General features: G+C 45.4%; 3 protein-coding genes and 1 pseudogene across 7 annotated transcripts in view; 1 reads left to right on the plus strand and 3 right to left on the minus strand.

The window, feature by feature from the left end:
• The window catches only part of SPATA4 (spermatogenesis associated 4), a 201,577-nt gene extending 196,961 nt beyond the window's left edge, over window positions 1-4,616 (minus strand). The window contains exon 1 of the mRNA XM_078677083.1: window positions 4,248-4,616. Coding sequence (XP_078533209.1) covers window positions 4,248-4,360 — 113 coding nt within the window. The 5' untranslated portion in view covers window positions 4,361-4,616. The remainder of the gene's footprint in view (window positions 1-4,247) is intronic.
• Window positions 4,617-87,244: 82,628 nt separating this feature from the next.
• ASB5 (ankyrin repeat and SOCS box containing 5) lies at window positions 87,245-676,525 on the minus strand. Of its 5 annotated transcripts, none has more exons than XM_078677084.1 (7): window positions 676,330-676,525; window positions 323,676-323,755; window positions 283,698-283,805; window positions 194,872-195,022; window positions 194,617-194,751; window positions 133,546-133,737; window positions 87,245-92,317 (listed from the first exon to the last, which is right to left on the minus strand). In XM_078677084.1, the coding sequence occupies exons 1-7, from the start codon at window positions 676,523-676,525 to the stop codon at window positions 92,172-92,174; spliced, it is 1,008 nt and encodes a 335-aa protein (XP_078533210.1). In that variant the 3' UTR covers window positions 87,245-92,171. The 5 variants fall into 5 exon arrangements, 4 of the variants coding, with proteins under 4 accessions (XP_078533210.1, XP_078533211.1, XP_078533212.1 ...); XM_078677085.1 differs by lacking the exon at window positions 676,330-676,525 and adding an exon at window positions 388,286-388,804; XM_078677086.1 differs by lacking the exon at window positions 676,330-676,525 and adding an exon at window positions 338,349-338,464.
• Window positions 676,526-714,540: 38,015 nt separating this feature from the next.
• SPCS3 (signal peptidase complex subunit 3) lies at window positions 714,541-803,269 on the plus strand. Its single transcript, XM_078677088.1, has 5 exons — window positions 714,541-714,790; window positions 720,325-720,398; window positions 745,485-745,561; window positions 786,590-786,705; window positions 802,905-803,269. Exons 1-5 carry the CDS (start codon window positions 714,648-714,650, stop codon window positions 803,035-803,037), a joined length of 543 nt encoding a protein of 180 aa, XP_078533214.1. The 5' UTR covers window positions 714,541-714,647; the 3' UTR covers window positions 803,038-803,269.
• Window positions 803,270-872,624: 69,355 nt separating this feature from the next.
• LOC144820028 (uncharacterized) lies at window positions 872,625-875,812 on the minus strand (annotated as a pseudogene).
• Between the last annotated feature and the right edge of the window lie 277,621 nt (window positions 875,813-1,153,433).

Genomic DNA, 1,153,433 nt, shown 5'->3' on the forward strand with positions numbered 1-1,153,433 from the left:
TTACTATTTCTTCATTCTTGTAGTGCTGCTAATCATATATCTCTGTTACTGTTTAATGGTTGTTAAAGCGCATATCATTTACACTAGAAGAACACCTATGCAATAAAAAGTTTTTGTAACATGCTCAACTGTTTCTTCTGTGTAACTCTCATAGAACCAAATAAGTGAGCACGAGTGACTGAGCGAAAAGTAGTACATTGTTTCATGATTCTGAGGGATCAGGGTTGTTCATGTTCGATAGTTGCCAGAAACTATTCCCTCTTTGTTCGAAGAAGTTTCTAGTGGCACTGTGAGCTAGCTGGTAAAAGGTAAATCGTTTAGCATACCCGATAGGGGTGTACAGAATCAGTCTGACACCAAAGCTATAGTGTAGGTTATCCAAATATGCAGAACCTATATAGGGATATAGAACTACATGACGGAGCTTGTTGAGAAGCTCATAGTTTATAAACACCCCATCTCAGACAAGCAGGGTGTAAAAACAAGAGGATGCTGGTAATGCCTGTAAATGTATGTCTGTTGGATGGGTGCACCTTGCTTTTTTACCATGCTTCTAGATTTTCCAGCCTCAAGGTGGGATTCACCTCAATAGTAATGAATGAAATGAGGGCTAGGGACATAAAGATAACACGTTAGTTTAGTTCCATTACCCCACCATACAGATAAATTCACCTTTGTGTTATTGAGGATAGAAGAAGTACAAGATACAGATTTTAGGGAACACATACCAAACACAGATGTCAAGTGGCCTGAGGGGAAAGAGAAGAGTTGTTGAAAGCATATCATATGACAGAAAGAATGAAGCTAGTAAAAACGCTCTCTCCAAACTTTTAACAAAGTTCCCTTTCTGCGTCACTCTAAAGGCACCATTTGGAACATACCCTGCCTCCATTAGATTGTGACTAGGAAGGGGGTTTAATTCAACAGGGCACTTTGGAAGCATGGTGGGGCAAGGTGAGCAGGAGACTGAGACCTTAAAGCAACTGTGAGAAGAGCACGTTTTCATCAAAACATATAATCACAAACAGTAATACATGTTGACACAAGGGTAATTGATGTAATTAGGTGTGAGCCTCCCGCATGCACTTATATATACATTAAGTGCCATGAGGTAGGATCCAATTTAAAGCACCGTTAACGCTGATAACCACTACTATAAGGAAATTATAGCATACTTGAAAGGAAAACGCTGTTTTATAAAGGCACCAAGCCGCCCATTTTGCTGGACCATACTGCGATTTCATTGTTTCTAATACAGCAATTTGTTGAGCAGAGGCCTGTCAGGAAGACAGAGTGCACTTGATGGTGCACCATACTTTCCTATTGACCGATGTTCCAGCTGCCTGTGTTTTATTGCTCCGAGGGTCGGGATTAGCCTAAACTATGCTGCATAGTAATTGGTTATTTCAATCTACTTTCCTTGTGTAGTTCGGCTGTATTTCCCGAAACTGAAAAGCAAAAGAAATATTTTAAGCCTTCAATTCAACGCATTCAAGATTAACCTTATGCTCACCATTTACAGTTTTCTGACTCATGTTTTTGCCGCCCTCCCCCTTTTGCGGCCCTAGGCAGCTACCTAGTCTTACCTAATGGTAGAAACGGCCCTGCCCACCATTCCCAATACACTAAACCCTGTCTAGGAGGAAGTCACACCTCCCTGTGACAGGATACCTATTGTTCTGCCTTCCCCTGCTTGAGCTTGGCTCAGCAGCAGGAGGGCAGAATCGTGCCTCTGGTCGGCGGCAGCACTAGCTTGCTGTCTGGTTCTAGAAGACTGGTACAGGGAGCACTGACGGGCCTCCGGGAGGAGCTTTACAGTGCATGGAATCATACCTCCCACACCATACCAAACATGACAGGGTATGTTACAGCCAGTTTAGATATGGTCGTTGCGTAATGACGCATGGCCACTCTATAAGTCGTAATGGCTCATACACTTACAACCCAGGAGAATGGACTCTGAAGGTTGTAGGGGTGCCCTGCACATGCAGGGGCACCCTCACGCTTAGAACCAAGCACCCTGCCTTCAGGACTGAAAGGCCTGCCTTAGGGGTGACACAGGTTTTAAGAGTGGTGACCTCAGATATAAGAAAACTTAAATCTGTCGTAAGCAGTGGTAGCACCAGCTTACACAGGCTGCAATGGCAGGCCTGTAGTCACAATTTGAGTGGTCTCTCATGGGTGGCATAATACATGCTTCAGCCCATGGGAGACCTCTGGTGTACCTATTCCCTGGGTACCTAGTACCATGTAGTAGGGACTTATCAGGGTACACCAGTAGCCAATCTGGAGTGTACTTAAGTACTCACCATGTGGAGAGGTGTGGTGCAGTGGCCAGGGCAGCTGACTTCGGAGCACAGGGCTTACAGTTCGATCCTCGGCTCTGGCGGCAGCTCAGCTCAGCACTGTGTGACTCTGGGCAATAGCTCACTTAATTTCCACAACAGCCTCCAGCGCCTTGGGACACTTAAGGGTGAGTAGTTTGTGCTTTACAAATACAGATTTATTCATTTATTTGTGTCCAATTTAGGGAAGAAGCCCATAGACTGGAGTCCAAATTAGCAGGGTCCCACTCAGACTAGTCAGAAAAACATAATGACACAAGCAAACAGTAGGGTGGCATGAAAGCAGATCCTACTTTCCTACACACATGTACCCAAGACTAAGAGTGGACTCCATGGTCAGATGGCAAAACTCCTGTATGGCTAGGGGGCAACAAATTGAAAGGGGGCTTTTCCTGAAGGGACCCAGCCAACCAGTGGCAAATGGATCTGTATTGGACAGTGATGTTGGCCTCTGTCTAACATCCTGCAAGTCTAAAATTCGCTCCCTTGAGGTTGTGAGGTGTTTAAATGGTTGCACCTGCGGTTGTTTGGGGCGAGAAGAAAGTTTGGGAAACTTTTTAAAATTATTACTCCAGACTTGTGTGACTTAGAAACTCATTTGAACTTTCTGACTTCCAGACTTTCACCGGGACCAATCCACCTTGTGTATCTGTCCCGGGCTCCATTGCGGTCGCCTTGAAATAGCAACTTGGTCTCTGTCTACCACGACCATTAACTATCAGTGGAGCTTAACTTTTTCTTGCTGCTATTTCTAGTTAAAACTTTAAAAATTCCTATTTACGGTTCCCCTTATTATATTTTTATCAGTTTGCATATTATCTTTTAATCTATTTTTCTACTTGAGTTTGGAACTTTTATTGTTTTGCATTTTGACTTTATTATTGTTTAGGTAATGCATAAATACTTCACTCACTGTTTTAAGTTAAGGTTGTCTGCTCTGTGCCATGGATACCAGGGGCTTGAGTTTGGGTTAATTTTGTGACACGAGGGTTCACCCACTCTAAATAATCAAATTCCTCACAACCTGTATGAACACAAAGTAAACCCAAAACTGAAGGCAAGCATCACTGGATGGGTAAAATAAAACTGGTGCACCGTTTATTATAAATAATATTTATTTTTAAGGTTGTTTTCTGTTTAGAGGGCCATTGTATATATTTTACACAAGCTATTTTACTCTTGATGGTAGAAAGGGCAGTAATAGAGGAATGGAGTTCTGAAGCCTCCACGCACGACAGAACTTATGCAGTATTTTACAATGTTTACAATTAGCATTCCTAACACATACAAGCTCACCTGCGCACAGCTTTGAACTGAACTTGCAGAACGTATATTGTGTTCTTTCCGAGGCAATCTTTGTATTGCATATAGCAGTAGCATCCATACTTAATAGTTTGAATTAAAATGTCAAAATTATTAGTTGCCCTATAATGCCAACACATTCTCGTTAATGGAAAAGTATGCTGCACAGTTTGCACCTTTTATAGCTGCGTAATTCAAACAACTGGACAGTATAAAGTGGACCTACCGTGCCTCGGGAATACAGAGCCCGTTCTCTTATCAAACATAAAATAAAAGTGAAGTTGGTCAAAGCAAAACTTAAGCGACTGACTGAATGACCGCTTCATCTGAATTCGTGGCAATAGTAGTAGAACAAGGTTTCACTTTAGGATGCCAGGGAGCATACAAAATAATCCAGAGTTCTTCTGACTGCATTTTGACAAAGTGATACATAACTAAAACAATAAAAGTACAATGTAAATGCATTCCTTTTACTATGCAAATAGTTCATCTAAAAAGGTGTTGCCTTGCCTGAAGCCTACTTCGGCGCTGTGTGAATACTACTGAATTTATTCTGGTGGTCTAGGGAGCACTTGGTGTTACTTGCACCGGTTAATTTACCTGCGAACGTTCTTGACTGGGAAGGTCAGGTCCAGGCTCTGCAGCCAGCGCAGCACTTCACGGGGCAGACCTGTCCTGCGCGGTGGTTGAGGGTAGCTGGAAGAGCAAGACATGGCCGGATCCAGGTGCAGTACTTCTTGCCCCGGCAAGGGATCCTTGTTCAGCCGTCTCTGACACAGACATACCCGCCTCGGCTTCCAACATCTCCTGGGAGACCGTTGCCACGGCAACACTGAGCACGCAACGTGAGCATTTGCATGGTGGCCTAGAGAGGCCAAAATAAGTGCATACAAATATGGTTTCCAGTATGTGCTATTTTACTGAGTATTTTGTATCTTCAAATAGGATAGGAAGGTCAGAGCCCCTTTTCGAGACACCACGCCTTCTGAGCAACGCATTTTCGGGTTGGTAGTCCGAGTTGAGGACTTTAAAACGGCTATCGTCCTCGTTCGGTTTCTCGATGAATAAGCATTGACTGAAAGGCTACATATGATGTTTAGTAGCTGAGACTCCTCCTCTCTCTGACACTGTGATTGGTTCCGCTTCGAATCTGACCAGCCTTTCACTATATGCGCCCAGTTTACAGCTCTGTGAGATGTACTGTGAGGACCAGCACGACACAAGCCTAACAAGTAAAACTACCATTTGCAATGCAATACGTCTAGCGTGTGTGCGAGTTAGAGCTATTGGAAGGGGCGGGGCCTCTGGCCAGAAGTATATAAGAGGCATTTTTGCCCCAAGCGGTCCATGGCTGCCAAGGTTTTAGATTGCTTATGTGTGAGATTTTCATAATTTCAGTGTAACTATGAGTGACATTGATTGACTATGAGTGACACTTTCTCTAGAGCAAAAATCAAGCAATGAAGACGAGGGAAACATAAATATCAGAAATTACACCCATGTTGTGGTGTTGGGCCTTAGGCCCACATGGTAGAGTAAAGCATGACACGGGACACCAGTTAGGGATAGCAGATCTGGCCACGAGCACGTGCGCTCTGGCTCTTTTATTGACAGCGTCACCTGACCCAGTGACGTCTGTGGTGGGTGGGTGTTTAGTGTAGGATTACATAGGAAACAACTAGACCGTGTCGTAGCAGGACACTACATTCCTCCCCAACTTTAATGAAAGGAAAAGCGAATGTCCAACCTGTAAGAAAACAGAACAATAACAGTTGATAGCCTCAACAGATCTTCTTCAGGCGATCAGCTGGGAGAATGTTGAAAGTTCCAGGACTACAAAGTCAGTCAGATGAGCTTCACCTCGGCGGTGTACTTCAGATCATCCTTGTCTTGCTGTGTTGACGCTTATGTACAGTGTTCTCACTTTGGGAGCAGAAAGGGTGTGACCCTTGAGGGGTCTCGCCGGTGTTCCTAGTCCAGTGGATGACCACGCTTGTTGGTTGTAGGAGACGATTATGGCACGAGAGGTCTTTCTTTGGATTTGCTGATCTTGATGCCTTCACATCTCCGTCCGGCCAGGTAACTTCCGACTTGCCTTTCTTGCTGGACTCCTCTCTCACGGGAGCCTTGAAGACTGGCCTCTCCTGCTTGGACTCTTCTCTCACTAGAGACGCTGGGAGGACCCTCTTGCCGGACACGACGGGACCGGGTGGGCCGTGCGGGCTTCGCATGAGCCGCGCAAAGGCGTCGCTGCCGAACTGCCAACGGACTCACCGCCAAGTCTCTCATGATGTCCTCGGGGGTGTTGATGTCATCCGCCAGGATGGTCTTGCCGTTAGGACATGGGTTCAGTGTCTTCAACAGACCGTTTCTCGGTGCCAGGTGATTACCTGGGGCCTCCATGCTTCCTGTTGCCTGTCGTGGAGCTGCCGCTGCTGCACCTCTCCCATCCGGATTCCTCTCTCACAGGATATGCGGCCGAGGCCCTTGTCCCCTGGACCGCCACTTGATCGCGTGGGCTGTACGGGTCGCTGCCGAACTTCGGACATGGCCACAGTCGAGTCTTGTGTAGTCCACAAGGGTGGATTGTCTAGTGCTCGGGTATGCTCTGCTTCGGTAAGCTTCAGGTTCACGGGGCACCCATGCAGTTCATCAATGGTTGGTCTCTTCGAATGCAGGTTGTAGGGATTACTGGGATCCACACGGATGTTGCGACGTTCCTTGGACAGCACCGATGTTCCTGTGTGCTGATTGTTACGATGCTCCTTGGACAGCACCGATGTACCTGTGTACTGTAGTTCTCTCTCCTCCTCTGTGGAGTGATGTTGTGTTACTCCGTTCTTCCTCTTCGTTCTCTTCCTCGACGCGGTCCGGTCTTCTTTCTTGCTTTCTCATGCTAACCAGGGTTCTCCATGTAGCGGGCCCTCTACATGTCGTCTCCGTGGTCTTGTCCATGTGGTAGGACACTGTCTTCACTTGGCTTGGTGACTAGACCTGTCGTCGTATCTTCTCTGTTGTTGCTTTTCTTTCCTTGGTGACCAGACTGGGTGGTCGGTTTTCATCTTGGGCATGAGTTGCCATGCTGTGCTATTTTCTTTGTGGTCGCTATTCACCGTCACGGTGTTTTGGCGTTGGCGCGCTTTGTCTGCGCGGAGGAGGGTTGCGTCCCCGCTCCTGGTGCAACTCTGGTGCATGCTGCCATGCGTGCTGACGATGGCGCTCCGGTTGCTGCGAGACGTTGCTGTCTCTGTTGGGGACCTTTGTGTGCGGTCCTGTGGCGTTGGTGTGTCGCTGTGCAGCGTCACTTTGGCGCTCATGATTCCTGGCACGTTCCGGCGCAGTGCTGCGCAGTCCTGTCGTGCGGGTGTAGAATTCTTGGACGCTTGTTGCGAGTCGTTGGGTACTTGCTGCTTTGGCTGGTGTCAGGGACTTGCTGTTTTGGACCGTTGGCGGGAGTGGTTGATGCTGCGGTGAACACCTGTGGCCACAAGGCGTCGCTGCTCTCTCCGTCGTTTGATCTCGGCACTCGTTTTCCCTGGACGTTCTTCCAGTGCTTGGCAGTCGTTTCCTCCAGACGTTCTGTCAGTGCTTGGAGGCTTAGTGAGGCGTTCGTGGCTCTTTTCCACGTCGCGCTGGAAGTGGCATCTGCAGACCCTTTGCTGGTGTGTGTGGGTGTCTTCTGCGTGGTTGCGCACTCACTTGCTGCGTGGTAGTAGATTCTAGTTGTGGTTGCGTTGCGCATTTACTTGCTGCTTGGTTCCTTGGGGCGTTACTCAGTCCGTTGCCCCTTGTTGCTACTGACCCATCGTGGGTTTGTGCAATGCTTGTTTCTTTGGTGTGTGTAGGTGTGATGGTGCTGGATGGCCACCAGATAGCAGGGGGGGGCTCCTCGGCAGTCTTCCAGGATCTGCAGGGCTCCGCTGATTGGAAATGCCGGCACTGGGACGTGTGACTCTGTAGTGTGGGGGTCCGACCCAGTAAGTAGGTGGCTTGCAGATTCACTGATTGCACTGGGCCCCCAGGAGTCCTTTGGTCTGCACCAGTTTTGTGTTTCTGGCGCGTTCCTGCGCCTCGTGGCGTGATGCTGCGTTGCTGGCTTGTTTCTGCGCGGTCTCCCTTTTGTCTTCAGGAGGTTGCGTATTGACGTGGCGTCCTTTGGGCATGGCAGTGTTCCTGCACACGGTTAGTTCAGTCTCACATTGTGTAGTTGCAGGCTTGCGCCGGTGCTATCGGGTGCGTGGAGTTCCTCCACTCCTTGCGTGTTGCTGCGCAGTGCTGTGGTGTTGTGTGGAGTTCCTTCCGATTTCGGGGGTGGCGGCAGCACCACTGACAGACGTGGATGTGGTTTTGCGCCACTTGTTGACATGGCACTTGCTTTGACCAATGCTTGTTTCTGTCTCGCCGGGGGTCCTTCGGCTTATGGAGCTGCACTCTGCGGGCACTGTGTTGCTGCGGGCCTGTTCTAGGTTGCAGTCTGTAGGTGGTCGGCTCAAGGCTTGTTTTATTTCTCCTGACGCAGGTGCACTTTCGCTTTTGGCCACTGGGTGGCAGTGATCTATGCTTTCCTCGGTGTCTCGCAGCTTGCTGGGACCCGTGGAGAACGGCTTCTGCCCTGCCTCATGCTGCAATCGCCGTGCTGGGGTGTTGAGAGACCAGACTGGCACCAGAGGGCTGCTTCCTTACTCATGGTGAGTGTCCCGGTTACTTTCTCCGGCCCCTCGCAGCAGTCAAAGTGTTCACCGGCTTTGGGCGAGGGGGGTGACTCTGATCGCTGCGGGCAGTCTCTTCCCATTTCCCTCGGGGTCATGCAGTCTGCCATTTGGCTGGGGGGTTTCACCTGCAGCGGGCATTGAACCGACAGCCTCCCTGCCCTGCAGTAATCCCGCAGTAAAGTTCGGCAGCTCTCTGGCTGGGGGCTATGTCTGAACGGATGGGGCAGCTTGTACCGCGGGTGAGCTCCGCTTGATCCGGCGGCACTGAGTCTTTGGCTTTTCTCTCCTCGCCCGCGGCAGCTCCTTTTCAAACGCTGCGCGGGGCGAGGGGTGATCCAGGCAGGCCGCGGGTGGGCTCCGCCGGCGCTGCTTTGTTGAACGTTTATTTGCGGCAAAGCGCCATGTCCCGCGGGTGGGCTCCGCTTCGTGGTAGTACGCTGTGGGCGTTTACCCTTTGCACACCACGGGCACAGTCTGGGATCGCAACGGGTAGGCTCCGCTTCAGTGCTTTCACTTTCCCCGCCTGCCGCGCTTCACACACCGCGCGGCGGGGAGTGCTGCAGGCAGGCCGCGGGTGGGCTCCGCGAGTCTTGCATTGATGCAGGGACAATGGCGGGCACCCCTCGCACAGTTTGGGGCACAGTTTATGTTTATAGCGGGTGGGCTCCGCTTTATATGTGGTGCTGGCGGCGCTAGCTGGCAGCCGCCATTGGTACCGCTGTGTGCGTTGCGGGTGGGCTCCGCTTACGATTACAGTCACGGGGGTCGCTTCAGGCTTGCGCGGCCCCCTCCGCTCACCTTCGGCTGGCTGGCGTCCGTCCTTCACGCGGGTGGGCTCCGCGGAGGTCGTAGTGCTTGGCTACCAGTCCTGGCTCGGTGGCGGTCGATGCAGGTGGGCTCTGCACGGCTCGCTTCTCCAGCGCTGGGGGTCACTTTCGGCCGGCGGGCCTGATGCTCTGTCGCGGTCGTGGTGGGTGGGCTCCGCCCGGCCGGTGCACCTCTCCGGCGGGGGTCTCTGCTTCGCTGCCGTCTCAGGTGGGCACTGGGCGGTCCGCTCCTCCTGGTGGCGCTGGATGGTGGCGGCCGACGCGGGTAGGCTCCGGTCGGCTCGGCTTTGAAGGCTGGTGCGGTGGGCCTCACGGTCGCTGCGGGGCTCCGACGTGCCCACCGGCTTCTCGGCGCTGCTGCGCCCTGCTACAGGGGGTGCCCTGCAGGCGGGCAGCTCTCTCCCCCTTTATCCAGGATGTGAGGCAGTGGCACGCGTGGCTTCACTACCGGCCTCGTCGCCAATGTGGTGTTGGGCCTTAGGCCCACATGGTAGAGTAAAGCATGACACGGGACACCAGTTAGGGATAGCAGATCTGGCCACGAGCACGTGCGCTCTGGCTCTTTTATTGACAGCGTCACCTGACCCAGTGACGTCTGTGGTGGGTGGGTGTTTAGTGTAGGATTACATAGGAAACAACTAGACCGTGTCCTAGCAGGACACTACACATGTGAGCAACAAAAAACGAAGTGTCGCACCATTCTATTAAAAGCCTCAGAAGATGATGATCACCCCTATGCTAAACTACTTGCTGTCCATGCTGCCACTTACTCTAACCACAGACTTCCATAAGCACATGGACAAAGCCATTAACACGTTCCTGTGGGGAGGGAAAAAGCCAAGAATAAGCCTAGCGAAACTCAGGCTTAAAAGAGAGCAGGGCGGACTGAACCTCACAAACTACAAGGCCTTCCAAACGGCATGCCTTGCCAAGCAGGGACTACACTGGATAGCCCCCATACCAGACTACATGCCAGTATGGCTGGACCTGGAAAGGAGCATTCTAGGAGGTGCAGACCCGATCATGGCGCTCATGGCAAACAGACACCCAGAACCCAAAAACGCAATACTACGCAACACAAAAACAGCGCTACTAAGAGTAGACAGGGAACTAGAAGTAAGCATCAGAGGCACCAAATGGGAGTCAATATGGTACAACACCAAAATCACATACAAAGGCAAGGCGCTAGACAGCAGGGAATGGCTCAGCAGGGGAATCACAACGCCGGCACAACTAGAAGCAGGAAACAACCCACTCACCTACAAGGCACTGCAACAGATAACCAGTCTACCAGACAAGGAATTCTACGAATTCCTGAGAATCAAAGCAGCCATCACCAAGGCAAACCTCTCCAAACTCAAACCCACCATCATACAGCATGCACAGAATCTAAACAAGATAGGCCACCAAACAGCGCAGATCTACAAATTAATCACGCCACGCACCACAACTCTTAATCACAAAACAATAGCCTTCTGGGAAGAGACCGCTGAATGAAGAGGAGAGGCCAGATTATGGACATCGGCGTCCAAAAACAAGATCACACCACAGTTGGCACAAACAAAATACTGGATACTACACAGACTACACTGGACACCTGCGAAACTAGAAACAGTGGGGGCAAGCGGTAGTAGCACCTGCTGGAACTGCCACAAAGCAAGGGGGGATCTAGCCCACATGATATACGAATGTCCCAAAGTTAAAGTATTCTGGAACAAAGTATACAACCTCATAGACACAATCACGGGATGCCAGATACAACGAGGTCTAGCAGGGATTGCCACCAGCTTCCTTGAGACACAGCTTCAATCCAAAGAAGTACGCGATCTAGTCGACGTGCTGTTGACGGCTGCAGTGAAAACCATCCTGGGAAACTGGAAGAACACCATCAAAGCCACCTTCAAACGCTGGTTCAACTGGGTAACATTCCTTCCAGGGGCAGACAATATTACAGCCAAACACAAGGCGGCAAACCACACAGCCAAAGAGGACATGTGGGAAGCCCTCGATGCCTATCTGAAGCAGTGACCCGGGAAATACCACCCCCCACCTCACCCTTCTCTCTTCTCTCTCTTTTCTCTCTCTCTGGCACCACTAGGCCAAAAAGTACACGTTGTAAGAGCAGCCCAAGCAAGACAACTGTATGCTTTTGTATATGTAAAATTTATTTTCAATAAAAATATTTGAAATAAAAAAAAGCCTCAAAAACAATACATTTATTGCTATCTTTAGTAGCACAACAAAATCAAGCCACAGCCAATATCCTTACCCCTCTGCCTCACGTTAAAAGCACATATTAATGTTGTGCCAGTCCAATAAACAAATTAGCATGTAACATGTCCTGCCCTGAATTTAACCCATTGGGTGCGTTGGACGGCCCCCGGCTGTCCGACGTCACAGTGGGCGTGTGTGGAGGAAGGCCGGGGCTGTCTGAAACACGCCCACTCCATAAATAACCCGCACCGTGGCGGAATTCGCGCCACGGTCAACAGGTTAAGCTAATCAACTTTTGTTGGCCTTTTTGCCCTGCATTGAATCAAGCGTGGTTGTGAAATGCGAGCGATACACCTTTTGGTCAAGGCATAAATAAAAATGTGTTTCTTCCATAGATCATCCTGCAGTGCCTCGCTCTAGCACAGCCCGCCTATAGGTGAGGTTCTGATTGACACAAGTCTGTTCTTGCTCTCTTATTGGGCAAAATCAAAACGGACTCTCCTGATGATAGTGCTGATGCCGCGCTAATGGGGTGAGTAGGTTACATTGTAGCCTACGCCAGAACGTGCTCAGCTAAGCCAGCCCCAAGCCTGTCCCAAGAAGCACAGACCGTGTGCTGCCAGTACCTTCCTCGCTCTACGAGCACAGTGGACAGTAAAGAGCACTCCAGAAAGCTGAGGAGGCGCTGTAAATGTGTGACTTTGCATTTCAGTGCGGTAATGTGGATCACCACACTAAAATGCGTTAGTCTCACGCTTGATGTGTGATACTTGGCAGGGCTTCTGTACCCAAGCCTCGCCATAAAAAAAAAGCACGCTGAGGCTGGTGCACATGTCTTGGGGTAGACGTAGCCAGTTCAAAGCCTTGGAAAAAGAGCTGGATGGAAATCCACTATTTACAGTTATTTTCAGCCTGTTTTCCCTGCCACCATGCAGTATCGCCTCCTCACCAGGTGACAGTGTGATGAGAGCCAATATTGTGTGTCACACGCTGGAACTGTGTGAGTTGGCAAGTCTGCAATGTCTTTTACCCATGTGTTTTAAAGTGTAGTGGAGAGGATATGTGTGGAATGTGTGTTGGATTAGTGTCGTCAGTTGTGGAATTGTACTGTGAGATCAAGGACAATTCATATGATACTTTCTCAAGGTCAGGCTCAGAATTGTAACATTCATGTTATTTGCCCAATACTGTTCCTGATTTATTTGCGGAGCAAATAATGTTCTCTGCATATTTAAGCCTTCCACATTTGAAAGCACACTTAAAGCTACCCAACAACAAACAACCGTGGTCACCAAACTCCTTCACACACTAAATATTCACTTAATGTACTGCTCCTCTTTCCCTTTGCTGTTCCCCAGAACTGCACAAGAACAAACTGTCACCAAATAAAACATTAAAAACTAGGATTCTTTGAGGGAAACAGAGAAGCAACGTTACTTGAAAAAAATAATAGTTCATGTGATTGGCGATGCTGTGGTGAGAAGTTGTTCATGCATTTTGCTTTCCCAGTATACTCAAAAGCTGCTTTGGTTCGCTTTCTATTCGTGTTTCCATCTTGTTTTCCAGCTCGATGGGGAGCATAAATTCAGCAGTGCAGGGTTCCTCGCTCCGGTGCATTGCTTCAGAGTATCAAAAGAAAGCCCCCAAGTAGCAAGCAAAGTTTGGAGACTAAATGAATGTTATCTCCAAATGCCTTGCCTGGAGCAAAAAAATACTCCAAATTCAGTGTTACAATTATGTGCAAATGAACTAGCACCCAGACCCCTGCAGTGGTTTTGAGGGTTTGGGTAATTATACACCACACTTCGATTTGTGTTCCTCCCTACTGATTCCTTACATGCCTTCTCTCCATTGCACCTGTGACACCTCTGACTGCAGTGCACTGGCGGTACATGTGAAATCTGAGTGCATTGCATTAGTGGTGAGTATGTCATTGGTTAAAAATCCTTGGAAGATGTTATTAAATGTTTCCTGAGGCAAGCATGTATTCATGAATCAGGCTGCATGACCCAGTGTATAGTAATTGTATAACTCTTCAGACCCTGATGGCAAAGCACCCAGGGTAATATGCTCAGGGCCGGCTTTAGGGCAGTGCGACTGGTGCGCACTGGCCGCTGACCTGGGAAGGGGACGCTGACCTCAGGGGAGGGTTTCTGTGTTTAGCAATAACTTATGATTTAAAAACACCTGCTGCAGAGTTCCTTGTGTGCCAGCAATAAAAATGGCAAGGTAACTCTTGTGAATAATTTTCTTGCTAGAGGGAGATCAGAGCTTTGTCTAGTGGCAGTTTTCAATTGCCATAAACTAGCATGGAGAGTTAATATGCCTGCTGCAAAGAACTCGTCCTGTGCAGATTACAGATATGTATATTATGTGGATAGCTGTGTGGATTTCTGCTTTTGTTACAGACGTCCTTTTGTTACCGCAGTTCATAAGATACAACCCTAATATAAAACAGCGACTGCTACAAACTGTCATCAAAAAGCTGCATGTAAACTACATAAAAGAGTTAGGACGTTATGTTTTTCCCCCGTCTTTCATAAACTATTCCTAATGTTGCTGAAAAGTGTTTGTTTGAGTAGATATACGTTCTTATTAGCAAAGTCAGCATTTACCAGCGCTTTAAAAAAAATTAAATGTATGTGAGAGAGGGGCTGTGGAGATAAAAGGGGCCCTTTTGCTGGGTGGTCATGAGGGAAGCCGAAGAAGAGGTCTTGGGGTGCCCAAAAAGATTGTCGCACCTGGTGCCACCAGTGGTAAAGCCGGCCCTGAATGTGCTGCATGGCTAAACACTTATAAGGTCCAAAAGGCGAGACCTATTGGCTGAGCCAAAGCTTGTTTCTCAATGCAACAAAATGGAAACGAGAGTATGTGATGGATACTGTTACTAAATGTAATTTGATCATAGGCAGGATCTTCTCACACTAAAGAATGTTATAAGTCCATGAAGAGTAGATACAGAAGACACAAACGAGCGCTCGCTTTGCAACTTTTGAAAAAAATCACGCTTCATGATGTCAATTATCTAAATGATGCTAGGCTTACAATATGAAGTACAAAATGTGCAATTGTACAGCACTAAATAAAATGGCTTCACTGAATTTGAAATAACTGAAACTTGGCAGATATACTAGAATTAATGGGCTCTTTAAGTTCATATAAAAACGGCATTGCAATTCAGTAATACAATGTATCAGCATTAGCATTTTCACAGTACAAGTCACAGGAGCAAGTAATTCTACTTTCTCAGTGGGTACACTGGGCGTTGCCGAAGTTTAGTAATCCTGCGCCTAAATGTTTTGATGGCTGAGTATTTTGGTCCTGAAAGAGCTAGGAAAGCTAAGTAAAGGTAAATTAGAGTGTTGCTTTTAGGGAGAAGTTATTAAAGTAAGGGAGAGAGAAGAAGGCAAGAGAGGCAGAGAAGAGGAGGGCAAGATGGGGTAATATTATGGTTCAGGAGTGGCAAGGAGAGTGAGAGTCTGCTGGTGAATTGGAGGAGTGTCGCTGATGCTGTATCGAGGGAGGAGTTAAAACGCTAACAAAAATATCAAGATTTGGGAGGGAAGATAAGTGTTTAAAAGTATATGCTCCAGACTTCCTTCTGGTCCACCCACCCTGCAGCCAGATACCTGAGCTCTAGAGTCATATTCTTCTAGTAACCCTTTCTGTAGTATTCTATGTTCCCTCTGTTCCACTCACCTTGCAATAAGCCCCTGGTACTAATTATTCCTGAGCACCTATTGGCCCTTTATTCAAGCCATCCCATTTGCCCTCTGGGATGTTTGATCCTGTCCTTTTTGTTGCTTCTTACCTTTATGCCTACCCACTATGAAGTGGTGCATTGGGTGCTACAAAAATATTCCCTCCTTTTGGCCCGTCCATCAATCCATCTATCCATCCTCCCTTCCCTTCCCTTCCCTTCCCTTCCCTTCCCTTCCCTTCCCTTCCCTTCCCATCCTTCCCCTCATCCCCTTCCCTCCCCTCCTCCCCGACCCTCCCCTCTCCTACCCTACCCTACCCTACCCTCTCCTCGCCTCCCCTCCCATCGCCTCGCCTCCTCTCCCCTCCCTTTTGGTAGCCTCTTTCTCTGATGCTATCACCACCCAGTCAACCCTGCAGTGACCCCCTGGTACTGTAGCATCTTGTATTGTAGTGTAGTCCCTATATTCCCAATAGGCTCTGCGCATTGGAATAATATATCCTGTAGTTTAGACGTAGGACTGAGGTCAACTAGGTCTCTACCGAGTATATTTGACTTAATTGGGAGTGCCAGCTAGCTCAGAGGTCACTAAAAACGTTCTCAAATTCACAAGAAGGGATTAGTTTCTGACAACCGCATAAACATGACAACTTTGTTTCCCAAGAATAAGAAATGTATCTCTAGAGTCGCGGAAACAATAGATAGCTATTTCACTCAGTCAATCGTGCATGCTTCGTTTCACCAGAAGTGCAGAGAAATAGAGAGACGGGCGTTTTCAATAAAAAGTATTTATTGAACAGTCTTCTTTCTCATGCATAAGAAATGAACTGCTACAATAGTAATACTGGTTGCAAAGTATAATGCGTACAGTATGAAGAGTATTATAAAATAATACTGTAAAAGCATGGTATGGTTTCCAAGTCAAATAAAATAACATAAGACACATACATTAATAAATAATGACTAAAAGTACTCAACTGGTGCTTCTAAAATACTCCTACCCCGGTGTACCTAACCTAGGTCTAGTACAAGGGAAGAAGTAAGTGAGGTGTAGCTTAGTTTTAGTATTCTTTGCCAAGAATCTATTCCAAGAATTCTTTAAGGGTCTAATCAGCTCCGTACCTTGGTTTAGAATGAAGGAGGTCTTGTATCTCTCTCAGGACTCGATTTCCCAGCAACCCGCAAGGGTAACCTGGAAACACTGGAGATGGATTTCTCGGCAGGAGAAAAGACAGCGTCTCTCTCAGTGCGTCTGCTGATGGGTCGGCTTCCTTCGGCACTTGCTGTAGCAGGGTGCGTCGGGCAAGTAGATAGTCGAACTGCTCCAAACCACCGTTTCTTTGCCTGGGCAAGTGTGGGCGTATATCTATACCTCAAAAGGTGCAGAGATTGACGTAAGGTTGGACATAATAACGTCATCAAAGACTCAGTTCTGTGAAAACTCCTTGAGTTCTTGGATAAATCAATGTTCAAGCAAGGGGAAGTCTCTGACTGCTGAAGGCGGGTTTTCCAAGAAATAGTTGTGGATTCTCGGAACTAGTGGAAGTAGCCATGCCATATTTGGACTGCATAGGCTAAGTCTAAATATGGTTATGATTTCTATGCCTAAATAAGGATCGGGTGATTTAAACCTATATATTGGCATGAATCAGGAAAATGACACTAGGGTCCTAGATTCACATACAACACCCACTCCACTTTAATATGTTCAACATTACTAAATTTATAAGCATCTAAACATATCTAAAGCATGTGTTTATAATCCCAACCAAAATACATAAAAAATGCATTTGAAATGGCTGTAAACGAAAAATGAGTATGTCTATAGTGGAGTAGAGAGGTGTGGCTCACTGGTTAGAGGCGGCAGACCTGTAAGCAGAGAACGGCCCGGGACCAGGGTTCAATTCCCGACGTAGCAGGGTCTTGGACCAGGGTCAACAGACTCGATAATTCTCGCCTCAGTGCCTACTCTAACCAGGGAACACACTCGGCAACTCTGGGCATTAAGCTTGCCTCATCTCTACAACGGCCCCCCACAGACGCCGGGGATGCCTGGTTTCACCCTGGAGATACCCAGAAAGGGACCATCTCACAGGGAAAACCAGGACGGGTTCCCCAGCGGTCTACAGCACCAGGACACTCGGGTAGAGTAACAGTGCGCTTTACAACTATCACACATTTACATATATAGTACGCATTTAAGGAAATTATGTCATTCTAAGTATAAAGTATTATATCGGTAATGCAAACTGAATGAATCATGAAATTGCATTTATGAAAATGGCTCTTAAATACAGAAGAAAAGGTCGAGACCACTTCATAGCAGAATATATAAAACTGTTTTGGTTTCAATGATAAGGTCAAATATTGTCTCTAGGAAGTGTTCAAAAATAATTTCTTGTTCTCTAAGAATAGTTCTACTTTAAGCAGATTACTCTTTGCCAAAAGGAAAAAAGTTCAATTTCAAAAAAAGTTCAAATCAAATCGTAGAAAAATAGAGTTCCCAAATTAGAAGTTTTGTTTTGAAAAGCGAAGGTCGAATTTCAGAGTTCATGGAACGCTGTGTGCTAAGTTCAAAAGTTATTCTCGGTTTCAGGAGAAAACATCAAATTGTCTAAGCTGGCAAATAAATCGTCTACCACAGTAGGTGAAAGTGGAACTACTTCATCAAGTAGATCAAATGTGCACAGATGAGAAACATTGCCGTCAGCGTCAGTTGCCGCGTTAGCCATGTTCATATCTGATTGTACCTGTGTGCCAGTTGTTCCTCATATCTCACCATCAGTTAGACTTGCCGAAGAGACCTCAATGAATGCCGTCATCAGGATGGGCAGCCGTTGGGGGCAACACAATATGTGAGCCGTTACCGGACCCAGTAATGCGTCAACATCCGATGGCAGTACTGATGGAAGTGTAAGACAAATGTCCAACACGCATTCTCCGCAAAGCAGGCATCGTAGAACAGGTAAAATTCAATCTAGCCAGATTGATCTGAACGAAAGGAACCAAGTGGTATTCAGATCTCTTAAACGAGCCAAGCCAAGAATCTGTGTAATCCTGTCACGATACCGCATGGCTAGCAGGGCTTGTTCCATGGTAGTCTGGGTATCGTTGGTGACCGGACTTGCCATATCGGAGCAGAAGAAACACAAATAGAATTCCTGCTACGAAATGAGAGGCAGGCCCCGAACACAGAGTGCACGAAATTTGGAAAAATGCAGAGGACTGCTTCAAAGGGGGCTAACAGTCCAATAAAAATTGTCCTAAATACATCTGCGATGCCGCTGGTATCAGACATGTTTAAGATTTGACCTAACATTTCTGAGAAATGTACTGGGCAGTTAGTTGATAATAATGCAGGTATCTCTGCAGAAGTCCTTGCAACTTGCAGATCATACGTTTCTCTAGATGAGGTCAGTGGTACAGTTTTTTCAAAAGAATGGCTTTCATTCTGCTTCAAGTATCAATTCGTATAGAAGAGATATTCAGTGAAGGCCATAATGCCGACTCCCTGTCTGTCTTGCTTTTTGGAAACAATACTTGCATACAACAGGTGACCCTGGCTGACACACTAACTAGATACGCTTTTCCTGGCAACATGCCACAACAGCTGTGATCATTGAGCATAACGTAGATGCCATTGGAAAGCTGCCTGAAAATTGGCTCAATCACTGCTGCTGTTGAACCATGCAGGTGGCAAGAGAGGTTATTTGAAGAACCTCCGCAGGCTCCGTGTGAATTAATACATTCACATAAAAGTGTACCGCTTAATGAGTTCTTACAATTTTTACCACTAAGAAATACTTCCTTTCCCCCTCTCCAACATTTGTGTGTGTATGGTAAATTCCAGGTCGGCTTAATGTATTCTTTACCCAACCTTTCATACATGCCTGCTGGTATGTGTCTCAAGCAATATTGAAACTGGAAAATCGTCACTGGTATCGTGATGGTGCCATGTATTATCCATTCCACAACAGGCTTCTCAGAAACAGTTAATGGTAATCTTTCCAGTTTTTCTATGCTCAGCACAGTATTATAGTCTGCTCCTCTTTGTGCCAACGAGATTTTTTTTATCTGTAAGGTTGAATACAGAAAACAATGAAGTGGTGTTGATTAGACGCCATGGCACGTAGCCTGAAGGCAGATTTTGCAATGTCCAGCCTAACAACATTATAGAACGTATTTGAGACTGGCCGTGACATTAGCAAGTCTTGCTCTATTATGTCAATGGCAGATGATACTATGCTGTCCAAAGAATAAATTCTGGAGGACAGAGTTGTTAACCCATTGTCCACTAGAGAGAGCTTTCTCTAAATTAATACGATCAATTTCTCGTATTCTTTCTGCAGTTTCCATTTGCGTGATTTTCCATGCTTCATTGTAAACAGAATATATACCGGTGTATATGAAACATTTTTGACGTGGCTTACGAGGTCCAAGTAAGAAGTCTCGTAAATCAACACCTTCTTTAAGTAAAGATAAGTGTTGTTTAATTTCTGGAAGTGTGGATTTCTGCAGCCACTCAAGGCACAGGTTTCCTACACTGTATGTTGTAACTATCCCTGGATGTTGTCTCTGGGAGTATCTTGGATCTGGCCTAGTTACTGTGAACAATTGTGTTTTGTTCAGGAATCTATCTTGACAGTTATTCGTGTCTGTGGGCCAGATTAACCATTTTTTCCAATCAGGATTAGTTCTGTTGTGTGTTAAAATCTGTTTCACGTCTACCTCCTCATCTGCAGTGCTATTACTATCAGTTGTGGGCTTAGGTATGGACGGTTTGTTTAAATCTTTTATCTTAGCCAAGCCAAGACAAGACGTTTTTTGAATTGTATCATTTAAAAACATTATTTGCTCTGGGATAATGCAGGCTCTGAATAAGGCTTCTAAACCTTGTACCTGCCAATCTTTTGTGCCCCAAACAGTTTTTGTCTCAATGTTGTCTTTCCAAAAGTAAAAACCTAATGTAGACAGCTGAGCACAAAAGTTCGCAGAATACATTTGTTTAGTATTGGTCAACATGTTTTTCATTCCTGTCTTATTCATATTTTTGAAATAAAAAGTTTCTGGATTTGTGACATTAAACCCTGAGAAGTATGGAAACTTTTCATAAAATGTTTTCGAGCTGCCTTTTGGCGGTGTTGGACAATGTTCCCATTGATTATAAGTAAAAACATTTCTAGGGTTTGCAGATTTGTGCAAATAATGGTGACCATAATGATTAAAACAATACATTTGTTCATAATCTGATGAACCTTCTAGGTATTCATATTTCGTGAATTTAGCTGGCATTTCTAAATCTGTCATCATATTATTAACAGTTTCAAAGTCCCAATCATCAGAAAATGTGCTGGGTGGGACAAATTCACTCAAAGAAGCCTTAAACTGGTGTAGAATCTTCAACAGTTCCACCGGGCCATAAATGTCATAATCAGTTGTGTCCCATGCTATACCACCAGGTATAGGAACGGCTGTGATGTTCACTGATGGCAGGTCTCTTCGTTCACGATGAGATGATTTGTGAGGTTTCAGGAGCAAGTTGATGTTCTTACTTGCTGTGTCCATTGTACTGTATTTTCCATCTATCATCTTTCCCAAACTTAAAACAAGAATGAGCCAGAGCAGGAGAAAAAGTACACCTAACACAATCCAAAATTCAACCCATGGTGAAACCAAATATGTTTTTTCAAGTTGATGAAAGAGTTCTGTTATTTTTTCTTTGAAAGTTTTATTTGTTGGGGTGCTTTCAGGTTCACTGGGATCCTCAGAAAATGTATCAAAGGTGATAAAATAGCCAGAGGCAGTTCTGTCAATTGTTGGGATTGCATCCGGATTTTTCGGAATCTCTAGAGATGTTTCTTCCTTTGTCATATTAGTATAGTCAGAGGTTATATCATTGTAGACAGGTGTTTCTTGACTGTTAGACCTGACATTATTGGTGTGAGTCTCCCTTCCATTTTTGACGGATTGCCTTCTCTGTTTTGATATGTTTTTGCTGGATTTATGCTTTAGGCACTGTGCCACTGCTAATCAGTGCCACAGTGCAAGTGCTCCCTATGTTAAATTGATACTGATTGGATTCCATGATTGGGTATTTTGATGTATCTGTTAGCCCCTAGTACAGTGCACCATGTGTGCCCAAGGCTTGTAAATGAAATGCTGCTGGTGGGCTTGCAGCACTGGTTGTGCCACCCACAGAAGCAGCCTGTAAAGTGTGTTTCAGGACTGCCATTGCAAGGCCTGTGTGCAGTCTAGCACTGCCATGTCGACTTGGCCAAGTGCACCCACTTGCCAGTCCCTAAACCTTCCCTTTGCTTCATATTAGACACCCCTATGGTAGGCCCAAGGGTAGGGTGCATTGTAAGTATAAGGTAGCACATGCTCTGATGTGTGTAGCATGTTCTAATAGTGAATTACAACCATTTTCGCGTTTCACTATTGAAGGCTACCTGTTCTCATAGGCCAGAATGGGCAGTGAAGATTCTTACATTCTTATAAACCTAACTGACTCAGGGAACATGGTAGAAATTCAAATTTAGTATGCCTGAACTCAGAATAATAAAATACATCTTTTAGTAAAGTTTATTTTAATATTCTGTGTTTGCAAATACCACTTTTAGAAAGTAGATATTTGCTTGCCTAACCATTTGAGCCTGCCTCTGCTGGTTTGTGTATTCCTTATCTGAGTTTGTGTGTGACAGGGCTGGGGAAATTCCAGGAGACAGTCTGGGACAGCCCAGTGGTGAATAGAGAGATTTACATCCAAATGGGAGGGAGGAGTGCACCTGGGACCTGAATAGGGATGGGCCTTCCCTCTACAATTCTGGCTCCACCCCCTGTGGCTTGTCTGATGTCTCTGCCCTGCACAGTGAAAGGAGAAGAGGAATCTTGTCAACAGAGTGCTCCAGAGCTGTATCTTCCCTCCCCTGTGCTGGCTCCACCTCCCGTGGGGCGGCTCATGTCTCTGGCCTGCACAGTGAAAGGAAGAGAAGAGTCATGTCAACAAAGTGCTCAGGAACTGGTTTGAGCTAGGCAGAGGCCTCTCTGCCTTCAGAGAACAAAGGATTTTGGGGTGTAAATATTGGGACCCTGATCCCAAGATATTAGATCACTTCTGGAACAAGAAACCTTTCTGCCAAGGAGAAGAACCAAGGAAGCTGCAGGAGTTTGGACTGCCCCTGCCTGTCTGCTCGTGCCAAGCAACCAAGGGGGTGAGCAGGGGTTATTAAGGAGTGTAATCCCCTTTTCCTGACTTAGAAGTAAGGGTCCCTATTTGGACAAAGGTGAATTCTATTGCTAACTAGAGACCCCCAGATCTAACATTAACAAACTGTTATTTGGGTTTCAAGAGATACAAGTTCGATGGCTTTGTTGCATAGTCCTTCTTTTCTTACTGCAGGTTGATCAAAGGTGATAAGTCTTCCAGTTTGAACCTCTTGGATTGTAGCAAGATTAGGTCGTCTGCTACATCTTGGGCCTACTACTTATTAATGGCTACATGATGTGGTTTGACCAGGTCGATCGATACAACTCTGTTCTCCCTTTTACCAGCAAGGGGCGGTAGTAACACTGATCTTGTTCCGTGGATTGCTAAGACAGGTACTGCTTTTCTGTAAGAAGGCCCAAATTCCATCTTTACTGCTATCTTTTCCCTGACTAGATCCCCAATCTTTGGAATCCAGACAGGTCTTGCTGGGACAGGTGGTTTATCTTCAGTGGATGTTGGCTTTTGCGTTGTGTTTCTCAGACTTCTTCTTGTTTCATTTAAGTCCTGTAAAACAGCCAAACGATCTTTGATATAAAAGGGTTTTTGTTCCTCCACTGAATTTTGACGATCGAGGTCTTGGATTATCATTCTAGTACCAAACAGTAATTCATATGGAGTGATTCCACCCAGAGAATTTCTTAGCAGATTGTGAAGACTACGTTGGACACTTATTATATGTTTGACCCACCCATCACCCGAGCCTAATACCCAAGCTGTTATAGATTGCTTTATATCACGGTTTTTCTTTCCACTACCGCATTTCCCTCAGGTTGGAATGGACTTGAGTACCGCAATGCAACGCCCAAGCTGGTCATGGCCTCCTTGTAAGCTCGAGAGCTAAACGCAGGACCCTGGTCAGAATGTAGCGTGCCAATTGGGTATGTGCTGATAAAAACTCGCAAATCTTTTATAACAGTTCGGGAGTCAGCCGAGCGCTGGGGCCACATCCAATATTAATCTTATGCAGGAATCCACTGCGACCATGATATATTTATAGTTTCCATCCCTTTGTAAGGGACCACAGTGGTCCAGGTAAACACACGCTAATGGTTTATCTGAAATCAGAAGGGGCGTCTGTGCAGGTCGTTTCACTGTTGAAACTTTTTTTTTGGGCAGATTGCACATTCTAGAACATAGTTTCTAGTTTGTTTCCTCATGCGGGGCCACCAATATCTCTGTTTTAATAATGATACTGTGGCGGAAACTCCTGCATGTGCAGAGGCTAGCCCTTCATGTGCTGCTAAGATTAGTCCTAATAGTTGTGGGACCGCATTCGTCCATTGTGACGTCCGCGTGTAGAAAGTCTAATGCTGTCTAATAGTGGTGTCTGAACTGGGCTGGCTACACTGTAGTCAGGTATCTGGTGGTTTTCAAAGCTATGATCTCTGTAACAGACATCACAATTAATTCCGAATTCCTAAACTTGGACACTCATTCCCTGCCACCAGTACACCAGTACATCTCTTCTAATTCTATTAGAGATTTTAAGATCCCTTGATGTGTAAGACCCTCTTCTATATGTGCTTCGTGAACCAAAGCACCTCTCAGGGATCCTGTTTGGAAGTACTCTGTCCCCCACTCCAGGGATTCGAGCAAAAGGAACGGAGTTTGCATCAATTATGTATGTATTCGTGAGTGGATAGTTTAAAGGTAATGCTGCATAGCTACCTTTCATTGAGGCTTTTACTGCTAGAAATGTTTCACTGTCTATTTCTCTTTTAGGATGATTGATTGTAGCTACGGAAGCCATTTGCACAGCTGCTTTTGCGGCTTCTTCAGCCAATGAATAACCTGCAACGTGAACGCCATCACGCTGATGACTCCGTGTATGAATCACGTGAGTCTTTTGTAGTTCTTTTTGTAATAGAACTACTTGTTCCCAAAGCATTTTATGCTTAATTGTGCCACCTTTTGCATTTTTGAAACCGTTTCGAACCCAGTTCTGCAAGTGTTCGTTGTAAGATTCAACGCAGAAATATGAATCGCACACTATGAGTGTGGGGAATTCGCGATCGGTATCTTGAAAGCCTGTAGTTCAGCTCGCTGAGCTATACAGTCTCTGAGTGATTGAGTTTTAGTGACTATAGGTCTGAATTTACCTTCGTGCCAGCGACTTCTAACAATCGTGCACGCAGCACTATAAGCTTGTTTACCCCCAATTGCGGGCTGTGCTGATCCGTCCGTATAGATTATACAGCCGTAATGTTCTAGAGGTAGAATCTCGATTGGCAGAGGACATTCGTGTTCGTATTGTAGAAATTCTTTTGTTTTCAAGTAGGGGTCAAAAACGTATTCAAAGTCTGTTGCAGCAAGAGAGTTAACCCATTGTATCCATCTTGGATGTAAACCTTTTGCATTTGGAATGCTCGTTTTTGTCACTGCCTCTAAGGCAGGTACAGGTGTAATGATCATTATGTGTTTACCCTGCGCGAGAGCTCTCTCTTTTGCTACTACAGTTTGAACCGCTGTCAGAATCTTTTCTGTAGAAATAAATTTCACTTCTGGTTGTGTGTACAAGTGTGCTTTGTATGCTATTGGTACCTTTTCACCTTCATTAAAGGTCAGGTATGTGAATCCGCATCTCCCTGGGATTATTCGATCACAAGGTTGCGCACGTTGTCGCGTGTTTGTAACTGTGTTTTTTCTAACATGTCTGTTTGCACTGAACGTAAAATTTCTGTGTGTTTTTGAGTCCAATTGGTTTGTTTGAAATCAGGTTTGATTAGTTCGTACAGAGGTTTAACCCTTTCTGCGTAATTTAGAACATAAGTTCTTCCAAAATTCAGGAAACCTAGAATTGACTGTAAGCTTTTCAGCATCTTTGGAGGCTGGAGCAGTGCACATTTCTCTAGAAAGTTTGCTGCCATGCTTTTGCCTTCACTTGATAATTCGTATCCTAAGAATAGGACGTTGAGGTGGGCAATTCGTGATTTCTTAAAATTGAATTTGTACCCTTCAGAAGCGAACCCAAGTATTATGGTGTTCACTCTTTTCAAGTGCACGTCCAAATCATCGTCTGTAAGACAGATGTCATCGACATATAATAATGCCTCATCATCATACGTTAGTAGTAACTCTCTTACTCTTGCTGAAAATAACCCTGGACTATTCTTGAATCCCTGGGGGAGACGGCAAAATTGTTGCTGTGTCCCCATAATTGAGAAAGCGGTCAAGTACCTACTTTCTGGTGCAATGTTTTGACAGAAGAAACCATTTGAAATCTCTAATGTTGTTTTATATTTTTTACGCACAATGTTATTCATCAGTGCTGCACTGTGTGTATTTTCTACTGCAAAAGTTTTCCAACAAGAGTTTACGTGTCTGTAGTCCAAAACTAGATGATATGTATTGTCTGGTTTGGAGACAGGAAACAAAGGATTGTTCATAGATGAGGTGCATGTTTCAATCACCCCTTGGTATTCAAGTTAATCTAAGATCTCCCTGACTTGTTTTTTAGCTTCTTGCTTAACTGGGTACTGCCTTTGTGCAGTAGGTTGATTTTTTAACTGAATTTTATGATGAGGAGAGTCCTCATCCCATCCTACGTGATTTTCGTATAATGCTGGTGCCTGAGCTACTGCCCATTTTCTGGCATATGTGTATTTTTTATTAATTGGAATGTGATTTGAGAAGGCTGGCATAATTATCTCTTCGCCATATGGGCACTCCCTGACAATTTCAGATGGCCAGTCTAGTTCAGCTAGAAGAATGTCATAACCCTTCGATAGCTTCTCCCAAAAGAGTACTTTTATTTTTCTAGGTATGTCCCCCTCCATCCGGAGCATTACTTCATATAACTTATGGGGTACACTAACCCTGGTGTCTGCAGTTTTAACTTGAATGCATTCATTCAGGTCCACTGTCTCTAGATGATCCTTCAAGATCTTGCTAGCTATGGTGACTTCTGCTGCGCTGTCTAGCATTGTCTGGGCCCACTCCCCGTTCTTGAGTTGTGTCCTCAAGATCCTCGGCATTTCTGATTTTTACACTTGCTACCTTCTTCTTCGTGAATTGAGTTTTCTTATTTTTTGGAACGTGCTGTTCGTCTTTGGACTTCGTGCGTTCTTCTTTCTGTTCTGATCGTCCTCTTCTTTCGGATTTCTGCGAGGAAGTCTGAAAGGTACGAGAGGAACGTGTATCAGTATCTTGATATCTATCAGGTTTTCTCAAATTATCCCTATTTCTGAGGTTATACCTCTTTTCAGAGGGCTCCTGTTGAGGAGACCTACCTCTGGATTGAGAACGCTTCTCCTTAGGAAAGGTCTGTGTTCTCCCACTTCTTTTTAGGAGTAGTGAGATTATTTTTAATAAAAACTTTTTCAGGATTTTCTGTTAGTTGGGGTTTAATGGTTTCCCACCGAAACTATCTCTACCTAGATCTTCATATGATTTATCAATAATTCTTGCAAGTTCATATGGTTGCTCTGTTATATCTGTTTCTTTTAGTTTTTGGCAGATTGCCACGGATGCTGCTTCACCTTTGATGTTGGCTAATAGTATAGCCGAGACCTGTTTGAAATCTTTCAGTAATCTCATACCAAGACTCAAGGCCGGTTCTGGACCGTATTCATTTTGTATCTGTCTTAGAACGTCTGGTATTACCGCCATGGACGGAGCACCATGTGTTTTTGTGTAGATTGAAGCAAAGACTGTACCCCAAGTGTCACAGTCTTCTACGTGTGGTGCAATCCCCATTGGTAGACAGATTGTCAGAATCCATGAGGTGTACTATCAGGGAATACTGCCTCTATTTGAATAATTTTTTGAGCTAACCAAAACGGAATTTGTTCCCGTTTTGCGGGTAATTTACCAATGGCTGATTGTGTAGTCTGTGGTGTGATTTTGTTTGTGTTCCCCTGGTGAGGGGTGTGTTGTGGAATCCTTACAGTAGGCTGGACTGTTAAGGTCCCCATGACATATTGAACTAATTGTCTATGTATTTTAATTAACTGTTTTAGCTGAGCTAACAGTTCTTGACCTGTCATTTTTTCAATGTCAGGATGTGTTGTATAGCTGGCTAGTACCGGCCATGTTGCTCCTGGTCTACCTAGTGGACTGAGCCTGGTAATGTGATTTTGATGTTGTAGGGCGCCTTTAAACCAGATCTGATGCTCTTGGTGAGTTAGTGGAATTTCAACGTCCTCAAATGGAACGTATTCCGATGGAGGTTCCTCTACTTTGTAGTAGTGGAACTCATGTGTTCCCACATTTGCTACAGGAAACTGAACCCATGATAAGAATACCTCTGTCTGCCGATATTCATGTGCCTCTATAACAAATATTACTTTACCACTTCTCGATGATACTCCATTATTTATAAGTTTGTAAGTTATACTTTTCCTTACATTTACCGGGGTCAATATAGCACCGGGTCATTTTGTTGGACAGTTCTGGCATCTAAAACTGCTTGAGCAGCTGCTGAAACTCTTTCTAATTCTTCGTCACTATCCTGCATTTTGTTGACTGGAAGTGTTGCAGAACAAGTTTCAAGGAAACAAAGATTAGGTGCACAATATTTTGGAACACTGTATCCTTCAACGTTGAACAAACCAAAAACTAATACATAGGATTTTCATCGGACTCAGTTTTGGTGGAAAATATATCCTTCTTACCCACTCCAGACATCTTTTGGAGTATTTTATGGGAAAAAAAGGTCTGTGTGAAAAGCACGACTGAGTTACTCTAGTATCTAGCGTTAAATTATCGCCTTACCAAACATTGGGCGCCATGTAGTGTAGTTCCTATATTTCCAATAGGCTCTGCGCATTGGAATATTATATCCTGTAGTTTAGACGTAGGACTGAGGTCGACTAGGTCTCTACCGAGTATATTAGACTTAATTGTGAGTGCCAGCTAGCTCAGAGGTCACTAGAAACTTTCTCGAATACACAAGAAGGGATTAGTTTCTGACAACCGCATAAACATGACAACTTTGCTTCCCAAGAATAAGAAATGTATCTCTAGAGTCGCTGAAACAATAGATAGCTATTTCACTCAGTCAATCGTGCATGCTTCATTTCACCAGAGGTGCAGAGAAATAGAGAGACGGGCGTATTCAATAAAAAGTATTTATTTAACAGTCTTCTTTCTCATGCATAAGAAATGAACTGCTACAATCGTAATACTGGTTGCAAAGTATAATGCGTACAGTACGAAGAGTATTATAAAATAATACTGTAAAAGCATGGTATGGTTTATAAGCCATATAAAATAACATAAGATACATACATTAATAAATAATTACTAAAAGTACTCAACTGGTGCTTCTAAAATACGCCTACCCCGGTGTACCTAACCTAGGTCTAGTACAAGGGAAGAAGTAAGTGAGGTGTAGCTTAGTTTTAGTATTCTTTGCCAAGAATCTATTCCAAGAATTCTCTAAGGGTCTAATCAGCTCCGTACCTTGGTTTAGAATGAAGGAGGTCTTGTATCTCTCTCTCAGGATTCGATTTCCCAACAACCCGCAAAACCGCAGTAACCTGGAAACACCTGAGCTGGATTTCTCGGCAGGAGAAAAGACAGCGTCTCTCGCAGTGCATCTGCTGGAGGGTCGGTTTCCTTCGGCACTTGCTGTAGCAGGGCGCGTCGGGCAAGTAGATAGTCGAACTGCTCCAAACCACCGTGTCTTTGCCTGGGCAAGTGTGGGCATTTATACCTTAAAGGTACCAATATTGACATAAGGTTGGACATAATAACGTCATCAAAGACTCAGTTCTGTGAAAACTCCTTGAGTTCTTGAATAAATCAATGTTCAAGCAAGGGGAAGTCCCTGACTGCTGAAGGCGGGTTTTTCCAAGAAATCGTTGTGGATTCTCGGAACTAGTGGAAGTAGCCATGCCGTATTTGGACTGCATAGGCTAAGTCTAAATATGGTTATGATTTCTATGCCTATATAAGGATAGGGTGATGTATACCTATATATGGGCATGAATCGGGAAAATTACACTAGGGTTCTAGATTCATATACAACAGTATAGTGTAGTGTATCATAGTAGTTTGTTGTTCTCAACGAAACTTGGGTTTCAGCAGTTGCAACTGTTCTACGGGAGAGAAAGCATCTTTGGTGACCCAAAAAAACATAGCAAATTAAATCAATGCAATGAATAACATTAAATTGTAACACATAAATACATACATATACAACATAATCACCCCCTTATACAAAAAACAACACAGACACATGAGAATGTCAAAGTTATGGAAACATAAAAATATTTGCATTTTGCAGTAATTCTAGGAGAACACAACGCCTGCCTTGGAGCAACATCAAACCCAGCTTTAGACAGATTCACACTCAAAACAAGCAGAGAAAAAAGTTTAATGAGTATAAATGAGTTCACAACAGGGAGCAGGTCTACCACCACAAAGGACTGGTGCTAACTTCAATAGGTCAGTATGTCACAAAGCAGTCAGTAAGAATTCTACCACAGAATGTAGCGGACTGAAGAATTACAATTAACAACATTACACTGTAATACATATGTAATGTAATGTAAATTGAACTTGTCATACTGTCACCCCACGGGTATCCTGGTGCTGAGACTTACCCTGTTGTCAGTGTACATATAGATGACCTGCCCACAAGTATTGATTAACTCGTATTACTCCTCCCTCAGGAAAAGCCATGTCTTGGGACTCTTCCTAAATGGGAGCAAAGTTTGGATTTGTCTGATATTTAAGGGGAGATCATTCCAGAGTCGTGAGGCTGCTACACCAAATGCTTTGCCACCCGTCCTAGTCTTCTTAAATCTCGTGGTGGTCACCAGATTTGTCCTTGGTGAGCGGAGGTTTCTCCTGGGAGTATACCAAGTAAATTTGTCCTGCAAGGATGTCGGACCCAGTCCATGTACTGCTCTAAACACAATATAGAGGGATTTGAATTGTATTCTCTGACAGATTGGTAGGCAGGTAAGGTCCTTCAGAGCCAGAGTTGTTGAGGATATACGCTGCCTATTTAAAGCCACTTTGGCTGCTATAAACTGAATCCTTTGCAACTTCAGTAACACTGAGTTAGGTGCTCCCAGATACAATGAGTTGCAGTAGTCCAGCCTGCTCAATATTACGCTCCTCACTACTTGTGGGCTGGTAGTAGCAGGCAGAATTGGAAGGATCTGTGGTAATCCTCTTATCAGGGAGAAACAGATGCCAACTGTTTTATTAACTTGTGACTCCAATTGGAGGTTATCAACCACCAAACCCCCCAAATTGTGAACTGTTCTAGCTGGAGTTAGCGGTTTATCTGTAGGGATGAGTCTGATTTTGGAAGGGAAGAGAAGAGCAATTTTAGTCGTTGAACAATATACTATCTCCTTTTTATCTCCGTTGAATTGTAGGGAGTTATTTCTGAGCCATTTTGGGGTGTTTTGCATGCACTCCTGGAACTTATCCAGAGAAACAGCCTGGCTTCCTTCTAGAGAGAACACCAGTTGCGTGTCATCCGCATAGTTGACTATATCAATGTCAAAGGACTTAATAATAGGGATAAGAGGACGCAGATAGATATTGAATACAATTGGCTTATTGCTGATCCCTGTGGTACCACGTGGCGCATAGGGGTCTTTGGGAATGTAAAAGGTGGAATTGTCACCGCCTGTTGCCTGTCCGTCAAATATGACTGCAGCCATTTCAGTGCCAGTCCTTTCACTCCGATGTTCTCGAGTCTTTTCAACACAATACTATGATTCACTGAATCAAATGCGGCCGACATATCCAACAATACTAATACAGTCGGATTGCCATTGTCGGCCCGCATTCTTAGGTTATCAAGTACTGTCACTAGGGCCGTTTCCGTTCGGTGCCCTGGTCGAAAGGCACATTGAGCCTCATCTAACAAATGATTTTCTTCTAAATAAAGGGACAGGGATTTACTAACTGCCCGCTCCAAATTTTTTACTGGGTAAGGCCGCAGAGAGATCAGCCTGAAGCTTGATGTACACTGAGGGTCGAGTGTGGGTTTCTTGAGCAGCGGAGTCACCATTGTCTGCTTCCAACCTTCCGGAACAGTTCCTTTTTCCAGCGATTGGCAGCAGATCTGCCACAACCGAGGGAATATTTCTGAATGATATTCTTTCTATATCCTCTACTGAAGAGGATCCAACGGCGAACTAGAGGACACACTCAGGGCTAGTTTATTAAATATTTCCTCAGTGGGAATTTGAAAGCACTCTAACGCTGCTGGTTGATTGCTGTCAGTTGCCTCTTCCTGTTGCTTTATCACTACTATTGGAGATAAATCCTTTTCTGCATCCAAGCTGCTTTTATTATTTGATTTGAGACCATCAACAATATTATTGATCTTTTCATCAAAGTAGATAGCAATATCATCACAAAGCTTTTGTGTCACTCTAACCTTATTGCTCACACATGCTGGATTAGATAGGTCCTTTATTAAAGTAAAGAGAGTTCTCGTACTGTTAGGTGCCTGGAGGATGGTTTTGGCATAATATTCGGCTTTTGACCTAGCAATTGCTTCCTTGTATTGGGCCTGTAGTAATTTCAGCGCTTTTTTGTCTGATTCATCGTAGGACCATCTCCATTTTCTTGCAGCCTGTTTGTATTTTTTTCGCATCAGTTTCAGTTCTTCACTATACCAGGGGGCTGACGGTTTCTTTCTGTTTGTTAGCCTTTTTATTGGAATAATCTGATCTAAAGTATAGTTTATTTGATCACAGAAGATCTGGTAGTTTTGTTCCACCGACTTACTAGGTACAGATATATTCTGTCCTGAAATAAGCTGCGACCGTCTATTTTTTAGTAGCTTAGCCCATTCTCCTCCTTGACGGAAGTTTGCTGACTGATTCGTATTGTTATTTCAACTGGGCAAGGTTATCGCTAAGTGAATTAAAAAATGGTCCGTCCAGCATTGAGGTAATACTTCGACTACCTTTGCCTTCGTAGGGTTGGCAAATATTAAGTCTAGGATGTGGCCCCCTTGATGAGTCGGCTGGAGTACCGATTGGTGCAGATTGAGGCTCTCACATGCTTGCACTAAATCTCTGAGTGGTGGGCCAAGATTCCCATTATCCCAGAGATTGAATTTGCCTACTATAATTATCCTTGAGTGTAATAAAGTCATGTTGACAAAGGTATCAATTAAAGCTTGATACTGGGGAGTTTGTCCTCCAGGAGGCCTAAAACACACTATTCCTGACAACATTTGTCCTCTCACCTCATTCAATGTGAAACCTAATAATTCTGTACCCTCTACATCGCCAATGTGCAAGGGAGTAAAATCCCACTTTTCTTTAAATATCACTCCACCCCCGCCTCTCCCTAGCGGCCTAGTTTTGTGAAAAATGTTATACCCTACCTGGGATATAGGCACATACAGCATATCACATGATCACCATTGATCCGGCTGCAAAAAAAGTTGAAAAGAAAATAACATTTGTAAAGCGTGACAATCACCCGGGGATGTCTAGGCGCTATGCAGAATCTGACAGGCTGAGAAGATCCAGAAGATGACAGAATTATTTGGAAAAAAGACACGTTTGTAAGATCTTTCCTAAACTCTCAAAAGTTTGTTTTGAATTTTAGTTATGCAGGAAGAGAATTCCATAATCTTGATGTGCTTAAAATGAAACCTCTCCCACCCAGTTGGCTTTCTTAAATCTGGGCATTACTAGATTTCCACTTGTGGATGATCACAGTGAGCGTGTTGGAACATATAGATGAAAATGCTGTATAATATAGTCTGGGCCAACAGCATGTTGTGCCCGGAAGGCAACGCAGAGTGCATGCAGAGTGCTTTAAACTGTATATGTTTGTCAATGGGGAACCAGTGTAGTTGAATGAGTGCATGAGAAACAGAAGTATGTTTTGGAATGCCTAGCAGTAGCCTAGCTGTGGCGTTCTGTAGTGTTTGTAACTTATGTAGAAAACGTTTTTGGTGGTTAATAAAAAGTGTATTGCCATACTCTACTTTGGATGAGATTAGAGTCGTGACTACCCTCTTTTCCAGGCTAGGTGGAATAAAAGGTAAAACTTTCCTTAAGAGTTTCAAAATGAGGAAATACAAGGAAGTGATATGATTAATTAGTCCTTATCAATAATTACCCCCAGGTTGTTTTTTATTTCCCAGGGGGTAGGCAGATTCCCTAGTTCCTGGGACCACCACTTGTTTGACCAAAAGGAAGGGTTGTTGCCAAACAGTAGAACCTCTGTTTTTGAGGAGTTCAATTTCAGACAATTGCTGCTCATGAAGTTACCAACATGGAGCATGAAGTTGTGAAACTGGGTACAGCCCATATTGTTGGTGACAGAGACAATGATCTGTGTGTCATCTGCATATGAAACCAGGGAAAAGCCAAATGATTTAATTAGGGCTGCAAGTGAGGTAACATAAAGATTGAACAAGGTAGGACTCAAGGATGAGCCCTGAGGAACTCCACAAGGGAATGAGAAAGCTGGTGAGGTGAAATCACCTATTGAGACTGTTTGAATGTGATTGGTCAGAAAAGAAGTCAGGAACTTGAGTGCGTTACCTTTGATCCCAATTGACTCAAGGCGATCAATGGGAAGAGCATGGTTGACAGTATCGAATGCGGTAGATAGATCCAGAAGGAGCAGAGCCGCATTTCCTGCGCTGTCTATCGTTTGCTAATTTCTTCCTTGGCTGTATTCAGCGCCAGTTCAGTGCTGTGATGACTACGAAAACCGAACTGTATAGAATCCAAACTCTTGTTTTTTCTAAGAAGATGGTCAATTCATTCTTGATGATTTTTTTCAACCAGTTTGGCGGGGAATAGTAATTGAGTTATTTGCCTATCGTTGTTGGGGTCACCAGTGTCTAAGTTAGCCTTTTTTTAATAATAATGGCAGAATAGACCCCACCTTCCAATCTTTTGGAAACAAACCTACTTCAAGGAGATTATTAAAAATGGCCTTGAGGTGTGAGGCTATCACCTTTGGGGCTAAGTGAATTGTTCTGGCCAGACAAGGATCCTGTGGAGAGCCTGATTTGATCCCTATCAGTATTCTTTGCGTTTGATCGACTGTCAGAGGTCCAAAGTGGGACAGAACACTGATATTGTGTGTTCCTTTTGGAGATTTAGAATCTAAGTCAGCCATTTGGCTCAAGTTTTGGAAGAAATTATAGACAGACTTAACTTTATCCTGAAAGTGAAGTGCTAGTTTACTGCAGAATTGTTGATTAATATTTGGGCTTTTAGGGTCAGGAAGTTTTTTTAACTGTTGTGAAAAGTTCTTTGGAGGAGTTCATTGCTCCTTCTATTTTTGTTGCAAAATAGTTCTTTTTCGTAATTAAAATCCTTTTTTTGTAAGTCTGCAGATTAGTTAAATATATTTCTTTGTATACTGGTTTAAGCTGAGATCTCCATTTACATTCTGAACTCCTACATTCCTTCTTTTTTTCCGAGATCATTGTTGAACCAGGGTTTGAAAGGATTGGTCTTATGCCTAATACATTGTTTTGCTGGAGTTAACTGAGTTAGCGACAGGTCCAGCCACTGATGGTAGTTTCGAACGGCTGTGTCCAAATTAGAAGAGACCATAGAAGTTGATTGGACAAGGGAGGCATTCAGCTGATCAGCATCAATATCGCTCCGTGGGCGCCGAGCAGTACTCCCTATTTGTGGGTTCATTTTTTCTAAGTCAGGCAGTCCATTTATCTTGGAACAGAATAGATTTGTGGTCCGACCAGGTTAGAGGGAGTGAGGATACCCAGTGGAACTGTTGATTATCCGTGAAAATGCCATCCAAAAGATGACCAGCTTTTTGTGAGGACACGTCAGTGATTTGCGGCAGACCTGCGCCTGCCATATGATCCAGTAGATTTATTGAGTCTGGATTGAGCGAATTCTCCATATGGAAATTAAAGTCGCCTAAGATACTGAAATCTGCAGCATCTACTTAGTGGATTGAGTGAAATCTGATCTAGACCTCTGTGGTCTATAAACAAGAAGTCCACTAAAGGAATAGTGACTGTTGATTTCAATTTTAAAATGTATGGATTCACAAAGTGGTATATTAGGAAGAACTTCAAAAATAGTTTTAAAATGATCTTTAATTATAACTACAAGGCCACCACCCTTTTTGTGTGGGCGATCATATCTGAATATCCTGAAACCTACTGGTAGCGCTGTCTGCCCAAGTTTCAGTGATAAAGGCTAGGTCAATATTCGGGTTTTACATACAGACTAGAACATCTGGTGCATGCTTAACAAGCGATCTGGTGTTGATAAGTGTGCAGTTGTATCTAGCTATGGTTTGTTTTGGTGATGTCTCTATTGATTTAGTGGCAGCGCAGGATGTACAATGAAGATTATTAAGGGAGAAGTCGCAAACCAGACATTCCATATTGTCCTCCCAGCTATAAAGGGCTAGCTGTGGACCGGTACAGGGCTTCCGTGAAGAATTCAAGTATAATAAGGTATACCTAGAGTAGGTGATAGGAGCCCTAGATTCTGAGCCCAAACTGGCAGGGGGGCTGTCGCTGAACGCAGGCCAAGCACAGACAGGCGCAGATGGGCATGTCTTTAAAGCGGCACGCCCACTGCGTGCTTTCTGCTGCATGCTTGGACCGGCATCTGATTATGAAGCCCCCAGGACAGGAAGTGTAAAAAAGCTGGACCGTCGCCTGCCCAAAATGGAAGCCAGCAAGAACCGGAAATGAAGAAGGGACTCTTTCGCTCAATCGGGACAGCCGCGGTGGTCAAAAGACCCCAACAGAATGCAGGGAATCAGAGTGAGTTACAGAAGTGGGTAAGTAATAGTCAGCCTCTTCAATGTTTTATAAAAAGAATAAAAGCATTGGCGGCAATTAGTAACAAGCCTGTCTTACTGATGTCAGCGTCCCTTAACTTTCTTGCTATTTGTCCTCTGCTCTGATCCTATTTCCATCCTGGTGCTGTAGTGTGTTGTAATCAAAGGCGCATGGGTTTGTATCCCATCCTTCATGCCATTGTTGCAATCAGCAATGCGCGAGGAAGCACCCGTTACACTCAAGTTTCAAGTTAATTCATAAACTCCCCAGATTAGTCAACAGCTCCTTGGATTCCACACTCTGTTGATCCAGTCCAGTAATGCAACAGGGCAGTTGAACTTGCCCTCTTTGTCCTACTCACTTGGAGCAGGTGGCGATGTGGTTCATTCCTGTCCTCTCCTTATCAATGGTATCTAACACAGCACTCATGGTATTGTTTCTGAAGAGAGTCCTCTTAAGCTTCTGTTTTTTTAATAACCAATTTTACCGCGGTTTTATTTGGCAGTACATCAAGGCCCGAAAGGCCTGCACATATAAATGTATTCAGCATTACATCTGTTCTGGATGTGATACCAATGTTACATAACTTCAAAAACCAGGCACAGACTAAATACTACTCCCTGAACCTCCTACAATGCAAATGTCCATAGCACTTGTGTGATTAGAAATAAGGGCTACTGCTGTGTCTAAGACCCATTAGACCACACCTCCATCTCTATAAGGGTTTCGGTATGCTGTACAGGAGGGAATTCTATACCCCAATAATCTGCGGGATTTTATTATTCTTCTTGGTACACCCCCTTGCCTGGAAGACTGCTATTTCCATCTCCATTCCCCTGCCCATGGCCCCCTTCCAGCCACCCATCGAGGGCGGAGAGTCCGCTTTCCAATGTTGGGCAATGTCCCGCTTAGCCTGTGCCGACCCCAAAAACAGAAGGTGTTGTTTGCATCGATTCCCACCTGTCTCCTCTATACTATGCAGGAGGGCACACTAAGGATCAAAGGGGACCTGCCAGGACAACACCTGGTCCAGACAAGAAGTCACCCCACGCCAAAAAGCCTGCAGCGTGGTACAACTCAACACAGTGTGGAGGAAAGTCGCCTCCTCCACACCACAGCGGAGCCACGTGGAGGGTATTTCACCGCCATCCACCAAAGGCAGTTCCCAGTGTGGTAGGCTTGATGTAGGTATTTAAATTGAGTCAGGCGGTGGCGCGACGAGATAGTTGCATTTCGGGGCTCTGCTAGGGACTTAGTCCAATCATTGTCATTTAAGTCTTCAATATCTCCCTCCCAGGCAGTTCGTAGTGCCCCCAGGGTGGTGGGGCTGTGTGTAATCAAGGTTTGATATATTTGTTGGATTTTATGAGTGTCCAGATCCCCCATAAACAGCCAACCTTCTAAAGGGTTGAACTCCGGCAAGTCTGCCATTCCTCTTATAGAAGGGGTTAGAGCATGTTGGAATTGTAGATACTTTTAGAATTGGCTATGGTGGAGCTGATACTCCTCCTGCAAATATTGGAAGGATTTAACCCCTTCGCTGCTAGGCCTTTTCCCCTCCTGTGCTAAGGCTTTTTTTGGCGTTTTGGAGTAGTGCATGCTTAGGCCCTTGTAACTTTTTGACCACATAAGGTATCCATGCCAAATTTGCGTCCTTTTCTTCCAACATCATGTGGATTCTAAAGGCACCCAGGGTTTGTGGATTCCCTTGGAGGGGTCCCAGAAATTAACCAAAATATAGTGATTTTTTTGTTTTTTTCAGAAAAATGGGAAAAACGGGCTGCAAATGAAAGCCTCTGGGTTTTTCCCTGAAAATGTTATCAAAAAAAGGTTTGTGGGGCTGAAATCTCCATTTTCTCAGCTTTTAGGGAATGACAGTCTTTTGTCAGAGAACCGAAATTTTTCACTCAGTTTTGGCATTTTTCTGGGACATAGCCTATTTTTGCTATTGTTAGAGCTTTCCACCTCCTTCCAGTTAATGGTAGAAATGAGTTTGAAAGCAATAATGGATCCTGGAAAGCTTTACATTTCCGAAAAGTAGACAAAATTCTGAATTCAGAAAGGGGTCATTTGTCTAAATCCATGAAGGTTTCTTTATAGAAACTAACAGTTAGATATTGGAATAATTGAACATTTGTTGAAAAAAACAGCCTTTTGTCTCAACGTTTTCACCTATAACTTTTTCTAATTTTGACAGCACTTGGAAAGTAATATACCGTTACATCCGTTAGACCTTCCTGGTTGTGGGGATATATAGGACTTGTAGTTTCACCAGGAACCCGACGAACCCAGATCCAAAAACTGAGCAGCAACTGGCAATGGTATTTTTTCATTTACTGGGTATAGAGCACTTTGTCTTGGAAATTGTATACATGGAATAATCTGTATGAAAGACACCTATGTATTTCTGAATTGGGTACAAATTATATAGTTCAGAAACAGTATATAATTGCACATTTTCAAAATTGGGAATACTCATACTAGCATGAGAATTATTGATCATTTTTCAAAAAGAATTTTTTTTTTACACAATGTCTTTCATTGAATGGGAGAAATGCATGAAAGCTCAATTGGTAATAACAGTTGATTTACAAATCTGAATTACCCCAAGTGTCCCGATAAAAACGGCACCTCACTTGTGTGGGTCGGCCTTGTGCCTGCGACAGGAAACGGCGCAAAATGCAACGTGGTCACACCTAAATTTTGCAGTTACAAATTGACCCTTTTTTGGCAAAGTGCCTACCTGTAGTTTTTGCACCCTAGCTCTGCCGGCACCTAGTGAAACCTAGCAAACCTATACATTTTTGAAAAGTAGACACCCAGGGGAATTCAGGATGGGGTGACTCGACTGCCTACCACCAGGTTTTGTTACCCAGAATCCCTTGCAAAGCTAAGATTTTGACGAAAAAAACACATTTTCCTCACATTTCTGTGGTGGAAAGTTCTGGAATCTGCGTGGATCAACAAATTTCCACCCACCCAGCGTTCCTCCAGGTCTCCCGATAAAAACGGTACCTCACTTGTGTGGGTCGGCCTTGTGCCTATGACAGGAAACGGCGCAAAATGCAACGTGGTCGCACCTCAATTTCCCAGTGAAATCTTGCGCTCTTTGGACAAAGAGACTACCTTTTGTTTTTGAGCCCTAGCTCTGCCGGCACCTAGGGAAACCTAGCAAACCTATATATTTTTGAAAAGTAGACACCCAGGGGAATTCAGGATGGGGTGACTCGACTGCCTATCACCAGGTTTTGTTACCCAGAATCCCTTGCAAAGCTAAGAATTTGACAAAAAACCCACATTTTCCTTACATTTCTGTGGTGGAAAGTTCTGGAATCTGCGTGGATCAACATATTTCCACCCACCCATCGTTCCCCCAGGTCTCCCGATAAAAACTGTACCTCACTTGCGTGGGTAGGCATAGTGGCTGCGACACGAAACAGCGCAAAACACAACATGGTTGCACCTCAATTTCCCAGTGAAATCTAGCACGTTTTGGACAAAAAGACTACCTTTTGTTTTTGCGCCGTAGATCTGCCAGCACCTAGGGAAACCTAGCACACCTATACATTTTTGAAAACTAGACACCCAGGGGACTTCTGGATGGGGTGACTCGTCTGCCTACCCGCCAGGTTTTGTTACCCAGAATCCCTTGCAAACTTAAAAATTTGACCAAAAAAACACATTTTCCTCACATTTCTGTGGTGGAAAGTTCTGGAATCTGCGTGGATCAACAAATTTCCACCCACCCATCGTTCCCCCAGGTCTCCCGATAAAAACGGTACCTCACTTGCGTGGGTAGGCATAGTGGCTGCGACATGAAACAGCGCAAAACGCAGCATGGTCGCACCTCAATTTCCCAGTGAAATCTAGCACATTTTGGACAAAAAGACTACCTTTTGTTTTTGCGCCGTAGCTCTGCCAGCACCTAGGGAAACCTAGCAAATATATACATTTTTGAAAACTAGACACCCAGGGGAATTCAGGATGGGGTGACTCGTCTGCCTACCCCCAGGTTTTGTTACCCAGAATCCCTTGCAAACTAAAAAATTTGACCAAAAAAACCACATTTTCCTCACATTTCTGTGGTGGAAAGTTCTGGAATCTGTGTGGATCAATAAATATCCACCCACCCAGCATGCCCCCAGGTCTCCCAAAAAGAATGGTACCTCACTTGCGTGGGTAGGCATAGTGGCTGCGACATCAAACAGTGCAAAACGCAGCATGGTCGCACCTCAATTTCCCAGTGAAATCTACACGTTTTGGACAAAAAGACTACCTTTTGTTTTTGCGCCGTAGCTCTGCCAGCACCTAGGGAAACCTAGCAAACCTATACATTTCTGAAAACTAGACACCCAGGGGAATTCAGGATGGGGTGACTCGCCTGCCTACCACCAGGTTTTGTTACCCAGAATCCCTTGCAAACCTAAAAATTTGACAAAAAAAACACATTTTCCTCACATTTCTGTGGTGGAAAGTTCTGGAATCTGTGTGGATCAACAAATTTCCACCCACCCAGCGTGCCCCCAGGTCTCCCGAAAAAAATGGTACCTCACTTGCATGGGTAGGCATAGTGGCTGCGACATGAAACAGCGCAAAACGCAGCATGGTCGCACCTCAGTTTCCCAGTGAAATCCAGCACGTTTTGGGCAAAAAGACTACCTTTTGTTTTTGCGCCGTAGCTCTGCCAGCACCTAGGGAAACCCAGCAAACCTATACATTTTTGAAAACTAAACACCCAGGGGAATTCAGGATGGGGTGACTTGTCTGCCTACCCCCAGGTTTTTTTACCCAGAATCCCTTGCAAACCTAAAAATTTGACCAAAAAAACACATTTTCCTCACATTTCTGTGGTGGTAGTTCTGGAATCTGTGTGGATCAACAAATTTCCACCCACCCAGCGTGCCCCCAGGTCTCCCAAAAAAAATGGTACCTCACTTGCGTGGAGAGGCATATGGCTGCGACATGAAACAGTGCAAAACGCAGCATGGTCGCACCTCAATTTCCCAGTAAAATCTAGCACGTTTTGGACAAAAAGACTACCTTTTGTTTTTGCGCCGTAGCTCTGCCAGCACCTAGGGAAACCTAGCAAACCTATACATTTTTGAAAACTAGACACCCAGGGGAATTCAGGATGCCGTGACTCGTCTGCCTACCCCCAGGTTTTGTTACCCAGAATCCCTTGCAAACCTAAAAATTTGACCAAAAAAACACATTTTCCTCACATTTCTGTGGTGGTAAGTTCTGGAATCTGTGTGGATCAACAAATTTCCACCCACCCAGCGTGCCCCCAGGTCTCCCGAAAAAAATGGTACCTCACTTGCGTGGGTAGGCATAGTGGCTGGGACATGAAACAGCGCAATACGCAACATGGCTGCACCTCAATTTCCCAGTGAAATCTAGCACGTTTTGGACAAAAAGACTACCTTTTGTTTTTGCACCGTAGCTCTGCCAGCACCTAGGGAAACCTAGCAAACCTATACATTTTTTTAAACTAGACACCCAGGGGAATTCAGGATGGTGTGACTCGTCTGCTTACCCCCAGGTTTTGTTACCCAGAATCCCTTGCAAACCTAAAGATTTGACAAAAAAAAACACATTTTCCTCACATTTCTGTGGTGGAAAGTTCTGGAATCTGCGTGGATCAACAAATTTTCACCCACCCAGTGTTCCCCCAGGTCTCCCGAAAAAAATGGTACCTCACTTGCGTGGGTAGGCATAGTGGCTGCGACATGAAACAGCGCAATACGCAACATGGCTGCACCTCAATTTCCCAGTGAAATCTAGCACGTTTTGGCCAAAAAGACTACCTTTTGTTTTTGCGCCGTAGCTCTGCCAACACCTAGGGAAACCTTGCAAACCTATTTATTTTTGAAAACTAGACACCCAGGGGAATTCAGGATGGGGTGACTCGTCTGCCTACCCCCAGGTTTTGTTTCCCAGAATCCCTTGCAAACCTAAAAATATGACAAAAAAACACGTTTTCCTCACATTTCTGTGGTGGAAAGTTCTGGAATCTGCGTGGAACAACAAATTTCTACCCACCCAGCGTTCCGTTCCCCCAGGTCTCCCAAAAAAAATGGTACCTCACTTGCGTGGGTATGCATAGTGGCTGCGACATGAAACAGCGCAAAACGCAACATGGTCGCACCTCAATTTCCCAGTAAAATCTAGCACGTTTTGGACAAAAAGACTACCTTTTGTTTTTGCACCGTAGCTCTGCCAACACCTAGGGAAACCTAGCACACCTATACATTTTTGAAAAACTAGACACCCAGGGGAATTCAGGATGGGGTGACTCGTCTGCCTACCCCCAGGTTTTGTTACCCAGAGTCCCTTGCAAACCTAAAAATTTGACAAACACAAACACATTTTCCTCACATTTCTGTGGTGGAAAGTTCTGGAATCTGCGTGGATCAACAAATTTCCACCCACCCAGCGTTCCCCCAGGTCTCCTGAAAAAAATGGTACCTCACTTGCGTGGGTAGGCATAGTGGCTGCGACATGAAACAGCGCAAAACGCAACATGGTCGCACCTCAATTTCCCAGTGAAATCTACACGTTTTGGACAAAAAGACTACCTTTTGTTTTTGCGCCGTAGCTCTGCCAGCACCTAGGGAAACCTAGCAAACCTATACATTTTTGAAAACTAGACAGCCAGGGGAATTCAGGATGGGGTGAATCGACTGCCTCCCACCAGGTTCTGTTACCCAGAATCCCTTGCAAACCAAACAATTTGACCAAAAAAACACATTTTCGTCACATTTCTGTGGTGGAAAGTTCTGGAATCTGCGTGGATCCACAAAATTCCACCCACCCAGCGTTCCCCTAGGTCTCCTGAAAAAAATGGTACCTCACTTGAGTGGATAGACATAGTGGCTGCAACAGGAAACGGTTCAAATCGTATGGTGGTGAATTTACATTACCCTATTGCAAAACTACCTTGATTTTGGGGGGGGCATCTGAGTTTGTGGCCCGGGGCTCGGTGGTATTCTTTGCAAAGTAGCAAACCCAAACAGTTCTGAAAACTAGACACCCGGGGGAGTCCAGGGAGGTATGGCATGCGTGGGTACCCCAATGTTTTCCTACCCAGAACTCCTTGCAAACCTTAAAATTAGGTAAAAATAGCACTTTTCCAAACTTTTTGGCGTGGGATCGCCGTGCCGGCAAAAATGTCCTACCACCCAGCGTTCCCCTTCTTCTCCCGAGTAAAAGGATACCTCACTTGTGTGGGTGCCCCAAAGCAGAACACGCCAAAAATGAATTTTGAAAAAGTAGTATTTAAGTTTTACAAATTAAGCCCCCCAGCCTGAGTCACATGCCTTGGGCCCACCCACACAAGTGAGGTATCATTTTACTCGGGAGAACAAGGGAAACGCTGGGTGGTAAGATATTTGTGCCGGCAGCGAGATCCCACCCAAAAAAGTACGGAAAAGTGGGTTTTTTGACCAAAATGTAAGGTTTGCAGGGGTTTCTGGGTAGGAAAACATTGGGGGACCCACGCATGCCATACCTCTCTGGACTCCCCCGGGTGTCTAGTTCTCAGAACTGTTTGGGTTTGGTAGTTTGCAAAGATGCCCGCCAAGCCCCGGCCCAAAAGCTCAGGTGACCCCCTCAAAAAATAAGATTGTTTGGCTAAAGGAAATTTTTTGGTCTCCACAGTAAGAATTGGGCCTTTTCCTAAAGCAGCCACTATGCCTACCCACGCAAGTGAGGTACCATTTTTATCGGGAGACCTTGGGGAACGCTGGGTGGGAGGTAATTTGTGTGAGCCCAGTGATGCCACGCTTTCCCACACTAAAACCTGTGAAAAAACTGATTTTTTCCAGCTAAAAATGAGGTTTGCAAGGGATTCTGGGTAAAGGAACGTTGGAGGATCCACGCAAGCCATACCTCTTTGGAAGCCCCCTGGTGTCTACTTTTCAGAAATGTGTGGGTTTGGTAGGTTTCCCTAGATGGCTGTCTCGAACGGGGCCAAAAACCCAGGTAACCCCTCTTGCAAAAGCTAGTGGACTTGACATTGTCACCATTGTCAAATTCACCAGCTTTTGCAAGAGGGGTTACCTGGGTTTCTGGCCCCGTGCGAGACAGCCATCTATGGAAACCTACCAAACCCACACATTTCTGAAAAGTAGACACCCGGGGGCTTCCAAGGAGGTATGGCTTGCGTGGATCCTCCAACGTTCCTTTACCCAGAATCCCTTGCAAACCTCATTATTAGCTGGTAAAAAAACATTTTTTTCACACGTTTTAGTGTGGGAAAGCGTGGCATCACTGGGCTCACACAAATTACCTCCCACCCAGTGTGCCCCCAGGTCTCCCGATAAAAATGGTACCACACTTGCGTGGGTAGCCATAGTGGCTGCAACAGGAAAAGGTCCAAATCGTACGGTGGTGAATTCAAAATACCCTGAGGCAATATAACTTTGATTTTGGGGCCGGGGCACCTGAGTTTTTGGCCCGGGGCTGGGTGGTATTCTTTGGAAAGTAGCAAACCCAAACAGTTCTGAAAACTAGACACCCGGGAGAGTCCATGGAGGTATGGCATGCGTGGGTCCCCCAATGTTTTCCTACCCAGAACTCCTTGCAAACCTTAAAATTTGGTAAAAATAGCACTTTTCCAAACTTTTTGGCGTGGGATCGCCCTGCCGGCAAAAATGTCCTACCACCCAGCGTTCCCCTTGTTCTCCCGAGTAAAAGGATACCTCACTTGTGTGGGTGCCTCAAAGCAGAACACGCCAAAAATGAATTTTGAAAAAAGTAGTATTTAGTAGTATTTAAGTTTTACAAATCAAGCCCCCCAGCCTGAGTCACATGCCTTGGGCCCACCCACACAAGTGAGGTATCATTTTACTCGGGAGAATAAGGGAAACGCTGGGTGGTAGGACATTTGTGCCGGCAGCGAGATCCCACCCAAAAAAGTACGGAAAAGTGGGTTTTTTGACCAAAATGTAAGGTTTGCAGGGGTTTCTGGGTAGGAAAACATTGGGGGACCCACGCATGCCATACCTCTCTGGACTCCCCCGGGTGTCTAGTTCTCAGAACTGTTTGGGTTTGGTAGTTTGCAAAGATGCCCGCCAAGCCCCGGGCCAAAAGCTCAGGTGATCCCCTCAAAAAATAAGATTGTTTGGCTAAAGGAAATTTTTTGGTCTCCACAGTAATAATTGGGCCTTTTCCTAAAGCAGCCACTATGCCTACCCACGCAAGTGAGGTACCATTTTTATCGGGAGACCTTGGGGAACGCTGGGTGGTAGGTAATTTGTGTGAGCCCAGTGATGCCACGCTTTCCACACTAAAACGTGTGAAAAAACTGATTTTTTCCAGCTAAAAATGAGGTTTGCAAGGGATTCTGGGTAAAGGAACGTTGGAGGATCCACGCAAGCCATACCTCCTTGGAAGCCCCCGGGTGTCTACTTTTCAGAAATGTGTGGGTTTGGTAGGTTTCCCTAGATGGCTGTCTCGCACGGGGCCAAAAACCCAGGTAACCCCTCTTGCAAAAGCTAGTGGACTTGACATTGTCACCATTGTCAAATTCACCAGCTTTTGCAAGAGGGGTTACCTGGGTTTCTGGCCCCGTGCGAGACAGCCATCTATGGAAACCTACCAAACCCACACATTTCTGAAAAGTAGACACCCGGGGGCTTCCAAGGAGGTATGGCTTGCGTGGATCCTCCAACGTTCCTTTACCCAGAATCCCTTGCAAACCTCATTTTTAGCTGGAAAAAATCAATTTTTTCACACGTTTTAGTGTGGGAAAGCATGGCATCACTGGGCTCACACAAAATACCTCCCACCCAGCGTGCCCCCAGGTCTCCCGATAAAAACGGTACCTCACTTGCGTGGGTAGCCATAGTGGCTGCAACAGGAAAAGGTCGAAATCGTACGGTGGTGAATTCAAAATACCCTGAAGCAATATAACTTTGATTTTGGGGGGGGGGGCACCTAAGTTTTTGGCCCGGGGCTGGGTGGTATTCTTTGGAAAGTAGCAAACCCAAACAGTTCTGAAAACTAGACACCCGGGAGAGTCCAGGGAGGTATGGCATGCGTGGGTCCCCCAATGTTTTCCTACCCAGAACTCCTTGCAAACCTTAAAATTAGGTAAAAATAGCACTTTTCCAAACTTTTTGGCGTGGGATCGCCGTGCCGGCAAAAATGTCCTACCACCCAGCGTTCCCCTTGTTCTCCCGAGTAAAAGGATACCACACCTTAACAGAGTTACTCATAAGTAAAACATTCAAGCACGGCTATCTATTCCTCAAAGACACACACATACAGGTTGGATTTGGCACGAGGGCGAGTGATGGTTCAGTACATAACATTTTATTAACAAGATATTTCAAAAAAATAAAATGCTCTGTCAATAAATAAATGCATAAAAACCAAACCAGTGACTCGCAACTCGTAAGCTGTAAAGCCAGGACAAGGCACCAACCGTTTTACAGGCCATTCACGCACCTTTCATACCTGATACAAACCAGACCATTGACACCATCCGAATGGAAAAGCAACACATAACAACAATCACAAAGAGGGACAAGGTACACCCTACTGCAGAAAGAGAAAAAAAACAATTATTACTGCACACCCATCTAATCCGCAAGCACACACACATACTGGTTGGATTTGGCACAAGGGTGAGTGATGATTCAGTACATACAATTGTATACGCAAGTAATTTCACAAAAATGAAATACACTGCGTATAATTGAAAGTATGATAAACTGAACCACTGACTCACAGCTCGTGAGCTGTAAAGCCACGTCAAGGCACCAACCTCTTTACAGGCCATTCATACACCTTTCGTACGCGTGACACATACAAAACATTCACACCGCCAGCTGCGGACCCATCACATTTCAACACTCACACCAGCAAACAGCGCCATTCAAGGGCCCATCACTTTCACACGCCCACATTTCTGACACTGCAACTACACAAAATGATGGACTGTGTGGAGTGTCACTCAACCAGCAGTGTGTGTAGTGACCAACAGAAAGTAACTACTCACACACCGCCTGCCGAGCGCCAGTCCACCCACACCACCAGCCAAGCACCAGACCATGCACACCGCCAGCCAAACACCACTCAGCGCACACCGACAGCCAAGTACCACTCCACACACACCACCAGCCAAGCATCACTCCACGCACACCACCAGCCAAGCGCCACTCCACAAACACAACACCAGCCAAGCACCACTCCGTGCACATACAGCCAAGTACCACTCCACGCACACCATCCAGCCAAGCGCCACTCCACACACACCGCCAGCCAAGCACCACTCCGTGCACAGACAGCCAAGTACCACTCCATGCACACCACAAGCCAAGCGCCCCTCCACACACACCACCAGCCAAGCGCCACTCCACAAACACAACACCAGCCAAGCACCACTCCACAAACACAACACCAGCCAAGCACCACTCCGTGCACAGACAGCCAAGTACCACTCCATGCACACCACCAGCCAAGCGCCACTCCACACACACGACCAGCCAAGCGCCACTCAACACACACCACCAGCCAAGCGCAACTCCACACACACCGCCAGCCAAGCACCCCTCCACGAACACCACCAGCCAAAGACAAATCCAAACACAACACCAGGCAAGCGCAAGAACACGCACACGGCCAACCAAACACCAGACCACGCACACCGCCAGTCAAGCACCAGTCCGCAGACACAGCCAGACAAGCACCAGTCCGCAGACACCGCCAGACAAGCACCAGTCCACAGACACCGGCAGCCAAGCGCCAAACCATGCACACAGTCAGACAATGGACACTACACGCAAACCAACATCATACTTTAGGTTTTTTTTTAAATAAAAGAGAAACAAAAACAAATTGCAAATTGATACAAATCTACTAACTCGACAACTAAATCTAAAAAGACTACACAAATACAAACTTTGAAACTGAACAATACGTTTTACAGAATAAAGACCAACCAGTTCACTTTACCACTCATTGATACTCCCAAAAATTATTTTGCGTGTGGTACAATCTAAAACAAGCAGGTACACACAGCCCGGGGTTTGAAGGGCAGTCGGGGCAGTACATGCGAACCTCCTTGCGCAAACCTCTTCGCCAACAGACTCTACATCTCCGACTGGGAAAGTCTTTTGAGGTTGTAGGAGGAATTGTATCAGGAAAGTGGCGATCTTTCAATCTGGCAACATCCTCCACCACTCCAACTCTAGGAACACTTGCCTGTTCCACTAAAACAAGGCTGCCTATTACAGACTCCTGAAACTTTACAAAAGTCATCTTTGACTGGGGACAAGATTTCTGGAACACAACAAAAGCATTAAAGGTTGCCAAGTTGAAAAGATGGATAGCCAACTTCTTGTACCAAATGTAAGCCTTACGAAGAGCAGCATACGATTCCAACCTCTGATCTACTCTGTCAACACCACCCATGTACTTCTTGTAGTGCAGTATGCACACAGGTTTGCGCACTTCTGCAACCTGACCCCAAACAGTCACCGGTTCAGTGCTTTCATCATGTATTGTAGTCAACATGTAGACATCTCTCCTGTCTGAAAACTTCACAGCTAGAAGCTCCTCACAACGCAATGCACTGCACTGTCCCCGAGCAAGCTTTCGACAAACAAGTTCTTTTGGGAAACCTTTACGGTTTGAGCGGATTGTGCCACAAGCAACAGTGTCCACTTTGGCCAATTCCCTGAACAACCGCACACCAGTGTAGAAGTTATCGACATACAAATGATGGCCTTTGTTAAACAATCCACGACCAAGTTCCCACACAATTTTCTCAGTCACTCCAAAAGTCGACGGACAACCAGGGGGGTTAATCCTGGATTCCTTACCAGTGTACACCCTGAAATTAGAGACATATCCAGTCTCACTGTCACACAGCATATACAGTTTGATTCCATAGCGTGCCCTCTTACTAGGAATGTATTGCCGAAATACCAAGCGGCCCTTGAACAACAGCAAAGACTCATCCACTGCAATTTCTTTCCGAGGATAAAAGATCTCAGAAAATCGATCAACCAAATGATCAATGACAGGCCGAATCTTGAAAAGACGGTCACAATCAGGGTGATCTCGTGGCAAAGCAAGACTATTGTCAACAAAATGCATCATCCGCAGCAGAAGCAAATACCTATCACGACTCATGACTGCCGGAAATATAGCTGTTGCCATCAAGGGACTAGTGGACCAATATGAAGCCATTGATGGTTTCCTAAGCAAGCCCATCAAAAAAGTTAAACCCAAAAACTTTTTCATCTCCTCCAAATTTGTGGGAGTCCACCGGGTAGCTCTAGCGTGGGGCTTAAGGCTGGCACTGTTCACCCTCAAACAATTTTCAGCATACAAATTAGTCTGCTCTACAATCTCTGCCAAAAACACATCATCCATAAACAACTTGAAAAAATCAATAGGCAGAAAGTTTTCAGTGTTCACCCTACACCCTGGAACACCAGTAAATTCAGGCAATGCCAGCTGCACCATGCCTGGTGCAACCCAGAGGTCAGAACTTTCATCGTCAAGTCTTGCAGTCGCAGGCTGCCGCCCAGCTGCCTCTTGTCTCACTACACCAACTGGAAGTCTAGCAGGCCCAGGCAGCAGCCCAGATGTCTCTTGCCGCACTATTGGCACAGCAATGTCCTCCGCAACCACAGGCACAGCAATGTCCTCCCCAACCACAAGCACAGCAATGTCCTCCCCAACCACAGGCACATCATCCACACCAAAAGTAGCTTCATCAGCACTCAAAGTGTCTTCATCATCAGATGAAGCCATGTGTAGAGAAAACTCACTACCTGAATCTTCACCTCCCACCTCTGGCTCAGAATCAGAGTCAGACTCTGGACCATGGTCAGAGGAAGAATCAAAAAGCATTCCAACAACTTGCTGAGCAGTAATCCGGCGGCTAGCCATTATCCTTACAAATAAAGGAGTCTGCACAAACAACTCAACAACCCCAACACTGCGCAAAGTAAGATAAAAAATGTAAGACTTTTTCACAAAAAACTATATTTAGAAAAAATATACAATTCACTTACAAGACACAACTACACTCACCAGCACCTACTCTGCAAAGACACAGCAAATAGGCAACGATATCCCACTAGAAAGAAGAAAAAAAAACTTACATCTACAGAAGGACACATCAAAAACAAATGCAAAACATGTTTTCCAATCACAACAAACAGAAACCAAACATACTCGTATTACTACACACTTTGCAAAATAAACAATTACATTACAATTGAACAAAAAAAAGGTCTCTTACCAAACACATGCAACTACAGAAACAGCAGAACAACAGAACCACCAGTAACAGAACCGCACACTGCAACAATCTAAAGAGATAAAAAACAATACACATTAGAAGAAACAAAAACAACACACATTACAACAGGCTATGTCACAAATGGGGTGTCTGTCCCCAAGGGGGGGAAGATTATGAATCATTATAAACGTGGGCCCCCTGGAAGCAACCCTACGGAGGGCAGAGAGGCCAAATAAAGACACGGCAGAACATACTGAAAACAAATGGGCCCAAGGAAGCAACCCTTGGCCAAGGGGTCGCTCCCTATAAAAAACAAAAACCTGGAGTATAGTGGGCTTTTCTATCCCCCCCCCCCCCCCCCGGGACCAGAAACTGTAAAAAAAAAAAAACAGCCACTCCGCCCCCAGGGGGGGGGGGGGGGCAGAATAGTCTACAATATTTATAATGCCCCCTGGAAGCGACCCTTGCCCAAGGGGTCGCTTTCTTTATAAATATACTAAACTCCCTGGTGTCTAGTGGGCTTTTCTACCCCCCCCCCCCTGGGTCCAGATGTGGCCCAAAAAACGGCTGATCTGCCCCCAGGGGGGGCAGACAAGTCTAAAAAAAATTATGGGCCACTAGGAAGCGACCCTTCCCCAAGGGGTCGCTTCCTTTACAATTATAAATAAATCCCTGGTGTCTAGTGGGCTTTTCTGCCCCCCCGGGTCCAGATCACGCGCTAACATGGGCGATCTGCCCCCAGGGGGGGCAGAAAAGTCTACACTACATTTTGATGGCCCTGAAAGCGACCCTTGCCCAAGGGGTCGCTTCCTTTACGAATAAAAACACAATCCCTGGTGTCTAGTGGGCTTTCCTGCCCCCCCCTGGGTCCAGATTCCCGAATAAAACGGTTGATCTGCCCCCAGGGGGGGCAGAAAAGTCTAAACAAATAAAAAATGCCCCAGGAAGCGACCCTTTCCCAAGGGGTCACTTCCTTTTATCAAAAAAAATAATCCCTGGTGTCTAGTGGGCTTTTCTGCCCCCCCCCCCGGGTCGAGATCGCTCACTAAAACGAGCGATCTCAACCCAGGGGGGGCAGAAAAGTCTGAACAACAAAATTATGGCCCTAGGAAGCGACCCTTGCCCAAGGGGTCGCTTCCTTTTCTGAAAAAAAACATCCCTGGTGTCTAGTGGGGCATTACTGGTGCAGGATCGCAACGCTGTGCGCGATCCTGAACCAGGAATGCCCTGCATTGGGACATCAGGGGAGAGGAAACAGTGTTTCCTCCCCCCTGATGCCTCAAGGCACCAAGTAATGGCCCCCCCACCCCACCGGAGAGCAGGAAACAGACCTACCTGCTCGACGCGCTGGAAGCAAATGGCTTCCAGCGCGTCTGGCACTTCCTGATGACGTCGGCGTGCGCGACAGCGCGCTGACGTCACCAGGAAGTGCGGGGGGGGGCGGGGGGAGCAGTGCGAAGTCTTCCGCTGCCAACCCCCCAAAAACAAACACGATCGGAGCCCCAGGGGGGGGGCGACAGCGCTCCCCCGAGGGCTGTACTGATGACGGAGCGGTTCCGTCATCAGCACAGCCCCACCGATGCTGATGACGGAACCGCTCCATCATCAGCATCGAAGGGGTTAAGCACTTTCCCCTTCATAACGTCACGCAGCATGGACAAGCCAATAAGGTCCCCTGCTCGAAACCCAGTCTGCCGCCCCCACTTGGTGTATGAAGATTCCGCGCCATAGCGGGGTCTCCCGGGTCAGCCTCTCCCACCAGCCAAACCGTTGGACAATCTGTTGCCATAATTGAATGACCACCCTGACCACTGAGGATAAGTGTTCTATGCCCGCATGACTGTAAAGGAATTCCAGTACCGATGACTGTCCATAGCCCATCTCTCCACAGTGTATGCGAGGTCGACCTGCTCACTGTGTCACCATTCATTAATATTAAGTAGCGGAGAGGCGGCATAGTAGGAATACACATCCGCTGAGGATATCCTCCACAGAAAGTAGACTGAACACAAGTGCGGAGAGCTACTCGAACCAAACCTCCCCCCACTCCCCCAGGAAGTGGTTAAGTACTCCATTTATTTGCCCTCACCTCTTCCTGGACTCGCAGCAAGAGAGGATTAATATTGGCCCAAGCGCCCTGCCCAGGGGTTGGCTGCTGGGCCAACCCCTGGGCAGGCGCATTGGGCACCAACCTGGCACAACATCAACCCCTGGGAGGTAGGATGGAAGGGCATGGGTGCCACCCGGGGAATCTGGTGGGCACAAAGGCCTCCTGCACAAGGTCACTCCGGTAAAGGAAGACCTGGCAACTAGTTGGGAACAGTCATGACCTTGCACGTAGGCTCATCCAGGATAGGCAGAAAATAAGTTGTACATATTCCAGTTTTAGGTTAGGTATGGCTTTGTATTAGACTCATGTTAAGGTTAGCCATAAAATGTATCAATCTCTGTATTGTTAAATGTAATTGGATGTGTTTGGGTTTTCTGCTTACATGTTCAAAAATGTGTTTAATTATGAATTGTTAATAATGTTTTATTAATTTGTAATAAATACAGCCGGGGATATACGACCCCTAATCCAAAGAACTGGTGTTTGATATTATTACTGATGCTTCGTCGGGGGAGAGGTTTGGGGACAGTGTTTAACTGATCATGTCAAGAGAGGGGACTCGGCAATACCAGGCCATATCACATTCAGAACTTGCGGAGGGTGTTGCTCAACCTGCTTTCTTTTATAGTTTATCTGCATTAGATTTTCCTGTATGAGTACACACTGCCTCTTTAACAGAATTAAAGGGATTTCTTCTAAATGTTCTAACTTACCTTTGCTCTGCCTCTTTTATATTTTGGTCCAATCTCTTATTATTATCTTAAAAATCCTTTACAAATTATGTACTGTTTTTTGCAAGGAAAAGCTGACATCACAAAAGATAAACAAGCATTTGTAAATGCATTCGGTTTTACCTATGTGATTAATAATATTTTCTTTTGCTGTAAGTTGTGTTTGGTTAATAGTTGTGCAATATAAGATTTTGAAAGTTTGTTAAAGTTTAAGGAGTTGTTTTTACCTAAAAACAGTTAGGAGTAATCCCAGGCTCAGTGCTGCACCACTACAAAATGCTGAGAGCCACCAGCGGCCATGCAAGAGTCCGGAGTCCAGACACCGGAGGGTGCAGAATCTGAGGAGTGAGGACCTCATGATGTGAGGAAGAAGGGGAGCCAGTGTTAATATGTGTTTGTGTCTTTTTTAGCACTGTCGACTGTTCAGTATGTTTTGTAAAAGAGGAAAAGAACAAAAGGGTCAATTCACAACAACATATATTGTTTTTAACTTCACTTTGTGCTTGTTTCCTATTACATTAGTTGGTGTGCAAGGGGTAAAGGAGTTAAGCATTGACCAAAATCGGTGTGCATGCTGGAAGTTGTAGGACTGAGCTTCCCCCAATTGATTCCTACAACGGTAGTCACTGCTGGTGGAATAAGTAATCATGTGCTATTTGTAGGATTTCACAGGAGAGCTTTGATGCTGAACTTGGAAAGCATTTTATGCATACATACAACGTGCAGCAACAGAGTTAAGATAGTGTTTAGAGTGTCTGTTGATTATATTAGAGAATCTGCAAGAAATAAATGGTGTACGTTTACTGAGGTTTTTCCCCTCGCTGGCCTTTTTGTTTGGGCAAACGGGCAACAGAAACGAGAGGAAAACAAAACCTGGTTAGGAGGCAGAAGGGGCAGGAGGCAGGGCACAAGTTGGGGGTACACCCACTATTTTCACACCAGGTAGGACACCGTCCACCCTGCCAAGAAGTTGGGACCACTGAAAACGTATGCTGAATTCGTCCCAGTGAAATTTCCAAACACCGGGACACATTCAGCAGTGCAACAACATGTAGGCGTGGAGGGAGTTTTCTTAGTTAAGACTCCTGCTGGGACCATAACAAAGACCTAATCTGAGGGGTCATCAGGCCTCCTTTTATTCGAGTCTCCTGGCTGGCAGCAGTCAAGAGCCTCACACCTAGAAGCAAATGCAGCAGAGGGCAAACAAAGGCTCACACCTTGTTGGCACTTCACACTTACTTAGGAAAGTCAGCTTTTCACTTTGTTCAGACTCTATTGTACAAGTTACTTACCTTCGGTAACGTTGTATCTGGTAGAGACGATTCTAGGCGCAGATTCCTTAACTTAGAATTATCCATGTTTGTACAGGTCAATTGTTTCTGGTATAGCGGGCCCAATGGAAAGGGTTGCAGAGTTTGTAGATATTTACCTGCAGCCCTTAGTGGTAAATTTCGCCTCCTGTATCAGAGACACCAAACACATCCTAAATATACTTGCAGATGTGAATTGGGATCATACAATGACAATGGTGACGTTTGATGTAATATCACTATATACGAATATTCAACATGAACAAGGTCTGGATATGCTTGAATGATTCTTTCATAAAAGACCAGCAGAATTGCTAGATCACTCAGATATGTTATTGTCAATGTCAATATTAATTTTAGAAACAAAATGTCTTTCTATTTGGTAAAGATTGGTATAAACAACAATGTGGAGTGGCGATGGGATCCAAGTTTGCTCTGTCTCTGGCCTGCCTATTTATGGGTGGATTTGAGGCGGAGCACATTTGGGGACCTTCGGGGGCAAAATGGCATGAATTTATTGTGTATTATGGCAGATACATAGAGGATTGCTTTATAATTTGGACAGGTTCTGATGAGGAATTGGTTGAATGTTTTGATTATATGAATAACAACATTTATAACATGTCATTTACTATGTGTTCAAACAAAGATAGAATTGTCTTTCTCGACGTTGAACTATTTGTAGCAGAGGGTAAAATTAACAGAGTATTGCATAGGAAAAGTACCTCGTGCAATTCAACACTTTATGCTACAAGCGCCCACCCAAAAGCCCATTTACATGCTATACCTTATGTGGAATTATACAGAGCGCGGAGAAACTGTAGTAAAGACAATGACTTTTTTTTACTGTGCTCGTGAAATGGAATCTAGATTCTTGGCTAGGGGATATGATAGTGATACCATCAGAAAAGCCAGGGATAGATCATTAAAACTAAAAAGGCAGGACACTCTAAAATCCAAAGCAAGAATTGTAGATAAGGTACAACAATTACGACCATCCATGGTCCTACAAGATATACAACATACTAAAAAAGCATTGGCATTTATTAACATCGGACCAGACAATTAGCCAATATATTCCTAAGTATCCAAGTGTCACATACCGTAAGGGTACCACTCTAAGGGGGCTAATTAGTCCAAGTTACCCGAAGATGAAAAGTAGGGATCGAAATTGGTTAAGCAAATTGAACTGTGGTTTATTTAAGTGTGGGAGATGCAATATGTGTAGACTAGCAGAACATGGTAGAGTGGAATTTCAATACAACAACTCCCCCAGCTATAGAATCTATCAACATATTGATTGTGGGACTAAGTATGTTGTATATGTCATTAAATGCAAATGCTCGAAAATATATATATAAACAACAAGGAGAATACCTAACTGATGCACTTAATTAAATGTAAATTAAACTAGAGAAAGAAATGATATTTCCAACCTAGATTTTGCTAGTTAATAGCTTTTTATTTATTCATTTTTTAAGGACAAAAACTTTTTGAAAAAGTTAATACATATTATATACACAATTGGACACTACACCGTTACACTAAACAAAAATTAAGGATATTCATTCATACTGTCAACCATGTCACAATCATTCAAAAATTATAACCAACCATTCTTACACACTCTGAAAAAGGGTGGGGAAAAGAAAGACTGAAGTTGCTCAATAAATCAAAACATCAGATATGATACATTAATACATATCAACCTGGAGAACAAAACGTACACTTGAGATTCAAATGTATTGAATTATATAATAAAACACTTTTTTAGTCAATGTGTACACAGCTAAAGTGCAGCAGTTGTCAACACTTAAGTGATACGAGAAAAGAGCAACGTGGGGTACAAGGGCCTACGCGTTTCGAATCCCACAAGCACTCAACGGGGGATTCTCCTCAGGGCCAATGGAAATATCTAAAAGAAAATAAATATAACGTAAGGAATTGAATGCTAGATGAAAGATTACAAAAGTGACCCAGCGTCCACTCAAAACAGCTTACCCTACTGGTCTGCGAGGCAACTTGGGAAGGTGGAGTGGTGCATATGTTTCTGCAAGGGAAAGGAAGTACATATCAGGCGGTGGACCTACCGGGGATACACTGTGAGTGTGTGCAAAAGGTAGGAAAAACCGCTGTACCTGTCTGAAAGCTGCAGCAGGGCAGTCAGATTAAACGAGTTGGATGGTGGCAGGCGCAGGTGGACGGTCTCACTAGGTTAAAAAATGATATTCAAGTGAGAAGTTGAACTACCAGCCTGAGTAGGTCAGTGGTCATGGCAGTTCTGTAAAAACTGGCTTACCGGACTGGGCAAACAAATGGTCCGAGGTAAATATACAAATTCAGGTGGAGTCGGCAGCACACAGTGTCTCATCTGTAATAATCCTACGGAAGACACACAAGCAAGGCATTACTTATCTACCCCATCGGTGGTCGGACGGAGCGCTGTGAGATTCTGATAAACAAGTTACCTCTGTGTGGAAGAACGCTCGGTTCAGTGTATTCAATTAGGCAGGTAATCGTCACCAGAGGGGGTTTGGACATCTGTATGGAAGAACGCTCCGTTCACAGTATTCAATTAGGCAAGTAATCGTCACCAGGGGGGGTTTTTTGGACCTAAAAATGAGAGTATGTTTTAGTCATGGGAAGGCTTAAAAAACAGGACGAGTAAGCCTGGGTGCCTGCCGCATATAGGCAGTACGATCAGATGCCTAAAGGAGCGTATATCTGAGCACTTTAAAGCAATAAAAAACTTGGATCCGCATTATCCACTAGCAAATCATGCAAGGGAATGCCCAAGCCAGGGGGACAGTATATCCTTTTCTTTCCAGGGTATATAAAGTATACCTAGTGATGTTCATGGGGGGAATAGAGAATTGCGCCTACGTCAGTGTGAGGCGCGATGGATACTTAAGCTGCGAGCTGGTGAACAAGGGATTAATATTGACTCTGAATTACAGTACTTTCTAGGTTGTTGAACGGAATTCTTGATATTAAAGTATGTCTCTTCAGTTCGAACTGTCTATACAAGCTTATATGAAGAGTTAGTACATATTAAGGATGCCTGTTACTGTAGAAAATCTGTATATTTGCCTGAATTTAGCAATATGATTTTATGTATCTGATGTATGTTAATTTGTTTGACACAAACAATTGTTTAGTTATTATAATCCTATATATATAAACATTATAGATGGAAATTGGATATAAGATACTAATATATGATGTGTATACAAGTAATATTGGGCAACAAAAATGCTTCTTTCTATTTGAGGTTCTCGCTCTCACGTTTGGTAAAACTTTTTCCTTTAACTATCCTCCACTCTCCTTGACTACTCTCTTTTTTTTATTAAAATATCTCATTAATATTGAGAGCACTGAAATAGTGCAGTAGTATCAATGTAAATACACTGTGGTGATTAGTTTAGTACTACATATTTTATTGGATGAATATAAATACTAGCCCTTCGGTAGTAATAGGTTTTCATTTTAGATAATTTATAGGTATTAAGTGTAGTAATAGTGGATTTATAACTTTTTTTTACCAAGATAAGCATTTTGAAACCGGTATTGGTCGTATAATTGTTGGTCATTAATATCGCGGTAAACAATGCAAATTTGACTGATGTAAACTGGCGCCCATAGATGTTGACTGTTTTGATCTGTAGCCCGTCCTTAATGTTAATGTCATTCTGAATAAAAACACTTCTCCAATATGGCGCTAGTGCAACACGCCGTATTGGAAAGGTTCGGATACACGAGGACTCGTACTTGATTGAAGGTGGGTGTTACACTATAGCCAAGTGTGTCGCGCAAATAAGGACTCTCACACAACTCTGAATATAGTATAAAAGGTCACCTTTATTACCAGGACAGCCAGAGACAGACCCGCAACATAACTTTTCAACAAAACTTTATCTTTATTTTTTCTCCAAACCTTTTTCATATAAACCATTACCTTTTCCAATTCTTTCTTTCCCAATAACCATAACTTGTTTTGATACCATCCTTGTGTTTTCCTTCTTCTTTCCATCTCTTCCCCACCTACCCTCCCAAGCCCTCCCCGTTAGAGAAAGGATGAATCCGCTCTAGATTATCCAATCCCCATCACACACGCCGACAAAGACAACAACAGAATCTGCCTGAGTAGTCCTGAGGTGACATCCTGACATTTTGACATGTATCAAGAGGTATACATGCCTGCATATATATATATATATATATTTTTTTTTGAACAACATAAAGACGCGACAGTTGACAAAAACACCTAACCCTTGATTTTGCAACCAGGGTGGGTGGGTGGGTCAAAAGCGACACCACCGTTCCTCTCACTCGCTCAGAGTGACGTCAGCCCTCCCTCCCCTCCCTTCCCTTGAACCTAAGCCCTCCCACCACCCAATCAGGTCGCGTGAGGTCGTCCCTCGCGCGAAATACCCCAGGGGGACATTGGCTTTGCCAAGTGCCCCTGGGGGCCCATCGCGCAAATAAGGACTCTCACACAACTCTGAATATAGTATAAAAGGTCACCTTTATTACCAGGACAGCCAGAGACAGACCCGCAACATAACTTTTCAACAAAACTTTATCTTTATTTTTTCTCCAAACCTTTTTCATATAAACCATTACCTTTTCCAATTCTTTCTTTCCCAATAACCATAACTTGTTTTGATACCATCCTTGTGTTTTCCTTCTTCTTTCCATCTCTTCCCCACCTACCCTCCCAAGCCCTCCCCGTTAGAGAAAGGATGAATCCGCTCTAGATTATCCAATCCCCATCACACACGCCACCCAGGAAAACCCTTGAGTTTTCCTGCCCCACCCAAAAACCCTCCCCTAATGTATAAATGGACCGCTCAAGTCAATGCATAATGACTGTGAAGGAAAACTTGCCATTTTCTTACTCTTCCCCTCAATTCTTTGGTTTGGAGCACCACAAGTCGACACACCAAAGATTGGCCAAAGTATCTCTGAGTTCCATTAAGTAGTAGGACTGACCCATCTGTGAGAGATGAACCCCATCGTTCCTTAACAAATGCAGCATCTCACCGTTAAAATGCTCGTGGGCAATGACCGTAATGCCCATTGCCACGCAGTATGTCTTCAATGCTTTATTAACTTTTTTGCGGGCCCTCTCAACTGCTGCATGAACCCTGGCTCCCTTCCACTGGCTCCTGTACATAAATTCCGTCCACACTACCCTGGCCCCTTCCCATCTGTCCTTGATCACAGCCAAATCAAGTTTCATCTGCTTGATTAAAGCAAGCCCCGAACACTCCACCAAGTCATTTTCCCCTAAGTGCAGGATCAACAAGTCTGGAATGCCCCACACCTCCGCCATTTTGTTCAATACCGAAAACAACTCCCCCCCATTTCATCCCCCCTAAACCCTTCCAAATCACCTCATGGTCATTGCCATACAATCCCAAACCTCTCCCACATAGCTGTTGCTCGGCAAAGTTCGCCGCCCACTTCACTATGGAATGGCCGACAATCCAGGTCCTCTTTTTTCGATGAAAATCCGCCACTCGACCTGTGATGGAAAAAGCAACATTAACTAACTGGCCTATGTAAGGAGTATAACATTGTTTTTTTATTTTTTTTAAAACCTAACATAATTAAAACAACAATTGGATTTCCATCGACCAATTCGCTGCAACTCCTCTACCCCCCAACCCAACCTCGCAGCTTCAGTAGCCGCACCTATTCTGAATGAATGTGTCCCAAAACAATGCGGATTTTCCCCCACCAATGCTAATGCCTTCCGCAATACCGCTAAGAATTGGAAACAAGTTAATTGTGTTTTGTTTTTATGGCAGAATATCTCACCCTCTCGAAATACCCTTGAAACCACAAATTCCCCCACTGGGCAGCAACCCTTCACCCCGCTCCTGCCAAGTCGCACCAACATCCCTTTCCCTGCCTGGTCTGTCTTTGACCTTCTCAAAGTGATCTGCAATACATCATTACCCAGCAGAACAATATTAGATGAACGTATTCCATCCTGATTTTGTAACCCCAATAATTCTGATATCCTAAATGCACCGAAAAACAACCATATCATACTTAACTTGAAACGAAACCATTCCCACTCATCATAACAGCAGGAGGGCAACACACCCAACAATTTTCGTAACAATTCAAAAGTAATAGGGTCCCTCAACCGTTTCGCCTGACCAAAGGACCTCCCAAAACCCTTTAGCATTTTCTGCAAACGAAAACCCTTTTGAACCTCACACCCCAATTCCAGCTGGCTATAAAATGAAATGCCTGCTAACTTGCCCATAATGGTGGATGGCGACAAACCTTTGCTATTAAACTCAGCACAAAGCCCAACATAAACTTTTCATCCCGCACCGCTGTACCCTCCATGCCGTGTTGTGCTGTATAACCCAAAAAACCAGACCATGCCAGCTGATAGCTGCGTCGCGTGGATTCCGATAAGGACTGCTCGACAAACTCGGCCATTCTCAGTTCCCCAGGTCCCATATGTTCGGCGGAATCGGTGTCCTGCAATGGTCCGCTCCAGGTGCCAAATCCCGAAACCTCTGCCACTGACAACGAGACAAAGCGTCGGCAATTGAATTGTTGACACCAGGGATGTGTTGCGCTTTAAACACAATATTCAGCTGCAGAACACGTAACATGAAAGCCCGTAGCAATTGCAACACCTTTACGTCCTTTGCCCGCTGCCCGTTCACCAGATAAACCACCGCCATGTTGTCAATATGAAACAACACACAGCGGTCTCTGAACTCTTCACCCCAAATCTGCAGCGCCACCAACAAGGGAAAGAATTCTAAAAAAGCAATGCTGCGACCCTGATGTAACCACTGTGCCGGCCACTGCTCCGCGCACCACCTGCCATCCCAGAACAAGCCGAAACCTAAAGCCCCGGCCGCGTCTGAGAATATCTGCACTGGCCAGACCGTGTCTTCTGACACAAAATTGATGGACACACCATTGAAATCGTCCAAAAATCGCAGCCAAATGCTCAAATCCTCCTTAATTTTTGCTGTCAGACGTACGTGATGGTGCGGCAAGCACGCCCCAGCCATAGCAAATCCCAGCCGCCTGCAAAACGTCCTGCCTGCCCTGACAACTCGACAAGCAAAATTCAAATAGCCCAGAAGCCTCTGGACTTGCCTCAGCTGCACTCTTTTAGCACCCAAAATTTCTTGCAGAAAAGACCTGATCTCCTGCACTTTCGGCCTGGGCAAACGGGCCACCATCTCTTTTGTGTCTATTTCTATGCCCAGGAATGTCAACCTGATCGTTGGACCTTCCGTTTTGTCCTCCGCCAAGGGCACACCAAACTCCTTGGCCATGTCCTGAAAGCAGGCCAAGACTTTAGCACATTGCTCTGTCCCTGCTTTGCCCACAAACAAAAAATCATCCAGGTAATGGCATACAGCCACATGATCTGAGCGCTGGACTACACACCACTCCATAAACGTACTAAAAGTTGCGAAAAGTGAGCAAGAGATAGCACAGCCCATAGGTAACACCCGATCCACATAATATTCTCCTTCAAAATACATGCCCAGCAACCCAAAATCCGCCGGGTGAATAGGCAAAAGGCGAAAAGCGGCCTGTATGTCACATTTAGCAAGGTCAGCTCCCACCCCCACCTTGCGCACCAATTCCAAAGCATCGTCCACTGACGCATAAGTCACTGCTGAATCAGAAGTAGAAATGAAGTCGTTGACTGAATGCCCTTCCGGCCAAGACAGGTGATGTATCAGTCGAAACTCCCCCTTTGCCTTCTTTGGGATAACACCAAGGGGCGATACAATTAGGTTTGGCAAGGGGCAACACTCGAAAGGGCCAACTACCCTGCCCAAATCCACTTCCTTCTGCAACTTCACCCTTACCACCGACGCCATCTCCTTTGCTGACTTTAGGTTATCAGCCCAGCGTGAAACTCTGGGGCCTTGGTATCCAATCCGAAAGCCTAGTCGAAACCCCCAAAACAACTTGGCCGCTCCTTCCACATCAGGATACTCTTCCAATGCACTCAACATGGCCTGTAACTTAATTGGAGTAGGCGCCTTTCGGCATAAGAGGTGGCACAGATCCTCTCCCCCCCCTCTGACCTCTACCATGATCTCCCGGGTGTTGGTTGGGGAAGCACTGAAAGACAGCGTGTCTGCCCCCGCATTGGGAGCATTCATGTTTAAATTTACAATACTGGCGAACACAGGAACCTCTGTTAAAGCTCCAACATGCTCCAGTAGTGGGCAACTGTCCCCGTCCGACGCCACCCGCCCCCTGTGTGGCGGGACGCTGAGAAAAGGGCCGGTAAGGAATCGGCAACCCACTTGCTGTATGGATCGTGTTGGCAGAAGAATGACCCGACATCCCTTGGCTGAGCATTAATTGAGATGCCTAAGTAAACTACTGAGTCCATATATCTATTATCCATTTTAGTTATATTGCTGGTACATAATACCTGCGTCTTGGCTACATTCAGGCGATATCCGGATAATCTGCCAAATTCAGAAGTAATTTTAACTATTTCCGTCAATGCACTATCGGGATCCGTGGTTATTATGGCGACATCGTCCGCATAGGCGAGAACCTTTGTTTGAAATCCATTAGTGACAACTGGCTTGATTTTACTATTCATTAAAAGAGTTATTAAAGGATCGATATACAGTGCAAAGAGAATGGGCGAGCACGGGCACCCCTGTCGCGTGCCTCTTGATATGTGGATCTTCCCCGAGTGCTCGCCCATAAGATGAATGCTAGCCGTTGGATTATGGTACATAGCCCGAATTGCCTGCAAGAATCTAGGACCAAAACCTCTATCTCCCATCACTTTCCACAGAAAGCTCCACCTGACGCGATCGAATGCTTTTTCTGCGTCGAGGAGGGTCATCGCGACCCTCCCCCCCTCGGCAGCGTGTATGTCAAATAATGTAATGGCTCTCCTTATATGGTCGGTCGTGCCTCTGCCTGGGACGAAACCATGCTGCCAGGGGGAGACCAGGGTCCCGATGATCCTACCCAGCCTCGTCGCCATGATTTTCGCATACAATTTATTGTCGCTGTTGATTAGCGATATTGGCCTGTACGAACCGGGGCTATCTTTAGGTTTCCCCTTCTTGTGGAAGACCACAATATTAGTTTCGGTCCAAGATTCCGGGATAACCCCGGTGTTCATGACCCCGTTAAATAGGTCCAGAAGCAGAGGTGTTGTTTCTTCACTCAAACATCTATAAACCTCCAGGGGTATAGCATCAGGGCCTGCTGCCTTGCCAGTTGCTAAATCCTGTAATGCCTTGGATAGTTCTTCTATAGTTATGCTTCGTTCCAGTGTCTCTCTCTCACTGGGAGTAAGTTTAGTGCCCATTTCAGGCCAGCATATACCCGACTCATCCATTTCTGAATCTTCTTTATATAATTCTTGATAGAATCTACCAAAGACATCAAGGATCTCCTCTGGCTTCTTATAAGTTTGGTCCCCTTCCTTTATTTCAGTTATAATATTCCTTGATACAGCCTGCCTTATCCTCAGGGCTAGGACCCTACCTGCACTTTCTCCTGTTTCATACATTCCAGCCCTATGGGTTTGATATACTGCAGCAGCTTTTTTTGCCAACTGTCTCTGAATTTCGGCCTTAATGCTATTCAGCCGTTCTAAGCTTGTATTACTCTGAGTCCCCTGACATACATCTTTCCTATGTTGTTCCTCTGCGTCGGCCAGCCTGCTCAGCAGACGTTCCCTCTCTATCTTGGTGCTATTCCACATTCGGCCGGTGTAGCTAATTGTCTCCCCTCTCAAACCTGCTTTGAAACTGTCCCAAACAGAAATGCGGGAAGCACTGTATCTGTTTGCATCAAAGAATGATTGAGACCAAGCTTTTAAGTGCGATATATAATTATTGTCCGCTAAAAGCTTCCTGTCAAAAGTCCAAGGTCTGACTTCTTTCCCTTGCTTATTAATGGCAATTGTTAGGACAAGGGGATTATGGTCCGATATCAACTTAGGTAACCTTGCTATTTCCACATTAGAAAGATAGTTAGCTGTTATCATAAAATAGTCCAATTTAGTATATTTATTGAAAGGATGTGAAAAATAAGTGAACCCCGGGTTGTCCTTCTTTAAACTTCCCCAGACATCTATCAACCCGTGAGATTGTATTACAGAAGATACTGCTTTGAATACCCGTGGCTTACGACCTGTATATACATTACCATTTATAAAATCTGCTGAGATATTTAGATCCCCGCAGATCACTATTGGTGCTGGCCAATTAGTTAGCTCCAGCTCTAAATAATCCATCACTGCTGGGTCGTCAAGGTTGGAACCATATATTGAACATATAGTGATGCCTATGTTCATCTCGCATATTGCCCATCTTCCAGATATATCGGCCTTACATCTTTTAGCCCCCCCCAACCCTGCCCTGCCAATGATTGCTACCCCTTTTATCGTTGATGTTTGTGAGGAGCAAGATAGAATTTCATACCCCCTTACATTTAACCAGTGTCTTTTTTTCCAAGGTAGGTGGGTTTCTTGTAGGCATAAAATATCGGCCCTAATTATTTTAATATATTCCTCCAGCCTGCACCTTTTTTTCCAATTATTCAAACCACCTATGTTAAGACTTACAACATTTAACTTAGACATACCCCTGCAAGAGACGTAGCCATTGGTCTATCCGATCAACTATTCTTCTGAACAAATCATGCGAATAAGGCACCTTTATCATTGTCATTGTCATTGTTTCATTCGTACCACTATACACTTTAGCTGCATGACTTCACTCACTTTAGGCATCTCACTCTGTTCTGAACTAGTAACCGATGAACCTGGGCTGTCATTCCCCGGCCTCCCCCCATGCCCCGCCTTTACGCTTTCACCTTGTTTTGACCCCAAGCCGTCCCCCACCTCCCCCCTCCCTTGATCACCCTCTGCAGGCGCCCCACCTGAACCACCAGCCAACGGCCGTGTCCAAGCAGCCCACCAGTCTGTCTTACCTGCTGGTAACTGCGCAGCCCGTTGCCGAAAATCTTCCAGACCATCACGCCGATGATGTCCGCTCTGATTCCCGTGTGCAGGTGAGAGAACCGCTCCAGAACTCTGTAACACACTGGCAGAAGTTAAATTCCTCCCACACCTCCCCCCCCAACTCTACCACCATGAGACAGACCACCTCTTGTCTCATACTCATTCTCTTTATCATATTCACCATAATCACCTTCAAAGTGCATTTCATTTTCCAACATTGCAAAACTCATACCTGGCCTATTGCCAGACGCCAAGTTGTTAAAACCACTTTGAAAAGCTGACTCAGGCCTCCGTGCAAAGCGCCCAGTCGCTGGTAGTAAATCCGCACCAGATCCGCATCTCAAAATAGCCCCCCCCCTAAGCACCGCGCTCTGCGGCGCCGCCTGAGAATAGCAGAACTGCTCATCTGGTACCAGACCAACAGCCCCAGAGAGGTACTCGCCGCTCGAGCGAGGACCCGCACCATACTTACCTACCACCTGAGAAGATGAAGTACCCGCCCTCTCTGGCAAAGGCAACTCTGTGTGTTCCACCCACACCCATTGGCCTTGCGGAACCGCAGACCCCGTGCTATGAATTACCTCAGGACACCCAGTCGGGTGCCTGGCATTTGGGAACACTGCAGTGGCTTCCTGCACCTGCCTGCCCTCACCCCTGCCTCCCATGTCACCCCACCTCCCACCCCTGAACTGCCTGGCTCGAGGCTTCCACCTCAAACCTCCCAACCGCTGCTCATCCTGTGAAAGAAAATCACATGTTAAATCCACATTAAAATCCTCCTCAACCAATTGTCTCGGGGGGCCTCTAGGCCGGGGAACAAGAATGTTCTGGCAGTCCATGAAAGCCACCTGCTGGGGTTGCTCATCGACATCTGGCACTCCTCCCTCGGCATCTTCGCCTTCCTCAACACCTGATACGTCATATTCCTCAGACTGACTATCGCTGGAGTAGTCCACTAACATCGGACTCCGCCTGTCCGCCTCTACCTCAGGTGCTATGTCAAGTCTCCTGCCGATCGCCTGCTGCCCTGCTGCCCTGCTGCCCTCCTAATTAAACTCAAAGCAGCCTTCATGCTGGGTCGTGACACAGCCTCTCCAAGCTCTTGTGCCGTAGTAGCGCGCAGCACCTCAGACTCACTGACAGCCTCGCCTTCCCTCAGCTGGACCTGAGACACGCGCGTGTCGAAACCTCCACCAGCGCTGCCTCCGCGCCTGCCAGCCCTACGTCTGGGCGGTGCCACACTTAGATTACGAACCCCCCGAAACTCACTAGGGGCCGATGACGAGCGCGGGGGAGGCAGCTTCTTACCCCGGCTTCCTCTGCTCGTCGAGCGCGCTCTCCTGGCTCTTGCCGCCGGCATCCTCCTGCCTCCGTCCTCTTCCTGGGGATTACGATGTACCTGCTGACAGGCGGCCACCGCTCTTGACACACCCTCAGCTGCCAAGCGACGTGGCCGTTTTACAGACACTGAGGTATCCACCACAGCGCCCGGCCTCAGCAAGTCGCTCCTCCCCACAGCCACTAAAGCGCGAACTGCCTCCAAGGCAATATCTTCAGCCGACATTCTTCGCTTGCTGACAGAAAGTCACGTCAAAATACACTCACAAAAGCGTAAATGACAGCTCTGACAGGATAGAAACAGCGACGCCTCAAAAGCGACACCACCGTTCGTCTCACTCGCTCAGAGTGACGTCAGCCCTCCCTCCCCTCCCTTCCCTTGAACCTAAGCCCTCCCACCACCCAATCAGGTCGCGTGAGGTCGTCCCTCGCGCGAAATACCCCAGGGGGACATTGGCTTTGCCAAGTGCCCCTGGGGGCCCATTAGGCGAATGTGGTTTGTTTTAAATGGGATAATGATACAATTCGAGGAGCGTATGTATGTTCTGATATTGTAGGAACAAGACTTTGTGTAAATGGAATTGATGTGTATGCGATATCGGGTTGATATTACCGTGGAAACTGAATATCAGTTTTAATCATAAAATTAGATGGGGCTCACAGCTTAGGTTTTTTGTGTACGTTTTATATGAAACAAGGTAGAAATTGATTACATTTTCGTACTTTTTTGGTTTCAGATAATTGGTATAAGTAAACTATGAAATTTGACTAAGCCATTTGGATATATGATGGAATAAATTTCGAGTGTAAGTGAAATACTGATGGCATGGATATGAATTTTTATGGTAAGAGACAGCTATATATATTTTTTATACTGTGCAAAATGGTTTTAAAAATAAGACAAATGAGTAAATAGTTTTTTGTGTTGTTTTCAATTTGGAATACAGTATGCAGGAATTATGGATTTGAATACGGCTTTATTTGATTGATATTGATGGAAAGGACAGCTTAGGGTGAGTCCCCCTTTCAGATATTAGGTGACAGTATTTTTTTCACTTTATAAATTGTTACACAGGGGTATAAGAAGGCCTTTTCTTTGGTGTTGTGCACAATATGGAGGTTAATTAAAAAATAATAAATTGTTTTATGTAGGATTCGATAAATTCAGGTGCATGGCCTTTAGGTTGCACATATGGGTGGTTTTTACTGCTTTTGTCTTCTTGTTCTCTTTCTGCTAATTTTCCATTTCCCTATTATATATGATCATTCTTACTTATTATTCTTTGGTGATGGTGTTTTTATTCTAGACTTGGTTGCCCCACAATAGGGAGTATAATAATTGGGTATCTATCTGTTGTTACAGCCCTGAGGAAGTCATCGGGCTACATCCCTTGACGAAACACGTGTTGGCGATTGGCTATTTTTCGTGCATTGTCAAGATTGCACTTATGTATCTACAAGTCTTCATGAACACCTATGGAATAAGAAAATAAAAGATCAAGGATTGATCATTACAGATGTGTGCATATGGACAATTGATTTTGAACAGAAATTCTATTTGATATTTGTGATTAATTTTCAAAGTGCTCGGGGTTCCTTTTCCTTTTTCATTGATTATAATAATAATTATTGTGTAATTGTTATTGTTTGACAGCGTTAGGTGGTAGCTGTCTATGGTTCCCCTGGATGCAATTCAGAAATAGTTCATTACAAATACTTGCTGCATGGGCCATGCGCTGAGTATACTTCACTACCTGTTCTTATAAAGTGTTACTTACCTTCGGTATTGATGTATCTGGTAGAGACGATTCTAGGCGCAGATTCCTTAACTTAGAATTATCCCAAGGCGTGAGACTGGACCCGGAAAAGTTTCTTGCCCAGCATCTCCACGCGCCCTAACTGCGCGACTCCGCCCGACGTCCTCCGCGGGTGTGACGTCAGCCCGACATAAGCCCCATCCCAGCGCGCTGAGGTTAGTTTGCTTTGGAGAACTTTTCCGCGCCACAACGCAGAGCCATCACAACAAAACTGAGGGGAGCATGGGAACAGTGTGCGAAAAGACCAGAGAGACAAAATAGAGAGAAACAAAAGGTGAGAAACACCACCAGGTGCCACCAAGACACCAGAAGGCGATAACAGCAGGCCAGAGCAGGAAAGGAGCAGAGCACCACTCTGAGGCATAACTCGTGCAAGCCAAGGTGAAATCACCAGGTAGCAGTAAAGCACCAGAAGGCCAGGGCAGCAAAGCCATAGCAAGAAAAGCGCAAAGCACCACTCTGTGGAACCACCTCGCAAGCCAGGGCAAAGGCCATCCTGGAGGCACAAGCATTTGAAAGCGCAGTGGCAGAAAGAGAGAGAGAGAAGGAGAGAGAGGAAGAGAGTCTGCAACTACAACCACAAGGGGTAGGGCTACAAGCCCAGAACAGAGGAGCAACAGTAATCCATCCCCAGACTACACTGCCATGGATGGCCATACATCCTGAAAGGAGAAGGAGGTCAAGGGCAGGTAATCTATTCGCAGACTACAGTGCCATCTGAAAAGAACAGGAGGCCAAGGACAGGTAAAAGAACCCGCAACGAAGACCAGGTGGGGATCAGAAACTCTAACATCAGAGGGAAGAGCAAAAGTAGGCCCCCACGCTGGAGAGAAGCCAGCTGGAGGGATGTCTGACCGGAACAAAACGGAAGTGGACACCCACAGAAGACAAGGCAACCAGAGGGAGGTGACTGCTGAACCCCAAGCAGAGGGTCCTCCCAGAACAGTGAGGAAGGGTGAGTCGTGAAGGAATCTGCGGCTAGAATCGTCTCTACCAGATACATCATTACCGAAGGTAAGTAACTTGTACATCTGATAGAGACTACTAGCCACAGATTCCTTAACGTAGAAAAGAGGAACAGAAGAACCACCTCAACCCTTAGGCAGGAGAGGTAGAACCAGAGGCAGGGCCCGCTTGAAGAAAAGCCAAACACACTCCAGCCTCATGGGCAAGCGCAACCCCTGGATCTGCCCTTAAACACTTCATTCCACTCTGTCAAGCATGTTCAAACACAACTCTGAAAAGCGAATATGTAAGAAATAAATAAATACTAGATGTACTTAATGAAACTTTTGATCACCAGCCAAAATACAAAGAAGCATCTATAGTTTTTTATTTGAAACAACCATAACACATTGATGTCCTAAATCACTGTCTTCCAATCCAAACCATGCCATCGCTCGTGTACTATCTCATGTACTATCTCATGTACTATCTCATGACAATGTGCAGTGCATCAGCCTATCTGCGCGACAAGCTGCCCCAGTTGAGGTGATTTGTGCGCGTTATTAAATCAATTAATAATAATAATTACTGCATCGCAACACTCTACCATCTGAGCTAGCCCTGCTTAAATACACACCCTTAATCTGGAAGTAGAAGGTAACCCCAGGAACCATTTACCCCCATCTCTAGCTGGGATAAGACTATGGTTGGAAGACAGGGATGACTGCACCGCTAAAAGTGCAGACGGAAGAGAAAGGCACAATGGTGTAGAAGAAAAACAGGCCTGCATCGGCATGCACAGCCAGCAACAGACAACACAACGGAACAGTGCACCCAGGACAAGCCAGATGCCAGCTGATGGCAGAGGCCAGGAAAGGCCAAGAAGGGCCAGGACACACCCCAAGGGGAGGGGCAAGCGCACAAGGACCCACAGTTGTTGGGGCACCAGGTCCCCCGTGACGGACCATCCCCAAGCCCCCAACAGAGAAGTGTCAAGCGAAGCCTCGAAGGTAAGAAGCAGCTCCCGTCCACCAGAACCCTGATGGAGGACCTCCAGAAGATGATCCGTGGGGAAACGGGCAGCTGGATTGCCCATGCGTGAGAATCCCGCTGCTGTGGAAACAGCCCAAGCGAAGGCAGCACCCGTCTCCTTAGAGCTCCGCAGTGGGGAAAGCAGTTCCTCTGTGGGCGACGGCTGCAAGGTAAGGCGGCCATCCCCCAGACCACCCGGAGGAAGGAAGGGCCAAGTCCAGAAAGGGGGAAGGGGGACCAAGGAATAGGGAATCTGAGGTGCCTCCGGCGAAGACAGCGGCCGCGGCGAAGAGCCTTCCGTAGATGATGCCGGGGAAAAAGCCACGACGCGGCGACCCGTCTCCGAAGAAGATGTAACCAACAACCGCCAAACCTCCGAAGACGAATCAACGACCCGACACCAGCCCAGCGCCATATAGTCTGCGACCGGTGGCAGGTCAACGTCGACCCGCCCCAAAGGAGATGCCGGAACGACCTCCGCCACAACGCGGGGCGCAGACGACTGAGGCTGGGTCAGAGTTGACTCGACCTCCGAGGCAGCCGCCTGTGTGGAGGGACGAGGGGGGCCCGGGGACACGCCCCGACCCCTTGCCAGCCCCTGAGCGGCATTGCCTCGGCCTCGGACAAGGCCGCCACCTGCCAGATGACCGAGGAGGACTCGGGGACATGCCCGAGCCCTAGCAACCTCCCGTGACACCACAGGGACCCCCGTGGAGGTTTGCGGCAAGGCAGAGGAGCCGTGGTCTGAAGGAGGGAACCCCGAAGGGTTGCACCCCAACGGCACCACATCCTCCGAACCTGGAGCCAAACCTGTCAGAGCCGGAGCCACCGGCAATGCTGCAGAAGTCCCTGTACGCGGCAAGGGGTCAGCAGACATCCCGGGAGGAGAAGGAGAAGAAGGAGAAGCCAAAGAGGCCTGCAAGGCCACCGCATAGGCCTCCATCTGAGCTCTAATGTTAATGTTAATGTTAAAATCGGATTTATATAGCGCTCAGCTACTCCGAGGAGTGTCCCGGCGCTTTAACATACCCGATGAAGAGATCAGGGGCAGATGAACAGACAAGAGAGTTATTGAGCAAACAGCCAAGACTTCAGCTCCTTCCTGAAGGCTAGTAAATTGCCATTTTACCTCAAAGAGACGGGCAAGGAATTCCGGAGTTGAGGTGCCAGGTGACGAAAAGAGCGACCTCCAATTCTCGCCCGTCTGACAGATGGAACAGATGCCACGGCCAGATAGGCTGATCTCAGTGTCCTAGTAGGCAAATAGAAAGCCAGACGTTTCCTAATATATTTCGCACCTGAGAGATGGAGCGCTTTGAAAGCGAGCATGAGCGCCTTAAAAGCAATCCGTTTTCTAATAGGTAGCCAGTGCAGTCTTTTAAGAAGCTCCGACGCACTTGTTCTCCGATGGAGACCGTAGATAGCTCTCGCAGCAGAGTTCTGCACTATCTGAAGGCGCGAAAGAAGATACTCTGGCAGGCCCAGGTAGAGTACGTTTGCGTAATCCAGACGGGAGCCTATCAGGGCCTGCACAGTAGTTTTCCTATGCTCAATGGAGGGGATCGGAAGGAATTTTCTCAGCATTTTCAAGATGCCGAAACACTTCCCTGTGAGTCCATGAATCTGGGGCTTCAGAGTAAGGCCATCGTCGATCTGTACTCCAAGATTCTTGGCCTTGGAGGACGCAGCCGCCGAGGGATACATATCTGGGGGCCACCAAGACTGCCATCTGGGATCGGGTGGGCATCCGAAAAAAAGGAACTCCGATTTATCGGAGTTACATTTAAGGCTTTGATGTTTAAACCATTCGAAGACCGCACCCAGACAGCCTCTGATCCGCAGGCCATCAAAATCGGAGCCCTTCTTGCAAGTAAAGAGGAGCTGGGTGTCATCAGCATAGGACACGATCTGGGCACCAAACGACTCCGCCAGTGCCGCCAAAGGGGCCATATAGATGTTAAAGAGGGTGGGGCTTAAGATGGAGCCCTGAGGTACCCCCACCTCCAGTGGCGGTATATCGGCGGAGAACGGTGGGGCCCAGACCGTTTGACGGCGGTCTGCCAGAAATGACTCAAACCAGCTGAACACCGCTCCCCGTAACCCGATCTCCCTGAGTCTTAAAAGGAGACCGCCGTGGGGAACGGTGTCGAAGGCCGCCGACAAGTCCAACATTACAAGCATGGCCTTACCTCCTGCGTCTAATACCTCTCTTATGGCATTGGTGACTTCTTACAGCGCGGCCTCCGTGCTGATGTTGGCACGGAAGCCCGACTGGGTGTCATGTAAGATGTTATTATGTTCTAGGTAGTTGGAGAGAGAGACGTGGACGTGCTTCTCCACCACCTTAGCCAGTGCCGGAGGGAGGGAGATGGGCCTGTAGTTGGCATGAACCAGCGGGTCCAGATTAGGCTTCTTCACAAGCGGCAGGATCAGGGCATGCTTCCAGGCCCGGGGAACCACTCCCGTGCTTAACGAGAGATTAAGCACTGAGTTTACCAGGGAGTTGATTGCAGGAGCTATTTTTCTGAGACATTTTACGGGACAGGGATCATGAGGGGAACCAGATTTTAATTGAGTGAGAAGGTCCAGTGAGGAAGAGAGAGACAGGGGAGGAAAATCAGAAAGAGTGGGACCGTCAAGAACCGAAGATGTAAGCAAAGAGACACTGGTCTCCGGTGAAATCACCATGCTAGTGAGGGGGAAAGCGTCTTGAATAGACTTCATTTTAGTAGCAAAATAGTTTGCAAGTTGACATTCCCACGGTTCAGTATGAGAATGCGTGGGCAGGACAGGGGTGGGTAAGATGAATTCTTTTACTATGCGGAAAATTTCTTTGCTAGTATTTACCGCATCCTCAATTCTCCTGGCAAAATAGGCCTTTTTCTCTGATATGATGTTACTGTGATAAAATCTAATGGATTCTCTATATTCAATTTTTTCAGTAAGATCGTAATGGCGATGCCAGGTCCTTTCAGCTTTCTTGCATCTTCGCCGCATCTCAGCTAGGGAAGCAGTAAACCACGGGGCGGAAGCCCGCTTGCATGCTTTACGGGAGACCGTCTCTGGAGCTAACTCTTCAAATCTATCGACCAGCCAAAGATGCAGGAGGTCCAGATCCACCTCTAAGCTCCCTGACAGCTGGCAAGGATGGGATGAGAGTGCATGCGCCAACATGTCTGGAGACACTCGATGAAAGGCTCGCGCAGTCTGCCGGGAGTGTTCAGAAGGTCTAGAAAAGGTTTTATACATCGAGTGGATCTGAAAATTGATCAAATGATGGTCAGACCATAGTACCGGTACCGGCGGGGACATACCGACCGATATGGTCGAGAACACTTGGTCCAGGATATTGCCCTTATTATGCGTGGGGGCAGTGATATAAGGTAACAGCCCTAAAGGAGCTGTAATATCAAGAATCTTAATGGCATTGACGTCACTGCATGAATCCATGTGAATATTGAAATCGCTCAGCAGCAGACAATGATCCGATTTTAAACAAAGTGCTGAGACCGCGGCCTGAAGCTCCTCAAAGAAAGTGCCTACGGGTCCCGGTGGTCTGTAAATTAGTAACCCGACACATGCTTGGTGAGGGGACAGGGACAGGGTAAACCCCAAGGACTCACACCCCAGAATGTTATCTGTGGGAATGATGGCACAGGAAAAGCGCTTGTCCACCACCAAGGCTACACCTCCACCCCTTCCCACAAGCCTATGTTTCCTAAAGATGACGTAGTTAGAAGGAATGACTGTCACTATGTCTGGGCCAGAGCTTTCTCCCAGCCAGGTCTCCGTAAGAAAGAGACACAGAGGATTGACCACTGTCAGGAGGTTATAGATGTCCAGTGAGTGCCTGCTTAGGGATCTGGTGTTAAGAAGTAAGCAAGGATTATAGGTGGGCAGATTACAAGAAGGTGCTGTATCGGAACTATCGAGGTGGCCCCGATGATGAAGCATGTCACCGACCAGGTCGGTGAGTGAGGGGTTACTAAAAAACAAAGAAGGACTCTCTTCTTTTTGAAACCGAATCATCCCACCGAAATCGCTCTGCTGAGCATTATTTCTGGTGGTACTCCTTTTTGTTAATTTAGATACCTAACCCAGGGGACCAGGAGTATTCTTCCGTCCACTAAGGTGGATTAAATCCCTACACTCTCTCCTTTGTTCATATTATATCTTGGCAGCGCACAGCTGCGAGAGTACCAGTGTCCTTCTTTGTACCTGTGACTTTCTAACATCTACACTCAACATACAGTAGACACTATGGGAGAAAATCAAGGCCTTTCTTACTCCACTGAAGAGATTGACGCCATTATGGGCGAAATCTCTGGCTTCTCAGATGCCAATATCTCACAAACAATATCACAGACAGGTGATTGGGAAAAGCTGTCAGAGATGAAGAAAGATCGCATAAGAACAATTCTACACGGCACCATTCTTAAGGAATATTTAACTAATGATATGGCCCCTAAAGGCTTACTGGTAACGAATGCCCCACGAATTTTCCTGAATGATCCCATCTTCAGAAAAGACTGGGCTCTAATAGCGTGGCACTGCACGCATGATTGGATTGTAATCATCCTGAAAACAGCCTTGAGATTATCGGAGGCTATCCAGATTGAAATTCAAAAGACTGAATCACACATCAAGACAAGTATTACTGGGTATAAAAAGAAGCTTGATGAAATAAATAAAGAAATCAATGAATACAGAGAGAATCTGACCCAACAAAAAGTGACTAAATTTCAAAAAGATTTGAAAAGATTTACCTTTAAGAACACCTATCCTTATTCAGACCCAGACTTTAAACCACCTGATCGTACTGCATCTGATCCAGATGTTTCTAGCAACTCATCTAATAGCAGCAATGGTTCAAATACGAGTGGCAACAAACAACGAGGCAGAGGGGGGAGAAGAGGACAAAATCTTTGGCCTAAATTCAACCCACCAATGTTTCAAGACCCCTACAACCAACCGCCACATTTTCCAATGTATGGATGGCAACCGCCATTTCAACCACATTTCCAACCTCCCCCGTTTCACCAGAACCAATTTCGACCGCCTTTTTTTCACAGGGGCCGACGAGGAAGGGGAAAAAACAGACAACCCAACCAGCCCAACCAGGTACACTGGGAAGAGGACGATCCAGTGAGCAACCGAACGAAGAGCAAAGCAGGGCCCAGCAACATGAGACCCTAGTTACAAACCTTTCCTCCAGACCATTATCAACTACAGAGGAGATTGTCCTGAATAAAGGTCTAGGCTTTGTCCCCACTGCTCGAGTGGACAAATTCCAACTACACTGCGAGTTAGCAGGTTTCTTCAGGAAGCTAAGACTAAAATCCTTTTTCGAGAAACAAGGCCCTCCCAGTGGGAATGAGTCCGAAAACGAAACCGGATTAAGAGTAAAATCTACCTTCACGCCACCACCACATACAACCCCCGTGGAACTAATTGCCTTTGAACAGGCTGTATACAATGATGTAGAAAGAATGCAGACCTCATCCCAATTTCATAACATGAGCAGTGCTGAAAATACAGCATTAAAGGACCTGCATACCTGTGAGACCATCATAATAAAACCTGCGGATAAAGGTGGAGGGTTGGTAGTTATGGATGTAACGACATATCGCGAGGAATGCCTCAGACTTCTCAGTGATGACAGGAACTACCAGATCCTGGAGGCAGACCCAACGAATGCATTGAGAACTGAAATTGTACAACTAGTGGAGACTGCAGAAGTGACGGGCAAGATATCCAAACAGGAGGCTGACTACCTATGCACCACAGAAGGAAAAATCCCTTATTTTTACATACTTCCTAAAATGCACAAGGGCAGAATACCACCGCCAGGACGCCCAATCGTATCAGGGATTGGATCCTTACTAGAACCCTTATCTAGGTTTTGCGATTTCTTCCTAAAGACCATTGTCCAAAACACTGTCACTTACTTACAAGACACTAGGAGTCTACTAAATCTGTTACAGAACCTGATTGTAGACGAGGATACTGTGCTACTGTGTTTCGACATTAAAAGCCTTTACACAAGTATACCTCAAGATGACACTATCCAAGTTCTTGAGAATACCTTGGAGAACACCGATTGGCCACACAAAACCCCAAGAGCTTTCATTCTGGAATGTGCCAAAATGGCTTTGAAATGCAACTATTTCGAATTTGAGGGTACTCTGTATTTGCAGACGGGGGGTACATCAATGGGAAGTGTTTTTGCCCCTAGCGTGGCCGGACTTTACGTCCACGACTTTGAACAGAAATTCATCCTTAATGACAGCAATCCCTTTCGAGAAAATCTGAAGTTCTGGAAACGCTACATCGATGATGTTCTAGCAATCTGGCAGGGACCTACTGAACAGTTAGACCAATTCATTTCCTGGATCAACACTTGTGATGGCAACTTGCGATTTACAAACTGTTATGACAAAGAAAAAATAGTATTTCTGGATGTAGTGATCAGCAAAGAGAACAACCGATTGGAGACCAGAACCCACTACAAACCAACGGCAAAAAACAACCTCTTGAGGTTTGAGAGTTTCCACCCTCGCCCACTCAGGGAAAACTTACCGTACGGACAATTCCTCAGACTTAGAAGGAACTGCAGTAAATTATCCGACTACAAGGAACAAGCAAATGATCTATCCAAAAAGTTGCAAATGCGCGGCTATCCTAACAAGATTGTAAATAAATGCCAGAAAAGGGCCAGAAATCAACCGAGGGAAGTACTACTTGAAAAAAGAACGAATGCCAACAACTCCATACCTCTAACCTGCGTAACTACATACAACGCAGTATCTAATCAGGTGACGAGGAGCATAAATAAACACTGGGCGATTGTAAATTCTGGAAACCTACACTGGGAGAAACCTCTTTTTTCCTTCAAAAAACAGCATAGTCTAAAGGACACCCTGGTTAAAACCAGGCCCACAGTAAAAGCTGTTCCGACTAACCAATCCATCACTGCAATATGGGGGCTCCCTAATGTGACTGGACACTATCGCTGTGGCAACTGCTGTGTTTGCCATTTGACAAGAAACACTAAGACACTGGATCTTGAAGAAGGAAAAGTATGGAGACAAATTGCGCATACGAACTGCAATAGCAACAATGTTGTCTATTTGATTGAATGCATTTGTAAAAAACAGTATGTAGGGATGACCACCCGTAAGATCAAGCAGCGAATCAGCGAACACCGCAGCACTATCCGCTGCAGAAAAAGTGCGACCAGACTGACGGACCACTTTTTAGAGAAGAACCACACACCCAACGATATGATATGGACTATCATTGAGCAACTACCAGCCGGGCCAAACCTACAGAAACGTTTGTACGAAAAAGAACAAAGATGGGTTTATAGACTATCCACACATATCAATGGTCTCAACGATAACATCCAATGGGCGAACGTTCTGTAAAATAACCTCCCCCATCCGTCTGTATACATAGTGCCTATATACTCAGGGTTGTATTAATTCCCTCTTCTAGTAGTTTGTTAACAACCCATCCCTGTTAATTATGACAGTCTACACTAATACTGAACGCATTGCTCTCCACTGTCCATGCAAGCAAAATAGATATCCCAACGCATTGTTTCCGAAGGTCCATGCAAGCCTCAGGACATACTATAGTTTTTGTATCTCTCTGCAGAAACTCCCTTTTCCTTTCCTTACTAATTACACGGGGCTCTACTCTCCCCAGTCATCGAGAAAGATGAGACCTCGGTGTTCCGATTAACATACGGAACATGCACACCATTCCCGCAGTGTTTACTACCTACGGACGACGCGGTTACTATGGTAACTGACTTTGTGTGTACACCCGAGGCTTCCGTAGCGCAAGCCCAGGCCGTTGCGTGACGTCAGGACGCTTTGCCAGCCACGCCCCTCATTACCGATGGCGGCCGCCTTAATGCCGGCAACACGGCCGACCAGATTACGGGCACACGAGGGACTCCATAGGTATAATGCCATGCTAGACCTGCGAGAACTGTAAGTAGAGACCCCCCAGCACCGCACGGAAACGCGAAGTCCCACGCGTTTTCGGCTCAACTTTCTCTGAGTAGATTAACCCTATCGGTTAGCTACTTAGGACCACTCGTTTTTTTATTACAGAATATGTTTTCAACCACAGGCCTCTCCTCCCTCCTAATCCCGTGCTGCCCTATGACTCTTCACTAGGAGTAAGCACTTCTACTATATGTTTTATGTTGTGTTTGTTTGTATTGTCCTGTATGGAATCAAGAGACATTAGACACACCACAATATGCCTATCACCTAGAATGACGTGATTGCAGCATAGTCACGCACCTATAGACTTTGGAAGCGTATGAATGAGTAATTAATCTCAGATCTTTCACCATGCACTCTACAATTGATAGGTGTGCCAAGTAGTCCAGTCGACAACATCTGTGCCAATATTCGATTCCGATAATTTTGAGCTGCACCATGCACCCTAGATTTACTGCACAACAATAGTGCGCATTTAATCGGTGTGGGATGATTGATGAAGCACAAAGACAGGAGATTTCTTCACTTCACTACGTTGCAGGCTTGTAACGAGTTTTCTTGTGATCAATATTCCTTTTCTCCACAGGTCTTTTTATTGTTAGGATAACCACCACCGGGTTATACCTTTGTTGTTTTTTCTGCCTAGTGTCACGATTTGGTTACCTAGGCACAAAGGAATGACGGCACGGCAGGGTGTTAGTGTACCCTGACCACCCATTTCTTTGCTTTGGTCCTGAAGAATAACCGGTAACTCCCAATACAGTTTGAAACATGTAGACCCACCACATATAATCCAGATACACTTGGTCATAATTAAACCTATTACTGTATCTACACATAGATTTTAATATTGTCCAGTAGTCTTAAAGAATAAAGTTTTTTCCAAAATAAGTCATACCAGGACAATTTTTAACACACCCACTCTTTTCTCTACATTCATCACTCACATACCAGCTCCACTGTATTTCAGGTGTTGTAGCACACCTTGATGGCACTCGGCCATCGAGGCAGCATGATGAAGCATGTCACCGACCAGGTCGGTGAGTGAGGGGTTACTAAAAAACAAAGAAGGACTCTCTTCTTTTTGAAACCGAATCATCCTGCCGAAATCGCTCTGCTGAGCATTATTTCTGGTGGTACTCCTTCTTTTTGTTAATTTAGATACCTAACCCAGGGGACCAGGAGTATTCTTCCGTCCACTAAGGTGGATTAAATCCCTACACTCTCTCCTTTGTTCATGCTGTATCGGAACTAGCCATACGCCAACCACAACCAGGGCAGCACTATTTAAAGGCTGTCTACCTGGGAAAATACTACTACCCCTTAAGGAGATGAGCTCCGCGGTGGTATAAGTGCGCATACTGACTAAGAACAAGGGAATGCCTGGAAAAGGTAGTGGCCCCGCCCGCACCCGTCTGCCTCCGGGACGCTGACGGGCGCAGACTGGCTTACCTTAGGCGCTCCTTTGGCGCGTCCGCTGCGCGGAGGAAAGTGCCTCTAATTTTATAGAAGAGCAGGCGGAGTGATGAAGACCGCACCGCTGGTCCGCCGAGCAATGTGCCAGACTCCTCCCAAGATGGCCGCTATCAGAGTAGGCAGCCTACGAGTCCCAAGATACCCTGCGGCACCTCGTCAGCCGTGCGGGTATGGGGAAGAGGAAGAGAATACCCCGCGATGCTGTTGCCACCCAGCAAAGCGGAGAAAACAGAATTCAGGAAGGAAAGGGAGAGAGCAAGAATACACCCGGCTTTCCGCCTCAGGTGTAGAAAAATAAAAAGATAAAGAGAGGAGTGCACAGTCAGGTATTATAACACAGCATGTAAGATAGTAAGTGCGCTTGCAATCAGCGCAGTAGCAAGTCCATGCAGCACTAGTTGCCAAATGCCACCGGCGCTCGCAATCAGCTGTTTAGGCGCTAGCAATCAGTGCGACATCAGACAGTGCAACACACAAGGAAAAAGCTTTAAGAAGCGCTAGCAGTCAGCGCGGGATACGATTATTTTAAAAGAGGCTAGTAGTCTCTATCAGATTAGGAGATATGCATGCACTGTAAGAATGGCAGATGTGTTGGTCTTTTTCAGTATTTACACAAAATAAATAGCATTCATATAGTGCTTGCTACCCCTGAGGAGGCTTTGTAATTATTTAAATATCACTAGTTTTTCTTGTAAAGCACTATGGGTAGAGGAAGTCTACCTGACAAAAGGCAACATTAGTTTACAAAAGTGAATCTTCTGCCTAAATCAGGAGGGATTCCCTGTATACTTAAAATGTGCTTCAATTTTCTCATGATAGACATGTTAAACATATATGTGAGGGCTTAAGACCTCATATCACTTCTTATGATGCCACTTCCTGTGATGTCACACGCTGTGATGTCACGCAATATGTTGCCATTTGCATACTGATTAACCAGGTTAGTCCCCCAACTTCTTTTTTTAGGACTTGTGCCCTGGCAGCAAGAGAGGGGAACACCTTGTGCACAGACGGAGAGGAGGGCGAAGGGGGCAGTGGACAGAGAGAGCTCCTGGTGTGGAGAGATGATGATTGGGAGTCTGAGGGCAGGGAGACATCATGTGGCGAGACTGTTAGAAAGAGTGAGATGTGGCAGTATTGTTAATGATGGAAAGAGTTGTTACCAACAGTGAATGGCACTTACATGTTTAAATCTTATATTGCCGGTAATAAAGATTGGGATGCATATCATTTGATATTAATGACGCAGGATTGCAAAATCGCTCAAATTTTTATCGTTACATGAATGAGGTTGTATAAAATAGCAAAGCGCTGAAAGCAGATCACTGGACAAAGTTGCTATGACATACTTTGGCCTGCTGCTCTACAGACCAGCGGTCTGCTTTATAGTGTTTCCGAGGCAGAACATACTTCTCAGACAGCGCTCTGATTCCTGCCCAGCACTGGAGAGGTCCATGCTCTGCGCTGAGATGGGCCTGCCCTGTGCCCGGCAAAGGAGATATAACAGAGTAGCACAGCTTGAGAGACGAAGGCAGGAGCATGAGGCAGTAGGCACGAGTGGATTTCATGAAATCGGCTGGCTAGTTCTTTGCGACCCTGCAAGCGAAAATGTGACCTGCAGATGCAGCAGCGATGAAAGCAACATAGAGAGTAGGAGGACAGGGACGGGGAAAAGGAGACAACCAAGAAACAAGCCTTCTTATCAGCAGTTAATTGATTGAGTCACATAAACCTGATGACGGAGGGAGCAACTGTGTGGGAGAAGAACTGAAAACAAGCACTGTGCATGCAATACCTTTAAAAAATAGCTCCTTAAAAGAAAATTGACACAGTACTTGGTCACCGGGAAACTAATAAAAGAACCACATAAGGAAAAACAGAAAACAGTGTGCTACAACCAATAGAAATGGAGGAAAAGTAAGTGGCAAGCACTGGAACCGATGAAAGGCAAGGAAAGCAAGGGGGTGGGATGTAAGCCCCCTTTTAAGATCTATAATAAATTCAATAGATTTAACAAGCACAGTGCAAGCATCAGTCGCGGCCAGCATGGCGGGCGGCGTGCAGGGAGGGGGGTCCCTTAGAGAGGTCACATGGGAAGGGTTAATTTTTTTAAATTTTAAATAATTAAACTTACTTTTCCACCAGCTGGGTCCCGCATCTTCTCTGCTCTCCTGCTCACAGGAACAGGAAACAGCATTCTGATTGGTCAGGACGCCACCCAGCCAGGGGCTTATGGGGAGGCCATCTTCTCCATGCAGGCTGCAATGCACCCTTATGTGGAGAAGGGCAGAGTGCGCATGACTGGTTTGGGCGGCCCCAGGGGGCCAACCAAACAGTCTTTGCTCACTCTGGAGTGGACAGGCACTCCTAGCCCTGCCTGCTTGCAGAGCAGCCCCGCCTGCCCGCAACCAAACATAAAATGGTAACAACTGAAAGGTATTACCATTTTATGTTTCTGCTTCTCGCGCTAGTGGAGGAGCTGGCCCTGGTAGGCACTGTGCAGACGAATCCTAAAAAGGCTCCCAGACATGAAAAGAAATGCGACAAGGGAAAGAAAGGAAAGAGAGTGGCAGTCATTTTTAGGTTTTGCCTCGGCAATGCGTACGAAGTACGCATGCGCTAGCAAAATCTTATGTTTTGCTCTGTGGGGTCGGGTATCCGCCCCCTCCTCCCATTGGCTAGCTCCATAAATGGAGGCTAGCCATTTGGAGCCGGATCTGTCCGTCAAGGCCGGACCAGATTCGGGGGCGTTCCCGAGAATTTTTCTCTTTTGGCCACGTCATGCAGCGGTGGGCGGGGCTTTTTTTTGGGCTCGTCGAGGTTTGTTTGGGCCATTTGGCGGCCGAACGCGGAAGTCCAGGTGAGTGGTTCCTTTCCTTTCCTGTCCCCCCTCCCGCTGTCGGTTCCTTTCCCGCCCCCTCCCGCTGGCCGTTCCTTTCCCGCCCCCCCCCCTCCCGCTGGCCGTTCCTTTCCCGCCCCCCCCCCTCCCGCTGGCCGTTCCTTTCCCACCCCCCCCTCCCGCTGGCCGTTCCTTTCCCGCTCCCGCTAGCTGTTCCCGCTACCTTCTACTTTTGCCCCAGTGAACTATGTTATCCTGCTAATTTTGAATCGGTGAAGACCTGCTGTTTAAAGGAGTGTCAACAATTTACACGATTCTGTGTTTGGCATGGTCATCCTCGTTTGCAGTTCCTGTGTTCCTGCCTTGAGGGACAGCAGTTCATGTTAACGCTGTACTGGTTACTGTTGCTTGCACATGCTGTGAGTTTTCAACAGTGTAGGTGCGAGGCCTCGCCCCTCCCACGCGCCCTCCTCGCTGCAGCCCGTCAAGGTGGCAAAGGTCCCTTTAAGATCAAAAGACTTTTCCAACTCTCGGGTGGGCTTCTGTGCGCTATAAGAGGCTTTGCCGTCCAGCTGCTGCGGGACTGAAAATACCCCTATACTTGAGGCCTGCAGGCTGCAGCCCCCCTCCTCCCCCCCGCTCTGCAGGTGAGGGGGGCGGGGCAGTGGAGAGGGGTGAACATCATATCATTTGATGCACGAGTGACTCGCCTCCGGCTGAAGTTGTACATACGTGCTGTGTGTCATAAAGGTATATAGCAAAAAAACACACCTAGAACCTTTTTCAGGCAAAATGCTGTCAGTCCGTGTCCCGTGTAAATACATGTCTCAGGACGGTGACCCCCGGCACATTTTTTTTTTTAGGGGGGGGGGAGGTCTCCTCCAACAAAATATTGCCGTGCAAAGTACAGTGATGCTGCTAGAATTCCGTCTGTGCTATATCATTATCAAACACTATTTGAGAATTACCTTCAATAACATATGTAGATTGGGGCCAGTAAGACGCATAGGACGGGAGCGCCCCCTTGTGGCTGCAAATCAATGCATTCTGCGTGATTTCATTTATGTGTCCCACCCACTGGTAACGCGTTGAACTGTGCCCAAGGGGCCAAGAGTGATGCGGCGCGTGGGTACATTGGTACCTTTATTTATTTATTTATTCATGCGTTTTTATATAGCGCCGACTTTACCCGAAGGCGTCAGAGCGCTTCACAATAGGAACAGAACTGATACATGAGAACATTACACGTGAGCAAAATACAAAGGCAAACGTTACATTAAATGAGGCAAAAGTGACAATCGAGAGCCAACAAAATACACGAGGAGCAAACGGTGCATTACAGGAGGTGCATTACATGCTCCCGGCTGCGCCACTTCAACAAGTTGTTTGATTCCGCAATTTCCGCTCAAATGACATCCCCTCTCAGTGCTTATGCATTTTAAAGTGCCGAAAGTGAAAGTGGTTAGAAACAGACTCAAGGTCACAATTAAGCCCTACTTCTGGGCCGGACATTAGGAATTAACGTCAGCGTGCCCTGTGAGGTGACCTGCCTGTATTGCTTAATTAGTGGCGGTGGGGAAAGGCGATGGATGAACGAAGGGGGAAAGACACGGGGACTTTGGTGGTGGTAAAAGGCGATGGATGAAGGGTGAATGGTGGCTGTGACGGCTGCAGGACCATGGTATCTGCTGTGGGGACAGCGCCAGTGACTACTGCTGTGGCTATGCTGTCAGCGGCGGGTACTGTGGCTGTGGCTCCTTCGGATACAGTGGCTGCGGTGGGTACAGTGGCTGTGGTGGGTATAGTGGCTGCAGTGGGTACAGTGGCTGCAGTGGGTACAGCGGCTGCAGTGGGTACAGTGTAGCTGTGTATACAAAGCCTGTCAATGTGTGTAGAGGAGGAGCTCTGTGTGTGTGTGTATAGCTCTGTGTACATATACCTATATGTGTGTATAAGTGCAAATGCAATAGGTCTCACATTTCGTAACTATAAAGCTATTTACTAGTCAACGACAAAGCCATTTGTTTATCTGTTTTACAAAAAAAACATGCACAAGCAAGTCTGGGAGTGTGCATGATGCGAGTGCCTCCAGATATTATTTGCCTCTAGATATTATTTGCCTCCAGTCTTACCTTTAGAGCACTCGTTTTCCCAGACAGTCTTTGAAAGCTATTGAACGAAAAGAGGAGGAATCGAGACAGACTGTTTATGATAGCAATGGAACGAGGGGACTTGGTATCGAATCCAACAGCGGCCATGATGCTATGGAAAGAAAGGACAAAGCATATTGACCCACTGTTGACACTATGGAAAGAATGGAGGAAGTATCAAAGAAAGACAGGTGGAGCATAAGAACCGAGCTAGGGGATGCTCATCCATGAAAAAGGAGGCTGCTGTTCTTTCCATGCCCTCAGAAAGTTCTCTTTAGGCCACAGGCCCCTAGATTTGAAATGGCTTGCTACCTACCATTTTCAGAACAAATAAAGGGGCGTGGCAGGTATTTTGATGAGGAGAAAAGATAATGGGCCAGAAGGTGTGTGGGGGGGCTCTGTGTGGGTGTGTGTGGAGGGCTCTGTGTGGGTGTGTGTGGGGGGCTTTGTGTGGCTGTGTGTGTGGGGGGCTCTGTGTGGCTGTGTGTGTGGGGGGCTCTGTGTGGGTGTGTGTGTGGGGGGACTCTGTGGAGGGCTCTGTGTGGGTGTGTGTGGGGGGCTTTGTGTGGCTGTGTGTGTGGGGGGCTCTGTGTGGCTGTGTGTGTGGGGGGCTCTGTGTGGCTGTGTGTGTGGGGGGCTCTGTGTGGGTGTGTGTGTGGGGGGGCTCTGTGTTTGGGGGGGCTCTCTGTGGGTGTTTGTGTGTGTCATTTGCGAGAGATAAAGCTAGTGGCATTGTAAATGACAATGCCATTTATTTATGTTAAAAAAAACATAAATAAAAATAATGTCAAGAGCAATGCCAATAGCTCTAACTTTAACAAAGGCAAAACCATTGCATTGTAAAAGCTTGTTAATGCATATTGTGAGAAAAGGAGGCAACATTAACGGAGCTGTCTCAAGGAGAAAAGAGGATCTTACCTGCATATAGGCTGGAACGAACGTATTAATAAAATATAAATTGGTGATGATCAATTAATATTCATGATTAAATAATGCACTTTATATCTTTGATTTACTCCACAGATATTATATTTATATAATAATCCTCATTAAGAAGGTGTTAATTTCCCCAAAAAGCATTCAGGCACACATGGGCAGCTAAAAAATGCATTAGAAATTACATACAAGGATCTTTTGAAAAACATAGGAATTTATGAACATCACTATAAACGAATCCAGTAATTCATCACATATGAGGGCATATGTTTGCATGGGTACACATTTTCCAAACTTATCTGGCAAATAATAATACTAACATAAACCTTTTGAATTGGAAAATCACTATGCTAAGTGATAAAGTATGTAACACAATATTTTATTGTTTATTTCATACTAAAAAAGGAAACACTTTTGCTGGGAGAAACTCAACTAACTTAGTGTGGGTGCATATTCTGAAACTACTGCACATTGAGAATATGCTTCTTGCAGAATTGTTTGAGCTTACGACTTGGAGTGATTGCCTGTAGGAGGCCAGAGTCCCCTGTCTCCTTATACCTCTGCCATCCATTCGACATAGCTGCACTGATCTCGATGCCCGAATTAATGAAAACCTTGTGGGTGCGATGATAATTGAATTATTACACACACAGAAGAAATCACTTTTGTATTACCTCCTGTCAAGCCCACACCCTCCCTTCTCTATCCAGCCCAAATTGCTGATGATGAAGTCTCCATCATGTAAGTCCATTCACGCATTGGTTCAGTATAAGGTATTCCCTTCACAAAATATGTTTTCTGTTGGAAAAACAGTGTTGATACTTTTTTCTGTATCCTTAAGCATTAGGTTCTCCAATAAAGGATTGTTGGAATGTAAAAACAGCAAAAGAAATGGCAGATTTCCATTATATTCTCTGGCGCCACCTATACACTTTTTTAGCGAGAGAGACAGCAGATGTCCCCCCAAAGGAAACTCTTTTTATCTGTCATTTACCCCTCCAGTGTGCACGTGTAATTCTGTCAGTAAAGGTGGCTGTTAAGCTGTTTCATCTTCAATAACTAATGCGGGACAATTCCTGGTAAGGTTATCTCCGTTCTTTTTCCATACTGTTTCACGAATAACTCATCTATGGTGAGTTAAATATAGAGAATACAAAAGACAACCAGATGACTGAGAGTATTGAGCCACAGATAATTTTATTGAGCAACTGGTCAGATTTACATTGTGAGTTATTTAACATTCGACTAGAGTGCTATACATCTCCTACATTGCATTATATATCAAGTTTACAAAAGTTTACAAAAACTACAATTGCTATAATATACAGTGTAAGAAATTAAATGCATTCACAAAAATGATTATAGTTTAAACTGTTTAAGGGTTCTTTAGGGAAACAATATGTATACTCTCCATGACAAAAAGAAAATTTATTAAGCATTTCTTGCTGAATATGAAGTGAATAACTGCACCTGTGTTCATTTCCCCACTGTAATATGGTTTGCACACCTCCAAGTCAAGTATTGTTCTTATTACAGGGTTCCCCATTTCTAATCATTCCTTTACACCAAGCAGACCTTAACAAAACTTTAAGCCCTCTAATTGGAAACAGCCATTACAACTCGATCATAACCAGACATGATCGATACCACACATCCTTGACAATGAAAATGCCTTTACCACGCATGTCCATTACCACAAATCATTTACCATGAATATGCTTTTTCCACATGAATAGCATCTGTTACCACGCATGCCAAAACAACGCGTGGCTTAACAATGCAGTCAATACCATGACTGTGTTGTTACCTCGAGTTCCATTACAATGCACGTCATTACTATGACTTGATTTAGGGAAGCGCTGGACTTTGGAATAGTTTAAATTACTATTCCAACTCCAGTTGATGTATCAGTAGTGAAGGTGTTGGACTTAAAATCCAACACCGCATTCCCTAAAGCAAGTTATTGAAATGATTTGCATTGTAATAGAACTAGTTACAGTTGTGGTACTGACTGCGTTGTAAAGGCACTCCTTTGTAATGCCTGCATTGTAATAGATTTTCCCTTTCCACACATACCTTTACTACCAAATCAGGCATGCGTGGTAAAGGCATAGCATGTACGTCATAAAGGATGCATGGTTATGACCATAAAGTGGTGGAAGCACCAGGAACCACTCCTGCCCCCACCGTCATCCAGAGGTGGGTGCCCCGCCCTTGACATCCACCCAGGGGCAAAGGTTTTTAGGTTACAGGGCTGGGCGGGAGGCTGCGGCAGGGGTCAGTTTTAGGGCTTAGGGCCAGGAAAGGGGTGGTTTTAGTGTTAAGGGCTAGCGGAAGGGTTTTAGGATTCAGGGCCAGGCACTTAGCTCTCCATGATGCACACCAGCCCCGCTGGGCCTCCAATTTAGCAGGCTCCAGGCTGTTTCGCCGGTGACATACCACAAACAAACGTTCTCCAGGAGACTGAGAAGAACGCTGCTAAGACTCACCCTCTGCCTTCAAGGGTCAGAGGCACGTTCTGTTTGGAATAGGAGCCCCAGGACAGTATTGGAGGACCTGGCAAGACAAGGGACGGGAGGAGGGTGGGAGAGATGGAGCAGACCAGAGACGACAACAGGAGAATTTGGAGGCATGGTGACTCGATGACCAATGAAAAGTGAAGAAATGAGTGGCGTTGAAGCACAGTAATGGTTAGTAACAGCATTATGGTTGTGTGTTCAGTTGTGAGTTATTGTGTGTGCTTGTGTCAATGTTTACTATGCATATGTGTTTACCATGCATGCCTTTACAACAACATTTTCATAGAAAAGGCATGAGTGATAAACCTTAATGCGTGGTAAAAATGTTCATTGTAAATGCATGCATGGTATGACGCATGCATTGTACTGATGGCAAACTAAAGCATGCGTGGTAATTGCCCACATTGTTTGGTCATACAACTGTCAGACAAGAGGCAGAGAGAGTGCCTCAAGAGGACGGAGCTGTTTTTTACCCTAACATTCAGGTGAGATGTGAGAGGTTACTCATGCTTTCAAAGAGCTTACTAATAGCCCACAAGAGGATGGTTGTGAACTGCCCAGCAACAGAATGCTCCTGTTGCAGGCCTCTAATTATACATTTAGCCAGCAAAAGGAGCACACTAATTGGCTGACCGACTCCCAACATTCTATTCTAAGTGCTAATATAGCATATCAATTAATAATAACAGACACCATAAATACAATATCAGCAATGTAAGAAAACTGTGAGGATACTGCAGAGGCTACACTTAAAGATTAACGGTCTAGGATCTTAAGACTTGTGAAATGTAGTTAGAGCTCGCGGGCGTGTTGCCGTGAATTTCTTCTGCAATAATCCTGAGTGTTTCCTTTCATTTTAGCCATGCAAAAGCAGTTGGGAAATCATCTCGCTCCTCTCATTCAAACTGGCTGCCGGTCTCAAGATCCTGGACCGTTTTAAAATCATTATCAAGAGCTTCCACACACCCATCAAATTTAAGCCTCGATTAATACTATGAATTGAAGAACAGATAATGGACATCTATCTGCAGCACAATTGAGAGCCCAAAAAAACCCACGTCCGAGTCCTGAAGAGAATCCCGGAATTGTTGGGGATTCGAAACACGTTGGCCGTTGAGTGTGGGGAAGGTAGAACAGGGTGTGCCAGGAGGGGGCTAAATAGAAATTATTTCCTCCCTTTTTCTAGGTTGTCAACACCCTTAAGTAGGATATGCATCCCCACCTGCCCACAGGCAGGACAGTAAAAATGTGTCTTTGAATGAGAAATTGTCCGCCTTGTGTTTTCAGTGCAAATGCAGGACTGGTTTAATTTCAGGCTGGCACACATCATTTATCGATGTTTGTATTGTGATAATTGGTTTGCTGTATATATTTTTGTCACAAATAACGTTTTCTTATTATGTATATGTTGTATATATTGTCTCACAAAAGAAATGGTTCTAAATCACGCATACAAATGTGTTGCAATTATGTGATTTACTAATGTGGTGTTTCCTTTTAAAAGACATGTTCAATTGATTTATGAATGTCTTTTGGAAGTCTCAAAATTTAGCAGAATAAATGCTCAAAAACCTCAGAATTAGTGGTGTCAGGTTTATCGCGAATATTTAAATAAACCTCCCTTGACACCTTTCTGTGGTTTCCTTAGTGACGCAGCGATGACCAATGGAATCGCCTCTCCCCCTCCGCTCCCTCTCCTATGCTGTAACGGGCAATGCATGGGAGCGACAAGAGGTAAGCCAGCTGTGACCCAAAACGTAAATGAGATACGGTGTTAAACAGCAGAAGCAGCGTTTCACAGATAACTTTGTTGAAATCCATTTAATTCTTTCCTTGTAGTTACCCATGCTTGACCCGCCAGAAATGGAGATTTGACAGTAAAGGGAAGTTTGCATTTTTTGCTAGTTTCGCTGTATGGTTTATTTCGTGGAATGGGCAGATGTGGTTCTGTCCTCCCTGACTTAGTGGTAGTAACAGAGGCACGCTTTGACATGGGATTTGGAGCATAAACGAACCGTCTCCCTGGACCCCGCCCCAAAACAACCAGTGCTAGAGGATACCCTGAAATAAAAACAACTGGAGTTGGAGGAGACTTGCCCCCCCGCAAACTGTATAGTGTAATAATGTGCGAGGGGCGTGTGCTTGTGTTGGGTTAGGGTAGGGGAGGTAGGGGTGGTGCCATGCTTGTGATCGCTGCTCACATGTATTATTACCATTAATATTGTTTAATTCCCCTGCTATGTTGTGTCATATTTGTATAGGGCTGTGATGCTTGATAGAGGGGGACGTGTACCCATGGTAATAAAAAAAGCTAAGCGGCTGCATCTGAAGTGGTGGTGCACCGCCTTAGTCGGATGTGCTAATGAATAGAGGCGGACGTGTGCTCTGGCACTTTCTAGGTCAGGGCGTTGTTTTGCTGAGCGCAGCCTCTAGCTTCCTAAATAGCATGTAAAATACAAGCAGCCGCCATGCTGAAACAAAGCACGGCGCCCCTGTAAATAAAACATCTGTGCCCATGAAGTGGGCGCCAAGGTAATTAAAAAAAAAACATAAAAGTAGGCGTTGTGCTACATTTAAAGCATGGCACTCGTATACCTTTCATGGGCATCTAAATAAAGATGAGAGAGGCGCGGTGCCGGTGCACATAGTATAACATTAGCACTCATTTTAAAGAAATAGTTCCCAAAGGAACACCAAAACAACTACAGCCTAATGAAACTGTAGTTGACCGGTGCTCCTGGAATAAGAAACGGAAGTCAAGTATCGGGAGCCCCACCAATAAGGGGGCAAGAAATACAAGCAAAGGGGGGGTGAACCAAATGAAGCAGAAGGCAGGATTACACTCTGTGTAGAGAGATTACAGAAGGTCTTGCAGACAGCGCATACGCGCTGATGCTTGACCTAAAATATGAGTGCTCTGGAGGGAGGGTCAGGAGTATAAGTGACATGGGGGGGATTCAAGGAAAAATGGACACAAGGAAAGTGTCTCATAAACTGGTGCTGCAAGGGGACGAGGGCACATGGTGAGGGGTATGGAAGAAAAGAGTTGCCCTCAACAAAATGGCTGCCAATGGAGGTTGAGATGTTGATATATCTACTGAGTCCCTGTCTCCAGCAGCCTTTTGCTCCTGGCAGCAAGCAGGCTTTGAGCTTTCTAGAGCGTTCTTCACCTCCACAGGATGCTCTAAGTGGAATAATTCTCAAAGTAGGTGAGAAAGGAAAAATACCTCTCTCCTGCCTACTCTCCTTTTATGAACAGGTCCTTTTTTTTTAGATTTTCCAGAGGCTGTTGTAAGATCATGGCACTTTTAGAAAAGTCGCAATTCACAGATTTTTCACAAATTGTGAAATTCCAAAATCCTAAAAGGGCTGACAAGTTGGTGGCTGCTCATGACATCCTAAAAGTCTGCTGAATGCAGGGGAATGATTAAAAATGGGCAGGCGATACTTCAACAACAAAATGAACACAATTTTATTTCAATCCAGAAAATGCAACTGGCGTTATTGATTTATTGTGTAACAGTGACATTTCGATCAATAATACAGAAAATATACAGAAAAACACATATTACTGGTGTTCATGTTTTTAAAAGTTTGTAATACTTTCTCGATACTGGAGGAAATCTGTCAGTATCTTTGGAAGCTGAAGTTGAGGAACAAGATGTAATCTGGATCTTCCTATGCAATTCCGAACACATAATCTGCACAGTTGGCAAAGAGTGCAAGGGGTCGCTGGAAGAAAATACAACATACGTGTTAAAATATACCCGAAAGACAGCCGTATTCTGTCATTCTCAATGTGGCAGGCACATATCAGAAAAGAAGCATTCATAAAGTGAAGGTAGCATGGCAAAGTAAATATATGGCTCTCTGAGAAACACTGAGAAAAAAAGATAACAGCTACTTACAGAGCAAGCTAGTGTGTAATAACATAAGCGTCTTTCAAACTTTACAGCGTTTACATCCAAAGCTGCCATCACTACAACAGACTGAGCTGGGGATTCCCATAGAAAATGTCGGAACCATTTTTAAGTGTCTGATATTTGTGTCTGTAGACTTTCCAATACCTAGATCAGAATGAATTCTTCCAGATCCCTTCTGCTTGAACAAGGAGCTCCACTCGCCAAGTGGTCGGTTTGCATATTGCGCCTAAAGCACATTAGTACCTCGTTCTCTAATGTTTGCATCAGTGTGTGGATGAACAGAGCTTCCAGGCCGATGGTTATCAATGAATACCACCGCTTGGTTGAGTACAAGTCTCCAGCTCGGCCAGTACTAGTTTCAGTGTCAGTGTTTGTATGATTTATATCCTTCCACTAATGACGTGAGGGAAATATTTTTTTCTTTTCACTCTATAAGAGCGCTTCATTGTCCTTGCTCGCTTGTTTTCAATGCTCGCTCCACACCGCTCAAACTATTGCTTCCCTCAACACACTGGTATTATCACCTCTCACTAAATGTTGTTGTTATGAATAAACTTTCCTTTTCATTGTTTTGTGAACACCTGCAGCTGTACACAGCTACTGGGCAGTTTGTTTGTATCCATATATGCAGGGGCGTAGCTTCAGGAGGCGGGGGTATTTGGGGTGTTACATTCCCCTAATAAATGTATTATTTAATAGTTGGGTACAGGAGTTTCCAGTCAGGTATGGTAAAGTGTCTGTCGGATTTCACAATGGATTTTTAAATACTAAGGCAAAAACTCACACACTCTCATCCCATGGTTATTTTACAACATTTTTAAGTATCCATTAACAATCCGCACTCCATCCCTTTCCACTATCCCTTAAGCCCTGTCATGCGCTGCATCTCATATAGGGATTAACATGATATGCCAGCGTGATATGCAGGAAATATGAAGCTCACCTCCCCACAGTCGTACTGATCAAGCTACGCCCCTGCATATGTGTGGCATTCATGAATACTTTGTTAATTTACCATTTGAAAAGAGCCATCAGTCATCATTAAGTGTACATTAGCGTATAAAGAACAACAACAAAATCCCAAGATGGCCACTGGTGCATCAGCAGACATGCAAGCACAGATTTGCCAACCTTTAAATATCCTGGGGCATTTTTTCACCTCTTAATGGACATCGACTACTTACAGCTGCAAAAGACAAGCTGGAAATCCACTATTTGCAGTGGTTTCCGCTTGCTTTGCTTGCTACCTTGTGTTTTCAGCTCCTCACTGGGTGATCGTGTGAGGAGAGACAAAATCGTCTGACACATGGTGGCAATTGGTGAGCTGGCAGGTCTGCACATGTGTGGCCATCTTGCAATGCTTTTTCTACATTAGAAAAAAATATATCCTCCAGGGGCATGGCCAAGATGGCGGCGGAGTAGGACGTGTTTCCCTGTCCCTCCGGTGCCGACTTTAATTAGCGTTGAGTATCTGCCCGCCGGGTGCCCATCCGCACTGGACAATTAGCGTGGATGCTCTTGCAGACTCTCCCGCTCCAGTGGTGGGTATATTTTTGCGATTGGTGACATCCTGTGCTGACTTGAGCCGTCCAGCCCTGCTGCGGCCCGGTGAATCTGTTGACGGAGCGCCGACAGCCGGGACACTAGCGCTGCGGCCGAATTGCCTGAGCTGTGGAGGGTTGACAGTTCCCCCAGCAGAACAGAGGGGTGAGCGAACTGAAAACCCGTCCCGTGGAGTAGCCAGGAAGGCGGAGATCGAGGGTCTGCCTTCTGACCGCCATCTTGTGAGACCCGCGTGGGAGCGTAGCCCAGGTCTACCGGAGCAGAGAGCGAACGTGGCCTGACAGCGGGTGCCGCCGTACCCCCCCTCCCGGCAAGGTTGCTGAGTGCAGTTCTCCCTGGCGACCAGCTGCTTATCTCTGTCCGCAGTTGTGTGGGTCTGCCGGGTCCGAGGCCTGCGAGGGCGGAGAGGCGGTGCGGTGGAGAGGAGACGACCTACGCATAGAGCATCGCGGTGAGAGGAAGCGGCAGCCCTGGCGTTGCAGGACTCGGTCTGTATACCGACAGACGGCGTGCTCTTGTCCTGCTGGGGAGCCTGCACTGAGCCTGTCTGGACGCCTTCTACATGCCTAGTGTGATCCCCGAGGCCTGCAGCATTGAACAGAGGGGCCTGGTGGTGAGCCTGATGTGCTTCCTAGTGATGGCGGCATACTGAAGGACTGGCGGTATATGCGAGACCAGTCGGGGTGGGGGCCGCTGGCAGTGAGATTGTGCGGTGTTGGCGGGTGTGGGTGTCCTCCCCCCCTCTAGGCGGACATTAGCTATGCTCCGGTGAACTTTGCTTGGGTTGCTGTAGGTTCCGGGATAGCACTGCGAGTGGGGCTGGGGCTGTTTTCGGCCCACGGGTCGGTAGGAGGAGGCCCCCAACGCAAGCCCAGATTTGCGATCCCTGCCCTGATTGCTTCTGGTGGGGGTCGCTCCGGTGCACTGGCCTGGATAAGGCCTAGTGGCTTAGCGGCTTGATGCCCTACCCACCCCCACCCGGAGATATAGAGTGTGGAGTGGCGGTGTGCTAGCGGGGTCGGAGGGCTGGCACTGGCGCTTTCCTGGACTGGAGCTGAGGTCTTGAAGGGCGGCGGCCTGTGTCTCCCCCGTGCAACGGTGACTGAGAGTGGGGCCCGTACTGGGAGAGCCCCTCGCGGTGGTGTGCTTGGTGAACTGCAGCAATAGTGGTCTGCCCCCTCCAGGGATCGCTCTTTGGCCCTTGCTGGGGGGCCCAGGGCCTAGGAGGCTCGCTCTGTCTGTTCAGGGGGCCCGTTCTTGACTTGTGGGTGAGAGGAGGGAGGGGCTCGGACCTGTACTGAGCCTTGTGCCACCTGGGGGTTGAGAGGGAGTGCTGCCCTGGTCTTTAATCTGGCTCGGAGCTTGATCCCCGGGGCTCTGTAAGTGTTGCCCCCCCCGAGTGGAGATTTTTGGGGTCAAGCACGTGGCAGGGCCTTAAAAGGGAGAGACTTGGGGGTGGGGGGAGGGCGGGGCGCCTCCCATGTGCTGGCTATTAGACTCACGGCATACATGAGGCCCGGGTTCACCTATACCTCGCTCATCACGTGGACCAGCTACTACTGAACTCTGGTGTCTTATTGCTTTGCCCTAGCCCTGGGCCTGGACCATGTCAGCGGTGGGCATTGCTAGAGCTCCTCGGTGCACTAATACCGCTTCTACCTGAGCCTCGCACCTTGGAGAATAGACCTGCGACTTAGCCGTCATGTCTTCTTCCAGGAACAGGAAGGACAAACCTCTCAAGGATCTCCTACAGAAACCAACGGGTCAGTCCACTTCTCATGCAGACGCCAAAGCGCCGCCATCGGAGGATAACGATGCACCGGCGACCAAAGCCTTCATGCTTGAGCTGTTCTCAGCTATAAAAGAAGATATTTTCGAGCTTCGCTCTCAGCTCTCCTCCGATCTACGGGAGGTTCGGCGTGATGTAGATGCCATTGGCGAGCGGGTGGCAACCTTGGAGGAGCACGACCTGTTGGGTTGGGAAGACGATCTTCATCAGCTCCAGCAAGATGTCACCCGCCTCACGAGCAAAACCTAGACCTCCAAGCCCACGCTGAGGACTTAGAAAACCGGTCTCGGCGTAACAACATTAGAATCCGAGCGGTGCCGTGGAAGGGTGAAAGAGATGACCTGCGTGAATATGTCTGCAAGCTTTTCCGACAAATCCTGGAGGAAGGAGAGGGAGTGGAAATACAGATGGATTGGGTCCATCGTGTCGGCCTACCAAGAGGCGATAAGGCTCCCCCACCGGACATTCTGGTTTGTGTGCATGACTTCCAGCTTAAGGAGCGTATCCTTCCCAAGGCCTGTGACCTCCATCTTATGCAATTCCGAGGGCATCACCCGGCGCTCTTTCAGGACCTAGCGGCCTCCACCCTAGCCAAGCGCAGAGAATTCAAGCCTATTACCACTCACCTTTGTGAAAGGGGCATTCCCTACTCATGGGGTCACCCATTCCGACTTATCTTTAAACTTCAGAGCAAGCTCCATCAGATCCGCTCTCTGTCCGTCGCATATGATGTCCTGGGATTGGAGCGGCCCTCCTCTCCATCCTGGCCCGCGGGATCCCCTCCGAGGCGGCGCAGACAGTCCACTGACTGGCAGCGGGTCGGGGGATTTCCCGGCTGTTGAGACCGGATTTGTCCACTAGCCTGATGGAAAGAGAAGCGGCTGTTACATCAGTGGCACAGGTGACTGACAATAATGACGTCCCCTGAGCTCTGTTCGATTGGCATCAGTGGGCTGTTTCTCGGCGTCGGAGGCGGGGAATGTTCTGTTGAGAAGTGGTACCATCCCACTATCCTTGTATGGTGGAGTTGCCCTGTATCAGGTGCGCTATGTTTCCTGGAATGGTGCCTTGTTCCCCTTCTCGTTTGATTCTCTTGACAAACTGTTGTCCATGGACAAAACTTGTGGCTTTCGCTCTTTGTTCTGTTCTTCTACACTATGATTTAAGGGAGAGGGTTTTGTTGGGGTTTTCGGGTTATTTTGGGGGCTCCGCATCAGTCTTCAGCCAGACATGGCAGATATATGGCCTGTGGACACAGCCTTCTTTCCCATTTCATGCCTCTGTCTCTGGGCGTCTAGTTGGCTCCTAATCCCTCTGCTGGCACTATGGGTAGGGATTTAAAGATTGTGAGTCTGAATGTTAGGGGATTGAATAGCCTAGTCAAGCACACAGCCATCCTCTCCCTCTTGGAGAATGTGGGCGGCGACATGTGTCTGCTGCAGGAGACCCATCTTCCTTCTTAAGAAACTAGGTGGATGCGAGACAGGCGCTTCCCATTGCAATTATGGTCCGCAGGTCCAGCTAAGAAGCATGGGGTGGCAATCGTTTTTAGTGCGCGAGCGCATTATAGAGTGCTTTCCCAAGTAGCTGATATTAAGGGCAGATTCCTGGTGGTCCGTGTCCAGTGGGGGACACGCAGCTTACACTAGGGTCATTATATGCCCTGAACGAACAACAAGAACCTTTCCTGCGGGTGGCCCTTTCCGAGGTTCTGACGTCTCCAGACGCATCGATCCTGGTGGGTGGTGATCTGAATGTGGTGATGGATCCTGGGATGGACAGGTCTGAACAGCGATCGCATCAGGCGGTGCGCTGTCACAGGAGGGTAGGCAATGGCTGGTTGATGGTGGACTGCATGATGTGTGGCGTGTCCAACACCCTGCTGAATGCGACTACACTTACTACTCTGCAGCGCACAAAACCTATGCCCGTCTCGATCACTTTTTAGCCACAACCTCTCTTCTGCCCTACTTATCCACGGGCCAGATTACCCCACGCTCTCTCTTAGAGCATGCGTTTATCTCAGTTCAGCTTACCTTCTGTGGAGGACGCCCACCGCCCTCCGGCTGGCGTCTTCGCGACTCCCTGCTCCATTCGGAATCGGTCGTGACCCGAATACGGGAGGCGTTCACGAATTATCTTGCAGAAAATGACCAGGAGGGTACACCTTTGGCAGCGGTGTGAGAAGCCTTGAAATTAGTGGTGAAGGAAGAGTTCATTGCACTGGCGGCATCATTTGCGTGGCTCCGCGAAGCTAAGCGTGCGGAAATGGAGGGGGAAGTGGGAGCTTTGGAGGCTGTACAGAAGTGGACGGGGGCCCCGCGAGTTTGGAGGGAGTTGGAAACGAAGCAACGCATGTTAAAGCACTTGGATTTATATAGAGCGGAACATGTCCACTTGTGCTTGAGGGATAAATTCTACCTTAGTGGGGACAAGGGGCGTAGGATGTTGGCCCATAGACTGCGGGCACGGGCGCAGCTTTCAGCTGTCCAATCTATTAGGGATTCGCTGGCGGTTGAGCACTCTATGGATGCCCTTATTGTGGATCACTTCTGTCACTTCTATCAGTGCCTCTATAGTGGGGAGGCATCAGGCCCGGGAGGGAAGATGGAGTACCTTGACTCCTATAACATTCAGCCGCTGGTTCAGTCGTCGGTTGAAACTTTGGACGCTGCAATATGTATAGAGGAGGTCATATCAGCGATAGCGCGAATAAAGCTTGCCAAATCTCTGGGGCCAGATGGCTTCTCGGTGCAGTTTTTTAAAACCTACTGTGTGGAGCTGGCTCCTCTTTTAACGTGCCTTTTCAACTCCTTCCTAGACACCGGGGAGGTCCCCCCTCCATGTCTGAGGCAGCGATTACGGTCATCCTTAAGCCGGGGAAAGATCCAAAAGACTGTGGCTCCTATCGGCCGATTTCCCTTCTAAACATTGATGCAAAACTTTTCGCGAGCGTCGGAACTTCTTGAATTTGGGAAAGTGGCGGGATTTAAAGTGAACTTCTCGAAATCGCAAATTCTGAATATCTCAATCCCTGAAGATGAGGTCCGGGATCTCCTAAAGGACTTTGCCTTTCAGTGGGTGCACTCCGATATAACGTACCTGGGTATTCGGCTGACTACCTCCATTGCAAAAACGGTCTCCCTCAATTACTGGCTATTGGTAGACCAAACTACCAAAGCGCTCTCCGATTGGTCCCGCCTCAACTTGGCCTGGTATGGGAGGTTTGCGGCAGAGAAGATGACAGTGCTTCCCCTCATCCTCTACCTGTTTCAGAGTCTCCCGCCAGGTGTCCTCAGAAAGCTACAATGGCTCCTTAATAAATTCTTGTGGAGCAACAAGAGGCCAAGGCTCTCGCTGACGCTTATCACTGCGCCAAAAGCTGTGGGAGGGCTGGGCTTCCCCCTATTGAGTGCTTATTATCAAGCGACCTGTCTTCGCTATGTCACTGAGTGGAATAGGCCTTTGTCCAGCAAGCACTGGAACTTTATGGACCAGACAGTGGCTGGCTGCAATATTTGGCGGGAACTTTGGCTTCCGCGCAAGTCCACAGGCCTCTACCCGTCGCCTGTAACCTCGCCGACTGTCAAGGTGTGGGATCAGCTAGCATTGCCCAGTGGCTGGACCACGTTTCCCTCCCCTATGACCCCTATCTTAGATAATCATGAGTTCCCACCGGGATGTGCGTCTCCCGTCTTCCATCGCTGGAGAGAGGAAGGTTGTTAGAGAGTGGGTTCCCTATTTGACCTAGATGGCTTGATCTCCTTCCCCCAATTACGCAAGGAATATTTTAACTTACCGGAATCGAACGCTTTCCAGTGCTCGCAGCTCTCACACTGGGTGACGCGGCCCGGCAATTTCACCCTGATGTCCCGCCCCTTAACCACTTTCGAAAAGTGGCTGTTCTGCAAAAAGGATGGCCGTAAGCTCATATCTGAACTGTACGCGATGATTCTTAAACGCCCTCAAAGCAGCGTACGAAGGCGCTTGTTCGCTGGGAGGCTGAACTGGGGCGTCCTTTGACGCCCAGAGAATGGGAACATATTTTCTATCGTGCTCATCACACGCCTCTAATACCGCGGGGGCGGAATCGGTCTATATGATAGTCGCTTATTGGTATTATACGCCAGCTCGCATCAAATCCTGGGACAGAACTAAGTTAGGCCTCTGCTGGCGGGGGTGTGGCCTTCCTGGCACTCTGGTACACCTGTTGTGGCGCTGCCCAAAATTGGAGCGATATTGGGCTGAAGTTCTTGATGACATTGATGGAGCATTCCAAGATACGCTGCCCCGGTCCCCTGAACACACACTGCTAGGACTCCCCCATCCCAAATCCTTCCCGCTGCGCTCGCTGAGAGGTAGACAGATTGCACTGGCTTTGCTTGCGGCGAGACAGGTTCCTCTAGCGCAATCGGGCTCCCTGACTGCACCTGATGCGCGCGATTGGATCCGGAAACTTTGGCATATCCTCGCAATGGAGCGCCTTTCACTTAGCATGGATGGGAAGGGAGCAGAATACGCGATGCTCTGGGGCCCATTTTCTGCAGCTCCGTTCCAAGGAAATGAGAGAGGTCACTTGCCCAAAGTACCTGCAAATTCTACATCTTATTCCGCTGGAACTGGTTGGGGCCACACCCGTAGCTTGAGTGATTGTGGGAGGTGACTGGCGGCCATAGGTGGGTAGAATAGAAATATAGACACTGATGCGGAGGGGGCGGGAAGGTGGAGGGCTTTGGGAGGCGGAGGGTGGGGGTGTTTGTCTGTTTCCTTGATCTTTTTCTCATAACAGTGGTATATTAGCAGTTGCCTACCATGAACGCTACGGACTGAAGCTTCTCTACGTGGGGTCGCCCTCCGGGTTGTAGACCTGTATGCTGTGTCCTGGCCATACCTCTTTGCTCTGCCGGCCGGTGGATGCAGGCAGTTGGGCTGTGTTATCGATTCTATACCACATAATAAAAATGATTGATTCTAAAAATGGTCATCCATGCGTACAAATGCATAGGGCATGTGGGCTGTAGCTTGGAATGGCTGGTGGTACGCCAGCTGACATGTGCATGAGTGCACACACAAAGGCAGCCATCTTGAATGCTTTTTTCCCTTCAAGAAAAACCAATTCAAGATGGCCACCAGTGCATGTACAGACAGACATTTTGGAAGGATTTCCATCATCAGCTAAGACAGAAAGCATTGCAAGATCATGCTGTGCGTGTGCATGGGTGCAGAAGCACTGGCAGCCATTTTGAAACATATTTTGCTCAATGCCAAATCAAACAAGCATCAGCAAAGGTTCATTACAAGCACAAATCACTGTCTTTGCCAATGCTTGTTTTTTTCAATTGTACTGGTCTTCTCAAATATTGCTGGGAGATTCGAGGTAATAAAAAGGTCCTGAAGATTTCCCAGACATATTCATGTTACGTGCAATGAAGATCAGGTCTCAAACCTCTCAGAGAAATTTGAGGTGGATTCAAGTGAGGAAAAGACAGAGATAGGGAAGAGAAAAAGAGAGGGAGGGGTGGACAAAGACTGTAAGCTACTGAGCATAAATGCTTATTATTGCATGATGCAAGGTTCAGACTTGCTTCAGAAGAGTAATAAGTACATGAAAAATAAAAGATACTGCTCTAGTGTCTAAAACCAACACATACACATTCTATTTTACATGATAGTATCTCTGCTTCTTGAGGCCTGAATGTTTTGTAGAAACAGAAAAACCTGTGCTATTTCAAAGATCTATGTAACCTAACTGATTCCTCTACTACATAAAGCCTAATTCAGTGAGGCTCTATCTCCCGAAGAATACCTCTGCAGGTGAATGAACAGGTAACATAGGGACTGAGCTTCCAATGAGGATTCATCCTTGCTCTCAGGGTCATCCAAAACAACTCAGGAGGTTGATCTGCAGTAGTGTCATTTTTTTATAGGAGCAATGCAACTAGAGCCAAACATCAAACCCCAGTTTGTCATATCTGTGTGGTGTGAGCCTCAGTTTGTGCTAGCTGAGCTATCTAAGTCTTGCCATGTAAATTCTTTCTCACCTGTGGGCTAGCTCTGCTGTCTAACGCAACCACCTGTAAGATCTGCATAACCTGAGAGATAGCTCTGATTTTGAAAGCCAGTTAGTGTTAGTTGATGGACAGTTAATCCATGTGTTATGTAGCTCTTGATAGATAGCTCTTCTGTTTAAAGCCAGTCTGGTCTGCTCACTGGAGTTATAGCCCTATTTGGTCTGTGTATCCCGTGGTATATCCATCGTACCCCATGGTATTACCCTGTTTATCAGAGAGCCAGGTCTGTGCAGCTTACAAGACAGCTGTGCTAACTAATCTAAGAGCCTGTGAGATAGCTCTGCTCTCTGAATTTTGACCCTGTTCATATAAGCCAAGGGATATCCCTTTCCTAAATTTACATAACTATTGAATTCTGAGTTTTCTTTGAGGCCGCTCTGCTGACTATTGCCAAAGCCTCTAAATTCTGCCATGTGAGGAGTAGCTGTGTTACCTACAGCAAACACTTGTAAAAATATTTTAACCTAATGATAACATGTTTGCTATGTGATGACTATCTCTGCTATAAGAAACCTAAACCGAGCTTTCTTTTATTTCTCCTGACTAATAGCACTGCTGTGTAAAGTCACAGCCCATTGGTCTATATACGCCGGGGTATAGATATGCTGCCTAAGGACTACGGCTCTCAGACCTTTGTTACCTTGGAGACACCTCTTCTAACTGAAGCACACATAACTGAAAAATGTTTAAAGGGTGAGACTTTGGGCTTTCCTCTTTGTGCCTTATTCTCATTTTATGCTACAAAGCTAAAATAAGTTAATTTAGCTACATAAAAATCTCTGTCTGGATAGTGAGATTTCTTTGATTTGTAGATAGAAAAAGGCTTGCGAGAGCTACTCTTTCAATCAAACATGAGCGCGTATCACCACATTTCTTACAGCCAACTCTGCATAACTCTTAGCTGCAACACAACTGAAAGAGTCTGATTTTTGAGGTTCACATGAGGCCAAATTCAAATCGGAAACTTTAGTCAAGAACAATCCTGGAAGATCTCAGGATTACTGCAGATGAAAACGGTGTTATAGCACTTGGCCTTTAAAATGCATTAACACTATGAAAAGCGGAGTCTGCCTGGTTTGAAAATGGCCGTGCTCTAAAACGGCACCTTCGCTGTTTTTATCATCCGTTAATTATCCAGGTCGCAGTATGCCAGCGGACCTCACAGACTCCATACACTATTTGCTAACTCAAATCTGCACTGGAGTGAACTAATATATGAAGATTTGCAGATGATGAAGGAGATCTGGGTGCTTTCACTTTACGGCAGGACCACGGCCGGCCGATTAGGCTTGAATCGTCCAAGGGACAGTTGTGTCCTCGGAGATTCACCCAGCCCGCTGCCATTGCAAGCCCAGGATTATAATAGCCTCGTATATGTGTCCCGTTTTAAGAGGGAAATACCTCCATAAAGCAGGACTTTTGCATTTATTGACTCTGGATACTAACCTAAATAAGGTAACAGGGTGGACTAGGCCGGATAAAGAGTCCTGAAGAAGACCGGCGTGACCCACAAATGTGGGCACAGGGTAATTCGGTCGAAACATGTTGACTTTAGCAGTCCTGTGGGGGCTGATGTGAGTCCTTAATTCTCATAGATATACCCACCCCTTTCTATTTTTAATCCTGTCCATGGGACTCCAGAATAAAATAATAAGTACCCATGAGGCAGTTTTAACATCACTTCCGCTTCACTTGTCCTTATCACGTTTTTTCAGTCAGGGTTGGTAACACTTTGTACTCACCTTCTGTATATGAACGTTTTGTTTGTCTGTATTGTTTTATGTTACCCCCATACCTATGCTCCATCCTGTGCGTGGCTACGCCAGGGTGTATTGTAAGCAGACCTGATGATGAAGCATGTCACACACAATTATGTGTATTTGAGTGAGGGCAACTTTTACAAACACTGTGTGTGTCCCTGCATGCTTTGTCTAGATCCTTGTTCCTCTCTACCCCTCTTAGTGTGTTTAGGTTATTTTTGGAGGGTTGGGGTAGTTGAGTAGAATACTCTCTCCCCCTTATTTTGTGTGTGATGCTTTTACTTTTAGAGCTGCATTACCGTGCGGCTTTCCAAAAGAGTGTAAATGGTGGCTGTCCACTCAGCTGAGGGCCAGAATAGATACAAGAAGGCAAGACTCTCGATTGGTGGAGAAGTACTTTGCCGGAAGGGTGCAGGGACCAGTTGGGTCCGACCACAATGATGTTGGTGGTGTTAGGGGTGTTGTGATTACAACCATTAGAATTTCTGTAGTGAGACTGATGGAGATGGGGGCAGTGCCGTTGGAGCAAATGCCATTCTTAATCGCTAAGTTCAGCAGACTTGGTGCAGCTCTCTATCCGCATGCGCTGGAATGCTGCTGCCATGCCTGCAGTTGCTTGCGCTCACATTAGTAGGCTGATGGACGACCAGCGTGACCTCTGGACACTGCTCCATCTGGAAAGCATGATGGGCATCACCTGTGCACAGACCCTTTACTAAAGAAGGCAGTCCACACCAAATGGTTGGAGCTGGCCTTTGGTGTCGCTCTCCCCACTTAGCGACTGAAATTGAATCTACTGCATGATGCCTTCAAGTTAACACCAGAATGAGTAGGGTTGGGGTGAGGGCCGCTGGTCTTTTTATGCATAGTGTTTCTTGTACTTACTGTTACTCTATCCAACAAACTTCTGGACTGCCCGCAGCATTTTCTTATGAGTGGCTACCACTGTGATCCTGCAATGAGAGGTGTACCTTGCATTCTCAGTCTTGAATGAATACCACTCTTGCCATTTGTTAACAGCAATACTTGTTACCCATAGCTGGAAATTGTTAGAGAGAATATTCCACTGTCATTTGGTTTGACAGTGTGGATGGGGAGAACACTGTCTGATCTCTAATAGTGACACAACCCACATTTGAGTTGGAGATGTGGATACATTAATGTGAACATGTGCCATGGACATCTACCCTTTTCATGACTGAATGCAACATGCAATATGACTAACGCATGCGTTGTCTCTGCGACTACGGACCTGGAATGTGAGGGTTCTGGATTCGTCACACAAAGTTAGAGAAATCACAGCATACTGTATTGAACAGATACAAAATACATATTGCTTTTTTCAGGCGATACACCTGACCCATCACATGACATGGGTACACCTGGTAGGATGAGTTACCACTATTTGTGTGCATCATACAGTACATTTGCCGGGGGTTGGGTATTTGGATGAGAGGGGCAGAGTAATGCAGAATCCTGATAGCAGATACCTCGTAGTTCAAGGTGCATTGGAGAGCCTGTTCATCATTATAATGAACATATGTGGACCAAACACCAACTGGCCACAGTTCTTTTCAGCCCTGTATCTGATTTGTCAAAACAATGACCCTCGTATGGTGATCTGGTGGGGGAAGGGAAGATTTAACTACAGTAGGGTTATATATATATATATATAGGAGCATATGTTCCTTCCTTTCAAACAGATAGTTGGTCAGCAAGGATGAATCCTTATTCAAACATTTTGCTGACAGAGACTGTTATTCCATTTAATGTCCGTTCACCACTTAATTAATCCATTTCACTCTTGATTTGATTTTAAGTTTTTATTGAGAAGAAAAAAGACAGCCGACACGTGTTTCGCCCTATGTGGCGAATGACGCTAGGGCTTTCTCAAGGCTCTAACAGAGTAAAAATACTATCAGTACTGTATAAAACAGTAAAGAGTGACCCCAAAGAGTGAAGAGAAATGAGGTAAATCAAGTGTGCTAATGAAAAAAGAAAAAAAAATCTAAAAATTAGATCTAGTTTTATTAAGATATTTAAAAATTCTAAAGAAGTTTTTAAAAGAGAGCAGAAAAAAGATCCTGCTTACAAAAAATAATCACAATGGTTGTGAGACTGGTGAGAGTGAACCCTTTGCCCAAAGACGAGGTATCAGAAATAGACTATCCTGAAAACCAGTTGATTACAGTAATCACACGTATGTAGTACTTTTAAACGTTTGTGAGATTTTTAAGTTATAGTAAGAATATTGTGAGTTATTTAGAAAAGGTGCATTGGTCCATGGGGAATAGGTGCTTCTATTAGTTAGACAGAATCAAGCAGGAGCAGAGCATGCCATAAGAGGACAGATTTTCAAGCCAAGGTAGTCATTTGTAATACCTAAACAATTTCATCAATCTTGTGGTCAGGTCGCGGCAACAGACATTTCAATACAAAAGTTTGAACATTCCATCTGCCTGCCCCTACCAGCCAAGATTCTGGAGAAAGCCATGAATCAAGAAATGATGAGATATGTAGACCATAATAAGCTATTAGATCCTTCACAACATGGATTTCGACCTTTCCACTCAACAGAGTCTGCCTTGATCTTGGCAACGGAAAACATACGAAGGACAATGGATGAGGGTGGCAGAATGGCCCTGATCTTATTAGACCTAACAGCGGCGTTCGACACCGTTAACCATTTGGTCCTGCTAAACAGATTAAGAACCTTAGGCTTTGCCGGCACTGCTCTGACCCTTCTAACATCTTTTTTGGATTCTCGAATCCAACAAGTGCACTGGGAAGGCTTTCAATCTGATGAATTTTCCCTCCCAGGAGAGGTCCCCCAGGGCTCGGCATTATCGCCCACACTGTTTAACTTATATTTCACTCCTTTAGCCGCCCTAATTCAATCTCACGGCCTACAATTAGTGTCGTACGCCGACGACACACAAATTGTAGTGTCAGTATCCCAGTCAATCGAAGCTACTGCAGAGCGTTTCAAGAAATGCCTCCTTGGTATAAACAACTGGATGAGTTGTAATTTTCTAAAATTAAACACGGACAAGACCGAGATAATTGAGTTTGGCCAGAAACCTTCCGTGTGGAGCGACCTCTGGTGGCCTCCTGAGGCGGGCTCCTGCCCTAGTCCTGCAGACAAGGTTAGGAATCTTGGCTTCATGTTAGATAAAGACCTCTCCTGTAAGGCGCAAATCAACCAGGTGACTTCCACCTGCTTTTATACCATCAAGGTTCTTAGAAAAGTCCTACCATACATCCCGTCAACATTAAAAAAGACGATGATGTGTGCCCTGGTAATGTCCCGAGTGGATTATTGCAATTCACTCTACTTGGGCACAGGAGAAAAACAGCTGACCAAACTGCAGGCAATTCAAAATGCCGCAGCCAGGGTCCTGCTGAATCTACCACACCGTCACGCAACTTCCAAAGCCATCCGTGAACTTCACTGGCTTCCAATTAGGCGCACAATACAGTTCAAAGCCCTTTGCCTGGTCCACAAGTCCTTGTATGGTAAGGGACCTGACGATCTTACCAAACTCCTTCCGCGGTACTCACCATCACGCACCTTGAGATCAGCCAGCCATGACTTAGTATGTCAGCCAAGAATAAGGAGAGCTCGATGGGGTGGTAAATCCTTCTCTTACCAAGCCTCCAGATCATGGAACTCTCTGCCCCCCATACTGCGCTCACAAAAATCTAAAATGTGCTTTAGAAAGGCATTGAAAACTTGGCTTTTCTCTCTGCATTAAAACTTGCTCTCACCGCTCTTTCTGTACTATAGCGCCAAGACGCCGCGGCATTCGAGCGCTTTATAAATATTTCAGTCAGTCAGTCATTGTTTTAGTAAGATTACAATGAACTGGACCTGTTGCTTTTGTTGGGTCCTTCAGGTCTAGATTACCTGATATAGACTGCCTGAACGATGGAATGTAACAATATTTAAACTCATACAAACAAGAAATACTGACAAAACTGTTCTGGAAACATTACAATTGAAACTAACACTAAAATGTCCACTTACCATAACCAGCGAGAACGAAGAAACAACAGACTAGAAGAAACATTTGACCCCACGGGTGCTGCCATTCCGAAAACATCAAGCACAACAAACCTACTATCAGCGAAAAGTACATTTCACGCTCTGTAAAAAGCTGCTAAAAAAGAAACATCAAAATGGTGGGAGGGAGCGTCCCTTAAAAAATATCTGGAACATAACCTCATTTCAAGAGGACTACGGATTTTAATCTTTCCCCCGATAGAGACGTACAGCGTCCAATAATATGTTACAACAGCTAATAGATATAGCTCAAGAGGAATCGAGAAAAACAAATTGAAAGTTGATACTCTCTCTAAACAAAATGAAGAAGCAAACTGGGGTGAAATCACAACAAAAAATTATGACATTCTGAATAAAATTCTTGATGAATATGAAGAGGACATAATCCAAAGGAAAAACCGTAAATTCCAACGTGACTTAACCAATTACCAACAGGGCAGAGTTTACACTTCTGCAAAACAATATATAATAACATAACTACTGTAACATCATCAATCAACACAAACGTTCCGAATGAAACTCCTACCTCTTCGGAAGTAGAATCTGTAGAAGAGCAAGCAACAACTAGCAATATTCGTCCGAAGGTAAATTTTCAGGAGGAAGTTCAACGGCAATGCCCAAGACAATCACACCAGACCATCAAATTCTGCGTCACCAAAACCAAATGGAGCAGGAGTACAAACGAGAGCAAGAAAGAAGGAACTAAATACTCTGATATCATAACTAATAACCTGGTGATTAACCTGTCCTCCACCACTTTAACTGACACACATAATAAAATTCTTAACAAAAGTCTATCTTTCTGTCCGACTGGACAATGGGATCTTGTTCAAACTAAGGTTGACCTTTTTAAATTTACCAGGAAATTGAAGCTAAACTCTCTTTCTTTTCTGACAATCCAACACAACCAGCCTTAGCAGATGGCGGTCAACAAACGAGTGAACTAACTGCACAGGATTTGGAAAACATCAATCTTCTGATACAACTGTCAACGGATGTGGCACTGGACAATCTGGAATCATTGACTACTACTGCAGAAGAATTGGGAATAGATCATTTTCACTCAAAACCCAATCCTCTTAAAAAGAAATCCAAGTTTACCCCTGCACTACCATCTGGCAACTCCATTTATATGTTCTTTAGAAACGTAAATAAAGATCTGGACAAGGAATTCCAAAAATATCAGTCCAAACAGAAACACATACTGAAAAATATTTTGTCTAAGGAGAGAAAGGCTCTGATGGAATTAAGACAAGATTCCAACTTAATAATAAAAGAAGCTGACAAAGGTGGGAATGTTGTCGTACTCAATACATTGGACTATCTAACAGAAGCCCACCGACAACTAGAAGATGCCACATGTGATCAGAGACTGGACCACAATCCTACAAAAGACATTCAGGACAAACTTCTTCTACTCTTAAATGAATGGTATGAAAAAGATCTCTTAACCATAGAAGAAAAACAACTCCTATACATTATTAACCGATCATTCCAACTCTTTACCTCCTACCCAAAGTGCACAAACCAGGAAGGATACCTAAAGGAAGACCTGTCATTGCAGGAATCGACTCGATTTGCTCTAATGCGGGGGCTTTCATTGATGCCGAGCTACAACCACTAATGAGGGACCTTCCGTCCTCCATAAGGGACACTAAAGACATACTGCAGAAACAGGAAAATATAGTCTGGCAAGATGATTATATATTAACTGCAATTGACATTACTAGTCTCTATACCTCAATTAAACACTCTGATGGAATAGCAGCAACGAGAAAATCCCTACAGACCAGATATGTCCACTCGACTGCACAAAATTAAATTATTCTGGATATGCTTGAATTTTGCCTACTAAACAACTATTTTCTTTTTAATGGCAACTTCTTATAACTTCAAGGTACCGCCATGGGGGCAAAATGTGTGCCCCCATATGCTTGCCTCCTGATGGGAGAGGTGGAACGATACTGGCTATGGGGTGAAGGACCAGAGGATGTCACAAGCATTATAATCATGTGGGGCAGGTATATCAACGACATTCTGTTAGTGTGGCAAGGATCGGAAAAACGTCTCAAATCCTTCATTAATTCTCTGACCCCTAAACAATGGGGAATTGACATAACATACACCATTTCAAAAACTGAAATTGAATATTTGGATCTGTCAATTTACATTGAGAACAACAAACTGAACACCAAAATCCATAGAAAGCCTTCTTCTGGCAATTCCATTCTACATGCAACAAGCAGTCATCCTTGCCACACTATAACACATATTCCAGCAGGCGAATATTGTCGCGCCTGCATGAACTGCAGTTCAAATGAAGAATATAAGAACAACTCTGACAAAATAAGACAATGACTTAAATAACATGTCCTTAATACAGCTCATAAACAACATGCTGACACTGAAAGACATTTGTTATTAACATAACAATCATGTTAGAGATCGTAAAGCAGTGATTCACTTCAATACCCAATACAACAATGGACAGCACCACATCCTGAAAACTCTTAATAAAACACTGGTATCTTCTGAAAAACAATCCAACTGTATTTACCGCGCTTCGTGAAAACCACAACTTAGTTTCTCTAGAAGTAAAAATTTGAGAGACATTCTTTGTCCATCCTTTCTGGAAACTAAACAAAAGCCAACAACCTTTCTGCAACAACCCAAAGGCTTCTTTACTTGCTTAAACTGCTCGATATGCAAATTGGGTAAATCGAAAATGAAAGAAGTGACAGTCAACTGCCATGCTCTCAAAATAAATGATTTCATCAATTGTGAAAGCACCAACGTGATTTACCTTGGCCTAAAAAAACTGAAATATCAGAAACAAGGTGGGAACCTAGAACTACACCTCCGCAAAGAGGAAAGCGCTTTGATCATAGGCTTGGAATCTGTCGAAAAGGGACTTAACAAAGAACATGAGTGGCATCATTGGCTTTAAAATTAACTGTAAGGTTGACACATTTGATGAGATATCATCTGTTAAACATGACATCTTTAGGTAAAAGACCGTATGAATCAGATTTAACTGTATACGCGTTGAATGGCTCTGAAACGGTAAATTGTATTATTGTATCAAGGACTTATAGGACGTTGCCTATCCAATATATTCACCTGAGAACACGATGGTACTAGCATTGGAACCTGACTATCCTACTAGTAGGAACAGCACACTGAATACATCCAAATATTTCAAATTTAAAAACATTAGAAATGATCAATTTCACAAACATATCTCTAAAGATAACAGATTTGAGATCTGAGGCATATCAGATACCTCCTGTTCAAACTAGGAATATAAGTCTCTGGTATAGGAGCCTTAAAAAATCCACTATTTGGTTTCCCTATTCATTTTGTGACATTTACCTTTGACTCCTGGATCTGACGTTGCGTTTCTGCTAACTGAATGTATGCATCATTATCAACATCTAAATTTGTCTCTATTTTCCTGCTGTCCTCACTTCCCTCCCCTTCCTCATCATCTTTCCTCCCTTCTTTTGATTTGTACTATCTTGTTAGAAATTGTTAGTCCTCTGTTACCCATTATCCATTCTGAACATTGAAAATAGCACCTCATTTGCGCTTTTATTTTTTTCTGTATAATTGGTGATACTATTACCATTTAAGTCGATAACTGATAGTATATAGTTAATAGGACCTTTTCAAATATGGCCGCCATTCTAGTCCGGACGCCGCTTTCGTCCCTTTTTCGATTTCTACCATTTCTACTGTGAGGTACATCCTATCCAAAACGGGTAGCTGGCTGAATAAAACCTCCTTAAAAATAGAGGTGTAATTACTTTTCTACAAAATTTCTTTTAAATAAAATTGAATACACTGTAACAAATATAACTTCTGTTAATCTTCGTCGTATGCTTTGCTATCTCGGAAGTGTATGGGGTTCACTTCCGGGTTAAACTATCCAAAAGGACTACTTAATATGGCGGTGGGTCCCGCTATACTTACATTGCAGGATTCTTGCTAATACGGATTAAACCGAGGACTACTGAGGACCGTTTCTTAAAAAAGTAAGTCTAAATCAATCTGCTGTCCACGCTATGATCGCCGTTAGACTCAATGTATTGCTGACTTTTTCTCTCTAGCCTGCTCGCGATACTAGAAATAATTCTATACTGATGTGTGGGGATTGCAAATCTTATAAAAGGGAATCTCTGTTGCTCGATCTGTACTTGATAGGTACCGATATGTTAACTTATGGCAGGTTCCACAACAACTTCAAGATATGTAAAATACAGAGTGAATGGCGGTATTCATCCTCTTATGCTTTCAACCTTTAAATATTTAACACTCAAGCATACTTGCGCTTATAGTCTGTCCCAGTTTTTGGTATTTGATCTATTCACTTGAACTTAGTTATACACCATGCAAAATCTTTTAATAACAATGAGTTAGACTATATGTTGTATTTCCTGAAGCAGTTCTTGCTGTGAGCATATGTCAAAAAAAGTCACAAAAACATCGACTAAAGTTCATGTTATGGTTACACTACATCAGCCAATGAAAAAGAAGTCAGTTTGCTGTTTGACCTGCATACTTTCCTGGATATGTATATAAGAGTGCTAGCTGAGAACATCCTGCTTATTTTCTGAATTTTTTCTAGATATTTACATAAGCTTGCAACTTTAGAACATATTGTTCATTTTTTTAAATATACTTTTTAAAAATTGTATTGTGACATACATTCAAAGAAGGTTGTTGTAATCTTACTAAAACAATTATTTACTTTTTCCAGAATTGGATGTTCAAGCTTTTGTATTGAAATGTCTATCGCCGTGACCGGAGCATAAGATTGATCAAATTGTTTAGGTATTACAAATGACTACCTTGGGCTTGAAAATCTGTCCTCTTATGGCATGCTCTGCTCCTGCTTGATCCTGTCTAACTAATAGAAGCACCTATTCCCCATGGACCAATGCACTTTTTCTAAATAACTCAAAATAGTCTTACTATATCTTAAAAATCTCAAAAACATTTAAAAGTACTATAAACGTGTGATTACTGTAATCAACTGGTTTTCAGGGCACTCTATTTCTGATACCTCGTCTTTGGGCAAAGGGTTCACACTCACCAGTCTCACAACTATTGTGATTATTTTTTGTAAGCAGGATCTTTTTTCAGCTCTCTTTTAAAACTTCTTTCCTATTTTTAAATACCCTAATAAAAGTAGATCCAATTTTTAGAATTAGTTTTTTCTTTTTTCATTAGCTCACTTGATTTACCTCACTTTTCTTCACTCTTTGGGGTCACCCTTTACTGTTTTATCCAGTACTGATTGTATTTTTACTCGGTTACAGCCTTGAGAACACCCTGGCGTCATTCGCCACATAGGGCTTAACACGTGACGGCTGTCTTTTTTCTTCTCAATAAAAACCTACAATCAAATCAAGAGTCAATCGGATGAATTAAGTGGTGAACGGAAATTAAATGAGATAACAGTCTCTGTCAGCAAAATATTTGGATAATAAGGATTCATCCTTATATCATGGTCCAGAGCTTCAAGCACACTTCCTACAATCCCTTAGGAATCATTCTCTAGACCCAAGACCCCTGGACCTGTTGCTTTTGTAAGATTTAACTACAGTATCCGATGTACACAGTTAAGACAGATTGGGAACAGAACCCAGAGGATTTTCTGTTGCTGCCAGAAACATCCTCCATATCATGGAACATGATGACCTGGTTAATGTGTGGCGATCTGGTTGATGTGTGGAGACACATGCACCCACAGACAACAAATTTCACGTTTTACTCCGCAGTACAGTGAATGTACTCACGTATAAAGATTATTGGCTTACCTCGCAAGATGTTTCTTCATGTATTATCGAATTATGGCATTTCCCACACACCATTTCCAATCCTGCCCCAATCTTTTTAGAAATACTACTTTCAGTGCAAACACATGGGGGCCTATTTCTATGTTGATCGGAAAGTCTCCAACTTGCAGTCGGAGGCTTTCAGATCACTTCTGACCGCCTGTAGGAAAGTGCAGCTTTTTGCATGGTTGTCCCCCACTTTTTGCCTATTGGTGACGTACTTTGACTGAGTGTGCCCTGGGTTCCTGCCAACCAGGTACCAGTGCCTATGTTTTTTCCCTAAGCTGTACTGTTGCAAAACCCAATTGGCAACTGTCTGGCCACATGTAAGTCCCTTGTAAAAGGTACCACAGGTACCAAGGGCACTGTGACCAGGGTAGACCTCTAAGGGCTGCAGTACTTATTGTGCCACCCTTAAAGGCACTGTACCTCTGCACACACACACACTGCCATTGCAGGCTGCGTGTTTTGGTGCAGAGCAAAGTGAAAAGTCGACATGGCACACATCCCTGTGTGCCATGCCTACAACCCACAGCTCTGGCATAGGTAAGCTACCCCTCAAGCTGGGTGCACTATACCAGTGGTGAGGGTACAGGTGCATGAGCCCTGTACCCCAACAGTGTCTAAGTCAATTATTAGACGTTGTAAGTGAAGTAATGCTATAAAGAGTATATGGTGTGGGAGTTTGTCATTTTGAACTCCAGAGCACCATAATGGTTTTGCTGAAAACTGGGAAGTTTGGCATCAAACTTCTCAGCACATTAAAACCACACTGATGCTAGTGCGGGATTTAAGGAAAAATATACTCAGAGGGCATCTTAGAGATGCCCCCTGAAAAACGACCTAACTCCAGAGTACTGGCTGAGTGGCTGCTTACCAGCTGCCACCACCAGACATGTTTCTGTACCCTAGAGTCGACAGCCTACTGCTCCCAGGGTTCTGAAACAAAGCACATCCTGGGAAGAGGTGCCAAGCCTCCTCCCCACAATGGGCTGGGCTCACGAAGGCGGAAGCTTCAAAGTCCAGCCACCTTTGTGGGCTACCCCAGCCATTTGCTGCTTCCAGAAACTGGCCACCACCGGTTCTGACCCCCACTTTGGGTGGGAGAATCAGCCGGAAAACCGAGTTAGGAGGAGAAGTGTGCACAACTCTGAGCCTCCATCATCTTCAAGATGGGGGGACCCAGCCAACCAGAGTGAGGCTTATGCCCCCTCCACCTGGAAAGTGGCATAATAGGGGAGTACCCACCCCAAGGAAGGAACCTATTGGGGTGTAAAGCCCCTAAATGTAGTATTTAGGGGCAACTCAAACCTTTTCTCCTCAGACAAGAAGAAGAAGGACCGAAGAACTGTGCTGAAGAAGAAGAGGAGGACACCAACTGACTTGGCCCCAGCCCTACTGTCCTGTCCTGACCTTAACCTGCTACAGCAAAATCCTGATGTGTCCTGCAGCCCCAAAGAACCCGGAAGACCTGCCAAACAAGACTTTGTCGACTGTGAGCACCGGATTTGCTCACCCGCAGACTCTGGCCAAATCTGCAAGTCTGCACCACTCTTCACCCATCGCCCACGGCCCGAGTTCGAGTGGCCCAACACCACAAGGATATCTCTCCGGCAATCCTGACCTGGGATCTGGTGATCCCTGACCTACCTCAAGTCTCCAACCGATGCCTGCAGCCCCTTTCTGGAGGATCCCCATGACTGCGACCAGAGCCGGTAAGAGAAACCCGATGCCAAAAGACACCCCTGCACATGACGTCCCATGGCCTTGGGTATGCCAGCATCCCCAGGCTTCCCAACTTATTCTTCAACCAGTGGTTGCCTCCTGAAGATCTTTTTCCCCGAGCCTGCAGTGTTTGTTACAACCAGAGAATCCTCATTGAAACCAACAGGGCACCCGAAGCCAAAGCAGCACCCTGCAGCTGCCGCCCCTGTGGGTGCACCATGTGTGCTAAATCAGATCCCCTTTGCCCTGAGCCTAACACCAGGAGCTTTGCGCCCACAATCGTGTGGCCTGCTCATAAGCAACCACCAACTGTAGCACCCCTATCCCCCACTGGATACCGTTGGGCCTCAGTACTCTGAGCCCAACTGCCCAAGTTCCGCTGAGGGTGCTTTGAGAGAGCATTCTCGACCCTGGGGGAACCTGGGTTCTAACCCAGTATACCAACTCCAAAACCAAAGTGTGGAGTTGGTTTGTATGAATACTTAATAAACTGCAAATGTACAAAAACTAAATGACTTACCTTTTCTCTAGGAAATGCCCCAGTGTGATATCTAGGCATATCACACTGAGTAGAAAAAGTGACTTAAAAAGTAATCTGAAAAGTAATGTACAAAGTAATCTCAAAAGTAACTGTAAAGTAATTTTGAATGGTGACTTACCTGTAAATCAACCCATTGCATTCAAAACTGCATTTAACTTGTATTTCACTGCATAAATCTTGCAAAGTATTATCCTACTTACCTTTACCAGGCCTGGCTTGGATCTAGAAAATAAAACATAACTAAATAATATTTTCTATACAAACAAATTGGTCTGAGTTTAGTCTTTGAGTGTTTGATATAATTTCTTGCCTGTGTGTGTACAATAAATGCTTAATACTACCCTCTGATAAAACCTTACGAGACTACCACACTACCACAAATAGATAGTAAGGTATTATATACTTTTACCTCTGCCTACCGTTGGGGTTCCACTGGGCTCTCTGCACAATATACCTTACTTTGGCATAGTATATACAGATGATATCAAAAAGGGGGAAAGGAGGTAGGACAATTTTTAAGGGGGTCCAATGTACTTGTCCTAACAACAATCAACAACAAATGGTGTACAGAGTTCCCCCGGGAGAGCTCAAGAAATTTGGCTCAACCTATAATTCTCTCTCGTGATATCTAGACAAGGGGTGAAGAAAGGGTCTCAAGTGTGCAGTGTAGACCCATATTCCAGAATGAAAAGGTACCTCACACAGGCTATCGACAGGACCACAGCTGTAGCCCCAGTCGATAGTTGTCCAGCCTCATCATCGGTACCCTGCTCCTTCGGCAGGCTGGCGGTGCAATGCCCGTCGGGCAGCGGTGAAAGCTGCACTTTTGGTGGAGATCTTTAATTCTGGGCCAGCGGGTGTGTGCGTGTGAGGGGCCTAAGGGAGTGTAATCGTGAGCGTGGTAGTGAAGTTAAAAGAAGTCAGGGGAGTCCTGTTGGTGAATGTTTTATTGGTCAGGCTCCCTGCTTCAATAAAAAGAAAAGGGGTACTAAGGGGTGGCAAGTAATGGAACCAACCCTTATTCAACCCTTTATGTGCAAGAAGTGGTCAACATGTTTCACGCCCTAAGGGCGATTCATCAGGACCTGGGTGCTCATAAATTACTTGGTTCCTTTAAAAATTTGTCAGGACACCAGTATACGACCTGAGGTAGTGTCGTATCATAATGGTTCCACTGAGGGGACCTTCTGGAACTGAAAAAGAAAAGAGAAACAAAAGTATAAACACAGATAATGACTCCTTTACTGTAAGTTACTGGTGACTTATTTTCTGTGTTTGTGTGCATGCTATCCCAAACATGCGTGCCCAGTGAATGGCTTTGCCTAGATATTAGAAGCATCAAGTATTTACCGTGCGGGAGAGAGAGAGAAACAGAATCCACTTGATTCTGATCAGTGCGTGGAAGGTGCTCGCACTAAACAGTGGTTTGCGTGCTGCTTTTACATTGAACCATGTCGTCAAATGAACACTGCCGCCTGTATCTAGTGACCAGGCGCGTGTGCAATCAAACCCCTCGAGGAGATGCGGTGGTGGGTGACACTGGTCAGCCAACCGTGAGAGGTTCGACTCTTTATACTTAAATGAGAGAGCCACACAGTGAAAACCGAAGACGAACGTAGTTTGACACTCTGTGGGGAATAATTGTTCTGTGCACCAATCGGCGCACTTACCCCTAATGTTTCCTTCTTGAAACCTCACGGGCCGTCCAAGTGGGGCCAGCAGCGAGATGAGGGAGCCCTACGAAGGAAGAAGACAACGGGGCAGGTGCCCAGTGGGGAAGGATATGAACACCGATCAAGGTTGCTACGGATATACTGAGAGGTCGGCAAACCGTCAAAACAACCAGCCGGTAACGAACCCGCCCCACACCTTACCTCTAGCGTCGCTGCAGGCAAGCTGCTCTGCACCTACCCCTCCCACAGGAAACCAAGGTCTGGACAGCCGGCATGGTTGAACAGAACGTTTCCGGGTTTAAAAGAGGGAGGTAGCGCGCGCACAGACAGGGTGTGTCCGTCACGTTGCTTAGCGACGGAAAGCCTAGCTGACAAGGAAGACGGTGAAGAACTGCACACCTCGGGCGCGTTAGTGTGAGCGCCATCTTGGAACGGAGTTAGATGTGTTAAAGTCAAACGGATGCACAGTTATGGAAATAACCGTGGACAATGTGTCCAGAATCATGACTATCTGGCGAGAGTCGTCCAGGGCACCCCGTCATTTAAACCCAACGTATCACACTGCAAGCGATGTATCCATCTTTGTTCATGCATGAAGAGTGCTTGTTGATTAAGGTGTGGTAGGGATTCAATCACAGTCCATCGAATGCTCTCAGGGGGGTGTTCCTTACCCTTGCAATGGTCATACAGTTTGGTGTGAGATTTGTGACAACGAATGTTACTGTTATGTTCCATTATCCTTTGCTTGACAGGGCGCATGGTCATCCCTATATATAGACAGTTGCAAGGGCAAATTAGGACATATATGCACCTAGAGCTGTTGCAGTTCGTATGCTTGCTGTAAGTCCATGTGAAATTGTTGTTCAGGGTAATGGACTTGCCCTGGATGGTCTGTGGACATACGACGCATGTGCCACACCGATAGTGTCCAGTTACAGGCGGGAGATCCCACAAAGTCTTGGTAGTTTGAACAGTAGTCTTCTTGGGGCGTGTATGTACAAGAGTATCTTTGAGGTTTGCCGTCCTCTTAAAGGCGAAACGTGGACGTGGCATCTCCAGTCCTGCAGAGTTCAGGATACCCCAATGGGCATTGACAGTTTTTTTGATAAATATTGAGTTCCTGGTGAATGAGGTCACACAAGTGATCTTATCGTCTGGTACCCTAGGGTGCACCTCGAGAAGGGCCTCTCTATTGTTATTGAGAGCTCTTTTAGTGGAATCTTTCAGGAGGCGGGTAGGGTAACCCCGGTCCAGGAGTTTGGTTTGGAGGGAGCGTGCCTGTCGTTTATAGTCATCAGTAGAACTACAGTTTCTCCGAAGGCGGAGAAACTGACCAAATGGTAGGTTATCCCTCAGGGACTTAGTATGGTGGCTGCTATATGGTAGCAGGCTGTTCCTGTCCGTCTCTTTCTTGTAGAGGGTGGTGCTTATTGTCGTGGGTTCCAGCACAATGGTGAGGTCAAGATAAGGGATATTTTCACTTGACACGGTGCCCGTAAATTTGAGGAACGGGTCCTGTTGGTTAATCCAAACACAAAACCTCTCACAGGTCATCCGGTCACCTTTCCAGAATACCAGAATGTCGTCGATGTAACGACGCCAGCAGGTGATGTTCTCACGGAATGGGTTTCGATCCGGGGGGTAGATGCACCTTTCCTCGAACGATGCCATGTATATGCAGGCTAGGCTCGGCGCAAAGGTCGAGCCCATAGATGTACCGCGTATCTGATGGTACAGGGACGACTCATACTTGAAAAAGTTTTCAGTTAGTGCCAAATGAGCCAACTCCATAATGAGGGAAATCGGTGTTGGTGAGACCCACTCCTCTTGTCGGAGGAGTGTTTCCACGGACTCCAGTGTTGCTTGTTGGGGGATGTTCGTGTAAAGTGCTTCCACGTCAAGTGTCAGGAGAAGATCGATGTCCTCTCTCCCATCCATATCGTTAATGAGGCGAAGCACATCTCTAGTGTCCTGAAGGTAGGATGGAATGCGTTTAACCAAGGGTTGCAGGAAAGCATCGCAGAACTGGGAGAGGGGTTCTAAGATAGAACCAATACCAGACACAATGGGTCGTCCTGGGACAGGGGTGATGCCCTTATGTATCTTTGGTAGGATGTAAAAATACGGTGTTACAGGGTCTGTGGTCACCAGGAATTCTGCCTCTTTTTTGCTAACCCATCCATTGGTCTCTGCTTCAATGACCAGGGACATCACGGTGGTCATGAGACGGTTAGTGGGATCTTCTGTCAATGGTCTATAGTGGTTAGAATTAGACAATTGACGTCTGCACTCTTGGTCGTAGTCATCATAATCGAGAATGACAGTAGCTCCCCCCTTATCGGCCTGCTTTATCACAATGGAGATGTCATTGCCAAGTGAGGAAGCTGCCCGTCTCTCATCATTAGAGAGATTGTTGAACGGTTTGGTGGATGGTTTGTTCTTCAGGGTTCTCAGCACAGCTCTTTCGAATGTCAAGACCTCAGGGGGGACCATCCCATCGGTTGGAGTAAAAGTGGAAGGTTTCCTGAGGCCAGTGTCTTCACAGGGGATGTCCGGTTTGTTGTCAAAAAACGCTCGGAGGCGTATCTTCCTGAAGAATTGCTTCAGTTCTATCATTTCATGGAAGCTGTCGGGGGTCGGAGTAGGGACAAACCCCAGTCCCTTCTCCAGGACTGTCTTCTCTGCAGTGGTGAGGGTTCTCTTGGAGAGATTAACAATCAGGCTCTTTTCCCCCTGGACGTCGTGCTCCTGGTTTCCACCCCCGTCGGTTCTGGCACCTGGTCTTGCCACTGAATACCTTTGTTCCCGCCTCGCTTTCGCCCTCTTCCTCTGCCCCAACCTCTGCCCTGAAAAGGAGGCGGATTGAGGGGGTAGAATTGCGGGGGGCCCTGGGGGTAAAAAGGGTATTGCCATGGTGGAGGTATATTGGGTGGGCCATGGAACATTGGTCCTTGATGATATCCTTGTTGCCAAGGGCGGGTCGCTCTTGCATTTCTCACTGGGTAGCCTCCACTGGAGTCACTACTCGAAGAGCCACGCCTGGTGTCAGTGCTTGAGTTATCATCCGAGGAGTAGTTATTCTTTTTCCCTTTAAAACCATCCTTGAGGTATGGGTATACCTTTTCCTTTGAGAACTTCGCTATATCCTTTTCCAGTTTGGTTGTTTTCTGTTTGAGCAGAAAATCATGGTGATCAGTCATCTCCTGATTGATCTCAGTAAGTTTAGTCGTGTATGCTGATTTGTTGTTTTTTGAAGTAGCATTTTTCATGGTCGTTTCTAGGGCAGAGATTTTTTCTTGGAGTGCCTCAGCTAGTCGTTTCGCTGTCTGACTAATCAGGAATAACAGGTCCTTGGTGCACTTCCAGGAAACCTGGCACCAGTCTACCTTGAAGCGATTGTCCTCCAGGAACAATCTCGGGACGATGTTCACAATAAGGCCCTGCGGGGCAATACTGCTCCTAAGATACTCAGTCATCATCAATCCGTGGATTGTTATCCTGATCAGTTCTTTTTTCATGTCGCTCAAGATAGACCATTCATTGGATGTCGCTCCGGATGTACCTGATGCCGCTGTCGGTGGATTATTAAGTAGGGAGGGTGTGTTCCTTAATGCTTCGGCTATCGTGTCTTCGTTGAAGCTGAGGCCAGGGACATCCTCCATGTTGGGGTATCGTCAGGGGTGCCCTGAACTCGTGAGCCAGGGCAGAGTGTCAAACAAAAACCCTAGTCAAGGGTGCGTAGGAGGTTCACTGTATGGCTTGGTCCAAAAGGCGGGTAAAGACCGCCCCTGGTAACCTAATTCAACAAATCCCGTGCACAAGGCACGCTGACTATGATATCAAAAAGGGGGAAAGGAGGTAGGACAATTTTTAAGGGGGTCCAATGTACTTGTCCTAACAACAATCAACAACAAATGGTGTACAGAGTTCCCCCGGGAGAGCTCAAGAAATTTGGCTCAACCTATAATTCTCTCTCGTGATATCTAGACAAGGGGTGAAGAAAGGGTCTCAAGTGTGCAGTGTAGACCCATATTCCAGAATGAAAAGGTACCTCACACAGGCTATCGACAGGACCACAGCTGTAGCCCCAGTCGATAGTTGTCCAGCCTCATCATCGGTACCCTGCTCCTTCGGCAGGCTGGCGGTGCAATGCCCGTCGGGCAGCGGTGAAAGCTGCACTTTTGGTTGAGATCTTTAATTCTGGGCCAGCGGGTGTGTGCGTGTGAGGGGCCTAAGGGAGTGTAATCGTGAGCGTGGTAGTGAAGTTAAAAGAAGTCAGGGGAGTCCTGTTGGTGAATGTTTTATTGGTCAGGCTCCCTGCTTCAATAAAAAGAAAAGGGGTACTAAGGGGTGGCAAGTAATGGAACCAACCCTTATTCAACCCTTTATGTGCAAGAAGTGGTCAACATGTTTCACGCCCTAAGGGCGATTCATCAGGACCTGGGTGCTCATAAATTACTTGGTTCCTTTAAAAATTTGTCAGGACACCAGTATACGACCTGAGGTAGTGTCGTATCATAATGGTTCCACTGAGGGGACCTTCTGGAACTGAAAAAGAAAAGAGAAACAAAAGTATAAACACAGATAATGACTCCTTTACTGTAAGTTACTGGTGACTTATTTTCTGTGTTTGTGTGCATGCTATCCCAAACATGCGTGCCCAGTGAATGGCTTTGCCTAGATATTAGAAGCATCAAGTATTTACCGTGCGGGAGAGAGAGAGAAACAGAATCCACTTGATTCTGATCAGTGCGTGGAAGGTGCTCGCACTAAACAGTGGTTTGCGTGCTGCTTTTACATTGAACCATGTCGTCAAATGAACACTGCCGCCTGTATCTAGTGACCAGGCGCGTGTGCAATCAAACCCCTCGAGGAGATGCGGTGGTGGGTGACACTGGTCAGCCAACCGTGAGAGGTTCGACTCTTTATACTTAAATGAGAGAGCCACACAGTGAAAACCGAAGACGAACGTAGTTTGACACTCTGTGGGGAATAATTGTTCTGTGCACCAATCGGCGCACTTACCCCTAATGTTTCCTTCTTGAAACCTCACGGGCCGTCCAAGTGGGGCCAGCAGCGAGATGAGGGAGCCCTACGAAGGAAGAAGACAACGGGGCAGGTGCCCAGTGGGGAAGGATATGAACACCGATCAAGGTTGCTACGGATATACTGAGAGGTCGGCAAACCGTCAAAACAACCAGCCGGTAACGAACCCGCCCCACACCTTACCTCTAGCGTCGCTGCAGGCAAGCTGCTCTGCACCTACCCCTCCCACAGGAAACCAAGGTCTGGACAGCCGGCATGGTTGAACAGAACGTTTCCGGGTTTAAAAGAGGGAGGTAGCGCGCGCACAGACAGGGTGTGTCCGTCACGTTGCTTAGCGACGGAAAGCCTAGCTGACAAGGAAGACGGTGAAGAACTGCACACCTCGGGCGCGTTAGTGTGAGCGCCATCTTGGAACGGAGTTAGATGTGTTAAAGTCAAACGGATGCACAGTTATGGAAATAACCGTGGACAATGTGTCCAGAATCATGACTATCTGGCGAGAGTCGTCCAGGGCACCCCGTCATTTAAACCCAACGTATCACACTGCAAGCGATGTATCCATCTTTGTTCATGCATGAAGAGTGCTTGTTGATTAAGGTGTGGTAGGGATTCAATCACAGTCCATCGAATGCTCTCAGGGGGGTGTTCCTTATCCTTGCAATGGTCATACAGTTTGGTGGAGTCCGTGGAAACACTCCTCCGACAAGAGGAGTGGGTCTCACCAACACCGATTTCCCTCATTATGGAGTTGGCTCATTTGGCACTAACTGAAAACTTTTTCAAGTATGAGTCGTCCCTGTACCATCAGATACGCGGTACATCTATGGGCTCGACCTTTGCGCCGAGCCTAGCCTGCATATACATGGCATCGTTCGAGGAAAGGTGCATCTACCCCCCGGATCGAAACCCATTCCGTGAGAACATCACCTGCTGGCGTCGTTACATCGACGACATTCTGGTATTCTGGAAAGGTGACCGGATGACCTGTGAGAGGTTTTGTGTTTGGATTAACCAACAGGACCCGTTCCTCAAATTTACGGGCACCGTGTCAAGTGAAAATATCCCTTATCTTGACCTCACCATTGTGCTGGAACCCACGACAATAAGCACCACCCTCTACAAGAAAGAGACGGACAGGAACAGCCTGCTACCATATAGCAGCCACCATACTAAGTCCCTGAGGGATAACCTACCATTTGGTCAGTTTCTCCGCCTTCGGAGAAACTGTAGTTCTACTGATGACTATAAACGACAGGCACGCTCCCTCCAAACCAAACTCCTGGACCGGGGTTACCCTACCCGCCTCCTGAAAGATTCCACTAAAAGAGCTCTCAATAACAATAGAGAGGCCCTTCTCGAGGTGCACCCTAGGGTACCAGACGATAAGATCACTTGTGTGACCTCATTCACCAGGAACTCAATATTTATCAAAAAAACTGTCAATGCCCATTGGGGTATCCTGAACTCTGCAGGACTGGAGATGCCACGTCCACGTTTCGCCTTTAAGAGGACGGCAAACCTCAAAGATACTCTTGTACATACACGCCCCAAGAAGACTACTGTTCAAACTACCAAGACTTTGTGGGATCTCCCGCCTGTAACTGGACACTATCGGTGTGGCACATGCGTCGTATGTCCACAGACCATCCAGGGCAAGTCCATTACCCTGAACAACAATTTCACATGGACTTACAGCAAGCATACGAACTGCAACAGCTCTAGGTGCATATATGTCCTAATTTGCCCTTGCAACTGTCTATATATAGGGATGACCATGCGCCCTGTCAAGCAAAGGATAATGGAACATAACAGTAACATTCGTTGTCACAAATCTCACACCAAACTGTATGACCATTGCAAGGATAAGGAACACCCCCCTGAGAGCATTCGATGGACTGTGATTGAATCCCTACCACACCTTAATCAACAAGCACTCTTCATGCATGAACAAAGATGGATACATCGCTTGCAGTGTGATACGTTGGGTTTAAATGACGGGGTGCCCTGGACGACTCTCGCCAGATAGTCATGATTCTGGACACATTGTCCACGGTTATTTCCATAACTGTGCATCCGTTTGACTTTAACACATCTAACTCCGTTCCAAGATGGCGCTCACACTAACGCGCCCGAGGTGTGCAGTTCTTCACCGTCTTCCTTGTCAGCTAGGCTTTCCGTCGCTAAGCAACGTGACGGACACACCCTGTCTGTGCGCGCGCTACCTCCCTCTTTTAAACCCGGAAACGTTCTGTTCAACCATGCCGGCTGTCCAGACCTTGGTTTCCTGTGGGAGGGGTAGGTGCAGAGCAGCTTGCCTGCAGCGACGCTAGAGGTAAGGTGTGGGGCGGGTTCGTTACCGGCTGGTTGTTTTGACGGTTTGCCGACCTCTCAGTATATCCGTAGCAACCTTGATCGGTGTTCATATCCTTCCCCACTGGGCACCTGCCCCGTTGTCTTCTTCCTTCGTAGGGCTCCCTCATCTCGCTGCTGGCCCCACTTGGACGGCCCGTGAGGTTTCAAGAAGGAAACATTAGGGGTAAGTGCGCCGATTGGTGCACAGAACAATTATTCCCCACAGAGTGTCAAACTACGTTCGTCTTCGGTTTTCACTGTGTGGCTCTCTCATTTAAGTATAAAGAGTCGAACCTCTCACGGTTGGCTGACCAGTGTCACCCACCACCGCATCTCCTCGAGGGGTTTGATTGCACACGCGCCTGGTCACTAGATACAGGCGGCAGTGTTCATTTGACGACATGGTTCAATGTAAAAGCAGCACGCAAACCACTGTTTAGTGCGAGCACCTTCCACGCACTGATCAGAATCAAGTGGATTCTGTTTCTCTCTCTCTCCCGCACGGTAAATACTTGATGCTTCTAATATCTAGGCAAAGCCATTCACTGGGCACGCATGTTTGGGATAGCATGCACACAAACACAGAAAATAAGTCACCAGTAACTTACAGTAAAGGAGTCATTATCTGTGTTTATACTTTTGTTTCTCTTTTCTTTTTCAGTTCCAGAAGGTCCCCTCAGTGGAACCATTATGATACGACACTACCTCAGGTCGTATACTGGTGTCCTGACAAATTTTTAAAGGAACCAAGTAATTTATGAGCACCCAGGTCCTGATGAATCGCCCTTAGGGCGTGAAACATGTTGACCACTTCTTGCACATAAAGGGTTGAATAAGGGTTGGTTCCATTACTTGCCACCCCTTAGTACCCCTTTTCTTTTTATTGAAGCAGGGAGCCTGACCAATAAAACATTCACCAACAGGACTCCCCTGACTTCTTTTAACTTCACTACCACGCTCACGATTACACTCCCTTAGGCCCCTCACACGCACACACCCGCTGGCCCAGAATTAAAGATCTCCACCAAAAGTGCAGCTTTCACCGCTGCCCGACGGGCATTGCACCGCCAGCCTGCCGAAGGAGCAGGGTACCGATGATGAGGCTGGACAACTATCGACTGGGGCTACAGCTGTGGTCCTGTCGATAGCCTGTGTGAGGTACCTTTTCATTCTGGAATATGGGTCTACACTGCACACTTGAGACCCTTTCTTCACCCCTTGTCTAGATATCACGAGAGAGAATTATAGGTTGAGCCAAATTTCTTGAGCTCTCCCGGGGGAACTCTGTACACCATTTGTTGTTGATAGTATATACAGAGCCAGCTTCCTACACTGCCTAATTACAATTTAGGCGGTTCAAAGTGAAAATGGCTGGACATTCTGGCCAGATTCTGAAGGGCTCAAGGAACCCATCAGCCAGATGGAACCGGCACTTAATCCCAATAGGACGGTGTTTCTGCTGTTGAGATTACGATGTCGGTTTCCGACAGGTTTTCCATGCCGGGCTTTCCGACATGGAAAGCCTGTCAGAAAGTGGGTTTTGGGGTCCCTAGCAAGGCCCTCTTCTCCCTGCGGCCTCCAGTTGGGGACCTTGAGGTGCCTGCCGCGCTGTGCAGGGATTAACAGAATCTCCCATAGAGAAATGGGAGTATGCAACCACATAATGTGCGGTCGCATTGTAATTGCAGTGTAGGGGACGCCAACCGGAGGTCAGACGGTCCCGAGATCGCTATGGTGTCAGTCAGAGGCAGCTCCAACCAACATCGTAATGAGGCCCCATGGTGTTGAGGGCCAAAGCCCTCCTAGATACGCTATTTGAGGCAAAAGTCAAAATTTAGACACTGAGTTATTTTCATCTAAACCTAGGAACAGTGACCAGATATCGTGTTCATTAGGATGCCTATAAAGCCAAAATCCATGGTGTATGTGTTGTCAAATAATCAGGGCTCCTGAGAGTGATCTAAAGCAGTCTGAACACACTGGAAGTAACTGAAGTTTTATTCACATCTCATAACTGCAGATCAGTTTTTAACAATTCATAATATTATTCCCTACTCCTCTTTCTTATTTTGGATTTACCTTTTCACTGTTAATTTGGCCCTTATCAATAACATTAGATTGCCACTCAGTCTACTATACTTTCCAATGTGCACCACATGACTAAGTACCTGATTGTTAAAGTACTGGTATACTATTTAAAATGTGCTGAGAACATCCCCGGCATTCTTTATTGGTCACAAGGTAAATGGATAGTCTAGTAAATGTGGTTCTAACATTCTTATTTATTTCATAACCCTGCTCGTATGCTCAAGTTTGGAACTTATATGGCAGTTAGTCATCATTTTTTTTTTGTAGGAAACAAATGCGGAACCTGACCATTTTTTCCAATAATTCTGATTACTTCACTATTGAAGTCATGCTTGGATGCAGCTAATCATATTTTTCCAATTATGTGTACTACAGAACATGTTGACCAGGCAACTATTATTTGTAATGCATTCTATTATCACAGTAAATTGTGATATTGAAGCTGCCTTAAGTTTAATGGGCAAATTCTCCATTATCTTTTATATTGAGTTAATTGACTCTTTCATCGCTTTGGTCTACGGGGGTTTTTGTGCAATTTTTGATACGATATATTCATCCACAATCGATTTTTACTAATTTTGAGACAATAAGCGTCTCCCTAATTATGAATTTTCCACCTTATTTGACACCATCTTTTTCATGGACACCTAAATTGCATCACAACGTCACTATCTGCTATAATTTACGCCAATTAAGTAGACTAACTAGAAGAATATAATCTATCTGATTACAGTATTTACTTCATGATTAAAATCAGGTTCTTTTGCAGGACTTAGGGGAAAATTGCATAGTACTTCCTTTTACTAGCCATTATCCGATTTTTACTTTAGGACCTACATTTGACCATTTTCCTAATCTCTATACTATTTAACACTCCCGGATCTAAAACTTCTCTCTCCTATATTCAATTATAGGCTTTTCTCGTCCACTCTTAATTAATTACCTCGCAGGGACATTGGTGACCCATTGTTTTTCACCATTACTTCAACATTATATCGGAGAAGTACAGAGTATCAACTGAATAGGTAAATTATATCCATTAGCAATTTCATTTTGATAACTGTTTCCATCTCACATCTTATTTGCTCTTACTTACAGTTACAATTTCTCTTACATACACTTACAAGTGACACCGTAGCTGCCCTGATTTTCCCGCTTACCGTTCTTCTGACAATAGAAGCCCCGCCCGCCCCAGGACCTACTTAATGCAAGCCGCAGCATGACAGCGCAGCGGATGTGTTACTGACGCACCAAAGGCAAGCCCGTCTGCGCCATCCACGCCCAGCATCATGAACCCTGGGCCCACAACTATCCAACGCAACACCACAATCACAGCTGCCACCGAAGTCAAGGAACATCGCTACTACCCCTCTGACATCCCCTGTGACCTAAACAACACACTCCAGCAAACAAGCTGCTGCCTCACATCCCCACGTACTATGGTAGGACCTTTCTCCTGCACCTATTGTGATTTCACCTGCAACACCTCAGACTCCTACACCACCACCTCTAAACAACCAATGCAGGCCACCACAACCACCCCACATCAACTGTCCACCATGCTCCTCAACGTCTGATCCCTTGGGAAACACTCCACTGAAAACTGGGACCTCCTGAACAACAACACACATGGCTGAAACATGGCTCAAAGAACATCGCCGCAGAGATCCCACCCGCATACACAATCATACACCAGGACTGAACCCACAAACCAGCCGAAGGACTCACAATTATCTAAAAAACACGATTGACTGCACCACCTCCACAGACTTGGACGCCAACCTCATGGAACACCTCCAATTCAAAAAACAAATGGACTACTACGTCGCACTTAGGAGAACCATTGCCTAGTGTCTCCCAGGCATAAGTCTACAACCAGATCACAGACTTCATCGCTCCCCTTTCCATCAGATCGACCAAATAGATCCTCCAAAGGGACCTCAATTTCCACTTGAAAGACACCACATACTCTAACTCCACGGCCCTCCTTGACAGCCTCAGACTCAGCCAGCTTGTCCAAGGACCAACCCACACAGCAGACCACACCCTCAACCCTATTTTCTCCTCCAACAACAGGATTACCACCACCCAGATGACCCCACTCACATGGTCCGACCACTACAGCAAACATTTCAAGATACCTGCCTATCAAGCCACCCCACCAGAAAAACCCAAAGCAGCATCAAGACACTGGGGCAAAATATTTTTAAACATGTTGGACCAGAACTTACAGGAACGCCCACCCAACCACGATGTCAACACTAAGTTCTTCAATAAATGGCTTACTGACTGCACCGACCAGACTGCTCCCACCAGAAATAAGACCTACAAATACAAGTGACCTAGCTGGTACACAAACAACTTCAGGGAGTCCAAAGGCCACTGCAAACAACTTGAGAGAAAATGGGCATTCAACAACAACACCACCGCAAGATGCACAAAAGAAGCCGCCCTTAACCGCTACCCCAAGAACTATAAAATGCAAAGAAAAAGGCCCTAACTCTTTTACTTCAAGCCAGCTCCAACAATAGCAAAGAACTCTTCACCATTGCCAAAGAGTTTTCCAGTCCAGCAGTTGTCAGACATCTTCCCATCCCAAGCACTCTTCAATGACCTCTCAAACTTTTTCAAACAGAAGATTGCCAAAATCTACAACACATTCGATCCACAGCATACCTATATGAACTCTTCGACCAGCCTAACACATCTTCATTGTGAAACAGCAGCTAATCAATTGGAAGCCCGTCTCAAATTAAAACACCACTATCCTGAGGAATACCTTCTTCTCAGGAGCCCCCTCAGACCCATGCCCCCACTTCATATACAACCTTGGAAGAACAATAATTTCCCCTGCGCTCACTGCTATCATCAACACCTTCATAACCACCGCCACCTTCACGTCTTGCTGGGAAAATGCAGAAGTCAATTAAAGAAACCAACAGAGGACCCCAGCACCCTCAGCAGCTACAGACCCATCTCGCTCCTGCCTTTTCCAGCTAAAGTCATGGAGGACGCCGGCAATACCCAACTTACAGACCAACTAGACTTCCATCAACTCCTAGACAGCTCTAAATTAGGCTGTCAGACCAACCATAGCACAGAGACAGCCCTCATTGCGGACACCGATGACAGCAGAAGCATCCTCGACTTAGGAGAAACAGCCACACTCATCTTCCTCACCTTCTCTGCAGCTTTCGGTATGGTCTCACACTCATCAGAAAGCTTCAGCACTTAGGTATCTGTGGAACGGCACTCAAGTGGATATCCTCCTTCCTTACAGACTTTCCCTCTATGCCTCAGAACCCAAAAACTCATCTGTGGAGTCCCACAAATACATTGCTCAGACCAATGTTCTTCAACCTTCAACATCTACATGACGGCCCTTGTGGACACCGTTAGAGTCCACGGCATCAACATAGTATTTTATGGCAATGACACAGCTCATCCTCTTCCTTAATGACTCAACCAGCACCACCAAAGCAAACTTCGCCAACTGCAAGAGCAAAGTCACTACCTCCAGCTCGACACAGATAAAACTGAAGTCCTAATCTTTGGCAAAAAACAATCCCCTGGGACGCCTCTTGGTGGCCCTCCGAACTTGAACCCCCACCCACCTCTGTGGACCATGCCAAGAACCTTGGGATCATCCTGGACACCAACCTCTCCATGAGCAGTCAGATCAACACCATCTCCACATCATGCTTCCACATCCTGTGAATGCTATGCAAGATTTTCAAGTGTATCCCACTGAACACCAGATGAATGGTCACCCAGGCTCTTATCATAAGTAGACTTCATTACAGAAACGCCATCTACATCAGAATCACAGCCCATGTCCTACGCCAACTCCAATTAACCCTGAATTCCACTTTCATACTCCTCCTGAACATCCTATGAAATAACCACATCCCTTCACACCTCAACAATCTCAACTGGCTTCCAGACCAGTAAAGGTATAAGTTCAAGCTACTCACCCACACCCACAAAGCTCTCCACAACACAGGTCCAGCTTACCTCAACCCCCACCTCAACTTCTCCTAACCCACCAGACATCTTGGATCTGCATCCCAGGCAAGGGGACACCTCCTTCGCATCAAGAAGACCAGAAGCGAAGGACACTCCTTCTCATACCTTGCAGTGAAGACCTGGAACAACCTTCCGAAACACCTCAGAACCTCCCTCTCCCTCATGGACTTCCAAAGGACCCTCATGACTTGGCTCTTCCAGATGAAACAGGCCTGATCTCCTCCTCCTCCCTCAAGCCTGCCCTACTGAGCGCCTGGATACCCTCATGCTCTACAAATTCACGAAACAACATTCTTTACTAATAATCTCTCCTCACTGTGAAGTCCATTTGGATACACTTAACCTCAACTTCTACATTATACCTACTACTATTGTTTTATTCATAGATAAAACGAACACACAATAAGATTACCCTGTGGGATTGGCACTTAACTCCTGCAATATCAAGTTGCTTAATCATTTGATCTTATTTCTTACTGTTAAACAATTATACTGTAATATTTTACTTTGCACAACCTTTATTTAAATATCTCGTGTCACCTACCTAACGTGATCTCAACACACAGTCACTTTCCTCAGTATGATGCATAACATGCATCCTTCTTTAACTTAGGTGACCCCTCATGACAATCTTAGTTACACTTTCTCTTTTGTGCAAGTTCGCAAAATAAGGTGACTTTGGGTTTTAATATACATGAACAACACAAGGAATACAAATGGTGTAAATTACATCCTCACAGTATGGGACCCAAAAAATAGAAACAGGTCTTGGTCTGCTTGTGCTCATATACTGAGGCACCGGGCTTAGCAGTTTGAGCTGGACTGTTCCTACTGAACCAAGAAAAAAGCTGATTTACATATGGTCGCTCCCTTCCTGAGGTGGCCAAAATAATATAATGTACTGGAATACAGATCAGGGCAATTGCCAGTAGCTGAAATACTTTCAAGTATTCTACATATTTCTTTGTTGGCTTTTCTGCTTTACAACTGTGGTTACTGCTGATTTCCCAGTCTTGCTGGCACTTGTTAACCATGCCAAGATGGCAGTTGTTGTTACTGCTTTGGTCCCTGCTCAGGTCACTGCTGTTTGCTGTCTCTGCTCTGTCTACTTCAGAGGTGGAAGGGGGGATAACTGTTGTGGTCCAATCTGCGGTTGTAACTATTTTTGCAGCAGTTGTTAATTCTGTGATGGTGGATGTGGCCAACACTATGGTGGCAGCTACTGTTGCTGTTGCTGACATTTCGGAAGCAGATTTTAATGCTGTTGTCCCTGCTAAGATGGCAGCTGCACTCAGTGCTGTAGTTCCTGCTGTGGTGTTTGCTGGGGTTGTAGTTGTGGTTATTACTATTGACAGCAATGCTGCAACAGCTGTCATTGTAATTGTTGCCCCTGCTGCAGTGGCATCTATGGACTCTGCTTTCGTCCTGTATGGTAATGCTAGCATCATTGCTCTGCCCTTCCAATGGCGGCAACTGTGGATTGATTTGCTCCCATCTTTGCTTGCCACTGGTGTAGCTGTTATAATCCCTGCCATTGTGGTAGCTGTTGGTGGTGTCCCTGCTGTGATTGCAGCTGTGTTCACTGTTGTGGTCCAAGCCTTCCAGGAGATGTTTTTGCTGTTGTTGTCCCTGCAGTAGTCACTACTGTTCTGGCAGATGTAGTCGCTACTGTCATGACAGCTATTGGTGCTGCTGTGCTCACTGTAATGGTGGCAGATTTTTCTCTACTGTGCTACTAGCTGTTGTTACTGTCATCCCTGCTGGGCTGAATGTTGCTGTTGCTGCTGTTGTTTGTGCCATGGTGGTCTCTGCGGTCTTAGTTGTGGTTAAAGGTGAAGTCACTGCTTTTGTTCCCATTATGATGGCAGCACTGTTTAATACCGAAGTCACTGCTGTGGTCAGCGCTGTGGTGGTAACTGTTAACACTGCGGTGGTTTCCACTGTGACTGCAACTTTTGCTTCAACTGCTTTCGTGAATATGTTGGTGAATGTGGTGCCAACTATTGTGGCTACTGTTGGGGTTGCTGTGGTAAAAGTAATTGTTGATGTTACTATTACTACTATGGTGGCAGCTGTGGTTCATGCTGAGGTTGAGTCTGTGGTCATTGTAAATATCACTACTGCGATGGAACCTTGGGCCATTGCTTTGTTAGTGGTGTCAATTGTTGTATTTGCTGTTTTCCAGGCTGTGGGTACAACCATCGTCGCTGCTGTGGTTCCTGCTAAACTTGCAGTTGTTGTGGCCGCTGACCTAAAGCCACTCAGTATATATTTTTTTTGTTCATCATACGTCCACTAGGTAACAGCTAAAGTGTTCTTTAACTAGACCTAAAAAGTGTGCCTCACTCCAAATGCAATGTTATAAAATCACTGAAATGCTGAGTTAGCTTTGCTGAGCCATCTTTCTATCATCTAAAAGAATAAATGCTGCCTGCTGTAGAAAGCAGGTGTTATAACAATTTAAAACAGCTATGGAAAAATTATTAAACTGCCAACTTACCTTCATACAGAAGCAAAAGACGTTCAACCAGACTGCTTGGGGCTGCTACCTCTACAGGTCTCCTTAAATCTATGTTTTTAGCATTAATATCTGCACCAAAATCAAGAAGTAAATTTACAACCTCTGTGCTGGGTTGTTGAGCTGCAGCATGCAGCGGGGTTTCCAGATATCGGCCTTTTTGAACATTTGCTCCTGAATAAAAACAGAAAAAAGATATAAAGATGACACATTTAAATTATTTAATTTGGACACCCAGTTTAAATATTAACCCCCGGCTTATATTTCCAAATCCTAACAGTTGAGCAGCTACTATCCACCAATCCGAGTCAGTGCATCTTTTGAAGTTTGAATATCTGCCAGACCAGTGTGGAGCAATTTTTCTCAGAGGAGTTCTCAGAGGGGTTTCTGGGTACCCTTCATTATAGGGGCTACTGCGTATAAGCCATTGCTGATGTATAATCTCCTGAGACCTACTCAGCTGGGAAAACGTTTGTAATGACCTCAAAGAGGTCCTGCACACAATTTAACAGTAGAGGATAAAGTGGGAAATTGAGCTGTTCTTGCTTTTCTTTGTGGGAAGCATCTATCCTACATCTTACAGACACTAGTTATTTAGTTACTATATATATATTGCAATATAACCTTCACGACAAAGGATGGCGATGCTGCGTGTGGTTGCTCGCAGATTCATTAATGTCTGGCCACCATCATGCGCGTTTCGGCTGCCACCACCTTGTTCACCGATATCGAGGTGCAATTACAACCGCTCTTTTGTTAGTTGAAATTTGACATAAAAATCAAAAACGGTGTGAACAGACTGGTAGTTTTTAGTTAAGCTCTTTCTGGTCTTCCTTTTCTTGACAATGTTTTCACCAAGTATTTACTACTGCAAGGTTTGACATTCTATTACATGCCCAATATCCATAATGCATTCCATAACATTTTATACATTACTCAATTCTTTTGGGAAACATGAACAGATCACTAAAAATATAATTGTAAAAACAATTAAATCATCATTGTTGGTAAGTATCATTTGTGCAAATATGCTTGTAATAAATCCCAAAGTGGGTATTTCAATCACCCTGCATTGTGTTGTCATTCAATTGTATTTCAATTGTAATTCAGCACTAGTGGGCAAATGTCTCTTCTCCTTCTCTTCTAACACTATAAGTGGAGTGGAGTGGTGTGGCTCACTGGTTAGAGGCGGCAGACCCGTAAGCAGAGAACGGCCCGGGACCAGGGTTCAATTCCCGACGCGGCAGGGTCGTAGACCAGGGTCAAAACGGACTCGATAATTCTCGCCTCGGTGCCTACTCTAACCAGGGAACACACTCGGCAACTCTGGGCATTAAGCTTGCCTCATCTCTACAACGGCCCCCCACAGACGCCGGGGACGCCTCGTTTCACCTTGGAGATACCTAGAAAGGGACCATCTCACAGGGAAAACCAGGACGGGTTCCCCAGCGGTCTTCAGCACCAGGATACTCCTTGGAGTCGCAGTGCGCTTTACAAGTACACCCACATTTACATTTACATTTATAAGTTTGACCAGTCTATTAAAGTGTACTCTACTTGTGCGTGCTAAATGTGAATTAAAACCCTATTAATCTACTTTAAAACTATTGTCCAGGTCTGAAAGGTATTTCTACGGATGAATTATATTTAGTTATAGGTGTGTACGTATATCTTCTTCCATATTAAGGTAAACTCAATGATATTGCGAGATATTAATCTTTTCAACTGATTTTTTCTATTTCCTCCTCTAATGCTTGGGGCCACTGCATTTATTATACAGTATGTCAATCCCCTCGCATTATAGTTATGTGTCCCCTAGAAATGATGTACCACTGGATACGTTTTATCTCTATTTTTAATGGCACGTAGATGTTGTAATAAGCGTTTGTGGACTGCTACAATTGTGCTCCCAACATAACACAATCTACATGGATATTCCAATAAATACACTGCAAATTCTGTTTTGCATGTGTATTTTCCTGTTTTTTTTAAAATGAGGTAATAGTTGTGTTTTGTATGTTGCGGTATTCTTGCTGTGTGGGAATGCTTTACATTTCGTACATTTTAGGAAACTTGGTTTCCTACTCAACCATGTTGGATTTTCCTCATTGCACTCTCTAAGGTTGCTACTCACTAGTGCCTGTTGCATGGATGTCGCTCTTCTGAATGTAATCACAGGTGTATGTGGTGTTACTTTTCCTAACACTGGATCGTTTCTGATGAGGTGCCAGTATTTACCTAGAATATCTCGTATCTTTGCTTGTTTTCTATTGTATGATGTTATTAATCTAATATGTGAGTCCCCAACAAGGTGTTTTTGTGCCTTTCCTTTCTTTAATAGAATCTGTTATCTGTTCTCTGGGCCTTTTCCTGGCCTTAGTCACTGCTTCTTCAATGCAACTCTCTAAATAACCTCTTGCTTTAAATCGAGTTTTTAAGGCTTTAATTGCACTGTTTTCTTCATCCACCTCAAAACAATAATGCTGTGTCCTCAGGCTTTCTCCATAGGGGATGCTTCCGTTCAAATTGTTAGGATGAAAACTAGTTGCATGAAGTAACATGTTACCTGCTGTAGGTTTTCTAAACAGCTTTGTTTCCAATTTATTGTTCTTAATGTACACTGTAAAGTCCAAAAAATTGACACGTTTGTGCACTGAAGGTACTTGTAAAATGCATATTCAAATTGTTAACATCTATTTGATTTAAAAAATCATGAGCCTCACTCTCTGTACATCTCCAAACTATGAAGAGGTCATCGATGAAGCAACACCAATGTATTATGTGGTTGTCTCACATTTCCTGGTATATAGCTCTGCCCACCTGCTCCTCCCAACAGCCCATATGCAAATTCACATAACTGGGGGCGAAGCAGGCACCCATTACGTACCGCATATTTGGTGAAAAAACTCTCCATTGAATAAAAAGTAGTTACTTGTGAGGCATCTATCCATCATTTTTAAGAACATCTGTGTATGTTGCCATAGATTTAAAGGTCTAGCTCCTAAAAAGTGTTTGATTGCCTTCAGGCCATCCTCATGCTTTATACTCATGCATAGTGTAGATACATCTATCATGATCAGTAAACAATGATCTTCCCAAGGGAGATAGTAGATTCTTCACATAAAATCACCTGTATCCTGTATGTATGATGGAAGATTTTTAACAAAATTGTCCAAATAGAAATCAACATATTTTAAAGTTTATTCAAATGTACTGCCAATGGCTGATATAATGGGGTGACCTGGTGGATTTACCCCATCTTTGTGAACTCTAGGGATCAAATATAGCATAGGCGTTATAGGGTAATCCGTTCTTAAAAGCATATGTTCTTCATGGCTGATCAAACAACTATCTCGCCATGATTGGAACTCTAGCTTGTAACTTGCGTGTACAACCATCATTGATTCTTTCAACACCGTTGTGTAACATGTTGTGTTGTTTAGTTGTTTATATGCTTCTGCCATGTATTTGGCTTTGTCCAACAGGATGATGTTCCCCTTTTTATCAGAATTCCTCATAATGCTATTAGCTTCCTTTTGCAATTTATTAACCAGGACATTATATTCCTAATGTTTCTGTGTGTTTACCTGCTTTTTCTAATTCACAGCAATATGCAACTTTTTCAACTAATTAATTACAAGCTCATTTTATATATATCAATGGCATTTCTTCACATCATTGGTATGTACCGAGATCTTGGTCTGAATCCAGTAGGAGCTTCACCAAACACATTTACACCCTGTTCAACTGCCAACATTTCTTAATTTCTTGAAGTTGAGTAGGAAACCAGGTTTCCTAAAATGTACAAAATATAAAGCGTGCCAATATCGCAATAATACCGCAACATACAAAGCACGACTATCACCTAATTTAAAAAAGATCCTAGGAAAATACACACGCAAAACTGAATTTGCAGTGTATTTATTGGAATGTCCATGTGGATTGTGTTATGTTGGGAGCAAAGTTTTTGCAGTCAACAAACGCATTTTTCATTTGTGGAGTGGCCTTGGTCCAAGAGGGTGCAGATGTCGTCTGTGGCGGCAAGTAGGGCGGTCTCGGTGCTGTGGTTGCTGCAGAATCCGGATTGGAAAGGGTCGAGGACGGCGTTCTCTTCTATGAATCGTGTCAGTTCACTGTTTTCTCTGCAACTTTGGCGGTGAAGGGGAGGAGCAAGATGGGACAATAGTTCTTGAGGTCTGTGGACTTCTTGAGCAGGGCCCTGACTTCAATATGCTTCCAGTCATCTAGGAAGGTGCCTGTATTGAAAGTGGTGTTGATGGTGCGTTGTAGTTCGGATGCGGTGGCGGACGCAGCTCTGTGGTAGATGTGAGGAGGGCAGAGGTCGGTGGGGGCCCCCAAGTGGATGCCTTTCATGATCGAGGCGGTGTCTTCAGTCGTGATCGGTGTCCAATTGGAGATGGCGGGCTGGATGGTGTCTCTGGGGGGCGGGGGGCGTCTGGTGGATGATCGACAAAGTTGTGGTAGAAGGATGACCCTACTGCTACCAGGGGACTGCCCTGCTTCTTGAGGCCTGCCTTTCTGCTTGAACCCAGGACTACCAGAGTTACTCCAAGGGCAAGTTAGATGGTCTCCTTTGTAAGCTACAGGGACATATCATGCTCCAAAGACCTTGCACCTGGTCTCAGCTGGTGCGAGTCCTGAACCCCCCAAGTGGTGCCCCTCTAGTTCTGGGCCCTTTGTGGTGGTGCTGAAGGTGCTGCTCCTGACAAACTGTAAGAGTTGGGACATAGAAATGTTTTCTCCAAAATGTGGTATGAGCACTGGCAAAAGAATGGGACCTACCTGCTCTTCGATCAGCCCAAGGTGCCTCGCCAGTCCGTCTTGTTGCAGGGATTCTGCTCAGGAACAGGATTATGCTTAGGACCATAGAACATCAGTATGCAGGGGACTGAGACACCATAGTACATCAATATCTATGAGCCAGAGTCCAACTAGCTATAGTGAATCACTTGCCCTTTTAACCTTTCCAGAGAGACAAGTGATTTGGCACCCCAGAACACAAATCTCCTGACCCTTTCAGATTTCGGTAACAGGACACACCCTTTCGCTCTCACTCGTGTTTATACACACGATAGAAAAGAAACGTGAAGGAAGTTTGCAATGTTTATTTAATATATCATGCTCTAAGATGCAATAATTGTGACACATTTATTAAACATATACATGTAAATAATGTCTGCTCCCAAAATGCCCACAAGGCAGGATTGCACGCGAAACAGGTGCCTCGCTTAGAGCGGGTAAAGGACCACCAAGCACACCAACAACTGCAGCTCTCCGGTACTGGATGAAATCCTGCGCGTTTCTGAGCCGTGTTGCTCGTCTTCAGAGGCTTGACCTTGGAAAGCGTTCCAGGGATACACCCACAGTTTATAATTAGTCAGTGTCCTGCCCCCAGATGGGCGTACTCAAATGAGCATAACGCTAGTGGGTTGTGGGTAATGTAGTCCGTATCCCTGGTCCATAGGGTACAGTTTTGTATTCAAAGCCCATGGATGGGCCTCAGCGAACAGGCAGTCCATTAATCCCTAGCCTCTGTTTCACTTGATGGACTCCGTGCATCCGAGCCCGAGCCCAAGCCCCCCGACTTTAGAGGGGTGGTGCAACCCTCACGGCTGGACTGCCGCGTTTAAATGAATGCTCCCAAAATGCCCACAAGGCAGGATTGCACGCGAAACAAGTGCCTCGCTTACAGCGGAGCTGCAGTTGTTGGCGTGCTTGGTGGTCCTTTACCCGCTGTAAGCAAGGCACCTGTTTCGCGTGCAATCCTGCCTTGTGGGCATTTTGGGAGCATTCATTTAAACGCGTCAGTCCAGCCGTGAGGGTTGCACCACCCCTCTAAAGTCGAACACGATCATATCTTAACCAAAAACCCTTGGAACAAATATAGCAAAATATTCTTGCGATACATTGATGACATATTCGTAGTATGGAATGGTCCTGAATCCAATCAATCAATCAATCAATCAATCATATCTTTTATAAAGCGCACTACTCACCCGTGAGGGTCTCATGGCGCTGGGGTGGGGACTGCTGCTACTGCTCGAAAAGCCAGGTCTTGAGGAGTTTTCTGAAGGCCAGCAGGACTTGGGTCTACCGTAGGTGGATGGGGAGGGTGTTCTAGGTCTTGGTGGCGAGGTGGGAGAACGATCTGCCACCTGAGGTCGCTCTTTGGAAGCGGTGGACTGTAGCAAGGGCAAGGTCGGCGGAGCGGAGCTGGCGGGTGGGGGTGTAGAAGATGAGTCGTCTGTTGAGGTACGTTGGGCCGGTGTTGTGGAGTGCCTTGTGTGCGTGGGTGAGGAGCTTGAAGGTTATCCTCTTGTTGACCAGGAGCCAGTGCAGGTCTCTCAGGTGGGGTGTGATGTGGCTGCGGCGAGGGATGTCGAGGATCAGGCGTGCAGAGGCGTTCTGGATGCGTTGGAGCCATCGCAGGAGTTTGGACGAGGCTCCTGCGTAGAGGGCGTTTCCATAGTCCAACCTGCTGCTGACAAGGGCCTGGGTGACTGTTCTTCTTGTTTCAGTGGGGATCCACTTGTAGATCCTACGTAGCATGCGGAGGGTGTTGAAACAGGAGGAGGAGACGGCGTTAACCTGTTTAGTCATGGATAGGGTGGAGTCGAGGATGACCCCTAGGTTGCGTGCGTGTCAGTGGGTGTTGGAGCGGTTTCCAGTGCGGTCGGCCACCAGGAGTCGTCCCAGGCCGAAGGGTTGGATCCGAGGATGAGGACCTCCATCTTGTCCGAGTTCAGCTTCAGTCGGCTGTTAACCATCCATTCAGCAACGGCCTTCATTCCTTCGTGAAGGTTGGTTTTGGCGGTATAGGGGTCCTTGGTGAGAGTATCAGCTGGGTGTCATCGGCATAGGAGAGGATGTTGAGGTCGTGCCGACGGGCAACGTGGGTAGGCGGTGCCATGTAGATGTTAAACAGGGTTGGGATGAGCCTTGGGGTACGCCGCAGATGATCTCAGTGGCTTCGGAGCAGAAGTGGGGAGGCGGATGCTCTGTGGTCTGCCGGAGAGGAAGGAGGTGGCCCAGTCCAGGGCCTTCTCTTGGATCCCAGCATTGTGGAAGCGCGTTCGTAGTGTGTGGTGACAGACCGTGTCAAAGGCGTCTGACAGGTCCAGGAGGATGAGGGCCGCCGTTTCTACGTTGTCCAGCAGGGACTTGATGTCATCGGTGGCGGCGATGAGGGCAGTCTCGGTGCTGTGGTTGCTGGGGAACCCGGACTGAGAAGGGTCCAGGGTGTTGTTTTGCACTGCACTGAATGAATTGAACCATATAAATGATAGAATTCAATTCACATATGACATACAGGATAAACAAATGACTTTTGGGATGTTCAAATAACCATAGCAAATAACAATTTTGAGACGGACATACAAAGGAAACCCACCAATCGGAACAACACACTGCATTATGTAAGTTTTCATCAGGATTCTTTAAAACAACATCTACCGTATTCCCACTTGTTACCTGTTAAACGAATAGTTTCCAACCCACAAACCATGCCAACTCGAATTCAAGAAATTATGAAACGTTTTGAACAAAGAGGTTGTCCCAAAAAAGTGTTGCTAGAAGCTGAGCGAAGATGTCAATAACACAAAAGAGAAGACCTATTATCATTATAGGAACATCATTAACCCATCCAAGGAAAGGTCACAACATCAAACTCAGAGTAACTGCCACGTGCGACATAATGAAAGTAGTTTACTTATTAAAATGCCCATGTGGCCAAGTATATGTCGGAAAAACTGAGAGAAAAGTGAAAATAAGAATCAATGAACATAAATCCAATATACGAACAAAGAATCCCAAATCAGTTGTGGCAAACCATTTCACTCAAAACAGACACAACGCAACTCAACTCGAATTCTTGATCCTAGAAGCGGTATCGAAACAAGAAGGCCGAGATAACAGAAAATATCTTCTCCAACGCAAGAACCATTGAATAAAAAGAATGGACAGTGTACATCCATTTAGAATGAATGAATGTATTGAATACTCATGTTATCTATAAAATTATTGTCTTTTTCAATTTCATCTGACACCTTTTTATTTAATTATTTTTATTTTTTATTCTTGAAGCATTTTTACACAGTTGTATACACCCATTTATTATCTGAGACTTTTTTAAGATGGCCGCTACAGCATGCTGCTGACAAATAGTCCTTTATTTGTTGTCTTGACCTGAGAAATTCTACTATTTGCATATACATGTATATAGAGATAACTCTAACCGCTAGTATATGTAGTAGACCTGTACTCTCTACCATTCCTATGGGACACTTAAAGAGTTTATCCATTTCTATCTCTTCCTTGAGTGACGTTACAACTTGTACATTTGCAATTTTTTCAGCTTGTATCTCTTCCTTGTGTGACTTTACCACTTGTACATTTGCAAATTTTTTCTGTTTGCATCTTTTATGTAACTCATGTAATCTTAAGTCCTTATGTATCGCAACTGGTTCTTATGTAAAGCGCTCTGACACCTTCGGCTAATGTTTGCGCTATATAAAATCGCATTAAATAAAAAACTGACACAGTATTAGTCCTTCGTTTATTATAATCACTCGCAGCCGGTTTTAAACAAACATCAAAACGCGACCACAACTAACCTGCACTCGTTAAGGAGCGTGTGTTACTAGCAGAACCGTAAGGTGTGTACAATCACATTTAATGTTTGTTTACCGTATAATAGACGCCACAGCACTAATGACAAAATGCGCTTTAACAGCGTGAAAGACCGTAGTATTGTGAAAAGCGTTCCTTGCAAACACGCTCTTTCTAAACATAATTTCAGCTGCACGTAGAGCCTCCCGGATAAAACTTCCCTAGTATGTTCTTTTCAAACAAAGCCCAAGCTGCACGCAGAGCGCCCGAATTAAACATCGTTCACAAATAGAGCACCGTTGTTCGCTTTTGAGCACGACCACTGATAATTGAACATCGAGCATGTTGAGTACACACGTAACATTCAGAACAAAATATCGGCCCACGCACAAGTTATACGTGCATGTTTACAGAGCAGCGTTTTTGAAATCGTTCTGACTAATGCTTTTGAATGAATAAGAACTTTATTCAGTAACCATATCACAGCAGCATTATATTGACTAACATCACGGTAAAAATGAACACATGCACCATGTATAGATTAGTGTAAATAGCATGTAAAACTTAAAATAGAGATAAGAATGTCGCCACTCATGTAATTCATGTTTATCCTAGGACTAATCCCTGATGAAGGGTGACGGACAACCCGAAATGCATTGGATAATACTCAGAGTTGCAGTGTGTCTGGAAACAAAGAAACGAAAATCCTGACTAAAGTGTTAGAAAAACAAATAATTAATCATGTCGACATCTGTAGGTAATTACCAGATATGCAGTGTGTAAAGTGACTGTAAGGGGCAAGTAGAGGACATTGAAAACAAGAGTAAGAAGGTCAACAGTTCAAATGTAAATACAAAGGGGGTTCCATTGTTTTGATATGCTGGCAATTTAACTCTCAATGTTGATGCTTAGTACATCGTTCTCAGCGAAGGTAGAATTATTTTCCAGAAAATAATGCATTTCGCGATCAGTATTGAACCCATGAAGAGATTCTCCAGAGTTTACAAATCCATTTGGATTTGCATTGTCTTAAGTATAACTCCCGATCACCACCTCTAGCTGCCCCTTGTACATGTTTGATGGCAAGAAACCAAAATTCAGGCTTGCCATTGAGGTTTTTCACATAATGTTCCGTACCAGGATATCTAAGATCCACTTTAGGGACTGCCCTTCTATGAAGCTGCATTTGGTGCTGCCTACATAGATTAACTCACACTGGCAGTCAATCACATAAACCACAAAAGTGGTGTTGCAGTTTATGAACTTGAAGATATTAAAGTTCTTTGATCCATTATATGAGAAGCTTTTGATTTTGTGCACCCCTAGATCACAGATATTACAAGTACTGCAGATATAAAAGCCATATGGTTTGGCCGGCAACCATGTGGTGCTCCTTGTGGTGTCTGTCAATACATAACTGGTACATAACTCATTTCTCAGTGTTTTTCATCTCCTGAATGTAACTGTGGGAGTGTTTCTAACCACCTTTTGCAAGCTGGGTATTTCCTCCAATAAATGGCAATTTTTCTTTAACAACTTAGAGATTGCATCACTATGTCTAGTGTATTGTGTGGTGAACCTCATGCAGGGATCTTGCATCTTGGTTCTCGCCCTTCTACCCTTGGCCAACGTGGATTCCCTAGTTAATGCATGTGCCCTCATTTCAGCTGAGTTGAGCACCTTACTGTTATAACCGCTTGCTAAGAATCTACTTTGGACCAGTTGGACATTAGTACTAAAGTTGTTTTCTTCGCTGCAGTTGTGCGTCATACAACCCATGTCCCCATAAGGGATTTTTTTAATGGTTGAACTGGCATGCGCGCTATCCGCATGTAGTACCGCATTACAAGCAGTTTCTTTGCGAAACAAAGTACTGTGAATTAGCCCACCCTTCACATAAAAGTGAAGGTCCAAAAAATGGATGCTTTCTTTACTGTATTCAATTGTCAAATTGACATTGAGAGAATTGTTATTCAAGTGCTCAAAGTAATCAAGAAATTGTCTCTCGGTACCAGACCATAGGCAAATAATATCATCGATGTACCTCCGCCAAAAGACGATATAATCTGTCCAGGGGGAGGCACATCTGCCCCAGGCATGCCCCCTCTCGTACCACCCCATGAACAGGCAGGCGTAAGAGGGAGCAAACCTGGATCCCATGGCTGTGCCTCTCTTTTGATGCTACCACATTCTATCATTCTAGAAATAGTATTTTGTAAGGACTAATTTCATCATTTCAAGTACCATCTGATACTGATCCAAATAGTCCGCTCCATCTCTCTCCAAGTAGAATTTTGTGGCTTTAAGCCCAAATTCATGTTGAATGCACAAGTATAAACTTGTTACATCCAATGTCACAAAGAACAACTCATCTGACCATTCAAAATCTTGAAATTTAGACAGTATGGGCCCGATTAGGATCGCGGTGAATCCGCATTCTCCGGGCCGGCGGAAGCCACCGCCGGCCCGGAGGATGCGGATTCACCGCTGCGGACACAGAAAAGACCCCCGCCAGATTAGGATGGCTGGGGGGTCATGTTTCCGTCCGCCGCGGTCGCCTTCCGACCGCGGCGGAAAAGCTCTAATATGGTGGCGGTATCTATCAGACACCGCCAGCCATATTAGGATGCCGGCAGAGACCTGCTTTTCCACGGCGGGTTTTCCGCCGTAGAAAAGCATGTGGACATTGGCGTTTGGGGGCCCGTTGCGGTCCCCCAGGGGTTTTGGGGGGTGCACATGGGGGGTACTTATGGTACCCCCCAACATTTATATGCACAAAGCGGCAGGCACCGCACGGTGCCTGCCGCTTTGTGCATGTAAATGTAAAACATGCAGTTTTAACATTGCGGCTGGTACTGCTTGAAGCAGCACCCGCCGCAATGTTAAACATACAGGATGTGACCGCAGGGTGGCGGTCACATCCTAATTTGAACGGAGGGACAGCCACTGCCCCTGCGGACGGTCCCTCTGTGGAATTTTAGTTAGTGTATTGAACATCATCTACGCCATCTTGCAGACCCACGTACGAGCATACAGGACAGCCATTTTAGGTACCATGGTCTCCCTGTTCACGATCGCCCGTCAGCACACTTCCCTGACCATGCAAGCCTTCCCCGCGCACCCTGGCTGCCCCCGCACTCGCATGCACAAGTCATGAACCCTCCCCTCCCATGACTCTGTCCCAGGGAATCGCACCCCGCGCCTGACCAACACCTCCTTTCCGTCCATGAATACCCCTCCTTTGATGACCCCTTCCTCTGAGCCTGAACGTCAGCACTGACTGCTGGTCATCCCTTAGCCTGAGGATACAGTTTATTGCCCATTACCGTATGCACTCGCCTCTCCTGAAAGAGGCCACTATTGATCATGACATCCCCACCCCGGAGATTCGATCAGGCGCACACATTCCAAAGAGATCGGCAGAACACTCAGCTGCGTGATAGCCCCTCCCAATCATATGAGGGGAAAGGGTCTCTACTGTTGTCATGTGTTGGAATGGGCTGGAACTGGGGGGTGTCGGGGGTATCGTTTTGATGTCATTCTCATGCTCTACAATGTCCCTGTTGTAATAAAGGACGTTCACATGTCTTAAACCAGTGTATAAAAGACCAGGTCTCAGAGAGGTTGAGAGAGCACCTCGAGACGATACCTTGTTGTCCGATCTGACGTGTTCTACTCCGTTGGAATAAAACTTGTTTCCTGTCTTCCAGTCTCCAGCGCCTGCCTCTTTATTGAATAACTTCGTATGGTATTAGAGGCGTTTTACGCCGGGCAAATTTAACTTAGGAAACAACTACTGAAATCGCCTGACCATTGTAAATTGATCTTTATCAATTGGCGTCCCAAATGCGGGGCCCATCAGCGACACGTGGATCCAGTGGGAGAGGTCCCGACGACAGAGGAAACGACTACAACGATCGGAAGAGCTCCTGTCCGATAGACCCTCGTCTGACAGCCGATCATCTGAACTTCACTGATTCCGAGCAGACCTCTCCCGAGTGATCTACGGTCCTGACTGGGAACCACCAGGAGTGCCGCGATAGCAACAGAGAATAGAGGACGATCGGGCGCTGGAAGCGGAAGACGAGAAACTGTCCATGCGGTCCGGGTAAGGTCGTGACACACGACAAATTGCGAAATTGATTGATTGATTGTTTGAAAATACTAGTATTACCTATTGATTGCTTCTGGGAGATTCTCTATTTGCAAACAAACACAGAATCGTCATACTCTGTTTAGTCTTTGCAGATAGTGAAGGGTAGGCAACGCAAAACTTTAACACGTCGTGCCTATTTTTTTCTCCCCATTGATTGATTGATTGAATCGAGCATTGAATTGTTCGAAGTTGGTTCTCTTAGGAATCTTCTCTGCCTGCAAACGGGGAAGAATAGGAATATTCTCTCTCCCTTTGCACAGAGTGAAGGGTAGGTAACGCAAACCTTTAACACGTCGTACCTATTTCGTTCCTCATTGATTGATTGTTTGCCCAAACATTGACTGTTTGGAATTGGTTCTTTCTGGAGGTATTCTCTGTTTGCAAACAGCGTAGAATAGAATATTCTGTCCAGTCTTTGCAAATAGTGAAAAGATAGGTAGTGCAGGCTTTTGCCCCCCATTGTAATCCGTCATGCCTATCTTCTCCCCATTGGCTCATAGTTGGGCCAACCCGGACCGCTTATTAGAGATGAACCATCCAGCTCCACTGGAGGGCACCCCTAATAAGGACATGTTTACTAAGCAAGGACTAGTCGCTATAGCTTATAGTAAGTTATGGCATAAATATACAAAAAGGGATCCTAAAAACCAGTGGCCACTGATAGGTTCTTTTGATGAAAATAAAATAAAAACACTAGAAGCAGCTGTAAAAATAAATAAGGTAACGCCCACTATGCTCGTTAGTATTGGCATGTGGCGCAAAGAAGCAGACCATCGCAGGAAAAGAGAGGAAGTAAAAACAGTGAAAGAATTACGAAAAGCAGCCCATCTAGCCGCAAAAGAACTAGATGAAGAAATAAGAAGAAGAGAGAAAGTTAAACAAACGCAAGAATCAGGACTGACAGGTCAATGCCCTGTCAGGACCACCGCTGCGCTCTACCCGGAGATTCCCTCCAAACAGCGAGCAAATGACGAGTTACTGCTCGGTCCTCCAATTATCTACATGCCTCCTCCTTATGCTCCCAGCCAACCTCTAGCACAACACTCACCAGTTCAAAATGCAGGTGTGAGTAACCCTAGCGCTAGTGCCCCGGCTCTTACGGCCTTTGCACCAACCGCGTTGGTAACAGCAGCAGATGAGCATGAGATCAGCAGGCATCTAACAGCCAGACCAACAGGTTGAGCAAAGATGAGCGGGATGGAATCGACCAAATAGCAAAAACCCTGGTAGAACGAAAGGAGAGCGAAGAATATACGATGAATATGCACAACTCGCATGCCGGTAGTCACAGACGGCATTTTATTTTACGGTTCAGCTACCACACCCTGAACGCGTATGAGGATAGGTACCAGACTAAGGGTCCTGCTAAAGTGACGGCTCTATATAGAAGGGTTGATGTCGGAGATGGGGCTGAAAGTGATGTGACGGACCTCTTCATGCAAACGCTTGAGGTCTTCCGCCACCTCGCGGAACAGAAACCAGAGGTCAAGATCACAGTCCCTGAGACGATTGAGCCCTCATTAGAAACAGCCAACACCATGATGCCTATCAGAGAAGCCGCCCCCTATTGGGTTCCCCCAAGAGGTCAGGGAACAAACGATGATATCAACCATGCAGATGCCAAAGGGAGGGTTGTGTACAACTGGGTTTACCAACCATGGGATCAGCAAGATATTTTAACTTTTAGACAAACCCTGCCCGATTTAAGAAAGAACCCTACAGCATTCTATACCGAATTAGGCACAGCCTTGGGCTCAACCATAATGACTCTAGCAGACATGGATTTGTTTTTCGGGTTGTGTCTGCCGGCTGATGTGTGGAAGCAAATCCGGAGAGCCGACCACACAGATCTGTTCGGACACACCTGGACAAAACTCGATGAACTAGATAGGCAGCGAGAGCCCGGAAAGAAACCTGTAAAAGACATATTGGAACTCCCCGACAAAATAGTGCAGAAACTAAAAACGTTGATCCCAGAAAAGAAGGTAGACTGGTCGATAGTCACGGCCTGCCGCCAGAAACCTCAGGAGGACGTATCAGAATACTTCTCACGATTTGAAACAGTGTTCTCCGACTACAGTGGCCAAGACATGACCACTGCAACCGGACAACACCTATTCGTGCAGAACTACGTAAAGGGGCTATCGCAAGAGGTCTCCCAAAAGTTACAGACTAGCGAAAGTAGTTGGGGAGCCTCTAAACCTGCAGCTATCCTTCAGATGGCTCAGTATTACGAACACCAAAAGAACGAGAACGAAAGGGCAACTGAGAAAAAGAAAAAGGACCTAAAGGAACGAGTAATGATTGCACAACTACAGGGAGTGACCACAGGGAGGGAACGGTATAGGGGAAACTACCAGTCAAATGCCCCTAGGAATTCGACCCCTAGAGACCGCAACCCCACCCCTGGCGCTCCACGAACCGACCTTGATGAGAACCAATGCGCATTTTGTAAAGAATTTGGACATTGGAAGTCTCAATGCCTAGCCCTTCGGGAACTGATTAAAAATAAAGAGACAAGGGACATGGCAAATGGCCCCAAAACTGGAGGGCAGGGACGAGGACTGACCCACGACACCACCAATGACCGATCTGATAGACCAAACACATTTGACCGCCCCCGACAGAATCAGTGCCAACAGTCCGATGGCTACAATGATCACGACTCTGCATAGGACTGCCAGGGGCAAGGGAGGGATCCAGTCGAGCTCTGTGTTGACCAGCAAGGTCCTTATGTCACTGCTAAGGTCCTGGGTACAAAGTCTCCATTTTTGGTAGACACTGGAGCGACACGTAGTGTGTTATCAAAACGACTGATTCCAAGGGCACCCTTGTCTGGCTCACACATTACCTCGATAGGTTTCGATGGGACGCCCTCCACTAATCCCCTGTCTGTACCTATCTCCTTTGACCTAGGAAACAATCCTACTGACACGACGTTTCTGCTCTCCTCCAACTCCCCTGACGCTATTATGGGTATTGATTTACTGAAACATTTCCGAGCTACTATTAGGTGTTCCCCGGAAGGAGTCCGAGTTATCCTGTACGACAACCCGAACATGTCCGGACCCTACCCCGCACGACATATGTACACTTTAACAGATGCTGACCTATCCTTGCTCGATTCGCTACCCCTGCACCTATGGGCCAGAAACGACTCGGATGTAGGACGAATGATGATCGATCCTGTACACATAACTGTTCGACCAGATGCAATACTCCCGAAACTCCCACAGTACCGGATATCGCCCAAAGGCGAGAAGGCATTGGTAGCGATTATTCAGTCCTTGGTAAATGCAGGAGTGGTAGAGGAAGTGGTTAGTAATGTCTGCAATAGTCCTATCCTACCCATTGTTAAGAAGCAAGGTGAGGGGGATGAGAAAGCGTACCGCTTCATCATCGACCTGCGAGAAGTCAACAAAGTGGTGGTGCCACAGTACCCCGTAGTCTCAGACATCGCCACCATTCTGACCCTCATCCCGTCCACTGCCACCACCTTCACCGTTATAGATCTTAAAAATGCATTTTTCTCTATCCCCATCCATCCAGACAGCCGTTATCTCTTCGGCTTCACTTTAAAAAACCGTTCATACCGATTTTGTAGAGCCCCCCAGGGCTACACTGAAAGTCCCAGCATTTACAGCCAGGCCCTAAAAAGGCAGCTGGACGCCGTCCAGCTACCAGATGGAGTGGTGTTGATCCAATATGTCGATGATATCCTTTTGGCGGCCGACACCACTCCACTTGCAATCACAGCCACTATCCAACTCTTGCACTTTCTCGCGGAGAATGGCCACAAAGTCTCCAAAAAGAAACTGCAGTTCTGTCAGTCCCAAGTAACATACCTAGGTCATCTCCTGTCCAAAGAAGGGAGAAAACTTACACCCGATCGAATCCAAACCATCCTAGACACCCCTATTCCAAAAACACAGAAGCAAGTCCGTTCATTAGTAGGCCTTACTTCTTTCTGCCGACAATGGCTACCAAATTTCAGTCTCATTATAAAACCCCTACTTTCCCTGTTGGCCAAAGATGTTCCGTTCCCACTCCCGTGGACCCCCAAATGCCAAGCATCCTTTAAGGAGTTGCGAGATGCCCTTTGCTCGGCACCCGTTCTAGGAACACCAGATTACTCCAAGCCCTTCTCCCTCTACACTCACGAAAGGGAGGGATGCGCATTGTCCGTTCTAACCCAGCCCATCGGCACCAAACAGCGCCCTTGTGCCTACTTCTCTGCCACTCTTGATCCAGTCGCCAGAGCTCTACCAGCCTGCCTTCGAGCAGTAGCCGCTGCTGCTGTCTCTATCCGACAGAGTGAGGGAATTGTACTTTCGAACTCTCTCACAGTATTAGTACCCCATGCAGTTGACACACTTTTGAACCAGACAAGGACTCAACATCTGACTAGTGCACGACTGACAGGATACGAATTGACTTTGCTTGCGCCCCACATCACTCTGAAGAGATGCACGACATTAAATCCTGCTACACTGTTACCCTTGCCCGAAAACGACCCCGATGTGCCCCCTATACACGACTGCGTGACTCTTACAGACGAGCAGACTAGGAGTAGAATTGACCTCCGAGACATTGCTTTCACAGATCCTGACGGAGAACTATGGGTAGATGGCTCTTGCATCAAAATCCCAGACTGCACCACTTCTGCTGCCTATGCGGTAACGACTGCTCGAACAATAGTTGAAACTGCTTGCATCCCACAACGATCCGCACAGGCAGCAGAACTAATTGCCCTCACACGAGCATGTATCATAGCAGCAGGAACCACGGCGAACATTTACACGGACAGCCAGTACGCCTTCGGGGTAGTTCATCATTTTGGGATCCTGTGGAGGGAAAGGGGATTCCTGACGTCCCATGGTACACCCATCCTTCACGGAGATTTAGTCTCCGCCCTGATTGAAGCAGTCCTTCTCCCCACACGATTAGCAGTGATCAAATGTCAGGCACACAAGAAGGTGACAGATTTAGTTGGACAGGGAAACGCACTAGCCGACATCACTGCCCGAACCACAGCTGAGAATAGGGCCACGACACGCATGTATGTGACCAGGTCACAAGCAGAAAAATGGACCAACGCTAGGGAAACGATCAGGGATATCCAATCGACCAGCACACCACACGAACTGACTGAGTGGGCACGGGTGGGTCTAAGGGACGATGAAGGCTGCTGGCGGACAAAGGACACAAGCAAATGGTTGCTGCCTGATGCATACTTGATCCCCATACTGACAATGGCACATTCCCCTGCACACATAGGTTCTGCCCCCATGATCGAACTCATTTCCAAAGTCTGGCACAACGACAAGATCCCCGACTCAGCCAAACGCCTAGTCCAACAGTGCCTTATCTGCTTACAACACAAACCCGGGAAAGGAACTGTGGTACCCCGGGGAGGGTTTGGGATCCCCGACCATCCCTTTGAGGTCCTCCAGATGGATTACATCCAATTAGAGAGGTGCCAAGGCTTGAAGTACGTATTAGTCATTGTATGTGCCTTCAGCAAATGGGTGGAAGCCTATCCGACCCGTGATAACACTGCCATGACTACTGCCAAAGTACTACTGAAGGAGTTTTTCCCTCGCTACGGCCTTTGTCGAATTTTATGGAGCGACAATGGCCCCCACTTCATAGCTGAAGTTATCCAACTTATCCTGAAGGGGTTGGGGGTCAAACAAAGGTTCCATGCGGTCTTCCACCCCCAATCCGCTGGCCTGGTTGAACAACACAACGCTACACTGAAACTGAAACTGTCAAAAATAGTGGCCACCACAGGACTCAAGTGGCCAGATGCCCTTCCACTGGCATTACTATCGATGCGCTCCACCCCCACTAAGCATCACTTGGCCCCCTACGAAGTTGTGTTTGGACGGCCTATGAACCTCTGGACTGCCCCCAAACCAACCTCCATTCATGACGTCCCCGACGTCCTGCTGTCAGATTATTTGTACAAGTTAACCAAGACATTGTCTGTCATTCATCAACAGGTGCAGCAGGCCATCCCCGATACTTCCAGGGGTCCCGGTCACAATATCCAACCGGGAGACTATATCTTGATCCGGAACTTTCAACGAGCGAAGAGTCTGGAACCCCGGTGGACGGGCCCCTGGCAAGTACTGATCACCACTCGGACGGCTCTTCGAGTGGAGGGGAAAAAGAACTGGCTGCATGCGCACCACTGCAAGAAGATTTCCTCGACCCTGGCCACGACAGACAACATCAGCACCCAGGAAGAGCTCCTGAACAAAGACCGACCATCACTGAACTGCTATCCTGATACCGAGGCACTTGAACTTTCAAAACACTCTGATCCCACTGTGCCATCTCGAGAAGGGTATTTCCTGCGTCGAAAGGAGGGAGCTTCGGCTAAGTAGGCCACTGACTAAGTTAAAAATCTCAGAACGGTGACCCAAAGCAACCAAGGGTTACCTGGAGAGAAGCTAAACTAAGTCTGTGGTTCTGCCCACTACCGAGCACCTTGAAAATGAAGATGATGGAAGCGCCAGATAAGAAGATGATGGAAGCGCCAGATAAGAAGACGTCGGAAGCAACAGGAAATACCCACTACAGGAACCCAAAGACTGACAATTTGCACAAATCAAAGACAATCGCCTTCTTCATTGTCTTCCTCTTTTGCCTCCTCCTCATGACTTCCTTCTGGATCCTGGAGGAAAGCACACCCGCTCGCCAAATGTTGCCAACCACTGTCCAGCCAACCACCGTGAAAGAGCACCACCTGATCACCCTTTCACCTCAGCTTCGAGAAAGGCGTAGGGAATTCTGGAACAATTCCTTTGTACAACTGTTGCACCAGCACAACCTTGCTGCAAATGCCACAAACTGCTGGATCTGTGGGTTGCTCCCACATGCTACCAGACACTCCATCCCCTTTATTCCTTCACCTTTCTCAGTTCACGGCTCTTGCCTCGCCTGGTTGATCCTCATGCAAGAAAGCCACAAGGACAACGCCGCTTCTGGTCAGACAGTGTCGCACTTCTACTATGGGTTCTGGCTGAACAACACAGGAAAGCCCTTTTGTCCCGCAATTTCAGGTTCAACCTTCCTTACGAACATCCCTGCCAAAGAAAGGGTTGAAATGCAGGTGCTCCACAATCCAGCCAGATCCACCTTCTCCCACCTGCGGAAACAAACGGCTGCCACCCTGACTGCAGCCCTGTCTGTCATCAATGTCACAGGACTCGTATGCCTCGAAGGACAAGGGACGCAGCTGGTGGGTCACAGTTCTTGCCGCATCACCAAAACATTGGTCTCAGCTGACCCCCCCTCCTTTGTTGCTTCCCCGAATATGTACTTTGTTTGTGGCACCAAAGCTTACACGTGGCTCCCAAAAGGCTGGAAGGGTACGTGCTACATCGCCTTCATTCTTCCTCCCACGTATGTGGCTCCAGCCAACCACCACCGGCAAAAGCGCGCTGGAGATGTTGAACAAGCCGACTCCACCGGAGCACAGTTCCTGGATGCAGCAAAGGGACTTGTTCCTCTGTGGGGCCCAATGGCCAATAGCCGCGCAATCCGACACCTAACTCAGGCATTAGAAACAACCATTAATATCACCGCTGGCATCCTCGCCAACAACACGGCTGAACTTCAGGCAGTCCGCCTGGTGGCTCTTCAAAACCGTCTTGTTCTAGATGTGGTTCTGGCCGACCGTGGAGGTGCATGCCGTATCATCGGCTCCAGCTGTTGCACCTACGTACCAGATAACTCACCTTCAGTCTACAAAGCAATCGAACACCTCCACAGACTGTCCTCGGAGGTTCACCAGGAACAGGAAGGATGGTCGCTTGGAGGCTGGTTCTGGGACACTTTAAAGAACTGGGGATGGAGACTGTTCATGTTTTTACTAATACCAATCATGATACTATGTGGGTGTTGTTTAGGTATTCAATGTTTACCATCTTTATGTGCACTCATTTCCAACTGTATGTGCCCGAAGACTTTGAACTGTAAACCTGAGCACATGAGTCCCCTATACGAGGTAGAGGTACGTGGTCTCATGGGGATCGATCCGAACTGACAAGCTGGCGAGACATGTTAAAGGGAGGACTGTGGAATTTTAGTTCGTGTATTGAACATCATCTACGCCATCTTGCAGACCCACGTACGAGCATACACGACAGCCATTTTAGGTACCATGGTCTCCCTGTTCACGATCGCCCGTCAGCACACTTCCCTGACCATGCAAGCCTTCCCCACGCACCCTGGCTGCCCCCGCACTCGCATGCACAAGTCATGAACCCTCCCCTCCCATGACTCTGTCCCAGGGAATCGCACCCCGCGCCTGACCAACACCTCCTTTCCGTCCATGAATACCCCTCCTTTGATGACCCCTTCCTCTGAGCCTGAACGTCAGCACTGACTTCTGGTCATCCCTTAGCCTGAGGATACAGTTTATTGCCCATTACCGTATGCACTCGCCTCTCCTGAAAGAGGCCACTATTGATCATGACATCCCCACCCCGGAGATTCGATCAGGCGCACACATTCCAAAGAGATCGGCAGAACACTCAGCTGCGTGATAGCCCCTCCCAATCATATGAGGGGAAAGGGTCTCTACTGTTGTCATGTGTTGGAATGGGCTGGAACTGGGGGGTGTCGGGGGTATCGTTCTGATGTCATTCTCATGATCTACAATGTCCCTGTTGTAATAAAGGACGTTCACATGTCTTAAACCAGTGTATAAAAGACCAGGTCTCAGAGAGGTTGAGAGAGCACCTCGAGACGATACCTTGTTGTCCGATCTGACATGTTCTACTCCGTCGGAATAAAACTTGTTTCCTGTCTTCCAGTCTCCAGCGCCTGCCTCTTTATTGAATAACTTCGTATGGTATTAGAGGCGTTTTACGCCGGGCAAATTTAACTTCGGAAACAACTACTGAAATCGCCTGACCATTGTAAATTGATCTTTATCACCTCCACCTCTGGGGTGGCGGACGGACTCAGGTCCGTCCGCCATCCTAATCGGCCCCTATATCTTTATTGTCTTAGATATATGATGGTAAATCCAAGACAGGTCTATTGAGTTTAAGGTCAATAAATTCAGGGAGCCCTTCCATTGTCGATCCTACTCCTGAAATTATTGGTCTCCCTGGGGGAAAATCCCCCCTTTTATGAATTTTAGGGAGGATGTAAATACAAGGGAATCTGGGGCTGCCAACCCTAAGGTATCTCCATTCAAGGTCACTAAGTAAACGCAAGTCCCTCCACTCACTTAGCTTCAAATTGATCTCAATAGTTAGCTCCTTAGTGGGGTTTTGATCTATTCTTTCATAGCAATTGAAATCCCCCAGTTGACGTTCAATTTCCTTCTTGTAATCTACGATGTTCATGACAACGTTCCCGCCCTTGTCTGCCTCCCTTATAACAATGTCTTTGTCATTTCTGAGTCTCTTGAGTGCCTCCCTCTCTCCTGATGTAAGATTATGATTTAATTTGTGATGGCACCTACTCTGTTTCTCTAATTTGTACAGACCTTCACTCACATGTTCAGTGAATATGTCACTATTACGATGGTAAGTAGTTGGCGTGAATTTAGATTTTGAACGCAACCCCCTGTCATAAGTGGTGTTTTAATTTATGTTCAGTTCTTCTAGTATTGAGTGTACTCCAACCTCCACTCTATCACTCAGAGAAACTAGACATTGCAAGTTCTTGATTTCAGCTATAGTCACATTCGTATTCTCCATAGTGCCCACCCCTAACATCGTTATTTGGCAGTTTGTCATTAAAAACATCTTTTCATTTTAACAATCTAGAATATTTGAAAAGGTCCACATGTACATTGGCAAAATCACACTCGTGGGTAGGGCAAAAGCCCATACCCTTACAAAGTAAGTTAGATTCATCCGAATTCAATGTCCTATATGACAAATTAACAACCTTCAATTCCAAATTCTCCCTGTCCCCCTCCAACTCATATGCCATGACTGCATCCATTATTATTTCTGCCTTGCCTTTGCCCTCTCTGACCTTCTAAAGGGGTCTTCGACTGTATCCACTGTACCACCCTTGCTTCCTCTGCCCCTCTCCTTGTCTTTTTTGTTGTTGCCCCTTTTTTCCTAGTTCCCACTTATTCTGAGTCTCACCATTTCCATTTGAAAGGTAGTGGATCCCTCCCCTAAAGGGTGTGCACCCGTTGTGGTATTGGAGGATGCACTATCTAAAGATGACAGAGAGGTACTACTTGCCGTTCTAACTTCCTCACTATCTTCCCTTGGTCTTTTCCTATCTTCAGACCCAGTGATAGTATCAAACCGCTTTGCGAACGTAAAGATTCCTCCCTCTCTATAATCCTTACCATTGCGCTTGATCTTACGCAATTTTTCTCCTTAAGATAGTTTTGGGTAGGTGGGATAGGTATTTCCAGTACTCTCGATAACTCTACAAAAACTTGTGAACAAAATCGAGCTACTTCTCCGCAGGTCCATGACATGTGCGCAAAGTTTTCCATCGATTTGTTGCAGCATGGGCAGCTGTGAGGGTGTGTTGCATCTACCTGATGTACCCTGGCTGGTGTAATGTTTGACCGCCATAGAAATGTTAAATTTAATATTTTGTGTTTGTGATTAAAGGAGATTGTGCATGTTTGGTTGCAACAATAAGTCCAAACATCATCTGTAATGAGTTGCCCTATGTCTTGCTCCCATGCATGTGGTGTCTTAGCATCCCTTGCTGGTAGGAGCGCAATCGCAGCTTTGTACATTCTGGACATTAAATGCCCCCCTTCAGTATCTAGTATGACTAAAGTCAGAGGAGGAAAATCCGGAGGCTCTATGGGGTAACTAGGGATCTGTGACCTAAGGGCATTCTGTAACCGACACAGTGTGAACTGATCCATGAAGGTGGCTTCACTAAAGCGTATATCTTCAGTTCTAGAGTAAATGTGTCCGTCTGGGAACACGTCCCCAAATGTGTTCGAGTTGAATTTGGACAAGGTGCACTGCACCACCTTTTCTTGCGTAATGGGAACCAGCAGGTTACCTGATAACCGATTGTGGTGGAGTAAAGAATTTGCACACCAGTCATTTGAGCCAGTTGTCTCCAAGGCCAACTGGTAGTGGATAAAGTCTGAAGGTCTTGTGGGTCTCTAGCCAATCCTGTTGGCAGCAAAGCCAACAGGGGGGTTGGGTAAGAAAGGTCCACTTCTGGGCACAAGTAGGGCACCCGAGCATCAGCATGGAACCAGTGTCTGGAGAAACTGCACTGGGCGACCAAGTAATCGACTCTGAAGTTAGGGATCCAAAACCCACCTCTCTCTTATGGTTGTGTCAGGATATCCCAACTGATCCTGGGTTGTTTCCCCCCAGACCAATCGTATTAGTTGTGTGCGCAAAGTAGTGAAAGAACTCTTATTCAAAGGTATCGGTACTTTCTGTAAGAGATATAAAAACTGCGGGAGGAAAAACATGTTAATTATAGCGATTCTCCCAGCCATAGCCAATGTGGTTTCAACCATCTTTCTACTTTCTCTCCTAATTTTTCCATTGCAGTGCCGTAATTAAGCCGGAGAATTTGTGCCTGGTCTCTATGGATATGAATGCCTAGATATTTGACCGAATCCTCGCACCACTTTAAAGGAAATTCTGAGTTTCGATTGTTGTGGGTATCCATCAGCGGAAAAATCTCTGATTCATTCCAATTAATGTGCAAGCCCGACAGGGCACTGTAACAGGTAATTTCTATGAGTATCGGGTCTAGATTGTCATCCGAGTGCCTCAGGTATGCCTCAGGTATAGTATATCATCGGTATACAACGTCATCAATAACGGGCCAGTTTTAAATTGTAGTCCCCTATGAGAATGATGATCCTGTAGGTGACGCACTAATGGGTCCATCACCTTTATGAATAAGAGTGGGGACAGAGGACACACCTGCCAGGTCCCTCCAGACAGTGTGAAGGAGTCTGTGAGTGAGCCATTCACTTTCACGAGTGCCGATGGGCACGTGTAGAGAAGGGAGATCACCTATGTGAAACGCAGGGGCATTCCCAACTGGATCAATGTTGCTCATACAAAGAGCCATTCTAATGAATCGAAGGCCTTCTCGGCGTCTAATAGGACTGCCACCGCTGGGAGTGTATGGTTAATCCTATGTAATGTAGCGGATAAGGTTTGTAAGTTCAATGCAGAGGATCTGCACGGAATGAAACCTGCCTTTGCTGTAGAAATCATTTGGTCCACTACCAACGACAGTCTGGTAGCCATCATCTTAGCTAGAACTTTATAATCAAAATTCAGCAATGAAAGAGGCCTGCATGAACAACAGTATTGCGGATCTTTGGCTTAAGTAGGAGAGTTATTACTGCTTCCCGCATAGTTGGAGGAAGGAGACCCGATTCAATCGCTTCCTGGTATACTTCAATGAGGTGAGGGGCTAGGTCCTTCTTAAAGGCCTTATAAAAACATCCAGAGGACCTGTCTAACCCAGGGGCCTTGGAGCCGTCCATGTCATCTATTGCTTGGATTACGTTGTCATCTGTGAAGTATTCGGACAAAAATACTCTGTAAGCATTCTCTAGCCAAACCAGTGCCACTTCATCTATGTAGGTGTTACTAGCAGTCGTGTCAGCGGATACTTTAGTAGAGTAAAGCTCCTTATAATATGCTGACACTCTCTCTTTTATACCATCACAGTCCGATATTAGTGCTTCCTCATCTCCCATGAGGCTTGTGGTGTATGTCTGTCCCTTATTGGGTTGTATGAGCCTTCCCAATGTGCACCCCTGTCTTTCCCCCTCCCCATATTTTCTAGCTGTTGCGTACTTCCCCAATAATTGGTCCTCCCTTTCCACTTCTTCCTGATACTCCGCAAGCAATGCTGCCCTTTGTCTGAGACCTGTGGTTGACCATGGAGCTCAGTATCCACAGCTCCCAACTACGCTTCAAGACAATGTGCATCGTAGGTCCCTGAGTATACCTGCCCCTTTTGAGATACAAACCCATGTATATACGCCTTAAAAGCCTCCCAGAGTGTGGCTTAGGTCTTCACTGTACCTATGTTGTTTTCAAAGTATTCTTCTATCGCTAGACGCAGTTTTGCTTCGCAGACCAGGTCCCTGATTGCCATATCGGGCAGCAGGTCCTGGGACCTGTAACTTGAGTAACACCGGGGCATGATCTGATAACATGCGTGGTAGGTGTATGATGCCAACTGACCATGTGATCACACCAAGAGATAACAACCAGCAATCTAACCTGGTCCAGGTATTATGTGGGGCCGAATAGTGCATGTATACTGGGGTTCCTGATGGATATGGCGCCAAGCGCCTGATAAATGGTACATTTATTTCAGACTAGTTAAGGTTTGTATAGCTCTTGGCTTTGCATCCAAAGTTGCGGCTGTGCTGTCCAACCTAGGGTTGCGCAGTATATTTAGGTCACCTCCCATACAAATATGATCCGCCTCCATCCTATCTAAGTGGGAGTGTAGTTCTACAAAAAAGTCTGGGTCGTCTACATTTGGTGCGTAAACATTCACTAGTAATATTGTTTTGCCCAGGACCCATCCCTTTACCAATATGTGTATACGTACACTGTTTTAAAGGATATGCGTTTATGTATAAGGATCGAAACTCCCCTTGCATAAGAACTATAGCCTGCAAAATAGTGAGCAGGGCCCCAGATAACGGCAACATTTGGGGAGGCATGCGGGGCCACATGTGTCTCCTGCAAAAAAACCATGTCAACATGATGTCGTTGTATATAGTGTAAGACTTGCTTGTGTTGGCACGTGTCATTAAGCCCTCACACATTCCAGGACATGAGTTGTATGTTTCCTGTGTGTCTAGAATCAGGTGACATTAAGCAATCGTGATTTTAGTGTAGAATATGAACCACAGTTGATAATATACATTTTGTGTTTGCAGCTGTGAAAAAAAAAAGAAATAAACAAGTCTGTTTCTCTAATACCCCCCTCCCACCACCCATCCCCATGTCTTGTCTACTGGGAAAACTCCAAACCTTGAATAACCACTTAAACATTTATCGGTAACTAAGCTAGCCCTGTATATCAGAATAAGGTGCCTCAGCACGGGGTGGCAACGCTACGCCTCATCCCCGGGGACATATGACATCTAACACGGGCTAAAGTTCTCGACAACTATACTGAATGTGCCATAGCCTAAATAACAATGTCCTTACTGTTCTTGTACAGGGCCGGGCGATCTTCAACTGGTGGAGAACAGTTCCATGCTAGTGGCAGAGTCTTCTATGTGTGCGGATCTGCCTGGTGACGGAGATTTCTGTCCAGCCCAAGCATTGGGCATTGGCTGGTGCCTTAAGAAAGTATTGAACAGCCATGGGGGTATCGAATGTCCACAATCTTATGTCGACATCAACTTTTAACCTGGCGGGGTATAGCATCCCATATTTTAGTCCTTCTTTACGCAGTGTTGCCTTTACTGCAACAAACTTCCTCCTGGCTTCTTGGACTAAGGCCGTGAAATCCGGATATCCGGAAATTGAGGACCCTTGCCAGTTTAGTGCTCCCTTTTCCCGAGCTAGTTGCAGCACCAAATCTCTGTCCTTAAAGTTCAAAAGACGGGGCAGGATTGGACGAGGAGGACATCCGGGGTTCGAGCGTGGTCCAATAGTACGATGTGCCCTTTCTACTACAAAAGTTGTAGTAAAGGATTCGTGCCCAAATAGGTCTATCAAGAGCTTCTCCACAAACTCATCGAGACGACCCGTGTTTGTGGATTCTGGCAACACAAGAATTCGAAGGTTATTGCATCTTCCTCTGTCTTCCAAATCCTCATTCTTAATTGCAATTATCTTGAGTACCCGTTCCATCCTGTCTATCCTTTTGCTGGCTTGTGCTGATCCGTCTTCCAAGTCTGATATTCAGCCTTCTGCAGTGTCTAAGCGCCTTTCGTGGTGGTCTGGTCTGGTCCCCATTTGTCCAATCTGCCATCCAGTGTGTCGAAGTAAGTGTCTAGGGCCCGGACATCTGCCCGCAGTTCTGCCAGCAGCGATTCTTGTCCCTGTGGGGCCGCTAGAGGTGGCGCGGTGGCATCTCTCCCTTCCGCCAGGCTTGTATCCATTGTTTCTGTACTTCCACTAATCTTTTTGAACAGGAGCTTTTTTTTGTCTTGGATCACTCTTGCCCATGGCCCACTGGTGATCATGTCCCAAAGTGTGTTGCAGTTTGTTAGAACTGGGGTCACCAATTCCGACCCGGTAGCTTGGCTCGAGGCAGGAAGGCACCCGAAGGCAATGTGTAAAGCATTGGTACAGCACACACTCGCACTGAGACAGTAACTCGCACGCAATAGAATGACACCACACCAGGTTGTTTTGTAAATCAGCAACACCTTGGCTGCCGGTATTTAACCTGAGGGACATTTTCTAGGCAGGTGGATGATGTAGGCAGTACCTCTCAGGCACCAAGATACCACCCACAATACAGATATACCCCCGGCAGCATGAATTGCATTCCAGTTTTCAGGTTGACTAAGGCAGTTTGGTGTCCAATTAATGGCCCAGCCCCTAGCAATTCCCACAAGAAGGGGTTAATGGGGCCTTCGTGGCCCGGTTGCAGTTTCCTGAGGGGAGGGGCAGCCACAGGGCTGCCACTCTGATTTGGTGAGGCTACTCGGCAGCCCCGCTATCCCCGCCAATGTTTCCGCCCTCCCCCAGGGGGTTACCGTGTGACTGCCTGTGTTCAGGGCATCGGGGGCTGCCGTGCTCCTCGGGCCCCCGCTCTCAGGCCTGGTCGGGCTCTGGGCTTCCCAGCTCTTTCCCCAGCCCGGGAACCAGTGGGTTTTCGGCTTCTTGGGGGCGCGGCCGCATCCGCCAATGGGTGTGCGTCTCTTACAGGGGTGCGGCCGATGACGCGACCGGCGCCCCAGTCACGTGAGGCCGTCTCTGCCTTCTCGGGCCCAACACAACCTCCTCCAACACCGCGGCGGCCCTCCCTTCACTTCGGGGGCCGCGACGATGCAGAGGACTGCACGCTCTCCTGGCAGCCTGTTGATCCCCCAGCAGCAGCAGCTCTCACAGGGTCCCCAGCGCTTCGCTCTCAGCACTAGTTGTTAGCAGGTCTTAGTTACAGGCTCTTGGATTGCAGTATCTTGGGGACAGGTAGGGGTTGAGTTGACAGGCATAAAAGGCAGGATGGTTCCCTGCAGCACACTGGAGTTGGTCCCCTGGGTTTACCCCTCACTGGGCAAGGTCAGCAGGCTGGCAGAGTCCCTCAGCTATCTTGGGTACAGCAGAGGCCTAGGTCCAACAAAAAGATGGTGGTAAAAATGAGGCGCAAAGGGAAAAATGCGGTGTAAGACCACCCTAGGGCTGACAGGTCTAACGTGCGTCCCCCACCAGCCGAAAGTGGGGAGAGCTACCAAACCTCTAGGGAGTTCTCATCACTAAGGCGGAAAAACCGAGAGAGACCGTCAGCGTTGGCGTGGTCTACTCCGGATCGATGTTCCACCCTAAAGTCCATACCCTGGATGGAAATGGACCACCTCAATAATTTTGGGTTTTCGACTCTCATCTGCATGAGCCAGCGAAGGGGTCGGTGTCGGTCTGAATGAGGAAGTGAGAGCCAAAAAAGGTGTGGCCTCAGCTTCTTCAGGTCCCAAACCACGGCGAAGGCTTTACGTTCTATCGTACTCCACCGCTGTTCCCTGGGGAGTAGCCGAGAGATAAAGGCCACTGGCTAGTCTTGGCCTTCCTCATTCAGTTGGGAGAGCACAGCTCCAATGCCACGCTCAGAGGCATCTGTCTGCTCGATGAATTCCTTGTCGAAGTCTGGAGTCTTAAGCACCGGAGTGGTGCACATCGCGTGCCTAAGGGTGTCGAAAGCTTCCTGACAGGCAGCTGTCCAAATGACCTTGCGTGGTCGCTTCTTGGATGTCAATTCAGTCAGGGGGGCCACAATGGTTCCGTAGCCCTTGATAAACCGACGGTAGTAACCTGTGAGGCCGAGGAAAGCCCAGACCTCCATTTGGGTTTTGGGGGGCTCCCAGGCCAAGATGGTCTCGATTTTGGCCTGGAGGGGTTGCACCTTACTCCCGCCCACCAGGTGTCCCAGGTAGACGACAGATCCCTGTCCAATTTGGCACTTGCTGGCCTTGATGGTTAGGCCAGCCCGCTGTAGAGCCTGCAGCACCTCCTGGAGATGCTCCGGATGGTCCTCCCAGCTGCTGCTGAAGACAGCTATGTCATCCAGTAAGGCAGCTGAGAAGGCCTGTAGGCCAGAAAGCACCCAGTTGACCAACCGCTGGAAAGTAGCTGGAGCATTTTTTAGCCCGAAGGGCATCACACGGAATTGAAAGTGGCCCTCGGGGGTGGAGAACGCAGTCTTCTTCTTCGCTCCGTCCGCCATGGCAATCTGCCAATTTCCTGACGTCAGGTCGATGGTACTCAAATACAGAGCTGCTCCCAGTCGGTCAATAAGCTCATCCGTTTTTGGCAACCAAAATCACCGGACTAGCCCAAGGGCTGCTGGAGGGCTCAATCACCCCCAGCTCCAACATCTTGGCCACCTCACTCTGGATACTAGTCTTGACCTTGTCCGACAGCTGCTAAGACTTGGTTTTTACAGGTAGGCTATCCCCTGTGTCCACATCATGGGTACACCGGTGAGTGATCCCAAGAGTGAGGGAGAACAGCGAGGCGTACTGCTCCAATACCTGGCGGCAGTCCCTCTGCTGCTCAGGCATCAACGATGGGGAGAGGACCCCTCCCTCCACCGATCCATCCTTCTCTTGGGCCACCACAAGGTCCGGAAGAGGCTCGCTCTCTTTCTCTTCACTCCCATCCGTCACCATAAATAGAGCAAGCTCTGATCGCTCATGGTGCGGCTTCAGGCAGATGATGTGGAACACCCTATGGGGTTGTCGGGGGTCTTGCGGTCTACTGAGTAAGTGATATGACCTCTTTTCTCCAAGATCTCGTATGGTCCAGTCCACCTGTCCTGGAGGGCACTAAGCTTTTCCGGGCTCCATGAACCACACCTTCTGTCCAGCATCCTACTCCACTGTCCGAGCATTCCGGTCGTACCACTCCTTCATGACGGCTTGACTGACCTCCAGAGTGTCTGAGGCCTCCTTCCACAGCTCGGCCATCTGGCTGTGGAATGCCAGCATGTAGCTGACCACATCACGGGGAAGCTTCTTGGAAGACTTCTCCCACCCCTCTTTCACAAGACTGAGGGGCCCCCTAACGGGGGTGTCCGCTTGACGGACACCCCCATCCCCTGACAGAACTCCTTCAGCTGTGCCACCGTATACAATTATAGGTTGGCCAGCTCGAACTCCATCCTGACAGGTGGGGCCCCAGACAACTTAGGGAAAAACACTAGGACGTAGGCAACAGGTCTAACACAGGAGCCTGTGCAATCGATCAGGCAGTGAAGGGCAAATTATTAGGCTTGCGTTACAATAGGTGTCCAATTGCGGCGCACACTGAATCACTGGAGGGGGCTGCACAACCACAAGGCCTTTTCCCGCTGCTGAACACCAATGTTAGAACTGGGGTCACCAATTCCGACACGGTAGCTTGGCGCGAGGCAGGTAGGCAGGCACCCGAAGGCAATGTGTAAAACAGTGGTACAGCACACACTCGCACTGAGACAGTAACTCGCACGCAATAGAATGACACCACACCAGGTTGTTTTATAAATCAAGACTCTTTATCTACTGTTAGTTCAGGCAGGTGACACTTCAGAAGATATTAGGCTAATGGAGTCAACATCTCTGTCATCAATTAAATAAAAATAACACTTGTGATATTCAGGGACATCATAGGCAACATCTCTTACGCAAACATTAGTAAAGGTAACATTCCCCCCTGCACTTCTGCAAAGAGGCAACACTTTTGGGGATGAACACAGCATCAGCAACATGTATAAGGCATCAGTAGCGTGAATGCAACCTCAGTAACATTAATACAGCTTCAGTAATATTTCTTGTGCAAACATTCAATAGGGCAACACCTTGGCTGCCGGTGTTTAACCAGAGGGACATTTGCTGGGCAGTTGGGTGATGTAGGCAGTACCTCTCAGGCACCAGGATACCACCCTCAATACAGATATACCCCCGGCAGCATGGATTTCACGCCAGGTCTCAGGTTGACTAAGGCAGTTCGGTGTCCAATAACGGCCCAGCCCCTAGCAGTTCCCTCAAGAAGGGGATAATGGGGACTTCTTGGCCCGGTTGCAGCCTCCTGAGGGGAAAGGCTGTCACGAGGCTGCCACTCTGATTTGGTGAGGCTACTCGGCAGCCCCACTATCCCCGCCGATGTTTCCGCCCTCCCCCAGGGGGGTTACCTTGTGGCTGCGTTTGTTCAGGGCACCGGGGGCTCTCGTGCTCATCGGGGCCTCCGCTCTGAGGCCTGGTCGGGCTCTGGGCTTCCCAGCTCCTTCCCCGGCCCGGGAACCAGTGGGTTTTTGGCTTCCTGGGGGCGCTGCTGCATCCGCCAATGGGTGCGCGCCTCGTAGGGGGGTGCTGCCGATGACGCGACCAGTGCCCCAGTCACGTGACGCTCTCTCTGCCTTCTCCGGCCCAGCGCAGCCTCCACCAACACCGCGGTGGCCCTCCCTTCACTCCGGGGGCCGCAGCGATGCAGGGGACTGCAAGCTCTCCTTGTCTGGCGGCCTGGGCAGCGGCAGTGATTACGGCCAAACAGCGGATTCCTCTCACGTGGGGCCTGAGCCGCAGCGCTTTGGACTCCCACAGCGCAGGGGGCCGCGGCGATGACTTTCAGCAGACAGCGCTCTCAGACCTCACGGCGCCCGGGCCGCAGCGGTGATCCTCGGCAATTAGCGCTTTCACAAGCACAGCGCCAGTTCACAGGTACAGGGGCTGCAGCAGCGATCGGGTAAACAGCGCTCAGAGCTCCCAGCGATTGAGTGTCACTGCATGCAGGGGCACAACAGCAGTTAGGCAAAGTACTGGGCTGCGGTGGTGATCTGGGAGCAAATAGCGCTCAAAGGGCATAGTGCTGGGCAGCCTAGGCAGATTCCTTCCCCATAGCGCAGGTGGGCACGGTTCTGGTGATATAGCGCTAGGTGGGCACAGTTCGGGCAATACAGCGTCAGGTGGGCACAGCGCTTTACCTGTTGATCCCCCAGAAGCAGCAGCTCTCACAGGGTCCCCAGCGCTTCAGTCCCAGCGCTAGTTGTTAGCAGGTCTTATTTACAGGCTCTTGGATCGCAGTATCTTGGGGGACAGGTAGGGGTTGAGTTAGCAGGCATAAAAGGCAGGATGGTTCCCTGCAGCACACTGGAGTTGGTTCCCTGGGTTTCCCCCTCACTGGGCAAGGTCAGCAGGCTGACAGAGTCCCTCAGCTATCTTGGGTACAGCAGGGCCTAATCTCAGTCAGTCTCAGTAGTGTAGGTTCCTCCCCTAGGCCCAACCGCCTATACTCCGGCAGAGGTTCCCCCAGGTTCAGTGGTGCCCCAATTGACGAGTCAGGTTTCCCTCCTTTCTTCTTATACCCCTAGGTCAGGTGACCCTCCTGTAAAGGCGGCAAAGCATAACTCCTCCCTGGGCTGGAAGGTTCCAGGAGCTTCTACATGTTGGTATATGGGACAAAAAGGCGGGACAGCAAAGATACAGTATCAGAATGTTCCAGCCTGCTCCTAACTACTGGTGCATGCTTATTCAATGGCCACTCCGCAGTAGCAGGGGCCTGTGGCAGCCATATTATTAGGAGAGAGAACCTGCACCTCAGCACTGTTTGGCAGTGGTAAGGCGCCCAGAGGTCTAGGTCCAACAAAAAGATGGTGGCAAAAATGAGGTGCAAAGGGAAAAAATGCGGGGTAAGACCACCCTAGGGCTGACAGGTCTAACACAGTTGGAGACCAATTTTACTGACTACGGTAAGTTGCCCTGTTGTAACTGGTCTCAGCAAGTTCCTGCTAGTCAACAAGGGCAATATGGTATAATAAAGCCTTGGGGAAGGTGCGACAGTGATTTATCAGTGAGCATCTTCTTTTTGAACCGTTCAGGTGCTCCCCAATCACTGTGCAGTAGTGCGGTGAGGGAGAAGATTCTGGCACTGTTCCTTTCTCTGCCACAGAGAGGCAGTACATCTTATTCTTTCCCCCGTTATCGGTCGCCTCACACCGTATGTAACAACCATGCCGTACTTTGTGTACTGTTGCTTCCTGTTAAGATTTCCCCACTCGCTGAGCTGTCTTTGAGAGCCTGTTAGGGCCGCCCCTTATTTCAGTTGTGTGACCTTTGCCTCGCTGCAAAATGGACTCTGCCACTATGTATTGTGGTTGATGGTCCACTCGGGACAGAACCACTTCGCCACCAGACTCTGCTGACTGGCACTAGTTGCAGGGGGCCTGTGGTGGCAGCGTTGGGAGGCCGCAACTGTGATTATCGCCCAGCGGGAAATTGCGTTGTGGAGCGAGTTTCGGCTGCCTCTCCTCACATAGATACAAATTGAGGGGAAGATGCCGCTAGGGGAGTCTGTCGGGCCGCTGGAGCTCTCCGGCATTCTGCTCACCAGTCTGCTCATTGGTGTCCCATCGAGACCCCTGCCAGTCGGCTCTCACTGTTCTCCAAGCTGCAGGGCATGGAGCGAGGCCTGGGGGAATCCTCTAGTAGCCACGACCAACGCCACAGTCGAACCCTGCTTTCGGGGCGAGGGCGTGTCCCACCTCAGCTCCTGGCTGCAACACTCTGCGCGAGCCCAGCTGCGGTGCCACCGACTCCTCTGTTGCTCTGTTGCATGGCTCCCAATCGGCACCCGGCCCGATTGCTGACTGGGGAATCGTGAGCTTTGTACGAATGCTTGTATGCCACCCGAATTGGGGCGCTGTAGCCGCCCATGGAGATGATTTGCCCCAGGGACTTGGTAGAGCTTCAAGGCTATGCGGCCATCTTAGAACGCTGCTTGGCCACGCCCCCAGCTGCATAAATGCTTAACACAGTATCTCCAAGTTAAGCCTGCCAGCTTTTGTGCCAAGCTACCAGAGGGTTAAGCACATGTTAGTGTAGTAACTTTTGTGGTTCACCCTGACAAGGATTGTGTTGTTTCTTGAGAAGGGTTAACGCCACTCTCAACCAATAAGCCACTTTCTTACAGTGAGGATAAGTATTTCACAACAATTGACTAAGAATACAGTTAGTAGACCAGAAAAGAACAAGAAGCTCTTTAGTTATGGGTCTGAGAGGATACATTTGACAATATGCCGCTTGAAGAGCATGTTACTATAGAGAAGGTCAGGGAGGATGGAACGGATGGGTAATCAGTATGGATGGTCAGTAACTGGGTTGTTACACTTAAACAAAACATTGCTCAGGAAGTAGAGGGTAATATGAGGTGCTGGGGACATGGGAAGGGAAAACTATCTTCTTAAGGTTTGGTAATGAGGTGGTTACATTGTGACAAGATGTGCCTTATTCAGTAAGGATTTCATCCCTTTTCCGACATGGAGGCAGAATGGAGCTACATGTATTGGGTTAAACACAATTTTGAAGGTCCTGCAGGAGTAGCAGGAGAGTCTGTGACATCTAGCCTTCCTGTTGCAAATCTTGATTTCAGACTGGTGATGTTGTTGCTATGTTTTTTTTTGTATATACTCAGAGATCCTGTTTTTGGATGCCAAGAATGGTGGGGTCGCGGAGTTTAACACATTGTGGACAATATAGGATGTCTTTATAGACAATATAAGGTGTCTTTACTGTAAAATGGGTGATCAATGGGAGCTAAAAGAATTCCATTAGATTTGTTGTAATCGTGTTATGTTTTTGAAGGCTTACGATCAAATATGTCACTCTTGTGGGTTGTCAGGAGGATCAGGAGATCCTGGCCAGTACAGCATTTCATCCACTGAGAAGGGACATAAAAAGTATCTGCACAGCAGGTATGAAGTCTGCTTCTAGTAGAAAGAGGTTCACTCTTGAGCCAAGAGTAGCTGGTGACAGGTAAACTTTGTTATGTTTGTGATGTGCGTCCTGGAGTTGATATTCGTGCTGATTTGTAAGTCCATGAAGCAGGCACTGCTGACGAATTGAAAGGGTAAGCTTTACATTTTTTTCCACAATAAATTTAATTGGGTTTTTCAACATAATCAGACCAACGCGGCCTGCATACATATATAAAGTAGAGTACGGTGAATACCCATAAACTAATATAAAACTAAAAAAGCATAGACTTTCCAGTTCCCCCCTCCAACCCAATATGTCCCTAAAAGAGCCCAATCCAGATAAGATACCAGTCCCATAATGTACTATCATGCTATGGCTCCATATGTTTGTATTTCCATATCCAAATGAGCTTTAACAGTATCCACAGAAGCCCGGACTATACCTCTAGAATCGGCCCAGTGCTGCCATATTTTAATGTATTTTTTGTTGTGGCGAGCCCCCAGCCTGGAATACTGCAATCTCAAGGCCCAAACAGTGATCCATAACTTTCTTCAAGGCCCATACTAATGGTGGGTAGTCTGCCTTCCACATTCTGGCAAAAGTGTGCCGGTCACGATGACATACAGACAATAGTCATCCGTCCATATTCTACTGAGTTGAAATGGGACCCTGCAATGAATCAATATACCAATTCACTGTAAGCCCCTAGTGAACCCAGAATGAAATGTATGTGTGTATCCGAAGCAATCCAAGCATGATACCTTGGACCCCAAGAGATGTGTCTCCTGTAAAAGAAGGATGTCAGCCCCTAGTCTCTTTGTCTGTTTCAACACAGCGCTGTGCTTAATTTTATCAAGAACATCCCAGACTTTCCATGTGAGAATTCATATGTGACTCTTAGGGCCATCACCTTCTACATCCACCATTAATAGCTATAGCAGGTATCTCCATGGGCGCAGACATATGGATTAACAGGAGTATTTGTACCAAAGCTGTGCAGTATAACAACATAGAACTCAAGAACCCTCCAACCCCTCACCCCAATACTTCAAACAACAAGAAGTATTGGTTGAGAAAGAGTCCCTCCCTGGACCCCAACAGGGGCCCCAGAGAGGGAATCGCCAATGAATCTCCATGTTCCGCAGCCAACTTAATGTCTGGACTAGATGTCTGGACTAGAGAACGACAACAGTGGTACTCAAGGAGTGCAGTTGTAGTCTATTGTAATGTGTGTATATATATATATATATTCACTGAAAAAAACATAGGTTTCAGGAGTTATATAGTTAGGAATTAGTTTTTAAAAAACCTTTGAAATTCACTCAAAAACTACAAGTTTTAGTGGTGTTATAGTTAGCTGGACATTTTACTCATACAAAACCAATGAAATTGCTCCCTTTATAGTTAGTTGTACTAACTATATTTCGCGCACCCGCAATCCACTGCTGATGATGTCATATTAGATCATTCATGACATGGTCAGTGACATCACTGATGACATCTCAAATGACATCACTGATGACATCACTGATGACATCATCCAGTGAATGTGGTTTGCTTCGTTATTTAAATATGCATTATATATATAGCAATTTACATTGAAGAATGAGTGGATATATATAAATAAATATTTGTATAGAGGATTTAGTAGCAGTGTAATTGACTGTTTACTTGACCAATTTATAATGTCTCACTAAATATAGTGGATAGTGACTAAACTGTGTGAATATCTGTATCACTTTGTCAGTTGTTGTGTAAACTGATTCTACAGTTGGTTACTAGCTATGTGAAAGTCTATATTAGTTATTGATTAGTTAACTGAGTATTTGTATGTGAGTGTGAAAGTGTGTGTGGTTCGGTGGGGGGTGTGTGACTGTCCAAAGATGTGTGAATAGTTGATTCAGTAGATATATGAAGTTAAAACTACATGTTCTAACAGTTTGGGTGAGGGAATCTCTTTATGGGTGTGGTGATGAGCAAATATATTTCTCAAAGGTACAGGTCCAACAAACTAGAATTATAAAAGGCAGTGTATGTGTCAGTTGTTGTATATAAATAAGTATACATAAGACACAATGATTGTGTGAGTGACTGTATGGATAACTGTATACTTGTAATAATGATTTTATAATTCACTAAGTATGACTTACTATCTAAATGAATAGAAGAAGTGGTGTTTGTATAAGTGTTTTGCTAAGTAAATATGTAAGTATGATCCATTGTTTGCATAAGTGAGTAGGATGACTTCATATGTGAATAGGATGCATGCTGTTGTTTAATGTCGATATAGATGTGTAAGTATTTTTGATAGTGTTCTATTGTTCATTGACAGCATGTATGAGTGAATCCATAGGTAAGTGATTAGATGTGTGTATACATCTATGAATCACTGGGTGGATTTTTAGATACTTGTATTGCTGTGACAATGGATTTAAATATGATACTCTGTATTTTACAAACAGTGATGAAAAATTTTAATAGTGTATGAAAAGGTGTATGTGATTGTCACGTGGATGATGTCATCAGTGATGTCATCAGTGATGTAATTTGAGATGTCATCAGTGATGTCACTGACCATGTCATGAATGATCTAATATGTGACATCATCAGCAGTGGATTGCAGGTGCGCGAAATATAGTTAGTACAACTAACTATATAGGAGCAATTTCATTGGTTTTGTATGAGTAAAATGTCCAGCTAACTATAACACCACTAAAACTTATAGTTTTTTGAGTGAATTTCTATTTCAAAGGTTTTTTAAAAACTAATTCCTAACTATATAACTCCTGAAACCTATGGTTTTTTCAGTGAATTTCAAAGGTTTTTTAAATGCTAATTCCTAACTATATAAGGCCTGAAACCTATGGTTTTTTCAGTGAATTTCAAAGGTTTTTTAAATGCTGATTCCTAACTATATAAGGCCTGAAACCTATGGTTTTTTCAGTGAATTTCAAAGGTTTTTTAAATGCTAATTCCTAACTATATAAGGCCTGAAACCAATGGTTTTTTCAGTGAATTTCAAAGGTTTTTTAAATACTAATTCCTAACTATATAAGGCCTGAAACCTATGGTTTTTTCAGTGTTTTTAAAAAAAAAAATGGATTGGTTAACTGGCTTATTAAGTGTATCTTAGTGAATACATATATTAGCAACTAATGTTTAAATATTTAAATATATGCATGAGTGATGTAATATGTGACGTCATCAGCAGTGCATTGCAGACGTGCAAGTTAAAGTGAGTCCAACTAACTATAACGTGGGAATTTCAATGGTTTTATGCGAGTAAAATTTCCAGCTAACTATAACTGGTGTGAAACCTATGGTTTTTTCAGTGAATTTCAAAGGTTTTTTAAATGCTAATTCCTAACTATAACTGGTGTGTAACCTATGTTTTTTTTCAGTGAATATATATATATATATATATATAAAATTTCTATAGCAAAATGAAACCCCTCATTTTGTTCCTTTTCAAATTAAATGTATTAAGTGTTACCACTTTATTCCAATCAAGATGACTTCAGGTGTGCCATACTTTTGTCATAAGTAAGACTGTTAGCGTTCTAGTTGTTCTTTAGAACACTCTGGGACATTCTGTCATTGGGCTATAGTTGGGCTACATCTGGCTGATATTTGGGCTACATTTGGGCTCTTTTGTCTCTGGTGGCCATCTTGGGAGACTGCATATCAGAAATTCTTTAATGAAATATAAGCGGATTTGAGAAGTCACTCAAAATGTGCCCTAATTTTTCTTTCTTCAGCACTAATAATAATTTCTATGGCAAAATAAACCCCCTCATTTTGTTCCTTTGCAAATTAAATGTTTTAAGTGTTAACACTATTCCAATCAAGATGACTTCAGGTGTACCATACTTTTGTCATAAGTAAGACTGTTAGCGCTCTAGTTGTTCTTTAGAACACTCTGGGACATTCTGTCATTGGGCTATAGTTGGGCTACATCTGGCTGATATTTGGGCTACATTTGTTTTTTTTTGTCTTTGGTGGCCATCTTTGGGCTACATTGGGCTACATTTGGGCTCTAACATATATAGTATATATTTTTTCAAAGTTAATTTTCGTAAAAACCACTGGAGCACATATCTTGAGACATAGCAAAGGCACATCGGGCTACCAGTCCCTACAATTTTGCCAAGTTTGGTGGAAAACCATTCAGCCGTTCGGGCTAAAAGTGAGTCCAACCGCCCTATGGAAATTAACATGGGGAAAACACGTTTTGGGACCCCCCTTTTATCTCGGCCCCCGCTTGACGAATCCCCTCCAAACTTTCAGGGAAAGAGCGGAGCGCCGCGAGGCAAAGTTAAGGAAAATTTCAGGAAGATTCCTCAACCGGCGCCAAAGTTATTCCCAATAGAATGTTGGAGATTTCCCTATGGAAAACAATCCTAACTATATATACCTACTGGCTATCGCCAGTAGGTAATATATATATATATATGTGCTAAAATGGGGTTTCTGGTTGGCTAGTGTATGCACCTGAGCCAGGAGGAACCCACAGTTCTAGTCAGGGCAAGGGAGTTAAACACTGATGATAACCCCTGCTCACCCCCTTGGTAGCTTGGCAGAGCAGTCAGGCTTATTCAAGAGGCAATGTGTAAAGCATTTGCGTAACACACTCACACAGCAGTGACACACTAGGCACGCCATAAAAGAAACTCCACACAAGCTAATATAAAAATATCCTTTGTATTATCCATAAAAACACATTAGAACACAATCACATATAATACTGTGCCACTAGACACTTCTCATGACTTCACAGAGATTACATAAATCACTTGGCCAACCGGGCCATTGTCATAACTATTTCAGTTAGGGTCACTAGTAACTACTGGCAGGACTGCACTCAGCATAACACATTATGCACAAACATCATCAGCAGTGCACTATAGTAAGTACTAGTAGCGTGCACATATCATAAACACATCTTGCCCACCTTAGACATATGCAGATCACTATTATTGAACACATATGGCGCAGACCTGACAATGTAACATTACCAGTGTCCACAAATCACCAGCGCGGACATGCCACAGGTAGCGAGCCCCAAATACCCTCACTGAAGGGCCTAGGGTGCAGCTTTTCCAAACTCCTACCACTCTTTAGCAGGTAATTCTCCTCCACAGCATGCAACACAGAAGCCTCCGGGCCTCTCTTATGGCAAATGCGGTAATTACTGTCCCAAGTGCTACCTCCAATAATACTCCTGAGGAGCGGGTGCCTCTGTCTAGGTTTACCCCGAGCCATCCAAGAAAATGCTCCCCCCTAACAGAAGGTGAGCGTGCAGCTGCCTGTGACCATGCGGTGCAGCTAAGATAATATACGTAATGCGTCGGATTCCCGCAGGGAAACGGAGACCTCTGTCGAGGTTCCACTCCAGCCCCAACGATCCCGCAACAATGCCCTCAATAGGCCTACACCAAGGAGGGAGGTACCCACACTGGCCACATACGGTGGGAGCACTCAACTGCCTAGGTCTGGTTCCCGCAACCTCACGGGGCCAGCACACCTGGGGGTGAAATGGAGCTGGCCGTGCTAGCAGGTTGTACAGCTGGCTGCCGTGGGGCTACTTTGCCCTCAACCCGGACTTGTCTGAAACCCTTAGGGGCGTCCCTGCCGGCGAGAACACCAGGCCTCCAAGGCTGGTGCAGACCCCTTCAGACTGTGCGACGCGGTCTGCGTGAGGAGAGCATCGTTTTTGCTCTCGGTGATCGGCTGCGTCTCCTGCTGGGCGGGGTTGCGGCTTTCTCTGGTTGCCAGGTGACACCTGGCTCTCCTGTGGCGCTCGATTCCTCACGAGCTCCCGCGCTTGGTGCCTTCTTTTCGGTTAGCAGGGGGGCTCAGCCCAGAACTCGGCTGGCAGGATGCCCAACAAAGCGCCCAAGTTAGTCTACAGGCCAAAAGCGATCCCCAGACCCTGTGCAGCACTCCACATGTGTTCTGCAACAATAGGGTGGAAAACACAGCGCTCACCACGCGCTGGGTAAAAATCACACAGTGCAGCCACAAAGCCCCGGAAGGTCACTGGGGCAGGGAAGAGGGCACAGGGCAGCCAGCACACAGGGTCACCCAATAGAGTGATAGTCCCTTAAGCCACCCAGCAAGCAGCAGGTCAGTCTCACAGGCAGGTAGTCCCAAAATAGCGGTTCCTCCTGCCACACAACAGTCCTTTGGCAGTCCAGGAAAGTTCTTCTCACCTTCATGGAGTCACAGCCCATTTACTTACAGTCCAAATGTCTTTATTCAGGGGGCACTTTAAAATACATTTACAAGTGCACAACACCCCCCATTCACACTGTAAGCCTTGGGCCCAGACACGCCACGGGGGGGGGGGCGGAGCCTGCTTTGTAGAAGGCAGGCACAGCCCTATTCAGGTACAGGTGCAACTCCTCCCACCACTCCAAATGCAGACCAGGGCTATTCAGGTGCAAGGGAAAACTCCTCCCGCTACTCTAAATTCTGACAAGGTCTATTCAGCTTAGCGCTGAGTAACCCAGGAAAGGTAGGACACACCTCATCCCCCCACAGGGACTGGCTGGAATGAATGCACACCCCTTCTCCTCTTTCAGTCAGAACCAGGCAGTCAATACACACCCAGGCAGGGCACAAAGACACATCAGCACACAGAAGTGCTCACTTCTAAAAGTGCCATTTCTAAAATAGTAATAATAAATCTGACTTCACCAATTAGCACTATTTATCACTACTATTCCAAACATACCAAACATGGTCACACTACCCCTCTCATGTCAGAAATGACCACTGAAGCACATATCAGAGAATCCCTACTGCAAACCTATGAGAGGGTAGCCTCACAGCAATAAGAATCCAAATAGGCTGTTTGACACTACCAGGACAAGCCACACAGTTAAGGCACATGTCCTACCTTTTACCTACACCGCACCCTGCCCGTAGAGCTAGTTAGGGCCTACCTTAGGGGTGACTGACATGCAGTAAAAGGGGAGTTTCAGACTTGGCAACCACTTTATATGCCACATATTGGCAGAAGTAAACTACATGCGCAGGCCTTGCAGTGGCAGAGGCCTGAGACAGGCTTGAAAGGCTACTTCGGTGGGTGGCGCAAGCAGCGCTGAAAGCCCACCAATAGCATTTAATTTACATGCCCTGGGTATGTGGGATAGCACTGTACAAGGGACTTATAGGTAAATTAAATATGCCAAACAGGTGTAGACCAATCTTACCAAATTTACAAGAGAAAGCAAATGCACTTTACCACTGATCATGCCCAGAGTCATAAAACTACCAACAACAGGTCAGAAAAAAATACAAGAGGAAGGCAAAAAGTTCTGGAATGACCCTGCAACTTTTGTCTTCCTCCTGTATTTTGTCTGACCTGTTGTTGGTGGTTTTATCACTCTGGGCATGATCAGTGCTGAAGTGCATATGCTCTCTCTTGTAAACTTGGTAAGATAGGTCTACACCTGTGTAAGCGTCCTCAGTTGGACGGCTATCTAGCAAGGATCCTCGAGAGTGATCACGTCGTTTCATTGTGGACTTTTTGGGAGGGTTGCATCGCTCATTCAAGGATGAGTCTGAGTTCATTCACGGGGGAATGTGAGGTTTCATCGATACAACTATATCTGGACAAGCAAAAACCTCTTCAGGCACATTAAAAAACAGAGTCTGTGAATTAAAGACCACTCTTAAGCGTGCTGAATATAGCAATATGAATAGAATTTTGAGCTCCCTTAGTTTCGGTTTTGCTACCACAAAATATTGACGTTGCTGTTGCACCATCCACGTACAGTCCTGGAATATCATTATGTGAGACGATTCAAACAGGATCTTATCTTCACTTCGGGCATGGCATCTCTATCGAGGTAATTGAGAAGCTTGTTTATTTCCAGTCGAGGCACATTTAACTACTAAACAAGTCAATAGGGATTCTGAAGGTATGATGGATCAAAACCATTGAGTCAAAAACTGGTTCAAGGAGGAACCCTCGCACCCTTCTGGGAAGCCAACCAGGCGTATATTATTGCAGCAGCCATGTCCTCCAGCATCTTCCACACGTGCCGCCAGCTCCTTCGTTACAACAGTTACCTTATTTACTTTCTGCCGTTATCGAATCCTCAACACTCAACACCTTGGTCTCGGCTTCGGGGAGTGACCTCAGAGCCAACCACCCCTCGCTTGGCATCTAGCATTTCTCTATACTGCGTAATGGCTGCCAGCAATGTAGCGTTGTCCGGAGCAGAACCAGACGCCCCACTCCGGTCCATAGCCGCAGCGCCGACACTGGTAAATTTATCAATGGTGCTTTGCTTGCAGCGGCAGGATACGCACGACCTGGCAGTCCCCCTTCCTGAACTCCAAGGGGCGGCATGAGCAGTTGGCGAATCCAAGACCAGAGCCAAGTAGACACAATGAGATGAATGCAGCTAGCCTCTGGCCGCAAGCCACACCAGGACCTGGCCTGACTGCTTATGCAGTCACAGGAACTGTCACAGCACAGCTTTTCCTGTAGGGAAATTTACACCAATATTTATCAGCCTTCTCTCTGGCACAATATGATAGTCTCACATGGGGCCAGTTGGTGCTACAGAGTATTGTCCACTTGCCATTGCCCAAGTGGGCTTGTTAGCCCTCTCCGTCCTATTTGCAGTGAGAAATGAAGTCAACATTGTGGGGCACCACAGGGTGACATACTCTTAACAGCCAAATTTATCGGGCCCAAATTTCTCATTTCAGGAGCTGGGCCTCCCTGGGGCCCAGAGCCCAAAGAGTGCATCATGCACCTTATCGCCGAAAAAGGTGGACATCTGTGCGTGGTCAGGGGCTCCCGTGCCCAAAACAGTCTTATGGCCCAAATCAAGAAGGCCTCCGAGGCTTCCCCTCTCCTGGGTGGCCCAGAACCATCACACCTTCATCCACCTGCTCTTCAGGGCCCTTCCAAGATCTCGGCCCCAGCAATGAAGACACGTTTCAGAAGCTACAGATTCCTATTTTCCCGGTACATGCCACTCCCAAACTGGGGACCCGACCGCACCCCCTGCAATCACAACAGCAGGTGAAGGAGGTCAAACCGCGGCATCAACAGGCCTCCAGCACGTCTGGACTGCACCTCACCCAGCGTCGGGCAGCCCACCAGAGCAGGGGGATCCCTGTCCTCGGCTGTCGGGCCAGGGGGCATCACGTTAGGGCGCTATAGTATCCGGCTGGACACGTTCTAGTGTTTCACCCTGTTAAACACACACTAACACCCACCCACCACAGGCATCACCAGTCAGGTGACCCTGTTAATAAAAGGGGCCAGGAACACGTGCCCGGGCCTGTTACAGTTCCCCACTACTGAGTGTCTGTGTGGTCATTGTGAATACCATGCGGGTCTAGGGCCCAAAACTCCACAATGGCGACGAGGGGGTCTTAGCCCACGCGTGAGGAGGAGGCCGTGTCCCGGTTCTGTGTGGGGGAAAGTGTAGTTCGCACAGAGAGCACCCCCCACACCTGCTGCTGAGCAACTGCAGCACTGGAGCTGTGGCACGTTTGGAAAAGCGCCCTCCGACAGCATACTGACCCGGCTGCAGCCCACTGCATTGACCAGGCCAGCACCGCACTCGAGGTGACCACAGGCGATGCGATCGGCACCATAGGAGGTGAGACTCCACCCAGCATCACCCACGTGAGGCGAGAGAACTGTGACGGTCCAATAACGGACAGAGTGCCCAGGTGAGAGGAGCTGAGTGGCCCTTCGTCGACCCCCCCCCACGCACCTGCTGTCGGTGGGCGAGTGTTAGGACGTGTGGTAGCTAGCTCCACACTCGAGGCGCTCCCCTACTGCCGACCTACCTCCACATGGCGGGATGAAGACTGCGCCCACACTGAGCACTCACTTGCACTAAAACTCGGACAGGCAGATGCGCTGCTGATTAATCCTGAGCACGCTAGCACGCTGTCAACTGCAGAAAGCCAAATCATTTTTAAAATCGTCGTATGTACTGATGTTAAATGATTAATATTTGCACAGTATAATTTTAAATTGTTGACACTGTAGTATAATTGTACCTTTGTGTGGGAAAGACACCGCTCATCTCCCCGTTCCACCGCAGCTTGTGCTGTTTGTTGTGGAGGGAGTGGACCAGCGCGGGACAGAGGGAGTCTAGCACCCTCACTTCCGGGGGCCATCTTAGAGAGGTGACGGTCTAGTGGTTTCACTAGGACCGTCAGGAGCCTCCTACTTAAGGCGAGCATTTTTTGCTGCGCTGAAGCACTCACTTGCACTAAAACTCGGACAGGCAGATGCGCTGCTGATTAATCCTGAGCACGCTAGCACGCTGTCAACTGCAGAAAGCCAAATCATTTTTAAAATCGTCGTATGTACTGATGTTAAATGATTAATATTTGCACAGTATAATTTTAAATTGTTGACACTGTAGTATAATTGTACCTTTGTGTGGGAAAGACACCGCTCATCTCCCCGTTCCACCGCAGCTTGTGCTGTTTGTTGTGGAGGGAGTGGACCAGCGCGGGACAGAGGGAGTCTAGCACCCTCACTTCCGGGGGCCATCTTAGAGAGGTGACGGTCTAGTGGTTTCACTAGGACCGTCAGGAGCCTCCTACTTAAAGCTCACATGGGGCTGACGCGCAGCGGACGCGCACAGCGGGCGCACCGATGGCGCGCCGGAGGTGCGCCAGAGGTAAGCCCGTCTGTGCCCGTCCGTGCCGCGGCCGGGACTAGGGACACTGCCCTTAGCCATTCCCATCAGGATTTACACATTTCCAGGGACATGCTATACTCACTGCAGGCCCAGGATAGCTGCTGTCAAAATACTCTACGAGTAGACACCTGGAGGGGACCTATATGTTGTAAACACTGTAAAGCTGAGCTGAGCCCGCAGATACATGCTATTACACCTAACGGCTCAAAAAATTTCCAGGGTGGACTTATTAACGCTAGGTCAATGGTTAAAAATGGAGCGCATATACACGACCTAATTACTGAGAATGATCTGGATTGCTTGTTCGTTACAGAGACATGGCTTAAAGCCTGGTCTACCCCTGATGTTGTCTTAGCACTACCGCAAGGGTATCACATCCAGCGATTGGATAGACAGATACAACGTGGGGGGGGGCTTGCCATCATCCATCGCGACTCGATCAAATGCACTACATTTGATCTTCCAGATATCCAGGAGGCAGAAAGTCTAGGTTTTAATCTTCATATACACAACACCACGACTTTCACTCTGTCAGGAGCACTGATATACCGACCTCCTGGTCACCAGAAGAAAAACTTCCTAGATAGTTTAGCTGAGGTGATTAGCAACCTCGCCCTCAAATTTGCCAATTTTACTGTTTTAGGCGATCTAAATCTCCACCTTGATTCTGACTCCGACACAAATGCGTCCTGTTTTAAAGATCTTATAGATATATTAGGGCTGACCCTATTGACACGGGCCCCTACGCACAGGGCAGGACACTTATTGGACTGCGTATGCTCGAACCTAACATCTCTAAAGGTTAAACCGCCCCGCCCCCTAACCTGGACCGACCACATGTTCATCCTACTTGACCTCTTAGTGGAAGGAAAGGGGATCAAAAAGGGTTTCCCTAAGGTAAACACCAGTATGAAACATGACTGGAAGAAAATAAGTAAGGACCCGGATTTGCAGCAGAGAGCTGTGGCACTTAAACCCATTCGGACGGGCATCACGGAGGTAGATAATAAAAATTTTAATCACTGGCTTGAGGAAATATGTGGTCCCCCTAAGGCCACAAACCCCAGCAAACCATTCCATAATAAAAAATCGGCACCCTGGTTCCCACTCTCCTTGAAGGAGAAACACGTAGAAGTTCGAAAATTGGAGAGAACATGGCGCCGCTTATATAAGGAAGAAGACCTCAGCCATTATAAAGAATCTAGGAGGCAGTACCATGCTCAGATTAAAACTGCTAAAAAAGAATACTACCTAAAAGCAATTGATTCTTCTAATAACAAACAGAAAGAGATTTTTAAAGTGGTCAATGATTTTATGAAACCAAGGTTCCTCCTATCAGAGATTCCGCCCTCCCTTACTTTATGCAACTCGATTGGGGATTTCTTTGAGCAGAAAATACTAAACCTTACCAAAGGCTTCTCTGAACAGCCCGCTGTCATGGCAGCAGAGGACCTTGAAATTGCCCCTGGAGTAGTACAATTCAGTGATTTCCTGCCTATTAGTTTAGAAGACTCACGTCAATTGATCCTGTCCACTAAATCTGGTTCTCCCTTTGACCCCTGCCCCCCTATGATGCTACATGCCCTAGTAGATACAGTCAACCCCATCATAAATAACATTATAAATTCATCTCTATCCTCTGCTGAGATTCCCTCGGAATGGAAATTGGCGGCAGTAAAACCCCTGCAAAAAAAAACTCTACCAGACCCATCAACACTCTCCAACCTCCGCCCAATTTCCCTGCTCCCGATGCTTTTTAAAATGACCGAAAGGGTGGCGAATAAACAGCTGACTAAATTCCTGGAGGACGAGGATATCCTGCACCCTAATCAATCTGGGTTCCGGGCCTCACACTCAACGGAATCCGCCCTTCTGTACACCGTGGAGACACTGAAGACCGCCATGGATCAAGGGAAGAAGGCCGTCCTTATCCTACTTGATCTATCGGCGGCCTTCGATACGGTGTCCCACTCAATACTAATCAGCCGATTGAGGGCAGCTAGGATTGGGGGCACCGTGTTGGACTGGCTGAGGAATTTCCTCGACCATCGTAGACAGGTCACGGTGTTAGGAGATTACCGCTCTGAGGAAAAAGTCACACAAACAGGGGTACCGCAGGGCTCCAGTTTAAGCCCGGTACTGTTTAACGTATACATGATCCCCTTGATTGAGCTGATTTCGTCTTTTAACATCAGTACTATATCATACGCTGACGATACTCAGCTCATTCTAGTGCTAGTCAGGGAAAATGGAAAAGCAGAGGAAAATCTAAAAGCCTGCCTTACCGCAATTTTCATTTGGATGCGGGACAATCATCTAAAATGTAATGCCGGGAAGACCGAAATCATACCCTTCGGCCCCCAAAACCCCTTTTCCCCTAGCCTATGGTGGCCACTGGGGGTGGAGTCCCCTCCGGATACCATCACCACGGCCCGTAACTTAGGGATCAGGTTTGACAGTGCCCTATCTTTCAAACAGCAAGCAGGGGCAGTGGCAGGGTCTTGTTTTAATATCATCAGAGGGCTTAGAAAGTTTTTTGATTTTCTCCCTCTGACAGCCAGGAAGACGGTGACAGTAGCACTTGTAACATCTCGCTTGGACTACTGCAACAGCTTATATGCAGGATTAAATCGATCCGTCCTGCATAGGTTGCAGGTTGTCCAAAATGCTGCTGCCCGTCTGGTCCTAAAATGGCCGAGGAGGTCATCTGCCTCGGCCGCTCTCAAGGCCCTACACTGGCTACCCATTCACAAACGCATACTGTTTAAAATCTTAGTGATTACCTTCAGGGCATATCACCAAAAAGGACCCAAATATTTCCTTCCCTGGTTTAAACAGTATGCACCAACACGCTCCCTAAGATCAGCCAACATGAATTTGTTGCAGACCCCCAAATTTAAACTCTCAACTAGAGGAGGGAAATCTCTCGCAACACTGGGCGCAAAAGCTTGGAATAGACTCCCTCCCAACTTGCGCTTGATCTCTGGTGAGAAGAATTTCCGTAAGGCTCTGAAAACTTGGATTTTCAACCTTTCAGACTCGGCCAGTATGACTCTGGTTTAGACACAGCGTTCTGTTTAGAGGAGATGGATGTGTGAGCTGACTTTTCCGGCCTTCCACCTAGGCTACGGGCTACAAGCGCCAAGATGCTCCCTGGAGTGACAGTCGCGCTATAAAAGTGCATACTTACATTACATTACATTACTGAGGCAGACAGTGCACCCATAGTGCACACCCATACCCGCCAGAAGCTCTGCCAGCTGCCAAATGCCGGGCAGGGGGAGGAGGAATTCAAACTAGCCATGGTGGTCCAAGGGGTATGACCCCCGCTGCTGCCGCTGCCTGCCCCGTAGTGGAAGAGTGAGGCCGTGCCCGTGTCTGCAATCCCCGTAGAACCAGACAAGCTGTTCCGGCTGGAGAGGTTGCGGTAGTGCACCAGAGCGTTGCCCGCCCCACCGCTCCAAGGCCAAGAAGACGCGAACGCCAGAACTCTGCACCCCATGTGCACGTGCCCCAGTGCTCCCACAGCCTCCCAGCATGACCCGACCAGCAGCGCTCCCGTAGGTCGGCTGCATGCTGTTATCCTCCCTGCGGCAGAATAGGACAAGACCCCACCTGCCTATAGGACGTGTTCGACCTGGGGCTGAAAAGACAACTGCCAGGGTATACGGAAGTCTTACATTAACCCTGTGACACCGCCGGTAACAGGCATTGAAACTGGAGAGGTCCATGGCGCACTCAGGGAGAAGTCTTCTGAAGCCTGTGTTGGATTGAAACTCAGCACTACTGCGCCTGAGCAGCGGCAACCCCTGCCCCTCCAGCAAGCAAACCACTCTGCCACACCAGCACGCCCACTCGGCAAACCTCTCATGAAGAAGGCAAACAAATCCCCGTCGGACCTGACCAATCTTCGCCCAATCACACTTCTCCCGGCTCTGGGAAAAATAACCGAGCAGTTGGTCTACAGAGAACTCAAGCTTTATCTGGAAGCTCATAATATACTCCACCCGCAACTATCTGGCTTCCGCCCCAAACACTCAACAGAAACAGCTCTGATCGAATTGTCAGATACAATAAAAACGCTGCAAGACCAGAGGAAGAAAGCCATTCTTATTCTTCTCGACCTCACAGCAGCGTTCGACACCATATCCCATTCCATCCTAATCAACAGATTGATGGACATAGGGATTTCAGAAACAGCCCTATCGTAGATAAAATCATTCCTTACCGACAGGTCTCAAACTGTCGCTCTCGGCCCTTTCCATTCCAAAGAGAAAAAGGTCTCCTCCGGAGTACCTCAGGGGTCCATCCTGAGTCCCCTTCTCTTTAATATTTACCTCATCCCACTCCTATCACTGATTGAATCATTCGGCATACTGGTAACATCGTATGCCGATGATACGCAGCTGATAGTACCCCTAGAGGATAACTCAACCAATGCCGAGCTCAATCTCAAAAACTGCTTAACTGCGGTCTTCCACTGGATGAACACTAACCATCTTAGATGTAACTCCAGCAAAACAGAGATCCTCCCCATCGGCAAAAACTCCTCCTTCTGCCCAGCCCTCTGGTGGCCGGATGACTCTGTGGCACCTCCCCAGACTGTAACCACAGCTAGGAACCTCGGCGTACTATTCGACTCAGATTTATCATTCGACCAGCACGCCAGGAATGTTGCCGGCAGATGCTTTGGAATAATAAAATCGCTAAGAAAGTTTTTTGACTTTCTTCCACTCTACGCCAGAAAAACAGTTACAGTGGCTCTCATAATCTCACGCCTTGATTACTGTAACGGCCTCTTGGCGGGGACAAAAAAGTCCACACTAACCAAACTCCAAAGTGTTCTTCACTCGGCTGGCCGACTTGTCCTAAAATTGCCCCGTAAATCATCTATTTCCGCAGCCCTAAGTTCCCTGCAGTGGCTCCCTCTCCACAAAAGAATACTTTTTAAAATACTTACCATTGCCTTTCGGGCATTTAGCACAACTGGTCCAAAATATCTAACCAAACGTTTCCCCCACTACAACCCTAGTCGATCCCTCCGTTCAGCCCAGGACAACCTCATGTCCCCCGCCAGGTACAACTTGAAGACGAAAGGTGGAAAAACTTTAAGTTTCCTGGCCATTAAAGCCTGGAACAGCATGCCCAAATACCTGAGACAACAAACCCTTGAGAAGCCTTTCAGAAAACTTCTAAAGACTTGGATCTTTAACCTTTCCGACGACTTCACTAAAGCGGCCATCTAAGCCCTCCACTGCCTCCTAGACTGGGCCTTCAGGATTTTCAGCGCCATGATGCTCCCTTCAGAGCGAACGCTGCGCTTTAGAAATACCCCCTCAAATATCAAATATCAAAAATAGATGAGCTAAAGCATTTGTGACCGCAGAGCCCGTTCAGCAGCACCGGGTGACTGAATAGCTGCACTTGAACCTGGAAATTGTCAAAAGCCCTGCCGTACAGCATGAAGTATGCAGTGCGATCACATACCTCTGCAACAGCCCACTGCAGCAATGATGACCTCCCGCTCTCCCTGCGAAAGCTGCGACCTGTAGTTGCACAAAGCTAGGAATGGTAGCTGCAGGGCCACCTGGTGGTGTCTCGCCAGCATCGCTTCTTAAGTGAAATAACCAGCTGTTGACTAAAGCAAAGTCCACGTGCCACAGTGAAGGCACACACGCCACCACAGAGACTTCCCAGGAGAAGGCCCACAAGCTTCCCCCATGCAAAAGGGTAGAATGTAAGTGAAGGAAGGAGAGGTTACCCTCTGAGAGACACATCTGTAAGCCTGTATGGCAACACAAGGAAAGGGAGCATTGTCAAAAGGCCCACTGATCTACCTGAGGATGAAGATGCCAGCCGCACGAGCCCTAAACTGGTCATGAAAGAAAACGAGCAATGCCCCAACACTTAGCCACAAACACTTAAGCACAGACTAGGAAAGAGGGACACACCAATCACATTGTCAGCGCAAACAAAACGGTATATAAGCTGGTCTATACCACTTTTCTGCCACAAATAACCATGAGAGTATGCCGCCCACCTTCTCCCAGCGGAACCCTGCTGTGACTGCAGGACAGACAGAACACATGCATCCTGACATACTGGCCGTACTATGCCGTGGAGGAGTCAAGAGAGGAACTCAGCAAAAGTACCATTCACGCACAAGCGAGTTATCTATCCGTTGCAGGGCAAGAGACTGTAACTCTGAGCACAAGGGGAAGATCAAAGAAGAAAAGGAGCAGCAAAGCCAACAACATCAGCAAAGTGGCCCCACCCCCAGAGGATGTACTAGAGGTTCACCAGAGACTGTAAAAGCCTGCTAATTCCGCTGCCACGATTGGAAGCCAGAGATCTGCTTTCCCTGTGAAGGCGCACTACATGCCAGCCAGAGATCTGCTTTCCCTGTGAAGGCGCACTACATGCCGCCCAGAGAGAAAAGACCACACAACAAAGAAGAACCACACCTGAGGAGAAAAGTGAGCAATGCGCAACCCCAGTGACTGTCTGCCATCACTGCAAGTGAGAAAACAGTGCCACTCACCCCCGATGGTGAACAGCCACCACTGCAAGATCCTCTACATCTCCCAAATGCCAGCGAAGCTCCGCAGTGGGCCAAACACAGCAGAATGTCCCCCCAAACACTGCCTCAAGACGAAGTCGCCAGAGATCCACAACAGGCAAGAGGAGAGTTGCACACCCCACGTCGCAAGCCGCCACCACGATGTATGTTATGACGTCAGGCGACACGTGCCAGGACGCCACAGTCGCACCGCAAGCATGGAGCACGTCACTCAAAGTGACCAACTCCACCAAGCATGCCCGAAGGGAGGCAGGTTCAAGTGTTACGATGGCGCTGCCTCAAGGCGCAAGTACGACACCCTCAAGTGAAGAGAAGAGGAGCACCGCAAAATCCCTGAGGAGGGGATGGTGTCTGTGAGAGGTTCCCAAGAGGAAGAAGCAAGTCCTACTGACAGGACACATCTGCGACAGGTCCACAGAAGAGTCAAGACTGTCCCAAGAACTTGATGCAACCAGCGAGATGTCAATGTGGCGCATACATGAGACATGTGGCAGGACGCCACATCCAAGTTAGGACCTGGTCGGAAGGAGGAAAATAGAGTGGGAGGACGCCATTCCGGGAAAGAATAAAGAACAGTGGCACAACAACCCACTGCAGCAACGATGACCTCCCGCTCTGCCTGCGAAAGCTGGGACCTGTAGTTGCACAAAGCTAAGAATGGTAGCTGCAGTGCCACCTGGTGGTGTCTCGCCGGCATTGTTTCTTAAGTGGAATGACTGGCTGTCGACTAAAGCAAAGTCCCCGTGCCACAGTGAAGGCACACGAGGCACCACAGAGACTACCCAGTAGCCCACAAGCTTCCTCTATGCAAAAGGGTAGGCTGCAAGTGAAGGAAGGAGAGGTTACCCCCTGAGAGACACATCTGTAAGCCTGTATGGCAATACAAGCAAAAGCAGCATTGCCAAAAGGCCCACTGATCTACCTGAGGATGAAGATGCCAGCCACACGAGCTCTACACTGGGCATGAAAGAGAATGAGCAATGCCCCAACACATAGCCACAAACACTTAAGCACAAACTAGGAAAGAGGGGCACACCAATCACATTGTCAGCGCAAACAAAACGGTATATAAGCTGGTCTATACCACTTTTCTGCCACAAATAACCATGAGAGTATGCCGCCCACCTTCTCCCAGCGGAACCCTGCTGTGACTGCAGGACAGACAGAACACATGCATCCTGACATACTGGCCGTACTATGCCGTGGAGGAGTCAAGAGAGGAACTCAGCAAAAGTACCATTCACGCACAAGCGAGTTATCTATCCGTTGCAGGTCAAGAGACTGTAACTCTGAGCACAAGGGGAAGATCAAAGAAGAAAAGGAGCAGCAGAGCCCACATCAGCAAAGTGGCCCCACCCCCAGAGGATGTACTAGTGGTTCACCAGAGACTGTAAAACCCTGCTAATTCCGCTGCCACGATTGGCAGACAGAGATCTGCTTTCCCTGTGAAGGCACACTACATGCCGCCCAGAGAGAAAAGACCACACAACAAGGAAGAACCACACCTGAGGAGAAAAGTGAGCAATGCGCATCCCCAGTGACTGTCTGCCATCACTGCAAGTGGGAAAACAGTGCCACTCACCCCCGATGGTGAACAGCCACCACTGCAAGATCCTCTACATCTCCCAAATGCCAGCGAAGCTCCGCAGTGGGCCAAACACAGCAGAATGTCCCCCCAAACACTGCCTCATGACGAAGTCGCCAGAGATCCACAACAGGCAAGAGGAGAGTTGCACACCACACGTCGCAAGCCACCACCACGATGTATGTTATGACGTCAGGCGACACGTGCCAGGACGCCACAGTCGCACCGCAAGCATGGAGCACGTCACTCAAAGTGACCAACTCCACCAAGCATGCCCGAAGGGAGGCAGGTTCAAGTGTTACGATGGCGCTGCCTCAAGGCGCAAGTACGACGCCCTCAAGTGAAGAGAAGAGGAGCACCGCAAAATCCCTGAGGAGGGGATGGTGTCTGTGAGAGGTTCCCAAGAGGAAGAAGCAAGTCCTACTGACAGGACAGATCTGCGACAGGTCCACAGAAGAGTGAAGACCGTCCCAAGAACTTGATGCAACCAGCGAGATGTCAATGTGGCGCATACATGAGACATGTGGCAGGACGCCACATCCAAGTTAGGACCTGGTCGGAAGGAGGAAAAGAGAGTGGGAGGAAGCCATTCCGTGAAAGAAGAAAGAACAGTGGCACAACAACCCACTGCAGCAACGATGACCTCCCGCTCTGCCTGCGAAAGCTGGGACCTGTAGTTGCACAAAGCTAAGAATGGTAGCTGCAGTGCCACCTGGTGGTGTCTCGCCGGCATTGTTTCTTAAGTGGAATAACCGGCTGTCGACTAAAGCAAAGTCCCCGTGCCACAGTGAAGGCACACGAGGCACCACAGAGACTACCCAGTAGCCCACAAGCTTCCTCTATGCAAAAGGGTAGGCTGCAAGTGAAGGAAGGAGAGGTTACCCCCTGAGAGACACATCTGTAAGCCTGTATGGCAACACAAGCAAAAGCAGCATTGCCAAAAGGCCCACTGATCTACCTGAGGATGAAGATGCCAGCCACACGAGCTCTACACTGGGCATGAAAGAGAATGAGCAATGCCCCAACACATAGCCACAAACACTTAAGCACAAACTAGGAAAGAGGGGCACACCAATCACATTGTCAGCGCAAACAAAACGGTATATAAGCTGCTCTATACCATTTTTCTGCCACAAATAACCTTGAGAGTATGCCGCCCACCTTCTCCCAGCGGAACCCTTCTGTGACTGCAGGACTGACAGAACACGTGCATTCTGACACACTGGCCGTACTATGCCGTGGAGGAGTCAAGAGAGGAACTCGGCAAAAGTACCATTCATGCCCAAGCGAATTACCTATCCGTTGTAGGTCAAGAGACTGTAACTCTGCAGACAAGGGGTAGATCAAGAAGAAAAGGAGCAGCACAGCCCACAGCGTCAGCAAAGTTGCATCGCACCCCGAGGATGTAATAATGGTTCACCAGAGACTGTAAAAGCCCGCTAATTCTGCTGCCACGGCTGGCAGCCTGAGATCTGCTTTCCCTGTGAAAGTGCACTACGTGCTGGCCAGAGAGAAGTGGCCACACAACAAGGAAGAACCGCCCATGAGGAGAGAAGTGAGCAATACGCAACGCCAGTGGCTGTCTGCCACCACTGCAAGCAAGGAAACAGTGCCACTCACCCCTGATGGTTAACAGCCATCACCGCAAGAAAAGGAGAGTCAGAGAAAAGCAACGTTGAAGACCCCAGGGAGATCTTCTACATTTCCACCATGCCAGCGAAACTCCGCAGTGGGCAAAACACAACAGAGTGTCCTCCCTCACATAGCCTCAAGACGGAGTCCCCAGAGATCCACAACAGGCAAGAGGAGAGTAGCAGACCCCACGTGGCAAGCCCCTCCACTACGTATGTTCTTACGTTAGACGACACGTGCCCGGACGCCACAGTCGCACCGCCAGAATGGAGCACGTAACTTGAAGTGACCAATTCCACAATGCACGCTCGAAGGGAGGCAGGGTCAAGTGCCACAATGGCGCAGCCTCGAGGTGCAAGCAGACGCCCTCAAGTGAAGAGAAGAGGAGCACCGCGAAATCCCCGAGGAGGGGATGGTGCCCGTGAAAGGGCCCCAGGAGAAAGAAGCAAGTCCTACTGACATGACAAACCTGCGACAGGTCCGCAGAAGAGTGAAGACCATACCAAGAACTTGACGCGCCCAGCAAGATGCCCATGTGGTGCAAACATGAGACATGTGGCAGGACGCCACATCCAAGTGAGGACCTGGTCGGAAGGAGGAAAAGAGAGTGGCAGGACGCCACTCCGTGAAGGAAGAAAGAACAGTGGCACAACACCACAGGGCAGACAACTGATGGAGCAAGGTGGCAAACACAAAAGTTTGTGTACCCCTCGTAAAGTTAATGTCCCATAACATTAATATTGACTGATTGCATGTTTTGCGAAATTAACCAACCATAGAATAAAGTGCACACATTATTTTTATTATTACACATGGGGAGAAATAACTTTGCTTGCATGTTGCAAATAAACCCAGCTAATATGTATTGTCATGGTGTTGTGAATTAATGCACAGCTTGTAAAATAATCAAAACGCAATTTAAATGTGCTTATTGTATTCGTTTATGTGGTGGAGAGGTCAAAATGTAAGTATAAAATGCATTTATGTGGCTTATTTGCTAGGTAACAACTAACTGGGAAACATTAGTTAGATGGGAGGTAAACAGAATGGGTTTAAAATCCAATAATTAATATAAATCTGTGTTTGTTTTCACGATAGTTCCAAAAGTGGCTTCTGAGGCCCTTGCAAAGATGGACGCTTGGGTAAACTGTGAGCAAGAGCTGAACTGTGCAGACGCGCTAAAACCTGCAAGTCAGAGTGAACTGCCTGTGCTCGAGGAGGTTCAAGGCTGATGTGGCCCGGAACATAGGATGGGTGCCAAACCTGGGCGACTGAACGTTGAGAACATGGGAATATTGCCTGATGTTGCCACTCAAGGAAATGGCTAGGCCAAAGACTGTCCTAAAACAAAGACTTATTATTTCTTGCTGACACGCTGTGAAATTTATGTTGTAATGGTGAAGAGATGCTCACCCACCCCGATTTTTTCTAATCACAGCCCAAATAAGTGGTGTTAGTTACATTTTAGATAGATTAAGTTAGGGATTTAGGGTATAAAAACCCCTGGTTTTGTGTAGTTGGGGTCGCTTTTTCAATTTCCATCGGAGATGCTGCCCGATTGCTGACCGATTCCTGGATGTAAGATTTCTAATGGTTTTTCTTCCTTCTTTGCTTTGCAGGATTGAAGGAGAAGATGAGGGTGTTAGTTAGGGATGTTAGGAGAGAATGACTTTGGAACTATCTGTTCTTTGCTAATCTTTAACTGTTTTCTAAAATAAAGCGATTCTTTTCTTGAGTTCTAAATAAAATGATAATTTTGAAATAAAGTTTAAGATTTTACTGAATAAAGATTTACTAATGCCTAAATGTCAGACATGATAAAGTTTTGCTTTGAATAAAATTAGATAAATGAAGAAGTAAGAGCTGGTCTTTGAATTCTTCCTACGCCTAATTTTCATTCTAGCAGATCCATTGCCATTATGGTGGTGTGTCTGAATAATTCAAGTCTGAATAATACCATGGTAAAATGTTTTTAAATCTGCAGGTGTAAATAATAGTTAAATAGGTTTAGGCGCTCCACCTAAATGTTACAGCGTTTCTCTGCTGCGATTCACCAGAGCCTTGCAGCCAAGTGTAAGTGAACAGGGTAAATGCGCAGTGCAATGGGCCCCACTGATGCATGGTTTGTGTGTTTTAAGGTTTCAGGGAAATGGGGAGTATTGATTAGAAATGATTTCTGGAGCCGCGCTGTAGCACAACCACCACAGGCGTGCAGGAGAAAAAGGAGCAGAGCGACAGGACAGAGGACTCGTACCACCACAAGATGAGCCCACCCAGAGACACCAGACAGCAATCAAGCCACAACGACATCCCTGTAGACAGCCCAATGGGAGAACCAAATGTAAGCCGCAGCTAGAGCGAACCGTGTTTCTCTCCAATGCTTCCAAGTGCAACAGTCCAGTCCCAAAGCCTGAACGACATCCCTGGAGACAGCTCCATGGGAGACCAACATGTAAGCCGCAGCCAGCATGAACCGCGTCTCTCAACAACGCTTCCCAGCGCGACCGTCCAGTCCCAAGCATCGGCAGTCCAAGTCGGACGGCATCCCTGCCCCTCACTGCAGATGCCATGCGTGAAGAACAGCAAGATGAAGACACTGGCTGCGAAGTCCCTCTATTCTACCTCACTCCACAAGGTCACCCAAGACAATAGATCGCCGCCTGTTGCCCAACTGAAGGAAAATCACAGTTTTTGTCATCGTCATCCATGTGCATCATCACCAAGGAGCATCACACACCAAAGTGGATCCCCACACTCCAGACAACCAGAGCTTAACGAGGCGAGCCGCCCAGGAACCTTCTGTGTGCCCCCGTCAACATGAAGCCTGCCGAAGTAGAGCACCATTGGAATATCCACCCTTGGGGTTACACAAGGCTTGGCCGTGGCCCTGTTGGGAGTTCCGCAGCAACCCCTCAGCATGTCCTACGAAAAGGCCTACAAAGTTCACACAGTCATGTGGCAATCCAGGAGCAAGGGCCTCGACGGAGTTCCTTTGAGAGGGGAATCCAAATAGGAGAGATGCATCGGCAGCAGCTCCACGACAGGCACGGGAAGCATGGAGGTCACAGTCAAAGACTGGTCAACCAAAGAACACCGGAGGAAGGCACAGAACCCGAATCCTGACAGCGGGAACGTCTAGACCGAGACACCACCGTCTGCGGCTACATGAGCGACTTGGCTGTGGTCCTGTTGGCAGTTCCTCAGCGACGCCTTCGCGCAGCCTACACAAAGCCCACACAGTCCACACGGTCCCATGGCAGCCCTCCAGGAGGCTCCCGTGAGAGAGGAGTCCGGGCACGAGAGGCAAGTCTGAAGTTGCTCAGCTGTTAGGACCTAGAAAGACCATCAAACACGCCGCCTCCAAGGGAAGGCCTCTCACACCGAGATCATCCCCAACAGCGGGAAGTTTGTCGTCCACCGGAACCTCAGCACCTGTGAGATATCCTGTGTGGACTCCACCACTGCTCCAGATGCATCAATACTTGAACTTGGTCTGAAGTACATCCCCATGGCGGACTAAAGCATCTTGACCATGAGGTCCAAAGCTCCAGCGCTGCCTGGCTGACAGCCTGAAGAAACTCATTTGGTGCTACGTGTTGTTTATTTGTTTTCTTACAGCTTGGACTTTTGTTTGTTTCTTTTCGTTAAAGTTTGGGAGGGATGTTGTGTCTGGTTGTACACTTTCTAGTGTTTCACCCTCTTAAACACACACTAACACCCACCCATCACAGGCGTCACCAGTCAGGTGACCCTGTTAATAAAAGGGGCTGGGCGCACGTGCCCTGGGTCTGTTACAGTACCCTGCTGCTGAGTGTCTGTGCCCGAAACTCCACAGGCGCCAGACCGCACAATGTTGCTCCCGGGTCAGCCACGCCAGCTTCCAGGCTCCAATTGCGGGCCACCGCTGCAGTCTGGGTCAGGCACCACAGACTCTCTCTTTAGGCCCCGATGGCAGAGCCCCGGCCAGGTGCAGTGAGCCTCCTGCAGCCACCATGCAGCGCTCACGGTTGTCGGACAATCCATGAGGCAGTGGCGGTGTGAGCAGATTATTGTGAGTAGGATAATTTTGGATAAGAACAGCAACTAGCAGACGTCCACTATGTTGCCCTACTAGGCCACGCCCCCATACGCTTTACATTTTCATCTCCTAGAAAGCCTTGCACCTGCTGGTGCCTGTCGGTGCTCAGGAAGAGTGTGAATTCCATCATGGAGTACATTTGAGGCATACTTTCAACATCAATATGTGGATTGCGCAAAGCAAGCCTTTCAGCTGGTAAATATGGGTGTAATCTGCATGCTGGTTAGTGATCATGTGTTTTACCTGCCAAAAGGACAGGGGCTCCATCTGCACAAAAAAGATGACTGGCAAAAGCACGCCCACAGTGGATAGAACATTACCTAGATGAGCTGTGAAGAATATTTTTCATTGCATCTAACCCTCCACTCAGCTAGATTCACGCTACCAATTTTATATAAAATATCTATTATCATGTGTATGACGTGGTTAGAGATGTAGCCTAATTCTGCTTTGTTTAGAAGTTGTAATATATCTTTCTGTGCAGTATTCATTTTGCAGTACCCATATGCATCTATCACCAGACAAAATGGTTTACTCAAGTTATATTGTTTTCTCATGTACAGTGAACATCACAATAATAGCCAAAAGTAATCAAATTCCTCTAGTATATAACCTGCTTTTAAACTATAGGTTGTCTGTTACATAATTGTATTTTCTACATCAGAAGTATGTTAATCTTTCTTCTCCAATCTTTCTCAAAAGATTCCTCATAAAACGAGATTGCCTAATTGTTTTGAAGTAAAACAGGCCTTTAAAGGTCTTAAGTCACTGGAGTTGTACATGGTCACAGCATGCTGATTTGAATAGATGTATTGCACTCACAGTGTTGTTACCTGCGTAAAGAAGTTTCCGAATGCAATGGATTTGCTGGGATTTACAAGCTGCATAAAGAGGAGTTCCCAAATGAGGAATGTCTTGGTCAACATCTATACCCCAGGTGATCAGCACTTCCAAACAGTCGCTGTAACCTGCCAATACAGCACGTGACATGTTAGGTAGCCATTTCAATATGGATAGACAAATAGAAATGTCATTATGTTTTAGTAGATAATTGTTACATCTACCATACCACATTCATTGAACTGTACCTTTACTGGATGCTTCATGAGTCGGTGAAGGCTGGCATGACTCCAACTGCGTTTTTGCGCCATACTCCAGCAGAAGATCCACACAACTAGCACTGCCTCTCGAGCATGCATTAAATAACGGAGTTACACCATCAATTGTTGTAGCATTTACCTGGAAAATACCAGATGCATCAAAATAATGCCTTTTTTTCTGCTCTCTACCTAAAACTAAAGTAATATCACAATAAAGTTGTCTTTGGATTTGTGGAAAGGTTTGGACAGCATTTTCCTATGTTGACTGTCTTCTCCACTACATGTGATTTTTCATATATTGCCTGAAAATAACTATGCTGTCAACAGTTTGAACGGTGTACTGCAGGCAATAACAGTTTCACCAGTTTTAAAATTATACTTTGCACTTAGGTTAAATTACTACCATTCCTTAATCATCACTAGAGACACACATGCAATGACATCTCCTCAACAATGTTAGCCAACCTCACCCTCAGATATAGCACACATCATCTATGAAATAATAAAATATTTAAACACAATGGAAAGGAGAGGACTTAATCTTGAAGAAGCATGGAAAAAACTCAAATCCCAGACCAACACAATTAAATCTTTTGTTATTTTTTCTTGAAATAGATTTGGTCACAAGCAGTTAATTAATAAATTCAAGATTATTATGAATACTTGGCAGTGTACATGATTAAGTACATGAGAGATAGCACTGTACAATCAGGGCGGAAATACAGCTTCCCATATCTGATTAAGACATGTTTCCCCCCCTTAATTGCCTTTAAGACTTAGGACCAGTCTCTGTTTCATATATCTGACAGAGAAGTGACCACAACTCACGTGCCCTAGGATGGATCTGACTAATCCATTCCCTAGCAATACACAAGCGGGCAACTATGATTCTGATGGAGAGAATTACAGAGTCGGGGTCCAGCACCAGCTTCATATACTGTTGGACCTGGTCCTCTCTGCAGGGTCACCCCCAAACCTTTTGCCTTTTTTCCACCCACTTTTTGCTGAATTCGTTTTGTTGGCTTTAGGACTCTGAGTACTTTACCACTGCTAACCAGTGCTTAAGTGTGTGTGCTTATTCCTTTAAACATGCTTTGATTGGCATACACAAAACTGGCATATTTAATTTACTTATGAGTCCCTTGTAGAGTAGTATAAAATGTACCCAGGGCCTGTAGATCAAATGCTACCAGTGGGCCTGCAGCACTTATTGTGCCACCCACTTAAGTAGCACCTTAAATCATGTCCCAGGCCTTCCATTGCAGACTGAATTATGTATCACACTGCCTTGTCAACCTGGCATTAACTCCCCTTTCAAAGCCTTAAACTACCCCTTTATTACACATAAGTCACACCTAAGGTAGCCCCAAGGTAGCCAACAGGGCAGGGGGCAGTGGAATTAAAAGGTTGGACATGTACTTTTAAGTTTTACATGTCCTGGTACAGAAAAACTCCCAAATTTGTTTTTCACTAATGTGAGCCCTACCCATTCCATAGGAAAACATTGCGGCTTCCTTATTGCATATAATAAGCTGTAATTCCTAACTGAGAGGAGGAGGATATTTTTTTTATTGGAAGACTTTACAGAACACATCAATTCATCAAAATACACAAAACAGTTCTTGACAATACCAGATATTTCAGGTTTCACAAACCAATTTAAAACACCACATTGATTTATCATATTACAATATAGCAGCAATTCTGTATATTCCCAAATTTTTCAAATTTCACTTGTTGATTCGACTTTTCAACATAGTTGTATGATCTCATGCAAATCCCTACTGCACAGCTTATCTATACAAACACTTCCTATTGCTTCACAAATTGTATATGTGAGCCTGATGCAATGCATTGCATCTCTCTAGCCCGTTTATTCTCAGCATTTTGGCTCTCCATTGCTCAAATGTGGGAATTTACGTTCTTTTCTAATTGTGCAGGATTATACACCTTGCAATTAATGTGACATTTTTTTTTAATGATCTGCACTAAAACTGGCCACCGATGGATAGCCCAATAATATCTGCTGTGGGTTGTTCGGTAAATCGATATTGATCGTGTTCCGGCAATAATTCCATATGGAAGCCCAATATTCCATCATCTTCAGACATTTCCAAATAATATGTGTCCAACTACTCTCGGCCTCCATCAAACATCTGAAACATTTTACTGGTATTTGAGGATTCATTTTATTCAAAAAAGAAAGCGTCTTATGTAGATGCCATTTGGTATAGAACTGCATGCGCCGTAGGTTAGCTCCTTTCAGTACTGAAAAGGTATAAAGATGTATCTTATTTCAAAACTCTGCTGTAATGGGCAATTCTTCCCATGACTGTCATTTCTGATTAATTCTGGTAAAGATATCGGCCTCAATGTATTCAGAGAGTCTGGTTTTCCAGTACTTTATGGATATGTGTGTGCTTATTTCAATCAAACCTTCCGCTAGGTTCGATCTGGCCCTTATAGTTTTAGGATCTAGACCCTTTAAAAAATGTCTGATTTGAAGGAATGACCATTGAATGGATAGCTTTGAGTACCTAATCCTACATCAATCCACTCTTTCCATGAGTTGTAGTTTAAGAAATCTCTGATATATGTGTATCTATTGATTCCCCATCTGTAAGCTGCCTTTTTATCAACAAGAGGTTAATATCCAGTTGAGATGTCTACTAGTCTAGTCGATCCATGGATAACGGGTATAGCGGATATGTAAACATCTATTCTTTTCTTTAAACAACCACGGCAAGTGTTTATAATTGACTTTTTCGGTGACTTGGTCAGTCGTAAAAGAGCATGAATTTTATATTCTTTCAGCACAAGATCTAAAAAGAAGTTATCCATTAGCCTGTCACCTCCTTGGGTTTTAAAAAACCAAACAGAAAAGTATGCAAAGCTTGTAAAGTAATATTCTCTCTGGTTTGGTAAAGCCAGGCCACTATCCTTTGTCAACCTGTACAATATAATTAGTGCTACTCTGGGAGCATTATTGACTCACATGAAGGTAGAGAACTGTTCTTCAACTTCTTTAAAAAATGTAATCTGCAAAATACAGGGCACAGAAGCGTATACAAAATTAGATAGCAGCAGAACAGATATACGGATTAGCTCTGTTCTGCCTATTATTGATATTGGTAAATGATTCAATTTTGTAAATAAAGATTTAATTTGACTATTTAATGGTACATAATTAAGTGTAAAAACATCTTCTCTGGGGGCGTGGCTACGCGGGCGAAGATGGTGGACGTGGCTTGCTAGAGCTCCCACCAGCCCGCTATAAATCCGTCTACTTATCCTGGCCTCCGGACCCGCATCCCACCTCACACTTGTGGCGGAGGTAGTGGCTGGCGAGGGGTGCCCTCCGGTGTGAGACTCTGGGTTCCCGGATCTTCGGTGGCGGCGGCAGCACCCCGGGGCCTACATACAACGTGGACAGCCGGGACCTCAATTTTAGCGATCCCCGGCAGGGAGCTCCCGGAGTCGGCTGGCTGTGGCAGCGGTGGGGCCCGCGCTCTGGGGTCTCGGCCGGCAGCGGAGCAGTGAGAGAAGGTGCGGCCGTGCCCCACAGTAGAGGTGTGTGTGCAGGCACTACCGGAGCACCGGAGGAGGACTGCGGCCTACACTGAGACCCGGAGGCCGGGGCCTCGATTTTGGTGATCCCCGGTTGCCTAAGGTGAAGCGCGAAGGAGGCCTGGGCCGAGCAGCAGCAGGACTGATGGTGGTGCGGCCCCCCGGAGTGAGACCCTGCTCGCTTTCCGGCCCGGGAGCAGTTGAACTTGCCTGATCTCCTGCCGGCGGGCCCCCCCTGTGTTGGATCTCCCCGGAGGTGGTGCCTGCAATCTGGTGTGCAAGCGGATGCTGGCGGCGGTGGCGAGGTGAGCCCATGGTGTGTCTCTAGGGCCCCGAGTGACTGGCTAACAGGCGGTGGGGCTGGAGCCCGCTGCGAGTGACCCGGCAGACCGCCCTGGGGTGATAGCTAGAGGTGTGGGGGACCCCCGACAGTCTGCGGCGAGTGACTGGCAGTGGACGGTCAGGATTGGAGCCACATGCACCGGGAGGTGTAGCTAGACTGGTACCACGCCGTACTCATCGGTCCATGATCGGAGCTGCGTGCAGGCCTACGGCGTCCCTGAGCTGGAGTGGAAGACTGTGTCGTGGACCCGTACACCCTGGGGCGGTGGAGCCCATAGGGAGCAGCGACCCGGATCACGCAGGGGCTTGCCCTGAAGAACCCTGCATGTGCCCCCCCCCGGTGGCGGACTGAAGCGGTCTGCGAGAGGTGTGGGACAGAGGCGGGGAAGGCCATTCTGAACAATCTCTTTGGTGGTTACTGGAGACGCGGGATACCCTGGCAAGAAGACCCGCGACTGTTCCGTGAGCAGAGGCCCCGGAGTGAGCCTGGCCATGACCAGAGGGGGGGTGGGCCTGCCAAGCAGGGACCCATGGACAAGTTTACGGGACCGAGTGGAGGTCCCGGAGCATCCGGTGGCCAGGGGTCGGGACCGGACAACGCAGCGCTCATGGCGGCAATTACCCAGTCCAGGGACATGCTGGATGCCAAGATTGGGTCGGTTGGGTCGGACGTGACCCTTTTGCGCCAAGACCTGCGCAACGCGGTAGCACGAATCACAGAGACAGAATCTAGGATCTCGGTTGTGGAGGACGATGTTGGGACCCTGAAGCGGAAAATGGCGGCGATGGAAAACATTCAAAGGGGCCTGGCGCTTCGTGTGGAAGATGCCGAAGGGAGGGCGCGCAGAAACAACCTTCGCTTTGTGGGTTTTCCGGAGGGCTGTGAGAAGGGCAATATGGAACAGTTCTTATCCCAGTGGTTGGAGAGTTGGCTTCCCCCGGATGTCCTGTCCCGCTGTTTCGTGATCGAACGTGCCCATAGGGCCCTGACACAGAAGCCGCCAGCGGGAGAGAGGCCCAGACCGGTGATTGCTAGACTCCTGAACTTTCACGACAGAGACACTATATTGCGGGAAGCAAGGGCCAAAGACTCCCTTCTCTTTGAAAACCAGAAGATCATGATCTTCCCTGACTACACCAGGCTTGTACAACAACAGCGGCACTCCTTCATTGCCGCCAAGGCAAAAATTTGTGGCCTAAAGATTCAATACTCCTTGCTCTACCCGGCCCGCCTACGGGTGGTCTTTCAATCACGTACTCACTTTTTTGACACACCGGAGGACGTTTTCAAATGGACTGATGAAACGGTGAGTGTCAGGCCACATGCTCAACGTGGTTTGAACCCGGGACACTCGAGGGACCCGTTGCAGGACCAAGGGGACCAGACTGCCCGAACCAAAAGGAATAGAAGGTCTCGATCGCGGAAACGTCTCCCACTGCTGCGCCTACCGACTCCGATCATTCTGGAACGGGCCGCTGAGAGACTGTGGGGACATAGGCCCTGCTGCAGATGCCGTGAGCTCCAACTGAGAGGGGCTGTACCGCTGTATTCTACTGTATTGATGATTGACTGCTGCGTATACTGCCGCGGCTAGTTTGTTCGTATACCATTGTGTGGGGTTGGGGGAAGGGGTTCGGGGTGCTCCTATATAGGGGCTACTTGCCTCCTACGTTAGTGGGAGTTGTCTAGGGTGGGGGGGGGGGGTTCCTATTGTTTGCAGGGGTAGTTGGGATCCATTGGTATGGTTGGCCTTGGGCACTCTGTTTTGGGCCCGAGGTTGCCCATGCCGCGACAGATACTTCAGTGTTCTATGAGGTATAGGGGTGGGGGCAAGGGGCGAAGGGGGGGTTCGAATGGGGGGGTCTGGTTTGGGACAAGGTGGGTGGGGAGGTTGTTGTTGTTGGGGGGCGCAGGGGTGGATGGGGGGATTGCACGTGATTTCTAATGCTTTGCCAATGACTGTGCTGTGTTCTTGGGCGTGGCGCCGGGGGCCCGCTGGGTTCGTTCCATTCGACTATGGCTGACGCGCCGCTTCCAGGGCTCCCCAGAGAGTCCATGCATGTGATATATTGGAATGTAAGGGGGATGCTCGACAAGATCAAACGAGGGGCGATTTTACGATGGGGGAAGAGGGAGGCTGCGGATGTACTGTTGTTGCAAGAAACACACATGATGGGAACGAAAGTGCTTAGCCTGCAGAGATTTGGCTATCAGCAAGTCTATCATGCCGGATTTTCTAGGGGGTCCAGAGGGGTTGCTGTTTTGGTACATCGCAGGTTGGCCTACATCCATGAGAGACAGTGGTCTGACCCACAGGGTCGATGCATTTTCATCAAGGGGATGGTGGGTTCTGAACCGGTGGTTTTTGGAAGTGTCTATGCCCCTCCTCCATTGCAATGGGCCTCGTCTGAGAAGTTGTTTGCGGTGTGGGCGGACATCCCGGAGTCCTTGGCAGTGCTGGGAGGTGATTGGAATGAGGTAATGGATGTGTGTATGGACCGTCAGAGGTTGCAGGGGATGCTGACAGCTGCTGCCCCTACCCGGTTGAATGCGATGGTGGAAGGAATGGGCTGGGTGGATGTGTGGGGACATATGCATCCCAAAGTGCGAGAATATACGTATGTTTCGGCGGTGCATGGTTCATTCTCGCGACTGGACTATATGTTTGTGCCCAATGCGTTCCTGAACAGAGTGCGGGAGGCGGGGATCTTACCTAGAGGGTTGTCTGACCATTCCCCGGTGGCCGTCAGGTTTGGGCTGCATACGAAACATCAGCCGTTCCGGTGGAGGATGTCCTCATGGCACCTTCAGCAGGCCGACTACATCCAGCACCTGCGGGGTGCGATTGCACATTATTGGCAGGAGAATCTGGTGGAAGATATAGATGCAGTCGTGTTCTGGGAAGCCATGAAGCCCACCATAAGAGGGATAGACATTGCATGGTGTGCGGTGGCCTGTCGACAACGTCGAGAGGCCATCACTGAGGCGGCCGCGCAGGTGGACACTCTAGAACAGCAGTGCCGGGGAGGGGGGGATGAGGTGGCGGTGAGGTTGCTCCTGCAGGAACAGCAGTCATATGCGTCTGTGTTACTAGACGAGGCTAGACAAGCGTGGCTGGCCACGCGGAGTAGAGTCTATCAGTGGGGGGACAAGTCCTGTACCATGCTCCATAGGTTATGTCAGCATACCCTCCAACCGCTTACGCTACCGGGTCTCACCGATGGGGATGGTGTGGCGATCATGGACCCGGCTGCACTGGCGGCGAGCTTCGCCCACTATTATAGGGAGCAATATGCTCCGCGGGATTACCTTTCGGCAGACGCGATTGATAAATTCATTGCGGACTTACCTCCGAAGGCGGTCTCAGATGAAACCAGAACAGCGCTAGACCTTCCCCTGACGGCGGAGGAACTGGGAGACGCGTTGGGACAGCTCAACACAGGGAAGACGCCTGGGCCAAGCGGCTTCCCATGTGAATTTTATAAGACATTCCACCTCCAATTGGGGTCCCATTACCGGACCGCACTGGAGGCGGCGCGATCGCAGGGTAGACTGCCAGCTGACTGGCGGCACGCCGAAGTTGTGGTCTTTCAAAAGCCTGGCAGGCCCCCAGACAGGCCGGACTCCTATCGCCCAATCTCTTTACTCAATATCGAGGCTAAGCTGCTGGCTAAGGCCTTGGCGAACCGCCTTCTCCCGTACGTGACTGCCCTGGTCCACCCGGACCAGGCTGGTTTCATGCCAAATAGGGCGACGCGGCACAATATCAGGCGGGCGCAGGCGGCGGTTGATGCTGTTGTGGCCAAGGGAGAACATGCGGCCCTACTACTAGCGGATATAGATAGAGCCTTTGATTCGGTCAGTTGGACATACATGTTCACGCTCCTGCCCCGCCTCAACCTGGGCCCGGTGTTTATCTCCTACATCAAACTGCTCTATACCGATATCACGGCATCTGTACGTGTCTCCGGGGCGGTCTCCGAGAAGTTTCCAATCGGCCGGGGGACCTGACAGGGGTGCCCGCTCTCCCCGTATTTATTTGCACTAGCTATGGAGCCCCTGGCCTCTTGGGTACGCATCGACGCGCAGATGCGGGGCTTTGAGTGGGGTGGAAACCTCACCCACAGAATTGCACTCTATGCAGACGATGTCCTCTTCTTCCTTACAGATTTACACAGATCGGGCCCCCAAGTCTTGGAGATAATGCGTATCTTCGGGGAGGTATCGGGCCTTTGTCTAAACCCGCGTAAGTCCACCCTGTGGGTGTTGGGTGGCGGGGTAGTGGCCGACCCTTGGGCATCAACGTTGCAGGTGGCGGCCGGGGGATTAAAGTACCTAGGAGTGTTCCTCTCCGAGTCCGCGGACGTTGCTTGGGAACGCAACGTGGTACCAGTGTGGGAAAGGGTCCAGACGGATGTTAAAACGTGGTCTCGGATGCCTCTTACTATTTTTGGTAGATCTGCGATCTTCAAAATGGTCGCACTCCCGCGCCTCTTATACCAGCTGCAGAACCACCCCACCTTATCGCTCCCCAATGGTTTTGGCAGGTTAATTCTGTCTTGAGCCGTTTCCTGTGGGCTGGAGGGGCAGCCAGGGTGGCGCTGCGGACGTGCTTCCTGTCCACGTATTGTGGTGGCCTGGCCACGTCAGACCTATTGTCTTATTATCAGGCCTCCCACTTGCTGGTACTTAACGAATGGTGGTATGGGGACAGAGGAGACCCAGCATACGCCCTAGAGCGCTCGCTGATGGGTGATAACACATTACACACGATCCTATACTCGGCCAAGCTACGGCGAAAGCTGCCATGTACCACGCAAGTGGTCTTTGTTATATGGCGACAGGCGCTGCGCCGCATGGGCTGGTGGGGCAGATTAACGGCAGAGACTCCGCTTTGGAAGAACGGGAGGCTCCCCGGGCTGGCCTCGTTGACAGGGTTCGGTGGGTGGGACGCCATCGGGATCTCGTCGCTAGGACATGTAATGACCGGGGTCACCCTCAAATCCTTCCAGGAGCTCAGTACCGAGTTCCAAATGCCCAAGACCCAATTCTTTCGCTATCTACAGTTCCATCATGCGCTAGCGCCTAGCATTGCGGGCTTGGAGTCATTACCGGAATTCAGCCCAGTGGAGGCGAAAGTCTTCATGGTAGACCTCGGCGATAAGAAAGTGTCCCGAATCTATCAGACGCTAGTCACGCACTGCTCCTCCTCCCTACTTCCCCTTAAAGATGCCTGGGAGAAAGACATTGGACCTTTAGATGATGATGATTGGAGGGAGGCACTAGAGTCCCCAAGAGGGACTGCCATAGCGATACGACTCTGGCTCATCCAGTTCAAATACTTACACAGGGCCTATTACACCCGGGAACGGTTGTGGAAGGCGGGCCTGATTGTGTCTCCGGAGTGCCTGCGCTGTGGAGTTGAGAGGGGTACGCTGCTGCACACTGTGTGGTCTTGTGCTGGCCTGACCAGATTCTGGAGTGGTGTATGGAGTTGTTTGTCAGAGGTATTGGGGTGGGATCTTCCCCGCACCCCCAGATTAGGGATCCTCCATGTATTGGAAGGTGTAGGAGGAAATATATACAAGCGCCATCTATTGTTACTGGGTCTGGTCGTTGCAAAAAGGGACCTGGCACGAGCATGGAAGGGAGTGCGAGCCCCCCCACTGTGTGCATGGAAGGCTGGCCTGGACTACTTTATGGGGCTGGAGCGCCCGGTGTTTGAGGCCAGAGGATGCCCCCGTAAGCACTATAAAATCTAGAAAAGGTGGGCGGAGTATAGGGGGTTGCCTCTGGACCCTCCGAGAGAACAGGAGGATGGACTACAGGTGGAGGAGGACACTCGGGCCTAGGGCGGTGCGCCAAACCGGGCACACTACGACCAAGTGCTGAAGGCTTAATGTGATCACGTGCATGGGGTTAGGGAGGGATAAGTGGTGGGTAGACGGGAAGTTGGGTGGTTGGGGTAAGGGGGTGGAGGTGGGGTGGCTCTTATTTTCCTCTTTTCATTGATTGGTCTATGCAATAATACTGAAACGTGTCACGATATTTGGTGGTGATCTCCTGATTGTGGAGAGCCGCATATATGCTTTTACCTGATCAATCAATAAAAATTTGTTGTGAAAAAAAAACATCTTCTCTGGCTTCCGTAATCTATATACCATGGTATCTCTTGGGTTTCTGATTTACTAGAGGTTGGTGATCCGAGGATAAATTATCTATAGTGCAAATTACATAAAGCAACTTCTATTTGAAACCTATTAATCTTATTTCCCCCATCAACTGAAATAAATAAAACAAAATTGCCTTTTTTTGAATTTCCAAACCAGGTTTGAAAAAAAGTGCAACCATGTAAGACGTGACGGCCTTAGGGTGGTCTCCCTCTATTTTTCTGATCTAGTTTTTGCTAGTTTAGGGACTGTGCACTTTACCGCTGCTCAACTCATGGAGTATCTTGAAACCAATAAGTTGTTGGACCGTCACAATCGGCCTTTGCACCTATGCAGAGCACCAACACAACTTGCGGTTTTGAATTCAAAAAGATGTTCTCTTAACATGAACACTCCATCACTGCTTGTGCTGTTGGACGTTTCAGCAGCACTCAATATGGTATCCCGTCCTAGATTGCTTCAAAGATTGCAGGGGATAGTAATCCATGGCACAGAATTAAAATGGTTCAAGGATTTTCTGACTGTTCGTACCCAGACGAATAATTTGGACCTTTATAAATCACAAACTTTACAATTAGATAAGGGGGTGCTGCAAGGCTCTTTTTAAAGCCACACTCTCTTTAACATTTATGCAGCCCCCTTGTCAAAATTGCTAGAGCTTTTGGCTGTGAACGTTTATTGTATGCTAACAACACACAGTTAATTTTCACACTTAGTAAAGACTTGATTAATGCAAAAGAGCACTTTTATGCTGGTATGAGAGCCATTGCTACAGAAAACTGTCTACAGCTGAACACCAGTAAGAACAAGATTATGCTTTTTGGTAAGGCCCAACAGCTCCGGACACCAGACTGGTGGCCCTCGGATTTGGGTGCTGCACCTAATCTGAAATTGGTTGTAAAAAATCTGGGAGTTCGACTTGATCAAGCACTCACTATGATAGAGCAGGTTGGGAACACCATAGGGACCTGTTTTCATATGCTGCACTTGTTATAGAGAGTTTTCACTCTCCTTTCACACTATACGGGAAGACCTTAGTTCAACTATTGGTTATCAGCCAGCTAGATTATTGTAATGCCTTATTAGTTTACAATGAGACATTGATAAATAAACTGCAGGTGATTCTGAATACAGCAGCCCATCTTATCACCAATCGTCCACCCAGGTCAGCTTCTTCTCCTCCTTGCCAATCTACAAAATAATTATTTTCAAAATTTGCTGTCTGACACATAAGTCCTTAAGTGGAAAAGGCCCAAGCTATCTGTCTTCAAAGCTTTTGCCATATTGCCATATCGACCAAGTAAACCGTTAAGAGCCAGTGACAAAACCTTGCTTACGGATAAGAAAGGAAGGTCCTTTTCCTACTACGTTGTTGGGTGTGACTCCCTGCCAATAACTTTCTGTCCTCAATTGTCAAATGTGTGATAGTTTGTATTAAAACTGAAAATCTGCTGTCTAGAATATTAGGTCTCTTTTTCCTCAAATGAGTGAACGTGTCATGCTGTTCTTTGTCTAAAGTAACAACCCACAGTGGTTGGTGTATATGGTGATCATATAATATATAATTGTTTGGTCATTTGACCTTGCTGACTTTATTTTTAGATGGTGTTTTGTGCTGTAGCTCAATCATCTGCTTATGAGTACCAACACCGCATCTACACCATCGCAAATTGATCCTAAGCAACGGGTAGAAGTTGTATTATCAACTATGGGACTGCTGGATTTTAGGTATTGTGTGTCTATATATTTCTGCTTAGTAGACATAGGATCAATTGATCTATAGGTATTTGGATTTAGGTTATGTACATCTTTTGTATATATATTTATTTGTTATTATCTATCTGTTTCTTATTTTTCTACATGACAAGTTTTACTTTGCAAATTTTCCGTGGAACTGCTGCATCTCCCGACGTTACGATGGTGTGACAGAGACAGATATATTACCTAATTTCTAATTACGCCTGTGTACAGTTTTTAAGACAAGCTGAGGATGTGGGCGCTCTGTAGGGCAACACTGTTTTGTTCTTTCGTAGTGTTCATAGATGAACGGGGTGTTAATATAGTTGGTAGAGCAATACTGATTGCTTGTGTTTACCCCATTCTGGAAATCTATCTGTCCATTAATGTTTGGACACCTGGACTTATATGTTGATCTGTACATCTCTTCCTGTTTGGATATCTGGACTTAAATATTATCCTTTACATCTTTCTGTTCCTCGCAGAAATATCATGGTATTGTTCCTTGGAAAATAAGAAGGAATAAGAAATAAAAAGGATTGGAATTATTACGTTCAAGGCCAATATTCTGGGCCCACGCTACAAATCTATCCATACATTTTTTTGGTGAGGGCACGTTTATTCTTGTTGTTTTATTTGTTTCATATATTCTTTCTTGTGTTGTGTTCAAGGAGTCCTGTTTTTCCCCCAGGCCTCTTTGACATCTGTTCTATGCATATATCTCTTTAATCTTCTTCCCTTTCTGATTAATATAATCATGCCCCTTGAGGCGTTAAGAGCAATTTGTGATACTGTATAGGACTAACCATATGACGAGGAGGGGGGTCTATTTTCTGGTCAACACTTGTCTATATGGGATGTTTCTATGAATGTAGATTGGATGTAAATATGTTATGATTTAGTGCAATGTCTTGTTCTATGTGAATAGGATTAAAGGTGTGTAGATGTATTTTTATATGTTGTATTTCTATATATATATGTTTGTTGATGTCTAAATGTAAATATTTATATGTATATGTATGTGGTTATTTATACGTTGTCTTATTTTGCAGTCCTGTGGAAGTTCCTTTCAGAGGAAATAAACGCGTTGGCTGTTGTAGAGCGTTTTTATGAAGATAAATAAAGAACATGTATGAAATTAAGTGACCAGTCTGTGACTTCATCCCTGGTGCTGCCTCCACTCTTGTATTGACCTTTTCCTACTTAGCTCCTTTTCATTAGAATAAGCTCCCACTTTGCTTACTTCAATGTACTGATCATTTTAAATTCCCTTTCTCAAGACTGAGTTGTTTGCAGCCTAAGAGTCTGGCCTACCTGTTTATTTCTGAGCTGCACCGAGATACCCCTCTGGGGTGATTTGTGCACGTTCTAAATTAAATTAACATAACATAACCAGTGTTACAGTGCTTGTGCTCTCTCTCCTAAACATGGTAATATTGGCTTACCCCCAATTGGCATATTTAATTTACTTATTAGTCAACCTATGTCCAGGGCCTGTAAATTAACTGCTACTGGTGGGCCTGAAGCACTCATTGTGCCACCCACTTAAGTCGCCCTCTAACCATAGATCCGGCCTGCCATTGCAGAGCCTGTATGTGCAGTTACTACAGACACTTCGACCTGACATGATAGATAGATATCTTGCCAGGCCTAAATCTTCCCTTTTTATATGTGTAAACCACCCCTAAGGTAGACCCTGTATAACCCACAGGGCATGTCAACCTGGCATTAATTCCCTTGCCAAGCCTTAAACTCCCATTTTATTACATATATGTTAACCCTAAGGTAGGCCCTAGATAGACCAGAGGGCAGGGGGCAATGTATTTAAAAGGCAGGACATGTACTTTTAAGTTTTACATGTCTTGGTAGTGAAAAACTCCCAAAGTGTCCCAAAGTCATTTTTCACTACTGCAAGGCCTATTTCTCCTATAGGATAACATTGGAATTTCCTTATTACATTTTATAAGTGTAATTTCTGATTGGGAAGCAATAAGACACCTAAGTCTGGTGTTTATGGAATCACAATTTAAAATCATAACTTATGGTGAAATCAGATTTTAAATTGCAATTCTGTAAATGCCACTTTTAGAATACTTGCATTTTCTCAGTTGAGCCATTTGGTGCCTGCTGCCAGTCTCTGTTCATTCTGAGTTGGGTGACAGCTGGGCTTTGTGTATTCCCTCTGGACAGCCACACACAAAGGGAGCCCTTAGGTGTGTCTTGATGGGCCTTCTTGGGAAATGGAAGGGAGGAGATAGGCAGGAGATAGGCAAAGCCTCATTATTACATCTGAATAGGTAATGTCCTGTCCACACACAAAGGTAGTCTGCTGTGAGTCCGGATCCAGGGGAGGAAATAAGACCTCTGCGCACTACGAAGCCTTCTTCGAAGTCTCCCCCACTTCAAAGGCGCAAATGGGTATCAGTACTATTCCTGGGATACCAGCCACATTCCATTATATTATTTTAAACCAATGCAGTGTGTGCTGCTAAGCCTTCACCCACTGGATCTATTGCTTTGGAAACTTCATGTCTCCCCATGTAAATATAAATCTTTTTTCCCTGCTAGACGTGCCATTCTTTAAATCAGTCCAACAAACAAAAAACCACAAGTCTAGTGACAATACCTATTTATTTGAACATTTAACCAGAAGAAACCCACCCTCATGCGAAGCAAAAAAGCCACCAACAGTCCTAACACTCGCACACAGGCTCAAACACCCCACCCCCACTTGTTTTGGAAAAAATCAACCCACCTCATCGACTGTCGGCACTGGATGACAGCCTTCTGCACATCCTATCCCCCGCTCAACAAATGAAGTATACCTGTGAATTAGGGCAGCCCTCAGAGAGCTAATACACTCAAGTTGGATCCAAACACAGCGTATCAGACGTCGGGTATAGCATATCAAATATCAAATACATCTTTAGGAAAAAACGTCTAGAAAAATGTTCACCTTGCTGCAGTAGTGCCACTACTCAGTTTAGCTCTGCCAAGCGAACCATTCTGCTCTGCCTGCATTTGCCACTGCCAGAGAATTACTTCTGCATCTCCTTCCACGTAGCAAATCCATGTTTTCCCACTAAACTAAATTTTTAAGCAGGCAGGCTGCTGGAGGAACACCTCAGCCCCAACTTTCCAAGGGCTGATCATTTGTCGCAGCCTCCACCTGCAAACCAGTCAGCTTTCAGAAGTCAGAACGCAAATGGAAAAAAATCAAGCTCACAATTACCGGCGTACATGGACAACTTTTTAAATAGGTTGCCTGAGGCAGGAGAAAGGTCCCAATGTATATCAGATTTGGAAGGGGCCTGGTTCTGTTGGCATTCAGTTTGATACCTGCGGTACAATGGAGATCCAGAGCTGATGTATATGAATGAATGAATGAAAGAATGAATTCTTTATTTGTGTGGTCAATAAAAACCAATACAAAAATAACCAATATATAAATATAAAAAAATAATAAAAATGGATAAATATATGTACACAATATTTTAATAAAACTTCCTTTGCTGTTATTAGTTTAAAACAATGGAAATAATAACAAGTCAGTCTTCCAGTGGTAGCCAAACTGGGTAGGCCCCTCACCCGGAGGATTGCCATGGACAACCAATATAGACTTATCCATAAGAGCTGTGCGGGTGTGATAAATAAACTTAGCAAAGTTTATTGTACACTTCACAGTGTACAATAAATATAACTGCTGGACTGTCTTGTTGCTGTGCGCGTTCCCAGTTGAAGAAGAATGGGTTTTAGATGGATTCGGCGAACTAGCCACAAGGCAGGACAGCAAAGTAGGATGTGAGCCAGCGACTCTCATACATAGTTGCAGAGGTGACACTCCGTGGTGACCGGTCTTACTTTCACCATTGGGTACAGTTCTTTTAGGGGGAGAGGATGTAATCTGACTGCAAGAATCCTATGTAGGGCTAGTCTCCCCACTGGCTGCGTAAGGTGTAGTTTAAGGCCAAGTGATGTGTGGGGGGAACTTTGGGTCTCGTGAAAGCCTCTGGCTGCCAGAGCTTCAATGTCCAACATACGAGAGCATGATCGTACTTGCTTTTTTATTGCTATTTTGATGGGAGTATACTTAATTATGTTGGATTCCCAATTCTCTGTGGCTAGTTTCAAGAGTTCTTTGGCTGAGGAGAGGCCAGTAGACCAGGGATTGCCAGGTTGTTGAAAGATATGATTATTAACAGCCTTCATTGAGTGCTCTGATGCCACAGTTGTGAAATAAAAGTATTTACCTAAAGCCGCTAATTCTTCCAAAGTTTTCGGTTAAGATTGAATTCCAGGCGAATTAAAGTATTCCTGGTGCAGGCTGGTAGACTAAATCACTTTTTGTAAGCTACACAATGTATCTTTTCCAGGTTCTGTGCGAATTTACCTGGAAATGCCTGTAGCGCATAGTTGAGGGAAGGTAGTAGTTTTGCCCTCAAGACTCTTTGAATAGCCATTGTTGTAGGGTTTTACAACACGGCATAGAGTTTGCCAATAGCGTAGGTAACCATTTTCCCTTCTCGCTGAAGCTTGTGGCGGTGAACCCGTGAGCACCCAGTTTTCACAGATCCATACCCCAAGATAGTTATACGATTGTGCACAATCCAGGATTAATGGGCCCAGCCTCCACTTTGCAGCCTTTTTTTCGGAGAGTGGTCAAAGATCACTATCTTGGATTTATTTGGGTTGGCCACCATCTTGTTTTTGGTGTTGTAATCTGAGAGTGCTGTCAATGCTTTTTGGAGAACAATCTTGGTATGATCCAAAAGGACCAGGTTGTCAGCATATTGCATCAGCTATATCTTATTTTGCCCGATCCTGGGGGTCACTAGAGTGGCTCCGTGCAGAGCACTGCCCATATCCGCTGTATATAAATTAAAGAGCAACGGGGCAAGGATGCAACCATGCTTTAGCCCGTTATCCGTGTTTATTTTTTCTGTAGTGGAATCACATGAGAGTTTAACTCTCACCCAGTTTCACAAATACAGGGATCTAATGACTTGTAGCAGCGACGGGCTGAGTATCCAACGTGCCAATTTCTGCCATAGAATGTTGCGGTCTACCCCATCGAATGCTGCTGTATGATAAAAAAAAACAAGCAAATAGCGGCGGGGTACCATGAGCCACAGCTTTGTGTACTAGGTATGGTAAGGCAAGGATGTTATCGGTGGTGGAGCCCCCTGATCAAAACCTGGTCTGGTAGAAGGGGAGGAGACCTTTCCTGCTGACCCAATCCGCTAAATCTGCCAAAACAGTGCTTGCATAAGCCTTGCCCTCAGTGTCCAATAAGGCAATCATACGATAATTCCGGAGGTCAGTGCCTGGCCTTTTTGTATATTGGATGCAGCAGTGACCTCCTCCAGAAGTCTGGAGCGTCCTCCAAGAACCTGCACTCTGCATACAGCGGAGCCAAATTGTCAGCCCAGAAGTCGGTGTCCTCCCTGAAGAGAGTGCCAAGCTGGTCTTTGGGGCCAGGTGCTCCATTATGACGTATTTTTTTCAAGATGGTTCGAATTACTTGTTTGTCTGGGGAGGCAACCAGAGGTTCCGTAGAATTTGTTGTGACGTTGCCAGATTTCCCCCCTAGTATTGTGATTCGATCTGATGGATTTACATTCAGGACATCGGTGTAAAGGACTTTCAAGTGGGCTATCCAGGTGCTTGCATCTAGTGGGTTCTCTCTATTAGAGGTCCCATGAATTATCCTGTTTAGATATTGCCAACATTCTTGGGATTTGTTTGGTGCGAGCAGCCCGAAAATCTTCATCCATTTTGCCTCTGTAAGTTCACGTTTTGCCTGCCAAACCTTTAATGAGTGGCTCTTGGCCGCTAGTTTTACTTCCTTTTTGGCAGAAACGGACCCAGTTGCCCAATAGGCCCTGCGTTTGAAGTATAGTATTTTTGGAGCATTCCTTAATTGCTGGTTGATATCCCATAGTGTGTGCAGGGTTTATATTGGTCCTGTGTATAATGCTCCCCAGAGCAGAGATGCTAATCATAGGCAAGTGTGCCCCATTCCCCTGTGATGCCCTTGTTGTTGAGACCGGTCTGCCAGCCTTTCCATGTTAATTTCCATGAAACAAGTTTATGACTTGGGAGCGGCCCCCATTTGATTCTTCTAAGGAGTCTGTGCACTTCTTCTCCCTTTGTTGCCCTGACACAGTGAAGAGTGTAGCGGGTTTTCGCTGTCATGGATAATTGCAGGTTTAGGGTGGTATGGTCACTTTCATTCCGTGGTTGAACTGCATAATTTGACATATGTTTTTTGTAGTCTCTCACTCAGTTAGATATAGTCTATTGTGGTCCAGTTGTTGTAAGTGGGTGTTATGAATGACCCTGAGTTAACCTTTATGGTTAGAGAGTGTGCCGTTGCCAGATTATATGCCTGCATCAGGGTGTTGAAACCTTCGGTGTTGCCATTGGGGTGCCTTTCAAGAATATTCAGCCTTATGTTGTGCGTGTTAAAGTCCCCTAGGATGATGGAGTCCATACCGGCAAACTGCAGTAGCAGGATTTCGATCTCATTTATTAACCGAATAGGTTTGTCCTTTGGACCTGGCACATGGGGATTATAATAAACATTGATTAAAAGTTTTGGTATTGGGCCGTCTGTCGTGTTCAAACCCTTCAGAGTGCTGGCCAAAAAACGTATCTGAGGGGTTCTTTATCACTGTGAAAAGTACTTTCAGAGCATGCTTGATGTATATAGAGATTCCCCTGAAGGTCTCCCGAAAATATTGCATTTTACTGTGGGTTTAAAGTATTCCGCATAGCCCCCCTATCGGTGTAGATTAAGTTACCGATGTTTCTTGGGTGCAGAATTTATCTGCACCTGCAAGGAGAGTAGCTGCAGATGGACTTTGCAAAACCTTGTTAATCCCTGCTACGTTCCAAGTCATGATGTTGATCATTTGGTTGTTATCTGAGGGGCTTCTATGCTGGATGAGGCCGTTGCTTGAAAGGGATCTAGCCTTTGGCAGCATCGACTGATTGTTTGATAATGACCTGATATTAGGAGCTAGAATTTAAGACCAGTGGGAGCCAGGACCAAACTTTAATACTATTCCCCTTAGTCGAACAGGAGTGGTTGCCCCCTTCTGCGTGTGCGATGATTTGGATTGGACTATTGCTCCACAAATTCATTTTCGGGCTGCCTATGGAGCAATGTAAAATGGTTCCAGTAACTGGTTGGGTCGAAGGTTTGCTATTCAGCCTTTTCTGGCCAATCAATTCTTGTGCTCCCTGCTATGTACTTAGCACGTTATTTTTCAGGATAATTGGATATTTAATTGTAAGCGGGGGCTTGATTTTTATGCCCCAATTGTCCAGTTGTGTTTTGTATCCCCTCAGGGCATCCCCCATGACTGGGTCGGAGAAAGTTATCTCTGTTGTTTCGTTTGGTTCATTTGGCCCTGGGCCAGGAAAATCCACTGTCTCGATATGAGTTGTTTTTATGTTGTCTAAACCCAGGATGTTTCAGCAAAGCTTCAGAAGGTTTGATCTGTTGAGGATGTCCAACTTCCCCTGCAAGCTATATTTGGGGTATAGCAGTACTCTGAAATTTTCTCGATCTGTGGCGTGATCTTTGAAGGGCTGAATGTGTTCAAAAAATGCCATTGGTGCATCCAATGGCTCTGTAGGATTCCAAGTTGGATTCCCACAGGGGACAGAGCCTTCCCGGTCCAGTTTGTACTTGGGGCCCATGGTTGTGAGTCACTTCTGGGTGTAGGAATGCGAACAAGGGGGAGTAGAGAGTCACTAGAGCTTGCTTGAATAGTTTTCGTCTCCCCTTGATTCTTAGCTAAGTTTGCAAATTGGGGCTCCTTTAAGAGTATTGACTGTGCAAGAACTGATTTATTTGTATCATGAGGTTTGGATAATCCTTGTTGGGTGCTGCTGATGCTGGTATTATCTACTTGAACTGCTTGTGACCGTACTGTGTTAAGGTCCGGGTATGTTCTTGACGTGGCTCTTCAGCCTGTGGGCCTTGTGTACTGACAAAATGACCGCTGAGATCTGGAAGTGTTTTGCTCAAGCTTCTAATCGGGTTCTCTGTTAGGTTTCCTGGGGGGCGCTGAGTGGGTATGTCGTTAGTAATTGTGCCATCCATTTGTGTATCTGTGTTTTGATCATTACCAGTTGGTTTTTGGAGGAAGCCAAAGTCCTTCTGTTTCACCTTGTTGTGCTCTCTCAATTTTTTCTTTTATTTCCTGGATAGGTGTTGACATTCTATAGTTGGTGGTATTAGATCATCTGACTTTCCAGAGCCTTTATCAGAATTAAAGCCGAGTTGTGGTTCAGACTGCAAATTGAACTTAGAGGCCAAGTCATTGTCGCTAGAAGCGCTTTTGAAGCAGTTGCTCTCGTGCCTGGTAGTTTCCTGCATTTTTTCTGGTCTAACCTGATTGACCTGTGGCCTTAGCTGTGAGGCAGATGTTGGCTGCATGTCTTCTGTCCTTATTCTGTTTATTTGATCTCCCATGGACCCTGATGGCTCGTGTAAGGCTTTATTCACGTTTGTTTGTGGGGCCTTCGTACTTGCGCTCTTAGTTGGATTTGGTTGGGAAGAGCGGAATATGTTGTTCATCTGCCTGTTGACCTCGCACTTAAGGTCCGTGACTAAAGTGCTCATTATTTCTGGGAGCTTTTTCAAATTCTGGAGAACTTGGCTGCACCCACAGCCATCTTGTTCTACCTTTACATCCGTGTTTGCCTGAGCTCTGCGAATCAGTGAGTTTAAAAGTTCCAATTTCAAGTACAATCCTGAGATCAAGCTAGCAACTGTTTGCAGTATGTTTATTTCTATGTCCATCTTATATTCTTTCCATATAGCCGCATTTGCCATTGAGATCAGAGCTTCATTGATCAATGCGAAATGATTCTCTATTTTTTGAGGCACCAAGACAGTTTCCATTTCAGTTTTTGGAGAGCCAGAGAACCATGGCTCGTTTGCGCACAGAAGGAGGCTTGGGTTTGATGAGTTAGGACACCCTTTAAATGGAGAGCTCTTGCGTCTGGGCTTGGCGGGCCATGGCTTGTTTGCATATCAAAGGAGGCTTGGGTTTGACGAGTTTCTAACACCCTTTAGATGGAGAGGTCTCACTTCTGGGCTCGGCGGGCATGGCAGGCATGAAGGAGGAGGCCAAGAGGTCCAGCTGAGGCTTCAAAGGAATGGGGCAATTGCCCATATTGTGTTGTGTTAAGGGGGAAATTCCCCACTTGCCTCTGAGAGGGTAGTGGGGTAAGCTTCCATGATTCTGCTGTCTCGATTTGCAGACACTGTTGTACAGTTTGCTAAGTTGTTGGAGCAAAACTGGCCTTGATCAAGTGAGAGCTCTTGTACTTGAGCGCTGTTGCCCTCAGCTGTGATAATTTACGGAGAAAGTGGAGTCTCGAGTGGAGATCTTTGACATAAAGTCTCGTATATATTGGCGCATGCTGCTGTGCTAGCGATCGTTTCGATGCATGTCTCAAAGTTTGGTGCGTCCACTATTTTTCCAGGATGGCCTGATTTGCCTTTTTTTCTTGTTTGTTGAAAATAGGCTTTAATGTCACTATTGCCATTTGGACTGTTCCTGTTGCCGTTTGCACTGAGTTCACTTACATTTTATTTTGAATTTGAATTTAAATTCATAGTCTTTGCACTTAGAATTGGAGAAGAGTTAGTTGGTTGCTCATCCAATTGTTGGCCCTCCCGGGGGTTGAACCGGATCTTACACATCCTTTACCTGGAGGGTACAACATCTTAGACTTTTGACGTCTTGGGGATATATGTGGGCGATAGTTAGCTTGAAGCTGGGCCAAACCCGCATTTCTTGTCCGCATGATTGTTCTATACTCTGAGCTCTTAGATTCCGGGGGTTCTGAGTGCCCCTGTCCGGCAGTACTGACGGTAGTGATGGTCCTGGTTGCCTGGTGATCGAAGCTGGTATTGGCCTGGTGGTTTTGAAAGGGTGAATCTCTCTGAGAGAATCTACCCGGCAAAATCCCCTGGTCCCAGGTCAAAAAGGCTGGAGGCTTTTTGGAGGTTTTTGGGGTCAAGCAGAGTCAGAACCGGAGCCTGGGCGGAGAGCAGAGCACACTGACAGACTGCAAGCTGCACCCAACCTAGTTCGGTCGCTTAGGCAAATCTTGCTGGGCACTACACTTTGCAGCCGCCAGGTGGCTGCCACTCTCTCGACGCTTTCTGTGCCCAACTTTCCAGGCCCCACGCCTAGCGCTGCCTCTGGTTGACTATGGTTGCTGTGGGTGGTTGAGAGTAGGGGTGAGTGGGAGTGAGTGAGGGAGAGTGAGGGTGAGGACACCTCGCTCCATGTACCTCATGTCTCGCCCCCCGGTGGCTTCCACAGCACTTGGCACCAGCTCTCTCCCGCTACAGGCCTTGGTTCTTGATTCTGAGCACCAAGCTCTAAGCTACGAGCTCCAGTGCAATACAGTGCTGTACTGTGGCCATATAGAGGGGGGGGGGATCCTCGATATCCTAAGACTATTCCACCACTGGCAGTTTTCCAGGCCCACCAACTTGGATTAAACCAGTGAGAGCTGGCCCTCATGCATTCTGACTGCCCTTGAAGTAAGTGTGGTGCTTTGAGTGTAAGCCATCTTCTGTTGAAGATTGAAGCCCTCGGTGGCTAGTGAGAAATCTTTCACAGCCACATCCGATAGTGTTTGCTTTAGCCAAAGGATATCTCTCCTCAATCAAGACAGATTTACCCCAATTGCACCAAAAAGGGACTGGGTAGTTTAAACTTAAACAACAAGGAATACCTAATGTGCTGCTTAACCTTGGCATAGTGCTTCAACATTTCACAGCTAGGGCTTTGGTTGAGCTGGACAATAGTGTCAGGCAAAAGCTCTGGGCTATCAATAGTAAAATGAGTAGAGCACCCTAACTCGCTCCCTGTTTGGGATTGATATTCCAGGTTATCAATCTGACGGCCATAGGGGAGGACTTGCCCTGAGCATGCCTGCACTAAATACCTCAGTTACAGATATTGGTATGGCCGTCAACATCCTGTCCAGCAGACTGTTCAAGGGTACCCAGCTCTCTACCAGCAGCGGAGGTATTCATCTCCTTTATCGTTTCACATGTGCCTGATTTAGGCTGGCCTTGTAGCGTGGATCCCACTTTTGCAATACAGTCGTATAAGAGAGCTGAGCAGTTCATTTGTTTTACCAACCTCCAGAGAAGGGGCGGTTTTATGAGCAGAGGCCCCAGTTTCCAAGGAAGGAGTCCTGAGAGTTACTAGTTGCTTTACTTGTGACCTGTTGTTCTGGATGCTCTAATAGTGGTGTCAAAGCTAGGGTTAACTGAGTAGAGTGTACTCTAGCTAAGTGGTCGTGAAGCACCAAAGGATTAGTAAAAGATGCATCAGATCAAAGGGCAACATTTTTCTCTTGATATAGATCTTCAGCATGGGTAGCGTCCCGACCATGCAGCGAGGCAGCTCGCCCGAGTGGTGCAGTAGTATGCTCTGAAAAAGCAGGTGAAGTCAGTTGTCCACACAGCTCCATCTCACTCACCCTGATAGCATCCAACAGCAGCCCGGCTATTTGTGAGATAGCAGTGGAGGAGAGAACAGTCTCGAGCACAGCACCCACACCAGCAAGCAGTCCAGATTGGTTTGCAGGGAGTGTCAGAACTAGCTGACAAATTTGTGAGGGAGCCGGTTGCTGCTCTGAGCCTTCCTGCGGGCTTGCAGGGTTGCAGCGTGCTATTATGCTGACCGGGACTGAGCATTCCCCGTGCCTGCTGAGGGACACACTCACCTTTTTTGCAGCAATTTTGACAACTCCAGCAAAAACGGCTCTCTAGGACACAGATTTAGCAGCTAGTAAAGCCCCACAGTACAACAATATAATTTATTCCCAATTCAGCCATCCACAGGCAGCAGGAAGATGTGCTGAGACCTGAGCAGAGGGAACAACAGAGAAGGTATGCACTCAAAGCAGCCTCAGCCTGTTGTCACCTTTTTTTCCTTAGCACTCTCTTCCCCCCCATACCCACATGAGAGGTTATCACACAAATGTTATGAGTAAAAAAGAATATTATCCTGGTCAATGCACACTTATATCCTCTAAAGAGAGTAGTTCCATCTTTTAAAACTTTTCTGGGAAATTTCTTCTCTTGATAACTTGGAAAACAAACCCATGCCATCATCTTAGCTGTGCTACATCATTATCAAGTCAAAGATATGAAAAGTTCATGAAAACTTTATCAGGGCCCCAAATCCACCAATTTACCCTTTTCTGACTTTCTCCATGATTACCACAACATTATGCAGTTCATTCCCGTGACACTGAATCAAGCTGTAGGTTCAGCAACATAGGTACAAACATCAAATGTTCTGATTCACCCTGCTGCAACATGATGGATCAAAGAATGTTTCCTCTCATTGGTGCCATAAGTTGTTGAAGTGATCAAAGCTCTCTGTCCGACAGGGAACCTTTACAGTTCAGTTTGAAGATGAGGTTATTACACATTTACCAAAAACACATCCTTGAGCAAGCCCCTCTATTTTAGCCAACTTTAGATCAATCTATAATCTTATATCCGTTAGCAAGATAATGGAAAGGGAGATCATTGAATAACACCAAGATCAGCTGGAATCAATAAACACCTGTATATTATTAAATCAGGATTCACATTAGGAAGAGGATTAGATTTAGTACTAAAAAAAACAGAAACTATCCTATCAGCTCTGGACACAAACAACTCATCCTCCTCGTTGTTGAGCCGATGAGGACCACCAGATCATTTTACAATGCCTTAAGGACTGGATCGTATGTTAGGATCTATCCTTAACAGAACACGCTATTTCCAGACAAATAGAAAGCATTAAGTTAGGATCAGCTCTTCAAAATCAATCTAAAATCCAATCCACTGTGGAGTATCGCATGACTCATAGGTGTCCCAGTTCATGTGTTTAAATCTTCCCTATGGGGACCCATCCTAACGAGAGCGTTTAGTTCAGCCGTCACTGACATAATTCCACAGACATAGGGAGATTCAATCATCACACCGATGTTTAAAAAAGGGGATAGAACAGATCCTAAAAACTATTGCCCCATTTCACTTTTAGACACTGCCTTGAAAGTGATGAGCAGAGTATTGCTGTTAAGACTCGAGGAATGGGCACTGGAGTACTCGGTTTTAACCTTAGTGGATTTTGGGTTCAGGAAACAACTTGGGACTATAGAGCAATGCACTAATCCAGAGCTACTTATCGGCAAGTATACTAGGGTAAAGGCAAGTACCCTATATCTATGCTTTGCCGATTTAAGTAGTGCATTTGATCTAGTCGATCATAATTTACTCTGGTCAACCCTGATTTCTATGGGAGCACCAAGGGCGATTATTGGGCTTCTCTCTCGTTTATACGAAAACCTAACAAGCCAAGTTCCTTTTGGCACCCAGGAGGAATTTTTATCCAAATTTAAAGTGGGGGGGATGTTTGTTAGCACCAATTTTATTCTCTTGTTTTATTAATGGGGTAGATAATTATCTACAGACAATACAGGCCGATGCCCCAAGGGTGGCAGGTCGTCCGATACCCATTTTATTATATGGGGACGACGCTGTACTTTTAGCAAGAAGCCCAGTAGGCCTCCAGAGACTGATGAATGCGTTCTCAACATTTATGACACAAAGGAAAATTGTAATTAAAAAATCAATAACATTTATCATTGTCTGTGGGCCGAAACCAAAACTCCGCAAAACTTTTTTTATTGACAGTACCCCAATTAATACAGTTAATTCATTTTGCTATCTTGGCATTTTATTTTTGGGCAATGGCTTCTGGTCCCAACAAATTTCAATTACTAGAGCTAAAATGAGCAGGGCAATCCAAGAGATTTCGAAATTTTATTCCAAATTAGGGAATAGGGCTGTTAACGAGATGGTAGCTATATAAAGCAAAAGGAGCAAGTATAGCTCTTTATGGGGCAGGTCTTTGGGGCTACGTAAAGAGCTTGGTTCTGCAAACGCAAGAAAATTGTTTCCTAAAACATTTAATATATTTACCGCCATCTGCTTCAAATTCTATTGTACATCACGAGGTGGGGCTCCAGTCTTTAGAAGACCTTTTATTGGCCAGACGTCTGTTATTGTGGACCTCATTTTGGAAAAAAGAAGAAACGGCTCTTACCAAATCAAATATTTTAGATTGCCTCAATTTGTAGGATGCATCAAAAATTCCATGGTTATTATATATTAACTCCACTTTAGAATTTTTTTTTAAGAGATCAGTATGGTCAGAGACATCAAAAATATTGTCCCATGCAAAGAAGGAGATTAGGGACTCCTATTTACAGTATCGGATGGACTTGAGATCAAAGGCTGAGCAGAACTAATCTACTGTCACCCTGTACAAATCGTATAGCTTAGAGGAGGGTACTAATAATTACGTGTCATATGAGACCTATGTCCAGCACCGCTTTATGCTATTAAGATTGAGATGTGACATTGTTCATCACCTTGTTGCATTTCCAAAAATGAGGACTCATGCATCTGACATGGAACTATGTCCTTGCAATAACAAAAGTAAACAAAGCACATTGCACTTTATGTTGTTCTATAACTTTTATCATAATTTTAGGTGCTTTTATCTTAAACCATTGTTTGTCGCCCATATTATTAGGTCACATAAAGTAGCAATGAAATTCCTGGTGACACTAGGTGATCCTCTGGTATGCTATAATGTTGCCCTGTTCATCTTGAAATCGATCAATGTGAGGAAAAGCATCCAGCTATAGTGTAAAAGAAAATTACATTGATTTGAACCTTGTAGACGATCTTCCTCTATGCTATAATGATAACATGTTTATATTGAAGTCTATTAATGTGAGAATATACCTTGATATAACGCAAGAAATGAATTGATTTTAAATTTGTGATTGTATCTGCTTTTCTTAAATTTGTTTTTAAATTTAATATGATTGTACTTTTATGGCTATCTATTTCCAATAAGGATTCAAACTGAACTGATTCATAGGTGTCACTTCTTTTATTCAATGCTCTATGTGCCCTCTTGCTCAGATGAATACCTACCAGCTCCATTTCTATGCCAATGATTCACAAAAAATTCTTTGATCAAAGAGAAACCTGTCTGACCACAGCAAAATATTGTTTCTTATGCTTAAGGAAGAGCTTTCTTTGTCAAACTGGGGACAAAATTGAGGTCCTCATCTTACACAACAGGCCAACTCAAACCCAACCATACATTTCATGTGGCATGAGGTTTTGGGTTCATCTCCGTAACAGATGACAAAATCGAAACATCTAGGAACCATATTCCGTATCAAAAGATCCTTCTGTTTGCAGATAAATTTGGTGCTTAAAAGCCCTAATTTCCAATTATCCTTGCTCAGAAAAGTCTACCCTCCTCTTCACTCCTCTTAGCTCACTGAATCAATAATCATGCTAATCCTTTAATGTTTATTTTTAATTATTTATTTTAATTGGCATTTAAGTCAAAAGAAAAACAGTGACACCTCTACAACAGTTTGAAAGGAGAAAAGAAAGTGGTTCCAGGGAGGGAGTGGCCGGGGGAACAGGGTAACGGAAAAGGGGAGAAGTTCACGCAATTTCACAATAGTGTAGAAGGTTACCACTGTCCTACCTGATATCCCCACTTAAGTCAGTCAAAACATTGTGAATACAGGACTAACAACCAGCATGAATATAGTTACATGCTACAACATGTTACAGAGATACAAAGGAGCACAGAATGCCAGGTGGGTGTACAACAGACAACAGGATCCACCAATGGCGCTATCACTCCTAGACTAGTTGAAGAAGCATTTAGGACCCAGAGTGATCAGTGGTAATCTCGGAGTGAGATTCTCCTGGCACATGTATGACTGAAAAGGTTCCAATATGTGTTTCGGGTGGGATCATAATAGCATCAGTTCCCAGTAGTGAGAGAGCTGCTCATGGCTATACGTAACATTCTATAGCCAAATATTGACTGTAGGAGCAGGTCGCCGGCCCTAATTCATGGTCACTCTCCATTCGGCCATGAGAAGAATTGCTGTGAGCCAGCAGTCAAAGGCTGGAACGTCTTTGACAGGCTGGAACGTCTTTGACATAACCCAGTCAGCCTACCAGCAGGCTGCGGAGGGGTAAGTGTCCAGTGATGGTACGAATGGTAAAGAAAACTTCCTCCCAAAATTCAGCAACCTTTGGACAGTGCCAGGTTAGGTGTATAAAGGAGATCTGTGAGGAAGTGCACAAGAGGCACTGCTGGTAGGCGACCAACCCCATTCTAGAGAGCTGTACGGGAGTACGGTACAGGCGATGTAGGAATTTAAAGTGTAAAAAAATCTTAACCTTTAGTTGGGTGAAAGTGTCTCCATCTGAGCCCAGAAATAGGACCACTGGGTATCTGTAATAGGGGGCTCTGTGTCAGCCTTCCACGCTATTCGCACTGTCAGTGTTGTGATTGGTGAAGGGCGTTGCATGATGGAATATAGGCAGGAGGCTAGTTTACACAGTGGTGGATTAGTGAGAATGTGTTCTGAAGCCTGGAATGTAGAGGGGAAGCTGGGAACGTGTTGTGAAGTGTGCGCCAGCCACATAAAGTTGATAGTAGGGGAATTTTTCTAAAGTGGTGGGAGGTGTGGGTGCAGTGGCCTCAAACGTTGCTATAAAAGTGTCTCCCGGATAAGGGTCTGAGAATGTTATAAGGCCTCATCCACGTGACCATGCCCTAGCTCCCTTACTTGCAGGGGTGGTAAATGGGGGTTTCGCTCATGGGGCACAGAGGTAGTATAAAGGCAGGGGAGTCCTGCGCTTTTTCACACGCCATCCTATGCCCAGCTCATGCACTTCACAGTGTCTATATCTGTCCTTTACACCTTGTTAGGTGGATAAAGAACGGTGGGCAGGGGCCATCGCATCGCACAGTCGGTTGCAAATGCAGTATAAGGCTGGAATGGCCTGAACACTCTGAGCAAGTGGCAAGGTGAGAAGCTCCCATAAAACGTGGAGGTGCTTGCTAGCCCAAACCAATGCTATGAGGTTAGATCTCAGATGCCTTATGAAAATAGCCATAAGGGAAATAAACGCATAAGGGAAAAGATAAAGAAACTTCAGTAGAATAATAATTTTTGCTATTGCTATCCGACCTGAGAGTGACCGCAGTCGCCAAGCCCCTATTGGTACTCTGTCTTCTGGCCACATGACAGCACAGCCATAACTGGCCTTCCAGAGTTCATCTGGATCGCGACTAAGCCAGATGCGCAAATAGCATACTGGATTGGATGCCCACTTCAGCGGGTATTCTGTAGTGAAGTGTTGGCTGCCTTCTGTAAGGAGAAATAGTATTGACTTGGATAAATAGACCTGTTTGCCTGAAAAGCCTCCAAATCGTATGACCTCATGGGTCAATGGAAAGAGGTTCTCCTGGGGCCTGGAGACATATAGGGTGACATTTTCTGCATACATGGAAACTATCAGCTCCCTAGTGGTAAAGCCACGGCCCCAGTGGGCATGGTGTTGCGATAATATGCGATACCAGGGGCTCCATTTCCATGGCAAATAGAATTAGCGACTGGCATGTATAGTGAGTGACCGAGAACGGGCCGGATATCACACCGCTAAGTGGTACGCTGGCAATGGAAAAAGTGTAGAGGAGTCATATCTGACAGAGAAAACGAAAGATGAGTCCAAAATGTGCAAGAAGTGGGAAAAGAGAGGACCATCCAGCGAATCAAAAGCCTTCGTGGCATCAAGTAGGGCGGCCCCTGCCGACACCTGAGGGTGAAGATGGTTTATAACCATAAAGATGGTACGGATTTTTGTGTGATGTGGAGCAGCCGGAATAAACCCAGATTGATCTGGTCTCACTAGCGTAGGCAGTAGAGGAAGGAGGCGGGTCACCAAGAGTTTGGTGGAAATCTTGTTATCCACATTGATCACAGAAAGTGGCCTGTAGGAGTCACAATGAGAGGCAGATTTATCTGGCTTGAAAAGCATCACAATGACGGTCTCTCTGAGGGACGGTGGCAGGGAGCTTTTATCGAGAGATTCTTGAAACATGGAGAGTATGTGAGGTGCAAGAATCAATGAATATTCTTTATAAAAAAGGGGGTGGTTAAGCCATCCAGACCAGGTGCTTTGTAAACCAGAAGGCTTTGGATACCCTGTACTATCTCTCCCATGGTGAACAGGGAGTCTAGGTGGGCCAGGTGGGCCCGGTCTAGCCAAAATAGTTAGATCGTATTCAGACAGGCAAGCAGTTAGCTCTCGTTGTGAATAGAATCGGCGGTGTAAAGTTTAGTGTGCATGGAGGTCATCATACTCAAAAGCCCCGAGGGGGTGGATTGAAGTTCTAAATTGTCATCCAACAGCTCCACCACACAGGTAGATGCAGCCTGTTTGTGGAGCATATTGGTTAGGGTCGTCCCTGGGCAGCCTCCCTCCCCGTAGTGGCGGGATTATGCGTCATGGTTCCAGAAGTTAGTCTCTCGAACTGCTTCTTCTGCAAAATTCTATCAGTTTGTTCCTGATAGTTGCCAATTTGTCTTTTTAAAGTAGAAATATTCTATCTCAAGAATGTGAATATAAAGTTCTGGTTGTGCAAGTCTCCCTCACATGGCCTTTAATACACCGGATTGTTTCACGATACACGTACCTCCTTTAGGGCTTTGCAAAGGATGGACGGAGAATCCACTAAGTCCTCATTATGAGCAAAGTACTCCACCATTTCCTTTCGGACTGACTCGCGGAAAGCAGCGTCCCACAATGCCCCTGCGGGCAAGCGACAGGAGAACAGTGCTGGGGACCTTCTGGGGAATGAGGAGCTCCAGCAGGATGGGGTCATGGTCAGAGAAAGTCCGGGGCAGATGTGTTACTTTCAAACCAGTCTGGACATCTTGGGAGAACAACCAATAATATATACTGGACCATTTGTTGTGATGTGCTGTAATACATATGCCCTCTGCGCTATCCGTGTGTGATTATCTCCAAATGTCTTAAAGATGGTTGTTGAGGATTATTGTGCTAAGTGTCAATGCAGTGCTGGCATGGAGGCGTTGGGAAACCCTGATCAGTCCAATTGATTGTCCAGTATCACATTAAAGCCACCACCCCACAGTATTGCCACCAGGCCGAGGCTGGTTATCAACCAAATCTCCAAGAAAAACCCAGAGTCATCGGTGTTGAGGCCATAAACTGGGTTTTCTATGTAGAGTGCCCGCAAGGGGGATGTAGTCGTTGCAAATGGTGCATCGCAATTGACATTGTATGCCACTGCGTAGTAGGATGGCTACGCCTCTGGTGTAGCCAGAGTATTGGGAAGTATAGGATTCGCCGCACCACCAGGCACGCCGCCATGGGGCAGAGGAGTGTGTAAGGTAGAGCTCTTGAAAGAAGCAAACATCCACTTGGTGTCTGGTGAGATATGCATCTACCAAGAAAGCTTTCCTGCGGTCATTGAGCCTGCAGATGTTTCAGATAAAACATTAGGTTGTTGTCATAATGCTAAGAAGTAAGAGTGCTTGGGGAAGATCAGAGTCAGCCAAGAAGGGTGTGCTGTGCAGAAGGGTAGGGAAGGAGACACAACCCATGTATGGGGCCAGAAAAGGGAACAAAGGAACATTAAACAGTTACAGATAGCAACCCAATCCCACTCTCCTCCCAGTCCAACCCCCCAACATGTTTGAATATGACAACCCCTCCTCCCTCCTCCCACCCCAATATCCCAACATGAACATAACAAAGAGTCTAGAAAACATCCCTGGAAGCGTAGAGGAGCCGAGGCAGTGACCCAGCCAAGGTATGGCAGGGTGACTGAATGGGTGTTATAACCCAAGGGTTAGACAGCGGGCACACCATTACTGTCTGGCATATTTGTGGACAGATTGGCTTCCTTAGGAGCCCAGCCAAATGGTACGGCCCAAGGTTGTAGGTGTCAAGTGAGCATGTTCAGCGGTCCCCACCGATCCACCCAGGGGGTCTGGCACCCCACAGGCACCGGTAGGTCAAATGGTTAGTCATTGTCGCCAAGGGACTCCTTGCTTGGGCTAAGCTGCAAACCTCTGGGTGAAGGCTTTTTGGCAGTGATATGTTTGGCAAGATTTTGAGCCTATTTGGTGTCAGTAAAAAAGTGCCCAATGGGATGTGCAGTTTGGCAGATAGAGAAGGGTGTAGGGAATTTCCACCTGTTGTAGGAGTCTCTTGGCAGGCCTGGAGAGAGTAAAGTCTGGGTAAAAGAAAGTATGTTTTCCTGGTATTGAATCTTCTAGTGTTCATGGGCCAAATTCAGGACCAAGTCTCGATTGCTGTAGTTTAGTACTCTTGAGGCAATGGGATGATCTGGTGACCCGGCGGGGGGCTTTTTAAGCGAACGGTGTGCCTTCTCCACAATAAAGACAAGGTACTTGGGGCCAGATGTAGGAGCCATTTACCGACCGGTAACGGCCTATTTCGGCCGTTACCGACCGGTAAATGGGTTTTTGGTATGTAGGGGGCTACATTTACCGATTTGTGGAAAAGTAAATTTTGCCATGTTGTATGTGCCTACGTGTTCCCCATATTATGCTATATGTGCATGATCGATATGCATGTATCCCCCTATGATCGATTAAAGACGCAATCATAGTTGTGTCCAACTCTAGTATGCCAGTTTCCAGTTCTCGTGAAAGCAACGAGTATTAGGCCTATGTTGCCACGTTTTACAGTGTGCACGTTAATTCAGTAAAATGTCCCCGTTTCTAGGCCTCAAAAGGGCCCGGACACCAGATTCAAGCTCCTGTTTTCTGAACCCTCTCCGAGGAGCGATGCAGCCCCCACCTGCATCCCTGACCTTTCGCTTACTTCCTGCCGCACAGTGCCCGGCCCGGCCTGGCTCTGCCTGCCTGTCTGCCAAGAGTATGTTATGCTTCTAGTTATCAGTCCAGCCCTCCTTTTCTGCATTCCTAAGCTACTGAATCGCATCAATAGTTTCAGCCAGGGTCTAGCCTTTCTGTCTCCATGTAAGAGAAATACTGTATTAATATTCATAGAATATTCCTAGCACACGCAATACATATAGAATAATGCATGCTCCAGTCTTAGTGTCAAGTAGCCTTTACCCTGATAACTTTTGGATTCTATCAACATGTACTCCAAACACCAGATACCAGATATGATATAGGTACATGTCGTTCTGACACCGCAGACTTTAGTCTCCTCTTCTAGCGCAGAAGTCATAGCCCCCAGTTCTCCCTGGTAATACGTCATTGCCCGTTTGCGCGCACCACTAGGTTAAAGGTCCCAGCTGCTCGAGTAGCCCCCTCCATGTTTCCGCCCCATTCATGACACTTCTGTGACGTTTACACCACATGTCTATGTATACGCCCTGTTCACGCCTTCTTCCTCCACCCATTTCACTCTTATCTTTCGCAACTGCTACAAGTTACGCCTACTGCTACGCCTACTGTATTGAATGTAATGTAATTGTTTTAGTATATATACTGTGCACTGTTACTAAAAGACCCCCAATTGTCCCATTCCCATTGCCCAATTGCTCATGCCATCCCTGCCATTTTCCCTGCCCCCGGCAGCTGCCTTCTTGTCTTCCTTACTATTTTATTTCAGGCTGTCCCGTTCCAGTCCCTTCCTTTTTGCCTGAATAAAATCCTTCTGACTCGGATACATCGGATCCTGCCTCTTATTTATTGAGCTATCTGTTCTAGTTATATCTTGTCAAAAATAGTACCGGTAATTAATTATTTATTTACCACATAATGGCGCCCGAATAGGGACTTGCCCTTTCCCCACGCGCCGGCGAAGCCACGCAGGCCCCCTGACCCTCTGCAGCCGTGACGGAACCATACCGTGCACGTGCAGATATTTCTGCTTCAAGTATCCCTCAGGCCCACGGAGGAGACGGAGGTTGCGGTCCAGCATCCAGACGAGGCGGTGAGGAACGCGGCGAGTCCCGACCAGAGCCCAAGCCGAGAGTGCAAGGTCCGAAGTATCTGGAGGCCCACCTGTAACCGAAGTTTCCGAAGTTCGTAGTCCGACGTCGTAGTGGTCCAGTCCAGTCCAGTCCAGTCCGAGGCCTTCCAGTTTTTGCTTTCCCGGTGAGTACCGTCACAGGGGGGTATCTAGACAGGAGCATTAGTTTGCTCCTGGTCCGATGGGTTTGGGTACACAGATCCAGCACGAAGTATCCACTTAGGTGGGTACGGGTCCAGACGTGTCTCTTTATGGGACCGGTATGTTCTGTACTGTTTTAGCAGTGCATCCAGTATTTCTAGTAAGTTCAGTTCTCAAGAAATTCATGCGTTCTGTTTTCAGTGTATCAGGTAGTATTTCTGTTCGAACTGTTATTCATGTATTTTTATGTCGTGGTATGAAAGTTTTGTTTGCTGTGTTATTACTGTGATTATTGTGTATTGTATTCCAAGTGTATTACCGGGATGCCTCTGTTTTCCAAGTTACGTCAGTTAAAGACCAGAAAAGGGTTGCTTGAAGAAGCAGTCCCTGTCCCCCCTAGGGACAGTCCAGGACATTTTATGTATCACAAGCATGGCTTAGATGCCATAATATATCTAGACTTATGGTCTGATTACACCAAAGATCTCGAAGAGAAATATAGATGGCCTGTATCAGGTACATGGGATGCCGAGTGCACCATGCGAGTAGAAGAAGCATTATGGAAAAAGAAAGCCAGACAGTCCCAGAAAGATGCCATCGAGTTATGGCGCAAAGAATCTCATAAAAGAACCGAAAAAGAATTCAGAAAAACAGAATTAAGTAGGGAATCCGCAGAGAAAACCCAAGAAAGGGAATTAATCGAAGAAGGTGAACGAGTTAGAGCAGAACAGTCAGACAGACAGAGAAATGCCCTTATTAAGGGTATGTATCCTCTTCTTGCTGAGGGCTTGCCAAAAGCAACCCCGGAAGCATCCTGTAATTTTCCACCGCCATTGGTCATAAACCGACCGCAGCTGATATTTTTCTTTCGTCCTATTTGGACGACACAGTCCCAGAATATGCAAATCCTGTCCCGCCTGCTCCCGTAAATAATGTAATTCCTGTTCCTCCAGCCGCTGGTCCCGTTGGTCCAGATAATGTTACAGCACCCCCGGCCCAGCCCATAGTACATGTACCCGCTTTGCCAGTCACTCTACCAGCCCGTACAATATTCCCCGACGATTCTAGTTTAGGAGCCGCAGGGGGAGGTTCTCCTCGTACCCCGCCTCAACCAAGACGTATGACGCTACATGAACTAGCGTTACAGCGTACGCCAAAAGTGACTACATACGCAGATCTCAAGCGAAACCTTACTGAATGTCGATATGATCCAGTTCCAGGCGATGATCACATGGTCATATATTCATTACGTTTAAGACGGGTTGCCAGCTATTTGGACACCCTGCCCGATATGAAAGAACATCTAGACAGAATATATCGTTTTATCCGTACAGGAGTGAATCCAGAAAGCATTCACGAAGCCATGGTTCAAAGAAAAGTCGAGACTCAGCTCATGATTTTAAAGTTTCTGATTAACTGTTGAATAAGAGAACAAGATTATCCTGATAAAGACAAGGAAGAAATGAAAGTCCTGACCAGGTGGAGTGACAATATAGCAGAGGGAAAACACAAGACACAAGGTTGTGTAGAGAGTATGTACAGGAAAATACGTAAAGAAATTGTAAGTATACATGAGAAAGAGAGGGTAAGTAGAGCAACCGAGAAAGAGAATGACTCTTCCAGTGAAGAGGTAGACAGCGAGAATCCCGACAGAATAGCGTATGTAGGTAGAACTAGACTTTCCGACCGATATTCACGCCTAGACTACAAGAAAGTTTTTCCCTCTCCAGCACCAGAACAGTGTTCTCTGGAACAAGTATTCCAGGCTACCGATCATATTCTGAAATCGCGAATAGGTTATAGCGAGCTCAGTACCATGCATGAACAAGAACTAGCCCGATCAGCAGTCCGGTGGACTACTGATTCTACCACTTTTCCTGACGAAATAGTGGCTCAAACGTTTCTGAAACTGCCCCCAGCCGAACAGCGACTGGTGGGTATGTATATGATCCAGCACCTCATCACACTGTATGAGGATCAGCATTCCGATCCAGGTCCTCTACATGATGTATTAAACGAGTTACTCCAGTACAGATGGAAAGGTCTAGGTACCGATTTAATTAGTGTCATTCTAGAACAGCGCCACAAATACCGAACGTTCCTGAATCCACATTTTGTTCACGTCTCACCCCCAGAAAGTAAATCATTCTACATAGACAGACAGAATCCGTTACGAGAAGTACATCCAGTCAAGAAAGAGGGTGGTGGTCTAGAACGAGTATTTGTTTACACCCCTATTACAAAGATGGAACTCTTAGAAATGAAGAAGTTAATTCCCTGTCATGACAAAGATCCAGCAGGGTTCCACCGTGAATTAAAAGACATGCTCCGTATGGGAGAATACACGTATCCAGATATCATTAAAATGTTAAAGGTCCTGTTGCCTGCGGGCATATATGAAAAACTCAAAGAAAAAGAATGGGAGGTGGGAGAGAAAAAGATAGATTGGACAGCTCTAGAAGCTGAAGATAATACACGAGTACCAGGTACCGGTCTTGGGGATAAAGCTAAAGAATTGCCCGAGTTATTGATACAAGTTTTGCCAAGATTACTAGCCACGAAAAAGGAAGACTGGGATGCCATCTCAGCCTGTAAACAGAAACAAGACGAAGATACTAGTGATTTCTATTCTAGATTTGAGAAATGTTTTATTATTAATAGTGGTCTGAAAACAAGTAGTGAATCGTACCCTCATCTTTTTGTCACGAAACTAGTCGAGAATTCAAGTCCACAAGTTAAAAATCGAGTATTGAAAGTCGAAAGTACCTGGCAAGCTAATACTCCGTCACAGATGCTCCAAATGCTCCAGTACCACCAGAACAGAATCAGGGAAGAACAAGAACACGAAAGGAGACGTATGAAAGACACGAAAATGAAAGTATTAGTTGCGCAATCTGTTCCCCAAGACAGTCAGAAGAGGGGTACGAATCCAGCCAGTCATCCTGCAGTTCCCGTTAAAGGGACCTGCAATTATTGTAAACAGCCCGGTCATTTTATAAGTGAATGTGCAGTTCTGAAACACAACATAGCTACTGGTAAGACTAAAGAAAGACCACGTCCGCCTAGACAAGAACAAGTTTCACAGACTTCCCAGCCACCACAGAATGCACAACAGACAGTTACAGTACCGCAGCCTATCGCTGCAACACAACACGTTACACAGCAGATGTATCAGTATGCACAGTCCGAGTATCCAGATTATCAGCCGTATTCATGAAACAGCCTAGAGAGGGAGGTAGGCTTGCCTCTCATCGAGATACCTGTAGATCAAGAGGGTCCCTATGTACACAGTCAAGTATTGGGGAAAGACAGAAAGTTTCTGATTGATACAGGGGCAAGTAGGACTACCATCAGTCATGACGAGGTTCCAGGGGCTCCGCTCTCAGGCTCTAGAAATGTTTCCCTTGGATTTTCAGGAAAGCCTATTGTTAATGAAATATCGAAACCAGTAACTCTAGAAGTTGGTCCATTGTCCCGAACTACAGATTTGTTACTAACGAAATCTTGTCCAGAAAATTTGTTAGGCATTAAAACACTAAAAGAATTAGGAGCAGTTATATGCTGCTCTCCAGAAGGAGTACGTCTGTTCTTGAGAGATTTTAAAGGTCATTATGTATTACGTGATTTTGATCCAAGATTATTGAATGTACCACAGCATTTATGGGCGCAAGGTCCAACTGATGTAGGTTGTATGCATATCACACCCCATCGTGTGACTCTGAAACAAGGCTTTGTATTACCACGAATCCGACAGTACAAATTGCCACCTGAGGCTGTAGCAGCCTTATCCAAAATTATTGACGAGCTCATTGCCCAAGGAGTGGTTGTAGAAACTGACTCCAATGTATGTAATTCTCCTATCATTCCAATTCTGAAACGTACTGATCCAAATGCACCTCCAGTTTATCGATTAGTGATTGACCTTCGAGAACTTAATAAATGTATCATACCCCAGTACCCAGTGGTTCCCGATATTTCTTCCCTCTTGACAGCTATTGATTCTGAAGCCACATTCTTTACAGTTATCGATCTCAAGAACGCATTTTTCAGTGTCCCCATTCATCCAGACAGCCAGTTCCTTTTCGGATTCTGTTTAAATGGAAGGAGCTATAAATTTACACGAGCTCCTCAAGGTTTCACAGAAAGTCCTAGCATTTACAGTCAAGCACTTAAGAGACAACTAGACAATATTCACATGCCAGCTGACACTGCCCTGCTCCAGTATGTTGATGATCTACTGATCACAGCCCGTTCTGAACGTGACTGCGAACGTGCGTCACTTACAGTCCTGTATTTTCTGGCCGAGATGGGGCACAAGGTGTCCCCTTCCAAATTACAATTCTGTGTCCAGCAAGTGGTCTACTTGGGACACTTACTGTCCAAGAGGGGTAGGCAGTTGACACCTGACCGTATCCAGTTAATAGCATGTCTTCCACAGCCCAAGACTCAGAAGGAGGTACGAGCTTTTATCGGCCTCACTTCTTACTGCAGACAATGGATTCCTCAGTATGCATTTCTAGCCAAGCCACTGATACAGTTAACAACACAGGAGGCAGCCGTATCGTCTGTCCTCCCTTGGACCCAGGAACATACACTTGTTTTTAATAAGTTAAAGAAAGCTTTATGTCAAGCACCCGTTCTAGCCACACCGAACTACAGTAAGCCTTTTACACTTTTTGTTACAGAACGTGATGGTACTGCATTATCTGTTCTCACACAAGATCAAGCAGGACAATACAAGCCCTGTGCTTATTTTTCCAGCACATTAGATCCAGTAGCCCAGGCTCTGCCTGCGTGCCTCAAGTCAGTTGCAGCCACAGCACTAGCTATCAGACAAAGTGATTCCATAGTATTAGGACACTCCCTGACAGTACAAGTCCCACACTCCGTGGAAGTTCTTTTAAACCGAACCCAGACTCAGCACTTGACAATTGCACGTTTAACAGGTTATGAACTGACACTATTCCAGCCACACATAGAAATCAGACGCTGCAACATTTTAAATCCAGCTACACTGTTACCGTCAGTTACTTCAAATCCTGCCACACATGACTGTGTGGAAGTTGTTAACACTATGACAAAGCCAAGACAAGACTTGACAGATATTGCATTACCTGATCCCGACCTGACACTTTATGTGGATGGTTCATGTATGAGAACAAGTACAGGAGAATTAGTAGCCGCGTATGCAGTGACTACTGACACCGAAGTTATAGAAACACACCGTATTGACACCCTGTCTGCTCAAGCAGCAGAGCTAGTCGCTCTGACCCAAGCCTGCATACGTGCCAAGAACCTGAAAGTTAACATATACACAGATTCACGTTATGCATTCGGAGTCGTACACGACTTTGGAGTACTCTGGCAAGAGAGAGGTTTCATGACTTCTCATGGAACCAAGATTCAGCATGGTCTCCTCATTCAAGCTCTGATAGATGCAATACATTTACCGACAGCTATCGCTATCATGAAGTGCAAAGCACATACGAAAGTCACTGACATCATTTCCCAAGGTAACGATCTAGCAGATCGAACAGCCAAGCTTACAGCTCAGATTCCAGACATTCTAGTTAACACAACACTGACACATATTCCAGAACAGACTACTTGTATGACAGTTAAGGACCCTACACAAGATGTCATAGATATACAGTCACATGCTACTCCTGATGAAATCAAGAAATGGTCCGAACAAGGAGGGGTCCAGACAGATCAAGGATGGTTAACGAAGGGAAAAGCCACATGGTTTCTCCCTGACTCTATGGTTCAAGTCATTATTAACACCGCACATAGTCCAGCACATTTAGGAGAAAAAGCTATGTTAGACAGTATCCAGAACCTTTGGTTCAACAAGCATTTACGAGCAGCAGCCAAGCAGAAAGTCCGTACCTGCATGATCTGTTGTCAGTTCAATCCAGGTAAAAGTGTCCCGGTGGAACAAGGTGGTTTCCAACCTCCTGACCACCCTTTTGAAGTCATCCAGATGGATTATATTCAGATGGAGCGATGTCGAGGTTTCAAGTATGTCCTTGTAGTTGTATGTGCTTTGTCCAGGTGGACAGAAGCATATCCAGTCCCAGATTACACAGCTGCGACCACTGCCAGGCAGTTGGTTCGTGAGTTCTTTCCCCGCTACGGATTACCTAAGGTCGTGTATTCAGATAACGGCCAGCCATTCTCATCCGAGCTCATGAAACAAGTTTCCCTTCTGTTAGGGTACCAGTGGAAGTTCCATTGTGTACGCCATCCTGAAGCAGCCGGTCTCGTAGAGAGACATAACCAGACTTTAAAGATCCGCATTGCTAAAGTATGTAGAGAAAAAGGTGTAGACTGGCTAGTAGCTCTGCCAGTTGCTCTGTTTTACATGAGAATGGTTGCACATTCCAGATCAGGTCTGTCCCCGTACGAGGTCGTATTCGGCCGCCCTCCAAATATGTGGGGTACACCTATGCCCCGAAAGTTTACAGATGTTTCCAGTAATATGCTGACAGATTACCTTGCCTCCTTGATGTCTGCACTACAATCTTGTCGTTCACAGGTTGCCGCTGCATTTCCAGACAACACTGAGGTGAAACCGCATGAGGTCGTTCCAGGTGATATGGTCTTTGTAAGGAACTTTGATCGTTCAAGTCCGCTGGAGCCCCGATGGAAGGAGCCCCGTCTTGTCCTCCTCACCACCAGGACCGCCGTCAAGCTCGAGAACCGCAAAGGCTGGGTGCACACCAGCCATATTAAGAAGTTTCATGGACTTAAGCCAAGGACATTTTTCAAAGACTGCCTCATTCCTAAAGACTGCCTAAAAACAGACTCTGAACCGAAACTTCCTCTGTTAGAGAAAACTCCGCAGCAGGAGTATAAAGCCAAGTTAAGGTCTAGTAAAATAAGTCAGCCAGTTTAATTGTCTAAGTCCCTCTCAGGTGAAACGGTTAGACAGGTTCCTGACATGTATGAGACAGACCCACACAGTGAGAGAGTTAGTCAAAACTCTAAAAGATGTATTGTCGTTCTATTCTTCTTGTTATTTTTGAGTCTAATGATTACATGCACAAGTTATGCGTTACATTTATGTTTTCCGATGTCACATGTACATATGTTTTCTAATGCTACAGCAGAGCACACGTTTAGTGACCTGCCTCCTCACGAGTTATCCTATCGTCTTGCTATGCGTAACAATACCTTTATCCGAATGTTGCATTATTCACACCAGACCAGCAATGCCACTAATTGTTGGGTGTGTGGTCGACTCCCCCCTTTCCAGACACCGAAGGGAGTTCTGCCACTCTTTCCTTATCTGTTCTCACATAACGGTTCGTGTGGAGCATGGTCCACGTTAACGTCATCTTCAACTGATATGTCCCTTCTGAATCGAACATGTTTCCCAGACAAGCAAGGTCTTTCCCATAGAACAGGGTTAGATCTAGAAAATGAAGTATATGATTTAGGTAATTATTCCTCGAATTTCATGGTCCTGAATGTTCAGTCCGAGACTACTCCAGATTTGCCTGCTATTTCAGTACTACCAGTCAAAGGCGAATTATGTGTCAGAAAGAATGTTTCCGCACATGTAGGTCATAGTGATTGTACTACTATGGTCGAGTATAGTGACAGTGGGAAATCTATTTTCAAAGCCTCACGTCATTCTTATTTTGTTTGTGGTCAGACCGCATATGTTCGTCTGCCCCTCGATTGGGATGGAACATGTTACATTGCCTTCCTACTGCCACCAGTTTTTCTAGCCCCATCCGATTATCACAGAAACACACATCTAGTACACATTAGACATAAAAGGGAGATCGAGTCCCCAATTGTCGATCAAACTGAAACTGCTTTAGAACAGTACACAGACTTCAATAGAGGTTTCTTTTTCTTCATTGGACCTATCCAGAATAGTAAGCTAATACGTAGGTTAACCAGAACCCTTGAAGCAGTAGTGAATGAGACTACTTCCGCTCTAGGTAACTTAACAGAAGAACAATCTGCTATGAGATTTGTCGTGCTCCAAAATCGTCTCGTTCTTGACGTCATACTGGCCGATAGAGGAGGAGCATGTAGAGTCATCGGATCTAGTTGCTGCATTTTCATTCCTAATAACGCGCCGTCTGTTTATTCAGCTATAACCAGACTTCATAAAATTGCCCATCAGTTACACCAGAATCCAGGCACCTGGACATGGTCCGGTTGGCTCTGGAGTATTATATCTGCCTGGGGATGGAAAGTATTGTCATTCCTGGGTATAGCAGTAATGATCATATTCAGTTGCTGCCTCTGTTTACAATGTGGCCCTGCGATTTGCGGCATGTGTGCTACCTCTTGTATTCCTAGTCCTAAATCCCGTTCTAAGACAATTCGAGACGAGCAAATGATGCTATATGAAATGATAGATGGTATCATGAATATTGATGTTTCCTGATGGAAACGTAGGGCACAAGGAGGGAATGTGGAAAAGTAAATTTTGCCATGTTGTATGTGCCTACGTGTTCCCCATATTATGCTATATGTGCATGATCGATATGCATGTATCCCCCTATGATCGATTAAAGACGCAATCATAGTTGTGTCCAACTCTAGTATGCCAGTTTCCAGTTCTCGTGAAAGCAACGAGTATTAGGCCTATGTTGCCACGTTTTACAGTGTGCACGTTAATTCAGTAAAATGTCCCCGTTTCTAGGCCTCAAAAGGGCCCGGACACCAGATTCAAGCTCCTGTTTTCCGAACCCTCTCCGAGGAGCGATGCAGCCCCCACCTGCATCCCTGACCTTTCGCTTACTTCCTGCCGCACAGTGCCCGGCCCGGCCTGGCTCTGCCTGCCTGTCTGCCAAGAGTATGTTATGCTTCTAGTTATCAGTCCAGCCCTCCTTTTCTGCATTCCTAAGCTACTGAATCGCATCAATAGTTTCAGCCAGGGTCTAGCCTTTCTGTCTCCATGTAAGAGAAATACTGTATTAATATTCATAGAATATTCCTAGCACACGCAATACATATAGAATAATGCATGCTCCAGTCTTAGTGTCAAGTAGCCTTTACCCTGATAACTTTTGGATTCTATCAACATGTACTCCAAACACCAGATACCAGATATGATATAGGTACATGTCGTTCTGACACCGCAGACTTTAGTCTCCTCTTCTAGCGCAGAAGTCATAGCCCCCAGTTCTCCCTGGTAATACGTCATTGCCCGTTTGCGCGCACCACTAGGTTAAAGGTCCCAGCTGCTCGAGTAGCCCCCTCCATGTTTCCGCCCCATTCATGACACTTCTGTGACGTTTACACCACATGTCTATGTATACGCCCTGTACACGCCTTCTTCCTCCACCCATTTCACTCTTATCTTTCGCAACTGCTACAAGTTACGCCTACTGCTACGCCTACTGTATTGAATGTAATGTAATTGTTTTAGTATATATACTGTGCACTGTTACTAAAAGACCCCCAATTGTCCCATTCCCATTGCCCAATTGCTCATGCCGTCCCTGCCATTTTCCCTGCCCCCGGCAGCTGCCTTCTTGTCTTCCTTCCTATTTTATTTCAGGCTGTCCCGTTCCAGTCCCTTCCTTTTTGCCTGAATAAAATCCTTCTGACTCGGATACATCGGATCCTGCCTCTTATTTATTGAGCTATCTGTTCTAGTTATATCTTGTCAAAAATAGTACCGGTAATTAATTATTTATTTACCACAGATAATGTCCCTATGGCCTTACAGATTCGGTATTTTACCACCCAATCCTATTGGGTGGTAAAATACCGAATCCAGGTGTGCATGTACATGTGTGCATACACACCTGTGCCATGTGACAGAAAGACATGCCCTTAGGGCATGTCTGTGTGCCACGTGGCACACATGCCTGTATTCGGGGTGCCAGAGGGTGTCAAAGTGACACCCCCTGCACCCTTGCAAAAATCGGTATTTACCGAATCGGTAAATACCGATTCGGTATTGCCCATTGATTCCTATGGGCTTCAAGGCCCATAGGAATTAATGGGCAATACCGAATCGGTATTTACCGATTCGGTAAAAACTGATTTTTACAGATTCGGTAATTCAATTACCCAATCTTCCTACATCTCATACCTTCATGTTTACCGATTCATAAATACCGAATCGGTAAAATTCGGTATTTATGAATCGGTAAATAGGCTTTTCCTACATCTGGCCCTTAGCCTCTCCAAATAGGTCACGAAGCATGGTCTCAACAAAATCCTCCATTTTCTTGATGGTGGTGGACTCTGGGATTTCAGTGTTCCAGAGTGTATTATGACATGACCTCGCTTCTAAGTCCTCATTTTTAGCCTTGATAAGGTTGAGGATCTTGTCCATGCACAGAAGATGTTGTTTGGAGTGTGTTGTCCATGTCTCATAACCGGTTTTCCAGATGGTCCAGACTGTCTTCATGTTTGTCTACACGCTGCTTCATGTGATCCAGGTGACTAGAAGGAATATCTAACATCATGTCTATAGCTTTCAGGCTGGCCTTTACATCAACAAGATGTTTTCTGAGGTCATTATCTTGTTGGGCATTCTCCCCAGAATGTCTGGTGGCATCTGCCGACAGCAGCTCCTGCTCGGCCTGTGGGTGCGCTAATTGGCCTCAAAAGTAAGTTTTGACTGACATGCTTTTTGTTTGCCGATGACTGGGACACAGATAGAAGGGGTTCAGGACCCGTGATATAGGCTGACACTCAGTGGTCGATGGGTGAGAAGCAGTGAAGGGGTTCTACAAGGACAGCTGGACCAACAAGTAAAGTTTACCATCGCGCCGGTGGAGACTGATGATCATGGGTCCCTTCAGAGCCCTGCCACTCCCCGGATGATAGTCCCACATGAGAGGCACAAGCAGGTTCGGAGTCCCAAGTGTACAGTGAGGAACAGGGGGGATCACAAGGCCAGTAGAGCAACGTAGGATGTGTTAGCCTCAAAATGTCTCATCACCTCTATTGAGCACCATGGCAGAGGCCGGGTAACCCATGAAATGGCATGAGGGGCAGTAATGTACATGCCAGTTGGCATGTCCAGTAAGGAGTGGCAGAGAGAGTATGTCCAAGAAGTGCCCAGGAGCCAGGGGGAAGAACCTAGGCGTGAAAAAAGGGTCACACCCGCACTGGTGTTATGTAATCTGCTGGACTCAATCTTCTGAATACAGCACTAGCCAGTATGTGGTGCTTTCCGCTGGGAGGTCTGGAGGGGCGATGCTCCTCCCAGGCGGCACCACAGGGATCGCACAGGGGGACAGTGTCCTCATAGATCTTCATTGGTGCCACCCACAGTCCTCAAGGATTAGTCACGGGCCCAGGCAGGCTGCCGGCCCAGAGGCAGAGCTCCAGCCGCAGGGTCTGCCAGACGCAGAGGCCGCAGTCTGACTAGGCTTTCAGACCCCAAGAAACAAATGACCAGCGAGGGCAAAGTGTCCAACGCTGCATCCCCAGAGCCGTAGGTTCTGATGACAGTCAGATACACTGCAGAGGCAACCGAGGCACCCAGGTGGTCTGAGCCGTGTTCTAAAACTGGTAGGCTGTGCCTGGAGTTCTGCGCCACAGCGCTCAGCCACAAGAAGCGGCAACAAAACTTCTCCGGTGGCATGCTACCTGATCAGGGAGGCCGCATCAGCAAATTGGCACAGTGATGAAGCCGCTCACAGCAGGATTTGTGTAGGATATTGAGTTCAGCTGGCAGAGCCACTCTAGTGAATTGCCATTTTGCGGTCCAGTTTAGCTCTGCCCCCCAATCCTTTAAAGTTTAGATTACTGAAATAGTGCCTTTGCAGGTCTGTAACAATCTCAAATGCAGAAACTGCAAATAATACTTAATCAGGGAGCAGGAATTTGCCTTAATTTCTGCAAATCTTAACCTAACTGTTGTCAATGGTTCCCTGTGCAACAAAGCATCAAATTCATGATACAATTAATATGCACAAAGCCTTACAAGGAACAGGAACTATGTACTTTCAAAATGTGGACCTACTCGTTTTATGTTGTCTATTTCCTATAATTTGTCTCTATACTTTGTTATTTTACCACAATTCTATTGTCCATGGTGCTTTGAAGTAGCCATACAAACTCTTTATAAAACTCAGTAAATGAATAAATAAAGTGAGAAGCACCCCCACGCCTAAACATAAGTTTGACTGATGATGAGTACATTGCACCTTGCTCCCACAGAATATGAAATATGGATGATTGTTCTTTCTGGGATCAAATTAGGTAAGTAGACTTTACGCAAACTGTGGTTTCCAATGAGAGACAAAGCACAACTAATTTCATCTAAATCGATTGGTGTAAGCTTGAGCTTCAACTTTGTATGCCAGCGCTTTGGTACGGGGGGCATTGTAGTTTGAATTACAGGAGTCTTGTCTCCTTTAAATGCTTTGCTCTAGAACAAGAGCGCAAGCAGCTTAGCCTACAGTGTCACTGTTTAGAAATGGGGATCTCTAGTTGGCAAGTTGTTACCCTGTCCGAGTAGGGACCTTTCTCCCTAGACAGAATGAGGGGGATACACTTCTAAAATAACCCTTGCTCACCCTCTTTGTAGCTTGGCACGAACAGTCAGGCTTATCTAAGAGGCAGTGCATAAAGCATTTGCACATAACATACAGTAATACAGTGAAAACACTACAAAAGGACACCACGCCAGGTGTTTGGGAAAAATATGCAATATTTTTTCTGTGCAAAATAATCCACCATACAGTTCTTAGAAATATCCATAAGCAAAAACAGACTTAAAATAAAGCTCCTTAAAGTCGACAGCTCAGTCAGGGGCTGTCACAAATCCAAAGTGTTCTGGCTGACCTTGGTGCCACAGGCCAGCTAAGGTGTTGGGAAGACCCGCAAAACAGTACCTTTAAAAATGCAGGAGATGGGGGACCTCACAGTGAGCTTAGAAGAGCCGGCATCAACAGGTGTTGGTTCCAGAGGTTGGTGCAGTAGTCATCGGCCCCTTGAAGTCACACGAGTTGTGTGTCAGGAGCACCAATGGGCATCGGGGCTACGGTGTGAAGTGCAGCAGTGCAGAGTGTGGTGCCCTCAGGTCGCGGTGCAGGCAGCGGCTCGTGACGATTGTCCAGCAGTTTTGGTGGGACCAGGGCTGTGGTGCAAAGCGGTGTGGTGTTCCTCGTGGTGCCGGCAGGTCGCAGTGCAAGCAGCGTTGTCGGCATTGCTGATGCATTCTAATCAGCTGATGACTTGGAGTCAATGGCACCAGTGTCGGTAGGCCAAAGCTGCGGTGTGGGATGGGGCAGTACGTTGTGTAATTTACAAGCGGTGCCCTCAAACTATGGTGCAGGCAGCGGCGTCACTTTCGGGATGGAGCGTCATCGTCGGGGACACCAGGGTGGCGGTGTGAAGTGAGGCAGTGCGAAGTGCAGTGCTCACAGGTCACAGTGCAAGCAGCGGCTCCGTGGTGGTGTCGGGCGTTGGTATGAGACCAGGAATGCGGTGCGAAATGCGGCGGTGCCCTCTGCGGTGCCTTCAGGACACAGAGCTGGCAGCAGCATTGTAGAGACTGTGTCGGGTTTCTTTTTCTTCGTTACAGCACAATACACACAGTTCCCAGTGCTGGTAGCAGGTGAACTTGAAGCCTTTGCTGTTCCTGAGACTACTTGAACGGGGGCAAGCTCTACCTCAAGCCCTTTAAGAAGCTCAAACAAAGAAGTTGCAGAAAGTTCAGTCCAGTCCTTGCTCTACTCAAGACAGAAGCAGCACTGCAGGCCAACACAGCAAAGCACACAGCAAAGTGGTAGTTCCTCCTTCCAGCTTCTCCAGCTCTTTTTCTTTTCAGGTTGCTCGATCCAAAATTGTTTGGGATAGTTGCTGGCAGAACTGTGCACTGACGTGTCTTCGGCAATGTGAGTATGGTGTCCAACTTCTGGCCATGTAGAGCAATGTCATACATCAAAACAGACTGTGTCCACACAGATGTGTGTGAGTAGGTATGTGAAAAGACGTTCTGTTGTCACATGTGATGGAGGACACCACTTCTGGCCTGCTACCAATTTTGTCATAATTACACACATCCCTATTCAATACATGGACGCGTGCCTACGTTGGGGGGTTGCGAGATTGTTTTTCATGTGCAATGAGGCCTCAGCTAGTTCACACCTTCACAGTCATCTAACTGGCCATGTGGCTCAGGGTCAAACATGCGCATTGATGTAATTTACCAAGGTGTACCTTCTTGTGCAATCAATGTCCCTACATCAATCCATACTTTTATACTTGAGTGAACATACACATGACACATATGTGTGATTTTGAATGTTTTATTCACATTCTGGTGAATACCGGAGCTGGAGCTGTACATGGCCATGTCAAGCCCACATTACATGGTAGCCCAGTGGTGGGCCAACCAGAGTTCTTTGGGGAATGAAAAGTGGATTGGAAGAGGGAGAGTTCAGTCCGCAACCAGATTGCTGTGTCATTGGGAACCACAGCACATGTGGCAGTCCATGTTGGGGTCCAGGTGAATGTCGCAGGGGACAGTCGGAGGTGTTGTCCCAGGTCATGATGCATATGGCTGAACCAGGCAGGGACGGGCCGAATGTTTGACTTTACAATGCATCCATTTACAACGCATGCCTTTACAATGCAGTTTTTACACCGCAACATCCCTTACAATGCATACATTTACATCACTTACCATTACAATTAAGTTTTTTAAACTACATTTACAATGCATTCTAAGCATCGCATTATTCCTTTACAATGCATACCATTACAACGCATACCATTACATTGCATTTATGCTAAGTGTTGGATTGTGTAGGAGTGTAGGGGTAAAAATTACTATTCTAACTCCAGGGGGTGCAACAGTAGGGTAAGTGTTGGATAGTGTAGGGATACAAATTACTATTCTTACTCCAGGAGGTGCGACAGTAGGGTAAGTGTTGGATAGTGTAGGGGTACTATGCGTTGTAATGGTATGCGTTGAAATGACATTCAATGTGATGCCTGCGTTGTAGTGACATGCGTTGTAGTATCATGCGTTGTAGTGACATGCAATGTAATGGTTGCGTTGTAGTGACATGTGTTGTAAAAGATGTTGCGATGTAATGACTGTTTTGTAAATGTAGTGCGATGGGATGACTGCATTGTAAAGGTTGTTTCCCGGACAGGCCATATGGCGGGGATGGACACTACTAACCTCCTTCCTCACACAGTCATTAACATCCACACCTTACTCCTCTGATACATCTTCTGTGTCCGGTGTGTCAGGTGTGTGTGGTGGTGCTATGGCTGCATCACTGTGTGCCACTAACACATCAGGGTGAGAAGGTGATAGGGCTGCATCACAGTGTGCTACTGACACATCAGTGGTCGAATGTGTGTGTCGAAGTTCCCGCAGCAGTTATCTGGGACAGGCTCAGTGGCAGAAATGGCAAGATGAGGAACTGCAAGGCATGGAAGATCCCAGCTACATCACGCTGATGTTCAGTCATGGCAGCCATAATATCAGCCTGCATCTGCTCCATGGTCTCCATTGTCCTGCGCATCTGTGCTAACTCTGTGCTGTCATCGCTGGTGCCTGTCTGACTAGACAGTTCTTGTATCAGAGTAATGGCCCCAGCGATGTCAGCCAAGGATTGTAGGAGAGCATGGTGCGGAAAGTGGTTGTCCACTAGGGACTGTAAGTGGTCCATGATGGGACTCAGACACCCACGTATGGCATCAAGTTTGGCTGCCACGATCTCGAAACCCACCCGCAACTGATCAGCCATCTCCTCCTGGCAACCCAACACATGGCATTGGAATTCCAGATGTTGGCTGGGGGTCCTGGGAGATAGCTGTGGTGGTGTGTGCTTCCTGCTGTGTGGTCTGTGCAAGGGGTGGGGTCACCTTGAGGCAGCTGGTCTGCCCTGCTCCTGGGGGTGGGGTGCGAGGATGTCCAACAGCCATTGGAGGGTGTCTGAACGTATGTGCAGGTTGCCCTCTTTATCATCACTGATGAGATTTGTGATCTGCTCTGCAGGAGGTGTTGATTGTCCCTCTGTAATGTAAAGGAGAGATGCAGGTTAACAGTGTGTCCCATGTATGTTGACGCTTTGTAGATGTTTCCATACAGACTGCATGACAATGTACATTGTGACTGTTTTGGTGGAGCTGGCTATTTGATGGCAGACAGTGGAAATTTCGACTACATGACGGATGTGTGGTCGTACTCGTGCATTATCATCTCACAGTGTCGTGGAATGCCAGATGTGAGTGGCCAGTTACTATGCACAAGCGGTACCAGTTGTGTCCTCTGTCCTGTGGTGTAGGTGTTGCACTTTGTACCACATTGTCGTCAATGTTGATGTGCTGTGATTGCTATGTGTGTGTGCTGCATTGTGGGAGAGTCGCCCCTGCAGCTCTGATTTAGCGGGCCTTTATCCCTTTGAGGCGGTGTGCCTTTGACTTGCGTTCTTTTCGGGGGCTGGGAAATTTGCGACTTGGGTCATTTGTGCTCTTGGACAGATTTTGTGGTCTTGTGCATTGTTTGTCTGCTGATGTATTATTAACGTCATGGGTTGTAGGTGCACGTGGATGTGTCAGTGTGTGACCTGCTCCTTTACGGATGTGATCCACACTCGGCCACCTCAATGTCGAATTGTGCACCATGTCAATTATTTTGACTGCAGCCATGCTATCGGTCATGCAGTGTCACTTGCACTGTCAGTGTGGCTCAACAGACCCGCTGCTTTTCTGGATTCTGCACATGTGCATGGGTAGGTTGTGGCATTGGTGATATGGAGTGGGCCCATTTGTGCACATTGTGAACGGGGGGCTACTTGGTGTTTCTATGTGTGCTGCAGTGTGCCAAGGGTATCAGGGACATGTTCCACTATCATTGTGCGTGTGCAGTGTGCTACACATGATTGTGCATGTGTGCCATTGTGCTCATCTGCCCCCATCCCCCATTCCCTGGTCGTTACTCTCACTGCTGCTGCTGGGCCAAGTCATATTGAGCTGTGTCCAGACACCCAACTCCTTGCAGTGTCTCCACACTGATGACTGTAACCACCATTTCCTCCAGCTCATCCAGCTCCTCCTGTGGCTCAGGACTCCCACCTCCAGTCGCCTTTACTGCCTTTCTGTTGGCAGTGAGTTTCTGTTTGGTCTGGCTTTGCACATCATGCCAGCACCTCTTGACCTCCTCCATTGACCTCCTCGACACTCCGACTGCATTAGCATTGTTGGCGATGGACTGCCATATTTCCGTTTGTGTTGCCAATGACGCAGTGGCGGTGATGAACAGTTGTTGGTAATGTTTTATCACCTCCGTGACGATGACCTGGTCTTCCTGCAGACTGAACCCCGTCTTCCTCTTCCTCTTCTCCTTGCCCTTCCCCAAACACGGGGTTCGTGGCTGGTCCCCCATGAGGCTCGTGGGGTTCGGGTTGTTCTCTGCACTCGGTCCGGGTGCATCCATGGTGCTACGCAGTTTGCTTTGGTTTTGGTGGGTTTTTTGTTGCGTTTATAGTGCATTTTTCCGCATCACATGTGGGAATTGCAGGCCTGTCACTGGTTGTCACAAATTTTTGTATTGCGTTTTGGGGCATCGCATCTCTTTTGGCATTCGTGTTTCACATTTTCTCTGCGTCGCATTGATTTTTATGCAGTCATTTGGTGCGTTACCCTGCTACTATCGCATGGTGCCGCCGGGTTGGGAATAGAATGTTAAAACGGTGTTATTTTGTCGCGATAGACTGCGATATGCAAAGTTGCGTTAAGCTAAATTTGCGATGTTTTTCACACGTTATTGTAAATATCCCCCCTGTTTAATATATATGTTTCGGAACTAGCATATTTGATGAGAAGCTTCAACCTAAATCCGACCTCCTCCTATGCTGATGACACTCAGCTGGTAGTTTCAACAGTTGATAAAGACCCTTCAGGTCCATCAAGACTCCAATATTGCATGGTTGCCATCAGCTTATGGATGAATATGCAATGCTTAAAACTCAACTCAGGTAAAACTGAGGTAACCGTCTCCCTGCATGGTCCCCAGCATGGTAGCCGGATACCCTAGGTCCAGCACCTGTACCCATGACGAAAACCAAAAACCTGGGCTTTATTATTGATGGCATGCTCAATTTGGAGCTCAAGTATCCAAGGTAGTTTTTTATTCTAGCCACTGTTGGACAGGCCACATGAAGGGCTCGCTCCCTCCCCGCAGGACAGGGCCCGGGCCACCGTCAGCACCATTGCCCGGCCCAGCCGCCATCTTGGACACGGCACCATGCGGCCGCGCGGCCTCAGCCCGACCCCAACCCTGGGCCTGGCCAGGCCCCGACATCCCGGCACCACCCTCCACCCAGGAGGTGAACGGCCCACTTGGCAGGTCAATGGGAGTACGAAGTGTCGACGGCTCTCCCCCGCCAGGTGCCGAGCACCCCCAGCCTCCTCGGGCGCTGGCTCCACCCCCCTGCTGGGTGTCTGGACTCCCTCATCCCAGACCTCCCGACCTCCAAGAGCGAGGGTCCGGACATCAAAGGGCGCCAGACCTATAACTGAGGCAGCCCCAGGACAGGAAGGCAGTTGTATCCTGGAGTCGAGAGACACCGCGACAAACTCATCCTTGACGGACTGTTGGCGCTGCCACAGCCCTGCCTTGTGAACTATTGTCCTGCCTGCTGGCGCTGCCGCGGCCCTCTGCAACCTTCATCCTCGTGGGACCTGCTGGCGCTGCCGCGGCCCTCTGCAACCTTCATCCTCGTGGGACCTGCTGGCGCTGCCGCGGCCCTCTGCAACCTGCATTCTCGTGGGACCTGCTGGCGCTGCCGCGGCCCGTTGTAACCTTCATCCTCGTGGGACCTGCTGGCGCTGCCGCGGCCCGTTGCAACCTGCATTCTCGTGGGACCTGCTGGCGCTGCCGCGGCCCGTTGTAACCTTCATCCTCGTTGGGACCTGCTGGCGCTGCCGCGGCCCGTGCCACCTACGACCTCTTCGGAACCTGCCGGCGCTGCCGCGGTCTGACCCCTCCGAACACCGAGCTCGAGGATTGTGAGCTATCACCGTTACACACCCGTACCCGTGGGTACCAAGACTGTCCCGCTACCCCCTTCCCTTACTAGAGACTAGAATTGAGAGGATCATCGTGTCCTGATCGCCCTGTATCGTACCACTCTACTACCCGAAGTGCCTATAAAAGGTGTTACCATAAGCTTTGTGTGGTGTCCATCTGTGGGGGGGAAGTTACCTGTCTGTGCGATCACTGTGCTCGGCCGACCCTCCAGGTCCCCGTCTAACATTGGTGGCTAGCGGCGCGATCCGAACCAACGCGTACCGTACAGACAGTAACTCACCCTACGACTAAAACCACAATGACGACCAAAGAGAGCGGATCGGCGGAGAAGTTCCAGATGGAAAAGCTGGAAGAATACAACCACCGAGAGCTCAAACAATTTTGCATGGACTTAGGCATTGCTACCACCGGGTTAAGCACAAAAGAAGACTTCAAAAACGCCCTAGAGGCCTGGACAGAGACAAATACCGCAACCCCCCGGGACCCCGCAGCCCCGGAAGTCAACACCACCCGGACGGAGGAACGGAGACCAGGCCCCTCCCATGAAGAGATCCAGGAGCGGGAAAAAAATAGATTACACGAGTTAGACTTGGCACGACTCAGATTAGACGGAGAATTGAAACTGGCGGAACAAAAAATAAACTTAGAACACTTACGGCTCAGAGAAGAGCGAGAGGAAAAACAGAGACAGAGAGACCTCGAAGAAAAAAGACTGGCATACGAGCACGAGTGCAAACTAGCGGAGATAGAAATACGCAAACTGAACAAAAACCTAGGGGTGCCCGAGCAACCGCACTCCCCGGGTCCTACCGAGCAGAAGGTCCACATCCCCAAGGATGTGGTCCGAGAATATCACCGGAACGACGACATACAGCAGTGGTTCAAAGCCTATGAGATTGCCATGACGCCCACCGGGTCGCTCGAAGTGACTGGGGAGCCGGTCTATGGGGGAGATTCGTCAACGAGGGTCGTGATGCCCTGCTGCAGCTTCCGGACCATCAAATGACGTCCTATGACCATATGAAGGCCGCCCTCCTCAGTCGATATGGACTTACACCCGAAATGTACCGCCAGAGGTTCCGCAACTGCACCCGGATCCCAGGTACGACGTGGTTGGAATACGTGAACTATTTCAGCCGAGCCTTCGAGGGGTGGATCAAGGGTAACAACGTAACCACTTACGAACAACTCTTCAATCTCATTGTATGGGAGCACCTCTCCAACAACTGCTTTGTCGAGCTCAGGCAGCACCTCCTCGACAGTAAATTGACTGAACCCCGGCAGCTCGCCACCGAGGCTGACCGGTGGGAGAGCACCCGAGTGGCCCGGAGTGGGCCGAATGAGCAGAACAGAACCAACCAAGGTCACCATCGTCCCCGAGGAGGAGGAGGCGGCCCGGGCCGGGGCAGAGACGCCGCCCCGGCCGCACCCACTAACGCCACCCCGGCTCCAGCAGGCCGGGGAAACCCCCCGATGCGCCCGGGGTTCCGAGCTAACGTGACGTGTCATCGATGCCAGCGAGTCGGCCACTATGCCAGTGACCCGACCTGCCCGAAGAACCAGGTCCCCGGGCCCCGCCAGATGGCGGCCGCCGCCCTGGGAGAAGAACAAATCTCCGAAGACACGGAGACCTATGAGTCGGAGCAGTTCGAGTGGGAACCCGCCGCCATGACCCTGGCATGCCTGGGAGGAAGAGACATGGTCCCGCGGACTCCCCTGCCCGCCAACACTCGGAAGTACAGCCAATGGGTGAGCATCAATGGGCGCAAGGCCGAGGCCCTGCGTGACACCGGGGCCAGTGTGACGGCCGTCCGCTGTCACCTGGTGACCCCAGAACAAATCCTACCAAACGTACTTTGCCCCGTCCGATCGGCAGACAACTCGGAGAGCCTGTGTCGGATGGCCTGCGTCCCCTTCGAATGGGGAGGAGTGTCCGGCATGCTGAAAGTAACTGTCCGTGACGATGCCCCCGTAGACTGCCTCCTGGGGAACGATCTCGAGAGCTCCCCGTGGGCCGCTATGGAAAGAAGAGAGCATCTGGGGATGTTGGGTCTCCCGGACTGGGCATGCGTAACCACCCGGTCCATGGCCACCCGCACCATCCCTAGACCAGAAGAACCAGAATGGGCAGCGCCTCCGCCCTCGATCACTCCAGAAGAAGACTTCCTCCAGACCGACCACCCGGACCCCACCCCAGAGGGGTCCACACAGCCCCCCGAGCTTCCCGACCTGGCTCAGTGGCGTCAAGAAGGGGGGCCCACCCAGGAACAATTCCGGCAGGAGCAAAAGACCTGCCCCTCCCTCGAGGGATTGCGACAGCAAGCGCTCGCCCAGAGCCAAGGAGACACCACCGGGGCCCACTGGGTTTATTGGGACAATGATCTCTTGTACAGCGAACAGAAAATCGCAGAACTGGGGGCCGGGCGAGTGCTGGTGGTGCCCCTCCACTTCAGAGACTTCCTGTTGAACCTAGCCCACGATGTCCCCCTGGCCGGGCACCTGGGCCAAGACAAGACCTACCACCGCCTGGTGACTCACTTTTTTTGGCCCAAAATGAGGAACGACGTATCCAACCATTGCCGGTCCTGCCCGACCTGCCAGGCCAGTGGGAAGAGCGGCCGCAAACTCAAGGCACCCCTACAACCATTCCCCGTGGTGACCACCCCGTTCGAAAGGGTGGGAATAGACATTGTGGGGCCCCTGGACCCCCGAACAGCACAGGGACATCGCTTCATCCTGGTCCTGGTGGATCACGCTACCCGCTATCCTGAGGCGGTCCCCCTTCGTACGATAACAGCCCCAGTAGTGGGTCGAGCCTTGATGGGGATCTTCTCTCGAGTGGGCTTCCCCCGAGAAGTCGTCAGCGACAGGGGTACGAACTTTATCTCAAAATACATGAAGTCCCTCTGGCAACAGTGTGGGGTCACATACCGATTCACGACCCCCTATCACCCTCAAGGGAACGGACTGGTTGAGCGGTTCAACCGCACGCTCAAAGGGATGATTGGGGGGTTGGAAGAGCCCCTCCGTCGCCAGTGGGATGTGCTACTACCGTGCCTTCTCTTTGCCTACCGAGAAGTCCCCCAGAAGTCCCTCGGCTTCAGCCCTTTCGAACTCTTGTATGGACACCCGGTGCGAGGCCCGCTCAGCCTAGTCAAAGAAGGCTGGGAAATGCCCCCTCTAAAGAACCCTCCAGATGTTTTCAAGTACCTCCTAACCCTCCGCAACCAGACCAGAAGGTTCAGAGAGATGGCAAAAGCAAACCTGGAGGCCAGTCAGGAGGACATGAAAAGGTGGTACGATAGAAATGCATCCTCCATCGAATTTGAACCCGGTCAACAAGTGTGGGTAATGTCTCCCACCGAACCATGCGCCCTGCAAGACAAATGGACGGGGCCCTTCAAAGTAATCGAGCGCAAGAGCCCTGTCACCTATCTCATCGATATGGAATCTTCCCGAAACCCTCTCCGGGTCCTCCACGCTAATAGACTGAAACCCCACTTTGTACGCTCCGAACTCAGCCTCCTGATGGCAACCGACAATGGAACCGAGGAGGACTCCGAACCCCTCCCTGACCTCCTACGGTCACGGGAGAAGGACGGCTCCGTGGACGGGGTCCGACTCTCGGAGGCCCTCACCCTGGAACAGCGCCAAGGCTGCCGAGTCCTCCTGCTACAGTTCTCCACCCTGTTCTCCCTCACCCCAGGGGTCACCCCCTGGTGCTTACACGACGTGGACACGGGAGACAGTCCCCCTATCCGCCATCGGGCCTACCGCGTACCAGATCGGGTACGGGCCTGCATCCAAGAGGAGGTGGCCAAGATGCTCACCCTCGGGATCATCGAGCCCTCAGACAGCCCCTGGGCCAGCCCAGTGGTACTGGTCCCCAAAGCGGCCGGCGCCACGCCGGAGCTCCGGTTCTGCGTCGACTACCGGGGCTTGAATGCGGTCACCAGAACAGACGCACACCCCATCCCCCGAGCAGATGAACTAATCGACCGCATGGGAGCTGCCCGCTACCTCAGCATCTTCGACCTAACAGCGGGCTACTGGCAGATCGGTCTCACACCCCGGGCCCAAGAACGATCTGCATTCTCTACCCCGGATGGCCACTATCACTTCAAGGTCATGCCATTCGGCATGAAGAATGCCCCAGCAACCTTTCAGCGGCTAGTAAACCAGGTCCTGGCAGGACTCGAAGGATTCAGCGCCGCCTACCTGGACGATATCGCTGTGTACAGCCACCACTGGTCCGACCACCTCCACCACCTCCGAGAGGTGCTACAGGCCCTCCAACGAGCTGGCCTCACGATCAAGGCCAGCAAATGCCAAATTGGCCAGGGGTCCGTGACCTATCTCGGGCACCAGGTGGGAAGCGGTCTGGTGGCCCCTCTGCAACTCAAGATCGCGGCCATCCAGTCGTGGCAGTCCCCCATCACCCAGACCGAGGTCCGCGCCTTCTTGGGACTCACGGGCTACTACCGACGGTTCGTGAGGGACTATGGCAGCATCGTAGGGCCCCTCACGGAACTCACCTCCAAAAACCAACCAAAGAAGGTCAACTGGACCCCAGACTGTCAAGCGGCCTTCGAGAAGCTGAAGGCCGCCATGTGCTCCGCCCCGGTGCTCCAGGCCCCCGACTACAGTCGGGAATTTATCGTCCAAACAGATGCCTCCGACCATGGCGTTGGGGCAGTCCTTTCCCAGCTGAACCCCGAAGGACTTGACCAGCCAGTGGCTTTCATCAGCAGACGGCTCCTGGCCCGAGAACGACGCTGGAGCACCATCGAGAGGGAGGCCTTCGCCGTGGTGTGGGCCCTCAAAAAGCTCTGGCCTTATCTCTTCGGCACCCACTTCCGGGTCCAGACCGATCATCGACCCCTGCAATGGCTCATGCAGATGCGGGGGGAAAACCCGAAACTACTACGTTGGTCCATCTCCCTGCAGGGGATGGACTTCACTGTGGAACATCGACCCGGCCAAGACCACGCCAACGCGGATGGCCTGTCCCGCTTTTTCCGCCTCGACGAGGAAAGTCCCCAAGAAGATGGGTGACTCTCCCCGCCTTCAGCTGGGGGGGACGCATGTTGGACAGGCCACATGAAGGGCTCGCTCCCTCCCCGCAGGACAGGGCCCGGGCCACCGTCAGCACCATTGCCCGGCCCAGCCGCCATCTTGGACACGGCACCACGCGGCCGCGCGGCCTCAGCCCGACCCCAACCCTGGGCCTGGCCAGGCCCCGACATCCCGGCACCACCCTCCACCCAGGAGGTGAACGGCCCACTTGGCAGGTCAATGGGAGTACGAAGTGTCGACGGCTCTCCCCCGCCAGGTGCCGAGCACCCCCAGCCTCCTCGGGCGCTGGCTCCACCCCCCTGCTGGGTGTCTGGACTCCCTCATCCCAGACCTCCCGACCTCCAAGAGCGAGGGTCCGGACATCAAAGGGCGCCAGACCTATAACTGAGGCAGCCCCAGGACAGGAAGGCAGTTGTATCCTGGAGTCGAGAGACACCGCGACGAACTCATCCTTGACGGACTGTTGGCGCTGCCACAGCCCTGCCTTGTGAACTATTGTCCTGCCTGCTGGCGCTGCCGCGGCCCTCTGCAACCTTCATCCTCGTGGGACCTGCTGGCGCTGCCGCGGCCCTCTGCAACCTTCATCCTCGTGGGACCTGCTGGCGCTGCCGCGGCCCTCTGCAACCTGCATTCTCGTGGGACCTGCTGGCGCTGCCGCGGCCCGTTGTAACCTTCATCCTCGTGGGACCTGCTGGCGCTGCCGCGGCCCGTTGCAACCTGCATTCTCGTGGGACCTGCTGGCGCTGCCGCGGCCCGTTGTAACCTTCATCCTCGTTGGGACCTGCTGGCGCTGCCGCGGCCCGTGCCACCTACGACCTCTTCGGGACCTGCCGGCGCTGCCGCGGTCTGACCCCTCCGAACACCGAGCTCGAGGATTGTGAGCTATCACCGTTACACACCCGTACCCGTGGGTACCAAGACTGTCCCGCTACCCCCTTCCCTTACTAGAGACTAGAATTGAGAGGATCATCGTGTCCTGATCGCCCTGTATCGTACCACTCTACTACCCGAAGTGCCTATAAAAGGTGTTACCATAAGCTTTGTGTGGTGTCCATCTGTGGGGGGGAAGTTACCTGTCTGTGCGATCACTGTGCTCGGCCGACCCTCCAGGTCCCCGTCTAACAGCCACACTATTAGAATGATGAGAAAAAGCCTCCTGTTTATTCCCAGCAATACCAGGAATACTGTGGTGTCAGCATCAGTCAGCATTAGACCTTTCAAAATTGGACTACTACAATTGATTGTACATGAACCTACAGGAAAAACTGATTAGAAAGCTTCAATCAGTCCAAAATACAGCACCTAGAATGATTCTGAATAGTCCTAAATTTCATTTGATTTCTTTAGGTATTCGAAAACTGCATTGGCTCCTGGTCCAAAAGTGAATCAAATTTAAAGCACTCTGTGTGGCTCATAAAGCCCTACATGTATTTTTTTGTATTTTTGTATTTTTTCTTATAAGGCGCTAACAATCATCCTAAGTAGGATATCACGGCACTGCAATAACTATGATGGAAGAACCTGATTTTTTATGAGAACATCTTAAGTGGTACTCTCCCAACCAAAATCTCAGTTCGGCTACTGCCCCAATGATTGCCACTACTAAATTCAGGAAAGTGAACTGGGGAGGAAGGAGCTTTTTCAATAATACAGCTAGGCCCTAGAACACCCTCCCTCCACATCTCAAAGCCAGCTGCCCCCTTCTCGCCTTCAGGAAGGAGCTTAAAACATGGCTGATCAGATCAGATTCTGTCTCAGCATGTTCAGGCTCAGCAAGCACCAAGACACCGATGGTCCAAGCAAACTCTCTGAGAGAGCACTGTCGATCTTTGGGTTACTTATCCCCTAGCTCGTCTGCTTGGGTACCCGCCAATGACTGTACCACACATGGAGCTTAGTATTACACATGTTTATTCGTCTGCGTGTAACTGTGTAACTCCACATTCTAAACCAGCCTGCATTGCATTCCACTTTAACATTTACATAACAATTATACTGAGTCCATCAGGAGCCAAAAAGGTTCCATCATTTCTAACTCGCAAGACAATATATCTGCCTGTGTTCTTATAGTTTCACATGAGTGCACAATCATTTCTATTTTAACTTTATTGAAACTCAAATAAAGACTAAGAGGCAGTAAAGGGCTGTCAAAAGGAGTTGGACGTATATGGCTGAGTGCAAGGCCGTGCTGAGAACGCACACCAGCCCTGGCAATTAAGTTGGATCAGCCCCGGGTGGTGGTGCATTGATAGGGAAATACTTGTGTGAAATACTGCTGCTGCTTTTGTTACAGGGGGCCACTATTCCAGCACTGCTACAAAACCAGCCCCAAGTAACAAACACAGCCCACACAGGTCCAAAATAGGCCCCTACCCTTACAAGCCACTGGGAAAATGCCCAGTGCTCGCTACAGCCAGTCCGGCCCTGGTTAACTGGGTCTGGCCGTCCCAGTCTTTTATAAAATCTCTACATTTTCCTATAGGCTGTCTGGATTTCTAATCTTGTATGTCAATTTAAAAAATATATATCTTGACGTCGAAGTGTCAAAAGCATAGCGCTCTTAATACAATGGGCGTTAGGTTGCCAGTGCAACTCCTAAGAATCATCAAGTTTAAACCAGACGTGATTACATTGCTCAATAAAGACACCACCTGACACACATGACATTATTTCCATCTAATTTCCACGCTCATTAGGGGTTACGAGAAAGACACAGCGCTAGACGGAGCTACAATTGGATACACAGTTATTTGTGGGTGCAACCAATCCATCAGAAAAACGATACTGAAAGTAAATAACTCCTTCTCCTATATATAAGACTACTATGCCTCTCCATCGACTTAAGGATGCCCTCGCATTAGTAGCACTGTGGGCTGGTTTCTATGGCATAGTGAATGAAAGGTGAATCACTGGCTACAACAGAACTGCTGTAACTTGACCTGACAAACAACTGGCCTCACTTCAAACACCAAAATTCAACATGTGAAGGGCAGAAACCTAATTAGTTGCCTGGTAGATATTTAAAATTGGTACTCCCCTAGATTGGGAAAAAGTAGCACTCTTACCCCAGTTGAAAAGGCCCACATACCTTCTCTGGGATGCTTTATTACAATCTCAAAGATAAGCCTTATACAGAGCACAATCTATCTGATTAGAAATCCTTTGCACTAATTCAACCTACAAAGTGTAATCTAACCAGTAATTTTTGATGCAGGCAGCATCAAATCCCAGGGTCCTTGTAGGGTCCAACTAGTTTAATCAGTATTAAGCATTATAGTCCTCAACTACCCACGATTTTTAGGTCTAGCTACAAACCTCTTTAGTTGTCTAAATGACCTCTATTCAGTAATTATACAATAATAATAATAATAATAATAATTACAGCACGAGAGCTAGTTCTGGGTTACCGCCCTACAGACTTTCATGAGTTCTTTATGGTTTGCCACTGCTTGAATGGGGTGTCCACCAAGCTATGGCATTTCGAAGATGACTACATTGGTGTACTTATGCTATTCACAATTAGTACTTTTTCACACTGCAGAATGATTTGTTGTTTGCAATTGAAAGCTACTATTTGTTCTCTGAGGTATTTAGTTTGCTGAGAAAATGACAATTGCTGAGTTATGGCTTTTTTTTAGCTATGTGTCTTCCTCTTTGTTGACTGGATTGTTTACCTTACTTGAGCTAACATATTCTATGCTACCACATCCAGCCTTACCCTAACTAACTTGAGCAACTATCCTACCCTAAATACCACACACAGTACATTCTAATCAATCCTACATACTAAATCCTACCCAACCTACCCTACATAACAATGCAGTAAATTGTGCTAAAAAAACCAGCTATCACTTCCATATTTTGTTGACTGTATTTTAGCTTTCAACGCTTCAGAGCACTCAGCTGCTTTTTGGCTAGGTTTGCACTATAAAAATAGTGCATACAAGTATACATTTGTAATAAATTCTGTCACATTAATTCTATTTCAAAGTTCAAAGTTTATTATGATTTGGCTCTCAATGAGGGCCACATAAAAATACATACACATTAGTATATTAATAAGAGTTAAAAACATCACACGCCAACAGGACCAGGCACAAATTATCTACAAGTAATCCAAACATCAGCATCTCCTGTAAATTCATTAATAAATATCTAAGAACTCTTTAAAATACTTAAAAATTCTGGAACAGAACATTTCGTTAGGGGGACAATAAAGTGCAAGGAAAAACATGTTTACATTTACAATTCCCAATTGTAAACAAATTGGTTTTATCCATTTTTGACGCAAAGGGAACAAAACCGGACAAATGAACAAAACATGGTTAAGATCTTGAATAGCATTATTACAATGATTGCATATGGGAGAAACTCCATACCATTTTGCTAAAAGTGGATTAAGTGGAAGTAAATTATGACGTAAAAGGTACCACATTCTACGGACTCCATGCGGAATATTCCAAGTTAAGTATTGTTGGGCTAATTTTGGTGTGTAGGTTGTAACCAGGGTTTCCTTTTCTTTAAGCTTTCTTTGGGCAAGTATATCCGACTTATAACAAAGTTCCCAGGACATACTTTTTAACTTTAGCTTTAACTCTAATGGAGAGAGCAGGAATAACGTGCTTTCATCCAATTCAAGCAGCAAGATCGCTTTTCTAAAATTCTTTACCAGCTGCGAGAACTCATTAAAGTTGCCCAATAATTCCTTTTTTAAGATTGCTCGTAAGGTGCCTGGTTTACCTCTAGCTAAACAGGCTACCCATCTTACAAGGGCAGCCAACCCCTGAGCCCAACAGCTTCGAAGTCCGAATTCCAGCCTGCATGATGTGGTAGAGCAGGCAGAATTAAATGAGGAGATTTTCCTTAGTACCTTTCCTTCCATTTTATGCATGAAACCCCATTGTTTCAAATCCACTAATTCTATTCCATAAAGGAGGGTTGCAGGAATTTTCGCTCTAAACACATCCAGGCATAAAGAGAAATGCCTCTTCCCAGTAGCTTTATACAGAGAACATAGTCCCCTTCCATGGGCCATTGCTTTTCGTGAGCTATGTTCAATGTGAGGCTTCTCACTAAGATTAGCAGAGATTAATTTGCCTAAAAACATGTAGGATTTAACTACCTCAAGTTTTTCTCCGTTAATTAACCAGTTATAGCTACTAGATCTGCACTTCTTCTTTCCAAAGATGCACATAATTTTACTTTTAGAGCTATTAATTTTCATAAAGTGTGCATCAGCGAATTGATTCAATGCATGAAGACGATTAGCGAGACCTTTAGGGGTCAGGTCTAAAACCAGTATGTCGTCCGCATACATTAGAATCGATATACCTGTTCCTCCGATTTTCGGAGCTATTCCCTCACAATCTGCAACTGTTGTTGGTAAATCAGCCATATACAAGGAAAACAAAGTGGGTGCCAAAATACAGCCTTGTTTTAATCCATTCCGGGAAGGGATCGATTGGGAAAGACCCCTTTCACCGCCTTGTAACACCTTACACCATGTGTTCGAATGTAAAGCCTTGATTAAATTCAATAAATATTCCGGCATACCCAATGCCGCCAACTTTCTCCACAACGTAGGACGATCCACCTTGTCAAACGCTGTGGAGAAATCTATAAATGCTACGTATACGCCTCCCCCCCGTACACGAGCATATTTATCCATTATTACCTGTAACGATGTTAAATTATCTAACGTTCCATGTTCTTTTCGAAAACCTGTCTGTTCCATAGGTATAATATTGTTTAAATTTGCCCAATCTGTTATTAAAACCAATAAGAGTTTAGCAAAAATTTTCCCTATTGAGTCTAATAAGGCTATTAGACGATAATTAGAGGGATTATCCCGGTCACCTTTTTTAAAAATTGGGATTAGGATACTCCCCCGCCACGATTCGGGGACTGTTTGTGTCTTAAAACACGCTAAAAATACTGGGAGGAGAATCCTGCTCCAAGAAATTATATCCTGATTAATTATAGACATGGGTAATTCATCGGGTCCCATAGCCCCAGAAGAGCGCATGCTCTTTATTACGGAAGCAATGGAAAACTCAGTAGGGAGTTCCATTTTAAGATCACTATTAAGCCTTGGATCCCATAGGTCCACCCCTGCCCCATTTGGCGCGTATAAGGTGGTTACGAATTGGGTCCAGGCATCTTCCGAAATAGCTATAGGAGTGGACGTTTTTACAGATCCACATCCTTGCCTTATTACGGACCAAAACTCTCTAGAGTTTTTGCGGATTGATACCTCTCTTAACTTGATCCATAAATTGTCTTCTTTTTCTCTTTTTAACTTGGATCTCAATCTTACCCTCCTTCTTTTTAGCGTAGCTAGCTGAGACTCATTTTCCCCTGATCTATTAAGATATTGCTTTCTGACAAGTTTATTAATCTCGATATTTAATTTTAGTAAGGGGCTAGGAGAATAATATTTCTTTTTGTGATTTCCTGTTATTCTAGCCATTGCAGTGACTTTTTTAATGAGAAATTCGAGAAACAGGAATTCCCTTCCTTGCCAGTGGTCAAGCTCCATTAGTAATTGGGTGAGGATGCTTTGTACGTTCTTATTGTTAGTAGATCCCCAATAGCATCTATCTTTCTTATAATTAATAGAAAAACCTCTATTCTTTAAAGACCAGAGGCTGGATACAGGGGGAGTTAGAGAGACAGTTAAGTTGATGACTTTATGGTCACTCAGGGGGGTATGCGAGATCACTAAATCTTTAAGAAAAGAGAACATATCGAAGTCTGTTATTACATAGTCTAAAATGGATTCTCCCTTAGTGGAGCCATGTGTATAATTAGCTGGAGTATCTGATGGCATTCTGCCATTTATAATAATTCCCTCCACAGAGCTTAGTTCCCCAAGTAGAATCTTGCCTCTTTTATTAGTTTTTATTTTAGTGGGCAGAAGAGCTTGGGGTATGTTATATACTTCTTCTTTTACTTTATTTCTAAACACATCTAAAGAGGTATTAGACACTTTACAATTTAAGTCCCCCACCAATAATAAGTATGGAGGGTGATCGACCTCTATTTGTTGTTGTACATAGGAAAACATACGTTTTAAAATGATGGTAAAATTATCTTCAGGGGGAATATAAGCAGTTAATATTATAAGCGAGGACCGTTGAGCAATGGAGTCTAAATTGGTAATGGTTATGGCTTGGAATAGGTTACTCTCGTCTTTGTAATGTGAGAAGTGCCATTGCAGTGCATTTGATAATAGGCAAGCAATTCCACCTTTAGCATGACCTTTTTTTGAAGGAGTGGCAGGGGCCTCTAAGACGAAGTAATCATTCCCTCCATATGGAAGATTTTTACACCATGTCTCTTGAATACATACCACATCTGCATTCAAGGAAAGAAGAAAATCAAATTTCTCGGGGCAATTAGACAAACCGGCGGCATTCCAAGAGACAATTTTTATACCAGTGTTAAAGATGCGAAGCTGGTTTTTGAATTCCCGAAGAGGAATTTGAAAGAACTCCGGGTAACCAGTTCCACATCGAAATGTCTTCCTTTAGGGGATTATCTGTGCTACCAGGTACGGGAAGTACCTGGGAGACCATCCGTTTACCCCTGGAAAGCCAGATCTTTAGGTCATTATTACCCAGTGAAAAATCATCATGTCCAGAGGTCAATTTTGTGTTTCGTTCAATCGAGGATGAACACAAATTGTTATTAACAATGGGTAGCACGTCAATTCCTCTACATTGAAAGGCTTCGGCTTGCTGAAGAACTAAGTTAGCAATTATTTTCGAGTAAAATTTTACCCTTGTTCTTTGCCCATTTATAGATCTTATTGGGAGAACTAAATCAATATCATTTGTTGAAATCAACTTTAAGCTATCTATTTCTTTAAAACAATTAAGTAGCCAGGATCTATTCATTTTTAGATCAAAGTCAAATAATGGGAGAAAATCCAGTGTTAGAGTATCCACATATAAAATAGGGCTTTTTGCAATCTGAGGTATTACATTCCTGACTACCTCCTTCTGAGAGCAAAAGGTGGGGGCAGCTGGATTAAATACTGTTGTTGTTGACAGCACGTGTATATTATCATCGGTACTTGTTGAGTGATGATGAGCCAGAACATTTACCATTGGGCATGGGGCCTCCCTCTTCATAGTTGGTTCAACCGGGGTATTCCCACATTCTTCCTTAATAGTACTTTCAACTTCCACCTTATCAGAAATGTCTGGAGGAGGGGTATACTCTCTTTCTATATGAACAGGTGTTTCCGTTATTATTTGTTTTTGAAAGATAATTTGTCTAGGTCTTTTCTTTTTATATTTACGTATCTGTTTCCTATTTTTCCCTCTTGATTTTGTTTTAGCAGTCCGAGGAGTCCCAGTGGGTCCCTCAGGCTCCTTTTTATCCAGCACAAAAATAGGAAAAAGATCATGAGCCCCCATATGTGGCTCTTCAGTCACATTTTCTTCCTGAGCAGCCAGTATTGGTTCTGTACTCTGGAGCAAGAGGGATGAGGAGGATTGATCGAGGGCCTTATGAATATCTGCCTCTATGATACCTCCCGATGGGACATTTCCCCTCACCTCAGTATTTTTAACGGAATCTTTTTGTACAGAAAGATCAAGGTTAGCAGATTTAATCAAAGGATTAATCACATTTTCAACAGTTTTCACATTTTGTGCCAATAATGCCTGCAGTATCTCAGTAACCGAAGACAAAATACAATCAGAATTTACAGCAAATTTACCCATTAAAAGTAGTATTGAAGACAAAATTTGCTCTAGGGCAATAAGTGACTCAGAGATAGGTTTGTCATTGTTTGGATAGCTGGATGATGTTAAAGCACAAATCCCCGATAGATTAAGATGCGGGGATTGCATACCACTCTGTGTAGACAGATTATCGCTAGATTTAACAGAGGGGGTACTGCTATATAATAGCAGACCAGAGGGTGTTTCTCCACAGGGTGTTTTGTTAGCCACTATATGTGATAAAGATGTCTTATCTACATATCGGCCACAGAGTTCTAAGTCAATGCTAGTAGCTATTGAGACATCACCCTTAGCTTCATCCAAGATATCATTTCCCTTAAGATCATTATGGCCCAAAGTTTGAGATATCATCAAAGGATCAACGTCAGCCACATATACTGGACATAGGGGGAGATTTCCCTCATTTGTCTGACTCACGGACCCTTTTATTTCTACCATAGGTTCCAACAAACAAACTCCCTCCACATTTGGACAAAGATCTAGTTTAAAAGATTTATCTTTAACACTTATCCTAGAACTTTCTAAGGATTTATTCAAACTTTTCTCCCAAATTTGAACCAATTGCTTCTGGCCCTTCATGAGATCAATAGTAGCTTGTTTTTTCCTCAAATGAGTAGAACCCGGTAATGTACCAGGTTTCTCCATTACGACTTTCCCAGAGCGTAATTTCTTTGCCTCCATAAAGCTATTAGAGGTAAAAGTATCAGGTCCTACAACAAAATTCCCAACATAAAACTAGAGCGAAAATTTAAAATAATAATAAATAGCCACAGGAGATGAGGGCGTGAGACAAACCTGCAGAAGAGAATTTTGTGACAAAGGTCCTATCGGCGTATTTACATACCTTAAATAAATATATATGGTACGGCACGCAAAATCACTAAGAAAACACAAAATCCAAATAACGTGGCCCAGCCCGGCCTACCTCGGCCACTGACGGCCACAGAGGGCCCGCCCTTTGCCCGGGCTTAGCCCGGCGCCGCCCGCGCGCGTTCCGCGGTGCGCGTACCTCAGGCGCTAATGAAGGCAGGTGAGGGGGGGCGTGTCCGGTACAGTTCGTGTTACCAGAGGCTTCTGGTCAATGTGGTCTCTTTAGACCCAGCGGTCAGTAGGCAGTTCCTGGCGAGTGTTTCCCGCGAAGCGGGAAACGCGAGCAGTAGTCTCAATCAAGCGCTGCCAAATGCGCTAACAGATGAAAAGCGCTGGGGCGGCTTCGGCGCTTTTTCTTCTCGGCTCGCTCTGCTGCTTCAAGAGCCCTGCTTCGTTTAGCACAATCACAGCCAACAGGAAAAAAGATCTCCACACCTCAGCGCACCTCAGGCGCTAATGAAGGCAGGTGAGGGGGGGCGTGTCCGGTACAGTTCGTGTTACCAGAGGCTTCTGGTCAATGTGGTCTCTTTAGACCCAGCGGTCAGTAGGCAGTTCCTGGCGAGTGTTTCCCGCGAAGCGGGAAACGCGAGCAGTAGTCTCAATCAAGCGCTGCCAAATGCGCTAACAGATGAAAAGCGCTGGGGCGGCTTCGGCGCTTTTTCTTCTCGGCTCGCTCTGCTGCTTCAAGAGCCCTGCTTCGTTTAGCACAATCACAGCCAACAGGAAAAAAGATCTTAATTCTATTTAAATCTGTCTATATCAAGAACTGAAGATTACGTTTTGTTAGGTATTGACAAAGTACGTGTTAACAGTATATTACGACTATGGAGATTCCGCAGTCAGGGCGAATATTTCTTCACATAAAAAGATAGCGCAGGTCTCCGCAATCGTAAACTTACTGTTATTAATTAATATTATTACTGTTAACTCATACCGGTCTGTTAAATTAATAATCTATGCAGAAACGGGACTAACATTTACTGCCTGCAAAAGGTAATTACCAGCTAATGTTCAGCGGAGCCCCCTCTGCAGACGTGTGTCAGTGTCCAGGCATCAGCAGGTTAGTAGAACACCAGGGTTGTTTCACAGTCTGCTAGAAGTGACAATGCTCATTATGGGGGAATGTGCAAAAACGTTTTTTAAAACACTTCACGACAAGCATTGGCATTGCCAATAGGTCTGGCCTTTGGAAACTTATAAGTGTTTAGCCAGAAATATTGACTTTACCTATGTCTTTAAGCTGTGCTGTACAGAAGTTTGCATCATGCTGAAAAGTTATAATAAAGAAGTTTTCCGAGCATTTTTGTTACCTTAGATATGACCAAAAAAGCATTATGTACAACTAAACAACCATATTAAGAAAGTATTAAAAATTATGTCTTGAGTTTTTTTTTGTCCTTTCAATGCTGGCAACTTGTATCTGCCTGTCCCAATGGGTGCTTGTTGTGTTTTTTTTTGTTTGTTATGGGGGGCATAAATAACAGGAGGGTGAAGGTCAGTCAGTCAGTCATAGAGAGTGAGTGAGAGAGTCAGTCAGTCAGTGAGAGTGAGGGAGTCAGTCAGTCAGTTAGAGAGTGCGAGTCAGTGAGAGAGTGAGAGTCAGTGAGAGTCAGTCAGTGAGAGTGAATGAGTGAGATAGTGAGTCAGTCAGTGAGTGAAAGAGAGTGAGTCAGTGAGATAGTCAGTCAGTGAGAGTGAGTCAGTCTTTTAGCGAGAGTCAGTCAGTCAGTCAGTGAGAGAGTGTCAGTTAGTGAGAGAGAGTCTGTCAGTGAGAGAGAGTCAGTCAGTGAGAGTCAGTGAGAGAGAGTCAGTGAGAGAGAGTCAGTCAGTGAGAGTCAGTGAGTCAGTCAATGAGAGAGAGTCACTCAGTGAGAGAGTCAGTCAGTGAGAGAGAGTCAGTGAGAGAGAGTCAATCAGTGAGAGTCAGTGAGAGAGAGTCAATGAGATAGTCAGTCAGTGAGAGAGAGTAAGTCAGTGAGAGAGAGTCAGTCAGTGAGTCAGTGAGAGAGAGTCAGTGAGAGAGAGTCGGTCTGTGAGAGAGTCAGTCAGTGAGAGAGAGTGAGTGAGTCAGTCAGGGAGAGTGAGTCAGTCAGTGAGAGAGAGTAGGAGCGAGAGTCAGTGAGAAAGAGTTGGTCAGTGAGAGATTCAGTCATTGTGAGAGAGTCAGTCAGTCAGTGAGATTGAGTCAGACAGGGAGAGAGAGTGGGAGAGTGAGTCTGTGAGAGTGAGTCTGTGAGAGAGAGAGTCTGTGAGAGGGAGTCTGTGAGAGGGAGTCTGTGAGAGGGAGTGTGAGAGTCTGTTAGAGTGTCTGTGAGAGTCTGTGGGAGAGTGTCTGTGAGTGTCTGTGAGACATTGCATGTGAGTGTCTGTGAGTGAGTGTCTGTGAGAGTGTCTTTGAGAGTCTGGGAGAGACTGTCTGTGAGAGTGTCTGTGTGAGTGTCTGTGAGAGTGTGTCTGTGAGACAGCGTCTGTGAGACAGAGTGTGTGTGAGAGTCTGTGAGAGAGTGTCTGTGAATGTCTGTGAGAGAGTGTCTGTGAGAGAGTGTCTGAGAGAGTGTCTGTGAGAGTCTGTGAGAGAGTGTCTCAGAGTGTCTGAGTGTCTGTGAGAGTCTGTGAGAGAGTGTATGTGATTGTCTGTGAGAGTCTGTGAGGGAGTGTCGATGAGAGAGTCTGTGAGAGAGGCTGTGAGAGGCTGTGAGAGAATTCTGTGAGGGTGTATGTGAGAGTGTCTGCGAGAGTCTGTGACAGAGTGTCTGTGAGACAGCGTCTGTGAGACAGTGTGTGTGAGAGTCTGTGAGAGAGTGTCTCTGAGGGTGTCTGAGAGAGAGTGTCTGTGAGAGAGTGTCTGAGTCTGTGAGAGAGTGTCTGAGTGTCTGTGAGAGTATGTGAGAGAGTGTCTGTGAGAGAGTGTCTGTGAGAGTGTATGTGAGTGTCTGTGAGAGTATGTGGGAGAGTGTATATGAGAGAGTCTGTGAGAGTCTGTGAGAGAGTGTCTGTGAGAGTCTGTGAGAGAGTGTCTGTGAGAGTTTGCGAGAGAGTGTCTGTGAGAGTCTGACTGTGAGAGTGTCTGTGAAAGTGTCTGTGAGAGAGAGTCTGTGAGAGTGTCTGAGTGTCTGTGAGCGAGTTTCTGTGAGAGATTGCCTGTGAGAGAGTGTCTGTGAGAGTCTGTGAGGGAGTTTCTGTGAGAGTATCTGAGAGTGTGTGTGAGAGAGTCTGCGAGAGTGTCTCTGAGAGTGTCTGTGAGAGAGTGTCTGTGAGAGTGTGTCTGTGAGAGTCTGAGAGAGTGTCTGTGAGAGGTTGTGAGAGAGTGTCTGTGAGAGTGTGTGAGAGAGTGTCTGTGAGAGTCTGTGAGAGAGTGTCTGTGAGTGTTTGTGAGAGATTGCATGTGAGTGTCTGTGAGAGAGTGTCTGTGAGAGTCTGTGAGAGAGTGTCTGTGAGTGTTTGTGAGAGATTGCATGTGAGTGTCTGTGAGAGAGTGTCTGTGAGAGTCTGTGAGAGAGTGTCTGTGAGAGTCTGTGAGAGAGTGTCTGTGAGAGTCTGTGAGAGAGTGTCTGTGAGTGTTTGTGAGAGATTGCATGTGAGTGTCTGTGAGAGAGTGTCTGTGGGAGTCTGTGAGAGTGTCTTTGAGAGTCTGTGAGAGACTGTCTGTGAGAGTGTGTCTGTTAGTGCCCCCCGCCTGGACATTATAATTACTTATCGCGGCCCCCGCTCCGCGGATGCCGCTCACGGTGTGTTGCTGCCCGGGGAAGACGACGTGGGATTTCATGCGCTTTGTTAGCGCTGGTGACTCTGTGTGGGGCGTCCTGAGGGGAAAGGAATTGAACTGCACCTGACGCCGAGGGACTGCGAGGACCAGCAGGCTCTCTGCTCCCCAGCTGCTGCCTCTTCCCTCGGCGTTCCCGCCCCCCCGCCTGGACATTATAATTACTTATCGCGGCCCCCGCTCCGCGGGTGCCGCTCACGGTGTGTTGCTGCCAGGGGAAGACGACGTGGGATTTCATGCGCTTTGTTAGCGCTGGTGACTCTGTGTGGGGCGTCCTGAGGGGAAAGGAATTGAACTGCACCTGACGCCGAGGGACTGCGAGAACCAGCAGGCTCTCTGCTCCCCAGCTGCTGCCTCTTCCCTCGGCGTTCCCGCCCCCCGCCTGGACATTATAATTACTTATCGCGGCCCCCGCTCCGCGGGTGCCGCTCACGGTGTGTTGCTGCCCGGGGAAGACGACGTGGGATTTCATGCGCTTTGTTAGCGCTGGTGACTCTGTGTGGGGCGTCCTGAGGGGAAAGGAATTAACCTGCACCTGATGCCGAGGGACTGCGAGGACCAGCAGGCTCTCTGCTCCCCAGCTGCTGCCTCTTCCCTCGGCGTTCCCGCCCCATCGCCTGCAGTGTTTAAATCTCGCTCCTAATACCGCGACGCGGGACGCGCGCGGGACATAGCCCGGTGCGAAGCCCGGGCAAAGGGCGGACCCTCTACGGCCCTCAAAGGCCGGATAAGGACGGGACGGGCCACCCCCTTTGGTTGCCACACTGAAGGACTATTACATAGAAGGTAAAGACCCCCTCTAATCGATCTGTCTCCATATTTGTGGACTTTTTCACATATCATCGCCCCATATCCCCTTACCACTATGACCTCCAAGGGGGATCTTTCAACCAGCGTGGCAGGTTCTGGGCAAACGTTCTCCCTGTTAGACGAGTTAAACCTCCTATGCAAAACCAAATATGCTACTTTGGAAACTCCCCCTCCGCCCAAAAGTGCTAGTACACCTCCGGACAAGGCTACTCTTTTAGACTCCCTCATATCATTAGGCAAATCCTGTAGCCCGATTACACAAAGTATTGCACTCCTTCAGGTTCCATCTGCGAAAAGGAATCATAACGATGTCAATCAAGGTGGAAATAACCCCTAAACCCAAAAATTGTGTCTAAGTCCATCCACTGCTAATTCTCCAATGATCCCACCGACTGCTGACCTCCTAGAGGTCATAACACCCCCTCCCCACTCGCACATACTACCCCTTATCGAACAATTGGTCAGCTCCATGATAGCTCCGTTGTTAGAAAAAATTAATATGTTAGGGGATAGGCTCTCTGGAATAGAGAAAGCCATCAAGTCAAACTCGCTGGCTGACAAATGTAGTGACTCATCCAATCGCCCTAAGTTACCTTCTACCCACCTTGGCCCTAAATCACTTGTGCAGGATAAAAGGCGTCAAGCGCAACCTGCTGGCCCTAGTGCTTCGGGGCAAAAAACAGCTAACTACCCCGCTAAAGTCTCCCTTCCCCAGCCGACCGCTTCTAGAGTAGGTCACAATAAAGTTAACTCTATCCATTTACCACCGGAAGCGACCCCATACGTGTGCATCCTTGCGGGTGTACCTGCTCTCCCACCTGGAAAAACTGAGAGTCAATATGACTTAGTTAATAAAACCAAATTCTGGCTGTCAAAAAATAGGCCACTGCCTCGTAATCTATACGGGGCGATAAGGAGCGTCAGAAGGGTGGGTTGGTTGGGCTCTCTTCCCAAAGATGTTGCGGGGGACCTGGTACTAGTGAGATTTAGAGACCGAAATATTGTCCCTTACTTGAAAACTTGGCCGCCTCAAGTAAGAGACGGCCCAATATCTATATGGGACTTACATGACTTTTACCCCATAATCCCGTGTTTTCCTCCCCTCCCGAAACCATACCCCATGTGGCAGGATCCACTAAACGCATCATGATTTTCTTGGGAAACATCTGGACATGTAATAATGACCAACCATGCACTCCTATGACTAACCATGAACTTCTCTGATACTGACTTAACATTGGAGTGGAAAAGAATTTTTCACGATTGGGACCCTACCTCACTGTATCTTGGTCTCCTAAATGTTTTTTTTATTATTATCTGGATTGTAAATTGTATTTATTATGAACTTTTATGGTTTTGTATTACAAAAATCGCATAAAGTATATTTGATTTGATTTTGATAGACAGTGTCTGTGTGAGACAGTGTCTGTGAGAGAGTGTCTGTGAGAGAGTGTGTGTGAGAGAGTGTCTGTGAGAGTGTCTGAGAGAGAGTGTCTGTGAGAGAGTGTCTGTGAGAGTCTGTGAGAGAGTGTCTGTGAGAGAGTCTGTGAGAGAGTCTGTGAGAGAGTGTCTCAGAGTGTCTGAGTGTCTGTGAGAGTATGTGAGAGAGTGTCTGTGAGAGAGTCTGTTAGAGAGTGTCTGTGAGAATGTATGTGAGTGTCTGTGAGAGTCTGTGAGAAAGTGTCTGTGAGAGAGTCTGTGAGAGAGTGTCCATGAGAGAGTCTGTGAGAGAGTATGTGAGAGGCTGGGACAGAATTCTGTGAGGGTGTCTGTAAGAGTGTCTGTGAGAGTCTGTCTGTGAGACAGCATCTGTGAAACAGTGTGTGTGAGAGTCTGTGAGAAGTGTCTGTGAGAGTGTCTGAGAGAAATTGTCTGTGAGAGAGTGTCTGAATCTGTGAGAGAGTCTGTGAGAAAGTGTCTGAGTGTGTCTGAGTGTCTGTGAGAGTCTGTGAGAGAGTGTATGTGAGAGTGTCTGTGAGAGAGTGTATGTGAGTGTCTGTGAGAGTCTGTGAGAGAGTGTCTATAAGAGAGTCTGTGAGAGTGTCTGTGAGAGTCTGTGAGAGAGTGTCTGTGAGAGAGTGTCTGTGAGAGTCTGTCTGTGAGAGTATCTGTGAGAGTGTCTGTGTGAGAGTGTATGAGTGTCTGTGAGCGAGTTTCTGTGAGAGATTGTCTGTGAGAGAGTGTCTGTAAGAGAGTGTCTGTGAGAGTCTGTGAGGGAGTTTCTGTGAGAGTATGTGAGAGTGTGTGTGAGAGAGTCTGCGAGAGTGTCTGTGAGAGTGTCTGTGAGAGAGTGTCTGTGAGAGTGTGTCTGTGAGAGTCTGAGAGAGTGTCTGTGAGAGGTTGTGAGATAGTGTCTGTAAGAGTGTCTGTGAGAGTCTGTGAGAGAGTGTCTCTGAGAGAGAGTCTGTGAGAGTCTGAGAGAGAGTCTGTAAGAGTCTGTGAGAGTGTCTGTGAGAGAGTGCCTGTGAGAGAGTGTCTGCGAGAGTCTGTAAGAGAGTGTCTGTGAGAGTCTGTGAGAGAGTCTTTGGGAGAGTCTGTGAGAGTGTGTGAGAGAGTGTCTGTGAGAGAGTGTATGTGAGAGTCTGTGAGAGAGTGTTTGTGAGAGCCTGTGGGAAGATCTGTGAGAGTCTGTGAGAGAGTGTCTGTGATAGTGTCTGTGAGTGTCTGTGAGAGAGTGTGAGAGTCTATGAGAGAGTGTCTAGTGAGAGAATGGCTGTGAGTCTGAGAGAGTGTCTGTGAGAGTATGTGAGAGTCTGTGAGAGTGTCTGTGAGAGAGTGTCTGTGAAAGAGTATATGTTAGAGATTGTCTGTGAGAGAGTGTCTAAATGTCTGTGAGAGAGTGTCTGTGAGCGAGTGTCTGTGAGCGAATATCTGTGAGAGTCTGTGAGAGAGTGTCTGTGAAAGCCTGTGAGGGAGAGTCTTTGAGAGAGTAAGTGAGAGTGTGTGAGAGATTGTCTGTGAGAGAGTATGTGAGAGTCTGCGAGAGCGTGTTTGTGAGTATGTGAGAGTGTCTGTAAGAGTCTGTGAGAGAGTGTCTGTGATAGTGTCTGTGAGAGTCTGTGAGAGTCTGTGAGAGTGCCGAGTGAGTGTCCGTGAGAGTCTGTGAGAGTGTCTGTGAGTCTGAGAGAGTGTCTGTGAGAGTCTGTGAGAGAGTGCCTGTGATAGAGTGTCTGTGAGAGTCTCAGAGAGAGAGTCTGTGAGAGTGTCTGTGAGAGAGTCTGTGAGAGTGTCTGTGAGAGTGTCTGTGAGAGTGTCTGTGACAGAGTGTCTGTCAGAGTGTCTGTCAGAGTGTCTGTCAGAGTGTGAGGGAGTGTCTCTGAGAGAGTGTCTGTGAGAGAGTGTTTGTGAGACAGTGTCTGTGAGACAGTGTCTGTGAGTCAGTGAGAAAGAGTCAGTGAGTGTCTGTGAGAGAGTGTCTGTGAGAGAGTGCCTGTGAGAGTCTGTGAGAGAGTGTTTGTGAGAGGGCGTATGAGAGAGAGTCTGTGAGAGTGTCTGTGAGAGAGTGTATGTGAGTGTCTGTGAGAGAGTGTCTATGAGAGAGTCTGTGAGAGTGTCTGTGAGAGTGTCTGTGAGATTCTGTGAGAGAGTGTAAGTGAGTCTGAGAGAGTGTCTGTGAGAGTTTGTGAGAGAGTGTCTGTGATAGAGTGTCTGTGAGAGTCTCAGAGAGAGTGTCTGTGAGAGAGAGTCTGTGAGAGTGTATGTGAGAGTGTCTGTGAGAGTGTCTGTGAGAGTGTCTGTGAGAGTGTCTGTCAGAGAGTGTCTGTCAGAGTGTCTGTGAGAGAGTGTCTGTCAGAATGTGAGAGAGTGTCTCTGAGAGTGTCTGTGAGTGAGTGTCTGTGAGACGGTGTCTGTGAGTCAGTGAGAAAGAGTCGGTGAGTGTCTGTGGGAGAGTGTCTGTGAGAGAGTGCTTTTGAGAGTCTGTGAGAGAGTGTCTGTGAGAGGGTGTCTGTGAGAGTGTCTGTGAGAGAGTGTCTGTAAGAGTGTCTATGAGAGTCTGTGAGAGAGTGTCTGTGAGAGTCTGTGAGAGAGTGTCTGAGAGTGTGTCTGTGAGAGTGTATGTGAGAGTCTGTCTGTGAGAGTGTGTGTGAGAGTCTGTCTGTGAGAGTGCCTGTGAGAGTGTCTGTGAAAGAGTGTCTGATTCTGTGAGAGAGAGTCTGTGAGAGAGTGTCTGTGAGAGTGTCTGTGAGAGAGTGTCTATGAGAGTCTGTGAGAGAGTGTCTGTGAGAGTCTGTGAGAGAGTGTCTGTGAGAGTCTAAGTGTCTGTGAGAGAGTGTGAGACAGTGTCTGTGAGAGTCTGTGAAACAGTGTATGTGAGTTTGTGAGAGTGTCTGTGAGAGAGAGTCTGTGAGAGTGCCTGTGAGAGAGTGTCTGTGAGAGAGTGTGAGATTGACTGTGAGAGACTGGCTGTGAGAGAGTGTCTGTGAGAGAGTGTCTGTGAGAAAGTGTCTGTGAGAGAGTGTCTGTGAGAGAGTGTCTGTGAGAGAATGTCTGTGAGAGTCTGTGAGAGAGTGTCTGTGAAAGCCTGTGAGGGAGAGTCTTTGAGAGAGTCAGTGAGAGTGTGTGAGAGAGTGTCTGTGAGAGAGTATGTTAGAGTCTGCGAGAGCGTGTTTGTGAGTATGTGAGAGTGTCTGTGAGAGTCTATGAGAGAGTGTCTGTGATAGTGTCTGTGAGAGTCTGTGAGAGAGTGTCTGTGATAGTGTCTGTGAGTGTCTGTGAGAGAGTGTGAGAGTCTATGAGAGAGTGTCTAGTGAGAGAATGGCTGTGAGTCTGAGAGAGTGTATGTGAGAGTATGTGAGAGTCTGTGAGAGAGTGTCTGTGAGAGAGTGTCTGTGAAAGAGTATATGTTAGAGATTGTCTGTGAGAGAGTGTCTAAATGTCTGTGCGAGAGTGTCTGTGAGCGAGTGTCTGTGAGAGAATATCTGTGAGAGTCTGTGAGAGAGTGTCTGTGAAAGCCTGTGAGGGAGAGTCTTTGAGAGAGTAAGTGAGAGTGTGTGAGAGATTGTCTGTGAGAGAGTATGCGAGAGTCTGCGAGAGCGTGTTTGTGAGTATGTGAGAGTGTCTGTGAGAGTCTGTGAGAGAGTGTCTGTGATAGTGTCTGTGAGAGTCTGTGAGAGTCTGTGAGAGTTCCGAGTGAGTGTCCGTGAGAGTCTGTGAGAGAGTGTCTGTGAGTCTGAGAGAGTGTCTGTGAGAGTCTGTGAGAGAGTGCCTGTGATAGAGTGTCTGTGAGAGTCTCAGAGAGTCCGTGAGAGTGTCTGTGAGAGAGTCTGTGAGAGTGTCTGTGAGAGTGTCTGTGAGAGTGTCTGTGACAGAGTGTCTGTCAGAGTGTCTGTGAGAGTGTCTGTCAGAGTGTCTGTCAGAGTGTGAGGGAGTGTCTCTGAGAGAGTGTCTGTGAGAGAGTGTTTGTGAGACAGTGTCTGTCAGTGAGTGTCTGTGAGAGAGTGTCTGTGAGAGAGTGCCTGTGAGAGTCTGTGAGAGAGTGTGTGTGAGAGGGCGTATGAGAGAGAGTCTGTGAGAGTGTCTGTGAGAGAGTGTCTGTAAGAGTGTCTATGAGAGTCTGTGAGAGAGTGTCTGTGAGAGTCTGTGAGAGAGTGTCTGAGAGTGTGTCTGTGGGAGAGTGTCTGTGAGAGAGTGTATGCGAGAGTCTGTCTGTGAGAGTGTGTGTGAGAGTCTGTCTGTGAGAGTGTCTGTGGGAGTGTGTCTGTTAGACAGCATCTGTGAGACAGTGTCTGTGAGAGACTGTCTGTGAGAGTGTCTGTGAGAGTGTCTGTGGGAGTGTGTCTGTTAGACAGCGTCTGTGAGAGAGTGTCTGTGAGAGAGTTTGTGTGAGAATCTGTGAGAGAGTGTCTGTGAGAGTGTCTGTGAGAGAGTGTCTGAGAGAGTGTCTGTGAGAGAGTCTGTGAGAGAGTATGTGAGAGAGTGTCTCTGAGTGTCTGTGAGAGTATGTGAGAGAGTGTCTGTGAGAGAGTCTGTGAGAGAGTATGTGAGAGGCTGTGAGAGAATTCTGTGAGGGTGTCTGTGAGAGTGTATGTGAGTGTATGTGAGAGTCTGTGAGAAAGTGTCTGTGAGAGAGTCTGTGAGAGAGTATGTGAGAGGCTGTGAGAGAATTCTGTGAGGGTGTCTGTGAGAGTGTCTGTGAGAGTCTATGAGAGAATGCCTGTGAGACAGCATCTGTGAAACAGTGTGTGTGAGAGTCTGTGAGAGAGTGTCTGTGAGAGTGTCTGAGAGAGATTGTCTGTGAGAGAGTGTCTGAGTCTGTGAGAGAGTCTGTGAGAGAGTCTGAGTGGGTCTGTGAGAGTGTGAGAGAGTGTCTGTGAGAGAGTGTATGTGGGAGTGTCTGTGAGAGAGTGTATGTGAGTGTCTGTGAGAGTCTGTGAGAGAGTGTCTATGAGAGTCTGTGAGAGTGTCTGTGAGAGTGTCTGTGAGAGTCTGTGAGAGAGTGTATGTGATTCTGAGAGAGTGTCTGTGAGAGTTTGTGAGAGAGTGCCTGTGAGAGAGTCTGTGAGAGTGTCTGTGAGAGTGTCTGTGAGAGTGTCTGTCAGAGAGTGTCAGTCAGAGTGTCTGTGAGAGAGTGTCTGTCAGAATGTGAGAGAGTGTCTCTGAGAGTGTCTGTGAGACAGTGTCTGTGAGTCAGTGAGAAAGAGTCGGTGAGTGTCTGTGAGAGTGTCTGTGAGAGAGTGCTTTTGAGAGTCTGTGAGAGAGTGTCTGTGAGAGGGTGTCTGTGAGAGTGTCTGTGAGAGAGTGTCTGTAAGAGTGTCTATGAGAGTCTGTGAGAGAGTGTCTGTGAGAGTCTGTGAGAGAGTGTCTGAGAGTGTGTCTGTGAGAGAGTGTCTGTGAGAGTGCATGTGAGAGTCTGTCTGTGAGAGTGTGTGACAGTCTGTGAGAGTGCCTGTGAGAGTGTCTGTGAAAGAGTGTCTGATTCTGTGAGAGAGAGTCTGTGAGAGAGTGTCTGTGAGAGTGTCTGTGAGAGAGTGTCTATGAGAGTCTGTGAGAGAGTGTCTGTGAGAGTCTGTGAGAGAGTGTCTGTGAGAGTCTAAGTGTCTGTGAGAGAGTGTGAGACAGTGTCTGTGAGAGTCTGTGAAACAGTGTATGTGAGTTTGTGAGAGTGTCTGTGAGAGAGAGTCTGTGAGAGTGCCTGTGAGAGAGTGTCTGTGAGAGAGTGTGAGATTGACTGTGAGAGACTGTCTGTGAGAGAGTGTCTGTGAGAAAGTGTCTGTGAGAGAGTGTCTGTGAGAGAATGTCTGTGAGAGTCTGTGAGAGAGTGTCTGTGAAAGCCTGTGAGGGAGAGTCTTTGAGAGAGTCAGTGAGAGTGTGTGAGAGAGTGTCTGTGAGAGAGTATGTGAGAGTATGCGAGAGCGTGTTTGTGAGTATGTGAGAGTGTCTGTGAGAGTCTATGAGAGAGTGTCTGTGATAGTGTCTGTGAGAGTCTGTGAGAGTGCCGAGTGAGAGTCTGTGAGAGAGTGTCTGTGAGTCTGAGAGAGTGTCTGTGAGAGTCTGTGAGAGTGTGCCTGTGATAGAGTGTCTGTGAGAGTATCAGAGAGAGTGTCTGTGAGCGAGTCTGTGAGAGTGTCTGTGAGAGTGTCTGTGAGAGAGTCTGTGAGAGTGTCTGTGAGAGTCTCTGTGAGAGTGTCTGTGAGAGTGTCTGTCAGAGTGTGAGAGAGTGTCTCTGAGAGAGTGTCTGTGAGACAGTGTCTGTGAGTCAGTGAGAAAGAGTCGGTGAGTGTCTGTGAGAGAGTGTCTGTGAGAGAGTGCCTGTGAGAGTCTGTGAGAGAGTGTCTGTGAGAGGGTGTATGAGAGAGTGTCTGTGAGAGTCTGTGAGAGTGTCTGTGAGAGAGTGTCTGTAAGAGTGTCTATGAGAGTGGATGTGAGAGTCTGTCTGTGAGAGTGTGTGTGAGAGTCTGTCTGTGAGAGTGTCTGTGAAAGAGTGTCTGATTCTGTGAGAGAGAGTCTGTGAGAGTGTGTCTGTGAGAGAGTGTATGTGAGAGTCTGTCTGTGAGAGTGTGTGTGAGAGTCTGTCTGTGAGAGTGCCTGTGAGAGTCTGTCTGTGAGAGTGCCTGTGAGAGTGTCTGTGAAAGAGTGTCTGATTCTGTGAGAGAGAGTCTGTGAGAGAGTGTCTGTGAGAGAGTGTCTGTGAGAGTGAGTGAGAGAGTGTCTGTGAGAGTCTAAGTGTCTGTGGGAGAATGTGAGACAGTGTCTGTGAGAGTCTGTGAAACAGTGTATGTGAGTTTGTGAGAGTGTCTGTGAGAGAGTGTCTGTGAGAGTGCCTGTGAGAGAGTGTCTGTGAGAGAGTGTGAGATTGACTGTGAGAGACTGTCTGTGAGAGAGTGTCTGTGAGAGAGTGTCTGTGAGAAAGTGTCTGTGAGAGAGTGTTGGTGAGAGAGTGTCTGTGAGAGAGTGTGTGAGAGAGTGTGAGTGTATGTGAGAGAGTGTCTGTGAGAGTCTGTGAGAGAGTGTCTGTGAGAGTGTCTGTTAGAGCGTGTCTGTGAGAGTCTGCGAGAGAGTATCTGTGAGAGTGTGAGAGAGTGTCTGTGAGAGAGTCTGTGAGAGAGAGTCTGTGAAAGAGTGTCTGTGAGAGAGTGTTTGTGAGAGAGAGTCTGTGAGAGACTGCCTGTGAGAGTCTCTGTGAGAGTCTGTGAGTGAGTATCTGTGAGAGTCTGTGAAAGAGTGTCTGTGAGAGTGTGTCTGTGAAAGAGTCTCTGTGAGAGAGTGTGCGAGTCTGTGAGAGTATCTGTGAGAGCGTCTGTAAGAGAGTGTCTGTGAGAGTGTGTCTGTGAGAGTGTCTGTGAGAAGGTCTGTGAGAGTGTCTGTCAGAGTGTCTGTGAGAGAGTGTCTGTCAGAGTGTGAGAGAGTGTCTGTGAGAGAGTGTCTGTGAGAGAGTGTCTGAGAAAGTGTCTGTGAGACAGTGTCTGTGAGTCAGTGAGAAAGAGTTGGTGAGTGTCTGTGAGAGAGTGTCTGTGAGAGTCTGTGAGAGTGTGTCTGTGAGAGTCTGTGAGAGAGTGTCTGTGAGAGAGTATCTGTGAGAGTCTGTGAAAGAGTGTTTGTGAGAGTATCTGTGAGAGAATGTCTGTGAGAGTGTGTCTGTGAGAGTCTGTGAGAGAGTGTCTGTGAGAGTCTGTCTGTGAGAGTGTGTCTGTGAGAGTCTGTGAGAGTGTCTGTGAGAGAGTCTGTGAGAGAGTCTGTAAAAGAGTGTCTGTGAGAGTCTGTCTGTGAGAGTGTCTGTGAGAGTCTGTCTGTGAGAATGTCTGTGATAGTGTCTGTGAGAATGTCTCTGAGAGTGTCTGTCAGAGTGTGAGAGAGTGTATGTGAGAGAGTGTATGTGAGAGAGTGTCTGAGAAAGTGTCTGTGAGACAGTGTCTGTGAGTCAGTGAGAAAGTGTCGGTGAGTGTCTGTGAGAGAGTGTCTGTGAGAGAGTGCCTGTGAGAGTCTGTGAGAGAGTGTCTGTGAGAGGGTGTATGAGAGAGTGTCTGTGGGAGTCTGTGAGAGTGTCTGTGAGAGAGTGTCTGTAAGAGTGTCTTTGAGAGTCTGTGAGAGAGTGTCTGTGAGAGTCTGTGAGAGAGCGTCTGAGAGTGTGTCTGTGAGAGAGTGTCTGTGAGAGAGTGTCTGTGAGAGAGTGGATGTGAGAGTCTGTCTGTGAGAGTGTGTGTGAGAGTCTGTCTGTGAGAGTGTCTGTGAAAGAGTGTCTGATTCTGTGAGAGAGAGTCTGTGAGAGAGTGTATGTGAGAGAGTGTCTGTGAGAGTCTGTGAGAGTGTCCATGAGAGTCTGTGAGAGAGTGTCTGTGAGAATCTGTGAGAGAGTGTCTGTGAGAGTCTAACTGTCTGTGAGAGAGTGTGAGACAGTGTCTGTGAGAGTCTGTGAAACAGTGTATGTGAGTTTGTGAGAGTGTCTGTGAGAGAGAGTCTGTGAGAGTGTCTGTGAGAGAGTGTCTGTGAGAGAGTGTGAGATTGTCTGTGAGAGACTGTCTGTGAGAGAGTGTCTGTGAGAGAGTGTTGGTGAGAGAGTGTCTGTGAGAGAGTGTGTGAGAGAGTGTGAGTGTATGTGAGAGAGTGTTTGTGAGAGTCTGTGTGAGAGTGTCTGTGAGAGTCTGTGAGAGAGTGTCTGTGAGAGAGTGTCTGTTAGAGCGTGTTTGTGAGAGTCTGCGAGAGAGTGTCTGTGAGAGTGTGAGAGAGTGTCTGTGAGAGTCTGTGAGAGAGAGTCTGTGAAAGAGTGTCTGTGAGAGAGTGTGTGAGAGAGAGAGTCTGTGAAAGAGTGCCTGTGAGAGAGTCTCTGTGAGAGTCTGTGAGTGAGTATCTGTGAGAGTCTGTGAAAGAGTGTCTGTGAGAGTGTGTCTGTGGGAGTCTGTGAGAGAGTGTCTGTGAGAGAGTGTGTGAGTCTGTGAGAGAGTATCTGTGAGAGCGTCTGTAAGCGAGTGTCTGTGAGAGTCTGTGAGAGAGTGCCTGTGAGAGTCTGTCTGTGAGAGTGTGTCTGTGAGAGAGTGTCTGTGAGAGAGTCTCTGTGAGAGAGTGTGAGAGTCTGTGAGAGAGTATCTGAGAGAGTATGTGAAAGAGTGTTTGTGAGAGTATCTCTGAGAGAGTGTCTGTGAGAGAGTGTCTGTGAGAGTCTGTCTGTGAGAGTGTGTCTGTGAGAGTCTGTGAGAGAGTGTCTTTGAGAGTCTGTGAGAGAGTGTCTGTGAGAGAGTCTGTGAGAGAGTCTGTAAAAGAGTGTCTGTGAGAGTCTGTCTGTGAGAGTGTCTGTGAGAGTCTGTCTGTGAGAGTGTCTGTGAGAATGTCTGTGAGAGTGTCTGTGAGCGCGTGTCTGTCAGAGAGTGTCTGTCCGAGTGTGTGAGAGTGTCTGTGAGAGAGTGTCTGTGAGTGAGTGTCTGTGAGAGTGTCTGTGAAAGAGTGTCTGTAAAAGTGTCTATGAGAGTCTGTGAGAGAGTGTCTGTGAGTCTGTGAGAGTGTCTGAAAGTGAGTCTGTGAGAGTCTGTGAGAGAGTGTCTGTGAGTGTCTGTGAGAGAGTCTGTGAGAGTGTTTGTGAGAGAGTGTATGTGAGTGTTTATGAGAGTGTGTGTGAGAGTCTGTCTCTGAGAGTGTCTCTGAAAGAGTGTCTAATTCTGTGAGAGTCTGTGAGAGAGAGCCTGTGAGAGTCTGTGAGAATCTGTGAGAGAGTGTCTGTGAGAGTCTGAGTATCAGTGAGAGTCTGTGAGAGAGTGTCTGTGAGAAAGTGTGAGACAGTGTCTGTGAGAGTCTGTGAGACTGTTAGAGTGTCTGTGAGAGAGTTCGTGAGAGAGAGAGTCTGTGAGAGTGGCTGTGAGAGAGTGTGAGAGTGTCTGTGAGAAATTGGCTGTGAGAGAGTGTCTGTGATAATGTCTGTGAGAAAGTGTCTGTGAGAGAGTGTCGGTGAGAGAGTGTCTCAGAGAGAGTTTGTGGGAGTGTATGTGAGAGTCTGTGAGAGAGTGTCTGTGGGTGCCTGTGAGAGAGTGTCTGTGAGAGCGTGTCTGTGAGAGTCTGTGAGAGAGAGTCTGTGAAAGAGTGTCTGTGAGAGAGTGTCTGTGAGAGAGAGTCCGTGAGAGAGTCTGTGAGAGAGTGTGAGAGAGTGTGAGAGTCTGTGAGAGAGTATCTGTGAGAGTCTGTGAAAGAGTGTCTTTGAGGCTATCTGTGAGAAAGTCTGTGAGAGAGTGTCTGTGAGAGTGTGTCTGTGAGAGTCTGTGATAGTGTCTGCGACAGTCTGTCTGTGAGAGTGTCTGTGAGAGTCTGTGAAGAGTGTCTGTGAGAGTCTGTGAGAGAGTGTCTGTGAGAGAGTCTGTGAGAGAGTATGTGAAGGTGGTTGTGACAGAGTGTCTGTAAAAGTGTCTGTGAGAGTGTCTGTGAGAGAGTGTCTGTGAGAGTGTCTGTGAGAGTGTCTGTGAGAAAGTGTCTGTGAGAGAGTGTCTGTGAGAGTGTCTGTGAGAGAGTGTCTATGAGAGAGTGTCTGTGAGAGATTGTTTGTGAGAGTGTCTGAGAGAGTGTCTGTGAGAGTGTGTCTGTGAGAGTGTATGTGAGAGTCTGTGAGAGTGTTTCTGTGAGATTCTGTGAGAGAGTGTCTGTGAGAGAGTGTCTGTGAGAGTCTGTGAGAGTATATGTGAGAGTGTCTGTGAGAGAGTCTGTGAGAGAGTGCCAGTGGGAGAGTATCTGTGAGAGTGTCTGTGAGAATGTCTGTGAGAGTGGCTGTGAGAGAGTCTTTGAAAGTGTCCATGAGAGTGTCTGTGGGAGTTTCTGTGAGAGAGTGTCTGTGAGAGTGTCTGTGAGAAATGTCTGTGAGAGAGTGTCTGTGAGAGAGTGTCTGTGGGAGAGTGTCTATGAGAGAGTGTCTGTGAGAGAGTGTCTGTGAGAGTGTCTGTGAGAAAGTGTTTGTGAGAGTGTCTGTGAGAGAGTGTATGTGAGAGTCTGTGAGAGTGTGTCTGTGAGGTTCTGTGAGCGAGTGTCTGTGAGAGTCTGTGAGAGAGTGTCTGTAAGAGAGTGTCTGTGAGAGAGTGTATGTGAGAGTCTGTGAGAAAGTGTCTGTGAGAGTCTGTCTATGAGAGTCTGAAAGAGTGTCTGAGAGTGTCTGTGACAGAATGTCTGTGAGAGTGCCTTTGAGAGTGTCTGTGAGAGTCTGTGTGCGAGTGTCTGTGAGAGTGTCTGTGAGTCTGTGAGTGTCTGTGAGAGAGTGTCTGTAAGAGTGTGAAAGAGTCCGTGAGAGTGTCTGTGAGGGAGTGTCTGTGAGAGAGTGTCAGTGAGAGTCTGTGAGAGAGGGTCTGTGAGTGTCTGTGAGAGAGTGTTTGTGCGAGTCTGAGAGCATGTCTATGAGAGTCTGTGAGATAGTGTCTGTGAGAGTGTCTGTGAGAGAGTGTCTGAGAGTCTGTGAGAGAGAGTCTGTGAGAGATTGTCTGGGAGAGAGAATCAGCCATTAATGCAATTGTGACAATGGTTCAAATATAAAACCAAATACATATTTGCAGAGTTTAACGATTTGTCGCTATTCATAATGCTCTGAGGATGCTACATTATTATATGCAAATAAATACATGCAGAACAAGTAATAGAAACAGTTCTAGTGAAGACTTGAATCCACGTGTTCTGAAAGCCTGTAATTTGCGAGAGATAGAGAGAGCCCGGGAGTGGAGCGTGCATGCACGAGCATGCGCACGATGTAAAGCATTGCGCACGTGTGCACCTTTTGTACACCCATATGCGCAGCGGCATTGTCGTTGCTATGACAACGAAAGCATCGCAAGATGGCGTCGGACTGTCCAAAGTCCCATGGACATGTGCATGCTGTCTGCTATGGACAGATCGCGAGAGCAGCCATCTTTGTCCATGCAGACGCATGCATGAGCCCACGGGGAGAATTAATTCCAAAAGGTCCTCTCTGGCGAGAGCAGTGCTTGCGCTGCTTTCGACAGGTGAGACCTAAAAAGTAAGGAGTGACGATTAGAGACGAGACCTGCACCGCACAGACAGGGGATCTGTGGGGTAAATTAATAACTGTACATACTCTATCCTCAAAGTATGAAACAGTATTATTGAAGCGGGCAGGAGGGGGTATATGTGGGAGAGTTTAAATGATGTGTAGATAGTGAATGTTGATGCCGAGAGTACAATGAGACCCATTGTTAATTAGCAACCTGCAGCTCAGACCCTGCTTCACAACCTGTCTGTGAGAGAGTGTGAGATTGACTGTGAGAGACTGTCTGTGAGAGAGTGTCTGTGAGAGAGTGTCTGTGAGAAAGTGTCTGTGAGAGAGTGTTGGTGAGAGAGTGTCTGTGAGAGAGTGTGTGAGAGAGTGTGAGTGTATGTGAGAGAGTGTCTGTGAGAGAGTGTCTGTGAGAGTGTCTGTTAGAGCGTGTCTGTGAGAGTCTGCGAGAGAGTATCTGTGAGAGTGTGAGAGAGTGTCTGTGAGAGAGTCTGTGAGAGAGAGTCTGTGAAAGAGTGTCTGTGAGAGAGTGTTTGTGAGAGAGAGTCTGTGAGAGACTGCCTGTGAGAGTCTCTGTGAGAGTCTGTGAGTGAGTATCTGTGAGAGTCTGTGAAAGAGTGTCTGTGAGAGTGTGTCTGTGGGAGTCTGTGAGAGAGTGTTTGTGAGAGTCTGTCTGTGAGAGCGTGTCTGTGAAAGAGTCTCTGTGAGAGAGTGTGCGAGTCTGTGAGAGTATCTGTGAGAGCGTCTGTAAGAGAGTGTCTGTGAGAGTGTGTCTGTGAGAGTGTCTGTGAGAAGGTCTGTGAGAGTGTCTGTCAGAGTGTCTGTGAGAGAGTGTCTGTCAGAGTGTGAGAGAGTGTCTGTGAGAGAGTGTCTGTGAGAGAGTGTCTGAGAAAGTGTCTGTGAGACAGTGTCTGTGAGTCAGTGAGAAAGAGTTGGTGAGTGTCTGTGAGAGAGTGTCTGTGAGAGTCTGTGAGAGTGTGTCTGTGAGAGTCTGTGAGAGAGTGTCTGTGAGAGTCTGTGAGAGAGTATCTGTGAGAGTCTGTGAAAGAGTGTTTGTGAGAGTATCTGTGAGAGAATGTCTGTGAGAGTGTGTCTGTGAGAGTCTGTGAGAGAGTGTCTGTGAGAGTCTGTCTGTGAGAGTGTGTCTGTGAGAGTCTGTGAGAGAGTGTCTGTGAGAGAGTCTGTGAGAGAGTCTGTAAAAGAGTGTCTGTGAGAGTCTGTCTGTGAGAGTGTCTGTGAGAGTCTGTCTGTGAGAATGTCTGTGATAGTGTCTGTGAGAATGTCTCTGAGAGAGTGTCTGTCAGAGTGTGAGAGAGTGTATGTGAGAGAGTGTATGTGAGAGAGTGTCTGAGAAAGTGTCTGTGAGACAGTGTCTGTGAGTCAGTGAGAAAGTGTCGGTGAGTGTCTGTGAGAGAGTGTCTGTGAGAGAGTGCCTGTGAGAGTCTGTGAGAGAGTGTCTGTGAGAGGGTGTATGAGAGAGTGTCTGTGGGAGTCTGTGAGAGTGTCTGTAAGAGTGTCTTTGAGAGTCTGTGAGAGAGTGTCTGTGAGAGTCTGTGAGAGAGCGTTTGAGAGTGTGTCTGTGAGAGAGTTTCTGTGAGAGAGTGTCTGTGAGAGAGTGGATGTGAGAGTCTGTCTGTGAGAGTGTGTGTGAGAGTCTGTCTGTGAGAGTGTCTGTGAAAGAGTGTCTGATTCTGTGAGAGAGAGTCTGTGAGAGAGTGTATGTGAGAGAGTGTATGTGAGAGAGTGTCTGTGAGAGTCTGTGAGAGTGTCCATGAGAGTCTGTGAGAGAGTGTATGTGAGAGAGTGTCTGTGAGAGTCTGTGAGAGTGTCCATGAGAGTCTGTGAGAATCTGTGAGAGAGTGTCTGTGAGAGAGTGTCTGTGGGAGAGTGTCTATGAGAGAGTGTCTGTGAGAGAGTGTCTGTGAGAGTGTCTGTGAGACACTATCCTCAAAGTATGAAACAGTATTATTGAAGCGGGCAGGAGGGGGTATATGTGGGAGAGTTTAAATGATGTATAGATAGTGAATGTTGATGCCGAGAGTACAATGAGACCCATTGTTAATTAGCAACCTGCAGCTCAGACCCTGCTTCACAACCTGACCCACTGCGGGGGTAGCACTCCAGACCAAGGTACAGCAGTCTGAACCCAACACCAAATCGGTCACAGACCTAACAGCGCCATCTCCCCCTACTCCTTTCACAGTAATGCAACCAATGGGGCACAGGGGGGATGACGTCTGGGAAACAAAAATTGGTGGAGCTTCGTTGCTACTCTTGTAAATGCTCATCTGGGCACAGCGCATCCATGTCAGGATCAGGCTGTCTGTCACACTTTGTAAAAATTGAAATCTACCAAATAATGAATGTGTCCTTGTGTAACGTAATCGGTGGCCTTCGGGTCCGGTTTGTGCGATTAAAACTAAAAAATAAAAACAATGCCTGAGCTGCAATAGCCAGATGTGAGGAAGGAAGAGAGGCCATCACATGCTGTACTGTGTGATGGCCGACCAAAATGCTCTCTGAGTGAAATCGCCGGAAAGAGAGCTAAACACACTAAAGATTGACTTTAACAAAAAATATACCAATAAGCAGCTTGCATTTCTGAATGCCACAGATTGTAACCAATGGCAATTGCTAGGTCTGCCAAACCCCACAGAAGAGATAAAACAGGTCGATCAAAGCTCGACCTAAAAATTAATTTAAGGATAGAGACAAGAACATTATTTCAGCCATTTATTACAGGCATTTCTGCTCCTTCCAATCCATACGTTGAAACCATTTTGAGCTCATAAGTACATAGCTTCAAATACAACCTTGATAATGTAATACATATATTAATTAAGTATTGGTTTTGATACCACATGCGCTGTGCACGATGATACACTGGACCACTTACCAATATATTGGCACTGCTTGATCTCAGCTGACTGCAAAATAAGTGAAACCTTTAGAGTTGTGTGAAGATTGCTCCCGAGTTTATGATTCCATCTTTCTCAATTTACTATGTATTACCAATGATATTAACATATAGAATTATTCAGTGACGTGTTATGCATCATGGCATCTGGAGATGTTGCAGTTACCCCAGGTAGAAGGCATACCTCATACAGTCTCATCTAATAGTAGCAGTGATGTGTTCATATCGTAACGCTGCATAATATAACTTGTTATTTTTCTTCAGAAAAAATTGAAAGCTAGAAACAAATTAACGCTATGCAGAACCCAGGACCAGTACTCACATTTGCTCCAGCTTCAAGAAGGGTTCTTGCACATCCTACATGATCTCCCATACAGGCCTCGTGGAGTGGTGTAACATGATCAATGGTCAGCGTATTGACATTGTGGCCCTAAATGAGACAAGAATTTTGATACTTAATTTGTTTTTAGGTTTTACACTAAAACAGCCCTTCTACATATGACAAGTGTGTATTTATGTTGTTTAAAACTGTGGTCTAAAAAGACATACCCTAAAATTAAAAAGCAGAGATAGTTTTGTGTCATCACACGGCATTTGTGTACTTCCGCAAACAAGATCACATTTTAACATGTTGAAAACTGTATCTGTTTACACATGGTGAGAGTCAACTGAAACAACGTAGCAAATATTAGCATGGGCATGGGAATATGATAGGGTGACATAAACATATCATTCATCAGAAACGGATTTTGCAAGTGGAAACAATAATAAACAGGCATTTTCAGTGCAATAGGTCTCGCATTTGTGCGAGTTAGAGCTATTGGTGTTGTTAATAATGTCTTGTACCCATGTGTTTTTGTTTTGCTTGTATGTGATGTGCAGTGGGATTATGTGGGTTGTATTGGAACTGCCAACTGTGGAATTGTGAGCGGTATCATTGTGTAATATATTTGTGTAGTGGAATTATGTGGCATGGTGAACAGATGGGGTTGAGAGCTGCAGACAACAGATAGAAATGAAGATAGAGAGGGATAGGTAGTTTGTGCATGAAGTACTGAATGAATTATACGCAGAGAAGTATAAATTGTGTGTGAGAAAGCAAGAAAGAGGTGTACAGTAGGCCATAGACGTAAAACACACCCTTGGACACATAGTTGTAATAATAATTTACATAACGCAAATAAACATTCGCATCACAATTAAACATGCTTTAAAAGATACAGTAGAATGTGCATCCAACAGACAAATAAACTTGTTTTAAATTCCCATAGTTCAGATTTGAAAAAAATAAAACATAGAACATAATAAATGGTAAAAAAATAAACATGTTTTGAAAATGTATCGGGCATACATCCATAACGTTGGCCATTATTGCACTTTTGCAGCATGTTCCACACACAAAATATAGTATGTATGTATGTATGTTTGGATTTATATAGCGCTTATAACCCAGGGGTCTCTAAGCGCTTTGCCTTGGGAACCCGTCCTGGCTTTTCCCTGTGAGATAGCCCCTACAGGGCATCCCCAAGGTGAAAGCCAGGCATCCCGCCGCGGGTGGCCCGTTGTGGAGATTAAGCAAGCTTAATGCCCAGAGTTGCAGAGTGTGAACCCATGATTAGGTCAGGCACCGAAGCGAGAATTATCGAGTCTGTGGACATTTGAGCTCGAGACCCTGCCGCGTCGGGAATTGAACCCTGGTCCCGGGTCTGACCTCTGCTTCAGGGTCTGCCTGCTCTAACCAGTGAGCCACACTTCTCCACAGTAGGAATATTTAATTTCCCTACGTTAATTTAAAACTTTAATTCAGCCCAAACAACACTAATGTAATTTGCAATCTACACCCAATAACTAAGTGTAGGAGGCTGGCTTAGGATATGGTGCTACTTATGTAAGTGTAGCACCCTGCACTAATCCAGACAACCCTTATGGTGATTTTAGTGGTCTGATACAACCTTATAAAGCTCTCTAAGTGGTAGCTGTGGAAAGCAGCCTTCAGGCTTAGTCCAGAAGGAGTGTAAAGCAGCTTGTTTTACCAGATTTTAATCTTATTGGTATAGGTTAAGTGAAAAAGAACCACACAGTGTATTTACAAAAATAAGTATTTATTATAAGACACTCACTCACACATAACAATATATCCTATCCGTAGATATAACATAGTGCACATAATACTTTGCAAATAAAACAGGTAAGTAGCACCAATACACTATGGTCCCCAGAGGGAGACCAAACCATATACTAAAATAGTGGTATGCGTACCACTACTCTAAAGAAGGACCCTTCCCAGTGGACCCTAAAGGAACCCTGTGGAAGACAGAAGGTTGGAGACCACCCCACCCGTGAATACCCTAGGAACCAGGATACCTACGCCAGGGAAGAGGCGTGCATCGGTGCGAAGTGGCATGGGAAACCACTGTCGAACTCAATGGAGGCCTTCAGGAAGATGCCGCTGGCGAAGAAGATGAAAGTGTCTGGTGGAACCCAAAGGTGGGTTCAAGCTGTGAAGTACCTGCAAGGAGAGGGAACAGAGTCTATGCCACTCAGGAGTGACCAGGAGGCACTGAAGACGAATGCCCATCGATGTCGGTGATGCAGGAGAGTTGACGAAGACCTTGGAGCTGCAGCTGGGTGGATCAGGCGACGCTGTGGAAGACCAGGTATAAATGCAATACAATATCCCAATAGGTAGAATTCAAAAGACAATTTTTGTTGCATGCACAAGGCATTACACAGAGCAGAGAGAAAGGAGACACTTATTCAGGTGATTTTCAAGTCAAAATTAATTTTTATATTTTTAGTATTCAAAAAAGGGGAAGAGGAAATGTTAGACTTGGGCCTTAGGGCAGGTTCACCCCTAATCTTTTTTGCCTTTATTTGTGACCCTGTGTAGTGATTTTTGGGTCTTGGCGCACTTTTTCCCTGTGTCCCAGAGTGAAAGTGCGTGCGTGTAGTATGGCTGGCCTGCCCTCCCATAGGAATGCATGGGGAATGTGTGTGCCCTGGTAGTTCCTGATGTGTGGGGAGTGCAGGCTCGAGTTTAGTATGTATGAACTCGGGAGAGTGAATGCTGCGCAATGGTATGTGCGGCTTGTATGTGTCTAGAAGGGAAGTGCTACTTCTGGACATTGATGTATGTGTGCAGTGAGGATACTGGAGCGTGATTGGCTGGAGCTGGCTGGCATGCCAGGCTCCAGGAAGTCTGGATGGGTCTGCCCGGTGGTGAGTGTGAGATCAGCATGAGTGATGTGTGGGAGGAGTAGATCTGTGTCCTGGATGGGCTGGGTTTTTCCCCACACAATGCTGGCTCCGCCCCCCTGTGGTTTGTCTAATGACCCTAGCCTCCCCAGTGAATGAAAGGGGTGGTTGGGCCATCAAGGGTACTCCCAAGCCAGCTGCAACTGGTTTCCCCCCACCCTGCACCTCCTAACAAAGGATTTCTCTGTATAAATATGGGGCTGTGTCCCCACAGAAATTGTTCTACTTTTGGATCCTTGCCAGAGGGGGCTGTTGCTGCTGCTGGGGCCAGGAGGACCGCCACTTGGCTTGTCTCCCTGCCTGGAGACCCAGTGTGCTGGCTCTGGCCCTGCCTTGCCCCCCTGCCTGCCTCCAGACCCTGCTGGAGCTTTGCTTTTGGCCAGAGCGCCTAGAAGCGCTTTATTTCTCCCCTCAGCGCTGGGAGCGCTTTTGCTTATATTTCTAGCGCTGGGAGCGCTTGATTTGCCTCCTAGCACTTGGAAGCGCTTTATTTGCTGGTTATAGCGCTGGGAGCGCTTTATTTTACCCTTAGCGCTCGAGGGCGCTTTACTTGTTCCTCGCCGGTGCCCACCCGGCATTTGGCCCGTTTCTGCCGTTTTTCGAGTCCCCTGGCAGGTGCCCACCCTACCAGGGACCTGGCGCTGTTCTTTTGGCCTTGAGCGAGTGCCTACCTCGCTTCTTTACTTAATTAACACGGGAGCCCACCCCGTGTTGTAATCACCGCCGCAGCCCGGAGCCGAGGAGAAGCCGAGGGAACCACCGCTGACGTCACCCGGGAGCCGCGCTGCCATTGGCTTAGGCAGCGGGAGGCTCGCCGGGCGACCAGCGGGGTGATTGGCTGCCGAGGGGAAGCCGTAGAGAAGGACGGCGGAAGGTGCAGGCGGGGCTCCGTGGTGAGAAGGAGAGCCCCGCCGCCCACGAGAAAGAGAAGCCGCCCGCCGGACTGGCCGCGAGGCCTCCATGCAGAGAGAGAGGAGCCTCCGCCTGAGAGCCCGGTGAGTGTACACGGGCAGGGGGAGAGCTCCGGTCGTCTTGCCATGGTGTTAGGGCCCTGAGAGGCTCCGTGGCATTGATTTGAGCCCCAAGGCTCTTGCGGGCATCTCAGCCTTCTGAGTCCACTAGGGACTCCAACGACGCCCGCATTCTTAGCGAGAGGAGCCCAGAGGCTCATGGGGGCAACTTAAGATTCACGAGCCCCGAGAGGCTCCTCAAGGTGCCACAGCTGTTGTGAGGGGCTCCCGCCCAGTAGTTATTGTAGAGCCCCGTGGCTCTGAGGCGCCAGTTGTTTGCCGAGCCCCGAGGCTCGAGGGGGTAGTTGGTTTACGAGCCCTGAGAGGCTCCTTGCCCACTTTGATTTGTGAGCCCCTAAGAGGCTCCTTGCCCACTTGTTCTCGAGCCCACCTGGCTCCAACGTTTGCCCAGTCCTGTTTTACAACTGTCCAGCACTTAGTGGACAGTTGCTACGTTTAGGTTTTGTGTTGTGCTGCCTGCGCAGCCTTCCCTGACATTGAGACTCAGGGCATTTCAGCCCCTTTCGAGGCCAGTTGGCCTGAGGGACCTTTCTAGTGTTGTGCCATGTGCACCCTGCGCAATTTATGAATACTGCTCATTTGAATTGTGCGCAAATGTTCTACCTGCACCTCTGAATGTGTTTTAATGTTACATGTGCAATTCTTGTTTATTATTACCTTTGCTAAAAGTGACCTGCTTAGGTAATTCTTTATGTGTTTATCCCCTTTGCTAAAAGTGACCTGCTTAGAGGATTGTTGGTGTCATTACCTTTGCTAAAAGTGACCTGCTTAGGTAATGCCTTGTTCTTTTATTCCCCTTTGCTAAAAGTAACCTGCTTAGAGGAATGTTGATGTTTGATTGCCTTTGCTAAATGTTACTTGCCTAGGTGATTATTTTAGGTTTCCTTCCCCCTGCGTGATTTCCCTACAGAGACTAGGGTGGCGTAGGAGGTGATAGGTTTTCCTTCCATAGGTCCTGATGATAAGGTCCTAGCTCCCTGCGTGATTTCCCTACAGAGACTAGGGTGGCGTAGTAGGTGATAGGTTTTCCTTCCATAGGTCCTAGCTCCCTGCGTGATTTCCCTACAGAGACTAGGGTGGCGTAGGAGGTATTTTCCCTTTACCAGTAGTTACTGGTTGTATGCTACATTTTCTATTTCTGTGTTACAGTCATTATATGTTGATGTGCTAAAGTGTTATACCTACAAGTATTATTTCTAACAAGTGCATACCCCTGACAGTGGTCCAGGTGGCCCTGTCCTGTACATAATCCCTTGTAAATCTTGCCCGTGCCTGTTGGCACATTGTAAAGTGTGTGTGTTATCTAATGTGTTCTTATTATTATAATACAAAGGCTATTTTTGATATAACCTTGTGTGGAGTTTCCTTTGTGGTGGGCCTTTGGTTGTTGTCGCTGGGGTGCGCGCGCAAACGCTTTACACATCGCCTCTGAGATTAGCCTTGCTGCTCGCGCCACGTTACCTAGAGGGTGAGCGGGGGTTATCTTGGTGTGTGACTCCCTGGCCCTGACCTTAGAAATGATGATCCCTGACTGACCTCGACGCGAGTCTTGGCCGGCCAGGGTCCCGTTTCTAACATTGGTGGCTAGCGGTGCGGATTGGACTTGCGTTTGCGTTGTACCACAGTGGCGACAGGCCACACTTCAAAACTCTGCAATTTTAGATAACCACATTTTTGGGATTATTGTTTTTTAGGGAAGTTCAGTTTTGCTTCTCCTGAAAGGTGTCATTTGTATTTTGTCCAGTACCTTGTTCCCCGCCCTGCTCCCAGAGTTTGGTACCTGTGTCGCTAGTGGTCAGGTTGAGATAATCAGGGGTGGTAGAAACTGCCTTACCAGTCCGAGGGGAGGGTTGTGTGTGAATGAGTGTGTGTTACGCTGGACAGTGGAGTGCAAGTTCTGAGATAGGAATCTTGCTGAATTTTGTTGATTGTATACTCCTGTTTAGCTCAGACCCCCAGGTTCCCTGTGTGATCTCGTCTCTAGAACGTCTGCCAAAATGGAGCCTGTTTTTGATCTCAGTGATCTAGTTTGGTACAGTATGCAGGAGTTGGAAAGGTTCTGTAGAGAGAGAGACATAGGGGTGGATGAGTCAGATACTGAGAACCAACTTAGGAACCACCTGGTCCAATGGTATAAGGATCAAAGGGATCTTGAGCGCAGCGAGGAAAGGGCCCAGGCCACACGCCATGAGGGTGGTGAGTCTGTGGGGAGCCCTGAAGATTCTGATGAAGAATGTGAGTTGGATGATGACAGTGGTTGGGCCCCAGCAGATAGTGAGGACCCCATAGGTAGGGAGTCCCTTGCTGGGCCCAGTGTCAGTACCAGCGCCCCATCCCTTGTCCTGTCCCCAGAAGAGTGGGAAGATAGGGAGAAAGAAAGGGAGCACCAGTTAGCGATGGAACAGCTCATGTTAGAGCATGCCCAGGCTATGGCGCAGCTAGAGATCGAAAGACTCTTAGCGCAGGAGAGGATAGAGGTGGAGAGAAGGGCCATCATCCGTGAGAGAGCAGCCCTAGAGGATAGACTCTCCCCTGCGCACAGTTGTAATTGTCTGGATTCCCCAGAGAGGGTGGAGTCCAGTGGTGGCAGCTTTTTAAATATAAGTGTAGACAGTCCCACTCTCAGTTCCCCGAGTATGGTGCCGGTTTTCCCAGAAGAGGAGTTAAGGTTGAGATTCAGGAATCTTAGAAAACTGCCTCACCAGTCTTGGGAAGATTTTGAGGACGAATGTTGTGGGACACTGTTTGATTGGGTAAAGGTTCACACGGAAGATGATTTTGACATCTTTTTTGATTTGATTGTCAAAGAGCACCTGCTCAGTTGTTGTTCCCCAGGGTTGCGCACACACCTGTTGGGGTGTGGATTGTCTGGCGCATGTGAGCTGGCAGCGGAAGCAGAGCGATGGGACAGTGCGAGAGGTTCTTCTGAGTCACTAGTGAGTGATTCCAACAATAGTGGGTCAGGTGTCTTCCAGCCCAGTGTGGTGGAGGAGGGTGAGAGTAGCCCAGCTAGGTCCTTGGTTAGTGAGGAGGGTGTAGGGGCTGACTGCCTGTCTCAGTGGAGCGGGAGTGAGTGTGTGACCGAGAGTCCCCAGACGCCCGAAGCCTTGTCACAGAGCCTGGATGGTTCCTTTAGGGAACACCAGGAAGGGAACCTAGACTTGCCTGTTAGTTCACTTGAGGGAGATCTCCTAGTGGGTAGAGAACCTGGAGCATCTGTAAGCGGAGCTTCCATGGTTATAGAGTCTGGCAGTACTGCTCCAGGAGGGAGAGTACCGGAGTCCAGCGTGAGGAGTGATTGGGGGAGTTCCCCAGTGGAAGAACCAGTGGGTCAGGGACTACCCAGTGGGGCTAGGATCCCGTGTAGTGACCATGGTGACACCACTTCTGTGCTGGGGGACCTTTGCGCACTGTCAGGTGGACAGGAGGCGGGAGATCTGGGCCAGACAGACAGTCACACAACATATGTGTCATTTGCTAGCCTCAGGGGGATGGTGTGTGAATCCCCAGAAGTCCTGGAGTGCCAGGCAGTGATTCCACCAAAGGTTCTAGACCAGAGGTTGGATGGCCAGGTTCAGGATCAGCCTGACCTGAAGGGTGGGACTACTGTAATCAGTGTCCTAACCAGTTCTTTCTCCAGAGGTACCGCCCCGGTTGGGAGGGAGCAGGACTCTGGAAGGGGGTGCAGAGGGTGGGAAAGCCCACCTCTGACCCCGTTACCACCTGAGGGGTTAAACCCTAGGTTGGGAGAGTGGTGTTTAGAGGGTACCCCTCGCAGGAGGAGGAGGAACCCTATGAGAAGAGGTAAGGGGAGGAGAGCCTTCCCTGAGACTCCTGGTCCACCTAAGGTTGTAGACCCTAGGCTGGAGAACCAGTGGAAGTCTAGCCCTGTCTTACAGACAGGAAGAGTGGAGCATGGCTATTATGTGCCAGGGGTTACTACCCCCCACTTTGTGAGTATACAGGATCCAGTGGTACCTGGGTGGCCTAGGGCCTGGTCCTGGCCGAGGGCAGCTGGAGAGTATCAGTGGGGTACCCCAGTTAGTCCCTACAGTAGTTTTAGAAGGAACCCTAGGGGTTCACCGTGGCGTAAAACAGGAGGGTGTCCCTGCCGTTGTGGGCCCGCGTCCTTGTTTTATCGCCCCAAGCAGGGAAGCCCATCACGGTGGTGATCGGTCTGCCCTGCGTTTTGGCTGGAAGGGGGTCGTGTTAGACTTGGGCCTTAGGGCAGGTTCACCCCTAATCTTTTTTGCCTTTATTTGTGACCCTGTGTAGTGATTTTTGGGTCTTGGCGCACTTTTTCCCTGTGTCCCAGAGTGAAAGTGCGTGCGTGTAGTATGGCTGGCCTGCCCTCCCATAGGAATGCATGGGGAATGTGTGTGCCCTGGTAGTTCCTGATGTGTGGGGAGTGCAGGCTCGAGTTTAGTATGTATGAACTCGGGAGAGTGAATGCTGCGCAATGGTATGTGCGGCTTGTATGTGTCTAGAAGGGAAGTGCTACTTCTGGACATTGATGTATGTGTGCAGTGAGGATACTGGAGCGTGATTGGCTGGAGCTGGCTGGCATGCCAGGCTCCAGGAAGTCTGGATGGGTCTGCCCGGTGGTGAGTGTGAGATCAGCATGAGTGATGTGTGGGAGGAGTAGATCTGTGTCCTGGATGGGCTGGGTTTTTCCCCACACAATGCTGGCTCCGCCCCCCTGTGGTTTGTCTAATGACCCTAGCCTCCCCAGTGAATGAAAGGGGTGGTTGGGCCATCAGGGGTACTCCCAAGCCAGCTGCAACTGGTTTCCCCCCACCCTGCACCTCCTAACAAAGGATTTCTCTGTATAAATATGGGGCTGTGTCCCCACAGAAATTGTTCTACTTTTGGATCCTTGCCAGAGGGGGCTGTTGCTGCTGCTGGGGCCAGGAGGACCGCCACTTGGCTTGTCTCCCTGCCTGGAGACCCAGTGTGCTGGCTCTGGCCCTGCCTTGCCCCCCTGCCTGCCTCCAGACCCTGCTGGAGCTTTGCTTTTGGCCAGAGCGCCTAGAAGCGCTTTATTTCTCCCCTCAGCGCTGGGAGCGCTTTTGCTTATATTTCTAGCGCTGGGAGCGCTTGATTTGCCTCCTAGCACTTGGAAGCGCTTTATTTGCTGGTTATAGCGCTGGGAGCGCTTTATTTTACCCTTAGCGCTCGAGGGCGCTTTACTTGTTCCTCGCCGGTGCCCACCCGGCATTTGGCCCGTTTCTGCCGTTTTTCGAGTCCCCTGGCAGGTGCCCACCCTACCAGGGACCTGGCGCTGTTCTTTTGGCCTTGAGCGAGTGCCTACCTCGCTTCTTTACTTAATTAACACGGGAGCCCACCCCGTGTTGTAATCACCGCCGCAGCCCGGAGCCGAGGAGAAGCCGAGGGAACCACCGCTGACGTCACCCGGGAGCCGCGCTGCCATTGGCTTAGGCAGCGGGAGGCTCGCCGGGCGACCAGCGGGGTGATTGGCTGCCGAGGGGAAGCCGTAGAGAAGGACGGCGGAAGGTGCAGGCGGGGCTCCGTGGTGAGAAGGAGAGCCCCGCCGCCCACGAGAAAGAGAAGCCGCCCGCCGGACTGGCCGCGAGGCCTCCATGCAGAGAGAGAGGAGCCTCCGCCTGAGAGCCCGGTGAGTGTACACGGGCAGGGGGAGAGCTCCGGTCGTCTTGCCATGGTGTTAGGGCCCTGAGAGGCTCCGTGGCATTGATTTGAGCCCCAAGGCTCTTGCGGGCATCTCAGCCTTCTGAGTCCACTAGGGACTCCAACGACGCCCGCATTCTTAGCGAGAGGAGCCCAGAGGCTCATGGGGGCAACTTAAGATTCACGAGCCCCGAGAGGCTCCTCAAGGTGCCACAGCTGTTGTGAGGGGCTCCCGCCCAGTAGTTATTGTAGAGCCCCGTGGCTCTGAGGCGCCAGTTGTTTGCCGAGCCCCGAGGCTCGAGGGGGTAGTTGGTTTACGAGCCCTGAGAGGCTCCTTGCCCACTTTGATTTGTGAGCCCCTAAGAGGCTCCTTGCCCACTTGTTCTCGAGCCCACCTGGCTCCAACGTTTGCCCAGTCCTGTTTTACAACTGTCCAGCACTTAGTGGACAGTTGCTACGTTTAGGTTTTGTGTTGTGCTGCCTGCGCAGCCTTCCCTGACATTGAGACTCAGGGCATTTCAGCCCCTTTCGAGGCCAGTTGGCCTGAGGGACCTTTCTAGTGTTGTGCCATGTGCACCCTGCGCAATTTATGAATACTGCTCATTTGAATTGTGCGCAAATGTTCTACCTGCACCTCTGAATGTGTTTTAATGTTACATGTGCAATTCTTGTTTATTATTACCTTTGCTAAAAGTGACCTGCTTAGGTAATTCTTTATGTGTTTATCCCCTTTGCTAAAAGTGACCTGCTTAGAGGATTGTTGGTGTCATTACCTTTGCTAAAAGTGACCTGCTTAGGTAATGCCTTGTTCTTTTATTCCCCTTTGCTAAAAGTAACCTGCTTAGAGGAATGTTGATGTTTGATTGCCTTTGCTAAATGTTACTTGCCTAGGTGATTATTTTAGGTTTCCTTCCCCCTGCGTGATTTCCCTACAGAGACTAGGGTGGCGTAGGAGGTGATAGGTTTTCCTTCCATAGGTCCTGATGATAAGGTCCTAGCTCCCTGCGTGATTTCCCTACAGAGACTAGGGTGGCGTAGTAGGTGATAGGTTTTCCTTCCATAGGTCCTAGCTCCCTGCGTGATTTCCCTACAGAGACTAGGGTGGCGTAGGAGGTATTTTCCCTTTACCAGTAGTTACTGGTTGTATGCTACATTTTCTATTTCTGTGTTACAGTCATTATATGTTGATGTGCTAAAGTGTTATACCTACAAGTATTATTTCTAACAAGTGCATACCCCTGACAGTGGTCCAGGTGGCCCTGTCCTGTACATAATCCCTTGTAAATCTTGCCCGTGCCTGTTGGCACATTGTAAAGTGTGTGTGTTATCTAATGTGTTCTTATTATTATAATACAAAGGCTATTTTTGATATAACCTTGTGTGGAGTTTCCTTTGTGGTGGGCCTTTGGTTGTTGTCGCTGGGGTGCGCGCGCAAACGCTTTACACATCGCCTCTGAGATTAGCCTTGCTGCTCGCGCCACGTTACCTAGAGGGTGAGCGGGGGTTATCTTGGTGTGTGACTCCCTGGCCCTGACCTTAGAAATGATGATCCCTGACTGACCTCGACGCGAGTCTTGGCCGGCCAGGGTCCCGTTTCTAACAGGAAAGAATTCAAGAGGGAGCAATTCTCTACAGCACAAGGTAAGACAATTCATTTGACAACCGACAAGACTTGGTGCTCAATATATACAAGTGATCTTTGGCAATGCAAGTGTAAGTGAACAGCGAGAAGCGGCGCAAAGTGAACAAGGTGAAATATTTACAGTGAGTGGCTCGAAGTGTGACAAAGTATTAGTGACTTTTTTTCACAATTCACAATTTCAATTGAGCCACAGCAAAAGATGCGCCTATAATTGCGCTGTGGGGTCGACGGCGTTTCGGTCCTTAATCAATGTAGACCATCTTCAGGACAAGGTTGTCTCGTTTTCAGTGCTGGTGGGTGGCAAAGAATCGACCCGGTCCAATGGATCCGGCGAGGTGCATCTGACCGCCAGGGGACTGAATAGTCCGGAGGGCCGGAGAGGGCGTCAGGCTCAGATCGCGGCAATAAATTGAATTCCGGCGGTACGGAACCTGGAAAATTATAGGAACTGTTATCGAAGTAAATCGTAGTGGGTACACCAGCCAAGGGTCAGGATACCGGCGGCTTGCGTGTGGATCGTTCCAAGGAAGACCAGGAGCAGTTCATGAGCTGTTCCATGTCTGATGTTGAGAGTTGAGGGGTCGGTGTCTGTCAGAAGCACAAACAAGCCTGGGCATCTGTAAACAATGTGGCATGCAAAAAAGGTGCAGTGTCTGGACCAGTAAGGTCTAAGAGACTTACCACGCACAGGTAAGTCTGAGCTGGCCATGAGCAAGCAGGGGAGCCCACTGGAAAAAATTAAGTCCCTTGAAAGGGACCCGAAGATCTCTGGACAAAAGAGTCACCCAGCCTTAGCAACAGCCATCCGACGCGGCGCACAGGGGCTCAGTTCCAGTGGTGCTAACTAGGGATACTGTCCGCAAACTGAGTCTGAAGACAGTGCAGACCCGAAGGAGTTGTAGAACCACCTCCTGTGTTACTGAGCCTGTTGGAGTCTGTACAAGCCCAGGTTCAGTAAACCGGTCAGTTACATTGCGGAGCATGCAGATGCAGGGGAGTGACTCCTTCACTCTAAGGGAGTTTTCTTTGGGTGTCTTGGCTGTCCACAGGCCCTGTGAGGAACCTGTACGGAGCATGGACACTGACTTGCAGGACGCAGAGACCTGGAGCAGTTGGAGTCTCCCAAGATGTGGTCTCGGTTCCTAGAGCAAAGTTTGATGTGGTCGGTCCGACATGGTCAGTCCAACGCGGTCAGAGTATCCAGACGGTTGAATATGGTGTGGAGTTGAATTGAAAATGAATCCCACAACAAATCTGAGGACCCACCCACAGGTAAGCCCTTTTGTACCCTATGGAAAGGGTTGGTACGATTCAGGGGTCCTTCCCAGAGGACAGGTTGGACAGTGGGGAGGATACTCCCATGTCCTTTGTCCAGTTTCATGCCAGAGAGGGAGCCAACAGCTACCTGAACTGGTTTGAACTGGAGTATGCAAGGAGGGTACCAAATGTTCCCTTCAAACAGTCTCAGTGGCACTGGCAAGCGCCCCCACCCTGCCACAATACACTAAACCCTGTTTGGGAGGTGGTCACACCGCCCTGTGACAGGGTATCTATTGTTCGAGCCTTCCCCTGCTCGAGCTTGGCTCAGCAGCAGGAGGGCAGAAACATGTCTCTTGTCGGCAGCAGACCTAGCTTGCTGACCGGTTCTGGAAGACTGGTAGCAGGAGCACTGAGGGTTTCCTGGAGGAGCTTTACAGTGCAGGGAATCATACTTCCCACACCGTTTCCAGTGTGAGAGGTATGATTCCAATTTTTTTTTTTATGCCAAACATGACAGGATTCATTACAGCCAGCTTAGAGAGTATCACTGCATAATGACGCAAGGCCACTCTATATGTTGGATTGGCTGATGCACTTACATCCCGGGAGAATGGACTGCGAAGGTTGTAAGGGTGTACCGCTCATGCAGGGACACCTTCACACTTAGAACTGAGCACACTAACTTCAGGATTGAAAGGCCTGCCTTAGGGGTGACTTATAGGTTTTAGGTGTAGTAACCTCAGATATAAGCAAACTTATATATGTTGTAAGTGGTGCTAACATTGGCTTACACAGGCTACAATGGCAGGCTTGTTGTCACAGTTTGAGAGGTCTCCCTTGGGTGGTCATGATGCATGCCTCAGCCCATGGGAGACCCCTGGTGTACCTATGCCCTGGGTACCTTGGTACCATATACTAGGGACTCATAAGGGTACGCCAGTAGCCACTCTGGGGTGTGGCTTAGTACTTACCATGCCAATTTAGGGTAGAAAGCACAGAGACTGGGTCCTGATTAGCAGGATCCCAGTCAGACTAGTCAGAAACAGCATCACACAAGGCAAACAGTGGGGGTAACCATGAAACAGATCCTACATTCCTCCACTAAGCATCTTTAAAAGTAATTTCCTCTGATGAGGAAAGCTTCACAGACTGTGATTTAGGGGAATTCCCACACTGTTTACATGCCAACAAAACACATATGTGACAGTAATAACAATCTTAATAGTTAGTAGGCTTCCAGTCTAGTGGAGAAGCAGGACGAACTGTCTATTGAAGAGCCACATGTTGCCATGCGTACGCTGGGGAGTGCTAACTTTTTAACCGCACCTGCAAGTGCTAGCTACAAATTAACTTGAAGAGAAAGACGCTGTCTCATTTAAACTTTTTTTTATTAAGAATCCCGACAGAACACATTGACACCAGTACTGAGGAGGTAAAGAACTGCACGAAGTGTCCAAGTCAAACAAGCTTATATGTAAGCAAAAGGTAACGAGAGAAAAAATCTTACTCTGAGAGTTTTAGCCGTGGGAGAGGGAGATAATGGGGGCAAGTCGGACTGCGACTTATGGTTGCATGTACTCTTTGCTGCAACAGCACAAAGACAACCTGGACATGTAAAGAAAAGGGGCAACAACAGGCAGCAGGGCACGGTGCGTGGTGACACCAAGTAGTAAGATTGTCTGACTTTGGGTCTGTCTGCTCTCTGTCCTGGACGCGTTAAGAACAAGTACACACCGGGAGCTTTCACATTCTGCTCTCCAATTATAGAATTGAAAATGGGGTTAAAAGTGCGGCACCTGTGTTGATGATATGAAAGAGTGTGCCGTGTTGCAGCATAAACTTTATGAAACTTTATGCTGCAGCATGGCATCCGCTTTCATATTATCAACACAGGCGCCGCGCTTTATTAAATTGTGGCGTCTGTGTTAATGATATGAAACCGGGAGCCGCACTGAAGCGAAAAGTGTGGTGCCCTTGTATAATATTAATGTGGGCACATTGCTGTGAGAGGTAGGATAACGTTAAGCCCGGCGGCTGTCATTATTGAAGCTAAAGCGGCGTGCTATCTGCTTTAAAAAACAAGCATTTGGTCAATGTAAAACAACATGCTACAGCCAATAGAACTGGAGGAAAAGTAAGTGGCCTGCACAGGAACCAACGAAAAGCCAGGAAAGAGAGGAGGCGGGATGTAAGCCCTTTGCAGGCAATACCTAAAAAACAAGCCTAATCCCCCTTAAATGGAAGCACAAACCAAGCAAATATCCTGCTAGAAACAGCCCACTTGGCCTTGGAGATCGAAAACTGCAAAAAACCTAATAAAAAAAAATAAAAAAAATGTGAGCAGGAGCCACAGTGGGGGAGGCAGCAGTAAAATAAATGCGGCAGTAACACAACAGTGGCATTAAGAGGAGGTGGGAGGAAGAATGCTATATATGAATGTAAGCAGAGAGCGTGCTGAAGCTAAACACAAACAAACAGTAACAGAGCAGGAAACCAAGAAAAGAATTGTCTCCCAAAGAACAGATAAAGAACCATAGCGGAATCTGACAGTACTAAGTCCCTACTCTGTGGGAGGAACAGAAGAGAGAAAGGAGTGACAAAGAGGAAGGAGTGACCACTAGCAAGCAAGGATTTTTAAAGGACACTGACATAGACAAATGAAAAACAATGGCAAGAAAGGGGATGGACTTGATGCCTACAGACTGATTACAGTAGGTCTCGACGTGACAGCACATGTGCTGTCTAGCTTGATCTAAAAAGGACATACCATAGACGTCTGTGGATGTCTATGGAAAACGAATGTCTTTGACAGAGTTATGGAATATAACTCGTTTGGTTCCTAGAAAACAAATTCGTGCCCCTGCAAATCAATGTGAAGTAGTATTTGATGATGTAAAAAAATGACATTATGTACTCATTTGAAAAACACACCTTAGACTCTGTTTTTATTTATTTATTTCATTCATAATAAAACATTAACGGACAGCATAGAATTTAAATATTTTTGTTTCATTTAAAACCAGCTAATACATTGAATTCATTTAATCAAAATTATTCAGTAGGTAAATTCCCAGAATAGTACTGTGTTTTTTTTCCTGCCTTCCAAGGTGAGGTAGGAATGTATATTTCCTGTTCAAACTCACATATAAACTTGTTAAGACAGAGGCAATTCAATACTATTTTCTACAGCATGGGAGACCTTGTCGTGGATTGCTTTAATTTATTACCAGTTATTTCATTAATAAATTGATATTCTTCCTTCCAGCAGCTCTGCAAAAGATTCCCAATGACAACTTTCCACATAGTCATAAGCCTTCATGTACTACAGACTGGGACGAAAAGATGAATTAGAGTGATGAGGTTACAAATAAATAATTAACTCATTACCTCCTCATTACCACACTGTCCTGAATAAAGGAGGCAAACTATCTTTAGTTCTGCTAATATCTCTTTCTAATTGAACAAGTGATTAGTTTCCTGGGGATTCAGGAGACCTTGGGCGGAAATGGGATACAAGTTGGCAACCCCAACTGTAGCTGGGTTTATTGGGAAGGGAGGCTCCTACAGCACATCTTTACCTAGACCTGCTGTGTTCAATCATCACTACGGTATACCCCTTACCTCAAATGATTAAGGATCAGATTCCTGAGAGTTAAGCTTCATGAACTGTCCTCAGACGGCCCTAGAAGAAACCTGGTTTAGAGCCACCAAAAATTATGATGGAGCTTGAAGAAGTACAAATGAACATATCAGAGAGCAGTAGCGGAGGTTCAACTATTCATTCATTCACAATGCTTGAGAACAAATAGTGCACCCACCTCAACTGCTGGGAGGAACACTGCCCCTAGGCCTATCCTGAAACTTGCCCTTATGAAGTGATAGTTATGGGAAGGAGGAACATGATTTAGAGTGGTTGAACTGGATCCACTAGATTCCACTAGAATCCAGCTTAAAAACCAAGTAGCTGCATTTTCAGTGAGAAGTGAATCATAAAACTGGCTCCATGAGAATCCTTGATTGAGAACCTGCTCCATCAAAAGTGCAAAAAATGTTGCAAAGACCCTGGGTCTAATATTTTCAGTTCAAAGGGTAGGACCTACAGTAATTAAATTCAGGACCATATACATAACAAATCTGCAGGGCAATGGCTTAACAATAGCCCACACAGCCCCAACTGTGTAGGGGCCCTCGAGCTCTAGGGGGCCCACTCTGGCACTGTACATGGGCGGTGGGGCACCTGGTCTTAAACCACCTCCATGGTTCCGAAGCAGGGGGCCACCTCAGTGAACTTTGCAGGGGTTCCCCTCGAGTTTTATTATACCGCCACTGCAGGGAAATATGTGTGCTGGGATGTGAAGAGGTCTATACTGTAGGTCTAAAGTTTAAATTGATGTGATGGGCTGGCTTGACAAATGTACTGGCTACAGTTCAGGTTGATGAATTGAAAACCTCCCAAACATAAAGATATAAGAGTATGCTCCCCCCTGCACCTCTCGGTAATCTGGGAAATGGGTTTCTTCTTAAAGAGCTTGCACACAGTGTTGGTTGATTGAGCTAAGGCGATAGCAAGGGAATTACGAAGCTATGAAGAGGATTCGATTTCAGAATGTATTCAATTATTTTCAAAACCCATCGGTTGAGATTGTACTACAAATGTTGCAGTGATATTATCAATGATGTCATAGAAGATGCCATGACTGATGTAATATTTGTGGTATTTAGCAGTGCATGGCGAGAGCGGGAGTTATAGCTACCTTAGGGCACGAGTTATAGTTTCTTGAGATAAGTATAACTATACCAGCTGAATTTATATGGTGGTGTGTGTGTAAAATATGTACCTAATTATAACATCTCTGACCATGGCATGAGTGATGTAATATGTGAGGTCATAAGCAGTGCATTGCGCAGGCATGAGTTATAGTTAGATCTGTTAACTATAACTGCTGAATTTCACTGGTTTTGTGCGAGTGAAACCTGAGCCTAAATAACCTTTGTTTTTTTCAGTGAATTTCTGAGGTTTCATTTATTTCATTTCCTAACTGTGACGTTTCTGTAAACTTTGTTTTTTTCAGTAAATCTCTATGGTTTTTTAAGGAGTAATGGTGTTTGCACAGTGGTGGGGAAAGGGCTGTGGGCTCCGAAGACCTCTTAGCAATCCTGCGGTAACAGGAGGGATTTTTCACGCCCAATGATCCTCTGCAGCCAAGGGAACTTCATCCCTCAACTAGTAGTGCACCAGGAGGTGTGTTTGCAGAGTGGTAGAGAAAGGGGGCGGGCTGTTGGGCTTTCAGATTTCTATATTTTTTTAAACTCAATATCTCTGAAACTACTGAACAGGTTTACACCAAATCACAAAAAGAACGCTTTCTCAAACAATATCTAGCCCTCTGCCAATTTTAGTGTAATTCTGTTCAGTGGTTCGGCTGCAGTTGTGTTAAAAAAATGAAAAATCCCCATAGACATAACATGTGGAAAGTGTGTTTTGAGACCCCCCTTTTTTCTCGGCCACCACTTGACAGATCACCCCGAAACTTTCAACTAGCCGCTGAACTAAAAAGGGGAAGTTTTGTGAAAATGTTCTGAAGATTCGTCAAGCGAAGCCAATGTTATTGGAAAAACAAAAAAAACTCTCTCTCTCTCTATATATATATATATATATATATATATATATATAGCAGCACTTATCAACTCAATACGGTCGATACACGGCAAGCACGCAGGTATCCGATTTAGTAAATCCTTTACCCTCACCCTAGACAGACGCGTTTCGCAATTAAAGCTTCGTCAGTGTCAGTTTGTGCATAAGAATGATCGCCATTTTAAACCTCACCGATCATTTCATTATTCATCAACATAGAAGATGGACAATCTTGGTATATATATATATATATATTTTTTTTTTTCAAAAGCAAACGTCCCTTGCTGGAGAAGGAGCGGCCAGCCAGCTGGTGCAGGTGACGAGTCAAGGACAAGGCTCGTAAATTATTTGTAATCCAAAGAACAATAAATGTTCATGAACATTTATTGTTCGAAACGCGTAGGTGAAGGAAGTTTTTGAGAACTGGATTAAAATTGCTTTAATCATCCGAGAAGAGTGCAGTGTTTTCTTTGGATTACAAATATATATATATATATATATATTACGCTCAGTTTCCTCTTACAACATTAAAAGAATGGCCGCACCTCGTAACTTTCAGAAGTCTTCACATTTTATTGTGAATTCAAACAAGAGACAGGACGCGTTTCGGTTTCGCGCCTTTTTCCACAGTCATTAGCACCAGATATTCACCCTTTGGTTTAAATAAAGTTACATACAATTCAAAGTGATGTCACATCCTCTAATCAATCAACATAAAAGAAGGACTACGGTTTCCATATAGTTACACAGCGGCCATCTTAGAGTGTGCAATTTATACTCTTTATGGAGAACAGAAAGCAAAAAGTAAAAAACAAGTTATTAAGCCCTGGATTGGGATTTTGAATTTAGATCCACATATCATTTCATTGAACACCAACTTCTGAGTCCATGTTATTCAAATTTATTAAATAACACATGATTAAAATCAATTCAACTAACGAAAAACAACCACATTGTTCTATTTACAATTATTTATCTTGCGATGTTTTTTTCTCTCGCACCACAATTTTTTAAGCAAAGAATACTAATTTTTGCATTAACAAATTAATTAAGTGGTCTATAATCGGCTAGTATATAATCAGTAGATTAAATTCATATTGAACTCTTTATGGGGTATCAAATTTCAAGGTGTCGTAATAGTGATAATCCAAAAATGCAGTCAGATGTAGTGGAGATGAGGTGTAGTAGAAAGAACAATTACATTGTTGCTCTATTAATATAAATGTATGGCCAATTCTTCTTCAGTATTGAGCCCATTCGAAGTTTTGGTGTGAAGATCAACAATAAATCTCGACTCCAATCTCCGCAATTGTAACTCTCTGTCACCCCTTCGATCTTTTAGGAGGATTTGGTCAAGGCAAAAGAATTTTAGAAGACTGCGGTCACTCTTATGCTTTTGAGCAAAGTGTCTCGCAACTGGGTAGTTGGGGTCATTGTTTTGAATAGCTCTGGCATGTTCTAACACTCTCTTTTTTACTAGATGGATAGAACTCCAAATGTAAAATAATTTGCACGGGCATACTAGACAGTAAACACAGAATGGACTTGTGCATGTAAGGAATTTATTGATTCGTCTTACTTTTGATGTGCCTGGTATCTCATAGTTCATAACTTTAGAACTCCCTTGGAGTGTGGAGAAGTGTGGCTCAGGGGTTAGAGGCGGCAGACCCGGAAGCTGAGATCGGTCCTGGACCAGGGTTCAATTCCCCGCCTCGGCGGGTCTTGGGCTCAAAAATTCCACGGACTCGATAATTCTCATTCCGGTGCCTACTCGACTCACGGGTTCACACTCTGTGACTCTGGGCAATAGCTTGCTTAATCTCCACTATGGCCCCTCGCGGCGGGATGCCTGGCTTTCACCTTGTGGATACCCTGCTGGGGTTATCTCACAGGGGAATACCAGGACGGGTTCCCAAGGCAAGCGCCTTGATGCCTTCGGGTGATACGTGCGCTATATAAATCGCAATACATTTACATTTACAGGCTTTACAATGTAGACATGGGAAAAAACAGTGAGTTTCCCCAGTCGTGGTGTTCTAGGTATCGCGTCATAATGACTGTGCACAAGCATGTCTTTTAGTGACCTATTTCTTCTATATGTGATTTTTGGTTGACTGGTTATTTCTTTTCCGATCACTCCATCTGTTTTTAAAATATGCCAATTGCGAACAAAAGTTCGATGAATCAATTGGGAATCTGCCGAGAAGGTCGTAATAAAGCGGGGGGTGTTATCTGTTGGGCTTCCAGATTTCTATATTTTTTTAAACTCAATATCTCTGAAACTACTGAACAGGTTTACACCAAATCACAAAAAGAACGCTTTCTCAAACAACATCTAGCTGTCTGCCAATTTGGTGTAATTCTGTTCAGTGGTTCGGCTGTAGTTGTGTTAAAAAAATGAAAAATCCCCATAGACATAACATGTGGAAAGTGTGTTTTGAGACCCCCCTTTTTTCTCGGCCACCACATATATATATATATATATATATATATATATATATATATATATTATATATATATATATATATATATATATATATATATATATATATATATATATATATATATATATATATATAACCCACTGCTAATCACCAGTAGGTAGTTTTAGTTAGGACCTAGTTACCATAGGAAAATCGCAACATTCTATTCCCAATAACTTTGGCGCCGATTGACAAATCTTCACAAAATTTTCAAAACGTATGGCCCGCATCGGTCTGCTCCTATCTTGCAAGTTTAGGGATGATTCGGCAAGTGGGGGCCGAGAAAAAAGGGGGCCCTAAACGTGTTTTCTCCATGCAATTTTTCATTGGAAACTTTAGACACAGCTACAGCCCGAACTGCTGAACGGAATTACACCAAATTTGGAAAAAAGGTAGCCCTTGGTTCAGAAAGAGCCCTTTTTGTTAAATGGTGTAAATCGGTTCAGTAGTTTTTTAAATATTAATGGAAAAAGAAATATATATATCTGGGCAGAGCCTAACCACACATTTCATTGTGAGATCTTACTGGCTGTCAGCACTTCATCCAAGAAGTGTTGGCAGCCATCTTGGGACCAATATACATGATAGCACCTCAATAAAAAGCATTGCAGTTAATTGAAGGTTTTAAGACTTTAGTTACATTATAAATCATTTGTTGATGGTACCATACTCATTTTAGGAATTGTGGTGTGTTCTAAGGTGATTTTATTATGTGAAAAAGCCTTCTGCTGGGATATCATGAATCATGTTTGAGCCAAAACTATTTTCTCATGCTTTTCCCACAGAGATTTGGAAGGTGATCTACAAGCTAAACAGAGAGCATATTTCCTGTAAATTCACATTATCTTTCTCAGTCATGTGAGAATTAAGTCTGACATTCTCAGTAAAACATGTACATCCAACAAGGGCAGAGACTGTCAGTTGATTCCTTTGTGTTCCACTGAAGCTTCCCAGAGTGTTCTAAAGAACAACTAGAGCACTAACAGTCCTACTTATGACAAACGTATTGCACACCTGAAGCCATCTTGATTGGAATAAAGTGGTTACTCTTAAAACATGTAATTTAAAAAGGAACAAAATGAGGGGGTTAATTTTGCCATTGAAAGTATGATTAGAGCTGCAGAAAGAACAATTAGGGCATATTTTGAGTGACTTCTAAAATCCTCTTCTATTTCATAAAAAAATTCTGACATGCAGACTGAAACATGTACTTTCTGTACCAGCAGCAGACTTCCCTGGTGGGCAGTAGCTTTACTAAAGTGATCTAATAAGCAACTAGAGTGCTAACATTCTGAATTCAAACTCCGGCAAATGTGTGACACATCTGAATGCCTTCTTGATGTAATCAAAGTAAAAAACTGAAAGTATTTCCTACTCAGGAGACTGTAGTAAATTAGGAAATTAGGAAACTTCATAACAAATAAGTGTCCCAAGATGGCCACCAGAGACAAAAGAGCCCAAATCTAGCACACATATCACCCAGATGTAGCCCAAGAATAGACCAAAAACAGAATGTCCCAGAGTGTTCTAAAGAACAACTAGAGCGCTAACAGTCTTACTTATGACAAAAGTATGGCACACCTGAAGCCATCTTGATTGGAATACACTGGTAACACTTTAAACATTTACTTTAAAAAGGAACACAATGAGGGGGTTCATTTTGCCATAGAAATTAATATTAGTGCTGAAGAAAGAAACATTAGGGCACATTTTGAGTGACTTCTCAAATCCTCTTCTATTTCATTAAAAAATTCTGACATGCAGACTGAAACACGCACTTTTAATACCAGCAGCAGACTTCCGTGGGGAGCAGTAGCTTTACTACAGTGATCTAATGAGCAACTAGAGTGCCATGGGCGTCCGCAGACATTTTTCCAGGGAGGGGGGGGGCGGGGGCAAAATGTTAACGTCATCACCATCCTCCGACATGATGTGTGCCAGGTGGGGCACCAGAAACACTGGGGCGCAGAACTAGGATAGACTCAATTAAATGCCAGGAATCCAGGACATGTGACTGACCCTGCCACGAGCCAACAGACACCACCTGTAGGGAAAACGCTAAACTTTCTGACAAGGTGCTTTATCTCTGTCTGCTAGGTGTGCAGACTTCTGGGTCCTCGATCCAACACCAATCAAGGCTGACTTCAGCACGATTCGACTTTTATCAGAATACTTTAAAACAGCCTATGATCAAAGCACCAGATTAAATATACTGTATGCACAGTGTATGTTAGGGATTATTTGTAGCACACATATTTACCCATATTGGCTTCTTGGTGCTGGAATTCATGATAACATTTATCCAAAGTTAAAGCACACCGTCAAAGTTAGTAATAAATAATGCAACAATCACACCCGCTAGTGATTTGCCAGTAGGTGCTCCCTTTACTAGAATTCCCCGGGCATTGCTAAATTTTACACACATTCAATTAATTTATACAAAATAAAATGTATAGGTCCAAATGTTAGCTATATTTTTTAAAAGAAACTTAGAGTCCCTCTACGTGTAGTCAATGTCAAACTGACATCATGCGCACGTTTAGGGATACAATAATGGTCAGCTCCCTTATACGGATGCCCGGCACCGTAAATGTGTGGCACATGCAGCGCCCGCAGCTGCGCCACATCACATGTCCAGGGATGCTGAGTCTTACACAGTGGTCGAAGTGGGGGGAAAAAAGTAGGGGAACAGTGGGCGGAGAATCAGACGGCGGCAATAACCCAAGGATTGGATCAGTGGGTGGAGCCAGAGGTGTGGCTAGAATGCGCAGGCATCCCAATTTTTAGTATTTGTTTGGCATTTCACTGCCCAGTTTAATCAACCAATGGATACACATGATTATTTAAGGTTATAATGAGCTATTGACATTAAAATATATTCACAAAGTGGGATATCCTTCTAATCACAGAATGTACCAAATATGTTAAAATGTGGAAACACAAGCCATTTGTCTCTGAGCCATGGAGTTTCTGTCATCAGCACTTCACCCTTTTTCAACAACAGCAGTTCAAACATGAATGGCAAAATATTCTAGTTTGCAAATGTTTTCTCTAAAATTATGGCTCTGCCAAATTTGTCATAATGCAAGATCTGCAGGATAATGCAAGAGGGGAAAGGGGTTGGCCTAACGGCTAAGGCGCTCGACCTCGGACCTGGGGAACTCGGTTCGAGTCTCGGTAACGACGCCAAAAACCCCCTGTGATTCTGGGCAAATCACTTAATCTCCCCGTGCCTAAAATGAATGTGTGTCCGTCCTCATGTAACGTAACTGGTGCTATGTAAAGCGCTCTGATAACTGATTCGGTTCGGTTCTAGTTCGCGCTATATAAAACTCTGCAAAAAAAAAAAAAAAAAAGATCTGCTGCATGATCTGACCATTTAAACTAATAAATTGTTTGTAGCTCAAACATATCAAAAGTTAATATAAAATGTGACTTGTGTTGCTGCGGAGTGGATGGCCAAATGTAAAGGTTGACTGGTCACCTTTCTCACTGATGCATTTGTATGTTACACTGGTACCTCTAAGGCAAAATCTATCCAGAGACTGTTAGCATGTGTACACACGTCAAAATAATAAAATATCAGAATATATACGTCATTACGCTGCAGCCTTTTTTTTAGTCAACACTACGGCATAATGTTGTCATCCTTTGCTGCATAATTAATTCCAGTGGCCCCACAGCAGGCAGCACATGTTAAAAGTGCTTGTGAATGAAGCAGGGAGACTGTGAAGTTTTCGAACTTAGTTTGGTGTGCATGCAAATCCTGCATTGCCAATCCCTGGTGAGTTGCAGCTACTGCTGCTGAAACAAGGCCACTGGAGGTACCTTTGGGTGAGGCAGACTGGCCTCAAGGGCAGGGCCAGCCATAGCACTGGTGGTGTCCTGTGCATTAATGTTTGTTAGTGCTCCCCAATGACCACCTCTGCTATGGATTCCCTCACTACCACCCTTTAACTTCCCCCCAAGACTTCATACCACTCTCTCTCAGATGCATTTAATTTGATTTACAGCGCCACTCATACCATTGTACGGTGTCAGAACACTTTACATTACACACATTACACAGAGACAATCAATATGTGTGTAAATCACTGTATAGAAAATGTTACATAAGACTAAGGACTACAAGGTGTAGGAGTCACATGACAACCATACTAGTAGCCCGTATAGTTTTAAAGGGATTGGTCTGGAGAAACACAATACCCGGAATTTAAAACGTAATACCATGGTTGGGGGTTCTCCTTAATATTCAGAATTGATTTCTGTCCAAAAGAACACTTTTTGGGACATTAGGATAATCAAAGACTGGGGACGGTGGGAGGGGGGACATAACGCTCTCATTTATACCTTGCAGTTTATATGCAGCTCTTAGATGACAGTTAATAGCTCACTGTTCTAAGTTAGGATTTTAACTTATAAACTGCAAGTAACAAAATGATCTCTCTGACAAAAGCAGTAGCCCACTGACCTATTTACATTATGTGCACTTTGTGATCTGCATGGCGCATGTTCTTTGAAGCCGGTACAGTAACCCTCTGAGCTACCTTTCCATGAATCAAAACTTCCACTAGACAAAATCCTGATCGCTCTCTAGGAAGAACATTATTCACCAGAGTCATCATGACATTTTAATTGTTGCCGAAAATTGCTGGAGGCCAGGAAGGAGGCAGCAAGCGTTTTTAAAACCATAATATACTTGCAAACATGATGCCTTCACCTAAAGTCAGCACCCGGTGCGGTCACACTGGTTGCACCGCCCTAGAGCTGGCCCTTCTCAAGGGTCCTGAGACCTCAGTGACTGTTGTTCTAGAGTGTGCTGCTTCATAGGCCTGCCCACAAGACTGGAGGTGAACTTCAGTATGGATAGTGGTGGACAAGCCTTGAAGGTTAACCTACACTTGTCATGCTAGGGTCCACCTGCTGGTGCGATGACACCAGGACTTCTAAGGTGTTGCGAAGCCTTCTAAGGTCTAGCATGTGATTGTGCTCTCGCAGGAGAGTGGTCTGGTGGGCTGGTTATTAAGGCTGAACCTGGTTCCCAGTTCCAAATAATTCAGCAGCTCTGACCATAGTGCCACATCCTCTCCCCCACTGAACACTGTACTGCCCCACTGTTTTCAACTACAACCTAATTGTTGCCCGCTATAAACACCTGGATGCGCAATTTAAACTACGCACTAGACTAGAGCAATATGCGGCCTACAAAAAAAAAAAAAGTAACAACATCCTGGAAAAAGCAAACACTTATAGGGAATGCAAAATTTAGCAAACCATGGGAAATGTAAGAAGAAACAACATGGTTACCTTAATGCTTTTACACTCACTATTCAGAAATCAGTGAGTGCTTTTGCCTGAAAAGTTAAGGACACGACTACAGGGCCTTGAATGGACCCATTTCAATGGCCATTGCTTATATCCTTACAAAACGTAAGCAGTATGGTAAAAAAGACCACATCCCTGGACGCAGAGCCGCAGCACACATTTTGTTTTCCAATCCACACATTGCAGTACCTCCAGGATTGGTGCACTGGTTCCAAGTCCAGGGAAAACAAAGACAAGAAAACAAAAATAGCGCTTCACTGGTAAACTCTGTAAAAGATACGCTAATGTGTTTCAGTGTAAATGAAATCAGTTTGGCCAGTTTGCTACCACTCTGTCTTACTTTATTTCGTTATTTATCTATTGTCCATATTTTTAGCCTTTTATTCCCAATGCTGCACTTTAGAATTAAAATGTCCGAAAAATCCGACATTTCCAGCAAAAGCGTCTTTCTTTTTTGGATCCATTTCACAGGCAAGCAAATAAAAGAAAGGAGAGGAAAGAGAGTGAGAACCCTGTCTTGAAGTCACGGTTTTCATGGGCGTCCACAGGGGGGGCGAGGAGGGTAGCTCCAGGGGGGGCAAGCGCACCCCCCTTACCCCCCCTGCGGACGCCCATGCTAACATTCAGAATTAATGGCAAATGTGTGAGATAGATGAATACCTTCTTGATGGAATCAAAGTAAAAAACTGAAAGCATTTCCTACTGAGGAGACTGCAGTAAATGAGGAAATTATGAAACTTCATAAGAAATAAATCTCCCAAGACGGCCACCAGAGACAAAAGAGCCCAAATGTAGCACAAATATCACCCAGATGTAGCCCACATGTAGCCCAATGACAGAAGTGTGCAAAACACATTTTATTTTTTGTGTTTTTGCAGTTTTATATAGTGCAGACTTGTCAGGTATTGGAGTGCTTTACATGAGGATTGGTTACATCACACAAGAACAAATTCATTTTGGTTTTAGACATGGGGAGATTAAGTGATTTGACCAGAATCACAGAATGCCGAGCTGAAGCAGAAACTCCAACCTGGTTCCCCAGTTGCAAAGTCTGCAGCTCTGGAAGTAACACCACATCCTCTTCCCTAAGTGTGACATTTAATCAAGTGGTCAACTGGATAAAAAAACATAAAGATAACAAATAATTTAAAAGTGCTTTGTCGCTATTTGAAAACTCAGAAAATATGTCCTCATTTTAGTTTTTTAGAGCACTAACCATAATTTTGATGCAAATAAGACCCTCTCATATATATACTTTCTAAAGGAAATGCTCTAGATATTACAGTTTTGATTACATCAAGATGACGTCCGGCGTTCCACACTTTTTTAATAAATATAGAATGTTAGCAATCTAGTTGTTCATTAGGATACTGTTGAGAGGCAGAGGCCAGGGGCATGGACTCTGAAAATTTAAGGCAGGTAGGAGGGTGCAGAGGCAACAATTTGACCACACTGAGCAGGCAGGAAGGGCAGTGGCAGCACAACAGACTATGGAGGGCAGTGGAAAGGGGGCAAGGGCAACAAACCAACAATACAGGACTGGCAAGAGAGGCTGTGGCAATATAATAGACCATTGTGGGCAGAAGGAAGAGGCAGTGGTAGTACAACCATACATGCCAACAGACCCGATCCAGCCAGGAAATGTCTAATGTTTTTAAACCCAAATGGGCTTTATTTGATCTGTCTCCTGTCTACAATCTGCTCTTTTTCAATGTAAGTCAAATGGGAAAATCAATATCCTAGTTTTTTTTCAAAATCTCCCTCTTACCAAGTTCAAAATGTTAGCAAGTATGGTACATTGGATCATGGAAGGCAGGAGGAATTGGGGAAGGGACATGGACTCAGATAACAGAGGACAGGAGGGACATGGAGAGGTGCACCAAACGGTTGCAGCAGCACAATACACCACACAGGGCATGCGGGATGGGAGTGCAGCACAACAATCCATAGAAAGCAATAGGGAGGGGACAGGACCATGCTTATGGACAACAGAGAACAGAGGGGAAAGAGGCAATGGTAGCTAGATGACCATAATCGACAGACATGAGAGAAAGCTGAAGCATAACGGACCATAAAGGGCAGGAGGGATGGATCAGGGGCATTACAATGGAAGAGACAAGCCAGGAGGGAGGAAATAGGGGTCTGCACATGGAAACAGAGGGCTGGGGGCAAGGGGGCAGGGCAGGAGCAGCAAGATGACCACGGAGGTCAGGCAGGATGGGCACTAGAAGCAAGACACACCATGGAGAGCAACAGTGAGACTATAATGGCATACACACAGACCATGGAAGGAAGGTGGGAGGGGGTCAGGGGCTGCTAGCTGACCACACAGGGAAGGTGGGAGGGACCGTGGCAGCACAGAAGACCATGCATGGCAAGCGGGAGGGTTAGCGGCAGCTATGATGGGCAAGAAGGAGGGTGCAAGGGCATGCACAAAGGACAATGGAGGATAGAAGGGAGGGTCAGGACCTGGGCACAGACAAGAGAGTTCCGGAGACGGGGCCTCACAACAGATCATGCGGGGCAGGCAGGAGGAGCAGTTGCAGCACAACAGACCAGGGAGGGCAGAAGGGTGTGGCAGTAAAATGGACCATGGAGGACAGGAGGAAGGGGATAGGGGCATGGAATGGGGACAGGCAGGGTGGAGGTGGAAGGACAGGTTACAATCATCTGACAATGCTAGGCAGGTGGGAGGGGAGTGGCAGCTCAACAGAACACTCAGAGTAGATAGGAGTGGCAGGTCCATGGAACATGGTGGGCAAAAAGGATGGAGCAGGGGCATGCACACAGACATCAGAGGGCAGGGGGAAGGAGAATAGGGGCAGCAAGCTAAGCACAGGGGCTAAGCAGGAGGTCAATGATGGGGCATAGAATTGGGCAATGGAGGGCAGGAGGAGTGGACTGGTACATCATGCTAAATGGAGGGCAGTGGCAGCACATCAGACCATGCATGGCAGGAGGGAGGAGGCTAGTCCATGGATTCAGACAACAGAGGATAGGGAGGAGGTGGATGGGGCAGCAAGCTAACTGTTCAGAGAAGGCGGGAAGGCCAGTGGCAGAACAACGGCCACACAGGGCTGTAATAAGGGAGCAGGGACATGGGCTTGGACAATGGATGGCTAGGAGGAGGGAAGGCAGGAGCAGCAAGCTTGGGTGGGGGCAGCACAATGCCAGGCCCTGGCCCCGCTTCCAACCCCCCACCATCCATTGTGATATGCATCTTACTTAACTTTGAAAAACTAGAAATTCGCTGTATACACACCCAGAGACATTCAGCAGTTATAGTTACCTGAGCTAACTATAACTTACGCTCCCACAATGTACTGCTAATGACCTCAGACATTACATCATTCATGACATGGTCAGTTACATCACTCATGACATCTCAAATGAGCTGTGAATGGAATGGAACTTTAATCGCTAGAACTTTATTTAGGGATAGTGTGTGTATATTAACACCCCTTTTTTTCATGTAAGAACCATTATAATGAGCAACGTGCCCAGATTAATTGGCTGATAGCCTTTCACTTTAAAGTAATGTGTAGTCCATTGTTTATGTTGATGTTTACAATCCTAAGTATGTTTATTATGAATAAGTCACGTTGGCGAACATACAGGTGTGGCGGTCAATTCCTGAATTTTCACATCGTGACTAGGCCAATATGGCCGCCAGCTATTTGGATTAAAGTAATATGTAGTCCTTTGTTAATGTTGCCAACTTTAGGCATTTGTACATTTAAATAAGGATGCTAAAATGACGTCTTGTATCGTTACCAAGGTTCGGGTGAGCCGAAATGCGTGGATCACGTCCTTTGCAGATTATATACTTCCAAACTACAACCTGAGTGCTGATTCCTTCCTTGTAAGAGTGAGAGGAGATTAAATACATATATATACATAATTCACTGAAAAAAACCACAAGTTTCAGAGACATTATAGTTAGAAATTAGCATTTACAAAACCTCAGAAATTCACTGAAAAAACCCACAGGTTTCATGGAAGTCAAAGTTTGATGGACATGACATCGCTGATGACATCATCCACGTGATCATCTGATGCACCTCCTCACACCCTAAAATACAGACTACCATTCTGGAAGCCATAGACACACCAATACTAGCACAGCTACAATATTCTGTGCACTATGCATGCAGACCTCTAACCAGCTACATGCTGTTGATACGCTCTTCTAAATACCCAGTTAGTACCTATGCAGTCTAGGAATCCTTCTGTCTGTCCCATGCACTTCTCCATTCACCAATCCAGCACTATCTACGTATCCTATCACTCCACAAATACCCAAGCACTTATAAATTCAGCATGCACTTTCTTTGCAACATTGAAATTACTCCAGTTATTAGTCATATACTTAAGGAATGGTGTAGTCACTAATACAAGTGCAGGTACAATATTTTGTACACTATGCATGCACACCTCTAACCAGCTACAAACTATTGATACGCTATTCTAAATACCCACTTAGTACTTATGCAGTGCAGGAATCCTCCTGTCTGTCCCATGCATTTCTCCAATCACCCATCCAGCAATATCTACTTATCCTATTACTCCACCAATACCTAAGCACTTGTAAATTCACTATACACTCTGTTTGTAATACTGTAATTATTCTAGTTACTAGTCAGGAACTTATGGTATGGCCTAGCTACTAACACAAGTACAGCTATAATATTTTGTGCACTATCAAAGCAGACCTCTAACAAGCACATACTATTGATACACTCTTCAAAATACCCAGTTAGTACTCATGCAGTGTAGAAATCGTCCAGTCTGTTCCATGCACTTCTTTAATCACTTATCTACCACTATCTACTTATCCTATCACTCCACCAATACGGAAGCACTTAGAAATTAAGTGTTCACTCTGTTTGCAGCACGGTCATCATTCCAGTTACTAGTGGTATTCTTATAAAATGACCTAGGCACCAACACAAGTACACATAAAATATTATGTGCATAATCCCTACAAATCTCTAAGCAGATACATTGGTCCACTCCATTAAATAGTGAAGTAGTACCCATGCAGTGTAGGATGCCTCCTGTCAGTCTCATGCAATTCTTCAATCACCCATTCAGCACTATGTTCTTATTGTATCAGTCTGCCAATACCTAAGCACTTATGGGGCACCAGTGCGTCACTTTTTGTAACGTAGTGATGGCACCAGGCACTCCTTCATATTTACAAGGAGAGGAAAAGCCACCCTGCATGGTTTTTCCTCTCCTTGTAAATACAACCCCTTCATAGACAGAACTTTACGTTGAAGGAGAGTTCCATAGGTGTTGCTGTGGACGTTCCCACGCAACACCCACAGAACAAGACACATCTCCAGATTTATGATAAATCTTAAATCTGGAGATGTGTGAATGCTGCACCATCCTAGAGTTGGTGTAGCAAGGCGCAACAAGGAGAATTGTTTTCATTTCTCCTCATTTTTTCCTCTTTCAATGCATGCTGCTTTCCACTGCATACATTGAAAGAGGAAAATGCCTTTACTGATTGTTTTTGGGCAGGAAGGTGTCTCTTCCTGCACAAAAACAATCTTAGCACGACACAGACATCCTTGCACCATGGTGCAAGGGTGCCTGTCTCACCGCATGGCTGCAGTTTGTGCAGCAGTGCAGGGGGAAGCAGAGAGTTAGAACATATTCAGTTACATAAGACACATCCCTGTGCTTCGGACGTGCCTCAGTGCAGTGCAGCTAAAGAGCTTGCAGTGTCACGCTGCAGTACTTCCTCATAAATTTTTACCTATAAATTCACCACACACTACTAATGTATTTTTTCAGTCAATCATGCTGTATACATATATTCAACCACATTTTCACACACTACCTTGCAATTATAGTTCTTTCTTTAACCAGATAAGGTAGTTCTGATAAGAACTTTTCTCTTCTTCTTTTTTCTTTTGTATTTTTTTTAACAATTTTGTATTTATTTTGGTGTTGTTTCAAAAAATGAACAAAAAAAAGAACGAATAAAACAGGAAAGTTTTGGAATTACTTATCATTCCAAAAACAACAACAAAAAATTAACAATGATGGTTGCGTTGCGCAGCACAAACTGCATCCACCGACTGCTCACCGAAGCATATAAGTTTCTTACATTTCACGCAGTGTTGCTCGAGAAAGGCGAATTCTGGCCAAATGTCCATTGCAGGTGTTCCTGAGGACGCTCCAGACGTAATTGCCACAGCAGGTGAGGGGGTCCAAGCAGGACCCATCCTTTCCTCCCGAGCAAGATTGAGAGGATGTGTGGTCCTGAGATGCTTGTATATAGAAGCAGTGCCACAAGAGTATTTTTTTTCACTGCCTCTTGACAGGACTCAGTCACAAATTTTGCACGTCACCTTTCTCACATTTACTTTCTTCTCTACAAGTGGAAAAGTGAAGAATTTCCACACGACAGATTCTGGCCTCTGTGGACGTGGTGCCTCCTGCAAGAATTCTTCTTCAGAAGATACTTCCTCCTGCTGCTGCTGCTGTCCAGATGCCATTTTGTTTGATTTTTTTTTTTAAACACCAAAAAAACAAGCAAAAAGGGTTCTTGTAGGAAAAGAGATGTCTCTCTAAAGATGCTCCAACAAGAATGATTAAAATGGGTGGGGTCCTTAAATAGTTACAGTGGGAAATGTTATGAACCAATGAAATCTTTTTTTAGGTCACATGGGATCCGCACACTCTGCGTTCACGAAGCACGCACCCGACGCAATGTCGCAAAAATATATTTAAAAATAATATAAGTTTATTATAAGTACAAATATATTATTTGTATGAATATCTTAGATATTGTCTTGTCCTAATATGTATATTAAAGACACATACATATCTTTTTAGAACATTTTTGCGGGAGTCGCGCACCCAGCGCGCCCCAGCGCGTATATAACATCATGCGGGACCTGCCACCGTGAATGTGCGGGAGCAAGAGTCGCGGACTGGTCGCATACCAATCGCGCACATCACGTAATATTAAATGTATATGATGTAACTAAAAAACACGCAGCTGTCACACACCGCACGCGGATACTTCACAACCTTTCTAAAATGGCAGCTAGAATCCGCGCACCCACCGTGATGTGTACGCTTTGGGTGTGCGACTCCAAAATAAATTTGGAAAATAATATAAATATATTAAAATAAAGAAATAAAACAAAAAAATTAAACAATATTTCAGTTTGAATTTTAAAAAAAATGGTTTTTGCAATTTTCAGAAAATTATATGTTATTTAATAAATAAGATATTTATAAATAAACAGTTAAAACACTCTAGAAAATCAGTACAAACAAATAGGTATAACTTCTATTACACTTAAAAATTAGCATTTAAAAAACCTGTGCAATTCACTGAAAAAAAACATAGGTTTTAGAGACATTATAGTTAGAAATTAGCATTTAAAAAAGTTTTGAAATTCACTGAAAAAACCATAGGTTTCACAGCCGTTAAAGTTAAAAATGAGCATTTAAAAAACCTTAATAATTCACAGGAAAAACCATAGGTTTCAGGTGTGTTAAAGTTAGCTGGACATTTCACTCGTACAAAACCATAGGAATACCTCTGTTATAGTTAGTTCTGCTAACTATAACTCACGGACCCACAATGCACTGCTTATGATGTCACATATTACATCATTCATGACATGGTCAGTGACATCACTGATGACATCACTGATGACATCGCAAATTATATCACTGATGGCATCACTGATGACATCATCCACGTGACAATCTGATACACCTCATCATACACTAGTATAACCATTCATCACTCACTGTAAAATAAAGAGTACCATATTTGAAACCATTAACACACCAATACCAGTTACTACATACCCACTCACTGATTCCTAAGCCTACACACACAACTACCCCTTCAACAACAGAATCACTTATACATGCAGTCACTAATTAATAGAACAACATCAAATGCACTTATACACATATAGACATTGACACATCAGCAGTCATCTTAGTCGGTTATGCAGTCATCCTACTCACGCATGAAAAAAATAATCACACTTACATTTACTCACTTACACAATTATACACACAACACCTCATTTATTCAAACACATAGTAATTCATAGTTAATATGTTTAAAAAATCAGCATTACAATTATACACTCATTCATACAGTTACTCTCACAATCACTGACTCTTACATATACCTATTTATATACACCAACTCTCACATACAATGCCTTTTATTTTTTTACTTTTTACTAAAACATATATTTGCTCACAAACACACAAATAAATACACTCGGTCACCCAAACAACTGTTTCCACATGCACTCTTAAACCTATACACCTAGTCAATCAACCATTCACACATCTATGCATAGAGTTACACACACCCCATCCAACCACACCAAACTCAGTGTCCTACACAAATACTCACCCAACTAATCAATAACTAATATACACACTTATGTAGTTAGTGACCAACGGATTCAGCATGTTATACAACAGAGACAGTGATGCACACATTCACATAGTTTAGTTACTAATACATGTATTAAGTGAGACACGGTTAAATACTCACTAAATAGACAGTCAGACAGCTACTAAATCCTCCATCCAGACAGGTATATATCCACTCAATCTTCAATACAGATTGGTATATATTTAATACATATTTAAATTTCAAACTAAACCACATTCACTGGATGATGTCATCAGTGATGTCATCAGTGATGCCATTTGAGATGTCATCAGTGATGTCATCAGTGATGTCACTGACCATGCCATGAATGATGTAATATGTGACATCATCAGCAGTGCATTGCGGGTGCATGAGTTTTAGTTACAGAACTTACTATAACAGAATACATTTCTATGGTTTTGTACGAGTGAAATGTCCAGCTAACTATAACACCCCTGAAACCTTTATTTTTTTTTTGTGAATTTCTAAGGTTTTGTAAATGCTAATTTCTAACTATACCATCTCTGAAAACGATGGTTTTTTCAGTGAATATATATATCTATATCTATATATTTATCTGTATATATATATATATATTTTACTGGCATATATATTATCTACTGGCAGAACTTTAAAAAGAGAAGTTGCTCCACTCAAATAAGTAGATTTATTGTTAAGAGCACACCAGCATAACAGAAACGCGTTTCGACCAAATGGTCTTGCTCACGGTTGGTAACTCTTTTATTTTATTTTTTGCTGAAACATCATCACCCAGGGCCAGCCTCCAATGTGGCACTCTGGGATTTGTAGTGACATATCAGAAAAACAACATGGGAATCTTCTGAACCACAAAATATAATTCAGAAGAACATAAAAATACTTGGCAACATTGCAAAAAAACAACTGTAAATAAATATGAACAAAAATAAATATGCATGGTTAAGGCAGATGAGTTTTGGCAACAGTGCAAAAAAAAACCTATAAATAAAGATGAACAAAAATAAATATGCATGGTTAAGCCAAATGAGATGTTTAAGCAAGCGTTGTAACGTCTGCGATGAAATAACAAAAGTGGCTCAGCCCGCATTGTAAAAAGGTGTTAACCCTTTGAAGTCTTCCCTGAAACCTTTTTAAACAATTATCTCAAAAACTGCTGAATGGATCTACATCATACCAACAAAAGCATGCTTTCTGAGTAGGCTTTCTACTTTTATGCCAAGCTTAGTGTAAATTAATTCAGTGGTTTTGACTGTCGACTCAAGCAAAATTTGTTATGGGACCAAAATAGAAATGCACATAATTTTCAGCCCCCTACCTTAACCTTTTTTCCCCTGCACTGATCTGAATGAAAATTGACATTATGGATCTTAACTGATCACACCAAGTAAATGCCAAACTTTGTGCAAATCTGTCAAAGGGGCAAAAGTTATAGGCAAATCAAAAAATGCCTTCTTTTTTTATTTCAGTAATTTTTTATTGAAAATAAAGAGCATATTTACGTGGTACAGAGTGAAGCACATGGGGGATGTGGAAAAAGAAAACAGGGAAGAAAGAAAAATCGCGCCCGTTGGGGGTACAAGTATTGTCTCGATTGTCTCGATTGGCTTGTGTCTGTCCGTTCGTGTTCTCATGCTTGCTTCTTCTTCTTCTCGCCAAGCCTTCAAGTTCCCCCGTGCCCCCTTACGGACTGTCTGATTGCTGATTGTCTTTTCGCTCCCCTGGTAGCGTGAAGTGAAAAGAGAGGTGTAGAGATATAGAGTGTAGAGAGAGAGAGGCACATTGTGTTGCAGAGTAGGCGATGCGTGTAGTTTATGCAGTATTGCCTAGTCTGGTCATTCAGGGTGGCTTATGAGAGGACAGGTAGTTGTCTAGCGACAGCCATATCTCCTTTTTTTTCTCTGAGTTCGGTTGGCTGTTGGTTGTTATGGTGTCGGCTCCTCGTAGGAATATGACCCAGTTGAACCAAGCTTTAAAGGTGGCCTTTGCTGTGTCTTTCCAATTGTTCAGCACCGTCTTGACCGCCGCTGTAAGCAGGAGGTCAATCAAGTCTCTGTCATTTTCGGATGTTATGGAAGGGTCGGTGTATCCCAGTGCCAGATGGTGGAAGTCTAGTGATATTGTGGCTCTTGTTACGTCATTGATTAGAGTGTTTATGGAGTCCCAGAACTTCCTGATCTTGGTGCATTGGAAGAGGAGGTGTGCTAGGTCCCTCCTCTGCTTATTGCAGTTCCAGCAGGAGTCGTTCTCTCTTATTCCCATTGTGGCTAGGCATGCTGGGGTCCAATAGGCCTTGTGTACTAGCCAGAATTTTGTCTGATCTAGAGTTGTTGTCACCTTCCTTTTTGATGTGGAGGACCATAGATCTGCCCTTTCCTTCTCACTTAGCTCTCTCCCTGCTACTGCTTCCCAGTGGGTTATGGTTTTGTTATTTAGTTTAGAGGTTTTGGGGCTCATGGCTCTATATATGTGCGCTACTTGATGTCCTAGAATAAAGTACAGAAATAAAACACTGGACATGCACACTTGGTACCGACACGGCATAACAACGGTGAGTCAACTACAGGACAAAGAGACTCAAACAGCTTTTGACACACTGAAAGAGCAATATAAGCTCGACAGTACAGAGCTCTATAACTTCCTCAAAATAAGGGTGGCAATAACAAAAGCAGGCATAAGCAAAAAATGCCTTCTTAATGGAATGTGCATCTGACCCATAACTACACATTGTCTGCTCTGCTATATATACATAGTTACCTGGTGGTTTATGTACAACTCCCATTCCACAGGAATCAGTGAGGAGTTGATGGTCAGCCATAAGCTGATACATCACATGATGACAGGGGAGTTTTACAGGACGTTTCTGATTACTGTGATTATTATGGACAAGACATGGCACTCTGGGGAGCTTTTGCTGGGACATTAAGAGGAGAACATGCCTTTTTCAAAGCAAGCCCCAGATAATACACTGGGATACCAGTCACTAGGATTGCCAAATGACTCTATGTCACAGGAGACATAACTGGAGTTAGCCTTTACAAACTATGGAAATATAGTATATTCCAAGCAGTTAAATTCATATGCACCAAGACTAAGTTAGTCTTTATTGGTTGATTGTTAAAAATGTTGCAAAGCAATGCACAATGAAATACATTTAAAATACATATAAACGTACACATGATGCCATCATCATCAGCACTAAAAAGCACTAAAAAGCATAAAACCATCTTGACCAAGACTTAGATAAGCAGATTTAGGGGAAGGACTCTCTACCCGCCCTGTACCTTAAGGTAGTTTGGCTCCAAGACTTTGTGTGCTGTGTGGCTTGGCGGCCGGTGCATATGAATTAAAAACTCTGGTTAGATGAAACTAGTCATCTGGGAGTACCTGGCCTGTCCCCAGGCAGGAATACGACGTGCACTTATAGCGATTGTTATTATCTTTTTAAGCATGTAAGTTCAAGTGCGTCAATTAAGGTGCAATGGGCGTTATTGATGTAAAGTGCAGGTGCAGCAGTTTAAGTGCATTAGTGCTTTAGCCGGCTTGTAGTGACTGTATGTAAATATGAAATAAAGAGCGGTGTTAAATGCAATATCTGGGGACAGCGGCAGGTGACTTTAAAGGTTTTTCCGTCAACTCTCTGATCAAGCAGCCACTTGTATTGAGTGGTGCTGGATTGGGACTATTACTAGTGATTCAGGGTCTACCACCCTGTGGTCGGAGGTGCAGGTGAAATAATATAAGCTGAGCTATTTAAGCTATTTATGCTAATCACATGCCTCCCACATTTACTGAAGCCCTGGCCCCCGCCATTTTCTTGAATCTCTGGAAGAATTTCACCGTTGCACAGTTCAACCTAATGTCCGTTGGTTCAAAGCAGGCCATCACTGCCTCCCAACAGGGCCCTATTCCTCAGTCGCTCCATTTTCTTTGCAGGAGAGTTGCACAAGCAAAGTGTATGAATAATATCCTCCTGCCCCTGGTCACATAGCTGACAAATGTCTTGCCCTTCGCCCCTTTTCCATGGGGGATCCATGGGGGATAGTGACTTAAGATCGGTGGTAATACCAGCCTGTATTTCAGTAACTGAAAATTAATCAGGTCACTATAGGATTTGTTTTAGTAGCCCTGTGGTTTCAGACTGGTATAACTGTGGAGTGTCATACAACTATGTTTTTGTCTAGACAGGCAGTCTTTGTCCTCAAGCACTGACAGCAGCCGTGTGCTTGCTTTAACCAGCTTTTTAAACTGCAGGTGGCTTATGGGTGAGTCCCAAGCGCTGGTTAAACCCAGGATGCTCAAGGCCTGAAGCAGAGAAATCTGTGCAAGGGAGATATGCTTTGCTTCCAATTCGGACCAGAGGTGATGACTCAGGGAACATTCTGTGGCCAGCTTTAGTTTGTGGCAACACATCGTGAAGGCTGACTTCTGGGCCAAGGACGGCTCAGACAATACATTGGGTTACCAGTCACTAAGATTGACAAATATGTTTATGTCACTGGAGACAGAAATGGAGTTTGCTTTACAAACTATAGTTTATTCCAAGCACTTTAATTCATATGAACCAAGACTAGAACGCCAATGATACATGAAGGTGATAAAATCCCAGGTTTGAAGCAACGTATTCCTGGTGACTTAGGGCCCGATGTAGGTAATCCTAGATTACCGATTCTTAAATACCGAATCGGTATTTAAGAACTGGCAATCGGGATTTAGGTAATTTTACCGATTTCATTACTGTATCGGTAAGTTTCGGTAATTACCGAATCGGTATTTACCGATTCGGTAATTGCCATTCATTCCTATGGGCCTGTAGGCCCATAGGAATGAATGTCAATTACCGAATCGGTAAATACCGATTCGGTAATTGGGGGAAACATTGAAGGGTGGCAGGGTGTCACTTTGAAACCCTGTTGCACCCCTCAATTGTGCATGGGTGCACATGTTGCAGACATACATGCCCTAAGGGCACCGTTTTAAAAGCAAAAAAAATGCTTTTGAAAGGGTTTTCATTATTTACCACCAACTTCTAGTTGGTGGTAAATAACGACTTCTTCAACCCCTGTAGCACTGATTTAAGTGCTACCTACATGTCAAAATACAGAATCGGTAATTTTACCGATTCGGTATTTTACAGAATCGGTAAAAGTACCGATTCTGTATTTTAACATGCCCCTACATCTACATCCACAAATACCGGTCGGTAACGGCCGATTTACCGGTATTTGGCAACCTACATCGGGCTAATAGAGTCTAATAAGATTAGGGGTCTCCTACTCATTCCCCCACTTCATTAATACACGGACAAAGTACCGCTTCAGACAAATGTGGTGTTAGTATACATCTTATTAGGTATCCTTTGAAATCCGTGGATTCGAGAGGTCGCAAGGAGGTACTTTGCGACTATTGTAAAAAGTATCAACATGAAAAAAGAATCAAAATCTAATACTTTTACCCCTCTTTTGAATAGCATAAATTCCAATGATATGTATTTTCAATGAGACAATGTGCATTTATTATCTATTGAAAGACACTAAAAACACAGTGCAGTGCCTTATGTTTTAAAAGACTAAAATGGCCTGGTACCTGGGATAGTAAGGTCCTTAAAGCAAGCAGGCGTCCTTGGCTGGCTGCTTCATGCAAAGGCGAACGATCGGCCCAGGAGCCTACAACAATAAAAGGTCAGTTAAACACAACTTTACATGGAAGACAAGTGAAATTATTACAAAATACACATGTCTGAGTAATATTTGAACGGATCAGGTACAGGCCTTTAACAGTAGGGTGGTAGCAACATTGAAGAAAGTTACTTTTTTTTAATGAAAATGTTTAACCTGTGTTAAATTCACAATACTTCAGAATAGAAAGCAGGCAATATCAACTGACACAGAGCAGTATCTTTATAAATAACAATAAAAAGAATGAAGCCAAAAACAAGGCAGTATCACAACCCTTCGCATCAATATCATTGCATATCATCAAGCAGCTTGTTAGCACAACACAGCTTCAAATTTATATATAACATGCTTACCTCTCAATCTAATGTGGGATGAACCAGATTATATATAACTCCCCAACCATTACTCGTGATTTTCCCCTTCGATTGATATGAATTAAATGTACATCTAGTTCAAACACAAATCATACCTAGATATCTGAAGATTTACAGGTGACTCCAGCCCGCCGTAATCAGCATCATGTTGGGTTTTCATTAGATTTATCCACCAGTACCAATGCCATCAAGGTTCACTCGTTTTGTGCAGTAGATTTGCCACTGAGTTTATGCTGTCTATCAGTAGTCGCTATCTATGCCATATCTGACACGTGCAGAAAATATGTTTTTGTTTTAAACATAAAAGCATGGCTATAGTTATGGTACACAAGTCACATGTGCATTTGCGCAAAACATATTCACAATTTAACAGAGGTTTTCCAACCATGTCCAAAATTAGTGTTGTAGTCACTGCACATTTGTGAGAGCTGGTGCCTTGAAGTTACTCTGCACAGAAATTCAATGATTTGATGCAAGTAGGCCACAGCATTACACAGTCAACCCGTTCACCGACATATGGCAATACTGATGAGGCCAGGGACTAGGTGGACCATGATATCCACATTTTGCTATCTTATGGCTAGGTTTACACAAGTGTCTCTAGCCAGTGGATAGCGAGCCACCAGTTGCTCCCAGCTCAAGCTCATTTTTAAATAGGCAAAGGGTCACATTTCTCTTTTAATGTTAACCGCATCGCTGCGGCGGCTATTCCGCCGCAGCGCTAAGGGGGCGGGGCGGCCGCACGGCGGCCGCATGCTGGTGACGGAACTGCTCCGTCATCAGCCGCGGTTGGGCTGTGCTGATGACGGAGCGGTTCCGTCATGGCCCCGCCCGCTCAATAGAACGCCCAGCGCAGGCGCGAAATGCGCGCCGCACAGGCGTGGCGGCCGGGCCATGACGGAACCGCTCCGTCATCAGCACAGCGCCACCGCAGCTGATGACGGAGCAGTTCCGTCATCAGCATAGAAAGGGTTAAGGGAAGGCTGTGTTTACTTTACATTATTATCATAGGGCTGCAAATAGCATGGCCTGATAATGAGCAGTGCTCAGTCAGATGCATGGGCCCGGCTGGGTCACGGAGGTGAAGCAATGAAGTCTTTAACTCTTAAATAAAAGTTCTTGTAAACTCATTATTGGAGTGTGAGAATAAAATGATGTTTCTGAATGCTTTTGAATGGGAGAAAAATTCTAATGAAAAGTTACCTTTATGATTATCTTTTCATTTTTATTTTCTCTCATTTCAAAGTGGCAAATAAATAAACATAGCAGATGATTTAAAAACATGATAAATAACCAGTAAGGATGGGGCATGATAAATTGCATTTTATATAAAGACAGCTCCCCCAGTGGAACATAAGACGGTCAGGTAAGATTTCCGGGACCCTCTTCAAACGTCTTTCTCATCCTCAGCGATAAGGCCAGAGAGCAGGCAACAGCATAAGTTATATACAGGGCTCGAGTCGGGGTACCATGCGGGTGGACGGCGTCCCCCCACTCATTTTACCGGGAGCTCGATAACTATAAACTGCAACTGAGTGCAAGCCACATTTTGTGACGTCACTTCCTTTCATTTTTTAGGACTAGTGCCCTGGTTATATATATAGATCTGGGAGTAGCTGTAAATACATAGGAGTGGGCTTAACCTGAGCAAAATACAAAGATTTCAGCAAATGCAATAAAAATGTTCTTAGAGAAGTGTCATAAAAACCACAAAACGTAGGAGGTCCTGCAACAGGTCCCTAGGAGAGAAACTGTCACAAGTACAAGGGCTCAACTTGGTGCTCCACAGGCCAAAAACATGTGGAACTAGTGGAGTATGTGGAACTGGTTGAACCTAAATCTGGTAAGGAGGAATTGATGATAAACATTAAGGGTACTAAGCAAGTACGGCTCAATGGCAGGACTTTTTATGATCAATGCTTATCCTCGGACCAAGAGTTTCTCTAGCTCCATACCCCCCCTCTTAGTTTTCCTCTGTAATAAAAAAAATCATCCCTTGTCCAAGAAATGTCCGACTTCAAAATAGTCGATAACGACTCATACAAGGAAGGCCAACCTAGCCTGACAAAGGTGTCCAAACATACGTCAGTCTTTTGACTGACCTCCACCCATCCAGCTCCAGGCAGTCCTTGACTATCTCGCTAGTTAGGTTGTTCCCCGGACTCGTCCAGGCAGTAAGCCACCTAATCAAGGGGTGTAGATAAATGAGATCTGACAGATAAGGCAACCATAGCTCCTCGTGGACCATGAACACAGGAGTAGAAGCAAGAACCACAAGCATTAATGTCTTTTTCCATTTTCAATTGAGCAATTAAGCATAATAAAGCATTTTTATTCACTTAAAATTCCTCCCATTTAAACAAATGTATTTTTCAGTTATAAATATAGCACCATGTCAACAGGCCACTGGGAGCAAGATGCTTGGTGTTTGTATATATAACTCTTGGAAATGAGATAAAATATAAATTATACGTTTTATGGAATCCATATAAACAAAGTAAACTCTTGCGTTTAATTTTCTAAATGCAGTGCCATATTTCTAAGAGAAAAATACAGCCATTATTTTAAGTTAGAGAAATTTAAAGTGCAGAAAACTGAAACATATTCTGAACATTTTGCAGAAAAATGTTCTGCACTTTAAATTTCTCCCATTTGTGTTATATATGCAACTGGGTCACATGGCGAAAGGCATGTCCTGTGCCACAAGTACAGACAACACTGTCTCTCAGTCACCCGTACACATATATTCGACACATACGCACACATGTTCATACATCCCCAAAAGACCACACTCTCACTGACACACATGGCAGCCCAGTCATAGTGCCCATAGTCAAAGTACTTTATTCAAACCATGGCTCAATGGACACTAGGCTTAAAGTCGATTATGCTGGGCGTGGGGGCACCTGGAAACAATCTGCGAGTTGGTTAACCTTCAGTAGCTCTCCATGATTTTCACTGATCAGAAGTAGCTCACAGTACAGAAAGGGTTGGGGACCCCACATGAATACTACATACGTTCAAATGGCATATACAAAGCAATAGGATTTTCTCAGGTAGCCTTCTTACTTCTCCTGTTACCAACATATTTTTGTTCTATAAAGTACGACCTAACCTAATGGTGCTGACTCAATATTATATATATTTTCACAAAACATTGACAGTATGTTACTTCTGTCTTCGTTGCTGTGTTATTAGGATGGTCCTCTGCTTTCACTAACGAGCATTGCCAAAGGCAATGCATCTCACCTATAAATCCTATTGGCTTTGCAAGCGTTTTTAGCCATGCTGCATAGCGGATGCTGTGCAGCACAGCTAAAACATTTTTGAATGATGCACTCTCCACGTCTTTGTGCAGGCACTCTCTTGCATTCAACAAGCATTTGTGTGCCTACAAAATAACACTTTTTTCAAATTTACTGATCTGCAACCTGCTTTTAAAATAGTGGATGAGTGGGTTGCGGGAGTGGGTTGGCTAGGGGTAAGGAGAGTCGCAACACAGCAGGTGGAGAGAGAAGCAAATCGACGGGTGGGGAGAAGTAACACAGCAGGCAGATGGGGAAGAAGCAACAAGAGGGAGAGAACACAGTGAAAGACAGCTTGTGGACTGCAGGGCAAAAGCATACATGCAAGAGAAAGCAACACAGGTGCAGGTGGAGTTAGAGAAGCACATGGGCAAAAGGAGTGAGGGAGGGAGAAAATCACATGAGGGAGACAGCTTGAGCACACTTGAACTGTCATTAGGTGCTTAAACAAAAAGGAAAAAGTAGTCTCTAAAAGAAAGCAGAGGCAGCATAGAAGTTACCCAATCAAGCAATGGGAAAATAAACAATGTGCCATAAGAGGGACTAACACAAAGAAGCAGCCAAATGAGAGTGACAGGAAAGCCAGCCAATCGTGATAAATGGGCGGATTCCAGGCCCCTGTATGTTCTTAGTAAGCCTATATTATGTCTCCTGCAACCAGATAGCTTGCACTGTCAGGTAGCTCTGACCTAAAAATGCCTTGAAAATAATAAAAGACTGAATAACTGTACCCTCACCATGTGGAGTACCGTGAATTATGAACCTCACAGAAAAGCACCAGATAAGATAATCTTGAGCATTCCAAAATAAATTAATTGTGCCCTCTGGCATGATAAAGGATGCTATATGTATTCATTATTAATTAAATATGTTTTTTCCGAGCTGGACTGCACTCTGGCAATAGAACACATGGAATTCATATAACTAACCCTTGCTAAAGGGTGCCAGCCCAGCCAATGTGGGCCTTTAAGATCTTCCAAGTCTATGAAGACTTTGTTTTATTAATTTGACTTTTTTGCAGTGGTGGACGGTAAATGCAGCTTAGAGTGGGGCCCCCACACACACATACTCACTAACTTACACCCATGCATTCAAATGCAGACATGTGCACAAACATCTATTCACAACACACACATACATTCATAAATACACGCATGCACCAGTCAATTCAAACACAACACTTAGCTGCTGCTGCTCTCAGAGAAGGAAGCCTTGGAGGTGCCAGGAGGGCTGGGACAGCTGCCTCCCCTTATTGGCTAAACTCAGATCAGCCAATGAGGGGATGCTGCAGTCACAGAGTAGGATGAGGTCAGCGAGACTGCTGACTGACTGCACGCACTCTGTGTCGAGGAGTCAGTGAAGACACTCAGCCCTGGGCCTTTTAGAGCTTAGAACTGAAGTGCCCGGGTATAAGTCTATCACTGACTGCCCCCCTCATCACAAGGGGCGAAGCCTTGAAGACCTTTGCCGAGCTAAGGAGGTTACGCCCACAGGAGATGTGACATCCTCAGCCCAGCAAAGTTAGGCTCAGGCAGCCAGGAGTCTGCACTACGTTATCTTTAATCATTTGTCTCTAATCCTGCACTGGCTTTTTCCGTGACATAGACATACACGTTATCTCATGTTCCCTTGGAATATTCAGCTAACTTAGTTGGGGTGACAGTATATTTTCCAAAGTCACATGCAGTGCTGTCTTCGCCTCTTCGCCATCGCCATCGCATTTGTCGCCATTACGGCTAGCTACTCTGGTACTGGCTACTGCAGTTCTGTGACAGATTCTGCCACTTCTCTGCACCCGTAACGTGGAGACAAATACACGGAGTCTGGATATTTTAGAAAATGTTAATGTTTGCAGCCCCTCTGCCAAAAGACTCAGTCAGCCCCTCGTCCTTTCCCGAAATGATGAGTCACTGTGTGCTGTACCCAGTCTAATCCACAACACGCTGACCAATAGACAAGCTAGAAAAATACTTCTTTCCGTGGACAAAAACCTGACCTAGCCCGGCTAATACTTATATTTTTCGAAAGCTTAGTCCACCAGTCTGTGTTAACTAATGATCCTAGATAGTGGAAAAAGTAGAAAACGCGCATACAAATGTAGAGATAGTAGTTATTTCTATCAAACAGCAGGTTTGACAATGCAAATAGTCCCCGAAAAATATACATTATTTGGCTTGAAAGTTCGCAAACAAACGAGACAGATGCCAGAATCGAAGGCAGTACTACTCTCAAAGACATTCAGTACCGTGATGAAAGTTTGTGATTTTCACATATGCACATAATGCCTAGAACAGTGTCTGCTTCGGTCAGCTGGAGTTCTAGCTGTCGGTCACAGCCTTCTGCTCTGTAATTTCAACGCTCATTAGATTTTCAACAAATGTTATTCGGGGCTAGGCAAACCTACTAAAATCTGGGAAATTATTCACAAGGAAGACGCTTTCTAAATATCTATTCATCATAGAGAGATGGGAGACTATAGGGTGCATACAATTAATTCATTAAAATAGCCACCTCTCATTTGCATGTGCGTGTTCTACTTTTCCCCCACTATTTTGAATCATTTATTTTATATTGTGGCATTGCGCATGCATTTCACGCCATTCTTGCACCTGCTTGAAACTGCGGCAGTCTATCTTTCATGCTGAGCACGCAATAAAAAGAGCATGTATCACTCGCTTTTAAATGCTATAGTAAAAAAGCAACAACGTGAGCACGCAGTGATGGAGCGGGATAGAAAACAGAATTCTGTTTAAACCCATGAAGTCACACTTCCATAAATAAATTAATAATGCTAACAACTTGTGCTGTGTGTATAATAATTCAACCTAGTTTAAAGTTGCATACACAAAAGACATGTGGGAAACTAACATGTGTGCTCATAAATGTGCATTATGTTGCATTCTTATGTATGTGGAAAATAATAAATTAATCTTGTCTATTGTCATGTCATAACTAATAGCAGCTGTTTTTGAAATAATGGCATGTGCTTATTTTGCTTTCCTTGTCTATGTGATGTCATTTCTACTATTCTAGGTGCACATAAGGTTTTATGGATTAATGAAGACAGGTAGATATAAAATGCTGCTTTATTTGTGCTTTACTGCTAGGTAATTTAGACTAATGGGTTAATAATTAGCAATGATGGGAGGCAACAGAACAAACTGTATTTCTTTCATTAATTATTCTTTGTGTTTGTTTATATAATAGTTTTACAAATGAAGCTTAGAGATGGCTGCAGGAAAATTAGTACCCTTTTAAAAGTGGCGCAGGGACAGTGGCGCAGAAAATTGACGCTTTCTGAAAGAGGCCTAATGATGAAAATGGCTCAAGTGAAAATAATTCCAAGAAGGATGGAAAAGGCCTCTGAGCTTTTATTTTGAAAGGTTTTGGATTGAACTGCTAAAAAGATGACTTTTTGGAGAAATTTGCTAACGGTTGCTAACGTGCCACGGGAGTTCAGAGCTGACTAGCTCAAGGTTAAAAAGAAGCTGTCGCTACAAAATGTAGCAGACTAAGGAAGAACTGCCAAGACTTCTAAATGAACAATGGACTAGTGAATTTGCCCGGGCATGTAAGAAGGAGGTGTCACAGTTTACTGTGGTACGAGGTGGCTCAGCCAATGGAGAACTAGAATTCGTCTGCTGAAATGTGAAAAATAGTTAGCTCAGCTAAAATTAGGGTATAAGAATAGGTTCAGAGAACACATAGTTGGCTTACGCTCGAGAAATCTGGAGGACGATGTTATGCTGATGGACTTTACACGTGAGGACAGGAGTTTTTATTAATTACTTTATTACTAGGTGATGAGGGTAGAGACAGAGATATAGTTAGGATTTTGGAAATGCTTAATTTTACTTATTCCTGCTAATGAATAATAATTCTTGATTTATGCTCTTTTTATTAATACTGAATAAATCTTTCTTTATGACATTTTCTAATGCTTGTTTAATAAAATACCAAAACCTAAGTTTTTCTAGATGTGTTAAAATAAACTTTCTAAAATGACAAGCTGGTCTTGATTATTGTAGTTAGTTTAAACAACTATATTTAGATCTTATCGCCTCATGATTCAAGCGCTCTATTGTTGTTATGGGCCTAGTGTTGTAGTGTAAGTTTTGTGGTAGTAAATAGTGTAATTTGTGAAATATTTTGGTGAGAGCGCTGGATCAATTTCTGGTAGCCATCGGACGGTTTATATATGTTGTTTTTGACATACATGTTACATGCATGATACATATATGTTGGTAAATTCATAGGATTAAGTTTTAACACATGTTGAGTTTGTTTAATTTGTGCTATGTGTGTACCGGTACAAAAACTGTGTGATGAGAAGGTAGTCATGCAGAATATCTGATCTGTTTCTGTGATATCGCCGAGTATCACTGTTGGTATCGCCGTGTACCAGAAGTATTGTCGCCGTGCAATACAGTGTTGTCGCCGTGCAACACAGTTTTAGGGCTAGGTGTGAATCTTGTAATAGTGAGGGTTTTCTAAGAAATTAGAGCAGCATGAGAATAGGGACAAAGCGCCTTCCATAAAACTCACTGTGATAAGAGTATTAGTTATATTCGAGCTTGAGTGAAGGGCAGGGTAATGTCGGTGCATGATTATCTATAAACAGGTTAGAGTCCTGTACGGGTACATGTTTTATATCTATAAACAGGTGAGAGTCCTGTACGGATAACGGTGTTATTTTGCTAACGGTGCATGATTTCTATAAACAGGTGAGAGTCGTGTACGGATTTCATGTGTGACTGAAGTTAGGGAATTTTCAGTGTGAAAGTGCGTGATTGTTTTGTAAGGTATGTTCAAGTGGAACTCTTAGATACTGTCACTTCGCGGTGCGTTCAGAGGAAAATGAGTTCATATTCTTACGTGTTAGAAGGGTAGGGTAAGAGTTGCTCTACTGGCAAATGGAAATTATCCTTAGTGTGAATAGCGCCGACTATTCCGAAGTGTGGATACTTGAATGTATGTAAACTATCCTACTTAGAGAAGCAGACAGATGAGTTTCGTTTTATGTATTCACTAAAATGTACCAAAAGTAATTCTAAGGTACTTAGGAAAGTTTAGGATAAAGTCTGTACCATTCTAAGACTTTTATGATGTTGTGCAGTGTTTAAATACATTTAAAAGCTCTGCACGCTAATAAAATTCAATTCAAAAGTGTTCAGCATAGTTGAAAAGTATAAAAAGGTGAACTGTGCTATTTTAAAACATTCAGGAGCATTTTAGAATGTTCTGTGTTAATTAGGCTATAATTAAAGTATTCCACGTTGTTAAACATTTTTAAGTAAATAAAAAGTGATCAGAATTCATTTTATAAACATTCCACACTTTAATTATAATAATAAATTGTTCTCCGTAGTTTAAAACGATTAAAATGTGCCCCGATCGAAAATTGTAAGGGAGGGGCTGGTTTTGCGAGTGAAAGCGTGTGGGGAGAGACTGAAGCTGCAGCAGCTGCATGCGTCAGAGTTGCCGAGCTCTGATTGGGTAAAGCGTCCGGAGCGTCATAGTAAAGCTAGGCTCCGATTGGTTGAAAGCCAAAAGCCTCACAACAAAGCAGTGAGAGCATTATATTGATTTTGATGATCGTGTAAAAAATTAGTTGATGTGTAACACCACTATTATTCAAATTGTTCATAAATTCAAGTGTCCCCGTTTTTAAAATCTCTTATTTGAAAGCAATTTCATAAGTAAATAATGCCAGCATCAAAGTTAAATTAATTTATATCAATTTTAAAAGTACCCGATTTGTTCTTTCCTTCGTTTTATTAATGTTAAAATAGCTGAACACGAAGAGAAGAGATTAAACGGAGTTGTAAACGAAGGAGCCGCCTTTCTATTGGCTTAGGCTCCGACTCGTCATAGATAGAGCCGCGCTCCTATTGGGCGAGGCTCCGCGAGCCCCGCACTGATTGGGCGAGGCTCTCCCTGGTTGAGTTTGCGATTAATATAAAAATTTTAAAGTGTTCCCCCGTTTGAATCTTTTGTAGACTGTGCCTGTTCTCTTTGACTTAATTGTTGGATTGCATGCAAATGTTTTGACTAACGCGCGAGTATTTGTGAGGGAGGGGCGGTTCGCCGTGTGAGGAGAGAGGAGGGAGAGCTGCCAGCTGCAGCGGCTCCCTACGTCAGCCGCCGCACTCCCATTGGTCAGGGTGCCCGCAGCGTCATAGCAGGGACGCATCCTGATTGGTTGAAGGGCCGTAGCGTCACAGCAGAGCTGCGCTGTGATTCGTTGTGGGTCGCCTACTGAATTGTTTATAATTGTCCCCGTTTAGTTTTAGTTTCTCGCTACAACTGTGCTCATTACAGTTGACGCGTTTAGAGATAGCTGGTTATTCACTGTGTTGAGGACTTGTTAGCAGAGGAGGGGCTGTTTGGAGCGTGAGAGCTCAAGAGGAGAGAGACTTTAGCAGCGACACACGCTGTGATTGGCCGAGCGTTTCAGCCGCTGTGCTGTGATTGGCCGATGTGCCACAGCACTGTAATTGGTTATAGTGGCGTAAACAGTGCTATGGTTGGCTAAAACATCGCCAACAGCGCTGTAGTTGGCCGAGGTGGGTTGCCACTTCGAAAAATTTACGAGTGTATTTGTAAGTGTCTTAGGATATAAATAAAGTGTTGATATTGAGCGCTTTTAAGCGCAAGGAGAGAAAAGAGACTGTAGTGGCAGTGAATGTCACAGTGAAGGCGGACTGTGATTAGCTGAGCGTCATAGTAGCCCCAAGTATAGCCCCAAGTGCTTTTAAACATTTTTGGTACTAGTGCCTAGAGCTTTTAGTAATTAAATAAGCTGCTACTGCAAATACAGCTACAGCAGTAACAATAATGGCAACAATAGCTTATTAGAATAGGATCCACAGCATTGGGCTGATGTGTGTTATAGTAGTTAGCAAGCATTTTATCACAAACAAAATTGGTGAATTATGAATTTCAAGTCAAATTAAATTATTAGTTTAAATAAATTAATAGAAGGAGTTTAAAGGTTATTTACAAGCAAAACATTTTTATTTAAATTAAAGGCAAATAGATTAGTTTTTTTTTTCCACAGGTATATGTTGCAGAAGGTGTGTAAGTGAAAAATAAGTACATTTAAAACACATGTGATTATATGTTGGTATTATTGTTATAAATAAATATTTTGCGTTGCTACTGTTTTTGCAAATAAAATTTTTTTTTACAGGTTAATTATAATTAGTGATATAGGTAAATTAGGAGATATATTAAATTGACCAAATTATAAAGTTTTCTACACCTGATAGTGTTTAATTAATTAATTAATTGATCAGCAAGCGCTGCAAGGCAAATTTAAAAAATATATTAATCAAATTAATTAAATAAAATGTCTTCCTTGTATAAGAAAATGAAAAAGGTTGTTGCTAAATGTGAGAGTAAATTAAAAATTCCAAAATTAGCGAAAATAAATAATAAAGGTGTCAGAGTAGAAAATAGAGATCAGTGTACAATAGATGTTGTAAATATGGATCAGAACAGAAATTCAAGAAGACCCCCAGAGCAGATTGATGTAACGCCAAAAGTCCAAGATCAGATTAAAAGAGTTCCAGTTCAGACTTCTTCTAAAAATGATGTGACAGAGAAGCATGATAAAAGACCTAGTACTTCTGGAATTAATATTCCTGGTTATGTAAATTCAACAAATAATTTAAAGGAGTCCATGAAAATTATGGAAACAGAGATAGTCCATGTACTTAGAAAAGATGAAAATAGTCCCACAGTTTTAAAGGTCCCATTAACTGAAAAGGTTTATTCTATTGTACTTGAAATTGAATTAGTAGGGATTGCAACTCAGCAAGAAACAGAAATGACTTCAGTTCTGGTAAGTGAGAAGTCTGATACTGATCTGATTAAATTGATACAGCCTGATGAGTCAAAATTCTGGTCAAATGAAAAGGAGATTGAGATAAATGAGCTGAATGAACAGTTACAAATACAGCGACAGGTAATGACTCAACAGATTGAGATGGCTTCATTGCTATTGCAAAATTTTATTAATGAACAGTCAGAGAAAACAGATACAGGATTAATTAATGAACAAGAAAACAGTCTAAAAGGATTAGATGTACTTCCAGAATGTTGGAATAAAAATAATATTCTTTTGAGTGAAGAAATCAAAGTAAAGGACGTAATTGATCAACAGATTAAAACATTGACTTCTACAGGTTCACTTTTCAGAAATGCAAATTTGATTAAAGGGTTGATTGATGATATTCAATTGGCAGAAAGGTTTGCTGTCATGATATGTGCAGCATACAAAATGAATGATGAACATGCTTTGAGTTCACTAATACTAACGTCTGCAGTTGAAACATGGCAGGTAATCAAAGACTTACGAGATGATGCAACTCATGAGGAGAAAAACACATGGTTGAGAAACACATGGTTAAGAGCAAATTTTAGACAGCGAGATGAGGATGAGATTTTGTCACACAAAGATGGTAGAGTAGTTTTACCAAATAGCATGATTACTGGCATGAACAGAATGTACCATAAAATTGCAGAATTTCTTTACCAGAGATGTCTGACTTACCAACAAGTGAACTTAATTAAGAGAACAATTATGAGATTGGGAACAGAATTACAGGAGAGTGGTTCATTGACCAGATTACAAATGGATTTCTGTGAGATGTCACTACATGATAAACTGTGCTACATTTTTGTGATTATCTGTTTGATTACAAAATGGGTTAAAACATTTCAGATGCGACATGATGATGAAATTACCGCTGAAAAATTATCAGATAACAGAAAACATATTGAAAACAGATTGCTCCATTGTACAGATAGAATAGAAATTTCAGATGTTGAGGAGCATGAGAACCGTACTATAAAAGTCAGAGATGCAAAAATGTGCCTAGCTGCAGGTACAAAGTGGACAGATATCCTTCCACTTGTTTTGATGTTTCTGAGAAATACTACTGATAAAAAGACAGATTTAAGTTCATGTGAGATAATGATGGACAAGGTCATGAGACAGACATTCATACCAGAGAAGAGAATGATGACTATCAATGATGGCATCAATTTGGAGAACTGCAGGAATTTATCAGATGAAATGATTTCTGTGTTTGATGAAGATGAAACTGAAGTGCAAACAAGAGAAAAAGAACAAGTACTTGATCAGTTACCAGGTAAAAGGATCAGGAAAAAGGTTCGTCTAAAAGGAAATTCTCTAGTGCCAAGGTGGCAGAAAAGGAGGTCAGTCAGTCTTGTCACAACAAATGCAGAGAAGTGCAAAAGACTGAAGAGGTGGATTGACACTGGCCATACTTTTCGTGTATCTACACCTGAAAATCCTGATGAGGATAGTGTCACAATTGATGATTCAGATTCTGAAGAAGAACCTGAAGAGAATCCAGATCTTGAAGATCGACAAGTTGGTCGACATCTGGAGAACATGAATAGAAAACAAGCCTTGATTGAAGAAGACTTGAACGTTGTGATTGAAGACTCAGAAAATGATGGAAATCTGCCAGAAAAAGAAGCAGAAGAAGAATGTGATCAGATTGTGATTCAAGACCAGGAGAGTATTGAAAAGCAGAAAAGTAGCTCTGAAAGCAGGAACAGGAATTCTGAAACTGGGAAGTTGAAGGTAATTGAAGAAGAAAATGAATTGCCAAGTACCAGCTACAAAGATGACGTTCCTAACGGAGTGAAGTTGCTGAGTAAAGAAGTACCTGAGTCCAGAATGAAAATGTCTGACACTGAAAATAATGAGAATGATGAAGATTCTCAAATAAGAAAATTCAGAAAAGGAGCTTGGAGAACAGAATGTAATGTGACCAAGCAAAAGAAGAAATTACTAAGAAAAAGTGATAACTGGCAAGGAGAAAATGAAGGCCTAAAATTCAAATTGAGATACAGATCAAAGGAACAGATTGATGAGTTATCAAGTCAAAAAGATTCTGAAAAGAAAAGTGAGGCAGGAAAGAAAATAGAAGTGATACCTGTAGTGGAGGTAAATGATGAGAGTCAAAAAGAGATTGAAAACAAAAGTGACAATGATTGAAGTACATACCTGTTAAATTTTAGGTTTCTGTTTTTGGCATAAGGCTGAAGAAATCTTGTTAGGTGACACAAGGTCGAAGAAATACTGTTAGCTGAAAAATTAATTTGTGACATTAGGTCGAAGAAAAACTGTTAGTAGGTTTAAGGAGTATAAAAAAAAAAAAAAAAAAAAAATTTGAAAAAGGGGGGTGTTAGAAATTTTTAGAAAATTTAGGTAAAATTTTTAAAATTTTTGTTTTATTTTTCTTTGCAAGCTTAATGAAAATATAATTCTGCTTTGGTTAATTTAGGTTATTGTTCTTTTAGAAATTAACAAGGAGAAATTTAAGGTCAATATGACAAACAAGATACTGACATTTTATTAGTTATAGTTTTTACAACACTTTTATTGAAGCTTAGTTGTATGATACACAAGAGAAAGAAATAGAACTAGAGGGGTTTCTTAAAACTCAATATGAGAGTTGTAGATAAACTGATGAGATAAGTCTTTAGAAATACTAACACAGGTGAAATTGAATCATGTTCATCTTAGATAAAATCTTTGCTAAATTTTTGGGTGCTGGTGTGGTGATTTGTTAATCACCAGCAAACTCACCGCCAAGTCTGATAAGCCTGAAACAGCAGAGTGAACTCATTAAGTGTGCCCAGCGATTAACAGACTTCCAGTGACTGGGGCTGTATGTCAGCCCGTTCGTCAACAGTCAGGCTCTGGCGTGCTATATTTAGGGGGCATTACTAGCTTAGTGCCATCTGGCAGATATTTTACAAGTAACAGTTCCTGCTCTGCTCTGTAAACACGGCTACAGGAGCACAGAAATCTGCTCACGCAGAGATGCATAGACTCAAAACGTTCATATTACGCAATACCTAAGTCTCCGTCTCCCCATGGTACTTCCGTCAAATTGTAATGAGAACGGAAAACGCTCATCCTCTCAGGTGGGCGTCTGAACTGTTCCGTCGAAGAGCTTCGGCTCAGCGCTGTCTGAAAGGAACCCAGGAAGTATATGGACTGCTTCCTGTCACCACTTCAAGGAAATGTCTCAGAGGAGGGAACCTACCATATAAATTCATTTCCAGCTGTTATGTTTTGCCGAGCATATTGACATCCGTCGAAAGTCAAGAATTTCACATTGCACTATGCGTTCTATATGCTTATTTCGCACATATCTTCGTTTATTTTCGTTTTTTGATATACAACTGACCATATCCAGGGAGAGAGAAAGCATGGCCTCACACAAGCAATGCGAAAGTTTACATGAGGGAGGGCCAAAGTAAAACAATTCTAGAGCACGCGCTAAGGTGTTATTTTCTTTGTGTACTGCCAGAACAAACATCGCTCAAGGCAAATAGAAGCAGCAGGCTTGCTTACGTGTTACATTTCTTTGTTTGCACTGCAGTATGCTTATGTTTGACATTTCAGTTCTTTGTGTGACACTCATAGTGCGTAGGAAAGTCATCCATTTGCCATGGTCACCCCCATTTTCTGACTGACACGGGTGGTTAGTGACTGAAAGTGGCCTGGACTCTGCTAACCAGGCCCAGGGCCAGTGCCCTGTCCTTAAGGTATATGGTAATTGGTGTAGTTACAATTGGTTAATTCAACCTACCTGTATGTCACTAGTATAAGGTAGGGCATGTAGGGTTAGAGACCCCAGTGGACAAAAATGCACTTTAGTGAGCACTGCTGTCATGTCCAGTGACATTTTAAAACCAGCCCTCCCTTGCAGGCCGGGTTTAAAATAAAACTGTGTCCAAATCCAAATTTGGTAAAAAAATTACTTCTAATTTTATTACATAAAAGTCACCCTTAAGGTCTGCCCTAGGTGCCCCTAGGGTAGGGTGCCCTGGTATAAAAAGCAGGGACATTATAAAATGTTTTATTTGCCATGGTGAGGGAAAAACAACCACAATTGTTTTCCCCCATTGTAGACCTATATGCTCTTTAGGCTAACATGGGAAGGCTTTATTAAACGTTAATAAAGTCTAACTTTTGACAGGAGTTATCCAGCAACATAACTCGAAGTATCAACATATTAGTTACAATAAATACAACATCTCGCTAAGGACGGATTTATTATAACTATTGCATGAAAGTACTTTTAGAACTTACTTTCCTGAAGTTACCTAAAACAGCCCTGTAGTACTCTCTTCTGATTGGCCAGCCTTTAACAGCCTGAGCCAAGTTGCTCCCTGAGTAGGTGTGAAGAGGCCTGGGGCTGAAACAATACAGCCATTTGAAAGAATGAGATTTGCTTCCTTAAGAAGCCAGAGACTGGGGAGGTGCTAGAGTGTCGGCTGCAAAATGGCCACCACCTAGTGAGGCTCTGCAGGCTGGACTGAAAATCCGGCAGTTACTGGGCAGGACAGGCGAGCGCTGCAAGCCCTAAACCAAGGATTGTGGCATCAGAGCACTGGTACAACTGGCGGGCACAGTTTGGAAGTTGAACCCGCCCAGGCAAGATGCAAAACGACACAATGAGGTCCGGCGGCTGGATTTGCCCCAGGAAATAGATGGCAGCCTCTCACACTGAGAGGGACTACTGAACCAGGCTGGCATTGCGGGTGAGACAGTCTAATGCTGGCTTCCCACTTCACCGATGCATAGACTCATCTGAGCGGACAACCGGGACTAGCAGACATCGGTCGCAGGAACGGGCCTCGGACTGAGTCCAGAGGAGGTGGAGGCCTGAGGCGGACAGGAAGGCCTGCCGGACACCGAACAGATCGGCAGAGCTGCGAGTGAGAGCGCATTGAGGGGGCGACTGGTCAGGACGGCACCCTCCCAGCAGCACTACCAAGGGACCGGCCCGCCACACTGTGATCCTGGCCACAGGTTGCCGAGCGGCCAGGGCTGAATAGCATTGGAAATCGTGGGGGAAACCTGGACGGTCCAACTTCCCTTAGGTCAATGACTACCTGGCATCATCCTGGCGAAACGAAGATCCGCTGAACATGGGATCCACCACCACACAAGAACCCGGTGAGAGCAGCTGCGTGGGGAGGGCAATAGGGACTGTTGCAAGGGCATAGCCCCCCCTGGGAGACGTGAACCAGAGAGAGCTGACAATTCCCACTTGCGTCCCCACAGCAAGGTGAGCCCCACTGGATGTTGGGGAGCTGCTGCAACCGGACCAGAGAGGTGGGACTGGGTGCCCCCCCCCCCGCTCAGGCAGGGCAATGAGAAACGATCAGAGTTGCTGGGCTGTGTCAAACACCACAGGTGGCACATGTGAGCAGGGCTAGATCAGGTGCAAGATAATAGCCTCAGTTGGACAGACGGGCCCCCACTGAGTGCTGCTTGAAGATTATGAGAAGAGTACTGGGAGGTGCTGAAGCGGCCTAGCTGGTGGTGGGATGCCAGACCTAGGCGGTCACACCTACTAAGGTGCCCACAAGGTGTAGCCTGCACATTGCAGGATGGCGAGGGCTGCACAGGATAGGCAGCGTGGTTGCGACGCCCGCCTGGGGGCAAGGTGGTGAGCCCTGGGCAAGACGGACACCAAACAGCCCAAACTCGTGTTTGAACAGCGCAAGCCTCCCCGTGCGGGGACCCCACCTGAAAGAGAGCAGTCGACAGCGGCCATGGCCTCCGCACAGTCAGCAGAGCAAAACATATGCGAAATGTTCAATGAACTGAAACAGTCCCTCTCAAACATAGATCTCAAGATCAACTCCATGTCGGACCTCCTTGATCGGCTTAAGGACAAGGTCTCGTGCCATTACGAGTGTCTCGCGGAGGTTGAGCAGTGCACATCCACGCTCGAAGGTACCGCCACTCGAAAGAAGCTGCTCCCCATTGAGAAAGTGCTAGAGGTGATACACAGCAAGAACAAAGACCTCAAAGCGGGATCACGCCGCAACAATCTGAACATTATGGGAATTCCAGAGACCACGGCTATGTTCAGAGTCGAGGACTATGTCGAGGACATGCTTAGGGTGCTGTTCAGAGTCCATCTTTCACAAGTCTGCATAGTAGAGAGAGTCCACAGATCCCTTGGCCCAAGACCACTGCCGGGAGCCCCGGCCAGGCCAATTATCGAGCGCCTGCTGAATTACAGGGACCACAACACCGTGTTCCACAGAGCTCGGGATTTGCAGGACACCAGCTATCAAGGCAATGCGGTTTCCTTTATCCCTGACTTTACCCTAACAGTGCAGGCCACATGGAGAGAGTTCATACCAGCGAAGAGAATGCTGAAGCAACAGGACATGAAATACTCACCCCTTTACCCGGCAAAGCTCTGCATTTTCCATCAGGGCAAAACTAGGTTCTTCACTGACGACAAGGCTGCCACAAAGTTTGCTCTCTCTCTTAACCTGCAACGTCTGCGCGGGCGAGTAAAGAACCTGCCGGGGGTGATACCCCGGACGACAATGTCTGAGGCCCTGAGAAGTCTGCAACCAGGATGGCAAGGCTATGGCTGAACTGACAGGGCGGGGAAGTACCCCCATTACACGATTTCCTATGTCCTCTTTCTGCAACCATGGCCTGGGGCTCACCTGGCCTGCCTGGGGATGTAGGGGGTGCCACTCCTGAGTGTATTCTGTCCAGCCGCCCAGCATACGACTGCTGGGTACTCCCGAGCACCTAGTGCCTCCCTCAGGGATGAGTCCCATGGGCATTCTGATTGGTGGTCGTAGTTGGCCTTTTTGGTTTGAGGGTTTTGGCTGTCAGCCATGTTGGGGGGCTGAAGTGGGTAGTGGGTGGTCTTGTTGGGTAGGGCATAATTTGGGGGGGCTACAATGTGCCTTGAATTCTTCTTTATTTCCTCTCTCTCTGGCCCTGTCGCAACAAAGAATGGTGGGGCGGGGGCCTCCAGGATGTCAGGACCTGCATGATACAAAGGATGGGTGAGAGTGTCAAAGAGAAGACTGGGATTAAAGCAGTGACATGGAACGTGCGTGGTCTGAGTGACTGCCGTAAGGTGAGACTGCTGGCAAAAGGCGGTGTGGGGGCACCCATGATATCAGGAGTTGTATGTTTCCAATGACGGGTGAGACCACTACAGAGGTGAATGCGATTAAAGCGGTGACATGGAATGTGCGTGGTCGTAAGGTGCGACTGGTTGGGGCATATCTGCACAGACATGGGGAAGACATCTGCTTCTTACAGGAGTTGCACTTAACTAGTATGGGCTTCCCTGGCGTATGTGTGCCACGCTGTGCGAACCACAGGGGAAGTACGTAATTGTTGTGGGCGAGCTGGCGAGGCGACCGATCTGGTTTGTGTCGGTCTGTGGGCCGAATGTAGATGACCTGGAATTTTTTAGTGAGATTTAGAGGCTTACAGAATCGCTCGGACTCGGGGCCATCCTGTGGGGGGGGGTTTTAATGTGGTTTTGGATGCTAGCATGGATCGGTCTGGCGATTCCCGTCAACCACATCCGAGGGCAGCGAAGCAGCTACTAGCCATCATGGAGGAACACGAGTTGGTGGTGGCGAAGTTGACACCCACTCAAACGAGACGGTTCTTACATTTTCTCAGTGGGCCCAACTTGGTCCAGAATCGATTATTGGCTTGCGCCGCGCGATGTGGACACATAGATACTCACGCCTGCACGTTTAGCCCAGTCTCTCTTTGACCATGCACCAGTGCTACTGAAATTTATGTTGCCGAATGCGGCACATAGGCCCTTCAGCTGGAGACTCCCCTCAGGTGCAATCCAGGATCAGAATTTTAGAGAATCAATCCATGCTAATATCATAGAATACTTGGAGTTAAGCAGTGGAACTGTGGATTCGCCTTTGGTATTATGGGAAGCTTTCAAGGTGATTATCAGGGGCAAGTGCCTCACCAAGCAGGTTGGGGTACTGCCCTTACTCAGGGGGGACCTCCGGCGCCCGGAGGGGGAGATTTGGGATCTCGAGTCTGAGTACTTTGAGTCTAACAGCCTGGAAAACCTGGGACGCATCAAAGAGAAAATAGCGGAATTTGAAGAGGCCGCACAAAGAGAGATGAATTACCTGGACAGGGAGGCGTAGGCACGCCAATACAGAGATGGGGATCGAGCTGGGAAGACGTTGGCAGGCTTCCTAAAAAAGCAGTGGGCCAGTGAGTACGTGAGTGAACTGCTCACTAGTAGCGGAGAGGTGATTGCTGGACAGGAAGCAGTGCAAGCAGAAATGATTGCATTCTACACCTCTTTGTACTCGGCTAGGCAGACAGAAGCGCATGCGGATCTGCTCCCCCTCAAGGAATTGATTTAATTAGCCTGGTTAAGCGACGGTCAGCGCAACTATCTCGATGAGCCCTATGCTGAGGAGGAAGTAATTGGGGTGATTCAGGCCATGCCTAGGGACAAATCTCCTGGGATGGACGGACTCGTAGCTTAGTTCTACAAGGAATACATGCCACTACTTGTCCCCCACCTCCTCAACATGTATGAGGAATCGCTGGAACGAGGCTCACTGCCCCCTCTCTCCAGGAGGTTCTGATCATCACCATCCTCAAACCTGATAAGGACCCGTTATTATGCGACTCTTATAGGCCACTGTCAATGATACACCTGGATAATAAGATACTCGCTAAAATACTGGTGCTGCGTCTGCTTCCCCTGTTGCCGGTGATGTTACGGCCTGACCAATGTGGCTTTGTGCCTGGACGAAGTACATCCCACAATCTCCGCACCTTTTTTGCAACCATGCAGGGGGTAGATAACACTCTCTCCGCCGCCGCTGTCTTCTTGGACGCAACCAAGGCCTTCGACACCCTGGAATGGCCGGACCTGTTCACTTTCCTCTCTTGCATTGGTATCAGCCCCCTTTCCTCAAAAATATCGCCTTGCTGTACTTGGCTCCGACGGCGAGACTGAGATTCAATGATCTGGTCTCTCCCCCATCCTAGTGGAACGGGGCACCCGCCAGGGATGTCCACCCTCCTCTCTTCTGTTCGCAGTGGCGATGGAGCAGCTCGCGGTCAGATTACCGCAACACCATGCATGACAGGGACTAGATTTCACCCCCAGTGTGATCTTGGTATCTATGTATGCGGACGATGTTATCTTGTATGTCCAACGCCCAGTTGAAAACCTAGACCCACTCATCTGAGAAGTCATCCGCTTTGGAGGGCTGTTGGGCGTCACCATAAATTGAGACAAGTACATCATCTTCCTGCTCATCTCCCACCAATCCATTCCAGTCAGAGTTCCCACTTAAATGTGCGGACTCCCCGGTGAAATATCTGGGGATTTGGCTCAGCCGAAACACAGGAACTCTGGTCCTACAACTACGGCAAGCTAATCGACTGGTTTGAGAGTAGACTGAACAGGTGGAAGACACTCCCCCTGTCTCTGGCAAGCCGATTGGCGATTGCCAAGATGGTGGTTCTCCCCAAATTTTTACATGTCTTTGTTAATCTGCCGATTCTCCTTACAGCTGTCTTCAAATGGCGATTACGCTCAAATTTAATATCGCTTGTGTGGGCAGCCGGACAGCCCTGAGTCGCATAGGAGGTCTTAACGGTGCCGTTTGAGCAGGGCAGGATGTACGTGCCTGATAATGAACTGTACTACAACTGTGCTCAGGCACAATTTGGCTATCACTCTGTGTATCCAACCCTTTTTATGGCACACACCGCCCCGGAGGGTGACAGAGCAGACCCGACACCTCTGCACATGTTGCTATTTGGACCCCAAAAGAGATCCCGAGCCACGGTTGATACAGTGAGATGCACAGGGTGGGCGTCGCATGGGAGGTCTTAACGGTGCCGTTTGAGCAGGGCGGGATTGACGCGCCTGATATGGAACTGTACTACAACTGTGCTCAGGCACAATTTGGCTATCACTCGGTGTATTCAACCCTTTTTATGGCACACACCGCCCCGGAGGGTGACAGAGCAGACCCGACGCCTCTGCACATGTTGCTATTTGGACCCCAAAAGTGATCCCGAGCCATGGTTGATACAGTGAGATGCACAGGGTGGGCGTGGCAGGAGCTTAGACGTAGCGCGCAACTAGAGACAGTGTTTGCCCCCTCGATACCACTAATCAGGCATGCAGAATTGCTTTTCACCACAGAGCCCGGGAGAGGCCAAGGACTGCGGAAACTACAGCTCCATACAACGGGGCAGGCGTTCCTCAATGGGGTGTTCACTACCATAGATGAAGCTCTTGGTGAAGAACACACCGGGTTGTTGATTAGACTGACATATTATCAGTTGAGAGCAGAACTACGGGCACTTTTTGAATCTTTCCCTGTACATCTGCCAACATTTCAAGTGGTAGAGGAATTACTGGTGAATCCCTTGCAGAGGAAGCTCATTACCCACCTCTACTCGGGGATGCAGCGCACGTCGCCGATATGAGTCCCGCCAGCATAGCGCGAATGGGAGAAGATCCTGGGTGGCCCCCTGGAGGAGGGCATATGGGCTTACTGCTGTGTGCAGCTCAAAGCAATGTCACCCAATTACAGGCTACGACTTATTCACTTCAAGTTTAGCCACAGGCTGTATAGGACCCCTGTCTTGTTGCACAAAGCTGGGCTGAGTGAGGATGCGAGGTGCACAAGATACCGTGCCCCAGAGGCCTCTTTTCTGCACCTGGCCTGGATGTGCCCGACAGTGGCAAGGTACGGGGAACAAGTTTTTGAGGTACTGGCTTTAGTGCCGAACTAAGTAATTGAATGCTCCCCACTAGTGGCCCTTTTGGGGTGCGTACGCAGAATAGCTGCATAAACTGGTGGCCATGCTGCTACTTCTAGCAAAAAGAAGGGTGGCAATCTGTTGGGGCCACAGGTGCAGTCCGAACGTGACAGAGTGGCTTAAAGATGCAGCGTTCTTCCACAGCCAACTGTCTGACTACTGGGAACTCATGCCCATACAATCACGACCAAAGAGTACCTGGGCACCACTGCAAATTTACCTAGACTCTCAACTCCCTGCCTAAAGGGAGCTTACATTGGCAGAGGCATGAATACTGTGCACTGATCAACCTAAACTTCCATGGGTTTGTCGAGCCCGCTGTTGCAGCTGACATGGCCTCACAAGGGTGAAAGAGATACCCCTCCCCTCCCCCCTCTATGTATTCCCACTCCTCTTTCATTATTCTATCTTTACTTTTCTTTTCCTTGGTTAGCATAACGTTCTGGAATCTGTCCGGAAAAGGCAAAATACAGCAGGAAATTATTTGTGTATGGAACTCACGTCTTGTTGGTATGCATTAGGTAACTGAGTGGTGCTTTGTGGGACTGTTTGAAGAACGCAATGAGTGTTTTCAATGTCTTTTTGAAATTCAATCAAAAAGAACATTTAAATAAAGAAGCCAGAGACAGGAAGGGGACTGGGGAGGTAAACGAGACTTCAAAGGCAGAAACACAGATGTCACCGGATCCAGGCCAGTCCCTACTTCCTTGATCCCCAGCAAGATGGGAGCCCCTCTAATTAGATTAGGAGACCGGCTGGTACCTGGAAGGGGAGTGTAGAGAAAAGTTAGCCACACCTGTGGGTTGGCTTGACCTGCACTCCAAAGAGAGATATTCTCCATTTAGATTTTTGAAGAAATATGCATTCTGGGACAAACAAAAGCCACACTTCACATGAAGCTACCATGACAGAAGTTGGCAACTTGATCCCCAATGGTTGTGATGTTCCCTCCACCCTTGTCAGCCCAGAGTGGGGAATAATTATGGGAGATTTGCAGGAGCCCCTCAGATCCCTACCTGAAATGACTGGAGAAGAAGGACTGTCCTGCTGGACCCTTGGTCTGCACAATAGAGGACTGCACTCAAAAGGACTGTACCTGCTGCACTCTAAAGGCTCCACACAAGAAGGACTTTGTCTAGATCTCTAGGGGAGGTGATTATTTCTACTCTGACCTTACTCTTTAATGAGATTTTATCCGGGGCGCAAGGCTTCCAGGTTCATGAGGGAATGCTACTATTACCCTGGTTCTGAAAGCAGGTAAGAACCCAGCAAGTTTCAGGTCCTAGAGGCCCATTTTGCTGCTGAATGAAGATTATAAAATCTTTGCCAGGATCCCGGCAGATAGACTGGGTTCTGTAGTGGGAGGCATGTTTCACCCTGATCAAAAAGGCTTTGTCAAGGGTAGGAATTTAGCCAACCTCACCCATGATTAATAGATTTGGCCACCACCTTCTCGCTCCCCCTCACAACAATAACATTAGACGCCACCAAGGCCTTCGACAGGGTCAATTAGGTATATCTCTTGGCAGTTATGAAAAAAATTAATTTGGGTGAGAAATTCTGCCAAGCTATTCAACTCATCTATTGGGATCCATCGGCGAGACTCCTGGTTAATGGTAAATTGACTAAACCCTTTAAGATCACCAGGGGGACGAGGCATGGCTGCCCTCTCTACCTCTTCTTTTTGACCTATATATTGAGCCTTTTGCTCTGCGTTTAAGAGAGGAGTCTAGTAGTCTGCTTTTAATTATGGTGATTGGGAGAGGAAGGTTGCCCTGTACGCCGATGATGTTTTGATTCTTTCTGCTGATCTCGTGACGACTTTTCCCAATGTCATTAGCTTAGCACTGGACTTCGGGCAGGTATCCAGTTATGAGGTGGAGAAAACCGAGGTTATGACGTGGAACCTGGCGGAGTGTCAATATCAGACCAAGCGTGATATGAGGTACTTGGGGGTGAGAATAGTGTAGGACATTGATAAGATCTCAGGAACTAACCTGGCAAATGTCTCCAGGGAGTGTCAGAAACTATTGAAATCATGGGTCCACCTCCCCCTGACCATCTTGGGGAAGATCAACCTGGTTAAGATGGTAGTGCTACCGAAAATCACTTTCCTTTTCAATACCATCCCTCCTCATTTTGAAAAACCAGCCATAGCTAAACTTCAGCAGGCAATCAACTAGTTTGTTTGGGCTTACAAGACTACGAGGATTGCCTGGAAGAAGCTCTGGCGTAGGAGGGAGAAGGGTGGCCTTGCACTTCCTGATCTGCAATATTATGCATGGGCTTTCCAGCTGTCGCACTCGAGAATGCTTTTAAAAACCCCAGACCACACAGGGGTGGGTGCCATGTTCTCTGCTATGTTAAAGGGTGCTGGTCTGTCTCAGGAGGGATTTCTGTTCAAATTTGGAGAACAGAAGTTCTTCAAGAGATTAGGCTAAAAGTCTTGCTGGGGATGGCTCGAACAGGGGCTAGTATTAAACCGTGTACTGGTCTCAATTATTTGTCAAGTGGGGCACCCCTTTGGGACTCTTCAGGCGCACCAGACTGCCTGAAAGACAGGCTTGCACTACCATTTAGAGCAGTGGGGCTAAAGGTGTGAGGGGACCTCACTTTTGAGGGTTCACTTTTACCATAGATGTCACTACAGGCTAGAAGAGGGCATGTCTAAGTTTAAATATATTCAGTTGCAGAGTTGGACCCAAATAAAAAAAAACCTGTAGGCATAGGAAACACCCTTGAGGAGCCGCTGGTGGTAAGACCACCGGGGAGGAAGCAGGTTTCTTTTCTTTATTGGGCAATTGAGGAGGCTATCAACGGTGATTTTAAGTTGGCTGAAGAACTGTGGGGGCCTCCTTGCCAAACAAACAGTGTGAATATTTGTGGCAAACATCTTTTAATACTTTGTTTGTCGCTGTAAAACCAGCTTGGCTGAGGAGGAACCATTTGTTTACGGTTCATAGGGCTTATATATCACCGTTAAGATTGACCAAAATGTTGTGAGGGGCCTACAGTCCGCTGTAAAAAATGTGATTTAGAGGGCACCTCTGACATACATATGTTTAAGGAATGCCCTGCGATAGTAGAATTTTGGGAAAAATTAGGACTAACTGTCGCTTATGAAAGTTTTGGAACTTTTGACCAAGTTTTGTCAACGACAAGAGTCAAGCCACTGATGTCAAAATACAACTCGGCCTGAGCACGCAGGTTTGCCCCGCTGAAAGCTCCAGAGCTCCTCGCCGTCGACGGTGAAGCCAAAGACCTCCAGGGCTCCCCGATGCATTGCGCTGCAGCAGGCCATTGTCATCGACTCGAAATCCAGATCTGAGGACTTGATCGCTTGACGTTGAGAGAAAAAGTTCCAAAAAAGTGACTACGTCAGAAGGTAAAATCTTGGTCAGGCCCAACCCCTCATCGTATATGACCCGCACTCCATCACAGTTGGCCTGAAACTTTGACTTTGTCCCGGTCCAGCGTGACCAGATAGCAGCGGTTGGCACTTTACACTTTTTTGCAGTAGAAATTAATTTTTTTATTTAGTCTTTAAAAATTCATATCTCTGGTTCCTTCCACTAAACGTTTGTCATTTTGGTGTAATCTGAAAGATAAAAATACTTCCCAACTTGGTGTTAGATTTGTATTGTGATGTGTCTTTTACTCAGTTACTGTTTTGGTGATATCAAATGCTTTACACACCAGTCTCATAAGTTAAGCCTGACTGTTTATTTGCCAAGCTACCAAGGGCTGAGCAAGGATTAATTTATTGATAATTGACTGGACCATTTTTGTGATTGTGGTGTTATTACTAGCTGTAGGTACCTACCTTCACCTACTAATAAACCACCTTCCTACAAAGTTACATTTTATCATGAGTGGATCAAGGCAGTTAGTATTATTTCAGAAGATACCCCTTTTCTGAAATATACTTTCTAAAAGGAGCTTTAAAAGAGGTGATAAAAGAAGGTACACAATTGATAGTAAACAGATGGTACATATATTCATTTGCTGCAGCTCACTTGAAGTATTTTCAGCCTGGCACAGTTAAACACATGTAATAAGTCAAATGGTATACCAGACCTACAGGGTGCAACAGTTGCAAATCTATGCCCAAAGACAGGACCAGTATGCATGAGAATAAACTGGGATCTTTTCCTGCTATATTTAATCTGTCAAGCGTCAGACATAGTAAGAGATAACGGTGGGGCAAGGGGCCAAGGTTCCTACAGCAGGCAAGGACAGTAGACTTCCTTGGGTAGTACATACCACAATAATCACAGTTCCTCAGATCCCCGGTACTCAGTGCAACTACACCTGTTGTGCTACTGATAACTGCACCCATGGCAAGAGCCCTGAAGGCACTCTTAACATTGGTCCACCAACCTTATTTCCTCTGCCAAAATAATGTCTGTGGAAAGGAAATTCCAGTGGTGGACTGCAGACTACTCTTCATATTAGAAATGTAGCATAAATTAAGTTTCTAAAGTGCTGGGCCACAAGTGAACTAAAGTGACGCATTCAATATTAAATACAAGTAAAGATAATAATGAACATAATAATCATTAATCCAACGACATTAGATTGCAGGTACTTGAAGTTGCCCAAGCACCACAGAGACGTGGAAATGTTGCCCTTGTCCTACAGGAACTGGAATGTAGATGGATAATGCGCGGTGGATCTACTGACAATGGTCTGAATAAGAGTGAAGAATGGTGCTGAATTGCTTCCTTACTTCTAGAGTGAACATAGGCACTTTTATACGTTTCACCTCACTGTCTCTAGATTCTAAGAACCTTGCTTATTATTATGCTCATTATTATCTTTATTTGTATTTAATACTGAATGTGTTTGATTTGTTTCCGTTAAGGTACTGTTGACTCCTCTCTTAATTGGCTCACCTTAGTGATTGGAATTACACTACATACTTTAGTGATACTTGTTTTGGGCCTTTTTCTATTTTTAGGTCTCGCCTAGACAGCGCGTATGCACTGCCTTAGGAGAGCCTTTAGCCATCGGTCTTCATTTTGAAGCACTGCACTCGTACTTGTGGCGGCATCCACCTTGCGGGAGTGAGCAGCGGCGTGGCCACGTTAATTACAAACATATGGCCACTACTCGCTCCCGCAAGGTGGATGCCGCCCTAAGCATGAGTACCGTGCTTCAAAAGTGAAGACCGTCGATCGCCATGCTGCTTCCGTGTGGCATCACTTGTTCTTTTTGCCTTGTAGTTTGAGAGTACGAGGCACTCTACACTCCATCTCAGTCCTTTGTGTTGAGTGGCCCACCCCGCGCTCCTCTCGCTGTGTGTTGTTGCTGCTCGCTACCTCCTCCCCCGCTCCTCTTTTATGTTGCTACTCCCCGCACCCCATCCCGATCATTCTGTTTTGTTGTGTTTTGATGTGGATTTTATGTTTTTATTCCCCATCTATTATCTTATTACTAGTATTTGACATGCCTTTTGCTGCCTTTTGGGACTCGCCTAGTAATACTTATTTATTTGCTGACATAGTAGAGCACCAAGACATTTTTTAACATTTTTTTTTTATGTCCCTTTTCCTATGCCTTAATATTAAGGTTTTTTAAGTAGTGTAAACCAATCCAGACTCAATGCAGCATCCACGCTTCCTGAGTCCACAGCTTGGAGGTTTCTCATTACGGTACAGCCCACTCAACATAATGCATCCCGCAGCCTTCTTTGAAAAAAGCAAGCTTTCTTGTAGTTTTGCTCTCCTCTTTCTTTAAAACTGCTCTGTTACTACTTTGATAACACCTCAAATCTCACTTTATATACTGTCAGCAATAAAGCTTTTCAGGCGGGGTTGAAACAAAAATTGAGTACGAAAAGTACAATGGCAGCTGTTCTGTGGGGTATACTTGGGCAGGTACGGGATAAGTGCATGGTGGGCAGGATATGTAGAGTAACAGGACATGCCTCCACGCTTAGGCAGAAGGGTCAGAGCTCAGGTTTGGCCTAGCCCCGCAGTGTTCTAACTCATTGCATGCTCGTACTGTTGTCAGGACAGCCTTGGTCAGTGTCCCGAGACAGACTCGTAAAATGCCCACGTCGCGGCCGCCAGTGACTTAATTGCTTGAGCCTGCCGTTTGTTAGTCCATTGTGTAGTGTCAAAGCACTTTCTACATTATTTGAAGACATCAGTTTTGTGGCAAAATTACATTGAAAACAAGGGGGCTTATTTAAAAGCCCCTGCACGGCCGGTACATCACTTTCTAACATAATAAAAGTGATGCACCTGCAGCGCAAGGGACTTGTAAATATACCCCAGGGTTTTGAAAATAAAAATCCTTGAGAAAAAGTGCAAAAATGTGCTTGCATTAAACACATATTCCGCAAATATTGCAATGGCATCTTACACATAGGCTTCTAGGGCCAAGGGAGGCCTTGAAGTGAGAAGTTCTTTCTCTGTGGGGGCAGCTGCCCTCAAACATTTATCTTCAAGGCAGTCTCGCTCCATCAAGGGAACATCTCTGTCTCAACACACAAGTTATCTATATGTAGTCTATAGTCATGGTTTTTATTTGTCCGATTGTTTAACTTTTTTAAGGCTTCTAAATGTGTACATTTGATCACCAGCTGCTTTGAGTTTTTCTTTTCCTCCTCATACTTGTAAGTGTCCATTCCAGCTGTGGAAACATAAAAAGGCAATAGGATTCTCCTTTTGCATTTAAAGGTATAACTTTTATTTGCACAAAAAGGAGATTTAACTTTTTCATCATGCCCTCTCTTTATATACCAACTGGAATTAAATATCAATTTGAGTGAGTAGAGCTGCCTTTTTGTTTGTTTGTCTATTAATGATATTAATAAACGTTTGTCGAGTAGTAAGAGTAGGTTGGCTCTTCTGTATGGCCATCTTGCAGGCCAGCTAAAGTTAAATACTCTTTTTAGGCTCCATTCATCTGTCATAGTATCATTGCTTTCAAGCTGATGGCTGACTGCCCGCCATGATACTTTTGCAGGTGATAGCGTGCTTTATTATAACACAATATTCTTGCATCAAACACTCAAGGTTCCGCTTTCTCCTTCAATCTGGAGTTGTGCAATGGTATGTGGTAGAACAAAATAGTACACCCAGCGCTGTAGATTCCTATCCAGGAACCTCTTGGGACAGCCTGTGGTGGTGTACCAATTCTCACCCTGCAATGACACTGGCTGATAATGAGTTGCATGACTAAACACCTAGAAGGTCCCAAAGGCGAGACCTATTGGCTGTGCCAGTGCTTGTTATTCTTAGGCCCTGGTCTCTTCTCTGCAAACTGGAGCATCCCTACTATTGGGGGGCTCTGCGATGGCTGGAATGCGGATCTTGGATTTTGTCCAGAAGGGTGCTATCATTCCTGTTCCCAGGGACGAATTGGGCCAGGGTTGCTACTCTCTGATGTTCCTGGTGCAGAAGGCGTCGGGGGTTTCCACCCTTTTCTGGATCTCAAACTGTGAATTGCTACATGCCTTACCAGAGATTCAAGATGGTGAGTTTGCAGAAGATTCTGCACCTTGTTTTCCCTGGGGCCCTTCTGTCACCCTTGGATCTTTTGGGTGCTTATTTCCATATTTCTGTGCTTCCTCTCTTCCAGAGGTATTTGCAGTTCTTTGCCCTGGGACAACATTTCCAATTTTGTGTCCTCCCCTTTGATTTGGCCTCCGCCCCTCGGGTGTTTACAAAGGTCCTGGCTCCCCTGGTGGGTCTGTTGCATGCACGGGAGTACTTTTGTTTCCCTACCGTGATAACTGGTTAATTTCTTCCTCATCTTTCCTTAAGGCCCAGGAGGATGTAACATTGGTGCGGAATTGTCTGGAGTTCCATGGGTTCCTTGTGAAACTCAGCAAGTCCCACCTCATCCGTCTCAGGAACTCCAATTCATCGGCACTCTCTTCGATTCCCGTTGGGGATGGTGTTTCTTCCTCCGACTCGCCAGCTGCGGCTCAGGTCTCATCAAGAATCCCTCCTGTCTGCCCCGTCGGCTTCCGGAAGAGAATGGTTGCGGGTTTAGGGGGACATGGCAGCTTCCCTTTTCCTAGTTCCTTGGGCTCGCAGACACCTCTTCCATCTGGTGTATCATCTTCTGTCTCACTGGAATCTAGGGTCCCAGGATTATGATGCCTCAGTTCTGGTGACTCCAGCCATTTCTCTCCAGCAGCGTTGGTGGCTGCTGCCGGACAACCTGGCGAAGGGGGTTGCACCTGGACTCTCCTGTGCCCTTTTCCCTGATGACCAATGCCAGCCCTCGGGGTTGAGGGGCCACCCTCAGGACTCTTTCTTATCAGGGTCCTTGAACTCCCGCGGAGAGCTGGATGTCTTCGAATTGGAAGGAGCTGGCGGCGGTGTACAAGGCTCTCCTGCACTTTGCCCATCATCAGAAGGACAAGTGGGTTTAGGTCCGGACAGAAAATCAGGTGGCCCGTGCCTGTTTGAATCATTTGGGGGGCACTCGCTCTCCTTTTTTTGGCTCTCCTGGCGGATCAGATTGGGGCTTAGGTGGAAGCCAACCTGCTGGGTCTGACGGCGACCTATCTGCGGGGGAGGGAAAATGGGCGTGCGGATCAACTGAGTCACCTTCTTACTTCATTGGTTTCTCTGTCACTGTCTCCTCTGATCTTTCGGGAGATTTCGGGCAGTTCGGGAAGCCTTGGTTGGATCTTTTTGCCTCCCCTTAAGTTGCTCTTCTGCCGCCGTTTTGCGCCCTTCTTCCTTGCAGGGAGGCATGGGGGGGTGGACGCCCTGAGATTCCCTTGGCCTCGGGTATTCTCTATGCCTTTCCTCCCTTTCCTCTTCTCAGCATGGTTTTGGTGAAGATAAGGACGGAGGGGGTGGTGGTGGTGTTGGTGGTACCCTTTTGGCTATCACAGCCTTGTATCCCCTCCTGCTTTGTTTAGCTGTTGCTCCCCCTTGGAGGTTCCCGCTGCCCATTCTGTTGTCCGCTTTCCTCTCCTGTCTCGCCAGGCACTCGGCCAGTTGGAGTTTGAGGTTTAGAAGGTGACAGCTAGTCTATTTGGGTTGTTTTTCAGAGGTGGCACTGTCCATAAAGAATTCTAGGAAGTGATTTATGTGAGGAAATAGTTGTGGATCCCAACTAGGAAGATTACCATACCTCAAATATAGAACGTCAGGTCTAATTACAACTATTATGGTGTGAAACAATTCATTGTTTAGGGTCAAAATGGAGGTGCTAATAGCTCCAAGCACCCACTAACTACAGTGCTAATTACACAGTACTAACTACTGTGTATACATAAGAATTAGAGAAAGGAGTTTGGTTCAGTAATCTCAAATAACAATATCCAGAATGCCATGGACAAGTGTAACAAACACAAGTTTTGCAATGTGTTTACTTCTATAAATGAAGTTTTCAATAGACCAATTATATCTTTTCAACAAGTACAATTGATCACAAATGATTCATAGCTTCGTTGCTAGTTGGTTTTATTTCTTTCGGTGTTCTCAGCATAGAATTTGCCAACATGTGTTTCGTCTAAACATAGACTTTTTCAAGGCAATTCACACGTTCGCAGTCCAGACGTTTCTATCACGAGCTATCGCGTAACCACAATGTAAGGAGATGCCACGAGTAGCGTCTCCTGATAGAATCGGATGACCTCCCGTCTGCACAGCCTACAACGGTGCAGGCTGTGCAGGCGGGAGGTCAGGCTGTTCCTCTGTTCTTCCTCTGGTCCTTCAGGTCTTGCAGCACCTTCTGTTTGAGCCCTGCCTTCTCTGTCTCTGGAGCTTCTTACACTAAAGGTGTGTTTTCTGGTGGCTATTATCTCTGGGAGGCATTTGGGGGAGCTTGGTGCTTTGCTTTGCCATCCTCCCTTGCGTTTTGTTCCTGACAAGGTGGTCCTTCGCCCTGACCTGGCCTTTCTTCCCAAAGTGTCCTCTCCGTTCCATTTGCCCCAGGATATTGTCCTTCCAGCCCTTTTTCCTAACCCCTTAATGGTGGGCTCTTGTTATTTACCTTGAGCGGACCGCCTGGATTTTTTGTTTTTCACCTTTAGTCTTGCCCTGCGAGGTCATCGCATTACGACGGCTACTCTTTTGCGTTGGGTTTGGTCCGCTATTTCCTTGCCTCTCTTCATTCAGGGGTTTCTCTTCCTCCGGTTATTCAGGGGCGTTCCACCTGGGGTTTGGCTCCTTCTGGGCTTCTTTTCAGGGCACCTCCTTGGAGGATCTTTGTGCGGCGGCAACTTGGTCCTCCCCTCATACCTTCATTTCCCATTATAAGTTGCAGATGGGGGAGGTGTTTTCTGGGGATTTTGGCTCTGCTACCCTTGCTGCTGTTCACTGATTGTGCTTGTCTGCAAATAAATGTACTTGCCCTCCTTTGGTTGTCTGTTTCTTTTGTTCGTCTGGCGCTTGGGTATAGGCTCCTAGGTGACTGTGATGAGAAAGACTGAGGAGGAAGATAATGATGTGGTTACACACAGGTAATCTTCAGTACTCCGAGTCATAGTTTTCCTCGTCACAGTCATGATCCCGCCCTTGGGTGTTGAGAGACGAACAAAAGTTTTGCTTTTCCCTTCTGGTTGCTTCTCTACTGTGGGTATTGCAGGTTGTGATGTGGGGTTGCCCCACCCTTATAGGTCAGGTGACAGGTACTTCCTGTCAGGCTGCCATGTTTGGTGGGAATTTTCTTTTTATGGGTGAATGCTGTGCCTGGAACACGTAGTGCTCCTGGGTGACGGTGGCAAGGAAGACTATGACTAGGAGTAATGAAGATTACCGGTAAGTAACCGAGTCATTTTCAACAGCGCATCGCTGCTGTCTTCCATGTTTCTTTGGTGTAGGACCTTGTGTGATGAAGTTGTATTACTAGTTAGGTTGCTGAGCGCAAGCTGTTAAATGGTAGTATCATAGTTGTTTTTGGGCAGCAGTTGGAATTGGATATTTGCGCTCCATGATTTAAGCACCAGAGAGGTCTGCAAAGCTTAATGTCTTGAAAACATCTTACACTTTTTATAGCTACTTAGTAACTTCAGATTGCTGTGTTACCGTACCTCGCAGTGGCTTTTAGCTCCAGTCAAGGAGCAGGGAGCGCATGTTGGGGTCTGTTTTACCCATGTGCTAGAAGTTTGTTGCTGCATCTCATAGTTCGTACTTTTGGATTGTTGGGGCAGTTCGTAAAGAGGACTCAGAGTTAAATTACTGTGTGTCTTATTAATGGCTGAAGATGAGCTGCCTCCCTTGACTCAAAAAGGTGAAAAAACGTAAAAGTATATATTTTAATGTTGGATCATGAAAAGCATGAAAGAAGGGGGTTGCCTACATTGGGGCTGCTCACATTTGGTGACTTTTAATGTCTTAATGACCCGTAGTATCAAGCATGATCATTGGTAAACACTGCTCTGTTTTCAAGGCAGCGGTGACTAGCAGAGGCCTGCACCCATAGGGGGATAGAGGGGCACGTGTGGTAAACGGCACCAAAGGCTCGGGAACAGTGGTCCCCGGGTGGGGACACAAGAAAGGTCAGGAAGTCACACACCCTAAAGTCCAACAGAGAGGTGTCTGGGGGTAGAAGAGTGCCAAAAGGGGAAAGAATGGCACGAAAACCCCCGGCCAATGGGAGGCTGGGCGGGGTTTGAAATGTGCCCGCATGGCATCAACGCCCTATTAAAAGGAGAAGTTCACGTACCCATGCACTGTTAGTGCTGGGACGGTGCAGCAGGATCAATGGAAAAAGAGGAGGATTTGGACTCATTGGGGGCAGCGGCACTCGATTGCTGTAGTTCTGCATGCTCCTGTTCCAGCTGGGTTCTCTCGTCAGCCAGTAAGTCATCGTCAGCCTTAGTGGAACACTCCTAGCAGCACCGGCGGCAGGTATCTGCTTCCAATGCCAGTAGCGGCCCGTGGTGGGAATGCTGCTGGGTGCTAACGTGGGCCGGGGGAGGGGCAGGGTGGGGAGGTAGTAAACTACAGATTACCAGCGATTAGAGGTAAGTAAACATATAAATAAATGAAACAAATGTTGTTGCGTGCGCTGCAACGCATTTGGCGATGCAGCGTGCAACGAAATTCGGTTTTGAATTTGGAGGAGAGCTGTACTTTGACCAGGTACTGTCCATTGGATGCTCTATATCTTGTCCATATTTTGAAAAATTAAGTACTTTTCTCGGATGGACACTGCATGAAAGACACCTAGTGGGAGGCAAGCATCACTACCTGGACGCCTTCCTGTTTGTGACCAAACTGTGGGGGTGGAGAGTGCAGGGACCACATTGATATTTTCCAACAGGTAGCAGCAGAGTTAATCATGCCACTGGCTGCATACAAATGGTGGGGCTAGTCACCAAAATAATTTTCCTTGGGGTTGATCTGGACTCCGAGGCAGGCCTCCTCATGAATCCCCTTAGTCCAAGACACGTTCTGGGCATTAATAGGAAAGGAGAAAGCCACCTTGGGCTCGGTGCAGGAACTGATTGGTAAACTCAACAGTGGAAAGGGTATTCGCAAGAAGGCTGACCCAATTGACAAAGGGATGGCGAACGAAATACTACAATGTCAGATTAAGCTCAGGCGGAAAACAGGATTTGAAATCCTGGCTATCCTTCCTTCAGGGTACTCATATGGAGACAAGGATGGATTTCGGACAGGGAGCTTGCCTTGTACACAGATGCAGCAGGCGGCCTAGGTTTTGGAGCTGCACAAGGGGACAAGTGCTGCGCCCAGATGTGGCCCCCCAGCTGGGCAGCTGCAGGGATAACTAAGAATATTTAATTTATAGAACTGTTCCCAATCATCGTTGCACTGACAATTTGGAGAGCAAGGCTAACTAACATGGAGCTGATGCTATGGTCAGATAACCAAGCTGTAGTTCATGCCATCAATACAGGGGCAGCAAGATGCCCGTTAGTTCTGAGCCTGCTCAGAAAACTGATCAGGCTACATCTGACAGGCAAGTGGAGGTACGGGTGAGACCCGTCCAGGCAATAAGTAATGCTAAATGCACTCTCTCATTTCCAGATGGGGAAATTCAGGGAGCAGGCTTCCACAGCAGAGAGTGTCATGACTCCCTTCCCGGAAGAACTGTGGTCACAGCAAAACCAGCTCTAGAACACAAGCACACTTGTCTGCCGGGGAGGATTCCACCAGGGAGGATCCCATCGAAACTCCTTACCTCAAAGCAGCAATGAAGGGTTGGCAGCATCTTGAAGGGGTAAAGGAAGACAAGAGGAAGCCTATTGAGTTCAGAACACTGGTGCTCCTTCAAGGGTTGTCGCCAGAAATCTGCACAGATGCAACAGAAGTCACTTTATTCAAGTCAGCCTTCACAAGCCTACACACTACGCTCTCTGCAACTTTAGGTTAAGTGAGCTGGTGGCTCCAGCTAAGAATGAGGGGCCTGTCTCCAAGCGTGGGATATGCAGTGGGCCCCGGGCAGCTAGAGGTGATCATAAAATGGTCTCAGATGGATCAAAAGGCAAAGGGCACACTAGTAAAGTTGCAGGGTTTGTCAAGCAGTGAGCTGTTTCCTGTACATTGGATACATGAATTTTGGGCAATCCACCCGACAGGAGGATTTTCACTGTTTAAGCACAAAAAAGGAGAGTGTCTGAGCAAGTTCCCATTTTGTGCAGTTCTAAAGATGGCACTCATGAGGGCATGTCTACCTGGTGCAGGTTTTGACACTCATTCCCTGTGAAATGGTGCGGCCACAACAGCAGCCGGGTGCGGGCTGGCAGGAGATGCAATCACAAATGTAGGAAGATGACGCTCAGCAAACTACAGGCTTTATGTGAGGCTTCCATAAGGGGGAAGCCCATCGCTTACAGGCAGTTCCCCCTACCCCCCAATCTTCCCCTGACCCCATTCAGGAACGCTCACAACCAAACTCGAGCCAAGCTCTCTCCATTTGTCTGGGCAGGAGTAAAGAGGAAGACGGTTTGGGTGGTAGGACACTCTTTCATCTAGAAAACTCAGCAGTACATCTTTTAGACACAGAGCTGGAGATTTTCTGGTCCAGCTTATGGGCTGCAATAGTGCTAGCAAGCTGTAAATAGAACACTGGAATGAGGGGAGCTGCCCAAGGATGTGAGCCTGCGGGCAGCGTGGTGAAAAAGAGTCTATTGAATGGAGCTTAAGAGTTGGAAAGGTCACCAACAGAGTGGCAGACAGCGTACTTACCTTGGGATGCCTCCCAGCATGGTTAGGTGGCCAGAGAGGGGAGGGGTCCCACAACACAGCATTTGCAGCCCAGGCCTGTAGGTTGGCAGACTACACTAAATAACTATGGTAGCGAGTTGGGCCTAAAAGGAGATGGTGGAATACCCCTCAACCACATAGTCGGTGAAGCTCCAACTTAAGGGGCTCAAGGTGCCAAAAATAAACGCTGGCAAAAAGGACTTTTTATGATATGCCATAAAGGTGTCTGTATGTTTGATTTATGACTTGATTAATGATCTCTATTTGATTTATGACTTGATTTATGACCTTGATTAATGACTTAAGGATTGATTTATGATTTGATTTATGATCTGGTATCATCCAGGCTGTGTGAGTTATGCTCTACGTTACTCCTTGTTTATGATGCCAAATTCTGGATGTACAGGATACATGCACTTGACATCATAAACGAGTGTAAAGAAAATGTACAACACTCATATTCTAATGCATACATTATTTTAAAACACAATCGGCTCTGCTAAGTTCTACAGTAATAATATCTGTGTAAGTCATTGCTTCTTGCCCACCTCAATTCCCCTGTCTGTTGTTGTTGCTTGCCCCTCCAGTCATTGCTGCTTGTCCCCTCCCACCACAAGAAAGCTTTTTTTCCAAAAATCTTCCCATGCTGCACATGCAACATGGAACATGCACATGCAACATACAACATGGCTAAAAAACATTCACATAGCATATAGCTCTCACATAGGCAAAACCTATTGGTTTTGCCAATGCTTGTTTTACTTTTTATGGCAAAAACACATGCACCCCACCTTTGGATAGTGGCATTTGTACTGTTTATTACTTTTACACTTTTATTGCTTATTGCATATGCTTGCAAAAGAAGAAAAAATAAATAGATGGTCTTGCTCCTTATCCTTCTCGGATGCCTGGAGGGTGAGGTATCCCACTGATAGGTATTACATGTTCCACTCTCCTAAATCCTCTTCCAGAATCGACTACTTTTTATTAATTGGTAGAGGCCCTAATCATTCCTTGAGCCCTGACTGACCATGCTCAATCCAGATTACGACTTGGTTGCCTAGAGGGTGAAGAGTGGGGATGTGGAGGTTGAGTGCCTAGTGGCTCCAGGATGAGACCTTTAATGACTTTCTCAGGACACATATTACAAATTATGTTGATTTAAATATGGGCACAGCTGAATCCCCAACTACACTGTGAATAGCCCTTAAGTTCTTAAATCAGTCCTGAGGAGACAGCTTCTTACCAAACAGTGGCCAAATCAAAAATACAACGCAAAATCCTCGATTTGGAAGCCGAAATAGACAGGGGCAAAAAGACCGAATTGATCCCCAGTTGATCAAACTGGACCTAAGACAGAGCTGCTCTAGCTGTCATTCACAAATTGTTTGACTCTGACTCTTATGACTGCACTGTAACACATTTTAAGATCTTTGAGGCCAGAGACAAAGCAGGCACGTTATTATACTGGCTGGCAACTCTCGACCAGAAGTTTAAAATGGTTCCCAGTTTTCTTTCTCATAGGTCACATACGCTCATCAACTCCCACTAAATTGACCAGCAATGTGCCTCTTACTATGCACGTTTATATGTGGAGCAATGTTGTTCACTGGTGGAGCACCGCAACCTGATCATGGAAGACCTGATATTGCCCTGGCTCATTAACAATGACTGACTAACGTTAGAGGAAGCACTCACAGAAGAGGAAATGCTAACTGCTCTTAACTCCCTTCCACCTGGTAAGATTCCTGGTCTACATGAGCTACCACTTAAGGTATTTAAGAAGTATGCCGCTTGCATTGTTTCTCTGCTCATGGATATGTACACTGTAGCATTAAAAGCAGGGTGAGCTGCCATATGATGTGCATCTCTGAGGACAGAATATAGCTATATTCTGACAACATTTTGTTTTATATGAGTGAACCAGAGACCGTTCTGCCTAGATTGATACAGATGCTTCAGATATTACATAAAGTCTCTGGATTGAAGGTCAATTGGTTCAAATGTATATACACACCACTTGCAGGGATGTATAATAAAAAAGGGACAATGACAGACGTATAATGGGCTGACACAAATTTTGAGTATCTAGGGATTCATATAGCAACAAATAGGCAACAAAAAAGGGACCTTAATATCACTCCCCTAATTATTCAAGGGCGTCAGGTCATGGATATATGTCTGCCCCTTCTGCTCACTGTAGTGGGTAGGAGGAATTATTCATGATGGTTTCTCACTTCCTTCTAATATATATCCTCCAGAATTTTCCCTATGAAACATCAAAGTTTTCTTCCAATCGATGTAGTAAGGGATGGCCAGATTTTTGTTGGGTGGAGACCCCACTGGATTGCATATCGCAAATGTATACTGAATCCTTAGGATGGAGGGTTGAGAATAGCAGATGTCATGCTATAATATTGGGCTAGTCACATTGTTCTAATTGATGATTGGCTGTTTGCAGATTGTGCAAATCCCGTGATGGCCTTGGAACTGCTCGTCTTGGAGAATCATTACAAGTTCAGTCTGCTTTATGGCCCTAACCAATACACGGACCTCCCTCCACCCGCCCATAACTCCCTGGTGTTTTGGTATTAAGCTATGAAATTGATCAAATGGCCCAGAGTGCTAACAGTAAAGACACCCCTTTGAAGTGGTACCTGGCTATAACGCACTGTTAATTGGTATACCTGGGCACTAGTGTGTATTTTGTCCGTTTAGTCTTCTTTATCTGTGTGAAAGAAGATGCCATATTTTAGAGTTTTTCCTTGACGCCATGAACATGTGTGTAAAGTTAAATACAAGTTTGCACCATGCAGATTTAAAAGCCTTCCTTTTCTTTCAGCCAAGGGTGCTTAACTAAGGGCTTCTCTGCCTTTCTATTATTAAACGGACAAAATATACACAACTAGTGCCCAGGTATACTAATTAGTGTACATACTTAAAGGGAAAGGAAAAAATTTAAAATTTAAAAAGGGAGCGCCAGGGATTTGTTTTTTTAAAACATGTTTTTATTCATTCTAATTTCAGAAACCTACATTGCTGTCAAAAATCAAGAGCACTGATGAGAGTCCACATATTTAATATCAGAGACTTGAAACGCTTGGCTTTATTATGATTCGTGATATGAACATGGAGGAATTATGAATGTATATGTTGTCAGGATATAGAAGAAAAATCCCATGTATTTGACACTAACGTTTTTCCCGTGTTTGTTCATTTTTTAATGTTTCCTTAATTGAAACGCTGATACATACAACATTTGTTGAAAGTTTATGAAATAATATCTATATATGAAATTGGATTTGGATACAAGACTTCAAAGACATTAGGATGTTTGGTTTATGATTTTTTCACATTAATGTTTATTTAGATTGTGTATTTAAAACACAATTTTGTTGTTCAATGTTTTGTTAATCATACGTACACAAGCATTTTCTGTATATAGACATTATTGTCTTTTTCTGTTCCAAATATGCAACAAAGAATTTTTAAAAAAGTTAAGGAAAAAGTTATAAATAAAGTACCAGATCAAATAAAAGAAATAGTTTGGTCTAGCGCTAATTCAAGACGCAAAAACAACACAGGTCCTGGCCCACTTCCCTGCTCCACCTTTAGAAAGTGGCATTTCTCTGCTTGTACTGCTCTGTGTTACTTGCAGCCTGTCTCTAATACACATCCGGGATGGGGGACAGCTCTACTTTGTGCATTCTCTCTAGACAGCCTAAAACACAGGAAGGGTGGGTTTGTCAGAGATTTCATCTGCATTCATCTCCATTCTAATATCTCTTCCTGGGCAGGAAGAGGGAGGATGAGCTGACACTTACACCTGGATAGGCAGTTTCCTGTTACCCACACAATGGGCTGATTACCCCCTACTGATTGTCTGGAGCCAGGGCTGGGAGGAAAGAGGGACCTGTGCACTTTAAGGGCCGGGTTTGAAGGCCCCCACTTTCAAAGGCACAATTGGGTATAAGTACTAGGCCTCTGACCCTACCAAGACAGTACCCTACTCGACCTGTGAAGAGCTCTGCCAGGACTAAAGACTGCTGTGCTACAAGGATTGCCACTCTGCTTCACTGCTGCTGTGGAAGACCTGCTTTTCTTCTTTGCTGTGCTGCCCCGCTGCCTGCTGATCTCTGCCCTGCTGAGGAAAATGACTTGACTCATCTGTAGGACTTCGCCCTTTTTGGCTAAAGTTCCCTAAACTTTTTGCTTTCCTCCTAGACCTTTTTTCTGCCATGGTGTTGCCAACTTAGATGCTTTGGACACTTTGCCACTGCTAAACAGTGTCAAAGTGCAAGTGTTCCCTGTATAAAGTAATGGTAATTGGTTGTCCATGATTGGTATGTTTGCCTTGCTAGTAAAGACTCTAGTAAAGTGAACTATGTGTGCCAGGGCTTGTAATGCAAATGCTACTAGTGGGCCTGCAGCACTAATTGTGCCACCCACAAGAGTAGCCTTAAAAAGGGAACTCAGGCTGGCAATTGCAGTGCCTGGCCACGTTGTTCTGACAAGTGCACTCACTTGCCAGACCTTACCCTTCCCTTTCTATGCAGATCAGACACCCCTATGGTAGGTCCAGGGTACCCCCTGGGCTGGGTGCAGTGCATGTGAAAGGTAGGACATGTACTAAGGTATGTGCCGTGTCCTGGCAGTGAAATAATCTCCATTTCGTTTTTCACTGTGGAAAGGCCATCTTGCCCTTAGGATGGATTGGGAAGGCTGTGTAATATGTTTTCCAGCTTAACTTCCTAAAGGCTTCAGATGGAAAGGTGAAGTTTAGTATGCCTGAACTCACAATGTAATAACACATCTTTTTATGAAGGTGGTTTTTGCATTGTATAAGCCACTCTTTCAGAAGTGGCTGGGATTTTGTGCTCTAACATTTATGTGTGTCTCTGCCTGGTTGTGGATTGACTGGATGTGAAAGCAATAGGATCTGGGGAATGTCTTGACCCAGGGGAGGAGGTGAGACAGCAACAGGCTGACCTGTATCTGGAGCGTAGTGGGAGGAATAGCCCCTAGAGATGAAGAGGCCTGGGTTACTGCTATAAAACAATTGTCCAATCTCCTGCTAAGTGATTGAGAATTGAGACCCCACTAATCAAAGGAATAAGGTGTCACTGGCAGGGAGGGCCCCAGAACTGGTTAAACAGGAGTCGGTGCCCCCTGAACACAAAGACTTCAAATGTTTGGAAAGTATCATTCTTAGGCAATCTCAATTATGAATACTAGTAAACAATTTATAAATGCGGCACAATATTAAATGTGAAAAACAACCAATGTTATCAAAAATTATACTGTTTTAATAATGAATAAAAACTCCCGAAATGAACGGGATTTAAACAATACATATAATGTTACACATCAACAAGAAAAAGAAATTCAATTTCATATTAAAAAACTTTAAAAAGTGGCAAGATCTATCAATTTCTATCTCGACGCGCGTTTCGGCGTATTCACGCCTTCTTCAGGAATAGCCACAATATTCTGTAATGCTTTTATAAAAAAAAAACAAGATTCTAATTCCGAAGTTTTTCACTAATGGAGGACGGCTGGTACGACGTGTAGTTATGTAGGTATGAGGATCTATTGATTCTTGGTTACGGTTGCGAAGTGTCTTAGACTCAAAGATAGGCGACCAGACTTTACCGTCTAGACTGATGACCGATGACCAAACGGGCCAGAAATGGAACGTCTTTCGGTCTAAAATGAACAGAGCAAGGCCCGTCAGGTAATATTCAGAATCTTCAAAAGGGGCGAGGGAACGTCAACACTTTAACACCACCACCTTTTCTGTTAGGTTGGATCATTGTATGTACCTTGGCTAATAGGCCAGGACAGATACAGCAAATTCTTTAACCTCTGTGGGTGTCACGCATCCCTTAATCACATTTCATGTGGCTTTAGTGGTTTCACTACGTCCAGTGTCTTGACTATAGTGATAACCTGTTGTGTTGTGGTTCAACCATGTTATTCAAACAATTCTTGTTTATTGTACATAGTGCGCAGCATTGTTTTTTGTCTTATCACAGGTTTCAACAGTAAACCTACTGAACTACGGGAACACTAGCTGAGTATATTACACCGTGGTTACTTTGCACACTTTTTCATATGTACATGCAATTCACTTGCTGCAGTAGCTGTATGTTGATCCTGATGAAGGTCACAACACTATGACAGGTCCTCAGGCGGAAACATGCTGATCATACACAAATACAGATGTCTCTAATGACAGCAGACGTATTACTAGCTATTTGTTTTTAATCCTGTCACAAGTTAGCTGATTAAAGTTTGCCACATAGCTAACCTTGTAGCCAGTTTTAACCACTTTCACCTTAGCACTGCACTTAGCACTGAGCACACCACGCTCTCATAGGGTTTAGACTAACCCTCCTTCCCAACATAAAACATCCCTGAGCTCCTCCCTCGCAGTGAGGGGTTTGTAGCCCGCGTAGAGACCATGTTCTTTACGCGAGGAGGCACCCCTGTGATGAAGCATGACACCTCTGGTGTGTGAAGGGAATCGTCTTTAAAAGGGATCCTCCTCGAGCACACGGTTGACGAAATCCACTTGCACTTCAGCCTTCTACCCTGGACCCCTGGACTCTTTTTGTGTTAGTTATTACGAGTAGGGAGTTTGCCCACGCAGGTCCTTAAATCTCTTACAGCCCTCCTTCTATGTATTCTTTGCACAAATACTTTACACATTGCCTCTTTAGAAAAGCTTGACTGCTCTGTAACAAGCTACCAGAGTGAGAGCACAGGTTATCCCTTGGCGTGTATCTAGCTTACAGTGAAAAGAGTAGTGTTTCCTGATTGTACAGGGTGTATACTCTGACAATCAGAAACCCCAGTTCTAACAGGAAGTGAACAATGGCCTGCTAAAATGTGAGCCAATGATCTGCAATGGCCCTCGTTGCCTTTCCCCAGCCCACCCCAAAGACATGCCTAGAGGTCGGTTCCTTTTCCATGTCCCCACATACACCTTGGGAACTGATACAGACCCACCCATCGCTTGCAGGTCCTGCCATCTCATGATTGCAGATGCATCCACAGGCTACATGGAATCCAATTCTTTTGCATTTCAACCGGGATATCAGGATTAGTACAAGAATCAGAAGAATGGGGGATAGAGATGAGTAGGTAGAAGATAGGTAGAAGGTGAACGTCTTGACCGTTCACAATCTGGATCTAGGCATAGCGCTGAGTCAGAGCTGGTGGAAGTCACTGATAACATCCGAATGCTACGGGACAATGGGCGGGCAATACTTTTGGTGCTACTTGACATGTCAGCACCATTCAATACCATCTCCCACCAGATCCTACTAAAGAGACTCAAGGACATAGGCATTCAGGGGAACTCCTTAAAATGGATGGTTAATTTCCTAACCAATGGAACCCAGACCATCAATCTGGGCACTTTTCGCTCACAGACCACCAGAGTTACCAAGGGGGTTCCTCAAGGCTCCTGCTTGAGTCCTACATCATTTAACATCTAGGTTACCCCCTTGCCTGGGCTACTAAGGAAATTGGACTTCATTCCAATCTCCTATGCCGATGACACCCAACTTCTTCTCTCCTTTGATACCTTTTCGGAGGGTATGAAAGTCATCGCACATTGGATCACAGAAAACTTCCTGCAACTTAATGCTGAAAAGTCCGAAACAATGCTGTTTTGGAGAAGCCACAGTGAGTTGGTCCCCCAGTTGGTGGCCTGAGGAACTAGGATCTGTCCCCTCCCCTAAAAATGTGGTGAAGAACCTAGGGGTGCAGATAGACCAGAAACTAACACTGGAGGAGCACGTGACCACCACTGCTGGGGCATGCTATTACACACTCGGCCTCCTCCGAAGGAACTTCCCTCTCCTGCCACTCTCCACACGCAAAACTCTAGTCCAGGCATTTATCCTGAGCCGCCTGGACTACTGCAATGCTCGGCTGATTTCAGCCAAGGAAACCTCCCTCAACAAATTACAAGTAGCTCAGAATACGGCGGCCCACTTGGTGACCAATGCACCTCCCAGAACAGTATCTATTCCTTTACTCCAAAAACTTCACTGGCTTCCAGTGTGAAAGATAATTAAATTTAGGGTCTGTTGTATGGTGTACAAATTCCTGAACAACATGGGTCCCAGCTATCTGACAGAAATGTTGGTCAGATATACACCACCTAGGCGCTTGCGGTCGGGTCACAAAGCTTTTCTTCTAACTCCACGCTACAAACTAGCCCGTATGGGCGGTAAAGCTTTCTCCCATCTAGCCCGCATTACTGGAACCAACTCCCTATCCAGTTGTGCCTATGCACAAACTTCCTAGCTTTGAGAAAGCTGCTGAAGACAACACTGTTCTGATTCTTCCTCTCTAGGTTGGCACTGGCAGTCACAGCGCAGAGATACCCCGGGTGGGGTGATTCAGGCGCTTTACAAACAACATAAATAAATAAATAGGAAGCAATGGTCTATGGTAGATGGGGCGTTAAATGCAGAGGTGGACCAATGATTGGATAAGGAACAGACAACCAGAAGGCATATTAACACTATTTAAATTAAGGCAACAAGAAGAAACAAACACTGCACCGCATTTCTACTATCCTGTTGCCAATAATTCTTGTTCACCGTTCGACAGTCCGACAGATTGTTGTTTTCTCTTTTCTTCAATCTCTGTTCATCTTCCAGTTCTGTGAATCTGTTGCCTCCTGTCAACTGTGCTTCTCTATGAGGCACTTACTACCACGTTGGTCAGACGCTGCCAGTTACCGCCAATGCTCCCCACTCCGATAGTGGGATTAGCCCCATGGAGTATTGGGTAAGAGTAATTCCTAAAATGAATCTGCCCTTTTGTCAGACCCTACACTCTTTTCACATTTCTATATACAAACAGTGTTGTTTATGTGCATCAGAGTTAAAATTGTACGGACTGCACTTATTATCACCAACACTTGTTAACACTTCACGTTGTTCTCCTTAGTCAGACGAAAATAGGACTGCAACGTCTTATGAATGAACTGGCCACATGGACCAAACAGAACCTTCTGGAAATAAACAGCAAGAAAACAAAGGTTATGATAATAACCCATCGCCGTACAAAACTGCTGAACTATACAATTGACAATAACAACTTGGAAGTAGTGGAAAGCTACAAGTACCTGGGGATACATCTGGACAGACGGTTTACCTTTGCCGCGCATTTTGATGCCATCGAGAAGAAAGGAACAGCCTTACTCCATGCTTTCAGCAGTTTATCTAAGCAGCTTAAGGGCCCTTTGTTCACTCCCCTCCTAACAGTCATCAAAGCCAAGCTACTTCCAACAATAGCTTATGGCAGTGTGGTGCATTGTGGGAAGAGTGCACCGCTCTTGGAAAAAATTCAAACAAGAGTGTATAAACACATATTCAGCTTGCCATGCGACGCCTCACCCGCCCTGGTTCGGCTCGAATTTGGATTGCAGTGCCAAACATTGCACAAAAAATATGACACAGTCAAATTTTGGTATAACGTCTTGTTGAACCGCAAAACACAAATCAACTGCGCCATCTGGGAAGCTATGCAAAGCAACCCAAACTCCCAGTATGCGAAGTACCTAAACTCCTCCCTTGAAATCACGGAGTTGACGTTATTGTGGAAAAAGAAGCTACCAGTACCTTTATTCAAGCAGGCTGTAAAAAAGGCAGCTAACATGCACTCGTTGATTGATGACAAAACAATCCTGAGACAACGCTCACACGCTTGGATGATAATAAATCCTATAAGAAGCTGGCTCCGGCAGCCTATTTAGGGCTAGCCTTCCCTTCAAATATCAAATTAAAATTCATAACCCTACGAATGGGCAAATTGCCTACAAACGCCAACCAACCCGGCTGGAAGACACCAGGCCCAAAGGAGTGTAACTTATGTGGTGCTGCCGTACAAGACATTATTCACTTGATCTGCATTTGCCCTCTATTGGATAGTGAACGTCGGCGCCTCCTGCAGGCAAAATTTAATGAAAAGGGAATTCGCACATGCCGCTCAGCCATTGTCCAAGCATTGGACTCAGCGGACCCACAATTTATCTGTCGAACAATTAAATATGTTCTAATTTTGATAAAAAACAGAAATTGTGCAAAAAGCTACAACAAACTTGACTCTCATGAACATTTTTATATGTACTTTCCAAACATTGAAACAGCACTTTGAATCATTAGGGTATTAACAACATCATGTTCACCAATTTTTAACGGTCGTTTTTAATATTGTACAAGAAAGTCCTTTCTGATATATTTTAAACTAATGCTGCATTTTATATTGTAACGGTTTTCATTAACTACACAATAAAAAAATTTATTACTTGTTAACACTTCATCCTCCGCATAGCTACCAATCCGTGGCTAGGGAAACTGAATACTCTTTTGCACTACTAAATGCGCTCCTGAGACATTACCCATGCCCATACCGAACACCCTGAAAGCTCCTGTGTGTGTGTGTCTCTATGATACCCTCTTCTGGTGAAGTTCCGCAGGCCAGTGTAGCCATTTCCTGGTCAGTGTAGATCCCACAATATGGAGAATTGGTAGGTTAGCATTTAGGTGTCTGCCTCAACTCCGACCTAGTAATGCTGTAATAGAAAAAAGAAAGAACCAGTGAAGAGCCTGTTGATTACTGTCTTTTTTTGAGTCAACCAGGATAGTGGGGCTTGGTCAGTATTGACTGAAAATGTCTCCCAATTAGGTAGTATCCGAGAGACTCAACAGATCATTTCAGAGTCAAGAACTGTTTGTTCAGAGTGGCGTAGGCCAGTTTGTATTAGAGTGGTTCCAGTTATTAGAAATGATTGTATGAGGCCATCCACTAAATTTCTGTGACACTACTGCAGCCAACCCCACTTCTGATGCTTCAGTATGAAGGAAAAAAAGTCTAATAAAAATGTGGAAAATGCAAAACTGGTTCAAATATAAGAGCCATTTGTAAAGTCTAAAAGACATTTTTTGATGAGATCATGAGAGGAGCAGCTACATCAGCAAATCAGGGAATACATCTTTGGTAATATCCAACTTAAACTAAACCTAAGAATGCCCATGCATTCTTGTTTATGGTTGACCGGGAATTAAATCTAAGGGTCCTACTTTTTTGTGTTCAAACTAAACCACTGTCCAAAGATAAGATAGACCTCTTTTGATGTAGTGTAGATTTTGAAGGATTCACCATGGGCCCAACTTCCTCTATGACTTTCAAGAAAGTCCCCAGATGTTGATTTTGTCCCCACAGATCAAAATATCATCCAAGTGTGTGAATGAACAAGACTGATGAAGGTCCAAATTAGTATCAATCAGTATATTCAGTCTCTGAACAGTGGCAGGTGTCCCAAGCAATTCAAAATGAAGAATCCTGAATTGATACCGTCCATTTAGAGATGAAAATGCTTTTTTGTGGCAGTCTCTTGCTCTTAGGGCAGTGTTTCCCAGACTGTGGATCAGGAGCCGATTTTTGGTGTTGCATGAAAGTTCAAGCAATAAATAAAAATGCCTTTAATTCTATATTTAGCTTGTCATAATTGATGCTCTTCAATGATGGAGGTCAAATGTCAGGCTACGTCTTATAACAAATTGCTGCTTATGTTTTTAAAATGGGGAGTGGTGTATACGAACTCCGCTCCAGAAAGAAAAGTAAAGTGAATTATGTGCCAATTTTGCTGGGGTACAACGAGTGTGAAAGAAAAGGCTTTAGGATGTAATTTTCTTATAATGCAAAATGTAAATACCAGTAAATAAATGAGACACTTTCTTCAGTTAGGAAAGCAAAAATGAAGCACTTTTTTATGATTCTGAAGTGTGATGGAAACAAATCAAGATATTTTTCTTGGTGATGCACAAATTATAAATATTCATTGAAACCTGATTTCCACACATTATCATTTGTTTGCAATATAACTTTATCAGTAAAACGGCATGTCTGTGCAAATGTAGTTGCTACTTCAATGAAAAATGTGCTGTCTATAAATAACAGTGTTGTACCATAGAATGCTTTAGTTCCATTACAAAAATCACCCTATTCATGTCCATTAACGGCTAGGTTGGTCATGAAATTTCTAAAAATTATATTGTGGTTCTAAAAGTATGGGAGGCACTGTCATAGGGTAACCTGCCAGTATCCCTTAGTGTGGTCAAGTGCACTAATAAATGTGGCTTTTCCTAACTTCTCAATGAACTCATCCATTCGGGAAATGGGGCAAACCTCAAAAGAAGATAAACTGTTAACTTGTGGAAAGTTAGAATAGAAGTGAATACTTGAATCAGATGTGGGGACTAGAACAATAGGGGAGGACCAGTTACTGTATGAAGGTTAAATGAACTTCAATTTTAGCACAGTTTCCACTTGCTGTTGCACAACATTTCTCCTAGGTTAAGTAATTTAGTACGGTCTTATTCAAACTCTAGGGTGCTCAGTTGTCTCAATTGTATGTTTTATAGTGGTGGGTTTTCCCAGAAGGCGGAAAAGACATCTCTTGTTTCTATTAGTTCAAATAAGTTTCGTTTCTGCTCTGCAATGATGGGAGATTATTCTACTAGTACTTGTCTGCTACTGAGAGTTCTTACTGGGGACATATTCTCCAAACATTCCTGTAAGGATAGTACATACTGGACTAGAGTTGTACTTTTCTTCTCTTCATCCTCCCATTCTTCTTCAGCCATATCCAGTAATGTCTTGGTTGTTGACCCAAGACTGAAGGCTGAAGAGAAGGCCTTAAATCAGTAGGGGCCTTTTCCAGTCTATTAATTTCTATTGGATTTGTAAAGTGCATGGCTACCCGCAAGCATCCCAGAGCTAGCATTCAGCTCATACTTGCTGACAACAAGCGTTACTTAGTGATTACAGGCCAAAAGAACAGACTAATTTCCAAACAGCCAGGTATGTAGGGACTTCCTGAAGGTATGTTCATTATTCATCAGGTGCAACCTATTCGGCAAGGACTTCCATAGTTTAGGGGCAAGATAGGCAAAAGAACGCCCTCTGCATCTCATCCAGCAAACGTTTGGAACCCTCATGAGTTGCACATTTGTTGTTCTCAGAGCCCTCCCTGGTGTCTAAGTCTGCAGTATGTTTTGCTATAGTGGCAGGCCTTTAGGGTGGAATGCTGTATGTGACAAAAGACAGAGCCTTAAACTCCCTGTGTTGATTGACTAGGAGTCAGTAAAGCATTTCCCAGGCATTCTGGACCGGTTTATATCTACAAATTTTTAAAAAGGGGGCATACCGCTGCATTTTGTATAACTTGAGGCCTCTTAATTACGTATCGAGATGCACTCAAATACAGAGATCTGCCATAGTGCAGTCGCATTAGGACCAATGTCCAGACAACGAGCCTTCTAGAAAGTTGGGGGAGAAAAGCTACAATTTTCCTAAGCATTCTTTGAAGGTCGTAACAATTGGCCGAAAGTTTCCTCGATTGGGATTCCATTGAAAGAGTAGTATCAAGCAACCCCCTGACACCCTGCCTGAAGGATACATTTGAGCATTAACATTTCGAGAGGTAATAATTTGTCCCATGCTTTGCCGTCGAGGCTTATAACCTTACACAACACCTGGTTAATGGTTTTTTTTATAGTCTGTACCAAAACATTCTCTCTGCATATGATATATGGGGGTTTTAATGTGTCTAATATGTTGTACTGGGCAGCAGATGTTTAATCAAGGATGACAAAAACACTGGTACCCTAATCCTTATTACTCTCTGACAGCCCCACTCAGGCTAAGGATGATATAAGGATGTCACAGAGGTGTGCAGTTGTAGTTCCTCTAAATAAAATCCTCTGTGCACCTTGTAGCATAATCCACCATTACCAGAATATTCATGTGGGCTCTTTCAGATGATTATATTAAACCAACTAAGTTCATTCCAATCCACTGATGACTGGCAGTGAATGTAATGGCTCTTTTGGTACATTTAAAGGTGTCCTCAGCTGAGCGACTGGACACTTTTTACAATATTGAGCGATTTCAGAGTGGCTACCTGTCCAAAAGAACCTTTGTAACATTAGGCTCTGAATCTTTTCTGGCCCCTGATGACTTCTGGTCAGATAAGTATGGGCCAACTGAAGCACTGTGGAATGAACGGGTAGAGGTACAAGCACCTCTATAACTAGGCTTTCCTGTTTTCATTTTCTATTTTTGTTCAATTCTGGTGGGGTTTTTTCATTTTTCTCAATACCTTAAAAGAAACTGTTGTTATCAGTATACATTTTCGCGCTATTAAAAACAACATAAACAGTGTTATTCCGGTGTTTATGCAATGTTTTGCTTTTAATTATTGCTTGCTTTCTGCACTGATAGTGCATGTGTACAGGATATATAAGGTCCAAATACATTTTTACAAATCAAACTTATTGTAGTACACCATACAATACTTCTTTAGTGAGTCTTTGGCCATGCATGCTTGCTCTTTCCTTCCTATGTAAACGTCTATCTTTGAAAAAACCTTCTCAACATTGCCACTTGAGGCAACACCAAAACAGCCAGTACACAATTTTCTAACTCAAGCCAATGACATAGCTTTCCATGCACTTGAATATCGTAATTCTCTAGGACATGTTCTGCAACATATGCCTTGAATTGGGCACATATGCCCTCAGTTATTGAAGCGGTTAAAAAAAGCAGTACTTTTCAAAGTCTAGAGAAATTTCAGAACGGATCTAGAACTTGTGCAGTGTACCTCTGTGAGGCTTTATTAACTTCAAATGTCATGGTGGTGAAGAGATATTTTCTATGCATCATTGCAAGCCATTTCCCATACACTGTAAAATAAATGTACCTGAATTGCTCCTCAAAATTTCTTTGCTTACCAAGTGGCAAGAATTCTAACATGGAGTATGTTACAGTGTCAAAGTCACAAAAAGTGTCACTCAGCCTATTCTCAAGGAGATGTTTCACATCTACACCAATTACGCTGAACACTTGGTACACAAGAGTGTTTTCCGACTCTAGTATTTTGATTATGTCCACTACAGCAGTAATGTTTTGCTGTAAAAATATAAGCATGTAGTAGACTGTACTTTTTTCACATCACTATCAATATGTGGCCAAAGATCATCACATGTCTTGTCTTTGACATCATCACTAAGCAAAAATTCCGTAAACGGTCGCCATATGGATAATATAGCATTCACAGTCTCTAGGACTGAGAACCACCGGCTAAATGACATAGTTAGGATGACTCTTTCTTTGATGCCACACAAAGCACAACATTATAAATATTTACATTTTAGTTCCAAGGCATATTTAAACAGTGCACCAGAATGGACCACGAGGTCAATAGCATTCTTCAATAACTCTGAAGATTGTAAAGATGCTTTCAGCAAACCATCTTGCAAGTGACAAGGATCTCTTACAGGGAAGCACTTTAGCTGAGGTATCGATTTTGACAGGTCATCATACACCTTTTTCATATATGTAGATGAATTACTGCAAATACAAACAATATCACTCCAATCTTTATTGAACTTGGCAGGAACTTTTTGCAGCAGCATTTCAAGTGACACTGCGTTCCATGTTTACCAAACGTCTGGTGTCATGTTTTCACCACATTCTCAGATGCTTGGTGACAACATTATTTTCACATCTGACTGCCACTAAACCTTGCATTGAATGTTTAACGCCTGGGGTGTTTGGCTATTCACCTACAATCAATACTGACTTGCTAGAAATTACAGGTCTAAATGTATCAAAGGATTGCACCCATTCTCTGCCTGTGGGTAAATGTGAAGGTACATGTTGGGAAATATTCTTATGAAACTAGCCATTTTACCTATCCTTGAAACCAAATGTAACCAAAATATCAACTATGATTTTGATATTTCTTGTTTCTCTACAGTGTATAAAATGACTAAATAAGACCTAAAACTTGCTTCTAAACACTGCATCTTTACACCAAAGTCCATAAAACTGAAAAAAAGCAGTAGGAAGAGGAGACAATATTTTAGTGACATCCCTAAACAACAAAACTCAAGCAGTATAATGTTAGCCCAGTCTTTCTTGCTGATGGCTTATATAACAAAGTTACATTGTATTGGCCCCTTCAGGTAGCAATAAAAATTACTCTCCCACTCTTCTTTTCCTTTATTTGAAAGGCACTTAGTTTGTGGTTGCAAAGATGTTTTTTCAGTGTTTTCATGTTTACACTGGTGATGACTATTTTCCTTTTGGTGGGGTTTTATTAGTTATTATAGGTTTAAACCTAAAACCTGATAGCCTAACTATAATGTACTTGAGCCTATTGTTGGTGTGCTAGTAGTGCTTGAGTGAACTGTTGTTGGCCTTCTTCTAGTTGCTGAATTAAAATCTCCAATGTATGCTGGTGAATTTAATCCCACTTCTAAAACCACTTGCGACACTCCTCTCATCAAAACACTGAAGGTCCAGTAAAGGTTGCCACAGAGAACTTTATTGTTTTCCAGGACTGAAACTGTACATCACTTTGCTGTGGGAATATGAATTAACATTCATTAGTCTTCCCATCTGCCAACTCTTCACTTGTGTCTCATTTAATCTTTCTCATCATTCCTCCGAGGTGTGATAGTGTGCCCCTTAAGGCCTTTCCGCCAGTCAATGAGAGTTCCATTCTCCCCTTTACTTCCCAGGAAATCACTTGTCCTGATAGACTGAGGTATCCTGTGAAGTAGAAAAGCAGGGCATACAGTATTCTTTCTCCCACCATGTAGCATATGTCCCTTCTGCTTCTCTCATCCCCATCCTCTTAAGTTTATTCTCCACTTTTCTGTGAAGCAAAAAGTCTGAGTATCAATTACCCTTTCTCCCACCCAGAGGCATCTCCCCCTTGTGGCCTATCTGAGCACTTCATATAGGTCTTGGAAAGGGTAAGCCCACCTCTTCAATAGCTGTCCTAAATAACCACTGGCAGTTGGAATTCAAGCCACTTGCTCTTTTGTTTTAGTGGGTCTTCCATTGCAAAACAAATAGCTTTAAATCCTACTTTCTTAAACATTTGTTTTGTATTATTTATTATCATCATCATCAAACCACTTTATTCGGTTAAATTAAAACAATAAAAGTACAGCACAAGCATACAAACATATACATGCAGGAATACAAAATACAGTACCTAAAATACAATGTGATGTAATGTAATCCAGCCACGACAGTCTTTGTGCAAAAGGTGCGATACAGTACTCATCAAAAGCAGTGCATTTTTAAGGGAAAAGTGACAGTGCATCCAGAGAATTCAATATACACAGCATTAAAATTTTGCTCGTAATTAAAAATAGTTTAAAAAGGATAAAAAGCAAGTAATCTAAAACCCCGTTAGTTGTGGACTTTTCTCACGGCTATTCCTCAGTCTAACAGCTGCCACAAGAAAACTGGCTATATAAAAAATCTCATTCGGATCATTTAATAACTGTAAGTACAATAAGGCTGGCTTTACTTGAATAAAACCCTTTCTTTTTAGTATTGGGAATAGGAACCTCTTTCTATTATTTATTAAGGAAAGCCCGGTACCCAGTCCGGCCCTGGCCACATCGTACCTTTGAAGCTTAAAGACACTGGCACCAACTGGTGCATGGTACACAATATCCTTTTTGTGTTACTTGAGCATGGAAGTGGTTGGGTAAGGCTCAGGACAGGCTCCAAATCCTGGATGGAGGAAAGTATTGGTAAATAGTGGAACACCACTATGAAGATTGGTGAGCTGAGACACGCTCACTTCTAATAGAAAGTTATGAACCAAGCCTATTTTATTTATTTATTTGCAGTATTATATACCATGAAGAAGACCCAAATTGGTTACAGAGTGTTTTACATAATAAGGGTTTCAATACATGAGAACTTAAGGATTTTTTACATTATAAAGTAACACAATGAGACTTACAATCAGCAAGAAAGGTAGTTTGCGGAGAAAATCCTCGACTAACTAGCATGCCAAACAAGTCATTGGTAGTCCTCTGTAAACCCATTAACGCCCATCAGAAACAATAAAATCCAAGCATGGGCCCAGCTGAGTTGTGTCCCTCAATATGCAGTGACAAATATTATTTTTCTGGTAAACGACATGCCTTTCTTGCTAATCTGAGAAAGTTATGCTTACAGCTGGTTGGATGCTCACTTTTCATACCACATGGCTGCTGGTATTGATGGTCCGTAGCAGGGGCGGCCCCTCCATTAGGGCAGAGGAGTGTCACCCCACTGCTTTTTCACAGTGCGAGAAGCAGAAACATAAAATGGTAAAACTACCATTTTACGTTTGTGCTTCTCGCACTGCGAGAAAGCAGAAGTGCTTGGTTGGGGGTGGGCGGGTCAGCTCGAAACCAGGGGAGGAGTGGCTTGCCTAATGCTGTGGGCCCTGAGTGTTTGGTCTGCCCTCTGGGGCCGACCAAACCAGTCATGGAACTTTCCCTTTTCTCCATGAAGGCTGCATGCAGCCCACATGGAGAAAATTGCCTCCTCATAGGCTTCTGGTTGGGCGCCGTCCATTGCAGCATTGTAAATGGCATAGGGGAGGGGAGGAAGGCTGCCTGCTTCCTGTTCCGCGGGACACGGCCAGGAACTAAGATTGCACTGGACCCAGGAAGGTAAGTTTATATTTTTTTTTTATTAACCTCCCCAGGCGAACCCCACACGGCTGCCCTGCCCGCCCACCCACCCACGACTCATGCCAGCCGCAACTGGTCTGTAGTATGGTTGCAGTCTAATCACTCAGATCATCGCAGAACAAAACATGTCTCCAGCGGAACTATGAGGTCCAACCTCTTCCTCTATTGATGCCTATGGAAGATATCTCAACACTCCTGATGCATATCATCCATATCAATCCCTTTCCTCATGCTGTGTGCCACACATAGACACTGAAGCATTAGGAAGGCACCTGACATATGTCACAAATTCCCAGAGAGCATCACCCTGGGCAGCTGTGGTTGTGGTTACTATGCATTTCTCAGCCAGTGACCACTTATGCAAGTAGGATGACCACAGGGCAGCCCCCACAGGGTGGCCTCAGCCAGGCAGCATGCAACAAGGCATTCTGACATACCTTAATTGCTGCAGTGACTGTCATCAGGCACTGTCTGGCAATCTCCTCAAGTAAGCCTTTTACACCTGTGTGGTGGGCAGAGTAGCAGAGCTCCAGGATTAATCAATTGCACAGACCTCTGTGGAAGGGCTCCTGACAGAGATGTCATTATCTTGATATCAATTGCTAGAGCTTGGACCTAACAAGGTTTGGGGTTATGTTATTTGGAGAATGGGGGTTATTTACTCAAGTAAGCTTGGTTCCGGAGTTGGAAATGGGGGATCTATGGTGAAAAGAGTGGGAGTTCTCTTCCAAAACCAAAGGTACATTTGTTACTTTTTGGGAGACACAGAGGAACACAGAGGAAAGGGGAGATAAAGAAGTCACAGAGAGAGGTGGCTGTCAAGCATGACCCCCACTCTTCCACGCACAATTAATGAGACAACATATAACGCGTTAAGGCCTAAATAAGCTGGCAAATGGTTTGCCATATTGAATGAGTTACCCCAGGTTAAAAATGGCATATGTTACCTCCAGGAAACACACCTGCTGCAGATCCCGAAAGTTCCCTCGGTGGCTGCCTGCAGGTATGTGCATTTTGATGGGTAGATGTTTTCAGTATATTGTAGATGCATATACAAAGGATATAAAAGGGTAAGGCATAAGTTTAAATGGGGCAAAGCAAGGGTCACAATTGTCAATGGCGTTCATTTATGCGCATGACAATGAACAACAAATACTTGAGAGAAGATTTGCAGGTAAACTTGGTTTGTTATACAGGCCCTTTGCTTGAAGCAGGGGTCCTTAACTTGGTGATGTATGCTCAAAAAGCTCAAATTCAGCAATGAGATGATGGACTATAGCCATCTCAGTTGGGTTCAAATCCCGGCTAGAGGACGTGAGACTCAAAGATACACAGTGAAACAGAGATCTCTGCTCGGAGGCACACAAGCCAGAAAGAATTGACCTCTTCCATGCTCATGACGAGCTGAGCTCGTCATGAGCCACGGCGCTCCGGTGCTCATGACGAGCTGAGCTCGTCATGAGCCGTGGAACGCTCGCATGCGGGGATAATTCCCCTGCTGTGCTGAGCGTTCCACGGCAGGTAATGCACCTGTGACGAGCTGAGCTCGTGATGAGCACAGGAGCGCCATGCCTCATGACGAGCTCAGCTCGTCATGAGCATGCGGGTGCCGTGCGCGCCCCCCTCCCACCCAGCACAGCGGGAAAATAAACCCCGCAGCGAAGGGGTTAAGTACATTGTAGTTTTGAAAATTTTTCATATTGGGACTGTTCATCATCCTTAAGGGAGTTTGAGAGCTGGGACAAAGTTCTTGGCTGTTTTATTGCTATTAACAGGGACAGCCATAGCAATGGTATTGAAATCCCCCTGACCCAGTAGAAGGTGTAACACAGTTGTGAAATGGTGCAATGGACCAGTGCTGAGAATCAGGCTTTACACTGGAAAGAGAAAAAAAGGCTCTATGGCAACTGCACAAGAACCTGCAGACAGGAAGAAATTGTGGTTAACACCTACACTGCTGTTCCCCTGGTGTTCTAGTGTTCTACCTTTATATCTTGTTTAAAATACTGTCAGCAGCATGCACCTGTCTTTTAGCAGCATGCACCTGTCTTTTAGCCCTTAAGACGCGGCCGGCCCGGATGGGTTGTAGGCGGCTTGCTGTGTTAACGCTTGCATTTGAAGCCTGGTTTCACCATGTGTACGCTATTGCATGGTTTTCAACCGCTTTGTGCCGCTGTAAGCTCCGGTCGCGGGGCTTGTTGCAATGTTTTTCTTTGCTGCTCAATAAACAAAAAGATGTAATACTAAAATACTGTCAGTCTTCAATATTGCTTCTGTAATATTGTGATGTCATTAATATTGTGGGATATTTTATCTCAAGTAGAGATACAATATTTTCATATAAAATGTTTATATCATTGCAGTTAATATACATTTAATAAATATAATATATATATATATATATATAATATACATTTTCTAAATATCATTGTTTATAATGTTGTTTATGATGTTTTTTTAAATAATTTTCCACATAATTGGTAGTATAATTGTTTTATTTAATATATTGTCATCTTTATTTTATTTGGGGTGCATATTGTAGAATCGGGTCGTACATGTAGTAATGAAATAGGGTGTATTCAAGCATTTTTAAATATTTTCTTTTTTGTTATTTTTTCACATATATTTGTAATTTGTTTTACAAAACTGGGCATATTTAATTTCATTTATTGCATGCATTGTAACCTTTTAGGCTGTAGTTTCAGTTGGGCAAAGTGACACTTTCCAGCAGTTGTGGATTTTTCTGCCTTGTTTGTTTCTTTGTTGTACCTTTTTTTAGATTGGGAAAGTTTAATTTCATTGGTTGATAAGTAAGCAATTTGAAATGTCATTCTTTTTATACCTTATATGTTAAATGCTATTTATGCGTGTTTAATCATCCTTCGTTTAATTTATTTATATATTTAGTTTTAAAGAAATATGTATAAATACATATTGGAAATGATTTATAGAGATGTTTTATTTCACAATAATTTTGATTTTGTGAATTTAATAATCTTTTGACAATGTTTAGTATTTCTTTATTTTTGTGTTTAATATTTAGATATATTAGATATTGTTTAAGGTTATATTTTTGTGTTTGATATTTGTGTTTCTATATTTAACGTATAGGATGCAGATATTTGTGTTCTCTATTTTTTAATGAAATGTTTGTATGCTGATATTATTTATCTCGATATTACATCATAGAAGCATTCCCCACCCTCCCTACAATACAACATGTGGAGTATAGGGTTGATTATCAAATCTGTAATGTTTAGTTGAGAATGGTTTATTGTTGGTTTGGGATGTGTGCGTGAAAAACAACAGTGAAGAAAATGAAACAGATATCTAGCACAACATAAAAGAATGTTTCAATGTATATACCTGTTAATTTATGTTATACATGTAACTGATTTTTTTTAAAACCGTCTAAACAAATTTAAAGTCACAAAGATTTGTTTTTATTGCTTTGATTAATTTAAATCATAACAATATACGAACAAAACAATACAATATACATAAGTATTAACAATTATTTCAATGAATTCAACATAAAAGATCAGTTTAAATTGGCCTAAAATACAAGCTAATGAAACTGATGCAAATACTAAATCTTTTCCACAAGATAATTGTTATAATATCAAATGTGAAAAGCGTTTATAAACTACATAATCATACACCATATTTTAAAGTACAGATAATTCAGAATAAACCAAATCAATTTCTGTTGTACCCAGTTTTGTAAACGTTTTATCTATGAATTAATAAACACTTTTTTACAAACACCCCACTAATTGCAAGCCAGAAACCGCAACCCTCAAAGCTTTTTTCACTGTTCTTATCAGTAGCTTCAATTTCAAGTATAATTTAGTATACAAAACAATGTTCATCAAGTTTCAAGCGGCTTAAAAAAAGTTATGACCACGCCCCATTCCCTTGTGCCTTAATGTGGGTGTCGAGGAAGATAAAACAGAAATGCAACAACTGAAGATTAAATGACGCGCTACTCAAAGATCCATTGACAGTACGTAAAATAACACACAGAAGAAATGACACATGGCAACAAACGAGATGGGGAATTTGTGGAAATATGTTGGGGTGTGATGTCCTTAAGGTAATTTTCCGCACATACTTTTTTACTGAGGCAGTTTGGCTACAGAAAATGAGAGACTCACTAGTCTCCAGACTCAAGGAGGTGCTAGAAGCAGTGGAAACCAAACATAGAGACTTTCCAGTGGTTGAAAAATGTAGATCAGTTCTGTGCATGTTATTAACTAAAGGTTGAATGTAAGGGCGTCCTCTTGGTGCTGGTTAAGATGGTGTAAGTCTACGTCAAATGCTGCAACACCATCAATTATGCAATCTTGTTGGTTATCAATTCCAATAATGAGCCAAACCTTGCGCTCTTCATAGCGGCCCATCTGGCTCCTCAAATTATATTGATAGATATCTATAAAGACTTTCAAATGCAGGCTAGCTAATACACCATTAAACAGACAGACCAATCGGGCTTTAATTAAAACTGAAGAGCAAGTGACAACACAAAAAAGTATTCTTTTGATGGATGTTTTCAAAAAGCAGGTCAAGAAGGTTGTTAAGTTATCACTGGATTCCAATTTTCCAGGGTAGACTGGGCCTTTGTGGGGGACAGGCTGAGGCTGATGGGTCTCAAGAGTGGTCCGTAAGATGTGTACTAACCATTTATCAGTCCCCATGGCACAAACCAAACAAATTTACTCTCATGCGGAAAGGCAGATATAAATTTAGGCAGCAGACATGGATGCCTACTCTCCTGGGGGCTGATTCACAGAACTAATCTGAGATAAAATCCTAAACTTACTACTTTTGGTATTCACAGAAGGCATTTAGTAGTAGTAAAGTTAGGACTCCTAACTTTACTACTACTAAACTTAGACAAAATACCAACTTTATGACTTTCAGTATTCACAAAAGGCATTTAGTTGTAGTAAAGTTAGGAGTCCTAACTTCACTACTACTAAATGCTTACTAAATGCCTTCTGTGAATACCAAAAGTAGTGAGTTTAGCATTTTATCTCAGATTAGTTCTGTGAATCGGCCCCATTGTTATCATTGGCACTTACCTTGGAACCTTTAGCACACTTCATCATTAACAATGACAAGATAAAGGGGCTAGATTTAGGAGGGATTAATTTAAAGTTACTATGTTCATGGTTGAAATTGCCAATCAAAGTTTCTCCATATCTGTGCTATTAAGTGAACCCCAGGCTGAATACTTGGCTAGAGATAACCACGCCATTCAAGTATGCTAAGCATGTGATCCACAACTGGGTATATCACCAGTTCTAAAGAAGACCATGAAAATAACATTCATTGCACTTAAGTGTGTAGGATAGCACTAAAAATAACACAAAGGTCTCAAGTTCGTTATGCGTTTATTTGATTTAAGGAGGACATACATTACTTACAATGTATTTATCACAACTACATCTGGATGATGATAATGTGTGGAAATCTGGTTTCAGTGAATATTGATCATTTGCGCATCACCAAGAATACGTGTCTTCATTTATTTTGGTCGTATTACAATCTTTCTTTGTTTCCATCTCACTTCAGAATTACAAAACAAGTGGCTCATATTTGCTTTCTGAACTGCCAAGTGTGTTTAGTTCATTTACAGGCACTTACATGATGTTGTATGTTATATAAAAATGACATTTTACAGTTTTTCACACTCTCAGCACCCAAGCAAGAAAGTAACATAATTAACAATTTTTTTTTTTCTGACTGTAATGTGAGAAGAGTTTGTAAACACCAATCCCCATGTTAAAAAATCCATACGCAGCATTTTGTCAGAAGGCATGGTCTGACATTTTACCTATGTCATTTAAGGCCAGCAAATGTGACAAGATCAATATAGAATTTAAAGGCATCTTTAGTTATTGCTTGGACTTTCACAACCCACCAAAAATAGTATTGCACGACCCATAGTTGGGAAACACTGTTCTAATACTATTAGGCAACATCAGATAACTGACAAAGAAGCTGAAGGATGACAAAGAAAAGAAAAAGAACAATGTTGGGAAACATTACCTGTCTATTCTCTGGTCTCTGCAACACTGAGGGTATGACACTTTATAGGCAAGGAAATGGGGCTCACAAGTCATCCTTCTATCTCCATACCCTATTAGGTTTTCAGTGTTTGACCCCATGATTAGGGCTGAAATATTTTCTTAGAATGAATGTGGATGCCTCAAACTGAGCAATACATCCCGCAATGAAATGATCACGTCCTTCATCTGTGTTAAATAGAATTTTAGGATCTCTGAAGTGTTTTAGTTATCACCACTTTAATTATTTCCCCCTTAGGCTGTGTTGCACAACCAGTAAGACAAGGAGAGACAAGAAACCTAGCACCAGTTGAGGTAGGGTGGCAGGACAAATCAGCACGACACAAGTTATAGCATGATTCTATAAAATAAAAACCACACACACCACAGATGGCTCTACCAGGAGGCTTATGAAAGAGAACTGAGAATACAATTAGATGACAATCAGTGGGTGATGTTGGGTGTAGCCTGTTGTAACCTGGGTTGTATTTATCTGGTGTGAGAGTCTTGCATTGAATGTTTGGGTGCCTGGATGCTTGCCTGGAAGAGCGTTGTGCCTCACTGTCACCTTGTGTGCTGTCGCTGTTGATGCCCATGCGTAACCTTACTGGGTATTTATCTTTGAAAAGCGGTTTGAGTATTTCTATTCACAAGCGAGACACCTGTTGTGGTACACACACACATTGTGACCATAAAATGCCTGGTAGTAACTGATCGTATTGTTACACTACCGTAGATTGGGGGTCAAGAAGGGACGTTTATAGACCGTAGGTATTATCCCAAATACGAATATATCAACACAATGTATACCTATAGTCTGTGAGATGTGTCAGAGGAAGCAAAGTAAAGTGGAGTGTGTCTCGCAAACTACCACAAGTGAGTATAAAGGAAAAAGGGAAGGGCAAGGCATCCCTTAAGGATAAGATCCCTCACTCACCCGAAGGTGACATGCTTCATCATTTGGGTCCTCCTTACCAATGTTGAAAACCTAGTCAACATTGGGAGCTGCTACTTCTGAGGGTATTTTAAGGAAGGAGCTCAGAGATGTTTTCAACAATGGAGGCCAGGATGGTAATCCCAATTGTGAGCTGTGGGGTGTAGTGAGGTGTGCAGCGCTGTAAGAGAACAGGTAAGTGAAAGTTGTTAAAACTGCCTAGGTCCAATCACAAATCAATACTTTATTAGTGTGTTGTGCCTGACAGGATTAAAAGGAAAACAGCACAGTGGTATGGATTTAAAACCACTGTCACTCCATGGTCAACATGTTTCAGCCTCCAGATCACTGTACGTGTATCAATGGCTTTCTTCAGGACCAGATTATATGTGTGATAATGCTGCTGCAATGTTCAGAGTGAAAGAGAATTTCATATAAAAGAAAATTTATACAGAACCGGTATTCCTGCTTGCATTCTCAGTCAAGTCATACCCAGGTATCCTCAATAGTAGGATATTCCTGCCTCACTTTATACTCACTTGTGGTAGTTTGCGAGACACACTTTACTTTGCTTCCTCTGACACATCTCACAGACTATAGGTATACATTGTGTTGAAGTAACTGATCGTATGCCATGGCATGGGTTGTTAACATTTAACCTTGGGGAGCCTGCACGGGAGGCTAGGCAAGAGATATAAAACCTGGGCTGCGGGGTTAACGGTATTCTTGACTTGGACGCAGACTTGTAGTGCTGAACATGGAAAATGAATAAAACGTGCATCTGCTGTACCTCCTTGTTTGGTGTCTTCTCTGCGGGGATCCTTTCTTGTGCCTGTGGTACCTACCTTACAGGTGACATTTGGCAAATAAACAACTAAATTAACTAGACATATTCACCAGGCGTGATACAGTATAAGATACTGTACCATTGGCATTGCATTCCAAAAGCGCCACCATGCTATAGTTGGCACATTGTTAAATTTGTGGTGGAGGGAATGTGGCGAGAATGGGTCCATCTCCCAGGGATTGTTATTGGGTTCTGCTCCAAGTTCTGGCAAAACAAACTTGCACCAATTTAAGAAGAGACAAGTACATAGCATCTGGTGGCTATACAGAGAATTTTGACCTTATGGGGTAATGGGTAGGTGTACACGTCTGAAACTGAACATGGACAAGAAGGAGGTCCTCATCCTCGGCTCCACCCCCTCAACCTGGGCTGACTCCTGGTGGCCGACTGCCCTGGGTGCAGCACCGACACCCACCGACCATGCACGCAACCTGGAATTCATCCTCGACTCAACACGCTCCATGACCAAGCAAGTCAAGGCCATCTCATCCTCCTGTTTCAACACCCTGTGCATGCTCCGAAAGATCTACAGGTGGATCTCCACCAACACAAGAAGAACGGTCACCCATGCCCTCGTCAGCAGCAGGCTGGACTACGGAAACTCCTTCTATGCAGGAGCCCCGGCAAAACTGCTGAAACAACTGCAACGAATACAGAACGCCTCCGCACGCCTGATCCTTGAAATCCCTCGCCCACAGCCACATCACCCCCCACCTGAGAGACCTGCACTGGCTTCCTGTCAACAAGAGGATCACATTCAAGCTCCTCACCCACACACACATGGCACTCCACAACACCGGACCAACATATCTCAACAGACGACTCACCTTCTACACCCCAAACTACCAGCTCAGCTCCGACGCCCTCGCCACGGTCCCCCGCATCCGAAGAACGTCCACCGGCGGCAGATCGTTCTCGTACCTCGCCGCCAAGTCCTGGAATCCCCTCCCCATCCTCCTACGGCAGACCAAAGACCTTCTGACCTTCAGGAGGCTACTCAAGACCTGGCTGCTCGAGCAGTAGCAGCACCCACCCACCACCCCACAGCGCCTTGAGACCCTTTCGGGTGAGTAGAGCGCTCTATAGATGCCTTGATTGATTGATTGATTGAAGTGTGTTTTATTAACTCCTCCGAACCACAAGACTAAAATTCAAGTGACACCAGTCCCGATTTCGAGTTCGTCGCAATCGTGGTGCCTTATTGCACCTCATAAAGATGCGGCAGGGTTTGTTATTTAGTGGGTGGGATAAATAACATCTATCATGAGTTTTGGGGAAATAAAATGCGGGTTTTGTTAAATTCCGGCAGGTTTGACCTTCCGAAATTTCACTAAGGGGGGAATATTTAACGCACATAGCGATTTGCAATCAAATGTGTTATTTTAACGTTTACATTTGCTTATATAATTCGTTGCACACTTTATCCTGACACATGCACATGCCTGAACAAACACTGCACTGTTTGTTGCTAAACACCTCACAATCAGAACATTACATTCTACAGCTGTTAATGTGTATTGCTTCACTGTGACTTGTTCATTCAAGGCCTTATGCTGTCGGGCACAGCGCAGGCATGTACTGACCTTGGCTGGTGAGGATGGCCCAGCAGGTTTTCCGCTTAGCGGGGAGTTCCTCTACTCTCGGGAGTACTCTTTTCGTCCCGACTCTGCCACGATTGCTCCCAGCACCGGTGTGCACCCCTTCTCCCTCTAAAGTATCCATATACTTGTTGTAGTAGGTAATCGTCCTAAAACTGTCGAGATTTGATAATGACCTATTTCTTTTCGCGCAGTTGTGGTTCCCACGCTGGATCTGGGGCTCAGACTGACCACAACAGTGAAATCCGTTCAGCCACAGTTGCTCGACAGAGCCAATGTGTGCACGGTGGGGGATGGTAGCGTTGCACCAACATTTTCTATTTTTAAATCGGAGAAAAGAATCCGCTCAGCTACAGCGCGAGGAATTTTGTACTCCCGCGATTATAATTAAACTAGAGTGTATTTATTTTAATACCGAATAAAGTACATTTTTCTTTTCAGAGCTGCTTTTAGTAACCACGGCCACAACAACGTATATATATTCAGAAAAGTAGTGGTTCAAGTGGGAGCTCGACTGTCAACAGTGATTCTTCCGTTGCTGGGGAGGCCAGTTCTGAGAACTGTTCGAACACGCTCGTTTGTTGTCTGAGCACCTGGCGGGCGGCCAGGGTTCTACTGCATAACGGATGCATTCACCCTAGTCAGCTTACTTTGCTAAACATGTCCCCATCTCTAGCTCCAAGAGATGCTCTACAAATGTTATGTGTAAGATAAATTAATGAATAAAGGAAAGCATTAAAGTCTTGTAACAAACTGACAGAGTTTTGTCGTTTCTGTGGGACAGCTCCGAAAAGTGTACATTCATGTCTTCCGCTTTATTAGGTACAGAGGTGGAGGTTGGGGTTGCCTGTAAATTACCTTTGTTTTTTGGATTACTTGCAGTTGTTTGTGTCTTAATTAGAGATCCGGGTGTACTGTGTTACCGAAGTCCCTTTAGCACCTCTGAAATAATGTTCTCATCGCCCAACTGGAGTTCCACCATGAATACACCTGCTGGAGTCCCTCATGTGGTGCTAGATTATATCTCCAAAGGAGGTACATGTTGATAGCGATGTGTAAAATGGTTAGGGTTGAGTATGATTACTAGTTCCCAGTGTAGAATATTACTACTTTTGTTTGTCTTTGTAAGCCAGGTTTCAGATTTGATTAATGTGTGCCTCCAGATTGTGTTTACTGAATCTACACAAAGATTAGCCCTCCCTGAAATTCTGGTCAGATGTTAATACCCCTTATCCTTCCTGGATAGACTATGGAACAAGATCTTTGGTTCACTTACAATTTTGAATACACCTTTCTCATTGGTGTGATAGAGATATGGATTTAAACAGCAATATCATTCCATGAGAGATACGGAAGAAGAGTTATGCTCAGAGGTATCTTGGCAGGCCTGATACCTCTGCTGCAAGAGTTAAAGAAGGACCCTTCACTGTGTGGATGAGTCACATGTGTGCATATCACAGCAACCACGCATACCTAGAAACAGGAGCGACCAAAATTCTGCAGTAGGTGGATGTCCAGTTTCGACACCTATGGTGACATATATCTGGATTGTGGGTAAGCTTATTTCTGTTGGACAGTGGCTGAATGATGGTCTAAACTATGGCCACTTCCATCCCAAATTCCATATTGAAGTGAAATAACCAGGTACTGGTTACACTGTGGCAAGTTTGAGAGAATAAACAACACCAAGATAAATATTGCACAAACAGGAACACAAGACCCCTCACATGCTTGTTGGTCATGTTGACGCCTATTGGTGAGGATCAGTTGAGTCCCAAGGGGCAACAACTTTAGGTTGCTAATATTTGTGGTTAATATTCATTAGTTTTGCAGCAGCTAACATGTGGCCTATTGACTACATAAAAATCTGGTGTGGTCTTTGCACAACAGTGGTAGCTGTTCATCAAAGGCAGTGGGAAGGAAGATGATCAGGAGGGATAAAGAGTTGTTGGGCTCTGAATCCTTTGACAAAAGGCAAAGGTCAGTAATACCAATTGCAACAATTAAGGCACAAAGGTTTGGTAATGATGACTGTGAAGTCCCACACTCGGCTAGGTAATCCTATGGACCAGAGTAGAAGTATACTGATTTCGGACTCACGTGGAAAATTCTTAGTACTATCAAATGATATTCCTGTAGTGGTGGGTTGGTATTACAGAACTCTCGCTGAGCACTCTGGCAATGTTGATATACCCCTGAAATTAGCATCAAATGTCCCAGACTGGAAGGCCTGATGGATACCCACTGGTCATCTACAAAGTGCATATAGTCAAGTTGGCATCTAAATTGCACCATGTCTGCATATACTTTGCTAAACCAAACCAAAATATCGGGGGAACAAGCTATTGAGAACAAAATATCGAAAAACATATTGACAGCTAAGTCTAGATTTTCGATACCTAACTCCACATATATGTACCTATGTGGGACAAATATATTCAAGGGACGTAGTTGCAAAGTTAGGAATAGTAAATCTATACTTTCCTATATGGACTTTTTTTTTTTAATTTTGATTGAGCAGAGCAAAGGACAAAACAGTATTATGATACAATATGTCGTCAGAAGTAAATCCACACTTTTCACAGATACACATTCTATAGATTTGTCAACTTGAAATCCATAGAACATGGATGAACATAAATAAATAACACATAAGTCTAGCAAGCCATGTAATCACTTAAAATTTTTACCCCCACATTATTAATGTGCTATTTAAGTGCAATTACCTTAAAACACGTAATTACAAACGCTATTTGCATTAAAGTGCATAAATTGGGAGCCATCCAACCTTCTATTGTTGTTTTTCCAAACACGATAAAAAGCCTCCAGCCAATCATAATCGTATTTGAGAAGCATCTGGAAACAATTGCATCTTCCTATTACTATGAGACCCTAAAGTGACCTGTGCCTAGTTACCATCAGATATAATAGTACTGTATCTTCGCATTTACTGCAAAAAAAGAAAAGAAAAACACTGCTTCTCATGGTCACTACGTGCCTTTAAATGACCAATAAAATGGAAATCCATTGATCGCTGTTTAAAACCTTCTAACTGTGCAAAAATTGACATTATTACAGTGCACTCATACATCCCCTAGAATATAGGGGCTTAAAGTGCAATGTGCTAAAGTGCTACATTTTTGTCAATATATCCCAATGACAAAGACAGTCAAATCTTTCAACTATAAAAACCTAAAGTGCAATATGCTAAGGTGCTAGACTTCTGTCAATATATCTCAATTATCAAAAAACTTCCAAACCGCTGTATATTTTTTTGTTGCCCCAACCCGTTGAGCATATGTTTCTTAAAATCACCTTATCCTCTGCATTTTATTTATCCATTTAGGATAAGAGGGGACCTCTTCTGATCTCCAGTTTTGGAGAATTAAAGAGCATGCTACTATGGAGCAAATTGTAATGCACACCTCTTCAGCTTTGGTCAAATCTGACCTTGCTTTCGAAAACCCGAAAAGGGCCACTTCTATCTCGGGATTGATCTTCTTTTGAATAGCTTGGCTTATAGCCACAAATATATTGCTCCAAAAAACTTTAAACTTTGGGCATGTAAAAAATGTATGAAGCCAGTCTCCCTCACCATGTGACTGGCATCGACAGCATTTATTCTCCACTTCCGGATAGCGCTTATTTAATGTTTTCGGGATATACTAGGCCAGTCATGGTGACACAAAAGCCATTATTTTAATATTGGCTGCTCTCAGGGCCTTACTCCCTACCTGGGCTATAGGCTGCCATTCCTGGTGAGAGAAAGAGCAGTTAGCCACTAGAGTTATTTTCCCCAAAAATTCCTCCACCAAAGGGAGTGCCCTACGTTTAATCAACAGAGAATACCAGTTTCCTACCCCCTTTAATCTGGCTTTACATAGGGCATTGACCTGGTCAGTAGACACGCCGCTTGGGAGAAGATTGTATCTTTTGATAAAGTTTATGATCTGCAAGTATTCCAGGAACCCAGGCGTCATTCGATTACCACATCTGCTTGAAACCTCATCCCATGAGATCCGTGTCTTAGCTATAAAAAAATTGCGCAAATCCTCAAAGCCACTATCCTTCCATCTCTTAAGGCGACTGAAGTGAATTTGTAAACCAAAAGCCCTGCATTCCTCTAACTTAGGAAAAAGAAACCCTGAAGAGTCTGCTTGTTTAAAAAAGGACTGGAGTCAATCTGAGTAATCGCGAATTGTCTTATAACGGGACTTTTTGGGTAGTTTGGATGTTTTTAAGAAGAATGGAATTTGTGTGCCGGACTCACAAATCATTCTTTCAAAGAAATATATGTCCATCCATTCATAAGATTCTAGTAGATGTGCTGTAAGGTCTAATAATGCTGCCTCATAATAAATTCGAATATTTGGTAAGGCTAAACCCCTTTTGTATATTCCCAGTTGTAATATGGGCAATTTAACCCTGGAGGCCTTTTTATTCCGCACAAATTCCATAAACATTGAATCAATTTATTTAAAATGCTTTGAATTAATTGTTAAAAGTACATTAATAAAAAGAAATATTAATAAGGGAAGAATAGACATTTTTAAAAGTGCTACACGGCCAATCAAAGTCAGAGGTAAAAGGGTCCATTTATCCAAAAGTGACTTTAATTTTATTTCTCGTGGCTTGATAATTCATACTAAATAGCTATGATAACTAGACACTTAGGGAAATCCAGGGTGGGGTTACTTGGGTGGCTCTAACTAGTAATTGTACCCAGAAGCCCTTGACACCTCAAACTTTGGCAAAATAAACACACAGTTCTCTCTCATCTGTGAGGAGCCACAACATCTCCCAATAAGAATGGACCTCCACTTAAGTGGGTGGCAAAAGAGACTGCCACCCAAAAGGTTCTAATGTGCTATGCTGAGAGATAAACAGTGCAAATAGATGCGGTATTTGGTGCCATGCACCACCCATACAAAGCTACCAACCACAGACATTTTTTTAAACTAGAAAATCAGAGGATTCCAGGGTGGTGTGCTTTGTGTAGGTCCCACAAGGTTTCCGACCCACAATGCCCTGCAAACCTCAAACTTTCCCTAAAATCATGCATTTTCTTTACAATTCTGTGATGGATGCCTCTGGAATCAGAAGGAAGTCACAACATTCCTACCACCCAGCATTACCCCACTTGTCCTGATAAAACAGGAACAGATCCAACCAAGGACATTTGAATTTTGTTTGACCTATTTCTGTCACAGGCACAACATGTGGGGCAAACATGTAGGGCAGTGTTTTTATGAGGGATTTGGTTGGATGTTGGTGCAATGCTGCATCATTTGTTTTAGAAGAGCTACTTCTTCATTCCCTTGCAGAATTTCAAGTGAGATCAAATAAGTCTTGTTTTTGCTGGGAAGGAATTCCAAAGTTTTGCAGCTTTTTACGAGAAGGTTCAGCCAATGCATTTCTTCCTAAGAATGGAGCATCTGGCTACAGGGAGTGAGTGAAGTGCATGAAGCACTGATGTGAAGCATTCCCTTGGGCAAAAAACAAGTTTTGGATATTTGGCAGAGTTTGGATTCAAATGGGCACTATAGGTAAAGACCATTTGCATACTTTAGTCAAGCAAGATAAGACAATGGTGACAGTAGCTTGCTACTTCTGAGGATAACATACATGAAGGAAGATGCATTGAAGAGTTGGCCAAAATGTAGAAGATGCTACTTGTGATTTGGTTTACTTGAGGGATCAGGAAACACTCCCAGATGCCTTATTTAATTATATGTCGCTAGTGAGGTGTGGAGTTCTTGAAGCCTGATGGTTGTAGGTTGGTATTTCATCAGTTTTCCTCATTAGAATCCACATTTTGGAAGAGTTAAGTTGAAGAAGGTCACTCAGCAGCTGTTCATTGACTGCTTGGAAGCAGTGGTCTAATCATGAGGAGTACAGCTCATCCACCACCCCACATACTTCTCAAAGCTGGAAAAATGATTCTACCCCACATGCTCGAAATAATGAATCAATTCTTGGTTAGTGGAGTTGTTCCGGCACCTTGGAAGCATTCCATGGTGAAGGTGCTATTAAAAAAACCTAACTTGGATCCGGATGATTTGGGGAACTACCACCCAATATCTCTGCTTCCAGCAATCATTAAAGCTTTAGAAAAGCATGTTAATTTCATCATCTCTAAATTTCTTGAAACTAACGGTCTCCTGCACGCCACACAAACAGGCTTCCAGCCGCTACATGGCATAGACACTGCACTGCTGGCTGCGGTGGAGGAATCCAAACGTATCCTCGATCAAGGGGGTGCAGTGGCCATCATCCTCCTAGACTTAAGTTCAGCATTTGATACGGTGAACCTTGACAAACTAGAGGAAAGACTCAGGAGGAGAGGTGTCTCAAGGAAGGCTCTCAAGTGGATTCAGTCATACCTGTAGAATAGGACCTTCCAGGTTTTCTCAGGGCAAGCTACTTCTAAAGCCTTGGGACTCAGTTGTGGAGTGCCCCAGGGATCCTCCCTGGGCCCCTCATTATTCAATGTGTATATGCAGCCACTGGCAGATATCATCGTGCCTTACGGGATAAAAATTGTCCCCTACAGAGATGATAACCAACTGGTAATCTCCCTTAGTGGCCCACACAACAACTCCTTTGACTTAAAAACCTGTCTGAAAGAAGTGGCTTCATGGATGGAACACTCCTGCCTTAAGCAAAATGGAGGAAAGACCGAAATAATGCTGCTGGGCAACACCTGGACCTTAAACAGATCTGGCCACACTGCCTGGGACCAGCCCCCTCCCTAAAATCTGAGATACAAAGCCTGGGTGTCTGGCTGGACAGCTCTCTTAAATTAGAAGAACAAGCGGTAAGAGTAACAGGAGCTTGCTTCGGTGCTAGGAGACTACTGCCCAAGATTCTCCCCCTCCTGCCAATAAGTGCCAGGAGGACCCTGATTCAAGCCCCGATCCGAACTCGCCTGGACTATGGCAACTCCTTATACCTTGGAGCTCCCGTCGCAAGGAAACTCTAAGTGGCCCAGAACTGTGCTGCCAGATTATTGCTGGGGGTACCAAAAAATAAATCAGCCAAACCAGCCCTGAGAAAGCTACACTGGCTATCTGTTGCCAATAGAGTCAAATTTAAAGCCTTCTGCATAGCCCATAGAACATTTTGGAGTAGTGGCCCAGCTATTAATAGAACTCTGATCACCCCTTATCTCACTTGAAAATGCCTCCTCTCTACCCACCTCCACCTAGCAGTAACCCCAAAAATAAATAGGGCAAGAAGTGGAGGTAGGTCATTTGTCTACAACGTGGCCAGACTGTGGAATACAATGCCTCCCTCACTTCGAGCTGAATCCCATCTGCTTCCTTTCCGAAGACTTCTTAAGACCTAGCTCTACTAGGAACCTGGTGCATAGCCTACTGGTAACCCCTGTCTAGACGCAAGCGCTGGAACGCCTTTGGGTAGCTATGCGCGTTATAAAAGCTAATAATGATAATAATTTGAGTTTCCCAATTTCAGATGACCTGTGTGTCATCAGTGTGGTTGTAGCAGGTTAAGTTGAAGGACTTGATGAGGTCTAGCTGTGAGGTGAAGTAGAAGTTTAATGGGAGTTAATAGATGATTGGGCCTTGAGTTGTGCCAAAGTTGTGGTGAAAGGAGCTGTCATGAACTGGGGCAGAAAGTTAAACCTGGACCTGCTGCTAGATGAAGGAAATCTAGATGCTTTCATAGATGCCCAGCTCTTATAGCCTCAGCATTAGGGCCGGCGGTGGACTTTTTCAGAGGTGGCAGAAAGATTCAGCAGTAAAAGTGTAGATACTCCATTACAGCCCACCATCATTTTTAGATTGTTCAGCATGGATATATTGGTGGATTTGCTGTCTCTGACTCAACAAAAGTCCATTTGATGGATTACGATGAGGTTGTTCCCTTCTATAAAGCTAGAAATATGTCTGAAGGCAGCTCTTTCAAATAGTTTTCCTATGAATTTTACTGTGATGATGGGTCAGAATTTAACTGGATCTCTTGTTTTGTGGTCCTTTTTCTTGCTTAGTGATCGAATATGAAGTCTAATTTTCAATACGGTCAGGAAAGGGTTGTGAATGTGGAATTTGGACATAGAGCACTCTGGGATATGGCATTTTGAGAAGATCCTTTGAAGGTCTTCAGAAGGAAATTTAGTTTTGAAGAGCACGAGCCTGCTTGCGCTCTGAGTAGATCATACTGCTGTTTTACTGGTGGTGTGTTTTTTCATTTTATTTTTATCCACTGTAGTTCGGCTTGGAGCCATAGGTTGCTCATTCTATGATTAAAGCATGTGGACATCCCCAGGTTTATCAATGTATTGAAGCCTTCAAAGAGCCAGTTGTAGGATTTTTACTCCACTGCTATTGTAGTTGGAGAGGCTGTGGTGAGACAAGAGTCAAACACTGAGAGGTTGAACCTCGTCCACTATTTGTAAGCAGTTTTGGTGGTCGCTGCTGTAGTGTTTACCTTGGGATGGTTCACAAAGAAGGAGATAAGGTGATAATTGCAATGGGTTCCAGTGGAGCAATGATTGCATCCAAGGTGTGTCAAGTAGCATATGGTGGTTCAGAGACAAGCTGGAATAGCCTGAAAGCCTCAAAGTTGGCGTTGGTTGTGCAAGGCCAGGGCTTTTGAACTAGATGTATAGGTCTCCCAGGAGAAAGAGATTGCTGCAGCTTACTGTGATGCCTCTAGCAAGTTATCTGTGAATATTTTCTTAATCAGTAGATGTCTCTTTATTAACATGAATGTGCTGGAGAAGGTAGTTGAGTAGGAGCAGGACAATAGAAGAGAGTCACGTTGGTTGTGTCACATTCATGGAAACCTGTGGTCTGTAATGTCTTCTTAAAGACAACTGCTAAACTTGTTCTGGTCCTCTTGTGGCAGTTGTGGGTGAAGATTCAGGGCACCCCGCCGCCACACCGCCAAACCCTTTTTTGGGCCACCCTCCAGAAGTGTTTCTCGTGTTTCTCGTGTTTGCCGGGCTTATTTTTTATGTTCCCATGGGGATGTTTCAGAAATTGGGCATGCCATGCATGAACTGGTGTCGCATGCACACAAGAGGGCACAAATTGTGCCCCCCCTGCATGTACCCCATGGCCGTCAAGCACAAAGGAGCCTTGTCATTGGTTTCTTGGAGGAGGAACCACCATGAAAACCATGGCGGAGAGGAAACTCGTAATATGCTTGGCGGGACTGTCCGGTCTCGCCAAGCATATTGCGGCCTCACGACTGATGCAATACCGCCGGGAACGGTGGTTCCATGGACGCAGGCAATGTCAGTCTGACCATCCTAATTGTAGTAGGGCAGTCGGAAGGCTGCCAAGCCCTCACATCTCTGGCGGTCTGTGGACTGCCAGACTCGTAATCGAGCCCTCAGTATCCAGATGGGATGGCCGCACAGATGAACAGACATTTGGGGCCTGATTACAATGTTGGTCGGACACTAAACCTCTCGACCCCTTCTCGCAATCTGTTCCGAATGAGTCGCAGTCGGAGGTTCTGACCGACCGATTATGAAGCTTACGAACACAGTTCGGAAAGTCTCACATTCACTTCAATGGGAGCCTCTGTTCTGTTCAGCAATCTGCAACTCACCAACATACCACCATTGGTGGCTGTGCAAATGGAAGACCTTTGGAAAACATATGTGGACTCTGTACTTCACTGTTTCACTCTTGCAAAATCTCTAAAGACTTGCCTCTCATTCTTTCATTATGTTGACCAATCGTCTTTCTGACTCGTTTTTCGTAACACTTTCAATGTAATGTTCTTTTTTAACATGGTTACCATATACACAGGACCACAGTTTCGCCCTGTGCATGAAAATGCCTATTTTTTAACAATCAACCCCATATGTTTGGACTAATGCTGCTGGTTTAATGACTGTGCACTGGGGCAAAAGTATCTGTATTCTATAAAGGCCAACACAAAGTTATAACTGACTAACACAATTTATTTCTTAAATGCACACTCGCTGGGGTTGGTGCATGTCTAGCAATTAGCAATCAAAACAAAAACCATCAACTAAAATGCAGCACAGAATAATTACCACTGGCTGGTTATAATTTAAGCTTTTCAAATTTTTTTTTTAGGGCAGAGTTCCAGAAATGCACCCCTTCTACAGAAAATGACCATCCTCCTTTGAGCCGAGTAGGGACCATCATTAACTCATGATGTAAAGTCATGAGGTTCTTTACTACCTTTATCAGAGTATCTACATTGATTATTTAGCCAAACAGTGAGATGTAAAATTTGTAGTAATGCAGACATTTACATATGAAGCAGACAAGTCTGTACCGCATCCTCTAGAGTAGTTTCAAGTTTAATGTATTGTTTGATTTCATGCCAATCAGGCAATAAAAACATTTATTGCACACCAATAAAAACAATATATTGCACTATTAAACATCCTTTCTTAAGAAGAAGCTCTAATTATATCGACTGTACCATTATGTTGAAGCAACCTGCCCTAATTATTTCATATGACCAAATGATCAATTTCATAATAATTCGGAGCAGTTTGTTTACTCGCCTAAAGACTGTAAGCAATGATTCCTTATGAATCGTCTTAGAAAGAGTACAAAATACAACCAAATCTTCTATGGAAATTGCTGTCAAATTACAACAAGCATTGAAAAACCCAATTGGTCTTGCTTTAATATGCCAATGCCTGCAAACACAGATATGCATAAATGCCTGCATCTGTTAGCACTTTTAAGTCAGACCTTTTAACTTTGCTAATGCCTGTTTATAAAATGCTTTAACACACTTCTTATATTTCCAAGTCCAGGAAAAAAACTGAAATTACATTGTACAGTAATGGTACTCCATTTGCTAACCTCCCTAGAAGGGAAGCCAAGTCTACCTTGCCTTGCAATCTCGACGTCACTGCACATTTAAGCAGGTGACATAAACTCACTTAGACATTTTGTTGCTTTTAATGCTTTGATTACCCAGATCTCATATAAATGTATTCCTGCAAGGTAGCAGTTTTAGAGTTCAAAGAGTGTTGCTCAATTGTTTTTGGTCTCAATCCCTTGGCCGAGCAGTTGTTTGGAAAAGATGACGTGTTTTTCATACTCCAATATTAATTGGCGCGCACAAGTTAAGCTCCCACATGCTACATTTATGTGAACACCAATCACAAGCAGGTCTTGGTGTTTTATTTTATTACTCATTTGGACAGTGGATTATTAGTTAGGATAAAAAGTGACTTACCACTAGTAATAAGGCCACAAACACAATAGGAGGGTCGGTCAAGGTCTCAATAAATGATTCGCTTGCTCAACCCTTGGTAGCTGACAACGAGCAGGCAAGCATAACTTAGGAGACAGGTGTGTACAGCATTTAAAACACCAATATATTAAATAAATAAGACACAATACACAATAAAAATCCAACTCAAAGTTACGAAAATAGGTTATATTCTTACAAACAAATAGACACCAAAACCACAAAAATCCAATGTACGGAACCCGAGATATGAATTTATAAACAAACACTTTCTAGTGCTTAAAAATGTATAGCGCCACTTTGGGACATCTGCTCACGCTTTGCTGGGACAAAGTCAAAGTTGGAGGCCGACCGTGATAGAAATGAGACCTAGTCGTATATACTAAGTGGGAGGCCTCGGTCAAAATGTTGCCTTTGCTGGATGATTTTTTTGTCGATGTTGAGTGTTCTCCTCCGTTACCAAAACTGGGTCTGGGCTCACCGGTAATAAGGACAAGCCTCACAATCAATCACTAGAAACCAATACGAGCACCACTATTGCCAACCAACTTCAACTTGGATCATGGATGATCACTCGAACTACTGAATTAAACAGTAACTCTCGGGAATTGATTTTTCCGGAATTTATCCAATCATTTTAATTAGTTTGAAATCAGAAACCATACAAATGAAAAGTTTTTTCTATACATATACAAACAGAACTTATTTGACTCCACATCACATATATAAAGACAGTTTCTTTCAGCCTGACCACTTTCATTCAAACACTCATACACAACAGCACATCAATATATACACTCTTCACTTCAAGAACTATACATTATTATTTACAATTTAATTATTAGTAAACATAGCATTGGAAAAAACAAATGAGAAGCTTTTGAATGATTGGTATTCAATGAAACATTCCTAATGCTGAGTAGAGGGGGTCTACGCGTTTCGATAACCCCTGGGTGTGGGGAAATCTCATCAGGACCATGTGCCTGTAAATGAAGGACAAGATGTGAATCAACCGGGTGGAGAGCCAGACCTCTGCAACTACAGTAACAAAGGGTGGTGCCTAATCCTACCTACCTCACAGGTGCTCGATTTCCTCTTGCTTGACAACACTGTAACAAAAACAGAGTCTCTTTAGCTTCTAACTCAAAAGGACTTAAAATCTTTGCAACATAAAACTCACACGTGGATACTCACAGCTCTTACGCGTGCAGCGGCTTATCGTATTTGGGGGAAGTGGAGATCTGGTGAAACAAAGGTGCTTGTAAGGGTAATGTGAAACATTTCTAACTCCTAATACTGATATCGACGGAAGGAAAACGGCTTACTTGTTTGGGGCGTGTGTGCGTTCCGATAGTTATTTCGGACTTAGCGGCGATTCTTCGCGCTTGTACTGGCTGCAAATGAAGGAGGGAGACTGGTATCAGATCTCTGTATATTTAAGACACACAGTGGGTTTCTTGCGCTTCTGTACTATCGTGTGGGTTGCAAATACCTTTAAATTTCGGTAGTCCTGACTCAATCAGGGGGTCCACGCCATTCCGCCTCTGGCAATCGATTCAGGGGCCGGCACCATCTAGTCGGTATTGCTCTTCTCGCGTCTCTAGGGTTTGCTCACTTCCTGGATCTAAGGATTATGGGAGTTGTAGTTTGTTTCTTAGTCGTCATGGGGACGATGTATTAGAACAGGGATATGATTGAATTGGACCTCATGCCACCGATTAACACAGTCGATCTCGGGGACAAATGGACAAAGATTCATTTAATATTTCGTATTCGTTCCGGTATCTGCCATATTGCGTCAGAGGTGTTTACAGGCGGTAGATCTCAGAAATTTCATTCAAACCATTTATGGCCGTATTAAATTTCACGATTAGCATGGCTTCATGGCGTGATAATTTTTCTTCAATATCGCCACCTCTGGAGTCTCTCTCAATTTTAGCAATCACTGTCCACTTTAAATCCTCTGGCGTGTGATCATTATTTCTCCAATGATTCACTAGTGGAGCAGTCGTCACGTTCTTTTTTATGCGTGACTTGTGTTGTGTAATCCTACATCTTACCTCCTGGCTTGTTTTGCCGATGTACAATTTGTCGCAAGGGCATTTTATGCCGTATATAACGTATCTTGATTTACAATTCGAAAATTTTTCATGTTTCCAAAATTGTTGTTGGTGTTTAAAGAGGATCCCTTCTTCCGTACTTGCACAACAAATGCAAGAACCACATTTGTGATGGCCTTGGATTGGTGGTAAACCTAGCATTGTGCCAATTGTCGATGTTTTCTTTTTTATCGCTGCTCGTACCAAGTGGTTGGAAACACTTTGGTCTTTTTTAAAACGCAAACAGTGGTTTCTCTTTCAATGATTCATCGATGTTTTCCACTAAATGCCAATTTTGTAGAATGGTCTTCTTAAAAAGATTCGAATTTGAGCAGAACGTTGACACACATACTATTCTTTTAAGAGTAGGTTTCTCTTTTTTGACTAGGAGCGTGTCTCGAGGAATCCACCACACTCTCTTCATTGTTCTTCTTAATAGTTTTTTAGGGTAGCCTCTTAATGCTAAATTGTCCGTCAGGTTATTAGCATGGAACATGTATTCGTCTTTGAAATGGCAATTTCTTTTAATCCGGAGATATTGCCCGAATGGGAGGTTTTCCTTTAAATTGCGTGGGTGGTTGCTTTGAAAATGTAAGGCCTTGTTTCTATCAGTCTGTTTTTTGTATAATGTAGTAACCAAGCCTACATTTGTTGGATACACTTCGACATCGAGAAATGACATTTTAACTTTAGAAAAGCTCAGGCTGAATTTGATTTCTTCTGTTCTCGAGTTGAGCCACTCATGGAATTTTTTTTCAGGTCTTCTTCATTCCCTTTCCAAGTCAAGAAAATGTCGTCGATATATCGACTCCAGCTGGTAATTTGTTCCACAAATGGATTTGACTGGTAAACAAATCTCTCCTCGTACAATGCCATGAAGAGTACAGCCAGTTCAGGGGCAAAAGGGCACCCCATTGCTACGCCGCTTGTCTGGAAGAAAAATTCTCCATTAAAGTTGAAGTCATTTTTCTTTAAAGCCAATGATGCTAACTGCATGATAAAGTCCGTTGGTACTCTGGTTGGTCTTGGTCTTTGTTCCAGAAAAAAATTAATCGCATCCAGACCGTCACTTTGGGGGATCTGGGTATACAATGAAGTTACATCCATTGTTACTAAAAAATCTTCATTTTGTTCAAAAGGAATGGTGGGAAGTTTATTGATAAAATCAGATGTATCACGGAGGAATGATTTGACTTCGGACATAAACGGTTTCAAGAAAAAATCTACAAACTTGGAAACTGGTTCGAATAGTGACTCGCAACCGGAGACAATGGGTCTCCCGGGCGGTGTGTTTATATCTTTATGAATTTTCGGTAAAACATAAAACAGGGGTATTCGCGGACTGTTGCATTTGAGATATTCATACTCTTTTTTCCGATAATTCCATCAATCAAGCCTTTCTCCAAAATTGGGTTCAGTTGTTGTTGTAATTCCGTAGTGGGGTCCTTCTGTATTTTTCTATAGCACCTAGGGTTATTGAGTTGACTCATAACTTCTGCTATATATTTGTCAGTGTCCCATACTACAATTGACCCTCCTTTGTCCGCCTGTTTGATTATAACTGACGTATCTTTTTTGAGATTTTCTAGAGCACTTCTTTCTGCTTGTGAGATGTTAAATCTTGTCCAATTCCGTTTTCCTTCCATCTTGGTTATGGCTGACAAAATTGTTTTTTCAAAAGTCATAATTTCTTTTGCAACTTTATTTCCTGGTGGGCAAAAAGATGACTTCTTCCTCAGCCCTGTAACCTCCACTGGTGGATTGAACACTGTTTGTGCGAAGAACGATTTCAGTTTGATTTTACGACAAAATTCGAGTGCCTCCATTTTAAGTTTCACAAAGTCAGTGTGTCTAGTAGGGACAAAAGAGAGTCCTTTTTCCAAAATGCTAATTTCTGCTGGAGTGAGGACTTTATTTGACAGATTGAAAAAGGGGGAAACTACCAGTTCTTGTAGTTCTGCCTCCGGGTCGACATTTCCCATGGTTGGTTGTAACGTGGGCGTCCTCGGTTTTGTGATTGGCCTCTCCCTAAAAAAGGAGTAGGAGATGGACCTGGTTGTTGTTGAAATGCTCCTCTTTTGTTAGTGCCTCTCCTTTGGTTGTCACTCTCACCCTCACTACTGCTTGATGCTGACGAAGTATCTGAAAAGGAGATGAACTTGTTTGTTGATCGTCCTTGATATTCTCCTAGATATTTCCTTGAGTCTGGTCTAGAATAAAAGTCCGGTTGTAAATACGGGTATGTGTTTTCCAAATTAAAGTTTTTTTTATCCTTTTGAAACTGGTTTTCTTTTTGGTTTATTGTGTAGTCCTTAAATTCTAAAATGTCCTTTTCAACTTTCTCCAGTAGTGATTTTGCATCCGTGATAAGTTGATTTTGCTGTATCCTCACTCCAGCAGAAATTAGCATTTTGGAAAAAGGACTCTCTTTTGTCCCTACTAGACACACTGACTTTGTGAAACTTAAAATGGAGGCACTCGAATTTTGTCGTAAAATCAAACTGAAATCGTTCTTCGCACAAACAGTGTTCAATCCACCAGTGGAGGTTACAGGGCTGAGGAAGAAGTCATCTTTTTGCCCACCAGGAAATAAAGTTGCAAAAGAAATTATGACTTTTGAAAAAACAATTTTGTCAGCCATAACCAAGATGGAAGGAAAACGGAATTGGACAAGATTTAACATCTCACAAGCAGGAAGAAGTGCTCTAGAAAATCTCAAAAAAGATACGTCAGTTATAATCAAACAGGTGGACAAAGGAGGGTCAATTGTAGTATGGGACACTGACAAATATATAGCAGAAGTTATGAGTCAACTCAATAACCCTAGGTGCTATAGAAAAATACAGAAGGACCCCACTACGGAATTACAACAACAACTGAACCCAATTTTGGAGAAAGGCTTGATTGATGGAATTATCGGAAAAAAAGAGTATGAATATCTCAAATGCAACAGTCCGCGAATACCCCTGTTTTATGTTTTACCGAAAATTCATAAAGATATAAACACACCGCCCGGGAGACCCATTGTCTCCGGTTGCGAGTCACTATTCGAACCAGTTTCCAAGTTTGTAGATTTTTTCTTGAAACCGTTTATGTCCGAAGTCAAATCATTCCTCCGTGATATATCTGATTTTATCAATAAACTTCCCACCATTCCTTTTGAACAAAATGAAGATTTTTTAGTAACAATGGATGTAACTTCATTGTATACCCAGATCCCCCAAAATGACGGTCTGGATGCGATTCATTTTTTTCAGGAACAAAGACCAAGACCAACCAGAGTACCAACGGACTTTATCATGCAGTTAGCATCATTGGCTTTAAAGAAAAATGACTTCAACTTTAATGGAGAAATTTTCTTCCAGACAAGCGGCGTAGCAATGGGGTGCCCTTTTGCCCCTGAACTGGCTGTACTCTTCATGGCATTGTACGAGGAGAGATTTGTTTACCAGTCAAATCCATTTGTGGAACAAATTACCAGCTGGAGTCGATATATCGACGACATTTTCTTGACTTGGAAAGGGAATGAAGAAGACCTGAAAAAATTCCATGAGTGGCTCAGCTCGAGAACAGAAGAAATCAAATTCAGCCTGAGCTTTTCTAAAGTTAAAATGTCATTTCTCGATGTCGAAGTGTATCCAACAAATGTAGGCTTGGTTACTACATTATACAAAAAACAGACTGATAGAAACAAGGCCTTACATTTTCAAAGCAACCACCCACGCAATTTAAAGGAAAACCTCCCATTCGGGCAATATCTCCGGATTAAAAGAAATTGCCATTTCAAAGACGAATACATGTTCCATGCTAATAACCTGACGGACAATTTATCATTAAGAGGCTACCCTAAAAAACTATTAAGAAGAACAATGAAGAGAGTGTGGTGGATTCCTCGAGACACGCTCCTAGTCAAAAAAGAGAAACCTACTCTTAAAAGAATAGTATGTGTGTCAACGTTCTGCTCAAATTCGAATCTTTTTAAGACGACCATTCTACAAAATTGGCATTTAGTGGAAAACATCGATGAATCATTGAAAGAGAAACCACTGTTTGCGTTTAAAAAAGACCAAAGTGTTTCCAACCACTTGGTACGAGCAGCGATAAAAAAGAAAACATCGACAATTGGCACAATGCTAGGTTTACCACCAATCCAAGGCCATCACAAATGTGGTTCTTGCATTTGTTGTGCAAGTACGGAAGAAGGGATCCTCTTTAAACACCAACAACAATTTTGGAAACATGAAAAATTTTCGAATTGTAAATCAAGATACGTTATATACGGCATAAAATGCCCTTGCGACAAATTGTACATCGGCAAAACAAGCCAGGAGGTAAGATGTAGGATTACACAACACAAGTCACGCATAAAAAAGAACGTGACGACTGCTCCACTAGTGAATCATTGGAGAAATAATGATCACACGCCAGAGGATTTAAAGTGGACAGTGATTGCTAAAATTGAGAGAGACTCCAGAGGTGGCGATATTGAAGAAAAATTATCACGCCATGAAGCCATGCTAATCGTGAAATTTAATACGGCCATAAATGGTTTGAATGAAATTTCTGAGATCTACCGCCTGTAAACACCTCTGACGCAATATGGCAGATACCGGAACGAATACGAAATATTAAATGAATCTTTGTCCATTTGTCCCCGAGATCGACTGTGTTAATCGGTGGCATGAGGTCCAATTCAATCATATCCCTGTTCTAATACATCGTCCCCATGACGACTAAGAAACAAACTACAACTCCCATAATCCTTAGATCCAGGAAGTGAGCAAAACCTAGAGACGCGAGAAGAGCAATAACGACTAGATGGTGCCGGCCCCTGAATCGATTGCCAGAGGCGGAATGGCGTGGACCCCCTGATTGAGTCAGGACTACCGAAATTTAAAAGGTATTTGCAACCCACACGATAGTACAGAAGCGCAAGAAACCCACTGTGTGTCTTAAATATACAGAGATCTGATACCAGTCTCCCTCCTTCATTTGAAGCCAGTACAAGCGCGAAGAATCGCCGCTAAGTCCGAAATAACTATCGGAACGCACACACGCCCCAAACAAGTAAGCCGTTTTCCTTCCATCGATATCAGTATTAGGAGTTAGAAATGTTTCACATTACCCTTACAAGCACCTTTGTTTCACCAGATCTCCACTTCCCCCAAATTCGATAAGCCGCTGCACGCGTAAGAGCTGTGAGTATCCACGTGTGAGTTTTATGTTGCAAAGATTTTAAGTCCTTTTGAGTTAGAAGCTAAAGAGACTCTGTTTTTGTTACAGTGTTGTCAAGCAAGAGGAAATCGAGCACCTGTGAGGTAGGATTAGGCACCACCCTTTGTTACTGTAGTTGCAGAGGTCTGGCTCTCCACCCGGTTGATTCACAACTTGTCCTTCATTTACAGGCACATGGTCCTGATGAGATTTCCCCACACCCAGGGGTTATCGAAACGCGTAGACCCCCTCTACTCAGCATTAGGAATGTTTCATTGAATACCAATCATTCAAAAGCTTCTCATTTGTTTTTTCCAATGCTATGTTTACTAATAATTAAATTGTAAATAATAATGTATAGTTCTTGAAGTGAAGAGTGTATATATTGATGTGCTGTTGTGTATGAGTGTTTGAATGAAAATGGTCAGGCTGAAAGAAGCTGTCTTTATATATGTGATGTGGAGTCAAATAAGTTCTGTTTGGATATGTATAGAAAAAACTTTTCATTTGTATGGTTTCTGATTTCAAACTAATTAAAATTATTGGATAAATTCCGGAAAAATCAATTCCCGAGAGTTACTGTTTAATTCAGTAGTTCGAGTGATCATCCATGATCGAAGTTGAAGTTGGTTGGCAATAGTGGTGCTCGTATTGGTTTCTAGTGATTGATTGTGAGGTTTGTCCTTATTGCCGGTGAGCCCAGACCCAGTTTTGGTAACGGTACTTTAGCAGAAGGCTTTCTGCGAGGTTGTTTCAGGCCCCGAGTGGAGCTGTTGAAATATGGTGGTATGAAGTTGTTTGTTCTTTATGACTAAGTGTTGTAAGTCTATCGTTTATTGTTTGTGATTGAGTGGTGCACAGTATGTCTGAAAATCAAACATTTGCCTATAGCGAAGAACACATAAAAAATTTACTGGAGAAGCCCCCCCTGTTTACCTCAGTAACCTTGAGTTCATCTGCTAGGAATCAAAACGAAACTGATAAACTCTTAAGACTAAAGAAAAAGCAAATCCGCACAGATCTGCATGGTCATTTCCTCCTCCAGCATTTGAGAGCTGGCACGATACCAGGAGGTCTGCAGATTAAAAATATCCCCGTGATATTCACAGAAGACCCGATATATAAAAAGGGATATAGTTTTATTGAGACCAAGTGCAGCCGTGACCTCATGGTCCTAACGGTTGAGACAGCACAAAGAATCTCATTACAACAATTGGAAGAGATAAAAACCCTGGAAAGCGAGATACAGCAAAATCAACTTATCACGGATGCAAAATCACTACTGGAGAAAGTTGAAAAGGACATTTTAGAATTTAAGGACTACACAATAAACCAAAAAGAAAACCAGTTTCAAAAGGATAAAAAAAACTTTAATTTGGAAAACACATACCCGTATTTACAACCGGACTTTTATTCTAGACCAGACTCAAGGAAATATCTAGGAGAATATCAAGGACGATCAACAAACAAGTTCATCTCCTTTTCAGATACTTCGTCAGCATCAAGCAGTAGTGAGGGTGAGAGTGACAACCAAAGGAGAGGCACTAACAAAAGAGGAGCATTTCAACAACAACCAGGTCCATCTCCTACTCCTTTTTTAGGGAGAGGCCAATCACAAAACCGAGGACGCCCACGTTACAACCAACCATGGGAAATGTCGACCCGGAGGCAGAACTACAAGAACTGGTAGTTTCCCCCATTTTCAATCTGTCAAATAAAGTCCTCACTCCAGCAGAAATTAGCATTTTGGAAAAAGGACTCTCTTTTGTCCCTACTAGACACACTGACTTTGTGAAACTTAAAATGGAGGCACTCGAATTTTGTCGTAAAATCAAACTGAAATCGTTCTTCGCACAAACAGTGTTCAATCCACCAGTGGAGGTTACAGGGCTGAGGAAGAAGTCATCTGTTTGCCCACCAGGAAATAAAGTTGCAAAAGAAACTATGACTTTTGAAAAAACAATTTTGTCAGCCATAACCAAGATGGAAGGAAAACGGAATTGGACAAGATTTAACATCTCACAAGCAGAAAGAAGTGCTCTAGAAAATCTCAAAAAATATACGTCAGTTATAATCAAACAGGCGGACAAAGGAGGGTCAATTGTAGTATGGGACACTGACAAATATATAGCAGAAGTTATGAGTCAACTCAATAACCCTAGGTGCTATAGAAAAATACAGAAGGACCCCACTACGGAATTACAACAACAACTGAACCCAATTTTGGAGAAAGGCTTGATTGATGGAATTATCGGAAAAAAAGAGTATGAATATCTCAAATGCAACAGTCCGCGAATACCCCTGTTTTATGTTTTACCGAAAATTCATAAAGATATAAACACACCGCCCGGGAGACCCATTGTCTCCGGTTGCGAGTCACTATTCGAACCAGTTTCCAAGTTTGTAGATTTTTTCTTGAAACCGTTTATGTCCGAAGTCAAATCATTCCTCCGTGATACATCTGATTTTATCAATAAACTTCCCACCATTCCTTTTGAACAAAATTAAGATTTTGAAGTAACAATGGATGTAACTTCATTGTATACCCAGATCCCCCAAAGTGACGGTCTGGATGCGATTCATTTTTTTCTGGAACAAAGACCAAGACCAACCAGAGTACCAACGGACTTTATCATGCAGTTAGCATCATTGGCTTTAAAGAAAAATTACTTCAACTTTAATGGAGAATTTTTCTTCCAGACAAGCGGCGTAGCAATGGGGTGCCCTTTTGCCCCTGAACTGGCTGTACTCTTCATGGCATTGTACGAGGAGAGATTCGTTTACCAGTCAAATCCATTTGTGGAACAAATTACCAGCTGGAGTCGATATATCGACGACATTTTCTTGACTTGGAAAGGGAATGAAGAAGACCTGAAAAAAAATTCCATGAGTGGCTCAACTCGAGAACAGAAGAAATCAAATTCAGCCTGAGCTTTTCTAAAGTTAAAATGTCATTTCTCGATGTCGAAGTGTATCCAACAAATGTAGGCTTGGTTACTACATTATACAAAAAACAGACTGATAGAAACAAGGCCTTACATTTTCAAAGCAACCACCCACGCAATTTAAAGGAAAACCTCCCATTCGGGCAATATCTCCGGATTAAAAGAAATTGCCATTTCAAAGATGAATACATGTTCCATGCTAATAACCTGACGGACAATTTAGCATTAAGAGGCTACCCTAAAAAACTATTAAGAAGAACAATGAAGAGAGTGTGGTGGATTCCTCGAGACACGCTCCTAGTCAAAAAAGAGAAACCTACTCTTAAAAGAATAGTATGTGTGTCAACGTTCTGCTCAAATTCGAATCTTTTTAAGAAGACCATTCTACAAAATTGGCATTTAGTGGAAAACATCGATGAATCATTGAAAGAGAAACCACTGTTTGCGTTTTAAAAAAGACCAAAGTGTTTCCAACCACTTGGTACGAGCAGCGATAAAAAAGAAAACATCGACAATTGGCACAATGCTAGGTTTACCACCAATCCAAGGCCATCACAAATGTGGTTCTTGCATTTGTTGTGCAAGTACAGAAGAAGGGATCCTCTTTAAACACCAACAACAATTTTGGAAACATGAAAAATTTTCGAATTGTAAATCAAGATACGTTATATACGGCATAAAATGCCCTTGCGACAAATTGTACATCGGCAAAACAAGCCAGGAGGTAAGATGTAGGATTACACAACACAAGTCACGCATAAAAAAGAACGTGACGACTGCTCCACTAGTGAATCATTGGAGAAATAATGATCACACGCCAGAGGATTTAAAGTGGACAGTGATTGCTAAAATTGAGAGAGACTCCAGAGGTGGCGATATTGAAGAAAAATTATCACGCCATGAAGCCATGCTAATCGTGAAATTTAATACGGCCATAAATGGTTTGAATGAAATTTCTGAGATCTACCGCCTGTAAACACCTCTGACGCAATATGGCAGATACCGGAACGAATACGAAATATTAAATGAATCTTTGTCCATTTGTCCCCGAGATCGACTGTGTTAATCGGTGGCATGAGGTCCAATTCAATCATATCCCTGTTCTAATACATCGTCCCCATGACGACTAAGAAACAAACTACAACTCCCATAATCCTTAGATCCAGGAAGTGAGCAAAACCTAGAGACGCGAGAAGAGCAATACCGACTAGATGGTGCCGGCCCCTGAATCGATTGCCAGAGGCAGAATGGCGTGGACCCCCTGATTGAGTCAGGACTACCAAAATTTAAAGGTATTTGCAACCCACACGATAGTACAGAAGCGCAAGAAACCCACTGTGTGTCTTAAATATACAGAGATCTGATACCAGTCTCCCTCCTTCATTTGCAGCCAGTACAAGCGCGAAGAATCGCCGCTAAGTCCGAAATAACTATCGGAACGCACACACGCCCCAAACAAGTAAGCCGTTTTCCTTCCGTCGATATCAGTATTAGGAGTTAGAAATGTTTCACATTACCCTTACAAGCACCTTTGTTTCACCAGATCTCCACTTCCCCCAAATTCGATAAGCCGCTGCACGCGTAAGAGCTGTGAGTATCCACGTGTGAGTTTTATGTTGCAAAGATTTTAAGTCCTTTTGAGTTAGAAGCTAAAGAGACTCTGTTTTTGTTACAGTGTTGTCAAGCAAGAGGAAATCGAGCACCTGTGAGGTAGGATTAGGCACCACCCTTTGTTACTGTAGTTGCAGAGGTCTGGCTCTCCACCCGGTTGATTCACATCTTGTCCTTCATTTACAGGCACATGGTCCTGATGAGATTTCCCCACACCCAGGGGTTATCGAAACGCGTAGACCCCCTCTACTCAGCATTAGGAATGTTTCATTGAATACCAATCATTCAAAAGCTTCTCATTTGTTTTTTCCAATGCTATGTTTACTAATAATTAAATTGTAAATAATAATGTATAGTTCTTGAAGTGAAGAGTGTATATATTGATGTGCTGTTGTGTATGAGTGTTTGAATGAAAGTGGTCAGGCTGAAAGAAACTGTCTTTATATATGTGATTTGGAGTCAAATAAGTTCTGTTTGTATATGTATAGAAAAAACTTTTCATTTGTATGGTTTCTGATTTCAAACTAATTAAAATTATTGGATAAATTCCGGAAAAATCAATTCCCGAGAGTTACTGTTTAATTCAGTAGTTCGAGTGATCATCCATGATCCAAGTTGAAGTTGGTTGGCAATAGTGGTGCTCGTATTGGTTTCGAGTGTTCTCCTCCAGCAGGCCAATTTTGAGGCAACATAGTCGGATTGCTTCTCTGTGAGTCCTCGTCAAATCCTAGAAGTCTGGAGCTCCAGAGTTTTTTGCAGGACAAATCCAGGCCTGGTCGTGGTTGAAGGTAGCTGGCTTGACTCTCGACGTTGAGTCGGGCACCTTATGGAGCTTTTTCTAAAAGTTACTCAAAACTCTTCCAAACTTCTGGAACTTCTTCCTGAAGTTCCTCTTGAGGGTTTAAATGGACCAAAACACAAATCCAAAGGTCTGGAATCCCCTAGATGATCCTTGGGATGTCTGGACTACAGTTCCCACAGTGCACCTGCCCAAATCCTTAAAAGTCCACTGGACGCACTCCAGGATGGGAACTCTTGGTGGAGATGATGCAGGTGGGCTCTGGTAACATGTAGATTGCATGGATCCACTCCTTAAACATTCTTGCAGCAAGGCAAAATCTTTAGGGCTATAGCACCAGATTGTGCAGCCGGTGCGGTCCTTCAAAGGGCAGTCCTTTGGGTGCAGATCCGGATTCCAGCAGGGCAGTTCTTCTCCTCCTTGTAGTTTCAGGCAGAAGATCTGAGGAGCTTTGCAGCTGTCCCATACTTATTCACAGTCTCTGGGCGTCAAGCAAGGGACCAGCCCTGACCAATTGATACAGGCTGCCACCCAGGTGTATGACCACTTCCGCCAAAGTGTGGCATACTCTACACCCAGAAAGAACCATCCTCTCAAAATCCAACATGGAGAATTCTTCTCCTTTGTGGTTTGATCTTGATAAGCCAACCCACTGGTGCAGCTTAGTTTCACTAACACACCCTCGCCAACCCTTGAATAATCTAATTACTGAGGCTCTGGTGTGGCTCAGGGTGCAGGATGTGTGGGTCAGCCTGTGCTGTTCCCAAACTGTCATTCTCCTTTGAAGACCAGATTGGTACCCCACCCCTTACTGCCTTTTGGCTTCTATGGCTGAAGTTCTCCACCCACAGGAAATCCTTTGTCTACTCTGACAGGACACTTCACACCTCATCAAGCAGCCCTGACTCAGCTTGAGAAAAGCTGGCTAATCATGAGTGGGTAGCTGGAAAGCTGATCTTTGTTTAATAACTTATTTTCTGTAATAGTTATTATAAATCTAACACTGGCAAGTTGTTGTATTTGTCTTGACTATTAAATTGACACCTCAAAGTTTATTTTAAGTGGCTCCTTTCAATAAAAGATCTCAATTTGCGCCTATGGAGCCATTCACTATAATGGAGAAACGCGGAATTGGCAGCATGTTCCTCATCAGGGCTTATAAAACATGTTTTATAATGTCCCTGCTTATAGTTACAAGGCACCCTACTCCTGGGCCACCTAGGGGAGACCTTAGGGGTAACATATATGCACAAATAAGGTAGTTTGAAACTGTGGAAGTACCTTTGAATCCAAAGTCAAATTTGCATACACATTTATGGTAAAGGCCGCATGAAAGGCAGTGCTGTCTTTAAAATTACAGCAGGCCCCACAGTAGTGCACACTTAAATGCACTAAGTCTACTGGGCCTCTAAACCTACTTGCCCTATTATATACTAGGACTCACAGCTAGGCTGTCAGTACCAATTATAATTACACCCAATTTGCATATCCTTTTAATCAGTGCACCGGCGCTGGTAAGCAGAGCCCAGGGCACAGTCAGAGCCAGTTACCACCAGTACCAATCAAAAAAAGGTTGGTGATCAGGGCAAAAAGGATGACTTTCTCACATACTAAAAAACACATGTAAAATCACACAGCCCCTTCATTTTACGTTAATTAAAGCATTTCTTTTGGGGCGCTAGAGGGCGCACGGCAAGATAGCTGCGGATTAGTGGAGCTCTGCCGGCCGTCTGAATAATCTGTCAATTATCCTAGCTAAATCGCGGCAAAGCGCTGCATCGGCAGCGGTAATGTATTGGTGAAGTACTCTGGTGTGCAGCAATATATGGATTGTGCACCGGGACCCCAACGGAGGTGGAGAAAAAGTAAGCAAGGAGCGGGTAATGTAAGCAGCAAAATGGCGCCTGCCGAGCTCTGCTGAAACCTCTGACAAAGACGGAGCCCAGAATCAAACCAAGCGCAACTGCCGGCCGAGGTGAGGGGCTTGTGATGGTGAGGTGAATGATCCGGTGCTCCTGTGGACAGGATCCGGCGTAAGCAGAGGGGCATTGAAACGTGTGGCCCGTCTGTGGCCAAGTCGTGAAAACATCAGGCCACGCTACTGCGGGGATGCGGTGGCGGCCTGGATTACTGAGGAGGTCAGTGCAATAGCAATATGTGAGGAGGCGAGAAGAGTGTGAATTTGCAGCCCTTCAGAAGAACTGTGTTTATGTGCGGCGTTGGAAAGGATCTGGAGGCCTGGGTCGAGGTATGGAGGCGTGACGGTGAGCCGTGCATCTTAGCCAACCTGGGCAGGCATTGCTGCAACTTGAGTGGGCCTATAAAGCATCGAGCAGGCACCGAGTGCAGTGTGTAATTGGGCATTTGAGAAGCTCTCTAGGCCGCGACTCTGCTACGATACTGTGACGGCCTGGGGCACTGGGGAAAAAAAGCGACACAGAGGCACCTGTGGCGGTGAAGTGGGTGTTACCTCTTGGAGTGCTGTTACGCTGGATGGGGCCTTTATACCTACTAGATGACTTGGGAAAGCAGCAGTGAGCTGTGTTATATACATGGCAGGATGATGGCGTTGATTGCTGCTGCAGCCTGAGGAGTATAGTGGGACACTACAGTTAATAGCTGGTTGGAGGCAGTAACTGTAAGGTGCAGTGGGCTCACTGTGCGGATTTGTGGAACTTGCATGTATCTACTGAGCGGATTTACACAGGGGTCTGAGGGGGGGGGCCCTGCCCTGAATTACAGAAGGTCGTAGACCTTTAGAGCTTTATCCCAGCTACAGGAGTAAAGAGTTGTGTGGTCTAGTCACCCCAATGGTATCCAGCCCCTATATTTGTGATTACTACGTGGGTCAGAAATCTGTGAGAGATACATAGCTGGAAGTGGATGCTCTCTGTGGCAGTGTGATACGACAAGCTGCTCTTTTAGCTTTGATGCCCAGACGTCACTCCACGGTGCATGACATAACTATTAGTGCAAAGTATTGCAATTGGGCTGTGCTGTGAGATAATAGTTTGCAAGACCTGGCATCATGGGAAAACCGGATAAAACACTGCCGCGCCTCACCTCAGAAATGCATAAAACTGGACGCACACAAGGCAAAACTGCCTCCAATTCAGAGGCGGAGGCATCATCGGACTCGGCTCCCCCTCTGGAGTCCACTCTTCTTACAATGCAACAAACGCCTGCAGTCTTTCGAAGGAAAATCGACGCCCTTAACCTGTGAATGGACCATACGGCTGCAAAGTTGGATAAACAAGGTACTAGGATGGGCAAGGTTGAACAAAGAGTGTCCACCATTGAAGAAAATTTACAAATGATGTCTCTTAACATGGAGAAGTTACTTGTGATAATACAAGTTAAGAATGAAGACCTGATAGCGAGGTCAATGAGGAATAACGTAAGGATAACAGGACTTCCGGAGTCCACCAATGACGGAAAGATGGAAACCTATGTAGAGGGGTTGCTCAAGGACATCTTTGGATCTGAGAATTTATCATCTATGTTGGTGGTGGAGCGGGCCCATCGATCTTGGTGGCGAACCCAGCCCAGGTGCTCCGCCGCAGCCGATCATCACAAGGTTGCTGAACTGTTGAGATCGGGACACGATCCTTCGATTGGCTCTGGAAAAAAGACAGATCACGCATCAGGGAAATGGGTTGCACCTTTCCCTGACTTCAGCACTGCTGTCCAGGCACACATAGGAGATTCAATACGCTATGCATCCAAGATTTTCACAAATCCTAAAGCTGCACTGGAACATGCTAAACGGTTGAAGAAATGTCATCGGGACGCCATGAGGACCCAGAAGCTGATGAACAGTAACATTAGGACGGTAACTATGGTTAGACGGCACTATATGGGTTTGCTGCTTGGTCCTAGCTGGCGGCCTGATATGTGGGAGTTACATACACCATTGTTATAAATATTGTTATGCGAGTCGCGCTGCCCCTGAACGAGTTAGGGAGCCGTGTCCGGTGTACTTCGAGCTGCCAGAGTTGCTGGGGCGATGGGGGCCCCAGCAACTCTGGCAGCTCGAAGTACACCGGACATGGCTTCCTAACTTGTTCAGGGACAGCGCGACTCGCAGGTTCCCTAACTTTCCTCGTTGAGGTTTCCCTTACACGGGACATTCTCCACTACGGACCAGATCTGACAATTGACGCACGACATGGAACTGTACGACAGATACTATCAACTAATCTGCCCAATTCTTGCCCTGAAGAAGCCCATTGTCTGGGCGAAATGCGTTGGCTGGTTTGTTCCTTTGCATACTGCAAAAACATCAAAATAAAAGAAAGATACCGACACAAGAAGAATTTTGTCATTATGAATATGTACATATGATTTGTCAGTTGTATGTTGCCTCTCATCCACAAAGTGCTTTATGGTAAACATTGATGATTGCAGCAGAAATGGGCTGTTCACAGTTTCTGATACAGCAGTGTGAATTATGTACTATTCCTAGAGCATATTGTCTTATATATTGGCACAGGTGATACGATAAATCTAATAACATGGAATGTACGTGGGTTGAATAATAATAAATTGTAATGTGCTTGCATTTTTAGATAGGCAAAGTGTGCAGGTTGCATTCATCCAGGAGACCATCTCACTAACAATACGGAATTACATGTTGGCTCTCACTGGGTGGGTGTGTGTGTGGCCTCCTCATTCTCTTCCTACTCTAGTGGTGTGATGATCTTAGTTAAGAAAGGAACTTTTTTAGATCAGAATGTGATGAGCAAGGTAGGATACTACTTGTATTAGGTAGGCTGGGGGAAACAACGGTATTGTTTGTAAATTACTTAAATTCTAAATTATATGGGACTTGGCAAGAGACAGCTGAGGCTCAGATAAACGCATATTTAGAAGACATAGCATTGGGATGGTTGTCTAATGAGCAACATGAGTATTTGGTTCAACCATTTGATGAGGACGATGTAAAAGAAGCTATTAGGTCCCTACCTACCTGTAAAGCTGCTGGGCTGAGCGGCTTGCCCAGTGAGTTTTATAAAACTTCAATTGTTGTGCTGCTCTGCAATTATTAAAAGTCTTCGCTAAAGCCTATGAAACTGGAGTTTTTCCCCTGTCCCTCAGGGAGGCTATGATTGTTACGTTTGTGAAACCTGCAAAAGTAGCTGATAGATGTGATTCTTACAGGCCACTGTCCATCATAAATGTAGATACTAAAATACCAGCAAAAATTATTGCATCTAGACTGCAGCTTTTGGTCCCCAAGTTGGTTCTCCCAGACCAAACGGATTTTGTCCCTAAGCGATCTAGGGTACACAACCTCCGCACTATCTTTGCAGTGCTGCATCATTTGGATCCAGAGACCCCAGCATTTGCTGTGCTTCTTGATGCAGCAAAAGCATTCGATTTGCTCCACTGGGGCTATATGTTTGTAGTTTTGTGACGGATGGGCATGCAACCTTTTTTTATAAAATGGATACAGCTATTGTACACCAACCCTGTAGCACGTGCGCAAGTGAATGGATGGGTATCAGATTGTTTCACAATTTGTAAAGGCACGCGACAGGCGTGTCCACTGTCTCTGATGCTTCTTTCTTTGGCATTGGAGCCATTAGCATGCACAATGAGGCAGAAGCACTCTCCTGTCACACTGGGGTTCAGGCAGTGTCCATTGATGATCTTGCTATATGCAGATGACATGTTATTATATGTCATGATCCAGACACACAACTCTCCCCCCTGTTGTGGGAGTATGTTATATTTGAATAAAGGTCAGGGCTGGGGATCAACTGGGCAAAGTCCACGATTTTTCCACTAACTTATTGTACTCAAAAGGTGGTGTCGGATTATCCGCTTGCCCGTTCGGCTGACCCGGTGAAATATTTGGGGGTCTTGGCGCATCAAGATCCGGAGACTGTAATACATACGAACTATGGATGGGTTGTCACTGCAATTACTGATCATATCTCATGTTGGAAGCGACTGCAGCTGTCGCTGGTGGATAGAATGGCTGTTGTAAAAATGACGTTACTTCCCAAGTTGCTTATCTCTTTACTAATATCCCAATTAGGTTAAACATCACCTTTTTAAAAACGTTGCAAACCAGCTTACTGTCACTAATATGGGCTGGCAAGCAACCGAGATTCAGCTGGAATACGTTGGCGCAGCCATTTGAGAGAGGTGACTTTGATGCGCCAGACATACACCTTTACTACCTATATACCCAGGCGCAGTTTGCGCATTATTGGCTGTTGACACAGAAGGATATGCCGCATTTGGCGATGGAGGCAGACACTGTGCATCCAATGCCATTGCCGGCAGCGATTCTTCATAGAAGTAACCGTGGTAGTAATAAGGAAATGAAACCAGTGTATTGCACTGTATGGGCATTGGACGCTCTAACTAAATGGGCAGGGAGAAAGTATATATACGCACTGGATATGCCAATTGAGGCACATCCGGGGATATCAGTGGCGCAGGACCATGGGACCCTAAATGTTCTTCAAAGTGTAGGGATGACAAAAGTGGGGGACATGTATCGACATGGAAATTTCATGACTATGTTAGAGTTTCAGGCTGGGCAACAGTATAAACTTATGCATGGGTTTATATATGCCAGACTGTGGGCGACGGTGTACGCCCTGTGGCATGATTTTCCAAAGGAATTGCAAATGTTGCAGGTGGTTTTGGAGGGCAGTGAATGTAGGGGATTGATCACTAGAATATACTACACATCTCAACGTCGGAATGAATGGTACAACTCCCTGGCATTGGACAAATGGAATGCTGTTTTGGAGACTCCCATGTCGCATGCTAATTGGGAAATTTGCTGTAAATTAACTGGACGTTTAACTGCCAATTGTAATTTGCGTGTTATTCATTTCAAAGATATACATCAGATATATTACACCCCTGTTAGATTGTTTAAATTTGGATTGTGTGAAGATGTGAGGTGTTCCAGATGCCGTCAGGATGGAGTGAACTTTGCGCATTTGGCATGGTAATGTTCGGCCATATTTAAATATTGGAGTGGGGTGGTAAAAGCAATATCAGATATGATAAATGAATATAATGCTTGTGAACCGGAAGTGTGCCTGTTAGGAATATTGAATAAAATCAAGCCATATAATAGGCGTTTTGTAGCAATAGCTACGCTAATGGCTAAACATGAAGTTGCAATGTACTGGACTTCCAAAGCTGTGCCTACACTGAGAAAATGGGTTTGTGCTCTTGTATACTATAAGGAACAATTGAATGTATACGCAGAGGAGTTACCAGAGGCCTCTAGACCCATATATTCCTGGGCTCTGCTAACTGTTTATTTGCTGGAATACCTAGATATGACCTAGACATGTGCTACAAGGGGTACTTTTTAGACCTGAGAAATTTTAGAAGGACTACTGTGGTATCGTTTTACACTGCTGTTATTATGATGTTCTGCTGTACTATTTCGTTCACATTATCTATTGTTGGGATAGGGTGGTGGGGGCGTAGGAAGGAGGAATGTTGGTTGGATAAGAGAGAAAAAAGTAGCAGTATTTTTACTAGATCTTACAATAGTGTAACCCTATATTAACAATGTATGTAATTATAGTATTGGCTGTTTTGTATATTTGCGATTTAATAAAAAATAAAAAAATAAAAAAAATAAAGTTACAGCATTTATTTGCTTCATTTAGTTGTGGTCTGTCATGTTTTTGGAGCAGTTTTTTGGTCACATTACAATGAGGGGTACACATAGCAGAAGGAGCTGCACTGGGTAGTTTAGAAAGGGTAACAGTAAAGTCCCAAATGTCCCCTTGGAAATGTGATGTTTCTTTTAGTGATATGTAGAGAGGTGAATAAGCCTTTTCATGGGTTCTGTTTAAACACTTTAATTACATATACTATACAAATCCTAATCAAAAACACATAAACTGTATATAATTATTAAATATCTAAAATGCTAACTGGATTGCAGCTCAGGCCTATACCGGTCCTATGCTTTAGGTAACTTCCAGTGAACACAAAACAGATCTCGTTACATCTCGGAGCTGTAGCTCTGATGTTCAGTACACTGGCAATTTTATGTTGAATTTTTTTTTTAAATGCCTGAAATGCTCAAAACCAGTCGTTTGCCTTTCACAGATCTTTCTGGATGTGAAAAAAACTGTTACTGAGGTAGCTTGCTAGGCCTTTGAAACTTGTGATGCTAACTTTTGTGTAAAAGCCATATTTACTCAATTTTATCAAAACACACAATAAAACACCCACCCACTGCAGCAGATTGCTGTGAAACTCAGAAGTTGCTAAACCTTTATTTACCCTGATAAGCATATGTGTAATGCAATTGTTGCCACGAGTACAGTGGAGGGGTCACATATCAGACAACTGGGATCCCCAGTGGTATGGTGCCAACCAGCATTGTCAAAGCCAATAGGTCTCTGCAATCTGAGAACTATAGATATTGTAAATATGAAGGTGTTTTAGCTATGTTTTATGCACTGAGTTGCCACCACACCTGCATTTATGTTAGTCTAGCGGAGACCTAAAAACGTAAGGGGGGTAAGGGGCTGGCGGTTGCTTTTACATGAAACAACTTTATGCTGATATTTCATAAAAGAATTGAGGGAAACAGAACCATCACGACGTGTATCATAAAATTACATCTCAAAATGCCAACAAGCAGAAAAACGTATGAATATAGTCATGTCAACTCACTTGAGGTTAGTTAGTTCAAAGAGAAAATGCAACTTGAGCCCCATATGTGGATGTTTCCCTATTTAGGTAGACTTGTGACTTAATAACATGTAGCACTCCTATGCGTGCCACAGACCTACTTCATTCCATAAGAAAATACCTCTGCGAAGTAAAAGCTAGTAAATGAGATTGGGATATGATGTGCAAGTCTTTCACCTGGACATGGTCAATCTATATATATAAAAACCAAAGTATGTCAGTTTTTCCTTTATGCATTACTACACCATTCATCCAATCGGCATGAAACTTTGGGAAGTTGTTGAGTACACTCCCGTGAAGGTTTCTGGCTAAAGATTTTTTTTTTAAAGTTGTTGATTACACTCCACAAGCACTCGAATAAAAAAAACAGAATTAAAAAAACACTTGAAATGTTTTCCATATTAAAATGAATAAGTTTCAATAAAAATGACACAATGTAAATTGAATGTTATTATAACAAGTTTCCTTAAATATGCTTTCTTCTGAGATCGTAGCAACGCGCGACGGGTAAGCTAATCAATTATAAAATCCATGCCAAATTAGTTTAATAGCAATAGCCAAGAAAATGTGTGCTGTACATTGTTGTATAAAAGGGGATGATGGACGGAGCGCTTGAGCAAATCAAACACTCACCCCCAGTCAACTGATCTGGGTTTAATCCATCACCATTCTTTAACCCACTCAGCCACCCCATTTCAGACATGGCTATATGCAAATCAGTCTGACCCTGTGCCTCATGGGAACAGTCCAGCCCGAACTGCCAAGCCATGTCATCCATGGACCGGAAACAAGCATCCTGGGACCGGTTTCGGATTCATAATCCTCATCAGCCAGGCTATCTTGAATCCAGTGGCCAAGTGAGCAAGGGACTCACGTCTGAGCATACCCTGCCACACTTAGGGCGAACAAAGCGATACAAAAGGGGATGATGGACGGAGCGCTTGAGCAAATCAAACACTCACCCCCAGTCAACTGATCTGGGTTTAATCCATCACCATTCTTTAGCCCACTCAGCCACCCCATTTCAGACATGGCTATATCCAAATCAGTCTGACCCTGACATTGTTGTATGGCGTGACATAATTTAGAGACATAATTTAGAGATCGGTGAAGAGACGACACAAGTCTGTCTTCCCTTGGGTGTCTGAACATAACATCTCTTTGCTAAAATTGAACATACGAGTTATTAATTTTCATACCGGTGTGGGCGAGTCCGTGGTAGCCACTGTAAGGAGTTTATCCACTATTTTTATTAAGAGGAATAGAAACACTCCATAGAGGTTACATTCACCGTCAGGAATCATAAAAATGCCACATCCATTTACGGTGGCTAAAGCCCTCTTCCATCTCACTTATTCTAAACAAAGAGGTCCCTCATCGGAAAATAGTTTCATTAGGAGGCAGAAAGGGACTGGATGGGATAATCACGATATGTGGCCTAATTTAAATGTCTGAACCTTGAGGTTGAATCCCAGCTTCTTCTACCTGACCAGAGTCTCATTTTTGGCAAATCGGTAAATATCCCAGATCTGTACAAAATTAACAGATGCGCTTTTGGTAGTATGCACTATACAGACTAAAAGAATAATCTATTTAAGCCAGCCAAAACATTTAATAGTACTGACCTGAGGAGACATACTGTTGTGCAACTGTTGAGATGCATATTGCTGGAGCAGGTGGCCAGTCACAAATGCAGAGCAATTCACATATCCAGCAGCCTAGCAGCAGTCAAGCTTCAGGGGTGGAGGAGCAGGGGATACAGCATGCAGATCTGGTACGTATTAAGCTGCAGAGACAGAAGCCCTTTGTCTTTTGGATCGGTGAGTATGTAGGTCATGATTTGGGTTTGTGCACACCACAAATTCCCTAAAAGTGTGCCCCACGTGCCTACTGTGCTACAAAAAATGTAAATACTGTTTTTCAATTAAGCAGATCTACAGTGATGAAAGCCAGCACTCTTTGTGGACCAGGAAAGATGGAACAAAGGAAGTGGGCACGGGCACCCAGCCGGGTATTGCTGTTAAGCCCTAAGCTCCTTGAAGCGCCCTACAGACCTAGGTAGCCACAATAAAGGACAAGGGTGGTGGAAAAGCATTTTGTAGTGGGGGCAACACAGTTATATTTCTTGGAACAAAAATGCCACAACAAATATTGCAGAGACAAAACCCAATTTCCCACTAATTCATATGTGATGCTTAGAGAGTGGTCTTTCTGGGAGGGGTAGTAACAAACCCATGCTCAGAGGGGTCATGAAAGGCAGAACCTTTCTCACAGGAAAAGCAGACTTTGTGACAAGATAAGAACAAGATTAAAAATATGATCACTCGTGTGAAGCGCTTCAAACTAAAGAAATAAGTAGTTCATAAACCAGTTGCTAAATGGAGAGTAGTGGATGGATAGTAGTAGTTGGTCCATGCTCTGGGGGTGGGGGCGCTTATCACACTAAGAGGCATAACGCATACTTGTCATGGACAAATGGGAATAAAGAACATGAGAGCGATGATGGAGACAGAAATTGGGAAGCTTATGGGTAGGCTGAAGCTCATATACAACATGTCTCGAAGAGACCTCGCAAGTGCTGTCTAGCTGAGAGCTAAAATGGAGTCCCTCAACCACATGTGACAAAATAAACCACACAAATAATTAAATATAAGTATAGAGAGAAACGAAATGGGCCAAGAGACAGCACTGGATCAGAAGGAGATGTTAAGCTTTGAAACACTTATAAGAGAGACAGTAGGCTTGCAAGTGAAACAAGTAGAGAAGTGGTGTTCTAGATTTGGCATATTAACCATCAGTCACTTTTCACCAAGCTTCTCTGGCAGAGCACACGCACTACATTTCTCAACAAAGCACAATCATCATAAAAGTTGCAAAATTATGACAATTAGGGGGAGCAAGATTCTTATTGAGAGAAACAGTCACTTGTTATTCTATTAGGGGTGCAGGAGGCGATATGATAATCAGCTCTGTGCCTCCCCATTTTCCATTAATTTAGAGGTTGAGAAGGCAAGGGGTTCTGCTGTATAATAGCATGCAGCAGCATAGAATGTGAAAGAGGACTGGGAGATATGGATAGATTAAATGTCAGGATGGATCTCATGACTGAGGGTGGGCGAATAATTCCACTCCAATGGCAGAGTTTTGCTCACTTTGTTTTCCGCTTGGAACATGGAGTGTGTAATATTGTGATGCATTCTAGTAGTTGGGAGTGGGCGGAGCTAGGGGGGCAGAGGAAGAGGAGGAGCGGAGACAGGAAAGGGGCAGTTAGAGTAGGGACCAGAACGAGATAAGAGGTAGCTAATAAAGCTCCATGTTCAACATACATAGTGTCTGTCATTATTGTACTCAAGACACTACAGCTGGCGACGAGGGTGGGATAGTGCAGTTTGCCATCCCTAGAACACCACGAAGAAGCGTCCCGTCCCTTGCAGCGCAGAAAGAGGAAAATGCTGCTGAAGACACGTGTGTCTTCATTGAGGCCGCCGCCCAGACCAAGAGGCCAGCGGTATTCGCCCCTGCTCCGCGATCGGTTGGTCGCGTAGAGCCCCGAGGGAGAAGCGTCATCGAGCGCTGAGAGCGTTTGAAGTAAAACACCGGTGCGCGCCAAAAGGGTGCTCATCCCCGATGCGTGTAAAACGGCACGCACTCGATGAGAAGAAATCGGGAGCCTTCCCCAATCCTGCCTGTTGCTCCGGTGACTGAGAGGCGTCTGAGGCACTGTCCAAGCCTCGTAAACGTGCCATGAAGCCGAGCGCTACTTGGCGCCCAAAATCTGGAGCTCACCCCGGATGCTTCAGACTTGCCACGTGGCCGCCGAGCGAGAACGCGACTGAAGAAAGTAAGTCGGGAGCCCACCCTGATCTTACCTGGATGCTGCAGCGACGCAGGAAAGTGAGAAGCCGTAAAGAAGCCCCACCGCCTCCAAGACCGGCTGCCGGTGAGTCCTGGAAAAAAATCAGCCTTGAGAGAATGAATGGAGATGAAGTTTCGTGTGAGCTGAGAGTTCAGTGACGGCGGCCATCTTGGAGTCAGGCAGCTATCAGGACATCCCCTATGTGAGGATTTCAAGCGGCCATCTTAAAGTCAGGCAGTGTCAGGCATTAAGAAATAAGCATTATTAGATGTAAATCAAGCATTGGCAAAAACAACAAGCAAACAAACAAGCATTGGCAAAGACCAAACAAGCATTGGCGAAGACCAAACAAGCATTGGCGAAGACAATAGACAAGCAAACAAGCATTGGTAAATGCAAAACAAGCATTGGCAAAAGCAAGCAGCAAACGAACAAGCATTGGCAAAGACCAAACAAGCATTGGCGAAGACCAAAAAAGCACTGGCAAAGCCAATAGACAAGCAGACAAGCATTGATAATAAGCATTGGCAAAAGCAAGCAGCAAGCGAACAAGCATCGGCAAAGACCAAACAAGCATTGGCGAAGACAAGAGATAAGCAAACAAGCAGTGGTAGATGCAGAACAAGCAGTGGCAAAAGCAAGCAGCAAGCGAACAAGAGTTGGCAAAGACCAAACAAACAACATTGGCGAAAGCAAGCACATGCAAATAGAAGTGGTGCAAGAAAACAAGCACTGGCCGACATAAGAAGTGTGATGAAACAAGCCTAAGCAGATGCAAGAAACGTAATCAAACAAACATAAGCAAACGCAAGAGGTGTAAGAGACCAAGCACAAGCTAATGCAAGAGACAGATAAAGACAACGTTGAGCACAAACCGAAGAGTGCAGAATTGCTGAAGACCCCGAAGAGGGCAGTCCTGCAGAAGAACCCGAAGAGGGCAGTCCTGCAGAAGACACCGAAGAGAGCAGAACTACAGAAGACCCAGAAGAAGGCAGAATTGCTGAAGACCTCGAAGAGGGCAGAATTGCAGAGGACCTGAAGAGGGCAGTCCTGCAGAAGACCCCGAAGAGGGCAGAACTGCAGAAGACCCAGAGAGGACAGTCCTGCAGAAGACCCCGAAGAGGGCAGTCCTGCAGAAGGCAGTACCAGAAACAAGCGAAGATCGCACTGAATGTAAACAAGCACGAGTACAAGAAACATGAAGTGAAAGGAGCAAAGGGCCAATGAACACAGCAAACACTGGCAAGTGCAAGGGATGCACTGAAAACAAGCACAAGCCCGCACAAACCTCAAATGCGACAAATACAAGCAAAGGCAAGTGCCAAAGTGAACGTTCAGCACCACGTGAAGACAAACAATTCAAAAGTAACAGAGGCTAATAAAATAAATGATCCAGAAGTATGAGTAGATGAATGTCGAGGAAGCGTTCCCTAATCAACGAAGCGATTGAAGGACCTGTACTAGTCCAGAAGAGACGCGTGAACGAACAAGATGTCAAATGTGCCAGGCACCATCGCGGAAGTACCATCAACCACCTGCAGCTAGCATGCGACTCTAAGGAAAGGGAGCCACGAGTTACGCATAGTGTAGCTGAGTGGTGGCCATTCTGAACTCAAGAAATCCAAGTTTCACTCACTGGCGCATACTGAGATAGTTGCAAAGCTTACCAACCTCAAAGCAAACGACCAGACCAAGGATCTCGGCTGAAGAGAGTCAGCAAAGAAGACGGGAAGCAAACCGAACAGTCCTGTGCCTGTAATAGATCAGAATCTTCCTCTCTTATGGTGGTGGGAGAAGTAACACAACGGTCCAATCCCTGCATTGAAGTGCTGCCCCCAGTGACACAGACTGACACTCGGAGTTTGGGTCTCAAATGGAACCGGGGGCTGGAATCACTGGACGATTTTCTTGAAGCAATTGGTGAGCGAAGAGATAGACAATGTCTGATACTACTCCTCCAGCTGGTAGGTCATGAGGGCCAACGCTTAATCAGAACATTTCCTGAAAAGGACACAGAGACCTATGAAAGACTCCAAGAGGAGCTACGTGCCCATTTCCATGCACAGGTAGACGTGGATCATGCTCGCATCGCCTTCACCACAGCACGGCAGGAACCAGGAGAACCATTGCCAAAATTCGTCACCCGGTTGCAAAGTTTGGTACCATGCTGCCATTTCAATACATTTACATATGAGGAAGCAGTTCGGCTCCGGATAATCCAAGGCTGTTCAAATTCCAACATGAAGCGCAAGATCCTTCAAGGGCATTGGTTGCCAAAGGAAATCATCACAAAGGCCGAAGTTGGAGTGCGGGTCAAAGCAAGAGACATATCAAAAGAATTGCACCCAAATGCAAGACACACAGATACCAGGAAAGAGACATCCCGCATGTCTGGGAACAAAACCCAAGAAACAAACAAAACCAGAAAGAGGGAGGGGGAAGGCAAACCAGAGATAAGACAGCGGGAGAGACAAAGAGAGTCAACAATACAAAAGACCGGGACAATCCAGGATTGTGATAGTCTCACTGACACAACCTCAAGGAGTCATTCAAAGCATGGCACAAACTATTCTGAAGAGGATGAAGCGTCAAGTGGGACAGATTGCACCCATGGACAAGATGGCAGTCTGCCCAACAAGCGGGCAAGGAAAACAAACTACAGAAGATGGGAACAATCATGTCAACACCGGAAATCGGCACCCGAGCACCCACGAGCATCCCGCTATTCGCCAAATTCTATAGATGCGTCCGAGGAAGCATCAACGAGTAGAACACATCACACCCATAGCACAGATGTCAGTGCACAAAGCAAGCGAGTAGAAGAAGCCAACCGCATGAGATGGACTGATCCACTCAGACACCGGAAAAGGGAAGACAAATGCATCCATGACATTGGAGATAACGAGGAAACTGAGAGAAGGTCATTACCATCATGTGAGAGAGGCAAATATGAAGCACCCTGGGATCAAACACAAGACATAAACATGTGGTTATCAAACAGCCTCTCCAGTGAGATGACATCGAAGCCACTTCGAGAAAGGTACCCAGAGAGATATCCCAAAGAAACTTCCGACTCTCGGAGCAGCCCGTCACGGCCTACCTATTTCAGAAAGTTACCATTCAGGACACCCTCAAAGGAACGTTCTCAAAGGAAACCAACAAAAGACTCTTCCGATTCAGACAGCACGTCTGCTCGATCCCTCGAGTCGACCGAGTCATGGTCCCGACAACGGCCATGGCGTCAACCACCCGAACACACCATAGAACCAAGGGACACTCTTCCCATCAAGAGCAACCTGTCTCACACCAATGCCTCTGAATACTCAATCACTTCACAAGACAATCTGTCATGTCAGTCACAGGTATATCAAGACATAAATAATGCACCGTCACCCCTGATGGGGTCAGCGAGGCTGACTCAAAGGGCCTACAAAAGGAAAACAGATATAGTGGACATTACTCAGCGGATTAAAAAGAACCAGCCAGTCAATCTGCAAGGAAAGCCAGACGTGTCAATAGAGACAGGTCATCATCGGATGAGAGAGAAACATACATAAGCCCAGATGTTCCAAGGGTTCACCAGTCCCGAGCGGGAGTGGATGAGACAACCAGAGGCAGTAAATGAGTTCCCAAACCATACCAAGACGATCTCTTCAGATCGTACCTTACCGTCTGGCACCCATGACTCTGAACAGGAGGGCAGTGGTGCCCTCAACCGGACAAGACAAACAGAAGCAAAAGGACATGCCGGTGCTCGGAAGAGAACCAGAACAACATCCCCTCAGAAAAGAGATCGAGCGTCAATAGAACAAGAGTCGCAAAGAAAGACAGACTGCCGATATCAAGCTCAGCCCTTCGCAGTCACCTCAGACACTGAAGGTGAGTGGATCACCGAGAAGCTGATTGAAAATCACCACGAATCTGAGCATACGCAGATCACACGAGACGTCATGCAATTGCAGAGAAGCACTCTTGTAGTAAAGGATGCTCTCGTCAAGGTGACAGAAAGTCACACAAAGGAAACGGAGATGCGTCTACATGGCTCAAATGAACAACCCGCGGACCCGTGTGGCTGATCGAGGAACTAGAAATATGTTGGACGCTAAGTTCATTTTGTTAACAAGGGGGAGATGTAATATTGTGATGCATTCTAGTAGTTGGGAGTGGACGGAGCTAGGGGGCCAGAGGAAGAGGAGGAGTGGAGACAGGAAAGGGCAGTTAGAGTAGGGACCAGGACGAGATAAGAGGTAGCTAATAAAGCTCCATGTTCAACATACATAGTGTCTGTCATTATTGTACTCAAGACACTACAGAGTGGTGGTAAAACTCCACCAGCCGTCGTGTGGCAGGGTTTTTTCTTGCATGCGGCTCACCAATGTTAAGTTGGCGAGAGTGAGCAAGAATTTCAACCCCTAAGGTGATTTTTGAGTGCTAGAACGCCTCCTGGGGAGATTTCTCAATGTGTGTCAGCCACGTAGAGTGCTAGGAACATATAGACGGATGTATGACATTACAACGCATGCTTTTACCACGCATGCCTTTACAACGCATAGTGCTTTGGGGCGCTGGATAGTGAATAGTTTAATTTACTATTCCAACTCCAGTCCCCGTGGATAGTAGGGAAGGTGTTGGATAGTAAATTAAACCTATTCCCTATCCTAGAGCGCCCCCAGCGCAATGCGTTGTAATGGTTTGCATTGTAAAAGTTGCGTCGTAAAGGCAATGCGTGGTAAAAGTTGCGTTGTAAAGGATGTTTCCCCATATAGACAATTGAAATACGGCCGTCCAGATTGCACCTCACATCCCATTTTAATAGTTATCTCTCACTGCTTGCCAACATTAAGTAGCCTGTGCTAGTGCCACTTTCTTCACCACTTCCAAGTGCTCCCTGAGGTACTGGTGTGCAGTGCTGTGTGAAGTGGTGATGACCAAAGATGGAATATGATTACTTTCTCTCAGTGGCAGTCCTCTCTCTCTATGAGGAAGGAAACATTAACGGCGAAAAATGTTGTCACTCACACAGAGTGAAGCCAATGGCTGAAGTGGGCTAGTACATTGCCCTATGCTGTAGGTTGTGATGGGTGGAAGAAAATGTGAATGAAGTTACAGCAGATCAACGGATGAAGCGGGCTGGCTTAAAGGCCTTGTATGTGTATATGTATTTTTTAAAGACTTAAAACAAAAAAATGAAAGGGCATTATATTTGCCCATTTTTTTATCAATAATTTTTTGCTTTTTACACTTGCACTATTGAGGAACTAGGCCCAGTCATTGTATACCATTCATCTTCTGTTTTCTTTTGATTGTGTGTGCTTTAAATATGGTTGTGTAAAAAACTGGATTAGCGGTTGAGGGGCGTGAAACCCTACTCAGACAGCAACAAAAATCCTTGTCAGAGTGAAGTCACAAGCAAACCCAAAATCAACCTGTGCTTAACCCTCTGGTAACTGGCACAAAAGCAGTCAGGCTTATTTTAGAGGCAATGTGTAAAGTATTTATGCAGTACTTCGAACAGTAATAAATTGAAACATGACACAAGAAAAATCCCACACCAATTTTATAAAATAGAGTAATATTGAATAAATAATTTAAGAACAAAATGACAAAAATCCAATTAGCAGAACCAGTGAAATGCAATTCAATAGATATAAGTGAAAATAGCGCCAAAATGCACAAAGCGCCAACTGTGAATATATCTAGGTTTTCCTATTTTCAGTTTCTATTTTTGGTAAATTCTGGTTGGTTTTATTCAGTGTTTTTAAGTGATTTCAATACCTTAAAAAAACAGTTGTCATCAGTGGTTACACATTTTTGTGCCACTAAAAACAGCGGAAAAGTGTTTTTCGGGTGGTTATAGAACGTTTTGCTTTTATTATTGCGTGCTTTCTGCGCTGATAGCACATGGTATATAAACAGTGTAAGTAAAGTCTATATGAGGTCCAAATAGATTTTTGCAAATTAAACTTATTGTAGTACACCATACAATACTTCAGTAAGTCTTTGGTCTTGTGCACTCGCTCTTTCTTTCCCATGCGAACTTCTGTGAAAAGGCGCTCTCAACATTGCCACTTGTGACGGGCAACGCCAAAACAGCCAGTACACAATTTGTTAACTCTGGCCACTGACATAGCTTTTCATGCCAATACTGATGCACTTGAAGATTGTGATTCTCAGGGCAGGTTCTGCAACATTTGCGTTGAGCTGGGCACTTATGCTCTTAGTTATTGAGGCGGTCAAAAATGAAGTAGCTCTTTTGAAACTACGGAGGAAATTCCCCTTTACTGAAGGGATCTAGAACTTGTACAGAGTACCACAGTGAAGTTTCATTGCCTTCAAATGACATTGGTGGTGAAGGGACATTTCTATGCATCATTGCAAGCCATTTCTTATACATTGGAAAATAAACGTTCCTGAATTGCTCTTCAACATTACTTTGCTTACCAAGTTGCAAGCACTCTTAACATGGAACATGTTGCAGTGCCAAAGTCACTAAAGGTGTTGCCCAGCCTACTCTCAAGCAGATGTTTCACATCTCACCAATTATGATGAACACTTGGCAGACAAGGGTTTTTTCAGACTCTAGTCTTTTATTATGTCCACTACAGCAGTTATGTATTCCTGTAAAAATGTAAGAATGCAGTAGAGTGTACTTTTTTCACATCACTATCAATATGTGCCCAAAGATCCTCACATTTCTTGCCTTTGGCATTATCACTCAGCAAAAATTCTGTAATTGGTTGCCACATGAATAATATAGCTTTCATAGCCCCTTGGACTGTGTACCATCAGGTAAGGGACATAGTTGGGATGACTCTTTCTTTGATGCCACACAAACCACAGAATGATAAATATTAGCGTTTTAGTTCCTGTGCATAAGAAAACAGTGCACCAGAATGGACTAAAAAGTCAATAACGTCACTCATTAACTCTGAAGATTATAAAGATGCTTTCATCATACAATCCAACAAGTGGCAAGGATCTCTTACAGGGATTCACTTCAGCTCAGGTATCCATTTTGACAGGTCATCACACAATATTTTCATATACGTAGCTGAATCACTGCAAACATAAACAATATCACTCCAATCCTTGTTGAACTTGGACAGAACCTTTTTTGTGCAGAGCATTCCAAGTGACACTGCATTTCATGTTTTCCAAAAATCTGGTGTCATATTTTCACCACTAACCCAGATGCTTGGTGATAGCGCTCTTTTTACATATACTTGTCACTATAGCTTGCATTGAATGTTTACAGCCTGAGGCATTGGCATTTCACCTACTATCAATACTGACCCACTAGAAACTGGGGGCTGATGTATTAAGGGTTTTTACCCCTTCTCTGTGGGTAAATGTGATGAAACACAGTAGGAAAGATTCTTATGAAACCGGCCATTTTATCTATCAGTGAAAGAATCAAATGCAGCCAAAATATCAAATATGCTTTTGATATTTCCTGATTGTCTACAGTTTTTAAAATAATTAAACCTAGACCTAAAACATGCTTCTAAACCCTGCATCTTTAGACCAAAGACCACAAAACTGAAAAAAGCAAAAGGAAGAGGAAACAATATTTTAGTGCCATCCCTAAACAACAAAACTCAAGCAGAATGTTAGCCCAGTCTTTCTTACTGCTAGCTTGTATAACAAAGTTATATTGTATTGGCCCCTTCAGGAAGAAAGAAATCGACTCTTTCACTCTCTTTTTCTTTTCTTTGAATGGCATTTAGTTTGTGGTTGTGCAGGTGTTTTTTTCAGTGTTTATATGTTTTCACTGGTGAGGGCTATTTCTCTTTCAGTGGGGTTTTAACAGTTATTATAGGTTTAAACCTAAAACCCCACAGCCTAATTATATCGTTGTGCCAGACAAGGACAAGCCCACAAGTTCAGTGTGTGCCAGCTACAGGGACCCAGTTAGGCCCAGTCATCAAGGGGTACATTAAACCCTGCCTGGAGAGCATTGCAGATTCCTGCATTAAGGATGCATTATGGAACGACTGTTCCTAGGAGCTGTGAGGATGCGATGTGAGATCCTGTGTCACTGGCAAGGATGCTGTCAAGGAGGGACTTGTGATGCAAAGTCCTGCTTCGAAGATTTGTCGCACGCTGACTGGTTCCGAAGAAGCTGCAGGGCTTGCGATGTGGAGGCCAGCGTCGTTGTCGAAGATACCGTTGAGGATGCCATTGACAAGGGGCTTGCGATGCGAAGTCCTGCATCGAAGATGCGCTGCGCAATGCTGGTTCCTGGGAAGCTACGGGCGGTGATGCGAATTCCTGCACCATGGATGTGTCAGGCAGCAGTCCTGATGCAGAGTTAGATACTATGTTGCGCAGCGGCTCCGATGCAGAGTTTTTGGGAAGCAATGCATTGGTGCTGCTTGCACTACAGATGGGATGACAGAGCACCTTCAGGCCCACTTTCAAGGACTGGGGTGGCACCACCTGAGAGGACAGAACTCACATCTGGCAGAGTCTAGGTGCTGGGCTCAAGATGGAGAAAGCTGGTTGTTCCCTGAAGCTTCTGATCAGGAGGCCAGCCAACTAGCTCTTGGAGTCCTTCTGGTGGTCCTGGGTTCAAAATGCAATTCTAGTCCTTTTAACTCAGTCAAGAGGACAGCAGGGCAGAACAGCAAGTAAGCAAAGTGGCAGTCCTTTCTGCAGCACAGCAGCACAGCAGTCCTTTTTCTGACTCTTCCACAGGTTCACATGTGTACTGAAGGGCTGGGGGACTGAGGTCCAATAAGTATACCTGATGCCCAATTTGAAGTAAGAATGATTTGTAGCGGTTTCTCTAAATTCTTGGAATTTCCTGACTCCCATGCTCTGGCTCCAGGCTGGCTGCAGGAACAATGCAATGTTGTCAAGCCCTTTGTGTGAAGGTAGAGCACAGCCTATTTAGTTGCAAGAGGGGCTGTGACCAGCTCTATCCCCCTATCGCACCAGAAGATGGCGAGTTTAGGCACATCTAGTCCGTCTATTGTGTGACTGTATGAAAGAAATTCACAAAGTTTAATTGTCAACTACACCCAGTCATGTGACCTAGGACAGGCTGCAGGCAACAATTGGCAAAGGGCAGGAAAATGCCAACTTTCTAAAAGTGCCATTCTCAAAATTGTACTCGGACTTTACAATTAAAGAGGATTTTTAACTACAATTCCATAGATACCAAATATGAAATGCATATCTGTTCCAAATCAAAATTTAGCACTTATTAAATGTAATACGGAAAACACATGTTATCTTGTAAAGCAGATAGGCCTCACAGTAGTGAAAAGTGAATTCAGGAGTTTTCACTTGCAGAACATGTATAATTTAAAAGTACATGCCCAACCTTTTAATTATAATGCACCTACTCTATGGGCTACCTAGGCCCTACCTTAAGGGTGACCTTTAGGCAATAAAAGGGGGATTTAAGGCATGGCAATGTAGTTATATTCTCAGCCGCACACCGCATTTTCACTGGGGACTCCATTCCCTGAGCAGCCCTAGTGCCAGGAGGCGCCAATGTGGTCTTCCCGCACCCGGAGGTGCATAAAGACAGCTCGGGCCACAGGCCACACTTTCACCGGGGACTCCATTCCCCAGCAGCCTTATTGCCAGGAGGTGCCAATGTGGTCTTTCAATGCCCAGAGGCGCATAAAGACAGCTCAGGGCTCCCGCAACACGGGAGCCCTTCTCAGCCCCATGCCACACTTTCACTGGGGACTCCATTCCTGAGCAGCCCTAATGCCAGGAGGCACCAACATGGTCTTCCTATGCCTGGGGCTGCATAAAGACAGCTCAGGGCTCCTGCAGCACAGAAGGTAGGCGGGCACACCCGGGCAAAGCCTGGGCCAAGGGTGACCATCCATGCCCATTGGAGCCTGGAGGAGGCTGGGCTGGGCCTACCCTCTTTGTTCTTCCTGCCTGTATTCCGGGATAAAGATGACAAGATACAATTTGGTGAAGCATTTTGGGGCTATTAATAAGGAAATAGAAAAGGCTGAGCCTAGACTCTCATTTGCCCCACTCCCTGAACTACCAGCTCCGCCACTTCTGATTCTTATATAGCCGTGGATGATACTGATGTTGCTCAGGGGCTACAAGTCCCACTTTCACCAACTGTTGTAGTCCTGGACCAGGGAGATCTATGTCTCACACAAAATGGAGCTGAGCTTACCCCCTGTGCAATTACGGTAGACTGGGTCCCAGATTGCAACAGGAGGAAAGAGGAAGTGTACCGAATTGGCCGGGGCAGGGGTTGACCATAGACTGGAGGGTTATTCAACAAGGGTTAGGAGACCTAAACAAATTCACCCACGTAAATCTTGTGCTGGAGGAGGAAAGATCCCTGCACAGGTTGAAATGGACATATCCACTGACAAATTCAATAAAGCAGTACAGGAGGCCTTGGCACCCATTTTAGCCCATCTAGCTTGCATAGAAGAGCAGTTAGTCCGATTATTGAATGGTTCAGGGAAAATAATGACAACTGGAAAACAAGACAACATGGAAACCCTACCAAGTAGCACTAATAAAAGGATAGATGATGTTACCTGTGGTTCCTCTTTGAGTGGGTCGGCACCTATAAGCGGTCCATCTATTACAAATAACCAGATCTTCTCCGAAGAGCTCCTCCCCACTAAAGCCAATAACAATTCAATGCCTCCAACATTTGGGGATTTGGTGCGGGGAAAGGAATCTTTTGGGGGATAACCGAAAGCGGAGACATGGGTTATAAATCGAGCAAGCCCTAGCCCTCTGAGTGGGGGGAGACCGCCACAAGGCTTTACAAATACAAATGGCCCAGTGCACATCTTACACATTGATCTTGACAGGGCTTACCCATCTCCTCCCTGGACAACAAGAAAGTTGCCAGAGGCTAATCAACAAATCTGCGCATTGGTGTTGTGGCCTGAACATATTATTATGGCAAGGCGGGTGAGCTGGTTGGGCCACACGGCTAAATGTGTGGATGGGGATTGTGTTTTGCTTAATTTTAGCAATGTGAGGTTTGCGCATTTTGCCCTGATACACCTCAGAAATTCAACTAGTGAATTGATTAAGGCTCGTCCACTCTGTTTTTTTTATCCTCCCAATCAGGGGACCAACATAAGACAACAGCCCATACTGATATATCAGAGTAGATTCCCACACACCCAGTCCGCATTTATCCATTCTAACCGCTTTGATGCTTTCTCTGGATTGAGTGAATTCGACTGACTGCCCGTATGTGTGGGTAGTACAGCCGAAACGAGAAGATCTAGTTTACAACGCATCAAACTAGAGAGAGTCCCAGATGCTATTGACATTGGTAGCAAACTACCCGCAGAACCATCTGGTATCTCTTTGTATAACCTCATTAGCACTACCAAGAATATAGCTCAATCTGAAAAATGGGGTAAAATGAACCCTGCTAAACTTGAGGGAAAATTTGTGGCAGCAAATGAGGACTCTATTTTGAAATGCCTTCAACATGATGCTCCACCAGATGAGGTTTTCCACGATTTTGAACTGGTTAGCGCAGATGTAGATAAAAGACAGATAAGGGAACCCTGACAGAGGCGGTGGTTTAATAAAGAGTGCTCCAGAGTCCAAAAGAATCTTAAAATGTCCCTCCATGCTACTCCTCATGATAGAACATGAATTAAAAGCGCAAGACAGGCATATAAAAGTGTTATTAACCAAAGAAAAGAAGAACTGAGGAGATTAGCTTGGGATGATTTGGAGAGAGCCAGTGTCCTCAAAGACTTTAAAAGTTTTGGAATCACCCCTTCCTTATGGACGAGGTTGAGCATATGGACTCCCTGATCTTTGGGGGATGCTTGGGAATCCCATTTCTCAGCTATATTTAATTTAAACTGTGTTCAGTTCGAGGATCCACCCTCAGTGCATCCCTCCCGGTGGCTGAGGTTGAGGAGGCCTTAGCAAAAGGAATCTGTATGAAAGCGCCAGCCCCCAGCGGAGTCCCTTTGGATTTGTTTAAAAGCTACCCCAATTTTTGGACACGCCTGCTGACCAATGCTTTTAAATCAGTGGTGACTGGCCCATCGCAGTGTCATGGAAAATGGCCATTGTGGTTCCTCTGTTCAAAAAGGGTAATAGGAGTGATCCTGCCTGCTATGGCCAGTTTCCCTTATTGATGCTCCGGCTAAAGTTTTGGGGAGGGTCGTCCTCGCACAACTCGAAACCTGGGCAACCAACACAGTTATCATGTCGAGGATGCAATATGGCTACAGGAGGGGGTTGAGCACTACAGAGCAGTACCTTAGCCTGTCCCTGATTATGGGCAAGTACATGAGGGCGAGGTGGGTTTCAATCCACCTGGTCTTCATGGACTTGTCCAGCACTTTTGATACTGTTAATCGAGAGAAGTTGTGGGCACTAATGGGGACAATTGGTGTTGAGAAAGCTCTAATTTCCCTTTTGCGCAGGCTTCATACCTCTACCACTGTTGTTATGCGATATGGTCCCCAGGGGGAAAATACTAGACATATTGTCTCTACAGACTGTGTATGGCAGGTGTGCATTTTAGCTCCATTCCTTTTTTTAATGTATACCAATGTCCTAGGGGCATTTTTAATAGACCAGGAAATTTACTTTCCCCTAATTGGTGGCAACCCGGTCTCACTACTATCGTATGCGGATGACACTGTGCTAATGGCTTTGATAGCAAACATCCTCCCAAAGTCACTTAATGCTTTTACGGAATTTATGTCGGCCCTTGATTTAAACGCCAATTTATTAAATCTTATATTACGGTGTGTGGCCCCAAATCTACTACAACAAGAACGTTTGCTGTAAGGGGCAAGACTATTGATAAGCTGACTAAATTTACATACTTGGGGAATAATTTTAATAATACTATGAATTGGGGTCCACTAGTCACTGCCAGGGTGCAACATGCTAGCCGGGTTGTGGAGGGTCTATTCCGCTTTGCCTGTATATTAGGTCACAAGCCGGTGGCAGAGCGGGTTACTTTATGCAAAACCAAATGTCTATCTGTCGCATCCTACGGGACAACAGTTTGGGGTTACCTCAAAAGCCACCACCTACAGGTTGTGGAAGACAAATTTATTAAAAGGCTATTGATGACCCCTAATAGTGCCCTCTCACTCTTTTGCCACCATGAATTGGGGCTGGAATTTTTAGAGGATCAAATAGATATTGCCCCTCTGTTTCTATGGGCAAAAATCTGGCTGTCTGAGGATTTTACGTTTACTGGGGACATTATTGAGGATTGTATCCATCTATATAGTGCCTTGTCGATCCCCTGGCTCCGATTCGTGAGAGATAGACTTCATTAGATAGACTTGGGGCACTATTATGATAACCCAGCTAGTATTAACTCAAATGCGAAAGTCACTATAAAAAAGACATAATATTATAGGGCAAGCGAGCATCGCTCGCATGGAGAGGTGTCAGGTACTTCACCTTTGTTCCCTGTACAAAAGCAATTTTATTTAAATTATAATACCAATGCCCAGACTCGATTCCTTCTAACCAAATTTTGTTGACGCATTTTCCACTTTCTAGTGGCATTTTGAAAACAGTCAGGTTAGGTCGACAAACTCACACCTTGGCCTTGTGATAATTTGGCAGCTAGAGCACCCTGCACTTTATGTTGTTCTGCCCCCTTTATGAAGAGCAGAGGGGAAAGTTTTTAGCCCCACTTTTGAGGAAAAAACGGCCTTGTACTTATATTGAAGGCTTTAATGTCTTGCACTCTTTGGCTACCCTAGATATTTGCACTGCTGTGATTCATTTTTATTAATGTTGCATTGGCCAATAGAAAAAGTTATGAATCACAATAGATGATCGTGAATGTTGCAACTGTTTAAACATTATTTGTTATGTATCAATGAAATGTTTGGATTGATGTTATAGCCTGTCGTATCAAGTACTTTATACCAAGATTTATATCCCTTTTTAACTGCTGGAATGCTTTGAAATCTTTGTTTTGTGCGAGTTTATTTATGCTGTTGCACAAATATGTCATGGATAACATTCTTTAGAGTGTAATGTATGTTTGTCAAATATTGATGGTCTTTGAAGCCAAATAAAGTTATTTTGAACCTTGAGCCTTCAAGCCGCAATTGTAAGGAAAAAGCAGGCATAGGCGACTTCAAGTTTCATATGCAGGCTCAAGAACCCCACAATAAAAGACAAAGGTAATACAATGTTATTTTCTTTATGTGCATATATGAAGTTCACTACAACTCCCATGGTCCATTGTAAACAGCTCCATCAGTCATGAGGGGGCGTGACTATAAATAAAGTACTTACATGTAGGCAGATGTGCGTAATTCCATTCACCTGTGAAGTTAGTTATTTTCTTCAGTGGAGCTGAAGAAGTGAGGATTTGGGATGCCGATTTTTGGCAGCATTTCAATGTTTCTTGTAAAAGGAACTATACATTCTGGTGGCCAAAGGAGGTTTGCTTTTTCTGTAGTTTTAAAGTTCTTGTTAAATTTCATGGGGAGGATTTCTCTGGTTGTTCTTTGATACACACCAGCTAGTGTCTTTTCATTTTCTGCAGGGCGAGGAGCACTTGATTTATTTCAGTTCATTTGTCCTTCCTGGAAGTCTCCTGACCTTTTGCACTCTACAAGCCTGTTGCTAAGGACAGCTGTTTAGCTGTAATTCGTATCCTGTTGGCAGTGTGTGCTGGGCTTATTACATTATACTGATAAGTGACTATTTGATTTCTTACTTCTTCTGTATGGAGGTGGTGCTAAATCATAGAGTGTTTTTTTTTACTTCCTGCTTTTCTTTTTTTTTTTATCTCAAAATTATTTTATTGAAAAAAGATTTTACAAGTATAATACAATACAGTTGAGGTTTTGCACGTAATCTATGATGGAGGGATTCCCTTTGGAGAGTTTTGCTTTAGCGATGGCAGCTTTGATCTTAAGAAATTCGTAGAATTCAATGTTAGGTAGGTTGAGGGTCTTTTTCAGCGTCTCAAATGTAAGCGGGGTGTCCTCTTTTTCTAATTGAGCAGGAGTTGTGATCCCTCTCTCATACCACTCTTTGTTTGCCAGTGTTTTGCCCCTGTAGGTTATTCTCGAGTTGTGCCAGATCGGCTCCCATTTTGACCTTTTGATGCTGCGTTCCATTTCCTTGTCTACTCTCAAAATACAAGACTGGTTCATCTATTTTTATTGGGGGAGGAATTTCCTTGTGACATTTAAACTTGGGAGATAAATGAACACTTTTAGATTAACATTTTCTTTTGTGAGTAACTAACGTTTACCTAAAGGATTTTTTATTTTTGCTGATTTGGGTCCATTGGCTGCATATTCCCATTACAAAAAAGAAAGGGTTTTCTGAATCTAATGTTTGGTGATACCTTTTGGCTTGTTGATGAGAATAGTCATCATTGACAAATATACATGGGATTCACAGCTTGTGCATGGCATGTATGAACTTCTATATAGCGCAAGGCCCGCCTTATATTAGTACCACAAAAGTTTGAGTGAGGACTTTTGAGTTTACTTGTGATTAATTTCTATTACAGCATTTATGTGCATATCAACAAGGAAAGATATATGAGACTAAATGTGGTGCATAAGAAAGTCATTTCAATCTTTCTTAGAGAACAGATCGTAAAGGTTTCTGGTGAATCAAAAGCTGCCTTTATCATCCCATAATCAAATTAGAGTACTACAGGGCTCAAAACTATCCCAATCACTATTTAATCTGTATGTCTAACCACTAACCGAAATATTACAGCAGGCGAACATCTCCTTCCACATGTATGCAGATGACACATAGATGTATATTCAGATTACATCGCTGGAAGAGATCAGGACCATGAACCAAGCATTAAAGAGGACCGTTAAATGGCTAACAAACAACCATCTTAAGATAATTCACAGAATACAGAAATCCTTTTGATTTCCCCCCCTAAAAGCTCCACGATGATAAAGGAATGGACCAAGATGATCACTGCACTAAATTGTACTCCGATCCTACTGGACTCAACCAAGTCTCTAGGAATTACGCTGGATAAGAACCTAAACATGCAAACCCACATCAACACGATGGCAAAAAATGCCTGCTTTCATTGAAGCTATCTTAGAAAACTGAAACCATTCATCGAAACATCAGACCTTAAAACGGCAGTCCAAGCATTAGTCATCTCAAGGATTCAGTACGGATGCACAACTTTATCAGGATTACCCAAGATCTCAACAGCTCCGGTAAGCCGCAAGACTCATAACAAGCTCTAGAAAATTTGACCACATCACTCCACATCTGAAAGTGCTCAATTGGCGGCCATAAGAAGCAAGAATCCAACTAAAAATGTCATGCACCACATACAAAGTAATACACTACAAAGCACCACTATATCTAGCCCAGAAAATCAAATTACGATATTTGGAGGCAGCAGATTCTCTTGGAGCACCAGAGATCTTTAACTGAAACCTGCATTCTTCCTTAAGAAGAGAACATGTTCTCTGGAGCTGCACCAAGAATATGGAATTTGTTTCCCCCTAACATTAGAAGAATCCCGACCATTTCAGTATTCAAAAAGGAAGCTAAGACCTTTCTAATAAGCAAATTCCTTCCATAACTAACAGCAGACTGAACATATCTATGGTCTTATTTTAGACTAACAGACAATCTCTCGATTTTCAATAATTTGTTTGTTCCAGGAGATTACATAAATGCAAAATAACAGATCCTCCAATTTATAGGAGATAAAACTATCTTATCGCTCATCACAGATCATACTCCTAGATTTAGCTCTATATTCTATAATCAGTCGGTTTGCTACAAACAGTCCCTGTACTAAATGATACAGGGTATTCGAAGGACAAGTATTTCTAAAATGTCACATGGTGTAATATTTAGGACACATACTATTGTAATGCAAGTTGATCTCTAGTAATCTTTAGGACATGTATTATTTGTATGTACAAATCCCTTCCACTTAAAAGTGAATATTAATGCTTGATAGTCAAACTATATTTTGGAAGTATAATGCTATTGAATTGTGAAGCGCTCTGATACCGAACTGAGTAATGTTTGCGCTATATAAAACATTAAATAAATAAATACCGTAGGTGGTAAAAGGACGCCAGGTTGTGTCAAAGTTAGCCATCCTGTCCCGAAGAAGAGCAGCCAACTTCTCAATGGCATATAGAGCCCAAACATTCCCTACGACATTGCTACAGGAGGGGATAGCGGTTTCTTCCAGACCTGCGTCACACAAAGTTGTGCTGCAAGAAGTATCTGAGATAAAAGCTGACTCTGAGGGATAGATGAGGTAAAAATACGATCTGCCCCAGGATCACCTAATAAAATTGCTGCGGGTGAAGGTGGAGGAGGACGTTGGTAAAGACTCATATGATACTCTGTACCTCTACCCAGAAAGGTTGGATCTTAGGTTGTGCCCACCAGGTGTGTAGAAAGGTACCCCTCTCACCACATCCCTTCCAACATAAATCAGAGCCCCACACATCCTGGCCAGAAGAATATTCATTAAGTACCAGCGAGTAAGTATCTTATAGGCGTTTCCCTTATAGTGAATGCAAATTGATGACCACTCTGCCCTCTGCCTGATTGTCACCCCCAGGTGTCGGCTGACAGCTCTGTAGCCAAATCCCTTTCCCACTTTAATACATATGAATGTTTTTTAAGGGGAGTCCACTGTAGCAGAGGGTGATAGGCCAAGAAATTCCTTTGCAGCGCATATTATTCAAGTAAATGAACTCTATGGGTATGACGTTTTGTTGACATGCCAGACATGCCGGGAGTGTGCTGGCCTAATGAAGGGCCTGTGTCAGATGGAAGTCATGTTGGCAGGAAAGGGTGAACCCAGTAACCAAGTCCTCTTTCAACCGTAATTCTCTATCCTAAAAAAAATCCCCCAGGAGAAGGGAGCGTCCCTGATTCCAGCCAAAGGAGCTGAGATTAATCTCCCCAGGAGCAAAATAAAGGTTATAAGCAAGGGGGGGTCAGTCAAAACAGGTAAATTGGGAATGGCCATCGCCGATACACCTCATCCCCAGTACATTAGCACTACTAAACAATTAGAAGCTTTTATGAAGAGCCATGGTCCTAAAAATACTGGCATGAAATTTTTTAGACAAAGAATCCTAGACCTTAGCAGATTTGCTGTACTGGATTGTGGCATATAACTTTTTAGTTCTGTGGCTAATGAAAATATGGGTCTGCCTGTGAAAGGAATGTGCAACAATGCTCAAGTTCTTAAAGTTTATTAACTCTTTTATTGGAAGCTAGTGTATGGACATGAGAAAATCTAGGAGTTCCAGTATCAAGGCTGCAGCATTATTCTGAACAGTTATAACTTCTGGAGTTTATAGGCGGGAGCACCAACATATATAGAGAGTTAGCAGAGTCTAGATGGAATTAAATTAGGACAGGTACAGACGTGGTTTGCTTTCACTGGTTAGAAACAGGAAGACTTATTAAAAAGTACCTTTCAGTAGAAGTTCGGCGCGGCGACGCAAGATGGCCACCTCTTGAGGAGCTCCGCCGCTTCGAGCATCGCTCGAGTTACCCGGGACCTCTCGCATGACCTCCCGCTTTGCTCAGATGATGGAATCCGATGTCGGAATGCTGGGGGACTGATCAGAGCAAGTATTAGACCTTGTTGCGGTCTGAATGTTCACTTTCTGGGCATTTATTTGTTCCGCGATCCCGCGGCCGCCATTTTAGCTGTTGTCTTTGACGCGCTAGAATCCCAGTCAGCGCGATCTTCCAACGCTACCTTCCTTCCCCTAAATTGCTCCCCTTGATATTCTAGCAAATGTGCATTGTTTTTTAGTGTACAAATGAGGTATTTTTATCTCCTTTGCTGTCTTTTTAATATAACCAAGGGGTTGCGCAGTTTCATTGCATCACCATTTCTCGATTCATTTTGGTGATATAGATACTGTTCCAATGTACTGCTCATTATAGCTTTCATTATTTTCTCTTGCCAATTTTTTTAATTCTCCCATTGTGCTACCCTGCAGCTATATTTGGGGTTTTTGACGCACTTTTAACTGTTGCTATTCCAATAGCAAGCAACGGTTATCTACTACACATATCACCCCGTTCTTAAGCAATTATGGAGCATTCTCACAAATCTCAGGGCTCCGCTACTGGTGGGCGCAAGGATGCCAATGCTGCAACAGGCAAGCGTCTTAAAAATGATCCGCCTTCACCCTCCAAGTCACCTCTCACTCTAGAGGACATTATGGAATGGAAGAATTGCGCCTCATTCGCCCTTTCATGTCTGAAACGGCGGCTACATTACAACGTATGGAAGAAAAATGGGCTAATCTTGATTTAAGACTCTCAGACGTTGAACAGAAAGTCAGTGATGCTCAAGATGTAATTGCTAAAGTAGAGACTCTCACTAAAGAAGTCAATCAACTGAAGAAGACCACAGAGGATTTGGAAAACCGCAACAGGAGCAATAATTTGAATAGTTATGGTATTCCAGAGAATACTGAAGGCACGGACTTGATTACCTTCTTGAAAACTCAAGTTCTTCAACTTATTGGTCTTCCTAAGACAATGGACTTTAATATCCAAAGGGTGCATAGACTCGGACCTCAGAGTGCTTCCACTTCTGTATGGTGGTCGTAACAAAGCGGATAGATCCCTAGCAAACTATCTTAAGATTAAAAAACAAAAATCCAAAATTGCCGCCATTAAAGATGACTCAGGAACTTTGCACTTTTCGGAATCTTCTATACTTGATTGCTTTTCCACTTATTATTCTTCTCTCTATACCCCCGAAACTTCCCCATCCTCTGATCTTCTTGATTCCTTCTTCCACAACATTCCCAAATCTCCAGACAACATCCCCGATCTTACCTCTCTTGATGCTCCCATCTCTGCAATGGAATTAACTGAGGCAATGGCTCTATTACCAAAAGATAAAACGCCAGGGCCAGACGGTTTCTCTGTCCGTTTTTTTCTATATTTCAAGGCACTCTGGATTCCCCATCTTTTGTCACTGATTAACTACTTTTTGCGAACTGGTGAATAACATGGTTCTTTTACGCAAGCAATGTTGTGTCTCATTCCTAAAAAGGATAAAGCCCCCTCCTTGTGCAAGAACTACAGACCAATCTCCTTAATTAATACTGATTGTAAAATAGTCGCTAAACTTCTCGCTCTCTGCATAAACAAAGTCATCCCCAATCTTGTCAACATATATCAATCGGGTTTTGTGAAAGGTCGCTCTATTACAGATAATTTGCGTACCCTGCTCAATATTATACATTTAGCTTCGAAATCTGATTGCCCTATTGCAGCTATAACTTTAGAAGCCGGAAAGGCTTTTGATAGGGTCAGCTGGGATTTCATATTTGGGTCTCTGAAGTGGCATGGATTCAGCCCCACTATCATTAAATTTATAAAGCTTCTATAATCTTCACCTTCCACTTCAGTTTGGGTTAATGGTTCTTAGTCTCGATATTTCCCTCTTCTTAGAGGCACGAGACAGGGCTGCCCTCTCTCTCCCCTCCTTTTCATCCTAGTTCTTGAACCCTTCTAAGAAACTATTAAACGCTCTAAGGATTATACGGGAATTAACTATCAAGGTGTGGATATAAAGTTTACTGCTTATGCTGATGATGACATCCTTCTTTTTATTTCTAACCCATCCACTTCCCTTCTGGCCTTTTTTTTTCTTTATTACGAGATTATTCCAGTGTTTCGGGTTATAAGCTAAATGTTGACTAATCTGAAATGCTTCCTCTAAATAAGTTCTGCCTCTCCTCTATGTTTACTGATTCTGGTTTTGAATGGACCTCTTCTCATATCAAATGTCTTGGTATTTTATATTGTAATAATCTAAAGCATCTAATTAAACTTAATCACTCCGAAATTCTTAAAAAGATCACGGCCCTCACTGACAGTTGGTCTCCTCTTTTCCTCTCATGGTGGGGCAGACTTGCCACGATTAAGATAATACTTCTCCCTATTATTAATTTGTACGTCTCTATGCTTCCCATCTCTCTTCCTAACACCTTTTTCCGTACTATCAACAGCCTACTTATCAAATTTCTCTGGAATAATCGCAAACCAGAATTTCGCTTGCTCATCTTCAACTCCCTAAAGATTTAGGAGGTGTTAATTTTCCCCATCTTAGACGTCACTCTGCTTTTTCTTTGAAGCAAATCTGGACCTTCCTGTCTGACTCCAATTCCTCATCACGCACAGCGTGGAGTGCCTTAGAGTTGGCACAATGTTCTCCTTTTTCTCTTCTTTCAGCCATTCGGATTACTTTACCTCCAAAACGATTGTCCTTCCCCACTCTTGTTCATTCTAAAGCTTAAGTTCTAACCTTGCTTTCAGCTCACTTCTCTCCCACTTCCCGCTCCTTGGATATCCCTCTTTGGTGCAATAAACATTTTAAGATCAATAATCGCGCCCTCTTTTGGAAGGAGTGGATCGATAAAGGGATTAACACTCCCCAACATTTGACAAAAGACGATGCCTTTTTGTCTTTTTCTGAACTTCAATCCCTTTATAATATTCCAACATGTTATTCCTCCCATTATAACTCACTCAAAGATACCCTCACCTGTTACTATTTCCCTACTACTCCTATACCCACTACCTCCTCTGATCCTTCCCCTTTCTCCTTCTCCTATTGACTTTTCCATTCAATTTAAAGCAGCCACCATTTACAAATTGATATCTCATTCCCCAACACTTAGAATCAAGTCTTCTTTAGAACTCTTATGGGAAAAAGACCTATGCATTGATCTCCCCGTACGCACTTGGGACGCTCTTTGGTCCGAGATTCACACCACTTCTCGCTGAGCCAGTACGACACAGTCCCAATATTATTTCTACAACAGATTATTTTTTACCCCCAGCGGCCTCTACAGATTTAAACTGCTTGACTCCCCTAAATGCTGGTCATGCCCTCATGTAAACGGTGACCTCCTTCATATGTTTTTTCAGTGTCCCCCAATTAATGATTTATGGTTTAAAGTATGGTCTCAGCTAAATGATATTCTCTTGACAGACATTCCTTTCCAGATTGAACATGTTTTCTTAGGTAATCTTTCCCCTGCATTTGACAATTATAAGGATGTTAGTAATTTTGTCAACCTATTCATTGGCATTACCTTTCAGATTATTACTTCCAATTGGAAAGACGCCTCAAAAATGTCCTTTCAAGCATGGTGGAATCTACTTTGTCATCACCATAGAATGGATAGAGCTTATGCTACCTCCACTCCTTTGTTGATTAAAACAGACTTATTGTGGTTACCGTTTTATCTAGGAAGTTAACTTAACTTTTTTATATTGTTATTTAAAGAGATCTAATAGTTGCTTCATACTGTGTTGTTTTTCCTTTTCTCTCTTTTTTTATCCCTTTTTCTTTCTTTCCTCTTTTTCTTTTCTTTTCTTTTTTCCTTCTCTTTCTTTACAAAAAAGTTCGAAAAATGCATTTGTATTAAGTACGGTTTTATTTCATAAGGATATTCTGTAATATTGTCTTTTTTCATTTTCCAAGTTATTATTATTTCCTGCTTTCATAGACTCTGTAGTGATGTTTTGCATTGTTTTATTATCTCAATAAAGCATTTTAAACTAAAAAGTACCTTTCAGTACAACTGAGGAAAAATGATTGTTCATAGATAAATTGATGTAAAAAATAACTCCTAAGTGGTTTATCGTGAGCACGGGTGGGGAAATTCTGCCTGTCTCAGAAAGCAAGTATCTTGAAGTCCATAGGTTTTTTACATATATTTAGATTTTTCTGAGTGTAGTAGGGATCACATATGGTCCTGATGAGAAAAGCAGGGGGGGCTGCTTACGAAACATGTCGACCAGGGAGGGCATATTAAAGACACACTACCTAACCCCTTTTTAATGTTTCCAGCTGGAGAAGCAAATAAAATATATTTTTTCTACTAGCCAGGACATTTTTAACGTTTATTTCTCTAGTCACCACACTCCCTACCACTCCCATTACCCACACCGCACATAGCCTATCACAAAATATAGTGCTCCCACGTAGTCGTCGGTCGCAGCACGCCCCGCCACATAGAGGGACGGGAAGACCCCCATGATGAAGCATGACACTATGGGACTCATAGTGTGTGAGGGGTATTTTAAAGACACATAGTGTTCCTCCAGGACATCTCCCGGAGTAACAGCCCCCACCTCTGTGCACACAACTGAGTAATTATAAATATATAAATATATAAATATATCTAAGGATAGAATCTCTGTGTCTATGCACTTTGTACTGGAGGCGGATTCTATCCACCACCCCCATACTCCCTATATTGTTGTTTTGCATTTAGCTTTAGCCAGTTGCTGACTATTCAGTTCTGAATAATCTTCATGTATCTTTGTACGGTCTGTCTTTAACCAATGGGTCCTCATAGCCGAAATATTATTTGTTTACCAGCTACATCCATATAAAGGTTGGGTCCTATTGTTTGACATTTTTTTTTGCAAGAGGGCTTACATATATATCGAATAAGTGGGAGTGAGACAGCAGACCCATGTGGGACTCTGTACTTTAATGCAAGATTTTGTGCTATATATGGAAGGAGCCTGACTATTTGAGAGTTTAATCATGTTAGGGCTGTACCATATATACCAATTGCTTTAACACCTCCCATTCCGATGACGAGCTGAGCTTGTCATGGCCGTTAGAACATTCACACGCGGGGATAATTCCCCCGCTGTGCTGAGCGTTCTAAGGAAACGGGTGTGGCCGTGACGAGCTCAGCTCGTCATCAGCACACGAGCACCGTGGCTGATGACGAGCTGAGCTCGTCATCAGCACCGGGGTGCTGTGTGCGCCGCCCGCCCCCCTAGCACAGGATTAATGCCCGTAGCCAAGGGGTTAAGGCAGACAAATAGGATATGGTGATCGTCCTGAACAGCGAGACAACAAGTTCAGTTCTATAAGGTGGTCTAAAGGTGGCCTGAATTGTACCAAGGGAGGTAGGGTCATTAAGATAAGAAAATAGCTGTTTTGATATATGCTTCTCGAGTAGTTTAGCTTTGTTTAGAGTTACAATGACTGATTTAAAGGTCTGTGGCACTACGTCCTATTTTGATAAAAAATTGAGAAGTGTTCCCAGAAGGCCTTCAATAATAACTTATATTTCTTTCAAAATATTCGAGGTGCCAAGGATCAGAGGAGGCTCAGGAATTCAGCTAATAAAAAGCGGGGGTAAGTTCTTTCAGGAAGAAAGGTGTGTAATGTAAGAAAATGGACATGTTACGCTCAAATTCTGTTATGGCTAAAGGAAACTTCCACTCTTAAGAGGGTGATTTTTTTTCTAAGAAATATTTATTTAGATGATCGCAGATTGGGAGAGAGTTGTTTCTTTAGTAGGGATTGTACCATCAGATATCCCTTTAATAATGTGAAATGTGTCTGGGGACCACTGGATGTATTGATGTTATTAGGAAAGTATGACTGCTTAGCCTCGTTAAACTAAGTTTGCAATTTTTCATAGATCAAGTTTTGCGTTTTCATTGTAGCTGTGCTTACACTCATCTTATCATAGGATGGTTCTGCTATGTGCAATAAAAGACGGAGCAGATTTCCTGTGTAAGGCCCTGGGCTTAAGTGTAGAAGGGACAAGTGAATCAGCGATAGCTTAAATCTAATTATGATTAACTTTACTTTGTTCTTGTACTGGTAGATCTTTAGTGTATAATATATTATCTCGGATTTCTGTAAAACTTACAAGGTTTTATTTTACTCCATTTGTGAATGTGTTTCTACTCTATTTTGAGGTGATCTCTAATTTCACTGTTTGAAGAGTAAATTTGATAATATTATGCTCTGACCAGAGACAAGTGATGACTTACAGTTTTTCTACTTCAAGTTTACATGGCCATGGTGGTAAGAGAGGCAACCAATATGGCCACAGAATGAGCGAGTTTCTGGCCTAGTCAACCCTAACATCAACATCCGAAAGCATCGTGGGCTGGGCTGAAACAGCCAAACAGCATCAGTGGCTGGGGATGCTCAGCCAACATGGAGGACGAGGAAAAGAACAAAACTGCTGCAGAGGGAACGCAGTTCCGGTGTAAGCTGAGATTCCCTTAGAAAAGCTGATCTGTGTGGCAGCAGGCACTGAGGTCAAGCAGACAGGCAGCAAGGCGTGGATGGGGACAATGACGGACCTAAGAGATACAACTTAGGCACAGGGATGAAGAGTCGATAGAGGTTGCCTCATCAACTGAAATTCACGAAAAAAAGAGACATGCTGCAAGGGAAGCATTGGGTGTGGATGCCTGGGGATCCTACTTGAGGTCGGGGGATTGTGCCTCAGATGGACGCACTGCCTACGTATTGACCGATGTTAGGGGAAGGGCTAGAGTTTCCCCATGATGCCAGCATTCTTAACGTCTCTTCTGTGGAGGGAGGGCTGATAGGCCACTCGTGCCTTCAGAGGGCTCCAAGGTCTCCCCGGCCAGGAGGCAGCCTTCTACCTTCAGGCCCTCCACTAGGAATGACAGTGGAAAGAGAACTCCCTAAGCAGCACTACCGGTGAAGGGGTGCCCGTGCCTTATTTCCTCTCTAGAGACCCCCAAGTTGCTTGGTTCCTGACATATTCATGCCCCCCCTCTCCACCTTACCTCCTGGCACCAGGGGACGGGGTGACAAAACTTCAAAATAAAATGGGGACACCTGATTACGACAACCTGATGGAGTAATCATGGGTAAAGACATAACAGTCACCAGTAACAAAGTAATCAGGTGTACGCTTTTCTGGAGAGTGCAACAATGGAGGAAATTACAGAGTTGACTCAGCAGGCTCAGACAGAACTGGGAGAGGGGCTGGCCCCACCCTGGTTGACACCCTGGGTGACATCTTGGCTGCAGAAAGGGAATCCAAAGAGACTCTGGAACAGAACATTGATACTGTTAAGATTGGCCTCAATTTGCTTTGGGCAGATGGCAGATGGCCACAAAATAGAAGACAGGATGGAAGCAATGGTAAAAATGGCACAAAAGAACTCATATGAGGTTTCACTCCTCGGAGGACAGTAGTCAAGCTTCAGTCCCTTTGAAAATGTTTGTAAGGCAAGATGGGCGATGCAAAGTGGTGCTCGAGGCGCTAACATATGTGCCTGAAGTGGTGTCTAAGAGCAGATGGAAGGACAGTGAACAGAAACTTTTCTTGAATAATTGATCCTTAAAAACCTTGAAACTGAGGAAGCTTTCAAACATTTGGGCCCGCTACCCAAAGGTGGGGCTCCTCCGTCAACTACCATTGCACAAATTTACAACTTTAGAAAAAGACATACTATTCTTCAAACCTCAAGGCCATGGGAATGAGGGTGGAGGACACAATTATCTTGCTCTTCCCAGATTTCAAGAAAGCAGTTCAAAAGCAGTGCTATTCGTCATTTTACATCACAAAGATATCTGGGAGAGTAGCACACTGTGGGGAGGTGGAGGAGGCCGACACACAGGCAACACAAAATGTGCGCACTGAGTCCTGAGAAAGGATGTGAGCCCTATCACGTGACCGACGATGAAGTCAGTAATCAGGACTCTGTGACAAAGGGAGAGGGGACAACTAGCAGACAGAGGGAGTTCCAGGATCGTTAGACGCTGGGCATGCACAGGTCACAAAGTAAAGCTGCATCAGACTGTGAGAACCAGGTGGATGTGTGGAAATACGATCTGGCACATTCAGAACATTGTAAATATATACAGCTGTGACATACACTAACCAAACACTCCTGGTAGCTAGTGGACATACAGGATAGCTCACTGCTAAAATAAATGATTTCATTCACCTAACTGCACAAGAAGACTGTGTCACAAGTTATTTTACACGTATTAATAGAACATCCAACAGCAGATGGGAAAGGTATCTAGGACAGACCGTTGAGACAGATTCGGAAGAAGCATATAGACAAACGTGTTGTAAAAAATGATGCCCCCTTCCCCTGCAGAATGTGATGGGGGCACTGAGTCACCCATATCACGCAAATATTCATTGGCCTTTGGCTGAATGGGGAACCCAAAGGGTTGGGGCCTCCCTGTACTGCATCGGCTGCAGGGGCCACCACCACATGAGGTGCCTGACTAGTGTTTGCGAGGTCTAAGTTTTGACTAGCGTAGCTATAAATCTTTAACGGAGTATCCTACAGTAGGACACCCATGAAGAAATTGAGATGAACTCAGGATGAACTATGTCTTAGAGGATGCGGGAAAATAGCCTCCTGTCACCATATCATTTGTCAATTCCCTTTGGTAGACAGGAACGGGAAGGGTGTAACTCAATATTTAGCAATGGAGTATTAAAGTTCTTTGGAACCATAAGTCAAATGGAGCAAAGTGATTCCCTCGAAATACAAAAAATTGTTTATGACCCAAGGCTAATAGTGGTTTGGAGGGATTTGGCCAGAAGATGGAGTTTAGGGCAGGCCCCCGGGATGATATACACAGCTGAAAGGAAAATATGGACGAGTGCATGATGGCGGAGAGAAATGTGTACAATAGCAGATGATGTTTGCACTGGCTTGAGAAAATCTAAGAGAAATGATGGCAGATGCATGAAATGCGTCGATTGGGGTGAAGACCCTGTTGTGGTTGAAGGGAGGGTAAGTGAGCCCTGTTGGTTAATGATATGGCTTCTATGTCCAACTGTGAAGAAATACTGATAAAATGAGATGGGCCATAAGATTTAACATTACCTCCACGGGAAAGGGTGAGTCTATGATGTTGGGAAATGTACGCCTCTGGTCAAGGGTGTTTCAAAAAGAGCTAAAAGTGTTGTTTCTTTCTGCAAAACCAAAAACATGTTTTTAAAAACAGATCACATGTCCATAAATGGTATAATATGTTGTCTTTATCATGTATCGATGCATTACCCGAGACAGGTTCAAGCTAAACAGGAACTTAAAAACTTTTTTTTGTATTATGATCAGGTAGGTCGTCATCACAGTAATTAAATCTCATGTAAATAGTAGTTTCAAATATTTGATTGACTGAGTGGTCACCAACTATTAGTAGAAAAGAGCTCATGTTTGTAGGGGGGTAGGTGATGAGCATTGTTATAGTATTTGAAAGGGTTAATGACATAACTAAAAGTAAACTTTCAACTTCTTTGATGGTGGGAAAAGTTATTAGATCTAGTGATTTTATTCTTTGATGTAACTGCCACTCCACCATCTTTTTTGTCAATTCTGTGTTGCTTACGGATGTCCTTTGGAGCAACGTCAAGGGATTCCATGGTGGTAGAATCAGCTAACCGTATTTGCGTTAACATGAGTTCATCTGCATTATTTTGCCTAATTCAATCATGCGTTTTCAACGCATGTTTTACTAAGAATAATGTGTACACATAGATGACATGTAGTATGTTAGTATAATTTGTGTTGATAATTTGTATGATGGTTCCATTAAAACCTTTGTTGAGGTAGCTATCCTCAGTGTTCTGATGTTAGTCACCGTACTCAGCATTGCATGAACTTGTAAGGTGGAAAGTGCTTTCAGTTATGGAATATCTAACGGGACTAGCATATTAAATGGCCCTACTCCCTGCTCGTCGAGGGTGGATGCCAATGGGCTTACTTTCAGCACACATTTGTTCCAAAGCCTGCCTGCTTGCTGTTCAGTGGTACATCAAAGCTGTTAAGTACGAAGTTCTGCAAATGCTCGGAGCTGCAGTTCCTCAGCAAGATTGCTAACCACATGGACGAAAACCAAAATGTTGCCTCAGATAGCCACCACAGTAAAAAAAAAAGGGGGTTACAAGCATTGGCAAAACCACAGGTCTCGCCTGTGCAAGAGCTATTGGCTTCGCTAATAGGTTTTAGCCATGTTGTACAGTAGTGTGGCTGCTTTTCAGCATGGCTAAATGTTAGTGGGGTAAAGGTGAGTGGTGTGGAGTGGAGTATCGCAAGTGGAGCAGATTAGAGTGTGATGGAGTGGTTTAGAGTAGAGTTGAGTAAAGTGAAGCGGAGTGGCATGGAATTTTGTGGAGTGTTGTGGAGGGAGTAGACTGTCATAGAATGGAATGGCATAGTGGGGAGTAAAGTTGAGTAGCGTAGAGTGGAGTAGAGTGTGGTAGAGTAGAGTGCCGTGGAGTAGATTGTAATAGAGTGGAGTGGCATAGACTGGAGTAGTGTGGGAGTGTGGAATGGCGTGGAGTGGAGTGTTGTAGAGCTGAGTGGCACAGAGTAGAGTGCAGTGGGATAGAGTGGCATAAAATGGAGTGGCATAGACTTGGAGTGGAGTGGCTTAGAGTAGTGGAGTGGAGTAGAGAGGATTCATGTGACGTATAATAGAGTCGAATAAAGTGGTATGTAGTGGCATTGAGGGAGTTGCTTAGAGCATTGCAAATGTGAATAGTGTTGTAGAGTTGAAGAGTGGAGTGGCATAGAGTGGTGTAGAGTGTCAAAGAGTGGAGTAGAGTTTAATGAAGTAGAGCATCATACAGTGATGCATCGTAGACTGGAGTGTCAAACAGTGGAGTGGCCTAGAATGAAGTGGCATAAGGTACAGTGGTGCAGAAAAGATTAGCATAGATGCAGTCACTTAGATTGCATTTGTTTTGAGTAAAGAGTGCATTGGCCTTGAGTGCAGTGTCGTAGTGGCATAGAGTGGAGTGGTGTAGAGGGGAGTAGCGCAGAGTGGAGTAGCGCAGAGTGGAATAGAGGGGTGTATAGTGCAGTGGCGTAGAGTATATTTTTTCAGAGTAGAGTGCAGTGGCGTAGAGTGCAATAGCATGGAGTGCAGTGCCATAGAGTTCAGTGGTGCAGAGTAGATTAGAGTGCAAAAGACACACACTTGATGGAGGGAATGCAGAACAAATCAAAACATTCACCCCCAGTGAAGAGATCTGGGTTAAATCCATCATTGTTTTGCTCACAATGCCACCCCAGGTTAGACCTGGCTATATGCAAATCAGTCTTCTCCCTGTGCCTCACTAGAAAAGTCCAGCCCGAACTGCCAAGCCAGGTCCTCCCTGGACCGGAAACAAGCATTCTAGGACCGGTTTCGGGGTTTCACCCCTCTTCAGCCAGGATAGCTTGATTCCAGTGGCACAGTAAGCCCAGGACCCACATCTGGGCATACCTGGTGCACTTAGGCCAAGAGAGCAAAAGACACACAATTGATGGATGGAATGCAGAACAAATCAAAACATTCACCCCCAGTCAAGAGATCTGGGTTAAATCCATAATTTTTTTCTCACCATGCCACCCCAGTTTAAACCTGGCCATATGCAAATCAGTCTTGACCCTGTGCCTCATGGGAACAGACCAGCCCAAAATGCCAAACCAGGTCCTCCCTGAACCGGAAACAAGCATCCTTGGACCGGTTTTGGGGTTTCACCCCTCTTCAGCCAAAACTGGACTGGCATGGTGAGCAAAAAAACGATGGATTTAGGCCCAGATCTCTGTACTGGGGTCAATTTATGACATAGTTCTGCATTCTGCCATCAACTGTTCTTTTTGCATTTGTCACCCTGAGTGGGACGGGTATGCCCAGAAGTGGGTCCCGTGCTCTCCATGCCACTGGAGCCAAGCTATCCTGGCTGATGAGGGGTGAAAGCCCAAAACCGGTCCCAAGATGCTTGGTTCCAGTCCAGGGAGGACCTGGCTTGGCTGTTCGGGCTGGACTGTTCCCATGAGGCACAGGGTCAAGATTGATTTGCATATGGCTGGGTTCAAATTGGAATGGCATGGTGAGCAAAAAAAGATGGATTGAGGCCCATATCTCTGTACTGGGGTGAATGTAGGACATTGTTCTGCAATCTATCAATCAACTGTTCTTTTTGCATTTGTCACCCCGAGTGGGACGGGTATGCCCAGACGTGGGTCCTGTGTTCTTCATGCCAGTGGAGCCAAGCTATCCTGGCTGAGGAGGGCTGAAAGCCCGAAACCGGTCTTAGCATGCTTGGTTCCAGTCCAAGGAGGACCTTGCTTGGCAGTTCAGCTGGACTATTCCCATGAGGCACAGGGTTAAGACTGATTTGCATATGGCTGGGTTAAAATTGGAATGGCATGGAGAGCAAACGAAACAATGGATTTAGGCCCAGATCTCCATACTGGGGTGAATCTATGACATTGATCTGCATTCTGTCCATCAACTATTCTTTTTGCATTTGTCACCCCGAGTGGGACGGGTATGCCCAGACGTGGGTCATGTGCTCTCCATGCCTCTGGAGTCAAGCTATCCTGGCTGATTAGGTCTGAAAGCCTGAAACCGGTCCTAGGATGCTTGGTTCCAGCCCAGGGAGGACCAGGCTTGGCAGTTCGGATTGGACTGTTCGATGAGGCACAGCGTCAAGACTGATTTGCATATGGCTGGGTTCAAACTGGAATGGCATGGTGAGCAAAAGAAACAATGGATTTAGGCCCAGATCTCTGTACTGGGGTGAATGTATGACATTGTTCTGCATTCTGTCCATAAACTGTTCTTTTTGAGTAGAGTAGAGTGGCCTTGAGTAGATTAGCATAGAGTGCAGTGGCGTAGGGTGAAGCTATGGAGAGTAGAGTGGCATAGAGTGCAGGCGTGTACAGTGCATTGGCGTAGAGGACAGTAGAGTGGTGAAGAGTAGAGTGGCACAGAGTAGAGCACAGTGGGATAAAGTGAAGTGGTGGGCAGGAGAGTGGTGTAGAGTTCCATGGCGGAGAGTTCAATGTTGCAGAGTAGAGTTTCGTGGAGATAAGTGGCACAGAGTGGAGGGATGCCGAGTAGAGTGCAGTGGTGCAGAGTGGAGTGATGCAGACTGTAGCTGCATAGAGTGCAGTGGTTTGGACTGCATTGGCATAGAGTAGTGTGGAGTAGAATGCTCTAGAGTGGAGCGCAGTGCCGTAGAGTACAGTGGCAGAAAGTGCAGTGTTACGGAGTCGAAGGTTGCATAGTGCATTGGTGAGGAGTGCAGTAGTGTAGAGTGGTGCAGAGAGTACCGGCATAGAGTACAGTTGTGCAGAGTAGAATAGTGTGGCATAGAGTGCAGTGACATAGAGTACAATGGTGTAGAGTGCAGTGGTGTAAATGTTGCATAGTAGAATATAGTGGCGTAGAGTGCAGTGGTACAGAGTAGATTGTCATAGAGTGCTGTTGCGTAGAGTGCATTGGTTTTGAGTAAAGTGGTGTTGAGTCCATTGCCGTAGAGTGCAGTATAGCAGAGTAGAGTGGAGTGGTGCAGGGTAGAGAGAAGTGGTGCAGAGTAGAGTGGAGTGGCACAGAGTGGAGTGGCGCTGAGTAAAGTGGGGCCAAGTGCAGTATTGCTGAGTGCAGTGTCATAGAGTAGATTGTTTCAGAGTAGAGTGGAGTGGCGCATGGTAGAGTACAGTGACTTAGAGTAGAGTGGCATAGTGTGTAGAGTAGATTGTCGTAGAGTGGATTGATATAGAATGTACTGGCGTACGGTGGAATGGTACAGAGTAGTGTGCAATGGCATGAGTGCAGAAGCACAGAGTGCAGTTTTGCAGAGTAGAGTGGCATAGAGTGCAGGGGTGTAGAGTGCAGTGGTTAAGAATACAGTGGTGCATACTAGAGTAGAGTGGGGTAGAGTGCATTGGCATAGGCATAAAGTGAAGTGGAATAGAGTGGAGTAATGTAGAGTAGAGTGCAGTGACGCATTGTGGATTGGAGTAGGGTAAAGTGGAGTATGAATAGTGCGGTAGCACACTGTCATTCCTAATGATAAATGTTCAATTGAAATGACCATTACATTTCCACAGACATACAGTTTTACTGATAAAAGTCGACAGCGCACAAACGATAATGTGTGGAAATGTCATCACCTAGTGCATTGATTTGTTCTGATCATATTAAATATTTGTTTCCACCACACTTAAGAACGACAAAAAAATTGCTTCATCTGTACTTTTCTAATTCTAATATATTCTGCAATAGCTGCACAGTTAATTTACAGACATTTACATTTGTTGTGTGCTAGAAAAAGAAATAGCACCACACAGCCTTGTAATGTAATGTAGTATAGATAACAAATGGTCTCAGACTTATTTAGAGAGCACCAAGTCAAAGACTTTAAGAATTCAAGTGCAATTTCTTGCTATTAAAGAATTAGCACATGGGAATTAATACATAATAAAATAACATTTTCAAATATGCACCAGGGCAAGGCACCCACTGTTTCTCGGTTGAAAACTTTGTATTTTATAGATTCTTAAATAGACCAAAATGGTAAATGCATTACCGAGTATATACCAATCGGAAGGTTGCACAAGTAAGAGGGTGGAAAGGGATAGTGCTTGTGTGCGCAGAAGATGGGAAAAAAAGAGACTTCAAAGGGAAAGTAATTTCAACAGTTTTACAATCCACACTGGTTATTAGTAAAACATACACCAGTGTATTATGGCCTGTCCACAATTCATCGCTTTATCTACATTTTTTCATAGGCGCAGAGAAACATCATCTGTTGGTTTGACGGGGTAGTAGAATGTTGTACAGACCCAGGGTTGGGGGTATGTGTCAACGTTTTTGCTAGGGGGCATTATTAAACCTCTGCTACTGGGTCTTCTTCAGGACGTAGTACTGAAACGCGTACAGGACGGTGAAAGGAGAGACAACTGTGGGCCTCTTGAAAAATACCTTAGAAATGCAGTTTCTTCACACCGGAGATGAACGATCCTCACCCGTCAGTATCTGACAGGAGACTTGCCGACGCATAAAGCGTCTGTAATAAAGGGATGCCAAAAGCATGCAAGCCTCGCAAACAGAGCGCCGCTTGTCACTCTGAAAGCACGCTCTGCCCCGAGTAGGGAAGACCTGTAATGGAAAACAGACTTATAGGAATAGTCTGAATGTCGGACTAGGTTGATGACTTGAATGCGCTCAACACACGGTAGACCATTCGGCATATTACCTATTAATTAGTTAGAAGGCATGAAGACTTGAATACATGACCGGAATGCGCTAAACACAGAGTTGACAGCAGAGGCGCAACTAGAGCCAGATTTCAGGGGGGACTAAGAACAAATTTCGGGGGGGGGGGGGCTGAACATTTAATCAGTAGGCAGAGTGGAGCTGCAGGGGCTCTTAGAAGGGGTGAAACAACTGCAAGGCCTAATTAACATTCAAATGGTCTTTTAAAGACCTGTGAAACGTTTGGGTGCTGCTCTGTTTGTGCCCGGGATCTGTCTCATCCCGGGCTGGCACACACGACGGGGGGGGGGGGAGGTTGAAGCCCGGTGAGTCCAATGGGTGTTGCGCGCCTGGTTGACAGTATAACATGTTAACAACCAATTAATTAAACAAAACGGAAATAGTGGCGCAAAACATACAGGTACATAATTACAAATTGTACTTGACCATGTAACAATATATACAATGAACATACAATACAATGAAGCAATTGGAATATGTACAAATATGTAAGGAATGAGACAGCTATTGTAGCAAAAGACAAAACAGCTACAGTGTATAATACAATTGTAAATTGTAAATTGATATAGCGCACTACTCACCCGCAAGGGTCTCAAGGCGCTTGTACGAGTACAGCTGTGGAACCCATCCTGGCTTTCCCTGTGAGGTGTCCACTCCTGGGCACCCCCAAGGTGGAGGCCAGGCATCCTTAGCGTTGTGGGGGCCATTGTGGAGATTAAGCAAGCTATTGCCCAGAGTTGCATAGTGGGACTCCATGATTGGAATAGGCACCGAGGCGAGAATTATCAGGTCCGTGGAATTTTGAGCCCAAGACCCGCCGAGGCGGGGAATTGAACCCTGGTCCCGGGCTAGACCTCTGCATCAGGGTCTGCCGCTCTAACCATTGAGCCACACTTCTCCACAATGAATGTGAAGTTAAAAAACTGTACACTGGAAAAGAGTATATACACTGTTATCTTGGATTGGAAATTCAAACCGGTAGGAGGAATAAGCTGAATACAATGCAGACAATTTTCAAAACCTCAGCCATTATTTAAGGTGGCTACCTGTCTGGCAAATTCCTCATACTCATTCAATCCTCTCAGGGTAGTATCAAAGGTATGTATTCATTTGCATTCTCTCACACTAAGGATGTTGGTAAAGTGGCCCCCCTGGGATTTGTTTTTACTTTCTCAATGACCCACCACATCAGGCTCTCGGCTGGGTGTCCGAACGAGGTGAAGTGCTCAACAAGGGGTGCGCCCTGAACCTTGCATCATATTCTACTGCAGTGTTGCATTATGCATATCTTCAATTTCTGTGTAGTCTTCCCAATGTATAGGAAGTCACGGGGACATGATATAGCCCCCACATAGTTTTGCAATTGGTGTGATCATGCAGTGTGTGGGTGTAGTCATTGTGCATGAAACTCTTAGTCTCCTTGGTCATGGAGCAAGCCTTGCACTTGCCACACTTGAAATGTCCCTTGACTGGTGGTATGTTCCAAAGCGACAGTTGATTGTCCCTGGTTTGTGTGGGAAGTAAAGACTTGACCACCTGATCTCTTATGCTTTTGCGTTTCCTGAATGCTTGCATTGGAGGCTCAGGGAATCCTACATCATCAGTAATGTAATGTAACATGGATTTGTAGAGTGCAAAACTTGTCACTGGTGCGAGGAGGTTACCCTATAATGACGAATGCTACCTTCGGGTGGGTGAAGGAAACCGTCATTTAAAAGGGACACCCCACTAGCATTCTTCCGATTTAGTAGACCCAGGAATTCTTTCGTGTCTTTTGCAATGCATGTTTAGCCAACTCTTTTCCATGTCACCTGCCACATTCAAGGACCAACACTCATTAAGGACTTTGTGCATCTTCATTTCAAACATGAATGCGTGGGTGCTTACTGCTGCAGGGATACTTCTCTCTGGCTTGCCCCGGCTCCGAGAATTTCTTTGAAGGAGCTTGGAAGCCCGTTCCAAAGAGGTTTGTGTGATAGCTCCATAGCATTCCTTGGGCTTTTGTACTGTGGTTGTGGCTGTGTGTATTCCCAGGTGAATCTCTAAAGTGGTTATAAGTATTTTATAGCAGTGTTTTGTGATAATCTATATCTAGCAGAAATGTCACTGATGTACATAAGTGCATTAGGGTACCTAAAAATACAGATTTCTTTTTATAAAATTTTAAATCAAACTATTCCACTGCTGTCGTCACCATTCAACTAATATACATAGAAATGTCAAATTCCTAAGCGAGAAGCCAGCCTCTATTACAGAAAGAGGAACATTATAAATGCACTGCGCACCATTTATAAATAGAATTATGATCTATGTGGAATGTGACCGGAGAAGATTCATTGTGCATTTTCCCTGGACAACTGTTGCTGACTGACATTTTCAACTGTATCTAGTTATGAAGGGAGGGCGGGGGAACATTAATATGCTCTTCCCATCTCCACATCTATTGGCTACAAGTGTTTTTTTTTTATTTAAAAAATTAACAATTGACAAATAAAATGAAAGTTTGTTATAATACTTTTCTTGTAAAGGGCCTTTCCAACGTAGACATGATCGTTTCTGCATGACACTTCCATCCAAACAAATTTTAGCACTTCCTTTAAAGGAGAATATTTTATTTGCCCATTTGCACTGAATAAGGCTGTCGATACGGAGTGTGAACCTTATTTGAGGCAGGGCTATGGTGATTAGGAAGATAACAAGTGGAAGAAAAAATAAATAACTGGTCACTTTATATTTTGGTGCAGAGCTTGTCTGTGATTTGGCTTTGCATATGGGGTGGGGCTCCGTTGTGGGCGGAATGCTTGTAGACATGTCCACGGCTAGAGGGTCCGAGTGGCGTGGGATGAATATAGTGTTTTCACTGTGGATGAGGTTGTGGGCGTGCAGGGTGTGTCCAAACCCAAGTGGAGATGAGAAATGTGGTGTAGTATATTGAGCATGCATTTGTTCTGACCCTCCACCTAACCTGAGTCAGATGTGGACGAGCAACCTATTGTCTTTAGTCTCAAGCCGAACTCATGCTGGAGAGGCTGGATTACTGCCTTTCCTATGTGGTGTTGAGTGGCTGTGCTGGTGTTATTAAGTGATTTTAAACTAGGGGCATTTAACTTTGATTTTTTTTTATTCATATACTGAGGTTTTTATTACGAGTACAGCAGTCCATGGGACCGCCGTACTCCCGGTGGTGGTCCGACGACCGCCACACCGCAGACCAGCCCACAGTATTACGAGTGTGGTGGTCTGACCGCTATTGGACCGCTGCATCCGCCAGAGATCCAGGATCCCGAGGCAGCCGCACATCGGTCAGAGAGCTGCAATATGCTGGCAGTGCCACTGTGGCACCGCCAAACACATTACGAGTTACGTGTCTGCCGCCCCTTTTATGGAGATGAGGCTGCCATGAAAATGGTGGCAGAGAGGCAACAAAGGAAGCCCTAACAGGGCCCCCTGCCAATCCTGGGCCTGGGGGTGCATGTGGGGGGGCACTTGTTGTGCCCCTTTGGATTTGCACCCCCACTTCTTGCACGGTGTCGCATGCATGCTACATCATGCAGAAATGTGCAGTCGGCGCTCGGCAGTGGTCTGCATGTTAAGCCAGTGATAATTAATGTGCTTTGTTGTCGACGGTGTTTCGAACTCTTTAGACATTTTGAGTTATCCTCGGACAATGAGATAACAGGGACACCTGGTTAAAGGGTAGCCACAAGATTGTTATTGGATCAAGGAACCAGGATGTGTGAGAGTCCACTGCCACCTGAAATGTGATAGATCAAATGTACTCACTTGGTTGTGCTTGCAACTGGGCGGTGTCACCATGGGTAATTGCTGTGCGCTTCGACCCTGTGGTAGGAGACAGATGTCCTCTTAGTCCTAAATATGTCCCATGCAAATACGGTGTAAAATTCAGGCTGACACTGACTAAATCAATCCACATGCGGGAAGTAGGATTCGCTGGTGTAGCGTGTGTTGTTTTAATTCAGAAACTCTATTGTCACCAGATCTTGAGCCTCCAGGGCCTTCATGGATCGTCTTTTTTGGTTACCTCTAAATTTGGAACCCATTTACATCACGAGGAAGTGGTCCAAGATTACCAGTCCCAGATATTCCACATCTCTAAACCGGGATCAAAGAAGGCTGTTGAGCCTCAGATGACAGAACAAGAGATTGGGAAGGTAGAGCTTCGACAGTGGGAGAGCTGGTGTTGGACTATATAACATTGCCAACCTTAACTTCATCGTTGACCAGAATCCAGGGTCTAGTGGCCCAAAGAGCAGACTACACTGCAACACACAATGACAGATGGGTTGGTAGAAAAAGTGTGCAGCCATAAAAGCAACAAACAACTGCACAGAACAAAGAAGCAGACTGTCACAGTCATAAACTATATGGGGCCACGGTATAGCTAAAGGACATCCAACTAATCTTCATTATCCCACCGGACTAGCATCCATTGCCACAAGACTCCAGTGTTCTTCCATGACAGTTCCTACTCTCCCAAGAGTCTGTGACCATCTTGGGAAGGGCAATGGTATGACCCCATATAAAGCGACACACAAAGCAATGCAATGAAGCAAATGAGTGGATCAGCAGTAACACGAAGAGCCACAGTTTGAAAGACACTGCTTACCAGAACACTGTCACTGAATTTGGCGATATGGTTTGCAGAAGCAGTGAATGAATAAGCACACATGAGACTGAATACCCACAGTACGTACACCTCCTGGATCTTATTTTCACCACCTTCAACAACATCAGAGTTGACGAGCCACCACCCTTCTCCTAGACATACCACCCTCTCGTGAAGTTCAGCATTCGTGTCCCTGTACAATGCACACACACATACCACAAAAAAAGCTTGCTGAAACTGGAACAGCACCATTGACAAGGACTGGAACACCGCTCGCAACACCCACTGACCCGAACACATCAACAGCCTCCTATAAGCCATCAAGAAATTCAACAATTGGATCTACCCCTAAACTGACTCCCTGATCCCCCTCAAACATATCAATACAACAAGATCTACTCTCCAGGTCACTTATTAGATTGAGGAACTCAAACTGAAGAAACGCCACTGCAAGCAACTGGAAAGCAAATGGAGAATGAGCCAGGGCAAAGCAAACAGGAGCACATTTAAATCCGGAATAAGATGCTATCACCAAATTATCTGGAACACCAAACGCTCTGCTCTTGGGGACCGCACTGAAGCCAGCACCAACAGAAGCTATGAAATCTTCGCCATTGTAAAGATTTTCACCTCACCTGTGCCCACCTACAACTCAATCACCTCCTTGCAGGACCTCTGCAACAATCTCTCTCATTTCTTATACAGAAAAATCACTGCCATTTCCTGCAATTTCAACCCATAACCAGACCCGACAGACCTCGTCGATCTCATACAAAGAACCAATGCTAACCACATGGCCCATCATCAACCTAGAAGAAACCACCACCACCCCGAAGTCCATTAACTTAGTGGCCATCGGACTTCTGCCACCACCATGCCTACTCCAGAGGTCTGCAACCAATCAGCGTCATGCTCACACCCTTTCTGGATGCCTCTGCTTCTTCTGGGACTTTCCCAAACACTTCGAAACATGCAAATGTTGTCTCATTTCTGAAGAAACTCCCCGCTGATCCTTCAACACTCGCCAACTACAGATTAATCTCCCCATTATCATTCCCAGCCAAAATTTTAGAGAAAATTATAAACAGATGCCTCACTGAATACCTTAATGACCCCCAACTCCTCAAAACCACTTAGTCTGGTTTGAGACCCAATCATAGGACAGAGATTGCCCTCATCGCTGCCACATATGACATCTGCATGACTCTGGACAAAGGAGAAACACCGTCCCTCATCCTCCTGGACCTCCGGAGCATGTGATACAGTCTCCCACAGATCCTCATCCAACGTTTACATGACATCTTTAGGACACGCACTCCAATGGATCTGCTCCTTCATGACTGGACGGACCCAGTGCCTTGCACCATACATCTTGGAAGCCTCGTATCTGAGCAGCAGCAACACGCTTTGTCGTGCGTGCAGACTTTCGCTAGAAAGGGTCGCTAACTTATTATGGTTTGGCCTCCTTTATAATATATTGATTCCACAATACTGCTCATTTTATAGGACGATACTCATGGTCCTTAGAATATAACTGGATGTGGTTTGGCCCATTAAGATATCTATAAAGGATCCGAGCTCTCAACAGGTCACACGTCACAACAGGGCAGTCTACACCCACTATGGTCACTAACGCTATTTTGCAGAGTGAGTCCAATTGCCTGGTTCAATTTCATATCCAAACCCGAATATTCTGCTTGGAACACATCAATATACATTTATTTTTGAAGTATTCATACCGGACTACATCAGGTGAATATACCCAATTGCCTTGAAAAAGTCTAAGAGTAGACAAAACACGTTTCGGCTAAATCGTGTGCTGGGAATTTTTATAGAAAAACAATAAAGAGTTATTGAAAATCAACAGATGACGTCTTTGGATTGCTTCCATGTTCTGTACACCTGTGGTCTCATTAGATTGTTTATGTGAACTCCTGCCAAGGACTACATTTGGAACCGGACCTTGTTCACTATTTTTAAAATATTTGGATTATTACATATACTAAAGGGTGTGCTATAACAGCTTTTCTTTGGGTCATTAATCTTGGAAGCCATCGACCTCATATGCAGAGTTCCACAAGGATCCTCCCTGAGTTGATCCTCTTAACACATACATGATCCCTCTAGCCAGCATCATCCGCTCTCACATCAACATCCTCTCCTATGCCGATGACACACAACTCTCACGGGAAAGACGCCCGTCTCCCGAAATAAGTTCAGTACCTGCATGACTGAAATCGCCCACTGGATGAAGACTAACTGTCTTACGCTGAACACCGACAAGACCGAAACTGTTATCTTTGGCAACAGCACTTCACCCAGGGACTCCACATGGTGGCCAACCTACCTAGGGCTGACCTTCTCCACCCATGCCAAGAACCTCTGGATCATCATTGACAGCACATTCACTGACTCACCACCTCAAGCCTCACCACCTCATACTTCCATCCCCTAAAGATGCTGAGGAAGATTTTCAAAAAGCTCAAGATCAACACCTAGAAAACTCTCACCGTCACCCTGGTCACAAGCAAAATGGACAACAGGAATACCCTGTATGCTGGGATCAACACAAAACTAACCAGAAGGCTTTAGTCTATTCATTACTTGGAATCCAGAATCACTCTAAACCTCCCAAGATTCACTCATATCACATCACACCTGAAGGAGCTCCACTGGCTTCCTATACACAAACTAGCCAAATTCAAACTCCTCACCCACACTTTCAAGGTACTACACAACTCCGGCTCAGTATACCTCAACAATTGCATCTGCTTTCTCAAACTTCCAGACACCTCCGCTCATCTGGATTCCTAGTTGCACACATCCCCAGCATACAGAAAACCAGATCCAGCGGTTGAGACTTCTACATCGCTCCTAAAGCATGGCATGTCTTGCCACTAACATATGAGCCTCCTTCTCACTTCTTGAATTCCGTATAAAGCTGAAAACGTGTCTCTTTGGTTTGGCTAGGCTCACACCTGCTCAGCACCAGAATTCCCTCCTAGGTGATCCTGGGTGATAGCACTCTCTACAATATGCATAACATAACTTAACATTTATAAACATGCATAAGAAACTGTGGTTGTGTACCACAGAAATGAGAAATAAGTTATCATCACAAACAAATATCAGCTTCGTTATATTGACTACTACTGTGTTGTTAAGATTAAGTAGATACAGAAAAGTACACTATTGTTGACTCGCCATCTACATATCTTGAAGAACATTTAAATCTAGTAATATTGTTATGTGACGGTATAGCGGCAGTTAATATTCTGGAGTCAATAGTTTTGCGTATGATATTGTGGAAATAAATTAGAATTAGAGTCTGAGGCACGCAAGACAACATGCATGTGAAAATTGCACACTTAAGCACCAGACTCCTGAGTGGCGCCAAGGATGAGATACATTGAGGCTCAAACGAAGAGGCTCCATTATTTGTTGAAGTCGCAGGGGACACAAATAGTAGCACTGTCGCCAGAGTCCACATCATGGACGCACCATTCTGTGACACCAGGAACCAAGGAAAATAGATCAGAGAATTGCGCCAACAGCCGGCGACAATCTTGCTGCTTATCAGGGGTCAGTGTGGCAGAGAGGCTGACACCATCCACTGACCCATCTAGCTCTGTTGCAGACAGGAGGTCAGGAAGAGGCTCGGTCTCCTCCTCCTTTCCATCATCTGTTGCTAGGAGCATGCCCACTTCGGACCTTTCTAAGTGGGGCTTTAGGCGGTTAACATGCAGGACCCGCAAGGGGTATCTGGGAGACCGCAAATTCACCAAGTAGGTGACATCACTCTTGCGCTCCACTACCTCATATGGACCGGTCCACCTGTCCTGGAGCGCACAAGGCTCCACAGGGGTCATGACCCAAACTATCTGTCCAGGTTGAAGCTCAATCAGAGTGGCATTCTGATCGTACTACCGCTTCATCTCCTCCTGGCTGGCTTCCAGATTCGCCTGAACGAGATCCCTGAAACGCAGAGTCTGGTTCCTGAAGGCCAGCATGTAGCTATATACATCCTGGGGAGGTTTCCTGGGAGATTGCTCCCAGCCTTCCTTGACCAAACTCAAAGGTCCTCTTACCGGGTGACTGTACAAAAGCTCAAAGGGACTGAACCCTAGAGATTTTTGTGGCACCTCACGGTAGGCAAACAGAACGCATGGCAAGAGGACGTCCCACTTATGCCACATTGGTTCTTCAAGACCCATGATCATGCCCTTAAAGGTCCGGTTGAATCTTTCAACCAGCCCATTTCCTTGGGGGTGGTAAGGAGTGGTGAACTTGTAGGTAACACCACTCTCCTTCCACAGAGACTTCATATAATGAGAAATGAAGTTTGTACCTCTGTCAGACACAACCTCTCTGGGGAACCCCACATGGGAGAAGAACCCCATCAGTGCACGTCCCAGCACGGGGGCGTCACTGTCCTGAGCGGAATGGCTTTCGGGTACCGGGTAGCATGGTCCACCAAGACCAGGATAAATCTGTTGCCTATGGCTGTCTTGGGGTCCAGTGGCCCCACAATGTCAATCCCCACCCGTTCAAAGGGGGTACTGACTACAGGGAAAGGTTGGAGAGGGGCCTTGTGCCTCCTTCCACTTTTCCCACTTGCCTGGCAAGTTTGACAAGTCCTACAATGAGTATCTGAACTCTTTCGCATCTGGGGTCAATAAAAGTGGGAGACAAACCTTTCAAAGGTCTTGTTCTGCCCCAGATGACCAGCTAAAGAAACATCATGAGTCAAACCCAGTAGGAAGGCTCTGAAGCGCTGGGGTACCACCAGCACATGGGCTGACCCAGGCTCAGCAACCTTAGGCTCGCTATACAGGAGACCATTCTCCCAGTAGATTCAATGCGATCCAGACTGATCACCTGGTGCCTGGTTTGTGGCCTGTTGCCTCAAACCCACAAGAGAAGGGCACTTCTTCTGCTCTTCACAAAATTCCTCCCTGGAGGGACCCCCCTCTTGCTGCCAATGGGTCAGCTCAGGTAGGTTCCCCAGTTCAGAAATGTGCTCCCCTGTAGGTACCAGGGCATCCCCCTCAAGGTCTGTCTCCTCCTGGACCGTGGAAACAATGGGGGCTGGTTTCCCACGCCCCCTACCTCTTCTCTTTAAGGCAGGTCCCTGGGCCATATTTTCAGGCTCCAGGGTCTCTTGAACACCCTTAGCTGCCATAGACCGAGTGGTAACACATGCCTACTCAGGCAGACCCAACATCTCCAAATGCGCCTTCCTTTCCACCTTAGCCCAAGGGGAGCTTTCTAAATCATTGCCTAACAGACAATCAAAACAATCAACGGGCATGGATGGCCTCACAGCTACTTGAAGAGTACCAGAGACCCCCCCACTCAAAGGGAACTTGAGCCACCTTGCAATGGCTCTCTGTGTTGTCAGCGCAACAACTGGGAAGAATGCATTAGGGACCACCTGCTCTTCAGAGACCAAGTGACACTTGACAGCTGTCACACTTGCTCCTGTGTCTCTGAGAGCCTCCACTCTATGGCCATTGATGGCCACTGCCTGTATTTTTTTGTGTTGGCAGGCAGCTGAGTTTGAGGGACCATTTCAAAGTCTCCGAATGAGACAAGGGACATTTCTGCAGGACCACACCCACCTTGGGCACCCATATCCTCCCCACCCAGGGCTACACTGGCCATCTGACGGGGTGGCGCACAGGGTGGCACATACTGTCCTTTCTGAGGATATTGGGGATCATACCAACGGTGTCCCACCTGCTTACACTGAAAGCAGGCAACAGCCCCCCTATGAACAGGTTTACCTGTTGGGGGTACTGACTTCTTTTCAGGGGGAGGCTGGGAACCCTTACCTTGGTTCCCTTGGGAATTACTTTGAGACCTTTTTGGAACTCCCTCTGTTTACCCTTGTCCCCCCACTCTTCTGCTGGGGACCCTGCCCACCTTTAGCGGAGTCTCCCACAATACCCTTATGGACCCTGGTACTGACCCAGCAGTCCGCCTCCTCAGCAAGCTTTGTAGGATTAGTCAACTTGCTATCAATAAGGTGCTGGTGTAGCTCTGGCAAACAATTAGCAGACAAGTGCTCCCTATCAATCAAATCATAGAGCCCTCGAAAATTATCAACATTGCTACCCCTCACCCAACCATCCATAGCTCTGCAAAAGAAAGACACATTTTCTACCCACGTGGTACCCTCCAGTTTCTTACAATTTCTAAACCTCTGTCTATAGAGCTCTGGAGTTAACCCATACCTTGTCATCAGTGCTTCCTTCATGTGGACAAAAGACATTCTATGAGAACTGGGCAAGTCTAACAAAGTATTCCTACCTTCAGTTAAAAAGCGGCCCCACAACCCCGCTCCCCAATCCTTCTCAGGGACCCGGTGGGCCAACATTGCTATCTCATAGGCTGCAAACCACTGCCCAATGTCTTCACCTTTGTGAAAATCCCTGATGACATCCTTGGGAATATGTACCCTGCCTTCTGAAGGCACAGATGGGGCGCTGCCACCAGAGGAATTGATCTCTAAGTCCTTGGCCTTGATCTCTAACTCCCTCAACATTCTCAACATTCTCTCATGCTCCATTCTCATTCTCTCTCTTTCCAAAGACAACCTGTTATCCTCTGTTACCCTCAGACCCTCCATCTTACGCTTAGCCAACTCCAGCTTCAGTGCCCTATTTCTCTCCCTGTCTTCCAGCTGTCTGGGGAACAGGTCTTTGGAAGAGATGCTGCTGCCAGATGGGACCGTCACCCCTCCCCTGGCTGGAAACTCTGGCCCATCAATTTGCCCATTTGCATCCCCAACAGGCTCTACCACAATATCAGGGGCATTTCTTGCTTCTACCCAGGCCCTCAGCGCCTTTTGGTAGTCTTCCTTTTTTAGAAAAGCCTGGTGTAGCAACTTTCAATTTCCTGCAGAGATACTTGAGCTGTTTCACAGTGTAGGTTTCCAACCTCTCTTCCTCAAAATCAAGATTTATAGATGTAACAGATGCTGGTTTACTCATGGTAGTAAGAATTGCGAGTCTTCAGAAAAAATAAAAGTTCCAAGTAAAAAGGATTCTATCAAAAAAAAGAATGTGGTCGCGTTTGGTCTGCACTCACTAGTAGTGTACACCAATCACTGTATATGAAACACAAATGCAAAGACAAATCCTCACCGCTGACCACCAATGTTAGATCTGGGGGTCTCTAGTTGGCAATGGTATTCACCTTTGTCCAAATAGGGACCCTTACTTCTAAGTCAGGATAAGGGGGATTACACTCCTTAATAACCCCTGCTCAACCCCTTGGTAGCTTGGCACGATCAGACAGGCTTATCTCAGAGGCAGTGTATTAAGCATTTGTGAATATACACAGTAATACAGTGACAACACTACAGATGGACACAACACAGGTTTTATAAAAATAAGTATTCTTTATATAGACTTAGCACAAGACCACAAACGACAAAAATCCACATTACTACACTTAAGATTAATTAAAAGATGATTAAAGTCTCTTAATTCAAGTTGTTGGTAAATGCGACAAAGTTCTCAACAAAGTACCTGGATGCGTAACGCAAAGTAAACAAAAGGCTCGCAAAAGGGGAGATGCGTCGGTTCCATGATCCGGGGGAACGGTTGCGTCCTTCCTCAATGCTTGCGCAGAGTAGGGGACTCGTCGTGAGCCTTATCGGAGCGAAGGTGATGCGTAGATTCTCGGCTTGCGGGCCCGTTGCTGTGCGCAAGATGGCGCCTTGATGCGATGATCCAGTTGTGATGCGAGAAGATGGCGCCTTTGATGTGGCGATGCGATGACGATGCGATGACGCCCTGGCAGCCTTGTGACGACTCTGTACTTTGAAGCCGCGACAGGCCCTGTGACACGCTTCTCCGGTGATGCGATGGTGACTCTCTCGATGTTGTCATGCTTCTCCGGTGATGAACACACACTTCCAGGGAGGTGCGGCGAAGTCTCGCTTCTCCGGCGTTGCGATGATTTCAGCTGCGGCAGCGACACGCTTCTTCTCGATGGGTCAAGCTTCCAGCTCCAAGCGGCACGCAAGTGACTGGAGTCAGAATTCCCAGCAAGGAAATTCAGGAGGGAGCTGGAGGTGAAGTCTTTTGGCCCTGAGACTTCAGCAGGAGGCAAGCACAGTTCAAAGCCCTTGGAGAACATTCTGTAGATGAAAGTCCTTACAAAACTCCTTCTCCTTTCCCTTGGCAATAAAGCAACCCCGACAGGCCAACCCAGCAAACAGCACACTGGCAGAGGAGCAGTCCAACTCCTGTAGCTTCCTTGGTTCTTCTCCTTGGCAGAAAGGTTTCTTGTTCCAGAAGTGATCTAATTTCTTGGGATCAGGGTCCCAATATTTATACCCCACAATCCTTTTTTCTCTGAAGGCAGAGAGGCCTCTGCCTAGTCCAAACCAGTTCCTGAGCACTTTGTTTACATGACTCTTCTTCCTTTCACTGTGCAGGGCAGAGACATCAGACGCCCCACAGGAGGTGGATTCAGCACAGGGGAGGGAAGATACAGCTCTGGAGCACTCTGTTGACATGAGTCCCCTTCTCCTTTCACAGTGCAGGGTAGAGACATCAGCCACAGGAGGTGAAGCCAGCATTGTAGAGGTAAGGCCCAGCCCTATTCAGGTCCCAGGTGCACTCCTCCCTCCCATCTGGATGTAAATCTCTCTATTCACCACTGGGCTGTCCCAGCCTGTCTCCTGGAATTCCCCAGCCCTGTCACTCACAAACCCAGACAAGGAATACACAACTCAGCAGAGGCAGACTCAAATGGTTAGGCAAGCAAATACCTGCTTTCTAAAAGTGGTATTTGCAAACACAGAATATTAAAATAAACTTTACTAAAAGATGAATTTTAGTATTCAGAGTTCAGGCATACTAAATTCGAATGTCTACCATGTTCCCTGAGTCAGTTAGGATTGTAAGAGTGTAACAATCTTAACTGCCCATTCTGGCCTATGAGAACAGGTAGCCTTCAATAGTGAAAAACGAAAATGGCTGTAATTCACTATTAGAACATGCTACACACATTAGAGCATGTCCTACCTTATACTTACAATGCACCCTACCCTTAGACCTACTATAGGGGTGTCTAATATGAAGCAAATGGAAGGTTTAGTGACTGGCAAGTGGGTGCACTTGGCTAAGTCGACATGGCAGTGCTAGAGTGCACACAGGCCTTGCAATGGCAGGCCTGAGACACACTTCACAAGCTGCTTCTGTGGGTGGCACAACCAGTGCTGCAAGCCCACCAGCAGCATTTTATTAACAAGCCCTGGGCACACATGGTGCACTGTACTAGGGGCTGACAGGTAGATCAAATAACCCAATCATGGAATAACCAATCAGTACATTAATTTAACATAGGGAGCACTTGCACTGTGACACTGATTAGCAGTGGCACAGTGCTCAAAGCATAAACATATCAAAACAGAGGAGGCAATCCGACAAAATGGAAGGGAGACTCACGCCAATGATGCCAGGTCTAACACATATGTCACTAGATACACTGGTGCACAAGCATGTATACCACATCGATAGATAATTTGATTCAGACATCTAGGGCTTGAAACGTTCCATGCCAACCTGTTGACAATGGGTTACCTAATGCTCTTATTGCACTTCTAGGCAAAAAGGGAAAGTTACACCTCTTTATTGGGTTACACAGAAAGATACCTCTACTACATGTGAATGAATATTATAATAGTGGAATAGCGATTTGGGGTATGAGATGACAGATTCACTATGGGACAGATGCTCCAATCACTTGATACAGTAGAGGGCCGAATTCAGTCGACTATGGTAATAGAAGTCTTAAAATATATGGACATTTTCTGTCATTATACTAGTATGAGAAAGTAACGTATGTACCCTCAGAAGATTCTTATTATCATGAATGGTCATCATGTGTTTTTTTAAAGATATTGCATGAGAGGAAATTCATCTTCTTGTGTCACGGGCGCCATGGGCGCTCGCTATTCTCTTTCCTGACGTCCAGACATTTGGCGATTCCTTATGCATTCACTGTGCTGCCTCACGAACAATCAGGCAGCAGGTGTTCTTCAGAAAAAAGCCACAAAAAGAAATAAGCTTTACAGCTTAAAAAACCTACCGGTGGTGTCATTGTCTATAAAAATGAACAAGCATTGGAAATGCAATAGGGCTCGCATTAGAAAAGTTTGAGCTATTGGTCTTATAAATGATTTTTTTTAAATGTATGTGTTATTTTTAAAAATAGCTAAATTAATAACTTTGTCATTTGCAATGCCAATAGTTATAACTTTCGCGAATGTGACACCTATAGCATTTGTAATGCAACATGTTTTGTATTTATGTGACTTAGATGTATTGATATTACAAATAACAATTGGCTTTTAATTTTTTTAAATAATTAATACTTAAATAATTTATTTAATTTGTAATGGCAATAGCTTAAACTTTTGTAAATACCTGTTGTGAAGATTATGTTCAGTGTTTTTTATTGTGATGAAAATCCAAGAACAGAAGTGAAATATTAACATCTTTTTGTGATTTGTAATAAAGCGTGAAAGCTTGAAAACAGCTTGAAACATTGAAAGTACATATTTGAACCAGTGATGCTGTGGTTGCGCTAAGTGATGCTGTGGTTGCGCTGAGTGATGCTGTGCTGGTGCTGAGTGATGCTGTGGTTGCGCTGAGTGATGCTGTGGTTGCGCTGAGTGGTGTGTGCATCGATGGAGCTTAGTGGGTGCATTGGTGGAGCTGTGTGGTGGGTGCATTGGTGGAGCTTAGTTGGAGCATCGGTGGAGCTGTGTGGTGGGTGCATCGGTGGAGCTGTGTGGTGGGTGCCTCGGTGGAGCTGTGTGGTGGGTGCATCGGCGGAGCTGTGTGGTGGGTGCATCGGTGGAGCTGTGTGGTGGGTGCTTCAGTGGAGCTGTGTGGTGGGTTCATCTGTGGAGCTGTGTGGTGGGTGCATCTGTGGAGCTGTGTGGTGGGTGAATCGGCGGAGCTGTGTGGTGGGTGCCTTGGTGGAGCTGTATGGTGGGTGCCTTGGTGGAGCTGTGTGGTGGGTGCATCGGTGGAGCTGTGTGGTGGGTGCATTGGTGGAGCTGTGTCGGTGGAGCTGCGTGGTGGGTGCATCGGTGGAGCTGGGTGGTGGGTGCATCGGTGGAGCTGTGTGGTGGGTGCATCTGTGGAGCTGTGGGGTGGGTGCCTCGGTGGAGCTGTGTGGTGGGTGCATTCGTGGAGCTGTTAGGTGGGTGCCTTGGTGGAGCTGCATGGTGGGTGCCTCGGTGGAGCTGTGTGGTGGGTGCATCGGTGGAGCTGTGTGGTGGGTGCATCGGTGGAGCTGTGTCGGTGGAGCTGGGTGGTGGGTGCATCGGTGGAGCTGGGTGGTGGGTGCATCGGTGGAGCTGTGTCGGTGGAGCTGTGTGGTGGCTGCATCGGTGGAGCTGTGTGGTGGGTGCATCGGTGGAGCTGTGTGGTGGGTGCATCAGTGGAGCTGTGTGGTGGGTGCCTCGGTGGAGCTGTGTGGTGGGTGCATCGGTGGAGCTGTGTGGTGGGTGCATCGGTGGAGCTGTGTTGGTGGAGCTGTGTGGTGGGTGCATCGGTGGAGCTGTGTGGTGGGTGCCTTGGTGGAGCTGTGTGGTGGGTGCATCGGTGGAGCTGTGTGGTGGGTGAATCGGTGGAGCTGTATGGTGGGTGCCTCGGTGGAGCTGTGTGGTGGATGCATCGGTGGAGCTGTGTGGTGGGTGCATCGGTGGAGCTGTATGGTGGGGGCCTTGGTGGAGCTGTATGGTGGGTGCCTCGTGGAGCTGTGTGGTGGGTGCATCGGTGGAGCTGTGTGGTGGGTGCATCGGTGGAGCTGTATGGTGGGGGCCTTGGTGGAGCTGTATGGTGGGTGCCTCGTGGAGCTGTGTGGTGGGTGCATTGGTGGAGCTGTGTCGGTGGAGCTGTGTGGTGGCTGCATCGGTGGAGCTGTGTGGTGGCTGCATCGGTGGAGCTGTGTGGTGGGTGCATCTGTGCAGCTGTGTGGTGGGTGCATCTGTGGAGCTGTGTGGTGGGTGCCTCGGTGGAGCTGTGTGGTGGGTGCATCAGTGGAGCTGTGTGGTGGGTGCATCGGTGGAGCTGTGTCGGTGGAGCTGTGTGGTGGCTGCATCGGTGGAGCTGTGTGGTGGGTGCATCGGTTGAGCTGTGTGGTGGGTGCATCGGTGGAGCTGTGTGGTGGGTGCATCGGTGGAGCTGTGTAGTGGGTGCATCGGTGGCGCTGTGTGGTGGGTGCATCGGTGGAGCTGTGTCGGTGGAGCTGTGTGGTGGCTGCATCGGTGGAGCTGTGTGGTGGGTGCATCGGTGGAGCTGTGTCGGTGGAACTGTGTGGTGGTTGCATCAGTGGAGCTGTGTGGTGGTTGCATCAGTGGAACTGGGTGGTGGGTGCATCGGTGGAGCTGTGTGGTGGGTGCATCGGTGGAGCTGTCTCGGTGGAGCTGTGTGGTGGTTGCATCAGTGGAGCTGGGTGGTGGGTGCATGGGTGGAGCTGTGTGGTGGGTGCATCAGTGGAGCTGTGTCGGTGGAGCTGTATGGTGGCTGCATCGGTGGAGCTGTGTGGTGGGTGCATCGGTGGAGCTGTGTGGTGGGTGCCTCGGTGGAGCTGTGTGGTGGGTGCATCGGTGGAGCTGTATGGTGGGTGCATCGGTGGAGCCTCACTGGAGCTCTGTGGTGGGTGCATCGGTGGAGCTGTATGGTGGGTGCCTCGGTGGAGCTGTATGGTGGGTGCCTCAGTGGAGCTGTGTGGTGGGTGCATCGGTGGAGCTGTGTGGTGGGTGCATCGGTGGAGCTTTGTCAGTGGAGCTGTGTGGTGGCTGCATCGGTGGAGCTGTGTGGTGGGTGCATCGGTGTAGCTGTGTGGTGGGTGCATCGGTGTAGCTGTGTGGTGGGTGCATCTGTGGAGCTGTGTGGTGGGTGCCTAGGTGGAGCTGTGTGGTGGGTGCATCAGTGGAGCTGTGTGGTGGGTGCATCGGTGGAGCTGTATGGTGGGTGCCTTGGTGGAGCTGTGTGGTGGGTGCATCGGTGGAGCTGTGTGGTAGGTGCCTCGGTGGAGCTGTATGGTGGGTGCCTCGGTGGAGATGCATAGTGGGTGCCTCGGTGGAGCTGTGTGGTGGGTGCATCGGTGGAGCTGTGTGGTGGGTGCATCGGTGGAGCTGTGTCGGTGGAGCTGTGTGGTGGGTGCATCGGTGGAGCTGTGTGGTGGGTGCATCGGTGGAGCTGTGTGGTGGGTGCATCAGTGGAGCTGACTGGTGGGTGCATCAGTGGAGCTGTGTGGTGGGTGCATCAGTGGAGCTGTTTTGTGGCGCTGTGTGGTGGCTGCATCGGTGGAGCTGTGTGGTGGGTGCATCGGTGGAGCTGTGTGGTGGGTGCATCAGTGGAGCTGTATGGTGGGTGCCTCGGTGGAGCTGTGTGGTGGGTGCATCGGTTTAGCTGTGTGGTGGGTGCATCGGTGGAGCTGTATGGTGGGTGCCTCGGTGGAGATGAATGGTGGGTGCCTCGGTGGAGCTGTGTGGTGGGTGCATCGGTGGAGCTGTGTGGTGGGTGCATCGGTGGAGCTGTGTCGGTGGAGCTGTGTGGTGGCTGCATCGGTGGAGCTGTGTGGTGGGTGCATCGGTGGAGCTGTGTGGTGGGTGCATCGGTGGAGCTGTGTGGTGGGTGCATCGGTGGAGCTGTATGGTGGGTGCCTCGGTGGAGCTGTGTGGTGGGTGCATCGGTGGAGCTGTGTGGTGGGCGCCTCGGTGGAGCTGTATGGTGGGTTCCTCAGTGGAGCTGTATGGTGGGTGCCTCGGTGGAGCTGTGTGGTGGGTGCATCGGTGGAGCTGTGTGGTGGGTGCATCGGTGGAGCTGTGTGGTGGCTGCATCGCTGGAGCTGTGTGGTGGCTGCATCGCTGGAGCTGTGTGGTGGGTGCATTGGTGGAGCTGTGTGGTGGCTGCATCGGTGGAGCTGTGTGGTGGGTGCATCGGTGGAGCTGTACGGTGAGTGCATCGGTGGAGCTGTATGGTGGGTGCATCGGTGGAGCTGTGTGGTGGCTGCATCTGTGGAGCTGTGTGGTGGCTGCATCGGTGGAGCTGTGTGGTGGCTGCATCGGTGGAGCTGTGTGGTGGTGCATCGGTGGAGCTGTGTGGTGGGTGCATCGGTGGAGCTGTGTGGTGGCTGCATCGGTGGAGCTGTGTGGTGGGTGCATCGGTGGAGCTGTGGGGTGGGTGCATCGGAGGAGCTGTGTGGTGGGTGCATCGGTGGAGCTGTGTGGTGGGTGCCTCGGTGGAGCTGTGTGGTGGGTGCATCGGTGGAGCTGTGTCGGTGGAGCTGTGTGGTGGTTGCATCAGTGGAGCTGGGTGGTGGGTGCATCGTTGGAGCTGTGTGGTGGGTGCATCGGTGGAGCTGTGTCGGTGGAGCTGTGTGGTGGTTGCATCAGTGGAGCTGGGTGGTGGGTGCATCGGTGGAGCTGTGTCGGTGGAGCTGTGTGGTGGCTGCATCGGTGGAGCTCTGTGGTGGGGGCATAGGTGGAGCTCTGTGGTGGGTGCATCGGTGGAGCTCTGTGGTGGATGAATCAGTGGAGCTGTGTGGTGGGTGCATCGGTGGAGCTGTGTGGTGGGTGCCTCGGTGGAGCTGTGTGGTGGGTGCATAGGTGGAGCTGTGTGGTGGGTGCATCGGTGGAGCTGTGTGGTAGGTGCCTCGGTGGAGCTGTGTGGTGGGTGCCTCAGTGGAGCTGTGTGGTGGGTGCCTCGGTGGAGCTGTGTGGTGGGGGCATTTGTGGAGCTCTGTGGTGGGTGCATCAGTGGAGCTCTGTGTTGGGGGCATAGGTGGAGCTCTGTGGTGGGTGCATCGGTGGAGCTCTGTGGTGGGTGCATCAGTGGAACTGTGTGGTGGGTGCATCGGTGGAGCTGTGTCGGTGAAGCTGTGTGGTGGTTGCATCAGTGGAGCTGGGTGGTGGGTGCATCGGTGGAGCTGTGTCGGTGGAGCTGTCTGGTGGGTACATCGGTGGAGTTGGGTGGTGGGTGCATCATTGGAGCTGTGTGGTGGCTGCATCGGTGGAGCTGGGTGGTGGGTGCATCTGTGGAGCTGTGTGGTGAATGCATCTGTGGAGCTGTGTGGTGGGTGCATCTGTGGAGCTGTGTGGTGGGTGCATCGGTGGAGCTGTGTTGGTGGAGCTGAGTGGTGGCTGCATCGGTGGAGCTGTGTGGTGGGTGCATCGGTGGAGCTGTGTGGTGGGTTCATCTGTGGAGCTGTGTGGTGGGTGCCTCGGTGGAGCTGTGTGGTGGGTGCATCGGTGGAGCTGTTAGGTGGGTGCCTTGGTGGAGCTGCATGGTGGGTGCCTCGGTGGAGCTGTGTGGTGGGTGCATCGGTGGAGCTGTGTGGTGTGTGCATCGGTGGAGCTGTGTCGGTGGAGCTGTGTGGTGGGTGCATTGGTGGAGCTGGGTGGTGGGTGCATCGGTGGAGCTGTGTCGGTGGAGCTGTATGGTGGGTGCCTCGGTGGAGCTGTGTGGTGGGTGCATCGGTGGAGCTGTGTGGTGGGCGCCTCGGTGGAGCTGTATGGTGGGTTCCTCAGTGGAGCTGTATGGTGGGTGCCTCGGTGGAGCTGTGTGGTGGGTGCATCGGTGGAGCTGTGTGGTGGGCGCCTCGGTGGAGCTGTATGGTGGGTTCCTCAGTGGAGCTGTATGGTGGGTGCCTCGGTGGAGCTGTGTGGTGGGTGCATCGGTGGAGCTGTGTGGTGGGTGCATCGGTGGAGCTGTGTGGTGGCTGCATCGCTGGAGCTGTGTGGTGGCTGCATCGCTGGAGCTGTGTGGTGGGTGCATTGGTGGAGCTGTGTGGTGGCTGCATCGGTGGAGCTGTGTGGTGGGTGCATCGGTGGAGCTGTACGGTGAGTGCATCGGTGGAGCTGTATGGTGGGTGCATCGGTGGAGCTGTGTGGTGGCTGCATCTGTGGAGCTGTGTGGTGGCTGCATCGGTGGAGCTGTGTGGTGGCTGCATCGGTGGAGCTGTGTGGTGGTGCATCGGTGGAGCTGTGTGGTGGGTGCATCGGTGGAGCTGTGTGGTGGGTGCATCGGTGGAGCTGTGTGGTGGGTGCATCGGTGGAGCTGTGTGGTGGGTGCATCGGTGGAGCTGTGGGGTGGGTGCATCGGAGGAGCTGTGTGGTGGGTGCATCGGTGGAGCTGTGTGGTGGGTGCCTCGGTGGAGCTGTGTGGTGGGTGCATCGGTGGAGCTGTGTCGGTGGAGCTGTGTGGTGGTTGCATCAGTGGAGCTGGGTGGTGGGTGCATCGTTGGAGCTGTGTGGTGGGTGCATCGGTGGAGCTGTGTCGGTGGAGCTGTGTGGTGGTTGCATCAGTGGAGCTGGGTGGTGGGTGCATCGGTGGAGCTGTGTCGGTGGAGCTGTGTGGTGGCTGCATCGGTGGAGCTCTGTGGTGGGGGCATAGGTGGAGCTCTGTGGTGGGTGCATCGGTGGAGCTCTGTGGTGGATGAATCAGTGGAGCTGTGTGGTGGGTGCATCGGTGGAGCTGTGTGGTGGGTGCCTCGGTGGAGCTGTGTGGTGGGTGCATAGGTGGAGCTGTGTGGTGGGTGCATCGGTGGAGCTGTGTGGTAGGTGCCTCGGTGGAGCTGTGTGGTGGGTGCCTCAGTGGAGCTGTGTGGTGGGTGCCTCGGTGGAGCTGTGTGGTGGGGGCATTTGTGGAGCTCTGTGGTGGGTGCATCAGTGGAGCTCTGTGTTGGGGGCATAGGTGGAGCTCTGTGGTGGGTGCATCGGTGGAGCTCTGTGGTGGGTGCATCAGTGGAACTGTGTGGTGGGTGCATCGGTGGAGCTGTGTCGGTGAAGCTGTGTGGTGGTTGCATCAGTGGAGCTGGGTGGTGGGTGCATCGGTGGAGCTGTGTCGGTGGAGCTGTCTGGTGGGTACATCGGTGGAGTTGGGTGGTGGGTGCATCATTGGAGCTGTGTGGTGGCTGCATCGGTGGAGCTGGGTGGTGGGTGCATCTGTGGAGCTGTGTGGTGAATGCATCTGTGGAGCTGTGTGGTGGGTGCATCTGTGGAGCTGTGTGGTGGGTGCATCGGTGGAGCTGTGTTGGTGGAGCTGAGTGGTGGCTGCATCGGTGGAGCTGTGTGGTGGGTGCATCGGTGGAGCTGTGTGGTGGGTTCATCTGTGGAGCTGTGTGGTGGGTGCCTCGGTGGAGCTGTGTGGTGGGTGCATCGGTGGAGCTGTTAGGTGGGTGCCTTGGTGGAGCTGCATGGTGGGTGCCTCGGTGGAGCTGTGTGGTGGGTGCATCGGTGGAGCTGTGTGGTGTGTGCATCGGTGGAGCTGTGTCGGTGGAGCTGTGTGGTGGGTGCATCGGTGGAGCTGGGTGGTGGGTGCATCGGTGGAGCTGTGTCGGTGGAGCTGTGTGGTGGCTGCATCGGTGGAGCTGTGTGGTGGGTGCATCGGTGGAGCTGTGTGGTGGGTGCATCGGTGGAGCTGTGTGGTGGGTGCCTCGGTGGAGCTGTGTGGTGGGTGCATCGGTGGAGCTGTGTGGTGGGTGCATCGGTGGAGCTGTGTTGGTGGAGCTGTGTGGTGGGTGCATCGGTGGAGCTGTGTGGTGGGTGCCTCGGTGGAGCTGTGTGGTGGGTGCATCGGTGGAGCTGTATGGTGGGTGCCTCGGGGGAGCTGTGTGGTGGGTGCATCGGTGGAGCTGTGTGGTGGGTGCATCGGTGGAGCTGTATGGTGGGGGCCTTGGTGGAGCTGTATGGTGGGTGCCTCGGTGGAGCTGTGTGGTGGGTGCATCGGTGGAGCTGTGTCGGTGGAGCTGTGTGGTGGCTGCATCGGTGGAGCTGTGTGGTGGGTGCATCGGTGGAGCTGTGTGGTGGGTGCATCTGTGCAGCTGTGTGGTGGGTGCATCTGTGGAGCTGTGTCGTGGGTGCCTCGGTGGAGCTGTGTGGTGGGTGCATCGGTTGAGCTGTGTGGTGGGTGCCTCGGTGGAGCTGTGTGGTGGGTGCCTCGGTGGAGCTGTATGGTGGGTGCCGCGGTGGAGCTGTGTGGTGGGTGCATCGGTGGAGCTGTGTGGTGGGTGCATCGGTGGAGCTGTGTCGGTGGAGCTGTGTGGTGGCTGCATCGGTGGAGCTGTGTGGTGGGTGCATCGGTTGAGCTGTGTGGTGGGTGCATCGGTGGAGCTGTGTGGTGGGTGCATCGGTGGAGCTGTGTAGTGGGTGCATCGGTGGCGCTGTGTGGTGGGTGCATCGGTGGAGCTGTGTCGGTGGAGCTGTGTGGTGGCTGCATCGGTGGAGCTGTGTAGTGGGTGCATCGGTGGAGCTGTGTCGGTGGAACTGTGTGGTGGTTGCATCAGTGGAGATGTGTGGTGGTTGCATCAGTGGAGCTGGGTGGTGGGTGCATCGGTGGAGCTGTGTGGTGGGTGCATCGGTGGAGCTGTGTTGGTGGAGCTGTGTGGTGGTTGCATCAGTGGAGCTGGGTGGTGGGTGCATGGGTGGAGCTGTGTGGTGGGTGCATCGGTGGAGCTGTGTCGGTGGAGCTGTATGGTGGCTGCATCGGTGGAGCTGTGTGGTGGGTGCATCGGTGGAGCTGTGTGGTGGGTGCCTCGGTGGAGCTGTGTGGTGGGTGCATCGGTGGAGCTGTGTGGTGGGTGCCTCGGTGGAGCTGTTTGGTGGGTGCATCGTTGGAGCTGTGTGGTGGGTGCATCGGTGGAGCTGTGTAGGTGGAGCTGTGTAGTGGGTGCATCGGTGGAGATGTGTGGTGGGTGCCTCGGTGGAGCAGTGTGGTGGGTGCATCGGTGGAGCTGTATGGTGGGTGCATCGGTGGAGCCTCGCTGGAGCTCTGTGGTGGGTGCATCGGTGGAGCTGTGTGGTGGGTGCATCAGTGGAGCTGTATGGTGGGTGCCTCGGTGGAGCTGTATGGTGGGTGCCTCAGTGGAGCTGTGTGGTGGGTGCATCGGTGGAGCTGTGTGGTGGGTGCATCGGTGGAGCTTTGTCAGTGGAGCTGTGTGGTGGCTGCATCGGTGGAGCTGTGTGCGCTACCCGCCTCCCAGCGGACCCTCCCTCCCGGCTCCCTTCTTATGACGCCCCCAGAGCGACCACGCAGCGGACGCGCGCAGCGGGAGCACCGATTGAGCGCCGAAGGTGCGCCAAAGGTAAGCCCGTATGCGCCCGTCCGCGCCTGGATCGCGCCCAGTGCCAGGACCCCTGGCCCCCGCCTGACGTAGGACGTCGCCACCCTCAGCGCACTCAACACCGGCCGAATCCCGGGATGCTACCGAGCCACCCCGAGACGAACCCACGGACCCTTCAGCAGTCACGCCTGCAAGTTCTCCTGCATCCGGACCTGCCCCGCACCAGCACCCGCCAAGCCGAACACCAACAGTAACCACCTCAAGTGCATCCTACTCAACACCCGCTCCGTCCACAGACACACCATCGAACTCTGGAAAATCCTCGACACCACAACTCCTGAAGTCGCCTTCCTCACGGAAACCTGGATGAACGACTCCTCAGCGCCCGACATCGCCATCGCCATCCCAGAGGGCTACAAGATCACCCGAAGAGACCGCGGCAATCAGACTGGAGGAGGCATCGCCATCATCCACAGGGACACCATCCGCATCACGACCAACACCGATGACACCCTGACAACCGCCGAACACCTGCACTTCCAGATCCACACGGACCCCAAGACCACCCTCAGAGGCACCCTCATCTACCGACCCCCGGGACCACGCACACAATTCAGCGAAGACATCGCCGACTTCATCAGCCCGCACGCCCTCTGCTCCGCTGACTACATCCTCCTGGGGGACATCAACTTCCACCTGGAGAACAACAACGACCGCAACACCGCCACCCTGCTTGACAACCTCGCCAACCTCGGACTCAAGCAGCTGGTGACCACCCCCACCCACCTCGCCGGACACACACTCGACGCTGTCTTCTCTTCCAGCAAGGACATCGCCTTCAGCCACGCCACCGGGCTCCCCTGGACGGACCACAGATGCGTCCACTTCACCTTCAGAAGATCCACGATCCACCACCACCAGCAACAGGTTGCTCGAAGAAACTGGAACAAGATCACAGCAGACCAGCTCGCCGCTTCCCTGAGCCAGCACCCTCCCGCCAGCTCAGCGAACCCCAGCCAGGCCGCCGACAACCTCACGAAATGGATCAGCAACTGCGCAGACGACCTCGCCCCACTGAGGACCCCGCCTAGCAGACCCGGCAGCAAGAAGGCCCCATGGTTCACCGACGAACTCAAGAGCTCCAAGAAGAACTGCCGAGCCCTCGAGAAGGCCTGGAGAAGGGAGCCAACACCGGACAACATGACCACCCTCAAGCATGCCACCCGGAAGCACCATCAACTGATCCGCGCCACCAAGAAAACAGCATACAAGGATCGGCTGGACAACAACGCACACAACTGCAAGGAACTCTTCAACATCGTGAAAGAGCTCTCCAACCCCAACGCCGGAAACAATGACATCACCCCGTCGCAAGACCTCTGCAACTCCCTCGCCTCCTACTTCCACAACAAGATCGCGGACATACACAACAGCTTCAGCACTCAACCGACGCACGCCACGACCGAACCACGGCCCCCCACCACCACCCTCCGCGCCTGGACCCCGATCAGCACCGAAGACACCATCTGCACGATGAACTCTATCCACTCCGGATCTCCAACCGACCCCTGCCCCCACCACGTCTTCAACAAGGCCGACGCTGTCATCGCACCCCACCTGCGTGACATCATCAACACCTCCTTCGACACCGCCACCTTCCCTGAGAGCTGGAAGCACGCCGAACTCAGCGCTCTACTAAAGAAACCAACAGCGGACCCCACCGAACTCAAGAATTACCGCCCCATCTCGCTCCTCCTGTTCCCAGCCAAAGTCATCGAGAAGACCGTCAACAAGCAGCTGGCCGCCTTCCTCGAGACGAACGGATCCCTCGACCCCTCACAGTCTGGCTTCCGAGACAAACCACAGCACCGAGACCGCCCTCATCGCTGCCACCGATGACATCCGGGCCATGCTGGACAACGGTGAAACAGCGGCCCTCATCCTCCTAGACCTCTTCTCGGCATTCGACACTGTCTGCCACCGCACCCTAGTGCAACGCCTCAGCAACATCGGAATCCAGGAGAAGGCACTGGAGTGGATCATCTCCTTCCTCGCTGGAAGGACACAGAGAGTCCGCCTACCACCGTTCAGATCTGCAGCCACGGAGGTCATCTGCGGCGTTCCCCTGGGCTCCTCGCTCAGCCCCACCCTCTTCAACGTCTACATGAGCCCCCTTGCGGCCATCGCACGCCAACACAACCTCAACATCATCTCCTACGCCGACGACACCCAGCTGATCCTCTCTCTGACCAACGACCCCGCCACCGCCAGAACCAACCTCCACGAAGGGATGAAAGACGTAGCCGAGTGGATGACGACCAGCCGCCTGAAACTGAACTCAGACAAGACGGAAGTCCTCATCCTGGGTTCCTCGCCCTCCGCCTGGGACGACTCCTGGTGGCCCCCCGCCCTGGGCACCGCACCCAAACCGACAGACCACGCACGCAACCTGGGCTTCATCCTGGACCCCTCCCTCTCCATGACCAGACAAGTCAACGCCGTCTCCGCGTCCTGTTTCAACATCCTGCGCATGCTACGGAAGATCTACCGGTGGATCCCCACCGAGACCAGGAAGACGGTCACCCAGGCCCTCGTCACCAGCCGACTGGACTACGGCAACGCCCTCTACGCCGGAACCACCGCCAAGCTCCAGAAGAGACTCCAGCGGATCCAGAACGCCTCAGCCAGACTCATCCTCGACATCCCCCGATGCAGCCACATCTCCGGACATCTGAGAGACCTGCACTGGCTCCCCGTCAACAAGAGAATCACCTTCCGTCTCCTCACCCACGCACACAAAGCCCTACACGACCAAGGCCCGAGCTACCTCAACAACCGCCTCAACTTCTACGCTCCCAAATGCCACCTCCGATCGACCAACCACGCCCTCGCAGCCGTCCCCCGCATCCGAAGAGCGAGAACAGGAGGAAGGTCCTTCTCCTACCTGGCCGCCAAGACCTGGAACACCCTCCCCCCCGACCTTCGCCTGACCCAAGACCACCTCTCCTTCAGGAAGAAGCTCAAGACCTGGCTGTTCGAGCAGTAGCGGTACCCCCCCCCCCAAGCGCCTTGGTACCCTCCGGGTGAGTAGTGCGCTCTATAAATGCCTTGATTGATTGATTGATTGATTGTGGTGGGTGCATCGTTGTAGCTGTGTGGTGGGTGCATCGGTGTAGCTGTGTGGTGGGTGCATCTGTGGAGCTGTGTGGTGGGTGCCTCGGTGGAGCTGTGTGGTGGGTGCATCGGTGGAGCTGTGTGGTGGGTGCATCGGTGGAGCTGTATGGTGGGTGCCTTGGTGGAGCTGTGTGGTGGGTGCATCGGTGGAGCTGTGTGGTAGGTGCCTCGGTGGAGCTGTATGGTGGGTGCCTCGGTGGAGCTGCATGGTGGGTGCCTCGGTGGAGCTGTGTGGTGGGTGCATCGGTGGAGCTGTGTGGTGGGTGCATCGGTGGAGCTGTGTCGGTGGAGCTGTGTGGTGGGTGCATCGGTGGAGCTGTGTGGTGGGTGCATCGGTGGAGCTGTGTGGTGGGTGCATCAGTGGAGCTGACTGGTGGGTGCATCGGTGGAGCTGTGTGGTGGGTGCATCGGTGGAGCTGTTTTGTGGCGCTGTGTGGTGGCTGCATCGGTGGAGCTGTGTGGTGGGTGCATCGGTGGAGCTGTGTGGTGGGTGCATCAGTGGAGCTGTATGGTGGGTGCCTCGGTGGAGCTGTGTGGTGGGTGCATCGGTTTAGCTGTGTGGTGGGTGCATCGGTGGAGCTGTATGGTGGGTGCCTCGGTGGAGATGAATGGTGGGTGCCTCGGTGGAGCTGTGTGGTGGGTGCATCGGTGGAGCTGTGTGGTGGGTGCATCGGTGGAGCTGTGTCGGTGGAGCTGTGTGGTGGCTGCATCGGTGGAGCTGTGTGGTGGGTGCATCGGTGGAGCTGTGTGGTGGGTGCATCGGTGGAGCTGTGTGGTGGGTGCATCGGTGGAGCTGTATGGTGGGTGCCTCGGTGGAGCTGTGTGGTGGGTGCATCGGTGGAGCTGTGTGGTGGGTGCCTCGGTGGAGCTGTATGGTGGGTTCCTCAGTGGAGCTGTATGGTGGGTGCCTCGGTGGAGCTGTGTGGTGGGTGCATCGGTGGAGCTGTGTGGTGGGTGCATCGGTGGAGCTGTGTCGGTGGAGCTGTGTGGTGGCTGCATCGCTGGAGCTCTGTGGTGGCTGCATCGCTGGAGCTGTGTGGTGGGTGCATTGGTGGAGCTGTGTGGTGGCTGCATCGGTGGAGCTGTGTGGTGGGTGCATCGGTGGAGCTGTACGGTGAGTGCATCGATGGAGCTGTATGGTGGGTGCATCGGTGGAGCTGTGTAGTGGCTGCATCTGTGGAGCTGTGTGGTGGCTGCATCGGTGGAGCTGTGTGGTGGCTGCATCGGTGGAGCTGTGTGGTGGTGCATCGGTGGAGCTGTGTGGTGGGTGCATCGGTGGAGCTGTGTGGTGGCTGCATCGGTGGAGCTGTGTGGTGGGTGCATCGGTGGAGCTGTGGGGTGTGTGCATCGGAGGAGCTGTGTGGTGGGTGCATCGGTGGAGCTGTGTGGTGGGTGCATCGGTGGAGCTGTGTGGTGGGTGCCTCGGTGGAGCTGTGTGGTGGGTGCATCGGTGGAGCTGTGTCGGTGGAGCTGTGTGGTGGTTGCATCAGTGGAGCTGGGTGGTGGGTGCATCGGTGGAGCTGTGTGGTGGGTGAATCGGTGGAGCTGTGTCGGTGGAGCTGTGTGGTGGTTGCATCAGTGGAGCTGGGTGGTGGGTGCATCGGTGGAGCTGCGTCGGTGGAGCTGTGTGGTGGCTGCATCGGTGGAGCTCTGTGGTGGGGGCATAGGTGGAGCTCTGTGGTGGGTGCATCGGTGGAGCTCTGTGGTGGGTGAATCAGTGGAGCTGTGTGGTGGGTGCATCGGTGGAGCTGTGTGGTGGGTGCCTCGGTGGAGCTGTGTGGTGGGTGCAAAGGTGGAGCTGTGTGGTGGGTGCATCGGTGGAGCTTTGTGGTAGGTGCCTCGGTGGAGCTGTGTGGTGGGTGCCTCAGTGGAGCTGTGTGGTGGGTGCCTCGGTGGAGCTGTGTGGTGGGGGCATTTGTGGAGCTCTGTGGTGGGTGCATCAGTGGAGCTCTGTGTTGGGGGCATAGGTGGAGCTCTGTGGTGGGTGCATCGGTGGAGCTCTGTGGTGGGTGCATCAGTGGAACTGTGTGGTGGGTGCATCGGTGGAGCTGTGTCGGTGGATCTGTGTGGTGGTTGCATCAGTGGAGCTGGGTGGTGGGTGCATCGGTGGAGCTGTGTCGGTGGAGCTGTTAGGTGGGTGCATCGGTGGAGTTGGGTGGTGGGTGCATCATTGGAGCTGTGTGGTGGCTGCATCGGTGGAGCTGGGTGGTGGGTGCATCTGTGGAGCTGTGTGGTGGATGCATCTGTGGAGCTGTGTGGTGGGTGCATCTGTGGAGCTGTGTGGTGGGTGCCTCGGTGGAGCTGTGTGGTGGGTGCATCGGTTGCATCCCACACTCATTGTTTCAAGATAAAAGTATGCAACTTGCCACCATGCTTGAAATGCACGCAGAAAGAAAGCTTACTAGTTAGAAAGTATTAGGCAAAGTAGGACGCTGAGTGAAAATACGCCTGCAAATGCTCACAGCCATGTAAAGTTACAGAAAGCCCCCTGAAATGATAAAAGTGTGTTATATTCAAATAAAAGTACGGTAACACTAGTTAAAACGAGTCTTTGAGGCATAAAGTTTGAAACGCAAAGACAAGAAGAACTCCCTTAAAAAGTAGCAAACATGCATAGTTCCATAGAGCAACCTGAAGCACAGGATGAAGACAAGCACACAAAGGAGACAGCTGGAAAACGTATCCACTATCACAGAGTGCTTAATCAAATAGACATTCAAGGAACGACTGGACAACAACGCACACAACAGCAAGGAACTCTTCAACATCGTTAAAGAGCTCTCCAACCCCAACGTCGGAAACAACGACATCACCCCATCGCAAGACCTCTGCAACTCCCTCGCCGCCCACTTCCACAACAAGATCGCGGACATACACAACAGCTTCAGCACTCAACTGACGCACGCCACGACTGAACCACTGCCCCCCACCACCACCCTCCGCGCCTGGACCCCGATCAGCACCGAAGACACCGTCCGCACGATGAACTCCATCCACTCCGGATCTCCGACCGACCCTTGCCCTCACCACGTCTTCAACAAGGCCGACGCTGTCATCGCACCCCACCTGCGGGACATCATCAACACCTCCTTCAACACCGCCACCTTCCCGGAGAACTGGAAGCACGCCGAACTCAGTGCCCTACTAAAGAAGCCATCAGCCGACCCCTCCGACCTCAAGAACTACCGACCCATCTCGCTGCTCCCGTTCCCCGCTAAAGTCATCGAGAAGACCGTCAACAAGCAGCTGGCCGCCTTCCTCGAGACGAACGGATCCCTCGACCTCTCGCAGTCTGGCTTCCGGGCCAACCACAGCACCGAAACCGCCCTGATCGCAGCCACCGATGACATCCGAGCCCTGCTCGACAACGGAGAAACGGCGGCCCTCATCCTCCTGGACCTCTCCGCGGCCTTCGACACTGTCTGCCACCGTACACTAGTGCAGCGCCTCAGCAACGTCGGAATCCAGGAGAAGGCACTAGAGTGGATCACCTCCTTCCTCGCCGGAAGGACACAGAGAGTCCGCCTCCCCCCGTTCAGATCAGAAGCCACCGAAGTCATCTGCGGCGTCCCTCAAGGCTCCTCGCTCAGTCCAACCCTCTTCAACGTCTACATGAGCCCCCTCGCTAACATCGCACGCCAGCACAACCTCAACATCATCTCCTACGCTGACGACACCCAGCTGATCCTCTCCCTCACCAATGACCCCAAAACCGCCAGAGCCAACCTTCACGAAGGGATGAAAGAGGTAGCCGAATGGATGAAGAACAGCCGCCTGAAGCTGAACTCGGACAAGACGGAAGTCCTCATCCTGGGATCCTCACCCTCCGCCTGGGATGACTCCTGGTGGCCCCCCGCCCTAGGCAGCGCACCCAAACCAACAGACCACCCACGCAACCTGGGCTTCATCCTGGACTCCTCCCTCTCCATGACCAGACAAGTCAACGCCGTCTCCTCGTCGTGCTTTAACATCCTGCGCATTCTACGTAAGATCTTCCGGTGGATCCCCACCGAGACCAGGAAGACGGTCACCCAGGCCCTCGTCACCAGCCGTCTGGACTACGGCAACTCCCTCTACGCCGGAACCACCGCCAAACTCCAGAAAAGACTCCAGCGGATCCAGAACGCCTCAGCACGACTCATCCTGGACATCCCCCGTCGCAGCCACATCTCCGGACACCTGAGAGACCTGCACTGGCTCCCGGTCAACAAGAGAATCACCTTCGTCTTCTCACCCACGCACACAAAGCCCTACACAACCAAGGCCCAGGATACCTCAACAGCCGCCTCAACTTCTACGCTCCCAAACGCCAGCTTTGATCAACCAGCTACGCCCTCGCCGCCGTCCCCCGCATCCGAAGAGCCACCACAGGGGGACGGTCCTTCTCCTACCTCGCCGCCAAGACTTGGAACTCCCTCCCGACCCATCTCCGCCTGACCCAGGACCACCTCGCCTTCAGGAAGCAACTCAAGACCTGGCTGTTCGAACAGTAGCGGACCCCCCTCCCCTAGCGCCTTGAGACCCTCTGGGTGAGTAGTGCGCTATATAAATGCTATGATTGATTGATTGATTGAATAGACAAGCGAGAAAAGCCATAAACACCAGGGGTGCGGGGAAGCAGATTGCCTTCAAGCATATGGGGAAAGGGAGGCACTACAGTAAGGCGAGCGCGCGTGATTAATTAGGGGAGGACAAATGCAGACACGGCCTGGGGCAAGCTTGTGGGAGGAAGGCTGGTGGCATTGTGCACGTGCTCACGTGCACTGCATCAAATCGCCAGTGGTTAAACTCTAGTTAAGCCACAATAGAGCTCGCCAGCTATGCTCAATCGCATCAGCAGGCGAGCCCTAAAAAGGGCTATGGACGATCACAGGACGGAGAACCAATAGCAGGTCTAGAGCAAGGCAATTTTGAAATAAAATTTCAGAGACGATTAATCCGGAAGAGAAAAAATAGTGACAAAACTTATTAACAAGGAGGTGAGAAACAGAATAAAAAAATACTTTTCGAATTTTGTAGGGAGCATGCTCAGTTTAGGCTTCTTCATATATTATCAGGCCAGGAAGTGACGTCAGCAAAAGAAAGAAAGTACCATCCTGGACTGAGAATTTCTGATACACACTGAAAGCAATGACTTGGGATCAAATATAGTGATGATGTCACGCCGTCACCAAGTAGTATGCTGCCGTTACACAGAATGGAAGGATCCAGAATCTGTATCATGGTGAATACCTTTCTCTTTTAAGAAAAGAAAGACTGCAGCTCCGGCAGACAAAAACTGCGGCCGCTCGAGCTGCCAATTCCTTGGCCTCATCTGAACACAACATGTGATGTCAATGAGGACGCTTCTGGCTGTCCCAAAGAGCAACAGTTCAAACGCCCACAGCGTTCACAAGAGCTTTGCCAGAGAGGGCAATACCACAGTCCATGCCTTCCTTCACTGTCATCAAGAGACCTCAGAAAGTGATTGATGCAGTACCTGCGATGGATCAACTGCTGGCGGAAACAGCACTGTCCTTCGTGGCAATCCCAGCCTTCCGTTGATAGATGCAACCAGAACATATTTCATTTCTGCACTCTGGATATCTTGTATTTTGATCTTTCAGTAGTTGGGGCATGTTCAATAACTCCCAGCTACATAGGTACTTTCAGAAATGTGTAAAACTATTTTGCAATTAAGTTTGCATATTGTACCTTTTGTTAAGTCATCTGTAATGTGTATACAGATGGTGTAAGGTGCTCATAGGTCAGCTTTCAGATGTATGCCTACAGGAGAAGGTTTCTTCCCCTTTTGCATATGGAGCAAACTGCAGCATGGGCTTAAAGCAGCCATCTCAAAGTCTATGCCTGTGTTAAAAAAGAAAAAGAATAGTTCATTTGCCTTCAGCATACTGAAATTAATACTCTTGTAAACTGAAAATATGCATTAAAAAGTTTGCTGTGCTGCTAACTGCTTAAGCGGCTGATGCAAAATGTGTTTAGTTGTATTTAAAAAGGTAACATGGAATTTAAGGTCCTGTTTTTATAACTCAGCAACCAACTGCTGTCCAAAGTGTAACATATTTCTTTAAAACTATTTCTAATAACTTCTATTGTAAAATAGCTCCACAAATCATATTTACAATGTGTATGTAATTCATTACATTCAATTCATTTAATGGAATCCTTAGATTTTCATACCTCTGCTTCAACAATGACTTATGAGAAGATGTCTGTTGGACTTGGCCCTTTTGGCAGGTTCACCCCAAAACATTTTGCATTCTCCTAGCCTTTTTCTGTAACCTGGTATTGGTGATGTTAGGCCTCTGCGCACTTTAGCACTGTGGCCCAGTGTAAAGTGTGTGCGCTCCCTGTTTATGTGTGATGAGATGGGCCTGCCCTCCCATAGGAATGCATGGGGGATATGTGCGTCCCTGGTAGTTCCTGGTATGAAAGGAGTGCAGGGGTGAGTTTATGATGTGCGTAATCGTGAAAATAAATGCTGCGCAATGGTGTCCGCAGATTTATTGTGACTAGTGGAGGAGTGCCACTTTTAGAAGTTGGCATCTCTGTGTACAGTGGGTCTGCCTGCCTGATGTGAATTGTATGCTGGCCTGTGATTGACAGGTGCTGGATGATGTGGGTGGCTCCAGGAGCTCCAGGAACCAGGATGGGTCTGCCCGGTGGTGAATAGGGAGATCTGCATGTAGATGGGAGGGAGGAGTTGCACCTGGAACCTGAATAGGGCTGTGCCTTCCCTCCACAATGCTGGCTCCGCCCCCTGTGGTGCGTCTGAGCACCTGGCCTGTCCTGTGAAAGGGAGAGAGGAGCTGAGCAAAACAAAGTGCTCAACAGCTCCCCTGAACCAGTTGTATCTGGTTCTCCCATTGCCTGTACCTTTAAACAAAGGAAATGCTGTATAAAACAAGGGGCTGTGACCCCATAAATTTGTTCTGCTTTTGGATCCTGACAGAGGGGGCACTTGCTGCTGGTGGGGCCCAGGAGGGACCGCCATGGGGGCTGCCTCTCTGCTGGAGGTCCCTGTGTGCTGGCCCCTGGGTCCTACATTGCCCCCTGGATGCCTCCAGGACTTCATGAACCTTTTACTTGTTCTTTGACTTTGCCAAGGCTTGATACAGCCTTCCAGTGCCCTGGGAGTGCTTCCTCTTGAGCTTTTCCATAGGAGAGGGAGAGCCTGGGAGCTGAGCAGCGCTGAACTGCAGCCCTTGCCGAGGGAATCCCCCTCCTAGGGATTCCACCCTTCTTGTGGGCTTTTGCGGGTGCCCACCCCGCTTATTTTTCTTTAGTTAAGTAGGTGCCCACCCTGCGTCTTTGCGTGTCATTTCAATTGATTAGAGGGTGCCCACCCCGCGATTTTGGACTTCCGAGTTTGTTTTGATTGCGCGGGTGCCCACCCCACGACTCTGCCTTTATGTGAGTATTCAGGTGCCCACCCCGCTTTATATTTTAATTTTGGAGGGAGCCTACCCCTCATTTCACCGACACGGCCCAAGCACCAGATGTGTCAGCCCGGCGCCCGCCTAACTGTGGGCGGGGCGACAGGCGGAAGTGCGGAGGAATGAAAATGGCAGCGTGCGGAGAGGACGGGAGCCCACCCTGCCTCTGCAAGTTGTGAGGAGTTGAACCCCGGGTCCCAGGAGGGGGCCCGGGTGAAGAGGGAAGGAGGCAGAGGCCACCAATGGCAGCACAGGACTCCCAAGAGTGAAAGGGAAGCCCCGCGTCATGAGAGAAGTGCCGCCGGTCCCGCAGCACAGGAAATAGAAGACCGGAGCCTTGAGCGCCCCGGGCACTGCAGCAGGACACCAGACAGAGCCTCCCAAGCGAGAGGAGAGAAGCTGGACCGGAGTCCTGCCCCCAGAGCTGGTGAGTGAGGGCTCGAGGGGGCGGGGTGGTGCCGGTTGAGGCACAGATCACGAGCGGTCCCACCAGAGAGCGGGCCGCTCCACTGTTTTTGCTAGGGGTGCTTAGAGGGCCCAGAGGGGCCCATGTTTTTATTGTTTAGAGCCAGAGGGGCCCGTGACCCCTTTTCCAGTGCCCCAGTGTGGGGCTGACCTTAACAGCGGTGCCGCAGTTGCGGGTTGCTGCAACGCTTGGGGGCATGAGTATTTCAGGAGCCAGCGCGCTCCATGGAGGCATATTTATTCACAGAACCCCATGTGGCTCCAACGTTGGGGGACATGATTATTCTCAGAGCCCGTGCGTGGCTTCAACAGGGGCAATATTGTGTTAAGAGCCCCAGCAACCCTCAGAGAGCACAGTTGTGCCAGTTATTGAGAGAGTCCCTGAGAGAGACAGAAGTGGCACAGAGGTGCCAGGCCTTCCGCATTATTTACAAGTGCGCACCAATTAGTGCCAGCTGCACCGTTTAGGCGCACAGTTCTTTGGGGGGCATGTTTTTCAAAAGGAGTGAGATGCACTCCTTTGCACCATACTTTCCCAGCTGCCCAGCAAGTAGTGGGCAGCTGCCATGTTTAGGTTTGTGCAGTGGCGCACCCTTGACTTTTGCTGCCTAGGCAGCAGCCCTGACTCTTTGGACATAGGGCATTTGAGCCCCTGTTTGAGATGGCCAGTTGGCCAGGGGGACTGTTAGGATTATAGGGCGCAAGGCCTTAAGGTGATGTGGTACGAGGAAATGTAATGTATGTAGTATGATTACGCACCCTGTGTTATACCTCTAAATGTGTTTTATGATTATGAGGTTGTTTTCCATATTATGGTTTATGCTAGTGAGATTATGTTTCACTGTGTGATTTATGCCCCTAATGTGAGTTGCGCTTAGGAGGTTAGGGTCTAATGTGATTAGACTTGTGAGAGGATTGCATATGGTGTTAATGCTGGTGAGGTTGGCGCCGAATGTAATTCGCGCCTGATGTGATACTGTGCATAATGTAGTTTATGTTACAGGATGATGCTAAGTACAGTGATTACCAGGGGTTACTGGTTGAACGTTTATGATCTGTTTTACTTTTACCAAGTTTGCTTTGTGATGGTTCTGACAGTGGTCCATGTGGCCCTGTCATGTGTATATAATCCCTTGTGAATATTGCCCAGTGCCAGTTGGCACAGTGTATATTGTGTGATTACTATTCTAATGTGTTTTGAGAATACAAAGGCTATTTTCTATATAACCTTGTGTGGAGTTCCTTTTGTAGTGTGCCTGGGATGTTGTTGCTGTGTGCGTGTGCAAATGCTTTACACATGGCCACCGGGATAAGCCTGACTGCTCGTGCCAAGCTACCAAAGGGGTGAGCAGGGGTTATCTTTGGCGTTTAACTCCCTTGCCCTGACAAGAGTGGTGGCCTCTGCCTATCTTTGGCGTACGCCTTAGCCAACCAGAGATCCCATTTCAAACAATGTCATATTGCATGCCTTAACATTTAGAAAGTGTGATGATATGGCTTTCTCCTTTTCGTTTAGGAGAGACTCCCGTGGTTCAAAGATAATTGCTTAGAGCCACAATCTAGAGCTGCAGCACAAAGCACTGTGGGATTGCATTTACAGTAAGGCCCTTTGTAAAACAGGATTTGGGTCACACTGTAGTAAAGGTTAGGCAGGAAACATCAGCTGGATTTCTCTAGGGTCTGCCGCAAATCAAAGAAGAATTAATCTTTTCAAAACACTGTCAGAGGAGAAAGTACAGTGAAGAAAATAAAACGTAGTCAACATACTGTTATATTTCTTATCGGTACCCTGATATAGGCCTAGGGAACATTGTACACTTTCCCTACATCAGCTCCCGTTATTTCATATGAACGAGCCTTATAAGGACATAACGCCAAATAAGGTCAGAATGCCTTGTATGGACATAACGCCTTATAAGGTCTGCAGCCTTTTATGGACTAAACATTTCACCTGGTTCATGACGAGGGTGGGTTCTACCCGATCGATTTTGTTAAAATGTCATCCTTAGCACATATGAATAATTTATGAGTACACTCTACAGGAGGTCCACTTCACCTCTCCCATTGACGCACAAGGTTTACTCCCCAAACGTCATCCTCATACTAAACAATGGGGAACATACGCACTTAGGGGCCTATTATGATTGTGGTGAATCCGCATCCTCGGGGCCCTCGGAAGCCACCGCCGGCCCCGAGGATGCGGATTCACCGCTGCGGTGATTCACAAGACCCCCCGCCAGATTAGGATGGCAGGGGGGTCGGGAAGTCCGTACTCAGCTTTTCCGCCGCGGTCCCGCGGCGGAAAAGCTCTAATATGGTGGCGGTGTCTCTCAGACACCGTCCACCATATTAGGAAATGCCTGAAAAGATGCTTTTCCGCGGTGGATTTTCCGCCGTGGAAAAGCATGTGGTACTTCACTGCGGGGGCCCGTTGCGGGACCCCTAGGTGAAAGGGGGGTGGGGGGTGCACATGGGGGGTACCTATGGTACCCCCCTACATTTGTATGAGAGATTGGCAGGCACCGCGCGGTGCCTGCTGCTTTCTGCATACAAATGCAAAGTATGCATTTTTAACATTGCGGCGGGTGCAGCTTGAAGCTGCACCCGCCGCAATGTTAAGGATAGAGGATGTGACCGCCACCCTGGCGGTCACATCCTAATCTTCACGGGGGGAACGCCGCTGCCCATGCGGACGTTCCCCCCTACTCTATGGTGGCGGACGGACTCAGGTCCGTCCGCCATCATAATCGGCCCCTTAGACTGTATAAATACAGCACCTCTTGCTATCAGAAGGCAGGAGGGACCTGAGACTTCAAGGCCGATACACTGACCGGAGACGCTGCAGCTCCGACTTGACATCGCTCCAGCTGACAGTGGTCTGATGATCCCTTGCGGGGTGTCTCGCTCCGTCCAGTACGAAGTCCCACACTCTCACTATTCGGGTATGGGGGTTTAACTAAAGCGTAGCAGTATTCTTGGCTCTTAGGCTTAGTGTAAGAAATGGGATTTCTGGTTGGCTAAGGCTTGCGCCAAAGCCAGGCAGAAACCACCACTCTAGTTAGGGCAAGGGAGTTACACGCCGAGTTAACCCCTGCTCATCCCCTTGGCAACGTTACACGAGCAGTAAGGCTTATCCCGGAGGCAATGTGTAAAGCATTTGGGCACCCACCCACCAGCAACAACATACCAGCCCCCCCACAAAAGGAACTCCACACAAGGTTATATCAAAAATAGCCTTTGTATTCTCAAAACGCATCAGATTGTAATCACACAATATACATTGTGTCAACTGGCACGAGCAATATTTACAAGGGATTATTTACACATGACAGGGCCACGTGGGCCACTGTAAGACTTAGCACTTGGTAAAGAAATAGTCAAATAGATAACTTGGTAAAAGTGAACTGAATCATGAACATACAAGTAAAAATAGATCATAAACCTACAACCAGTAGCCACTGGTAATCACTGTACTCCACCTCAACCTGTAACATAACTTTACATTATGCACAGACACATCAGGCGCAAATTACATCCTGCGCCAACCTCACCAGCATAAACACAATATGCAATCTCTCACTAGTCTAAATACATTAGACCCTACCTCCTAAGTAAAACTCACATAAGGGGCGTAAATCACACAGTGAAGTACAATCTCATTAACACAAACCTAAATAGGTAAAACAACCTCATTAGCCTAAACCATATCTAGCGGTATCAAACACAGGGTGCGCAAAACATACCATATACAATACATTTCCTAGCACCACATCACTTTAGCGCATAATCACATTAGGGCCTTGCACCCTATACATCTACCAGTCTCCCTGGCCAACTGGCCATCTAAGAAGGGGCTCAAATGCCCTGTGTCCAGAATGTCGAGGCGTCAAGGGTGCACCATCTGCGCAAAACCTAAACGTTGCAGCTGCCCACTACTTGCTGGGCAGCTGAGAACCATCACATGGGGCCTAAACACTGCAGCTGGGACTAAGTGCTGCGCAGCTGGGTAAGACCTGGCACCTCTGGCCCTCTCAGGGCTCTCTCCTGAATTGCGCCTCACGGTGGAGCCATCTGGCTCTGGAATACAACCATGGGGAGCGTTGGAGCTGCCTAGGCTCTAGGAACAAATAAACAGGCAACACGTTGGAGCCACCTAGGCTCGGTAAATAAACATGCCCATCGTTGGAGCCCTCTGGCTCTGAAACAAAACATGCCCATCGTTGGGGCACTCTGGCTCTGAAACAAAACATGCCCATCGTTGGAGCCCTCTGGCTCTGAAACAAAACATGCCCCCCACGAGTCACTGGCACTTCTTTAGGGAAGTACAGGCACCACTGGCCCTTGGGACCACCCCTTCAACAAGATATGCCCCCTTCGTTGGAGACATCTGCCTCTGACAGCTGATGCCAAAAACGTTTGAGCGGCCCGCTGCTAGACAGGCCGCTCTTGACTGCCACGGGGCCCTAACTGGCCCCACAAGGAACCTCCACGCCTTAACCTCACTGGGACGGCCCTCTGCCAGGCAGGGCCACCCGGTACACACACAGACCCCCATGACACTCACCGGGTCAGTGGCGGTAGGCTCCTCTGCTCGTGGAGAACTCTGCTCTCCTCTGATGGCCGGGAGCTAGAGCTGCCCGCGGGACTCCTTTTTCACCATGGGGGTCCCGCAGAGCACATTTCTGGGTCACGGCCTGCTCCGGCCGCCTCCTCTTCACCCGGGCCCCCTCCTGGGACACGGGGCTTCCATACGCGGGGCTCTCTCTTCCTGCCCGGCACAGTCCAGCCCGGGGTGGGCTCCCGGCTGGAGTCTCCCCTCACTGCTCTGGTGCCGGCGGCGGGCACGGGACTTCCCTCGCGAAACCGGAAGTCCCGGCCGCCGTCAGGCAAAACATTGCCTGACTTCCTGTTTTCGCCGCGGGCCGCGGCGGTGAACATCGGCGGACAAAACGAGGGGTAGGCTCCTTCTACATTAAAGATATGAAGCGGGGTGGGCACCCTCTCCACCCATAAAACAAAGTAGCGGGGTGGGGACCCGCGCACTAATTTTAAAAAATGCATGAGGAAGCAGGGTGGACACCCGCTCATTTAAATAAAAATAAGCGGGGTGGGCACCCGCATTGCAGGTGTCACGGGGGAATCCCTAATCTGGGGATACCCTCTCAGCAGCGCAATGCTACACAGCTCCAGCTATTCCTCCCTCCTTGGGGAATTGTAAAACACAGCGCTCACCAGGCGCTAAGAGGAGAGTCCTCCCAAGGTCCAAGGCAAACGCACGGAGTCCCAAGAAAAGGTCCTAGAGGCAAAGTGGAGCAAAGGGGACCCCAAGCAAGAGATCCTCCAGGCATCCAGTGGCAGGGCAGGGCCCAGGGAGGCAAGCCTTCCTCTGGGCCCCAGCAGCAGCATGCCCCTGGTAGTTTCAAGTTGAAAAACAAGAACATTTTCATGGGGTCACAGCCCCTCTTTTATACACACATATCCTTTGTTTTCAAAGGTGCAGGCAAGGGGAGAACCAGATGCAAATGGTTCTTGAGCACTTTGCTTTGCTCAGCCCCTCTGCCTATTCACAGGGTGGGTCAGGGACATCAGACACACCACAGGGGGTGGAGCCAGCATTGTGTAGGGAAGGCCCAGCCCTATTCAGGTCCCAGGTGCACTCATCCCTCCCATCAACATGCAGATCTCTCCATTCATCACCGGGCAGACCCATCCTGACTCCTGGAGCCAGGCACACCAGCCAGCGCCAGCCAATCACAAGCCAGACAGTCAATTCACATTCACTGCACAGACATGCCAACTTCTAGAAGTGGCACTTCTCCACTAGACATAATAAATCTGCACACATCATCGCGCAGCATTTAATCTCACGAGTTCCCACATACCAAACTCGACCCTGCATTCTCCACACATCAGGAACTAACATGGACACACATATCCCCATGCATTCCTATGGGAGGGCAGGCCACTCTCACCACACATACACAGAGAGCACACGCACTTTACACTGGACCACAGTGAAAAAGTGCGCAGAGGCCTAAAATCACCAACACCTGGTTACAGAAACAGGCTAGGCAAATGCAAAAAATTTCAGGGTGAACCTGCCAAAAGGGCCAAGTCCAACACAACCCCCTTCCAGCCAAAACGCAGGGCAGACCAATCACTCCCTTGATGGGCTTCCCTGCTTTGGGCGATAGAACACGGACGTGGGCCCGCACGGCAGGGGCACCCTCCAGTTCTACGCCATTCTGAACCCACATGGTTTCCTCTAAACGAGAACTCTCTGGCCCAACTAGGATACCCCACTGGTACCTTCTAGTTGTCCACGGCCGGGACCAGGTCCTAGGCCATCCAAATGTCACAGGTCCTAGCCAATCCACAGAGTGGGGGATAGTAACCCCTGGCACACAATAGCCATTTTCCACTCTCCTTCTCAGTGTAGTTCCAAACTACCACTGATCCTTCAACCTAGGGTCCGCACCCTCAGGCTGACCAGAGGTCATGGGCAAGAGTGCCCCACCCTACCTCTAATTCTGGGGTTGCGCACTCCCCCTGGAGAAGCACCCACAAGAACACAACTCTCCCACAGTTTAGGACCTCTCTCCATCAACTGGTCTACCACCTGGGATCCACATTCACCGGATGCACAGGGGTCAGAGGCGAGGTACTCCCTCCCTCTGCACCCCCTTCCAGAGTTCTGCACCCTCCCACTGTAGAACAGGGACCCTCCACTTAAGGTAAGCCCCACCTGCTCTCAGGGTAGTACCACAACACTCAGCCAAGTACCCTAAAAGATCCCTGCTAGGCCTGTACCACCCCTTCTGGGAAACACAGGCTCTCTTCACTTAAGATGAGCCCCACCTGTGTTCACAGGGGTACCCCTAGAAGACAAAACCGGCCAGGACACTGATTACAGTCGCCCTGCCGTCCAGGACAGGCAAACACCTGAACCTGGCTCCCCAACCTAGGGACGCTACCCTTTGGTCAGATGCCTGGCACAACAGAACTTCACAAGTGTAACATAAAACTAATGTCAAGGACACTGTTTACAGTTGCCCTTACGTCCAGATCCGGAACCACCGGCTACTGGCTCCCCAATGAGGTACGTACCCTTTGGTCAGATGCCTGGCGCACCAGGACGTCGTGAGGATGACACATAACTAATGCGTCATGTGACAAGTCTGCCTGTCTCTCAGGGCAGAAGTGGCATCACCATGGTCACTCATTGGCATCACAGCCCTTTCTGGCTGGCCCCTGACCCACTGGTTCTTCCACTGGAGAGCCTTTCCCCCTCTCACCCCTCCATCTGGACTTCTGCACCCTCCCAACTGGAGCGGTACCGCCAGACACCAGAACTACTGGAACCCTGCTTACAGATGTTCCACGTTCTCTAAACACTGGGAGATCCTCCTCAAATGGTCTACAAGTACAGCCTAGGCTCCCCACCTGGTGTTCCCTAAAGAAACCATCCAAGTCCTGAAACCGGGTTTCAGGCACATGGAGACACGCAGTCCCACCCACTCCTTCTCCTCAGAGACAGGACGTGGGCCCCTACACCGGGACCTAGCTGGGCTACTCTGAACCTCTTCCACCACTCTGGGCTGGAAGACACCTCAGCCACTCCTTTTGGAATCACTCCCCGATGCAAGCTCCTTATTTCAGAGAACTCACACCCAATCAACCACCCCCCCCAGACCGGTGAGACAGTATCTACTGCCCCTGAATCTCAACCTGCACCCCTCTTACTGAGCACCAGGTACCACACTCTGGGAACGGGATGGGGAATACATGCACTGGACACACTTATGCTGCTACCACTGGATCCCACCCTTACTGGTGAATCCAGACACACTTTTGCTGCTTCCACCGGATCTCACCCTTACTGGTGAATCCAGAAAACTCACACTGCACTTAGGTGATAGTCTACCCTCCCGAGCTAGTGACACCATACCAATTAAGTCCCCACTGTAGGCCAACCCAAGAACCAGCGCAATGGCTCAAGGGCAGTCTCTCCTCTAGATTCTCTGGTTTCTGTCCTTGGCAGGACACCCAACTCACAGTGCACAAGAAACATTTCCAAAGAAATGACATTTAGAACCAACTTAAAAATAATAGTCCTTTTCCATGTGACTATCTAAAATGCAGAGTTTTGTAGTGGAGCCAGTTGTCGCTGTGGTACTGCGCAAACACAAGTCCTCATCCCTTCCGCTGGCTTTCAGTGTTAGAAATGGGATTTCTTGTTGGCTAAGGCTTGCGCCAAAGCCAGGCAGAAACCACCACTCTAGTTAGGGCAAGGGAGTTACACGCCAAGATAACCCCTGCTCACCCCCTTTGCAACGTGACACGAGCAGTAAGGCTTATCCTGGAGGCAATGTGTAAAGAATTTGCGCACGCACCCACCAGCAACAACATCCCAGGCCCCCCACAAAAGGAACTCCACACAATGTTATATCAAAAATAGCGTTTGTATTCTCAAAACACATCAGATAGTAATCACACAATGTACATTGTGCCAACTGGCACGGGCAATATTTACAAGGGATTATTCACACATGACAGGGCCACGTGGGCCACTGTCAGACTTAGCACTTGGTAAAGAAATAGTAAAATAGATAACTTGGTAAAAGTGAACTTAATCATAAACATACAAGTAAAAATAGATCATAAACCTACAACCAGTAGCCACTGGTAATCACTGTATTCCACCTCAACCTGTAACATAACTTTACATTATGCACAGTCACATCAGGCGCGAATTACATCCTGCGCCAACCTCACCAGCATAAACACATTATGCAATCTCTCACTAGTCTAAACACATTAGACCCTACCTCCTAAGTATAACTCACATTAGGGGCGTAAATCACACAGCAAAGTACAATCTCACTAACACAAACCTAAATAGGTAAAACAACCTCATAAGCCTAAACCATATCTAGAGGTATCAAACACAGGGTGCGCAAAACATAGTATATACAATACGTTTCCTAGCACCACATCACTTTAGCACAAAATCACATTAGGGCCTTGCGCCCTATACTGCTACCAGTCCCCCTGGCCAACTGGCGATCCAAGAAGGGGCTCAAATGCCCTGTGTCCAGAATTTCAGGGCGCGCTGCCAAGGTGGCGCCAGTCAAGGGTGCGCCATCTGCGCAAAACCTAAACGTTGCAGCTGCCCACCGCTTGCTGGGCAGCTGATAACCATCACATGTGGCCTAAAAGCTGCAGCTGGCACTAAGTGCTGCACAGCTGGGGAAGGCCTGGCACCTCTGTGCCACCTCTAACCCTCTCAGGGCTCTCTCCTGAATTGACCCTCACGGTGGAGCCATCGGACTCTGGAATACAACCATGGGGAGCGTTGGAGCTACCTAGGCTCTCGGAACAAATAAACAGGCAACACGTTGGAGCCACCTAGGCTCGGTAAATAAACATGCCCATCGTTGGAGGCCTCTGGCTCTGAAACAAAACATGCCCATCGTTGGAGCCCTCTAGCTCTGAAACAAAACATGCCCGCACAAGTCACTGGCACTTCTTTAAGGAAGTACGGGCACAACTGGCATTTGTGTCCCCCCCTGGGTCCATTCAACAAGATATGCCCCCTTCGTTGGAGCCATCTGGCTCTGACTGCCGATGCCAAAAATGTTGGAGCGGCCCGCTGCTAGACAGGGCTGCTCTTGACTGCCACGGGACCCTCACTGGCCCCACAAGGAACCTCCATGCCTTAACCTCACTGGGGCGGCCCTCTGCCAGGCGGGCCGCCCGGTACACACACAGAGCCCCCATAACACTCACCGGGTCGGAGGTGGTAGGCTCCTCTGATCGCGGGGAACTCTGCTCTCCTCTGGTGGCTGGGAGCTGGGGCTGCCCGCTGGACTCCCTTTTCACAACGGGGTCCCGCAGGGCACATTTCTGGGTCGCGGTCTGCTCTGGCCGCCTACTCTTCACCCGTGCCCCCTCCTGGGACCCGGGGCTTCCATATGCGGGGCTCTCTCTCCCTGCCCGGCGCAGTCCAGCCCGGGGTGGGCTCCCGGCTGGAGTCTCCCCTCACTTCTCTGGTGCCGGCGGCGGGTGCGGAACTTCCCTCGCGAAACTGGAAGTCCCGCCCGCCCGCAAAATATTGCCTGACTTCCTGTTTTTGCCGCGGGCCGCGGTGGTGAACTTCGGGGGCCAAAATAAGGGGTATGCTCCCTTAACATTAAAGATATAAAGCAGGGTGGGCACCTGCTCCACCCATAAAACAAAGTCGCGGGTGGGCACCCGCGCACTAATTTTAAAAATGCACGAGGACGCAGGGTGGGCGCCTGCTCATTTAAATAAAAATAAGCGGGGTGGGCACCTGCATTGCAGGTATCACGGGGGAATCCCTAATCTGGAGATTCCCTCTCAGCAGCGCGATGCTGCACAGCCCCAGCTATTCCTCCCTCCTTGGGGAATTGTAAAACACAGCGCTCATCAGGCGCTAAGAGGAGAGTCCTCCCAAGGTCCAAGGCAAAAGCACCGAGTCCCAAGAAAAGGTCCTGGAGGCAAAGTGGAGCAAAGGGGACCTCAAGCAAGAGAACCTCCAGGCATCCAGGGGCAGGGCAGGGCCCAGGGAGGCAAGCCTTCCCCTGGGCCCAAGCAGCAGCACGCCCCTGGAAGTTTCAAGTTGAAGAACAAGAACATTTTCATGGGGTCACAGCCCCTCTTTTATACACACATATCCTTTGTTTCCAAAGGTGCAGGCAAGGGGCGAACCAGATGCAACTGGTTCTGGAGCACTTTGCTTTGCTCAGCCCCTCTGCCTATTCACAGGGTGGGTCAGGGACATCAGACACACCACAGGGGGTGGAGTCAGCATTGTGGAGGGAAGGCCCAGCCCTATTCATGTCTCAGGTGCACTCCTCCCTCCCATCAACATGCAGATCTCTCCATTCACCACCGGGCAGACCCATCCTGACGGGAAACATCCTTTACGACGCAACTTTCACTACGCAGTACCTTTACAACGCAGGTTTTACAACTAAAGTCATTACAACAAATTGCGCTGGGGGGCGCTACAGGATAGGGAATAGTTTAATTTACTATCCAAAACCTTCCCTACTATCCACGGGGACTGGAGTTGGAATAGTAAATAAAATTATTCCACTATCCAGCGCCCCCCCAACGCAGGTCGTTGTAACGACTTGCGTTGTAAAACCTGCCTTGTAAAGGCATGCGTAGTAAAAGCATGCGTTATGATGACATACATCCACCCTGACTCCTGACTCCTGACAGGCACACCAGCCAGCTCCAGCCAATCACAAGCCAGACAGTCAATTAATATTCACTGCACAGACATGCCAACTTCTAGAAGTGGCACTTCTCCACTAGACACAATAAATCTGCACACATCATCGCGCAGCATTTAATCTCACGGGTTCGCACATACCAAACTCGACCCTGCACTCTCCACACATCAGGAACTACCATGGACACACATATCCCCATGCATTCCTATGGGAGGGCAGGCCACTCTCACCACACATACACAGATAGCGCACGCATTTTACACTGGACCACAGTGAAAAAGTGCACAGAGGCCTAAAATCACCAACATCAGGTTACAGACACAGGCTAGGCAAATGCAAAAAGTTTCAGGGTGAACCTGCCAAAAGGGCCAAGTCCAACACTTAGGCTCTCTAGCACCTACTCACATGCTAGGTACATCTAGTCAGACATTTCAGGATTACGCACTTTATTTTATAAATGCATTCTATATTCATGTATAGGTTCATGACTATTGCAAAATGGTAGAACAATACTATTTCTTCTCATTCACTGTACTGCTGGTTCTATATCTCTGTTACTGTGTTATAGTCGTAACCGCGCACTTATCCTACATGAGAAGAACTAGTGTACAATAAATTCTTATTGTAAACACATTCGACTGTTTCTTCTCTGTACCTCTGAGAGCAAAAATAAGCAAGCACGAGTGATTGGGTGAAAAGTAAAATACTGTTTCCACGAGTCTGAGATTATTGGGTTCTAAAGTTGCAAAACTAATCTCTCTGATAACAGAAGATTCTAGTGGCACTGCGAGCTAGCTAATGCGAACCATAGGCTAATATATGCGGCGGGGTGTACAGAGTTAGTCTGCCACCAGACCCAGAGTATATGTTATCCGTAATCGTCATAGGTCCTGCATGACAGGATACTTTTTGGACTACACTACATGGCGCCCAACGTGGTCTAATGGCACCCAACGTGTCAAACGTGGTAAATGCATGGCGCACTTACTCAACAGTAGAATCTGAGTAGCTCAGTCGTGCTTATTCTCAGAGACCCTACTTACAAAACTCAGAGAAGCCTGGAGTAGGTGGGAAAAAAATCCACCACAGCTGAGTAGGCGAGATATCCTATGTATTAGCCGTTGGTTAATCAAGCTTGAAAAGTAAAATTCCCAAAATTGTGCATAAAACCTTTGCATAAATCCTTTTTCTCAAATTTCCTTGACAGTTATTCTGTGTCTTAAACACGATGTCTGTCGAGAACAGAGAACTACACCCACTTCAGCAACCACTACCCGATGAAGAGGAAGATGTAAATGTAGATGCAATATATATTGCACCCAAAGTAAGACAAACTCCTACAGTCAAACTAGTCAAACATGGGTTATCACCCAGAGGAGGTGATAGAGTTACATGAAGATTTCAAAACAGAGGTATTCTACTCATGGGTTACATTCCCATCATCCCCTTTGGTTTTGCCTTGTTCGCCGTAAGTTGGCAGGGTATACCCAGACGTGGGTCCTTTGCTCACTTTGCCACTGGATTCAAGCTAGCCTGGCTGATGACGGCTGATGCTTGTTTCCAGTCCAGGGAAGACATGGCTTGGCAGATCGGGCTGGACTGTTCCCATGAGGCACACGGTCAGACTGATTTGCATATGGCCATGTCTGAACTGGGGTGGCGGAGTGAGCTAAAGAATGGTGATGGATTAAACCCAGATCAGTTGACTGGGGGTGAGTGCTTGCAATGTGCAACACTCTGTCCATCATCTCCTTTGATTTTGCTTTGTTCGCCTTAATTTGGCAGGGTATGCTCAGACGTGGGTCCCTTGCTCACTTTGCAACTGGATTCAAGCTAGCCTGGCTAATGACGGCTGATTAGCCAGAAACCGGTCTCAGGCCAGGATGCTTCTTTCCGGTCCAGGGAAGACATTGCTTGGCAGTTCTGGCTGGACTGTTGCCATGAGGCACAGGGTCAGACTGATTTGCATATGGCCATGTCTGAACTGGGGTGGCAGAGTGAGCTAAAGAATGGTGATGGATTAAACCCAGATCAGTTGACTGGGGTGAGTGCTTGCAATGTGCAACTCTGCGTCCATCATCCCCTTTGGTTTTGCTTTGACCCCCTATGTATTTTATTTATTTAGAGAGTTTTATATAGAGCTGGCTAGACCCGAAGGTATCAGAGCGCTTTACATGAGAATCAACAATGTAACAGAACAAGTTCATCATATTACACAATAAATCAAATAAGCAATACAATTAGGAGGGGAGATAAAGGAGAGAGAGAAGTCGTGGAGGGGGCAGGGGAGGTGAGAAAGTGATGATAAGGGAAGAGACAATAAGGAGAGACGAAAAGAAGTCTGTCTAAAGACCGACTGGGTAGGTGACGACCAAGGAGGGAATCCACGGCCCATCTCCTCTAAAGCTAAACCAGGTAGCTCCATCAGGCGTCAGACAGAATAGTTCAGTCTCAATACATTGAGGGAGGAGAGAAGGAGAGACATAAAATAGAGGGAGGATGCGGGAGGAGAGGACAGGAGAGACGAAAGGAAGTGGAACACTGTGGTTCAACAATGTAACAGAAAAAGATCAACAATTACACATTACATCAAACAATCAGCAATACATTAGGAGAGGAGAGAAAGGAGAGAGAAAAGTAGTGGGGGGTAGAGGACGTGAGAAAGTGCGGATAAGGGAAGAGACAATAAGGAGAGATGAAAAGAAGTCTGTCTAAAGACCGACTGGTTAGGTGACGACCAAGGAGGGAATCCACGGTCCATCTCCCCTATAGCAAAACCAGGTAGCTCCATCGGGCATCAGTCAAAATAGTTCAGTCTGAATACATAGAGAGAGGAGGGAAGGAGAGACATAACTAGAGGGAGGATGCGGGGGGAGACGACAGGAGAGACGAAGGGAAGTGCAACAATGTGGTTCAACAATATAACAAAACAAAATAGAAAATTACACATTACATCAAACAATCAGCAATACATTCGGAGAGGAGAGAAAGGAGAGAGAAAAGTAGTGGGTGTAGGGGTGGTGAGAAAGTGAGGATAAGGGACGTGACAACCGTGGAGACGAAAGGAAGTCTATCTAAAGACCGACTGGGTAGAAAGTGAGGATAAGGGAAAAGACAAGCGTAGAGACGAAAGGAAGTCTGTCTAAAGACCGACTGGGTAGGTGACGACCAAGGAGGGAATCCATGGCCCATCTCCCCTATAGCTAAACCAGGTAGCTCCATCGGGCACCAGGCAAAATAGTTTGGTCTCAAGTGTCGAGGAAAGAGGTTCACTGAGAAACAGGGTGTGGACAAGGGGCAGGTGATGACAGAGGACAGAAGCTGGCAAGAGTAGGAGCGGAGAGGGGAGAGGGTTGAGGGAAGAGAGAGGGGGAAGATAAGGTCAGGAGAGACGCGGGAGCGTTTGCCCAAAGTCCGGCTAGGTAGGTGATAGTCAAAGGAGGGAGTCTAAAGTAAATCTCCCCTATGGTTCGCGAGGTAGTGAGGTAGTTCCACTGGACATCATACAAAAGTAGCTTTAGAGTTGAGGCCATAGAGTTGAGACAACAGAGTGTAGTGACGCAGGCTCCCGTCACCGCCCACTCGAGTGAACACTGTTGTTCTTCACTTCACTGTGGCACTCCTTAGGCTGTCACATTACTAAGGCGGTTTCGGTTTCAATTTTCCTCCCAGCTGACTGTGAGGGTGTTCTTTTCAATTTCTTTGCCACTGGATTCAAGCTAGCCTGGCTGATGACAGCTGATTAGCCAGAAACCGGTCCCAGGAGGCTTGTTTCCGGTCCAGGGAAGACATGGCTTGGCAGTTCGGGCTCGACTGTTCCCATGAGGCACAGGCTCAGACTGATTTGCATATGGCCATGTCTGAATTGGGGTGGCGGAGTGAGCTAAAGAATGGTGATGGATGAAACCCATTTCGGTTGACTGGGGGTGAGTGCTTGCAATTTTCAACAACTCCGTCCATCATCCCCTTTGGTTTTAGTATGAAATCAGACATGACCAGAATTCTGAGGACACAACTTCTGAAGGAGGAATGGGCTCTGACGATGCTAGACAGTGCAGCAGAAGTAATATTAGCTCACCTGAGGAATTTCTGGTGACAGCGGAGTTGAATGATTACATCACAGTGGAAATACCAGACACCAGGGTGATCGTCCTGCATAGGTTATATGAAGTAATACTTCAGCTGGAGGGGGACAAGCCCAGGAAAGTAAAAGCTCTTTTTTGAAAGAACTTATCATCTAGTTATGATATACTGTTAGCAGAACAAGATTGGCCGCCTGCCTTCATTATGGAGTGCCTCAGGGGAGAAAGTATAATTTTTCCTGCATTTTTCAACTATGTTCCCGTTCACCTAAAACATGCTTATGCACAGAAGTGGTCAGTCGTCCAAGCTCCAGCACTGTACAAAAGTCACGCAGGGTGGGATGAGAATACTGTTAAAAATTTCACCTAATGCTCAGAAGCAATATTTATTTATTTATTTATTAATGATATTTGTAAAGCGCTAGCAAATACCCGTAGGCGTCTCGGCGCTAAAAAGCAATTGTTGTCTCACCATGATCAGAAAGTGCGGAGATGTGGATTACTGGTTAAATAGCCACGTTTTCAATTTTTTTCTAAACTGAAAAAGCGAAGGGCATGTTCTTATGTGACTTGGAAGGGTGTTCCAAAGTCTGGGGGCCGCAATTAAAAAGCGGCGATCACCCCAAGAAACTGTTCGACTAAGTTGAACCACTAGTTGGTTAAGTGAGGTGGATCGGAGGATTCTCGATGGGTTATAGGGGATCAATTGATTTTTAAGGAAACGAGGTCCTTGATCCTGTAGTGTCTTGTATACTGTGCATAGAGCTTTGAATTTTACCCTGTTGTGAATGGGCAGCCAGTGGTAATTTTTCAAAGTATCTGCGATAGGTGCAAATTTGGGTTTTTTTGATAATACACGAGCGGCCGCATTCTGCACCGTCTGTAATTTTTTAGTAACTCTGCTCTGAGCATTGAGCAGCAGACCGTTGCAATAATCTAGTGATGTCAGAACTAGAGTGGTGACTAGAGTTTTGGCAGCTGAGTCTGGTAGATACGGAATGATTTTTCTAACCGTTCTAAGTTTGAAATGGGCGTTGGCTGCCACCTTATTTGCATGGGCCATGAAGTTCAGCTGGTCGTCAAAAGTAACACCTAGGTTTCTAACTTTGACCGTTGGGGAGGGAGGTGTACCTAAGGCCGATGGCCACCAATCTGCTGACCAGGCTGGTGAGAGATTACCAAAGATAATCACCTCCGTTTTTTCGGAATTAAGCTTCAAGCAATTCCTTGCCATCCACTCACCGATAGTGATCATCCCGGTTTTAAATCTCTCTGCTACCCTCTGTCCGTCACCCTTTATTGCCAGCACCAGCTGGGTGTCGTCAGCGTATGAGGTTAAGCTCATCCCATGTGCTTTGATGACACTAGCAAGGTCCGACACATATATATTAAATAGTGTCGGACTTAGGGATGAGCCTTGAGGAACCCCACACGGTAACGAAAGCTCAGCTGACTGGAAGGGGCCCAGTGTAACCGCCTGGGTTCTATTGGCCAAAAACGAAGCGAGTAAGTCCCTGGCAATGAGCTGAATGCCCATCCTCTCGACACGGTTGACCAAGATCTTATGGTCAACCGTGTCGAAAGCCGCTGAGAGATCCAAGAGAACTAACAAAGCAGTTCCTCCTTGGTCGCGGATGACTCTTATGTCATCAGCTGCTTTTATGAGTGCGGTTTCTGTACCATGGTTTTTACGGAAACCGAACTGCGTCTCATCCAGTAGATTGTGTTTTTCAATGTAGGATGAAAGCTGCTGATTCATAGCCTTTTCTAGGACCTTGGCTAAGAAGGGAAGGCTCGCTATAGGGCGATAGTTTTTTAATTCGCCTTTATCTGAGCCAGGCTTTTTAAGCAGGGGTTTAATCAACGTGTTTTTTAATTGATCAGGGTAAATTCCAGATGTCAATACAGTATTACAGACAGCAGTGATGATGGGAATGACTGTGTCTGGTACAGTAGCGAGCACGGAAGTCGGGCATGGGTCAAGAACAGAGCCAGCTTTAATCGTTTTAACTATGCTCTTGATTTGATCAGTGGTGAGGGGACTAAAACAGGTCATGGAATTTTTGGGAATAGTTGTGGTGGTGATAGCATTACTGCTGGTCAGGTCTGAGCTAAAGGCTTGGTAAATGTCATTAACCTTTGCTTAAAAGAACTCCGATAAGGCATCGCATAAAGTTTGTGAAGGGGGAGGATTAAGATCTGGGGAGTCTCCAGCTAGGGTTTTAGCAATGTTAAATAACTGTTTACTGGAATTTTTCGCAGTTTCTATCTGGCGAGTGAAAAAATCTTTCTTAGCTGCTATTATCATAGCTTTGTAAGTAGCAAGGGCTTTTTTATAATTTTCCTTATCTTCACTATCATACATTCTTCGCCAGTGTCTTTCCCTGTTCCTGGTTAATTGTTTTTGAGTTTTAAGTTCTGTTGTATACCACTGAGCTTTAGGCGCATTTCTATTCTTAGAGAGTGATTTAATGGGTGCCAGCTGAGTCGTGGCTTCACCCAGCCACTTCTGAAATTGATTAGTAGCGATGTTGGGATCAGTGGATAGTACTGGAATTGTGGAATTAAGAATCAGCGTTAGATCACTGGGGTTAATATCCTTCCAGGCTTTAAACGTACCCTTTTTTTCATAGCCCACTTTTTTCCTCTGTGAGCCTTTAATGGTAAGTCTACTAAAAATGACTGAGTGGTCTGTCCAAGTCATAGGGAGAACTGAAGTGATACACAGTCCATCCACATTAGTAAAAATTCCATCCAGCGTGTGGCCTGCCTGATGAGTGGGAGTCAAGACCAGTTGTCTGAGGCCCAATATATCTAGGTCTGATAGAAGGGCTGAAGTATCCCTATCACCAAGGAGCTCCAAATGAAAATTAAAGTCTCCCATAATCGTAGTGGACTCTTCTATAGCTATGGACTCAGTCATATTAGTAAGGTTTGCGAGAAACGCAGATCTTGTCCCCGGGGGTCTATAAATCAATATTCCCTTAAAGTTATAGGTAGGAGACAATTTTATATTGAAATGCATGGCTTCGCATGAGGTGGTAGGAATCGGTGAGCATCGGACTTCAAATTGGTCTCTCACTATAATAGCTATCCCACCACCTTTTCCTATGGGCCTGTCCTGCCGGTATGCACTGTAGCCTGAGGGGACTGCTATGACGTAGTCGGGGGCAGATGCTTCATCAGACCATGTCTCTGTAATGTAAAGCACGTCTAAATCGAAATTGCTAATAAGGTCAACTATCTCCTGGCAATGTTTGCTCAGGGAGCGCGCATTAATAAGTGCCATGGAGACATGGGTATCGGCCTCATTACTTACAGATTTAGCATACCAAGTTGGATTATCAAACACAGGGGAAATGTTACAGTGAGAGCATTGTGTGTGTGATACCAACTGCATGAGGGAAAGGTCACGTTTGGTGCAAAGCTGAGCGTCAGTTGGACAAAGTTCCAACAGTGCATTGCGGGTATAGGAGAGGAGAGGGGCAGGGGTTGTGGCCCTGGGCCCGGTCCTGGCGCGGACGGGCGCAGACGGGCGCGGACGGGCGATACTGTTGTTTATATACATATTTTGGGCGGGGCGGGAGGAGGGTGGGAGGGGCGCAGAGCTCTCCTGCCAGCCTCCCCAAACTAAGATGGCGGCGAAAGTGATGTCCGACGCTTCCCTGCGCCTGAGTACAGCGGCGCTGAGGGGGAAGTGTTCGAGCCTCGGCGAAGTAGTCTCGCCTAAGGGGATGACATGAATATAAAAACGCACCCGTTAAAATATGTTACAATTTTTAAGAACAATTTGTAAATTCAATCGTTTTTGCAGATTTATAGCAGGGGAACAGAGACAATCCTCCGGCTTCCGCCTCAGAGGACACAACAAGCAATTACTCGATGTGTAGGAATACGCCCATTAAATACCCTGGGAGGGCGGGAGGGGCGCAGAGCTCTCCTGCCAGCCTCCCCAAACTAAGATGGCGGCGAAAGTGATGTCCGACGCTTCCCTGCGCCTGAGTACAGCGGCGCTGAGGGGGAAGTGTTCGAGCCTCGGCGAAGTAGTCTCGCCTAAGGGGATGACATGAATATAAAAACGCACCCGTTAAAATATGTTACAATTTTTAAGAACAATTTGTAAATTCAATCGTTTTTGCAGATTTATAGCAGGGGAACAGAGACAATCCTCCGGCTTCCGCCTCAGAGGACACAACAAGCAATTACTCGATGTGTAGGAATACGCCCATTAAATACCCTGGGAGGGCGGGAGGGGCGCAGAGCTCTCCTGCCAGCCTCCCCAAACTAAGATGGCGGCGAAAGTGATGTCCGACGCTTCCCTGCGCCTGAGTACAGCGGCGCTGAGGGGGAAGTGTTCGAGCCTCGGCGAAGTAGTCTCGCCTAAGGGGATGACATGAATATAAAAACGCACCCGTTAAAATATGTTACAATTTTTAAGAACAATTTGTAAATTCAATCGTTTTTGCAGATTTATAGCAGGGGAACAGAGACAATCCTCCGGCTTCCGCCTCAGAGGACACAACAAGCAATTACTCGATGTGTAGGAATACGCCCATTAAATACCCTGGGAGGGCGGGAGGGGCGCAGAGCTCTCCTGCCAGCCTCCCCAAACTAAGATGGCGGCGAAAGTGATGTCCGACGCTTCCCTGCGCCTGAGTACAGCGGCGCTGAGGGGGAAGTGTTCGAGCCTCGGCGAAGTAGTCTCGCCTAAGGGGATGACATGAATATAAAAACGCACCCGTTAAAATATGTTACAATTTTTAAGAACAATTTGTAAATTCAATCGTTTTTGCAGATTTATAGCAGGGGAACAGAGACAATCCTCCGGCTTCCGCCTCAGAGGACACAACAAGCAATTACTCGATGTGTAGGAATACGCCCATTAAATACCCTGGGAGGGCGGGAGGGGCGCAGAGCTCTCCTGCCAGCCTCCCCAAACTAAGATGGCGGCGAAAGTGATGTCCGACGCTTCCCTGCGCCTGAGTACAGCGGCGCTGAGGGGGAAGTGTTCGAGCCTCGGCGAAGTAGTCTCGCCTAAGGGGATGATATCATATAAAGCAAGAAGCTAAAATACAGGTCAGGGAGATCTTAGATCAACTTGAATACCAGGGGGAAATTGAAAAATATACCTCTCTAATGAACAATCCTTTGTTTCCTGTTGCTAAACCCAACAATGAATATCATCTAGCTTTAGACTACAGACGTTTAAACTCATGCACAAAGACATTTGCTGTCCAAAATGCACATAGTGCAGCGTTAATGAATAATATTGTGCGCAAAAAATACAAAACCACTCTTGATATCTCAAATGGATTTTTCTGCCAAAATATGTTATGTTATGTTATGTTAGTAACTTTTATTCAGCGCACAGCTGCCCCAGCGAAGGGGCGTCCTGGCGCCTGATCCAGTACCACAACACAACAAATCACCGCTGAAAAGAAACACGATCAGTCAACAGAGGTGAACAAATAGGTTTTAATCGCGCGTCTGAAAAGAGTCAGGCTATTAAGGGCACGGATGTGGACAGGAAGGGAGTTCCATAATCCAGCCGCCATGACTCGAAATGAACGGCCGCCCATCCTACTCAGTCTGAATCTAGGCGCACTCACTAGATGAAGAGATTCCGACCTGAGAGACCGCCTGGGAACATACGGGGAGACAAGACCCACCAAGGCAGGAGGTGACGAAAATTTCAAGATCTTGAATGTCAGACAGAGTGCCTTGAATTTAATTCTCTGTCTGACCGGCAGCCAGTGAAGGGAGGTTAAAACTGCAGATACAGAGCACCGTCTCGGGAGGCCCACAATGGCCCGCGCAGCGGCATTCTGCACCCTCTGCAGTCTGGTATATAGCGCCTGAAAGCAGGTATCTGACTGCCTTCAGTGCGTTGGTGTCCCAGCGACAATTTTGTCGTCTAGAACAAGGGTACTCAAACAGCCCAGGTGTATTTTCAGCAAGAGTAACAGTTACTTCACAAATTTTATGAAGAAGCGTTGTCCTATGTGGATGATATTTATCTGACAGACTATGACTTGATGAGGCACTTGACCAGGGTAAGCACCATTATTATGGGATTTGCCGCAGAGGGCTACAAGTTCAACTTTAAAAAGTCGAAAATGGCCCACATCAATGTCCTATTTTTGGATTATGAGCTGTCAAGTAAAGGCAAAAGTCTGGCAGCTAACTTTTTAGAAAAGTGTGCGCTGCTCCAGCCTGAAAAATCTTTAAGGAATTTACTATCAATACCAGGATTCTTAAATTTCGGCAGCACAATCATTTTAGATTACGCACAAAGGGTAAAACCTTTTTATGACAATAAAACCTGACCTTTCAGTCAATGACTGGACACAAGAACATACTAATATTCTTTGTTTACTCCAGGAATACATGATTGCTTCTAAACACTTACAAACACGTGTAAACTTACGCCACTTAGTGATCCGAATCATAGCGGGTCAATGCGGGTATATTTATTTAACCTTCAATGAAGGAGAAACAGTACCAATCGCAAACAAATCACACCTATACACAAATGCAAAAATGTGTTTCCCTTCAACAGAAAACATCCTCACAGCAGTTCAGACACTCAAATATTCCTACAAGTTAGATGCACAAAACATTCCATATGCTCAGATTCCTGGAGTGGGGGATAGAGTAATGCCAAATATGGATCGTAGGCAAGGTTTAATATTAGCTGCACACAGGTTTAAATGCGACTATATCTTTAATGAAACAGCTCTACTGGTGGCCTGGGTTAACTAAGCAAACTAAAGACTATGTCTTGAAATGCAACATCTGCCAGCAGATGAAAGACTCCACCACTGCACGCGCGGCATAGACGCCATTACTAAAAATCAGACAAACTTCTCACATGTGTTTATTTGGACAACTGCGGCCCATCACAAGTGGACGGGGCTTACAGGTATATCATGTTAGCAGTGGATTACTGCTCAAGATTCCTATGGGTTTGGCCCCAGAGTTCTGCTGACACTCAAACTGTTATAAAAGATTTGCAAGTCTTTATCGGTACATACGCAGTTCGCACGTTACATTCTGACCGTGGCCCTACATTTAGCTCTCGGGCTTTCAAAGACGCCATGGAAGGAATGGGCAAAGCATTGCAGTTCTCATCTCCGTATCATCCTGCGGGAAATTCTGTTGTGGAGAGAAAAAAACGGGACTTAAAGCAGTCTTTAACAGCTAGGGTACTAGGCAAGGGCGGTAGTGGGGTCACACACCTTTATGGGGTTCAGCGGGCATTAAATAACCAGCAAATAAGTTCTCTAGGGGGAGTCACTTCATATGATGTCTTCTTTGGGACATGAATGTGGGTACCTGATCTTGATTATGAAGGCACAGTGGCGGAAGAAAAACCATTTGATATCCATGATCGTTTGGCTGTTTTACAGGATCTGAATGATTCCAGGACAAAACAAAGCAATGTCCATCTAAAGCAGACCGCCACTGAAGAGGTCAAGGTAGTTATGGCAAGACCTGTCTGGATCTCAAAAGTCGGGGATCTGGTCAGAGAGAAAATTGCAGACAAAAAGGAATATGGACTTTCTTACAGAAACCCTGTACCGGTCCTTGCAGTACTCGGAACAAGAACGGTGTTACTCCCGCATCTTGCCGGAAAGAAGGAGAAAAGATTTGTCTCAATTGACTTAATCAAACCACACTATGTGACCAATACTAATACAGTAGGCCCAGTGGACTCCGATGTAGTAGACGTACTCCTCTAGCTACAATCCAAAAAGTTCAAACAGAAAGACTCATCACATTTGAAGAGCCACTTGTTCAGGAATGAAGGACTAAGCAACAATACTATGGAACTTGTTTCACTTGAACCGAACGTTCAAATTCAAGATGAAAATCAAAATAATTCACGAGTTTCAATTAAACCAAACACAGATGTCTACATCAACATGCCTCGTCGAGAGGAAAATAACATTTCAACTAATCCCAATGCAATTCCTACAATTGATCGAACATCTTCTAACTATTTCATTAACTTTGACACCTTTTCACTGGTTTCACTGGATTCAAGCGAGCCGGAAACAACGCCAGACAAAACACCATTCAAGCAAAAATTTAAGAACTTTCTTCTCTTTCTTCAAAAGACATACCTAGTATCACCTTGGATTGAACTCTGGGTAATTTCTGGGATAATGTTTTTTCTTTTCTGGCTAGGTTTAGTATTGACTTTTAGCATGCTTATTAAGGGACATTATCTTCAACAAGATTACACAGCCCAAAATGTCAGCATCCTCCTGAAGCCACACACATCGTCGCATTATGAACAAAGAGTCTTGTCATCAGTGAACCTCACAGCTGTTCCTATAGCTCATGGTATAGTATGGGACAAAGTTGATTTTAACATATTCGGACCAACCGAACTTTTAAAAATTAATCATGTATTTAAAATCTCATTAAGTGATTTCATTACCTGCAGCACATTTTCTGATGATTGGGACACTAAAAGAGTTAATAACATGTTATCTGATCTAGAAAAAACGACTGCATTTTCTAATAATGAAATGTTAGAGGGTTCATCAGACTATGACAAATTGTACTGTTATCAACATTTTGGTCATTATTTCCTGCACAAATCCATTTCACCTAGGAATGTAATTGAATACAATCAGTGGGAACATTGCCCAACACCACCGAAAAGTAGTTCACAAATGTTTGCAAAAAATGTGCATACTTTTCAGGATTTAACACCACAGATCCAGCCTCAGTTTATTATAAGGTTCTACCAAAATCAGCTCTGAAAATTATGTTTACCAATACTAAACAGATTTACTCTGCTTCCTTTTTGGTCCAATTGTCTGAACAGGGTTTCAACCTATGGAAAGACAAAATTGACACAAAATCGATTTGGGGTACAAGGGACTGGCAAGTCCAGGGTACAGAGGCCCTATTTAGAGCATGCCTTATTCCACAGCAGATGATCTTTTTAAATGATACTGTGCAACATCCTGTCTTGGGATAGACAAGATTAAGGACATGAACACACCAACTTTTCCTACACCATCATAGGGGAGGCAGAAATCTTCGGCAAAGGGAGGGGCAGCAATTGATGACGTACTACAGAACAATAGACCAGACCCAATCTGGAAGGAGTGGGTGGTTTGGCCCTTAGACACCAACACTTGTCATAAACGGTTCCTACATATCACCAAGGGACTCCGTATGCATAGGCCAGATCCACGATATGTACAGAGAGAACACCCAGGGGTAGTGACATCCTATAGTGTTGGGAAGTTGTGCCTAGAATGGCAAGCAACCTCAACACTAGCAGAAATGAAACAACACTTATCTTTACTCTCACAAAACATGGATCTTAGGGACTTTTTACTTGGACCTAGGAAACAACGTCAAAAACGTTTCATATATGCAGGCATTTATGCTGCCTATAATGAAATCTGGAAGGTTTCCCAACAAGAAGCTGCTGAGAAAATATGGGATATGAGAAACAATGGTCCTTACCATCAATAAAGCATAGCATGAGTCAATACACAGTTACTGAGTCAAAATTATTTAGAGCATATCGTAATTCTGCTGCTCTATGAGATGAATCTTACATATGGTACAGCAAACAAGCAAAACAGCAACAGACTTATTTGTTACCAGGCAATTTAATTCATTGCTAATTCAATGGATATTTTGAATTCATAAAAACAGTTTCCAAGTGTCGCATTCAATACATTAATACAACAATTTGGCCAAAGGTGATTATGCCCCAAGAGAGGACGTGCAAAAGCAGGCATGATAAGGAATGATATAAGTGTTTTTAGAAAAGTAAGAGAAAGAATCAGAAAAAATTGTGACAACAAATACAGTAACAGTCTTTACAATGAAAAACGGACGGTTTTGAAAAATACCGTCTCAGTAAACACCCAGCCTTAATACTCTTCTTTATAATTTGATCAATGCAAAAATGGACATAGGTTCCAAAATAAGCACGTCAGGATTATGGGGGGGAAAGGGGGTTCAAGGTCCGGGTGAGATCATGGATAGTGTGTCGACGTTTATATAGAAAATATGGGAATTAGACCGTGTTAACTTAGACAACGCTTTTGCTGTAGTGGATAATCAGTTAACAACTTTGACCTCCAGAGTATATTCATTGGGCAACATTGTATGTTCTGCAATAGACATACTGGAACAGGATTTAGCCATATTACAACATGGCCAATCACAGTCACAATACAATCTAACTGATACACAGATAGAAATGGCACAAAGGGGGATCTAAATATACAATGCTGCAAATTGAAAAACTGGACAGGCTACCATTTACAGTAGCTGAATTACTATCAACTGAGTGGCTAATTCCACGGCCAAATCACTCTCCCGGTCACTACATTTCAGTTTCACTATTGCCTTAAGCAAAGGGAGGCAGGCAGATATGAAAGGTTGGGTAAAGAATACATTAAGAAATCCTGGGATTTACCATATAAGTTTCAATGCTGGAGTGGGGATCAACAGGGCAGGTCCTAGGCATGGGCGGCATGGGCAGCTGCCCAGGGCCTCACACTCAGGGGGCCCCGCCGCCGGCCCCGCAGTAGACCGCAGAGCAGAGAGCAGGACTGGAAAACAAGTACATTTTTAATTTAGCAGCAGAGTTAATAACAAAATAGAAAATAAATAAATACATTTTTTCCAAATGCAGGGGGCCCTACAAATAAATGTATAATGTATTGCCCTAGTCCGACGTGATGAAAAGCGATGTGTGCACTCGCGTGGTGCAGGCAGTTAGGGAACTAGTCTCAACACAGTCACCGTGTGCATGCACGCACCCCACCACCTAGCTTAGTGGTGGTGGTGCCGTGCGCAGTTCGCAGTGCGCGGGCGGCAGGCCTTTCCCAGGGCCGCCCGGCCGTCAATCTGGTAGCGCGCGAAAGCGCTACCAATGACGGCCCTGGACATCATTTTGGCCAGCCCCCGCTCTGCAATGACGGTGACGCTGCGCAGCATGCACGCCGTACGTGCTCCCTGGCCAGGAGAGGAGAGCAGGGTGGTGTGGAGTCGGGAGTCGGACGGTTCGGGGCCAGGCCGCGTTTTAATACGTCTTAAGGTAAGAGAAAGACCTGCAGCAGCAGACAGACCTGAGGGCTCGGATTTGGGAGATGGTTTAAAGGGTAGGCATGGTATGGGACGGTAACTCCCAGGTTGCTATATGTTGTTTTGCTATTGTCTTCCTTACCTCTGCCTTTCAAAGCACTTTACTTTTATTTTATATAATAAAATATTGTACATCGCAGTAGCCGAATATTTTGTGTTTTATTTGTATTTTCAGTTATGACTTTTCCTGCTGGTATCTTTTTGGGTACTGTTGTAACATGCGTTATGATCTGACAGTCAAGAGGACGGGATACGCCCACTGTCACAAGACTGTGTGGCTTATACATCAGTTTTGAATGTTTTGACTCGCAGAGTATCTATTCAGTTCCCTATCATGCAGACTGTGATAGTCACAGTGTGTCCTGGGCACACAGGCATGCCTTTACACATGGCATTGCACAGTCCAGTATTATGTGAAGAGAACTAGTGCACAACAGCCAGGGCCTCACCCATAATGGCCCATGCTGGGATGATTGTACCCAGGCAGGCAGGCTTAAAGCAGCTCGTTTATGTGCTGCAAGATGCCACCACCACTGTCAGACTGGGGACAGTGGGCACGGGTGGAACTGCAACACTGGGCCACACAGCGGTCCCAAGGAAACATGAAAGGGAGTTGAGTCACAAAACATAAATAGTTAATATACTTGCGTCCGTCTGAGGTGTGTTAAAAAGTGCTCAGTGTGCTCAAAGATGGTGAATCAGACGTGAAAAGTAAAAAAACAAGTTTCATTCACAAAAGTGTGAATATAAAAATGATTGTTGGAAGGTGGAACATGTAGAAAGAGCTCCGTGCCCCAGGTGGTGATTCATGGGTGAAAATGTAACGCCCTATGGTGTGCATTCAAAAACGTGTCTAATGAGAGTTGACTGTTTACTTTATGTTGTTAGAGTTACTATTCCCTGCATAGCTATGTGAATACTATTTGAAATAAGTACCATGCCTTAATTTGTCCTCGAAGGCAACCATTGTCCTTGTCTTAACTTCAACTCACCCAGGTATCCCTGTGAGTCGTGTGGGCAGCCCTTTCTGTTCACATTAGGACATTGAGTCACCGCATCTACAGCAATTCCACATGCAAATATTACATTTAGTACCCAAACTGAGTACCTCTGCTCTTAAAAATCCAGTCTGGTAACTGGGCCACTTTTTTCTTTTTTAATGAGAATATTACATTAATTAGGAAGCATATTCCTCAGGCTTCCATAACAACCCTGCTGCCTCTGCGTCTTCCAAAACTATTTCCTATTGTTCAAATGTATTGTAATTAAGTACGACAAAGAGCCAAGGGCTGAAAATACAGTCAACAGCTGCCTTGCCAATCCTGTAAAGCACATGCTTCCGGTCACAAAGTTAGTTTTGTAGGCCAAGCCTCTTAAGAGACCTAGGATCTCAGAAGGCACCCCCAACCCTAAGAGGCGGTGCCCTAGTCCCCTTTTCATCGTGCCAAAAGAACTGCTCAAAGGTCACTTCACATTGCGTAGTTTGGTCTTTTATCCCTTTAAAGTTTTCAAAATGAACCATTTTATACACAAAAGTGAATCAGGAATAATGTTTCGCTGAGTGAATCAACTTCGGAGAGACTGGTCCCAGCAAAAAATGCTTGAATCAATGAATATGTGAATATCTTTTTCACAGTTCTCGCATGACATTTTTGCCCCAGAGGATGAAAAGTTTACTAAAATATGCAACATAGAGAGACAAAATGTTTATGCAAAGTACTCACGTCCTAACATATGGGAATTAGGCAAAAATTTCAAATGTACCTACTAATGATGCCTAAAAATGACACATTATATACTCACTTGTAGTAACTTGGAAACTACAATAAAAGTATTTAAGATGAAGTTTATTGATCTTCAGCAGGTGCTGCGCAGCAGCAGCCTCATCTCCGTAAAAGCTGGCACCAAAACCCCTACTGAAATAGAATGCTGTTACACAATGACACGACCCAGCATTCCAGAACAGATGGAGGAGCCGAGCAGATGGATGAAGAGAATACTACATCACTCTTGCTCGTTTTTATTATATATTTTTCACAACTTTACTTCAGTTTCAATGTCATTGTGCTGCTTTCCCAATCAGGCTTTCTTTGCTTGTCCTGTGATATGTACTTTAGAGGCCTTTAAGGCACAGTTTCGGATTATTCTTGCGACGCAATATGCAATTAGAGGGGTCTCACATCTTCTCTTTCGCCCAGGGCCTCAGAAGGCCTAGGACCGGCACTGGGGATCAAGAAGTGTTTCTTAGTGGTACCAACTGCAAGAACGCTTTGAGCGGTTCTCTCATATGCCAAGACATTGTTTTGCATGGAGCCTGTAATGGTTCAGGTTTGAATCTGTCTTGCAACATGAAAGGAACACCAACTGCCTTGATATCGCCAGTGTTTGAGTTACTTTCCAATGGGAGTTACTTGATGCTGAACGATCAAGGTTGTTGTGGCATGCTTCCAGGCATTGCATATCTGGTCACCGTGAACACCAGGGTTACTTGCTGTATGAAAGCATTGTTTCCTCCGACAAATACAGTCAGGGAGGTGGTAGTATGGCCTTCACTGAATGTTTTGTTCATACAGTTTGATGCTTTGAGCAGAATGAAAGCCATGCTTTTACAGCAAACCTTGCTGTTGACCTCCGCTCGAGAAACCTTTGAACTGCAAGTTGCAAGGACCTCGACAGAGATTCAGGCACTAATCCGCAACAACTGCCCCCTACATTTTGTAGAAATGGTGGGACGTATCTTTAACATGTCTGATACGAGTGGCATTATATACCAGAGGACCGGTTGCTACGCTCGGGGTTGCGGTGCGTTAGGGCTTACCTTGGCCTGATCAAAACCGTGGTGACATCTTTACATGACTTCAATATGAATGATCCAATAATCCTTAAAAAGAAAGGATCTCCTTAGATATTTTTTTAGGAATTTGATGAACGTCTAATCGTGCAGCATCTATAAATTTGAAAATTACACGTTACATTCAGCCCTGAAGAAGTCTGGTGACGGATGAAACGCGTTGGCTCTTTGGCTATCAGCGATTATTTTAAGGAAAATGAAAAACTGAATAAAGGAAAGTAAATTGAAGATACAAAGTCTCTTGTTTATATATTCATTGGGAAAACGACTATGACAATGTTATTTAACTAATACTGAGATATTTTTTGTAAACTGCATATGTAAATTCGAAGGGTGTTGTCCATTTTCTAGAGTCTGGTTAGCCAAGGAAGTAGGGTTTTCCATCTTCCTTGTTTAGGGTTTGTATAGGGATTACATTTCCGGTTCTAGCACCTTCGCCTTGGACTTAGTCACTGTACTTAAATAGTGGTGCAAACGTTTTGCCTTAATCCCTAAATAAAATTTCTTCTTCGCATTATATACCTATTTAAGACCATAGGGTCAGGATTCCCTAGCTCTTTCCAAACAATCCTCGGAGTTATTCCTAACTTCATACACTCCGTGTTTGGAAGCATTTTTGGGGGCCTACCTCTGATACTGCTTGCTGTAGCTGAAACCCTGATTATCGTCTACCTGCAGCGCAATGGACGGACCATCCACCAGCGAGATTGCAAAAACTCTGCTGGAAACACATTACAGTGAGTGCATGGTACTGCATATCGGTGCACCTCACCTACGAGAACTAAGTGCTTCTTTGTTCTTATCCTTCAGGCTAGTCTACAACGACTGCATCATACCTGTTTTCCGATGCCTGTTCTGCGGAGGCAAATGTGAGTTGGACATCTGTCTGACACCCGTGACGGAGACGCCAGTGGACCTAGACTCCAGGAACTTTTGTGGTCCCATGCACGGCTCTATTCCCTACATATTCCCATCTTGACGCATGCCTTCCTTGAGGAACCTCAGGTGCCTTTTGCGACTGAATTAAATGTAAACTCCAGCATTGACACCAAGGTTTCAAATACGGTACCGGAAGCCTACACACCAGATACTGGCAAAGAGGAATTTAATCTATGCACACTTGACATGCTATGCGCGGTACTACAATGTTTGTCCCCTACGACAGCAGGCAGCGCTAATGTTATGTCTCCCACTCAGGACATTTAATATAAATCTGGCTCACCATGTGCTGGGAACTAATATGGAACTTTTTCCTTTTCCCTCAAAAGAATTTCTCAAATTGACACTCTCTATCACAGAGCATGGTCTTCTAAGTACGCTTACAGTAGTTCAACTTGTGTGATCGAACTCATTTAACACTGATTTGCAGAACTTTACAACAATGTCAAATTTTACCAAAGAAACTTTTCTTCATTTTTAAACTGTTTTTAAATGACTGCTTGATAATTGTATGCACTAACACTGTTATCAATGTGTTTTTCAAAATGTGTATTATTATTGTTAAGTATAAGGTGGAGTGGGTGTTATATTTCATATCGGTACCCTGATATAGGTCTAGGGAACATCGTACACTTTCCCTACATCAGCTCCCGTTATTTCATATGAACGAGCCTTATAAAGACATAACTCCAAATAAGGACAGACTGCCTTGTATGGACATAACGTCTTATAAAGTCTGCAGCTTTTTATGGACTAAACCTTTCACCTAGTTCATGACGATGGTGGGCTCTGCCCGATCGATATTGCTATGACGCCAAACTTAGCACATATGAATAATTTATGAGTACACGCGACAGGAGGTCCACTTCACCTCTCCCATCAACGCACAAGGTTTATTCCCCAAACGTCATCCTCATACTAAACAATGGGGAACATATGCACATAGACTGTATAAATACAGCACCTCTTGCTATAAGAAGGCAGGAGGGACCCGAGACTTCAAGGCCGACACACTGAACAGAGACAGTGCAGCTCCAACATGACATTGCTCTAGCTGACAGTGATCTGACGATCTCTTGCAGGTGTCCAGCTTAAGTCCAGGACAAAGTCCCACACTCTCACTATTCAGGTATGGGGGTTTGACTAAAGCCTAGTAGGATTCTTGGCTCTTAGGCTCCTAGGCTTAGGCTCTCTAGCACCTACTCACATGCTAGTTACACTGAGGTACATCTAGTCAGGCATCTTAGGAGTACGTCAATAAATTGAGAGAAGACCCCACAGGTTCCAGGGAACAGGGTACTAAGGACAATTTAAAGTCAAAGGAAGATCCCTGGACAGGTTAATACTATAACACTCGCTAGCAGTATATAATTACAATGGAAATAATGTCGGGATCACTGATCACAGACTAGTTTGTAACGTTCATAGTTTTTTTTATTATAAAAGGCATATGTTTTGAATAAAATTTCAGTATGAAATAAATTATACTGAAAACATAAAATGTACTGAACAGATTTCATATACAACGACACACCACAATATCCAATAAAATTAAAATTAAAATTAAAAAGCGGTTGGACACAATTATATTAAATTATACAGCACAGTCATTTGAAAAATACACATTTTCTACATAGGCAGTACACTTTTCATCTTTAGGAAATGAAGATAAAAAAGATAAAGAAAGATAAAAAAAGAAGAAAGGAGAAACCCCACATACAGAGAGAATACCAAATATTTCAACGGATAATTCAATTCAACCGCCTTCAAAAAGATATGTAGAGATTTCTGGTATTACAATGTGCAAAATATCCAGAATCCCAGAGGCTTGAATTTCATACAAGAAAAAAGCGTCGACGCGTTTCGGTGTATCAGACCATTAATGTGGTTACACCTTCATCAGGACAATTTCATTTGGGGTCATCTCATTCAGTCAGCAGATATCCATGCTCAGAATGAGGATGCTTATTCTATGTCGCGGTATAGGTCAGTTTATTCACACCACCTCAAGAGGGATTGGAAAAGTACAGTTCGGTCCAATCGATTAGAAAAAGGTTGTATGGAGTATTGCTTCCTTCACTCCTAGACTCGAGATCTTTGTTCTCTGTTGATAGGTTATATTCTTCAAATGGGTGGACGCAGGAGCCCTTATATTATTGGAGGTGTCACTTTCCCCGTAGTTCGCTTTAGTTTTCTGACACTTGTCTTGCTTCGCGGTAAGGATTTTATAGGAATTCACGTGTGTCTTTTAGATCTTCCTGTAGTGCTCGCCACGGGTACAGCCCTTCGCGTCCTTTCCGTTTGGTCTACTACCGTTTAGGAGTACGCACTTTTTTTTATAAATGCATTCTATATTCATGTATAGGCTCATGACTATTGCAAAATGGTAGAACAATTCTATTTCTTCTTATTCACTGTACTGCTGGTTCTCTATCTCTGTTACTGTGTTACAGTTGTAACCGCGCACTTATCCTACAGGAGAAGAACAACTGTACAATAAATTCTTATTGTAAACACATTCAACTGTTTCTTCTCTGTATCTCTCTTGGCTAATATATGCGACTTGGGTGTACAGAGTTAGTCTGCCACCAGATCCACAGTATATGTTATCCGTAATCATCATAGGTCCTGCATGACAGGGTACTTTTGGGACTACACTACAATACCTAAAGGATTTCTGTATACCTTCTCCAAGAATGTGTAGCGTATGCCCAGCCTTACCCTGAATCCCTGCAGCTGCGAGGCTAATAGAGAGCTAACCTCTTTATGCCATTAACGGTAAGCTTACTTTGACAGACTGACGTAGTGCTGGCTGTCAGAGTAAGGGCATTACTATGCCCGCCCTATTATGGCTGATGGTGTGATGTCCCTTTCTGTAACTGCAGGGAAAACGTGGAAGTGACAAACAGAACTATTAAAATAATGATCAGTACACCCAGGGAAAAAACTCAAAGGGTGTGGAAGACATTAGTTATTTGTTTTTCAAAAACAAACTCTTATCTTGGAAGTTTGGTTTTGAAAAACAAAATGATGACTGCTGTCCACCAAACCTTTGGTGCCTTCAGAAGAGCCGCTGTGACAGCTGTTCCATTTGAAGGTACAAAGATCACTGTTGGGCCGACAGTGATCTCTAAATATACCTGAACTCTCTTCAAAGGACACAACCAACTTTTAAAAAAGAACCTTCCCAATTGTTTTGACCACTTCTGAAGTTATCAACTTTTTCCATCCATGACCGCACTAATAAGGCTCCGCATGGCATTCGGTTAGTCCAATTCCTATTTGGAAGCCTTATTTCTGACTGGCTCAGAAACATTTCCGACTGAAGGATTAGGATGTTAGGTAACGGTTCGGTCCTTCTTTCTCGGTTACAACAGGCATTCAAAGAAACCGAGTTGGTCGGAGTGTGGTGGTGAGCCTCAGCAAGGACTACCAGTGCAAGGGGTTCTCCCTTCTCTGCACAGAGTCCTCAGACCAATAGGAAGAAGTTGGCACAGAAACTGGAATAGAAAATAGAAGATTTATTAAACCTCATGAGGTGGAACTACATTCACACAACACCCTTCGGTAATGTATGAAGTAGCACACTGAATGGAAGGAGCTTGGTCCTTTAATACCCACACAGGGGCTCAAAAGAAGGCGGTACAAGTACAAAATGCTTGTTTTTAGGTACATATATGGTCATACAGAAAATGCACAGTCAACAAGAGGGAGGAGCAAACAGTTGCTAATTCTGGTGAACACATCCTGACAGTTACAGACTAACAGAAGCTGCATGGACAGCTGCAAGCTCAACTGAGCATGTGCGAAGCAAAAGAGGCTAAATATACCTTGTCACTAGACAGATTTCAAGAGCAGTTAACAGAAAGGTAGGACAGAGCACATGGCGAGCCCATGGTAGCATATTGCAAACAAAATGGCTGACAGAAATACAAAATGGATTCCATAAAATGGACAAGATAGTCTCTAAATACAGGATGGCTTCTGCTAGCGCTAACCTAATTGCTGCCAATTTACAACAGACAACCCGTTTAGCATTAGCTGAAGACATTCGTTTATCTGGGGTAATCTAGATATGCATCCTGTACATCAATGCTCATTAGTTCAGTAATCTCTTTAGTTAGCATTTGTTGGGCTTTCATTTCTGCAACATTTCTTTTGGCAGGTGTACACGCAGTAATGCAAATAGAGCAAAGCATGGGACCACATTGTATACATACACAGCATGTAAATAGTATCACCAATAGTATACATAGAACAGTCAGTAGTTTCCAGCCCCAAGTGATAAAGATTGTCCATATCCAGTTCGAAAAGGTTCATGTACCAGTCTCTGGGTGAATCTCTGCCGCAATCTTATGCAGTTTTGATATTGCATTGTATACTGAAGGTGAGTGATCTGGTATAAATACGAAGCAACTGCTACCGATGATGCGACATGCACCACCTCGATCAGTCAAAATCACATCAAGCACCATTCTGTTCTGGAGTGCTACAATCCTTGCAATTTGCAGTTCCTCTGTAATGTTCCCAAGTGCCATTGCTGTCTGATTTGTAACAGCTTCCACAACACGAGTGAGTCTCCTTATTTTCCTACTGTTTAATGCAGCACCCACGAAAAACAACAAACACAAATTAAAATCGACATATTGTTGCAAAGTGGTATCAGTCTGATCAACCTCATCAGTACTTATTCTTCATTTGTATCTGTTCTTTTAAATGTCATTGTACAATTTGAAGTCAAGGTGATATGATGCAGGTGCCAAGAACACAGGGGGCAACAGAAAGGACACATAGTAGATCCCTGACCACCCACAACCAAAATAGGTATTGTGCGAAGATGTGAAACTACTATTATTAGCTCCTTCAATAGTCAGTGTCAAAATACATTCACTCGGTCCCACTGGAATTCTCCCAACATTACTAATACATAAATCTGCTTTAGCTCTTGTCACAGAAATTACAAAAGGTCCATTGTTTTTCATAGTCCTCATATTCGTGAAGACATATGGTGTCGAAATATTGTCAGGTTGATACTCTTCCCATTCCCATTTAGTCCCTTTAGCTTGAGGATAACCATCTTTATCTTGATAACATACTTTATTCAGACGAAAGTTAATCCCACATACTGAAGGCTTTCCAGAAGCAAACAAAAGCGCATACCAAGCTTGACAAGAACCATTGTGAGAGAAGGGAAGAGGAATGAAAGGTCTTCCTCCCTTCTTCTGGTGGGCAGGAATCATCCCACATACCCAAAAGTTGGTAGTATTCGTGGCATTATGTGTATGATGCAATATCTGGATGAAGGTATTATTGAGGTAGGATTGTCAATGCTTTTGCTAATGGTAGGGAAGTGTAAAGTAGTGGTGTTCCACTGGTACAAAAGGCTGTCGAGCAGGGGCCACTTTCTCAACAACCCAAGTATTGTTGCCAAGGCCACCATAGCAACAACAAACCCTATCGCACAAATGATCCTTTTACTACAGATCCTGGCAACAACTGATCTTTCCGTAGCCATGATCACTTTGTCGTTTAAAACAATCGTTGGAGCTCTTATCCCTGGGCAGCCGTTAATTTCTTCACCACGGGCCAAGACGGGTGTCACTACACTACGCAGGACTGAACCCCCCCCTTGTCACATTGGCGTTCTGTTTCACTAACCCAGGGCGGTAGCTCAACCAGTCTTTTTCGGCAAAGCAGATTCTTTCCTAGGTCTCAGCTGATATCGGGATTCTCCAGCGATCGTGTGGTCCGGGAAGACTTCCGCAGATTCGTCAGGTGAGATAGCTTGACCTTTCTCCGTCTCCAGAATCTCTCGATGGTCGGTCAACACAGCAGGTTCCACCAAGGTAGGTAGTACTCTCTTGCAGTGAGTACTATGGACCCAATTCTTTCGATTTGTCACTCGAACTGCAGTCCTTGTCGCAAGGAGCACTTGCTTTGGTCCTCGGCTCCAAGCTGTTCGATCTGTCGAAGACCTTTATCATAACCTAGTCACCAGGTCGGAGTTTGTGGGCCTCACCTGTAGATCTGTCAGGAAGAGCTTCTCGAACCTGTTGATGAATAGAGATCAAACTGTTGGTTAACTGTGCCAAATAATCATTCATCAGAACACAAGGTACATCATGTATAGGGAGTGGCTTAGGAACTCCCCAAATGTTCATCGGACTCCTAAATACCACCTCATAGGACGTAAGGCTGGATCGTGAATGTGGCACTGATCTTATGGGCAACAATGCCAAGGGTAGTGCATCCGGCCACTTCAGAGACGTGGAAGCCAGTATTTTCGCCAACTTTAGTTTCAAAGTGGCGTTGTACCTCTCCACTAATCCTGCTGATTGTGGGTGGAAGACTGCATGCAATTTCTGCTTGATCCCTAATCCTTTCAGGACATGCTCAACAACTTGCCCAATAAAATGAGGTCCGTTGTCACTCCACAAAAGTTTACAAACACCGTATCTAGGGAAAAACTCCTTAAGAAGCACCTTCGCTGTGGTGAGAGCAGTATTATCCTTTGTAGGGTATGCCTCTATCCATATACTGAAGGTGCATACCACCACTAGGACGTATTTCAGATTATTGCACCGTTCAAGTTGGATGTAATCCATCTACAAAACTTCAAAAGGTGCGGTTGGTGCAGCAAACCCTCCTGTAGGAGTCTGTGTCCCTTTACCAGGATTATACTGCCAACAGATCAAACAGGACTGTACTACTCTTTTAGATGTGCTGGCAATTTCAGGATGCTCCCAAACATGCGTAAGCAATTCAGGTATTGCTAGAGCTCCAACATGTGCCAGCCCATGTGCCATTTGAACCAAAGGTTGTAAATAGGCTGCAGGCAATTTCCATCTATCCATGTCTTTGTTGCGCCAACAGCCCTCATCGTCCAATATTCCTTCTTTAGACCATTGCTCAAGTTCTGCTACGGAAGCTGATCTCTGTACATCTAGTACTTCTTCTCTAACATCATGCCATCGCTCAGCTTGAGACTTCACTACGTACATGGAAGTAGTGCTTCGTTGCATTGCAGTCTCACGAGCTACGCGATCAGCAAAATCATGACCTTGTCCTATCTTGTCAGTCACTTTCTTGTGTGAGCTACACTTCACAATCACTATCTTCTTCGGATATGTCAGTGCAGTCAAAAGGTTATGCACTAATTCTCCATGCATTATCTGCATCCCGTGGGATGTAAGAAAGCTTCTTTCCTTCCAAAGCAGGCCAAAATCATGGGCCACTCCAAAAGAATAGCAGCTGTCTGTATAGATATTCACACGCAAGTCAGTGCTAAGTTCACACGCTCGTGTCAGAGCTATAGTTCAGCTGCTTGAGCTGACTTCTGTGGTATGCAAGCTGTTTCCACTACTGTCTGAAGTGTCGTAATTGCATATGCAGCTGAGGTCGTACCATCAGGCAACTTCAAACAGGACCCATCAACCCACAGTTCCCCATCTACATCTGGAAGGGGTGTATCTTGCAAATCGATGCAACCCTTTGTCTGTTTCTCAGTAAGGAATATACAATCGTGAGGCTCCTTTGACTGACACTGAGTCACAGGATATGGCAACAAAGTGGCTGGGTTCAGTGTCGTGCATCTCTTCAGGGTAATATGAGGTGCTAACAGTGTCAATTCGTATCCTGTCAAATGGGCACTAGTTAAGTGTTGTGTCTTGGTCTGATTCAAAAAGGCATCTACTGCATGGGGTACTAGCACCAACAGTTGGTGTGACAAAACTATCCCTTCACTCTGACGTATGGACACAGCTGTTGCTGCAACTGATCGAAAACACCCAGGCAATGCACGAGCAACAGGATCAAGGACGGCTGAAAAATATGCACATGGACGCTGCTTGTCACCGTGTGTCTGTACTAGAAGTGACAATGGACATCCATCTTTCTCGTGTACATAGAGTGTAAAATTCTTTGTGTAATCTGGAGTGCCTAACACTGGTGTAGAACAAAGCGCTTGACGTAACTGTCGAAAAGCATTCTCACATTCAGTTGTCCATGGAAGGGGCATTGGAGTATCTTTCGTTAAAAGTACTAGCAAGGGTTTGACAATGTGAGAAAATCCTAATATCCATTGCCTACAAAACGAGGTCAGACCAATGAATGCACGGACATCTTTCTGAGTGGAAGGTACTGGTGTATCTAAAATAGCTTGAATGCGATCTGATGTAAGTGCACGGCCCTCCTTAGACAGAAGGTGACCTAAGTAGGTTACCTTCGGTCTACAATATTGCAATTTCTTCCCTGATACTTTATGATGGTGTGTAGCAAGAAAAGAAAGTAGAGACAAAGTACACTCTTCACATAGTTCAGGCGTATCGGCTGCCAACAAGATGTCATCGACATATTGTATGAGAGCCACTCCTTCAGGCAAAATAAAGGAATCAAGTTGTCATTTTAAGGCTTGACTATAAATACTTGGACTCTCAGTGTACCCTTGAGGAACTCTACAAAATCTGTATGATCGATTATTCACAGTGAAACTGAACAAATATCGGCTATCAGGATGAATAGGAATCGAGAAAAAAGCATTCTTCAAATCGATCACAGGAAATGTAGTCGCTGTTGGAAGGACTAAGGTAAGTAATGTCGTTATGTCAAAAACCACAGGGTACTGCGGTACTACAATCTTGTTAACTTCTCTCAAATCAATGATGAATCTTTAAATCCTAGTGTCAGTATCTTTTTTCAAAATGGGAAGAATCGGTCTATTGCAAATATTGTAAGGAACTTCTTCCACAACACCCACTTTAATCAAATCATGTACAATGTGTGTAAGTGCTTCTTCTCCTCGAGAAATTTTATACTGAGGCAGTCTTGGCAAAGAAGCACCCTCCTTGACACTAATATGTACTGGCGGAATAACCATTTTCCCTACATCGGTGTCTGAAGTAGCCCACAAAGTACTAGGGAGTGAAGCTAATGCAGTATCTTCTTGAACCAAACAAGATATCTCAGTCATGGGGTAATTGTCATTCAAAATAACAAGCACTCCTTCAGGAGAACATCGTATCGTAGCCCTGAAATACTTGAGCATATCAAGACCCACAATATTGTCTGGTGTGTTCGGAGAGAGCAAAAATTGACATGGAGCAGTAAACCTATCAACATGGAATGCGAGTGGTTGTGACAGTGGGCTAAGGGAAGGCGTTCCATCGAACCCTATCGATGTAATGGTTTATCCAGACAGGGAAGCCCTTGGAACCAATTGTTTAGATAAGGCGCTACGAGTAGCTCCTGTATCAACCAGAAACTGATCAGTAGAACCCAAAACATGTGCTGTAAAATAGGGACCCCTCTGATCTCCTTGAACTTCAACTGATTCCTTACCCCATCCTAGGCAATCCTATGCATAAGCAGAATCTTGAAAATCAGACGGTACATAATCGGACATTTGATATTGGTTCCTACTATCAAAAGTGTTAAACCCATCCTGCCCATGTGTATTAGCATCAAACCTAGCACGATCATTCGTGCTTCCTCTAGGCCCTGGATATCCTGAACGATTTCTCATTTGTCCCCCACCACGTGGCACTGCTGAGCACGCAGCACTGGACAATCAGAAATTCAATGTCTAAATTTCTTGCAGTACGCACACTGGTCAACAGACAAATTCGAACGAGTATAGGAAGGAAAGGACAAACCATAAGATCCACGTCCAGCTCTATCATTACCTGTAGAAGGCGGACCATACGCCTGAGCCATCATAACCTTCGTTTTCAACTCTTTAGCCTTTTTATCCTCATTACCCTTCGCTTCTAATTCCTGGCGTTCATAATACTGAAGTGATGATTAAAGGCGTGGCGCACAGCGTGTTATTATGTTTACAGAGCTCCTTGACAAAGGGCATTTCCTGCCCGAAATGCATCGGAGCCCGTCTTGAAATCACCAATAATGATTTTCTTGTGAATGAACAAAAAATTGGAATTTATGATTCCTTGAACTTTTTCAACTAAACGATTGATTAAACAATTGATTGGCATAAGTAAAAACGGAGTCTGTCTTTTCATGACGAACCCGAACGGTGTGCCCAGTTTCAAGGATGCGTTTACACTTCTAGTAACGCACTCAACCAGCAATCAACCACGACGTACACGGACGGTTACGTCACTTGTTGGAGCACCCACAACCTAACCAAAATCATCTAAAAATCACATGAACATTTCAAAACACTAGCTGTGCGCCACGCCTTTAATCATCACTTTTGTATTATTCGCACCGCCCACGAGGCAGGCAGCACGCCTCTAACCTACTGCATCATGCAATATGAAGAAATATCAAAAACCACCGAAGCAAGAGCCAGCACGCTGGCTTTTGGAACTGAAGAAGCTGAACGCATTTACGCTCTTATCAATGAAGATCTTACTCAAACAGCCTCAAGTCGTACAAAAGAACAATGTGTGAAACAACTACTTTACCTTTCAAAATGCAGAGTTAACCAAAAGTTACATGCCAACACACTCATTAAATACCATCGAGCCCTGCGCATACCCCGAGGACTACGAATTGCACTCAAGCCTTCGCTATGTAAAAATTCCAAACTATTCCAGGAAAGGTGGAATGCGATTTTGAACAAATGCAGCCTCGATTTAATTCTCCTCATAGTGGAAGAACTCTCCACAATCCTACTCGAACTATCTAAAGAAATCTCTGAAATTGAAAAAGAACTAGAGGAATCTATCACACCGGAGGAACTAGCCAAAACTCTAGAAAATATCAATCTCCAACTTGACAAACACACCAAGGAAATAAATGAACGCAAAATTCGTAAATTTCGTCGAGACACCCTCGACTACAAGTTAGGAGAGGTATACACCTGGGCTGATGTATACGCCCAGCGCCGCCGAAATAAACCCTACAACCCAAACACTGATATATCATCATCAGGGAGTGAACGCGCTAATCGTCCACCAAGAAAAACTAAGTTAGAACCATCAACTTCAGGTGAACCTCGTGATCCCAGACAAAACTCTGGCCAAACAAATGACACACTTCCTACAGCAGGGCCTTTTTTAGAGGTAGGATCAGACGAAACAGACGACCCCGGCGGGGAAAAAGATCTGGAAAGAACAGTGGAAGAAGTTCAACCACTAAACAAAAATACCAGTAAACCCAAGGGGAAGAAGAATCGATAGTAATAAATATTTCTGAAACAGTGCTAACCACACCGGAAACAAAATTATTGCAGAAAGGAACTTCATTCATTCCAACCAGTCCCACAAACCTCCTTGAAATAGAGTTAAGCACCTTTAAACTTACTCAGAAATTACGCTTAAGGCATTTTTTCGAAAACGTACTACCACCAGCCACTGACACAAAAACAGGCCAATTACTTGGCTTAAAAACTACCAGCACTTACATGCCACCATGCAGCCACAAGAGCATTGATACTTTTGAGACACTTGTAAAACAAGATATATCTCAAATCAATTTTTCAAAAAAACGAAACAAAACATCACCATGAAGGACAAAGACACCCTCAAAAAGATCGCAAGCAACAATGCCATTCAATGTGTCAAAGCAGATAAAGGCGGCGCTTTAGTCGTCCTCAATACAAATATGTATGAAGCAAAAATCAAGGAACACATTGCTGATCCTGAAATATATCTGCAACTAGGCGGCAATCCAACCGAACAATATAATTCTGAACTAAGAGATCTTGTCTTAAGAGCACACGAGGATGGCAACATCGATGACCGCACCAAAAAATATCTAATGGTGGATTATCCTAGAAGCCCGACTATAACAATGCTCCCGAAAATCCACAAAAACTTAAAGAACCCCCCATTTCGACCGATTGTGTCAACCAAATGATCCCTTCATGAGCCAACAGGCAAATTTCTAGACCGACACCTACAGCCAATAGTAAGGCAGCTAAAAAGTTACATAAAAGACACCACCGAATTTCTCAACAGACTCTCTGTAATTGACATAGGATCTGAGGAACACTTGTTCCTTTGTACCGCTGATGTGAAGAGCCTCTATACATCCATTCCACATGAAGGTGGGATTGAAGCCATAGAAAAAGCCCTCCTGAACAGCAATATTACAGACTCCTTACAGACTTTTCTCATGGAGCTCATGATATTCACATTATATCACAGTTATTTCACACACGACCAGCAATGGTACCTTCAAATGTCCGGTATGTCAATGGGCAATTGCGCAGCACCGATGTACGCCAATCTTTACATGGCAGAATTCGAATCTACCCATATCTATGCGAACTCAAACTGGGCAAACAATTTAAAACTGTATGTTCGTTACATCGACGATCTAATCTTCATTTGGAAAGATACCCGTGAAAACTTAGAAACAGCCTTGACTGACCTGAACACCAAAGACAACCGCATCATTCTTACATGGAATATTGATGAACATGAAATAAAATTTCTGGATGTTTTGGTCAAAATCACTGAAAAGGGGTTGGAAACAGATCTTTTCCGGAAAACAACCGATCAAAACAACACAGTACACCACAGTAGCTTCCACCAAAACTCTCTCAAAAGGAATTTGCCATTCAGTCAGATGTTACGAATAAAACGAATCGTATCAGATCCTGAAACATGCACTAATCAAATGGAAAAAATGGCCACAAGATTCCTCAATAGAGGTTACCCACAAGAGGATATAACTGAAGCCATGAGAAAAGTGTCAACTATTTCACGCCAGGAAGCCCTCAAAGGATCTTCGAAAAAAGAGGAGAAAAGAACAGTACTAGTCTCTAGATACTCCACGTCCAGTAAAGTATACAAGAGTATCATCCTTAAACATTGGCGCATACTGTCATCTGAACCCGACTTTGGTAACTTATTTGAAAATCCTCCGATCTTTGCATACACTAGGACTGAAAATCTGAAAGAAATCTTGTCCAAAAAACCTATCGAACGAATTCCTCACACTGGCACACGCCAGTGTCACAATTGCAACAGCTGCAACAATATAATCAAGGGAAACAGCTTGAGTCACCCCATGAGAGGGTTCCAAATCAAACTACATGTGGATGCGACATGCGATTCAATGAACTTGATCTACTTATTGAAATGTCCATGTGGCATGATATACGTGGGTAAAACCACCAGGAAAATAAAAGTTCGCCTTAACGAGCACAAATCGAACATACGTACCAGAAACCAAAAATCTAGCGTTGCAATGCATTTCAATGAACTCAACCATAATGTGGCCCAGTTGAAATTTATGGTGCTAGAAACTATCTGCAAAACGGAAGGAAAAGACAACAATAAAATACTCCTACAACGAGAGACAGCTTGGATTTACAGACTACAGGCGATGAAGCCATATGGTCTCAATGATCGAATTGAATTTAGTTGTTTTCTGTAGTACCTAACATGGTACATATGTTTCACACCTGCATCTTTTGTATAATGTAGCTTGGGCATTTATATTGTTTATTTTGCTCTGTCCCTGTGCATCTCACCCCTTTTGACCAGTCACTTTCACTCACCACTCCTTTACAATATGGCCGCCACGTTTACCGACACGTTTTAGTCCCCTTTTTTATTTTCACGATCCACTCCGCGAGCCGCCCCATAACTCACTCTCTCACTCCGCTACAACTCCGCTAGCCACGAGCAACTCCGCCGCAGTTTCCTGAGCCGATTCAACTATTCCTGCACTCTAAGTAAGTCGGAGCGCCGACGGAGACCCGCAAGTTTAGCCAACTCGGGGTCTGAACTGTACCCTAACTGCACAATTACCTTTTTACTTTTTCAGAAACACGACATCTTAAATGCATAAGGAATGTAAGTGCCTTTCGTCTTTTCACTCCCGCTTGTTCATCTACACCATTTCTTTACCCACACTGGTTTATAAGGTCTTTTTTATGATCGTACCTGACACTATGCATGCATCCTCGCATGTCTCCGTACATTGAGATAAACGCCATTTACCCGATTGCAATCTTACTTTGAGTTATGTTCCGCATTATAAAAGCGTGTTATTGTGTTTACAGAGCTCATTGACAAAGGGCATTTCCTGCCCGAAATGCATCGGAGCCCGTCTTGAAATCACCAATAATGATTTTCTGGGGAATGAACAAAAAATTGGAATTTATGATTCTTTGAACTTTTTCAACTAACGATTGATTAAACAATTGATTGGCATAAGTAAAAACGGAGTCTGTCTTTTCATGACGAACCCGAACGGTGTGCCCAGTTTCAAGGATGCGTTTACACTTCTAGTTCATAATACTGAGCCATAGTCAAAAGAGAAACCGGAAAAGAGGTAGTCCATGAACTCCCACTGGCCTTTAGGCGACTAGCTATTCCTAGCAAAAGGTTTGCGACATATTTGTCGACAAACAGATGCCTACCCATGTCATCTGTCACTGGTCACTAAAATCGTGGAATGCTTTCTCAAAGCGTGTAAAAAAATCTGAAAACGATTCATCTGCCTTTTGCTTACACAACGCTAATACAGTCCAATCTATCATTTTACGGGGAATAATCGTCTTTAACTTAACTAATATAGCTGTAGGGAGATCTAAAATCAATTTACACGGTTTCTGTGCAGGCTCCCGCTCTACATCCATTTGTTCTAACTCTTTCCATAATGCCCCAAAAGTTGCATGATCATCAACTTTACGCACAGTTCCCCACATGTCAGACGGCAATATCAATCCGAAAAACAAATCAATATTAGGCAAAGTCATGGTACAAGAGCTAATAGCACCCTCAACTTCCTCATAAAAAGCATCTGGATTTTTACGCGGATCAGGCAATGCATTTTTAAAGGACATAACATCCGCTCTATTCCAAGGAGTACAGACTCAATTATAAATAAAGTAACCCTTTGAATCGGCAGAACTTTTATCATCATCTGTTCCCTCGCCTCTAGGAGGAACGTACAAATGCGCGGGTTCCCGCATAGGCTTTGCATGAACTATCATAGTCTTATCTGTTCTGAAGATAGAAGCTTGTGCCACGCTGGTCTGAGATGTTTGTGCAGCTGCGTCTGCTTCCTTTTTCTCCTGTCACAAACGGACTGCCTCAACAGGTAATTTAACCAAATGCCTGATAGAGTCAGCCACCTGAGAAAAGAGAAAAAGACCATCACGCATTTGCTTACAATCATTTGCTATATCAACAGGCTCCAATTCCTCAGAATGTTTCCTAAACCGTTCAACTGCTTCTGCTGCAAACACCTCTGTAAAAAATACTTGCTCCCTTTCCTGCCAATTCTTCATGTCATCTAAAAGTTCAGAGGCAGAAGCAGTATTTTGGGAGGCTTTGCGAGCCGCAGATCTAAGCTCAGCAGAACGCGCAGTGGGCAACATAGAACGAGTTTCTCGCGCTTTATCCTGATCTGTAGAAGATTCGTCATCGGGCATATGAGGAGCGGAAGGGAAAATATACGGAGGTGGAGAAAAATCTAATAACAAGAAATCATCTTGCAGTTTATTAAGGATAGGATAAAGGGGTTGCCTAACAGCGTATTGGCCAGTTACCTGGAAATGGCGCTCCCTATCCTATCTCTCTTTTAGTTCCTTCGTTTCCTTGTTTTTTAACTCTAATGCTTTCGCATAAATGTTCTTTCGCTGTTATTTTTCAAACAAGGCTTGCTCACGCTTCATTCGTTCACGCACTTCTTTGTCCCACATTCGCACACAGTCAAACATATCTTGCCTAGTCTTTCGCTTAAACATACACTGTTCCACATACTGAATCTTTCGCAAATCAAAAGACCCATGCATAGGCCAACGCAACTCAGGATCCTTACGAGTGTATTTATTCCTTAACGTGCTGTACATTATAGAAGAAATACCATACTTAATATACATATCCCTATTAGGCGTCCCCTCCGGGGGGCCGGTTGTGCTTCATCGAGTCTCAAACTGGTACCTCTACAAAAGCAACACATCCTACGAAGTGTGCTAGAAACAGGCATGCCAAAAATAGTGCAAAATATGCAGTATTATATTCAAAGTAGCTCTTAAAGTACTCTTTGTACGTTGCGCCATTCAAACAAATTCAAAAAGAGAAAAATCTCCTCATTACCTGCCTATATAAATTGCAATTTATATATACCTTACAAACAAATACTAATATTGGCCAATCCTTCAAATCAAAAGCCACAGGAAGTGTTACTAAACTACCTTACCAATCCAAGGCATCAAAAACCAACAGCAAGTGCCGCAGAATGACTCTTACCAATCAAATGGTCTGCAGGTTCCAACTGCCAAGTTCTAAAATCTACCAAATGGTCACTGCACGGCGAATCAGCAGAAGAGATCTCAGTCGAGGACCAGCACCACCTGGATGGTCAGATAAGAAAGAAATGAAAAACGCCGTGGTTGCCAAGACTTGGGTCTCCTCAGGCAGCGATCGCGTCCAAAGCGAGATTCCAATCCTTCGTCTCGACCACTCCTTCGGGCATCCGTATCGCCAATGAGACCCGCGTAGGAAGCGCCAATTTGTGGTGGTGAGCCTCAGCAAGGCCTACCAGTGCAAGGGGTTCTCCCTTCTCTGCACAGAGAAGTTGGAACAGAAACTGGAATAGAAAATAGAAGATTTATTAAACCTCATGAGGTGGAACTACATTCACACAACACCCTTCGGTAATGTATGAAGTAGCACACTGAATGGAAGGAGCTTGGTCCTTTTATACCCACACAGGGGCTCAAAAGAAGGCGGTACAAGTACAAAATGCTGGTTTTAGGTACATATATGGTCATACAGAAAATGCACAGTTAACAAGTGGGAGGAGCTAACAGTTGCTAATTCTGGTGAACACATCCTGACAGTTACAGACTAACAGCAGCTGCATGGACAGCTGCAAGCTCAACTGAGCATGTGCGAAGCAGAAGAGGCTAAATATACCTTGTCACTAGGCAGATTTCAAGAGCAGTTAACAAAAAGGTAGGACAGAGCACATGCGGAGCACATGGTAGCACATGGCAAACAAAATGGCTGACAGAAATACAAAATGGATTCAACAAAATGGACACGATAGTCTCTAAATACAGGATGGCTTCTGCTAACGCTAACCCGATCGCTACTAATTTACAACAGGAGCAGACTCGTATGGCTCTATGGACCGCGTTTCCGACAGAGCGATTATGATGTCAGATTTGGACAGCCTTTCCGACTCGGTTTGTCCAACACGGATCGGCTGTTGGAATCTGATTTTGGGGGCCTGTAGCAGGCCCACTTCACCCTGAGGTCTCCCTTAGGGGCCCGTGGGGGTACACAAGGGACTCCCCTGGTAAACCATGTGGGTGCCCGCATCAGTGTGCAAGGTTTTCTGCAACATTCCCCTTTTTTCAATGGGAGCCGGTGTAGTCGGATGGAACACTGGCTCCCATTGCATTCAATGGGAGTCCGACCGAACAGTGTTTGGAAACATCGTAATCGGCCCCTAAATGTCACAGGTGTTGGAATCTCACGTCCTCTTTTGAACCTCAATATTTGTTTTCTTCTTTCTTTATAGTACACCGGCAGCCCATGGGCGGGGCAGGACATATGCTTCGTAGCTGGATGTTACGAAGCTTTATTTAAGTTTGATCGTGTCCTTTAAAGAAATGTGTAAGAAATTGGTTTTCTGGTTGGCTAGGGTTTGCACCAAAGCAGGAAAAATCCACCACTCTAGTCAGGATAAGGGGATTGCACATCTAGATTAACCTCGGCTCAACCCCTTGTTAGGTTGCCAAAAGCAGTCAGGCTTTTCCTAGAGGAAGTGTGTAAAGCATTTTCACATAACCAGCAGTAAGACAGTGAAAACACTACAAAAGGACACCACACTGATTTTAGAAAAATACCCAATATTTATCTGAACAAGACCAAAACAATAAAAATCCAACATACAGTAATCCACAAAACCAATAAAGCAAAAATAGACTTTATATCCAGTTCCTTGAAGTCGATAGCTCGTCCGGGGCTAACACGGAGTAGTGAGGAAACAAATCTAATAGTTCTGGCTGACCGTGGTATTGAGGGCAGCTACTGTGTTGGGGAGACCCGTTAAACCATAAAACAGTACCTTTGGAGATGCCGGGCATCGAGCCTTGCGGTGAGCTCCAGAGGAGCCACGTAGGCAGGCGTCGGTTCCGGATGTCAGACCCTTGAAGTTGCAATGTGTTGCAGGTCAAACTTCATGAGTTTGATGTCAGGAACGCTGGCAGGTGTCAGGGCTGTGGTGTAAAGCGGCGTTGGTGAGACGAGGGCAGCAGTGTGTAGTGGGGCAGTGCTCGTTGAGGTGCACGTGCAGGCAGCGGCATCATAGTTGTAGAAGCACTGTCATCAGTAGACCTAAGGCTGTGGGGCGAGACAGGGCAATGCGGTGTGCAGGGCCCACAGGTTGCGGTGCAACCAGCAGTGCCGGTTGATGATCTGGAGTTGATAGCGCTAGCATCGGTAGTCCAAGGTTGTGGTGTGAGATGGGGTGGTGCGTCGAGTAACCTACATACTAGCGGTACGACCAAACCACGGTGCAGGCAGTGGGCGCTGTCAGCTTGGAGGGGTTGCGGCGGTGAGACCAGGGCTGCAGTGCAAAGTGGGATGGTGCTCTGTGTTCTCCACGAGTGGTGTCCACAGGTCATTGTGCACGTAGTGGTGTTGGTGATGGTGCCAAGGCATTGTTGGGGATACCACGTAGGTGTTGGGAAGCGAGGCGGTGTGAGACAGGGAGAGGCACGCAGGTGGATCGGCCCTGCTACTACGGAAGAACCTTCCCAAGGGCCCTCACTGATCTCATGAGGTCCTGACTCTAATATTAAGGAAAACACTACTCCCTTCTACAAACTTGGTGGCACTGGTAAGTTCAGGCCGCCACTGATCCTAAAATTGACCTTCCTTTGGTCCTGAAGCGCTTTGGATCTCCTTCTGAGGCCACATACAACGCGAAACCTGTGGACCGTTATATATGTCCAATAGAGACATATACCCAGCTACAGAGGGACATAATATCCCCTAGAGCAGCACTACACCCTTTGTTTTCACAATGACAGAGGGATCACCCTAATAAGTAGTACCCACTCTCCCTCCAGTCCTTTTTAAAACACCACTTTAGACTTCACTGCCACTTCACCCACGCACCCAAAAAGCTTCTCATCAAATGATCTCCGAGAAAGAGACACTTGGGGGACCCGTAGGGCATTGCAGCGCCGACCCAATGAGGAGCAAAGCCCAAATGATGAAGCATGAAATCCTTCGGGGTGTGTGAGGGCTTTATGATGAGGACACACTGTCCCCCACAAATAGAATAGCACACGAAAAAAGTTTCTTCCTCATTCATCATCTACAAGGAACAGTGACTCCCTTTGTGTACTAGTTACTTTTCAGGAACAAGGGTCACTGGACCTAATAATCAAATCCTAGTGTCCCCCCTCTATATAAATAGGAGTGTTGGTGATGGTGCCACTGCATCGTTGGGAACACCACGTAGGTTGTGTGAAACGAAGCGGTGCGGGGTGCGGTGCCCACAGGTCACAGTGCCAGCAGCAGCTCGGTGAGGGCATCTGGCAGTGGCATCGGTGAGACCAGCTTTGTGATGTGAAGTCTGGTGCCCTCTGAGGTGACTTCAGGTCACAGAGCCAGCAGCGGCATCATTGACGGAAGTGGGTTACCTTTTCTTGTCTGTGGCAGCTGAAACATCCAGTTCCAGAAATCAATACCCAAAAGATGTTGAAGACTTTGATATCCCTGATACTTCCAACAGGAGGTAAGCTCTACTTCAAGCCCTTCGAGATACTTAGGATGCAGAAAGCACAGTCCAGTCCTTTCCTTGCCCAAGGCAGAAGCAACAACTACAGGCCAACCAACAAAGTGGTAGTCTCTGTTCACAGCTCTTTCAGCTCTTCTTCAAGGCAAGTTCCTTAGTCCAGCAGGAATCTAAAGTTCCGGGGTCAGGGCCCCAATATTTATACCTCATTTTCCTTTGAAGTTGGTACAAAGTTCCTCTGGCAAACATAAACCAGTTCAGCCAGGCACAGGCCAGGTTCACCACAGGAGTTGGAGACAGCTTTGTGAGAGGCACCCACAGTCCATTCTGGTGCAAGCAACAATGCTCCCCACTACTCTAAATGCAGCCAGGTCTATTCAGCTTGGCTACAAGTCACCCAGGAATGGAAGAACACACCTCAATCCCCCATTGTGTCAATCTAGTACATGCTTCCTATGGGAAAAATAGCCTTTCAACAGTGAAAACGAACTGCACAATATTTCACTATCAGGACATGTAACACACACCAGTACATCTCCTACCTTTCACATACACTGCACCCTGCCCACAGGGGTACCTTGGGCCTACCTGAGGGGTGTCCTAAATGTAAGAAAAGGTAAGAAAGCTGCACACAGACACTGCAGTAGGAGGGCTGAGATGCCTTTGAAAAGCTACTTGTGTGGGTTGCACAACCAGTAATGTAGGCCCACTAGTAGTATTTGCTTTACAGGTCCTCAGGAAGCATGTGCATGCACTAGGGACTTAGTAGTAAACCAAATGAGACAGTTATGGAAACACCAATCCATAAACACAATTTAAATGGAGAGCATATGCACTTTAGCACTGGACAGCAGTGGTAAAGTGCCCAGAGTCCTAAAAATAACAAAAATAAGGTAAAAAAAGGGGCCCAAAAAGTCTTGGGGTGAACCTGCTGTAAAAGCCAAGTCTAACAAAATAGAAGAGATTGACGTCAGTTCTGAGTCCTGAAGAGAACCTCGAAATCATAAGGGTTCGAAACGCGTTGACACATTTTCAGCCAATGATTGCACAATAATACTGAGTGTTGGGACCTATGGTAGATTGTACTGAATTTCAACAGAGTCACTCCTATGTTCCCAATCAGCGCCGTGAGGCTGATAGGCCCATTAGGGAGGAACTTACCGTCATGTGGTAGAAGGAGACAATGAGTATTACTTCTTTGGCATCTTAATTCAGACACTGTCTTATTTGTTGGTCACAATGTATATGCTGGTTTGTAAATTACATGATTGCACTCAAATGTGTTCTTTGTGGTGAGGAAGATATATTTTGTAATGTATATTTGTGATGCGTTCATATTTTATTTCCTTTCTACTGCAATGGGAAACATTGAAATAATTTTTGCTAAGACTGATGTATGAAAAAATAAATTGTGATCACTGGTATTAAGTACAGTGGGCATGAATAAAAACAAAGGTGTGTAGTAATAGAGTCAGTACTGGCACAGAGTGGTGTTTTGAACTTTTAGAAAGATGGCATTTTTCTGCTCCTTGCCCTGTGCGCCTGCGGCCTCCAATGTACGACTGGGGTGGCTGACAGCTGGGCCTTGGGCATTCCCTCTAGGCAGCCACACACAAAGGGAGCTTAGGTGTGACTGATGGGCCATCCAAATCCTAATAGGCAATCCTGGGAAGGATGGGAAGGGGGAGCTGGGCAGAGCCTCACACTTACACCTGAATAGGCTGTGTCCTGCCCCACATAAAGGATGGCTTAACCCTCGTAGTGAGTCTGGGGCCAGGGCAGGAAGGGAGGACCTCTGTGCACTTCAAAGCCCCTCTTTGAAGTCTCCCTCACTTCAAAGGCATCACTGGGTATCAGAACTGGACTTCTGACCCTACCGTCTCAGTACAGTTCTGAACCTGTGGATCCTCTATCAGGAAGATGGACTGCTGTGCTGGTGAAGGACCACCACCCTACTGGACTGCTGCACTGGAAGAATTGCTTTTCTGCTGTGCTGATTTGCCTGCTGCCCTCCTTGTCTGGGTGAGAAGGACTGGACCTGCATCACTTGAACCCGGAGTGACTCCAAGGGCTTGTCTGCTTACCTCCTGTTTGAAGTCTCAGGGAAGTAAACCAAAAGGGGGAGGGAGAGGTAAGGTACAAGGTGGACTCACAGCCTCTTGTCCAACGTGTATAAACACAAAAAGTCCACTTGTGACTAGCAAAAAAAAATGTGGTACTTTATATGTTGGGCATCTATGTATGTTGTTATTATAAATCTGAAAACACATGTCAATATATGTACAGACAAGTTTTATGAGATTTTGGATATGTTTTGGTGATCCCAAGTCTCTATTCATGTAAATTGTTGTCTTCCACTTTTGTATTAATACGATTTTGTTGATGGACCAGGCCTCAGAGAACACATTTTCTTAGGTGTTTTTGAGTGTACTACTTTCTTGTTTCCTTTCGCTTTGAATTCCAATTTGTATATTTAGGGAGCTAATTACGATGTCCAGTGAACTGGAGTCTGCCTGACACTGTCTCGGTCCTAGGACCGAATGACCGCTGGTCGGCGGCCCGACCGCCTAATTAGGATGCAACCGAACACTGTTCAGTCACATTTCTCTATGGGAGTATGCATTATGGCCGTAAATTGGGAAATGGGAGGTGCTGTCCCTTCCTGCCCCATGTGGCAGGCACCTCGAGGTGCCTGCACTGGGTACAGAGATCAACAGGGGGCCACCATAGGTGCCCCCTCAGCCCCCAACCAGAGGTCGCGGATCCATGGGGGTCTTTCTGGGGGCCCCCAAACATTTATTTTATTTATTTAAGAAGTTTTCTATAGCGATGGCCTGACCCAGGGGTATCGGAGCACTTTACAGTAGGTACATAACAGATAATCATCAGATACAAAATAGAAGAGCGACATATCAACAGAAGAACACAAAAATAAACAGCAACACATTGTAGTGCAGGACAGTTTTTTGCCTTCAGGGTTCTTCTGCGTCGTAGAGCTTGAGCAGAGCTCGATGTTCGCTATCTTCCCTGAGCTATCTACTCCCCAGGGAGCGGTTGAGGAACAGGGTTTCGAGTTGGCTTTTGAATTCTACAAAGAAGGGAATGGTTCTGATGTGATGAGGAATAGAGTTCCAAATTTTGGGAGCGCTTCCGGTGAAAGATCGGTCTGCAGTTTTTTTTCTTCTAGTTTTTGGTGGGATGAGTGGGAGGGAGTTTGAACTTCTCAGGTTCCTGGACTGGCCGGCATTGAAACCATGCCCGAAACCATGCATCGTAATCCCAAGGCCAGAATAACCTGCTGGTTTAGTTTCCAAACCACCAGCATTGTAATGCAGCAGTCAGAAAGTAAACCCAGGGGCCGTGTCTGTAGTGGCCGGGAATCAGAGCCTTTACGGGCCGCATCATAATCAGCCCCTAAATCTTGTTTGGAAGCCAAACACCTATATGCAAGCAAGTGTGATACACTAGTGAGAGGATTTCTCTATATTTACATAAGCAGTAGAGTAAAATCTTCAACCATTGTTGTCATTGATCAGTACAGAACAATTACATAGACTCTTTAAAACAGTGGATGCATGCATCTATCTTATGACGGGTCCCCATGTTTTGTTTTCTTTTTTGAATGATCACACCCCTCATTACCTCAACAGGATCGCTCCCCCTTTTTTAAACATATGGCTTCCATATGTAGAACATGCTGGAACGTGAGGCACCTTATATTCGAGTCTCCCAGATACTGAGCTGATCCTGGTTGTAAGACAAAGAGAGAGGAAGTCAATGTTTTTCCAGTGATGTAGGCTCCTTCTTTTTCAGATACGTATGCAGCCTATGGATTTATTCTTATTGCAATGCATATAATTGATATATTCTTTCTTTTCCTGCCATTTGTTCAAAAAAGGAGCTATAAAATAGAAAGGGAAGATGAGGGATAACAGAAGACGGTAAGGATTGGTGTATTAATCCTTACGCCCTGATTGGTTCTGCTTTTCCTTCCAGATTATTCAGAGGAAGGTGTTTTTTCTATATAACTTGTTCCTTTTGTGTTCATTTTGTGTTATGCATGGAGGGGAAAAGGTCTGCGAAGACGCATGTATCCTCTGATCACTCTTAAGGATAGGAAGAGGATAAAAGGTGCAGGAGTGCCTCTGTTGAAATTAAAACATTGATTCAGGAGGCTCCTACCAAAGTTTTGGCCTATGAGACAACAAGGAAGAAAATCAGACTTCACAAGGCTCATGAGAAAAAAAAGTGATAGTGACTCAGGTATGTACCCATATCCTCAGTGCACCGCATGTGTTTCTGGTAGCTTGACTATTATTTTTGTCCCTGATCATATGCTACTCTTGTGAGGCCAATACTTGTCCCTGACTATGTAGTGCCCTGGACCAGTCCTGTGACCTGGATGGGGCACACCAAACATACCATCAGAGAGGACAGAGAACTACTGCTCTTGCCTTGGGTTTAGCACATAAGGTGGTGGTGGCAGGATACGATGTTTTGTAATCTCATAGAGTTGGTCAGATCTTTTTGTCTGTGTCTGGGACAGCGTGTCCTTCTGAACTCTCTCATGTAAAGTTCCACTCTTATGTGAAAGCCCATAACCTTACTATGACATCCTGTGTGTATGTAGAATGCATGTAGCAAAATTGTAGTAGTAGGTTTCTGTACATGTATGAGCCTGAGTACTGAAACCAGTGGGATCCATTTTGAAAGCCATTGGTTTACCACATCCCGCTATTAAGGAAGAGACAGCTTTCACAGACTGGAAGTGTATTGCCTGCACTCCTATGATTGGAGGGGGGAGATCCAGACACCAACGTGTCTTTCCATCTTCTGAAAGGTTTTTGTGTTTCCTGTTTGATCAAAACAGCCCTAGTTTCTTCTTGGGAATTTACTTTGGTCTAAAATCAGCTTTTGATACTTTAGAGGAAATTGATCTTCAAGCTCTACACTCATTTATTTTATTCTGGTAGCCAATTTGTCAGCAAAAAGATTGGGGAAATTAGGGTCTATTCTTGTAGGCATCCTTTTTTAAGGATTTTTCCATATAGGTTAGTTTTGAGATTAGGAACTTTTTTTGTTCCCCAGATCATTTCAGAATTCACTTTGGAGCAGTAAATTGTTTTTCCAGAGTTCTTTCCTTTTTTCTCGACTAAATCTTGAATTGCACAATCTGGACCTTATTTAGAATTTGGCAGATGGGTTACTTAGTCACCAACATGGCAGATGCCATGCTCATCATATCACAAGTACATTATATCTTATGGCACTTGTAATAAGGTGGAAAGGATTTCTGACCCGTTTACGATGGAGTAACCCTTCTGGCCACAATCTAAATCATCTCCTTGATACCAGAGAGTAGGTTATTTCACAACACATTTCCTGTTTGTCAATTATTACCCTGCTAAAAAGGGAGCTAAACCATCTATTCAAACACTAAGGGGCCGATTACGATGGGTGTCGGAAAGCCTCCGACCAGATTTCGGAGGCTTTTTGACAATCATAGTTGATTTCAATTCTGACCGGCTGATTATGTTACAGCCGTTTAGATTTGAAACCTGCCGGGCATTCCGGCTGGCTTCAGGAGCCCGTCTGCCAGTCAGAGACCGGCCCATCATCCAAATGGAAGGTTTTCAGCAGGGTTTCCATGCCGCCCTTTCTGACATGGACACCCTGTCGGAAAGCATGTTTGAGGTCCCCTAGCAGGGCCTCCTTCTGTTTACGGGCACCTTGAGGTGCCTGCTATGGGTATTATGGCCGTAACACGAGCTCCCATAGAGGATAGGGAGTATGGGACCACACCATGGGGTCCATTATGATGTCGGGCGGATTTCCACCGCCAGGTTGGCAGTGGCTACCGCCAGCCTGGCGGAGGAAATCCGCCCGACATCATCAGCACAATTCCCCTCCGCCATATTAGGATGGCGGAGGGGACCGTGGCGGTGCGAAACACCGCCCGCCTGTTTTCCGCCCCGGTCGCCTAGCGGCCGGGGCGGAAAACCTGTAACATGGTGGCGGTGTCTTGTAGACACCGCCCGCCATATTACAATGTGCATTTCACTTTGCATTTCCGTGGCGGCAATGCCGCCACGGAAAGGCATGCGGAGACTCCCTGGGAGTCGTGGCTTGGGGGGGTTGCACATGGGGGGTACCTATGGTACCCCCCCACATTTCAAAGTGCAACATGGCAGGCACCGCGCGGTGCCTGTCATGTTGCACTTTGAAATGAAAACGTGCACTTTTAACATGGCAGCGGGCGGAGATTTCTGCTCCGCCCGCCGCAATTGCACCCGTACAGGATGCGCCCGCCTGTGTGGCAGGCGCATCCTAATGCCCTGATCGGGACCCCCGCCCTTAAGGCGGGCGGTCCCGGGTCCCGATGTGATGGCGGGCGGACTAAGTCCACCCGTCATCATAATGGGCCCCTAAGTGTCTAGGTGGTCGGGACCGCCAACTGGAGGTTGGTCAGTCCCATTTCCGTGACGGTGTTGGGCAGACCCAAGTCTGCCTAACATCGAACTAAGCCCCTGAGTCATTGGGTAAAATATGCTGTTGCTTACAACTAAGATTTTCAGTAAGTTCCTTATCAAATAGATGTGCAGAGCTGACCCGCAAGAGGGATATAGCAGCTTCATGGACAGAATTCTAGGGTGTGTCCTTATGCAGATTAAGAAGGGGCATAGAGGCTTCCTGAGCAGAAGACCTGGCTATTCTTTGCTGCAGATTTGTAAGCCAGCTACTTGGGCTTCTACCGGAAAGTTTTCCAGGAACTATAAGCTTCTTAATACTGACTGTGAGAATATTTTTCGTTCTGAGGTACTTTTATCTATGAAGAAGTATTTTTCATTAAAGTTCTTGAGTTCAGCACGCTATTCTGACATGCGTGTCAAGCATGCCACCAGTTAGTTTCAGTATGCCTCAATAGTTAGGACTGAGAATGAGGAAATGGAAGAAGTGCTAATGCTTTATTTACTTTCTGGTCATTTCATTACTGCGAATCCATTCATCCTTGTTTCAGTCCTATTTCTCTCTCCCATGATTTTATACCGGTCCAAATGGTTTGAGGAGGAGGGAGAATAAATAACATTTTGCTTCTCTGCTAGCTTGGTATAGAAAGGATGTGCTAAGGGCAGGCATGGTGTTTGCACCCCATTATGAGTGAGGTTTGAATTTTCATTGGTATTAGAAACTTTGTATGACTGTTTGTGGGAGGCAGGGGCATTTCATTAGTTAGGACCGGAATGAGGAAGAATGGACTGAGCTAATAAAATATTACTGGTCAGTAATAAAAACATTGTGACTGGGGTAGAGAACCAGTTTTCAGTTGTTTTAGGTGCCACTGTTCTATTTTTCAATCTAGGAATCGTGAATGCCATGGAACCCTGTGGTTCTTTTCTGACATGCATGTTTTTTTGTTTATTTGTCTTGCTGAAGAACAAGGAAATCATCCTAATTTATTGGCGAAAGCAAATTATTTACTCTGATCTGTTTTTTCACTGTGAGTGTGGGAGGACAGGATTGAAAAATATAGAGTATCCTGGAATTTGCAGGTGGCCCTATTTATTCAATCCGATAACAAAAATGGTTTTAATATGTATCGTTTTTCAAAGATTTCCACTTTGTAGAATACTGCTCCATGGTCAAGTATTTTCAGAGATAAAGTTCAGGGTGTTTGGACACAATATGTAAATAAAAATATCGATATGCAAAAATATCAAGTTTTTCGATATCGTGATGCACAAATATTGTGATGCAGAAATATCGTTTGCAAGAATATTGATTTCTTTTACTGTAAGTAATATCGATGTCAAAAATATCTATGTTGGTAATATCATTTACAAAAACATCTATGTTGTTAATATCAATGTTAAAAGTATCTATGTTGCTCATCTCATTTACTAAATGTTTTTGTTAATATTATCGTTTTTTCAATATATTTATGTATTTTAGTATATGTTTTAATTCTATATGTTTTAAATTGTTTGTATAAATACTGCTAATGTTTTTTATTTTAGTTTGTAAATTGTAGTTTTTTTTAATTCAATGTAATTGTTTTTTTATAATTTTTAGTGTTGTGGTGTGTAGTGGTGTAGAGTAGGAAGTAATTTAATTATAATTTAATAATCATTAGGTTTTTAAATAGTATGAATTATTTAATTGATAATTAATTATGTTAATTGTTTAATTCATAGGTACTTTTTAGATGCATGTTGTGAGGTTTGTAGGGGTACAGGGTGGAAAGTAAACTAACCAAATCAATTAATTTATTTAACATTTCAAATAGTTGTATTGATAAATAAATATGTAAATTATTTAATTCATTTATTTACTTAAGTTATTGTTTAGGTTGCGGGTTGTGGGGTTTATAGGGGTCCAGGGTAGGAAGTAAATTAAATATAATTAATTAAAATTCTTAATAATTATTTAATTGATAATTAATTATGTAAATTGTGAAATTAAGATCTTTTATAAATTATATGTCAGGTGCAGGTTGTCTGGTTTGAATGGGTACAGGGTGAGCAAAGTACTCTCTCGGTACGGTACCAGTGAATGTTGTGGGAATAGTACATTTTACCCCTTCTAAGTCTAACACTTTTCCTACTGTTGCATAGACTGGATTGAGAATAGTTCATTTTGCCCCTCCTGAGTCTAACACTTTCCCTACTGTTGTATAGACTGGAGTGGGAATAGTACATTTTATTCCTCCAGAGTCCAACGCTTTCCCTGCTGTTGTATCTGTTAGGGTTTTGCGGCATAGGCATTGACATGTGGTTAGGCAGGGTTCCCCATGTCAATTCATTCCCACTCCCTAGGCGTTCTGCAAGGAATAGGGTCCTGTATTGACGGTCCCTAGCAGACGTAAAGAGACGTTCTACCTGTAAGCCGACGCTTGGCTTACTTCCGTGACCACGCCCCCTGCCCTGTTTCCTGAGCGAGTGAATCGCCATTCCCCGGCGTCTTGCCCGATTCTCCGGCGTCTTGCTCGATTCCCCGTTCCTGATCCAACTTCCTTGCTTCCCTCCGTTGAGGGCTGTTTTAGAGGCACTCTGGGTTCGGAATCTGTGACCTGTCCGATCACCCTAGCCTCCGCGGATCTTTGCGCGCCTTGGCTCTGGTCTTAGCGAGGAGCCGGTCCTACTTCCCGCTTGCTCCTGGTCTTGACGGGAACCTCGGGCCGTTCGGCTCGCTTCTCAGAGGTTCTTTCTTCCCTTGAGAGAGAGTGTGACCTGTCCGATTACCCTAGCCTCCGCCTCTCCTCGTCCGCGGATCTTTCCGCGCCTTGGCTCTGGTCTTAGCGAGGAGCCGGTCCTACTTCCCGCTTGCTCCTGGTACTTGACAGGAACCTCGGGCCGTTCGGCTCGCTTCTCAGAGGTTCTTTCTTCCCTTGAGAGAGTGTTGCTCCGCCTGGTATTATTTCCCGGGCCGGGCTTCGCCTCTCTTGGGTGAGTACATGCTCCGCTCTTCGTGCCCCCCAGAAGAGCCGGCCATTGCTCCTCAAATCCCGTTGCTCCCCCTTTGTTTTATTCAATACCCGTCTTTGGTCTGAATGTAGTGTGAATGTGTTACTGAGTGGTCCAGTACGTAGTGCTCAGAACCATACTTCCCTGAACTATTGGTTATCGGATACCTTCTTCAAGGACATTCATGTACGTGACTGGGGTAAGTGAACTGCGATACTAATCACATGTCAATGTAATTCTATGTGGATGGTAGTACTGTGTATATAGAAGTGGTACCATTATACTATTTTCTCTACAGCTTCCGCACTACCAGACAGACCTGCTTCCTTCCTGTGATTCCGCCCCATGTATGGGGAGAGTGGTGGACACTCCTTGGAATTTTCCCCCATACCTTTAGAGAACAGTCTTCAGGAGTGTATACTATACAGCATTCCTGTACCTGTTTTTTGGAGGTTAAGGGGATTTATCTTCACTCCTGTGGACCCTTGGCTCCTAGCTCACGAATCCTGACAGAAAGCCAAGCCCACGTACTTAATCCACCAGAGTGAAGATGAATCCTGATAACTCTGATGTACCAATGGACTCTAGATTACTCACCCCTTCTATGGAGGATTTAGCGGCAGCAGTAGTAGATCTCCAGGCAGAGATGGGGAGATTACGTCAGGAGAATCAGAGGTTGCAGGCAGAAGTAATGCAGTACAAAACCCCAGAATACAGGGATACAGGCACTATTCCTAAAAGTAAGAAAAGTTATATTCAACCCGCTAGGTTCACCATACCCTCTTCCCACACAGGGGCAGAAGCTAGAGTAGAGGGAGACATACCCCCTGTACAGGTTACTGTTCTAACTCCCAGTCCGGTTCCTCTAGCTATGCCAGAAAGGTTTTCTGGTGACAGCTCTAAATTCAACATATTTATGAATCAATGCCAACTCCAGTTTTTGTGTAAAGCAGCCGCCTTTCCGAATGACTCAGCCAAAGTCGCCTTTATCATTTCTTACTTGGCAGGTAATGCAGCAGAATGGGCTGTCCCTTTGGTAGAAACCAATGACCCTCTCTTGTACAATTTCTAAGCGTTCCAGGAAAAAATGAAAAGCTTGTTTGCCAAACACACCTATATGCAGGCTAGTGACAACGAGCTCCTGAACCTCAAACAAGGGTCCAAAGATCTTTTATCGTATATAACCAGCTTCAATCGACTGGTCGCAGAAACTCATTGGCCCGAAGACAAAAGAACCTCCATATTTTATAGAGGACTATGTAAGGAATTAAAAGATCACTTGTCACAGATTGTGAACCCTCCTGAGGATTGTCCCTCGTTCATAGAACTTACAGTAAAACTGGACCATAGGTTACATGAGAGAAGAGGTGAGAAGGTACGGGGGGTAGGGCCCAAATACGTCATGATACGTCCTGAGAAAAAGGAACCTAAAGACACCTTAGAGCCCATGCAAATAGGCAGTGTTCGAGGATCATTGTCGGCCGAAGAAAAGGATAAAAGACGCAAGAATAACCTCTGTTTATATTGCGGAAAAGGGGGACACTATGCCAAAGATTGTCCAGTTCGACCAAAGACCTCTTTGAAAAATATCGCCAGTGGCACTCAGAGACCGGAAAACTAGCACACTTGAAGAAAGATGAGATCGCTTCTTCAAGTGACGACTTACCTCAGATCTCCCCAAATAAAGAACAGGTGCACCAAGAGGTAAAACATTTCACCTTGAATATCACGTTAATATACACGGCACAGTGCAGAGGTACTATGTCTATATTGCTCGATTCAGGAGCCACCGGTAATTGTTTTGATCTACAGTTGGCACAAAGGATGGGCATCCCTTTCATCACTAAGAAGCACCCTGAGCCCATAAGAGCTGTAGATGGCACTGAATTATCATCCGGGTTAATCACATACCAAACACCTCCTTTAGTGATTGTATTGGGTAATGGGCATTCTGAGCACATCATCTTCGATTTAATTGATGCTCCCACTTTTGGGGCAATCTTGGGTGTCCCCTGGTTACAAGTGCACAACCCTTACATAGATTGGGCTACTCGAACGGTAGTATTAAAATCTTATTACTGTCTTCTTCATTGTTATCAAGAAGCAAGAGAGGAGATTCGCCCGTTAACCAGTGCTATGCAAACGGGTGCGGCAGCCTCTTGTGTTCCGGACATATATGCTGAGTTTCAAGGGGTGTTCAATGAAACAGAAGCCACCAGGCTAGCCCCTCATCGCAGCTATGACTGCCGCATGGACTTAATTCCTGGGGCAGACTTACCTAGCAGTCGCATCTATGCCCTTACCCCTTCAGAGACAGACTATCTCAGACAATATCTCGATGACATGTTACTCAAAGGGTTCATCCATCATTCTACCTCTCCAGCCTCTTCTCCTCTTTTTTTATTGACAAGAGAGAAGGGGGTCTCAGAGCTTGCCTCGATTACAGAGCCTTAAATAAAGTCACCATAAAAAATAAATATCCGCTGCCACTCATCCCTGTTCTTCTTGACCAGCTAAGAGGAGCAAAGATATTCACCAAAATAGATCTTAGGGGAGCATATCATCTTATCAGAATCAAACAAGGGGATGAATGGAAAACAGCTTTTAGGACTAAATTCGGACTATTCGAGTATTGTGTCATGCCCTTTGGCCTCTGTAATGCCCCTGCGGCGTTTCAATACTTCATTAATGATATACTGAGAGAATACCTGGACATCTTTGTAATAGTTTACATTGATGATATTCTCATTTTTTCCCAAATCGAACAAGACCACATTGAACACATAAAAAAGATATTGAGAAAACTACAGGAGAACCAATTGTTCGCTAAATTGGACAAAAGCACTTTCCATACTAAAGAAATAGACTTCTTGGGTTCAATCCTGAAGGCATAGTAATGGATCCTAAGAAAATTCAAGCCTTAATTCAATGGCCGAGTCCCTCGTTGGTCAAGGAAGTTCAGTCCTTCTTGGGATTCGCCAATTTTTATCGACGATTCATCGACCATTTTTCTGACTCCATAGCCCCCATAACCAGGTTGTTAAAGAAAGGCGTGCCCTTCATTTGGCCCGAAGAAGCAGAACAGGCGTTTTGTGCATTAAAAAACAAGTTCACGACGGCCCCTATCATCAAACACGCAGATAACACACAGCCATTTTTTGTAGAGGCTGATGCATCACAATATGCAGTAGGAGGAGTGCTGTCACAAAGAGACAAGACCACTGGCCACATGCATCCCATTGCTTACTATTCTAAAACCTTGTTACCAGCAGAACAAAATTATACCATAGGAGAATGAGAACTATTGGCCATTAAATTAGCCTTCCAAGAATGGAGACATCACTTGTTGGGTTCTCCACACACTGTTACAATATACTCTGATCATAAGAACCTCCAGTTTTTTAGAACAGCTAGAGCACTCACTCCCCGACAAATGAGATGGGTGTCCTTTTTTAGCGAGTACGATTTTATCATCACATATCGTCCAGGACCACAACAAGGCAAGGCTGATGCACTTTCCAGGTTAGGACACGCAATAGAGAAGACCGGTGATTGCTCCCTCCCTATCATACCTATACATAAAATCATTGGTGTGGGAGACTAGAATAAAACCTTCTTTGAAGAGTTAAAAGACCAGTATAGTGCCATCCCTCAGGAAGAATGGGAAGAAACCCCAACTGACACTGTTAAGGATGAGTTATACTACCACGAAGATAAACTGTTTATACCCACCAGTACCTTACAACAACAAATAATGGAGTGGTGCCATGACAGTGCCCTAGCTGGACATCCAGGGAGTGTGAAAACTGTAAACATATGTCAAAGGTGGTTTTGGTGGATGAACATGTCGAAAGATATCCAGGCCTTCGTTCAGGCATGTTCCACATGCGCAAGACAAAAAGCGTCTCATTGTGCCCCCACGGGGTTGCTGAAAACCATTGCAGTTCCTTCTACACCATGGCATTCAATTAGCATGGACTTTATTACTGATCTACCAAGATGTCAGGGTTACAACACCATCTACGTGGTAGTTGACATGTTGTCTAAAATGGCACATTTTGTCCCCTTGAAGAAGATCCCTTCAGCAAAAGAATTAACAAAAGTGTTCCTAGACCAGATTGTGCGTCTCCATGGTTTGCCATCTGTTATCATCTCAGACAGAGGCCCCCAGTTTGTATCCAGGTTTTGGCAAGGATTGTGTACTGCTCTTGCCATAGATCATAGGCTGTCAACAGCGCACCATCCTCAAACAGATGGGCAAACCGAGAGAACCAATCAAACACTCGAACAGTATCTACGTTGTTTACTAACAACTCTCTCGTCCACTTGGGTTCAAGCTCTTCCCCTAGCAGAATTTGCTTATAACAATTCACAACACTCTGCTACAGGCTTTTCTCCTTTCTTTTTTAATCATGCACAACACCCTAGAATGCTTCCCGTAGTCTTGGACAGTAAAACCGCAAATGTCCCTGCACTTGAGGAACACCATAGAAAAATCATGGGCGTGTGGGACGAAGCTAAAGGAGAATTACATAAAACCAAAGAAGCGATGAAAAAACAGGCAGATAAGAATAGAAGAACTGAACCTACTTACACAGTAGGAGAGAAAGTCTGGCTTTCCACAAAGAATCTTAGATTGGAAGGATCCAGGAAATTCCATGACAGATTCATAGGCCCCTTTCCCATACAAAAAGTTATCACACCCGTTACCTTGAAACTACAGCTACCCCCACAAATGAAAATACACCCTGTTTTTCATTGCTCCCTGCTTAAGAAATACATACCTCCTTTGAATCCTGACACAACACCCCCTCCTCAGAGCATTCAGGGAGAAGAGGAATATGAAGTCAAGAAAATGTTGAACTCCCGCAGAGTTAGGGGGAAGCTTCAGTATCTAGTGGACTGGGTGGGATATCCCCCTGAAGATAGATCATGGGAACCGGCAGAAAACATCCACGCTGCACGGTTGAACTTTCACACACTCCATCCTTCCAAACCCCGTCCCCTGAATAGGCCTTTGGGGAGGGGTACTGTTAGGGTTTTGCGGCATAGGCATTGACATGTGGTTAGGTAGGGTTCCCCATGTCAATTCATTCGCACTCCCTAGGCGTTCTGCAAGTAATAGGGTCCTTTATTGACGGTCCCTAGCAGACGTAAAGAGACGTTCTACCTGTAAGCCGACGCTTGGCTCACTTTCGTGACCACGCCCCCTTCCCTGTTTCCTGAGCGAGTGAATCGCCATTCCCCGGCGTCTTGCCCGATTCCCTGGCGTCTTGCTCGATTCCCCGTTCCTGATCCAACTTCCTTGCTTCCTTGGCTTCCCTCCGTTGAGGGCTGTTTTAGAGGCACTCTGGGTTCGGAACCTGTGACCTGTCCGATTACCCTAGCCTCCGCCTCTCCTCGTCCGCGGATCTTTCCGCGCCTTGGCTCTGGTCTTAGCGAGGAGCCGGTCCTACTTCCCGCTTGCTCCTGGTACTTGACAGGAACCTCGGGCCGTTCAGCTCGCTTCTCAGAGGTTCTTTCTTCCCTTGAGAGAGTGTTGCTCCGCCTGGTATTCTTTCCCGGGCCGGGCTTCGCCTCTCTTGGGTGAGTACATGCTCCGCTCTTCGTGCCCCCCAGAAGAGCCGGCCATTGCTCCTCAAATCCCGTTGCTCCCCCTTTGTTTTATTCAATACCTGTCTTTGGTCTGAATGTAGTGTGAATGTGTTACTGAGTGGTCCAGTACATAGTGCTCAGAACCATACTTCCCTGAACTATTGGTTATCGGATACCTTCTTCAAGGACATTCATGTACGTGACTGGGGTAAGTCAACTGCGATACTAATCACATGTCAATGTAGTTCTATGTGGATGGTAGTACTGTGTATATAGAAGTGGTACCATTATACTATTTTCTCTACAGCTTCCGCACTACCAGAGAGACCTGCTTCCTTCCTGTGATTCCGCCCCATGTATGGGGAGAGTGGTGGACACTCCTTGGAATTTTCCCCCATACCTTTAGAGAACAGTCTTCAGGAGTGTATACTATACAGCATTCCTGTACCTGTTTTTTGGAGGTTAAGGGGATTTATCTTCACTCCTGTGGACCCTTGGCTCCCAGCTCACGAATCCTGACAGTATTGACTGGAATGGGAATAGGAAATGTTACCTCTCTAGAGTCCAATGCTTTTTAAACAATTGCACAGACGAGAGTGGGAATAGTAAATTTGACCCCTTCTTAGTCCATCGCTTTTCCTACAGTTGAATAGACTGGAGTGAGAATTGTAAATGTTTCCCCGCTTGAGTCCAACACTTTCCCTACTGTTGCACAGACTGTAGTGGGAATAGTACATTTGATCCCTCCTGGGTCCAACGCTTTCTCTACTGCTCGACAGACTGGAGTGTGAATAGTATATGTATTGTTCCTAGAATGTAGTAGTTTTGTTTATATTTTTTAAAATTATATTATTATGTTTCTGTGATTTAAAAATGATATTTTTTATATAGTATTTTTTTTAATATATCCTATATTTTTAGTAACATTTACCTTTTTGTGTGAAATTAAATTGGGATTTTAAAGAAACGACCGTAAAACTGCCTATTCGTATATGTCATATTATTTTATATTTTTGTAAACGTGAAAATACCAATACAAATATTTTTTTTAAAACAAAATCCAGTTAATTTTTTATGTTTTTATATATCTATATATATATATATATATATACATATATATATATATGTATATCTCCCATAAAGTTCAAGTAAAGCGCACACTCGGTGTAAGGGATTTGCTCTGCAAGATTTTACTCAACTGTTGCTACGCGTTTCGGCAGCAAAACATGAGAACAAGGCAGTTTTGCTGCCGAAACGTGTAGCAACAGCTGAGTAAAATCTTGCACAAGCAAATCCCTAACACAGAGTGTGCGCTTTATTTGAACTTCATGGGATATTGGATGTCTAGCCGTGGTTCCGCCGGCCTGCGCACCACCTGACTACGGGCTTGATCCAGGAAGGAACTTTCTCTTGTTGTGGCATATATATATATATTTATGTATACGCACAATAAACTATATATATATATATATATATATATATATATTTATATACATATATATATTTATATATATTTATTTGTTATATTATTAACTTTAAAAAAATTAAAATCTTAATATAAATTAAAATCAGTACTTAAAAAATTGTTTTACATTATACATGTGTACATATGTGTGTGTTTGGTTAAATAAGTAAATATTGATATATGTTTATATATTATTTAAATATATTTAATTTACATTATATTACTGTTACATGTTATTATATTAAATATTTACAATGTTTAACTATGCATATCTTAAAAATTATATTATTTATATATGGTTTGATATTAGTGTAAAATTATATATTTTTTCGATATTTGTATTATTTACGCTATAGTATAGAAGAACAATATTTTGTGATCAATATTTTTGACACAACATTTCTGTATGAGGATATTTAGGAGCACTGGAACTTTTCAGACACTCACCCCAGTCACAGATCTGGGTTGAATCCATCATAGTTCTTTAGCTCACTTCGCCACCCCAGTTCAGACACAGCTATATGCAAATCAGTCTTGACCCTGTACCACATGGGAACAGTCCAGCCCAAACTGCCAAGCCATGTCTACCCTGGATCAGATACAAGCATCCTGGGACCAGTTTCAAGCTAACAGTCCTCAGCAGCCAGGCTAGCTTGGATACAGTGGCAAAGTGAGCAAGGGACTCACGTCTGGGGATACCCTGCCAACTTAGGGTGAACAAAGCAAACACAAGGAGACGATGGACGGCGCGCTGAAACTTTTTAGACACTCACCCCCAGTCACAGATCTGAGTAGAATCCATCATAGTTCTTTAGCTCACTTCGCCACCTCAGTTCAGACATGGCTATATGCAAATCAGACTTGACCCTGTGCCTCATGGGAACAGTCCAGCCCGAGCTGCTAAGCTATATCTTCCCTGGACCGGAAACAAGCATCCTGGGACCCCAGCTGTACTGGGGTGGCAAAGGGAGCTAAAGAACGATGATGGATTCAACCCAGAGCCGTGAATGGGGGTGAGCGCCTGAAAAGTTCAGCACTCCGTCCATCATCTCCTTGTGTTTGCTTTGAAGAGTTAAAATGAACCTGCAATGTTTGCAAGGAAATACTGTATTCATTGGTCTTGTTAATGGCAGTCAAAAAGATCCAAAGATGACTTCACATCCATGAAGTACTGTGATTTTTTTTAAAGGTGAGACAATAAAGTGCAAATTAAAAACTGTGCAAGGCTTGTTGATACAAATGTCCTTAATGGTTAGCAAGCATAACCAAGGGAAGGAATATATGATTCAGTGCTGTCAAGAGCAATTGCTGCTACCAGTCGGTATTGTGTGTATATGTCAGTGTTACATTTCAAACTACCAGAAATCAGTTACTGGTCTCTTCCTCAGGAAATCTGCTGAATCATTTACCACAAATTATGAACCACCTGGTGACATTTGATTCACTTGCACTGAAGTAAGCTTGGGTGCCTCCAGATATACAAATTCATTGTTGCCAATTAAAAATGTAATTTATTTGCAAAATAAGCCTGGTAAAACATAATGAACCTCTCAGATATAAACGTCATCATGGAGTCTCCATATGCCATAAATCATTGCGATTAAAAGTTGCATAAACACTGAATGTGGTTTTGCAATCTGGATTAAAATGTCTGTCATTGACCGTGTTCACATCTGCCATAATGAAGGCTCAGTGAGTTAAGACTGGTGGGTACTGGATGCCATGCTCAATGCTAAAGAGGATGGAGTTGGAAAGGGGCCCTCCTGGTTGAATCTCATCCCCTGCCGTGCTCATGCCCAGCCACAGGCTAGGTCGGGCGGTTATCTTTGGGAAACTGCTGGGTGAGGAGGGGCTGTGCTGGCAGCCATGGGACAGCCATCACAGAAAAATTTCAGAGGGGAAGAATCGTCAGTTGATTGAGTTACAGCTGTGGTGTTTCCTCGTTCTGCCCTCTCTGTTTTGATGACAGCCCAATGCGATTAGCCACTCCGCCACGCTGTCTGGCTTACTTGTGGAGCCAGGTGAGCATCGGGCTCGCGGCAGGTTGCAGTTTAGGGCTGTGCGCAGTAAGGGGGGTTGCCATTGTGAGTATCTCGCTCCGTGTACACTGAAGACCCTCATGCCTCCCATCATAAAAGGTGCAACAAAAGGAATAAAAGCAGCAACCGCACCACACTGCACCGCACCACACAGAGAGAAGCTCAGGGGGAAGCTGAAGTCGTCTTTACCCTAAGTATTTAGAGCTTAGAGCCTACTGCTCGGTCGGTGTCTGGTTTGCATTCAAGTATTCTAGCAACTGCCGCTTATGGGTGGTGGCGACAGCTGTCCTCTGTTATCTCAGGAGGAGGTACATGATATAGATGTGTGGCAGATGTGAAACTGGCAGCGGCGAAGGGCCGGACTACAAGTCCCATCAGCATTGAGTATTCTACTGAGGTCTGCATGGTTAAGCTGCATCTAATATGGAGAAATGTAAAGCCACTACAATCCCTGTGACTCCTACCCCAGGAACTACTTTGGATGGCTTTTAGCTGCGGGCGGTGAGAGTGATTAGCAAGGAAAGACAACTTGCTGAACGTCACTTAGCCCTCTCCATGTCCCGTGATCTACAGATTTTACCCAATGCATCTCTGGTTGAGGTTGACATTGTTTCAAACTCATTAGATGTGAGGCCAGGTGCCTCAGGAAGGGTCTTTAGTGATGTTAGTGCCCCAGCTGGGGGGCCTGCCAGGCATTCTGAGGGGACTCAATCACCATCTCATGACCCTGAGAATGGTGATAAAACAAGGAAGAGAGTGGAGGGCAGATCCAAATCAAAGAAGCAATGCTCATAGCGAGCAACTGTATTGCATAGCCCAGACCCTAACCCATAGGGATGGAAGTTGTTGGAGCCTCCAGGCTCATGGAGGATCTTTGCAGTCGTGTCATGGCATCTTTGATGGGCAGCTTTTATCCGATCTTTGCCAGTTTGGAGAAGATAGAGAAAGAATTGGCCGAATTGAACCACACCCTGGAGGCGCAATAATCCACTGTAGTAGGTCTAGCTAACTCTTTGGATCCCATATTATCTAGCTCACTGTCAGTGCCAGCTGAGCCTATCCTTCTGTCCAAAGAGAATATAGGACGTTACAACGCATGCTTTTACATTGCAGATTTTACAAGGCAACTACCATTACATCGCATGATAATACAACGCGTACCATTACAATGCATTTTTTAAAACTACCATCACAACACATTCCATTTCAACGCATACCATCACAACGGATAATACTTTTAGTGCAGCAGTAGGTTATGTGTTGGATAGTGTAGGGGTAACATTTACTATTCCCCTCAAATGAGTGCAACAGTAGGGAAAGCGTTGGATAGCGTAGGGGTAAAAATTACTATTCCCACTCCAGTGAGTGCAACAGTAGGGAAAGTGTTGGATAGCGTAGGGGTAAAAATTACTATTCGCAACTACCCCAAAACCTATATTCACTGTAAAACTTAAAAATCGCCATTACGAGCCTTATAATGCATTGTGATGGCATGCTTTCTAATGACAAGCACTGTAATGGCATGCGTTGTAATGGCACGCGATGTAAAGGCACTTGCGTTGTAAAAGTTGTATTGTAAAGGCATTGTGATGTAATGCCTGCGTTGTAATGGACGTTCCCATCTAAAGAGTACCCAACGGAAGCAAGGGGGCCCAGGAATCAGTATGTTGGCAAGGAAAAAGGTTTTAATGCAGGTCAGTAGGGAGGGGTAAAACTCAGGATTGAGTAGATGGATCTTTGGAACCTATGGGCCACAAGCCGGCCAATAGTTTCCCGCATCTCCCACCTGACTGCATGCCATATGTTCTAGTGCTGAGAGACACCCTAGTTTAAGCCCCTCACATGTAAGAGGACTTCTATGCTCTAAAATATTAAATAGCTTACTGGTTGAGGGTCAAATCCAGGTGATATACTGATTCTTCTAAGGCGATAGTAAGAACTCCCTGGATTGGGCCTGGGAAGAAGGAAGTGCCATGGGATTGTATTATCATCAATTTTAAGTCACCAAAAATGGTTCAGTCGTTATTGAAGTATTTTTACTCCCAGCTACAGAGTTTAGGACCTATCCAGGTTCTGTCATTGGGATACCTCTTTAGGCCAGAGGTTCTTCCATCCAGATTCTTGCAAGGAAGCACACCAAATTTTAGGGCATAGGCCCAATCTTTTCGTGTAGAAGTCCAAAACTCTTTTGAAGCTCTTGCTTCCCTAGAGGACTTGGACTGACTTCACCCCAGTCAGGAGGGGGCTGTCCAGCTTGATTTGTTTATTGATTCAGAGGTGTCTTTGTAGACAGGCCCTTCTGTTGATTTAGAGGCCTTAGTCCCAATTTGATGAGCCCTGGGGAAGAAGGGCAAGGGCTTAGGAGTTCATCATGGAATACTACAGGCCAAAGAGAAAGCTGAATAATATTGACAGGCCATCTATCACAAACTCTGCAGATACTGTATTAACACATATGGAGTCCTCAACTTTCAATCCCCCTCCTTTGACACTTGATATAAAATTCATTAAAGGCACAACGCCCCTATCCCTGGATACACTTGTTCATCAACCAACATTGGGGAGCACCCCCCAAAAGGCACTTCTAAAGTGAAAGTTCATCCCATTTTCTATGCCCCACAAACTGTTAACATGGAGCATAGCAGGGACTTATTCAAAATTGTCTAACGAAGATTGGGTCCATTTTATAAAGGGCTTTGATATAATTTGAGTGCAAGAGACTGGGGCTACCAAGGACTTTTATGTGGATGGTTTCAAGACTTTTTTACCCTGGAAAGTCCATCCCCAACTGGGAAGGCGAAGGGCGGGCTAGCCATTTTGATTTCAGTTCATTTTTCTTGTCCTAAGGTAAAGCTTTTGTTTTCGACCCCTTGGTTCCCAGTACTGACTTTGTCTGTTTTAATTCCAGCAGACTTAATGATTATTAATGTTTATCATAATATGTTTGACCATCAATCTTGAGATGTGGTAGACATGCTGGCCGATTAGGTTGCAAAACTAAATTATAAGAGCGTATGTTATGGGTGGGGATTTTATTTTTGCCCTGTGCCCTTTTAGTGGGCCGCCTGTCTTTGCAATGGAGGACCAGTTCAGTCAGGAAATGACCTACTTCAAGCATACAGTTTATGGGTTTATGGGATGTCTTTAATAATAAGATTTTTCATAATGGCCTTCTTTTTACCAGCGAACGTGGCCTAGTTTTTTTTTTAACTCTACTCCCCCCCCCCATTTTTAAAGGGGTGGAGCACAGAGTGTTTATTGATTTTACGTTAATTTCTAAGGCTTATAGTTTCTTGATTTCAGACATTAGAGTTTTAACGAATTGTTTGAGAGACCATAACCCTCTTATTCTTACTTCAAATTGTTAGCAGCAAGGAGTGGGTAAGAACCTGGAGCCAGTCACTATTGGCTTCTCTGCAAATAGAGGACGCTGTCAACCCGGTCCAGTTCTTGTTGTCTTTAGTGGCCCAAAATCAGTTCTTGATGTCTTTAGTGGCCCAAAATTTGGAACGAAGGATTAAGTGTTTATCCACTGATATATCTTCTAGTTTTATAATATACAGTTTCACTATGATATTCCATATATTTTCCACAACATTATTTTGAGTAGCATGTCCTGTGCTCCCTCCACTCAATGATGGTTTACTTCAGCTTGTCCAGCAGCCCATAAGACATTGAGGTTGGCCCTAAAATCTCTCCCAAGAAATCAGGAGAATGTTAAATCTGTATGTTATGTTATGTTATGTTAAGGTGAGCTTATAAAGCGCTCTGTCACTGTGGGTTTCCTGGCGCTGATCTAGTGCTGGGGGCGGGCAGGAGGGGTTTAGCCAGATTGTGGGAAGAGCCATGTTTTCAAAGATCTGCGGAATTGGAAAAGCGAGTTAGAAAATTTAAGTGAGGATGGGAGAGAATTCCAGAATTTAGGGGCCAAATGTGTGAATCTCCGACCTCCGATTCTGCAGAACTTGAAAGAAGGGACAACTAGGAGGCGAAGATAAGAAGATCTGAGGTTGCGTGAGGGACAGTAGGGACTGATAAGAGATTTCAAGAAGGCAGGGCAAGGACCAGTTAGAGATTTGAAGGTAAGGCAGCCGATCTTAAAGGCTACCCTCGAAATGACAGGGAGTCAATGCAAGTTGGTAAGAAGAGGTTTAGCAGATTGCCATTTCGGGATCCCGAAGGCCAATCTCGCCGCTTGGTTCTGGACGATCTGTAATCTAGAGAGCAGGACCTTGGGCAGACCGTGATAGAAGGAATTCGATAAATCCAAGCGGGAGAGGACAAGAGCCATGATGACTTGAATCAAAACTTCGGGCGTCAGTAGATAGGCCACCTTCCTGATCCTGCGTAGCTGAAACATGCAGGAAGAAACCACCGCCCCTATCTGGGGCCTAAGGGATAGCTCGGAGTCAATAATGACCCCGAGACTCTTCACCGAAGCCACAGGGGTGGGTGGAGGGCCCAATTCTGCCGACCAAAAGTGCGGACCCCAGTGAGTAGAGCTCTTACCAGGGAGAAGGTGCTCCGTCTTCCCGTGGTTCAATTTAAGTTGATTCTGGCTCATCCACTGAAGAATGTGGGACATGACCGCCTGAAAATTAGTGATAGCAGAAGAGGAATTGAGAGGAAAGATGAGTTGCATGTCGTCAGCGTAGTTAAAGACGGTGACGTCCCACTGCCTCAAAGAAAAAAGAAGGGGTCGAAGATACAGATTAAAGAGAAGGGGGGTAAAGAGGAGCCCTGGGGGACCCCGCAATGTGAACATTCCTTGGGTGCCCTGAAGGTACCCAGGCTGACTGTCTGAGACCTCCCGGTCAGAAAGGATTCGACCCATGCCAACGCCAGACCCTGTATGCCGGCCTGCTCGACAAGATGTATCATCATTTTATAAAGCTACACTCAGGGATAGGAAACTCAAACTTAGGGAATCAGCCTGGGCTGACCTCCTGACAGCAGGGGAGTTAAAGGACCCCAAACATTTTTGGGAGGTAATTAATCGATTCTTGTCTGGGTCCCTCGTCTAAGATTGACTGCTTAATTTCAGCTGAAACTTAGGTTGCTCAATTTTCCCAAGTTTTCAATTCTAGGAGTGAGGCCTATGTCGAACAAAGCTGCTGTGAAATGCTGGGGCCTGATAGGGAGAGGGCATTTGAGTTCAGCCTCACCATCGTGCCCAAGTATGTAGCGCTGGCCATCAGGAAGAATAAAAGGGGCAAAGGGCCGGGCCTTGATGGAGTTCCAGTGGAAATCTTAAAGGAAAATGTAGATCTCTGGGCTCCCCTTCTCATGCATTTTTTTCGTGCTCCTCTACCTGGACCTCTTATTCCCACATGGAAAGAAGCAGTCATTGTGCCCATTTTTAAGAAAAGGGACAGGAACTATCCAGTTTGCTACATAGCAATATCTCTGTAGGACTTAACTATGAAGATTTTTGGCAGGGTTTAGGGTGCAGAGCCACTTTATATCGTTTCAGATTCACAGAAAGTATTTATACAGGGGACCGTTACTACAGAGCAATGTTTAAACCTCTCCCTTCTAATTGTCAAATAAGTACAAGCCAAAAACAGCACCTTGCATTTGGCCTTTATGGACTTATTAAACGCCTTTGATACTGTAAATCATTCAAAACTGTGGAATATGTGTAGTATTCTTGTTTACAGATATTTCCCTTTTAATACAAATTCCAATGTTGTACATATTTCCCTTTTAAATAGAATGTCTCTTCATAGCTGCTCATGCACATTGTGTTATGGATTCCATTTAGAATTGTTATGGTCTGAAATGGATTGGGGTGGAGAAAAAGGACTGGTAACTTGGAGAGTGGATGTACTGTGCTGCAGTTCAATAAACCTTGGATTTTACTTGGAATTATCTGGGATTTTCAACTTCTTTATTACAAAATTGGCGACGAGGGTGTCTAGTACCTACTACTACAGCAGCACAGGTGTGGTACACCTGATTTTGAAAGGATTTTGGATTTTTACCTGATCTTAACCTAGTTTGGATTTTATAAACTTTTGAAGATTGGAGCTTGGTTCATTCCTACATAGAAGACGTTGCTATCGACTATCCTACTTAAGGACTGAAGGATTTAAAACTTTATTTTACTTGGAATACTATTTACACCTGCCCTCACTGGTGTACGATATTCTATTGGTAACGCTTTTCATCTTGGAGACTGCACGGTTGAGGACGCTGTGTTTACCGTAAACTACGAAATTTATGGGTGTTTGCGCGAAAGTTTCACAATTTTAAACGAAATAAGCAAATGTTTACCTTTGAATGTGGTTTCAACGGGCAACACGCAAAGGACTGAGTCTTCCCGTGCAACAAATCTCCATGCGCCGTGTTGGAGCGTGCAGTTACCATGGTTTCCAAGTAGTGACTCGGGTGTGCTCGTGAAAGAAAGGTACTGTTTCACATTTTGGAATACATTGATCAAATAAGCCACGCCGTACGACGAACTTCACAACTATCTGTTTGACAAAATTTTCACATCGCGTGCATTATTGCTGGAAATTTCGAGCTAGTGCTAGACTTTTGCACTATAATCTACAACTGCTGTGTAAGACATTACAGCGCTGATGTACACAGCTGGTGTACTCAAGGATTGAATTTGTGTTTATTTACTTTGCATTTTATTTTCTTTCAACAGTAATAATATCATATTGCTTCTTTTTGTTCACTATTTAATTTGTACTATTATCATTTTCACCATGCAGTTTGACCCTCCTTCGAAATTTTTACAATGTAAGGGTGATCCTCCCATCCCCTGGAACAGATGGAAGGAGGAGTTTTTAACTTATTTAAAACCTATTGATGGGGAAAGGATGGGAAATGAAAGAAAAAAGAATATTTTTCTTCATTGTTTAGGATCCGAAGGGCAAGCTATTTTTAGAAATTTACCACCTGTTCCTGGTGACTCTGGTGTATTTGATGAAGCAATGCTTCGTGTAGAAACACGTTTCAAACCCACAACCAGTATTGCTCTGAATCGTTACAAGTTTTATACGAGGGCACAGAAAGAAAATGAATCTTTTGATGATTTTTTAACGGGTTTGAGAGCTTTGGTGGTTTCATGTAATTTTGGTGCAATGACAGACGAAATGATCAGAGATCAGATAATTGTCAATGTTAAATGTAAGAAAACACAGGAACAATTGTGGATATTAGGTAATCCCACTTTATTAGAAAGCATTTCCACTGCCAAGGCTTTTGAACAATCTAGCAAATGGATGAAAACTATTGAAGAAACGAGCACTAGGGGTAGCAAAAATGATAAACTAAGTGAAGAAGTATGTGCTATGAACAATGTTACAAAAAGTTTTCAAAACTATAGGAATATATCACGTAACCGCATTGTATGTTTTAGATGTGGGAGTTACAATCATGTAGCTTCCTTCAAGTTTTGTCCTGCCTTGGGAAAAGAGTGCAACAAATGTGGTAGAGTTGGTCATTTTTCCAAGTCCTGTAGGGAAGACAAAAAGAAAATTGGGGACAAAAGTAATTATTTAAAAAAAGGGGAAGTCTCTTGTGTGAGAGATGACACTGATTTGGGATCAAATTTGTCAAGATGTGAGCATGTCGTGTCTAATGAATCCCTTAAAGAAAGAGGAATGATTGTATCATTAGTGAGTTTAGGGTTGCTTGAAGAGGATGTGTTGGACTCTCCTAAGTGTGTGGTTAAATTTATGGGTGTTGAACTAGAGCTAATGGCTGATTCTGGGTCTCCTTGGACCATCATAACGGAAGAATACTTTCATGAAATGTATGAATCTAAGATTGCTAAGAGTGATTTGTGCCCTCCTGATGTAATGGCAAAAGGTTTCAATGGTTCATACATTGATTTCATTGGTTATATTGCTTCCACCATATATTTTAAGGATCAATCTGCGTACATCAAATTATATGTTGTAGTAAAGGGTGTGAATGTTCTGGGTTGGCGCGATCAATTCAAACTTAACATTACGTTGAATCCACGCAGCAAAGATCCAGTCATGGTGTTAAAGGATAGAGATGAGTTAAATAAAAGAGTTATGTTTGTAGAAGAGAGTAATGCTTGGAAGTTACATTCGTGTGAGTTTCCTGAAGTTTTTCAGACAAGTTAGGTAAGCTAAGCGGGTTCACTCATGTCATCAAGCTCAAACAACGAGCTGAACCAGTTGTGCAAAAGCTTAGACCTGTACCACTCAATGTTAGAGAAGAGTTAAGTGATACTCTAAAAGATATGTTAAAAAATGATGTCATAGAGGAGATAGAATCGTCAGAATGGGTTTCGCCAGTAGTTTTGGCACGCAAACCTGATAAATCTCTGAGACTTTGCATAGATTTGAGAGCACCTAATGCTAATATAGTAGTAGATTGTCATCCTCTGCCGAATATCAATGAAGTAGTGAGCATGATTGGTGAGGCTGTAGTTTTTTCTACCTTAGATTTGAGATCTGCGTATCATCAGGTAGTGTTAGCAGAGGAATCACGTCATCTCACAGCATTTATTACACCTCAGGGATTATATAAATTCAAACGGATGCCATTTGGTTTGGCATCGGCAGCCTCAGTTTTTCAGAGATCGATGTATCATATTTTTAAAGACATGAGTGACTATGTGAAGTGTTTTCAGGATGACATTTTAGTATTTTCTAAGAGTGATGAAGTACATATGGAACACCTGAGTAATGTGTGTAAAATGTTAAGTAAGTTTGGTCTTACCATTAAGAGTAAAAAGTGCAAGGTATTTCAAAAGAAGATAGAATATTTAGGGCATACTATTTCTGGGAATGGTGTTGCTCCTAAGAAATCGTTAGTTGATGCAATCCTGAAAGCTCCTGCACCCGATTGCAAAGATAAATTGTTATCATTTTTAGGACTCTGTGAATATTACAGTAAGTTTATAGTTGGTTTCGCAACTAAAGTGGAGCCGTTAAGAGAACTAACCAGGAAAGATGTTGAATTTTTGTGGGGAACTAAACAACAAAACGCTTTTGACAGTATTAAACTTGACATGGTGTCAGCTCCTACACTTAGACCGTTTTGTTTGAACAAACTTTGTGTTTTGACAGTGGACGCTAGCCTTTATGGCTTGGTTTGCGTGCTTTCGCAACGTTCGGGTAAGGAGGACTTGAATGTTGCATTCGCGTCTAGATCTCTAAATTACACTGAAAAACGATATGCTGTAATCGAAAAGGAATTATTAGGATGTGTCTAGGCTGTTGAACATTTCCGGAATTATATTTGGGGTGCAAGATTTTTGATACGTACTGATCATAAGCCTTTGGTGGGTATTCTTTCACCCGGTGGAGGTTTAAGTGCGACTGCTCGTATTGCTAGATTGATGTCACGATTACAAGAATATAGTTTTGACATAGAATATGTGCCTGGGAAACTCAATGTGACTGCAGATTGTTTGTCAAGATTACCATATCCCAGTGTCAGTGATGATGAAGATACTGAAGTCGTAACTAGCATTTCAGAATTATTGTCTGAGAAATTCAGTATCATTTCAGAAGATTTATGGATGAAAAGCATGAGTGAGGATGATGTCTTGTGCAAAGTGAGAGATTATGTGAGTGTGGGTTGGCCTTCTAAGGAATTAATTCCAGCTGAAGTTATACCATTTTACAATGTTGCTGATGAGTTAGCCATAGAGGGAAATCTACTATTCAGAGCTGGAAAATGTATTCCACCTTTTGTGGTAAGAGATGTTATTTTGCAAATGAGTCATGAATGTCACATGGGCATGTCGTCCATGAAAATTAATTAGGTCAAATTTCTGGTGGCCAGGAGTGGATAGGTTTGTAGATAAATTTGTTAGAGAGTGTCCTGAGTGCATTGAAAGTGATAAGACGTGCAAATGTAATCCGGCACCTTTGACTCCTGTGAAGTGGCCAGATCATCCATGGCAGAAATTAGGGATCGATATTGCTGGCCCATTCAATTTTTTACCACAGGAGTGTAGATTCGCTATAGTTGCTGTGGATTATCACTCCAAATGGCCTGAGGTCAAACTGGTACCTCATCCTAACACTGAAAGTGTTATTTTATTTTTTAGAGAGATATTTTCAAGAGAAGGATTCCCAGAAAGCATTGTATCAGATAATGGAGTACAGTTCAAATCTTCAGAGATGTTGGAGTTTTTGAGTACTTATGGTATAAAGCATTGCACCACTGCTCTGTATGAACCACAAGGAAATGGGCTAGTAGAGAGATATAACAGGGTTCTCAAACAAGATATACTATGGGCTCGGAAGTTTGGGGGAATGTGGAAGGAGAAATTGAGAGGAAAGTTATGGCTGTACCGTATAACGCCTCATGCCACTACAGAAGTTTCTCCTTTCCGCCTACTAAAGGGTAGAGATCCTGTATCTAACCTATGTCCTTGGTGGTTTAAGAAAAGTGCTGGTTATCGCATGGTTGATGTGAATGTCAAGGATGTAGCTGAGAAAGTGGAACTCAAACAGTGCAAATACAAAAGTGATTATGACACTAGGATGAAAGTCAAACAACCTGCTTTTATGGTAGGTGATGTGGTTAGGATTCGTAAACCTGGTTATATTACCAAAGGTGAGACAAAGTTTGGCAAACCTATGAAGGTTGTGAAAGTTTATCACAATAGCGTTGTCACACAAGATGGCAAAAGATGGAATGTTAGAAGAGTATCCAAATGTGTGTCTTAAATTTTCTATTATAACCAGTAGTTTCTTTTATGTGTAAGGATTTGTTTTTTTTAATGTTTACGTAGTCACTTAATTTTCTTTAGGGGGAAAATGTGTAGTATTCTTGTTTACAGATATTTCCCTTTTAATACAAATTCCAATGTTGTACATATTTCCCTTTTAAATAGAATGTCTCTTCATAGCTGCTCATGCACATTGTGTTATGGATTCCATTTAGAATTGTTATGGTCTGAAATGGATTGGGGTGGAGAAAAAGGACTGGTAACTTGGAGAGTGGATGTACTGTGCTGCAGTTCAATAAACCTTGGATTTTACTTGGAATTACCTTGGATTTTCAACTTCTTTATTACAAAATGTTAGAGAGTTTGGGAGTCAAACCCTTGAGGCCTTATTATGATATCGGACGGACTACCACTGACAGACCGTCCGTGCTGGTCCATCCGACATCCATGGCATTGGTCCGACGGTCTGATCACAATGCCGATGGTCGGAGTGATGTCATCAGAGGAACGGACCGCTGCCTCCGACAGGATCAAAGATCCCGCCGGGGCATCAGTCGGAGATCTAATCCTACAGTGGATGTGGTGCCTGTGGAGGCACCGCCATAGGGATTACTGTGTCTCTTCCGACAGTCTTTCCATGTTGGTCTTTCTGACATGGAAAGGCTGTCGGGAAGGGACTTTGAGGGCCCCTTACCCGTCTCCCTAGGCCTCTGCCGTTTTGGCCACTATAGGAGTGGAAGGGTATGCTCAGACATGAGTCCCTTGCTCACTGCACCATCAGGATTCAAGCAGGCCGGGCCGAAGACTGCTGTAATGCCAGAAACCGGTCCCCGGAAGCTTGTTTCCTTTCCAGTAAAGAATTGGCTTGGTAGTTTGGTCTGCCCTGTTCCCATGATGCACTGGGCCAGTGTCAGACTAATTTGCATATAGCCAGGTTCTGAGCTGGGATGGTGCAGTGAGCTAAAAAACGGTGATGGATCAAGCCCTGATCTTTTGACTGGGTAGGAGTGTTCTGCTTAATTCAGATGCTCTGTCCATCACCACCCCCTTTTCTGAATCGTTTGGCCACTATAGGAGTGGAAGGGTATGCTCAGACATGAGTCCCTTGCTCACTGCACCATCAGGATTCAAGCAAGCCGGGCCGAAGACGGTTGTAATGCCAGAAACCGGTCCCCGGAAGCTTGTTTCCTTTCCAGTAAAGAATTGGCTTGGTAGTTTGGTCTACCCTGTTCCTATGATGCACTGGGCCAGGGTCAGACTAATTTGCATATAGCCAGGTTCTGAGCTGGGATGGTGCAGTGAGCTAAAAAACGGTGATGGATCAAGCCCTGATCTTTTGACTGGGTAGGAGTGTTCTGCTTAATTCAGATGCTCTGTCCATCACCACCCCCTTTTCTGAATCGTTTTGGCCACTATAGGAGTGGAAGGGTATGCTCAGACATGAGTCCCTTGCTCACTGCACCATCAGGATTCAAGCAAGCCGGGCCGAAGACGGCTGTAATGCCAGAAACCGGTCCCCGGAAGCTTGTTTCCTTTCCAGTAAAGAATTGGCTTGGTAGTTTGGTCTGCCCTGTTCCCATGATGCACTGAGCCAGGGTCAGACTAATTTGCATATAGCCAGGTTCTGAGCTGGGATGGTGCAGTGAGCTAAAAAACGGTGATGGATCAAGCCCTGATCTTTTGACTGGGTAGGAGTGTTCTGCTTAATTCAGATGCTCTGTCCATCACCATCCCCTTTTCTGAATTGTTTTGGCCACTATAGGAGTGGAAGGGTATGCTCAGACATGAGTCCCTTGCTCACTGCACCATCAGGATTCAAGCAAGCCGGGCGGAAGACGGCTGTAATGCCAGAAACCGGTCCCCGGAAGCTTGTTTCCTTTCCAGTAAAGAATTGGCTTGGTAGTTTGGTCTGCCCTGTTCCCATGATGCACTGGGCCAGGGTCAGACTAATTTGCATATAGCCAGGTTCTGAGCTGGGATGGTGCAGTGAGCTAAAAAACGGTGATGGATCAAGCCCTGATCTTTTGACTGGGTAGGAGTGTTCTGCTTAATTCAGATGCTCTGTCCATCACCACCCCCTTTTCTGAATCGTTTTGGCCACTATAGGAGTGGAAGGGTATGCTCAGACATGAGTCCCTTGCTCAGTGCACCATCAGGATTCAAGCAAGCCGGGCCGAAGACGGCTGTAATGCCAGAAACCGGTCCCCGGAAGCTTGTTTCCTTTCCAGTAAAGAATTGGCTTGGTAGTTTGGTCTGCCCTGTTCCCATGATGCACTGGGCCAGGGTCAGACTAATTTGCATATAGCCAGGTTCTGAGCTGGGATGGTGCAGTGAGCTAAAAAATGGTGATGGATCAAGCCCTGATCTTTTGACTGGGTAGGAGTGTTCTGCTTAATTCAGATGCTCTGTCCATCACCACCCCCTTTTCTGAATCGTTTTTGCCACTATAGGAGTGGAAGGGTATGCTCAGACATGAGTCCCTTGCTCACTGCACCATCAGGATTCAAGCAAGCCGGGCCGAAGACGGCTGTAATGCCAGAAACCGGTCCCCGGAAGCTTGTTTCCTTTCCAGTAAAGAATTGGCTTGGTAGTTTGGTCTGCCCTGTTCCCATGATGCACTGGGCCAGTGTCAGACTAATTTGCATATAGCCAGGTTCTGAGCTGGGATGGTGCAGTGAGCTAAAAAACGGTGATGGATCAAGCCCTGATCTTTTGACTGGGTAGGAGTGTTCTGCTTAATTCAGATGCTCTGTCCATCACCACCCCCTTTTCTGAATCGTTTGGCCACTATAGGAGTGGAAGGGTATGCTCAGACATGAGTCCCTTGCTCACTGCACCATCAGGATTCAAGCAAGCCGGGCCGAAGACGGTTGTAATGCCAGAAACCGGTCCCCGGAAGCTTGTTTCCTTTCCAGTAAAGAATTGGCTTGGTAGTTTGGTCTACCCTGTTCCTATGATGCACTGGGCCAGGGTCAGACTAATTTGCATATAGCCAGGTTCTGAGCTGGGATGGTGCAGTGAGCTAAAAAACGGTGATGGATCAAGCCCTGATCTTTTGACTGGGTAGGAGTGTTCTGCTTAATTCAGATGCTCTGTCCATCACCACCCCCTTTTCTGAATCGTTTTGGCCACTATAGGAGTGGAAGGGTATGCTCAGACATGAGTCCCTTGCTCACTGCACCATCAGGATTCAAGCAAGCCGGGCCGAAGACGGCTGTAATGCCAGAAACCGGTCCCCGGAAGCTTGTTTCCTTTCCAGTAAAGAATTGGCTTGGTAGTTTGGTCTGCCCTGTTCCCATGATGCACTGAGCCAGGGTCAGACTAATTTGCATATAGCCAGGTTCTGAGCTGGGATGGTGCAGTGAGCTAAAAAACGGTGATGGATCAAGCCCTGATCTTTTGACTGGGTAGGAGTGTTCTGCTTAATTCAGATGCTCTGTCCATCACCATCCCCTTTTCTGAATTGTTTTGGCCACTATAGGAGTGGAAGGGTATGCTCAGACATGAGTCCCTTGCTCACTGCACCATCAGGATTCAAGCAAGCCGGGCGGAAGACGGCTGTAATGCCAGAAACCGGTCCCCGGAAGCTTGTTTCCTTTCCAGTAAAGAATTGGCTTGGTAGTTTGGTCTGCCCTGTTCCCATGATGCACTGGGCCAGGGTCAGACTAATTTGCATATAGCCAGGTTCTGAGCTGGGATGGTGCAGTGAGCTAAAAAACGGTGATGGATCAAGCCCTGATCTTTTGACTGGGTAGGAGTGTTCTGCTTAATTCAGATGCTCTGTCCATCACCACCCCCTTTTCTGAATCGTTTTGGCCACTATAGGAGTGGAAGGGTATGCTCAGACATGAGTCCCTTGCTCAGTGCACCATCAGGATTCAAGCAAGCCGGGCCGAAGACGGCTGTAATGCCAGAAACCGGTCCCCGGAAGCTTGTTTCCTTTCCAGTAAAGAATTGGCTTGGTAGTTTGGTCTGCCCTGTTCCCATGATGCACTGGGCCAGGGTCAGACTAATTTGCATATAGCCAGGTTCTGAGCTGGGATGGTGCAGTGAGCTAAAAAATGGTGATGGATCAAGCCCTGATCTTTTGACTGGGTAGGAGTGTTCTGCTTAATTCAGATGCTCTGTCCATCACCACCCCCTTTTCTGAATCGTTTTTGCCACTATAGGAGTGGAAGGGTATGCTCAGACATGAGTCCCTTGCTCACTGCACCATCAGGATTCAAGCAAGCCGGGCCGAAGACGGCTGTAATGCCAGAAACCGGTCCCCGGAAGCTTGTTTCCTTTCCAGTAAAGAATTGGCTTGGTAGTTTGGTCTGCCCTGTTCCCATGATGCACTGGGCCAGGGTCAGACTAATTTGCATATAGCCAGGTTCTGAGCTGGGATGGTGCAGTGAGCTAAAAAACGGTGATGGATCAAGCCCTGATCTTTTGACTGGGTAGGAGTGTTCTGCTTAATTCAGATGCTCTGTCCATCACCACCCCCTTTTCTGAATCGTTTTGGCCACTATAGAAGTGGAAGGGTATGCTCAGACATGAGTCCCTTGCTCACTGCACCATCAGGATTCAAGCAAGCCGGGCCGAAGACGGCTGTAATGCCAGAAACCGGTCCCCGGAAGCTTGTTTCCTTTCCAGTAAAGAATTGGCTTGGTAGTTTGGTCTACCCTCTTCCCATGATGCACTGGGCCAGGGTCAGACTAATTTGCATATAGCCAGGTTCTGAGCTGGGATGGTGCAGTGAGCTAAAAAATGGTGATGGATCAAGCCCTGATCTTTTGACTGGGTAGGAGTGTTCTGCTTAATTCAGATGCTCTGTCCATCACCACCCCCTTTTCTGAATCGTTTTGGCCACTATAGGAGTGGAAGGGTATGCTCAGACATGAGTCCCTTGCTCACTGCACCATCAGGATTCAAGCAAGCCGGGCCGAAGACGGCTGTAATGCCAGAAACCGGTCCCCGGAAGCTTGTTTCCTTTCCAGTAAAGAATTGGCTTGGTAGTTTGGTCTGCCCTGTTCCCATGATGCACTGGGCCAGGGTCAGACTAATTTGCATATAGCCAGGTTCTGAGCCGGGATGGTGCAGTGAGCTACAAAACGGTGATGGATCAAGCCCTGATCTTTTGACTGGGTAGGAGTGTTCTGCTTAATTCAGATGCTCTGTCCATCACCACCCCCTTTTCTGAATCGTTTTGGCCACTATAGGAGTGGAAGGGTATGCTCAGACATGAGTCCCTTGCTCACTGCACCATCAGGATTCAAGCAAGCCGGGCCGAAGACGGCTGTAATGCCAGAAACCGGTCCCCGGAAGCTTGTTTCCTTTCTAGTAAAGAATTGGCTTGGTAGTTTGGTCTGCCCTGTTCCCATGATGCACTGGGCCAGGATCAGACTAATTTGCATATAGCCAGGTTCTGAGCTGGGATGGTGCAGTGAGCTACAAAACGGTGATGGATCAAGCCCTGATCTTTTGACTGGGTAGGAGTGTTCTGCTTAATTCAGATGCTCTGTCCATCACCACCCCCTTTTCTGAATCGTATAGCCTTGGGGGGCACATGTGGTGCCCCTCAAACATCTATGCACTGTGTGCCAGGCACCAGTAGGTGCCTGGAACACAGCGCATAGTTGTTTAGAAGCATACCTTTTATCATTATAGCTTGTGCTGTAGCCCGGAAAAGACTGCAGCAAAAGCCGCAATCGTAAAGGCTTTGTTTCAGACTGCCGTGCTGTCACATCATAACATTGGGAGTGGATCCGCTGACTACTTGTCAGACGGTTCCCCTCCTGAAACTATGTCGGTCAGACGGCGTCCACCGGCATTATAATAAGGCCCTTAGTTACTCTCTTACACCATGTACACTGTGATATCTATGTAAGAATTCACTTTTCTCCTTCTGGAGACTGCACATCCACCAAAATTGTAGTCAGGGAGACCGACAAGGTTGTAATTTAGCTCCATTTGTATTTTAGATTTAGATTTAGAGTCTATAAAACTCCACCAAACTGAAATATAAAATGCACAGGCACTTTACTATGAAGAAATAATTAATTCAGCAGCTAATACGCCACAGAAATCTATCATATAGCCAAGAACATCCTAGAGCTCCCTTCAGGAATACTATCTGATATCTCCTCAGATCGTTGGAACGAACATGCATAATTTTTCAGAATAAAATTCAAGAAATTTATATTGTATTTCCTGGCTCATCATGCCCTAGTGACCTTTTACTATGGACAAGCCCCTACCTTACTCTGAGCATTTATTTGAAGTACTTCCTACTATTATGATTTTCCCAAATAAAATCTGGCTCCCTCCTTGATCCGGCTTCTCCCCACTTCCTTCATAAAGCTAAAGATGTGATATTCCCAGTTATACTGGAGGTGATAAATCTATCTATTTCCACTGGCCAAGTCCCTCCACCTTGGAAACATAAAATGGTGAAGGCTCTACTCAAAAAGCAGAGTCTAAATCCAGATATCCTGGGCAACTATCGTCCCATTTCTTTGCTTCCTGCGATCTCTAAGATTGTGGAAAAATATGTCAGCACGACCCTCTCTGAATTCTTAGAAACCCATCGTCTTCTGCACTATTCTCAGACTGGATTTCGCCCTCACCATGGAACAGAAATGGCTCTTCTTGCCGAGGTCGAAGAATCTACGAAAATCCTTGATCAAGGATGCGCAGTAGCTATTATCCTCCTTGATTTAAGCTCAGCATTCAATACTGTCAATTATGACATTCTCTTAAACAGACTTACGAGGATCGGTGTCTCAGGTGGTGTTATTACTTGGCTCCAGTCCTACTTAGATGGTAGAACATTCCAGGTCTTTGCAGGAGAGACCACTTCTAGGAGCCTATCGCTTAGCTGTGGAGTCCCCCAGGGCTCGTCTTTGAGCCCTACATTATTTAATGTTTACATGAGACCACTTGCTGATATTCTTTTGCCTCATTGGATTGAAATCGTCACATATGCTGATGATTCGCAGTTGGTAGTTGCTCTCAATCATCCTCAGAACTCTCCCTCTGACCTTTAATCCTGTCTGGAATAAGTTTCACTATTGATGCAACACTCCCGTCTTAGGCTCAATGGAGAAAAAACTGAAATTATGCTCCTTGGCACACAACTAACATGGATCTTAAACACACTTGCCCTATCTGGCGTGGCCCTGCCCCAAACCCTAATACTAAGATCAAAAACCTGGGCGTCTGGTTGTATAACTTGTTTAAATTCTACCACCAAGCAGTGAAATTGGCAGAAGCTTGCTTCGGCTTTCTCGGAATGCTTCGGAAAGTTCTCCCTCTCCTTCCCTTGGGGGCAAGGAGCAAACTGGTCCAGGCTGTGGTCCTTTCTCATTTGGACTATGGCGATTCCCTTTACCTAGGAGCACCTAAATCATAAATAAGGACACTCCAAGTCGCTCAGAATTGCGCTGCCTGGTTGTTGCTTGACATTCCCAAAACTCAGTTGGCTAAGCCGGCTCTGATGACCCTACAATGGATGCCAATCTCGGAAATAATAAAATGTAAATCTTTGTGTATAGCCCACAAGACCCTGTGGGGGAGGGGACCAATAATGAATAGCACCCTCCTCACCTTCTACTGCCCTAGGAAATATCTCCGCTCGGCTAATCTAAACTTAGCAGTCATTTCCAAAACTAAGAGAGTGGGAAGTGGAGGTACGTCCTTCTCTTACAATGTGGCTAGATTCTGGAACACCCGGCCCTTACACCTTCACTCAGAGTGTCGCCATCTTCCCTTTCGAAAACGTCTTAAAACATGGTTGTTTCAAAATGCCACCCTATAATTTTTCTCAGTCTCCTCTTGTCCTGCTGCTAGCACTGGGATGCCTTAGGGTAGCCATGTGCTCAATAAATGCTGAATAATAATAATAATAATAATACAAATAATAAAGGGGCACCTTCTTCAAAAGAGGGCAAACATACTGAGGGTGGGTAATCGCTTCATCCCTACCCTCCTCTATACAGATGATGCAGTCCTCATAGCTAGCACTGCAAATGGTTTGCAGCGGCTATTGGATGGCTTTACAAAGTTTGTGACCTCTTCATAAATAAAGTTTAATTGGGCTAAGACCTTTTTAATCTATGGGCATAAAAGTATAAAACTAAAAAAGTACCATATAGAGGGATCACCAGTCTTAAAACTGGACAGGCTCAACCGTCTAAGTGTCCCTTTTGGCTCTAAGCTTAAATGGGGCCCTTTGTTGTCACTTAGAGCACTGCAATTCTCAAGAGCAATTGAAGTAATATTTTGTTTTGCATCAAAGTTGGGACATAGGCCAGTAAAGGAGTTGATTGCTTGTGATCTAAATGCATCTCAGCTACTTCTTATGGGGCAGGTGTGTGGAGTTATTGCAATAGCAACAAGTTACAGAAATTATAAAATAGCTTTCTGCGTTCCCTCAGACTAAGCCACCTTTTTTGTCATTCTGAGGTTAGCCTGACCTATTGAGGAGACCTTTTAGAGCTAGCTCCCTTTTTGTTATAGGTAACATTTTGGCAGTCATGTGAGCTAGGCCTCAATAAAAATATAATCTTAGATTGCATGGCCCTGTACAAGATGGCTAGCATACTGTGGCTAGCCTATGTTAAAAGTAATTTTATTAATCCTGGGGGTACCAGACCTGTATATAATCCTGAACTAATACGCCACACTGCGAAAGCTCGGATAAGAAGTCTTTTCTATACCAATTGCTAGAACATACGTGAAGCTAATGCTCTTCAGATGACCACTCCAAAAAAAAATCTAACTCTATCCCCTCGATATGAGCTAGAGCTCTAATTAACATTTATAGCAAACTCGCATTTCAAACTAAATCTAACTAGGCTAAGGTTGAAGTCTTTACATTTTCTTTCTTGCTTTCCCACAAGAAGGTACCTGGTTTGATATTCTTTCTAGGTGCCCCCGGTGACAATCACTCAGGTCAATCTACAGTTCATCTTATGCTTTTTTGTTACCTTTGTAAAATGGTACGATCACGATTTTTAGTACCAGTTTTACGGCCTATGAATTTTAGATCATATAAATTGGGCTTCCAGTATTTACAAAAGTTAGATTTGGTAGAAATGTGTTGTGTGGTCCTCAAGTTTATTAGAGGCACACTTATTAGCAGGAAAAGATATTCTTGAAAGGACCTTTTTTATGTCTTATATGTTCACCAATTTCTCCGAATCTCTTGTGTGGTGTTTTAAAAATGTGTTTTTTCTATGAAATGTCTGCTTAATGTGTTTTTTAAATTAGTAGTAATTTATAATTAAGACGTGTATACAAATATATTTTTAAAGACGTTCTTTTATGGCATTGTATTGCCAAATATAATTTTGACTGGCTGACTGCTTACATTTGCGGTAACTTGCAGACCATGAGATAAAATCTGATTCCTGGCAAGGTAAACTCAGACATTCAACCTTCCGAGTTCGATGTAATATGAAGAGCTATCTTACTAACAAATATTGGAACCATTTTGTGACTTTTTTTATAGACGTGTTCGACTCTTCTATGGGCATGGTCAACCAATTGTGAATACTAGTGCATGTTTATTGCAGATCTGTATTGCCTGTTTTATATTCACAAAGGAAATGGCTAAGAAATTCTGTTGCCGTTCAGAACTGTATACATGTGAGTAACTAACTTTTGAGCCGTATTTCAAATTATTGAAATATCTGCTGATAAATGCAAGAATCCATACGGTGGGCCTGATTTCGATATCGGCAGACAGACTGCTTGGTCACAACTGTGACGGATATCCAGTCCGCTGAAACATAAATCTAATAGGATATAATGGGATTTGTATTTTGGCAGACAGGATATCCGTCACCGTTATCAGACCCTTTGTTTACATATTATGAAATTAAAGCTTCACAACACACACTGTAACCTAATGTACAACAACTACTGCGATGTCAGCCAGCTCAATTGCGAATAACATTTTCTTCAGAATTGGAACTAGGAAAACAGAATGTCCTAAGGCTTAATATTTCAACAATCATATACAAACTGAAAACGTTTTGGTTGCCTCAACATGAATGTATTAACTCATTGAAACTTTTCTTTTTAGAAATTATGTTATTGCAGAAGAAGCACCTCTACCATGCTGGCCATGGCCAGGTCACTAAAATGTATACTTGTCCGCAGTACAGGTGAGATCCTCCAAATTGGCTCCTTTTAAATGGCAGAGTGCTGTTGGGATAGGAATGTTCCCTGTATGGGGTTCTCCTCCCATGAGTGCCCACTATGTGTATCTTGTATCTTGGATTTTTATTTTGGCTATGGTGTCACATTAATCTAGGCCTGTACCTTGACACGAGTGACGTCCTTGACCTGTCCTGCGACCTGGAGCACACAGGATGTGCCCTAATTGACAGACAGTAAACAGTTGACTACTGTTCTTGCCATCGGATTAGTACATGGAGCGGTAGTGGTAGCATACAGTTTTTTGTGAATCCAAAGGTGTGACAAGACCTTTTTATCTATGCTACTGTGAGGAGGCCTGTTGACCCACTTGTGTAAAGTTTGTTCTGTGTGCTTCTACAATTCCTAGTGTTAACATCCAAGGAATATGCTGTTCATAGTTGTGTGAGTAGCCTGTGTGGTATATGAATGGTGTGTGAGTGAGCCTTAGTGATGGAGGCCTGTGGGATCAATTTTGGATACTGCAGGCCTGGCCTTTTGCACACAATGGAAGTGTGGCTGGTTTTTCAGGCAGTGGAAGTGTACTGCAGTCATTCCTGAAGTTGGAGGGAGAAGACTTAAACACTGACGTGAGGGGAGTGAAGACAAGTTTCTGTTAGAAATTCAATTAGGTCTTATACTTGGCAAGAAGCTGTTGGGTAGTCTCCTTGAACTCTGCCATATGGTGATGGAAGAGGTGATGGGTGGGGCTGTAGATTGTGTTGTGCAAATTGAAGGGGGACTTCTTAGGCCTTTTTCCTTTTCGTGATCACAATATCTGTTTGGTTGATGACAGCCAGGTGCAGGAACATCACACCTCTGTGCGCTTCTGTTGTTGGTGCTCCAAGTTGGAGACTACCCTGCTGTAAGAAGCATCACTCTACACAAAGGCTGTTTAAGGAGAGGAGTCTGGAAAGGCCACCTAAAGGGAGAGCCAGCCCAAATCGTTCTGAAGATACAGATAGTGGATATACATCTCCTGTCTAAATTTGCTATATCCAATTCCAAGTGCTATGACCAAGGAAGGGAGTGATCCACACAGTCCTCGAAGCACTGCTGTGCAACCAGTGCTGGTGTCTGCATGACACCCTTCTTCTCAGAGGTAGGGGGACATCATCTGAGTCCAGGTCCAGTTTTAGCACTGGATGTGCCTGGTGCGAAAATCTTTTTTGGTGCCTTCTCCATGACCTCCTTCTCAATGAATTCCCTCACTACCACTCTCCAACAGTGCACCTCATTTCTCCATAGCCTCTCTGTGACATACATTTCATTATTTTTAGTGCTACTCATAGTTTACGCACAATCAGTTCTGTGAAATGCATGGTACGTGTTCTTTGCTGAAGGCACATTAACCCTTCATGCTACTTTATGATGAGCCAAAACAGCCACTAGACAACATTCTGATCTCGCACCAGTGGGAACATTAATCAACAGAGTTATCTTGACATTTTTATTGTTGCCTAAAAACTGTTGGACTCAGAAGGAAGCTCACATGCTTTTAAAAACCAAACGTTATTTTTAAACACAGCACCCCCCACCAAAGTCAGCGCCAGGTGTGGCTGCACAGGTCACACCACCCTAAAGCCGGCCCAGCCTGAGTCTGGTCCTTTGCTAGGAGAACTGTGAACTTGACCTGAAGCACCTAGAAGCCTGCCTGTCTGGTAACAGAGAGAAGGAACTTGCAAATCCTTCAGGAGGACAAATTCGGCCCGTGCATTGCAGCATTGCTATCAAACGATCCCCCTGTGCCTAGCGGCCTGACATCCAAACAATTGGCTTGTGCACTGCCAGGTCACGATCGGAAGAGAAGCTTGTGCTTGGCCATATCGCTAACAAAAGATCTGCCTGTGATTGGCAGCACCGATCTGAGATGACTGGGCTAAGCATGGACCTACCGAGCCAGGAGAATCAAACCATGTGGAGCTCAACCATTTGCACTATGATCAAACCTTCAACTGGGATCATTGCGCTTCTCTACTTGACAACTTCAGAAGATCCCTGGAGACCGCACCCAAGCAGGACCGAGTGGGGGAGGCCTCACAGCACCTAGGACACTAAATTGTGTTGTGACTATATTTGTGTGTGTAATTCTGTTCCAGTAAGCATTAATATACTCTTTCTTTCTTGAAAGTCAAGCAATGGGTTGGACACTTCTTTATTGCGCCACTGCGTTACTTTCAGCGCTGAGCTCAAACACTACCACCCTCAAAAGTCTGTGACTGCTTGCCGTTGCTACCTCTTAGAGTCAAGTGCTGAAGGGGTTTTACTTGGCCCAGTTTTCAGAGCCACACTAAGACAGACCAGGGACATCAGAGGTAAATTACATCAACCCCTGATGAGTAGGCCCACAAGCCCCTGCTTTCCCAGTGGCTCCCTGAATGGGGCTGATAATGCTTTGGGAGAAAAAAATTATCAGTATCAGCATGTCTGTCATGCCATGATGACATGGCAAACCTGTTGCCAGTTATATTATTTCTGAAAATAGGTCCCCAAATGGGGTTCATCTTCAGGATATTTATTATCGCCCAGGGTTATTGATGATTATTACTGTCAGTGCCCGCAGAGGTCCACTGCTGCTTGGGACCTGTGATGCTCATCAATGTCTTGTTAAAATTATATTCTAATTGGTTGGGGCCACTGATTATCATAAAGCCTTGGCGAGTAAGATTGGTTAAAGCATGGGTCATTCAATTTAATTATTGCCTGGAGCCATAGGGGTTCAAGTAAAGCTTGAGACACTAGTGTTCATTACTGTCTGTGGCCATTGGTACTTATTGAAAATTACCATATTTTGTGTGGTAGTCCCAAAGATATTTGCCTTGACCGTCTTTGCTGGCACCAGAACTCTGATAACTTTTCCCCTGCTAAACAGTGGTAAAGTGTTTGTGCTCCTTGTTTATGCAAGATGAAATTGGTATACACTTGATTGGCACATTTAACTTACCTATACGTCCCTACTATATGGTTCAAAGTGTACCCAAGACCTGTAAGTTAAATGTCACTAGTTGGGTGCAGCACACAATGTGCCACTCAAAGCAGTGACATACAACCCCTGAGTCCTACTATTGTAGCCTGAAAGTGCAGTTTAAAACTGCCAATGCTACCTGTCAGAATAAACTATTTAGACAGGTCTAAACCTTTCTTTTAAAAATTAAGGTTTCGCCCTAAGGTAGGTCTTAGCACCTGCATGGCAGGGTGCATGGTACTTAAAAATAGGACATGTTCGTATTCAATACTGCATGAGGCCATTGATGCATATATTGGCTTGGCTGTTGAGGTTCATTAATGGCTAGTGCTGTGCCATCATTAGAGCTTGGGGTCAGTGATGATGACTATATGAGTACTTCTGGATTTTCAATGCTGGTTTGAAAATCGTCTTCAGCACCCTCAGCATGAGCGCTTTTAAATACAGCTTGTTACACTGGACTTGAGAACACAAAACTGTGCATACTGTGCCGTAAGAGATGACAACGTTGTTTATGAAACCAAAGCATGACTAAGTCTCAAGCAAATACTGTCAATTCTTTTTATTTGAAAGTGATTGAATTACATGAATTTCAGCTTTAATGAGGTCAAACCGAAGATCATAGAAAATTTCATTTCAATTAATCTATCATCAGCAAGAATGAAATTCTCACACTGGTATGACAAACACAATATGACTCAGTACTGCTTGGGGCGATTGTGGGTCATATAACTCATTTGCAACATTGAGGTTAAATGGCATAGGGCCACTGAGGTTCAGTATTGCATCGGCCACTGATATTTTTTACAGCTTCGCACTATTGAGGGCTGCTATTTCCTGGGACCAAGGGATGCTTAATAATGCCCAGGGGAACTAAATGCCTGATTTTGAGCTTGGCAGATGGGTACTTTATCACAAATGGTACAGATATTCTATCTACCTTATTACAAGTGCATTATATCCTAATGCACTTGTAATAAGGTTGGCGGGATATCCGTCTTGTTTATTAAGGAGCCCTTTCTGCCAAACTCTAAATCAGGCCTCAAGGCTTATTACTGCCCAAGGCCACTGGTGTTTATACTGACTGATTCCATTAAGGTTTACTACAGAAGTGTTATTTTTGCTAACTACTGTATAAGAGCCTTGATGCTCAATAATGCCAGGAGCAATTGTAAAATGTTAATTGGAATCATTGAAAGGTGTGAATGTCTCGTAACACTGAGGCATGTTAATGCCTAGGGGCCAAAGACTGTTGCTGCTGGGGTTTGTGTGTTTGTGTGCTGGACTATGTGCGGTTGTTTGCATGTGTGCTGCACTGTGAATGAATGGATTTGTATTGGTATATTGCTGTCTCTGTATGTGTTCTTTAATGCATGATCAATATCAATGTGCGCATGGAAATTGTGTGCCTGCATGAATGCACCATACAAAAGACAAACATATCAGTTACAGGTTGTGTGTTTTTAAGAGGATGTATAAAATAGTCGAAAAGGGCGATAAAGAGTTGCCCTTGTTCAGAAAAAGAACCAGTAATAATTGGGAAAAAAACCTGGCCACATTTAGCAAGAATATTGTCAAAGGATCAGAGTGGAAAATTCCTTAGATAGAAGAGGCCATTCTGTATCTATATTTTCCTTTCATTATAAATCAGGGATCATAACATTTATAATACAGGATTTAGACTGTGATGCTTTTGTTAAACAGATGCCAAGAAGCGACTGCACTAGCTATGAGTAAGCGCGGGTTGATTAGTCCATGGAACGCAGGATAAAAGACCGCAGAGGCCTGAGATTATCATTTCACCGTTCGTTGGCTTGGAGTTGGACTAAGGGCTTTTAGGCATCACAGAAAAGTAGCCGTGCAAGAATTAAACAACAAATGCATCTGACTTTACTGACACACACGCAGATACACTTAAAACCCCGATTGCAGAGAACACACATTTAGGTATGCATCCACACACATATAAAATACCGAATTAGTTACCATGCAGAAAATGTTTCCAATGCAAAAGTATAGAAGAAAAGCAACGCGCTATCGGATGTTGAGAGTAGGCAGCAATTATTGCACCCTATTAAAGTTAGTAATGATTGTTATGCACAAAAATGTGGTGTACAAACAAATGAAGGGAATGACGTGGAAGGGACGTGGTTATTTACTCTCAAGATGTTAGAAATTTGAAGCAAGCCGTGGTGGTAGTGAGAATGCGACATTCAGCTGTGGTGTGATCTAGATCACATTTCATCCCTAAATTGTCCACAATCAAACGGTTACAGTCGTTAGTCGTAACAAACTGAACAAGGACGGCCACTCGAGGGGTAAAATGAACAAGCGTCTACAACACAATAGGTCTCGCATTTGTATGACCTGTAAGGGAGGTGGGGGTAGTAAATATAAGGTTTAATATATAACCTGGGATCAGACCGAAAACTGCTGAGATGAATTTGAAAGTGCACACAAAGGAAGGGCATTTGCAATGCAATAGGTCTCGCATTTATGAGAGTTTTGTTACTTTCTGGGCCCTAGGCCCACATATCGTATGAAAGACGACAGGGACACTCAGGTCTGGTACTAACACTAGCCACGAGCATGTGCACTCAGGCTCTTTTATTTGCGGGGTCACCTGACTGGTGACGCCCATGTTGGATGGGTGAGGGTGTGTGTGTGTGTGGGCCAGCCCTCATGGGAGTGGCTGGCAGAAACACTAGACTGTGTCCAGCAGGACACAACAAGTTTGAGCTATTGGTAATGCAAATGGCAGTACCTTTTATTTATGTACTTTGAAAACCCTGCAGTTGAAAGATACGTTTTTGTGATCAGTGGTTTTAATCCCCTAAAGAAATGTACTAATTATAATCTCAATCCAAGCAGATCAAGTACAATACATTCTTAATCCGTAAAGGTTTGGCAAGTTTCCTTTATTTAATCTTGTTGGACTCAAGCTTATCATGAAGTAAACTTCATCTCTGATATGTCGCGTTACTTCTCGTAAAAGGGCCGGTGTTTTGAAAAGTGAATATATTATTACAGTCACAACTAACTGTATTTGAAACTTGAGACGAAATTGGATTTACTTTTTTTTTTTACAATAAATTGGGAACTGAAAGAAATGTGAACTATGCATGTCAGAGTGTCAGACTGTAAACTCAGTTGTGAACCTTCCTGATGGATTTTAATATGCATACTCTTGATCAATAAAGCTTTGTAACAGCTTGGACCACAACACTGCTTTCAGTATACAGTTCATATGCCTTCATGATTGGTGTTCACTCTACGTCCACTGCGTCTGTCTGGAAAGTGCTTTGTTTCTGGATGTTGGTATGCTTGCAGTGCAAGAACACCCTGAGATGGCTGTAATGCAATATGTTAGTGCTGTATAAAACTCCTGAACAATCATAGAGACTGAACTTAAAAAGACGCAAACAGCAGGAAGCCTGCTGCACACAAACTGGAAGAGGCCTGCAGCTTAGAGACTGGGACATGCTGCACACAAACTACCTGCTGCATTTAAATGTCCTGTTATATACAGACTCAATCTGAGACATGGTCCTGCTGCACACACTCTCAAGACTTTTGCACACAGATCTTCTGATGCTAATGAGTGAAGGCTTCTGCACATTGAATGAGCCTCTTGGGTACGGCAAACAGAAACCATTGGCCATCCTGTACACATTGTAAGATGGCTTCCAAACAGCACAGCTCAAAGATAGTTCCACACATACACCAACAAATCAGATTTGATTGCTCAGTGCATGGCCAACACCCACTTCCCACCCAAAGCAAACAGGAGCCCGAAGCTTGTTGCCAGCCCTGTGCAGCACCTGCTGTACTGTCCTGGAGAAACAGCGCTGCGGTGTGACATCACTGACTGCACCCCAAGCACCTCTGCCGTCTGATCGTTATGATGTGTTTTAAAGAGTGGAATCTTGTGGCAATAGAAATGGAACTAACCCAAGTGAAAAGTAACAGGCGTATATCGCCATCTTAAACTGGTTAGAGACGTCATGAACGCAACAAGAGAAATTAAAAAGTGTGTTCACGTTTAAGATAAATACCACAACAAAAGTGTGCATGTTTAAAATACATACAGAGCAACTAAAAGAAAAACGCAGTTGGTCTGCTTGGTAGTGGTATGTATTTGAAACCTGCACACTTTTGTTGCAGTATGTATTTTAAACACGCACACACTTTATTTAAAATACAATAAAATACCTGTAGGATTTGGCCCTTTTTGGCTAAAGTCCCTAAGCTTTTTGCTTTCCCCTTAGACCTTTTTTCTGATATGGTGTTGCAACTTAGATGCTTTGGACACTTTGCCACTGCTAAAAAGTGTCACAAAGCAAGTGACCCCTGTATAAAGTGTAATGGTAATTGGTTGTCCATGATTGGTATGTTTGCCTTACTAGTAATGTCCCTTGTAAAGTGCTCTATGTGTGCCAGGGCTGGTAATGCAAATGCTACTAGTGGGCCAAACAACAATTCCTCCCTGAGCACTATAATGTTAAAGTAAATTGTACATGTAAGTAAACTGATTCTTCAATAAATTCAAATATTTTGGATAAAGGTGCAGACAATTTATCATCAAATTATGATTACTCAAATGTCCAAATGTAAATGAAATCGTGTTTAATTATCTGTCCAAAAGAAAGTCCTTATTCATATCCATGTTGTTTGGCCCACTAGTAGCATTTGATATGCGAAATGTTACAGGGACTTGCCGTGGAGACTGATACGTTGGGAGTTGATCACGTACTCGTGGATACCGTAGAATATAACAGAATTTAACTTCTCAAGAACACCGTATTAAGGACCGCAATTATAATTCAGGATAACCAATGTACCAAGGGAGCTTTGAGAGGAGATTTGAATACTATATGAAGTGTTGTGGGAATAGTCTTCCTTGAGATTGTTGGTGTACTTTAATAGTCGGATTGATAGTCATAGGATTACTTACAAGTAATGATGTCAAAGCCCTGATGAAGTCATGATGCATTAGGAATTGCATGACGAAACACGTGTTGGCTGCACGTTTGAAGTTTAAAGCCATACCTTGGAACTGTACATTAATTCATACAAAGAAGATTATTGTTCAATTGGAGAATCTTTGTATAAGTGACAAACGGATATGAATAAGGACTTTCTTTTGGACAGATAATTAAACACAATTTCATTTACATATGGACATTTGAGTAACCATAAGCACCTTTATCCAAGATATTTAAATTTATTGAAGAATCAGTTTACTTACATGAACAATTTACTTTAACATTATAGTGCTCAGGCAGAAATTGTTGTTTAGTCTAGATTGTGCCCACTTGGTGGGTACTTGTGGAGTTGTTTGGTAACCGATCCCTCCACCCTTTGAAGCACTGTCTTACTTTAGTGATTAAACGACTTGCCCAGATAGGCAGTAGTGCGCCCAAGTCTAGACCTGGTTACCAATATCGTTGTTGCTACTAGTGGGGCTGCAGCACTAATTGTGCCACCCACACAAGCAGCCTTAAAAAAGGGAACTCAGGCCTGCCATTGCGGTGCCTGTGCACAGTTTGTTAAATTGCCAAGTTGTTCTGTCAACCTTACCCGTACCTTTCTATGCACATCAGACACCCCTATGGTAGGTCCAGGGTACCCCCCGGGTAGGGTGCATTGGATGTGAAAGGTAGTACATGTACTAAGGTGTGCGCCATGTCCTGACAGTGAAATAAAATGCATTTCGTTTTTCACTGTGGAAAGGCCATCTTGCCCATAGGATAGAATGGGAAGGCCGTGTAATATGTTTTCCAGCTTATCTTCCCAAAGGCTTAAAATGTAAAGGTGAAGTTTAGTATGCCTGAACTCACAATGTAATAACCCATCTTTTTATGAAGGTGGTTTTTGCATTGTGTGTTTAGAAGCCACTCTTTTAGAAGTGGCTGAGTTGTTGTGCTCTAACATTTCTGTGTGTCTCTGCCTGGCTGTAGATTGACTGTCTGAATTTGAAAGTGATAGGATCTGGGGAATGTCTTGACCCAGGGGAGGAGGTGAGGCAGCAACAGGCTGACCTGCATCTGGAGTGTAGGGGACGAGAAGCCTCTAGAGGTGACGAGGCCTGGGTTGCTGCTATAAAACAATTGTCCCACCTCCTGCTGAGTGACTGAGAATCCAGACCCCCACTAATCAAAGGAAGAAGGTGTAACTGGTAGGGGGGCACCCAGAACTGGTTTGAACAGGGATCAGTGCCCCCTGAACACAAAGACTTCAAAGCCATTGAGGGGTATAACTATGAGAGCTGAAACACCTGAACGTTGGAGAATGGCTTGATCAAGTGTGAAGAAGACTGGAGCTACTTCGTGGTCAAGAGGACCTTTTGCCAAGGAAGAAACAACTGAATAGACTGAAGGGGAGGACTGAACCTTGCTGTGTGTTCTGGGGCTGCCCTGCAGTTTGCTGTTTTAAACAAGGAAAGGCTAAAGGGGCTTTGCTGTGTGCTGTGTCCCCATGCTTGAAAGGACTTTGCTGTGTGCTGTGTCCTGAAGTAACTTATCCCCAAGGGCCCGAGGTGAGCTTGCTCCCTGTTGCGGAAACGCAGGAACACAAAAGTTTCCAGGAGAGTCTCAGTGGCGCTGTGTGTGCATGCTTGTTGCAGCCTGAGACCCTCATAAGGTGTGCCCTGTGATCGTGGCACCTGGAGTCCAACCAAGGATCAGGGACGCGTTGTGCGTGTGCTTTGTGCTGCCTGAACCCCTTTGTGAGGATTGTCCAGTTATCCTGTCTACCGGAATCCAAGTGAGTCTCATTAACTGTGTGTGCGTTGTGCACCGTGAGACTTTTGTGAGAATTTGCCTTGTTATCTTGTGATCCGGAATCCAAGTGAGTCTCATCAACTCTGTGTGAGTGTGCGTTGTGCACCGTGAGACCTTCGTGAGGATTTGCCTTGTTATCGTGCATCCGGAGTGAAAGTAAGTCTCAGTGACGCTGTGCGCGTGATCTTCGTGCAGCCTGAGACTTTCGTGTGGAGTGCCCGGTTCGTGCACCCGAAGCTCAAGGAAGTCTCAGTGACGCTGTGTGTGGGTGCCCTGTGCAGTAGCGGCCAGGACCGGCAGTCCCGGAAGAGCTAAGCTGCCGGCCCGAGCCCGCCGTTGCCAAGTTCCAAAGTTTGCATCAGAGGCCCAAACCGCTGGATGAGGAGAGGAGTGTGAGTTTGCGCCCCCCAGGTAACGTGTGTCGACTCTTGGCTTGGGGCGCCGGCTCAGAGGGAGACGCTCTCGGCCTCTCTCTCACTTCAGCAGTGCAAGCCTCTGATTTGGCTCGTATCGCGGCCCTGTTGTGTGTCGATTTAGATACCGTATATAGGTTTCCCAATTCATGCCCTTATATAGGCACAATTCGCATTGCCCGTATTTAGGCATAGCAATCCAACCCTTATTTAGGCATTATCCATGCTAACCAAATGCAGGCATGGACACCTACATCCGTCCATCCATGTCACAAGGAGTTCTTGGAAAACCAGACTCTTGAGCCTTTAGGACTTCCCCTTGCTTGGATTATTGATGCCGCCAAGAACTCATTTATTATGCATGAACATCTATTACTTAGGGGTACATTCATGAGATTCCTCTGCCCAATTTTTACATCAATACTGTCATTCCTAAACACCTTTGAGGTATAAATATACCTTCACTTGCCATGGAAAACCACGGCTCGGCTAAACAGCTCTACACGGCTCACCACGGCAAGTTCCGAAGGATTTTGAATCCCCACCTGACGCACTGACCAGACACTGTCATCCTCCTCGCGGAGAATCCAGCTCCAGTGTTTCTGACTCCCCTTGCGGGGTGTTAGGGATCTAGACCCGGAAAGAGAGTCCAACCTCTCTCGTTCTAAGGTATGGAGCAGATTAGAACCTAGAGTGTTTTTTGGCAAATCTTGGCAACACCAATCCTAACTATAGCTAAACTAGACTATAGAAAAACAGCACCTACTTCTTACCTCATACTACACTTAGGTTAGGTACACTGGGGTAGAACTAGCTAGAAGCACCAGACGAGTATTCACATTTTAGCCTGTGATATTTATGTATGTATTTTTATGAATATATGTTATAGCTACAAACCATGCTATTGCAGTATTATCTAATCTTACTGCTATCGCTGCACGTATTATACTTTGCATTCTGTCTTACGATTGTAGCAGTTCATATCTCTTGCACGAGAAATAAGACTGTTCAATAAACCCTTTTTATTGAAATGCTTGTCTACCTATTTCTGTGTAACCTCTGTGGAAACGAGGCATGCACGATTGACTGAGTGACACTGTTATCTATTGTTTCCACGATTCTGAGACTGTTCTGAGTCTAAGGGAAACAAAGTTGTCATGTTTATGCGGTTGTCAGAAACTAATCCCTTCTTGTTCATTCGAGAAGTTTCTAGTGACCTCTGAGTTAGCTGGCACACACAAGTAATTGAGTTTAATGTACTCGATAGAGGCATACTGACCTCAGTCCAATGCCACAACTATTCTGTATATTATTCCAATGCGCAGAGCCTATCAGGGATATAGGAAGTACACTACAACCCATATTGCCAAGGTAGTAGCAGTACCGGGTCGCGGAGCTGCACTTTTTGTGTTATACCATACCTGTGTTGGGGGCAACTGTTGTCAGAGGCTACCTACGAGTAAGCATGACTGGAGTAGAGGCCGTCTGTGGCACCGTGATTCGTGCCGGAGTGTAGTACGGATTACTCCATTTCTGCATAACGGAGTACCCAATTGTTGTATTACACCTTGCATCATTTCTGCATAACGAAGTACCTAATTAGTGTATTAAGCATTGCATATTTCCTGCATACCAAACTACCTGATTAGTGTATGATGCATGGTATTGTTTCTGCATATGGAACTACCTGATTGTCGTATTACGCATTGCATTGTTTGTACCTGATTAGTGTATTACGCAGTGCATTATTCTTGCATAACAAACTACCAGATTAGTGATTAACGCATTGCCTTACATCTGTATAACGACATACCTGGTGGTTGTATTACGCATTGCATTATTTTTACATTGTAAAGTACTGGATTGTCGAGCTACGCATTGCATTATTTTTACATAGCAAAGTGCCTGATTGTTGTGTACGCATTGCATTATTTTTACATTGCAAAAGTGCCTGATTCTAGCATTACGATCTGCATACCATGGTGTTAGGATTCCAGTAGAATGTTTAGAAGTGCTCATTAAAATCGCCAGAATTTACAAGGGCTGGCTGGCTTAACAACCCGCCAGGAGAAATATGTTGGATTAATATTGTGTGGTCTTATCGTATATCTTTTTAAATAAAGTTTATACTCGTTTTTATAAAACTCGTGTGGAGTCTATTTGTGGTGTCATCATTGGGTTGGTGTGAGCGTGGTTGCAAATACTTTACACATTTGCCTTGAAGATAAGCCTGGCTGCTCGTGACAATTTACCAAGGGGGTGAGCGTGGCTATCTCAGAAGGTGACCTTCCTTTCCCTGACGTTGAACCGCGGGCCCCTATTTGGCCTAAGGTACCTACCTCAGCCAACCAGGGATCCTGGTCTAACAATACCACTCTAGAAGGGTGAGTGAGGAGAAACGAGGCTGTTACACAGCAGGGGTTATGAAGTCAGATGAGGCAGCCCTAGCCGACCAGCTAGCAGACACTACTCTTAAAGACGTCCACGCAGCCGGCTGACCCTCTGCCACCGAAGCGAAGGTCTCCTCCAGGGTGAAACTCCCCCTAACAAAACATGAGCTGCTGTTTTAAATCTGGCAGATGTAGTAAAGCCATGTACTTCCCCTCCTACAACGCAGTGAGGCAGAAATAGCTAGCAGAAACCAGATACCGCAGTGGGCAGCAGCCCCTGCCTGCGGTAAGACAATAGAGTGGCTTATGCACACACATTTGATAGTAAAACAAGTTTGCTACTGAAGCTACCGATATGGCATAGCTTTCAGATCTGCCCACATTGTGCTTGGGGAACCAGGTTTGAGTCTTGGCGTCGGCTCTACAATAGACAAGCCATGTGCTGAGGCAGCTGGTGGTCAATTAAGGAGCTGAACAAACGCGTTAGTGGTATCCATTTTAATTATGCTGAAGGCACAACTATTGTGAGTGGTGGATTAAAAACAATGTCCATTGCGAAAGGACCACATCAGTCAGTCAATGGGGACAGACAAGCAGCCACTCCGTCTTGTGCTATGGTGAATCCCTTTCAGTGCAATGGCTGTGCCTTCTGCATAATTAAAACGGATACCGCTACAACGTTTGGTCAGCTCCTTAACTTAACATCAGCTGCCTCAGCACACAGCTTCAAGATTGGCTCCTGGAGGCTCCAGAAATAAATTGCCCAGGCGCACGTACAGGGCTGGATTCCTTCCCGCAAACCCATTATCTACTTATCCACATTCCGGTTATAATTCAATAACCAACCCAATTCTACTTGCTCACACAATGTTGTCCTGATGATGATTTCAATTCCCTGAGATTGAAACGCCGTCGACCTTATACAACACAAATCTACTTTATTGTTAAAAATGATCGTTAGGAGTTTTTATCTATGTTGTCAACCCGATGTATATTTTAAATATCACCTTCGCTTGCCACATCATGCTTCTTTCACCTTTTTGTGAGCATCTATTTCCCTCTATATTTAGAAACTATCCCTGTTCCTCCCCTTGGCAATCAATTGATACTAATTGCCACACGCTATAGGCAGTATGATTAACACTCCTTTAATTAACAGCTCTTGCTGCCTGGGGACCCCTCTGGACCTTATATGAATTACTGTTACCTCACAAAACTAGTGGGCCTGCAGCAGTCACTGTGCCACTCACTAAAGAAGCCTTTCTGAAAAAACATATATCAATTGGGCTACTACAGCCTTTGTACAGCTTTAAACTGCCATTTTATACCTGTCAAAATATATATTTTCTTTCATCAACAGGAGAGTCAGGGTTAAAGATAGTTACTCTTCTACCCCACTACAAAATATTTCAACAACAAAAGAGCAACTAACGGTTAGATCACTACGTGTAAGTGAAAAAACAGAATAAACAAATCATTATGGAGAAACAACCTATTTGTAATGAAAAAAGGTACTATTTGAAAGAAGAACCCTCACTCATCCTAGTGATGACATGCTTCATCATGGGGTTCCCACGGGGGAAACCGAGTATCTCCCCCGTGTGCTTCAACGCCTGCAATTGCAGCGGAGCAGGTTGGTAGTGAAATGAGTGCTATGTGCTAAGTGATTGTGAGTGAAAATTTAAAAGTAAACAGCAGTACCTCAAAAAAACTTTATTCGTAGGTCTGCTGATCACATTAAAAATGGGTGGGGAGACCGTTATATTGATTGTAATAATCACTATCTCCTACAGAATTAATAAGGTCAACATGTTTCTGCTGTCAAAAGAAGCCATTTGTGGCGCAGCTTTAATCAGGACCATAAATGTGTAATCCCCCGGGGGTCCGTGCGCGCTAAGCCACGTCCACACCGTGAAGATATTATGTGAAAAACAAGAAAAAGGGACTTACGGTTTTGTACCGTGTCGTAATGTACTAGCGGTAAATCAACCGGAGCCCAACCTGAAATAACATACCAACGTAAAACATCATTCATTACTTGTTTGTTTAGTATCAAAAACTCATTTAGCCAACATCATTATTGTGGTTGTCTCCATGTTTCAACATCTGTGCTGTGCCTGTAATCTTATAAGAATAATGTCTTCAGATTATAGGGCAATCTTTAATATCACCATACCCTCTATCTAAGGGTTCTAAAACTCCACCAAACTTTTTGGTCATTTTAGAAATTGTGTCTTTTTCTCAATTCGAAAAAAAGGAAGAACGTTGCTTTAAAACCAAGAAATACATTCTCTCAAGCTACCCCTGTTCTAAAATGGAAGACATTGTGTGTTAGACCCCACAATCGAATCTTAAAATCTCTCAAAGAATACTACACATACACACAAAAGTGTAGTCATTGGCAGAAGTCTCTACTCACATCAAATCAGATCATAGATATGCCCCTTAGAGAAACAGCGCGGCTCAGTCTTCACGCTGCGTGTCCACTGTAAAAATGACATAAAAACATGACCCGTTTTTTACAAACTGCATGCTCCGGCTGTGGCGTCTTTTCTAAAGAAATAAACCCATTAGAGTTCACCCTTTTCAAACCCGCTACCAGTCAGCAAGCACTTACTTCAACCGCAGCGACTCGCCGCCGTCCACCTAATCTGGAAAAACGCTGTTCTCTGAACATCACGGACACCGACTTGCGCACAATGTTATGCGCTGTGTGAACGTCATCACGCATGCAGCGTAACGTGGCTAGGTTCGTTAGTGCTGCGGGCAACATAAAAAGTGGACTAAGCACACGTTGTTTCAACTACAAAGTGCATTCCCATTATATTTGATATTTTCCTATGGATGTTATTCGATAAATGACGACTGCCATCTCTCTATGTAGGTCCAAATCTTGTGAATTAAATAAATGTCAAATTCCTTCTCTCATTGAGCCTCATATGACTTCGAATCAAATTCAGGTTGGGACACCAAACAAAGGAGGAAGCAACACAAAGAGTGGACTAAATGTCTAAGGAGAGAAGGGTTTTTTAGGGTACAGGGAAATGCAAGGCGCACAGCACACGATAGTGTACAAGAAGGGTAGGTCCGGGTGCAAATAGGTGAGGGGACAAAGGCCCTAAACCCCTCCGAGTGTGTGCAGAGCACACGCAATACAAAGCAAGAACAAATACCAATTGCACACCAAATTACAGTAAAGAAGGAGATGCCTCAATGGACATAAAGGTACAAGTAACAGTGGTCGAAGCAGAGGAGAATGGTTGTTGGATGAATCCTCTTTTATTTCATGAATGGCCAGCCGACACGTGTTTCGTCGTCAAGCGGTAACAGTGCTTGCACGACTCATCAGGGCTGTGACGAGATGAAGAAGGACCACAGGTCGCTTAGCCGGTGATACTTCCGACCCGGCCCTCGCTCGGGACCAGGCTAATGGTGGGTAAATGGATGTGGCTCCAGATCCAGTGGACGGCTGCACTGAAGGGAATGCTCAACGGGGGAGGCAGTGCTCCAAAGGCAGGAAGTTCGTGGTGCCACACAATAATGACAGGCATTCACATCTAGATACAGGAGTATCCGAGTATTGAGTCCAGTGGTGGCAGGCGAGAGATCGCTCGTTTTCAGCGGGATCCGAAATCAGGTTGACAGACGGCGGGGAGGGTGCTCCCACACAGAAGTTCCGGGTGCGGACCCGGAACTTGCCTCCCCCGTTGAGCATTCCCTTCAGTGCAGCCGTCCACTGGATCTGGAGCCACATCCATTTACCCACCATTAGCCTGGTCCCGAGCGAGGGCCGGGTCGGAAGTATCACCGGCTAAGCGACCTGTGGTCCTTCTTCATCTCGTCACAGCCCTGATGAGTCGTGCAAGCACTGTTACCGCTTGACGACGAAACACGTGTCGGCTGGCCATTCATGAAATAAAAGAGGATTCATCCAACAACCATTCTCCTCTGCTTCGACCACTGTTACTTGTACCTTTATGTCCATTGAGGCATCTCCTTCTTTACTGTAATTTGGTGTGCAATTGGTATTTGTTCTTACAAAGAGTGGACTAAACACCCACCCTTCAGATTGATTGGAAGTTGCATGCAGTCATCATACATATACACACTAAGCACAGAATTTATTACATCGACGTTCTGTGCAATCTATTACTTTCACACTTGTGTGTATCTACACCCAAAAACAAATAGATGGTTTATTTGTTGTTCTCATTCAGTTTATTCCTTGATTGAGAGTGTTGGGCAGGATTATGAATGGGACAACAAAGAAAAAGAAAAAGAAAATTACAATTCATCGTCTCCCATATAAAGCAGTGCTTATATCAGTATATGGTGGTGCAATTGACAATTTGACAATTCTGTTTTGCATTATATGTGGATTATGTCTATAATCACATGTACCTAGCAGAAAAAAGGAATCTTTGCTCGTACAGTAATTTGGAATTCAGAATATTGAGACAAGCGTCATAATTGTTTACTTGAGCAGCCTCAGCGTCTCATTACAGTATTCCAAGGGATATCATCATTCAACCCGGATACATGGCTAGACAAGCGATGTATCCATCTCTGTTCCTTCTCAAACAGACTCGACTCTGTTCCATGTTCCAGGTGCTCCAGCACAGTCCAATGGATATCTGTAGGGGAGTGTTTGTGCTCTTTAAAATGTGTTGTGAATTTGGTGTTATCTTTGCCACATCTTATGTTGCTACGATGTTCACCAATCCGGAGCTTGACCATCCTCTTGGTCATTCCTACATATCTCAATCCGCACGGGCATAATATTAAATAAACGACATTACACGTGTTACAATTTGTGTGTTGTCGTTGCTGCCAAGTTTTTCCTGGTTCCAGAGACAGTACTTTAGATGCGGATGTGAGGGAACAGACACTGCATCCTCCGCAAGGAAAGTGACCACATACAGGAGGAAGACCCCATGCATCCAAGACACTTCTTGTTTTCTGTTCGTGTCGTCGTGGGCAGGTATGTACCAAAGAGTCTTTCAAACTCCTAGCTCTCTTAAAAGAGAATAAAGGTTTCTCCCAAGTACAGTTATTGGAGGTCAAGATTCTCCAGTGTTTTTTGATACTACGACTTACTGCATTCGAGGCTACATTGTACATCGTGACACATGTCAGAGGTATCTCTTGGTTAGTTGCTCTTGGAATGTTTTCCAGAAGAGCATCGCGATTTTGATTGCGTGCCCTCTTATAGCTTTTACCCAAAAGGTGATTAGGATATCCTCTCCTTTGTAGTTTCTTTGTGAGGTCCTGAGCTTGTGTCTTATAATCTGAGACCTCACTACAATTCCTCCTGATCCGGAGGTATTGTCCAAAGGGAAGATTCTCTCTCAATGGTTGAGGGTGGAAACTAGAGTAATGTAGTAGGTTGTTCTTCGCAGTTGGTTTAAAATAGGTTTTAGATGTTAAGTTTCTGCCTACTCTCGTGATTCTCACGTCCAGGAATACAATCTCAGTACTGTCATATTCATGTGTGAACTTGAGATGTAAATCCTGGTTGTTAAGCCATTCGAAAAAGCCAAGTAGAGACTCCTCGTCACCCTTCCAAATTAGCAGCACATCATCTATATATCTCTGCCATAGAATGATGTTTGTGATGTGGGGGTTAGTATTGGGTAGAATGTATTTGCTCTCAAAATTGAAAACATACAACCCCGCCACGCTTGGGGCAAATGTGCTTCCCATAGACGTGCCGGTGGCTTGTAGGTAGAAATCATCCTCATATTTGAAAAAATTCCTCTTCAGTGCTAGTGTCGCACAATCAACAACAAAAGAACGAGATGTCTGATACTGCCAGTCGGTTTGTTCTAATGTATGTGCAGTTACCTCGATGGTGGCATCCTGAGGTATTGAGTTATACAGACTCTCTAGGTCTAATGTTGCCAGGAGACAGGGTTTTTCTGGCATAGTTATAGTCTGTAGCATAGCCAGGAGACTTTTGGTATCTTTGATGTATGTGCTTGTCATTTCGATGATGGGCCGTAGGAAGAAATCGCAGTATTTCGACAGAGGTTCCAACAGGGAACCAAGACCTGAAACAATTGGTCTCCCAGGAGGTGGAATGTTCCCTTTGTGGGTCTTAGGGAGTATGTAAAAATACGGTATTTTCCCATCTGTCATTGTCAGGAAATCTGCTTCTTGTTTACTTATCTCCCCATTATGTTCGGCCTCCATCACTAGGTCAATTATCTCTGTTTTCAAGCTGAGAGATGGATCTTCCCTTAATCGTATGTAATTTGTATGGTTACTTAGAAGGCGGCGGCATTCTTGATCATAATCCTCTTTATTCAGGATAACAATGCCACCCCCTTTGTCAGCACTCTTAATCACTATTTTGTTGTTATCTTGTAGTGAGCGAATTGCTTGGAACTCCATGGAGGTTAAGTTCTTGTAAGGAACTGGAGTCTGTAAGGACTCGACATCATTGATAACCGCCTGCTCAAATGCCAGAAGACCTGGTGAGATCATATGCGTTGGTGGGGTGAAAGTGGATTTGGGTCTAAAATCCGTGTCACCTCCTGTTGTTTGTGTGTCTCCCATGGTTTGTTTCTCAAAAAAATATTTTAACCGTAATTTACGGAAAAAATCACTCAACTCACAGCGTAGTTTGAATTTGTCAAAGCCCGGTGTTGGAACAAATCCTAAACCCTTTTCTAATACTCTCATTTCAGGAGTGGTTAGGTTGGTTGTGGAGAGATTCAGAACTAAGGTTTCTGATTGCTTGGTCCGGCTCTCTGGTCGGATGTCTTGCTCCTCGTGTTGTCGCCCACCGATTCCGTTGTCTCCCAATGTACCTGGTTGGACTCTCTCCATTTCCCTTTCTTCCCCCGGCCTCTCCCTACAAAAGGCGGTTGTGGGTATAATTGGGGTTGATAGAACTGTGGCTGTGGTGGGCCAAAAGGTGGGTTCCATCCCATCATTGGTGGGAAAGGTAGGAGTTGTTGATAGGCACCTAGATAGCCTTCCTGTTGGTATGCTTGGTGGCCACGATATTGGGCACCTCTTCCTCTCCCCCGACCCCTGTTCTTTTTTCCCGTACTCCCTGTGCTGGAGTCGCTATTATTCGAATCTCCCGAAGCATCAGAGTTGTAGTCTGTCTTAGATGGCGGGGTGAAGTCGGGACTGGTGTATGGGTAGGCCTTCACATATGACCAACGTGTCAAGTCTTTTTGGAATTTCTGGGCTTTTGATTGTGCCAAACCTTCTTTATATTCATTCATCTCTTTATTGAGATCATCTAGTTTTTTCCTATATCCAGTCAGGGTTGCCCTGAAATGGCTTTCGGTCTGTTGGATCTCAATTTGTAAGGCTTCTGATAGTCTCAGAGCAGTTTTAATTATCAAAATTGCCCAGTCCCTGGTGCAGTGCCAGGCTATTTGTGCCCATTCCTTTCTGAATGTTACGTCCTCAAGAAAAATCCTTGGGGCATTAGTTACTAGTAGTCCTTTAGGAGCTGTATTTTTAATTAGATGGCCCTAATGCGGCTTCTCTTCTGTTCCCCAAGCTTATCCCACTCGGTTGTTTGGGAGATAGTCTGGGAGATAAGTGGATCTGCAAATAACGACGCATCCCCTAAGAGAGCATCAACTTCTTCTCTAGAATAAGAGAGACCTAGATCTTCCATTCTGTATTAAACAAGGGTAAGCAACAATGAACAGAATATACTCTCGCAGCTGTGCGCTGCAAAATTGCTTTCATCAACAGGAGAGTCAGGGTTAAAGATAGTTACTCTTCTACCCCACTACAAAATATTTCAACAACAAAAGAGCAACTAACAGTTAGATCACTACGTGTAAGTGAAAAAACAGAATAAACAAATCATTATGGAGAAACAACCTATTTGTAATGAAAAAAAGGTACTATTTGTAAGAAGAACCCTCACTCATCCTAGTGATGACATGCTTCATCATGGGGTTCCCACGGGGGAAACCGAGTATCTCCCCCGTGTGCTTCAACGCCTGCAATTGCAGCGGAGCAGGTTGGTAGTGAAATGAGTGCTATGTGCTAAGTGATTGTGAGTTAAAATTTAAAAGTAAACAGCAGTACCTCAAAAAAACTTTATTCGTAGGTCTGCTGATCACATTAAAAATGGGTGGGGAGACCGTTATATTGATTGTAATAATCACTATCTCCTACAGAATTAATAAGGTCAACATGTTTCTGCTGTCAAAAGAAGCCATTTGTGGCGCAGCTTTCATCAGGACCATAAATGTGTAATCCCCCGGGGGTCCGTGCGCGCTAAGGCACGTCCACACCGTGAAGATATTATGTGAAAAACAAGAAAAAGGGACTTACGGTTTTGTACCGTGTCGTAATGTACTCGCGGTAAATCAACCGGAGCCCAACCTGAAATAACATACCAACGTAAAACATCATTCATTACATGTTTGTTTAGTATCAAAAACTCATTTAGCCAACATCATTATTGTGGTTGTCTCCATGTTTCAACATCTGTGCTGTGCCTGTAATCTTATAAAAATAATGTCTTCAGATTATAGGGCAATCTTTAATATCACCATACACTCTATCTAAGGGTTCTAAAACTCCACCAAACTTTTTGGTCATTTTAGGAATTGTGTCTTTTTCTCAATTCGAAAAAAAGGAAGAACGTTGCTTTAAAACCAAGAAATACATTCTCTCAAGCTACCCCTGTTCTAAAATGGAAGACATTGTGTGTTAGAGCCCACAATCGAATCTTAAAATCTCTCAAAGAATACTACACATACACACAAAAGTGTAGTCATTGGCAGAAGTCTCTACTCACATCAAATCAGATCATAGATATGCCCCTTAGAGAAACAGCGCGGCTCAGTCTTCACGCTGCGTGTCCACTGTAAAAATGACATAAAAACATGACCCGTTTTTTACAAACTGCATGCTCCGGCTGTGGCGTCTTTTCTAAAGAAATAAACCCATTAGAGTTCACCCTTTTCAAACCCGCTACCAGTCAGCAAGCACTTACTTCAACCGCAGCGACTCGCCGCCGTCCACCTAATCTGGAAAAACGCTGTTCTCTGAACATCACGGACACCGGCTTGCGCACAATGTTATGCGCTGTGTGAACGTCATCACGCATGCAGCGTAACGTGGCTAGGTTCGTTAGTGCTGCGGGCAACATAAAAAGTGGACTAAGCACACGTTGTTTCAACTACAAAGTGCATTCCCATTATATTTGATATTTTCCTATGGATGTTATTCGATAAATGACGATTGCCATCTCTCTATGTAGGTCCAAATCTTGTGAATTAAATAAATGTCAAATTCCTTCTCTCATTGAGCCTCATATGACTTCGAATCAAATTCAGGTTGGGACACCAAACAAAGGAGGAAGCAACACAAAGAGTGGACTAAACACCCACCCTTCAGATTGATTGGAAGTTGCATGCAGTCATCATACATATACACACTAAGCACAGAATTTATTACATCGACGTTCTGTGCAATCTATTACTTTCACACTTGTGTGTATCTACACCCAAAAACAAATAGATGGTTTATTTGTTGTTCTCATTCAGTTTATTCCTTGATTGAGAGTGTTGGGCAGGATTATGAATGGGACAACAAAGAAAAAGAAAAAGAAAATTACAATTCATCGTCTCCCATATAACTCCCATATAAAGCAGTGCTTATATCAGTATATGGTGGTGCAATTGGCAATTTGACAATTCTGTTTTGCATTATATGTTGATTATGTCTATAATCACATGTACCTAGCAGAAAAAAGGAATCTTTGCTCGTACAGTAATTTGGAATTCAGAATATTGAGACAAGCGTCATAATTGTTTACTTGAGCAGCCTCAGCGTCTCATTACAGTATTCCAAGGGATATCATCATTCAACCCGGATACATGGCTAGACAAGCGATGTATCCATCTCTGTTCCTTCTCAAACAGACTTGACTCTGTTCCATGTTCCAGGTGCTCCAGCACAGTCCAATGGATATCTGTAGGGGAGTGTTTGCGCTCTTTAAAATGTGTCGTGAATTTGGTGTTATCTTTGCCACAACTTATGTTGCTACGATGTTCACCAATCCGGAGCTTGACCATCCTCTTGGTCATTCCTACATATCTCAATCCGCACGGGCATAATATTAAATAAACGACATTACACGTGTTACAATTCGTGTGTTGTCGTTGCTGCCAAGTTTTTCCTGGTTCCAGAGACAGTACTTTAGATGCGGATGTGAGGGAACAGACACTGCATCCTCCGCAAGGAAAGTGACCACATACAGGAGGAAGACCCCATGCATCCAAGACACTTCTTGTTTTCTGTTCGTGTCGTCGTGGGCAGGTATGTACCAAAGAGTCTTTCAAACTCCTAGCTCTCTTAAAAGAGAATAAAGGTTTCTCCCAAGTACAGTTATTGGAGGTCAAGATTCTCCAGTGTTTTTTGATGCTACGACTTACTGCATTCGAGGCTACATTGTACGTCGTGACACATGTCAGAGGTATCTCTTGGTTAGTTGCTCTTGGAATGTTTTCCAGAAGAGCATCGCGATTTTGATTGCGTGCCCTCTTATAGCTTTTACCCAAAAGGTGATTAGGATATCCTCTCCTTTGTAGTTTCTTTGTGAGGTCCTGAGCTTGTGTCTTATAATCTGAGACCTCACTACAATTCCTCCGGATCCGGAGGTATTGTCCAAAGGGAAGATTCTCTCTCAATGGTTGAGGGTGGAAACTAGAGTAATGTAGTAGGTTGTTCTTCGCAGTTGGTTTAAAATAGGTTTTAGATGTTACGTTTCTGCCTACTCTCGTGATTCTCACGTCCAGGAATACAATCTCAGTACTGTCATATTCATGTGTGAACTTGAGATGTAAATCCTGGTTGTTAAGCCATTCGAAAAAGCCAAGTAGAGACTCCTCGTCACCCTTCCAAATTAGCAGCACATCATCTATATATCTCTGCCATAGAATGATGTTTGTGATGTGGGGGTTAGTATTGGGTAGAATGTATTTGCTCTCAAAATTGAAAACATACAACCCCGCCACGCTTGGGGCAAATGTGCTTCCCATAGACGTGCCGGTGGCTTGTAGGTAGAGATCATCCTCATATTTGAAAAAATTCCTCTTCAGTGCTAGTGTCGCACAATCAACAACAAAAGAACGAGATGTCTGATACTGCCAGTCGGTTTGTTCTAATGTATGTGCAATTACCTCGATGGTGGCATCCTGAGGTATTGAGGTATATAGACTCTCTATGTCTAATGTTGCCAGGAGACAGGGTTCTTCTGGCATAGTTATAGTCTGTAGCATAGCCAGGAGACTTTTGGTATCTTTGATGTATGTGCTTGTCATTTCGATGATGGGCCGTAGGAAGAAATCGCAGTATTTCGACAGAGGTTCCAACAGGGAACCAAGACCTGAAACAATTGGTCTCCCAGGAGGTGGAAGGATACCTTTGTGTGTCTTAGGGAGTATGTACAAATACGGTATTTTCCCATCTGTCATTGTCAGGAAATCTGCTTCTTGTTTAATTATCTCCCCATTATGTTCGGCCTCCATCACTAGGTCAATTATCTCTGTTTTCAAGCTGAGAGATGGATCTTCCCTTAATCGTATGTAATTCGTATGGTTACTTAGAAGGCGGCGGCATTCTTGATCATAATCCTCTTTATTCAGGATAACAATGCCACCCCCTTTGTCAGCACTCTTAATCACTATTTTGTTGTTATCTTGTAGTGAGCGAATTGCTTGGAACTCCATGGAGGTTAAGTTCTTGTAAGGAACTGGAGTCTGTAAGGACTCGACATCATTGATAACCGCCTGCTCAAATGCCAGAAGACCTGGTGAGATCATATGCGTTGGTGGGGTGAAAGTGGATTTGGGTCTAAAATCCGTGTCACCTCCTGTTGTTTGTGTGTCTCCCATGGTTTGTTTCTCAAAAAAATATTTTAACCGTAATTTATGGAAAAAATCACTCAACTCACAGCGTAGTTTGAATTTGTCAAAGCCCGGTGTTGGAACAAATCCTAAACCCTTTTCTAATACTATCATTTCAAGAGTGGTTAGGTTGGTTGTGGAGAGATTCAGAACTAAGGTTTCTGATTGCTTGGTCCGGCTCTCTGGTCGGATGTCTTGCTCCTCGTGTTGTCGCCCACCGATTCCGTTGTCTCCCAATGTACCTGGTTGGACCCTCTCCATTTCCCTTTCTTCCCCCGGCCTCTCCCTAAAAAAGGCGGTTGTGGGTATAATTGGGGATGAGCAGGCGGTTATCAATGATGTCGAGTCCTTACAGACTCCAGTTCCTTACAAGAACTTAACCTCCATGGAGTTCCAAGCAATTCGCTCACTACAAGATAACAACAAAATAGTGATTAAGAGTGCTGACAAAGGGGGTGGCATTGTTATCCTGAATAAAGAGGATTATGATCAAGAATGCCGCCGCCTTCTAAGTAACCATACGAATTACATACGATTAAGGGAAGATCCATCTCTCAGCTTGAAAACAGAGATAATTGACCTAGTGATGGAGGCCGAACATAATGGGGAGATAAGTAAACAAGAAGCAGATTTCCTGACAATGACAGATGGGAAAATACCGTATTTTTACATACTCCCTAAGACCCACAAAGGGATCCTTCCACCTCCTGGGAGACCAATTGTTTCAGGTCTTGGTTCCCTGTTGGAACCTCTGTCGAAATACTGCGATTTCTTCCTACGGCCCATCATCGAAATGACAAGCACATACATCAAAGATACCAAAAGTCTCCTGGCTCTGCTACAGACTATAACTATGCCAGAAGAACCCGTCTCCTGGCAACATTAGACATAGAGAGTCTATATACCTCAATACCTCAGGATGCCACCATCGAGGTAATTGCACATACATTAGAACAAACCGACTGGCAGTATCAGACATCTCGGTCTTTTGTTGTTGATTGTGCGACACTAGCACTGAAGAGGAATTTTTTCAAATATGAGGATGATCTCTACCTACAAGCCACCGGCACGTCTATGGGAAGCACATTTGCCCCAAGCGTGGCGGGGTTGTATGTTTTCAATTTTGAGAGCAAATACATTCTACCCAATACTAACCCCCACATCACAAACATCATTCTATGGCAGAGATATATAGATAATGTGCTGCTAATTTGGAAGGGTGACGAGGAGTCTCTACTTGGCTTTTTCGGATGGCTTAACAACCAGGATTTACATCTCAAGTTCACACATGAATATGACAGTACTGAGATTGTATTCCTGGATGTGAGAATCACGAGAGTAGGCAGAAACTTAACATCTAAAACCTATTTTAAACCAACTGCGAAGAACAACCTACTACATTACTCTAGTTTCCACCCTCAACCATTGAGAGAGAATCTTCCCTTTGGACAATACCTCCGGATCAGGAGGAATTGTAGTGAGGTCTCAGATTATAAGACACAAGCTCAGGACCTCACAAAGAAACTACAAAGGAGAGGATATCCTAATCACCTTTTGGGTAAAAGCTATAAGAGGGCACGCAATCAAAATCGCGATGCTCTTCTGGAAAACATTCCAAGAGCAACTAACCAAGAGATACCTCTGACATGTGTCACGACGTACAATGTAGCCTCGAATGCAGTAAGTCGTAGCATCAAAAAACACTGGAGAATCTTGACCTCCAATAACTGTACTTGGGAGAAACCTTTATTCTCTTTTAAGAGAGCTAGGAGTTTGAAAGACTCTTTGGTACATACCTGCCCACGACGACACGAACAGAAAACAAGAAGTGTCTTGGATGCATGGGGTCTTCCTCCTGTATGTGGTCACTTTCCTTGCGGAGGATGCAGTGTCTGTTCCCTCACATCCGCATCTAAAGTACTGTCTCTGGAACCAGGAAAAACTTGGCAGCAACGACAACACACGAATTGTAACACGTGTAATGTTGTTTATTTAATATTATGCCCGTGCGGATTGAGATATGTAGGAATGACCAAGAGGATGGTCAGGCTCCGGATTGGTGAACATCGTAGCAACATAAGATGTGGCAAAGATAACACCAAATTCACGACACATTTTAAAGAGCGCAAACACTCCCCTACAGATATCCATTGGACTGTGCTGGAGCACCTGGAACATGGAACAGAGTCAAGTCTGTTTGAGAAGGAACAGAGATGGATACATCGCTTGTCTAGCCATGTATCCGGGTTGAATGATGATATCCCTTGGAATACTGTAATGAGACGCTGAGGCTGCTCAAGTAAACAATTATGACGCTTGTCTCAATATTCTGAATTCTAAATTACTGTACGAGCAAAGATTCCTTTTTTCTGCTAGGTACATGTGATTATAGACATAATCAACATATAATGCAAAACAGAATTGTCAAATTGCCAATTGCACCACCATATACTGATATAAGCACTGCTTTATATGGGAGACGATGAATTGTAATTTTCTTTTTCTTTTTCTTTGTTGTCCCATTCATAATCCTGCCCAACACTCTCAATCAAGGAATAAACTGAATGAGAACAACAAATAAACCATCTATTTGTTTTTGGGTGTAGATACACACAAGTGTGAAAGTAATAGATTGCACAGAACGTCGATGTAATAAATTCTGTGCTTAGTGTGTATATGTATGATGACTGCATGCAACTTCCAATCAATCTGAAGGGTGGGTGTTTAGTCCACTCTTTGTGTTGCTTCCTCCTTTGTTTGGTGTCCCAACCTGAATTTGATTCGAAGTCATATGAGGCTCAATGAGAGAAGGAATTTGACATTTATTTAATTCACAAGATTTGGACCTACATAGAGAGATGGCAATCGTCATTTATCGAATAACATCCATAGGAAAATATCAAATATAATGGGAATGCACTTTGTAGTTGAAACAACGTGTGCTTAGTCCACTTTTTATGTTGCCCGCAGCACTAACGAACCTAGCCACGTTACGCTGCATGTGTGATGACGTTCACACAGCGCATAATATTGTGCGCAAGCCGGTGTCCGTGATGTTCAGAGAACAGCGTTTTTCCAGATTAGGTGGACGGCGGCGAGTCGCTGCGGTTGAAGTAAGTGCTTGCTGACTGGTAGCGGGTTTGAAAAGGGTGAACTCTAATGGGTTTATTTCTTTAGAAAAGACGCCACAGCCGGAGCATGCAGTTTGTAAAAAACGGGTCATGTTTTTATGTCATTTTTACAGTGGACACGCAGCGTGAAGACTGAGCCGCGCTGTTTCTCTAAGGGGCATATCTATGATCTGATTTGATGTGAGTAGAGACTTCTGCCAATGACTACACTTTTGTGTGTATGTGTAGTATTCTTTGAGAGATTTTAAGATTCGATTGTGGGGTCTAACACACAATGTCTTCCATTTTAGAACAGGGGTAGCTTGAGAGAATGTATTTCTTGGTTTTAAAGCAACGTTCTTCCTTTTTTTCGAATTGAGAAAAAGACACAATTCCTAAAATGACCAAAAAGTTTGGTGGAGTTTTAGAACCCTTAGATAGAGGGTATGGTGATATTAAAGATTGCCCTATAATCTGAAGACATTATTCTTATAAGATTACAGGCACAGCACAGATGTTGAAACATGGAGACAACCACAATAATGATGTTGGCTAAATGAGTTTTTGATACTAAACAAACATGTAATGAATGATGTTTTACGTTGGTATGTTATTTCAGGTTGAGCTCCGGTTGATTTACCGCGAGTACATTACGACACGGTACAAAACCGTAAGTCCCTTTTTCTTGTTTTTCACATAATATCTTCACGGTGTGGACGTGCCTTAGCGCGCACGGACCCCCGGGGGATTACACATTTATGGTCCTGATGAAAGCTGCGCCACAAATGGCTTCTTTTGACAGCAGAAACATGTTGACCTTATTAATTCTGTAGGAGATAGTGATTATTACAATCAATATAACGGTCTCCCCACCCATTTTTAATGTGATCAGCAGACCTACGAATAAAGTTTTTTTGAGGTACTGCTGTTTACTTTTAAATTTTCACTCACAATCACTTAGCACATAGCACTCATTTCACTACCAACCTGCTCCGATGCAATTGCAGGCGTTGAAGCACACGGGGAGATACTCGGTTTCCCCCGTGGGAACCCCATGATGAAGCATGTCATCACTAGGATGAGTGAGGGTTCTTCTTACAAATAGTACCTTTTTTTCATTACAAATAGGTTGTTTCTCCATAATGATTTGTTTATTCTGTTTTTTCACTTACACGTAGTGATCTAACCGTTAGTTGCTCTTTTGTTGTTGAAATAATAAAATATATATTTTGCCTGGCCTAAACCTTCTATTTTAAAATGTATAAGTCACCCCTAAGGTAGGCTTGAAAGGCTCACATGGCAGGGTTATTTGATTTTAAATGTAGGACATGTGTACCTATGTTTTACGAATGCTGGCAGACCAAAAGTCGATTTCCCTGTTGCAAGACCTATCACTCCCATTGTCTAACACCAGGTTACATTATTACATTCAATAAGTGAAAACTTTGGTTTGGGAAAAGATAGAGATATGCCGTTTACACTCAAATGAATTATAATTTAAAATTCTATTTAATAGCAAAGTCTGATTTAAGTCACAATTCTGAGAAAGTCACTGTTAGAAAGAATTCTTGAAGAGCTGTACATAAAGGCTAAACAGCACACTGAGTCCGGCAGTAAAAGTAGCAGCGACAGTACAGTGTCCAGTGGAGAAAGGAATGCCCACATCCCTAAAGACTGGTTGTAGTATCAGCACTCGTACACAGGATGATGTTGAAGGAGAGCTTTAATGATACACAGGTGATGCGCAGCAGCTAACACTTAAACAGCTCAAGAACATCGTTAACATTTTGAAACCCGTTCTATTTAGAACCAGGAGTCAGAACACAGACAGAGCATTCTAAAAATTGAACATGCACAAACTTGAAAGAAATACAAAACGCATTAGCAGGATAAATAGCTAACAAACTTAACAATACCTTGCTGGAATAGAAGGCTGACGATTGCTCCTGCGTAGACCCACTTGATCAGAAGAGTGAGAAGGAGACAAATCATCACCGGCCACAGCGTCAGAAGACACAGAGTCTCTTCCGCTAGAAGAGGAACTTAAAGCAGAACTAGTATTCTTTTTGACACTATCATTAGCTTTGACAACTCTGGCAATATTCCACCCGTTCTTCATATTCACTCTCACAGCATTACCACAAACTTTATCAATAATGAAAGGCTCAGAGAATTTGCCACTGCCTTTAGTGGTATGCACAGGTAATTTGATACGAATCCTATCACCAACAGAAAACTGTTGAGTCACAACTCTTTTCCTTGAGTCAAAATTAAGTTTCTGTTTAGACTGAGCTTGTGTGACATTACGCCTAACTATCTCATCCACATTGCTCAGGGAATTTAACTTCACCCATTGTGACATCCAACCAGGACAAATCTTAGAGCATGGTTTTCTCCCTCGTAATAATTCGTAAGGAGAAACCTTAGTTGAGGAATGTGGCGTGGTACGATAGAACCACAACATGGATCTGACAGCATTAGGAACATGACAACGTTGTGTAATAGCCCATTGTACACAATTATTCAAGACCCTGTTCATGCGCTCCACTAAACCATTAGTTTGTGGGTGATAGAGGGCGCTTTTCAAATGATTGATCCCACTTTGGCACAAAAAGGTGTTGAACTCTTGACTAACGAATTGAACACCGTTATCACTCACAATCGTGGATGGAAAACCTTCCCGTAGAAAAAGGTCTTTTAAAAAGTCAATAAAAAATTTTGAATTGGGATCACCAACAAAACGTACCTCCGGCCATTTAGAATAGTAGTCAACAGCGACTATGGCAAACCTTGAGGATGAAGGAAGCAAATAAAAAGGCCCAACTAAATCAATTCCTATTTTCTCCCAGGGTCTATCAGGAAGAATCAATCAATCAGTGACACTTATAAAGCGCGCTACATACCCATAGGGTCTCAAGGCGCTGGGGGGGGGGGGGGGGGGGGGGTGCCGCTACTGCTCGAACAGCCAGTTCTTCAGCTTCTTCCTGAAGGAGAGGTGGTCTTGGGTCAGGCGCAGGTCGGGAGGGAGGGAGTTCCAGGTCTTGGCGGCCAGGTAGGAGAAGGACCTTCCTCCTGTAGTCGTTCTTCGGATGCGGGGGACGGCGGCGAGGGCGTGGTTGGCTGATCGGAGGTGGCGTTTGGGAGCGTAGAAGTTGACTCGGCTGTTGAGGTAGCTCGGGCCTTGGTCGTGTAGGGCTTTGTGTGCGTGGGTGAGGAGGCGGAAGGTGATTCTTTTGTTGACGGGGAGCCAGTGAAGGTCTCTCAGATGTCCGGAGATGTGGCTGGTTCGTGGGATGTCGAGGATGAGTCTGGCTGAGGCGTTCTGGATCCGCTGGAGTCTCTTCTGGAGCTTGGCGGTGGTACCGGCGTAGAGGGCGTTGCCGTAGTCCAGTCGGCTGGTGACGAGGGCCTGGGTGACGGTCTTCCTGGTCTCGGTGGGGATCCACCAGAAGATCTTCCGTAGCATGCGTAGGATGTTGAAGCACGCCGAGGAGACGTTGTTGACTTGCCTGGTCATGGAGAGGGAGGAGTCCAGGATGACGCCCAGGTTGCGTGCATGGTCTGTCGGTTTGGGTGCGGTGCCCAGGGCGGGAGGCCACCAGGAGTCGTCCCAGGCGGAGGGTGAGGAGCCCAGGATGAGGACCTCCGTCTTGTCCGAGTTCAGTTTCAGGCGGCTGGTCGTCATCCACTCGGCTACCTCTTTCATCCCTTCGTGCAGGTTGGCTCTGGCGGCGGCGGGGTCGTTGGTCAGGGAGAGGATCAGCTGGGTGTCGTCGGCGTAGGAGATTATGCTGAGGTTGTGTTTGCGTACGATGGCCGCGAGGGGGCTCATGTAGACGTTGAAGAGGGTGGGGCTCAGAGAGGATCCTTGGGGGACGCCACAGATGACTTCGGTGGCCTCTGACTTGTACGGTGGAAGAACAATAGGTTGCAAAGGTGGAGAGCGTACCTTCAAACTCTTTTCAGCACTCGAACAAATCACACACTCCTCAACAACCGTATCAATATCCTGATCCATCTGCCGCCACCAGAAATGCTCACGGACCCTTCTTTTAGTCAAAGTTTTACCCTGATGACCCTCATGTGCACCTTTGACAATTCTGGTCCTAAGATCATCTGGAGGAACCAATCTATAGCCACGCATTAACAACCCACCTTCAATGGAAAGTTCACTAGAAACTTTCACAAAAGTTTGTAGAGAATCATGAACATTTTTCCCTCTAGGCCAACCTTCTTTTACACATCTTATAACTTCGTTAAGAAGAACGTCTTTAGATAGATGTTCCCTCCATTCAGCTTCACTAATGGAGAACATATCATCCATACCAACTGAAGCAACAAAACAGTCTTCCTCATCATAATCCTCCTCAAAACCATTCTCACAATCAGTTTCAATGGGATTTCTAGAAAAATAATCGTCTCTTATATTTTTGCTTCCAGGGATATATGTTATCTCGAAAACATATAGAAGTAACTTCGTTGAAAGTCTAGCTATCCTTGTTGAATGCTCTTTCACCCTATCTCCTGAAAGAATAGAAACTAATGGGCTGTGGTCAGTCCTTAACTGGAAATGTTTTCCCCAGATATAAGGGTTAAACTTCCTTATCTCCCACCAGCCCGCCAAAAGTTCTTTTTCAATTACGGCAAAGTTAAATTCTGAACCACGAAGAACTCTAGAAGCATAACCTAAAGTTTGCTCTACACCATTTACTTCCTGAGTTAGAACAGCTCCCAATCCTAACCCACTAGCATCCACAGTAATAGTACACATGGCATTGGGATTGAAAGGCTTCAACACTTTTGAACTCACTAATTGTTGTTTAATCCAGCTAAAAACAGAATCGCATCGAACATCCCAAACAAAAGGAACCTCTCTTTTGAGCATGTTTGACAATGGCTGCACCTTGGTTGCATAGTCTGGAATAAAATGTGAGTAAAATTCACATAAACCAATAAATGATTTCAAACCACTTTTATCCTTAGGAGGTGAACTATCTACAATCGCTTTTACTAAACCTGGTCTTGGCTCCACACCATTTTCCGACAAACATGGCCAAGATATTCTACTTTATGCGTTCTGAACACGCACTTCTCCTTTTTCAAAACAACCCCACCATTACGCAATGCCCCTAACACTCTTCTTAAGATCTCATCATGCACTTCACAAGTAGCCCCATGAATCAAAACATCGTCCTGAAAGACAACAACTCCTTCGATGTTCTTTAAAAGATTTGACATGATTCTTTGAAATACTGCCACCGCAGAGGCCAATCCAAAAGGCATGTGACAGTATTGGAAAGAACCCACAGGGGACACAAAAGCAGTGAGATGTTTGGAAGCAGGATCTAAGACAACCTGGTGGTAAGCAGACGCTAAGTCTAGTTTGCTAAACCACTTTGAACCATTAATAAGCAAAAGCATATCTGGAATTTTAGGAAGGGGAAAAGAATCTACCCAAATGTTCCTATTCAGACTGCGTAAATCAACACAGACGCGAAGCTCGCCATTTTTCTTCTTAGCGACGACTAGGGGGGAAAGACAAAGCGAAGATTCGATAGGTTCTATTATCCCTTTTTTACAAAGACCATTCAATTCTGTTTCCAACTGTTCCCTTACACTAAATGGGACATTCCTTAATCTGTGCTTAACAGGAATGGCATTGTCTTTAACTCTAATGGTGTGCTTAAACCCCTTCACCTCCCCTAGTCCGTTACCAAAAACAGTGGGAAAACTCTCAACCAACTTGTCAACAAAATCATCAGTTTGCACAACTGAAATGGGGTCTTTTGTGCCTGGTCTGAGAATCATTTTAAACAACCCCTGATGAAACCATCCGAGGATGTTTAAACCTTTGATGGATACATACATTTTACCAAAGATCTTTCTCCCTCTAAATTCAAGAGTATCTTCAAAGTACCCTTTTAGCTCTATCCTCCAACCTTCGTAAGAGACAGGGGATCTGTCAGGAGGAAATAGTTTATGGTGGTTAGGGATGACATTGACAAGTGGTTTTCAGCCTATGAGATAGCCCTCAGGATTCATAGGGTCCAGACAAATTGGGGGTAAAGTCCCTGAAAACACATTCATACAGTGAGGAAGAATATACTTCTGACACTAGAGGCAGAGGACCAGATGAGGTATGTACATATGAAAGCCATTCTTATCACCACATTTGGGTTCACCCCCGAGAAGTACCCCACGAGGTTTAGAGACAGCCAGGAACGAGCAAACCAGTCTTAGGGGATTTTCCGTGATTACTCCAGTAAAGTACTGAGTGGTTGGGTAAGGGGCACTAACATCAGTGATTTTAATGGGTTTGTTCGATTTGGGGTTCTCTAGTTGGCACAGGTAGGTACTTGTGACAAATAGGGACCCTCTCCCCTAGTCATGACAAGGGGATAACACTCTTAAAATAACCCCTCGTCACCCTCTAGGCTGCGTGGCGCGAGCAGTTAAGTCTTATTTCAGAGGTGTTGTAAGTTAAGCAGTTGTGACCACATACAGTTACCCAGTGACAACTCTACAAATGGACACCACACAGGTTTTCTATAAAAAATAAGTAGACTTTATATAGAGTTACCGTAAGACCATAAACGACAAATATACACACTAGGATTACTTTAAGATGGTAGATTTAAGCTTAGTTCAATTCAGTTCTTAGATGCGACACTCTGCATCAATGTACCTTAAGTTGCGTTGCACTTCCACGACAAGCAATGTCGCAGCGATGGGAAATGCGGCAAAGTTCAGATACAAAGAAATAAAGACGTGAAGATCTTCCAGATGCGGCACGCTTCTCGGGGATGTGAGAAGTCCTCGGTTCGATGCATGGACTGCAGCGGTGACACCCTTACGATGCGACGGCAACAGCTCCAGCGGCGACGCTCTTCTCCACGATGCGCGAAGCTTCCGCTCGATGCGACAACTACAGCGGAGACATCCAAGATGTGATGGCAGCAGCGCACTTCTTGGGGATGCGAGGTGCTCTTGGTCGATGCGGTGCATTGGGACAGTTCCAGCGGTGACAACCTCCTGCTTCGGAGTTGAAATGGCAGGCACAGCGATGGCGACACTCCGACCGCGTTGCAAGATTCTTCTACTGGTGCAGTGCGACAACTATAGCGGCGACACCCTCCTTCTTCGGAGTTGCGACGTCAGCAGCAGCGATGGCAACACGCTTCCTCTTCATTGCGGCACGTTTCTCTCCGATGCGGTGCAGTGCGACAGTTCCAGCGGCGACACCCTCCTTCGGAGTTGTGACGGTGACACGCTTCTTCTCATTGAGTCGCGCCTCCAGTTCCTTGCGACACGCAGTTCCTCAGAAGGCTCAAAACAGCAGCAGGCACTTCCACAAGAACTCTGGGGGGTGAAGTTTGTTGTCCCTGAGACTTCAGCAGGAGGCAAGCTCTTTTCCAAGCCCTTGGAGATCCTTCACAAGTTGAAAGCAAAGTACACAAAGTTTCTTTCTCGTTCCTTTGGCAGTAAGGCAACCACTGCAGGCCAATCCCCCAAGCAGCACTTCAGCTTGGGAATAGTCTCTCCTCAGTTTCTTCAGGTTCCTCTCCTCAGTAAAGGTTTCTTCTTGTAGCCCAAGGGTGATCTAATTTCATGGGATCAGGGTCCCAATATTTATACCCAGAAATCCTTTTTTCTCTGAGGGGAGAGGGGCCTTTGCCCAGTCCAAACCAGTTATGAAGCACTCTGTTTACCAGGCTTCCTCTTTCCTTTCACAGTGCAGGGCAGAAACAATTGTGTGGGGTGAAGCCAGCATTGTGGAAGGCAAGTACAGTCCTGGAGCACTTTGTTTACAGGACTCCTTCTCTTCTTTCAGTGTGCAGGGCAGATACATCAGCCGCACCCTAGAGGGTGGAGCCAGCATGGTGGAAGGCAGGCACAGCCCTATTCAAGGTTCAGGTGCTACTCTTCCCTCCCATCTAGATGCAGATCTCTCTATTCACCACTCGGTGACTCGGCCTGTCTCCTGGAATTCCCCAGCCCTGTCACTCTCAAAACCAGACATAGGAATATACAACCTAGCAGAGACAGGTTTGAATGGTTAGGCAAGCAAATACCTACTTTCTAAAAATGGTATTTGCAAACACCGAATATTAAAATAAACTTTACTAAAAGATGTATTTTATTATTTTAAGTTCAGGCATACTAAACTCGAATTTCTACCATGTTCTCTGAGACAGTTAGGATTATAAAAATGTAATAATTCCTACAGCCCATTCTGGCCTATGGAGAACAGGTAGCCTTGCAATAGTGAAAAACGAAAATGGCTATAATTCACTATTAGGACATGCCACACACATAAGGGCTTGTCCTAGCTTATACTTACAATGCACCCCTTGGGACTACCATATGAAGAAATGGGAAGGTTTAGGGACTGGGAAGTGGGTGCACTTGCCCAGTCAGCATGACAGTACCAGACTGCACGCAGGCTCTGCAATGGCAGACCTTAGACACATTTTTACAAGGCTGCATCTGTGGGTGGTACAACCAGTGCTGCAGGCCCACCAGCAGCATTTGAATTACACGCCGTGTCACACTTAGAGCACTAGACTAGAGTCTGACAAGTAAACCAAATAGCCAAACATGGAACTACTGATTAGCACATCAATTTACAATAGGGAGTACTTGCACTGTGGCACTGAATAGCAGTGGCACAGTGCCCAAAGCATCTAACACCAGCATAACACATAACATAACATGTGTTTTTGTGTATATTGAAGCAAAGACTGTTCCCCAAGTGTCACAGTCCTCCACATGTGGTGCGATCCCCATTGGTAGACAGATTGTCAGAATTCTGTGTTTTTCAGTAGGTGTACTATCAGGAAATACAGCCTCTATTTGAGTAATTTTTTGAGCTAACCAGAATGGAATTTGTTCCCGTTTTGCGGGTAATTTGCCAATGACTGATTGTATAGTCTATGGTGTAATTTTATTTGTGTTCCCCTGGTGAGGGGTGTGCTGTGGAATTTTTATTGCTGGTTGGACTGTTAAAGTCCGCATGACATATTGGACCAATTGTCTTTGTATTTTAATTAATTGTTTTAGCTGAACTAAAAGTTCTTGGTCTGACATTTCTTCAATGTCAGGATGTGGTGTATAGCTGACTAGAACCGGCCATGTGGCTCCTGGTCAACCTAGTGGACCGAGCCTGGTAATGTGATTTTGATGTTTTAGGGCGTCATTAAACCAGAGCTGATGCTCTTGGTAAGTTAGTGGAATTTCAACGTCCTCGAAAGGGATGTATTCCTCTGGAGGTTCCTCTGCTTTGTAGCAGTGGTACTCGTGTGTCACAGCATTTGCTGCTGGAAGAGTTATCCATGAATAGAATACCTCTGTCTGCCGATATTCATGTGCCTCTACGACAAATATGACTGTACCACCTCTTGTTGATACTCCATTTTCTATAAGTTTTATAGTTATGGTTTTCCTTATATTTGCCGGGATGAATATAGCATCCGGGTCATTTTGTTGGAGAGCTGTGTCATCTAAGACCACTTGAGCTGCTATTCTAGCTCTCTCCCTTTCTTCGTCACTATCCGTCATTTTTTGCTGACAGAAAGTTTGCAGAGCAAGTTTCAAGGAAACAAAGATTAGGTGCACAATATTTTGGAACACTCTATCCTTCAACGTTGACTAAACCGAAAACTAATACATAGGAATCTCCTCCTACTAAGTTTTGGCGGATATTAACCTTTTACCCACTCCAGACGTCTATTGGAGCTTTTACGGGAAAAGAGGTCTGTGTGAAAAGCACGACTGAGTTACTCTAGTATCTAGTGTTAAATTATCGCCTTACCAACCGTTGGGCGCCATGTAGTGTAGTTCCTATATTTTCAATAGGCTCTGCGCATTGGAAAAACATAAACGATAGTTTAGACGTAGGACTTAGGTCGACTAGGTCTCTATTGAATATGTTGGACTTAATTATGAATGCCAGCTAGCTCAGAGGTCACTAGAAACTTTCTCGAATTCACAAGAAGGGATTAGTTTCTGACAACCGCATAAACATGACAACTTTGCTCCTCCAAGAATAAGGAGTATATCTCCAGAGTCGCGGAAACAATAGATAGCTATTTTACTCAGTCAATCGTGCATGCTTAGTTTCACCAGAAGTGCAGAGAAACAGAGAGACGGGCGTTTTCAATAAAAGAGGTTATTTATTGAACAGTCTTCTTTCTCATGCAAGAGAAGTGAATTGCTACAATCGCAATACTTTTCATAAAGTAAAGTGCGTACAGTAAAAGGAGTACTGTAAAATAGTACTGTAAAAGCATGGTATGGTTTCTAAGCCATACGGAGTTTAAAATAGATAAAATACATACAATGATAAAATAATGACTAAACGTACTCAACTGGTGCTTCTAAGATACGCCTACCCCGGTGTACCTAACCTAAGCCTAGGACATGGGAAGGAGTAAGTGAGATGTAGTTTGAGTTAAGATAGTTTCTGCCAAGAATCTGAATCAAGAATTCTCTAAGGGTCTAATCAGCTCCGTACCTTGGTTATAGAATGAAGGAGGTCTTGTATCTCTCTCTCTCTCAGGACTTGATCTCCCAGCAACCCGCAAGGGTGACTGGGAAACACTGGAGCTGGATTTCTCGGCAGGAGAAAAGACAGTGTCTCTCTCAGTGCGTCAATGGGAGGGTCGGCTTCCTTCGGCACTCGCTACAGCAGGGCGTCGGGCAAGTAGATAGCCGATCTGCTCCAAACCACCGTGTGTTTTGCTAGGGCAGATGCTGGTATATTTATACCTGGAAGGTGCCGAGTTTGACGTACGGTTGGACATAAGACGTCACTAAGAACTCGCAGTTCTTTCAGGACTCCAGGAGTTCTAGGACAAATCAATACAGAAGCAGGGGGAATTCCCGGGCTGCTGGAGGCTTGGTTTGTTTAAGAACGCGTTGTGCTTTCTAGGAGTCTATGGTAGTAGCCTTGCCGTATTTGGACTGCATTGGCTATGACTTCATATGGGTATAATTCTTATGCCTTTCTAAGGATATGTAACCACATAAGTGCATAAATCGGGAATATTTAAATAGGGTCCTAGATTCGTTTACAACAAGAGCAGGCATGGTAAGGGGACGGCCCACTTACACCTCATGGGCTCCTCAAGACCCATTATCATGCCCTTCAGGGTCCGGTTGAACCTTTCAGCCAGCCCATTTCCCTGGGGTAGTAAATAGTGGTGAACTTGTAAGTTACCCCACACTCCTGCCACAGGGACTTCCTATACTTGGAAATGAAGTTGGGGCCCCGGTCAGACACTACCTCGCGAGGGAATCCTACTCGTGAGAAAATTCCCATCAGTGCTCGTCCCACCACGAGGGCCGTCACTGTCCTCAGAGGTATGGCTTCCGGGTACCGGGTGGTATGGTCCACCAAGACCAGGATGAACCTGTTGCCCATGGCTGTCTTGGGGTCCAGTGGCCCCACTATGTCAATCTCCACCCACTCAAAGGGGGTGCTGACCACAGGGAATGGCTGGAGAGGAGCCTAGTGCTTCCTCCCACTCTTTCCACTTGCCTGGCAAGTCTGACAAGTCCTGCAATGAGTATCAGAACTCTTACGCATTTGGGGCCAATGAAAGTGGGTGACAAGCCTTTCAAAGGTCTTGTCCTGCCCCAAATGTCCTGCTAACGGCACATCATGAGCCAGCCCCAGTAGGAAGGCTCTGAACTTCTGGGGTACCACCAGCACACGGGCTGACCCAGGTTCAGTAATCTTAGGCTCACTATACAGGAGACCATTCTCCCAGTAAATCAAGTGTGACCCTGACTGATCACCTGCTGCCTGGCTTGCAGCCTCTTGCCGCAAACCCACAAGAGAAGGGCACTCTCTCTGTTCCTTGCAAAATTCCTCCCTGGAGGGGCCTCCTTCTTGCTGTCGATGGGTCAGCTCAGGCAGGTCCCCCAGTTCAGCTACTTGCTCCCCGGTAGGCTCCATGGCATCCCCCTCAGAGTCTACCTCCTCCTGGGCTGTGGGAACTTCGGGGGCCGGTTTCCCACGCCCCTTGCCACTCCTCCCTACGGCAGGTTCCTGGGCCTCCCTCTCATGCTCCAGGTCCTCTTGTGAACCCCTACTGGCTGACATTGACCGGGTGGTCATGCAAGCCCAGTCAGGCAGTCAAGTCATCTTCAAGTGAGTTGTTTTCTCCACCTTTTCCCAAGGGGGGCTCTCCAAATCATTTCCTAACGAACAGTCAACAGACATGGCGGGCCTCACAGCTACCTGAAGAGTACCAGAGACCCCCCCACTCAAAGGGAACCTGAGCCATTGGACAATGACTCTCTGTGTTGTCGGCGTTAACAACTGGGTAAAATGCATGAGGGACAATCTGCTTTTGAGACACCAGGTGATACCTGACAGCTGTCACACTGGCTCCTGTGTCTCTAAGAGCCTCCACCTTTTGGCCATTGACGGTCACTCGCTGCCCATATTTCTTAGTTTTCCTGGGCAGCTAAGCTTCTGAGACCGCCTCACAGTCCCCCAAAGAGACAAGGGTCATCTGTGCGGGACCCCCCCACCTTGGACTTTAATCTCCTCCCCCAAGGTTACACTAGCCATCTGTCGGGGCGGAGCATCAGTGGGTGCCGGTTTACCAAACAGGAGGCACCTGGTATCATTCGCCTTATGACCCAGGTCACCACACTTGTAACATTTCAGGGGCCCCTGAGGATCAGGACTACCTGTCGGGCCCCTTGCTTTCTCTCAGGGGGAGGCTGGCAACCTTTCACGGGGTTCACTTGGGGCCCTCTGCGGAACTCCTTCTATTTACACCTTTGGCTGAGTCTCCCATGTGACCCTTGTGGACCCTGGTACTGACCCAGCGGTCCGCCTCCTCAGCAAGCTTCCTAGGGTTAGTCAGCTTGCTATCTATCAGATGCTGGTGCAGCTCTGGAAAACAATTATCAGACAAGTGCTCCTATATAATCAAATGAAAGAGACCTTTAAAATCAATAAGCTTGCTGCCCTTTACCCAACTATCCAATGCTCTGCAAAAGAAAGTGACATATTCGACCCAAGTACTGTTTTCTAACTTTTTGCATTTCCTGAACCTCTGCCTATAGAGCTCAGGTGTCAAACCATATCTAGACATCATTGCATCTTTCATGTGGCTGTATGAATTGTAAACTTCAGAAGGCAGGTCGAACAATGTATCCAGCCCCTCACTAAGGAAGCTTCCCCACAACCCCGTTCCCCAATCTCTCTCAGGGACCCGGTGGGAAGACATGGCTACCTCATAAGCTCTGAACCACTGACCAATATCATAATTTTTGTAAAACTCACCACATCCTTGGGAATATACACTGTACTTTCTGAATGTACCAATGGCATGCTGCTACCAGAGGGAGTAATTTCTAAACGTTTAGCTTTCAACTCCAACTCCCTCAAAACCTTTTCATGTTCAAACTGTATTTTCTTTTCCTCAAGATCTAACCTTCTATTTACTATTTCTAGCTGCCTATTCACCTTGAACTTGGTCATCTCCATTTCATGCATTCGTTATCTCTCTCTGTCCTCCAAGTCCTCTGGAGACAGACTTTTGTTAGCGCCAATGCTACCTGCAGGGGAAGGTGCCTTCCTTCCTCTTGAGCCCAATGGCCCTCAGCGCCTGGTAGAATTCTTCCTTTACTTTAAATCCAGAAGTGGAAACATTGAATTTCTTGCAAGAGTACTTCATCTGCTTTACTGTGTAGCATTCCAGCCTCTCTTCTTCCTATTCGCAATGAAGCGAGGCTACAGATTCTGCTCTCAACTGAATTAAGCATCTTTCAAAAATAGGCAATCCAAAAATCAAAAAGGAATCTACCAAAAAGTATGCGGTATCGTTATGGTCTGCACTCTCTAAGTAGTGTTCACCAGTCACTGTACATGAGTCACAAATGCAAATCCAGAATCCTCACCGCTGACTGCCAATGTTAAATTTGGGGGTCTCTAGTTGGCACAGATAGGTACTTGTGACAAATAGGGACCCTCTCCTCTAGTCAGGACAAGGGGATTACACTCCTAAAATAACCCCTGCTCACCCTCTAGGCTGCGTGGCGCGAGCAGTCAAGGCTTATTTCAGAGGAGTTGTAAGTGAAGCAGTTGTGACCACATACAGTAACCCAGTGACAACACTACAAATGGAGTATAAGACAAGCACCTATGCACACTCTCGTTCTAAAACAAAAAAATGTCAATGTGGACATATGATATGATGGACACAAAGTCTTTAAATCAAACAATACAATTCATAATAATTTGTGTTCTTGAAAGTGGTCGTTTTGTAAGGTGTCTTTAATGTTAAAACGAAAACCAGCCGACACGTGTTTCGTCGCACAAGGGACAGTCTTCCCGCGACTCCTCAGGGCTCAGAAGAAAATGAGTGTCGTTACGAGAGTCGATCTGTCGGTGATAATTCCGACCCGACAGGGCCCAGGACTGTAGATAGGCGGTGGACGTCGTTCAGGTCTCTCTATCTCCCAGGATCAAAATGCTGGAGAAAGAGTGTTGAGTTGGTAGTAAGGACACTCCAAAGACTTGATATGGGTAATCCGGGATTAAGCTTGCGAATTCGGTTATCGTCTCAGTAGTGTTAGCAGAGTAGCGATGATAGTAAACAGCGGAAATCCTGGTCGGGAAATCTAGAGAACGACAGACGGGTGCATCTGTTACCGGTTCCTCTTTCCGTGTTCTGGGTGCGGCACGCTTCTCGGGGATGCGAGAAGTCCTCGGTTCGATGCGTGGACTGCAGCGGCGACACCCTTACGATGCGAAGGCAACAGCTCCAGCTCCAGTGGCGACGCTCTTCTCCACAATGGGTGAAGCTTCCGCTCGATGCCACAACTACAGCGGCAACATCCAAGATGAGGTGGCAGCAGCTCTGACAGTGGCGTGCTTCTCGGGGGATGCGAGGTGCTCTTGGTCGATGCCGTGCAATGCGACAGTTCCAGCGGCGACACCCTCCTGCTTCGGAGGTGCAACGGCAGGCACAAAGATGAAGACACGCTCTGACCTCGTTGCGAGATTCTTCTCCTGATGCGGTGCAGTGCGACAACTACAGCGGCGACACCCTCCTTCTTCGGAGTTGCGACGGCAGCAGCAGCGACGGCGACTTGCTTCCTCTTCGTTGCGTCACGCTTCTCTCCGATGCGGTGCAGTGCGACAGTTCCAGCGGTGACACCCTCCTTCGGAGTTGCGACTGCAGGCTTAGCGACGGCGACACGTTTCTTCTTGTTGAGTCGCGCTTCCAGCTCCTTGCGACAGGCAGTTCCTCAGAAGGCCCAAAACAGCAGCAGGCACTTCCACAAGAACTCTGGGGAGCTGGGGGGTGACGTTTGTTGTCCCTGAGACTTCAGCAGGAGGCAAGCTCTTTTCCAAGCCCTTGGAGATCCTTCACAAGTTGAAAGCAAGGCAACCACTGCAGGCCAATCCCCCAAGCAGCACTTCAGCTTGGGAATAGTCTCTCCTCAGTATCTTCAGGTTCCTCTCCTCAGTAAAGGTTTCTTCTTGTAGCCCAAGAGTGATCTAATTTCATGGAATCAGGGTCCCAATATTTATACCCAGAAATCCTTTTTTCTCTGAGGGGACAGGGACCTTTGCACAGTCCCAACCAGTTCTGAAGCACTCTGTTTACCAGGCTTCCTCTTTCCTTTCACAGTGCAGGGCAGAAACATCAGACGCCCCACAGGGGGTGGGGCCAGCATTGTGGAAGGCAAGTATAGTCCTGGAGCACTTTGTTTACAGGACTCCTTCTCAGTGTGCAGGGCAGAGACATCAGCCGCTCCACAGGGGGTGGAGCCAGCATTGTGGAAGGCAGGCACAGCCCTATTCAAGGTTCAGGTGCCACTCTTCCCTCCCATCTAGATGCAGATCTCTCTATTCAGCACCGGGTGACTCAGCCTGTCTCCTGGAATTCCCCAGCCCTGTCACTCTCAAAACCAGACATAGGAATATACAACCTAGCAGAGGAAGGTTTGAATGGTTAGACAAGCAAATACCTACTTTCTAAAAGTGGTATTTGCAAACACAGAATATTAAAATAAACTTTACTAAAAGATGTATGTTATTATTCCGAGTTCAGGCATACTAAACTCGAATTTCTACCATGTTCTCAGAGACAGTTAGGATGATAAAAATGTAATAATTCCAATAGCCCATTCTGGCCTATGGAGAACAGGTAGCCTTGCAATAGTGAAAGACGAAAATGGCTATTATTCACTATTAGGACATGCCACACACATCAGGGCTTGTCCTACCTTACACTAACAATGCACCCTGCCCATGGGCCGACCATAGGGGTGACTGATATGAAGAAAAGGGAAGGTTTAGAGGCTGGGAAGTGGGTGCACTTGCCCAGTCAGCATGACAGTACCAGACTGCACGCAGGCTCTGCAATGGCACACCTTAGACACAGTTTTACAAGGCTGCTTCTGTAGGTGGCCCAACCAGTGCTGCAGGCCCACCAGCAGCATTTGGATTACACGCTCTGGCACACTTAGTGCACTAGACTAGGGTCTGACTAGTAAACCAAATAGCGAAACATGGAACCACTGATTAGTACATCAATTGACAATAGGGAGCACTTGCACTGTGGCACTGATTAGCAGTGGCACAGTGCCCAAAGCATCTAACACCAGCAGAAATACATGAGGCAACAGCAAAAATGGAAGGGAGACCCACGCCAATGGTGCCAGGTCTAACAGGGCTGTATGATCTGATTCCAAGAGAGCATGTAATCAATACTTGCTTTAAAGAGTGCACCAACACCTGATTGACAGCAAATTCACATTAGTGTCCAAGAAGGTACCTGGGTGGGATCACCAAAAGGATGGACAAAGTCTTCAGCAGAGGAAACAGGGGGGAGAAAAGAATAACGTCATGGATGTCTCCAAAGACCCCCAAAATTGTTCTCCAAAGAAGGATTGCCATTACCAACCTGATCAGAAGAAAGGTAATTACCCTGGAAATAATCCTCAGGACAGTTTTCCCCTAAGTGCTACAGGGAAGGGCACATCAAGGGGAGCCCCAACTGCCCTAAGAGTTTGCAGGCACACACTGGTGGGCAGAAACCAGGGATGGCTAGTGTAGCGCTTGGGGAAGATGCCCCAGTTTGTACTTGGAGAAGTTCAAAGGTTACCTTCATGTGCATCCCTGGGTGAAAGAGAGCTCGTGCCATAGGCAATGTGTCTGACAATCGTGCCAAGTATAAGGAGAGGGTCACCATCAATGGGCTGCTGGTGAAGGCTCTGAGAGAAGCATGGGCCAGTATGACTACTGTCAGCTGTAATATGGTATCCTCAGAGCAGATAATCCCTAATGTATTCCACCTGGTTGTATTAGTGGATATCTGCAAGAGTTACAATCTTATGTCTCTGGTTCCCTTTGAATATGGGGAGGATGTCTTGGGTTCCTTAAAGGTAGCTGTGAGTCTAGCTTGAAAATGACATGAAGCACACCATATGGAAGGAGGAAGAGCTCTGGTCCCTCATGGAGATTTTAGGGTTGCCTGAGTGGGTGTGACTGGCCATACAGTTCATGGCAGCCTTAGAGAGAAGTGAGAAGGATGTGGAGCCTGAATAAATGGCCCAGGTACCTGCCAAAAAGAGGAAGGGCAGCGGGGTTGGAAACCTGCTCCAGGAGAAGGCTAAGCTTGAGGGTGACATCCCAGAGGACGTAACTGTCCTGGGGAACCTTCTTGAGATGGCCGGCTGCTGGCTGAGGTGAGCCCATCCAAGGAGTAATTCTGCAAAGCCCAGAAAGAGTGCCCTACTCTTGAGGGCCTATGGCTGCTAGCTGAGTTTCAAGAAGGTGGTGGCAGCTCTGATAAGCACCTGATTTACTGGGAGAATGATCTTCTGTATAATGAGCCTAAGTTATAACCCATATATTGGTGGTCCCCCAGTATTACAGTACTACAGGGCCTTCCTAATGGGTATGGCTCGTGACTTACCACTGGCAGGACATCTATGGCAAGACAAGAACTTTGCCAGGCTTGTCACTCACTTTACTGGCCCGGATGAGAGTGACCTCGGATGCATTCTACAGTTCTTGTCCTACCTGTCAGACCAGTGGGAAATTGTGTGAAAAGCAGAAGACTCCCCTGGTTCCCCTTCCTATTGCTGGCACCCCCTTTGAGAGGGTGGGCATTGACATTCTAGGGCCACTGGATCCCAAGACTACCCTAGGAAACAGGTTCATCCTCGTCTTGGTAAACCATACCACCTGGTACCTGGAGGCTATCCCCCTGAGGACAGTGACTGTGCCCACAGTGGCCAAGGCACTGATGGGGATATTTACCCGAGTGGGTTCCCCCAAGAAGGTAGTGTTTGACCGGGGCACCAACTTCATGTCAGCCATTGGACCAAATGCATCATCAAAAAACATTTGGTCCAAGAGTACCATAAAAACAACTGTATACAACCGAAGTACTGAAAAGTTATTGTGTTGATGCAGCGTTTCAGTGGCTCTTTGACCTTCATCTCACCTTCAGGACCAATAACTGAATTAAAATCATTCATATTCTCTAGAATTATATATCATGTATATTGAACTGTATGAAATGTGCCAAACATACAGTTAATTGAAAATGCTGCTTTAAGGAGCAGATTATTGGCTACTAAGATCTGCAATATCGTAGCGGTGGACTTGCTTGGTGGCAGGAAAAGAACAGTAGACCTGCCATAGTTGGTTTACCCACATGAAATTTGAGCTGCGGCCTTTCAAATAAAGTCCTAAATATTAGTATCTAATCTCATTGGGAAAGAAACAGACTGTTCTTACTATTATGAGTGAAGTACAATAAAGGCAAGGCACCTTCAATATACATTCATTGTTGTTGGCTTTAGGACTCTGCACTTTAGTTCTGATAACCAGTGCTAAAGTGCTTGTGCTGTCTCCCCCAAACATGCAAAATGTGGCCTCCAACTAATTAGCAAATTTGATTTACTAGTAAATAGTACTACAGGTACCCAGGGCTTGTAAATTAAATGCTATTAGTGGGTAGCACGTAAAAACGGGGACACGCAATACACCCTTGGAGGCATGGGCAATTCAAACAGTAGCAAGTAAAGGCGCCTGCAAGGGATTTTTTTTTCAAGAAAAAATTCTGAAGATATTTATCAAGGAGTTTCTCTACAGGTGAGTCTAATTAGATCACAAACCCAAATTTTCAGTTGAAACAATCAATAAATGAGTAAGAAAAGCACAAACACGGGAGTCTCTTCTGTTGAATATACAAAAATATTTATATGTAATGATCAAATTAAAAAGGGAGTACAAATGAACAATTAATTCAGCAATAAATCATGAAAGGAGGTAAAAATACAATTAATCCTACAATTCATGAGCAAAACATCTATTCCAGTGGAATCACAAATGACATATCTCCTAGTGAAAATAAAGGTCACTTGAACAGACTAAGTGTTTCAGAAGTAGATGGTAGAGTCGACGTTTCGGTCTTAAGTGCCGTCAGTCCGTCAGACCATCTTCAGGACAGTAGATATTGCATATGAAAAAAAACCCTATATAAACATAATACAAATAGTTACATATATGTAAACTCAATTTAACTGTGATCATGTGATACACCAGTCAGTCAAGATAACCTGTGTGCAAACAAAAAACAGTTCCAAAGTGGTAACCCAATTGAATCAGCGTTCCGTATAGTACCACAATTTGTATACATTTTAGGTGAAGGATAGTAACATGCACAGTGTCTACCACCAACCTACATTAAAAATGTGTTCCTTAGAAAACATTATAGTGCTTACTTTTCTTGCTCAATGGACTCAACACGATTAACCCCTTCGACGCTCATGACGAGCCCAGCTCGTCATGGAGTTTCCATTGACTTCAATGGAAATTACATTCAAAGCCATAAAACACCTTAGCATCCAAGTGGTTAAATCTTTTTTGTGGGAGTAAATTTCACATCACTTGTATCAATAGCGGAGCTATCACTATAGAATCAGAATATATAGATGTATTTGATCTAAATCGTATTAGTTTTTCACTGTAGAAATGCTAGCTCTCCCAAAGATTAACACTTGGTTACCTTATTACACATAATAAGTAATAACTTCAGTTTGGGAGCCGATGGAGAAATACTTCTTGTGCATTTGAATTATAATTTAAAATCCTCTTCAATGGTAAATTCAGATTTAAAATTACTATTCTAAAAATGACACTTTTAGAAAGGGAGAACCTGGCCTGGCAGTTCGGGCTGGACTGTTCACATTGGGCACAGGGTCAAGACTGATTTGAAAATGCCTGGGTTCAAACTGGAAGGGCATGGAGAGCAAAGAAACGATGGATTTAGGCTCAGATCTCTGTACTGGGGTAAATGTAAGACATTGTTCTGCATTCTGTCCATCAATTGTTCTTTTTACTTTTAGAAAGTTGGCATTTTTCTGCCAAAACCCAATGTGTCTTTTTGCTAGTGCCCAGGGTCACATGACTGTTACTGGCTCTCATGTGGTGTGATGTGTATTCCTTTAAGGCAGGGTACAAAAGAGCCTTGGTTGTGGGAAGGGTGTTTCTCTCCTGAGCAGGATGGCCTGTTTATTGTACTCAGCTGTTCCTGAGCTTCAAAGCTTAGCCTGTGGGCTGTGCCCATCACATTTCTGACTTCTAGATGCCTGCTCTGTCCCTCATAAATGCAGCCCATACATTGGCCTGTCAGGGCTTTGCCCCTTAGATAGAATGGAAACAAACCCAGGGGAAGAACTGATCAGAACCAGTTCACTGGTAGACAAAGGGAGTGACCCCCACACACTGTCTGGCACTGGGTATAAAAGTAAAACCCCTAGAACCTCTCATCAGACAACTCCTGGACCTGAGAAGATTCAGAAGAAGGACTGCTTCTTCAGGGCTAATTATAAATGTCACTGGGATAGTGAAACCCTTTAATCACTTTCCAGAGTCCATAGCAGATGTGTGTCGGAACATCTATTTGAATTCCCTAATGCTTGTTGTGCATGGGTTTCAGTATACCAGTGATTTATAATTAGCCCTGAAGAAGCTCTACTTGTGAAGAGCGAAATAAGTTAGCTGTATGTTTGTTGTAGAACTGGTATTGTACGGCCAAATTGAGGGACCTATCACTACAGGGTCAATGTGATTTGCTGTCTGACTACCGCCACACTTGTGAAGGCCTGCAGTATTATAAGTGTTGTGGTCAGACCACCACTAAACTGCTGCTCCGTGACCCTTGCCGCTTTTCCCGTCGCTTTTCTCCCGCCGCTGAGCCCCGCGGCCCGCCCCCTTCACTCCCATTGGCCGCCCCGCTCCCACCTCCCAGCTGCTCCTCTCTCCCTCTGCCCCTCATATGGAGGCCGCGCCACTGGCAAGCCCATCTGCGCCCATCCGCGGCTGGACCTCGCCCAGCACCAGAACCCCTGGCCCCCGGCGATGCCAGGGCACCCGACTGAGGTACGCCACCGCCACCCTCACCGCACTCAACACCGGACGACCTGCCGCCTGCCACCGAGCCACCCCGAGGCGCACCCACAAACCCTTCACTTGCCAAGCCTGCAAATTCACCTGCCTCCAAACCTGCACTCCACCCACCGAACACAGCAACGACAACAACAACCACCTCAAATGCATCGTGCTCAACACCCGCTCCGTCCACAAACACGCCGTCGAACTCTGGGAACTCCTTGATACCACAGCACCAGACGTTGCCTTCCTCACGGAAACCTGGATGAACGCCTCCTCGGCCCCTGACATCGCCATAGCCATCCCAGACGGCTACAAGATCATCCGGAAGGACCGCGTCAACCAAACTAGAGGAGGAATCGCCATCATCTACAGAAACACCATCAGCGTCACGACCAACGCCAAAGACACAATCACCGCTGCCAAACACCTACACTTCCAGATCCACACCGACCCCCAGACTACCCTCCGAGGTACACTCATCTACAGACCTCCGGGCCCACGGACACAATTCCGCAAAACCATAGCAGACTTCATCAGACCGTACGCCCTAACCTCACCAGAGTACATCCTCCTAGGGGACCTGAACTTCCACCTGGAGAAAAGCAACGACAACAACACCACCACCCTGCTCGACAACCTCGCCAACCTTGGACTCAAGCAACTGGTGGACACGCCCACCCACCTCGCCGGCCACACGCTCGACCCCATCTTCTCCGCCAGCAACCACGTCTCCTTCAGCCACTCCACTGGACTACACTGGACCGACCACAGCTGCATCCACTTCACCTTCCAGAAGACCACCTCCCACCACCAGACGATACAGATCCCCCGCAGATGCTGGAGCAAAGTCACCGGAGGCCAACTGACCACATCACTGAGCCAGAACCCACCTATTGACACCCCCGACGCCAGAGACGCAGCACACAATCTCGCACAGTGGATCACCAACTGCGCCGATGACCTCGCTCTGCTGAAGAAACCCCCAGGCAAGACTAGCAACAGAAAAACCGCATGGTTCACAGACGCCCTCAAAATCGCGAAGAAATCATGCCGAACCCTCGAAAAAGCCTGGCGCAACAAACGGACAGCAGAAAACATGAAAGCCCTCAAGAGCGCCACCCGCGAATACCACCAGATGATCCGCACCACCAAAAGGACATCGTTCAAAGAGCGTCTGGATAACAACGCCCACAACAGCAAGGAACTCTTCAGCATCATCAAAGAGCTCTCCAACCCCAGCGCCAGCAACAACGACATCACACCGTCACAAGACCTCTGCAACTCCCTCGCCACATTCTTCCACCGCAAGATCGCAGATATACACGACAGCTTCAGACCCCAGACTCCGCCTCCAGCCACCAAACCAACGACCCCCAGCACCAGCCTCAGCGCGTGGACCCCCATCAGCACTGAAGACACCACCCGCGTCATGAACACCATCCACTCCGGCTCCCCCTCCGACCCATGCCCTCATCATATCTTCAAAAAAGCCGACACCATCATCGCACCCCACCTCCGGAACGTCATTAACAGCTCCTTCACATCAGCCACCATCCCGGGAAGCTGGAACCATGCAGAAATCAACGCCCTGCTGAAGAAACCAACAGCGGACCCCAAAGACCGCAAGAACTTCCGCCCCATCTCTCTTCTCCCCTTCCCGGCTAAAGTCATCGAGAAGACCGTCAATAAACAGCTGACTGCATTCTTTGAAGAAAACAACTCGCTCAACCCATCCCAGTCCGGATTTCAAGCCAACCACAGCACCGAGACGGCCCTCATCGCAGCCACCGATGACATCAGGACCCTGATGGACAACGGAGAGACAGCCGCTCTCATCCTCCTAGACCTCTCTGCAGCTTTTGGCACCGTCTGCCACTGCACCCTAATAACCCGCCTCTACAACACTGGGATCCAAGGAAAGGCCCTGTGCTGGATCAAATTGTTCCTCTCCGACAGAACCCAGAGAGTCCGCCTCCCTCCCTTCCGCTCTGAGGCCACCAAGATCATCTGCGGCGTACCCCAGGGCTCCTCACTCAGCCCAACTCTCTTCAATATCTACATGAGCCCCCTCGCCACCATTGCACGCAAACACAACATCAACATCATCTCCTACGCCGACGACACCCAACTGATACTCTCCCTCACCAAAGACCCTCTCACCGCCAAAGCCAACCTCCAGGACGGAATGAAAGATGTCGCAGAATGGATGAAGCACAGCCGTCTGAAGCTCAACTCGGACAAGACGGAGGTCCTCATCCTCAGACAATCCCCATCCGCCTGGGACGACTCATGGTGGCCCATAACGCTGGGCACCACACCGACACCCACAGACCACGCACGAAACCTGGGATTCATCCTGGACTCCTCCCTCACGATGACCAAGCAAGTCAACGCAGTCTCATCCTCATGTTTCAACACCCTGCGCATGCTCCAAAACATCTTCGGGTGGATCCCCACCGAAACCAGAAAGACGGTCACCCAGGCCCTCGTCACCAGCCGACTGGACTACGGACACGCCCTGTACGCAGGAACCACAGCCAAACTTCAGAAACGCCTTCAACGCATACAGAACGCCTCCGCACGACTCATCCTCGACATCCCTCGCCACAGTCACATATCCGCCCACCTGAGAAACCTGCACTGGCTCCCCGTCAGCAAGAGGATCACAATCAGGCTGCTCACCCACGCACACAAAGCGCTCCACAACATGGGCCCCGAATACCTCAACAGCCGCCTCTCGTTCTACACTCCCACCCGAGAGCTCCGCTTCACCAGTCTCGCCCTCGCCAGCATCCCACGGATTCGCAGAACCACCACCAGAGGAAGATCGTTCTCCTACCTAGCAGCCAAGACATGGAACTCCCTCCCCACACACCTACGACTGACCCAAGACCATCTCACCTTCAGGAAACACTTTAAGACCTGGCTATTTGAGCAATAGTAGGCACCTCCCCCTCCCTTCAGCGTCTTGAGACCCTCACGGGTGAGTAGCGCGCTTTACAAATGTATTGATTGATTGATTGATTGATTGGTTCAAGTACACCAATCAACATATAGGTTGTGCCTCTTTAGCAAAGGAATTCCAAACATTCTGGCATAGTTATGAGCAGCAATAATGTCAAAAGCTAACACTTCTGTTTGACCCCCAACCCAAACAAAACCTGCAAAGGATAAGAGGTCTTCCATGTTGGTCCTGAAGTTAACGGCGAACCATCAATAATTTGAATTACTTCAGAGGAGTACACCTGTGGAGAAGCATGGAGCACTGCAATGATCCTTCAGTGTTGCTTACTTGAAGTGCCTCCTATTTCTCTTACAACACTCCATACCCATGATAGTTCACAGTTGTAAATAGATGGACCTAGAGTATTTCTGTTTGCCAGAACGTGCCCGTCTAACACCTGTGACAGTCTGTATGATAGAGCTATGGTATAATGATTACACAACTTAATTTTTCTGGAGACCATCTTGAAGGTTTTGGGGAGGCTGAAAGAGAACAAAAGAATGCGACTTGTCCTGACAACCATACCAAGACCAAACTTTTCTTCTGCTTTCTAAACACAATCGTCCAGCCACAGAAAGTTTACCACTGTGGCCTAAGTTTAAGCTAAGTCCCAAGGTCAGTATTCTCTACTGGGAGAGTTGGAAGTCCCACTGTAAAGCACTTCTTGCACTTCCAGAACTGTTAGATAAAGGTATGCTTCCTACAGATTTACATGAAGCAGGTCATTGTTGTGGACTGCTGCTAGGATTTTGTCAAAAGTCAGCATCTTAAAAGTGGTAACGTCTTCCATCCTTTTTTCTTACAAGAGCATAGTAGGGGTTGCATCTCTGCCTATTTCTGTGGATGGGACTGGCCCTACTGCTATTATAATGAGGAGCACCTTGAACTCTCGTAGAGATTTTTGTGATGCAGAATCAGAGGTCAGGTGGATGGCGGTGGCTGTTTATGATATGGTTACAAAGAAGGTAGCAGAACTTGTGGGAAGCACATGTGATTTATTGGCAAATGTTTAAGCTGGGAGAGTAGGATTGTCTTTTTCCCTGGGGTGTTTTATCTTCAACTCCTGGTTTGACCCAGAGGACGAGGATGTTTTTGCCGGGGTGGTTGGATCAAGAGAATGAACTATCCCTTAGTGACTGAAAAACCTTTACTAACTGAAAAAAAGAGAATCTGGTCTTGGATGGTGCACAGTTATTTAGCTATGACCATGACTATACTTTATTACTGCAGAACCTCATCCAATAAAGAATTAAACACGTTTTTGTCACCACAAGGGGGCAATCAATACTTCTTGGGCTTTTAGTCCAAACTTTTAATTCACAGTTGCCTATGCATGGACAGTCAACAGCATCAATGAGATCCCAAGACATAAGCAGTTTCTGCTCAGCCTCCATGTTCAGTTTAGGCATAAACTGGTATTACTGCTAGGCATATTCTATAAGTAACGTCTCCTGCTAATATATCTAGTGACACAGGTGCAGCCCATAGCTGGCTATGATAGCAATGGCTTCTAAACTGAACTGACCACTGGATTGGGACATGCGCTTTATTTTTTACACTTCCCTCTTTGTCTCTGTGAGAGGATGATCATTCGCCCTTTAGGGATGAGACCATGGCCAACACTAACTGGGCTGAGGGGTTTGAGAATTTGGGATTTAATGTCCGGGAAGGACTTCAGTAGAGGAGTTGCTGCCACCATCATAGTATAATTGCCCTTAGTCTCTAGTAGGGGTGCCTGAGCCTTAATGGACAGTATATTCACTTCAAAGACCTTGAAGGCATGATACTTTGTGGCCTTTGATAATGGCTCCAGGCTGGTATCAGGTTTGGTGTAACTCATTCATAAACTTTATTTGACAGTTAAGTCATAAAAGCAGTACATAAAATACAAATTTTCAATATAAAATTCCATTAAAATTTATACAATAAATATTTAAAACATGATTAAACTTCAAGAGACTATGTCGAATATCTTATATCCTTAAAACTCATCAATATATACAGTCCAGGGTATTATTACTCAGAGCTCAATTAAAAGAATACATCCCCTCCTTTCCACAACTAATTTGAGTGAATGAATATAAGATCCTCCATTTTACTGCCGTAACTGTTTTAGCCAAATTACCCAAGCCCATTTTAGGAACTTAGCCACAGCTATAGCAATTGGGAGACTGGGGTCAGTATATAAGATACTTAATGCCTCTTCGTGTCTGCGGGTGCCTATTAGTTTACAGCTAGGTTTCACCCACATTGATCTAGGAGCGGTATATAAGGGACAAAAGAACAGGAATTGACTTATAGATTCTTGTTCGACCCTGCACCTAGGGCATTTACCATTGTCGTTTTCTCCTGCCCATTTCGCTGTGAATGACCTTATTGGAAGGGTGCCTACTCTAAGTTGAAAATAGAGTTTTCGGTCACACTGCTTCTCTATGGCATCCCAATATAATTCCTGCTTCGGTTGTGCCTTAAATTCGAGAAAACGACCTGTTAGATGGGAAGAAGAACCCTTTATGCATGCTTTTAAGTTAACCATCTCCCAATATTTAGCCTTCAAATTTTTTTTGAGAAGGGAATAACGCATTTGCGGGCTCATTCCACAATTCTCCCATTCCCAGGCTGACTAGCAAGGACCTAATGGCCTTCAGCCAATGTATTTTATGGAAGGAATCTTTAGCAATTATTTCCTTTAGGCCCCATGCATAATGCTGTAGTTCCTCTATGGTCCATATCCTACGCCAATACAATAACGGCCGTAGGGAAGCAAGACCTTGGACAGCTTTTTTTCCCAGGTCCCACATTAATGGCGTCAAGGGGGTGCTTTGCGGTACGCTAGTCGCTTTTCTCAAAAACTCATTTTCCGCTAGCGTCAAATTTCCGAGATGTTCAAACCTCCAGAGCTCAGCCCCATAAAGGGCCGAACTTAGCACCTTCATCCCGTATATCTCCAATAATGGGCTAATAGGTTTCGATACTGAGGCATTAAACCTTTTCAGGAGGAGACCTGCCTGCTGGTGATGTTTTAATACTGCAAGGTCTAGTTGGCTAGTCCAGCCCATATCTCTCTGGAGGGTAACCCCCAGATATGTAAAGGCGTCAACCCGCTCAAGCAGGGATTTATTCATGTATATGCTCCCTCTGCCTGGCCTGTTTATGTTCTGTAAGAACCATAAACTGTTTTCGCATGTATTTATTTCTAGGCCCCTGTCCAAGCAAAAATCTTCAAAACGCCACAGGGCACGCTGGAGCCCACTTGGCGTTTTTGAGATTATCAAGGTGTCGTCCGCGAACATGAGGATAGGGACTCGCTTACCAACCATCACAGGGGCATCGGTCGGGACCAGGGAGAGGAAGTCAGCCACCCGGTTCACGAAGAGCGAGAACAAGATAGGCGCCATGACGCAACCTTGCCACACTCCCCGCTCAACAGGGAAGGTTTCCGTAACCTCGCCCTGTCGTCCCCACCGAACCCGAGCGAACGTATCCTCATGTAAGCGAGCAATCAAACTCAACAACTCAGGGGCCATCCCTAGCTCATCCAGGACTCGCCACAGCTTGTCACGTGGAACCAGGTCGAAAGCCGCACTTAAATCAACAAATACGGCATATAAAGTGCCTTTCTCCAATACCACAGAGCACCAATAAAGGATAATGAACCGAAAGACCTGATCTATCGTACTGGTCCTGGGTCGAAAGCCAGCCTGGAGGTAACTCAAGATGTTTTCTTCATCCATCCAGGTCTGGATTTTTCCCAATACCAGACGGACCATGATTTTTTGGATGGAGTCGATCAGGCTAATAGGCCTGTAATTGCCTGCTAACGACTTGTCCCCTTTTTTGTAAACAGGCACTATTTCAGCACCTTTCCAAGATTGGGGGACTTCCATCCCTCGAGCTATGGCATTTGCAAGATACGTAATATACAACCGCCATCTGTTTTTTTCATTTAAAAATAGATCAGCAGGGACACAATCCATGCCTGGGGTGCGTCCCTCAGTTACTACATCCAACGCCCTGTCTACTTCACTAACAGTGAAGGCGGCCTCCTTATAAAAGGTATGGACATGAATCCCCTCACTCTCGCCGACTTCACTTTTGGCGTACTGTGGCCTAAAATAATCAATCCATGAGTTCTGAGCAACATTATTCTGTGGGCTCTCATGGCGCCCACCCCTGTCCCATTTAAAAATATCCCAAAAAGATTTTGGGTTTTTGGACGCACATGCCACCTTAAGGTCCTGCCACCTGCTCTCTTCCCATGCTTTTTTAGCAATAAACTGTTTATGCCTATAATTAGCTCGGGCCACCTTTACTTTGCTAGGATCCTTAGTTTTTAATGCTTGGCCCAGCTCCCCCCTAGCTTGTCTACAGGTACCATTATACCAACTCTCAGTTTTACAAGTTCGAACTCTATTGCCTAGGCTAGGTTTACAAAAGTGTGTTTTTAGTTTTGTGAAGAATTTATCAAGGGCTTCCATAAAGGGTTTATACAATGACCCGTACATTATATCAACCTCCATAGTTGCCAGCACACCATCCAGATCTATCTCGATGTCAGTCATAATTTTTGGATGCTCTGCAACTTTGCACCACTTAAGGTGGCGCTCATCATTTGTTATAACTAACTCAGGGGGTATAAATCCCCGGGTCTCTTCGTCCACTTTATCTAGGTCCAATCTGAACAGCGCAGTCAGGGGGTTGTGGTCACTCTCGATGCGGGGTATTACCTCCATATCAACAAGAGTGTACCACAGCTTAAGGGGAACAAGTAAATAATCTATATTACTTGTCCTAACACCATTATCATAGGTTTTCTTACCCATCCTGTCCGACAATGTTCGGCCATTGGCAGCCCTCAACTGGTTCCCCATGCAGAGACCCTTCAGCTGTATCGCGGCCTCCGTCCATTTACTTATAGGTTTCATGTACAGTTGGGGGACTCTCTACCTACAATCCTCATCCTCTGTTAGATTCAGATCATCGAGTCCAAGTGGCTCGAAAGTGGTATTAAAGTCTCCTGCGATTAATGGGAATACATTAGCTGGGGTGGTCTCAATCAGCTCTTCCAAAGCTTTTACAACGTCAGATTTCCTACCACCTGGTAGGCCCCTGGCATAAACATTAAAAATGTCGATTTTTAAGTTGGATGGAAAGCTAAGTCTCACGGCGAGAATGTCAAAATTGGACACCGGGAGAAGTTGGGTATTACACTTGAGGTTCTGCCTAGCCCAAATAACTAATCTGCCCAAAGGGCGACCCTTTTGCTTTTTAACTGCAGGGACATAAAGTTCCAATAGCCCACTTTAAACACAGGTTCAACCGCCCAGGACTCTTGAAAGAGGCAAATATCAAATTTTTCAATAAATTCCATCCAATGTGGTGAATCAAGTTTGGGACCTATACCCGCCACATTCCAGGAAAGGAAAGATGTCTGACATACTGGCCCCTCAGATCTATCAAAAGGTACACCCGCCACAGGGGATAATAGAGGGGCTTGGTTTGCATTTCCAACGATGACTCTACTCTAGGCACCTCTACAATATCTACACATGCTGTATTTTGCCTATGTCCAGCATTCCCTTCTTGCCTACTTTCCTGGCCAGTCGCTTGCCCTGCCCTCCTTTCTACGTCCACCCCATTTCCAGAGGCTATGCTATTCTGGATTGAACTTTGAGACACATACCGTCAGTCACAATCCCCCAGCCCTGACAGAGCATCAAATCTATTAAACAGCCTGATGTTCCCCAAGGGGCATGGATTCAACGCCTCTCCCATTGGAAAGGTGTCTCTCGGTGTGGAATGCGGGGATCCATAGAAGTAGGACAAGGGCAATGTATGAATACCGGGCTACAAGTCATTTTGAGGCCAATTACAAATATATTCAACACACCTCCAATCTCTAAAGTTAATAATAACACAGTTCCCCACCATAGTCTTAGAACTCCTACCTATCCAATTCACTCTCCTGGCAAACGAAATTTCTGCTTGTATATTATTTGGCAGTGCCCGATACTCATTAAGCCAGAAGGTGCACTTATTTTTGAGGTCTATATATGTCTCCCGCTTCCCCAGAGCCAATGGGGGAACCCCCACCAAAACTACCACATAGGGGGCTGATTCAGGGGGGAGATCAATATTGGGTAGGATAGCTACACTGTGTGCTAGGGACGTCGCGGGCAATTTTTGATGTGTAGCTGCAGGTCTACTAGCATCTACTTGATGCGTCCTATCCCTCAGAGTTATGTTTTCGGCCCCTATCAAATTAGGAGTCAGAGGTGCGTCAGTGGACAACGTGGGGGCTTTTTGAATAGAACTAACACCCCCGTTTACTACTCCAGCAGTATTAGAGTCAGCAGAACTTTGCCCTGCAGTTTTTTTCTGCCTACAATTTGGAGCACTGTTCCAGATTCCCACCTGCTTCTAGACTGATGCAAGTGAGAGTTCAAGGCACACCAGTCTATTCTCGATTGAGTCCAGCCGATCGTATATAGGGTGACATATCTTCTTAAAAGTGCCTTCCAATCTCTTCCAGAACAATGGGCCCAAATCGAATTGTGCATCACCCCCCACAATAGCTTGGTGACTACTATGCCCCTCTTTAGCAGGTAATACGGGCTGTGTAGGACTAGAGAATGACCTAACAACAGGATCTTCATTAGGCGCAGCCATTTTGCCAATTTTAGCTTTTCTCCCCCCTGCTTGCATTTGTGCCCCGGTACGTTTTCTTTTTGCTGTCACCCCCGCCTCCTGCTGAGCAAGTCCCGATTTTGCATGGCAGGCTGAGCGAGTTTTAATATTAGGAGAGGGAACTCTCCTTACAACATTATGTGCGTCCATGCCTCTAGGGGAGTTCATACTTGTTTCGAGGATGACCACTGGTTGTGATAAAAGGCTTCTCTCCTCCACCCCCGAAGGAGGCAGCGTATCCTGGGAGTCAACCTGCTGATGAACTGGTGATCTAGCCCTCGCCAGATTTCCCAGTGAAGATCTCCTGTCAAAGGGAGTGTCCAGGGATAGTCTCTGTTCTGTGAGTTCAATATCCTTGGCCAGAGCTGATGATACCCTGACGAGGAAGTTATCCAGGGTGCCCATTAATGATCCTCCAGTGGACTTCCTACCATTCACTCCTGCGGTTGGTGCAGTAGTCATATTTGCTATGTAGGACCTGTCACTTACACTCCTCTATTGCAGATTATAGCACACCCAGACTATACTGAAAATCACTGACCTTTCGTTGCTGAGGCTGATGTTAGAGGGGTGGCCCGTCCCGTCCTTGTCCGTTCTTGAACGGGCCCGCCCTTGGCCCGGGCTTAGCCCGGCGCGTCCCGCATGCGTCCCGCGACGCGGAGGGCTGGGCGACTATATGCGCCTCCTGGCGCTCCAGCCGCGTCAGTGAGCCGCTGAGGCTGCCGGGATTCGTGGTCCCGGGGCGGCGGCGCAGATGGCAGTGGCGTCCGGCGGTGTTTGTGGCGCTTCTGCGCTTCAAATTAGGGCGGTATGAGTCTTGGCGGTGTCGGCAAAGGAACAGGTACTCCCGCACTCCAGGTAGGTCTCCCCCGCTCCACCGAGGGCTGGGCGACTATATGCGCCTCCTGGCACTCCAGCCGCGTCAGTGGTGCGTGCCGCTGCTGAGGCTGCCGGGATTTGTAGTCCCGGGGCGGCGGCGCAGATGGCAGTGGCGTCCGGCAGTGTCTGTGGCGCTTCTGCGCTTCAAATCAGGGTGGTATGAGTCTTGGCGTTGTCGGCAAAGGAACAGGTACTCCCGCACTCCAGGTAGGTTTGGTGTAACAAGGAAGACAAATAGGATCTCCTTCTATGGTTACCCCCACTTTTTCCTTGATATAATGCTGTTTCCTACTAGTCTGACTGGGATCCTTCTAATCAGCAACGCAGTCTCAGAAAAGAGTCCATAAAGAAATATATTATATATATTGAAGAATCCTATTCCAATAAAATGAGTTGTTTCTAATACAAGATGTGTAATGTTTTTCGTCCTTTTTACATAGGAATTCTTCAGGGCAATATAGATCTAGAAAAACAGCTCATACAGTATGTTGTAATCTGGTTGCTACATTAGACTTAAGCTAAAAATACCATAAGGTATCTGTTCAGGTATCGAAAAGGAAAGTCCAAGTGGAGCTGGTACAATCTTGTGACATAATCGATATTGCCCTGAAGACGTCCTATGTAAAAAGGACAAAAAGTGTTGGCTGATGGTGGTTGGAATAATAAAGAAGAAAAACATTATACATCATGTATTAGCAACAACTCATTTCATTGGAATAGGATTCTTCAATATCTATAACCTATTTCTTTACAGACTCTTTTCTCTGACAAATTGTGGTGCTGTTCCAATGTAGTTTGTTAGCTCTGTATCCCCAGGACAGGGGAGGTGCTTCTGGACAGGGGGCACATTTGGTAATTTGCACACAAAATTGTCGGTTTTGCATATTACTTTGGTAATTTACGGTACGGGTGCTGCACTCTCTTTTAGGGTCCACTGTCCACTTTTTGTGCTCAGTTCTAAGTGCGAGGGTGCCTCTGCATGACCAGAATACCCCTACAGCCTTCAGAGTACATTCTCCCAGGTTGTAAGTGAGACAGCCATATAACATATAGTTACGCGATGACCATCTCAAAACTGGCTGCAATGAACCCTGTCATGTTTGGTATCAAACATGTTGGAATCAGTATGAATTCAAGCACTATAAAGGTCCTCCGTTAGGCCCTCAGTGCTCTTGGTACCAGTCTTCTAGACCCAGAAAACACAACATGGCTGCTGCCGACTACAGACACGATTCTGTCCTCCTGCTGCTGAGCCAAGCTCAAGCAGGGGAAGGCAGAACAATAGGCATCCTGTCAAAGGGAGGTGTGACCACCTCCCAGACAAGGTTTACTATATTGGGGCAGGGTGGGAATGCTTGCCAGTGCCACATAGTCTGCATGCACAGCACATTTGGTGCCCACCATTCATAATCCAGTTCAAACCAGTTCAGGGAGCTGTTGGCTCCCGCTCTGGTGCAAAACTGTACAAAGGACTGGGAAGTACCCTCCCCTTTGTCCAGCCCCTCCTTATGGAGGGACCCCTGAATCACCCCAACCCTTTTCTTAGGGTACTTAAGGGGTTACCTGAGGGTGGGTCCCTAGATTTGTCATGGGACACGATTCAATTCAGACACCACTTTAACTTCGACCGTCTGGGCACTCTGGACTTTGCTCTGGGCATCAAGGCTGCAACCGGGAAGACTCCTGCTGATTCTGATCTTTTCGACCTGCTTGTCTGCTGCAACGTCCATGCCTGTACTCCATACAGGAAACCTTCCAAGGCCTGTGGGCATCCAAGACAACTGAAGGAATCTCCCGTGAAGTGAAGGAGTCACTTCCCCTGCATCTGCAGGCACCGCAACGAAACTGACTGGTCTGCAGATCCTGGGCTCCCACGGACCATGCAAGGCTCAGCAACACAGGTGGTGGTTTTTCACATCCCTCGAGGCCTGCCCTGTACTCTCACCAAGTTTGAGGCCAGTATCCCCTGTCGGAGCCGCAAGAACCGAACCCCTGTGACTTGCGGTTGCAAAGTCTTGTTGATTGAGTATGGTTAATTCCAAATCGAAAAATATCGTCTATTTACTCCTATGCCCTTGCAATTTGGGCTACGTTGGCGAGTCTTCTAGGTCTCTATATACCAGGCTTACAGAACATAAATCTGCAATAAGGACGCACAAGATGAATGCACCTATGGTGGGCCATTTTGTTGAGCAAAACCACAAACCAGAAGATATCCGTTGGATAATCTTGGAACGAATTGAGGCACGAGATGGCCTATGTCCAGACAAAATTCGCAAAAAACGCGAAGTTTTTTGGATTTTTTCTCTGAATACTTTTGCAAAAGGTCTTAATCAGGACATCCCGTGGGAGCAAGCTATTCTATGAACTATGAGAAGCTGTCACCGATAGGTGATTCATCACTGTATCTAGTTTGGGATAAGTAGGACACTACATATCCTGTAACCTCATATTTACCACACTATGCAATAGACACACATTTCTTTCCCTTTGCATCTTTTATTATCATCTATCTAAATTACCAATCTATAATGATGATTAATATCAATATAGTTATCATGATCAAAATCGTATATGGTTATGTATTGTAGACTTATGATATCCTTATACTATTGGTCTCGATATCATTCACACTTTATCGTTTTAATTATCCCCACTATTTATATTATTTTTCATGTTGAACACTATAAATTGTTATTGTTCAACACGTGTGGATGCAGTCCCGCTGTATATAAAGTAATATCTCCTAAACAGAATGGGCTATATTGATTCTATTGCGTAAACCATTGCGAGCAGTCTGGTTTCTATCTCTATTCCGTATTCGCTTCGTCTCAAGCTTAGTCCGGACTAGTCCGTTATCCATGTTTACGGAATAAAGTCTCAGACATATGATGTCATTGGAAATGCGCCTGGACTTTGTCAGGTGGAATCAATTACACATTTTTTGGCGGGCCGGCTCTAGGTATATAATAGCTGCCATTAGTGAACACAATTCTGGAGTTTTCAGCACACCGTCGGGAGGTCTGGCTTGGGCGTATATCTATTTAAACAACGGTAAGAACGTATCTGATAAGACGAGAAGGGTTAATTCCTTCTCTCTTCAGGTTTTCGCGGCCGATATTTAGCATGTCCCTGACTGTTGTCTTACATCTTGCCCCTGTAGAACGCCTTACCATCTCCTACATGGTGCAAATCGATACTTGAGAATTAAAATATTCAACAGGGAACCATCTACCTTTGTTAAGGTAACGTATTATCTGTCTGTTCCTTTTGAGTTATTATATATCTAGTAATTGTAACATATCTCATATATATACATATTCGTCCTTTCTATCCCGACATGAGATAGGAAAATTACTATATATATATCAAGTGAATTTGCCGGCCTCCCACAATTTCCTGGAGTATTTTTGCCATCCTTTTGTTCATCCAAAAGGTAAACTATTATATCCGGGCCTTTAAATACCTCATTCTGTACTAGCATTAAATTTCATGATTTGGATTGGGGCGGTACATACAACTTATTTCTCTTTCATATAGAACTAACTGTAGTATCGATTTTTGGGTACAGCTTTCGACTACATTTCAACCTTTTTCCCTGAATGAAGATTGGAATCTCCTTCTCCTGTGTTATTTTATATCAGTACCAACTAAAACGGTAAATACGAATCTGGACATAAGTATATTTAGTGTTCTTTTCCTCCCCCTTCCTCTCTCGAAATGATATCCTACCAGAAATAATTATAAGATAGGTAGATTCTCTCAAGGTTAATACCTTGCATATATAATACATTGATAATAAGATTTTAAATATTTCGCGGAGACTTATATGTGTGTATGTAGTTACAGTGATCCTTTACCTACGACAAATTAACATTGATGAACTCTCTTCCTATTCAGAATTGTTGCCATATTTGATCAAAATCATCTAGAGAGAAAATAGATGTGGTCTCCACCGTTATCATCAAACTCGATATAATAATAAACAGGTACAACTGGAGTTTGTTATATATCCAACAATGGCTTTAAAAATACACCTAATCCTGGGCCTTCGCCTCTATATGTAAACATCTAAAGTAATTAGCAAATCCCTTATTGCTACCTTATTAGAGTCCAATCTCAGGGCCTTTGTATGGGATATTACATTTGAACTGTGTATGACAATGGTCTGAAGTGAAATGTCGGCTACCTATGAATATGCCACAAATTATGTTAAGATGGTCTCTATGAACTGAAATGTAATGTGTATACGTATTAGGACAAATAAAATATATGTATATATATTTAGATAAACAATTTCTGAAATGAGGAAGATACGAGGGGGATTTTTCCATCATATGAGCTGCTTCATGTAAATAATGTACTATAAAATGTGTATATATATATTTCTTGTAAATAGTGACCCACTCTCTCTAGTGCACTTTTTTAATTTGACTGTAATATTACCATGTTACGACCTTTAATCTCTAATATGTATATATGTATATTTTTGTATTCTCTTTCGTTTGTTGTCCTGTTGAGTCTATATGCGAATGACGGTCACCTGATGAAGGCAGAATGCCGAAACGCGCGTAGTCAAAACTCACCGCTTTTGCCTACTACAATAGAACATTGACCGATCCATTGTGACTTTCCGTAATATATGTCTGTTTTATGTTATTGTTTGCACTCTTATAAATTGTTCACAACTGATTTTTGCACTGAAACTATTAATTGTATATAAACTGAATATATTGGACAAAAAAAGAAATTAAGCAACTATCTATTTAAAATAAAAAGTTTTTGTATATCATTTCATATTGTGTTACCCTATATATATATAAGGTCGTATGGTTGTCTGTAGCTATATTCACATGTGTGGTTGAGAGTATTGGCACTTATTAATTTATTGTTTGCTATAAGTATTTTTTCAAAACTGCCCTGTACTCTCACCAAGTTTGAGGCCAGTATCCCCTGTCGGAGCCGCAGGAACCGAACCCCTGTGACTTGCGGTTGCAAAGTCTTGTTGATTTCCTTCCACCAAGATCTTCGGGCGGCTCCAAGTAGCCCCAATCTCCAGCATCTCCATTGACCAAGATCTTTGCCCTCACTGCATCAATTGCACCGTGGGCCTGCATCTTTGGTGAGCTGCTCGAGGTCCTCTGCGACTCCAGTGCCTCCAGCCTGTGGGTCCTCTTGAGGGTCACCTTTGAATTCTTGTGGGCTTCCCTGATTGCTCTGGGCCTGTCCTGACTCCCCTGCTTGTGGTGAGTCTCCTGGACCTTGCTGGTCCTGACATTGCACTTTCTTCAACTTTCTCATTAGTTACAGTTGCCAAAGTTTGTTGGTGCTCCCACCAGGCACCGACCCCTCAACTCTTGACATCTGACGTGGGACAGCTTGTGTGCGGCTCCTTGTCTTCCGCAGCATCACCTGGTCAACACAGCTGCAGTTTCAAGGTCACAATATGCTTATAAACACCAAGAGAGAAAGGGTATTCAAACAGAACCACGCCTGGTCCCCTTGTAATAAACCCATATAAACAACAAAAGAGTAATTCCGAATCAATTATATATGCACAAAGCAGAAGGAGTAGCATTTGCTTTTAAAAAGAACCCTCACTCACCAACCTAGTCGGTGACATGCTTCATCATGGGGTTCCCACCTGAGCAGCCGAATGCTTCTCGGGTGTGCTACAACGCCTGTTTACAGCGGAGTGGGTATTTTATTGGAGGTGCAGAGTGAAATAGTGCAGATTAAAATGACCTTTATTCGACCTAAAGATTTTTAATGTTGGAAAAGTAAGGTAAAGTTAAAATTAAATGACCGGTGATATCCCTATATAAAACAGTGCAAAGTGGCCAGCCTACATGTTTCAGTCTCCAATTGCAACATAGGGAGGCTTTCTTCAGGACCGATACTGTCATGGTGGTATGCACACGCTAAGGTGCACCCTCTCCTGTGGCAGTTAATACCGCAGACTTACGGTTTTTGCTATCAACGTTGTCTGAAAGAACATACAATTTTCTTGGAAAGAAAGCAGATTGAAAATACATCCAAATCAGTTTATAGATACATATATACATATATCATAGATACATATGAAAACTGCGTAAATGCAATGAAACACTTCAAACCTTGTGCTGCCATACGGGATAACCATACAGTTGGATTAGGTTCACAGACCTATGGTGCCTAGCGTGAAGTGCATCTTTTAAGCACTAATACGACCATAACTGTATCCTGTGGTAGAGTCGTTAAAAGACTACCCAGCGGGCAAGTTGTTGCAGATTTGAAATTTCTATCAATCCGTTGCAAATTGCGGGATGGCAACTGTAAAGCACTAGTTTATAGTGAAAGGAGACAAAAATCGACTAATGACCAAATGTCGTCAGCATCACTCGAACGTGAGGCTACCATACACATGTGCATGGTGGGGAAACAGAGCAAATCAATCGCTTACATATGAGGTATGAGACTATTGCCCCATGGATCCTACCGGGTTGGGGTCGGTCTGTAGTCACACTCTAGGTAGAAAAAAGGTAGGCAAGTGTCAGACTCGAAGAGGAAACTGAGATCTCAAACAATACCTCATGCTTGCTTGAGGTGAACATATACTCACTACGCCAAGACCGAACTCCCACTTCTAGTACCTAGTCATTTACCGTTCGAGGACACCACGGATATCAGTGTCCCAGCTCTGGCTGCTTTTAAACATGACGTTCAATACGTCATCAGGCTTTCAGAGATAGCGCAGTCCATGGGGTGCCGATTGCCACAAGAGTATTGTGAATGAAACTACATAAAAAACTTTATTTAAAAAATGCAGCATGTATGTTATAACAGTGGCAGCACTCCCACGTCGTGGTATCATTACACGGGTGTGTATCAGTAACAAAGGTGGTTACTTTATTCTGACAAAGCTGAGGGGCTGTAGTCTACAGTCAGTTTGTTTGTTCTGACCCCAGGAAATATATGTGAACTGGAACGCGTGGCGCTAAGCATTAGAAATTAGATGGGCAGAAAAGTGTCATTGCAAGTATAAAGTGCAGCGGTACAGGCTAAGGACAAGAAAATTGCTCCCACGATCTATTTTATAATAATAAAGGCAATGCTCTTTGAACAGGCTAACTGATGGAATTCTGCCTGGTTATAAGTCAATGTAGTGTCAGATCATTTTCCGAAAAGACAGTTTTATTTACGTTTGACTAAAATCCATGGAATGTTGTCATTTAGCCCATTTTGTATGGGTAGACAATCAGTAATATCAGCGTTGCACTTTCTCAAATAGAAGCTTAGGTGTCTCAGTGCTGGATATGATCTGCTCAATTATTGTCCATCGCAGGTCATTGGTGGTATGATTACACTGCAGGAAATGTTCTGTCATTCTTGTGGGGTTTTTTCTACATCGGATATTACTTCTGTGTTCACAGATGCGTCGTTCAATTTTCCTACTTGTCATTCCCAGATATCTGAGACCACAAGGGCACGTGATCAGGTACACAACATTTGTCGAATTGCAGTTAGTGTGTGACCTTAGAGTCCATGTTTTGTTTGGCTCTAGATCAAGGGTTTTAGCTGGCGACTTTAAGTGACAGACACTACAATTTCCACATTGGAAGTGCCCAGTCACATCTGGAAGACCCCAAGCGTTAAGGACTGAACGATTCAGATTTTTCAGCATCTTGCTTGGGCGGTTACAAACTAGAGCAACCTTTAAACTCCTTGCTCTTTTGAATGAAAAGAGGAGTTTTTCCCATTTAATGTGATTTGTCTGTAAAATCCTCCAGTGCTTGTTGATGGATTTCATGATTAATTGGAAATTGTACTATAGGTGGTTACGCAGGTAAGGGGAGTCTCATTGCTGCGTCTTTGATTTTCGTTCAACAGCGGTCTCATGGCTGATTTCTTGCTCGTTTCTGACATTTGTTCAGAATCCGGTCAGGATATCCACGATCTTTAAGTTTTTTCGATAAGTCAGCCACCTGAGTGCGGTAATCATCCAGATTGCTGCAGTTTCTCCTTAAGCGGAGGTACTGCCCATAGGGCAGATTTTCCTGCAAGGCTCTCAGATGGAAACTGCTAAATTCCAGAAGGTTATTCCTAGCAGTGGGTGTGTGATAAGTCCTTGTTTTGAGTTTCCCTTGTTCTTTGGTGATGGTTACATCCAGAAAGATAATTTCTTTTCTGTCAAAGGAATGAGTAAACTTCAGATTTCTGTCATATGTATTGATCCATTTGCGGAAATCGGTCAGAGTTTCCTCTGGCCCTTGCCAAATGACAAGAACATCATCTATGTATCTATTCCAGAACGAGATACACACCCTGTAGGGATTATTAACGTTCAGTATATATTTTTGTTCAAAACCATGAAAGTACAATCCCGCCACACTGGGCGCAAAGGTACTACCCATCGAGGTAAAGGTAATTTGGAGAAAGAAGACTCCTTCAAATTCCGTGGTAGTTGGGCGCACTCAATAATGAAATAACGTGGAGTATGGAAGTCCCAATTAGCCTCTGCCAGTGCTTTACTGACCACTTTGATGGTGTCTTCTTGTGGGATGCTCGTATACAAGCTCTCAATATCGAGACTTACTAGGATAGTCGAGTCATCACCCACAGCGATGTCCTGCAAAACATTTAGCTAACTCTTTGTATCCCTCACGTAAGTAGGAGTATTCTGTACAAGAGGCTTTAAGAAAAAATAACAAAATATGGACAGAGGCTCCAAAAGGGATCCTATCCATGAGACGATTTGGTGACCAGGGGGAGGGGTCCTGTTTTTATGTAACTTCGGCAGAGTGTAAAAATAGGGGGTCTTTTCAACCCCTGTGAGCAAAAACTCTGCCTCATGTTTAGAAATATGCCCACTGGTTTCAGCATAGTCTACCAGGGATTTTATTTTATTTTTTAAGACCTGGGCTGAGTTGGTTCTCAGGGAGGTGTAGTGGGTCTGGTCATTCAGAAGCCGTCAAAGTTGTCAGTAAAGCACTGGCAGAGGCAAATTGGGACTTCCATACTACTACTAAATGCCTTTTGTGAATACCGAAACTCGTAAAGTTAGGATTTTTCTCAGTTTAGTAGTAGTAAAGTTAGGAATCCTAACTTTACTACTACTAACTGCCTTTTGTGAATACCAAAAGTTGTAAAGTTAGGATTTTGTCCCAGATTACTTTTTTAATCGAGCCCTTAGAGAGTATATATATATATTTTTCATACAGATTCGGTCTTATGCCTAGTGTGTTTGTATGGGAATACAGTGCAACAGCTGGCCCTCTCCAGGGCTGCCACAGCTACTGTGCTCAGGAGACTGGGAAGAACCTCGAAACCTGTTTGTCAGGAAGGATGGATGGGGTAGATGGACTATTGGGCAGATTCTGCATGACTAACAGTGCCTGATGAGGTAGTATTGAATAGGTTCCTACAGTGAACTGCCTGACAGCATAGGAGGTGAGAATGCTCGGGAAGATTTCTGCCAGAAGAGTCCTCAGAAGAACAGTATGAAGGGGTACTGCAGGCTGAGCATACCTGGGTGCCTCCAGTCCTGTAGTCGTGTAGCCAGGGGTGTCACAGTGGGGGAGATTAGGGTGGTGAGGGGTCTCAGAAAAATGTACATAACAGAAGATTTGCATTCAAACACTTACCATTACTGAGAACAAGGCACCAGATCACACATGCTTGCATCCATTTGTGCATGTGACTAATGGGAAAGGGTGGGATCTATGCCTGTGAATGCCTTATGACTGCTCTCATGCAGAGATGGAGACTTGAATGCCCAAAACTATGATGCTGAAAGCATCACAGGCCTACAGTGGATTCTTCCATAGCAGGGCTCGAAAAAACCACTCGCCCACTCCATTGTCCAGCAAGATTAAATCAGGACAAGCTATTTTTAGGGACTACTCCTCCTTTCTGGGGAGCTGAATATCCTCTAACTCCTGTGGAAGACAAAGTGACTTTTGACCTCTGTCTCTGAAAGTGGAGCAAATGTGACAAGATAGCAAGATTTACTGGCATCTTTATTGCTCACAAAGTGAAGGAGCAATAAAGATGCCTTTAAATCTTGTTGTCTTGTCACATTTACTGGCTGACAGAGGTCAAATGTAATTTTGTCTTTTATGTTATGTTATGTTAATTTTAATTTGTACGGTGCAACAGCTACCCAAAAAGGGTTTCCTGGCGCCAACTAAAAATGACTATAAGGAAGGGACGATTATTGGTTAAACAGCCAAGTTTTTAAGCTTTTACGGAAATTCTCATATACAGTTTCACTGTGAAGGGGCACAGGGAGAGAGTTCCACAAAGTGGGCCTCTGTAGGCAAAGGATCGACTGCCCATACGTGACAGTCTAATTCTAGGAACAGAGAACTTAGTCAGAGTGGCAGAGCGGAGCGCACGTGAGGGCAAGTAGGGGTGAACAAAACTCTGCAGGTATTGAGGGGCCACCCCAGATTTGATTTTAAACATGTAGCTCAGGGCTTTGAACTTAATTTGGCTCTCCACCCTGAGCCAATGAAGGTCACGCAGAGAGCCTGAGCTTGAGGCAGTTCTGGGAACCTGACAGATCAGTCTGGCAGCAGAGATCTGGACTAACTGTAGATTGCGCGTCACCTCCTTATTTGCCCCCAGATAGAGGATGTTACCGTAGTCCAGGTTGAGATAAAAAGAGCCTGGACCACGGTTCCCTGGGTAGAGCTGGGCAACAACCAGACAATCTTTTTAAGCCATTTCAGGTTGGTAAAGCAAGTTGCAGCCACCTTCACTGCTTGGTTTCTCATAGATAATAAATCATCTATGATGAAACCTAGATTGCAAATATGGCGAGAAGGCTGGGGAAAAGCATCCATTTCAGTAGGCCAATGTTGGGGGCCCCGAAGATCTTTATTCTTCCCCAGGATCAAGATTTCAGTTTTCTCCCCATTGAGTTTTAAAAAATGAGCCTGCATCCAAGATGCAATATTACGCAAACGTAGCTGTAGAGCAGATTTCACAGATGCTCTCTCAGGAGAGAGGGAGAAGATAATCTGGCTGTCATACGCATAGGACAACAGGGACAACCCAGTCTCTTCTGCAATGTTAGCTAAAGGTCTGACATACACATTATTTTTACATTTTTTCTACATTTATTTTTCTGTGACTGAAGTTAGAGGAGTTTGAAAAGTCAACTATGTTACAATTGAACTGTACAAAGCATGTGAAATAAAAGGCTGTAAGATGTCAGTTTTTTTTTCTAATACAACACTGAAATAGCTTAGTGAATTGTTCAAGCAGTTCTAATATATTTCATGAAGACATATTTATGTAATTCTGCTGTGAAAAAATATTTTTATAAGTTCAAAACAAATTAGAACACTTTACTTGGTGATATGCAAATGTTTCATATTTTTGCAGTAACCCAATTTCCAAACATTTTTTATGTGCTATTATCAGTGATACTACATGTTAGTGGGAAAGTGTTGTGGCCATTTCAATGGAAAATATGCTATTTGTTAATGGCAGTGCACTACCACATCATGCTTTAGTAATATATTTATGAAAAGGGAGTTTTTAAACATGAAATGGGAATTATTACTGCTACTGCCCAGATGACAGTGCTATTAGTGAATTAAGGGCCACATATTCAGCCATTCCATTTTGCGAGTCGTAAATTGCAAGGTTTTGTGACTCACAATTTGCGACTCGCAAAATGGAATGTACAACAGTGTCTAAGACACTGTTTGCGATTTTCAAATGGGTCGCAAGGGACCTGCCTCATTGATATTCAAAATGCTGGTCGCAATTTGCGACCCATTGGGAATGGCCTGCAAATATAGCGTTGGTGGCCTGCTGAGTACAGCAAACCCCCATGTCTGTGTTTGAGTTTTCAATAGAGCAACTTTTTTTGTTCAAATGTGGCCCATTTTCCTGAAAGGAAAATAGGATGAGTTAAAAAACAAATGAACATTTTTATTTCTTAAGGGCAAGCAATGGTCCCTGGGACCACTGCCTGCTCATAAAAATATTTTTGCACCCATTCACAAAGGGGAAGGGGTCCCTTTGGGATCCCTTCCTGTTTGCGAGTGGCTTACCACCTACTTGAATTAGGTGGCAAACTTTGAGTGTTTTGCGACCGAAACAATGGTACATACCATTCTGACTCGCTATTAGGAAGGGGTGCCCTTGACACGCCCCTTCCTAATAGTGACTCGCAAACACTATTTTGCAAACCAGCTAGTCGCAAAATAGCATTTGTACATACCACAATCCTTTTTTGAGGTCGCACACAGGCTAATTTCCCACTTGTGACCACAAAGATTGGTCGCAGAACTGGCCCTAAGAGGCAAGCTGGGGATCAAGTGTACCCCATATATGGGCTCGATTCGTGTTATACATGGAGCAAACATTTAGTCTAGTTAATAAAAAGTTTTTTTGTATATCAGAAATAGTGAACTTGTATATTTGAAGGTGCTCTCTTATGTGATAATAAAGAATAAGGGGGTTCCATAAGACAAAATATTTGCCTAGGATCACACAATTTGAGATCAGTTCATAGTTTAAGTACATTACGGTTAGATCGAGTAGATTATGAAAGTTACTTGTCCTGCTGGTCTAGTAACATTTTTTAGATTTTTTAAGCCCTGCATAGAATACAATGGCAATGATTCATTATGAAGGTCTTTCAGAATAGTAAATCCTGCGTTTGTGCCACAGTTCAGAAAGTTGATTTACTGCCAGGCTTCCGTCTCCTGCTTCAGAGCGAGGCGGGTTAGGCAACTTGGGACACACAGCCCAGACATAAATGCATCAATTTGTTTAGAGATACGATCTAATATCTAAATAAAAAAATCTATGTAATATTTGTACAGAAATGTGAAGGAATATCAGGGGGCGCAGCCCCAGAGCCCTAATGGAGAATCAGCCCCTGCCTATATGTGGGAATAAGCTAGGTAAAATTCTGGTGAAGGCTATCGCCCCTGGAGTTTTACATGTAGGCAGACTAGATTTTACTGTCTTAATCTCATCTAATGTATTAGGCTCTGCAAGGAATTGCTGGCACACCACACCTATCCAGGCCAAGACAATGGGGTCAGAAAATTGCAGCCATTCTGCATCAAATGGGGACTCACAGGAAGTATAAAAGCTAGAGTAATATGAAGCATATTCAGAAAGTATATGTTCCACATCATATAACATTTTTCAATTGTCAGTTTTAATATCGTCAATGTCTAGGGTCAACATTTTTGGTGCACTTTGCGAATGCCAAGCTGTTTTGCTAAACATATCTTCCAACTATATGCCATAAGGCCTCCCAGCTGCAGGAGATCTGGACGCAATCATATGGCGCTCTGCTCCCCACAGGAAATTATTAATTGCACCATGATTTGCAGCACTCTGTGCAGGCTTTAGCGGTCTCATTCCATACACTCCCTCAATGTCGGATCCCGGGGGAGGAGCCATCAGCTCCATAATCCTATGAACACACAGTACTGAGAGTCTGAGACCCAAGTCTCAAGAAAACAGGAGTGACACTATTTGTGGAGACCTCTCATTTACTCTTTTTCATGGGGCTCACATTGCATAATTCACACACCCAATTCCAGCTCTGGGTTGGGGGCAATATGGGCAACAGCGTGAGCAGATCTAGAGCACATTCAGTGTTGAATATTACATTCTGGGCAAATGTAGAGGGCCAGCACATAATTAGTTTACTCTTCGCAAATGTCTGTCACACTTTAATCTCTGCTATTTTTTCCTTACATATGGTACACTAAATAAACACTTAGCGAAGTATAGTCTCGTGTCACCATCTTTTGTTGTTACTGAAAGTTTCATTTATTTTTTGTCAACAGTTTGTGGAGCACCATATTCTGAGGGCTTCTCAAAATGAAAAACTGCACTCATTAAAGTCACCCTTTTGCAATATTCTGGGACAGGAGATACTCAATATGTCTCACTATCATATAATCTCAAAAGGTAGCCTACTAAATGTAGTCCACCTGGCAGGCTAATCTTTCGTTTTAGGGGTGTAGGCTGGTAGCAGCACCAAGGTAAGCTGTCTGCTAGCATCCCAGTTTAAATAAGGAACAGGTACTTGGTGCAAATTTTGTTTATTAATTTTGTGAGCTTGGCTTGTTTGTGAACATTCTGAGCATAAAATTTGAAAATACTGATTGTGATCACCGGAATGCAGACCCACAGTAGATTCTTTGCGAACACTGCTAGTGCAAAATTTCACAATATCAGTTTGTAAACACTTACATTTTTAGGTCTATCAGTTGCAATAGGAAGAAGGCTGCTTCCCACAAAGAACATCATGCTCTCCTTTGTGTTCATCTGCTGTTCTTTGTTTTCCAGGACCCGGGCCCTCTAAAGAGTTACACAAGGTTTCCCACATTCACAGCTCCCTGAAAGGTTAACATGTTCATCTGCACTTAGGTTGAGACCAATGAATTGCATTCTGAGATAAGGACCTTCCCAGACTGTTCTCTGAGGAGGGAAACAGAGGCCCTGCATTGTTTTGTATACCTTCTATGATTTGACTTGCCATTTAAACTGTATAAATATTTATCTATTCATAAGCTGTTCTTAAAGTGCTATGTAGCAACAATTCTGACTGGACATTGATATTTTTTTTGCACCTGTGGTAACTGTGTGTACCATATGTAGACCTCCCCTTAGAAGGCTTACTATCGCAGACTTTATACTCAAAGTCCTGGTTAGTGGAAGCCCCCAACATTCTCTCTTTTGGAGGGATTGGTGGCTCTGCAGCTGCAGTTCGCAGGCACAAAATCCCAATATTGCTAGCTACCAATGTGATCTGAGTTTAGACCTCAGGGAATGCATTATAATAGAGATATACAACTCAGTTCAGTGAAAACAGATCTGATTCTAGAAACTGACGAGACTAACTAAGGGGCATGAGTTCTGAGGCACTGGGAAAATGTTGTAATTTTAGAGAGCTAACATTTAAGTTAACAAAGCTAAACTGTAAGAATATCTGTTTTCAGTGCTTAGTGGACTATTTCGTTGTGGGCCCTGATGAGACATTCTAATGAAGGACCAACTCAAATTGTACTGAAAATCATACTCTTAATCCCTATACCTGAAGTGACAAAGTGACATATTTAGGATTTGGTGGGCTGCACTCCATTCCACCAGGTTAGCGGAAGGATGCACTCCCAGCCAAGGCAAAAAACAGCAGGACATATTTATAGATATCTGCAAGGGAGGCGGAATGTCTTAGACTTCTGTGCCTTCAGAAGAGTTGCAACCCCAGCACATGTTCATGTTTTTCAAACATAAGCTCCAAAGTGGAAGTTTGTTATTGACAAACAAAATAAAAAGGCTACGCTATGCTGCTAGGTTTCTCTCAGTGTGTGTGGGTCATTGATTTAATTTTCATTTTTTCCAGGTTTTCATTGGCAGTCTCAAATAGGAAAAAAATAACACCTGAACATCTATGCCAAATAGTGCAGAAAGTCCGAGTTACTTTAACTGAGACCCAATGTCAGTCAGGCCGTCAGTGTTAGGTTTCCACCAGCAGAGCCAACGGAGGACATACTGTCCCAAAAAACAAAGAAACGTAGAGATTCCCCTGACTCTTAATAGCGTGGGGGAACAAATATGGAGGAGTGCATAGTCCGCCAAAATATAAGTAAGACCTATAGGGCCAGATGACTCAATGCTGGTCTCAAAAAACTTGCTGAAAGTTACAACCATTAATTTTGAGACCAGATATTGAAATGCTATGAACCGACCTATGAATTAATTGGTCTGTTTGTTAAATTTTGAATCAGAGCTGGAATCCAACCTACCTTGTAAATACTAAAGAAATAGGTTGCAAATTGCAACTGACTCATTTTGGGGGCCCTCACCAGGATAGGAGCCTCCTAGGGTCAGCAGATCACCATGTCTGTGATCGACTTGAAATAAGGTTTTCTTTTAGCGCAGCCTGTTTTCCATAAATGAAATAGTGCTGCATTTAAAAAACAAAAGTTTACTTCTTTTTAAATGTGTGTTTGAGAGTTGGAAATGGTTCCCTGGCCACTGTCTACTCTCCAGCATTTTGTTCACTACATTCACAAAGCAATTAGCTTACCACCCCAAATTGGCAGTGTGCAGTTTTTCAATGTTTTGTGACCGGATTTTGGTCACAAAACAGTGATACATCACATACTGATTTGGTTTTTGAAGAGACACCTGCAACATGCCCTTTTGAAATACCTAATCGGTATCCATTCACAATCCCATTTTAGGAGTTGGAAAACTTTGCTGACTCATAAAATTAGATTTGTACATTGGAAAATCTATTTTTGTATTCTCAATCTCCGTTTAGAGTGTTTGCTACCACCACAACAAGCATTGGTAAATGCATTAGGTTTTGCCTATGTGATTAATAATAAGCTATATTTTGTTGTAAATTGTATCTTGCTGAGTAGTTGGACAATATAAGTTACAGAAAGTCTGGTAAAGTGTTATGACTCCTTTAAGTACAAAAAGGCAATAGATTGTGCTGTTACTGTGGTATAGTGCGGGTAAGTAATAGCAACATTTTGAAAAATTAAATGAAATAGGGATATAATATAATTAATTGATGAAATAGCAATATTGTGTGTTTAGTTGTAAAATATAGCAATATTAGGTGTTTAGAGGAGTTCTGACAACTTTTGGGCCTGGTACCACTGCACCTACTGTATTCATTCATGCCTGTTTAGTAGTAAAACATAGCAATTTTAGGTGTTTAGTGGGGTGCCTAGAGATTTTGGTCCTGGTGTCATTGCACCTGCTACACCATTGAAATCATGACCCTGTTGGCTGTAAGGTAACTGCACTTGTGACGGCCTGTTTAGTTTTAAATTTTAGCAATAAACTGGGTTTAGTGGGGTCCCTAGAGCTTTTGGCCCCATGCCACTGCACCTTCTGCACCATTCAAATCAAGTCCCTTACAATTGCATGGTAACTGCAATTGTGACTGCGTGTTTAGTATTCAAATATAGCAATATTATATGTTTAGAGGAGTTCTGACAACTGTTGGGCCTGGTGCTACTGCACCTGCTGCACCATTAAAATCATCACCCTGATGTCTGCAAGGTAACTGCACGTGTTGCTGCCTGTTTAGTAATACAATATGGCATAGCTCTTGTATATTAACTTTATTTTTAATATGCAACGTTTATCATAACATTTAGAATTTGATCATAATGACCAAAGATGCTGGGTGCCTCCCGCCCCTGCTGCTTATTTAATTCGCGCTGAAACGCGAGCGCTCAGATTAGAGTGTTTGTTGCTCCCCTGAGGCGGATGTCGGGGGCTATATAAATTAAAATTACTCTGAGAAATTGTGCTTTTTAAAATAGCGGTGCATCACGCTTTTTTATTGTAACCTTTTAAACTGTGTGCATATGCTGCTGGTGCATTTTAGACTACTTAATTTGCACTTTTGCACTTTAGAGAATCCCCTACCTCATCCACGCTAAGTCGGACCCCTGCACAGCCGATTCAGGGCTGGTGCCAGAGAGGGGCGGACGCCATCTTGGGGGTACGGAGGGGTAGCGCTCTAGCTGCTGGCTGCCTCACACATCTCCCTCCCCCTTTAACTATATGATGACTACCACTCCCCGACGGCGCAGCGGGCGCGCAGGTGGCGCGCCGAAGGCACGCCAAAGGCAAGCCCGTCTGCGCCCGTCCGCGCCCATACGGGGCTAGGGGCCACAACCCCTGCTCCCCGCACAGGGCAGTCTATAAACTATAGCTCTAACGATTTGCGGAGGATTGGAACACAAGCCTTGGAACCTTGTCTCCATCCCTATCACCCGTTGGATATGCCTACTAAGTGCCTGCAGTGTAATACTCAAATTAAACCTTCTCCCCCTACTAAGAGCCAGCATGCTTTTAAAATGTACTGAAATATCTTTATTGCTTGACGAGCTAAACCCTGACGTAGTATTTCTCACCGAAACGTGGCTTACCCCGTACTCGGAACCTGAGGTAATTCAAGCCCTGTCGCAGGGCTACCAAATAACTAGGCTAGATCGCCCCCATGGAAAGGGTGGCGGTTTGGCTATTATATTCAAAGACCACTACACTTGCCGTTGTTCCACTAATACTTTCCTAGACTGCGAAAGTATGTCTTTTTGCCTAGAATTCTCGCCAAACATCAGCTTCTCTGGAGCATTATTATATCGCCCCCAGGACCTTTAAAACAATTCCACACATCTCTGCCATCAGCTGTTGCGATTCTAGCCACCTCCCCCTCCAACTTTACATTGTTAGGTGATCTGAACATCCATTTTGATGACACCACAGATCACATTGCTCAAGAGCTAATTACGGATCTATCGGCATTACAGATGGCTCAGCTTGTCTTATTACCCACTCATGTTAAAGGCCATCTACTAGACCCAGTGTTTAGCAACTGCCTCAATCTGAAGGCTGAATCCCCGATTGCGCTCCCTTGGACGGACCACTGGTTAGTCCCCCTTATCTAGAACACCTACATACCACCTGCACTGACACTAGGGTTACGGTAAGCACGGAACTGGTCAAAACTCCCACTGGATAAGTGGGTTAACGAGTTGGAAACTACAAAACCATTAATTAATGATGATCCTTTGGTAGCCAATGGCGTTTAACAATTGGATAACTAAATCACTGAACATTATATTGCCTATAAAAAGAACTACTCTAAAAAGATCCAGAACCTCTGCTCCCTGGTACTCGGCTGAGCTCCGGGAGAAAAAATGCCAGTGCAAAAGATTAGAAAGAAAATGGCGCCTGGAGTACGCCGAGCTGGATAAAACTATTTATAGAGAAGCTATCAGAGAATACAAAAAGGAGATAAAGAGGGTACAATCAACGTATTATACACAAAAAATCTCGGAAGCTAGTTCCAACTCTAAAGAGATCTACCAGATCGTGAAAAGCCTCACTAAACTTCCCCAGCCCCCTTTGAACCATCCTTCCCACTATGCTGGAGGTACTTAATGCTTCAATCTCCACCAGCATAGTTCATCCCGAGTGGAAACAGGCTATGGTGCGGGCACTGGTGAAAAAACCCAATTTGGACATCAATAATCTCAATAACTATCGTCCCATTTCCCTGCTTCCCTGGGCTAGTAAAATTCTAGAGAAATATTTAAATGGTCTCCTAACAAGTTTTCTTGAGAGCAACCAGCTGCTTGACCCCTCGCAGACGGGCTTCCGTCCCAAGCATGGAACGGAATTCGCTCTGTTGGCAGTCACGGAGGAAATAAGAGCAATCTTGGATCGGGGAGGATCGGTGGCAGTCATCCTCCTCGATCTCAGCGCTGCTTTCATACGGTAAGCCATAAAATCTTAGTGCAGCGTCTCCGTGACATCGGAATAATGGGCAGAGCGCTGGAATGGCTCAAATCCTTCCTGAGCGACAGAATCTTTCAGGTTTTTGAAGGAAACACCATATCCTCTAGCAAACCCCTGGGCTGTGGAGTGCCACAAGGCTCCTCCCTGAGCCCAACGTTATTTAAAGTCTATATGAGACCGCTGGCTGAGATCGTCCGTCCATATGGTATTAAGATCGTTACCTATGCTGACGATACTCAGCTGGTGGTCTCTTTGGCACAGGAAGATGGTTCTGCAATCAGGGTGGACCTAGCGGGATGTCTGGAGAAGGTAAAAGGCTGGATGACCCAGTCTTGTCTCAAACTTAATGGGGACAAGACGGAGCTCATGCTGCTGGGCTGATAGGATCCAGCCTCAATTGACTCAATCTGGCCTTCCTGTCTAGGCTCGCCACCAGTACCCAAGGATGCCATCAAAAGTTTGGGTATTTGGCTAGACAGGTCCCTGAAATTTGATTATCAGGCAACCAAGCTATCGGCTACCTGTTTCGGCCTTCTCAGAATCATCAGGAAGACCCTCTCTTTGCTACCCTTCGAAGCCAGGTAAATGGTGATACAGGGCCTGATCCAATCTCGTTTGGATTTTGGTAACGCTCTGTACTTGGGAGCCCCCGACTCAACTTTGCGAAAGTTACAAGTCAAAACTTACGGCCCGCACCTTACTGCAAATTCCATGCAGACAGTCTGCTAAATCCGGACTAATAAGCCTGCACTGGCTTCCTGTTAAGGACAGAATTAGTTTTAAGTCCCTATGTATTGCACACCAGGCATTTTGGGAAACTGGCCCGGCAATCAATGCCCCCCTAATCACTCAGTACCAGCCTAGCAGACAACTGCGCTCGGCCAATGCCTTTTTGGCCGTGGTGCCCAAGTTCAGAAGAACAAGAATAGGAGGCCGTTCCTTTTCCCTTAACGTGGCTAAGTTATGGAACACCCTCCCTTTCCTCCTGAGGTCCAATACGCAATTGACTTCCTTCCGAAAGCAATTGAAAATGTTTTTGTTTAACAAGTAGACCCCTCCTCGGCTCAGTGTCTAAAGCAACTGATATCATTTGTCCCACAACTAGCTCCCCCCCCCCCAGTCCCATGCCCTGTTAGACAACCACTCCAGTCTTAGCGCTTGGACGCCTACGGGCAGCTACGTGCGCTTTATAAGACCCATTTTCATTTCATTTCATTTCAAAGAGATTAAGTTGAACAAAATCTATCCGATAATGTATACTAAGTGCAAAGAAAGGTACTGAGGCATGAACAGGAAATGCCACAAACGGTCTAAGGCTAAAGCATCTGCTTTACACAACTAAGTAATAAAAAGCAAGCATTCCAGCATTCTGTTAGAAGCTGTCTGCCTTTTCCGTGGGAAGAGATCTTATGATGATAGTGAATGGCACTTAAACAGTGTGTGTCTCACCCAAAGGGGGGTGTCAAAGGAGCATAAATTACCCAACTTCAACTGTACTGCTCCAAACTAGAATATCAATTCACATTATGTATGGGGGTAAAGAGAAAAGGAGATGTGGGGGAATGTGGAGCACTGCTTGTATTCGGATGAGAACCCTTACTCACCCTAGAGTGACATGTTTCATCATAGGGTCCCCTCCGCACACTGGGACTGCAAGGTACCCAGTGTGGGCTATGGCTTTCCCTTAGGAAAGAAACATGGATGTTTTATAGCACATTTAGTACTACTACCTACGGGGGCAGAATAAAACTATCTCATGGGTGGCAAAAAAAACTTTATTCGAATGCCCTAAAGGATAGGAATTAAAAGCGTGGTGAAATAGGAATATGGATATTACGCTATCTTGCGGTCAATATGTTTCTGCCGTGCATGACTATGTAGTTGAAGACATTCATCAGGACCAAAGTTGTAAGTCACTCTGCTGTATATAAATTGTACAAATAAAATAATAACAATTGAAAATGGTATAATTTGGCCATACAATTAGCTGAGCAGCTGTACTTGTAGCATCAGCATGGTGAGCGGGCCAGATGGCACAAAATTATGTAGGCAAGGATCGACTCAACCGTCAACCTACTCTCTCAGCAAGTAGCACTCCTACATGCTGCGTATCATCGACGCGGTGGAGATGTCCAGTAGGACAAGTGTGAACAGTTTTAGTAGAAGCATCGTAAATGCGTGCAGCCAGGGGAAGTTACCAAAAATCAGTTCCACACAAAAGCGGATGAACACAGTAATTCAGCGATGGAAACTGATAAGAGCACTGTTTTAAGATATATTAAATACAAGAGATTTCACAGGAATACTGCTGGCACTGTGCAGGCAAAACCTGAAGATGGATAGTACATCTGGCCAGTAGTTCCTAAATGCTGCATTAGCAGCACTGGGAATTACAGCATTACACGTTCCTGAAACATGTGCTGTTTTAGCTTTCAAAATATCCTCAGCTGAGCAAATTACCAGGCTCAGAAAAATCATAAAAGCATTACTAGAACTGCAAGTCTAGTGTCTTAAATATACTACTCGACCTATTTGGAATGCACGTTAGCCATAAACTGATTTCAAATTATGTGATCTTGGGCAAATATTTTAATTTACTGAGCTGACATTTTCTTCATGATCACATATGAGAGCACCTTCAAATATAGGAATTCAGCATGTCTGCAGTACAAAAAAAACTCTTTTGTTTGATTTACTAGACCAAACTTTGTGCTCCATATAGAATAAAAATCTGGCCACATATAAGGTACACACCAACCCTGACTTCCCTTTTATTTTTTTAACAGCAATGCCATCAGGGCGGGGAAAGGAATGTTCCTCAAATCATGTTTAATAACTACCACTTTTAATAAATGCATAACTAAAGCATGAAGTGGTAGCACACTATCATTTGCAATCAGCAGATTTTACAATGAAGAGTCCTACAGAAGTGGTATTATTGATAACATTATATGGTGTACAAACAATTATATTTCGAAATCAAATTTCTGCAAATATGTGTCATTTGCACATCACCAAGTACGGTGTTCTGAATTGTTTTGCTCCTATTTAAATCTTTGTTTGCATCACACTTCTTATTTACAAAACAAATGTCCTTTAAAAATTCCATATATATATTGAAATATGTGTATTATCCACTTACAGGCTTTCTTTAAATGTTATGTGTTGGTAAAAAATTGACATCTTCAGACAGCTCACTTCAGGAAAAACCCTAACTGTAGTAAGAGAAAATAAACTCAAGTTTTCAAGCAGCAATTGCTAAAAAGACAAACTGACATTTGACTTCTTTAATTGAACAGACTGCAATTGTGTCAAGATAAAGAAAATATTTAATGGCCTCTTTATTGTTCATTGACTTTCTGAATGAACAGAACACATGTTCCATTCCAGCTTAAGTTCACTGCCAGAACAGACTAGTGGGTTCTAAATATAGAGCTGATCAAATCTGACTTGACATTGGAAGTGGGCGAGTACATTTTTCGAGACAAATCACGCCTCTGAGGACAGGTTGCAAACCTAAAATTGCTGCACAGGACTTGGCCAGATAAACCTGCAATGTTCCCTGTTAAACTTAAGCAGAGCGGTTTGTCTATAGCTTTTAGTTTATAGCCATATATCGACTAATCGAACAGTCCTTAGGAAAATTATTCTCTTTATTTTCCAGGCAATTGGGTCACCTACACACTCATTCACGCTCACACTCATACTGTGTCACCAGAGCGGTTTCCGGACTGGGAGCTTGTCAGTGTCCCCTGTTAAAGCCGCTGTGATCAATGGGATCACCAAGCTTATTTATTCCGTATCTATAAAAATATTATCTCTACACCTAGCTTCATCAGTGGTATGGGAAAGACGTCTCCAGTTTAGAGAGTGTGATCAAAAGAGCCTATGTGGGTCCCCTTAAACACTATTTGCATAAGAGGAAATAGAAAATTTTGCAAAGGGACACCTCCTATGGAAATTTTAGGCTTAATAGCCTGGAGCAAATTGCCACAGATCCTAGAGATCTGTCTTCACAGCACTTTCTCGTTACACCTTCTGACTGTATCTCCCTTACCCACACCTGACAAAAATTCCAGTCAGCCTCAACATTCTAAAATGCCTATTACCATCCATCTAATCAGCACACAATACGAACAATCATTTGCAAAGCCAATAGGTCTCACCTTTGTTACCTATTGGCTTTGCCATGTTTTTAGGCATGTTGCATCGTATACGCGATGGTCTTTAGCGTGGTTAAAAATTTTAACAAATGTCTTTGAGGCAGCTGCTTGCATCTGTTTGTAGGTCCCAACACCACCCATGGTCATTCCACAAAATCAAGACGACATGTACTTTTTTTTCAGTTACCAAACTAAGTTAGATCTGTAACTAAGAAAAGCTTTTTTTTAAAGTGGGTAGGGGAAGCAGAAGTTACCAGGGGATGGTGGAGGAGGGGGAAGCAAAACAAGGGCTGTGGGTCTAACAGCTAAACAACAAATGGGACGGTGAGAGGGTGAATAGTAAAGAAACATTGGGCAGGGTGGGAGGACTGCTGGAACAACACTATAAATTACATGAAAGCTACAGGATAGCTGGAGGGGACACAAAAGCAACAGGGAGAGGTGGGAGCAAAATCAACACAGTGTTATGGGAAAAGAAACACAGAGGATACGGTTTGTGGAAAGCAACTGGAAGAAGCACACAGGCAAACACAAGAGGAAGGGGCGGGGCAGAGAAGCAGTCTGATAAAACAGAGCAACAGAGAGTGCAAGCTAGAAGTACAAGGGAGGCGGCTAAAATACACACACTATTGAGGTGCTTCACACAAAAACAAAAATGAGTGCTTGAAAAACAAGCAGTGGAAGCAGCGTTGCCAGCAAATCCAAGAGATTGTAAAGTGGAAATGCTCTATGGTAGGGATAAACTGGTAAACCAATAAGAAGCAGGCAAATAAGAGTGACAGGGGATGTCAACCAATGGTGAGCAATGGGCTGGTTCCAAGCCCCACTATGTTCGTAGTAAGCCACAATACGTATTGCAACAGACAGCGCATGCACTGTTTAGTGGGCTCAACCTCAAAATTGAGCAGCTACACTTTGTGTTTATAACAGTAGAATGCTAACTGCTATGGAAAAAATGCAAATGCAGAAAGAATACACTATTTTCCATTTTCAAAAAACACAAAATGATATACACTTTAAAAAGCAGCATACATGAATCACCAATGTAAAGTAAATTGACACAGAGCCAAATATATTCCAAATTGAAATGTTCACACTCTATGATTGTAAATGTGAATGAGTGAGTAGGTGACTCCACTCTCTGACACAAATAGGTAATGGCTAAATAGCCTGACAGGAGAATGCAGTCCACAAACTATGGATAAGCCCAGCTGTTTTAGGAAGAAACATGAATAATATGTTTGGTTAATTAAATCACAATGTAGCATTGATGCACACCCTGATTTGTTGCTTATCTTTTTCGGTAAATTACTCTGAGAATGTTTTGAAAGTTAGAACCTACGGCCATATGTATGAACACATTTTCCCATAGACACAGAATGGGTAAAACCCTTTGATACATCTGGCCCCTAATCACATAAGGCACTATTTGGTCATATGAGGCTATGCCTGGATATATGAGCTTATATGTGGGCAAATGACGCTTCAAATGGTTTGGGAGTGCCAGTGCAGTATGTGCCATGACTCGGGCTGTGACAACGGAACCAAAGGGACAGTGAGGAGATGTATGGCAGATGCAAGGCAACTGAGATACAGCACAGCAGCTCATCTCCTTTATTCACTATTTCCACATCCTGACTACACCATTGCTGCTGGGAACAAGAATTCCTACCTATGTTCCTCCTTTGACCTATTAGCTCATCTTAGGAGCCTTTGAATTTGGCTCACCGTGGTAGGATTACGATACCTAAAGAAGTAAACATGTCTCAATTACAGTCCTGTTTGTTTTCCAGTCTTGATAATGATTTTGTGATCCGTGTGTTAGATGTTGAATAGGCAGTAAAGGTGTATAAAGTAGTTAGCGATACAAAAGGGGATGATGGACGGAGCGTTTGAGCAAATCAAACACTCACCCCCAGTCAGCTGATCTGGGTTTAATCCATCACCATTCTTTAGCTCACTCGGCCAAACCAGTTCAGACATGGCCATATGCAAATCAGTCTGACCCTGTGCCTCCTGGGAACAGTCCCGCCCGAACTGCCAAGCCATGTCTTCCCTGGACCAGAAACAAGCATCCTGGGACCGGTTTCGGATTCATAATCCTCATCAGCCAGGCTATCTTGAATCCAGTGGTCAAGTGAGCAAGGGACTCACGTCTGAGCTTACCCTGCCACACTAGGGGCGAACAAAGCGATACAAAAAGGGATGATGGACGGAGCGTTTGAGCAAATCAAACACTCACCCCCAGTCAACTGATCTGGGTTTAATCCATCACCATTCTTTAGCTCACTCGGCCACCCCAGTTCAGACATGGCCATATGCAAATCAGTCTGACCCTGTGCCTCATGGGAACAGTCCAGCCCGAACTGCCAAGCCATGTCTTCCCTGGACCGGAAACAAGCATCCTGAGACCGGTTTTGGATTCATAATCCTCATCAGCCAGGCTATCTTGAATCCAGTGGCCAAGTGAGCAAGGGACTCACGTCTGAGCATACCCTGCCACACTTAGGGCGAACAAAGCGATACAAAGTAGTTAGCCCAGTTACCTGAAAGACAAAGTGTAGCCTACCTACTATCTTTCACATCACTTCATCGCCAACAACACTGTGGCGTTCCTCAGAGGTCCATCATATCTCTTCTATTATTTAACATCTGCTTAACCGTCTTACCAAATTTGATTAAATAATACAACTTCACCTGTCACAACTGTGCAGATGACACACAAAACATTTAAAAATGGATAGCCCCGAAGACCTCCACAATTCACAACTGATAACTGACTCTGTGCCATAAACACATGGATGATGAATAAGAATCTAAAGCTCACTACTGCAAAGACAGATATTGTGACCTGTGGAGAATGGCAAATTACCAACCCACGGGCATATGATCTAGAGGACTTGAAGCCCCTTCAACAACATCAAGATAAGTTAGTAACCTAGGAGTAACCATGGATTCAGACCTTTCTTTAATACCACATGTTAACATCACAAAATGTACCTTCTGCACAGTGACAACACTACATTGCATCTTTCCCATGCTTTGCATACCAACATAAAACTGCAAGCCATAATCACATTCGTAATCTCCTAGCTTGACTCTACCAACAGTTTATACCTTGGCATACTCGCATTCATCATAGGCAAAATACAACTCATCCAAGAAGCTGCTGCATTGCTTATTTTCGCCCTTCACCCAAGACAATGCAAGACTCCAGATATCGTTCCACTGGCTATCTATTGCTCGAAGGGCAATGTACAAGGCACTCTGTATTGTCCACAGAGTCTTCTGAAGGAAAGAAATGCTATGCCTACAGGTTAAATGCAAGCAATAAATGCTAAGGAGAACACTGTGGTCCAGGCTTGCACAACTTCTCATTATACCACTTTACCATAGATAATCTGTAGGAGGCACTTCTCAGTACAAGCCACCAAGCTCTAGAACTCACCACCAGCCAACATTGGAAGCACCCAGGAGCATATACACATTCAAAGACAGTTGAACATATGGATACTTCCTAGTTAGTTGTATCACCCACACCCCAGCAACAAAGCCCAGACAACAGTTGCACCAGCAAGAGCAATCATCAGCTTAGAGCCTAGAAATTGTAAGCAACCCAACCAGCAAACTACTTTTGATGAGCAAGTAAGCTAAGAGCTGGCCTATGGTTCTCTGTGGCATTATACAGTTATGTACTTGAATATATAATAGTTATGGCCCACAATAAAATTAAGTCCATACTACACACTAGTCGCCAGCGAATTGTAACTTATAGTTCTTTAATTCATGAGACATATCTGTTATGAGGGTTCTCCATCAACAGCAGTGTACTAACAAAAAACACAAACATCACTAAATGAACAGGCATCAACTAACTAAAGAGATCCCAGCTGTTACACACTGCTGAACAATTCTGAGGACTTTAATATAGTCAGCACTGCAGGTCCGAAATATCTATACAATCTGACCACTTCTTTACATCTCACAAAGACATTTAGATGTGGGATGATAATAAAAATGCCCATCCCAACAGAGCTCTCCACTTCGCTCTCCCTCCAACCATGCCAGCTCGGGGCCACAACTATACACAAAATCTCTGATTGTACAACCCTGTGCAAAAACCAGCCAATCAGACTATGTCATAAGAAATACTAAAAAGGGACCAGCAGAGCTGTTTAAGGATAACGAAAACCAAATTAAGGGTTTGGCTTCTCTGCAGTAAGGCCAAGCCTTAATATAAGAAACAACCACAATGCGCCAGTCCTGCAAAATTGTTTAACAAACCATCATCATGACGAAAAGAATTAAACTGTTTCATCAAAAACCATCATTCGTTTGAATTAATCCATTTATTTTTAGTAGTTAGTCAAAAAAAGGACATTTTTCTTTTTATCAAAAACGTGACATATTAAATCCACAGGAGAGAGAGGGGGGAAAATGGGGGAGAAAAAAGTCTTTGTGTTTTCTAAAATTGACACATTCTTACACTCGTTCATATGATTTCGCATTCATACTCATATATACAGTTTTTCAACGTCAAAAATGTGGTGTTTAAGGGAGAAAAGAAAAGGGGGGGTGTGAAATAATATTCGCAAAGCAACAACTTTAATTCTACAACCTAATATCAAAAAGGAGGGCAGAACATTTAGAATTCAATTTGTGTTTTTGACACTAGGCCATCAAAACGATAAAACATCATTTCAAAAATGATTTATTCTCAATATTCAACGATTGGCCTAACACAATGCTGGTCGACGCGTTTCGAGTTCCCAGTGTGAGGAACTCTCTTCAGGACCTCTGATGGTTCTGGAAAATAAGGAGAGAACTCTGTCTTATTTTATTGTCGTTAGACTTAATGTATCAACAACCCACTCCCAGCCGGGAGCGTTGAATCTCTTACCTTAGCTAATTCCCACATAAACGGTGATTTTCACAGTGGCATTCATTCTCTGAAAATAACAATGGCCCTTGTAAGTGTTTTTTCTTAAAAAAGCCTCAGAAGTAATGTCAAGGGATTGTAAATAGAAGTTCTTACTTATAGCTGCTGTCAGCTTATATTGCTGAAAGGTTTGGTTATCCGCTGGTCTAGGCTCTGTGGATGCCTGCAACCCCAAAAGAACGTCTAATTATTGATTTATTCTTTCTGGTGTGGTTGCACGTAATGGTTAAGTTATTTAGCAATTCATACCTCAACTCTCACTTTAATCCTGCGTGGTCCCGGCCTTTCGTCACTTTAGGTGTGCGGTCTGTGAGAAATTAAGAGAAGACGGTATTTTTAGAGATTTGTCAGCGCGTTGTGCGGGCTCCCAAGCATGCAGTCATAATCTACTCTATGTTCGCACAGTGGCGTGTGCTCAGAACACGGTGTGTATCGGAGACGAGCAAAACAGAGAAAACGCCAAGCTGAGAGATACGGGACATGGAGCTGTCTCCCAGGTAAATCGATCAACTGCGCTATATACTTGCGAATGGCATAGAATAGATATAAGAGGACTGTCGAGCCATTTTATCAGGCGTCACTGCACGAATGCAAAGCAGGGTATGAGCTTTTTGACATCACACCATGTTCTGAGCACACACCACTGTGCGAACATAGAGTAGATTATGACTGCATGCTTGGGAGCCCGCACTACGCGCTGACAAATCTCTAAAAATACCGTCTTCTCTTAATTTCTCACAGACCGCACACCTAAAGTGACGAAAGGCCGGGACCACGCAGGATTAAAGTGAGAGTTGAGGTATGAATTGCTAAATAACTTAACCATTACGTGCAACCACACCAGAAAGAATAAATCAATAATTAGACGTTCTTTTGGGGTTGCAGGCATCCACCGAGCCTAGACCAGCGGATAACCAAACCTTTCAGCAATATAAGCTGACAGCAGCTATAAGTAAGAACTTCTATTTACAATCCCTTGACATTACTTCTGAGGCTATTTTAAGAAAAAACACTTACAAGGGCCATTGTTATTTTCAGAGAATGAATGCCACTGTGAAAATCACCGTTTATGTGGGAATTAGCTACGGTAAGAGATTCAACGCTCCCGGCTGGGAGTGGGTTGTTGATACATTAAGTCTAACGACAATAAAATAAGACAGAGTTCTCTCCTTATTTTCCAGAACCATCAGAGGTCCTGAAGAGAGTTCCTCATACTGGGAACTCAAAACGCGTCGACCAGCATTGTGTTAGGCCAATCGTTGAATATTGAGAATAAATCATTTTTGAAATGATGTTTTATCGTTTTGATGGCCTAGTGTCAAAAACACAAATTGAATTCTAAATGTTCTGCCCTCCTTTTTGATATTAGGTTGTAGAATTAAAGTTGTTGCTTTGCGAATATTATTTCACACCCCCCCTTTTCTTTTCTCCCTTAAACACCACATTTTTGACGTTGAAAAACTGTATATATGAGTATGAATGCGAAATCATATGAATGAGTGTAAGAATGTGTCAATTTTAGAAAACACAAAGACTTTTTTCTCCCCCATTTTCCCCCCTCTCTCTCCTGTAGATTTAATATGTCACGTTTTTGATAAAAAGAAAAATGTCCTTTTTTTGACTAACTACTAAAAATAAATGGATTAATTCAAACGAATGATGGTTTTTGATGAAACAGTTTAAGGATAACAGCATACTGAAAACCATAAAAAGGCGCATCTATCTCTCACACTTCCTCATCCACCACAATGCTACATGCTGCATCCCATAAATAACCTCAGTGGTCATCACGCACAATATTAGAACTCTTCCCAAATAGAACCAAAACAAAGACAACATCCTTCAAACCACACACCCTACAAGGTGTAGCGTGCAACCCATGTAGGCAGAGCGAGTGTCAGGGGTACAGGCAGGTACACAGAGTCCACCCACTATTTTCACAGGGTGGACGCCGTCTCCCCTGCCAAGAAGCTGGGCCCCACTCAAATATGCTGAACTTGTTCTGGTGTAAGACACCCGAACACGTTCAGCAGCACCTGCACGTTGTCTTCTTTCCATTCCCAGCAGCAACGTGCAGTTAGTGAGAGAGGCTTTTTTTTCACCTCTAGCTGGGCCGAAGTTAAGAGGCCATCAGGCCTTCTGTTTTTTTAATATCTTGACTGGAGGCATTTTGGAACCTCACACAAATGTAAATGCCACGGAGGAGAAACAAATGTATGTACAACAAAATACCTCTAACACCAACAATCAATTTATCATTCTGCCTCAGTGGTTACCTCAATTAACCCTGGGCTACCATTTATTTATGAATTAATTATTTGTTTTTCAAAATAAGAAAAAAGAGATTGCTATCACATAATGTTTAAGGACATGTAACCCCTTCTGTTTAGAAACAAACAATACTTTTAACACAAGACAAATGTGCACTTTTTGAAATGAAAATAACTTTTATATAGCGCGGTAGCTACCCTGAGGCGTCCTAGCGCTGCGGACAAGCGTATGTAAGTGAACGGTAGGGACCTAGTCTTATTTATTGGACAACAAGGTTTTTAGCTTTTTGCGCTGCGGACAAGCGTGTGTAAATGAACGGTAGGGACCTAGTCTGATTTATTGAACAACAGGGTTTTTAGCTCTTTGCGGAAGGACAGTAGATTGGGCTCTGATCGCAGGTGGAGGGGGAGTTCCAGAGCCTCGCTGAGTTGTAGGAGAATGAACGGCCCCCACATCTGGCTCTCCTGATTTTGGGTACTGTGATGAGGAAGGAGGAAGCAGATCTGAGCTGTCTGTTGGGGTGGTATGGGGTGATCAGAGAATGATTAATGGTGGCACCCATTTTCCAGTCGGCACGGTGGGAGATACACAGGCCCTTGAATTCGATTCTTTTCCTGACTGGGAGCCAATCAAGATTTTTAAGTTCTGTTTTGACAGGGAGGTGAAGGGGGATCTGGAGAAGGGTTCGCGCAGCACAGTTCTGGGGACCTGGAGCTTACTTTGGGTGGCTTGGGGGGCCCCTAGGTAAAGGGCATTCCCAAAGTCCAGGCGAGACAGGATGAGACCCTGGATCATATTCTGCCTCGCCTTGAAGGGTAGTAGATGGAGGATTTTCCGGATGAGCCTGAGTATACCAAAGCAGATGCCTGAAAGTTTAGCTGCTTGGTAGTTGAAGTTCAGAGACTTATCCAGCCAGACACCCAGGCTCTTGGTTGTGTCCTTGGCAGGTCCAACACAGGATGGCCACATGTAGTCAGTAGAGGGATACGGTGAGTTACCAAGGACCATCAGCTCGGTCTTGTCTCCGTTCAGTTTGAGACAAGACGATGTCATCCATGAGGTCACCGCTTCTAAGCAATCCCTCAGGTTAGGTTTGCGTGTCAAACATTAATGTGACATAATACTTAGAAAAAGCATACAAGCAATTAGGTACAAGGTTAAGGCAGTGTTACTACACATTTCATGTGAACAACAATGATCCGTCCTACTTCCCTGTCGTACAGTTGGGACTATATGTTGTTCAGTCCCCAATACTGTCCTTGTTAAGGTCCTAGGGAGGTCAGAGGAAAATTAACAAACTCTAAAATATAGCGTCAACTATTCAGCTCAGTTGAGCCTGATGTAATTCAATAGTTTAAGTTAGGTGGATCTGAGCCTCCCTTATTGTCAAGCCAATGGGTTTCGACCTTCAGTTGATAGGACCAGAGTGAAATATTTCAAGCGAAGGTCTTCATCAGGGTGGGATTTGAATCTGGTGGGACTTAGAAAGCCATTTCATGGCTCACATAGAGGCAAGGCATGATGTTCCTAAAGTCCTCTTTGTGGCATTTCTGTGAAAGCGAAATTCATCCAATTTCTTGGGGCTCTTCTTTTGCGGGGGCCCACTCCCGATCTCCAATCTTGTGGAGATTTGTGCGCTCGATCTGGTGCACCTTCGTATCGACGGTGTAGAGTTTCTTCGACATCAGCCTTTCGGAGGAAAAACAAAGGCACACAGCTTGTTAGCTCTTCACTGGTACTTAATTGAGGCATGCTTTTGCCTTTCTTCTGTCCCTGTATATAAGTGCAGACACTGTAAGACTGTCAGATGGGGTGGTCTGTCCCAGTATTTACACAAATAATTTAAATCGCACTATTTTATTTCTTTTATAGCGCTACGTCGTGACGTCATGTGCTGTGATGGCATGCGTCATGATGTCACTTGCATAGTGTCCAACATGGTCAGTTCCCTCACTTCTTTTTATAGGACTTGTGCCCTGCATGTAGGCAAGTGCTTCAGCACCCCACATACAGGTGCATACACATGCACTATATAAATGCTGCAATACAATACAAAACAATACCTTTGAGGCAATCCTTAAATTATGTCCTTGGTTGGTCAATACTAACCCTTGCAAGAAGAGAATTAGTGGATCTCTGGAAACCAAATGCTAGACAAAACAGAGCGGCATTAACCTTTCGAAACATCTGACTGCACTGCCAGGGTAGCTTAGTCATGTATTCCCACTGCAAAGCCGTGATCCTTTCCATACTGATAAATCCAGCCACATTGCTGTAGAGAGCGAGGAGCATGCCACCCACTAGCTGCTGCAACACCAAGCGTCAAATAACACATGGAATAATACTTGGGTTAAAATAACAGAGGAAACACAGTTAAAATGCCACTCCCCCAAGCATTCTCCAAAAGAAAAAGTTTTTATCCGAATCTTAGGCGCTTACATTTGAATCTGTCTGAAATGCCTCCTTTCGTTAGCAGTTAGTTACCAGAGCTACTTTTATACCTTGAAATGACAGACCTTCTTTTTGTTGTCCTCAATGAGCTAACCTTCGCACGCGATAGAAAGGTTGAAAACTCTCAGAAAATAAATGAAAAGTGATCTCTTACAAGATGCGGTAGAGAAATTGAAAAAAAGCATTGCACATCATGTTCTCTGACTGATCATTTCCGGTTTGTAAAAGATAGTTCCGTCCTCCTCGCGACACCGTACACTATTGCATAACAGCTGACCGCAGTGACGCTCATGAGGCTCATTCATACAAAATGTGTTGCTTCCCCTTGCCATGTGCACTTTCGCCCTCCACTTCATAGATCAGGGTAGTAAACCTTTTATTATCATTCCTCGTTTGTTGCCATTGGACCTTTAATATAGCTTCATCACCTTTGTGATTATCAAGATATCTAAGCAAACGTGTATTGTTTAGGAATTTTCAGCTAAGGAAAATATATTAACATCGACACAAGCTCCAATAAATACGCTATGGTCATCACATTCACCTTTTTGGGTTTGAATGTTTCAAAACCATGATTTATGATCATTGCAATGTTCCAGGGGACTATTGTTTATATTATCAACAATCTTAAATTGACTTTTACCATTATTCTGATTGCCGTAAGCAAGTTCTGGTGCTATCAAATCCTTCCTTGTACTTAGTTGGAATGAGTCTGTACTGAAGTATAAATTATACACTACTACTCAAGAGCATGAACAGATACAGAAAGTTCAATACACTCTCTGCTTCCCATCGGACAATTACAGAGCGCATCCGCCCCCCAGATATCAGTAGTATTAATGGCGGCAGCGAAAGGGTAAAGGCAAACGTATGGACGAAGGGAGGGGTGGGAGAATAAGCAAACACATACCTTGCCCTTGACTGGCAGAATAAAACTCGGCCGCTATCCTTGCTGCCTCCTTGCGGTTCCCCTTCACAATGTAGAAGTGACTCAGCAAGGCAAGGCTGATTTTCACAAACAACTTAAAACAGAAAAGAGCCAGGACAGTGAAGTAGACACTGCATAGCCTCTCGGTAAAGGCGCGATTTTCCTCAAGCTCCGTCATCGCTGCACTAGAGTTTTTAGTCAGCGTTTACGAACGAATCTCGAATGTGTTGACGGTGTCACATGGCTCGCGCCAGAAGCTCTCCAGAACAGCTGGCCCCACGGAAAGATGATATCAGGTGGTCATGATGCCCGCTGCCCAAAATATGGGGATTATTTACACTGTACATAACTCTCGTTCCCAGTGCACTCTCCCTAAGGCCCGAGGGTGCATAGCTGGAGCAGAGCAGCCCCAAGCACCACCTCCAGACATTCTGAATGGCATTTTTCATTACAACATATTATATTCTGAGACGGGACATCACGGCTGGCATGCCACTAACCGCTGAGCGGTCTTACTGACTTGTATTTCTGTTCTCTAAAAACATTGTCTTAGCTAAGCCTCTGTATGACATTACATTCATGGGTTTCCTAAAGCCCATGCATGATAAGCATCCCTAATTTTTGGAGCACAAGGATCACAATGGATCTTTTCCTGGTAGCTTTGAAGTCGACGCCCAAGTTCAACGTTTGGATCTGGGTAGTGTTCAAATATTGTTGACACCTAAATATCTTTCTTTACTGTACCAGTTCTTTTACACATTAATACATGAAATGTGAAGCAAGACCACTGACTCATTGTCAGTGAAATTGCTCTCCCTCCCTTGCAGCTCCACCGTTATGTGAGGCCTTCCCCCGAGCCCCTGCACTCTCGAGTGTTGGTGTTCGAGGCCCTCCTCCACCCGCAGGTTTCACCTGCGCTTCATCCCTCGTGGTCCAGTGGACCTCTGTCTCCATTCTCTTGCTCCGCTTTTTCTCTCCTTTTTTACTTGTTTTTTCCCTCACTTCTATCTCACCCCTTCACTCTCCTTCTGGTTCTTAATCTCCATTTTCTGTTGTTTTCCCCTCATTTCAAGCTCCCCCTTCCCTCTCGAGTGTCTTTCCTCCATTTTTCACTCGTTTTTTACCCTCATCTCAATCTCCCCCTTTCACTCTCCTGTGTCCTCTGTGTCTTTCCTCCACTTTCTTGCACTTTTGCTGCCTTATTTGCACTTTTCTCTCTCTTTTTGCCTTTTTTCTCTGCCCTTTTGGCCCGTTTTCCACCGCCGCTGCTGCCCCCACGGCCCCTCCCCCCAGCACGAACAGTGCGATCGGCCCAATCCAGCTCCCCTCCCCGCTCCCGCCTCCCAGCTGTCTAGCCCTCCCCGACCCCTACTTAATGGCGGCCGCAGGGGCGCCAAAGGCAAGCCTGTCTGCCCTGTCTGCGACCCGACTGCAACCAGCATCAGGAACCCTGGATCTCTGCACCACCAATGCTACGACCCAATGGCACTCCTTGCTCTCAACCCAGGCCTCAACAACAACTGCAAGCTAGCATCACCAGCCGACACCCACGGACCCTTCAGCTGTCACCGCTGCCGGCACACCTGCAGCCAAGACCACTGACCCAGCACAATCCGACCGCAAGAACACAACCGAACCGAAGACCCTGCTATGCATCCTCCTCAATGTCCGATCCCTCCACAAACAAGCCACCGAAATCTGGGACATCCTCAACAGCACTAACCCGGACATCGCCATTGTCATTCCCCAAGGATACAAGATCTCCAGGAAGGACCGCCCCACCCGCCTTGGAGGAGGAATCGCCATCGTCCACAAATCCACCCTCCATCTGAGCACACTCCCCGACGAGCCAACAGACCAGATGGAACACCTTCACTTCAAGATACTGGCCAGCCCTACCTCCACCCTCCGTGGAACCCTCATCTACCGACCCACTGGACCTCGCTGACATTTCACCAACTCCATCACGGACATCATCTCCCCCGCATGCCATCACGTCCACCAACTACACCCTACTGGGAGACCTCAACTTCCACCTCGACAACCAACTGGACCCCAGCACCACATCCCTCCTGGACAACCTCCACAACATTGGACTCTGCCAGATCGTGACCGGACCCACGCACTCAGCAGGACACACCCTCAACCCCCTCTTCACAACAGGAAACTCCATCACATTCATCCACGCCACTGAACTCCCATGGAACTGACCATCGATGCGTCCACTTCACCTTCAGAACACCCACCATCCACAGACACCAGCACCTGCTCCCACGAAGAAACTGGACCAGAATCACCGACCACCAGCTAACCTCATCACTCAGCAACTCCACCACAACCATAGCGGAAAATGACAACGCCAACACCGCAGCCCGAACCCTGCACAGATGGATCTCCGACAGCACCAACACCAAAGCCGCCCTCAAGAAAAACACCACCACCCACGCCAAGAAAGCTAGATGGTTCACCACCGAACTTCGAGAGTCCAGACACACTTGCCGCCGCCTCGAAAAGGCCTGAAGGAACACCAAATCCACAGAATCCCACAACAACTTCAGAGCCACCTCCAACGCCCACCACCAACTCACCAGAAAAACGAGGAAAAAAGCGATTGAAGACAGATTCTCCAGTCACGCACACAACAGCAAAGAACTCTTCAACATCATCAAGGAGCTCGCCCAACCCACCAGAGAGTCCACCGACATCCCTCCCTCACAAGACCTCTGTGACAAACTCAGCACCTTTTTCCACCACCAAATCAAGAGCATCTACGACAACTTCGACAAAGACAACCAACACACTGAACCCTCACCAGCCACCCGACACCCTGAAGTCAGCGATCGACAACTGGACAGCCCTCACCACCTAAGACACACTGAAGACGATGAAGTCAATCCACTCCGGGGCCCGCACGGATCACTGCCCCCACCACATTTTCAACAGAGCTGCCGACACCATCGCACCCATGCTCTGCCACACCATCAACCGCTCCTTAGCAACCGCCTCGTTCCCTAATGACTGGAAACACGCTGAGATCTACCCCCTCCTGAAGAAACCCTTGGCGGACCCCACCGACCTCAAAAACTACAGACCCATCTCCCTGCTCCCTTTCCCAGCGAAAGTCATCGAGAAAGCCATCAACAGCCAACTCGCCACATTCATCAAAGAGCACAACATCCTCGACTCCTCCCAATCCGGCTTCAGAAAAAACCACAGTACGGAAACCGCCCTCCTTGCCGCAACAGACGACATCCGTACCTTACTGGACAAAGGAGAAACAGCAGCCCTCATCCTCCTCGACCTTTCAGCGGCGTTCAACACAGTCTCTCACCGCACCCTAATACGCAGACTCTACGACGCAGGGATCCAAGACAAGGCCCTCGACTGGATCCCCTCCTTCCTCTCCGGCAGAACGCAGCAGGTCAGACTCCCCCCTTTTCACTCAGACTCTACACCTACCACCTGCAGAGTCCCCCAGGGATCCTCCCTCAGCCCTACGCTCTTCAACATCTACATGGCTCCACTCGCCCCCATCGTCAGAACCTACGGACTCAACATTGTGTCATACGCAGACAACACCCAACTCATCCTCTCCCTATCCAACGAACCCAACACCGCCAGACACAACTTTTGAGAAGACATGGAAGCCGTCGACAAATGGATGAAAAACAGCTGCCTACAACTAAACACAAACAAAATGGAAGTTCTCATCATGGGCCCAAACCCAGATGCCTGCAACGACACCTGGTGGCCCCCCGCCCTCGGAAGCCCGCCCAGCCCATCGGACCACGCATGCAACCTGAGAATCATCCTGGACTCAGAGCTCAAAATGGACCGCCAGATGAACCCAGTCTCATCCTCCTGCTTCCACACCCTCCGCCTCCTACGTAAGACCTTCAAATGGATCCCCCTCGTACACAGAAAGACCATCACTCATGCCCTGGTCACCAGCAGGCTCAACTACGGCAACACACTCTCTGCCGGAATAAACAAAAACCTCACCCGCAAGCTACAGAACACCCGAAACGCCGCTGCAAGACTGGTTCTCAACCTGCCAAGCCACTGCCACATCTCCAAGCACCTGTGCACACTCCACTGGCTCCCCATCGAAGCTAGAGTCACCTTCAAGATGCTAACCCACGCTCACAAGGCCCTCCACGACACCGGACCAGCATACCTGAACAGCCGACTCAAGTTCCATGCACCCCAAAGGACCCTACGATCAGCCCAGCTCTCCTACGCCGTGGTCCCCCGCACCAGAAAGACCAGATCGGGAGGCCGCTCCTTCTCCTTCCGCACTGCCAGTGCCTGGAACGACCTTCCGCATCACCTCAGACAGATAACATCGCTCACCATCTTCGCAAGAAACCTCAAAACCTGGCTCTTCGACAGACCCCCTTCTTGATGGACTGGAACCTGCGAACGCCCCCCACACTCCCAGCACCTTGAGACCCTTACGGTAAGTACTCGCGTTTAACAAACACCTGGTTTGATTTGAGCACTGACAAAGCCAATAGTAGTGGCTTTTGAATAGTGCATTCATGCACAATTATAGAAGCTATAAAACGTAGGCGGCACGGAGGGTTGTACATCATAGAGTGACAGGGTGATGTAACCTGGGAGAACAGTGTGTTGTGCACCAGACAGAAGCTGATTAGGATGCCTCAAGCTTCATGGACATGATGTCTTTAGCATTACCCTGCACGCATGAATATGATTCCGTGAAATGTATGTGAGACCCAAAAGGCTGAGACCGGTCTGGGGTTGCATGTACTCCCGCCTAAATGGGTCCTGGCTGGGCAGGAAAATTCCTATTAGAGAAGGACCAAGGGCATGATTAAGAGTTTGGCGGTCCATGAATCGCCAAACTCACGGTGGCGCAGCCATATTTCAACTTAGATAGTCGGAAAATCACGGGAACACTGCAACCGCTGAGGATCCGCGATCCCTTGGCAATGGTGTGGCAGTCTTGGGCAGCAATATGCTGGCGGTGCCGCTGCTGCACCACTATGTGCTCTTACGGCTAGAGTGGTCGACCTCAACGCTAGGGAACCAGGTTCAAGTCTCTGCAGGGATGCTCAACATCCTGTGATTATGGGCAAATCACTTAATCTCCTGGTGCCTACCAAAAAATTATTGTGTCTGTCCGTAACGCAATTGGTGCTTATGTAAAGGGCACAGACACTTCCGGGGCAAGTTCGCGCTATATAAAACTCTGGGAAAAAAAGCATATCACGACTTTCCACACCTCCACACTTTTCATGGAGGTGAGCCTGCCATGAAAAGTGTGGCAGTCAGGAAAGTAAAGGGGCCTACAGGGCCCCATGGTGCCCCTGTGCATGGGGGTGCATATAGGGGAGCACATGTTGTGCCCCCCTGTGTGCATGCACCCATGTTCTTGCCCGGCATGGACTGTACAGTCCATGATGTGCAGGAAGGGGCTAAGGTGGTCCCTCAGCGCTGCAGTTCTAAGGCTCACATTTGGGCCTTAGCACTGCACCACCGCAGGACTGCCAAAGCACCACCCACCAGACCACGAGGAAACTCGTAATCTGGCGGGTGCGTGGCGGTCGACTTTGGCAGTGTGGGAGCAGAGTGGTGACATGGGAGCCCGCTCCCACATCGCCAAAGTCGTAATTAGGCCCCAAGTCTGGCTTACATGTGGTTGGTGTCTATGCGGAGTAGTGGGCAACAAAATTATGGACTGGATTGCAATGTTGTGTAACTATCAACTGGTGAGAATGATTCAAGCATTTTACCAATTTTTTTGGGGGGATAGTTTTTTTTGTTTTTATACATGAGACGCCACAAGTGCTGCCGATGTGCCTAGATGTAGGTCCCTTGTTCACTGTGCTACTGCACACAAAAAGGCAGAAACTGGCCTGGGGTTGCTCGTGTTCCCATCTAGAGGGGACTGATCTGGTACTACTGGAGCAAGACCAGGGGCCTAATTACGACTTTGGCTGTGTGGGAGCTGGCCACCACACCACCACCTACGCCCATTCCGACAACGTCGACCACAAACATTCTTTCCTAAATATGGATGTAAAAGAATAGTCAAATTTCTGAAAATACAGAGAAAAGTCATCTAGGTAACAGAGACAGCAGTGATGTACACTGCTATTGGAGTGTAGTAAACATATTTACCCCTACACACTGCATACGGAAAACACCTGTAGGAACATTGTACTTGGTTAGAATTGGAAAAAGAGATGGGAGCTTCAGAAACTCACCATTCTTTGGTTGAGAAAACATCATGCACCTTTAAATGTTGGGACATATGGGCTCAATGTAAATAAAGAACAATGTCAGGAAAATTATATAGTGCTAAAACAAAAACACAACAAGTCGGAAACCTAAAGGCTAGCTACCATTTAATGCAAAATAGTGGGCACCAAAGCAAAAGATCAAAAGATAGCTGGAGCTAAGAAAGAAACAAAAAACACGTAAAATTGACCTAGTATGTATACAATTTTTCTCAATACAAGTCAACGTAACATGACCCCCTCACAGAAGGTTGTTTTTCTCAACAACAACTTATTTAGTATGTTCAGGTGTCAGCCTCTTCCCCTCAAGGAAGTGCAGGACAGCCTGGAAGGGAAGTCAATATCTAGTGTCACTCGGTGCACTCTACAAACAAGATCCCTAGAGCATATACGGGAAGCATTGGAAACATAATTGCAGGTAAGCGGACTGAGTGTGTGACGGTGAGATTTAAACGGTGTTCTTTTGTGCTTTAGTCATATTAGTTACCAGATAGTTTACAATATTGCACCCACTGGTAATTTCAGGTATCCATCACTGGGCGTAGGACAGACTCAATTGAGGAATTTGTATACTTGTAAGGTGAGCAAGATCCTATTGTTACCAATGGCTTGAGCAACACATTGAAGTGACTGGTTAATTGTACTAATTGTACCTCTTTTTTGATTAGGTGGGATTCTGGATTGTACTGCAGATCATAGCTATATTCTTGACACAATAAACTCCTGATTGTAGATAACGATAAGAGGTAGGTACCATGGAATCCAGTATCATCACCTCTACTTTTAAAGTGACACACATCTGGTGGTTTGATAACAAACTAACTGTAACAAAGTCACCATGGCACTAGCATACATTTTCCATAAATTAATACACACACACACAAAACAATAACTCTTTTGAATTTATCGAATATAGAATGCACAATGAAGTGGTATAAACACCAGGAATGGTACATTAGAACCCAGAGTGCATGAAGGGTTGTGGTCTGCATATGAGACTCCATGTTTATTACAATTGTTTAAACCTGTACATTTCACTTGGGTTTCAATTCAATTTCAAAAGCTTTATTTGACAGCATGTCATAAAAGCAAAATTATACTTGCAATGATTAGACATAATCATTATAAATACTAACCAAAGTAAAAATACAATGTTAAAAAGTTATTAAATCTTGAGGCTGTCATTACAAGTTAAAAAACAATTGTTCTAAAAAAATGTTTTTTTTAAAAAAAACTGATGTATACAAAAACATGATCAATCATCTTATTGAGAGTCTTTAAAAGATCATTGGCTAGAATCTAAGGATTTTAAAGTGCGGGTGCGAATAATCCAAGCCCACCTTAAGAATTTGGCAACAGCAATCGCTAGCCAAGGTGAACAATCAGTCTCCAATATCCGTAGCGCCTCAATGTATCTCCGGGTGCCCTTGTTAATACATATTGGTTTTAACCACTTGCTACGAGGGCATATATAGAGGGGACATACAAACAGCATATGGGGTACATTCTCAATCAAATTTTTACATTTATGGCATTTGTCATCCCAATTTGCCGACCACTTATAACTGAAGGCTTTTACAGGTAGGGTTCCAGTTCTAAACTGGAAAAACAGCTTTCGGTCAAGCGGACTCTCTATAATATCCCAGTAGGCTTCACAGAGTGGGCGAGATTTAAAATCAAGGAACCGTCCTGATAATTTCCCAATACATTTTTTTCAGAGTTGTTTTTGACGGGAAACTTGGGACGTCTGCATCTACCCATAGATAGTCAAGCTCCAACTTTGTTAATAAGCCCCTTGTCTCTTTAAGCCATTGGATATGGTGAAAACGGTCAGCCCTGATAATATCCTTTAGTGCAAGGGCGTAATGTGCTAGTTCTGGAGTTGTCCAGATACGCCTCCAATACAATAGGGGCCGTAACCGTGCTATATCCTCAACTTTTTTCCTGCCGAGATCGTATAAAAGCGGAATGGTAGGAGTACTTTAGGGTACCCCAACTAAACAACGTAGGAATTTATTCTCTGCCGTTGTCAGTTGGGTTAGATTATTGAATCTCCAAAGTTCAGAACCATACAAAGAAGCACTTATGACCTTCATATTATAAATCTCCAGGGCAGGTGTAATTGGCTTTGTAAAGGAAGCGTTATGCTTTGTGGCTAAGGCACCCGCTAGCTGATGAAATTTTAAAACAGCCATGTCAATATGGCTTTTCCAGCCCATGTTACTTGGGTTTCAGATATGGGGACCTCACAGTCCCAAAATGCATTGGGCATGACAAATGAACAGAAAACTATGTTTTTGTTGCCGAGATGATATGTTTTCATTTGTATGTTATATAATGTAATTTGTAATAGAGCAAAACTTTGATGAAGGATTATTTTTTGCTGTAAAGAATATGTATTAAGTATAAGTATAAGTACTAGCATTATGGTACTAAGGATAATGAATTGATTACACAATGATCAAAAAAATAAATGTTTGAAGAAAGCAAATAAGAAGCATATTATGGTTTAAAATTATGATGACTTCAAGATGCATTATTGTGAACAGTGCACACCGCAACCAAGAACGTGCCCTTGTACATTTTGCTGAGTAGTAGCATGTGTCGATTTACCCGGTTGTTATAGTAGAGGATCAGACTGGAAGAAAATGTAAGGGGAAAAGGACAATGTAGAATGTACAGAGCCAGATCCAAATGAAATTGATGGTGAGTTATTAGATGAGTTATTGTTAAACAGACCTCCACCATATCAGGAGGAGTAGGAAAGAACTACTCCAAATGCTCCCTTGATTCAAATTGAGGTTCCTCAGCCTTCGCAAGTGAGCAGTACAAATGGAATGAGTAAAGCAAAAGATGATTAGACACAAAGGATTACTCAGTTGAATTTAAATGCAGAAGCTTTAGAAGTTCCAATGACAATTGGTCGCATAGTTCCATTGTATAGTGAGGGTCAAAATGTTTCACAAGTGCATGCTTTGACGGTAATAATGATAGGGTTAATAGTGGTTCTGAAGCAAATGAGATAGGAACGTTGATTTATATTACAGAGAGAGCAGTGGAAACCCCAAAGCAAAATGTACAGATAGAACCTAGAAGATTAGTACAGAATGTTAGAGCAGAAACACCTACTTCAGGGGGTTCAGGGGGTTCAGTAGGACCTTCACCCAACGAGTTAGATGAATGAATTAGAGGGATGGTGTCTAATAAAGTGAATACAAGCATGGATGAGAGCAGATTAAAAGCAGATTTGGACAAAATGATTCTAGGTAGGATTAGTCCAGAGAGATTGAGTAAATATCAGGAAGAAGAATTGTTGTTTTTGTGTAAAAATATTACAATGAGAGTGAAGAGTCTTCATGAAAAGTTTGCTGAAATTGCACAAACTTATGGAGTTGACATTGAGAAATCAAAGGCTTTGCAAAAGACATATAGATTTGATTTTAGTGACAAAGATTTGGAGAGTTTGAATGCTTCTGGTAAACGGTTGCAGATTATGGAGTTGATTAATACATTGAAACAATGGGATAAATTGGAACGTTGAAAGGGCAGATGGGCTAAAAATAAAGAAGAAATGCTTGCAAACAAATGAGCCTGATCTATGTATCCCTTGAGGGAGACAGGGACAGAGACAACTACGACTGAAATGATATATCGAAATAGAGAGGTACCAGGATGTGGATATGTTCACGTTCCTTGGTCAAGAAAAGATATATTGTCATTCTCCAATGAGTTTCCTAGATTGAGAGAAAAAACAGTTGAATGGTACAAGCAAGTAGAGAGGTTTGTAAAGGTTTCAAAAGTTTTGTTGAAAGATTTGGAGGGGTTATTTGATATTGTGGTTCCAGCTGATTTGTGGAATGAGTGTAATATTACAATAGATTGGCCAAAAGAGGAATATCCCAAAGATGCAATATCTGGAGCCCGGTCAGATGAAGTGATGAAAAAATATAATCAAGTAATTACCTATTTGAAGGGATAAATTTCACCAAAAGAGACACATTGGGTAAAAATTGATAGAACTCATGAGTCGAAAGAATCATGCTTATTATGAGAGGCTACTACAGCTGTTTAAACAGTATTGTGGTTTTAAGAGCATACCTCACAAAGATATGGGACATTTGGTATACAGGTTTGTGTTTGGTTTGAAACCAGAAATTAGTAACATGATTTAACAGCATTTGATTTGTTGGCAAAATAAAAGTGTAGATGGAATACTACGATACGCAAAATATTGTAGTGATGATATTGAATCAAGACACAAGAAGCTGAAAGAAAAATTAATGTGGGCACAAATAAAAGCAGCACAGAAAGGTGGAAATTTTTGGATTACTCTCGAACAAGTTTTCAGGGAAATGGTCAGAATCCGAATATTCAAAATGGTCAGATTTCTAACATGGGAGGTTTCGTGATGAATGGAGGTGTTCTTATTCAAGGAAAAGGTAGAGGTAGAGGTAATACGGATGAAATAAAAAAGAAACATCCTTGTCATGCATGCGGCAAGGTTGGATATTGGAAACACGAGTGCAGCGTTTTCCTAGAAAATAATGCAATGAATCAGGATTTCAATCAGCCAATGCAGAATGAAGTGAATACAAACCAACAGCAGCAACAACAGGTAGTTACACAAGTACAAATACCACAAGCCCCAATGCCAAATAATGTGAATTCTCAAGTACAACATTACAGTGTGAATGTGGTTTTTCATACGGGAGAACAAGTTGTTAATAATCAAAATGTACAAATGGCTTCACAATACTGGTTACAGAACCAGGAGAGTGATTCAGATACATCTCAATGACGGTTCCTGAGGAGGGAGGAGGAGAGCGTGCTTAGCGCATCCTTAGAGGTAGATCAGTGTGGTCCTTTTGCGGATAGAGAAGTTGAAGGTAATGTAGTTACATTCCTTGTAGATACTGGTGCCTCCCGTTCCACCGTGAGAACTGTGGAAATTCCAAACCTACCCCTCTCAGGAGATACTATCCAAGCTGTAGGCATTTCAAATCAGTTGATCAAAACCTCAGTGACAAAACCAATGAAGGTACACATTGGAGAGTTTAGGGACTGGCATCGTTTTGTGGTGTGTGATATGAGTCCAGTTAACCTGTTGTTGTATGGCGTTTTAGGATCCAAGCGAAAATTTCCCAATTCATGCCCTTATATAGGTACAATTCACATTGCCCTAATATAGGCATATAAATCATACCCATATTTAGACATAGCCCATGCAGTCCAAATACAGGCATGGCTACTTCCACCCGAACCAAATAACCACAACGATTTCTTGGAAAATCGGCTTAAGGAGTCAGGGACATCCCCTTGCTTGAATATTGATTTGTCCAAGAACTCATGGAGTTTTTAAAGAACTACCATTCCCTTGGGGTTCTTTTCTGATGTTATTATGCCCGACTTTACATCAAACTAGGCACCTTCAAGGTATAAATATGCCTTCACTTGCTCTAGCAAGACACGATGGTTCGGAGCAGCTCTCTACAGCAAGTGCCGAAGGAAGCCGACTCTCCAGCTGACGCACTGATAGACACGCTGTTCTTTCTCTTGCCGAGAATCCAGCTCCAGTGTTTCCAAGTTCCCCTTGCGGGGTGTTGGGAAATTGAGTCCCGAGAAAAGAGATACCAGACCTCCTTTATTCTAAAACTAAGGCATGGAGCTGATTAGACCCTAAGAGAAATCTTGGATAGATTCTTGGCAAAGAAACTAAACCTATGCTACACCACACTTACTTCTTCCTCTTACAAGACTTAGGTTAGGTACATCGGGGTAGGTGTATTTTAGAAGCACCAGTTGAGTACTTTTAGACTTTGTTATTTATGTATGTATTTATCTATGGTTTCGAAACCGTACAATGCTTGTACAGTATTATTTTATAATACTCTTCTTGCTGTATGCATTATACTTTGCAACCTGCATTACGATTGTAGCAGTTCACTTTACTTGCATGAGAAAGAAGACTGTTCAATAAATCTTTTTACTGAAAACGCCGTCTCTCTATTTCTCTGCTCCTCTGATGAAACAAAGCATGCACGATTGACTGAGTAAAATATCTATCTATTGTTTCCACGACTCTGAATATACGTTTATTCTTGGGGAAACAAAGTTGTCATGTTTATGCTGTTGTCAGAAACTAATCCCTTCTTGTGTATTCGAGAAAGTTTGTAGTAACCTCTGAGCTAGCTGGCACTCACAATTAAGTTTAATATATTCAATAGAGACCTAGTCAACCTCAGCCCTACATCAAATCTATAGGATATATTATTCCAATGCGCAGAGCCTATTGGGAATATAGGAGCTACACTACATGGCGGCCAACGTTTGGCACTAATTTAACGCTAGATACTAGAGTAACTCTGTCGTGCTTTTCACAGAGACCCCCTTTTCTCCTAAAATACTCCAATAGACGTCTGGAGTGGGTAAAAGGATAAAATATCCGCCATAACTGAGTAGAACGAAAATCCTATGTATTAGATTTTGGTTTGTTCAACGTTGAAGGATACAGTGTTCCAAAATATTGTGCACCTTATCTTTGTTTCCTTGAAACTTGCTCTGCAAACTTTCATTAAACAATGTCGCTTAATGGCGATAACAACGCAACTGGTGGAGCTGCAGCAACTGCAACCCAACCGGGCTTAGACTTTACAGGTTTCCAACAAGACGACCCGGTTGCGATCATCATCCCGGAAAACTTAAGGAAAACCATCACTATAAAGCTTATAATAAACGGCCTATCACCGAGAGGTGGTAGGGTAATTTTTGTCATAGAGGCACATGAATGTCGGCAGACAGATGTATTCTATTCATGGATAGTCTTCCCTGAAGCAAATACAGTATCACATGTGTTTCACAAAAAAGAGGAACCTCCAACGGAATACACTCCTTTCGAGGATGTTAAAATTCCACTAACTTACCATGAGCATGCGCTCTGGTTTAAAGGCGTCCCACAACATCAAAATCACATTACCAGGCCCAGTCCACTAGGTAGACCAGGAGCAACATGGCCGGTATTAGCCAGCTATACACCAAATCCTGCCATTGAAGAAATGACAGGTGAGGAATTATTAGTTCAACTAAAACAACTAATCAAAATACATAGACAATTGGTTCAATATGTCATGCAGACTCCAACAGTCCAACCTCCTATAAGGATTCCACAACAAACCCCTCACCAGGGGAACACAAATAAAATCACACCACAGACTATACAATCAGTCATTGGTAAATTGCCCGCAAAAATGGAACAAATTCCATTCTGGATAGCTCAAAAAATTACTCAAATCGAGGCAGTATTTCCAGATACTACCCCTCATGGGAAACACAGGATTCTAACAATCTGTTTACCAATGGGGATCGCACCACACCTGGAGGACTGCGACACTTGGGGTACAGTCTTTGCTGCAATCTACACAAAACACATGGTGTTCCGTCTATGGCGGTAATACCAGATGTCCCGAAACAGATTAAAAATGAATACGGGGCAGAGCCTGCTTTAAAACTGGGTATGAAACTACTGAGAGATTTGAAACAGGTCTCAGCTATAATATTAGCTAATATTAAAGGTGAGGCAGCATCTGTGGTGATCCTCTAAAAAATTAAGAGAATTTGATGTAACTGAGCAACCATATGAACTGGCCAGAATAATTGAAAAATCCTATGAAGAACTAGGTAGAGATAGTTTGGGTGGGAAACCAGTCAAACCCCAACTAACAGAAAGTCCTGAAAAGGTCTTTATTAAAAACACTCTCACTGTTCCCAAAAAGAAGTGGGAGAACACTAAAGAAACTTCTAAAGAGAAGTGTTCTCAGTCCCAGGAAGTTCTCCTCAAAAGGAGCCCTCTGAAAAGATGTATAACCTCGGGAACAGGGATAATTTGAGAAAACCTGATAGATATCAAGATAGTGATACACGTTCCTCTCGTACGTTTCAGACTTCCTCACAGAAATCGGAAAGAAGAGGATGGTCAGAACACAAGGAAGAACACGTGAAGTCCAAAGACGATCAACGCATTCCAAAAAAAAGAAAGCTCAATTCACCAAAAAGAAGGTAGCATGTCTAAACATCAGACATGCCGAGGATCTTTAGGACACAACTCAAGAACGGGGAGTGGGCCCAAACAATGCTGGACAGCGCAGCAGAAGTCACCGTAGCTCACAAGATCTTGAAGGATCATCTGGAGACAGTGGACTTGAATGAGTACATCCAAGTTGAAACTGCCGTTATTAAGGTTAGTGTACCCCATAAGTTATATGAAGTAACGCTCCGGGTGGAGGGGCACATAGCTAGGAAAATAGGAGCACTCTTTTGGGAGTAGCTCTCTAAGGGTTATGACATTCTTCTAGCTGAAAAAGACTGGCCATCAAAATTTGTCAGGGAGTGCCCACATGACTAAGACATCATTATGCCAGCCTTCTCCAATCATATTCTAATTCACTTAAAATACACCTATGCCAGAAAATGGGCTGTAGCCCAGGCTCCAGCATTATATAAAAATCATGTAGGATGGGATGAGGATTCCCCTCACCATAAAATCCAGTTAAAAACTCAACCAACGGCACAGAGTCAGTATCCAGTTAAACAAGAAGCTAAAAAACAGGTCAGGGAGATATTAGATCAACTTGAATACCATGGGGTGATTAAAACATGCACCTCATCAATGTACAATCCTTTGTTTCCTGTCTCCAAACCAGACAATACATATCGTCTAGTTTTGGATCACAGACATTTAAACTCTTGTTGCAAAACCTTTGCAGTACAAAATGCACATAGTGCAGCACTAATAAGTAATATTGTGCGTAAAAAATATAAAACCACATTACATATTTATAACGGCTTCTGCTGTCAAAACATTGCACCTGAAAGCAGGTACTTGACCGCTTTCTCAATTATGGCGACACAGCATCACTTCTGTTGTCTCCCCCAGGGAGTCAAGAATAATCCGGGGTTATTTTCAGCTAGAGTAAGAGAGTTATTACAAACGTATGATCATGAGGCATTATCTTATGTCGATGACATCTATCTAACAGACGATGACTTGGACAGGCACTTGAAGAGGGAGAACACCATAATACTTGGCTTTGCATCTGAAGGGTACAAATTCAAATTTAAGAAATCAAGAATTGCCCACCTCAACGTCCTTTTTCTAGGATACGAATTATCAAGTGAAGGCAAAAGCCCTCCAGCCAACTTTTTAGAAAAGTGTGCGCTGCTCCAACCTCCAAAAACGCGGAAAAACTTACAATCAATTAAAGGTTTCCGAAATTTCGGAAGAACATACATTCTAAATTACGCAGAAATGGTTAAACCTCTCTGCGAATTAATCAAACCTGATTTCAAAACAACTAATTGGGCTCAAAAACACACAGAAATGTTGCATTCAGTTCAAACAGACATGTTAGCAACAACACATTTACAGACACACGTAAACGTACACAACCTTGTAATCCGTATCATCCCAGGAAGATGCGTATTCACGTACTTAACCTTTAATAAAGGAGAAAAAGTACCAATAGCTTATAAATCACACTTGTACACACAAGCTGAAATGAAATTCACTTCTACAGAAAAAACTCTGACAGCAGTTCAAACTGCAGTAGCAAAAGAGAGAGCTCTCGCCCAGGGAAAGCGCATAATGGTTGTTACACCTGCACCTGTCTTAGAGGCAGTGACAAAGGCAAGCATTCCGAATGCAAAGGCTTTACATCCAAGATGGATACAATGGGTTAACTCTCTTGCTGCAACAGACATTGAATATGTTTTTGACCCTTACTTAAAAACTCAAGAATTTCTACAATGTGAACAAGAATGTCCTCGGCCCACTGAGATTCTGCTTCTAGAACAGTACGAATGTATATTTTATACAGACGGATCAGCACAGCCTGCAATTGGGGGTAAACAAGCTTATAGTGCTGCGTGCATGATCGTTAAAGGTCGCTGGCGTGATGGTAACTTCCGACCTATAGTCACAAAAACTCAATCTCTTGGAGGCTGTACAGCGAGCTGACCTACAAGCATTCAAGATGGCGTTTGAAAATACAGATCGCGAATTCCCAACACTCATAGTGTACGAATCCTATTACTGCTTGAATCTTACAACGAATACTTGCAGAACTGGATTCAAAACGGTTTCAAAGATGCAAAAGGTGGCACAATCAAGCATCAGTTGCTTTGGGAACAAGTAGTTCAATTACAGAAAGAACTACAAAAGACTCACGTGACCCATACACTGAGTCATCAGCGTGATGGCGTTCACGTTGGAGGGAATTCATTGGCTGATGAAGCCGCGAAGGCAGCTGTGCAAACGGCTTCAGTAGCTACAATCACTCGTTTGAAAACGAAAATAGACAGCTGTCAATGCCACAAGCAAAGGCAGCGGTGCAGCGTTACCTCTAAAATATCCACTCGAGGTTGCTATTCTTGCTAAGGAAAGTGGGCGTGTTTTCAACCGCTCTAAAGCCGACAAATATGGTCGATGGGCGATCACCGAATGCCAGTATGGAAAGGGACAAAAACTGACGCTCTGCACTATTTATGGCTGTAATTGTGATGACCCGGCGGTATTGGAGGTTGTTTCAAATGAACGTATGCATTGGCCTTTACCCCTTATGGTCTGCGGGGATTTTAATATTAATCTTCCGGTTAATTGGTCTCTAGAGGATAACTGGCAGTATACGGGTCGTAAGCCCAAAGTATTTAGAACACTGAGGGACTTTTGTAGGGTACATGGGCTAGTGGATGGTTGGCAGACAAGTAATCCTAGCGGCCCCAGCTACACATTTTTTTCCAATCCTCATCTTACCCATGCAAGACTAGATTATGTATTAATGTCAAATGCAATCAAAACTAAAATATCCACTCGAATATTCATACATAATTGATGCCAACTCTGTTTCTTTTTCTCGAATCCCTGGAGTGGGGGATAGAGTAATTCCAAACAGGAAACGTATAGTAGCTTTGATACACAAAGCACATTGGGAGAGGGTCTGATACATCAAGGGGTCTCTAAATCTATACTAGAATTAAAGGAGACATACTGGTGGCCAGAGATGAATGCCCACATTCACGAATTTGCAATTAATTGCCATGACTGCAACAGAGATCACAGCAGAGAACGCGATACCTGACTACAGTGTAGCCAGCCCAGTACAGACACCATTGTTAGACAGAATTAGACTATCTACACGCAGACGTCCCTATGGATAAATGCGGTCCCACAACTATTAGGACAGATTCATTTGGATGTGGCCTCAGCGCTTGGCTGTCCCCAAAATATTATAAAAGATTTGTGAGTCTTTATTGGCACATACGCAGTCGGCACGCTACATTCTGACCAGGGTCCTGTGTTTAGCGCCAAAGCTTACCAGGAGGCCATGGCCAATCTGGACGTTGCATTGTGGTATTCTAGTCCATTCCATCTTGAGGGAAATTCTGTAGTGGAAAGAAAAAACCGGGACATAAAGCAATCTATAACAGCTAGAGTATTAGGCTCGGGTGATGGTTGGGTCAAAGATCTAATAAGTGTCCAACGTAGTCTAAATATTCTGCCAAGAAGTTCTCTGGGTAGAATCACTCCATATGAAATCCTTTTTGGTACTAGAATGATTGTCCAGGACCTTGATCGTCACACTTCAGTGGTAGAACAAAAACCTTTTGATATCAAAGACCGTTTGGCTGTTTTGCAGGACTTAAATGAAACAAGGAGAAGTCAACACATTGTAATCTACATTTTTGTAAAGCGCGAACAATCACCCATCAGGGTCTCTAGGCACTGGGGGCCGTCTGGAAGATTAAGCAAGCTATTGCCCAGAGTCACATGGTTCTGGGCTAATCTGCCGCTGGCGCCAGGGGATCGAACCGTGATCCCCAGATTCCAGCGTCAGTCACCCTGGCCGCGGCGCAACACCTCTCAGATTACACATTACAGAAGCCAATGACCACTGAAGGGGAACCACCCGTCACAGCAAGGCCTGCCTGGATTCCAAAGATTGGGGATCTAGTCAGAAAAAAGATTGCGAACAAGAAGGAATTTGGGCCTTCTTACAGACAACCAGTACCTGTGCTAGCAATCCACGGATCAAGAACAGTGTTACAGCCGCCCCTTGCTGGAAGAAAGGAGAACAGGTTTGTATCTATCGACCTGATAAAACCACATAATGTGGCCAATAATAACTAGTAGTCCCAGTGGACTCCAAAGATGTAGCAGGCGACCAAATCTGGCTACTATCCAAGAGGTTCAAACTGAAGACTCATCACCTTTGAGGAATCTACAGTGCGAAAAGAAGGACTAAACAATAAGCCATGGATCTTGTGCCTCTTGAGACCCAAATAACAGTTTGTCAACACATAGCAAACTTTTGATATCATTGGGAAGACATACTTAAAATCATTATGAAAGCCAAACCTTCAAACTGCTTTGTGGCCCCTATCCCAGGTAACATTGCCAAAGACCTTTACACGCACGTTGCCTTACTGGACAAAATTGATGAATCTCTCTCTCAGCCAAGAAACATACCCTGACTGCCTCAAGAATTTGTTAGACAACCCCACTCCTCAAAAACCCTCTACAGATGAGAATATCCTCAACAATTATCTCGCTATCACCAACCTGCCATTCCTTGCTAAAATGATCAGATGTGTAGCAGAGAAGCTCACCTAACACATCAAAGACAACAACCTCATGGACGACTTCAAATCTGGCTCTAATCAAGGCTGAATCACCGAAGCAGCACTGCTACAGGTGGTTGATGATGTTCATGTTCTAGACTCTGACAGCTTCTCCCTCTGATCCTTCTTGGGTAAGCAGCAGCTCTCAATACAGTAAATGTGTAAATGTGTTTGTGTTTGTATTTTGTATTTATATAGCGCACTTCTACACAGAGGTCTCGTAGCGCTCTTTGACACACTAAATAAAAAAGATTGGTGCAGTCCATAAATGGTTAAATTCATTTCACGCCGGTATGTCGAAGGGGATCAAAATTAATGTTTAAATTTGAAGGCTGCCTATCAAGGGGTCCTTCAGGGTTATATCCTTGCTACGACTTTGTTGAGCCTGTGTATTGAGCCACTTGGAGTCCTACTAAGAAAGGCTGAGACCTTTTTTCATCAATATGCAGATGACACACAACTTTATTTAAATGTCTCCTCTACAAATTACATCTTGCCACCACTCAATTCAAGACTGGATGACTTCTCATAATTTAAAACTGAATTCCTTCTCATCGAAAACACCACCTCTTGTACATTCCTGGATGGACACACTCAACATCCTTAGTAGCAAACCTACCATTTTTAACAGTGCCAAATCCCTAGGATTCATCCTAGATAAAAAGCTCAACCTACAATCTCAAATCACTACTGTTGTCAGGGATGCGCATTATTAACTGCATCTTCTCTGGGGAATCTATTGTTAAATTCAAGAGCAAGATCTGAAATCTCTTGTTCAATCCCTGGTGCATTCTAGAACCGACTACTGTAACTCTCCCTAGACTGGTCTCCCCAAGACCCATCTCTCCGCTCTGAAACAAATCCTACATTTGGGGTCACGTTTTGTATATGGTGCCAAAAATAATGGACATATCTCACCTGTGTTAGTCACTCTTTGCTGGCTGCTCATTGAAGCCACAAGCACATAAAAGATTACTTGTATCACCCACAAAGCCCTACACATGTCTACTCCTCGCAACCTAGGAGATAAACTTAAGCAATTTGGAGACACCAGCCAATCGCGTAATGCGAAAGCTCTGTTGCTTGAACCTCCAACTTTTAAAAAGGAATGACTCATGGCACAATCCCTCCCAGGAAAGGCGACAGAAATATAGAACTCCCTACCTTCGAACCACCACCATCTTGGCGATCTTCAAAATGGAGCTGAAAAGCCTCCTCCTTCAAACGCATTTTGCTAAATGTCACCAAATGTCTCTAATGGAAATGTGCTCTCACATCTAATGCCCCCTTAGTTAAACTCTCCAATACAAATAAGCTCTCACACATAATTCTTTTTTTGATTATATATATATTTTTATCAACATTTTTCAAATATGCTCACATTACCTTATGATACACATAAGTACACAATCGAGGTACGGGTATTACACTTGCAGGCCTGCTGCGTACATACAGCGGGAACATTGGGGGCGTTAGTCCTCCCGCCCTTGTGGTAATGCGAGTCCAAAGGGGGAACTGGGGGAGATGAAACTGGGGACGTAGTGCTGGGGGGGGACATGGTCAGGGAGTTAGAATCGTGGAGGAAGTTCGGGTCAGATCAGCTACAATCTGTCAGTGGGGTGTCGCATTGTGGATAGAGGCCGTTCGATAAAGAACGTCATCAGGCATGGCAGGAAGAACAGCATGCAATGGTGTGCCTATACTTCTTCAGGTGGCTTGGGAGCCCGGGGGTTGCAGCGATTGTACTCTAGTGTGACGTTTGCGCCGTCGGGACTGCAGGATCACTTTGAGAAGCGTTAGGAGTCGTGCGCATGTGCGCCTCTGTAAACTGGTCCACTCCAGTGATATGGGATGTTTTCGCTGTCCCTTTGCTTCCTCCTCCCTCAGGGTTTCCTCCTCCGCTTTCGCCCATTTCTGCACCGCTCCTACCCATGCTTCTAACTGAGGTCCCGATGCTGCTTGCCAGTGCATGGCGATGTTTCGTTTGGCCAGGAGTAGGGATAGAGCCGCGAAGCGGACCTGCACCTTGTGTGTTTTCGGCCTTCAGAATATTCCAAGAGCGACCGATTCCCACGTGTGTAGTTCTGTGAGGCCTGTGAGTGTTCGGACTGTGTCAAGGACCAGTATTGATCCGGGTGGGGCAGCTCCAGAACATGTGTTGGAAGTGTGCGTCCTGCGAATGACATCTGGGGCAGAGGAACTGTGAGTCCGGAAAAAACCGATGTAGGGGCGCCGGTGTCTGATACGCTCTGTGCAAGAAGTAGAACTGGATGTTTTTGAACCGCGCATTTCTGGACACTTTTTTGGGAAATTCCCAAGCCCTGACCCATTCCCCGTCATGGAACTGTCGTCCGATTTCGTCCTCCCAGGTGGTTCGCAGATTATGCAATGGCCTGTTTGCAAGTTCTCGTATGGACAGCCAAGTAACCAAGTGCCGGCCAATGTCCATGTCCAGAATGGTGTGGACGACCAGGTGTGTTGCCGGCTCGCCAACTGTTAGGTCACATTGTGGGCGAAAGTTACCTATGAGCTGACGGTGCGTTAAAAACTGTCCTGGGGGGAGGTCATAGTCCGCCATGAGTTGCTCTTAGGGGAGAAGTTGCCCCTCCGCGATTAACCCTTCCGCCTCAGTTATCTCGCTTTCTGTCCATGCGCGGAGCATGGTGTGTGTGAAATAAGTTTCCCGCCGCGGCCAGCTGACCAGCGGGAGCCGGGGGAGTAACACGGGATCCCCGCCGCTATGCGGTGTATCCTCTGCATACACCGGCGAGCTACCGACAACTGCAGTGGATAAGTCCGACGAGGCTAGGTACCTGGATGTAACAGACGGCGAAGTTCGGGAGTAGGGATTGGGCCCTGTGCTGTGTAGGTTTCCCCGGTATGCCTACCCGCCGTCCAGTACGTCAGCCACTGGAGCTGTGCCGCCAGGAAACATGACTCGAAGGCTGGGGCGCCCAGACCCCCTTGCTTTGTGGGTAGCTGCAGTTTGGCGATAGCTATCCGGTGGCGGCTAGCCCCCCATACGAGTGCACGAAGGAGCGCATCTAGTTCCCGAAAGAAGGCCCCGGGCGGAATAACGGGCAAATTCGTAAAGTAGTATAATATGCGGGGTACAATGATCATCTTGGCTATAGCTACTCGACCGATCGGGACCAACGGGAGGCTTCTCCAAAAGTCCACCGACGATCTAATGCCAGTGAACACTCTACGATGATTGCCCTCGTAGATGTCAGTGGGGGAGTGGTACAGGCGGACACCGAGATATCGAGGGGTGCCCGTGGTCCAAGGCAGGCCCTGCGCACCCACTCGTATCTCCCGCGGTGCAAGGGACTGGTGCAATAGGTAAATCGTGGATTTATCCCAGTTCACCTGGAGGCCTGACGCCTCCGCAAACTCTGTCAAGGCTGTCCATATGGGCGTCAGATCCGCAGTAATATCTCAAGCATACAGGGAAACGCAGTGGACAGTGTCTGCTATGGGTATACCCCATGCGGCCCCTTCCCGCAGTAGAAGTATTGCCAGGGGCTCCACTGCCAGGGCAAAGATCAGGGGTGACAGGGGCAGCCCTGTCTAGTGCCCCTCTCAACCCGGAATGGAGACGAGATGTAGCGACCCAGTCTGACACGAGACGTAAGGTTGGTGTAGAGGAGCTGCGTATATTGCAGAAATGTTGGACCTATATCTGCCCTCCACAGGACAGCAAAGAGGTAAGGCCATGTTAAAGTATCAAAGGCCTTTTCAAGATCTAAGATTATGCAGGCCGCCCGGGGGAATAAGTCCCCCACTTGATCTTGGACGTGGAACAATCGCCAAATGTTTTGGGACGTGTTCCTGCCGGGGACGAACCGGCATTGGTCTGGATGGATCAAGGGGCGCAAAATTTGCTCGTACCGAGCTACCAGGATTCTCCCCAAGATTTTGCAGTCAGCGGAGAGGAGGGTGATGGGGTGGTAGGAGGACAATTGTTGCGGGTCTCGGTGCGGTTTAAGAAACGTTACTATGACAGACTCGCGAAGAGAGTTCTCTCCTCTCAAGTGCATCTGCAAAGGTTTCTGTCAGCTGAGGGACCAAAAGGGTAGAGAAGGTACTGTAATACTCTAGGGGCAGACCATCTAGTCCCGGTGCCTTGTTCTGGGCCAGCGTGCGGATCGCGCAGGAGATGTCAGCCGCCGATATTTTGGTATCCAGCGCGGTCTTGTCTGCATCCGTGATATGTGGAATCGGCAGGGGGTCCAGGAAGTGGTTCAGCGCCTCCTGTCGGAGATGTGTCATGGTGCAATAAATCGCGGTGTAGTGTTGCTGGAAAGCGTGTAAAATGTCTATCTGGGAACGCACTAGGTCACCCGAGGGAGTCACAATCTCGGTGATGGGCTTGGTGTCCGTGTCCTGCTTCGCTAGTCATGCCAGGAGTGTTCATATTTTATCCCGCTCCTTGTGCATCCGAGCGGCATAGGCCCCAAAATTATATTTGCGCAAGTCAGCCAGTGCGGTAGAGTATTGCGTTTTGGCCTCTGCTACCTGGGCTACCGTTGCGGCATTTGCATCCTCTTGTTTCGTGAGTGTTGCTAGCTTGCATTCAGTGTCAGCGAGGGTTTGTTCCAGCATGCGGCGCACCCCCACTATTTGTTTGATGCATGTCCCCCGAACCACTATTTTAAAAGCGTCCCATTCCACCAGTCGAGAGGTGGCGGACCCCGCATTGTGTGTGAAATAGTCTTGTATGCTTTGTGTGTGTTCGTGCCGGAATACCTGGTTTGTCAGACAGTCACGCGGGAGTTGCCACCTGGGTACCGGGGGATGAGAAGGTCGACATTGGACGCGCAATATGTGTGCATCGTGGTCTAAGATTACCCGACCTAGATAATCTGTGTATTGGACTTTAGGAATCAGTGACGGGGAGCATAAAAATCTATCTAAGCGGATCCGCAAGTTGTGGGGAATGGAATGAAACGAGTAAAGTCTCGCCTGGGGGTGATGAGCTCTCCATGCGTCCACTAACGCCCAGTGACTGACCCAACGGCGGAAGTGCTCTGATCGCGCGGGGGAACGTGGTGGTGGTGAGTGTGATCTGTCGAGTGTAACATCGAGCTCATAATTGTAGTCGCCCCCTAAGATCCATGGAAGAGATGCAAAGTGGGCCAGAGTGCCTGTACGGGAGACCCAGAACTTATCCTGCTCAATATTCGGCGCATATATGCTGCCTAGTAATACGGATTGTCCGTCCAGTATTCCCTCCAACAGGGCATATCTACCCTCTCTGTCCACTACTCTGCGTGTTTCCTGGAATGGGGTGCCCGGGCGGACCCAAATCAGCGCACTCCGCGCGAATGCTGAGTATGACGTGGCACATATTGTTCCTCGCCATCGGGTCCGCACTTTTCCAATCTCTGGCGCTGTGAGATGTGTCTCCTGCAGGAACGCAATTTGTGTGTGTTGGCGTTTGATGTAGGCGTAGGTTGCGTATCTCTTGCGCATAGTGTATGGAGACCCCGTGTGTTTAGGGTTAGAATACTAACATCTGCGCACTGCATTAAGGAGTCTGATGCGCCCTGTAGCGCAACCCCGAGTGTTGGAGTTGTGGGTGTGAATAGCGACCAAGCCTCCAGATCCCCGTAGAAGGCCCATCCAACTCCCACCCACATGTGCTGGTGGCCCTGATACTCGCGTCCCCCGCGTGGTGTAGGGTAAAGGAAAACAGGGTGAGTAAAACATGTAACAGGGGGGGAAACTGACCCAATACCTGGGGCATATCGGTAGGCCCGATACGTCCAATCCAACGCTCATGGAACAAAAGAGCGAAAAGTCAATGTGTGGGGGTGGTGGCACGTGTCTGTGTGGCTGGGTCCGGCCGAGGCGTTGGAAGGATCAATGTTCGTCTTGTAGGATTGTAGTGCGCCGTATAGTTCGTGACACATGATGCGGGCGACTCCCTCTTCCTGGGGGCACCGGCTCCCAGATGCCCATTGAAGCGGAAATCTTCTGGTCTGCCACTTTCGTTTCTCTCAATGCAGGGTGTCCGCAATCTGTGGAGTGACCGGAGGCAAGGTAATGGAGTCAGCCGCAAAATGGGCCTCGTTGCTGTCTTCTTCACCTCCCGAAGAGGAGAGATGGGGGGACTCCCTCAATGACCTCCTCAGGGGGTGGCGCCCCTAACTCAGTAACAGCCTTGAGGGCTTTGCGACGTTCCTGTATAATTTGCTCCAAGTCCGGGGAGTCCATCACCAGGCGCTCCGTGGATTCCCTCCAGCCCTGTCGTCCTTGCGTTAGCGTCGGTGGTGGGGTGCACTTCCTATTGCGTGGTGCTCTTTGAGTGCGCCCTCGTGGTGCATCCATAGCGGGGTCTCGTGTGCAGTGGTGATCCGCCCATTCACACGCATCTGCAGGAGTGGAGAAGAAGTGTGTAGTACCGGCATGAATGACTTTCAGGCGGGCTGGGAATAACAAAGAATACTGTATGTTATTCGCTCGCAAGCGGCGCTTCACCCCTAGGAAGGATGTTCGAAGCTTCTGCACCGCTTTGGCGTAGTCAGGGAAGTTCATGATGTGCTGATTTTCCACTCGCAAGGGACCCACTCGCAAGGGACCAGCACTGCATCGCGATCTTGGAAATGTAGGAATTTTGCAAGGAGCGGGCGAGGTGCGTTACCAGGTGGTGGTTTGCCGACTGGCACCTGGTAGGCTCGCTCTATGGAGAAGAAAGCTGTGCGGTCTGTAGTTGGGGTGAAGGATTTGACCCATGCCTCCACATATTCGATGGGGTGGGTCCCCTCGATGCCCTCCGGAAGGCCCGGCACGCGTATGTTACAGCGTCGAGAGCGCCCTTCTAAATCATCCATACGTTCCTCTACGGTTGTCAGGCGACCCAGGACCGATCTAAGTGTTTGCTGTTGCTTACTCACGGCGAGCTGTAAATCAGCGAGGGTGCGCTCTCCCTCCCTCAACTTGTCGGCTAGCTTCCGGTGGTCGTCACAGATAAGGTTGATGTCCGTGGTGAGGGTGCCCAGGCGCTCCTCCATGGAGGTTCTGGAGAGTTCAATGGCCGCGAGGACTCGGTCCAGCTTATCAGAGATGGTCGGGTCCGGCTGGGTCGTGGATGGTTTAGTCAGTGTGTTGGTGCGGGGCTGCTTCTCCGGCGCCGTTTCGGGGACTGACGTCTGCTGCGTGGCCCTAGGTTTCCCCATTCTGCCTTCTGAAGTTATCTCCCTCACTCTTTGCTGCGTCAGCCGTGGGGGCGAGGTCGAGGCTGCACACCTTTGGGAGTCGGTAGTCTTACTCGTTGACCTTTTGATGTAGGGGGCGTAGTGCGCACGTAGGTCGCCGGCACCCTAGCAGGGCCTGTTCCCTCGCACTGCCAGGTGTGTGCACAGTGAGGGTCCTTATGTTGCAGTAGCTCCCCCTCTAGGTCGTCGTCCTCCCTAGCACACGTGGGGGCCCCGCAGTGACCGCTGCAGCGCCCGTCCTGTCAATCCCAGGGGGTCACCGCGAGGGGCTCAGGCTCCGCGACACTCCGGCGGCCCCGTGATGAGCTTCCGGGCAGGGATAGACGGAGCGCCCACTCGTAAAGTCCAGGAGCATTGTGGGGGTCCGGTGTTGGCGCGTTCACTTTGCCTGAGCTGTCCCCGCAACCGCCATTTTGGGGTCAGGCAAGGGTTGTCCGTAGTCAGGCCCCCCCGAACGGTGTGACTGGCAAGGGGGGGAACTTATGGGCAGCGGAGGGCTAGAGCTTGTGTTACTCACCCTCCGGTGCACTGTGGAGGTCCGGTCGGTGAACAAGAGCAGCCTCACCTCGCGGGCGCCATCTTGAAAGCAGGCAACCCTCAGCGTGAAGAAACAGTCCCGTGCAGACGGTTGCAGGAAGGAGGGGGCCCCAAGTCTATCCCATGTGTGGTTCAAGGGACGATTACCGATGCCGCTGCAGGTTTACAATCCTGCGGTGATGCCGTCACTGCAGGGGTGCTGCCGCCGATCCCTGGCTGCTCCCTATTGTCCGCCGCGGGAAAGCAGGTCCTCGCTGGTTGGCGTCGAGGAGGAGAGGTCGCCGCCTCACCCTGCCCGGGTGTGAAGGGTCCGCTAGGATCGCCCACCTCAGGACATCGCCGAACTGGAGCGCCGCTGCAGTTCAGTCCTGGTCAGGAGTAGGCGACCGCCATGTTGTGTCCGGGCCCGGGGATTGGTATTTCAGCCTTTATCTGCCAGGCGCCACTAACTTCTCATGTCCGTAGGCACCCTCTGGCGCTGCCAAGATTCTTGTGCCAGGGAGGGCGATTTATCTCCCTGGCCGACGAGTTGGTACCGTCTTCTGGGCCGCCCGGCTGCGGAGCCTCAGCAGACCGCGTCCGTCATCGTGGCTTGGTTAATTGCAGTACCTCCGTTTCATTTAACCTCACCATTTAATAAACTGCTAAGTGCTTCTACTTATACTACCTACATCGTCAAACAACTGTAAATCTACGCCTTATGGTACGATCTGCTATTTTGCAATCTAGAAACTTCTATAACGAACAGTAATTCTGTGCAGTTTGTAATCACCTGCTATTTTTTAGGTAATGTAGCAAGCATGTTTTATTATAAAGCGCTCTAGCACGTTTGACCAATGTCCACGCTATATAAAAAAATAAATATGGGTTGTGAATGTTGTTTTAAAAAATGTGTGCAAAATAAACAACAAAACTGCAGGTGGCTTGACTTGGGGCACGACCGTCTGCTTCTGTAGTCCATTTTGGATATGACACTGCAGTACACCACAATACCTTTTCTACTGTCTATATTTTTAATAAGAAATAATCGATTAGACATGTTATGAAACGACTGAGGTTTTCCCAGTCACACAGGAAAAGAATGTGTCTTTCCAAGAACAAATCAACAGTCTCAGACTGGATAACATACAATGTAACACACTCACATTCTAAGGGAACACCTGAACTCAATGTAGTAGAATGGTGAGAGAATCACAAATGGGTTCTATTAGTAAATGTTTCTTTCTTCATATTTATCATTGAAGAAAAGCCTAAGAACCGAATTCCACGTAGAGTATGTATGAAACTTTGTCTAAATTCCTATAAAAGGTGTGATTTCTCCATGCTGAAGAAGACCCTATCTTTGCCTTCATTTCTGTAGGTGAGTCTCTGCCGGTTTGTCGGAGCTTTGAGCTCTCGGATCACACAATACTAATCTTTTCATTTAATGCTCTTGATTTATGGTCCAGCTAACCCATTTAAGTAACTGAATTACTTCAAGCAAGGTCTGAGTACCGGCAGTTATTTTCAGGGGGCCTCGAAACAGGTCTTTATTTTCAGGCCTCGCAAAGGTAGTCCATTTTCTTTTTTTTAATTGGACTGCAGTGAGGGCATGCACATAGCTCACTAATGAGGAGTGGAGACGTCATGCCAGGGGAGCCGCGTTGTAGGGGAAGGGAAATCCTTTAAAGAGACCCATTTTCTCTCAGGATTTCCCTTCTCTTTTTGCAGCGCAGCAGCAACATCATGGTGGGATGGTTAGGAGAGAGTTGACCAGGCGTGCAATGCCCATTGCCCCGGGCTGAGACAGCTTTCCGGGCGCACACTCACACAGCCGCACCAGAGTACTTCACAGGTCTTTAAAAGACCATTTGCTTGTAAATGAAGATCTGTTGTTTTTCACCCCTTTTTAGAGACCCTGCAGCTCCACTCTGCCTATTGCTGGAAGAATCAACCTCCCCCAATATTTGGCTCTAGTTACGCCTCTGGAGAAAACCACAGGCAGCCAACTCCAGCACGACCCTGCTCTCACCTTTCACAGTGTCTTGTTTTAGTACTACAAATACACACACTGTGCCTGGCTCACTTAGTTCTCACACCCCCTCTTTATTATGAAGATAGTAGCGCTGGAATTACCTTTATTTTCCTATACTGTGCTTCACATGGAAATACAGAAGGGCAGGTTCTCACCACCCCACATTAGCTGTTTGATATACTCTCTCAAATGTAAGAACTACAGTTATTCAGTATCTGTCCGACACAGCCAATTTAAAGCAGTTTTCCTATATAGAAATGGACAAAAGGTTATGTTTCTGAATTAGCGTCTTACACTGAAAAGCTGGTTTACATTTCTTTCGCTGGATCAACCTTTGTTTAAAACACCACCAGAGAAGGGTGGTAAACTATGGTCCAGAAAAAGATTAACTGAAAGCTTTCTTGTTCTTTATCAGAAACAACTGCCCGTCAATGGTTATCACCAGCCTTTTCGGCCCATTAAGAGGCTGGGTGGATGAGTATAATACGGGGTTTTTAGGATCGGGGTGAAGGGTGCACGGAAAGAAGGACGGACAGGCGAATTAAGGGTGAGTGGATGGATGGCCAGATGGATGCATGGATAGCTAGATGGATGGATCGCTCACCACGCCGCTCGACTCCTCCAAGACCCGAGTGCTGACGAGGGTTCGCCGCTGGTGTCCCCCAGGTTCTGCATTCCTATGCATCTCTGCTATTTTGTTGTTTAGCTTCCTGTGTTTTTAGTGTTTTTTGCTGCTGTCCTGTGGAATCCTAGGCGCTCCTTGTGCGCCCCTGCCCCCGGTGCCCCCCCCGCTCCCCGCCGCTGGTCCCCCGCGGCTCTGCCCCCTTTTTCCTTTCTGTTTCCCCTGCCCGCCCATTAGCCGTCCCGCTCCCGCCTCCCAGCTGCCCCTCCCTCCCACTTGGCCTCTTATGGAGGCCGCGCGGCGCAGGTGAGCATAACCTGGCCCCAGGTCACTCCCCGCGACGCTCGACTCCTCTAAGACCCGAGTGCTGACGAGGGTTCGCCGCTGGTGTCCCCCAGGTTCTGCATTCCTTTGCATCTCTGCTATTTTGTTGTTTAGCTTCCTGTGTTTTTAGTGTTTTTTGCTGCTGTCCTGTAGAATCGTAGGTGTTCCTTGTGCGCCCCTGCCCCCGGTGCCTCCCCCCTGCTCCCCTGCGGCCGCGCCCCCTTTTTCCTTTCTGTTTCCCCTGCCCGCCCATTGGCCGACCCACTCCCGCCTCCCAGCTGCCCCTCCCTCCCACTTCGCCTATTATGGAGGCCGCACAGCGACCGCGCAGCAGACGCGCCAAAGGCAAGCCCGTCCGCGCCCAGCGCCAGAACCTCTGGCCCCAGCCGATGCCAGGGCACCCGACTGAGATACGCCACCCTCATCGCACTCAACACCGGACGACCTGCCACCTGCCATCAAGCCACCCCGAAGCGCACCTGCCAAGCCTGCAAATTCACCTGCCTCCGAACCTACACCCCGCCCACCGAACACAGCAACGATAACAACAACCACCTCAAGTGCATCCTCCTCAACACCTGCTCCATCCACAAACACGCCGTCCAACTCTGGGAACTCCTTGATACAACAGCACCAGACGTCGCCTTCCTCACGGAAACCTGGATGAACGCCTCCTCGGCCCCCGACATCGCCATAGCCATCCCGGACGGTTACAATATCACCCGGAAGGACCGCGTCAACAAAACTGGAGGAGGAATTGCGATCATCTACAGGAACACCATCAGCGTAACGACCAACGCCGAAGACACACTCACCGCTGCTGAACACCTACACTTCCAGATCCACACCGACCCCCAGACTACCCTCAGAGGAACGCTCATCTACAGACCCCCGGACACAATTCAGCGAAACCATCGCCGACTTCATCAGCCCGCACGCCCTAGCCTCACCAGAGTACATCCTCCTAGGGGACCTGACCTTCCACCTGGAGGAAAACAATGACAACAACACCACCACCCTGCTCGACAACCTCGGACTCAAAACACTGGTGGACACGCCCACCCACCTCGCTGGCCACACGCTGGACCCCATCTTCTCTGCCAGCAACCACGTCTCCTTCAGCCACTCCACCGGACTACACTGGACCGACCACAGCTGCATCCACTTCACCTTCAAGAAGACTATATCCCACCACCACACGCTACAGATCCCCCGCAGATGCTGGAGCAAAGTCACCACAGACCAGCTGACCACATTGCTGAGCCAGAACCCACCTGTCGACACCCCTGACACCAACGACGCAGCACACAATCTAGCACAGTGGATCACCAACTGCGCCAACGACATCGCTCCACTAAAGAAACCCTCAGCCAAGACTGGCAACAGAAAAACCTCATGGTTCACAGACGCCCTCAAAATAGCAAAGAAATCATGCCGAACCCTCGAAAAAGCTTGGCGCCACAAACGGACATCAGAAAACATGACAGCCCTCAAGAGCGCCACCCGCGAATACCACCAAATGATCCGCACCCCCAAAAGGACATTGTTCAAAGAGCGGCTGGACAACAACACCCACAACAGCAAGGAACTCTTCAGCATCGTCAAAGAGCTCTCCAACCCCAGCGCCAGCAACAACGACATCACACCATCGAAAGACCTCGGCAACTCCCTCGCCACATTCTTCCACCGCAAGATCGCAGATATACACAACAGTTTCGGACCCCAGACGCCGCCTCCAGCCACCAAACCAACGACCCCCACCACCACCCTCAGCGCATGGACCCCCATCAGCACTAAAGACACCACCCACGTCATGAACACCATCTACTCTGGCTCCCCCTCCGACCCATGCCCTCATCATATCTTCAACAAAGCCGACACCATCATCGCGCCCCACCTCCAGAACGTCATAAACAGCTCCTTCACATCAGCCACTTTCCTTGAAAGCTAGAAACACGCAGAAATCAACGCCCTTCTGAAGAAACCCACAGCGGACCACAAAGACCTCAAGAACTTCCGCCCCATCCCCCTTCTCCCCTTCCCAGCTAAAGTCCTCGAGAAGACCGTCAATAAACAGCTGACGGCAATCCTCGAAGCAAACAACTCTCTAGACCCATCCCAGTCCTGATTTCGAGCCAACCACAGCACAGAGACCGGCCTCATCGCAGCCACCGATGACATCAGGACCCTGATGGACAACGGAGAGACAGCCGCTCTCATCCTCCTGGAACTCTCGCCAGCCTTTGATACCGTCTGCCACCGCACCCTAATAACCCGCCTCTACAACACTGGGATCCAAGGAAAGGCCCTGGACTGGGTCACATCGTTCCTCTCCGACAGAACATAGAGAGTCCGCCTGCCTCCCTTCCGCTCCGCGGCCACCAAGATCATCTGCGGCGTACCCCAAGGATCCTCACTCAGCCCAACCCTCTTCAATTTCTACATGAGCCCCCTCGCCACCATCGCACGCAAACACAACATCAACATCATCTCCTACGCAGACGACACCCAACTGATACTCTCCCTCACCAAAGACCCACTAACCGCCAAAACCAACCTCCAGGACGGAATGATAGATGTCGCAGAATTGATGAAGCACAGCCGTCTGAAGCTCAACTCGGACAAGACGGAGGTCCTCATCCTCGGACAATCCCCATCCGCCTGGGACGACTCCACGCACGCAACCTGGGATTCATCCTGGACTCCTCCCTCACAATGACCAAGCAAGTCAACGCAGTCTCGTCCTCATGTTTCAACACCCTGCGCATGCTCCGAAAGATCTTTATTTATTTATTTTTATTTATTGGGACATTTATAGAGCGCAGCGATTACGCACACCGGCGTGTCCACGCGCTAAAAGTGGGAGGGGCAGCTAGCAGGGGACACAGAAACTGCGCGGACAATCATTTAGTATAGAGAAAGGTTTTAAGTTTCGCTCGGAACCTAGCCTCCTCCGGTTCCAGGCGCAAGTCCACTGGCAGTTTATTCCAATTAGTTGCCGCTAGGCATCTAAAGGACCTGCCTCCCATGCGGGCTTTCTTGATTCTCGGGATCCTCAGTAAGCCGCCCCCTGCAGATCTAAGCGCACGTGTTGGATTGTACACTTCGATCAATTTAGTCAGAGGGACGGGTGCCCTGCCATTCAAGATGCGATGACAGGTGCAGAGGGCTTTGTACTCCACTCTCCTCCTCACCGGGAGCCAATGTAGCTGCTGGAGGGCCGCCTTAGAAGGCGCCCTTTTAGGCAGTCTAAGAATCAAGCGCGCTGCCGCATTCTGCAGCACTTGCAGGCGAGTCATGCTTTTTTCAGGAGCCCCCAGGTACAGCAGGTTCCCATAGTCAGACCTCGCTGTCACCAGAGCATGAACCAGGGTTTGTCGGGCTTCAATCGGGAGTAGGTCAAGGACTTTCCTCAGCTTCTTCAGAATCCCGAAACAGACTCCCACCACCCGATTTATCTGGGGGCCAAAAGTAAGACCCGCATCAAACCATACCCCCAAATTGCGTGCCTCTTGGCAGGGAGTTGGGGTTGGTCCAAGGCAGGATGGCCACCATGCCGACGACCAGGCAGACTGGGCTCTCCCCACCACCAGCACCTCTGTCTTGCCGCCGTTCAGCTTTAAACAATTGATGGCCATCCATTCGGCAAGATCTTTCATGCACGAACGGAAGCCATCGGCGGCAAGACAGGGCGCGTGCGATAGGGAGATCACCAGCTGCGTGTCGTCGGCGTAAGAGACCAATTGGAGGCCATGGCTCTCCACAATCGAGGCAACAGGCGCGACATACATATTAAAGAGGGTTGGGCTCAATGACGAGCCCTGCGGCACGCCCTGGCCCAGGGGCACCCCCTTTGAATAGCAGTCTCCCTGCCTGACTCGAAAGCTTCTCCCATTGAGGAAATCATGGATCCATCTCAACGCGGTGCCAGAGATGCCACCTCTGTTCAGACACTGTAGCAAGATGTTATGCGCTACAGTGTCGAACGCCGCGCTGAGGTCCAGCAGGATCAAGGCCATAGTTTGGCCTGCATCCACACCCTCTCTCAGATGTTCCGTGGCCATAAGAAGGGCGGACTCGGTAGAGTGCCGTGGCCTGAAGCCAAACTGCGTCGCATGGAGCAGTCCCCTCTCTTCCACGTGCTTCATAATTTGGGTATTGACCACCTTTTCCGCCACTTTGGACAGAAAAGGCAGGAGGGAGATGGGCCTCAGATTCTCTAGTACCTCAAAGCCTAAGTGGGGTTTCTTCCGGAGCGGGAGCACCACCGCCTGTTTCCACCCCTCATGCAGCTTTCCTGATCCGAAAGAGACATCGAGGACGTGCCTTATATAAGGCTCCAGGACTTCCAGACTCTCTGCCAAGCGTTTTGGCGACACCGGGTCCCATGGGGACCCTGATTTGACAGAGCGGCACATCACTACTAATTCCTCAAGAGGGGGGGTGCGGAAGTATGTGATATGCCCTGCCGTCTCCGTGTCCCCCAATGCTACCTCAAGGTCAGACCCTGTCGGCGGCTTAGGGAAAGTCGAGTAGATCTTCTCTACTTTAGCGGAGAAATATTCGGCAATCCGATCACATGACTCCGTTGAACAACTCTCCGGCTCTGTAGGGGCCTCTACCGAGGTCAAGGATTTATAGATGCCGAAGAGTTCCTTGGCGGAATTTTCCGCCCCCTGGATTTGTCCAGCATAGTAGGCTGCCTTAGACTTTTTTATCAGCCTATGGTGAAGGCGCCTTTTTTCGAGAAACAACTCCCTGGCCATGTTATCGTAAGACACCCTCCAGACTTTTTCTGCCCGCCTGCAGTCCGCCTTTGTTAACCTCAGCTCAGCACTGAACCATGGGGCTGAACGGTCTTTCCGATCACATGTGGATGTGCGGCAGAGAGGGGCTGTCTGGTCAAGCGCTTCAGTAATGCGCTGATTCAGGTTGGAGACCGCTGTTTCTATGTCTTCGCCCCCAGGCTGACCATCCCTACTTAGGGCTTGATTAAAATCCTCCACCGAGAATTTGGCCCACTTCCTCCTAAGATAATTGGGGGGTGCCTGGCTGGCTTTTTTGGATTTTATGTTCTGTATGGAGAATGCCACCAGATAGTGGTCGGTCCAGGGGATGGGCTCTATAACTGACACCTCCACACCTCCCCAGTTAGCGTAGACCGGGTCCAAAAGGTGTCCCTGTCGATGCGTGGGGTCAAGTAGCTTCAGATCTAGTTGCAGGGCAAGCATGTCCCGACAGAACTCCTTGACCCCTGTGTCCTCTGGGCAATTTAGGTGCAAATTCAGGTCTCCTAATAGGAGGAATTTATCCCTGCGCAGAGTCGCCTCCATGAGGCTTTCTAGCAGGCTCTCCCTGAACTTTGTGCAAGCCCCTGGCGGCCGATATACCAAACAGCCCTTAATCGTCGTGCCTCCGTTGATTTTAATCGTGAAAAGGCCCGCCTCACTCTCCACGATCGGCGTGCGCTCTAAGCAGCAACCCAGAGTTTTCCTAAAAATAATCGCAATCCCCCCTCTGGCCTATCCTGCCTGACCCAGGAGTAATTCTCCGGCGTGGCCTCGATCATGTCAGAGTCGGAAAACTGGTCTAACCACGTTTCCGTTAGAAACAGTAGGTCGATCTTTTTGTCAGTAATCAGCTCGAACACGTCAAGCCTGTGTTTACGTAATGACCTCACATTCAGGAGGCCACAGGACAATGTCAGCTCCGTGGTATCCCGCAGCATGGTAGTGACACGGAAACCACAGTGAGGGCATACCCTGTCACTGCTCATCATTCCGTGCATACATATAGAGGCAGTGCGAGGGCGGAAGCCAAGGAGTTGATCCCTAGTCCAGGAAATCCTACGACCAGGGGTTGTCGCCCTCGGCCGCAGTCGGCCGCGGACGGGCGCAGACGGGCTCGACTTTGGCGACACTTCGGCGCGCCTTCGACGCGCCCGCTGCGCTCATCCGCTGCGCTGCCTTAACATCCGCCTTATGTACCCCAGAGCGAGTGCCTCAGGATGACTAGTCCGCTAACCGGTCTCCCCCGCTCACCGGAAGTGGCAGTCTCGACCTTCCACGCCCTCCGCGCAACGGTGCTAGTCACCGCGTCGGACCAGGGCGGGAAGGAGAGGAGAGAACAGCCCCGGCGTCCGCTAAGGCAGGTAAGCCTGCAATTGACCCCAGAAATAAAAAGTTTAGTTTCCACAAGCAATGAGAAGTAAAAGCGCACACACGCAGTTTAAAAACTCAGCGCCGAGCACAGTGGCTGTGGACACTGCCACTGCCCACTCACCACCACGCGAGCCGGCTCCTCCAATGCCTTATGTACCCCAGAGCGATCTTCTGGTGGATCCCCACCGAAACCAGAAAGACGGTCACCCAGGCCCTTGTCACCAGCCGACTGGACTACGGGAACGCCCTATACGCAGGAACCACAGCCAAACTTCAGAAACGTCTTCAGCGCATACAGAACGCCTCCGCATGACTCATCCTCGACATCCCACGCCACAGCCACATATCTGCCCACCTGAGAAACCTGCACTGGCTCCCCGTCAACAAGAGGATCACGTTCAGGCTGCTCACCCACGCACACAAAGGGCTCCACAACACTGGCCCCGAATACCTCAACAACCGCCTCTCGTCCTACACCCCCACCCGCCAGCTCCGCTCCACCGCTCCACCAGCCTCACCCTCGCCCCGTCCCGCGGATTCGCAGAACCATAGAACCACCACCGGAGGAAGATCGTTCTCCTACCTGGCAGCCAAGATATGGAACTCCCTCCCCGCACACCTACGACTGACCCAGGACCATCTCACCTTCAGGAAACACCTCAAGACCTGGTTATTCGAGCAGTAGCGGCACCCCCCTCCCTACAGCGCCTTGAGACCCTCACGGGTGAGTAGCGCACTCTACAAATGTATTGATTGATTGATTGATGGATGAATGTATGGAAGGATTAATGAATGCATGGACCAGTACTTAGGATAGGCGCGTGGGCTGATAGATGCTTAGAATTGGTTCTGGGACCGATGGATGGATGGGCGTATGTATGGCACAGTGCTTAGGAAAGGCGGGTGGGCTGATGGATGCTTAGGATAGGTCCAGGGACACATGTATGTATGGATGAATGGATGGCTGGATGACTGAATGGATTGCTGACTGGATGAATGGATGGAAGGATGAATGGACCAGTGCTTAGGATAGGCGGGTGGGCCGATAGATGCTTAGGATAGGTGCAGGGACAGATGTATGTATGTATATAGGTAGGAATGTACGGATGGATTGTAAGATGGTTGGATGGCACAGTGCTTAGTATGGATGGATGCAGGGCTTTAAGTGGGCCGGGTCTGAGCACCGGCAGTTATTTTTAGGGGGCCTCGAAACGGGTCTCTATCGGGCTCTATTTTCGGGCCTCGCAAAGGTAGTCTGTTTTTTGTTTTTTTACTACAGTGAGAGCATGCACATCGAGGTGCGCATGCTCATTTTGCTCACTACTGAGAAGTGGCCATGTCATGTTAGGTGAGCTGCTTTGTAGAAGGAAGGGAAACCCTTTAAAAACAGTGTGTTGTGAAGGTAGGATAATTTGAGGGGATTTTCTTAAGCACACAATGCTAGTTATCTTGATTTAGACCACGCCCCTACTTGGATAGACCACACCCCTATAAGATTAGCCCCGCCCCTTTTAGGGCACGCCCAGTCCCCCCCCCACTTAAAGCCCTGACTTTAAGCAAATCTTTAAACGTTAGACCTTGTCTGTTGTTAATTCAGAAATGATCAGCCATTTAAGAATGTATCTAAAAGAGAAAAGAGCCAAGCAAAGAGCGCAAAAGTACATTAACAATAATAAAAATCTTTATTCGGCATAAAAATGTAGACATAAATGAGACAGTTTAAAAAGAAGCATACAACAAATTTAAGTATTAACTACAAAACAACCCAATGTACAAAATTAGCAAACAAGGAGTCCATTCAGTCTTTTTATCACGGCTAATTTCTTAGGTTCACTAAACTACCAGAAAACATGTATTATGTTAAAACAGGATCAATCAAACCCTGGTCAACATTTATGAAACATGAGAGAACACAGATAATCCTAAAAATCACCGTCAGTACGTTAAGGAACACACCGCTCCCGGTCCGGTTGCTGAAGGACATTGGGAGAGAAATGTGCCACTATTTTGCGCACAGACAGAGTTTGGCCAGTCGTTTGACACTCGGGGAGGTGGACATCTGAAACAAAAGAAATATCATCCACAGAATCAGTGAATGTTTGTTTATCCTTTCGGCCCGTCACCGACTTATACATCTTCAGCTTACAGCGATAGTACTTTGAACACCCCGAAACATAATACATGATCGTCACGGTAGCACGGCGCAAACGCAGATCGAGTTGTACGCGGAAACACTAGGGCGACAGTCAGCCTCTGAGAGGTGCATGTAACGCCTTGCCCCGGAAGTTGATCAATTGGCCTACCACCTAAAATGATCGCCAATCAGATGGGTCATTTCTACGACTTGCACGGTCTAGTGTTTCTAAGTTTCTAAAGACAAGTTGATGTTTGTGGCGCGCATGCGTGCAGTGGATCGGGGGCGCTGACGACTAGCGCAGCGTTTTAAGCATTTGGATTGCGGTCTGAGCCTCTTTTCTCACTGCCACCATGAATACTGCCCTGTCCCGAGCCAACTCTCTCTTCGCTTTCTCCCTGAGCGTCATGGCCGCCCTCACCTTTGGCTGCTTCATCACTACTGCTTTTAAGGAGAGGATCGTACCGGTGGACATCCACGTGTCCCGGGTCATGCTGTGAGTATCATTGCCTTGGAGCTTCCTGGAGTAAAGGGTAGCTAGCTTTTAAGCCCTAATCATCTCATGCACAAGCATCACCACTCTCCCCTTGCTTACATTCGTGACAGTCACATTAAACTTCTTAAACAAGCTCATCGGTATAAACCGAAAGCATTGACAGCTAAAAGAGGCGATCTCTACCCTGTATTTGGCCGCCTGTCTTTACTTTCGACCTCGTACTTGCGGTCTTTTACATCACTGTGCTTTGTTTCGAAAATGCTTGTCCTCTTTCGGGAAATTGATTTCCTGCAATACAGCCAATCGGCTAGAGGCACGACACCCAGCTCCTCCCTCCGCCACACTCCGTTTGTTTAGGCCCTATCGCTGTGCTATTCGAGCGTGATCTATCCAACCTGTATCTAACATGGGATTTAAAAAACATTTATTACCAAATCGTGCATTTCGTTTGATTTTGTTTGAGTAGCCTTTTGTCTGTACTCGCTGACCTTTTTGCAGGACTTAGTAGGGTAATCTTTTTTTATTTTATGCGAGTCGCGACCATTCATCTCTTCAGTTCCCATCTTTAACATATGGAATGAAATGCATTTCTAATTCATATAGGTCATTGATGGCCAATCGTCATCATACAACATTTCGAAGACGCGCAGTCGTAAATACAATAAACTATATCATAGTGAACTGTTATACCACATCAAATTGATCACATATTTTGTTCATTTCACTTTGCTGCGCACACCAGTCAGAATCTGAACCATCCGCAGACTACATTTTCTGGCTTTCAGCTGTACTCCTGATGTATAGTGAGCCCAGTGTCTTACAAACAAAACTGTTATCGTATTAACACACCTAATAAATAAACACTTGAACCTGGGTGAATACTATAATAAGACCATCAGGATACCTTTTTTGGCTAGCCGCTTGTTAATACCCTGGTCTTTCCAAAAGCAGTCCATACGTGTCGTGTTTTCTCAAACTAATTGCTGTGTGCAGGGAATCCCTTCAGACTCACTCCTTGCCTTTTAATTATACTTTTGCTATCGTGTCTTCATGATGGCTCACAATACACCCTCTTGCATGTTCGTCTTTTTTGTGCAGTTACATTGAATTGTGCATTGCCAGTGTGGGTCCTGATTTGATGCCTGAATCACGAACTCAAGTTGTTCTAGATAATTCAGCCAAAACATTAACTTCCGTCACCTCTTCCTCCATTCTACCATAATTTAACCTAAGCTTTGAAGCATGAGTTTCTCCTAGTTGGTAAGCAAAGGTAGGTAGTTAACTTATCATCTATACATCTCTGCCTATTAATATAAAAAAATCCATGCACCCAGCCCACGTGGCCCCATATTCCCATCTCTCTCTTTGAGTTTAGGAGGGAATTTGGAACTGTTGCACGCTCTGTGGTCTGCCTGTTGTGTTTATGTGAGGGAAGCTTGACCTGCTCTTATACCCTGCTAGATTTGGTTTGTGAGCGTGGAAATGGATGCCATTGCCACTATATAAGGTGCACGTTTTTGTACTGGAAAAGCTTGCATTGCCTATATTGTATGTCTTAGTGAAGCGTGGTAAAACATTTTCACTATACTTAAGCAAATGTGATTTGTGTTGTCAATGCGTGTAGGAAAGTTCCTTTTTCGACATGCTCACACCCACTTTTTGCCTGGTTGGATTGTGATTTCTACTGAAAGTGCACCGGGTTCCTGCTAACCAGGCCCCCAGTGCTAGAGCTCTTTCCCAAAACTGTACAGTTATTTCCCCCAATTGGCAATACATTTAATACCTTCTGAAAGTCCCTAGTAAATGGTGCCTCAGGTACTAAAGAGGGTCCATAAGGGCATCAGCACAAATTGTGCCATGTAAGGGCCCCCAGACCAGGCTCATGCAAACTGCCACTGCAGGCTCCGTGTCTTGGTGCAGATAAAAGTGAAAACACAACATGGCACACAGCCTGTGTGGTCTTCCCGCCTACACTGCATGTAGTGTAAGTAAGTCACCCATACTACAGGCCTTACCACCCTAAGGCAGGGTGAACAATACTACATGTGAGGGGATAACTGTGTGAGCAGATATGCACCTGTACTTGTCAGTATCATTGCTGCCGGTACCTGTGATCAGGGAAGCCATTTTGAAAGAATGTACTGGACACTAGAGAAAACGAGTTTCCCAGCTACACAATGGCTTCACTGAAAATAGGGATTTCTGGTATCCAACATCTCGTATTAATAAACCTGCACTTATGCCAGTTTCGTGTTTAGTAATACATGAGCACAAAGGGTATCTTCTGTCTGACTGGTTCTACCCAGCTTGCCACCAGAGATTACTTTCTGATAACCCAGCCCCCCACCCCCACCCCCCTGGGTGAGGGCCTTTGCTCTCTGGGGGGCATTAATCAAGCCTGTCCAGGAAGGGGGTATGGTACACTTCCTCCAAAAGGATGACCTGCAGATTAGTATTCTAAAGCAAGGAAGCTTCAAAGGAAAGGACCTACCGCCTTTGGTATGCAAATCTGGTTTCTCTCCCTGGAGAAATAGCTGACCACTTTTGTCCAGAACCACTTGGCACCATGACCGGTGGGGAAATTAGCTAGTTGAACAGGTATGTCCACCCTCAGGCTAGTGCCACCCCTAAGGTGGGCTACATGTAGTGGATGTTACTATTTAAAGGTAGCCATCTTGGTGATCGCAAAATCAGGAATTCTGGGACAGGGTTATGATGACCTCCGCCAGGAAGTGGTCATAGTGATCCCAATGGTGTATAGCCCATTGGCTACTATCCTACATTCTCCTAACTCCCTAAAAATGCAGTATTTACAGGATTCCCCGGCACCAGAGAATCAGATCTTGCTGACTAAAAGAAGATAGGCCGAAGAGCAGTGAAAGCAAGAATTGCAGAAGAAGCAACTGACTTGGCACCAGCCCATGCCTGTTCGCCTATTCTCGACAGTTGTGCCATAGTCATCTCGCCCTGCAAGCTGATGATCCTCCAAAAGCCTGGTAGGACTGCCAGCAGTTCTCCAAAGACTTGGGAACCCCTGTAGAACAGAAGAGCTATTTCCCTGCATTTTGCAGGTACCAAAGACCGAGCTGTGAGACTGCAGAACTGCTCAATCTCGACACCGCAAACCACCACTGCTCCAGAGTCCCCGAGTCGAAGTGGGTCAACAGTTTCACAGTGGTCCTCAGCCTCCAGAGACAGAGTCCACCGTGGCTTCAACCCTCGTGAACTCTCCAAAGCCGCCTCAGCATGCTGGCCCCCCTCAACAGCAAGTGCTTCTGTATGAGAAAAACCAACACCTCAGAGACCCTCTTCACCCGACGTCCCGGCCCGTGGAGAAGAAAGGCCATTGTTGTCCCCCAGCATACCAAGACTTGAACCGTCGTGTTGGTTTAGCCTAACTGGCCTTCCAGTCCAATACTGCAGCATCTGTTGGCTAAGACCAACCCCCATTGACTTGTATTGGGCACCTGACACTGTCACAACTGCAACCAGCTGCTGGATGTGAAATGCTGGTGCTGCCTTCGACCTTTCCCCAAGCACCTCCAAGTCCCGGAGATTGGTCTCGTAAGATGTTGCAAAGAACTCTTATCCCATATTTGTTTTTCCTTTCATAGGATAACATTGGAGCCTCTGAAAAACTAAGTACCGACTTTAATTGCAAAAGTATTTCTCTTAAAAAACATACTTACCTGATTGTATGCATTCTGGTCCCTAAACATATTTAAAGATACGTGTTATTTTTATAAATTGGTGTGGATCTCCTTATTGAGTCATGTGCATCATTTATTGACTAGTGTGTGTATGTGCAGATGTCTAACGCTTCACTCTGATAAGCCTAAGGCTGCTTGACCACACTACCCCCTAAAAGAGCACATTGGGATTGCTAGAGCAAACCCTATCCACTCGTAAGGGAACCCCTGGACTCTTTGCACAGTATATCTTGTTTTGATATATAAGGTGCCGCTTCCTACAATGCGTGTTTATTCTTGTTTTCATTTAATCTGACTGCATTTCACAGATTTGTATTGGTCCGTGTGTTTTAGACTTTATATCCATTTCTGAAATGTATGTCTACCTTGACTAAATGGCTGCCGTAACTGCTCTGAATGTACTAAATTAAAGCAACAATTTTATTTTCCAGACATTGTTTTGGCAAACACTTACAATAAGGTCACTGAAGGCAGGCATGTACTGCGTAATAAAGGCAACTTTTTATACAACATTATTTAATACCCCATAAAATCTTTAAATACAAATGTATGTACCGATTCAACTAAAGTGCCATGTTTAATTGAAGTGATTCAGTGATCAGAAAGTTTACATTAAACTCTAGCTCACAGTGATTGAAAGGGCTCTCTCTGTTTTTGCTTATGAGTTATTAAAGTATCACTCGAATTTCCAGTTTTAACAGATCGCTGAATATGTATGTTGTTGAATATGGATAGTGTAGTCCTACTGGGCTAGCTGAACTGGCAATACCTTGTATGGGTCAATAACCGATTTGTGGCATCATTGGTAACCGTGCAGTTAACATTTAAAACAATTGCTTGTTTTATTGTGGAGCAAAAACAGCATGATGAAAACACAACATGAGAGAAGGATGATTTTTGAAGCAGTTACAGGCCTACATTTAACTATCTGTATTTGGAAATTTCAGCAATCCTGCTGCTCATCGGATTGAGAGACATTTTGACTTCCCAAGCCCGGGATGTCTCGAATTGCTAAATGTCCTTTGCTGGAGTTAGACAGATCAGTGACCCTCCAGCTTTCCCAATGTCTCTGCTAGCTTTCCCAGTCTTTCAGCGTAGCAATGGATTTTGGTAAAGGAATAAGTCCGCTCATTACAGAACTATCATAGTTGCAGTGTGTTGCATTCATTATATGAAGAGCCAATGTACAATTTTTGCTTTTGAATATCCTTATGGTGAAGTGTTACATGGGCTAGAGAAAACCCTGCAAGTGCAGTCCATTCTATGTAAACTTTTATGAGTCCCTTTTGCTGCCGTTGTGGAGTTTACTCATCTAATATCTCTTGTCCCAGTTTTCCTTGCAGTGGGGTCTACCAAGTTGGTGTTTGAAGATGATGGTGTCTGGTTCCTAGTACTAATCTTTAGTCGTAGTTTTGCGAGCCAGTCACTTGAAATTCCTTGTAGTGCTGGAATAGATGTGCAGATAGTTTATTTTACAGTTTGATCCAATCTATAATGTTGGCTTTCGTTGGTGGACTGAATGTAATTAAAAAAATATTTATCTGTTGGGCCCAGTGGAAGATAGTGATGTCTGATATATTTATTTTTATAACTCGCGTTGTCATTTGATGAAGGACGAAGGATATCGATATTTTAGGAAGACCTTTTGGTGAGACAGCCTTATAATGTGTGGTTTTGACTTTGCAAAGTTAATGCGCTGTGCCATTTCCATTGAATGAGGACAGATTGTATCTGATCACCTTTTAATCCTTATGTGCAACTGTCTTAGTGGGTATTATAGGAAAGCACACTTGCAGATTTTAAAATTTCACGTATCTTTTTCAGGAAAAATGTTGAAGATTTTACTGGACCACGAGAACAAAGTGACTTGGGATTCATCACGTTTGATATCAATGCAAATATCCTTTAAGTACCAAATCTTAATTTCGAACCATGCAAGATATGCTGCAAAAATGCAATATTTGCCAAGGTTGTCTACAATATTTCTACTTTTGAATGTTTTGGATGGTTGTGTGGATATTTCTCATTAATGTTTTTCTATTCTGGTGACATTTAGAGCATTTCCTCTCTCTTCCATTCCTTCATTCTACTTCAAAAACACAGCGTGCATGATTCTTTTCCTCTCCCCACATTATACATTTTACTTCCACGACATTTTAAAATTACCATCATCTGATGCTCCTTCCATGACTGATCTCCTTAAACCAAAACCATCAGATTTCATTAGTTTTATTGATATGTTCTCTTGCCAAAGGTACAACCATTTCCTGTATGTATGACCAGTGTCAACCGTATGTTTAAAGTTTTTTTTTATTCTTTGTCATCGGACCTTTGGAAGGAAATATCTTGTGGTGTGTGTTAAAGGCAGAATACATGCTTATTCTAAATATTTATTCTGGGTTGCTAGCTCAACCTTAAAGCATTTTGTTGTTTAGGTATGTGTGCTTAAGTCTGTGAAACAGAGGAAATAATGTGAATTATTAGAGAGATGACTAATCTTCTGGTCAGCATTAATGAAATCGTTTGTAGTGTGATATGGACTTTATTTGCACAGAGCATATGCTGTTTGTAATTGCATTCTTATATAGTGCTTACTACCCCTTATGAGGTGTCAAAGTGCTTTTTAGGTTTCGTAGAGAGACCTAATGCCGTCCATCCACTTTTTCCGATCCGGATTTTCAAAAGTTCACGTGAAATCACGTGACCACAAGCTCCTTCGTGCACGAGCTTGCATTTCCCCACAGGCTTCCCTGCCAGCAGCATTTGCCTCATCAAAGGCTTCCGCTGCCCCGCCCCCCGCCGTCACTTATTCACGGCCGCAGGCCGTGACTTCAAAGGGTGCCCCCTGCTTCACGGCCATCTGTTCCCCAGCACCTCCCCTCTCTCTCCCCTAATTATTCACTGCTGCCGGCCCGCACATCTAGTTTTCCACGGCTTTCGTTTTCCGCTTGATTGGTTAGTTTGCTAATGCTTGTTTACACTGTTCCTTGTCGTTTTGTATTATTTCGCCGATGCACACGGCTTTATCATCCCACGTGGCAACGATGTTTATTGCGATTTTCACAATGTAAAGAGTGCTTCATACAAACTTTCTCCATCTCGCCGAAGCACACAGCTTTATTTATTTTTTTCGTAGCACTAATGTATTTAAATTTCGTCCAATTAGCTCGGCTTTCTTAATATTCGTGTGCATTGCACATTTATTCTCATCTTTATTCACATCTACCTGTTCATTTCATTTTGCTGGGGTTTGCATATATTTTTCTGGTTTAAAAACTTGTTTTTATTAGGTGTTATTAAGGAACATGCAATCTGTAAATCCTCCTCCTTCGTTTTTAGGTCACTGTCACACCCCCTCACCCTCCCAACCCTCTCACCCACCCTCACTCACTCACCCTCATACACCCTCATCAGCATAGCATAACAAAACATAGCATGGCATAACAAAAAAAGCATAGGATACACAACCTCACCACCCTCGCTCACCCTCACTCGCCTCACCCACCCTCACTCACTCACTCACCCACCCTCACTCACTCACCCACCCTCACTCACTCACCCACCCTCACTCACTCACTCACTCACCCACCCTCACTCACTCACTCACCCACCCTCACTCACTCACTCACCCACCCTCACTCACTCACCCACCCTCACTCACTCACCCACCCTCACTCACTCACTCACTCACCCACCCTCACTCACTCACCCACCCTCACTCACTCACCCACCCTCACTCACTCACTCACTCACTCACTCACCCACCCACCCTCACTCACTCACTCACTCACTCACCCTCACTCACTCACTCACTCACCCACCCACCCTCACTCACCCACCCTCACTCACCCTCACTCACTCACCCACCCTCACTCACTCACTCACCCTCACTCACCCTCACCAGCATAGCATAACAAAACATAGCATAGCATAACTAAACAAAGCATAGGATAGGAAAACATAGCATAACAAAACACAACAAAGCATAACAAAACACAGCAAAGCATAGCATAACAAAACATAGTATAACAAAACATAACATAACAAAACATAGCATAACAAAATACAACAACACATAGCATAACAAAACACAACAAAACATAGCATGGCTTAACAAAACATAACAAAACATATAGCATAGCAAAACACAGCATAGCATACCAAACACAGCAAAACATAGCATAGCATAACAAAACATAGCATAATAAAACACAACAAAGCATAGCATAGCATAAAAAAATAGCATAACAAAGCATAGCAGAGCAAAACATAGCATAGCATAACAAAACATAGCATAACATAACAAAGCATAGCCTAGCAAAACACAACAAAACATAGCATAGCATAACAAAACATAGCATAGCATAACAAAACAAAGCATAGGACAGCAAAACAAAACATAGCATAGCATAACAAAACATAGCATAACATAAAACATAGCATAACATAACAAAACATAGCATAACAAAACATAGCATAACATAAAACATAGCATAACATAACAAAACATAGCATAACAAAACACAACAAAACAGCATAGCTTAACAAAACAAAACATAGCATGGCTGAACAAAACATAACAAAACATAGCAAAACACAACTTAGCATACCAACACAACAAAACATAGCATAGCATAACAAAGCAGAGCAAAACATAGCATAGCATAACATAGCATAGCATAGCAAAACATAGCATAGCATAGCAAAACATAGCATAGCATAACAAAACAGCATAGCATAGCATAACAAAACAGAACATAGGATAGCATAACAAAACAGAACATAGGATAGCAAAACAAAACATAGAATAGCATACAGCATCACTCAGCACCACCACAGCATCACTCAGTGGCACCACAACATCACTGAGCTCCACCACAGCATCAATCTGTGCAACCATTCAATAACAACTGGTTCAAATATGTTATCTCAATGTTTCAAGCTTTATTACAAATGTAACAAAAAGATGTTAATATTTGACATATGTTCTTGGATTTTCGTCACAATAAAATACACTGAACATAATCTTCACAAATGTTATTTACAAAAGTTTAAGCTATTGCCATTATAAATTACAATAACTTTTATTTAAGTATTAATTATTAAAAAAAATTAAAAAACATTGTTATTTGTAATATCAATACATGTAAGTCACGTAAATACAACACATATTGCATTACAAATGCTATAGGTGTCACATTTGCGAGAGTTATAACTATTGGCATTGTAAATGACAAAGCTATTAATTTCGCTATTTTCAAAAACAAAACCTAAATAAAAAATGTGTCATTTACAATACCAATAGCTCTAACTTTCCTAATACGAGACCTATTGCATTGCAAATGCTTGTTTAATGAGTAGCACACTATTCTGGAACCCAGAGAGATTTAGTAGTGAATTCGTATAGGGAGATATGAAATTAGTTTGAGCGGTGGGTGAGTTTAATTGGATTGAAAAAGGATAGTGATAGAGGGAAGTGTTTGCATTTATATAGCACTTTCTCCCCTGATGGGGTGTCGAACCGCTTTTCGGCAGGTAGCGCAGTACTCCGGAACCGAAACTAGATTGGTGGGGAATAATTAAAGGAATATGAAATTAATTTGAGCAATGAACATTATTAGTTGGATTGAAAAGGCCTAAAAGTACAGATTGCACAGAAACCAAAATTTCAATTTAAGCCATCGTGGATAGAAAAAACACAGCAGTTTTAAAGTATCAAGAATACACAGTAAAAGTCTATATTCTTGCCACCTTTGCTGTTGCTTGTTCACTGGGATGTTTAAAGCACAGAGAGACTGGGCTACAAGATGAAGTGGCGGTCTTGGGGTTCCCTACATAGCCCTTAAGGGGTTGAAGGTGTGGGAGGAGGTGGGCTCAGGGTTGTCTAGGAGCTAGAATGGCAAATCAGGTAAGCACAGGCTGATGGAGAGGGGGCAGGGACAGCTGCCCCTGAAGTCAGAATCTCCTTTAACACAGACAGGCTGAATCCACACTTTTCATGTCCTGTTTTAGCCAGCAAGCAAGTCCCAAATCAAAATCTAAAACCACTGAAAATACTGCTTTTCGCACACTTAAATCACTTTTTCTAGCAAAAAATGAGTGTTACATGCACTTTCCAAACACAGTTTAAACTATAAAGCAGATTAAGCAGTCTCTTAAACACACTCTGAGGGTGTAGTTATCGGTTCCTATCTAGCAAGAAAAAACTTCTTGAGGTATATTTTGCACGTACAGCTCCATCACTTTGGCGACACTGCTACGATAGTACGACACTGCTGTACTTGTCACATATACAGTGGAATAGGACACTGCTGACCTTGGCTGCAGTAGGCTATGATACTGCTGATCCTATCACAGCTGCAGCAAGATAGGACATCAGTAGCAGGATATGATGTTACTTAGCCTATCCCATTTGTCCCAGGATATTACATCACAAAATCTATTGCAGTTTCTGCAGGACATAGCAACGTTAAATGTATTATCTCTTCAGCAGAACATGAAATCGCAGAAGCGTAGCATATGAGTGGGAGGCACTTGAGGTGTCTGTTGGTAAGAGTTTCTGTGCTGTTTAGAATGCTTTGATGTCTTGGGTGAGCAATCCTGGTATGGTTTGGTTTAATGCAATAACATGTAATTTGCAAAGTTTGCATCCTCCTTTTCCATGGTTATGGACAGTATTTGCCACTTGGATTCAACTCAACAGCTTCCCCACAAGTGTTTCATGAAGCTTCCTTATGGACCATTGTATTTCTAGATAACTCTTTATTTGTGGTTTGTTAGCTTAGTTGAAGTGAATGCTTACCTATGCAAGTAGTAAGTAGAACAAACTCCATGCTAAAATAAAAAATACCCACAGATGAATAACATAAGATGTAATGAAAATTTCAAGAACTAAAAATGCATTATGTCGAAACTGCGGTAATTCCAAAAGTAAGCACGACAACTATTCGCAAACAGATAGAAATATACAGCATATCTCTCTGTATATAAACATTTATTTGCACCTTAGATATGTACCTATTGCTTTGTATTACCGTGTAGAATACTTACGTTTAAAAAAATGAATTATTCTATAGATATTCATTAGTTATGCTTAACAAATGTACATATTACTGATAGTTGCATTATTCTATGTTTTTAACATTTATATCAGTGACTGCATGAATAAGTAAATCTTTTTATCATAACTATCTACAATTACTTCACTTTTGATCTACAAAAATATATATATAAATAAATTTAATTTAAAGTACAACACTTGAAAGCCAGAGTTTATTTAATGCATCTTTGATCTACATATACTACCTTCCTTTATGCATCTATGGGTCTTCCATGTACTTATGGACCTATATCTTTATTACTTTTGGATCTGTATATTTATTACTTTACTTTTCTGCTAATTCAGCATATCCAATCCACTACCCAAAGGTTCAAAGGTTCAAAATAAGCTTTATTCGATATTTAAACAAATATCATATAAGCATACATTGTTATACAGATTAGTAAAACATTATTAAAAATGAATAAAAGACAACAGTTAAAAACAAAAACTGGTTGTGTTCTCCGATATCAGTCTAAAGTATTCCTGAATTTTATCAATAATTTTAAAAACTGCTCCATTTTTGTTATCACCTCCCTGTCTTCGAGTTCTTGTAAACGCTCAAAGGCAAGTTTGCACGACCTGAGATTCCATCTTTTGAGCAGAGGTAATAAAAGAGCTTTTCTCAATAACCCATAGTATTTACAGAAAAGAATGGTATGGATATTAGTTTGTTGAGATATGTTGTCGCAGGGGCAAGAACAAACAGTCCGAGACCAGTCATTACATAATGGGAATGTTACATAGCGGAAAAAAGAACCCAGTCTAAATCTGGTGAGCAGCATCCTTGAATAACACGAATAGTCTGTTGAAAGATAAAGCTGAAGGCCTTTGTGTGGTGTCACCCTTTGATATGCCAGAATAGTGTCACAGTGCTTCCATTTGTTCCATCTGGCTGTTTCCAGGTGGGCCATTAGCATCTTTCTTAGGCCTTTCCGTGAGATATTTTCTAATGAAGAAGGATCTGTAAACCATTCTTGGCGCCCAATTGCCAGAAAAAACTTTTTCACGTAGGCCAACCATTTTGGTAGAGAATGTTTAGCCCCTTCCAATTTTAAAATGTCTTGTATCACCTCTCTATTAAAATCAGTCTCGGGCGTGGTCCATATTTTGTGCCAAAGAAGGGGAGGTTCAGATTTTATAACATCTGATATATACGGTAGATCCAATTCGATGTGCATCTGATACACCGAAGTTGCCTTTGAGGAGGCCAGGAGATACCTAATGAAATTATTTTCCACAATTTGTATTGGTGAGAGGTTTTTGTCAATTCCCCAGAGGCCTGCCCCATATGTAGCAGTGCTAACACATTTTGCTTTATATACCATTAATAATTGTTTCACCGGTCTTCCCCCTATTTTACTTGCGAAATCACGGAGCCCGCCAATTGCACTCACGAAAGTAAGTTTCCTCTTGTGTATAGCCGCCTTCCAGGATAGCTTTCTATGAAGGCAGATACCCAAGTAAGTGAATACCTCCACTGTTTCCAATTTTTGGCCCTCGATGTAGATAGGGCAGGGGATTTTTTTGTGACCTTTATTGCTTAGCATGGAGTAAGATTTACCTATATTCACTTTGAGACCCTTGATCTTCATGAAAACCGTAAACTCTGAGACTGCCTTTTGTAGGCCCATTCTAGTCTGGGAGAGGATTGCGGCATCGTCTGCATATAGCAGGATTGGAATCGGTTGTCCTCCTATTTTTGGGAAATCGCACTCGATGTTTTTGAGATGCTCGCCAATCGCAATTATATAGAGGGAGAAGAGCAGAGGTGCCAAAATGCACCCCTGTCTGACCCCTCTATTGATATTAAAACGTGGCGTGCACTCTCCCCTCAGACCAAATCTAACTCTAGCTCCAGCTTCTCTGTACAGAGCCTTAATGAATAGTAGGATTGATGGATCGATCCCAATTTGATGTAATGTGTCCCATAGTAGGTCATGCTGGACGCAGTCAAATGCTGACGTAAGGTCTATGTACGTTATGTACAGACTGCGTTTTTTAATATCGATGTATTTGGATTTAGTTAGATGTAGATTGAGGACCTGTTCAATCGTCCCTCTGCCTGTCCGAAAGCCATATTGTAATTGTGACAATACGTTTTTCTCCTCCAGCCAGATGGTGAGTCTTTTCAGAATTATTCGTCCAGCAATTTTCATCAGGGTATCGAGGAGAGATATAGGCCGATAACAAGATGGCGAGTGTCTGTCTCCTTTTTTAAAAATTGGAATTACAATTGCCTCTCCCCATGTTGGAAGGAGATCAACGATATTTATCGAGTTTAGAACAGAGGTCAGAAGAGGTACCCAAAATTCCATTTCCGCCTTGTAGACGTCTGCAGGAATTGCATCCGGTCCAGGTGCCTTCCCTGCAGGACTTTCTGCAATCGCCAGTTCCACCTCCTCAAGTGAAAAAGGGGTTAACCGGGGACTTTCTTGCTGTGGGTTTGACTTTGATAAGGGGAGGCATTCTGATTCCAGAGTATTCAGACATGTGGGATTCGAGTATAATTTCTGGAAGTGTTCCACCCACGTCTCTCCACTTATTGCCATATCCAAGTTTCTTTCAGGTATTTTCACCCATGGTAAGGGGGAATTTATAAGTCTCCAGAAGGCTGACATATCACCCATTTCTGATGTTGTAACCAAGTTCTGCCATGCTTCCTGTTTTAGTATCCTTTTCCTATTTTTTATGGCTAAACGGTATTGAGTCCTTGCCAAACGTATTTCTGTTTGGGGTTTGGGTATGACATGCAGCAAGTTTTTTAGATATTTCAAAGCCTTTGAACAATTTGCATCAAACCATCCTTTATATTCAAAGGGACCTGGTTTAAACTGTCTAGTCAAAAGTTCTTTCAGGGTATCCTGAATTTTAATGAAGGCTTTACAGATGTCATCGGGGTTGTTATTAATAGTAAGACAGGTATAGATCTCCTCCTTCCTCTTATCGACTAAGTTTTTAAGAAGGTTGTTTGGATTGATTTTGGACCATTTAACACAATATCCATTTGTAGCTCCCATTTTAATAGGTTGTTGATAGTTAACCTTGTGTAGGCTTTGATTTTTTATAAAACCCGGTAGCTCGATGGACATGGACAGAGGATAGTGGTCACTGTATAAGTGGTCGAGGGTGTTCCAGTTTTGTATTAACGTTGCGTATGTTTTTGAGAATAGAATAAAATCTATGGTGGTATTCAAACCTCTGCCATGAAAGGTTGATTTATGAGGTCGTGGGGTTTGAAGAAGCTCATTTGCAAAACGTAAGTTGAATGAGGTCACAAAATTATTGAAAAGATCCCCAGATATTGTGTGCAAAAAATGGTTAAAAGTAGCGTTGCCAGAGTCTGAATCATATGTCACGAAGATGTCACAGTCATCTCTTACAATGTGTGGGCAAATGTGACAGTTTAGATCGCCCAAAAAGGCTATTGCACACTCTCCGTCAAATGAGTCTTTAATATTTTGCAACGCTTGATGAAGATCTTCCAAGTCAGCCCCCAGTTTTTCTGCCGTGAGATTGTTGTAGAAATTGACAATTAACAGTGACAGTGACGGAGCAATGTCCATTACAATTACCTGGAAGGAGTCTCTCAGTATTGTTTTCCTGATCCTATGACCGACTGCTACGCTGATATAAGAGCATAGCCCCCCTTTATGTCTGCCCTGTTTACTCATAATTTACAACAAGGGGTGGTGATGGACAGAGTCTCTGAATTAAGCAGAGTACTCTCACCCAGTCAAGAGATCAGGGCTAGATCCAACACCGTTTTTTAGCTCATTGCACCATCCCAGTTTCAGAACCTGGCTGTATGCAAATTAGTCTGTCCCTGGCCCAGTGCATCATGGGAACAGGGCAGACCAGACTACAAAAGCCAATTCTTACACTGGGAAGGAAACAAGCTTCCGGGGACCGGTTTCTGCCATTTCAGGCGTCTTCGGCCCGGCTTGCTTGAATCCTGATGGTGCAATGAGCAAGGGACTCACATCTGAGTATACCCTTCCACGCTTAGGGTGGACAAAATAATTTACAACAAGGGGTGGTGATGGACAGAGTTTCTGAATTAAGCAGAGTACTCTCACCCAGTCAAGAGATCAGGGCTAGATCCAACACCGTTTTTTAGCTCATTGCACCATCCCAGTTTCAGAACCTGGCTGTATGCAAATTAGTCTGTCCCTGGCCCAGTGCATCATGGGAACAGGGCAGACCAGACTACAAAAGCCAATTCTTACACTGGGAAGGAAACAAGCTTCCGGGGACCGGTTTCTGCCATTTCAGGCGTCTTCGGCCCGGCTTGCTTGAATCCTGATGGTGCAATGAGCAAGGGACTCACATCTGAGTATACCCTTCCACGCTTAGGGTGGACAAAATAATTTACAACAAGGGGTGGTGATGGACAGAGTCTCTGAATTAAGCAGAGTACTCTCACCCAGTCAAGAGATCAGGGCTAGATCCAACACCGTTTTTTAGCTCATTGCACCATCCCAGTTTCAGAACCTGGCTGTATGCAAATTAGTCTGTCCCTGGCCCAGTGCATCATGGGAACAGGGCAGACCAGACTACAAAAGCCAATTCTTACACTGGGAAGGAAACAAGCTTCCGGGGACCGGTTTCTGCCATTTCAGGCGTCTTCGGCCCGGCTTGCTTGAATCCTGATGGTGCAATGAGCAAGGGACTCACATCTGAGTATACCCTTCCACGCTTAGGGTGGACAAAATAATTTACAACAAGGGGTGGTGATGGACAGAGTCTCTGAATTAAGCAGAGTACTCTCACCCAGTCAAGAGATCAGGGCTAGATCCAACACCGTTTTTTAGCTCATTGCACCATCCCAGTTTGAGAACCTGGCTGTATGCAAATTAGTCTGTCCCTGGCCCAGTGCATCATGGGAACAGGGCAGACCAGACTACAAAAGCCAATTCTTACACTGGGAAGGAAACAAGCTTCCGGGGACCGGTTTCTGCCATTTCAGGCGTCTTCGGCCCGGCTTGCTTGAATCCTGATGGTGCAATGAGCAAGGGACTCACATCTGAGTATACCCTTCCACGCTTAGGGTAGACAAAATAATTTACAACAAGGGGTGGTGATGGACAGAGTCTCTGAATTAAGCAGAGTACTCTCACCCAGTCAAGAGATCAGGGCTAGATCCAACACCGTTTTTTAGCTCATTGCACCATCCCAGTTTCAGAACCTGGCTGTATGCAAATTAGTCTGTCCCTGGCCCAGTGCATCATGGGAACAGGGCAGACCAGACTACAAAAGCCAATTCTTACACTGGGAAGGAAACAAGCTTCCGGGGACCGGTTTCTGCCATTTCAGGCGTCTTCGGCCCGGCTTGCTTGAATCCTGATGGTGCAATGAGCAAGGGACTCACATCTGAGTATACCCTTCCACGCTTAGGGTGGACAAAATAATTTACAACAAGGGGTGGTGATGGACAGAGTCTCTGAATTAAGCAGAGTACTCTCACCCAGTCAAGAGATCAGGGCTAGATCCAACACCGTTTTTTAGCTCATTGCACCATCCCAGTTTCAGAACCTGGCTGTATGCAAATTAGTCTGTCCCTGGCCCAGTGCATCATGGGAACAGGGCAGACCAGACTACAAAAGCCAATTCTTACACTGGGAAGGAAACAAGCTTCCGGGGACCGGTTTCTGCCATTTCAGGCGTCTTCGGCCCGGCTTGCTTGAATCCTGATGGTGCAATGAGCAAGGGACTCACATCTGAGTATACCCTTCCACGCTTAGGGTGGACAAAATAATTTACAACAAGGGGTGGTGATGGACAGAGTCTCTGAATTAAGCAGAGTACTCTCACCCAGTCAAGAGATCAGGGCTAGATCCAACACCGTTTTTTAGCTCATTGCACCATCCCAGTTTCAGAACCTGGCTGTATGCAAATTAGTCTGTCCCTGGCCCAGTGCATCATGGGAACAGGGCAGACCAGACTACAAAAGCCAATTCTTACACTGGGAAGGAAACAAGCTTCCGGGGACCGGTTTCTGCCATTTCAGGCGTCTTCGGCCCGGCTTGCTTGAATCCTGATGGTGCAATGAGCAAGGGACTCACATCTGAGTATACCCTTCCACGCTTAGGGTGGACAAAATAATTTACAACAAGGGGTGGTGATGGACAGAGTCTCTGAATTAAGCAGAGTACTCTCACCCAGTCAAGAGATCAGGGCTAGATCCAACACCGTTTTTTAGCTCATTGCACCATCCCAGTTTCAGAACCTGGCTGTATGCAAATTAGTCTGTCCCTGGCCCAGTGCATCATGGGAACAGGGCAGACCAGACTACAAAAGCCAATTCTTACACTGGAAAGGAAACAAGCTTCCGGGGACCGGTTTCTGCCATTTCAGGCGTCTTCGGCCCGGCTTGCTTGAATCCTGATGGTGCAATGAGCAAGGGACTCATGTTTACTCATGGCAGCCGGGTAGTGAAATGTCTGAAAACCTTGGAGATGAATGGGAGAAATTGCCCAGGTTTCCTGAAAACACAAGATGGAATACTGGTTAACAACCTGTAGCCAATCCGGTATTGTAGTTTTTGAAAAAAGGCCTGCCAAATTCCATGAAAGGAATTGGAGGTTGAGCGTATTGTCTCGGTCTACCTTGTAGGTGGAAATTAGGTTGTCAGATGTATTTAAGGAGAGAGAGGATAGACTTCTGGGATTGCCCCTTTCTGGAATTATTACTCTATTTCTAGCCTCTTTTTCTGTAAGGTTTTTAATGGGACCATCTACTAGATCATCCTGTAAGGCATCGGTATGAGTAATTTTATGATCCCGACTCCCCCTATCATGATTTACTTCCTTGTCTTGATTGAGTCATTCTACGTCGTCCAGCCCGTAGAGTGTCTCATAGTAGTTATGGCAAGGTAAGTTCCATGTTGGATTAACAAACGGGGGGGGGTTGAAGGAACCCCTCTGGATAATGCCGTGGAGTCGGCAAATGCGTGTAGTCAATCAGAGGAAGAAATGGCTGTTCTCTTAATCTATTCCTTCGATTGTAATTCCTGTAATGCACAGACATGGAATTATCGTAGTAAGGTTTTAGTTGGTGTAATTTAGGGTGCATTAGCGCCTCAGGATAAAAATAGGCTAGGGGTTTTGGTGAAATTGGACCCCTATTAAAACCCGAAAACCAGTCTATAATGTGCGTGATGGCCCTCGGATCTTTGAAGGTAACAATTACTACGTCCCCTTCAATATCTTTGGGGCGGATCCCAATCCACTGGGTTCTTTTGACCATTTTTATGTCGCCATTTATATGAGGGGGTAGGGGCCTATTTTCTCTAAGCCAAAAAATCACCTTATTTTTTAGGCTGTGATGGTTTTCATAGCCTCCTGTAGGAGGTAATGGTAACACTCCCGTCAGAACGATAACGTTCTGTGCTGCGGCAGGGGGTAAGTCAACATATCTTTTGGGTGGACGTTTTTCCTGTGGGGCTGCGGACTGCGTTTTTTCAGGAGTGGTTTGTGCCTTGCCCATTTTTACTGAGGCTGTGAGGGAGTTAATTTGTGTTGAATAAGTATCAGAAGACACTTTTGGAGGGGGAACAGGGTTATGAGTAGTTCCTGTCTTTTTTATTGGGACTGGGGGGTGAGTTTGTTGCTGATTTGAGGCCGTAGATTGCTTGTTAGATTTCTGTGCTTTGGACATTTTTTCTATTTTTGAATTAGTTCCCCCATCAGCCGATGTAATGGGTTTTATATTTGGAGTGTTAAGTTCTGGATCATGAGTAGGTTTGTTACCAGCTGTTAAATTTGAGACAGCATTTGCGACCCCCTTAATTGGTTGTTTTTGAGTCAGAGATTCTGAGAGAGTGTCAAGTTGGGTGGCTATTCTTTTGACTCTCTCATGTATGGGTATTAGTAATGCCTTAACAAGGTGTTCCATGGCGTCCACAAAATCTTTAATCGTGGGGGGTACGCAGGAAGTAAAGATTTCCCTGGGTGGTCTGGATGTTCCTTCTACAATTTGTAGAAGTTGTTTGTTTAATAATGCTTTAGCCGATGTTGGGGTTTTAGGAATACTTTTCATGGCGACTTTCTTGCGTCGTTTTTTGGGTGGAGATCTAATAGTAACCTGTTTTTTGTTCGGTTGATTTTTAGAAGGTGGGGGTTTATCTAACTTTAAAACAAGTGGGAAAGGTTGAAACATGGTTACTTTTTGGGTGACCAAAGAGGAAGGAATTTCGAATATTTCGGGAGGGACGAACTCTGCAATCTTTGGCAAATTTGGAGTAACCAAATCAATGAGATCAGGGGGTGCAGAGGTAGTGTTGTGAGCGGATTTTAATGGAGATGGAAAAGAAGGTCCATTTTTTGGTGGAAAAAAAGGTCGGAACACTGAGGGAACATTGTCCGTATTCATTAGATCTTCATCTATATTATTTAGGGTCGAGTTAAGAGGAAGGGACTCAGGAGTAAAAGTCGGATCTGGTAGTTGAGTGATATTTTTTAATAGCTCTATGGATTGACGCCGTGCAATACGACGCTCTGCCAGAGCCAAGTCTCTGTCAATTTCACCTGTTGCTTTGAAGAAAAATTTATCAAGGGGTCCGAGGATAGGGGTCTCTACTGCAGGCAATAAAACGTCAGATCCTGATGTAGACATGATCCTAACTGCTAAGAAATGTGGCCCGGACCGGGCGTATCTGGCCTTTGAGGGCCGTGGAGGGCCCGCCCTTTGCCCGGGCTTAGCCCCGGGCCACGACCCGCGCGCGTCCCGCGATGAGCGTTGTAGCCCTTGCTTATGAGTGGGTGAGGAGAGGGCGGGGCACTGGAAGGGGGCGCGGCACCCTCGGGAAGAGGAAACCGCTGATGTCAGTAGCGCTGTACCTCGCAGTCCCGGGGCCGCGCCTCTCGCCTCCTCTGCGGCCTCGCGGTGTTTACTCCTTCCTCGGCGGCACAATGGACTTTGGCAGAAGGTCTGCTACTCCGGTAGCAGGTGGCAGGTAGGCAGGAAAATGCTGGCAATACCTCTGTATGCGAGCGGCCCCCGCGGAGCGGGGGCCGCGAGAGGTTATGTACGCCTTGGGGGCGGGGCACTGGGAGGGGGCGCGGCACCCTCGGGAAGAGGAAACAGCTGATGTCAGTAGCGCTGTACCTCGCAGTCCCGGGGCCGCGCCTCTCGCCTCCTCTGCGGCCTCGCGGTGTTTACTCCTTCCTCGGCGGCACAATGGACTTTGGCAGAAGGTCTGCTACTCCGGTAGCAAGTGGCAGGTAGGCAGGAAAATGCTGGCAATACCTCTGTATGCGAGCGGCACCCGCGGAGCGGGGGCCGCGAGAGGTTATGTACGCCTTGGGGGCGGGGCACTGGGAGGGGGCGCGGCACCCTCGGGAAGAGGAAACAGCTGATGTCAGTAGCGCTGTACCTCGCAGTCCCGGGGCCGCGCCTCTCGCCTCCTCTGCGGCCTCGCGGTGTTTACTCCTTCCTCGGCGGCACAATGGACTTTGGCAGAAGGTCTGCTACTCCGGTAGCAAGTGGCAGGTAGGCAGGAAAATGCTGGCAATACCTCTGTATGCGAGCGGCACCCTATTTCTCTCCCTATACCGTTCTCAATATATCCTCTAGGTAAACTGTCTGACTCATCTCAAACCTCTTTCTACTACTGTTTCCAATGCACTAGCCTGTTTCTCACCCTTTACCTCTATCAATATATCCCATACCCCCACTCTCTCATTCATCCCAAACTCCATACCACTTCTATGATCCCCAAAATAACCTTTTTGAGACTCTTCCCTAATCCACCCTTCCTTGCATTATCTCATACGTCTTTTTACTATTCCGATCCCCCCCCAAACAAGCCTTTCTAAACCTTCCCTCTGACTCGTCCCCCTCCAACTCTCTTTTACTCATCCCCCTCCACCACCCATTTACTCATCCCAAGTCTGCTCCTACTGCTATGAGCTCCAAAACAAACAAAATTCTAAATCCTTCCCTTCTAACACTCCCTTCTAACACTCCACTATCCTTTTCAGTCCAAATAAGAACTAACATGTCCACCACTCAAATTAATTTCATATTTCACTATACAAATTCACCTTTAATCCTTTAAAGGTTCCAAAGTAGCGTGGTACTCACCGAAAAAGCACTTCAACACCTCATCAGGGGTTGCAAGCGCTATATATATGCAAACCTTTTTTCCCTTCTCTATCCCTCCACTATCATTTGCAATCGAAATAACTGACTACTCCAATTACTTTAATATTTTCACTATACAAACTCACCACTAATCCTTTATAGGTTTCAGAGTAGCATGCTACTCGCCGAAAAAGTGTTTTTACGCCTCGTCAGGGTAGTAAGTGCTATATAAATGCAATTACAGTACAATACAATAAAATGTGAGCAAAAGGTGTAGTAACTGTTCTGTGGGGCTTTATGGCCCTTAAATTCTTCATTATAAACGCTTATTAAAACATTTGTCATTCGGTAAATATTCAAGAAAATGCCCCATGTAAGTATTAAGTGGGGCGAGTTTCAGCTGACAAATACTGTGAGTGCGATTAGTCCATGTAGTGCAGAAAGACTAGAGAGAGATGCTGGAGCTTTCTGAAGAAGACCACGTACCCTAAGCTCACATTTGTGTAGAGCTGTTTTGTCCAGGATATTTAAGTAAGAATTACTTTTGAACTTTAACAGTTCGTGCAACATTATGAAAGCTTAGTTTTTCCTCATCCTGCCTTCTTTACATTGCTGCTTTCACCAACTCACGATTCAGAGTGCTGAAGTTCATTTTCTCTTGTCCTTCATCAACCGTGTGATTGGGTCACGAAAGACATGCCATATCTTCTAAAAACCAGTTTTTTTGTACATTTGTGAGACCGAAGCACATTTGATCTAATGAAGCTTCAGTGTGGTCAAAATGTTCGATTCAAACTTCTCTAGCAACCAGTTAGTGTTGCCTTGGTGACACGCTTAGCAAGGAGACTAACTAGTACACCAATTGGCATTCAAAGTGTGTTTTCTACTGCTGATGCACTGAGCCAGCTGATTGGTGCAAACTGCAAGCCCCTTGAACCAACACCAAGTTTTCGAACAAAAATGCTTTAGTTTAATTCTAGGCGAACAAAGTGATACCAAAGGGGATGATGGACGGAGCGTTTGAACAAATCAAACACTCACCCCCACTCATCTGATCTGGGTTTAATCCATCACCATTCTTTAGCTCACTCCACCACCCCAGTTCAGACATAGCCATATGCAAATCAGTCTGACCCTGTGCCTCATGGGAACAGTCTAGCCCGAACTGCCAATCCTTGTCTTCCTGGACCAGAAACAAGCATCCTGGGACCTTGGTGAGCAAAATAACGATGGATTAAACCCAGATCTGTGACTGGGGGTGAATGTGTTGCCATTGTGCAACATTCCGTCTATCATGTTGTGTGTTTTGCTGTTCACCCTATGTCGGAAGGGTATGCCCAAACGTGGGTCCCGTGCTCACTACGCCACTGGAGTCAAGCTATCCTGACTGAAGACGGCTGATAGCCAGAAACCGGTCCTAGGATGCTTTTTTTTTTTTTTTTTTTTTTTTTTTTTTTGAAAACCTTTATTGACATCAAAAAGGAGAGACAAGTCAAGGCCTACAACCCAGCCGGCCGGCCGCAATGTACAAAACAATCAGGAGTCATCAGGCAAATATCACATAATCAATCAATACAAAGCAGAGGCCGTACAATCATAAAAGGGGAGAGAAAAAATTCAGGAACCAAAGGGCTAAAACACAGGAGTAAATAAGGCTTAATTTTATAATATGGGGAGAAGACATATGACAGGCGCACTTTCAATACGGAGGCATCCGATATCCCGTAATCAACTGCAACATTAATAAGGGGGCATGGGGCCAGAAGATCGGGGGGGATAATACAATGCATTCAAGAAATCAGGATATGTGAGACACAATCAGCCCCTGAGCATTCTTCTCGTAACATGCCCGCCACCCAAGACACTACCAAGCCAGAACAGAGGGATCGGAAAGACAATAAACCAAAACCAGCTCGTCATAATAACTTCTAGGACACCGAGAGGAAAAAGGGGGGGGGGACGAAGTAGGGAAGGGGAGGGGGAAGGGAAGGGAAAACAGAGGGAAGACAAAATAAGACAATAAAAAGGGAAATAAAGAAATAAGAAAAACGAAAGGAAGAAGACACGCCGACCCAGGCCCCCCGTGGCAGGAAGACAGGAGACAAAAGGAGTAGCGGCCCAAGTGGGGGTATGGCGATCGGGGAGAAAGACAGCCGAAACCTATCAGGAGGATTAACGACGCCACACCCCCCACCCGAAACACACCAGAGGAGGTCAGGACAGACGCGGCCTCACGAAAAAGAGATAGAAAAGGGCCATAGAACCAGAGGACAAAAAAAAATAGTACCCAACCCACCCGTCCCACCCTGCACCCCTGTAGAAGGCTATGGCCTACCCTTCAGACAGCGTGCCTGTCGCCCTAAACCAGAACCCGAAATATAGCGCGAAGTAAGAAAGAAGAATGAGACAAAAAAAACAACAAAAGCGAAGAAAAAAAGACAGGAGGGAGGAGCAGAATAACTATAATCCGAACGGGCGGCCGCAGCCCTCCGCCCAACCAGAAAAGCACAGTCAAAAACAGACAAGGACGACACCCCATCACGCGCTATAAAACATTAAGAGAAGGGGACCGCCCACCTTTCTACGATTAAAAACAATGATGCTACTAAATCGTATACCGGGAATCAAACAGAAGTCGTACATTTCACCCCCAACCCTTTCGAGCGACAAACCCCACCCACCACATGGCAATGTAAAACCACATACTAAATACGAAATCAGCATATAGTCGAGTGGAATGGTGACTAACATAGCTACGTGGGGGGTAGATAGATCCACAAGGGAGCAATAGTCCGAACCGTAAGTGTAGATGCATCAACAATCGCAGCACGATCAGTGTAAAACAGGAGTTCAGTTGCGCCACTGGATCGGGCGAGGTGGCCCCAATTATAGACACAGGCAAAGTCGTCGAAGCAAGCACAGGAGGCAGTCCACCAATAGTTTCAGGCAACAATGTCGAACATGGTCGCAGTACAGCATCCAAGTCCCCGGGGTCCGAACCATGAAAAGCAGGGCGCCCCAAAGTCACCGGCGCACTACACGATCTTCGATCAGTGGCGGAGACACTCAAGTCAATCGAGGGGGGCGAGGCAATGAAGTCATCAAAACAAGAGGGCGACAAGAAGAAATGGCCGCCTAAAATGGCGGCAGATCGTGGCGGACCCACCGAGACTCCCAGGGCCAGGGAAGCGTGTAGGGATCTCAGAGCTTCCAGGATATCTCTGACCGTCGGCTCACGTCCACCAGATCCGCTCCCCACACGATTAGGCAACACGGGCCCGCCGCCACAGGGTGATTCTCATTCCAGAGGGTCGGCCGCCATTTCGTGAATCAGCCCAATCGCCGCCCACCAAGACCCCCGGAAATAACAGTTCGCAAATGTAGGACTTTACAAGCTCCGGGGGTCCCAGCAAGGGCGGCCTCTATGCCAAAAGGATATCCGCCCAAAACGGGTCTCCGCCAGCACCAGCCCCGGTGCCCCAAACAAGCGGAGTCCGGGCCCCGAGGACCAGGGCCGCCAGACCAAGCAGCGGTGGAGGGAGACCCCTTCACAGAATCAGGTCCCGGGGCCTCTCACCCACGTCGGCCGCGCGGCCACCAGGGCAGGCCCGGGTCAGGATCGCCGGGATCTTCGCACATCGGCTCCCAACACTGGTTCTCGCTCTCGGCCGGGGCCGAGAGCCGTCGGATCCCGCCGGCCAGGTCCCGGTCCAAGTCTCGCAGAGGCCCCGATCCCTCGGAGGCCACAACTCCGGAGCCACTGCACACCGAGACCCCGGGGTCGGATGGTAAGTACGAACAAGCCGTTATGTTTCAATGCCCCAAAAGATGTGTCGTCCTCGGACAGGATAGAAGACAGGATAGTCAATCAGGACGGAGGGCTGCGGGAGCCGAGCTAAAGGGCGACCATCACGGCCGCGAGCTAGGCTCCTCCCTCGGTCCTAGGATGCTTGATTCCGGTCCAGGGAAGACATGGTTTGGCAGTTCGGGCGTGACTGTTCCCATGAGGCACAGGGTCAAGGCTGATTTGCATTTGGCCATGTCTGAACTGGGGTGGTGTGGAGTACAAAAAAACGATGGATTAAACCCAGATCTGTTACTGGGGTGAATGTTTTGCCATTGTGCAACATTCCGTCCATCATCTTGTGTGTTTTGTCAGTTTAATTCTAGGCATCAGTAGACTGCATTATTATTTTCTTTATTGACAATTCCTTCTAACTGATGGTTCCAATCTATCAATTTCATGGCAGGAGCTTCATATAGCTGACCAAGAAAAAGTAGTCACTGTGGAACTTTCCCCAGTGGAGGCCAGTAACCACTATTAAAATCACCTCCCTTCTCCCCCCCACAATTTTGTCAAGGAACCTGGCTTTAATGTGTACAGTAAATTAAAGGTCTAGCTAGATATGGGACTTCTTTAGCAAACACCTGCAGTTCTAATTTTTCTGTCCCCACCAAAGTGGGGCTAGGCGGTTCCTGAACTCCTTGAATGTGCTAGAGATGGGGATGGAAAAAAGTCTTGTTCACTTCTTAGCTGACCTGCATCAGAACCTTTCTGCACGGGTGAGGATCGATCAAGTTGGAAACTGCACTAGGCACTTTAGCTGTGGTCGTGGAGTCCGACAGGGTTGTATTTTAGCACCTTTGCTTTTTACTCTTTATATTAATAATTTAGGTAAGTTTTTAGATCTAGCAAGCTTGGATGTCCCCAAAATTGGTCAGGAGCGTTGCCCAGTGCTTCTGTACGCCGACGATGCTGTTCTGTTATCGCGCACAGCAGTCAGCTTACAGAAGCTGCTGGTGGGATTTGGTTACTTTATGAAATCCCTGGATCTAAAGGTAAATATAGCCAAATCACATGTGATGAGTATGGATGTATGACATTACAACGCATGCTTTTACCACGCCTGCCTTTACAACGCGGTTTTTACAACGCAAACCTTTACAACGCATAGCGCTTTGGGGTGCTGGATAGTGAATAGTTTAATTTACTATTCCAACTCCAGTCCCCGTGGACACTAGGGAAGGTGTTAGATAGTAAATTAAACTTATTCCCTATCCTAGAGCGCCCCCAGAGCAATGCGTTGTAATGGATTGCGTTGTAAAAGTTGCGTCGTAAAGGCACTGCGTGGTAAAAGTTGCGTTGTAAAGGATGTTTCCCGATGAGTATCGGTCGCCAGAGCAAACAAAATTGCCGGGTTTTTTATTGTGAAGGCTCTGAAGTTACCAGGGTAACTTCTTTTATGTACCTGGGGGTTCTTTTTGATGAGAACGGCACATGGGCTGCTCAACATAAACTTACGGTCAATAGCATGGCTAGGGCAATTGCGGCTGTAAATGGGTTTGCAAAACGGTTGGGAACCAAACCTGTTGAGGCAATGATGAATATTTATAAAGCCAAATGTATTGCAATTGCCACATATGGCTCCTCTATCTGGGGGTATAGACCCATGGAGGGGATACAGCTAGAGGAGAATACATTTTTACGGGGACTATAATCGGTTCCCCAATCAACGCCCACCTATGCTGTACATCAGGAATTAGGGGCGGGTTATATAACCGACACACTCAGGCTGGCCCCAGTTATTTTTTGGCTTAAATTATGACTCCATCCCGAATTGGATCTTAATCATAGACTGATCAGGGATTGTCTCATTTTGGACTATGTACACAAGATTAGGTGGCTTGTCTATGTAAGGGAAACACTGGCAACAGTTGGTCGACAGGACCTCTTTGAGGATCCCGGGACGATCACAAGAACGGATCCCAGCGGGGTGAAGAAACAGTTTTTAAATTTATGGGTAGTACAACGTGAAGAATTGGAGCTGACAAAAGTAACGGTAAAAGCACATTATCTTTTAAAAACTATGCCGTAGATGGAACCTTATCTGAAAATTGTGACTAGATCTTTTCATCGTATACTCCTTACACGTTTCCGTTTTAATATAATTCACCTTTCGCTAGGGAATTCTAAGGGGTGGTGAAGGCTGAAAGAGCTAGGGCCATGCACTTGTGATAACTTTTCAGTCCAGGATACATTGCACTTAATAATGTTCTGTGATTTGTATAGTGACATCAGAAAGAGGTTTCTTTTCCCCTTACTAAAAAGAAAGGGTTTTATCCAAGTTAAGCCAGCTTGTTGTATTTACAGCTATTAAATGATCCCAATGAGATTTTTTATATAGCCAGTTTCCTTATGGCAGCTGTGCGGTTGAGAAATAGCTGCGAGGAGAGCCCATAACTAACGATGTTTTAGACTATTTGATTTTATCTTTTTAAAACTGTTCTTATGATTGGTATTTTTAATGAGGTTCATACCAAATTTCTTGGATGCACTGTTACTTTTTGTCCTGGAATGCACTTTACCTGACCAGTACTGTATTGCGTTTTCTTGCACATAGACTGTTATTGCCGGATTGCATTATACTGTGGACACTTTATATTGTATTGTATTTTTGCACATATATGTTGGTTCCTTTGTGTCTGTACTTTTATAGTTTTAACTTAACCGAATAAAGTGGTTTGACTGACTGACTGAATGTGCTACCTGTTGGGAATATAAAAAATATGTTAGGTTTGTGAGATGATCAGCGCAAAAATATTTTAGTTTGTTGCCTAAACACCATTCTGCACAAATTCAAGCAGGCTTAGAGCGGCCAACATAAAACCCTGTTGGACTTTACTGGAGAGAAAAAATGCTATTGTTTGATAACTGGAGGGTGTAGCGCTCCTGGTGGCAATTTTACCCCATTCCAGCTGAAGTAAAAAGCTTTTGGTATCTGAAACCAAAAGGGATTGCTGGCAAAGCAAATATTGTCCATAGCCTCACATTATAAGGAGGCTATTATATTGGTGTCCGGTTTCCCCTTTCTGACCTCTTTCATTTCGTACGTATATCCTTAAATTACATTTTCACTGATTGTATGTTTTCAGTGCGATAATGTAAGTGTCTGTTGTTTTCATATCTTTATTGAATAATACATAAAACAGTCTGAAATTTGCATCCTGCTGATACATATTTTGTTTGCATTATGCAACAAAGCATCATATGCAGAGTGTCTCATACATCGTATACACAAAACATTTGTGTATAAAAATATTTATACAGTGTATGTCTGTGTCTGCATCATGTTGCTATCAAAGGGCTAGTTGCCTCCCTGAGCTATGCAACAGTTGTTTTGGATCTACTTTCAGGATGAGTATTTCCAACAGCTGCTCTGGGTCTGCTCCAGTTCGTAAATTATACTAAGCACTTGTTGTGCTGTATTCCTGACTCCCAGTAGTCATTTGGTTACTCCACATTGTTTATACGTGTGCCCTCTGGATTAAAATACTGTTCTAGATTTACATACCATTCATGGTGTGTCTCCACCTATATGAGTGATTTTATCATTCCATTTCTTCTCCGTCACGTCTCTTGCTTTTGTAGTCTAAAATGTTGTTCTCAGTTTCATCCCAATTTACCAAGTCAGACAATCTGTATGTAATTGCTGTTGCCCTGGGGGTCCTCCAAGTCCTGCAATTAAACACTCTACTAATAAGGCTAGATCTGGAAACTTGCTCTTAAGTTTGACTTTATATCCATCCCAGCAAACCAGTATGTTGTAAAAAAAACCCACAAATTATGCTGATTTATATAGCGCAAACTCGACTCGAAGGTATTGCAGCTCTTTACATGAGCACCAGTTACTTTACACAAGGACACATTCATTTTTTTTTTTGTAGGCACAGGGCGATTAGGTGATTTGCCCAGAATCATAGGATGTGGAGTCGACCCGAGGCTTAAACCTTGGTTTCCCAGCTCAAAATGTATCTGTCTAGCAGTCAGACCACATCCTCTCCAGGTCCATTGCTTTGGTTGAATAGGTCACTATAGTCATAATTGTACAAATTGAGTATTTCAAGGATCCAGGTGCCTAGGACAAAAGACATAGCAACAGAGCATCTCATCCTAATTCTATTCAATGTCATTTATTTGTGTGGGCTGTAGGTTCCAGCCCTACCTCTCAGAAACCAACAAAGACCAGATGTGGAGTATCCCAAGGATCCTCCCTCAGCCCCACCCTCTTCAACATCTACATGGCCCCCCTCGCAACCATCATCAGAAACCACTGGCTCAACATCGTCTCCTACGCCGACGACACCCAGCACACCCTCTCCCTCACCAAGGAACTCAACATCACCAGGCACAACTTCCAAGAAGGGATGAAAGCCATCGCCAGATGGATGATGGACAGCTGCCTGAAACTCAACTCAGAGAAAACATAAGTCCTCATCCTTTGCTCCACCCCCTTAGCAGGAGATGGCACCTGCTGGTCTCCCGCCCTCGGAACCCTCCCACCCCGACAGACCATGCAAGAAACCTCTGCATCATACTGGACTCTTCACTCACCATGAACCGCCAGATCATCGCCGTATCCCCTGCCTGCTTCAACACCCTCCGCATACTCCAGGAAACGTTAAGATGGATCCCCTCCAAATCCAGAGAAATGGTCACACGCCCCCTCATCACTAGCAGATTGGACTACGGTAATGCCCTCTACACCAGAATCAAGCTACAGACCATCCAGGACACTGCAGCCAGACATCCTGGACATCTACGCCGCAACCACATCACCCAACACATCTGTGACCTCCACTGGCTCCCAGTAGAAAGAAGAATAATCTTCAAGCTCCTCTCGCATGCATATGAGCTCCTCCACAACATCGAACAAGCCTACCTAGACAACCGCCTTGCCTTCTATGCAGCCAAGAGAAACCTCTGTTCAGCCGAACTCTCTGGCAACCATTCCACGCATCTACTAGACCAGAACGGGTGGAAAGTCCTTCTACCTTGCAGCCAAGACCTGGAACAACCTCCCCCTCCACCAAAGACCTACACTGCTCCAGTTCAGGAAGGACCTCAAGACCTGGCTTTTACATTTGACCACAGCACCCTACGAAGCTGCCCCGTGCCTTGAGACCCTCACGGGTGAGTTGCTGCGCAATACCAACCCCTGATTGATTGAAGGTTTCCTGCTGTAACTGTTCAGTCCATGTGGTGATTGGTCTAGGGGATTATGACACACTGTTGCCCTGCTGAACTTTATGAATGATAACATAGTCCCTCTGTTAGGAGTTGCTTTGCTGTCTCCAGTATCTCCGCCTGCGTACACAGGTCATATGGGCAGCCAGCCAGTCTGTGATGCTGATTGGTAGTGACTAGTGGTTGTCTGACCCCCATTGAAGGAATCTGTTATCAAATGCTTACACAGAATGTAAACTGCAAAACAGTAATCACCACAATACTCTTTTAAGCTGATTTAAAAGTAAGAGACATCAAACAAAGTCTGAAGGGCTGACGTAAAATAGCCAACAACTGAAGAGGACTGATCCAGGGCTAGTGAGGGTAACATGTTACATTGAATTACTAGCTGTCATTCTTTTAGTTGGTTTGGACGCCTATTCATGGACCTGGTTTGAACTCTCGGCAGTAATGTGTTTTTTTTAATTCTTCAATTTAGATCTTAGTTTGCAGGCATTGTTTTGACTTGCTGCCATTTTAAAAGTTCCATTTGTCTGTCTCCGCTTCCAGGGTCTTATTTAACTGTAACATGCTGTCAATTTAATTCTTTATTTCTAATTTGTCTCTGCACAATTTAGTACTCGCGTGTTCCAATTACAGAGATTAAATAAATCAAATTCTTTCAGTCTGAAATTACACGAATTGTGACTTATAGTCTATCCTAAATCTGTAATGATTCATAAATTGGTGAATAACCGTTTCAGACTTTTGTTTTCTTTAACTTTAACAACTCACATCTGCAGCCAATATTTGACTGGAATGTTAAACAGTTATTCTTATACTTGTCTGCTGAATATTCAACAAGAAGTAATGTAAGTATATATCCCACATCTTTTTTTCCAAAAACGTTAATTGTGATCTTTACTTTAGTCTCTACATTTATTAATTTGTCACTTAAAGGAATGTTCTTTTTCTAATATTTAAAATGATTTTTTTTTTCACTTTTTGTTCTTGGATCTTTTAGCTTTTTTGATACTTTTTAAAAAATTTCCCTTCAAGTGTTGATAGTGTTCGTTATTTACCTTATATTCAGAAAAATAGTCATGGGTTAAGTTATGTTACTGCTCTCTTCGTCGTCCTTTCTAAAAAGTAATTAGGAGATTAAATTTGGGACTAATGTTCAATGTTCATCTGCTGGTATAGCCCTAAAGTATCAGAAAAATGCCGGAAGTCTAACTCTCTTCAAACGTTGTGCTAGATTGGAGGAATTTAAAATGTCTTTGGAGCTTTAATTGCTCTACCCAACCTATGGAAAGTGTCTGCACGAATCTCATTACAGAAACCTTTCTTCACCGAGGTTTCTAGACTATCGGAAAAATAACATCAAGTAGAAAGTATGAAAGTAAAACAAAAAAGAATGGAGATGGCGAGAGATCCACAAGCTGTAGGATAATCCTCGTATTGGCCAGTTCATAGTGAAAACGTTTTTGGACCCCAGCAAAAGAATTGATAATCTAGAAATTAAGAGAATTAGGAAATCGAACTTAAAAGAAAACATACATATTTATTATATTTTGTTTTAATGTGCTAACTCTAAATATCATGAAAAGGAGGAAACAATCTAAAAATGAAAAGGAATTTGTTAACAAAATGCTGTAACTTCATGCTCTACGCATTCTTGAGAGTACAGCTCAATGCTTTACAAATCAAAAAAAGAAACTGTTAAGCATTCTTTTAGATTTGGACAAAGAGCCAATGAAACAGCAAGGGTAAAATAATGTGTACCTTGACAAAAGGGTAGCTATTTAAGTTTGTTTTGAGATAGTAGAAGATGTGCTTTCTTTCTCTCTTACTCCCCTTTCCCCCCCACAGGCAGTCTGTATTTCTGTAGTACATGGTTCTTATGAGTGGAGATGAAACTGCTTGCTAGCTTTTCTTGAGGGCTACGAGTGACCTACTGAAAACAAGTAGGTGACTGTAAGAAAGTGCCCTCTTTTTGCATGGTTGCCCCCATTTTTTGCCAAACTGCTGATGTGCTTTGACTGAGTGTGCCCTGGGCTCCTGCCAAACAGGTACCCAGGGCCTATGTTCTTTCCCTAAACTGCATTAAAAACAAAACCCAATTGCCATTCTTTTGCCACAGGTCAGTCTCTTGTAAATGGTACCAAGGGCACTGTGAGGAAGGCTTGTGAGAACTGCAGCACTTATTGTGTCCCTATACTTTTGCACACACACACACCTAACAAAGTGAAGAGTCGACATGGCACACATCCCTGTGTGCTATGCCTGCAAGCCAATGCCCTGGCAAAGGTCAGCCACCCCTCTAGCTGGGTGCACTATCCAGTGGCGAGGGTACAGGTGCATGAGCCCTGTACCCCTACAGTGTCCAAGTCAATTCTTAGACATTGTAAGTGCAGTAATATGGTGCTGGGAATTTATCATTATGAACTCCACAGCACCATAATGGCTTTAATGAAAACTGGGAAGTTTATTATCAAACTTCTCAGCACATTAAACCCGAACTGATGCCAGTGTGGGAGTTAATGGAAAAATGCACTCGGAGGGCGTCTTAGAGATGTCCCCTGAAAAACGACCTAACACTAGTGTCTGGGCTGAATGGCTGCTCGCCAGCTGCTACCACCAGACATGCTTCTGGACCCCTGGGTTGAGAGCCAGTCGGGTGTCTGAAACAAAGCACTGGGTGCCAAGCCTCCTCCCCCAGAATGGGCATGGTCCACGAAGGGGAAGCTTCAAAGGCTTGCCACCTTTGTGAGCTACCTCAGCCAATGGCTGCTTCCAAAAACTGGCCCCCACCGGTTCTGACCCCCACTTTGGGCGGGAGAATGAGCGTGAACACCAAGTGAGGAAGGGAGGTGTGCCCACATTTACCAAACCCACTCCTCAGGTGGGGGAGGCGGGGTGAAGCACAACTCTGTCCCCACCATGTGGCAGATGGGGGGGACCCAGCCAACCAGTGTGAGGCATGTTCCATTCTCCCACTGGAGGGTGGCATAATAGGGGGTGTACCCACCCCAAGGAAGGGATCATTGGTTCCTACCATAACTTACCTGTAACGCTGAACCTTGCCTCCTCAGACAAGAATCGGGCAAGAAAAAGGACGAAGAAGCCGTGTTGAAACTAAGAGGACGCCTACTAACTTGGCCCCAGCCCTACTGGCCAGTCCTCACCTACAACCTGCAACAGCTTAATCCTGGTGTGTACTGCAGCCAGCCGCTTCAAGAACTTAAGGGACCTGCCCTGCCTTCCAAACCCAAGACTATGTCTCTCGTGAGCACCGGATTTGCTCACCAACAAACTCTGAGTCTGCACCCGACGCCTACGGGCCGAGTTCGATTGGCCCAACACCACGAGGAGGTCATCGGTGATCCTGTCCTGAGATCTGGTGATGTCTGACCTGCCTCTACTCTCCAAACGACGCCTGAAGTCTCTTTCTGGAGGACCCCCACGACCGGAGCTGGTAAGAAAACCAGACACCCCTGCACCCGATGTCCCGTGGCCTGAGGTGGCCCAACCGACGGTGTCCCAGCATCCCCAGGCATCCCAACTTCTCCAACCGGTGGTCACCTCCAGAAGATCTTTGTCCCTTAGCCTACAATATTTATTGCAACCGGAGAATCCCCATTGAAAACAAGGCACCCGACTCCTAAACGGCATTCCTGCACCCAACCGCCACAGCGCCTCTGCGGGTGTACTTTGGGTGCTAACTCTGATCCCCCTTTGCCCTGAGTCAAACACCAGGAGCTTTGCTCCCACAGCCTTGTGGCCTGCTTGTGAGCAGCCACCAACCGGAGGCTCCGTATCCCCAATTGGATAACATTAGGCCTCAGCACTCTGTACCCAGCCGCCCTAGTGCCGCTGAGGGTGTTTCAAGTGTGCATCCTTGACCCTGGGGGAACCCTGGTTCTAACCCCAGAATAGAAACTCCCACAAACTTGCACTTACCTGCAAAACGTTAACTTCATTTTTCTCCATAGGAATACAATAACTGTTTTTCCTTGAAAATTGCTGCCCACTCAGGATATAAACTAAACAGAAATAAATCAGAGTGCATGCCAATGAACATATACACGACTAAAGAGGTATTAGGTGACTCGGGACTAGCATGGGAACCGGGATTTGTCAAATACCTGGGAATCCAATCCAGGAACAATCTAAAAATCACCCTCGAACAAAACAAGAAAACTACCCTAGAAAAAATCGAAGGGCTGCTGGAAAACTGGTCGCCCAAGTTCATCACCTGGTGGGACAGAATAGACGCAGTCAAAATGATGATCACCCCCATTGTTAACTACCTGGCAGGAATGCTGCCCCTAGCACTCACGGACGACTTCTACAAAAAAGTAGATCAATTGCTAAACAAATTCATCTGGCGGGACAAAAAAACGAGAATAGGCCTCCAGAAACTGAGACTGGAAAAAAAACTAGGTGCCTTCAATGTGGCAGACCTGAAAACTTTCCAAACAGCCTTTATAGCCAGACAAGGAATGCACTGGGTACTCCAGAAACAGCAATACATGCCGACCAGGCAATTGCTAGAGAGAGCCATCCTGAACAACATAGAGCCCCTAGCCCTCCTCACGTCCAACAAACAGACACTAAAAGGGAACCCAATTTTCAAGATAACGAAGCACGCACTGCTCAAGGTAGACCAAAAACTGGAGGTTAGCATTAAAAACTCGATGTGGGCATCACTTTGGGCAAACCCCAAAATAATTTACAAGGGGAGACCCCTCGACATAACAACATGGAAACAGCGGGGATTCATTCACCCAGCGCAGCTGGAAGAGGGGCGAGAACCCCACACTTTCAACAACCTAAAGGAAAAGTATGCCCTCCCAGAAACGGGGCTATACAATTTCCTAGCCATCAAAACTGCCATCACTAAATCGGAACTAACCAGGCAGACACCATCAATCTTCCGATTCATGGGAAACATAAACATGACAGGACACCAAGTTTCAAAAGTGTTCAAACTCCTCCACCCGGCCTCCTCCAATCTCAACGCCAAGAACAATAGCTACTGGGAAACGCATATAGGCTCCAAACTCACAGAAAAGCAAACACACACTATGTGGGCGTCACCAACTGAAAACATGATATCGCCGGTGCTTGCCCAAACGAAATTCTGGTTGCTGCACCAAGCGTACTGGACACCAGCTAAACTCTCAAAGATAGGACTGAGAGAAAACGACCTCTGCTGCAACTGCGGTAAAGAAAAGGGGGATCTTGCTCACCTCATCTTCCACTGCAGCAAGGTGAGCAAATTCTGGGAGAAGGTGTTTGACTTCACTAACAAAGCCCTAGGCTGCACCCTGAAACAAGAATTTGCAACCATAACCACAGCTCACAACACTACAGATATAGCCACGCAACAGGACAGAAACCTCCTAGACTTCCTTTTGACAAGCACTACAAAAACAGTGCTGGCCAAATGGAAAGACACCACAAAAGCTACTTTCAAAGGGTGGCTCAACTGGGTGACGTACCCAAGAGGGGCGGACAACACTGCACTGAGACACACACCATGGAGGAAGCCAGAAAGAGGGATGTGGTCAACCTTAGACAAATTCCTAAATTCGTATAAACCGCCATAAAAAGTTCACTGACGCAAAACCTGCGCGAACCTCCATCACAGAAAGACTGTCAATCCACAACCACCAGCCAAACGCCTTTATGTTATATGTTATGTTATTTGTTAAAAACGGATGAAAGAGTCTAAACCAAACGCCTTTATGTTCTTTGTTAAAAACGGATGAAAGAGTCGAAAAACATTCTACCAACACGGCCATTGCTAAATGTTTGCAAGCATACCTGAACAATTGAACACACAATCGCGACACAGATGGAAGAAAAACCAGGGCGTGTCTCCGGCATCCGTTATATGTAATGTGGATCTGTACATTGTCATAAAAAATCCAATAAAAATATTAAAAAAATAATAAAAAAAGAAAATTGTTTCAAGTGTGGAGTTGGTTTGTATGAAACATTGAAAAACTGCATATGTACAACAAGCAAATTACTTACCTCTTGTCTAGGAGATGTCTCAGTGTGATAACTATGCATATCACAATGATTAGCAAAAGTAATCTGAAAATTAATCCAAAAAGTAACGTACATAGTAACTGGAAAGTAATTTCAAAATATTGACTTACCTGTAATTCAACCAACTGCATTTGACCTGCATTCAACTGTAAAACACTGCATATGATTTTGAAAAGCATTTATTCCACCTACCAGCACCAGGCTTGGCTTGGTTCTAGAAATAAAATAGCTAAATAATATATGTATACAAAAAATTAGTCTGCGTTCAGTCTTTGAGTGTGTGACATCATTCGCAGCCTGAGTGTGTACTACAAATGCTTAACACTACCCTCTGATAAAGCCTTACTGCTCGCCCACACTACCACAAATAGAGAGTAAGGTGCTATATATTTTTACCTCTGCCTACCTTTGGGGTTCCACTGGACTCTGTTCACACTTTTCCTCATTTTGGTATAGTATATACAGAGCCAGCGTCCTACAGTAACTACTTGTTGGAGAGTCAGGAGAGAACAAGAAGGAACATATTGGTGTCCACTGGATGAAATCGGTTTAAACCCATCTGTGGCTGGTGCACAGGAAAGCACACGTTTTGTGGGCCTGGATATCGGCAATGGGAACAAACCATGCATACAAGAAGCAGCACAATGTAAATGAAAAGATATACTCTTGCTTGAAGATTTTTCTTTTTTGTGGGGAAGAAGGGACCTTTTGTTCTGTCTGTTACTTTCACTCGCTATATAGATTCGCATGGCTTAATAGACACACTTGGTGAATTAACACCATGACCAGTATTTCTTTTTCCCAGTTGGCAAAAGGCAAATGTTTAAACCAAACCAGAGTCTGAAAAAAGGATCATGACCGTTCTTCAGTATTCTGCTAGGTTAGCTAAGCCTGTGAATGACCTGCACGTTTTGTGTTTCATGTTATTGAATAGAAAGTAGAAAGGCATAATTATCGATCTGGATATTTTATGGGTAATACAGAATAACTTTTGTTTTTTGTTTTTTTTGCTGCATATTTGTGGTTGGTCTTCTTTCTGTTTCCTGGGATGGAGCAGCACGAACATGACGTGTCATAAAGATTGTAGAGGTCTTATAATGGTACTTACTATTATCCAGTGATTATCTGGGAAAAAATGATTGGTAGGACTGGGGCATGCTGTTGTAAAAGGAGGGAGAAAATAGCTCTTGTGGAATTCTCTTTTTCTGGCATATCTTCCTAGTCAGTTGCAATCTTTTTCTCCCAAGTTAAGCGGCGTGCACTTTGGCAGTCTGTTTGCATCACTTCAGCTTGTTAAGCTGTTAGGCAAGAAGCCCATTGGTTCACAAAGAAAAATGAATGTCCGAGTTCTTTATTGCTCAATGAATAAATTGATAATCTTGATAAACCAACATTCTGTGTTGTGGAAAATAGGTCCTTCCTCTTGGTTGTTAATGCTAAATACTTGACATCCCACTTGCACAAGATAAGAACCAAGGCCTTTAGCATTAGATCAGTTTTAGTTTGGTTTAACACATTTTATGGTGGGTTGTCTGTTCACCTCCTTCATAAAGATATTCATTACCTGGAAAGTAATAACTGTATTGTTCTATGGGTGTTTTTTTCCTCCTGGTGTTTCAGATGTAAACAGGAATCTGCTCATTTGACAGAAAGTATGTGGAGTGTGCATTTCTTCTTCTTTTTAAGAAGAAAGTCAGCCTGACAAGATCGTTTCTAGGATCTAGAGATTATGACCGTTATTTGTCCCAATTTCTAAATCCAGGATTGCAGGACATTGCCTCGTGTCAATATATTTATTTATTTATTTATTTATTTAATTTGTATAGCGCGTTATAACCACCGGGGTCTCTAAGCGCTGTTTGTCCAGAATTACGTAGTGGGGGTTCGGCCTTTACTTGATATTACCACAGCGCCTACAGGCTACACCATGCTTGCCTAAACAGAGTGGTTTTTAATTTTTTCCTAAAGGATAACAGGTTACATTCCTTCCTTAGTTCTGGGGCCAATTTATTCCATAGTGCAGGAAGCGTGTTGGAAAAAGCACGTCCTCCCACCGTGGCCAGTTTGAAACGGGATTGGGACACGAGGGTCGCATCCGACGAACGCAAAGTCCTGCTCGGTGTGTAAGGGGACAGGCGAGATTTCAGGTATCTCGGTGCATTGCCATACAACACCTTGTGTGCGATGCACAAACCTTTAAAAACAACCCTCTGCCGAATCGGGAGCCAATGTAGCTCCTGCATCAGTGGGGAAGAGTGGGCAGTTCTAGGTTTTTTATAGATCAGCCGGGCTGCATCGTTCATAACCCCCTGTAGCATATCCAACAGCCGTTGAGGTAGGCCGATATACAGGGAGTTACCGTAGTCTAGCCTAGCCAGAATTGTGGCTGAGACCACGTGTCTCATGGTGGAAAAAGAGAGTAAAGGAGAGATCTTTCTCAATTGTCGCAGCAGGCCTATACAAGTGCCCACTACCGTGGTGACTTGTTTCTTCCTGGAGAGTTTATCGTCCACGTATAGACCCAGGCTTTTTACTGCAGACGCCGGCTCCGGCGACGCACCCAGCTCCACAGGCCAAAATCTCTCACTCCAAGGGTTGCCCGTGATGGAGATAGGCAGCACTTCCGTCTTGTCCGGGTTGATTTTTAAAGAATTCTCGGACATCCAGTTAGTGGTGGCTTTAAGTATATCCTGCAACCTGGTGGACGCTCCCGGACCATCATCCAGCCGGATGATTATCTGGGTGTCATCAGCGTAGTTGTACACTAAGCAGTCCATCCTGTTCAGGAGTGCAATTAGAGGCTGCAAATATACATTAAAGAGTAGGGGTGACAGGGCAGATCCCTGTGGAACCCCACAGGTAATAGGGGAGGAAGTGGAAAGCAGATCCCCCAACTGTACTCTCTGTGTCCTGCCCTGCAGGAATGATGTGAGCCATGCATGCGCTGTACCCCTGATACCAAAGGATCTCAGCCGCGACAGTAGTTGTTCATGACACACGGTATCAAATGCCGCGGAGAGATCCAATAGTACCAGGGAGCTTGGTGTTTTTATATCGGCGCGACTCCTCAGTTCATCCAGAATAGAGAGCATAACTAGTTCCGTGCTATGATTAGCACGGAACCCTGCCTGATTGGGCTCCAGCAGGTTATTGCTCTCCAGATGTCCCGAGAGCAGCGCCAGCACATGCTGCTCAATAACTTTAGCCAGAAAAGGCAGCTGGGAGATGGGTCGAAAATTCTTTAGACACTTCGTGTCTGATCCAGGTTTCTTTATTAAAGGGATCAGGCGAGCCTCTTTAAAAGCTAGAGGCACCTGTCCTGTGAGAAGAGAAGCGTTCAGCAGATGTAAAACTTCATTCTCAATACCTGGCAGTGCCAGTTTGAACACATCCGGAGGGCAAAGATCGACCTTAGAGCCAGATTTAACTCGATCCATGATCGTGCGTAGCTCCTGTTTTGCCATTGGGATGAACTCAACCAGCGGTATAGTGTCCGATGAGATGGAAAGATCGGGTGGGCAGGGACAATCGAGGGGTGTAGTTGCGGCAATTTCTCCCAGAATATTGGAGATCTTATTCACAAAAAAGTCCTGGAACCTCTGACAGTCCACCTGGGCGAACTCAGTGCTTTGCTCTGTTTGTCCTGAGCTCAGCAAGGACCCGAAAGATTTCCTTCTGCGGATTTCTAGCCGCAACTATTCTTTCCTCAAAGAAAACAGCCTTCCTAGACTGGATGGCTAATTTATACGTCGACAAGGAAGAAATATATTCTTTCTTGGCAGTGGCGTCATACTCCTTCCGCCATGCTCGTTCCTTCCTCCTCACCGCACGTTTCAAATCCCGTAGGGTATCATTATACCATGGAGCACCGGCTCCTCTCTCCACCTTCTTCGTCCTCCGAAGGGGTGCCACCAAGTCAATGGCTCTCCCCAATCTCTGCTGAAATTGTCCGCAAAGAACATCGATATTACCCTCCTGCTCCATCACTGGGGGGGATTCATCCAGGAGATGCACCAATTTCTCCCCATCGATGTTTCTCCACTTCCGGGCCAATTTCCAACCTTCCCCCGGTTTGGACAAATGCCCTTTCAGTAGAATTCTTCCTCTTAACAAAGAATGGTCAGACCACGCACATGGCAAGATTTCTAGAGGGGCATGGTGGTCCAGACTAAATCAAGCGCATGTCCCTTCTCGTGTGTTGGTCCCTTCACTTGCTGAGTGAAGTCTAAAGAGGAGAATGCTTCCTCGATCTGCAGCGCTTGTCCCTCTTTAGGGGATTTTTCCCAATGGTAATTAAAGTCCCCGACAATAATCATTTTGTCGTACCTCGAGCGCAGATCCTGAACCAGTCGAATGAGAAGAGCCGGGAATTCAGGCGGAGCCCAGGGTGGTCGGTATAGCACCAAAAACACCACACAGACCGCCCCCCGCCTGAGTTTTACCCCTATAACCTCTGCGCCCCCTAAGGTTTCAGATAGAAACATTTCGGCACGGACATGGGCCTGATAGAGAAGAGCTACTCCCCCTCCTTTCTTAGCTCCCTCCCTGTTAAAATGGAGAACCAGATAATTATCTGGTAAGGCTGCCACTAAATCCGGCGCCGACCAGTCCTCCAGCCATGTCTCGGTAAGCGCAAGAACATCTAGCTCACCGTCTTCCAGTAATGAAAAAACCTCCAGCTTATGGGCCTGCAAAGAGCGTGTATTCAATAGGCCATAGTTTAGAGCATGCGCATTGGAATCGCGCAGCCCCTCTCTGGGGTCCCTGGCTGTGGAAAGAAGCCCCTCTAGGGCTAGCAGATTTAGACAATCCTGGGCGAGATGGGACTTACCCAAGTTGAGCCCCAGAAGGTCGCGTCTAGAATAACGCAAAAATGGGCCAGGGGTTCTGGCCCCGAGTCCCGGATGGTCACTGATGGGCAAAGATGGGCTCGCCTCTGGCGAGCCTCCGGCGCGCCTATGGCGAGCCCGCTGCGCGTCACCGCTGCGCGTCATCATGGGGGCGTTTAAGTAGCACCCAATCGTGCTATGTCTGCCGCGACAACTAGAGCGGCAACAAAGATGGCGTCCCTTGCCGGCACTTCCCCTCCCAAGATGGCGTCTACCCCCAGACCAGCTAACGGGCCGCCGAACAGCGGTGGAGATTGCAGATTTTACATGCAGGTTTGTCCTAAGAAGCCCGCTAAGCACCACGATTCCAAATGGTGAAGTGTTCCCTATAAAATGCGAGAAATTAAAATGCACAGACTCGCGCTTTAAGCGCCGAGCATATGACAGCTAAAACAATTAGATTTCCAATCCACAATTGAAATTAGGTGTCCACCAGCAAGTGGCAGTAACTAAATTTCTAGAATAGCAAGCGCAGCAGCAGCGTGATGAAATAATGCCTCGCCTGCACTAGCGCTTACCTGAACCCCAAATTTGGGGTTAATCTCAGCAGAGGATGACAGTCTATGATAGCCTTTAGGGCTAATGAAGGAAGGTGCAGGTTGCGAGTCATTTGATCTTTGATGGTCTATTTTTAAACTTGCCTCACCTTTATTTGCATCATATTTTTGAAAAATATAATTCTAATATCATTGTGTTCTTTATAACTGCTGAGTAGAATGGAACATCTAGATGTGGTATTTACAATGGGAAAGTTTTTTGTGTGCGCTGGAAAACGTTTAAACTTGCAAGTGGAAATTTTAGTGTTCTCTCTTTTTTTAATTTTATGTTTTTAAAACCGTTTTCAATAAAACACAAATATTATTACTGATTCCCCAAATTCCACAGATAGGCCATTGTCACACCAGTAAACAATAAGATAAAAATCCTTTTCTAGTAGTGTTGAGAATTAATCTGAAAGATGCTTTGGGCCTGATTACGAGTGCGCCGGGCTTCCGTCCGCCGCACTGAGATGGCGGTCTGCTACATTACGACTTTAAAAGTCGTAGCGTTGGAGGACCACCGGCTGTGCCAGGGAGCAGTCGTTCCCTGGGGAGGTGGAGCTGTGCCGCAATGTAACATTCTCTAGGGGACTGTAGCATATTACGAGTTCTGCCACCGCCGGGCCATTTCATGGCAGGAGCCCCACCATGAAATGGCTGAAAGTGCTAAAACAAAGTGTACCCTACAGGGCCTCTAAGGCCCCCACCCCCATGGGGATGCTTTCAAGGGGGCACAAATTGGGCCCCCTATCTGTATACCACCAAAGTTCCAGCACGGCGTGGACATCACCGTTCATGCCGTCCTGGAACTTTTTTGCCATTCCCATTGCGGTGCCTGTTTTCCAGGTACCGCCATGGAAAAGGCGGAGGACCATCAACCTTACATGAGGTCAACTCTTAATAAGGCAGGCGGTCTTTGCTCGGCTTTGGCGAAGCCACGCCGGCAGAGAGCTGGCGCAACTGCGCCAAAGTTGTAATCAGACCTTTATCGATTACCCTGTTTTCAGGTAACAAAAGAAATGTTTTTTCCTTGTGTAATACCTATAATTAAAAAAAAAAAAACATTTCTATTAACAAAAAGTATACATTATATGTTGTGAATCTGCAATGCTAGTCACCAGTGAAGGCAAACTTATACCTGTACCCAGGACACCCAGAAACTATGCATATCCCCTGTATTGTGTTTTGTGTGACATGCTTTAGCACCAAAGTGTAATGAATCTCAGTCCTGGCCAAGATCACACTATAATGTAACTCTCCATCATGATCAAACAAAGCTGACGGCTTAAGTCCTAACCCTGAAATTGTGAAAGGCTAATATATTTTTCTGAATAGTTTGGCACATTCTCAACAACTGCTGCCTTACTTCCAGTACAGTTGTCTTCATCCCAGTTTTGTGATTTTGGAATGATGGATAGTAACATTTACAAACAAAATAAAGTTGATGTTTAAGGCCCTGTGTTTTCAGGAGTTTATGCATTTAGCTTTCATGGCCTTCAAATCATGTTACCACCTCAAATATCCACATAAAAAATCTCAGACCAAAATGTTGTCAGCAAGTCTTGTCAACGTCATCATGTTTTCTTTTTCCTACTCAGTGAGCCAAATTGTAAATTTGATGGAAAATGTCAATTCCACCTAATTAATGGTGTATATCTAGAAACACTGAAACAGTGAAAAACTGATCCTGGTCCTGTATCAGTATCCCATTATTTCCAGCAGGGAGTCCGGGTCTGATTACAATCTTAGGGGATGGGATTCTCGGTCCCAAACGCGACGGATATCCCTTCCGCCATATTAAAAGTTTCATAGCATATAATGGAATTGTAATTTGGCGGACGGTATATCCGTCACATTTGTCACTCAGTTTGTTTTTTCTGACCAATTAGGAAGTTCCTAAATACGTTCCAAAGCTGTTTTTAAGTAACCTCTTTCTCCTAAGAGAACAGTATTTTCTTACTTATCCTGAAGGTGCTTTTACCATCCTATTCTCTTTCAGCCACCACGCCTGTTCTTTGATCAATGTTCATCCTGTAGCAGCATAATGTTCATGAAAGATTACCAAGACATCTGAGTGGTTTGTTCTTGTATATCATCAAGGGCTATGCAATTTACCATAAAATGTCTTGCAGGAGACTGAGAAATAGGGAATATGTTCACCTTACAACAAAACAAGGCAAGGTAGGAAACATAGTAAGTTCTGCTGTTACCAGTGGGACCGGGGCAGAGGGACACTTTTTTTTCTTTCCTCTCCGCCCCAAAGAAATTATTCTAACGCTTCTGAAGAGGAGTAGATCGCTTCTCATAGTCATCACTCTCTACGTCGAGGTGGTCAAAGATGACCATCTATACATTTGTTGTTGAGATATTAACTGTTGCTTCTTTCACATGCATCCCTGTCGGAATGGTCTGAAATACTGGGTCGATGTTGAGACACCCCTTAACCTCATCCAGAACAAGCATTTGCAATGCAATAGGTCTCGCATTAGGAAAGTTTGAGCTATTGGTATTGTAAATGGCAAAGTTTTTATTTATGTCTTTTTTTTTTTTTAAATAGCTAAATTAATAGCTTCGTCATTTACAATGCCAATAGTTATAACTTTCGCAAATGTGATACCTATAGCATTTGTAATGCAATATGTTTTGTATTTACAAACCGCGAGAGGACAAAAAAAAGCTCCGGACCACCGCCTCCTCCCAGGCCTTCAAAAGGGACCTCAAAGTTCTCCTCCTCCAGAGACACCTCCAAAAGTAATTCACGTCCTCTTGCTATTTGTGAGGAAGACTTCCCACTACTGATAATTTCTACTTTCCATGACCATGGAAGTGCCTTCCCAGTGTATGCCTGTGATTGGAGGGTCTGCCTTTTTGCAGTATTTTCCATGTACTGGTGTTCGGTGCCCTTTTGTAACATGCACACACCACTCTGCCCTTGCAACACACGGCTGCTACCTCTCACATGTCTTTACCTTTGATACTTGCACAAGTGCCACCTTGCCCATGTAACGCTTGTTCCTGAGCCTGAGTGTCTAGCACTTATTGCAGGACTATACCTCTAATTATACTCTGTTTTCTCTTATAACTGCACACTTGTCACTTTCATTTCCTCTTGTGCACTTTTGACTACCTCATGTATTTTGGTTGCTCACAATTTTTACTCAAGTATTTTGTTTGGTCACCATTGTCACTATTACCTTTACTACCTCATGTATTTTTGGTTGCTCATAGTTTTTACTACCTCATGTATTTTGTTTGCTCACAATTGTCACTATTACCTTATGTAAGTAACGTATGTTTTTGCAACCTGTTCTTTTGTAATGTTTCTCATTATGTTTCATTTCTGTTCCTAATGTGAAGCGCTCTGACGCCTTCGGGTAAAGTCCGCGCTATATAAAAATGCATAAATACATAAATAAATAAATACCGCCTTTGGGTAAAGTCCGCGCTATATAAAAATGCATAAATAACTAAATAAATAAATACCGCAAATCACCGCCGTCACTCTGCCGGCCTGCGACCAGGAAGTCAGGCAGGCCGGCACGTCAACCGGAAACAGGAAGTAGGAGGGCGGGAGCCTACCCCGCCTCCCACGGAAGAGCCGCGATTGGAGCCGTGTTTGGAGCACCGGAGCAGGCAGGAGCCTACCCTGCGCCCCGGTGCCGAAGGAGGGAAGAAGAGTCCTGCTGCCGGGCCCTGCAGCTGAGGAGAGCCGCCGCACGAAGGAAGCCGGTGAGTGGGTTGCTGAGCTGCGGGGGGGGGGTGGAGTGCGTGTGTGTGACTGTGGGGGAGGGTGTGTCTGTGTGTGTGAGCGAGTGTCTGTCTGCGCGCGCATGTGTGTGGCGCGGGACGCGACGTGCGCGTTCGCGCACACGAATCCAAGCAATCCAAGCTCGTACACCCTCTTGTCCTCCTTCCCCCCACACTGATCGCTATTGGTCTCCAGCTGGACAAATGCATCCTTGCAGATGCATTGCCAGCGAGACCCAAAAAGGATTAGGTCAGAGTCACCTTCCGTGGACCCTCCACAACCTACAGTAGAAGAATGCCCAACAATTCTGGCTCCCCAAGGTGAAGTAGCCTAAGGACTGACTCTACTCTTAGCCACAGGTGGTCTATTCTTCAATTGCACCAGTTGAGGTTTGGGACCCTTATCCTCTTCCACAGTCTCTCGTTTGTCAAGTAATCAAGTTGGAAAAGTTTCCATTTCTAGGAACTTGCTCGTCTAGAGTTGAGAAATGTTGAGGCCCTTAGGGAAGAAATTGCTTATACAAGTTCCTGGCAAGACAAAAATACTTTTCTCCAAGTGGCAGGAGAGTGAACATCTACTGTAGGTTCTGATTCATCATCCAATCGTTGTGCACCCTCGCCAACATTTCTGAACTCTGTTCTTTCTTTAGTCTCTGCATTGATGACCGTGTAGCATCTTATGAGGTCTCAGTTAGAGCTGCAATGAAGCTGCATATACTGACAATGGTTTTAAGTGTACCCTTCTGTTATATTCCAGACAAATGAACCAAGAAGTTAGGTTAATTGTACCTCTTGTTCTGTTAGAATTAAGCTTGGACAGTTTGGGTAATCTCGCCCACCTTTTTTATCTCCATTTACTGAAGAATCTTTTTAAGAAGTTCAAACCATCAGACTTGGATCCAAAATGTTTCAAAGGAACCTTCCTCCAGGTTCTGTTACTGTACTATTGCAAAGAAGTTGTATAATGCCAGTTTTTGCATTTTCAAATATAATTAAGGTGTCTAGCTCGACATAATTTTTGGGATTGTATAATTTGTCCCTTGGAATTCGATTAACCAGTTTTTGGAATTCAATTTGAAGGGGGCAAACGGTATTGTATGAGAATATTAAGTTGGGAATAATAACTTCTTACAACATCATGAGAGCCACAGATAATACTGCTGCCTTTACAAACCTTATTGTCAAAGACTATGTTTGAGATGCACTTCATTGGCTTACAGACAACAAAAAATGTTAGGCCTTCTTTTTAATGGGTCTTTTTTTTTGGGGGGGGGGGGTCTCGTGCTGATGAGATTCAATAAGTGAGATCGGAAGTGCATGCTTTAAAGTCTGTTCTCATGGATTTTATAAGCTCCACTTCAAGATGCATGGGCAGGTGAACGTGTTCATATTTCCTAGTGGAAGAGGCAGCATCAAGGGCAGCAACAATATCAATAAAAAAATTCAGCTCTTGAAATTTTCCCCTGGCAGAGGAAGCAACCAGAGGCGTGCAGGAACAGCACCACCAGGATAATTCTGCTTCGATCAAGCAGCACCCCTGTGAAACATAGACATTTCACCCATCTACATGTATGACAGAAAAAAACGAAAGACAAATGGGGTTAGTTTTTTGAGTTCCTCCCCTAACGTTCCTTTCAAGAGGTTGATTCCTCCTAGGTTTGACTGGCTATTTCATGAGGCGAAGATCTTTCTGATGATGAGAGCAATTGAACCAGTTCCAAAATATGAAAGAAACAAATGCGTTCTTAGTTCTGATTTAAAAAAAAAAAAAAAAAAATCTGAAACAACCAGAATGTGGCCCTCTTGATCTTGACAGGAAATGGGTGAGACAAAAATCAAGATAATGGTGACACCAAATCTTTCCTTCTTCTGCAGCAAGCGAACTCCATGCATGCCATACCCATGTGTGTTTTCAGAACCAGATTTGTACTCTGGATGGAGCTACCTTCATTTCAAGTAGCAAAAGAAACCATATCAGTGCAGAGGGTTTTCTTTTAATCTGATGTCCTCTACCAGGGCTTCAACTTTTTTTGGGGGCAAAAGGGGAAATCTATTCCTATAGATTCAGATCTACTCCCTTCAGAGACTGGTCCAAATTCTTCAGGTGACAATACGCTTTCTATATGATATGTTTTTAACTCCATGTCAGCAAATCCACTTTGAATTCAATATCATATATTAATATACTTTGACGCAGGCTGAACTGGACATGGTTAAAACAGAAATGTTTTTTATTTGCAGGCTATATTTCTTTATGTTCAGCAGAAATGTCCCCTTCATCTGACTCCTTTCTCTTCCACTAGGTTAGACTTTTCTGTTCAGGTCTTTGTGGCTTATTGTATCTCAGTCTCTTCATTAATCAACATTGAGTGATTTCCTCTGATTAATTTCTGAGTCCTGCAAACCTCTATAGTGAGATAACCAGATGTGGTGTCTGGCATGGACTACGCCCTATCAGATTAAGCAACATGTAATCAGAAAAAAGTTATACATTAGGGGCCAGATGTAGGAGGGCAAATACTGGTCCGGCCGTTACCGACCGGTATTTGCAGATGGAGCTGTAGGGGCCTGAAAATGTGACAAATCGGTATATTTACCGAATCTGTAAATCTACATGTAGGTGGCACTGTAATCAGTGCCACAGGCCCTTACCGAATCGTTATTTACCATGTAATACTATTCCATGGTAAATTACGAATTCTTGTGTACATGCACATCTTTGCATGTACACCTGTGCCATGTGACACACATACATGCCCTTATCACAAGCCAGTATCAGGGGTGCAACAGGGTGTCAAAGTGACACCCTGTCCCCCTTGCAAAATCGGTGTTTTTACCGAATCGGTATTTACCGATTCGGTAATTGACATTGATTCCTATGGGCCTCAAGGCCCATAGGAATCAATGACAATTACCGAATCGGTAAATACCGATTCGGTAATTACAGAATCCTACAGACTCGGTAAAAAATACCGATTATTTATTATTATTTTTTTTTTTTAACTACATCTCATTTACCGAATCTAGAATACCGAATCAGTAAAATTCGGTATTCTAGAGTCGGTAAATGAGAATTATCTACATCTAGCCCTAAATGATGTCACTCGCTCGTGACCCCTGCCCCTATCCAATCAGTACCCTAGAATTCTAAAGCCAGCTGTCCCCCAATTAAGAAGGAATGGGGACAGTGGACAACCTTTCCTTTTGTAAGATACAAACAATCTGAGACTACGTCAGTCACTGTGACTGATAGAAGACGCCTTGTATAAAGCCTCTACTCCCCTAATCACCCTTTCCAAATGTCCTTGTCCTTTGTATCACTAAGGGCCGTTTGTTCTTGCAATCTGTAGTGGCTGGAACATTTTGATGCATGGAATGGCAGAGCAATTCTCTGTAATTTCCAATATGGCTTAGATTTTGAGGATGTAGATGAATTTGAAGCGCGTGACTTACAGCATCCAAATCCGCCTGAGTAGGAAGAAAACTGGGCAGGATTCTGATTGGTGTACAGGTTCCACCGTATGAAGATTTAATTACAGATTGATGCCTTGTGCTTCAGTGACAGATGTTAAAATGCTTTCTACTATAAATTTACCACAAAATCCCGAACTATGCTTCTAATAAAGGAAAGTCTTAATTTTAATGTACTCATAGAAACCAGTATAATCCTACCTCTATCTGATCGGAGATTTCCTATTCCTTATTCATCTGTTATGTTATCTGTTTGTTTATCATAGTTGTGGTTATAATTCCAAAATCCCCTTGATTTTGCAGAAGACTTGGCATATAAAGGTGCTGGTGTTTTTTAGGAGTATTTCTCATAACGGTATTACTGCCTCTTGTTAACTCATTCTGATAATTCCATAAAGCCAGAAAAGAGGACCTGCTGACTCCTACGTGTACTTTTAGTTGTAGTTTTCTTAAAGGCTTTTGGCAAATGTAGTTGTATTGAGGTGGTGAGTGCTGCCTTTTGGGTGTGAGTGGGATGGCATCAAATAAACTCTTGGCAATTCCCAACTGGACAACTATCCTACAATTAAACCAGAAGAGAGAGAAGAGCAGGTCAGCTTGTCCTAACCAAATGTAATCAATCTGAAAACCGATTCAAAGTAGTTTGACACGGGGCAATGCCCTGCTTGGAGAAGTGAGCTTTTGCTATTCAGTGCTAAAGTGCAAGTGCTCCTACTGTACATTGTGTAATTATTGCTTTTCCTTGATTGGCATAGTTGAGTAAATGGTAAGTCCTATTAAACTTCACTGCATGTGCCTAGGGCCTGTACATCAAATGCTACTAGTGGGCCTGCAGCACTGGTTGTGCCACCCACACAAATATACTTTCAAATGTGTCTCGGAGCATACACTACAGTGTCTGTGAGTGTAGTTTAAACTGCCACGGTGACCCAGCAAGTGCATCCACTTGCCAGGCCTAACCATTACCTATTGTTAAAAATGTCACCCCTAAGGTAGGCCCAAGGTAGCCCCTTGGGCAGGGTACAGTGTATGTAAAAAGTAGGACATGTGCTGGCGTGTTTTACATGTCCTGATAGTGAAATACGATGCATTTTGTTTTTCACTTTTGAAAGGCTGTCTTTCCTATAGGTGACCGTTGCAGCTGCCTTGTAACATTTTGCAAATGTAACTTTCAATTGGGAAAAGAAAGAGAAATTGTCTTCTCCTAAATTAAAGAAAAGGAGAACTCTAAGTTATGGTGATGCATTAATTGTTTGAGCTCCCGAAGCTCGCCAAAAGAGAATAGTGTTGCGAGCAATGTGTGGGAACAGTACGTCAAGGGTCGATATACTAGCGAATCACACGAGGTGGGTCATCCCACCACAGAGTGGCCTCGGCCTGCAGCTGAAATCACCTAATCAGTCAAACTGATCGCTACATAGAGGAGGAGCTCACCAGGCACCTCAGGACAATAAGAACTGATGGGGCCGAGGGCCTAATGGCATTCCTGCCCTAGTATTTAAGTCCGCCCAAGCATTTTGCACCTATTTTCACTCCACTATACAATCACTCATATACCACAGCAATATTACCGCAATCCTGCAAAGGTTCACTCCTGTTACCAATACAAAAGAAAGGAGACCACTCAAACCCACCAAACTACAGGCTAATTGTCCTACTTGACATCAAAGCAAAGGTCTATGCCTGTCTATTACTAAGGGACCTAGAGGACTGGGTGGACAATAATTGTATCCTCCCGCCATATCAGACAGGATTCAGGGCAAACCGCTCTACAATGGATAACATATTGGCTCTGTCCTATCTCTCCGAGCAAGAGGTACAGTGAAACAACCTGCCCCCGTTTTGCTGTTTTCTAGACTACACCACGGCCTTTGATAGTCAATCGAGGAAGACTATGGGCAAAACTTGAATCCTGGGGGATCCCAGTGACTCTTTAAAAAACGAGAAAGGCCCTCTATGAGGGGACATGGGTCCAGGTTAAACTAAGCCTCACTACTGCAACCTCGTGAGTTGAAACTAACAACGGGCTAGAAGCAGGGCTGTGTTCTGGCGCTGGTATTATTTAACCAGTACACGGCAGACCTGGGAGAAGCTCTGAAAGACACCAGCCTAGTACCTCCGAGATAGGGCAAGATGACCCTCGCTACCCTTTAGTATGCGGACGACACAGTAGTTATGCATCACAGCAGGGTGTCCTAAGAGCTTTAAAGAGTCTAGCAGCGTATAACAAGGAAAACAGCCTGCAAGTAAACGATAGCAAGACAAAGATAATAATCTTTGGCAAATATCCTCAGAAATAACAAGTGCCCTGGACTTTGGGTGACCACCGAATTAGGACAGCTACATCTTAAAATTATCTGGGTTATGGCTAACAGAGAGGGCCACGGCAGCCAAACACATAAAGGAGTTAATCCCAAAAATCAACAGAATTATTCTTTTACTTAGACGCCGAAGCCATCGCCTAGCACGTCCATCAATAGAGCCCATGTTGACAGTCCTCAGAGCAAAACTTATCCCAGCAATCAAATATGGCCACCTTGCCATTCCAGGCGCATTAGAGAAATCGATCACAGCAGCCCAGACAAAACCCTATAAGATCACTCTGCAGGTGCCCAGACAAGCTAGGAATGCCAGGCTAAGGCTGGAAATAGGTTTAAATAGACTGGATCTGGCTCTTCAGGGGGACTTAATAACATATTATATCAGAGTGCTAAAAAGCTCCTGACTCCACCCTTAAACACTTCCTGAAAACGACTTTCATGACAGCTGGATCTCCATAGCACTCAAAGCTGGACCAGGCCATAGGTACACTGAAAATTGAGGAAGAAAGTATGACTCTACATGAAATCCCACAGACTGCATGGACAAATGTAGTGAAGTGTCCTGTCCAGTCCATCTCGTTTGAACTGGATCGCTCTTCACTCCGGTACAACTCCCATACACTAGCACTTGACAGTTCATACATTTCTGGGAAAGCACAGCCTTACTTGCGAGAGCCACTCTCAATCCAAGCCAGAAAGAAAATCCTGTTTCTACGTCTCATCGCCCTTAAGATCCTTGAATTCAACCCAACATTGGCGCAAAAAGACAACCCTGTTTCCTTCGGTTATGTAACTACCATAGAGAATCCTGGTTACATCTCTTATACTGCTGCCCCACTCTGGCTAGTGATCGCCATTGTTTGCTATGCCCCATCCTGAGGGTCAAAGTAGCTTCGGATTGGTGCTTCTCAGAAACTGCTTCCAGCTTACTTGCTAGAACAGGCAAGTTCATCAATCAAATTAGAATCACACTTGACATCCAGCAAAAGGTAGTAGAAACTAGGGCCGACATCATTCAGCAACTGAACCAGCCAGCGCCCAAGCCCCGATGGATGTTACTCAATCCAGAGGTGTCCTAACATGCACAACCGGTGCAGAAAGGCAGACGCAGGGTGGAGAATGGAGCATATCAAGAATTCTCATCCAAGCCAACCGACCGTACTAATGCAATGACCGTGACGGATCTCATATTACCATTGACCTTTCAATAGTACTTGGCGAAATTGGAGCGAACTACTAATTTAATGAGCTGATTTCTTATATGAGCATACCAAGAATTCTCATCAAAGCCAACCGTCCCTACTAAGGCAACGACCGCAACGGATCTCATAAAACCATTGAACTTTCAATAGGACTTGGCAAATTTGGACCAAACTATTATTTTAATGAGCTGATTTCTTATTTGAATATCCAGTTTGTAGCCTTAGAAGAACACAAATTAGTAATCAGGGACATGTAGGTATGGCACATTTTTACCTTGACTGCCCGTAAGCTTCAGGGGTTTGGCGGATGGGTGGAGGGTTGCTGCTCAAGTGATTTTTAAGTAATCGTACGGTCAATACATTTTACTTTACTTTACTTACTAGAGAAACAGAGTTTGGGTTCCCTGAGCTCAGATTTTAATGACGCATCTTTTAGTAAAGGTGGTTTCTAAATTTGTGTTTAAAAATGACACTTTAGAAAATGGACATTTTCTTACTTAACTATCCAGTGTGCCTCTGCCTGCCTGTGGAATCAACGTGTTTTTAGTTTGAAAGGGTCTGGGTTGTGCATTCACTCCAGACACTTGCATAAAGGGAGCTGAGGTGTGCCCTTCATATGATGCTGATGGGCCTACCTGGGATAGAGTGGAGGAAGGAGTTGTCACTGACACCTGCAAAGGGTTGTTGCTGCTCTGCACAATGCTGTCTCCAACTCCTGTAGTGTGGTGGTACCAAGGAGGGTTTGCTGAGCCAGAGAAACATTGTATTCGACCTAAAACCCCAGTACTTTAGAACTCTTTGGACTAAGGAACCTGCCAAGAAGAGCTGGAAGAGCTGCCAGGAGGAGTACTGCCCCTTTGCGTGTTTTTTGTTGGGTTGGCTTGCAGTTGCTGCTTTTGTCTTGAGCAGTAAAGAGTGGACTGAACTTTCTGCAAACTTAGTTCCTGAGTATCTCCTAGGGCTTGATGTAGAGCTTGCCTTCTGTTAAAAGTCTCAGGAACATCAAAGACTTCATCTTAATCTGCCAACAGAACTGGGAACTGTGTGTTTTGTTCTGCAACAAAGAAAAAGTAACCTGGCACCGTCAATGAGTCTACTGCCGACTCTGTGACCTGTTGGCACTTCAGCGAGCACGGCCACACTATGCACCTCAACCCTGGTCTCCACTACGCCGCCGCTGAGCCGCTGCTTGCACCGTGACCTGTGAGCACCTCACGCCGCACCATCTCACTTCACATTGCCGCCCTGGTCTCATTGTCGATGCTCCAAGCTGACCTCGATGCCACTACCTGCACTGGGGCCATTGGGGAACCACTCATAAATTACATGACCCACTGCCCCATCCCTCACCAACGCCAGCATCATTGACTCCAGATCGTCTACCGACGACCGCGCTTCAGCTGCGACAACAACGCTGCTTAGACACCGGCCTGTCACCACCGCCCCACTTGACACTGCAGCTCTGTTTTCGCCAACGCTGCTGGATGTCTTCACCAAGCTGCTGCCTGCACGGTGACCTGACGGCGCTGCTACACTTCTCACTGCAGCCAGATGCCAGCGCTCCTGATTTCAACCTCACGGAATTCAATCTGCATGCAACTTCAAGGGCCTGACCACTTGTGCACTGCTGATGCTGAAGCCCCTTCAGAGCTCACTGCAAAGTCCACGAAGCCCTGCATTTTCTAGATAGTGTTTGCGGGTCTTCCAGATGCCGTAGCTGGCCGGCAACCTCACAATCTGCCTGAACTGTTGGATTTGCTTGTTCACAACGCTGTGATACCCCCGGATGGAGCTATCGACTTCAAGGAACTGTCTTTTAAGTTTATTCTTGCAAAAGTCATATTTTTCTAACACTATGTTGGATTTTTAGCATTTTTATCTTGTTTTACACAGATAAATATGGCTTTTGTTCTAGAACTGGTGTGGTATCCTATTGTAGTGTTTTTACTGTATTACTGTTCAGTACAAATGCTTTACACATTGCCTCTGAGATAAGCCTGACTGCTCATGCCAAGCTGCCAAGGGGATAAACTGGGGTAATTTTAGAAGTGTAATCCCCTTATCCAGACTAAAAGGAAGGGTCCCTACTTGGACAGGGTGCAAACCCAAGACCACCCATTTCTAACAGGAATGCATTGGCAGGGCAGAATCTTTTGAATTGGTCATATATGGAAACCTCAGAGAGACTGACACTAAAATGGCCATTTGCCACTGGATGATCCCTAAGGATTTTTTTATGAATGGTGGACTCTGTTCTGCCAATGATTGGGGTTTCTTTGCAGATTGTTTACTTGTTATTTTATAATTGTAATGAATTTATATCAATGCCTGCTTACTCGTTGTTATATTCCATAACTTGTTAAGTTGTACACTGTCACTTTAAGTGAATGGTCTTGCTCAGCTGTCTTGCTCAGCTGTCCCCTAGTTTATGATGTCATCTGCATCATGTACATGGTGGAATGTTATGATTCAACACTTGGGAAACTGTGGACTCTGAAGATGCTGGCAGATGATGAGCTGTGTAGATTTTATCTAATAAACCTCTTTTAATTAATCCACCTGACTCCTGGATTACTACATAATTTTGGCGACGCGGTTCTACACAGCTGAACCCACGCATCCACCTTCAATTCTTCAAGGATTTTTTTTATCCTCTTCAAACCATCTGCCATCTGTAAAGAACGAGGTGTCAAGACGTTCGTTGTTTATCAAGTTATTTATTGGAGAGCAGGCAAGTCCGTCCTTCCCAGTCAAGTACCGTACCAACAGTGGTCACTCTAACATTCTGGAGTGTGGATGTGGTACATCATCTGGAGTCATGGTAACCAGATGATGTACCACGAGCACAACACCACATCTTCCTTCTTTACAGTAACAGAAAAACTGAAGTCATTTACACCAACATAATGCTTATTACGTGAAATAACTTAACAGAAGAAAATCATAATAATTATGCAGAATAACATAGCAGGGGGATAAAACGAGCTGCAAAATAACAAAGCAGTACAACATGGTAAATAACATGTAAATTAGTTACTACATTACCAAAATTAGTTACTACATTACCACTATAGTCCACTCCCCCTTTACTTTTGAACCAAAACAGGAGAGAAAACACAGTCACATCACATAGCTCCTGAACCGAGCAGGAATTTAGATTTGCCTACCAGTGCGTGAAGTGTGCAGGGTATAAGCAGAGGAGGAACCCAATGGTGCAGGTAAACTAGGAGAAGACAACTGAAGGTGGGAAGAGTCGCACATCTGCGGAGAAGATGTCAAAACATTACTGGTGGAAGCCTTAACAACTTTACTCCCAGTGTTACTATCTTGCATGACATCATCCCACAACCATTCGAAAGAGGGAGTAAGATCAGTATCAGTCTTGAAACAAGAGAAGTTTCCCTTGCATTTTGCCAATCTGTTGTGATGCCAAACCTGGTTGTCACTTAACTTAGCAGATTTTGAGAATAACTCTACAACCTGTAAGGGATCTGAAAATTTGCTTTGACCCTTCTTAACCTTAGTGTCGAGTTTAATTCTGACCCAATTCCCTACACTGAGTTCAGCTTCTCTGGTGGCATTTTTCTTACTAAAATCGCTAATGTGTGAATCTTGAATCTTCCTTAGTCTTGAACGGACTAAGGCAGGAGACCACTTTCCACAAATTTTCTTGGAATTCCAAGTGACATGGTCTTTAGTAAATGGCTCCCTACCTCTAAGGATCCTGAAAGGGCTATAATTGGTACTGGTGGGGGTGATTCTATAAGCCCAAATAGTTTCTAGCAACTCTTTCTCCCAATCTTTATCAGCACGAATAGAGGCTTGAATACTCCCCATGATTACCCTGTTAAACCTCTCAACAATGCCGTTACCAGCAGGGTGGTAAACAGGTGTCTTTTTAGGGGTTATACCATTCCTACTTAAGAATTCCAGAAAATGTTCAGATCTAAATTGTGGACCATTATCAGTCAAAATATTCTTCGGAATACCTTCTTGTAGAAACAACTTCCGAAGAAAAGCAACAACAACCTTAGAGTCAAACCTCTCAGATATTTCAATTTCAGGCCATCTAGAGTAATTGTCAATTACAACTAAAATATGCTTAATGCTGCCTTCATAACTTTCAACAGGGCCTAACCAATCCATACTTAAATCTTCCCAAGGGTACATAGGGATATGTCTAAATCCAAGAATAGGTTTAAATACACGTAAGGACTTATCAGCATTTGCACAAGTATCACATCTTTGAATAAATCTCTCAACTTCCTTATCCAATCCGGGCCACCAGTACGATAATTTTACTCTTGCTTTCAACTTCATGATGCCTAGATGACCTTCATGATTAATGGATAGAATCTTATTTCTCAAGGAGAAAGGTACAATAACTCGTTCACCTCTACACAAGTGATCAGCATCATCTATACAGAGTTCATCTCTGACCTCCCAAAATGGTTTCAGTTCTTCCCTCAATTTCGATTTACAAGGCCAACCCTTGGTGACAAAATTACGAACAGAGTTCAAGATCTCATCCTTATCACAGCACAACTCCCAATCTTTTTTAGAAATAGCCATTAACCGCTGGTGACAGTCATCATGGATAATGGCAACCTCATCAGATTCAAAAGAATCGTACGAATCATCACAATTAGGTAAAGGAGAACGACTTAAATAATCAGCAACTATGTTCCTTTTGCCAGGGATATATTCAACATCATACACATATCCCAGCAGTTTAAGACTCATCCGTGCAAGTCTCGGGGCGGCCTTCAACATTCCATCAGAGGTAAGGATTTTTAATAGAGGTTTGTGATCGGTCCGTAATGTGAATCTAGTGCCCCAGATAAACTGTCTAAACTTCCCGATACCCCACACAACGGCTAGCATCTCCCTCTCAATAACTGAGAATTTCCCTTCAAGAGTGGTTATGGACCTGGAAGCAAAAGCAATTGTGATTTCGATTCCATCCCTGTTAGATTGTGAAAAGACAGCACCTAATCCTTTACCACTCGCATCAGTGGTGACAATGTTGTGCAGAGTGTGATCAAATGCTTGGAGGGGAAATGCGTTAACAATATTTTTCTTTATATCATCAAAGTCATTTTGTAAGATATCATTCCAGACAAATTCTGTTCTTAATTTAAGAAGTTGCCTAAGATTAAAAGTTTTGTCAGCAAAATTCTTTACAAATTTTGAGTAAAACTCAACCATTCCAAGAAACGACCTAATATCATCTTTACAGCAGGGAACAGGGGCATTTTCTTTTTTTTCTTTTTTTAAAACCTTTATTGGCATCAAAAGGATATACAATTTTAGGCCTACAACCAAACCGGCCGGCCGCAATGTGTAAAGCAATCAGAGGTTCCAAGGCAAACATTACAGAATCAATCAGCAAGAAGCAGAGGCAATACAATCGTAAAAAGAAGAGAAGAGACTTAGGAACCAGAGGGCCAAAACACAGGAGCAAAAAAAGGTTAATTTTATAATATGGGGATAAGGCGTACGACAGGCTCACTTTCAATATAGAGACGTCCGATGTCCCAGAACCAGCCTCAGCGTCAATAAGGGGGTACGGGGCCGCAGTACAGGAGGGACAACACAATGCACACAAGAAGATCAGGATAATTGAGACATAATCGACACCTGAGCATTATCATCGTCACATGCCCACCACCCAAACCACAGCTAAACCAGAACAGAGGGATCGGAGAAACAGCACATCAAAACTAGCCCGTCATAGTGACCTCTAGGAAAAAGGAGGGAGGGGGGCGGGGACGAGGAAAAAAGGGGGCAGAGGGGGGGAAGGAGGGGGAGGGGAGGAGGACAAGGTGGAACAATAAGAAAAGGAAAAAAGAAATGAAATGTAAAAACGAAAGAAAGAAGACACGTCGACACAGGCGTCCCGTGGCGGGAATACAGGAGACAACAGGAGTATCAGCACCAGTGAGGGTACAAGAGGGTACGAGAAGAAAAGCAACCGAACCATAAGAGGAGGGTTAACGATGCCACACACCCCACCCCGAACACACCACGGGAGGCCGGGACAGACGCGGCTTTACGAAAAGGAGATACAAAAGGGCCATAGAACCATAAAACAAACAACAAATAGAACCCAACCCACCCATCCCACCCTGCACCCCTGTAGAAGGCTATGGCCTACCCTTCAGACAGCGTGCCTGTCGCCCTAAACCAGAACCCGAAATATAGCGAGAAGGAAAGAGAGAAGAACGAGACAAAAAAGAAACAGAAACGGAAATAAGAAAACAGGAGGGAGGAGCATAAGAACAGCAATCAATATGGTCGGCCGCCGCCCTCCGCCCAGCCAGACAATCACAGCAAAAACAGACCAGGACGACACCCCATCAAGCGCCATAAAATGTACAGAGAAGGGGACCTCCCACCGCTCCACGGGTACAAACAACTGCGCCACTAAGTCGTATACCAAGAATCAACCAAGAGTCGTGCATATCACCCCCATCCCTTCCGAACCACAAATCCCACCCACCACATGACAGTGTAAAATGAGATACTAAATACAAGACCAGCATACAGTCGAAAAAAATGGCGACTACCATAACAACATGGGGGGTAAATCGGTCCGCAAGGGAGCAGAAGTCCAAACAGAGAGTTTAGATGCATCAGCAATCGCAGCACGGATGATGAAAAACAGGAGTTCAGTTTCGCCGCTGGGGAGGGCGAGGGGGTCTCTATGATAGACAAAGGCAAAGCCATCGGAGCAGGTGCAGGCGGCAGTCCACCAATAGTTCCAGGCATCCATGCCGGACAGGGCCGCGGCACAATGTCCAAGTCCCCGGGGTCAGAACCTCGAAAAACAGGGAGCTCCAAAGTCACCGGAACACAAAACGATCTTCGATCAGCGGCAGCAACACTTGCAGCAATCGAGGGGGGCGAGGCAATGGAGTCACTGAAACAAGAGGGCGGCAAGAAGAAACGGCTGCCCAAAATGGCGGCAGATCGTGGCGGACCCACAGGGACATCGGGGGCCAGGGATGCGCGCAGGGATCTCAGAGCTTCCAGGATATCTCTGACCGTAAGCTCACGCTCACCAGACCAGACCCCCGCGCAATTAGGCAACCCAAGCCCGCCGCCATAGGGCGATTCTTGTTTGAGGGTCGGCCGCCATTTCGTGAAGTCAGCCCAGTCGCCGCCCTCCACGACCCCCGGAAAAACAGTTAAAAAATGTAGGACTTTACAGAGCTCCGGGGGTCCCAGCAATGGCAGCCTTGGTGCCGAAAGGATGTCCGCCCAATACGGGTCCCCGCCTACACCAGCACTGGCGCCCCCAGCAAGCAGAGTCCGGGCGCAGAGGACCAGGGCCGCCGGACAAAGCAGCGGCGGGGGGAGGACCCCTTCACAGAATCAGTCCCCGGTGCATCTCACCCACATCAGCCGCACGGTCACCAGGGCAGGCCCGGATCAGGATCGCCGGGATTTTCGCACAACGGCTCTCATCATTGGGTCACGCTCTCGGCCGGGGCCGAGAGCCGTCGGATCCCACCGGCTAGGTCCCGGTCTAGGTTCCACGGAGGCCCCGATCTTGCGGAGGGCACAACTTCGGAGCCGCTGCACGTTGAAATCTCCGGGCCAAATGGTAAGTACAAACAAGGTGTTCTGTTTCCAATTCCCCGATAATGTGTCGTCTCCAGACAGGATAGTAGACAGGATAAGCAATCAGGCCGGAGGGCTGCGGGAGCCGAGCTAAAAGGCGACCATTACGCTCGCAAGCTTGGCTACTCCCAACAGGGGCATTTTCAATTGCCTCAACTAACTTCTTTTTTGGAAAAATACCTTTTTCACCCACCTCATGTCCTAAATAGGTCAAAGAGTTCACACCAAATTTGCATTTCTTTGGTTCGGCTGTTAACCCATTACACTCAAGTGTTTTTAAAACAGAAAACAATCTCTTGTCATGGTCATTCCTGGACTTGCCCATAACTAGTATGTCATCTTGGAAGTAGGTCACGTGTTCCATGCTCTTGAATAACTTGTGCATAAGGCGTTGAAAAACGGCAGCCGCCGAAGCCAGTCCAAAAGGCATTCTAATGAACTGATAACATCCAAAAGGAGTTATAAATGCTGTCAGTTTCCTACTGGACTCGTGCAGGGGAATTTGATGGTACGCTGATACCAGGTCTATGGAAGAAAACCATTTGATACCACAGCTTTGTGCTAAAAGTTCATCAATCCTGGGAAGAGGAAATTTATCAATTACAATATTTTTATTAAGGTCTCTTAAATCTATGCATAAGCGTAGACGGCCGTCGGGTTTCCTCGCGACGACCAATGGAGTCAACCATTCAGAGCTTTCTATTGGCTCAATAACCCCCTTCTTTTCTAGGACATCTAAATCATTCATGACATCACTCCTGATGCTTAAGGGAATATTCCTTGCTTTATGGCACACTGGCTTGGCATCATCCTTCAAAATAATTTTATGAGAAAAGTTGAACAATTTCCCCTGAGAAAACCTTTGGAAATCGTAAAGTTACTCTATCTAAGAAATCCTTGTTGTCTTCATCAAGAATCAAAACCTGAACATCATTTCTTGCATTTAGGATGATGCCTAATGCACCTTGATCAATCCAGCCAAGAATGGATGGCCCAACTTCAGCAACATATAACTTGCCCAAGCATTTCCGTCCCTGAAATTCGAAGATCTCCTCAACAAATCCTACCATGGGAATGTTTTCACCAGTAAATGTGACAGGCCTGATGTCAGGTGGAAGTAACTCCTTTTTTAAAACATGTGCAAACGATTTTTTCCAAATATCATGTTTGACAATTGTATAGGGTGAGCCAGAATCAGGTACAATGCTAATCAAAACTCCACCAATTAGGATGTTGCAAGTTGGTTTCTTAGATTTATATTTTATGTTTAAAACGGCATTGTCATCTTCCCAAAAGTCAAGGATGCAAAAGATGCTATCATCACTAGATGCGTCGTAATTTTCTGTAATAGGTTCAATAGAATCATCAATGCACTTTACTACTTTCTTCTCTTTACCAGATTTAAATTTACAAACTTTAGAGAAGTGCCCAATTTTATTACAGAAATTACATTTTGATTTCAGGGCTGGGCATTTCGGATCATTCGCATAATGTCCGTTAAATCCACATCTGAAACAATTGGGAATATTTTCTTTTTTATAAGATGAACTAGGAATAACATTCTTTTTAAATGAGGAAGGTTTATAAGCGTTCCTTTTTTGATAGTTGCTAGTTACTTTACCCACAGTTACATTGTCATCTTTATCACAGTCCTTGAGGGCAACTTTGGCACACCTCTTGGACATTTCCGCTTTCCTGACTATTGCGAAAATTTCATTAAGTGGAGAATCTCCACAGGTCCAGAGCTTCTCCTGGATAGATGTATTGTTGCAATGCATGACTAATTGGTCTCTAACAAAACTATCATGGAGGTTACTAAATTCGCAATTTATAGCTAATTTCTTTAGACAAGAAACATAATCCTCAACAGATTCTGACCTCCCTTGTTTCCTCTTGAAAAACTCATACCTGCTTATCCCAACACAAACTGGAGGATGATAATGTATGTCTAAATCCTCCAGAGCATCTAGAAATACAGTATTGTCGTCAGCTCTAACCTTTTTTTCCATTTGGTTAAAAATCCTATTGGTCTCTGGTCCCAGACTATGTAAAAGCATTTTCTTTTTCCTTTTTTGCGAAAAAACATCATCCTGTTCCTCTTCTAGGGCTTCTATATAATTTTAAAAATATACTTTCCAATCTGACCATTTAATTGAAGGTTCACTTGGACGAGGTAAAAATGGAACAGGTGTGTTTAACCCACCTTGTGATGCCATTTAGTGAATTTTAAAATAAAGTGACCTAATAAAAAAATTGTTAATGATGCAACATAAATATAGAATACATACAATTTAAAATAAGCAATGGATACTTAAGGTGTGCATGTCACCGAAATCTTCAAGGAGCATGCAGTAAAGGTGTGCACGTCACCGCTGAAAGATGTTCTTAAAAATGTAATTGTAGTCAATGAGGAGGAATAAAAATGTATCTTAATTGTTTAAAAAAAAAAACAACCGAATAGTTTCGATGTAGTCTGTGGTTCCAGCTGAAGTCAGAGGCAAATGCGGTGAAACTACGAATCAAAATATTTCTGTCACGGAACAAAATGGAGGCACGTTGCGTGACCTTTGTCACGTGAGGGCGTCAAGTGTGGCGTGAGTTACGGTGTCAAGGTCCTGGAGGAGACACTGTAATACTCGTAGAGACGTCACAACCCACACAGATGGAGGAGTTCCACAGCTGAAAATGTCTCACGCTCCAGAACATTCAACAATTCAAAGGACGCGCAGGTACCGTTACAATTAACAGCTGACAGGGTGCCGTTGTTTCCAATCAAACGACGACGCATTCATCATTTCAGCTTAAAATTTTCTGTGAATTCTGTCAATAATAAGCACTCATTCTTAATTAAGTGCTCACGTAACGGTTTGGACACTGTAAAAATCCTAGGGAGACTTCCTCATACGAACACAGTCAAACTTTCATGAGAATTGTACTTACGTTACGAAATGTTCGTGTGCGATTTTCCTGGGCTCACGACTTCTAAACAGCACAGCGTTTAAACACAGGGAAGGAATTAAGACGATAAGTTTTTTTTTTTTTTTTTTTTTAAAGAAAAAAATTCTTTGCGTGGGTTCACAATCTTCCTGCCTGCTATTTAAATGTAGATCCCATCCTCTGTCGCCATATTGTAAAGAACGAGGTGTCAGACGTTCGTTGTTTATCAAGTTATTTATTGGAGAGCAGGCAAGTCCGTCCTTCCCAGTCAAGTACCGTACCAACAGTGGTCACTCTAACATTCTGGAGTGTGGATGTGGTACATCATCTGGAGTCATGGTAACCAGATGATGTACCACGAGCACAACACCACACCATCTACCATCTTCAACTCTTCAAAGGAACTTTATTCAACTCTATTTCAACTCAACTCAACTCAATCTCGAATTTCGATTTCAACATTCATCATTTATCTTCCTTCAAGATGAATTTTCAATTTCCGTTCACCTCCAGATAAGTGACTCTTTTTATTTATTTGTCTCAGTCTCTGCTGTATTTCAACTTCACAGCGTTTTGCCTTTTGAGCTCTGCAACAATCTCTATACTTAAACGTTTTTATTTGATATTTCTGACAAGAGCAAGGCTTAACGAGACCCAACACTTCTGGAATGAAACTGCTGGAGCGAGTGCATTAGCGCATGTGTTTGTAGTGCAAAGCATCTCATATGCGTGTTTATTTCCCAAAGAACGAGCGAGTGACCTCATTCAATGTTAAGTTCCTGCACGCATATTTGCCTGCATATCCAGCGTATGTGTGAACAAGCGCTAAGTAACACGAGCGGCGTTCTCGTTACTATCTAATTACATTCAAAACATTTGAGTTGAACGCACGCTGAGGGGCTCGAACCGCATTTCCGTTCTGTTGACATGTGAGCGGCATCTGAGCGGCGTCCTCGTTCCTATCTGTTTACCTTCAATGCATTTGTTGCGCATGGGCACACGCGGTCAAGCGCGAGCAGCTTTTCAGTTTTATTGACATTTGAAGTCCTTAACTCTGCATGAGCGCACGCACGAGGTTGTGATTTCACTGAGCACGAGCCATCACGTGAGGAAAGCAACGCGAGTCATTTCATTCGCCTTTACCTAGCAACTCCATATCGTCACTACAAGGCTACGTGAAGGAATTCTACTTTCCTCACCTAGCAACGTTTCTTTCGTCACAATGTTATCTTTTCCTTCTGTTTTAAACAGTCCATTTTTGTTTTGACAATCACTTGTTGGATAACAATCCCATATTCCAGCATACACTTTTCTCAGTGTTCTATTCCCACGACATCTGTTCAAGAAGATTTTGTGACATCATTATTTTCTTCATCAACAAGGAAACAAATTATTAACAAGGAAACAATTCAAGGGTGCAAGGAAACAATTCAAGGGTGCATTTCGGAAAATCTTCATTTTCTACAAAGGATTATTTTTCCTATGCCGTCTTCCACAAAAGTACTTTATTTTTTTGATCTTATTTTTCTCATTCATTTGTTTTGTTTCTTTTCACTTTACAGGTTTTTAGGTCTCGTCCTTTACCATTCCGAAGGAATGGGAAATGGCGAGAATTCAAGTGCTCGAACTGATTGTCAAACCACCGCGTTTTCTTCGAGTGCACGTGGCCACAGGCACGCGCTTTTGGCCCATACACTTTCATGGCCATCTGTTCCTCAATGTCCCTCCCACCCTTCGTTTGATCTTGCCGCGAGTTCAGGCTAATGGCCCTCCCCCAGCACAGAGCGTGCATCGCGGCCGCACAGCACATCAAAGGGCTTCTCCCAGCGTGTGCTGTGCGGCTTCTCCTCCCCTAATTATGTGGCCGGCCGTACTTGTGTTTCCCGGCCGCTTCCCGGCCGCTCTTGTATTTAATTAGCAGCAGCAGCATTTCTCCTGCGCCAGGCCACATCAAAGGCTCTGTGCCACTTTCACCCACACAGCAACACTTACAGACACACAACGCCACTCACACCCACGCAAGCCCACTATCATCCACGCAACACCACACTCACCCAAGCAACACCACTCACACACGCAACCCCACTCATCCACGCAACCCCACTCATCCACGCAACCCCACTCACACACGCAACGCCACTCACACACGCAACGCCACTCACACACGCAACGCCACTCACACACTCAACGCAACTCACCCACGCAACGCCACTCACACACGCAACGCCACTCACACACGCAACTTTACTTTACTTTACTTTAAACCATTTTATAACGCGCTCCATTACTGGGGAGTATCCTGGCGCGAGACAAGGGAAAAAGAAACAGACATCAAGACTCAGAGAATGAAAAAAAAACACATCAGATTGTACTCTTGAAGAGGTGAGTTTTTAGATGTTTTTTGAATGCAGCCACTGTTGGCAAGGAACGCAGATGGAAAGGGAGAGCGTTCCAGGCCCGGGCCACAATCACAGAAATCGACTGACCACCAAGTCTGAACCGTTTAAAACGTGGAAGAGACAATTTAGACAGAGTAGAAGATCTCAGGGTACGTGCAGGGACATATCTGACAAATCTCTTTCTCAAATAGATGGGGCCTTGATCATGGGTTGCCCGGAAAGCCAGCACCAGAGATTTAAACATAATGCGCTGTCTGACCGGGAGCCAATGGAGCGTGCGCATCTCCACGCGCACGCTCTTCCATCTAGGTATGTTAAATAATAGACGGACGGCCGCATTCTGAATAATTTGCAGACGCTGCACCAAATAGGCGGGTATGCCACTAAACAGTGCATTGGCATAGTCCAACCTAGCCAAGATGAGCGCCCGAGCAACCGACTCCCTCGCATCCCTAGGAAGTAGGGGGAAGAATTTGCGTAGCATTCTCAAAGTGGCGAAGCAGGTGCCTGTAAGCTTCTTAATGTGATGCTCAAATTTTAGGTCCTCCGTGAACCAAATGCCAAGATTTTTGGCAGGTCTCCCCATCTCACTAGGGCCGGGAATGTTAGAAGGCCACAGTGAGCTCTTGAACGAGGGGGGAAAGGAGCCATAAAAGAGCACCTCTGACTTGTCCTCATTGCACTTCAGCTGGGCCTCCGTTAACCAGCGAAATACAGAGGACGCCACTCACACACGCAACGCCACTCACACACGCAACGCCACTCACACACGCAACGCCACTCGCACACGCAACGCCACTCGCACACGCAACGCCAGGCTACACATCATAAATAACAATCATTTGCAATGCTATAGGTCTCCCATTTACTTAAATTGAACATAATGGCATTGTAAATGACAATAACTTTCAAAAATTTTAACTTTTACAATAAATTGAAAAGGCATTGTCATTTACTATGCCAACAGCTTAAAGTTGCCTAAATGCAAGACTTATTGCATTGCAAATAGCCAATAGGGCTCGCTTTTGGGACCATCTAAGTGTTTATGCATGCGACATTTTATGTTGTTGCAACAAGGAAATTATGCTGCATAACTACTTATAAGGGCCCAAAAGCGAGACCTATTGGCAATGCCAATGCTTGTTCTCATTGCTTTTCCTTCAAAATGTCTACGTTACAATCTATTAATGCTCCTCCTGCTTTTCTTGATACTCCAGGAGATCCTCCTGTGAAATGGGATATTTGGTTTGACGCATTAGGTGCTATTGGTGCTTCAAGGTATCGTCCTGAAAGAAAAAAAATGTCTTTTATTGCATTCTCTTGGTTTTGAAGGTAGATCTATTTTCAAACACTTACCTGATCCTCTTTTAGATTATGAGGTGATCGATGAGTATCAAACTACTGTTACTAAACTCAAACTAAGATTTGATAAGAAGCCTAATTTAATTGTACTTGGACACAAATTTTTTATGAGGAAGCAATCTGAATGTGAAGATGTTGATTCTTATTTTTCCACTCTTAGGAAATTAGCTTCTGTCTGTCTATTTGAAAACTTTACTGAGCAGTTGATTCGCGATCAATTCGTTGGTCATTGTAAAGACAAGCAGACTAGACAAAAGTTACTCACGATGGATAATCCTACTCTTGATGAGACTATCAAGATTGCAAAAAGTATTGAAACTTCTCATATTTCTCTTAAGGAATTGGAAGACAAACCAATAGATAGTGTCAATTTTGTTGGGAGTTCAAAAAAAGGTAAAAGTAGGTTTGTTAAAACTGCTAACAATTTCTCTCCAAAACTCAAGGATAATCATTCTTCAAGATTTAAAGATACTGTGTCTGTACCAAGCAATATATGTTTGCGTTGTGGAAATGCTGTTCACAACAAAGGGTCGAAATGTCCTGCTATAAATTCTACGTGCAATTATTGCAAAAAAATAGGACATTATGGTACTGTATGTTTAAAAAAAAAAATTTCAAAGGAAAACTATAGCTTGTGTTTTAGAATCCGATAATGACTCAGACACTGAAACTATCTCCATTGTTACTGATCATATAGATTCTGATAACACATCAATACCCTTCACTGGTGATCCTTCTACCTGTGTTGATCCTATTGTTGAGATACTCGTTGGTGATAAGAAACTTAATCTTTTAGCAGATTCTGGCGCAAGGATTACCATAATTACCAATGAATTATTTAGTGAAACATGGGGTGATAGAGCACTTTTCCCTCCTGACAGAAAACCTATTTCCTATCAAAAACGTAAAATTCCTCTTTTAGGATTTTTCGTAGATTATCTAGAGTTTAAGGGTAGGAGAATCGGGGGCAAAGTTTATGTAGCTGTAGACGGACTTAACATATTAGGATGGTTTCATCAGGGTCTTTTTGGGATGCAGCTTAGACCAGGGATGAAAGAACAAGTTTTACTTGTTTCTTGTGAAGAAGAAAACACAAGGTGGGTTAATGAATTTCCTTCTGTGTTTAGTGATCGACTTGGGAAGATCGTAGGTTTCAAACACAAAATAATTGTTAAGGATGGGGCAACTCCCATCAAGCACAAACTCAGGAGTGTTCCTTTTAGCATTAAGGAAGATCTTAATAAAGAAATCACCATGCTCTGCGAAAAAGGAATCATAGAACCCACAGAATCTTCACTATGGTTATCCCCTCTTGTAGTCGCACGGAAGACAGATGGAAAACTCAGAGTTTGTGTGGATCTTAGGTCCTTAAACAAGTAAATCTGGGTTGACTCCCATCCTCTACCCAAAATTACAGATCTTTTTACCAGTATCAAGGGTGCTAAGATTTTTTCAAAATTAGATCTGGCTAATGCCTACCATCAAATAGAACTTCACCCTGAATCTCGTTCTCTAACAGCTTTTGTGTCACCACTTGGTACGTTCCGCTACAAAAGAATGCCTTTTGGATTGGCCTCGGCAGCCTCTGTTTTTCAGAGGGTGATGCAGAATTTATTGAGAGATGTTGAGGGTGTTCTTGTTTTTCAAGATGATGTCTTAATTTATGCCGAGGATGATGAAACCCATGATAACATTGTTAGAAAGGTCTTGGGAATTTTTAAGGAAAGTGGTGTTGTTTTGAAAACAGAGAAATGTAAATTTAGTAGCAGTGAGATTGAATATCTTGGTCATTTACTTTCTTCTGAAGGGATTAAACCTAGACAAGGGTTAATTGAGGCTATTATGAAAGCACCAGTACCTAAGGATAGGTCTGGAGTTAAGTCTCTACTTGGATTGTTGGAATATTATTCGAGGTTTGTGCCTGGGTATGCGTCTATTATTAGACCCATTAGTAATTTGCTTAAATTTTCCACAAAGTTTGCATGGACATGTGAATGTGATCGTGCTTTTATGGAAGTAAAGGACATTTTGAAGAAGGGTGATGCTCTTACTCCATTTCACCCAGATTTGCCTTGTTATATAACTGTAGATGCGAGCAAGGTGGGTTTGGGAGCGATTCTCACTCAATATTATGGTGAAAGAGAATTTACAGTTGCTTTTGCTTCCAGAGTTCTTAGGAGTGCTGAAGTTCAATACTCAGTCATAGAGAAGGAATTACTAGCCTGTGTGTGGGCTATTGACAAATATCGACCTTATGTTTGGGGTAGACATTTTAATTTGATTACTGACCACAAGCCATTGGTGTCTATTTTGTCTGCTGGTCCTAGTAAATGTTGTACACCCAGGATCACGAGAATGGTTACTAAATTACTTCAATATCAATTTGATATCACGCACATTTCGGGTGGCAAAAACACACGTGCAGATTTTTTGTCACGTTTTCCTCAGAATGATGGTGTGAGCGAAGGTACAGGTTTTCTTGATCTGAATGATGAAGATGAGGAAGACAGTTTTGTGGCTTCAATAGATGTTCCTGTCCTAGCTGTGGGGTCTGAGGAAGATTGGAAAGAGTATTTGTCAAAGGACAAGGTGTTGCAAGAAGTGTTCGATTTTGTCAAAAATGGGTGGCTCAAGGAGAAGTCTTTGTCTTCTGTGTTGCAACCGTATTGGAAGATTGAATCTGAAATTTCAATTGAAGACGGTTTATTGATGAGATGTGACAAACTTATTCCACCTCATAGTCTCAGACTTATTATCATGAAGGAGGCACATGAGGGACACTTGGGTATTTCTCTAACTATACGTCGAGTGCGACAAGATTTTTGGTGGCCAAGCATGGACAATGAGATTCGTACTTTTGTTGAAAACTGTCCTGTGTGTTCTTTGTCTGAAAAATCACTTAAAGTTGTTGTTCCTCCTTTGTCTCCTATTGAATGTCCCACCAGTCCCTGGATTAAAGTAGGGATTGACATCATGGGTCCTTATGAAGTTTTACCTCTAGGCATGAGATTCATTATTGTCTTGATGGATTACACATCGAAGTGGCCTGAAGTCAAAGTTGTTAAGGAGGTCAGTGCTTCTACTGTGGTCAAATTTCTCAAGGAAGCATTTTTGAGAGAAGGGTTTCCTGAATTTATTGTTTCAGACAATGGGACTCAGTTTGTTAGTCTTGAGTTCCAATCTTTCCTTAAGTCTTGTGGAATCAAACACCTTAGGAGTTCACTCTATTATCCACAAACAAATGGTCTGGTTGAGAGGATGAATCGTGTTGTGGGTGAGTGCATCAAGTGGGCAGTTGAGGGGAGGCATGATGTCTTTGCATCTCTTGAAAGTATGCTTTGGTCTTATAGAACGACACCGCACTCTTCCACAAAAGTTTCCCCTTTTGAAGTATTAAGAGGGAGGAAAGCCAACACCAGTTTTAGACCCAGTTGGATGTCTAAATGGTCTTGTCCCTTAGTTGATATTGAGTCTGTTTTAGAAACAGTCAGATCTAATTCCACCTTGGCACAAAATAAGAAAAAAATTTGGTTTGATCAAAAGAAAAATGCCAGGATGGTCACATTGTGTGTGGGGGATTTTATTAGGATAAAGAATCCCACTCACACAAAGAAAGGAAGGAGTAAATACAGTGAACCTATCAAGATAGTGAGAATTGGTGGAAATGCTGTTCAAGTTGAGGGAGGGTACTGGTGGAATATCTCGAAAGTTGTAAAGGTTAAAGCAAATCTTAGAGTTTCTCAAAAATGTGATATGCATGTCGGCAATATGGATTCCTCTCGTAGGAAGAGTACTAGACCTATTACTTTGCCTTGTAGGTTTCGCGAGTAGCATTATTTTCCTTATTGAATTTTGTTGTACTGTTTTTTTTTTTTTGGTTTTTTTAATTTCTTATTTTCAGATGAATTCTTTACTTGTTATATGATAAGTGCTTAATCCCTGTTTATCTTTCATTTTGTTTTATTTTGGTTCCTTTCTCTGGAAGGAAGGGAGGTATGTTATATTCCATAACTTGTTAAGTTGTACACTGTCACTTTAAGTGAATGGCCTTGCTCAGCTGTCTTGCTCAGCTGTCCCCTAGTTTATGATGTCATCTGCATCATGTACATGGTGGAATGTTATGATTCAACACTTGGGAAACTGTGGACTCTGAAGATGCTGGCAGATGATGAGTTGTGTAGATTTTATCTAATAAACCTCTTTTAATTAATCCACCTGACTCCTGGATTACTACACTCGTTTATGACCTTTGTGCAGGAAGAACATTGCCAATGTTTTCAGCAGTCATGGATGGCATACTCCAACCTTCATTTTATTTACAAGAACAGAAGATGACATTTTGCTTGTGATGGTGGTTGTGAGTTGGTCTTGTGGCACTATTCACGTGCATAATATACATGTCAATGGATCTTGAACAAATTGCTAGTGGTACTGAGAGTGTTCGATGTATACAGCCTTCGCAGTAGTGCACCCATGCTTGGTGACCCCTCCCTCTTCTTATTGGCTAAGCCTAGCGGGCATCCTTTCGAGCTCATCAAATGAGGGGTTGCATGGTGATGGCCTGGATGCAACTGTGACGATCAGCCAACAGTCGCTGCAGACCTTTGTGTCATCAAACTTTGCCTAAGATGTGGAGTACTGCTGCATGCATGTCTTCTCAAAATTGGGACCAGGAAGACCTTGTAGCAACAAACTGGGACTCTTGCCTAGGTGATATTTTATCTCTAAGGATAGAAGACTACTACTGACTAAGGTCCTCATTACGAGAGGCCTGGAAAATAAGCCAGATTGTGCCTACCCCTGGAGTTACTGACACCAGGGATAACATTAACTCTAGCAGTGAAGAAAACCACAAAAAAAAGAGGAATTACTGGGGCAAATGTTAATTCTATGTCTGAATCTCCCCGATCAAATTCTCATTTCCTCCAAACTTTCCACATAGATTTTAGCAGTTTTAAGCAGGAGAAATCTCACTGTGAAAATAAACTTCCATGGGACACGTAACTGCTGTTCCTTGGTAATTAAGAGGTCACTTGGAATGAGGGCCTAAGTGTGATTAAGTTTACTTCCTTCCAAATTGTAAATAATGTAATATCTGCAAATGTACATAGCAAATGCTTGTTATTGAAATACTCTTAAATTGTTGTTGTTCTAATGGTTCTTTTTGTTTTGATCATTGATGCCTGTGAAATATATAACAACCTGCATAGGTAGAGCTCTGCTTAATTGATACCATGAACAATAATTGTGTACTACATATTTACCAAGAATACACTATACTTAAATGTATTAAATGTTGTTATCCAATCTAAGCTGTTTTAATGTGTGCCTATTTGCCTTTTAGGCTTTAAATCAGGTAGTTCTCTGGGACAAAATCATCCTCAGAGGAGATAATCCATTATTGACAATGAGGGACATAAAGTCAAAGTACTTCTTCTTTGATGATGGAAATGGTCTGAAGTAAGTAGCTACAGTTTGTATCATTTTAACAAGAGTCTGTTGGTTTACAATATCACCATTTTCTTTGCATTTCTTTTAAAAGATTGCTTGACTTTAATTTACCTTGGTTCTGTTTCTCTTGACTAAATACATATCCAAATGTAAAACTAAATTGAACAAAATCTTGAGCAGTGATTCAAATACAACTTCGTTTCTTTTGTGTTTAGTCATACTGTAAACTGCTGACTTGGCACAGCCCTCCATTATCCTGCAGCTAGGTGTGTGCTATTCAAGTTACATACATACATAGAGAGTAAGATTTCTAGAAGAATTAAAATATCGATGGGAAAAATACATGAGCAGTATGGAATCCTGAAATAAAAGGATATTTCCTAAATGGGCATTCAAATAAATGTTGCAAGCTTATTTGGGATTGAAATAAAAAAATGAAATACAAATGGGGCCCAGTCTGTACATTTATGAAAAAGCAGGAAATAAAAACGGGTAAAACGGTGATCAACCTTTCTTCAACATGACTGATGAAGGAACTACTCAGGGCAAGATCAGCTTCTGCCCGGAGTATACTACAACCAGTACTTAGTTTTCCTAAGTAAATAGAATTAACAACTGCTAACAAAGGATGCCACAGCAACTAAAGTTCTATGTACAGCAGACATTGACTCTCTACAAAATGTATTTTAACTAGAGAATTAATATAGATCCACTACAGGTAACTTAGCAAATCGAAAAGTATTAATTACATAAGATTGTGGCATAAACGCATCTCAAGCAGGGGAAAGTGGCCTGAAAATAAAACTTCACTTTACTTTCATCCAATGTTGCCACCTTAAAACAACATTGACACATTTCACAACCTTGTGACAAAATATTGAAAAATAAACTGTACATGGAAACTGGCTTCAACTGAAGGACAAAATGACTTAACGTAGGAAAAAAAGCTCTACATGAACTTCAGTAAATTCCATAACCTACTATTAAGTCTTTGGACAAAGATAGACTATCATAATTATTAATACATCTATATGTATTTTAAGGAAGCACACTTGCTTTCACCAATAACAGAACACCTGATAAAATGCATGCAAGAAGAGTTTTCCACGAAGAACAGTCATGGCTTGAAAAAGGACTTTTGATTTGGTATAAACTTAAAGTACTCGTAAGAGGATTACCCAAAAACACAAACTATAAACTTCATCCCAACCATTCATAGAAATCTGCAGCAGCCCAAAGATAGACCCATTGTATCATCCATTGCAGCCTTACTCATGAACACCTGAAATTGTGTAGACCCTTTCCACTGTTCATATGTGTTAACTCTCCTTTCATGTACAGGACCCAAATGACACCCTACAGAAATTAAACCTCATGTAGGAAAAAAATGTAATATGATAACAATAAATGCTTCCATTAAGCACACAAATGGAAAATACGCCTGTGCTTTTTTGTGTGTTCAGTGACCATATAGCAATGCTACTGATGACATTTATATTGGTCGAAAATATATTCCTGCCCAGAAAAATGACTGACACACGAGGCGTACACAGATTTCCCCTGCCATAGCAAATCTCTTTTATAGGATGGTGGGATCAAATGATTGCTTTGACTGTTGATGTAGCAAAAATTGTCATCTGGAGGCTCAAGTTGACTACTTGTTTTTCATCTCAAATAGCATGGAACAGCAAGCAGTTGAGTTTATCAACAATCTGAATGACAACATTGTATTTTTTAATAAAATCAGGCAAGAGATAAGTTGCATTCTTTAATCTACAACTGATGATAAAAACCTTCTATACTCTACACCACTGTAAGCAAGCCTAATACTACATTCTACTAATTGTCATCTGTAGAATTTAAAATTCTAATCTTAAAAAGTTTTTTTACAGAGTTTTATATAGCGCGAACTTGACCCGAATCAGGTATCGGAGGGCTTTAAATAGCACCAGTTGCATTAGATGAGGACACATAAATTTTTGGCACGGGGAGATTAAGTGATTTGCCCAGAATCGCAGGATGTTCAGCGTCCTTGTCGCAACTCAAACCCAGTTCACCAGATTCGGGGACGACCGCCCTAGCTTTTAGGCCAACTCCACTCCCCTCCCTCAATATTCCATTTTGCAGTTTTATAACATCTAAATATTTTGACTGTGAGTACTTTGAGTATCAAAGAGAAGCCGAGAAAACTGAATAACAATTGACTGCTAAAGTGCACAGTGCAGGTTTCAACTGATTAAAAAAAAATAAGCAGAACTAATACTTGAGAATAAGTTACCTAAAACCAAATCACAAAAGAACCACAAATATATACAACCATTGTAAACATGACATGTCTGCCAGTTTAAAAGAAAAGGGGTAGAAGTAAATTCTGATGAAGCTCTGGCAAGTACTAACAAATTGATCAAGAACCAATCTATGCACCGTCATAATGAAAGAAATCAAACAACTGTCAAGATAGAGACGGATGAAGGATTTAGACAGTATGACTATACTGACTCCATATGCTGCACCCAAACACATAATCAGCACACTATTTACATGCGATTTGCAGTAAGCAGCACATACATCAGAATACCCATGCTTTAAACTCAAGAATTTTAAAACTATAATGAAATGAAATGAAAAGACCATTTATTAAGCCCGCTAGCTACCCTCAGGCGTCCTAGCGCTACAAACAACGCGTGCTGATGGAACAATTGGAGACTATTCAGATTTATTAAAAAGCAGGGTTTTTAGATGTTTACGGAAGGGGAGTAAGTTGGGCTCTGATCGCAGATAAAGGGGGAGGGAGTTCCAAAGTTTGGCCAAGTTATAGGAGAAGGAACGGCCCCCACATCTGGCTCTCTTAATCCTGGTTACTGTGGCGAGGAGGGAAGACGCTGATCTGAGCTGTCTATTCGGGTGGTAGGGGGTGATCAGTGATTGATTGATGGCAGCGCCTGTTTTCCAAAGGGCTCGGTGGTCGATGCACAAGGTCTTAAATTCAATTCTTTCTCTGACTGGGAGCCAGTGGATGCTCTAGTTCGGTTTTAACTGGGAATCGACGTGGGATCTGGGGGAGTGTTGGGCTGCGCAATTTTGGATAACCTGGAGCTTGCGTAAGGTGGATCGAGGGGCCCCTAAGTAGAGGGCATTCCCAAAATCCAGATGAGATAAAATAAGACCCTGGACCATGATCTGTTTCGCTTGATAAGGTAATAGGGGGGGAATTTTTCGTGGAAGCCTGAGTAGACCGTAATAAGTGACTGAAAGTTTAGCTGCTTGACAATTAAAGTTAAAGGATTTATCCAGCCAGATGCCCGGGCTCTTAATTGTGTCCTTTGGTGTAGGAGCAGGGCCAAGGCAAATAGGCCACAATGAGTCGATGGTGAACTTGGGGGTGTTACCTAAGAGTATCAGCTCAGTTTCGTCTCCGTTCAATTTATAATAATGCAGCATATGTGTTCCATTTTAAATGGAACTAGAATGTGCTCAAATTTCTGAGTAGGAACATTAATTTTTGACAAATTAACCTTCTACACTTTGGGAAAAGTAAAAATACAGAATAGAAGGGGCAATCGAGGTAGTAATAGTCAGACAAAGTCAATAATAATAATCCAATTCATAAAATTCATGGCTACCTCAATGCGGGCAATGGAAGCAGATCTCCGCACCATGCCTATCTCTTTCAAATTCTCAAGCATCCTTATCTAAAAAATAAAAAGTTTTAAGTTGCTTCCTACAAAGATCTTCCGATTGCACCTGATGAACCGATAAGGGCATGGCGTTCCACAGCTTTGGCACCAGGTAGCTGAAAGAACTCCGACCTGAGCGCACTTTCTTTACCTTTGGAACAGTCGCTAGCAGCTTCCCTACTGATCATAGATTCCATGAACATGCGGTTTTACTAGTGATTGAATTTAGCCCGGCCTTTGGTTTTTTTTTAGCAAAAGCTTTGTGACATTAGCAAAGCTCTTTAATCGAGATTTCTTTTTCTTTTGTAAGTTCATTTTATTGAAGCTTTTGAAATACATATAACATTGGGTAATAGAGAAATGCAGTTCATCGCATGGCATTTAAGTAAACCCTTCCTAATATAGATGACCTATACAAAAAAATCAAAATTAACGAGACCCTCTTAGGAGTCCTCCCGCCAAGAGTGCAAAAAGCATATACACTATTCCCAGAAATATCCAGATCTTATTCTTAGATACACAGTTAGAGAATAGGACAACAGTTTACCTCTTTATCAGAGGGGTGATTGTGTCTGACGCATGATCTCTTGTTCACATACTTGTGCCACTAACGTCTTATGACTGACCCATGGACACAAAAACACACAGACCCAGTCCAGACCAGATATGGTCAGAGAAGAGTGCTCACTTAGGTATTCAATAAGAAGAATACATGAAAGAGATGGGAATGAACATGAGTGCTTTAAGTGGGTGTAGGTCATTGATACCAAATACATTATATATAGCAGATTTCTGATACAGTGCCCAAATGGTGAACATGTTAACAGTGGGATTAGCTTTGTCAAATCCCCCTGACTGTCAGTAAAAAATGCTGTGTAATCTAAAATAGGTGAGTGGCATAAACCATGTCACAGCATGCTCACAAAAGGGTGCTTTTTACGAGTTTAATGAGTTTTGGTGGCTAACCTAAGGTGAAAACGGCATGGAGCATTACAAAAACTGTTCTTATAGTGAGAAACAATTGTTTACAAAATACACTAATGCTCTGAACTAATATTCCTTGTAAATGTGTCTGATCAACAGGTGCGACACTGATCTACAATTAAATGTGTTTTGTTTTCAACTTGTAGCATATGGTAAAGAACCAATAGGAGATCTTCTCGGTCCTGAAAAATGCCAATAACTAGATGGGCATAGAGATAGATGCAAACTTTTTTTTTGACAGGTTGATGTATATAGACATTGGGGAATATAAGTAAGCTCAACATTTGTCCCTGGCATTGAAATGTAACCGGATTATACCTCATACAAGCACTATGAGAATTAAAAACCAGATACATAAAAATAGACATGATATCAAAAGGTCTCATGGCGAGTAGAGAGAGCAACACGTATTTCTGGCAAGGAGTGCCCTTTAAATTAAGCTTACCACCAATGTGAGATTGAACCAGGGCCACTTAGTTGGGCGAACTCGCCAGAAGTAGGCACAGCCAGTTAGAAAGTGGCGAGTAGGTTTTGTGAAGGATAATCGCATGTTTGAAATCTGATCGGTGTGACAATTCAGTCTGCTTTAACTGTGTTTCTTATTTATGACCCTTTTCTGTTAGAGGACGCAGGGGAGGAGTGGACGTATTATACACAGTTTGGGTACCTGCCAGTAATATTTTATGCAGCTGATCCAAAACCTGCCTCCACATAAACATGATGGAATTTAATGTGATTTTCCTGGGTTTAATGGTCACCACACTGACGATTTCCCTTGATAGTCCTTCCTTACAAGTGAAACTCTTTTCCACTACAACTGAAGTCTGGATCCTATCTTGGATAGGATCTTCAATTTCAGGCAGCTATTCCTATGGCTTGAATCTCAAAACAGAAAGATGCCCACATATAATGGTTAACTGAGTGAGTGGGTCATTTTCCATGACCTGCTCCCCTTGGTGAACCTTGTTGTTGAAGTGCTAACTCTCAGGCTTGAAAGTCTTTGCAGGAGTCTGCAATCAGCCCTCAGATGGGAGCTACAGAATTTTTCGAAGCCTGATGCAACCTGCTATAAGCACATGTACAATGTATCGGATTACATATTACAACTTTGCATCCAGGATGGGGAAGGGTCCCAAGGCCCCTAAGGTACTGCATTATTCTAAACACGTCTGAAAAGTTGATGTATTCGTTTTCTCACAGTACCCTTAGTTTTCTGCTCTCCAGAAATGCTTATCACATCAGGGAATTCTGTCATACAGGGTGTCGTGATTTAGTCCTTCCAGGTTTTGTTCCCCTCACAAAGCAAACACAAGGAGATTCTGGACGGACCGCTGAAACGTTTTAGACACTCGCCTCCAGTCACAGATCTGGGTTGAATCCATAATCATTCTTTAGTTCACCTCGCCACCCCACTTCAGACCCAGCGATATGCAAATTAGGCTTGACCCTGTGCCTTATGGGAACAGTCTAGCCCAAACTGCCAAGTCAGGTCTTCCCTGGACTTGAAAGAAACCTTGTGGGACAGGTTTCGGTGTAACACTCCTCATCAGCCAGGTTGGACTGTTGCTTTGAGGAATAGGGTCAAGACGGATTTGCATATGGCTGGGTCTGAACTGCGGTGGCGAAGTGAACTAAAGAATGATGATGGATTCAACCTCGATCTGTGAATGGGGGTGAGTGCATGATACGTTTTGGCACTCTGTCCATCATCTCCTTGGGTTTGTCTTCTCCTCTAACACCCAGAACTTCCTCCAGAGGGAAGTCATCTGTCTTCCCCTTGGACAACAAGGTCTATTCAACTTGTTAGATCCATTGTCAAATGTCAGCTTCCCTAAAGCACCTGTGCACTAGATGAATTAAGCATTCACCTGTTATAGCATGAGCAAATTGAAATTGTGCAAAGTTTTGTAAGGCCTCAAGTCTTTTTCACAGCAGTACTTTGTTCTCATCTGAACAATGGTAGTGTCCCACCCACAACATTGACCTTTGGCTAAATCCAACTAGGTGGCCTCATCCAGAATAAGGGTCAGGTATCAAGGAGCATGTGCTGACCAGGTTTCTAAGAGCGGTCTATGCCCTTGTGGGTCATGACTAGAAGTTCAGACAGGAACTTTGGCCCTAAGGAGGTTTAGGTAAGCCTTGTACAGGGGGCCTTCCCCACAATGCTGCATGCAATCCATCCCAAGCTAGAAGGACAGCTATTTAGAGGAGTGTTAGTGTTCAGTGGCACTTAGTCAAACATTAGGCTACATCAAGTATCTGAAATGTGTCTGAGGGGGGAGGGGGGTGAAGGTGAATACATAAGAGGCAGATGGGCCAAGCATGGATGGCAAATTGTAATCTTGATCTTGTAATCTTGGTCTTGCCAATGTGAAAGCTAGTAAAAAATGCTAGTTATGGACCTGTTCTCCCGCAAGGCTGGGCAGGGCATTGCAAGGAAGGAAGGAAGAGTTGATTCCTTGAGAGGGCAAGGTATTTGAGGGTATTATTCATTGGTGAGTGTTCAAGGGTGGTATTGTGTCCACTGTTTGAGGCCAAGGCAAAAAAGCCTGCTCTAGTTAGGGACTGCTGACTGCCCGATTTACCTATCCTTACAATAGAAAATCTTCTCCATGCACCAAAGGTTTTGACCTTCACTTTGAAGGGACATTTGCTCTGAGAGCTGTTGTCCTTTCTTTCAGTACAGAGCCACCACATAAAACCATTGAAGCTGAGGAGTCTAGTCAGCATTGGGTCCCAGCGTTCACATGGAGGTAACTAAAAACCAGGGAGACTAGATGGTGTGCCACATCCAAATCGCCTGCCATCAAGTTGGGAACCTTAGTTGTGCCCTTTAATAGACCTTATTTAACTAGGACTATTCCAGCATCTTGGCAAGCCCTGTCTTTCAACCCCTGCGTAGAAGAAGCATTGGTAAAAGCAATAGGTTTCACCTATGTGATTAATAATAAATAGTTTTTTTGTTGCAAGTTGTAGCTTTGTGAGCAGTTGTGCAATGTATGTTACTGAAACCGTATTATGACGTGTTTATTGAGAGAGGCAATATATTTTGCTGTTACTGGTGGGGTGGATTGGACTCCAGTGGATGGGGTGGATTAGATTGGAATGGATTGAAGTGGATTGGATTTCGTTGCGGTGGTCTAGAGTGGGGTGGGTGGGGTTTAGTGGGATTGACTGGAGTGGGGTGAATAGGATTGGCATGGGGGGTTTGGAGTGGGGTGAATAGGATTGCAGTGGGGTGGATTGTATTGGCGTGAGAAGGATTGGATTTGAGCGAGGTGGATTGGATTGAGTGGGGTGAATTGGTTTGGAGTAGGGTGGATTGGATTGGAGTAGGGTGGATTCTGTGGATTGGATTGGGGTGGGGTGAGGTGGATTGGATTGGTGTGGGGCAGATTGTTTTGGATTGGTGTGGGGCAGATTGTTTTGGATTGGTGTGGGGCAGATTGTTTTGGATTGGAGTGGGGCAGTTTGTTTTCGTCAGAAGAAGCGTGAGCAGGTGGTAGTTGCCAGCCTAGACACACTCAAGTTAGTTGAAATTCTAAGGAACGAATCTGTAAGATCCATATGGTCAGATTTCTCGTAGCTTATTTAGTCATATCCCTAAAGAGCATATTTTTATGGATGTCCCTTTTATCTTTTAGCCTACATTACTTCGGAATAACCGAAGCCAGAGCTGCCGACTTTGCATCTGGAGAATCAGGTTTGAGTCCTTACATCGACTCAACACTTTGTCAATCTGGGCAAATCGCTGAATCTCTCCCTGCCTAAAAACTTAATTTAACCTCCTTTAATGTAATCTGGCACTCATGTAGAGTGCTCTAATGCCTTTAGGCCAAGTTCACAAAATAAATAAAAATCGTTTAAAGGTCAGCCACCCGATATTTGTCACCTCAAAGAAAAATAATTTTTTTCTTTCCTGAAGCAAAACAACATGAACACAGCCCGTGGTGCAGAATGTATACACAATGTCCGATCATGCCCAATAATCTGTCAACTAGGGAAGCAGCACCTGAACATAACTGTGTTCATCAAGTTTGTTGAAGCCTTCAGTCAAGATTTTTTAAAAAGAAGCCATCCTGATGTATGCTTTAGTAAGGAGGAAGGAGCAGAGCACAAAATAGCATGCCATGTACAAGACTGAAACCAGGCCTAAGGGTAAATGTCACAGCAACCGAGAAATCAACAAAAGGGTACAAATGTGAGAGCCTGTTAAGGTCTCTACATGGAACATCTGTGCCTAAAACAAGAGGAGAAACCGCACCTTCATCAGGCACCGGTCAAAATACAGAAGACGGCACCCAAAATGAATGTGGCCCCTCAACATCTACGAAGTTGCCATTGACACTCATATAACAGATTTCCAGGCTTCCCAAAATTCACTTGCCTTAATGCATTCAATGAGTACATTTGTAGAATTTTTTTTAAGTAGGGATGAGGGACTTCATTGATCCGGTGCTACAGAGGAAAGCACATTAGTGGAAACATCAAAGGGGCGGACTCCAGTCTGTTAACACTGTGCACTTACGCTCTTAGCCACGACTATCTTCTTCTCCCTACTTAAGAGAAAGGAATTGCTTTTCAAGTGATATTTCAATATCTCTGAGGAGAACATTATCACCTCAAAGAAATGGGTTGGAAATCTCATGAAATAGTGTATTGGAGCCTAGAAATTAAGGAGAATTCGGAAAATAATTAGTATGGAAGCCCAAAGTTTATTAAACTTTGAAATGTCAGCCTATTAATGCAGCAAACCCTACAATGGATTTTGAAAGCATTGGTTTTAAATAACACTACATTAAAAAGTCACACTGGTCATCTGAATGTAATAACCTCCAAACTAAAAGAAATAAATGTTTGTATTCCCTCACTTGTTAGACCTGTTAATTCTTGCACAAAGGAGAGAGGAGAGGGGGGGCGGAAGTGAAGTAGGACTGTTGACTGCTATAGAGAATACATCGGTCCATAACGTTGTTTCTTGATAGCCTATGGTAACTAAAAAGAGAGGCGACCCAATATTTTATAGAGGACCAATCCAGCAATCAATCAATCAATCAATCAGGTCATTTGTAGAGCGCACTACTCACCCGTAGGGTCTCAAGGCGCTGGGAGGGGGGGGGTGCCGCTACTGCTCGAACAGCCAGGTCTTGAGCTTCTTCCTGAAGGAGAGGTGGTCTTGGGTCAGGCGCAGCTCGGTCGGAAGTGAGTTCCAGGTCTTGGCGGCCAGGTAGGAGAAGGATCTTCCTCCTGTTGTCGCTCTTCGGATGCGGGGGACGGCGGCGAGGGCGTGGTTGGTTGATCTGAGGAGGCGCTTGGGAGTGTAGAAGTTGATCCGGTTGTTGAGGTAGCTCGGGCCTTGGTCGTGTAGGGCTTTGTGCGCGTGGGTGAGGAGCCGGAAGGTGATTCTCTTGTTGACCGGGAGCCAGTGCAGATCTCTCAGGTGTCCGGAGATGTGGCTGCGTCGGGGGATGTCGAGGATGAGTCTCGCCGAGGCGTTCTGGATCCGCTGGAGTCTCTTCTGGAGTTTGGCGGTGGTTCCGGCGTAGAGGGCGTTGCCGTAGTCCAGTCGGCTGGTGACGAGGGCTTGGGTGACCGTCTTCCTCGTCTCGGTGGGGATCCACCGGAAGATCTTACGTAGCATGCGCAGGATGTTGAAGCATGACGAGGAGACGGCGTTGACTTGTCTGGTCATGGCGAGGGAGGAGTCCAGGATGAAGCCCAGGTTGCGTGCGTGGTCCGTCGGTTTGGGTGCGGTGCCCAGGGCGGGGGGCCACCAGGAGTCATCCCAGGCGGAGGGCGTGGAGCCCAGGATGAGGACCTCCGTCTTGTCTGAGTTCAGTTTCAGGCGGCTGGTCGTCATCCATTCGGCTACGTCTCTCATCCCTTCGTGCAGGTTGGCTCTGGCGGTGGCGGGGTCGTTGGTCAGGGAGAGGATCAGCTGGGTGTCGTCGGCGTAGGAGATGATGTTCAGGTTGTGTTGGCGTGCGATGGCCGCGAGGGGGCTCATGTAGACGTTGAAGAGGGTTGGGCTCAGCGAGGATCCTTGGGGTACGCCGCAGATGACTTTGGTGGCCTCTGACTTGTACGGTGGTAGGCGGACTCTTTGTGTTCTTCCGCCGAGGAAGGAGGTGATCCATTCCAGTGCCTTCTCCTGGATTCCGATGTTGCTGAGGCGCTGTACTAGGGTGCGGTGGCAGACAGTGTCGAAAGCCGCGGAGAGGTCCAGGAGGATGAGGGCCGCTGTTTCTCCGTTGTCCATCAGAGTTCGAAGGTCGTCGGTGGCGGCGATGAGGGCGGTCTCGGTGCTGTGGTTTGCTCGGAAGCCGGACTGTGAGGGGTCGAGGGATCCATTCATCTCGAGGAAGGCGGCCAGCTGTTTGTTGACGGTCTTCTCGATGACTTTGGCCGGGAACGGGAGGAGCGAGATGGGACGGTAGTTCTTGAGGTCGGTGGGGTCTGCTGTGGGTTTCTTGAGGAGAGCGCTGAGTTCGGCGTGCTTCCAGCTCTCAGGGAAGGTGGCGGAGTCGAAGGAGGTGTTGATGATGTCCCGCAGGTGGGGTGCGAGGACAGCGTCGGCCTTGTTGAAGACGTGGTGAGGGCAGGGGTCAGTCGGAGATCCGGAATGGATGGAGTTCATGGTGCGGATGGTGTCTTCGGTGCTGATCGGGGTCCAGGTGCGGAGGGTGGTGGATGGTGGCGTCGTTGCGGTTGTGGCTTGCGTTGGTTGGTTGTTGAAGCTGTTGTGTATGTCCGTGATCTTGTTGTGGAAGTAGGACGCGAGGGAGTTGCAGAGGTCTTGCGACGGTGTGATGTCGTTGTTTCCGGCGTTGGGGTTGGAGAGCTCTTTCACGATGTTGAAGAGTTCCTTGCAGTTGTGTGCGTTGTTGTCCAGCCGGTCCTTGTATGCATTTTTCTTGGTGGCGCGGATCAGTTGGTGGTGTTTCCGGGTGGCGAGCTTGAGGGTGGTCATGTTGTCCGTCGTTGGTTCCCTTCTCCAGGCTTTCTCGAGGGCTCGACAGTTCTTCTTGGAGCACTTGAGTTCGTCGGTGAACCATGGTGTTTTTCTGCTGCAGGATCTGCTGGGCGGGGTCCTTAGAGGGGCGAGTTCGTCCGCGCAGTTGCTGATCCACTTCGTGAGGTTGTCGGCGGCCTGGCTGGGGTTCGCTGAGTTGGCGGGAGGGTGCTGGCTCAGGGAGGCGGTGAGCATAGAAGAAAATTTATAAAGAAGCAGAAAAAGAGTAGGGAAAGACCAGGCAGTAAAGATCTAAACATAAGAGGGAACGTTCTAGAAAGAGAGTTCCTTAACAGTGAAGATAATGAGCAATAACTACCCCTACATCCAAAGTGTACATCGAAATCAAAAACATTCACGAAAGGCCTAGCTAGAGAAGAGGATATTGAATAGGTGACACAGTACAAATAGAGCCTATTGTTTAGATTAGAGGAGAGTAAAGCTTAGACAACGGGGAACTCGTTTGGATTTTTTTTAGATATAAGAAATGTTTAAATATGCTACAAACTACAACAATTAAATTGATCTCGAGTTGTGCACGTGATTTATTATGTGATGATTACAGGTGTTTACAACAATTTGCAATATAAAAAACTTATTAGCTTTTAGTGATTCTCGCCAATTCTACGATTGCAATACATAGTTTACAAAGTTTTCTGCATGGTGGCTTTCATGGTAAAATTCGGACACTGATGCCCCTCCTACGTTGTTCTGAGGTATAAAAAAAATCCCCAACATCTAGTTTCAGAGTTGCGACGAGAACGGCTTAGAATTAACTCCCAATAAAAGTGGACATTCATTCTAATTGACAACGACCCCTCACAGAGATTTATTGCCATTTCGAAGATCAGATGCCAAGGCATAATCATAGGAAAAAAGCAAACTGAAACCATGGGTTGGTAAAAATTGTATTCATGCAAAACTTTCCTTTCCTTACATAATACAATTACAACACTATCTTTTCCCCATGTATTGCCTACTTATTATGACGGAATAAGCAATACATGGGCAAAGGATATCGTAGTGATTGTGTAGTTGTGTTTCTGTTGTGCACACTGAGTTTTCTAGAGCAATGTTATGCAACAGCGGTTTGCTATTTCCATCAGTGTAACATACATACTCCTAGATAAATGTATGTAAAACAATTAATACTATCTACATAATGTTGCTATAGTTCTAAAGTTGTTCAGGCATCTCTTACAATCTATGTGCTTGTTTTTCGATCCCGTGTTCATTATCCTTCCTGCCAAATGTTTGCATTTCCAGAGGGGTAAAAGGAGTTTACTTGTGTAGGAGGTTCATCACTTTTCCCAAAGTACAGCCCATTTAACTCCTGAATTAATGGATGGTCAGTTGTTATGAATTACACCCTGGGACTACATGCCTTTTTTTCTCTGCATACCTGAGATCCAAACTGCTGACAAATGGGCCGTTCAGTAAATGGTGATTGATTTGTTCATTATTATTCATGATCACCAATCGCTGTAGCCCTTTAAACTGGTGTCAAACAAAGCAAGGAAGGAGTGGCATTTATTTGAAGCTTGCAGATTTTTAAAGATGAAGCATTTCTAGAAACAAGAGTCCAGTTATTAGTCTAGAGCTCAGTCATTTTGTTTCATTCATTTGAAAATAATCTGCCTTCTGCTATCCCACACCAACTCACCCAAGTGCTTTACCAGGACTGAACTACTTAGCAGTCCAAAGCGTTAGCTGAGAGAAATTACTGAAATACTGCTGGCATTAACCTTATTTCTACAGCTTGCTAATTGATGGCAAATTTAGTACTCCATTTAGTACTCAATTACAATGATAATCGTTCCTTTATGCCATTGCTTTGGGTTTGCAGCTGTAAAATGTCTTTGAAGTTACCTATTTCAAGGAAAAGAAATTATCAGGAGGTAATTTTTTTCCCTCCGGGGAATTTTTAGGGGCCCATCCTCTCTAATCACCATAAAATACCAAATCCACAGCAACATAGGCACTTCATTCGTTTGGTGAAGCTTCCTGCTCAGTACTATTTATTCAGCAGCATTACCTGCTGGAGCTTCTACTTCTCCTCATGCAAATCAAGGCTGTTCATCCCTACCAGGAGATATTTATAGAACGCTAAGAAAACATGGTTAAAAATGTGCAAGAACAACTAATGAAACAAAACGGCTGGCTCTGCTTGCGATCGCATAATGGGATGCATTTTAATTGCGCATTCTAAAGGAGTGCCAGCCATCATGTGTGCTGATCTACTTGAATCTTAAAAGAGCAGAGAATGTAGTTAGTGTGCTAGAGAGGACGACCGTAAAGCTGGGGAACAGGGTTCGAGTCTCGGCAGGAAGCTCTAATTTTTTAGATTCTGGGCAAGTTGCTTTCACTTAATCTCTCATGTCTGTAATATGTCCGTCTGTAAGTAAAATTGCACCAAAAAACAAGCGCCATGCAGAGAAACCTAAATAATAGAACTGATGCTTGTGTATCCCTCAATGTAAAATTGCACATGAAAAAAGCACTCTGCTGGAGAATCTTAAAAAAACAAAAGTTCCAAAAGCAGATTAAAACGTTACTTGGGTCATTGGAAACTGATATGAAAAGCACACAGAGGAACAACAGGAAATAGTATGTTACAGCCAATAGAAACGGAGAAAAAGTAAGTGGCAAGCACTAGAGCCAATGAAAAGCAAAGGTGGGATTTAAGTCCCTTTTAATATTTATATTGATTGCAATAGATTTAACAAGCACAGCGCAATAGCTGTGCAGGCGAAACCTAAAAAGCAGCCATGAAGACTTGGGGAATTAAAGGTTATTGCTCTGATTGACATTATGCCATGCTCTTATTGGAAACACTGCCTAGTTGGGGGGTTTAATCAGCTTCTCCCCAGATACCAAACCGGTTTCATGGAGAAGGGAGTACAACGGACACTATCTTAGAGCTGGAGATATTAAGTGAACATGATACTAAATTCTTTAGTATTCCATTTTTGTTTTGTGGATTTTCGAATTGGTATCGATTGCATGTACAATGGCCTGCTATGGGCAGAACTTGAGAATAGGTGTATTACTTTGCTGAGGGCAGTACTGCAGTTAAACAACAACTCCTGGTTGTGCATTACATAAGGAGACAACAGTTATACCAGTCAAACACAACTTTACAAATGGAGAACTTGAGCAGGGCTCTGTGCTTGCATCCTTGCTTTTTGAATGTAATATTACATATATGGGCGAGGCTCTTCAAAACGATAGATCATACCCCTAATGTTGCTGCGCGACAATGATTCAGTCTCGCTGGACTAGATGAGTGTATGGGTACTGCACATTTACTTGGTTTGGAGCCATACTGTAGGCAAAATCGATGACCATGAACCCCAAGTCATGTTTGACTAAAAACAACAGAACTGGTCACTTTTTTTTTTTTAATGGAGCCAGGGCCACCTCATACAAGTACAAATGACGAGGTTAACTAGCAAGGAACACAAAGCAGCCCAGCTGACGTGCTGAGGCGCAGTTGGCAAAAAGTTACGTCTCTCGCAACCCATATTTGAAGCTATCTATTTTTAAATATGGAAATGAGTCTAATGGTTAGACCTAGCACAGTGCAGCCTATTCAGACGTCTTAATCCTTCCTCCATTAGTACCCAGAAAGGAATTTGAATTGTCAGATCAGTTCCTTTTCTTCGTTTCTACTGCAAGGTCTTCCTCCTAGAAAAAGCAGGAATATGTGGTTGAAATGCGTTGGGGGAGTCCAATATTGTTTCTGTACTGAAACACCACTAAGAGAATAGGTTTCCCGAGTTTTGCTGCCTTTCATGTAGTAAGGAGCTCTGAAAAAAATTGTGCTGGCTTATCCAAGTAACAGCACCAGCATAAGGCGTTGTGCACCACAGAACCGGAGAAATCTTAAGTTTTAATGGCAGACGGACTATTGACATCATGCAACATAGTCTTTAGTTTCTCCTACCAGTCAGTCGATCCATAAATGAAGACAAATATACTGATTTTGTCATATCCATAAGCAGAGTTAACTGATTTAGATCATTCCTTGTATATAAATCAGACTCCAGCTCTATTCTACCCACTTTGTCCTTCTCACAATAACATAGCCCCAGACAAAAACCCGTAATATAAGTGACTAGTCTAGATATGTTTAATATTGCTAACATTTGAGAACACCTAAAACAACATTATTCAGTAAGGCCTTTGTATGAGAAAGTGATCTGAGCGATGTGTATTGTTGCAGCTACCATTGACATTCTGGTGGGTCCCCTGCATTTCTTGTTGCCATTATTCTTCTCTTCAGCTGCCGTTGTCACTTTTCTTGACGTTGCACTGCTCTTGAAAGAACATTTATGAATGTGCCCAGACACGATTTTGGAGGGCATGTATGGAAAGTATACCAGACTTTAAAACCTGCTTCTTTTTTGTTAGTACTATGACCATGATTTACTTTGTCTTATGCATCTGTTTCTATTGCTTCTGAATTGAGGTACAGACCGCTGTGTTCAAAATCATTTTTTAATTTCTGATCTATGTCTGTCTTGTATTCACAGAGGGAATCAGAATATTACACTGACGCTTTCTTGGAACGTTGTACCGAATGCCGGCATCCTACCTCTTGTCACTGGATCAGGACATATGTCTGTTCCCTTCCCAGAGGCCTATGAAACGACAAAAACCTACTAAGTTATTCTCATATACTTGACTCAAAATATTTTTATACGTGCAGATAAGTTGATCGTTGTGTTTAACAACTCTCACAACAGTACGTTACAAACTCACTCTTTGCTTAAGTCAAAAGCTATTGACTTGTATAATTCCTTTTTAAAATAAAAACAAAAATAAAAAGGAAGTTCGGAATAAATATTTGTTGGTCCTGAAATCAATCTTGTAAATTAAAAAAAACCTTTTTAAATATTTACAAGTGTTTTATTAATTTTTCTGAGGTAACTGAAATGTCCAGCACAGAGGGCTTTTTCTGAGATGGGCCTCTGGTAGATCACCTTCCTGACAATATGAGAGTTACTGACTAGGAGATTTTATGTTGCAAGCAAGAGCGTCTCTCTTTAGAACTGAGTAAATTAGTGGGTTAGTCTGAGCATGATGGGGATCAGGCAGTGGACATGCAGAATGTTGACTGGTGTATATTGGTATAGTTCACTATTGAATCATTCAAGAAGGGTAGATGAAGAGGTGAATGTGCTACACTGCTATAGTGCGTTTTATAGGCTAACTAGGTCTAGTTGTCTATAGCATGATCACTTGTCTGACCATCATGAGCTACAGGAAAAAAAATGCAGGGCTGAGCGCAGTGAGCCTCAACTATAACCTGTATCAATAGTTGGATTAGTGAAAAGCATCAGCGTGCTATACCTAATATGGGTTTTTCAGATGGATTGCCATATAAGGTGGGATATTCGATAGGCCCTGTTTGTGTATGAGCGGAAGGATAATTTGCAATAAGAAATATCAAACCACAGTTTGTATTGTCATAACAGAGTTTTTGTATTTCCTTCTAAAGCTCGAACTTTGCGTCAAATGTTGGTGAAATTTTCTGCCTAAGATATAAGACTGTAAATAAAGAAAAAAAAACTGAAGTGTTTGTGTTAGTGGCACATGCCATTAGGTGTGTACTTGAGCATAACATATCCCCCATCAGTGTACTGTCTTGTGTTTGGTTGCAACCTTAATAGAACAATTTTTTGCCTTGACTCTACACCACCAAAGTGTTAAGAGTAGGAAAACAGTAAATGATTAAGTATGTAAGGATTCCCTTAATATTTTAAAATTGCAGTTAAAATTTAAATCTATTTAAGCTCAACCATTTCTCATTGTTCCTTCTTATCATCTTATCTAACTCGATCAGTTACTTCCCAGAGACAGCCTTTACAATTTGCCAACTGCTTTTTTCTGCTAATACAATAGTGAGCCAGGTGGTAATGCTCCTATGTGAGACATAATTGTAGATTCTTTCGAACCCCCCACCCCACCCACCCCATTTGTTTGCTTTTGAGTCAATTCAGCATTATTTAAGGTTGTTATTTTTGTGTGGACATTATTTAATAGAGAGCTAATCCAGTTAAACCAAGCATGGTAATAGGAAACTGAATGTATGTGTTTGTATAGCTAGTCTGTGTCTCTGAATAAAGTAAAAAGTTGGCACGTTCAGTTGAACTATCTTTCTGTCTGAAACACATGGCTTCTAGTTATAAAACCAAAAATAACACCCCTTTTTATAGGATTAATTTTTATCAATTTTCCTAAACGTAGAAATATTTAGTGTAACATCAACACAACCACAGAGTACAGTGACGTCTACCCCCAACCCTGTTCTCCCACCCACTATAACAGTAAACGTAACTTATCAAACGACCAGGGGAAGGGCAGATGCCTGAATTCGTGGAAACTCACAACAATACTTCCATTGGTCTATCCAGATATTCATTCTCTAGCTGTTCTCTCCTCTGTCCACCCTTGTTGTCGTGTCCTCCCTTTTCCAGCTATCCCCCTGACTCCTTGTTACCTTCTTATTCATTTATAGGCCATCTCCCCCACACTTTCTCGGGCATCCTTGTAGACCAGTCTTTCTCAGTTGCAGCACACATCCTTCTCATGACTAATCCTATCCTCTTAAACCAACTATACCACCCATCTCCGCGTGAGGCCTTTCCTAGGGTAAACCTGAAGTTCTCGGAGTACAGTTAGGGTTTTCAGAACCCCACATTCTCAACAGTATCAGCCTGTAGTATAAGTGGTTCCCCAATCGCCATCTCCAACCGAGCCTTTAATCCCTCCAAAAAAAGGTTGATCTTGGGGCGTTCCCACAGCGTATGTATGAAACACCCCTTCTGACCACAGGCATGTAGGCATTCATCAGTCACTGCCATTCCAATATTGTGCAGAAGTGTCGTACGGTAGTAAATTCTCTGAAGGATTTTAAATTGAGGCATAATCGCACCTGAACAGCTCCTTCTCTCGGGAATTGTAGTGCCTCCGGTCATTCGTCGTCCTCCAAATAACCCCCATCTGCTTGCCATTTCAGTTCTAAATGTGAGCTTTTCCTCTGCATATTGTTTATGAGAGTTTTTTTAAGTTAAGTGCTATTTGTTTTCCTAGGGTGTGTCTCAATTGTTAATACTGAAGAAATTAGGAGGGACCCTTATCCTATTCCTCTCTGAGGTGTACAAACAGCACCATGCCATTTGCATCCCAGACCTCACCAAGTGTGGAGAGGGCAATTGGGCCCCACCCTCTGAAACCCTGTGGGTTTGCCTAAGGCAAGCCTGTCTGCGCCCGTCCGCGGCCTGACGGGCCCAGGGCCCAGAGATGCCGCCCCTTCCATCACTTACTCCCCTGCTTCGCTTAGAAGCCTCCAGTGTCCCTCTTGTGCCCTTCCATCCACAACTTGGGATCGTCTGGTGTCTCTTGGCATCTCGGCTGACCTGCCTTCTCCCAGACTCATCCGGGCATCCGTGTCTGTCCCTACCCCGCCCGAGGCCTGCATTCGTATATTTTATCTTAATACACGGTCTCTTCCTCAACATCATGCCGATATCTTTCTTTTGTTGACGGCTGAGAATCCTGATATCCTGCTGCTCACTGAGACCTGGCTGTCTGATCTTTCCCTTCCTGACATCCTGGCTGCTCTACCCCCTAACTACTACATGCTGAACGGCAATCGGCCTAATGGCCGTCGTGGCGGTGGGGTGGCGGCAGTCATATGCAAAGATCTGCCTTTCATCACGTCCTCCTCACTATGTCTCCCTGATGCCGAGAATCTCGTCATCAGCCTGGCAACTGAAGCTGGTGCCCTGACCCTTATTGTCCTATACCGCCCCCCCTACCCCTATGCCCCTGTTCCCCGCCGCTCTCTGCGAGCAGCTCTCTGCCTTGATGACTTCTTCAGCCCGCATTGTTATGTTCGGAGATTTCAACTATTGGTTCAATCACGCTGACGCTGGCCCCCACGCCATCGAACTGTTTGAGGCGCTCCTTAGCCTTAATCTGACTCAGCACATCACCTCCCCTACTCATATCGGGGGCCATATCCTAGACCACATCTGGACACAGGGGGTGTCGCTCTCTTGTCCGATTATCTCCCCTTGTGTCTGGTCCGATCATTCATTGATCGAGTCTTCCATCCTCGTAAAGGGTCTGGTTAGGCCTCCTTCTTTGGAGGGAGGGACTGCTCGGAAATGGAAGACCCTTGATTCATCTGCCTTCCTTTCCTTCCTTGCTGAGACCCAGCCTCCAACTATTGACATCCCAGATGTTAACATCATGGACGCTAACATCTCCCATTGGCTCACGACGGCTAGCGACCTATTTGCACCCTTGTCCTGCTTCCCTCGAACACGCCCCAATAACTCTCATAAATGGTACAACTCTGCCCTGAAACAACAACATCTTGAGCTGCGCCAACTGGAGCGTAGATGGAGGCGTAACTATCTTGGCTCCGACAGGGAGGCGTACGTGTCCGCACGGAAAGCCTATAAAAAAGCCATTACCATAACCAAGTCTGCTTTCATCTCTGAGAGAATCTTAACAGCCCCCAACAAATCCAAAGAGATTTTCAAGGTCCTTGGCGAATTAACATCGGACGCCAGGACACTCCCGAATTTGCCTCCCTCTGCAGAGTCATGCAATGCTTTAAATTCTTTTTTTATCGATAAGATCACTACAATTAAAAATTCTATTCCCCATTCCATCCCCCTAGCCACAGCAGTATCCCCCCCGTCAATTCCTCTACCCTGTCCCGGTTTCCTACACTTGACCCGGAGTCCCTTGCCAAGCTGTCCACCCGTGTGAAATCTGGCTCTCCCAAGGACTGCTGTCCCCCCTCTGTGCTCCGCGATATCTGTCACACCCTTCCACAATGCATCCTTCCCTTACTTAATTCTTCCCTCAACTCTGGCATAGTCCCCAGGTCATTTAAGGAGGCCGTACTGGTGCCCCTGTTAAAGAAACCCGGCGCGGACCCAGCGGTCCTCGCTAACTATCGGCCCATCTCCCTCTTTCCCTTCCTGTCTAAAATCTTGGAGACACATGTCACTACTTGCCTCTCGCAATTCATCGAGGAGTCCAACTTCCTGGCAAATAACCAGGCCGGTTTCAGACCAGCCCATTCTACAGAGGCTGTGATTCTTGCCGTGTTGGACAACCTCAGAAGCAACGCCGACAGAGGACTACCCCAGGCATTAGTCCTACTTGACTTATCGGCGGCATTCGACACGGTGGATCATAACATCTTACTCCACCGTGTCGAGTCCGCCGGAGTCTGTGGGCCTGCTTTGTCCTGGGTTAAATCTTTTTTAGAGGGGAGATCCCAGGCAGTCAGTTTGGGTCCTTTCAGCGCCACCAGCGTCTCGTCATCTTGCGGGGTCCCTCAGGGATCTTCCTTGTCCCCCCTTCTTTTTAATTTGTATCTTCAACCCCTCCTTCACTCTTTAGGCAGGTGGGACGTCACCGTGTTTAATTACGCGGATGATTTGCAAATTATTTTCCCCCTCACCTCCCCTGACGCTGTCACCAACTTTCAGACGGCCATGACACACATCCAGCACTGGATGAACCAAAATCAATTAAAGCTCAACCCGGGCAAGACTGAGCTTCTCCTTCCTGGGAGAAGTGCCCCTTATTGGGGCCCCCAGTACTGGCCCATTGAGCTTGGCACACCTCCCTCTCCCTCTCCTGCTGGCTGTGTAAAGAGCCTCGGGGTCATTATTGACTCTGGGCTCACTCTCAAGGCCCAGGTGAGTGCAGTAACATCCTCCTGTATGTTCCAGCTATACAGGATACAGAAAGTTGCCCACCTCCTGACTCCCGAAGCCTTGTTACAAGTCTTAATAGCCTTGGTGATGTCCCGCCTGGACTTCTCTAATTCGATATACCATGGCCTTCCCAAATCCCAGCTGTCCAGGCTACAGATTGTTCAGAACCAGCCTGCTAGACTTGCATTCAAAATCCCCAGATGGCAGTCGGCCCAACCTTTATTATATCAACTTCACTGGCTACCAGTCAGTGAAAGAATAGCTTTTAAGGTCCACTGCCTGGTCTTCAAGGCTCTCACCGGTCCCTCCCCTGCTTTCCTGAAGTCCCTGATTACTCCTTACTGCCCCTCTCGCACTCTGAGGTCCACCCACCTCCAGCTCCTAGTTGTTCCCCGTGTCAAACTTACCAGATCTGGTGGTCGCAGTTTCTCTCATCTGGCCCCTAAGCTGTGGAACTCTCTTCCACTTTCACTTAAGACTTCTTGTTCCCTCCTCTCTTTTAGGAAATCCTTAAAAACATTGCTCTTCTCCCATTGCCACTAAATTCCTTCTGTCTAATCTCAGGATCCTATCAGCGCCAGGAAACTTATGGTGACAGCGCGCTTAATAAATGTCTCTTAACATTAACATTGACACTGCCATAAGTCTCATACCTACCCATATGGGGTTCTGGGGGTCAGCCTCCTTCCCAAAACCATTTCCTTCAATAGGGTCTCCCAAATCCTACTTACTGTCTTGGTTGAGGCACTTGGATCAAGTTTACCACCATAGAGAACATGAAGGTAACCCTTCACCCCCATTGCATCTCGGTCATGGTGATATGCCGGGTGTCCAATGCCGCGGACGCCCAGTCATTTATTGCATGAACCAAACCGCTTCATAGTATTTGTGTACTTCTGACGGGGCTAATCCACTGTTATACGTAGATCGTTTTAGGGTGCAGAGGGCTACACATGGCAGTCCATCACCCGATCCACGGCAGTTTCCTCAGAGAGCCATTAATTTTACAGAAGAAGGCCTCTGATATTTTTGGTAGGTAGATAATTTTAAACAAAGCCACGCTACCGAGTAGGAATAACTTAAATGTCCTCCAATGCGTAGCATAGGCCTCTAGTCTATGCAAAAGCGCAATCATGTTATTCTCATAATGGGCCGTCCCGTCCCTGGCAATCCAAAGGTCCAAGTATTCTAACTGCTCTTACTCCACTCTGAGAGGTATGGGAAGTGCTCCTCTGGCTAGACATGGGCCTAGGGGAAACGCAAGTGATTTCTCCCATTTGATACTCCATCCTAAGTACCTTCCGTAGACCTTGAACATTTCCCCTACGCATGACCGTGATGCTACCAACAGGATGCGTCTCCTTCGCGACTGTTCAGATCCACTCATTGAACGCCTCCATTGCCAAGGCAATTAGCATAAGCGGCAAGGGCATCCCTGTCCAGTTCTCCAGCCTATCAGGAACTCTTGAGAAAGAATACAATTCACTTTTAACTTGAGCCTTATAGAGGAAGCTGACCATTGTCTAAATAGCACACTGATTATACCTTTATTAAGGATATTGGCAAGTGAGGAGTAGCAGGGCGAATCTGACAAGGAAAGAGTTTCCTTATTTGGCCAAGCAGACGTGGAATAGCTATGTGGTGTAAGGTGCAGAATAGTGATAAATCTATGGTGTAGGGGGTATCTCTGTTTTTGAATATTAGCATATTGATCCTGCCCCTTATTACCACAACTGGATCACTCCCAGTTATGATAGACCTCTTTCTAACAGTGGCATTTTTCAGAGTTGTGACTTAAAATCTTATTTTGAATAAAGATTTGGTGGGTGCGGTGCACAGCTGGGTTTAATTTGTGTTTTATCGGATGGTTAATTGAGTTTTATTTATTTAAGGGTGCTCCTGCAGGTGGCGTAACCGTCCGTTTACGCTAGAAGTATTAAAGATGAGTGTGTTCATAAATTATGTACACATCCCTGCTGTGGGCACTCCACTGAGGTTCGTCAAAGACAGACTCCACTTTGTTTTAAAGTATATTTATTGAGTGTTCATCAAATTTTCATTTTTTTCATTTGATTTCTTAATCCATTGTTTTAACAGTATATAGTTATTTGGAACGGTGCTCCGATGCATTTCGGGCCAGAATTGCCCTTTCTCAAGGAGCCATAATCTTGGGATGCTTGTAAATTCAACGATGTGAAATTCTTTCGAGGTTTCAGCTTTCCTTCAACAGGGTTCAGTCAGGTTACAGGAACCGGCTTTCGTTATGGCTCCTTGAGAAAGGGCAATTCTGGCCCGAAATGCATCGGAGCACCGTTCCAAATAACTATATACTGTTAAAACAATGGATTAAGAAATCAAATGAAAAAATGAAAATTTGATGAACACTCAAATATACTTTAAAACAAAGTGGAGTCTGTCTTTGACGAACCTCAGTGGAGTGCCCACAGCAGGGATGTGTACATAATTTATGAACACACTCCTCTTTAAAATCTTATTTTACCATTAGAGAATTTGACATTAAACTTCCTTGGATACCAAACATGAGATTTCTACTTGCTCCCAAACAAAAGGTAGCCCATATTAAATGCAATACAGTAACCCAATGTTATCCTTTGGGAGAAGTAGGCCTCACAGTAGCGAAAAACAATTGAGTTTTTCGCTACCACACATGTGAAACTTAATAGTACATACCTGTGAAGGCAAAAGGTTTGGGGATGGGGGTGACCCTGCAGAGAGGGCCAGGTTCACCAATACTCATTGCTCGGAGCAGGAATAACCAGACCACTAAGACAGGACTTAGAGTAGTGATGTTGGTTCCCATTTATGCACTTTAAGCGTTGAATTGTAGTAGTTAAAATCATTCATGTTGTTCCACCATATTAAATGCATTTAGTAAATAATTATTCATGTTAAACATGAGTATAGAGAATCTATTTTTCAACTGGGCCATACACTAGTATACCTATGATGGGCATGTTGCTCCCTTGTAGTGTTTAAATTACACACATTGACATCTCTTTATTCTCAGTGTCTTCTGAACACAAACTTCAGTGCATTGGGTCTTGTGTTTTTGTACCATGGAACAGTAGCAAGGCCCTGTTTTGTGCTGTTGCACTCTTTTATTGAATTCTTCTGACCAAGACTAGGCTGAGTTTAATCACCAAAGAACATGCACTTTCTGTAATGCATGCCACTAGACTGTGGGGTACTGTATGCACTACCTTGTTCATGGAAGATGGAGTGGCAGTACATATGCTGCCCCATGATTCTGTGCAGGTGAAAATGTGCTGAAACAGGCTGTATACAGTGAAGTGTCAGGAGCAGCCTAGGACGGGGAGGTGAGAATGTGTGACTCGTGGTAACTTATTCTGTTGCAGTTGCGATTAGATGATGCACTGGAAAAGAAACTGCCTGAATAATCCAAGCAATCAAATAGGTGCCTGACGTTTTAGGACAGTTTTACATTCTTGTAGCCCAGAAAAGGCTGTGTATGCACGATCTGTTATCCACTGAAAGCATGCTTCGTGGTTTCTCATAGACACTGCAACTAGCGGATCTGTCCTGTTCCCTACCCTTCCTCTTTAAAACAAAATAGTTGATGCACTTGGCATTACAGATATACAGGTTCCTCATGGCAATCCGGTATCTATTTCTCTGGGTCCAATTACAGACCAATAGGTTTTTTCCCGAAGGCCCATGCCCCATGGCAAGTATCTAAGTTGTAGCTGGTATTTTGGCGCAGGGTTTTTCCTCCATGTGGTCTTAAAATGCTAGTGATGTAGATTACGCACTGACTGCAGATCATGTCAGGATCAGGCTGAACTCTACGAATAAACTTTCTGGTATGCCGCAGTACTCCTTAGATCCTGAGGTGGAAAGAGGAGCTTGCACAATTATGGGTCGGTTTTGAAACCGGATTCAATTTCCACAGTTAGCATTTGCAATACTCCTATTTTGGCAATCGGGTATCCAGATAAAGAAACCTTGTTTGGCGCAGGACATGCCTATAATCAATGCTGTTATGTTACCCAGATTTCCTGGAGTACCAAACGCAGTTACTGTCCTGTTGTGTTGTCTGTCCACAGCCACATTTGCTGCTGTTGATATATGCTCTCCTTCCTTCTGTCTATCTTTTTTTCGTCTCTTTCTTCAGTTCCCAAATGATGTGGACAAGGCTTGCAAAACGGTATACAGTCATCGTCTAGTTTTTCTTTTTTATTTGGCCAAAGGGTACAAAGATAAATTACAAAAAGTACAGAAATAATATAAAAAAAGAAAATGTTAGCACATATACATTAAAATCCCCATGAAGACAAAAAGTAATAATAATAATAATAATGAAGAAAAAGAAATTTAGGTCATAATTTAACATAAGAATAAAAAAATAAACACTTCCATATACGGTCTAGTTTGTGAAGTGAACGCACACCTCTAATTTTTGCTAAAGCTCGCTCCCTTTCATAGAGATCCTTCATAATTGCCCACTATTCTAATGCAACAGTGGGATTCAGTGAGATCCATGCTCTCGCAATGCAAAGACTAGAATAATAGGAAAAAAAGATCTCAACCCCGTTAGCTTCCTCTTTGTAACCCGACATAATTTTTTTTGCAGTCTGAAAAATATTCAGACCCAAGCGACTACCAATAATTTGCTTAATTTCCTCCCAGAATGTATCAAGTTTAGAGCAGGTTCAAAACATACGTACGGTATTAGCTGGAACCATTCCACATTTCAGGCAGGGCCTCCTATCTCCCCGTGTTGATGATGCCTATTTTGCAATATTTTCTGGAGTGTAGTACGAAATTGTTGCAGTTGAGTAGTATCTAGAGCTTGAGTCCACTTAGTGGCCAGGCGTGGACTATCATCCCTCCTATATTGGCAAAGCTGTAAATACATTGTGCTAATTCATAGTTTCAGATTAGTATCTAATAACCATGCCAATAAATCAGAGTCCTGCGGTGTTTGGGTCATTTGCTGCCTTAGTAGGTAATCTCTTATCTGTAAATACTTTTAAAAACATTGTTGTGGAAGATCATACTTCAACAGTAAATTTACAAATTTTCGAAAGCGATCGAGGAGATACAGTTACCAGAGTCGCTCATGCCATGACCTGCCCAGCGTTGGGCGATGGCATCATGAAATACTTCGGGAGGATGGGGTTATCCCAAAGGGGAAGATTGGAGTCACGCTATAAGTCGTTCGGGCACAGCGAGCAGTAGTTTAAAATTTCCTGTCATATACGTACTATATCTCTAATCGTCTTAAATCTTACCCTTTTGTAATGATTTGGATCATTAGTTTTATACAGAAATATGTTAATCTCTAATTAAGCACAAGATAAAAACAGAAGTGGTGGTTCCTGATAGACAAAAGACTTTGAAGGGGCCCGGAGAATGCTGCCCAATAATATAATTCCAAGTCGGGGAGTTGCAGCCCTCCCTGTTTGAGGAAACTTAAGTGATCGAATAGCTTGAGGTGCTTGCTCATATCCCCATAAAAAGCTATTTATTACACCCTCCACTTTCTTAAAATAAGAATTAGGAACACGTAGGGGAATAGCACAAAATAGATATAAAATCTTAGGCAAGATAGTCCTTTTAATTACATCTGCCAATTATACTAATTGCAAGCTTATTCCAACTTTTCAAGCTTTGAATGACCGATTACAAAAGTGGCTCGTATTTAAGTCTCTATCTGTTCAACCCTACGGGAGATACGCACCCCAAAATAAGTTGTAGTCATGCAGCCCCCTATTTCTAGTACAGTAGAGTGAAAGTGAAGAACTAAGGTTTTATTAGCGTTAAGTTTGTAACCGGAAAGGCGACCACATTTCCTGCCTGGTCCTGAATAGAGGTCAGTGCCGTTACCCTCTGAGTCATCTTCTATGTTTTCACATTTACTTTAGAAAAATATAGGCATTTTAGTCTTCTCATGCTCAACTGTGGTTCAGTATGTACATTTCTTGGGTGCTTTTAATTCCTTTTGATTCATAGGATGAATATAAATATCTCGATATGCCTACCAAATTAGCAAAATATGAGCACAAAGACATTGGGGTAAAATTACAATTTGACTCCATATTCTAAAACGAGGTAACATCTTACCTATTGGAGAAATATATCTGTTTCCTAATCACTTTGAAGCTATCAGTAGTGTGCCATTACCCTTCATCGTTTTTCAGAGATAAACAATTTTAGGAATGACAGGATGTTGTTTTCCCTGGATTTTTGAATATATTAGGATTGTAAGGGTCCTACAAGACCTTGTAATGGAAGATACTCCTCAATATTTGCTATGGTAACCAAACAGGCCTTTCTATATTTTAAAATGGATTGTCTACCTCCATCTTTTTTTAGGTCTGCTCAACTACAATAAAAACTATCAATTTGTACTGCCACAAGAATGGGCTTAGACCTTGGTGTCCTAATGTAAGATCACTGGGACAAAAAGAAACATGTTTCTTATTATTCCTTTTCTCTCAATCGTTTAATTGCTGGGCTTCTACAGTTTTTTAAGTGTTTCATAATATTGTACTTGCGTCTTCACTCACATTTGCTGTGCTCTATGTTGTAACATCATTGTTAATACTAAAACACAACATCCTCATTTGTATAATTATGCAGTATTGTTCCTCTTTGCTTCCCTTATCACTTTGGCTCAAAGCCCTGTCTGGCATTCCTCAGTACTTTCTAAAAGTCATCCTTAGCTTCATTGTGATACAGGAGTAAGGATTAAACTAGGAATTGGAAAGAAGATGAGCAGAAAAATTCCAGCAAACCAAGGACTCCAGCAAGGGTCTATTTTGACCCTGCTACTATTTATCTTGGATGGAGCCGAAATGTCCAACCACTGAAGAGCTCCAAGAAACTTTCCTCTGAAGTTGGCTAATCTTCATATGCCTGCCCTCTAGTATGTTGATGACACGATCGTTTTAGACAGCTTAGAGAAGTCTGTAGTGCTCCCTTAATGCCCTACATCTTTACAACAACAGCAACAATTTGATGATAAATATTAATAAACAGAAATACTTCTCTTTAGAAACACTCATATTGAATCTACCCTATTGGATTGATGGCAGTCTAACACATGTACATTCTTGAGTATATGGCAACATTGCAAAGCCAAACCTTGCTGTCATCATAAAGAATTAGATTTACGAAGAATTCTTTGGAGGTAGTACCTCAATCTACATAGCCCAATTAACAATTCAGTTTCAATCATATATTCGGCCATATTTATCCCTTATGTAAGCTAGTGAGGAATCTGTCTGATATACTGGAAAAACTTATGGGCAACGCAAAAAGGTTCATTTTCAATCTCCCTACTTCCAAATCCTGTCACGCAGTTGAGATTAGGGTTTGGCCTACTAGATATGACTTATACATTGGACATGCAATTGCTATTTGTATTGCCAACTTTCTGCACAGGAAGGACCTTTGAAATCTGTAACCTGGTTTGAAATGAAGTAACAATCTTTCACAGATGTCTTAATTGCTCACCTATTTCATGAGCATGCTATCCAAATTTGATTTGTCTGAAGAATTGAACCATTCCCCAGGATACCAAGGTTGCAAACTATGGGCTGTAGAGAAGTGTAAACTCTTATACGTAGGAGATAATAAAGTAAACAATTAAGTCTGAAAAGAGACGCTTATTGGTTGTCTCTTTCAAAAGTCTTACTCCCCATCCTTAACTCCAAAATTACATCAATTTAAACATTCAGTCAAACTTCATAAAGTGCCTTTTCCGTCCATCTTCTTCCCATTGTGAAGATCAGGGCTGGGTGGAAGCCTGGGTTGCCTTGAGGGTGCAGATATGCAAATAGCCTGTCAATTGTTGAGGTGTTTAGACTTACACTTCAAAAATTAGAAAGCAAAACTCTCGGGGGTCATAAAGTAGGCTGTGATTCTGCTAAGGGGATAATTGAAAAAGTTTGTAAGACCAGCAACACGGTAGCACGTTAATGCACAGTTTGCAACTATACAAAAATATTTTATATAGATATGCAGATGTTTTCATTGTTTCAAAAAACAGGTTTGTGTCTATTTATTGAACTGGTTTTAATTAACTTTCAATACAAATTGACTGACTATCTTTTCTAATTCAAGATATGCATTTGACATCATACATTATATCGGCGTTTTAGGGCTGCAACTGGTGTTTCTTTCTTCTGCTGGTTACATTAAGAATTGAGTCATGTGGAGGTACGTCTCCAGCTTCCAAGGAAAGGTGAAGTCTTTAATTATGCTATTGACCACTCATCCACGATATGAGAGATCTAGGGAGAGTTCTTTTGCAAATAATGGTGACTTGTTCTCTAATTCTGATATAATCCTGTCTCAAGCTATTGAGCTCTACTACTTACACTTTGCAAGACTGAAACCATTCAAAAGCAATTTCCTGACAAGTACCCTGGACCAAACATGAATCACACATATCAACGTGGATTGTGGCATAACAACATGGTATTATGATTGTATTTATAGTGTTATTTCCAAATATAGCTTGATTGTATCACAGTGTTTTTTAACTGAATTTTATCGATTTTTAGGTCATAATAAGCACATTATGCAATATAATTGAGTGATGACGTTAGTACATGACGCTGGATGCATTAGATATCAAACTGACAGGAGTGCATGGTTCATTATGAAATAATATTGCTGTCAAACTAAACCAAGTAGCAGATCACAATAACAGTATGTATAATAATGTTTGCATACATTATAGCTTGCAGTCAATCTGTGGGGTGCATCCCGCAGTATCAAGTGTATAAGCAATCCAACTTACACTATCTCATAACCCAAGAGCCCCCTTCACTCTTCCCCCCCCCCACACGAGAAGTGGGAACAGCAGTCCAATAACACATCCGGCATAACAGAATAATAACGTCTCTTGCTTCAACAGACTCTACTAGGGTCACCAGGTGGGGTTCAGGACACCCCAAGTTATTATAACCATTACCCGTCTGAGGAAAATTCTTGCAGCTCTTGGAATATATTCTCCCTATGCTCAGCGGGACCCTGCAAAGGCCCCTAGCCTCTCCCCTCCGCAACACAACCTCCCTAACCCATTTTTGTGTTGCTGCACACCAATGCTCTATTGTCGGAAGTATGGTTGCTTTCCAGTGCATCGCTATGGCACAACGAGTGATGAGCATCGCCAAATCTATAAATTTGCTGGTCACTTTTTGGGTCCTTTATGCCTGTATAACACCAGTAATGCACCTTCCAGAGTGTAAAGGTATTTACGATTGGTCAGTGTAGTTGGTGTATTTTTAACTTCAGTCCACAGAGCTGCAGCGGCTGGGCACGACCAGAAGATGTGCCCATATCCGTGTTGTGCACATGGCACCTATGACAGAGAGGGGAGGATCCAAATATTGTATGTAAGGCAGTGGAGATGAGATATCCCCTATGAAGTATATTCTTTTGTATGTACAGGAAGTTGGCATTTCTGAACACCTTATGTGGATAGTGAATGGCTTGTTCCCATTCCTTAAGTGTCCGGTCATGGCCTATATCCGTCTCCAAAAGTCTGAGTGTGGGTAACACGGGCTCGGTAGTCGCATGAGCCAAGGCTTTGATGAACCAGGTTATGAGTTAGTGACCATTCCCCATAATGTGTATGGAGTGAGTCAGTGGGTGTTGTTCCGGTTCATCTATCTATTAGATTCCACAGACAACGCAACTTTACCACTAGCATTCCATAGGCTAGAAAATATCCCACCGGCAACTCTTGTTTCTCCTGTAATTGCCCAAAGGGTAATAGTGCCCTGTCTCTAAACAGGACTTCTACAGAGGGCAACCTAGCCTCTCCAAACCGCTAAACTTTCCCCTACCTAAGTGTGTGTGAAATGGCACCATGAGGTCCAGGCCAATAGCCAGAGAGTATGGAGTTATGTCTGGCATAGTACATAAGTTTCTCTTATAGCTTTGGTGGGCTATGCTCACCAGACCATTCACCCCCCCCCCCCTTTCTTACAACCTGAGTGTCGGCCACCTGCCTACCTCATCCAGCTGCTTCCCCGGCTAACCATCTTGTAGGCCACTGCAGCTGTGCAGCTAAATAATGTTTAACATTTGGTGCTTCTAGGCCTCCCTTCTCAATGGCAACTGCAGTCTACAGGGTGCCACTAGTCTCCTGACCCTGTTCGAAATTAACCACCCCCAACATGGAATGTAGCGCTGTGAGGTGGATTGGGGTACCAGCAATGGTAAATTATGAAAAAAGTTTAGAAGGCTGGGGAACAATACCATTTTAGTAAGAGATATTCACCCTTGTACCGGAAGCGGGAGAGCACTCCAGAAGGCCATCTGTGGGCACAGGGAGGATATGGTCCTAGTCAAATTCCCACCAATGAGATCCTGTGTGGTGTGGTAGATGCGGATACTCAGATAACGGAAAGTGCGAGGTTCCCACCTCCCCTCCTGGTCTCCCACCATAACTTCCTGTGGGAGGGCAATTCGCACGTAGACGATTTACACAAGATTTTGTCCAGTTAACTCCCAATCCTGACACCTACCGAAATCCCTCCAGTATTCCTGCAATCACGGGGACCCCCATGCGACTGTCCTGTATATAAAGAAGCTCATCATATGCATACATTGAGACTATATGGACTCCATTGTCCAATGGGATACCCCAGACACTACCCTACTCACAGAGCCGCTGGGCCTGTGGCTCAATTGTCATGGCAAAGAGCAGAGGGGAGAGGGGACAACCCTGCTGAGTGCCCCTGCTCACCAAGAAAGAGGGCGACACATATTGACCAATTTTTACCCAGCAGTTGGCATTGTACAGAAGTCATATGAATCTCAGCAAACTCCCTGCAACACCCATTTTATTTATGTATTTAGTATTTATACAACGCAACTGTTATTGTCCTAATACCATCATTGTGCTAAGCAGGCTGTGCTTCACGTTCAGAGTGTAAACTGCAGAAATCAGATAAGTGAGAGACTTGAGGCTCCAAAGATCCAGGTTTTCAGGGCTTTCCTGAAAATGAATTCTGTCTGAATGAAACGGAAATGGCTAGGAAGGAGATTCCAGGCTTTAGTCGCTAGAGATAGGGTGGCAAAAAGGTCTAACTTCAGGCAGACCACATATGGCCACCACTCTGGGGCAAACGCCAATACCTTGTGCAGCCTCTTGATAGGTGTTGTGGATCTATCTGGAATTAAACAATTTTGGTCAGCATGGACCAGATGAGTTGTATGTTTAATCAGCCTGAGCGCCACCACCTTCCTCAGGATTTTATAGTCCATTCCCAACAATGACTATGGGGGGTAGGATGCCTGTTCTATCGGGTCTGTCAGGCTTAATTAGAGATCCCTTTAGGGCGGTCTGATATACTTCCAGCAATCTAGGGGCCAAGTATAGCACACAAGCATTATAAAGCTCACCAGGAAATCCGTCCAATTCCAGAGATTTGAATGTGGCAGTTCCCTTTATCACCATGTGTATCTACTGCAACATCACAGGTTATTCATCTCCTCTCTCACTAGTGTGTCATGGATTGTTAGTTCTATGCCGACAAGCAAGTTTGTAATTCTGCCTGGTGCTCAACATGTGGGGGATTATATATTATCTCTGATAATACTCCGTGTAGGCCTCATGTATGTGTGCCTGGCTGGTGTGTATGTGACCCAAGTGATCTCTAATAATGGGTTGTGTTGATGCCGTGCTGCGGAGGCGACAGGCCAAGAGGTGTCCCGATTTATCTCCCTCCATGTGCATCTTGCCCTGATATGCCTTAAATGTACAGCGTAGTTCTAGATCTGGCTGCAATATCCTGAGTTCCCAGTAGCGCTTTAGTATGTATTAGGTCTCTGTGTAATGAAGCTCATTCTTTTTGCCTTTGTCGCCCTAAGTGGGAAGGGTACACCAAGACGTGAGTCACGTGCTCACAATGCCACTGGAGTCAAGCTAGCCTGCTGATATGGGGTGATACCCCAAAACCGGTCCCAGGATGCTTGTTTCCGGTCAAGGGAGAAACTGGCCTAGCAGTTCAGGCTGGACTGTTCCCATGGGGAACAGGGTGAAGACTGATTTGCAAATGGCTTGATCCAAACTGGGGTGGCGCGGCGAGCAAAAAAACTACGGATTAAACCCAGATCTGTGGCTAGGGGTGAATGTTTGATTTGCTTAGCATTCCATCCGTCAGTTGTTCTTTTTGTCAATATCCCAACCTGTTGTGTTTCTATCTAGGACCCTAATTCGATATTCTCGATTTATGCCCTTTTGTGGTTATAATAAATAATATCATTATAAAGGCATAAGAATCATATCCATATTTAGTCATAGCCCATGTAGTCCAAATACGGCAAGGCTACTCCCCTAGACTCCTAGAAAGGCAAAAGCCTAGCGGACAACTTCTTAGAGAAGTGTGCTGTACTCCAAGCACCAAAAACGCTGAAGAATTTACAATCAATACTAGGATTCCTGAATTTTGGAAGAACATACATTCTAAATTATGCAGAGAGGGTTAAACCTCTCTATGAATTAATAAAACCTGATTTCAAACGAATCAATTGGACTCAGAAACACACAGAAATGTTAAGATCATTACAAACAGACATGTTAACTAAAACAAAACTACAAACACGCAAAAACGTACGCAACCTTGTAATCCGAGTCATCCCAGGAAGATGCGGATTCACGTACCTAACCTCTAATTAGGGAGAAACGGTACCAATAGCTTACAAATCACAGAAATGAAATTCAGTTCTACTGAAAAAATATTCTAACACTACGATGTAGAGGAAAAATCCTACAACGCGGCGTGCGCGATTGTTAAAGGTCGCTGGCGCTTTGGTAAATTCAGACCAATAATCACCAAAACTGAATCACTCAAACTGTACAGCTCAGCGAGCTGAAATAAGATCTTTAAAGATGGCGCTTGAAAATGCCGATCGCGAATTTCCCACACTAATAGTGTGTGATTCGCCTTACTGCGTCAAGTCTTACAATAATGACATGCAGACCTGGATTCAAAACGGTTACAAAGATGACACGGGTGCCACAATAAAGCATAAAAAGCTATGGGAACAAGTAGTTCTTTTGCAGAAAGAACTACAAAAGACTCACGTGATACATACACTGAGTCATCAACGTGATGGCGTTCACGTTGCAGGGAATTCATTGGATAACAGAGCCACAGCGGAAGCGGTTCAACCGCCTTCCGTAGCCACAAAAAAGCGTTCTAAAAAAAAAAAAAAGGCCATGACCAGCATGGGCATTGCATTGCGGTACTCTTCTCCCTTCCATCCTGAGGGAAATGCGGTAGTGGAAAGAAAAAAACCGGACATAAAGCAATCTATAACGGCTAGGGTATTAGGTTCGGGTGATGGGTGGGTCAAACATTTAACAAGCGTCCAATGTAGTCTTAACAATCTGCCAAGAAATTCTCTAAAAGGTCTCACTCCCTAAGAACTATTGTTCGGTACTAGAATGCATATTCAGGACTTAGATAGTCACACTTCAGTGGTAGAAGAAAAAGCCTTTGATATCAAAGACCGTTTGGCTGTTTTACAGGACTTAAATGAAACAAGAAGAAGTCTGAGTAATATAAAGTTAAAGCCAACAGCCACTGAAGAAAAACCACCTGTCCCAGCAAGACCTGTCTGGATTCCAAAGATTGGGGATCTAGTAGAGAAAAGATCGCGGTGAAGAAGGAATTTGGGCCTTCTTACAGAAAAGCAGTACCTGTCTTAGCTGTCAGCGGAACAAGATCAGTTGTACTACCGCCCCTTGCTGGTCAAAAGGAGAACCGAGTTGTCTCCATCAACCTGGTAAAACCACAATCATGTGGCCAATAATAAGTAGTAGGCCCAGTGGACTCCCAAGAAATAGCAGAAGACCAAATCTTGCTACAATCCAAGAGGTTCAAACTGAAAGACTAATCACATTTGATAAACCTGCAGTGAATAAAAAAGGACTATGCAACAAAGCCATGGAACTTGTGCCTCTTGAAACCCAAATTGCAACAGTTTGTCAAGAAACACCTGTCTACAACGATGTAGCCTCAGACTACGCTAATGAAACAAAGAAAAATGCAAAGACAAATGAAAATCCGGAAGCAATTCCAACAATTGACAGAACTGCATCTGGCTACTTCATCAATTTCGATGACTTTTCTGAAGATCCAAGCGAGCCTGAAGAAACGCCAACAACAAAAACTTTCAAAGACAAAGTAACTGAACTTTTTCACCAACTAAAAGAAACTTATCTGATTTGACCATGGATTGAATTTTGGATTGTGTTAGGTGTACTTTCCCTCCTGCTTTGGCTCATCATGGTTTTATGTTTGAGTAGATTTATTGATGGAAAATATAGTACAATGGACACAGCAAGTCAGAACATCAACTTGGTCCTAAAGCCTCACAGATCCTCTCACATCGAGAAAAGAGAACTGTCATCAGTGAACATCACAGCCAATCCAATACCTGGTGGAGTAGCATGGGACAAAACGGATTATGAAATCTATGGCCCGATTGAGCTCTTGAAATATCCACACCAGTTTAAAGTTTCTTTAAGTGACTTTGCAACACCAAGTACTTTCTCTGATGATTGGGACTTTGAAAATATGAATAATATGATGTCAGATTTAGTAATGTCAGCCAAATTCACAGAACATGATTATTTTCAGGGTTCATCAAATTATGAAGAGTTATACTGTTATAATCATTATGGTCATCACTATTTGCATAAATCTGCTCAACCTAGAAGTGTTTTAAATTATAATCAATGGGAACATTGTCCAACACCGCCAAAAGGCAGCTCAAAAACATTTTGTGAGAAATTCAAATACTGCTCAGGGTTTAACAACAGTGATCCAGAAACGTTTTATTTTAAAATGTTAAATAAGACATAAATGAAAACAATGTTGACAAATACTACATTGATTTATTCTGAAAAATTCTATGAAAAAATTTCTACATTTGGTTTTGATTTTTGGAAAAACAACATTGAAACAAAAAACATCTGGGGTTCAAAAGACTGGCAGGTACAAGGTCTAGAAGCACTATTTAGAGCCTGCATGATCCCAGAACAAATAATATTCTTGAATGACACCATTCAACAGACAACATGTCTTGGCCTAGCCAAGATTAAAGACTTAAACAAACCGTCTATTCCGAAGCCCATACCTGATAGTAATAGCACTACAGATGTGGAGATAGGCGTATCCCATATTTTACACCAAAACAGAACAAATCCTGATTGGAAAAAATGGTTGATCTGGCCCGCAGACACAAATACCTGTCAAGATAGATTCCTGAACAAAACACAGGGGTTTAAACAGACCAGGCCAGACCCTAGATACTCCCAGAGACAACATCCAGGGATAGTTACAACATACAGTGTAGGGAAACTCTGCCTTGAATGGCTACAGAAATCCACACTGGCTGAAATTAAGCAACACTTGACTTTACTTAAAGACGGTGCTGACTTGCGTGATTTCATACTGGGACCACGCAAACAGCGTCAAAAACGTTTCATATACGCCGGTATATACGCTGCTTACAACGAAGCTTGGAAAGTAACAAAAATTGAAACAGCTGAAAAAATACAAGAAATTGATCGTATAAATTTGGAAAAATCACTTTTTGTAGTGGACAATGGGTTAACGACTCTGTCCTCCAGAATATGTTCAGTGGACAGTATTGTATCATCTGCTATTGATATAATAGTGCAGGACTTGCTAATGTTACAACATGGTCAGTCCCAATTACGTTCTATTGTACAGCTAGGCTGGACGTTGCAAAACTTGCGTTCAGGCTACGTGCCATGGTGTTTAATCAACACAACGTCATTATTCTCTAAGTTTAACCTTACTGATAAACAAATCAGTTTGGCACAAAAAGGAGCAGACTATACGATTCTGAGCATTGAAAAACTTGAGAGATTACCATTGACAATGTCAGAGAGACCTGTCATTGAATAGATAATACATGGAACTATTACAATCCCAATAACAACTTTCCAGTTTAAGTATTGCCAAAAATATATACGAGCAGGCCTGTATGAAAGGTTGGGTAAAGGATACATCAAGTCAACATGGAATTTACCTTATACACACAAATGTTATAGTGAAGGGAAAAAAGAGGTATTTCTTAGTGGTAACAATTGTAAAAAATCACTAAGCGGTACACTCCTGTATCAAGGGATTAACTTGCATGGAGCCTGCGAAGGGTCTTCAAATAACCTTTCATGTCACCTGCACGGCACTCCTGCAACACAGATAGAGCCATTCTTTTGACAGCTTTCCAACGGCAGTTATGTTCTAATAAGTGACCGCAGCTGTTGTGGCATGGTGCCAGGAAAAGCCTATCTCGTGAGCGTTACTTCCATGGTCACTTGCTGTATGCAAGTATTGTATTTAAACAGCAATCCAGACATGGAGGCGGCAATCTGGCCTTCTTTGAATATCTCTTCTATTCGAATTGATACTTTAAGCAGAATGAAATCCATTCTTTTACAGACAACTGTGCCTTTAACCTCGTCCAAAGAGACGTATGATCTGCAAGTTGCAAGGACAGCAGCAGAGATACATTCCCTATTATCAACAAATTGCCCCGTGCATTTCATAGAAATGTTAGGTCAAATCTTAAACATGTCTGATACCAGTGGCATCGCACATGTATTTAAGACAATTTTTTCGGGACTGTTAGCACCATTTGAAACAGTTCTGGGCATTTTCCCGAATTTTGTCCATTCCTTTTTCGGCGGCCTGCTTCTTCTTTTGGGACTCGTAGCAGGAATTTTATTTTTGATCCTTCTGCTCCGATATGGCAAGCCAAGCCACAGACAGAACTCCAGCTACAATGGAAGAAACGATCTTAGCAATACGCTACCAAGACCAAATCACTAGACTCCTCGGGTTAGCCCGGCTAAGAGATCTGAGTGCAACCTGGTTTCTTTCATTCAGACCAATCTGGCAAGATTGCATCTTACCTGTGCTTCGATGTCTGCTATGCGGAGAAGAATGCGTGTTGGACATCTGTCTTACACTATCATCAGCAGTACCAATGGATATCGATACTTTGCTAAGTCCGGTAACGACTCATGCAACGTGTTGTCCCCAGCGGCTACCTATTCTGATGACGGCATTCGTTGAGACTTCACCACTATGAGTAGGTGGCGGTGAAGTACGAGAGGAAAGCAGCACCAAACAGGTACAACCCTCTGTGAGCATTGCTGATCCCGACATCGATGATCGCAATCATTCTCACATATGCACAATTTCAGCATTTTCGAACTTGGTCGAACTTTCACCTGATGTTGTAGACCAATTTTTTACAAGCCTGTCTGATATGATGTTCTCCCCTGAACAAAAAGAATAACTTTTAAAACGGCGAGCACACAGCGTTCCCTGAACTCTGAATTCGGCCTTCAATTTTGATAAACAAAACTACTGTAAACATTTGGAACTATTTTTTTCCCTTGAAAGCGAATATATATATATATTTTTCTATTTCCAAAATATTTACCCCTTTTTTTTGGCACATGGTACTCTGCTTAAAGTAGAACTATTCTTAGAGAAAAGAGCTTCTATTTTAGGAACTCTAGAGACAATATTTTACCTCAGCCTCTAGCACTTGTACAGTATTGTATAAATATGTGATGAAATGGTCTCGACCTTCTTTTCTGTATTCAGAGCCATTTCATCTGTAATTTTCGCAATTCATTCAGCTGATATATATATATATATATATATGCATTTTTTAACTGAATGATAACACTGCTTGAAAAGCGTACAGTACCAATACTCATTTTTGTGTATTTACCATATACCATTTCAAATGTGAACTATGTATTTTGGGGTGGGTTGTAAAACACACATGCATCGTTATATGTTTAATATTGCTTCGTTTTTAGTAATGATGGACATTAATACGTGGAGTGGGTGTTGTGTTTCTATCTAGGACCCTAATTCGGTATTCACTATTTATGCCCTTTTTGGTTATAATAAATAATATCCTTATAAAGGTATATGAATCATATCCATATTTAGTCCTAGCCCATGCAGTCCAAATACTGCAAGGCTACTTCCCTAGACTCCTAGAAAGTACAACGCGTTCTTTAAACAAACCAAGCCTCCAGCAGCCCGGGAATTCCCCCTGCTTTTGTTTTGATTTGCATAAGAACTCCTGGAGTCCAGAAATAACTGTTAGTTCTTAGTGACGTCTTATGTCCAACCTTACGTCAAACCCGGCACCTTTCAGGTATAAATATACCAACGTTGCCTTAAGCAAACACACGGTGGTTTGGAGCAGAGCGGCTATCTACTTACCTGAAGCCTAGCTGATGCGAGAGCCGAAGGAAGCCGCCCCTCCCTTCTGATGCACTGAGAAAGACGCTGTCTTTTTCTCCAGCCGAGAAAATCCAGCTCCGGTGTTTCCAGTCACCCTTGCGGGTTGCTGGGAAATCTAGTCCTGAGACACGAGATACAAGACCTCCTTCATTCTAGAACCAAGGTACGGAGCTGACTAAACCCTTAGGAGAATACTTGATTCAGATTCCTTGGCAAAAACCAACTTAACTTAAACTGCAACGTCCTTACTCCTTCCCACATATTAGCCTTAGGTCAGGTACACCGGGGTAGGCGTATCTTAGAAACACCAGTTGAGTACGTTAGTCAATGTTTTTATGTATGTATATACTTTATCCGTTTTAAAGTATCATATGGCTAAGAAACCATATCAATGCTTTTACAGTATTATTTTATAATACTCCTTTTACTGTACGCACTTTACTTCATGATAAGTATTGCAATCGTGGCAATTCATTTCTCTTGCATGAGAAAGAAGACTGCTCAATAAATAACACCTTTTATTGAAAACGCCCGTCTCTCTATTTCTCTGCACTCTGGTGAAGTATGCACGATTGACTGAGTGAAATAGCTGTCTATTGTTTTCACACGACTCTAGAGATACACTCTTTATTCAGAGGGAGCAAAGTTGTCATGTTTATGAGGTTGTCAGAAGCTAATCCCTTCTTGTCTAAATCAGGAGAGTAAACTCTTTCCTGAACATTCGAGAAAGTTTCTAGTGACCTCTGAGCTAGCTGGCAAAACTAATTAAGTCTAATATAGTCAGTAGAGACCTAGTTGATCTCAGTCCTACGTCTACACTGCTGTTTATATTATTCCAATGCGCAGAGCCTATTGGGAATATAGGAACTACACTACAAACCATCAGAGATAGTACAAAGGTTAATAATGTTGTTCAATGATAATTTAAATAAATGTGGAATCTGTAAAAGTTCAGTGTGACCATACACATATATCAATACCCTATCCCAAACAATGCCATCAGGAACTGGAACAGCTAAAATGTGTGATGATGGATGTGGTTTTAGAACCAAATTTACCAGTTGCACAGCAGAGAGTTCTGATCGTGTCCGTTTAAAAGCAGGAAAAATTCTGTCACTGCAGGAACAAAGTATGTCTTTTTCAGCCAAAGATAGAAAACCCGTAGTTTCATCTGAAATGGTAGAAGTGGTGGTCATGGGCGATCCAATTAATCTGAAGAGAAGCCATCAGAGTCTATGAAGTAGCCAGAGGTGTTCCCATCTATTTTTGATAGCTCTACACATTTTGTAGAATTGGGAATTGACTCGATCTGTAGTACGTTAACGTAGACAGTATTTGTGTCAGGATTCTGAATTGAAATCTGTACAAGGGGATTGTATAGTAGTTGTTACAATAACATATAGAAGGGATACTTCATTGTTGTTTTCTGCTATCCCCAGCCAGGGAAAGAAGGCATCTTCAGTAATTATAGGTTCCATAGGAACTTCCTGTAGGGTAGTAAAAGGAGGCAGGTAACTACCCAGGAATCTATGCGGCCTACTGTTGAGTATCGGCCACATAGTGTGGTTTTATCAGATCAATAGAGATCGATAGAGACAAATCTCTTATTTCCGCATCCATCAAGAGGTGGGGAACGTACATTTCTGATACCTTCACTAGACAAGACCGGTACAGTTGCTCTGTAAAATGGCCCGAATTCTTTCTGATCCACAATATTCTCTCTGGCCAGATCTCCAATCTTCGGGATTCAACCAGGAACTGCCACTACTTCCTTCACTTCTCTAGTGGTGGTGCGTTTTACTTGGATGTTGCTATGTTCGTCCCAGATACTGTTCATTGTCTGTAAAACAGTCAGACGTTCGTATAGATCAAATGGTGTTTATGCCGCCTGTGTGCTGGTACTGTCAAGGTCAGGGACACACATTTTAACTCCAAACAGGATTTCATAGCAAGTCCGACCACTTAGGGATTTTCTAGGCACATTGTTCAGTGCCCCCTGGACCCATATAAATGATAGACCCACCTGCGACCTGTGCCTAATAACCTGGCTATTAAAGACTGCTTTGAGTCCTGTTTTTTTCTCTCCACAACCACATTTCCCTCGGGATGGTACAGGGAGTAATATCACAGTTGCACCCAAACTTCCCTTGGCATCTTTGTATGCTCTGGAGGCGAACACTGGACCTTGGTTGGAATGTAGTGTGTCCACTGCGTATGTCCTAATAAAGACTCGCAGATCCTTTATAACATTCAGGCATCAGCTGACTCCTGTGGCCATTCCCACTGGAATTGATAGCAAGAATCCACTGCAACCAAGATATCATTTTAAGCCCCATCTGATTATAAAGGGCTGCAATGGTCTAAGGAAACACAAACCAGGGGCTTGTTTGAAATCGGTAGAGGTATATGTGGTGGACGTGCCATGGTGGAACCCTTCATCTGCTGGCAGATGCTGCATTTGAGGACAAAGTCCTTGGTCTGTTTGTAAAGACCCGGCCACCGGTAGCGTTGCTGCAATTGTGAGCTTGTAGAAGCCACCCCTGCTTGTGAGGATGAAAGACTATTGTGTGCAGATAGAAGTAAGCCTAACCTGAAGTCTGAATTTGGTATTACTCTATCCTCCACTTCAGAAAAGTGAGCAAATAGTATATTTTGTGCATCTAACTTAGGAGTACTTAAGTGGCCAACCTTTCGGCAGGTGGGTGTCGTTGCGTGCAGTGTTGACAGCCACCATGACTCTGTCTATTCTCGTACTAGAATGAGTTATTGCACGGACTGCAGAAGTTTGCACTGTTGCTTTTTCAGCTTCATCAGCCACGGAATTTCCTGCAACGTGTACGCCAACATGTTGACTACTCAATGTGTGTATTACATGAGTCCTTAGCAAGAAATCTTTCAGCTTTGCCACTTACTCCCAAAGCCTCTTGTGCTTGATTATGCATCCTTTTGAATCTCTGAATCCATTCTGGCTTCAATAGTGTAGATATTCATAATAAGATTGGACACAGTAATATGAATTACACACAGTCAGTGTGGGGAATCTAGGATCTGTATTCTCCAGTGCCAGTATTAGTGCCCTAAGTTCAGCCAACTGCAGTGCATTCACCAAGTGACTGCATGTAGGTTTCTTCGGATTGAATTCTCCATCGTGCATGCTCTCCTTTATGACTATGCATGCTGTTGAAAATTGGTGCTTTATCCCTATGGCAGGCTGGGCAGAGACTTCAGTATAGATAAAGTAATCCTACTGATAAAGAGGCATGACTTCATTAAGCAAAAGATATTTGTGTTCATATTGCAAAAAGGCTTATGTTTGTAATGTTGAGTCAAATCTGTAGTCTACATCTGTTGCGGGGAGTAAGTTAGCCCGTTGTACCCAACGTGGATGTAATGCTTTCACATTTGGAACATTTGCTCTTGTGACGGCCTCTAAGGTCAGCACCAGGGTCATGACAATAAGTTGTTTTTTCTGAGCCAGTGCTCACTACCTCAATGGAGACGTCTGTACCGCTGTCATTCTTTTTTCTGTCAGTGCAAAACACATTTCGACATTGGTGTATAAATGCAATTGGTACAGTGTCACCTTCATTGAATGTAATATATAACAAAGTTTGTTGTATTCACACGCGTGTAAATGTTTTGAACCTAGCATGTCTGCTTGCACTGAACGTAGCATGTTTGTGTGTCAGTAGTCTAGTGTGAGCTTGAAAAGTCTGGACGAATCAGGTCATAGAACGGTTTAACCCACTCTGTGTAATATGAGATGTATGATCTGCTAAAATTTAAGAATCCAAAGATGGACTGTAATCTCTTTAATGTAGTTGGAGTGCACCCTTCTCTAAGAAATGTGTCGCAAAGCTTCTGCCTTCACTTGACCGCTCATATCCCAGAAAGAGGACATATAGGTGGGCATTCTTTGATTATTTCAAAGTTAAATTTGTAGCCCATATGAGCAAATCCTACAACTATGCGATCTACTCTTTTGAAGTGTATTGAACGGTCATCATCCATCAAGTATATGTCGTCAATATAGGAAACTGCTGGGAATCAACATTTTCTAGACGTTCTGTTACCCTGGCTGAAAGCAGCCAGGGGCTGTTCTTATACATCTGTGGTGATCAATAGAACTGTTTTTGAGAACCCAGCTCACTGAATGCACTCAAATACCTGCTTTCAGGTGCTATATTTTGGCAGAAAAACCCATTCAAGATATCTAGTGTGGTTTTGTAATTATTCCTCACCATATTTTCCATTAGTGCCACGCTGTGTGTGTTTTGAACTGCAAACGTGCAAGTAGCTGTGTTTAAGTGTCTATACTCTAATACTAGATGATATGAATGGTCTGGTTTCATCACTGGCAACAACTGATTATTCTTAGAAGAGGTGCAACTCTCAATCACACCTTGCTATTCATGTTGGTGGAGAATTTCCATAACGTGTTTTTTAGCCTCGTTTTTTAATGGGGTAATGTGTTTCATGTTGTGGGGTCGACTGTAGAGATATTTCATGATTAGGGGAACCATCATCCCACCTCACATTGTTGTGGTGTAATGCCAGAGCTTGTGTTAACGCCCACTCCTTGGCATATGAATGTTTCACATGTTCCAGAACAAGGTTGGAGAAGGCAGGGTATATTACCATTTCTCCATTTGGGCAGCCCATGACAAATTCTGGTGGCCAATCTTTTTCGGGCAGAAGAAAGTCATAGCCAAATGACAGGTACTCTCAAAAGAGAACTTTATTGGGGCTCTGTATGTCCCCCTCTATCTGAAGTTGCATCTCCTATAGACAATGTGCAACACTCACCCATGTATTGGGTGTTTCCAACTTGATATAGTCAACACTACTGCCACCATCCATCAGGTTCTGGCAAACTATTGTGACATCTGCAGCGCTGTCCAGCATGGTCAGAGCCAACTCTTTGTTTACAAGCAGTGTCTGCTGCATGCACACCGTTAAGTCCAGCTACCTTCTTCTTTTTATATTGAGGTTTTGATGTTTTAGGTTTGTCTTCCTGTTTAGTGATGTAGCCTGATGAGTGTTGTGAGTACTTCTTCGGTTTCACACATTCCTCCGATCTGCGGTCTGACCGCCCATCTCTCTCTGAACGTTCTCAGACGACTCCTGAAAGGAACAAGATCAACAGGTATCAGTAGCCTGATACCTGTCAGGTGTTCTAATATTATCACTGTTTCGCAGGTTATAGCACTTCTCAGTGGCTTCCTGTTGAGGAGATTTACACGCGATTTAGTTTTATCTTTGTTTTTCTTATCCCACTTCTTCTTTATAGAAGACTTGGTGCTTGCTTAGAGTTATCTTTTTCTGAATTACTCATTAGTTGTGGTTTACCAGGTCTGGCTCCCAAATTATGTCTACCTAGCATGAAATAGGTTTCTTCTATACGTTTAGGTAAATCTCTCTCCTGTTGTCCTGGAGCCAAATTTGCGAGTCGCTTGTTATGTTATGTTAGTACCACTTACATATCACCGAATAACCACCTGTCTCTTAGCGCTTGTCTAAGTGTTAGCAGCCTGGCACCAGCTAATACTTGCCAGAAGCATTCAATCAAACTCTTATCATGTCCAAAGGCCTGTTTGTACAAAAAAGTTTTCAATCTCTTTCAGATTGGAAGGAGAATGTTTTCTCTTCGCAAACTTTCCTGCAGTCTGTTCCACAGCTGAGGTATCAGGAGGGCTGAAAAAGCCCAACCGCCCATAGTCGATTTGTTAAACAAATGTGGGCAGGTCAACAAAGATGCCTCAGAGGAACAAAGACAGCTTCCTGCACCATATTGCCTTAGATGGCCCGTAATATAGACTGGTACCATCCCCTACAGGGTCTTATGTGCAATCCATAAGCCCTTGAACCTGGCCCTCTACTTTACTGGAAGCCAGTGCAATTGTTGCAGCAGTGGCACGGTATGCACTTGTCTTGGTAAATTGAATATTAATCTTGCAGCGTCATTCTTAACTACTTTGAGCTTAGCTTACCCTGCAGCTTTTCCGGGAGCCCAATGTATAACGCATTTCCATACTCCAGTCGCTACACAATCAGTGCTGCCACCAAAGTTTGCATCATTGAGAAAGATAGGAGAGGTACCAATTTCTGAAGTTGCCTAAGAAGACCCACGCATCTTCCTACCACTGTTGTTGCCTGCCTGGTCATTGCGAACGTCTTATCCAACTTAATACCCAGACTCTTCACGAGAAGTACAGATGTCAGGGTAGCACCTACCTCCTGGGGCAAAAAACTAACTATCCAAGGATTACCATAGGTGTTGATTGCTAGGACCCCAGTCTTATCTTGGTTAACTTTGAGCAAGTTAGCCATCATCCAGTTCATCGTAAGCCTAAGGATGTTCTGGGCGTTTAAATCCTCTTGCTTAGAGTTATCGATCTGCCGAATCAACTGTGTGTCAACTGCATAAATTGAACAGTTAGCAGTTCAGCTGTGCTACTGCTGCATCTGAAGTCTGAAGATAAATAGTAGTGGGACAGAGCAGATACCTGGGGAACACCACATGGGAGTACTCTTTCTCTCAATACATAGCCACCCAGCTGTACCTTCGGTGACTGATCCTTCAGAAAGGAAGAGATCCAGCGAAAGGCGGAGTCTGTGATCCCAAACACCTGTAGTCGATCCATCAACACATGATGGTTAACCGTATCGAAAGTGTCTATAAGCTCCAAAAGGATCAGCATGGAGGGCTTGTTCTTATCAGCTGCCAGCCTGAGCTCTTCTAATACCAAAAGCATCACCAATTCCGTACTGTGATGTGCCCTGAAACCTGCCTGGTGAGCGTAGACCTGTTGGTGCTTCTCTATCAATTCTGACAGGATTCTGTTTACATGTTTCACAATTTTAGCTGGGAAAGGTAACCGAGATACTGGACGGTAGTTCATTGGCTTTTTAGGGTCTGCCCCCACCTTTTTCAGTAATGGGGTTACCATGGTGTTCTTAAAACTGAGTGGCACCTTCCCTGCCACAAAGGAAGAGTTTAGAAGAGAGAGCAGCTCACCCTCCACCACAGGAAAGGCCATTCTGAACACCTTGGGAGGGCAAGGATCTTCTTGTGAGCCAGATTTAACTGCTGTCAATAACCTTGCTAAAGCCTCAAAGTCCAGTGGTGGGAACACTGAAAGCTCCTCACCCTGGAAGCCAGACGCAGCCTCCACTATCAGTGGGCAGTGACAGAGCTGGGTGTTTCTTACTTCAATTAGAATATCACTAAGTTTCTTTAGGAAGAAGTTCTGCTTCTTATTATATTCCTCTGTATCTAAGATTACCTTCAGTTCTTTCCTATGGCTTAACCCCCTCGACACTTTAAAAGTCTCCCTTTGAGTGTCACTGGCTTCTGTAAACCTTAACTGATAAAATCCAGCTTTAGTTGCTATAATAGCCAGGTGGCTCAGTGGACTAATACTTCCACTGCATGCGCCTGAGGTCGATGAAATTAATAGCATTGAGTTGTGCAACAATAAACATCTGTTATTCAGCGCCAAGATGTCTACAGGTGAATGTGTGCTTTACAAATACACGTTATGTTATGATTGCTCCTCTATACATATCCAGCAATCCAGCATTGCTTTATACTCCCACAAGGCCTCCGGCTCATACCACTTCCCCCATTTCCCTTCTGTTGGACTTGGCCCTTTTTGCTGGGTTATCTCCAAACATTTTGCTTCTTCCTCCTATTTTTTCCTGACCTATTGTTGTTGGTTTTAGAACTCTGGGCACTTTACCACTGCTAATCAGTGCCAAAGTGCATATGCTCTCTGTGTAAATTATTATGATTGGTACTCCCTGATAGGCATATTTTGATTTACCTGTCAGTCCATAGTAAAGTGCACTGGGTGTGCCGGGGCTAGTAAATCAAATACTACTAGTGGGCCTGCAGCACTGATTGTGCCACCCACATGAGTAGACCTGAAAAGAGGTCTCAGGCCTGCCACTTTTACCGGCTGCTTCTGTGGGTGGCACAACCAGTGCTGCAAGCCCACCAGCAGCATTTGATTTACAAGCCCTGGGCACACTCAGTGCACTGTGGTAGGGTCTGACAAGAAAACCAAATGAGCCAATCATGGAGTCACTAATCCATACATCAATTTACAACAGGGAGAGCATATGCACTTTAGCACTGATCAGCAGTGGTAAAGTGCCCAGGGTCATAAAACAGCCAACAACAGGTCAGAAAAAATACAGCAGGAAGGTAAAAAGTTCAGGGATGACCCTGCAAAAAAGGCCAAGTCCAACAAGGGCCATACATTAAAGTTAATATGGTCTACTCAGCCACCAGTTAGGATAACAGAGAGTAAACCTTGTAGCTGGTCACATCAATATCAGATTAAATATATAATCCCTCTGCCCAGTCAGACTGTGCAACAGCCACCAGAGCGGCATACGGTATGTAGTTGAAGAGAAATACACAACACCCGTTTTGGGGAGGCATTAAAGAATGCAATGCATCCGTTGAGCAACAATGATGAAATCGGCCAGGATAGTTAGCGGTTCCCACCTCTGCCAACTAGAGAACCCCAAATGTAACAGCCCTTAACATGGGTTGGAACCTCCACTAGTTGTCTTAGCCCTCGCATAGCCATCCCTTTGCTGAACCCACTCACCTGGGGCTCTCTTGGTACATGGTCCCATCAGAAGTTGACGTCCCCACCACTACTATCTTCTGGGACATTGAGCACAAGTCACTAACTAATTCAATGGACAGATCATTGAAAAGGGAAGTTGTCCGAAGTGGATGGTAGACTACCACAATAACCACACAGGTCGTCTTTAGACCTATGGTCACCCCAGGACGGCCGCCCCATCCATACTTTCTGCTACTACAACCTCTGAGGCCAGGTGCTTTGAGCTGTTTAGCACCACCTCTGTCATCCCTTCTCCTCTTTTCCCGCCCTGCCGGTTATGTGCCAGAATATAATAGTACTGGGGCAAGGCTGCGACTATCAAGCCCTGAGCTGGCCTCCAACCAGGTTTCAGTTACAGCTAGTATGTCTGGTCCTTCCTCTTGCAGTAGTGAGAAGATTTCCAGATTGTATGTCTCAAGGGAACAAGTATTCAGTACCATGGAGCTTAACCTGTTCCCTGGGCGTACATGCATCCTTGTCGAATTTAATATGCCAGGCCTTGCGCCTTCTGCTTTTGAGCCCTGATCCTGTCATGGCTCTGCCTCCCCTTCTCCAGTTAAAAGGCCATCAGCCCTTAACCTCTCCCTCACCTCTGATGGAAGCTTCGGTGTGGTACCCTTTCCTCTCAGGTCCCCCAGCTCCCCCATTGAATAGACCAACATTTGACCAAGGGTACCAGCCCCTGGTTCCGTTGGGGTGCAAACGGGCACAGACGGATTTGCCTTAGGTGCGTCATTGGCGTGCCCACTGCGTGCATCCGGTCCAGCCTCATTAAATCGCTACACCACCCTCCACGCACCAATCATCCCTCCTGTGCAGCAGCTGACCCTGGAGAAGCTGCACCGCTCTGCGTCAAAAACCAACATGTGACAGGAGCGGAAGGGCTAAAAAGCAAATATGCCCATTTGCTTCTACCAAAGTACTACAACATAAAAATGAGTTAGCCAGAAATAAAAGTCAAACCTAGGTGAACTTAAAAGCCTGTTTAAAACACGTAACACTAGTGCAGGTACTCCTACCCTCTGGCTAAAAAGCAAATATGCCTGTTTGCTTTATACTCCCACAAGCCCTCTGGCTCATACCACTTCCCCCATTTCCTTTCTGTTGGACTTGGCCCTTTTTTCTGGGTTATCTCTAAACATTTTGCTTCTTCCTCCTATTTTTTCCTGACCTATTATTGTTGGTTTTAGAACTCTGGGCACTTTACCACTGCTAATCAGTGCCAAAGTGCATATGCTCTCTGTGTAAATTATTATGATTGGTTCTCCCTGATAGGCATATTTTGATTTACCTGTCAGTCCATAGTAACGTGCACTGGGTGTGCCGGGGTTGATAAATCAAATACTACTAGTGGGCCTGCAGCACTGATTGTGCCACCCACATGAGTAGCCCTGAAAAGAGGTCTCAGGCCTTCCACTTTTACAGGCTGCTTCTGTGGGTGGCACAACCAGTGCTGCAAGCCCACCAGCAGCATTTGATTTACAAGCCCTGGGCACACTCAGTGCTCTGTGCTAGGGTCTGACAAGAAAACCAAATCAGCCAATCATGGAGTCACTAATCCATACATCAATTTACAATAGGGAGAGCATATGCACTTTAGCACTGATCAGCAGTGGTAAAGTGCCCAGGGTCATAAAACAGCCAACAACAGGTCAGAAAAAATACAGCAGGAAGGTAAAAAGTTCAGGGATGACCCTGCAAAAAAGGCCAAGTCCAACGAGGGCCATACATTATAGTTAATATGGTCTACTCAGTCGCCAGTTAGGATAACAGAGAGTAAACCTTGTAGCTGGTCACATCAATATCAGATTAAATATATAATCCCTCTGCCCAGTCAGACTGTGCAACAGCCACCAGAGCGGCATACGGTATGTAGTTGAAGAGAAATACACAACACCCGTTTTGGGGAGGCATTAAAGGATGCAATGCATCCGTTGAGCAACAATGATGAAATCCGCCAGGATAGTGAGCGGTTCCCACCTCTGCCAACTAGAGAACCCCAAATCTAACAGCCCTTAACATGGGTTGGAATCTCCACTAGTTGTCGTAGCACTAGCAAAGCCATCCCTTTGCTGAACCCACTCACCTGGGGCTCTCTTGGTACATGGTCCCATCAGAAGTTGACGTCCCCCACCAATACTATCTTCTGGGACATTAAGCACAAGTCACTAACTAATTCAGTGGACAGATCATTGAAAAGGGAGTTTGTCCGAAGTGGATGGTAGACTACTACAATCACCACACAGGTCGTCTTTAGACCCAAGGTCACCCCAGGACCGCCGCCCCATCCATACTTTCTGCTACTAAAACCTCTGAGGCCAGGTGCTTTGAGCTGTTTAGCACCACCTCTGTCATCCCTTCTCCTCTTTTCCCGCCCTGGCGGTTATGTGCCAGAATATAATAGTACTGGGGCAAGGCTGCGACTATCAAGCCCTGAGCTGGCCTCCAACCAGGTTTCAGTTACAGCTAGAATGTCTGGTCCTTCCTCTTGCAGTAGTGAGAAGATTTCCAGATTGTATGTCTCAAGGGAACAAGTATTCAGTACCATAGAGCTTAACCCATTCCCTGGGCCTACATGCATCCTTGCCGAGTTTAATATGCCAGGCCTTGCGCCCTCTGCTCTTGAGCCCTGATCCTGTCATGGCTCTGCCTCCCCTTCTCCAGTTAAAAGGCATTCAGCCCTTAACCTCTCCCTCACCTCTGATGGAAGCTTCGGTGTGGTACCCTTTCCTCTTAGGTCCTCCAGCTCCCCCATTGAATAGACCAACATTTGACCAAGGGTACCAGCCCCTGGCCCCGTTTGGGTGCGAATGGGCGCAGACGGATTTGCCTTAGGTGTGTCATTGGCATGCCCACTGCGTGCATCGGGTCCAGCCTCATTAAATCGCTACACCACCCTCCACCCACCAATCAGCCCTCTTGTGCATCAGCTGACCCTCGAGAAGCTGCACCGCTCAGCGACAAAAACCAACATGTGCCAGGAGCGGAAGGGCTAAAAGACAAATATGCCCATTTGCTTCTACCAAAGTACTACAACATAAAAATGAGTTAGCCAGAAATAAAAGTCAAACCTAGGTGAACTCTAAAGCCTGTTTAAAACCCGTAACACTAATGCAGGTACTCCTACTCTCTGGCTAAAAAGCAAATATGACCACTGTGCCTTCTACGAGGCCGGCTCACCCCTCCTGCTGTCAAGCGCCTTCCTTCCTGTCTGCCAGCCTACCTACGCGACCCAGCCGCCGCTGAGCCGCACGTCGCCTCCGCCGATTCCCGCCGCTGCCTCCCTGCGGCCCCGCCCACCTCCAGCCCATTGGACAACCCGCTACCCGCCTCCCAGCTGACCCGCCCTCCCGGCTACGGACTTAAGGAGAGCGCTGCTGACATCGCTGGAGTGACCACTGTGCCTTCTACGAGGCCGGGTCACCCCTCCTGCTGCCAAGCGCCTTCCTTCCTGTCTGCCAGCCTACCTACGCGACCCAGCCGCCGCTGAGCCGCACGTCGCCTCCGCCGATTCCCGCCGCTGCCTCCCTGCGGCCCCGCCCACCTCCAGCCCATTGGACCACCCGCTACCCGCTTCCCAGCTGACCCGCCCTCCCGGCTACGGACTTAAGGAGAGCGCTGCTGACATCGCTGGAGTGACCACTGTGCCTTCTACGAGGCCGGGTCACCCCTCCTGCTGCCAAGCGCCTTCCTTCCTGTCTGCCAGCCTACCTACGCGACCCAGCCGCCGCTGAGCCGCACGTCGCCTCCGCCGATTCCCGCCGCTGCCTCCCTGCGGCCCCGCCCACCTCCAGCCCATTGGACAACCCGCTACCCGCCTCCCAGCTGACCCGCCCTCCCGGCTACGGACTTATGACGCCCCCTCAGCGACCGTGCAGCGGACGCGCGCAGCGGGAGCACCGAATGAGCGCCGAAGGTGCGCCAAAAGTAAGCCCGTCTGCGCCCGTCCGCGCCTGGTCCGCGCCCAGTGCCAGGACCCCTGGCCCCTGCAGACCCCAGCCCACCCGCCGGACGTACGACGCCGCCGCCCTCAACGCACTCAACGTCGGCCGAGCCCCGGGCTGCTACCGAGCCACCCCAAGACGCACCCACGGACCCTTCTGCTGCAACGCCTGCAAGGTCACCTGCACCCCGACCCGCACCACTCCAGCAGTGCCCAAGACCTCGACGAACAACAGCAGCAGCCACCTGAGATGCATCCTGCTCAACACCCGCTCCGTCCACAGGCACGCCGTCGAGCTCTGGAACCTGCTCGACACCACAGCCCCAGACGTCGCCTTCCTCACGGAAACCTGGATGAACGCCTCTTCAGCGCCCGACATCGCCATCACCATCCCAGACGGCTACAAGATCATCCGAAGGGACCGCATCAACAACACCGGAGGAGGCATCACCATCGTCCACAGGAACACCATCCGCATCACGACCAACACCGATGACACCCTCGCTACCGCCGAGCACCTGCACTTCCAAGTCCACATCAACCCCAAGACCACCCTCAGAGGCACCCTCATCTACAGACCCCCTGGACTACACACACAATTCAGCAAAGACATCGCCGACTTCATCAGCCCGCACGCCCTCTGCTCCACTGACTACATCCTCCTCGGGGACCTCAACTTCCACCTGGAGAACAACAACAACCGCAACACCACCACCCTGCTGGACAACCTCGCCAACCTCGGACTCAAGCAACTGGTGACCACCCCCACCCACTACGCCGGACACACACTCGACCCCGTCTTCTCATCCAGCAAGGACATCGCCTTCAGCCACGCCACCGGACTCCACTGGACGGACCACAGTTGCGTCCACTTCAGTTTCGCAAGGACCACGATCCACCACCACCAGCAACAGGCTGCACGCAGAAGCTGGAACAAGATCACAGCCGACCAGCTCGCGTCCTCCCTGAGCACGAACCCCCCCACCAGCACAACGAACCCTAGCCAGGCGGCCACCAACCTCACGACGTGGATCAGCGACTGCGCAGACGAGCTCGCCCCCCTGAGGACCCAGCCCAGCAGACCCGGCAGCAAGAAAGCCCCATGGTTCACCGACGAACTCAAGAGCTCCAAGAAGAACTGCCGAGCCCTCGAGAGAACCTGGCGCAGAGACCCAACACCGGACAACATGACTGCCCTCAAGCTCGCCACCCGGAAACACCACCAACTCATCCGCGCCACCAAGAAAACTGCTTTCAAGGAACGACTGGACAACAACGCACACAACAGCAAAGAACTCTTCAACATCGTCAAAGAGCTCTCCAACCCCAACGCCGGAAACGACATCACCCCTTCGCAAGACCTCTGCAACTCCCTCGCCTCCTACTTCCACAACAAGATCGCGGACATACACAACAGCTTCAGCACTCAACCGACGAGCACCACGACCGAACCACCGCCCCCCACCACCACCCTCCGCGCTTGGACTCCGATCAGCACCGAAGACACCATCCGCACGATGAACTCCATCCACTCCGGATCTCCGACCGACCCCTGCCCTCACCACGTCTTCAACAAGGCCGACGCTATCATCGCACCCCACCTACGGGACATCATCAACACCTCCTTCGACACCGCCACCTTCCCGGAGACCTGGAAGCACGCCGAACTCAGCGCTCTACTCAAGAAGCCATCGGCTGACCCCACCGACCTCAAGAACTACCGCCCCATCTCGCTGCTCCCGTTTCCTGCAAAAGTCATCGAGAAGACCGTCAACAAGCAGCTGGCCGCCTTCCTCGAGACGAACGGATCCCTCGACCCCTCGCAGTCCGGCTTCCGGGCCAACCACAGCACCGAGACCGCCCTGATCGCAGCCACCGATGACATCCGAGCGCTGCTCGACAACGGAGAAACAGCGGCCCTCATCCTCCTCGACCTCTCCGCGGCTTTCGACACTGTCTGCCATCGTACCCTAGTACAACGCCTCAGCAACGTCGGAGTCCAGGAGAAGGCACTGGAGTGGATCATCTCCTTCCTCGCTGGAAGAACACAGAGAGTCCGCCTCCCCCCGTTCAGATCTGAAGCCACCGAAGTCATCTGCGGCGTCCCTCAAGGCTCCTCGCTCAGTCCGACCCTCTTCAACATCTACATGAGCCCCCTCGCAGACATCGCACGCCAGCACAACCTCAACATCATCTCCTACGCCGACGACACCCAGCTGATCCTCTCCCTTACCAACGACCCTGCCACCGCCAGAGCCAACCTTCACGAAGGGATGAAAGAGGTAGCCGATTGGATGAGGAACAGCCGCCTGAAACTGAACTCGGACAAGACGGAAGTCCTCATCCTGGGATCCTCACCCTCCGCCTGGGACGACTCCTGGTGGCCCCCCGCCCTAGGCAGCGCACCCAAACCAACAGACCACGCACGCAACCTGGGCTTCATCCTGGACTCCTCCCTCTCCATGATGAGACAAGTCAACGCCGTCTCCTCGTCATGCTTCAATATCCTGCGCATGCTACGTAAGATCTTCCGGTGGATCCCCACCGAGACCAGGAAGACGGTCACCCAGGCCCTCGTCACCAGCCGTCTGGACTACGGCAACACCCTCTACGCCGGAACCACCGCCAAACTCCAGAAGAGACTCCAGCGGATCCAGAACGCCTCAGCACGACTCATCCTGGACATCCCCCGTCGCAGCCACATCTCCGGACACCTGAGAGATCTGCATTGGCTCCCGGTCAACAAGAGAATCACCTTCCGTCTCCTCACCCACGCACACAAAGCCCTACACAGCCAAGGACCAGGATACCTCAACAGCCGCCTCAACTTCTACGCTCCCAAACGCCAGCTCCGTTCGACCAGCCACGCCCTCGCCGCTGTCCCCCGCATCCGCAGAGCCACCACAGGGGGACGATCCTTCTCCTACCTCGCCGCCAAGACTTGGAACTCCCTCCCCACCCACCTCCGCCTGACCCAGGACCACCTCGACTTCAGGAAGCTACTCAAGACCTGGTTGTTCGAGCAGTAGCAGATTCCCCCCCCCCCCTCCCAGCGCCTTGAGACCCTCTGGGTGTGTAGTGCGCTATATAAATACGATGATTGATTGAATATGCCTGTTTACTTTTACCAAGGTACTACAACATAAGAATTTAGCCAGAAATAAAATCATGCTTAGGCAAAAGTAAAAGCCTCTTTAAAACACGTAACACTAATGCAGGTACTCCAACCCTCTCTGGTGTATGGTCAACACTGCTGCTTCCCCTTTAATGTTACTTAACCTCATGGCGGATACTGCAGCAAAATTGCCCATCAGTTTCATCCCCAAATCCAGGGCAGGTGCTGTCCCATACTCATTGTGAATCTGTTCAAGCACCTCTGGCAAAACAGCTAATGGAGTAACTAGTGTTCTGTTATATACTGCAGCAAACTGTATCCGATGTGGTGCAGTCTTCCACAAGGGGAGCCATCCCCATTGGTATGCAAATTGTTAAAATCCTGTGCTTTTCCTGTGGTCCCATATGGGGAAACACAGCGTTAAGCTTTTTTGCTTTTTGTGCAATCAAGAATGGAATCTCCTCCCGTCTGATAGGAAACTTACCCTCAACTGCATTTAGTGTTTGTGGGCTGATGCCCAGTGCAGCCAATTATGGTTGTGCAGCTTGAGAATTCCGCTCAGGATTTAGTATTAATGTTCGCATAGCAAACTGTGTCAAACATCTGTATATTGTCACTAAATGTCAGTATAGTCGTTACAATTCTGCTGCTGATAAATCATCAACATGTGGTATGCAACTTGCTAAGATTGTAAATATTGCTCCCTCATGGCTAAGGGGGCCTAGTCTAACATTCTCGGTTGTTTGTGGTAGGGCGCCATCAAACCAATTTCTGTGTTCTTGGTATGTTATGTTTTCTCATATGGTGTATTGTTATTTGGAACTTCAACTTGCGTTTAGTTGTGAACTAGCCTTGTCGTGTTGTCTGCTGCGGGGAATGTAACCCATGAAAGAATACCTCTGTCCTATATGCTTCGTTAGCCTCAACCATGATGGTTACATCCCCACCTGTAAGTATGAGACCATTTTGTAGCTGCTTCTGAGTAACTGCATGTCTGCAGTTCTCAGCAATATTAAGATTTTCGTTATCTGACATAATTCTGAAAAGAGATTCAGAGAGGGTAACACAATGGGGAAAAATCAAGCTTGAGCAACCTACAGCCAATACATAGGAGTTACCTACTCAGCTGAGGAGGATTGTCCCTACCACCACTGACGTCTCCCGTTAGTAGGCGAGGAGCGGTTTCTGGGTAATGTACAAGAGAACTACTCGGGTGATCTATTAAATAAGAACCCAGTCTACCTACGTTGATGGTAAGATATCCATGGTTTGCACTTTCTCAGTAGAAACGGTTCATTTGTTGGACAACATATATGTTGGGATGGTGCCACACTGATTCTTTGCACCACCTCAGGATATGTTGGCCTATAGGCCAGCTATTTCACAGTGCCACCATAACTACCCCTAAACCTTGTACGGTAACACATGGCTTGGGTAACCTCAGAATATGACAACCCTGACTCCCAAGGAATCGTGGTAACAGATCTAGAACTGGTTTGCTCAGTCACTCGTGCTCACTCAGAAAGCTACACAAGAAATACACGAGGAGGCGTTTTCAATATATATTGAACCATTGTGATTCTTGTATAAAATACAAGCGCTGCAAAGATTAATGGATAGGAGCAGATAAAAATGTAATCGCAATAAAAGGACAGTGAAAAGAATGAACGATTCCACAATTGTGCTAAAACAGTGCATATATGCTAGCATATAGGTACTCCTACTATGCGTCCCCTAACCTAGTTGCCAATAATCTCCTACTGGATACTCAAACTCCCCATTAATTGAAGGCAAGGAATGTAAGTCTCCATCTTGGTCACAAGTTGCGCATCCCTCATCGCAGAGGGTAAATAGGAATCTGCTGGACTGAGACTCTGACACAGCGACAAACTCGCAATGACAGCAGAGTGCGCCTCTAATTTGAGCACGGAAATGCATGTGTATTTATAATAACATCCATGCTTCTGTGTTGAGGCTTCGTCCAGGCTGCCATTTGTTTATTGTCTTTTGCTAGTCATGTCACCTCATGAATGAATAACAAACAACAACATTTGCACAATGTGTATCTAGGCCTTGTAGGAACATTTCAAGTTGTCTTGATAGTGTACTTACAAAGTTGATTTGAAAGCAATGTGGTTTCAGAGAAACTAATCATGCAAGAAAATGTTTGTCAAAAGTCATCTTGTAGAAAAGAAGACAACTTAAGAAATGTGGGCATGTAAAAAAGCAGTGCTTCTTCCCAGGCCTAACCCAACTACGTGACACTGTTACACTTGCAGTCTTGACTGTGCCCCCACTTGACCAGTGGCACCTGCCCACTTCCATTCACCTTGCTTTAGGTGGAAACAACATTTTTATGGGACACGGTGAGTGCAAAGTATCTAACCCAGGTTGAGATCGAGAACACTGTTTTTCCTTCTTGCGTGCTGTTTCCCACATCAGTGTCTCAGAGCAAATAGAATCTCACTGTTTGTGACTTCCCTGCCCATGTGTGGATACAGAAAGGCTGGTCCTAAACCTACTGCCCTTGATATGTTGTACCTGGTGTTAGACAGTTCACTATACCACCTCCTAATCTGCAGGCACAAAAAGAAGAGGCATTTCAGCGACTGCTTGATTCTTTGCTATCCTGATACTAAGTTATACAATGGTCCTCTCCGTTATAGAGCTTTGTCGTATTCCTAGGGTACTGGAGTAAGTTTCAAATTTGACTTTGAGTGCCCTAAAGCTTATAACTTTCCCATTAGTGGCACAAAGAACCGTGATTCTAAAGAATAGATATTCTCTCAAATTTGTATTGACAGCCAAAATCACAACGGAATGTTGTGCATTTATCCCTAATAAAAATGGAGGGGTTTACAAACTGGGTAATTGCATACATGACACTGCCAAAGACTTGCATAAAATGGATGCTGATGGTACAACCGATGGTCTTAATTAGACTTCATTTTTGGAAGTCAGGGAATGAAGATGTTGAAATTCATCTTCATCACTGTTTTGTTTCTCCTGCTAATTGCATTCCTGTTTGAGCCTGTGTTGCTTCTGGGTGAAATTATTTTAGAGGCAAAGGATCTTCCCCAGCGTATCCATTGATTAACTCATGATAATTATGATTTTCTAATAAGTTTGATGATGATGGGAATATAGAAAGTAGAGAAGATTGTGAAGGGAAACTAATATTTAATTTATAGTGAACTGTAAATTAAACAGATAAATTAAAATAACACAAAAGTGAGGGATTGTGAAATTAAACTGCACCTATTTGATTTAGCACATCAAAACTATAATTCACAGCAGCCATGTTTTTCTACTTATGCTAACATAGCCATGAGGATGAGCCCATCTCCAGGGCTAAGATGTCCTGGCAGTCGAGGTGGACCATTTCTATTGGAGCAAGACCAATGCTGATTAGCATGTGACTAGCCTCTGTTTAGAGGGAGATAGTGGTCGAAAAACAGTGGGCTGAGATGCGGCCCCAAGTAACTGAGAGTGGCTGAGATTAATTCAAGCAGACAGGCTTATCTCAGAGGCAGTGTGTAAAGCATTTGTGAACACATACAGTAATACAGTGAAAACACTTCAAATGGACACCACACCAGTTTAGAAAAATAAGTAATCTTTAATATACTAAACATAAGACCAAACAACAAAAATCCACAATACAATATCAAGAATATGACTTTAAAATGGTAGAAATAGCTTAGTTCAACGTAGATGGTAAATGCAACACTTTACTCTCAAAGTACCTTGAATGCGTCACACAAAACACACAAAAGGGTCGCAGGGAAGGTGATGCGCCGGTTCCTTGCTTCTGGGGAGGTTGTGCGTCGGTTCTTTACTGTAGCGCAGGGAGGTGATGCATCTGTTCCTTACCGGAGAGGAGGTGATGCATCCGTTTCTTACTGCGCTCCGGTTACGATGTGACAAGATGGCCCCTCGATGCGATGCGATGATCCGGTGTGATGTGACAAAATGGCGTCTTTGATGTGATACGACATCTTGGATGCGATGCGTGCACGCCCAACGGCCGTGTGCCGAAATCGATGGTTTCTTGATCCGTGACAGGCCCTGTGACATGCTTCTCTGGTGATGCGACGGCAACCTCTGCGGCAGCAGCACGCTTCTCCGGTGATGCGACATGCTTCTTCTGAGATGCGACAGCAAACAGCTGTAGTGACAACATGCTTCTTCAGCGATGCAAAGGCACCTTCCTCTTTGAGTTGCGCTTCCAGCGACACGCAGTCTATAGAGGTCCCAAAAACAGCAGCAGGCACCTCTCTGCAGGCAGAATTCCCAGCAAGGAAATTCCGGGGAGCTTGTGGTGAAGTCTTTGTGTCCCTGAGACTTCAGAACAGGAGGCAAGCTCAGCTCAAGCCCTTGGAGATCTTCCTCAAGATGACAAAGTACACACAGAGTTCCTTCTCTCGGCAATAATTAACCACTGCAGGCCAACCCCAAAACAGCACACAGCACAGGAGCAGTCTCCTCCTTCAGCTTCCTTGGTTTCTCTCCTTGGCAAAGGTTCATCTTGATTCCCAGAAGTTATCTAAAGTTCTAGGGTCTGGGTCCCAATATTTATACTACTTAATCCTTTGTTTTTTGAAGGCAGAGAGTGTCTGTACCTAGTCAAAACTAGTTCTGTCCTCCTTGGTGCAGCTTCCTGGCAGGAGGTGGAGATCACATTGTTGAAAGCAGACCTGGCCCAGGTAGCTGAAAGTAAAACTCCTCCCCCTACTCACTATTCAATGTACCCTCAGGCAAGTGAAAGGAGATCCCCTCCCCCTACTCTCTATTCAACCCAGGTCTCATTCAGCCCAGCCCTGACTCACCAGACTGCCGGAGCCAAAGCCCTCTCCAACCCTCTGTCACTCACAAACCAGACATGCAATACACAAACCTAGCAGAGGCATACTGGATGGTTGGGCAAGAAAATACCTACTTTCTAAAAGTGGCATTTTCACAGAATGTAAAAATCACCCCACTAAAAGATGTATTTTCACATTCTGAGTTCCGGCATACTAAACTCGTTTTTCTTCCTAGTTCCCTGTGTCAGTTAGGATTATAAGATGTTATAATCAAACTGCCCACTCTGGCCTATGGGAACAGGTATCCTTGCAATAGTGAAAACGAAATTTGCTGTATTTCACTATCGGGGCATGCCACACACATGAGGGCATGTCCTACCTTTCACATACAATACACCCTGCATTGTATGTGAAAGGTAGGACACCTTGGGCCTACCTTAGGGGTAACTAAAATGTAGAAAAGGGAAGGTTTAGTGACTGGCTAGTGGGTGCACTAGCCAAGTCGTCATGGCAGTCCCAGACTGCACACAGGCTCTGAGCCATATTTTACATGCTGCTTCTGTGGGTGGCACAATCAATGCTGCAAGCCCTCCAGCAACACTTGATTTACAGGCCCTGGGCACTCATGGTGCACTGTACTAGGGTCTGACAAGTAAATCAAATAACCAATCCTGGAACCACTTATCCATACAACAATTTACAATAGGGAGCAATTGCACTTTGGCACTGAATAGCAGTGGCAAAGTGCCCAAAGAATCTAGACCAGGAAAAACATAGCAAAAACACAGGAGGCAACAGCAAACAATGGATGGGAGACCCACACCAATGGTGCCAGGTCTAACAGTGCCCCTATGACAAATCAGTGAAACAGCCATTTTAAATTATTGTTAAATTCATAAAACCATAAATTAACTCTAAGTGATTTGCAAAATGTTTATGGTAAACCATTTGATCATGTTCCAGAAGTTGTGGGTCACTATCATTTTGTTTTATAACATTTAATCCTGTGCCAGCATTTAATGGGAGTTTTTAATAATGGGAGTTTTATATAGCGCGAACTAGAACCGAACCGAATCAGTTATCAGAGCGCTTTACATAGCACCAGTTACGTTACATGAAGACACACTTTCATTTTTTTTTTTTTTTTTTTTTTAGGCACGGGGAGATTAAGTGATTTGCCCAGAATCACAGGGGGATTTTTGGCGTCATTACCGAGACTCGAACCCAGATCCCCAGGTCCGAGGTCGAGCGCTTTAGCCGTTAGGCCAACCCCTCTCCCCTATTTATAGTTCAATTTGACTCCTGTCGCGGTGAATCTTGGCTGCTGACCCTTCTGGAAGCATTTTTCGCTGCCTGCTCTGTCTCTTGTGGATCCTGACCTCCCGCCTCCCGCCGCCCGACCCTATATCCAGCTCAGGGTGAGGCCGCCCAGCGGAGCGCGGAGGGGAGAGAAACTACATTTCCCAAGAGCCTTCACGACGCTACTCGCGTCAGTTGCGCGCCAGGAGGCGCATAAATTACCAGTCACCCCGGTCGAGTGGGTGACTCCTGTCGCGGTGAATCTTGGCTGCTGACCCTTCTGGAAGCATTTTTCGCTGCCTGCTCTGTCTCTTGTGGATCCTGACCTCCCGCCTCCCGCCGCCCGACCCTATATCCAGCTCAGGGTGAGGCCGCCCAGCGGAGCGCGGAGGGGAGAGAAACTACATTTCCCAAGAGCCTTCACGACGCTACTCGCGTCAGTTGCGCGCCAGGAGGCGCATAAATTACCAGTCACCCCCGTCTCGCGGGACGCGAGCGGGACGCCCGGAGCGAAGCCTGGGCAAAGGGCGGGCCCTCTGTGGCCCTCAGTGGCCGAGGTAGGCTGGGCTGGGCCCTGTTATTGTAGTTTTTATTCGTTAATTTTATTTTCGCTGCTCTGATATTGCAGCAAACTTACAAACATTAATATACGGGTGATCTCTTGACTATATTTTTGTTATCTGTTTATTGTGACCTCCTTGGCTACCTTCAGTAACCGACTATTTATATTTTTATATTTGGTGTCCTATTAAACGGAAGGACTATATCTTAATAATCATGTCTACCAAGAAATTACGTTCCGGGAAAGTATTAAAGGATAAAGAAGAGGTGATATCTGAACCTACACGCCTGAGGAAAAAATCAGAAAATAGTGCGTTAATAAAAGGTCAGATGCAACTGGAACACATTTGGGAAAAATCAGGAAATAAACTTGCAAAAGACCTAATAATTTCAAAGCCTGGTTTATCGCCTCACTCCCAATCACAAACTAAGTTAGAAATAGATTCAAACACTGGTGTACCGATTGAATTAAAACAATCTATTTCCCCTCAAAAGATGGACAGTATTTTCTTGGCACATGATCATAATATTTTTACTGAAAGAGAAAAGGAAGGTGAAGACTTTGCTGCTACATCCATCTCCACTAGTATTGATCTTGAACTTTGTGGTCGATACATGGATAAGAAACCCTCTGCCCAGGTTGTGGACAGTAAAATTCCAATTAGAGCAACACCATCTGGAATGCTTCTATATAGTAGCACCCCATCAAACAAATCTCAAGATGACTATTTAACACACAGTGATTTGAAATCTCCTCATCTTAACATATCAGGGATTTGTTCTTTTGTTCAATCTAGCTACCCAAAAAATGAGAAACCGATATCAGAATCGTTGATAGCGCTTGAACAAATATTGTCATCTATATTGTTGCTCCTTGGTAAATTTGCTGTGAGTTCTGATTGTATTCTATCATCTGTGTCTGAGATTTTGAAGGAAATGTTGGCGAAAAAGGGTGCTAATGTTCAAGCACCGATCTCTGAACCTGTAGTAGAAAAGATTATATTATCCTCTACTGAATCTGCAGCTCAGAGCCTGTCAAATTGTACTAATCTTTTGCAGGGCAATATTCCTTTGAAATTAACTGTCAAGGCAGACACCCATCCACCCCCTAAGAGCTCTGTCCTATCTACCATTGGTGAGAGTAAATCTATAAAACTCACTGACAAAGATGATAGTTTGATAGAGATGGTGCAAACGACCGGAAATGATCTTTTTCCAATCTTTATCAATGAAAAAAAGGGCCAGGATGGAGCACAGGCTCAGACTAAAACTAGAAAAGAACGAATAAAAGGAAAAAATAGGAAGTTATTACGTAAATATAAGAAAAAAAGACCAAGGCAAATTATTTTCCAAAGCATATGTGCTGATGCACGAGAGGAGTCAGGAAATGGGGAAAATCCACTATTGAATACAACCAAAAATAAAGCAGTGGGCGATGCACTTAATGATGTACTAGAAGATAGAACGATTAGGAGCTGTACAAATGAGCTGTCTCTTGCTCATGTGGTACTAGGCCCGGAACCTTTATCTGTGTTGACTGATGTTATAGACATTCCGTCACAAATAGTAAAAGTATTAAATCCAACTGCATTTACTTTTCGACCCCAACTTAATACTATTAGTGGCCCAACTCCTCAACCAGCAAAATGTGCAATGAAAACAGTAGATACATTAATACTGGATTTTCTTCCGTTGTTTGATCAAGATGTAAAAATGAATAGATCTTGGCTTCTTAACTGCTTTAAAGAAACTGATAACTTAAAATTGATTTTGTCAAATGATATTGACCTGGTTTTCCCAATAAAATCAAGCATTGGACAGCGAACAAGAGTAATTTTTTATTCAAAAATAATTACTAATCTTGTTTTACAACAGGCAGAGTTTTTCCAATGTAGAGGAATTGATGTACTGCCACATTATAATAGATCCACATCTACTGCCCCTAGAGATAGTATTAATAATCCAGCATCTATATATGATGACGGCTATTCTGGTAATAAAGATCTGAAAATCTGGATCTCAAAGGGCAAAAGAATGGTATCTCAGGCCTTGCCATTGCCTGAACATGCAGTTGTTCCTTTAACAGAAGACAATCAGATGTGGAACTGGCTGCCGGGGGTTCTTTCTACTAACTGTGTGAACAACCCAAGACTCTTCCAACATCTTTAACAATAACTTAAAAATTGTCTCTTGGAATGCTGCTGGCATGTTTAATTCCCCTGAGAAATTTGACTTTCTATCCAAATTAAATGTCGATGTAATATGTTTGCAGGAGACGTGGTGTAAAAAGCTCCCCTATGTAGGGAATGAGTTTTTTGTCCTAGAGGCCCCTGCAAAATCTTCAAAAAAAGGCCATGCGAAAGGAGGAATCGCTTGCTTGCTATCTACCTCTTTTCAATGGCATTACACGCATTATTCTGATTCTAGTAATCTTTTTCAATCTATAACTATCACTAACCTGGGCAATGTTGGTACGCGGTCTTCGTTTGTTATTTTAAATGCATATATTCCCCCTGAGGAATGTTTTAATTGTGTCATGAAGCGAATGTTTTCCTATGTAGCAAAGCTAATGGATGCTGAATATCCCCCCTATATACTAATGGTTGGAGATCTAAACAGTAAAATATCCAACTCTACTTTAGTTAAGTTTAGAAATAAACTGAAGGAAGAAGTATATAATATACCTCAAATGTCCTGGCCTCCTAATATAAAAACTAGTAAAAGAGGTAAGATCCTGTTGGAGGAACTAAGCCTCTTAGAAGGGCTTATTATTAATGGCAGAATGCCCTCTGATAGTCCTGCCCATTTCACACATGGTTCGTATAGGGGTGAGTCTATTCTGGACTATGCCATTACGGATTTTGAGTCGTTCCATTTGATTGAGGATATGGAGGTCACTCATTCTATACTGAGTGATCACAAAATAATAAATCTGACTCTTTTATTAACCCCTTCTGAAACTAATGCTTGGTCCTTAAAGCATAGAGATCTTTCTATTGATCGAAGATCGGGTAGATGCTTTTGGGGTTCCTCTCCCATGAAGGATGTACAAAGCCTCCTGGCTCAAACCCTATTAGAACTTGACCAGTGGGAGGGAACAGAATTCCTGCAATTTGAAACTTTTATTAAAAAAGTCATTGGATTCGCCAAGAAAAAGGGAGGCCCAAAAAAACCTCACTTCTCACCTAGTCCTCTATTTTTCCTGAATAGGGAGATAAATGCACTAATCAGGAATCAGTATCTTAATAGAACGGTAGAAAATGAGTCTCTACTAGCATTATTAAAACGTAGAAGAGTTAGATTGAGACTCAAACTGAAAAAAGAAAAAGAGGATCTTCTTTGGATTAGCCTGAGGGAGGCAATAACCTTCAATCGAACCAGAGAATTCTGGTCTATAATAAGAAAAGGTTGTGGTACCATAGTAACTCCCCGTCCTATATCCATAAGCGAAAAAGTCTGGACAGTATTTGTAACTGCATTATATGCTCCAAATGAAGTATTGGAGGATATTGGTATGATGGAATCAAATGATTTGCAAAAATGCAATTTACCTACAGAAAAAATAATAGTGGCGGCAATAAAGAGTATGCGCTCTACTGGAGCCATGGGTCCAGACGAACTCCCTATGACAATCATTAAGCAGGATATCTCTACTTGGAGTCGGATTCTTCTCCCCTTATTTCAGGCTTGCTTTTTAACAAGAACTGTCCCTGACTCTTGGAGGGGCAGTATATTAATTCCTATATTTAAAAAGGGGGATCGGGAGCTGCCATCTAATTATCGCCTAATAGCGTTATTAGATGCCATAGGGAAAATTTTCGCTAAATGCGTACTAATGTTAATTATGGAATGGGCGGAAACTAATAAGATTCTACCAATGGAGCAAACTGGTTTCCGTGAAGATCACGGAACGCTTGATAATTTGACGATACTGCAGGTGATCAGTGACAAGTATGTACGTATCCGTAATGGTGGCTTATATGCCGCATTTATTGATTTCTCCGCGGCGTTTGACAGAGTGGACCGTCCAACGCTGTGGAGAAAACTGGCGACATTGGGTATGCCAGGATACTTACTTGCGTTGGTCCGTTCTCTGCACATGAATACATGGTGTAAGGTACTACAAGGCGGTGAAGAGGGTCTTACAACATCTATTTCCTCCCAGAACGGCCTCAAACAAGGGTGCATATTAGCACCTATATTGTTCTCTTTATATATAGCCGACCTCCCAATTTTTATTTCATCTTGTGAGGGTGCTGCTCCGAAAATTGGAGGATCTGCTATATCTATTCTAATGTACGCAGACGATATTCTTATTTTGGATTTGACCCCGAAGGGTCTATCTAATCGCCTGCTTGCATTGCATGAATTTGCTGTAGTACACCATATGAAAATTAATTCGTCAAAAAGTAAAATCATGTGCATTTTTGGTAAGAGAAAATGCAGATCGAGCAATTATAAGTGGTCTATAGGGGGGCAAAGGCTAGACGTGGTTAAAACATATCCGTTCTTGGGTAAAATAATATCATCTAATCTTAGTGAGACTCCTCATATCGAACATAACTCTCGTAAAGCATTGACCCATGGAAGGGGGTTATGTTCGTTATATAATGCTACGGGGAAGAGACATTTCTCTCTTTTTTTGGAAGTTTTTAAAGCAAAAGTGCCAGCTACTCTCTTATATGGAATAGAATTAGTGGAAATGAAATATTGGGGATTCCTTCAAAAAATGGAAGGACGGGTGCTTCGGAAAATTACGTCCCTTAGTAATGCATGTTCTACTTCTTCATGCAGACTAGAATTTGGACTCCGCAGCTGTTGGACACAGGGATTGGTGGCACTAGTAAGATGGGTAGCATGCTTGGCTAGAGGAAAACCAGGTACACTAAGAGAGCTTGTTAAAAAGGAGTTACTGGGTAATCTTAATGATTTTTCCTCTCTACTAAAAAATTTCAGGAAAGCTGTGGCCCTGTTGGAGTTGGATGAGGGTACCCTATTTTCACTTTCTCCTTCTGAGCTTAAAATTTCACTAAAAAGAGCCTCGTGGGAGTTATGTTATAGGTTGGATACCCTTGCCCAACCCAGATTACATACTAGGGAACCTCTGCTGGAGACATATTCCCCCAAGCTGACCCAACAATATTTGACTTGGAATATTCCTCATGGAGTGCGTAGGTTATGGTATCTCCTACGACATGATTTACTCCCACTTAATTCTCTCTTAGCAAAATGGCACGGGAGCTCCCCGATATGTAATTTTTGTGATGTCGCCGTTCAAGATCGTAACCACGTCTTGTTTGTTTGCCCTGCCTTACGTTCTTTGCGATTTAAGTGGATTAAACCCATTTGTCTACAATTGGGAATCTTAAATGTTAAACTATTTATACATGCACTTTACTGCCCTCCTAATGAATTGTTTTGTTGTAGAATTTTTAGATTTTTTAAAGGGTTCTTAAATATTTATTAGGGTTGCTGTAATGATGCCATGATTCACTTTAAAAACTGATAACTGTTGTGTTTTGTCCTGTATTACTAATTATGTAAGTTCATATATTCATATTATTTGTTATTATTGTATTATGTTATGTCTATTTTTTTATGTGGCCCTCATTGAGAGCCAAAACATAATAAATAAAACTTGAACTTGAAACTAGTTCAATTTGACGGGAGCAGTGACCAATTCATTTTTTTCTGAAGAGTTAGCTAAGTGATGGTGTTTAGCTTTATTCCGACTGCGCTCATTAATTGAACCATGAGACAGGCTAGCTGGATATCCCTTCCTTCGAAGCATGCTTTCACTGCCTGCGAGTATTAATGTGTACAATTCTGGTAAAGGACTTAGTGAGCATAGTTGTGCTCCTGATTTTAGGGTTATCCATAAACATTTGCAAACATTTCCGATAAAGTGAGAATGGTGTTTGGAAGATGTAGAATGAGTGTTTCCAAAAGAGGACAACACCGTCTCCAACTTCTTCTCTCTCTATTCTTTGTTTAGAGCTAACCTGGAGGGAATACGAATTGAGCTCATAGATGCGGCACCTTAGGCAATACACATAGGATGAGGCTCCTGATATTCCAGACTCCTTTTTTTCTATTTTTTATTGAATAGAGAAAATCAAACCCAGACTTGGTTGGCTTGATCTTTGAAATTGTGAGAATGCACTGGGGAGTGATTGGCAGAAGGCATCTGCCCAACTGTCAGCCTTCATGAGTATAAGTCTTAGCTGTGCTGCAGCTCACTGAACAGCATTTGAACAGAGAACCTGTGAGGATCCCGTTGTTGAAGATGCAATCCTGAGGGTAAAGCTGCCTTGCTGCTCACTTCTGCCTCACTTCTTCCTCACTAAGACCAAGCCTGTGGCTGCTTATCCTGCTTATCCTACTGCTAATCAGAGCACCCCAGCCAGCCCAAGGAGTTCTCCATTGCTAAGAAGAGGCTGAACCTGCTATCCCTCTCACTACGCGGTGGAGGCTCTACTGTGGGCATTTGAAAATATACAGTCTATGAACCCCTTGCCACAGACTGACGCTGTTGGCTGATAGATTGTTGGTCCTGGACCTGATCTGTGACTTGGAGGGGCACACCAAGGGCACCCTCATTACTGACAGTGGACTACATTTCCTGACGTGGGTATAGACTTAGTGGGATAGTGGCTACATAATAGAATTCAATAGTGTAACCATGCCTTTTTATCTGTGTCACTTGAGTTTGAAGCCTACAGGCCTCCCGTGTGCATATGTGCATATGTAGATCCTTGGGCTGACATTCTGAATGCACGTTAAACTCACCTTAAACTGAAATAAGTGTAACATAATCATAATGGGCAAACAAGCCGAAGTAATGTAGGTCGGGGAATCCAGTTTGGATATGCCTGGCCTAGCGCAACATGGAGGGTGAGGACTGTGCTCCTAGACAGTGGAAGTGTATTGCCTACAACTATGTAGATAGAAAGAGGAGACTCAGACACTGAACTTAGGGGCCTAGAACAAGGTTGGCTTTAGAAATTTTACAAACCTTTTTGGTTACCGGGGAACTGCTGATTAGTCTTCCTGAGCGCTGCCATTTGGTGGATGGAAGGGTGAGAGATGGGACTGTAGACTCTGCTGTGAAAGGTGAGGGAGTCTCTAGATGAGGTTTTCCCTTTTATTTGTTGAGTCAGTAGAGCCACATCCCCTGTCTAGAAGTTATGTTTAATAGCGGAACCCTAACTACCACCTTCATTCTAGTTCCAAGTTCTTCAGGAACAAGGAAGGGAGTGTTCCGCAGAGGGCCCAAATGTACAACTACAGCTTGTGTCTTTCTAATTGCCAGTCTCTCAGAGATGAGAGGACATCACCTGAAGTCTGGACTTTCTACTGAAAAAGGGATGTGGTCTGCTGGCCCTGTTGGAGGAGATACTGTCCAGGAGCCACCCTTACTTTATTTCTTCAGTCATTTCTTGCTTCTGTTGATCCATTCTTCCTTCAATCATTCTTTTTTTCACCTTTCTTTCTCATCGAGCCCATGTTTTACAATACTTCCTTCCCATTTTCATTCTGTTAATTTCTCCTCCCCTTTTCCTTGTCTTTCTCGTGTTTACGTCGCTCAGTTTTCTTTCCTCAACAGACACAATTTTTTACACTCCTTTAATTCAAATAATTGTGTGAAATATGTATTTAAAGGTGTTTTGCATTGCTTCAAGCTTTATGAACCGTCTAACCAAACCTGCCCTGTCTTTCGATTGACAGGTGGTTGCTGCGTAGCTGTAACTACTACATGCCCTGCATGGTTCTGTAAATGAGTTTACACTACCTCACCCCATTTTGGATGCTATATGTGCAAGGCTATATTAGAAAGCATGTGCCTAGCAAGCAGCAGAACCACCACAAAGCCAATGGTTTTGTTGTAGTTTGAGATCCACGGATGAGGTTGTCGTTTTTTGAAGCAAATCGGTCTTGCAATGCTTTTTAGGTCGAGGCTGCTCTGCGAGGCATGCTGTATTGAGGTAGGGACTTGAAGCTCCTCCTACTCCCCGCCCACATTTTGCATTGGCTTGTGTCATTGTTCTCTGTAAAATGTGCCTGTTCATTGGTCAAAAGGCTCAGTAATTACTCCTTAGTACTGCCTTGTTTCATTTTGTAACCTCCCATGGCGACACGCCCTTGATAGAGTGCGCAGGGACCAACTAGCTCAGTTTTACCATACTCACCTTGGGCCCATACAACATTCACACATTGAACTAATAGTCCTTGCCTAACCAATTTACTAATGTAATCACTTTATCAGTTTGCCCAGAGGTCCGATTTAGCACTTATACCTGTAGACCATAACTTACCAATCCTTATCACCTTACTATAAGTCCTGTGGATCAGAGAGTTAGCATAAACAGATAGTATTTAAACACATTTACTTTTCTTATAATAACCACAGACTCGGGGAAAGTTTTAAAACCTTTATCTATGATAGATTGTCTGAGTCAAATGGAAAAGGGCCACAGTCTCGTGGCCATAAATTTTACCAACAAAAATATAAAAAGCAGGACATAAAGTTTGTTAGAAATCACACTAACCCCTTTACACATAGGTACCTGGGAAGGGTAAAAAAAGGGAAATAGCACAAGGACATATCACATTGATTATATTTACATAGAATGGTGCAATGACCTCTCCTGGCCACAGGCTGGGGCAAAATACGGACCAGGCTCCCGACTAATCGGGTGCCCATGGGAAAAGACAGGTGCAGATCAGGACAGGTGACCTCAGCTAAGTGCAACGCCAGCGTCGCACCCCTCTCTCTAGGAAAGCCAATTAATACCCCGATTGGGAATTCGATTCTTCTGAAAGAGTGCCCCACCAGCACCTCTACTCTCGAGCGCCTATTGAATGCGTTGGGTCAGTGACAGGTCAGCTATTCTTACAAGTCAGACAATTTCTCTATCTGAGCCTACCTTAGTTATACCATTTCGAGGACAATGTACCACCCCTAAATGTTGCAAATCTATGTGTTCCCCTTCAGTGATTGGTTGGAAAGATGAGTAGAGGTCATCACACCATACTAAGATGATGTAATTTCAATTTGAATCATATTGATTGAAAATCTCCACCCACAATTTACTTTTCCCGTGATTTCATTCTGCCCAACAATATTGGTACACATTTTGAATACATTGTATTTGGTAGCTTCCTTTCTAGAGGTCAGATGAGCAGGTTCCCAGGCACATCGTGGGTAAGAAGTGGGCTGGCAGAGGTTCAATGCCAGTGCTTCAGCAAATTCAGTGTCAGGGTGCGCATGTGCAAAGTCATCCAAGATGGAAGATGTGTCAGTGGTCAGGCCCAAAGTACGAGCTAGTAGCAAAATCAAAAAGAAACATTTTAGAATACAGAAATAAATTAATGCAATGTTTACCACTTATCTCTACTCTATCTCCTTTACTTCATTTTAACTTGTTCAAGTAGAACGAGCAAGTTTAGTACAAGCTGCAGCATAAGTATTAGCATGTGAAATTTAAAGCAGCCATTTCTGGCATTAGTGCGCAGAAGCAAAGTTTTCCCACCAAGCAAAGAAGTACGTCACACTACATCAGTGTGGCAGACGCATGCGCAGAAGGTTTCCCGCATTTTTGGCGGCCATTTTAATGCATTAAAGTTACTGTTAGTAAAAACACATTGAAAAGCTTCCCATCGATACTCGAAATGTCGTGAAATTTAAATATTAGTAAACAAACATGTTGGTTAATATATTACAAGTTATTTAGAGAGGGCTGAATACAAGCAAGTTTCGGAATATGTGAATACTTGATCCATCAATCCCCTCTTTGATGATATTTTATATCATCATAAATTAAGGAACCAGATGTCAACTTCAACACTCTCCCAGTTCAATCTCTTCAATTACTTTTGGAGTATTCTTTTTACCATTATTCTGATAAACTTTCATTTGCTAATATATGTCTCCCTTTAACTCTTCCAGTTGAATTTCATCAATTTTGCGTTTCTTTGTTTTCTCATTAATAGTGTCCCTTTTCCTATTTCTGCAGCATTTGCACCAAATCATTATCACTAATAATATTAGTGATATTCCCATTACTGGCATCAGTACTTTACCTACAATACTTCTACCTACATTAGATATTCAAGTAGCAATAGAGGAGAGACCATCAGTAAGTCTCTTCCATGCACTATCAACTTCCAGTGGTTTCAGTTCTTCTTCCAAATGAGTAATGTTCCTTACATACCTTCCAATTTCAACGCTTTTATCAGGTATGTAAGTGCAGCAATGTTGCGCTTTCAGCATTCTACAGACTCCGCCCTCTTTTGCTAATAATATATCAAGAGCAAGTTGATTTTGTAAAACCATTAATCTGATCGCAACCAATTCGCTATTGATCGATAAGAATCCTCTAGCAGTGTCAGTCGATAAGCGATCCACCACTGTAGACAATTTGCAAATTCTTTGAGTATTCAGAACCACTCCCACTGAAGGTATCAATGCACTAAATATATTACCTACAATTTCTGAAAAACAAGCTCTTTTATAACGTGTTCATTGCTTCCAGTGATTCTTTTTACATGGTATACCTTCGGGAATACTATTCCGAAATAGCAACTCCCATACCAATGGTCAGGCAGCTTAAAGTAAGCTTTATTCCCACAAATATAATAAACTCCAGGAAATACTGGATCAGTTCCCTCTTTTAGTCCCCAACCCTCAATTATGAGGAAATTGTGTTCACATTCACTGGAACCAATGAATACATTGTTACACTCAGTTTTCTTTTTATGGAGACATATTTTCTCCATCTTTTTAAAGTCCAAAGACATAGCAGCATGAGGTTTGCCAGTTGCCATAAATTCCTCCCTTTCGGCCCATTTGAGTATCTGGGGTTTCGTTTCAGTGGCTTTTCTATGGAAATCTTGTCTCCTTTTCTCTACTAAGTATAAAAAAACCTTTTCTTCTTCATGTAAACTGCATGTCAGATTGTCTTTGTGTGCATTAGCTATTTCTTTCATTGCTAGGAAAAATTCACCAAAGAATTGGGCATCTTTAGCACTAAGGACAGGATTCATTCTCCTACGTATATCTATGTTAGAATAATAATACTGCAACCTTCCAGTTTTATAGAACAAACTAGTCAATATGCTACAGGAAATTCCTTGAGTCAGGGGTAAATGATGGTATGTCACACCTTCAGCTACAGAAGTAGGTAATTTCATACAGACATAACAATCACTAATTTGCATAGTCTCTACATAATGTACTAATAGACTAGCAAATACATTCATTTCAGTTTCATTTCTATTTCTAATGTGATGTAATTCTATCTCATCTGGTGCTTCTAAATCTACACTATCTTGTTTGTGGTGCGCTATCCTTCTGTGTATACTAGTATCATTTTGCTTAGCACCCATCAAGTACGGTATTGCTATTGTCAGTCCTAGCCATACTATAAGTTCTATCAATACACTACAAATGCATATCCTACAGCATGTCTTTATGCAACTTATTTTCGAGTTTCCAGTAACTCTTTTATCAGCCATTTTAAATAAGGAGGCTTAACCCCTCTTTGAGAATTTTCACAGAATATTCCTGTGTTTTATCTCAAGTTGGTCTCACTTCTTCAAAATCTTGATCAGCAATCAATTCTTCATCACTGTCATCACTGATTTCTAGATTCCCGAAATCTTCAAGAATGATGTATGTCCATCAGGGCCTTTGAATTTATTGTTCAGCTTTTTCAACCGTGGACTTCTCCTTCTTTGATTGCTTGTGGATGGTTCAGTTTGACTTGTCACTTCGTTCACCTGTTCAGGTTCTTCATCTATTGTCACTAGGCGATATTTCAGTCTTTTAACAAAACCAGGCCATTTATCACCTTTTCTGAGTCTTTTGACTGGCACTGTGCTTTCTAATTCTTCAAATGTTCTTTTGTTTTCTTTAAGTTGTGGCACAACTTGATTTTCATCAACTTCAGGTTTCCTCTCTAACTCACCTACCCCAGGACTTATTGCAGTTGACTCTTCTGCCTGTACTGATCCTTCTATTCTATTCTGACCTGATTCAGGATATGACTTTGTTCGGCCTGCCATTTGTTTTCCGTCCTGAATCCTTTTGACTGATCCAGTCTGGTACTGCACAGGTCTTGCAGATTCTTGATTGTCTTCTGCCTGTGCGTTTTGGCTAGTACCTATCTGTCCATTCTCAGAGAATGGAGTTCTGGTAGGTGTGTCGTTGGTCTGAGTATATTGCTCTTTCCTTATCTGGTCCTCCTCATGATTACCATTGGCTTGGATTCCTGTAATCTGAGTACGTTCTTCTATGCCTATCTTGTCCTCCCTATCGGTCTGGCTATCTAAGTATGGCTTCTTGTTCTCACTCTGATTTCAGGTATGTCACCCACTGAGATCCACTCATCATGACTGGTGCTCGGTTGCTCTTCGTCAACTACTTCAGGATCAACTTCTCGATACCCTTCAGCTGCACAACCTTCAGCCTCAACTTCGTCAGGTTCTGGTATCCGCTTCGTATGGCTAGCATGGATCCAGTTTGGGATTCCCTTGCACTTTACAGCTGTGGTGGTAACCAGTATCACTTGTTCTGGCTTTCCCCACCTTGGCGCTAGGCAAGATTTCCGAGTATGATTCTTTATCACAACCCAATCTCCAGAGCTCAAGTCATGTGCTGGAGTTGAATGTCTGGCTTCTGTATTTTCCCCAACCTGGTGAGAGATAGAACGCACTTGGTCAGCCAACTCTTTGCAGTACTCCAACACTAAATCATCAGATATAGTTAACAGCTGATGTGCTGGCAGACATGCTTGCCTCATTGCCCTTCCCATGAGTATCTCATGTGGACTCAAGTCTGTTTTCTTGTCTGGAATGCTTCCGAGTCCCATTAGAACAAGAGGTAAAGCATACCAAATGGGTAGATTCACACATCTTTCCCAATCTTGCTTTTATTGTGCCATTCAATTGTTCTACCACTCCAGAAGCCTCTGGGCGATATTCACAGTGCAGTTTTTGTTCAATTTTGAATGCTTCACAAAATAAATTAAGCTGATTATTTCATTATTAAAGTGCCTTCCTCGGTCTTATTCAATCGTTACTGGAAAACCGAATCTTGGGATGAGTTCCCGCAAGAAAAGTTTTGCTATAGTTATGCTATTGTTCCTACGAGTAGGGTATGCTTCCACCCATTTTGAAAACAGGCAGACAATGACCAAAATATATTTCATTCCTCGACAAGCAGGTAACTGAATGAAATCAATTTGTAGTCTAATGAAAGGGCCTTCTGCTCTCCCAATTTTCCCAGGGCACACTACAGTTTTCTTACCAGGGTTTAATCGTTGACATGTAAGGCATCTCTGGCAAAGACCCTCTGCTATGTTCCTGAACTTCGCATTGAACCAGTCTTGTCTAAACAACCTCACCATTGCATCTCTCCCTATGTGTGTGTCACCGTGGTACATTCTAGCCATTGGTGCAAGCATACAGTCAGGTAACACTGGTTTCCCATCTAGGTAGACTATTATGCCATCTTCAGGTCTCACTTGACACCCTATTTTCTGCCAGTTTTCCTTTTCTTTGGGCTCAGCTTCACCTTGTAAATCTCTCACCTCCTCCCATGTATTCACACCACACAATAGCATAAGTTGGCAGCTGTTTCCACATGCTTCAATTTTCTTGTTTATTGACATTTTATATTTGGCACAATGTTGAGCCACTTGGTCAGCATAATGATTACCGGCTGTCACTCTGTCAGTTCCTGATTGGTGAGCAGCACATTTGACCACGGCCAATTCTTTAGGTAATTGAATTGCTTCAAGTAATTCCTTCACATATTATCCATTGTTTACAGGAGTTCCTGAAGAAGTCATGTACTCCCTTTGCATCCAGAGCTGGCCAAAGTTGTGCACAACCCCGTAACCATACCGGCTATCAGTGTAGATGGTTACTTTCCAATTTTTCCCAATTTTGCATGCTTTTATTAAAGCAATCAATTCGGCTTCTTGTGCAGACTTGACTCCTGGTAAATAGGATGCTTCAACTATGTTTGATAAAGTGCATACAGCAAAAGCAGCGCATAATCCTCCTTCCTAATGGCGCATACACGAGCCATCTACAAATAACTCATGGTCTGGATCTTTTAATGGTTCGTCCTGTATGTCTGCTCGAGGTTTAGTACTGAATTCAGTTAAGTCGATACAATCATGTTTGACTTCCTCTCTGACTTCCTCAAAGTGCGAATTGGGCAACAAATCACTATTGTCACATTCTCGGAAACAAGGATAATTCTTTCATACTTAGTCATCCGACTAGGTGTTGGGTGCTGCGTGCGTGTTCTGGTTAACAGAATCACGACTGAATGTGGAACATACACTGTTACAGGATGTCCCATGACAATGGACTCACTTTGCTCAAGACTCATGCATGTTGCAGCTACTGCTTTCAGACAACCTTGCAGTGCAGATGCCACTGGCTCCAACGTTGCAGAAAATATGCCACAGGTCATTGCATTAACCCATGGGTCTGGGTTAGGACTGAAAGTGCACAACTGTCTCTTGTGTCACAAAATAGTGCCAATTATTTTGAATAGTCTGGCATCCCTAACGCTGGAGCTTCACACAGACTTACGCAATTTTAAAAAGGCAGTCATGCTTTCATTGTCCCACTCGACTGGTTCTTTTGCTCGTTTCTTTGTCATTTGAATCAGTGGTTTCACAAGTACCGCAAATCCCACAATCCACTGCCTGCAGTAACCTACAACTCCGAGAAACATTCTGATTTCTTTCTGAGTTTGGGGTAATTTCATGTTCTGAATTATTTTGATTCGTTCAGATGTCACTCTCCGGACCCCTCTTTCTATCTGGTGTCCCAGATACTTTACTGAGGTGGTACAGTATTGCAATTTGTCTGGAAATACCTTATGTCCACCTTTTGCTAAATGGTTCAGCAATGCAATAGAATCGATCACACAGTCATTTCTTGTTCTCGATGCCAGCAATAGGTCACCGATATACTGCACCAGGACAGATTTTCCAGGCAGCACCAGTGACTCAAGGCACTTTTTCAGTATCTGATTAAAGATGGATGGACTTTCCGTGTACCCCTGAGGGACACGATTCCAAACGTAAACATGGTCGTCAAATTTGAACGAGAATAAAAATTTGCTATCTGAATGCAGCGGGATGGAAAAGAAAGCATGGCATTAATCAATTACAGTGAACCATCTGGCTCCCTATGGTATTTGATACAGAATCACAGCTGGATTTGGTACTACTGGGCAACATGGGACGACAATTTTATTTACATTTCAGAGGTCTTGGACCACCCTGTACTTTCCATTTGGTTTCTTTATGCCAATTATAGGTGAATTACAAGGCCTGCTCATTATTTCTTCCAGAATACCTTGTTCAACCAAACGCCCTATTTCTAGTGCAACTCCTGCTTTTATTTCGGGACTCATTTTGTACTGTCGAACATTTGGGTAAACTGCACCTTCTTTCACTGTCACTTTAATGGGATCGACATCTGCCATTAGGCCTACTTCTTTTCCAGTAAAATCCCACACATCAGGATTTACAAATGTCTTTAGTTCTCCGGGTATATCTTCTAGATACATCTTTTTAACTCCTGTTTCCTGTCTAGCCAGCATAATTTTATATACTCCGTCTTCATCTGGAGTCTGAATTTCAACACCATTTGGTGTACAAAAGATTGTGCAGTTCATTTTGCACAATAGATCTCTTCCTAGCAAGTTTAGAGGGCTAGAATCGCACACTACAAATCTTGCCATTTCTCGGAAGTAGCCAATACAAACTTCCATAGGTTCTGTTACAGAGGTCCTAATTTGTTTATTAGAAGCGCCCACTACTTGGATCACTTCTCCCGAGAGGGGTAGGTTTGGGATGTCTGCTGTTCTCACAGTAGAGCGGGTAGCACCAGTGTCCAACAAAAAGGTAGCACAATTTCCCTCCATTTTCCCTTCAATGTAAGGGCCTGACTGATCTACCGGTAAGGATGTGCCAAGTAGGCAATCCTTTTCCCCCCCTCTCAGGCACCGTCAATCTTCAAATTAAAAAAAGTTGTACTGCAAAAGAAATTGTGGGGTTACTGTATTTTTCTTACCACTTCCCTCCCGAAATCCGGGGTCCACTCTATATTTTGGTTGACTCACAAAATCTGGCATAGGGACTTGAGGCAATTGATTCTGTGTTACCTGTCTCATTGACACCTCATTCTGCGTCTGTGGATTTAAATTTTGAGTTTGGACATTATTATTCTGTATTAATTTACTCTCGTTTCTCCAATGCCCAAATTTTCAACACCCATGTGAAGGACACTTTTTCTTTGCCTCTTCTCTACTCATTTTCCCTCTAGGTTTGCCCCCACTTCCTTTACTTTGGCCTTCCCCTCTTTTCTGATTATTAGCTTTCTGACTTAACTGAAGTTCCTGTTGCTCTGCCATCTTAACTTAAGCCCACATTACATTTTCTTCTAATTTCTTTCATTTATTGTCAATTTCATCTTCACAGTATATTGCATACTTGAGAATTTCATTGACAGGCTTTGCTTGCCAACACAATTTGTGCTCTCTAATCGTTTGGGAAATTTCAGGTTTTAGTCCAGACACAAAACGATAAATAGAATGTGTCATGTCCTTTTTATCAATGTTTTTTAAACCACTGTACTGTTTAAATACCTGCAAGAGGGGTTCATAATATGCATGCACAGATTCATCTTTATTTTGGGTAGTTCTGTCTATTTTAGTCCAATCCGTTTCTTTAGGAGGGATCTTTCCCTTTAAGTAAGTTATCACCTGATTATATTTTTTCATCACCTCCCCAGAAGGAGCTCCGGTCCTTTGGTCTCTTGGGTACTCCTCACTAGACCAATCTACAGTGTTTTTGCACTCAGACCACAAATCAGCCGGAACAACAATGTCAAATAAACCATCTATGGGCCGTATGTAGGTGGGGTAATACCAGTCGATAACGGTGAAATTCTGTAAATTTCACCGTTACCGACCGGTATTTAGGGATTTGAGATGTAGGAGGCTGCAAATAATAAATAGGTAATTTACCGATTCGTTATTTTAAGGAATCAGTAAAATACCGATTCCTTATTTTAAGGAATCGGTAAATTACAGATTCGTTAAAGCCTATGTAGGTAGCACTCAAGTGAGTGCATTTTAGCCTTAAGGATTCGTTATTTACCACCAACTATAAGTTGGTTGTAAATACCGAATAACTTTGAAAAAGCAATTTTGTGCTTTTTTTAAAAGTGCCATGTGGCAGACATACATGCCCTTAGGGCATGTATGTGTGCCACATGTGCACACATGCACGATTCAGGGGTGCAACAGGGTGTCAATGTGACACTCTGCCACTCTTGAATATGTTCCCCCTATTACCGATTTGGTATTTACCAAATCGGTAATAGTGAATGGCTTCCCATTCATTCCTATGGGCCTCCAGGCCCATAGGAATGTATGGGAATTACTGAATCGGTAAATACCGAATCGGTAATACCGAATATTACCGAATCGGTAAAATTTACCGAATTTTTACCTACATACTATTTACCGATTCCGAAATACCAAATTGGTAAAATTCTGTATTTCAGAATCGGTAAATAGAGATTACCTACATATGGCCCTAAATCTTTTAACAATACTTTCGACCCCTTCACAAACCTTTTGACTTGTCGGTACCATTCTACAGGTTTTCTCTCAGCTTTGGGAAATCTTTAGTAAATGATCAAATATCCTGTCGGGGCCATGGGACATGTACATAACCTCCTCCTGGCATGTCTCTCATTGGACACAACCTTTCAACTTTTTCTGCTTCCTTTAGTAAGTATTCAGAAGACATTTTATTTGCCTGTGCCGCTTTCTTTTTCTTTGTCCATCTAACTTTCCATTTGTCTAGATCTCCCCATTTTTGCAACAACAACAATAACAATTCCTTTATCTGCAATTTACGACCTGACACATTCATGTTTTCCAAATCTTTGTCAGAAGGATCAGCTCTATATGGTTTCTGAAAAACCTTTGATTGGCCAATGTCAATTCCCATTTCCAAAGCCAAATTCATTAATTTTTCATGATATATATTTGTATTGTGAGTAATACTTCTGCATATAAACAATAATTCGTTTTCATCAGATGAGTTCAGTCTGTCCAATCCCACATTTCCTGCTACCATTTCCTCTAATTCCACCCTTAATTTAAATATGTCCAATACTTTCGACTGCGTTTTAGGCTTCTCTATGTTTTGAGTCCATCTGTCTAATTCTTCAGGACTTATTACAGTTGCATGCCTCGTTCCCGAGGATGTTTCAATCTGTACCTCTTTCGAACATGGGGGTGTAATTTTTCTGTTTGAGTCAATCATGACATTTGTGTAGTGCGCTACTCACCCGGAAGGGTCTCAAGGCGCTGGGGGAGAGGGGTACGTTACTGCTCGAACAGCCAGGTCTTGAGTTGTTGCGTCACTTACTGATTCTTGTATAGGTAAATCCATTAAGAAAATTACCGACTCTCATTCACTTGCCTGATCATCAACTATTAGGGTTTCTTTTCTTGGCTGAACTATGGGTGTAGTCAGAACAGGAGTTTTAGAATTACCTTGCTTATCTCAATACAAAGGAACTACGGGACCTATTGTTACAGGTATTGTCAGGGCTTCAGGACTTGTATTTAATTGGGAGAGTTTCTGAATTAATTCACTACGCTGTTTATTTAATGCTTCCTTTTCTCTCTCTTGAACTAAACTTCCCTGTACGTTTACTTCCTGACAGTTCTTCTGTGGTAAAACAGGTTATAATCCTTCTACTAGCATGGATTGTCTCCACCTTTTCATTTGCTTATCTTTGGTCTCTTTCGGAAATTTAGGGTAAAACTTACTCCAATTTCTGTCACTTCTGGACCTATCTCATTCAAACGACTCTGTCTCCCACTCCTCTAGAGCTTCATATTGCGTTAATCTTGGTCTGGGGTCTAACTTTTTCATGCGATTTCTCAAGTTGTACAAAATTCTACCATTAAAGGTACCATATTCTGGAAATGCCAAAACTCCGTCTTCCTTAGTATACTCTATCCAATATTTGAACCACACACAGGTGTTGTAGCCCCTTTCTACCATCATGTATGATGTGGGCGTATTAGGTGGATGAATAATAATCCCTTCTCTAGTTTGAATAACTTTGTCTTTTTTGAAAGAATTCTTTATTCTACTGAAAAATGACATCTTTCTTCTTTCTCCGTACATGATGTAAGGTCTTCCTCTAATATGTTGTTCTCTTGCAAATCCTAAATATTTTATATCAGGACAGTTTCCTATAGTTGCTGTATCTAAATTCCACATATACCTCTATTTAATTTTGTATGTGATGTCAATGAATTTAATTAACTCAGTTTGTTTACTTTGCAGAAATAATTCTCCAATACCAGCGTGTCTCTTATTTTCAATGACCAATGTAGGTTAGATTTACAAGCAGCATTAACCAATGATTGCGCGGCTTTTCTGTGACGTGAATATCACACTCACCCCTCCTTTACAATTTTCTCACAACACCACACCCGCTGTTTCTACCAATCCCAGCGCGGCTCTCTGTGACGTCAGTGCAGCACCCTGACTGACTCCCTCCTTTGCAAGGTAATACGATAATTCAATTTATTTTTACATTTCAATTATACATTTCATTTATTGACAACATAAAACATTCGCTACTGTGCCTGATTGACTAAAAAGAAAAGATAATTTCTTTCACAACGAATACACCTAATTCCGTCTACTCTTCACACACTGCGAGTAAAACAACCTTCCGTTTACTCTTCAAAGAACCTGCTACTTCTTCAGAATTACCCTTTCTAGGTGATATAAAACCAAAGTTTCACCAGCGAACTCCTTTGCTACCAATCACTCTCACAATTATACTCAGGAAAAATAAACCCTAATTAGTGCTTCAAGTTTTACCTCACTTACGCACCTATTCCTCAAGGCAAGTAACCTCACTGCAGTGTGGCTTCTGTTTACCACCCACTTCCTTCATCCCAGGATATTCCAGACAACATTTAACAATACAAGCGGATATTGGTTAGTACCTAAAAAATCAATAAACAATCAGTATTCAATAGTCGATATACAACTAACTACCTATTATTTACTAATCTCTAACCATACTACTGCTACCAATAAAAGTATACTGATAGAGCGTGCAGGGACCAACTAGCTCAGTTTTACCATACTCGCCTTGGACCCATACAACATTCACACATTGAACTAATAGTCCTTGCCTAACCAATTTACTAATGTAATCACTCTATTAGTTTGCCCAGAGGTTCGATTTAGGACTTATACCTGTAGTGTAGACCATAACTTACCAATCCATATCACCTTGGTGGAGAAGCGTGGCTCAGTGGTTAGAGGGGGCAGACCCGGAAGCTGAGATTGACCGTGGACCAGGGTTCGATTCCCCGCCTCGGCGGGTCTCGGGCTCAAAAATTCCACGGACTCGACAATTCTCGCTCTGGTGCCTACTCAACTCACGGGGTCACACTCTGCGACTCTGGGCAATAGCTTGCTTAATCTCCACTACGGCCCCTCGCGGCGGGATGCCTGGCTTTCACCTTGTGGACACCATGCCGGGGTTTCTCACAGGGGAATACCAAGACGGGTTCCCTAAGCAAGCGCCGGGACGCTCACGGGCAGCCGTGCGCTTTACAAATCCAGCACATTTACATTTACATTTACATTTACATTTACATTACATTACATTTACATTTACATTTACATTTACATTTACATTTACTTACTATAAGTCCTGTGGATCAGAGAGTTAGCACAAACAGATAGTATTTAAACACATTTACTTTTCTTATAAAAACCACCGGGGAAAGTTTTAAAACCTTTATCTATGATAGATTTTATGAGTCAAATGGAAAAGTGCCACAATCTCTTGACCATAAATTTTACCAACAAAAATATAAAAAGCAGGACATAAAGTTTGTAACAAATCACAGTAACCCCTTTACACATAGGTACCTGGGAAGGGTAAGAAAGGGAAATAGCACAAGGACATATCACATTGATTATATTTACCTAGAATGGTGCAATGACCAATCCTGGCCACAGGCTGGGGCAAAATACGGACCAGGACCAGGCTCCCGACTAATCAGGTACCCACGAGAAAAGACAGGTGCAGATCAGGACAGGTGACCTCAGCTAAGTACAACGCCAGCGTCACACCCCTCTCTCTAGGAAAGCCAATACCCTGATTGGAAAATCGATTCTTCTGACAGAGTGCTCCGCCAGCACCTCTGCTCTCGATCGCCTATTAAGTGCGTTGGGTCAGTGACAGGTCAACTATTTGGACAAGTCGGACAATTTCTCTATCTGAGCCTACCTTAGTTATACTATTTCGAGGGCAATGTACCACCCCTAAATGTTGCAAATCTATGTGTTCCCCTTCAGTGATTGGTTGGAAAGACGAGGAGAGGTCATCACACCATACTAAGATGATGTAATTTCAATTTGAATCATATTGATTGAAAACCCCACCCACAATTTACTTTTCCCCATGATTTTATTCCGCCCAACAATATTGGTACACATTTTGAATACATTGTATTTGGTAGCTTCCGTTCTAGAGGTCAGATGAGCAGGTTCCCAGGCACATCGTGGGTAAGAAGTGGGCTGGCAGAGGTTCAATGCCAGTGCTTCAGCAAATTCAGTGTCAGGGTGCGCATGTGCAAAATCATGCAAGATGGAAGATGTGTCAGTGGTCAGGCCTAAAGTAGGAGCAAGTAGCAACATCAAAAAGAAACATTTTAGAATACAGAAATAAATGAATGCACTTTATACCACTTATACCACTTATCTCTACTCTATCCCCATTATTTCATTTTAACTTGAGCATTAAAGATTAAGCAAAACGAGCAAGTTTAGTACAAGCTGCAGCAGAAGCAAAGTTTTCCCACCAAGCAAAGAAGTACGTCACACCACGTGAGTGTGGCATACGCATGCGCAGAAGGTTTCCCGTGTTTTAGGTGGCCATTTTAATGCATTAAAGTTACTGTTAGTAAAAACACATTGAAAAGCTTCCCCTAGATACTAGACATGTTGTGAAATGTAAATATTAGTAAACAAACATGTTGGTTAATATATTACAAGTTATTTAGAGAGGGCTGAATACAAACACGTTTTGGAATATGTGAATCCTTGCTGCATCACCCTATTATGGTAGGCTTTAATTACTGTCTCTGAGCACTATTTTCTCAAATAGCGTTGTCCTGCCTGCTTTTGTAGGCAGGACACGCTCTCTCCTAACGCTTTTTAAATATTTTTTATAGCACGCATTTGCAGTGCAAAAGGTCTCCCATTTGCGAGAATTTAAGCTATTGGCATTGGCATTGTAAATGACAATGCCTTTTATCTGTTTTAAAAACAACACATAAATAGAAGGCATTGTCATTTACAATGCCAAAAGCTCAAACTCTCATAAATGCATTGCATTGCAAATGCTTGTTTGTTTTTGGACTTAAAGGCCTGACAGGCCATACCTATGCTCCAAGTAAAAAACAAAGAGAAAGGTAAATAATAATAATAATGATAGTTAACCCCTTCCATGCTGATGACGGCCCCCGTCCGTCATGCAGCACGGTGGGCGTGTGCTGATGACGGCTGGCAGCTATCATGATCTCACCCACTCTTTAAAACGGCCGCACAGCGCGAAAATTCGCCGCGCATGCAAGGGGTTAAACAACATAGAATGAAAAGAACCAGCTGCCACGAGGCCACATATCTCCCCTTCCGTCGCCAGAACTGCAAGATGCTGCCCAGTCAATAGCCTAGTCTTTCACTTATGTTAGTTGTGAACATCATAGCACCATGCGGAAAAAAGTGAAAGTAAAACTATATCAATGACTAATCTTAAAAGTAGGGCAAAAGGTTCACAATGAAACGTTAGTGAAAGAGCAAGCTACCCCTCCCATCCCCTCCATCATTCTCACAGATCAGGATCCTACCTTTATGGACTATGGAACCCCATAGGATAGAATTTTAGTGGGTAATACTGTATGGGGTCATTTGTTCTGTCTCTGGCATTCCAAGCTAAAACAAAATGTCAGTAAAACCTCTACTGAAAAAAAACACTATGTCTGAGCATCTGGATCTAGACTGACTGACCTTTTAGTGGGTACAGGGAGGTGTATTGCTTTGCCCACTTGCGTAATCTGAACTTACGCACACCACTTACTCACATAGAAACTCCAACACTCCACTGGAGGTAAAAATGAGCTTTTATTAATATGCTAGGCAAAGGCAATGAATCACTGAAGCCAATGAATTCTTAAGCACCGAGTGAAAGACAATAGACAATGAATACACCACACTATATACATAAATATGAAACTGTTAATACAGGTATATAAACAGTTAATGTACAAAGCACCTCACCAGATTCATTTGCAGCACCGGAGACTTCAACATCCCTGGGCCAAACACTGAACACCAGGTCGGGAACCCGTAGACCGGCAGCTCAGGGAGTAATATCTTCGGGCACCAAAGTTGTCCTGCGAGTGCGTCCAATCCAAGACTGAGTTCCTGAGCTCCACCCCACGGACACCGCTTTTTATAGTGTAAATCAATATGTTCGAGAAGCCTCTAGCAGGCACTCTCGCCCATCGATTTGAAGGTGCTGGCCCCATCTCTGCATCAGACCCACCCAGACAGACCTGGCCAGATTCTGTTTGGGCGGTGCCGAGGCAAAAGACATTCCTTTCCCACTCTCCGGCCTTGGAGCCTTGCACAGCTATCCTCCCTATGTCCTAGAGATAAGTATGGAATGCATGAAAACACTCTGAAGGTACAACATAACCTCACGAGGCATCCTCACGAGATGCCTCGCACCTGCTTGTACTGGTTTACGTGAAAAACATGTTTATGTTCCTGCTGAAATGTAACTCCAGGTCACGGCAGCACAAAATGGAAGTGCGATGCAACAAAATGGAAGATCAGAGCACTGCATGGAATCGAGGTCAACATGTGATTTAGCACGTGTAAAATGGCAAATGCAGTACATTCCACCCCTTGACCTTCGATTCATCTATCATACCCCATTGGCCTAAACAGCATGGATCTGGGCCTAAAAAGGGAGAAAAGATTAGGAATGCATTAAATGCAACAACATAATGAGATAAAAACACAAATAATTACTATAATAACACCCAAGATATACCGAAGCTGTCCAAAATTAGGCAGCCACCCAAACAACCAATCCCACCATCCTTGGTAAACATCTTGGGAAACCCCTTTCACTAAATCTTTCAAAGCATTAATATGTGCATGGATAGATGTAGAATGATCAGATAAATTGAAACAACAGCGCCCATCAAAGTCCTCGCAACCGTGGTTATGTTTTAGCAGCAAATAGTCTACAGCTGCCCTATTTTGCAAAACAGCTTTTCTTGTTCCTTGAACATCCAATAATAATTCAGCTAAAGCGGCAGAAGTGTGATTGAGATTCTTCACAATTAAATAGGCAAGCTTAGCAATTGTTCTGGCATTATAAACGGACAGTCCTGGCACTCCTACAATGGACAGAGCCAAACTAGTATATTCTGTTCTGGAAAGCAAATCAATATCAGAGTCATAATCCTCAGGTAATTGAATAGCGGCTCTAGAAGAGCGAATACGTGTAACAGAATGCATGGGAAAAAGCATTAGACTTAATCGTGATAAGGCACAAGGTCCTCCAGTTATGTTAGCTGGTATATAAGTGTATGAAATATTACCACACGAGAACAACCATCCTTTAGGTAATTTCACATGGTTAACATGGCTAGCGGCTAATACGGTGTGATTACAAACCATATAATTGGTAACATTACTACAAAAACTGCCATGTCGTGTCAGACATAATGTTTGTTGATCAGGGGTCAATTGTTTGCTTTTCTCTAGTTTTAATTGGCCACACTTGCCAATCTTGGTAGGGTCACAAGTTAATTGATAACAAACGTCTCCAGTAGAGATATTGTAGGTACCAATACTTGTCATGTTCCTCCAGAGGCTATTTGTAACCTCAGGGCAAAAGCGACAGTACTCATAAAGACTCAGATGTGTTTGAACATCACTTTCCTCCACTACCCCATCAAAGTTAGTCCGGTTGAAAATGTGCAGAAGCACCTGTGCAGGGGTAGGTACGGCAACAAGACACGTTGATATCATATCAGCTGTACTCTGAAGACTTCTCATACAGAAGTGGGAAGTGTTCAGCACATTCCCGGCCAAGTAGGTCCAGATGTTATCTGGTTGCTGCAACAATGCTGTCATCCGACTCGGGCGGTTGATCCCCTTCGGCATCCCCGGGCCCTCCCGGACCCCTCCGGACATGCCCAAACACCGACCACACAGCGCAAGCATCGCAGCGGCAAGCCATACTGTGATCTAGAAACAGAAAACAAACTGGTATAATCACTCTCGCAAATAACATTTTTCAACAGGTACATTTTCCCACTTTTCCTGTCCAGGTTTCATGATGACTAGGATGTTATCCTTGCCCTTGGCGATCAATTCTGCAGGTTCAGGAGGTTTGTTTGGGGACTCCACCCACAATTTTGCCCCTGGGTTCTTGTCAGTAGATCCGAACCCACCCTTTCCTCGCACAGTTAGAAGGGCTGGGGCCGTCCCCTTCATCTAACATGACCCCAGAAGCGCCATGATCATAAAGGCGCACCATCCATGCTAATAGCGTCTCACCAGGCTTCTGTCTAAACCTCGCTAAAAGATCACTTATTTCTTGCTGTGTAAAATCCTCCAAACTATTCAACATAACTCCATCCGGGTTCCCTGGAGCAATTTGAAGTTTCCTTCTTAGAATGGGCTGTGCTTCAACTCTCTTAGCATTTTTTCCCGCCTCGTCTCTTCCCTCCTCTCGCAAGGGCAGCTCTCCTTCTGAGGAGAAATCTGACGATTCCCAGATGTTGCTGTCCCAATTGGAAGGGTCGAAATCTAAGCCTGCTTTGGCAATCGCTAAATGAACCTTCCGTTTACTCACTCTGCCTCTCCTCTTCCTATATCTGTATTCAGCAACACGAACTGCAGCCCGCTCTGCTATCGTCTGATATGTTTCTAACTTATCTTGTAATAACTTATTCTGACAGGATAGCATCGTAGAAATATTCTTAGCTTCAACAAGTTGTTTTTCTAAGCCCAACTGTTCCCGCTGCAGAGATAAACATTTGTCAAAAACTTGACGGTAGGCATGCAATAAAACCCAACCTCTGCGCCCCACGGTACATAATTCCTTTCCTTTCTCCACAGGAACCTTCTGTAAACAATTTAAAACATCTTCTGGCGTTGCTTCGTCCAGACAGTCAAACCAGCTCTCACTTAATCCTGAGCTTTTCGCATACTCACGCGCCAGCGCGGAGTACGGCGTCGCCTCCCATCCAGGAATTTGCATGGGGGCTAAAGGGATTTCACTCGGTGCCAAAGAACCAGACCCACCTTTTGTCTTTTTAAACATGTTCCTCCTCACGTAATTTACGTATCCTGCCACCGACTACGCCAAAATGTATTGCTTTGCCCACTTGCGTAATCTGAACTTACGCACACCACTTACTCACATAGAAACTCCAACACTCCACTGGAGGTAAAAATGCGCTTTTATTAATATGCTAGGCAAAGGCAATGAATCACTGAAGCCAATGAATTCTTAAGCACCGAGTGAAAGGCAATAGACAATGAATACACCACACTATATACATAAATATGAAACTGTGAATACAGGTATATAAACAGTTAATGTACAAAGCACCTCACCAGATTCATTTGCAGCACCGGAGACTTCAACATCCCTGGGCCAAACACTGAACACCAGGTCGGGAACCCGTAGACCGGCAGCTCAGGGAGTAATCTCTTCGGGCACCAAAGTTGTCCCGCGAGTGCGTCCACTCCAAGACTGAGTTCCTGAGCTCCACCCCACGGACACCGCTTTTTATAGTTTAAATCAATATGTTCGAGAAGCCTCTAGCAGGCGCTCTCGCCAATCGATTTGAAGGTGCTGGCCCCATCTCTGCATCAGACCCACCCAGACAGACCTGGCAAGATTCTGTTTGGGCGGTGCTGAGGCAAAAGACATTCCTTTCCCACTCTCCGGCCTTGGAGCCTTGCACGGCTATCCTCCCTATGTCCTAGAGATAAGTATGGAATGCATGAAAACACTCTCAAGGTACAACATAACCTCACGAGGCATCCTCACGAGATGCCTCGCACCTGCTTGTACTGGTTTACGTGAAAAACATGTTTATGTTCCTGCTGAAATGTAACTCCAGGTCACGGCAGCACAAAATGGAAGTGCGATGCAACAAAATGGAAGATCAGAGCACTGCATGGAATCGAGGTCAACATGTGATTTAGCACGTGCAAAATGGCAAATGCAGTACAGGAGGTGAAGCAAGTTCGAAATCGACCAATTCCTGCTGCCATCCCCCAACACTGATACCTAACACCAGATGTTTCAAGGCATATGGACCATGACTCTGTTTTCATTACATTTGAGCAAGCTCTTGCTTTTGGCAATGAAAGGGCTGTTTCTTCTATCATTTCTCTGATTATTTTACTAATTCTTTTCTATTTTAAATTGCATACTTCGCTGATCCCGTATAGCCATCAGTTATGACTTGTGTGATATACCTCAGTACCACAGTGATGGATTCCTGTTCCCAGGTTTGGCTTGTCAGCTTATTATTCCTCCACCCTGTTTGGTGAATGACCAAATTGATGGTCCTAAAAATACATTATTGGCCGATAATTACCTTAAAATCCATTTACAGTAGAATCTCGACGTCCCGAGTTAAGGTGTGTTAAACTCTTTTTGAGTGGTACTGACCAATATTGGTGACAGTTACTAATGCATTATCCCCAGGACTGAGTCTTGTGAGGGCTCACCTTGAACCCAAGTTATGTCGATCTTTTACTAACACATTAGAATAGTATGGGGCCCATTTCCCTAGCTTGCATAAGGGGATTGAGCACTCTTGCTACGCCCACCCCCAAGCCAGCAAACCATTGGCTATTCAGCTACCAGGCAAGTCTGAGCCCTCCTCTCACACCTGCCAAGGTCCCTTAAGGCCTTGCTGGGTGCACCCCAAATCATTAACAGACTAACATGTTCACTTTTCAAATTCCATATTCAACTATACTAATATACTGCCCAACACTGTATAACATATCTACTACTCAAATTACTTCATATTTATACTATACTAATTTTCAACACTAATCCTTTAGGGGTTCCGGAGTGGAGTGCTACTCGCCAGAGAAGCGCTTCAACACCCATCAGGGGTAACAAGTGCTATATGAATGCAAATCTTTCTTCCTCTTTTATTCCTCCACTATGCTCCTCACTCCAAGTAACAGACTAATATCCACCACTGAAATTACCTCATATTTCACCATATTAATTCACCACTAATCCTTTATAGGCTTCCTGTATAGCGTGCGTCAACAAGCGATAAATAAATGCAAACCTTTGTCCTCCTCTATCCTTCCAAATCCAAATAACTGACTAACCTATCCACCACTTACAATGTACTTGCATGTTTCACTATACTAATTCAACACTACTCCTCTATGGGTCCCGGAGTAGCGTGTTACCCGCCGAATAAGCGCTTTGACGCCTCGTCAGGGGTAGTAAGCGCTATATAAATGCAATTACAATACAATATATTGAGGCATGGCAGCTCAGTGAGCCTTCCTGCTGCGCTGCCATGCGTCAACATAAAAGGGCTGGAATGCGCCGTATCTACAAGATCATGTAAAGGGTAATGCGTGAAAGGGGCCCGTATTTACAAGGCCATGAAAAGTCACGCAGGATGACTTTATGTGGCCTTGTAAATATGGGCAGGCAGTGTACCTGACGGCGCAATGGTCTTGTAAATAAGCCCCTAAGTTCACAAATCAGCTTCCTCCTACTCTCTAACTTGTGTGTCTGTAGGTATGTTGTGCTGTCTGCTTACTTTTAACTCACTTTGTTGAAATACGTTGTGTGGATGTACTATAGAAAAGTCAAAACTGTCAGCGCTGTGTAGGCGTGTTACTCGTGTGACAGTTTCAATGATGTGGCACAGGCAGAGGAGTTCCGTTATTTGCATGGGGAAGGCCCATGTGAAAGTTTGGAAACATTCGCTTTACAATGCACGGCTTCTAACGTTGCGCGTGCACAGTGTGAACTGCAGCAGGAGCCGCGCATGCATTTGCGGCCAATGTGTGTTGAAATCAGATAGGGGCAAACACATCCTTGCCCTCCAGCTCATCTTTCATAATAGGAAACTTTAGAGTGTTAGGTGACAATTAATAGTAAGGCTTTCGTCGCTGTTTAGAGAACACCTTGAAACGTTTTTGTAAGCAGCTTAGAAAGAATTCTGCATTTCATCTACACATATCAAATATTGTTTTGGGCATACAGCAAGAATCGCTATTTCTTGCGCTATGCTTTTGATAGTTTGGTTCATTCTGCCATCCAGTGGCGGCGTAAAGAAATGTCCAGCTTTAGTCAGAAGAGTGATCCTGAGAATATATCAAGAAAACTAAACGCATCGTTCGTTACACCTTTCTTGTTTTTTCTTGTTTTTTCTTTTTTTTTTAACGTAAAATTAATATCAATGCATAACTATCAATAGGAAGTTTGTCACTAGGAACTCTCCGTGTGTCCCTTCTCTAATTAAAGATACACACCTTGTAATATTTGGATGGGGAAGGAGACGTCAGAAATATCATATCGCCAACATTCAGTACAGAAAAAGCGGATTACCTTTATTTTTAGTGAAATACATAATATATTACTCATGGACGGGCTGGAATGTAATTTGAGAAAGACAGCTCTCACTTGACTTTTCTGACGTTTTAACATTTTACTTTAATATCGTCCTTGGACTCGAGGTGGGAATGTAAACACCATAACACGTAAGCTATTCTTGGGCACGATGTACAATCCATTTTGCTCTCGCAAGCCCTGTTATATTCAGAATCTGCAAAATGGCTTTTAGGCAGGCGCGCGCGCAACGCCCATAGGACTCAAAGGGCTTCAGCCCCCCCCCCCATCGTGTGTGTCAGCCGGGGCTGAGACAGCTTCCCGGGTTGGCACACACACAGTTTTTGAGCTTATCACAGCCACACCCGAGTACTTCACAGGTCTTTAAAAGACCATTTACGTGTTAACGATTCGTTGTTGTTTTTTCATCCCTTCATCTCCACTCTGCCTATTGCTGGGAGAATTTGCCGTCCCCCCCCCGAAATTTTTAGTAGCCCCCACCGTATTTTGGCCCAAGTTGCACCTCTTTTTTTAGGTATGCAATAAAACTATATTGAGAGCCAGAAAAGTCTTTCCAATTCACAAATTAAGTTTACTGACCAATATCAAACTACAATTAAGAAGGGGTGTCCCTCTCCTAATTAGAAATCAGTGAGACATGAATCAATGGCTTGTGACCACAACTGCAGTCGCAAACCATTGATCAGTTACCATCATTATCACTGGTAAATGATTCACAAAAGATGTCCCAAAAAGGGGACAGTGTCACAGCTTGGGACATCTTCCCCTTTGTGAACGTTGTTGGATGGCAACAGGGGGAGTAGGCAGTGACCCAGGTATTAAACAGGGGCGGTGGGTGACATTTGAAAGTGATGGGGCGCAAAGTGATTTGCATACAGCACCGTAGCGAGCGAGCGAGCCCGAACCCCTTAAGGGGGGTTTGGGGGGATAACCCCCCCCAAGAAAATTTTGAAACAAAAGAAGAAAAATCTCAGCTCTAAGAGTAGAAGAAGTTGCACAGCAGTTGGGAGACAGCCTTTACAAAGCCCTCTGTCCCACTCTTTTTTGTACCTTTCTGCCCCCCTGTTCCACTCATTTTTGTGCCCTTCTGCCCTCTGTCCCACTCGTTTTTGTGCCTTTCTGCCCTCTGTCCCACTCGTTTTTTGTGCCTTTCTGCCCATAAGGGGGGTTCAGAAAATTTTGAAAAAAGAGAAGAAAAATCGTGCATTTTCAAGCAAATTTGAGAAAGCAGGAAGGTTAATAAAGCAATTGTAAAAGTGCAGTTATTACATTACAAACACACGCCCACACACAGAGACACGCTTTCACATACAGACTCACACATACACCCACACATCAATCCACACACACACTCACACAGACACCCCCCCACACACACACACACGCTCACACACACTTATCTAGATAGATTCCACTCTCCACAGTCACTACATGAGGTGCCAGCTCGCTACCACACATGCCTATTCTTTCGAAAAGGCTAATAAAGGATCTAGCATACACACACAGACACACATAACTGCCTGATTCCAGTCCAGCCACATGTGGCCTAATGCAGATATCGTGCTCAGTCCCCTTGACCTTGTGATAAACAGTGAGTCACTGTCAGCTCCAGGAGGCTCATGAACCTATGACGGGGAGTAACCAGCAATAGCAGCCCACTACTAACTGTATCTGCAGAGTATCTGTCTTTGAGGGATCACATCAGCCCTGTAGCCCATTAGGCACCTCCCTGGCAGGCCATGTGTAGGCAGCGGGCTCACCTCCAGTTCCATTCAGGCTGAAAACACGACGGTAATCGGGGCCTCACTCAGGCAGGTCACACCCGTAACGGCCCTCTCAGAAACTGGGGACAGATTCGGTCCGAACTACAGTTTGTTTTTTAGACATTACTGTGCACGCAAATAGTCATCACCGGGACCATAAAAAGTAAGCACAAACACAGAATACAGACATTAATACAATGTGCCGCACCTTCTGTGGACTCGGGTTCACAACAGAAGAAATGCAGGGAAGCCCAGAAAAACACAAATCAATCAGGCCAGCTCAGTTCATTTTTGAGACAGGAGAAAATACAAACATATCCTCTTTACCAACATGCATACAGACTGATGTATTGCGAAAGGGTAACAGCAGCCACATAAAAGCATTTAAAAACATCATCAAAAAGGTGCATAATATGTTTGTTGAATGCCTTGGTTCTTTGGTTTTCCAATTGGGGTCTCCATAGTGAGTGGCCCAGTAGCAGTGTTCCGCTGGGTCCTCGCAAAAAAAGAATAATATTAGTAATTATGTCAGGGAAAGGGAAGTCAGCAAGGAAATCATGTGCTCCCATGGAGTGCTGAAAGGGAGAGAAAAAATAGTCCCCTCAGAGCAGTGAAAGGATACAAATCAACCTAAAAATTATTATAGAAGCTATGCTGCAGTGGGGGGACAGCATCAAGAACATGGAAGAAAGCAATTAAGAAGGAGCAGGGAACTGAGACAGAGAAGAAAGCCATTCAATCATACACTAGGTTCTGGCTTACTCTATGTATTTTGTATTGGAGACAATGGATCATTGACAACACACAGCTAAAGCTGTTTGTACGCGAGGCCTAAGAATTGAAGATGTGAATTTAAAATAGCAAAGCGTTAATGTGTATATCAATGAAAAGTTAACTCTAGCTGTTAGTATACCGCTTAGGAGAACACACATTACAAACAAAAATCAGGCAGCACCTAACAGCAATTTTACTAACCACAGCAGGACCCTAAATGTAAATAAGACGACTGATACATAAGGGATGCTAGTTATTGTCTGGAGCTTCAGGGAATGCTACAGCATATTCTCCAGAATGCCTTGGCAAAATGAGTGTAATTAACCTTTAATCAATTATAATGATTAATGCATATGGTTTTAAGCAGATATTTAGCATTTACACTGAAAAGAAAATATGTGCAGTGTTTTATTGCTAAAGTAATTTACAATGCACGAAAGTGGTGCAAATATATCCGTTCGCTGTGAAGCATTTTATAAATGTACCCCATCACTGCAAAGCGTTCCTACGTAAAAAAACATCTGTGTTGTTACTTGGTGGAAGTTTTATTTTTGAACTGGTCGGGGATGCATAGTCAATACAAAAGAAATGCGCAGGACAGTGTACAATCATCCAGCAAAAAGTAAAGTAAGAACAGAAATTCAAATTTGACATTTTCAGTGTTTTTACCTTTCTTCCCTTCGGAATGTCTGTCTCATTGGTAGTCTTCTTTGATGGAATAAAGGAACTGTCATGGTGATTGGAGTGATAATGTGGAACCTGGTAGTCGAGTTTATTTTATGTGAGAAGCAGACAAAAGAAAACAAACAGGGAGAACCTGGCTGGTGACCTACTGACAGAAGCATTATGGGAGTTGAAGTCTATTTGCTTCAAGAGAATACATTGTACTGTACTTCTAGTTTACAGTGGTGAGTAAAAAGGAAGCCGGTGATTATAGATGGGGATTACCACCATCTGGCGATGCAGCAACAGGCGACCATGGGGAGTTGTCAATAACGTAGAAGGCCCAGTTACACTAGGTAGGGCACATGGGTGGTGTGAGGAGATCACTCCATCCCAATTAGTGCCTGTATTTTTTTTGTACTGTAAATCTAGGGAATGTGATCCCCTACAAAATGACACCGCTGGCTGCATACGTTTTTTCCTGTTTCTTAGCCCTGGTCCCCAACTTCCGGGATGTTACAATTTGTGAAGCCACCCGAGTCTAAAGGCAATATCTATTGTCTTTTCCACTGATTGGTTTCTGGTGTGAGGTTTGGAGTTCAGCGGGTCCAAACAACTCCCCACTTAAAGTTGTATGCAGGATTTTTTCCATTCTCTGTGTTGCAGTGAGTCGATACGTGTGGAGGTGCATTGCAGGACCCATTTATTTTTGTAGTTTAAATGTCTTTGAAAGAGTCTCACAAGATAAACTTTACATGCCACACACCAATGACCCGTGCCCTCCAGGGTGAGCATGATACGTCAGTGGTCATGTTACAGGTAGCTGCTTAGAAATTACTTTCAATGAGAAAGCAGAAAAAGTCAGAGATTCAAATCCCAGTAACCTAGTGCACTATGTCAGTGTGTTCACCACTGTTATTTGTGTTTAAAGTGCAGATCGCTGATTCCAGTCCTGTGTAAGATTCACCAAAAGGTTTAACATACCTGCTTGAGACACGTGTGATTGGAGGTTCTAAAAGTAGGTTTAACACAGCCTTTTACAATTTCAAGGATGAACATGCAGTTACAATGCAATAGGTCTCACATTTGTCAAAGTTAGAGCTGTTGACGTTGAAACTAACAATGTTTATGTACTTTTGTTTTTTTATTTGCAGTGGAGTAATTTTATTTGCATAATACTATTGCCAATGGTATAAAAAAGCAAAAGTAAAAAACATTGTGGTTTTCAACGCCTACAGCTCTAACTGAACTCATGTATTTTAAGGTACACTTGTATGTGATAATGAAGAAAAGGTGACTCAGTGAAATAAAATATTTGCCTAGGATCTCACAGATTGAGACGAGTTTATGGGTCAAGAGCATTACAGATAGTTCGAGTAGATTCAAGTCACTAGTCCTGCGGGTTTTGTAATATTTTCCTGATTTTTTGATGCCTGTTAAGAGTGCAAACAATTACTATTGTCCATAAACCACACAAACATTTACAAATGTCTGGGGACTAAAACGTCTAAAAGAGTATGAGAGAGCAATGTTACTGTATTTTAACTCAGAAAACAAAACAACCAAAGTTTCAAAAAAGATATCACAAGCCATACACATTTAAAATCGAGCATCAGCAGGCTTGCGCTGTCTGCAAGACCTGTTGTCTTCAATTCATACCACTTTTTTACCACATACTGCTTGCCATAGGTTCATTCCAGTGTTGAATTTGAATTTTTTAATTTTTAGTTATTTATAGAGCGCACATTCACTGAGCAGTTTCTTGGCGCTATAGGATTTCAGTGCCGAGGGAAGCGTCGGGGACTAAGGGCTGAAAGCCTGCTGGAACAGAAAGGTCTTAAGAGCCATACGAAACTCCAAGTAGGAGGAGGAGGATCTGAGAGGGAGGGGCAGGGAGTTCCAGAAAGTAGGTGCGAGTACCGAGAATTTCTGCCCGCCAGATCGTTTTTTCTTGAACCGGGGGATGACTAGCAGGGACTTGGCAGAGGAACGTAGGTCTCTGGCAGAGGAACGTAGGTCTCTGGCAGGGCAGTAGTTGATGACGGCGGAATTAATAAACGCTGGGGCAGTACCCGCCCGGGCCTGAAAGGTGAGGCAGCCAAGTTTAAAAAGGGCTCTTTGTTTAATCGGTAGCCAATGAAGGGCAGTGAGAAGGGGGGAGGAGTGATGGTATTTCGGTAGGCCATGCACCAGACGAGCTGCCTGGTTCTGCACCGTCTGAAGACGTTGAAGTGCATAAGCGGGGGCACCATTATAAATGATGTTCCCGTAATCGATCTTAGATAAGACCATGGCCATAACAATCAGTTTGAGTGCTGAAGGGGAGAAGAACCGGGATACTTTCCTGATGATACGTAAAGTAAAAAAACAGGAGGAAACAACAGAACTAATGTGGGTGTGAAGTGTCAAGTGGTGATTGAGCCTAATTCCAAGGGTCTTAACAGAGTGAGAAGGGGTGGGAGGGGGACCAAAGGAAGGGGGCCAAAAGGAGGGTGACCAGGGATTGCCACTGCCTCCAGTCAGAATCAGCTCTGTTTTATCCGGGTTGAGTTTAAGATGGTTTGCGTTCATCCAAGCCCGGATAAACAGCAAGATAGACTGGAAGCGGGGGGCTCCTAATGATGGGGCAGAAAAATAAAAAATGAGTTGGAGGTCGTCAGCGTAGTTGTAAACTGTGACCTCCATTTGTTGAAGTGCAAAAAATAAGAGGAAAGATATAAAGGTTAAATAAAAGAGGGGAAAGAGAAGAGCCCTGGGGGACCCCGCATTTCACCCTGCTGGGTGGAGCTGAGAATTCGGCAAGATGGACCGCCTGAGTGCGCCCCTCCAGGAAGGATCCTATCCAGGTGAGAGCCTGGTCCCCTATGCCCGCCGCCCTGACATGGGACAGAAGGATGGAATGGTCTACCGTGTCAAAGGCGGCGGACAGGTCAAGGAGGACCAGGGCCTGGGGGATGTTGGTGTCGAGACCCTCCCTGAGTTGGTCCATAACTGAAATGACCACCTTCTCAGTGGAATGTCGGGGACGGAAGCCCGCCTGGCAGGGTGCGAGGTAGTTGTTGCTCTCTATAAAGGAGCTAAGTACCTGGGTGACGTGGGACTCTGCTACTTTTCCCAGATAAGGAAGGAGGGATATGGGGCGGTAATTTGCAGGAAGAGAAGGGTCGGCTCCTGGTTTTTTTAATATTGGGAGAATTATGACAGTCTTGAAAGGGGCCGGAACAATACCAGAGGTAAAACAGTTGTTCAAGAGAGCAATGGCGGGGGAAGGGCACGCAGAGAAGAGCTGACAGAGGATGTGTGCCGGGCCAATGTCAGCTGGGGAGCCCGACTTAACACGCCTAAGCAGCAAAAGCAGGGATTCTCTCGTGAGTGGGGGGATAGTGGTAAGGGAGCGATTATTGTCAGGGGGTTGAGGGGGAAAGAAGGAGGGAGGGGGAGGGGGAATGTTGGCTTTAATCAAGGCAATCTTATCAATGAAGAACTCATTGAGCGAGTCACATAAGACCTGAGAGGGGGGGAATCTTGGGTGAGGTTCTATCCAAGGATGCCAATTCGTGGACGGTGGAAAATATCTCACGAGATTGACATTCGGCCGCTAAGATGCGCCCAGAGAAATACTCGGTCTTGGCTGTCAGGATGGCAGCTTTGTATTCATTGAGCACGGTGATGAAGTGTTGTCTGTGGATGGGGCTGTATGCTCTTCTCCAAGCGCGTTCGGCCTGCCTTAGCTCCAATTTCTTTGCTTTAAGAGCGGCGCTGAACCATTTGTTGGCATTATGGGTACGATTGATGGTAGTATGCTTCAGAGGAGCCACCGGGTCACAGGCGTTAGTGAGCCACTGATCTAAGGTGGCGGCCTGGGGGCGAGGATCGGAGCCCAGAAGGTCTGGGCAGGTGGCAGCTAACGGGTTACAGAGAGAAGGAATATCTGCTTTATGCCAGCTCCTGGCCCAGGTGTTTTTGGGGAGAGGAGGAGATGAAGTATGGTTCAGGTCCAAGGAAAAAGCGAGCAAGGAGTGATCCGACCAGGAACAGGGCGAATTGGTAGGAGTGGAAATTGGAATGTTAAGTGTCCAGATCTGATCAGGGGATGGCCCGGGATATGGGTGGGGCCTTGGACGTGCTGGGTAAAATTAAGACTAAGGAGCAATTGGGTGAAGTCTTTAGAAATGGAATCCTCAGCAGGATCGGTGGGCCAGTAGTTAAAGTCGCCCAGAACAAGGACAGAGGCATTGTTGATTACCAGGGTAGCCAATAGGTTCTGAAAGGCAGGGAGGAAATCGGGGGATGACTGAGGTGGTCGATAGGTTAATACACACGTGAGAGGGGTTTTAAATGAAGTGGATATCACTGCGAGGCAGTCGGCTGCTGGTAATGTGGGCAAGGCCAGGATCTGAAAGTGAAAATCCTTGCGAGTAATCAAGGCTACACCGCCTCCTATTTTACGCTCGGGTCGATCGGCACAGAGCATGGAGTAGTGGGCCGGGAGGGAGGCTAAGATGCTAGGCAGGGAATCAGGTCTGTACCAGGTTTCGGTTAGAAACAAAAGGTCCGGGGAGTTAGAATCCAAAAGATCATATATTTCGTTCTGGTGCTTAACGGCTGATCTTGTATTAAGGAGAAGAGCAGAAGTGGAAGGGGGGAGGGCTGACGTGGTGGGCGTAGGGGAAGCAATGCCGAGCTTTTGAGCATAGGACAGCGTGGCGGGATGCAGCTGCCAGTTGGCTCTGTAGGAACGCAGCTGTTCAGGGGTATATGCATGAAATTGCACAGAGTATGGTGCCCCGTGTCCCGGTTGGTCGCGCGCACCTTCGGCACGCATTTGTCGCGTCCGCTGCGCGACCGGAATGTGCACATATTTTATAGAGGAAAGAAGTTGGCTGTGGGGACGTGGCCTCGGAAAAAAGGGGCATGGCCTGTGTGGGCGGCGGGGAACGGCGACAGTGGCAAGATCCTGCGTCAGCGTTAGGCTCCGCTGCGCGATGAAATGTTCAGAGGCTGGAGGCGCCCTGAGCAAGTGAAGGAGTAAGCAGGTTGCTCTTCTTGGCGACCTCCTAAGTCGTACGCCTGTCAGATACCTCACTTCTGTTTGAGGCTGAGGAGCGCCGGCCAAGTACAGGTTTTTTGTGCATGCATCATTATCTGACCTTTAGGAGGACTCTTCTTTAAAAAAATATTGCTTTCTACCATCTATTCGCACGGTGCACCGCCATCCCATCAGCTTTGTAATTGTTCATTTCCGCTTTTTATTTGCACTGTCACCCCATCTGCTTTGTAATTGTTAATTTTCGCCTTCTATTTGCACCGTGACCCCATCTGCGGCATGCAAGAACACATAGCTATATGTATGGGCGCCGTGCTTTGTTTCAGCACGGCACCCGATTTTCTGTTAAACCCCGTCTGTTTGTATCCTCTCAGGAAGTCAGTGTTTCTTGCCCTTGTCTGCTGGGGCACCAGGGCACTGTGGAGATGTGCGCACTAACACATCTCCACTGCTTTGTATACATATTAGGGTGGGTGCGTGTGCTGAAGGACAGACACCCCCGCTCCCTTCCACATGTTAAACTGGGAATGGAACATATTATGTGGACCAAATTTAATTGCTTCTTTCAGGGCCAACTGCACCTTTATTACACCACGAATGTAGGTCACAGTCACACAATACCTTGGCCGAAATTACTCCCGTACGCGTTAAATAAAGGACTGCATGGATGCACCGGCCACCGGACACAACAGTGCTCTGTCACACGGGAGGGGCCCAAGTCTCTAGCAAGCAGAAAGCGCAGAGCTACATCATGCTTTACCCTCAGGGTTTTGTTTTTCTCTCTCGCAGATTTATATAGCGCGAACTCGACCCGAAGGTATTGGAGCGCTTTTGAGCACCAGTTACCTTACACAGGGACACATTCATTTTCACAATGTTTGAAATACCGGTCGCTAAAACACAACTTCGCCTAAAATGTGCACCGTGACACAGTCAAACCACTCACCGTTCACAGGGAAGGAGTCCTTCATGCACACGGTCCACACGAGGCGAGAATGGTGGCGAGTAGATGATCTGACGTAAGCTCTGCAGTGCCGCAAAATGGCCAATCACTGTATGACTACATGAAGTCACACAGAGTGATTGGCCATTATGCAGTGTGTGTGTCACCACCCACGCGCGGCATCCAATGATGGATTGCCCTGCCCTGCTGCGCGGTGACCGGCCAATCCTGGCGCTGCAAGCAGCGCCAGGATTGGCTAGGGGGGCTCACTGACTGCTCGCCCTGTGTCGCCTCTGTAAAGCCGAGGGCTGCGGCCAGGTTAAACGAGCACCCCCCCTGGTCACTCTCTATGGGGGACCTTTCATGCGCATGCTCGGGCTAGTTTCTGCCCCAAGCATCACTTGCGCGCTAGATACCTTCGCTGGCCTGGCTGTCTGCTGCTGCAGCTGAGTGATTGCGTCACGTGGACTGTCACTCAAGCTGTGCAGCAGTCCAGACCAGCCCCCCTGCGCAGCGCTCTCCCAGATTACTCGGGTGCTTCCCGGATTCCCGGCGGCGCACGCACGACTTTCACTAAATGTTTCATCAGTCAGTGTGTGTTCTTGCAGCAGCCGAGCAGCGTCGTCCATGGGCTTGTGGGGCTACGCCCCTACGCCCCAATGGACGCACCGCGGCTGGTATTAAATGAACGCTCCCCCGAAGTTTTCCTGCACTGAAACTTATTTTTAAGATACACTAGCTCCATTAAGGAACACAGACTGCTTAAAAAAAAAAAAGTTTCCCTTTTGGAAATGCAAAACTGTAGTGGTCACCCATTCCTTGGAAGCCAGCATCCCTTTGTTTGTAGCTAGGGTTGCCGCCTGACCGTTTTTCAACCTAAAGCCTGTATTTTTAGCCCTTATCAGTACATACGTCTAACAGCAAATCTAAATAGAAAGCCTTTTTAAATGTGTGCTAGAGTTATTATTGTTTTGAGAACGCATTTGCGGCCGCAAAACACTTGCAGTTTACCACCTTCGTCAAGTAGGTGGTAAACCACTTGTAAACAGGAGTGGTCCCCAGTGGACCCCTCCCCCTTTGAGAATGGGTGCAAAAATATTTTTCAAGAGCAGGCAATGGTCCCAGGGACCACTGCCTCCTCTTAAAAAATGAAACTGAAAAGTTTCATTATTCTTTTTTAAAAGCAACCCGTTTTCCTGTAAAGAAAACGGGCTGCATAAAAAAAAACTGCTTTGTTTAAAAGCAGTACCAGACATGGTGGTCTGCAGACCCCAACCGGCCACCATCCCTGGGTGTGCAGGCCATTTCCAATGGGGTTGCACATTGCGCTTGCCTCATGAATATTAATGAGGCATGCAATTTGCAATCCCATTGGGAATCGCTAACAGTGTCTGAGACACGGTTGTACATTCACTTTTGTGAGTCGCAAATTGCGAGCCGCAAATCAATGCAATTTGCTTCTTGCAAAACTGAATGGTTTTACATCTGGCCCCTGATGCTTACGCAAAGCTGCTATATGAGTATGTCAATACGATGGATGTGAGAGATTGTTATATGTGTATGCAGTTGCCTGCGTCAGTGGAGGAGGGTATTTGCTACCATCACCTACCCCTGACTTATGGAATTTCATGTAGTTTATTGCTTAGTATGTTTTACGGTAGGGTCACTATGAATATTATTTTTCAATCTATGATGCAGTGCTTTCAGAAGTTCCAGCTTACAAGCACCTAAATTAGTATGATATTACAAGCTGAAAGAGAGAATAGGGAAGTATTTCATACCTACCATTACCCTAGATACAGCTTATGCTCAGCATCATAATGTGACATGCTTACTAATGGATAGATAACAGAAATTCATAGATCAAGTAGAAGATAGACATAGACAATTAGCTGTCAAGTTAATTAGTAGGGATGGGAAGTTCACATGGACCCAAGAGGAGTTGGCCCATAAGGCAGAAGGGAGTTACTGTCCAATAGCTTTCGATTTTGAACAGCGAGGAGAATTTTGCATTAGACAGATGCAGACCAACTATGATAAGCTTATTGTAGGACTTAGTGTGTGTGATCACATCTTCACAATTGAATCTGCTGCAAAGAAGTTCTTGCAAGAAGCAGTGCAAATGGTGCCCAATGTGTATCTTGAGTGTGGAAAGAATGCATATGTGCATCTACCACTGAATTGGTATGGTACATGCTATGTGGCTGTTGTGTTTCCCAAGATCTATCATGTTGAGAATTTGGGCCCGTCGGAAGGTGGACTACATCATAGGGAACAGTGTGGTGCAAGGGCAGGAGAGATTGTTGGAGATGTTTTTGGAGCAATGTTACCAAGTTTGGGAGTGGTTTTGAATTATATAAAGATTAGATGGTTGTCAACTGTTGTGGATAAGCTGTCAGCAAACACAGCCCAATCTTTGTTGCTTGTGGACGGAGAGATGATGTCGATAAAGGCTATGGTGATGCTGAACCGACTTGCTCTAGACACATTATTGGCAAAAGAGGGTGGAGCCTGTAAAAAGTTAAGGGTCCAACAGTGCTGTACTTATTTCCTAGACCATAGCAAGGATCTGAGGTAATATATAAGCAACGTCTCTGAGGTTCATCATGATATCCATGACTTTGTAACGGAGGAAGTTTGGCACAAGGTTGTAAAAGGACTTGGAAAGGTTGAAAGGTGGTTTGCAAGCCTTGGTTATATCTTGGAGCCAATCATCATAGTAGTGGTTTGCATGATTCTTTTGGTTGGATTGATAAGAGCCTATAAATAGCATAAGGCAGGACAGGCTGGGAGATCTCTTAGAGAACGGGAAAGGAGAATGGAGAGATTTCAGGGCAGTTACTCTGAGAATCTCAAAAGTCTAGAAAAGTTCCTGCAAGTAAAGCTGGCTACACCTTCTGTTTAGGTTGGTTCTCTCTAGAGGGAGTTGTAGATGGTTGTGATGACACTTGTCATCAGAGGGAGGGACTGATAGAGTGCAATGGTGCTCTTCCATTTGTAGGGGTGCATTATAATCATGAGTAGTTCACACCTACATTTAATCTTTTGACTTATTAACCTGTGACAGTAGAATGTGTACTGTAATAAAATGAAATATGATGTGTTAGAGAATAATGTTGCAATACATGCATGTCTAGCTGAAGACATTAACATGTAGAATTCTGCTAACTGTTTGCATTTATTCACTCATCTGATGTGCCCATGTAACCTGTTGATTTAGAAATGCTCAGTGCAAGAGTGCATTTATATGTAAACTCATGAGGAATATGTATTATATTCTTATGTTAGCCAATTTCTGTAGGCCTGAAATGTATTCTCCCTGGTGTTCTTTAGTCATAGAGGATGTTTAAATTTCGTGTGTGTGTTAGATTTGTTCCTTCCTCACAATTTTTATTACAGGTGGAGAAACTCATCTTTGTTAGTTAGAATGACACTTTTGTTTTAGGAGTTAGGTTTAAGGGAGGAAAGAATACATTTAACCAAGAAAGCGCTGATAACGTGGGATGGTGTTCTTTATCACTGGAGAAGGCTAGGGAATCAAGGTCACAAGCCAGGATCTGAGAGTATCGAAACTAACTGGAAAATCACCTATGAGGAGCACCTAACCTGATGAGGTGATCAGAAGATGAGTAGGGGGCGTGAGAAGAGATTTTGGTGTTTGAATTAGGGACAGTGTCCTGGGGGTTGAGTTAGTAGAGGAGAGGAGAGGAGAGGAGATGGATGAGGAGAGAAGGAGCATCTTAGAACGAGCTCTGTAGCCTTTGGCTGTTTGACCCATGCAACATGAGTGTACTTTTTAGGAAGTCTTCACGCGCCGACACCTTTTCTTGACTTGCCTGGGGAATGCTAAATAGGGATGTCATGTTAGTGGTAGTTTAGCGGCATACTAATGCTTTTTACTTACAATCCTCCAATGAAGACCAATCTAGACGTGGGCCACTTATTGCCTGCATTCTGGTCTTGGAATTTGTTATCCTTTTCATGTTCGAGAAGCTGAATTTCGGTCGTAGGTATGGCTTTGTATTAGTTTCAAAGTATTTTTACAACCTCTTCTTGAGGTGCCTGTATGTCAGGCTGTTTTTGGCTTTGTAATAAACCCACTAAACTTGACTACCTGGAGTCTGTGATTTTTTTGCGCTGGTGGTTCAAACCGTATGAGTTATTTTTACCTTCTACACTTCTAAAGCAGACACCAAAGGTCCTTCAACTGAGGGTTCCAGAGTGCAATCAAGAGAGGGAACCCGGCTCCTTCAATTGCAGTGAATAGAAATGTCGAAGGTTGCATGCTTTTCTACCCATCGTATACCGGTTCTCTTGATCTCTCCCATTATATTGATTCAGTCTACCTTTTATGGATCAAATCTGTTGATTGAGGAAAAAAGGATATTTAACGCATGCTCAGAATACCGTTTATTGGAAAGTTTGATCCTCTGTACAGGTGGCTAATGCCTGGTCTTTTTATTAACGTGAAGGGGTAGAAATGACATGGGCTGTTCTGCTCTGCTATTTACATGCTGGCCATCATCTTGGGACTATCCATGTGCCAAGACTGGTAATGGGGGTACCTTTTATAGTGCTGTAATGGATGCATCTTTTCCTCGGGGAAACATTTACTATACTCCTTGTCATCTTTTGCCAACATGCTAACAAGAACACTTTTTTCTTCTGACCTGCTGAGGCGAATATCTTTGTTCGTAACAACCTTAGTGGAGTCTGTTTTGCCACTAGATTCTGATGTGTTTTGTTTTGGTTCACGTTGTCTGTACAGGACTACAGGTGTGGCTGTTGTCCTACGATCCTGACTTTCTGCGCAAGGTATTTAGATTGATATTTGGTCATGCTACCTAAAATATAAAATTAAAACTCTTTATAGCGCATTTAAAAAAAGTCCTTATGAGGTGACCTTTTCTAGGTGTCCTTATGTGAGGTGTTTTAGAGATTCTGGGCCACTTTAAAGAGTTTAGACCACTGAATTTCTACTATCCAGAAGTGTTCCTAGCTGGGTTGTGTGTTAGGCTGTTGGGAGGTTCTAGCCTGTTCCTCTCATAAATAACTTTCTCCACACTGACCTGGCAGGGATGGTTGCCTTCATGGGTTCATATGGCACTGCTGTTTGTGTTTTTCTTCTCCAGGGCGCATTGATTCATGAGGTGAGAAGTCTGCAGGTATACGTATCCATCAGAAGACTTAGGTACTTACCTTCACTAACAGTATTTCTACATAATACATATAACTTTACGCATCAGCACATTCATTCCCAACCCACATGCCTCCTCATTTGTGAATTGTATTAAGATCTAAGTTAGTTATTTACATTTCATCTCAGTCTATAACAGGGGTCGCCAACCAGTCGATCGAGAGATACCGGTAGCTCGCAGATGCCCTGCCAGTAGCTCACGGGCTGACTTCCACTTTAGTAGCCTGTTGTTGTCGTTTTGTTTATTTTTTAGGCTTTTTGCAGTTGCTTCTCTCCCGCGGCAGGAACCAACTGCAATTTGGGCCCATCTAGGGCGGGGCAACGTTGTTGACGTCAGCCAGCACATGGGCAGTGTTGGCTGCCCACAGAGAACCACTATGCACGCCTTTTGCTGCATGCCTTCCTGCTCTGATCCTGTGCATTTTGCGGCCGGAGTGGCAGCCTTGAATGCATAATTGGGTCTCCATGCTGAAATACTGGCGACGCAGTGCCAGCCACCTGAAGCAGAACCGGACAGCCATCAGGTTTGTGGCCAAGTGAAACGTAACTTTTTCTTAAATAGATGTCTGTGCATGCCATTATTCGAGGCATCTAAAACATGAGCAGTAGTTCGATCAAGTGATAAATCAATCTTAAACTTTGCTTTAATTTAATCATTAAATTAAAGCAGCGTTTCACAGGCATCTTTTATTTTCAAATAAATAGTGTACCTTGCACGTTGTTCCTGGCCTCAAAACGGAACCGAGGATATAATTTTACATGTATTTTCATCACATTTTAATTAAATAATGGAAGAAATGTAATGTAAAATTAAGTTACTGGCTCCGGTTTGTGCCCAGGGAGAACTTCCAATAGGTGTTTTTTTTAAAACACAAAATACGTATAAAATGATGCATTTAGTTTCATGATATCATGCAAGTAATTTTAAATGGAGTGTTGATTTTAAGCACAATGAATATAAGGCTTCACAATTCTCTTCTAATGTATCCCATTTAAAGAAGTTCCTCACCCTTGCAGTGGCCATATGTTTCTGTTGTAAACGAGGCCAATACATTAACTAGGAGCGCTGAGCATCGGCCAAGCTAAGGTCTGTGGCCCCTTCCTTGCGTGAGCAAAGACTTGAAAATAATGCAAATAGTGGCACAAAAGGCATATAAAAATATATATAGAGTGTTTTAGAAAATCACAACGTATATTTCTTTTACATACATAAGCATTTCGGATGAACAGCATATTACAGTACTTACATTGAGAGGCATTTTTAGAAGTAATAACTGAACATGAACCAATCATTGATTCCCACCACCCCTGATGATAATTCTATAATAATGAACTAAGTGGCAAGTCATGTGCACCATATCTGTGGAATAGGTTATAATTACAGGGAATAAATGTAAAGTCTGTTATGAAATAATTTGTACAGTGCTCTCCCTGAACTCTGGCATTTCAAGGTCTGGTCATATGATGATGTAGAAAAATTAGGTCATTGCGCTCCAGTTTTTTCAGGCAGAAGGATCACAACCGGACACGGCTCCTCTTTCAGACCCAGCACTCAAGATCGAAAGGTCCCTTCTTCCAACTGTTTACTCACCACGAATTTTAATGGTCAATCGTTGACGAATTAGGTGCATTATCAACAACCTTTGCCCTGAAGAAGCCCATCCATTGGGCGAAATGCGTTGGCTGATTCTGTTCTGTGCATACCAAAAACACTACTAAAAATAAAAGAAGAATACCTATACAAGACTCTCCTCGTCAATCTGGTTGTACAGTTTTAATTTGAACAAATTGATGTTGCCTCTCATTCACCCAAAAAATTGCTATGTTTTCTATGATCTACTAGCAGCAGGTAATTTGAGGTGGGCAATATATGATAATAATCCTGTGACTAGTCTTGGTGGTGCTGTCCGCTAGAACCCAGCTGCTTGCTTTTCACAAAGCCTGTAAGCCAATCCATATAGGGTTTGTGGTGGGAAAGGTGTTGTCTTTATTTTTTGAGCCTATGTGGGAAGAGTTCCATGTTGTGCTTGATGGCCACCGATGTTCTATTATCGAGTTATGAAACGTAGTAGTGTGGTGGATGAGAAGGTGTGAGAGACAGATGTGCAGGTTATGGTTTTTAGAATGATTGCAGCTTTGAACAGCACTGCACGGTCATATGATTTCTTATGATTGTAGTTTCTTAGCTGTTTATGGCAGAGGTCCGGAGTACGCAGTTTGTTGAAGAGGAAATCCAGGACTAATACCAGGCTCACTGGTTTCATATTGTGCATTGCAGACACTAAATGGGTGTCTGGTTATCCCTTGTCAATGAAGCTGGGCATGGAGGGACTTTGGGAATAATGTACAAGTTACTCTGGCCTTTAGTAGCTCGCAATGATTTTCATGGATCAGAAGTAGCTCTCACCTCAATAAAGGTTGGAGACCCCTGGTCTATAATGAGTGGAAAAGAAGGCAGCAAATTGTTGTCAGAGCAGCAAGGAAGAGCACGGCGGATGTGATGTCACTTCGAAGCAGGCAGTGCTGTGGTGCCATCTGGCGGTGCAAGAGAGCTAGGTCAACTTTTCTGGGTTCAGACTTACAACTTGGAATATACTTGATTGGTTTATTGATGTTTCAGCTTGTAGCCATAAAATGGTAAAAAGTCACAAAAAAGTTCAACATTAAGACAATTTTTAAAATACATACCCAAATAAATCCAATAAAAACTTCCACCTAACAATAAAACATACATTTAAAGTTAATTCCAATATTTTTGTCAAAATACAGTCAGCGATAGCGAAGAAAGAATATATTTTAAAGAGGTGATGATATCACAATACTAGCAAAGATCAAATAGTTGTTATGGCTTGTTTATCTGGATAGGCAATATAAACCATACATAAAAACGTAAATCAAGAGGGTAATAACATTGTGCAATACAAACACTGAGCAAGAGCTGACTTAGGCTCTTTCTTCAAGATGAGCAAAGCTCACCATATATAAGAAGCCACAGACCAAACAATGGTAATACCATTTGTCCTATAACACAATGAAAGGGCATTATGATAGGATTTTATTCCTTTGTTGTTAACCCCTGAACTGCTGCACCTCCCCCCCCACCCGTGCTGAGAACTTTACTGGCTATTTGGGGTACTTTGCTCTTAGGCTTCATAACTTTTTTCCATGTAGGCATCCATGCCAAATGTGCATAAATTTTTCCAACGCCCTGGAGAGTCTAGAGGTGCCCAGGATTTGTGGATCCCCCTGGTGGGAACTGTAAAATTAGGCAAAATATACAGTTTTTTTTGGGACAAATAGGAAATACCTGATCTGGATAAAAAGTCTCTTTTCTCTACATAAATGGCATCAACAGACGGTTTGCTGTGCTACAGTCACCATCTGTCACAGAGCTGAATAACCAACTTATCACTGCAGTTTTGGCATTTTTCAAAGAGGTAGTCGATTTCCCCTATTTTTTCTGCTCTCAACCTAGTTTCAGTTTGTGGTGGAAACCATGGGTGATCCAGGAAAGCTATACATTTTTAAAAAGCAGCCAACATTCCAGATTCAGCAACTGATCATATATATAGATCATTCAAGGTTTTTCCAAAGAAGATGACTGTTGAAATAAAGAATGTTGAAAATGAGTAGGAAAAACCTACCATTTGCGGCAACATTTTTATTTGTAACTTTTTGTCACAATGGACAATTTGCAAATGCAATATACCAATATGTCTGTGTTAGATTGGGGCCTCTAGTTGGCAGAGGTAGGTACTCTTTTCTCTACATAAATGGCATCAACAGACGGTTTGCTGTGCTACAGTCACCATCTGTCACAGAGCTGAATAACCAACGTATCACTGCAGTTTTGGCATTTTTCAAAGAGGTAGTCGATTTCCCCTATTTTTTCTGCTCTCAACCTAGTTTCAGTTTGCGGTGGAAACCATGGGTGATCCAGGAAAGCTATACATTTTTAAAAAGCAGCAAACATTCCAGATTCAGCAACTGATCATATATATAGATCATTCAAGGTTTTTCCAAAGAAGATGACTGTTGAAATAAAGAATGTTGAAAATGAGTAGGAAAAACCTACCATTTGCGGCAACATTTTTATTTGTAACTTTTTGTCACAATGGACAATTTGCAAATGCAATATACCAATATGTCTGTGTTAGATTGGGGCCTCTAGTTGGCAGAGGTAGGTACCTTTGTCCAAATAGAGACCCTTGCTTCTTGTCAGGGTAAGGGGGTACATACTTTAGATAATCCTTGCTCACCCCCTTGGCAGCTTAGCACGAGCAGACAGGCTTATCCCAAAGGCAGGCAATGTGTAAAGTATTTGTACCAACGCTCACAGTAACACAGTGAAAACACCACAAATGGACTCCACACCAGTTAAAAAATATATATCTTTACCTAAACTAAACAAGACCAACACGACAAAAATCCAACATACAGATACTCAGTAGAATGTCTTTAAAAAGGGTTGTTGCAAAAATAAACTTGTAGATGGTAAATGCAACACTTTTCTCTCAAAGTACCTTAGATGTGTAACGCAGAACAAGCAAAAGGGTCGCATAGAAAGCGATCCATTGACTCTTCCTGCACTCCGGTTGTGATGCAATAAAATGGCGTGTCTGATGCGATGTGACAACGTGGATACAATGCGTGCACGCCCGACGGCAGTGCAGCGAAATCGGTGGTTTCTTGAGTTGCGACAAGCCCTGCGACACGCTTCTCCGGTGATGCAATGGCGACAGCGGCGATACGCCTGCTTAGCGATGCGACAGCGGCTGCATCGCCCTTCTCTCTCGTTGCTTCGCGCTTCCAGCTCCCAGCAGCAAAAAGGCCTCACTCACAGTAACAAGCCCTCCTGGCAGACTGGAACTCTCAGCAAGGAAGTTCAGGGAAGCTGGTGGTGAAGTCCTTTTGTGCCTGGGACTTCAGAAACAGGGGGCCAGCTCTTCTCAGGCCCTTGGAGACTTCTCTTCAGTTGGACACAGCACTCAGCAAAGTCCTTCTTCAAGCGGGGGGGCAAAGTACACAGCAAATCCCTTGGTCCTCTCCTCAGTACAAACAGCAAACTGCAGGCCAGCCCTAGACACACTTGGGCAGTACTTCTCCTCCGTCTCTTCAGCTGATCTTCGTTGGCAGGGATTCCTCTTGATCAGGGAGTATTCTTGGAAACTTTTATATCCCTGTGTTCCCACAACAGGAGGCCAGCTCTTCTCAGACCCTTGGAGACTTTCTTTTCAGGACACAGCACACTGCAAAGTCCTTGTCAAGCAGGGGGGCACAGCACACATCAAAGTACCTTGTTCTTCCTTTGGCAGAAATAGCATCTGCAGGCCAACTGCAGACACACAGTAAAGGCAGCACTTCTCCTTCGACTCTTCAGCTTTTCTCCTCAGCAAAGGTTCCTGCTTGGTTCCAAAGTAGTCTAAAGTTCAGGTGTTTCAGCTCTCATATTTATACCCCAAATGTCTTTGTTCTCTATGTGTGAGTGGTCCTGGACCCAGTCTAAACCAATTTTGGATGCACTCTGCCAGTGCAAAACTTCTTCCTTTGTTAGTGTGGGCCAGGGTCATCAGACACACCGCAGGAGGTGAAGCCAGCATTGTGGAAGGCAGGCACAGCCGTGTTCAGGCCCAGGTGCTACTCCTCCCACCACTCCAAACACAGATAGGTCTATTCAGCCTAGTGCTAACTGACCCAGACTCCTGGAGCCACCCCAGCCCTTGTCACTCTCAAACCAGACAGTCAATCCACAAACAGGCAGCGGCACACAGAAAGATTCAGCAAGAAAATAGCCACTTTCTAAAAGTGCTATTTTCAAACACAGAATTTAAAAGACATTCTTCCTAAAAGATGTTTTATTAAATTCTGAATTCAGGGATACCAGACTCCAATTTTCCATCTCACTCCTATGGGAAGATATGCAGATAAACATGTTACACAGCATTCCCCATTCTGTCCTATGGGAACAATAGCCTTTCAATAGTGAAAAACGAATTTGGCAGTATTTCACTATCAGGACATGTTCCCCACTCTAGTACATGTCCTACCTTTCACATACACTTTACCCTGCCCAGGGAGGTACCTTGAGCCGACCATAGGGGTGTCCAATGTTAAAGGGAAGGGTCAGGCCTGGCAAGTGGGTACACTGGCCTGGTCAACATGGCAGTAAACAAATGCGCACATGCACTACAGTGGCGAGCCTGAGACAACATTTTAGGGCTACCCATGTGGGTGGCACAATCAGTGCTGCAAGCCCACTCGTAGCATTTGAATTACCAGCCCTGTCACACTCAGTGCACTTTACTAGGGACTTACTGGTAAAACAAATATGCCATTCATGGATAAACAATCACCATAACACTTTACACGACGAGCATATGCACTTTAGCACTGATCAGCAGTCGTAAAATGCCCAGAGTCCTATACCCAACAACTATAGGTCAGGAAAAACAAAGGAGAAAGAAGCAAAAAGTTTGGGTTTAATCATGTAGAGCCAACAACTCAGCTGCTCCTTTCAATGGATTTTCATTGTATACTGTTGAGTCTCAATAATCGAGTCCCTCGGGATCGGCTTGCAGCTCAAAGTGGTCCACCTATTGATAGCCTTAAATCCGATTGCTATAACAACACATATGATTAAGGTGATCAAGTGAGGGAAGTAAGGGAATGGCAGTGAGGGAGATCCGTAAAACAGAACATATGAACTTGTTATATATATATTAAATGATTACTGATCATCAAATTCTTCTATACAAGTATATGTAATTTTTTACCCGCAATAGATAATAACCCTGGATAACCTTGTTTCCAAGGACAAGAGTCCAAGTACTCCACTATCCTCTTTCCTCAGAGTAATACTGTAATATAAAACTGCAAATTTATCTACCTAAACTTGTACTGGTAGATTTCCCTCACCATTCCTGTAATCATGAATACCTACCAAATAGAACAAGAAGACATGCCTCACAGGGATTGGACCAACCAGGGCTCAAATGATGCCCTGTTAGGATATCGAAAAGAGAATTCAAAAGAACTAATAAATGTTTCAATGGGTAACAGATTCGCAGCATTGCAATAAAGGAATCAGTGATTAGTGGTTTTCATAACAGCAACTTACTTTTGTATAGTTTATAAGTTCCTTAGGACTTTTTTTATCTCAGTAACAAAATCGATATTCTGAAATTCTATCAAAATATTGCAGGGAAGCCAAAGAGTTCAAATACAAACAAGTTATCCGGGCAAGGTGAAGAATACTCACCAAACAGTGAATTGTCTTAGGAATAACACCGGCAAATACTTCACCCCAAAAAAATGTTTTTGGTAACACGTTCCCAACACAGAAAGAAATGTCCGCTTTGTTTAAATAGACTAAGCCTAGCAGCGATTAGAGCACAACCTTCACTCAGCCACCGTTTCAACAATCCAAACTTTGATTGGTACACTGCACCCTTACCCAGAAGAAGACTCGATACAAATGCACAGCAGCTCTGCTTCGGAGACCTGGCAAGAATAATCTGCAGCATGCTGAACCCCAAAGCTGCTTTTATACTTCCGGTTAAGCAGGAATCAAGGGAATAGTAGTTCAGTCTCTCAGACCGTCTCCTCCACCAAGCCATCAACTGAGAATATTACTCCTGCACGGCTTAAAGACTCTAGAAGGAAGACAACATGGGCAATCGAGGATCATTGTACACTGGCACACACACGTTTTGTTACTAGTCACTGATGTCTTCACGATGAATGTGTAACAGTGTACGGAGTATAGACAAATTCATATGGTGAAATATGTAGAAGGAAAAATGGGTATCAAGGAAAAATATGTATTTCTGACATGGGCACAAGATAAATAGATGAGGTTTAGGGGCAGCTAATATTTGTACGTATCTGAATTTGTGGGTACCCATACTAGCATATGAATTAGAGGGTATTTTTCAAAATGTCTTCTTTCTTATACACTGGCTTACATTTGAAAGGCACAAATGCAGCAAAATACAATTGGCAATAAAACATGTTCTACTATTCTATGCTCCTACTTGTCTTTCAATACAAATGGTACCTCACCTGTGCGGGTAAGCCTTGTGACCGGCAAAGGAAATTGCCCAAAACACAGCAATGACGCCTCACATTTTCCACACTCAAAACTGACCCTTTTTTGCAAAGTGGGAAGCTATGGATTTTAGGTCCTTTCACAGCAGGCACCTAGGTAAACCTAGGAATTGTGCGCAATTTTTTTTTTTTAAAACCAGACACCAGGGTGGGGTGAGGTGTGGCTCTCACCAGGTTTTTTTTTTCCCAGTGCCCCTTGCAAATCTTACAGTGTGACTAAAAACACATTTTCCTCACATGTTTGTGATGGAAAGTTTTGGAATCTGCAGGAAGCCACAAACTTCTTTCCACCCACATTCCCCCATGTCTCCCGATAAAAATGGCACCTCACTTGTGAGGGTAGGCCCAGTGCCCGCGACAGGATACATCACATTTTACCACCCAAAGCTGACCCTGTTTTTGCAAAGTGGGTAGTTGTGGATTTTGGGCCCTAGCTCTGCCAGAACCTGGGGAATCCTAGCAAATTTAAACACTTTTACAAACTATACACCTGAGGGAATCAAGGTTGAGGTGACTTGCATGGCTTTCACCAGATTTTTTCACACTGCAATCTCTATCACACTTCAAACTGTAATTAAATAAAACTGGAAGCTGTGGGTAGCCACAAACTTCCTTCCACCTAGCATTTCCCCAAGTCTCCTGATGAAAATGGTACCTCATTTTTGTGCCTAGGCCTAGTCACAGCAACAGGAAATGGCCCATAAAATATATTGACCCATCACATTTTTCCACTCAAAATGGACCCTTTTTGTAAAGTGGGTACGTCTGGATTTTGGGCCATAACTCAGCCAGCACCAGTGGGTACCTACTAAACTTTCACATTTTTAAAAACTAGACACTTGATGGAATCTAGGGTGGGGGAATTTCTGTGGCAGTAGTTTTTTTTTACCTAGACTCCCTTGCATACCTCAAACTTTGACTAAAAACACACATTTTCCTCATATTTCTGTAATGTATAGCCCAAAATACAACATGGATACCTCTAATTTTTTCACTCAAAACTGACCCTTATTTTGTAAAGTAGGTACCTGTGGATTTTGGGCCCTAGCTCAGCCGGCACCTATGAAAACCTAGAAAACTTGCACATTTTTGAAAACTAGACTAATGGGGAAATCTAGGGTGGGGGGACGGGTGGCGGCTCTCACCAGATTTTTTTTTACCCAAAATCTCTTGCAAACCTCAAAATCTGACTACAAAAACCCAATGTTTCTCATATTTATGTGATTTAATGTTATGGAATCTGCAGGGAGCAACAAACATCCTTCTACCCAGCATTTCCTCAAGTCTGCCAATAAAAATGGTACCTCATTTGTGTGTGTAAGCCTAGTGTCTGCGGCAGGAAACTGCCCAAAACACAACATAGATACATCACATTTTCCCACTCAAAACCAACCTTTTTTTTGCAAAGTGGTTATCTGTGGAGTGTGGGCCCTAGCTCAGCCAGCACCTACAGAAACCCAACAAATGTGCACAGCTTTAGCATCAAATCTAGACTCCTGGGGGAATCCAGGGTGTGGTGACTTGCATGGCTCTCATCAGGTTTTTTTGCCCAGAATCCCTTACAAAACACTGCACCAGTGTATAAAAGTGGGACTTCAAATACCTATTCTTCAGTACACTTCTCGACTTATGGATACTCTGCCAGGAAGAAGGACTGCTGTGCTGCTACAAGGACTGCCAATCTGCTGGACTGCCACTTTAAAGGAACTACTGCCCTGCTGTGCTGACCTGCTGCCTGCTGTCTTCTTGCCTGGGTAAGAAGAACTGGACCTGCAACTTCTTATTGAACCCATGACCCCTGAGTGACTCAAAGGACTAGTCTGCTGGCCTCCTGATCTGAGCCTCATGGACATAAAAGCTTCCCAACCAGTTCCTGGACCCAACTGCACTGAGCTCCTGACCCCCAAATTTTGCCTCTCAGGTCCTTACCCCTTGGTGTGGCTCACAGACTCCTGAAATTAAGATTTTGGGCTCTTCGCAACCGCGAATGAGCCCCTTCACATGGAACCGCGACTCTAACACTAAAATTCAATGTGAACTGCTGCTAGTACATTTCTTCACACATCAAGCATTGATTGCCTCCGGAGGACCGCCACTGCGAAGCTCAAACCCACCCATCCACGATGTCCGCCCTGCTCATTGTGCCATGCAGACCAACGCCCACAATGCTCTGCTTGTTCCCTGCAACCCTCTCCAACGTGAATGGACTCTTGCCACAAAACTTGAGACGGTAAACTGTAGGAAGCTGGGTTTCTGTTGCAGTAACCCCCTCACTTTTTGCCAGACTACTTTCTCTTGAAGTGCCCTGGGTCCCTGACAATCAGGTTCCCAGGGCCTGTGTTCTTTCCCCAAAGCTGTACCTTGTACCCCCAATTGGCACATCTCTGGCAATATGTCAGTCCCTTTTTAAAGGTACCATGTGGCCAGGAAAGGCCTCTAAGGGCTGCAGCCCTTAGAGGCCCTGTACCTACCTACCTACCTACCTACCTACACACACACACACACACACACACGTACGCACGCACACACACACACACACACACACACACACACACACACACACACACACACACACACTGCATGTTTTGGTGCAGAACATAGTGAATAGATGACATCACATACCTGTATGCCATGCCTACAACCCACTGCGCTGGCATAGATCAGCTGGGTACACTATACCAGGGGTGAGGGAAAAGGTAAGCGAGCCCTGTACCCCTACAGTGTTTAAAAAAAAAAAACTTTGTTTATTGGCATTTTTTACATACATCAACACAACAATGACAGTGCAAAATAGGCATTACTTTGATTCATCGTGGCTACAGCAGTGCAATGCAGAGTTATGGTCAGGCTGTGCAAACCCCAGTACACATCATTAGGCATATACCTGGTGAGTTTATACAATAACCTCATTAATGTTGGTTCCCTCTATCCTGTGAGCCATCTGTCGTAGCGGGGCAGTCAGTTCGTGCCGGAGTAGAGTTGTCCTCTCTGTCCCCCGCAGCCACCCACAGCAGGTAACTAGTGAGGGGCTCCCAAATGTTGCATGGTTTTGAAAAGGCGGGGATTAACTCAGTATAAATATTACTTTGTTCTTGGCAATACGTGAGGTTGGCCAACCAGTCCTTGAACTTGGGAGCCCTGCCACTGCCCCATCTGCAAGCAATTCTACGTTTGGCCACCAAAAGGCCCATCCCGAGGAAGCGCCTCACGCAGCCTTTATACCCCGGGAGGTGGCCCAGAAGATGAATTTCTGGTGTAAGTGTCAAAGGCCCTCCCGCCATGTCCCCCAATGCATTCCCCACCTCTGTCCAATAGCGCGCCACAGATTCACACTCCCACACAACGTATAAAAAAAACGCTCCCTCTTGCCTGCAGCCACCCTGCTGGACAACCTCGCCAACCTCGGACTCAAGCAACTGGTGACCACCCCCACCCACTACGCCGGACACACTCTCGACCCCGTCTTCTCCTCCAGCAAGGACATCGCCTTCAGCCACGCCACCGGACTCCACTGGATGGACCACAGCTGCGTCCACTTCAGCTTCAAAAGGACCACTATCCACCACCAACAGCAAAAGGTTGCACGCAGAAGCTGGAACAAGATCACAGCCGACCAGCTCACAACTTCCCTGAGCAAGAACCCACCCACCAGCGCAACGAACCCCAGCCAAGCGGCCACCAACCTCACGAAGTGGATCAGCGACTGCGCAGATGACCTCGCCCCTCTGAGGACCCCGCCCAGCAGACCCGGCAGCAAGAAAGCCCCATGGTTCACCGACGAACTCAAGAACTCGAAGAAGAACTGCAGAGCCCTTGAGAAAGCCTGGCGCAGAGACCCAACACCGGACAACATGACTGCCCTCAAGCTCGCCACCCGAAAACACCACCAACTGATCCACACCACCAAGAAAACTGCTTTCAAGGAACGACTGGACAACAATGCACACAACAGCAAGGAACTCTTCAACATCGTTAAAGAGCTCTCCAACCCAGCGCCGGAAACAACGACATCACCCCTTCGCAAGACCTCTGCAACTCCCTCGCCTCCTACTTCCACAACAAGATCGCGGACATACACAACAGCTTCAGCACTCAACCGACGCACGCCACGACCGAACCACCGCCCCCCACCACCACCCTCCGCGCCTGGACCCCGATCAGCACCGAAGACACCGTCCGCACGATGAACTCCATCCACTCCGGATCTCCGACCGACCCTTGCCCTCACCACGTCTTCAACAAGGCCGACGCTGTCATCGCACCCCACCTGCGGGACATCATCAACACCTCCTTCAACACCGCCACCTTCCCGGAGAACTGGAAGCACGCCGAACTCAGCGCCCTACTAAAGAAGCCATCAGCCGACCCCTCCGACCTCAAGAACTACCGACCCATCTCGCTGCTGCCGTTCCCCGCTAAAGTCATCGAGAAGACCGTCAACAAGCAGCTGGCCGCCTTCCTCGAGACAAACGGATCCCTCGACCTCTCGCAGTCTGGCTTCCGGGCCAACTACAGCACCGAGACCGCCCTGATCGCAGCCACCGATGACATCCGAGTTCTGCTCGACAACGGAGAAACAGCGGCCCTCATCCTCCTAGACCTCTCCACGGCCTTCGACACTGTCTGCCACCGTACCCTAGTACAGCCAGGTTCTGAAACTGGGATGGTGCAATGAGCTAAAAAACGGTGTTGGATCTAGCCCTGATCTCTTGACTGGGTGAGAGTACTCTGCTTAATTCAGAGACTCTGTCCATCACCACCCCTTGTTGTAAATAATTTTGTCCACCCTAAGCGTGGAAGGGTATACTCAGATGTGAGTCCCTTGCTCATTGCACCATCAGGATTCAAGCAAGCCGGGCCGAAGACGGCTGTAATGCCAGAAACCGGTCCCCGGAAGCTTGTTTCCTTCCCAGTGTAAGAATTGGCTTTTGTAGTCTGGTCTGCCCTGTTCCCATGATGTACTGGGCCAGGGACAGACTAATTTGCATACAGCCAGGTTCTGAAACTGGGATGGTGCAATGAGCTAAAAAACGGTGTTGGATCTAGCCCTGATCTCTTGACTGGGTGAGAGTACTCTGCTTAATTCAGAGACTCTGTCCATCACCACCCCTTGTTGTAAATAATTTTGTCCACCCTAAGCGTGGAAGGGTATACTCAGATGTGAGTCCCTTGCTCATTGCACCATCAGGATTCAAGCAAGCCGGGCCGAAGACGGCTGTAATGCCAGAAACCGGTCCCCGGAAGCTTGTTTCCTTCCCAGTGTAAGAATTGGCTTTTGTAGTCTGTTCTGCCCTGTTCCCATGATGTACTGGGCCAGGGACAGACTAATTTGCATACAGCCAGGTTCTGAAACTGGGATGGTGCAATGAGCTAAAAAACGGTGTTGGATCTAGCCCTGATCTCTTGACTGGGTGAGAGTACTCTGCTTAATTCAGAGACTCTGTCCATCACCACCCCTTGTTGTAAATAACCGTACCCTAGTACAGCGCCTCAGCAACGTCGGAATCCAGGAGAAGGCACTGGAGTGGACCATCTCCTTCCTCTCCGGAAGGACACAGAGAGTCCGCCTCCCCCCGTTCAGATCAGAAGCCACCGAAGTCATCTGCGGCGTTCCTCAAGGCTCCTCGCTCAGCCCAACCCTCTTCAACATCTACATGAGTCCCCTCGCAGCCATCGCACGCCAGCACAACCTCAACATCATCTCCTACGTCGACGACACCCAGCTGATCCTCTCCCTCACCAACGACCCCGCCACCGCCAGAGCCAACCTACACGAAGGGATGAAAGAGGTAGCTGAATGGATGAAGAACAGCCGCCTGAAACTGAACTCGGACAAGACGGAAGTCCTCATCCTGGGATCCTCACCCTCCGCCTGGGACGACTCCTGGTGGCCCCCCGCCCTAGGCAGCGCACCCAAACCAACAGACCACGCACGCAACCTGGGCTTCATCCTGGACTCCTCCCTCTCCATGACCAGACAAGTCAACGCCGTCTCCTCGTCGTGCTTCAACATCCTACGCATGCTACGCAAGATCTTCCGGTGGATCCCCACCGAGACCAGGAAGACGGTCACCCAGGCCCTCGTCACCAGCCGACTGGACTACGGCAACTCCCTCTACGCCGGAACCACCGCCAAACTCCAGAAGAGACTCCAGCCGATCCAGAACGCCTCAGCAAGACTCATCCTGGACATCCCCCGTCGCAACCACATCTCCGGACACCTGAGAGACCTGCACTGGCTCCTGGTCAACAAGAGAATCACCTTCCGTCTCCTCACCCACGCACACAAAGCCCTGCACAACCAAGGCCTAGGATACCTCAACAGCCGCCTCAATTTCTTTGCTCCCAAACGCCAGCTTCGATTGACCGGCCACGCCCTCGCCGCCGTCCCCCGCATCCGAAGAGCCACCACAGGGGGAAGGTCCTTCTCCTACCTCGCCGCCAAGACCTGGAACTCCCTCCCGACCCATCTCCGCCGGACCCAGGACCACCTCGCCTTCAGGAAGCAGCTCAAGACCTGGCGGTTCGAGCAGTAGCGGAACCCCCCTCCCCTAGCGCCTTGAGACCCTCCGGGTGAGTAGCGCGCTATACAAATGCTTTGATTGATTGATTGATTGATTGATTGGTCACATTGGTTGCTGTCTCGGAGATGTAATTTGTACAGCTTCGCTGGGGTATAGTCTATTCTGTGGAGGAATTTAAAATGAATGATTCTGAATCTACTGTTAGCTGTGATGCGTTCGGTTTGTTGGCAGCTAAAGGCCCAGACCTCCTCCGTAAGAGGATAGCCCAGTTCAGCTTCCCATCCCTGCTTTGCCTTCAGGGTGTTGTGTGTCCCCGCCCCAACTGTGGCTTTATATATACGGGACACAGCGTGAGGTGCCCCCACATGTAGCAGTTTGTGAAGTGGAAGCAATTTTGGGGGTTCCTCGGGTTGCGGCCTAAATGACTTGTCTCAAGTGGATATATAGGAAGCGGTCCATGACGGTGGGGGCGGTGTCGCCAAAGAATTCCATAGCAGCTTTAAATTTCCCCTCTTGGTATAAATCCCCCCAAGTGTGTATGTCTAGTTTTAGGAGCATGCGTTTGCATATGCCTTCTTGTGTGACCGGCAAACTGTGATGATCGCGCAGGGGCAGGGAATATAGCATAGGAGTTTTGGAAAGTTTAGCTAGAGCTCTCCATGCATTGTTGGTACAAACTACTCTGGATCGTTTTCCCCCAGCTGAGGAGTCATCAGCCCCCAGGAACCCAGCAAGTGGGGTAGGTTCCATTAGCACCTGTTCGACCGCTAGATGTGTCATGAAGGGGGGAGGTTCGAACCAATCCCCCGTGAAGTGTGCCTGAGCGCTAAGATAGTATAATTCGAGATCAGGTGCTTCAAAGCTACCCTGAGTGAACGGGAGTGTAAGGGTGGACCATTTGATTCTGGGCTGTTTCCCGCCCCAAGCCAGGCAGATAAGCTGGCTATTCAGCCTAGGGAAGAAAGGGCGCCCTGGGGAAAAGGTGATATTTGTGAACAAGTATAAACATTTGGGCATGATGACCATTTTCATTAAGGCCACCTGGCCGGCCAGGGAGAGCGGTAGAGCCACCCATCTAGTGATTAATTCTTCCACCTTAGTAAGGACCACTCCATAGTTAGCTCGCAATAGTTCTTCTCTGTCTTTGGTGATGGTGACGCCCAGGTATCGAACCTCGTCTTCGCACCACTGTAGCGGGTAGTCCAGGGGGAATGGCGTGGTGCTAATGGTGAGCATCATGATTTGGGACTTACCCCAGTTTATGGTGATACCAGAAAAGGCCCCAAATTTAATTATTTCTCGTATAATGGAGTTTAACCCTTCTGCAGGATCTCGCATGTACAGCGTGACGTCATCCACGTAGAGTGAAACTAGTACTGGCCTAGTGGGGTAGTCCAGCGCATATTGTTTGTGTTGTTGTCGCAACATGGCTGCCAGTGGTTCCATGACTATCGCAAATATCAAGGGTGAAAGAGGGCACCCTTGTCGCATGCCCCTCGAGATGAAGAAGGCGGGAGAGCGTTCTCCATTCAGGAGTAACGAAGCCCGGGGTCGACGGTACAGCAGGTGAATCCACTTGAGGAACCCCGGAGGGAATCCCATGTGCTTTAAGACTGAGATTAAGTACTCCCATTCCAAGGAGTTGAACGCTTTGGTGGCGTCGAAAAAGACCGCCACCGCCTGTTCCTCCTGGTCAATTCTCTGCATAATGGAGAAGAGGGTCATCAAATTGTTGAGGTGGAGCACCCAGGTATGAAGCCCGACTGATCGGGCCTGATGAGGTTATCCATCAAAAGCGTGAGCCGGTTGGCCACCACTTTAGCTAGAATCTTCACATCGCAGTTAATCGGGGATAAAGGTCTGTACAAATCTGTGCACTCGTGGCCTTTCCCGGCTTCAGCAGTGAGACCAACATGGCCACCCTCATGGTAGACGGGAGCGTCCCTGTTTGGGCAGCCTCCTCATAAACCGCTCATAGTAAGGGGGCAAGCGTGTTGATATAAGTCTTATAGAACTAGATGCCGAGACCGTCGGATTCAGGCACCTTCCCATTCCCTGTGTGCATAATGGCTTCATGTATTTCATCCTCTCCTAAGCCGTAGGCTAAGAATTCACTCTGCTGGTTACTGAGCCAGTCCAGTTCTATCTGTTGCAAATATAGTGGGGTCTCAGCTTGGCGTGTCACGCATGTTGTGTACAATTTATGATAGTGCGCAGTGAACACCTCCAGTATGGCAGATGTGTTGTGGTGGGTCACTCCTGCCTCGTCCCGAATAGCCAGTACGTGGTTCGCCGTTCTAGGTGGACAGACAGTCTCGGCTAGTGCCCTACCGGGGCATTCGCCCTCGCCATATTTGCGTGCAGTGTGGTATTTACCGTGAAAGAGGCATTCCCTTTCCGCCTTGGGTTGATACTGCGTGAGCAGTTCTCGTATCGCGGCTAATGTGGGTCCTGCGCCTGTTGCGTGCATGTTCATCTCTTGCTGTTTAATCTGGCGTTCTAAGTTTGCTATGGAAGTGCGCATATCTCGAGTATACCTCCATTTTTAGCGATGCAATGGCCTCGAACGGTGACCTTCAGAGCCTCCCACACTGTAGCCCGGAAGGATACCGAGTCAACGTTGAGTCTCAGAAATTCCTCTGGTATTTCCCCCAGTTCAGTCTGAAACACCATGTCAAGGAGTGCCGTGGGTTGCATACGCCACTCCCTGGTTTGGGATGACAACCCGGGTGGGTGTAGGGCCTTGAGAATCAGGGAGTGGTCTGAGTATGTGCGCACCAGGTGACGCGAGGATAGGGCATGTAACGCTATGTCTTGCGAGGTGATCCACATGTCAAACCGGGACCACGTGTTGTGTACAACAGAGTGAAAGGTGCCCTCCCTTCGTGCTGGATGATGAAGGCGCCAGAGGTCCTCAAGCAAATTCTATGTCAGGATCGGAGGCTCCGATTATGCTTCTCATTTCTTTACTCTAGAAGCTCAGCAGCCAGTGATAAGCAATAACAAAATCACATGACCAACCATAGAGTATCATGGTATATAAGGAACCAGCACACCCATAGTGTCCTCTTTCTTTGCTGCTCTGCAGCCATTTAAGTGCCCTGTACTTTACTTGTACTGTGGATATGTTTTTCTGGTTATAGGACTAATTGTATCTGCGTGACTGCATTTAGCCAGTGTTTTTTTAATGAATATTTATTTCGCCCTTCAGTGTTTATAATCGCTTGTGTGAGCTCACCTTCGCTTATACAGCGCCCTTTGTTGCTCGGTTCTCGGCAAATTAGCCTCAGCGCTGAGCAGTACTTCTCCGACTTCAATCGGAGATCACGGTTCCTTTGTGAAGCAGGAGGCCCCGGGGAGCGAGGACGCGCTTCTGCGTGATGCGCGGTCCTCTGTCTATGTTTACAAGCCTCTGCCATTACGCATGCGCGGTGGCCATTTTGCTTTTAAATATACTACCGGTCATTTGATGAACACAGAAGCAGCGTTTTGATGTATCAGACCCTCATGCTTTTACATATTAAATGGGAAAAGGCTCGTTTTTGCTCCCCTGACACCCTACTGGTTTAAAATAATTGTGGGGCTGCACAATAATGCATAGGCTTTGCCTAGAGTGGGTATTAAGCAAGCTCTTCCTCCCTCCACATCTAATTTTTATTTCACACATCCTTAGTCGGATTGTTTGGGCTTGCCTGGGGTTACCACTCCCCTTGACCTCTTCTGCATGTATTGTACCAGCCTGTATTTGATTTATTACAATCACAGACAGTTCTCCTGGGTCGATGAATCCACACTTGGTGTGTTAAGATGGCTGAGTATTACGAGGAGGACTATTATTATTATGAGGAGGAACCCTCTGGGTCTGTAGAGCAAGACCTCGTGGAGGCACTGGACGCACTCTCAATTCGGCGCTAGTAAGGGCAATTGCACCCCTCAAACTTCACCTTTGCACCTATGACAAACAACGAGGCTTGCTTCCCTCTTCAGGATCTCGTTCCAGACATGGGGGTAAAGGAAAGGTGAACCCCCATGCTGCAGACTTTGCTAGAAGTTTAATATGACAAATGTACGACAAATATAATGTACAACCTACTTCTTCGTTATAAATGGAGCAAGACCTGATTAGTTGTTGCTCACTAGATATCTAACTTCACCTGCCAATATTAAACTAACAAACTAAATCGATCCCAATATGGCACCCGTTTTTGATCTAAAATCTATTGGATATAGGTCTACATTAGGCTAACGTGATATCGTTACGTTGAGTCTTATACATTGTCAATCCACATTTTTACATCAATGTGCAGGAACCAATTTGACGGGTTTCTATTGACTAAACGAAACTTCTTTAAGTATCAATAACATGTCCCAGTCCAACTTTACCCATTCCAACATGGCGCCCACTCCCGATTGAAATTACACTTTTTGATAATCACTTCCGGGTCTCTAGACGCTGAACTTCGAGGCTCACATACTTACGGCCACTATTTAAACCACTCGAGTGGAGGTACGAATCCCCTATCTATCGGAACATTGACACGTGGCAAGACGACCGTATGCCCCGACACCCTCGGAGGAAACAGGTATGAATAGATACTATCAGAGACCATTACTGAGTAGGGGTTGTGTAACTCTTGACAAAATGTACTAAGCCTCACCTAATTTAACTAGAACCTTGTTTTTTGCCTCTATTTAAGACCAGTACCAGGGGTTGGACTAAAAGCTAGTTAATTAGTCAAACGCAGAGTATACTTATTACAACATTGTGCATTATGTGTCTCATGGAGTCAAACACTACATAACTACGTATGATAGAGAGGATAGCGACAAGATCTATAATACATACCTCAGAACGTTTGTTCGGAGACAGGATTGTTGGAATTAATTATAACTTGGGTAACATCTGAGTCGGTTATAGATGCTGCAGTTTTTGTCACCTTATTAAAAAGAATGAAAAACCTACCGTTACTTAGAACCAAACTGTGGACTCTGAACATATAGAGAGGAGTTGATAATATAATATTCCATATTTTAGGTGGAACTATTGAAAGAGGGATACGCCTATCTGTAATAAAAATTGGGCTGCATACTACGAAAAGAAGACTAAAATACTTGGAAATCGTTCCTTGGATATAAGGTTGGTCCATAGGATAAAATACTGTAATGCAACCTTTGACAATAAAATGAATTACAAGATATAATTATACAATGATGTATTCATCTTACTTAGGACCCATTACGACGCCTACAAGAAGACGTCTTGCCAGACAAAATAGACTGAATAAAATGATACTCCGCATTGAGACTTTATAATAAACCCAAGGTAGGCCTTTGCCCTCTGTTCTAATATTATAGCAACAATAACACTGCTAAAAAGTTCTTAACATCCATACTTCACCATCTCTTTTAGGATGCAATTATTTACTTATTCACGACAGTGGAAAGGTTCCCTATTGATTTGAGGATATGCAGTTGCCCTCATCACCTAACAGAGACTAGGTGAGAATTTATTGCAAAGTTGTAGTTATAATCACCCCATATCAAAGGGACACTAATCAATGTGTACACGCTGATATCTATGATTAATGTCTCATGGCCCTATTACCTAAGTTGCTTTCTCAGATGAATTAGAACTTATTGGTAATATTTTTGCTATACGATGTTTGTACCTCACAGCCTGATTGACCATGATGCAATGTGGTGTTTCTCAGCAAATGTACGATATGAATATGATGAAAAGAAATGTAGAATGCCATAAATGACCTTCTTTTCCAAATTAAGTCTTAGGTACATCACACTCTGTTTTTAATTTCAGGTACCCTGTATATACACAAAGAGGAAGGATTAAAACTCTTTACCCTGGTCCTGAGGAAGGTGGTTCTATCCCACCGAAACGCGCGTAGACCTGGCGTTTAACTACACACAAACAACTGTGTTTCCTCAATTATAGGATTTGATTATGAGTGGGAGAAGATTGAGAGTAGTATAAGTGTGAATTTGTATGATTGTGTTAGTGTGACTAGTGATTGCTGTGTATATAGCAGGGTGATGTTTTGTATTTTATATTAAGTGATTTTTTGACTTAGGTAGACACTACAAATGCTTTTTTGATAAGATACAATGTACTTTTTATAAATTGATTCAATCTGTATCACAAATCATGTTATTAATGTATATGGAAGGAATGTACTAAAATAGGAAAAAGAAAAAATATATATTTTTTATACACTACAGAAAAAATAAAAATAAATAAAATGATAAAATGAAAATTGTGGATGGTGTTGTACCTATATGGAACAGAAGGCTAATGAAATAAGTTGATGAGATTGATCGCATGTTAAAGTAAATAGTGACCACGGGGGAATTTCTCATAAGTTGCGTTGTTTGTCCTCTCTTTTCCCTGGTCCTGAAAGTATCTTTAGAGGGGGTCCCATTATTTATGTTATTGCATTCACGTTCTTTAACTGTGGGATTCACAGTGATATTTAGAAGTGGAATCAGGTCTTCCTCCCCATTACTACATTGCTTTGAGACATCTGTGCGTTGGGTGATCTGTGCTGTTTGGTACTATTTTACTAACTCATTGAATTGTCACCTTCTCTTTAGGAGACTCTTTTTGTAAAATTATAGCTCCAACTTATATTGTCGACCACTATGGATAAACTTGAAACGTTTGGGTTCTCAGACGAAGAATTTTCCTCCCTGTTGGGTCTAGTCAGTGATGGGAACAATAGCACTCCCACTACTTTAGGAGATAACAGCGAATGGCAAAATCTCCAAAATTTAAAGAAAAAACTAAAACGTATAGAATCACATGCATTTTACATGCTTGCATACCTGAAGGAAGGTGTCATTCCATCTGGTCTGAGGGTCCAAAATGCCCCTGCCTTATTTGTCGAAATACGTACATTTCTGGAGCGGTGGTCACTGATATCAAACCGCTGCTTCAGAGATTGGATGATGTTAATCATCGAAACGGCGAGAGACGTTATGATAGCCCTGAGTAAAGAGATTCAAGACTTAGAAGAAAAACTACAAGCCTCCAATGCTGTGGAGGATGCAAAAAACAAACTTGAAAAAATTCAATCGGAAATGAAAGATTTCGACACTTATCTAACAAATAAAAAAACTGAAAAACTAAAAAAAGATGTGAGATGGTTTGCAAAAGAGAAAAGTTATCCATACCTGAATCCAAATTACTATCAAGGAGGGAATCAGGCGAACTATAACCCTAGCTTCAATTATGACAACACCTATAAAAGAAACTATACAAACTTCTCGGACACTGGGTCTTCTGAGTCTGACACAGATAGTTATCAAGACGCAGGGAGGGGACGTTACGATTCTAGGCCCCCGTTTAGAGGGAGACAGGGATACCAGAATACTAACACTCGGGGTTTTTTGTCGAGAGGCCCATACAGAGGCAAGATTGTACATTGGCAACAGGACAGGGGAGGACATCAAATGATGAGCCCTCAACCTCAGCAACAGTACGTGAGAACACGGAACCAACAGTACTGGTGGTAGACCAAACTGTCAATGTAAGAGATGTTGAATCATCCCATACAATCCCAATATACAACTTATCCTCTGAAAGCCTTAGCAATGATGAAGTGACACTATTAAGTAGAGGCTTATCTTTTGTACCCTGCACTAGTTTGAATAAATTCAAACTTCATGAAGACCTATTTGCCTTTTTTCGTAAAGTCAGACTCAAAAAATTCTTCGAAGGAAGACCCAGAGGAGATGAATGCTTTAATTTATCTGGCTGCAAACCACCCTCGAGCTTTACACCTACATTAGACGCAGTAGGGCCTGAAGTTCAAATTTTTGAGCGGAAGGTACTACAAGACGTCACACGTCTTTTGACAGGAACCAATAGAGCTAACTTCAATTTATCTAAACAGGAAAATCTAGCCCTTAAAAACATTGAAAGTAATAACAGCCTCATAATTAAACCATGTGATAAAGGGGGTGGTATCACCATCGTTGATAAAAATGAATATAATAAAAAGATGTTAGATCTACTGAGTGTTGAAGCACATTATAGACCAGCACATCCGAGAGAATTACAACGTCTAAATACAACAATAAGAGATATTACAAACATCGCATTTCAGGAGGGCTTCATCTGTGAAGATGAACTTACTTTTTTAAATAAATCCTGTCCGATAGTGCCAGCATTATATGGTCTACCAAAGACCCATAAAAATGAAATCAACCCCCCCATGCGACCGATCATCTCCACGATTGGGTCCAATACGGAACCACTGTCAAAATATGTGGACAAATTCCTGTGCCCTCTAACACAAAAATATGAATCATTCATTAGAGATACGGGAGATATGATCTCTAAAATAGAGGGGACTGTCTTTGATGCAACCACTGACATCTTAGTAACGCTTGACATTGAGGCGTTATACACCAACATCCCTCAATGTCAAGCGTTACAGGCAGCATCTTCCCTGCTAAATAGACATCCAGACAATAGACCTGATAGATTCATATTGCAATGTCTGGAAATTGTCCTATTAAACAACTTTTTTGACTACAATGGTGTCCTTTATAAACAGATAAAGGGCACCAGTATGGGAGCTTCTTGCGCCCCAAGCGTAGCTAACACCTACATGGGTGAGTGGGAACTAAAAAATGTATATAATGAGATGGCACCTTTTTTTGAGAATGTTCATTTATGGCGTCGTTTTATAGATGATATTTTTTTCGTTTGGCGTGGCACTGAGGCACTTTTGAAGGATTTCATTTTGTGGCTTAACTCTACTGACCCTATTCTCAAGTTTACCTCAAATTATAACACAATTAAAGTAGAATTTTTGGATATAGAGATAAGAGGAAATAATGGAATCCTAGAAGTAAGTCTATTTAGAAAACCAACAGCAAAAAACACAATCCTTCAGTTTGGGAGCTTTCATCCGCACTGCCAAAAAGACTCCATTCCGTTCGGCGAATTTCTTCGAATACGCCGAAACTGCACAAATCTAACGGAATATCAACGCCATGGTGAAGCTTTAAAGATCAGACTTATTGCCAGAGGTTATCCTCGTCGATTGATTCGTCAAGCCTTTAAACAGGCAAAATACTATGACCGTGACTCCCTTTTGAGTGGTACCAAACGGCAACCATCAGAGAAAATCACGTGTGTCATAAATCATTCGTCCTTGAATTACAAGATTAAAAACATCATCCATAGGAATTGGAGCATTTTAGAAACAGAAGAGAGTGAAACCTTTACCACCAAACCTTTGGTGGCTTATAGAAGAAATAAAAACCTAAAAGACCGCTTAGTCCATACTAGAAACAAACAGAAGGTAGGCTATACTCAGACATCCTTAATAAGCGAAAAACCAGTCTTGGGTAACCATAGGTGTGGATCATGTTACGCTTGTGATGCAGCAATTCTAACCGACTCAGTGGACTATAATAACTTTAAAGTTGTACTCAGATCCCTGACAAACTGCAGAAGTAGTAATGTGATTTATATCATTCTATGTCCATGTGGCCTCGCTTATGTAGGTGAGACCGGGAGGGAATTTCGGTCGAGATTCATTGAACACAAGTCGGCAGTTAGACTAAAAAAAACATCGGCACCTCTAGTCCAACATTGCATAGATCTAAATCACAATGAAACAGAACTACGTTGGTGCATTCTTGAAAAAGTTCAATCTAAAATGGGTCAGTCAATGGAATATACTCGCAAAAAACGAGAGAGTTTCTGGATTTTCCAATTTGACAGTGTATGTAGGGGCCTAAATGAAAATATAGCTTGGTTTGTTACTAAACAAACCTAAAATGATTATCCCCACTAAATACAGACTATAAAGTATATACCAATTGGTCTTAATGATTTAATGTAACGTTCACCCATGTCTTCTATCCCTAATTTAAACATTTACTACTTGGATTTAGTACATAATAAGAGCATTAATCATGATCTACCACATACCTAAGTTTTATGTATTATAAACTCACTGTTTTGCAACAGTTTAACTTAGATATAGATACTCTGTGTGTCACAAATCATATATCCTCCCACAGGGGATTTGACAACTAACTTGGTAAATTAGGTTAATATGACATATGTACGAAAAATATAATGTTTAACTTACCTCCTGGTTATAAATGGAGCAAAACTTGTCTAGTTGTTACTCACCAAATATGTAACTGTGTTTGCCAATGTTAAAGTAACAAATTAAACCAATTTTAATATGGCACCTGCTTTGATCAACATTACTTGACCTAAAATCGATTTTATAGGTCTGCCTCAGATTAACGTGATATCGTTACTTTGAATTTCATACTTTGTCAACTTCTATTTTTAACATCACTGTGTAGGAACCAATTTGACGGGTTCCTATTAACTATATAAAACACTTTTAAGAATCAATAACGTGTCCCAACCTAACTTTACCTACTCCAACATGTCGCCCATTCTCGATCGGAATTACACTCTTTGGTAATCTCTTCCGGGTCACCGGATGCCAAATTTCGAGCCTTACATACTTACGGCCCCTATTTGAATCATGACCTGCCCTATACCTGAGTTCTATGCATTATAAACTTACTGTTCTGCAACAGTCTAACTTGGATATAGATACTCTGTGTATTATAAACCACATATCCTCCAATAGGGGATTTGATCATTAATTTGGCAAATTAGTTTAATATGACAAATGTACAACAAATATAATGTACAACCTACTTCTTCGTTATAAATGGAGCAAGACCTGATTAGTTGTTGCTCACTAGATATCTAACTTCACCTGCCAATATTAAACTAACAAACTAAATCGATCCCAATATGGCACCCGTTTTTGATCTAAAATCTATTGGATATAGGTCTACATTAGGTTAACGTGATATCGTTACGTTGAGTCTTATACATTGTCAATCCACATTTTTACATCAATGTGCAGGAACCAATTTGACGGGTTTCTATTGACTAAACGAAACTTCTTTAAGTATCAATAACGTGTCCCAGTCCAACTTTACCCATTCCAACATGGCGCCCACTCCCGATTGAAATTACACTTTTTGATAATCACTTCCGGGTCTCTAGACGCTGAACTTCGAGGCTCACATACTTACGGCCACTATTTAAACCACTCGAGTGGAGGTACGAATCCCCTATCTATCGGAACATTGACACGTGGCAAGACGACCGTATGCCCCGACACCCTCGGAGGAAACAGGTATGAATAGATACTATCAGAGACCATTACTGAGTAGGGGTAGTGTAACTCTTGACAAAATGTACTAAGCCTCACCTAATTTAACTAGAACCTTGTTTTATGCCTCTATTTAAGACCAGTACCAGGGGGTGGACTAAAAGCTAGTTAATTAGTCAAACGCAGAGTATACTTATTACAACATTGTGCATTATGTGTCTCATGGAGTCAAACACTACGTAACTACGTATGATAGAGAGGATAGCGACAAGATCTATAATACATACCTCAGAACGTTTGTTCGGAGACAGGATTGTTGGAATTAATTATAACTTGGGTAACATCTGAGTCGGTTATAGATGCTGCAATTTTTGTCACCTTATTAAAAAGAATGAAAATCCTACCGTTACTTAGAACCAAACTGTGGACTCTGAACATATAGAGAGGAGTTGATAATATAATATTCCATATTTTAGGTGGAACTATTGAAAGAGGGATACGCCTATCTGAAATAAAAATTGGGCTGCATACTACGAAAAGAAGACTAAAATACTTGGAAATCGTTCCTTGGATATAAGGTTGGTCCATAGGATAAAATACTGTAATGCAACCTTTGACAATAAAATGAATTACAAGATATAATTATACAATGATGTATTCATCTTACTTAGGACCCATTAGGACGCCTACAAGAAGACGTCTTGCCAGACAAAATAGACTGAATAAAATAATACTCCGCATTGAGGCTTTATAATAAACCCAAGGTAGGCCTTTGCCCTCTGTTCTAATATTATAGCAACAATAACACTGCTAAAAAGTTCTTAACATCCATACTTCACCATCTCTTTTAGGATGCAATTATTTACTTATTCACGACAGTGGAAAGGTTCCCTATTGATTTGAGGATATGCAGTTGCCCTCATCACCTAACAGAGACTAGGTGAGAATATATTGCAAAGTTGTAGTTATAATCACCCCATATCAAAGGGACACTAATCAATGTGTACACGCTGATATCTATGATTAATGTCTCATGGCCCTATTACCTAAGTTGCTTTCTCAGATGAATTAGAACTTATTGGTAATATTTTTGCTATACGATGTTTGTACCTCACAGCCTGATTGACCATGATGCAATGTGGTGTTTCTCAGCAAATGTACGATATGAATATGATGAAAAGAAATGTAGAATGCCATAAATGACCTTCTTTTCCAAATTAAGTCTTAGGTACATCACACTCTGTTTTTAATTTCAGGTACCCTGTATATACACAAAGAGGAAGGATTAAAACTCTTTACCCTGGTCCTGAGGAAGGTGGTTCTATCCCACTGAAACGCGCGTAGACCTGGCGTTTAACTACACACAAACAACTGTGTTTCCTCAATTATAGGATTTGATTATGAGTGGGAGAAAATTGAGAGTAGTATAAGTGTGAATTTGTATGATTGTGTTAGTGTGACTAGTGATTGCTGTGTATATAGCAGGGTGATGTTTTGTATTTTATATTATGTGATTTTTTGACTTAGGTAGACACTACAAATGCTTTTTTGATAAGATACAATGTACTTTTTATAAATTGATTCAATCTGTATCACAAATCATGTTATTAATGTATATGGAAGGAATGTACTAAAATAGGAAAAAGAAAAAATATATTTTTTTTATACACTACAGAAAAAATAAAAATAAATAAAATGATAAAATGAAAATTGTGGATGGTGTTGTACCTATATGGAACAGAAGGCTGATGAAATAAGTTGATGAGATTGATCGCATGTTAAAGTAAATAGTGACCACGGGGGAATTTCTCATAAGTTGACTTTGCTAGATTGGCCAACTCAATGGCAGCTCAAGAACACGCTACTTCTAGCAGAGAAGCCATGATCGCTGCGATATCTCAGGACGATGATGACCAGGACACCTCCTCGGACCCTTCAACTGACCAAGAGGAGGCTCCTCGACCTTCAAAAAAGGCAAGGAAGGAGAAACATTCGGAACCGACCTCGTCCCCTAGAGTCCTTAATTTTTAGCCGGCTAACATCATCCACCCTAATTCCACTGCTTGGCTCCCACCCCAAGGGGTGGCAGATTATGTTCAATCCCACCTACGCCAGGCGTTCGATTAAGAAGTAAGGGCATGACTTCGGTCTGAGTGTCCTAGGCCTGATCTTGCGGATGAAGTAGCAGAAACCCCCGAACTGGACCCCTCGATGCTAACCTACCTAAAAAAGTACTTGAAGGACCCCAAGAAGGGCCTTGACAGATCTTGGAGGTCCTGTCAGGACAAATTATTAGATACAGCTGGGCCCCTGACCAAAATTCTTGAGCTTGGCTTTAGAGCCAAAGAGTCGTCTCTTGACATCGATCCTGATGAGCTGATTGGCTGGGCCCAGAGGGCGGTGTGCCAACTTGGCAATGGCAACTGTGCACTTTCCACCGAACGCTGCCTTTCTATTCTCCTGAAATTGGACCCCAAACTTGCCGAACTGTCCATATCTGAATCAGGCCCACTAGCCCATGGTCTGTTATTTGGACAACCTTTCTTGAAAGAATTAACCAAATTTGTGACTACCTTCAGTGGGCTAGATAAGGCCCAAGGATCGCTCAAACGGGCTTTCCACCCGGTTTTTGGCAGAGCCAGAAGCTTTCATGATCGCTCGTTTGGCCGGGGTTAAGGTGAAAGGCGCATGGCCAGCAAAGAGGAAGTTATCAAGACAACAATTCCAACACCTCCTCCTTCTACACCACTCGACGATCCTGGAATAGGTTCCACAAAGGCAGATTCGGTGGCAACTCCAGTGGTCAATAAGACTCCGGAAACTCATGTGAGCCTGATTCTTTGTTCCGAAGTGATTTTGGGGGGCAGAGTAGGGTGTTTTCTCACCAACTGGCGTGAGATCTCTCAGAATACTTGGGTGTTAGAAACAGTACAGGGGTAGAGAATATATTTCTATGATTCCTCGTGTCAAGATGTACACCCCACTCTGATGTCTTTTTCCCAACGAGATCAGAGCTTTATCTCAGCGGAAATTGAGTCCCTGCTACGGAAGGGTGCCATAGCGATCTCCACTCTCCACCATCGAGGTTTCCTCAGCAACGTCTTCCTTGTGGAGAAGAAAGGGGGTGGATCCAGAGTTGTTCTAAACTTAAAAGATTTCAATTCCTGGATCGGTTACAGACACTTCAAGATGGAAGACATCCATCTTCTGCACGATCTCCTTCAGGAAGGGGACTGGATGGTCCGGCTGGACCTGAAAGATGCGCATTTGTCCATTCCCATTTTCGCCCCTCACCTTCGATTCCTACAGTTTCTGTGGAAAGCGATTTGTAATGAGTACAAGGTTCTCCCGTTCGGTCTAGCGTCAGCACCATGGTGCTTTACGAAGCTTCTTCGACCAGTGGTAGAATCACTCAGAGCCCGGGGTGTTCGCCTCATCGTCTACCTAGACGACATCATTATCATGGCGACATCCCCCCAACTAGTAGACTTGCACCCCAATTGGGCGATCAATCTCTTACAGAATCTGGGGTTCATTGTAAATCCACAGAAGTCAATTCTGATTCCAACTTAATCAATCGAATTCCTAGGCTTCTTAGTCAATTCCCTGACTTTTCAACTCTTACTTCCAATGCAGAAGATCAGAGCTATCAAACTAGAACTGAGGTCTACTCTTCACAAGCAGACGATAGCTCTGAGGTCCTTAGCCCGAATAGTGGGCCTGCTGGCTTCGTCAATTCAGGCTATCTTCCCAGGCCCCCTTCTCTACCAGGCCCTTCAATGGCTCAAGATCTGCCATCTCCAAAAAGGCCTCAGTTACTCACAACAAATTCCCCTCTCAGAGGAGGTGAGGCTAGAGATGATATGGTGGTTACACCTCACAACAAATTCCCCTCTCAGAGGAGGCGAGGCTAGAGATGATATGGTGGTTACACCACATGGAGGCCTGTAATGGCCGAGCTCTATTCGGATCAGCTCCAGATGTGGTAATCGAATCCGATGCCAGTCGGTGGGGTTGGAGTGCCCGATGTGGTCAGTTGTCCATGGGTGGTCGTTGGTCATGGGAAGAGCTAGCTTTACATATCAACTTCCAGGAAATGTTGGCTGGTTCCTTTGCGATCCGATGCTTGTCTCCCCAGAAGACAGATTGTTGTATCCTTCTTTGGATGGACAATATTTCGGCAATGCGTTATGTCAACTAACTGGGCGGTACAAAGTCCCGAATGTGGGCAGAGATTGCCAAGGACTTCTGGCACTTCTGCCTTCAGAACAGAATCTCGGTAGTTGCAGAATATCTTTCGGGCTACAACAACAAAGTGGCAGACTGGCACTCCCGTCATCTGCAAGATTTCAGCGACTGGATGCTGCTTCCCCAGGTATTTCAGAACTTGACACGTCTTTGGGGTACCTGTCAGATAGACCTATTTGCATCACGCCTCAACAGGTTCCCAAGTTTTTCAGTTGGAGGCTGGACCCGGAGACTCTAGCCTTGGATGCATTCCTACAGGAGTGGCCGTCAACCTTGTGTTATGCATTTCCCCCATTCATGATGATTCCCAGGGTTCTAGCACGAACCAGATCTTATTGAGCGGAACTCATCCTGATCACTCCTTTATGGAGAACGCAAGCATGGTTCCCGGTTCTTCTGGGCAAGATTTGTGCAGTTCCTATTCTTCTCCCTCAGTTAGGGAACTTGTTGCTGGACCCGCTTCAGAACCCTCATCCATTAGTACTATCAGGTCAACTTCCTCTTGTAGCTTGGCGGGTTTCAGGGACAGATGGAAAGTCCCAGGCCTTTCACGAGAGGCTGACAGATTTATCAATGAAGCCTGGTCAGCCAACACCCATAAAAGATATGCTTTCTCTTGGAGAAGATGGTGTGATTGGTGCTCTCAACTGGAGGTGGATCCCTCTAAGGCACATCTCTCTCTAGTTGTTAACTTTCTGGCTTCATAGAGTCTTCAGGTTTAACATACAGAACAGTCAACAACTTTCGGTCTGTCAGCTCAGCTGGTCATATGGATGGCAAGCCGATTGGGGAGCATCCGTTGGTGTGTAAACTGCTTAGAGGCGTACGGATGGGTAAGCCCCCGTGTCCCAAATACTCTCAGTTATGGGATGTCTCCATTGTCCTTAAATTTTTGGAGGCATGGCCTTCTAATAAATATTTGTCCCAGAAACAGTTTTCAGCAAAACTAACGATGCTATTATGTCTGGTTTCATGTAAACGAGTTTCCGATGTGCGAGAATTTGGATTTGGTGGGTCCTAGGTTTTCCCCGGAAGGTGTGACCTTTACCTTATCTAGAAGGACTAAATGTAATACTGCATCTATATCATACCCAGCCTTTCCCAATAACCCTAAGCTGTGCATAGTGCAATGTGTTAAAGACTACGAGGTAAGTACTGCAGAATTTTGTACTGATATGCAAGGTCAATTATTGATTGCTCTGCAGAAACCCTTTCGCCCAGTGACTCCAGCTACTTTGTCTCGATGTATGCATTGGCTCATGGGTGAAGCGGGTATTGATACTTCTAAGTTTGGAGCACATTCAGCTCATGGTGCTATGGCCTCTAAGGCCTATTCAGCTTGTGTCAGTTTGTCAGACTTATGAACGCAGCTGACTGGTCTACTGAAAGTACGTATAAGGCCTTTTATTACAAACCTATTGTGGATGTGACTTCTGTGGTGGTGGCTAAGCTTTGAACAAGCATAATCGGAGCCTCCGGTCCTGACATAGAATTAAAAATTTGCGAACATTCGTGACAAGAATTTTCATTTTTATTAAGGACACGGAGGCGAGGATTATTCCACCCAAAACTGTGATGCATTATATGACATGTGATTGATCAATAATGATATTTATACTGCATATGTCTCTTTTCTCCACTCTTTATTCGACATTGTTGATGTTTCATCTTTTGATGATGGATTGCTATTACGGAGTACTCTTTTATTATTTCAGGTGCTGATAATAAGTAAAGCCTGACTACTCGTGCAGCTGAGGCTGAGTGTTATACAGTTTTTCGTGTTTCCACGCTGTTGGAGTTCCTGGGCCGGGTCCCGGTTGGAAGAACAGCCCCGTTGGGCCTTCAGTTTTGATGGTTTGGAAAAACTCTTGTCCGCCGGCTGGTTTTCAAGAGCAGATCGTGAATGGACTTAACTGCTATGGTTACAAAGAAAGAGGACACTATGGTTGTGCTGGTTACTTATATACCATGATACTCTATGGTTGGTCACGTGATTTTGTTATTGTTTTTCATTGGCTGCTGAGCTTCTAGAGTAAAGAAATGAGAAGCATAATCCTCGCCTCCGTGTCCTTAATAGAATTGAAAATTCTTGTCACGAATGTTCGCAAATTTGTAATTGTCTGGGACACTTTGCTGGAGTTGGCGTTGTGCCTTAGAATAGGGGTGTGGTAGGAGTGGTAGCGATCCTGCGATGGCTGCAGCGTGAGGTTCGAATCCCCTCCCCAGATGAGATGCATCAATCCTATGCTCACTATCTTTGTCCATATTGTTATGTAATAGTCTTTGGCATTCACGTTGGTCCCATAACTACACACGAGTGTAACAGAGGCAGAGGCTAGTCTCCCCCACGTCATGCAGTATTGACCTATCATGGTTTATGGTCAAGCAAAGGGAGACATCCAAACCCATGGAACATTAATTTTTTGCTTTAGGAAGATTGGGTATCCCGCCGAGTTATAGTTACATTTTCAAATTGTTATATCTGTTCACAAGCATTCATGCATGAGACCGTTTGGCTGGGGATACCTTGTCTGTTCAGCGTTTTTTTATGTTGCACGCATAACTGGCTAATCCCAAAGGTCCTTTGTCTGGAGTAAATGCTAGGATTTTTCTAATCTAAGGCGCTTCTAGCCGGAGATAATTTTTTGGGGTGATATTTGCAAATTAGTTTAGTTTGATAGAAACTGTAGACCATGCTTTTGAAGTCAACACAAACTTAGAGCAATTTTTCAATGACATACAAGACGTGTCTTTAGTGGGATCTGTGCTTCAACTCAGAGTTCAGTACTTATTTTCTAAATCTTCACACAGAGACAACAGTATAAAACACCAAAGTGGAGCAAAACGGCACAAAGAAGGGAAATAGGTGGCTGAAGCAAAACTACATATTGCCATGACAACCATACCCTAAGAAAGAATGTGGAGCCTCCTAGCGGCATTGCTAGCAGCTTGCTGTGCATTCACCTGCCTTCCTGTCTAACCCATTTTAAGTGTTTGATGCCTTTCCCTACCCTGTTTCTCACAAATAGTGCATTGTATCGTGTAGGCCCCAAATCATCATGCATGTATTCTGCCTCATGTACAGAGCTGGTTTTTTTACAGTGCCCTACGAAATGCAGTAGTCTTGTAACAATTTCCAGTGCGGGGTGCTGCCATCAAAGTTACTTAACTGAACTCATAATAGAGATTCTGAAAAATCCAAGCATCGCACAAAGAACAAGAGCCACGCTCATTCAGCAAGAGAGTGGTAAGTACGTGGCATGTTGCATTTCGAAGCACACTGTCACAAATATATTACTAAAGCATGTTGTAGTAGCACACTGGTGTTTACAGAGAGCACGTTTCCCTTGAATTGACCACTACATTAGTACAGACATACAGTTTTAGTGGTAAAACTATATTGCACACAAAAGATAATGTGTGGAATTTGGGTTCAGCAAATACTTGTCATTGTGCACAACCAAGTAAAGTGTGTTGATTTGTCTTGTTCCTGTTAAAATATTTGCTTCCACCATACTTCAGATTTAGGGGGGAAAACGCTTTGTTTGTGCTTTTGAACCTGCTTATTTATTTTGAAATATGTGTGCAGTTCATTTGTAGGTATTTACATGTTGTTGTGTATTAGCAAAGACATACTAAAGCATTTCCTTTCACACCAGCAAGATTGTGGAATAGTTCACTATACAAAACCCTCATACTTTGCAGTCAGAAAATAAAAGAAGCAACCCCAGTCTTTATGTTAAAAGAATAAACAGCAAATTGCCAGACTAGCCTGACATCTGAACTCTGTCTTTAAACGCACAGCAGATGTGACAAGCTGAAAACACCATTTACAGTAAATGTGTACTGCTAATTCACTTTCGGTACCCTAGGTTGGTGCTGCAGCCCACCCCGCTCACTTCTACCACCTGTGATGGAATGAGGGGATAAGAGACTGGCCTCATAAGCGGGACTTCGGGAAGCCAATGTGCAGTACAATTTGATATACACGCGGTGGGATCTGGCTGCGAATACAGCCGATGAGGGGAACCCTAATTTTAGTGGCTCCGTATGGTAACGCTTCCTGGCAGTCGGTCGTGCTAGTTCCCAGAGGGCTCGGGCATCAAGAAAAACACCGCCCTCTCTCCACTTGGAAGGGAGAGGAGCATAGTTGGGAGTCTTTCCGTTTGTTAGAAGGGTTTTGCTCCACCTGCTGCTCATCTTCCCTGGCCCATTTTATGCTGGCAAGCCTGTAGTTTAGGACAGTGCCAAACCAGACGGTTGTCAGCACAAATCACTCACGAGACAGAGGATTTAACAGGACTCTTGAAAATGCAAGTATAAAATTAACTCCTTACGCTTTGGCCTGATTCAACCAAACGCCAGCTACTGCTTTCCAAACTCCGCTCAGTCAGTCAGTCAAAATCCTTATTCGATCTCTGTAACAGACATTATAAAAGCACAATTTCATCACAGCACGTTGTATATACGGCACAAACAATGTTATAAATCAGTTAAAACGTTTAAAATCTTCACAAACAATGTTATAAATCAGTTAAAACATTTAAAATCTTCACTAAAAACTTTGGTTATTATTAGGCCGAGAACACTTCGTTTAGGTACATTAAATTCATGATTACAATAAGTAGTTAAGGCTCGGGCCTACCTGAGCCTTTCTCTTTCTCAAACAAGCCCGGAGGAAAGTGGCTACAGAAAAACAAACAAAGTGATCAGAAAGAGTCTTTAAAAAATACAATGCCACCCTACGCTGAGAAAAATGGTGGCACCTTAAAATTGGAAGGATAAAAGCTTCTATTTCTGTATGATAAAACACAATGTGAAGATCTGACTGGATTAGAATTCGGCCTGGTCCACCAGAGCAAAGAATGCCTAGGAGTGCATGCTAAATACTACATTTCCGTACTTAGAGCGCCGGAAGGGAGCTTGAAGAGCAGGCTAAAACCCATTTACGATGGCTCACCTAATCCATGGCAGGCTTACCTGCAGGAAGCAGTAGATGTTTTGGGCCTGGTAATACAAAATTGGAGCCAGGAAGGCATAACTTATCCAATCATCAAAAAGGCAATAAACAAACAATGCTATCAGCTATCAAGAGAAAATGATCTAACAAATCTGGAAAAAGGAAGATGTCAAACGGGGATAATAGCAACATACAAAGAACACAAACTTCAGCCCTATCTTAACCAAGCACTCGGGAGAAAGGCCCTAAAAAACATCCAGTGGGCAAGACCGGTATCACTCCCAATAAAAGAGTTAAATCCTGGTTGGAAAACCTTGGAAAACAAAATTCAATGTAGAATATGCAATTTTAAAACAGAATCATTGCAACATCTAATGTGTTGTTGCACAGGCTTCTTACAATCCCGGTGGAAGTTATTAAAACCTATATGGTACGTAAAGGTGTTCGAACGACAAAGGAAGCACTTACAGTTACACTCGCTTGCACAGAAACAACGGACGTTGCCAGAATTGAGAGATACATGCAGGAAGTCCGCTCCAAATTGGAGAAGGCGGATGAATCAGATAATTTGCACATAAAACCTCACGATCAGTAATAATAAGTCCCAGAGCGGCAGTAAGACTTTTAAAGACTTAATGATCTTTCTAATTTTTATACTGTTTTATGTTTAGTTATAGAAATAATGGAGGTATCCTTTGTATTTTAAAGTGTGATATATTGCAAATAGTTTTAAGTAACTGCAATAAAAATAAAATCAGAAAATCAGACTGGATATCACATGGGCACGGAGCCAGAGCTGTATGTTTAAATTGTTTCTCCGGGAACCCTAGCATCAGAGGAATAAAATTCAAGTGAAAGAACAGGAGGATGTATCTATGTTGTGTAATCGTAATGCTGGATAGATATGCCAATCCTTCCTCTGTTCTTTGGGGGATAAGATCATATGCAAGAGACTCTTTTTGGTGCCGGGTTTTTTCTCTATGGGCAACATTTTCTCTCTATGTAAATCCCTCAATTATTTTTTGTTTAGATACCCTCTTAGAGGATACTGGTTCCTGGAATAGTTTTCTCTGTCCTATTCTGCTCAGTCCTGCTTCTATGTATCTAATCCAGCCATTCTTTTTGTAATGCTCCAGCTTTAGACAGTCTCCAATTATGAGCTGCGTTAAATTAACAGTGTCCCTACGGCTAATAGAGATCCATACCAGAATTGGTGCCAATCTAATTGAGCCTGTTAGAGGAAGACTGGGAGAGCAACACCCCAGATTAAAAAAAAAACTGTCTTCAGTTATTTGGAGTTTCTTGATATGAGCCTTCCCCCAAACTCCCGACCCAAAGGTTGTCGTAGCCTTTGTTTTAGCATGATATATATTTTTAATAGGGTCCCGTGGGCTTCTACCTAACTTCTTGGCGAAGCCCTTAATAGCTTGGAGATTTCTGTCCATGCCAAGGACTCTTGCAGACACCAGGTTTGCCCAAAAGTGATTTATATCAAATAGAACTCCTAGGTGTGGGAAGCATTCTACTACCTCAATTTTGTTTGAACCCAGATGGAAGTAAGAGGGTTTCGTGCATTTGCCTGATCCTGCTAAAATAATAAAGTGTTTTGACTCATTCACCCTTAAGTCTAATGAGGCCATAAATGAAGCATATGATGTTATTGAGCTTTGCGGTTCTACCCCTGTCCTGGCAATTAGGACTGCATCATCAGCATACGCCAGTATTGTAACGGGGATGTTTTTGAATATGGGGACGTCCCGAGCGGTGCCAGACAGGATGGAGAATAGAAACGGGGCAAGGATGCAGCCCTGTCTTACCCCCCTCTCGATTTCAATTGAACGTGTGCATTCCCCATTAATGCCATACCGAACGCAGGCGGTGGCTTTGGTGTATAGCTGGCGGATGAAGTGAATTATTAATGGGTCTATCCGCATCCCCTCAATCATAGGCTACAACTTATGGTGGGACACATAGTCGAAGTCCGCCGACAGGTCCATGAAGGCCATGTAGATCTTTCCGCCTTTGGCTTGGGTGTATTTGTCAATGCAGAGTGAGAGGTTGAGGCATTGATCAACAGTCTCCTTCCCCTCTGAAGCCACATTGTGCCTGCATAAGGATGTTGTGTTTCCGGGCCCAGTCCTCCAGTCTGGCTAATAGAAGCCCGCCCATGAGCTTAGCTGTGATGTCCAGTAGGGAGATGGGTCTATAGTTCTTTGGACTGCCCTGTCCCCTTTCTTGTGGATCAGAACTAATATACTATGCTTCCATGACGATGGGGGCCCCACTCTTGCCATACTCTTAAAGACATTGGTTAATAGAGGGGCCCACAGATCACAATTGTCATGGAAGAGATTGATCAGGCCCCGGTTCTTTTCCCAGGGATGCAGGACCCCAACCCACTTAAGACTTCGCTAAGTGAGAATGATAAAATACCTTGAGGTATACGGCTTACTTAAGCGGGCTGTGAGACAAAGGTGATGTTAGAACCAAAGATGCCTTCAAAATATCTTACCCATGCGTCCTCACTTACATGGACATCCAAGGACGGATCTTTGGGGTCTTTAAAATAGGGTGCATTTATGACTTTCCAGAACTCGCTGCTACTGCCTGGTTTCCCTGCTTGCTGAAGAAAAAGCTTTCTCCTTAACAGCCTTTTCTCTTTTACTTCTAGTAGTCTTATAATCTCTACGTAAGGTTTTTTATCAGTGCTGGATCTCTCCAGAGGGTTTTTAATGTGTTAACAAGGGCTTTTCTAGCTGACAAGCAGTGTGAGTCAAACCAACCTCTGACCATTGTACTAGCTTGAGTTTCTCTATAAGGGTTCTGAATTGGGAGACTAGTGATTCTGGGGGGGACTCCTCAGACAAACAGAGTAAGATATCATCCCTTGTTTGTGCTTTGAGTGCAGGCGCCAGATTCTGATTCACAACCTGTGCCCACTTTAATTGGTACCCATTTTTCCTGGTTAGCAGGATATTTCCTGCTGCTTGGTGATGTTTGTTCAGCTTATGGGGAAAGCTTAGGTGATTGAGCAGCATTGTATGGTCGCTGTAGCATGTGAAAGTAGTCTCTATATGAGAGACGTCCCCGCTTATTGTGGAAGAGACTAAAATGAAGTCAATTGTAGACTCATAATTAAGCCACCTAAATGTTGTCCCTATTTTCTCCACGTTTGTGTTGTTGATTATCCCCATGTTTCTTGTATATATACATCTCTTAATGCTGTCACAGTAGTCATTGTGAGTGAAGTGGAGAAGTGAATTTCCCTGATAGTCTTTGAGCGCGCACACCATGGCATTTTTGTACTTAAAGAGGTGAGCATTGCAATCTCCCACCCTGATAATATTTAGTGGGCCCTTTTCTGTGGAGGAGTTTATTTTGTGTAGCTCACTATTCAGTTCATCTACCTCTAATTTCATGTGACCACCCGTTTCATTGTTGTAAAAGTTAATTAAAAGCCAAGGTCTATCATTTGTAATCTCCAATAGGAGCATGTGGAAGTGTTTGTTCGGGGCTCCAACCAACCTTACTTGTAGGGAGAAGGTGTTAGAAAATAAGATTAATAATCCCCCCTTCGCTATGCCTGAGGCTGAATGTACTGCAGCTGTGTAAACGGAGCGGTACCCGGAAACAAAAACAGGTTCCATGGCCCATGTTTCCTGGAATCAGATAGTTTCCAGGGGATGCCACAGTTTGTGCCACTGGTCATCGCCTAACTTTGAGGTAATTCCTGCCACATTCCACACGACTAATCTGGTCTTGTTTGTGTTGTCTATGCTCTGAAGTGTGTAACTGAAAGGTCTCCCCTGTATTATGAGTTGTTGGCTGTCTGATGAGTAAATATTCCCAGTGAGAGAATGGTTAACTGGAGTTAGTTAGTCATAGGTTTCCAAACCTGAGAGGGCAACAAATCTATTATGAAGCCCCACTCCCCTGATGGTACTAAGGCTCTCGCCATGCCTCATTTGGTGGACTATATTTTCCCTTTGTGCCATGTTGTGGCACCAGCAACAACCACCTCAAGTGCATCCTGCTCAACACCCGCTCCGTCCACAGGCACGCCGTCAAACTCTGGAACCTGCTCGACACAACATCACCGGACGTCGCCTTCCTTACAGAAACCTGGATAAACGCCTCCTCAGCGCCTGACATCGCCATAGCCATCCCGGACGGATACAAGATCACCCATAAGGACCGTGTAAACCAGACTGGAGGAGGCATCGCCATCGTACACAAGAACACCATCCACATCACGACCAACCCCGACGACACCTTCTCCGCCGCCGAACAACTACACTTCCAGATACACACCGATCCCAAGACCACACTCAGAGGCACCCTCATCTACAGATCCCCGGGACCACGCATACAATTCAGCGAAGACATCGCAGACTTCATCAGCCCGCACGCCCTCCCCTCCGCTGACTACATCCTCCTAGGGGACCTCAACTTCCACCTGGAGAACAACAAGGATAGCAACACCACCACCCTGCTGGAAAACCTCGCCAACCTCGGACTCAAGCAAATGGTGAACACCCCCACCCACTATGCCGGCCACACACTTGACCCCATCTTCTCCTCCAGCAAGCACATCTCCTTCAGTCACTCCACCGGACTCCACTGGACTGACCACAGCTGCATCCACTTCAGCTTCAGAAGAACAACGACCCACCACCACCCACAACAGATTCCTCGCAGGAGCTGGAGAAAGATCACCACCGAGCAACTCACCACCTCCCTCTGCCAGAACCCTCCCGCCAGCACAACGAACCCCAACGAAGCAGCCAGCAACCTCACACAGAGGCTCTCCTACTGCGCAAATGACCTCGCACCACTGAAGAACCTCCCAGCAGACCCGGTAGAAAGAAAGCCTCCTGGTTCACCGACAAACTCAAGAATTCCAAGAAGAACTGCTGCACCCTCAAGAAAGCCTGGCGTCACGACCAGACCACAGACAACATATCTGCTCTCAAGCACGCCACCCGCAAACACCACCAGCTGATCCGCACCACCAAGGAGACAGCATTCACAGAATGACTGGACAACAACGCCCACAACAGCAAGGAACTCTTCAGCATTGTCAAAGAGCTCTCCAACTCCAGCGCCGGAAACAACAACATCACCCCCTCGCAAGACCTCTGCGACTCGCCTCGTTCTTCCACCGCAAGATCGCCGATATACACAACAGCTTCGGCGCACCTACCACGCACCCAACCACCGAACCAACGCCCCCCACAACCACCCTCTGCGCCTGGACCCCGATCAGCACCGAAGACACCACCCGCACGATGAACACCATCCACTCCAGATCACCAGCCGACCCCTGCCCCACCACATCTTCAACAAGGCTGACTCCATCATCGCACCCCAACTCCGGGACATCATCAACACCGCCACCTTCCCGGAGATCTGGAAGCACGCCGAGCTCAGCGCCCTCCTGAAGAAACCAACAGCAGACCCCACGGACCTCAAGAACTACCGCCCCATCTCGCTCCTCCCTTTTCCTGCCAAAGTCATCGAGAAGACCGTCAACAGACAGCTTGCCGCCTTCCTCGAGACAAACGGATCCCTCGACCCCTCGCAGTCCGGTTTCCGAGCCAACCACAGCACCGAGACCGCCCTCATCGCAGCCACTGATGACATCATATCCCTGCTCGACAACAGGGAAACAGCTGCCCTCATCTCCTGCAGCGTTCGACACTGTCTGCCACCGCACCCTAGTGCAGCGCCTCAGCAACATCGGAGTCCAAGCGAAGGCACTGGAGTGGATCATCTCGTTCCTTGCCGGAAGAACCCAGAGAGTCCGCCTCCCCCATTCAGATCCGATGCCACCGAAGTCATCTGCGGCGTACCACAAGGATCATCACTCAGCCCAACCCTCTGCAACGTCTACATGAACCCTCTCGCAGCCATCGCACGCAAACACAACCTCAACATCATCTCCTACGCCGATGACACCCAGCTGATCCTCTCCCTCACCAACGACCCCGCCACCGCCAGAACCAGCCTGCATGAAGGGATGAAGGACGTCGCAGAGTGGATGAAGAACAGCTGCCTGAAACTGAACTCAGACAAGACGGAAGTCCTCATCCTGGGATCATCGCCCTCCGCCTGGGACGACTCCTGGTGGCCGCCTGCCCTGGGCAGCGCACCCAAACCAACGGACCACGCACGCAACCTGGGCGTCATCCTGGACTCCTCCCTCATGATGACCAAGCAAGTGAACACAGTCTCATCATCCTGCTTCAACACCCTGCGCATGCTCTGAAAGATCTTCCGATGGATCCCCACCGAAACCAGGAAGACCGTCACCCAGGCCCTCGTCACCAGCCGTCTGGACTATGGAAACACCCTCTATGCTGGAACCACAGCCAAACTCCAGAAAAGACTCCAGCGCATCCAGAACCCCTCAGCACGACTCATCCTGGACATCCCGTGCCGCAGCCACATCTCCGCCCACCTGAAAGACCTGCACTGGCTCCCCATCAACAAGAGGATCACGTTCAGAATCCTCACCCACGCGCACAAGGCTCTCCACGACTTGCGTTCGAAGTACCTCAACAGCTGCCTCACTTTCTACACACCCACCCGCCAGCTCCGATCTGCCAGCCTCGCCCTCACCTCCGTCCCTAGAATTCGGAAATCCACCGTCGGAGGAAGATCCTTCTCCTACCTGGCAGCCAAGACATGGAACTCCCTCCCCACTCATCTACGGCTGACCCAGGATCACCTCCCCTTCAGGAAATTAGTCAAGACCTGGCTGTTCGAGCAGTAGCGACCCCCCCCCCCTCAGCGCCTTGAGACCCTTACGGATGAGTAGCGCGCTATACAAATTTTTATGATTGATTGATGATTGATTGTATGATGAGCCCTGCATATAGAAGTGTTTCAGAGCTAAGGGAATGATCTAAGTGGTCTTAGAGGACATTTTATGGCGATTACTTGAAAGTGCAGTGCCCTCATATGCATTGTTGAAACTTACAGTGGATAGGTCCTCATTCCTGTGTCCATTAGGTGGTGTGAGAACCAGTGCAGGCATTTGCCCATTAACTGTGAGGTGGATTCAAGTTGATTTTCCCTTAATGGGGAATATTTGCCAAGACCAGAACTAAGGGAGAAGCTGCTGGTGGAAGGTGGAGTATTTGTTGCGAATTATTTTCTGAAGCCTTCAACGATCTGACTTGTCTCCCAGCTATCTGAGAGCCAATGTCTGTTTTCCCCGGCGGTCTGGGTACCTGGTGTGTTGGACCTATTAACCGCGGTGTTGGCGGAGTTTGACCCTCCGTTAGTACATAAAGGTGAGCAGACGCTTTAGGAAGCGACCCGCTTGGCTATATAGCAGGAGTTACAAGTGAACTCAGCGGGGGTAGCAATAACGCTGATTACCGCTTGCCTACACTAAAATTTTGTCTACACAAAAGGGTGCAGGCTCCACGCACAGGGGCTCTAGGGGACGGTGGGGCCATGCATTCTAAGCATGCAGACTGACTAATCGCTCTCCAATGATTGTCAATTTAGTTAAAATTGGATCTAGAAGAGAGGACACCAATTTACGAGCTCCTTCCCAGAGCGCATCGGCGAGTATAACAGAAGGAGAAGCTATTATTACAGAGGATGATGGTAGTGAGCTCCCGTGGGCAACTTAGGATTTCTTCCCCCAGGATTAGAAACTCGAGTGGGTTTTGATGGCTTGGGCTATGGATTCGGGATTCCACCACTTCTGCTTTGCTTGGCTGAGGGGGGGGGAGGATTGGGGGATTGGGGCTGGTGGATAAGTCAATGTGCAGGGGTTGATCAGGCCCCGTGTGAGTTACAGCCCGCGAAACTGGGAAATGTGACAGGTTTTCCGCCTGTAAACATGAGTGGTTGTGCGATGCCATCGATTGCACATGCTGGGTGTGTGGAACCCCCTTTGTCGCGGTCCCTGTAGCTGACCTCAGTGGGAGTAGGAGGGGTTCCATAGATAGGCGCCTCTGTGTGAGTTCTATCTCATGGGTGAGGACGCTTACTGCCCTTGACAAAAATGTGTCCTATGTTGCCACTGACCCTCCACTTGCTTTCTCCGTATGACCTTTCCTCTTCACCATCGTGAATTGAAAAAGGAAAGAAATGAAAGAAGAAGCGCAGTACCTTAGGGTGGACGATGGGCATTAGAGCTCCAATGAGCGTGGATGGGCCCACCCTTGGCCTGCAACAGTGTTTTGAAGCGCCTCCAGGCACGATGGTGGGTGGGAAGTGTAGTCTCCCCCATGGCTTCGATGCCCAGCAAGGGTCTGCAACTGTCTACACCGGCTGCTGACCAGCAACGGTGTTTTGAAGCACCTCTAGACGCAATAGTGTTGCGGTAAGTGTAGTCACCCCGCGGCTTACCTGCCCAGCAAGGGTGTGCCCATTAACAAAATGGGGTGGCCCAAGAAAGTCATAGACCTATGTGTAATACGATATTGAAAAACAGTGGTCTGTGACCCTTTTTGTCAAATAAACTGAATTAATCAGTACATGATCGATATTTCCACATTATTAAGGGGTATGTCTCTCAGATCAACCCTAATCAATAAATGTACCAAATTCACACAAGAACAAAGTGCAACAGCGATGATTACAAAATTAGGGACAATTTTAATTCATTGTATTTCCAAACAACTATCTCTAAATTAGAAGCTTTGAGGTTGCCCAAAGAGAGCGTGCAAAGAATAAGAAAAGTATCAGGTGATTAGAAGGGAAAGTTCAGACAGGGACATAAAATTATTCACAAATTTGTTTATACACAGGATCAGTTCCACAGTTCACCGTCATACAATAACCTGGCCTTGAGTATAAGTTTTATAAACATTTTTCAATAAAAGGAGAACATAACTTCCAAAGCTTATTTGCATATGAAAAAGTGTCACAGAATCCAGGTTTAAAAGAAGGAGCGTCGACGTTTCGACTCGTCTTAGGGCTTATAGGTGAGTTGGACCTGGGCCATGCGAGTCTTCATCAGGACTAACACAATGGGCAACCAAGGAGTAGTGTTGACCCTGAAATGGAGGAAGAATGTAATTCAGGCTGTTGCTATAAAATTGCGACTAATTTCAATCTCACAAAAGGAGAACGGGTGGAAATGCTTACCCTACAATGGGGGGAGAAGAAGGACCAAGTGGTGTCTCTTCACTCGATGTCCCAAAGTTAACATTAACTCCTAAAAACATAATAACGTAGTCAGATGGCTATGTCTCTTATTATTATTCCAAAGAACTGCCACACCAAAGTCTCTACACACGTCATTACCTTATCCACGGTGTGTAGATTGAATCACTGATTCTCATATTAAAGCAGGCTTCAGTCTCTGCGTATTCAAATCTCAACTGAATGTAAAAAGTGACCCTACAAAAATGAATGAATAGAGGGTCTAATCAGTAATCGATACCTATTATATATCAGTGCATCACCACTAACCAACGTCTTAGAAGAGCTTATTAGGTCTTACCTTCAGCTTGTCACTTAATCTGCCATTCAAGCTAATAAGTGTGATTTGAATCACGGGGCATGGTAAGTTTGTTACACAATGCTGAAAGACATAAATCAACGGGTCCGGTTAAGGCATGTAAGTCAGCCTTATTTCCTCAATTACTCGTTTAAAAATTGGCTAGTCGCGAGAAGACGCGGTTATACGCCTTACCGGGATCAATTTCTTTCGACTCATAAGAATGGCATACAGCCCCGACCGGTAATTCGTGGGCGTGTATAAAGTGTCACAGAGTTGACATAGAGAAGGGACTATTAAGTCTAAAGATCGGCATCGAAACGGGGAGTTTAATTCAAGTACCCCCGACGACTTAACATAATTAATTATCAACCTTAAAAAAGGGGACAATATTCGATTGTCTAATATTAAAATAGCGGCAGACATGTATTACCGGAGTCCTAAAAGCGGGCATGAAAATAAACGTCAGACTACGATCCTCCGCCATCTTAGAAGAGGACAAACTAACATATTGGGCCATAGGATTCTATATTGGTCCCAAAGGAATAGAATGATTCTTGCATTTGATTTAGTTTTGTAAGAGGTAGAACAATAAAGCTAGAGGCTCCTTGAAAGTTTTACTTCACATTGTAAGCTGGTACACCTTGGGAGATGCTGGACCAACGTAACGGGCACTCGGTTTATACGGTGTTACAAAAGGAATCAAATAACTACCACCATTATTTCAGTCTTATCCATAGGTCAAAGGTAAGATACAGTGGAAAACTTTGCATAATTATGATTGATGTACAAGGGTATAAATATATACATAAATCCTTCCTGGCTTTTTTAGAAAAACAATGACAACAGATAAACCGGTCTGTACTCATAGTAGTTCATCATTGAAAACATGATACAATACATTGATAATCACCATGCGTACATAATCGATATTGTTTAGGCAACATATAATTGGCCAGTCGTTTGGACATTCGAATTCATGATATAGTAAACTAACAATCAAGTTTGACGAGATTTCTCTTGTCCTCAATATATATATTGACGTTCATATGTACATAGGGTTGACCTTATAGTGTTCTATGTCCAGTAATATCATACATAGCCCTCATAGCTTGAGGAGTGCCACCTGTCTGTTGATCTCCTCCTGCTCATTTAATCCTTTGTTCACTGTATTGAGGGAGTATATCCATTTACATTCTCTTCTATTCAAGACATTGGCAAGGTCACCTCCCCGTGGATTGGCTTCCACCTTCTCAATGACCCACCAACGTAGACTGTTACAGTCATGTTCAAAAGTCATAAAGTGCTCAACTAAGGGTGCTCCAGGTGTTTTACACCGAATGCGACTGCAATTCTGCAGAATGCGGCATTTGACTCTCTGAGTTGTCTGGCCTATGTACATAAACCCACAGGGGCATATAATGGCATAGATTACCCCTGTGGTGTTACAGTTACTGTGTTGTGTCAAGGTGTGCACTCTGTTGTTATGAGTGAATGTGGTGCATTCTATTGTCAAAGGACATGCCCGACACGTCACACATTTGGTGTGTCCCATTACTGGCGGAAGACCCCATAGTGTAGTTTGACTAACAGTTTGATTAGTTGGAAGAAGAGATCGAACCAAGTGGTCCCTAACATTCATCCCTTTGCGGAATGCGTGTAATGGGGGTGGTGATCCACCTAATTCCTCACTGACTAAATGCCAATGACGGTTGATCGATTTCTTTATAGCATCGCTTTTTGTGTTAAATGTAGTGACACACACCAACCGGTCTTCACTATCTAGGTTTTGGGATCAATAGATGTTCACGGTGATTGTGCCATGCTTGTTTCCGAACTTTTTTAAAAGTCTCAATTGATAGCCCCGTTCATTTAGTCTCACAATAAGGAGAGAGGACTCGTCAAAATAGTCCTCCTTCTTTGTACAATTCCTCCGTAACCTCAGAAATTGGCCAAATGGCAAATTATCTCTGAGGTTATGGGGATGATGACTCGTGTACCTGAACAGTGTATTCCATTCACTGCTTTTTCTATACAGACTGGTATACAGTTTGCCTGACTCTGTCTTAATCTGAATATCAAGAAAATTGATTGAGGTGGTGTCATGTTCCAGGGTAAACTTAATATCCTCCGAGCAAGTGTCTAGCCTCTCATGAAAGTTTTTTAAGACCTACACTGTTCCCTTGCCATATTAAGAAAACAACATCGATGTACCGTGCCCATAGGGCAATATGATTTTGGTACGGATTTAATTCAGTGAGGACATAACGATGTTCATAATCACTCATGTATATTATAGCTAGATTTGGGGCAAACTTGCCACCATTACTACACCCTTTGTTTGAATATAGTATTGGCCTACGAAAATGATTTTTTTTTGTCATAGCTAATGTGAGCAATTGGATAATAAAATCCGTCGGGTCCTGATGGGGTCCAGGTCTCAGATTCAAAATGCTCTCAACACAAGTAAGAGCTGCTTGTTGTGGAATGTTTGTATAAAGGGCAGTGATGTCCATCGTGACCAAAATATCTGTGGCGGAATCATATGGGCGCCCATCCACCAGCTGAATCATGTTCATCGTATCCCTTAAGTATGTTGGTGTGGATGTTGCAATAGGTTTTAAAAACACATCTATGTATTTGCACAACGGTTCTAAAAGTGAACCACAACCCGAAATGATGGGTCTTCCAGGCGGGTCCTCCATCCGTTTGTGCACTTTCGGGAGCGTATATATTGTAGGCATACGCGGATGTCTATTATTCAGATATTCATATTCGTGTTTTGTAATTACACCATCCTCAAGTGCTTTACTTGTTATTTTATTGATGGAGGCGCTGATTCTTTTTGTAGGATCTGATTTCAGTAGAACATAGTTGCCAGCTACGCACAATTGTGACAGTATTTCGCTTTTGTATTTTTCAGAATTTTGGACAGCGATGGCACCGCCCTAGTCCGCGGGCTTTATAACAATATTGGTGTTGCTTTTCAAAGTACCAAGGGCATCGTTTTCTGATGTACTTATATTGTAAGGGACATACCGCCTTTCTGCAAGAATTTTATCCACATCGCGTAATACAACCTGCTCATATGCTATGATTTTATGGTCAATCAAATGTGTTGGGGGATTAAACTTTGATGGTGGTCTTAAACCACTCCCCGAAAAGACAGGTTTATGGGGGATTTTTAGGAAATTATGTTTTAATCGAACTTTCCTAAAAAATTGCTGTAGTTCCATCCTAAGGTTAAAGTTGTTTGGCATGGAGGTAGGAACAAACGATAAACCCTTGGATTAAAGTTTATCGTTGTTTCGGGGAGTGGTTTAAGACCACCATCATTGTCCAAAATTCTGAAAAATACAAAAGCGAAATACTGTCACAATTGTGCATAGCTGGTAACTATGTTCTACTGAAATCAGATCCTACAAAAAGAATCAGCGCCTCCATCAATAAAATAACAAGTAAAGCACTTGAGGATGGTGTAATTACGAAACACGAATATGAATATCTGAATAATAGACATCCGCGTATGCCTACAATATATATGCTCCCGAAAGTGCACAAACAGATGGAGGACCCGCCTGGAAGACCCATCATTTCGGGTTGTGGTTCACTTTTAGAACCGTTGTGCAAATACATAGATGTGTTTTTAAAACCTATTGCAACATCCACACCGACATACTTCAGGGATACGATGAGCATGATTCAGCTTGTGGATGGGCGCCCATATGATTCCGCCACAGATATTTTGGTCACGATGGACATCACTGCCCTTTATACAAACATTCCACAACAAGCAGCTCTTACTTGTGTTGAGAGCATTTTGAATCTGAGACCTGCACTCCATCAGGTCCCGACAGATTTTATTATCCATTTGCTTACATTAGCTATGACAATTTTTTTTTCACTTTCTTAGGCCAATACTATATTCAAACAAAGGGTGTAGCAATGGGGGCAAGTTTTGCCCCAAATCTAGATATAATATACATGAGTGATTATGAACATCGTTATGTCCTCACTGAATTGAATCCGTACCAAAATCATATTGCCCTATGGGCACGGTACATCGATGATGTTTTCTTAATATGGCAAGGGAACAGTACAGGTCTTAAAAAAACATTTCATGAGTGGCTAAACACTTGCTCGGAGGATATTAAGTTCACCCTGGAACATGACACCACCTCAATCAATTTTCTTGATATTCAGATTAAGACAGAGTCAGGCAAACTGTATACCAGTCTGTATAGAAAAAGCAGTGAACGGAATACACTGGTCAGGTACATGAGTCATCATACCCGTAACCTCAGAGATAATTTGCCTTTTGGCCAATTTCTGAGGTTACGGAGGAATTGTACAAAGAAGAAGGACTACTTTGACGAGTCCACTCTCCTTATTGTGAGACTAAATGAATGGGGCTATCCATTGAGACTTTTAAAAAAGGCTCAGAAACGAGCATGGCACAATCACCGTGAACATCCATTGATCCCAAAACCTAAAGGAGATAGTGAAGACCGGTTGGTGTGTCACTACATTTAACACAAAAAGCGATGCTATAAAGAAATCGATCAACCGTCATTGGCATTTAGTCAGTGAGGAATTTGGTGGATTACCACCCCCATTACACGCATTCCGCAAAGGGATGAATGTTAGGGACCACTTGGTTCGATCTCTTCTTCCAACTAATCAAACTGTTAGTCAAACTACATTATGGGGTCTTCCGCCAGTAATGGGACACACCAAATGTGTGACGTGTCGGGCATGTCCTTTGACAATAGAATGCACCACATTCACTCATAACAACAGAGTGCACACCTTGACACAACACAGTAACTGTAACACCACAGGGGTAATCTATGCCATTCTATGCCCCTGTGGGTTTATGTACATAGGCCAGACAACTCAGAGAGTCAAATGCCGCATTCTGCAGCATTGCAGTCGCATTCGGTGTAAAACACCTGGAGCACCCTTAGTTGAGCACTTTATGTCTTTTGAACATGACTGTAACAGTCTACATTGGTGGGCCATTGAGAAGGTGGAAGCCAATCCACGGGGAGGTGACCTTGCCAATGTCTTGAATAGAAGAGAATGTAAATGGATATACTCCCTCAATACAGTGAACAAAGAATTAAATGAGCAGGAGGAGATCAACAGACAGGTGGCACTCCTCAAGCTATGAGGGCTATGTATCATATAACTGGACATAGAGCATCTATAAGTTCAACCCTGTGTACATATGAAGGTCAATATATATATTGAGGACAAGAGAAATCTCGTCAAACTTGATTGTTAATTTACTATATCATGAATTTGAATGTCCAAACGACTGGCCAATTATATGTTGCCTAAACAATATCGATTATGTACACATGGTGATTATCAATGTATTATATCATGTTTTCAATGATGAACTACTATGAGTACAGACCGGTTTATCTGTTGTCATTGTTTTTCTAAAAAAGCCAGGAAGGATTTATGTATATATTTATACCCTTGTACATCGATCATAATTATGCAAAGTTTTCCACTGTATCTTACCCTTGACCTATGGATAAGACTGAAATAATGATGGTAATCATTTGATTCCTTTTGTAACACCGTATAAACCGAGTGCCCGTTACGTTGGTCTAGCATCTCCCAAGGTGTACCAGCTTACAATGTGAAGTAAAACTTTCAAGGAGCCTCTAGCTTTATTGTTCTACCTCTTACAAAACTAAATCAAAGGCAAGAATCATTCTATTCCTTAGGGACCAATATAGAATCCTATGGCCCAATACGTCAGTTTGTCCTCTCCTAAGATGGCGGAGGATTGTAGTCTGACGTTTATTTTCATGCCCGCTATTAGGACTCCGGTAACACATGTCTGCCGGTATTTTAATATTAGACAATCGAATATTGCCCCCTTTTTTAAGGTTGATAATTAATTATGTTAAGTCATCGGGGGTACTTGAATTAAACTCCCCGTTTCGATGCCGATCTTTAGACTCAATAGTCCCTTCTCTATGTCAACTCTGTGACACTTTATACACAGCCACAAATTACCGGTTGGGGCTGTATGCCATTCTTTGGAGTCGAAAGAAATTGATCCCGGTAAGGCTTATAACCGCGTCTTCTCGCGACTAGCCAATTTTTAAACGAGTAATTGAGGAAATAAGGCTGACGTACATGCCTTAACCGGACCCGTTGATTTATCGTGTAACGAACTTACCATGCCCCGTGATTCAAATCACGCTTATTAGCTCGAATGGCAGATAAAGTGACAAGTTGAAGCTGAAGGTAAACATCTCTTCTAAGACGTTGGTTAGTGGTGATGCACTGATACATAATAGGTATCGATTACTGATTAGACCCTCTATTCATTCATTTTTGCAGGGTCACTTTTTACATACGGTTGAGATTTGAATACGCAGAGACTGAAGCCTGCTTTAATATGAGAATCAGTGATTCAATCTACACACCATGGATAAGGTAATGACGTGTGTAGAGACTTTGGTGTGGCAGTTCTTTGGAATAATAATGAGAGACATAGCCATCTGACTACGTTATTATGTTTTTAGGAGTTAATGTTAACTTTGGGACATCGAGTGAAGAGACACCATTTGGTCCTTCTTCTCCCCCTATTGTAGGGTAAGCATTTCCACCCGTTCTCCTTTTGCGAGATTGAAATTAGTCGTAATTTTATAGCAACAGCCTGAATTACATTCTTCCTCCGTTTCAGGGTCAACACTACTCCTTGGTTGCCCATTGTGTTAGTCCTGATGTAGACTCGCATGGCCTAGGTCCAACTCACCTATAGGCCTTAAGACGAGTCGAAACGTCGACGCTCCTTCTTTTAAACCTGGATTCTGTGACACTTTTTCATATGCAAATAAGCTTTGGAAGTTATGTTCTCCTTTTATTGAAAAATGTGTATAAAACTTATACTCAAGGCCAGGTTATTGTAGGACGGTGAACTGTGTAACCGATCCTGTGTATAAACAAATTTGTGAATAATTTTATGTCCCTGTCTGAACTTTCCCTTCTAATCACCTGATACTTTTCTTATTCTTTGCACGCTCTCTTTGGGCAACCTCCAAAGCTTCTAATTTAGAGATATTTGTTTGGAAATACAATGAATTAAAATTGTCCCTGATTTTGTAATTATCGCTGTTGCACTTTGTTCTTGTGTGAATTTGGTACATTTATTGATTAGGGTTGATTTGAGAGACATACCCCTTAATAATGTGGAAATATTGATCATGTACTGATTAATTCAGTTTATTTGACAAAAAGGGTCACAGACCACTGTTTTTCAATACAGCTAGGGTGTGCAACTGTCTACCACTCGCAAAAAGTAGTTGAAACAGATTTATTTCTGTGTAATCAAGATGGTTATGACGTCCCTGTGTATCAAATATACAGGCTTATAATTCGACCTCCTGTTCACCTTTCTGCAGGACTCACTGCTGGTTAGGGCGAGGAAGGGGCTGGAATTATATTTATTTGTTTGATTTGTGTAACATACAGTGCATACCTTAATTGTTTCTAGGCTACTGCAAGGATGTCTTTAGATGAGGGAAGGTAAAGGAAAGACGGGGTTGACATCGGCCCCACCGCAGGTATGGCGGGGCACACCGGCCCCCACCGCTACCCGCACTAGCTAGTGGGGCGCGCCCCCATCGTGTCACCATGACGCGGCGGGTGCGCCTCAACCTGGATTGGACCCCGGGTCCCCTGGTGACCCGGAAGTGATCGAGTCACTTCCAGGTCACAAGGGAACAAAGGCCAGGCCGGTTAGATCCAGCCTGTCAGATGAGGGGTTAAAAGGCCGTGGAACGCGAGAGTCTGCCTCTTTGACTCCTGCGTGCCACGGCCTGCCCTTCCAGCCTCTTGGAGGCTGTAATTCTTTTTCTTCTTTTTTGTCTTGCAGGTTGTCGAGAATTCAAGCCGAGGGCAGAGTGGGTCCAGTATTTTCACATCGGCGGAGCTTGGAGGTTGCCTTTTCAAGACCCGCGGGGGCAGCTGGGCTTGGTGGGTAACCAGTGCCGGTGTTGGGCTCGTCGAGGAAGAAGGCAATCCAGCTCAAGGGAAACAGCTGTGTCGGTCAGCTGCGGTGCGAGCGACTGACTCCCCACACCTCCCCCTTTCTTATGGATGGTGAGCGTGCGCTTGGCCAGCAGCGTAATTTCTTAATGGTGGGGTATGTCAACTTTGCTTCGTGTTTTGTCAGGTAGCCATCCATGTTGGTGGCGGTGCGACGAGGCGGTAGTGCATCACTACGACGTCTAGCGAAGAGTTGCATATGGGGCTACTTGTGGGTCACTATTTGCATCATGGCACATTTGACAGTAGCACATTCGCGAGCCTTAAGAATATGCCAGAGGAATATTTAATCTTTATTGGAGAGGCGTGCGTTATATTTTATACTGGCTGAATATTTTAGGCTACGTTTTTTCACCGGGTCTCCTGACTCGTCCTCATTACACTCGTGATCACGCCTGTCAGTGAGGCACCGGCTTTAGCGCTGCCCATCGCACATCAGCTAAACAACTGCGTGTGTCCTGGAAGCTTCAGCAGCCGGGGCTAGGACACATTAGTGGGGGCAGGGGGGCAGAAGCCGTAGCCTATTATGGGAGCAGGCCGAAATAGCGCAGTTAAGAGAGCGTTAGACTGGAGATCTAAAGGTGCCTGGTTCATTCCCGGGTTTAGGCTCTGTTTGAACATATGCTTTGCATTTCAGAAATGTTTTGAGGAATCGAATTGACAATCTTATCAAAACCATAAAAGATGCATACCGCAATAATTTTGCACAGCGATCCTGCTCATCCTCCTTCCGGTTATTATATTGCGTTCCCATGGCTCCGTGTTCTGATACAAGTGTTGTTCACCATCTGCTCACGGCGCGAGTTGGCAAGCTCGGTAGATACATAAATACATGACAATATTTGTGAGGCACTGTGGTCTGTGAAGGGTAACAGCACCTGTGCAGGGTAAGATCCTGTAAGTCAGCACTGCGACTTAGAAAAGCATGTGAGGAAACACCCGGTTTTTGTCACAGTCTCACGCGCTTAGTTCTGTTGCTGGGACCAAAATGAGCGGATTATTACTGTTATAACATACACAAAAATTGGATTTAGTCTCCAGCAACGTTGCATTTAAATTATTTACTATGGTGTTGTCATGCCTTAGCGCTAAAAAGTCAGAAGCCAGTAGTCAAGGGCTCATGGGTAATACAAAGGGGGTGTGATCGTGGGACTATGGCGGGCCGGAAAATCAGGCAAGGAGGCCGTATGTAGCGTGCAATGATGGGTCTTTAATAGTCTCAAGAACACAGTCTTTACAAGGGGGGGGAGGAATTGCTGGAATGGAGCTCCGGGCGATGATGTTCGGTCGTATTCTTCGTGCGATGGAACAGGTACTCCGGTGGGGGTGTTGGACTGGGCGGTCCTCGGAGGAAAGGGAGAGAACACAAGGAGCGGTTAGTCCTGTCTGCTTTACTCGGTTCTTGTCCCGTTACCAGCACCGGGAGTGCACAGGAGGTGAAAGCGACAGTGAGGGAAGGGTAGCGGGACGGAATCGGAAGGGAAGAGGAAGAGGGTGTCAGGTGAGGGATCGTGGTCGGGAACCTACTAACTACGTGCTATACAGGTGATGCCGTGCTTTACAAAAGTTATACAGTGAAGGCCAGGCCTGGTGCTACTAAAGAGAGAGGCGATATTTACAAGGCACCTAGTGTGCTACTGAGGTGGATTAGGTAGTACTCACACGCTCCGCCGCAACTCCCAAGTGAGTTGCGGCCGCTCTCCAGCCTCCTCCTCTGGACTCCACCAGTCTTCGCTCCACTCTTCTTCTTCTTCTTTCGCCTGGTCTGCTACAACGCTGGTCCGAGCCTCCTGCCACGAGATCGCTGCTCCGACGGCGTCTCCGTCTGTGCTTCCGCTTTTTCCCGGTTCCGGCGGTCCTTCTGAGGCGGGACTTCCGGGGTCAGGTGGTTGCGGTTCCGGGAGTTGTCCGTTCCTGATTGGCCCCTGGAAGACAGAGAGGGGCGGGGTGCTGGTTGTCAGGGCCGTGTCCATGGATGCATCCTCGCAAGCTGCCGTGAAGGGTGAGCGTCCGCAAACGAGAGGTACGGGCGGGGCTGGCGATTGTCCTGTACCACATTCCCTTCCCCTAGCTGTCCTTCTTGTACGGGTTGGACTGAGAGGGTACCGGGAGAGGAAGTCGGCGTTGCCCTGATCCGAACCCTTACGATGGATGGTTTGGAAGCGGTAGGGTTGAAGGGATAAAAACCACCGGAGGACCCGGTCGTTGTGTCCTTTGTTCCGGGCCATCCATGCTAAAGGAGCATGATCCGTGTAGATAGTGAAGTCCCGTCCGTCTAAATAGTATCGGAGGCTCTCAACAGCCCATTTAATGGCCAGAGCCTCCTTTTCCACGACCGCATAGTTCAGTTCGCGGGGAAACAGTTTTCGACTCAGATATAGTATCGGTTTCTCGTTTCCATGTTCGTCTGTTTGGGAAAGAACGGCCCCTAGGCCTTGCTCAGATGCGTCTGTCTGTAACAGGAAGGGATGGGAGTAGTTCGGACTGGTCAATACTGGCTCTGAGGTCAAGGACGTTTTCAGCTCCTGAAAGGCCCGCAAGACGGAAGGCGTGGGGGTTCGCAGAGCGACTTCGGTCTTGGCGGTCTTCTTTAGTAGGTCCGTAAGGGGAGCTGCTCTTTGGGAGAAGTTGGGGACGAACCTCCGGTAATATCCTAGGAGACCTAGGAAGGCTCGCAGGTCTTTTCGGGTTGTGGGAAACGGAAGAGCTCGAATGGCCTCTACTTTACTCTGTTGGGGTCTGATGACTCCGTCTCCCAATAGAAAACCCAGGTATTTGACGGTTTGGGCCGCTAAGGTGGTTTTGGCAGGGTTGATGGTAAACCCACAGGAACCCAATGAAACAACCACCCGTCCCAGGTGTTCTAGATGTTGTTCCCAAGTGTCGCTGAAGATGATTATATCATCGAGATATGCCCCTGCGTATTGGGAGTGGGGCCTCAGTATTTGGTTCATGGCTCTTTGGAAGGTGGCAGGGGCACCAAGTAAGCCGAAGGGCAAAACAGTGAATTGGTATAACCCTGCGGGAGTGGAAAAAGCGGTCTTTTTCTTATCCCGCTCTCGCAGGGGGATCTGCCAATATCCTTTGCATAGGTCCAACGTGGAGATGAATTTGGCTTTCCCTATCCGCTCGACCATTTCGTCCACACGTGGTAGGGGATACGTGTCGAAGGACGACACCTTGTTTACCTCGCGGAAGTCGATGCAGAATCGGACCGACCCGTCAGGTTTGGGTACAAGAACAATCGGCGAATTCCATTCGCTTTTTGAGGGCTCAATGATACCCATGTGTAACATCTGTTCGACTTCTTGTTGGATGACAGCCCGTCTGGCTTCGGGGACCCTGTAGGGTCTCTGTCTGACCACTGTCCCTGGTTCGGTATGGATGGCATGCTCCGTGATCGTGGTGTGCCCTGGTGATGAGGAAAAGACGTGGGCCGAGGGAAAAAGGACCTGGTGAAGACGCTGTTTTTGCTCTGCTGTCAATCCGGGGTCATAACAGGGTTCAAACGGGGGGGTTGTGTGGCACGGCACAGTAGTCAAGACGGGCTGGGGCCCCTCCCATCTCTTAAGGAGGTTGATATGGAATATTTGGGTCGTACCCCGTGTGGGGTCTAACTCTAGTTCATAGGTTACTGGGGTCACCTGTCGGAGAATGGCATAGGGGCCTTGCCACTGGCCCAGCAATTTTTGATCAGACGATGGCATCATTAAGAGTACCAGATCCCCGACAGCCAGGGTACGGGTTTTGGTGCCTTTGTCATATTGTCCCTTTTGGTGGTTCTGGGCGTTTTGCAGGTTCTGACGGACGATGTCACGTATGACGGCCAGGTGGGTTTTTAGGTTCTCCACGTATTCTGGAAGGGGACGTGTCCTATCGGGCTCGGCTTCCCAGGCCTCTTGGGCCATGTCCAAAAGGGTGCGGGGGGCCCGACCATACAGAAGCTCAAATGGCGAATAGCCAGTGCTGCTCTGGGGTTTGCAGCGAATGGCAAACAGGGCCAACGGCAACATCTCTTCCCAGCGCCTGGCTTCTAGGGCTAATAGTTTCTTTAGAGTCAGTTTCAAGGTGGCGTTATAGCGCTCCACTAACCCGTCTGTCTGGGGGTGGTATGCTGCGGTTCGGATCTGTTTTATCCCGAGGTGGGAACACACTGATCGCATGAGGCGGGAGACAAAAGGGGTGCCCTGATCCGTAAGGATCTCCCTCGGAAACCCCACCCTTGAGAAGATAGCAATGAGTGCTTTGGCTATAGACAGTGTGGTGGGCTGTCGCAAGGGAACTGCTTCAGGGAAGCGGGTAGCGTAGTCCACAAGGACTAACGCGTACCGACAACCACTGCGGGAGGGAATAAGGGGACCTATAATATCCATCCCGACCCGGCTAAAGGGGACATCGATAAGGGGGAGAGGTTGGAGAGGAACCCTGGGAGGCCGGTATCGGCTGTTTTTCTGACAGACCGGGCATTCCCGGCAGTAGGTTTTCACCTGTTGATGGACACCCGGCCAATAGAACTTCTCCAGGATAGCCTGACTGGTTTTCTCGTCTCCGAAATGCCCCCCCAGGAGGTAACTGTGGGCAAGAAACAGTACTTTCTCTCTGAAAGGTCCGGGGATTATCAGTTGGGGAACCTGCTGGGGCCCTCCCTTTCGATACAACAGTCCTGCTTTTTTAAAGAAATAGGGACCTACATGTAAGGGGTCTTCGTTATCCACGGCTCTGGCCCATGCTTCCTGCAGGAGGGGGTCTTCCCTTTGGGCGGCCCTGAATTCTCTGTCGGTCTGCCAGGGGTGCTCTGCAGGTATCACCGGGAAGGCGTTGGAGTGGCTCCTTTTTTCTTGGCGTTTCTGGGTTCGTGTTTTCTTGGGTCGAGTTGTAGGAGCCATCCCTGGTTGCTCCTGTGAGAAAGGGGCTTCTTTCCACCAACGAGCCAATGAGTCGGTGGTGTCTTGCAGGAGGCTGGGGAGCCCAGGATAATCACTCCCCAAGATCGCCTGTTCAGGGAGCCTCGGGACCAATCCGACGGTGAGTTCGGTTCCTGGATCTGTGGGGTGCTGTACTCGGACCCGCGCTGTTGGATACCTTCTCGTGTCGCCATGAACACATTGTATATCGACCATACCCCGAGGCGGTCCCACGGGATGGTTCAGGTCTTGAGGTCGTAGGACACTTTGCCGACATCCTGTGTCAGCCAGGGCAAGAACGGGTTGTCCATCGATGTGCACCGGAATATGGAAAGGAGGAGGGGTAGCCTCTGGGTTGACACAAACATAGTTCCGTACGAGGCCCACCTCCATGGGCTCCTCCTTTTGAGGACACAAGCGGGCAATGTGGCCATATCCTCCACAGTTATAGCATTGTGGCCCCGGGTGTGGTGGTCTGTACAGTATGGGAGCCGGTAGCAGGGGAGGCGGCTCCGGTCTTCGGGGAAGCAGGGGTCTGGGTGGACGGCCGCCGCTGGGGTTGTGCGGTCGGGTATGCGGTTCTTCCCGCCCTCGTTGTAGCTCTTGGGCTCTATTATAGGAGGCGGCTATTTCCACAGCGGTGTCGAGCGTGAGGCGTGCGTGTTGTCGCACCCATCGCTGTGTTGCCGGATGTAGAGAGGCTAGAAATTGTTCCAGGTATATTTTCCCTAAGATATCGTCCTTAGAAGACGTCTCTGGTTTCAACCATCGGTTTGCCAAGTCTTTGATGCGGAAGGAGAGGGCTCTGGGGTTTTCCTGCGGTCCCTCTTTTGCTTGCCGCAGCTTAACCCTGTAGGTCTCGTCATCGATACCTAAGCGCTCCAGGATACAGGTTTTGATGTCTGCATAGGGGGTGTTCCCCTGAATGTTGGCCTGTTGATAAGCCGCCTGGAGATCACCGGTCAGCAGCGGGCCTAGGTATTGTCCCCATCGGTCTTCTGGCCAGGTGGCCGCCTGTGCGAGCCTCTCGAAATTGGTAAAAAAATAGTCCGGATCCTCCCCCGGCACGTATTTCTGTAGAACGATAGATGGGAGGGAGGCAACCGGTCTCTGTCGGCCCAGGGCATCACTAAGCTTCCCCATAGCCTGGTCGTGTGCGGCTCCTTGGCCCTTGAGGACGTCATGTAATTGACCTCGGTCGTCCTCTGCGGTTTTAAGGAACTTCTCCATTAAGGCTCCCCACTGTTCCTGGGTTTCCGCCATTTTCTTGACGACGGCCTCCATGCTTCCAGCTGATCCCACTTCTGACACCACCTGTGATCGTGGGACTATGGCGGGCCGGAAAATCAGGCAAGGAGGCCGTATGTAGCGTGCAATGATGGGTCTTTAATAGTCTCAAGAACACAGTCTTTACAAGGGGGGGGGAGGAATTGCTGGAATGGAGCTCCGGGCGATGATGTTCGGTCGTATTCTTCGGGCGATGGAACAGGTACTCCGGTGGGGGTGTTGGACTGGGCGGTCCTCGGAGGAAAGGGAGAGAACACAAGGAGCGGTTAGTCCTGTCTGCTTTACTCGGTTCTTGTCCCGTTACCAGCACCGGGAGTGCACAGGAGGTGAAAGCGACAGTGAGGGAAGGGTAGCGGGACGGAATCGGAAGGGAAGAGGAAGAGGGTGTCAGGTGAGGGATCGTGGTCGGGAACCTACTAACTACGTGCTATACAGGTGATGCCGTGCTTTACAAAAGTTATACAGTGAAGGCCAGGCCTGGTGCTACTAAAGAGAGAGGCGATATTTACAAGGCACCTAGTGTGCTACTGAGGTGGATTAGGTAGTACTCACACGCTCCGCCGCAACTCCCAAGTGAGTTGCGGCCGCTCTCCAGCCTCCTCCTCTGGACTCCACCAGTCTTCGCTCCACTCTTCTTCTTCTTCTTTCGCCTGGTCTGCTACAACGCTGGTCCGAGCCTCCTGCCACGAGATCGCTGCTCCGACGGTGTCTCCGTCTGTGCTTCCGCTTTTTCCCGGTTCCGGCGGTCCTTCCGAGGCGGGACTTCCGGGGTCAGGTGGTTGCGGTTCCGGGAGTTGTCCGTTCCTGATTGGCCCCTGGAAGACAGAGAGGGGCGGGGTGCTGGTTGTCAGGGCCGTGTCCATGGACGCATCCTCGCAAGCTGCCGTGAAGGGTGAGCGTCCGCAAACGAGAGGTACGGGCGGGGCTGGCGATTGTCCTGTACCACAGGGGGCTATGCACTGGCAGGGGAGGAATCGAATTATTAAATGTTCCCCATGTAATACAATTGGTGCTTTGATAAGCGCTCTAAGTGTAAGTATGAGTATGATATCAATGTGCATCATGTAATGGGATGGCCTGTATGCTAAGCGCTCCCTTTTTAAAATCAGATTTTTAAGGTTGTAAAGCATGTGGTGCCATGAAACGCGCTCTAAATTGACAGCCCGTTTTTTAATGTTTTGTCATGTAAGGCAACGTGTGCCATGTAATGCAACGAGTTCGATGCTAGGTGCTCTCAATAGAAAGTGAGTACAATGCTGCTCAATTAATGCTAATAGTAGGCACTCTCAAATGGGTGATTCCAATGTTCCTCATGTGACGCAACCAGTGCTTTGCTGGGAGCACCATTTAAAGGTCTGATGCTAAGGTTCCTGAGGTATTGCATCTGGGGTATGCTAGGCGCTTTACAATTTTAAGTCTGAATTCAATGTTCCTCATGTAGGGGGACTGGCTCTAGATGGAGCGCTCTCAATTGAGTCTATCATGGTTTGCTTTGAAAGCCAAAAGATATTGGGCACTGTAGAATGCTTTTCGTGTGACAATATAGTTAAGAGAACGCTTGTCTACACAAAGTTTCACATACATGTATCAGCATCTGATGCTGAATTTCAGCGATTAGCACAATATCCTGGTACCCATAAAGGTTTAATGTTTAATTAGTGTAGTGAAATATGAAAGGAATTTGAGCGGTGGTAGGAAAACATGCACTGGGTAACTCATCAGTGGTGTGGGTGCTGCCTGGGTGTTGACCAGACACTTTTAGCTTCAGCGTTATTTAAGTATTACTAACTGCTATTACGCTCAACTCTGCACTCCAGGTAAATGTGTTTGGGATTCTGTGTTGAGTTTGACCAAACATTTTTTAGCATCAGCATTGCCGTAGTTAACCTGGAATGCGCTAGTACGCTCAACATGGCACTCCAGGTCCATTCTTTAATTAGTAAGGGCACGCGCGCATTTAGTGTACAGCGGCAGGGGAGCCGGGGACATGGTATGCAGGGAAAAGATTAGCCCGTATTAGGACAGATTTGCGGATTGCATCCTCATCTCAAGGGTACAGAGAAAGGCTAGCCATGGGCATTTCACTTTGTTTACAGTTTCTGAGGGGGATCCAAGATGGGAGATGGCACTGGTACTTCACTTTCAGGGGTGTCTTTGAAGAAGTCATATCCATGACCTATAACTCAGGGGAGGTGGGGCAAATCAGTAAACCTCTTGCAGCGGTATATGAAGGGATTCCCATTTAGTCCAACTGGTGCTATACTAAGCACTTTTTGCTATAAGCCTAATGTCAATGTTTCTCGAGGCATGCGACGGGTGCAATGCTAAGCTTTCTCCGTTGAGAGTCTGTGGGTAATCTGGTAATGAATGGGTCCCCATCCAATGCAACCGTTGCTGTGCTAAGCACGCCCACTGTGAGCCTAAGTTCACTGTTCCTCGGGTAATACACAGTGACACTGAGTGTGTTACACAAGAGACAAGAAAGCCCCCAGGGGTTGCAAGCGCAAGGTAATCCATCATGTCTGGCTTTTGCTTGGATAAGGACGAAGCCATAGGAAATTTCGTGTGGGTTTAGATGCATTTATTATGATCAGGATTTGGCAATGCCCATACAAGCAGTAGGAAGCATGGGGTGGGTTTAGAAGCATTTACTTTAAGCAGGAATGGGCAATAACATTAGCCTAAACAAGAACGCGATATGGTATTCCACTGTATACTTCCATCCTTTCATTCGTGGGCCACTCGGACAAGTGGAGTACGCCTTCACAGGGGCCAGGTACACGGTGCATGGTATGCTGTTAAATATATAAGCCGGTTCTGTACCAAAAGTAATGGATTGCATTCCCTTCTAGGCGGACCCTGGGTTAGACATGGGTAGTTCGCATTGTTCACAACATTTCTCAAAAGGGGTCGTAGTTCGCATTGTTTGCAACATTTCTCAAGAGGGTCCAAAATGGGAGATAGTACTTGTCCTTTCCCCTTGCAAAGGCTTCAGGTATTGGGTCGTATCGATGTCGGCAACACAGTTGATGCTAGGGACACCCTGTAATCTCTTGTTTGTAATTTTGGAAGAGGTGCCCAGGTATACAACTGGGGCTATGCCAGGAACCCTCATTGAAGGCCTAATTTCAATCAGCTAGGCAATGGCCACTTGCAAACGTTATCATGCTCTAAAGGGTAATGACTTTAGTACTTATGGCGCAGGTACTAGGTTATTCAGCTTCTAACAGAGGACAGGGCTATGCCACCTGGTTCTAATTGCCACATTTAGCCGGCGGGTCACACTTCCTACCTTTAGTTTAACCACTGAGAAACCCTTATCTGTATTCCATGCAACTGCAGACGCAATGATAGGATTAGATCCCTCACTTTGGTACTCTGATTTATAATCTCAGGGACGATGTTGGGAAGAGAAATAGCGGACATGGGTTTACCAGATGATTGCTAATTAATTAACAGCACCATCTAGTCACCCAACAATGTTATTACTGGAACAAACGCCCCAACAATGTTCTAAACAGCATACTATAGGGTAAATGGCGCTATGGTAAGCATTTATCAATGCAATTGCCCGCTGTGAAAATTATGGCAGGGGGCCAGGTGTCTTATGGTTGACCTAGCTGATTTACTGATGAATCTCTTGGAACTACACGTATGTGTGTCACGGCAAGTAAGCTAAATGCTGCCAATGGGCTTGCACCACCGGTTTTTTCCACCCGCAGGGGGAACTATGTAATTTTGACAGACCTACACTACACGGTCTGCACACGCAATTGCTGAATTGCCAGGTTGGCCAAACATTTCTTCTTTACATATGTTACCTCTAAGGTAGGCTCCAGGATTTCAAATTACTTAATGGGGGAGTTAGAATAGTTATTGCATGGTTTAAAGGTCAGGCTTACTTGGCACGATCCTCAGTGAGGATTCTCTCGAGTATACTTTCAACGCTTATGGTGTCACAGTACATCTCAGGCCTTCTTGATTCACCATCAAAGGTATTCATGGGAATGGGCACAATCATGGAGAGAGCCTGTGCACTTGTACCATGGATGTCCGTGTGGCATCGCAAGGTACCATCGCACTTATGTTCAGGTACAATGAGGCATTAGTTGCCAAAGGTTTTGTCACGCAGTATCTCTGCACTCTGGTGCCTGTACACCTATACGTGTGGGGTCACGCAATTTGTTACGTCCTTAGGCCTCTACAACTAGGCAGGTTATTCCTGGGCTGTGTTGCATTGGACCAGCTCCTCCTGGGGCTGATGCACCTTGGGTGCCTATGTTGTCAAACAGACTGGATTTGGGTCCTGTATCACGCAGGATTGAGGCATCCTTGTGGCATCATACAGTACCGGCACAGAAGTAGCGCTGACTGGCGAATTGTGATTGGTCATCTACAGACAAAAAGGCACTAATCATTTGTTTGTTTTTTCAAGAATGTATGATTGGATCCATGGCGGATACCTGGGAAGTGCTCCACACCGCAACAACTGCAAGAGGTGGACAACCAAAAAGACCGGTAGATGCGAAACTAGAGTGGCAAGCGACGGCATCAAGGTGATGGGCGATCAATGAAGGGCTCAAGAGGTGCCAGTACTGTATAGGTTGTTTATGGGTGTGTTAACAGCCACAGTTATATAGCAGTACGCTGCTTCACGTGCCTCAGTATTTTGCCGCTACAGCGCCTGTGCTCACGGGTGCCATTGTAGCAGACACAATAGGATAGTCCGTAGTAAGGAGGTAGGCACATGCAGAACATTTCCCAGAGCATAAGGGGCAGGTGTAGGTGGTTCACAGACTCCATGATATGCTTATTGCAGATCCTGGCGGCTTTGGTTACCTGGGTAGCCTGCCAATTACACCCACGAGTGTCAGTGGCTGGGGTGACTTGTCTTATCGGGCACAGCGTGAGGCAAAATACCTAGTGACAAACTGCTGAGGCTAGCTAGGGCTTGACATTTTCGTACTACAGCTCAGGGGTGCATCTGGGGGGAGTCGTGCTTCTTCAAAGACGGCGTCCATTTGTCCACACGGGGGGATAAAACCGTCGCAGAGAATCTTCTTGCCTAGTTAGTGGTATTTAGGGACAAGGCATGACCTTGCAGTGAGTTGGCTAGTTTCGTGAATATCTTAAAGACAGGGCATGACCTTTCAGGGTAGGAGGGTAGGGGGGCCAGATAGTCGGTCAACTACGCTGGCCTCTGGCGGTAAGCATTGGTGAGCAGTTAATTTAAGGTCCTTAGGGGGTGGCGCCATTCTTGCATAGCATCGCTGAAAGGGAGGGACAAGTGGTCTCTCCTAGAACTCCAGGGGCAGTTACAGCCTGTTGGGTACATGGGTGCGGGGGAGGGGAGAGTCACGCTTTCTCTAGGCTGGTTGGCCACCCCGCACATGCACAATGACGCCAGTAAATGGAGCAGAGATGCAAGGGCTCCCTTTAATGGAGTTAATAGAGCGTACAGGGGTACCCGGGGGCGGAAGTACCCTTACGGTAAGCAGGCCCCCTGCACATGCGCACTTCGACAGAAGGGTGTGGTTCATAGGGCGTATGGGATAACTGGGGAGGGGGTGTACCCCCACGGTAAATGGGCCCTGACAGGAGGGTGTGGTTTAAGTGATAAGGATCTGACACCAGTTAGTGACCTTGCCGTAGGCCCAAATAGGATAAGCAGAAAACAAATCTTGTATAATGTGACTGTTACGTTACATTCGGATAGGAAATACCTTGTACTAGAAGTATGTTAAGGTTAGCCATCTGATATCTGTATATATTAATTGTAATAGAATGTCATGGAAAGTTTTCTGCGTAATTGTGTAAATATTGTTTATTTCAATTTAGATTTATTTGTATGTTTTAATAAATATGGCTGGGGGGTTGTACGACCCCCCCGCCTCCAAAGAAATCCCTCTCATGTCCTGTTTATTAATGTTGGTTAACGGAAGGTTCTGGGTCTTCCGGCAGTCCCTGGCCATAAGGAAAGGTGAGGCCGACATCGGCCCTGCCGCAGTTATGGCAGGGCGCACCGGCCCCCACCCACTACCCGCACTAGCTAGTGGGGCGCGCCCCATTGCGTCACCATGACGCGGCGGGCTTGCCTCAACCTGGATTGGACCCCGGGTCCCCTGGTGACCTGGAAGCGATTGAGTCACTTCCGGGTCAAGAGGGAATAATGGCCAGGCCGGTTTGATCCGGCCTGGCAGATGAGGGGTTAAAAGGCCGTGGAGCGCAAACGTCTGCCTCTTTGACTCCTGCGCGCCATGTCCTGCCCTTCCATCCTCTAGGAGGCTGTAATTCTTTTTTCCCATCCACCATCCCCTGAAGCAGATGATTGTTATTGTGTGTTATGAACGTTTTCACATTTGTGTTACAAATGTTAATGGATGACAAGAGTGTCTGACTAATACGTTTTGTTCCTTAGAACTTTCTCCTGTTTTCAGGTCATCAATCGTCGTATTTATTGCTATTCCTTGGTCAGGCGGTAAGGTCATGATTGGTGAGCAGTTAAATTAAGGTCCTTAGGGGGAGGCACCATTCTTGCATGGGGTCGCCCAAAGGGAGGGACAAGTGGTCTCTCTTAGAACTCCAGGGGCAGTTACAGCCTGTTGGCTACATGGGTGCGGGGGAGGGGAGAGTCACGCTTTCTCTAGGCTGGTTGGCCGCCCCGCACGTGCACAATGACGCCAGTAAACGGAGCAGAGCTGCAAGGGCCCCCTTTAATGGAGTTAATAGAGCGTATGGGGGTAACCGGGGGGTGAAAGTACCCTCACGGTAAGCGGGCCCTCTGCGCATGCGCACTTCGACGGAAGAGCGTGGTTAATAGGGTGTATAGAGGTAACCGGGGAGGGAGTGTACCCCCACGGTAAACGGGCCCTCTGCGCATGCGCACTCCGACAGGAGGGCGTGGTTTAAGTGATAAGGATCTGACACCAGTTAGTGACCTTGCCGTAGGCCCAAATAGGATATGCAGAAAACAAATCTTGTATAATGTGACTGTTACGTTAGATTCGGATAAGAAATACCTTGTACTAGAAGTATGTTAAGGTTAGCCATCTGATATCTGTATATATCAATTGTAATAGAATGTCATGGAACGTTTTCTGCGTAATTGTGTAAATATTGTTTATTTCAATTTTGATTCATTTGTATGTTTTAATAAATACGGCCAGGGGGTTGTACGACCCCCCGCCTCCAAAGAAATCCCTCTCATGTCCTGTTTAATAATGTTGGTTAACGGAAGGGTGGGGGTCCTCCTGCAGTCCCTGGCCATAAAGACGCTGATTTAGAGTAATTCAGGTAGCAGATGCGGTAGTATGTTGTTCCCTGAGTGAGAGTCAACCTTATAAAAGCACCTGTATCTTTCGGTCTTCCAAGGCAACCATTAGGACAACAGGTTGTATGAACCGAGGGTTCTGGGGCAACAAATTCCTTGAAGTTTTTCCGTATGTATGCTCGTGCTAAACCTTCAAGGCATCTAAAGGTGAAGTGGAAAATGAAAAAGTTTGTTCCAACTTTCATTGTCGATCAGTGGATGTATCCCCGTTGTTGAGTGATGCCCTTGTTTTAGCTGAGCCCATCGACTAGGGGCCCCCTCTGCCTTTTCTATGCCTTAAAATCTTTTTATCTGATAAGATACATGCAACCCTGTAGCACTAGAGATGAGGCAGGACTTGACATGCGCTCTTACTACTGAGGAGTGGTGTTCTGCCAGTATGGCAGTCTTCTTGAGCAGTTTTAAAGGGGCCAGCCAGTGAATGATGTCACAATATGCCTCAAACCCCAAGTAGACATAATCAAACAAAAAATCATCCTAGAAGTTTGATGCAAGGCTGGATAACGGGAATGTTTATTATACTCTGCTTCACTCCTGTAATTAGTCGAATGAAGATTTAAGCATGTTCCTTACTGCGGAGTTAAGGCCGAGGTCAGAGTCCTAGAGGGTGGAGGAAGCAGCTGAACTCTGGCTACTTTTGTACGGGAGCTGGCCTATGTAGGAAATTAGGTTACTGGTTGTGGGTGTGAAACCCTACTCAAGCAGCGACCACAAACTTCATCAGGGTGAAACATAAGCCAACCCCGAATTAACCTGTGCTTAACCCTCTGGTAACTTGGCACAAAAGTAGGCAGGCGTAACTCAGAGGTAATCTGCAAAGTATTTATGAAGCAGGTGAAACAATAATAAATTGAAAACACAACACAAGAAATATCCTTGGGAGGTATTTGCGGCATAGATGTTGAGTAATGTAAATTTCCGTTGTCCGCAACAGAGATGTAAGGTCAGAACTGACCCTCTTCATTCTGTACCCCCTTGGTTACAGATGGGTTAAATCCTGCCTTGCGGAGAATACCCAGTTTGAGTGTTTTAGTATCTGTCTATACCCAGTAGTGTATTGTTTTTTGGGCGAGCCATGCGGTTCCGGTCCGCTCCCAGCAGATGAGTTTCATGTAGGAGGATGACATCAGGATCATGCTGCAGTATGTATTGCTATATTTGCTTACATTTGGTTGGGGAATGAAGACCCCACACCTTCAGAGATATTAGTTTAGCGTATCCCAGTATTGACATGGAGGAGGAAGGTGTTCGCTGGCTACTTCACATGCAGATATCCGGTGCTCAAAGGGAATGCACCTCGCTGGTGGGAGGAGAATCAAGTAGTGCCCAGCCTATTCCGAGGGAGTAGCAACTAAAAGAAAGGCTGAGTTGGGCCCATAATGCTGAAGTCCGCAAGGACAACTGTAGGATGTGGGACAGACAAAGAAGCTACACCCACAGCCCCAGAGTAATTGAATGCTGACAGCATGAGGTGGCGGACCCTGCCACTAATGGGAAATGACCTAAAAAGGAAAACAAGTTAGAACAAGCAAAAAAAATAGGCCAACTGGTATATGAGAGTGAAGCGAGGTGTCTGCACTCATAGGGAGCCTGTAGAGGAGCGAGTGTGGGAGGTACCTTTTCCCCGGTTATGGAGGTGATAAATAATGTCCCACTTAGTTGCCTGTGAGGATAACACTGCCTGAAGCTTGTCAGGATGGTGTGATTTCACTGTAGTCCAAATGAGCCAGAGGTCCACAGTGAGTAAAATTGACTACATTATTTGAGACCAATATGACAAATTCCAATTATTAGAAGCGGAGATATGCAATTTTAAAGATTTAAGTGGAAACAGTGCCTAGAAGCACAAAGTGGTGCTATCTGGTCATGCTGGACTGGGGCAAAAGCCACAAGTTCAGGCCGACTATGATGGAGCGTGGGCCAGATACAGGAACTAAGATAGGCCCGCTGTAAAAAGTACCTTAAATCCTGGTTTGTGAGGGTTGCGAAGTTCCGTGTTGAGGATGCTTCACAGAGTAGCAGTTCCTAGGATGCTGCAGGGCTCTGATGTGGAGTCCTCGATGATGCAGTTGATGAGGGGCTTTTGATGCAAAGGCCTGCATTGATGATGCGTTGTGCAGCAGTAGTTCCGGGAAAGCTGTGGGATGTGATGCGAGGTCCTGCACCAGGGATGCAATGATTACGATGCAGCTACGAGGGGATGTATCACACTTTTTTTCGTTCTGCTCACAGGACCACAGATGAGCTGGCAGAGCACCTTAAGGTCCACTACAAGGGTCCAGGACTAGGGTCACACCACTTGGAGGGTTGGACTCAGCAGACGGAGTCCAGATGCTGGGTTCAAGGTGTTTGGATCCGTTTCCATCCATGAGGCTCTGATCGGGAGGCTAGCAAACTAGCCCTGAAGTCACTCTGGTGTCCTGCATTCAAGATGCAGGTCTAGTCCTTATCAGTCAGGTAGGTAGCAGGGCAGCAGAGTAGCAGTCCTTCATGCAGAGCAGAACAGAACAGCAGTCCTTGTGAGTCTTTCACAGGTCCAGAGGTGTACTAAAGAGTTGGGTCTGAGGGTCTAATATTAATACCTGATGCCCATTTTGAAATATGAGAAGTTTCTGGAGGTTTACACTCTTGCCCTGGCCCCAGCTTCTCTGGGGTCACAAAAGACTAATGTCAGACCTTTTGTGAGTGCGCTCATGCAGAGCCTTTGTGATGTGCGACTCTGGTAGGCGACAGCTTCTCCCCCTCATGAAGTCAGAGGTGGGCCATCCTGCCAACACCTATTCCCCTGTGTCTCAATGTCTAGGAGCAATACACAAAGACCAACTGCCAGCTGCACCAAGTCATGTGACCAAGGATACAGGCTGCAGGCACCAAATTGTTAGAATTAAGAGAATGCCAACTCTCTAACAGTCAGAACACAAAACAATGAACCCGGCTCCCTACTACCGTACACTCCTACTACTCATGGAGTAACGAACAGTCAACTCTTTTATCTGACCGAATGGAATTTTTATTAGACCATTCCTGTTTTTTTTTTCACAACAAAATTTTTATTTTATTGATCAGGTAAAGCATGTATGCAGTCCTCCACAGTCAGGAGAGACCTGCCAGAACAACAAAGCATGTATGAGCATGTCACAAACCCAATCAGAAACAGCCCCACCCCCCCTCACCCACCACCCACAACCACCCAACGACCCCTCCACCCACCCCTTATCCCTCCCTAGCCCAGCGTAATCTCAGCCAGCCTCCAGAAACTGTATGTATCAAGCAAGGAAACAGGTGTCTCCTCAGGCCTGGAGCCCATCCACTAAATCCACCTCATTGTCAGGTTCCACTGGAGGATCCAGAGTCAAACCCCTATATTCCGCCCACCTCTTCCATATCTTGTAATGTTTTCGGGGGCATCCTCTGGCCTCGAACACCGGGCGCTCAAGCCCCATACAGTAGTCCATCCCTGCTTTCCATACTCTCAGCGGGGGGGTTCGGTCACTCTTCCATGCTTGCGCCAAGTCCCGCTTGGCCACAACGAGGCCCAGCAGCAGCAGGTGACGCTTGTAAATGTTTCCCCCAACGCCGTCCAGCACATGGAGAATGGCCAACCGATGAGTCTGGGGAAGATCCCATCCCAGTACCTCTGATAGACAGTTCCATACACCCCGCCAGGACTGGGCCAGACCAGCACAAGACCACACAGTATGCAACAGAGTACCCATCTCAGCTCCACATTGCAAACACTCTGGGGACCCAATCAACCCTGCTTTCCACAGTCGCTCTCGCGTATAGTAGGCCCTATGTAGAAATTTAAATTGAACCAGTCTGAGGCGCACCGCGATTGCAGTCCCTCGCGGCGACTCCAAAGCTTCTCTCCAATCGTCTTCATCCAACTGTCCCTTTCCCAGGCGTCCTTCAACTTAAGTAGGGAGGAGGAACAATGAGTACCTTCCTTGCCTTCACGCGCATTACTTAGATTTTAACTGCACTTATATCGTTTTGTTTAACACTGCGTCGCCGTAATTGCGCTGCTGTTTCTGTCGGGTTCTCGCTGGGCGCTTGCTACTGCTGTCATCTGGGGCATAGTCAGGCTTACCTGCATTTAAATTGTGCCTTCACCCGCTCTTTGCGGGACTTAGAAAGTAGGGTCCCTGGTCCTGGTGATCCGTCCGCCATCTTGGGTAGGTACTGACGCTTGGGATATTCTCAGGCGCCATATTGGTTGGGGTAAGAGGCTCTAGCAGCCGGAAAGCCCGCGCATTGGAGAGCTTATTAAAGCAGCTCTCGGATCATGTTTTTCAGACCTTCCTTGCCTTCACGCGCATTACTTAGATTTTAACTGCACTTATATCGTTTTGTTTAACACTGCGTCGCCGTAATTGCGCTGCTGTTTCTGTCGGGTTCTCGCTGGGCGCTTGCTACTGCTGTCATCTGGGGCATAGTCAGGCTTACCTGCATTTAAATTGTGCCTTCACCCGCTCTTTGCGGGACTTAGAAAGTAGGGTCCCTGGTCCTGGTGATCCGTCCGTCATCTTGGGTAGGTACTGACGCTTGGGATATTCTCAGGCGCCATATTGGTTGGGGTCAGAGGCTCAAGCAGCCGGAAGCCCGCGCATTGGAGAGCTTATTAAAGCAGCTCTCGGATCATGTTTTTCATACCTTCCTTGCCTTCACGCGCATTACTTAGATTTTAACTGCACTTATATCGTTTTGTTTAACACTGCGTCGCCGTAATTGCGCTGCTGTTTCTGTCGGGTTCTCGCTGGGCGCTTGCTACTGCTGTCATCTGGGGCATAGTCAGGCTTACCTGCATTTAAATTGTGCCTTCACCCGCTCTTTGCGGGACTTAGAAAGTAGGGTCCCTGGTCCTGGTGATCCGTCCGCAATCTTGGGTAGGTACTGACGCTTGGGATATTCTCAGGCGCCATATTGGTTGGGGTCAGAGGCTCTAGCAGCCGGAAGCCCGCGCGGCGTAATAGTATAAACTGACATGTGTAGGCAGACGCGCAGCGGGTGCGCGCAGCGGACGCGCCGTAGACGCGCCGGAGGTGCGCCAGAGGTAAGCCCGTTTGCGCCCGTTTGCGCCCGTTCGCGTCCCGGGCGCCTCTGGCGCCCCTGCCCCTGCCTCTTCTCATCTGGCTGATCCGTGCCTCGCTGCCATTGAGTCTTCGGAGTTTACTACGGGTAGTGAGAAATGTTCGTTCATTACCCCTCCGCACACGACCCTGTCCTGCGGCTTGTTGAATGTCCGCTCCCTCATTAAACATCACGCGGAGATTGCTCTGTTAATAGAAGCATCTCAGCTGGACATACTATTTGTCACTGAAACCTGGGCTACGACGGACTGTAGTATGGAACTGGGATGGGCCTGCTCGCCAGGCTATCTTATAAAGCACACTCCCCGAGCCTCAGGTAGGGGTGGTGGGGTAGGATACATTTTTAGGGACTCGATCTCCTTGTCCGAACTGGTGGTAAAAAAGGTAGTAGGGTTTGAGCTTATGGGCTTCTCCATCGTGGCCCAAGGAGGTACTTTGGTAACAGGCCTTCTATGCTATAGACCACCTTCTCTATCCACAACGGCCCTTCAAGCTCTGGTCGATTTGATCTATGACCTTTCCAACTCTCATACTAATTTTCTAGTATTGGGTGATTTTAACCTGTGGCCTTCTGGTCCTCACGACTTGGCTATAACAACATTCAACTTGCTCAATTGGTTTTGGTACCCACCCATGTCAAGGGGCATATACTGGATCTGGTATTTGCTGAAGGGAATCTAGTTGTGGTGGAAAAGGTCGTAGATCAGGTTTGGACTGATCATTCTCTGATTGTCATGTCCTTTATCTTGCCTGTCCCGCTGATACCTAACAGGCCGGGTGGCATGAAGCTGAATCGGCAATGGAATCGTCTCCTCAGGGAGCCGAGCCGACCCGCCCTGCTACCGGTAACTTTCTCAGTGGAGGAGAATGTGGACAAGAGCTATGCATCTCTCTGCCGGCATATTACATCATCCCTCGATGAACTGGCTCCTTTACGTAAGGTGAGAGACAGGCCTCGAGGCTTAAATGCCTGGTTTAGTGAAGATCTAGGGCAGTATAAACTTCGCTGCAAACAGGCGGAGCGTACATGGAGGAGAGGGTACAGGGAACAGGATAAGGCGGCATATAAAGTGGCCCTGCATGAATACAAGGCCCAGTTAAGAAGTGCAAAAGCCAAGTTCCTAGAAGATACTTTGGCGAAGGCCTCTAACAAATCACAGACCCTGTTCAGGCTTGTTAAGAATCTGTCTGACCCGCCTTGCACAGCGTCGACAATCCCGGCCTCGCAGGAACTGTGCGACTCGCTGGCCCTTGCATTTGAGGAGAAAATCAGGACTATCTTGACTGGTCTTACAAGATCTGAACAGTCTGAGTCGCCCATATTCTCTGTTCCGGAGTTTCCTGATAACTCGGGATCTGAGGGGGCTAATAGCGAGGATGATCTGCCTCAGCTGTCCTGCTTCCCGGTTCCTTCGCTGGAGGAATTTGGTATGCTGGCCAATAGCGTATCCTCAGGGTCACCGCTTGATCCAATGCCTCATAAAATCTGGAAGGCTTTTCAAGATGAGTTATTCCCTCCATTGCATTCCATCTGCTGCCAATCATTGACTACAGCGACAGTCCCAGACAGCTGGAAGATGGCAATTGTATCACCTTTGCTGAAAAAGGCCTCTCTGGACCCTCTCTGCTCGGCCAATTATAGGCCGATTTCGCTATTACCATTTGCGATAAAAATCCTTGAGAGATGGGTGACAAGGGCTTTATCCAACTTCCTGGAAACAAATCTCTGTCTGGATGCTGCTCAATTTGGCTTTAGACCAGCTCACGGCACCGAGACGGCCTTGGTCACCGTGTTGGATGAGCTACGAACGCGGGTCGACAGAGGCAAGTCTGCATTTTTAGTGCTACTTGACATGTCGGCCGCGTTCGACACGGTGGACCATAAAGTATTACTTGGCCGTCTTCGGAGTGCGGGAGTGAGTGGTCTGGCTCTTGACTGGCTCACTTCTTATCTGGACAACAGACAACAAGCCGTGGCATTACCACCATTTCGATCAGCCACCCGGCAGGTGAATCAAGGAGTCCCCCAAGGGTCGTCGATCAGCCCAATCCTATTTAATATATATCTCCGTCCCTTGGTAGCACTGATAAAGTCATTCGGCATATCAGTCATCAATTATGCCGATGACACTCAGTTGCTTTTTTCATTTGAGGGATCGTAGATAATTTCAAGGGACTCCTTTCACCGTTGCATGTTGGCAACAGCAGCATGGTTGCGAGCCAACTCATTGCAGTTCAATGGGTCGAAAACGGAGGTACTTTACTGCTCCTCGGATCGAATCTCTCGTACACTACCGGTTGATTTTTGGCCAACTTTTATCCCGGGTTCGGTGGAGGCTGCAGAATCAGCTCGCAATTTGGGAGTCTTGTTTGAACCCAATCTGCAGCTGGACGCTTCCGTAAATAGGACGGCAGCGACATGCATGGGCCTGCTTCGTGCACTTCGGAAAATCTTGCCATTTCTTCCTCGGGGATCCAGAGCAGAAGTAGTGCGTAGTTCCATTCTCAGTAGGTTAGACTACTGTAACGCACTACTTCTGGGAGCCCCGAAGACTCTGGTCCTTAAACTTCAAAGGATTCAGAATATGGCTGCTAAATTGGCCTTGTCTCATCCGCGTTCTACCTCTTCATTGGCAGCCCTGGCCGACCTTCATTGGCTTCCAGTCCAGCAGAGAATTGCATTCAAGGCTCTGTGCCTTGTCTTTAGGGCCCTGCATGGACTGGGACCAATACCCCTTCAGAGTCTCTTCTCCTGGTATCAGGCCACCAGACCTTTGAGATCCTCCTCGGCGTTCCTGGTAAGGGTCCCTAGGATAAACAGAGTGAGGATGGGCGGACGTGCCTTTAGCTTTACGGCCGCTAAGTTGTGGAATACTCTTCCTTTGGCATTGAGGAGTAGCCACGATCTGCTCACTTTTAAAAGGGACTTAAAGACCCATCTGTTTCCAAGAGTAATGTAGCTTATTTAACAGATGGTTTAGGATCGGTCTCAGCGCCAGGATGCCCTTTGGGTGACAGCAGCGCTCAACAAGCAATAAATACATAATGAGTGACTAGAGTTTGATAGATACGTGAGACCTTCTTGTCTCCAAGGTCTCCCATGAAGACCTTCGCCTCCAGCGGGCTAAACTCAGGCAGCGACTCCAGACCCACCAAGCGGGGCCCAAGCGCGTGGCGGAACTGCAGGTATTTAAAAAATTGGGCTTTGGGCATATGGAACTCGTCTTTGAGCTCCTGGAATGATTTGAGGGCCACACGGGATACAACATCACTGAGGGAAGAGATCCCTATAGAATCCCATCCGTCGAACCCCGACAACGAGGCTAATGCGGGGAGTCGCCCTTTATTCCACAAAGGAGTCTCCGCTGTCAATCGGCCCCACCAGCCCATACGACGCAGCGCCTGTCGCCATATCATAAACACCACCTGCGTGGCCCGGGGCAGCCGCCTCCGCAGTCCGGCCGAGTACAAGATCTTACGCAATGTATGAACACCCATCAGCGAGCGCTCTAAGGCATATGCTGGGTCTCCCCTATCCCCGTACCACCAATCATTCAGCACCAACAAATGGGAGGCTTGATAGTATGACAGCACGTCTGATGTGGCAAGCCCACCACAGTATGTGGACAGGAAACATGTGCGCAGCGCCACTCTGGCGGCACCCCCAGCCCACAAGAAGCGCCCAGCACTGAATTAACCTGCCGGAACCACTGGGGTGCAACCGGGTGCGGGTGGTTCTGTAGCTGATACAGAAGGCGTGGGAGCGCAACCATTTTAAAAATCGCAGATCTACCGTATATGGTGAGGGGCATCCGGGACCACGTTCTAATGTCTGACTGAACTCTTTCCCAAACTGGCACTACATTACGCTCCCAAGAAATCATCGCAGATTCGGACAGGAACACACCGAGATACAACAAGCCTCCGGCCGCCACCTGCAAGGTCGACGCCCAGGAGCCCGCAGAAGCCCCATCGCCCAGCACCCACAAGGTGGATTTACGTGGATTAATATACAGACCCGAAACCTCGCCAAATATACGCATAATTTCCAATACCCACGGGCCTGACCTATCCAGGTCAGTAAGAAAGAAGAGGACGTCGTCCGCATATAGTGCGATCCTGTCGGTGAGTCCCCCGCCCCACCTGAAGTCCCATAGCTGCGCATCAATACGCACCCAGGAGGCCAGGGGCTCCATGGCCAACGCAAATAAGTACGGGGACAGTGGGCAGCCCTGGCGGGTCCCACGACCAATTGCAAACTTCCCGGATACCGCCCCGGAGATCCGCACAGCAGCTGTGATATCAGTGTACAGCAGCTTAACATATGAAAAGAACACAGGACCCAGGTTGAGACGGGGCAGAAGTGCAAACAAGTAGGCCCAGCTCACGGAGTCGAACGCTCTATCTATGTCCGCCAGGAGCAGGGCGGCCCATTCTCCCGTGGCCCCATCGCATCCACAGCCGTTTGTGCCCGTCGGATGTTGTGCCGCGTCGCCCTATGCGGCATGAAGCCGGCTTGGTCCGGATGAACCAGGTCAGCCACGCAGGGGAGAAGCCGGTTCGCCAACTCCTTCGCCAGTAACTTAGCTTCAATGTTAAGCAGAGATATAGGACGATATGAATCATGCCGAGCAGGCGGCCTACCCGGTTTCTGGAATACCACTACCTCGGCATGGCGCCAGTCCGCCGGCAGCCAACCCAGCTCCCGCGCTGCCTCCAATACAGCTCTGTAGTGGGTTCCTAATTGAAGTTGGAATTTCTTGTAGAATTCGCATGGGAATCCACTAGGCCCGGGCGCCTTTCCGGTGTTAAGTTGTGCCAACGCGTCCCCCTGCTCTTCCACGGTAAGGGGGAGGTCCAATGTCGCACGCGTCTCATCTGAGACGGCCCTCGGGGGCAGGTCAGCAATAAATTTATCGACTGCATCGACTGGGAGGCAATCCTGCGGCGCATACTGTTCCGCATAATATCGAGCAAAGCTAGCCGCCAGCTCCACTGGGTCCGTCACTGTAACGCCAGCGCTATCTGTAAGTCCCGGCAGCGTAATCGGCTGCAGGGTATTTTGACACAGCCTCTGGAGCATAGTACATGACTTGTCTCCCCACTGGTAAATCCTACTTCGTGTGGCCAGCCATGCCTGCCTGGCCTCATCTAACAGTACGGACACATAGGATTGTTGTGCTTGTAAGAGCAGCCGGACCGCCACACTGTCACCTTCCTCCTGACACCGCCGCTCAAGGACCTCCACGCGCGCCGCTGCCGCAACTATGGCCTCCCTGCGCCTACGACGGGCCGCCGCACACCACGCTATGTCCACTCCCCGCAACGTGGGCTTCATGGCCTCCCAGACATTTGTCACATCTGCTTTCGCGCCAAAGTTTTCCTGCCAATACTGGGCTATCGCCCCCCGCATATGTTGTATATATTCAGCTTGTTGAAGATGCCATGAGGACATTCGCCACCGAAACGGTTGCCTCTTCCTATGCAATTCAATATCTACGGCCACTGGGGAATGGTCGGACAACCCCCTAGGCAGGATAGCCGCCCCTCGCACTCTGCTTAAATACTCACCGGGCACAAACACACAATTGAGGCGCGAGAAGGAGCCATGCACAGCTGAAACATAGGTATACTCTCGGGCCGCAGCATGCAAGTTTCGCCAAGCATCCACCCAGCCCAGCCCCTCCACCATCGCGCTCAACCGGGTAGGGGTAGCAGCCGTTAGTGGCTCCTGCAGCCTCCGTCGGTCCACATTCGCATCCAGCACATCATTCCAATCTCCACCCAGTATTGCCAAGGACTCCGGTATTTCCGCCAACACTGCAAACAGCCTCCCAGCTAGGGACCACTGTAATGGGGGGGGGGCATATACACTCCCGAATACAACAGGTTCCACACCCACCATCCCCTTCACGAAGATATATCGACCCTGCTGGTCCAGCCACTGCCTCTCATGAACATAGGCCAACCGTCGATGGACCAAGATGGCGACCCCCCAGAGCCCCTAGAAAAGCCAGTATGGAAAACCTGCTGATAGCCAAATCGCTGCAGGCTAAGTACCTTCGTTCCCATCATATGCGTTTCTTGTAGTAGTAGTACATCTGCACCTTCCCTCTTCCCCCATCGCAAAATGGCCCCCCTCTTGATTTTATCCAACATGCCCCTAACATTCCAGCTCAGTATGCGCATGGACGCCTTGGGGGGCTCCGGAGTTAATGCGTCAACCATGATCCCAGGGGACACAAAGCAAGAGCACCCAGCAGCAGGCCTGAATACACCACACTAGTAATAGCAAGGCATTAGAATTTACTTGCACATCCCACCAACCGCCCTCAACCCCCCCACCTGCACCCCCCCAGAACATCCCCTTCAACTCCCCTTCCCCCATCCCCCGCCCCCCACCCCTATACCTCATAGAACTCAGGAGTATCTGTCGTGGCATGTGCGACCTCGGGCCCAAAACAGAGCGCCCAAGACCAACCATACCAATGGATCCCCAACTACCCCCTTAACCAAGATGAACCCCCCCTTCCAACACCCACCCACTTAGGAGGCAAATAGCCCCTGTAAACGAGCTCCCCGAACCCCACCCCGCAGCCCCACACAGTCACCAATGTGTAGGGCGAACAGTTACAGAATACTCAGTCCTCGGCCGTCCGAGCAGCAGGGCACACTCAACCGCCGACTCTCAGCCGGAATCCACGAAAGCAACTGGCCACCTCGTACTTCGACGTCCTTCAATGTTCCTTTCCGGAGTGGTACGAGTCCGCAGGCGCCCCATCTTGTGTACCACTGCGAGAAGAGGAGCGCTTCCGTGACCTAGATCTCCTGTGTCTCTTACCCCGGACACTTTGGTCGCCCCTCTCCTGAGATGAGCTCCTGGATGAGCCAGGGTTCAGGCCCGGCTGGGCATGTGGCCGAACCCTCACCGTCTCATCAGTCCACTTGAAGACCTCCTCTGGGGTATCAAAACAGTGTGTCCGTGACTGGAATATCACCCGCAGGCGGGCCGGATACAGTAGAGAGTATTGGAGCTTCAGACCTCGCAGCTTCGCCTTGGCCGCTATGAAAGAATGTCGTTGCTGCTGCACCATCTTAGTGTAATCCGGAAAAATCATAATTTTCTGGTTCTCGAACATAATAGAGTCCTTCGCCCTCGCCTCTCGTAAGATGGTGTCCCTATCATGGAAGTTCAAAATCTTGGCAATCACCGGTCGGGGCCGCTCCCCGGCGGGCGGTTTCTGCGTCAAGGCTCTATGAGCACGCTCTATCACAAAGCAGTGTGACAGTGCATCCGGGGGGAGCCAGGTCTCCAACCACTGGGACAAAAAGCGTTCCATGTTCCCCTTCTCGCATCCTTCAGGAAATCCCACGAAGCGGAGGTTATTCCTGCGCGCCTGCCCTTCGGCATCCTCCACTCGAAGGGCAAGGCCCCTCTGAATTTTCTCCATCGTGGCCACTTTCTGCTTCAAGGTCCCCACATCATCTTCCACACTCGAGAGTCTGGATTCCGCCTCTGTGATGCGAGTTACTGCATTGCGAAGGTCCTGACGCAGCAAGGTCACATCTGCTCCAACCGCTCCTATCTTGGCATCGAGCATGTCCCTGGACTGGGTTATCGCCGCCCTGAGGGCTGCGTTGTCCGGCCCCGCTCCCTGGCTTCCCCCAGACGCTCCGGCACCTCCACTCGGTCCAGTGTATTTGTCTATGGGCCCCTGCTTGGCGGGCGCACTGCCCCCTCCGCCCCTGGTCATGTCCAAGGCACTATGTGCTCGGCCGCGTTCAGGCTCCTCAATGGGCCTCAAGGTATCACTCCAGACTCCCACTCAGCCGGCCTCAAGCCTCGTGCTGCAGGGCGCTTCACTGTCCAGACTCCCGAGGTAGGCCGCCGGCACACCAGTTGTCCGCCGCGGCCCCGTAGCTCTTCGTGTACTCACTTCTCTTGCTGCGCCACTGCTGCCACTGCTCTCGGGCACTCCCGGGCCCCGGGCGCCACCCCTGCAGGAGCTCCAAGCTGGCTACCGGTCAGGGAACCCAGCTAGTACACCAGCGGTATATCCAGAATATCAGGCAGGGCCGTCCACCTCGCCGCCCAGGTCGTCTCGGGGCGCCGCCACCAATGGCCAGGGACCGCCAAACTCGAGGCCCCGGTCTCCGGATCGTCGCTCAGGCCGCAGCTCTCCTCCGACGTCCCCACGGCCCGGGCAGCCACGCAGACAATAGGAGGCACGACGGAACCTCCACTCTCCGCTCCGATGCCCAGTCGATGCCCCAAGGCAGCACTGAAAGTTGAAGCCGCGAGCCTACAGCCGGACCGCCCGTCCGGGAGTCACCAAAATCGAGGCCCCAGCTTCGCACGTTGGGACTAGGCCGCTGGCCGTCGCCGCCACTATCTTCTCTCTGGGGGGCCCGGGAGCTCCGCTCGCAGCACCGGGAGGCACCCCCCGCCGTCCGCCACCCTATTAACGCTTGTGTGCTGCAGATCGGGTCCGGGAGCCAGGATAAATGAGCAAATTAATGTCGGGCCGGTGGGAGCTCTAACAGGCTGCATCCACCATCTTCGCCCGCTAAGCCACACCCCCCATTCCTGTTTTTTTACAAGTTAATCAACACAATTTTTTTTGCACTGAAAAATTCACACATGAACTTACACGTATATACAATTCACAATAACATACTGTACGGAGGAGTGGAGCGTGCGGAGTGCGGAGTTGCAGGAGACGGAGACCGAGGCAGGATGTTTGATGTTGTTTTTTTTTTTTTTATATAGCGCACGAACACTCCAGGGAGCATCTTGGCGCTGCGACTTCATTGCTAATAGATTTTCAGATGGTTTTAACTGAGCTTTAGATGTTGTACGCAGTTTAGACAAGGGTTTTACACTTTGATTCGGCCAATCCATAAATCCAAGTTTTTTAAGGATTTTTTAAAGGTTTGTTCAGATGTAGTTGCTCGGAGGTGAGCTGGGAGTATATTCCAGGCTTTGGCTCCTAAAACTGCCAATGATTTTCCACCCGTGGTGGCCCGTCTGAACTTAGGGACAGACATTAAGTTGGCCGTAGCTGATCTGAGTTCTCTGTTCGGATGGTATCTGTGAAATTTATTGGCCAGATATTTTGGGCCGCGTTTATGAAAGCCTCTAAATGTAATCACGAGGATTTTGAATAATATACGTTTCTGGATGGGGAGCCAGTGCAACGTGTTCAAGGCGGCTGATGCTGATGACCTTCTGGGCCATCTCAAAACTAGCCTGGCCGCCGCATTTTGAACCACCTGTAGTTTATGCAGGGTGGATTTTGCCACCCCTGCATACAGACTATTACAGTAGTCAATTCTCGATGTAATTAGAGCAATTGCTACTGTGCGGCGGGCAGGCAAAGGCAGGTAGTCAAAGAATTTGCATAGGCCCTTGATGATGTTAAAACAAACGGCAGCTACTTCCTTAGTTTGTTGTTTAAAGGATAGCATGTCGTCGAATTTTATGCCCAGGTTTCGAGTTGCACTGATGGTATTTGGGGGAGCTTCCGCATCCGAAGGCCAACAAGTGTGTGGAGAAAAGAGATTGTTTTTTCCGAATGGCAGGATCTCTGTTTTAGCAGAGTTGCATCTAAGATGATTATCATGCATCCAGTTGAAGGTCGCAGTCAGACACTCTTTCAGGACCTGTTCGGCCCTATCTGTATCATCATCATCCAGAACTAGGACCAGTTGAGTGTCGTCTGCGTATGCAACTGTGCTTACATTATAGGAGGCAATTTGATTGATCAGGGGTGCCATATAAAGATTGAATAGGGTGGGGCTCAAACTAGAGCCCTGAGGCACCCCTGAACCAATTTCCTTCTCCTCCAGGAGAAGACGAGATCTGGAGACGAGGGATATCGGAGGGGTCATCCCGGAAGACGGAGGACGACGGAGAGCGGCAAAGACCATCAGAGGCCGGGGGAGTACAGGAGGAGAATTGCCTGAGAGAAGCTAAGTCGGCGCCAGCTACGGACGGCGAAAAGCCAGGAGGCCACCGTTCTCACGAGCCGCCCAGCCACTCACCCAGGTGAGGTGCGTGGCTCACTCAGGGGGGAGCCCGAGCCAGCCGCGACGGACTCCGAGGAGGAAGAGCCCACCCCCCGAACTCCGGAAGTGTTCCGTAAGAAGGAGAAGGTCCATCGTCGGGGACGGAGCCGCAGCCGATCACCACGGAGGCCCCCCTCAGTTCGACAGAGCTGTACCGACCATTTGGTTTCATTAATAAAACCTCAATTGACCCGAGCTCGGTTGTTGCCCATTTCTGCCGCGCCACCTCCCGGCCCCTGTCTAACACATACACTTAAAGACAAAAATGAACTTAGAAACTGTGAAAAGATTATTAGCAACAGCTTGCAACATGACAAAATCAGCAAATGAATTCATACATTAATCTGATGCAAAACACATTTTTAGAAAAATTTACTTCATATACAACATTTAGTAATAAACATGAACATATCCAATGTCATGAACCACATATGTTATTCCAGCTCCAGCGACAAAAGAGTATCTGAATAGTGTATCAATCCTTTGTCCAATAGTTTCCTTCAACACTCGCCGCATTCAGAATTAACTAAATGCCTCCCAAAATGCCAACGCGTTTCAAGACCCAGGCAAATAGTACTGAAACTATCACCAGGGCTTCATATAAATGGACCGGATATTCTGTTTTCTAGAGGTGTAGCAGCCCTCCAGCTTGTTTACTCCAAGAGTTTTGGGCTTTTCTGCCACTGGACTCGTTTATGTTACTGCCTACAAGGCGCCCTTAACTTTACCAGTATAAATGTCTTTACTGCAGAGTATGGGCAGAACTAAGTTCCCTGAAGAATCTTTATTTTTACCGCATCTTCACTAATTCAAAACTCTGGATGCAATGAACTATCCTTTTGCTCAAATACAGGTGTGCTTTCCCTCACGGGTATTATTTTTCACTCAAAAACTAGAAGGAATATTCAACTTGTGCACCATGCTGGTTGTGACTCAACTCGGCATCTCAAACCAGAGCATTTTTCTAAAAATGTGTTTTGCATCAGATTAATGTATGAATTCATTTGCTGATTTTGTCATGTAGCAAGCTGTTGCTAATAATTTTTTCACTGTTTCTAAGTCCATTTTTGTCTTTAAGTGTATGTTATTGTGAATTGTATATATGCGTAAGTTCATGTGTGAATTTGATAAGTCTATGTTTCTTTTTCAGTACAAAAAAATAGTTTTGATTAACTTTTAAAGAAACAGGAATTGTCTAATAAAAATTCAATACGGACAGATAAAAGAGTTGACTGTTTGTTACTCCATGATTAGTAGGAGTGTACGGTAGTATGGAGCTGGGTTCATTGTTTTGTGTTCTGAATTTTGAATAGCCCTACCTGGCCCCGGTCCTTTGGGCTTAACCCCTATAGGTTTTTGTAACTCTCTAAAAGTGGCATTTTGAGAATTGTGACTTTAAATCTGTCTTCATCATTAAAGATGGTTTTAAATTACAATTACATAGGCACCTAACTTGACATTCCTATTTGCTCCCAATTGATAGTTACCACTTATTAAATGTAATAAGGAAACCCAATGTTTTCCTATAGGAGAGGTAGGCCTCACAGTAGTGAAAAGTGAATTTAGGAGGTTTTAATCTACATGAAAAACTTAAAGGTTCATGTCCAACTTTTTAAATACCCTGCCCTCTGGGCTGTGTAGGGTCTACCTTAGGGGTGACGTTAATGTATTGAAAAAGGACATACGGGAATGGCAAAAGGTTCACCTTGCCAGGTCGAAATGACAGTGTAAAGCTGCACACACAGGCACTGGTAAGCAGTGCTAAAGTGTACACAATCTGAAAGACAGCACAAACAAAGTCAGCAAATACAGGAGGATTGAAAGCAAAATTTGGGGTAAAACCACACCAAGGATGTCAGATCCAACAGCCTACAACAAGGATTTAATCTCTGGAGTCATTGATGTTTTAAGCTGATTTGGCTCATTCAGGTTTTAGGGCTTTGAGACAATAACAGCAAAAAGGTATTGCAGAAGTCATTGGCCATGAGGGGAGGAGAACTCAACTAGTCGATGTCTTTGATGTGGTTATAAGGAAGGATCCGAACCATTTTAGTGGTTTGTTCATGATGTGTGTTTGTGCTTTCAAGCAGTGAATTGATCCACCATGCAAAAGGTAGTGGATAGTCAAGGAGGATCATCATGGTGTGAGCTATGGAACTTTAGTTCATGTTGAGGATGTGGTTTAAATCGAGCTGACTGATTTCCCCACTATTCTGGAGATGCACATTTGCCCTGAGACAGGACGGTACTTGTTTAAGTGTTTTGGGTCTAGAATAATTTTTATGAGTGTGGTGACCATTGACTTTTTCAATGTATTTACTGACTACTAAAGTTAAGGTGGGATTAGGGTTGCTGCTCATCTTGGGTCTTCTGAGTCTATATTATTGACAGGTTCTGAACTGTACTGAAGCTTTTGTCTTGACTTCAGAACAGCCCGACACTACAACCATTATGTCCCCTAGCTACGGTTCCCCTTGTGCAGAGCAATAATGCCTGGTAAGCAGATACTCTCTAGAAAAGTCACAAGAGAGGAAAGCACCAATGGCTAAAACCTCTACAGCCAGATGGAAGAAGACCTTTAGAGATGCTGAACATGATTTATGCGAAGATGAGAATCAGATTGTTAAATTACCAGAACTGAGTAGTGAAGAATCTGTAATCAGAAGTGGAAAGAAAAATCCTAAAAAAGAATTATGACAAAAATCTAGAGCAAGGGGAGAACCCATCTTGGATGGCGAAGGAGCCAGATAAATCCACTGCACCCACCATTTGGGCCTGGGAATTATGATGTAGTGTACCTCAACCTCTTCCTGAAGAGTTATAGGGCATGGAAGATTCCAGAAAAAAGTAAGTGATATCACAGTAAATACCAGAGCCATCTTTGCTTGGGAGCCAGCCATAAGAATTCACTGGACCTACCATCTTGGATTAGAAATTATGGTAAAGTCGAGATCTACCTCTTCCTGTAGAATTAGGGACAGAGAAGGCAACAACGAGGGCTCCAGAAGGTAAGTAAATGGCCTCTTGAAATAAATATGATTTCCAAAACACCTTTTCCTCCTAAGATGTTTCCTGCAGAAGTTTAGACTTTTAGAGGGAAAAATTGTGCAGATGTGCTAATTGGTAACACTGTGATTGCATTCTCAGCATTCTTGAGGCACATCAGTATACTCCCTCTCTTTAACTCTGGGTTCTCTGTAAATCTAAATATGTTACGACAAATTAACACATGTTTATGAAGAGAAAAGGCATGTTTCTAAGAGCACTCACCAGAAGGGTAACATTTCCATTGAACAAGAACATGAAGTCTTCCACAGTAGATCTGCAAATCTTAAAATACCATTAACTTAATATTCTGTTTGATCTTGAACAGTGATAGCATCTGGTCTAGGAAAGGAGAGACAAAATGCATCAGTGTTGAAGGGTTTAAACTGGGATGCATGAAAGATGGGATGAATCAATCAAACAGATGTGAAAGCTTGAGGCTATTAGATTAATGCACTCAGTAATACAGAAAGGACCATAGAAATGATTATTAGATTAGGATCAAGATGGTAAAACATGTGAAGGCATTTAGACATGATCTCCAACAGAATAGTTTGATGCAGAAGATCTGTGATTGTCAAAATATTCCTTTATTTTTCCCTTGCTCGAAACAACCATTCCATGATATTGAGTCTCATTTTTCTGTATATGACTGATAAAATCAGCTTCAGCTGGAACCAACAGAGAGACAAAAGGAGTTGTTTGAATGACCTTTGATAAAATCTTTGCATGCATACCATTGGAGAGACCCTGGCAGCATTGTTATAGGAGAGTTCTGCACTTAGAATAAAGGAAATCCATCCGCTTTTAATTGCATTACTGTAGCAAAGTAGGAACTGCTCTATACTGATTAGTTCACTCAGTCTGACCAGTGATCTGCGACTAAAATCCAGAAGAGTGAGTAAGATTGCGTTATAACATCTTGCATAAGTGTCCAGCACTTGATATATATTGAGAGCCTCAGTCAGACGAGATGGTATGAGGAAGTCCATGTAATCACAAGATGTCACTGATGATGAATTGCTTAACCATGGTGGAAGCAAATGATATAGCCTTAAAGGTAGGGAAATTAACAATCTTAAAGAAAAAAGGTACAGTCACCATTATTACATGATATCTTCCAGAAGGTGGTTATTTGTTGATTGCTTTACTTATTATTGCATGCCATGGTTCAGGAGGGATTCAAAGAGGTTTTAGCTAGCCAAATGATTTGGAATTGATTGATTCCCCTGGCGACAAGTTGAACTGGATAGAACATACTGTTCAATGTCATTATGTATAGATGGCCACCAGAAAGATCATAGTACTAATTCAAGAGTGGTCTGAACTCCTCTATTACTATTGATGGTGGTGTGATGGCACATTTGCAGTATTTCTTCTTCAAGGTCCTTGGAAGGAATGTAAAAAGTCTGTTGTTGAAAGCACAGATCGTCATGCCCGGTCAATGGTATAGTTAGGTCTTCAAGAACCTTTATTTTCAATTGAGAATGAATGGGGCATAAGCAATGTAAGACTCTTATACAGTGTAAAAATCAGATGAGGTTAAATTGTGGTTTGATAAAAGGTAATTGGAGTCTCTGGATACCTTAAAGACTGGGCACCAGCGGCTGGCATTGTTGCATGGGCTGGAGGGTATTGGGGGCAATAGATATAAGCTTCACCTGCTACTGCTGGGCCTCACGCTGGCAAAGAGGGCAATGCTAGGGCTTGGAAGGCGACTCGGGCTCTGCCGCGAGCTGCCTGGCGATCTGGGATGGATTTCTGCATGGGGTTTGAACTGCCAATATTTCTTGCTCGAGGATGCACCGGTAAGCATTCTAAAAACTGGAAGAGATGGGCGGACTATAGGGGATTGGAGCTTGACCCGCCGCCAGATGGGGCATCCTTTGTACCTGTCTGAAATGGGATGCTGATAGTGATTTGTGGGGTGCGGGTCGGACTCAGTGCACTTTATTGGTCATGTAATCATTTAGTTGAGATGGCATATACGCAATCCGGGGGTGGGGGGGTAGGGGTTGTTTGTTGATTTAAAAGTCTACGGCATTATTGTAACTTTATTGATGTGTGCTGCAGTCTCCGGATTACGGAGCTATGCGATATATGTGACCTGTGACAAATAAAATCTGTTTAAAAAAAAAAAAAAGACTGGGCACCAGCAAGAATGTTCTCGGATCCAGGAATATAGGCAATGACAAAGTCGTACTGAGTGAAAACATAAGCCCATCAAGCTTGGTGATTGTATCTGCGCTGTAGGTTGTGATGACTGTATATTTCTGTAGCCAGTCTGAATCTCAAAAGGTTCAGATGTTCAAACTAAATGATACCTTGATTCATAGCAAACAAGTTTCACTACCTGACATTCCCTTTCCAAGACCGAATAGTTCTGTTCTCAGCCATTCTGAATGTGAGAAAGGTAGAATATGGGATGTTCTAATCCATAATCATCCTGAAAATTAAACAAAACTACTTTCCCAGCTCTGTCAGAGGTGCCAATCTCACCAATGAATATCTTGGCTGGATTTGTGTTACAGAAAATGGCTCCTTCAATTAAAGCTTCCTTGAGTGTACAGAAGGCTTGTTCTGCTTGCTTGTCCCAATGAAAAGATTTCTGTATATGTTTTTTCTTTAAGGTCCATGTGATCTGATTGGTTAAATTGGCACAATGTTGAATGAACTGGTGGTAGGAATTTGTGAATCTTAAAAACATCGCGTTTCTGCCATTGAAGTGAAAGCATGCCAATCCTGCATCACAGACATTGTCTTCAATCCATTGATACACTCTGAAAACGTATTCAATAACCAAGATATTCCACTTTCAGTTTCTCTAGTTTCCAGAACAACTGGTGTTGGCAAATCTGGATAGTACACTGTTCCTTGTTTTCTGAGGCTGGACGGCGAAGATGTGATCTGTTAACTTCTAAAGGATTGCTGGTTCCTTATTGTTGGACCTGGCCTTTCTGCAGGCTCACCCCTAAACTTTATTGCCTTCATCCCTTCTGTTTTCTGAACCCATTTTGTTGGCATTTAGGACTCTGTGCACCTTACCACTACTAATCAGTGGAGGAGTGTGGCTCAATGGTTAGAGCGGCAGACCCTGATGCAGAGTTCTGGCCAGGGACCAGGGTTCGATTCTCGCCTCGGCGGGGTCTCGGGCTCAATTTCCTCGGACCTGTTAATTCTCGCCTCGGTGCCTATTCTAATCACAGGCCCCACGCTGCAACTCTGGGCAATAGCTTGCTTAGCCTCCACACCGGCCCCAACAGCGCTAAGGATGCCTGGCTTCACCCTGGGGGTGCCCAGGAGTGGACAATTCACAGGGAAAGCCAGGAGGGGTTCCACAGCGGTATGAGTATCAGCGCCAGGAAGCCGAATATGCGACACCGCAAGGTGACCGTCTGGTGACAGTGCGCTCTATAAGTACCATGACATTTACATACTCAGTACTCGCTGGATCATTGCAAATCACATTTTTATGTTAAACAAGTTTTCTATGAGGTGCGTTCTTTTTTTCTATCCATGTTTTAGGTCTTCTTACCTCAAATATATAGCAACTCAAATTGCCATTATGCACATAATCGATTTTCATAAGTGGACTTATTTTCGTTGACATTTTGTTTTCTTATAAAGGCACATTGGCATTTTTTATATCATCTCACATTTTAGAGTAGATTTGAAATTTATATGAGACCCTTTTAGCTTTTTCCGTCCTTGCATTGTTTTTATCTTTGCTTGATTTGTAAAGGAATTAGTAAGCATGCTAATAATAACTATTACAGTGCTTTTGGTCTTTCATTTAAACATGGTAAAATTGTCTTACACTCAATTGGCACATTTAAGTTACTTGTAAGTCTCTAGTAAAGTGATACTACATGTACACAAGGTCTATAAATTAAATGCTGCTAGTGGACCTCATCAAGTACCAACATATTTCATCTTAAATCTAGAGTCATTGGCACTCAAAAGAAACTACTTCAAATTTGAGAATGATGGGTGGCCAGATCTTGGGGACTGTGATGGGATGTCCCTTCACCCCAGATATGGTGGTCCTGTACATATCTAGATATGAGTTAAAGTATGTGTACAACAGCAATTCATTTGTCAACCATATATTAAAGGGTATCGATACATCGATGACATCTGGTGCATCTGGGCAGGCAGTGCAGTAGACCTCGTGAATTTCCACAAATGGCTGAACGACAGAAACCCCAATATAAAATTCAGCCTAGCTCACAGTCAAACAAGTCTCACAATTCTTGATGTTGAGGTAAGACCCTCAGAAATTGGATTAATAACCACTCTGTACACCAAACTTACGGACAAAAACACGGCTTTACATTTCAAGAGTTTCCACCCTAAAAGCTTGAGAGACAACTTACCATATGGCCAGTTTTTGCGAATGAGACGTAATTGCACAAGAAGAGAAGACTATGACCTCAATTCATCAACGCTGATGGAGAAATTGAGGGAAAAAGGGTACCCGAATAAATAATCAAACACTCGAGGAAGAGAGCCTGGTTCACACCCATGGAGGAATTATTGCAAAAGAAACCCAAAACTGCAATGACCAGATTGGAATGTGTGTACGTTTGGCCCACACACAAATGCCTTCAAAAAGATCATTTGCCAAAATTGGCATCTCATCAAAGGAATGGAGGAGGATTTGGAGATACCACTCTTTGCATTAAAGAAAAAACACCAGTATTGGCCAGCGCATAATCAGGGCGTCGGACGACAAACAAAGAAAATCAGACACTTTGCGTCCCTTTTTTAGCCTCCAACCCATTCAAGGCCATCATAAAAGTGGAAGCTGTCAGTCCTGCAGTTCTACCATTGAAGGAATGATATACATAAATGGCCATGAACAATGGACACATAAGGAGTTCTCAAATTGCAAAACAAAAAATGCTGTTTAGGCAATCATCTGCCCTTATACGCAAATGTATATTGGAAAAACCACCCAGGAGATGCGACAAAGAATTGCGCAACATAGCTCCAGGTTGAAGAATAAAGTACAGAATGCACCTTTAGTCCATCATTGTCAAGAATTCCAACATAATGAAAAAATAATTCAATCGGACACTACAAAGCGTAATCTTGCCTTATCCAAAAAGTGGTGATCACGAAATAGCTCTAACAAGGAGAGAAGCATATTTAATATGAAGTTTAACACAGCCGCCCGAGGACTTAACAAAATGACAGAAATCAATTGACTTTAAATCCCATGCGGTTTTCCTTTGCCAAGAGATGGATTCTAATAACGGCAGATGCGAGATGAATTTCCATCTTACTGAATAGCCTTAACTCTGTGCAACCATTTGACTACTGATCCCAGCATGCATTATAGATTGCAATCGCTTGGTTGCAGACAGTCTACAAGTAATGTCTGCACGACTGCTTCTGCCTCAACTGATTTCTGCGTTGTTTGAACGCCGAGGTTAACCAAGGAACATTAGAATTCACCGTGCTTCGCTGCCAAAAGGCAAGTTATAACTACTGAGATTTCATATGCATACAGCAACGTTTGAAGCTTCATTCTGAACAGATTGAAATGATACAAAGTTGTGCATTTGTTTCAGATCTGCTACACAGTTATAAAAAAGAAGCAGCCGTGGCCGGCAGTGGGAGTACCTGCAGGGCGGTGATGTGGGGAGGGGCAGGGTGGAGGGTAGTAATGTATGGATTACAGAGCTTCCCAGGTAAGTAAACATTTAAATAAATAAAACGAATTTCGTTGAGTGCACTGCATCCCCAAATGCGATGCAGTGCGTGCAACAAAATTCGTTTTATTTATTTAAATGTTTACTTAACTGTAAAACTCCATACTCCATACATTACTGCCCCCCACCCTGCCCCTCCCCACGTCACCACCCTGCAGGTACTCCCACTGCTGGCTGTGGCTGCAAAGAATCCACATTACGGGAAGAAAGAGAAGTCTCCACCACCCGAGGCAAGTGTACAATCTGCCAAGGCTATAATTATGCGTTTTCCTCATTAAGTATAAAGGTCACAAGTCTTTTGTGAACTTGCTGCTGAATAAGCTACAGAATTTGAAAGTGTGCATTCTAAAGCGGTTTCTGCAATTCGATTGGAAATAACCGTTAACATCAAGCTGATATCAAATTATAACATTCTAAAAGGAGTTCATTTGCTATTAGTTATCGAGCTAAAACCCACATTTGATTTTTTCTTTAGAAGCTACCCCTACATACACAGAAGGGTTGCACTTCAGAAATAAGCAACATGATTGGAACCTGTAGTGTGCTCCAGTAGCGAATCATCAACACAAAGGTATATCCCTTTTATTAATGTTGTCTAGTAGGGATACGTGTGGGGTATGAGACCAAAAATCTAAACATTGTTATATGTCAAATTTGTTTAGTGTTTGACGAAGTCCCGGTCCTGAGGCGAACCCCAAAGGTCACGAAGGGTTCAAAACACGTTGACCAAGCTGGTTGGAAAAGATTTTATTGTGAAAAGGCTATTAGTAGTTAGCAAACACAGAAATTGGCCTGTTGTTCAACCATATAATCCCAACCAGGAAGTATATTTAGATTGATGCACAAAAGATAATGCCATATGTTCTAATTAGAGAGTAAGGAACGGGTCTATTTCACAATTGTTGTGTTTTTGTATTTGAATGTTAAAAATTTTGTTTGTCTTATCAGTATTGTGAAATGTATATTTGTAAATAACAAAAAAGGTGGTTCTTCAATTGAAATACATGTTATAAAAGTTCATAAATGCTTCTAAAAAGAAGAAAATGAGTGTGAAATAAATCACTAAGACCACTATATTTAAGAATGAGGTTTTATTGTTAGATGGCATTATCTAATTAAAGCACCCATACGCTGTACTGTTGATTCTACTTTATAGGAGGCCTAGTCTGGGTACTATCTATGGGCCCTACGCCCCTTTTCTAAAGCTAGTGGAGCTGCAGCACTTATTGTGGCAAGCACTTAAGTAACCTTTTTAAGTATGTCTCAGGCCTGCTTTTTTAAACTACCATTTCATCCTGACAAGCTAAACTATTTGCCAAGCCTAAACCTTCCTTTTTTAACACATTTAAGTGACCCCTAGGCGTGGCCACAAACAGCCCACAAGGCAGGGTGCCTTGTATTTAAAAAGGTGGAACTGTAGTTTCAAATTTTACATGTCCTGGTAATGAAAAACTCTAAAATTCATTTTTCACTATTGCAAAGCCTATCTCTCCCATAGGATATCTTTAGGTCACTGTATTCCATTTAGTAAGTGATAACTTTTGTCTGGTAGTAGGTAAGAATGCCATGTTTGGTGTCTGAGGAATTATAATTTAAAACCCTCTTTATTGGTAAAATTGTTCTGTAAGGAAAAACTCCAGAAACGTCTCTCTCTTAAACGGGGGCACCAGATATATAAAGGGGACCCTTAGACCCACTCTTCAGTTCACATTGGGAACTGTGGATACTACAGAAGAAGGACTGCCCTGCTGTTTGAGGCCTGCCTGCTGTCTACGATGGAAGTCTGGACCTGCATCCTTCATCCCAGGCTGAAGTGACTTCAAGGGTCAGTTAACTGACCTCTTGTTCTGAGCTACAGGGACACAACTAGCTCTAGAGGTCTCCCTGGAACTGCCCCACTGACCTGTTGTACTGTACCTGCCTGGGCCTGCATCTGGACCTGCCTGGATCCTGCTGGTTGAGCTCCTCGTAAAAGAAAAGGATAAATACTTTTCGTCTTCTTGTGACCATGAACAGGTCCGGTCACACCAAGATCTTGCCACCCACGACGACTGCCAACATGACCCTTCACGCTACAGCGACCACCACGGAAAACCGGAAGTGCAGGATCTGCACATCGCTTTACAGCTTCAACAACCAGCTGTGACCACCAACATGAATCACCAGCAACAACCTTCTATGATGCCTGACAGGATTTTCGTGTGACAGCAATGACCGTACACAACGCCTGCCGTTGGTGACACTCTCCATGCTCCTCGCGGCCTCCTCCACCGAAAAACTGAGTTTTTTGTGCTGCACTTTAGAAGGTAACTTTGTCAGCTGGACTAACCTACTCCGTCGCAGTCAGACAGAACTTGTTACTTTCAATCGGTCTCGCATACCAGTTCACCACGTGCAGTGTTTTGTGCTTTTGGGCGCTATAATTACTTTGAATTTCTGAAATTGCAAATCTCCAATTCTACTCATTGGATTTTTGTTGTTTTGGTGTTAAATAATTGAATACATTTTACAAAATCTTTCTAAATTTGTGTGTGATGTTTCTTGTTTTGTATTTCCAATGTATTACTGTTTGTGTGCTGCATAAATACTTTCCACATTGCCTCTAAGTTAAGACTGACTAGTTTTGTGCCAAGCACAGGGGGTTAACCAACAACTCAATTTCTCACAATTACTAATCCCAAAGGGCATAATACCATATTCCTCCTGTCAAATGAAGTATGAAAGGCTGTTTTCCATTCATCACCAGACTTGGGGCTCGATTAGGATCGCGGTTTTCCCGCATCCTCCGGGCCGGCGGAAGCCACCGCCGGCCCGGAGGATGCGGGAAAACCGCTGCGGAGGCACAAAAGACCCACCGCCAAATTAGGATGGCGGTGGGTCTCAAAATCCGTCTGCAGCTTTTCCGCCGCGGTCGCCTTCCGACCGCGGCGGAAAAGCTCTAACATGGCTGGCGGTGTCTATCAGACACCGCCAGCCATATTAGGATGGCGGAAATCATATGCTTTTCCACGGCGGCTTTCCCGCTGTGGAAAAGCATACGTACATTGACTTCGGGGGCCTGTTGCGGGCCCCCTTGGTGAAGGGGGGACCGGGGGGGTGCACATGGGGGGTACCTATGGTACCCCCCTGCATTTGTATGCAGAAATCGACAGGCACCGCACGGTGCCTGCCGCTTTCTGCATACAAATAAAATGTATGCATTTTTTACCATTGCGGCGGGTGCAGCTTGAAGCCGCACCCGCCGCAACTGTAAAAATAGAGGATGTGACCGCCAGGGTGGCGGTCACATCCTAATTGCACAGGAGGGATCTCCGCACGCTATGGTGGCAGACGGACTCAGGTCCGTCCGCCATCATAATCGGCCCCTTGGTGTGTAAAAGATGTTAATCCCCTTGAAGATCTAATTTAGTGAATATTGAGGAAACTCTCACAAACTTAAGGATATCTTTAATGAGCTGTAGAGTGTAGTGATCCTTGACGCAATTGCACAGTCATACTCCTTTTAACATTAACAATTTTGCTTTTCAATGGCATCCAGGAAGCACTGATAATGGCTTGCAGTGGAAGACTTGTGACTACTTTGACTGAGGCTTTAACCCCTTGCATGCTGGGCCAATTCCGCTCCCGTGCTGAAGATTTCAGCGCGGGTGCGGTCATGACGGCCCCCAGCCGTCATCAGCACACGAGCACTGTAGTGCATGACGGCTGGGGGCCGTCATCAACATGGAAGGGGTTAAAAAAAAAAAGTAATCTTTTAGAGACCAATAACCACCAGCTAAAAACAGTAGTCATTATAAAACTGACATAGAATGATATGGTTCTCCAATTGATATTCAGATTTTGCCTTCTTGGCCAAGGTAATTCCGAAAAAGCCACATAGTTAGGTGTAACAATTATATCAAAAGGCAAAGTTTCATTCTGCTCACTGAAGATCTTAGAGAGGGGAGTTGTCATCTGATAGAATGGTCCAGAAAAACCATCAACTGTCTGAATATGCTCAGGTAGCGTCTTGGGGATTCCAGAATCAAATAGAGCCTGAACGGTATTCATTCAAAATATCGAGTTTTTAATATCGATTAGCATTAATATCGAGTAAAAAATATAGAATAGACATAATATTGAATGGACAGAATATAGATTACCAAAATATTGAATAGAATAGCATTAATATCGAATAGAATAGCATTAATATTGAATCAAAAATATAGAATGGACAAAATATCGAATGGACAGAATATAGACAACAAAAATATAGAATGGACAGAATATAGTCTATAAAAATATCGAATTTGAGGTAAGTAAGTTAATATTATTTTTAATTTTTACGTAATATAAGTCTGTAGCGGGTTGTGGGTTTATAGGGGAATAGGGTGGAAAGGAATTTAATTATAACTAATTAAATATTTAAATTTATTTATTGGTATTTATTTTGAATTAATTGTTAATTAATTATTAATTGGTAATTAATTAAAATATAATTGGTAATTAATTTTATTTAATTGTTTAATTGATAATTATGTTAATTTTAGTAATTTATTTTCTGCAGCGGGTTGTGGGTTTATAGGGGAATAGGGTGGGAAGTAGTTTAATTGTAATTAATTAAATATTTAAATGTGTTTATTGTTGTTTTTTGTTGTAATTGTAATGATTTTTTAATTGTTAATTTATTCTTAATTGGTAAATCATTTGTATTAGTAGGTAATTATTTTTAATAATTAATTTATATTTTTATTTTTAATTTCTTAATTATTATATTATATGAAATTGTTAATTATTTCAATTAATTTGTAATTGGTATTAATATTTATTTTATTTTTATTCATATATGAAGTATTTACTTTCCCTACTGTTGCACTCACTGGAGTGGGAATAGTAATTGTTTCCCTCCCGCTATCCAACGCTTTCCCTACTGTTGCACTCACTGGAGTGGGAATAGTAATTTTTACCCTCCTGCTATCCAACGCTTTCCCTACTGTTGCACTCTCTGGAGTGGGAATAGTAATTTTCACCCCTACGCCATCCAACGCTTTCCCTGCTGTTGCACTCACTGGAGTGGGAATAGTAATTTTTACCCCTACGCTATCCAACGCTTTCCCTACTGTTGCACTCACTGGAGTGGGAATAATAATTTTTACCCCTGTGCTATCCAACACTTTCCCTACTGTTGCACTCACTGGAGTGGGAATAGTAATTTTTACCCCTACGCTATCCAACACAGTCCCTACTGTAGCACTCTCTGGAGTGGGAATAGTAATTTGTACCTTTACGATATCCAACGCTTTCCCTGCTGTTGCACTCTCTGGAGTAGGAATAGTAATTTTTACCCCTACACTATCCAACGCTTTCCCTTCTGTTGCACTCTCTGAAGTGGGAATAGTAATTTTTACCCTCCCGCTATCCAACGCTTTCTCTACTGTTGCACTCACTGGAGTGGGAATAGTAATTCTTACCCCTACGCTATCCAACACTTTCCCTACTGTTACACTCTCTGGAGTGGGAATAGTAATATTTACCCCTACGCTATCCAACGCTTTCCCTACTGTTACACTCTCTGGAGTGGGAATAGTAATTTTTACCCCTACGCTATCCAACGCTTTCCCTACTGTTACACTCTCTGGAGTGGGAATAGTAATTTTTACCCCTACGCTATCCAACGCTTTCCCTACTGTTACACTCTCTGGAGTGGGAATAGTAATTTTTATGCGTAATCAAGAGAGAGAGGTAGGACCAGAAAGCTAGTCCATGTCCCCGGTTAATATATGATTAAATCAAAAAGAGACTAGCTCAAGTTACTTTTAGGGGAGGGGGAAGACTCTGATATGTTTTGTCACGGAGTGTGAACACCCAGCAGGTGTGTTCAAAAAGCCCTCACCCACCAACCTGGTTGGTGGCATGCTTCATCATCGGGCCCACCCAGTGGCACCTAGCGTGCCCCGGGTGTGCTTCAACGCCTGACTACAGCGGAGCTGGTATTTTACTGAGTGTGCGGTGAAGATAGTTAAGGAAGTGATGTTAAAACGGCTGAACGGTGGTCCCAGTACCCGAAGGTAAAATTAGACTTTAATACCTGGGCCTCCGTTAGCGGTTAAAAATAAGGCAAGGGGATGTAAGAGGCGAGTTACGACCTCTCACATCCAATGGGTCAACATGTTTCAGCCAGTGCCTTATGACTAGACTGGCTTTCTTCAGGACCTAAAATAAGTGAGTGCAAATTACCTAGTGGGGGTGTAGGGGAGACTATGTGTCTACACGCCCTAAAGTGTATCTACGTGTGAGAGGGGGATTCCCTTCTCAAGACCACGCAAGTTATTTGCTCAGTCTGACCTCAAGGTTGGGAGGTGGCAAAGGCTTGACCAGTACTTCTGGGTTGAGCCTGCTCTGGACCTGTAGTGCCTCCTTCGCATACCGGTATGCGAAGGAGGCACTACAGGTCCAGAGCAGGCTCAACCCAGAAGTACTGGTCAAGCCTTTGCCACCTCCCAACCTTGAGGTCAGACTGAGCAAATAACTTGCGTGGTCTTGAGAAGGGAATCCCCCTCTCACACGTAGATACACTTTAGGGCGTGTAGACACATAGTCTCCCCTACACCCCCACTAGGTAATTTGCACTCACTTATTTTAGGTCCTGAAGAAAGCCAGTCTAGTCATAAGGCACTGGCTGAAACATGTTGACCCATTGGATGTGAGAGGTCGTAACTCGCCTCTTACATCCCCTTGCCTTATTTTTAACCGCTAACGGAGGCCCAGGTATTAAAGTCTAATTTTACCTTCGGGTACTGGGACCACCGTTCAGCCGTTTTAACATCACTTCCTTAACTATCTTCACCGCACACTCAGTAAAATACCAGCTCCGCTGTAGTCAGGCGTTGAAGCACACCCGGGGCACGCTAGGTGCCACTGGGTGGGCCCGATGATGAAGCATGCCACCAACCAGGTTGGTGGGTGAGGGCTTTTTGAACACACCTGCTGGGTGTTCACACTCCGTGACAAAACATATCAGAGTCTTCCCCCTCCCCTAAAAGTAACTTGAGCTAGTCTCTTTTTGATTTAATCAATAGTAATTTTTACCCCTACGCTATCCAACGCTTTCCCTACTGTTGCACTCTCTGGAGTGGGAATAGTATTTTTTATCCTGCCGCTATCCAACGCTTTCCCTACTGTTGCACTTACTGGAGTGGGAATAGTCATTTTTACCCCTAAGCTATCCAACGTTTTCCCTACTGTTGCACTCTCTGGAGTGGGAATAGTAATTTTTACCCCTACGCTATCCAACACTTTCCCTACTGTTGCACTCCCTGGAGTGGGAATAGTAATTGTTATCCTCTCGCTATCCAACGCTTTCCCTACTGTTGCACTCACTGGAGTGGGAATAGTAATTTTTACCCCTACGCTATCCAATGGTTTCCCTACTGTTGCACTCACTGGAGTGGGAATAGTAATTTTTACCCCTACGCTATCCAACGCTTTCCCTACTGTTGCACTCTCTGGAGTGGGAATAGTAATTTTTACCTTTACGATATCCAAAAACTTTCCCTACTGTTGCACTCACTGGAGTGGGAATAGTAATTTATACCCCTACGCTATCCAACGCTTTCCCTACTGTTGCACTCACTGGAGTGGGAATAATAATTTTTACCCCTATGCTATCCAACACTTTCCCTACTGTTGCACTCACTGGAGTGGGAATAGTATTTTTTACCCCTACGCTATCCAACACATTCCCTACTGTAGCACTCTCTGGAGTGGGAATAGTAATTTGTACCTTTACGATATCCAACGCTTTCCCTGCTGTTGCACTCACTGGAGTAGGAATAGTAATTTTTACCCCTACACTATCCAACGCTTTCCCTTCTGTTGCACTCTCTGAAGTGGGAATAGTAATTTTTACCCTCCCGCTATCCATCGCTTTCTCTACTGTTGCACTCACTGGAGTGGGAATAGTAATTCTTACCCCTAAGCTATCCAACGCTTTCCCTACTGTTACACTCTCTGGAGTGGGAATAGTAATTTTTACCCCTACGCTATCCAACGCTTTCCCTACTGTTACACTCTCTGGAGTGGGAATAGTAATTTTTACCCCTGCGCTATCCAACGCTTTCCCTACTGTTACACTCTCTGGAGTGGGAATAGTAAGGAGGACAGACTTCTTAAGGGAAGGGGAACAGATGGGTCTTAATGGCTTTCCGGAAAGCGGCCAGGTTTTCCAAAGAATGAATGTTCAGTGGTAAGGCGTTCCAGAGCTTGGCTCCCAGAACCCTAAAAGAGCGACCGCCAGTACGGCAGAGCTTTGTGCGGGGTACAATCAAAAGGTGCTGACCTAATGAGCGTAGGTTGCGCTGTGGCACATACGGTGTTAGGAGAGGGCGCAGAAGTTCTGGGCGTCCGGATTTGAGGATTTTATGTGTCATAATGAGGGTTTTTAACTGGATTCTGGCTTCGATGGGTAGCCAGTGCAGTTTTCGTATAGTAGCTCTGACCGAACATCTGCAGGGAAGACCAGTCAAGGCTCTTGCCACAGAGTTCTGCACGCGTTGCAGTCGCGCTATCTCCGCTTTGTTGGCGCCAAGAAGTAAGACATTGGCGTAGTCCAAACGGGAGAGAATTATGGCTTGGATAATGAGTTGGCGAACCTTAGAGTGAAAAAAACAAGTATGGGGTTGAGACTCCTCAACAGGCCCACACAAGTAGCTGCCACTTTTTTTGTGTGGGTCTGGAAGCTGAGCTTGGAGTCCATCCAGACACCTAGGTTTTTGACCAAGGATTTAGGTGGTGGAATGGTGCCCAGAGACGAGGGCCACCAGTGCTCATTCCAGTAGCTGGTGTTCTTTCCGAGGAGCAGCACCTCCGTCTTGCCTGCATTAAGCTGCAGGCAGTTGTCCGTCATCCACTGGGCTACTGCAGCCAGGCCATCTCTAAATCTTGTGGCCGGCGTAGAGGGTCCTTCAGTGAGCGTGATGACCAGCTGCGTGTCATCTGCGTATGACACCAGCGTAAGGTCCCACTCCTTAGCCACTGCCGCGAGTGGCTGCACATATAGATTGAAGAGGGAAGGGCTAAGTGCAGAGCCTTGAGGAACCCCCTGTCCGATGGAATGGGACTGGGAAAGAAACGGGGGAGCTGACACCCGGAAGGATCGGTCCTTCAGGAATGAACGGAACCATCCCAGGGCAAGATCGGAAATCCCTACTGTCTCCAGACGATTTAGCAGAATGTTAGGAGACACCGTGTTAAAGGCTGCGCTGAGGTCTAACAGAATCAGCGCAGCACTTTGACCGGCATCGAGGATCGTCCTGAGATGTTCAGTCGTGGCCAGGAGGGCAGACTCAGTGCTGTGGCCCGGTCTGAACCCGTTTTGAGATGGGAGATGGGTCTAGGATGTTGTTTAGATCCAGATGTTGGGACATGACATTATTTACATGAGCCTCAGCAAGTTTAGACAGCCATGGGAGCAGCGGAATGGGTCTAAAGTTTTTCAGTTTGGACGGGTCTAGGGTAGGCTTTTTAATTATGGGGGAAACCCAAGCTTGTTTCCAGACAGTCGGGACGCTAGCCGAAGAGAAGGAGAGATTCAGTATAGAGGCCAAGGAAGGCAGAAAGAATTCTAAAGATTCAATGAATTGGGCCGGCCTCATTGGGTCTGCTGGAGAGCCGGACTTGATTTTCCTGCAGAGCTCAGTTAAGTCCCCAAACGAGATTTCTGGTATGAGCCTCATGGTGGTACCATTAAAGATGGATTACCCCTACGCTACCCAATGCTTTCCCTACTGTTGCACTCTCTGGAGTGGGAATAGTAATTTTTACTCCTACACTTTCCCACGCTTTTCCTACTGTTGCACTTACTGGAGTGGGGATAGTAATTTTTACTGCTACGCTATTCAATGTTTTCTTTACTGTTGCACTCACTGGAGTGGTAATAGTACATTTAACCCTCTCACTATCCTACGGTAAATATATATATATTTTTTTTAATACTTTGTTTATATATATATATATATGTATAAAAAAAGTAAAACAAATTTGTGTTGCATTAATTATTTATTAATTTTAATGTTATTTGATTATGTTTACGTATGTTTAAGTTAGTTATATTTAATATTTATTCATTTTAAATTACTTTTAATTATTTTAAAAAGTCGATATTTTGACTATCTATATTTTTTACAACAAAATGTTTGATTCGATATTTTTGTACTTACCTGTTTGGAGATAGGGATTCGATATTTTGACATTCTATATTTTTTACTCGATATTTTGGTAAGTCTATATTTGTGTCATCGATATTATGTCAGTGATCCAGCCTGAACATTAGTAAAAAAACATCTTCATTGTAGATTATTACTCACAGGACAAAAAGATGAGATTTAGAAGTATTTGAAAAAGTGCTACAAAGGGATGTTTTTGTACCCTTTTCTCTCCTCCCTTAAAAAGGGTGGCCTTGGCATATACCTAAAGTCTTTGGGGGCTTACAGTACAATTATGAACTAGATGTCCAGCCTCACCAATATACATACATAGACCATATCTTTGGGAGTGTTGTCTCTCGCACTAGGATAACGGGCCTCGGGTTGCCTCAATTTGCATATGGTCTTCTTGAGAAATTGGAACCCCAGCAAGAATATTCTCAATATTTGGAGAAGCGAAAGTTTGAGGAGCCTTTCTTGGTACACTATCTTGAGTCCCTCTCTTCTGAACTCAGATACTGTTGCAGATACTGGGTGCAAGATGGAAAAGGCATGCAACCAAGTTTATTTATTTTTTCCACTTTTTACTTTGATGGCTGCAAGTGTGCCGAGAACCACCAGAGATGCTGAACATCAAGGTCTGAAAGATGTACAGGCAGTGTTTGGGGCGCTGAATGTCTGAAGCAGGAAGACTTTCAGGTAGAGTTATATATCATCAGCATATTGTTGCATCTTGATACTGTTTTCTATGAGAAGAGCAACAAGCGGCTCCATGTAGAGGATGAAGATGAGAGGGGACAGTATTGAATCCTAGGAGACTCCACAGGTGATAGTGATCTTTTGGGACCAATGTGAACAAACTGGTGTTGGTTAGAAAGATAGGAGGATAGGAGGAGAACTTGTGAAGGACATTGCTGGTAAATCTCATTCTTGATTCCAGGGTACGTGTGAGGGTGGGATGGTCAACTGTGTTAAAAGCAGCTGATTAGCTCAGCAGTATCAGGAGTCAGGGGTCATCTTCTTCTCTTCAATGTGTAAGGTAGCAGTCTCTGTACTGCAGCATGATAGGAACCCATTCTGGTAGTTGTGCAGGAGATGATTAGCGTTAATGTGATTTTGGAGTTCAACGTAGACTGCATTTTCAGTGATCTTGCTGGTGAATATTGTGAGTGATGGTCATTAGGGTCTAGTGTAGGTTTCTTTAGGAGTGAAAGGATCAAGCCTATTTTAAGTGCTCTTGGGAAGATGCTTTGAGTGAGTGAGGCCTCAACAATAGTGACAAGGGGTAAGACAACTTCCAAAGGGAAACTTGCAGGAGATTCTTGAAGAGAAGGAAAATCCTGAGGGAAAAACAATGGAACAAGATCTAGAGCAAGGGATAAAGACTGCAACAAAAACACTATTGGCTTTGATGCTGTGTACCTTCCCCTAAAGTCATCACCCTTTTATACTAAAGAATCAGGAAATGACATCATAAGAAGTACAGGAGCCATCTTGGATTATGAAGCAGTCAGGGGAAGCCACTCTTCCCATCATCTGGGATTGGGATGATGATATAGACCAGCTCTGCATTTTCCTGGAGAGCTGTAGAAGATTATAGAATACAGGATACCATCACAGGAAGTGCAGGAGCCATGTTAGATGGGGAAGCACCCATAAGAATCCACCTCACCTACCATCTAGGATTTAGAATGAAGATATAGTTCAGCTCTGCCTCTTCTGAGAAAGTTTCAATTATACACATATAACTGTGCAGAGTATATTTATATTTTGTAAAGAGAGGTGGGACTGGGATAGAAGAGAGGTGGTGCAATCTAGCCCTTACTCTCCCTTGTAAATAAATGGGACATTTGATGTTTATTGATTGCCTTTTCTTCCCTTTTGTCAACCCCATTGGAAATGAAAGCCTATCAGTGTGTATATTTTTGACTCAACACTTATTAATAAGACTTAAGACTCATATTTCGTTGACATAGTTGTGGTATGTTGTCCCTGTGATACCAATTCATGAGTACATAGTTGTATGTCTATAATGGACAGTCGAGTTATGTCACAATTTGTAATGTATATTTTGTCTAAAAATAAATGTATGATTTTAATTGAAAAATTTGATTCCCTTTTTGTGATTGAAAGCCCCGAAAAGCACTTTTCTCTGAGAGCGAACTACTTTGGCTGTAATTTGTTGTTTGGTAATGAACTTTATATGTAAAGAAAGATAAAGCAAATAAGGACTACTGCATCAGGAGCATTTGTTAGAACCTTTAAGGACTATTGTGAATACATGTGAGTGGATTTAGAGGCAATTAGTGGTTGCCTCTCCGTAGTGTATCAATTTGAAGTTCCTGGGTGTAGGTAACCAGCCTTGGAGGTGGGTTCAACAGCAACTAATACGGGGCATTTGGATTAGGGCGCCAGGGGGTCTGCTAAATAAGCTTCAATTGGTGCAGCACGCAGAAGCAGGCCTCATTTTGAACAGACAATTATCCAATTGATCGGGGGGGGGTCTGAAGGCACAGCATAGGCTCCTGATTCAACAAAGAATTAAATTCATATCTATAACAATAACTTATTAAACCCTACAGAAAGGAGGCCCTCGTTACTTACAAGAAAGAATTAAGATTTTAATAACCTAGCAGGGCTCTTCGCTTTACCTTGTTAGAAATTACTGAGTTTTACATGGAGTGCGTTTGCACAGCATGTATCTTATTTTCACCAATGGAATAATATGTATTACAGTTTTCTTAGTTATGGAGCTCTGTTGTTGGTAACCATTGCATACTGTGAGCCTGCCTATTTAAGTATGGCGAACGATACCTTGTCAGATATGAATGAGGGTTTACAGGGGAGGGGGGTTAAAGTGTTTGTTTTGGCCTTCTCCAACTGCAGCCATGCCATAATAATTGAATTATGCTGTGCTTTTTGCTGTACTATTAGTTAGAGCCTGTATATTCTAATATATTGATTGCTCGATGCAGTGAGTTAGTCTAGTTTGATAGTTGCCAGACAACTGCTCTGAGTTTTTATTTTGCTTTAGTATTTCATGCCACAAGATATTGTGTTGATCCTGTTAGGGATCTTCTTGCCCTACATATAGGGCTTGTTAGTCCTAATATAGAGACTGTTACACATGTGAAGTTTGTCTTGTCTAGTATGGCAATTGCCACGTTGTTAACTGTTTATCAGACCTTTTGCTACTGTATTATGACAACCTGTGCTATACTGTGCTGATTAAGCCAATAATTGCTTTTGCCATATTATATATATGGAATTGATCTGTGCCATAATGATGTTACTTATATACATTCAGTCTGCCTTTTCCAAAATGGTGTTTGTTAATCATTCAGTTACCTCGTACGATATCTAACAGCAGAGTTTTTACTCTTTTAATTTCCACTATGTTGTATCTATACCCTTTCTCATATAGACAGTGTGAGAGACTGGCTCAGTATGTGATGTACACTTATATAAGTGGACACCTCGTACTGATCCAGACAACCCTTATGGTGATTTTAGTGGTCTTAGACAACCTTAGAAAGCTCTCTAAGTGGTAGCTGTGGAGACCAGCCTTCAGGCCTAGTCCAGAAGCAGTGTAAGGTAGCTTGTTTTACCAGAACACAATCTTATAGGTATAGATTAAATGAAAAAGAACCACACAGTATATTTATAGAAATATGTATTTATCATAAGACACTCACTAAGACATACAGATATCTCCTATCCTGAGTTATGCACGATACACACAATAATTTGCAACAGAAACAGGTAAGTAGCACAGAATACACAGTGGTCCCCAGGGGGAGACCAAAACATATACTAAAATAGTGGTATGCAAACCACGACTTGAGACAAGACAATAGTCAGAAGACGTAGAAGTGCCAGGGACCCAAAGAACCACCCAAGAGTATCTAGGAGCCCCCCCGGAGGTTGTGTGCAGTGTAGGAACACAACCTCGTTCTCCGTACAAATCAATGTGTAAGTCACAGTTGCAATTTTAAAGAAAGAGGACCCTTCCTGGTGGATTCTGAAGAAACCCCATGGAAGTCAAGAGGTTGGAGAGCCACCCCGTCCGTGGATACCTTAGGAACCAGGATATCTACAACAGGGAAGACAGGTGCATAGGTGTGAAGTGGCGTCGGAAACCGGCGTTAAACTCAATGGGAGACTTCCGAAAGATGACGCTGATGGAGACGGTGAAAGTGTCCGGTGGAACCCAAAGGTAGTTTCAAAATGTGAAGAACCGGCAAGCAGAGGGGACAAAGTCTATGTAACGCAGGAGTGACCAGGAGACAAGGAAAACGAATGCCCACCAATGTCGGGTGTTGCAAGAGAGTGTTGTTTCTTCCCTCCAATCTCTGTCAGCACTGCAACAGGCCTCTGTATGTAGAATGTTGGGTTGCTGCCTGGTTGCTTTGCTGTTGGATCTCTATATTCAAATAGTTTGGAGAGCATTTGGAGTTAGACGTGTAGCCTTCTTGCTCTCCTGTCTGATGTAGGTGATGCAGAATCTTCCAACACCTATGGAGTTTATTACCACAATTTGTGGCGATGATCCTAAGCTACACAGCTACACGCTGGACCTTGCATGCATCTCTTCTTATCAATTCATTTGAATGACCTCTACGCATCTTTGGCTGGTGGTAAGACAGTTCCTATTTATTTTATGCCCCAGCTCACGATGCACAACACAATGCTCAGCACACCCTGAGAACGCTTTTCAAGGCCACACAAGCTACACGCTTTCATAATTCAAATGAATTTGTGACTTACTTTGCGGTTTTGTGCCTCTCTTTCCTGCTGTCTGCATCAAAGCTGTTATCACCGTGTTGTCTGCCCATGTGTCACGCACGCACACACACGTCAATTTCAATCTTCCGTTATTGTGCATCATTAGGCCTCAATATGCCTGTCCCTGCATGGCCTTGCACGTCACTGCTGGGTAACTAGCAACATTGTGACGACCGGCAGGCGAGTCGGCGTGTGTTACACTCTGCACACGTTACTGCCAAGCACCTAGCAACGTTGTGGCAACCGGCACGTGGGTCGGCACGCATCACAATTTTTGCACACATTTTTAGTTACTGTGGCAACTAGCGGCCATTTCAGCACTTGTTACACCATGTCACCTAGCAACCACAACCGGTTGTCTAACAACTTACTACCTTACGCTGCATTCTAGTCGATCACGATGATTGGCACGTCTTTTATTTACCGTTTTCAGCGCTCGTACCCATTTTGGCAGTGGATCACACGACGGTGATCCAAACACCTTTTCAATTTATAAACTTACAGTTTTCAGTGTTTAAACTTATTTTGGCAGTGGATCACGACTGTGACTCACACACCATTTGGCATTTCTAAACTTATTGTTTTCAGCGCTTCAACTCATTTTACAGTGGATCACACAACGGTGATTCACATACCTTTTCATATATATAAACATTTATACAAAGTGGTAGTACCCTCTTTTCGCGGTGATTCGCACACCTGGTCAAGACCAATGTTCTTTGTGTGAAATTATTTTTTCACTGTTGCGCATACTATTTATATACGCGCATTCAACAGTTTTTCTCTTATTTCTTTTTCCTCTTCATTTCCCTTTCTCAGGTTCATTTCATTTTCTGTTCTTGTTTTTCATTCTGTCTTCCCACTCTGCATAATTATGCAGCCTGTTACTCCTCCTCCTTCGTTTCTCGATTCTCCAGGAGAATCTCCTGTTCGATGGGAGATTTGGCTTGATGCTTTTAAGACATACCTTGGAGCCAGTGGCGCTTCAAGGTTTAGCAGGGTACACACAAAATGCCTCCTCCTTCATTCACTGGGGTTTGAAGGTCATTCAATCTTTAACCATCTCTCTGAAATCACTCATCTTCCAGGTGATGACGTCGATGACCTTCAAGACACTATATCCAAACTCAAAATAAGGTTTGATAAGCAAGCTAGTTTGATGGTTCTCCGTCATAAAGTCTGAAAATGAGGACGTGGATTCCTACATCTCTAGCTTACGCAGAATTGCTGCTGTTTTTCAGTTAGACGTTTTCACAGATCAATTGATCCATGATCAATTTGTGTGCCACTGTAGGGACAAATAGATTTGCCAAAAGATTCTTTGGCTTGCAAATTCTTCTCTTGAGGAAACAATCAAAACAGCCATTAGCATTAAAACATCTCAGGTGTCACTAAAAGAACTGGAAGACAAATCTACTGATCCTGTTAATGCCATCATGAGTAATGCTAAGGAGAAACAAAACGACTCCAAGCATTCTTCTCTTAGAAGTAACACTCTTAAGAACTCAAATCCTGGGAGAAGTGTACCTGAGCTCTACAACACCAAACACCTCCTCATTCAAAGGGAGCAAAGTGCCCTAGATCTAATGGAGTTTGTAGTTATTGTAAAAAAATAGGGCACTTTGCTAAGGTTTGCTTAAAAAAAGAACAATAAAAAAAGCAGTTCCATGTGTTCTAGAACCTGATCAAAAATCTGATTCTGAAATCATTTCTGTAATCACTGATTCTCACAAATTTGTATCTAATGAGAATGATTCATGCAAATGTGTTGACCCCAATGTTGAGATTGGTATTGGTGGAAAACCGTTCAATTTACTTGTTGATTCAGGTGCCAGGATCACTATGTTAACACACAAGCTTTTTTGTGAAACATGGGGCAACAGATCTCTTCAACCTCCAGATCGTTCGCCGGTCTCCTATGAAGGAAGACGAAAGATGTAATTTTTTTTTTTTTGAAGACGGGCTTGTTTTCAAGGATAGGAATATTAGTGAGAAAATTTACATTGCCGTAAAATGTTTGAACATCCTCGGCTGAATTCTACCGCAGGATTGCTGAGCGGTGAGTTCGGCTTTTTTGATTTAAATTATACAACCTGACTCAGCGCAGAGGGCGCTCTCTGTGGGAATGCAATTTTTAAAATACTGCTTTTAGCGTTTTTAGCGCATTTTACGCCTAATTAAAAATTATATCCTGGCTGTTAGTTACTTAACTTGTGCGCATTGTGTGCTTGGGTGCTTTTTTTACAACCTCAGCGCTAACGCGGTGTCTATAATTAGACCGCCTGAAGAGTAGCGCTGGGGATGTACACGGTCTAGTTGTTTGGCAGCGTCAAGGTCCCCTCCCTCCCTCCTTCACTTCCTATATGTAGAAGGAAGTGACGCTGGACCCGGTCTAGAGGGCTGAATTCTACCGCAGGATTGCTGAGCAGTGGGTTCGGCTTTTTTTATTTAAATTATACAACCTGACTCAGCGCAGAGGGCGCTCTCTGTGGGAATGCAATTTTTAAAATACTGCTTTTAGCGTTTTAGCGCATTTTGCGCCTTATTAAAAATTATATCCTGGCTGTTAGTTACTTAACTTGTGCGCATTGTGTGCTTGGGTGTTTTTTTTACAACCTCAGCGCTAACGCAGTATCTATAATTAGACCGCCTGAAGAGTAGCGCTGGGGCTGTACACGGTCTAGTTGTTTGGCAGCGTCAAGGTCCCCTTCCTCCCTCCTTCACTTCCTATATGTAGAAGGAAGTGACGCTGGACCCGGTCTAGAGGGCTGAATTCTACCGCAGGATTGCTGAGCGGTGGGTTCGGCTTTTTTGATTTAATTTATACAACCTGACTCAGCGCAGGACGCGCTCTCTGTGGGAATGCAATTTTTAAAATACTGCTTTTAGCGTTTTTAGCGCATTTCGCGCCTTATTAAACATTATATCCTGGCTGTTAGTTACTTAACTTGTGCGCATTGTGTGCTTGGGTGCTTTTTTTTACAACCTCAGCGCTAACGCGGTATCTATAATTAGACCGCCTGAAGAGTAGCGCTGGGGCTGTACACGGTCTAGTTGTTTGGCAGCGTCAAGGTCCCCTCCCTCCCTCCTTCACTTCCTATATGTAGAAGGAAGTGACGCTGGACCCGGTCTAGAGGGCTGAATTCTACCGCAGGATTGCTGAGCGGCGGGTTCGGCTTTTTTGATTTAAATTATACAACCTGACTCAGCGCAGGACGCGCTCTCTGTGGGAATGCAATTTTTAAAATACTGCTTTTAGCGTTTTTAGCGCATTTCGCGCCTTTTTAAAAATTATATCCTGGCTGTTAGTTACTTAACTTGTGCGCATTGTGTGCTTGGGTGCTTTTTTTACAACCTCAGTGCTAACGCGGTATCTATAATTAGACCGCCTGAAGAGTAGCGCTGGGGCTGTACACGGTCTAGTTGTTTGGCAGCGTCAAGGTCCCCTCCCTCCCTCCTTCACTTCCTATATTGGGCAGTATGTTCAGTCAGCGCAGCGGGTGCGCCGGCGGCGCACCGAAGGCGCACCAAAGGCAAGCCCGTCTGCGCCCGTCCGCGCCCTGACGGGACCAGGGGCCACCCCCCTGTCTCCCGGCATAGCTATACCTCCACTTTCTTAAAATCTCTGGCATCTGGCATTCATCATGTGGATAGGTGGACCCTTGAGAAGCTCTATGTACATCGGTTACTGAGAGATGAGGCGACCTTTAAATCGGAATTTACCGCTGGTAAACCATGTGGACTCAATATACGTGTCCTGAATACACGATCCTTGCACAAACACCATCTAGAAGTGTTTACCTTGCTTTATGAGAGCGACATTGCTGTCCTAGCTCTTACGGAGACCTGGTTAGGGGACTCCTCAGCCCCGGATATCATTGCAGCCCTTCCAGACGGCTATGAAGCACTATGGCTTAATAGGCAGGGAAGTGAGAGTTGAGGAGGAGTGGGCATTATTTTTAAGAAACATCTCACGATCACTAAAGCCCTTGCTGAACACCTTGAGGGGGCTGACCTATTAGGGGGTAGGATTTTGTTTAAAAATTCTTGCCTCCTATTTATGGTAGTCTTTCGCCCCCCACAGTCCCCTCCCACTTTCACAGACCTCTTCATGGAAGTGGTTACGGACCTATGTACCCGTTACAAGAGACTTTTAATTGTAGGTGATTTTAACTTTCATTGGGACAGTGTTTTAAAGGATTCCGCAGTATGCTATCTTGACTCTGCAATGAAAGCACTTGACCTCTGCCAGTTAGTCGATAGTCCCACACATATTAAAGGTCATATACTGGACCTTATTTGGTCGTCACCGCCCTTGGCTAGCCAGATACAAATTACCCCGTGCGCTTGGTCTGATCACTTTCTTCTGAGTTACCGGGTCCCGAGTGACTGCCAGCTACCACGGCCACCCCCAGCCTGGAGATTAATTCGCGATTGGAAGAAGGTCGAAGCTAGCTACTTAGCCTCTGTCCTTGATACAGTTATTGGCATCCACTCACATCCAGGTAATTTGGCGCAAGAGACTGACCAACTCACGGCTACTATCTGTTCTGCTCTCGACCTAATAGTACCTGTCAGAAAGGTAAAAATCAGACATCAAGAGCATGGCGCCCCTTGGTTTAATGATGAACTTAGAGACCTAAGAAAAAAGCTTCGTCAAGCTGAGAGGAGGTGGCGGCTAAATTATAAGCCGGAAGATCTTAAGCTATATAAATCTATTTTTTTCTTCCTATAAACATGCAATCACTGAAAGGAAGGCTGAATATTATGAGGGTAGGATTCAGTCTGCTATAAATAAGCAAAAAGAAACCTTTAAAATTCTGAAAGAACTCAGTCATAATAAGGAGGTTCACTCATCAGATACTCCGATTGACTGTGATGCTTTCCAGGTTTTCTTCCTACAAAAAGTTGATGACATCCTTCTAGAAATAGAAAATTCCCCTCTGAGCCATGGCTCCCCTTTCCAATCCATAGCCTCCCCTCCTCCTGAAACTCGGCTTGCCGACTTCCCTCCCTTGGATGTTCAAACCTTATCCTCTTTGGCAAACCTAGTGAAATCAGGCTCACCAGCAGACCCGTGTCCTCCAAGAATTTTCCAAATGGCTTTGCCGAGTCTCATTCTTAAATTACTGAATACCTCCCTGAATACAGGCTACCTTCCTCCTGCGCTGAAAGAGGCCAGAGTTATTCCCCTACTTAAAAAGTCAGGTGCAGATACCTCTGTCCTCAAGAATTATAGGCCGATCTCCCAGCTTCCGTACTTAGCTAAAGTACTTGAACAACATGTCCTCAAGACACTGACCATTTTTCTTGAGGAAGAGTGTTACATCCTAGACAAGCTGGCTTTAGAGCTCACCACAGCACAGAGTTGGTGATGTTATCTGTCCTGGATGAGTTGAGAATAATGGCTGACAAGAAAGTATCGAGTGCCCTGATTTTATTAGACCTTTCAGCGGCATTCGATACGGTCAGCCATAAAATTCTCCTGTCTCGCCTGACTAATGTAGGGATAGAGGGACCTGCCTTTCGATGGCTTGAATCCTTCCTGACCGACCGAACGCAGAGGGTACAGTTGGGGGATCAGGTATCGATCGCCGGTTCCCTGACATGCGGTGTTCCACAGGGCTCGGCCCTGTCACTCCTGCTTTTTAATCTTTATCTTCAACCGTTGGTGGAGAGTTTGGCTCAGTTGGACTGCCAGGTTTTCAATTACGCAGACGCCACTCAGCTACTTGTACGGATTAATAACACCAGTGTCAGCCAGGATCACGTACAAGAAGGGCTGCGTTTTACAGCAAGCTGGATGACTGATAATTCACTCAAAATAAACCCAGACAAGACGGAAATCCTGGCTGTTCCATGTATCAACAGCCCTTGGTGTGACCTGTTTTGGCCGCAGGAACTAGGAGTTTCTCCTACCCCAGTTTCAGTGGTTAGAAGCCTGGGTATTAAAATCGACGCCGACCTCTCTATGAACAACCAAGTGTCGGCAGTGGTTGGCACCTGTACAGGGATACTGAGGAGTTTGCAGAAGCTTGTCCCTCTTCTCACTACTATTTCCCTCCAGGTCATTGTCTCGTCCACAATACTGTCTAGGTTGGATTATGGGAATGCCCTTTACATCGGCCTCCCCTGGAAATTATTAAGAAGACTACAGGTTGTGCAGAACGATGCGGCACGCCTCATTTTTAACCTCCCTGGATGGTCCCAGGCTTCCCCACTGCTCTCCAAACTACACTGGCTACCTATCAGGCTGCGAGCATCTTTTAAGGGCCTTTGCATCGCCCATAAGGCCATTTATGGACAGGCCCCAGCATACATCAGGGATCGCCTGATGCGTTACACTCCTGCGCGGGCTCTCCGGTCTTCTGTTGCCTGCCAGTTGGTTGTCCCACGGTTTAATTTGGCTCGCAAGGGTGGGATAGCTTTTTCCACGTTGATTCCACAGTTTTGGAACAATCTTCCTGGAAATCTGCGTAAAGAACCGAGTCTCCTTCTTTTTAGGAAAAAACTTAAAACTATCTTGTTTTTGGAGGCACTGACCACAATTTAAGTCTGGCCTTTCCGGCTCTAATGCACTGTCTGTTGTAATTTTTACCTCTAGAAGCGCAAAGAGACCTGATGGTGAACCTGCGCTATACAAGAATTAATTAACATAACATAACATCATCAAGGATCATTTGGGATGGTCCTAATACCTGGAGGGGGTCTGGGAACTGTGCGAGGTTTCAAGCACAAAACTGTTGTCAAAGATGGAGCCGATCCTATTAAACATAAATTAAGGTGTGTACCTTTCAGTGTGAGGGATGACCTGGAGAGAGAGCTCATGACTCTGTGCGATCAAGGAATCATCGAACCTACAGAGTCGTCACTCTGGTTGTTACCCTTGGTGGGTCGACTCTCATCCGCTGCCGAAAATATGTGATTTGTTTGCTAGTGTCAGAGGGTCTAAATTCTTCTCAAAGCTGGACCTAGCCAGCGCTTATCATTAAATTGAGTTGGATCCTTTATCACGTCCTATTACAGCATTTGTGTCTCCCTTAGGCACGTTTCAGTACAAACGTAAGCCCTTTGGACTTAACTCTGCAGCTTCTGTTTTTCAATGAGTCATGCAAAATATGTTAAGTGGGATTGATGGGGTACTTGTCTTTCAAGACGATGTATTAATCCACTCCAAAGATATCCCGACTCATAATTCATTACTCGAGAGGGTCCTTGATATTTTCAAGAATCATGGTGTGATTGTGAAGTTTGTGTATGGAAATGGAAATTTCTCAGCGATTAAATCGAATATTTGGGCCACCTAATCTCTGGTGAGGGAATCAGACCCAGACAAGGACTGTTGGATCCAATCACCCAAGCTCCTGCTCCTTCTGATAAGGCTGGAGTCAAGTCTTTATTTGGTTTGCTGGATAATTATTCAAAGTTTGTTCCGAATTATGCCACTCTTATAAGACACATTGGTGCCCTTATTAGTAAAGGAGTAGTAATTGTGTGGTCTAATGAGTGCGAGACTGCTTTGCGGTGTGTTAAAGACTCCCTCACTAATAGCAGTGCACTTAAGCCTTTTTACCCAGATTTACCCTCCTGCGTAACTGTGGATGCAAGTCAGGTGTGGTTGGGGCCGTCTTGACACAGAATGCCTGTAATGCAGAAAACACTGTTGCCTTTGCCTCAAGAGTTCCGAGGAATGGGGAGCTTTAGTACTCGGTCATTGAGAAGGAACTTTTGTCTTGCTTGTGCACCATCAAAAAGTTCCTTCCCTATATCTGGGGAAGACGTTTCTTGTTGAGGACTGGCCACAAGCCCCTTATTAACATACTTGGAGCTAGGACTGGTAAATGTTTTCCCCGCAAATCCTCCATATGGTATCTCACTTCATGTAGTACCAGTTCGATGTCATTCATGTCTCTGGCGGTAGAAATCTCAGAGCGGATTTGTCTTGTTTTCCCTTGAATGATAACAGAGCGGAGTCTTTTTTTGCCGATGTGGGGGAAGAAGACTCTGATGATTGCCTTGTGGCCTCTGTTGGTCTACCTGAGCATGGTCTCGGCACTGAAGAGAGTTGGATGAAGGCTCTAGCTGATGATGATCTCTCGCAGCATGTGTGTGAGTTTGTCAGGTCAGGATGGCCCAGAGAATGTCTTCTCCCTCAATGTCTACAACCTTTCTGGAAGGTGGAATCAAAGATCTCTTTGGAGGGTGGTGTTTTATTACGTGATGACAAACGTATTCCTCCACAATGTCTCAGAAAAGAGATTATCACTAAAGCACACAAAGCTCACCAAAAGACCTGTCCGTGATTGTTTTTGGTGGCCTTCCATGGACAGTGATGTTAATGAATTTGTTTATATGTGTTCTATTTGCCGATCAGCTGACAAAGGGTTGAAAGTTGTTACACCACCCCTTCTTCCGACTGAATGCCCCTCTGAACCCTAGTCAAAGGTGGGGTTGGACATCATGGGGCCTCTGGAAATTTTGCCTGGCGGGTGTCGCTTTAGCTTAGTGCTTGTTGACTATACCTCAAAATGACCTGAAGTCTTACTAGTTAAAGAAGTCTCCACTGCTAACGTTATCGTTTTCCTCAAGGAGGTTTTTATTAGGGCGGGTTTCCCTGATATCATGGTAACGGATTATGGTACCCAATTTATCAGTGCTAATTTTGAATCTTTTCTGCAGTCATGCAACATTAGACATGTTAAGAGCTCTCTCTACCATCCCCAGTCCAATGGACTTGTTGAGCGAATGAACAGGGTTGTAGGGGACTGCATTAAATGGGCCAGGTCTCGTAATTGTGATATTCCCACTTCCCTTAATAGCATGCTTTGGTTCTATAGGACTACCCCACACTCCACAACCAAGGTGTCTCACTTCCAGCTTTTAAGGGGAAGGAGAGCTAACACTTGTTTTAAACCTGCCTGGATGAACAAATGGATCAAATAAGTTTCAGATGTTGACACCCTTATGGAATTGGCAAGAGGTAATGTCGCCAGCTGACTTTGAAACTGCAGCTGTGTGGGCTAGGCGATGCTGTGGAAGTCCAGGAGCCGAACATGAGCTGTCCTACATCAGATGTTGAGAGTTGAGGGGTCGGTGTCTGGTGGGAGCACCAACAAGCCTTGGCAACTGCAACCCATGTGGAAGTAGAAGAAGGTGCAATCTTGGGACCAGCAAGGTTCAGGAGACTCACCACAAGCAGGGGAGGCAGGGCAGGCCCGAGCTATCAGGGTGGGGCCAAAATAATTCAAATGTGACCCTCAACAGGACCCACAGGCCGGAGGCACTGGAGTCGCAAGAGGACTTTGAGCAGACCCTTGGTGCAAGCAATGAGGTGTGGTAGAAGATTCTGGTCACTGGATGTGCTTGAGGTTGGGGCCACTTGGAGCCTGAAGATCTTGGTGGAAGGAAGCCAATGAGCTTTTGCAACTGCAAGTCGACGCAGTGCACAGGGGTTCAGTTCCTGTGGCTCTGGTGAGGGATACTGGCCTCAAGCTTGGTGAGAGGACAGGGCAGACCTCAAGGGATGTGAAGAACCACCACCTGTGTTGCTGAGCCTTTCGGAGTCCGTAGGAGCATGTGTGCCTCTGCTTGTTTTAGAATTGACTGTCTGGTTTTGGAGTGACAATGACAGGGGCTGGGGATGTGCATTCACTGTAGACAGCCACTAGGGGGGTGGTTGGGGTGTGCTTGGCCCTTCCCGGATGACTCTGGGCTGAGTTGAATAGACCTTGGCTGCATTTAGACTAGTGGGAGGAATTTTCTTTGCACCTGAATAGGGCCTGTCTCTCTTGCACAATGCTGACCCTACTCCCTGTGGTCATACTGCACCAGTGAGGACTGAGCTGGCTTGGGCTGTTCTCAGAGACCATTGCACAAAGAAGAACAATGACAAAATGGGGTATAAGTAGGTGGACCTTAAACCCCAGAACATTAGATAATTTCTGGACTCAAGAGGAACATTTGCCAAGGAGAAGAGTTGGAGAGCTGTGAGGAGGAGTACTGCCCCTGTGCTGTGTGGAGTTGGCTTGCAGTTTCTGCTTCTGCCAAAGAAAGGGACAAAGATTGGAACTTTGCTAAGAAACCTGCTTGACGAAGAATCTTCAAGGGCCTGTGCGTGCTGGCCTCTTGTTCTGAAGCCTCTGGGACACAAAGACTTCATCTCCATCTCCCTTGAACTCAACTGCTGAGAGTTCTGACCTACCAGGAGGTGCCTGTTGAAGTTTTGGAGCCTCTGGAGGTTGTTCCTACTGTTGGAAGAAACCTTAACATAAGCAATAAAAACTTCTCAGACACCATCAGTGATGCCCCCATGACGCCGGGACCTGTGACGCCTGCAGTTATTGGCCTTTACGACGCCAGAGCTTGCACCAACTCCATCACTGACAGGGCCTGCACCCAGATAGCGAAGTTCCAATAACCGCTGAGGGTGACTCTACAACATTTTTACCTGTCGAGCTATTTCAATAGTGTGGAACCTTTGGGAGTGGTTGTAGTATGTTGTGAGGTGCATTTTAAATCTTTGATTTCCTTGCAAACAAATTGCAGGTCTGAAAAAGAACAGAAAATGTGAGTATGAATAATAATTTTGCCTCCACCTCCATCTAGCACCTTCTCTCATGCAAACACCTGTTGGAGTATGAATAGTAAATTTGCCCCACCATCCAGCACCTTAAATGAAGCAAATACCTGTTGGAGTAGGAATAGTAAATTTGCCCCAACCACCATCCAGCACCTTCCCTGAGGCAAACAACTGTTGGAGTGGGAATAGTACATTTACCCCCACTACCGTACAGCACCTTCCCTTAGTCAAACACTTTTCCGTTTTGGATAAGTGCATTTATCCTCCTTTACATACATGCATGTGCTCTAAGGTAAAATCTGAGTAAACATTTTCTGACAGTCTACGGTATACTACTATTATTTTTTTATAATACCACAGTCATTTTTTTAATTTTTTATAAAACATGTTGGAAACGTGTTCATAAAATGCTGGTTGATTTATTCACTTACTTTTGTGAGTGTCTTGATTCAGGCAGAAGTCTGTGGACTGTGGAAAATTAGTACGGTTTGGTAAACATTATCTGCGCCATCTTGCCTTTTCCCCTGATGCCACACTTTTTGTCGTGCGCACCCGCCATTTTAGGTGCCTCGATCAGAACCACCCTCTGCATGCCGCTGACCCCCACTCACTGGCCACCCCCGCTCTCACATGCCCTGGGTCATAAACCCCTCTTCAGCGCAGCTCTGCCTCGGAACCCCATCCTGTTCCCAGCGCGACACCTCCCTTCATTCCTTTCATGGTCCCAGGTCCTTTGATACAAACCCCCTTTTTCCTGTGTGCCCGTTTGTCTTCCTCGTTCCCAGACCGCCACCTGGCCCTGCGGATATTGTTTATTGCCCCCCCCTCCCCGTACAGTAGGAAGCTTCCCCCATTAAAGGGCCCTCGAATTGATCAAAGCCCCCACCCTATGATATCCGATCAACCCCACACATTCCGTGAATCGGCGGAATGTCCAGCTGCGCGATAATCATCACCTATTGTGACCGGGGTGGGGACTTCAACTGTAAATGTGTGTGGGAACGGGCCTGAAGGGGAGATTCTGAGGATGTCCTTTCATACTTCAAAGCATTGCAAGAATGTGTTACCTGCAATAAAAATCATAAACCTGTGTATAAGAGGCCAGGCCTCAGAGATGCGGTTAGAGCACCTCGTGACGATACTGGCTGTCCGAACTGATGTGTTCTCCTCCGGAGAGAATAAACCTTGTTTCCTGCCTTCCAGTCTCCAGCGCCTGCCTCTTCATTGATTAATATTTTGCGGGTTAAAGAGGCGATACCGCCGGGCAAATATTGGTTGGCCTTGACCTTTTTTTTACAATTGGCGTCCCAAACGTGGGGCCCATCAGCGACACGTGGATCCAGTGGGAGAGGTCCTGACGACAGAGTGAACGACTGCAACGATCGGGAGAGCTCTTGCCCAATAGACCCTCGTCTGGCAGCCGATCATCCGTACTTCACTGGTTCCGAACAGACCTCTCTCGAGTGATCTACGGTCCTGACTGGGAACCATCAGGAGTGCCGCGAAGAATACGAGGAAAGGAGGACGATCGGGCGCTGGATTCGGAAGACAAGAAACTGTCCATACGGTCCGGGTAAGGTCGTGTAAACACGACGAATTGCGAAATGATTGTTTTATTGTTTGGAAAATACTAGTATTGCTCTTTGTTGATTTATTTGGAGATTCGCTGTCTGCAAACGGAGAAACGACAGGCTCTCTCTCTCTTTGCAAGCAGTGAAGGATAGGTAACGCAGCCAGCGTGCCTATCTTTCTCCCCCACTGATTGATTGTTTGAACCCACACTGATTAATTGTTTTTGACCCCGAACTACTGTTCACGGATTGTTTTCTGGAGATTCTCTGTCTGCAAACAGGAAAAAGAACAGGTTCCTCTTTGCAGATAGTGAAAGGGTAGAGGACGCAGACCTTTTGCGGGCCTACTTATTCTCCCCACTGATTGTTTTGATTGACCGAGTATTGACTGTTCGATATTGGTTCATGAGGTATTCACTGCCTGCAAACAACGTAGAATAGAAATATTCTGTCTAGTCTTTGCACGCAGTGATAAGATAGGCAGTGCTGACTTTTTGTTCTCGTTGTGAGCCGTCATGTCTGTCTTCTCCCCACTGATTGGTAGTTGGTTCAGCCCGGACCGTTTATTAGAGGTGGACCATCTAGCTCCGCTGGAAGGCACCCCTAATAAAGACATGTTCACAAAGTATGGATTAGTTACCATAGCCTATAGTAAGCTGTGGCACAAGTGTACCAAAGAAAATCAAGAAAAACAGTGGCCACTGATAGGATCCTTCGATCTTGATAAAATAGAAACGTTAGAAATAGCCCTTTGTAATAGTAAGACGACACCTATTATGCTCGACAGTCTTGGTATGTGGCGCAAAGAAGCAATGCAACGAAAGAAAAGAGACGAAGTCAGAGTAGGTAAAGAAACGCGACAGACAACCTTCCAAGCATCTGGTAGGCAAAAGGAAGGGATAGCGGCAACACGGTTCCAAGGAGTAAACGCAGGAAGGGAACGGTGTAAAGGAATATATCGACAGGACAACCCCAAGACACAACGACCCGAAAGTAATCCCCCGACACTACGCGTAGGACGACCAGACTTAGGGCAAAACCAATGTGCTTTTTGTAAATATTCCGGGCACTGGAAAGCCCAATGCCCGACTCTACTGAACGAGGGTAAGAGCAGAGGGCCGACAGAAATAACAGGCCGGCAGAAAGGGAAAAGGCGTGAGACAAAGATGAATCAGACTGACACGGACAGGCCAGATAGAACCACCACGTTTGATTATGCCCGATGGCACAGATTTCGCCAGACCGATTTCAGCGACATGTTTGAGTCCTCATAGATCGAACAACGCTAAGACGGGAAACCCAGTCTATCTCTAAGTTACCCGGTGACGAACCCCGTACTACCGCTACTGTTCCCCAACACAAAAAGCCACCCTTTTCGGATAACCTACAGAAACAATACACAGAGTAGTCTCGGACAGATTAGTATACATTCCATTAATGAACTCAAACTTCGAGTGCAATGGGACCGATTACTCTCTGCCGCCCCCCCCACTCTGTAAAAAGAAAAAGCAATTACAGGCCTGCATAGACAACCCCCCATTACCCAGACATGCCTGTCCAAACAAAATACCTACCCCCACTCCGGAAGTTCCCGAAATGCCGCAGGTCACCGGTCATGCCCATCCGGAAGGTGAAACACACAGCACGTGTGGGGCGGGGCCTGCTGACAGCCATCGATCGAAAAGATCGCCAGTGGGATGTCCAGGAGGCACCACGGGCCCGGCATGAAATGGCCTTCCCGTCCTCTTCTTCCTGGGGCGGCGTCCCCCGGGCCGCGAGTAGGGAGGGGGCGGATGCAGATGACCCCCTCCCTCGGATCTCCTGGTCCGGCCATCACAAATACCTCCACTGAAGAATTGGTGCAGGGTGGGCTGGGAAGGAGAGGCGACGCGAACGGGCCTCTCCCGCCTCCTCGGGTAGGAGGTTTCCCAGCCCCGGCCCGGCGCCAAAATCCTCCAGCCGGGCGGCGGCCATACTTCCGCAGCACAGGCCATAGAACGGCGGCGGCCATACTTCCGCAGCACAGGACATGCACGGCGGCGGCCATACTTCCGCAGCACAGGACATCCAATGGCGGCGACCATACTTGCGCAGCACAGGACATACAATGGCGGCGACCATACTTGCGCAGCACAAGACATACGATGGCCCTCAAGTGTACTTGTGGAGCACGGGATGTGGGGTGGCCATCATGCATGCCTATGAAAGAGGGCAGCGTGGAGTGCACCGGGAGAGGGAGACGGCGCGAACGAGTCTCCCTCGCCTCCCCAGGTGGAGGCGCCACAGTTGCACCCTAGCGCCTCTAGCCGAATGTGCTGCTCCTACGACACGGTGTTCCATTTTTTTCCACCCCAAAAGGTCTCTTCCACTCTTGCAGACTCGACGAAGGGCGGCTGCTGCGGGGCCTCAAAATGGCGTCTGGACCCCCTGGAAGGCGGGTCTAGGCCGCTAAAGTAACTTTGACCAGCAGTATAATTCGGACACTTGCCCACCGGGGCACGAGCCCCCACCTCCGACAGCATCCCACAGCCTTGAAGATTCTACAAAAGTCCTAGGAGCCCTCGGCCCCTACAGGCTTCCGGTGAGGAACAACTGCCTTGATCGCTAACGAAATAAGCATGACATAGCCACCCCTTCTGTTAACACGAGTTTTTTTGAACTGCCGAAAAGGACTCTGGTCCAACCGCCGGTTGTGGGAAACATTCTGTCCCTGATGCTACTTCCGGACTAACCCGGCCCCGCCCACAATGGCGCCGGTATCAATAGGAACTTACGAACACCTCGTGGTGTTTTTAGCTAATAAGACTTGATGTTCTGAGATATGTATATGATCCTTTGTACACTTGACGAAAAAGAGGGAGGGTTCACTTGACGATCATGTAAAAAGGATCCCGTTAAAATGTTGGTTTCAATGTACGATTTATTATGATATTACTGTAACTGATACATAACCTCGCTTATGACACACGCCCACGGTATGCATATAGGAAATTTGATTGCAACTAGTCCGACTGTGCTTCCAATTATGAAATGAATGCCCCTTGATCCCTCAACTATTGATAGACGTTTTTAGTTTCTTGCAAATGAATGAATAAACCCTTTTTTTTTACATGTTTTTAATGCTGCAAAATAGCCCCCCCCTACTGTACGCACTTTAGCCATCGCCGTGTCCAGCCAAATACGATTGCACTCTCACGTCTACATGCTGAACGGTTGTGCAAATAAAGGTTTTCCAAACTATGAACAGGTATTGCATATTTTTTGTAAAATGTGGGATCAGCGGGAGAGTTTTTTTGTGCGCTCTGCTTTGTTCTCTTTTTAAGGTTATTAGAAGACGGTTGCTCAGCCCCGGATTGAGGATCGAATCTAAGGCACGATACTCTGCCCCCGAATATGCGACTGGCTCAGGAACTAATGCATGGAGAAGGACCTCGACTTCTGAGGACGGGTAAAGTGAAGTGGTGTAAATGATAGAATGTTATAAAGGTATGGTACTCAAAGGTACTAGGGAACAGGGTTGGCCAAAGAGCTGATATGCCTTAGGACAATCACAGCGTTGGAAAAGATTTAAGGACCCCGATAGCTAGATACATCTACAAACTAGATACCTCGCGCTAAGCGCCTCTGATTTTCTTTAACGTTTTCCTGCACACGGCCTATAATGTCACACTCGGACCGTCTCCCTTGTGAACAAACCTATCGCTCGCCATCCTTGCCACACTGATGCCCCCCCCCTTGGCTTCAGAAACCAAGACCCCAGGGATTCTATCCCGAGGAGATAAGACGAGTATGTGGTAAGTAAAGGGTTTTCGTGCCCATGCATTTGATATGCTCGAATGTTGTCCCCCTCCCCCCCCCTCTTTTCCTCCCTCTACAGGTTACATTGGAATCACGACTGAGGTATGGTGAATATCTGAAGCCTCGCCATGTCTGATACATGAAGCGGACTAACGCCGCAAGGTGGCACCTAAGGACACCCACAAACTACTCTTGTAACGAAAGAGCCAATAAGTTGTATGATATGATGAAACACGATCACCCCTAATCCGCGCTGCGTGAATGAGCACATGTCACGTATGTCTGAAACTATGAGAAAATGTTTTTATGCGTCTGAAGCGTTGACTTAACTAGTCGAAGGACCGAGAGTGCGAGAAGTGCGACACAATGGTGCCTTTTACTCAATGCATGTCCCTTGTACCCGGCCTAATGCTCGTCCGTCCCAAACTGCATGCTTTCGAAATTCTAACACAGACCTGTAATGTCTCATGTTGTGTAATGCGCTGAATAGCCTGTCTTAATACACGGCCACCCCCCATGTCGCACGTGTACTATTTAGCCTATTGTTGCACACCTCTCTCTCTCTCTCTCTCTCTCTCTCTCTCTCCTCCACACTCTCACTCTTCTGAACGACTAGCACCTAATTGGCAAACCGCCACCCCTGGTGCACCACCCAATTGGCTCCAAATACCGCAAGTATTTGCACAAATTTGTCTTAAATAAAATCACCTTGATGCCATGTTACTACCTCTCCTTTCTGCTAAATATTGATGAAACCCAGAATTGGCCAAAAGGGAAAGGACAGGTAAGACGACTGAGGTTCCCTAATCTGACCCGTAATAAGGGAACTACATGTAAGTGGCTACTATGATAAAAAAAAATGCCTCAGGTAACGCGACCTTCCCCGTCCCGAATTGTCTCAATACCCAAACAGTAAAGGTGATCGAAACATCCCCATCTTCCCAGAACGCCCCCAGTTTTGTATCAGCTGCCCCGGACGAGAGTTTAAAACTGTCCCTCACCCCCGGTTGTAAGAGATGGGTCGACTTACAACTAACACAGGCCAGCCGTTGTTCCTAGGAATGATTTGTTGATGAGCAAGCTACAGAGTTTAGAATTCGAGAAATGTCACTGAACGCTTACCAACTGAACTGTGGCCTTCCGCTAGATAACGCCCTTATGACACAAAGCAAGACGATAGTCCCTCACCCCAGTTTGCTATGTTCCTAGTTGTTTTCCATAAGACCCCGGTTTTCAATGAAGTAGTCAGGTTGTAAGAGACTCTGTAGGAATTAGAATGATGTTTGCAAAGTTAAGATTAGACCGAAATGAAGAAATTGTTGCAATAAACCCTGTTAAAAGTAAAATGTTTAGCTGAAAGGTAGGATGCATTGGTAGGATGGAAAATTGTTTAGCCTATGTTCGTTCCTCAGAAAGATACCTATCAGACCATGGTGATAGCACGTTGCACTTTTTCGTAAAATATAAAGCCCTGAAGAACGGTATAGCTTCGTAAGGCTCGTACTAGGAAAGTGGGTCTCTGCCAGAAGACCTGACGTGACTGTAATAAACAAAATGCAATGAATAGGTACCAGATCTCGTACCACGATAATGAATGTAGCACCAACAAACACCAAAGAAATAGTTACGAAGGAAAGTTATAGGAAATCCAGCAAGCCCATCATCAATTATTTATATGTTGGTTGTAAGCCCCAATGTAACGGATGTTTCTCAGTTGCTTGGAGCTGGGAGAGAAATAGACTTATGTGATTACCTTCCTCTGCCAATTCTCTAAAGACTGTCTTTTCAAACTCATTTAAGGGTACCACTGTCGGAGGAGAGAGAGACCGGATGTGGGAGCACGCGGCCTGACTGCAGATCGTGGAACATCTGCGACATTGGCCAAGGCGAGACCGCAACAGTAAGGAGTCGCAGGACGAGGCACTGTTTTCGACAAAATGAGAGGAAAGGGCTGACCTGATGCCCCTGCTCGATGATCAACATGTGCCGAAAAGTCCCTGCCCTCTGAACTCGGTCATGGGCCCGCCCACCTGAAGTTTTCCGTCCCCCTGGTCTGTTCCCGATCTGGCCCTGCTCCATCCCCTTTTCCTCCGACCTACCCTAAAGGACTACTCACACCCCCCCCCTTCTTCCACCTGAGCTCTTTGACAATCGACTCGAAAAAGAAAAACTGCGATCAGATAGAATAGGGTTTTGCTGCAAACTAAAATGAAACTTGGGTGCCCTGTCTAAGGTACCCATGAAAGAATAGTTAGGACACAGGGCGAAAAAGGACCTTTTTGACCAGGAAAGCGAGGAAAAGGTCATGCCCTGCAACGCAGTACCTAGAATAGAGCTGGACACATAGCTCCACCGCCGGTGCTCAACAGTGCCAACAGAAGACGACAAAGAATGCTGAGAACTCACTTATAATGGTCCACGACTATAAGACTTCCCCTTCGAACAGTGACACCCCTGATTATCGTTTTTACTACGTCTCATTTCTCTCCCAGCCACCATTGTATTGATTATGCTCCAACCGAATACGAAATGAACTTACATTTGTAATAACCTATCAGTCCATATTCCGAATGACTTTAAGCATCTGTGAAATGTACCCAATGCTCTCACTACAGAATCGTTTTTGTCCGATATTGCATTACTATGACTTTCCTGCAACGAGCTTAATGATAGGCCTGCCTCCTAGGATGAAAGATTTTAAACGTAATGTTTACAGCTCCTTCACATGGGTTCCTACTTCTTTACTCATGACCGCCACAGTAGACATGGATAGGAAATAGGCCAGCAAGATGTCTTGGGAATGTTAAAGGGAGGACTGTGGAAAATTAGTACGGTTTGGTAAACATTATCTGCGCCATCTTGCCTTATCCCCTGATGCCACACTTTTTGTCGTGCGCACCCGCCATTTTAGGTGCCTCGATCAGAACCACCCTCTGCATGCCGCTGACCCCCACTCACTGGCCACCCCCGCTCTCACATGCCCTGGGTCATAAACCCCTCTTCAGCGCAGCTCTGCCTCGGAACCCCATCCTGTTCCCAGCGCGACACCTCCCTTCATTCCTTTCATGGTCCCAGGTCCTTTGATACAAACCCCCTTTTTCCTGTGTGCCCGTTTGTCTTCCTCGTTCCCAGACCGCCACCTGGCCCTGCGGATATTGTTTATTGCCCCCCCTCCCCGTACAGTAGGAAGCTTCCCCCATTAAAGGGCCCTCAAATTGATCAAAGCCCCCACCCTATGATATCCGATCAACCCCACACATTCCGTGAATCGGCGGAATGTCCAGCTGCGCGATAATCATCACCTATTGTGACCGGGGTGGGGACTTCAACTGTAAATGTGTGTGGGAACGGGCCTGAAGGGGAGATTCCGAGGATGTCCTTTCATACTTCAAAGCATTGCAAGAATGTGTTACCTGCAATAAAAATCATAAACCTGTGTATAAGAGGCCAGGCCTCAGAGATGTGGTTAGAGCACCTCGTGACGATACTGGCTGTCCGAACTGATGTGTTCTCCTCCGGAGAGAATAAACCTTGTTTCCTGCCTTCCAGTCTCCAGCGCCTGCCTCTTCATTGATTAATATTTTGCGGGTTAAAGAGGCGATACCGCCGGGCAAATATTGGTTGGCCTTGACCTTTTTTTTACAGATTGATAAAATAATTATTATTAGAAAATATTCTGGGTTTTTGTTGTATTATGCGTATGTGTGTTTGATGTGACTCTTTTTATTTACTTGATCTGTAGGTGGCAGTGTTCCAATGGAATGTGTCTCTTTTTTTTCTCCATGCTCCAATGCGTGTGGACAACTGGGAAGTCAGTGGTCCACTGAGCACAAAATGCTCAACCTATACTTTTTTGTGTGCTGAATGGTTATTAAAAACAAAATATGTTTTTGATTGCAATTTTAATGTAGAAATGAAATCTGTCAGAAACTGTAATTATAATGTAATGTATAGAAAGATTTAATTTTTTGTGTTTGCTTAGAACGGCAGCCATTTTGTTACATTTAATGAATCCGGAGTTATTAGTAGTAATACAGAAAGGATACTTTAAAAATTGCTTTTGCAGTGCATCTACTTCGTTTTGTATTGGTATTATATAGAATAGGTTTCTTAAAACCATGAAATATTCTGTAAATGTGCATTCAAGATTTCGTTTTTAAATTATTTTCTTCTAATGGTGTGTTGCTGTCCCCTCCCCGCCCACAAACATATGGAGTCTTTACAGTCCATTATATTTGCATGGTAATGGTATGCATTGTATTGGCATATGTTGTTATGGAGTGCGTTGTAATAGTACTTATAATGCTAGTCTATGGGTTTGTTTTAAGTGTTATTTCCTTTTGAAATGTGTTTTCTTGTTGCACTATGAGTTGGGGGTCCTGCCAATGACAGAAACCAGAGAATCTGGAGGAGTTTTGTACTGCCCTTGTGCAGACTGCTATTTATGGGGTTGGCCTGCAGCACAAGCTAAAGGAGTTTTGTACTGCCCCTGCACTGTCTGCTATTTCTAGGGGTGGCCTACAGTGGTAACTTAATTGGCATGGAGTAACTAGCTCGGGAAGGTAGGTTCTCCCCTAAATGCAGTGTTAGTTTTCTGGAATCCTCCAAAGGAGGGAGATTGGGCTGTATCCCAAAGTGCTCACACCTCAGTCTCCAGTACTGGATGGTTCTTAGAGGGACACCAGGTGGGGAGCCTAGTCTGTCCTTTTGGACCGTTCTTCGAGGGGGATCTCCCTTGTTAGGTGAGCTGGGAGTGTCTTTAATCAGGCCTTCATCAGTTTTAGTGTCTGGCAGTGCCACTCCTATGTGGAGGGTGCAGAAGTCCAGATTGATGGGTGAGAGGGGGAAAGAGTCCCCGGTGGAAGAGCCATTGGGTCCGGGGCCAGCCAGAAGGGCTGAGCCACCAATGAGTGACCATGGTGATGCCACTTCTGTCCTGGGGCATCTTTGCGCACTGTCATTGGGACAGGAGGTTGTGAGCTCTGCGCCGGGTGGACTGTCACACAACACATTAGTTATGTGCCCCCCTCGGGGGGGTATATGTGCTCCTATGAAGTCCTGGTCCGCCGGGCAATTGTCTGACCAAAGGGTAACCATTTGCTGAGCCAGATTCAGGTGTTTCCTGTCCTGGACGGAAGGGCAACTGTAATCAGTGTCCTGACCAGTTTGCCTTCTTAGGGTACCACTACAGTTGGGGGGATATAGGGCTCTGTAAGGGGGTGCAGAGGGAGGAAGTCCTAGCCTCTGACCCTGGTGTCACCAGTGAGTTTAGATCCCAGATGGTACACCAGTTGATGGAGAGAGGTCCTGAACTGATGGGAGAGGTGTGTTTTGGGGGTGCTTCTCGTGGGAGAGTGCGGAACCACAAAAGAGAGGTAGGGTGAGGAGATGCTTCGCCTGTGACCTCTGGTAAACCTGAGGGTGCGACCCCTAGGTTGGAGGATCAGATGCAATTTGGAACTACCCTGAGAGGAAGAGTGGAGAATGCCTATTGTGTCCCAGGGTTACTTCCCCCCACTCTGTGGATTGGCAAGGATCAGTGATATCTGGATGGCCTAGGGCCTGGTCCTGGCCATGGACAACTAGGGAGTACCAGTGGGGTAGCCTAGTTGGGCCTAAGAGTTTTTTCCAGAGGGAACCACGTGGATTCAGGGTGGCGTAGAACCTGAGGGTGTCCCGGCGGTTGCGGGTCCGCGTCCATGTTTTCTTGCCAGAAGCAGGGAAGCCCATCAAGAGAATGATTGGTCTACCCTGCATTTTAGCTGGAAGGGGGTTGTGTTGGACTTGGCCCTTTTTGGCAGGTTCACCCTTAAACTTTTTGCCCTTTCTCTGACATGGTATTGGTGGTTTTAGGCCTCTGGACACTGTGGTCCAGTGTAAAGTGCGTGTGCTCTCTGTGTTACATTTGTAAGGTTGGCCTGCCCTCCCATAGGAATGCATTAAGGATTCCCTGATCAGTGTGTGTCAGTAGTAATTCCCGTTATGGGAGGAGCAGTGTGGGCAAGTCTGGTATGTATGAACTTGTGTGAATAAATGCTGTGCAATGGTATGTGCAGTTTTATTGTGGTTATTTTAGAAATGCCACTTTTAGAAGTTGGCATTTCTGTGTGCTATGTTTCTGCCCGCCTGATGTGAATTGCATGTCTGACTTGTGAGTGACAGGAGCTGGGAGGTGTGTGTGGCTCCAGGAGGGGCAGGATGAGTCAGTGCTGGGCTGAATAGGACATTTGGGCTGAGGGTAGTGGAAGGGGTAATCCCCTGACCCTGAATGGGATGGTGCCTGCCCTAGTGAATGTTGGCTCCGCCCCCCTGTGGTGTGTCTGATCACCTAGCCCCCACCTGACAAAGGGGAAGAGGAGCTTGAAAAACAAATTGCTCCAAATCCCCCCATAACCAGTTGCATCTGGTTCCCCCATGCCCTGCACTTTAGACAAAGGATTTGGTGATATAAATATAGGGGCTGTGACCCCATGATGTTGGTCTTGTGCTGATTCCTGAACCTTGCAGGGGCGGGCTGCTGCTGTGGCCCAGGAGGGATCACCATGAGGGCTTGCCTCCCTCGGCACAGCCTTGCTCCCCTGGATCTCTCATGGACTTTTGCTGAGGAGCTGTGGCTCCTAGCCCTGGAGAGCGCTTTATTTCTTTAAACTTCCTTTAGGAGGAATGCGTGGGCTCTGCTGCGCTGAGCTGCACTTCATTGAGTGGGCATTCCCGGTGTAGATATTCCCCCGTGCTTCGTCACCGAGCGGGAGCCCACCCTGCTGATTTATGCGTGCTTTGGCTAGCGGGTGCACACCCTGCATTTGTACTCCTAGGAGGGTGCCCACCCCGCATCTCTCTGCAGTGGAATCACCGCCGCAGCCCAGATGTCAAAGAGAAGTTGCTGCCAGTGCGACCCGGAAGCCAGGCGGTCTTGCCTGGTTGTGGGTGGGGCTGCAAAACGACAAACCAGAAGTCCAGAGCCTCGCGGGCTCCACACTGAGTTCCCGGGTGAGGGAGAAGGAGTCCGGTGAAGAGAGTCGTCGGCGAGGCTCCCATGTCTAAGAGAGAGCCCCGCGTCCTGCAGCATTCGGGTGAAACAGGGCATGAATCTGCCTGGAGAAGAGTCTGGAGCGGCCCAAAAGAAGACCTGTGAGTTTCCAGTGCCCCGGTGAGTGAGGGCTTCATGTAAAGATGTACTCCAGGCAATTTGTAAAGTGAAGTAAAGTCCTTTATTGAAAGTTGTGAGCAGGTACCTTCATCTTCATCTCCCATCAGTTATCAGCTCTATCTCTCACAGTACTTCAATCATAACATTCCAAATCCCCTAGCAACCTATATACATTCTAAAGCAGAGAACTCCACACTTCCTTCTTTGTTGTTGGGGCCACAGAAGCACCCTGCGGTGCCTGATTGCGCCAGTTAGCTCCGGGAAGTCACGATAGAAAGGGGCTCCTCTAGAGAATTTTCAGTGCCTTTGTGATCTTCACAGCTGCGCCGCAGTTACGGGCAGCTGCAGCGTTTTGGCACATGTCAGCTCCGAAATCCCCGTGGGTTCATGTTTTGGCACAGGTTGTTGATGCCAGTAAGGGCACAGTGCCTAGTTTCCCTGAGAGGACCCGTCATTGCGGGCCGCTCCAACGAGGGGCATAATTATTGTCTAAAGGGCCCAGAGGGGCCCATGCTTTTCCCCCCACGTGGCCATTTGTCTACAGGTGCCCGCTTGCGAGAGGGCAGCTGCAGCGTTAGGGACATTTTGGTTGTGGAGCTCCAGTGACGGCCCGAGTGCACAGGGGTGCCAAGGCTAATTACTTATTCTCAGCTGAGCCGCACCAGCGCGGGCTGCTACCATGTTTTTGCATTTTTTGTCCGAGGGCACAGTGAGTGCCCAAGCCTTTCCTTCATTCTCAGCTGTGCAGCAAATAGTGCCAGCTGCAACGTTTAGGCCCACAGTTCTTAGGAGGCATTGTGTGAGATAGGAGTGCGAGACACTCCTCTGCCCCAGTGCAGTGACGCGCTTTTGGATATTGCTGCATTGGCAGTGCGCCCTGACATTTTGGACACAGGGCATTTGAAGCCCCTTTGAGAAGGCCAGTTGGCCAGGGGGACTGGTAGGTTTATAAGGCGCCAGGTCCTAATGTGATTTATGTAGGTGCGCAGGAAATGTAATTCATGTACTGTTTTACTATCATTACTAAGTGATGGTTCTGACAGAGGCCAAAATGGCCTTGTCGGATGTATATAATCCCCTGTAAATATTGCCCAGTGCCAGTTGGCACAGTGTATATTTAATTATTTATTTTATTTATTTATTTATAAAGTTTTATATAGCACAAACTTGACCCAAGAGGGTATCAGAGCTCTTTAGAATCGTTGCGTTACAGGTTACGTCAGATAAAAGAGCATAGTAAGTTACAGTACATATAAACAGTGTTTCAATAATTCGAAGGAGGGAGGGGAGGAAGGAGTAATAGCGGGGAGACGAGGAAGAACAATGCCCAATGTCCAGCTGGGTAGGTGACGGTCAAGGGGGAAACCAGGGCCCATCTCCTCATTAGCTGTCAAGCAGCTCCACCAGTCATCGGCCATGTTGCTCAGGTCTTAGCGTTCAGGAAAATGTGATTTGCGAAGGTTATATAGCGCTAACTAGACCCCCAGGTATCAGAGAGCAAAACCAGGGGTAACATTGCATTAGTAGGTACGTCAAAAGGATTATAAAGCGCTGGCTTTACCCGAAGGTATCAGAGCGGTAGAACAGAGGAAACATTGAGTTATAAATTGCAACAGTTAAAATAGCGCAGTAAGGTAAAGTAAAACAAACAACGTGGTTGAGGGAATTTATAGGAAAGGAGGGGAGGAAGGAGCAATAGCAGGGAGACAAGGAAGAACTGTGTCCAATGTCCGGCTGGGTAGGTGACGGTCGAGGGGAAACCACTGCTAATCTCCTCATTAGTTGTCTAGCAACTCCATTGGGCATTCTAATGTGTTTTATGATAATACAAAGGCTATTTTTGATATAAAGGTTTGTGGAGTTCCTTTTGTGTTGTGCCTAGTATGTTGTTGCTGTGTGTGTGTTACGCAAATGCTTTACACATTGCCTCCGGGAAAAGCCTGACTGCTCATGCCAAGTTACCACGGTGGTGAGCAGGTGTTATCTTTGGCGTGTAACTCCCTTGCCCTGATTAGACTGGTGGTCTCTGCCTGGCTTTGGCACAAGCCTTAGCCAACCAGAGATCCCATTTCTAACAACTAGTAAATCCATACAATATTGTGGAGTCAAAATTTGTGCAGTACAATATTTTTGTAGTTGTTATTGTGACATGCAACCTCCCTGACAAACTTATTTTCATCCTCTAAAAAGACACAAGTTTCCAATTGTTGCTACTATGCAACATTCTTCCAATGGTACAAACAGATCATTCACTGTAGAGATCAGATAACTGTTGTTGACTCAATTGGATTAATTCAATGTGGTCTGCACTGGTCTACCAAAAAAGTAATTGGAAGACTACAAAAGATACAAAATAGGTTGCTAGACTGACCCTCACTTGTTACCACATTTCAACCAGCCAAACAACAATAAGATGGATCCCAGTGGAAACCAGGGGTGAAATCCGCTGTTCACACACTTGCAAAGTTTTAGGATACATGCAGAAACCAACCAGACAAGGGCACAAGTCCTAAGAAATAGAAGTGGGCAGACTAACCAAGTGAGGTAATATGTAAGTGACATCAGGGTGCTCAACATCATAGCATGTAGCATCAAAGGAAGTGACATCACAGGAAGTGACATCACAAACAATTACGTCAAAAGTGCAGTGCAGCCACTAGAAGTGGGTGCATCCCTCGGTAGGGCACACCTTTGGTTCTTCAGAAAAAAGACTCACTTGGAGTAATACGATGTTCTTTAGAATTTTATTAAAGATTTTCAAAAGTTCATCATATAAGAGTGTAGGAATTGAAGTTCATTCCACAATATTAAGTCACGATTGCACAGCATGTATGCATTTTTCTGAAACGCTCCAATGCATTTCGGGCTGAAAAGCCCTTCATCCGGGAGCTCTGATTACCGGATGAAAGACCGGGTGTGGAAGATCTTCTAGTGGCTGCACTTCACTTTTGACTTATTCCTTTGGCGTGCCTGGACGGACACGCTACCTCTAGGAGCACCCGAATTATCCAAACCTCAAGCATTTTGCTTTCAAGTAACGATCTTTTACCTTGACACTAAGTGGCTGTGCGCCCTCCCATCTCTATATTGTCATCACAAACAATTACCTCATAGGAGGTGACATCACAAGAAAGGACATTTGATCTGAAGACCTCACACATATGTTTAGCAGGTCTATCATGAGCATATTTGAGCGTATGCAGAGATGTAACAAATGGAACCTGAACAGTCCTTAAGCCTGTGAATTGCATTCCCTGCTTAAGAGAATTAACAGCCTCAAAGGGGTGAAGATTGGTGTATGACTAGCTACAGTAGAAGCCACTAATTGCTACAAGCTAGTCACACTGAATGTGGCCCCAAGAACAAAGCACAGTTCATGCATAGTTTTAAAAATAGAAGAAACTTCAATTGTGAAAATGAAAACTACAAAATGTATTAACCTACCTAACATACCACCCTTATATACACTAACACTGTTAGCACACTTTAACTACTACTGTAAACTCATTGCCACCATTGTTAATATAGATTTTGAAACCTGTTGATATGAGTTTATGATTAATAGAGAATCTCCTGCCCTGGTCTATACACAAACTTCACAGACTCAAAATTACTCTCTTTTGCATTTCTTTGAAGGGTATGCTAGGAGGGTCTTTCTGCAGCCATTAGTGTAGCCAGGCACCTTAAGTTTGACAGCTGGCACTGTTGAGCATACATAAGTTGCGGGAAACATCCTTTACATCGCGGTGATTACACCACGATGCATTTAGAACGCTGCCATTACAACGCAAGCTTTACATCGACTTGCACTGGAGGGCGCTATAACCTAAGGAATAGCAAGATTTACTATTCCAACACCGTCCATACTGTACGTAGACTGGTGTTGGAATAGTAAATCTTACTACTCCTAAGTCCAATGCCCTCCAGTGCAAGTCGTAGTACCGACTTGCATTGTTACATACCGCAATCATTTTGACGTTTCCCGTACATGCTCTGTGGCATGACCCCTTCCGCTTTAACCCCACACCTTAAAATGCCCTAAGAAAAAGTTGTAAAGGAATACAGAAAGAACATTTCTGCATCCAAGAATCAAGTGGTTGACATCAATAAAGAAAAAATATAGAACTTAGGGGATGTTTTAAATCTGTGAAAGGCTTAAATCTATAAACTCAAATATTGAACAAAGTGGTGAACTGATCATTTATATGTTTGAGTGAAATGTCTGTTACTGCAGAGACCCTTTAGGTAGCGTGCAGATTCGCTTGATTCATAGCCATGTCACCTCAAACTTTCACCCTTCTGAAAAATTGATGTAGTTATAACCACCGAGTTGAATTAGGAACATCTAGAATTATGAGATTGGTATATTGACTGTAGTGAGACCCTAATAACTGCAGAAAACAATGCTGAAACTTGCCCGACAGATCAGTGACCAAAGCATGGGTCACAAAGTGAGCTCCATCCTTTCCGTGCTTCGAAACCATCCTGCATGCATGCACAGATTGTGAATTGGATTATGAAGCCAAGGGACAAGGATTATAAAGACTCATGCTTTTGTAAGCTACACATAAAACAATATTGCTGTTTGCCAGTGTATCATTTCCTTTACCCAAGGATTGAACAAATTAAGTTCTGTGTGAGTGCCTGTTTGATTGCCTGTGTCTGTCTGCGAGTGCCTGTGTGAATCTGTGAGTCGGTCTGTGAGTGGGTCTGTAAGTGCCTGTGTGGGTCTGTGAGTGGGTCTGTGAGAGATATGTGGGTCTGTGAGTGGGTGTGTGAGTACCTCTGCATGTCTGTGAGTAGGCTTGTGAAAGGTGCTATGGATTGTGGGTATTTGCATACTCTGTTCTCACCAGGAAACAACAAGAAAGAAATCACTGATACCAGTCACTACACATTAGATTGTGCTCCAGTAGATCAAAGATCAATTATATTTTTCAATGTGGAATACAAGAGGAAACACAATTGCTTTGCTTTTGCGAAGCTCAGGAACTGAAGTGGAGCTTCAACTGGGGCACCTTCGGTGTTCCTATTTGTAAGTGTTTCCGGTTAAGGTTTAATTTCTGTGAAATGAGCATCAGGGCCATAATGGAACCTCATTTTTTAAGGAGAGTCCACAGTTTTGCCAAAAATGTCTACCCAACTGGAGTACTTTCTACTGGTTAATTAGTAAATGAATGCTACCTTGTTGAGTAAATGCTTAGTGTATATTCTACACTGCAGCTTCATAAAGTACAACTAGGTAATGTCGCCATTGAATTTGTGTGGATGTAATTTCGACAATGTGATTGTTCCTGCAGCGTCTTCATCCACAAATCTGTGATAACATGAATCCTTGCTAAGAGAACATGGCAAGTCTACAAAGAGGAGAATCTCCACCAAACAGAACTACTACCTCTTAACTATATAGAGAAAGTGCTTCTTTGTTTGGCGGAGATGTCCTTGTATTTCTCTGCAGTCTGCATCAAGAATGCATCACCAAAGCGGTGGGAAATGGGCGGTTAGGCATACCGGTGGAGCTTGCAGACGATTTTGGGAATTCACATTCTCATGGTAATTAAAAGTGAGGCCCGTGGTCTCTATTTTATTTTTTTCCAAGAGGAGGCAGCCCTGCCAATAACAACACATCAGGCATTAGACTAACACATTTTAATGTGGTGGTCTGCATCACCACATTAAAATGCATTAATCATGCATTTGTAGCACCTTGACCACTTGCGCGCTGTTAGGGTCAAGCTACAAGCAGGTAGAGTGACCGCGACTGCCTGAGAAGAGTTGGCTGCATTTACAGCAATGCTATATCCAAGTGCTCAATGAGGGCCCCAGCTGAGGGCACTCGTGGGGGCTGCATGACCGGCTCCTGAGGCAAGCGGCTCTCACAGGAGCATGAGTATGAGCAGCCCTGGATTTGACCCCTGGAGCCTACGCGCAGGTTAACCTGGGTATTAACTCTGTCAGTGAAGGTGATGTGCTGAGAGAAATGGTAAAATGTAAACCCCAGAAGTGGCATGATAAACTGCGATGCAACCTCTTATTTCAGCCTTGCTCTCTCAATGCCAATTATGGAGAAAATGTGACATTTAAGGGCCAATCTGGAATGTCATCTGTTGTCTTTCGCTCACAGAGAGTAGGTGGTGGGTTCAGAAAATATGGGAACAGTACAAACTGATGCACTTCCAATATGCTTCCATTTATTGTCAGCAAGCCTCTTAATCCTGGTGCTGAGGTAATGAATAATGAATTATCATTTGTATGATCTATCGTCAATAATTTCATATGCTGAGCTGATAACGCTTACTAATGTTATCTGTGCCTGTAGTCGTTTTTGATGAAGGTTGAGCAGACCAAACTCTGACGCCCATAGACAGTAATTGGATGGTATGATGGTATGTGCCTACGTATGCTGCGCATGCTGCTTGCTCCTCCCCAGGTTTCCTATGGTCAGAGTGAAGAGCAGTACACAGTGTGCATGGGACACTTCCCTTGGCTGAACTCAGAGTATGCTACTATGAAAAAGGTAAACTACACCAGGTAATTAAATACAGACTGGAAAAGTAATTAACTTGTTTTCAATGCTGCTGAAGAGGCATGTGACCTGCTAAGCAGCTGGAGACCCGAATAAGCATTTCCGGTTATTTTAACTCCTTTCAAATCCAAGATTTGTCATAGATGGCATACAAAGTGCACACTCCCCCAAACACATTTAGTCCCATCTCAAAATAGACACCCGAGTCTTGTTTGATTTTCCGGAGTGTGTATATTTTTATTAAAATAAGTTCACAGGCCAATTACTCGATTGGCCTCCATTTCTTTATTTTAAACTCTCAAAATTATTTCACATCACAGTATTCAAATACTCACACGTATATACATATTTATCTATTTACAGCCCGTTCTCCAAGGGGCTTTTTGGTTGACCTTCGGGCTGTGCCAGCAGGCCATAACCAAGTTAGCCTGCTCTCCTTAAGTTAATCACCTTCTGGTCAACAGAGCCGCAGGTAAATAATCTGCCACCACTTGTGGCAACCAGTGGCTTCCAGGGTAGGGCTAGAGGATCCAGGGCCACCAGCAGGTCAGCCCCAACTCTCCCGCCAGCCCGGAGCCCATGATGATTTTAAGACCTGTTCTGGGGTAAAAACTGGCACTGACCAAAGAAGTCCCTGTGATACCTCTTGTCCAGGACCCCGCGACAGCCCCTACCTGAAGCCCTAATTCTGGGATGGGTGGGTGGGTGACTTCCTTCTGCGACGTCCGACTCCTGGGCGGTCAGCAGACAAAGAGGGGGTCATAAAGTGGGTTGCTGGCTTTTCAAGCCTCGCGCCCTCCCCAACTGCATCCGGGTCACTCCCCCTGCTCGTGACGCATTTCCTGCCTCCCCCCTTAGTTATCCCTTCCGGGTCGAGCGACCCGGAAGTGATTCCCTACCTAGGTGGCCCTTTGGCTGCCACTAACGGCGCCACGCCCCCTAAGTGGGGTGGCGCCCTGCATAGATGGCATACAAAGTGCACACTCCCCCAAACACATTTAGTCCCATCTCAAAATAGACACCCGAGTCTTGTTTGATTTTCAGCAGTGTGTATATTTTTATTAAAATAAGTTCACAGGCCAATTACTCCATTGGCCTCCATTTCTTTATTTTAAACTCTCAAAATTATTTCACATCACAGTATTCAAATACTCACACGTATATACATATTTATCTATTTACAGCCCGTTCTCCAAGGGGCTTTTTGGTTGACCTTCGGGCTGTGCCAGCAGGCCACAACCAAGTTAGCCTGCTCTCCTTAAGTTAACCACCTTCTGGTCAACAGAGCCGCAGGTAAATAATCTGCCACCACTTGTGGCAACCAGCGGCTTCCAGGGTAGGGCTAAAGGATCCAGGGCCACCAGCAGGTCAGCCCCAACTCTCCCGCCAGCCCGGAGCCCATGATGATTTTAAGACCTGTTCTGGGGTAAAAACTGGCACTGAGCAAAGAAGTCCCTGTGATACCTCTTGTCCAGGACCCCGCCACAGGGCGAGGCGCTTACTGGCGGACTCGACCTCCCCCCCTGCGCTCAAGAGCTTCTGAAATGGCCCCTTGCACTGTTTGTATAAAAAGTTCACTGCCTGCCTCTGAGTGGTGCACTCCGTCCACAGCGTACAGTTCCGGCCTGGACGTTTGTATTAGCTTGTGCCTAATAGTGCGAATGCTTGATTTCTGAAGTATTTCGGCCACTGACTGGTTCAATCTTTTTACTGACTTATTTACCGCCTTCGGGCGCGCGCCCCGCACCCATGCCTGCCTCGGAATGACTTCGGACCATAGCAATATGGCATTCGGTAACATATTTCTGATTGCCGCTAGCGCAGTAAACAATGACTCTTTCATGCCCCTCCTTCCCGCCGGGATCATGTTGTTGCCTCCACAGTGCAACACCAATACATCTGGGGTGGGCATGCCTCTGTTCATGGCAGCCCGTAAGTCGTTCGGGACGTCGGCTAGGTGTTGCCCACCTATCCCTACCCAATGGTGGTCCCATCCTTGCGCCTCCCGCGCCTTTCTTTCGAGCAATTTCTTGAAGACCAACCCCGCCCTGCGAATAAAGGAATGGCCGCACCAACATATTTGGGGTCTTTGGGATGTAGTACCTAGGGTAAATATTGAAATGAACAAAAGGTCATAACTGCCTGTGAACAAAAGGGGGGGGGGGACGGGCGGACAAACTATGACACTCATACTAATTGCGGGCACACATAACGTTCATAACACGCTGACTTCCAACGCCCTAGTCTCCTAATAGTCTCTTCTGGCAGCCCCAGGCCTGCTGCTGTAGTTGCTGCCCCGATACGGAAGGAATGGGATGTGAAATCAGCCGGGTCAACGCCCATCCTTGTCAAGATCATTTTAACTACCCTTGTGAACTGAAATCTGGTGTGGGGTGAGCCGTTCCTATGCAACAGTACTCTGTCATCGCCCCCTTGAGGCCTGATTTGCAGGAACTCCCTTGTCCGCTTGCAGTAAGACCCCCCCGCTACCCTGCCTAATTGTAGCCATGTCCCCTTGCCCAAGGGATCTGTTTTTGATTTCCGAACCCTGACTCTCAGAACGTCTTCTGACTCAATCAAGTCCTCACACCTTATGCCCCCTTCCCTATCCGCCTTAGAGGCAGGGAGCAACTCCGAGATCCTAAGTGCCCCACAAAAGGCTAGCACGTACGCTACCCTAAATAGCTGGGTTTCGTAGGGGGAGAAGCAAATCATAGGCAGGGTCTCCAGGATATCCACCAACCTGCTCACGTCTATGGGTCTTCTTGAATCCTTCACCCCCGGGGTTAAACGTTCCCAACCCTTCACGGCTCTCCTCACTCTCTGATCCTTAGTTGGGTCTGCCACCCCCCTTAAGCCCGCATAGAATGCTAACGCAGACAGTTGTCTCTTCATCATCGCCACTGACTTCCCACTGCCTCTCTGGTGCACTATAAAGCCCAATACGCTCAAGGGTGAGAATGCATCAACTAAACCCGCCCCTCTTAAGTACTCCTGATAAAATTGCCACGACCTCTCATACATACTCTTAGGCCAGGGATGCGGTTATCAACTCGGAACTGCGGGGCACCAAACTTCCATAGCCCCGCTGGGAAGGCTGTCATTCTCCTGTCTGCTTGCGGCCAATGTGTGCGGAATTCTGCCAACTTAAAACGGGACAAGGCATCAGCAGCTTGGTTCTCTATCCCAGGCACATGTCTTGCAGTAAAATGTACATTGCGACTCAGACATTGCAACACTAATTCTTTCAATAGGCGCAGCACCCATGTGCAAGTTGCTCTCTGGTTGTTGATCGCCATTACCACTGACATGCTGTCTGACCAGAAAACAATGTGTCTGTTTGCGAGCGTGTCTCCCCACAAACGCAACGCCACAACTATGGGAAACAGATCCAAGAAAGTAACATTGCGTGTCAGACCCTGTTGTGCCCATTCTTCTGGCCAATACTGCATGCACCACCTGCGGCCCAAGAATGCTCCAAAACCTACACTCCCTGCAGCATCTGTGAACAATTCAAGCTCTGCATTCGAGGAGCTCGGTGTCCGCCATATCACGGACCCATTAAAGTTCTCTAGGAAGGCCTTCCAAATGTTCAAGTCCTTTCTCACATCAGCTGACAGCCTAACTCTATGGTGTTTTGAGCGAAGCTCTGCCATTGCCCTTGCTATGCTCCTAGAGAAGGCCCTGCCCATTGGTATGACTCTCAAGGCGAAGTTCAGTTGCCCTACCAAGACTTGCAGCTGGTGTAATGTAACTTTCCTTGACTTTAAGCAGTCGTCAATAGCAGCCTTGAAGGCCGACACCTTTGACCTGGGTAGCCTGCAAACCCCTTCTCTGGTATCGATTTCAATGCCTAGGAATGTCAGGCAGGTAGTCGGCCCTTCTGTTTTTTCTGTTGCAAGTGGTACCCCCAGGGCTTTAGCCAGGTGCTGGAATCCCAGTAGGGCTTTCCTGCATGACTGTGAACCCTGAGGACCGAGAAATAGAAAATCATCTAAGTAGTGTACAACTGCGTGGGATTTGTCTGAAGTAAGGAATTGTTCCACCGCCCATTCTAAAAACCTGGCAAAAGTCTCAAATACCGCGCAAGCGATTGAACAGCCCATGGGCCTGCACAGATCAATGAAATAATCCTCTTTGAAGGTGAAGCCCAAGAACTTAGTACTCTCTGGGTGAACCGGGAGGAGCCTAAATGCGGCCTCTATATCGGACTTGGCCATTAAGGCCCCTTCCCCCAGGGCTTGCAGTTTTTCGATTGCGGTGTCAAACGTTGTATAACGCACCGTGCAGAGATCTGGGTCCAGCTTGTCATTGACGGATAACCCTGGGGGGCTTGACAAATTATGTATCAGGTGGAATTTCCCTTTCTCTTTTTTAGGTACTAACCCCAGGGGAGAGAAGACCAGATCAGGATTTGGAAGTTGTTTGAAAGGACCCGCTACCCGCCCCAAGGCAACCTCTTTCATTATCTTATTTTGCGCTACTTCCATGTTCTGGAGCACAGAGCTCTGGTTGCGCGGCGGGACACTGGTGGGGGCAGCTGAAGACGGGATACGGAAACCGGACATAAAACCATTGTGTAGAAACTGAGCCTCCTCTAGTTTGTCATATTTGCTAAGGAGGTGTGTCAAAACGTGTTTTAATGGGAGTTGGCAGATCTGTCGGATGTCTGAGGTGGCCTCCCTTTTGCTGTGGAATGGGCCGGCTGCTCCCTTGGACTTCCTGATTTCTTAAAGCATCTGATCTCTGGATGAGACGGGCCCCCACAGAAGGAACAGCAATGTTTGAACTTGCACATGGTCCCCCTGGTGCACTCATTTTTGTTATACAGCCAGCAGGCCTGCTTTTTATCTCCTGCCCCCCTGTCGCTCCGAAAGGACTGATTCTGTGAAGGGGAACTCCTCTTGGGCACAGATGGGGTGGAATAAAAAACTGTGTGCCATAAATTGATCTCACGTTGATCCCATGCTATCCCTGGGTGTACTGCTTTCATTTGTCTGAACTTGTTATCATATTTTAACCACCCTGTGCCTGGGAACTCGGAGGCCACCCCATGTATTAAAGATATATAGCTGATTATCTGAGGGCCCACCGCGGGGTACTTCTCCACCATAATGGCAGCATAAATGGCAAATCCTGTGATCCAATTCTTTATAGACCAGTCAACCCATACCTTCTTCTGTTTGTACTCACCTTCCTTACCTCCTCTGGCCTTACCTGGAACGACCCCTGCATTGATAAGATCAAACACGTCAACATATTCGCCCTTTAGTATCTTTTCTTTGATGTCTGCGGGTACATGCCAAGTGATCCCTGCAGATGGCGATAAAGTTAAAGATTAGGAGACGTAAATTAACGGGCTGTAAGCTAAAGTCGGCTGACCCGCCATCTGCAGTCCAGCCTCCCCTTGAATTTGAGTACCCGATGGCCCTACCAAATTTGCGCCGGTGTTTGCTGTTGGAACTTGGGATGAATTTCCTGCGTTAGGGAAAGGGCCCATCAGTACTGGTCCCCCGAATCCCGGGTATGCTGTGGAGGGTACCATCGTGCTAGCAGGGCCATTACTAATTGCCTGACCATGTGAGTTAGTTATCAGCATCCCTGGTAATTGCGCCACTCCCCCAGACTGCACCCAGACTTGTGCTATTCCGCTACCCGGTTGTGCGACCACTGGCGGTAAGGGTGCCTGTGCGCCGGGCGCCTCCGCATTAGCGGCGGGCGCCACCCCCGGCTGCGCAGCATTAGAATGAGTAATATTTCCCTCAAGGGCGCCATTGTCCTTGTTTGTGTTAGGGATCAAGTCTATTGTCTCAAGCACCTCCTTCTCACCTGAGGATGCTGGTTGGGACTCTACTGCCCTGGGCCGCTTTTCCTTCGACGCCTCTTTAAACCTTTTCGGTGTGCGCCGAGCTCGCTTGCTTCGCCCTCTTTCCTCTTGGGCGTCCGCTCTTGCCCCTTCTCTCATTGTCTTTAACGCCCAATCCACGCCTTTCTCCTTTGTAAACTCCAGCAGCTCCGTTAATGCGAGGTAGTCATCTCTTTTGGCCGAGGCCCCTTTGCCCTTCGTTGGCCGTTTGGGCGGCATTCTGCACTTAAAGATAGAAATGTGTTATCACCACTTTAAATGACACAACGTGCATCCGGATTAGCCACCAATTTGTAACCCGTACCAAATCTTTCTTTTCATAACCCCTTAGCCTCCCTAACCTTGACAATTACGCGGCTGCAATGTAATCAAAATTCGCCCCTTTGATTGCTATTGTTTTGACCACTAGCCCTTGATGATAAGCCCCCGGAAAGTGCGAAGTCCACTGCCCGCTGCCACTGCATAGCGTGTATGTAGAGCATTGCCCACATTATCCAGCCTTACATGATAATTCACCCACACTATTTGGTGACTTGCCTTTGATTAATTACTCCTTATTGCCCCCGATGTACATTTAAGTTGAGTTTTATGCATGTATGCGCCGTGAATTGAGCTCGTGCCCTAAACGCTTTCATGACCTAAGGACCATGATTATACTGCTACTTAGCGCCGGAGAGAGAGCCCGATGCCCCCGTTTCGCTTAAATTAATGCGGCCCGACGAACCGCGCTCCCAAACAGTATTGCTATTGGCCGCAGGTGGAGGGCATTCGAACCGACAGATGCAAGGCGCGCTCCGATTTCAATTAAACCGCATCTTTACTAACGGACGTGCGCTCCGGTTGTAATTAATCTACCATTTCAACAGGGGCTGTGCTCCGGTTTTAATTACTCGGCGTCTCAGGCTTTAACACTAAACACTGCTGAATCGTACTGCCTGCTACTATCTCCACCGCTACAATTTTTTGCCTGGTTCCCACGTGCGCACTTCACTATCCCCGTATGCACATATGCTCCGGCCCACTCTCACATTGGCTCCGCTCACCAATCATACCGGATCCGATACAGGCGGGCTCACTCATGCGGTGGGCCTTCCCTGCCCCACACACTCGCTCGTCATTAAAGTCTCGCGCTCCATGCAAGCACACGCGCATGGATCGCCCACACAACTTCAACCCCACAGTCACACTGCGAGGCCCACTCACCTGCACCAAAAGTCGGACTGACTTTCACGAACACACAGCTACCGCGACGGTTCTGCTTGTGACTTCCTTCTGCGACGTCCGACTCCTGGGGGGTCAGCAGACATGGAGGGGGTCATAAAGTGGGTCGCTGGCTTTTCAAGCCTCGCGCCCTCCCCAACTGCATCCGGGTCACTCCCCCTGCTTGTGACAAATTTCCTGCCTCCCCCCTTAGCTATCCCTTCCGGGTCGAGCGACCCGGAAGTGATTCCCTACCTAGGAGGCCCTTTGGCTGCCACTAACGGCGTCACGCCCCCTAAGTGGGGTGGCGCCCTGCAGTTCATTATGTTCCAATGACATGAAAGGTTCACCTTATCTTATTACACTTATATTTTTTATCACACTGCTTAGTCTTTGATGAATATGACACGATTGGCTGAGATTTAAATACATACAATATAGGCCATGAATTTCACTCACAATTGTGAAACATAAAATATCTGAGAAGAAAGAATAATGCTAACGACTATCCCTCTTCCACAGCTCCAGCTGTAGCAAGTAGGTGTGTCACATTTCGCTGTGCCATGTAAACTTTGAATGGATGGGTGTATTAGGCTGTGCCTTTAATCTCATGGCCATTACTGACTTACTAAGCAATAGGGAAAATTAGCCACACTTTAGAAACAATTTTTTATAGTGTAATTTCTAGTGCACGCCTTCCATTTCTAAGCGCTGTAGATTCTTCTAAAACTGTCACCCAACACCTCCTTTTTTTCATCATAATGTAATTACTTTTCCACTGCTTATGAGGTCAAACAAAAATTTTCTGTGTGATAAACACTGGGGAGCATTGCAGCTTTTTTAAGACTGCTCCTAAATCATAACAGTGCAAACAAAAAGTAATTTATGAAATGTAACTAGTTACATGATGGCTTTGCTCACTTAAAGTGTCACACCTGTGGCACTGAAATGTCACAATAAATCACACTGAGAACACATAAATGTCACACATAAGCAAGATGAACACTTGGCAGCTATGAAAAAACATTTATCTGGACCTGCTGCACTGGCAGAGACAGTGCCCTCATGTGGATCCTGATGGCAGAACCTTTCTGTTGTTATCTTCCGTCAAAATGCTTGCCCCACTTTGTCCTGCGTTATCTCATGGCCTGACAGAGCAGGCACTGAGCTGCCTTCCATATCTGGGACCCCGTGTATAACCGTCAGGATTTGCGACTTGCAAATTGCAATCTTGTATTGACTTGTGCTCCCTTATCTGGGCTCAATTCGGCACTAGGGACCCCATCCCGGAGCACGGCCTCTTGCTCCTGGGTGACCTGAAGCACACCTACGGCACCAAGTGTGCTATGTGGGGGACCACGGGGGGACAGAATGCTCCAACGGTCCTTGTCTGCTCCTCGCCTCCAGCGGGAGCTGGCATTGGTCCCACATGTAGGGGGCAGCAAAAAATGCTCCTCTCTGCATGTGAGAGCAGTTCTTCAATCTATTTTCGGGCAGGAAAACAGATGAAAAGTCTACACTCAGCGAGCGAATGCAGTTTTCCTGCTCTCGCCCTCTGTGAGCAGACTTACTGTTTGTTCTCGCTTGGTGGGAGCTGTCAAAGCTCCTGCCAAGTGACAGCAAACAGCTATGTCCTGGGGGTGGGCACCTGGGTACATAGGAAGCCGGCCCAGTGGAGGTGGTGGTCCCCAGGACCATTAATGGCTGCTGAAGGGGCGCAGCACCCCCCTCCTTTTGTTTCCAAGGGCCTATCCTGGGGAGGTGGTCGTCCCCAGGACCGGAATGGCCTGTGAGGAGGCCTGCATGCCCGCCTTCTTTTAAAATATTTAGAAAGCCTTGGGGGAGTGGTAGTCCCCGGGGCTATGATTGGCCGACGAAGGGGCTGCATGGCACCTCTCTGTTGTTTGAATTTGTGGCCCCAGGGAGGTGATGGTCCATGGAGCTTTTAAAGGGCAATTGATGGGGCTCTACCCATCCCTGGGGCTTATAAGAGCTTAACAGGAGGGCTGCACAGACCTTCTCCGGTTCTTTTTTTAATTGGACTGCCCCTGGGAGGTAGCAGCCACTGGGGCCAAGATTGGCTTTTGGAAGTGGGGCCTCGTGCGCGCCTCTCCCCTTATTTATAAAATATCTAAGATTCTGGGACCTAGCCCCCTAGAGGCCCATATTTAAACAAGCATAGAAGACTGTGCTTGTTTTTTTAATTTTTTTTAATTTTCATCGCAAATTCTCGAATCTGTCTTAATTTTCACTACAAAACTATTCAAAAAGTACTTTTAGTCTCTGATGGGGTTCCTAGGGGACCCTACCTCCAGTCCTAGGGGTATGGGTATTCCTACCCTGCCCCCTTCTCTTTTTTTCCTCTTTTTATTTAGGACTTGGCTAAGTCCGAGTCTTCAGGTGACGGGCAACACTTCCTGGGCACAGTTAGAGATTGGTAGGATTTGTGGAACATCTGCGTCCCTAGATATACAAATTTGGTTTTCCTTTAATATCTCAAAAACTAATGACTGGATTTACAGCAAATAAAAAAAAAGTACATTTTCTGGACCAAGATCTAGCTTTCTGCCAAAGTTATTGTAATTCCGTTCATCAGCTCGGGCTGTAGTCCTGCCTTAATCTCAATGGAAATTAACATAGGAAATGCACTTTTTTGACCACCACTTTTTCTCGCCCCCCGCTTGACGGATCTACCTGATACTTTCCATGCATAACTACAAACAGAAGGACACTTCTTTTGGAACGTTTTGTGAAGATTCATCAAATGGCGCCAAAGCTATAATTAAGTAAAAAATGCTTTTCTATGGAAACCAGGTCCTAACTATAAATACCTGCTGGCTTCTGCCAGTAGATACTATGGGGTCCATTATGATGACGGGCGGACTTTGTCCGCCCGTCACCATAGTGGGGAACGGGACCGCCCGCCACAGTGGCGGGCACATCCTGTAGTTTTAGCATTGTGGCGGGCAGAGCACTCTGCACCGCCCGCCACAATGCTAAAAATGCTTTGTTGCATTTGCATATGCAAAGCGGCAGGCACCGCCGCTTTGCATATGCAAATGTGAGGGGGTACCATAGGTACCCCCCATGTGCCCCCCGACAGTGTTGGCAACCTGGGGGCCCTGCAGGGGGCCCCCGCAGCAATTCCCGCCTGCCTTTCCGTGGCGGCATTGCCGCCGCGGAAAGGCCTCTACTTGGTGCCATTGTAATATGGCTGGCGGTGTCCATTGGACACCGCCACCATATTAATCCGTCCGCCGCTGTCCCCTCCGCCATCCTAATCTGGCGGAGGGGAAAACGAGAGTGCTTGTCGGGCGGATTGCCTCCGCCAGGGTGGCGGTGGCCACCGCCACCCTGGCGGAGGCAATCCGCCCATCATCATAATGGACCCCTATATATATGAATATATATATTTATGTATATATACACATATTACAAGTATGTAGATGAGGAATTCAGAATTTTAAACCCAGACCTCTCTCTTTGCACATGCAACGTCTATATTTTGTCCCTCAATATTCTGGTCACAGTGTTGTGACTCTTCAATATTCTGCTTTTGATATTCCCTACCACAATCGGTAATATGAATTAAAGTTTATTGATCATGGTGTGAGAGCTGATTGGTTTAGATTTACCCATCATCTCCCTAATAATTGCTGGCTAGAATCGTGAATGGAAGAAAGATGGATGTATGACGTTACAACGCATACTTTTACAACGCCTACCTTTACAACGCGGTTTTTACCACGCATACCATTACAACGCATAGCGCTTTGGGGTGCTGGATAGTGAATAGTTTAATTTACTATTCCAACTCCAGTCCCCGTGGATAGTAGGGAAGGTTATTGGATAGTAAATTAACCTATTCCCTATCCTAGAGCGCCCCCCAGAGCAATGCGTTGTAATAGTTTGCGTTGTAAAAGTTGCGTTGTAATGGTAGGTCGTTGTAAAAGTTTTGTTGTAAAGGTTACATACCAAGAAAGATATACAGAGCGGAAAGAGTGACCGACATTAAAGTGCAAACTGCAAGTCATGAGACCGTGCTAAATATAATTATAAGGTAGCGAGGGGAAACCAGGCATTCAGCTATTTCCCGAATAAGTAAAGATTGGCTTGACCACAGAGTGTAACGCGAAGGGAATTCCAAAATGTGGAGGTTTGAAAGAAAAGGCACTCCCTCCTTGTTGAGCCCACTGTACTTTGGGGACCTTGAGCAGAAATAATGTGGCCGAGCAAAGCAGGTGAGACGCCTTGTACTTTGTAAAGCGAGTATGAAGAAAGGTAAGGCTGGCTCCATTTAAAGACCAATGGTTTAAGCAGAGGCCATTAAAAGCAATATCCAACATGTGATGATAAAACCTTGCTACTTTCGATCGAACAGAGACTGCAGATACTATCCGTGTGGCTAAGGCATTGGCGAGCTGCAATACAAAAACAGCTTTACCTTAAATATTGCATAAGGAATGGTAAAAGTCAAGCCTCTCAGTCTGTTTATGAGCAAGCTGACCTGTTATAAATTCTAATTGCAGCCCTCTTAGTAAGAAAAATAGACACATTGTTGAAAAATGCTAAAAACTCCATGTTTATTTTCATAATAAAGCGTAAATAATTTTTGGACTGTTATATAACTATTCACAAGTCAACAAAAACTTGTTTTTAAGTCCATAAATGTCATAGAATTAAGATGAGTATGTAGAATGACATTACTTGCAGTGCCAGGGAATGTGACATGTAGGCACTGCCAAAAATACAAACATACTTGAGGTGGGACAACATGCACTCAAAAGAATACGTAGCTCTTGGAAAACACAGGGCCTTTCCCCAAAGTAAATATAAAAGTGAAAAACAGCACAGCAGACGTGAAGCCTGCATAACAGAAAGTAATATATTTAAGTCGATATGATCAGCAAAGGCTGACAGTGTGAAAACGAGCGAAATAATCCCGACCATCTGAGATGAAGGAGTCACACGAGGCGTCCCCAGATTATCTGTGAAAACAAAAATAGAAACACATAGTAATGAAAAGACTTAGTTGAGGAATGCTTAGCTTGATAATGGTGGGGTGTTTAATGCATGCACGTTTCGAATTAGGATGTAAAGTTGGCAAAAACAAAATAGGAAACCACAAGTCGTATGATCATATCTTTTCTCGTCTCAGCTACGTCTCACTGGGTTTATCCAAATGTTGACTATTTGCCTACCATACTAAAATTATACAAGGCTTGTGATTGTTTGGTACATTGTACATGCTCACCCCCAGCTCATACATTGAACATTACTTTGTAGCTGGGGCCAAACGTTCCAGAGTAGGGTAGGGCGCCACTATAGCATTCCTCCTTGCCATGCGTCTGCTCATAGACCTGTTGGTAAAAGAGAAGACAGAGTAACCTCTCAGAGATTCTCTCCGCATTTTAGGTGGCAGTGGTCTACGAAGGAATCGAGTGTCTGGGGGTGACTTTGTTCATAAGCTGGTGGGAGACACATGGATGTAAAAGTGAATGTCCAGTTATATTTTTAAACTCAACGTAATATGTGGTTAACCCACACTTTTATACATTTGGCAGTCAACATTCCTTCTTCAGCCACATTTACTATGTTGACCATATCACTTGCAGGAAATGTAAAACTAACCTAACCCCAGACAACTATAAATTAAGGTAAGGAATGTAATAGTCCGTCCAATATTTCTATTCGTAAATCCTCAGAAAACAATCTGAGAGGCTTTGACATGATTCACAAAGGTAACTTACATCATTGAGTGAGTTTACGTTTTTGAGTAAATGTATTACTTTTCTCTGTTCACAAACTGCACTTTTGTAGTTACTTAAACTTTTGTAGTAAGTCCAGCACTAACCACTAGTCCTGCAACACCCTCCAATTGATGATAATGGATGTAGGGATTTAAAATAAAAACCTTACGGCAATAATAAAAATCGTTATGTACTATTTTTATATCGTTTTTAATATTCATGTATATTTATTCATATTACTAACTATTTTAAATAATTTGTTTATTGAACATTATTTCCTATGGGATTTGATTTTATGTGTACTTTTTGGATTAGGTTCAGTATGTATAGTTCTTATGTTGTTGGACCGAAAAGACTCAAAGGTATTTTTTTGTCGGAGTTCTAATATGCAAGGGCTCAGACAAAGAGGGATATTTACAATAAAATCTCGGATCACGGTGTTACTCCAAAATTGGTAGGGCAGCGCTCCGAAATTTTTTAAACGCAGGGATGAAACCGTATTTACAGAAATACAGTGCACCCCTGCGTTTTCCCTAGCGCTGGCCCTAAAAAAGCTGCCTAGCATCAGCGCAGGCACCATTGTGCCATGTTGCAAGGGTGCCTGCGCTGCAGGTGTTCTATTTTATGTGCAGGAAGGGACAACTTCCAGGAAACATAAACAATCTTTAAAGACAATTTGCTGTTTCTCTGTGTGCTGCAGAATGCAGCACACATAGAAAGAGTAAAATATGAGGAGAAATTATTCCTTTCTCTTCCTATAGCCATTCTATGACCAGGTTTTACCTGGCCTTAGTTTTTGGTGCTGCCCCATCTTTGTAAATATGGGGCAGTGTCAAAAAGCAATGGGTGTTGCAGTGGAACACCACAGCAACACCCATTGCCTGCCCCTTTACCACAGGGGCATATTTACAAGGTGGCCTTAAGCCACCTTAAGTGGCTTAATGCTACCTTGTAAATATGGGGTAGAGAGCAATGCCACCGGAGCTTCAGAAAAAGTGACATCCAGTGGCGGTAGGGGCTTGTAAATATGCCCCAAACTATGTGATCAAGGGTCTGGCCTGTGTCTCACATAGTCAATATAATTCTGTTTCTTGGAAAATTAGATTATCGAACCCCTCAAAATGCAGAAGCGGAATATACAGTAATCAAAATCTCAAGAACATTCTTTTCATATTTATATCAATGTTAGAATCCAAGTAATTTGATTACATAGCTTGAACGCTTATAATTACCTAATTGGCCAAGATATTTTGCATAGTGTCTCTGTTTTATTTACCATTAATAAGTATTTTTCGATGTGAACGGGCTGGACCCATATTTTCTGGACTTGTTTTAGAGACACAATTCGATCGTTCCTTTTCGCAGAATGAATGCGTAGAGGGGAGAAAAGTTGTTAGGGAGCCAATCAATTAATCAGTAATCCTCTTGGACACATAGTAACCACAGGCAACTACGTAAGGTTAGTTTGATTTATTACAAAGCCACAAATAACTGAACATAAAGACACCTCAATCCGAGTGTAGAAAAACATCAGAATCGGCATAAAGCCAAATCTGCGTATCCAGTTGAGACAGTGTAGCATAAGTAATACAATTAGTTCAAGAATCAGAATGCAGAGAATCAGAAAGCATGAGTCCAAGTTTCCCTGCATCAAGGGTTGATGAGTAAAAAGCATGAATCTATCCCTACACTAACACTAAAGTGACATCCCTACCTAACCATCTTCAGAAAGGAGGTTAAAAGGTGTCAGCATGTGCATTCTTCCTAAGAAGTCTCTCCACAATCAATGGGTCATATAGCATAAAGCTACAGAGACAGAGCTTGCTCTCAGATGCTCGGGTGCTTTTCCTACTTCCAATAACACATTATTCGTAGGTAACATTCCCAAAATCCATTGCGGGTCACGCCATCTGCTCCGGGTATGATCCTGAATGTGTTTTTCCATGGGACAACGGTGTTCTTTCCTTGAAACATTTTGTACTTGGTTTCCAGGGCTTCTCCTTTGTGAAGCACACCGCTCTTCCTTTATCGACTCAAGCCACACAATTATAACTTCTTCTCTCCTTGCCTGACTAGTAAAACAAAAACATTATTCTAGCTAACAAGAGCGCTTCTTTCACCTGCAGCACAAAACGTGAGAAAGAACAAATTCCACAGCACATATGAAATTCAACTGTTAATTCTAAAGCCAGAGTTTCCAAGGAACTGAGCAGGCGCCCACCGTGCCTAGGGGAGGGGCGCCCTGAGTAGCCCACGGGACCAAACCTCCTCTGGGGCCAAGAAAGAGGGCTGGATGAGGAGGGGGACCGGTGACGTCACTGGAGTGCGCAGATGAAACCGAAACTTAGTAGGAGGATATTTAAGGCTGAGCCCCAGGGATCTCGTCCTCTTTGTCCTCTTGGACCACGGGGAAGCTGCAGGAGTGTCTTCAACGGGAGGCAAAGTTCCTGGTTGGCCGCTGGCAGAGTGTAGCACGGTGGGTTCGAGGGCGCCGTGGCATTGTAGCTTTGTGTCGTGACAGTGCAAGAGCCATTGAGGTTTAACCGAGGCTACCCGTCGCCTATTGGCTCAGTTAGTTGCAGTGGGTTCCAGGTTCCATCCCCATATGGGTCAAGTATCGATAGGATTAATTACCCATGGGTGGGGTGCTCACGTAGGCGGATGAAGCCCGGTGGGGGTGGCCAGAGTCAGCCAAGGGAAATGGGCGTGCAACAGTGTGTGGAAGTTGATGCGCCGCAAGTGGAATTGTGAGGGATAGTAAGCCCGTTAAGAGGGCCAGGGCGGTGCCGGTATATAGAAGGGATTGAGACTGCCGTGCTGTGCAGGGGGTGTGCCCATATGTGCGGGCAGGGGTAATGGCAGCCCGAATAACGGGTGTAGCTTGATGTCGGTCCGGGGGACCTGGGTTCGAGTCTCAGCACAGGCGAGAGGGAAAGATGCCTAGCCAGAGGCTTGGTTTGCCCATATTTGTTGTTGGTGCAGATCGCATGCGGGTAGACTATCGGTAGTACAGATGGCTACATTTTACAATTTCAAAGGAATGTGGCATAGAGCAGGTCCATTATTTATGAGGGAGCCGCTCCTGCAGGCGGGAGCGAGTAAAGGTTGTGGCTCAATTGAGGAAGCGGTCGACTTCGGTCTGGGAGAACCGGGGGGCCTCGGCATAGGCGCAATGGTAAGATGCCTTAATTATTATTCACTTAAGGTCATTTAATTCAACCATGCTTAAGGCGACTCGTGACCTGGTAAGGAGTGGCAGAGGCTTGGTTTGCCCGTATTTTGTTGTTTTGTGCAGATCGCATGCGGGTAGACTATCTGTAGGACAGATGGCAAATTTTTACAATTCTAAGGTATGTGGCACGGAGCATGTCCATTATTTTTGGGGGAGCCGCTCCAGCAGGCGGGGGCCGCTGAAGAGTGTGGCTCAATTGAGGGAGCGATCAACTTCAGTCCAGGGGACCAGGGTTCGAGCCTCAGCATAGGCACGATGGAAAGATGCCTTCTTGTTAGTTAAAGGTAATTTAACTCAGCTGTTAGTAGGGTGTTACGCAGGAGGCCACGTACGGGTGAGGCCGCTCCCGTGGGTGTTAGGGGGGACATTAGCGGCCTTGTAATTATTGGCAGAGGCTTTGTTTGCCTGTATTTGTGGTTTGTGCAGGTCGCATACGGGTAGAGTAGCTGCACACATAAGAGTGCGGAGAATGGGGACAGAAGACTACCTTTTGCTATTTCAAACATTTCCATATTGTATGGGGAAGCAGCTCCTGCAGGCTGTATAAAGGTTTCAGTCAAGGGGTGTGCCCAGTCGCACAGAGAACGTTTGTGCAGTTCATGGGTGCGGCACGGATGGGGCAAAGGTGCAAAGCTGAACCCTGCTGGCGAGAATAATGCAGGGGGGCTGGTGGTAAGTGGCACAGAGTTTGTGGGGTACTTAGAGACTAGCGGTTAACATAAGGTCTTTTTATTTTTGGCTAGTAGGTTATAAGGCATGGCACTGAAGCGTGCACGCTCAAACCCCGGGAAGTCCGCAACCCAGGAGGAGTATCACGCCCTAAGCGAGCTTTGGAAGGCGGCAAAGCGGCATGGCATGGAGGCAGCACTGCAGAAGTTGGCCGGTGAGCCAGAGCAACAGCCAGAGGGCGGGGCACCAAAGCGGCTGAGGAAGGTAACGGTTCGCTATAGGGAGGGGCAACAGGACAAGCCCTGCGCACATCCGGAATCAGTAGCCACAGTGGGGGGTCAATTGCTCAGGGCATGGCCGCTCGCAGCTCGGACCAGGCGGTGCAGGAGCCAGTACTTAACATGAGTGTGGGCACGATGGGGCAGAGCACTATGGTAATCTCAATGACAGCGGCACCTGTGGGTGCACCACAGGCAGAGGGAGCGCCAGTAGTGACACAAGCGGCAGGGAGCACTTCCATCCCCTGGTGATTATAGTGGGGGCGCCGGTGCCGCCAACCTATGGGCCAGGCATTGCGTTAGGAGCACAAGGAGGGTTGCAAGCTGCAGGGATCACTGCCGCCCACCAGGCCCCCGTGATGATGGGGGCAGCACCGGTGCCACCACCACCCGGACCAGTTACGGTAATGGGAGCACAAGGGACGGGGGTGGCAGCACAAGTGTGGGCACAGTCTGGGGGGACGCATGCAGTGGTGGGGTTGAGTATAGTCCAATCGCCTCCCCTAGTGACCCCATTGATATTTGGGTCTACATCTTTGGTGTTGGCCCCTCCTTCAGCAATTTCATGGCATATTACATTGGAGACGCAAAAAAGGATTCACAAGGGGGAGTTTGTGAACGTGTTTGACTTGATCAATACGGGGGTGGTCTCAAGTAGGCACAGAGCGGCAAAGGATAGTAAGATAAACCCTACATCAGTCCCACCAAAGAATCAACTGGCAGTTCTGTAACAGCATGAGTTGGTCCGGGACAAGATTATGAGGTAAGGTGCATGCGGGGAGGGTAGCGGGTCCTTTTAGATCTCCACCGTGTGCATCCTTGGTGTGTTCGCCCCTGGGGCTGGTTCCAAAGAAAGAACCAGGCGAATTATGTTTGATTCACAACGTATCTCACCCCCCTGGGTTATCCGTAAATGATGGGTTGGACCAGATTCTATGCACAGTGCGAAACACCACCTTTGACGAAGCCATGGCGAACCTACAGAGATTAGGCAGGGGGGGCTCTGATGGCCAAGTCAGACATTGAAGCAGATTTCTGCCTTTCGTGGGTCAGTACTTCCTTGACTTGTGCATGCCCATGGGTTGTTCCACAGAATGTTCAGTATTTGAGACATTCAACAGGTTCCTGAAGTGGGCAGTGAGGGACTTGGTGTCATTGGATGATGTGATGCATTACCTAGATAACTTCCTGTACATGGGTCCCCCAGGCGGCAGGACTTGCGGGAGCGCGCTGCAGGGTTTCTGACAGCTTTCTCAGGCTTTGGGGGTTCCTTTGGCTGAAGACAAGACAGAAGGCCCCACAACATGTTTGTGTTTCCTGGGTATTGAGATAGACTCAGTGGCAGGGGTGTGTAGATTGCCAGAGCAGAAGGTGAGGACATTCAGGGATACGGTTAACACTTGCCTAACTGCCAGGCAGGTTATGGTAGATCAGCTACAGGTCTTGGTGGGGCAATTGAACTTCGCCTTGAGAGTGATTCCCATGGGGAGAGGATTTTCAAAGAACATAGGGCTGGCAATGACCGGCCTACGGGCAAAGCACCACCACACAAGGTTGTCTACAGAGGTCAGAGAGGACTTGGAGACATGGAGGGCGTTCTTAGATAATTTCAACGGAACACTATTGTGGAAGCAACCAGCGCAGAGTAGCAGGCAGATAGCCCTCTACACAGATGCAGCTGGCAGCATCGGTTTTGGGGCAGTGTTGGGCTCTAGGTGGTGCATGTAGCATTGGCCAGGGGAGTGGATTACGTTTAGGCTCGCACGCAACTTTACCTTTCTAGAATTGTTTCCTATCATTGTCGCCCTACACATTTGGGGGGCATCATTAGCGAATACCAGAATATTTTTTGGTCAGACAGCATGTCCACGGTCCTGGCCATCAATAATCAAAGCGCGAAATGCCTTTGGTAGCTGCGGCTGCTGAAGACTCTTATTCGCCTATGTCTCTTGCATAACGTGCATTTTTCTGCCAAACATGCACTGGGTGTGAATAATATACTGTCTGACGCTTTGTCTCGATCTAAGTTTACAGAGTTCAGGGCACAGTGGCCACAAGGGGACAAAGTGATGTTGGAGTACCCAGAGGAGTTGTCGAGGCTTGGTTCCCCATTGCCACAAACCTAATTGCAGCAGCGCTGGCACCCAAAACAAAGCGTATGTACGAGAAGGCTTCGGGGGTGTACAATGCAATGTTCAGATCAGGAGGAGAAGCATATAGGTTCACCGTGGAAGGAGTACTGGGCTTTCTGGTGGGGCAGAGGAACGGGAGAAAATCGATGTCGCAAGTGTGCCGGAAACTGTCCGCCATTGCCTTCTTTGCTAGGGTACAAGGAGTCAGGGATCCCACCAAGGACTTTAGGGTACGAAAGGCCATCAGGGGTTGGGAACTCATGGTACCGGGCGTACAGGACAATAGGCAACTGATAAACATGGAGAGGCTGGGCAGGCTTTAGGGGACCTTACAGCAGGTGTGCCGGTCCCAATATGAGGTAAAGCTATTCAGCCTTGCATATGTGCTTGCTTTTTTTTGGGGCCCTGCACATCTCCAAGTTAGTAGCATTGTCAAAGAAGGGTGAAGGGGGGCTAGGTATGGCTGATGTCCTTCTGGAGGTAGGGGCGATCCATCGCAGGATCCGGCAGTCAAAAAAGGCCCGCTAGGGAATGGGAACATGGGTGAAGTTGCATGCAGCACACAACACAGCATATTGTCTAGTGGCATTAGTGAGGGGTTACCTCAAGGGATGCCCCATGGTGGCCTCAATCAAACTTCTAGTACACAGGGATGGGGCACCAATGACGTGATACCTGTTCAATCGGGTGTGTAGGTGGGGGTTGGCCTACCTGGGCGAGGACTCAATGCAGTTTAGCTCCCATTCCTTTCGCATTGGGGTGGCCACCACAGCAGCGGCGATGGGCCTACCGGCAGAAACAATTAAAAGGGTGGGTCGATGCCAGTCAGGATGTTGTGAGCGGTACGTGGGGACAAGTCTCATGTAGAGGGAGGAATGATGCCGGGGGGGCCACCAGTCATGGTCATAACAGTAATTCTTTCTCTCTATCAGTTGATGCCCGCAGCCAAGTACATTTATGTTGGTGTGGACATTCCTTGATTCACAGAGCGGAGCAGCAATTCCGCGGGTCCAGTCTGGAGGAACCACAGGGGGCCGCTTGGTTTGCACACCATTGGATTGGGGTTTAGGGTCTAAGATTGCAGGATCTGTTTGGTCAGATTGAACGAGCAATAGAATCTAAAGCAGATCCCCACCCCGTCATTTTAGTCATTCACGCTGCTGGGGATGATATGACGTCGCTAGGCAGTGAAGGGGTGAGAGAGGCCTTGTATGCAGTAATGTCTAGAATTAGACAATTGTTACCGACGACGTCAATATTGTGGTAGGAGGTAATGGTATGGGCTGGGGAAGCTCTGGTGAAGGCTATAAACGAATCTGTAAAGAAGTTGAATCATTCGATCTAAAGAATCTTAGTGGGCTCCACTCTGGGTACAATTCTGCACAACTTGCTCCATCCCGGGAAAAGGGAGTTGTTCCATCAGGATGGGGTGCATCTGTCAGCAAAAGGGATGGAGATATTTATCCAGACTATACTGGGGGCTATTGTGGAGCACAGTCAGCGCCAGGGGGGAGGGTGAGTACACCAGGGAGCTTCTCACCCTGTGGCAGAGAACGGACACTTAACAACAAAGGGGGATGCCCAACAATGGAGGTTGAGTGACTGGATGGACACCAGGAAAGGGGTAGGATTGAAGTGTGCAGAGGGTAGGTGGGGAGGGGGACTGTCCTGCTGGTGATCCTGGACTTTACTGCCCTATCCCGCAACGTATGGAATGAGTAGAATCTTGGGGAGGCTGCCTGTGTTCAGGTACCCCGGTGGGCCGGTGCGCTATGCCGTGCCCAGGATTTCAAGTAGTGCAACTGTTTGCTGTAGCGCGTTTGGGCAGCAGAGTGGATCCAGGTTCAAGTTCAAGTGTACGGCCAAGTTCAAGTTCAAGTGTAATGTGGTGTCTAATTTCCTTACTGCCTTTGACATGTGAATGTCGCTAAAGCGTGAACAATGACATATAGCCAAGTAGGATACTTTTACTCTCATAGTGGTTTGTGGTGAATTACCTGGTTTGATGTGAATAAAAAGTCTACGCCTTGTACAACATATCCTGATTCCGAGAATTCTTAGGCACAGCGGGGGCTGAAAGGTGATGGAAGTGGGGGAGGGGGAAATGTCACATTGTGCACATACTATGCTTTTCAGGCCTAAGAGATTCAGCTGCATAAGAAAGCATCATATGAATAATTGTCAGTACACACCACGAGTTCTTCACGTTAATGTTTTCTGCTAGTTACATTTACTTTCTACGTTAATTTCTCCAAGTTACTTTTCAACAGCCTAAACACATCACATTTCAGGTTAATACATTTAAATTCTAACACTTCATGTTAATGCCACAAAGGATTATATGTGGATGCGATCTCCATGTGTGATTATAATGCACCTCTAAAAATAAAATGCGATTTGCTCTATATCAGTTGTGACCTTGTCATTTCTGAAAGTTCTGAGACTGGTGGCAGGTGATATTCTTCACAAAGAAACACAAGGCATCGATTGGTTGATTTTGCAAATACATTTGAATATGCCATGACATTTTTCAAAAGTAAATTATTTTATACTCTCATGAAGTCGCAGAAATACTTGATGGAATTTATATTGTCACTAGTTCATAGTACTGAGTTATGCGAGGGGGGACTGAACGCCACGTCCTGCTACAAGTTGACTTGTGGGAGGGGCTGGGCTATTTTGTGCCAAATCATCTTGGGGTGGCAGCGCTTCGTATGCGCTCGCCGCCACGTTACTCAATTTTTCGGTTGAACCTGCAGCAAATGTATTTGAGACCTAGCTGCGCTGCCTGGGGCAATTTAAACTGCCCGTTGAGGCAGACTGGAGTGACCGTTGCAGCAGCAGTGACCAGGACTTTCACTGGACCCGAGTCCAGGCCTGGTCCAGAGGACTCACTCAGGAGGCACGCGGCAATCGGCAATTGGTGCTGTGGCTCGAGCTCGAGTTATTGCAACTTAGAGAAGTAAGTGAGAGAGCAGTGCTGCAATGCAGCCACCTGACTGTGTGCGTGTGTGATTAATTATTTCTTTTAGGATCGGCAGTGATGGAGCAAGGTTTCACTCGTACAGAAACTTGCTCGGATTCAATCCTTTTGAAATAACCTCTAACTTATTAATCAACATGTTTTGTTTTACTAATAATTGCATTTTGTTAGACGGGGACCTGGAGGGTCGGCCGAGCACAGTGATCGCACAGACAGGTAACTTCCCCCCCACAGATGGACACCACACAAAGATCAGGGTAACACCTTTTATAGGCACTTCTGGTAGTATAGTGGTACGATACAAGGCGATCAGGACACGATGATCCTCTCAATTCTAGTCTCTAGTAAGGGAAGGGGGTAGCGGGACAGTCTTGGTACCCACGGGTGCGGGGGTGTAACGGTGATAGCTCACAATCCTCGAGCTCGGTGTTCGGATGGGTCAGACCGCGGCAGCGCCGGCAGGTCCCGAAGAGGTCGTAGGTGGCAACGGGCCGCGGCAGCGCCAGCAGGTCCCAACGAGGATGAAGGTTACAACGGGCCGCGGCAGCGCCAGCAGGTCCCACGAGAATGCAGGTTTCAACGGGCCGCGGCAGCGCCAGCAGGTCCCACGAGGAGGAAGGTTACAACGGGCCGCGGCAGCGCCAGCAGGTCCCACGAGGATGAAGGTTGCAGAGGGCCGCGGCAGCGCCAGCAGGCAGGACAATAGTTCACAAGGCAGGGCTGTGGCAGCGCCAGCAGTCCGTCAAGGATGAGTTCGTCGCGGTGTCTCTCGACTCCAGGATACAACTGCCTTCCTGTCCTGGGGCGGCCTCAGTTATAGGTCTGGCGCCCTTTGATGTCCGGACCCTCGCTCTTGGAGGTCGGGGGGTCTGGGATGAGGGAGTCCAGACACCCAGCAGGGGGGTGGAGCCAACGCCCGAGGAGGCTGGGGGTGCTCGGCACCTGGCGGGGGAGAGCCATCGGCACTTCTTACTCCCATTGACCTGCCAAGTGGTCCGTTCACCTCCTGGGTGGAGGGTGGTGCCGGGATGTCGGGGCCTGGCCAGGCCCAGGGTTGGGGTCGGGCTGAGGCCGCGCGGCCGCGTGGTGCCGTGTCCAAGATGGCGGCTGGGCCGGGCAATGGTGCTGACGGTGGCCCGGGCCCTGTCCTGCGGGGAGGGAGCGAGCCCTTCATGTGGCCTGTCCAACATGCGTCCCCCCCAGCTGAAGGCGGGGAGAGTCACCCATCTTCTTGGGGACTCTCCTCGTCGAGGCGGAAAAAGCGGGACAGGCCATCCGCGTTGGCGTGGTCTTGGCCAGGGCGATGCTCCACAGTGAAGTCCATCCCCTGCAGGGAGATGGACCATCGCAATAGTTTGGGGTTCTCCCCCCGCATCTGCATGTGCCATTGCAGGGCCCGATTATCTGTCTGTACCCGGAAATGGGTTCCGAAGAGGTACGGCCGGAGCTTCTTGAGGGCCCATACCACTGCGAAGGCCTCTCGCTCAATGGTGCTCCAGCGCTGTTCTCGGGGCAGTAGGCGTCTGCTGATGAAGGCCACGGGTTGGTCCACTCCTTCGGGATTCAGTTGGGAGAGGACGGCCCCAATACCATGGTCGGAGGCATCGGTCTGCACGATGAACTCGCGGCTGTAGTCGGGGGCCTGGAGCACCGGAGCGGTGCACATGGCGGCCTTCAGCGTCTCGAAGGCCGTGTGACAGTCGGGAGTCCAGTTGACTCGTTTTGGGTTGTTCTTAGACGTGAGTTCCGTGAGGGGCCCCACAATGCTGCCATAGTCCCTCACAAACCGCCGGTAGTATCCGGTGAGCCCCAGGAAGGCTCGGACCTCTGTTTGTGTTTCGGGGGGTTGCCAAGACTGGATGGCAGCTACCTTGAGTTGGAGGGGGGCCACCAGACCGCTCCCCACTTGCTGTCCGAGGTAGGTCACGGACCCCTGGCCGATTTGGCACTTGCTGGCCTTTATGGTGAGGCCGGCCTGTTGGAGGGCCTGCAGGACCGCTCGGAGGTGGTGGAGGTGGTCTGCCCAGTGGCGGCTGTATACCGCGATGTCGTCCAGGTAGGCGGCGCTGAATTCTTCGAGGCCCGCCAATACCTGGTTCACCAGTCTTTGAAAGGTGGCTGGAGCGTTCTTCATGCCGAAGGGCATCACTCTGAAATGGTAGTGCCCGTCCGGGGTGGAGAAAGCGGAACGTTCTTGGGCCCTGGGGGTGAGGCCGATCTGCCAGTAGCCCGCTGTCAGGTCAAAGATGCTTAGGTAGCGGGCTGCCCCCATGCGGTCGACTAGTTCATCTGCTCGGGGGATAGGGTGAGCGTCGGTTCGGGTGACCGCGTTCAGCCCCCGATAGTCGATGCAGAAGCGGAGCTCCGGCGTGGTGCCCGGTGCCGCGGCCTTGGGGACCAGGACGACCGGGCTGGCCCAGGGACTGTCCGAAGGCTCGATGACCCCGAGGGCGAGCATCTTGGAGACTTCTTCTTGGATGCATGTACGTACCCGATCCGGTACTCGGTACGCCCGGTGTCGGACAGGAGGACTGTCCCCCGTGTCCACGTCGTGCAGGCACCAGGAGGTGACTCCGGGTGCGAGGGAGAACAGGTTTGCGAACGGCAGCATGAGGGCCCGGCAATCTTGACGCTGCTCTGGGGTCAGGGCCTCGGAGAGTCGGACCCCGTCCACCGAGCCATCTCTTTCCCAAGTCCTCCGCAGGTCAGGGAGGGGCTCGGAGTCTCCTTCTGTGCCACTGTCGGTCGCCATCAGCAGGCTGAGCTCTGAGCGCATGAAGTGGGGTTTGAGCCTGTTGGCGTGGAGGACCCGAAGGGGGTTCCAGGGGGACTCCAGGTCGATGAGATAGGTGACGGGACTCCTGCGCTCGATCACCTTGAAGGGCCCCGTCCATTTGTCTTGCAAGGCACACGGTTCGATGGGGGACATCACCCATACCTGCTGACCCGGTTCAAACTCGATGGAGGAGGCATGTTGGTCGTACCACTTCTTCATGTCCTCTTGACTGGCCTCCAGATTGGCTTTAGCGATCTCCCTGAATTTCCGGGTCTGATTTCGGAGGGTCAGGAGGTATTGGTAGACGTCCGGAGGGGTCTTTAGGGGGGCCATTTCCCATTCCTCCTTCACTAGGCTGAGAGGCCCGCGAACGGGGTGTCCATACAGGAGTTCGAAGGGGCTGAAGCCGAGGGACTTCTGGGGGACTTCTCGGTAGGCGATGAGGAGGCACGGTAGTAGCACGTCCCACTGGCGGCGTAGGGGTTCTTCCAGCCCCATGATCATCCCCTTGAGGGTGCGGTTGAACCGCTCGACCAGTCCGTTCCCCTGGGGGTGATAGGGGGTGGTGAAGCGGTAAGTGACTCCGCACTGCTGCCAGAGGGATTTCATATACTTTGAAATAAAGTTCGTACCCCTGTCGCTGACGACTTCCCGGGGGAAGCCCACTCGAGAGAAGATCCCCATCAAGGCTCGACCCACTACTGGGGCTGTTATAGTACGAAGGGGGACCGCCTCAGGATAGCGGGTGGCGTGGTCCACCAGGACCAGGATGAAGCGATGCCCCTGTGCTGTCCGGGGGTCCAGGGGCCCCACAATGTCTATTCCCACCCTTTCGAACGGGGTGGTCACCACGGGGAATGGTTGTAGGGGTGCCTTGAGTTTGCGGCCGCTCTTCCCGCTGGCCTGGCAGGTCGGGCAGGACCGGCAATGGTTGGAGACGTCATTTCTCATTTTGGGCCAAAAAAAGTGAGTCACCAGGCGGTGGTAGGTCTTGTCTTGGCCCAGGTGCCCGGCCAGGGGGACATCATGGGCTAGGTTCAACAGGAAGTCTCTGAAGTGAAGGGGCACCACCAGCACTCGTCCGGCCCCCAGTTCTGCGATTTTCTGCTCGCTGTACAAGAGATCATTGTCCCAATAAACCCAGTGGGCCCCGGTGGTGTCTCCTTGGCTCTGGGCGAGCGCTTGCTGTCGCAATCCCTCGAGGGAGGGGCAGGTCTTTTGCTCCTGCCGGAATTGTTCCTGGGTGGGCCCCCCTTCTTGACGCCACTGAGCCAGGTCGGGAAGCTCGGGGGGCTGTGTGGACCCCTCTGTGGTGGGGTCCGGGTGGTCGGTCTGGAGGAAGTCTTCTTCTGGAGTGATCGAGGGCGGAGGTTCTGCCCATTCTGGTTCTTCTGGTCTAGGGATGGTGCGGGTGGCCATGGACCGGGTGGTTACGCATGCCCAGTCCGGGAGACCCAACATCCCCAGATGCTCTCTTCTTTCCACAGCGGCCCACGGGGAGCTCTCGAGATCGTTCCCCAGGAGGCAGTCCACGGGGGCATCGTCGCGGACAGTTACTTTCAGCATGCCGGACACTCCTCCCCATTCGAAGGGGACGCAGGCCATCCGACACAGGCTCTCCGAGTTATCTGCCGATCGGACGGGGCAAAGTACGTTTGGTAGGATTTGTTCTGGGGTCACCAGGTGACAACGGACGGCTGTCACACTGGCCCCGGTGTCACGCAGGGCCTCGGCCTTGCGCCCATTGATGCTCACCCATTGGCTGTACTTCCGAGTGTTGGCGGGCAGGGGAGTCCGCGGGACCATGTCTCTTCCTCCCAGGCACGCCAGGGTCATGGCGGCGGGTTCCCACTCGAACTGCTCCGACTCATAGGTCTCCGTGTCTTCGGAGACTTGTTCTTCTCCCAGGGCGGCGGCCGCCGTCTGGCGGAGCCCGGTGACCTGGTTCTTCGGGCAGGTCGGGTCACTGGCATAGTGGCCGACTCGCTGGCATCGATGACACGTCACGTTAGCTCGGAACCCCGGGCGCATCGGGGGGTTTCCCCGGCCGGCTGGGGCCGGGGTGGCGTTAGTGGGCGCGGCCGGGACGGCGTCTCGGCCCCGGCCCGGGCCTCCTCCTCCTCCTCGGGGACGATGATGACCTTGGTTGGTTCTGTTCTGCTCATTCGGCCCACTCCGGGCCACTCGGGTGCTCTCCCACCGGTCAGCCTCGGTGGCGAGCTGCCGGGGTTCAGTCAATTTACTGTCGAGGAGGTGCTGCCTGAGCTCGACGAAGCAGTTGTTGGAGAGGTGCTCCCACACAATGAGATTGAATAGTTGTTCGTAAGTGGTTACGTTGTTACCCTTGATCCACCCCTCGAAGGCTCGGCTGAAATAGTTCACGTATTTCAACCACGTCGTACCTGGGATCCGGGTGCAGTTGCGGAACCTCTGGCGGTACATTTCGGGTGTAAGCCCATATCGACTGAGGAGGGCGGCCTTCATGTGGTCATAGGACGTCATTTGATGGTCCGGAAGCTGCAGCAGGGCATCACGACCCTCGTTGACGAATCTCCCCCATAGACCGGCTCCCCAGTCACTTCGAGCGACCCGGTGGGCGGTCATGGCAATCTCATAGGCCTTGAACCACTGCTGTATGTCGTCGTTCCGGTGATATTCTCGGACCACATCCTTGGGGATGTGGACCTTCTGCTCGGTAGGACCCGGGGAGTGCGGTTGCTCGGGCACCCCTAGGTTTTTGTTCAGTTTGCGTATTTCTATCTCCGCTAGTTTGCACTCGTGCTCGTATGCCAGTCTTTTTTCTTCGAGGTCTCTCTGTCTCTGTTTTTCCTCTCGCTCTTCTCTGAGCCGTAAGTGTTCTAAGTTTATTTTTTGTTCCGCCAGTTTCAATTCTCCGTCTAATCTGAGTCGTGCCAAGTCTAACTCGTGTAATCTATTCTTTTCCCGCTCTTGGATCTCTTCACGGGAAGGGCCTGTTCTCCGTTCTTCCGTCCGGGTGGTGTTGACTTCCGGGGCTGCGGGGTCCCGGGGGGTTGCGGTATTTGTCTCTGTCCAGGCCTCTAGGGCGTTTTTGAAGTCTTCTTTTGTGCTTAGCCCGGTGGTAGCAATGCCTAAGTCCATGCAAAATTGTTTGAGCTCTCGGTGGTTGTATTCTTCCAGCTTTTCCATCTGGAACTTCTCCGCCGATCCGCTCTCTTTGGTCGTCATTGTGGTTTTAGTCGTAGGGTGAGTTACTGTCTGTACGGTACGCGTTGGTTCGGATCGCGCCGCTAGCCACCAATGTTAGACGGGGACCTGGAGGGTCGGCCGAGCACAGTGATCGCACAGACAGGTAACTTCCCCCCCACAGATGGACACCACACAAAGATCAGGGTAACACCTTTTATAGGCACTTCTGGTAGTATAGTGGTACGATACAAGGCGATCAGGACACGATGATCCTCTCAATTCTAGTCTCTAGTAAGGGAAGGGGGTAGCGGGACAGTCTTGGTACCCACGGGTGCGGGGGTGTAACGGTGATAGCTCACAATCCTCGAGCTCGGTGTTCGGATGGGTCAGACCGCGGCAGCGCCGGCAGGTCCCGAAGAGGTCGTAGGTGGCAACGGGCCGCGGCAGCGCCAGCAGGTCCCAACGAGGATGAAGGTTACAACGGGCCGTGGCAGCGCCAGCAGGTCCCACGAGAATGCAGGTTGCAACGGGCCGCGGCAGCGCCAGCAGGTCCCACGAGGAGGAAGGTTACAACGGGCCGCGGCAGCGCCAGCAGGTCCCACGAGGATGAAGGTTGCAGAGGGCCGCGGCAGCGCCAGCAGGTCCCACGAGGATGAAGGTTGCAGAGGGCCGCGGCAGCGCCAGCAGGCAGGACAATAGTTCACAAGGCAGGGCTGTGGCAGCGCCAGCAGTCCGTCAAGGATGAGTTCGTCGCGGTGTCTCTCGACTCCAGGATACAACTGCCTTCCTGTCCTGGGGCGGCCTCAGTTATAGGTCTGGCGCCCTTTGATGTCCGGACCCTCGCTCTTGGAGGTCGGGGGGTCTGGGATGAGGGAGTCCAGACACCCAGCAGGGGGGTGGAGCCAGCGCCCGAGGAGGCTGGGGGTGCTCGGCACCTGGCGGGGGAGAGCCATCGGCACTTCTTACTCCCATTGACCTGCCAAGTGGTCCGTTCACCTCCTGGGTGGAGGGTGGTGCCGGGATGTCGGGGCCTGGCCAGGCCCAGGGTTGGGGTCGGGCTGAGGCCGCGCGGCCGCGTGGTGCCGTGTCCAAGATGGCGGCTGGGCCGGGCAATGGTGCTGACGGTGGCCCGGGCCCTGTCCTGCGGGGAGGGAGCGAGCCCTTCATGTGGCCTGTCCAACACATTTCATGAAATTTTTGGTATCAAGGGGAAGCGTGACAATGTGCTTTTACTAACAGTAATCCGAGTGTCCTAATATGGCCACCGAAACCGCAGGAATCTTTCTGTGCATGCGTCTGCCACGTCTACATTGTGTGACGTAACTATGCTTTTGGTGGGAATTTCTTTTTTGCTGCGCACTAGAGCCATAATGGCTGCTTCATGCTTCACATACTAATGCACATGCTCCTGCTCAAACTAAAACGTGTGTGTTCTGCTTAATTATTAATGCCAAAGTTAAATAATGTAATAGTGTTAGAGTAGAAATAAGTGGTATACAGTGCATTCAGTTATTTTTGTATTCCAATGTGTCTCTCTTTGACTCTTTAATAGCTCGTAATTGGGCCTGAAGGGTGACTTAAATCTCTATATTGAAATCCCTCTGCAGATGTGATAGGAGCACTGAAAGACCTCGAGCAGTGGCATTGAAACCGTGCCAAAGCCTGTCTTACCCACAATGTGCCTGGGAAACTCACCCCATGACCTGGGAAAAGGAAGACAACTCGCAAATTTGTTAAACATTGTATATTAAAATGAAATAATATTGCTGGGTGGAATAAATTCATTGGAAAGTAAATTATGGGCGGGAACATTGATCAACTATATCGAATGGAAATGATCTCATACTGGTATGGTGTGATGACCTCTCCTCGTCTTTCTGACCAATCAAATAAAGGGAACACATAGAATCTGCAACATTAAGGGGGTGATACACACTCTGAAATGGTATAACTAAGGTAGGCTTAGTCAATTAGATTGTCCGACTTGTCACAGACATGTCACTGACCCAACGTATGCTGAAGGAGAATCGAGAGCAGAGTGCTCGTCGAGCACTTTGACAGAAGAATCATGCGTTTGCTGAGGGAGAAACAGAGTCTGAGAGTTGCTGTAGAGAGGGCTGTAACGCTGGCGTTGCACTAGCGGAGGCTACCTGTCCTGTCCTGTTGGCACCTGATTAGTCGAGAGCCTTCTTTTGTCCCAGCCCGTGGCCAGGGTTTGTCCTCGCACCATTCTAGGTAAATATAAACTGTATGGTTGGTCCTTGTACCGTTTCCCTTTCTCACCCTTCCCAGGTACCAATGTCTAAAGTATTACTTAAGTATCCAAAGATATTTGCTTTGATTATTATTATTATTCTTGAGAATTGTTGAATAGTCTGCATTGGACTCTGAGTCACAAAATATTGCATAGCTAAAGTGTTTAAAACTTTTCCTGAGTCTGTGGTTATTTTATGAAAAAAGTAAATGTTATATTATTACCTAATATTCTAACTCCCTTGATCATTAGATTTAGGACTTAGAGCCTAAGTGATAAGGATTGGTAAGTCATGGTGTACAGGTATAAGTCCTAAGGTGAATAAAACTCTGATAGGCAGGAAGTGAAGTTGGATTACTGGTTCAAAGAGTGAATGTTTATGGAGTATGACTAACTGAACTGGTAATCCCGTGCCATCAGCAGCCGTCGCAGTCAGTGGGTGCCGGTCGTGTACAAAACTCACTGTAACTCACAGAAGTTCTGTAGTGTCCTGGCATGGCTGCATGTTCCACTATTGCTAATGTATTTAGCATATATTTACCATGTTTGAAACTTTTCTTTTGTCTGCCAAATTGGGCTGAAAGGCGGAGTGAGCCTCTTTCGATTCCAAATGTGGGAATGAAATGCGTTGATGTTATGGTGATGATGTCGACACCCTTTGCTATGTAAATAATCTAATTTCAATCTGCTCCATGGCTGAAAATGTCTCGCTGTGTATTCACACCCACCCACTGCATTCTCCTCTGAAGACTTTCCCTAATCACTAGCATTCCCATGCCCAAGGGGAGGCCCAGTGAGAAGACCTGCACTTCTGACCCATCCCCGTCTGAGCACCCCTCCTGTGCTCGACGACCCTCTAGTTGTGCTTCGCAGGCACATTTTCTTGCGAAAAATCACAGAAAGAGGTGTAGCGAAACAAATTTCCCTACATATTAAGGATAGTAATCTTCTTGACAATTTCCAGTCTGGTTTCATTCAAAACTGCAGCACCGAAACAGCCCTGCTGCAAGTGATCGAAAATGCGCTGCGTGTACTCGATGTGGGGGAGTCTTGTCTTCTGATTCTTCTAGACTTTTCTGCAGCCTTTGACATTGTTAATCACAACACTCTCCTTACCACTCTTCAACAGAGAATGGGCTTGGAAGGCACAGTGCTTAAATGGTTTGCCTCATTCCTCTTGGACATATTTCAAATGATCAAAATAGCAAACAGTCTTTTGTCATTGGTGGTAGGTGAAGGCGTCCCTCAAGGTTCTATCCTTGCACCCACTATGTTCAATCTTTATTTGGAACCAATGGGAAATCTCCTAAGTAAATCTGGGATCCTTTACCATCTCTATGCGCATGCCACTCAAATCTACCTTAAGGTGTCTTCATCACACAATATCTCAATCCTCAACTCTACTCTCAACTGTATTCAAAACTGGATGTTAGCTCATCAACTCATTCTGAATCCTTCCAAAACCAAATTCCTCCTCCTCTCTACCTCACTCTCTCCTCCTCCTGTTCAATCTTGGATGGATCAGCTGAATATTCTCAACAATAAACCTATCGTTATCAACAGTGCAAAATCCCTTGGTGTCACACTTGATAAAAGGCTCAATCTACTCTACCACATCAATTCCTTTTATTTTCTCTTTATTTTAAATTTGCGAGAACACATTTCGATACACACTGCAGAGTTGGTTTTTAGACCAGAAAATATTGCAACAAAATAACATTGCACATCAATGTAAATAATCTAATGATAAGCACTTGTGGAGCAGTTAACAAAGTAGAAATCAATAGCGGCACGGACAGAATAGGCAACAATAAAAGGGGAAAAAAACAAAAAATCAGCAGCCCGTAACACAGTACGTCTTTAGCCGACCCATTCAGACACCGGCGCCCAGACCCTAGTTGCCAATTGTCGGCTCCTCCCCCCTTTACGAGAAAAAACAGAGAATTCTAACCTATGGAGAGCTAGCAATCTTGCTCGCCATTGTGCGAAAGTTGGAGCTTCCGCAGATAACCACTGAGATGTAATGCACAGACGTGCCTGGGACATAGCGATACCACATCAATTCCATTGCAAATAATGCACAATACCAACTGTGCCTTTTCTGGGGATTCGACATTTCTTTCCGGAGCAAGACCTGAAAACTTTGGTCTCATCTCTGTTTCTCTCTAGATTGGACTATTGCAATTCTCTTCTTACTGGCCTCCCCAAACCCCACCTTTTCCCTCTTACATCCGTTCTCCATTCAACAGCTCCTTTTGTCTATGGGGCTAAAAGAAATGACCACCTCACACCCATTTTGTCTTCTCTTCGACGGCTTCCCATTGAGGCAAAATCAATCTACAAGACTGCCTGTATCACTCACAAAGCCTTGCACACTTCCACCCCTCGTTACCTGGTGAATAAACTTAAAATCTCTGGAGGCTCTAGACCTTCTTGTAATGCAGAAAATGTACTGCTTGAGCTCCCCACCTTCAAAAGGGAAAGATCGATGGCTCAATCCTTCTCAGGCAATGCGGTTAGAATCTGGAACTTGCTTCCTCCACTACTCTGTACCACCACCTCCACCCGGAACTTCAAAACTGACCTCAAACCTCTTCTCTTCCAAAGACACTTCGAGACCTAATCATCCCTTTTCATGTCCCTCAAGGAAGTTCTTTCAATATTGTAAATTTGTAATCTATGCCTGTACCACCTTCATCCTAATGTGTTTTTAGTTTTTTGTGTGTCTACCATCTATTGTTTTATTTTACTTTTTCTTCTTTCTCGTTTGTATCTGTAATGTGTACATTTGTAAAATTACCCTAATGTACTGTACTTGGTTCTATTGTGAAGCACTCTGACACCTTTGGGTAAAGTTTGCACTATATAAAATTGCATGAAATAAAATAAAGTAAAATAAATAAACAAAGCCAATCAGGCTGCACTCTGGTCCATGGGCTGCCTGTCACAGGCCTGGAATTGCCAGCAGCTGTCCTGGAAGCCTCTCCACTGTTTGCCTTCTGCTCAAACATATAAGAACCGGAGAAGCAGAGACTCAGGGATCAGTCTGAAGGTGTGTGTCTGCCAACTGATGCCTGCCCTTCATCAGGGGATTATTATCTTAATGACGCTGACTCAAAATACTACACTTTACGACTGGAGTAATCCGAACGAACTATTCACTAAAATAAGAGTCACTTAATCAAAGACGAAAACCGAGGTTCAAAGTAGAAAGCGTCATTAAGATAATAAGCCCCTGATGAATGGCAGAGCCCGACATGCATTGGGCTTGATGAAGCAGTATGTGTGTAAAAAGAACACATCTGTGTATTACTGAAGAAAGTAACATGATATACAGGATTATAAAGCAACAATGAATAAAATCGATTTGGAAAATAATTCAAAAGAGTGAATACTTTATTGAAATATAAAGGAGTGCAATTGGAGACGTCCTCCCGTCCAGGGTGCAACATAAACCATTCATTGAATTTATCCTCATACAGGAGAATTTACCAATTGGCACCAACGACCATAACACCAATTGTAATAACATAAGTACATGGGAGTGCAACGGTCCTTCTCCATTTGGATTTAATATATTTACTTGCTGCAATAGCCATGTCAAGTGCCGCACATTTGCATTTCCCCTTCCATTTCTGCTTTTGGATATCTCTCGCTCTCCTCAAATTTCCCCTACACCCCTTCTTTTTTACTCCTTCCCTCGCTCTTCCTTTTGTCTGCCTCCTCCCCTCTCACCCCTCTCACCCCTCTCCCTACTCCCATTGTCTCCCTCGTTCTCTCTCTCTCCTCACCCTCCTTCAGTTTTTTCTCTTCTTCCTTCTCATCCCTTTACCTCCATCTTTTAGAAATGTGTACATACATAGTCTGCAGTGAATGTCATGCGATGTCTTAATGAACAGCCTGTATCATACAGCATGTTAAAAACCAGACATGTTCAAAACAGCATGTATGCAGTATGCAGTATGGAATGCACTGTCACTGTCCCTGTGACTTTCGTTCTAAAATAATGAGAATAGCTGTGACCAAGTGTGTGTTTATGTGCCTTCCTTTACATTTGCAGTTTATTTCTCGATACTGCCGGGGGTAATTTAAAACAGGTTTCAGACAGCCATAAGCTATTATATATGTTGTATGGGAGATTACAGCACCGGCCTCAGCCTGTGTAGATAATGCAGAATGGTGCTCGACAGCCTGTCTGTGCTCGTGTCAGCTGAGACAGTGTGACACTTAGGCAACTGAGATGGCTCAGTGGGTAACTTGTTTATGTTGGTGCCTCACACGTTCTTCTGTTGGGCCAGACAATTTCTGGTGGTTTGTTTTTGGAGTTTCTTGTTGCTCAAATAGGTGTAATTTCTGATATTTATGTGTTTCCCTCATCTTAATTGCTTGATTTTACTTGCAAGATATTGTCACTCCTAGTCGTTGAAATGTCACTCATAATTACACTAAAATTTTGAAAATATCACGCATAGCAATCTGAAACCTTGGCAGCTATAGGAGTGGAATGCAGACTTGAACAGCCCGGGCTTGGAAGCAAAACACCTGAGGGTGTTTTTAAGCTGTGCTCTAGGGGAAAGTGGAAAATGAGACTAAAGTCACAGTGCTTTCAGAAAAGACAAGGGCTGTGTTGAATAAGCCCTAGCAGTGATCAATCAGGTAAAAGCTAAGGCAGACAGAAGGCTCTCTTAAAATGCTAAACTATTCACACTTTTCAAAACTTCATTTTTACCGATGTTTATTTAAATAAGTATATATTGAGAACATAAAAGGAGTGGGGATGCAGCCCCTGCACCCTTAAACAGGAGCCAGTGCTGGTCAGGCATGAGTTGTCTTTGGATGAAGGCAGTCATTGTGAACCAGTATTAAAATGGCTGTATTGTCATCATAGGTGAAGGCAGTGTAAAAAGGCTGCATGAAACAATGGCCCAAGCAAGTCCAGGAACATCTAGGAGTTTCCCTCATTCCAGTTTGGGGAAGGAAAAGCACAGAAACAATTCATCAAGCCATGACAGTTGTGTGCTGTAGTTATACTGTACTTATATAGATGACAAGAAATATTGGAGAGTTGCTACTTCATAAGGCAGACAAAAATCTGGGCCAGGAAAAGCGATGACACAATGTGCCAAGATGTTCAGTGGCACGTTGTAGCTCTGTAGATGCATAGGAGCATCGAGAACCAGTAACTCATCTCGACTGAAGAGTTGTTGCAACCAGTCGTGGCTGGTCCCCCAATTCAGTAGTGGGGTGTGAAGGGGGGGTCGGTGATGGCAGGGGGGATGGAAAAAAAATCACTTAACCGCCAGCCACCGCTGCTCTTCCGTCCTCTTCCAGGCTTCTGCTGGAACAGGAAGCAGGATAGGCTCTCCTGAGCCAATCAAAATGCTGCATGTAGTGTTATGATTGGTAAGCACCCACCCACCCTAACCCAATCACAGCAATGTGAGTGGTCTGTGCGCCGTGGTTCGGCGCTCAGATGGGGAATGAAAGCCTGGGCTTGTTCTCCACCCAGGCTGTAATTCAGGGGGCCGGCCAAACAATAATGCGCGCTTAGGAGGGTGTCACCACTCCTCTCCCCTGCACAGCCCAGCCCCGCCCCACCCCACAAAACTACCCCAGCACAGAAAAATAAAATGATAATATAATTGTGTTAATATCATTTTATTTTTTCCTTTTTGCTGTGCTGAAAGGCAGTGGGGAGACACTCTTCGGCCTTAGTGGAGGAACCACCCCTGGTCACAACACACAGCAGACACGTACATCTTAGGCAACAATTTGGCCTACGAAAGTGATGAAATAAGGACACAAATCAGGAGCTGTGTCCTAAAGTGCAGAATATCCATACATTGAATTGAATTGAATATGAACTTATAAAGCACATGCTGTCGCTCCGAAAGGAGCATCCTGGCGCTATTCAAATCAGGTTAGGCATGGTGAAGGAGGAGGGCCCTATATGACAGAATAACAGATTTCATCTGGTATACCAAAGATCCAGGTCTTTAAGTCCTTCCTAAACTGATGTTCTGTTTCAAAGCATCTCAGTTTGACTGGTAAAAGGTTCCACGCTCTGGATCCTAACACCGTAACTGATTTTCCTCCCTTGGTTTTGCATCTGTAGTGGGGGATTTTAAGAAGATGCGCTGAGGAAGATCTGAGGGTCCTGGTTGTGGTATAAGGTGTGAATCTTGCTGACAGGTAGGTTGGGCCCTGTTTGTGTGCTGCTCTACAGGTGGTTAAGGGGATTTTAAATAAAATTCTCTTGTGTAGGGGGAGCCAGTGGAGAGCTTTTAGGGCAGCTGATGCAGAGGCTCTGCGTGGGAATTTAAGGAACAGGCGAGCTGCTGTGTGCTGGACCACCTATAATCTCTTCAGTGAGGATTTATTGATCCCTGCCAGAAGGCTGTTACAGAAGTCCAAAGCGATACAAAAGTCCAGCCCGAACTGCCAAGCTGTCTAAGTATGGCAGGGTATGCTCAGACGTGAGTCCCTTGCTCACTTGGCCACTGGATTCAAGATAGCCTGGCTGATGAGGATTATGAATCCGAAACCGGTCCCAGGATGCTTGTTTCCGGTCCATGGAAGACATGGCTTGGCAGTTCGGGCTGGACTGTTCCCTTGAGGCACAGGGTCAGACTGATTTGCATATAGCCATGTCTGAAATGGGGTGGCTGAGTGGGCTAAAGAATGGTGATGGATTAAACCCAGATCAGTTGACTGGGGGTGAGTGTTTGATTTGCTCAAACGCTCCGTCCATCATCCCCTTTTGTATCGCTTTGTTCGCCCTAAGTATGGCAGGGTATGCTCAGACGTGAGTCCCTTGCTCACTTGGCCACTGGATTCAAGATAGCCTGGCTGATGAGGATTATGAATCCGAAACCGGTCCCAGGATGCTTGTTTCCGGTCCATGGAAGACATGGCTTGGCAGTTCGGGCTCGACTGTTCCCATGAGGCACAGGGTCAGACTGATTTGCATATAGCCATGTCTGAAATGGGGTGGCTGAGTGGGCTAAAGAATGGTGATGGATTAAACCCAGATCAGTTGACTGGGGGTGAGTGTTTGATTTGCTCAAACGCTCCGTCCATCATCCCCTTTTGTATCGCTTTGTTCACCCTAAGTATGGCAGGGTATGCTCAGACGTGAGTCCTTTGCTCACTTGGCCACTGGATTCAAGATAGCCTGGCTGATGAGGATTATGAATCCGAAACCGGTCCCAGGATGCTTGTTTCCGGTCCATGGAAGACATGGCTTGGCAGTTCGGGCTGGACTGTTCCCATGAGGCACAGGGTCAGACTGATTTGCATATAGCCATGTCTGAAATGGGGTGGCTGAGTGGGCTAAAGAATGGTGATGGATTAAACCCAGATCAGTTGACTGGGGGTGAGTGTTTGATTTGCTCAAACGCTCCGTCCATCATCCCCTTTTGTATCGTTACAGGAGTCCAAGCATGAGAGAATCAACGCCACTGCCCCTGTTTTCCTAGCCATTAGGGGGATTAAATCAAATATTTTTTTAGCATTTTAATTAGACCAAAACAGGTTCCTGCCACTTTTAGTACATGAGGTTTGAAAGAAAGGGGAGCATCAAATACTACTCCCAGATTTTTTGCAGCATCAACCTTAGCCGGAGGAGCTATGGCTTCATCCGGCCACCAGATCCTGGGTTGGAAGGGGTTATCTTTCCCCATCAAGAGAATCTCTGTCTTTTCAGTATTGCAGTGGAGATGATTATCATTCATCCATTGGATAACTGCAGAGAAGCAAAGCTTGAAGTTTGCTTCTGCCTACGTAGAATTTTTGTCTAAAGAAAAGATCAAATGGTTGTCGTTAGCATAGGATGTAACTTCAATCCCAATTGACGAGATGAGGGAGATGAGAGGGGTCATATATATATTAAATAGAAGTGTGCTAAGGGAGGAGCCCTGAGGTACTCCCGCTGCAATAGACCTTTCAGGGGAGATGAAGGTGCCTAATGAGACCGCTTGCCTGTGTGTAAAGCAGTAATATTTCCAAGTAATATTTATTGTAAAATACAGAGAGCCGTCCCGTCTCAGCTGGCACAGCCACAGCACAAGAGATAACTGACACTCAGAGAACCCCAAAGTCTAAACACTCCAGGTGACATCACACTCTTGTCAGGGTTCTCTGCAGCATCATCACATCACCACACATCCCCCTTTTTGCCAAAAAGATAATGAAAATATAATACAATGAAATATAGAAGAAAGCAAGTAAATCAAATTAAATATCAAAGGAATACATTAGTACTTAAACGTAATCTCGTAATTTGCTAGGTCTAGTATGAATTCTTGTGCTCTTTCTGACACCACTATCTCTTCCAGAATTTTTTTTGTCATTTTTTACATTTCTGTGAGATGAGCAAGGATCTTTTGCTACACGAGAAGTATTCTACCAATTGCCATTGGCCAATTTAACAGCATTTTTCCTTATTTCAACAACTTGCTGACAATCTAGAAATTTGGAAAAACCTTTCCTAACAGAGACTGGGTTTTTTACTCTAACCCAATCTCCAACTCTAATTTTATGAGTCTCTTTCTCAATGGTGGATTCAAATCTTTTAGTGCTAATTTCAGTAGATTTTTTGTTAGCAGAATTCCACATATTCTTCATGTCACAACTGTGGTGAAAAGATTTCACCATCCAAAACGGATAGACCTGTGAAGAAGCTTTTCTTCCTCTCAAGAGTTCAACTGGGGTAAATTTGGTCGCTACATGAGGAAAAGTGCGGTATGACCAAACAAGATCTTTCACTGCTTGGAAAATACAATTCTTTGATCTGAAAGCTGCTTGAACACATTCTACTACAACTCTGCTAAATCTTTCAGATTTGCCATTGCTTTGCCGGATGATAAAGCGGAGTTCTGGTGTGTTTAATGCTACAAGAATACAAAAAAGGTTTCATTTCTTGTGAAATGAATTGGACACCATTGTCCGTAAGAATTTCTTCTGGGTAACCTTCTCTAAGAAAAATCTTGTTAAGACAAGTGATAACACTCTTTGAATTGGGAATACTGATTAGTTCAACTTCAACCCATCTTGATAAATGGTCAACAAGAATCAAAAAATACTTTTAATTGGCAGGAAGAACGTGAAACGGTCCAAGAAAATCCATGCCTAACTTATGCCATGCTCTCCCTGGAGGAGATACAGGAAGCTCAGCAGCACCCTGCAATACAAGAACTTTATTGCTGGTACTACATCGTACACACTGTTTGACCAATTCATCAACTTGGATGTCCATTCTAGGCCACCAAAAGTCAGATCTGACTTTTCTTTTGGTAATGGTGGCGCCTAGATGGCCTGAATTGGCAGCCAAAATGAGTTTCTCTCTGTAACACGTGGGAGGCACACGTTTGTCACCTCTGACAACTTTTCCACCTTCAAGAGAAAGTTCACTGTTGATTTTCCAAAACATTTGAAGATCTGGAGAAAGACATTTCTCTTTGGGCCAACCTTTTGTGATCAACAAAGCAACCTCCTTAAGAAAAACATCCTTGTCAGTTTCAGCAACCCAGTTTTCCTCAGCAAAAGAAGGAATGTCATGATTAATACAAGCTACGAAACATTCTTCCACATCCGTTTCCCAGTCTTGTTCATCTGTATCATGAATAGGGAGCCTAGATAAACAATCTGCTCTGTTGTTCTTTCCTCCAGGGATGTATTCCACATTAAACGTAAACTCTAGTAATTTTGTTGACAATCTGGCTAACCGAGCCGTGGTGCGTTTAACATTTTCCACTGACAAAATGTCAACTAAAGGTTGATGATCACTTTTGAGAAGAAAAGATCTGCCCCATAGATATGATTTAAATTTCTCGACACTCCAGACACAAGTTAGCAGCTCTTTTTCAATTACCGTGTACTTCTTTTCGACAGGACGAAGTGTCCTGGAGGCAAGTCCCACTGTGTACTCTTTACCCTCAGCAAATTGTGATAGAACAGCACCTAATCCGTATTCGCATGCGTCAACTGTAATTACAGTTTGTCTACCTTCCACAAAGGGTTGCAAAGCTGGTGCTTTGACAATATGATTTTTAATGTATTGAAAGCCTTTTTCACATTCATCTGACCAAATAAATGTTGCCCCTTTCTTGAGTAAAGATCTGAAACACTCTGTGCTTTTAGCAAAATCTTTCATGAATTTTGCATAAAACTCACAAAGTCCAAGGAAAGATATAAGTTGTTCTTTATTCTGAGGAGCAGGTGCCTCTATGATGCTATTAATTAAACCAGGTCTAGGCTTAATGCCTTGTTCAGAGATTTTGTGACCTAAGTATTCAATTTCCTTTGTTTTGAAGTAACATTTACTTTTTTGTAAAGTGACACCTCTGCTTTTTAAAATAGTGAAAACTTCATTGAGAACTGAGTCATGTTCATCTTTAGTAAAAATGAGAATGTCATCTTGGAACACTACAACATTGGGATTGTGTGTAAACATTTCGGTCTTAAGTCTCTGAAATACTGCGGCTGCAGAAGCCAGACCGAACGGAAGACAGCAAAACTGAAAAACTCCATCAGGAGTGACAAATGCTGTGAGGTGTTGGGACTGTGGATGAAGTTTGACCTGATGATACGCGGCTTTTAGGTCTAATTTGGTAAAGCATGAAGAAGACCAAACTTTCGCAATAAGATCTTCAATGCGTGGAAGAGGAAACCCGTCAACCCATATGGCCTCATTGAGACTTCTCAAGTCGACACACATCCTCAGTTCTCCAGACCTTTTCCTTGCTAAAACAATAGGCGAAAGCCAGAGAGTGGACTCAACTTTTTCAATTATGCCTTGCTCACACAATGTTTGTACATGTTTAGAGAGATCTTCTCTGATGCTCAATGGAACATTGCAAAGTTTGTGTTTGACAGGATTAGCATTTTCTTTGAGTTTTATAAAATGTTGAAAATGAGTAATTCTGCCAAGACAGTTTTCAAAAACTTTGCTGAACTTGTGTTCCCAATTATTAAATGACTGAGTGCTAGAAAGAGAATAGATGTCTTTAGAAGGATGAGAATGACTTTGATTGATCTGTTTGTCAATAAAAACAGGATTTTCTAACCTAGGTTTGATGGTTAAACCAAATTCTGCTTGATGAATAAGACCAAGAACATTGATTCCTCTCTTGGCAACATATACTTTGCCTTTGATGGTTTCACCTAAAACACAAATAGTAGCCCAAAAATATCATAGTAACTTTATTCTGCTACCTTTGAAAGCTACAGTGAGAATATCCGGTGGCAATAAACTTTTTTGAGACCAGAATTATTTATACTTATCTTGTGATACAATAGTAATACTTGCCCCTGTGTCTACTAGAAGTTGAATTCCACTCATTTCAATTGTGACATCAACTTCGGGATCAGGAATATGTAGTAGTTCTTTTTTATTGCAGTTTTTAACAACCGCAACATATTCCTGATTGGTAACATCTTCATCATATACATTGTCACTTTCATTGATAACGCATCTAATATTTCTTCATCTGCTGCTCATACAGACTTTAGCAAAATTACCCATTTTGCCACATTGTCCGCATTGTTGATTGATTGATTGACAATTTTTAAAAGATGATACATGTAAGGATGAACCACATCTATAACAATACATTCTGGGATTGAATTCTCCACTTCGCGTGAAACCTCTTCCACCTGATCTTCTAATGTTGTCACGAAATACGTTACCTCTAGCAACATTTTCGTGCATGGGATTACGAAGTTTAGCTGAGGTAGCACTAGGACACTTGGTGGAAACAGCACCTGAAATGGAAGAGTTAGATAGAGCAGTTTCAAGCTGGTTTGCATCATCCATTGAACTGTAAATACTTTTCGCAATGTCGACTGCTTTGTCTAAAGTAGGATCTCAACATGTGAGAAGTCTTTCTTGTATTTTTTTACAATAACATCATGCAACAAATTGATCTCTTACTAGTTGAGAAGTAACATTTTCAAATTCACATTTAGAATCTAAAACCTTTAGAGCTGTAATGAAAGTGTATATGCTCTCATCAGGTTTCTGCATTCTCGTAAAAAATGTGTATCTAAGCACTACAATATTCTTCGTTTTAGTAAAATGTGTATCCAATTGAGCTACTGCTATTTCAAATTCATCAGGGTCTTCACCTTCGGGTGGATCATAGGCGGGTAAATGGTCAAACACATTCTGTACTTCAACCCGTAAATGATAATACATTAGATTCTTTTTCCTTTCAGTTCTATATATTTGACCATCAATTGCACCTAAATATGCTTTGAAGAATCTAAACCATAACTTCCGTTCTAAAGGTGGTGCTCCAGGTTCCTGTAAAAAAGGTGCTGGTGCAGTAACACTCTGCATGTTGACAAGAAGAAGAAAAAAAAATTCTATGAAAAACAATTTAAACTAATAATGCAGAGATCTTCGTTGGCGAATGACTAAAATATTTTTTTAAATACTATATTTAGATATAGAAAACCACAAACAAAAATAATCTTAAATATTGTTAAGGCTGTGCACATCAGCGAATGTTTTAAGTTACTTATGCACACTTGAAAATGCTTGTTTGGAGAAACTGAATAAAAGTGCAATACAGAATTAATCCATAAGATATATAGAAAAATGTTAATGCCAGAGAAATTGGAGTTAAAATGAAATTGACACACAAAAGTTGTGTATGTCAGCAGAATGAAATAGTATTGTTGGTTTTAAAACTTGCCAATTGATACAGAAATGCTGTGTGTTTCAGCGTAAAATATTTATGCAGTATTGAAGATGAAGTTGTGCATGTCGGCGATTTGTCTATATTGTTTTACACACATGTAGATAAAGCTGCGTGTATCAGAGTAATAATAATAATGTGGCACTGCTGTACTGAGTGCGTTGCACTCACCATAGATTAAAAAAAAGTTATTCTTGCTGATGACACGTCCCGTGCTTTTGCTGTACCAGAAATGAGAAATGACACACAGTGATTAATGCTGTGCATGTCAGCGCGATTAGAAATGACACGCAGTGATTATTGCTGTGTGGGTCAGCACGATAAGAACTGACACGCAGTGATTATTGCTGTGCATGTCAGCGCAATGAGTTCTGAAAACAACTTTGCATTAAAATTCCCAATCCAAAATGGATGCTGAGGAAACGTGAGAAGACGCGCTGACGTCAACTTTGACGATCACGGTGCTGACGAAGCTTTGTAGAGAATGTAGTGGCACACATCGTTCCTTGTGATGAAGCCTGTATCGCTGAGTCTGCGAGGAAATTCTACTATGTCATCAAACTGAAGTAACAGCAGACGAGTGAACAACTCTGGCCTCAACAATTTCGACGTAGTGAGGAACAAGTAAATAGCGGTAAGGAGTATATTCAAATGAATCTCTTTCTTTTTTAGATCGCACAAGTAAACTTCAGTTTAAAACTCGTTTACTTGGGGTAGAGACACGGCAGCAAAATCTCTATCTTGATAATGTCAATATATTGAATTTTAATCTCCCACACAGGTTAAGAAAAAGCAGGACTGAAAGGGAGACACGAAGTGGACACGGCTCTCTGTTGGTCAGTGGAGTAAAGAAAAATTACTCATGGTTGAGTAGTTATATTGCTGGTTAACAGAATATGCCAGTTGTAGATAACGAAGGCTGTAGATCAGCTGGTGGCAAATTGATATCCCGTCCTCCGTTGCCACTGTAAAGATGTGGCTGACACAGCAGTAATATTTCCAAGAAATATTTATTGTAAAATACAGAGAGCTGTCCTGTCTCAGCTGGCACAGTCCCAGCACAAGAGATAACTGACACTCAGAGAACCCCACAGTCTAAACACTCCAGGTGCCATCACATTCGTGTCAGGGTTCTCTGCAGCATCATCACATCACCACACTGTGGTTGGTCAAAAAGGACTCGATCCATGTCAGGACGGTATTTGAAATGTCACTTGATTTTATTTGTGCCAGAAGTATCTCATGGGAATTAGTGTCAAATGCCTCAGACAAATCGAGCAGGATCAGTACTGCTTTCCTTCCTTTGTCTGCGAGGAATTTCAATGTGTCTGATATTTCTAATAGGGCGGACTCTGTGGAATGGGTTGGGCGAAATCCTGATTGCCGTAGATGGAATAGCATAGAGGTTTCGAAGAATTTAGAAAGCTCTTTGTAGACAAATCTTTCCATAATCTTCCCCAGAATTGCTAACAAAGATATTGAATGGAGATTCAATAGGTTAGCGGTGTTTACATTTTTCTTTTTTTTAAGGGTTTCACTATCGCAATTTCATGTCAACAGGGACTCTACCAGTTCGCAATGATGAATTTACAATATGGTTAATCACTGGGTTGACTATGTGCAACATTTTATGTAAAATCATTGGGGGCAGGCATCCATTGGAGAGCCTGATTTACAGGCTGCTGACCATGTGTCCTCTAATGAGACTGGTTGGAAAACTTGCATATTGAGCCTACTGTCCGCAGGGTCCAGCTCCTGGTTAGTGTTGGGATCTGGTATCATAACTGTTCAAATTTTTTTTTGAATGGTCTTTATCTTGTCATCAAAATAGTTTGCAATTTCATTGCATATGGTCTGGGAGGTGGGAATTTCTTTATGCATTACTTTAGGATCAGTAAAATATTTTACAATTGAAAAAATCAACTTTTGGTCGTTATTGGCCTCCACGATTTTGTTGTGGAAATAATTTTGTTTTGCTATTTTGACGGCTGTCAGGTATAGTTTCCTGCTTGTTTTGAAGGTTTGTCGGTCTACAGGGTCTTAAGCCCTTCTCCATCTGCGTTCTGACTGCTTGCATTGGAGTCGTTGTTTAGCTAAATCTGGAGTGAACCAGGGCTCTTTGTGCAATTTAGCTTGGCTTATCTTCCTGGGAGGTTTAAGAGGATTTAATTTGTTACTTAATGGCGTCATCCATGTATAAATGTGATGAGTCATCTGCACAGTCCGCAGTGAGAGTTGGGGTATTATCTTTTGCAATTTTGGCCAACTTAGGGTTGGAGGCCAGTTGAGACCACTTACGCCTGGGTTGTATCACAACCGACTTCTTTGCTAAAAAAGTAGTATTAGGAATTATGATATTCAGAGGAATGAAGTTATGGTCCAACCATATCTGGGTTATAGGAGGGTCCGTAGAGAGGAAGGAAAAATGAGTACACACCTCATTAAGTGTATGCCCTGCCCAACGTGTCGACGATCCTACTAGTTGGCATAATCCAAGTGGTTTGGTTATTTTCCTAAAGGTAAAGCATTGGCAAGATTGGCATACGCTACAGAATACCGAAGCTGCCGATATAACACCACTCAAGGGAGCAAAGAGTGTTCACGGTATCAAATTGCATTGCTGGCATTTTATTTTTTTAAATGTCGAGAAATGAAGAACATTTCTTACAGAACACAACTGACTCAGAAGTCCCCTGCACTGGTCTGGGCATGGAGAATTGCAGACAAATATATGACATCAGAAGAATCCCCTCTCAGACGTGCTTCAAAAGGATGCCAAAATCTTCCTTATGGGCAAATTTCTTGGCTAAATATTGCCTCAACCACCACTATGGCCAGATCTATGGCCGTCCACTACCTCCATTCGGACTACCTTGTCAACCCATCAGAAACTTGGGGCCTGTCTTGAATAATTGTAAACAAAATCTGTAAATATGGTATTTCGTCTTGAGTAATTGGTTATGTAAACTGTAAATACGTGCTCCTCTTTCCCTTACGTATCCAGCACGCCTCCCCCTTAATACTCCAGCTGTTACTGGTTGATGTTAAGTCTGTCCGTATATTGCTTTGCTCTCCTGTAAAGCACTTTAATACCCTAACGAGTCAAGTTCACGCTCTATCAAAAACACATAAATAAAAACAAAATAAATAAATGATAAATCATTGTGCGTGGAAGGGTAGTTGATGTAAATAGAGAAACAGGTGCAGTGGAATTTATGCCCATTGGTTTGATGGAACCTCTTCATCCGAATCAGATAAATGTTTACTTCAATCAGGCTATTTTTCCTTGCTTGCCTTAATGCCCTTGCACCCTTACTATGCCCCTCTGGGGCTATGTACATTCCCAAGCTTGTGGATAACACGTATTTCCTTCTAGGTCTCCCCAACCAAAACAAGCATTGGCAATGCTAATTGGACTTGTTTTAAAGGAATGTTTATGATAATGTGAAGCATTACAACTAGATGGAATAGGAATGAATATGTATTTGTGTGGAAGCAAATAATTGTAGAATAATATTAGTGTAGGTTAAAAGGTCAGTTGACAGTCTCACTGGCTAGGCAGACCTAAAAATCCATGTAGGTTATTGACTGCCCTTGTCCCATCTGCTCTGCTGCCAGAGAAAGATAAATATCATATATTATCCAGTTACACTTTAATAGCATTACAATACCATGTGTATGCCCCTGGAAGTTCAAGCTCAGGTTGCTGGATAGATAAACATAATGATCACAGCTGCGAGGTGGGCAAGGCCTTTGAATGACACACCTTCTGCCCAATCAAATCATGTACTCCTGGTTCCCAACTTGTCGGTGGAGCCATAGCCCCTCTATAGTGATGTTTATTTAATTGGCTGGTAACAGCTGCGCTGTTAAGCCAGACTATAGAAACAAAGAAGGCAATGAAAACCTCTGTATTTTTAAGGAGCTCTCTCCAAAAATGTCTTTACAAATGTAGAGATTTTAAGTCTACGATTAATGAAGGATGTAAAAGTAGTTACTATCTCGGCTTGGGAGAACATGGCGGCCGGCTGAACGCCACAGTCGCGAGCACCACAAGCGTGAGAGGGAACAAACTAGATGTCGGCTCGCAAATGCAGTTTTTCACGTGAATGTCTTTCACTCTGTAAACTCGGTAAAACTTCGAGGGTCTTAGTCTTCTACTCACCGGGAGCTTACAGCCTGCACGAGCTGTGGATCATGTAGCTGCGGTGTGGGAAACTCTAACGTAGGTTCTGCTGGTTCTGCTGGGCGGCGGTTCTGTCCTGGGCTGGCGGGACTCATCAGTACGGAGGCGGTGCGAAAGCAGGGTCAGCTGGGCTGCCCCGTGCTCAAGTGTGTTTTGCTTGGAGGTGGTTATCCAGGGCTTCAATAAGGAACAAAAAAGGGGACTTCTGGCCTGAGGCTGCCGCAATTTTCCAACACCTTCGAGGGGCAACAAACAGAGTAAGTTTCAGGGGGCCCCCTTCTAAATCCCCTTACTTTACCCAGAAACTTACAGGGGCTTTAGGGTTAGTTTCTAGCCACATACACCACACCGGTGGTGAAGAGGAGACTTGTTTGAAAGTTACTCTGAAAGGGAAAATAAAATCAGAATGAAACTCTAAAAATTGCTCTCAAATTGTTGATAATGAAGTAATAGCCACTGCCTGTATGAATTCAAATAAGAAAAAAGGTGGAGGCAAAAGAACGGCTCTCTCTATTTCACATATATCTTCGGGAGCTTTGTTACAAGGGGTTTCATTAAGTTCCTCTTCACAAAAAGTGCCTGCTCAAGACAAATCAGCGCCACTGCCATATGAGGGGGAAAATATTGGACTCAGTGCTATTGACCCTAATGAAAGTGTGTGTATGTTAAAGAGCAACCCCTATAACCTGGAAGATGCTACTTCTCTGTTAGATAAAGCTTCTGAAAAACACCAGGAACAAGAGGAAGAAATGTACACATCGCAGGGCAGTGGCTTATCCAAATACAACAACAGGAGACAAAGGTTCCAGAAGGTAAAAGGAGCATTAGCAGCAGTGGTCTCAACTAGAGCCGCTAAAATGGCAGAAAAAGAGCAACTGAAGAAGGGATCTAACCTGAAAGTGTCCCATCACTGCGCTCTTTTTTTAAAGTCCAAGAGAAGCCAACTCAAAGACACGGGCCACTCAAAGTAGAGAACAGAATTGGGCAAAACCAACCAATAATGTCCTCGTCATCTTTAATAATGGAGTCCCCAAATAAGTATCAAGTTCTAATGACAAAAGATCTGGGTAACGATGATGAAAATCTTATTGAAGATAATGAAGGCGAGGAGACTCCACAACATGAACATACATACACAACAAGGCATAGAAATCCCCTTGGAGGATGATATAGGCGACTTGGTGGGCTCTCTCTTTAAGGAGATGAAACTAAGTTTTGCTAAATCTGAAAAAAAACAAGAGAACATTCAGGCCACCTGTGAAGCCCTAGAAGTCAAGGTCAATGCACTAGTGGACAGAGTCGTGTTAGTTGAAAATGCCTTGGAACATGCCAGTGAAGAAATGAGGCTATATCAGAGAGCTATTAAAAAGTTAACACTGTCAGAAAAAGAACTTAGGGATAAAGTCGAGATTTTGGAAAATAATTTCATGAGAAATAACTTACGACTGTTAAATATACCGGAAGGCCAAGAATGGCAGAACATAAGACCTTTTATAGTAAATCTCCTAAAATGTTTTGGGCCATATGTATCACCAAACTATTTTGCATTTCCTAAATAGCGAATTTTAAGGAATCGCTATTTAGGAATTACAAAATGGTATGCATGAAAAAAATCGCTTTTTATTTGCGATTCCTTAAGCTTCCTTATTTGCGAATTCGCATTTTGCGAATTCGCAATTAAGGAATAATTTCCAATGCATTCCTATGGGCCAGGAGGCCCATAGGAATGAATGCAAAATAATTCTCAAATAATCGCAATTTGAGAATTATTGCAAGGGTGCAGGGGTGTCTCAAAGATACCCTGCTGCACCCCTGAAAAGAACATGTGTGTGCATATGGCGCACATACATGCCCTATGGGCATGTATGTGCATCACATGCCACCTTTAAAAATGCCAAATTGTGCATTTTTGGAAGAATTCGCAAGTTACCATCAACTACAAGTTGGTGGTATTTTGCGAATTCTTAACCAAAATTCGCAAGCCAAAAATGCTACATACATAGCATTTAAGGAATCACAAAATTGCGATTTCCTAAATGCTATGGAAAAATAAGGAATCGCACAACTTTGCAATTCCTTATTTTGGGAATGTTTCATACATTCCAAAACATGCAAAACGGCCGTTTGCGAGTCGCAAAGGCCAAAATTCTGCGAATTTCGGCCTTCGCGATTCAAAAACGGCTTGATAGATATGGCCCCATATCCCTGAAATGGATGAAAAAAATCTAAACGAAGATATTCAAAGGGTCCATAGAGACCCTTTTAGATTGAATAAAGGCAGAAAAAATCCTCATAGAGTGCTTGTTAACTTCAAATCTTATACCGTAAAAGAATCTATTCTGAACAAGGCGCTGATTTTCGGCACACTTACAAAGGACGGATATGATTACAAAATCCGTTCTGACATCTCAAAGGCAACAGCTGACAGACAATGGGCCCTAGGAAAGTACATGCAAGAGCTGAGGGCTAAAGGGGCTACGGTCCAAAGGAAATTTCCAGCCCTTCTACGAATAATGTGGAATATTAGGACTCATAACATCAGAGACCCAAAAGAAATGAAATGTTCCTAGAACATATGAAAACAACTGGTAAGAAGTAATACTGGGAGCCTAGATTAAACTCTCACAATTGCGGTCCTCAAATAGGGCAACAGGAATCGCCCAATGATTACAGGGAGGGTTCTCCAGGATGGGGGTAAGGTTAAGATTTTTTCTTCTTTCTCATGCAAATAAAAAATGATTTTGGGTGGGGAGCATTTGGGAAATAATAATAAAGTATATATTTGTCCGATATGTAAAACTAATAGCAAACAAGGTCAAATTACAATCCAGGGAAATATAACTTAGGGGCATATTACCAAGCCCGCGATAAATGCGTTGTCGCTAACGCATTTTTTTCATCGCACTATTACCAATACGTCTTTAACCTGAGTTAGAGACGTATTCTTGACGTCATCTATCGCCCCGCGCTGGGGGCGATAGATAACGCTAATGGGATGCAGGGTTGGCGTTCCCACGTCCAACCACATGTAAAATGTGGTTGGAGGTGTTAACACCCTATTATCAAGGCAGGCGTTGGGAGAAGGAGACCTGCGATAAACTCGTGTATCGCTGGTCTCCCAACGCCTGCTTTGATCAGGTGTTAGGCATTGATAACATGGGGGTGTGGATCATAAAGCTGAATCCACCCCCCATATTACCAAGGCACACATTAGCGCGTGAAAACAATGCTTGTTTTCATGCGCTAATGTTCCCTATTGCCGACTATCGCCGGATTTAATTTCACCTCCGTGTTGCGCATTGATAATTACGCGCTATCACGGCGATTAAATCCGGCGATATGGAAATGTGCGATGTGCTTTTATTATCGCACATCTTGTTAATATGCCCCTTAATTTTTAAAGAGCGAGTTAAAAATTGTGACATGGTACGGGAATGGCCTAAGAACTAAGGGAAGGCGAAGAAAGATCTTTGTATACCTTAAGTTAATGAAAAGTGATATCATTATATTGCAAGAAACCCATCTTCTTAAGAAAGAGTGGCTTGAAGTTTAAAATATGAGAAATAGGTTGGAGAGAGTCTTTGCACAAATCAATCTTGTAACATCAAGGGTGTATCAATTAATATAAAAAAAATCACCTCATCTCACATTAATAGGGGAAGTTGCAGATTCAAGAGGAAGATGGGCCATAGCTAACATAAAAGTGCAAGATATTTCCCTCTCCGTGGTTAGATATTACGGCCCTAACATTGATGACTCCGCACCTCTCCAATCTCTTCACGAGCAACTAATAACATTCTCCACTCCATTTATACTAGGCGGTGACTATAATATCCTCTTAGACCCCAAAAAAGATAGACACCCGCCTGGTAGAGCCTTAAATCTCCAGAGAATGTGAGAGTGTCTGAATAGACTGAAAGATGGCTTGGGCCTATTTGATATTTGGAAGCTTAGAGGAGACCAGCTTAATACATTTACTTCTAGGAACTATAAACCCTTGGGTGCTCATGACGAGCTGAGCTTGTCATGGCACACAGTGCTCGAATGCTCATGATGAGCTCAGCTCGTCATGACACCAAGCCCACGAAATCCCTCTGGTGGGGGCACCAAAGGGATTCCCTTTTGTTCCCCTCCTGGTTTCCCTGCAATGACGATCAGCACGCACGTCTTGGCTCATTTCAGTTTCAGTTTCTATGTGCTCAGGGGGCTTTCTCAGCCCACCGGGCACGTAGAAATACGGGAGAGGTATCATTGGAAAGGGGAGAATCATCTCTTTCCAATGGTACCCCTCCCCAGTGCCACCCACTAGACACCAGGGAGGGGGCAGCGGCCCCTTGGGCAAGGGCTTTTGCTCCCCCAAATTGTTTTGGTTCCAGTCTTTTTGCCCATCCTGGGGGGCAGATGGGGGAAGTAGCCCCCACTCTGCCCCCTCGGGGGGGGGGCAAAAAACCCACTAGACCTCAGGGATTTTTTTTATGCCGCCTAATATATTAGGGTGGGGGCTGCCCACAAAGGCATGCCCATGCGCCCACCCGCAAAATTTACAGCCTTTCTGCCTCCCCTGGGGGGCAGTTGGGGGCAGGAGCCCCCAATCTGCCCCTCCTGGGGGGGCAAAAAGCCCACTATACGCCAGGGATTTTTTTAAATTATAATTTGAGGTGGGGGCTGTCTAATATGGGCATGCCAATGCTGCCACCCACCCCCGCAAAAAAAACAGCCTTTCTGCCCCCCTGGGATGCAGATGGGGCATTAGCCCCAAATCTGCCCCCCAGGAGGCAAAAAGCCCAGTAGACACCAGGGATTTTATGGGAAAATTTTAATTAGGGTAGTGGCTGCCCAAAACGGGCATGCCAATGCTCCCACCCTAATTAAAATTTGCCCAAAAAACTTCCTGGCATCTAGTGGACTTTCGTCCAGAAACCTGCCCTGCCAGGGGGGCAAAAAGCCCACTAGACGCCAGGGATTTTTTTGGGGCAAATTTTATTTAGGGTGGGGCTCCCAAACGGGCAAGCCCATGCCCCCATCCGCTCCCCCACAAAAATAAAAGCCTTCCTGCTCCCCTGGGGGGCAGATGGGACAGTAGCCCCCAATCTGCCCCCCTTGGGGGGGCAAAAAGGCCACTAGATGCCAAGGATTTTTGGGGGCAAATTTTAATTAGGGTGGGGCATTGGCATGCCCATTTTGGGCAGCCCCACCCTAATTAAAATATCCCCAAAATCTCCCTGGCATCTAGTGGACTTTCTGCCCCCCCCGGGGGGCAGATGAGGGCATTAGCCCACAATCTGCCCCGCCGGGGGGGCAAAAAGCCCACTAGACGCCAGGGATTTTTTGGGGCAAATTTGAATTATGATGGGGGCTCCAAAAATGGGCATGCCCATGCCCCCACCCCTTCTCCCACAAAAATAAAAGCCTCCCTGCCCACCTTGGGGGGGAGATGGGGCAATAGCCCCTAATCTGTCCCCCCGGGGTACAAAAAGGCCACTAGACGCCCGGGATTTTTTTGGGAAAATTTAAATTAGGGTGGGAGCTTTGGCATGCCCGTTTTGGGCAGCCCCATCCTAATTAAAATTTGCCCAAAAAACTCCCTGGCATCAAGTGGACTTTCTGTCCCCCCCTGGGGGGCAGATGGGGGCATTAGCAAAAAGCCTCTAGGTGGCAACGATTACGCTGGCTTTTTTATGTGTAGCAAGCCATACCTCCCGGGACTCCCCCGGGTGTCTAGTTTCCAGAAATGTGTGGGTTAGGTAGGTTTCCCTAGATGGCTTCCGAGCCCCGGGCCATAATTTCATGGGACCCCCCTTGCAAAACCAGATTGGTTTGTGATAGGTAATTTTGATTTTGCCTCAATAGGTTTTGGGCACTTGCCTGTCGCAGGTCCTTGACCCACCCACAGAAGTGAGGTACCATTTTTATCGGGAGACCTGGGGGAACACTGGGTGGGAGGAAAATTGTGGATCCACTCAGATTCTCAAACTTTCCAACACAGAAATGTGGAGAAAATGTGTTCTTTTGGACAATTTTTTAGGTTTCCAACGGTTTCTGGGTAACAAAACCTGGTGGGAGGCAGTCAAGTCACCCAATCCTGGATTCCCCTGGGTGTCTAGTTTTTAAAAAACGTATAGGATTGCTAGGTTTCCCTAGGTGCCGGCAGAGCTAGGTTTCAAAAACTACAGCTAGGCACTTTGCAAAAAAAGGGTCATTTTTAACTACGAAATTGAGGTGCGACCACGTTGCGTTTTGTGCCGTTTCTTGCCCCAGGCACTAGACCGACCCACACAAGTGAGGTACCATTTTTCTCAGAAGACTTAGGGGAATGGAGGGTGATGTGAAATTTGTGGATCCATGCAAATTCCAGAACTTTCCACCACAGAAATGTGAGGAAAATTTGTTTTTTTGTCAATTTGTTAGGTTTGCAAGGGATTCTGGGTAACAGAACCTGGTGGGAGGCAGTCAAGTCCCCCTATCCTGGATTCCCTTCGGTGTCTAGATTTCACAAATGTATAGGTTTGCTAGGTTTCCCAAGGTGCCGCCAGAGCTAGGGTTAAAAAATTACACCTAGGCACTTTGCCAACATTTTTCACTGCGAAATTGAGGTGTGACAACGTTGCGTTTTGTGTCGTTTCCTGTCGCAGGCACTAGGCCGACCCACACAAGTGAGTTACCATTTTTCTCAGAAGACTTTGGGGAACGTGGGGTGGTGGAAATGTGTGGATCCACGCAGATTCCAGAACTTTCCACCACAGAAATGTGGGGAAAATGAGTTTTTTTTGTCAATTATTTAGGTTTGCAAGGGAATCTGGGTAACAGAACCTGGTGGGAGGCAGTCAAGTCACCCTATCCTGGATTCCCCTGGGTGTCTAGTTTTTACAAATGTATAGGTTTGCTAGGTTTCCCTAGGTGCCGGCAGAGCTAGGGTTCAAAAACTACAGCTAGGCACTTTGCCAAAAAAGGGTCATTTTTCACTGCAAAATGGAGGTGCGACCACATTGCGTTTTGCACTGTTTCTTGTCGCAGGCACTTGGCCGAACCACACAAGTGAGGTACCATTTTTCTCAGAAGACTTTGGGGAACGCAGGGTGGAAGGAAATTTGTGGATCCATGCAGATTCTTGAACTTTCCAACACAGAAATGTGGAGAAAATGTGTTTTTTGGACAATTGTTTAGGTTTGCAAGAGTTTCTGGGTAACATAACCTGGTGGGAGGCAGTCAAGTCACCCTATGCTGGATTTCCCTGAGTGTCTAGTTTTAAAAAATGTATAGGATTGCTAGGTTTCCCTAGGTGCCGGCAGAGCTAGGTTTCAAAAACTACAGCTAGGCACTTTGCAAAAAAAGGGACATTTTTCACTGCGAAATTGAGGTGCAACCACGTTGCGTTTTGTGCCGTTTCTTGTCCCAGGTACCACACAAGTGAGGTACCATTTTTCTCAGAAGACTTAGGGGAATGCAGGGTGAGGTGAAATTTGTGTATCCATGCAAATTCCAGAACTTTCCACCACAGAAATGTGAGGAAAATGTGTTTTTTTGTCAATTTGTTAGGTTTACAAGGGATTCTGGGTAACAGAACCTGGTGGGAGGCAGTCAAGTCCCCCTATCCTAGATTCCCTTCGGTGTCTAGATTTCACAAATGTATAGGTTTGCTAGGTTTCCCTAGGTGCCGCCAGAGCTAGGGTTAAAAAATCACAGCTAGGCACTTTGCCAAAAAAGGGTCATTTTTCACTGCGAAATTGAGGTGTGACAACGTTGCATTTTACGTCATTTCCTGTCGCAGGCACTAGGCCGACCCACACAAGTGAGTTACCATTTTTCTCAGAAGACTTTGGGGAACGTGGGGTGGTGGAAATGTGTGGATCCACCAGATTCCAGAACTTTCCACCACAGAAATGTGGGGAAAATGAGTTTTGTTTGACAATTATTTAGGTTTGCAAGGGAATCAGGGTAACAGAACCTGGTGGGAGGCAGTCAAGTCACCCTATCCTGGATTCCCCTGGGTGTCTAATTTTTACAAATGTATAGGTTTGCTAGGTTTCCCTAGGTGCCGGCAGAGCTAGGGTTAAAAAACTACAGCTAGGCACTTTGCCAAAAAAGGGGCATTTTTCACTGCGAAATTGAGGTGTGACCACGTTGCGTTTAGCTCCGTTTTCTGTCGCAGGCACTAAGCCGACCCACACAAATGGGGTACCATTTTTCTCAAAAGACTTTGGGAAACGCGGGGTGGAAGGAAATTTGTGTATACATGCAAATTCCAGAACTTTCCACACACAAAACTGTTAAGAAATTAAGTTTTTTAGGATTTTTTTTTAGGTTTGCAAGGGTTTCCGTGTAACAGAACCTGGTGGGAGGCAGTCAAGTCACCCCATCCTGCATTCCCCTGGGTGTCGAGTTTTTGAAAATGTATAGGTTTGCTAGGTTTCCCTAGGTAACGGCAGAGCTAGGGTTAAAAAACTACAGCTGGGCACTTTGCAAAAAAAGGGTCATTTTTCATTGCGTAATTGAGATGCAACCACGTTGCGTTTTGCGCCGTTTCCTGTCGCAGGCATTAGGCCAACACACACAAGTGAGGTACCATTTTTCTCAGAAGACTTTGGGGAACGCACATGAGTGGACATTTGTGGATCCACGCAAATTCCAGAACTTTCCACCACAGAAATGTGAGGAAAATGTTTTTTTTGTAAATTTTTTAGGTTTGCAAGGGATTCTGGGTAACAGATCCTGGTGGGAGGCAGTCATGTCTGCCCATCCTAGATTCCCCTGGGTGTCTAGTTTTTGAAATTGTATAGGTTTGCTAGGTTTCCCTAGGTGCCGGCAGAGCTAGGGTTAAAAAACTACAGCTAGGCACTTTGCCAAAAAAGGTCATTTTTCACTGCGAAAAGTAGGTGTGACCACGTTGCGTTTTGCGCCGTTTCCTGTTGCAGCCACTAGGCCGACCCACACAAGTGAGTTACCATTTTTCTCAGAAGACTTTGGGGAACATGGGGTGTGTGGAAATGTGTGGATCCACGCAGATTCCAGAACTTTCCACCACAGAAATGTGGGGAAAATGTATTGTTTTTGTCAATTATTTAGGTTTGCAAGGGATTCTGGGTAACAGAACATGGTGGGAGGCAGTCAACTCACCCCATCCTGGATACCCCTGGGTGTGTAGTTTTTAAAAATGTATAGGTTTGCTAGGTTTCCCTAGGTGCCGGCAGAGCTAGGGTTAAAAAACTACAGCTAGGCACTTTACCAAAAAAGGGTCATTTTTCACTGCGAAATTGAGGTGTGCCAACGTTGCGTTTTGCGCCGTTTCCTGTCGCAGGCACTAAGCTGACCCACACAAGTGGGGTACCATTTTTCTTAGAAGAGTTTGGGGAACGCAGGGTGGAAGGAAATTTGTGGATACACGCAGATTCCAGAACTTCCACCACAGAAATGTGGAGAAAGTGTTTTTTTTTGGACAATTTCTTAGGTTTGCAAGGGTTTCTGGGTAACAGAACCTGGTGGGAGGCAGTCAAGTCACCCCATCCTGGATTTCCGTGGGTGTCTAGTTTTTAAAATGTAAAAGTTTGCTAGGTTTCCCTAGGTGCCGACAGAGCTAGGGTTAAAAAACTACAGCTAGGCACTTTGCAAAAAAAGGGTCCTTTTTCACTACGAAATTGAGGTGCGACCACGTTGCGTTTTGCATCGTTTCCTGTCGCAGGCACTAGGCCGACTCACACAATTGAGGTACCATTTTTCTCATAAGACTTTGGGGAATGCGGGGTGGGTGGAAATTTGTTGATGCACGCAGATTCCAGAACTTTCCACCACAGAAATGTGGGAAAAATGTGTTTGTTTTGACAATTTTTTAGGTTTGCAGGGGATCTTGGGTAACAGAACCTGGTGGGAGGCAGTCAAGTCACTCCATCCTGGATTCCACTGGGTGTGTAGTTTCCAAAAATGTATAGGTTTGCTAGTTTTCCCTAGGTGCCGGCAGAGCTAGGATACAAAAACTACAGCTATGCACTTTGCCAAAAAAGGGTCATTTTTCACTGCGAGATTGAGGTGTGACCACGTTGCGTTTTGCGCCGTTTCCTGTTGCAGCCACTAGGCCGACCCACACAAGTGAGTTACCATTTTTCTCAGAAGACTTTGGGGAACATGGGGTGTGTGGAAATGTGTGGATCCACGCAGATTCCAGAACTTTCCACCACAGAAATGTGGGGAAAATGTATTGTTTTTGTCAATTATTTAGGTTTGCAAGGGATTCTGGGTAACAGAACATGGTGGGAGGCAGTCAACTCACCCCATCCTGGATACCCCTGGGTGTGTAGTTTTTAAAAATGTATAGGTTTGCTAGGTTTCCCTAGGTGCCGGCAGAGCTAGGGTTAAAAAACTACAGCTAGGCACTTTACCAAAAAAGGGTCATTTTTCACTGCGAAATTGAGGTGTGCCAACGTTGCGTTTTGCGCCGTTTCCTGTCGCAGGCACTAAGCTGACCCACACAAGTGGGGTACCATTTTTCTTAGAAGAGTTTGGGGAACGCAGGGTGGAAGGAAATTTGTGGATACACGCAGATTCCAGAACTTCCACCACAGAAATGTGGAGAAAGTGTTTTTTTTTGGACAATTTCTTAGGTTTGCAAGGGTTTCTGGGTAACAGAACCTGGTGGGAGGCAGTCAAGTCACCCCATCCTGGATTTCCGTGGGTGTCTAGTTTTTAAAATGTAAAAGTTTGCTAGGTTTCCCTAGGTGCCGACAGAGCTAGGGTTAAAAAACTACAGCTAGGCACTTTGCAAAAAAAGGGTCCTTTTTCACTACGAAATTGAGGTGCGACCACGTTGCGTTTTGCATCGTTTCCTGTCGCAGGCACTAGGCCGACTCACACAATTGAGGTACCATTTTTCTCATAAGACTTTGGGGAATGCGGGGTGGGTGGAAATTTGTTGATGCACGCAGATTCCAGAACTTTCCACCACAGAAATGTGGGAAAAATGTGTTTGTTTTGACAATTTTTTAGGTTTGCAGGGGATCTTGGGTAACAGAACCTGGTGGGAGGCAGTCAAGTCACTCCATCCTGGATTCCACTGGGTGTGTAGTTTCCAAAAATGTATAGGTTTGCTAGTTTTCCCTAGGTGCCGGCAGAGCTAGGATACAAAAACTACAGCTATGCACTTTGCCAAAAAAGGGTCATTTTTCACTGCGAGATTGAGGTGTGACCACGTTGCGTTTTGCGCTGTTTCCTGTTGCGGGCACTAGGCCAATCCACACAAGTGAGGTACCATTTTTCTCGTAAGGCTTAGGGGAATGCAGGGTGCGTAGAAATGTGTGGCTCCATGCAGATTCTAAAACTTTCCACCACAGAAATTTTGGGAAAATGTGGTTTTCTTGACATTTGTTTAGGTTTGCAAGGGATTCTGGGTAACAGAACATGGTGTCAGCCAGTCAAATCACCCCATCCTGGATTCCCCTGCGTGTGTAGTTTTAAAAAATGTATGGGTTTGCTAGGTTTCTCTAGGTGCTGGCAGAGCTAGGGTTCAAAAACGACAGCTAAAAAAGGGTACAATTTCATTGTGAAAATGTGGTGTATTCACATTGGGTTTTGAGCCCATTCCGGTTGTGGACATTATGCCTATGACACTATGCCTACCCACACAAGTGAGGTACCATTTCTATCAGGAGACTTAGGGTAATTCAGATGTGTAAAGCAACTGTTATTACCTATTGAGTTTTGATGCATTCCTGCCTTCCAAATGAATGACAATGTGTAAAAAAGAAGTCATTTTGAAAAATGACCAATAATTCTCATGCTAGTATGAGTATTCCCAATTTTGAAAATGTGCAAATATGTACTGTTTCTAAAATCTATGATTTGTACCCATTTCAGAAATACATAGGTGTCTTTCATACCGATTTTTCTATGTATACTTTTTCGCACAATAATTACTATATAACCGGTACATAATAAAAAGCCATTACAAGTTGCTACTCAGTTTTTGACTCTGGGTTCTTCTGCTTCTTGGTGCACCTACAAGTCCTATATATCCCCACAACTAGGAAGGTCCAGCGGATGTAACAGTATATTTCTTTCAAAGAGCTCTCATAATTACAAGAAGTTACAGGTGAAAACGTTGACACATAAGGCTGTTTTTTTCAACTAATTATCAATTTGTCCAATATTTAACTGTTAGTTTCTATAAAGAAACCTTGATGGATCTACACAAATGACCCCTTTCTGAATTCAGAATTTTGTATAATTTTCTGAATTATATAGCTTTTCAGGATCCATTATTGCTTTCATACTCATTTTTATCATTAACTGGAAGGAGGTTGAAAGCAAAAGAAAAGCAAAAATAGGCTATGTCCCAGAAAAATGTCAAAACTGTGTATAAAATGTTGGTTCTCTGACAAAAGACTGTCATTCCCTAAAAGCTGGGAAAAGTGGTGATTTCAACCCCACAAACTCTTTTTTGATAACATTTGCAGGGAAAACCCCAGAGGCTTTCATTTGTAGCCCGTTTTTCCAATTTTTCTGAAAAAAACAAAAATGTTACTGTATTTTGGCTAATTTCTGGGACCCCTCCAAGGAAATCCACAAACCCTGGGTACCTTTAGAATCCCCATGATGTTGAAAGAAAAGGACGCAAAATTGGCGTGGATACCTTATGTGGTCAAAAAGTTACAGGGGCCTAACGCACACTACCCCAAATAGCCCAAAAAAAAGGCTTAGCATACGAGGGGAAAAGGCCTACTAGCGAAGGGGATAAATATGGTCACACCTCAAGAATCAACTTTTTTCCTGACTGATAAACTTCTAAGTAATTGCATTAAAAAAGTTCTTCATATGCCTGCCCATCTTTCAGATCACTCTCTAGTTCAACTAGATATAGATTTTAAGCAGGTGCAGGAAGAGAAAAGATGGACAGTGGATCATACTCTCCTGTTGGATCAACAAGTTATTGATAAATTAAGAGTAACAACAGTAAATTATTTTATAGGATATAATGGGGGAAGAGTTACTAATGCGATAATATGAGACGCTCATAAGGCTGTTCTTAGAGGAGTATTAATCGGTATAGCTGCAGATAAAAATAAAGAGAAAAGAATTAAAATAACCCAGCTAGAGGCTGGAATACTAGAAAAACAAGGGAGCTTAGAAGCTGGATTTACGGAGGAAGAACAAAATAATCTGGAGGATAAAAAAAACAGGCGTTGTCATTATATCTGGAGGAAAGGATAAGGAAGAGGTGGAAAGCCAGTTCTTTAGCAAATTATGAATTTGGCGAAAATAGCAGAAAACTTTTGGCTTGGAAGCTCAAAACTGAGTCTAACAGAAATAAAATCACAGCTATCTATAAGGGTAATGTAAGAGAAAAGTTGAAGATAGAGTGGATATCGATGAAGCCTTCGTAGAATTCTTCCAGTCTTTGTATGAGGAGGATCTCTCACCTTTACCTTTAGCTGTGGATTCATATTTAAAAAATGTACAACTCTCAAAGATTGATGCTGACTCCTGCGAAGCATTAAATTCAGCTTTTACCTTGAAGGAGGTTCTAGAGGTAATTAATAGCTTGAAAAGAGGAAAGGCTGCGGGCCCTGATGCAGTCCCAAATGAGCTCTACTTAGCTCTAAAAGAACTTTTGGCCCCCCAAACTAGTAGATATTTTTAATACTATCTACATAGACGGTTCCCCAATTCCAAAATCTTGGAATGAAGTCTGATTTTAAAACCGGGTAAAGACCCCTTAAATTGTGAGTCATATAGGCCCATATCGCTTCTCAGCACAGACTATAAAATATTTACACAGATGTTAGCAAAAAGACTTAGTGCCCTTTCTGCCAAGCTGATTCATGAAGACCAGAAGGGTTTATAAGGGGGAGACAGTTACACGACCTCATTCATCAATTGATTGGAGCCATTGATATCACAGTTCAGGAAAAGGTCCCTTTAGCGATCTTCACCTTCGATGCGGCCAAAGCTTTTGACCTCGTAAACTGGGCATACTTGCCGAAAGTTATTCAATATACTAACTTAGCCAGAATCTTTCTAGTATAATTGTGAATATATATTTGGCTCCCATAGGAAAAATATTTATCAATGGTTGTGTATCAAAAGGGTTTCAAATTAAAAGAGGCACCAGACAAGGGTGCCCGCTCTCCCCCCACCTTTTTAACTTATATATAGAACCCTTAGCTAACATGATCATGACCTCTAGAGAAATTTCCCATTTAGTTTTATTGGCTGGAATTTAAAAGTGGCACTATATGCTGCCGATTTAACGATTTAAAATAGTAATCTAAATGAGTCTTCTAATTGCATAACATATTTATTAACAGAATTAGGGAACATCTCGGCTTATCAAATTAATCACCAAAAAACGGAGGTTATGCATTGTAATATGCTTAGGCCACTGACAGAATCTAAGAATAGAATCAAATATCTCGGGATCCATGTCTTAAAAAACATTGATGAAATTGCCCAAGTAAATTTAGAGTGAAAGATCAAAGAGATGAGCAAACTATCAAAATCATGGAGCTGTTTATCTCTCTCTTTCATGGGGAGATCTAACGTGATAAAAATAGCCCTCCTACCGAAGTTTACCTTTGTTTTTAACGCAATTCCTTTGGAATTTAACTCACTTTGCATAAAAAAGATCCAGAGTGGAATCAATACCTTTATGTGGGCCTTCCAAAGGTGCTAGGATAGCATGGAATAAGCTTCGTCAGAAGAAATATCAAGGAGGAATAGCTAGCCCAGATCTTATGTTGTATTAAAAAGCCTTCCACTTCAAAAATGCAAAAAAAATTTTTCGAAGTCATGGGACCTATCCTGCCTATTGGAAAGCAATTATTAATCATGACCACTGCCTCTACAAGTTTGGCCACCAAAAGTACTTTTAAAAAATCAGGCTGAAGGTACCAAGAACAGCGTTCAAACTATGGTCAAAGATAAGGAAGATATGGCACTTTCCATATTATAGTCCCCAAGCACCAATTTGAAACTCTCCCGGAACTCCAGAGTGTATGAAAAATGCATTAGCAGTTCCTTTGAAAAGAGCAGGAATGGACAAGTGGGGAGATCTCATGGAAAATAGTAAATTAATATCGTGGGACGATCTAGCAAAAAGAACCAACAATGAAATATTAGGTTTAAATTGTACCAGCTGGTCAGTTGGTCAAGAGATCAAGTGATAACATCAGACCACATTGGGAACCTAGAGCAAGAAATACTTAAAGATCCAGTGCGTAAAGAAGTATCAAAGTGGTACTGGTACCTCGTGGAGAAGAATGAAGTCGATTTTGAAATCCCAGATCTTATATGGAGGAAGCTGGCTCAAGACTTGCAGCAACTCTGGCAAGTATCCTGCACTTTTTTTATAGCACATTATAATTTTTGCACCCCTTAGGAAAAATCATTTGTTTACTTTGCACAGATCCTATTGGACCCCTGAAAAACTCTCAAAAATGAATAACCAGAGATGAAAAAATGTCCTAAATGTGGTGAGAGGAAAGCAAATGATATCCACATGTTTTATACATGTTCCCACCTTGATGCATTTTGGAACACAGTTGATAAAATAATTTATAACGACTTTATATATCAGCATCAAGGTAAGCTCCTTTATTAATATCTTTGGTATTATGGATATCAATGATTCTCAAATTATTTTAACTAAAAATCAAAAATATCTTTTATTTACATTCATGTTGCTTGCCAGACGTGAGGTGTATATAAATTGGATTCTTCCATCTCCTCCAGTAGTAGAGAACTGGGTTCGGGCAGTAGATAAGTTCAGGAATTTGGATAAGTCCAGAGGCGAGAGTAAACACACAAAACACTGGAAACTTTGGAATAACATTTATCAGGTAGGGTTGGAAGGGACGTCCTATGATTTAAATTATGCAATCAACTAATCTTAAGTCCCTTTGTGCTGGCATAATGACACATAAACTCAAAGAAAGTGTTGGTTTTTAAGATATGGTCTCCACCTCATCTCCAAGGGACTCCAAAGTAAGAGATGACCTTGTTGCTATAACCACTAAGGGTGCATAAATGAGGGGGAAAAAGTAGTTACTATGGGCCTGATTCATAGAACTAACTTAGTACAAAATCCTAAACTTACTACCATTTTGGTATTCACCGAAGGCACTTACTCATTTTGGTATTCACAGAAGGCACTTACTCATTTCAGTATTCTCAAAAGTTAGGAGTCCTAACTTTAGGACTCCTAAATGCCTTCTGTGAATACCGAAAGTCTTATAGTTAGGATTTTTCTCAGTTTAGGAGTCGTAAAGTTAGGACTCCTAACTTTAGGTCTCCTAAATGCCTTCTGTGAATACCCAAAGTCTTAAAGTTAGGATTTTTCTTAGTGGCATTTTCAGATCTGCAATTTAAATTCCGATTTCACCATAAGTTTGGATTTTAAATGTTATTCCAGAGACACTAAACTTAAATCAGTTTGTATATTTCCATTTGGAAATTACGCTTATAAAATGTAATAAGGTAATCGCAATGTTATCCTATAGGAGATATAGGCCTCGCAGCAGCGAAAAATTAATATGAGAGTTTTTCACTACCAGCACATGTAAAACTTAAAAGTACTTGTCCTCCTTTTTAAATACATTGCACCCTGTCCTCTGGCTGTCCAGGGCCTACCCTAGGGGTAATGTATGTATTTAAAAGGAACGTTTGGGTCTGCAAGAGGTTTAACTTGCCAGGTTGACATGGCAGTTCAAAAACTGTAGACACAGGCCCTGCAATGTCAGGCCCGATGCATGTTTAAAGGGCTACTTAAGTGCTTGGCACAATCAGTGCAGCAGGCCCACCAATAGTATTTAATTTACAGGCCCTGGGCACAGGTAGTGTAAATTACTAGGGACTTAGAGAAACTTAAATATGCCAATTGTGGATCTGCCAATCAAACTACGTCGAGGGGAGTGAGCACCAGCACTTTAGCACTGGTTAGTTAGCAGTGGTAAAGTGCACAGAGTCCTAATGCCAACTGAAGCAAAATTCAGCAGTATTGAAGGCAAGTAGGCAAAAAGTTTGGAGGAGGACCACACTTAGGCTGTCAGGTCTAACAATTTGTTAGTCTAATCTAAGCTCTTTATAGGAAATGTTTAGATGGTCAATCCTTTGTCCATTACCTGTTGACTTGAAACACCTCTTAGATGTGGGGTTTAGCACTTAGAAGCTTCTACTGGGACTTCCGGAGCTATGCAAACGTTCTCAAGACTCTTGTGTTACAGGCTAACATAGGCAAATTGTGCTTTACTACTTTGTACTTGTGCTTGTGATTTTGTTTGAGGAAAATAGAAGCAGCAGTTATAATGTGCGATGAAAATCAACACAAAGAAGAAATTCTGCTGAGACACCAAGGTTTTCTCTTTATTGCTTTGTGCCTCTTTAACCATCCAGCTATATGGAGAGCTGCATGCAACTGAGGTTTACATAAGCTTAATTAAATAACATCACAAGACATAGCATACAATATATAGCTAACACAAGTGCTGTTTTGACGGAGTATAATAACGTTTGTGTTAAATTGGTAGTAGAGATGGGTCTTAAGAACGCCAGGGGATTCAAATACTCGCTTTACATCACGATTCAGAACCTAAAAACTTGGCTTCTCGGGAGAATAGAACACATCTAACTACTAGCCTCTGGGGATAGCTGTATTTCTTCTTAATCTGTCCATCCCTGATTCCGTGCTGTTTAATAATGGCAGGTCTTGGTGAAGTCTACAAACTTTCTCTTTAAGCAAATCTAGTGTTGAGAGGTTAGAAGTGCACGGGCGTGCATGATACGTTTTTACATGTTGTCCTTGCTCGAAGGAAAATGAGACAATTTGTAATATACGTTGCTTCATTGCCAAGTACTGATAACATTTGACGAAAAGTTATTAGCACGTTTTGGAAGTCACCACTACAAACACAGACGATGACACAAAGAAAATACTTGCATCACTACTAAGACAAATGAAATGCAATTAAAGTAAATAATTCATTCTTTATATTTTCAAATGGCAGCGACTAGTTTGATGAATATATATGATAGATTAAGAGTTTATATATTATTAGAATTTTCTTATAATTCGATTGTGTGTGCTTCACTAAGCAAGCGAAATAAACTTAAAATGTTCGTTTTGATGCCAAAACTCGTCCAAATCAAGTCCTTGCTGGTTCGAGCTGGTTTCCAAAATTTCAATTACATTTTTACACATGCTTTACATGGAATTATGGGACTATACGTGGCCCTTTTTGTGGTGGAGTGGAGATTCTGTAGTTCTAATGTTTGAACAATCGAAGGTAACCTTGAGAAGCGTCAAGTTTAATAAGCGGCGCCCTCCTATAAAACTCAGAAGAAACGGAAGCAAATGGGAGCGCCTGATTTTTGGAGGTGTATGATTTTCCGTGTAGGTTTTTTGTTTGATATGTTTTTGTTCAGCTTTTTCATACAAGTAATCGGCTAGATTTTCTAGCTATGGGCGGTATTAACACGAGAAGGAGATTTAAAGGAACGATAACAAGTACATTCCGCCGCAATGAAATACACATGGATACGCAAGAATAACAAACGAGCACAAACTACTGGAAAAGTTAACCATTTTAACTCACAGGCATACTTTATTTTATACTGGCGATAATCTAATATGAACGAGTGAGGTACTACTGATTCTGGTAATACACTTCAGCAATGTACACGAGAAACCACTAGATGTCGGTAGACAACGATAATAAAAAATACCTAATCTCAGTCAATGCAATTTATCATACCATTGATGTGCTACTAGTGTAATGATAAAACTGAGTGCAATTTTTGGTGCGCTGGTAATATTTTCCTGCACTAATCAGAACAATTTTAAATTTACTGCACATTTTGGATAATTCAAGAACTCAATATGCTTAACAATGTTGAATGTTAAGCAAACAGGCAACCAAAAGCTTAAACTTCCCAGGGTCAGCAATCCAAATAGTAACAAAAGAAAGCTTGATCAAGCATTGATGAAATAATTTCATTTTGTATTCGGAGCTAGTTATTTTCATCTTACAAAACAATATTTTATGTGGAATTCGGTTTCTAAGTAGCCTTGTCCTCCCATGGTAGGAAATACACGGTAATGGCGACTTGGTGGATGTTTAGAAGACCAGTTGATAAGGAGTATGTACAAAGAGCTTTAAATTGTAGATTTTAATTACCAAATAACTGTCATTTCAGATACGTCCCTCGTCACAGAGCGCATTCTTGCTGCATCAGAGAAATAAAAAAAAAACTGGGTCAACGATCTCCACCACACCATGCGAAAGAATCTCATAATTTTCTCCTTAATTATTTTCTCTGGCATTGTTCTTCTTCTCATCTTTCTATGCGAATGGGGCTTTGCGGGGGGTGGCCGACCGGAGGGAGGCTCGCCCCCCCGGGGATATTGGGGCCCTGGGAGGAAGGGGAGGGGAGGAATTATAGGAGGACACAGGAAGGGACTGTGGGCTGGTTGGGCTGGTCGGCGGTTTTGGGCTCCTTTTGTGCTGGGAGGGTACATAAGCGGCCATTTTGGGTCACTGTGCACCATTTGATGGGACAGTGACCCAGCAGCCGGGGGTGTCTGTAGTTTTGTGACTCAGTTAGCGTGGTAGTATTTAGGCGGTTGTATTTGGGGGCTGAGACTTGGTTGGAGATAGCGGTGGTGCAGGAAGGAGGTAGCGAAGTTTTGTGTAGGGTTATAGCTGGGAGTGCGAGGGAGGGATTTGTGCGTGAGGCGGCGGAACGATGGCAGTGGTACCTGTTGCGGTGGCGGCGGAATCTATGGCGGAACCCCGAGTTCGGGAGGCGTTGCGCCTGCTGGGCGAGGCGGGCAGGACGGACCTCCTGCGAGCGGATGTTCGGGTAAGGCCGCCGCGGCGCGCGGCAGATGGCGCCGCGGCGGCAGTAGCGGCCTGCGAGCCGCCTCGATCACGTGCGCGAAAGGGGGAGGGGGCGGGAGCCCAGAAGCGAGCGGCGCGCGGTGGCGGGCAGCGAGGGGCTGGGGCGGCGAAGAGGGGTGGGGGGCGGGGACAACAACGCGGCGGCAGGAAGAAGGCCCCGTTAGTGTTTGTGGACGGTGCAGAGGTACTGGGGGGGGCGGGGGAGGGCGAGGGGGGGGCGGGGAGGGGCGATGGGGAATATTGTGGAGGGACGAGGCCCTGAGGGGGGGGCAGGGGGGAAAAGGAAGCCCGCGGGGCAAAACGTAGCGCCAGGGGAGGGGGGGCGGGAGGGGGTCCCGCACTGGGAGGGAGTGGAAGTGGGGTACATGGTCAGGTGGAGGAGGCGGGGGGGCGGATGGGGAGGCGGGAGGGGAGCATGGGGGAGTGACCGGCGGTGCAGGCGAGGAGGGGGAGACAGGGGGCAGGGAGAGGCAGGGGAGGTATCGCCATTGCTGATTGAGGATTCGGAGGGGGGGAAGAGGAGGGTGAAGGGGGCGAGAGCGAGCTGGGGGGAGGGGTTTCGGCAGACGAAGACATGGTTCCACCAAGCAGGGGGGGGTCGCCGCGGGGCGGGGGGCGGGGTGGGTGGCTGGGGGGGTGCGGGGGGAGTCAGAGGGAGGTCGTCTCGGGTTTCGGGGAGGCTTTGAGGTTTGGGGGTGGATGGAGGATGGGGGAGGGTGCGGGGGGGTTCGGTGGGGGGGTATGGGGCAGGTGGAGTGGCAGGAGGCAGCGGGGGGAGATGCTGGTTTGGGGTGAGCGTGGGGGTCCAGGGGGGGCGCATGGGACGGACGGGGCGGGGCGGGGAGCTGAGGTGGGGGGAGAGTGGGTGGGGGGGCATCCAGCGTGGCGAGGAGGGCATTCTGCGACAGGGGGGGGTGGTGGTTGGGGAGGTGACGGAGATGGTTTTGCCCCGGCTTGCTGGACTTCCCCTTTTTTCTCTTGGCAGGAGCAGTGGGGTAGGGGCTCGGGTGAGCAGCATGCGGCTCCACCCCGCCGAGTGGATGGGCCGGCTCTGCCTAGTACGGGCGGTCGCGCTCCAACGAGGGACCATGTGTGGACAGACGGCGGATGGCTGGCTCATAGCTCTCCGACGCCCCCCTCCCGATGGGTCGATCCGGCCGCCGGGGGACGGGGATGGAGCGAAGAGGCAGCGGGTTGCTCTGATTACCACCAGGAGGGTAGAAGGAGAGTGAGTGTGGATTTAGGTGCATTGATGACGAGGTGTAGGGACAAGGCAGGTCTGAGCAGGGTGTCCACAGGAAGGGTTTTGGCGGACGTTGAAGGGAGTGTTGGGATGGAGTCGGAAGAGGAGGGGGAGCTGCGGGAGGCCGGGGGGGAGGTCAGTAATGTTGTTAGCAGTGTTTTACAGGAATGCCCCCGGCAAGTGGTGCCGCGAGTGACGGCCCCCCCTGCGGACCTGGTTAAGCGGCGGGATCCGGTGAGGACGCCAGCCTTGACGCCAGGTAAGACCAGTACGGGGTCGGGGAGCGGCTTGGGCGCGCCTCAAGGAGGCAAGGAGGGAGGGGGTGGGGTGGGCGGTTGCCATGTGTCGGTGGGGACGGATGCTGTGGGCGGGGATGAGGTGAGACTGGTGAAGGGTAGGTATGTGGTTGATACCGGGGTGTGTACAGAAGCGGACGGTGCGGCGTCGGTGAGTATGGGGACGGGCGTGGCGGCTGGCGGGTCGGCGGGCGCCGGGGCGAAGGAAAGCTGCGAGGTCCCGGTCAAGAAGCTGCCGTACATGGGGGTGGCGAAGCCGCTGGGGGCACATTTGTCGTTGGCGACTAGGGAGAAGATCTGGAAGGGGGAGTACGTGGAGATTTTGAAGTTGCTCCACCGGGAGTTGATGGCCAAGGAGGGTTCGAAGGAGGAGGAGCAGGAGTTGGCGAGGCGGCCGAGGGTGCCGGTGACTATCGAGAATTGGTCGGCGGCTTTCTTGATATATGCGAGCGTGTACTGTGAGAAGTACCCTGACAGGGCTGTCGCGCTTTTCAAATACATGGATGTGGTGCGGCGGGCGCAGGTGACCTACGGGGGCAATGCTTGGTCGCATTACGACGAGGAGTTCCGGGCGCGCATGGCGTCGGACCCGGAGGCGAAGTGGGGGGAGTTGGACGCGGACCTGTACCAACAGACGATGAGTGGGGCGAAATTTGGCCGCACCATCTACACGGCCAGTGGTTTGCCACTCGCCCCTCCCCCTTTTTGGCTCGCCCCACCCGTGGGGGGGTGGGGCCGGGAGGAGCCGGGAGCAGCCAGAGCGTTGGGACCTGCTGGGATTTTAACAGGGGTTCCTGTCTCCGGCAGACGTGCAAGTTTAGGCATGAGTGCTCCGCTTGTGGAAAACGCCACCCAGAGGCACGATGCTGGGGGCTTTGGGGAGCCGACTCCCGTGCCTGGCAGGGGGAGGGGAGGGGGAAGGGGGGGAGCGAGTGCCATGGGAAAAGGCTCGTACACCGGTTAGGCTGGACCGGCTGGAGCCTTTCTTGGAGGCGTATCCGCGGGCGGACGATGCGACGGTGCTGCGTCGGGGTTTCAGGGAGGGTTTCCGGTTGGGGTACGAGGGTCCGCGGATCGCTCGTTGGGCGGAGAACCTGAAGTCCGTGAACGCACACATGGGTATCGTCCGGGAGAAGCTTTTCAAGGAAGTGAAAGAGGGGAGGATGGTGGGACCGTTCGAGGTAGCACCGTTGAAAGATTTGATCATTTCGCCCATTGGAGTGGTCCCGAAGAAGGAGCAAGGTCAATTCCGCCTGATTCAACATCTCTCATTGCCGGAGGGCGCGTCGGTGAACGACTTTATCTCGGCGGAGTTGGCGTCGGTGTCCTACTCGTCCGTGGACGTCGCGAGGAAGTTGGTGACGACGGCAGGTCGGGGGGCGCTCATGGCAAAATGCGATGTAAAGTCGGCATTTCGGTTGCTGCCGGTTCACCCGGCTGATCATCATTTGCTGGGGATCCAGCTGGATGGGCTCATTTTTTTTGTTTGTTGATAGAGCGCTTCCAATGGGGTGCTCCGTGTCGTGTGCCTTGTTGGAGCGTTTCAGCTCTTTTTGCAGTGGGTTTTTTCCTGGCGCACAGGCTCTGAGGCGATTACGCATTACCTGGACGACTTCTTCCAGGTGGGCAGCCCCGGTTCGACGGACTGCCAACAGCAGCTGAGCAGTTTTACGGACCTGATGGAATACCTGGGGGTGCCTTTGGCGCCAGGGAAGACGCAGGGGCCCAGCACGGTGCTGTCGTTCCTCGGGATAGAGCTCGACTCGGCGGCCATGGAAGCACGCCTACCGGAGGACAAGCGGGCGGTGCTGGTGGAGTTGGTGAAAGGCATGTTGGCGAAGCGAAAGGTGTTGGTGCGAGAGGTACAGGTGTTGCTGGGGCATTTGAACTTCGCGTGCCGCGTGGTGCGAGCGGGGCGGACCTTTTGTTGGCGGTTGGGATTGGCCTTGTCCGGTTTGTCGCTGCCACATCATCACACACGGCTGTCGGCGGGCGCGAGAGAAGATCTGAGCATGTGGTTGGCGTTTTTGGAGCGATTCAACGGTGTTCCCATGGCGCCCCCTGGAGGAGTGGGAGTGGGATGTGACGATGTCATCGGATGCGGCGGGAGTCGGAGGTTTCGGGCTCTACTGGGAGGGCCGGTGGTGCGCGGAACAATGGCCGGAGCAGTGGCAGGCAGGGGGTAGGAGCATTGCGTTCTTGGAATTGTTCCCGCTGGTGGTGGCTGTGGCAGTGTGGGCGCGTGAGTTGGCGCACAAGCGCGTGTTGTTCAAGGTGGACAATATGTCGGTGGTGCAGGTAGTGGACCGGCAGTCTGCGAGGGAGCCCCAAGTGCTGAAGCTGATGCGCGTGTTCGTGTTGAGGTGCTTGGAACACAATATCTTGTTTCGGGCACAGCATGTGCCGGGAGTGGACAATGACATTGCGGATGCTTTGTCTCGTTCACAGTGGCAGAGGTTCCATGGGCTAGCCATGGAGGCGGCGGCGGTCAAGACGAAGGTGCCGGAAGAGATGTGGTTGGTGGGAGAGCGCGGGTCGTTCAATTGGTGAGGTCGTCCATGGCAGCGTCCACGTGGAGGAGTTACGAACAGGCATGGCTGGAGTTTCTGCGTTTTGGAGCGGTAAGGCAGCGGGACAAGTGGCGTCGGGAAGAGCAAGTGGTGCAATTCATGCTGGGGTTAATGGACAAGGGTTTGGCGAGAGTGACGATTGCGGGGAAAATGGCAGGTTTGGCGTTCATGGGCAAGCTTTGGTGGGGTTATGCCCCTTCGGCGGGAGAATTGGGAGGGCGTCTTTTGGAGGAATGGGAGAGGGAGAGGGGGGCCCGGGTGCGGAGGAGACGGCCAATTACAGAGGCGATGTTGGAAGGGTTGGTGGGCTGTTTGCCAGTGGTGTGCAGAGATCGGGAGGAGACGGTGCGGTTTTCCACTTTGATGTCGTGGATGTATTTCGGGGCCTTTCGGGTGTCGGAGTTGGTGGGTTTGAAGGGGCGTGCGGGGCTGACGTGGGGGGACGTGGAGTTCCGCGGCAGGGAGGTCGCAGTGCGGCTTCAACGTTCCAAGACTGATCAGAGAGGGAGGGGTACTTGGGTGTTGCTGTGGAAAAGTCAGCCCATAACGAACCTGATGCCCAGGCTGCTGGCGCAGGACGCCTCTTAGTTCCCATCTTGAACAATTACCAAATAAAGAGACGGGCGCTGGAGGCAGGAAAACAAGAATAGAGTTTTATTTCTAATGAGGAGAGCCTGTCGTTTCGGACACCCACATGGTGCCTACAGGGTGTGCTCTCTCCTCCCTACCCACCACACACACACACACCAGCTTCTCCGAGGCTTCGTCTTTTATACACATGTTTATGATGCACAAACATTCCTTATTACAATAAAGACGCTGTGAAGTAGGAAAAGGCATGCTTGGAATCCCAGCTTCAGGCCTATTCCCATACCAGTTGCTCAAAAGTCATCCTCCCCTCCTGGGTGTAACAAGAGATTGTGATCTCTCAGCCGGACATTCCTACCGGACACGAGGGCAGGAGGGGATGATCAGGTCAAAGGTTGGGCAGGCGATAAGATCGGGCACGTTGGTTGGTGTATCACGGTTGTGTTATGCTGGGCAGGGAAAAGGGGGGGGGGTGTACATCCACGAGGCTTGGTCTTAGGACTTGGGACCGGGTCGAGAGGCCAAGTGTAGCCGGGGGGTTGTCAGCTGAGGGGAAGTGTGTTCTTGGGAGGAAATGGGGGGGTGTGGGTCAAGCAGGAGTGCCTCTTCTAGAGAAGGGTCACGCAGAGGGAGAGGGTCTCATGGCCGATGCATGAGCAGTGCGCGCGGGGAGGGGTGCCGAGGGTTTAACAAGCGGACAGAGAGGCCATGGTGCCTAAAATGGCTGTCATGTACGTGTGGGCATGGGTCTATGCTGGCGGGATAACACAGTCAGTGTTCAGCGATATCCGTTCTGCTTACAACAAGGGGTACTGTGAACACAAATGAACGCCGCTTATGTACATATACATTGTCATTTTCAACAGTCGCCGCTTTTTTACATAAGCTAGTTCAGTTCTATACAGTCGATACGATAGGCGGAATGCGGTACATGTGAATTTACATTTGTCGGGTTATTCATACAAGTCTAGAGATCGGTATAATACTTAGTCGGGGTCAATCAAGAAAAATGTTCCGACACATTATAGAATCAGGTTCCGACTTTCTCTCTGGTGACATCAACATACAGTAAAAGTGCTCTGATACCTTCGGGTCTTGTCAGTGCTATAAGAGACTTTTGGAAAACTAAATACATGAGTGACCGATGAAACATTTTAGAAAGCAATACAAAATGGTTGAGGGAGGAATTCAGTTCGATACAAGCAATTAGTCAAGGGGGTGAGTAGAAAGTTCAGGAAGGGGGGGTCTTCGTCACAATGTCTTTTCAACAGAGTCCGTCTTCTTTTGTTGGCGCTGTTGAGCACCGGCGGTGGAGCTATAGGTCCAGCTCAGATTCATCCTTACACGTTGCAGGGTGCGATCAGTCCTCTGCTGTTAGATCACAGTCCTGTTTCCTAACTGATTTTCTTAGGGGTGCCTCATGCTGGGCACCTGCGTGTCTTTCTTTTTCCGTGGCAAAACCTTATTCTATAGTCAAAAGTTATGCGAAAAGGGTGATGTTGTTGAATAATCAAGGGAAGAGAGGGCGGAGTGGGATCAGATCTTTGAGCACACCAAGGGACCAAAGGAGCAAAGGACGACGAGCAGGCAGGCCCACCAGTCGGGCTCAAAAGGGACGGGGACTTCAGGCACGAGTGGTTCAGCAAATCGAGGGCTTCAAGGCAGCCCTTCATTCCTTTATCTGCCGGGTTTGAGAGTGGTGCCTCGTCCCGCGTCTCGTTGCTCTGCGATTCCACCTTTGGTCGCGGTCACACGTGCTTCATGATCTGTGGCCAGGCTGTGCGGCACGTCCAGCTCCTCTCCTCCGGTTATTGTATCTTTGAATGGGTACAAAACAAGTTTTAGAAAACTGGCAGGAGAAGACATTTATACATCTCAATTCCGTCCCCAATCCTAAGTAGGTGGGGGATAGGTTCATCGGTCACAGTCAGAAGTCATCACTTTTAGAGTAATGTAAGAGGGCATTTCCACTGTATTCGTAAGCCTATTTGGCGTTCATTCGTGACGTACGTGGAGAGAAATTGGAATCCTATCAACAGTGTATTATATCAAACTCGAAATCGAGTCCTTAGGTAGAGACTCGCCCTTTTTCTTTATAACCCAAGTACTGATAATCTTACATTTCCCTTCGGGGTCGGCTAACTCTTGCAAGCAGGGGGTTATCATCATGAGAGGGGGGCAGAGGTTACACATGTTTTTCTTGGGGAGCGACCGTTAATCAAGGCCAGCAATTACGCTTCGGGGATAGCTGATATGGAGCTGCCGTCAATCGGGAGAAGCGAGGACGCTTTGGACAGGAAGCTGGGGTCAATCGGGGGAAGCGAGGATGCTGTGGACATCCGCACTTAAGTGCAGAGGGGTGAGGTAATCTGGGCATTGGGAATTGCATTTCTAACGAACTGAAAAACAGAGGGCCATTTGACGTTATAGTCCCCCTATAAAAGGGCCAGATTAGGGGACATCAGTCGTCTTACCTGTCCTTTCCTTCATTACCAACTCGGGTTCTATCGTTTTGCAGAAAGGAGAGGTAGTAATATGGCAAGTTACAATCGTTTTAGTTCCTGTCAATTTTGCCGAACACCTTTGTGTTCGAAGAGACCCAATTAGGTTTGTGCCGGGGGGGCACAACGTTACCATACAAGGAAGGAGGGAACAGGGGGGAACCCTGAGAGAGAGAGAGAGAGAGAGAGGGAGAGAGAGAGAGAGAGAGAGAGAGAGAGAGAGAGAGAGGGAGAGAGAGAGAGAGAGAGAGAGAGTCCGCACTCTAAATGGTCCATTCGGTACACGTATGACATGGAGAGAGAGAGAGAGAGAGAGAGACGTGCACAATAATGGGCCATTCAGTGCGCACACAACACAGAACAGCAGGGGTTAAGTAATACGGAAACACAGGCAGGGGGATGACGTAGATCCATACATTTACGTACACACAAACTCAGGCGGGGGAGACAGTACATGTATTATTTACAAAAATCCAAGACAAAACATAGAACAGTTATTGGCCAAAAGGGATCTCTTCCTGTGTGCTGCGCATCCTTAGCATCCCAAGCTCTTTTTACCTTTTTCTTCTCTTTTATCGTCGGATGCCTTTACTGGTGGCTTGGGTTGTAAACACTTACGCCTTTGGCAACTGGTCAAGAGCTAACCTGATTGGGCTAATGAGTTTCCAGGCTGAGGCAACAGTGGGTGTCAGTTGGAAGAACAATGGGGTAGCTTTAAGTTTCATATCTATGAGGGTGCGAAAAGGATGTAGTAGATTTCAAACACTGGCAACATTCCTAGTCCTCCAAGCGGAGGGTACTTGGGTAAACCTCACCTCGGAATATTCCTTAAACTTTCCCTATTTAATTTAAACGTAGGATGCTTATTCATTAGTGCACGTCATTTTTGGTTGTATTATTCGGGGTGTCAAGCGAAGTCATATTTTGTAGTTTCCGCTTCAGGCTGTCCTCCCACGCGCTAAGTTCAGGGCATTGTTCGCTCATCGTGTGTAGGTACCATAATCGAACGCCTTTTTCCCATCTCTTCGTCCGTTAGATCACCATTTTCTTTTTCGTATCTTAATCGGTGTTTCAATGTGACCTGCAGAAGGAGGGGAGAAGAAGGGGGGGGCGCGGGCAGCATTTAAAAACACATCAGCGCGCATAAACCCGAAAAGGCTTTTACTTACTACATACTCGGCCTATCTCCACGGAACAAAGTCCCTGCCAACTCGGCATTCAAGCCCAGAGGGACCTTTTAGTGTGGGAGAAATGTTTATCGGAAGCCTGTGGATAGCATAGGTCGCCCAAGTGTGGTATTACAGGTCGTATGCAGGGGTGTCAGGTGGCACTCCTTCGGGGCGGCTTAGGGGCATTTTTAAAACAATTTTCCTGACACAAGTAGCATATAGAGTAAAGGCTAAATACCAGGACCTTTAGCGGTTGCTTTAGGCCGTACAAAAATATGCAAATTACATACAACAAAAACCTGGACCGTTCAAACTTGCAATATTTCTGTGTACCATACTTTTCAACCCTTAACTAATCGAGCTGAGCCATTTCACCAGTAATTTAGTTATATCGGAAATAGTGGTCATTTATTCGAAACTTACCAATTTACGCGTGACAACTACGTTTGCTTTTCCAAAAATCTTTAACAAAAATGTCGGTGCATAAATACGGGCCTACAACCTCGTGGGCCGGCCAGAACTGTACATGTGGGGATACTTATTAGTGGAAAACCCAATGGAGTCGGTGGTCGTTGATTTCATAATAAAAAGTGCGACAAGTGCAATAAAATCATATCGAAACTTCAGTGTGAGCAAGTATCATAAGTGTTGAAATTCGAACTTTCAATAATCATGATGCGCCACACTTAACAACAATTCATTGTCCGAATGTTCAATCAGCACGCATCTCACTTTAATTCATTCTCCGAACACATAATCAGTACCTATCCCATATCAATTCATTGTTTTTAAAACTGTATACATATTTCATGACACCAAGGTTGAGCAATCGGGGTACAACAAGGAGTTGAAAGTTTCATTTGTACCAGCGCCATTTTGGGTGCAGCCAGGCAGATCCAGGCATAGTCAAAATCTCTACCAACTCGTGGTTGGCCCAGAGCCTCTTTCGGCAGTCCAAAGTTCCGTTAAAGGGTAACAGAAAGGATCGGCAGTATGAAGCATCAGTCAAAGGGGGGAGGGAGGCAACAATTTTTCCTACCGGGTCATACTGGGTTTTCACCGGAACTGATCTGAACTGTAGTCTGCAGGATTTTAGTCATTCAAATTGAGGCTGGCGTCAGCATGGGAGCGTCGTCGTCTCGCGGCTACATTTTCATCGTTCCGGGGGAAATCATGGCAGTCATTCCCCATCGGGGGTGTCCGCGGGGGTCGGGGACCCCCGGGGCTCCTATAGAATCTTCAAGGTCGAGGAGGACTTTTATGATGGTGGGACTCGTTTCTTAATCAACAAGCAGCCGGGCCATCTCTTCACGCCGGGCCCGCTCCAGTAGGATCGTCCGCCATTTTACGAGTGGGCGAACCCATGTCGGGTGAGTGGAGCGTTGGGGGTGCCGCTGGGGGCCTCCACCTGGGGAGGTGGGAGAGGCTCGTTCGCGCCGCCTCTCCCTCCCAGCGCACCCCACGCCGTTTTCCTCGGCGCTAATATACATGATGGCCGGACCAGGCGATGAGAGAGGGGGGGGGGCGGGTCGGAGGCATAGGCAAGACATCCCCCCCCCGGTGGCCTGCAAGGCGCCGCTTCAGGGCCGACCGGGGAGCTTCTACCAAGCCGTGGCTGGACCAGCAGATGCGAGGGGGGGGGGGTCGGTGGCACGAGCAAGACATCCCCCCCCAGTGTTGTCGCAGCCATTATTGAAGAAGTGGGGATGCCTGGATCCCGTCGGCCTCGGCTCTTCTTCGGGCCCACCTTACTCGATGACCTCCGGCCGACGGCTGGCAGCAGGACCCGCCCTACACGTGCCGAAGATCTCGCCTTCCGGATGGGCGTGGCCGCGAACCTGTTGCACTTCGGGAGTTTCTAGAATGGGGGTAGGTATCTGTCTCATGTTACCGTTATTGGGGCGTGGCAGGCGGTGGGACAGACACGTTTAGAGCAGTGAGGGTGATGAAGCCTGGTTGCCTCGTGGCTGCCGTGATGTCAAGCTTGGCTTCTCTCACCATTTTCATGTTTCTTATTACGGGCTTATTTCTAACGTTTCTTATTTCTAGCGAAAATCGTGTGTTTTATCGTCAGCTATTTCTAACGTTTTCTTATTTGTAGCGAAATCAAAAACTCATCAGTGGCCTACTGATTTTGCTTTCTTATTTCTTTCTTCCCTTTTTATTCCTATTGTGTTTCATGCTAAAGTTTCTGTTAACAGGATACGGTGATTACTTCGTTATTGTTGCATATGTCCTTTTTATTAGGGGTGCCCTCTGGTCGAGCCAGATGACCTACCTCTAATAAATGGTCCGGGTGGAACTAGTTTACCAATCAGTGGGGAGTAGATAGGCCCGAGACATTACAACGGGGGACAAAGGTCCGCATTACCTACCCTTCACTACTCGCAAAGATTAGACAGAATATTTCCTTTCTATGTTTATTTGCGAACAGACAATACCTCAAGAGAACTATTCCTTGAACAATAAATGTCCAGACAATCAATCAATCAATGGGGAGAAAAAAACAGGCATGACGGATTACAACGGGGACAAAAGCCTGCATTACCTATCCTTCACTATCTGCAAAAAGGGGGGCAGAATATTTTCTATTCTTCCCTGTTTGTAGACAGAGAATATCTCAAAGAGCAATAATCGATAAAAATCGATAACAAACAATCAGTGGGGAGAAAAATAGGCATGACGGATTACAATGGGGGACAAACGTCTGCATTACCTATCCTTTACTATTTGCAAAGAGAGGGGAACGTTCCTATTCATCGCTGTTTGCAGATAGAAAATGTCTCAAAGAGAACCAATACTTCAAGTACAATCAATCAATCAATCAATCAATCAATCAATCAGATGGATAAAGCCATCCTACCAATCGGACGTAAAGACGTCCTATTTAATCTTACCCGGACCGGACCGTGTGGGCAATTCTTCGCCTTCCTTTTTCCAGCGCCCAATCGTTCTCTTTCTCCATGTTTTTACTGCAGCATTCCTGTGGGATTCCAGTCAGGACACTAGGTCACTTGAGAGAGGTCCGTTCGGAATCGGTGAAGTTCATTCAATCGGCAGCCGGACGAGGGCCCTCTCAAGGCAGGTATACTCCAATCATTTAGATGTTCACCCCATCGTCTGGACCTCTCTTACCGGACCTTATGTCGCTGATGGACCCCGCGTTGGGACGCCAATTGTGGAAAAGTCAGCCCATAACGAACCTGATGCCCAGGCTGCTGGCGCAGGACGCCTCTTAGTTCCCATCTTGAACAATTACCAAATAAAGAAACGGGCGCTGGAGGCAGGAAAACAAGAATAGAGTTTTATTTCTAATGAGGAGAGCCTGTCGTTTCGGACACCCGCATGGTGCCTACAGGGTGTGCTCTCTCCTCCCTACCCACCACACACACACACACACCAGCTTCTCCGAGGCTTCGTCTTTTATACACATGTTTATGATGCACAAACATTCCTTATTACAATAAAGACGCCGTGAAGTAGGAAAAGACATGCTTGGAATCCCAGCTTCAGGCCTATTCCCATACCAGTTGCTCAAAAGTCATCCTCCCCTCCTGGGTGTAACAAGAGATTGTGATCTCTCAGCCGGACATTCCTACCGGACACGAGGGCAGGAGGGGATGATCAGGTCAAAGGTTGGGCAGGCGATAAGATCGGGCACGTTGGTTGGTGTATCACGGTTGTGTTATGCTGGGCAGGGAAAAGGGGGGGGGTGTACATCCACGAGGCTTGGTCTTAGGACTTGGGACCGGGTCGAGAGGCCAAGTGTAGCCGGGGGGTTGTCAGCTGAGGGGAAGGGTGTTCTTGGGAGGAAATGGGGGGGTGTGGGTCAAGCAGGAGTGCTACTTCTAGAGCAGGGTCACGCAGAGGGAGAGGGTCTCATGGCCGATGCATGAGCAGTGCGCGCGGGGAGGGGTGCCGAGGGTTTAACAAGCGGGCAGAGAGGCCATGGTGCCTAAAATGGCTGTCGTGTACGTGTGGGCATGGGTCTATGCTGGCGGGATAACACAGTCAGTGTTAAGCGATATCCGTTCTGCTTACAACAAGGGGTGCTGTGAACACAAATGAACGCCGCTTATGTACATATACATTGTCATTTTCAACATTGCTGGGTCCTGGGAACACGGAGGCGGTGTGCCCGATGGCGTGGGGGAGACGGCTGGCGGACGGCGGGGTGCAGGTTGAGGCGGAGGTGTTTGGCAGGGGAGAGGCGGGAAGAGTGACGGCTGCTCAGTTGTTATGGGTCCTGCGGCACGCCCTGCGGTCTATGGGTGAGGATCCAAAAGACTTCGGGACGCATTTGTTTCGCATCGGGGCGGCGACGGAGGCGGCGCGGAAAGGTTGGGGGAAGGAGGAAATTAAACAGTTGGGACGCTGGAAGTCGGACTGTTATAAGACATATGTCAGGTTGCGAGGGGTAGTGGTGGATTAGGCTGGAGTTTGGACTTGCTGCTTACATTTGTTTCTTTGCAGGTGCGGTGGCGGGGCCTACAGCGGCAGCAGTGTCTATATACGTGGTGGGCCATTCTTTTGTAAAGAGAGCGGAGAAGGCTGAGTGGGAAAAATACAGGAACCTGAACCTTTAATTGGATGAGCAGTTGTTTAGGTGTCATTGGAGGGGAAAAGGGGGCATGCGTTGGCATGAATTGGTGCCGGTTTTGAATAACGTAGTGCGGGGAGGGGTGTGCCCGGATGTTTTGGTGGTTCATCTGGGGGAAAACGACCTGGTTCAGTGTAAAGGGCTGGCACTGGTGAAACAGATGAGGAGGGATTTACTGGAGATCAAGCGGCAGTGGGGAGGGTGTTACATCATCTGGTCGGAGTTTATACCCAGGAGATGTTGGAGGGGGGCGGAGAGACCAGGGGCTATTGACAGGACAAGGAGGAAGATTAACAGGGAGATGAGGGCTTTTTGTGAGAAGGAAGGGGTGGGCAGACTGGAGCACCCGGAACTGAAGTATGGGGCAGTCTACTTTTTCATGGAGGATGGGGTACACTTGTCGAGATATGGGATGGAGCTCTACATTGTGCAATTGAAGGAGGCGTTGGACCGGGCGATAGGGGTGAAAAGGTATCTGAAGGTGCAGGGGTCCTGGGGGACGGGGTCGAAAGCGGTAAGGGGCTTTCGAGTGGCACTTTTCCCTAGTTAAAATGGGGGGGTAGGACAGGAGGAAGGAGCTTTACTGGTTGAAGGGGAGGGAGTGTACATATGGCAGATGTTAAAACAGTTGAGGCAGGCGTTTGGGTAACGGATAAGGATGTTTATGATGTTGTCGGGGAACTGTTTAGGGGTGGGGGTGGGGGGATTGGTCAGGTATATGTATAATTAGTTAGGCCTAGTTTTGTACGGCAAAGGCCAAGGCGGGGGTATGTTTTCAGGATGCACCTGTTTTCCAATAAAAGCGGCCTTTATCACACCTTACAGCTGTGTCCGGTCGGTTCTTCCCCTCCCCATCTCCCGATGGGCCCCAATGGGGCTTTGCGGGGGGTGGCCGACCGGAGGGAGGCTCACCCCCCCGGGGATTTTGGGGCCCTGGGAGGAAGGGGAGGGGAGGAATTATAGGAGGACACAGGAAGGGACTGTGGGCTGGTTGGGCTGGTCGGCGGTTTTGGGCTCCTTTTGGGCTGGGAGGGTACATAAGCGGCCATTTTGGGTCTTTGTGCACCATTTGATGGGACAGTGACCCAGCAGCCGGGGGTGTCTGTAGTTTTGGCCCACCCGCCCTCCCTTAAGATGGGGGGGGATTTTATCCTTTTAGGGGTTTGGGTTTCAAGGGCTTTTGTTGGTAGCAGGTGCTTTCTGTGTTAGGGTTTGAGAAGTTTTGTCGCTTGGAGCAGGTGCTGGAGAGTTTTATGTAGGATGGCGCTTTTCCCTAGTTAAAATGGGGGGGGGTAGGACAGGAGGAAGGAGCTTTACTGGTTGAAGGGGAGGGAGTGTACATATGGCAGATGTTAAAACAGTTGAGGCAGGCGTTTGGGTAACGGATAAGGATGTTTATGATGTTGTCGGGGAACTGTTTAGGGGTGGGGGTGGGGGGATTGGTCAGGTATATGTATAATTAGTTAGGCCTAGTTTTGTACGGCAAAGGCCAAGGCGGGGGTATGTTTTCAGGATGCACCTGTTTTCCAATAAAAGCGGCCTTTATCACACCTTACAGCTGTGTCCGGTCGGTTCTTCCCCTCCCCGTCTCCCGATGGGCCCCAAAACTTCCCCTGTAAAATAGGGACCTCCGGCTCAGGTGATCAGGAGAAATGAGAGGGGGCGGGAGAGAGGCGAAGGATAGGAGAAGATTATAGCAAGGGAGGCAAAATAGAGGGAGCAGGGAGATAGTGATCGAGGTGAGGTTCATGTGAGATAGAGAGATTTGTACAGGGAGATAGGCAAGATAACCAGAAAAAGACACAAATAGGTAGATAGAGAAAAATACGTAAGGAGCTAGGTAAAGATTTATAATCATATAGTGAGGTGGAGACAGCAAGAGATTCAGAGAAGGAAATGTAGAGTGAGGGAGAATGAGGTATATCGAGGGGTGAGTTAGAGAAAGAGAGATTCAAAGAAATGTTGCAGCAGAAAGGTAGAGAGACGAGGTAGTAAGAGAATTATAGAAAGATGCAAGGTAGAGAGAGAAGCTGATTTGTTAGTGAGAGGGTTAGAATGAGAAGTACGTTATGTAAAACAGGTTTGGTTAAGAGAGTAGTAAGTGCTGTAGTATAGAGCTAGAGGGGTGGTACAGAAAGAGAGTTCAGGCTTATACAGTGGGAGAGATAGGTCACATGTTGGGAGATGTACAAAGTGAGAGGGGCAAGAGATGTGGGGTAAGGAGGATCAGTGAAAGTCGACAAAGTGGTACACAGGGAGTGTGTGGGAGGGGAGACAGGGACAGAGGTATGTAATAACAGGGAAGAAGAGGATATGTTAGAGAAAGAAATGTAGCAACGAAGAATTAAGGTTGTGAGATGGGTGGGGTAGAGGGATCCGAAAGTGAAGGAGGTGAAGGAGCCAGGTTCCACGTTCTACACTTACTCTGGACCCCTGGCCGATGGGTCTTTGTTGCCTGCTTGCAAGCGTGGAGGGGAGAGGAAATCATTAGCCAGTTACACATTACCATTTCCCCTGACACTAAAGGAACACAGGGGCATATTATCAAGAAATTGCGATATTTATCGCAAAACGCGCTTAGCGTGTTTTTTTTTTATAGCTGCCTATCGCTGGATATGTTAGTGGAGAAAACATTCTATTTGCAACGTTTTTCTCCATTGTGCTTAAATATCCAGCGATAGCAGCGAAATGCGTGAATATCGCTGAAAATCCAGCGATATTCACACATTAACGCCAATGGGGGCTTAACCTGAAATATACAGGTAACTCATACTATTAGCAGGTGTTAGATTCTAGCAATAATCGCGCTTAGCGCTACTTTTTTTATCGCTAAGCCTGCCTTGCTAATAGGCGATAGCTGTATTAGAGACTGCTTTCAATCGCTAACAGTTTGGGTACGCCCACTTTGCATGTCTTTAGCGATAAATATCGCTGACATGCAATGCGGTCACCCAACCGGTCGCTATCGCTAAAAGCTGTCGCTAACTGCTGTTAGTGACAGCTTGCTGATAGGGCGATAAAAATATCGCCGCTTAAGCGGGAAAAAGTCCAGCTAAAGCAGCGATATTGCCCTTGCTAATATGCCCCACAAATTTAGTATATTTATTATAAAGCCAAGAAAAATTTGACATACAAACACCTCAGGATGACCGTATAAAAATATATTGGCACTATTACAAAACCAAACTTACAAATGAAATTTAGGCGGTGCAACATGCACAGAATGACCAATTCGAAAATCAGAACACAAATAATTCTAACAACTACATTGAAATCCTTCTTCATTTGAAGTTCGTAGACAGAGCAATAGTCTGTCCCTACACTATTGCTAATGTGACATCCCGGCTTAACATTTCCTAAGGCAAGACCCCAGAAATGTGTCCGCATGGGAAGTCATCCTAAGTAGCACACTCACGTTAAATGGGTTGAGTAGCATAAAGCTATGGAGGTCATTCTAAGATGCTCCCCTATCTCCAGGTAAGGAAGAAGTCCCAGGACTCTGTCCAAAACACAATACAAAAATCGAAAAACACCCCCCCAAACGCATCACAAGACCGCCTCATCTATTCAAACCCCTCCTTGTAGGTAACGTTCCATGAGGCAACGGTACCTCCAGGCTCTTGCTCGATGACCTTGGTTCCAAGGCCTTCTCCGACAAGAAAGAACATCTCTTACATTATCAGCACTGGTGTTCAAAGACATCCTCTCCTCTGTATGTCTGTCTAGCTCCTGAAACAAAGACATTATTCTAACTAACGAGATCAAATTCTTGCACCTGCAACAGAAACGTGAAAAGAGGAAAATTCCACATGCATATGAATTCTATTGGCAACCTTCAATGTGAGAGCAAAGAGGGAGAATCAAAAGTTAGGCCTAACAAATTCGGCTGAAGTAGGAACAGTACACAAGTTTAGAATACATTTATATATATAGTCATTAACATCCACACGTTATAGGAACATTAGTATCAACAAATTCATTAGTTGTGAATATACTTTTATGGAATTATGATTTCATCTAAACACATGCAATTACAACATCAGCTCTTTGGCCCACCTAAAAAAAGACTACATCACTTCACTTACACATTATTGCAATACACAATCTAATGACCCAATATTATTACGACAACAGATTATATGTGGATGCAAACCATTTGTGATTAGAATGCACCCCAACACTTAGAAGAGCTTAATTGCACTCTATCAGCTGCAAAGAATAAGAAGAGAGGTATGGTAGGGAACGCAGAACTATGTGAATTAAAAGGTGGTTAATGTGTCTGTGTGTATGAGAGAGAGAGTTCGGGCAGAGACTTAAGGTTGTGAGAGAATTGTGAGGTAGACGGAGAAATGAGGGAGAGAGGTGAAGTAGAAAGTGGTGAGGCACGGATGAGAAAATTAGAGATCTGTAAGTTACAGAGAGATTGCAGGAGACAATGAGGAAAAGGTAGATGAGGAAAGACAGGCGAAGTAGAAGGAGGTAAAACAATGAGGTGTGCGATACGAAGAGAGCATTGAGATGAAGGTAGAGGTGTGATTTAGAGATCGTTGAGGTAGAGAGAGTGGAGAGAGGAACAGAAATGTAAACAATCGTAGAGAGGATATACAGAGAAGGGAGGTCATGAGAGACACATGGAGAGGGGTAGGGAAGAGAGAGGTGTATTCAAAGACAGGTGATGAAGCAAGAGTAGACATAACAGGTACAATGAGATATGTCGAGAGAGGTGAAGAGATAGTGGTGTGCTACAATTGCTGATCTGAAGTCAAGAGAGAGGCATGAGACAGACAGGTGAAGCAGAGCAAGAGAAATAGATGGTGATAGACAGAGATAACATAGAGAAATTCAAGGAGGGAAGAAGTGTCGTAGTTTAGCAATCATTAGATTAAGCATTAGCAGAAGACATCCAGTATTTCGAGACTATCTTGCCTGTTTTACGGAATCCATTTTGTATTTCTTTCGGCCATTTTGTATGCTATGTGATCTGTCCTACCTTTCTGTTAACTGCTCATGAATTCTGCTTAGAGACAGATTATATTTAGCTTCTGCCACTCCACGCATGCTCAGTTGAGCTTGCAGCTGTCCCTAGCATGTAACTGTCAGGATGTGTTTACTCCAACTAGCTAACTGTTAGCTCCTCCCACTTGTCGACTGTGCATTTTCTGTATGACCTTGTATGTGCCTAAGAACAGCAGCTTGTAGTTGTACCGCCTTCTTTTGAGCCCCTGTGTGGATATAAAAGGACCCAGCTCCTTCCAGTCAGTGTACTACCTCATACTATACCGAAGGGTGTTGTGTGAATGTAGTTCCACCTCATGAGGTTTAATAAACCCTGTCTTTTCTATTCCAGTTTCTGTGCCAACTTCTTGCTATTGGTCTGAGGACTCTGTGTAGAGAAGGGTGAATCCCTTGCACTAGTAGGCCTGGCTGAGGCTTGCTACCACAAATTGGCGCGTCCAATGTGGGGCTCATCGGCGACTCGGATGCCCGAAGGACTGGTCGAGACGAAGGATTGGAATCTCGCTTTGGACGTGATCACTGCCGGAAGAGACCCGAGTCTTGGCATCCACGGCGTTTTCCCTTTCTTTCTGATCTGACCATCCAGGTGGCGCCGGTCCTCGACTGAGATCTCTTCTGTTGATTCGCCGTGCAGTGACCGTTTGGTCGATTTGAGAACTTGGTAGTAGGAACCTGGACACCATTTGATTGGTAAGAGCCGTTTTGCGGCACTTATTCTAAGATTGACGCCTTGGATTGGTAAGGTAGTTTCCGAAACACTTACTGTGGCATATGAATATGGAGTTGGCCAACTATTTAGTTCTATGAATATGAAAATTATATATGTCTTGCAAAACATATAGGCAGGTAATGAGGAGATTTTTTTCTACTTCTAAGAAATTTGAATGGCACAACGTATGAAGAGTACTTTAAGCGCTACTTTGACTATAATACTGCAAATTTTGCACTATTTTCGGCATGCCTGTTTCCAGCACACTTCGTAAGATGTGTTTCTTTTGTAGTGGTACCAATTTGAGAATCGATGAAGCACAACCGCCCCCCCGGAGGGGACGCCTAATAGGGACATGTATGTTAAATATGGTATTTCGTCCATAATGTACAGCAAGTTGTGGAACAAATATATCCGTAAGAATCCTGAGTTGCGTTGGCCTATGCATGGGTCATTTGATTTGCGAAAGATTCAGAAGGTGGAGCAACGGATGTTTAAACAAAAGGCAAGACATGTTTGACTGTGTGCGAAAGTGGGAGAAAGAAGTGCGTGAGCGAATAAAGCGGGTACAGGCCTTGATTGAAAAAGAACAGCCTAAAAGTGTGCATGCGAGAGCATTAGAAATGAGAAATAAAGAAATTAAAGAGAGGGAAGATAGCAAGCGTTAGTTACAGGTAAATGGCCAATATGCTGTTCGTAGACCTCTTTATCCTATTCTTAATATACCCCAAGATGATTCTCTCTTATTAGATCGTTGTCCACCTCTGTATACTCTTCCCTCTGCTCCTGATGAGTCAGATGAGGACTCTCCTACGGATCAGGATAAAGCTCGAGACACTCACTCAATGTTAAATACCGAACATTCCTCTCAGATTAGATCTGCGCCGCGTAAAGCCGATCATAGTACTAATTCTGCTTCTGACATTTTGGATACCATTCAGAATTGGTCGGAAAGGGAACAAAAATATTTCACCGAGATATTTGCTGGAGAGGTTCTTGAGCGATTTAGGAAATATTCGGTGGAAGTAGAGCCAGGTGATATAGCAGCGGATTGTAAGCAATTACGTGAAGGTTCTTTTGTTTTCTCCCAGGTGCCTGACATAATCAGACGCTTGGTTAAACTAAGTGATGACGCAGTCCGTTTGCGGGAGGAGAAAAAGGCAGCAGACGCAGCTGCACAAACATCTCGAATCAACATGGCACGAGCTCCGACGCTCGAAACAGATAAGAATGTTGTAAATGTTGTAATGTGAAACCTATGCGGGAAGCCGCGCCTTTATATGTTCTTCCTAAAGGAACAGGCACAAGTGATGATAAGACTTCTATTGACGCAAAAGGGTATTTTATTTATAATTGGGTTTACACTCCTTGGAATAGAGCAGATGGCATGGCTCTTAAAAATGCATTGCCTGATCCACAATAGAATCCAACAGCTTTTTATGAAGAAATTGAGGGTGCCATTTGTTCTTGTACTATGACTTTGTCTGACATTGATTTGTTTTTTGGATTAATATTGCCGCCTGATATGTGGAGAACTGTGCGTAAAGTTGACGGTCGTGCGGTATTTGGGGCATTGTGGTCTGATATAGAACAATCAGATAAAGATAGAGAACCTGCACAAAAACCGTGTCAGCTAATTTTAGATCTTCCAGCAGCTATATTGGTTAAATTAAAGACGACTATTCCCCCTAAAAAGATAGATTGGACTATGCTAGCATCTTGCAAGCAAAACGTAGATGAATCAGTTTCAGATTTTTTCACACGCTTTGAAGAAACATTCCACGATTTTAGTGGCCAGTTATTGACAGATGACATGGGTAGGCATCTGTTTGTCGATAAATATGTCACAAACCTTTTGCCAGAAATAGCTAGTCGCCTAAAGTCCAGCGAAAGTTCATGGACTACCTCTTCTCCGGTTTCTCTCTTAACTATGGCTCAGTATTATGAACGAGAAGAATTAGAAGCAAAAAGTAAGGAGGATAAAAAATCTAAAGAGTTAAAAACAAAGCTTATGATGGCTCAAGCTTGTGGCCCACCTTCTAGAGGTAATAATAGAGGTGGACATGGATCTTATGGTTCGTCTTTTCCTCCCTATCCTCGTGTGAATGTGTCTGTTAATCAATGTGCGTATTGCAGACAATTCAGACATTGGATTTCTAATTGTCCAGTGCTACGTGCTCAGCAGGGTTTACGTGGTCGGGGACAAATGAGAAATCATTCCGGATATTCAGGGCCTAGAGGAAACACGAATGATCGTGCTAGGTTTGATGGTAATACATGTGGACAAGAGGGGGCTAATACTTTTGACAGATGGAATCAATATCAAATGTCCGACTATGAGCCGTCTAATTTGCAGGATTCTGCTTATGCATAGGATTGCCTAGGATGGGGTAAGGAATCAGTTGAAGTTCCAGTAGATAAGAAGGGTCCCTATGTTACAGCACATGTTTTGGGTTCTACTGATCAGTTTTTGGTTGATACAGGAGCTACTCGTAGCGCCTTGTCTAAACACTTGATTCCTAGGGCTCCCCTGTCTGGCTTAACTATTACATCGATAGGTTTCGATGGAACATCCACCCTTAGCCCATTATCACAACCACTTTCACTCCATGTTGATAAGTTTACTGCTCCATGTCCATTTTTGCTTTCTCCAAATACACCAGACAACATTGTGGGTCTTGACATGCTCAAATATTTTAGGGCCATGATACAATGTTCTCCGGAAGGAGTACGGGTTATTTTAATTGACAACCACCCCATGATTGAGAGATCCTGTAATGTTAAAGAGGATATTGCACTAGCTTCACTCCCTAGTACTTTGTGGGCTACTTCAGACACTGACGTACGGCAAATGATTATTCCACCAGTACATATTAGTGTCAAGGAGGGTTCTATACTGCCGAGATTACCTCAGTATAAAATTTCTCGAGAAGGAGAAGAAGCACTTACACGTATTGTGAAAGATCTGATTGAAGTGGGGGTGGTGGAAGAAGTCCCTTATAATGTTTGCAATAGTCCGATTCTCCCCATTTTGAAAAAAGATGCTGACACTAAGATTTATAGATTTATCATTGATTTGAGGGAGGTCAGCAAGATTGTAGTACCACAGTATCCTGTAGTAACTGACATATCGACACTGCTTACCTTGGCCCCTCCAACTGCAACTACATTTTCAGTAGTGGATCTGAAGAACGCTTTCTTCTCGATTCCTATTCATCCTGATAGCCGATATTTGTTTGGTTTCACTTTGAATAATAGATCATACAGATTGTGTAGAGTTCCTCAAAGGTACACTGAGAGTCCGAGTATCTATAGTCAAGCCTTGAAAAGACAACTCGATTCTTTTATTTTGCCTGAAGGAGTGCACTGCATCACCAAATGTGATGCAGTGCACGCATCTAAATTTGTTTTATTTATTTATATATTTACTTACCTGTTAAACTCCGTAATCCATACATTACTACCCCCCACCCTGCCCCTCCCCCTCCCCACGTCACCGCCCTGCAGAAACACCTACTACCGACCGCTGCTGATCACGAAAGAAATTGCAATATTGTAGACAGAAGGTAACCTATATAGGTCATCTTCTGTCTAAGGAGGGACGTGCACTGACATCAGATCGCATTCAAGCAATTTTAGACACTCCAGTACCTTCTACACAGAAAGATGTTCGTGCATTCATTGGGTTAACTTCATTTTGTAGGCAATGAATATTGGGTTTTTCACACATTGTTAAACCATTGCTAGCACTTTTGACTAAGAACACTCCGATTCCTCTTCCTTGGACAGATGAATGTAAAAATGCTTTTTGCCAGTTGAAACAAGCTCTTTGCTCTGCCTCAGTGTTAGGTACACCAGATTATGCGAAGGCCTTTACACTCTATGTACACGAGAAAGATGGATGTGCATTGTCAGTTTTAGTACAGACACATTGTGACAAGCAGCGTCCCTGTGCATATTTTTCTGCAGTCCTTGATCCTATTGCTCGTGCGTTGCCTGGATGTTTCCGTTCAGTTGCAGCGACAGCCGTATCTATACGTCAGAGTGAAGGGATAGTTTTGTCACACAAACTGTTGGTGCTAGTACCCCATGCAGTAGATGCCCTTTTGAATCAGACTAAACTCAGCATTTAACTAGTGCTCGCTTGACAGGATATGAATTGACACTGTTAGCACCCCATATTACATTGAAGAGGTGTGCTACATTATCCTGCGACTCAGTCTCAATCAAAGGAGCCTCACAATTGTAAATTCCTTACTGAGGAACAGACAAAGGGTTGCATTGATCTGCAAGATACGCCCCTTCCAGATGTCGATGGGGAGCTGTGGGTTGATGGGTCCTGTTTGAAGTTACCAGATGGCACAACCTCAGCCGCATACGCAATCACGACACTTGAAACAGTAGTGGAAACAGCTCGCATACCACAGAAGTCGGCTCAAGCAGCTGAACTAATAGCTTTGACACGAGTGTATGAGCTTAGTACTGACTTATGTGTGAACATTTACACGGATAGCCGCTATGCTTTTGGAGTGGTTCATGATTTTGGCCTACTTTGGAAGCAAAGAGGCTTTCTTACATCCCATGGCATGCAGATAATGCACAGAGAATTAGTACATAATCTCTTAACTGCACTTACATATTCGAAGAAGGTTGCCATTATGAAGTGTAGCGCACACAAGAAGATTACTGACAAAATAGGACAAGGAAATGCCTTTGCAGATCGTGTAGCTCGCGAAACTGCAATACAGCGAAGCATTACACCTATGTACGTAGTAAAATCACAAGCCGAGCGTTGGCATGATGCTAGAGAGGAAGTATTGGATATACAGATATCTGTTTCTGTGGAAGAACTTGAACAGTGGTCCAAAGACGGAATGTTGGACGATGAGGGTTGTTGGCATAACAAAGATATGCACAAGTAGAAATTGCCTGCAGCCTATTTACAACCTATGGTTCAAATGGCACATGGGCTGGCACATGTTGGAGCTCTAGCAATAACTAAATTGCTGACACAAGTCTGCGAGCATCCTGAAATTGCCAGCACAGCTTAAAGAGTGGTACAGTCCTGTTTGATCTGTTGGCAGTACAATCCTGGCAAAGGGACACAAACTCCTGCAGGAGGGTTTGCTACACCAACCGCACCTTTTGAAGTTTTGCAGATGGATTACATCCAACTTGAACGCTGCAATAATCTAAAATATGTCCTAGTGGTGGTATGTGCCTTCAGTAAATGGATAGAGGCGTACCCTACAAAGGATAATACTGCTCTTATCACAGCAAAGGTGCTTCTGAAGGAATTTTTCCCTAGATATGGTGTTTGTAAAATTTTATGGAGTGACAATGGACCCCATTTTATTGGGCAAGTTGTTGATTGTATCCTGAAAGGATTAGGGATAAAAACGAAATTCCATGCAGTCTTCCACCCACAATCAGCAGGATTGGTGGAAAGGTATAATGCTACCTTAAAATTGAAGCTGGCGAAAATACTGGCTTCCACGTCCCTAAAGTGGCCAGATGCATTGCCTTTGGCATTGTTGTTCATAAGATCAGTACCACACTGACGATCAGGTCTCAGACCGTATGAGGTGGTATTTGGAAGACCGATGGATATTTGGGGAGTTCCTAAGCCACACCCCATACATGATGTACCTTGTGTTCTGTTGAATGATTATTTTGATCTCTATTCATCAACAGGTTTGAGAAGCTCTTCGTGGTAGATCTGCAGGTAAGGCCCAAGATCTCTGCTTAGAGACTGATTATATTTAGCTTCTGCCACTCCACGCATGCTCAGTTGCGCTTGCAGCTGTCCCTAGCATGTAACTGTAAGGATGTGTTTACTCCAACTAGCTAACTGTTAGCTCCTCCCACTTGTCGACTGTGCATTTTCTGTATGACCTTGTATGTGCCTAAGAACGGCAGCTTGTACTTGTAACGCCTTCTTTTGAGCCCCTGTGTGGGTATAAAAGGACCCAGCTCCTTCCAGTCAGTGTGCTACCTCATACTATACCGAAGGGTGTTGTGTGAATGTAGGTCCACCTCATGAGGTTTAATAAACTCTGTCTTTTCTATTCCAGTTTCTGTGCCAGCTTCTTGCTATTGGTCTGAGGACTCTGTGTAGAGAAGGGCGAATCCCTTGCACTAGTAGGCCTGGCTGAGGCTTGCTACCACAGAAGGGCACACAAAGACACAGGGGTTTAGTAATTGGTGAGGTAGCCAGAGAGATGAGATGCAAAAATTAAGCATAAGGAGCAGAGAAAGGTAGTATAGAAAGAGACGGGAGAGGTAGAGAGAGAGGTAAGGTAAAGAGGGAGGTAAGAGTAGGGAGCTGGAACAATTTTTAGAGTGGGAGTGCTGCCATCAATGTTCATCATTGAAGTCAAAAGGATTGTGAAAAATCCAGGTATTGCACAAAGAACAAATTTAGCAAATGAGCCACGCCCAATCAGCGGGACCGAAGTAAAGATACCAAGCCCCTTGCGCCACAGCCACATCACTTTTTACCATATTAAAAGTGATGCACCACTGGTGTCGGGGGCTAATATATAAGCCCCACCTACTGGCGGCTCCTCGGCTATGGCAGAGGAGGATCACCCCACTGCTTTTAAGCAGTGCGAAGCAGAAACAAAGAATGATAATAACGTTGCATTATCATTTTATGCTGCTTCCTGCTGTTTTGCGAGTGAGTTGGTGGGCGGGGATCCTCTGCTCTAGGAGCAGAGCAGGAGAGGAGTGGTTTGCCCATTCCTAAGTGCGCAATGACTGTTTGGTCAGCCCTCTTGGGCTGCCCAAACTAGTCATGTGTACTTTCCCTGTTGTCCATGAAGGCTGCATGGAGAAGAAGCCCGGTCTCCCATACCCTATTTGTGTGTCCAATCAGGATGCTCAAAACCAATCACAACACTGCATTACAGCAATGTGATTGGTATGGGGAGCCTGGGTGCCTAATCAATCACAATGCTGCACTGCAGCGTTGTGATTGGTCAGTGGGGCCTGGCAGTGAAGAGCAGAGAAAAGCAGGAGCAGAGACGTGGGACCCGGCGCAACAATACATTTATTTTTATTTTTTTATTTGCAAGGCCACGTTTAACCCTCCCACGGGACCCACCGCGTCACCTGCGATCACCCACCCTGCCACCCGCAAGCAATGCCGGCCACCGCTGACCCCAACCATATGTAGCCAGTAGTGCATTTTGGAGCACCTTTTCACAAATATATTACTAAAACATGTTATGGTAGTACACTGACATTTGGAGACAGAAGAACATTCTCAATTGAAATGGCGGCTAAATGTTTTCAGACATGCAATTCTACCACTAAATGATAAAGCGTACAAATGATAAGGTGTGGAAATAGGCTGTCAGCAAATATTTATAATTTGTGCATCACCAAATATTGTCTTGACTTACTTCAATCCTATTAAAATCTTTGTTTCCATCACATTTCAGAGTAACATACAACTGTGCTCCCTTTGTGCTTTCCTAAATACTGATTTTAAAAAAAAATAGTTGTACAGTTCATTTACATATACTCAAATTTTGTAATGTGTTAAAAATAAATGACATCATACAGCCCTTCCTTTTATGCTCCCTGTATCCCTCCAAGATTGTCACTTAGTTCATGTTACAAAATCTTCTCAGTTTGCAGTCAGAGAAAGAAAGCACCACTCTCTTTAACCACTTCGGCGTTCATGACGAGCTCAGCTCGTCATGAGTGACGACGCTCGTACGCTCATGACGAGCTGAGCTCGTCATGTAACGCGGTTTATAAAAAAACGCAGCGCACAGCGGGAAAACCGCTAGCGCGCATGCGGTTAAGAAAAGAACAAATAGCAATTTCCAGAACACATAGCCTGACAATTGAGCTCTAGCTTTGTACTTGCACAATGGAGACAAGGTAAAAACAATTTTCAAACCATATTTACTGCTTGTCTACTACACTACACTGCCAAAACACTACTAGCTTGACACAACAGACCTGATTAATAACATCAATGAGTAGGTGTGACCCACTCTTGACTTACTCCTGACAGTTTGAATATCTTTTCTAGGAATAAGTCACGCTTTCTCAAGTAAGAATACTTTGTAACTCAAATTAGGCATGTTTCTTTGTTAAACTTATCAAGAAAGAGTCACATTTCAATATTGAAGGAAAGATTTATGTGCTGAAAATGACATCCACTGCACTTTATACCACCATTGTGCTGCAAGAAGTTGCAGCTTTAAATATTTTCAGAAAGAGCCAAAGGCCCTCATTTATGGGATTTGACATAGCGCAGGAATGCATCATATTTATACAATACGGTGCATTCCTGTCCTTTCCCCCTGCCCTGGTTCCGTTTTGGCAGCCCAGCACCAAAGAAGTTGATGGAGCGAGATTTAGAAATATATTTATTTCAGCTCGCAAAGTTAAACTTCCATAATGTTTAATAAAACTAATGTTTGCATGCATGTTATTAAACCAACCTAGAATAAAGTTGCACACACCAACATGAGGGTTTAACATTATGTGCTCTATGCTGCAGCAAGTACGTTTTAAAAATAATTAACTAACCTTGTTTGTTTGTCTATTGTCTTATTAATTGTGGCAGTTCAATTAATTACATGTGCCTATTTTATGTATGCTTTTGTCTATGTGGTGTCTTTTTATTTTTTACAGGTGCATAGAGAATCCTGCTGGACTAAGTGAAGAATGGTAGATATAAATGCTGCTTTATTTGTTTGCTTCAGGTAATTTAGACTAATGGGTTAATCATTAGCAATTGAGGGTGACAACAGAACAAACTGTATTTCTTGCATTAATTATTCTTTTATGTTTGTTTATATAATAGTTTTACAAATGAAGCTTAGAGATGGCTGCAGAAAAATAATGCACTTTTAAAAAGTGACGCAAGAAAAAGGTGGCGCAGAAAAATGACGCTTTCTGAAAAGAGGCCTGTTGATGAAAAGGCCACAAGAGAAAATTATTCTGAAAAAGATGAGAAGCCTATGAACTTTTAATTTGAAAGGTTTTGGAAAGAACTGCCAAAAGTGACTCTGTGGAGAGGTTTGCTAACGTGCCATGGAAGCTCAGAACGACAAGCTCAAGGCTGAAAGGAAGAGACGTGATGAATTTTGCATTGCTTGAACTTCTTTCGCTACAAAATGTAACAGCCTGAGGAAGTGCTGCCAAGACTTCGTGCATGAACAATGGACTAGTGAATAACCCGGTCATGAGGAAGACGATGTCACAATTTACTGTGGCATGATGTGGCTCAGCCAATGGAGAGCTAGAATTCATCTGCTGGAATGTGAAAAATAGCTAGCTCAGCATAGTTTTAGGGTATAAGAATCAGCCCAAACAGCAGACATTTGGCTTACGCTCGAGATTCCTGAGGGACGTGTTATGCTGATGGACAACATTCGTAAGGAAAGGAGTTTTATTAAATACTCTATTTCTAAGTGATGAGGGTAGAGACAGAGAGATAGTTAGGGTTTGGAAATGCTTAATTTTACTTATTTCTGCTAATGAATAATATTTCTTGAATTATGCTCTCTTTATTAATTCTGAATAAATCTCTTTTTATGACCTTTTTCTAATGCTTGTTTAATAAAATTCCAAAACCTGAGTTTTTCTAGTTATGTTTAAATAAACTTTCTAAATGACAAGCTGGTCTTGATTATTGTGGATAGTTTAAAACAACATATATAGATCTTATCACCTCATGATTCAGTCGCTCTGTTGTTGATATGGGCCTAGTGTTGTATGGTAAATTTAGTGGTAGTAGATAGAGTCATTTATGCAAAATTTTGGTGAGAGCGCTGGATCAAAGACACCCTTGCACCATGGTGCAGGAGTACCTGTGTTGTCGGCAGGATTGTTTTTGTGCAGGAAGGGACACCTTCCTGCACATAAACACTCCTGGGAGGAGAAACATTTAAATTTCTCATTGTTACACTTCCCCTGGGGAGGCATAATGTTTTGGCACATCCCCAGGTATACATGGTTTTGTGTATCTGGGCAAGTATCAAAATCCATGCATGTTGCATGCGAACACCCTCCGCAACGCCCATGGAACACCTTCCTAAGGCAGAGTAAGGCAATTCAGTGATTTGTGCTGCCTTGCCTTACCCCATATCGATGAGGCCATTCAAAGCAATGCAAAGTGGCTTTGTGTGACCCCATAAATATGATTTTGAAGTTTTCACCACCGGAGTGTTGCAAAATAGTGATGCTCCGGTGTCACAAGGGGCTCATAAATATGCCCCAATGTGTGCAGCAATGAGGGGACAGGGTTGTCATGTTCAGTGGCTTGCCAGAAGCCATTAGCTCCCTGGTAGGTTACGGGGGCTTACAGTGGCACTGTGAGGTAGCTGGTCTATAGGCCAACATGAAATCAGGCTTTGCACCAAGCCCCTAGTTTATGTTGTCCAAGCGCAGATCCTATGGATTAGTAGGAACTACACGACACCAGGGAGCAAATGCAAACTGTACAACTACCACAGTGCATATTACCTGATAACAACTTGTACTTTTACATAGGAATTAGTATATTAGTTTGCGAGTTGTAAGAGCTCTAACCAATAGGTGTTATTATTTATGTTAATTATTTAATTTAAGTTTGTTTAATGGTGTTCAATGTATAGATAACCGAGTGAAAGAAGGTTATTTTAACTGTGCTGGAGTTCAAAGTGCCCTTCAGGTCACACTCAAATGACAGTGACTAAGGATTATGTCTCTGAAGTCTTTGTGATCAGCAAAACAACAAAAAGGTATTGTGCTTGAATATTAGATCACCCGCACATCCATAGAACAAAAACCCTCACTAATGACCATAGAGCAGCAGTGAATAGGGGGAATGGATGTATGACATTTCAACGCATGCTTTTACTATGCATGCCTTTACAACGCGGTATTTACAACGCATGCCTTTACAACGCATAGCGCTTTGGGGTGCTGGATAGTGAATAGTTTAATTTACTATTCCAACTCCAGTCCCCGTGGATAGTAGGGAAAGGTGTTGGATAGTAAATTAAATCTATTCCCTATCCTAGAGCGCCCCCCAGCGCAATGCGTTGTAATGGTTTGCGTTGTAAATACTGCGTTGTAAAGGCACTGCGTGGTAAAAGTTGCGTTGTAAAGGATGTTTCCCGGGTGAATCTATCTGTCCTGAAAGACAGAGGCAAATCTACTTCCTTTAAATTTCAACACATGAACAATTTCGTAATACCTACAGAACAACACAGTACTGATGTAACAAGTAAGAATGCCTTGTAAATTCGGAAAAAGGGTACCTACCTGCATTCATGGGTGATCTATGTCCACGGCAAGTCTGCAGTAGATGATTTAAAATGAAACTATAAATAGCACAGATTAAAACAATATTGAGGGTTGTATCTTTCAGGTCTGGAAGATTCTTTGCAATAAAGAAAGAATATAGGTAATAACAGAAAAAATATGATCAAATCATAAATAGGAAGGGGCGACTGCAGTTTTTTGCTTGAGGTGTCATTCACCTATTAAATGAGCCCAAAGGCAGTTTCATAGAGTGGTGAAAAGGGTAAGCTCCCTTAAGTCATTGCTTTGTTGCATTTGCCAGCTACATTTTGTACCCTCCCAGAGAGTAGCCATTCGATGTTTGGAGTGTCAGTCAAATTGAGTGATGGCTTTTTGCCTGTTTACAGCCAAACGTGTCTGGAAGGAGCTGGACACCAAAAGGCACTAGGAAATGGCTCAGGAGATAGTTTGCAACGGCCCGTGAAGCTGTTACACATCTACTAGACTAATGCATATCTGTATATTGCTGCATTACCGCTAAGCTCAGAGATTGTCCCAAATCATCTGTGTCAAAATCAGACAGCATGTTTTCTCTGTTTGCCGTGTCTTGAAGCCAGTCAGGCTGGTTCTTGGAGCTGATTGGCCAAATCTCTTACGAACAGGGCCAAGCAGACCTTCTATTCCACTGGGAATTTCCCCCTTGGGCTGGAGATCTTGGGGACGGTTTTGAAAGCCCAGGCCTGCTCATGGTGCTTCTTTCACTTTCCCCAGCTCCTCGAGTTTAATTGCAGAAAGCACGGGAAGGCTTCAAGAGAGAGGGGGGAAGGAAGGGTGTTGTGTCGTGTGAGTTAGCAATGACCAAACTCTTCTGGCTCCTGTTGGACTCCATAGAACTGTGACATAGGTGTTAGAGCGTAGTGAAGTGAATACAGATCTAGAATGTTGAGTTTGCGGTTACACGCAGATGAATAAAGATGTGTTATTCTAAGCTCCGTATGTGGTGTAGTCATTGGCAAGTACTGGAGGGGCTATAGAGGGGAAGGTAGATCAAATGATCACAGAGGGAGAAGGTAGATAGGAGAGAAGGGAGAGGAAGAATAGATAGTTGGACAGAGAGATATAGCATGAAAAGATTAAAGGAGTGGGGCTAGTTTTGTCATTTTTGTCAGGGCTGCTTTTTGTTCCCCACTCAGGCCCTGGTGGTGAGTGCTTGACTAGGACTTTTGATATTTTTTAAAGGACTTTGCCAGCATGCTTGCTGAGTTGTGCCATATACTCAAAGGGCTTGTTTACATGCTCAAGAATCTCTGGGGTTGCTTTTGGTCCCATCTGGAGGAGACCTGGGCTGGCAGTTTGGGTTGGGCTGTTCCAACTCGACGGTGCGGTAAGCACAAGGTAAGTGGTTTTATTTATTTATTTATTTTCCCTATTGTGTTGTCTATTGTCATCCCTCCTGCCCCACCTCACCGCTCTTACCTGTACCAGCCGCGCCTGATACCAAGTGTCACCTAGTTTCCACTTGGTCTCTATCAGTTTTCTTTACTTTATGGGATGGGTTTTCAATATTTTTTCTAATCCAGTCAAGTGTTCCTCTTGTTCACAAAGCATTAGTTCTTGGTGAAGTACGGTGCCATTTATAGGTGATGTGTAACAGCTTCAAGAGCAGTACTACAGTTAGTCAATCTACTATCTGTAGACCCCCAGTTGGTCTTAAACTATAGTTTAATTGAGTAGTAGGGCCTAATTTATATGTTGGTGGCATGTATACTGCATCGTAACGGTGAGAGAGTATACATACCCCCAACATAAGGATTCACCCGCCCGATGTGATGCAGGTTGACCATAGGTTTGGCTACGGTGGTAACTACATAACAATAAAGTTCGAGGGCCTAGGAACGCCACCTACAGTAGTAACTACTCCATCACTACCACAGCCAAACCACTCTGTCGGTCTGATGGACCAAGAACTGTTGAAAAAATGGCTATATATCCACCCAACTAATTAGAATGGTTGGACATATAGCCATTTATTTGAGGTCAGTCACTGCTAGGCAAACCCTCGCAGTGAGGGAAAGTAAAATGGTATAAATGCTCCCCTTACAATGGGAGATCACTCCCACAGCAAGGGGGCATTACATTTTTTATTGTCAAAGAGAAAATCCTGTTTCGGGACAGGTCCCTGTCCTTTGACCAACAGGCAACAAAACTTTCTGCCACTTGCTTCGGCATCCTGAGAGTCATCAGGAAGATCTTGCCTCTACTCCCCTTTGAAGCAAGAAAAACCGTAGTCCTGGGCCTGATCCAATCGCGGCTGGACTATGGAAATGCATTGTATCTCGGAGCTCCTGACTTCACTTTACGCAAACTACAATTAATACAGAACTGCGCAGCCAGAACACTTTTACAAATCCCCCGCAGATCCTCAGTAAAACCCGGACTAAGGATACTGCATTGGCTTCCCGTAAAGGAAAGAGTGGATTTCAAATCACTTTGCATCGCACACCAGACCCTCTGGTCTCGAGGCCCGGTTATCAATCTCCCTCTCATCACACCCTACCTACCTACTAGACAGCTGCGCTCCACCTCTGCAAACCTAGCCATTGTGCCGCAAATAAAGAAATCAAGGTCCGGAGGCCGCTCCTTCTCCTACAATGTGGCAAAAAAATGGAACGCCTTGCCTCAGCATCTTAGATCAAACCCCGACATTCTCTCCTTTCGTAAACAGCTGAAAACGCTACTGTTTACCACATAACTATGGAGCTGAATCTGCTTTCCTCCCAACTCGAACCTCAGCGATATTCTCAGCGCTTGGACGCCTCAGGGCAGCTACCCGCGCTCTAGAAATCCGAATTCATTCATTCATTCATCTGTTTGAAAATATAAAAAGAAAACTGTTTGGTGCAGGGCTGCGTCAGCATCAAACAGCCCTGCACCAAACAGCAAAAAGCAGTTGCAGAAACCACCGGCACAGCAGTTCATGCCAATGAATTATAAATGACTGCCTGCTTGGCAGTCATTTATAAATGTGGTAGGCATTCCCTCCACCAGAAATGTACTTGGTCCCGCTGGAGGAACGCCTGTCTGTCCTCCCATTTATAAATCAACCCCTTTCACTTTACTGAGAAATGCCCCATCCTGCAGCACCTCCTGTAATAATTGCCACATAGGTTCTTTTGGACGATATTACTCCCCCTTACACACTATGGGAAATGTAGAGTGATCTGATTGTAATCTCCTCAGGGGCATAGCTTCAGAAAATTGATGGTGGTCTTCCTTCATTGTAAAAATTCTCTCTTACCTGCTGTAGGTATTGTGCATCATGGAGTAATGGCTGTACTTCCTAGTCACAACCAGACTCTTTCCATTGGATTCTGCACTGAGGCGGTCCAATTAGATTTGGTGTTCAAATTTGCAGGTCTTCATAGTCTTACGCTTCGATCTACAGTTCTTATCCTCAGTACACAGCATGAAAGCATCCGTGTAGGCCTGGCCAACTCCAACACACTCTGAAATAAATCCCTGCTGTATACAGTTGGGGCCTGTATTTCCTATGCACATTTGGTTCTCATACAGAAGACCACTTGTAACCAGACCTCACCTTTGTGAAATGGTCATTGAACAGCATCCCTAGCACTACCCATATCAGTTCCGGCATATTCAAAGTAGCTCAATAAAGTCCATCTCACCACTTTGTTTAGCTTGGTTACCTCTGCCCCTTTCAGATGTGTCTCCTAAAGAAATGCAACTCATATCTTGTATTGCTTTAAAAATGCTAATACCCTATGCCCCTCGAGCTCTTTCACATTCCAGGTCAGTATTCATGTAGTGCCAGTGATCTGTGTGTTCCACTCAATCCTCTATTCTCTACGCTCCCTCTTTGTCAGTGTGACACACGTACTGCTGCATTACGTTTCCCACCCTGAACAGTCACCTAACGTGTAAACTTTGGCATCCCACCAAAACTTTAGCTAGTTGTCCTTGCTATAAGCAGCGACACTGGTGGGCTGACTGCTGCTATATGCTCAACTGAATTCCCCAATGGATTACTTTCCCTTTGTTTATTGACTTGGCAGCTTGATGCAACAAAAACAAGACAATCAATATGCAGATGAGGTTCACTGTTGCTGTGCCTGGTTTAGGCTGCTCGAGGGCTGTCCAGCCCAGCAAAGAACCTCTCTCCAGCAAAGCTACATTAGAGTGGGAAAGCCCCAGAATATCCCACAAGGGGATGGGGGGCTGAGTGTCATTCTACTACCTATGTATCCCTGATTTTTGTGTCTCAGTTTACATTAATTTCCTCGCGCTCTCATTTGCACTTTAATGTTCACCTTTACTTTTTAGCAAATAATTATATCAACATGAGTAATAGTCCCAATGTCTCTGTGTCATGTTCGGCACTTTACCTTGTCCCTTGTTCTACACTTGACCTTCCTTGAGACATATCTATTGCTACCTGTAAGGTGCTTGGGCCTCCATCTTCCTCCAACTGTTTCAGAGTGGTCTCCTATTAATGTTCTGCATTTCTTCCATTGAACCATGGTTCCATCAGTCTAAACCACCACCCAAGGAGTCTGTCACCAGCACAGCCCCTTTGTTCTATCAATCATAGTATTTGATCTGTGCTGCCCTTTCCACCGGCCATGCATAGTCTAGAGTGGCTAGGTCAATGCCGGGATCTACTTTCTATCTCCAGCCATTCACAGACTAGGACAAATTACAACATGCCATTGTGAATGACTCGAAGCTTAGCAGGGTATAACTGCATGCATTTTAAATTAATGGCACACTTTTCTTGACTGTCACAACCAACCTTTGAATCTGCACTTTCTGCGAATAGTCGTGAAGTACTGTACTCACCTGCTTCCCAAACTGGGGCCTGCCTTATTTCCTGATACTCTGCAGTATTGCCTCAAAGTCTCTACAATTAAAAACTTTAGACCTTGGTGGGGCCCCCATGGGCAACAGCATTAACACCTACAAGCTCTTTCTACGTAGAAGGAGACTCAAAGGCTTCAGAGTCCTGATAATCCATTGTTCCAGAAACTGCTCTACTGAATGGCCTCTAGCACACCTGCAAAGTTTTCAGATTGCTTATGTGCAGGGCCATTGGAATTGTGCGATTGTGCGGCTGCTGCGTTTTTACCATAATTACAGATTTGCTGCATTTGCCATTTAATCCTTCATCTGCTGCATAATCTGCTGATTTTAACAACAACATGTTTGTTTCTAGCTCAAAGAATTTAAAAGTTAGTAAAAACTCAGCCTCACCTGTGACTGCACAATGGTGGGCCCTTTGCAAGGGTCAACTGATCAAATATTTGTTTCTTATTGCTATATTTGGGAGTTACGCTGGTACTAATGAGGTACCACTAACACCTAGACAGTGTTAACAAGTGTTAAAATTAAACAACATAATGTAATACTATCAGAAAATGTGCCACATTGTGCCCCAAAGTTGGCCTTTCGTTCTGCATAATATGGGCCTCCCCTGGAGCATAATTCCAGTAGCCTGCGTATTTGTGACATTTTTATGTTTTCAGTGCTCATCTGTGTGATAGTGCAGTTCCTTATGTGTGACACGGTTGTATGTCATTACAACGCGGACTTTTACCCAGCATGCCATTACAACGCGGGGATTACAACGAAAGTCGTTACCACGACTTTTGCTGGAGGGCACTGGATAGTGGAATAGTTTAATTTTCCATTCCAACTCCAGCCCACGTTGACAGTAGGGAAGGTGTGGATAGAAAATTAAACTATTCCCTATCCAACACTGCCCTCCAGCGAAAGTCGTTGTAACGACTTTCGTTGTAATCCCCGCTTTGTAATGGCAGTGCGGGGTAATCCCCGAGTTGTCATGGCTGTTCTCCGTGTGACACTTTGAGTGACACTCTAGTGACTAGAACGAAGGAGTTATGTCTTCTCCCTTTGTGCGTACACTTTGAATTGTAAAAAAAATTCCAGTTAGGTTTCTATTCAGATGGTAGCACCGTCAATCAAGCAATAAATACCCACTTTTCCATTGCCAGAACCTATTGACTGCTGCTTTACAACGGTATTATATCATGTCAAGTGAGGAAGGTGGTGACTATATTACTACACTTTATCATCAAAAAGCAGTAAAGTCGGTGTTAAGGAACACCATAGCTGCTAGAGCAGCGTAATTTAGGATCCACCTTTAACTGTCAACATTTTACAAATATATACTCATTTGTGACATTACATTCATTGTGTGCCTTAATTCCATTAACATGTGTGAAGCATTTAAAAGTATGAATAAAATGTAATGATTATATAGATTAGAGATTTACATATGAGTGTACTATTGTTCAGTTTAATCATGTAATTGCATATTTTTTTTATTGTTTTGCATTATTCTTTGAGTTATATTTGTGTAACTAAAATCATGTATTTGAAGTTCATATCAACTGCTGAGTTAATTTAGCCTGACTACAGACCTCAACTGAAGTGCATTTAGCCTTGCCTGTGTCTTCTTTTTTTTAAATTTTGCAGGTGCATTATTATGTTTCTTGTAAGTTAGAGAAAGGCATATTGTTTGTATTAGACTGTCAGCAGTGAGGCCCGAAGGGAAGAACTTGGAAGTGAATGTGGAGAATTAATGGTCAAAAGAGGCCTTCTGTTCATCATGTACCAGGATGGCGAGATGTTCATGGTTGCAATTTACCGTCCAAGTTTTGATGCTATGGGAAACTGCAGGAAATGAAGGGAGGTTGCAAATGCTCCTCTCGAGTAACATTTTTGTTGGTTCCTGGTGGTGACCACAGTCCTTTCCACAGTTAGAGAGGCAGATTCCTGTTAGACTTGGAGAGGAGCAGACCTTTCTGCTTACCTTATTCCTTTTTTCCAATACTTTTACAGAAGTCTCTATTATGCTGACACATTCTATGGTCTCTAGTTAGAATTGCTAGGAATATGGTCCTGTAGTTGATCTATGTTTATAAGAGAGAAGGGAAGTTTTTATCATGGAGCACTTGTTTACTTTGATTTGTTTAATTATTGCTGTGGCTCTCACTATTTAGCATCTCCTTTTAATATGGCTGAACTTACAGAGATATTTCAGCTTACTTGCTGCATTGTTGCATCTATTGAGCTTATTTTTGATCTGCTTGTATATTAGATTGAGTAGTATCCTAAAATAAAATCCTTTTAACCATCTTTGGAAATTCCTGGTCTTTATTGTGGAGCCACATTGGCTTTATAAACTAGAAATGTATTGTTGATTACTATTCCCTTACAGCACTTCAAATCAAATAACAAAGGTCCACATGACCAATGGGGAAAAACCTTTAACAACTGCACTAAAAGATTAAGTTGTAAGTACCAGTACACTGTAAGATGGTAGCATGTCAGATGGCTGGTTACTAATGCACAGGGAGATAGAATACCCCTGCAGGAACTTTAGACTTGCCCAAACCCAGTCATAGCCCTTAGAGTCCATGTCTCGGTTTGGGAGGATCAGCTGTGTTCCAGTGGATCATAAAGGAGTTGTAACAGCGATGGACTGAGTATTAATAGGGTCACATGTTGTAATTGTGTATGTTAAGCTTGTAGTATTTTGTTAAGATGCTGTTGTGTGATGCAATGATGTTTTAGCTGTTGTTTAGATGATAAGTGCTTATGGCTGAGCAGTTGAAGTTGTTATCGGGCTGGTCATAGCCCAAGATCCCGGGATGAGTAGGAATACATTGCGTTGAATATGTCAGCTAAGTTTTGTGGTGTCAATCGTGAGGTACCATTGGCTGTGCAATTGAAATAGGCACATATATCTTTGTGTGAGATTAAGTTGTGATTGGTGTGGTGGATTCTGGTGCACCATGGAGAAACTGACTTAATCAGTGTAATTCCCCCTTGGTTGAGGTTTCACTCGAGTGTGTATCTGGCTAGGTTGAAAACTCCTTTGGTCCCCAATAAGGTGACTCCACCATAAGTCGCTCCTATCTATATCATCGACAACGAATAACACAGAACTCAGCCCTGTAGAGGAACCCACTCAGAGGTCACAAGGTTTTCACTTTTCTGTTTGGAATTTACCTCAGTGTATTTCAAGCAGTAGTCCCCAGGAAGGGATAATGTCCAATACCCCTGGAGTCCAAAATGGTGTTAATTCATAGGAGTTCAATGTTTGATTAGGCTTTTCAATGGGTCACCGCGAGATTGTGAGGGTTAAAATTGAGCAGGAACTCCAGTCTTCGAGAAGGGAGACTGCAGTGCATGTGGTCAAATTAAAATTAGAATTGGATGAGATGATATTAGGAAACCTCGTTTTTGCCTGCTTAGATATTGAATATTATTTTAGGTACATGTCTAAGGATGTTTATAGACAGGCTGTACAAGCTCATGATAAGCTTTCTGATGTATCTTGAGTATATGGTGAACATTTAAGTAGGATTAAATCCTTACAGAAAAGTTAATGTGCATGTTTTGATGAATGTGATATAACTAATATGAGGAGGTCTGAGATTGAAATAAAAAGTATGGAGTTAATTGGTTGCATCTCGAAATGGAGAGAATTTTATAAATGGGAACACAGATGGATGAAGAAGAAAGACCAGAAAATATTGAAGGTGGTATCTGCCACAGAGAGTAAGGGAGAGCCACCTACCTCTTTCATAGATGGAGAAGGAGCTTCAAATTTCCAGCTGAAAGAGGTGCCTGGTAGAGGTTACATTCATAAACCGTGGAGTAGAAGTGATCTTGCTCCAGTAGAGTAGTATACCCTGGTTGACTGATTTATGATGATTATACCATTTTTGACATTGTAGTACTGAGTGACCTGTGGGCAGAGTGCAAATTGGCTATATAGTGGCCAGAGAAGAAAGCCTACAGAAATCCAATATCTCATGCCCTGTCATCTTTGGTGATGAAAAAGTATCACAGGTGATTACCTTTTTGAAAGGGAAAGTGCCGGCAAAGGATATTGACTGGATTAATATTGATAGAATTACACCAGAGCAGAAAGAGACTGTGCAGGCTTTTTATGAGAGATTGTTGCAAGTGTTTAAACAGTATAGTGGGATGGAAAATCTCAAAGCTAAAGACATGGGAAGTTTTGTGTCTCGGTTTGGGACAGGATTGAAACCCGAGATTAGTTTGATGATACAACAACATTTAATTCGTAGGCAAAATAAGTAAATTGATGGGATCTTGAGGTATGCTAAATATTTTAGTGATGAATTGGATATGAACCCGAAGCTGGGAAGTAAAAAAGCTGATGCTGGCTCAAAAGAAAACAGCACACAAGGGATGTTAGAATACCCGTAAGCAGGGATTGTTGGTGCTATACAAGGTTCAACAGGGAGTTCCTGTGATGCAGCGCCTCCTTTTTCCGCTGATATGGCTCCGCTAGAGGTGGGAGTCCCGCAGGGCTCCATTCTCAGCCCTATGCTGTTTAACATCTTTATGGCCCCTCTGGCGGAAGTCGCGGAATCCTTTGGCGCCCAGATCGTGTCCTATGCCGATGACACCCAACTCCTGTTCACATGTGACAGGGGTGGGTCGTTTGATGGCACACAGATCAGGGACTGCCTGGGTGCGGTGTTTGAGTGGTTTAGAGGTCACGGCTTAAAATGCAACTCTGACAAGTCAGAGTTGCTCTTTTTCGGTTGCGCACCGGAACAAGACTGGAAATCCTGGTGGCCGCAGGATATGTTTCCTCCTGACAAGGTCGCTATCCAGGCCAAGAATTTGGGAGTGATAGTAGATTGTGATCTTTCCTTTGGACCCCACATCTCGTCCACTGTTGGGAAATGCTTCGGCATCTTACGGATGCTGAGGAAATTTCTTCCTCTACTATCACTCAACCACAGGAAGACAGTTGTTCAGGCACTAATCGGGTCCCGTTTGGACTACGCAAACGCGCTGTTTTTGGGTCTACCGAAATACCTTGTGACCCGTTTGCAAGTGGTCCAAAATTCGGCAGCCCGTGCCATCTTTGGTCTCCCGAGGAGAGCTGGTGCCACTGCCTTATTGAACACCCTTCATTGGCTGCCTATCTCCAAGCGAGTCCTTTTTAAATGCCTGACGGTGGCCTTTAAGGCCCTACATGGTATTGGCCCCAAATACCTTGGGAAACGTTTTTCTCGGTACGTGCCAGGCAGGACTCTCAGGTCATCGGGTCTGTCTTTATTGACTGTCCCTGCAATCCGTCGTGTACGCTTGGGAGGTCGATCTTTTCGTTATTTGACTCCCAAGGCTTGGAATGAACTGCCACTGTCCCTGAGATCGGCCCCCTGTCTTCTTGCTTTTAGAAAGGACTTGAAGACATGGCTTTTTAGGAATTAGTCCTTTTATCTCTTTTTCTGTTGTGTAGTTGCTTTTCATGCTGTTCCTTTTCTTTGCCAAAGCGCCGGGATGCTCCACTGGAGTTGCCGTGCGCTATAAAAGAAATAAAGTAACATAACATAACATAACATGCAGGGTGGAAATGGTTACCCACACGGTGGAGGTCATGATGTTCCAAATGACCCAAGTACTGGGATCGATGTAGCAACATTGAAACTATCTTATCCATAGCATTATTGTAACAAATTAGGGCATTGGAAGTGGGAATGTCCTACTAATCCCAACAGGAGAATGAGTGAAAATGAGGTTCAAAATTATGGGTTTGTGCAGACCCAGTGTTGGAAAGTGGATTATTGGTAAGGGCAAATGTAGGTCTGCCACTGGCAATAAGGCCACTAACACATGATAGGACTCAGCATAGATCTTAGAAAGTTATTCCTATGGTCAACACTTGGTAGCTTGGCTGCGAGCAGGCAGGCTTAACTTCAAAGACAGGTATGGAAAGCATTTAAAAACACCAATTCAGTAAATAATTAAAACACAACACCAATTTATGAAAATAGGACATATTTTTATCTTTAAAATGACACCAAAACAACATAATTCCATTGTAGGGAACCGGAGATAAGATTTTTGAAAGATTTAGCAATATATAGCATTAAGAAACATATAACACCTTATTGGGATATCTGGCTGTGATAGACAAGCTGAAAGCCAAAGTTTCAGGCTGACTGCGATGGAGCCCTGATCGTCTACCACTCGCAGAGGTCCCATTCACAGTTTTTACCTTCGGACTTAAACTTTTCTGGAGCTTTTCTTCTTGGGGTCCCTTGAAGCTTTCAGCCAGTCCGGATTCGGTGAGGGTTCGCCGGATTGCCTTGTGATGAGCTCCAGGTCAAACTTATGGAAGTCCAACCTCCAGAGCATTTCAACAGGGCAAACCCAGGATCCAGGCCGACACGCGGTTGAAAGCAGGTGGCTTGGCTTTTGCAGTTGCTCCCGGTCACCTTTTCTTCGTTCGGACTTAAAAATCTTTACGGAGCTTTTTCTAGCAGGGTCTCTAGATGCTAGTCACCAGCCCGGATTCGGTGAGGGTTCGCCGGCCTTCGATTTCTTCTACTCTCTTTCAAACTCTGGAAGTGGGACCAACAGAGCTTTTAGCAGGATGAACCTGGATGGCTTGGCCGGCTCGCGGTTGAAGGCAGGCGGTTTGGCGTGCCAGGTTGAGCCGGTCCCCTTAAGGAGCTTTTTTTCAAAGTTGCTCCAAAGATCTTCACGCTTCTAGAACTTCTTCCTGAAGTTCCCCAAAGGGTCCCAAAGTGTCTCAAACTCACTCCAAGGGTCTGGAAGCTCCAAGATGGTCCTTGAAAGTTGAGGACTTCAGTTCCCACAATCCACTTTGGCAAAACCCTTACAAATCCACTGGTATTTCTCCAGGTTGAGGGTCCTTGGTGGTGATGTTCCAGGTGAGCTCTGTTAACCTGTAGCTTGCAGGGAGTCCACTCTTTAGTTCTTTTACAGCAATATAATCCACAGTGATGTAGTTTCAGCTGGTGCAGTCTTCAGAGGGCAGGCCTTAGAATTTGCACCCCAACTTCTCAGCATGGCAACGTCTTGCTTCCTTAAGTTTCAAGCAGCAGATCAGAGACGCTCTGCCTCTCTCAGATACTTATTCTTAGTTCTCTGGATGAAGCAGGAGGTTACTGCTGACCAATGGGAGCAGGGCAACTCCCCAAGTATATGACCACATCCTGTAGAGTGTGGCATTATTTTGTCCCAGAGTGCACCAAATCTCTCAAATTCACATTGGCTGATTTTCCAGCAGGGAGGTAAGAGCTGGCTAAACACACCCCTAGGATGGCTAATTTACATAAACTCTCCCCCTTGCATCTGTGCATTCCTTCCATAAGCCTAGCTCTGGCTGAGGTGAAATATTTAGAGTTGTAAGGCCTCCTCTTCTCTTTGAAGACCATGGTCTACGCCTCCTCCCCCTGCTCTGGCATTCCTGTGTAGCAGCACACTGCTCTCCCATCAGAGCTCGTTACCCCAGGGGCTCTTTATCACCTCTTCAAGGCAGCCTGGCTAATCCACTTAACTCTGACCGATCAGGACTGAGCACTGTAAGGCTTAATCTGGACTTACAAACAAGAAAGTCTTATAACTTCTTGTATGTACACTTTAGGAGAAATTCTATCATATCATATTCTTGAGTTAATTAATACCATACGGGGAAGTCGTCGAATGGCACTTCTAGCCCTCTCCTATCAAGAGGTATTAGTTAATAACTTCCTGCTATGTTAACCTATGTGGCAGGGGATTTGCAATGGGAAAAACGACTTGGGCCATTTTTCCAGCACCAGGACTTACAAAACATGGACTGGAAATGAGCATCCTAGGACTGGTTTCGGGCGTTCAGCCCTCATCAGCCAGGATAGCTTGACTCCAGTGGCATGGAGAGCAAGGGACCCATGTCAGGGCATACCCATCCCACTCGGGTGACAATGGGTCCCATGCTCTCCATGCCACTGGAGTCAAGCTATCCTGGCTGATGAGGGATGAAAGCCCAAAACCGGTCCTAGGATGCTTGTTTCCAGTCCAGGGAGCACCTGGCCTGGCAGTTCGGGCTGGACTGTTCCCACTGGGTGCAGGGCCAAGACTGATTTGCATATGGCTGGGTACAAACTGGAATGGCATGGTGAGCAAAAAAACGATGGATTTAGGCCCAGATTTCTGTACTGGGGTGAATGTAGGACATTTTCTGCATTCTGTCCATCAATTGTTGTTTTTGCATTTGTCACCCGGAGGGGGATGGGTATGCCCCGAGGTGGGTCCCATACTCCCCATGCCACTGGAGTCAAGCTGTCCTGGCTGATGAGGGCTGAAATCCCGTATCCAGTCCTAGGATGCTTGTTTTCAGTCCAGGGAGGACCTGGCCTGGCAGTTCAGGCTGGACTGTTCCCATTGCGCGCAGGGTCATGACTGATTTGCATATGGCTGGGTCCAAACGGGAATGGCATGGTGAGCAAAAATATGATGGATTTAGGCCCAGATCTCTGTACTGGGGTGTATGTATGACATTGTTCTGCATCCTGTCCATCAATTGTTGTTTTTGCATTTGTCACCCCAGAGTGGGACGGGTATGCCTAGACGTGGGACCCGTGCGCTACATGCCACTGGAGTCAAGCTATCCTGGCTGATGAGGGCTGAAATCCCAAAATAGGTCCTAGGATGCTTGTTTCCAGTTCAGGGAGGACCTGGCCTTGCAGTTTGGGCTGGACTGTTCCCATTGGGCGCAGGGCCAAGACTGATTTGCATATGGCTGGGTCCAAACGGGAATGGCATGGTGAGCAAAAATATGATGGATTTAGGCCCAGATCTCTGTACTGGGGTGTATGTATGACATTGTTCTGCATCCTGTCCATCAATTGTTGTTTTTGCATTTTGTCAGCCTAATTGGGATGTGTATGCTCAGATGTGGGTCCCGTGCTCTCCATGCCACTGGGGTCAAGCTATCCTGGCTGATGAGGGCTGAAAGCCCAAAACCGGTCCTAGGATGCTTGTTTCCAGTCCAGGGGGGACCTGGCCTGGCAGTTCGGGCTGGACTGTTCCTTTTGGGTGCAGAGTCAAGACTGATTTGCATATGGCTGGGTCCAAGCTGGAATGGTGAGCAAAAAATGATGGATTTAGGCCCAGATCTCTGTAATAGGATGAATGTATGACATTGTTCTGCATTCTGTCCATCAATTGTTCTTTTTGCATTTGTTACCCCGAGTGGGATGGGTATGCTCAGACGTGAGTCCCGTGCTCTCCATGCCACTGGAGTCAAGCTATCCTGGCTGATGAGGGCTGAACGCCCAAAACCGGTCCTCGGATGCTTGTTTACAGTCCAGGGAGGACCTGGCCTGGCAGTTCGGGCTGGACTGTTCGCATTGGGTGCAGGGTCAAGACTGATTTGCATATGGCTGGGTCTAAGCTGGAATGACATGGTGAGCAAAAAAACGATTAATTTAGGCCCAGATCTCTGTACTGGGGTGTATGTATGACATTGTTCTGCATCCTGTCCATCAATTGTTGTTATTGAATTTGTCAGCCTGATTGGGATGTGTATGCTCAGATGTGGGTCCCGTGCTCTCCATGCCACTGGAGTCAAGCTATCCTCGCTGATAAGGGCTGAAAGCCCAAAGCCGGTCCTAGGAAGGTTGTTTCGAGTCCAGGGAGGACCTGGCATGGCAGCTCGGGTCTGCACTTTTCCCATTGGGTGCAGGGTCAAGATTGATTTGCATATGGCTAGGTCCAAACTGGAATGGCATGGTAAGCAAAAATACAATGGATATAGGCCCAGATCTCTGTACCGGGGTGAATGTATGACATTGTTCTGCATTTTGTCCATCAATTGTTGTTTTTCTCTTTATACTAGGCGCTGATAGGTAGTTTCAATCTCCCTGCCCTAATATGAACTAGGGCCCTAGGAGGTAGGTCATGTCAATTACAAGGGTACCCCATACCATAGTGTACTCTAGTGTATGTGGGTGTTTTCACTGTCTTCTAAATGTGTCTCCTTCAGCATTGCACTGGCCCTGGGCCTGGTTAGGCAGAGCCCAGGATCAGTCAGAGTCAGTTACCACCAGTACCATTCAGAAAAATGTTGTGGGGTGCCCAGGGCACAGTATGACCTTGAAACACCCAGGTTAGCAACCCTGTACAGCCACCAAATGTACCGAGGCAAAGGATCCAAGGTCCTATTATGCCACAAGCTCCAGTGCTGCAGATTCCTCAAGTCCGATGCCTTAAGTAAAATGAAAATGGTCTTAAATTTAACTCTAACCAGATCTCAAATTTTAATCTGCATCCCTTTCAGAACCAAAAACCGCTTCAACAATTTCCTGTGGTTGACTCACTTGAGGGCTACAGTTCTTATCTGTCACAATGAGAGTGCCTGAGGGGGAGGAAGATTGTGTGCTTGGCACAGTCTTAGAGGTAGACAAGAGTTGTCCATTCAGGGAAAGCGAAATGACTCTCCACCCATGTCATTTCTGATTGACACCGGTGCTACCCGTTCCACTGTTAGAACAGTGTAAGTTCCAGACCTACCACTTGCAGGAAACAAATACAAGTTGTAGGAGTTGCAAATAAACAAATGACGAACCCAGTCACACAAGATGTGCTGATTAGAATAGGGTTCTTTGAGGAAAGTCATCAGTTTGTGGTGGGATATTCTACTCCTGTGAAGCTTTTAGGAACTAATTGGGTGTGCAAGCTAAATTACACAATGTACTGCACACAGAAAGGTGTGGAATTCCAGCCTAGGCCTGGGCGGTGAACTTCGCTCAGTTCGCGGAGTTTGCGGAGTTTTCTGCGGTAAGTTTGCGATTGCGAAGGGTAAGCTTGCAAGCGCCTGCTGCCGCTCGGGTAGAATTTCTACCTGAGCGGCAGGAATACCAGCACAAACTGCAGTTCGCACTGCACTCCAATACTCCTGGAACTTCGCTGAGTTTTTTTGTAACTTTGCGGAGTTCCACATAGCAAAACTCTGCAAACTACGTCCAGGCCCAGACACATAATGAGGATGTTGATTTCGAATCGCCAAGTCAAGGGTCAGACATTGGACTGTACCCTTTGGTGACAACGGATGATTTACCACCGGATCTCAGAGATACTGTGAAGCCTGAAGTTTGGAAGTTTTCAGGAAAGGAAATATATCTTATAAAATGTGTGCAGCATTACAAGTGCAGCAGAGATTACACTACAGTTATCGGCCTGAGGCTTCAGGGGTTTTGAAACAGGTAAATGACATGTTAAAGTCCAGGTTGGCCAAGGTATGTGCATCAACATCTCTGAAGTGGCCTAGTGCATTGCCTTTTCTGTTAATGAGTTGTCGCAGCATACCTTATCGGAGGACAGGACTGTCTGTACATGAAAACATCATGGGTCAAGCAATGAGGCTACCTGCAGTGCCTGCAAATGTGCTTGTAAACATTACAGATTACATGATTCTTGATCATTGCAAGGCTCTGGCTGATGTGGTGCATTCTGTGTCCCACCAGGTTGGAGCTGCTACCGCCCCACCACATCAGGAGCAGTGCCATGACCTCATACCTGGGTACTGGGTCTTGGTGAAGAAACATGTTCCGAAGACGTGTCTGGAACCTCGATGGAAGGGTCCCTTCCAGGTAATCCTTCTGACAATACATGCTGCCCACACTTGTAGAATGGATTGCCCCCTTTACGATGTGACCATACCTCTCCTAGAAGTGCAGACAGCTACTGAAGGTAGTGCGAAAAGGTTGAACGAGCTACAGAAAATCAGTGGGAATCTCAGAACTCGGTGGCGGTCTGAGAACCTGCAACAACACATCCTTGGCTTGAGGGGGTCTTCATGAGCCAACATCTGAGGTCGAGACAGGTAGAGAGTATTGGCCTGTGATGCTGACTGAGCCAGATTCAAACCATTGTGAAGGGCCTAGTGGTGTGTCAAGCAAAGAGGAAGTTGGAGACCGCTGTCCAAGAAGGCAAAGGGATGAGAAGGCAAGGGATGAGAAACGTTGGGGCATATTTATGACATAAGTGGAGCAGGGCAGTGCAGCAAGTCACCTTGCTAAGATGCCCTGCGTCACTGGGAAAGGGCAGGAATGCACTGTATTTATACAATACTGTGCATTCTTGATCTTTCGCCTTGTGCTATCTCCGCTTTGGTAGTATGCCTACATGGGTGCCTGTGTTGTAGGCAGGATTGTTTTTGTGCAGGAAGGTATCCTTTCCTGCACTAAAACAATCCTGAGAGGCTTTTTCCTCTTTCTATGTTTCCTGCAAAATGAAGCACACATTGAAAGAGGAAGAAACGTGGAGTAGTACAATTATTTCTCCTCGTTATGCCTCCATATCTTTTGGGCACATTACCAGGAATACCAGGTTTGGTAAATCTGGTAATGAGTCAAAAACCATGGGTATTGCATGGGGACACCCATCACATTGCCCATGTAGAGCTTCCCTTGCACAGATTAATGCAATGCAGCGATTTGAGTTTTGTTGAATTCCTCCATATTTTTTAAGCCATTTAAAGCCACAAAAAGTGGCTTTGCGTGGCTTCAAAAATATGACTTAGAGGTTTGCGTCACACATATACCACATTGCGTGATGCAAGCATGATGCAAAGCTCTCATAAATGTGCCCCTAAGTTTGCAATTTAGAGCGTGTACAGCGTACTATCCCAGAGGATACTGAGGAGTCAGATCTGAGTGGCAGTGAAGACAAACAATCTATGCTTAGGAGATCAAAACGAGCCACAGTATCTTGTCAGAGGTGATCCTCCCCGGAATGGACATACTTTGCAGTAAATTACAGCAACAGGAGACCTTGTGATTTTTTGAGGATAGTAGTGAGATATCAGCTGAACATCCATGAATCTGAGTTTGTCATTGAACTTTGCTTTATATTGCTCTTACCATTAAATGAACTAACCTGAGCTGCAACTGGCATGGTCTTTGAACTGAGTTTTGATATTTATTTTGGCTAAAGACAATTAAATGAACTTTGTTTAAAAGAATAAATAAGATTCCCATGTTCCCAGGCTGCAGAAGGAGCTTAAGGGTATCATTTAGAATGAGACAGGGTAGGGTTAGGGAAGACTCACAAAGACTTTGTAAATATTTCATCATACAATACATGAACTTGCTTTTGACAATTGCACAAGTAGAAATGTATGGAGGAAATCTATTTACTGCTATTTTCTAGTCAATGGTCTGATTCTAGTGAAGTAATGTAAACTAGTATTTAGAATTGATACAGGTTTATATTAGCTAGTGTATTAATAGCTTTTGTTGTCGAACTAATTGTTTTGCTTTTAGGATTATATTCACATAAACTTTCCAACTCAATTGAACTTAGATCTAAGACTACCCTTAGTACCCGAATTCCCACTGACATTAGTTTGCATACATTTAAACTTTGGGGAACTACGTGTAGATTTATTGACAGTATAGTTCTCCTCAAAAGCCTATTTAAGCTACTTATGAATATATTGAAACCATGGAGGCTAAGGACTGTTATGTCTGTATGCAGTTACCTGCTTCAGCTGCAGAAGGAGTTTGTATCACCATATTCCTCTTACGTATTGTATCATTTGTAGCCTTTTATTGAGTTTTTATATGGACACGGTTATTTCCAGTATTATTTCTCAAACTACAATTTAGTCTTTCCTGAAGTCCCTATGTTTAAACATTTGAATTGCCTATCCAATGCTAAAGAGATGGATACAGCTGATTGTTACTTTAAACCAATTGCAACGTTAGATACTGCTTGTAGGCATAATTTGACTTGTTCCATAGCTGATGTTCAAAATACATTTTTAGATTCAGTGGAAGGGCAAGGGATGCAAGATGGAGAACAGGGAAGTATAAGAATAAGTGGGTTAAAGGAGAATTAGAGCATCAAGAATCATGCGTTATACCTGCACTAACTTTAGATTGGAAACACTAGGTGGGACTATGTATACATATAATTAAATCTGTAGTTCACACTAAATTGATGGGAAGGAGTGTTTGTAATCACATTTTTTAATATGGAGGAGGAAATTAGTCTTTGTTCATGGGAGGTCAGGATCCTGTTATTCCTGGAGTCTGTTATGTTTGTGAGGAGCACGCATATTTTACATTGCCCCTAGGGTGGTATGGCACATGTTATTTGCCTATAGTATTCCTTAAGATTTAACAGGTAGAACATCTGCATGATCTAGTGTGGAGATTTCAAGTTAAAACTAAACGAAGTAGCAGTGTCTTTTGAAATAGTTGAAGATATATTTGGTGAAATGATTCCTTCTGTTGGAGTAGTTTTGAATGATCTCCAAATTAGAAAGTTATTCACTACAGTTGATAAGTTAGCTACCACTACCGCAAATTCATTGTTGGCCATGGACACTTAAATGATACCTACAAGATCTATGGTGATGCAGAACCGCCTTGCATTAGATATCCTTTTTGCGAAGGAGGGTGGGGTCTGTAAAATGTTGAAAATTCAGCAATGCTGTACTTATATTCCTGATAGGAGTAAGAAGATAAAGAAATACATTAAGAACATTACAGACTTAAAGGGATATTTAGAGGGACTGGAACCTATATGTGCTTGGGAAAGCGATAGAAAATGGATTTGCAAGTGGTTTGGAAACCATGGAAATGGGATATTTGGCTCCATTTTGAGACCCCCTTGTAGTCATTGCCATTTGTGCCGTTTGTTTGTAATCTTTAAGGGGCAAAAGCGTATGAAGGCAGAGAGGAAACAGCAGAATGAAAGAGGAATAAAAACAAATAGAAAGAATCTAGAGGAAAATGCCTTTTCTGATATTAAATATGTTCTTCAACTCCAGGACTTCTTACTTCAGTTGTTGCACAGTTGTCTCATTGTGCTTCACCCTCTCTGTTACTTACTCATAAGGAGAACGTAGAGGCAGGACCAAATGTGAAATAATTTGCAGAGGCAAAGTATTCTGAAAAAATATTCTTCTTTTTATTGATCTTTTTTATTAAAAAGTGCACTGGACAGCCAACGCGTTTTGCTCCCCACTTTGGGAGCTTCATCAGGGCAAAGTCAGGAAATATTTTTGCACAAGTAGAAGTATAGAGGTCCAAGTCTGGCAGGCAATGTAAAACGCGTTGGCGTCTTGCATGGGGGTCTTCTTGATCACGAGATGCAACTTTGAGAACAAGCCGGTCGGGCAGCTTATCAAGGCCTGCCTTACATCCAAGAAACACCTTACCTTTATAAATTACCACAGAAGACTATATTCATATCCTCCAATTTTGGATATTCACCTCACGCCACCTGGTCCACACGTCGCTCAACTTGGCACATATTTTGCGCATTATATTCTTTATCTTTGATTGAGAACTTATCATTTGTTTATCTGGACTCTAACTGAGTTTTACATTGCCTGCCAGACTTGGACCTGTATACTTCTACTTGTGCAAAAATCTTTCCAGACTTTGCCCTGACGAAGCTTCCAAGGTGGGGAGCTAAACGCGTTGGCTGTCCTGTGCACTTTTTACCGAAAAAGATCAATAAAAAGAAGAATATTTTCTCAGAATACTTTGCCTCTGCAAATTATTTCACACCTGGTGCTGCCTCTACGTTCTTCTAAGCTTTCATCTGGGATTTCCAGTGAGACCAATCCACAGCAGGTCTTTGAGGTTTATCAGCACATGACATTGAATTGTTTGGGACTGTTGAAGTTGAGGTGCTAATTGCTTGGTCCGCTGTGGAGTCTTTCTCTTTACTTACTCATAAGGATCCTGGGATCATTCAACTCAGTATGGACTATTTCTATCTTGTTATCCATAGCCGCCCTTGAGGGAATTCTGAGTGACCTGTAGGATTTGTGCTCAAGAAGACGCTTGTTGTTCTTTTCCCTCTAACCACCACTCAGAGTTTGGAGCCAATCTTAGCAGTCCATCTTGTTCTGATGCACCCCTGTGGAGTCGTATCTTTAACCATTGTTTATGATGCTTCATCGAGTATTTCACAGCCTTCTGATCACTGGGGCTTTTGCTTTTGTTTTGGGTAAGTTTTTCCCGTACACATCCTGCTCACATCAAGATGGGCATGGTTGCCTTAAGATAGTTATCTTTATTTATTGCAGTCCCCACGCTTCTCTGAACTGTTAGGTGTGTTCTTCAGGCTTCACGTTAGCCATACAGTGGTGTGGTTGCCAGGAGTCAATGCACTGCTGGAGCCTCAGTATAATGGGCAATAGTAATCCTACAGGGCTTCTTGCTGTACAGTGCTTAACCCAATTTCATCTCACCTGTATCTGAGGCACTGATCAACAAACAGCAGAACCATCACAAAGCCGCCCGCTGGGGTGGAGGGAAACACCAGCCTCACAAGCCAGAAGACTCGAAGCCATAAACACGTGCCCGTCCTACTTTCACTTTCACAATTTGTATTTATTATGGCATGCTGGAATATGCAGGCCGCAAAGTTACTTCACGTGGTGCTGAGGCCCACTCATCACAGTGCGAGTCAGGTCCTGCTGTCCATGCCATGTGATTCAGCCCAGGCTGCTTCTCTCTGCAGTCCCCAGTATGGGCATCCCGATGCAGGGTAATCATTCCCACCTGTCTTCTTCCCTTGAGGTGCACGGCCAATAGGTTCTGTCTCCCGGCGGAGCCGATGCAGGTAGGGACGCGGCTCTTCTTCTGTCAGTAAGACCTTCTTCACCCCTTGAAGGGGGAGCCACAGATGGAAGGCCACAGCCTCACTTCCCATCTTCTGGTCAGCCAAGAAGCAGAGTTTAACCCAGAATTCAAACAGGCTGCCCTAGTGATCTATAAGGACACCAGCTGTGGATTTTTGGACTCAATCTCTGTAACTGCATTATTGCAGTTTGGGACCACTATCGACCCCGTTATTGTTTAGCAGTGTACACAGGATGCTTAAGGATTTCAATGTCTTGTAGGCCTTCTTGCCAGGCCATGCTGCCATTAACTGAGAAGAATAATTAATGACTGTAACAAGTAAGTGATGCACTTTTTAAGTGACATAACTGTCTGCAGTAGTCAGTTTCTGAAAGATAATGAAACAAAGAAACAGACATTGTTAAAGGCAAAATATGCAGCTTTTTAAAGCTAAATTTGCAGCTTTTCATATCTGTTCTTTGGCGAGTTTCTGTATGTTTGTGCGGATGAGTGAGAATGTGTCAATGACTGGATAAAAAAGTGCATAGCTAGATGAATGAGCAAGTGAGTGATTTCATTGATCACTGACTGAGTGCTTTCAGTCACTCATTAATTCATCCAAGCACTCGGACATTCCCCTATTCATTCATCCTTGCAGAAGTTCCTCAATTCATTTAGACACCTTCTCACTAACCAATCTGCACAACAACATATACAAAATTGCCAAAATAAACAAAGATGCATTTTATAACAAATCAAATGTTGTTTCGCCAATGCTTCTTTTATACTGGAAAGTAAAAATCCTGCTGAGCCTTTATTGATGAACAGTGCCAGTCAAGTCTATAAACATATGGGTTCAGAATGCAGGCGGGGTGCCACTGTAGACTAACTGCAGCTTGGTATTCTCTGTGACTGTAGCAATCCAGATAAATACAGTGAAGCCTACTGTGTGTTCATGACCTGTGGGTTTTGATGCCACTAGAAAAGAGACTTCATAAGGAAGGACACCATAGTCAGAATCACAAAGTCTACTTGAAGCAAAATGTGCCAAGCTGGGATACCCTCGTGGATGACAGTGCGCCTTACAATACACATAACGTAACATGCTTCAATTTTTCCCTGTACAAAAATTAATTTCTCTATTATACGGTATGCATGTGTATAAGTATATTACAATGCACAAAGAGCAAGGTACATTTGTAAATGTATTTGAATCTTGCACACAAGCAAAGAGCGGATTTGTGCATTTGACTCTGTGCAACACAATGAGATGATGTTCGGAATACTGAACATTGTCAAACATTCAGCCCCAGTCACAAATCTGGGTTAAATCCATAGTTTAATTTGGCTACAGTAAAGAACCAGCCATATGCAAATCAGTCTTGACCCTGCTCATCATGGGAACAGTGCAGCGCGAACTTCCAGGCCAGGTCTTCCCTGGACCGGAAAAAAAGCGTCCTTGGCCCAGCTTCGGGGTAGCACCCCTCATCAGCCAGGCAAGCTTGAATCCAGTGGGATAGTGAGCACAGGACCCACGTCTGGGCATACCCTTGTCACTTAGGGAGACTATAGCAACAGAAAAAGATGATGGACAGAATTCTTAACATTGCCAAACATTCACCCCAGTTCAGAGATCTGGGTCTAAATCTAGTTGGATTAAATCCCTGTCTCTCTGTGAGCAGGTCGAAACTTTAACAGGGTTTCTAAAAATAATTCTATTACATTTTGTGAACAACACTTTTATGAGGCATGCACTGGCCAGGTCTGTCAAAAAAGAAATCTGAGCATCCTATGTTGACGATGAGCTGCCCTCAAAAACATTAGCACTGACATACACCACCAAGAACATGTGACGTAGTGAAGAGCTTGCAGAGATCCCAGCGCAATCAGTCTTTAAACATGCATATACTCCCTGTGCCTGGTGCTAATGTGTGTGCTCATTGGAATTCTTGCTATCACCTAGAAGTAGGATTGTTCCCAAATCTGTGTGGAAATCTTTACACTGAGAAACCATCCCTTTAGCACAGAGTGGGAGCGATAGTTATGCATGTATTACCTGGGTCTAAGGCCCTACATTTAGATCACCTTTCAGGACGAAGCCGTTGTAATATGTGTTTACGAAATTTCGGTTCTCGAAATTTTGGTTAAAATATATACATAGTTCTATATTTCTTTTCCTACTGGATATTCCTAACCTAGACCCTTTTTGTGCATGTGTTGTTTAGACAAGGTGACCCACAACCTTAGTTATTATGCTGTTTGCATTAAAACAAAATAGCGGTGGTGTTAAAGAGAACCAATTTGGGTCCCCGCAAATTAACCCGAAACCCCATCCGCCGGTAATTTAGAAGGCTTCCTCGATACTGTCATCACAGTGTAGTGGTTCTGCTCCTTTCATTTTTCAAAAAGGAAATGGAAATCATAAATCTAGGACAAAGGACATATTGAAACAGCAAAAGGCAGAAAAGATCGTAAATAGCGTATGTGTTGGAGAGTTGAGCAGCAGGTCACGTGAGGCAGAACTCTTCTCCGACTGGAGGCTTTCAGAGGAATGGATATTGAATGGATCTGGGCCCTTCGTGTGTTTTGGCACACGAGTTGGATATGTTCATTTTACAAAAAAAGAGCTAGGCCTGTCATGTCAGAAACGCTGAAACTGATGTCCTTTCCTAGCCCAGAAGCAATTTTCCAGTCTGTGCATGCTGAATGGATTTCTTAAACTAACTTGGCACACTTTCTGTACAACAAAAACCACATTTCAGATTAATAGGACTTTTGTGGCCAATAGATGGGCGAAGGTAATGCGTTTGCCTTAAGGAAGAAACTATTTTCTTTAAATTTTTTGTGTTATTCGTTTTGTGTTGAACTCCGACCAGTGCCTAGAACTCATTGATGTGTGATTGACGTTCTCAAAATCATTAAAAATATCAGAGAGCGTCCTGTAGAGTGAAATCCAGTGCACAGTTCTTAGTTGAACTTACATTTAAGGACATTGTGACAATGGAACTCAAAGCCAGACTTACTCTTTAGCTCCTTCGACGTGCTTCCACAAATCAGTTTTAATGCGCGCCACCGAATAGGAAACAAAAGGGCATATTATCAAGAAGAGCGTTATAATTATCGCCGGTTTAGCGGCAGGAAACTGCCGCTAAAGCGGCGATAATGGGCTTGATAATATGCCGTTGAGAATTCCCATAGAAACCCATGTTCACACCAGAACATGGGCTTCTATGGGAATTCACAAGGGCAGTTTCCTGCCCCGAAAGCGGGGATAATTTTAACTGCGTTTCTTGGGAATATGCCCCATAGTTCGTTTGTTGGCAGTCATCGTTCAAAAATTTGTTCTAAGTAGTGAATGTAATCGAATGTATTTTTTTCAAATTCTGGTATTGTTGTTTTTTTCTTTTACTGTCAAAAAGGAGCCCACTATGATTATTTATATAGAAACAAAAAAATGTATTCGGGTCTCATCAGATAAAGTTATGCATTTATCAAGTTAGCCACCGATGGGCGACAAAGATACGCTCAGAATACCTCATTTAATATAGCAAATGGGCCACATTTCAATTAAATCACCAGTGATGTAGCAGTTGTGGTTCTGAAAAATCTGGATTCATATTCTAGTACTGGACTCGAGAATAAAAACTTCATCGAAATAGGACGAATTTGGTATCAGAAGACCGAGAATGACGAGTACATCAAGTACATGTATTTTCGGCATATTCGAGTGACGATTTCACCTCGAAATCGTCTTTTACCTCCTAAACCCTTAGCTGCATGTTGCCCTTTACATAGGCCTTAATCCAGTTGAATTTGATTCCACAAGGACACATACTCCTTAATCGACTTCTCCCTGACCCCAGTACAAGTTGGAACCATTGCCCCAGGCCGAACTCGTTAGGTCAGTTCCCTCCCAGTGGCCGAGCAAGATAGCATCTAGGCCCAACCAGCCATAAAACCATTTCAGCGCGCACACCTGCCATATCTCGCTCACATCTTTCTCCACTCCTTTCCTTCACTTCCTTTATGATGGGGAGGTGACTATTTTTATTAGGGGTCTAGCGATATCTGATGAAATGTTGGGCCTTGCCGGATGATTTGTTATGGGCAGCACGACGTGAAATATGTACATGTCATCATGACTCTGCTTTTCTTTTGTAATCAGTAACCATAAATGAAATACCACGAATCCAAGGAATGTTTTGCCCAAGGCTGAATATTATGTATAAGAAGGGAAGCCTAACTTCGTGAAAGTGTGCAGTCTCCTGAATATACTCGTATTGTACTTCTAGGACCCTGTCACCTTGGTTGCAGCCAATAAACTAATCTTTGACTTCACCTGGAAGACTCCGAGTTTCTGTGGGTCTGACTCAGGAGAACCCGAGGTCTCTGGGTGTTGATCCCCTGGCACCGCTGGGTTACCGGTTCTGTGCCGGTTCTTAAAAACCCAGTACCTCAATTGGCGCCCAGCGTTTGGGGCGATTCCAGTGGTACCAATCAGCCTGAAGATCGTGAGGAGCTTCGTGTGAAAATTCCGGAGGAGGGCCCACCACCTCATCGACCCCTGCATGTCGACGTGGTCCGAAGGTCTTTACTGCGAGGTTCCCCGCTTCCAGACGGCTACAAGGACTGCTGCCCTGGCTATCGCCCTGATGTTGGACCCTTGAAATTTTCGGTAGAGCGAAACGCTGAGACGAGTCTTCTGGTGAAGCCATCGATATTTTTCAGTTAAGTATAAGTGGAGCGTCTCCCAGTCCTTAGTTGGACTTACTTTGTGGTATCTTGGAGATACAAAAGGTTTTTATTGGTACTTGCAAGCACCATAACCGAAGGACTCGTGTATTCACGAGAAATATCGTAATCGATAAATCCTTTGAAGTTTTGGAACTAGACTAGAGAGCGAGGATGCCTAGTCTTAGACTCGGGAATTGGTTTTGTCTTGGTAGTAATAATAGGGACTCCCGATTGGAGGACTCATGTCCGGTTCCTCCAGTTGGAACTCCGACTTACGAGCTATACGTTAAACATGGGGTAGGCCCCATCGTTTACAACGAGGTATGGATTAAATACACTAGGAAAGATGGTGTTTTAAAATGGCCCCAATATGGTAGCTTTGATTCTGAAATCTTAGACAACCTTGAAGTTAAACTCTTCAAAAAGAAAGCCCGGCCGGCGATGTTTGACTCTTTCCGCTTATGGCGCAAAGAAGCCAAATGAAAAGAAATTAAATTAGCTAAGAAAAATAAGAGAGAAGGGGGACTTTCAGTAATGCAAGCTGCCGTGCAGTTTAAAGATAATGAGGAAGAGCAGATAAATGAGCAGTTGCACAGGCAACGTAAAATGGCAATAGATAAGTGTTATCCAGTTTTGCCGTCTCTTCAGCAAGGGACAGCAAAAGAGCGTGAAAAAGACCAATTAATGTCGCAATTGTTAACTTCACCACCCCCCTATGCGCAGAATGCCACAGCACCCCCGCAACCTTTAGTTGCACAAGCTGCGCCTCCGGCTCTTCCACAGCACCCACCAGCTGTTCTTCAGCTGGCTCCTACTTCTTCGGTGCAGCCTCCTCCAGGCCCACCGACCACTTCTGTTTCACCTGTGTTTTCTACGATTTTGCCTACTGTACTTTCTACATCTCCTAATGCCCCCTCTACGATTTTGCCTAGTACCACATCTATTATTCCCGATACCTCTTCTGCCATCTCTACCCCCGCCTTATCTCACCCCGTTTTTTCATCTGTTTGTCCTTCAGTTTCACCTTCCCTTCGGCAGAAAATGGCCAGCACTGTTACTAATCTTCTTTTACCTCTTTTCGGGTCGCCTGCTACGACCCCTAACATAGGTAGAAGACAGTTGCGAAGTCAACTGCCTGATTATCAAGAGAGAGATTCCCTGAATAGTTTAGCTCGGAAATGGGTCCTGGACACTGCAAAATATGATGTACAGTCTGTCATGGAAGTTTTCCATCAATGGGAAGCAGCGACACAGAGATATGTGTTCGAACAGAGGTGTGTCTTTCTTGGCGAAGATTTAGAAGACAATGATCAAGAATGCATCCCCCAAGAGATGTGTCGTGTACGATTTAAATTTGGAGAGGGTATGATTGTAGGTCCCGATGTGGAAAAAGCAGTTGAAATGCTATTTTCATATCGAAGTAAGGGAAGCAGTTCTGGGTCACCATCGGAATCCAGTGCATCTAGTAGGAAAAAGGCACGACAATACCCTATGAGAGAAGTTCCCCCACAATGGAGAGAGGGTGACGCGACAGCTGTCCCACCTGTCCTGCCCCACTTTCCCCGCGTATGGGTACATGTCCCATGGAAGCGAGCTGAAGTTTTAGCACTCAAACAAACACTACCAGATCCGCGTAAAAATCCTGCAGGGTACTATAAAGAATTGTCGCAAACTGCTGGGTCATGTATAATGAATTTGGCCGATATCGATATGTTATTCGGGAACGTTGTTCCACAGCCTTTATGGGGAAAAATTCGCCATGTAGATCATGACCAGGAATTAGGTGACACGTGGGTTAATATTACTGCTGCAGATGCACGACAAGTTGGTGGTGCTAAGCCTGAGCCTCTGATAGCGGAACTACCTGGTAGAATAGTAGATTACATGAAAACGATAATGCCTGCAATACGCGTAAATTGGGATAAGTTATCTGCATGCAAGCAAAAGAAAGAAGAAACTGTTTCAGATTTCTTCACCAGATTTGAAGAAACATTCATTGACCACAGCGGTCAAGATATGACCACAGAAGGTGGTCAGAGATTGTTTGTCGATAAATTTGTGCACAACCTACTTCCAGACTTGTGTAGGAAATTGAAAGATTCGGAAAGTTCTTGGGCAGTCTCATCGTCAGCCCAGATATTAGCCACCGCACAGTACTACGAGAATAGAGACAAAGATGAGAAAGATAAAGTAGAAAAGAAAACTAGAGAACTCAAAACAAAGGTTTTACTACAGCAAGCCTATCCGCCACGTGGTGGTGGTAATAAAAATAATAATGGTCAGAATAACTACCAGAACACTTTTCAGCAGCCTCAGAGAAACTTGCAAAGATTCGATTACAATCAAAACCGCGTAGGTCCCAATCAGTGTTTATACTGCAAACAAGAGGGTCATTACAAATATGACTGTCCTGCCCTACCACAATGTGCAAATGGAATTTCTGGCGTAAGAGGTCGTGGTAGTCAGCAAGCGCCTAGAGGTAGAGGGCGTGGAAACACCCCTCAGGACGCACGTCCCCTTCCACCACAAAACTCTATGAACAGGTTTGACCAGCAAAATAACGTATCTGACAGGACAGCTCAATACTACGTTGACGAGTATTACACAGAAAATGAGC

This window comes from Lissotriton helveticus, chromosome 2_1 (assembly GCF_964261635.1).
Source record: "Lissotriton helveticus chromosome 2_1, aLisHel1.1, whole genome shotgun sequence".
NCBI classification, from domain to species: Eukaryota; Metazoa; Chordata; class Amphibia; order Caudata; family Salamandridae; genus Lissotriton; species Lissotriton helveticus.

Coding starts and splice junctions, on each gene's coding strand:
- ASB5 (XM_078677084.1), bottom strand. CDS start 676,525: ATGACGGAGCTTGAGGAAAATCGCGCCTTTACCGAGAGGCTATGCAGT. Junction 283,806..323,675: donor TAAGGACCTTACTATCCCAG/GTACCAGGCCAT, acceptor TGTCTCATTTAG/GGCCACAATGTCAATACGCT. Junction 133,738..194,616: donor TCGGAAACTTCTTTACGCAG/GTAACAACACTG, acceptor GTTTTTATTCAG/GAGCAAATGTTCAAAAAGGC.
- SPCS3 (XM_078677088.1), top strand. CDS start 714,648: ATGAATACTGCCCTGTCCCGAGCCAACTCTCTCTTCGCTTTCTCCCTG. Junction 720,399..745,484: donor CACGTTTGATATCAATGCAA/ATATCCTTTAAG, acceptor TTAACAACTCAC/ATCTGCAGCCAATATTTGAC. Junction 745,562..786,589: donor AATATTCAACAAGAAGTAAT/GTAAGTATATAT, acceptor TTTGCCTTTTAG/GCTTTAAATCAGGTAGTTCT.